Raw genomic sequence first — 1153433 nt, 5'->3', positions numbered from 1 at the left:
CTGAAGAAAGACAAAAGCAACCTTAAAACTAGTTTCATACACATAAAATCATGAAAATAAATAAAATACACTGAAACTTTCAGTTCATTTCTTACCTAATAGCTGTTGATGACAGCCTCACTAAACTCCAGACTTAAGTAAATGGAAAACTCTGTTGTTAAGAATACCATCGGTCTAAAAATCAGAGACGATAAAGAGGTGATGTCATTTAACTTCAACAATGTTCATGTACCAGGAGGGGGATGACAATATCTTTCTTTGTAAACATTTTCAGAGAACGAAAACTTAGAGATAATTTATTAAAAAAAAAAAAAAACTTTCATGGTTTTGAAAATCAGCAGCCATTTATTTTCTCTTCAGTTTGAGGCTTCTCATTCTGTACTTCACTCACAGAATAATGCCCCAATGTGATGCTTACATATTCTCCAGTATCCAGACCTTGATGACTCTGCCTGCTGCTACATTCCAAGAGTTCCTGTCCTAATTAACATTTCTCTCTAATAAGATTTTCTGGCTTCTACAGTGTTGATCTATCTATCAGATTGTTGACATATCTTGGGATCTGGCCAGGCATAACATACAGTGGGACGGGCAGCCTGGGAGGGGCTGGTGAAACAGGCACTAAGGAACAGGTGCCAAGAAAAAATGTGGTGGGCGGAATAGGTAGCAGGGCACGGCTAACTGTAAGTCAGCAATGAGCATTGGGGTGGTCCATCACAGGGTTGCAGGGTGTTCCAACACACAGTTTTGATAGGTGGTAACATCCTGGAATCCAACAAAGACTTAGGGAGGCAGAAAATGCTGGGGAAGATGGTCAGTAGCTCTTGGTTAGGTTGATCGTCTCCAGAAGGGAGAATGGCGAGAGCATGATAGAGCCCTGAGCCTTGAGTCGCTAAGGAATTCAGCATGTTGAAAGGCAAAATTCTCAGCATTCAGAATCTCAGTTATCAGATCTTGGCAAAGAGATGGTACAGCAAGGTTGACTGAGACTGATTCCTAAAAAGTGGTGCTTACCCTCCTCCTGTATGAAGTCAGAATTCACTGGATGATGGGTACAGCATGACTTAGGGCCATGAGGACCATGGGCTAGCCAACTAGTTAATGATGAGGCATGATCATCCATTCTAGAGACATTTGATGGTTTTTATCGTAAGCAGATTCTCAAATGTAAGAAAGGCTATTAGTAAAGAATCTAGCATTCTAAAGATCACAAAGTATGTATAAATCTACAAATCTGCAACACAAAGAATATTCTGAGGTGGAAGCTCTGTGTCTGGACTGAAAAGAAAAGTCTTGATAAAACATAGTTCCTAATATTTCTCTGGTGTAGTCAACAGATGCTGTATGATCGTGACAGGTCTCAAAGACAGAAAAACCCTGAGTTGAGAGAAGCTGTGGCTCTAGCGAGCAGATCCACAATCAGAAGTAGAATTCTGTATATTTAATATAATTCTATATGTATGTATATATATACATGTTTATGTGCGTATATATAGAGAGAGAGAGAGAGGGAGACAGAGACGGCGAGCCCTGGTGGTGCAGCGGTTAAGTGCTTGGCTGCTAAGGCAAAGGTCGACAATTCAAGCCCCCCAGCCTCTCTGCAGAAGAAAGACGTGGCAATCTGCTTCCGTAAAGATTGTTCTTGTTAGATGCCTGCCATGGATTGAAGTATGTACCCCCCAAAATGTGTGTATCAATTTGGCTGGGCCATGATTCCTGGGGAAACTCTGGTGTCATAGTGGTTAAGAGCTATGGCTGCTAATCAAAAGTTCAGAGTAGAATCTGGCAGGTGCTTCTTGGAAGCCCTATGCAGCAGTTCTACTCTTTCCTATAGGGTCATTATGAGTTGGATTTTGGTTTTTATGATTCCTGGTTTGGCGTGATTTTCCAATATGTTGTAAATCCTGCCTCTATGATGTTAATGAGGGAGGATGGGTGGCAGTTGTGTTAGTGAGGCAGGACTCAATCTACAATATTGAATCGTGTCTTGGAGGCAATCTCTTCTGAGACATAAAAGAGAAGTGAGCAGAGAGACAGGGGGGCCTCATACCACAAAGAAAGCAGTGCCAGGAGCAGAGCGTATCCTTTGGACCTGAGGTTCCTGCGTGGAGAAGTTCCTGGTCCAGGGTAACATTGATAAGAAGGCCAACAGAGAAAAAAAGCCTTCCCTCTGGAGCTGACACCCTGAATTTGAACTTTTAATCTACTTTACTGTGAGGAAATAAACTCATCTTTGTTAAAGCCGTCCACTTGTATTTCTGTTACAGCAGCACTATATGACTAAGACAGTGCTGTTGAGTAGGTTCTGACTTACAGTGATCCTACGTACAACAGAACAAAACGCTGCCTGGTCCTGTGCCACCGTGTGGATGCATTTCATTGAGGGTCTTCCTCTTTTTCGCTGACCGTCTACTTTACCAACCATGATGTCCTTCTCCAGGGACTGGTCCCTACCGTAAAGATTACAGCCTTCGAAACCCTATGGGGCAGTGCTACTCCGTTCTATAGCATTGCTATGCATATATAGTGAAACCTGTGAGAGCTGGAACTAAATGAGACTGCCTTGTTTTTCCAGGTCTCTCAAGTTTTCCACCTTTGACGGAATGCAGTCTTACCACTTTCGCTTCTGTCCCTTTCTCTTGGTTCACCCTGGAGGGCTTTAAATTCCATCTGTCTTGCAGGGAGTGAATTTCTCACTATATAGAGATAATATGTGTTTGAGAAAATGATAGAAAGGACCTCTTCTTTTGAGGAGAGGGGCAGAACTCCTTAAGTCAATGTTTTTCAAGGTACAAGTATAAACATTAATGAGTACTGGGATCAGTTTAGTGGGTGAGGAAGGGGGGCGAGGAAGGAAGGAAGGAATTGAGGGAGGGGGTGAGAAAGAGAGATGTGAGGGAGAGAGAGAAATGGGAGGGAGAGAGAGATGGGAGGGGGAGAAGGAGGAAGAAAGAAAAGGAGGAAAAAGTGAAGAAAAAAGAAATAGAATGGAATAGAAAATATCAGAATGAATCATGTGTTCTAAGGTTAAATATTATTTCAGTTATATCTACATAGGTGTGCACTGACTTATGGTATAAAATGTATTTCACAGTGAAAAAGTCTGGGAAACACTACTCCAGGGGCTCACCAGGCAGCCACAGAGGTTCGTATGGGGAAGTCTCCCCTGTGGAGGAGTCGCCTCTGATCACTGCTGAGAAAAGTGAATCAGCTGGTCTGTGCAGAAGAGCTTTAGTCTTGTTAGATAAGAGCCAAAAAAGTAGAATCAGAGAAGAAATCAATCAGGAAGAGAAGCCAGGACTGAAATGCTTTCCTGGGTAATACAACAAAGGAAAGAAAAAGTAAAACCAAAACAACCTGAGCTTGGTTTGCACTCTTCTTGCTGAGCCAAAACCACCAGCAGCACCCCCCCACCCCCCGTGAAACACACCACTGCAGGCACTTATGGGAAAAAGCACGTGTGGCGGCTGGAGGCCTGGGGCTTGAGGATGGAAGCCTGACCTCCAGCTGCCCCTGTGCCGTGAAATCAGAGCAGGAGGAAGTGCAATGGCAGGGGAGCTGGTTGAGTGATGGGCGAGGAGGCGGAAGCAGCCAGCAGCAGGCACACTCACTTGTGCGGTTTGTGTTTAATGCTTGCTGGCACCCAATGTCCCTTCCCCCAGACTATCAGCTCAGCACAAACCCAGGTGCAACAGTCATTGAACACTGTTAAATGAAGACCAGGTAGCAGTAACCTGGTTACATAGGGGGGGAAATTGGGTCTCAGAATGGTCCAGGAAATTGCTCAGGATAGCACAGTCCAAGTAGTGGGGCTGACACTCTAGGTGCTCTCTGACTTCCGTGCAGGGCTCTTTCTGCCACTGTTTTTGTTGAGTAGATTCCGACTCATGGAGACCACATGTGTGTCAAAGTAGAACTGCTCCATACAGTTTTCAAGGCTGTAAGCTTTCAGAAGCAGGTTGCAAGGCCTATCTTTTGAGGTGCTTGTGGGTAGGTTCAAACTGCCAACCTTTAGGCTAGTAGTTAAGTGCTTAACCACTTATACCCACCCAGGGACTCTTTCCACCCCTACAGGGACTTACGTCTTTCAAAAGCCAGCTTTCTGAGGAGAATGGCCCATGACTGTCATTCACGGAAATCATACCAACCATTTATGCCTCAGGTCTCTGTGGCCTCAGCCCCCACCAAGTCTCTACTCTGAGGTTTGGGCAAGTAGCTCTTTGAGGATGGGTGGGTAGGTTACAACTGGTGGGAGGGTGGTAAGCCCAAGAACATGTCTTTCTTCTCCAATCAGGGTTCCAGAATAGTTATGGCAGATAGTTGAAGGTAGCCCCATCTTCCCAGTGCTAAAATGAAGCAGGAATCTGGTTTCTTCTAGAACTTCCTTATTGAGTGATAAAAGAAAAAAAAGAAAAATGCTATTGCCAAATTAACTCATATCCAAAAATTTTAAAACACCTGGTTAACTATTATCTTCATATATGTTTTATATTCTGTGATGTAAATACGTCAGCTTACCAGTCACTGTTGTTCTTCCCATTTCCTTCTCCATCTCTTTTTCTTTTTATGCCCTAAAGTATCCAGTCCTGTCTGGTACCTCAGGCGATGCCCCCCAGATTCTAATTGAGAGTGACAATGGAGCTGACATGAAAACTCTGGAAAAGACAGCCACTTGAAAAGGATATCTGGGGAATGGAACTGGGGACTCTCGAGCCCAGCTTAACTACCCTGTGAAATATCCTAAGAGATTGTCTAGAGAGGTAGGGGCTGAGGGAAGGGTAAGCAAATCTCCAGAGAGGGCTGGGTGACATCAGGACTTCTGTGAAGTCTCTCCCTGGTTGTCCCTCTCACCTCTTACCTCACTAGGTAAAAGAGGATGTTATCCTGCTTCCATTTAGGAGGAAACAGTAGATTAAAGAAAATGAAACAGGAGTCTTTACTTCAGGGCTTCAGTAATTCTAATAAACATATAAGCACTATGAATCTCCCAAAGAAGAATGCGGTATGAGTCAGAGGTGGGATGCACATTTTGCAGGTCCTAGAGCTTTTCTTGGAGCCCTGGTGGCACAGAGGTTGAAAGCTTGGCTGCTAACCAAAAGGCCACCAGTTTAAATCCACGAGCCGCTCCTTAGAAACCCCATGGGGCAGCTCTACTCTGTCCTATAGACTCTCTAGGAGTCGGAATTGACTCAGTGGCAATGGGTTTGGTTTTTTTTTTTTTGGAGCTTTTCTTGCTGGCCCTTTTAAGAAAAGGAACACTAGGTGCAGGCAAGATATTATTAATCCTGTTATATTGCAGAGGAAAGTGGATCTCAGAGCGGTTCAGGGAATTCCAGTCCAAGAAACACAAAATCATGAATATAAACTAAGTACAGGGCCTTGGATGGGACCCATATAATTAAAGTTTGTGCCTCTTCAGCTCGTAGTCAATCCACCTCTGTATCCAGTGTTGGCTGAGCACTTTTTTATCTTTTTTTTTTTTTTTTTTAGGACGAGTACAGTATCCAAGAGATCATATGTTATGGATTGAATTGTGTTCCCCCAAAAAGTGTTGTGAATTCTAACCTCTATGCCTATGGTTATAATCTCATTTGGGAATGGGTTGTCTTTGTTGTTAATGAGACAGGCTTAGCGTAGGATGTGTCTTAAGTCAATTTTTTTTTTTTAAGATATAAAAAAGATTAAACAAGCAGGTAAGTGAGTGGAAACCCTGGTGGCGTAGTGGTTAAGAGCTACAGCTGCTAACCAAAAGATTGGCAGTTCAAATCTACCACGCTCTCCTTGGAAACTGTGTGGGGCAGTTCTAGCCTGTCTTGTAGGCTCGCTATCAGTTGGAATCAACTCAACGGCAAAGGGCTTTTTGGTTTGGTAAGCAAGCAGAGATGGAAGATTGATGCCAAGCCATGTGGAGATTTCCAAGGGACGAGGAAACAAGCTGAAGAGACAAGGATCTTTTCCCAGGGTTAGCAGAGAGAGAGAGAAAGCCTTCCCCTAGAGCCAGCGCTCTGAATTCAGACTCCTAAACCGTGAGAAAATAAATTTCTGTTTGTTAAAGCCATCTCCTTATGGTATTTCCGTTATAGCTAACTAAGACACCATGTTTCAAAAAATATACTTCAGGAAATCTGACCTAGTGTAAATATACATGCTTTGGGGTACTAGGTAGCCTGGCTCTGCTGTAAAGATGTCTGGGCACATGCTATTATCCAATTTGAGTTCCTTTTTAGCACTGCTTTTCTAATCCACTGTACAAAGCAGCATCACTTTGGGCTGGTATTTCTCTAACTCTTTAGAAAAAATCACCAATACCCTGGGGTTGGCTTCAGAAGATTTGTCATTGCTTGATTAAGCCTGGACACTTTGCAAAAGACTGAGATCCAGAAAGTGGATGAGGAGGCGATACTTTCTGAAGAGAATGAGCCAATCTTCTGCTCCTCTGGTTTTCTGCCTCGAAAACCAGAGGAGCAGAAAACTCTGCAGAAAACAGCTCAGAGGACAGTTCCTTTCATTTTGCTGGCTTTCAAAATGCTGCTCCTTTCTGACTGATGTCACACAAGTCAGTGTGTGACAATTAATTGTGAAGGGTGAACTTGGGCTGTGCCTTTAAGCAAACATTGCAAATGTGTCTCTGATTCACTACATTCACTACACCACTCGCTCCTACAAGTTAACTCCTCAGGGTTGATTATCAAGAACATGTGAGGATGCTGAAAGCTCCATTTTAACATATTTGCATATATTTCTAGTTGTAATTTAGCCCAATACCAATGCAGGCATCAGTAAAAATCTGAGTTAAATGTGAGCTGACCAGCCTTAAAGTGGAGCACAAAAGACTCAGACCAGCTCTGAGGATTTATTGAAAGGACGGTTACCAAATACTGAAATAGGTTATTGAGGGAAGTGTGGAATCCGCTTCCCCAGAGGTTCTTAAAGTAAGACAGCATCTATTCTATAGGAGAAATTTCGGGGATCCTGACAGAAGGCAGATAGCTTGGTTTAGCTGTTACGGTCTTCTAACTTGAAATATAAAAACTCTGCTCAAAGTATCCATTGACTAACTTACACCCAAGTGACATTTTGATTCCTTAATGTCTTACATGCTGATGATATTTATGTTAGGAGAGTTAGAAATTCCATTTGAGGCCAGACTAGCCAGGCATGGACTTATTGCCAACTTCACAGTGTCTTCTTACCCACTGTGGTGATTATATCCTATAAAGTGAGGCAATTTATTATCACTACTACTATTACAGTTATCTTCCACTACGATTTTTGAGTGCTCAACTATGTGTTAGGCACTGTGCTAGATATTTATACTCAGACCCAAGTACGTCTGACTCTAAAGCCTGTGCTTTTATGTACCGTAAGGGTGGCTAATGTTTTTAAAAGCACATCAGAACAAACAGAATATTGGCTTCTGTATGTAATCTCCTTGAACAACTACACCCTTTTATCGATGCACAGATAAGACTTGCCTTCATTTTTCACAGACACTTCAAGGCTTTCACAAAAAATAACATATTTCCCATTAGTCCCTGAAAATTTAAACAGAATGAGAAAGATCTTCATGACTATCAAGTGTTTAATATATTAGTGTTCTCATTAGGTAAATAAAAGTTCTGCTGGTAAAAGTGTTTGAAAATTCTCAAGAGCATCTGTCTTAGTTACCTACTGCTGCTGTAACAGAAATATCACAAGTGGATGGCTTTAACAAACAGAAACTTACTTTCTCATAATTTAGGAGGTCAGAAGTCCTAACTCATGGTGCCAGCGCTAAGGGAAGGCTTTCTCTGCCGGCTCTGGGGGAAGGTCTGTCTCTTCAGCCTGTTTCCTGTTCTTGGAGATCTTCATATGTCTTGGCATCTATTTTACCCCATCTCTGCTCTGCTTACTTATTGAATCTCTTTTATATTTCAAAAGAAATTGACTCAAGATACACCCTATACCAATCCTGTCCCATTAACATAACAAAGACAACCTATTCCCAAACTGGATTATAACCACAGGCATAGAGATTAGGATTCACAACACATATTTTGGGGGGACACAGCTCAATCCATAATAGCACCATAGTATCATTCTTTAAGGACATGTCTTGGGAAAAATAACCCTGAAGATAACTCGAAGTCAATTTAAATTGGATGGACTGGGTGAATTGGGTGAATAATCAATCCAATTGTAAAAAAATGAGTTGTGAATGAAAAAATAACGATGGCAATATTCTTATATGACATTTACTCTGATTACGTGCACCCTGTATTCATATCACAACCAGTTGTGATTCCCCACCCTGATGTCCATCCAGGAGTCCACAGAGTGCTCTAACAACATCTACTCAGTGGCCATCATCCAAGAAAGGACCAAACTGATGACCTAGAAGTTCAGCAGGTGGTGAACTTTAGAGCAAGGCAGATGGTGGAGTTGATGATGGTGCGTGAAATGTTTTCTCCTCTCAGCAACACTGTCAAAAATGTGCTCCTGTACAGTTTTCTCTATCGAGGAGGGAATAGGAAGAAAGATCTTTTATTATTCTATAATAGATACATTTTTCTTAGAGAAGATGTAGGTCAGTGATAAGCTAGCATTATGTTTATAAATACTTTTTGTGCATATTACAAATGACAAAAAAACTTTTAGCTCATGATGAAAGAAACAGCTCAATATTCTTATGCTCAGAATTCTGAATTTATTATATTTAAAGTTTTAATTCCATTTCTGGTGGGGTTTGGGTCATATGTTAGTTGATTGTCACCTACAGCTAAATGTAGCCAAAATAAGACTTGTTTTTTTTTTTTTTTTTGTCTGTGTCCTTTTAACCAGGTCTGAATGTCCCCATTGCTGTCAATGGCTCTATTCTTCTCTCAGGCCCCTAAGTTCCTAACCTTGCCAAAACTTTCACTTTTATCATTTTGTCCAGACAATCATCAATTCCATGATTCCTTGCTCTGTAGGCTTCTCAAAGCCATAGGCTGTCTCCATGACTACAGGCTGGACAGTACCTAAGCATTATATCTAGACAATGGAAATGGCATTATTTATCTCCTACCTTTAGGTCCTTCCCCATTCAAACCATCCTGACCATTCCTTTAATCACTTGCCTGACAAAATTAAATCAGGGTTATTCAGCAAGTATTCCATCAGCTCCTTACTCATCTCATTGTCTTGTATGCCTTACTGCAGCTAATCAAGCTCTTGGCTGTTCCTTCCTTTTGACTGCTTTCTACCTCTGAGGCACCCACAGACTATTGCTCCTGCAGCTTTCCACCAAGTGATGCAGATTCATCCCTTTCCAATACTGTTCAAATTGCCCTTTGTCATAAAGTGTTTCCAGAGTATATTGGTTTCCATGTTTTCATTCCCTCAACTCTCTTTGACATCCTTTTATCCCGTAGGCACTGAATTGTACAATACAACCAAAGGTGGAAATTAAAAATTTACATGCAATTTTGTTTATATTTCTACCGTCTCTATAAATTGTTCAAGCTTCTTTTGTGCAAGAGTCAAGTCTTCATTTTCCATGCCGTACCCAGACAGCAGGCAGCCTCTATAAGAGAACAGTTTCCATCATTCCCAAGCTCAACCCAGATCATCTTCACAAAGTTCCACATCTTCCTTAAAAATATTGAAGTCAGAAAACTCTTCCCTGTGTTACCTGATCAAACTTCAGTCACCAGATTTCCTCAAACCACTGAGCAACTTGATCTCATTTTGAAACAATTTTCTCTGTGAAGAAATCATTGATTTTAAGAGCTGAGTTTAAAAAGAACTCTTTCCCCTCCCTCCTAATTTTTATTTAAATGTTACATGGCAAAGAAGGGCGTGAGACAGACAGGGTGTTCAACAAGCTGGATTAACATGCCTTTCAGGTTTGGGTATCCTATTAACTACGATATGTTTATTTTTTAAGTACTAGCTATTTGTTAGGCAGGTTCATGTACAACAACTTATTTTACCCTCTCAATACGTATTTGAGATAGATTTATATTATCCTTATATTATAGACAGTGAACTGAAGCTTGGTGAAGTTAAACTATATGTTGTTCAAGGTCAACAAGCTACAAGTGGTGGAGCAGGATCTGAAGCCTCAGTTTCTTATTGTCTAATAAGCCCTGTGATCTTTCCTCCTCCAGAGCTGTGAGTTGTTCTGTGCTGAGAGCTTCCAGTGAGCACGGAGTCTCCTAATGAGAAGTAAGTGAAGGACTGTGCAACATGGTTGACCATGCTTGTACGATAAACAGACCCATGGGAAATTGCCACAGTGATCAGATATTGAGTTCCCATATGTGTTTGGATCTATTTTTGGACCTTTAATTCTGTTCATTGTTTTTTTCTGTTTATTTATGGGTTAATACCATACTTTTAGGAGCCCTGGTGGTGCTAACCCAAAGGTCAGTTGTTCAAGTCCACCAGCCGCACTGTGGAGAAAGATGTGGCAGCCTGCTTCTGTAAAGATTACAGCCTTGGAAACCCTATGGGGCTGTTCTGCTGTTTAGTTACTGAAGCTTTATATTTCACTATGTGGTAGGGCTAGTCCCTCTCTCATTACACATTTCCCCCCAGAGTTTTCTTCTTGCTTTGGAATTAGCTTGTCTAGTTCAAAACATTGTTATAACTTTCTTTGGTTTCATGTCAAATTTGTAGATTAGGTTGGAGAGAGTTGACTTCTTCATAATATTTTGAATTGTGCTAACACAGAGCATGGAAGGTTTTTCTGTCTATACTAGTGGTCTTCTGTATCTCACCAGAGGAAATAGGTCATAAAGGTAAGTCTTCGTATCACTTATTGAATGACCTCTCTTTCAGTTCATTCTCTGTCTTTCCGTGTCTCTTTTTTTCTGTCTTTCATAAAGCAAACATGAGCACACGTGCCTGGATCTTCATTCACAAGATCATCAAAGGCATTTGAAAGACATGAACAAAGAGACTCAGGGCCTTCAGTGACAGGTACCCAATAAGGTGTCCTTTCTCCCCAGATGAACACGGCAAGGTATACACTCAGCCATCATAGCCTTCGTGATGGAGGGCTTTTCATCTATTTTTTTTTTCCACTGTGGTTTTCCAAGTACCTAGAATAGTACTTGGCGCATAGTGGCACTCAATAAATATTTGTTGAGTCAATGAATGAAAAATGCAGTACATGCAAATCTCATTGAAACAGCAAGGCCTCTAGCTTATGTCTGCTGGCAGATGAAACTAACTCTGCGTATTTTGTTGTAGAAAATCTGTTGAGAAGAGAAGCAGTGTTTAGAATTCAATTATCTTCTCACGTATGCTATACAGACTTATTCTCCCATTACTGGGTTAATAATAAATGTCTCAGGCTTTATTAAAAATAGATAACCATATTCCTCTTTCCTTCTTATTAGCCAGAGGTATCATCACCGTCTTGACATTCACACTCACACAATCATGGCTCTCAAACTGCGTCCTGACAGATGGATCCTTCTTGGGCTTTCACACGCCTATGGAGAAAATCCAGTCAGTGTGTGTGTTACGTCCTCACTGAACAATCAGCATTCTTATGAGCCATATCACAAAGCGGGGTACCAACCAGAGAGGGGCACTGCATCGCGACAACGTTTCCTGGCAGTGTGGGATGCAAAGTGTGTGCAGGAAACAGCCACACTGTGGTTTTGCACCAAGTTCGGGTTGCCTTTTATGAATATGCATGAATTGTGCTCAGGCTGCCTGAGTTTTCTTGAGCTTAATTTAACCCCCACATACCCGTTTCCTGCCTACCATTTGAAGATGTCCCTTCTCTTGAGGAGGCTTTAAAAATGAGTTGTTTCCCCAATTATGGAGCATTTTTTTTTCTTCCCCTTTTAAATATGATGACAAACTGCATCGTGATTTATTTTTATTTACTGTGAGTCATTTACTCTTCTTATTTTATAAATAATATTTTCTACATCTTACTCAGAAGCAGATGGGGAAGTTCAAGGAAATACCTCCTGGGACAGAGGAAAAGGACTTCAGTCTGGTTTTGTCTGCTGCTGCCATTGCTGGAGTCCCCGATAAACAGCACTGCCATGAGGAAATAAACAGATGGCAGCAGGTCCTGGAAAAGCAGTGTTTTGAGTGGTTTTCCTTTGTTTTAGAGGTGACTGTTATTTTGCTCTCACTGTGAACTCTGTATACTGCTGAAAATGCAGAAAACAAGCCGAAAATCTCTTCTAATTGGAGAAAACAAGTTGCTCCATCCAAAGGGTACTTGGCCTGTTGGGAGCTCACACACACATACTTGTTAATTGGTGTTTTTTGAGTTGTCTTTGTGAGAGGAAATGGGGGAAGGGAGAGGAGTAGTAAGCCAAGTGGCAGCATGCTTCAGGAACCCACGTGGTGTGCAGCCTGTGCTGGGAAATGCCAGCATGTGTCGCTCCCCAATTTGGCATATACACCCAACTCCTGTTTGACGTACTTTACGAAGCAGATAGGGAATAGTAGGGTGTTTCCTCTGGACAAACACTAAAGTGGGTGAGGAAATGGGCAACTGCAGGTTGCTATGCAGTTGTTTTGGTGTTGCTGTGGGAGCAATGCCAGACAGCACTGAGACTCTGGGAACGTTTTCCTTATCCTGTGGAGGTCCCAGCCTTTCCTGAGAGAAACCCAGCTCATGTTCTTTCCTTTAATGACAACAGTTAAGGAGAAAATGTACCTCCTTTCTAGAGGTGCTGCTCTTGTTTCTCTGCAGCCTGGCAAACCCTTCCTAAGATGTTACTTTCATCCTTTGGGTTGTTAGAAATTAGCAGTTTCCGAAGAACTGTTTCATTTGTTTTTAATGTTAGAATTTTCCTATATACTGTTCATACTTTTAAAATAACTCGACCCTGTTTTTGGCATTTAAAGGTCATGATTTCAGAGCTGATGGTTTTGCCTCATCCTTAAATGGTGAAATAACAGGGTCAAAAATGAGGTTACAGAATTTTTAACACTGATTTGACTGGAGTCTTTCCTTATTTTAAAAAATGGTGGGGGAAAGTAATGAAAGGAAGGAAAGAAAGAAGGAAAAGTCTATTCAAGGAAAGGTCTTGAATAGGTGTGGTGATATGACTAACAACAAGTTTATCTGAGCTAAACACTTTTATATGCCCTTCCCATGTCTTAACTTATTAATTCAATAAATACTTATCAATATTGCACTCTGTACCAAGCATATGAATAAAACAGCTTTCTGGCTACCATTTAATAACAGCCTTTTTGATTCTAGTCCCAAAAAGTCAATCCTTTTTTCATTGCAGATCTCATATTCTGTCTCTACTGCCATTAGAAAAATGAGAGTATCTGCAATTTTTATTGACATAATTTTGTTTCACGATAAGTTTATGGATTATGTTTTCCTGCATGTGCAGGTATCTGTACTCTGTTCAACTGCCACAGACCACACAACTTAATCCAAGGCATTGAAAACAAGCTCTAACTTACAAAGTCATACAAGTATGCTTTTCGGTGCAGTGTTCCCTGTCCTCGTCCCAGGCCTGGGAGATACCATCCTCCCGTGCTTCCTCAGCACCTCTCTCATGAACTCCGATTGCTTGCGCGCTTATCTGTCTTCCCTGTGGACTGTAAACAACTTGTGGGTGGGGACTCTCAAGGGACCATCTTGGTCATCTCTGAAGTGATGACAACATTGAAAAAAAAAAAAAAAATCTGTTGCCATCAGGTAGATTCCGACTCATAGTGGCCCTATAGGACAAAGTAGAACTGCCCCGTAGGGTTTCCAGGGAGCAGCTAATGGATTCAAACTGCAGACCTTTTGGTTAGCAGCCGTAGCTCTTTACCACTACACCACCAGGGTTTCTGATGACAACATAGTCAGAATTTAATAAATATTTGTAAAAAGTAATGAATGTTGCAAAAAAAAAAGTATTTTAGCCTTTTATTTTTAGGGGATTGGATTCTAAACATGGGTTTGTTGAGTCTATACAAATTTTAAATTTTCTTGTGTTGATTTTTGCTTTTGTTGTATTGTTGAGGTGTGCGTTTGGAGATACCCTATATATTAAAGAGGCGAATTGGCTGTAATCTTTACAGAAGCAGATCACCAGGCCTGTTTTTCTGAGGTGCCACTGTATAGGTTCCAACCGCAAACCTTCAGGTTACCAAAAAAAAAAAAACCAACCCTGTTACTGAGGAGCCAATTCCAGCTCATAGCGACTCTACAGGACAGAGTAGAACTGCCCCATTGGGTTTCCAAGAAGCTGCTGGTGGATTCATACTGCCGACCTTTTGGTTAGCAGCTGTAGATCTTAACTACTGTGCCACCAGGGCTTCTCTAGTCACCAGCCAAATGCAAACCATTTGTGCACAAACAGACCTTCATATTTTGAATTTTAATAGATGTTGCCAGATTGCTTCCCAAAAAGGCTGAAGCAACTCTTTCGCTCATACCTTCATCTGTAATGAATTGTGTTGATTTTTAAAATTTTTGCCAGTTTAGTAGGTATAAAGTAATATCTGATTGTTTAATGTTCATTTTCCTGACTATGAGTTTGAGTATGTTTTCAAGTGTTTGATGCTTGTGTGATAGGTATATTTACAATCAAAACCAAAACCAAACCCATTGCCGTGGAGTTGATTCTGATGCATGGCAACCCTATAGGACAGAGTAGAATCACCCCATAGGGTTTCCAAGAAAGGGCTGGTGGATTCAAATTGCTGACCTTTGGTAGCAGCTGAGCTCTTAACCAGGGCTCCATACTTACAAAGATGACCCTCCCCCCCAAAAAAAATAACTGCTGAGGCTGCTTATGCACAACTAAATACCTCTGGGCTTTGGCTACTTTGTTTCGAGATTTAGGATCATGGTTTCATGAGACATTCCAGCTAATTGTCCTAATAATATGTTTAGTGCTTCTGTTCTACCACCTAGTTTGTCTTAAAAACTTGGAAGCAGCCATTCAAGGTACAACTATTGGTTGTCAAGGATTTCACTTTACTTGGATCCACAATCAACACCTATGGGAGCAGCAGTCAAGAAATCAAAAGACGCGTTGTGTTGGGCAAATCTGCTGCAAAAGTCCTCTTTACAGCGTTGAAAAGCAAAGATGTCACCTTGAAGACTAAGGTGCACTTGACCCAAGCCATGGTATTTTCAATCACATCATATGCATGTGAAATTTGGACAATGAATAAGGAAGACAGAAGAATTGACACCTTTGAATTGAGGTGTTGGCAAAGGATATTGAATATACCGTGAACAAATCTGTCTTGGAAGAAGTACAATCAGAATGCTCCTTAGAAACAAAGATGGTGAGACCATGTCTCACATACTTTGGATATGTTGTTAGCAGGGTTCAGTCCCTGGAGAAGGACATAGTGCTTGGTAAATCACAGGGTCAGCGAAAAAGAGGAAGACCCTCAATGTGGTGGATTGACACAGTAGCTGCAACAATGGGCTCAAACAAAACAACGATTGTGAGCGTGGCGCAGGACTGGGCAGTGTTTTGTTCTGTAGTACATAAGGTCGCTATGAGTCGGAACTGACTCGATGGCACCTAACAACAACAACATTATTTGACTCAAGCTGCAACAAGCAGACAGCAACTGTAAAAGCTAGCCCAAATGCCAAAAGGTGCACCAAGCACTAATAACCTGGGAAATAAATGACTTCAGTTCAAGGTAGGAAATAAACAAACCCCCGCCCCCCAAAAAAAAACAGTGAGTTAGTTGCCTGTGAGTTCAGTTATTTCTGAAGTGGCTAACAAGAGGCATGATTTATTATTTATAACTGTCTCCTGTATTTGCCATATTTTGTCTTTCTGTGTCATTTTAAACTTGTTTCACAAACCCTGATATCTGTAGCTTAAGATAGAGTTGACACTTCAGATAAGTAAAGCGCTGTGTTTATAGTGGAAGCATTTAATAGAGTCCTTATCCACCTTCACAGATTCTCTGTGTTGTGTTCCTTAACTTTCAGTATGATTTGTGACAAAAGCATACGATCAAATTTAATTTACTTATGGGCTTTGCTTCAACCTGAGGAGTCAGCAAGGAAGTTCTTTGCTCATCCTTGGATCATTAACATTCTCTAGTATCTAGTTTTCTTAGCTTATAGAAAGTAGCTGAATTTAAAACTTACTATCAGGTCCAAGTGATTTGCTTCACAGAGAAGAAAGTTTACTGTTTATTTATAAGAAGACACACTTTTCTTTCTTTCTTTTTATTGTGCTTTAGGTGAAAGTTTACAGCTCTGGTTAGTTTCTCATACAAAAGTTTATTCTCATATTGTTATGTGACCCTAGTTGCTATCCCTTTAATGTGACAGCACGCTCCTCTTTTCTACCCCAAATTCCCCGTGTCCCATTCAACCAGCTCCTATCCCTTTCTGCCTTCTCATCTCGCCTCCAGACGGTAGCTGCCCATTTAGTCTCGCATAGTTACTTGAACTCAGCGGCACTGGGTTTTTGGGTTAGCTTCGATGGAACTAGTTTTTTTTTTTTTTTTTTACTTGAACTAAGAAGCACACTCTTCGCGAGAATCATTTTATGTCTTATAGTCCAGTCTATTCTTTACCTGAAGAGTTGGTTTCAAGAATGGTTTTAGTTCTGCATTAACAGAGAGTCTAGGTGCCATTTCTTCTGGGGTTTCTTCAGTCTCAGTCAGATCATTAAGCCTGGTCTCTTTACTAGAATTTGAGTTCTGCACCCCACTTTTCTCCTGCTTCCTCAGGGACTCTCTGTTGTGTTCCCTCTCAGGGAGGTCAATGGTGGTAGCTTGGCACCATCTAGTTATTCTGGTCTCAGGCTGATGGGGTCTCTGGTTTATGTGTCCCCTTTTGTCTCTTGGGCTAATATTTTCCTTCAAAACACACCTTTCTGATGTTTACAAATTTCCCCTTCTCAAAAAGGCTGTTAACTATGCATTTATCTCAACCTAGGTGCGTATGTATATGCAGGAAAACATCTTTATGTATATAAATCCATGTAAATGAGAGCTGTATGGACACACTGAGATCTTAGCAGGGCTTATGTGCGAAGAGAGGACTGGGACAGGGGAAGAGGGATGTTAGCAAAGTTCATTTTTATTCAGGCTGTATCTATAATGTTGAACCCAAAAAAAAAAAAAACAACCCAAACCCATTCCCATCGAGTCAATTCCAACTCCTAGCAACCCTGTAGGACAGAGCAGAAGTGCCCCATTGGGTTTCCAAGGAGTGGCAGGTGGATTCCAAATGCCAAACTTTTGGTTAGTAGCTGAGCTCTTAAGTGGAGTTTTTTGAAAAAATAAGAATGTTTTCATTGCCATATTTGTGTGCTTTTAAAAATAAAAGGAGGGGCGGAGCCAAGATGGCGGACTAGGCAGATGTTACCTCGGATCCCTCTTACAACAAAGACACGGAAAAACAAGTGAATCGATCACATACATAACAATCTACGAACCCTGAACAACAAACACAGATTTAGAGACGGAGAACGAACTAATACGGGGAAGCAGCGATAGTTTCCAGAGCCTGGAGCCAGAGTACCAGTCAGGTACGGCACAAGCACAGAGACCTGCTCCACCCCCCTGAACTAACCCCGGGAGAGGGACCAGCCGGTTCCACGGGCGGCGTGGGACGCAGCCGGAAGGAGAAGTCCCCGGGAGGCAGTGACTGATCTTGGAGCAGAAAGAGCAGCATCCGAGCCGGAGAACCGTCCCGCAGGGATTTGGACTGCACGCAGGTACGCCATAAACACGGAGAGTTGCTCCACCCCCTGAACTAACCCCGGGAAGGGGACCAGCCGGGTCGCGCGGGCGGCGTGGGACGCAGCCGGTAGGAGAAGTCCCCGGGAGGCAGCGACTGGTATTGGAGTGGGGAGAACAGCGTTCCAGCCGGGACACTCGGTCGCGGCACAAGCACGGGGAGCTACTCCACCCATCTGAACTAACCCCGGGAGGGGGCCCACCTGGTTCACGGGGGCGGCACGGCCACACGGCTGGAGAGACGAGAAGTCCCCGGGAGGCAGCGACTGATTTTGGAGTTGAGAGTGCACCGTCCCAGTAGGGGAGCCTTGACGCTGGGCGTGGGGCTGGAAGCGGAGGATCTGACCGTGACTCCAGCGGTCCAGACCCCCTGGGGGCAATCTCCACACAGCCAGCACACATAGGCGACGCGCCCGCGGGAATCTCAGATATAACAGTCATTCCAAGCAAGACAAGCAACTCTGGCTATATTCTGAGGTGCTACTCTCCTATCTCTCTGTTCCCTCCCCCACCCTCCCCAGGCGGCTTCATTAACATCTGAATAGCCTGAGCCAGAGGGAGAACTCTGATAGGGATGTGACTGCAGTTTTTTTTTAGCGGATTTTCTGGAAAAACTAGTTTCCCAGTGATGGCTCGGAGACAACAATCCATATCAAACCACTTAAAGAAGCAGACCGTGACAGCTTCTCCAACCCCCCAAACAAAAGAATCAAAATCTTTCCCAAATGAAGATACAATTTTGGAATTATCAGATACAGAATATAAAAAACTAATTTACAGAATGCTTAATGATATCACAAATGAAATTAGGATATCTGCAGAAAAAGCCAAGGAACACACTGATAAAACTGTTGAAGAACTCAAAAAGATTATTCAAGAACATACTGGAAAAATTAATAAGTTGCAAGAATCCATAGAGAGACAACATGTAGAAATCCAAAAGATTAACAATAAAATAACAGAATTAGACAACACACTAGGAAGTCAGAGGAGCAGACTCGAGCAATTAGAATGCAGACTGGGACAACTGGAGGACCAGGGAATCAACACCAACATAGCTGAAAAAAAATCAGATAAAAGAATTAAAAAAAATGAAGAAACCCTAAGAATTATGTGGGACTCTATCAAGAAGGATAACCTGCGGGTGATTGGAGTCCCAGAACAGGGAGGGGGGACAGAAAACACAGAGAAAATAGTTGAAGAACTTCTGACAGAAAACTTCCCTGACATCATGAAAGACGAAAGGATATCTATCCAAGATGCTCATCGAACCCCATTTAAGATTGATACAAAAAGAAAAACACCAAGACATATTATCATCAAACTCACCAAAACCAAAGATAAACAGAAAATTTTAAAAGCAGCCAGGGAGAAAAGAAAGGTTTCCTTCAAGGGAGAATCAATAAGAATATGTTCTGACTACTCAGCAGAAACCATGCAGGCAAGAAGGGAATGGGACGACATATACAGAACACTGAAGGAGAAAAACTGCCAACCAAGGATCATATATCCAGCAAAACTCTCTCTGAAATATGAAGGCGAAATTAAGATATTTACAGACAAACACAAGTTTAGAGAATTTGCAAAAACCAAACCAAAGCTACAAGAAATACTAAAGGATATTGTTTGGTCAGAGAACCAATAATATCAGATATCAGCACAACACAAGGTCACAAAACAGAACGTCCTGATATCAACTCAAATAGGGAAATCACAAAAACAAACAAATTAAGATTAATTAAAAAAAAAAAATACACATAACAGGGAATCATGGAAGTCAATAGGTAAAAGATCACAATAATCAAAAAGAGGGACTAAATACAGGAGGCATTGAACTGCCATATGGAGAGTGATACAAGGCGATATAGGACAATACAAGTTAGGTTTTTACTTAGTAAAATAGGGGTATATAATGAGGTAACCACAAAAAGGTATAACAACTCTATAACTCAAGATAAAAGCCAAGAAAAACGTAACGACTCAACTAACATAAAGTCAAACACTATGAAAATGAGGATCTCACAATTTACTAAGAAAAACGCCTCAGCACAAAAAAGTATGTGGAAAAATGAAATTGTCAACAACACACATAAAAAGGCATCAAAATGACAGCACTAAAAACTTATTTATCTATAATTACCCTGAATGTAAATGGACTAAATGCACCAATAAAGAGACAGAGAGTCACAGACTGGATAAAGAAACACGATCCATCTATATGCTGCCTACAAGAGACACACCTTAGACTTAGAGACACAAACAAACTAAAACTCAAAGGATGGAAAAAAGTATATCAAGCAAACAATAAGCAAAAAAGAAGAGGAGTAGCAATATTAATTTCTGACAAAATAGACTTTAGACTTAAATCCACCACAAAGGATAAAGAAGGACACTATATAATGATAAAAGGGACAATTGATCAGGAAGACATAACCATATTAAATATTTACGCACCCAATGACAGGGCTGCAAGATACATAAATCAAATTTTAACAGAACTGAAAAGCAAGATAGATACCTCCACAATTATAGTAGGAGACTTCAACACACCACTTTCGGAGAAGGACAGGACATCCAGTAAGAAGCTCAACAGAGACACGGAAGATCTAATTACAACAATCAACCAACTTGACCTCATTGACTTATACAGAACTCTCCACCCAACTGCTGCAAAATATACTTTTTTTTCCAGCGCACATGGAACATTCTCTAGAATAGACCACATATTAGGTCATAAAACAAACCTTTGCAGAGTCCAAAACATCGAAATATTACAAAGCATCTTCTCAGACCACAAGGCAATAAAACTAGAGATCAATAACAGAAAAACTAGGGAAAAGAAATCAAATACTTGGAAAATGAACAATACCCTCCTGAAAAAAGACTGGGTTATAGAAGACATCAAGGAGGGAATAAGGAAATTCATAGAAAGCAACGAGAATGAAAATACTTCCTATCAAAACCTCTGGGACACAGCAAAAGCAGTGCTCAGAGGCCAATTTATATCAATAAATGCACACATACAAAAAGAAGAAAGAGCCAAAATCAGAGAACTGTCCCTACAACTTGAACAAATAGAAACTGAGCAACAAAAGAATCCATCAGGCACCAGAAGAAAACAAATAATAAAAATTAGAGCTGAACTAAATGAATTAGAGAACAGAAAAACAATCGAAAGAATTAACAAAGCCAAAAGCTGGTTCTTTGAAAAAATTAACAAAATTGATAAACCATTGGCTAGACTGACTAAAGAAATACAGGAAAGGAAACAAATAACCCGAATAAGAAATGAGAAGGACCACATCACAACAGAACCAAATGAAATTAAAAGAATCATTTCAGATTATTATGAAAAATTGTACTCTAACAAATTTGAAAACCTAGAAGAAATGGATGAATTCCTGGAAAAACACTACCTACCTAAACTAACACATTCAGAAGTAGAACAACTAAATAGACCCATAACAAAAAAAGAGATTGAAACGGTAATCAAAAAACTCCCAACAAGAAAAAGTCCTGGCCCGGACGGCTTCACTGCAGAGTTCTACCAAATTTTCAGAGAAGAGTTAACACCACTACTACTAAAGGTATTCCAAAGCATAGAAAATGACGGAATACTACCCAACTCATTCTATGAAGCCACCATCTCCCTGATACCAAAACCAGGTAAAGACATTACAAAAAAAGAAAATTATAGACCTATATCCCTCATGAACATTGATGCAAAAATCCTCAACAAAATTCTAGCCAATAGAATCCAACGACACATCAAAAAAATAATTCACCCTGATCAAGTGGGATTTATACCAGGTATGCAAGGCTGGTTTAATATCAGAAAAACCATTAATGTAATCCATCACATAAATAAATCAAAAGACAAAAACCACATGATCTTATCAATTGATGCAGAAAAGGCATTTGACAAAGTCCAACACCCATTCATGATAAAAACTCTCACCAAAATAGGAATTGAAGGAAAATTCCTCAACATAATAAAGGGCATCTATGCAAAGCCAACAGCCAATATCACTCTAAATGGAGAGAACCTGAAAGCATTTCCCTTGAGAACGGGAACCAGACAAGGATGCCCTTTATCACCGCTCTTATTCAACATCGTGTTGGAAGTCTTAGCCAGGGCAATCAGGCTAGACAAAGAAATAAAAGGTATCCGGATTGGCAAGGAAGAAGTAAAGTTATCACTATTTGCAGATGACATGATTATATACACAGAAAACCCTAAGGAATCCTCCAGAAAACTACTGAAACTAATAGAAGAGTTTGGCAGAGTCTCAGGTTATAAAATAAACATACAAAAATCACTTGGATTCCTCTACATCAACAAAAAGAACACCGAAGAGGAAATTACCAAATCAATACCATTCACAGTAGCCCCCAAGAAGATAAGATACTTAGGAATAAATCTTACCAAGGATGTAAAAGACCTATACAAAGAAAACTACAAAGCTCTACTACAAGGAATTCAAAAGGACATACTTAAGTGGAAAAACATACCTTGCTCATGGATAGGAAGACTTAACATAGTAAAAATGTCTATTCTACCAAAAGCCATCTATACATTTAACGCACTTCCGATCCAAATTCCAATGTCATATTTTAAGGGGATAGAGAAACAAATCACCAATTTCATATGGAACGGAAAGAAGCCCCGGATAAGCAAAGCACTACTGAAAAAGAAGAAGAAAGTGGGAGGCCTCACCATACCTGACTTCAGAACCTATTATACAGCCACAGTAGTCAAAACAGCCTGGTATTGGTACAACAACAGACACATAGACCAATGGAACAGAATTGAGAACCCAGACATAGATCCATCCACGTATGAGCAGCTGATATTTGACAAAGGACCAGTGTCAATTAACTGGGGAAAAGATAGCCTTTTTAACAAATGGTGCTGGCATAACTGGATATCCATTTGCAAAAAAATGAAACAGGACCCATACCTCACACCATGCACAAAAACTAACTCCAAGTGGATCAAAGACCTAAACATAAAGACTAAAACGATAAAGATCATGGAAGAAAAAATTGGGACAACCCTAGGAGCCCTAATACAAGGTATAAACAGAATACAAAACATTACCAAAAATGATGAAGAGAAACCCGATAACTGGGAGCTCCTAAAAATCAAACACCTATGCTCATCTAAAGACTTCACCAAAAGAGTAAAAAGACCACCTACAGATTGGGAAAGAATTTTCAGCTATGACATCTCCGACCAGCGCCTGATCTCTAAAATCTACATGATTCTGTCAAAACTCAACCACAAAAAGACAAACAACCCAATCAAGAAGTGGGCAAAGGATATGAACACACATTTCTCTAAAGAAGATATTCAGGCAGCCAACAGATACATGAGAAAATGCTCTCGATCATTAGCCATTAGAGAAATGCAAATTAAAACTACGATGAGATTCCATCTCACACCAGCAAGGCTGGCATTAATCCAAAAAACACAAAATAATAAATGTTGGAGAGGCTGCGGAGAGATTGGAACTCTCATACACTGCTGGTGGGAATGTAAAATGGTACAACCACTTTGGAAATCTATCTGGCGTTATCTTAAACAGTTAGAAATAGAACTACCATACAACCCAGAAATCCCACTCCTAGGAATATACCCTAGAGATACAAGAGCCTTCATACAAACAGATATATGCACACCCATGTTTATTGCAGCTCTGTTTACAATAGCAAAAAGTTGGAAGCAACCAAGGTGTCCATCAACGGATGAATGGGTAAATAAATTGTGGTATATTCACACAATGGAATACTACGCATCGATAAAGAACAGTGACGAATCTCTGAAACATTTCATAACATGGAGGAACCTGGAAGGCATTATGCTGAGCGAAATTAGTCAGAGGCAAAAGGACAAATATTGTATAAGACCACTATTATAAGATCTTGAGAAATAGTAAACCTGAGAAGAACACATACTTTTGTGGTTACGAGGGGGGGAGGGAGGGAGGGTGGGAGAGGGTTTTTTATTGATTAATCAGTAGATAAGAACTGCTTTAGGTGAAGGGAAAGACAACACTCAATACATGGAAGGTCAGCTCAATTGGACTGGATCAAAAGCAAAGAAGTTTCCGGGATAAAATGAATGCTTCAAAGGTCAGCGGAGCAAGCGCGGGGGTCTGGGGAACATGGTTTGCGGGGACTTCTAAGTCAATTGGCAAAATAATTCTATTATGAAATCATTCTGCATCCCACTTTGAAATGTGGCGTCTGGGGTCTTAAATGCTAACAAGCAGCCATCTAAGATGCAGCAATTGGTCTCAACCCACCTGGAGCAAAGGAAAATGAAGAACACCAAGCCCACATGACAACTAAGAGCCCAAGAGACAGAAAGGGCCACATGAACCAGAGACCTACATCATCCTGAGACCAGAAGAACTAGTTGGTGCCCGGCCACAATCGATGTCTGCCCAGACAGGGAGCTCAGCAGAGGACCCCTGAGGGAGCAGGAGATCAGTGGGATGCAGACCCCAAATTCTCATAAGAAGACCAAACTTAATGGTCTGACTGAGACTGGAGGAATCCCGGCGGCCATGCTCCCCAGACCTTCTGTTGACACAGGACAGGAACCATCCCCGAAGACAACTCATCAGAAATGAAAGGGACTGGTCAGCGGGTGGGAGAGAGATGCTGATGAAGAGTGAGCTAATTATATCATGTGGACACTTGAGATTGTGTTGGCAACTCTTGCCTGGAGGGGGGATGGGAGGATAGAGAGAGAGGGAAGCCGGCAAAATTGTCAAGAAAGGAGAGACTGAAAGGGCTGACTCAAGACGGGGAGAGTAAGTGGGAGTAGGGAGTGAGATGTATGTAAACTTATATGTGACAGACTGATTGGATTTGTAAACGTTCACTTGAAGCTTAATAAAAGTTATTATAAAAAAATAAAAAAATAAAAGGAGAAAACAATTAGCCATTGCCAAGACTTAATATTTTACAAACCTTTAGAGTATGAGAGTCTCTTTAATTGTCGAATAATTTTCTGAACAATCATATGATAGTAATGGACTTATAGTGTCTGTCTAGAAAATAAATAATACCAAAAAGCACTACAAATTCATGAATACTTTTAAATCAGAGATATTGTATTGTCCCTAGTGTCAACTTACTTTTCAAAAGTAGCACATTCATGAAGAGAATACATTGCTTATTTAGGACACAGACCCTGTTTTGCATATTGGAATAATGGGGCTCTACAGGAATATTATACACAGAAGTAAGGAATCACAGAAATGTATTAATTTGTGAAACATTTTGTACTTTTTAAAAATTCTTTATCACTTGAGATCTCAGTTGAGCTTTGCAACCAACCAGCAAAACACTTGGTTTTAAGATTTGTTATTATCTTCAATTTCCAAATAATGGAAGTGAGAAAAATTGATTGATTTACCTAAGGTCTCACTGCTAATTATAGATGACGACAGTATTCTCTGACTCTTAATCTACTCCTCTTTTTATACACCTGGGTTGTCTTCAGATCTGTCAACGTTGTCCAATAGAACCTTCTGTGGTGATGAAAATATTCTATAGCTGCTCTGTCCAGTACAACAGCCATTAGCACATGCTACTACTGAGCACTTGAAATGTTCTAGTGCAACTGAGGAACTGCATTTTTAATTTTATTTAATTTTAATTAATTTAAATTTAACTTAAATAGCCACATATGGCTAGTGGGTACCATATTGGATAGTGCAGAATATAATCTACATATTATTTCATATTGTGTATTTTGTTATTTAAAAAAAGTGTTTTTATTGTACTGTAGATGAAGGTTTACAGAGCAAACTAGCTTCTCATTAAACAATTAATACAATATTGTTTTGTGACGTTGGTTGCCAACCCCACAGCATGTCAACACTCTCCCCTTTTCGACCTTAGGTTCCCCTTTACCAGCTTTCCCGTTCCCTCCTGCCTTCTTGTCCTTGCCCCTGGGCTGTTGTGCCCCTTTAGTCTCCTTTTGTTTTACGGGCCATCTAATCTTTGGCTGAAGGGTGAAAGTCAGGACTGACTTCATTACTGAGCTCAAAGGGTATCTGGGGGCCATATACTCAGGGTTTCTCCAGTCTCTGTCAGACCGGTAAGTCTGGTCTTTTTTGTGAGTTAGAATTTTGTTCTACATATTTCTCCAGGTCTGTCCAGGACCCTCTATTTATGATCTCTGTCAGGGCAGTCAGTGGTGGCAGTCGGGCACCATCCAGTTGCCTTGAACTCAATCTGGTGGAGGCTGTGGTAGTTGTGGTCCATTAGTCCTTTGGACTAATCTTTTCCTTGTGTCTTTGGTTTTCTTCATTTTCCCTTGCTCCCAAAGCGGGGAGACCAGTGGAGTATCTTAGATGATCGCTCAGGAGTTTTTAAGACCCCAGATGCTACTCACCAAAGTAGAATGTAGAACATTATCTTTATGAACTATGTTATGTCAATTGAGCCAGATGTTCCCTGAGACCATGGTTCCCACAGCCCTCAGTCCAGTAATTCGGTCCCTCAGGGAGTTTGGATGAGTCTACCAGGCGCTCCTTGGAAACTCAGTGGGGCAGTTCTACTCTGACCTATAGGGTCGCTATGAGTCGGAATCGACTCGAAGGCAATGGGTTTGGTTTTGGGTTTATGGATCTTCCATGACCTTACTTTGAACAAGTTGTGCTGGCTTTTCCAGTATGGTGTACTGTTTTACCCTTTACCAAAGTTATCACTTATCTATTGCCTATTAATGTTTTTCCATCCCCATTCCCCCCTCGCTCATAACCATCAAAGATTGTTTCTTTTTGTGTGTAAACTTTTTCATGAGTTTTTATAATAGTGGTCTCATACAATATTTGTCATTTTGTGATTGACTTATTTCACTCAGCATAATGTCCTCCAGATTCATCCATGTTGTAAAATGCTTCGCAGATTCATTATTGTTCTTTATTGTTGCGTAATACTCCATTGTGCTTACGTACCATAGCTTGTTTATCCATTCATCTGTTGATGGCCCTCTAGGTTGCTTCCATCTTTTTGTTATTGTGAACAATGCTACAACGAACATGGGTGTACATATGTCTAGTTGTGTACGGCTGCTGTTGCTCTAGGATATATTCCTAGGAGTGGGATTGCTAAATCATATGGTATTTCTATTTCTAGCTTTCTAAGGAAGCATTACATCGTTTTCCAAAATTCCCACCAGCAGTGCATAAGAGTTCCAATCTCCCTGCAGCCTCCCCAAGATTTGTTATTTTCTGTTTTTTTGATCCATGCCAGTAATGCTGGGGTGAGATGATATCTCATTGTGGTTTTGATTTTCATCTCTCTAATGGCTAGTGATTTCAAGCATTTCCTCATGTGTCTGTTAGCTGCTTGAATGTCTTCTTTGGTGAAGCATCTGTTCATTTCCTTTGCCCATTTTTTAAGTGGATAATTTATCTTTTTGTTGTAGAGGTGGTGTATTTTCATGTAGATTTTAAAGATTAGACCTTTGTCTGATTTGTCATAGCCAAAATGTTTTTCCAATCTATGGGTTCTCTTTTTGCTCTTTTGGTGAAGTCTTTTGATGAGTGCAGGTGTTTAATTTTTAGAAGATCCCAGCTATCTAGCTTATCGTCTGAAGTTTGTGTGTTGTTAGTTATGGTTTGTATTCTGTTAATGCTGTGCTTTCAGGCCTGTAGTATTGATCCAATTTTTCATTCTATGATCTTTATAGTTTTTGGGTTTATATTTAGGTCTTTGATCCGTTTTGAATTAGTTTTAGTTTTAATTTAGGATATGTAGATGCTATATCCTAAATTAAAACTATTTGTTGATCTCCCAAATGCTTATTTTTTTTCCTGAAACCCTTTCATTTACGTAAGAAGAAGTGTATCATGAGGTTAATAGCTAGATTTGAATCCTAGTCCTGCAACTTGCTAGTTATGATACTTTGGCCAAATTACTTTACTGCTCTTATCCTTAGTTTTCTCATCTATAAAATGGGGATAATAGCACCTACCATGTAGAACTATTGAAAAATTAAATGAGGTAATGCTTCAAGATTCTCTAGCTACAATGCCTAGAGCTTAATAACACTTTAAGAGATAAATATAAATATTTATATGTAAATATAACTAAATGATTATTATTTCATACTAATGATGCTGTTTATAATAACAACAGCAGCTAACACTTATTATATAATTTATTATGGGACAGGTACTTCTAAGCCCTTTATATATATGTTAACTGATTTAATTCTCACAACAACCCTATTACAGAGGTAGAAAATGTTATATAATGAGACACACTGTGTAAGTGGCTGAAATTAATAGAAATAATATAGGCTACTTTGTGGCTAGCTAGCACTTTCATGTTGTATATTTCTTATTATTTCAGTTCAATTGCTTTATAATTTTAATGCTTTCTATTGTAAGCCACAGAAGTTCAAGTATCATAAAGTTGTCAGCCTGATGAGTTAGTTTCTTTTATGAAGTATTCAGACAAAAAATGTTTAATAAACTTAATAATTTAATATTTTAGAATACTATTACAATTTTAAAATTTTTTAAATTAATTTAATTTTCCTTTTGATCTTTTCTTTTCATCTGAAAGTAGGAGCCCCTGACTTCTGTGCCCAGTGAAAGTGGATTGGACTACATGACTGCTTTATTCTCTTACAATTTAAAAATTTTTTAAATTAATTTAATTTTCCTTTTGATCTTTTCTTTTCATCTGAAAGTAGGAGCCCCTGACTTCTGTGCCCAGTGAAAGTGGATTGGACTACATGACTGCTTTATTCTCTTACATTCCTACAAATAATGCAACAAGAGTTCTAGCAATGTCTCGATCATTAGCCATTAGAGAAATGCAAATTAAAACTACAATGAGATTCCATCTCACACCAACAAGGCTGACATTAATTCAAAAAACACAAAATAATAAATGCTGGAGAGGCTGCGGAGAGATTGGAACTCTTATACACTGCTGGTGGGAAAGTAAAATGGTACAACCTCTTTGGAAATCTATCTGGCGTTATCTTAAACAGTTAGAAATAGAACTACCATACAACCCAGAAATCCCACTCCTCGGAATATACCCTAGAGATACAAGAGCCTTCACCCAAACAGATATATGCACACCCATGTTTATTGCAGCTCTGTTTACAATAGCAAAAAGTTGGAAGCAACCAAGGAGTCCATCAATGGATGAATGGGTAAATAAATTGTGGTATATTCACATAATGGAATACTACGCATTGATAAAGAACAGTGACGAATCTGTGAAATATTTCATAACATGGAGGAACATGGAAGGCATTATGCTGAGTGAAATTAGTCAGAGGCAAAAGGACAGATATTGTATAAGACCACTATTATAAGATCTTGAGAAATAGTAAACCTGAGAAGAACACATACTTTTGTGGTTACGAGGGGAGGAGGGAGGGAGGGTGGGAGAGAGTTTTTTATTGAATAATCAGTAGATAAGAACTGCTTTAGGTGAAGGGAAAGACAACACTCAATACATGGAAGGTCAGTTCAATTGGACTGGACCAAAAGCAAAGAAGTTTCCGGGATAAAATGAATGCTTCAAAGATCAGCGGAGCAGGGGCGGGGGTCTGGGAAACATGGTTTGTGGGGACTTCTAAGTCAATTGGCAAAATAATTCTATTATGAAATCATTCTGCATCCCACTTTGAAATGTGGCGTCTGGGGTCTTAAATGCTAACAAGCGGCCATCTAAGATGCATCAATTGGTCTCAACCCACCTGGAGCAAAGGAAAATGAAGAACACCAAGGCTACACAACAACTAAGAGCCCAAGAGACAGAAAGGGCCACGTGAACCAGAGACCTACATCACCCTGAGACCAGAAGAACTAGTTGGTGCCCGGCCACAATCGATGACTACCCTGACAGGGAGCACAGCAGAGGACCCCTGAGGGAGCAGGAGATCAGTGGGATGCAGACCCCAAATTCTCATAAAAAGACCAAACTTAATGGTCTGACTGAGACTGGAGGAATCCCGGTGGCCATGCTCCCCAGAACTTCTGTTGGCACAGGACAGGAACCATCCCCGAAGACAACTCATCAGACATGAAAGGGACTGGTCAGCGGGTGGAAGAGAGACGCTGATGAAGAGTGAGCTAATTATATCAGGTGGACACTTGAGATTGTGTTGGCAACTCTTGTCTGGAGGGGGATGGGAGGATAGAGAGAGAGGGAAGCTGGCAAAATTCTCACGAAAGGAGAGACTGAAAGGGCTGACTCAAGAGGAGGAGAGCAAGAGGGAGTACGGAGTAAGATGTGTGTAAACTTATATGTGACAGACTGATTGGATTTGTAAACGTTCACTTGAAGCTTAATAAAAGTTAAAAAAAAAAAAAAAAAAGAGTTCTAGCAATGTGATACCTTCCTAGCCAATTGATAATTTTATGCAAAAAACACAGGAATCACTTTATCTTTTAGAAGTGATATCATGCCAAAGCTAATATTACTTCTCACCCACTCTTTATAAAACATTATTCATTCATTCACTCATTTCCTAAATATTTATTGAATGCCCACTCCTGCAGCATGTTGGGTGCTGGGAGATAACCATCAGGAAGACAGACAAAGTATCTGCTCTCACAGAGCTGAAGGTCCAACCTAAAGGCCAAGTGTAAAACAATTCCAGTGAAGTGAACTATGTAGAAGCATATGTTTAGGGAGAACGGTGAAGACTGACTGTAAAATAATGCCAGTGAAGTGAATTATATGGGGCAAATGTTTGAGGAGATTGGTGAATGGATAAAATATTTGTTATGCTGAAGAGAAGGAAAAATGGCTGAGGAGACATAAGAGGGTTGCTGGGCAGTCTTGATGGGCCAGTTAATAGGTTTGGAGTTGCACCCATGGAAGAGTTGTGTTATTTCTCCAGCAGACCTAATAGTGTGGGTGCAGACATGGAAAAACATGAAGATGAACTCACTCAAAGCTGGGCTTTGCCAGATTGATGAGGGATAAGGGAATTGAGCCATTAAGTAGAGAATTGTTGAAGTGATGGATCATGGGATCTCTGCTGAGTAGGGAAGGGAGAAGAAAGAGACTAATAGTGAAAGAATAGAAGAACTCAAACTGGCACTCCTGATGATGTCAAAGAACCAAGTGTGAACGATAACTAAACGAGTGCTGGAAGAGGTGAACTTTATGGTTTGAGAGAAAGATTCTCACCTAAAAGTTTCAGAGGTGAAGCTGTATCAGGTGATGAGGTTGAAGGTGTTGCAGTTGTAGGTGGCTAAAGGATGGAGAGGGTCATTAGCTTTGAGAGCACAAAGAAATCAGAGGGCTCCAGGGCACTGGATGCACCACCACGTAGGTGTTCTCTTCAATGAAAAAGAAGCCTGGGCTCTAGGAAGGGTGCCACTATCTTCCATGACAGGAAGGACGAACTGTGAGATTGTAGAACACATTAATGAGCAGAAAATGAAAGAAGATAAAGGAAGGAAACATATAGAGATGTGATGAAAATAAATTAATATGACATAAGTGGTGTTGATTGATACCTCAAGTTGGAGGGAAGACAGTTCAAAGAGAATTGAATACTAAAGATTAGTGAAAGTTCTTTGAGGTAAGCCATATGTAAAACTAATAAAAATTCCTGGAAGTTGAAATACATGTTTCATTGGTTGAGATTACCCTAAGATAAAAACTAAAATCATATTAAAACTTTCTGAAACTCTAAGAAGATACTAATATCTCAAAGGGGCTCAATTCTGGAGGGAAAATTGTAGTAGCTTGCCAATTCCAGTTCTGGTCAAGCGTTCTTAGAATATCTGGGAGTGGATTTTGCTCTTACAGGGATTCATTCCACTTTCAGAATGTTAACGTGTTCTGACAAATAAAACTCTTAAATTTCTTTTCTAGTGAAATGCTCACTCTGCAAATCAGGATAGTGAAGGAAATACGTAAGCTTCATTCTGGTACTTTGATTGTTGATGAACTTGGACTTTAATACAAAGAAAATTACTGTTCTTTCTCCTCTCATGACGAAACTAAAAATAACCCTCTTGTAAAAGTGTCTGTGTTCTTTGGTTAAACTGAAGGCAATTTACTGAGTATTCACTAGAGACAAGATCTGAGCCTCTATCTCACGGAGGAGCTAGGATGTACACTTAATTTAAAGGTTGTGGTAATAATAAGAAAGCGCCCTCAAAGTAACCCAGTTAGGGTAGTGTTAACAGAGGGCAAAAAGAGGAAAGCAACAATGTGGGTGGTGTTAGTAGGAAGGCTCCAAGCATTGCATAAATGCACAAGGAAAGGGAGAAAGAATTGACACCAGGGAGGGAAATTATGTATGGCACTGCAGGGGTGAAAAGATCTGTTGAAGGTCCTGGTATCTCTTTTACTATCTCCTTGTGTTTGGACAGAAACCCTGGTGGTGTAGTGGTTATAAAGCTACAGCTACTCTGTCCTATAGGGTTGCTATGAGTAGGAATCGACTCGATGGCACTGGGATTTACTAACCAAAAGGTCAGCAGTTCGAATCCACCAGGGTCTCCTTGGAAACCATATGGGTCAGTTCTACTCTGTCCTTTAGGGTCACCATTAGTCAAAATTGACTTGACGGCAATGGGTTTGGTTTTGTGTTTGGACAGAGCCCCTGGGTGGTGCAAACAGTTAAGCATAGCTACTAACTGAAAGATTTGTGGTTCAAACCTACCCAGAAGTGCCTCCAAAAAAAGGCCTGGCAATCTGCTTCTGAAAAGTCATCATCTTGAACACCCTGTGGAGCATAGTTCTACTCTGACACATGTGGGGTCACCTTGAGTTGAACTCGACAGCAACTGATCTGATTTGGTTAGTGTTTGGGCATATGGCATTCCCATTCCCATTAAACTATTAAAATTTGCCAGAAGACTTGGAATCCCTTTAGAACCTATTGTGAGAAGGGTTGACACACCTCCAGTTACGCCTTTGGCACAAGTATCATGTTAGATTGATGTCTGGAATAGAATCAAGATTTGAAGAACTGCATGAGTTCTTGTATTGTTTTAAACATTTATTTTGGGCAAAACCATACTGAGCATGCTATCAGTAGCTTCTTCACAATGCGACAAGATAAAGGTCTATGAGAGGGACTTGCTAACTAACTTGATCTCTAATGGAAACCTCCTAATGGGGAGAGCTGGATTTGATTCAGGGGTCTTAAAAAAAAGCCCTTCATGAGACCATGCCATGATTTGTAACAAAACTTTCAACATTTTCTCTCTCATCACTCTTTTGGCAGAACTTATATCTCCCCCTACCTCTCTGTAAATTGTGTAAGCTTAAATGGAGCTTTTGTGATTTTTTAGTGTGTGATCTCACAACCTGGGACAAATGAGCAGATAAAACAAGAAGCCAAATCTAATGAGAAGCGGTAGAGGGTGGGAGGGTGTGCATCCCAGCAGTGTGAAGAGGTGACAACAGTGCCCATCATTTTCTTCTAGAGACCATTTGACCCCACATGCTTACAAAAGCAGGAGAAGAAATGGGTTCAGTGTGGAAAAGGGTGTGTAAGGGAGATGTTGCTTAGCAACAGGAAAGCTTCCGTCTAATATTCTGAATTGAATGAAGGAAATCAGCTAGGACAGCATGGAATAAATGAATGGGAAAAAAATGAAAGAGAGGAGAGCAGACATGGTGGTGAGGGAGGACTAAGAGGAGAATGAAAAATAAAACAGAAAAGGAATAAAGCATAAAAATGGGTGCAGTAGGTGCTTAAAAACCAGAAGACAGTGAATAAAACTTATTGGGGGAGGGGAGAAGTAACTGAAAGAAATGGAAATAGGCAGAAGGATAAGAAAACATTTGCAGCTGAAGCTGCTCACCCCTCCACTCCCCCCCGCCCCAAAATGGTGGGATAATCTGCTCCAGGGTCTTGAACTCTCAGCTTAAAACTAGGCTGTTTTAGGGGTTTATGAGGTCACACCTTTGTGCCGTCTCTGAGGCTCAAACTCAGGGCCTTCAGATTATGAGACTGACGCACATCTACAGTGCTAAGAAAGAATTAGTCAGTGTTCACCCATTTCAAGAGGTAGCATATGACCAGGAGCTGATGGTACTGAAGGAAGAAGTCCAAGCTGCTCTGAAGGCGTCGGTGAAAAACAAGGCTCCGGGAATTGATGGAATATCAGTTGAGATGTTTCAACAAATGGATGCAGTGCTGGAGGTACTCACTCGTCTATGCCAAGACATATGGAAGACAGCTTCCTGGCCAACTGACTGGAAGAGATCCATATTTATTCCTATTCCCAAGAAAGGTGATCCAACCGAATATGGAAATTATAGAACAATATCATTAATATCATACACAAGCAAAATTTTGCTGAAGATCATTCAAAAATGGCTGCTGTAGTATACGGACAGGGAACTGCCAGAAATTCAAGTAGGTTTCAGAAGAAGATGTGGAACCAGGAATATCATTGCTGATGTCAGAAGGATCCTGGCTGAAAGCCGAGAATACCAGGAGGATGTCTACCTGTGTTTTATTGACTATGCAAAGGCATTCGACTGTGTGGATCATAAGAAATTATGGATAACATTGCAAAGAATGGGAATTACAGAACACTTAATTGTGCTCATGAGGAACCTTTACATAGATCAAGAGGCAGTTGTTTGGACAGAACAAGGGGATACTGCATGGTTTAAGCTCAGGAAAGTTGTGCCCCAGGGTTGTGTTCTTTCACCATACCTATTCAATCTGTATGCTGAGCAAATAATCGGAGAAGCTGGACTATATGAAGAAGAACGGGGCATCAGGATTGGAGGAAGACTCATTAACAACCTGCATTATGCAGATGATACAACCTTGCTTGCTGAAAGTGAAGAGCACTTGAAGCATTTACTAATGAAGATCAAAGGCCGCAGCCTTCCGTATGGATTGCACCTCAACATAAAGAAAACAAAAATCCTCACAACTGGACCAGTGAGCAACATCATGATAAACAGAGAAAAGATTGAAGTTGTCAAGGATTTCATTTTACTTGGATCCACAATCAACAGCCGTGGAAACAGCAGTCAAGAAGTCAAAAGACACATTGCATTGGGTAAATCTGCTGCAAAGGACCTCTTGAAAGTGTTGAAGAGCAAAGATGTCATCTTGAAGACTAAGGTGCGCCTGACCCAAGCCATGGTATTTTCAATCGTATCATATGCATGTGAAAGCTGGACAATGAATAAGGAAGACCAAAGAAGAATTGATGCCTTTGAATTGTGGTATTGGTGAAGAATATTGAATATACCACGGACTGCCAGAAGAACGAACGAATCTGTCTTGGTAGAAGTACAGCCAGAATGATCCTTAGGAGCAAGGATGGCGAGACTGCATCTTACACGCTTTGGACATGTTGTCAGGAGGGATCAGTCTCTGGAGAAGGGCATCATGCTTGGCAAAGTACAGGGTCAGCAGAAAAGAGGAAGACCCTCAACGAGGTGGATTAACACCGTGGCTACAACAATGGGCTCGAGCATAACAACGATTTTAAGGATGGCACATGACCGGGCAGTGTTTCGTTCTGTTGTGCATAGGGTCGCTATGAGTCGGAACCGACTTGACGGCACCTAACAACAACAACAAGAACAACAACAATGAGGTCACACCAGGGTGGACATGAGGTACCCTACCCAGAACGAATTCCAAGCCATTCATGTCTAATCAAGCCACTCAAAAAATGAGCCAGGAGGCAGAATAATTCCAGAAATATTTAATGATATTTTATAATACAGGTAAACCCTTAAACAATCCTAAAATAATGTTTCCATTTTCATATCAGGTCTGACTCAAAAAGGAAACCCCAAGAGAACTGAATGGACTTTAGGTTAGGCAAGAAAACTTCTATCTCAATCTTTGATTCCCTCAAAGAGCTTATTAGCACAGAGCAGGTCATTAAACGTTTACTATGAGTTGGAATTGACTCAAGGGTAATGGGTTTGGTTTTTTGGTTATGGATAAATATGGCTCGGTGTTTTCCCAGTGCCTTTGTTACAGTGCTTACATGATGTCTTGTAGGCATGTATGTGTTTATGTTACCTGACAGGTACGGTTCTCTTCTATATTTGTCTCTTAAAGGGCTACTGTGTTTAGGGCAGTGAAACTATTCTGTCATGGTGATCACATGACATTATGTATTTCTCAAAATCCATAGAACTGTTCAGCACAAAGAGTTAACCCTAATGCAAACTATGGATTTTAGTTAATAGTAGTATATCAGTGTCGGCTCATCAATGGTAAGAAATGTACCACAGGAATAGAAGATGTTAATAATAGGAGAAACAGTGTGCGGGGGGAGAAAGAGTATAAAGAAAGTCTCTGTATTTTCTGCACAATTTTTCTGTAAACCTAACACTGCTCTGGAAAATAAAGTCTATTTTGAAAAAAACCGTAAAGGTCAACTGTGCTTCCTAGCCCTTCTTCCAAGCTTTTTGATCTTACACAACTGTATGTAGAACTGCCCCATAGGGTTTCCCAGGAGCGGCTGGTGGATTTGAACTGTTGACCTTTTGGTTAGCAACCAAACTCTTAACCACTACACTACCAGGGCTCCCTCTGTCTTATAGGGTTATTATGAGTTGGAATCGACTCTACGGCACCAGGTTTGGTACCGTATTATTTAGAAGGATGAGATAATGATAAAATTAAATATATTTTAATTTTTTATTTACTATTTAAGGATTTTATTTTCTTTATTTTGGAACCTTCACCTCCCTATTATCACTTTCACCTCTCCGCCCAACTCCCTGCCAAAAGTATCCACCACAGGACACAATGCAATAGCCTGTAGTAGGGGCTCATTAGATATTTACAGTAAACAAGTGGCGTGGCATTTTCTCAATCGTGTCCTGGGCTTCATGTCCTATTTTACAGAATGCATGGAGTTACTTATATATCAACTGTTTTTTGTTTGTTTGTTTTTGTAACATATAAAATAAGTCTGAGTTTTTAAGTTACTCCCTTAAAAAACATTTTTCTTATCTGTAAAATATAATTTCTTGATTTCCAGTGAAACACGATTAAATGAGCACACACTTTTTGGTCAGCTCCCTCCCCAAAAGCAACTAAAATGACAGTGAAAGGATACAAAAGTCATTAGTCTACCAAAATAAACAAACAAATGAAAAAGTAAATGTTATGGATGGAACTGTGTCCCCAAAAAATATTTGTTGTAAATCCTAACCCCCATGCCTATGAATGTAATCCCATCTAGGAAGAGGGTTTTTTTGTTGTTGTTGTTGTTAGCTTAATGAGTATATATCAGTGTAGGGTGTGTTTTAAGCCAATCACTTCTGAGATATAAAAAGAGCTCCTTAGGCACAGAAGAAATCAAGCACAGATGGGGGAAGATGGATACCACACCACATGAAGGTCACCAAGAGGCCAAGGAACAAAAGCTGAAAAGAGACAAGGACTTTCCCCTAGAGCCAACAGAAAGAGACTTCCCTTAAAGCCTGTGCCCTGAATTCAGATTTCTAGCGTTCTAGCCTTCTAAACTTTTGTCCTTTAAAGTCACCGCTTGTGGTATATCTGCTATAACAACACTAAGAAACAAGACAATGGACTTCAATTGCAAAATTTTGAAATCTGGAAAAAGATGAATGATGCTAACTGACTTACCAGGACCAAGAAAGCATAAACCAAGGCTGGGAAGCTAGCCTGTACCACAGAATCCACCAAGAACAGGATTAAACACACCCATGACTTCCGAAAATAGAAAGGTCAATTCTAACATTGTCTTATATACTTAGACTTCCAGAATGCTGAAAATGTTCTATTTTCTAAGCTGAGTCACCTGGTTGCATTCACTTTGTGAAAATTTATTGAGGTACATACTTGTAATTTTTACACTTCTTTGCGTGTGTTGTTGTTGTTGGGTGCCATAGTGACCCTACATACAATAGAACGAAACACTGCCCAGTCCTGCGCAATCCTCACAGTCGTTGCTATGCTTGAGCCCAATGTTGCAGCCACTGTGTCAGCCCATCTCTTCGAGCATCTTTCTCTTTTTTGCTGACCCTCTACCTTACCAACCATGATGTCCTTCTCCAGGGACTGGTCTCTCCTGATAACATGTCCAAATTATATGAAAAAAAAGTCTTGCTATCCTCGCTTCTAATGAGCATTCTGACTGTACTTCTTCCAACACAGACTTGTTCATTCTTCTTGCAGTCCATGGTGTATTCAATTCTTCACCAACACCGTAATCCAAAGACATCAATTTTTCAGTCTTCCTTATTCATTTTCTCATTTTCACATGCATATGAAGAAATTGAAAATATCTTGGCTTGAGTCAGGTGCACCTTAGTCCTCAAAGTGACATCTTTGCTCTGTCAACACTTTAAAGAGATCTTTTGCAGCAGATTTGCCCAATGCAATACGTCATTTGATTTCTTGTGTAGTATACCTAAATAAACTATTTACTTAATAAGAGAAAACTATATTTTTAACTAAAATTAAAAATTAATCGTATTCCTCAGCCACAATCTATGTTCAAAGGACGACAAGGGCAGGGAGGGCAAAAAAGGACTTAGTTCCCCAGATCCCAATCAAGTCCTCTGTCAAAAGACATTGGAAATGCGGATCTGGAAGGACTATGCACTAAGAGAACCAAGCGCAGTTCAAGGCAGGGGTATTGTCCTGAAAATAGTGGGGAGCCAAGAGAAAGTCTACTTATTCAGCAGTTAGACCCTTGACTCCTGTTATGGCTTAAACTGTGGCCCCAGAAAATATGTGTGGTAAATCCTAACCCATGTACTGTAGTTATAATCCTATTTGGGAATGGATTTCTTTGTTATGTTAATGAGACTGGGTAAGTGTAGGGTGTTTTTAAGTCAATCTCTTTTGAGATATAAAAGAGAAGATTAAGCAAGCAGTCAAGCAGAGATGGGGGAAGAAAGATGCCATGCCAGTCCAGGAACAGAAGCTGAAAAAAGATAAGGTCCTTCCCCTAGAGCTGGCACCCTGAATTCAGATTCTAGCCACCTGAACTGTGAGAAAATAAAATCGTTTGTTACAGGCACCCACTTGTGGTATTTCTGTTATAGTAGCACTAGACAACTGGAATACTGGGAGCCAAACTCATATTTCCCTGGGAGAGTTTGGAGAGTTCCTCTTTGAGAAGGGAAGACCTACAGATACTGAGATATGAGGGTTCCCCAGCGAAGAACCCAGTCAGATTATACTATAGAGTCAGCAAACTACAGCTCATAGACCAAATCCAGCTTGCAGTCTGTTTTTTGTATGGCCTGCAAGCTAAGAATAGGTTTTACATTTTTAAAGGGTTGCAAAAAAAGCAGAGAAGAATATACAGCAGAATATATATAGTGCCTGTAAAGCCTAAAATATTTACTATCAGACCCTTTACAGAAAAATTTACTGATTCTCACCCTATAATGAAGTCCGTTAGTCAACAAGTTCAGCTAAGGCACTCAGAGCTTCCAATAAGCTTTTAATGTTCTTAAAAATGAATGGGTTGCTAAAGATCACGAGGCATTTGAAAAAAATTCTTGCATATGAAAGGCTGGGATGAAAACAAACTAATAGGAAAAAGGAACTAGGAGGAAAGAGTTAACAAAAAAATGTAAGAAGCAAAATAAAACTTCAAGGAGCTGGAAAAATATATTGTTTCCATGAAACAAGAACAGGATGCTCTAAAAAGAAAAATTCAGTGTACAAAAAAGAGCTTTTGGAATTTAAAAGTAAAATAGTAGAATTGAAAAATTAAATAGATAAAACTGAGGAACTTTCCTGGAAAATAGACATAAAAACAAAATGATGGAAAGTGAAGAGAAAATGTAAGTCAAGAAATGAAGAGGATCCCCAGAGTGATGGTAAGCAGACAAAACTTTCACCATGGCTGTGCAATAAGTCAGAATCGATTCAATGGCAATGGGTTTGGTTTGGCTTTGGTGCAACAGGCCAAGAAATCAACCAGTCCAAATTGGGGCAGAAGGGTAGAGGAATCTGGTAATGAGAGTCTGGGGAGACCTCCAAGAAAAAGAAAGTTAATCTCATAGATTACATAATGTGTTTAAACATATTTATAGACTTAGAATTACAGCAGAGACTTTAGTGATGAATTTTTTCCTAGTTATAAAACACTAAGAAAATAATTAACTCTAGAGAAAACTAAAATTTGTAAAAGAAAGAAAAAATAAATATTGTCTACATCTCAGCTGATTATCTTAGTCATAATAAAGTAAACACTGAGTACTGACTTAAACAAAAAATTATCACATAACTTTTTTTGGAGGCTGGGGAAGAGAAAATGAGTCTTGTAGGAGGTCTATGTACTGGAACTAAAACTTCATATTTCATAGTAGGAAGCCAACAAATGATTCTTCCAATTTAAAAAAGCATGAGGAAAAGCAGCTAAACAAATCGAAGGGGAATTGGAATCTGAGGTGTGGATTCCATGAGGCAGGGAGCTGTTGCTTTTTTACTTTAAGTCTTATAGAAATATTGAATTTTAAAACTATGCACTTTTAAACTTTGAAGAAAAAAGTCAAATTAAGGAATAAAAATAAAGATATTACACCCCAAAATATCCAAGATTTTTAAGTTTTTGTGAGAATATTATATCTCTCTATCCTTAGCCCTTGGCACAAATAAAACTTGATAGAGAAAAATGTCCATCTAGCTTCTTATTAGGATTTCATTTTACTTGGATCCTCGATCAATGTCTGTGGAAGCAGTAGTCAAGATGATCAAACAATGCACTGCATTGATTGGGCGAATCTGCTGCAAAAGACATTTTTAAAGTGTTTGAAAGCAAAGATGTCACTTTATGGATGAAGGTGTGCCTGACCCAAGCCATGATTTTTCAATGGCCACATAGGCTTGTGAAACCTGGACAATGAATACGGAAAACGAAGAAGAATTGACACCTTTGAGTTCTGGTGTTGATGAAGAATATTGAATATACCATGGACTGCCAGAAGAATGAACCAATCTGTCTTGGAAGAAGTACAGCCAGAATGCTCCCTAGAAGTGAGGATTGTGAGACTTCATCTCACGTACTTTGGACATGTTATCCAGAGGGACCAGTTCTTGGAGAAGGACATCATGCTTGGTAAAGTAAAGGATCAATGAAAAAGAGGAAGACCCTGGATGAGATGGATTGACAGAGTGGCTGCAACAATGGGCTCATGCATAACAACAATTGTGAGGATGGTGCAGAGGGTTGGTATGAGTTGGAGTCAACTCTCTGGCACCTAACAACAACAGCTTCCTATACTAAACAACCAAGACCTGCGTGAATCTGGGCCTCAGTTCCTCTAGGTCCTGTTATTATAGCACATTGACAAGGAATGCTTTTTTTTTATTTTTTTTAGTTTTGACTTTTAAAAATCAAGCCTTGTTTCCTAGCTAGAGTGGAAGCATATTGTCATTAAAGCAGAATTATGTAAGTGTATTTAATTAAAGATAATAGCTCTGGAACATAATATTGCCTAAAATAATCAGTTCTTGGTGTTAGATGAATATCAATATGAAATCAAAGTATTTATTAGAACACATAATTGAGGATAAATAATCCAGTTCATATTTAAAGGAGATGCAATTTTATTAGAGATTTTTTTTTTTTTTCAGATATACAACGGCAACTTTTAACATTGAGCTAGGGGAGATGATGTGACCAAGTGCCAGTTAATGCTTTTTATAACTAATCTAAAAACTTGTCATCTAGTTTATTATTTAATATCCCATTGCCAAAAATATCTCATTGTTTCTAACCTAATTTTAGGAAGTATAGATATATCAAAAGTTATAGTCAAATAAATGCACACAATACTTTTTTCCATTTAAACTTATTTGTAACTGAAATTGCATTTAAAAATTTTATTTAGGTAAATAAAAGGCAGTCATTTGGTCAGCACATGTCTAATGAGTTATAAATAGCAAATGATGTCAAAGGAATAGAATTTCTGCTAGAAAGTAGAGCCCCTATTTTATGGAAAGGAAGTATGAAGAAAAAATTAATGCATTTATGGCTAAGATTGAGTGTTAGCCCTAAAACACTGTATTACTTTTATACTTCTCTGACTACTGGGTGGGAGAGAACATTTCTACCTTCAATAGATGTTGTACCAGTTGATGTACTATATGGATTTTCCTCTTCCTCCTTCCTAATGAAAACCTGTTTTATTCAGATATTCAACCTATTCCAGATCCCAGGGGTGAAATCTGATTAGACTGAACCATTTACGTTAATTTCTTTCCTGTTGCTAGTGATTAGTTCAGGAATCCAATTTCGAAAGGCGTTCTGTGCCTGGCATTTCCATGGTGACACTTATTAGTGCAGAGATGGGCAAATCACTCTGAATGGGAAGACTTGTATCCCATGATTCTGGGATGGATTGTATCTGTCCTATTGATAAACAAGGAAGTATTATGCTCTGGCAGTCACTTTAACAACCATGAGGGGAGTCCACCTGAGGACAAAGCTAATACACAGATGAGGATGGAACAAAAGCTTGGATGTCCCACTCCTAAAGCCCACTTTTCTTCTAGAATTTTTATTATGGTATGTAATCAGTATTTCGACTCTTGAAGTTGATTTCACACAGATTTTCATTACTTGTAGGCAAAACCATCCTTCCTGTCTAACGAGGCTCTTCCTGCCTAGCCTGAGGGGCCCTTAATGCTCTCACTTTAGAGAATCTTAGGAATGGTTTTACAAAAAACCAGTACCAAACCCATTGCAGTCGAGTCGATTCCAACTCATAGTGACCCTGTAGGACAGAGTAGAATTGCCCCATAAGGTTTCCAAGGAGCGCCTAGCAGATTTGAACTGCTGACATTTTGGTTAGCAGCCACAGCACTTAAGCACTGTGCCACCAGGGTTTCCATGTTTTGTAAGAGGAGTCAATTCTCCTCATACCCTACTCCCACTGTCCTTCAAGATCACCAGACCTATAAGCAGATTCAGATCTCTATATGCCTCAGGAGATCAATTACAGAGTCAAATCCAGGAACAGAAGACTTACTCACCAAAGAACTGAAAGACTGCTTATTTATGTTGCAAAATACGAAGATTATCAATAGGATAAATTTTAACTGATCTATAATTGTGCTCTTCCTTCCTTGGCCTAGTCATCTCAGAATCCATTCCCACAGATTGCCTCCATATTTTGCCAACATAAATTAGCAGTCTTTCAGTTCCTTTGGCACCTATTGGGTGCAGTTATTAGAGATTCTGGATTTAACGTGCTAGCTTAAGCAGCTGAGAGTTATTTAAATTATTAGCTTACTCTTGAACTAAAAAAAAAAAAAAATGCTAGAAATTTCTTGTTGTAATATAAGGGAAGGAATCCAAAGTTTATGGAAATATGAATATCAGTGTCGAGTATCACATGTGAATTGCTTAGCCATTCCCTAACTATCTCTACCTAAAGGACTCAGACAACATTTCCTATACCAGCAGCTTGAGAATTGTTCTGGTGTGGGCAAGACCCAGCGTTTTTTAAAAAGTCAGTTTGATGATTCTTCTCCACATGCTGGTGTGTAAAAAGAATACTCTGTGGCTGAAAAGGGCTCCAGATTTCAATAGGTATGCTAGGAAGGGGAGAGGCAAAGTAGTGGCACTTAACTGCCAAACTCTGGGTGTGCATGCTGACTGTATTAACAGCAAGAGAGCTGGTATGGCAGTCAAAATTTATAACTCTCAAATCTCTGGAAGTCTTCTATATATAACAGAATTACAGAGATCAAAATAGACGTGCAGCCCTCTAGGGTTCTGACTTATTCATATAACGGAAAATACTCCAGGATTAGTGGTTTTAGCTCTGGTATCGTGTTCTTGAATTCAGCAGTTCTAGTGGTGGTGTTCTGACTCCTGCCTCTCCAGACTTTCCATTGATTTCGTAAGCATCTAATTCTCTCTCTTAAAACCCTTTCTAATTAAAATACCTAGAATGGTTTCTGTTTCCTGCACTGAAAACTGACTGATACATTCTAACAAAACCCTGAGCCCTTGCCATGATTATTTCCCCAGTTTCTGGATGTATTATTGGGATAGGTCATCTTAGCAACAGGCAGATTTCCAACACCGACTCCCTGGCCTGAAGAGTAGAGGCTATTAAAGCTATCATGGAAGAAACAATTTTGTGAAAGCCCAGGAGCTCAACTTTCAGTCAGTATAGTAAATCAAAAAGTATTCTCTTGTACTTCAATAAAAAATATTATATTATTTTTAACTACATCCCTGTGACAATCACAGAGATGAAGGCCACTGGGTTGTGCTTCCTATCCCACTCCACTTAACACTTCAAATGGCCAGTGCAAAAGATGTAATGAATCTTAGAGAATTACAGGGGATTTATGAAAACTCTATGGAGAACAATTCTACTCTGACACACCTGGAGTCACCATGAGTTGGTATAGACTTGATGGCAGGTAATTTTAGTATTTTTACTTTAGGTTGAGTCAAGTGGTAACTCCAATTATATATGATCTTCCAATTGTAGTCTCCTTATTAAAGCAAATCAATATATACTGTGGAATATTGATTGTAGCTTTAATCTAGACAATCTATTTTTCTCTGCCTCAGTAACACCAGAGGTTGATTATACTTAAAAGGGCAGAAATATACTTTTGTAAAATGGTACAGTCGCTATGGAAAACAGGCTGGAGGGTTCTCAAAAAGTTAAACATAGAATTACCATATGATCCAGCAATTCAACTCCTAGGTATATACCCAAAAGAACTGAAAGCAGGAACACAAACAGATACATGCACACCAAAGTTCATCACAGCACTATTTACGGTAGCCAAAAGGTAGAAACTGCCTAAATGTCCATCAACAGATGAATGGATAAGTAAAATGTACTATACACATACAGTGGAATATTATTCTACCATAAAGAGAAATAAAGTCCTAATACATGCTACAACACGAATGAATGTTGAAAACATTACACTGGGTGAAAGAAGTCAGTCACAAAAGCATAAATATTGTATGATCCTACTTACATAAAATATTTAGAATAGGCAAACGTCTAGAGACTAAAGTTTATTAGTAGTTACCAGGAATGGAAGGGAGGGGGAAAGGGGAACTCATTACTTAGGGGACCCTGGGCTTCTGTTAAGGGTGATGGAAAAATTTGGAAATGGATGATGATGGTGATGGTATCTGTCTTAGAAGAAGTACAGCCAGAATGCTCCTTAGAATCAAGGATGGTGAGACTTCGTCTTACGTACTTTGGTCATGTTATCAGGAGGGGCCACTACCTGAAGAAGGACATCATGCTTGGTAGAGGGTTAGAGAAAAAGAGGAAGACACTCAATGAGATGGATTGTCATGGTGGCTGCAACAATGGGCTCAAATATAGCAATGATTGTAACAATGGCACAGTACCAGGCAGTATTTACACGTATATAAACAGCTATATATGTGTGTATATGCATATAGAGAGACAGAGAGCTCTGGTGGTGCAGTGGTTAAGCATTTGGCTACTAGCCAAACTGTCAGCAGTTCAAACCCACCAGCTGCTCCTTGGAAACCCTATTGGGAAGTTCTGCTCTGTCCTATAGGGTCTCTATGAGTTGGAATTGACTCGACGGGATGAAGGTACACATATAAATACAGATGTATATATACTTACATATATATGTATCTATACAAATATATGAATCGACTCAATGGCACTGGGTTTGGTTTTTGGTTATACATATATGTGTATATATACATACGTATATATGCATATACATGTATATGTATATACATGTATGTATGTATATACATGTATATGTATATACATGTATGTATGTATGTATATGCTTTCGATACAGAATTATATTAACTTTCTATTATCTGTGCCATAAATTGTTCCACAGGAGCTTGGTTTGTCTCACCATTCCCAGTACTACATTGAAAATAATGTGCTGATGAGCTCTGGAGAACAGGAAGGAGCTGGTATGCCAGTAGGTGGGAAATGAATCCTATGGTAATATGGTGAAGCTTTTGTGGCATGTAAGTTTATCTTTTCCAATGTCAAAAACAATTTGATGCAAGTTGTATTTCCTACCTCTAGAAAAAAGGTACTATGATTGATGGCGCTCTTTGGCTTTTTGAACAAACATATATCAATTTTGTGTGATGTTCTGCTCCTTTTCCTGAGTGACTTGAAAGGCTGGCCACTTTGAATAAAGCCCAGAAGAAGGATCTCCAGCTGGGTCAGGCTGCAACTCTTCCATATGATCCTGCCTATGTTTGGGGAATTCTCCACCTTATGAATCTTGGTGGGAGTCAGAGCTAACTACTTAGTAGAGAAGCCAAAATTACTGGATAATTTCTTCCTAGTCGTTCTTTGAAAATAAGCATGTGCCCTAGGTTCAACTCATAGACTTTGAATTGGAAGCTAGTCTTGCAAATAAGTAAAGAAAGGGGAGCATCACTGAGACCTGATGGCACAGTGGTTAAGAGCTCAGCTGCCAACCAAAAGGTCAGCAGTTCGAATTCACCAGCCACTCTTTGGAAACCCTATGGGCAGTTCTACTCTGTCCTGTAGAGTCGCTATGAGTCGGAATTGACTCGATGGGTACAGGATGATGACTGTAGCAACAACATCTGGCTTCCAAGGATAGCAGTGCTCACAGTATCTACAGTAATATCCAATGTATGGTGTCGACAGTGTCAGCTGTGCAAGCTGTGATGTCTGCTGCTAACAGATAGTAGCAGCAGTGCCCTCACAGGACTGGTTTGGTGGTATGATTTTGATTGCAGTTCTGGCTGCGTGATCTCTGAGTCTGGGGGCTTTGCTGGAGAGTCTCTGAGCTAACCAATATCCTTTCAATAAATTCATTTTCTGCCAGAATCAGGCAGAGTTTGTTTCTATTGTATGCAATGAGGCTCCCTGACTGTCCTTAGTTATCTAGTGCTGTTATAACAGAAATACCACAGGTGGATGGCTTTAACAAAGAGAAATTTATTTTCTTACAATCTAATAGGCTAGAAGTTCAAATTCAGGGTGTCAGCTCCAGGGAAGGGCTTTCTCTCTCTCTCCGCTCTGGAGGAAGGTCCTTCTCATCAATTTAACCCTAACTAGGAGCTTCTCTGCACAGTAACCCCAGGTCCAAAGGATGCACTCTGCTCCTGGAGCTACTTTCTCGGTGGTATGAGGTCCCCCTGTCTCTCTGCTCGCTTTTCTCTTTTATATCTCAAAAGAAATTGGCTCAAGACACAATCTAATCTTGTAGATTGAGTTCTGCCTGATTAACATAACTGCTACCTATCCTGCATCATTAACGTCATGTTGTTGTTGTTGGGTCCCATTGAGGCCGTTCTGACTCATATGTACAGCAGAACAAAATGCTGCCTAGTCCTGCACCATCCTCACAATCCTTGTTATGCTTAAACCCATTGACTCAGCCACTGTGTCAATCCATCTGATTGTCTTCCTCTTTTTTGCTGACCCTATACTTTTATATATACTTTACGAAGTATGATGTCCTTCTCCAGGGCCTGATCCCTCCTGACAACATGTCCAAAGTATGTGAGACTCAGTCTTGCCATCCTTGCTTCGAAGGAGTGTTCTGGTTGTACTTTTTCCAAGCCAGATTTGTTCGCTCTTTTGGCAGTCCATGGTGTATATTCAATAGTCTTCTCCAACACCACAATTCAAAGGCATCAAGTAGATTTCCGTGTCCTTCTTCCTAGTCTGTCTTAGTCTGGAAGCTCAGCTGAAATATGTCCGCCATGGTGACTTTGCTGGTATTTGCATACCAGTGGCATAGCTTCCAGCATTACAACAACACGCAAGCCCCCATAGTACAACAAATTGATAGACACATGGGGATTAACATCATAGAGGTATGATTTACAACACATAAGAAAATCACATCAGATGACAAAATAGAGGAAATAAGTAGGCCTTAACTCTCAAAGGGACTTTTAAATGATTTATAATTGGACTATCATTGTTCACGAATGGAAAATATAATTTCGTGTATTTTTCCAATCAGCCTGGTTAGATGTCTCTGCTTCCCATTTCATCTCAACAGTTGGGGCCACATGTATCCACCTTCAGAGTCTGTTTATTCCTATTTCATAGGACTAATCCTATTCTAAGGTAAGAAGAATTTAAATAACTCCAACCTCACATTTTGGCCTACTAAGTGCCAGGCATCCTTCTACGCACTGAGGATACACCAGCAACCAAATGTGACAAAAGCCAAGCTTTCATGGAACTTCTTTTCTAATGAGTTCTGGCCCTGCCTGGCAACAAATATCCCAGACACTCCTTCTATAAATATGTCTACACTTTCAGCCTGGTCTCCTCTGCACTGGCCTAGCTCACTGCCATCTGTGTCAAAGTCTGGCAGTATAGTGGGAAGTCTCATTCGATCTGGTAGATTAAAAGAACTTGGGCATTGTTGCTTTTTCTATTTAGGAGGTTATTATTTTTTTTTCACTTCAGATAAATAATTTTATGCTTCCTTGTAATTAGTATAATAAAGTTATGCCTTCCTTAATAAAATAAAACCCAGCTGCTTCAAGGTAGTCAATGGAGGGAGTGTCTCCTCTTGGCAGGGCAGGCTATACTTTATGGTCCTAACTCAGCTCTGAAATTCTTCTTAAGTATTAACGATTGTGAGTGTCACCTGCTGGCCTTGGGAACAAAGATCGCTGCCCTGCTTTTATTACTTTGTCCCACATGTGGGCTCTTTCTTCTATACCATTTAGCTCATCTGACATAGACAGACTTAACACCCAAATCAAGCTTTTCTAAAGGCTGTAATAAAATAAAATGGCAATAAGTACTAAGAGTAGGACCAAGAAACTGAATAATCTAGCATACATTGCATAATTACTCATCTTCAGCTTTTAACCCATTTTTTCATTTTCTCTTAAGGTTTGCTCTGTGAGAACATATCCCCAAATATCTGGCCTTGTCAACATTAAGACCCAGGAAGAGATGGCAGCTTCCATCTATGTCAGGCCCATCCTGTGTTTCTGCCTGAAGGCCTCTCCCCTCTTCAGATTCTGGTAATAACCACAGGCTACAATGGAGGAAGAAAAGACAACTGCAGAGGACAGCCTAACCAACCAGTCCTACCCTGCGCACACAGATCAAGCACTAGTCATACCTCTTCCAGGTGCAGGTGACAAAAATTTATCTCAAACTTATTAAGAAAAAAACATAGTTTTTTTTTGGCTAAAATAACAGATCAATTTTGCTGCTGGCATGTTTGGACACAGGTTCAAACGATGTTATTTTGAGTCTTCTGCTGTTTTTCTCTTTTACTCTGTCTCAGTCTCTTTCTCTCTTTTAAATTGTCAGTTGCTCTTTCTTCCCATTTTTCTCCTTTCTTTTTCTCTCTATTGAGTCCATTTCCAGGGAAAATTCCCACATTTTGTCGAAAATGGCTGCCAGCATCTTTGGATTTACATTAAACAACAGCAATCCCAATGAAAAGAAAAAGTTGTAACATCTTCCAAATGGTTCTCGCAAAATTACAAAACGTGACTATGATCGGTCCAGCATGAGTCCCTGAACCAACCCTGTAACTGAAGGGAGAGAGTTTTGATTGGCCAGCCTGGATAATCTATCCACCCCTGTGGAAGGGGAGGTGGTGCCTGGTGATTGGCAGTCCCACCAGGTAGCAGAGAAGCAGGTTGAAAGGAAAACATTCAGGTTATTCAGAAGCAACAGGTCAGGATACTACAATGAAACCTGTGAGAGCTGGAACTAGAAGGGACTGCCTTGTTTTTCTGGGTCTCACAAGTTTTCCACCATTGACAGGATGCAGTCTTACCACTTCTCTATCACTCATTTTAGTGGAAAATATTTGCATTTTCCTTCTCTGACAGGTTTCCACCTTACACAGGTTCCAGCTTTCACAGGTTTTACTGTATATGGTGTTCCCAATGTTTGATCTACAGATACAGGGGTTCAGAAGTAGGAGAGTGTTAGAGATATGGTTGTTGTTGTTAGCTGCCATCAAGTCAGTCCTGTCTCATGGTGACACCAAACACAATGGAAGAAAATGCTGCCATGTCCTGTGCCATCCCCATGATCCGTGATCAATTGCAGGTTCGACCATTGTGATCCACAGGATTTTCATTGGCTGTTTTTTTTTGAAGTAGATCACCAGGCCTTTCTTCCTAGTCTGTCTCAGTCTGGAAGGTCTGCTGAAGTTGCTTCAACTTTATAACAACACACAAGCGTGCTCTGACAGATGAGTGGTGGTCGCACACGAGGTGCTGTCTTAGTTAGCTAGTGCTGCTGTAGCAGAAATACCACAAACGGGTGGCTTGAATAAACAGAAATTTATTTTCTCACAGGCTAGAAGTCCGAGTTCAGGGCACAGCTCTAGAGGAAGGCTTTCTCTCTCTGTCAGCTCTGGGAGAAGGTCCTCGTCTCTTTTCAGCTTCCGTTCCTCTGTTTCTTGATGATCCTCGTGGTATGGCATTCTCTTCCCCTGTCTGTGCCTGCTTTCTTCTGTGCCTAATCTGCTCTTTTTATGTCTCAAAAGTAATTGGCTTAAGATACACCCTACACTGATGTGGCCTCATTAACATAACAAAGAAAACCCTATTCCCGAATGAAATTATATCCATAAGTACAGGGGTTAGAATTTACAACACATGTCTTTGGGGGACTCGATTCAATCCATAGCAGGTGTATTGTCCAGGAATTGAACCCAGATCCCTCACAGGGAAGGCCAGAATTTTACCACTGAACCACCAGGGCTCCCTTAGAGTTATAGTTAGATAAGATAAATTTGTTATGGTCTACAAGCTAGAAACAGAAGAACTAAGAATCATGAAAAAGTTCAAATGCCAGATTGATGCAGAGGAGGAATGCGACCTGATTTTCTGTTTTAAAATGTCCACTGTGGCTACTGTTTGGAGAGTACGTGCATACAGTTGGGGAGTCTCTGGAGTTACAGAACACAACACACCTGGCATTTGTAATTTCCATGAACAAGCAATTATCACAGTCACCCATAAAGGTGTCCCCATATAAAAGCTACATTCATGGGAAATAAAAATGTTGTTGTTAAATTACGTTTTAAAAGTTTTGCTTACTTGTACTGTAACTGTATTTTAAAATCATTTTTCATTTCAAACTATATTTGATTGCAATAAATATTTTATTTATATCAACATAAATACTTTTGTGGACTAATTCAGTAAGGACTCTACTTACCATGTTATTTCTAAGGTCTAGGCAATGATTTAGAGCTTGTTTTTTTAATACGGAACACCAGAAAGATGCTTACCTGTGTTTTATTGACAACAAAAAGGCTGTGTGTTTTATAACAAATTATGGATAACATTGTGAAGAATGGGAATTCCAGAACACTTCATTGTGCTCATGAGGAACCTGTACCTAGATCAAGAAGCAGTCATTTGAAAGGAAAAAGGGGATACTTCATGGTTTAAATAAGGAAAGGCATGCATCAGGGTTGTATCCTTTCACCACACCTATTTAATCTGTATGCTGAGCAAATAATCTGAGAAGCTAGACTATATTAAGAGGAGTGCCGCATAAAGGATTGGAGGAAGGCTCATCAATAACCTGTATTATGCAGATGACACAACCTTGCTTGTTGAAAGTGAAGAGTTCTTGAAGCACTTACTGATGAAGATCAAAGACCACAGCCCTCAGTGTGCATTACACCTCAACATCCCACCCACTGCCGTTGAGTCGATTTCGACTCATAGCAACTCTATAGGACAGAGTAGAACTGCCCTGTAGAGTTTCCAAGGAGCGCGTAGTGGATTTGAACTGCCGACCTCTTGGTTAACAGCCGTAGCACTTAACCACTAGGCCACCAGGGTTTACACCTCAACATAAAGAAAACAAAAGCCCTCACAACTAAGCAATGTCATGATAAATGGAGAAAAGATTGAAGTTGTCAAGGATTTCGTTTTACTTGGATCCACATCAACACCCATGGAAGCACCAATCAAGAAATCAAAAGGCACATTGCACTGGGCAAATCTGCTTCAAAAGACCTCTTTAAAGTGCTAAAAAGCAAAGATGTCAGCTTGAGGACTAAGGTGTGCCTGACCCAAGCCATGGTATTTTCAATTGCCTTATATGCGTGTGAAAACTGTATGATGAACACGGAAAACAGAAGAACAATTGACACCTTTGATTCAGGGTGTTGGCAAAGAATATTGAATGCGCCATGGACTGCCAAAAAAATGAACAAATCTGTCTTGGAAGAAGTACAATGAACAACACTCCTTAGAAGCAAGGATGGCAAGACTATGTCTCACATATTTTGGACATGTTATCAGGAGGGACTAGCCCCTGGATAAGGACATTGTGCTTGGTAAAGTAGAGGGTCAGCGAAAAGGAGGAAGACGCTCAATGAGATGGATTGACACAGTGGCAGCAACAATGGCTTAAGCATAACAAGGATTGCGAGGATGGCACAGGACCAGGCAGTGTTTTGTTACATTGTACACAGGGTCGCTATGAGTCGGAACCAACTCAACAGCACCTGACAACAACAACTTATATATTGAAGACTGCCGTTATTTAATCAGTTTAAGTATTTACATCTTTTTAAGTGCTATTTTGTAATAATTCCATTGGCCAAACTTCTTAACTCTTAATTTGTTGTGTTGCAATTTTTCTGTTATGTTCTTCAAAGCAAAAGGACGATTACAGATACAATTCAGCGAATCTAAATTCCCTTTTCTGTAGAAGATATGACAGATTATTCATTCCATCCTTTTCTTTCCCCATGAAATATATAACGCTAAAAATAATTAGAAGATCAATAGTCTATTGCTAGATAGAGTTTATTTCTTAGGTGCAAAAGCATGAAAGAATTAGCATCTAGATTCCTTTAAAATTCATCTTAAAGGAAACAACCAGACTGCAGAGCATAATATCCTATTATGTGAGATTAAACAATCAGGGGTTATTATTATGTCTTGTCTTAAGGAAGGATATACATAGATATGTCACTGCAGACTGCGTCCTGGGGTGTAAAGAAACTGTACAGCCATATGCAAGCAGTGTCGGAAGAAAACACAATGCTGAGCTTTCATTTCCTGCAGGCCACTCATAATTTATGAGATTTCTTTGCTGCTTCAAAATATCTTCAAGCTTTACACATGCCTGTTAAGCCACAGTAATGAAAATTAAGATGATAAATGGCAAAGACGCCATTTAATGTAGAGTGGAGTTTTCTAATGTAGCCCAGGGGGAGAATATCTCATCCGGAGGTGTTTTGTTTTGTTATATTTTGAGTTTTAATTGCTGTTTTTTAAAAAAGCTTTCCACAGAAAAGGGTGTGAGTTTGTTTTTGGCTTTGGTCTCTACTTCCTGAGTTAAGTCTTTTGGGAGGGTTGTTAAATATATATATGAAATCACTAGGGGGAAAAAAACAAAGAGAAAATACCATTATGGAAAATTAAACATTAATTCTCCAAATGGTTGGAAAAAAAGTCAGTTTGTCTGGGTTAAAAAAGACTTTGGTAAATAAGGAGGCCCTTTGTCCTGCTTCTAGACTCCCTGAGAAAGAAGCCCAGTCTTTGGAAAGATCCTTTCCAGAGGCGAGCAGGCCATGATCCAACAAATGCCTCTTTACTCCACAGAGTAAAAAGCCTGCAAGAAATAGCTGATTAAGCTTAGGGATTTTACGGGGTTTGGTCTTGTTTTTGAATCTTGCCCATTTACTAGCTAGCTATATGCTTTACAAAACTGGGTAGCTGTAATGGACATAGTTACATCCAGGTGTTAAACATTTTTTATTTCAATAAGAAAAAACACTGAAATCCACAGACTGACATTGATCTATCACCATATGTTGATGAGAACATTATGTTTGCTGAACCACACTGTGAATGCATCATGTTGCTGCATTGGTTTTCCAACCTTATTGCTGGAATTAGGAAGGGGGAAGAAAGAAAGAATGGTTGCATTGTGCCTTACGGAATGTAACCCTTCCTGCTCCGCTGCACCAAATGACTGCCTCCATTTGGAGCAAATATTTATTTGCAAACATTTATTATAGCAAATAAAATGAAATAAATATAAGTTTTTATATAAAAAATGTTTATGGTTCATATCCTTCCATATAAATATTTGAAGAGGAAATTAAAAAAAAAAAAAACCCACCACCAGCTTGGCGTGAAAAAGAAGAGATTCTTCCCAATACATTGGTTTGGAAGTCTTCCCAAAAGAAAGATGTTTGATTAAATTACTACAATCTTAGGTGGTAAAAACATGATGCACTACTTTAAAATTATCAGATTTTTATAATCATATTATAAGAGCCCTCAAAACTATCTTTTGTGAAATCTTCAGAAAAATACATACCTTAGTGATTTAGGATTGTTCATTGTTTGGGAGCTTCCAGGAATAGCTATTCCACAACTTCTTCTTGGTAGCAACTCCAGGGCTCCAACTTCCTTAACTCGATGCCAGATTAAAACTTGTACCGATCCAAGTTAAGGGCATATCTAGTTTGGCACAGTCCTCACTATTTTTATTGTTACCAGTCTGGAACTTTAAAAAAGACATAAACTTCTAAATCCAAGCTCTATGAACATTTCCTTATTGGAGCTGTGAAATCCAAAAATTCTGTTTTAGTCTTATGTACTTGACATTCAAGAGCAAAAATTTAGAGGAAACTGATGCAAATGACCACTCAAGATAAAATGATTGGTCTCTTTTTGTCTGGAACAGCAGAGAAAGGAGACCCAGAAGTCAGATAAGGGAACGGACTGCAGGTTTAATTGCCTCCATAAACTACTACCTCCATTACCATGAGACCAGAAGAAATGGATAGTGCCTCTTCCACAGTTACTAAAGTTTTGATCAAGGATCCAGGAGATGAATCCTGATCAAAAGGAGGAAAAGTATGGAACAGAACTTCAAACCCACACAGAAGCCAGACTTACTGGATCCATTGAGACTGGGGGAATCCCTGAATCTAACGCCCAGAAATAATCTTTAAACCTTGAACCAAAACTATTCCATGAAGCCATCATTAAACTAAACAACAGTTTAGCCCAATGAATAAAGAATGCCTCAAGCATAGTACTCTAAGAATCATCTCTATGTGTTTAAGCTGACAACAGTTCATCTAAAGCACAGATGAGAGCATTAAGGGGCAGAGAGCCTAAATCAATGGTGATGAAGCTATATGGGTAGAAAAAAAAGTAGAGATAGTGAGAATGGTGACACAATGTAAAACCTATAACCAATGTTATTGAACTGTTCGTGTAGAAATTGTGAATGGATAGATGTTTGGTTGTGTATATTGCCACTAAAAATAAATAAAACAGAAAAGAAATTTAGAGCAAGCTGAACGTGGGGGCGGCGAGTATTTCCAGTTTGAAACTTCAAAATAATTTAAATTGTTGTCAATTTAGCGGTTCTGACTCATGGCCACCCGCCGTGCGTCAGAGTAGAATTGGGCTCCTTTAGGGGATAACACTATTTGAAGCTTCACTTAGCTCTACCTGAAGCACTAACCGAGAATATGTTAACAACTTAGACCTGGAGATGATTCTTCTTTTCTTTGTGTTTTCTGAGTGCTAATTCACTCCTGTTTCCATAATACAGGGTAAAGGCAACCCTTCTTTAAAATTCCTTTGTGGAAATAAATTGTGGACACTTGGAGATGAAATCTCGCTTGTCTTTGAATCCCAGCATCTACTATACCCAGCGCTGAAGGACTAGAAACATGTTTGGTGAATAAGGAATCAGTGCATGAGTAAACATGTATTCACAGACTGCTGTGACTATTAAATGTAGGACTTTATAGGCCACGTGAAAGAACAACTGCTTGGCATATGACTGCCTAAAACCTTAGAGTGTGTTGTTTGATGTTATTACTTGCCTTTGAGTCGATTGTGATTCGTGGCAACCTCATGAAGAACTGCTACGTGAGTAGAACTGCTCCCCAGAGCTTTCAAGGCTGTGACCCTTCAGAAGCAGATTGCCAGGCCTGCCTTCCCAGCGCTTAAGCAGTAGTCTAGCATTTAACCATTTTTGCCACCCAGGGAGTACCCATTTAGAGCATATCGAGCCCTGGTGGCCGTGGCTGAGCCCTTGCCTGCTAACCAAAAGGTTGGCGATGGAACCCACCAGCTTCTCAAGAAAGATAATGGTAGTTGGCTTCTGTAAAGATTACAGGCTAGGAAACCCTACGGGGCAGTTCTAATCCATCCTATAGGCTCGCTATGAGTCAGAATCAACTCCACGGCAGTGGGTTTTACTGGTGTTTGATGGTGGAAGTGTTTTCTGGCTTGCAATGGAGGAAAGAATGGGAAGCAAGGAATTGGACCGGTCAGACTGCTAATTATCAGGGACCTGAAATGGAAAAAAAAAAAAAAAAAAAAAAACCCAGCTTGTCCATTACTAAGAGCAAGCAGACCTGATGTTGATATTTTCAAGATTGTTTTCAACAGCATTGTTGTTGTTAGTTGCCATGGAGTGATTGCAACTCATAGTGGCTCCATGTGCCAGAGAACTGCCCCATAGAGTTTTCTGGGCTGTAATCTTCACAGTCCTGTCTTTCTCCGGAAGAGCCACTGGAACCGCCAACCTTTCAATTAACAGCCAAGCTCTTAACCACCTCATGTCCAGGAGTCCTAGAAGATTTCGAAATAACTGAAGTTGCTCTATATTTTCGCAGTGAATTTTTAAAATTTTTGGAGTTTTCCTCTTAATAGTACTTTATACATCCCTTGAGATTTTTCTGCAATGCCACTAGTATATTTGGCAATTGAGTTTTAAGAATATCTCAGATGAGGAATTAGAAAAATCTAATCCATTATAAATACCTTCAAAATCCATACCTATTTTAACTATTATTTTACTACAACTATTTCTAAATTATATTTCTTGCTTACAGGCCACCTTATATGCAGACCTTTTCTTTCATATGTAACTAAAAATGTGAAACCTGTATTGTACTGAGCTTTTAACCACTACGACACCAGGTCTTCAGTATTAATATTTATTTCAAAGTTATTAACCTTAGGAAAACAAAAACAACCTACGTGAAGGTGCCTCGGAAGACAGGCCTGGTGATCTGCTTCTGAAAGTTCACAGTCTTGAAAGCCCTATGGAGCAGTCCTACTCTGTACACGTGAGGTCACCATGAGTCAGAATCAACTCAACAGTGACTAACAACAACAAACAGCACGCTCTAAATAAAACCACGACACAGCTCCTCATTTAAAAAAAAAAAATGGCTCTTTTCATGGTAAGTATATTCTCATTTGACTTGTATAAATCCACATCTTTTAATTTTAAGGGCTGTGCCCAATTACAAGATAGTTTAAGGTCAAAAATTGTGCTTTTCTATGTTGAATTACTGGTAAGATGTTGGCAACCACATGAAGGTTCTTTATGGACTGAACTCAAAAGCTCTTGTGTGCTGTCGATCCAGTATTCACTTCTCAGTGAAAATGTCAGATGCACAATAGTTCTGTTGTGGATTCAGAACCAAGTTCCATTCCAACCACTGTAGCCGAGCGGTAACTCCTCCACATCAGGCCTTGTTCCACGGACATTTGGTTTTAGCCAGGCACTTTAGAGTCATCTCAGAGTATCTTTATTAGCTCTATTGAATCAGAAGTTCTTATAGGAACACAGCTGTTTAAAACCAGGTTATTTTCCTGCTTACCTGCTACCTAACTCTAGTACGCATGCCAGTTCCACGATCCCACGCAGTATCTCATACATAAGCTAAATGCCAGTGAAAGTTGCTCGCTGGTGGTGGAATTTTGAGGGATTAATTTTCTAATTTTTTCTTTTCTATATTTTTCAAATCTTTTACAAAGAATTTGTGTTATTTTTGTAACAAGAAGAAAATATATAGTTTTTAAGAAAGCAGTGTCAAGATACCCCCAGTACCAGGTGCCATGGAGCTGATTCTGACTCGTGGCGACCCCGTGTGTGTCTGAGTAAAATGGTGTTTCATAGGGCTGTCAGTGGCTGATTTTTCAGAAGTAGATTGCCAGGACTTTCTTCCAAGGCCCCTCTGGGTGGACTCAAACCACCAGCCTTTCAGGCGGTAGCCAAGCATGTTAACTGTTTGCGCCGCCCAGGGATTCCAATGTCAAGGTATTTCATATAAAAGGAAAAAGATTTGTTCTTTTTCTGCCTGTGAAATTTCTGAACTAATGTCATGGCAGACCGAAAATCCTTCAGAAGGAATTATACTTCTTACCAGAATATAGAGACCTCCCCACCACAAGGTTGAAAACATGACCCACATCTCTCCCCACTCAGTTCCCTTCTAGTACAGAAGACGTGTGATATCAAAATGGGCAGAAGAGGAGGTAAACTGGTCCAAACACCTGTTTTGTTTGGTGATCACGTGTTTTAAAAATTGAAATTGAATTCCCAGTTCACCCAGAGGCCCACTGCACATTTAAGCAACTTCCTGGCCCCCAAAGGCATTCAATTTTCACACCCTTGAGCTAGCATTAGGAGCCCTGGTGGCACAGTGGTTAAGAGCTCAGCTGCTAACCAAAGGTCAGCAGTTCGAACCCACTAGCTGCTCCTTGGAAACCCTATGGGGCAGTTCTACTCTGTCCTGTAGGTTCACTATGAGTTGCGGGTGGGGCGCTGGCCCTAGCATTTGGCAAAAAAAAAAAAAAGGACTGAGAGGTAATGTAACAAAGACATACTCGGCAAAGCAACAATTGTGCTAATGTCATCATTCTGTTCTTTATCTCTCATGTGGAAAAACTAATTTGAGGAATAAGGAATTACAGTTAATTCAGCATCCATAATCACATGCCTCTTTTATAACCTTGTAGTTTTCTCCCATATAACTTCTTCCCTTTTTTAGTCCATTCTGCTTACTACTTCCTGGTTAATATTCGTAGAGCATAACTTTAATCATATATTTATTGTTCATTTGTTCACTTCTTTTTTTACTGTGTGCTATAAAAAAAAAAGTTTTTTTTTTTATGTCTCTTGTCAGGTGCTAAGGAAACAGAAATGGATATAAGAATCATACTCGAATAGGGAGAACAGATGAGCAAATTAAAAGTTGCAAGACTGTAATAGTTGGAAGGAGCTGAGTTCTGTGGAAACAGAGATGGAAGAGCTTAACTGTGCCTGGGAAACGAGCTGACTCTTGAAAGAGAAGTAGAAATTCAGCTGATGATCAGATGAGCTAAAGGCATTTTAAGCCAAAGGAAGAACAAACTCAAAGTATGAATTCAAAGAAAGGCTTGGGAGGTTCAGGGAACCGCAAGTAGTTTGGAGCACCACAAAGTAAGGAACAGGGGAAAAGGAAATTTGCATTACTCATTCATTTAATGATTCACTTGATAAATCGTTTAATGATCTGCGCGTGTCAAGCATTATGGATACAACGATGACTTACCCAGCCATGATATTTGTCATAGAGCTCACAGTTCAGTGAGGAATACACAGAATTAAAGGGGTAATACAATGTGGTTAGTGCTATGATAAAGTAAATACTGGGGATCAAGGAAGCACAGAGTAGAATGTACAAGGAGAGACAAGAGGATGAGAGATTCTATGATATGTTGCCCAGACACAACCATGAAGAACTTCTTCCAGCTTCTGGGAGTGCTGCCAGAAGACAACCCTCAAATGGCAGTTTTGCCCAAGATCATGCTTCATTTCAGGAACATACTACATCCAATATCTGATCAACGTAGTGTATAGATCCCTGGCCCCCTTCCCCGCAATTCACAACAATTCCAATGGCCCATTCCAACTTCAGAGCTGCCTGTAAGGTGGGCTGAGAGGTCTTTGTTGGGACTGCATCACAGCTCAACTTCTCCTCTACCCAATTCTGTCTCCTTTCCCTCATTTCCACAGGTATTGGTCCATAGGAAACTCCTTAATTAATGTCCTGAACACTAGTTCTTGTTTCAGAATTTTCTTTCCTAAACAGATTATGCAGTGTCCGTAAATGCCATTCTAAGTAACTTGGATTTTGTGCTGTGATCTACTGGAGCCAACGGAGGCTTTTAACATGGAAGTAACTTGCCATATGTGTGAGTTGAAAAGGTGCAAAACCGAAGAAAGTGAGATCAATTAGAAAGATATCATAATAGTTCAAGCAAGAAATGTTTAGAACCTGAATAAAGGTAGTAGTAGTGGGGCAGAAAGAAAGGTATAGATGTAAGGGGCATTTATTTAGGGGAAATATCAGCAGGATATAGTAATTGATTAAAGGGGTAATTAAAGGGATAGGCAAGGTAAAATAATTTAGGAGGTCTCCTAGGTCTTTGGATGGTCTTTTGGTGCCACAAATCAAGATGGAAAATACTCTAGAAGAAGCAGAGTCATCAGCGAATATGGCAAGTTTGTTTTTAGACCTGTTGAGTTTGAAGTGCCTGTAGTAAAGTGCAGGTGATGCAGGTAGTTGAAAACCTGCACTGAGAGATCAGGAGAGAGGTTAGTGCTAGAGATATAGGCTTGTGAACTGTCTTAGTTTCCTGTTAGTGCTATAACAGAAATACCACAAGTGGGTGGGTTTAACAAACAGGAATCTACTTTCCCACAGTTTAGGAGGCTAGAAGTCTGAAACCAGAATGCTGGCGGTAGGGGAGGGCTCACTCTGTCAGCTCTAGGGGAAAATCCTTGTCTCACCTTCTCTGGGCGTCCTTGGAGTTCCTGGGCTTGTAGATTGGTCTACCTCAATTGTCTTTAGATAGTATCTGCCTTCTTCTGTGCCTAATCTGCTCTTTTACATCTCAAACTAAGACTAATCACGTTTGAGATATAAAAGAGCAGATTACACTGATATGGCCTCATGAACACAACAAACAAAATCCTATTTCCAAATGGAATTTTATCCACAAGTACGTTATTGTTAGGCTGTCCAATCAATTTTGACTCATAGCAACCCCATGTGACAGAGTAGAGCTATTCCATTGGGTTTTCTAGGCTTCAGTCTTTACAGGAGCAGATCGTCAGGCCTTTTTCCAGTAGAGCCCTGAATGGGCTTGAAATGCCAACCTTTTTGTTAGCAGCCTAGCGCTTAACCATTGCCCCACCAGGGCTCATTTCCATAAATATAGGGGTTAGGATTTACAACACATATTTTGGGGGGCCACAATCTAATCGATAACAGGAAACATCAGCATATATGTGGTATACATGTATTCTGCTCTAAAATGATCAGATCTCTATATCGCTTAACAAAGAAATTCCTAACTTGTTCAACTGGCATTTGGACAAAACAATGTTTCAGCTTTAAGGACGGTGACAGAAGTCTTTGCAACTCTTGGCCCCCTCCTCAGCCCACCCTTAGTATTTAGTTCAGCGCATCTTCTGAAACCAGTAATTAAGTGGTAGAAGCAAAACAAGTGAAGGCAAACACAAGCACTTTCAAAAGCCTTTGCTTGGATCACATCTGCTAATTTCCATTGACTAAAGAAAGTCACATGGCCAAACCCAATATGAAGTAGGTGGGAAAAGATACTTTGCCTACTCTGTTGTTATTGTTCTTGTTAGGTGCCATTGAGTCAGTTTTCGACTCACAGTGACCCCAGGTGACAGAGTAGAACTGCCTCATAGCCTTTATTCTTTACGGGAGCAAATCGCCAGGTCTTTCTCCTGCACCTAACCATTGTCCTACTAGGGCTCCTTCTGCCTGCTCTAGCTAAAGGTAAACCATTTGACAAAGGCCATAGTGGTGTAATTCTACAGCAGGGAGGGAGTGAAGAATTGGGAATAATCCAATTACCACATCCATAATTCTGTTTGCTCTACCCTTCAAATGCCCTTTGTCATTTAGTACCTGTAAGGTTCGTATAACTTTGGACTTATAAGGAAACTTAGTGGCCATCTAGTATGATCTTTTGTGTGTGTGTGTGTGCTTTAAGTGAAAGTTTACAAATCAAGTCAGTCTCTCATAGCATGATCCTTTTATTTATAGATGAGTTATCTAGAATCCAGAGAGAGAACGCGATTTGCCTAAAATCACACGATCAGTTCAAAGATCTGTGACATTGAACTAGATGTTGTAACCCTAACGTTCCTTTTTGTAGCCCACCTCTAAACCCTAACTCCACATGGAATTAGGTGAATCTAGTTCATGAGAAAAAACAATTAGCACCTCAACTTAAATCTTCAAGGTAAAAACCTAGATTGGCTTCAGAAATGAGGAGTTTTAAGAGTACAATGAAGGGAGTACACCTTAAATTCTAGGTTCTGACTTGGAAAAATAGGTTTGTTTTGTTTTTTTCATGGAGTAAGAGTTTCTAATAAAAATATTTACAGACTCTGAGTTGTTATTTAAAAATAGGTAATGTTTCTAGAAGGAAATGTTTACTGTTTCACAGTTGCTTTCCATTGTCCCATGTTTCATCTGACAAAGAATCAAATGTAAGGAAGGGCAAGGGGGTGGGTAGGTGGAATGAGGATGGAAGATTGCCAGAGATGGAAGAAAGATATAAAACAGTGCCTTTTTAAGTGGACTTTTGTTTTTTACGTTTCCTGAATGCCCTCCCTAAGGTAAATCGCCAGTAGTTATGTACTTGGCTTACTCCTCAAAAGCAGATCTGAGCCAGTAAGCAAACTAAAATGCATTGAGGGCAGTTTGTTTTGAGAGAAGGGAGCAGCTGTTTCTCCTGGGGACTCCGGCAGACATGCAGCCTATCACCACGGTGTTCCTAGATGGTATTGCTTGCAGCCCTTTGTGTTCTGTTTGCTGTTCCAATTCTATAGGTCAGTTTAACTGGACATTATTTTTTTTAAGAGATACTTAATAGCTAAGATATCGGAGATTTGTTTATTAATGTCCTGTCCAAGTTTGGAAGTTCTTTAACATTTCATGATTTTACTTCCAGTTTGTTTACTTCTTTGAATCAGCTGCCTGGCAAGAAACTTGACTCCTGCAGATGATATTATCTTGGAGGAATGTAGGGCTAGGCTAGAGGGTAGTTTTTTTCTGAGAATCAGTGATCTGATCACACATAATAAACAAAGCCAGATAAGAAGTAGCCATTCAACTTAAAAAGAGAGGGAGAGAGTAATAATTTATCTATCCAATTTCAAAATAGAAACACAGGAAAAGATATAAAATATGTTTTCAAACAATTATTTCGTATTTGAATATTGTCCTGTTCCCTTTATTTTAGCCTAGAACAGATAATCACAAAATTTTCAAATATGATCCTTTTTAGTATTAAAAAATATATCCACAGAGCCCTACTTTATAGTCATTGTATTTTAGTAGGAGTTGGTTGAGAAAATACATAAGGACAAAATATACTCCTAGGAATTTGTAATGTTTTTAATAAAAACTGTATTTTATTGAACAAAGAGCATTTACATTCACTTGAAGAATAGGTATGTATATCAACGCAGCTGTCTTACTCAGGGAGCAGATAAACATATCTCACGGAACTGCAGATCCTCTTGTAATGATTTTAAAGCTCCACAGAAGTCCAAGTCCCAAAGATTGGGATCTAAACGTTGTCCTCCATCTTTTATTCTTGTCAGTTTAGTTAATGACACAATTATTCTCCCGCCTATACACCAACTACATATTATTCTTACCAGTTGGCTTGAAAAGGATATAATATAATGAATAGAGAGCCCTGTCTTTCTAAAAGTCAGGTGTTTGAAAATTGGGGTCTTTTTTGTTGATGTTGTTGTTGGAATCTATTAATGTGTTTGCCGGAGGAATTCAACCTCTGAGACCGTTTTTTTTTACCTTTTAGGAAAATGAGGATGTAGGTATGGGGAGATACTTCCTCAACCTGTCCCAATAGATTATTGCATCAAATGAGATTGCTGTTGTTAGATGCCATCTGCAGAGTCGGTTTTGACTCATAGGGACCCTACATATAACAGAACGAAACACTGCCTGGTCTTGTGCCATCCTCACAGTCGTCGTTATACTTGAGCCCATTGTTGCAGACACTGTGTCAATCCATCTCAATGGGGGTCTTCTTCTTTTTCACTGACCCTCTACTTTACCAAGCCTGATTCCTTCTCCAGGGACTGATCCCTCCTGATAACATGTCCAAAGTATGTGAGATGAAATATCACCATCCTTGCTTTTAAGGAGCATTCTGGTTGTACTTCTTCAAGACAGATTTGTTTGTTCTTTTGGAAGTCGGTGGTATCTTCAATATTCTTTGCCAACACCGCAATTCAAAGGCATCAATTCTTCTTCAGTCCTCCTTATTCACTGTCCAGCTTTCCCATGCATATGAGGTGATTGAAAACACCACGGCTTGGGTCAGCTCACCTTAGTGTTCAAGGTGACATCTTTGCTTTTTAACACTCTAAAGGCGCCGCAGATTTGCCCAAAGCAATGTGTCATTTGATTTCTTGATTGCTGTTTCTTTGGGTGTTGATTGTGGACCCAAGTAAAATGAAAACCTTGACAAAACTTCAATCTTTCCTCCATTTATCATGTTGTTGTTTATTGGACCAGTTGTGGGGGTTTTTGTTTTCTTTATGTTGCGGTGTAATCCATACTGAAGTCTGTAGTCATTGATCTTCATCAGTAAGTGCTTCGAGTCCTATTCACACAGCAAGCAAGGTTGTGTCATCTGCATGAATTAGATTTTTAAAAAATGAATTAGATTATGTAGCACTTAATCAGAACCCTGGTCATACAGTGGTTAAGCATTTGGCTGCTAACCAAAAGGTTGACAGTTCGGATCTACCATCTGCTCTTTGGAAACCATGTGAGGCAGTTTTACTCTGTCCTATAGGATCACTATGAGTCAGAATCGACTTGATGGCAGAATGGACTCAACGGCAACAGCTTTGCTAGGGTTTTTAGCACTTAATCATATAGATGACTAGTAAGTCACTGTTTTAGTAGAATCTTCCCATTTGAAGCCTGATTCTCAGCTATTGCAGTACCAGAAATGTATAGTTCACTCAGAGATACATTCGCCTGGGTGACTGACATGTTCTCCGACTTACAGCGGGTTGGGGAATGACAGTGGAAAGTGTACACAGTAGACTGGGCTGTGAATGGCAAGCTAGCCTTAAGACTTCATTCTGCCATTTCAGTGAATTATTTAACCTCTTTGAATCTCAGTCCTATGTGAATACAGAAATGGACCAATATTTCAGAGGTGTTCAATGGGGTTCTTTTTTTTTCTGTAAATGAAATCTTATTGTAAAACTCCAATAGAAAACCAAATACAAAATAATGCATATGCAATTTAAAACTTCCATTGTTTGCAAATGAGGACTTTGGAGTACAGCTTGAAATCCGCTGATTTACCTCGTGTTTAAGATCCAGCTCTAAATTAAAATATCTATTTATTTATTTAAAGTGATATTCTGGGCCAAAGACTTGCTAGTGGTCATCTTCATCGGATATCTTGCGCTCATGGTCTTTTCCACTTAGGAAATTAAACCTTAGATCAGAACTTTAAGCATAAAATAAATCAAAGAAAACTGTATTTCTCAAGGAATAGTTCCATCAAACAATGGTGACTCAATTTAATGCCCTTCTTCATGCCAGAATTTTTTTCTCTAAAGAACTAGGGCAGGAAATCTAGAATTTAAGCACCATCCCCCATAGACTAGTGTTGGAAGAAACACTTATCATAATCTTCTCTTTAACTTCCTTTTTTATGCCTCCGTGTAGGATCTCCACAGTTCTGTTGAGCTGACTCTCCTCTGAGCATTCAAAAATAGGTCATGGACTGAGGATGAGAACTTTTCAGATCATCAGATGTTGGCATCTTTACAGATTCTTGGCCAGGTGGTCATCCAGGGCCTTCTTGTACACTTCCCACGTTGAAAGGCTTTCCACCACTTAAGAGAACCATTTGTCTTTCCTCCCAAGAGTAATTCTTAGACATCTCTTCAATACACTGAGCTAACACGGGACTCTCTGTAGCTTCAAATATCTTCAAATGTGTAACTGTCTTATAAATGAGTCATGTTATGGCAAACCCTAGACTGCAAGTTCCTGGGAAGATTCTGGGCTACTCTTTGTATGTTTGGTGCCTAATAGTACCTGACATACAGAGGATACTTGCTAAATCTTGACTGGCTGACTGACTAAATAAATTAAGTGAATTTGTAGCAACTCATTAAGCAAGGAAAGACTGAACTATGTGATTGTTTTTAAAGCAACAGTTAATAAAGTTTATAATTCAGGTTTGTCACTGGACAAGTCTAGTCTATACCTTCAACCCTTACAATGCCTCTGCACTCTCAGGGCTTCCGGAAAATTCGAGTTTTGAAACTACCTGGAGGCTGTTTTCAGGGTATAGATTTAATTGTGACCTAATAGCTGCCATATTTTCAGTTACTGAAAGAACTGGGGGGAGCTAGAGAATGACGATAGTATAGCATGGCAGTTAATGATAAGAACTGTAGAGACAGGCCACATGGGTTCAAATCCTGGCCTTTCCACTTCTTAGCTGCATAACCTTGGACAAGTTACTTAACATCCTTGCGCACCAATCTCTGCATCTGTAACATGGGTATTAGCTAATGTAGAGATTTCACGAGTTAATTCCTCTAAAGCTTTAACAACAGAGCTAGACTTGTAGTAAACATACAGTAAATGTTGACTTTCATTCATTCTTCCTGATATAATGGAAAGAATATAAGCTTTGAGTTAGACAAGCCAGGCTTTTAATTTAGGCTCTGGCCCTTTTTCTTGGGCAACCATTTAATCTCACTAAACTTGTTTCATCTTGTGTAAAATGTGGATAATAATATAGTAGAAGGAAAAAATGCTATTTAAAACTAGCAGACTACCTGCCATCTGATGCCTAAAACCCCCCAAAACCCCAATGCCCTCGAGTCTGATGCCTAGGGCTCTATATTTAGAAAAACACCTTGATAGGCCTGCTTTGGGTATGAAGGAGGAAGCAGCAAGTAGAGAGCTAAATTGCTTTGCATGACAAAGTAAGAATTTTGATCTTCCCACAACTTGAGATGAAAGTACTGACCCCATAAAGGAAAGAAGTCCAGCAAAATAGCCAAGAGTTTAGGGCTCTATAGGGGCAATAGTCTTAATACCCAACAGTAAGTTGTTTGCTTCTAGGCACCACAGTGGAACATGGCTTGCCTTTCCATCAAAACTTCAAAAAGATGTTTGGTACAAAAGCAGTCATATCTAGATGGTACTTTGGACAGTGAAGAAATTAGATCAATACAGAAAAAAGGAAAGCAAGCAAACATTGGGTAAGGGGTGGGAGAGGACCTAGAGAAGAGGTGGAGAATTTGGCCTGAGCAGACAGAGAGAACATGAGGCAAGCAGAGAAACCCGTGGAAATGTGAAGAAAGGTAGATTTCTTGCTGTGGGTGGGATGACAACCCTCACTTTTATTTTACACTGATCTTAAGGGATAGAAGAGCCCCGGTGGTACAATGGTTGAGTGCTCAGCTGCTGAATGAAACTCAGTGGTTCAAACCTACCAGTGACTCTGAGGAAGAAAAGACCTGCTGATTAGGTCCTGTAAAGATTTCAGGAAACCCTATGAGGCAGTTCTACTCTGTCCTATAAGGTCTTTATGAACAGGAGTCAACTCAACAACACACAACAACAATCTTAAGGGATAAAGAAACAAGAGTCAGCTGAAGGACTTGAGTACCCTAGCATTTGAGTTATATGTTTGGCAGGATTCTTATGACCATTAGGGTTAATGGATGTGAACTCCTAGTACAAAGTGATCATTCAATAAATGATAACTGCCATCATTCATCCTATCGATTCATATATTATTCAGTGACTATTTATCTAACCCAAGGAAGTTGGGCGCAGAGCAGCTGGTGCATGTTGGGGACAGTGGAGCGTACAGGTTCCCTTTCATCCTACCCATGACATAGACTTACGCCAACATCCCTCCTCCCACTCCCCACACCTCCACCTTGGCCTCCTTCTCCTTTCTGCACAAGAAAAGAAGCTCCCTGAAGGAACAGTATTGGCTTCCAGGGCTACGGAGGCTGTGCCCCTCAGCGAGCACATCCAGGCTTATGTGATTGTGGAGGATTTTTCCTAAACCTGCTGTTTGTACCTTGGAGAAACCCTGTAGACAGAAAGTTTCCAATTTATTCCATTAATCAATTCACTTAAGGTAACAATGACAAGCAGTGTTCTAAAAACGTGCAGTTATTTTACCCATGATCTATTTTCCAGTAAGTGACTACCGAGATAGCTGGAACACCAGAATAGGTAATGGCTTTGTTTTCCCAAGATGTAGTCACCGTGATTATTTTTAGATGAAAGATTTGGAGCCAGAAGCACAACTCATAATTGTGTTGTTATGATTCTACAACCAGTCGTTTTATGGAATTAATTCAACTTGTAACAATTTTGAGGTCACCATACTTTCTGGAAAAAAAAAAAAATCAAAAGATAAAAACTGAAAATAAAATATTCCATGACATAAAGGGCTGTTTCCTGAGAACCTCTCACAGCTTCCTACTTTTGTAGCTAGCTCACCCCACGCCCTCATGCCGTAGCCTAGCCTCCAGCTCTTCCCCTACTCTACCGCTCATTTAAAACCCACTGAAATCCCCTCCATCCTGAAGCCATTCCTGAAGACCCAGCCTGGTGTGTCTCCTCTTCCTCCGAACTCCTGCATTGTGTATTGTCTACAACCTTTCTTGGAACTCTTTATCCTCTACCTTGAATTCTAGTTTATTTTCACATGTACCTCACTATTTTCAAAGTTAGGTTTTTACTCAATGATAATTTTATATTATAAAAACAATACGCCAGATCAACATTGTCAAAAAATTGGATAACACAAATTCTGTACTTGTGATTACTTTAGGGTGTTTCTTCCTGAACTTTTTTCTATGCTCATTTTTTTCATTGATTTAATCCTAATGGCTATGCAGTTTCACATCCTGATTATTTTCAATTAACGTTACATCACATCTGTCTTAGTCAGCTAGTGCTGCCGTAACAGAAATACCACAAGTGGATGGCTTCAACAAAAATTTATTTTCTCACAGTCTAGTAGGCTAAAAGTCCAAATTCAAGGCATTGGCTCCAAGGAAAGGCTTTCAGTCTCTGTCAGCTCTAGAGGAAGGACCTTGTCCTCAGTCTTCCTGTGGTCGAGGAGCTTCTCAGGCACAGGGACCCTGTTTCCAAAGGACATGATCTGCTCCTGGTGCTGCTTTCTTGGTGGTATGAGGTCCCCAACTCTCTGCTTGCTTCCCTTTCCTATCTCTTAAGAGATAAAAAGTGGTGTAGGCAACACCCCAGGGAAACTCCCTTTACTTTGGATCAGGGAGGTGACCTGAGTAAGGGTGGTGTTACAATCCCACCCTAATCCTCGCAACATAAAATTACAATAAAAAAATGGAGGACAACCGCACAATACTGGGAATCATGGCCTAACCAAGTTCACACATATTTTGGGGAGGACGCAATTCAATCCCTAACAACAACCATTACTCGTATGTTATAAATTGTTTGTAAATGTTATTTTAAAGGCTGTATAATGTTGACTCAAACTGTTGTTGAAATTTTAAATTGCTTATTATATCCATCAATATAAATAACATTGCAGTTGACATTGTCACGCATATAGTTTTTTCAGTGTGTGTGTTTCTATGTCTACGTGCATGTACGTTTTGATATTTTTTTTCTTAGGATAGTATTCCAAAAAGGCAATTATTGAACCAAAGAGTAAGACTATTTTTACATTTTAAGGCATGTCATGGATTGAACTGTGTCCCCCAAAAATATGTGTCAACTTGGTTAGGCCATGATTCCCAGTATTGTGTGGTTGTCCTCTGTTTTGTGATTTTCCTGTGTGTTATAAATCATAATCTCTGCCTGTGGTTAAAGAGGATTAGGGTGGGACATAACACCCTTGCTCAAGTCACATTCCTGATCCAATGTGAAGGGAGTTTCTCTGGGGTGTGGCCTTTACCACCTTTTCTCTCAAGAGATAAAAAGGGAAAGGAAGTGAGCAGAGAGGGAGGACATCATACCACCAAGAAAGTAGTGCTGGGAGCAGAACGCATCCTTTGAACCTGGGGCTCCTGCTTGGAGAAGCTCCTAGTCCAATGGAAGATTGATGAAAAGGACATTCCTTCAGAGCCGACAGAGAGAGAAAGCCTTGCCCTGGAGCTGACGCCCTGAATTTGGACTTCTAGCCTACTAGACTGTGAGAAAATAAATTTCTGTTTGTTAAAGCCATCCACTTGTGGTATTTCTGTTATAGCAGCACTAGAGGACTAAGACAAGGTACATCATACCAAATTGTTTTATAAAAGAATTGTTACCAATTTATATCACCAGACGTGTATGAGAATGTCAGCTTTTCAAAACATTGACCAGATTTATTTCCTTTATTTTTTAATCTTTGCACAAATGCAATAGAATGATATTAGTTCATTGCTTTAAGTTTTTACTATGAATTATTCCAAACATACAGAAAAGTATGAAGAAAAATATGTAACCCCTGGTCCCGGTTTATCAAATCTTAATACATTTTTATTAGTTTTTAAAAAATAAAGTATTATTCCTCTACAGATACAATCAGAATTTGATATTTATTATTCTTTTGCATTCCCATTTCCATATTTTTATTGTTGAATCTTTGATACCAATAAAGTTGAATTTTTTTCTGTAGCATAGCTAATGTTAAAGCATTCAGGTTCTAGAGACAGCTAGAACTGCCTTGAATTCCTTCTCTGCCACTTGCTAATCCTACCTCCTTGGACCTTTCTGTGCCTCAGTGTCCTCATCTTTAAAATGGAGCTAATAAGAGTTCCTACTCTATTTTTTATCATGTTATGAAGTAGGAGGGTGCATGTAAACTCCTCAGCACAGGGCTTAACACTCAATACTTCTTTTATTGTCCTGCGAATTTTACCTGTCATTTGTCCTTCTTAATAAGATATTCCAAAAACACGTGAAGCACTTTGGCAAACATGACCAAATTTACCCCAAATGCACCCTACGTGCAGCCACCTCCTGTGTGTCAGTGAAGGCTTATGAGTTGGTATGATGCTGAATAGATTCAGTGGAGCTTCCAGACTAGGATGGATTAGGAAGAAAGGCCTGGAAATCTACTTCCAAAAAGCAGCCAATAAACACCCTGTGGATCACAATGGTTCAATCCTCAACCAATTAGTGGGGTGGTGCAAGACTGGGCAGTGTTTCATTCCATTGTGAATGGAATTGCCATAATTTGGGGGCCTGCTAGACAGTAGCTAACAACAGCTTTATGAGACAGGACTATAAAATTCTCATTGGATAAAAGATAAAAGCTGAGCCTGAAAGGTTGAAAAGCCTGTCGTCCACAGGCAGTAGGGTGCAGAGGTGACCCAAACCCCTGGTCTCTGGTTCGAGAACCTGACACTTCCCAATTCTGTACTGCAGCCCTATGGTCTCTGAAACTTAACAAGGCCTTACATGATACAGCATCATTGGTCTATGAGATAATTTTAGTACTTTAGCATAGTCATTATAGATAGAGCCCAGTTTCTCTCTCATTTGCAGTTGTTTTCCTTCTGAAAATTCTGTATAAAAAGATTTTATTGCTTCCATGAAACTAAATATACTCTTAAGCTCAACAAATAATGTTACCCAATAGTAATTTAACCATATTATACTAAGGTTTTCATACTTTGAATCTCATAAGCTTTGTACTACTTTTTTTTCTCATTTTTTGTAGGACAAATTAAACTTTTTAAGCAATTTTTGCATGCAAATTTTAATCCATTATTGTATTAATCCTAAATATTTAAAATAAAATAAAATGTTTCTGGATATTTTTTAAATAATTGAATAGGATTCAAATTTTGTGATTTACAAAAACTCAAAAATTACTATAAAAATAATAATTTAAACCTTATCAAAATATGTTTACAAATCATATTTCATGGTAATTTTTTTGTTTTTCAAGACATAAAAAAATACTCTGGATATGTTTGTTTGGTGCCATTGAGTCAGTTCCGACTCAGAGCCACCCTATGTACAACAGAATGAAATAGTGCCCAGTCCTGCACCATCCTCACAATTGTTGTTAGGCTTGAGTCCATTGTTGCAACCACTGTGACAATGCATCCCATTGAGGGTCTTTCTCTTTTTGCTGACCCTCTACGAAGCATGATGTCCTTCTCCAGGGACCGGTTCTTCCTGATAACATGTCCAAAGTAAGTGAGACTAAGTCTCACCATCCTTGATCCTAAGGAGCTTTCTAGCTATACTTCTTTTAAGACATGTTTATTCATTCTTCTGGCAGTTCGTGGTATATTCTATATTTTTCACCAACACTGTAATTCAAAGGCATCAATTCTTCTTCTCATTATTCATTGTCCAGCTTTTGTATGTATATGAGAATATTGAAAATAACCATGGTTTGGGCCAGGTACACCTTAGTCCTCAAAGTCATATCTTTACTTTTTAACCCTTTTAAAGAAGTCTTTTGCACTGTATTTGCTCAATGCAATACATCATTTGATTTCTTGAATGCTGCTTCCTTTGGCATTGATTGTGAATCCATGTAAGATGTAATCCTTGACAACTTCAGTCTTTCTCCATTTATCATGATGTTGCTTATTGGTCCAGTTATGAGAGTTTTTGTTTTCTTTATGTTGAGGTGTAATCCATACTGGAGGCTGTAGTCTTTGATTCTCATCAGTAGGTGCTTCAAGTGTTCCAGCAAACAAGGTTGTGTCATCTGCATATGGAAGGTTGTGCTTTGGATATAACCAAAAACCCAGTGCCCTCGAGTCGATTCCGACTCATAGCAACCCTATAGGACAGGGTAGAACTGCCCCACAGAGTTTCCAAGGAGCGCCTGGTGGATTCGAACTGCCGACCCTTTGGTTAGCAGCCATAGCACTTAACCACTACGCCACCAGGGTTTCTGCTTTGGATATAGATAGTATTATAATCTACTCTCAGATGCAATAATAGGACCCATCAATAAATATCAGTTTTGTTTTACACAGATCTTAAACTACAAGAAAATTTTAAGATGATATTTTACGGTAATCATATTTTACTCAGTTTACTAATACTCGCATCTTTTTCTTTGAATATTCTGACACTTCTCACATTAAGTGACAATCTCCTTATAGTGTTTAAGAAAATCTGATTTAGAGAACCCAAGAGGCATGGGAGTTAATGAGGCAGTTACAGACAACAACACAAAACCCCTAGGTGAGGTGGCGGTTGTAACAACAGGCAGTATCTCAAACCTCAGGAAAAGTGTGAGTTTCAAACCCATGATCCTGCAAAGGCCACTACTGAAGTAAGTACTGAAGTATTTTGAAGAGATCAATATAGATTCCGAAAACCTAAATCCAGTGTTTGTTTTGGTTTTAGTTGAATAGGAGAGGAATCGGGTTCTTTTTTACCCCAGAAACCACAGGGTTGAGGTAAGTGGTAGTACTGGTTGCTAAGAGTCTATAAACACCATCACTTTATAAATGATAGTGTTGCTCCTCACCTGGCATCCTGCCAATTCACCCAGCTACTCATTGTAGCAATTACTCTGGGTCTGGCCTTTTGCCAGAATCTGAAAAGGGCTTGCGGCATATGAGCTTCACTGTGGCACACATTCAAGAGCTCCTTCAGCTGACACCTTTTCTAGGGAGGCTGGCAGTCACCTCAGCAGAAAGCCACCTTGCAGCCCACAAAGTTTACCTCTTAAGAGATGTTGTCTTAGCAGGAGAATGCCCACACATACCAAAATATCTTAAGGAAATTCATCATCACCCCCTGGATGAAAGTGCAACAGGAAAACTACAGTGCCTGGTTTATTGTACTTTAAGTGAAAGTTTACAGATCAAGTCAGTCTCTCATACAAAAACCCATATACACCTTGCTACACACTCCCTATTACCCTCCCCCTAATGAGACAGCCTGCTCTCTCCCTCCACTCTCTCTTTTCGTGTCCATTTTGCCAGCTTCTAACCCCCTCCACCCTCTCATCTCCCCTCCAGGCAGGAGATGCCAACATAGTCTCAAGGAGACATACACATTTACTTGCTAATTACAACTCATTTCCTTTAAGAAATCTTAAACAATGTTCTAAAAGTTGGTATGTGGCAGGATGAAAATTATTTTTTAAAAAATTATGTGGTAAAACTCAAACTCAAAACTGGAGCAAAGTGGCATTGCTCTTCCATGCTCTCTGATTTTCTAGAAGCAGTTTCAAGCAGTTAAGACTCAGACAGACTAAGGAGCCGGAGAAATTCAGGAGCCATTTTAGGGCAAGCCAGGGTGGGATTAGATGTTCCAGTCTGTACTGTTCTCCTAAGCCTGCCATGATCTGAAACTTAGAGCTTGGGTCTGGGCCAGAACCAGACTGACTTTCAAGGGTAAGCAAAGAAGGCAGCCGCATTCAAGCAATTGCTGTGGCAAATTCTCTCGATACCATCTCTTCATTCTATTCTCCCCTAATGCTGATGGAATAACCCCCTCACTAGTGTCACTAGGGGTCCTTCCTGCTGAGATTATATACCTTTTAACTATGAAAATAAGTCCCGACCACTATCCCTTTTCGTCTTTATTGAAAACAGTTATCCTTCGAATATCTTTTACAGCATAAATAGCTTAGGCAAATGCCCAACCTAGTAAGGCTGAAGTTTGCTCCATCACTTCATTCGGAGATTATCTGTAATGGAAAAAGAAAAAAAAAGTTTTTTTATTAATATAGAGGCTAATTAATATAAAGATTTGTATAATGTCACAATTAGGAAAACATTATTTAAATTTGAATTTTAAACACAACATCTTTTGACATTTTTTATTTTGTTTTCATTCATAGTGCATGTGTAAGGGGCGTAAATTTAATTTTAGATGCTTCATTCACCGTTTGTTAATCTCAGATTCTTTGTGGCACTCATGATAATGAATACATTTGACATTCAGGTGGCTCCTCCTGCTTCTGTTTTGCAGTTCAGTAGTTGGTAATTCCAGATGCATACAGCAGTCCTGAAAAAACTAGTCTCAGTTACTATAATGAAAGTACAAATTGGTTATTCTCCTAGGTTTTTAAAAACATTTAAGTCTTACTGGATTGTAAAAAAAAAAAAGTCTGTAAAATGTTATTCTTTCTGAATTCAGTTTTGGGTAGTATGTGAACAATAGATACCCAAAACATGACATTACAAAATATCGGAGATATAAGAAATACCTTGCGTATGGCTCAAAGTAGATTAAAAAAAGATTAATTAATTTAGTCTAGATATGCTGGAATAGGAAACCCTGGTGGCGTGGTGGTTAAGAGCTACAGCTGCTAACCAAAGGGTCCGCAGTTTGAATACACCAGGCGCTCCTTGGAAACTCTATGGGGCAGTTTTACTCTGTCCTGTAGGGTCGCTATGAGTCAGAGTCGACTCGACAGCACTGGGTTTGGTGTTTTTGGTACGCCGGAATATAAGGTAATCCCCTCTCCCTTTCTTTTTTCCCAAGACACATTTTAAGAAATACGTTTAGGACAACTTGGTATATTAAATTTTGGTAAATATTGACTTAAAGTAGTAATTTATTCGCACACATATTTAAAAAAAAAGCACATATTTATTAAATATACTAATTTAGAGAGAGTTTTTTCTCACATTCATACTTCACATATATTTGCAATCATTACGATGTAATAATTATTATATTTTAAAGTGATCTTTTAAAAGCTCATTTATCTTTATTTTTAAATACAGCTTCCAAATTTAACAGATTGAATTTATGTCAAACTCAGTGACTTCTCCAATCAGTACATTTTTGATCAAAATAATTAAAACAGTGACCCATAATATGAGATACTGTCAGGACTGGAGTACTAAGTGGATCCACTTTATTGAAAGGTAATTTGGTTTAAAAAAAAACAACGACAAAAAAACTCACCTTGTAGATATATATATATGTATATCTGCACAATAGAAAACTTAAAAGTTAAAGGGGTTATAAGTGAAAAGTAAATCAATCTTTCACACCTGTCTCTAATTTCAATAGTTTTCCTGCCCTCCTTAGGTACTCAAGAAATATTTACTGAATGAATAACTAAAGAATATTTTCTATACTACATTTGTTTTTTAATATGTATTATTTTTACAATGCAGAAAAAAATAGGAATTAGTTCCCTCATAAACCTGTAGACATGTGTTTAGTTTTCTGAATATATTATAATAATTATTAAAATTGCAGACTTTCACTGAAATTTTAGCTAAAGGGTCTACTCCTCTAATTAGCCCAGATCACTGGAGGCATTGTTTTAGTGATGTCAACATCTATTTACTGCTCCAGAAATCCCTATGTTTTTCCATTGTGTCAGTAATACGCTGAAAATCCTTTGGAAAGAAAACTTACCCAAGTTAACATAGTATATTGAATCAGTTTTTCTTTGGTCGTTAGCTGCCACCTAGAAGTAAGGCAGCTACTATGAAAACTGTCTTAATGTTTTAACGTTATTTGAGTAGTAAAGTTGTAATTAATTAATTTTAATTAACTAATTAAAATCCTGCTGCCCTTAATGAATACAATACGTTTCAGAAGTTTGTAATTTGTTGCTAGAAATACTTTGAATAGCAGCAAGCTTCTCTAATTGGGCAGAAGCTGCCAGGACCAGCCCAGTCAGGAGCACTGAGGACCTTTTCCACATGAGTTAATTTATGCCCGAGCGGTATTTTGAGTCCACTGAAACTTGTCATTCCCCTCAATCCTGCTTTCTTCTGCTACTGTTCAAAATGTAAGGCGCTTATCTATCTGTACTCTTACGCAGTCTCAGTTCCATGTTGCTATGTGCCCCCTTCCTGGTAATCTATCCTTGGTTTACTGCCCTCACTCATAATCAGAACCTTCATTTTACTATTTAAAACAAATAGTTAATATATTTAAACAAACAAACATCCAACTCCTTTATATTTTCATCTTCTTCACAGATTGTGTCAGTTGGTTCCTCCAGAAAGCAATTGTTAAAATGGGGTTCGGAGTACAAGAGGTTTATTGGAGGTGTTAGTCGTCCTTCAGTCAGCCCTGTTGACCTTATGTATAACAGCATGAAACATTGCTCAGTCCTATGCCATCATCGTGATCACTGATATGTCCTTAACTAACTTCGCTGGGTCTTTTTCCCAGTCTGCAAAATGGAGCTAATACTGTTTATGACAGATTTTTTTGTGGTTCACATAAAATGTGTAAGGGGTTTAGTGAGAAGTATCAAATCAGTGAAAGTATATTATCAAAAAATTTTCCCCAATATCTGCTACCAACTTACCAAGTGTCCTCTATTGAAAACTCCCCTTTCCACTGAGTACATCTCAATGCAATTCTATAATGTTCTGGACATTTTCAGTTATTAAAACAGTCCTCTTCTCCACTAGTGCCAGTTAGGTGGGAGATTTTCTCTCTCTCTTTCTCAGTCTCTGTGTGTAGTGAAGGCATAATCTGCTTTTTTGAATTCCATACTTCCCTTCTTACACTTACTCTTCTGGTATCTAAAACGGAAGGAAAGCAGGGAAGAATTTGTCTTCTTATACCTTGTCAAGGTTGCTGTCCCCTTTCATTATAGATGATCCTTCTTGTTTTCTAAAGGCTTAGTATGACCAGGTGGTCACCACAGTAAGTTCCACCAACAAAAGTGTCAGTTCTAAGAAGTTCCAATAAACATTGATGGTCTCTTGGAAGACAACTTTATTTTTTGGCTGGATTCTAACCCTCCCCTCCTCATATCCTGCTCCATGATTCAGTGGTTCATATCTTACCTACTTTTTCAGTGACATTTGTAATCCAATTTTTGAGACAAAGGAACAGGTGGGATTTGTTTTCTCTGTCTCACAAGAATCAGGGATTGAAGTGAGGTGTCATTGCCCTCTTGGCCAGCCACCCCTCCGTAATCTTCCTTCGTCTATTTCTATAGCACCAGACAGAGCTGCAAACCCAGTAGTTAAGCAGATATCCAAATGCGGGAGTTCAAAGAATCACAGCCTAGAATGGAGGCTTCTATGAATTGGCCCCAAGGAATTTGGTAAATATTTCTCAAGTGTACTATTTCTCCATAACCCTGGGCTAGTCAGAAATCTCAAAGGGCCAGGAAAAAATACTAATTAGTACTTTACTCCGTTTTGATAAACCAAAACCAAACTCGTTGCTGTCCCATCAATTCCAACTCACAGCAACACCACAGAATAGAATAGAACCGCCCCACAGAGTTTCCGAGGCTGTAATCTTTATGGAAACAGATTGCCGTATCTTTCTTCCAAAGAGTGGCTGGTGGGTTTGAACTGCTGACCTTTCAGTTAGCAGACGAGTGCTTAGCGACTGTACCACCAGGGCTTCTTTCCATTCTGATACGTGTATACGCCTTATGTATAACAGCATGAAACGTTGCCGGGTCCTGTGCCATCTTCCTGATCATTGGTACGTCTGATCCATTCTTGTGGCTATCCATCTCACTGATGGTTTCCCTTATTTTCAGTCGTCCACTACTTTACCAAACATGTTCGTCCCAGTGATTGGTCTTTCCTGATGACATGTCCAAAGTGAGCATGTCAAAGTCTTTCCATCCTCACTTCTAAGGAACATTCTAGTTGTAATTCTTATAATACTGATTTGTTTGTTCTTTTGGCAGCCCACAGTGTATTCGATATTCTTCCCCCACACTACAATTTGAATATATCAATTAATTTGGAAACCCTGGTGGCGTAGTGGTTAAGTGCTATGGCTGCTAACCAAAGGGTCAGCAGTTTGAATCTGCCAAGCACTCCTTGGAAACTCTATGGGGCAGTTCTACTCTGTCCTATAGGGTTGCTATGAGTCGGAATCAACTTGATGGCACTGGGTTTGGTTTTTTTGGTTTTAATGCCTATGAAAGATAAAAGGTGCACAAAGCAGGACTGGAAAGGAAAGGCTCAGACCACAATGCAAATCTGACAAGTTCTCAGTTAACCCAATGTATATAAATCATCATCTACAACCGTACCTGGCCTATGGTAATAAATGTTATTTCTTTTTGGTGAATGTTACAGATTGAATTGTGTCACCCCCCTAAAACATGTGTTATAAATCCTAACCACTACTATACCTGTGGATATAATCCCATTTGGGAATAGAGTTTTCTTTGTGATGTTAATGAGGCCACAGCAGAGTAGGATGTGTTTTAAGTCAAACATTTCTGAGATATAAAATTAGCAGATTAGACACACAAGAAAGGAAACACAGATGGGGGAAGATAGATGCCACACCACATGAAGATCACCAAGAAACTGAGGAATAGAAGCCAAAAAGCGACAAGGGCCTTCCACCACAGCCAACAGAGAGAAAACCTTCCCTGGAGTCCTGAACTCAGACTTCTAGCTTCCTAACCTGTGAGAAAATTAATTTGTCGGTTAAAGCTAGCCACTTGTGGTATTTCTGTTGTAGCAGCACTAAGAAACTAAGACGGTAAGATATATAACAGAGTTCCATTTCTGGATTGTATGTTTTTCTGTATCACCAGTATAGAGTGTACGCATGCACTGTTCTAAGTACTTTACAAATATTAACTCATTTAATTCCCACAACAATTTTATGAGGTAGGTACTGTTATAATCCCCAAATTACATATGAGGAAACTAAAGTACAGGTAGGTTAAGTAACACATTTGTCTTCTAGTCACCTGTGTATTGGTGAATTGTATATGCAAGGAATCCAATTAAGATTTACAAGTCTATCTTCAAAAGACAAATTGTTCTCGGTTTTCTTTTTTTCATTAAAAATGATTATGTGGGATCATAACAACCCCTAATAAATCAGGTAACTTATCATTTTTGTGCTCTGGAAGAGGCACACATCATGGAAATTGTCTGGTCCTTGGAATTTGTTAGAATTCATCCATAAATTTGTTTTTAACAGCCATCGTTCTTTAGGAAATATTTCAATTTTTATTGGCTGTTTTAATTTTTCTAAATATCATAATGGTTTTGAAATTTTATATTTTGTAAAAAAAAATTTCTCTTGTGGTTTCCCCATAATATGCATCGGATTTTTTTTTCTTCTAATTTAAAAATATTACTTTTATCTATTGGTATATACCTTTTCAGTTCTCTGGTTGTAGTTTGTCCAATATAAGTCTATACAAGAAAAACACATGTAAAATACTTCAGTTTAATCAGTTAAAAGATTTATATCCAAATAATTTAAGGTATATGAATGCAACATATTTAATGAAGAGTTTAGTATAGTTTGGTATAGTGTTTTTAGTACTATTTTCCTCTTTTGTAATCTAGTTTGTATTCTCAACGAGCTCCCTCCGAAAATATTATCTAAATTTTACCTGATAAACCATATTTACACACACACACAAAGTCACTATTTTTACTATTTTTATTACTTATTTGCATTATATTTGCTCAGTAGAACAATTACCAAAGTACTGAGGCTCAATAATAAATGTCTTTGCTTGTAAGATTCTCCATGTGGTCTTTATATATTGTCACAACAAAGCTAAAATAAATATGCCAGTTTACAACATTGGACTTAGTAATGGCTAGGTAGTCCTTAGGCTTTTGATCCAGTGCTATGATAAATTTTAATCATTCTGAGAACTGTGGATATAGGGTATATCCTGGATATTGGGGGAATCACAATTCAGTATGTGCTCAGAATTCATGTGATTTAAAAAATTGATGGCTACAGATTACTTAGCTCTTGTTAGCTGCTGGTGGAATTGGCCTGGCCTCATGGTAGTGCCAACTCATAGCAACCCCACAAACAATGAGAAGGGACTGTTGTGATCCAAAGGCTTTCATTGGCTAATTTTTCAGAAGCATATTGCCAGGCCTTTCTTCTTAGTTCATCTTAGCCTGGAAGCTCCACTGAAACCTGTTTGGCATCAGAACAACACACAAGCCTCCGGTGACAGACAGGTGGTGGCTGCACTTGAGGTGTATTTGTGAGAAATTGAACTGGGTCTCTCCCACGGAAGGCAGAACCTCTGATAATTCTCTTTTAGAACTTATTTTTTCAGGCTTTTTTTTTTTTCCTCCTTAACCTCGTTTATTCAAGTATCATTTTAAATGAGCTAATGCACATTTAAATCAGAAAAAGGAACCAACCACATTCCTCTTTCAAGTTTCTGTCAGTTTCTACCATCAGAAGTAGTTGACCTTTGGCCAGCATCTCACGATTTGGAGGAAAAATTGCAAGTCCACTAGAGAGAGACTGAATGTAAACCTGCAATCAGATAAATTTCAACACAGATTTGGTGATAGAATATACAGAAAATAAACTGCTTTAGGAGCCCAAGGGAAGAGAAAATATACCCTAAATATAATTCTACCTCCAAAAATTTTAAGCAGTATTTCCCAATTACAGCATCTTTAAGGAAATATGAGGCCTTTGTTAGCAAACTTCCTGAACAGGAAAAAACGTCATTAGACTCAAGGGCAGGGTCTATGCGTGTTTATTTACCCCCAAACCATCCGACTATCACAGGCCCACTGCCTACCACCGTGCTCTACCAATAATAATTAAATGAACTATTTTGTATCTAAAATTTGGAAGGATTATAACATTACCATTGAGAAGTAGGGTTTAAAAATAAGAGAGAATGTTACAACCTTTTGCCCTTCATCAGGCTGTCAGAGGGTGCAGAACTAATCAGGAGGAGGAAGAACAGGAAGGTGCGGGGAGAGAAGAGGAAGACACTCCTTTTACATACTGTGGTCCCATTTTGACTCCTTTCTGGGTGTTTATTTGAAATGCTGGATTATAACTTCAGCCCCTCTCTGAATCCTTCTGGTCCTAATTATCCTCCAGCCTTTCCTCCATCTCTACCTTTTCCAAAGTACATCCACGTGTCATAGATATTCTCAACACCTTTTCCGTTTTTGAGCTGAAAGAACTAAAGAAAAAATCCCAGACTTGAGTTGCAATAGTGAATGATTCTATGGGAAAAATATTGAACAATGCAGTAATCATCAAAAGAAGGTGGTAGGAATACACAGTCACTGTACCAAAAAGAATTGGTTGATGTTCAACAATTTCAGGAGGTAGCATATGACCAAGAACCGATGGTATTGAAGGAAGAAGTCCAAGCTACACTGAAGGCATTGGCAGGAAACAAATTTCCATGTATTAACAGGACACCAATTGAGATGTTTCAACAATCGGATGCAATGCTAGAAGTGCTCACTCGGCTATGCCAAGAAATTTGGAAGACAGCTACCTGCACAATCAACTGGAAGAGATCCATATTTGTGCTCATTCCAAAGAAAGGTGATCCAACAGAATGCAGAAATTATCAAACAATATCATTAATATCACATGCAAGTAAAATTTTGCTGAAGATACCTAACATATTGACAGGGAACTGCCAGAAATTCAAGCCAGATTCAGAAGAGGTGATGGAACCAGGGATATCATTGCTGATGTCAAATGGATCTTGGCTGAAAGCACAGAACGTCAGAAAGAGGCAAAGGCATTCTACTATGTGGATCACAACAATTACGGATAACATTGCGAAAAATGGAAATTTCAGGACATTCAGTTGTGCTCATGAGGAACCTGTACACAGACCAAGAGGCAGTCCTTCGAACAGAGTAGGGGGATACTGAGTGATTTAAAATCAGAAAAGCAATGCATCACGATCGTATGCTCTCACCATACTTATTCAATCTGTATGCTCAGGAAATAATCCAAGAAGCCAGGTTATATGAAGAAGAATGCAGCATCAGGACTGGAGGAAGACTCAATAATAACCTGTGATATGCAAATGGCACAACCTTGCTTGCTGAAGGAAACCCTGGTCTTGTAGTGGTTAAGAGCTCCGGCTGCTAACCGAAAGGTTAGCAGTTCCAATCCGCCAGGCACTCCTTGGAAACTTTCCAGGGCAGTTCCACTCTGTCCTATAGAGTTGCTATGAGTTGGAATTGACCCAACAGCAGTGGGTTTGGTTTGGGTTTTGCTTGCTGAAAGTGAAGAGGCCTTGAAGCACTTACTCATGAAGATCAAAGACTGGTGCCCTCAGTATGGATTACACCTCAACATAAAGAAAACAAAAATTCTCACAACTGGACCAATAAGCAACATCATGATAAACAGAGAAAATACTGAAATTGTCAAGGATTTCATTTTACTTGGATCCGGAATCAATGACCATGGAAGCAGCAGTCAAGAAATCAAATGACATATTGCATTGGGCAAATCTGTTGCAAAAGTCCTCCTTAAAAGTGTTCAAAGCAAAGACGTCACCTTGAGGACTAAGGTGTGACTGACCCGAGCCATGGTATTTTCAATCACCTGGTATGCATGTGAAAACTAGATGGTGAATAAAGGAGACTAAAGAAGGATCAATGACTTTGAATTACGGTGTTGGCAAAGAATATTGAATATACCATGGACTGTCACAAGAATAGAATCGACGGCACTGGGTTTTTTGGGCCACAAGAATGAACAAGTCTGTCTTGGAAAAATTACAGCCAGAGTGCTCTTTGAAAGTTAGGATGGCAAGACTTGTCTCAGTACCTCAGACATGTTATCGGGAAGGGCCAGTCCCTGGAGAAGGACATCATCCTTGGTAAAACAGAGGGTCAGTGAAAAAGAAGACCCTCAATGACATGGATTGACATGGTGGCTGCAACATAACCTCAAACATAGCAACAATTGTGAGGATGGCGCAGTGTTTCATTCTGTTGTACACAGGGTCACTATGAGTCGGAAGCATTCCATGGCACCTAACAATAACAATTAGTGTTTTTTTGAGGAAAATGACCTCTTCTTTATTCCCACAGTGCTTTAAACGATATTTGTGGTGGATGATGACTGCTTTAATCCCAATCCAATTTCAAATGGGGTTGGGAACCCCTTGGTCCCTCGCAGGTTAACCTCTTTGTATCAACCGATGCGCGGCCAGGACAAGTCCTCCTCGTCTTTTTCAGAAAGATGCCCTAGAGGGCATGAGGGATTATACACGGGAGGCGGGGAGGGCTCAGGGCCAAGTTAACGCCCTCTCCCCATCTCGTTGGCCTCGCGATTAGGAAAGACGGATGTTGCTGGTGAGCCTCGCCTGCCCATCAGTCTTTGGCCAGAGCACAGCAGCGACAGCTTGTCCACAACGACTGGCCCGCGGTCCCTGCAGGGTGCCGCGCACGCCTTATGTAAGCGCCGAGGCCCCGCCCCTCCAGGCCCCGCCCCTCCAGGCCCCGCCCCCGCCAGGCCCCGTCCCCGCCCAGACCCCCGGCTCGGGCTCCGCGGGCGGAGGGGGCGGAGAGAAGCCGCAGCTGCAACTTCGCTTAGAGCCTTTGAGCTTGGGCTCAGCCGGGAAGCCAGCCGCCGTCAGCGCGGAGCCGCTGTTTCCCCGGCGCGGGCCTCAGCCAGCCGACCAAGCTATGGCAGCCGCCGCCGCAGCGGCGAATCTGGCCCCTGCGCTATCCGCCCGCCGCTGAACAGCCGTTAACCAGCCCGCCTGCCCGCCGGCGCCGCCGCGGCCCAGGCTCTGCACAAGTTTCCGCCGCCGAAGAAGCCTAGGAGAAGGCGGGGGAGGACGGACGTGGGGAGTCCAGCACCCCCGGCCCAGCCGGCCCTCTCGCCCGCGATGTGGGGGCGCTTCCTGGCCCCGGAGGCCGGCTGCCGGGACAGCCCTGGTGCAGCCCGCAGCTTCCCGGAGGGTAAGGAACTGGGCATTCCCCCGGCGGGGCTGGGGTCGGTCGGCTCAGACCGTGGCACCTCGGACCCCGCCGTCGCTGCCCTCCTTCCTCAGGCCTGGCGCCCACCCTGCCGCCTCCCAGACCCCGCCGGCCCGCTGCGTCTCCTTACGGCTTTTCTCCCGCTGCCACACTGCGGCCCCGCGGGCTGACATCTGGCGGGCCGGTCTCCGGCCTGCCCGCCCCGCCCGTCCCGCATCCTGGCGCACCGACCCGGCGCGGCGCCGCGTCCCGGCCTCCCCTCCGGCCCCAGCCCGGGCGCCCCCAACTTCATGTTCGCGTGGGTGTCCCCTGGTTAGGCTTTGTTGTCGGTCCTCCTCCCTTTTTGGGGTTTGTGACCGCGTGGATAACGGGGCTTTCCTGGGGCTGCGGGGACCCGGGCGGGAAGGTCGCTGCGACGGTGCTGCGGTGGCGGGCGCGCCTCAGAGGCGCCCGAGGCCGGCCGGGGGTCTGGTGAGTCCGCGAGCGCCACGGCCTGGGTACCGCTGGAGCTGGGGAGGCCCGCAGCCGCTACTTTCCGGCGCGTTTTGGGGTGGGAAGAGGCAGATGGTGGTGCCCTCGCTGTAAGTGACCCCCGGGGGACCTCAGCCTCGCACAGAAACCGGGTCTCCGCCCCGCAGCCCCTGGTGTAGCGGAGGACACTGCCCTGCAAGGGCCTGTTGACCTTTGAGCAATGGGGGTGTTAATCCGTTTCCCACTCTGGCCCCCTCCAGGAAAATTGGGGGTTTGCAGCGTTCCGTGTGTGAGGGGAGCTGTTTGTATCAGACAGCCATTTCATGCTTGTATCTCTCAAAAGTTGTGTAGAAGCCACCAATTTGGGATAAAAATAAGGCTTGGATTGCCTGTGACAGCTTATCTAACAATGACGGTCGTTCTAGGTATTTAAATCTTACTTGCGTTTTGGGCCCCTTTGAGAAGCTGAAAGTTATATGGCCCTTTTTTTTAAAAAAAATGCCCATATGTACACACACAAATTTTTTCCTACAATTTTAGGTGGCCCTAGGACTCCTGTTAAGTAATCTTACTTCACCAAGTGTATGAGCTCGACTTGTGTAATTTAAGAGACATTTTTTGTATTAATTTTCAGAGCTATTATTTACAAAACAAAAAAGCAGAAGCAGCGTTTGGAGAAGGGGTCTTTGCTGGTAATGGTCTCTGCTAACTAAAAAATATCAGGCACAAACCCAGTTTGCTATTAAAATTCCAAATAATTCAATTACATATGATAGCTTAGAAAATTTTGATGTTTTTAGGCATATGTAAATTTAAAATTTCCAGAGTTAGATTTGAAATTATTGTCTTAAATTTAGTCCTGCACCACTTTTGGAAATGATAGAATTTAATGTAGGCTTGAGTTTTAGCAAAAAGAAAAAAAAATTAAGTAGGGAATTATTTTTTCTAAAATGTGTAAGAGGAGACAACACTTTAGAGGTTTCTGATCCTCATTGAATATTCACAAATCCTGCAATCTAAGTAATTTAAGTATGATACTTCATTATCCCTAGGGGCTGGAGACAGTAGTTTCAGTTTCTCCATACATGTCAAAAGCCATCTGTAATGTCAGTGTAATCTGAGCTCTTAAAATTTATTTGTGATAATAGCTTGTTTGGAGATATAATGTCACTGAAGTATTGTATCCATTTTTCTATTGTTTTTATAAAGAAGAAAACATCTTGGAGTTTCAAAGAGTTAAGTAACTAAAAGGCATTAATGTTATGTTGCAGCCTTTAGACCTTTGTTATGACTTAGAATATAGTGGCAAGAGACTTTATAAATATTATCCAAGTTTAAGGAATTTGGACAGTATATCTTTACAAAAGCATATATTTCAACTTTGATAGTGATAAATTATTGGTATATCAGAATATGTCTTTACAGTAAAATTTTTTGAGCTGTATACTGAGAATGACTTATTTTTACAGTAACAGATCTAATTATTCATTGTTTTTGTATTCTTGAGCAAAGATAAGTATTTAAAATTATTTTAAATTAGTTTTTTAAACTCAAAGTGTGGTTTCTTTGGCCAGTGAGCAGATGGTGAAGGCCAAGATAATGACCTCTGAGTTGATTCTTGTGGGTTTTTTTTTTTTTTCCTTTATGGGAATTTGGAGAAAATATTTATCTTTGAAATATTATCCATATAGCTTTTGACTTAATTTGAGTGATTTTAGGACTTGTCTGACAATAAAGAGAATCAGTCTTCTGATAAATTCATGTCAGCAATCTTTTTGGTCCTTCCTGAGAGCCAGTGTGAAGACAAGGATAAGTACATCAGTTCTGGTGTTACAGTGAATTCATCTCAATATAGGAGTTAATGCTCAGTGTCTTAAGCCTGGTTGGTTTGTTTATACAGATATGTAACTAGACTAAAGGGAAAGCCAAAGGTAATTTAGAATCAGCTCTCTAATAAATCAGGGGAAACTTTGTTTTTAAGGAAATGGCAGAAAAAAACAAATGGGAATAATAGCAAGTATGGCTTGGAAAATTCTGAACTTTTGGCCTTTACTTTAGGATTTAATTTTGTTTTCGGTTTACCAGCAGTTTTCCATCTTTGCCAAGTAACTGTGTTATAAACCAGAATAAAATGACCATTGTGATTGGAAAGCTAATTTTATGTAGAACAAGTAATATGCCTTTTACACATTTGATTGAGTGCATTTGAGATTATCCTGTTGTTTAAAAAGTATACTAGTTTCAAAATTGCACGAAGGATGGATGTATTTCACGCATTTGAAACCTAGTATGATGTGATATTTTGACTACTTATTAATACCTAGTTATACTGAGTTTGTTTCTTTATAGAAATCATACTTGATTAGCCTTTTAAAAATATTGATATATTTAGCTTTTAAAACATTTTGAGATAGGACATGATAGCATGCTAAAAATAAAATCTTGTAGAAAAAACACTTACTTGAACTGTAAGAAATGTAATTTGTTCATTGCCTCCAGCCTTAAATCTACCGTTGTCATAAGGTGTTTGGTGATGTCATAATTATAGTGGTAATAACTGGTATGGTTACATCAAATAATAATGTTTTTTGCTGTGATTCTGAATTAGATGGACCTAAAAGTACTTTGGTAACAATAAAACAAAATTCTTCAGCCCTAACTCAGTTAGAGATGTTTTTACATAAAAGGCAGTAATAGGTATGGGATACAGTAGGGGTGGGGATGTATCTCAAATTTAGTGATGACTGTTGTGAAAGGAACTTGATTAATAGTTGGAATTCAGTAGCTTCTTGCGTGAATGAAGCTGGTAAATTAATCTGAGGCCAGACAATAAATGGTGAGCTGATAACCTCTGTTGTCATGTTGTGAATATTTATGTATGTTGGGAAAAGTTTTACAGAGCCATGATTTTTCTGCATGGATAAAATGTGTGTATGTGTGTTCAGAGAAGAGGAAGACTTCAAGGTTCCTAGGTATATTTTCCTGAATGTAGCTTAATTAGTTTTCCCAAATTCTGCATTAAAAAGCGAAGAATGTTATTATCCAGATAGCTTATAAAGCCACACCATGATACTAGTTATTATTACGACCTTAAAGCTATTTTGCATTGGCAAGGTAATATTCTAAAAAGTAGAATTCGAATGTATAGGGTCACATATTTTGAAGGGCCCTGGGTGGCACAAATGATTATATACTTGACTACTAGCCTAAAGAGGTGTCTCAGAAGACAGGCCAGGTGATCTGCTTCCAAAAGATCACAGCCTTGAGAACTCTATGGAGCAGTTATACTCTGCACACCTGGGGTCGCCATGAGTAGGAATCAACTTGATGGCAACTAACAACAACAACCCTACTTATATTTTAAGAATGGGAATTGTCAATATAAAAAGAGTCTCAAGTTTCTCTTCGTACAAGTATTTTACTCCCATTCTGTATTTTTCTTTCTGTTCATGTTTTCAGTAAACATTGCATGCCAGGCATTGTATTAGACTCTGGGGATACATCATTGAACAACAAAGAGAAGGTCCCTACTCTAAGGAAGTTTACATTCTAGTGGGGAGGAGACAGTTAATAAGTAAAGTAATAAAAAGATAATCCCACTAGTGTTAAGGACTGTGAAGAAAAAGAAATTAGGTGAAGTGGTAGAGGATGGCAGAGCTACTTTGGGTAGGCTGATCATGGAAGGCCTTTCTGAGGTGGTGACATCGAGCCGAGATGTGAATGATGAGAAGGAACCAAATGTGAGGGAAAGAGTGTTCAGGTGGAGTGAACAGAAATAGCAAAGTCTCCAAGGTGGAAATAAATTTAGGGAGTTTGAGAAACTTCAGAAACCAGTGAGTCTGGACCATGTCGAGCAAAGCAGGGAGAGTTATGAGGTGAGGAAGGCCTGACAGTGTAAGGCATTGTAGGAGTTTGGATTCTGTTCTGTGAGTGAGAGGTAGGGCATAGGAGGTGACCATTCATTCTTTCCCTCAACACACTGAGTGCCTACTATGAGACAGAAATTGTTCCATGTACTGGAAACACAAAACGACATTCCCTCTTTTTGGTGTTTACAGATTACTCCTGGCTATTTTGTGAGGGAAGAAATTGGGGAATGGGGCAGGAATAGCAGTAGGGAAGCCAGTTAATAGGCCATTGCTATAAATAGCTTGAGAGGTGATGGCCTGGATTAGAGTAGTTGGAGTAAGAAGAGAAGAGCATGGATTTGGGATATACTTGAGAAGTAAAGGATTTACCAATTATTTGGAGGTGGCAATTGAGGGAATGGGGAGTCAAAGATGGCATCTTGATTTTGGCTTCAGTAATCATAGTGAATGATTGTGGAAAGTTATAATGAAAGGTTAGAGAAAGAACGTGAGGAAGATAAGAAACAAGAGTTCTGTTTTGGCCATGTGAAGTTTGAGTTGCTTTTTAGAGGTTAGGTGAGATACTGAGTAGGAAGTTGGGTATACAGTCCTAGAACCCAGTGGGGAGAACCGAGGTGGATATAGGAATTTGAGAGTTACCTGTTTATAAATGGTGTTTAAAGATCATGTGCCTGGATGAGATCACGTGGAGAGAGTATAGATAGAAAACACAGTGGAGGACCAAGCCCTGGAACACTTCATTGTTTCCCGATCAGGTGGAGGAAGAGGAGTCACATAAGGAGACTGAGAAGGAGCAGCCAGTGAGGTCCGAGTAAAACCAGGAGAGAGGACACTGAAGGAAGGAGTGACCACCAAAGTCTCATGCTTCCAAGAGGCCATGAAAATCAATCAGAAGAAAATGGAGCAATGGCACTGGCCAATTTCAGTGAGAGACACTTTTTATTAGAGATTCTCTAATCTGTCAGCTCACTGTATTGCATAAGGATTGATCCATAGGTGCTCATTAAATGGGGAATTGCTTTCCTGTTACATTTTGTCAAGCCAAGGTGACTAACTGTCTTAGTTTGCCCGGAACTTTCAGTTTTAAAACCAGGGAAAGTCCTGGGCAAACAGTCCTGGTTCACTAAGAACTGAGGAGTTTCCCAGGATGCCTTACATTGAACAGTGACCGAGCCTTGACCAGAGGTTATTGGACTCTGCCCAGTGCATCTGGACTAGTGAAACTGTGTTCCTTCCCTTCAGAGTAGCAGATGTTCTTAATCAGGGGCCAGATTTTAACATCTAGGGTTATTTCATGCTCTTATTAGCCTCCCTCTGACCTTAAAATCTACCCTAGAACAGTAACTTTACCTCTGTTTTCTTCTTCTCTCTTATGATGAATTGTTCTAAAGTGTCGAGCTTTTGGTTAGCAGCCAAGCCCTTAACCACTATGCCACCAGGGCTCCAAAGTGTCATTAGGTAGTACTAAATTAATTCAAGTGGTTAACAAAATGGATTTTAAGTTACTTTAGAGAGTGAGCTTGAAATCAGGAAGTTTGTTTTGTGCCCTTCTTTTACACAGTGGATGTCTTGTAAATAAAACTTGATTTATTGGTGGTACTTTTCAGTACTAAAGTTCAGAATTCTGAAATGAACTATAGTTTTTAGTTATTCTTCCAGAAGAAGATGAGATGAATGATTCAGACTACATGTCATGTAAAGCTTAAAGTTCTCTACCAGGTAGCTATATTGCTTTTGTAGCGGTAGAGATTGCATGTCTATGACCATAGGAAATTATATGCATTGCCTAGCTGTTAAGTCTTCAATAGTAGGTGCTTTGCAATTCCCATTTCTAAAGCTTTTTCAAAGCTTCCTCATTAATACTGAGCTTTCCATCTCATTTTAATTACTGGAAAGTTTGAATAGAAGTTAAGTGATTTAATTTGGGGACATAAAAACTCCAGATATTGCATTATGCTGAGTGAAATTAGTCAGTTGCAAAAGAACAAATATTGCATGAGACCACTATTATAAGAACTCAAGAAATAGTTTAAACACAGAAAAAAAAATTCTTTGATGGTTATGAGGGTGGGGAGGGAGGGAGGGAGAGGGGTATTCACTAATTAGATAGAAGACAGGAACTATTTTAGGTGAAGAGAAAGGCAGTACACAGTACAGGAGAGGTCAGCACAACTGGACTAAACCAAAAGCAAAGAAGTTTCCTGAATACAGCCGAATGCTTCGAAGGCCAGAGTGGCAGGGGTAGGGGTCTGGTGACCATGGTTTCAGGGGACATCTAGATCAATTGGCATAACAAAATATATTAAAACATTCTGCATCCCACTTTGGCCAGTGGCATCTGGGGTCTTAAACGCTAAAAAGTGGCCATCTAAGATGCATCAATTGGTCTCAACCCACCTGGAGCAAAGGATAATGAAAAATACCAAAGATACAAGGTAATTATGCACCCATGAGACAGAAAGGGCCACATAAATCAGAGACAACATCAACTTGAGACCAGAAGAACTAGGTAGTACCTGGCTACCACTGATAGGGATAGGGAACACAACAGATAATCCCTGATGGAGCAGAAGAACAGTGGGATGCAGACCTCAAATTCTTGTAAAAAGGCCAGACTTAATGGTCTGACTGAGACTAGAAGGACCCCGGAGGTCATGGTCCCCAGACCTTCTATTAGCTCAAGACTGGAACCATTCCCAAAGCCAACTCTTCAGACAGGTATTGGACTTGACTGTAAGACAGAAAATGATACTAGTGGGGAGTGAGCTTCCTGGCTCAAGTAGACACATGAGACTGTGAGGGCAGCTCCTGTCTGGAGGTGAGGTGAGAAGGCAGAGGGAACAAGAGCTGGCTGAATGGACATTGGGAATACAGGGTGGAGAGCAGGCATGTGCTGTCTTATTAGGTGGAGAGCAACTAGGAGTACATAGCAAGGTATATATGTTTTCATATGAGAGACTGACTTGATCTGTAGACTTTCACTTAAAGCACACACAGACACACAAAAACTCTCCGGATATAAATTTTCTCAAAGCTTAATTTTGAACTACTTAAAAACTAGAATTTTGTTTTAGCTTTGGCATTTTAATATATTGCATATGGTACTTCAGTATCAGAAAATTAAGGGCTGATTGAGAAATTAGCATACTCTGCATCCCTTAGAAGTTAATGGCTACATAAATAAAAATATTTATTAGCTCTAACACCATCTTTAATTTAGAAAGGTTTATTTTGATTGAGGTATTCATTTTCTCCTGGGTGAAAAAATTAGTTTTGACATAATTTGCTACCATGCAGAATATTTTGTCTGTTAGGTGATTTTATGAGATAATTGTATTCCAAGACAAGGGTAACCCCTCTGGAATACCAGTTGGTGTAGTCCCTTATGTTTGTAGTGGCTCATTAACAACCTCATATTAATTTTGACTGTACTTCATTTTTCCAGTTTGTGAACAGCACGAAAAGCTCATGAAAGACTAAATTAGATATGTAGACATCATTCTAAATAGCTACCAAAATACTTTTTTGAATACAGCATGTCATGGAACCAGAAGATAGGACTCTTTGACCTATTATCACACTGAAACCAATGGGCGTGTCATCTAGGTTGTATCTTACCCTATCGTTCGTGAATTTTTTGTTTTACATAATGTGTACCTGGCGAATATTTATTGGATTGAATTCATACTTCTCTGTGAAAGACAAACCATTTTATTTACCCATCTGGTCATTGTTTTAAGTTGAGGTAATTTTAACCGCCAACTGAGTCCACCTTGTTTAAAGCCCTTTTATGGTAGAATTAAAAATAAGAAAATTCAGAGTCACATCTGAAGATTCTCTTCTTATATTTTGTGTGTTCTGCCAGTTTCATGGCAAAGGAGGCAGTTGTTCATGGAGGCAATTAGTCAAACATTCTATATCCTCCTCCTATTCCTGAGTCTCCTTCCTCTGTTGCTCCAGGTGAATAGAGACCAATTGCTGTGCCTTGGTTGGCCACTTGCAAGCTTTTAAGACCCCAGACACTACGCAATGAACTAGGAGGTAGAACAGAAGCACTAAACACATTATTAGTTCAATTAACTGGAATGTGTCATGAAATTATAACCCCAAGCCTCCAAACCAAGGAAACAAATCCCATGAGTTGTATGGTAGTACATAAGCACCTCAGCAGCTAATCTTTTTTTTTTTTTTGTCATTGTGAGTTCATCATACAACCTTTGCCAGTTCAGCTTATTGACAGCAATTACAATAATCAGCTGTGTAATACCTTTGGAAACCTTGGTGGCATAGTGGTTAAGTGCTATGGCTGCTAACCTAAGGGTCGGCAGTTCAAATCCGCCAGGCACTCCTTGGAAACTCTATGGGGCAGTTCTACTCTGTCCTATAGGGTCGCAATGAGTCGGAATCGACTCGACGGCAACGGGTTTTGGGCTTGTTAATAGCTTTAGTCAATGTGATTTTTCTATCACCGCTAACCACCTTTCCTTGTCCCTGGTGACCACTAATAAACTTGGTTCTCTGTATATTTGCCTTTTCTTTTTTTTGAGGTTTTACAGTATTTATCCTTTTGTGATTGGCTTTTTTTGTTCAGCATAATGTCTTCAAGCTCCATCCACACTGCAGCATATATTAAGATTTCATTTCTCTGACAGGCTGAGTAGTATTCCATTGTATACATGTACCACATTTTGTTTATCCATTCATCTGTTGATGGGTATTTAGCTTATTTTCACCTTTTGGCTATTGTGAATACTGCTGCAATGAACATTGGTATACAAGTCTCTTTTTGAGTTTCTGTTTCCCTGTCTTTTAGGAATATACCTAGGAGCAGAATTGCTGGGTTGTACGGTAGCTCTATTTTTAGTTTTTTGCAGAACCACCACACTGTTTTCTACAACAGTTGTACCATTTTACATTCCCACCAGCAATGGATAAAAGTTCCAGTTTCCCTACATCCTCGCCAACATTTGTTATTTTTTGTTTTTCTTTTATTTTAGCATCCTAGTGGTATCTCATTGTGGTTTTGGTTTGCATAGGGTCCCTATGAGTTGGAATAGATTCAACGGCGACAGGTTTGGTTTGGTATAGGGTGGCTAATGATGCTAAACATCTTTTCGTGTGTTTGGTGGCTGTGTTTAACTTTTGTTCAACCGACAAACTGTTTCCCTAACAGCAATGGATGAGAGTCCTAGTTTCTCCACAGTGTTGCCAGCACCTATTCTTTCCCTGTTTATTTTGATCATTGCCATACTACTAAAAACCCACTGCCGTACTAATAGGGGTGAGGTAATATCACAGTATAATTTTGATCTGTGTCTCCCTGATGGCTAACCGGAGCCCTGATGGTGCACTGCTTAAGTGTTTGGTGGCTAACCAAAAGGTGGGCAGTGTGAATCCACCAGCTGATCCTTGGAAACCCTGTGGAGCAGTTCTACTCTGTCCTTTAGGGTCACTGTGAGCCAGAATCCACTTGAGGGCAATGGGTTTTTTTTTTTTTTTTTGTAGTGGTAAACATTCAATGAGAAATAAATACTAGGTAGAGAAGTTGGTGATATCGTAAATGTACTGGCTAAAAGGGAAGGGAAAAGAGAAAGACTAAAAACTTTAGAAGAGTAGGGTAGAGTGCCTTATGAGGAAGAAAAGAATATTAAGTTATGTGGTAGGCAAATCATTTTTTTCTTTTCTGATTATTAATTTATACATATGCTCAGTAAAAAACTAACTTAGTGCAGAAAGATTTAAAGTGAAGTTAAGCCTTTCCATCTTCCCTTTACACCAGTGCTCCACTCCATTTTTTATAGTTTTGAGTTATCTTGAAATTTTCTATGCATGTAAAATAATAAAAATAGTAATTGCAGTATTTATTGAGAGCTTAAGTATATGCCTGACACTTAAAAAAATTATTGTGGTAAAATGATATATAACATAAAATTTGCCATTTTAACTATTTAAAAAATTTTTTTGTGTATGCTTTTAAGTGAAAATTTTCACTTTATGTCAGTTTCTCATAAAAAAACTTATACACACCTTGTTATATGACCCTAGTTGCTCTCCTTACAATGTGACGGCACACTCCATCTCTCCACTCTGTATTTCTTAATGTCCATTCAGCCAGCTTCTGTCCCCCTCTGCCTTCTCATCTCACCTCTAGACAGGAGCTGCTGACATTGTCTCGTGTGTCTACTTGATCCAAGAAACTCACTCCTCATCAGTATCATTTTCTGCCTCATAGTCCAGTCCAATCCCTGTCTGAAGAGTTGGCTTTGGAATGGTTTTAGTTTTGGACACAGTCCAGGGGCTGTGACCTCTGGGGTCCCTCCAGTCTCAGTCAGACCATTAAGCCTGGCCTTTTTACTGGAATCTGAGGTCTGTGTCCCACTTTTCTCCCGCTCCATCAGGGACTGTCTGTTGTGTTCCCCCTCAGGGCAGTCATCGGTGATAGCTGGGCACCATCTAGTTCTTCAGGTCTCAGGCTCATGGAGTCTCTGGTTTATGTGGCCCTTTCTTTGGCTTCGGCTCATATTTTGCTTGTGTCTTTGGTGGTCTTCATTCTCCTTTGCTCCAGGTGGGTTGAGACCAATGGATGCATCTTAGATGGCTGCTTGCTAGCTTTTAAGACCCCAGATGCCACTCCCCAAAGTGGGATGCAGAGCATTTTCTTAATACACTTTGGTATGCCAGTTGATCTAGATATCCCCTGAAATCATGGTCTCCAGACCCCCACCTTGGCAACTCTGTGCCTTGAAGTGTTTGGTTGTATTCAGGAAACTTCTTAGCTTTTGAATTAGTCCAGTTGTGCTGGTTTCCCCCGTATTGTGTGTTGTCCTTCCCTTCATCTAAAATAATTGTCCACTATCTAATTTTAGTGAATACCCCTCTCCTTCCCTCTCTTCCCACTCTCGTAACCATAAAAGAATGCTTTCTCCTGTGTTAAATGTTTTCTTGAGTTCTTATAATAGTGGTCTCATACAATATTTGTCCTTTTGTGACTAATTTCACTCAGCATAATGCCTTCCAGATTCCTCCATGTTATGAGATGTTTCACGATTCATCATTGTTCTTCACTGTTGCGTAGTATTCCATTGTGTGAATGTACCATAATTTGTTTATCCATTCATCCGTTGATTGGCACCATGGTTGTTTCCATCTTTTTGCTGTTGTAAACAGTGCTGCAATGAACATGGGTGTGCATATATCTATTCATGTGAAGGCTCTTATTTCTCCAGGTTATATTCCAAGGAGTGGGATTGCTGGATCGTATAGTAGTTCTATTCCTAGCTTTCTAATGAAGCTCCAAATCGATTTCCGAAGTGGTTGTACCATTTTACATTCCCACCAGCAGTGTATAAGTGTTCTAGTCTGTCCACAACCTCTCCAACATTTATTATTTTGTGTTTTTGGATTAATGTGAGCCTTGTTGGAGTGAGATGGTATTTCATTGGAGTGAGATGGTATCTCATTGTAGTTTTGATTTGCATTTCTCTAAAGGCTAGTGATTTTGAGCATTTCCTCATGTATCTGTTAGCCACCTGAATGTCTTGTTTGGTGAAGTCACTGTTCATATCCTTTGCCCATTTTTTAATTGAGTTATTTGTCTTTTTGTTGTTGAGGTTTTACAGTATCTTGTGCATTTTAGAGATTAGACGCTGATGGGATTTGTTGTAGCCAAAACTTTTTTTTCCCAGTCTGTAAGTTGTCTTTTTACTCTTTTGGGTGAAGTCTTTGAATGAGCATAAGTGTTTGATTTTTAGGAGCTCCCAGTTATCTAGTTTCTCTCTAGCGTTTGTGCATTTTTAGTAATGTTTTGTATACTGTTTATGTCATGTATAAGGGCTCCTAGTGTTGTCCCTATTTTTTCTTCCATTATCTTTATCGTTTTAGAATTTATATTTCGGCCTTTGATCCATTTTGAGTTAGTTTTTGTACATGGTGTGAGATACAGGTCTTGTTCGATTTTTTTGCAGGTGGATATCCAGTTATGCCAGCACCGTCTGTTAAAGAGACTGTCTTTTTCTCATTTAACAGACTTTGGGCCTTTGTCAAATATCAGCTGCTTATATGTAGATGGATTTTTGTCTGAATTCTCAATTCTGTTCCATTGGTCTATGTATCTGTTGTTGTACCAGTACCAGGGTGTTTTGACTACTGTGGCAGTATAATATCTTCTAATCAGGTAGTTTGTGGCCTCCCACTTTGTTCTTCTTTTTCGGTAATGCTTTACTTATCCGGGGCCTCTTTCCCTTCCGTATGAAGTTAGTGATTTGTTTCTCCATCTCATTAAAAAATGTCACTGGAATTTGGATCGGGATTGCATTGTATCTATAGATCGTTTTTGGTCAGATAAACATTTTTGCAATGTTGAGTCTTCCTACCCATGAGCGAGGTATGTTTTGCTGCTTATGTAGGTCTCTTGGTTTCTTGTAGTAGTGTCTCGTAGTTTGTATAGGTCTTTTACATCTCTGGTTAGATTTATTCCTAAGTATTTTATCTTCTTAGTGGCTATTGTAAATGATACTGATTTGGTGATTTCCTCTTCGACGTTGTCTTTGTTGGTGTGGAGGAATCCAACTGATTTTTGTATGTTTATCTTGTATCCTGATACTCTGCTGAACTCTTCTATTAGTTCCAGTAGTTTTCTTGTGGATTCTTTAGGGCTGAGTATAGATAAGATTATATCATCTGCAAATAGAGATTACTCTTACTTCTTCCTTACCAATTTGGATGCTCTCTATTTCTTTTTCCAGCCTAATTGCTCTGGCTAGGACCTCCAGCACAGTGTTGAATAAGAGTGGTGATAAAGGGCATCCTTTGCTTGCTCCCATTCTCAATGCTTTCAGACTGTCTCCATTTAGGATGATGTTGGCTGTTGGCTTTATATAAATGCCCTTTATTGTGTTGAGGAATTTCCTTTCTTTTTTTATTTTGCTGACAGTTATTATCATGAATGGGTGTTGGGACTTTGTCAAATGCCTTTTCTGCATCAATTGATAAGATCATGTGGTTCTTGTCTTTTGTTGTATTTATGTGGTGGATTACATTGCTTGTTTTTCTGATGTTGAACCATCCTTGTATACCTGGTATGAATCCCACTTGGTCATGGTGAATTATTTTTGTGATATGTTGTTGAGTTCTATTGGCTAGAATTTTGTTGAGGATTTTTGCATCTAAGTTCATGAGGGTTTTTGGTGTGTAATTTTTTGTGTGTGTGCGGTGTCTTTACCTGGTTTTGATATCAGGGATATGCTGGCTTCATAGAATGAGTTCGGGGGTATTCCATCCTTTTCTATGCTTTGAAATACCTTTAGTAGTAGTGGTGTTAACTGTTCTTGGAAAGTTTGGTAGAATTATCCAGTGAAGCTGTCAGGGCCAGGGCTTTTTTTTGTTGAGAGTTTTTTAAATTACCTTTTCAATTGAAATTTGTCCATTTCCTCTCGGTTTTGAAATTTTTCATAGTATTCTGTTATGATTCTTTTAATTTCAGTTGCGTGTGTCATGATATTGCCCATCTCATTTCTTATTTGAGTTACTTGCTTCCTCTGCTCTTTTTTTTTTTTTTGGCAGTTTGGCCAATGGTTTATCGATTTTATTGATGTTTTCAAAGAACCAGCTTTTGAGTTTGTTAACTCTTTTGTTTATTTTTCTGTTTTGTGTTTCATTTAAATCTGCTCTAATTTTTATTATTTGCTTTTTTCTGGTGCCTGAAGGCTGCTTTTGCTGTTCTCTGTTCGAGTTATAGGGTTAATTCTTTGATTTTGGCCCTTCTTTTTGGATGTGTGCATTTATTGCTATATATTGATCTCTGAGCACGGATTTTGCTGTGTCCCAAAGGTTCTGGTAGGATGTGTTTTCATTCACATTTGATTCTATGAATTTCTTTATTCTGTCCTTAATCTATAACCTGTCCTTAATCTATAACTCGATAGTTTTTTAGCAAAGTATTACTCAGTTTCCATGTGTTTGATTTTTTTTCCCCCTTGCTTTATTTGTTATTGATTTCTACTTTCATGGCTTTACGGTCAGAAAAGATGCTTTGTAGTATTTTGATGCTTTGGATTCTGTTAAGGCTTGCTTTATGGCCTAATATGTGGCCGATTCTGGAGGATGTTCCATGTGGGTTGGAAAGAAAGTATACTTGCCTGCCGTTGGGTGGAGTGTTCTGTATATTTTCATGAGGTCAGGTTGGTTGATTGTGGCATTTAGATCTCCCATGTCTTTACTGAGCTTCTTTCTGGATGTTCTGTCCTTCACTGAAAGTGGTGTGTTGAAGTCTCCTACTATTATTGTGGAGCTGTCTGTCTCTCTTTTCAGTGCTGTTACAGTTTGTTGTATGTATTTTGGAGGCCTGTCATTGGGTGTATAATATTTATTATGGTTATGTCCTCCTGGTGTATTGACTCTTTAATCATTATATAGTGTCCATCCTTATCCTTTGTGGTGGATTTTACTTTAAAATCTATTTTGTCAGAAATTAATATTGCCACTCCTCTCTTTTTTTGATTGTTGTCTGCCTGATATACTTTTTTTCCATCCTTTGAGTTTTAGTTTGTTTGTGTCTTTAAGGTGTGTCTCTTTAGGCAGCATATAGATGGATCGTGTTTTTTATCCGTTCAGCCACTTTGTCTTTTTATTGGTACGTTTAGTGCATTTACATTCAGTGTAATTATTGATAGGTTTGAGTTTAGTGCAGTCAGTTTGATGTCTTTTTTGTGTTGTTGACAGTTTCTTTATTCCATTTAATTTTCTGCACTGAGTCATTCTTCTTTATATATTTTCTTTTCCTCTTTTTCATTGTTGTTGATTTTGTATTTGCTGAGTCTTTATGTTTTGCTTGTTTTTTATTTTGATGTGTAGGATTGTTAGTTTCCTTTGTGATTACCTTAATATTTACCCCATTTTTCTAAGTTTAAACCAATCTTTTGTATCTTTTTATCGCCTTGACTTCTTCTCCATATGGAAGATACATGGCTACATTTTTTACTTCCTCTTTTTTGTTTTAATGTTGTCATCTTTTACATAATGTAAATGATTTCTGTTCCCCTGTTTTGAGCATTTTAGCTTTGACTTATTTTTGTGATATCCCTATCTGGGTTGATATCTGGTTGCTCTGTCTTGTGTTCTTGTTTTGGGTTGTTATCTGATATAATTGACTTTCTAACCGGAGGACTCCTTTTAGTATCTCTTATAATTTTGGTTTGATTTTTGCAAATTCCTTAAACTTCTGTTTGTCTGGAAATGTCCTGATTTTGCCATCATGTTTCAGAGACAGTTTTGCTGGGTATGTAATTCTTGGCCGGCATTTTTTTCTGCCTTCAAGGCTTTATATATGTCATTCCATTGCCTTCTTGCCTGAATAGTTTCTGCTGAGTAGTCCGAGCTTAGTCTTATGCACTCTCTTTTATAGGTGACTTTTTGTTTATCCCTAGCCACTCTTAAAATTCTCTCTTTATCTTTGGTGTTTGGAAAGTTTGGTTATAATATGTCTTGGTGACTTTTGGAATCTACCTTGTGTTGGGTTTGATGAACATCTTGAATAGATATCTTCTGATATTTCACGATATTAGGGAAGTTTTCTGCCAACAAATCTTCAATAGTTCTCTCTGTATTTTCTGTTATCCCCCACCCCCTGCCCCATTCTGGTACTCCAATCACTTATGAATTATTCCTCTTCATAGAGTCCCACATAATTCTTAGGGTTTCTTCATTTTTTTTAGATTCTTTTATAAGATTTTTCCACAAATACATTGGTGTCAAATGCTTTATCTTCAGTCTCAGTAATTCTGACTTCCATTGCCTCCATTCTGCTCTTAAGACTTTCTATCAAATTGTCTAATTTTGAAATTTTATTATTAATCTGAATTTCTGTTTGCTGTCTATCTGTTTAGTCTATCTGTGGATTCTTACATCCTATTAAATTTGTCATTATGCTCTTGTATAATCTGCTTAAGTTCCTCTAATGCTTTGTCTGTGTGCTGCTTGGCTTGTTCTGTGTTTCGCCTGATCTCCTTTCTGATCTCTTGAAAAGTTCTGTATATTACTTTTTTGCATTCTACCTCTGGTAATTCCAGGAAGTTCTCTTCATTTGGAAGATTTCTTGATTCTTTCTTTAGGGAGCTTGCTGAAGCCATTGTGGTCTGTCTCTTTATGTGATTTGATATTTACTGTTGTCTCTGAGCCATCAGTAAGTGATTTTATTTATTTATTTTATGTTGGCCTACGGTGTCCTAGCTTCTTTTTTTCTTTTATTTTGATATACCCAAATAGGCTCCTCTGGTGATCTAGTTTGATTATTGGCTCCTTTGAAGCTCTAATGTCTTGTCACCAGGTAGTTAGAGCTGTTACTAAGAATTTGAGCCCAGGAGTCCATTCACTTTTCTTGTATGTATTTAGCTCAGGTGTCCAGGTAGTCAGTCACCAAGTGTGTGGAGCAGGCTCTCACCTACAATCCTAGATGAGCAGGGCTGATTGTCGTGGCCACAGTTATCTGGCTGCAGTAGGGGGTCGCGTGCTGAGCAAGCAGGGTGCTGACAGCTGCCCCTGAGTGCCTGTGAGGAAAGTGTGTCCCTGTTCCCTAAAGCACATAGGTGGGTGGGTTTTGCAGCCGGACTAGGGGCACTCAATGCTGTTGGCTGTAAAGACTGGGAGAAACCACTTATTCTTGGACCTCTGTTGCAGGTGGTTAGGTGTTGTGGGTGGAGCCACCAGTCATCAGGCCCCTGATATGGGTAGGTGAGGACCTTGCTTAATAGGCAGAGCAGTGTCAAATGTCACAAACCTGCCTCTCCATCATGTAGCTGAAACAGTTGAAGTTAGACTTCAGGTATATACCCTGTTGTACTGTGCTAAGGAGGGCCTACGCTGTTAAAATGGGCCCACACAGGTCTATGCAGCAGTGAAAGTCAAAGTCTGTGGACCCCTTATGCCTGTGTCTGGATAAAGGGGCTGTTTCTGCCCAGAGTTGCCAGCCTAGGGGAGTCGGCAGATTATTTTTTCCCTGCTTCTTAATTCCCTCTCTCAGGCTGGGAGAATGGCTCAGGGCAAGTGTAGGTCCTTCTTCTGGCCCAGGGGATGCAGCTGGCTGGGACCCAGTGCAGAGCGGCAAGGGAGCAGGTAAGTGGGAGAGAGGTTTCTCCCAAAGGGATATTTTTGGATCTGCAAGGTAGGTTAAACACAGGTGCTTATCTATTTGCCAATTTAGACAGTCTTGGCCCTGCCTCCATTTTAACTATTTTAAAGTATGCAATTCAGTAGCATTAATTACATTCACAGTGTTAATGCAATCATCCTTATCTATTTTCAAAACATTTTCATCATCTCAAACAGGAACTCTGGACTTGTTAAGCATTAACTCCCTATTCTACCTTCTCCTTGCCCCTGGTAACCTCTAATATATTTCTGGCTCTTCGAATTTGCCCATCATAGATATTTCGTGTAAGTGGAATCATACAATATTTTGTCTGGCTTGTGTTACTTAGCATAATGTTTGTAAGCTTCATCTATGTTGTAGCATTTATCAGGACTTTATCCTTTCTTATGGCTGAGTGGTATTACATTGTATGGATCTACCACATTTTGTTTTCCATTTATCTGTTGATGATCACTTGGGTTATTTCTACCTTTTGACTATTATGTATGATGCAGCAATGAGCATTGGTGTATAAATATATGTTTTAAGTCCTTCCTTTCAGTTTTTTGGGTATATGCCTATGGAGTGGAATTGCTGGGTCATATATGAGTTGGAATCGACTCGATGGCACTGGGTCTGGGTTTTTTTTATAGTAAATCTATGTTTAACTTTTTGAGGAACTATCAAACTTTTCCTCAGCAGCTGTACCATTTTTCATTCCCACCAGCAATGCATGAGGGTTCAAATTTCTCCACATCCATAAACCTGGCACTTTTAAAAAAATATCTTTACATATTAACTCATTTAAGTATTCAGATAGGTGCTACAACTTTTTCCCCCTTATTTCATAAGTGAAGAAACTGAGAAAAGGGGACATTAAGTGATTTGATCAAGGTCTCACTGCTGATAAGAGGTGGGGTGGAATTTGAACCCAGACATCCTGGTTTCACAGTCCACATTCTTTTCCACTAAGCTGTACTGCTAATTCTGTAATAACTATTTAAAAAAAAAAAATAAGGCTATTGGAGTTACTTACCCTAGATATAAGCAGTACTGAAATGGAGTGGAGGGCTGGAATGAAGAACGTAATTATTGCCATATTATGCTGACTCTGTCTTAGATAATTCTCCAGTGTAGTACAAGATTGTCTAATGATATTTTTCTAATTTGGTGGTAGAAAAGGATTAAAGCTTTTCTCTGAGTCATTTTTTAATAGTTCAACATTACATTTAAATTTTTTCTCTTTTAAATCCGGTGACAATTTATTATACAAATTATAATATACTTACATTTATAAAGAATTTATTAAGTGCTAGACATTGTGCCAAATGCCCTACATGCATAATCTCTTTTAATTATTAAAATAACCCCATTTAGCCATTATTAAAATCATCTCCATTTTATGGCTTCCCAGGTCTGATTTAGTGTCATGTTACAGACATAAACTGAGGTTTTGAGAGGATAATAATGTTGTCCTAAATTATACAACTTATACTGAGCGTTTATCTGAACCCAGTTCTGCCTGACACATTCAGTGTTCACTGTGCCTCACTCTGTCTGTTTTAAACTGCTCAGCTTCACAATTTACATTCTAAAAATATAAATAAGTCATTTCTTTCTAATACTTGTATCTGGTAGTGTTGGCTGTATACTAGAATTTAAGTTTTGGTTAAGTAGTAACTAAAAAAGTTCAGTATAATGATGTTTCAAATTTATTTATAGGATCCTGTTTATAATAATTCTGTCTGTTCTTGTGAGTGAGGGCGTTCTAATTCATACACATACACACCAAACACCAAAAACCTTATTCAAGGCTTAATGTGTTCTAGGTAGTGTTTTTGAAACATTTTGACCGTAGCCCTCTGTAAACATCTTGACCTAGCACAAGTATTTTCTAGTACGTACATTTTCTATTTATAGGCAATATGCTTTTTTCTGTTCTATTCATTTCATTTTAGTAAAAGTGTTTCAGCATTAGGTGACATAATCAGAAATTCGTTTAAAAAACCCTTAAAATAGATCTGCAGAAATAATCAACACTGTACACAGACATGACCTGAGTGATAGCTCAAAACACATCAGGATCCTGGCATTAGTACTATTCTTTGTTTCACATAACACCTATGCAAGCTGCTTGAGTGTGCCTGAGTACTCCTTAGGAGAAATTTTTATTTATATTGATACTTATGAATAACCCATGAAGGAATAAAAAAAAAAAAAATCCAAACCTGTTGCTGTTGAGCGGATTCCAACTCACAGTGATCCTTTAGGACAGGGTAGAACTGCCCCATAGGGTTTCCAGGGAATGGCTGGTGGATTCAAACTGCTGATCTTTTGGTTAGCAGCCAAGCTCTTAGCCATTGTGCCACCAGGGCTCAGTAAGGAATAGATGTAAAAATATAAAGTGGGAAATGGAAAAGATTACCTTTAAGTCCAGGGGACAATATACTTTTAGGGAATTGTTCTAGGTCATTTTAAGTCCATTTGGTCTTTAGAAATAATCATCCTAATATAATTCTCTTTGTGTTTAAAGATTGTTATTTATCTGGTGATTTATTTTCTAAAAATTACTTGTAATCCTATCATTTTATTGTCTTAATTTGTTAAAGTATATTTAACATTTTTATTATAACAGCATTTTGACCTATTTTTAACCTTCACATATTTTTTTTTAATAATTTTTATTGTGCTTTAAGTGAAAGTTTACAAATCAAGTCAGTCTCTCACACAAAAACTTACATACACCTTGCTACATACTCCCAGTTGTTCTCCCCCGATGAGACAGCCCGCTCCCTCCCTCCACTCTCTCTTTTCATGACCATTTTGCCAACTTCTACCTTCGCATATTTTATTGAATAACATTCACATATAACTTTGTATCCTGCATTTGAATTTATCATTATACAAGGGATTTTCCTGTGTGTTATTCATAGTCTTCATAAAATTTTTAAAATGATTTTTAATCATGTGTTGCATTGATAATTAATGCCTAGTGAGAGGGAAATAGTGGTTTCTATCTTTTTAGTATTATAACAGTATTCTGAACATCTTTGTACTTTTTTCATATTCGGAATACTTGCTTAAGTACTTCCAGAGTCCCAGAGTTGGCTAAGAGTATGAATATTTTGAAATTTTACCATACATTTTGTCTAGGAGTTATTTTCTGAAAGGTAATATAAAAGAGTGTGAATTTCTGATATAACTGTAATTGCTCAATATCTTAGTTATCTAGTGCTGCTCTAACAGAAATACCACAGTTGATGGCTTTAACCATCAAATTTATTTTTTTCAACCATCAAATTTATTTTCTCACAGTTTAGGAGGCTGGAAGTCTGAATTCAGACAACAGACTCTCGGGAAGGGCTTTCTCTCTGTGTGTGCTCTGGAAGAAGGTGCTTGTCTCTTTTGAGCCTTTGCTGCTGGGCAGTCTTCATGTGCCATAGTGCCTATCTTTCCCAATCTCTCCATCCTTGTTTAATCTCCTTTATATCTCAAAAGAGATGACTCAAGGTACACCCTACCTTATTAACATAACAAGAACAACCCATTCTGCAAATGGAATTTTAACCACAGGCATAACCAAAAACCAAATAAAACTGATTGCCATCAAGTTGACTCCGACTCATGGTGACCCTGTGGGACAGAGTAGAACTGCCCTGTAGGGCTTCCAAGGCTGTCGTCATTATGGAAGCAGACTGCCACACCTTTCTCCTGTGGAGTGGTTGGTGGGTCCAAACCACTGACCTTGTGGTTAGCAGCCATGTGCTTAGCCACCATGCCACCAGGGCTCCTTAACCACAGATACAGAGGTTAGAGCTTGCAGCACGGACTTTGGGGGGACATAATTATATCCATAATGTTTCTCTAGGGGAAGAATGGTAACTTGTTTTAGTTGGTGGATTTTCTGGCTACCATTAATGTGAAGTTTTTTCTCTGTGGTTTAATGTTTTATTTCATTTTGAGGGGGGAATTTTTTTGGTATGTTTTGACCTGTTGGAGACTCTTTTCCATATTTTTAAAGAATTTCAGCCATCAACTATTCAAATATTTAAAATAGCTTCATGGGGGTGGGGGCTAATTTGATATTTACTCATCTTTAAATAGATACTTAAATGCAAAGTGGTTCAAGGGATACTTTAAAGTCTTTTTTAAACAGACAACAACCAACAAAAATATCCTAGCTTTAATTTGTAGTCCTAATTATAAGGCTTTCAAGATTCTAATTTTATTATATGAACCATTGGGTCACCAATGGTAATAATGACTATGTTTATTGAGATCCTACTTAACTGTGCAGCTCTGTGCTAGGTGCTGGAGACTAAAGAAAAAAAGTTGCCTTTCTTTGCTGTCTCCAGTTTGGTGAAGGAGAAGACAGTCATATCCGTATGGGTTATATACTTCAGTGAATGCTGTGATGGAATTTTGAATAATATATTGGGAGTACACAAAGTAGTAGTTATGTAGTACCACCTGGAAGAATGAGGGAAGACCCCTAGAGCAGGTTAAGTCTTAACTGGCACTCTTAAAGAAGGTAGTGAAGGGAGAAGGCTTGGAATCATGAAAGTGCCTGTTCGGAGGCTGTGATGAGGTAAGTGTGGCTCCAGAGTGTATGTGGGGAAGCTAGAGTGGAGAGGTAGGGGTTGCAAAGTGTTGGAAAATGAGGCTGCAAATTGATGAAGTACTCTGCCAAACTTAAAAAAAGAGGTGTTTTTTATTTAATATGCAGTAAAGAGCTCACAGAGCTCACACACTTAGGTTAGCAGGAGAATGACAAACCTATTTGGTTTTTGGACAGTAATTCTGATAGTAGGGTAGAGGCTGGTTTGGATGGCGTTCCAGCAGACTAGGCTCCAGGAGATTGTTGCAGCAGTCTAGCCAAAAGATACAGTCTGTGCCAATGGGGATGGAATGGAGAGACCTAGTTAAATTAATACTCCTGAAATAGAATGAAGAGTTTCAGAAACTGATGAGATGTATGGGTTAAGGAAAGGAGGATGTTTTTTGTTGTATTCCTTTATAACTTAGTTGTACATTGGTTTCTATTGATACGTAGAATTGGGGCAGTTGAAGGCCACTAAACTTTGTTCAGAAGCACTTTGTACTTTTTAACATTTCAGAGATGGTGAACTGTGAATTATGTGCATCAGATGCCATGAAGGGTAAATGCTCTTTGCTATTTTTTATTTTGTTCTGTTCTATTTCATTCAAAAAGATTGGCCTCAATCGGTCAATTGATTTTGAGACCCACAACCCTTGTGGCGTAGTGGTTAAGTGCTGTGGCTGCTAGCCAAAGGGTCAGCAGTTCAAATCCGCCAGGCGCTCCTTGGAAACTCTGCAGGGCAGTTCTACTCTGTCCTGTTGGGTCGCTATGAGTCGGAAGCGACTCGACGGCACTGGGTTTGGTTTTTTTTGAAATGGGTTATAGCCTTGGAGCCCAGGTGTCACAGTGGTTTAGAGCTACAGTGAGCTACAGCTGCTAACCAAAAGGTCAGCAGTTTGAATCTACCGGGAACTCCTTGGAAACTCTATGGGGCAGTTCTACTCAGTCCTGTAGGGTCTCTGTGAGTCGGAATTGACTTGATGGCAATGAGTTTAATGGGTTATAACCTGCATTTTGAAAAATTTGTATTTAGGATTTGTATTACATTTGTACCTTTTTTTGTAAAAGTATAAATATATTTTGTCAATGGTGTTATTTTCTTCTGGATTGAAGTTGTCATTAAAAAATTCAGTGAGATTAGTTGTTGTTCTGTGTGCAATTACAGATATATTAACATTATGTATGGCATGAGTACAGTATCCATTTTTGCTTCCAATTTAAAAAAGCTTCAGAAAGAAAAATACGATAGGTTGCTTGTCCATTCGATGGTAATCTTTTTCTATTTCCAGTGTGAGAAATATTAATAATTTTTTATAAGCATCCCCTTGGCGTTTAGTATTCTGTTAAAAGAATCGAAATTGGTGTTAAAAAATGTAACATAGTTCTTCCAAAGAGAAGTTCCAATGTACAGTGTCTGGGGATCTTTGCTGTTCTACAGCAATGCTTCTGTCTTTGCTCTAGAGAGAACTGATTTTCACAGTCATCTGTTTTAATATGTTAAAAGACCTGGTTAATACTTTATTGCCAGAGATCACTGAGCCTTATGTTAAGTGTTTTTTTTTTTTAAAGTACATAGTACATATCTAGAAATCAAGTAGTTCCCATTTCAGTAGCATAGTCTTATAATTATTCTGTGAAAATTTTTTTGTTATTAATTCACATGGTAAATATATTTTATGTCTGCTTCCTGCTTTATGAGTCTAGATTGACTTGTCTAGAGACAAAACATGTCGTTCTTCTTAGACTGTGAATTCACTCAATCCAATTTGAATATTAGAATGTTATTTTATTCATGACATTTGGTAATCATCTTCAGTGTTCTAGGCACATAATTTATATTGGATCTTTTTAAAAAGAAGTGGTTGTATTTAAAGGTTAAGACAAATATGAGTTGAGGCTGGAGGATATAAATTTATACAGACAGTTCTATAATTTTATTATCTTTCTGTCATTTGGGAAACCTGGATAAATTGTCTTACCTTCTTTAAAAGGAAAAGTTTAGCAAAAATAGGGTCATAGTTAGCCTCATAAGCAAATTAAAATATCTTACTCATTTAAAAAGGTAAATTCTGCATGGGACATCTCTTTTCCCCATTGATGATCCAGTGCTTTGTTTGATATGATTGGACTTGATAACTACTTTATTCCTTCAGAGTTCTTTTGATCAGGATACCTTCCTAGAAAAAGGAGGATCACACTGCTCTTTCGTCAAAGCATATGAGTAGCCTGCTTCACTGCTAGTCTTCCACAGCTTTAATAAGTTTTATAATTTTTTTCTTCCATTGGACTGAATTAATTGTGAAATTATTGTATTATTATTGTTAATATGTTGTTTTTGGTGTCGTGTGCCATTGAGGTCATTCAAACTCATAGCGACCCCATGTGACAGAGTAGAACTGCCCTGTAGGGTTTTCTAGGCTGTAATCTTTATGGGAGCAGATTATAGGTCTTTCTTCTGCCAAGCTGCTGGTAGATTCGAAGCACCAACTTTTTGGTTAGCAGCGAAGAGATTAACCATGCATCAACAGAGCTCCTTATTGTCGATATGCTATGTAATAATAATTACTGTATACCAACCAAAACAAAGAACCAGTCACTTCTAAGGTTTTTATTTTAAATTCTAAGAAAAAAAAAATTTTTTTTTTTTAGTATTTGTAGATCAGATTCATTTTGTGTATTTTGGAACTTTTTTTTTTACAGTGTGGTAGTACTTTGATTTACGTATTAGGACGTATCCATCTCTTTCCATAGTAGGCCAGATAAGGTTGTGTTCCCACCCCGGGAAAAAATATCTCCAAGGACTTTAGTATTTATTTAGCATAGGTATAATTATTGGGTTTATTAATAGTAGGGGTTAAACATTTTCTAAAAATAAAGTTTTTTTTTTTTCTGATTATCAATGTAAACTGCGATAATTAAAAGGAAAATAAAAGTATAAAGGTAAAAAAAAAATCTCCAGTAATCCTACATTCTAAAGGTAACTACTAGTAGTATTTTATTGTATTTCTTTTCGGTCATTGTGTGCATTTGTTTGTTTGTTTGAATCTTTACTATACAATAGATGCAGCACTAAGTAACAAACAGGATACATGGTCTCTTCCCACAATGGAGTGTTACTACAATTTCGAAGGAAGACAGAGGGCTAGAGACAGGCAAAAAAAGTTCAGAGACTTCCTAGGCAATATGAAACCTGACATTATTTGTGAATTTCCTCTTTATCAAATTTTATATCCTCTTATTGAGATAAACAGTGTAAAACATTTTAAATGAAGACCCTCTTCATTAACATTATTTAAATGGCCACAATTCTGTTCCCTTCCCTCTTTTGGGCTTGTTTTTAATTGTTCCTTATTAAAAATAATGTCTTAATGATCAGTCTTTTGTCTAGAACTCCATTTACCCAAATGTTGGATTGTTTCTGTAGGAATGAGATTAATGGGATGAGTATGAACCATTTAAAGACTAATGTTATAAATTCCCAAAGGTTTTTTGGTAATGAACAAATTTACATTCCTAGTAGCAACAGGAACATGCAAGCCTCCACTGACAGATGGGTGGTGGCTGCATCTGAGGTGTGTTGACTGGGAATTGAACCTGGAAGGGGAGAGCTCTACCACTAAACCACCAGTGCCCCCTACCTACTCACAGACATTATATGTATGTGTTAACTGTTGCATATTTTCCTCTGTAGGCCCAGATTATTCTTCATCAGCATGGTTACCTGGTAATGAATCATTGTGGCAGGCCACGACTGTTCCATCTAACCATCGAAATAATCATACCAGAAGACATAGTATAGCTTCTGACAGTGGAGACACTGGCATTGGAACTTCTTGTTCTGACAGCGTGGAAGGTGAGCTGAAATTCTTAGCTTTTGTAAGTGAATCTTGGGAGAATGGTTGTGATATGACAGCAGTCAAGGGGTTTGTTCTATTGTTCCAAGCTAAGAAATTATAAAGTAATGTTCGAATACTTAATAATGTTCAGAGTTGCTACATATCAAATGAAATTGTCCCTCTGGTCAAATTATAGGTTTTTCCTTCATTCAGTTTTTAAAATTAAACTTATTTTGAGATAATTGTAAATTCATATGCACTTGTAAGAAATAATACAAAGCGATCCCATGTACCATTTACCAAGTTTCTCCCAATGGCAACGTTTTTCGATGCTGTAGTACACTATCACAACTAGAATATTGACATTGATACAGTCGAGATATAGAACATTTCCATCACCATGAGGATCCCTCATTCTGCCCTTTTATAGCCACAACCACTTCTCTCTTGCCCCTCTCCCACACCCGTTCTTAAACCCTGGCAATCACTAACCTCTTCTCCTTTTCTATAATTTTGTCATTTTAAGAATATTATATAAATGGAATCATACAGTGTTTAACTTTTTGAAAATTTTTTTTTTTTTTTTATACTCAGCATAATTCTCTGGAGATTCATCCAGGCTGTTGCGTGTGTCAATAGTTCATTCTTTTTTATTGCTGAGTAGTATTTTATGTTATGATTGGAGCAACATTGGTTTAACCATTCACCTGTTGAAAGACAGCTGAGTTGTATACAGTTTTTGGCTATTATGAATAAAAATAATGGGAATGTAAACATTCCTGTACAGGTGTTGATGTGAACATACATCTTCATTTCTCTGGAGTTGTTGCTGTTAGGTGGCATTGAATTGGTTCTGGCTCATAGTGACCCTGTGTACAACAGAACGAAACACTGCCTGGTCCTGTGCCAGTCTCATAATCCTCGTTATGCTTGCGCCCATTGCTGCAGCCACTGGTCAGTCCATCTCACTGAGGGTCTTGCTCTTTTTCACTGACTTTCTACTCTAGCAAGCATGATGTCATTCTCCAGGGACTGGTCCCTCCTGATAACACGTCCAAAGTATGTGAGACAAAGTCTCACCATTCTCGCCTCTAATGAGCATTCTGGCTGTACTTCTTCTGAGACAGGTTTGTTCGTTTTTCTAGTAGTCCATGGCATATTCAGTATTCTTTGCCAACGCCATAATTCTTCTCTGGGGTAGTTGCATGTTTAGTTTTTAAAGAAACTGCCACACTGTTTTCTAAACTAAACAAACCAAACCCTTTGCCATCAAGTCGACTCCAACTCATAGTGACCCTACAGGACAGAGTAGAACTGCCCCATAGGATTTCCAAGGAGCGGCTGGTGGATTTGAACTGCTGACCTTTTGGTTAGCAGCCATGCTCTTAACCACTGTGCCACCAGGGCTCCAATGTATACATTTAGTGTTATAAATTTCCCTCAGACGTTTTAGCTGTGTTCTACAAATTTGGTATGCTATATGTTGTGGATTGAATTGTGTCCCCCAAAAGTCCTGACCTCCATGCCTGTGGTCATAATCACACTTGGGAATGGATTGCCTCTGTTATGCTGATGAGAAAGGATTAGTGTAGGGTGTACCTTGAGTCAATCTCTTTTGAGATATAAAAGAGGTTAAAACAAGTGAGGTGGGGAAGACGCATGCCAGGCCACATGAAGATAGCCCAGGAGCAGAAGCTCAAAGAGACAAGGACCTTTCTCCAGAGCTGACAGAGAAAGGCTTCCCCTAGAACTGGCACCCTGAATACGGACTTCTAGTCTCCTAAACTGTGAGAAAATAAATTTCTGTTTGCTAAAGCCACCCACTTGTGGTATTTCTGTTATAGCAGTACTAGATAACTAAGACTTTCTTTTCATTTTTATTCAGTTCTGTGCATTATTTTCATATTCCTAGAAATAGCTTCTTTGACCTATGGATTATTTAGAAATGTGTTGTTTAGTTTCCAGTTGTTTAAAGATTTTCCTGCTATCTTTATGTCAATTAATTTCTAGTTTGATTCCATTTTGGTCAGTTCTTTTAAATTTGTTGAGATTTGTTTTATGGCCCAGCATTTGCTCTATTTGGCATATGTTCCATGGGCATTCAAAAAGATTGTGTATCTGCTGTTGTTGGATGACTATTCAGTAAATGTCAATTAGATCCTGTTGGTTGATGGTGTTATTGAATTCTTCTAAATCCTTGGTGGTTTTCTGTCTAGATGTTCTATCACTTATTGAGAAAGGAATATTGAAGCCTTCAGGTATAATTGTGGATTTGTTTTTCCTTTCAGTTCTATCAGTTTTTGCTTCAAATATTTTGTAGTGCTGTTTTGTGCATACACACTTAGGATTGCTGTGTATTCTTGGAGGATTTACTCTTTTGTCGTTATAGATATCCTTGTCTGTCTCTAGTAGTTTTCTTTGCGCTGAAGTTGACTTTTCTGATATTAACAGTCACCACTGCTTTCCTTTGTTTAATGTTTATATGATACGTGTTTTCTATTCTTTTACTTTCAACATGCTTACATCGTTATATTTGAAGTGAGTTTCTTATAGAAGCATAAAGTTAGGTTGCGTTTTTTTTAATCTTTGTTTTTTTAATTGGTGCACTTAGACCATATATATTTAATGTTGTTATGGATAAGTTAATATTTAAATCTTTGTGTTTTCTTTGTTATTTCTTGCCTTCCTGTGAGTTACTTGAACATTTTTTAGAATTCCATTTGGATTTATATATAGTGTTTCTGAGTATGTCAGTTTGTAAAGCGGTTTTAATGGTTGCTCTCTGAAATATATAAAATAGGCAACAATATAGAGACAAAGTTTCTTAGTGGTTACTGGGGCAAATGGGAGGGAGGGAGGAAGGAGGCCTTAATAATTAGGAGACACTAAGCTTCTGTTAAGGTGAGGGTGATGGTTGAACAACATGATAGACATAATTAATGTCACTGCACTGAACTGTACATGTGAGCGAAGATTGTTGAAATGTCAAATATTTTGTTACATATCTATTTACCAAAATTAAAAAAAAAGTTTATATATATAACCTATCACAGCCTACTGCTGTCATCATTTTACTAGTTCAAGTGAAATACAGAAACCTTACCCTCTTTATAGCCTTTTATCCTCCCCCACTGATAATAAAATTGTTTCAGACATTTCTTCTGTGTACATGTAGAACTACATCAGATAGTGTTATAATTTAGGAAACTCAACAGGAGAACGAAAGCCTATTGTATTTACCTGTATTTTTGCTTCCTTGTTCTACTTCATGATGTTCCAAGGTTCCTTCTTTTATCTTTTCAGTTTAGAGAACTTCTTTGGCTATTCTTTTATAATAGTTCTACTGGTGATAAATTCTCTTTGTTTAATCTGAGAATGTCTTGATTTTTTACACATTCCTGAAGGATAATTTCACTGGTTATACTGTTCTGATTTGATGGTTATTTTCTTTCAGCTCTTGAAAAATATTGTCCACTTCCTTCTGTCCTTCGTGGTTTTTGATGAGAAAAACACTGCCATTTGAATTGTTTTTCTCCCTGTAGATAAGGTGCCATTTTTCTTTGGCTGCTTTCAAGATTTTTTTCTTTGTCATTAGTTTTCAGAGTTTAATTATCATGTTTCTTGGGGCGGACTTCTTTAGATTTATCCTGTTTGGGGTTTGTTAAGCTTCTTGAATCTGTAGGTTTGTGTTTCTTGCTAAATTTGGGAAGTTTCCCGCCATTATCTTCTTTAAGTCCTTGAGTGATTTTTCAGCCTTGCCCTCTTTTCTTCTCTCCTTCTGACTCTGATGACATGATTGTTAGATCTTTTGTTATAGTCCCTCAGGTTTCTGATGCTCTGTTCATTTTTTTTTTCCCTTCATCCTTTTTTTCTGCCTGTTGTTCAGATTAGGTAATTTCTATTATTCTGTATTCCAGCTCACTGATATTTTTCTTCTGTCCACTTTGTTGTTGAGCCTATCCACTGAGCTTTTTATTTCTCCTATTGTACTTTTTATTTATTTATATTATCTTTTTCTTTGCTGAGATTTTCTGTTTTGTCATTTGTTTAAAGCATGTTCATAACTGTTCAACCATTTTTATGACTTCTTTAACATTTTTGTAAGATAATTCTAACATCTCTTATCTCATTGGCATCTATTGATTGTCTTTTTCGTTCAGTTTGAGAACTTACTAGTTCTTGGTGTAAAAATAATTTTTGATTGAAACTTGAAATTTTTATATTGTTATAAGACTCTGAATTTTATTTAAACTTACTCTTTTTGCTGGCCTTGACACCACTCTGGCAGACGAAGGCGGTAAGGTGCCATCTCATTACTTCCAGATGGAGTTAAAAGTTCAGATTCTGTACTTGGCCACTCAGCCTGAGGTGGGAGTAAGAAGACCAGGCCTGTCATGTGGTTTCCATTGACTTCATGTTGTGGGTGGCCTGACTCTGACATCACCTCATTGAAAAGGGGAAGGAGCACCTCTTTGCTGCTAGACCCAGACCAGACCCATTGCCATTGAAGAGGGAATAAAAGCCCTGTCCCTTGCTTGGCCTTCCCTGGCACCCACCGCTGGAGGTGTCTTGTTTCATCCTGGAGATGATGAACATCTCGGCTTCCCACTTGACTTTTGCTGGTGTGGGTAATGAATGGAGGTGGGGCTACAGTGTTTTCTGTGGTGTTTGGCTGGAGAAGAGCAGTTATTGTCTAAAAATTTTATCTTGTTAGGCTTCCCCTTTCCTGGTTCTTTGGCTAGACAGAGCAAGCTTTTGTTGGAGCTTTTCTTGGGCTGTGTTATTGGCGTTTTTGGGTTACTGCTTTCTTCAGCTCCAAGTCTGGGATGTATGAGGCAAACAAACAAACAAACCTGAGACAATTTACCACCATCTTGTATTGTACGTCCCAAGAAACAAAGAGCTGGTCTTCTCTCTTCTAACTTTCAGAATCTTATTATGCTGGTTTTTAATTTAATGTCCAGGGTATTTAGTTCTGTTTAGTGGGAGATATAGGAAAAAGTACATCATTTTTATCTTCCCTCATAGTTTTTTTTAATGACTGTTCATCTGGTTTGACTATTAGCTGTCATCACTTTGCTAGCAGTTGTCAGAAAATTGATTTTATTAGAGTTTTACATCTAATTCCAGCTGACTATCTAAAACAACTCAAGAAAAGGAAATATAGATAAAGTAGTAAAGGGATAGATAATAGGGATGTGTTTTCTATTAATTACAAGACAAATATTATTGACATGTTAAATGGAAAGGTCTGAAAATAAATATATAGTGGTTCTGTTTCTGTAAACTTTTTTTACCTTAAATTTATGTATAATATTATCATTCATATTTGGACCCTTGGAATAAAGTTGACAAGGTATTAAAAGCTATATGATGGAGTTTTCTACTTGATTATGTGAAATAGCATTTTAGTATTCTGTGAATACATCTATTGCAGTTGATTTTAAAGACCTCTAAAAAAAGGTTGATAACGCTGAAAAAGAAGTTGATTTCAGAAAGGAAATAAAACCAAAGCAAGTAAATTTAATTTTCTGTAAAGATGAGAATTTGTTACTTTTTAAAATTGTTTTTAAAAAGCATTCTCTATGTGTGAGGCTGACGATGTCTCTGAAATATTGAAGAAAACATCCCTTTATAGGCATTTTTCTTTTTCAAGCTTGCAGGTACACTAGTAGAACATCTTTTTAAGTTATAACTGGAATGCTCTTTGACAGGTAGGATTCTTTTTTTTTTTGGTAACTGTAAGTCATGGTGTTGGAATTAGATGGGATTTTAGAGGTAATATAATCAAACTGGCAATTATATAAATGAACAGTCTAGGCTAGGATAAGAGGAAATGACTACTGTTGTGAATATGATGAATAAGACCTTTAAGCTGCTTTTAGAGTCTAGATGTATGTAATCTGTGTGACCTTAAGTAATTTCTCGTTTCTTTAGCCTGCTTTTTCATATGTAAATTGGAGATAATAACTCTTATTTTATGTATTATTAGGGTTTAATAACGTGAGTTTTATATTGCTTAGCACAATTCTCTGCACTGTTATCATTGTTTGAGAAAATGTTTCTTGTTCTCCCTCCTTGCTGCCTCATTTTTCTCGTGTTTCCTCGTATTTGCCCATCCTAGGGAGGTTCTCCAGCTGAGTTATCTAAAACAGTGACATTTCAACCACCGCCCTCACAATTTTGTACCCCCTAGAGTCACTATGACTTGACAGCAACGGGTTTGGTTTTGTTTTGTTTGCTTTATTTTGTCCTGTTTATTGTTTTATCATAGAGCAGGGACTGGTATGTAGTAGGTGCTTAATTTTGTTGAATGGACTCTCAGTTAAGGTTCCTAATTTTAGCCACATATTTCATTCCTGCTTTTGTACCTGGTATTTCTGAGTTTAAAGCCTCTTTGATGTTCCCCCAGACAAATGAACTCTCTGTTGCTACAGTCCCAAGGTTGGTGTTTTATACTATGAGTCTTCTGTCCTGCTTCATTAGTTAACACTCTTCATTTGTTTTCAATCTTCTGGAAATTTGTTTTAATATCTTTTGTGATAGTCATCCTATATTGTTCATTGCTATGGATTTTTACCTTATTTATAACTTTTCTGTCATTTCAATAATATCGGGAGGGAGAGAATATAACTGCGTTTAGCCAGCAATCTTGAACCAGAAGTTCTGTCATACCCTTATAAATAAAAACAAAGAATTTAATGATAGTAAAATTTTCCTTAATGTCAACTATTACTATTTCTTTTTTCCTGATTTTAAAAAGGTAGTAAATGTACATTTAAAACAACATGAAGATGAACTTACTTTAAAAAGCACATTTGTATTTCAAATATTAAATTTCTGGTCTTTGAAAACTTTGAATCTGTGTAAAATTATGTAGAGCAAAAAGTGAAATTTTCCTTTAGTTCCTTTCCCTCCCCAATCCTTGTTTTGTTTTCAAAGGTTACAAGTGTTAACTAGTATCACATATCTTTTCAGACCTTTTGCTATGCATTTATTTGTATACATGCAAGTTTTAAAATAAAACTTGATCATCCCATACATATTTTATAATTTTTTTCTTTTAGGTAATATATTTCTTTAATATATTTAATATATTTCATTTTACTTGGATCCACAATCAACAGCTGTGGAAGCAGTAGTCAAGAAATCAAAAGACGCATTGCACTGGGTAAATCTGCTGCAAAGGACCTCTTTAAAGTGTTGAAGAGCAAAGATGTCACCTTGAAGACTAAGGTGTGCCTGACCCAACCCATGGTATTCTCAATCACATCATATGCATGTGAAAGTTGGACAGTGAATAAGGAAGACCGAAGAAGAGTTGACACCTTTGAATTGTGGTGTTGGCGAAGAATATTGTCTATACCATGGACTGCCAAAAGAACGAACAAATCTGTCTTGGAAGAAGTGCGGCCAGAATACTCCTTAGAGGCAAGGATGGCGAGACTGCGTCTTCCATACTTTGGACATGTTGTCAGGAGGGATCAGTCCCTGGAGAAGGACATCATGCTTGGCAGAGTACAGGGTCAGTAGAAAAGGGGAAGACCCCGAACGAGGTAGATTGACACAGTGGCTGCAACAATGAGCTCAAGCATAACAACGATCATAAGGATGGCTCAGGACTGGGCAGTGTTTCGTTCTGTTGTGCATAGGGTCGCCATGAGTCGGAACTGACTCGACAGCACATAACAACAACAGCAACAATTTCTTTAAAAATATTTTTACTGTGAAATGTTTCATAAAGAATATATGAGAAGTAATGTTTAATTTAAAGAATAATAAAATGATCACTCATATGCTTACCCACCCTGGTTAAGAAATAGAAGAATATCAACTTTTAAAAAACCCTTGTGTTCTCTTCTGTTTTTGCCTCCCTCTGACCCCTGCAGAGACAACCATTATTGTATTAATCATTTCTTAGCCATTAAAAAAAAAAGTTTGATTTTTGAAAATTGGGTAGCAAATACAGATCTAGGAGTTTAAAGAGAGAAGATGAAAACTTCCAGGAAAGATAAACTGAGGGGAGCTCCGAGATCTTGTTTAGTTTCAGCTTGCCTCAGAATTTATAAGAGGCCCATTTTGGAAATTCAGAAATCAATTTTCCTAGGAAACCTAAGGCTCACAATATCAGGGCATTTAGCAGAGATATGTCATCAGTATTAGACATTCTGCATTTCCTATCTCTGGCTCTTTAGCATAAAATAAGTGCCTTCGATGATGCAGGCAGTAGGGGAGAGAGAAGAGAGCAGGAATTTGGTATGATCAAAGCAAGCCAAGTACAGATATGAATCTGGGCCATATTCACCTGGGAATTCTGACCTAAAGTTTAAGAGATAATACAAATGCGTTGGCTGTCTTGGTGAAGATGGTAATCAAAATGTCTCTTTCTGGAATTTCTTTGCTCTAATTTAGCAACCGTGAAACAGATGGGTGTCCTCTGTGTCTGGTGTGCATAGAACTATCGTCCTGGGATTGTCCTTCACCATCCTCTAGTACTTCTAACCTATGTGAATCTTCTAATTTCGATATCTCATGGCTCCCTCTTTGTTGGTTTACGCGCTCATTTTGGTAGAGCACAATCCTCCCAATCCTCCCAGTAACTTAGAGAAATTTTGTGTGGGAGATACATTTATATGTATATATATATATGTTTATGTGTATATATGTATAAAAGCAAGGTCTAAAATGTATAATATTATAATATATGAGTATATGTTTATATAATATAATATTGTGGAGCCCTGGTGGCGTAGTGATTAAGAGCGCAGCTGCTAACCTAAAGGTCAGCAGGGCAAATCCACCAGCTGCTCCTTGGAAGCCCTATGGGCCAGTTCTACTCTGTCTTGTAGGGTCGCTATGAGTCAGAACTGACTCAACGGTACCCAACAACAACAGCAATATAATATTATATGTTTTAGACCTTTTATGAATGAATATGTTGCCATTCTACCCCCATGCTTGCTAGTTTAACTGGGTATAGAGTTCTTTGTTGGGAATTATTTTCCTTCAAAAATTATGAGGCATTGACCCTTTGATTTTTTTGCTTTTAAGGTTACAGTTTAGAAGTCTTAAGCCATCCTGCTTCCTGATCGCATGCATGTGACTTCTTTTTCCCCCTCCGAGCGCTTTTAGGATCCATTGTTTCTAAAATTACATGTTGATATGTCTTGGTGTGGGTCTTTTTTCCATCCATTTCTCTGGGTACTCTGTGGGACCTTTCAGCATAGCAACTCACTTCCTCCAGCTCTGGGGGTTTTTCTTAAAAATTTTTTGTTAGCGATTTCTTCTTCTTCTTTTTTTTTTTTTCTGTTCTCTCTCAAATAGTACTTGGTTGTCAGATCTTCTGGGCAGTCTTCACCTTTTCCTTTTTTACTCTTCTATTTTCAGTTTCTTTGTATTTTTGCTCTAGTTTCTGGGATACTTAATTTTATTTAGGTTCTCATTTTTACTATCATGCTTTTAATTTCCAAGACTTTTTGTTCTCTGAATATTCTTTTTTTAAGCATTCTGTTCTTGTTTTGTGGGTGCAATATATCCTTTCCCATCTGAGGATACCAGTAGATTGTTTTGACATCTCCTCCAAGCTGCCCTTTTTCTGTTTCCTTTGGTTTTTGCCTTCCATATTACGTACTTTTCCTCAGTTGTCTGGTAATTCTTGACTGATTGGAAATGTTGAGGAGATAATGTGGCTTATTGATTTTGCACCTAGCTTTGGGATAAAAAAAAAAAAATTTTTTTTTTTTGGGGGATAGGGTTTAGACCAAAGTACGTGGAATAATTTTTTATTTGAATTCTGTGGTGTATTACTTTAAGTGGAAACCCTGGTGACATAGTGGTTAAGTGCTATGGCTGCTAACCAAAAGGTCGGCAGTTCGAATCCGCCAGGCGCTCCTTGGAAACTCTATGGGGTCCTCTCTGTCCTATAGGGCCGCTATGAGTCGGAATTGACTCAATGGCCATGGGTTTGGTGTTTTGGTTTTGGTATTACTTTAAGTAAGCAGTACGTTTGTGAAGCAAGTCATCAAATTTTAAACAAACTGGATAGTATGGTCTAGTCAGACCCTCTCCCTACTCCTGTTTATTACTGTTTATATATTATAACTGTTACTTTAAAGGATGTGCTTTGACCACTGCAAAATCCTCAAAGTATCCCGTGAATCATCTGAAAAATAATAATTTGCATTCTTTCTTTAAATGTTGTGCTTTATTTTCTTAAAAATCTATAATCCATATGTGGATATAGGGTTAACTGAATGTAAAATAGAAATGTTCTGTGAATTATAAATATCCAATTTTACAAATGACTACAGGTATCCCCCTACTTACAAAGCATTTGAGTTACAACGAACCACACTTAGGACTGTTCTTTTTTGGGGGGGGCGGTACATCTTATCGTTAGTAATATATATGTATTAAAATATATCTGTAAGTTTATATATATAATGTCCCCAACTCCTGAAGACAAAGATTGGATTTGTAAAGATACTGATGATAAAAGGCAATAATAATGAAAACTAAAAAACAAAGAAGTATTCAACTTGGGTCAGAACTGACTTAAGACAGAGTTGTCAGAACCGAACCCCATCTTAAGTTGAGGGCTACCTGTAGTACATAAATGGAGTTGCCTCTCCTTTCCTTACTGTCTCAACTGCTAGAATTCTATTGCTAGTATTAAAAACACCTCAGCGTACATACCTGGAGCCTTTGGAGGTTCATTCATTTATTCACTTAATAAATATTTATTGACTTCATAACCGTGTACCAAAACAGCAGAATTGCAAGGAGCTCAAAATGAAGGAGAGGATTATATCAGAAGCTTAGCAGGGAAGAGACTCTAGTATCAAAAAATATTTAGAATTACCATAGAGTGATTTGTTTTAGCCATGATATTTTAAGATTTCAAATAATGTTAAATGAGGGTGTCAGATTTTTATATTTAACAAAAACTTGAGATACTAATTTAACATTAGCAGCACCACTTTTTAGCTGTGGTAATTTGTTCCTGCGTGTCAAATTCCAAGTTGGTAGGAAATAGATCTGTGACATGAGGAGAGATGAGTCTGCAAGACTACCAGATTGAAACATAAACTGCACCAGCAGATCACTGGGTTCATCCTAAGTTTTCTTCTCTGGAGACCTGGAGGCCATGTAAATAGCTGCACAGAAATTAGTTGGAGAGAGACTTGGTTTTGAAGTATTAGAGCACATGTTGTGTAGGGCATAACCTAGACGTGGTGCCAGAGTTCAAAGATTAAAGGAGTAGCAAAAGTAAGCCAGTATGTGGGACCCTGAGGCAAAAAAGAACTTAAGTTTTGCTTAGGCCTGGCCCTATACCCTTCCACAGGACAGTCTTTCTCTCCCTTATCACATGGCTCCTGATGGGCAGGCTCACTTGCAGTTCTTTTATCTTTCATTTTTGTAATCTTAGTTCTTAAAAAGTAGCTTTTAGTTGTTCTGTTTTGGGTTAATTTTCAACCATATATATATATGTATGTATACACACACACACAAAACCCAAACCAAACCCATTGTCGTCGAGTTGATTCTGACTCATAGTGACCCTATAGGACAGAGTAGAATTGCCCCATAGGGTTTCCGAGGAGCGCTTGGTAGATTTGAGTTGCCGACCTTTTTGGTTAGCAACTGTAGCTCTTAACCACTATGCCACCAGGGTTTCCATATATGTATATAAAACTAAAAAATGGTACAGATACAGTTAATTTTTTCCTTTGATAATTCCCAACAGCTAGTTTATATTGGAGATCATTTTCTTATCTAATTAACCTCATTTATTTAAAATAGGAGGGACTGATAAAAATGGACCTCAATTAAATCATATCCACATTATCTGTTTTAATAAGAAATAATAGGGCTGTTGAATAATATAAATTTTGAGGTCATCCTATGAAGATATATCAGAATGGAAGAAACTTAACATTTGGTGCATTATTTTTATCTTGTAAATGAAGAAACTAAGACCTTGTAAGGTAGTATTTGCTCAAGGTCATGCTGCTATCATTTGTTTATTGATTCAGCCAATAGTTATTGTGTGCCCACTTTGTGTTAGGGACTGTGCTAGGGGTTCAGAATTAAACAGATTTTTCATTGTACGTATAAAGTCTAGTGGAGAGGATAGACAGGAAATAATATGATGAACATTATGAAAGGGATAGTACACAGAGCCATAGGGATAGACTGCAGAGGGACATACTTTAGACCAGTGGATTGGGGGAAGGATCCCTGGTAGAAGGATATTTAAGCTGAGGCCCAAAAAGGTGAGCAAGCGCTAGCACGGCCAAAGGGATTAGGGAGCAGTGTAGTCTAGGCAGAGAGAACAGCATGGCCAAAGGCTAGGAGGTGAAAGAACATACTGGCTGAAGTGCTGAGGATGGATTAGAAGAGAGAAAAACTAGATGCCAGGAGATCACTTTCTCTTCATAAAAAGAGACTGGGGAAGGAGAAAAGTAGATGATCCTAAAGATATTTAAGAGATGAAAACAATATATTCTTTTTTTAAAAAACAGCTTTTAAAAAAAGTCCTCACAACTGGCCCAATAAGCAACATCATGATAAACAGAGAGGAGATTGAGGTTGTCAAAGATTTTATTTTACTTGGATGTATAATGATGGAACCATGGAACCATACAACCATGGAAGCAGCAGTCAAGAAATCAAAAGACTCATTGCATTGGGCAGATTGGCTGCAAAAGTGTTGAAAAGAAGGATGTCATCTTGAGGATTAAGGTGCACCTGACCCAAGCCATGGTGTTTTCAGTCGCCTCATATGCATGTGAAACCTGGGCAAAGAATAAGGAAGACTGAAAAAGAATTGATGCCTTTGAATTGTGGTGTTGGAGAAGAATGTTGAATATACCATGGCCTGCCAAAAGAACAATCTGTCCTGGAAGAAGGACAACCAGAATGCTCCTTGGAAGCAAGGATGGAGAGACTGCATCTCACATACTTTGGACATGTTATCAGGAGGGATCAGTCCCTGGAGAAGGACATCATTCTTGGTAAAGTAGAGGATCAGCAGAAAAGAGGAAGACCCTCAATGAGATGGGACAGTGGCTACAACAGTGGGTCCAAGCATAGCAACAATTGTGACGATGGTACAGGACCAGGCAGTGTTCCATTCTCTTGTACCCAGGGTTGCTATGAGTCAGAACTGACTCAGTGGCACCTAACAACAACAAATGTGCCCAGAGCCAAGTGGTAGGGCTGGGCTTCTCCAAGTGTGTCTAACTTCAAAGCCCTGCTCTTAACCATCTACTTTGTTAGATACCTGTTCTTGGAAACAAGAACCCAGAGTAAAAGAAGCCTTGAGAGAGACAGTGTAGATAGTACAAGTTAACACTGGACTGAGAAACAGGAGACTAGGATTCAATTTTGAGCTCTGTATTTGGGTCAAGTAATTTAACCTTTATGGACTTTAGTTCTTCATTTGCATGTGGGAGTAGGTCAAAGGTTATGCCCAGAACACAGTTTACTTGTGAAATCAAACAATTTTAAGGCAGATACTCAAAACAATTATTTGAATTCTCTTGCAAAGCAAATATCCCTCTTCCTTTGCCCCCCACCTCTACTTAATTTTCTTGTTAATCTACATTTTTGCTTATAATGAAATTTTGAATTTTAATTTCTTAAACATGATATACAATGTCACTATAGCTCTAACAGGTTTACAAAAATGAGGATTGTTTGTTGGAGGTATATATGTGTATATTTTATTATACTTCAGATGAAGATTTACAGAAAAAACTCGTTTCTCATTAAACAATTTATACACATATTGTTTTGTGCCGTTGGTTGCCAACCCCATGACATGTCAACACTCTCTCCTTCTCAACTTTAAGTTTCCCATTACCAGCTTTTCTCCACTCCCCGCCCCCCCCCCCCCCCCCCCACTTTTCATCCTTGCCCCTGGGCTGGTGTGCCCATTTAATCTTGTTTTGTTTTATGGGCCTGTCTAATTTTTGGCTGAAGGGTAAACCTCAGGAGTGACTTCAGTACTGAGCTGTAAATGTGTCCGAGGGCCATACTCTCGGGGTTTCTCCAGTCTCTGGCAGACCAGTAAGTCTGGTCTTTTGTTGTCGTTCTACATTTATTTTTCTCCAGCTCTGTCTGGGGCCCTCTATTATGATCCCTGTCAGAGCAGTAGGTAGTGGTAGCCGGGCACCATCCGGTTGTGCTAGACCCAGTCTGGCAGAAGCTGCGGTAGTTGTGGTCCATTAGTCCTATGGACTAATTTGTCCTTTGGATCTTTGGTTTTCTTCATTCTCCCTTGCTCCAGGTGGGGTGAGACCAGTGGAGTATCTTAGATAGCTGCTCACAGACTTTTAAGACCTTAGACATTATTCACCAAAGTACAATGTAGAACATTTTCTTTATAAACTATGTCAGTTGAGCTAGATGTTGGAGGTATATTTTTGTATGTTTATGAACCTCCTTTTCACCTTCATTGTTTACATTTTATTACGTATTTTTGCTTTCTATCATTTCACTTCTTGCCCTGCTAAAGAACCTGAGTTGAGTTAAATTGAGTTGATTTTAGAGATGAGCAAACGCGTGGACCTTAGACCTGGAAAGGCTCTTCAGTCAAGAAGGTGTGGGTTTAGGGAAGAGATTAATGACTTCACATCTCCCCAAACACATACATGAATCGAGGACCAGATAATAGTTTTGCCTATTCTGCCATCAAGTAATAGTTTCGTTTCTAAGACACTTTGCATTTTCAAATATCACACCCCATAATTTTAGAGATCAAGTAATATCCAATTTGATTTGTAAACATTTTTGTAGGAGAAAAGTAAGATATGCCTCATTGTAAGTAAACTGCCTGATGAGACTTAATCTTGTATTGAAATTGGTGGGAGATATCCAGAAAATGGTATAACCTGTTGCCATCAAGTTGGTTCCAACTCATAGAAAATGACATAGTTGATTAAATTTTTATATAAATAAAAAAAGGATTTTTTTGCCTATTGACCAGCTTTTAAAATGATTTTTGCCTTTTTTGTTGACTTCTTCAGGCAGTTGTCCTTTAATTAAACTTGTGATAGTCTGGCTGGAGATCAGAAATGCTTTTTTTTTTTTACCAGCTTTTTCATCTTGCTTTATACAAGCATATAAAAAGTTTTAGTTTGTTGTGAATGGTTGCTAAGATACAGTGTACAAAAAAGGCTTGAGAGCTCTCTAATTTGGGAAAGGTAGAATTCTTTTAAACAAGTAATTTTTTTAAAAAGTAATTATTTTGTACAGAAGTAATATTAGAACTTTTTGTGCATTTTCTGTCTTAATTGGATTTGAAGTGGCTTCACAAATACAAATTAAAAAACATAGTTGAGAAAGCAGGTGACTGGGGATAATGAATAGAGAGTAACAAAATAAGAATTAAGTTTTGCACAGAATTGTGTACTATTGCTATCATGGACAGGAGGTCTGGTGGTACAATGGTTATGTACTCAGCTGGTAACCAAAAGGTCAGAGGTTTGAACCTACCAGTGGCTCCAAGGGAGAAAAGGCCTGGTGATCTGCCCCCATAAAGATTACAGCCTGGGAAACCCTACGGGGCAGTTCTACTCTCTTGCACAGGGCTGCTATGAGTCCGAATCGACACAGCGGCACACAGCAGCAACAATTGGTAAAAGAAAAGCCATACATTTAACTGTAGCTGGACAAATAGAGGTTTCTCACTATCCTTAAGATATAAAGACCAAAAACAAACAGTTCAGAAAATCATACTTTTTCATGATACTGATACCTGAGGCACAGTCCTAATGTTCTTGGCAGTTATTTTTGTATGATTCTTTCTAGTAGTCTTTCTAACTTTATGCAGATACCATAATGACAAAGTGTTCCTGTTGTTAGGTGCTGTCGAGTCACTACTGTCTCATAGTGACCCTGTGCACAACAGAATGAAACACTGTCCGGTCCTGTGCCATTCTCACAATTGTTGCTATGCTTGAGCCCATTGTTGCAGATACTGTGTCAATCCATCTCTTTGAGGGTCTTCTGCTTTTTCATTGACCCTCTACTTTTCCAAGCATGATGTCTTTCTCCAGGGATGATCCCTTCTGATAACATGTCCAAAGTATGTGAGACACATCTTTGCTTTTTAACACTTTAAAGCAATCTCTTGCACTGATTTGCCCAGTGCAATGCATCTTTTGATTTCTTGACTGCTGCTTCCATGAGCGTTGATTATAGATTGAAGTAAAATAAAATCCTTGACAGCCTCAGTCTTTTCTTCTTTTATCATAATGTTGCTTATTGGTCTAGTTGCAAGAATTTTTGTTTTCTTTATGTTGAGGTGCAATCCATACTGAAGGCTGTGGTCTTTGATCATCAGTAAGTGCTTTAAGTCCCCTTAACTCTCAGCAAGCAAGGTTGTGTCATCTGCATAATGCAGGTTGTTAATGAGTCTTCCTCCAATCCTGATTCCCTGTTCATCTAGTCCAGTTTCTCGGATTATTTGCTTGGCATACAAATTGAATCGGTATGGTAAAAAGATGCAACCCTAATGCACACCCTTTCTGATGTTAAATCATGCAATATCCCCTTGTTCTGTTCGAATGACTGCCTGTTGATCCACGTACAGATTCCTCATGAGCACAACTAAGTGTTCTGGAATTCCCGTTCTCTGCAATGTCATCTATAATTTATGATCCACACAGTTGAATGCCTTGTTCATAGTATTCTTTTGTAATCCTTTTTATTTCTGTAGGCTCGATTATAATGTCCATACTTTCTTTTCTGATTTTAGTTACATGCATGTTTTCTCTTTTTCCTTGTCGGTCTAGCCAGAGGTGTGTTGATTTTATTGGTCTTTTTAAAGAACTGACTTTTGGCTTCATTGATTTTCTTTTGTTTTTCTGTTCTCTTTTTTGTTTATCTGCACTGTGATCTTTGTTATTTCCTTCCTTCTACTAACTTTGGGCTCAGTCGCACTTTTTCTAGTTCTTCAAGGAGTAAAGTTTAGTTATTGATTTATGATCTTTTTTAATGTACGTGTTTACAGCTATAAATTTTTCTCTGAGCACTGTCGTTGCAGCACCCCATAAGTTTTGGCATGCTGTGCTTTCATTTTCATCCGTGTCTAAGTGTTTTCTTATTTGTCTTGTGGTATCTTCTTGACTCTTTGGCTGTTTAATGGTGTATTTTAATTTCCACATGTTTGTGTAATATCCAGTTTTCCTTGTTTTTGGTTTCTAGTTTCAATCCGTGTGGTCGGAGAAGATACTTTGTATGATTTTAATCTTTTTAAATTTATGGACACTTGTTTTGTGACCTAACTTGCAACCTATCCTGGATGATGACCCGTTTGTACTGGAGAAGAATGTCAGTGTGTTGTTCATACCTGTTAGGCTTAGTTGGTTCATGGGAGCATTTGATACATGGTAATATACTTTCCTGATTACTTTTTTTTTTTTAACTGTTAAGACTTGATTTATTCTTATAGCTCTGGCGGGCATGGTCTTTTTTGAATTTAATTTCTTTTTTATTACTGGAAGGAGGAGGATATAGCAGAGAGAGAGAATGTCCGTATGTAGAACAGAATGTAGACTCATTTTATCCATATACTGTTAAGTAAAAATCGTAAGACAGAGAAGCAGAAGATTGGGATTTTGTTCAAATACACAATTAGCTTTTTTTTAATATAAGTCACTTGCATTATCAGGTTACAGTGGTGTGGTGTCCTTTTCTTGTATTCTGCCCTAAGCTGAAATCCATCTGAAACCATTAGCTCTTCTAAGTCCTCTGTGAGTGCTATAAACCCTGTCTTCTGGTTTTTAAAAGCCCTGCCCTCTGCTGGTTTCAGATTTCACTGTTGTAACTTGGATGTAGCTTTAAAAAGCACATTAGGAGTTGCATTGCATCTACCTCTAATTAACTGTGTTTTATGTGTTTATGTTTAGTTAGGGTAAAATAACAGTTTTAAAGCATTATTTGTTAAAATTAACATTTTCCAAACTCATCTCTGGCCAAAAAACAAGGACTTTCAGACACTAATGCTGTCAAATATTTAATTCCTTGTTCAGTACTCCATGTTATACATGTGCATATGTGTCAAAAGAATAAATTTTGATCCTTCATTTTGGTGGTGATAGATTCTGACTGTCACAGTAAATCCAACTCTCCACTAGAACTCTGGTGATAGTTGAATTTGGGATATTTAAGCTTGAAGGCTTCGGAATTGGGATCAGACCCAGAAGGAATGATGTTATAGTGAATGGAAGAGCAGAATCACTTATTTAAAAGTAACATTACCTGGGATCCTCTTTACTCTTGCTGAATCAGAACCTTTTGGAATAGAACTCCAGAGCCCAGGTTACTTTTTTTTGCATGCTAAAGGTTGAGAACTGCAAACAAGTGACTTTTAGGAGTAAATTTTATGTGCGTTGTAATATTCTACTAAAGCGTATGTCAGTTGCTTTCAGAGCTGTAGAAGTCAACACCAGACGGATGTGGAATTGTTTTTTTTATCACCAGTTGTTATATTTCTATACAGTCGGAAACTATTGAGCTAGCAAAGGTGGGCATGAAAGTAGCACATTATCGGATAGAAGCAGCAGCCAAGACTGGCAATAATGTCTCAGGGGTTTCAGCTGTGACATGGCAAGTGAGACAGTCACCTGATATATTATTCATACGTTAGTCACAGTGCTTTTTGTTTGAGGTATTTCAGACTCTGAGGTCACAAAACAACGAACAGCCTTTTGCAGAAGTTTTAAAGTTATGCCTTTTGAAAGGAAACAAGATGTTGCATAAAGTAAAATGTGAAAGCGTCTTTCTCCTTTTCCTTTCTTTTCACTATGCAAGGGTTCCCTTTGTTTATTAAAGGTTTTGAATGTGTTCTTCCAGAGCCTTCCTCTGCTCATGAATGTTTGTATCTACATTTACGTATGCACATGTATACATATATTCAGGTACGTGTATGCATATTTAAAAATAGATACAAACAGATTGCCCCTTTTCTTCCAAAGGTTATAGCAGTCTACATTTCCATTATTGTAGGATATCAGCAGTCTTTAAATATTTTGTGAATATGATATAATATACATAATGAAATAATTTTTTGCACTTTTACTATTAGTGAGGTTTAGCATCTTTTTTTTTTTTTTTTTAAAAGGTAGCCTCTCTTGTTCAGTGGTTTGGTTGTTGAGTTCCTTTATTTTAAAATTAAATTGTTTTGACTTGTCAGAGCTCTTTGTATGTGTGGATATTTAGCTTTTTGACTGTTACATTGAAGATAACTTTTAATTTTTTAATGGTATAATAATTGGCATTTTGATTTGTGTTGGAAATTCTTCTGAGTCCTTTATGTGTATTATTTCATTTAATTCTCACTGTTGTCATCTCTACTTTATGGATGTGGTAATTCCATGCAACAAGATTATATAGCTGGTTTGAACACACGTAACTACAAAGTGGTAGAGCCAGGATTTGCATCTGGAAAGGCTGGTTTCAAAACTATTACTCTGAATCTCTCCACTACATTTTTTCCTTCAACTTTGAAGTGTAAAAACACAAATATTCAAATTTAATATGAAAAAAAATTAAAATAAGCATAGATATTCTAAAAGCTAGCATTTAATACAAGTATTTCTATAGGTATTATCCATAGACTTTTGAGAGCATTGTCCTGTTTCTATTTAGAACTGACCCTCAGTGGCATATTCCTTCTCTTTTATCTTGTTCCACTGATTATCATCATAGTCTCTTAAATCAGTCTTCTTGCCAGTCATTCTGCATTAATCCATCCTCAGCACTGCTACTAGAATAATCATTTTGAGCAAGTTTTGATCATGCCACTCATTCCTTTGAGTGGATACTTTGCAGTGATAGCACATTTCTTGCTAAATGAAGGCAAGACTCTTTCCCTAATAAGGCAGTTGAAGATTTGTACAACTCTGCTTCATCTTTACCTTTCAAGAATTGCCTTGAGCAACTCTCCTTGACAGTTACTCAGTGTTGCAGATAAATGGAATGATCTCTTTCTCTTCTTCTGGAGTCACATTCTCCTGGCTTCATACTTGCCCTTAAGCAGCAGAAGAAGCTGACTGGCTGATTATGCTGATGAGAAATTTGAGAATGTTTGATAGCGTATAGAATTTTTGGGAGGGCTAGAGAACCAAACTTAAGGTTAAACTTCCAGGTAGCATTCCTTAAACCACATCAGAGGACTGTCTTTCTCTTACCCACCAAGCAGTGAAGGAAACCCCAGCTGCCCCACTGCTGCCATTGCTGTCGTCATCATAGGGAGCAGATACGTCTGCTGTGGCCCGATCAGCCAAAAAAGGTAGCTGCACACAGAGCCTGTTTTCTCATGTGTCTCACTTTCAAACTAAATCTTGTGCATAAGCTTCTGCATCGTAGTTGCAGAGCGTACTGGGAATTTAAGATCTGAAATTTATTTTGGAAGGTTGGACTCACAATGCGGGAATTCTCCTGAACACAAAAAGGTTCTGCAGAAACCAATAGGCAGCTGTGTATGTGATAAATGTGCACTGTAATACTTTAGCCCATATTCCTCCATCTGTAATGGTTTTCCCTTTTTGTCTCCAGGTAAATAAATCCTATGTAATCACCAACCGAAATTCTTTTTTTAAAAATTCTTCTGCTTGACTCTCTTCTGAATTTTTTTTATGGCTGTATGAACATTTCTTTTTCCATTACTTTTTTTTTTATTTAAAATGGTGTTAAAAACAAGTAATGTTTAAATATATTCTTGTATAAGAGTCAAACAATATGAAAGGGATATAGAATAAAATGCAAAAGTTAACTTTCATCATTCACCTTCTATTCCCCCTTCCCACAACTTTAAATTGCTATCCCCTTTCTAGATATCCCTCTGATGAAATTATAATCTGTGGTTTTAATGTGGAACATTTGATGATAGTTTGCTACTCGTTGGTGTTCATTGAGAATTAAAAAAAAAAGAACAAATCTGTTGCGGTCGAGTTATCTTAACTCATAGCAACTCTGTAGGACCGAGTAGAACTGCCCATAGGGTTTCCGAGGAGCAGCAGGTGAATTTGAACTGCCGACCTGAGCTCTTAAATCACTGGGCTACCAGGGCTGCAATGTCGAGTGTAGAGACCCTTATTTATCTTTGAGCTTCCATAGAACCTACTAAAACTATTGCTGTTTGTGCAATAACATGATTACCTGACCTAAGGTAATAGAGGCTGTGCAGTCATTTTGAAAATAAAATTTACAACTTGGTGATTTAATGAGTATACAGAGAAAAATAGGAATCAAAATAGACTCCAAGAGTTCTAGCTTGGTAATTATGTCACTGATGGTGTCATTAACCGAGGCTGAGAAGGTAGGCACCACTCTGTTTTTGTAAATGTATTGCCAAAACCCTCCCTCATTATCCTCCATTACTGCAGGAACTCCTTTATCCATAGTTCTGATATGAATATGCGTTTAGTAAGGTGAGGAAAACACTCAGATTTGGCATAGATTTCCACAGTTCAGGAAAGACATTGAAAAATACCGTTTTCTGATGCAGTTGTGTCTGAGCCTTCAGAGCTGGATTATCTGTAAGACTTCTTGAGAGGGAGATACCTTTTTCTGTTAAGTGGTATGATAAATATAAACCCCTTTTCTAGGCATTTTCCACCTGTAAATAGGTAATAATGGGCATGTGCTTTTTTGTGTATCCATATTTGGAAAATAATGTTTGAAATGTTTTAGATAAATTTAAAGGAATAACAATAATATTTTAAATCTTTCATTTTGCGAAAGTGTCTCTGAAAAATTTGTGCTGGGAAACCATATTCAGATTTTTATTTGGCATTTTGCATTTGACCCATTTTCTTTTTAATTATACATAACTAACCTGGCAATCATTCCTCTTTCCAGATCATTCAACCTCAAGTGGCACCTTATCATTTAAGCCTAGTCGATCGTTGGTTACCCTCCCTACTGCCCACGTGATGCCGTCTAACTCCAGCTCTTCAGTTTCCCGACACAGGGAGTCATTGACTTCAGATGGCTCAAAGTGGAGCACAAGCCTCATGCAAACAATGGGAAATCGCAGCAGAGGGGAGCAGGACTCTTCACTAGACATGAAGGACTTCCAGCCCCTCCGGAAATGGTCATCTTTATCCAAGCTCACTGCCCCCGATAACTGCAGCCAGGGTGGCATTGTACACACCGAAGAGTCCCGGAATGGTTTGGAAAAGACAGGGAGGAGCAAAGCTTTAACATCACAACTAAGGACGACAGTTGGGCCTAACTGCTTACATGATAGTATGGAGATGCTTAAACTAGAGGACAAGGAAATAAATAAAAAACGGTCATCAACTCTGGACTGTAAATATAAATTCGAGAGCTGTAGCAAAGAGGACGTTAGAGCCTTTCCCTCCACACTTAGGAGACAGGCCTTAGACGTGACATATAGTGCCTTACCTGAAAGCAAGCCCATTATGACAAGCTCAGAGGCTTTTGAACCCCCGAAATACTTAATACTTGGTCAACAGGAAGTAGGTGGGGTTCCCATTCAGCCTTCTGTGAGGACTCAGATGTGGCTTACAGAGCAGTTGCGGACAAATCCTTTGGAATGTAGAGCTACAGAGGATTCTTACAGTTTAGCTCCTTGGCAACAACAGCAGATTGAAGAGTTTAGACAAGGAAGTGAGACGCCAATGCAGGTAAGGCTCAAAATCTAGTGTCTGCTTCCCTCTACTGGATGTTATGAGTACAACAACTTGCAGTAAGCATATCATAATGTTTTGTTTTTGCTTTCCCTTTGCTTTTTTCTTTCCCCTCCAAGTTAATAAACATAGATGTTATAGATTTGAAAAGTATTGAGTTAAAAAATAAAATTTACGAAACATTTGAGACTAACGTAAAAAACTTAAAATCTTGCACCTAATTCGGTCCTTACTTTTTTCTCTCATTAGTTAAATGGACATAAAAATAAAACCATTCAGTCTAAAGAAATTGGGAACAGAACAGAAACAAAGAAATTATCATGCTATAGTAGAAGTAATATTAACCTTGGATTATAAGGTCCTAGATGTTATTTCTGGTTCTGTCATGTCCAGTGGATCATACCCAGTACTTACTGCTGAATTTCTCTGGTCTCCGTTTATTCATCTATAAAATGCGAAGGTAGGACTAAAGTCATCTGTGAAGTTTTGGTAATGGTTGCTATGTATCAGAATGAAACAGATGTGCTTATTTAAAAGGATTAAATTGGGTCAAGGTTTTTTGGTTAATCATTTAAGGAAAACATTTTATGATAAAGTCTGTAGCTTCTAATGGGTCTGGGAACTAACATGTAAAAGTGTAAATTTCTTGATCTGGAAATGTTTCTTTTTCAAGCTAGTTTCCTGCAGCTTATTTTAACTGAGAAACTAAGCATCTATAGAATTTTTAATGAATATCAGTTTTTTTTTACTAATAGAATTTTTTGAAACAAATTAATTCCATCAAAAATTGCAAAATTTCCTTAGAGTGAAAATCTAAAATCAATATTCGTAAATGTAAAAAATAGTAAAGCATATTTAAAAGGAATAGAGTCTATGAAAGGATAAGGAGATCACTTCTGTGGAAGCCTAATGAAGCTGAGTACAGCCCCAAAATACGCATACAACCTCACGTGCTACGCTTGTAGGAGAGCCCTTCACACATCGCCTGTGGCACCTTTACTCTTATTTTGGACAGAGTTCTTGACATCTTTGTATGCCTCTTTAAACCACATAGAAACAGAAGCATCATTACTTGTGAATCAGAAATGAGCAATTTAATCAGACTTATTTGTGAGTTACCAGTTCAGGTGACTGACTGAAAGATAGGAAGCAATTTTCAAATGCTATCACATTTTAGTTCTCAAATGCTTGTGATTATAGAAGAACAGGGATCTGGCAGTTTTTGTCTCCAGCTGGCATCTTTGCACAGACTTGAAGCTATCATTATGTCCCATTATTGTACTGTAACCTGAAGTAGGTGTGGTAGAGAGAAAGATAACCCAGAAAAGTGGGCAAATTTAAAGGAATAAGTGCTAATTTGAACACTCCTTCTCTCATTCTGTTTGCTTGTTTATCCTCTCTTCTCATCCCTAGGATGTTTTAAAGATCTGAGTTACAGTCATTGAAAAGAGGAAGATAGAACTTTGTGCCTTTAAATCATGTAGGGGCTTGGCACCTAATAATTTTAGCGTGTTTTACTGGAAAATTCCTCTTAGGTAAATCAAAAATGTAAATTAGAAGTTTAATAAAATGACTTAAAGTAAACTGGGTTTTTATCTAACGTGAAATTAGAATGAAAAAGTTCTTTTTTTTCTAACTTTGGGAGTATTTTATGTATTCTTTTACCTTCTCTGATAAGAAACAGTTTTCTTTGCTTATTTTTGCACCGTTTGTCTTTAATTTTTTTGTTGTCGTTGTTTGAGATAATCTTCCAACTGTACCTTAAAATATGTGGACACTATGACACTGTCAATAGAATATGACTTTATGACACACTGAATAGGTAGCTGAAAAGCTTATAATTAATTTTTGTCTACTTGTTTTAATAAATAAAATTAGTGTTTGAATTTTTTTATCTTTATAGCTTTTTGTCAGCTTTTCTACTTAGTATTGGCACGTAATTTCTAGACATTTTAAAGTGTGCTGTTACTTAGCAGAACAGATCTTTTTTGACTAGAGTTCAGCTGCTAACCATAAAGGTCGCAGTTCGAATAAAAAGGCGCTCCTTGGAAACCATATGGGGTAGTTCTACTCTGTCCTATAGGGTTGCTGTGAGTCAGAATCAACTCCACTCGACAGCAGTGGGTTTCTTTTTCTTTTAAATCATTCTCTCACTTTGCTGGAAAAAACTCGTAAATAATCAAGGATAAGTAATCTCTAGTTAGTAACAATATTTTGTGTAGGTCTGCCATCTTGTGTCTGTACTAGGAAATTTTTATTTTATTTGGGAAAAGTAACCAAAAACAACCTGTAAAGTCAAAGCTACTTATAGATTGTTGTATGTTCATGTAACAGTATGAGTGTTTTACATAGCAATTTCATTGTGTTCAAGGACATTCATTTTCTTATAGGGTCATCCTGATTATTTGCACTAAACAGGTACTCATTTTTAACCAAGTAAAATGTAAAAGGCAACGTTAAACATTAAAAAATTAGTTCTTTCTTAATACTCTGTAAACTAAGGTTAGAATTTTTTCTAAAGTAGAAATTAATTGAGCATTTGGTATTTAAAGTTCTTTAAATACATTTTTTATTGTATCTTACTCTTTACACATCATGATGAACAGAATAAGTTCATTTAAAGAATGGGTTTTCGTTCTTCATTGTAATCTGAGTAATAGTATTCTGTAATCCCCAAAGTATAAGGTTTTAATTTCTATCAAAGGCAGAGTGAAAAACAACAAAAAAAATTATTTCAGTATACTGAGGAAAAACCCATAATTTCACAGTTAATAGCTTGAAGTTGATGTAATGAACAATGTAGTAAAAAGGAATGAGACTTACTTTAAATGTCCTACTTATTTTTAAGATCAGGGCAGCTGTCATAGAACTTAATTACTTTTTGCATGGATAATTGCTGAGACCGGTGAGGTGAGTGTCTGACCTATTATTTAACATACTTCCTGGTTTTGATTAGGGATCTCCAACAAGGTGAGGCTTTGCTGAAAAAGAAAAAAACAAAACAAAACAAAACAAAACTCTTTCTCCCTCTGTTCCTCACCTCACTGAGCCAAAACTACCACCTTTCGCATCTCCAGTACATCTCTTGGCTTTAGGGAATTTAAAAGCAGTGTTTCCATTATTCTGTAAGCAACACTTGTGTTAGAAACTGAGATCAATATAGATATTTCAAATTCTTTTAGTAACCATATTTTAGAAAATCACGTGGCAAATTACACATTCTCTACTCCTTTAATGATATATTAATAACATGTCTTGAACTGAGGTTAAAGACTGTTGGGTTATGTAGTATAGGGGTAAACAGTTTTAGTCTTAATTTTAAACTAAGTCAACTATTTAATTTTGGTGAATATATTTTCTGAGACCAATTTTTACTTAACGTCTGTTATATGAGTTGTTGGAAGGTGTTTTAGTATGATGAGAGGGGAAATTGAAAAAGCACTCAGCAAGAAAGTAGTTGCAGATTAGCATTGCTGAGTTTATAATTTAGCTCAGTAGAGTGGCCTACAGAATAGTGGGTGTTTACCATCTGGTTTGAGCCCTGGTTGTAAAGTGGTTAAAGCCCTCTGCTGTCAACCAAAAAGGTTGGCATTTGGAACCCACCAGCTGCTCCATGGGAGAAAGATGTGACAGTCTGCTTATATAAAGATTTACAGCCTTGGAAACCCTGTGGGGCAGTCCTATTCTGTCCTATAGGATTGCTATGAGTTGGAATCAACTTGACGGCAATGGGTTACCATCCAGGTGATAGATTAGGAAAATAGCTATGTCGTATTATAAACAAGGATACCCTGGTGGCATAGTGGTTAAGTGCTACAGCTGCTAACCAAAGGGTTGGTAGTTTGAATCCGCCAAGTGATCCTTGGAAACTCTATGGGGCAGTTCTACTGTGTCCTGTAGGGTCGCTATGAGTTGGAATCGACTCGATGGCACTGGGTTTGGTTTTGGTATTATAAACAATTGATGGGACAAAAAAGTTTATTTCAAAATGTAATAATTAGTTAATATTTAGAGAGAGAATTCAGGTTTTTTTTTTTTTTTTTGGATGCTTGAAATAATGGATTCTCTGTCATTGGAGATCTTTCATTCTTTCCTGTATTGGGTGTGAGGTTGGAATAGAAGACACTATGTAAAATCATTGTAAATTCTTAAAATTTCATGATTTCTAGGATATTATATGGCAAGTTATGTACTGTAGCTCAGATAATCAACTACAGTGCCTTAAATTAAGCTTAGACTCTACTCTGTTACCATATTAGTAATTATGGCTAGTCACGCTGTCTGATATTAACTACCAGTTGTCGTCTGTTGGTCATAATGCCCTAGAGAGAACAGATTTATGGTTCACCTACATGTATTAGAATTCTGTAATTCTTTGAAAAAGTGTTCAAGAGGAATTTCATTTATGTAATAAGAGTCTTTTTCCTAGTAGATTCTTAATTTTTTTTTAAATGTTAATAGTGGCATAGAAGAGTTTCTATTTTAGAATGGAGGTTCTGAATAATGATACTTTATTTGAATTGTTATATTGGTGAAGACCTGAAAAATACTTAGTAACTATCAAAAAAGTTTTTATAGTACAATATAATTTATATGTACCCCAAACAGTGAAGCCAGTGCTTAATATCTGAAGTGGAACTTGGTAGCAGTGCAGTTTCAAAACTAAATACCTATTCTAGCCTCAGAAAAGATTTGGGATAGAAACTAACAAGCCATGGCAAGGAAATGAATAGTTACATTATACACACTTATATTATAGTCACTTTAAAGTTAGTTTTTGAAAATAAAGCACTGATCATGTTTACAAGATCCAGCAGGTGAATAAATTTGTCGACAATTTGTTTTGGTCTGAATCTTGACCTTCTCACAGAAATTCTTCTGCTCCGGAAGTGGTCTTTAACGCAGTGGTGTTTTCCCCTCTTCATGGGATGGCAGATGTTAAGCTGCTGTGGTAAACTGTAGAACTGGAGGCTGCAGCGAGACTTCAGAGAAGCATCACAATGATGCAGATCAGCAAGAGGCATATTAAGATGAGACAGAAATTGATAAACAGGTTCTGGAAGTTTTGGCGTGCCTGTTGAGGCACTTCAATGGTGGAAGCTCTCCTTATAGCGGAGCGAGTGAGGTGTTGGACTTTCTCCATGACACCGGAAGGCAGGAAGTCTGAAGTTTTTAAAAGGCCAAGCGAAAGAAGGAAAAGCTGGCAGTCAAATGTGAGACCACTGTCTTCTTTTAGGTAGCCTGGAATATAAAAATAGTAAACCGATGAAGATCATATGCATAACCTATTCTCTGAACAGGTAAAACACAATTTTGTGTTAATTCATCTTCCTCAAAATGGTTTGTATTTATAACATCAGATGTCTCCAGTCTGTGTGTGTAAGTATTGTGGGTCTGTCTGTTTCTCTCACTGTTTTTTTTTTTGTGTCTGGGGGGAGTGTTACCACGACTCTGTGTTTCTCTGGTACTTTTCATGTAGTAACTTCAGCCTTTGCCCCCTGCACCGATTGACTAGAAGTACAGTTTGGTTTAGTGTGTCACTTGTTTTGGTCTGTTCCCTTGGGCAGAGGTTCTTACTTACAGTTTCATTAAGACTATTTTTCTGTGAAGGTAATTGGTGTCAGCATTTAGTGTTTTAGTAGCTCCAGAGCAACTCTCATAAAAAGAAATGCATATAACAAAGTATTCTCCAGGATGTTGATTTTGATCCAGAATAAAAGCAAAAATTAGAAATGTTTTATTAGAAATATAGATTCAAATTATTTGTGGTTCCTTTCTATGATTTAATAGCTTTATAGAATGTTATTTTAATGACATTTTAGCAAGACTTGGTATTAAGTTGAAGACTGTCAAGCTGAGAAGGGGTGGTAATAAAATTATCATCCTTTCTCTGTCTACCACAGACAATTCCTGCTTATAAGTGACCTGTATATAAGAGCAGTGGCTTTCATCTTGCCTTCTTTCAGAGCTCCCGAAAGCTGTTGGCTGCCCATGGGGCCTAGGCCTTGTTAGTTAATAAAACAAAACAAAAATTTAAAACAAGTAACACGTCTTTATAGAAAAATTAAATATAGACTAAAAATAACTATAAATTAACTGCCCAAACATAATGACTGTTAAACATCTGGAGATATTTTATTGTCAATAAGATTTTATTGTCAATCAAAACTGTATCAGAAATTAGAAAAATGAGAAATGGAATAAAAATTAACTATAATTAACTGCCCAGAGGTAATGGCTGTTAATGTTTGGTGATATATCATTGTTACTCAAGATATTATTACCTTACTCCACCTGCCAGATACTGCTACTTCATTTTCTCCCTAGTCTTTTATATCTCATATGAAAGCCCACCTCAGCCTGTCAGCCCTGTTCCTGAGAGATTAGACTAATGCTGAAGAGAGCAGAGGGGAGTACTGAAAGAATGGGAAAAGGGAAGGTATATATATATCAGGCATGACCGATTATTATTTGGCATTTCATTTTACAGAGAAACCATGTTCTATATGGTGATGAGATTCTGTGGTTTTAGTACTTCAACTTGACTGCATTATATTTCAAATTATATATAGACTGAGTTTTCATTTGGCTTGAGACTCTGGCCTTCTTCATAGTATTGGTCTATAGCAAGGAATTCTGAATAGCCAACTTAACATCAAACTTCAGTCTCTCGAGGGGTTGGTAACAACCTGTTTTTGCTAGCATATATTCTTCATTGTCCAACACAAGTGGCTGTTTGCAAGCCTAGTTTTGGCATCCTGAAGGCTGTAATTTGTTTATAACACTTTCTACTCAAAACAGCAGCTTTATTTGGTAGGTATCTATAATTACTTCTGTTTCAATGCTTCTAAAATACTGTAAAAAAAAATAAAGGGGTCTATTTTGTTTCATATACCCGTTAGATTACTACTTCTGCTTGTATGTACTTATTATATAGTGAATTTGTACTATTGAGGAATTGTGGAAAGATTATTTTTATTTCTTCATTTATTTGACTAGTGGCTTTATATGAGGATTTATAACAATACAGTTAAGGAAGGAATAAGAATTAGCATTGCTGATTCCTGTTTGAACTTAGATTTTTGTGAAATTTCAGGACTTAAATGGTCTGAATTAAAAGACAAAATTATATTGAGATAAATCTTACTCAGATAAACATGGAAAAGGAGGAAGCCGGCCAGGAGTTAGTCAGGAAGCATATACAAAGCTCATTCCTGTCCTGATGCTGATGAGTGGTACTTCAGTTACATGATACATGTCACCTTTCCATAAATACCTCGTTCCCTTTTATGATTCTGTCCTTTGCACATGTTGTTCTGACTGCCTGGAATGCCCCCCTCCCTTCCCTCCACTGTTGATTCTTTGCCTGGCAAACTCCAGTTCGTCCTTAAAGGCCCAGTTTGAATATCACTTCTTCGATGAAATCTTGCAGTACTCATTAAGGCAGAATTAACTGTCCCCTCTGCTAGGTTTCCTGTAGGTAGAGCTTTGGTGTTACCTGTTACCAAGATACTTAAAGTCAAGTTATGGTATAATTTCTATTTACACGTTTGTGTCCCAACTAGACTTCTGGTTTGTGGATACAAGGAACCACATCTTCATTGTGTACCTTAGTACCTAGTGCGTAATTGGTACTATTTGAATAAATAATTATCAGTGAAGTAGAATGAGAAATTTTTATGATTAAAATTTTTAGGAAATTGTAAATGATCAAAGATAGTGCTATGTTTGACAGATTAACCAGTTAGAGTAACAGGATTTGATAGCTGAGCAGATAACGTCTACTGCTGTTCTCAAGTCTCTTTCTGTCACAGATGAGGAAAATGAGGCTTAGAGGGTTTACCTAAATTCGTGCTCTCCTGATTAGCACAACATTAACCTGCACTGTACGTAATTAAGGTTTGTACATATGAGTATCTGGTGTTTGAGAGGCACAAAGAAGTGTGCACTAAAGTGATGAGCTCTCTATTGTTGGAAGTATAGTGTGCTATTTCTTGTCAAACTTTAGAGCCCTGCTGGCGAGTGGTTAAAGCACTTGGCTGCTAACCAAAATATTGGTGGTTTGAACGCACCAGCCGATCTGCGGGAGAAAGTGTGGCAGTCTGCTGCTGGAAAGATTACAGCCTTGGAAACTTTTCGTGACAGTTCTACTCTGTCTTAAAGGGTTGCTATGAGTTGGAATCAACTCGATGGCAGTGAGTTATTGTCAAACTTTGAAATATGTTGTAATTCTAAAGTGATGTGTAGTATTTATAATTTTATGTTAAAACAAAAAAATGTGCATTGCATACTGAGATGTTAGCTGTACGCTAATTGGGCTCAGTTTCTTTTATTTATTTTACAGTGGTACAATCTGAAATGTATTGAATCCTAACTTTGCTGGACATCTAGTCTCTATGGTAATAATTAAATCAGATTTCATCCATAGAGATGGAGTTTCCTATCTATCATGTGCTAAGAATTGAAAAGCTGTGTGGGGAACAACACAATCCTATTTTGGGAGTTGTCTGTGACCTTCAATTCACCACATCATAATTTATGGCATGGTTGTCAGGTGTTTATCATTCTTTTCTCTGCACTGACAAGCACACTATGAGTTTAGAACTGTTGCTTTTTTTTTTTTTTTTTCCACCTTATCTCTTTCTTAGACCCAAGCTGGTTAATAGAGTAATATTTGATGGAAAGCCTAGAAAAATAAACAGCTTAATTTTATTTAATTTCATCTGACATTTTAAGAGCATTTTTTTAGGATAGTCATAAATAGATCATGTTGGGATGTTCCAACCTTGCGTTGGCATAAACAACCATGGAGAGTGAAATTGACTTTTTTTTAAAAGGATGACAATTCACGTAAGGTATTTTGGGACAAGAAGAATATGGACACTGTAAAGATTAATCATCCAGGCCCTAGAATCAGAATCCAAAAAATGCTAAAGATGTTGTATAGGAATTTGGTGGTAGAAATGCCAAGTCCCCTACCTCTTAACCTGCAAGTAAGAGGCAGAAAAGTACCTTACAAAGTTATCTTTGTGTATGGGATCCAAGATTATCCTAATTTTTGGAGGGATGGGAAGAATATAGCTAATTTCTTACTATTCTTTTTGTAGGATTTATAAAGTCTTTGGTTGCCCTCTTCCTTTCTTGCTCAAAGAAAGTGAAATTGGGAAGTGACAAAGTCAGCTTCAAAATACTCTGTTTTTTGAAGTGGAAGAAGGAAAAAGACAAACCACAGGCAACTCCAGTCCTTCAAGAAATATCATGTGCCATATTAGGCCACATGCTGGGTTAAAAGTATTATCTCAGGTTCTCTAGAAGTCCTCAGAAACTGGTGGCGTAGCGGTTAAGAGGTTGGCTCCTAACCAAAAGGTCGGCAGTTCGAATCCACCACGTGCTCCTTGGAAACCCTATGGGCCAGCTCTGCTGTGTCCTATAGAGTTGCTATAGGTCAGAGTGGACTCAACGGCAATGGTTTTTTTTTTTTTTTCTTTTAAATATAAGTCCTCACTTTGTAATTAATCATTTCTTCAACGTAAAATCAGATGCATTGTTGTGCAAAAGGAATCTCAGACTCTTGGAAGCTTTTGGTGGCTTGTTCTGTGACTTGCTGGATATTGAAGCCCTAATGATGTTCTGTATACTGAGCAGTAATCCCTACCCATTATTTAAGCACTTCTAGTGCTTTTGCAGAACTTTCTGAACTTTAGCTTTTGGTGTACTCTGCTGAAATTAGACATTCCTGAGATTCTTTATCTGTATTTCTGGAATTTTGCTTCTCTTCCTTTTGTTCCCCTTTATTCTTGTTTACTTATTTGTTCTTTTAGTAAATCTGGGCATATATTGTCTAATGAATTAAAGTAATACGTATTGTAGACCATGTCTGACAGATGTATTTTTGGATTGCCCCTCCCCTCATTTAATTGGTTCAGAAGATTAGAATTCTCTAGATTGAGTTTGAATAAACAGGATTCATCTGTGTTAGTGTTATTTTGAGGCTTTATATTTTGCTACTGTCCTCTGTTATTTCCACAGATAAATAGAAGTGCTTGTGTATGAATCTTTTTTTTTTTTTAACTTATTGAAATAAATCAGGGAATTTCGTTGTTAGATTTATCATGAATCTGCTGGCATCCGAATTCCTTTTTGACATTGCCCGGTACTAAACTTGTAAGTGCTATTTAAAATTGCTTTGTGGCACCAATATTTCAGAGCTTTGTTGGTCCAGACTGGCTATATGAAAGAATCTTTAAACTGCTGCGGCTTGGTTACTAGAAGAATTTTATAAACATATATTCTTGACCCCATAAGGAAACATTGCCTCACCTTAAAGCTCTGCCTTGAGAATTTATTAAAAACAGCACAGAGAGATTTTCTGAGATCGGCACGTTGTTGTTGCTATTCTGTCTGTAGGCTTGTCTTCATTATCTGTTTATTTCCGTTAAATACCGAAGCAATAATTTAAAAATGAACTTACTTGCGATTAAGATATGCTTCTTAACTCTGTGGATTCCAATTCATAATGACCTCACAGGTTTTCCAAGGCTGTAAATCTGTGGAAGCAGACTGCCACATCTTTCTCCTGCGGAGATGCTGGTTTTTTCAAACCTCTGACCTTTTGGTTAGCAGTCAGTGTCTTTAATAGCCACTGCACCACCAGGGCTCGTATAGCTAGATTTTAGCTTTTTTTGGGGAGGCGGGGAGAAGGTGTGGGGGAGAGATGTTGGGAAAGTTCTAAGAAAAAAGAATACCCCCAATAATGTGAGTGAACTGATCAACCTTTTTGTTTTTGTTTGAAAGCCCTGAAGGTGGAATACAATTTAAAAAGCACTAGAGGTCCTCAGTTGACTACAAGTATACCAGCGGCAGCGCACACCCTGCTCATTTTCATGGTGTTTTTGGCAATGCATGCTTCATAATTAGGTAGGGTGAGAACGTGGATGTACTTTTTCTAGAAAAGATACTACATCTCCTCTGATTTAGGTCACTTTAATTTAGAAGGGTGTTTTCCTTGATTTCTAACTGTTAGGTTTACTCTTTTGCCAGTCTGATCAGCACTGTATTAATTCACAATTTAGGTAAAAGTTATTGGTTTTCATAGCATGAATAACAAAGCAGGATTTCTCTGATCAAGCATATCAGAACAAAGGGCTGGATATTTAGATGGTAGAATGAGGTGGATAGAAATGAAACTGAGGAAAACTGAGAATTTAATATGGACTGAAGGAAAGTACCCAAGTGTAGATTTTGTGAAAAGTTTTGAGGAGAAATTAACCTTGATTCCAGTTATCAAGGCAGCTAAATGAATCAAAGGCATGAGATTTTGGCAGTGAAACAAGTAAAATAAAAGAAAAATTTGTTTTGATTGATCGTGGCATGTGTTTTTGTTTTTTGAAGTGTGCAATTTTTTTGAGTTTTGCCTTCCAGGGTGTATTGTTTAATCAGGAGAGTATTATTTAGGCTATCAAGGGCGTAAGGCCTGATGCATAAATTAACTTGAAATGGTTTAAAATTAAAATAGAAGTTTGCATCCTCTGGATTTGCCTTTTAGATTGCCAGTTACAGTATTTGAAGTCCATTTTGCTTTGCCAGTGTCATGATTTATTTTTAACCCATGTTGATTGGTGTATAGGATGATCATGTGGTTTAGAGTCATAAAACCTAGGTTCCAACCAGTGCTTTCTTATTTCCTAGCTCTGTGACCTTGGCAGTTCACCTGTTTGCATTCGTTTCCTAAATTGTAAAATGGAGATGCTGTGTGTAGTATATATGGAGTTAGAGGATCAAACTGGGTATTTGTATACACAGTGCATTTAGAAAATTGTTCTTCAAGAATAAAGAAGGAAGTTTTAATGACCCTCATTTCCAGGATTGTTTTTTTAAAAAAAAAAAAAAAAACCCACTAATTTAGAGAGGTACTCTAACCTTCACATTTGAAACCTTTAGTTTTTTCTTCTTTCATTTAGTGATTTATACAGATACTCTCCTCTTGTCACCAATTAATTAGTGAGATTAGGAAAGAATATGTATAAATATGTAATCAAATGAAGTTTACTTCTGGAATATTATTTTCCTTTGTGTCTGTTAAGATGTTATTAAAATATCTTTGAGAGTTTTTAGAAATAAGAGTGATGTGGCTCCTCTTACTAAAGCAAGTACTCTAGCTCTATCACAGAGTTTTAAAACAGAGTTTTTCACAGTTTAGACATCCTTCACATTTTTTCATTGTATTTCACCTAATACTTAAAAAAAAATTTTAGCACTTAGGCTTAAACCACATGTCTTTATAAATAAAGGCAACACTTAAGTTTTACCTCGTAGTGACAGCAGTGAACTGTCGTGTTGTTGTTAGGTGCCATCAAGTCGGCTCCAACTCATAGCAACAAACTAGTTGGGGCCTAATGTCTGGCAGGAGGGCACTACGTTTGAAATTTGAACAGTCACTGTAGTTACGGAAGTTCCGTTAACCCGGACACACTATTTAGCTAAGGGTAACTTTAGTAGAGCATTTCTGCTGTTTTTAGAAATTGTCTACTTTTTGGGCAGTATGTGATATGGTGAAGTTCTGGTACAATAAAGGAACTTGTGACCTCATTTGAAGTGTGAGAATGTAATTTTATATTTGAATAAAATGTATAAATATGCACATAAAACACATGCATTGAGTGACTTATGTAATATGAAAGGGAAAACATTCATAGAAGATATTAAGAAGCAACTGGGGTGCCTCAGTGGTAGAAAAAAATTAGAAATATTTTTGCATTCTTAAGGAAAGCTGCTTACAGAATTATGAAGTTCTTACTTGTGGTGAGCGGTAAAGTTAACACTTAGAGGAACTGAGAATTCTAGAGGTAAATTTTATTTTTGCATATGTATGAAAATAAAAATAATGAAATAAAATCTATGTCATATTCTTTATGCTATGACTGGTAGAGATTTAAGAATGAGGAAACATTTCATATATATATTAAATTGAGGATTATAACACAGTAGAATTGAAATAGAAGTCATAATATTTATTGCAGCATCTCCATTCCTCTGCATTTTTTCTTTTCTTTAAATGCGGAAGAGGAAAACTGAGGAACACTGGCAAACACTTGACAAAACTATATCCATTGATAGGCAGAATAAACATACATTTCATCAGATTGGCTCAAATGAAATATTTAGGAACATTTTTGCTGCCAAAATGACTTTTTTATTTTGAAAGTATTGAATTTATTATTCTGTAATTCTGAAAAGATTTTTATATGTGTTTTTGGCAGGTGTTATATTAAAGTTTCTAAACTTATTTTTTATAATATACTCTTGAATTTATAAGTAACTCAATTTATTAAAAGCTTGGGTTTTTAAACGTGTTAAAAGTTGCCTGAACTTTATAGAGAGGACAAAAAAATCTTCAAGAGCATTTTAAAAGTAGCTCGTATTACATACTCTAAAGTTCCATTGTATCCACTATATTTATTCACGGTAAGGAATCACAATGTCCTAGGGGAACAGGCACGCCGATGGGCAGTCACAAGACTGCTCATAGTATTCCAGATGTAAATAGACAACCAGTCCTGCCCTGTTTCTCAGCAGAGTAACAAATAACAAAATAAAGCGATTGTTTTTACATGGAGAAATTAAACCACCACCACCACCAAATATGGAAACATAACGGGGAAGATTTTTACATTGGCAGAAGTTCACATTTGAAAAGCAAAATAAAAGTGGAAGTTAAAATAAGCTGACAAACCAATAACCAGGTTCAAAGATGAATATGACCCAAATTCCAAAGTTTAAGTCCTTTATGCTCATTCTTTCTGTCACTGAATGGATGTGAATTTTTTTAGAAATTAAACTTTTTGTTATACTAAACATGTTATTGTCTAATTTTGAACTAAAATTCACAAAATGTGATTAACTGCTTTTTCAAAGTTCAGTAAGTTTGAATTTAGAAAATGAAAATTACCAAAATCAGTGAACTCTACTTCTTACCTTGGCTGCCGGTATGGTACTCTGTATTCTAAGTTGTATGAAGTCTTACAGGTGGTCAGCTGGGAAGTTTTCTGACTCTGTTACCAGGTTTATGGGAACAATTGAAGTAGATGGAGGAGAAAAAGTGTTCTAGGGAGGTCTTATGATGTCACACAGGAATTCTGAAGTTATGATTGGTTAGCTGTAGTTTTATCACAACCAAACTCTTCAGAACTTCATTTGTCTTACTTTAGGCATGGAAAGGTCATTAACACTTTGTGTTCTTCATTTTTTAATTTAACAAAGTATATGGCAGATAAATGAAAAAAAAAGAGTTTTGGGTGGTGTTCAGAAAGCTCTCTTTAAGGTTTCATGTGTCTTCAGGCTTAGAGAGAGTTGTATACTGTAAAATGTCTGTTGATAATATTGAAGAGCTAAAATGGTCATAGTAATATGAATTTTAATAGAGTCAGAATAATAATACTGACTTGCCTCAAACAATTTTCATCAAGTTGTTGTTGCTACAGCTTTAAAAAAAAAATACTGCAGCTTTATACTGTTAGCTTTATAATGTCAGTAAGACAAAAATTAAACATTTTCACAGAATCACTTTTTTTTTGTCTTATTTTGTTGTTGCTGCTCAATACCTGTGTGTGTATGTGGGGAGGAAATGTGTTTAAGAAAACCAGGCTACTAACTGCTTTTGGTTTAAAAAATAAACTTTATCTTTTATTATAGATAAAGTAAGACTCATCAATGTGTTTAGTTTATTTATGTTTTCTTCAATTTGGGCTTTAAAATATGCAGTAAAACTTGTGGAAGCCAGAACCCATGTAAGGTGGAAACTCATTACAGAAGGAAAACGCAAGTATTTTTCACAAAATGGAGAGCACTAGAAAAGTGGTGACTGTACCTTGTCAAAGGCAGAAGACTTTCGAGACCCAGAATAACAAGGCAGTCCCTGCTAGTTCCAGCTCTCACAGGTTTCACTGTATTTCTAAACACTATATTTCCAAACACTGTATTTCACTGTTTCAAAACAAAACAAAATTTCATTACATGAAATTTAAACTGATATATATTATCCCCAGAAAAGGCACAATTTACAAATTTAAGTATTTAAGATTTTTTTTTACCCGCTGCATTAAGTTACCGTAGAAGCTTTCTGAATTTTTGAGTAAACTGACTCAGTATCAAGGGTGACGTTCTAGTAAAAAAATGAAATAATCAGATTCCTAATCATTGCATCCTAGTTAAAAAGGCTTTATTGACGTAGGTATGCATGTGTTGGAAATTTATGTTGTGTAGTATTTCTAAAAGGGTATGCTTCATTGAATACAGCAGTTATTTTCCTGAAAATTATCTTGATAAATTTTAATAAATGGAATGATACTTTGAACTTAGTAGAACAGTTTAGTTTATAGTAGATCTAGGGAAGGAAATTCTTAGGCAAAGCCAGGTGTCAGTTTTCTGTTAGTCTAATTTTTAGTTTTTATATTGGATTTACTTAAAGTATCACACCTGCAGTTCTAATTCTTAAATCTCTTATGTAATTTTGGAAGAGCTGTTTATTATGCAGTTAGCATTTATAGAGAAGAAAAATCAGTATTTAATTTTAAGGGCTATTTTAAAACAGCTCTGGAAAAATAGTGGCTCGAGCTGGGAATTTCTCTTTTGACTTTGTTTTCTTATTCATTTCATTATTCATTATTCATAAGTCGTAACTATAAAGATCTATGAAGAAAAGGTTCTTTAAAAAATATCTGTGCTTATAGAGGACTGAACTCAGCCTGCTTCACTTTCTTTATGGGTAACTAAAATGTGTAGCAGCAAGCTGCTTATGTGTCCTTAAATGGAGATGATTTTGACTTCTCCCAAAGAAAGATAAAATCCATCTCTGGAGCAAATCTCTATTTAAGAATCAGCCAAAACTAAGTGAAAAATAATATTTTAGCAAAGACCTTCTGTGAATACTAAGGGAAAAGTAAACATAAAATTAAAGAAATGGTATGAATAATGTTTGACACTGCTGTGCTCAGCACTCTATAAGCATTTTTTTCTTTCAGTCTTACATAATAAGGACTTCTTATTGCTATGAATTGTCAGTGATGACTGATAATATGAAACCTAGAAGCCTAAAATGGTGTGTAATAATATGTGAGAGACGACACAACTGCTGAGGAATAGACGAGGATTCAAATCCAGATCTGTACAGTTATAATTCCCTGATAGACTGGCATTTTGTTAAAAATAATTTACAGAATATCATGTATCAGCTAAGAAACATATAAGATGGAAATGGATGAATTATTGAAGATTTGTTGCTATTTTTAGAAAATCTGCTTTAAGTTTGTCCGGCAGTTACATATTTGTTTGAAAATGAAACTTAGGGGATAGATCATTGTAGCTTGAGCACTTCTAGGAAGATAGAATTAATAATACTTAGTTGAGTAAGAAACTTCCATAGGTGGGATAAAATATGTCCTAGATATCACACATTTTTGCAAATTTACTTAAAAACATTCAAAGGCATACATACATCTCAGAAGGATTCTAAGAACTGTGTGTGTCAGACTTGGAAAATGGAGAAAAAAAACTTATTTTTCTGATTTGTATAAGAGTGAGTAACTTCAATGCTTACCCTTTTCCTTTGGTTTAGCTTATTATTATTATGATTATGTATTATAAGGCCAAACGGAACTCTCTATATGTATATTAGTATGGCTGCAGGAGAAAGATGTGACAGTCTGCTTCCGTAAAGATTACAGCCTTGGAAACCCTATGGGGCAGTTCTGCTTTGTCGGGTAGAGTAGCTTGGAGTCGGAATCTACTCAATGGCAACAGGTAATAAGTAGTATCGTATGTTTGTCACAACCAATGTTTGTATGTTACTATTAATTAAAGCCCATACTTTATTCAGATTTCTTCATTTTTCTCTCATCCTTTTTCTGTTCTAGGATCCCATCCAGGCTACACATGACATTTAGCAATCATATCTCCTTAGGCTCCACTTGACTGTGACAGTTTCTCAGTCTTTTCCTTGCTTTTCAAAACCTTGACAGTCTTGAGTACACCGATCATATATTTTGTAGAATGTCCCTCAATTGGGATTTATCTGATGTTTTTCTCACAGTTAGACTAGAGTAATGTGATTCTCCGGGAGACTAGAGAGGTAAAGTACCATTTCATCACATCACACCAAGGGTAGTCAGCAGCACATATCACTGTTGATGTCGACCCGGATCATCTGAGTGAGGTGTAGTTTGTCAGGTTTCTCCACCGTGAAGTTACTCTCCTTGCCCTCTTCTGTACTTCACTCTTTGGAAAGAAGTTATTACGTATAGACCATAATTACGATTCACTACCTAAAGGGTGGAGTATCTACATAATTATTTGCAATTGCTCTGTGTATATAAAAACATTCCGAGGAAAGATCCGTAGGCTTCAGCAGTCTGCCAAAGAGGTCTATGGCACACACAAAAAAATTAAGAATTCTAGTGTCAGAGGATGTTTCTGTAGTTTTATGGAACAGCCCTTTTTAGAGAGAGGCAGGCAGCTCAGGCTAAAATCCAAACCTCTTAGTTTGTATTTTCAGCCCTTTCCCTCTAGCTTCATCTCTTATCACATTTGTACCTTGTACTCTGGCCCTATATACAGCTGCTGGTGGCCCTTTTCAAGCAGTGCTATTTTAAGCCTCGGTACTTTTTTTTTTTTTTTTTATTGTTTCGCAGGAATGCCTTTACCAACCTTTATTCCCATGGAAGTGCTGTTTCAATTTACCCATTCTGCGAAGCCCTCCCTCCCCCCTTCCCGTTATGCCGAACAATTTTGCATGTACCTCTGTTGTTAACTGTCACTTTTTATTTTGCTTATTAATGTGTCTGAGTAGACTAGATTACAGGCTCCCTGACAGGAGATCCAATGACTCTTATTTGCGCCCTTATTCTTTATAATACTACTACTTAGTGTAGAATCTTGCTCCTGGTAATGCTTAAGTACTGATTGCATGAATGAATAAAGAAAAAATGGGGGAAAGACTGACAGGTGATAAAAGTTATGCTGCAGAAGTAAGTGTTAAGGACAGCTAAGAAATCCTTCGCAATTTTCAAGCTCAGCATGGGAATGAAGAGAAAGATGTGAATGACTGAGATGTTGGATAGGAGTAGAATAAAAATAAAAACCAAACTCGTTGCTGTCATGTTGATTCCAACTCATAGTGCCCCTGTAGGACAGATTAGAACTGCCCCCTTCGGTTTCCAGGGAGCAACTGGTAGATTCCAACTGCCAACCTTTTGATTAGCAGCAAAGCTCTTAACCACTGCGCCACCAGGGCTCCAAGAGTAGAATAACCAAGAAAATAGCTTTGTTTCGTATTATTTAAAAATGTAAATATGTTTGGAGGGTGAGAGTGAAGGAAGGTCATACCCTAAGCCCAATCTTCCTATATTGAGCCATTTTTTTTTAATTCAATTTTTTTCTTTCCTTGTTGGATTCATAATGATACATGGTTCTTTATGCACTCTTAACATTGGTCCATGCATGACCTGCTTTTTTTGTATAAGTTAGTTAGTTATTTTTAATAACGTAATAAACACTTGTGAAGTCACCACCTAAAACAAAAGGCAGTTGTTAGCAATAATTTATACCTAACCACACAGGGCCTTGCCTAGTTCATCATCCCCTACCCAAGCAAATGATCATTCTGGATCCTGGGTTTATTTCATTCCCTTTGTTTTTATATAGTTTTATGGCATTGTAATTTCTTAAAAGTATTTATTTTTATTTTGCTTGTTTTCAACTTTATGTAAAGAATATCATGATTGCGTAATTTTTTTGCATTGAGTATTTAAACTCCTGTTAATAGTAATGTGATTGGGTGGGTGGCGGGTAGAAAAAAGAGAGGGAAGGTAGACCAGTTTTTCTGGAAACTTTTTGACAAAAATTAACCGATGGCTAAATTAAAGCATTTTACTATTTACACATGTAACACAGTCAAATGTAAGCTTTGAATGAATTTTTGTGATACACACAAGACTTGAAAGATAGGGAGATTTTTTAGGTTAGGCTTCCCAGATCCCCAGGAGTAAGATTTTACCCCACTCTTGAGGAAGGTACTTTTCTGTTAAAAGTTTGAGAATTGTCTGCCTTAAGTTTTAAAGCTACGTAAGGAAGGATTAGGGGCCTGTAGTTGGCGGTTTGAATCCATCAGTTGCTCCTTGGAAGCCCTATGGGGCAGTTCTACCCTGCCCTATAGGGTCACTATGAGTTGGAATTCGCTTGATGGCAACGGTTTAGTTTTTGGTTTTTGGTGGTTTAGTGGTGAGATTCTTAGACCTCCCATGCAGGAAACCCGGTTTGGTTCCAGGCCAGTTTACCTCATGTGCAGCCACCACCCATCTGTCATTGGAGCCTTGTGTGTTGCTATAATGCTGAACAGGTTTCAGTGGAACTTCCACAGTAAGACTAAGAAGAAAGGCCTGGTGACTAACTTCTGACAATTAGCCAACAAAAACCTTATTTGATCACAGCTCGGGCAGCATTTTTTCCATTGTGCACAAATCAGGGGCTGACTCAGTGGCAGCTAACAAGAAGAAGGAAGAATTAGTTGCCAAAACATTTGAGAGTAAAAATGAGAATAGTGATTTGAGGCTGAGGCGATGGAGGAGTGCTTTGAGCAATATGGAAGAAAGAATAGGAGTTATTTATCAAATGGAAAAAAGACAAATACTGAAGTAGCTTATAAACCTTAAGGTCTCAATATTCATTTAGGGACGATAGGTTCATTTTTATAATTAAGTGTACAAACATTTTATATTTCCATAAGTGTCTGAATTCTGGATGATTTTCTTTGCTTGTTAAATGTCCCAATTAGAGGTGGGAAAGAGTGACAACCTAGGAGAAATCAGATAGTTTAAGGGAGGGGCTCATGTGTGTTTCCACAATTTTTGGAATTATTTACAAGACATATTCTGGGTAATAAAAATGTTACATATAGCATGCCCTGTGGCTTCAAGGAATGGAAACATTTAACATTTTGGATGTTAATCACTAGTGCAGGAAGACAAGGAAATTCAGAAGTAAAAAGTCAAAAGAGCATGTAAAGGAAGATGCAGTATGACTTCTAAGAGGAATTGCCTTATACAAAGGAAGCTGACAGAACTGATGCAGAAATAAGAAATGGAAGAATCACACACATAAAACATAAACCAAATTAAAAAACAAAACAAAACTTGGGCCTCCACAAATACTTGCTTCAGAACTCTGTAGACCATGATGCTGTTGCATTGTTAAAAAGATTCCAGTTCAGTTCTGTGATTTGTAGCATTCTCCAAACACATTAAATTCATAATCTTTGTGACTGGCAGCCCAGCCTCTGGACCCTTTGCATTACTGACCTTTGTGGTAGCACAATCATTTATTTTGTCATCCAAATGGAAGTTTGAGACTCATCCTTGCTTCTTTCTTCTTCTAGACTCCCTTTGCTTATGCTTACCACATAGAAGGTGCTGTATAGTATTTTCGGAGTTAATGGATATGCAGAATATTATTTTGTCATTACAAGTGAACTCTTGAAAGGATGCATTGAAGGAAGGAGAGAAGTGAAAGAGATTTTGGATAGACTGATTTCTTTGGCCCTAATGACTGCGTCTGAAAGTTCAGTCTTTTACTTACACTTATTTTCTTTAACTTCTTTTCCATTTATTTCTTTGTTCACGCTTTGACATACATGTAACATACTGATTTGTGGAGTGGTTGTGTGTTGATCATGGGTTTATTAATAAGGAGTTGAGGAATTCGAATTGTCATTCTCATCTTTCTGGTTCTTTTACTACTTTATGATTTTCAGAAAAATGAATCTTTCTATAGTGTAGTTTTCTCATAAATAGAATGAAGGAGGATTGAATTAACTTCTAAAGTCTCTTTGAAGCTCAGATGGTCTATGAGCATATTAAACTAGCTTAAAAATGTGCAGTTATTTTTAAAAGCAGCTATTAATTTTTGTTAGCTTTACGAAAATAAACACGTTGTAAATTTCATAGGTGCCCTGGTGGCACAATGATTTAATGCTCAGCTACTAACCAAAAGGTTGGCAGTTTGAACCCACTCAGCGGCTCTGTGGGAGAAAGACCAGCAATCTGCTCCCGTAAATATTACAGCCTAGAAAATCCTACGGGGCAGCCCTACTCTGTCACATGGTCACCATGAGTCAGAAATCGACTTGATGGCAACTAACAACAACAAATTCCACAGTAGTTAGTTCCTAATTCATTCATTTCTTTAGTCAAACTACTGGTTGCCATGTACTGTACTAGATAAGGGATACGGTAAAAAAAGTCTTTGTCTTCATGAATCATAGATTTTAAAAACCCTTAAAAAATTAAACAAGCTAATTGATGAATAGTTTTAACTTAATATTTTTTGGCCTTATTGATGTGATTATTCTGTTGTAAATTCATTATTTTTAGCTTATAAAATGTGCTATAATTTATTGACTTTGCCTCTTATTGGATTTTAGGTTATTTATAATTTTTACCACTCTAAACCATTAAACCATTATAGATAATCCTGTGATGGACATGGGAGCCCTGGTGGTGCAGTGATTAAGAACTTGGCTGCCAACTAAAAGGTCGGCAGTTCAAATCCATCATCCACTCCTCGGACACCCTATGGGGCAATTCTGCCCTGTCCTGTGGGGTCGCTGTGAGTCAGAATCAACTTGACGGCAGTGGGTTTGGTTTTTTTTTTGGTCTCATAATGAACATCTGTGTAAATAAATCTGACATCTCTCTCTTTTTCAGCTCTGTATACTTGTTATACCTCAAATGGTTATTCAAGGGTGATCATGCACTTAAATGAATTTGATTTGTATTTGAAATCCAATTTAATAATTTTGCATGGTTAACTGAATTTCCTTTTAGAGAAACTTCTTTGAGAAAATAAGCTAAGAGAGGATTAGACTCCAAAACAGGTTAACATCCGGAGTTATATAACTAGACCAACCTAGCAACTAAAGGAGCCACACTTTAGGTTTAGATCAGATGACCTGCTAAAACTATGCTACTGCACTAAGGACAGGAGAGGTAACCCCATCTAAATTTCGAGTTCAGTTGCCCTGGAGTTGACTCCAACTCATGGCGATCCGCTGTACGTCAGAGTAGAACTGCACTTCACAGGGTTTTCAGTTACTGGTTTTTGGAAAGTAGATCACCAGGCCTTTCTTCTGAGGTGCCCACGGTGGACACAAACCTCAAACTTTTTGGTTAGTAGCTGAGCTTGTTAACCATTTGCATCACTCAGGGACACCTAAATTTAGGCCTGAGTTTTTCTTTAAAACTTTGGTACTAATGGCATTTAAGATACATCCTTGATTGCCTCAGGTGAGACCCTCTAAAACATAGCAGCTCTGTCCTTCAGCTACACAGTTAGCACTCCTTAAGTTTATGGAATAAAAGTACAGCTGACCCTTGATTGTTCAGCATAGATAATTCTTGAAGAAGTTATGTAAAGTGGACTTAGATATGTAGAATTCATATTTACCCTGTAAAGCAAAAGATGTAGCATGTTCCAGTGGAAAAGATTAATGACCTCGACTTCCTAATACGTATACATTGTAACCATTTCACCAACAATTTAATTAATACTGGGAGTTATGTATTGTTTTGCTCTATCTCAGTAAAGCTGAACTTCCTGCCTGACTCATCCCCAAATTTAAAGCTTCTGTAGCAGAGCAGAGGGACATGAACATCTCATCATTGCTGTTTTCGTTTGTTCTTGAGTTGGTCAGGGGTGGTGGTTGGGCTCCAGGCCTAGCCCTAGCCCTAGCCCTAACAGTAGGATCAAGAGTATGCTTTTGGCAAAGTTATTTATTGGCTTCTCTGTTAATGTGTTCTTTTTTTTTTTTTCTTTTTACCTGTTTATAGGTTAGTTGGGGGCATAGGTACCTGGAAGGTTGATTATTGACCCCAGCATTAAGTTATTGAACTTTTCTTATCGAGCTTGAAAAAATAACGTACCTAAAAATTCAATGTTTGGATACTTACAAATCTGTGTCATGAATGTTGGAGAATCAAAAAATGCTCTTGAGACTTCAGATTTCCCAGATAGAATGCAGTATGGCCACTGAAAACTACCTTTCAAGTTTATCTCTATTATATATATGTGTATAACCAAACATTCGAATCGATTCCTACTCATAGCAACACTACAGGAAAGAGTAGAACAAACTAAAATTAGCTACTTACATAGATCAGTCAAAGGTTCCCTGGGTCTGACAGAAATGAGGCCAGACCTCAAGAGCCTGAGAGTATGAATTTCTATTCAATCATAAGTTTGTGGACTTTGAACTATAATCATTTAAAATGTGGATTTATTTTTCTATTAAGTATATCTTACTGCTATGAAAATGCTAATATTTTAAGTAATGATAATTTGGGGGTTGGTAACCTTTTGTAGAAATTTCCAGATTTTTAAATCAGTCAGTACTGAGCAAACTTTGTCAGGTGCTATGCTGAGTGTTGTTGTTAGGTGCCGTCGAGTCGGCTCCGACTCATAGCGACCCTGTGCACAACAGAACGAAACACTGCCCAGTCCTGCGCTATCCTTACAATCGTTGTTATGCTTGAGCTCATTGTTGCAGCCACTGTGTCAATCCACCTCATTGAGGGTCTTCCTCTATTCCGCTGACCCTGTACTCTGCCAAGCATGATGTCTTTCTCCAGGGACTGATCCTTCCTGACAACATGTCCAAAGTATGTAGGACACAGTCTCGCTATCCTTGCCTCTAAGGCGCATTCTGGCCACACTTCTTCCAAGACAGATTTGTTCATTCTTTTGGCAGTCTATGGTATATTCAATATTCTTCACCAACACCCCAATTCAAAGGCACCAACTCTTCTTCGGTCTTCCTTATTCATTGTCCAGCTTTCACATGCTGAGTAGCAGCGGGTAAAAGAGAAACGGCCAGGCTTATCATGATAGCAGAATACACTGGGAAGGGCATCACTGTCCTAATTACTGTCACAGTTCTCTGTCAGTTACAGTGACTGTGCTGCAGGAGATACTTGCGGATTTTTTTTAAGTCTGAGAGATATACCAGGGGGACTCTAGCTATTCATCGTCTTTTTGTTGTTGATTATGTGCTATGGGTCATGTGACTTAAAAAAAAAAAAACATCAGGTTAAAGAAAATATTATTGTCTGAAATTTCTGGTTCTTATGCTTTTTAGAAAAATATGTAAAGGGATGTTTGAAAACACTGAACAGGAATCAACTTGCTCCTGTATTATGTCCTAACATACAGGGAACTCTTTAAACTTCCATGTACAATTTTACCCTCAGAAGATTTTTCATTGTTCACCCTTGAAACATTTTTTAGGTCAGTATTTTTAATATAAAGAAGAAGAAGACATAAATGACTCATAACAACTCTGACATAAAAGGAAAAAGTAGTTGTATATGGATAGTAGGGAAAGTCAGATAACCCCTGCTGATAATGTAGGCTGTGCTTTGGTTCCCAAACACATTTTTTTTACTATATATTTTTCTTTTATCTCTTGATAGTAAGATATGGTAAAAGACTTAATAAAACAGATTTTAGTAACCTGATTTTAAAAGTAAATTGGACACGCTAGCTGGCTTATCATACTGTAGAAGCTGGCTCTATAGTCTGGTAAGTTTGTTATCAATAACCTTGGGCAGGATCCCGGATAGGCCTTCATTGTATTAAATATTTCATTTTGATAAACATCTCTCCATTTCCATTTCATATGATACCCATTTCATGAATTACCAGTTATGCCCTTAATTTCTTTCGAGTTTGGTTGTCAAGTAATAGCTGTCAAGTTTGCTGATTAAAAGGGGTTGAGTCATTAAATGCTACTATTAATATATTTATTCATCTTCAGCTTAACAAAATGATTTAATTACAGCAACAAAGGATTTGGAAAAGGATGCATTCTGTTTTTTTTTATATATATGTAAAAATTGTTAACTTTAATTTTAAGACTTAACCTTCCTTTGTTTTACTTAATCTTCTCATTGATTTTCGTAAGGAAAGTGATTTACTCTTCAGTTTTGAGTATGGCATTTTTCCCCTTCAGACCATAATGAGATCGTAATTTCATGCATGAGCCATTCCTTTGTTGGCTTTTTTAACTTAATCATGTTAATACAGACTGGTCATAAACCAGATTTATTTTTGAGAGGAAAAATGTCCCATCTTCAAAGATAAAAAGAGTTAAATTTATCAGTAATTTAGTTGTTTAGCACAGCAGAAGTAAAAAAATACTTTTTTGGGTTCTTATTTTCATGTGCATCTGTTTTTAAGTTATTTTATATATATATATTTTTTTCTTATCAGTTTATTTTTTTTTTCCTAGAATCTATCCTTGAAGTAACTCAATATATTTGAATTACAATTTCAGCAAAACGTATTAGGATGGCAAGGACAGCATTATAGAGTTAGCAATAAAAACAAATTGAAGAAATAACGAGATTATTAAAAACACAGTTCCTTCTGTAATTTAAATTTCAAGGGCAGGATTCAGACTTCCATTTGTAATGGTTCACTTGAGGAAGGGGTTACTGATAGAATTTTTTTTGTTTTTGTTTTGGTAGAGAAAATAAGTAGTAATGGGCTTCGTAAAGAAGATGTAGATTTTTTTAATGTACAGTTCTTATAAGTAATAATATCACTTCTCCCTCTACCCCCCCCATTCTTGGTGAATAAAAACTCTTTAAGTTCTGTGTAGTTTGTAGTTTAATTTTCATCTTCAGTATTGATCTTTGTGATTTTATTTACTTCTGGGTGAGGTATCATTATTCTTTTACCTAAAAGCACTAGTAGAGTATCTAGATAGACTATTCCAGGAAACAGGGAGATTAGCTCTGTTATTTGACATGTTGTGAGTGACAAATGAGCTCAGAGACAAAGGCAAATGAAGGAGAGATAACAAACTTGAAGAACTGCAGAAGTTGTATTGCAGCTGAGTGTGTAGCACTGGATTATCTAAATTGAACAGTATTTGTTCAGGCTGAGGCCAAATATTTTTGAGCTATTTTCAGCTGCAATATATATAGTAAACTTTTATTAGATGCATGTTTTGCCATTAAGAGACAAATTTTGGCAACTTTCGTAGCATCTGGATCTCATCTAAGTAGCCTGTATTTGGCGTTGTTGTAGATGCTCACTGTTGTTAGGCAATTATGACGGTGGAATTTGCCATTTCCAATAAGAGGTTCCTGTTTATGTATTCTCAGTATATGAATCTGGATGGTTAGGGTCCACATGCAGAAGAGTTATGACTGTTCTTTGCCTAGTGAACTATTGATTTCTTCTCTATAATCATACTGTAACAATGTTGTCTTATTGTTTTTATGTAAAACATCTAACTGAGGAATTCTTTACATTCACTGAGTTTGTTTATGATCAAACATGTATGGAAAATATTTACTTGTAAAAAGTCTTTTCTTTGGCATTACTGAAAAAGAAGAACAAAGTGAGAGGCCTCACTCTACCTGATTTTAGAACCTATTGTACTATGCAGAAGTCAAAACAGCCTGGTACTGGTACAACAGACACGTAGACCAGTGGAAGAGAATTGAGAATCCAGATATAAACCCATCCACATACGAGCAGCGGATATTTGACAAAGACCCAGTGTCAGTTAATTGGGGGAAAGATAGTCTTTTTAACAAATGGTGCTAGCATAACTGGATATCCATCTGCAAAAAAATGAAACAAGACCCATACCTCACACCATGCACAAAAACTAACTCAAAACGGATAAAAGACCTAAACATAAAGTCTAAAACAATAAAGATCATGGAAGAAAAAATAGGGACAACGTTAGGAGCCCTAATACATGGCATAAACAGAATACAAAACATTACTAAAAATGCCAAAGAGAAACCAGGTTAACTGGGAGCCCCTAAAAATCAAATGCCTATGCTCTTCCAAAGACTTCACCAAAAGAGTAAAAAGACTACCTACAGACTGGGAAAAAGTTTTCAGCTGTGACATTTCTGATCAGCGCCTGATCTCTAAAATCTACATGATTCTGCTAAAACTCAACCACAAAAACAAATAACCCAATTAAAAAATGGGCAAAGGATATGAACAGGCACTTCACTAAAGAAGACATTCAGGTGGCTAACAGATACATGAGGAAATGCTCTTGATCATTAGCCATTAGAGAAATGCAAATCAAAACTACAGGGAGATTCCGTCTCCCTCCAACAAGGCCGGCATTAATCCAAAAGACACAAAATAATCAGTGTTGGAGAGGTTGTGGAGAGACTGGAACACTTAAACTGTGCTGGTGGGAATGTAAAACGGAACAACCACTTTGAAAATTGATTCGACGCTTCCTTAAAAAGCTAGAACTAGAACTACCATACGATCCAGCAATCCCACTCCTTGGAATATATCCTAGAGAGATAAGAGCCTTTACATGAACAGATATATGCACACCCATGTTCATTGCAGCACTGGTTACAATAGCAAAAAGTTGGAAGCAACCAAGGTGCCCATCAATGGATGAATGGATAAATAAACTATGGTATATTCACACAATGGAATACTGCGCATCGATAAAGAACAGTGTTGAATCCATGAAACATTTTATAACGTGGAGAAATCTGGAAGACGTTATGCTGAGTGAAATTAGTCAGTTGCAAAAGTACAAATATTGTGTAAGACCACTATTATAAGAACTGGCGAAACAGTTTAACCAGAGAAGAAAATACTCTTTGATGGTTATGAGAGGGGGGAGGGTGGGGGGGGAGGGAGAGGGGTATTCATTAATTAGATAATAGATAAGTTTCATTTTAGGTGAAGGGAAAGACAATACACAATGCAGGAGAGGTCAACACAAATGGACTAAACCAAAAACAAAGAAGTTTCCTGAATAAATTGAATACTTCAAAGGCCAGCATAGCAGGGATGGGGGTTTGGGGACCATGGTTTCAGGGGACATCTAAGTCAGTTGGCATAATAAAATCTATTAAGAAAACATTCTACATCCCACTTTGGAGAGTGGCGTCTGGGGTCTTAAATGCTAGTAAGCGGCCATCTAAGATGCATCAGTTGGTCTCAGCCCACCTGGAACAAGGAAGGATGAAGAACACCAAAGACACAAAATAATTATGAGCCTAAGAGACAAAAAGGACCACATAAACCAGAGACTACATCAGCCTGAGACCAGAAGAGCTAGATGGTACCTGGCCACAACCAATGACTGCCCTGACGGGGAACTCAACAAAGAAATCCTGAGGGAGTAGGAGAGCAGTGGGATGCAGATGCCAAATTCTTGTAAAAAGACCAGACTTAATGGTCAGACTGGGACTGGAGGGACCCCGGAGGCCATGGGTCCCAGACCTTCTGTTACCCCAGAGCAGGAACCATTCCCAAAGCCAACTCTTCAGACAGAAATTAGACTGGAATAGGGGATGGAAGATGATACTGGTGAAGAACAAGCTTCTTGGATCAAGTGGTCACATGAGACTATGTTGGCATCTCCTGTCTGGAGGGGAGATGAGAGGGCAGAGGGGGCCAGAAGCTATCTGAATGGACACAAGGAGAGTGGAGGGAAGTACTGTGCTATCTTATCAGAGGGAGAGCAATTAGGAGTGTATAGCAGGGTGTATGTAAATTTTTGTATGAGAGACTGACCTGATTTGTAAACTTTCACTTAAAGCACAATAAAAATTAATTTAAAAAGTCTTTTTTTAGCTTACAGATATTGAAGTGTTACTTTGACAGCATTCTTTCTGCTACTTCAAATTAGCTCACACAGCTACATGCCTTTTTAATTCCCTTTTACATTTCCTGTTCATGTCTAGCTCAGGTTTTGTTACCATTCGTAAGCTGTAAATGTAAATTGTGTGTTCATAAATATGTTATCATGTCTTCCTTGATTATTTATATTGACCACAGTCAGGTAGAAGCATGACTAACTACTTGAGATTTTAAGTGTAACAGTGTAACAGTAATTTTCTATTTCATTAGTAAGTGAATTTTGAAAGATGTCTTCTAGAAATATTAAAAAATCTCTTCAGCGTCTTATTCAGCTACTGTCAAACAATGCCTAGGTTTTCTGGAGTATGTTCAAAATGTGTATTTTATTATCTGCCACAGAATGGTATGCCTCTCATAACCTGTTGCTGTCCAGTCAATTCCAACTCATAGCGACCCTATAGGACAGAGTAGAACTGTCCCATAGAGTTTGCAAGGAGCAGCTGGTAGAGTAGAACTGCCAACCTTCTGGTTAGCTGCCACTCTCTTAACAACTACACTACCAGGGTTCCATGCCTCTTATATCCAGTTACAATTTTATTGAATAGAAACGTTTAATTGTTCTTCTAACTTCTTGAGAAAAAATGTGTTACTAATGGGATATAGGGCAAAGTTTATTTGAATATAAAATATTTTCCTCTTTTCCATTTTAAGAAGCGGGATTGTCCTCTGCCTTAATCCAAGGCTGCTTTGTTCTCCTAGAGTGTTGACAGCTTTTGTTAAGAGCCAGCTTGTAGGTTATCATTCTGTTCCTGCCTTGTTGGCCTTTTCTCTTCTATCATGATTATTTGCAGATGTAGGATAGCACCAAAGAAATTATTGCTTGGACAGTGCACTGTATGTACAGTTTTTTAAAACTCATAAGCTGTACGTATTTAAAGGATTAATTTTACTTATAGGTAAATTATACCTCAATATGTACAGTGCACCTTGGATTACTTAAGTATTCTCTCGTAGCGAACAAGGCTATCTTTTTCCCCTCAGCCCTACTTTATAGAGAGTGAAATAAAGAAGGTACTTCCTGTGATTATTTATTTTTACAGAGTTCTAGCATACATTCAATAAAGTGCATAAATGTACTAATCTTAAGTGTAATAATAGCTCCATGCTGTTTGATAAGTGTATATACCCCTGTAACTACTATCACTCAGATCAAGATATAAAAAGCTTCCAATACACTGTAAGTTTAATTTGTGCCTCTTTTCTGCCTGTATAGCAACTTCCCACCCATTTCCACCACTGTGATTTCTTTCATCATTGAGTATATAAGGTTCTATGTCTGGATTCTTTTGCTCGACGTAGTGTCTCAGAGATTCGTCCATGTTGTTGAATGTAGTAGCTTCTGCTTTATTGGTGTGTAGTATTCCGTTGTAAGCATATACCACAATTAATTAACCATTCCTGCACTTTATTGTAACAAACTCTTTTTGCTTCTAGAGTTGTTGAATGGTATCTATGTATTTACCTGTAATTATTATTAAAAAAAATCAATTTTATTGAGGTGTTACAAACAAAAAAAGTACATCCATTTTTTTATAGTCAGGATTATTGAGGTATAATTTACCTGTAAGTAAAATTTACCCTTTAAATATGTATAGTTTATGAGTTTAAAAAAAAAACTGTGTATAGCCATGTATACCTCAGCAATCAAGTTTTAGAACATATTCATCACCCCAAAAAGTTCTCTTTTGTCCCTTTGTACTCAGTCTCCTGCCCCAGCCTTGACAACCACTGATCTGATGTCTGTCTCTATAGTTTTGCCTTTTCCAGATATAAATAGAAGCATACAGTATGTAGCTTTTGAGTATGACTCTTTTCACTTAGTATAATGCTTTCGAGATTCATGCATATGGTTGTATGTATCAATTGTTTGTGTCTGCTGCTGGTTAGTATTGTATTTTATGTGTAGCACAGTTCGTATATGTGTTTACCAACTAATAGACATATGGGTTGTTTCAGTTTAGGGTGATTAGGAATAAACATTTGCCTACAGGTCTTTCTGTGGATATATGTTTTCATTTCTTTTGGGTAAAAACCAAATTCCATTCCTGTTTTAATTACCTTGACCCCTTAGTTGAAATTTAATCAACCAAATGCACGTGGGTCTCCTCGTAGATTTTTATTTTTTCTAATGGCCTGTGTTTATATTAATACCACATTATATGAATGCTGTAGCTTTATCATAAATTTTAAAATCAGGTATTGTCAGTTCTTTGCATTCCCACAGAAATTTGAAAATCGATTTGTCAACTTGTAAAACACACAGGCACACACACATGCACACACACATGCACACACACGCACGCTTGCTTGGATCTGTTTAATCTGTAATTCAGTGTGCAGAGAATTAACATTTTAGTAATACTGAAGTACGTATCTCCTTTTTTATATTAAAGGTTCTCTGTAATTTCTTAGGTTTTTATAGATATCAGTGACTTAGTAAGTTTATCCCTGAAGTATTTAATGTTTTTATGTAAATTTTAAAATTTCTAATTGTTTGCTTCTAGCACATAGAAGGAAACCCTGGTGGTGTAGTGGTTAAGAACTACAGCTGCTAATCAAAAGGTTGGCAGTTCGAATCCACCAGGCGCTCCTTGGAAACTCTATGGGGCAGTTCTACTCTGTCCTGTAGGGTCACTATGAGTCAGAATTGACCCGATGGCAATGGGTTTAGCATATAGAAATCTGCATTTTTTTTTTTTTTTAAATTGACCTTGAATCATGCAACCTTGCTAAAGTCAGTTATTCTAGTAGGTTTTTTTTTTTTTTTTTGGTAGCTTCCTTTGGATTTTTATTTACAAGAAGTAGTCTTTGAATTAAAATAGTTATACTTTTTCTTTCCAAACTTACAATGTTTGTTTCTTTTTTACTTGCCGTTTTACACTAGTTAGGACTTCTAGGATTGTTTTGAATAGGAGTTTGTGAGGGTAGTTATCCTTAAGGAGAAAGCTTTCAGTTTTTCACCATTAATTATAATATTAGCTGTAGGCTTTTTTAAAACATACCCTTTATCAGAGTTAGAAAGCTACTTTTTCTTGCCGGTTAGCTGAGAGGTTTTTTGTTTGTTTCTTTGTTGAATCTCATGAGTGGAGGTTGAGTTTGGTCAAATATTTTCTCTTCATTTATCGAGATATTAATATCTATTAGCCTCTTTAGTCCATTAGTGTGGTGAGTTATATTGATTGTCCAAGGTTTTCCAAGGTTAAACTGACCTTGCATTTCTCATGGTTAAGTCATATTATTCTATCCATATTTATATATCTGGATTTGACTTGATATGATTTTGTATCTATATTCATGATGGATATTAGCCTGCAGTTTTCTTTTTCCCTACTGTTTTTGTCTGGTTTTGCTATCAGGGTAATGCTGACCACATAAAATGAGTTGGGAAATGTTCTCTCTTCTGAGTTTGTGGAGACTTGATATTAATTCTTCAAACATTTGGTAGAATTCTACAGTGAAACCATTTGGGAATAGAGGTTTCTTTTTTAGGAGGTTTTTTTTTTCTTTTTTTTTTTAAACTGCAGACTCAACTAGGTAACAGAGTTTCAATAAGTGGAAAATTTAACATCAACAGTATTGTTCATGGTGCTGAAGCCCCTCTTAGCTTCTACTGAATGAAGAGCAGTTATTTTGAAAAAAACTTCTCCAGCTGCTGTGGTGATATAAAATTTGGAATACCTTAGTTAATAATAAGGCCATTGTAGAGGCAGTATAACAATATGGTACTTAAGAGCAAGTGTTCTTCGTTGGGCTGCCTGGGTTTGAATCCTAGCTCTACCAACTAAATACAAGCTGGCAGGTAGGTCCAGGTGCGAGGCTATTGGGGGCATTAGTATAGGAACCATCCAATCAAAAAAGTTGCCATTTATGGATGGAGGAGGGTCCTGAAGACATTGTATTATGCCTGGACGTAACCCTTTATCTGTTGCATTATTGGGAGTTCTGGGAAGAACAGGGGCAGTAGAGGAGGTGTTTAGGGGGTTTGGGCAGCAGTTACCTACCAACCACAGTGAAAGTGTTTTAGTATTTCAACAATTGACATAGCTGTACAGGTGCATAGTGGCTGACTATCAGCCCTGGCTCTATGTTAGGCGAGGGTAAGGGATGAAATTCAGAGGCAGGATCTCTGTGTGACTAATCTGCCCTTATAACACTCTGTATCACTTATTCTCCAAATAAGCCCCCAACTCCCCATCTGACAGTTAAGTACCCTGTTATGACCTGGCTTCCATCTTTCCTGTTCTGTTCATCCTGTCCTGTCTTTCTCCTGCCTGAAACATGCCTTTTACTATTACTCGGCCATCATCTTTATTTAAAAGGTTAAAGGACCCAGTGATGTCACGCAATTAGTTGTTTATTCAGAAGCAGGGTTTATCAGTAGCACCTTTGGAAAACAAAGGATAAAAATAGTACTGTACATTTGAATTCTGCCAGACTTGCTTTGTGGTGTTTATATAGCATCATTCTGCTTGCCAGGGAACTTAAACTATTCCTGCTTTATTTGCCAGTATTAATTGTTTTGTTTTATTTTAATGATATAAATTTGAGGATATTTCCATATTGGTTTTTATTATTATCAATTGCTTTTAAATATGTGAACATTTTCTTAAATTCTAGCAAATTTTTTCCAATTGATATTACTTACACTGAGGACCAGTAATCATTCAAATTACTTGCTTAACTGATAGTCCTGTTTTCTGTGGATAAATTTACTACTTTGTGAGAATATTTATGTTTTTGAAATTTCTGTGTAATTCAAGTGATGTATGATAATTTGAAGTTTGAATACTACAGATATTGCTGTTATTTCCTTGTGGAAACCCTCCTAGTAATGTTAGTCTAGTCTAGCTATGACGCGTTCCTTCATTGCACTCCTTCCTTAGGCAAAGATTAATCTTTAATTCCAGAAATCTTCCAAAAGATAATGAGAAAAAAAAATCTTATAGGTAGTATTATAGTAAGCCAGGTTAAATGTCCTGTTGTCATCAGTTCTTCATTAGACCTGTAAATTTACATTGGAACTCCCTTGAAATTCTTCAAGTTATGTTATATTCACAATTGTGATTTCAGATAATCTTTAAGAAACTCAGAGGACAAGTTCTTTATTTTTTAAAGGAACTCATAGGGAAAATACTAGATTATGTATAGATACTCCTTTAGATACTTTTAGTATACTAATACTGTAAACATTTTTGTGTAGGTTTTGACTGGATCATCTCGTCAAAGTTATTCACCTTCTGACTATCAGGATTTCAGTAAGTGGGAATCAGTGCTGAAACTAAAAGAAGGACTGCTAAGGCAGAAAGAAATTGTAATTGATCGGTGAGTTTATTTATTTATTTTATTTATTAAGTATTTCAGGCATACAGAAATATAGGTTGATTGGATGATACAGAATTATGTTATTTGTAGACAGTATCATTGTCTACATAGAATACCTTAAAGGATCTACAGAGAAAACCTTAGAACTAATATAAAGTCAATTTTCAGAAATTGAAAGAAGTACTATAGTAGCAATAGTAATCAATTCAAAAATCAAATAGAAAAATTTACTATTTATGATAATAGTAAAAAAGCTGTAAAGAACCTAGGTATCAATCTATTCAAGAATGGTATAATTTTTTTTTCCTTGAAAAAAAAAATTTAAAACATTGAAGGATATGAAAGAGACACAACTAAATGCACTGGAAGGCACAGTAGCATAAAGTTAACTTTTTTAAAATATATTTATAAATTCACTATGACCCGTTCAAAACCTTAACAGTATTCTTCATTGCACTTGTTAAGTTCATTCTAAAATTTATATTGAAGGCCATGAATAACCAAAAGAATTTTCAGGAAATAAGGTGTACAGGGCTTGTTTTACTAAGTGTGAGAATATACTATACAGCCACTTCAGTCAGATGATATGGTATTGGTTTTGAAATAGAAGTTCAAATCTTGCTTTAATAGTTTATTTTAAACAAGTTATTTAATTTGTGTAGATATGTGTCTTAGGCTGGGTTCTCTAGAGAAGCAAAACCAGTGAAGTGTGTATACACAAAGAGAGTGAGAGAGAGACTTATCTCAAGGAAATAGCTCACATGGTTGTAGAGGCTGGCAAGTCCCAAGCCTGTGGGTCAAGGCATCAGACTGGAGGCTCCTCCTGATTCCTGAAGCTGCAGGGGCTGAGATCCCCAGATTGACAGGTCAGATGGCAGGCCACTGGCTCACAGACTACAGAGGCCGATGAATCCCAAGATTGGCAGGCAAGCTGCTAGCTCGAGTTCCAAGAACTGGAGGCCAGATGTCAATAAGCTGGATGCAGGATCTGTGAGTACCTAGCTGGAATATTCATTTATATACTGGAGGCAGGCCACATCCCCAAGGAAATTCCCTTTCAGCTTATTGGCTGCTCATAGCAAATCTCATCATCATGTAACTGCCAGATTATATCATAACTGCCAAACCACTGAGAATCATGGCCCAGCAAGTTGAAACACAACCTTAACCATCACTGTACACCCCTTATCAACTTGGTACCTATACACATCTCCTTAAACCATACATAATCTTTAAATAAATAAATGACAATTTAAAGTCATACTTGCAAGGAACATGATACAACTAACGTGTACAACCAAAAACACACTAGTCCCATTTATATCTTACATTTTATAAGTGAAGAAAACAGAAATATTTGATCCACACTGTCTTAGTTATCTAATGCTGCTATAACAGAAATACCACAAGTGAACATCTTTAACAAATAAATTTATTCTCTCACAGTTTAGGGGGCTTGTTGTTGTTTATAGGTGCCATCAGGTTGGTTACAACTCATAGCAACCCTAGTAAAACAGAACAAAACTCTGCCCAGTCCTGTGCCATTCTCACAATCATTATGTTTCAGCTCATTGTTATGGCCACTGTGTCAGTCCATCTTGTTGAGGGTTTTTCTCTTTTTTGCTGACCCTTTACTTTACCAAGCATGATGCCCATCACCCAGGAACTGGTCCCTCCTGATAATGTTTCCAAAGTACCTGAGACAAAATCTCACCATCCTTGCTCTAAGGAGCATTGTGGCTGTACTTCTTCCAAGACAGATTGGTTCAATCTTCTGGCAGTCCATGGTATATTCAATATTCTTCGCCAACACCATAATGCAAAGGTATTGATTCTTCTTCAGTCTTTCTTATTCATTGTCTAGCTTTCATATGTATATGAGGTGATTGAAAATACCATTGTTTGGGTCAGGCACACCCTAGTCTTCAAGGTGAAGTCTTTGCATTTTAACACTTTAAAGAGGTCTTTTGCAGCACATTTGCCCAATGGAGTGCATCTTTTGGTTTCTTGACTGCTGCTTCCATGGGTTTTGATTATGGATCCAAGTAAAATGAAATCCTTGAAAACGTCAGTCTTTTCTCCATTTATCATGATGTTGCTTATTGGTCCAGTTGTGAAGCTTTTTGTTTTCTTTATGTTGAGGTACTATCCATACTGAAGGCTGTAGTCTTTGATCTTCATCAGTAATTGCTTCAAGTCTTCTTCACTTTCAGCAAACAAGGTCGTGTCATCTGCATATCACAGTTTGTTAATGATGTGCCTGATGCCTCGTTCTTCTTTATATAGTCCAGCTTCTCGGGTTATTTGTTCAGCATACAGATTGAATAAGTGTGGTAAAAGGATATAACCCTAATGCGTGCCTTTCCCAACTTTAAACCACGCAGTATCCCCTTGCCCTGTTCGAAGAACTGCCTCTTATTCTATGTACACATTCCTCATGAGCACAATTAAGAATTCCTATTCTTCTCACTGTTACCTGGAACTTGTTATCATCCATACAGTTGAATGCTTTTGCATAGTCAGTAAAACATAGGTAAACCTCTTTCTGGTATTCTCTGCTTTCAGCCTGTAGGAGGCTAGTTATCCTAATTCAGGGCATCAGCTCCAGGGGAAGGCTTTCTCTCTCTGCTGGCTCTGGGGTAAGGTCCTTGTCATCAATCTTCTTCCAGTCTAGGAGCTTCTCAGTGCAGTGACCCTGGGTCCAGAAGACAAACTCTGTTCCTGGCTCTTCTTAATTAGTTATAATGAGGCCCCTTTCCTCTCTGTCTGCATCTGTCTTTTATATCTCAAAAGAGATTGACTCAAACTACAAGCTATTCCTGTGGATTGTGTCCTACCTCCCTTAACATAACTGCCTCTAATTCTGCCTCATTAACATAATCCAAAAAAAAAAAAGCTCATTGCCCTTGATTCAATTCTGACTTATAGCAGCCCTATAGGACAGCATAGAACTGCCCCATAGGGCTTCCTAGGAACAGCTCCTAGATTTGAACCACTGACCTTTTGGTTAGCAGCCGAGCTCTTAACCATAGAGGTTAGGATTTACAACACATGGGGTAATTAAGTCATATTACAAGATGGAGAACAACCACACAATACTGGGAATCACAGCCTAGCCTACTTGATACACACTTTTGGGGGGGACACAATTCAGTCCCTAACACACACATACAAGGAAGAAATACTCATCACAGTTACAGTTCTCATTTCTGCAACTGATTGCATGGTTGTAGCTGGTATTTAAAACTACCTTCTTCCATCACCCATTTCCTATATCCTTTACCCTAAGCAAGCACCTCAGCTGGTCGTGGTCCTTTGCCTTTTGGGTCATTAGTATTTATGTCAGAATTAGGTTGCTGTAGTTTTCCATTGACTTGAATCACAGGGCGTGATAGTACTAAGAGATGCCCTAAGGGATCTCCTGTATCCCAGACATACTCTACTTTCATTTTGTAATATCATTTAGATTTCCTCTTGGTAATCAGGATCAATCACAACAGCCAGTATGGTAATTCTCTTCTTAACTCGTTGATCCAAAGGCATGAGGAGCCCAAAGTGGCTGGGTGGCACTCTTAACTTCCAGTTCAATGGAATCAGTAATGTGTTTCCAGGCAGGAGCATTCCTCCCTTTCTAAGACCGCTAGACCCGCAGAGTGTACGGTCACAGGGACAGGATGCAAAAATGTTTCAAGTGGATCACTAAGGGTAATAGTGAGTGGTGCCACTCCCATTTCCATCCTTTGATTCCTGGTCCTGTGAATCCTGGCTAAGGGAGAGACTGCACCATATATTGGATACTGATTCAGAGCATATACAGGCTCCTGGAGAACATTGCCCCAACCCTGCAAGGTACTGCCATCTAGCTGGCACCATAATTGTGTCTTTTGAAGGCAATTCCATCATTCTGTCAAACTGTCTGTTTCAGGATGAGATGTAGATTCCATGAGCATGGACCCATGGGCACACTTCATTAGCTGTGAAGTGAGTCCCTCGATCTGAGGTGATACTATGTGGGATACCACGATGGTGGATGAGGCATTCAACGAGTCCACTGATGGTAGTTTTGGCAAAAGCATTGCTTTCAGGGAAGGCAAATCTGTATCCAGAGTAGGAGTCTGTCTCACTAAGAACGAAATGATGCCCTTTCCATGATGGAAGCAGTCCAGTGTAACCAACCTGCCACCAGGTTGCTGGCTGATCACCTCAAGGAATGATGCCATATTGGGGACTCAGTTCAGTGTTGGTCTCTGCTACTGGCAGATTGGGCATTCAGCAGTGGCTGTAGACAAGTCAGCCTTGGTGAGTCAAAGTCCATGTTGCTGAGTCCATACATAACCTCCATCCCTGCCACCATGGCCACATTGTTCATGAGCCCATTGTGCAATAACGGGAGTAGCTAGGGAAAGAGGATGATTGATTTCTACAGAATGTGTCATTCTGTCCACTCGATTGTTAAAATCCTCCTCTGCTGAGATTACCCTTTGGTGAGCATTCAGAAAAGACACAAATATGTTCTCTTCTTTGATCCATTCTCAAAGGTCTATCCACATATCTCTTCCCTATACCTCGTCATCAGTTTTTCAATCATGTTCCTTCCAAGTCCTTGCCCATCTGGTCATTCATTGGCTATAGTCCATGAATATAATTGCACATCTGGTCATTTTTCCTTCCAAGCACAGCGAACAACCAGGTGCACTGCTTGAAATTCTGCCTATTGGGAGGATATTCCTCAACCATTGTCTTTCAGGGAGGTCCCGGAAAGGGGCTGTAATGTTGCCGCTCTCCACTTTCGAGTGTGCCTGCATATCATGCAGAACCATCTGTAGATCAGGCACGAGTTTTCTCTTCCTCAGTGAACTGATCATAAGGAACTCCCCATGAAGCCATAGGTGGAGACTGGGAGAGGGCAGATAATGTGACAGCAGTGGAGACCATGGACATTTGGGCCACTTCCTCATGTAATTTACTTGTTCCTTCAGATCCTGCTTGGGCTTGATCTCATGTATATCACTTCTGTTTAATGATGGAGGTGGCACGGTGACTTGGTGGCCCATGGTTAAGCATTCAGTCTCTACCAAGCCCCATTAACAAGCCAAAGCAGTTTCTCAAAAGGGTAGTAGTTATTTGCAGAGGGTGGCAAGGCTTTGCTCAAAAATCCTAAGGGTCTACACTGTGATTCGCCAGTATGGCCTGCCAAAGACTCCAGACAGCATCTCTATCTGCCACTGACGCTTTAAGCACTATTGAATGTGTCAGATCATATGGCCCAAGCAGAACTTTGCTGAAGATCATTCAAGAGTGGCTGCAGCAGTATATCGACAAGGAACTGCCAGAAATTCAGGCCAGATTCAGAAGAGGATGTGGAACCAAGGGTTATCATGGCTGATGTCAGATGGATCCTGGCTGAAGTCAGAGAATACCAGAAGGATGTTTACCTGTGTTTTATGGACTATGCAGAGGCATTCGACTTTATGGATCATAACAAATTATGGATAACATTGCAAAGAATGGGAATTTCAGAACACTTAATTATGCTCATGAGGAACCTGTACATAGATTAAGAGGCAGTCGTTCAGACAGAACAAGGGCATAGTGTGTGGTTTCAAGTCAGGAAAGGTGTGCATCAAGGGTTGTATCCTTTCACCATACCTATTCAATCTGTATGCTGAGCAAATAACCCGAGAAGCTGTACTATATGAAGAAGAATACAGCATCAGGATTGGAGGAAGACTCATTAACAACCTGCATTATGCAGATGATACAACCTTGCTTGCTGAAAGTGAAGAGGACTTGAAGCACTTACTAATGAAGATCAAAGACTACAGCCTTCAGTATGGATTACACCTCAACATAGAAAACAAAAACCTTTACAACTGGACCGATAAGCAACATCATGATAAATGGAGAAAAGATTGAAGTTGTCTAGGATTTCATTTTACTTGGATCCACAATCAGCACCCATGGAAGCAGCAGTCAAGAAGTCAAAAGACGCATTGCATTGGGCAAATGTGCTGTAAAGGACCTCTTTAAAGTTTGAAAAGCAAAGGTGTCACCTTGAAGACTAAGGTGCACCTTCCCCAAGCCATGGTATTTTCAATCACATCATATGCATGTGAAAGCTGGACAATGAATAAGGAACACCAAAGAAGAATTGACTCCTTTGAATTGTGGCGTTGGTGAAGAATATTGAATATGCCACGAACTGGCAAAAGAAGGAACAAATCTGTCTTGGAAGAAGTACAACCAGAATGCTCCTTAGAAGCAAGGATGGCGAGACTGCGTCTTGCATACTTTGGACACGTTGTCAGGAGGGTTCAGTCCCTGGAGAAGGACATCATGCTTGGTTAAGTAGAGGGTCAGCAAAGAAAGAGGAAGACCCTCAACAAGATGGATTGACACAGTGGCAGCAACATTGGGCTCAGGCATAACAATGGTTGTGAGGATGGCACAGCACTGGGCAGTGTTTCGTTCTGTGGTGCATAGGCTTGCTATGAGTTGGAACCAACTAGACAGTACTTAACAACAACAGCATCATGCAAATGTTTACCAATAAGTCCACAACCGTTTGTACTTCTTATTTACTAGGTCCAGTCAACATGATGTCATCAGTGTGATAGACCAATGTCACATCTTGTGGAAAGGAGAGGCGCCCAAGGTCCCTGCAGACTAAATTGTAGCATAGGGCTGGAGAGTTGATATACTTCTCAGGTAGGACAGTAAAGGTATATTGCTGGCCTTGCCAGCTGATGGCAAACTGCTTCTGGTGGTCCTTCAAAACACATATGGAGAAAAAGGCATCAGCCAGATCAGTAGCTATATACCAGATACTGAGAGATGTACTAATTTGTTCAAGCAGTGAAACCATATCTGTAACAGCAGCAACAATTGGAGTTACCACTTTGTTAGTTTTCAGTAATCCACTGTCCTTCTCCAAGATCCATCTGTTTTTTGCACAGGTCAAATAGACGAGTTGAATGGGAATGTGGTGGGAATCAGCAACCCTGAGTCCTTCAAGTCCTTGGTGGTGGTGGTAATCTCTGCAGTCCCTTCAGGAATGTGATATTGCTTTTGGCTTACTATTTTCCTAGGTAGTGATAGTTCTCATGGCTTCCACTTAGCCCTTCCTGTCATAATAGACCTTACTCCACATGTCAGGGTTCCAGTGTGGGGGTTCTGCCAGTTGCTGAGTATGTATATGCCAATTATGCATTCTGGAACTGGGGAAATCACTATAGGATGGGTTTGGGGGCCCACTGTGAGACAGACTTGAGCTAAGACTCCATTAATAACCTCACCCCAATATTCCCGCACTGTGACTGGTGGACCACAGTGACATTTTGGGTCTTCTGGAATTAGTGTCACTTCAGAACCAATGTCTAGTAATCCCCAAAAAGGCCGAGTATTTCTTTTTCCCTGGTGAATAACCACTCTTGTAAAAGGCAGTAGATCCTTTCGGGAAGGCTGGGAGAAAGATTAACAGTATAAATTTTTGGAAGTGCAGTGGAGTCCTTCCTCAAATGCGCACCTGGCCTCCCCTTCACTCAAGTGGTTGTGGGTCTGTTAACTGGCTCAAGCCTGGAATTGATTGCAGGGGCTGCGACTCTTTATTCTGGCGATTCAAGTTGGATTCCCATTCACTTGCCACAGAATTCTTCCGCTTGTACAGATCAAGTAAATATTTAGTAGATTTCCCATCTTTTTCCCTATTAGGAACACCATGATTAAGTAGCCAATGCCAAAGTCCTTATGAGTCAGACTATTCTGGTTACTGCCTTGACTCCACTGTCCATTATGGTCACCATGCCTACCTTGCCTTTCTCAGTTGAGTGGTGCCACTGGGCCCCTATCACCATGGGGTCCAATCAGCCCCATTGTAGTTGGATGTCTTAATTCAGTTAGAACAGTTCCCACTGTCAAATCTGACTTACATAAAATAGCAATCACAGCAGTCTTCAAGGATGTTGGGACTCCCTTCAAAAATTTCTTTCTCACTGTTGTGGTAAAAGGTATGCCCTCTGGATACTCCATATGTGGGTCTGCAGGTCTAACCTGATAAGTCCACTCTAACATGACAGTTTCCCTAAGCCTTTGGATACCTTCTTCTACAGTATACCAAGGCAGGTTTGGTACTTCAATTTGATTTAGTTTGGGCTACTGCATAATCCATGCTTCAGTGAACCAACCAAATAAACTCTTAGATCATTTCGTAGTTTCTTGAGCTGAAACACTGAATGAAGAATCTGTGTTTAGTGGACCCATAGCAATGAACTGAGACTGATCCAACATTGTTCCTTACATCATTATCCTACACCCTTAATAGCTATTCTCACACATATTCCCCAAGTTTCTGTTTGTACTTATTATCAAAGTCAAGCAGTTCTTTTAGAATGTAGCATACCTCCTCCAGGGTCATACTTTGTATTTTACCTTTTGGGGCTTGTTGGAACTTAAGTCTAGTTATAGGTCTAGAAGCAAAAATGGATGGTATGGGTGTATTCTAAGTACATTCAATGATCTCTTGTAAGGCATCTGCCTCAGACTATGCTCCAGGCAATGACTAAGTTGCCTCCCCACGGGATGACTCAGACAAAGGCTTTTCAGACACAGCTGGATTAATGTCATTAGATGGGGATAGAGGGGATAATGGCTTTACTGTGGAGGGTGACTTAGAAGACAGATATGGAGTATTCTCTTCAGTTGGGTGTGAGAGGCCTGGTTCTGTTCACAGCAGTGATTCAGTGGAATTTAGGGGCTTAGTGTCCCCAGCTTCCTGATTATCTGCCCATATGCCCCCATCCCAGTTTGAGGATTCCATTTCTTCCCAATCAGTGCTCTCACATTAACTTCACACACCATTTGAGGTTAGGAATTCAATTGGCGTTGTAATTCAGCTACTCTTCCAATAAGACTCTTTGTTTGGTTTTGGGCAATATCAGTTGTCACTACAAGAAAATGGCTTTCAGGGAACAAGTGACAGTTTTGATGTTGTTTATGCAGCACTTGAGCTGTGACTGTGAATCCCTGAGATCATCTCTTTCTTCACCACTTTGTCCACCGAAAGTAGAACCAACCAGCTTCCTTATATTTCTCATTACGATAAAATTGTAAAAAAGTATCAAGTATGCAATCACCCAGAGCCTCTATTCTCACCAATACTCGATCTGTCGGTGGTGATATTTTGCTTATTTCTATTGCCACTTCATGCTGTGGATTAGCAGTGCCCTCTTTGCTACTGGAAGCAGAATCATTCCCATGTTTAAGACTAACCAGACTTTTGTTTCTCTAGAACCACTCTCAGTACCAAATGTCTTAGGCTGGGTTCTCTAGAGAAGCAAAACCAGTGAAGTGTGTGTGTATACAAACATATATATACATATGTCGGAATCGACTCGACGGCAGTGGGTGTATATACGTAGAGAGAACAAAAAATAAAACCCACTGCCATCGAGTTGATTCTGACTCATAGCGACCCCACAGGAGAGGGTAGAACTGCCCTGTAGAGTTTTCAAGGAGTGCCTGGTGGATTTGAATTGCAAACCTCTTGGTTAACAGCCATAGCACTTAACCACTTGACTTAGAGAGACAGAGGGATATATATCAAGGAAATGACTCATGTGGTTGTAGAGGCTGGTAAGTCCAAAGTCCATGGGTGAGGCGTCAGGCTGGTGGCTTTTCCTGACTTCTGTAGCTTCAGCAGGTCAGATGGCAGGCCACTGGCTCACAGACTACAGAGGCTGAGGAATCCCAAGATCAGCAGGTAAGCTGCTAGCTCAAGTCCCAGGAACTGGAGGTGAGATGATGACTAGCCAGATGTAGGATTCAGAGCAAGAGCCTAGCTGGAACATCCATTTATATACTGGAGGCAGGCCACACCCCCAAGGAAGCTCCCTTTCAGCTTATTGGCTGCTCATAATAGATCTTATCATGGAGTTGATTAAATCATTACATACCTGCCAAAATACATCATAACTGCCAAACCACTGAGAATCATGGCCCAGCTGAGTATGAGACACAACCTTAACCATTGCAATATGTATCTTCATATATTTGAAAACAGTTATATGCCAGGCATCATGCTAAGAGCTTTACATATATTATTTCCAATCTGAAAAAAATTAATGACAGTACTCATAATAAAATTGTGAGGGGGAGAGGGCCTTTAAAGAATAATAAGGAGAAATCAAAAACTAAACCAAACCCGTTAGAGTCAAGTGGATTCCGACTCATACTGACTCTGTAGGAGAAATGTGGGGGAGACAGATAGCTTGATGTTTCTCAAAATTGTTTACAGAGTAACTTTTGGAATAAGCTAGGGTATATGTTGCAGACTACAAAAACTTTGTGCTACTCAGAGTCATTTTTATTTAAAAAATAAAAAAGCTATTCTTTAAGGGAAATAAATGGCTAGAGCAGAATAGGCCTCTACATAACTGAGCATTTAATATGTAACAGAGCTGTCAGTTCCGTTACAAGGAAATAGCTAATTCGTTTATTCAGTGCCTATTAGTTTAGTGTCTAGCATATACCAGTCACTTCTTAAGTCCCAGGGACATAGTAGTGAACAAAGTATTGCCCTCATTGAGCTTATATTCTCATGGGGGAGACAGATAACAAAGCAAGCAAGAAAAATAATAGTATGTTGTCAGGAATTTGCAAGCATAGGATTGCAATTGGGCTAGATGATCTTTATAAAATATCATCCACCTCTGATGGTGAGATTCTTAACAGCTTCACTTGACACTAAGTGTTGAACAGAATTTGGATGAATGGAAATAATGATTTTAAGGTAAAGGCACTCCAGAATGAGGGCATAATATTTATTATAGGTTAGACAATAAGAAGAAAACACACCATGATTTTGTTAGATTCTAAGAAAACTTTGAAAGAAGGCTATATTATATATCTATGGGGCAGTTCTACTCTGTGCTATAGGGTCGCTATGAGTCGGAATCGACTTGACGGCAGTGGTTTTTTTTTTTTTTTAATATTATATATGATTTAATATTATATTTAACTTTATATATAGGTATTCGACAACATAAATAAAATCTCACTGTATCCCACCTGTATTGTGGTAGTGTGGTTTTTAAAAAAATCCCTTACTATCATTCCTTTAAGATTGGTAATACTTTTTATCTCTTACATCAAATTATTAGAATACTGAAAGTTCTTATTTCAGCTATTATCTCAACACATTTAAATAGGAGACTGTCAGAAAAGACTATTCTTTATAATGTGACTTCAATTCATGTTTTGCAGGCAGAAGCAACAAATAACCCACCTACATGAGAAGATAAGAGATAATGAATTACGGGCACAACATGCCATGTTAGGACATTATGTAAATTGTGAGGATTCTTACGTGGCTAGTTTGCAGGTAAGACTACAGATGATTTTGTAATTATTGTTCTAAGAAGAAAGCATGTTCTGATAATTGTAAGATTAGGAAATTTTTAATTAAGTTTTTGAATTAATAATTCATTCACATGGTTCATATTTATGTGTATAGTAAGAAGTGTCTGACTATTGTGTTACATCTGTCCAGTTCACACCAGACAACTTCTGTTGTTAGTTTCTATTGTATCCTTCTAGAGTTTATGCATATCACAAGCATATATTTTATCCTCCTTCACAAAAAGTATCAGAATATATACATTATCCTGTACCTTGCCTTTTTCCTTTTTATTATATCAAATAGAGTGATTATTTCCATATCATCCCATGGATAGCACCCCTTTCATTTGCTTTTACAGCCGCATTGCATTCCATTGTATAGAGAGAGAACACCTTATTTAACCTGCCCTCTACTCGTCAAAACCTGGATTATTTGCGGTTTGGGGCTGTTATAAATAAATGCTCTGAAGAATAACCTTTTATAAGTTGTTTTGCTCATATGCAAATATTTTCCTAAGTTAAATTCACAGAAGTGAAATTTCTAGGTATTGTATGAGTTTGCAGTTTTTATTCATATTGTCAAATATTGTCCAGGAGAACTTGTTCCAACTTCTAGCTCCTGCCAGCCTTGTATAGGACTTCCTCCTCTCCTCTTCCCACTTCCAGCCATACTATCAATAGCCAGAGTATGCTATCAGACTTTGGAATTTTTATCCTTCTGATAGTTTTACGTATGTGTGGAGGGTGAGGAGTTATCTCCATGTAATTTTAGTATGTATTTCTCTTAAGAGTGATGTTGAACTTCTTTTTATAAATTTAAGACTCATTCATATTTCTTCTTCTGTGAATTATCTTTTCATAGCCTTTCCTATTTTTTTCTGTTAGGTTTTATTGTTTTTGCTTACTGATACTTCTTCCTAGTTACATTATTCTATCCATTTCTTTTCCCTTTAACAGTTTTTTTCAACCACCAAATCCCTTTGATTCTATTGAGTATTTTGTAAATGAGTCCATTCAACAAAACAGAAATTAAATATACACAGTGTTAAATGCTGGGGCCACAAAAATGAAGAACAACTCCTGTCTTCATGAATCTCAGAACTTACTGAGGGAGACTAATGGGAAAACAAATTTATCTATTCCTTTGAAAATTATTTGTGTTCACCCTGGGTAAGGTAGTGTCTAGGCCCTAAACATAAATGTGAATGAGGTTGATTTTGCCCTCAAAGGAGTGTACAGTCTAATGGGAACACAGACATAGGGTCTGTGAGGCCTTGTAACAGAATTTATATGGCTGGAAGGGCTGGTTTCCCCAGTTATTACTCTTCTTTTTAAAAGTTTTCCTTAAAATTTGTTCTGTATGCTTTTCTATATGAACTTTACATTTGGCTTGTTTATTTTCAAAAAAATAAAATAACTATTGCCATTTTTATTGAGAATAAAGAAAGACTGGTAACTTCATTATAGAATATACTTATATTTGTGAAAAAAAAGCTTTTTGTCCTCATTAAGGTCTTTATTTCTATAATTAAAAAAAAAAATCATTCTATGTAGAATATTTTCCTTTGTTATATCTTCAGATGTGTTGCTTATAAATACTAAAAGTATTGATATCTGTGTTTTAAAAATAAGGAAATATTGTGAGACCAAATAACTATCAAACTTACCTGAGAGGTATTGGACATAGAGATTCCATCTTGTCTTTTTATACTTTAGTTAGTAATACATCAAAGTACTTGGTTACTATATGGTCTCATTTATGAATTTCTGTCACATGATTACAAAGCCATACAAAATACAAAAATTAATAGTGTACAGTTATTTGAATCTGGTATTTCTATGCTATACAGGTAGTATAATTTGCTCTGACGATAGTTTTAGAACCGTTCAATTTCCTCTTGTGACTTCGTCATTCTAAATAAAATTTTTACTTCAGTTATGCAATCATTCTTATATTACCAAAAGCATACAAAACAATGTGTAACTGAAGCAGACATTCTTTGACATAACAACAAACCAGTAGAGGGCTCTCCAAGTCAGTCTGCAAGGACAGGTAAAAGTATCTGATAGACTATGGAAAAGGGGGCTACTAAAAATATTAGAAGGATTTTAAATTACATGGGGAATTGAAATAATGTTGAGAAATTTGATTTAAAAAGATAAAGGCTGTTCATAAAAGGGAATACAAGGAAAATCGTAAGTACTACCTGGATATGATAAATGTAAAAAGATGAACTTTTATAATTAGAGAAAAATAGCTGATAAATGGCAAGGGTTAGAAGAAACATGAAATATGATAATACAATTTTTCTTTAACAAAGAAGTTTTTACCTAGGATCTATGAACAGCTTTTATTTTTTATGCACAGCATTTTGTATATGTGCATTTTTGTGATCCATATCTTGTTCACTGTAATTCCGTAGGTCAAAGAAAATTATACTTTTAGAACTCTGTTTATTCTAGATCAAATAAAACTAATTTGTGAAATAAAAATAGCATTTTAAAAATGAATTTATAGATGAAAAATATATTCTTGAGAAGTAACTTCCGCTTGCCTGTTAAAAACTTTGACCACTATTAAAATTACGATTACCTGAGAAGTGAACATCTCTTGGTGTCATAGGCAGAAAATAAGAAGCAGTCATTTATCCTAAAATTTAAAACGTCCTATATTGTTTAGGAATAGCAGAACCAAAGAATGGATTGTACTTTTAATGTTATGTTCCAAAATTCCAACCTGTGGTTAACAGACCTTCATGAAAAAACAAAATGTGAAGGACCCTTTTTTCCTGTCATTAACAAGATGAAAGGAGTTTTCTTCTTTCCGTATACGCGTGCGCATTGGAAAGCCCAAGTAAATAACGTTTACTCTTACATACAGTTCATTCTTATCACTTAAACTTCATTGATGTATCATTTCTTATTTTCTTTCCATGTTACGTATTTTCTATTAATGTCATTTTACCTGTTTTTCCTCCAGCTATTTTTTCTACTATGAAATCCCTTTGATTCTAATGAGTATTGTATAAATAAATTCCACATTTTCAAATGAACCTGTTCAACAAAACAATTATTATAGATCTACTGTGCTAAATGCAAGGACCACAAAAGTGAAGAGCAGTTCTTGTCTTCATGGATCTCTCAGAACATCCAGAGGGAGACCATATAGGAAAATGCATTTACCCATTCCTCCAAAGATAATTTGTGTTCACTATGGTTAAGACATTGTTTAGGCACTAGGAATATAAACGTGAATGAGGTTGGTTTTGTCTTTAAGGAATATACAGTCTAATGGGCAACACTGACAAACAACACAAAATTGCAGTATGTTGGGAGTGCCTGTATATGAAATGCCAAAGGAACCCCTAACTGAGAACATATAAACCAGGCTTCCAGAGGTCAGATTAGGCATCCTACAGTAAGGAAAATCTAATCTGGGAACCTGATGAACTAAAAAAAATTAAGCCAGGTGAAAGGTGTGGAGGAATAGGTGTTTCAGGCATAATGGATAGTCTGTCAAGAGAGGAGGTAATGCATTTGTTGTTGTTGTTGTTAGGTGCCATTGAGTCGGTTCCTACTCATAGCAACCTTGTGTAACAACAGAATGAAACACTGCCCAGTCCTGGACGACCGTCCTCACAGTCATTGTTAATGCTTGAGCCTATTGTTGCCACCACCATATCAATCCATCTTTTTGAGGGTCTTCCTATATTTCGCTGTCTGTCTGCTTTACCCAGCATGATGTCCTTCTGCAGAGACTGGTCCCTCCTGATAACATCTCCAGTGTATGTGATTATGAAGTCTTGCCATCCTTGCTTCTAATGAGCATTCTGGCCGCATTTCTTCCAAGACAGATTTGTTCGTTCTTCTGGGGGGAGTCCACGGTATATTCAGTATTCTTCTCCCAACACCATGATTCAAAGGTATCAATTCTTCTTCAGTCCTCCTTATTCATTGTCCAACTTTCTCATGCATATGAGTCGATTGAAAACACCATGGCTTAAGTGGGGCGCACCTTATTCCTTTAAGTGACATCTTTGCTTTTTAGCACTTTAAGGAGGTCTTTTGCAGTACATTTGCCCAGTGCAATACGTTGTTTGATTTCTTGACTGCTGCTTCCATGGTCATTGATTGTGGATCCATGTAAAATGAAATCCTTGACAACTTCAGTCTTTTCTCCACTTACCATGATGTTGCTTATTGGTCCAGTTGTGAGGATTTTTGTTTTCATTATGTTGAGTTGTAATCCATACTGAAGGCTGTAGTCTTTGATCTTCATCAGTAAGTTCTTCAAGTCTTCTTCACTTTCAGCAAGCAAGGTTGTGTCATCTGCATATTGCAGGTTGTTAATGAGTCTTCCTCCAGTCCTGATGCCGTGTTCTTCTTCATGCAGTCCAGCTTCCCAGATTATTTGCTCAGCATACAGATTGAATAAGTGTCGTGAAAGGGTACAACTCTGATGCACACCTTTCCTAATTTTAAACCACTTAGTATCCCCTTGTTCTGTTCAAACAACTGCCTCTTGGTCTATATACAGGTTCCTCATGAGCACAATTCAGTTTTCTGGAATTCCCATTCTTTGCAGTGTTACCCATGATTTGCTATAATCCACACAGGCGAATGCCTTTGCAAAACTATGCATTTGGGAAACTACAAATTGTTCTGTATGGATGAAGTGTAAAATGAGAGAAGGGTTAGTGGTAAGAGAGATGGTTGAGAAGGAGGTAAACAGTGGACAAGCAGTATCAAGGTTTGAGAAGCAAGGGTGTATTTGTCCAGGTTTGCTTAGGACAGTCCCGGTTCATGCCTGTTGTGGTAGTGTAATTATTAACACCACGTATGTGTGTGTTTATATATATATGTGTGTGTATATAAATGTTTAAATGACTTGAAAGGCAAAGGAGAGTGCAGTGTGGGAGATGTAGTAGGTCTACTGTGGTAGCATAAAGGAAGGGTACCTAATCTAGTAAAATGGCAAGGGGCTAAAGAGATAAGTAGCAGCCATATGCTAAAAGAAATTATGAGTCATGTGGAAAGAAAAAAAAACCTGGAACCTTTAGGGTTAGGCAGAAGGGAGGCAGTGAAAGATAATTAAGCATAGGAGCAGTGTGATTTAAGATTATTAATTTTTTTTAATTTTATTTTGTTTTTGTTGTTGAGAATATACACAATGGAACATACATTAATGCAACAATTTCCATATACCCAATTCAGTGACATTGATTACATTCTTCAAGTTGTACAACTGTTCTCACCCTCCTTTTTCAAATTGCTCCTCCCCCGTGAACATAAACTCATCTCCCCCTAAGTTTCCTATCTAATCTTTTGAGTTACTGTTGTCAATTTGATGCCATATAGATAGATCTTAACAAGAGTTCAGTGCACAAAGCAGACTTTCTATGCTAATTAAGCTAAACTGTTGTTTGGTTTTGGAAGCTCTGATGGCACAGTGATTAAGAGATTGGCTGCTAACCAAACGCTCAGCAGTTCAAATTCACCAGCCACTCCTTGGAAACCCTGTAAGGGGCAATTCTACTGTGTCCTGTAGGGTTGCTATGAATCAGAATCAACTCAATGGCAATGGGTATTGTTTGGTTTTAAGAAGACTTCGGGGATATTTTAGGTTTAAGTTTTAAAGGTTATGTCAGAGTTTGTTTTTTATTTTTTGGTATAGGGGCAGGGGGAGGAGAAGGGGGGGTTACTGCTTATGGAGCACTGAGTTTTGGTTTACGGGAATGGGAAGATCTCATTGAGTAAGGGTAGGGGTTGCACAGCCAATTAATGTAATTGCTGTCAATGAGTTGTATACCTGTAAGAAGTCGAATTGGCAAATGTGTGATATATACAACAACAACAACAAAGAACAGCTTCTGAGGCTGCTTGTGTACATCCAGAACTTCATGGGATTTGGTTCCTCGGTTTGGAAGTTTAGGGTCATGGTTTCATGGGACATCCCAATTAATTGGCCTAATATCATGTTTAGTGCTTCTGTCCTAACCCCTAGTTCATTGCGTAGTTCCTGGAGTCTTAAAAGCTTGCAAGCGACCACCCAAGGTATAACAATTGGTGTCTATTCGACTGGAGCAATAGAGGAATAAGGAGAGTCAAGAATAGGAGGAGACAAAGGAATGTATGGCTAATTGTCGCCATGAACAACTGCCTCCTTTGCCATGAAAGCAGAAGATTGAATTTTAGACGATTACGTCAATGGCACAGTAAAGACTGAACTAAAGATAGACTGCATTGGAGGCAGGAAAGTCAGGAGGTTTTGTCAATTGTCCAGAAGTTAAATGAGCGCCTCAGTGAAAACAGCAGTGGTCAGTGTGAGAGGAAGAGCATTTATTAAACATCTCTATTGTCACGCATGGTAAAGTGGGCTAGACTTGGTGACTTAAGGTGAGTGACAAGAATGATTGCCTAGTTTCACATGGGGACAGCTGATTGGTTTATAGTGTCATTGACCAGAATAGAGACTACTATATCAGGAACAGGTTTGGAGAGAAGAAAAATAATGAGTTTAGCTTATGCATTGTACATTTGGGGCTGAGATGAAGAATGAGGCTGATATTCAGGGGAATAGGCCTTGGACCATTGATAAGAGATTTAGGAGTCCTCGGTCTTTGTGGGTAATTGTTGTAGCTTTAAACATAATGAGGTATTCCAGGGAGAGTGTGTGCAGTGAAAAGAAAATGGAATCTAGGACTAAAGGTAGGGAACGGCATTATTTGAAAAGGTAGTAGAAAAGCACAACTCATGAAAGAACATTAGGAGAATTGTCATAGCAATGAAGGGAAGAAAGACTCCCTCCAGAGAGAGAAAATGGTTTTTTGTCACTCAGAGAAGATGTCAGTTTGAGGACTAAGGTGCACCTGACCCAATCCATGGTATTTCCAGTCACCTCATATGCATGTGAAAGCTGGACATCAGATAAGCACGTCTGATGAAAAATTGACACCTTTGAATTATGGTGTTGGCAAAGAATGGACTGCCAAAAGAATGAACAAATCTGTCTGGCAAGAAGTACAGCCAGAATGCTGTTTAGAAGCAAGGATGGTGAGACTTCGTCTCAAGTACTTTGGACATATTATCAGGAGGGACTAGTCCCTGGAGAAAGACATCATGCTTGGTAAAGTAGAGGGTCATTGAAAAAGAAGAAGACCCTCAGCAAGGTGAATTAACACAGTGACTGCAGCAGTGGGCTCAAACACAGCAACAGTTGTGAGGATAGTGCAGGACTGGTTTCATTCTGTTGTACATAGGGTTGCTATGAGTCGGAAACAACTTGGTGACATCTAACAACAACAAACAAGATAGCTAAAGGCAGAGAAGATCCTAATGAAAGTAGAAAAACATTCTTCAAACTTTTCCCTCTGTCTGCTTAATTTCATCTGTAGCTTCAACTACAGTTTATCTTACTACAAAACATTTCTTAGTGTATATTTGCTCATACTCGATTGGTAAATAGGAGAATGACGTCAGTATAGTTTTGAAGTCTCATTGGTTCATATGTGTTTTTTTGTTTTTTACAGACAAGGGGAGTTAGAATAGTGGAATTAAAATTATCATCTTTGGCCAACAAAGAAAAAGGCCTTGTCTTCCCTACTGCATTGGCAGCAAGAAGCCCTTTTAGCTGCATTTAAAGAAAATTATAAAAGCATGCCTGCATTTGGGGTGCTCTTACTTAAGAAGTACACTCCTTGCTTTACTGGCTCTTAGTGCATGGCCGGTTGTCCTGCCCTTTGATCACCTGAAGGGCAGTCCCTCTGGCCCATAGTTCTACTTGCTTCTGTCATCTCAATAACCACCAGACCTGCTTTAATTAAAATGACACTAGCATTTTGACTGTGTACTGTATTTTTACACAAATAACACATGCCTTCTGCATTTGTTTGCCATCCACCCCCATGAGGTATTTTCATAAGCGCCACTGTGCTGTTTTGTTTTTTTTTGCACGTGGGTGTAAAAAATTAGCACAGCGTACTAATGGAAGTACCTTGTAGAAGGCTCATGTTATTTGCATAAAAATGCGCTGAGTTTTAATATCAGCTGTGACTGCCTTTTCAAAAGGTCCACATTATCTCTCCACTTACTGTTTTCATTAGTGCTCTGGTTATAAAGTTACATAGATTTTGAGTGGACTGTCCGTTTTGTCCATACTCCTATTTTTCCCATGTTGTTAGGTGCTGATGAGTTGATTGCAACTCGTGGTGACCCCATGTGACAGAGTAGAACTGCCTCATAGGGTTCTCTAGGTTGTAATCCGTGGTCGTGCAACGGTTAAGCACTCAGCTACCAACCAAAAGATTAGCAGTTCAAACCCACCCAGTGGTTCCAAGGGAGAAAAGACCTGACGATCTGCTTCGGTAAAGATTCCAAACCAAAAAACCAAAACCTGTTGCAGTCAAGTCCACTCTGCCCTGGTAGCGTAGTGGTTTAAGTGCTATGGCTGCTAACCAGAAGGTCTGCCGTTCCAATCCACAAGGTGCTCCTTGGAAACTCTATGGGGCAGTTCTACTCTGTCCTGTAGGGTCACTATGAGTCTGTAGAGATTACAGCCTAGGAAACCCAATGGTACAGCTCTACTTTGTCACATGGGGTCTCTAGGAGTTGAAAATCCACTCGGTGGTACCTTACAGCAGTCTTTAGAAGAGCATGCCTCCAAGTCTTTTTCCTGTGGAGCCACTGGGTGGGTTCAAACCGCCAACTTTTTGGTTAGCAGCTGAGTGCTTAACTCTTGTGCCATCAGTGGTCCTTATTTTTCCCATAAGCTGGATTAATTTCAGTGTATGATTTTTGCAGAGATTTTTCAGGAATGTATATATTGCATTGTAGCGGAAACAACTTGCATTAACTTTTACAGTTCCCTAACCCAGCCATTCTCCTGAGTTCCAGATCCATCACTCTAACTGCCTGGTGTTCATTTCTACTTGTATGCTTAACTGGCATCTCAATATCAATAGGCTGTAATTGTAATTAAGTGCTGTAAGCCCCTAGGTTATGAACCTCTGACTTACAGAAGACTCGTACTTGCCCTTTAATATTATATAAATTTGCCCTCACTTTGAAACCATTGAACCAACCCCTATTGGCAATCACGATCACCTTCACTTGGTGCTTGTGCAGCCTTTGAATCATTGAAAAGGCTTTTAGCTTTTTCTTGTGCTTAAGACCAAAAAACCCGTTGCTGTTGAGTCAATTCTAACTCATAGCAACCCTATAGGACAGAGTAGAACTGCCCCATAGGGCTTCCAAGGAGCGACTGGTGAACTCCAGCTATACTAGCAGCCATAAATCACCAGAGCACTTAAGAGCCTTATGTACCTGTTCTGATTTATGTACAGAGACACACTTAGGAACGGATCTCATTTGTAACCCGGGGACTGCGGGTATATCTCCTTAAATTTTTTCTTTCTCCTATGTGACCTCTTCTCAGAATATTATCATCTTCCCTGGTACTGAAATTCCAAATCTCAAACCCTGGTTATCTTTAATATTTCCTGTCCATTCACATCTTTAAAAAAAAAAAATTAAATCCTTTCAGTTCTACTCTCAGAGTTCTGTTCTCTATGTTCTTATTCAGCTCATTCCTTTTCAACTAGACTGTTAGAATAGTTTCTTAGGTTGTCTCCATAGCCATTCTCAATATGCTCTAGTTCTTCATGTCCACTGCTTCTAGTTATGTCACTTTTGTTCTAGCACTCTCTTGTCATCCCTTTCTCACATTTTCTGTCTTTCCTTTCATCTTCCTCCTTTCATCAAATAACAGTTGCTGTTTATTAAGCTCCTGCTATGGAACCATACATACTTTATCTCCATTTTTCACAACAAACACAGCAAGATAGGCTTTATTATTTCTGTTTTATAGGCAAGAAAACTGAGGCTTAGGGATGGTAAGTAATTTTATTTAATCATGATCATGTAACTAATAAGCAGGAGAGCTGGCATTTAAGCCGGGTTCGTCTGTCTGTTGCTAAAGCGTGAACTCTCTGCACTGTACCTCGTTTTCAAATTCTTTCCATGTGTTCAGGCATATTTTTTGAGTTTCATCTGCTTTTTTTTTTTTTTTTCCCTCCCCTTCCAATAGCCACAATACAAGAATACTTCACTCCAGGCTCCGTTTTCAGAACAGTCAGTATCCAGTTCCCAGCAGGAGGAACTTGAGCAAAAGCTTGCATCTGCTGAGAAAGAGGTTTTACAGCTCAATGAATTTCTCAAACAAAGAATAACCCAATCTAGTGAAGAGAAGAGGAAACTGGAAGAAAAGGTAGGTATTTTAATGAAGTTGTATGAGGTCAGCAGCATCCCCTTGACAAATAATTTTTCACCTACTCTGTGACAGGTGCCACCAGGTTTTACATTTTTATTGAAACGATTAGTTTTGCAGCAACTTGAAGTACCTGTGCTGTCAACACAAATCCAAGGATTTTCTCGAGGGACAAAAATACCCCTGTAGGTATAATATTGTATAATATTCTATAAAATAGAGTATTATACAATATTATATTGTATAATTTTCTATAAGAGTATTATACAATATTATATTGTATCTTTCTAACTAATAATGAGATGCTTTTAAGTCATTTGCTTACAACTGACTTTTTGTGGTTGATGCAGCACTGGTAACTTTTTTTTTTCCTTCTGGGGCCCATCATGCCCTGTTTCTTTGTCATGTTGAGCATGAAAGATTAGTAAATGAAATGAAGCTGGTCTTTGGTGAGCACAAGACTTCAAGTTCTTTAAGCCAAAACCCCAGATTCATGATAAGTAGCTAAAAGCCAAATACATATACATACACACACGCACACAGGTGTGCTAGATATGTATATACACACACACACACACAGTGAAAACTGAAAGAGCCGGAACTTTTTTCTGGAACTGTCAAACGCAGAAAACTTCAAATGCAAGTTTTCTGTGTTTGACAGGGTGCAGTCTTAACACTTTTCTATCATTCATGTAGTGGAAAATATTGAGTTTTCCTTCTCTGACAACTTGACATGTTTCCGCCTTCCACAGGTGGGATACATACTAACCCTAATTTACTGGAGAATGAATGAGGCACTGATCCTTGAGCTGCTGAGTGGTAGAACTGGTTTTAGACTTCTCGATATACACAGCTTACTATTTTAGTAACTGAACCTTCTATTCAAATGAACTTAGAACAAATCACCATGATTTTTGCAGTAGGTTTTTGAGCTATTGATAGAGACTCAACTGATACCACCTTTGTGAGTGTGTACATGTATGTGTGTATTAAATTTTTATCTTCTAAAACTGACAAAAATTTTACACGTTCTACCTTTTTCAACTGTGTGATATCTTTATCTTGGCTGATGTGAGAGTACTTTAAATACAACTTTCTTGGTTTAGTTCTGTGTTTCTCGTGCTTTATACGGCACCATAACCCAGAGGGAGCTCAGGAGTGTTCAGTGGTGTCATACGGATGTTGGAGGAAATAAAACATTCCCTCAACCTGAGACTTCTTAATTAAGAAGTTGTGGTGAAAAATTATCAGCAGATAAATTTTTTTTAAATAATATGTTTATATTTTACTGAATTTTTTTTTAACTTTTGGTGTCCAGTGGATAAATTATACCTTTTACCTATTTGGCTTCTCCTGCTTGGATGTCTCAAAGGTATTTCAAGCTTTTCATATCTAAAATACCATTCTTAAGCTACCTTCTGACTGCCCTGCATGCCTCAAACAAAAGAAGACAAACTTTCCTTCAGTGTTCTTTGCTATATATTCATTTACTCATGTTAGAAACTTAACTAAGTCTAAGAAAGCTTGACTCTCAAATATATATAGAATCTGTCCAACACCACCAGCTTGGACAACTTGGCTCATATCTTACCAATGCTTTCGTAATAGCCTCTTAATTGGTGTCTGAATCTATTCTTGCCCTGCCTGCCTTACTCCCACCCCCATCCCTTCTCCTGTTATAGTTGTTTTTGTTGTAATTTTATATATTTTACTTGCTTTAAAAAATTGAAAGTAATTTATATAGTAAATGTACAGATCTTGGGTGTTCAATTTGATCAGTGTTGCCAGTAACTACCACTCAAAATAAGACACAAAACATTTCCATCGTCCCAGGAAGTTCCCATGAGCCTCTTCCCAATCTCCAGCCCTTCCTGAAATACTTTCTGATATTTTTCTGTCTTTTTGCATATATATATATATATGTATGTATGTATTTCTTTGTAACCTCTGTGAAGGCAGGGGCTGTATCTGAATGTGTCACCATAGCCTATGCAGCACTAGCCATGGTGCCTGGCATACTGTTAAATAAACTGATGAATGAATTCTTTTAAGTAATTTTTGACAAAAGGGAGGAAAGGAGAACAAGTTAGCCCCAAATAAAGGACTTGGGATTTAACAAGTAAAGAGGAATAGATCAAAGATGTCACAGTGGGTACACGATAGAATAAGCTCCTAAGAGAAATAGGGAAAGGCTGATAACAGACATCAAGGTCAAAGTTACTGTATTGGTTTCTTAAGGCTGCCATAACAAAGCACTACAAACTGGGTGGCTTTTATAAGAACAGAAATTTACTCTTTCACAGTTTTCTGGAGGCTGAGATTCCAAGATCAGGATATCTACCATGTTGATTTCTTCCAAGGCTTTGAGGAAGAAACCTTTTTCTGTATCTCTCTCCTAGTTTCTGATAGCTCCAGGTATCCTTTGGCTTGCAGCTGCAGCATCATGTGGCATCTGCTTTTAGTTTTCTGTCTCTGTGTATTTTCTTTTTTATAAGGACACCAGTCATATAGGATTAGGACCCACCCTACTCCAATATCACCTCAGGATAACATCTTCAAAGACCTTCTTTCCAAACAAGGTCACATTCACAAGTACAGGGGTTAAGACTTCAGCATATCTTTCTGGAAGACACATTTCAACCCATAACAGTTACTCTTGGAAAAGAATAGCAGTATCCTCTCTGTGAACGAGACAGTTAAGAAAGGAAATGTCTATACCAGAGAAACTTGAGAAGGGGTTAATGCAGAGGGTAGGGTTTGTATCAGAGGGCATAGAGATGACTTGAGTTCTTAAAGGGAGTGCAGAGACTAAAAGCTGGCTCATTGATGATGACTCAACTGAACAGGAGTACAGGCACACATGAGATTGGATAGCATTGTTTCCTTCCGTACTGCCCTCTGTAATCCTGATCAAGACTGATTCTATGGCAGAAAAAACATTTAATGTCATTGTAATAACAATAGAGCTGTTAGTCCCCTTGTTGAGCTCTTTTTTATATGAGTCAGTGTGTTAATGTGCATTAAACACTTTTTCTCTATTTTCCTACTTTTCAGAGAAACCCTATGAAATCTATATTATACCCCCATTTTAAAAATGAGGTAACTGAATCTGAGAGAAGTTGAATAACTTGTCTGAATTCATATAGCTAATAATTGTCGGGAGTAAGCTGGGAGTAAAATTCAAGACAGTTTAATTCTACAGCTCATTCTTTGGTTCTAATAATAATGATTTATATAAAATTTAGTGGAAAAATTTCTCACTAAATAATTTTATTGCAATAATTGCATTTAAAATGAAGAAAAAAATGTAAACTTTTCTAAAACATGGTCTTCCTGTTCCCTTCCAGGAACGATCTCAGTATTGCATAATACCTCCTGAAAAGAAAACCTTAACCTTTTATAAATACAATAGGGACGATTTCTTAGTGGTACCTCATTTACTTGTAGGTAATTACTGGAGTTTAGACTTCAGTAACCTCTGTTAATCTGAAATAACAGAAAACTTGGAAGTTAAAAAAACAAAAATAAATAGCTTCTCATCAGTGAACAGCGCTGAAAAAAACGTAAAGCACAGTGATAATGTGATCAACAAATAACAGAGATGGTGTCCAATATGAGAGTGCTGGCAGAGATTTGGGATAAGGGGAGCAAGCTTGACATAACAGCAAAGAAGACAGTTGGTCCACCAAAAGAAAAAGAGGAAAAGTAGGACACCTTTGTGTTTTAGAGACATGATGCCTAACCTATTCCATAGCTGCTTTTTTGTGGACATAATTGTGTTACATTTCAGACACTTAAACGTATCTAAATTAGGGAGCTTTTTTTTTTTTTTTTTAGTAAAAATCGGCTGATTATTTCTGTTTACTTCTGTAACTTTCAGGGTCATTTGCCTTATAAGGCCAGAGCAGGCTTGGATGATGGGAAATCCAGGAACAGCTGGTTGCTAGAGAGCTTCTGGGAACCTGGTAATGAGTTGTAATGTGTCGATTACTACTCACAGCAACCCTATATGACAGAGCACAGCTGCCCTGTAGGGTTTCCTGGGCTGTAATCTTTACGGAAGCAGATCGCCAGGCTCGGCTACTAACCAAAAGGTCAGCAGTTAGAACCTACCAGCTGCTCTGCGGGAGAGGAGACCTGGTGATGAGAGGTCTGGAAGAATTGAAAGAATGTTGGCTTTCAGTCAGACAATCTAGGTTTAAATCTCAACTCTATCTCTATGGCTTTTAGTTAAGTCACTAAAGATCTCTGGGCCTCGTGTTTTAAAAGGGAATTAATTGTATTAAATAGTCTTTCAGGTTACTACCAGTCAGTAAATTTATACATTCCAGTCCATCACAGGTCAAATTGTCACACGAGTATACCTGCCTTTATTCCTAAGAAAGCCCCATTAATAGGATTTTCCTTTTACTAATGTTGCCCCGACCCAGGATAATAAACAGATCCTAAGAAGCCCAGGTGGTACAGTGGTTGAACATTCAGCTGCTATTTCAAAGGTCGGTGGTTCCTGGAATCAGACTGCCCACATCTGGTGGTTTCTAACCACTAAACCCTTTGGTTAGCAGCTGAGCACTTAACCACTGCCACTAGGGTTTCTCTCCATAAAGATTACAGAATCCCTGTCCAGTAGTTCTACTTTGTCCTATGGAGTTGGAGGAGTTGGAATAGACTCGACAGCAATGGGTTTGGTTTTTTTTTGTTTACTTGTTGTTAGGTGCCGTCGAGTCGGTTCCGACTCATAGCTACCCTATGCACGACAGAACGAAACACTGCCTGGTCCTGCGCCATCCTTACAATTGTTGTTATGCTTGAGCTCATTGTTGCAGCCACTGTGTCAATCTACCTCGTTGAGGGTCTTCCTCTTTTCCGCTGACTCTGTACTCTGCCAAGCATGATGTCCTTTTCCAGGGACTGATCCTTCCTGACAACATGTCCAAAGTATATAAGACGCGGTCTTGCCATCCTTGCCTCTAAGGAGCATTCTGGCCACACTTCTTCCGTTCTTTTGGCGGTCCATGGTATAGTCAATATTCTTCGGCAACACCACAATTCAAAGGCGTCATCTCTTCTTCGGTCTTCCTTATTCATTGTCCAGCTTTCACATGCATATGATGCGATTGAAAATACCATGGCTTGGGTCAGGCTCACCTTAGTCTTCAGAGTGACATCTTTGCTCTTCAACACTTTGAAGAGGTCCTTTGCAACAGACGTGCCCAGTGCAATGCGTCTTTTGATTTCTTGACTGCTGCTTCCATGCCTGTTGATTGTGGATCCAAGTAAAATGAAATCCTTGACAACTTCAGTCTTTTCTCCATTTATCATGATGTTGCTCATTGGTCCAGTTGTGAGGATTTTTGTTTTCTTTATGTTGAGGTGTAATCCATACTGAAGGCCATGGTCTTTGATCTTCATTAGTAAGTGCTTCAAGTGCTCTTCACTTTCAGCAAGCAAGGTTGGTTTACTTATGTACACATACTGTTTTTAATTGATCTTAAGTAGTAAAGAGCTTTGAATATGAAATATGAAATTTAAACATGTCATATTTCAGGTGGTAGAGTAAGAAAATTAGTAAATAAAAATCTGAAATTCAGCCGATAGAAATTGGGATTTACTAGGATCGCGTATGGTATGTTCTATAGAAGGTATTAAATTAGCATATCTCATCAATCCTAAGACAACATCAGTGGTAAGACACACCTTTATTTTATGTACGTCTTAGAAAGAAAATATGCTGCAAATTTAGTTATGACACAATGCTTTAACAGTAGTCTTGCTTGAGGCCTGGATTGGTCTCACTAGCCCCTCATCTGGTCCTAGGGAATTTGTTAAGTTCTGGCTTTAGTTTCATTGCTTACTACATCACAAGCAATCCTTTTGCATATCTGTTAGTAACAAAAACAAATCAGCTTTAATTACTTGCAGGTGTTGTCCTTTTTCCGTTTGAATAAAGCGTTTACATAGAGCTTTGCAAGACAATAAGGAATTGGAGTCAGTCCTCCAGAGATGAATACATACTTGCTTCACTGATTAAAAAAAAAAAAAAAACTATACCCTGAGGCTCTCTTTCTGTGTCTTTCTGGGTATCCAGTAACTTCTGTTTCAGTGACTAAATTATACTGTAGCGTTTTTGAAGACATTTTAAACTTCATTTAAACTCAGCACTTAATTTCAACACGTTCAGTATGTTATTGAAATGACGAAGGTATGACCAGCCTTGACCAGTTTGCACAGGTGTAAGTAATAACAACTACCTCGTGACTGCCACCCAGCTGACAGCAATTTATAAGATCCTATCAGTCGTAAAAGCAAGCAAGCAAGCAAGCAAACAAGAAAAACCTCCAAAAGTTCTTGATTTGAGAGATAGGAGACTTTGAAGAAGTACGAATCATAGAGGTGATGAAAAAAGGTAAATCCTAGTTAAGTTTACGGTCATCTTAACTACAACCTAGAACTATTGGTGAATTCATTGAATGATGCTTAGTGTCGAAATGTTGATTTTGTTATTTATTTATTTTTAATGACTCAAAGCCATTAAAGAGCCTAATCTTTTTCTATAGCTTAAAACCAGAGATAGATACATCAGTAGCCTGAAAAAGAAATGTCAGAAAGAATCTGAACAAAACAAAGAAAAGCAGAGAAGAATTGAGACCTTGGAAAAGTATCTGGCTGATCTACCAACTCTAGATGACGTGCAGAGTCAGAGTCTACAGGTAACATGAAATAAAGTGCTCCTCTTTTAATGACATGAAAACCTGTGATATGTAAGTTGACTCTTTAGAAATTTAGGAATTTTTATAATTTAAATTTTTAATTATATGTCTGGCTAATTATAAGTAAATCTTGGTGTTTAATTGCTGTTTTTAGGACTTTAATCAGAAACTTTGTTCATCTCAACATGAATAGATCTTTCTTATTGGCAATTGATATGTGCTCATCTTCCCAGTGAACCTATGTGGTAACTCTTATTTAAGATTCTACCTTAAAGGTAGTTTCTAGACCAGTGTGATAACCGCCGACCCCACCCCTACAGCCCCACAGCCCCCCACCCCCACAAGCCTTTCCCAATATTCTGTGGGCTCCGCCAAGGCTCAACAAGGTCTTTTGTTGACTGTCTTTCTAGATACTTGATTTTCTTCATTCTTCTTAATCTTTCCATAATTTTTTTTCTTATACCTTGATCTTTGGCCTCCATTTACTCCTCTGACTCCTCTTCTGATTATTTTCCTTTCTTAATAAAACCTCTTCCAAAGTCTTTCTACCAACTCTGGTGAGGCCTGCCCTTTTAACCTTATTTATAAATCTGTTAAACCTCCTCTTCAGTTTCTTGCCAAATTCTTTCTACCCCAGAGTTTTTTCACCTCACTACTATTCACCTTTGGTACCTGATAATTTTTTTGTTGTGGGAGTCCATCCTGTGTATTGTAAGATGTTTAGCAGCATTCCTGGCCTCTTCCTGCCAGATGCCAAAAGTACTGCTCTTCCCTCCCTCCCTGCACAACAGAAAATGTCTACAGACATTGCCAAATATCCCTTAGAGGGCAAATCACTCCTAATTGAGAATCATTGGTCTAACACATGGAATGTCATTATTCTACAGACTGTAGATGTACATAGCATTCTCTATTTTATATTAATTTAAAAGTTGAAAAAGGGTTCAAGTCAGGAAGGAACTAAAGAAGGATCACAGGAGTTACAGCAGCAGGAACAGAGACCAGTATAGATTAAAAAACATGAGATCATTTACTTTTCTGTCTTCTAGAAATTTTTGACTTCATTCTGTTTGTCTTCATAATTCCATTCTCCCAGCTCCCTTCCATACAAGGAGATTGAGTGTTAATAAGTGTTGAAGATGAAATGAACATATTATGATTTTAGCCATTATCTATTAATTTTTGAGAACAAAGAAAGAATTTCTAATAAAAACACATTTAAATGCATTCCATATATTATGAACTTAAAAAAATTTCTCTTTAGCTTCAGGTTCTAGAAGAGAAAAACAAGACTTTGCAAGAGACTTTGATAGATATGGAGAAAAATCTCGACGAAATTAAAAAACAGTGTCAAGAGAAAGAGACACAGCTCATTTGCCAGAAAAAGAAAGAAAAGGAGCTGGTAACCACAGTGCAGAGGTAAGAAAACCTGCAGTTATCCTTATACATGATTTTATAAATATTAGTACTTTCCATAAAGCATTTCATACAAAATAGTTTTTAACGATGGCTCTATTATTCTTAAAGTTGTAGCTTTAAGAACCGGAAGTGTAATTTCATTGAAACAGGAAGTCTCAATTGTGAATAAACATCTGCATGCAGCATGCTGACATCGTGCCAGAGGTTTTAGATGAAAATAGTAAAAGTATTCTAATTGAAAACTGGAAGTATTAGCACAAATCCTTTATCTTTTGGCTTTGTCAAAACATAAGTAAAAAATTTAAAGAACAAAAAAGGGGCAGCAAACCTAAAAGTGCTCAAACTGCACTTCTTAATGAAATATATTACAAAGAAATAATTGATTCACCGATTGCACCTTACATGAGTAGCAGATACAACCTTTTTGCCATGTGCCTTCATATTTTCTCACTTATCCTGCTTTATGGGACTCTTCTCTTTTAAATTAATAGTTAGAATTACAGTTAATATTATTTATCAATGTCTTCAGCTAGTGTATTTAAACTTGGAAATCGAAACTGGATTCCTGAAAAGCCTAAAGAACTATGTTACGTGCATGGGCACACATACTCCCTTTTTTATAAAACTGAAACCAACTAATAGATTATTAACCATCAATAGATAAAACTATCCTGAAGAATGAGATAACAAAACAAAAAGCTAAATGTAAGAAATATACTGTTCGTGCTTATATATCAATTATATGACTCACTGTATTCTCAGCTTTTAATCAAAATCCATCTGATAATTCCATGTTGATATTGCTTTACTGCTACTTTCAGAGTCTTAAATGTGCCTGATCTACTTTTTTTCCTTGGATTTCAATGCAGAAAATCTCTGCTTTCTGGGACCATTTAGTCTTCAGTGTTCCTAATCTCAGTTTCAAATTTAAAAAAACTATACTTTTGACTCTGCCATTATTTTTCTCCTTTATTGCTCTTTACTCGCCTTTTTACAAATCCACATCTTACATCTTCTAGTCTTAAAACAGCTTCCTGACCTCCACTGATTCAACTATATATTTTTCCTTTCATCTTTATTGATTAAATAAAAGGAGATAATGGATCTGTCCTGTTTTATAGAGCATTATGATCATAAATTCAAGCTGCGTTGTTTTATGAACAAAATTAGAAAAACTTGAAAATAATTCTGATGTTTGTGTTTTGTTCCGTTGTATGCTTTTACATGTTTAATATAACTTGAAATCTGTTAGCACTTTTTCTTCTACTGGGTTTTTGGAGAAAACCAAGCCTAGTATTCTTGCTTTGGAAAGATTTAGTACAGTGCATTTGGGAATCCATTTTCTATTTCTTAACTTTATCTTGACACTAGCTGGAATAACTTCATCCCCCAAAATTTCTCTTCATTTCAAATAGATACAAATGGCCAAAGAAGATCTTCTACAATTTGTCAGTAATTGTGTGGCTCTGGTGTTACTTGATTTTGTGAGGGGTTCATAATGTCAGTTTTCCCAGCTCTGTAATAAAATATTCCTTAAGTTCCTAAGGAACTTTAGATGTATGTGTGACTATGAAACATTTATTTTTATATAGTATTTCTAAGTTCTCTATGAATACTTAAGAATGATTGGGATTTACAAATGAAATAAGTTTTCCATTAGAAATGAAATCTAAAATATGTGAGTGAAATCCCTACTAATATAACAGTAGGTACCTCTGCTATTAAAAAGATTTATTACTTTCCGAAGTGAATATGCTTCATAACCTGAAAATGTACACATGAAAGAAATGTGTACTTTCTCATGACAAAGTACATTTTCCCCTCTTCATAGCAGCCCTTTTTTTTTGTGGGGGTAGGGGAGGTAGGAGGGAAAACTTTAATATTTTTAACACATTATTTTAAAATCCATCTCTTGAAATATTATAAATACATAGAAGTAGTATCTTAAGACCAAATTGAAAAAAACTTATTCCGAAATAGAAATAATTTTTCACTTTTAGACTGAAAAAGCAGTATACTATACTGGTAATACATAAAAACCTCTCTGGTACCGTTAGTTATCATATTCTACTATCTAGGACTGTCAGTTCTTTGTCTAAAATCTAGATATGGCATTTCTTCTTTTTCGGAAGAGAGGAAAAATACAACATAGCCATAATGCCTGAAAGAAAAAAAAAAAATAATGAAGATAATAAAACCTAAATTATAAGAAATCTGTTTATTTTAGTACTATACAACTCTTGAGTATGATTACAAGCTAAAATAGGACTATTACTGGTTTTCTTTCTGCTGATTTTTTTTTTATTTTGGCCATCATTGCTAATGTTCCATTTAACCCAAATATTACTACTCTTCCTTCCTCAAGACCAGCACCTGTATTTTTCCCTTTATTCTTTTATTCTTAACTTGCCAGAGAGACATCACTTTGTTGTTTCTGCTGCTTAAATGCAGCTCTGCACCATGGATACAGTAAAAAAACAGATCAAGTAATAAACATAGTAGAAATATAATTCTGCTGGTTTAGGCAAGAACTACTTCTTAGAAGCAAACTTATGCTGAGTTCAGAATAAAGGGCAAATTCAGTGCAGTCCTGATCAAAATTCCAAAAGCCTTCTTTACAGAAATAGGAAAACCAATCCTCAGCTTTATATGGGGAGACCTAGTGGTGCAGTGGTTAAGAGCTATGACTGCTAATTAAAAGGTTGGCCGTTCGAATCCACTAGCCGCTGCTTGAAAACCCTGTGGGGCAATTCTACTCTGTCCTATAGGGTTGCTATGAGTCACAATAGACTTGACAGCAACAAGTTTGTTTGTTTGTTTTTTAGTTTTTATACAGCTGCAGTAGTCAAAATAGCCTGGTGTGGGTTTAACATTAGACACATAGAACAGTGGAATAGAATTGAAAGCCCAGAAATAAACTCACACATCTGTGGTCAACTGATCTTTTACAAGAGTGCTAAGTCCATTTGATGGGGAAAGGAGAGCCTCTTCAATAAATGGTGCCGGGAAAATTGGATTTTCACATACAGAAAAATGAAATAGGATCCGTTCCTCACATCATACACAAGAACAAATTCAGAATGGATTAAGGACCTAAATGTGCAAACTGAAACCATAAAATTCTTAGAAGAACAAGTAGGGGCAATGCTGTCAGGCCTTGCTTTCAACAGTGGATTATCTAATGTAATAACAAAAGCATAAACAGCAAAAAACAAAATAAATAAATGGAAACTCATAAGAATTAAAAACTTTTGTTCATCAAAGACTTTACAAAAAAAGTGAAAAAACAAGCTACTGACTGGGAGAATATCTTTGAAAACCCTATATCCAACAGGAATCTAATAGCCAAAATAAATATAAAACTTTGAGACCTTACCAACAAAAAGACAAATAACCCAATCATAAAGTGGGCAAAAAAAAGACTTGAATAGACATTTTCACCAAAGTGGACATTCAGATGGCCACCAAACACATGAAAAGATGCTCAGCGTCATTAGCCATCAGAGAGATCCAAGTCAGAACCACAATGGGATACCATTTTACTCCCTCTAGGATGTTTAATAGTGTAGTGGTTAAGTGCTATGGCTGCTAACCAGGAGGTCGGCATATCGAATCCGCCAGCCGCTCCTTGGAAACTCTATGGGGCAGTTCTACTCTGTCTTATAGGGTCGCTATGAGTCGGAATCGACTCGAAGGCAGTGGGTTTGGTTTTTTGGTAGGATGGCTAAAAAAAAAAAAAAATAACAAATAATGGCAAGAATGTGGGGAGATTGGAACCCTTACTCATTGCTGGTGGGAATTGCAAAATGGTACAGCTGTGGTGGAAAACAGTGTGGTGATTCCTCAAAAAACTGAAATTAGAACAACCATAAAAAAAAAGAACTACCATATGACCCAGCAATTCCACTCCTACTTATATTCCTAAAAGACTGGAAAGCAGAGACTCAAAAAAGAGACTTGTATACCAGTGTTCATTACAGCAGTATTCACAATAGCCAAAAGGTAAAAATAACCTAAATACCCATCAACAGATGAATGGATAAACAAAATGTGGTACATACATACAATGGAATACTACTCAGCCTGTCAGAGAAATGAAATCTTAATACATGCTGCAGTGTGGTTGGAGCTTGAAAACGTTATGCTGAACAGAACAGGCCAGTCACAAAGGGACAAATATGGTCTCACTTTTATAAAAAGACTAGAAAAGGCAAATGTATAGAGACCAAAGTTTATTAATTATTACCAGGGGCGAGAGGGGGGGCTAAACGGGGTTAATGGTGATGGAAAATCGCATTGATTAAGGGTAGGGTTGCACAGTCAATTATTGTAATTACTGTAAATAAGTTATACACCTGTAAAAAGTTGAATGGGCTAACTAAAGTTCTGTTATAGGTACATTTACAACAGTGGCAAGAAAAAAAAAAGCTGCTGAGACTGCTTATGTACAAGCACATAGATACCTCATGGGATTTGGTTCTTTGGTTTGGAGGTTTAGGTTCATGGTTTCATGGGACATCCCAGTTAATTGGCCTAGTATGTTTAGTGCTTCTTTTCTACCTCCTAGTTTGTTGTGTAGTAACTGGGGTTTTAAAAGCTTGCAACCGGCCATTCAAGGTACAATAGTTGGCTTCTATTCACCAATAGGAGGAGGATACAGAATGTGTGGCTAATTGCACTCATGAACAACTGCCTCCTTTGCTGTGAGACCAAAAAAAACGGGTTGGTGCCTGGCTACCACTACTGAACATTTTGATCAAAGGTTCTACAGATGAATCCTGATCAAAAGAGCAGAAAAGAATTAAAAATTCTCACGGACTCTAGACTTGCTGGAACCATGGAGGGTAGATGAACCCCTGAAACTATTGCCCTGAGACAGTCTTTAAACCTTAAACCAAAAATATCCTCTGAAGTCATCATAAAACCGAACAATGGTTGTAGGTTAACTAGTAAAAAGGGTCTGCCTTAAGCATTATGTTCTTTTAAGAACTATCTATATGGGATCAACAGAAAGATAGGAACCTTAGGGAGGGGCAGTGAGTTTATGTTAATGGGGAAGGAACAACTCAGAAAAGTAGGGTGGGAATGGTTGCACAACTTGAAGAATATAATCAGTGTCACTAAATCGTACGGGCAGCAAATGTTGAATTGGTTTATGTTTTGCTGAGTATATTCTCAACAACAACAAAATAAATAAATTTTATTTATTTATTTATTTTTGGCTTTAACAAAGAGAAATTTATTCTCCCACAGTCTGGTAGGTTACAAGTCCAAAGTCAGGGTGTCAGCTCCAGGGGAAGGCTTTCTCTCTGTGTCGGCTCTGGAGGGGAAGGTTGTTGTCCTCAATCTTCCCCTGGTGGAGGAGCTTCTCAGCCACAGGGACCCCGGGTCCAAAGGATGTGCTTTGCTCCTGGTGCTGCTTTCTTCGTGGTATGAGGTCCCCCCAAATAAATAAAATTTTAAGAGCAAAAAATACATAAACGAAGGCCAAAAGATGTGTATCCACATTCTTGAGTTTCTGTGGTAGTCATCTTAATCAAGGAACTCTGATTTTTAGGGAGAGGGAAAAAATAGAGGTTAGGTAGCGTAGCTCGGATTAGGGTAATGAGGGACCTCAGTAGTGCCTATAGGACCTAAAGATGTCACATACTAAGCAGCACTTTTCTCTGGTCTCGAATTTGCCATTTCTGAAAAGCTGATCAGCTACCAGCTAATTATGATCCCTACTTACTTGTATGAAATACAGGTCTTCACACTTACTCATCTCTTGTCTCTGGGTCTTGATTAAAAAGTATTATAGACCCCTAGAACACCAAACTCAGCAAGTGGACTTTATTTTCTTCATATAATATCTTTCTAAAACAGTTTGCAGCAAAAAGTAGAGCGATGCCTTGAAGATGGAATCCGCCTCCCCATGTTAGATGCAAAGCAGCTTCAGAATGAAAATGATCACCTCAGAGAACAAAATGAAAATGCTAGTAAGGTCAGTAGATACATTTAATGATCAACATGAAAGCTATACTGCGTGAATGTGTGTAGGTAGATATGTAATTTATAGTTATTTATAGATTTGCTAATAATAGCTTCTGTGATTTTTCGTTTTCATGTTTTTATTTGGAAAGAAAATAGAAATTTAAATAAATTAAAATAAAAGCCAAATTGAAGAAATTTTATTACTTGTTAGCTAAAAACAAAAGGATGTTTTCTTTTCTAAATTATTCAGTCTGTCTCAGGTTTTTTTATAATTTGCATAAATTAGAGAAACATTTATCAGAACTGTTGTTAGGTGCCATCGAGTCGGTTCCGACTCATAGCCATTCTGTGTACAACAGTAAGAAACACTGCCTGGTCCTGCGCCTTCCTCACAGTCATTGTTATGCTTGAGCCCATTGTTAAAGCCCCTGTGTCAGTCCATCTCGTTGAGGGTCGTCGTCTTTTTCACCCGCCCCTCCTGATAACATACCCAAAGTATGTGAGTCATAGAACTAGAGGAAGACTTTTGCATTTTACATATCCGCATTCCAAATCTTATTGTTATTTAAAGGAGACTTGGTATGAATATTTTTATTTAGAAAAAAAAAATCATGTCCTGAATTTTTAAAAAATAAATTCTTAATTCCCTGGTCTTTTCTTTGTTTTCTTGAAATATTGGCACTATTAAAAGCAATGGAAAAAAGTGATTTGGTTCAAACTGATTTTTATTTCTTATACTTTAGATAATAGACAGCCAACAAGTTGAGATTGACAGAATGATTTTAGAAATTCAGGTAAGGAATGTTTTGTGCTGATTTTTATTTAGTTATATGCAGATTCATTCTTAATGGTTACCTAACTTAAAAAAATGTTAAAGGACATATGTATTTATATAAAGAGATAATAAGTATTGGAGGTAAAGTTGTAAAGTCTTTAATATATTACTCTTTCAGTTTTTTAGAAAGAAAATGCTGTTTGGTAAATCAGTTCTGAAGAAATTTGTGGTTGGAAGCTTGCTCTCCTTTATTCCTTATCTCTCCCTCTCTTTGTAATTGGTCTGTTGTCTGTCTTCACTACATGTTTGGCTAAGGTCATCAGTGCCCTAATAGTTAAAAACAAGGAACTGTTTTGAGCTCACATATTATTTTATCTTGCACATTTTTTCTATCTGGAATCATATCCGTAGCACCGCTCTGTCCATCTTATCTTCCATCCCTCTATCAGATTGTCTTCAGAGGGCCAGATGAGCTCCATTTCTCTGCTCTAGCCTTTGAATATTGGTATGCCGCAGGCATTTCTCTGTCCCCTCCCTCGTATCCTCATTGATACTACCTAACATAAAGATCGGAGCCCTGGTGGTGCAGTAGTTAAAGTGCTCACCTGCGAACTGAAAGGTCGTCCGTTCTAACCCATCAGCTGCCCCATGGAAGAAAAATGTGGCAGTCTGCTTCCATAAAGATTACTGCCTTGGTGCTCACTTCGGCAGCACATATACTAAAATTGGAACAACACAGAGAAGATGAGCACGGCTCCTGTGCAAGGATGCCACGCAAATTCGTGAAGCATTCCATATTTTTTGCTTCACCAGAATAAATGTTAGTTGAAATCTTAAATTCCTCTTCAGAAGACTAGATTAAGTGAGCAGGATATCAATATTAAGATACTTAGGTAATTGGACAGTTAAAATGATTTTTTTTTTTTAGAGAAACAAATACAAAAAGAAAAAAAAAGATTACTGCCTTGGAAACCCTATGGGACAGCTCTGCTCTGTCCTATAGAACCACTATGAGTTGGAATCAACTAGATGGCAAAGAGTTTGGTTTTTGGTGTAGTGTAAAGATGTGTCATCACATTATCTCTTTTCTCCTAACTTGTTTTCTCTCCTTTCCAATTATGCTCCCCCTGCCCAACCTGCCTCAGTTCTCTCTCATGCCATTTAGGTGATGCTTCTCAAGTGTAAAAGTAATCTCGTAGCTTCCTATTATCTGTGGGATAGAGCCCTAAATTCTTAGCCTACAGTCTGCTTCTGTATTTCTTTACTACCTCTCCACCCTCAGGACTTACATACCATGCTTTCTCAAGCAAATGTACTGCATATATGCTAATGCGGGTTCAGGGTCTAGTTTCCCAAAAATGCCGTGTTCTTCTTGGAAAACCTGTGTACTCGGTTTTCAGGACTCTGCAAAAACATTACTTCTCCTGCAAAACCTGGGAAGATCCTCTCTACCTCTTAGGTAGAATTAGCCACTCCCCTGTTCCCTTCCCTCCCCCTCCTAATCATTCTCTATATATTATTCTTTCTGTGTCATCCAATTGTAGTACAATTTATATATTTGTATCTCCACCCCATACTTGCTTTCTTGAGAGTGGAGACTATGTAGATCACCTGTATATGTAGAGTTTTGCAGAGTGCCAGACACATTATATGTAATCCAAAATTTGTGGATTAAATGGATCCTCATTCTTGTATTCATTCACCATGTAATTACTGAGCACCTACATATACGCCAGGTGTTGTTCTTGGTTCTGTGATTCAGCAGTGAACACAAGTCCCTGGCCATTCTAATGGGGTTAGATGGAGAACATGGAAAACTAATATAATGTCAGGCAATGGTAAGTGCTATTTAAAAAAATTAAGTAGGGTATCAGGTGAGGACAGAGTGCTGTGTCAGAGTGGTCATAAATTTTTTCCTGAAAAGGTGGTATTTAAGCAGATATTTGAATGAAGATACCCAGGGGAAGAGCATTCCAGGCAAAGGGAGCAACAAATGCCCTGAATGGGCCTGGTGGGCTTCAAGACCAGCAAGGAGGCTGGCTCTTCTGGAGAGCAGTGGTTGCCGGGTAGCGTGGTGAGAGGCGATGGTCTGGGCCAGGTTATGTAGGGGATATGTTTTTGAATTTTATTCTAGTGTGATGGGAAGCCATAGGACAAATTTTGCTGAATAAATTTTTATTTTTATATTTCCCAATTCTGGTATTTCTTAAAATGGAAGTAAAAAAAGAAACTCAGAGTCAAAAATATAGACAGTTGGCTTGATTATCTTTTGGCCATATTAATTGATGTATCAATTCAGTTAACCAACTAATCCAGTTCAACAAATGCATGACCCTGATGGATTGATATGCAGAAGGTATGCTCTTTATTTTATATTGCTACAGACATATAACTTCAGTTTTTACACAAGCCGTTAGAATCTCAAAGTCTTTAGGTTCCCTCAGCCTTTGTTATCTGACTTCTTATCATAAACCACAATGAAAGGAATTTCTATTTCAGCTGGCAACATTCTACAAAAGTATGAATAAATGTTGCCTCAATCCAAATTAAGGACAATCAGCACATGAGTGTTGGCTTTGAAACTTTGATGGATAAGACTTGTGAGATTTTATCATATATCTTTCACCTTATATTTGCATTCATTGAAATGTGCATTTTTTTCTGTTTGTGGAGGCATCTTAATGCAATTTATTCTTACACCTTGGCCCAGTTTTTAGTTACATTTAGATATGTTGTGACCATATGTAAATAAATATAGAATATTATCTGTAATTCTGTTCAATATTTTAAAATTTTGACTGCTTCATTTTTTTTTTTAATTGTAAATATATTTGTAACAAAGCATTTGAAATTTTAAGTCTTCACATATACAGTTCAGTGACACTGGTTATGTCGATCGTGTTATTCACCTATCATCCTTATCTGTTACGAAATTTTCCATTGTGATATTTCTTGACATGAAGTTCTGCCTTTTTTCCCTAAGGATATTTTTAATTTTAAAAAGCTTAACTATGTGAAATTGCTTTATGATACATGTAAAATAAAAATATTATTGTCAGAAATTAATAGTAACTTTTGAAAATCATAGTAGCCAAAATAAGCCTTTTATCAAAGCCACATTTAGGTCTTGAATCCATTTTGAGTACATTTTGTATGTGGTATGAGGCAAAGGTCCATTTTCATTCTTTCGCATGTGGATATCCAGTTGTTCCAGCAACATGTTGAAAAGGCTATTCTTTCCCCACTGAATCACCTTGGCACCCTTGTTGAAAATCAGTTGACCACAGACACATGGGTTTATTTCGGGACTCTCAATTCTATTTCCCTAATCACTATGACTATCCTTATACAAGAATCACACAGCCATGATTACTGTTGCTTTGTGCAATAGTACAGTTTTGAAAATGGAAATTGTGAGTTCTTCCAACTCATTGGTTTTTCAAGATTGCTTTGGCTATTCTGGAAATTATTAATTTTAGAACCAGCTGGGATTCTGAGAGGTATTATGTTGAATCTATAAATCAACTTGGAGAGTGTCACCATCTTAATAGGCAGAATAGAACTGCCGCATAGGGTTTGCCATCTTAATAATAATGAAACTTACAGTTCATGAGCATGGATATTTTTCCATCTACTTAGATTTTCTTTCAACAGTGTTGTATAACTTTCAGAGTATGTTTGTACTTCTTTGTTCAATTTATTACTAAATATTTTTATGCTGTTGTAAGACGGGTGCTCTAGGGCTTTTAAACAATTCTTATCCAACTTGGCACTTCGCAGAGTGCCTTGCATGCAATAGATACTTAGTGACGTATTTGTTGAATGAGCGAATGTAGCCTTTCACTTAAACTAGATTAGATATTGAGTCAACAGTAACCTTTTCACACTTTTTTATTTATTCAGTAATTCAACTCATTCAGAAACTGTTTACTGAGTGCCTACCACAGACTATCTAGGGCATAAATAGCGAACAAAACAAAAACTTTTGCCCATAAGGAACTTCACACACTATGATAAGTTTGAAATGGGCCTTTTTTAATATTTGAGCAGAATGGAATTAGTGTTCGTTGCATAAATATTTTGTGCCAGATAGAAATCATTGGTCTTTTTGATGGTAAGCAACAGAAACTAACTCAGTTTAGCCTAAGAAAAATAGTAGCATCTAGCTTGTGAAATCCATACCTAGGGATGAACCAGGCTTTAGGAAAGGCTTTGTTGCTTCTCTCATTGCAGTGTTTTATTCATTTCTCTCTCTGACGCTGACTTCCTTTCCTTCTTTAGTTCACATGGCAGAACATGGCTACCCACAACTCTTAAGTTCCATAGTTCACTTCTAGCCACCTGCAGAATCAAACTCACAGACTCCATGTCTCAATTCCTCAGGTTTGATCAAGCTGACCCTCTCAGCTATGACCCAAGAGTACAGAATCCTAGTATAAACGTAATACTTATTACTCACAGGATTTATGAAATGGGCAAACACTCAGACGTATTACCGGCATGCACATTACATAATTTTCACAGTACTTCACAAGGAAAAACACAGCATGACGATAACGGACCCAGAACCTAGTTTTGTTTGACTCCATAAGCCTATGCTATTACCACTAACCCTATACTTTCTCTCTCTTTTTTTTTTAAAGATGCTGAGAGAAAATATTATTAAATCTCATTTAAAGAATGTATTCCCCTTGTTAAATGCTAAGTGGCATTATTATCTTACCTTGTTAAGTGTGCACCAAACCCAAAACCAAACCCATTGCCATCGAGTCGATTCCGACTCACAGCGACCCTATAGGGCAGAGTAGAACTGCACTAAAGAGTTTCCAAGGAGTGCCTGGTGGACTCTTAGCTACTGACCACTTGGTTAGCAGCTGTAGCACTTAACCACTACGCCACCGGGGTTTCTAAGTATGCACGCCCCTTATTAATTGATATTTCTTAATACAAGTACTATTATATTACTTTTGTGTGTATTTATATAAGCTCTTGCAAAAATAGTGTGCTTGTATTAATAGAATCATAATGGTATGAAACCTTTCAATTGTTCTCAGCAATAAATTGAAAATGATGGACTTGTACTTTGTTTCTAGATAAATGAAATATGTACAGTAAAATTTCAACAAAAACATCTCAGAGGAATTTACTTGTTTAGGTTTTTTGTTGTATTTGTTTTGTCTAACTAGGTACAATAAACTTCAGACCTGTAGCATAAATCCTATTTAATAAAGATATAGGCAAGTTAGTAGACTAAAGTATATACAAATTGAATTTAATGCATTATTAGAAATTTTTCTACTTTATCACTTTATAATCTAGGGATAAGTTTAGTTTCATTTGTTACTGACTAGGCTTGTTTTGAAAGCATGTGAATTATTGTCAAAAATACTGTCTCATATTTCAAAAGAGGGAGTGTTTCTGTCCTCAATATTCTCTATCTATACTTCTTCCTTTGGTGATCTTGCAGGCTTCATGGCTTTAAATATTATGTGTAAGCTTAGGAAAATCCGTTGCTGTCGAGTCCAACTCATACAGGTGCTATAGGACAGAGTAGAACTAACCTATAGGGTTTCCAAGGAGCAGCTGGTGGATTCGAACTGCCGACCTTTTGTTTAGCAGCTTATCTCTTAAACACTGTGCCACCAGGGCTTATCACTGCTTAATATGTATCTGCAGCTCAGAATTCTCTTCTGAACTGACTTGTGGATCCAATTGCCTATTCAACATCAGCACTTGACATATGTACTTAACATGTCCAAAACTGAGTTTCTTATCCCCTCCCCCCGCAGTCAAAAATAAGTAAAGCCTTGCTACACCTTCCTTGTTTCCCATCTTAATTAATGACAAGCCTGTGCTTCTATTTACTTAGACTGGAAACATTAAACTTACCCTTGACTCCTCTCTAACTTCGTATCTGTCAGCAAATTCTGTTACCTTCAAAATATATTAGAAACCCTGGCGGTATAGTGGTTAAGAGCGACACCTGCTAACCAAAAGGTCGGCAGTTTGAGTCTACCAGGTGCTCCTTGGAAACTATGGGGCAGTTCTGCTCTGCTCTATAGGGTCGCTATGAGTCGGAATTGACTAGACGGCAATGGGTTTGGTGTTTTGTTTTTTTCCAAAACATATTTAGAATCTGGCCCCTTCTCACAAGCTCCACTGCAGCTACCCCTGTCCAAAAAAAAAAAAAAAAAATTAAGCCATCTGAAATCATGCTTCCACCCTTGCCTGCCTGTCCTCTGTTCTCATGAACGTAAGTGATCCTATTAAACACAAATTAGATCATGTCACTTCTTTGCTCAGAATCATTCAGTGACTCCTTGATTCCTCGGTATTTCCAGAGTAAAAGTCAGAGTTCTTATACTGGCCCTTAAGGCCTTATGATCTATTCCCCATGGCTGCCTTCTCTGACTAATTTACTATCCTCGGCTACTCTGGCTCTCTTTTTCTCAAATGCAGATGGCACCAACTGCCTCAGAACCATTACAGTGACTGAAACGCTCTCCCTGGGAAACAATCACCTTCTTAAAGCCTTGGTTCATGTGCCACCTTTCTGTGAGCCCTGCTCTTACTCTGCTCCATTTCAGATGTCAGCTCCTTCCTTGCCACTTGTCCTGCTCTATCTGCTCTCCATGGCACTAGTGCAGTTCTAACATACAGGACTGTATAGCTTACGTACTTACTGTGTTTATTCTTTTATGTCTTTTTCCTCCCCAAAAAATAAAAGTTCCATAGGAGCTAGAGTTTTGACTGTTTTGCTTAGTGATGTACCACCCAGTACACAGAGCAGTACTTGCGATAATTTCTGCTTGAAGGAATGATTGCATGAATGAATGTGTTTGCGAAACTCTTGTATGGTGTGTACACATACACATACATACATTAAACTGCTAATACAAGTTTTCTTTTAAAAGATTTCTTCTTAATCAGTTGGCAAATTATATAGAATTTGTCAGCTAAGGCACACCTGCCTTTCCCTCATTTTGAGCTGTTTGTATATGGGGCAGAAGAGAGTTTCCATTTCGGTATATTTACATCAAAACAGCGAATGCACCTAAAACCAATTTTCAACTTCAAGAATGAGCATAATAAATACCTGTAGATTAGTAACCTAGTAGGATTATGAAACTGGGTGCTTAAAGAGAAATTGTAGATATTTGAAGAATAACTCAAGTTTTTTATTTTAGCAAGGCCTGGTGTGTCTAGTGAATCATAAACAGATTGTTATTCCGATTTTCAATTATTATTATGAATTCTGAATTTTCCTTGTAACAAACAGCACTATTGCTAGACATTTCCAGTTTATTTTGTTGGAGAACATTGCCTGTTTCTTCACTGATTTAAATTCAGTCTCACATAGGAGCATATTAATCAGATTTACTGGCTAATTATTAGCCATGTTCAATAGGACTCTGAATTAGAAAAAATATATAAAAACCTATAATCTTTTAAAGAATTATATTACAGCTTTATGAAAACATCTTATATTCATATTCCATTGTAAAAATGTATATTTTAGAGTAGCTGATCTGTGGTACCTTTCTTCTGTAATTCTAATAAAATAAACATTAGCAAATCTTAAAATGTAGGTTGAATTCTGAATTACAGTAAAATAATCTTGTCCAATCAGTAAACATAGATCATCAGCTAGGTAAATAAGTCTCCACATTACCATTCAATCAAATCACAGATTACCAAATAATCTCAGTGTCCAAAAAAATATAATATACATACTCAGTCTCATGTGACTGTGCTGTGAGATTCATTTTTCGTTGAATACAAAATAAGCTTTCTCTGGAAGGAACTGCACTTGTTAAGAGTTTGATTTCATTTGTATCTAACTTTTGAGTTATTAAATATAATTTTTTTTTTAAGAATTTAGGAGACAAATGAAATTAAAAAGTAACAAGTTTGAATATCTGTTACCTTAGATGAGAAAACTGTTTTATTTACATATTCTTATCTCAACCCATGGTGAAAGTTATCCTCTCTTATTACACCCAGAAGTAATGTGAAGGAAAAAACCTTAAAGTGGATTGTATGCTATTTAGGTGGTCAGCAATCTGAAGCATTTTCAGAGTCTAAATACAGACCCGAAAAAAAAAGAAAAGAAATCTGTCCTCTGGTCATATGTTTATTGATCTTGTGGGTTAACAACAACAAAAATTACATAAACACCTAGAATTCACTAAGAACCATAGGGTTTATGGCAAGTTTTTCTTTGGTATGTAGGTGAAAATCAGAACTTTAGCCGAAATGAACCAAGTACTCGTGAAATATGCTGCTTTGGTATACTCGGGAATTTCTTACAATAGTACCGTGTCTAGATAATTTATAATTTTATCATGGAAAGATATTATCTTACTGAAGTCCCATAACAGACCATTGGCCTGAGTTCAACATCTTATTCGCTGCTTATAATACCATACTCTGAGAGAAGGGAAGTTTAGCTGTATTTCAAATGATAGAAAACACAGATGATAAAAAATTAATTGTATCTTAACTATAAGAAAAATGTAAAAAAATAAAAAAGATATAGATTTGTTGCTAATATATTCCCCCCAAAAATATTCCCAACATACAAAAAATTATTTTCAAATATTTGTAATATAGCAACTTTAGATTTGACATGTTTCATGTTAAAAACTCTTTTGTGGAGATGGCATTTTTTTTTTTTCCTTTTCTTTAGAGTCATTCACTCTAAAAGTAGTAATCTGAGTTGATTTATAAGTAAAGGCTTCACCTTCCAAGGGGTTTGAGAGGAAAGATCTGAAGTATTCAGAAGCAATATTCCTGGTTACCTGTGTTAGATTGACATTTTGCTTTTAAGTGTTAACATGCTTTCCTTTCTAATTCTCTTTATTCTAGTCTATGGAAGGGAGACTATCTAAAGAGAAATTGATCACTCAAAAGATGATAGAAGAGCTAGAAAAGAAAGAAAGAAACATACAGAGATTGACAGAAGCATTGCATGGGGTGAGTAGAAGAAATTCAAATTGCTTTCAAAGGATGATTCACTACCTACTTAAGTTTAAACAAGTACTTATATTTTTATAAGTGTTAATAGAACATTTTTAATTGAAGACTACTTTGATGTTCCAGTTACTAAATCCATTAGAGTTCTTACCAAAGGTGTAATTTAAATGGCAAACCTTTATTTTATGTTTTAAATACAATTTCTTAAACTGCAGCAAAATCAAATGTTGTATAGAGAATAGGCTCCAAAGTCAGCAAAGAAGGCATGCATTGAATGTAAACAAAATTAGTTTTGAAAATTTTTAAGGAAGGTGCACTGTTGTAACTTCATCATTTCATCACACTTTCCTAAACACTTGGCTTCCATTTAAGGGCCTGTTATTAAAAAAAAAAAAAAAGCAAAACTTAGTTTTTTTAACATTCATCATGACATTTTTTCCCTAAGCACGTAAGAATGCATCTCTGAAAATTAAGGACTTCCTGTATAACCATAATACCATTGTCATACCCAATGAGAATAATTCCTTAACATTTGGTAATACCTAGTTCATATTCGTATTTCTCCAGTTCTTCTCTAATGTTTTTTGTAGTGGCTGTTAAAATTAGAATCTAATCAAGGACCATACATGGCATTTATTGTTATGTCTTGTAAATCTAAGACCCCTTTCTTCTCCCATGATACTGACTTGTTGAAGAACCTGGGCCTGTTGTCTTATACACTTATAAGATTGCCACACTTCCTAGATTTGTCTGATTGCTTCCCCCTTGTGTTATTTGTCTTGTTCTCTCTTCCCTGCATCTCTTGTAAGTTAAAGTTAGAACTAAAGACGTGATGAGATTCAGATCAAACATTGTTTGGCATGAATACTTTGTAGGTGTCGTTCATAATCATGGGATATATAATTCTTGGTTATTTGACTGTGACACAAACTGATCATTGGATTAAGGTGGTGACAGCCTGATTCTGTTTGTAAAGTTACAGCCCCTGAAACTAGCAAGTAATCTTTTGGGTATCAACTGTGCAAATACGCAGTTTGCCAGCAAACTTGATAGTTTTAGCATCTGCTGGTGATCAGTGCCTGAAATGTTGCTGTTGTTGTTAGGTGCCAGTCGAGTTGGTTCTGACTCATAGCAACTCTATAGGATAGTAGAACTGCCCTATAGGGTTTCCAAGGAGTGGCTGGTGGGTTTGAACTGCTGACCTTTTAGTTAGCAGCCGAGCTCTTCAGCACTATGCCACCGGGGTCAGAAAAATGATGATTTTTTTCTCTAATTATATCATTCCTTTTACATTTATTAGCTGACAATTGTAAAAAAAAAAAAGATCTGTCCTTCATCAACCCAGGCTTATTCTGAAATATAATTCCAACTGGAAAGCTAATTAAACTGCCTTTTTATTAGCAATTTTTAGGATGAGGGGTAGATGGTGACAATTTGGGGTGAAGTGAAGGTAGCCTTCTCTGAGTCAATCATGAGTTCATTATTAATACCTCCAATTCAGATTTAACAATTCAGTGTTGTTGGGGTTTTTTTCCATTTTTAATTCTTGTATTTCTTTTTCTCTTACACTGAAATTTTTGATTCTTGTCAACATATTTGCTTTCTTCTCAATATACAAAAAATAGTTTCAAAGTAACTAAATCATTATTATTAATAGCCATAAAACTACAGAAAGAGGTTTTAAGTTTCTTAATAGTTCTTTTTGTCATTGGAATATGTCCCGTTATAGAAAAATATATAAACTACCAAGATGCTCACTGTGTATGAATGTGAGGGATCCCTAGAAAGTGAGACTGTTGAGATATACATTTTCTTTCTCAGGCTTACCCTAGGGCATTGGATGGGACAGTGGAATCACTTCCACTATTTAAATTGTTATTTTCCTCTCTTTTTCACTGTGTGTATGCAGTTGAATTTGCTTAGTGTGCATATAATGTGACTCCACTATTTTCTTTATAAACTTGGGGGGGAGGGCGATTAACTTTGTATGGCTTTTGAGTACCTTTCTTCTGTCCTAACAACCTAATTTCTGTTTTCTTTACCCATTGCAGAACCGGAGACAACCAGAGACATGCTCATCATTGGATCATGGCCAGGAAGCAGACCAATCCAGGCAGCAGACAGTTCTTTCCAAATGGCCATTATTTGATTTGACTGTGATCGATCAGCTATTCAAGGAAATGTCCTATTGTTTGTTTGACTTGAAAGCATTGTGTAGTATTCTTAATCAGCGTGCTCAGGGCAAGGAACCTAATCTGTCATTATTATTGGGAATCAGATGTAAGTGGCTGATGATTTGTCCTTACTTTATTGCTTAGCAATTAGAAACTGTTTTTATGAATCAAACTTCTGACTGCCTTTCTCCTGTTTTTGTTACCTCCTTTGCTACTTACATTTATATGTCTCTGAATCCTTCTGTGGGTTTATGTATACCTGTTAATTGCTTCGTCACTAGAACTTGCCTCATTATACTTAAGAAGTGAGTAGGGACATAGTCGATACGGCCTTCCACTTGGCCCCAGCCGCCCCAGTGCCGTCGAGTGCCCAGTGCCACTTAGCCAAACCCATAACGCAGATACCTAGAAATCTGCTGTGTGGATGAGCAAGGAGCTGTTTCCTGTGCTGAAACTGTAAATGTGTGACGAGAGTGGTCTTTACGTTTGATACCGTGACAGGGTCTCTGATCTTGGTTAAGGTATTTTAAATCTTCTAAAAGTAATGGTTCCATCTATTTGCTTTCATGTGGTAATTGTATAAATTAATTAGCCAGTCATATGCCCACTGGTAAAATATTTGAGGAGAAAATACTCACTTCCTGTGTAGTCTGTGGTCCACAGCGGTTGCTTAATGTAATTGCCAGCACTGTCACATGAAACAGTTTTCACAGCCTACACATCTTTTTTGTCCCTGTCATGTGTGCCTCCTGACTTTGCCTCTGTCAATGTGAGTCTGCTCCCGCCTTCAGCCTCATTTCTGTCTGCCCCCAACCTAACTGTGAGAGCTGCCACAGTATCCTCCAGTGTCCCTTCCCTTCTTTGCTGCTTTTGTAGGAACGCTCATCTCTTCATGTACTTCCAAAGTAGTCAAAATCATGACGTGTTGGTCTCTTTTTAATACCAGAGAGATGGGCTTCAGTAAAGAGAGAAGAATGGAATAAGACCACATTGTTGTAAGGCTTATGAACCAACATATATTGGTTCAACTGCCTAATATGGTTGGCAAAAATGTGGGCATTAGTTTTATTTCCATTTTCATCATAAAGATTCCACCATCTTGCATCATCATAATTATTTTGGCAAACCAAATAGCGCTCTTGTTCAGAGTAACTGAGGATTGTAGAAAGAAGGAAATCGAGAAAGCCCACTCTCTTTGTAAAATCACATTATATCAAGTACACTGACACCTTCATTTTAAAACATGAACAATGTAGTCATTAACTGCAATCATCCACACCTGTCTTTGAATATCTTACTTAAAAATGCTCAGCCACTTTTGTTTCTAAGTTCTTGGGTTAAAAAAAAAAAGTGTCCCTTGTTAAATGAACCATGTAGCTCTTTGTACTGCTCAGAGATGTCAGTAGAACCTTTTCTTCTACTTTTATGTTTTTATAGATGTATGTGCACATGTACGAGTGTGAGTGTGTAAAAACACACACCGAATATGTAGATATAGTCACTCACTCAATAAACATTTATCAGATATCTACTATGGCCCAGACACTGGTGGTCAGCACTGGTTAGGTGCTGGTAATGCAAATAAACACAGCCCTTGCCCACACATATAACCAAATTATTAGAGTGTTATAACCTTACAGTAGGAGCACAGGAGGAAAAAACAAAAAAGCTGTGAAGGCATCTCGGGGTAGTTGGTGTTTGACTTGAATCTTAAAGGAGGTGGAGGTAAACATGGGATGCTTTCATTAGAAACGATCGCTTGGAAGCAAGAAGCAAAAGCTCACAAACAAAAGACATTTTCTCTGCTATTTTAGAACTGGTTACCCGTCCAGTAGCTTTGTAACCTTCCACGTTTGCGTTGTCCTAGATAGCATTTGTTAACGTCTTTGGGAGATAGGGTCATGGAGCTGACCTAACCCTACCACCTTTGCCTCCCAGTGTACTCCTTCCAGTCTTTGTAGAAGCTCAGCCCCAGAGCCCTTACCTTGTTGTTCGGCAGTGGGAAAATATTACCAGGCGGATGATTTGCCACTAACCAGTTGGTCCCATTTAATCTGTCGCTCACTGCTCAATTGGTTATCTGTTAACCCTGTTCATCCGGCTGTGCTGCTTAAAACTCTGCTACCTTGGTTTCCATGGCATTATTCTCTAGATTCTGCTTCTACTCTTATGACCACTCAATCTCAATCTTTTGTGAACTTCTCTGCCACTTAAATATTGGTGTTCCTCAGGAACTTTTGTTGTTGTTGTCTTTATATCCAATACTTTCTTTGAGTAATCTTATCCGTGTCCTGTTGTTTTTTGATATTGCTATACCTTTGACCTTTGGTTATATGTGTGCCTAGACGTCTCTCCTGGGCTCCTGATTATATTCACCTGTATATTATTAGAACCTAGCTGCTTCATAGGCATCACAGACTCAACATTGTGCCTATTTGTTTATATAAACGTAAATCTTTGAGAATAAGCCCCTATGTCAGTTATTTCATTGACCTCAGCATCTAGCATAGCGTCTGGATCATGGCAGGTGTTCAGCTAATGTTTGTTAAAATAGCAAGTTATTTGATCCTATACCTCTAGTAAACTACTTGGGTCAAAGAAGATATCAAACCAAAAACCAAACCTGATGCCGTCGAGTCGATTCTGACTCGTAACATCCCTATAGGACAGAGTAGAACTGCCCTATAGGGTTTCCAAGGAGTGGCTGATGGATTTGAACTATCCATCTCTTAGATAGCAGCCGGGCTCTCAACCACTGCATCACTAGGGTGCCAGGGAAGGTTTATTTCACAATCACTGGCTCTGTCTGATGTATGTTGAGGTATGCTCATGAAGAGAGGAACTGGAGTAAATAATTGGAAAAACTAGCTGACTTGGGGCCATACGCTTATTCATTGGACAACTATTTATCAGCTTGATTCAGTTGTTTGAGGTCGTAGGGTCCTATGGGTCAATATATATGCTTTACATGATTCTTAAACAAACACCTTGGCCATTTTGAAAATGAATGTTTTAAGCCAATAAATCCACTTTGCTATCTATAAAAATTTAAGACGTCATCTCTCAGCTACACAAAAGATTTTCAGACTTTGCCAAATGGGAAGAACTGAGTATCCTAGTTCAACTTGAAGAAAAATATTATTATAAAAAACTGTTTTTTTACTTTTGGAATATTATTCATTAAACATGTTGAATTTGTGTGTAGCACTGTATGAATTTAGTGCATTTAAAATATTGAGCAAAATTTTAAAAGGACTGGGTAGATAAGATCTGTTTAATATTGAATGTGCTTAATTTAAACCTGAGCCTGACAGTTATCAAGTGTACAACATTCATTACATTTCCAGTGGTAATTAAGATGAAAATCTTAAAGTGCCTTTCTTCAAAAATGTGAAACATTCTCTCCAATGTTTTATTTCCACAGCAATGAACTGTTCCACCGAAGAGACTGAGAATGACCACAGCCCAGAAACACTCACCAAAAAACTGTCAGACGTGTGCCAGTTACGGAGGGACATAGATGAATTAAGGACTACAATATCTGACCGCTATGCTCAGGACATGGGTGATAACTGCATTACCCAGTGATTAAGTTTTAATCCCACAGCAATAACGAGGCGAGTTAAATGCTGCTGTATTATGGTTCTTCGTATTTCTTTCAAGGAGCCATAATGGAAGGTTGCAAATCACGTATGACTTGCACACAGGTTTTTTTCCTCTCCATCTCCAACATACCCAATTGATATGTTTTTACTGAAGGGAAAAGGAGGGTGTAAGGAGGTTTTGAAGGGGCTTGTCTAATCAGGCCAAAAAAAAAAAAAAAAAAAATCAACCATTTGAAAAATGTAATAGTCTCTAAGAAAAAATTCTGTATTCTCAAACTACTGATTGTTGGACCAAGCTGTGAAGAGTGCCCTTCAGATGAAAGGAGTAGGATTTCTTTTAATCCTCTAGGAGTTTGTTTTGTTTTGTGCATGTGTGCTTTATTCACAAAATTACAAGGATTTATAAGGTCAAAGCAATGCTTCTGAAAAAGGCACACACTTTATTCTTGTATTTTCTTTCATGTAGAAGCTTGTGTAGTACTTTGGGGTTTTCAAGGGCTGGTTTAAACAAGAGCTCCAACAGTGGGCAAGTATTCTAATAGTGGTACAGCAAGCAGACCATTTGTATTTTGAATAATCACTGTGCTGAGATGATGAGGTGTGGTCTTGCGGTGATTTCAGTACTATAGATAAGTCAGTTATTTTCCAGAGCGATTGTGGATTGTCTTAGAAGTGTAAAACCTTGGTGTGGTTTTTTGTTGTTGTTTCTTTAAGCATTGTAATTTATATTATAAGACAGTATAACATTAGTTGAGCTAATTTTTAATATGTCCCTTACTATTTACAGTTTTCTTTTTATATATCAATGTAAAAAAAGCCATATAATTCAAACTTTCTAAGGCCTCAGATCATTATTGTAAAAGAAATATTAAGAAAGTGGCTCTGGAACAATAGCTTATTTATCCAAATCTCAGTGTTTACATTTTAACAAATTTGTATCTGTTACAATTGAAAGTTGAAACTACTTTAAAAGAAAGCCAACATGTGGTCTTTATACCTGAATAATCACTAGCATAAAACAACATCTAAACCGAACTGATATTTTAATTCATTTTATCAGGTAAAGTACATTAAGAATAGGGTTTTCCATAAAATACTAATGACCAGTTTATCTCTTCATCTGAAATACAGGTTATTACTATGAAGTGCAACTGATTTTTAAGGAGATTTAACTTTAAACTTCCAAATGAGTATTGTTCCCGTTTTAGTTGGTACTTTGGGGGAATGATATATTTTATTCCTTCAGAGTGTTTGTTCCATTCTTTTGAATATGCTCAGATAGGGCAAATCATTGCCCTTCACAAGTTGATTTGATTTCGTGTCGCACCCAAGGATCATTTAGATGAAGACTAAATAAGGGTGAGGGATGAGGAGTGGAAATCAAGCAGGATAACATTGTTTTGGTCAAGAGCAGATCATGCCTGTTCTCTTGCCAGTCATACTGGCATAAAGACTGCTCCTAGATAAGGTCTCTTTTGGACACTTTGAGCAGTGAAAACATCCATGGAGTCGGTATGAGGCCTCTACGGAGACTACCGAGGAAGACAGTTCAGATTTTTGGCTTATATTCAGCTCTCAACAAGTTATGTTTTAGTTGAGTTTCAATAATCAGTTCTAATACATCATAAAGACATCAAATTCCCCATCTGTCCGGTGCCAGAGTCCTCCCTAATACTCTGACTTGTTAGGATCCGGGCATTAAAAAAAGATTGCATTGTGTCGTCTGCATCCCAAAGTCCCTAACCTGTTAAGGAGGCACTTAGTCACTGGTAAGAACTGGCTTTCTAATGTCTTCATTTGTTTTTAATGTTGGTGGTTTAAAGACAATCAGGGAGTAGTAAATTTATACCAAAAATCTGATGAAAAGAATTCTGCTTCTGCTGTGCAAAAATTAATATTTGTAAAAATACCCCTTTACAGTGAGGTAGATAATAGCATCTAATAGATCAGGCAAAAGTACAGCAAGCATTTTTACAGTCTCTTTGAATAGAATCCTTCCCCCAGCTCCAAGACTTTGGAAAACAAAGCCATCCTAAAATGATAGTACTAGTGGGCAAACGATCATTGATTTGGGTCACCAGGTTCTTATTTAAATATTTCCTAGGTTTTTAGCTGTTTTATGGTTGTTGTTATTGTTCTAAACAAATTTATGGTCATTTGTTTTGCTCTGCTATAATACATTTTTGTTTTCTGGTTTAGTTGGGAAAAGATAATTTTTTAATTGTTTTAATAAGTTTTCTAAAACTTAAAGAATTTCACTTAATTAACATCTTAACATAAAATTTGTTTAACTTAATGGGAAATTGACATACCACTGCAGATGCGCTTCAGTTTTCAAAATACTATGCTCCCCATAAAAATGGAAGTGAAGCTGTGATAGTTTAAGTATAGCCTTGAGCTATAAAGTTTGATCTCTTAGAATCTGGAGTTTTGTAAAGGGGTCTAGACAGAACAGCCTTGGAAGAAGTTTTAGGAGGAAATGAAACTAAAAGCATTCTATTTTTGTCAGTATTTAATTTTTTATTTTTCAGAAAATCTCCCTTTTCCAAGCCACCCTTTGGAATAATTAAAAATACTGATATCCCATTGAAAACAAAGATTTTATTGTTGGCCAACCAAGTAAGATAGGCAAACAGACACTGTAGTGTCCTGCTCTAGTTTGAACTAAGATATGCACAGAACTTATTACAGTGATATGTGCCTGGAATGAAAAGTAATCTAAATTATAAAGTAAATCTATTAGAAAATTTCGTGTGATATGAAACCTCTTTTTAATTAGGCTGTTTAGAATTAAATGCCTGCCCTCTTAGGTAGTTTCTCATGCGATAACATTTATTATTGGCCATTTGGGCTTTGAAGTTGAGCTTATTCTGCCTCAGTCACATAAAGCAGGGATAAAGTAACAGTTGTCTCAGTGAAGGGCACAAGTTACCTGTGCAGATAAAATTAACGGAATCAAAGGCACAGTAGTTTTCTTTTCATTTGCTGTCAGAAAAGTAGGATGACTTTAAACTGGTAGTAAATTTCCAGTGGCTTCTAATTTTAAAAAGCATATGCATTGACTAGGTAAGATATGCATGAATTTATTTTAAAGTATCACTCCATTTCATGTTTGAAATAGGATCGAATATTTAACATTAACAGTATTATATTTTAGTGAAATTTATTTTGGTTGTGACAACTTATTAAACTGAATTAGACTTTTTTCAATAGCTTGTTAGAGATAATTTCAAGGGCTGGAAAGTGTTACTGAAAGGAATATTGTACATTTCGGAATTACTAATGAGATTATAAGTTAATTTTGGCATAGTTCAAAATTTACTATAGGGATTTCTTAGAGGATATTTTTAAAGGAACTACTTTATTGGAAAAAAATGTTCTTTAAATATCAGTAATAGTTTATTGAGTAAAATATTAGCTGAGAACCTGGACTATATGTTTACAAAGCATAGTTCAGCTCAGACATACTTTTAATTTGGATTATTGACATTCTCTCATGTAGAATTCTACCACTGTAGATGTATAATTATGGTAATAAGCAGTTTTCATAACCATGCTCACTCAGACCATGTAATTTGAAACTGCCAGTAGCTGTAGCTATTAGAACCAAAGTTAATTCATTTGGGTCCCCCAAATAAATTTCAAAATTTATTTTCATTGTTCAAAAAACAAGAGAAACTACTTGGGAAAAAGAGTAAAATTCCTTCACCTCAAAATGCCCATGATGGTATAGTGTTGTATAATTATATCATGCATTTAGTCATGAAGGGGGAAAGATTTTGAATTTTGTTTTTTATTTAAAAGAAATATTGACTATAATAGCAATGTAGTTTCAAAACAACTCATTAACAACAGTATTGCAGCTACATACAGAGAGAACCTTTTGTGCCTTTTTGCCTGCAGTAAGCATTCATTTTTGTTTTACATAAACTATAAGAATGTTGATGATTATTGCACCTTGTTCTTCTGTAAATAGACTTGAATAGGATTTTGTTTGGTTTTTTTTTTTAACCAAGGAGCAGTGTTTCAATACTAGGTAGATATCTTAGTAAACATGAGAGGGGTATCAGACATAACGTCTTTTCCCTGTGTAGTGAGCAGAAAATTTTTTTGGAATGTACTCATTTGTGTGTGTATGTGTGTACATAGATGTATAGTTATTTAAATAAACAAAATTCAGCATCACACTGGTTGTGATGATGAGAAGTAGTAAGGTGCTAGGTGGTTACATTCAAAGCACAGCTGAGTGTCTAATCAGTCACTGTGACTGGTGGTTTTGTAAACTAGGTTCAGTTTTTGAACCACCCAGAATACCTCATGTGTAAATACAATGGTCATGACTTAATTGAAATACAGTTATTGTAAAAAGAATGTGAAGCCACTGGTTGGCTTATGCCTTCTGACCTATTGTTCTTGCCTCTTTTTTTGTAAAGGGGTTCTTTTTTTTTTTTTTTTCCTCCTTTACTTTTTAAATAGGGTTTACAGCTAGAATTTTGAATGCCAAAGTTCTATTTATTAAAGACATAAAAAGTTTTCAATGTTAATGGCTAGTATTTTTCCACTGGAAAAATTTTGTTTGTTGATGTTTGAATTTGTATTTACAGAGAAATAAATTTTTTATAAAAAAATTTTTGTCTTCCAAGTGCCTAATGTTGATACATAAGAATTAATTTGAAATTTCAGGTTCTTTTCTGAACTCTCAGTAACAAGAACATGTGGACTTTTAGATAAAAAAAAAAAAAAAAAGCTTCTCATAAATACATGAGAAAATCTCTGACTAGAATATAGACTTCTGCCTTTTAAGTCTGTCTTACAGTTTTTTTCTTTTTTTTAAGTCACTGCTAAGTTGAATTTCTCAGGGTTTTCTGATGCCAAGTGCTACAAATACCAAGTCATACCTGTAACCATTTCGGCTTAATAGCTGCTCTAGGTCCCCCTTTGAATTCCTGAAATCCGTATTTAATCAGCAGTCTTCTATCTACTTTCCCAACAGACTGTATCTGGCCTCAGTTTTCCACATTGTTGCAAGGTTGGACTAGCGAGTCAAATCTTTATTTTCTTTCTTCTAGTAGAAGGTCAAAACCTTACTGAAACACAAATAAGGCCTTATTAAAAGGTAACCATGCAGAGGCCTGGACATCTCAGCTTTGATGATTTGCCAGCCTGGGTCCATAGATACCCCGTGGATGGCACCGTAGGTCCTTGTCCTAATACATACGGTTTAGCCTCAATCTCTCCAGGAAGCTGGTTAATGATTGTACCAGTAGTGTCTGTTTCTAGTCCAGCCAATGGGACATTGCCCTGTCAGTCTTTAGCGAGGCATCAGTTAACAGAAGAAACAAAGATCATTTTAGAAATCCTAGAACCTTGACGGCACTGGGTTTTTCTGGGTTTAGAGCATTTCTAGAGTGAACAGTGAAGAGGTTTCTCCTCCAGAGCAAAAGGTGTTGTGGTTATTATTGATCTGGTTAAAAAATACGGTGTTTTGATGGAGAGTCAATAAAGAGCATTTAATAGGGTTCATCCCAGTGTTTTGCCAATACTTTAAGCTTGTTTATATGCCAGTTTTCCTTGACCATTCCTTCTATGTAGAAAAGGAAAGGACTCAGTTAAAAGAGGCATTAAACAGTGTTTGTAATGGTACAAAATGGCAGTGTGGACCCAGTAGAACAGGACTGTTTATGAATGAGTAGCACTCTAACATCATGTCAGCTAAGACATTCTCCTGGATTTAGAGGAGATTCCACCTTGGGGACTGAAATTATGATAAGTGACCTTCAAAATGTTTCGAGAAAACTATTCTTGACAAAAATTTGGTGTGATAACAAAAAGAGAAAAATTTTTTATGTTGTAGCCAACCCATTTTCACTTAATTACAGTCCTCACCATCTCTATTGATTCCCTCATAATAGAAATTTTAAACCAAACATAGACCTGCCCTGTGACCCAGCAATTCCACTCTTTTGTGTTCACTTGAAGTAAATGAAAACATGCACAAAGAGACATACATGAATGGTCACAGCAGCTTTATTCATAATAACCAAAAACTGGAAATGGCCCAGGCACCCACCAGTAAGAGTTCTTGACCCAGAGTTGATAGTATCCTTTTCCAGCCTTCAGTTCTAAAAGTTTGAGGAGTCACTTATGTTCTAATACATTTTTGGAAATAAACTTTAATACACAAGGCAGTAGAAAGCCTGAGTTGAAAAATAGAGCACCTGTTCACAAAAGGCACTTTTGCTTCCACTTCCCTCTGCAGTATTGTCCGTTATCATGCTGCCACCCAATTTTCATGTGTTTCCACAAGTCATGTGAAACACTTGGTTTCATCCTTCCCGCGACATACTTTTTGTCTCATTGTTTGTGATTGTTCAGATGCCTATCTCCACCAGATTTTGAGCTCTTTTGTAACAGGCCCCTTGTCATCTTAAACTCTGTTCTTAATGAGAAACTAGTATACACTAACCTCCAGAGTTGTGCAAATACCTGCCCCTAGCCCCGGGACTGCCTGGTTGACTGAAATGGTTAAACTCTGGATTACTAACCAAAAGGTTGGTATTCACACCTACCAAGAGTTGCCTGGGATGTAAAGCTGGTGGTCTTCCAAAAAGTCATATCCTTGAAAATCCTGTGGAGTGCAGTTCTGTTCTGCAGACATGGGTCACCATGAAGTAGAGTCGACTCTATGGCAACTAATACAGCCCCGGGAAGAGGAGCTCTATTTCCAAGTAACGAATGTGGTCTTCATAGCCTGGGACACCCTAGGAGGGCTCAGAGCTTATTACAGACGGAGAGGAATTTAGTGAGAATAAATCCTACTTAGGCAAGTTTCATTTTCCTACACCCCTTGTATCTCTTATTAATCTCTAACTTTGGTTGCACACATTCTGCCCTGCTGTGGGTCCAGGCCATAGGATTGGACACAGCTATTTCCCAGCCCCAGTGCTTCTGAAGCATAGCATTTCTGCCTTTAGGCCAGCTGCATAGGTTTTGTAAGGGCAAACCCAAAATTTGGCATTAAAACAAACAAAAACATCACCTTTGAGTTGATTCCAACTCATAGCATTGGCATAAAAGAGGAAAATAATATCAATTTTTTAAAAAATGCAGTTGCATCTAACTTTTAAGTTTGAGAATGCATGTATATACACAAGTCTGAAATAAACGTACTAGAAAATAAAAATCTCAACAGAAATAGTACAGCTGGTATCCCTTTAAAAATAAGGAAGCAAGGTAATCTAATTTACATTTTTAATTATTTCAGTGATCATTTAAAGACATAAAACAAGTGATGAGTTGGAATCAACGGCAGCGGGTTTGTTTTTTTGGTTTAATGGCCCATGGTGATTTAAAAAAAGATACACAGAAGGAAATTTATCTTCTATATTATTATTATTACTGCTATTAACCAATATTTGAGCACATGCCAAATACAGGGCCATTGCATAAATTATCCCACTTATTCTTCCATATAATACTCTATGAGGTTGTTGTTGTTAGGCGCCATCAAGTTGGTTCCAACTCATAGCGACCCTATGTACCACAGAATGAAACACTGCCGGGTCCTGCACCATCCTTGCAATCATTTTTATGCTTGAACCCATTGTTGGAGCCACTGTGTCAATCCATCTTGTGGGTCTTCCTCTTTTCCACTGGCCCTCTACTTTACCAAGCATGATGTCCCCCAGGGACTGATCCCTCCTGACAACATGTCCAAAGTATGTAAGAGACAGTCTCGCCATCCTTGCTTTAAGAAGCACTCTGGTTGTACTTCTTCCAAGACAGAATTTTTCATTCTTTTGGCAGTCCGTAGCATATTCATTCCTTGCCAACACCACAATTCAAAGGTGTCAATTCTTCTTCCATCTTTATTATTCATTGTCCAGTGTTCACATGCATATGATGCAATTGAAAATACCATGGCTTGGGTCAGGCGCACCTTAGTCTTCAAGGTGACATTTTTGCTCTTCAACACTTTAAAGAGGTCCTTTGCAGCAGATTTGCCCAATGCGATGCATCTTGTGATTTCTTGACTGCTGCTTCCATGGCTGTTGATTGTGGATCCAAGTAAAATGAAATCCTTGACAACTTCAATCTTTTCTCCGTTTATCATGATGTTGCTCATTGGTCCAGTTGTGAGGATTTTTGTTTTCTTTATGTTGAGGTGCAGTCCATACTGAAGGCTGTGGCCTTTGATCTTCATCAGTAAGTGCTTCAAGTCCTTTTCCCTTTCAGCAAGCAAGGTTGTGTCATCTGCATGTTGCAGGTTGTTAATGAGTCTTCCTCCAATCCTGATGCCCCGTTCTTCTTCATATAGTCCAGCTTCTCGGATTATTTGCTCAGCATACAGATTGAATAGGTACGGTGAAAGAGTACAACCCTGTCACACACCTTTCCTGAATTTAAACCGTGTAATATCCCCTGTTCTGTTTGAACAACCACCTCTTGATCTGTGTACAGGTTTCCTCATGAGCAGGAATTCCCATTCTTCACAATGTTATTCATAATTTATTATGATCCATACAGTTGAATGCCTTTGTGTAGTCAATAAAACACAGGTAAACATCCTTCTTGTATTTTCTGCTTTCAGCCAGGATCTATCTGATATCAGCAATGATATCTCTGGTTCCATCACCTCTTCTGAATCCAGCTTGAATTTCTGACAGTTCCTTGTGGATATACTGCTGCAGCAGCCACTTTTGAATGATCTTCAGCAAAATTTTACTTGTGTGTGATATTAATGATATTGTTCGATAATTTTCACACTCAGTTGAATTACCTTACTCCAAAACATCTGCCAGTATCCCACCACTAGTGATACGCTTTTGTATTAAATGTTTTACTCATCCTGTAATTCTCTTTTAAATAAAGTTCTTCCTAGAAAATGTAACACTTGGAAGTTCTTAATAGTTTAGTGTGTAGGAGCTACTCAAGCTCTCTACTGACAGCAGAAACTGGGTCAGGAGAACACTGGCTCATGAGGTGGTAGTAATGGGTTGCTGGGGCAGAAATTGACAGGTGAAATACACTGTCATGGATTGAATGGTGTCCCCAAAAAATATGTGTATCAATTTGGCTAGGCCATGAGTCCCAGTGTTGTGTGATTGTCCTCCACTTTGTGATTGTAATATTCCATATGTTGTAAACCCTAATCTCTGCCTGTGGTTAATGAGGCAAGATTAGATTATGTTAAAGAGGATTAGGGTGGGATTATAACACCCTTACTAACTAAGGTTTCATGCTTGATCAAATATAGTTTCCCTGGGGTTTGGCCTGCACCACCTTTTATCTTATAAGAGATAAAAGAAAAGGGAAGCAGCAGAGAGGGGAGACCTCATACCACCAAAAAAGCAGTGGAGGGAGCAGAGCATATCCTTTGGACCTGGGGTTCCTGCGCAGAGAAGCTCCTATTCCAGGGATGGATTGATGACAAGGACATTTCTCTGGAGCCGACAGAGAGTAAGCCTTCCCCTGGAGCTAACACTCTGAATTTGGACTTAGAGCCTAGTAGACTCTGAAGAGAATAAAATTCTGTTTGTTGAAGCCATCCACTTATGTATTTCTGTTAGAGCAGCACTAGATAAACTAAGACATATACCAAAGACACATTCTCTAAAATTTTCTCAATTTTGTTTGGGGCCCGAGTGTGTGGGAGTGGGGACTCACCTGCAGCCGTAACCAGCCCAGGCTGGGTCTCCATCCCTATGTGAAAGGTTGGGCTGGAGGATCCATTTCCTTCCCTGCCCCTTCTTTGCTTACTCTGTGACAGAGAAATTGAGAAGTTATCACTAAAATGTAATAATGATTGCATTGCCATTAAGCCTTTAATTATTTTTAGAAACACATTGCTGCCAGTCTCAGCTTTGATGTGGTGATTCACAAAGCAAGCTAAATGAATTCACATTAGTGCTAGTATGAGAAAACTTTCCAGGCACAGGTCACAAAAATGGGGACACTATGGAAAAAAGTGCATTTAATAACCTTGAGCTGTCAATGCAGTAATTAGTACATACATACATACTATTCCAGGAATATGTAACAGAAATACATAAATTCACTAATATTTAATAATAATGGTTAGATTCGATCTCAATAAGAATCGAAGGCTTCTTTTCAATTTTGAAAGTGATGAAATATTTTGTTTCGTAAATCTGTTAGAGGATAATTTTCCAAAAAATAACATTACAACTCAAATGATTTAAAATGAACACGTGTCAAAGATTTTATTTTCCTCATTCTCTACATGAGGTACCTGGAAAAGCTGTTAAAACTGATTCAAAGCAGAACCCAAAGAACAAACTCACTTCTAAATCAGGAGTATTGAAATAAATTTGCGAATGGTTGCAAAACTGGCTTTTCAATAGTGAGGAGAGGGAAGTCAACTGAACTTTCACTAGACAGAATTTATTTGCATGTCCATAGGCAGATTAGGGAATGTTAGATGTTACCACAAAATACATGAAGAAAAAAAGAAAAGGACCATACAGACAACTCTCAGTAATCTTCTGGCTAGAAACTCCATCTTCATTCCCAGGGATAATCCAGATGGTCCAGAACCTTCCACAAATGGACCTATTACTGCAACTGACAAAATACCAACATTGGCCAACTCTTCTTCATCGTTGGAATAAATTTTTATGATTTGTGTGTTTTTTTTTTTTTTTTTTAATGCGTGTATGTAGGTATTAAGGCGTTTGGGGGCAGTGGAGTCTTTCAGAGCTATAGAAGAACTCTCTCTCCAGAGTAAGGACTTCCTTACAAGCAGGGGCTATAGCTCTCCCCTACCTCCAAAGAAGTCCCAGCAACTGAACTGCCACACAGCCCACGCACAGTGGTCAGGCTTGCTGAGACTCACCCTCCTCTCAGATCAGGGGCTCCACGACACTCAAAGGCATCCTGACATTTGCTAATTTGCTATATTCCTTTGTCATCAGTAACTGTGCTGCCCATGGGTCTCCTGGCTATTTTTCCCGCTGAAATGTACAGGGCAGTAAACTTCCAGATAAAACCTTATTCAGAACATTATCAGCTAATGTGCAGACTCCCAAAGTGCACAGAACTTGATCGAGGAAGTGTTGCTTCACCTTACCTCCTGCAAACAAAACAAAGGAAAACTGCAAGTAAACACAACCGGCTTTACTCAATTCACCAGCTTAGGGTACAAATATGGTTTTATTCTCCTAATTAATGGCTTGATTTTAGCAGAGTATAGCATCTTCATTTACGGCCCTCCTCCCGCTTTCAATTGGTCTGGAAATGTGGGGGCTGATTCAGTTCAGAGGAAGTGAGTTCTGCCTTTGTACCAAAGCAGGACATTGACAGGGTGGCCAGGTCTGAGGTGCTGGCAGCTGCAGGCACAAGTTCTGTGGGCTTGCTGCTTCCTCATAGACCTGACGGAACCAGCAGGCCGTTGTAGGCATGTGGAATTCCCATTCAGGACTTGTGTTGTCCCCTCTGACTGGTGGACTTTGGCCAAAGCCACCTAGGTTCACTGTATCAGGCTTCTCTAACCTGGGATTTGAGGAAAAGGAAATGGAATTGGGTCTTTCTTCCTAGAAGTGTGCGAATTGCCATGCCACTTCACAGAGGTCCACGTACCAATGGAAGTTGTAGCATTTTCTAAGTCACAGTAAGTAAAAGCGTTCCATTATACCCTTCCCCTGGGATTAAAAAAAAAGTTGTCATGGAGCTGACTCCACTCATGGCAACTGTGTGTGTGTGAGAGTAGAACTGCGCTCCTCAGGGTTTTGATGGCTGATTTTTCAGAAGTGGATTACCAGGCCTTTCTTCCAATGTATCTCTGGTGGGACTTGAACCTCCAGCCTTCTAGTTAGTAGCCAAATATATTAACCATTTGCACCACTCTGGGTACTTACTCATTTTTCTGAAATATAAAAAGATGACTTAATGTCTCCTCTAGCCAAAAAAAAAAAGCATTACTTTTTTTAAATTTCACCTCACCAGTCACTTCATTTCGTTACAAAGAGTGACCACACTTACTCAATTGTCCTCAACCTCAACAACAGGCATTTGTTTTACTTTTTAAAATGCTTTTTAGTTTTTGAAAATAATTTATACTTATTGTACAATATTTGAAAAATGTATTTCCAAGATGAAAAAAAGCCAGATGATTCCACCAGTCTGACTTCCCAGTTACTACCAGGACAACGTTTCTCACTTTTCTGTTTGGACCAAGCACCATGTGGGGAAATCTAAAACATCTTAAAATGTCCAAACTTGGAAGAAACTTTGCTCCAGGATGCAGAGAGAAAATTAAACCATATTAGCTCTCCTGATGGTAAGAGAGTGAACAGGGAAACAAAGACCCTGGAGGAACATGGCTAATGCAATCAAGTCAAGAAGGGAAATCTGATGTTTGCATATAATAATAATTGTAAAACTCCAGGTGGGAGAGATCTTTGATTGTGGCTGACATTCTCGTGAATTTCAATCTCCAAATGATTCTGTCTGATAAGTGTTCAGTGAACCAGCAGAATTATGGCCCATTTACTGTATCTGTTTCCTCCTTGTGTGGAAAGAGGACTTAGTGACCGTAGCTAAATGTCCTGGACAAGCAGAATTTGATGAGAGAATAAGCACATTTGCTTTAACAGTTGTGGTGTGGATGATTCATGTGAGAACCTCGGACTGCTCATATGTCTGAGACACTAGCTATTGAAAATATGTTAGCCCAAAATACCCCTGGTGCAAATAGACATCACTACCTACCACTGGGTTCCCAAAAAAGGCCCCAATTAAATTGATAATTATAGCTAAATTAATACCAATTTATAATTAAAAAGCCTAAATGTCCATCAACAGATGAATGGTTAAACAAAATGTGGTACATACATGCAATGGAATATTATTCAACCATAAAGAGAAATGAAGTCCTGATAGATGCTACAACATGGATAACCCTTGAAAACATCATGCCGAGTGAAATAAATTGGTCACAAAAGATCAAATATTATAGGATCTCACATGAAATATCTAGAATAGACAAGTGTATAGAGACCAAAGTTTTATTAGTGTTTACTGGGGTGGGGGAGGGAAGGAGGGGAGAGGGAAGAGGGGGTCATTGCTTAGTGGACACTGAGCTTTTGTTAAGGGTGATGGAAAAATGTGGAAACAGTGGTGATTGTTGAACAACATGATGAACATAATTCATGTCACTGAATTGTATATGTAAAAAATGTTGAAATGGCAAATGTTTTGTTACATATACATTTACCACAAGTAAAAGAGCCTCCCCGTCCCCCCAAAACCCAACAACAGCAGCACTGGAAACAACCACCACCAGCTTAGGAAAACACTGATGATGCTATGAGAAAACATACCTGAAACGTAGGAATTCCAACTATGTGTGTATATTTGGTTCATTTTATTTCCCCCTGCTTTTTTCAGTGTAAGCTCCATGAGAGCTGGGAGTTTTTGTTTGTTTTGTTCAGATGTACTCCTGGTGCCTAGATCAGTGCCTGGCACACAGCCAGCACTCAATAGTGGTTGTAGAATGAATGGATGCACTTCACATAGTAACCAAGACAGCCAGACCTCTAAGTAGGAATTAGAGTCATGAGTAAACCTGGTGTTATTAAATATTAATATCTCCCACTACTAAGCAGCACTTAGTATATGAAAATGCAAGTCTATGGAATCATTTTTTTCCCCCCGAAAGTTAACCCTCAGCCCAACAAGGGCCATGACTACCTACGTCCAGCGGTGAGCCTGCTTTGAAAATCACAGGTCCTGACTATTCAGCCTACTTCTGTGCTTCAAATTGTTGCTGCTCAAAGTGTGTATGAGTGAGGTAGTGCTGATGGTGGTTGGGGGTGGAAGGTTGGTTACCAGCATGAGGATCACCTGGAAGCTTGTTAGAAATGCAAAACCTTTATGGTTGAATAATATTCCATTGCATGTATGTACCACATTTTGTTTAACCATTCATCTGTTGATGGACATTTAGGCTTTTTAATTATAAATTGGTATTAATTTAGCTATAATTATCAATTTAATTGAGGCCTTTTTTGGGAACCCAGTGGTACGTAGTGATGTCTATTTGCACCAGTGGCCTCACCCAGACCTACTGAATCAGAATCTGAATTTTCCCAAATTCTCCCAGATGATTACAAGTGCATATTCAAGTTCTAGAAATGCTGCTGTAAGTACTGCAGTACCAGGTGAACATGATCCTCTAACAAAGGTCAGCTCTGGTCCCTGGGCACTGTACCTAGCCAGCTCCAAACAGAGACAAATATAAAGACATTTAAGGGATCAGAGTGGGTCAAGAGGTTAGTCTGTCAATCAAGAAATATTTATTGGGCGTCTCCTAGGTTCCCAGCATTATAGGTGTCTTGCCTTTAGCACCTAGTACAGATAGTCTTCAATTTACAGCATATTTGAGTTATAACAACTGTGCTTAGAACCATCCTTTTTTTTTTTTTTTTTGTACACCTTATTGTTGGTAATATGAAGAAAAAAGAGAAAAGGACCATACAGACAACTCTGAGTAATTTTCTGACTAGGAACTCCATCCTCATTTCCAGGGATAATCCAGATGGTCCAGAACCTTCCACAAATGGAGTTAATACTGCAACTGACAAAATGCCAACATTGTCCAACTCTTCCTCATTGTTGGAATACATTTTAACGAATTGTGTTTTTTTTTTATGTGTGTATGTTGGCATTAAAGTATATTGGTAAATTTATATGTAATGTTTCCAACTCCCAAAGACAAATAAAGATAGGATTTATAAAGATACTGGTAATAAAAAGCAATTTACAACGGAGCAGTCAGAAAGGAACCCTGTCGTAAGTCAGGGACTACCTGTGTATCTTCCCATACTTTATGAAGTTCTCACTATTAGCCACACAGAACGTTACAGTTACAGAGGCACCTGTAGAGATGACGCAGTCCAACCCTCTTATTTTGCCTGTGAGGAAGCTAAAGTTGTATGTAGTCCAAAGACTTACAGAACAGAACAGGCGTTCTGCCTTAGACTTTGTTTACATCACACTTTATTCTTCATGCATATAAAAAATCCAAGAGAGATATCATTAGATTTGACCCCATATGGATGGACCAGACACCTGAAGTGGGGAGAATGTGTTTCCAGAAGGCCGAAGTGGAAGTGACATGTGTCACTTGGAAATGCCCCTTTTACATTCACCTTCTGTCATGCGAGAGACAGCATTTGAACCGAGAGCTGAAGTGAAGGTCGGATTTTAACAGGAGGGAATGAGCAGAAGGAACAATATTCCAGGAACCAATATTTTTCTAGTGATGAGTTAACAGAGGTCATGTAGGAGTCCCTGGGTGGCGCAAGTGGTTAGGTGTTGCTTACTAACAGAAAGGTTGAAGGTTCGAGTCCACCCAGAGGTGACTTCAAAGAAAGCCTTGGTGATCTACTTTCAAAGGGTTACTGCCATTGAAAACCCTGTGAAGCATAGATCTACTCTGACACACATGGTATCACCTTGAGTGGGAATCAACTTGACTGCAATTTGTGTGTGTGTGTGTGAGTGTGTGTGTGTGTGTGTGTGAGTGTGTGTGTGTGTGTGAAGACAGCAGATGGCTCAGTTTAGCAGGAGGTCAGATGAAGTATTGAGAGAATGTCGTCGTCGTTGTTAGGTGGCGTCGAGTTGGTTCCAACTCACAGCAGCCCTTTAGGACAGAGTAGAACTGTCCCATAGTGTTTCCAAGGAGCAGCTGGTGGATTTGAACTGCCGACCTCTTGGTTAGCAGCTGTAATTCTTAACCACTGAGCCACCAGGGTGTCATTTGAGAGATTAGAATGAGGAATTCAGGTCACATCTTGCAGAACGTTGACTCTGAACTAGGGATAAGAAATTATTGAATTTGTAAATAATCTTTAAATCTCTCCCAGATTGTTTTTTCCCAAAGCCAAACTTTGTCTTACATTTTTGGCTCATAGCTGGATGAGAATAACTGCTTTTTTCTTCTATGTGAAGTTGGTTTCTCCATTCCAATTACTCCTCCACACATTCACCAGCCTTCGTAAAACTCCACAAGGTCATTTGCCTGCTGCTCAAAAAAAAAAAAAAAACAGTCCTGAGAGCCAAGGAAGAGGACATTTGGTGCCCTCTGCAATCTGACTCTGGCTTTCCTCTCTACTTTTATTCCCTAACCTGCTCTAGATCTTTCTGCTCTAACCAAGCTGGAGAATTCACAGCTTCCAGTAAGTTACATGTATTTCTGCTCTTCAGAACCCCAGCTGGATCACCATTCCCCTTCTATCCAGGTCTCTGAGTCTCACTTTCCCTCTGCATTAGTCTACCTCAAGCTCCTCTTAAATTTCCCCACCTCAGCCCCTGCAACCATCGCTACTGTTCCCAAAAGCTTTTGCTATTTTCTAAACCACTCATTAAGCGATTTATTCCTCCTTTCATTCATCAGGAATTTATTGGATGCTTGCTATGTGTCAGGTCCTAGGAAGATAAATGTCTCAGTCTCTGCCTTGAAAGAGGGCAGATGAACAGTCAGGTCACAATAGGAGGTGAGAGAGGCGACACTAGTGATGAAAGTGGGTAAGGCGAAAGCAGCTAGCACAAACTGGGGGAAGAGAGGGTAGAAAGAGGGAGGAAGGGAAGAAGAGGGAAGTGAAGGGGAGAAAGAGACAGAAGACTTTTTGGAAGCAGTGATTTCTCGGTTTAATGCTGATGAATGAGTTTAAAAAAAGTTGTCATAGAGTCAATTCTGACACGTGGTGATGGCATGGGGTTTTCAAAGGCTAACTTTTTGAAAGTGCCTCTGGGTGGACTCAGTTGCCAAGTGCGTTAACTGCTTGCACCACCCAGGGACTCTGAAGGATGAGTTATAAAAAAAAAAGAAAAATCCATTGCCGCCGAGTTGATTCCAACTCATAGTGACCCTACAGGACAGAGTAGAACTGCCCCCATAGGGTTTCCGAGGAGTGACTGGTGGATTCGAACTGCTGACCTTTTGCTTAGCAGCCTTAACACTTAAGCACTGTGCCACCAGGGCTCCAAAGGAGGAGTACTAGTTAGTAAAATGATGATGGCGTAGGTGAAGGATCAATCAATAATTGAGACTGTTATAATAAAACAATATTCTTTCAGCAAATATTGAATGCCGCTTGAGAGCCTTTCTCCCTCATCTGTCTCTGGATGGGCCCTTCCCAACTTTACCCACCTACAACCAGCCCACACTGAGCTGCTTGCTGCTTTTATGCCAACAAAGAGCTGTGGGACTATGGGGGTCCCTGTGCAGTGCCCATGCATGTATGACCTAGAAATACAAGGGAGACCAGTGGGAGAAGGGACAAGTGGATGAATTTTTCTCCCGTCTCCCCTGAGAGGACTGTCTTGAGTTGCAGTTTACACACTTAGCAGGGGCTGATCTCCTGAGATTGATCAAAAAGGTTTGCACTTACTTGTGTCCAGCTTGAAGACTCATTCTCCCTCCTGCCCTCTTCTCTCTTTCTCTCACTTTTTTTCTCCTGTTTCCCAGTAAAGTGGTCAATTTTAAGCCTTTGCCTCAGGCTCTGCTTTCTGGGAACTCCAGGCTAAGACAAGCACTTACAGTGTGCCAAGTACTGTTCTAGGCTCTGGAGATACAGTGAACAAAGACTACAACAGTAAAATGAACTTTACTGGCCAAAGGCTGTTTTTATGATTTTCATGAGGAATGTGAAAACACAATTGTATCATTTGTCTCCGTACATATTTTCATTTTATTTATAACAAATTTCCCAAATGGTTTCTACAGAAGGAAGGAATAGAAAATAAAAGTATCAGGGTTGAACATTTAAAAGCTATATGTTATATAATTAGGGTATATGGAGCTATGCCATAATGAGGAAATAGAAAACAATGATAGCGCTTGTCATAGAACAATCCTAGAAACTTTGGCCATAATATTTTTCCAGACCATATTTTATTTGTTTTGTTTCAGTTATAGATATTTATTTCCAAATTTATCTCCCCCTCCCTTAATAATCTTTTTTCTCATCTAATGCCTAATTAATAAGGCTAACCAACTGGTGTGTGTTCCCATGATGCTGTAATCTTTATAGAGACAATTAGATCATGCCTGATCATTAGAGCAAGTTTTAACTCAAAGTTAAATCTCAATATTAAATGTCACTTTTGATGGCTTCAATTTCCTAACTCTCATGCTAATGGCGTATTTTCCTTTAAACAAGGGAAATTGCCAAAAGAAGCAACCATTTCATTACTTAAGTCTTTGAAAATATGTTAAGGGACAATAGTTACTTTCATTGTATTAGTCACTTCAAAGCATTCTACAAAGAGGACTAGGCACCATTGTTTCTGGTATTCCAGAATGATTGTCTGAGCCTGCATACCTATTTTGATCTCTAGAATGTTTTACAAATAAAACACCACATCTTCCTCACCTCCACCAGCTCCAGCCCAACCTTTCTCCCCAAACAAGAATCTTCTCCACATCCTCTTTGACAAGTCTCCACCTAAACACTGTCAGTCACATGGAGTACAATCTAAGTGCCTCACCCCATGGATTTCATTGGCCTTGGGCAGATGGATATGGTCCTTTTGTCACTATCAAAAATAACACCATGGAAATCTTAACTGGGCTGTTCTTCTTGGTGGAAGCAGCCTCTGGGGACTGCTCTAAATAATCACCAGTACGATCCAATCCCACTACCCATCTGTCAGTTCACCCTACTGTGGTAGCTTAAGTGTTCTATGATGCTGGAAGCTATGTCATCAGTATTAGAAATACCAGCAGGGTCACCTATGCTGGACAGTTTTGAGCAGAACTTCCAGACTAAGGCAGACTAGGAAAAACGGCTTGGTGATTTACTTCTAAATATTAGCCAATGAACACCCTATGAATCACAACAGAACATTGTCCCATGTAGTGCTAGAAGATTAGATGACCCATCTAGATGGAAAGGCACTATACTATAGCCATAATAATGGACTTAAACATGCCAGTGATCATGAAGATGGCACAGGGCCAGGCAGCCTTTAATTTTATCGTACATGGGGTCACCATGAGTCAGAGTTGCCTGGGGCAGCAACTAACACCAGCACCACCATCATTCGGTCATGTATTTATGAACCAGGGGAAAAGTTATGAGATAGGAGGTTGTCTTAGTTACCTAGTACTGCTATAACAGAAATACCACAAATTGATGGCTTTAACAAACAGAAATTTATTTTCTCACAGTTTAGGAGGCTAGAAGCCTCAATTCAGGGTGCTGGCTCTAGGCGCAGGCTTTCTCTCTCTGTCGGTTCTGGGGAAAGGCCCTTGTCTCTTGAGTTTCTGCTCCTGGGTGATCTTCGTGAGGACTGGCATGCGTCTTCCCCCTTCTCTGCTCTGCTAGCTTGTTTAATCTCTTATATCTCAGAAGAGATTGACTCAAGATACACTCAAAAGACAATTCATTCCTAAATGGAATTATAACCATAGGCACGTTGCTGTTAGGTGCCACTGAGTAATTCCGACTTATAGCTACCCTACGTACAACAGAAGGAAACACTGTCCCATCCTGTGCCATCCTCATGATCGTCATTATGCTTGAGCCCATTGTTGCAGCCACTGTGTCAAACCATCTCATTGACGATCTACTTTTTTTTCACTGACCCTCCACTTTACCAAGCATGATGCCCTTTTCCAGGCACTGCTCCCTTCTGATAACATGTTCATCCTTGCTTCTAAGGAGCATTCTGGTTGTACTTCTTCCAAGGCAGATTTGTTAGTTCATTTGGCAGTCTGTGGTATAATCAATATTCTTTGTTATCATCACAACTCAAAGGAGTCAATCCTTCGGTCTTCTTTTATTCATTGTTCAGCTTTCAAACGCATATGAGGTGAATGAAAACACTATGGCTTGGGTCAGGCCCACCTTAGTCCTCAAAGTGTCACACAGGCATAGAGGTTAGGATTTACAACACACATTTTGGGGGGACATAATTCAATCCACAACAGAGGTGCTGATGCAGTCTGATTTCTTAAGATGGTTCTCAGACAAACATGGCACTGATATATGGAAAATTTCGATGACTCGTTTCTACATAGCCCGTGCTACCTTCCTCTCCCTGGCTTCAAACTGGTTTGGTTTGGATGCCAGATTTAACTTCTGGCTCCTGTCAAAAATATCAATCATCTTCCAGACAAAAGTGTCTCCACCTCCCAGAAAATAGCAGGCACTCTGCTTACAAAGGGGAGGACTCAGAAAGACTAAGTTGTGGTTGCAACTTTAAAGTAGGATTTAGCATTTAATACAATAACTTTTGGCAAGAGTTTGGCAGGTTCCTCTCCAACTCAGCTCTGTTATTTGCTGTGCCTGCTTTATTCTTAGCTGCCTTTTCAAATCTGAACCCCCACTGAGTTCTTACATCAGTCAGAAGGCAGGGGTCCCATTCTATCAGCTTCTTGAATTGAGCTGCAATTTGTAGTTTGGTAACAGGAAATGTGTTTTCTGCAATTTTTTTTTTTCCTTTCTGGGAAGTATAAAAATGAAATGCAAAGTCTTAGCTGATATTTATCCCACCTGAGCTGTTCCTGCAAAAGCTCTCTAGTTTTGTAGAGAATCATTGGAGACTCACATTGTTCCCTAAATGACATATTTTCACACAGGGAAAACCTGCCTAAATGGCCACATTGTTACAGGGTTGGTATGATTCCGGGATAGTTGTTTAATTTCCAACTAAGAAAGGTTTGAGGCTCTTTAGGAAATTTCTGCTGATGGACTGGGGATCACTCTGGGATTACTACTGTTGCCCTAAATACTACATTCTGGTTGTGACCCCACATATCCATGTGCCACCGGAATCCTCCCCCACACTGCTCCCCTGCTTTTTAATGACCTACAAATTTGCATGGAAGAGGCATTGGTGGTTCAATGGTAGAATTCTCACCTTCCATGCTGGAGACCCTGGTTTGATTCCTGGGTAATATACTCATAGTGCAGCCACTGCCCATCTGTCAACGGAGGCTTACGTGTAACTATGATGCTGAACAGGTGTCAGCGGAGATTTCAGATGAAGATGGACTAGGAAGAAAAGCCTGGGGATGTACTTCTGAAAATCAGTCAAGGAAGACCCTCTGGATCTCAATAGTTCAATCCCCAACCAATTATGGGGATGGTGCAGGACCAGGCAACATTTCGTTCCATTGTGCATGGAGTCACCATCAGTTGGGGGCCAACTCCATGACAGCTAACAGCAACTACACATCTGCACACTTTGTATCACAGGTCAGGCTTTGGTTCCGGACTGTCACCTAGTTCCCTCCTTGTACGGGAACACTAGGAAACCTCAGCACACTTGGTGGGCCCTGAACGTGCCTAGATTCGCTACCCTTAAGTCCTCCATACATTTGTCATGGCTGTTCCCGCCTTCATGCTATAGATTATACTGTTTCTCCACACTAAATGCTTGAACTGTATCTACTTAGCTAATCCAAATCCTGTGTTTTAGTCAAAACTCATACGAGGAGTCTTGTTTCCATATATGAAGGGACTTGCCCTGTTTTCCCATAAGGGTAAGTGCTGGGTTGGGAAATTCTGCCTCTATTCTTTTTTTCCCTCCCCTTCAAGGAAGAAGGGACCACTCTGGCCAGAATTTGACATTAATTGAATTCTAGCCACATCTGCTGGAATCCCTGGGTGGTGCAAACTGTTAACGTGCTCAGTTGCTAACGGAAAGGCTGGCGGTTCAAGTATACCCAGAGGCACTTCAGAAGATAGACCTGGCAATGCACTTCTGGAAAGTCAGCCATTGAAACCCCTATGGAGCACAGTTCTAATCTGACACACATGGGGTTGCCATGAGTTGGACTTAACAGCAACTGGTTAATAGATTTTTAATGTCATTGTATTGTGGTCAGAGAACATAGTTGATGTAATAGCAATCCTTAAAATGTAAAAATTTTATGGCCCAGAATGTGGTCATTCTTCATAAATTTTCCAAATGAATTTGAAAATAAGGTACATAATTGAAAATAAGTCTCATTATTTACGGTAATTAGGTGATGCAGTGGTAGAATACTCGCCTTCCATGTAAGAGACCCAGATTCAATTCCTAACCAATGCACCTCAGGCACAGCCACCACCTGACTGTCAGTGGAAACTTGTGTGTTGCTGTGATGCTGATGCCGAACAGGTTTCAGCAGAGCTTCTAGACTAAGACAGACCAGGAAGAAAGGCTTAGTGATTTACTTCTGAAAAAGCAGCCAATGAAAACCCTATGGATCACAATGGCCCAATCCTGTTGTGTGTCAGGTACCCATTAGTTGGGGGCTGACTGGACACCAGCTAACAACAATGTTCTATAAAGTCGCATCGGACGCGGAATTAGCAAGTACTGAATGATTGTTCCTAAGGGCAATACAGGGTTAGGTTCCTACAACACTGTAGTCATCAACTGATCCATATACAGCTTCCTTTTCTGTATTTCTGTTTAAAGACACCATGTGTTCCCTGTGAGTTAGAATCGACTCAACAACAATGGGTAATTTAATATATATTGTTGACTCATTAACATGGAGCTCATGGCCAACAGCATATAACTCATGCCTGAATATATTTTCTCTGTAAGACACACCACAGTCTTCTTGCTCTTAGGAACACTGGACAGCACTTCAGCACTGTACTCAGGGGCCATTTTGAAACATAAAATTATCAACAAAAGACACAAAAATGTGGCACTAAATAACCGTGAGAAGGACAGTCTGTTTACAATGTGAGAGATGAATAAGAAGGTAGAACACTGTCATGCTGGATCTTAGCTGGGAACATGCACTGTAGGAGGCTCAAATTTTCCACCATTCTGTGTATATCCTCGAATGACCATGAAAGTGCTGTGAGTAATGATTTTGGGGACTGCAAATGTATTTTAGCAAGTAGGCAAATTCACAAAAATGCATTCCATGAATAATGAGGATTGACTCTATATTCCTCAATTATTGTGTGCGATGTTCAATATACGACCAGTAGATCAAACTTGATAATTGTGTTTTCATATTTTTCTACCCTTACTAGTATTTTATTCTCCTTGATCTATCACTTGCTTTAACAAAGGGTTTAAAAATATCCTACTATTAATGCTAAATTTGTGGATTTTTTTTATTTCCATTTATATATATATATGTATATATATATATATATGTCGAGGTTATATAATTAGGGCATGTAAGTGAACAACTTCTGTATCTTTGTGATGAATTGCATCTTATATCATTACATGGTAACCATACTTATTTCTAGAATTGCTTTTCTCCTGCAGTCTATTTTGTCTATGTCAACAGAGCCGTCCCAGCTTTCTTTTGAATATATTTGCATGGTTTCCCCAGCATTGTGTGACTGCTAAAAGCGTAATTTTTCAGCCACTTTCTAAGGATCTTCTTCACCTCTTGTCTTTTTCAGTTTAAAGCTCAGCAAATGCCTGAGGGGAAGTGGGACAGAGGTTCATTTCTCTGTGCCTCTTCTCTTTTGTCTCAGCTGCTTCTTGGAATAACTTCAAATGTATGAGTTTTTGTATATTTATTTTCCATTTCACCTTGACAAGCGTGTTGGTAGGCTACAACGTAATTACATTTAATGACATTAAAAATTAAAATCCATCTTAGCTGGAGTTAGAGGTTCCTTTTCTCATTCTCTTTCAAATCTCTCTGTCTTTGTTCAAGTTCTTTAAGATTAAAAAACAAAAACAAACCCAGTGCCATCAAGTCTATTTTGACTCAAGAGACCCTATAGGACAGAGTGGAACTGCCCTATAGGGTTTCCAAGGCTGTAATCTTTACAGAAGTAGGCTGCCACATTTTTCTTTGTGGGTTCAAGCTGCTGACCTTTTAGTTAGCAGCCAAGCACTTAACCACTATGCCAACAAAGTTCCTTTCTTTAAGATTAGTATCCACTAAAATGCCCTTCTCTTTCCTGGTTCTACTTTAGGAGCATTTAACAAAGGATTTACTTCCTTTTTCCTATTGAATCTTGCTAGCCTGATCTCTGATATCTGAACTTTTCTTGAAGAAAATCCTAATTTTCTTCTTATTTTTCTCTCTGATTCTCTGTAAGAGCTAAACCAGCTTTTTAAACCTGGTCTTCTTTCTCTGTGAGTCTGAAAAAATTTGCTTCCTAGAGATAGAGTGGTCCAGCATAAGCTCTCTAAATTTCCTCTTTGGCCTTTAGGGTAAACAACTCCACTGGAATTTTTCACTACTTTAACTCAAGCAGTTGGTATGTACCCTGTTTTACAAAGGGCCTCATTCTTCTTTATCTATTTATTTATAACATCTACTCTTCCTAGCCACAGGAAGTCTACAATCGTGTTCAGGACTTAAGTGATTAATTCAGAAACAAGCTGAAGCAACACGTTAGAGATGACTCTAGGTGCCTGTTGTCAAGCTGTTCTAGCCAACTTCTTAAAATTCCATCTTCATTACTGGTTATAGTTCAAAGTAAAATAAAATGGAACAGAATTTGGAGCTAGCATAGGAACACAAAAGTCCCAGACAACAGTCACAACTACAACACCACCACATTGATGATCTCCTACTCATGTAGACACTAGCCGTTTTACAGTTATAGTCCTGGCTGACAACTGATTTAAAAAATAAAAAAATGTTTTATCAAGAATTGGTCTTGCCACTTAACACGTATCTTCTGAGGTCCTAATGACCCTAGGACCAACCTTTCCGGGACTCAGTAGGTACCTTGGCTTCTGAGATGCCCAGAGAAGTGAAGCTGTCATTTTGGTCTAAGATTCCAGGTAAACCTCTCTCAACTCCAGGAGTGGATCTCTTTATACATTCTCTACAAGAACATATTTCTTCTTACCCAGCTTTAGGTTCTAGCAAAATCTATCTTAGCACATAAATGAATGCTTTTCTTTCTAATCACATACTGGGCCCTGTGCATTAAGTCAGCATCCAAATCTGTAATTAATACTCAAACACTTAAAGCTCAGGGTGGGGGACAGGGGATGAGGCATATCAATTAACTGCCAAAATCCCAAGGATACCAGCTATAGGAGGCCCTCCAAAATGCTAGGGCTCCCATGTGGTTCTTTGGTCTCCAAATGCTACTTTCTGGGTCTAGGTATAAGTTTTCCTGGCCAAAATGCCCTATGCTAGTACCTGGGGTGCTAAGCACTCACCCACACTCCTTTGTGGGTACTTAACCAATTGAACATAGACAAAGGGAGGAGAATGCATCTTGCAGTGGAGATTCAGCCTTGTGTTTGCTTGGCTGTCCCTGATAAACAATGTTAGATGGCGAAGCTTAGGCTTGAGGCCAGAAGGAGGCTTCCTATTTCTTCCTTTCCTCCTAACCTAGGCCTTAATCTTTGTAGGGAGAGCTGTTTCTGCAGATTACACATTTTCACAGCCAAATATATAGAGGATCACATTCTGTTGAATAATGCAGTGCCTGGCAGAACAGAGACTAACCAAAAACCAAAACCATTGCTGTTGAGTCTATTCTGATTCATGGCAACCCCATGTGTTAGAGCAGAACCGCACCATAGGGTTTACTTGCCTGTGATCAGAAACCGTAGCAGATCACCAGGCCTTTCTTCCACAGTACTGCTGGGTGGCTTCTAACTGCCAACCCTTTGTTAGTAGATGAGCACAAACCATTTGCCCCGCCCAGGGACCTCAGCTGTGCCCATCTCCGCATCAGTCAGTACGGTAAATATGTATCAGATTCTGCTCGGCCTTCCAATGAGGAAGAAAGAGTAAAAGCACAGAAAAAGATCCAAAACTGTTCACCCCAATACTGCTGTGTCACCTCTATGGAAATCTGAGGGGGAAGACAAGTGTTTTTTCCCCCCAAACATATTTCTACTGAGAGGAGGCCAGTGCCCTTGTTTTGCCAAAAGCATTCTTGTTGGATGTTGCTATGGATGGATATGAGATACATTAGAAAAATACTGTTAGAACTTCAAAGGCTCAGTTTTGACTGTTAAATTGCTTTACAAATAGCCAATAGATTATAACCTTTTTTTGTCTGTTATAGGGTATTTCTCTTGCTTCGTTCCCTTGAGCCCAGGGTCTTAGAAATGGGAAATCTACTTTACACAGTAACAAGTTCAACTCTCAAGGTCAAACAATATACTGATGAGCTAGAATCTATTTATTGTATCTACTTACTCTGCCTCACATCAAACAGCGCTGTGCATATGCCTTTCTGTCAAAGAAAGCTATGAAGCATTGCATAAAACTACTGAATCATCATCGTCAGTGGCTCAGGTCTTCAGTAGACAACCCTTCTATCAACAAGATTTCCTCAGAAATTACTATATTCCACATGACAATGAGATAGATACTGGGAATATAATAAGTATTGCATTGTCCTTACCATTTGTAAACTTTGAAGTATCAAGTAAATATAATAGTTTGCCTTTTAAATGCAATCTTATAAGCCTGTAAAAAATTCTGGAAGATTAGTACACCAAAAGCTCTTGTAAAGGATCTGGTCACAACATAGGTCAAATTTCAACCCTTTCTATGTGTTGCCAGGTTCTTAGGTCCTCGCTTGGTGTGGCGACAGAGACACAAAACGGGTAAAAGAGAAAGAAGCAGCTTTATTTGGTTGGCCAAGCAAAGGAGCACACCGAGACTTGCATCACCAAGATGGCTCCCTGAACAACAGCTGAAACAGCTTTTATTAGGGTCAAAAACTGAGGAAGGAGCAAGGTCGTTGATTGGTCTGGCCCCAAAAAGACATTCCCGGGGTGGTTTCACCATCTGCACTTGCTCAGTCCAAAAAGGCGGGCAGTTGTCTCAAACCAGATCTTAGGCTCAGACCCTTCACTTTTGAAAGTCTTCCCCCAGTCTTGGGCCTCTAAAATTTGATTCCATCTGGTGGAAGAAAAGTTCTGGCATCACTCAGAGGTTGGGGTTGATGGTTCTGTGCATGTCAGAAGGGTCATATTTGGTCTTAACTGGTTCTGTGGTCTTTGACCCCAGCCTCTTGTTTTTCTTATCTTGGGCAGGAAGTTGGCCAATTGCCTAAAAAATATTTGGAGATACCAGTTAGAAGGGGAGGTATCTCTTGCTACTCTACTTACAAGTTGGGGGTTGGCAATGCTGTCCAAAGGCTGTCGGCCTCCTAAGCATCTCTCTCACTGTAACTCAGGAAAAACCAGCAATGCCCTCCTCATAAATGTCATATGATATTGCATTTTACCAAAGAAAGTTGCTTATTGGTCAGATCTCCTCAGGTTGCAAAGACAGAAACCAACTCAAGGTTAAAGGAATATATTGGTTCATGTAATTGGGAAGTCCAGAAGTTATCTGGCTTCAAGCAAATTTCCAGTAAAGCCCTGCTTCCTTCAATGTGTTACCATGTGTGGGAGAGATAGTGGCTGGTAGCCTCAAGCCTACTGTACCAATCTTCATCCCAGCCAGCATCCATCTATTACATTATAAGGAGGACTGTGTCCCAGTATGGCTCATATGTTCATGCCTGAAACAATCGCTGTGGCCAACACCATGGAGTACTGTGATTGGCCAGACTCAATTCATAAGCCCACCCCAGAGCCCAGGGATGGTTGAGGTTCTGTGGACTCCTACTCTCTGGTCCTACTTCATAGAAACAGGTAATTACCCAGTGAAAGGAAAGGTGATACCAGTTGAAAGGGGAAAGGATACTGTAAAGCAAAAAACAAAAAATGTACAGAGCAATCAAATCCCCACAATAGGTGCCTCAGATCTATTTATACTTTGAAATGGCAAGATTCTTATACTGTCAGGCAGTAGTGTGCTGGTAAATATTTTAAAACAACTGGTGATGGGGGCAGGGAGCTTACTTGTAACATTTGCCAAATTCTGTAGTATAAACCTTCCCAATGTGGCCAATTTCAAGCTATAACCTGACATGTACTTGAATTGTGGTGTTCGTGAAGGACATTGAATATGCCATGGACTGTCAAAAGAAAAAGCAAATCAGTCTTAGAAGAAATAAAACCAGAATGCTCCTTAGAAGTAAAGATGGCGAGGCTTCAACTTGCTTGCTTTGGACACATTATCAGGAAAGACCAATTGCTAGAAAAGAATTGGCAAAGTAGAAGGTCAGTAAAAAAGACAGAAACCTTCCAAGAGGTGGATTGACACAATAACAATAACAATGGACTCAATGATAGCAACAATCGTGAAGATGGCTCAGGACTAGGCAATGTTTCATTCTGTTATACATAAGGTCACCATAAGTTGGAGCCAACTTGAACTAACAACAACCTGACACACTAAACATGGAACTGGGAAGAGAGGCACAGAGGAGCCTACATTACCTCAAGAGCATATAGATGATAGTAAAGTGGAGTAAAATAATTTGGAAGGAATGAACTTTGAGTATTTATTATATTTGTTCTTAATATAATGGTTTTAATTGCAAGTCTATATAATATAGTTGTAAATAATGGTTTTAATCACCCAGCTCTCAATGACTAGCTCTTCTGAGTCCATATCCCACACTCTTTCAGTCACTTCCTACTTGGGTAGTTTACATATTTACCTGCCCTTACTCAAAAGGCCCCCATGAGGTCTTTGACTATGCAAGTTCTATTATTGATAGAGCAAAGTATTTTTTTTCCTTCTTTTCTATTTTTAAATACAAAGAGCTGTTTTCTTAACTCATAACAACTCTCCCTCTTTGACTACTTGTAAACTTAAAACCAAAAAACCAAACCCATTGCCATCAAGTCAATTTTGATTCCTAGCAAACCTATAGGATGGATTAGAACTGTCCCATAGGATTTCCAAGGAGCAGCTGATAGATTTGAACTGCTGACCTTTTGGTTAGCAGCTGAACGCTTAACCACTGTGCCACCAGGGCTCCACGAGTAAGCTTACCACCACCACCACCATCATTACTGTTGAGTCAGTTTCAACTAATAGAGGCCCTATAGTTCAGAGTAGAACTGTCCCATAGGGTTTCCAAGGACGACCTGCTGGATTCCAACTGCTGACCTTTTGGTTAGCAGCCATAGCAGTTAACCACTACACCACCAGGGTTTCCTCCAGTAAGCTTACCCAAAAAACCCAGTGCCGTCGACTTGGATACAATGAAATAGGAGAGGAAATCTGTTACCATTTAGTTACCTTCTTTTAAATAAACTTGTAAAAAATCCATACAAAACATATTCCCACAGAGAGGACATCAAACACAAACCATATCACATTATTTTAATAAATACAGTCTTAGAGGAACGAAAAAAATAAAGCCATATCACCACTTAAAACCAAGAGCTCAATATTGTCGTGTTGATAAAATAAAAATCAAAACAACTTGTTGCAGGACCCCTCTTCAAAATTCAAGGAAAGAACATGCAAGAATTCAAAGACTTGCTAACAAGCAGCTTCTATTCCTTTTCCAGGGAGGAGACTAGAATGAGGTCAGAAAGATTTCATTTCATGTTTTAATCTACCTCTGAGTTAACATGTTCTGCAAATTTTTGCAGACCAAAGCAGACAAGCTGGAAGTACTCAGAGAAAAACTGAAAATACCCAGAAAAAGGAGAGCCTTCATTGTCAAGTGAGTTGGTTTTCAGTAATATGTGTTGAGATGAACAGTGTGCAGGGAATCCACAGGGAGGAAGACAGAGCACTCTGATCTAGAAGAGAATTCTTATTTCAGACCTTTTGGTTGCATCCAGATGAGTTACAAGGAGCCCTGGTGGCGCAATGGGTAAGCTAGCAGTTGCTAACGGAGAGATCAGCGGTTGGAACCCACCAGCCACTCTGCGGGAGAAAAGATCTGGAGGTCTGCTCCTGTAAAGATTATAACCTGGGAACCCTTATGAGGCGGGCAGTTTTACTTTGTCATATACTGTCACTGCGAGTCTGAATTAACTGTACTAAACACAATAACAGCAACACAACTTGCAAGTTCCCACAAATCTTTTCCACTGGAAAAGTAAAAAGCATTGGACTTCTCTCAGTCTATAGCCAGTGATTTCTTCAGGGAGAAAATTTATAAATCACCATCCCGCTTTGGAGGGTCAAATATTACCTGGAATGTTTGTTCTCTAAGTAGTAGAATAATGCTGGAGGCAACAGGAATTTTTCTCTTTAATTAATTTTCACTGGGGTCACTTTTCATTATAGACCATTATGTAATCCCACTTTTCTACAAGTTGTGTGGGGTTGACTTTCACTAATGTTCTATTTATAGTTGTTCCATGTGTTGCTTAGAAAATGATGATGAAGTTTATAAAGTTAGGTTAATGACTTCACCCCAGACAAGAGGAAACAAAGAGGTAGCTCACAAATTAGGAAATCCCTTTTTAATGCAGTTGCCCTGTTACGAATGGGTAACAATTGCAATCGTGTGCAACAGGCTACCCTTCCCCACCTCCAACACAAGGAGGCAATTAGCTCGATGTGTTAAAATAAATTTGTTTGCTTCAAGACAATACGTTTCCATAAACACTTCCCATCTTTGTAAACTCCCTCAATATATATTTAAAAATCACCGTGGTTTGTTGGGTCTTTTTTTTATTCTGGGCTATGAAAAATCTATGGGAATTTAGGGTACTGTGAAAAGGAAAAGATGACTATTTCTGAGACTAATAATTCCTCCTTATACATCCCAGTATATCTTCATTGTTCAGAAGAATGCTTCTGGCTGGAAGTTATTTTTGAGTTCTCAGCACTGGGTGATGAAATAAGCAAAATTTCACTGAAGCCTTCAAGGTATTTTGGAAATGCTGCGAGGTTGAGGAAATGATGCTTCTTGCCAACTTTAAGTAGGAGCTTTACCCTGAAGAGCTCAGAACTGGTCTTAGTGGTTTCTGGGCACCAAAGGGGTACAGGCAAGGAAAAGAAACGTGAGAAGTGGGACGATGTGGGGAAAGAGTTCAGAGTTCCTCCTTTGATCGAGGAGCTTCACACTCTATGAATCCAAGGGCAAGAATAAAGATTTAAGCAGAGGACAGGGACTAGGAAGATGCTAAGATGTGGAAGAGAGAGTGCAGGAACGTCAGTCACCCAAGATAGGTCTCTGTATTTAGCTCTGTAATTGGGTCAGAGACCAGTGGTCAAATGTGCTTATTTTCTTCTTTCTCTCCTTTCTTGCTCTGGTTGCTTCACGAAGGCCAGTCTGGGTGGACTCTTACCTGAGACACCTGGACCATCTCCTGTATGTCAGAAGTTGCATGTATAGATATAGAATCTGACTCTGTTTTAGGAAAGACGTGAAGATGGTACTTAATGTGTAGAGGTTTTAGAATGATGAACTTAGACAAGATAAGGTGCCACAGTAGGGGTGGTGTATGATACTACTACGAGACTGGTGGCTTAGCAGACTGTGGCCAGGCCTGCTGTAGATGTGAAGGCACAGTAATAAATAGGAAGGAAAAGTGCATTCATGTGATGCAGCAGGGATCTTTCATGAGTTAATAGGGTGAATCTTTGAGTACTGACAGTATAAAGGGCTAGGCTCTTGTGACCTGGTGAATTCCTTACTGCTTGTATGCTCAAGTTCACAGAGATCTTCAGGTGGACCTCGGTAATGAATGAGGAAGGCTTCAAGAACTGCTTCCACTCACTTGTATCAGTTAATTCATTTATTCAACACATATTTGTAAGCACCTACTGTGTGCCAGGACCCCCGGTGTCACAGTGGTTAAGAGCTACAGCTGCTAACCAAAAGGTCAGCAGTTTGAATCCACCAGTTTCTCCCTGGAAACCCTATGGGAAAGTTCTACTCTGTCTTATAGGGTCCCTATGAATTGGAATGGATTCAACAGTAACGGGTTTGGTTTTTTGGTTTACTGTGTGCCAGGCACTGTTCTGGGGACCAGGGATATAGCAGCAAACAAAAAAAGACAAAAATCTCTACTCTTCTAGAGGATAAAAAATTTTTGTTCAGGGATACATGTGCATGTGGTAAAACCATAAGAAGAGCCAACCAAAAAAAAAAAAAAAAAAACCTATTGCTGAGTTGATTCCAACTCTAGCGACCCTATAAACCAAAAAACCAAACCTGTTGCAGTCGAGTCAATTCAATTCGGACTCACAGCGACCCTATAAACCAAAAAAACCAAACCCAGTGCCGTCGAGTCGATTCCGACTCATAGCAACCCTATAGAACAGAGTAGAACTGCCCCATAGAGTTTCCAAGGAGTGCCTGGAGGATTTGAACTGCCAACCCTTTGGTTAGCAGCTATAGCACTTAACCACTACACCACCAGGGTTTCCAATGACCCTATAAAGGACAGAGTAAAACTGCCCCATAGGGTTTCCAAGGAGTGGCTGGTGGATTCTAACTGCTGACCTTTTGGTTAGCAGCCAAGTTCTTACCTATTGCGCCAGCAGGGCTCCAAAAGAATAGACAGAGAACATAAAATTGCTGATTTGATATACCTGCTGCCTTCAGGTCTATTCCGACTCATAGCAACCCTATAGGACAGAGTAGAACTGCCCCCATTGAGTTTCCAAGGAGCGCCTGGTAGATTTGAACTGCTAGCCTTTTGGCTAGCAACCATAGCTCTTAACCACTACACCACCAACGTTTCCAGTTTGATAGTAAGCTGAAGTAAAAGTGATGGTAGACCTCATCTGGGGAGTTGCTGTCACCCTTCTTCAAGCTGAGAGGAGCCCTTTGTGGTCTAATCTAGCTCAGAGGCATCTCTGTTCTGTGTAATGCTTATCACCTTACACAGCAGGTGTCAGGTGGACCTAGATGCTCAGAATTACATGAATCATATCTGGTTCCTGACACACTTTTAACATTGGGCCATATATGACCACTTCTATTTACTTCTTTGTTTGCTTTTAATGTCATCAGCACTCATTAATACACCACTAGTGTTATGGATGTTGAATAGCAAAGTTAATAACAGATATCATACATTTAGTTTAGCATTTTTTTATTCACAAAATAAATTATTAACCATAAAAAACCTGACCCAAACTGCAAAACCCTGCCCAGAAGCTGCTTTATAAAAATAGCAATGTAAATTTCTTACCCTGCTAGAAAAGGAGAGTTGTCAAACTATTGCCTCCTAATTTAAACCTCAAAAAGCCCCTTGACTGCAGGTGGTTGGACCACCAAATTATTAGCAGCCAGGCCAGGAGTAAACTGATGCCAGCTGATCTCAGTAAAGGGGGAAGGCAGGGTTTAATCAATCTTTTTCTCTTTATAAGACCCACTGTACCTAGCTTCTTTGAGTCATTTGGTTTTTCTGGAATCAAAATGACTTCCCTATATGCATATAGGAGGCTTGGGGGAGCAGTGTTTAAGTGTTAGGCTGCTAACCGGTCAGCAGTTCGAATCTATCAGCCACACCTTCGAAGCCCTATGGGGCAGTTCTACTCTGTCTTACAGGGTTGCTATGAGTTGGAGTCGATTCGAGGGCAATGGGTTTGGTTTATATGCGTATAAAAAACTGCTCAGAATAAACTTCATGGTCAAATTTTAGTGAATTTTCATTATTTTTTTACATGGATTAAATTGTGTCCCCAGAAAATATGTGTTGGAATTCTAACCCCTATAGATGTGGCTGTTAGCCTATTTGGAAACAGTATTTCTTTGTTATGTTAATTAGATCATACAAGAAAGGTGGGCTCTAAATCTAATCACTTCTAAATTGAAAAAGAGCAGACTACTGCATTTTTACACAAATATTACCCACACCTTCTACATTTGTTTACTAACTGGTCCCTCCCAACTTGAGATATTTTTGTAAGAACGCTATACTAATTTTTTTTTTTACAGCAATATGCACTTGGCTCATATTACACATAGAATTCTCCTTGAAATGACCTTCAAAAACAGCATCAAAAACATTACCTGTGATGTTTATCCAGGTAAATAATTCGATTCCGACTCATAGTGACCCTATAGGACAAAGTAGAACTGTCCTATAGAGTATCCAAGGAGCACCTGGCGGATTCGAACTGCTGACCCTTTGGTTAGCAGCCGTAGCACTTAACCACTACGCCACCAGGGCTTCCAGGTAAATAATAGCTACCATCTATTGATTGCTTGTAGATGCCCATCCCAATAGTAAATATTTTCTACAATTGTTAAATCCGTAGAATAATCCTATTAATTACCCTCATTTTTTATCAGAGAAAACTGAGGCTCCATTAGCCCAAATCAAACAATCAGAAAATAGCTCATCTGGAAATAAAAACAAGACATTTTAAACTTCAAAGTTTACTTCTTTCTGCTGTATCACATTACACAAAGGTATTAATTACTGGGGGAAATGCCAAAGGATGTCTAAAGACTTTATTTTTGTATTATAGGTAGACTGCTGGTGGTGGTGGTGGTAGTAGTAGTTTTATTCCTGGAATCCTTCAAACCTTCTTTCATATAAAACACAAAATGTGGATGAGCTTATAGCAAGGAAGAGGAACCAAATTAGTCAAATATCAATTCTGTGAATGCCATTTTAACCAAGGCAGTTTAAATCCCCTTATGATTCTTCACAGCATCGCTTATAATCAGAGCTCTGAGCCAGTACTATTGTGTTAGAAAAATCTGTAATCGGCAGCATACAACTGAAATACCATCAATAAAATATCAGACTGTGACATCACTGAGACATGTTACCATCTAGCAGATTGGCTTTTAGGAGCAAACCTCAGAAGAGGTTTTATTTTTACCCTAGGCTTTATTTGATCTACTGGGTACTGGAAGATTTCGAGCTAGGGCTGAAGGCATCGCAAAATTTATTTATTTTATTTCATGAGATGATTCTTCTCATCATTGTACCAAATTCTCACAGATAGTTCTTCATCAGAAGTATGGTGCTTGGGGTCAATAAACTTTCAGAAGGACCCAAAACGAAGCCAGAAGTGTTTGAATGGAAAACAAATTTTCTCATTTCAACCTTGGCAAACTGCATTTCAGATCAGAGTCATTGTTTCAGCGAGGACAGCACCTTTTCAAGCATAGCAGAAGGCTGGTATTCTGCATTGCCTTGGAGCCTCTAGCTTCATAGAGGAAACAACCTTTGCCAGAAGTCTTTGGACAGTGCAAAATGTTAACATGCTCGGCTGCCAACCAAAAGATTGGAGGTTTGAGTCCCTTGGAAGCACCTTGGAAGTAAGGCCTGGTGATCTACTTCTGAAAAACCAGCCATTGAAAACCCTATGGAGCATGATTCTACTCTGACATACATTGGTTTGCCATGAGTTGGAATCAACTGGATGTTGTTGTTGTTAGATGCTGCCGAGTCAGTTCCGACTCATAGCGACCCTGTGCACGACAGAATGAAGTACTGCCTGGTCCTGAGCCATCCTTACAATCGTTGTTATGCTTGAGCTCATTGTTGCAGCCACTATGTCAATCCACCTCATTGAGGGTCTTCTTCTTTTCCACTGACCCTGTACTCTTCCAAGTATGATGTCCTTCTCCAGGGACTGATCCCTCCTGACAACATGTCCAAAGTATGTAAGACGCAGTCTCGCCATCCTTGCTTCTAAGGAGCATGCTGGTTGTACTTCTTCTAAGACAGATTTGTTCATTCTTTTGGCAGTCTATGCTGTATTCAGTATTCTTCGCCAACACCACAATTCAAAGGCATCAATTCTTCTTTGGTCTTCCTTATTCATTGTCCAGCTTTCACATGCATATGATGTGATTGAAAATACCATGGCTTGGGTCAGGCGCACCTGAGTCTTCAAGGTGACGTCTTTGCTCTCAACACTTTAAAGAGGCCCTTTGCAGCAGATTTACGCAATGCAACGCGTCTTTTAATTTCTTGACTGCTGCTTCCATGCCGTTGATTGTGGGTCCAAGTAATATCCTTGACAACTTCAATCTTTTCTCCGTTTATCATGATGTTGCTCATTTGTCCAGTTGTGAGGATTTTTGTTTTCTTTATGTTGAGGTGCAAGCCATACTGAAGGCTGTGGTCTTTGATCTTCATTAGTAAGTGCTTCAAGTCCTCTTCACTTTCAGCAAGCAACGTTGTGTCATCTGCATAATGCAGGTTGTTAATGAGTCTTCCTCCAATCCTGATGCCCGTTTTTCTTCGTATAGTCCAGCTTTTCACATTATTTGCTCAGCATACAGATTGAATAGGTATGGTGATAGAATACAACCCTGACGCACACCTTTCCTGACTTTAAACCATGCAGTATCCCCTTGTTCTGTCCGAACAACTGCCTCTTGATCTATGTAAAGGTTCCTCACGAGTACAATTAAGTGTTCTGGAATTCCCATTCTTTGCAATGTTATCCATAATTTGTTATGATCCGCACAGTCGAATACCTTTGCATAGTCAATAAAACACAGGTAAACATCTTTCTGGTATTCTCTGCTTTCAGCCAGGATCCATCTGACATCAGCAATGATATTCTTGGTTCCATGTCCTCTTCTGAAACCGGCCTGAATTTCTGGCAGTTCCCTGTGAATATGCTGCTGCAGCCGTTTTTGAATGATCTTCAGCAAAATTTTGCTTGTGTGTGATGTTAATGATATTGTTTTATAATTTCCACATTCAGTTGGATCACTTTTCTTGGGAATAGGCATAAATATGGATCTCTTCCAGTCAGTTGGCCGGGAAGCTGTCTTCCATATTTCTTGGCATAGACGAGTGAGCACCTCCAGCGCTGCATCTGTTTGTTGAAACATCTCAATTGATATTCCATCAATTCCTGGAGTCTTGTTTTTCGCCAATGCCTTCAGGGCAGCTTGGACTTCTCCCTTCAGTACCATCGGTTCCTGATCACATGCCGCCTCTTGAAATGGTTGAACATAGACTGATTCTTTTTGGTATAATGACTCTGTGTATTCCTTCCATCTTCTTTTGATGCTTTCTGTGTCGTTTAATATTTTCCCCATGGAATCCTTCACTATTGCAACTTGAGGCTTGAATTTTTTCTTCAGTTCTTTCAGCTTGAGAAACACCGAGCATGTTCTTCCCTTTTGGTTTTCCATCCCCAGCTTTTTACACATGTCATTATAATACTTTGCCTTCTCGAGTCACCCTTTGAAATCTTCTGTTCAGTTCTTTTACTTCATGAATTCTTTCTTTTGCTTTAGCTGCTCGACGCTCAAGAGCAAGTTTTAAAGTATCCTCTGACATCCTTCTTGGTCTTGTCTTTCTTTCCTGTCTTTTCAATGACCTCTTGCTTTCTTCATGTGTGATGTCTTTGATGTCATTCCACAACTCGTCTGGTCTTCGGTCACTAGTGTTCAGTGTGTAAAATCTATTCTTGAGATGGTCCCTAAATTCAGGTGGGATGTACTCAAGGTCATATTTTGGCTCTCGCGGACTTGCTCTGATTTTCTTCAGTTTCAGCTTGAACTTGCATGTGAGCAATTGATGGTCTGTTCCACAGTGGGCCCTTGACCTTGTTCTTGCTGATGATATTGAGCTTTTCCATCGTTTCTTTCCACAGATGTAGTCAATTTGATTTCTGTGTGCTCCATCTGGTGAGGTCCACGTGTATAGTTGCTGTTTATGTTGGCAAAAGAAGGTATTTGCAATGAAGAAGTCGTTGGTCTTGCAAAATTCTATCATTCGATCTCTGGCATTGTTTCTATCACCAAGGCCATATTTTCCAACTACTGATCCTTCTTCTTTGTTTCCAACTTTCGCATTCCAATCGCCAGTAATTATCAATGCATCTTGATTGCATGTTTGATCAATTTCAGACCACAGAAGCTGATAGAAATCTTCTATTTCTTCATCTTTGGCCCTATTAGTTGGTGCCTAAATTTGAATAATAGTTGTATTAACTGGTCTTCCTTGTAGGCTTATGGATATTATCCTATCACTGACAGCGGTGTACTTCAGGATAGATCTTGAAATGTTCTTTTTGACGATGAATGCAACACCATTCCTCTTCGAGTTGTCATTCACAGCATAGTGGACTGTATGATTGTCTGATTCAAAAAGGCCAATACCAGTCCATTTCAGCTCATTAATGCCTAGGATATCGATGTTCATGTGTTCCATTTCATTTTTGACAATTTCCAATTTTCCTAGATTCATACTTTATACATTCCAGGTTCCAATTATTAATGAATGTTTGTAGCTGTTTCTTCTCATTTTGAGTCAAGCCACATCAGTGAATGAAGGTCCTGAAAGGTTTACTCCAATCACGTCATTAAGGTTGGCTCTACTTTGAAGAGGCAGCTCTTCCCCAGTCATCTTTTGAGTGCCTTCCAACCTGGGGGGCTCATCTTCCAGCACTATATCAGACAGTGTTCTGCTGCTATTCATAAGGTTTTCACTGGCTAATGCTTTTCAGAAGTAGACTGCCAGGTCCTTCTTCCTAGTCTGTCTGAGTCTGGAAGCTCAGCTGAAACCTGTCCTCCATGGGTGACCCTGCTGGTATCTGAATACCAGTGGCATAGCTTCCAGCATCACAGCAACACGGAAGGCCCCACAGTAGGACAAACTGACAGACCCGTGGGGGATCGACTGGATGGCAACTAGTTATTTACTGGTTAGCCTTTGTTGGGGGGCAGTGGTGGCTCAGTGGTAGACTTTTCGCCTTCTGTGCTGGAGACTTGGTTCGACCCCAGCTAATGCACCTCAAGCACAGTCACCACCTGTCTGTCAGTGGAGGCTTGCATGTTGTCATGATACTGAACAGGTTTCAAAGGAGCTTCCAGGCTAAGACAGACTAGGAAGAAAGGCCTGGTGGTTTATTTCTAATAAATCAGCCAATGAAAACTCTATGGATCACAGCAGTCTGATCCCGTTATGATGGGTTTGCCATGAGTTGGGCTGACTTGATGACAACTAACAATAAAAACAAACCTTTTTTGGATTCATGGTGTGGAGTGGACACTATAATATTTATCTTCCATATACTATCTCATTCATCCAGAATTATTGTCCCTATCTTATAGACCAGAAATTGAAACTTAAAGCTGTTAGGTAACTTACCTAAAGCTCCACAGCTAGTAGGTGGGGGGGTCAAGATTAAACTGATTTAAGTCTGGCCCCCAAATCTAGACTACTTCCATAACAACTTGCTGACTACTGGAGAAATACATTGCTAAGCAAGGAAGAATGTTGTAAACATAAGAATTACCTAATTCTTATTATATTATGCATTTTAAAATGTCATTTTGGGACACTGGTGGTTCAGTGGTAGAATTTTCCCCTTCCATGTAAGCAGCCAGGGTTTGATCCCCAGCCAATGCTCCTCATGTGCAGCCACCTCCTATCTATCAGTGGAGGCTTGCATGTTGCTATGATGCTGAACAAGTTTCAGGGGAGCTTCCAGACTAAGACAGACTAGGAAGAAAGTCCTGGCAAACTACTTCTGAAAATTCCGCCAATGAAAACCTTATGGACTGCAATGGTCCAATCTATAATGGATAATGCAGATGGCTCAGGAGTGAGCAGCAGTACATTCCCTTGTGCAGGGGGTCAACATGAACCAGGGGCTGACTGTAGCTAACGACAATAACAAAATGAAATTTGAAAGACATAAACTGAAGAGTTTTTCTATTCTAAAATTAAGATACTTCTATTTGTACAGTTTAATAATCCATATTGTAAGGGGGGGACCTTATTCCTCATTCTTCATATTTCCAGAGAAACACTTCTAGACCCTTTCCCCACCTTGTTGGCATTCTTCCCCAGGGGAGGAGGGGTAACCACTGGGAGCTTGTTGAGGGTGGCACATCCATTGGGCCTTTGGGAGGAGGGTGCCTGCATCAAAAGGTAAGTGGTAACCTCTCCACTGCTGCTCTGTGGACTACTTGTTCTCAGATGCTCTGGACTCACATTGCTCTTACGATCTCCACATACTAAGCAGCCCTCCTGAAGGGTCCCCTCATAGTAAGGTTTGTGGAAAGGAAACCGAAAGAGACCCAATCTCTCCAGCTTCTGGAGGGCCAGTTCAATCCTGTGGTAGGAGTTGTAGTAGTTGAACAGAGCCTGCGCCATTTTCTAAAGACTAGAGATTAATCACAGTTTTTACAGCTATATTAAAACAAATGAGAAAATATATTCTCTCTACTTTAATATTACAACACTGGAGAAAAAGTATTTTCTTTACTTCATGGGTTACTGCAAGAAACACCTGACTTTGTTTCCACATTTCCCCCGTATAGCAAGATTAAGTCTTTTGAAATGCACTAACATCCTGAAACAACTCCTGTTTTCACCCTGGTTAAAAGCCAAAGCCATATGGTCTGTCCCGGTTTCACTTCTGACCTTATCTCCTGCTTGCTAACTCCCCTGGCTAACTCCATCATAAGGGCCTCCTTGCTCTACTTTGTAGATGCCAGCCACATTCCCATCTCAGGCCCTGGCCCTGCTTGTCCCTCTACCTGGAACACTGGGAGGTATCGATATAGCTAACTCCCTCACCTTCAGGTCTTTGCTCAAATGTTGCCTTCTCAATAAGGGCTACCTGAACCATCTTACTTTAAATTAAAAACTATCCCTCCCACCCTCGCCAAAGCCTCCTTACTATCTTCTACTATTTTGTTTTCTATAGAACATACTGCTTTCTAAAACATGGAGCTTGCTTATTAATTATTGTTTATTACATTTATTATTCGTTGTGTATCTCCCATTCTGTTGGCTGTCTTTTTACTTTCTTCGTAGTGTCTTTTGGTATAGCTTCTTTCTTACAGTTAAAGAAAATATGGGTATGAGATGTTAAATAAACAGCTTGTCCAAAATCACTCATCAATACTGAACCCAGGAGTTAGAACGCAGCATTCTCTTCAAAGTCCTAACTTCTAGACTTGACTGCCAAGTCTATTTGTGGGAAGAGCAGCTACTGAAGTCGTTTGTTCTGAATAGAGTCTGCATCAGCAAGCTTTGAAAAAGAAAAAATTAATAGCTGTTTTGAACTCTTGGGTGCTAATGGTATGAAAAGTTTGATTTTAGTCTTTTTATACTATCATAGAATTAGGAAAGACAAACAATTTAAAGTTTTTGTATTAAAATAAAAGCTCAGTTGTGTCTTGTATTTGGTGATACTTGTATAAGTAATGCCAGAAATAGAGAAACAGAACTGGAAAGGACTGGGAGAACTGGTCACTGGTACATTCGCCTTTTTTAGTCAAGTTTTTTTTCAAACCCACTCCCAGGGAAATAAAAATCATACACGCCTTTAAGTTTTTCTAGATGTAGAGATTCTATTGTCTTCTTCAGTAACCTATTCCTGAATCTTCCCAATGCCTCTGATTTCTGATGGCCATGTTCAGTGGTTCTGTTTTCACTTCCTGTCTAAAATCCTGGAAACCCTGGTGGCATAGTGGTTAAGTGCTATGGCTGCTAACCCAAAGGTCGGCAGTTTGAATCTACCCGTTGCTTCTTGGAAACTCTATGGGGCAGTTCTACTCTGTCCTGTAGGGTTGGTATGAGTTGGAATCTACTTGACGGCAATGGTTTTTTTTTTTTTTTTTTAATCTAAACTATGTTTCATTTTAAATCTATTTGATTTGTCCTTTGACCTCAGATGGAAAGTACATTGTTGATGCTTACCCTTTGCGTATACTTACACTTAAGGTTTAGATTAAAATAACAAGAACAACAACAGGATGTTGGCCTAATAACCCCATTGCTCTCAAATATATTGTTTTTCCCTTTTCTCTTCACATGTATATGATAGATGATGCTGTGGTTCCTTCTCCCATTTTTAGATGAAGAAACACAACTTTACAGAGGTTAAATGATTCACCGAAAGGTATCATAGCTATTGAGTTGCTGAACCACAACTCAGACTTTGGCAGTCTGACTCCAAGTGTAGTGCTTTCATTCAATACATCACTATTGCAGAGATTTCCAACCACCCACCAAAATCCACTGCTCTCTACATTCACTGTATTAGAACGGTGAGGGAGCCCATGACTAGCCAGGCAGACCATATTTCCCAGTACCCCTTGCAGTTAGTTAGAGCTATGTGACTGAGTTCTAGGCAGTACAGCGTGAGGGATGGTGGGGTGTGCCACTTTCAGGCCTAGCCCAGAACAACCTTCTCTGTGTGACTGTTTATGTTCTTTCCCCCATCCAGGGACTGGGATGGTGATATCCAGGGCAACTTCAGACCACCGGAGTAGTAGTCAGTCTGGGTGCCTGAATATCTGCTGGGCAGTGGGAGTGTGGAGGGAGAGCCACTCCACTGGACTGTTGTTGTTATTGTTGTTGCGTGCTGTCAAATTGATTCTGACTCATAGAGACCGTATGTGACAGAGTAGAACTGCCCCATAGGGTTTCCTGATCTATAATCTTTAAGTGAACAGATCGCCAGGTCTTTTGTCCCACTGACAGGCTGGTAGGTTTGAACTGCTGACCTTTTGATTAGCAAACAAGTGCTTAACCATTATGCAACCAGGGCTCCTTAATATACAGTTACATGAAAACAAACAAACAAAACAAAAAAAACCCAAACCCTAAAACTTCTTTTTCTTTAAATCACTAAATCTTTTGGGTGCATTTGTTACCTCAGCTTAGCCTTCTTAGTAAACACAACCTAGATTGTCATTTTCCTTGAAAATTTTCAGTGCTGGGAGGTTCACTACTCTTGGAAGCAGTAAATTAACTCTTCTCTTTATGTTGAGTTAAAATATTTTTATTATAAATTCTACTTAGGGGTTCCAGTTCTTCCCTCTGGAAAACCAGAATAAATTTATTATTCTTCAGAAAAAAACTTTCAAATATTTGACTAGAGCATTATGACAACCAAGTCTTCCTTTCTTTAGAAACGATCCAACAGAGTTTGCCTTTGTGGCTGTGTTTTGTAAACACAAAATAAACACTTAAGCTGGAAGCTCTATATCTCCTAAAATATGCTACGTTGTGTGGCATTTGGTATCCCTTTTTTGTTCTATTGCTTCTTTTAGGGCCAGGGAGAGCAGAGTCATGAAAGAAATTCTCAGAACAGAATTTTGGTTCACTCCTCATTCCAGTTTAACCTTGCTGTCCAAACTTCCTCAGAGGTATCTGATAAAATAGAGGTATTTGGGGGTCATAGGCTCTAAGCTGTTCTTATATTACAACTGCACTCTTGAAGGACAAGAGAAAGTGAGCGAGGGAGGGTGATCACAGGACCCCTGGGGGTCAAAGTATTAAAATGAGAGCTTTATGAAGATCTGTGAGGGGAGAAGGCAGTATGGGATTGAAAAGGCAGCAAGGAGTTGGGAAAGCTCTAGAAAGACACTCCTCCCAAGAAGGCATTTAAATGAATTTCCCTGTTGCATTCTTTTCTCAGTGCCACTATGGTGAGTCCATGTCTCTCAGCAGGATTCTTTTTGCCTGACAAAATTCATTTTCTGCTTTGAACTTGCCAAACAACTTTTAAAATCTCTGTGGAGAAAGAGGGGCACCAGAGGAGGATTATCTAACTAGGAATTTCCCATGTGGACACACTTGTGACATTCTCTTCTGAACTTGGCTTGTTAATATTTGGCTAATTGTTTAAAAAAAAAAAAAATTATTTTTATTTTACTGTCTCGCAATTCTAAAAACGTCAATTGAACCCGTTTAATGTGAGCTGAGGTTAATGCATCCCCTGACTGTTTGGCCTAGTCAGCTTATGGGTGTTCTCACCTCCTTGATTCCTACCCTGAAAGGTTTACTGAAGTACAATGACAATTTGGGGCTTTTAGAACACAAGATTGTTAAAAGGTAGACTAGTCTTTAGTCTCAACAGCTCCTCATAACTTGAGAGGCAGACAGGTTCCACTAAAATGCCTCAGTTCCAAAAATTAGACATAATTTTTTATGTTGGCATGGTGGGAATTTCAGCTGGTAAAATAGCCCCACTGTCAGTGCAAGTCACTTTTTTAAGACTGCTCATGGAAGAGATGGTGAGACAGCAGAGAGAGTGAGCTGTATTAGTTTCAAGACTGACCTACCTGCTCATCTTGTCCCTGAGACAATCAGCAAATTGTCTTGAATTGGAGTTATTGGGTAGAGTTTATGACTTTATTGGCTGAGAAGGATAATTGTCCTTTTGTTTATTTCATCCATCTTCTGCCCCCATGAACTCACTTTCTTCTGACTGGCTAATTCCTTCCTTATCAGGATGCTCCAAAAAGGCACAACAGCTGACAGAAGCTAGGGCTTCTCTATTCACCATGATTATCTGGCTCCAAACAAGATGCAAGTTCCTGGGCACCATGCCATCCATTTCCTGTAATGGCCTTTCCTGCCTTCATTTGTGACAATAAAAAGGCCCTCTGTGACTGGAAATCTTTTACGCACACTCTTTTAATTAACCACCATCTATGATCATCTATTTTTATATCTATCTATCTATCAATAAGAGAAAAGCTAGAATGTTTCCCAACAAAAGCCTGGGGCTTTTATCAGTTCTTTTACTCAAATTGAAAACAAGAGGTTGTCGCTGGCCTCTCCTGTGTCTGAAGTCATCTTCAAAGATGATATTGACTTCCTTCTGTGAGTGAAGCATCATCCCCTTCCCCCAGGCCCGCCTTGGTGAGTTATAAAATAGTCTATTGATCTTCATTAAAGGACTAACAAGAGGTCAGAAGGCAGTAGGAAAAGGATACAGAATTTGTTCCTCTTTCAGAGAAGCACAGCTTGCCCCCTCTCATTCCTTACAAAGCACAGCCACAGATGCCAGAAAGCCTTCCAGATGTGGGAAATAAATCTGATGGAGGACACAGGTGTCTCTCTCTTTTGGAGAACCTGGTCCTTTTAGAATCACCCAGGTAACAGATTGGAATTGACTTCTGGATCTTCCTTCATGCTCCTTTTCAACAATCAATCCTCCAACCCTTTCCCCACCCAACTTAGTTTCTGTTTTTAGGACTAAGTGGAAGAATTCCTTGAGCACATGTTAACCCTATTTGTGCCGTCAGAGGCATTCCTGTGAAGAGTATACCTTAAACACACTTTGCAAACTTCTGACTAACTTCTTTTTCCGTTTGTGCTAACTTACTAAGGAAATTATGGATAGCATTGAAGAGAATAGGAACTCTGGAACACTTAATTGTGCACATGAGTAACCTGTACACAGGTCAAAAGGCAGTCATTCGAACAACGGGATACAGCATGGTTTAAAGCCAGGAAAGGTGTGGGTCAGGGTTGTAGCCTTTCAGCATACCTGTTCAATCTGTATGCTGAGCAAATAATCTGAGAAGCTGGACTATATGAAGAAGAACAGGCATCAGGATTGGAGGAAGACTCATTAACAACCTGCACATGCAGATGACACAACCTTGCTTGCTGAAAGTAAAGAGGACTTGAGGCACTTACTGATGAAGATCAAAGACCACAGCCTCCAGTATGGATTACACCTCAACATAAAGAAAACAAAAAACCTCACAACTGGACCAGTGAGCAACATCATGATAAATGGAGAAAAGACTGAGGTTGTCAAGGATTTTACTTTACTTGGATCTACAATCAACACCCATGGAAGCAGCAATCAAGAAATCAAAAGACACATTGCACTGGGCAAATCTGCTGCAAAAGACCTCTTTAAAGTGTTGAAAGGCAAAAGTGCCACCTTGAGGACTAAGGTGCACCTGACCCAAGCCAGGGTGTTTTCAATCACCTCATATACATGTGAAAGCTGGACGATGAATAAGGAATACTGAAGAAGAAATGACTCCTTTGAATTGTGGCGTTGGTGGAGAATACTGAATATATATATCATGGACTGCCAAAAGAATGAGCAAATCTGTCTTGGAAGAAGTACAACCAGAACGATCCTTAGAAGCAAGGATGGTGAGTCTACGTCTCACATGCTTTGGACATGTTATCAGGAGGGATCAGTCCCTGGATAAAAACATCATGCTTGGTACAGTAGAGGGACAGCGAAAAAGAGGAAGACCCTCAACGAGATGGATTGACAAAGTGGCTGCAATAATGGGCTTAAGCATACCAACAATTGTGAGCAGAGCGCAGGACCAGGCAGTGTTTCATTCTGTTGTATGTAGGGTCGCTGTGAGTTGGAGCCAACTCAAAGGCACCTAGTAACAACAAAAACAACATATAATAGTTTAACTACAGAGCTTCATCTTTCCCTCTTTTTGAGAGTGTTCTCTTCTGCTTCCATCAAGCAGATATATAGCTTGATCAACATTCAGTATATCCTCTTAGCAAACTACAGGTCATGGGCCAAATCTGGCTTGAAGCCTATTTGTGTAAATTAAGTTTTATTGGAACACAGGTAAGTTCATTCATTTGTTGATTGTCTATGGTTGCTGTCTCATAACACTGGCAGAGTTGAGTAGTTGTGACAGAGACTGAGTGGCCAAAAAAGTCTAAAATATTTACTATTTGGCCAATTACAGGAAAAGTTTGTTGACTCCTATGCTTAGCATCAACTTCTGCTGTCTTCAATTTCCTTTACGTATATCCTATGAGAAAGTGTTTTGCACAAGAGCCTAGATTTATTTTCCCAGAACATTTTAAAAACATTTATTTATTTTTACCTGTATGAAAAGTATTATAGGCAATTTAAAAAAATATGACACGGCACTAAGAGGAACATAGCAATCAGTTGTAATCTTAACAGGCAGGGGTATCTAATCCTAGTATTTTAGCTCTCATCTGAAGAGCCCTGGTGGCACAAAGTTTAACTATTGTGCTGTTAACAGAAATGTTGGAGGTTCGAACCCACTCAGTGGCACTGTGGTAGAAAAACCTGGCAATCTACTCCTGTAAAGATTACAGCCTAGAAAACCCTATAGGGCAGTTCTACTCGGTCACATGAGGTCACTACAAGTTGAAATCAACTTGATAGCACCCAACAACAACAAAGATTTAGTCCACCAAGGAGGGGCAGGTCCATTTCTGGACACTAGAGTTTCCTCAGTCTTGGATAAATGGTTTGGTTTCCAGTTGCGTTTCAGGGTAGGGGGTGGAGATAGCTTACTTGTACTGTGCAGTGTGATGGGGAACTTTTTTATATTCTAGCAATAAGTAGCTTAGTGGGTAAGTGTCATGGCTGCTAACCAAAAGGTCGGCAGTTTGAATCTGCCAGGTGCTCCCTGGAAACTCTATGGGGCAGTTCTACGCTGTCCTATAGGGTCACTATGAGTCGGAATCAACTTGACGGCAGTGGGGTTAGCAATAAGTAGCAGAAGAGAAAGAAAAGAGATAAGACGCATAAGCAAAAAAATGGAGAAGCCAAGGAATATTTAAGGAAGAGGTTAAGATTATTCAGCTTCAATTTGTGAGTTGCTGTGATATGAACTTTCCATCATCTCCGCCAAGTCTTTAATAAAGTTGGCTTCCCATCCAAAGACCTTGTCTAAGTGGTTTGTTTGGTGACTCTAAGCGTGGCAAAATTCATGTCTGGTCTCACGTAGGGTGGACCAGGTTCCTCACGTGTACGGCAGTGATGTGATTAAAAAAGAAAAAAAAAAAATCTAGCTGAAGCAGGTTGTCAGATAAAGAAGAAACCATGTTAACCTAATACCCTCAGAAAATCAGGTTGCTATTAGCAAGGGCATCGGACTTTCCATAAATTGTGAAATTGGGATGTTTGAGCCCATGTTCTCAAGATCTCGAGGCACAGAAAGTGTCTTGCTGATATGTGGAAGATTAAAAAATAAACAACAACAACGTTTGTGTGTATAGGCTCTGTACGTGTACACTAGTTTCTTTACAGCCTCCCTTTCTCCTTAAAATAACAAAACAACTAAGTCAAATATCCAGCTGATTACTTCTAGAAACCTCGTACAAGGGGATACAAGTTGATTATCTGTCTTCTTGAGGACAGGAAGTGGGAATGAACAGACAGGAAAGACTAATGACAAGCTACATTATTCACCCTCCATACCCTAAAAGTCAATAGTAGAAAGCCACCCTGGAAAAGACTTTTCTCCCTCTAGAAAATCACTACATCATTGTTATCATCCTATAAACCCTTTTTAGGAGCCCTGGTTGCTCAGCAATTAAGAGCTACAACTGCAAACCATAAAGGTCAGCAGTTTTAATCTACCAGCCACTCCTTGGAAACTCTATGGGGGAGTTCTACTCTGTCCTATAGGGTTGCTATGAATGGGAATCGGCTCAACAGCAATGTTTTTTTTTCATGCTTACAAGACAGACTAGGAAGAAGGACCTGGAAGTCTACTTCTGAAAAAATTGGACAGTGAAAACCTTATGAATAGCAGCAGAAAATTGGCTGGTATAGTGCCAGCAGATGAGCCACTCAGGTTGGAGGCACTGCAGATATGACTGGGGAAGAGCTGCCTCCTCAGAGCAGAGTCCTTTTTAATGACATGGACACAATCAAGCTTTCAGGACCTTCGTTTGCTGATGTGGTGAGACTCAAAAAGAGAAGAAATAGCTGCAAACATCCATTAATAATTGAATGTGGAATATATGAAGTGTTAATCTAGAAAAATCGGGAGTCATCGAAAATGAAATGGAACACATAAAGATCAATATCCTGGGCATTAGTGAGCTAAAATGGACTGATATTGGCCATTTTGAATCAGACAATCATATGGACTACTATGCCATATGCCAGGAATGACAAATTGAAGAGGAATGGTGTCATGTTCATCATTAAAAAGAACATTTCAAAATCTATCCTGAAGTACAACTCTGTCAATGATAGGATAATATCCATATGCCTGTAAGGAAGGCCAGTTAATACAACTATTATTCAAATTTATGCACCAACCACTAATGCAAAAGATGAGGAAATTGAAGATTTTTACCACCTTCTACAGTCTGAAATTGACCAAACATGCAATCAAGATGCATTGATAATTACTGGCAATTGGAATGCGAAAGGTGGAAATAAAGAAGGCTTGGTAGTTGGAAAATATGGCCTTGGTGATAAAAATGATGCTGGAGATCACATGATTGAATTTTGCAAGACCGACAACTTCTTCATTGCAAATACCTTTTTTCGGCATCATAAAAGGTGACTATCCAGGTTTTATCCAGGTAGGCCTCACCAAATGAAATACACAGGAACCAAATTGACTACATCTGTGAAAAGAGGCCATCTAGAAGCTCGATATTTCATCAGTCAGAACAAGGCCAGGGCCGACTGTGGAATAAAATATCAATTGCTCATGTGCAAGTTCAGCTTGAACTGAAGAAAATTAGAGCACGTCCACAGGAGCCAAAACATGACCTTGAGTACCTCCCACCTGAATTAAAAGACCATCTCAGAAATAGATTTGGCACATTGAACACTAACGACAGAAGGCCAGACGAGCCATGGAATGACATCAAGGACATCATATGTGAAGAAAGCAAAAGGTCATTAAAAAGACAGAAAGGAAAGAAAAGACCAAAATGGATGTCAGGAGTGACCGAAACTTGCTCTTGAATGTAGAGTATCTAAAGTGAAAGGAAGAAATGATAAAGTAAAAGAGTTGAACAGAAGATTTCAGAGGGTAGCTTGAGAAGATAAAATATTATAATGACATGTGCAAAGACCTGGAGTTAGAAAGCCAAAAGGGAAGAACACGCTCAGCATTTTTCAAGCTGAAAGAGCTGAAGAGAAAATTGAAGTCTCGCTTTGCAGTATTGAAGCAAAAAACACTGAATAGGAGAGGAAGCATCAAAAGAGGTTGGAAAGAACACACAGTCATCGTACCAAAAATAACTGGTCAACGTTTAACATGTGATCAAGAACCGATGGTAATGAAGGAAGAAGTCGAAGTTGCACTGAAGGCATTGGCGAAAAACAAGCCTCCAGGAATAGGTGGACTACCAATTGAGATGTTTCAACAAATGGATGCAGTGCTGGAAGCGCTCACTTGTCTATGCCAAGAAATTTGAAAGACAGTTATCTGCCCAGCTGACTGAAAGAGCTTCATATTTGTGCCCATTCCAAAGAGGTACACACACATACATCACGTCACAATTAACATAGTTTTAATAAATAATCCATTATATATATGGTGTTTGTTTAAATTTAACACTTCATTCAAGTTTGATAAATATTTGCAAATGTTCCTTACTTCTGAAATATCCTAAGTAAAAACATTTATTCTGTGGCTTTCAAAGGCTGGATGGGAATCGCCCATTTTCAGGCCAGTCTTAAATGGAAAAGGTGTAGTTGGCCCTTCATGTGAAATGATTTGAGGGACACCTGCATCAGTATTCTCTGCACAGGTTTGTGATCCACTTATGTATTTTCTGCCAAGTAAGAAGAATTTCTCTGAGTTGAAACACCATTCCCTGTTGATGTCTCCTGGGAAGAGTAATCCCTTGGGAAAAACTCATCATTCTCTGAATTAAGGCCTGTCAGTGTTTTTTAGTGGTGCTCAAAGGAGCCCTGGTGGTGCAAAGGGTTAAGCACTCGACTACTAACCTAAAGGTTGGCAGTTCGAACCCACTCAGTGGCTCTACAGGACAAACACCTGGCGATCTGCTTCTGTAGAGATCACAGCCAAGACAGCCCTATGGGGCAGTTCCACTCTGTCACATGGGGTTCCTGTGAGTTGGAATCGACTTGACAGCACCTAACAACAGCAACAATAACAACAACAGTGGTGTTCAAGCCTCTCTGATGGAGCCAAGTCCTTTCCCTGGCTAACTGGTCTTTTGCTGCCAGCGCCGCAGCAGCTGATCCAAGTCTTCAGGAACTGTAGAGAACCCACTGAAGGGCACACACTCAAGCCAATGTCAGCTCCTGGCACCTGCCCTCTCTGACATCAGGGCCACCTTCTTTGCTGCCAGGAGATTAACTGCATTTTAGCAGAGCACAGTGGGGCCCTGCACAGCACGTACATGTGTGTCTTTACTCATCTTGCCCGTGTTTATTCCCTCTTCCTTTATGAGGTAGCATAGCAACCCAGCACATCTTACCTTCCACACACCATACCCATGATTTTTTCTTCATCCCAGCTATTAACAGCCGTATTCCCTGACACACAGCTTAGGCTTCTGTCGTTAGGCTCTCTCGTGGGTCCTGGGTTGTACTCTGCTCCTTCCTGTCTCAGTGCATCTGTGCATGTTTTCTTTGCCTGGAATGCCCGTCCCCACCCTTGTCTGTCAGCAAAAGTCTCGCGCAAACCTAAATGCTCCAAACAACTTCAACACTGTCTCTGGTCTTCCTAAAAAAAAATAGTTAATCACCTCTGCTTCTGTGTTTTCATTAACACCTTGAGCACACTCTAACAGCATTTATATAGTATTTTTATTTTCTCTCTCTCCCTCTACAATTTAGCACCAAGAACAGGGCTATAATCATCTTTATGCCCCCAGAATCTATGATAGTGCCTGATGCCTAATAAATAAGTAAATACTGGCTGAATCAATAAACTATAATAGTTATTAACACTCTAGTGGGAAATTATTATAGTCTTTACAGGTGATTAGTAGCTATAATTCAGCTTTTCCCTTCAAATCTTTCTTTTTCAAAATTGAAGATGGAAAATATCCAACACAATATTTCCTCTCAATTCCAGATTCCTAAGTCCAGCTGTGCTTATTAATGTCACTCGGGAATGTCTTATGGACTTTCAAACAGTGTTCCAAACTGAATTTCAGATTTTATCCCCAATCCTTATCATGCTAGTTTCCCTCATTTCTTTCAATGCCACCTTCATTCTTCCAGTTGCTGAAGCAAAACATTTTGAATTAGTCCTGACTTCTTTCTTTCTCTTATATTTGCATTGAGTGATGACTCTTCCTTCAAATATCATTAATTCCACCATAAAAACCTAGGTCTGTTGTATACAGCATCAGTGAGTTGGAACTGACTCGATGGCACCTAACAACAACAACATGACCTTGGTCCAAGTCACCATCTTTGCTCATTGTTTTGTGACGGCCTCCAACTGGTTTTCCTGCTTGCACCCTTGCCCATCTCCCACCCCTGCTCATGTTCCATTTTCAACACAGTGAAAAAAGCTATGTCAGATCATATCCCTTCTCTGTTCAACGCCCTCCAATGGTTGTTCTATTATTCCCTGCTTTTCCCCAGTATCTGAACAGTTTTGGAATAGAACAGATAATAAATGTTTGTTAAACGAATGTTGTTGTTAGCTACCATTGAGTCAACTCTGACTTACAGCAACCTTATGAACAGAAAAATACGTTGCCTGGTCCTGCATCATTCTCACAATTGCCAGCATGTTGGAGTCCATTGTTGCAGCTACTGTGCTAATTCACCTCACCAAGTGTCTCCCTTGCCTTTGCTGGCCCTCTTCTTTACCAAACATAATGTCCTTCTCTAGTGATTGATCCCTCCTAATGACATGTCCAAAGCAAGTGAGTCAGACAATGTTCTGTTATGATCCGTAAGGTTTTCATTGGCTAATTTTTGAAAGTAGAACACCAAGCCTTTCTTCCTAGTCTGTCCTAATCTGGAAGCTCTGTTGAAACCTGTCCTCCATGGGTGATCTTGCTGGTATTTGAAATATCAATGGCATAGTTTTCAGCATTACAGTAACATGTAAGCCACCACAGCACCACAAACTGACAGACATGTGGTGGGTTGAATGAATAAGTGAATGTTTAAGGCTTGGTATAAAAAACAGACAAATGCCCCAAAATTAAAATATATAGTGTTATTATTTGATCACTTTATAAGGTGTACAATGTGAATTTATCACATTTTTATGTAGTCATATTTTTAATATCACCAAAATGATGCTAAAATATCTTGCTACTGAGGGTAATCTCTTTCTGTCTAGCAAGAAATTGACCACAAAATAATCAGCTGGTCCTGGCTGGTCATTATAGCTCTCCAGGAGTTGGTTTCTTCAGCTTCGAAAGGAGTGGATTGGATCCAAAGATTTTTCACTATCTCTTGCCATTATTTGAAATATCTGCGCTTTTGGGGAACTTCAGTTCTTTCTCCTCCTCAAAACGTGGACAAGACTTGCCCTTCCTGAGTAGCCTTAATTTGATCTGCTTTTTAAAATGTATTAGTCATTTTACAGAAGAAACCTGCAGAGACACTGGGAGGAGTGCGGGCTGGCTGGGTGGAGCAGAGAGCAGACCCGGCAAAGACAGAACCAGCGTCTCGGCCCAAAGGGACAGGGAGGCAGGTGTCTGAGAGACTAGCTGTGAGGACAAACCTCTTCCACTGCTAACCTTTGCCTTTTTTTCCCTGGATACATGGACCAGGGGGTTTAGTAAACTGTCCTTGACTTTGAAAAGCAATGTTATTGTTAGTTGCTGTCCAGTCAATTCCAACCCATGCTACGCCATGTGTGTAGAGTAGAACTGCTTCACAGGATTTTCAAGGCTGTGACCTTCCAGAAGTAGATTGCCAGGCCTGTCTTATAAGGCACTTCTGAGTGGGTTCAAACTGCCTACCTTGTGACTGATAGTCGAGCACTTGACAGTTTGCACCACCCAGGGAAAATAATGAGAAGGAATGAATTTCCAAGTACAGCTCCTTCACACTGAGAGATATTTCTGTACGAAAATCTGTTTTAACATGGAGGTTGCCTGTGGTAATTTGTTCAGAGGCATATTTAGACAGGAAGCTAATATAAGATGAAGTCACTGGTGTCAACTCTAATAGGTTTTTGAGTGATTGGGTTGAAAGTTTGCTCACCCAACCTTTGGGCAGAAAATTATGAAAACAAATCAAATATGAAAATTAAAAAAAAAAAAACTTCCCCCTCAGTATTTTTAAATTAAATTAAAATTTAATTAAATTCACTTTTCAAAATATTTATAGTATAAACTTTAGATGCAATTCCTTATAACCTGCAATTATCTGTGCATGACTTTTAAATTCTTCATTTACGACTGAGAAAATTGCCTGCTTATGTAATTTTAAACTTTAACAATTTCAGCTCTCCCTCATAATCAGAGGCTAGCAAATGGCATACCAAAGCAAGGCAGTTCAAATTTCTCAGCTTTAGCCCAGCCGCTAACCTTCATCACACATTGTTCAGAACAATTTTCTAACTCATTGACAACATTCTCCAGTTTCTGCTGAGTGATTTTGCAAATTGCTTTCATCATCCCTGCTCCAAGTTCCTCCTAACAACGTGCCTTTAATGAAAAAACGTTTACTACTTCTTATCACGCCCAAATCCAAAGTTGTTAAAACTTGAGTATGCACTAGAGCTCATAAAGACCAGACCTCGGTAGAATCTTTTATAGAATTGTTTGTCTTTAATTGCTAATGTAACACATACTAATAGTTGTAAAGAATTCAAGAATTACAGACATACATAACATAGGCAGTAAAATTTCTTCTCCCTTTTCCCACCACCCCCAGGCTCAGATCTGGGGGGTAATTGCAGTTACTGGTTTTGTATCTTCTCAGCATTTTCCTCATACATTCATAACTATATACATAAATAAAATTTCCTTTCTCTCTGTCTCTTTTTTTTTTTTTTAACAAAAATGAGATCCTACTCTAGTTATTTTCCTGCCAATTCTTTTTTTCACCCAAACATCATCAGAGATTCTTTCACTACAGCACATACAAATATGTTTTATTTTTTAATGGTCTTTTGGTATTCCAAAGCACAAATGTACTGTAATTTACTTAACTATTCTCCTATCGGTGGACATTTAGGTAGCCCCCAGTTTTTCAAGGTCACCAATGATGTTGCAAATGTGGGAAGAAAGAAGAATAGGTAAAGGAGAAGAGAATCAGTCCATGCTATTATATTAGCTAAGAACTAGATGTCAAAAGACAGTCAGCATTATGTTTAGCCAGGCCTTTGATAACTGAGAGCTGACCTCAGGCTACCCCAGTTGAGATATGAGGCTGGCAGGCTCACTGGTTGGCTGAAGGTCACCACCTACTGGGTGTTCACATGTTATGTCCTACTCAAGAGGGCAAAGAGTCCATGGTACCTCCAAACTCACTGTCTTTTGAAGAACATGTAAAATACTCTGCTTCTGCTTCTGAGCTTACATCAAAGAGGCGTAGCCAGTCCACACCTTAGCACACCCTCTAATGTTCTGTTAAGAATCGCATGCTATTAGCTTTCTGAGGAGGCCTGTGGTCTCAGCTTGCCTAGAGTTCCACTCAGTCTCGAGGTCAATTCATGCTACCCAGGTTTCTTATGCTGTCATTCAGACACAGTTCCACATGCAAACCCCTCTGCTCACCCATTTCATCCCTCCATGGCTATCCTCCCATCTAGACCTTTCCACAGGTCCCCTGAACTCATAAGAATTGGAATCAGAGTCTTCTATACCCGCCACCTCTTCCCAGAGCAATTCCTTCAATGCCCTCTTTCTTCACTGAAGCCTGACTACCTAAAGAAAGCACCACTAATCTTGCAGTCTTCTCAAGGGTCATGTGGAAACTGCTCACCGTCTTGGCCTCAGTGTCTCTGGGTTTGGTTTTGCAAATGGGATGGGGAAATAGAAGTCAGAAGTGAGAGGAGAGTTGGCATTCCAAATAATATTCTTAGCCTCTTGTGTATATGCCCTTGTCTTCAGGCTATACCTTTCTCTTCCCTTTCTTGCCACTCTCGTCTTCTAAATTCTTGGTCACTCCCCCAAATATTTGGAAAACTTTGGTTCTTACATGTATCACAGATTTCCTATAAGTCCCACTTTCACCCTGGGATCCACGTGCAATGGGGGTACTCATCAAAGACCTAGCCCTATAGGTCTTTGACTCCCTCCACTTCAGAGATAGTTGTATCTATGCCCCCAATTCCACCAGCCACACCCATGCACACATTGCCATCAATTTAAAAACTTCTCACACCTCACTCTCTGACTTAATTTCCTCTCCTTCCAGTCCAGAACCTCTACCTCAACCTTCAGATGCTCATTTTATTTCTTAGTCTAATTAGTCTTTGTTTGGTTTTATCCTTTACTTTCCACCTTACTGTTCCTACCCTCTCCCTCAACCTGTGCTCAAATCCTTCTCCAAAAACTGGCTATCTTCGACCTGAATTGTTTTAACTTTCTTTGGGAAGGCCTTCCCATTTCTAGTTTTTTGTTTGTACTTGTACTTTAATCAGTTTCCTGTGGGCACCTTAAACACTCTATTTTTTGGCAGGAAAATCTGGGCTTTCTTTTCCTGAACGCAAATTATTGAAGATTCTTCTTGTCCATCTTCATTTCGTTTGCCCTCTGTTTTTCACCAGTCTGGTCTTTGGCCTTCTTCTCCTCACTTTCGTGGGGTTCCAGAGTTGCCTGTCAATCTCATTTCCTAGGTCCATGGTTACTTTATAGGATACTTCCAAATTCTCTTATGATATTTTATATCTTGAACAATGAAATTAAAACAGGACAAATTGGCTTTGGCAACTACAGTTTTCAAAAAAAGCAATGTTGTCACAAACTGAAAAACCTAGAAACAGAAGGAATGATTCTGATTAGCAATACCTCATAATTATATACTGCCATTATTGTTTACAAAGGGATTTCTATCTATTATCTTATTTGATCTTCATACTAGTTCTAGGAAATAGCACTTTTTCCTTTTTATAGATGAAAACCTGAGACCTGGTGATGTAATTTCCATGTGTTTCCGTAGCTAGTTTAGGGAAAGAAGCTATTATTAGAGCATAAGATTCCTGAATCTAACCATCATGCTTTTTTTTTTTCTTTAATATCTTGCTACCTTTAAATAAATGATCTAAGTGTACTTAGATTTTCCAAAGGGAAAAACTGCCACCGAGGTTTGACTTGAAGACTAAGGCTTTGTGGCCCAGGAAACCTCTTTTGTCATTGGGGGGAAACAGTCCAGGGACATCATGATTTTCCACTATCCTTGAATCATCCTAAAGTTCAAGCAAGGGCAGGGTTAGGAAAATACCAGCTCTAAATTTAGAAGAACATGAGAGGAGGAACAGGCAGAGATGTGAGGTTTAATCAAAAGTGCTATCATTTGGGGATGTTAATAAACTAGTTATCAGTTCCCCAGTGGGTCTGGCACATTTGACCTCATTATCTTGGGAGGCACATGATGTTGGAGCCCAGCTTCTGGTCACCAGGCTGATGAGTCAGAGCCAAGGCTGCTGAAAGCTTGTTGGAAACAGAATTCCAGGACTCAAGAAGAGCCAAGAAACCATTCCACACACTCTGTAAATAGCATGTGTTAACTACTTATATCAAACCAGAAGAGCACCTGGTTTTTTCCTAACCCCTTAACTTTGGGCGGAGGATGGAGTAAAGGCATCATTGAGAAAATGTAATATTTATCCTATTTTCAGACTACATAAAAGTACCTTTAGAGAATAAAGTCTGTCCTGTTTTCAAGGTAAACTTTGTGACAAAAAATCCAGGGTTGGGGTAAAAAACAATTTGACAACTCGATTTAGTACTCAGACCTAGGCCTGAACAATGGGACATACAATCATTTCCTTATGCCTGACATCAAAGGCCAAGGTGAACTCTGGGCCAAAGTCATGGGAATCAGTACCTCAGGCCCCTTGGGTCAGAGGCCTAGTCAGTCAGAAGTTAAGCTATGAATTCTTCATTGACAGGAGATTTACCCATGACTGTGCTGGAAAAACCTCATTCCAGCAAAGAAGACTACTCTTTTTTGATGTCTTGAATATATCCTAGCCTTGGAAATGTGGATTGAGACTCAGAAAGTCCTTGGGATCTTTTCAAGCTCAGAGAAGGCCAAGAAGGCCAGATCTAAGCTGGAGGATGCTGTGAGAAGGTTGCACTGTCCTTGATCATTCTGGTGGCTTTTCTCTGCATCAGGAAGATTCTAGGTAGGGAGTCACTACCTTCTCTGGTTTCTGAGGACTCTCCTGGGTCTATGGGAAGCTCGGTCACCTTCCCAGAATGACTTCAGGGGGTATTTTAGGACTGCTGGGCATTGTTAGGGCATTGCGAAGGCCAGAATGGAACTGGATAAAAGGTCTGATGCAGGATGAGACAAGCTTAGTGCTAATGCTCGCTCCCTTGACTGTGTACTCTGGACTGATTTTTGTCTTAGACATTGAGGCCCACTGATCTTGGACCCTTTCCACCACTTACCAGAAAAGTTGACACTGCCAAGAATGCCTGAAGCCATCCAAAGACCTCACTAAATTGATTCTGAAAAAGATATTAAAGTATTCCCTGACTAAATATTGGTGTGGTACAATGGTTAAGCATTCAGCTGCTCCAAGGGAGAAAGACCTGGTAATCTGCTCCCGTAAAGATTACAGCCTAGAAAACCCTATGGAGCATTTCTAATTGGTCACATGAGGTTGTTATGAGTCAAACCTGATTTGAGGGCACCTAACAACAACAACAATAACAAATATTGGTGACTGGAGAGGTCTAAGACTATTAGACTCACTTCCTCTTTGTCCTTGATCAGGTAAAACTATTTAATCCTGATTGAAAAGAAGAAACCAAAGAAATGCCATCATTACCAGCTCTGCCTTAAAATGTTATTGAAGGTAGGAAAACCTGTCCTTAGAATAGACCTTCCTGCTGGAAGCACAAATATGTTCATGATGCAGGAGTTTTTACTCTGCTTACACTAAGGGACAGCCTCCTGCACCTCTCGGAAATCCTGAAATAGCCCCAGGCACATGCTATTCTTTATGTGCTTACGAGCATGGGCCAGAATGCCCAACACAAAACAGAACTTACGACATCCTACTTTGGAATGTTGGCTTCTAGTTTTCTACGAATCAAGGAAGCCTGTGGTAGGACAGATTAAAGCACTCATTGACTAGAGGACACGGTGACTTCCCTCCTGTTTGGCAGTGAAAGTGTGAAATTCAGGCTCTCTTTCTCCAAGTGCCCAAGGGGCAAAGGAACAGGGACTTGGATGGGGAGGACGGGTGAATTGGGTCCTCCCTTGAGTTCTTGGGCTTATTGTATTTTATAGAATATTTATTTATGTATTTATGAATAAGCCCCATAGCTTAAAGTGCCTAACAGTTCTATAGTGTAGTTTGAGAAAATTAAAAATGAATTTTGACAAATATAATCAAATTAGAAAACCGTTCGGCAAATTAAAAAGTTAAACATACAACTATCCTTGTTGTTGTTGTTAGTTGTCATCAAGTCAATTCCAACTCATGGTGACCCTATGTGTGCAGGGTAGAACTACTCTGTAGGGTTTTCAAGGCTGTGGCTTTTCAGAAGCAGCTCACCAGGCCTGTCTTTTGAGGTGTCTTTGGATGGGTTTGAACTACCAAACTTTCAGCTAGTAGTTGAACGTTTAGCTGTTTACCCCACTCAGGGACTTCTTACATCTATCCTATGAACCAACAATTGCATTCCTAGGAATTCGTCGTGGATTGAGTTGTGTCTTCCAAAATATGTGTTGAAATCCTAACCCCTATACATGTATACCACCATGGGTTTGTCAGTTTGTCATGTTGTGGTGGCTCGTGTGTTGTTCTGATACTAGAAGCTTTGCCACTAATATTTCACATACCAGCAGGGTCACCCTTGGTAGACAGGTTTCAGCTGAGCATCCAGACTAAGACAGACTAGGAAGAAGGACCTGGCAGTCTACTTCTGAAAAAATTGGCCAGTGAAAGCCTTATGAATAGTGGCAGAACATTGTTTGATATATTGTCAGATGAGCCCCTCAGGTTGGAAGGCACTCAAAATGCAACTAGTGAAGAGCTGCCTCCTTAATGAGTCCACCTTATTGATGTGGAATGGATGGAGTCAAGCTTTCGGGACTTTCATTTGCTGAGGTGACACAACTCAAGACAAGAAGAAACAGCTGCAAACATTCACCAATAACTGGAATGTATGAACTATGAATCTAGGAAAACTGGAAGTAGTCAAAAATGAAATGGAACAGATAAAGATTGATATCATAGGCATTAGTGAGCTAAAATGGAGGGGTATTGGCCATTTTGAATCAGAAAGGCATATGGTCTTCTACGCTGGGAATGACAAATTAAAATGAATGGCATTGCATTCATCATTAAAAAGAACATTTCAAGATCTATCCTGAAGTACAGCGCTGCCAGTGAGAGGATAATATCCATACACCAAAAAGGAAGACCAGTTAGTATGACTATTATTCAAATTTACACACCAACCACTAAGGCCAAAGATAAAGAAATTGAAGTTTTTTACCAACTTCTACAGTCTGAAATTGATGAAACATACAATCAAGATGCATTGATAATTACTGGTGATTGAAATTTGAAAGTTGGAAACAAAGAAGAAGGATCAGTAATTAGAAAATGATGGCCTTGGTGATAGAAATGACGCTGGAGATCAAATGATAAAACTTTGCAAGACCAATGAATTATTCATTGCAAATACATTTTTTCAACAACATAAACAGTGACTATACACATGGACCTAACTGGATGGAAAACAAAAGAACCCAGTTAGCTACACCTGTGGAAAGGGACTATGGAAAAACCCCACATCATCAGTCAGAGCAAGGTCAAGGGATGACTGTAGGAAAAAATCATCAATTGCTCATATGTGAGTTCAAGTTGAAGCTGAAGAAAATTAAAACAAGTCCTTGAGAGCCAAAATATGACTTGAGTATATGCCATCTGAATTTAGAGACCATCTCAAGAATAAAAAACCCATTGCCATCGAGTCGATTCCAACTCATAGCGACCTTATGGGGCAGAGTAGAACTGCCCCATAGAGTTTCCAAGGAGCACCTGGTGGGTTTGAACTGCTGACCCTTTGGTTAGTAGCCATAGCACTTAACCACTATGCAACCAGGGTTTCCATCTCAAGAATAGATTTGACAATTGAACACTAATGACTGAAGACAAGACAAGTTGCGGGATGACATCATACATGAAGAAAACAAAAGGTCATTGAAAAGACAGGAAAGAAATAAAAGACCAAAGCAGGTGTCAGAAGAGACTCTGAAACTTGCTTTTGAATGTAGAGTAGCTAAAGCAAATGAAAGAAATGATAAAGGAAAGGAACTGAACAGAAGATTTCAAAGGGCTGCTGAAGAAGACAAAGTAAAATACTGTAATGAAATGTGCAAAAACCTGGAGTTAGAAAACTAAAAGAGAAGAACACACTTGGTATTTCTCAAGCTGAAAGAGCTGAAGTAAAAATTCAAGCCTTGTGTTACAATATTGAAGGATTCTATGGGAAAATATTTAATGACTCACGAAGCACCAAAAGAAGATAGGAGGAATACAAATAGTCACAGTATCACAAAGAATTGACTGACTTTCAAACATTTCAGGAGGTAGTATATGATCAAGAACTGATGGTAGTGAAAGAAGAAGTCCAAACTGCATTGAAGGTATTGGCAAAAAACAAGACTCCAGGAATTGACGGAATACTGCTTGAGATGTTTCAACAAATGGATGCAACGCTGGAGGTGCTCACTCATCTATGCCAAGAAATTTGAAAGGCAGCTACCTGGCCAATCAACTGGAAGAGATCCACATTCATGCCCATCCCAGAGAAAGGTGATCCAACAGAATGCATAAATGATTGAACAATATCATTAATATTACAGGCAAGTAAAATTTTGCTGGTGAACATTCAAAATCGGATATAGCAGTACATCGACAGGGAACCACCAGAAAATCAAGCCAGATTCAGAAAAGGGCATGAAAAGAGGGATATCATTGCCGATGTCAGCTGGATCCTGTCTGAAATCAGAGAATACCAGAAAGATATTTGCCTGTTTTTTTTTTTTTTATTAACATTTATTGAGCTTCAAGTGAACATTTACAAATCAAGTCAAACTGTCACATATAAGTTTATATACACCTTACTCCGTACTCCCACTTGCTCTCCCCCAATGAGTCAACTCTTCCAGTCTCTCCTTTCGTCACAATTTTTGCCAGCTTCCAACTCTCTCTATCCTCCCATCCCCCCTCCAGACAGGAGATGCCAACACAGTCTCAAGTGTCCACCTGATACAAATAGCTCACTCTTCATCAGCATCTCTTTCCTACCCACTGTCCAGTCCCTTTCATGTCTGATGAGTTGTCTTCAGGAATGGCTCCTGTCCTGTGCCAACAGAAGGTTTGGGGACCATGACCCCCGGGATTCCTCTAGTCTCAGTCAGGCCATTAAGTATGGTCTTTTTGTGAGAATTTGGGTTCTGCATCCCACTGATCTCCTGCTCCCTCAGGGGTTCTCTGTTGTGCTCCCTGTCAGGGCAGTCATCGGTTGTGGCCAGGCACCAGCTAGTTCTTCTGGTCTCAGGATGATGTAGGTCTCTGGTTCATGTGGCCCTTTCTGTCTCTTGGGCTCTTAGTTATCCTGTGACCTTGGTGTTCTTCATTCTCCTTTGATCCAGGTGCGTTGAGACCAATTGATGCATCTTAGATGGCCGCTTGTTAGCATTTAAGACCCCAGATGCCACACTTCAAAGTGGGATGCAGAATGTTTTCATAATAGAGTTATTTTGCCAATTGACTTAGAAGTCCCCTTTAACCATGGTCCCCAAACCCCCGCCCTTGCTCTGCTGACCTTTGAAGCATTCAGTTTATCCCGGAAACTTCTTTGCTTTTGGTCCAGTCCAGTTGAGCTGACCTTCCATGTGTTGAGTATTGTCCTTCCCTTCACCTAAAGCAGTTCTTACCTACTAACTAATCAGTAAAAAACCCTCTCCCACCTTCCCTCCCTCCCCCCTCATAACCACAAAAGTATGTGTTCTTCTCAGTTTATACTATTTCTCAAGATCTTATAATAGTGGTCTTATACAATATTTGTCCTTTTGCCTCTGACAAATTTCGCTCAGCATAATGCCTTCCAGGTTCCTCCATGTTATGAAATGTTTCACAGATTCGTCACTGTTCTTTATCTATGCGTAGTATGCCATTGTGTGAATATACCACAATTTATTTAACCATTCATCCGTTGACGGACACCTTGGTTGCTTCCAGCTTTTTGCTATTGTAAACAGAGCTGCAATAAACATGGGTGTGCATATATCTGTTTGTGTGAAAGCTCTTATTTCTCTAGGGTATATTCCAAGGAGTGGGATTTCTGGGTTGTATGGTAGTTCTATTTCTAACTTTTTAAGAAAACGCCAGATAGATTTCCAAAGTGGTTGTACCATTTTACATTCCCACCAGCAGTGTATAAGAGTTCCAATCTCTCCGCAGCCTCTCCAACATTTATTATTTTGTGTTTTTTGAATTAATGCCAGCCTTGTTGGAGTGAGATGGAATCTCATCGTAGTTTTAATTTGCATTTCTCTAATGGCTAATGATCGAGAGCATTTTCTCATGTATCTGTCAGCTGCCTGAATATCTTCTTTAGCGAAGTGTGTGTTCATATCCTTTGCCCATTTCTTGATTGGGTTGTTTGTCTTTTTGTAGTTGAGTTTTGACAGAATCATATAGATTTTAGAGATCAGGCGCTGGTCAAAGATGTCATAGCTGAAAATTCTTTCCCAGTCTGTAGGTGGTCTTTTTACTCTTTTGGTGAAGTCTTTAGATGAGCATAGGTGTTTGATTTTTACGAGCTCCCAGTTATCTGGTTTCTCTTCATCATTTTTGGTAATGTTTTGTCTTCTGTTTATGCCTTGTATTAGGGCTCCTAAGGTTGTCCCTATTTTTCCTTCCGTGATCTTTATCGTTTTAGTCTTTATGTTTAGGTCTTTGATCGACTTGGAGTTAGTTTTTGTGCATGGTGTGAGGTATGGGTCCTGTTTCATTCTTTTGCAAATGGATATCCAGTTATGCCAGCACCATTTGTTAAAAAGACTATCTTTTCCCCAATTAACTGACACTGGGCCTTTGTCAAATATCAGCTGCTCATACGTGGATGGATTTATATCTAGGTTCTCAATTCTGTTCCATTGGTCTATGTGTCTGTTGTTGTACCAGTACCAGGCTGTTTTGACTACTGTGGCCGTATAATAGTTTCTGAAATCAGGTAGAGTGAGGCCTCCCACTTTCTTCTTCTTTTTCAGTAATGCTTTGCTTATCCGAGGCTTCTTTCCCTTCCATGTGAAGTTGGTGATTTGTTTCTCCATCACATTAAACAATGTCATGGGAATTTGGATCGAAAGTGCATTGTATGTATAGATGGCTTTTGGTAGAATAGACATTTTTACTATGTTAAGTCTTCCTATCCATGAGCAAGGTATGTTTTTCCACTTAAGTAGGTCCTTTTTAGTTTCTCGTAGTAGTGCTTTGTAGTTTTCTTTGTATAGGTCTTTTACATCTTTGGTAAGATTTATTCCTAAGTATTTTATCTTCTTGGGGGCTACTGTGAATGGTATTGATTTGGTGATTTCCTCTTCGATGTTCTTTTTGTTGATGTAGAGGAATCCAAGTGATTTTTGTATGTTTATCTTATAACCTGAGACTCTGCCAAACTCTTCTATTAGTTTCAGTAGTTTTCTGGTGGATTCGTTGGGGTTTTCTGTGTATAAGATCATGTCATCTGCAAACAGAGATAATTTTACTTCCTCTTTGCCAATCCGGATGCCCTTTATTTCTTTGTCTAGCCTAATTGCTCTGGCTAGGACCTATAGCACAATGTTGAATAAGAGCGGTGATAAAGGGCATCCTTGTCTGCTTCCCGTTCTCAAGGGAAATGCTTTCAGGCTCTCTCCATTTAGAGAGATGCTGGCTGTTGGCTTTGTATAAAAGATGCCCTTTATTATGTTGAGGAATTTTCCTTCAATTCCTATTTTGGTGAGAGTTTTTATCATAAATGGGTGTTGGACTTTGTCAAAGGCCTTTTCTGCATCAATTGATAAGATCATGTGGTTTTTGCCTTTTGTTTTATTTATATGGTGGATTACATTAATGGTTTTTCTAATATTAAACCAGCCTTGCATACCTGGTATAAATCCCACTTAGTCACGATGGATTAATTTTTTGATATGTTGTTGAATTCTATTGGCTAGAATTTTGTTGAGGATTTTTGCATCTATGTTCATGAGGGACATAGGTCTGTAATTTTCTTTTTTTGTGATGTCTTTACCTGGTTTTGGTATCAGGGAGATGGTGGCTTCATAGAATGAGTTAGGTAGTATTCCATCATTTTCTATGCTTTGAAATACCTTTAGTAGTAGTGGTGTTAACTCTTCTCTGAAAGTTTGGTAGAACTCTGCAGTAAAGCCATCCGGGCCAGGGCTTTTTTTTTGTTGGGAGTTTTTTGATTACCGTTCCAATCTCTTTTTTTGTTATGGGTCTATTTAGTTGTTCTACTTCTGATTGTGTTAGTTTAGGTAGGTGGTGTTTTTCTAGGGATTCATCCATTTCTTCTAGGTTTGCAAATTTGTTAGAGTACAATTTTTCATAATAATCTGATATGATTCCTTTAATTTCAGTTGGGTCTGTTGTGATGTGGCCCATCTCGTTTCTTATTCGGGTTATTTGTTTCCTTTCCTGTATTTCTTTAGTCAGTCTAGCCAATGGTTTATCAATTTTGTTAATTTTTTTGAAGAACCAGCTTTTGGCTTTGTTAATCCTTTCAATTGTTTTTCTGTTCTCTAATTCATTTAGTTCAGCTCTAATTTTTATTATTTGTTTTCTTCTGGTGCCTGATGGATTCTTTTGTTGCTCAGTTTCTATTTGTTCAAGTTGTCGGGACTGTTCTCTGATTTTGGTTCTTTCTTCTTTTTGTATGTGTGCATTTATCGATATAAATTGGCCTCTGAGCACTGCTTTTGCTGTGTCCCAGAGGTTTTGATAGGAAGTATTTTCATTCTCGTTGCATTCTCTGGATTTCCTTATTCCCTCCTTAATGTCTGCTATAACCCAGTCTTTTTTCAGGAGGGTATTGTTCATTTTCCAAGCATTTGATTTCTTTTCCCTAATTTTTCTGTTATTGATTTCCACTTTTATGGCCTTGTGGTCTGAGAAGATGCTTTGTAATATTTCAATGTTTTGGATTCTGCAAAGGTTTGTTTTATGACCTAATATGTGTTCTATCCTAGAGCATGTTCCATGTGCGCTAGAAAAAAAAGTATACTTTGCAGCAGTTGGGTGGAGAGTTCTGTATAAGTCAATGAGGTCAAGTTGGTTGATTGTTGTAATTAGGTATTGTTGTAATTAGGTCTTCCGTGTCTCTATTCAGCTTCTTACTGGATGTCCTGTCCTTCTCCGAAAGTGGTGTGTTGAAGTCTCCTACTATAATTGTGGAGGTGTCTATCTCACTTTTCAGTTGTTAAAATTTGATTTATGTATCTCGCAGCCCTGTCATTGGGTGCATAAATATTTAATATGGTTATATCTTCCTGGTCAATTGTCCCTTTTATCATTTTGTAGTGTCCTTCTTTATCCTTTGTGGTGGATTTAACTTTAAAGTCTATTTTGTCAGAAATTAATATTGCTACTGCTGCTCTTTTTTGCTTATTGTTTGCTTGATATATTTTTTTCCATCCTTTGAGTTTTAGTTTGTTTGTGTCTGTAAGTCTAAGGTGTGTCTCTTGTAGGCAGCATATAGACGGATCGTGTTTCTTTATCCAGTCTGAGACTCTCTGTCTCTTTATTGGTGCATTTAGCCCATTTACATTCAGCGTAATTATAGATAAGTATGTGTTTAGTGTTGTCATTTTGATACCTTTTTATGTGTGTTGTTGACAATTTCATTTTTCCACTTACTTTTTTGTGCTGAGACGTTTTTCTTTTTAAATTGTGTGTTCCTCATTTTCATAGTATTTGACTTTATGTTTGCTGAGTCGTTATGTTTTTCTTGGTTTTTATTTTGAGTTATGGAGTTGTTATACCTCTTTGTGGTTACCTTAATATTTACCCCTATTTTTCTAAGTAAAAACCTAACTTGTATTGTCCTATATCGCCTTGTATCCCTCTCCATATGGCAGTTCTGTGCCTCCTGTATTTAGTCCCTCTTTTTGATTACTGTGATCTTTTACATGTTGACTTCAAAGATTCCCTGTTTTGAGCATTTTTTTCTTTTTAAAATTAATCTTAATTTGTTTTTGTGATTTCCCTATTTGAGTTGATATCAGGATGTTCTGTTCTGTGACCTTGTGTTGTGCTGGTATCTGATATTATTGGTTTTCTGACCAAACAATTTCCTTTAGTATTTCTTGTAGCTTTGGTTTGGTTTTTGCAAATTCTCTAAGCTTGTGTTTATCTGTAAATATCTTAATTTCTCCTTCATATTTCAGAGAGAGTTTTACTGGATATATGATCCTTGGCTGGCAGTTTTTCTCCTTCAGTGCTCTGTATATATTATCCCATTCCCTTCTTGCCTGCATGGTTTCTGCTGAGTAGTCTGAACTTATTCTTATTGATTCTCCCTTGTAGGAGACCTTTCTTTTATCCCTGGCTGCTTTTAAAATTTTTTCTTTATGTTTGGTCTTGGCAAGTTTGATGATAATATGTCTTGGTGTTTTTCTTTTTGAATCAATCTTAAATGGGGTTCGATGAGCATCTTGGATAGATATCCTTTTGCCTTTCATGATGTCAGGAAAGTTTTCTGTCAGCAGACCGTCAACTATTCTCTCTGTGTTTTCTGTCCTCCCTCCCTGTTCTGGGACTCCAATCACACACAAGTTAGCGTTCTCGATAGAGTCCTACATGATTCTTAGGGTTTCTTCATTTTTTTTAATTCTTTTATCTGATTTTTTTTCAGCTATGTTGGTGTTAATTCCCTGGTCCTCCGGATTTCCCACTCTGGATATTTACCTGTGTTTTATTGACTATGCAAAGGCATTCGACTGTGTGGATCATAACAAATTATGGACAACATTATGAAGAATGGGAATTTCAGAACACTTAATTGTGCTCATGAGGCACCTGTACATAGACCAAGAGGCAGTTGTTCGGACAGAACAAGGGGATACTGCATGGTTTAATATCAAGAAAGTGTGCATCAAGGTTGTATTCTTTCCCATACTTTTGCTGAGCAGATAATCTGAGAATCTGAACAATTTGAAGAAGAATGCAGCATTGGAATTGGAGGAAGACTCGTTAACAACCTTCAATATGCAGTTGACACAAACTTGCTTGTTGAAAGTGAAGAGAACTTGAAGCACTTACTGATCAAAGACCACAGCCTTCAGTGTGCATTACACCTCAACGTAAAGAAAACAAAAATCCTCACAACTGGACCAATAAGCCACATCACGATAAATGCAGAAAAGATTGAAGTTGTCAAGGATTTCATTTTACTTGGCTCCACAACCAATCCCCATGGAAGCAGGAGTCAGGAAATCAAACGATATATTGTATTGTGTAAATCTGCTGCAAAAGACATCTTCGAAGTGTTAAAAAGAAAAGATGTCACTTTAAGGACTAAGGTGTGCCTGACCCAAGCCATGGTTTTTTAAATTGCCTCATATGCATTTTAATGCTGGACAATGAATAAGGAAGACCAAAGAAGAATTGATACTTTTGAATTATGGTGCTGGTGAAGAATATTGAATATACCATGGGCCTCAAAAAGAACAAGCAAATCTGACTTGGAAGAAATATAGCCAGAGTCCTCCTTGGAAGTGAGGATGGCGAGACTTCATCTCAAGTACTTTGGACATGTTATCAGGAGGGACAAGTCCCTGGAGAGGGACATCATTCTTGGTAAAGTATAGGGTCAGTGAAAAGGAGGAAGGCCCTCAAAGAGATGGATAGACACAGCGGCTGCAACAATGGGCTCAAACATAGCAAGGATTGTGAGAATGGCACATGACCGGGCAGTGTTTCTGTTAAACACAGGGTCACTATGAGTTGGAACTGAATCAAGGGCACCTAACAACAACAACAACATACTTGTAAACATCAATTTCTTTGGAAATAGAGTTGTTCTTTTTGTACGGTAATGGGGACGTACTAAAGTCAGGTGGGTCACTTCTGAGTTACAAAGAGACATACACAGGGGAAGACAGATGCCAAGGGACCCCTAGTGCTTCCAACAAGAGCCAATCATCTGATTTGGACTTCTCACTTCCAGAATTGTCAGAAAATAAATTTCTGTTCTTCAAGGCCACACACTTGCGGTATTTTTGTTACCACATTTTTTGCTGTTACCTAGTGGTATATACTAAGACCCTGCATTTCCTATTTTAGCCAGGGTTTGAAGTGGGGGTTTCCATGACTAAGACTAATTACAATTGCATCTCAAAATCTTGTTTCTTATCACCCTCCCATAGATTATCAAGGATTCATTTGGAGGAAGCCTATAAGGAACAAAGAATTTGTGGTGGCAAACCAAAAAGACCTCCACTGGGCTTCATCTATATCTTGCTTTCAGGAATATGTTCATTACACCTGTTCTTGCCGATCTTGCTTGATTGCCATCTTCTAGGAGACATAATTTGACCAATTGCATGTTTAAACCCATCTTATATCAATCACAGAATTATTATTATTTGTGTTTTTTTTAAATCATAGAATTATTTAATAGAAGATGTCTATGTGCCAGGCACCATATTAAGTGTTTACTTACATTATCTTGTCTTAATCTCACAACAACCATAACCAAAAAAAAAAAAAAAACAAACTTGTTGCCATGGAGTTGATTTAATTATCCCTCCATTACAAATGAGAAAACTGAGGCTGTAAAAGTTTAAGTAACTGGACCATCATCACAGAGTTGTACATTGCAGGATCAGGATTTAAACCCAGTTCTGTCTCACTCTGATGCCTAATTCTTATGCTATGACACTAGAGATGCTCTTTAGAGGCGATTATGTTATTAATTTTACAATAAGCTAAAATCTGCCCCAAGGACACCATATTTTACTACAATAGGATGAAAGGAAGGTAGGAAATGCGTACTCCAATAATGTGCTAGTTAAATAAGTCCTGTGTTGCAGTAAACCAAAAAAAACCAAACCCAGGGCCGTCGAGTTGATTCCGACTCATAGCAACCCTATAGGACAGAGTAGAGCCGCCCCATAGAGTTTCCAAGGAGAGCCTGGCAGATTTGAACTGCCGACCCTTTGGTTAGCAGCCATAGCACTTAACCACTAGGCCACCAGGGTTTCCTGTATATAGTCTTATTTCTAGAAAGATACACAGTGTGTGTGTGTGTGTGTGTGTGTGTGTAGTTGTGGTGTCAAGGCCAGAGTCATTCAGCAAATATTTATCAGGCACTTCACCATATATTCCTGAGGTGAACACTGAGGTATGCTACCCAAATCCCTCTGTCCAGAACTCAAGTATTCCCCCCTGCACCCCTCCATCCCGCCAGCTGCCAGGAATGTCGCCAGCTGGCAGCTCTCACTTCAGTCTTTCCCAGGACTTGCCCTCAGCTAAAGAGAACTGTGTTGCCCAAGGTCATGCCCCCTTCCTGAGGGCAGTTCACGCCCAATGACTAGTACACGCAGGAGTCTACTTGCCTCAATTCAGGCCAACTCTGAAGGCCTATTCTAGCTCTAAATCTCTGTGTAGATTGGCTGAGACTCTGTTGTTATTATTACATCACAGATCGTGCTTCTTTGAGCAATCACGTTTCCTTCATGCTCCAAATGAGTCACCCCCACCCCCAAATAAACTGACTGACTACCAATCTCTACCTCAGAGCTGGCTTTCTGGGAAACCTAAACTGCTTCAGACTATTTCATAAGCAAGGAAAACATTTTCTGCTATTACTGCAGCTACTCACCCAAACGAATAGACGACTTATTACTCTTGTGATAAAGCTTAAATGTGTAAATCTGTAGAGTTTCAAGGTCCTGTGGTTTAGCTCCTTCTTACTTCTTCAGCCTCATTGCTATAGTTAAGAGAACAGGCTCCAGAGTGCACCTACATAGGTTCATATTCTGGGTTCTTCACTTACTGGCTGTGTAACCTTGGATAAAGCACTTAACTGTTCTGTGTCTCTTCACTTCCCCCTCTATAAAATGCAGATAATATTTGTCAAGAGCTGTAAAGAGTCTGAGTTTTTATCATACTTGTAAACACTTTATTGCTCACAGTTTCTCTGAGCTGAGACATCAGCACCAGGCGAGTAGCGCCCTTTCTCAGAGTTTGGGGTCCCAGCCCCATGGGCCCTCCTATCTGAGCTTGGAGACACTAGCACCAGCTAAGCAGCACTCCCTTCTCAAGGTTTTGAGTTTCAGGTCCATGGAACTCCTCCTCCAAGCTTCTAAGTTTTAACAATCTCATCTTCTTCCCCCTGTACCTCCATCCCTAGCAGTGGTACCTGCTTTCTACAGGTGCTATCGTGGTGGTAAATTTGTGTTCTCATTTGCCCTTTTCATTTACCTAGATAATAATTCTTTATTAACTTATTTGTTAACTTGCTCATATGCAAGTTCAAGCTGAAACTGAAGAAAATTAGAGCAAGTCTGCGAGAGCCAAAATATGACCTTGAGTATATCCCACCTGAATTTAGAGACCATCTGAAGAACAGATTTGACACACTGAACACTAGTGACCGAAGACCAGATGAGTTGTGGGATGACATCAAGGACATCATACACGAAGAAAGCAAGAGGTCATTGAAAAGACAGGAAAGAAAGAAAAGACCAAGATGGATGTTAGAGGAAACTCTGAAACTTACTCTAGAAAGTCAAGCAGCTAAAGCAAAAGGAAGAATTGATGAAGTAAAAGAACCGAACAGAAGATTTCAAAGGGTGATTTGAGAAGACAAAGTATTAATAATGACATGTGTAAAGAGCTGGAGATGGAAAACCAAAAGAGAAGAACACTCTCGGCTTTTCTCAAGCTGAAAGAACTGAAGAAAAAATTCAAGCCTCGAGTTGCAATAGTGAAGGATTCCATGGGGAAAATATTAAATGACACAGGAAGCATCAAAAGAAGATGGAAGGAATACACAGAGTCATTACACCAAAAGAATCAGTCTATGTTCAACCATTTCAAAAGGTGGCATATGATCAGGAACCGATGGTACCGAAGGAAGAAGTCCAAGCTGCACTGAAGGCATTGGCAAAAAACAAGACTCCAGGAATTGATGGAATATCAGTTGAGATGTTTCAACAAATGGATGCAGCACTGGAAGTACTCACTCTTCTATGCCAAGAAATATGGAAGACAGCTTCCTGGCCAACCGATTGGAAGAGATCCATATTTACGCCTATTCCCAAGAAAGGTGATCCAACTGAATGTGGAAATTATAGAACAATATCATTAATATCACACGCAAGCAATATTTTGCTGAAGATCATTCAAAAACGGCTGCAGCAGTATATAGATAGGGAACTGCCAGAAATTCAGGCTGGTTTTAGAAGAGGACGTGGAACCAGGGATATCAGTGCTGATGTCAGATGGATCCTGGCTGAAAGCAGAGAATGCCAGAAGGATGTTTACCTTTGTTTTATTGACTATGCAAAGGCATTCGACTGTGTGGATCATAACAAATTACGGATAGCATTGCGGAGAATGGGAATTCCAGAACACTTAATTGTGCTCGTGAGGAACCTTTACATAGATCAAGAGGCAGTTGTTCGGACAGAACGAGGGGATACTGCATGGTTTAAAGTCAGGAAAGGTGTGTGTCAGGGTTGTATTCTTCCACCCTACCTATTCAATCTGTATGCTGAGCAAATAATACGAGAAGCTGGACTATATGAAGAAGAACAGGGCATCAGGACCGGAGGAAGACTCATTAACAGCCTGCGTTATGCAGATGACACAACCTTGCTTGCTGAAAGTGAAGAGGACTTGAAGCACTTATTAATGCAGATCAAAGACCACAGCCTTCAGTATGGATTGCACTTCAACATAAAGAAAACAAAAATCCTCACAACTGGACCAATGAACAACATCATGATAAACGGAGAAAAGATTGAAGTTGTCAAGGATTTCATGTTACTTGGATCCACAATCAACAGCATGGAAGCAGCAGTCAAGAAATCCAAAGACGCATTGCACTGGGTAAATCTGAGGCAAATGACCTCTTTAAAGTGTTGAGAGCAAAGACGTCACCTTGAAGACTAAGGTGCGCCTGACCCAAGCCATGGTATTTTCAATCACATCATATGCATGTGAAAGCTGGACAATGAATAAGGAAGACCAAAGAAGAATTGATGCCTTTGAATTTTGGTGTTGGCGAAGAATATCGAATATAACATGGACTGCCAAAAGAACAAACAAATCTGTCTTAGAAGAAGTACAACCAGCATGCTCCTTAGAAGCAAGGATGGAGAGACTGCGTCTTACATACTTTGGACATGTTGTCAGGAGGGATCAGTCCCTGGAGAAGGACATCATACTTGGCAGAGTACAGGGTCAGCAGAAAAGAGGAAGACCCTCAACGAGGTGGATTGACACAGTGGCTGCAACAATGAGCTCAAGCATAACAACAATTGTAAGGATGGCTCCAGACCGGGCAGTGTTTCGTTCTGTTGTGCATAGGGTTGCTATGAGTCAGAATGAACTCGACAGCACCTAACAACATCAAGCTATAATTCTTTACATTAAATTATCCCTGTTAAAATAAATGGCATGGTTTTTGTCCCTGGACTGAAACTTGACTGATACAGGGGTGATTTTTCTGACTGTATTACTCCTTTGCCTACAATGTTTCAGCATCTTCCGTTGGTCAATGAGATAAAAAAAAACATGAATGTATGCTTTGAACTTTCTCTGAGCCATCCCCAGTAGTAGTGCTGCCTTGGTTTATGAATTTGACAACCATGATTGGTAGGATCGCCCCTTCCATCCTAGTGGCATTGTATGTTTGGATGATATTTGCTACTACCTTCTGCAGAAATCTCAGGAGGCTTGTTTTTATCCCTCTGTCTGAGCAGTGGTTTAGGGGTTCCTAAGATGGCCCTGTGCTCAGTGACTTTCCACCAGGCTGTACACTTATTGCAATTATTTCTCTCCCCATTGGCCTCAGGCTGGACTTTAGCTTGGACATTCTTATCAACTCACTTTTGATTCAAGTTGGCCATCAATTTGGTATTTCTCTCACTTTTTTTAATCACATTGATGAAATTTTAAGTTTCTATGGCCAAAAAAAAAAAAGAAACCCTCGTGGCGCAGTGATTAAGTGTTCGGCTGCTAACTGAAAGGTAGGTAATTTGAACTCCATGGGAGAAAGATGAGGCAGCCTGTTTCCATACAGATTGTAGCCTTGGAAACCCCATGGGACAGTTCTACTCTGTCCTATAGAATCGCTATGAGTCGAAATCAACTCGATGGCAATGGGTTTTGGGATGGCCGAAAAAGGTTCCTAGGTGGCACAAAGGTTTGCTCTCAACTGCTAACCTAGAGTTTTGAGTCCACCCAGCTGTACCATGAAAGAAAAGGCCTAACTGAAGAAAACCTCATAGAGCAGTTTGACTCTGTAACACATGGGTCACCAGTACTTGGAATCAACTCGACAGCAACTAATAATAACAACAGTATGGTCAAAAACTCCCTCACTGCTGTATGAAGAAACAGTGAGCACAAGTACAATGCAAGAGAAATATCTTTGCCTTGTAAGAGTCATTACTTTTAATATGGAAGATTTAGGATCACAGATTGTCTTAATACCTTCAACTGATGAAAGGTAACAGAGCATAATAAATAGTTTCAGACCTAGAAGATTTCTGGCGCCCCCACCCCCTCTGCCCCATTACGCTGTAGTTGTTAGGTGCCGTCGAGTTGCTTCCAACTCACAGTGACCCTATGCACAACAGAAGGAAACACTCCCCAGTTTCACAATCGTTGCTATGCTTAAGCCCATTGTTGCAGCCGCTGTGTCAATCCATCTCACTGAGGGCCTTCCTCTTTTTCGATGACCCTCTGTTTTACCAAGCATGATATCTTTCTCCAGCGAATGAGCTCTCCTGATAACATGTCCAAAGTATGTGAGCCTAGTGTCACCATCCTTGCTTCTAAGGAGCATTCTGGTTGTACTTCTTCCAAGACAGATTTATTCATTCTTTTGGCAGTCCATGGTATATTCAATACTCTTTGCCAACACCACAATTCAAAGCTGTTAATTCTTCTTTGGTCTTCCTTATTCATTTTGCATGCATATGAAGTGACTGAAAACACCATGGCTTGGGTCAGCTGCACCTTAGTCCTCAAGGTGACATCTTTGCTTTTCAGCACTTTGAAGAGGTCTTTTGCAGCAGATTTTCTCAACACAATGCATCTTTTGATTTCTTTTCTTTTTTTTTTTCTTTTCAGAGACATTTTTTAGAACAGTTTTAGATTTACAGAAAAATTGTGCAGAAAGTACAGACAGTTCCTGCATATCCCCTGTCCTTCCTGCACACTGTTTCTCCTGTTATTAACATCTTGCATAGGTATCATATATGTATTGCAAGTGGTGAACCAATATTGATATATTATTATTACCTAAAGTCCATAGTTTACAATAGGGTTCACTTTTTGTGTTGTATAGTCCTATGGCTTTTGACAAATGTATAATGTCATATGACCAACATTACAGCATCATACAGAATAGTTTCACTGCCCTAAAAATGTGCTGCACCAATTCATCTTGGCTATTGTTTTTCAAAAGCTTTTTTTTTTTTTTAATATAGATATATATTTGTACTTTGGATGAAGTTTTAAGGAACAAACTAGTTTCTCATTAAGCAGTTAGTACACATGTTGTTTTAGGACGTTGGTTAACAACCCCACGATATATCAACACTCTCCCTTCTTGACCTTGGGTTCCCTATTACCAGCTTTCCTGTCCCCTCCTGCCTTCTAGTCCTTGCCTCTAGATGTTGTGCCCCTTTAGGCTCATTTTGTTTTATGACCCTGTCTAATCTTTGGCTGAAGGGTGAACCTTGGGAGTGACTACTTTACTGAGATAAAAGGGTGTCTGGGGGCCATACTCTCAGGGTGTCTCTAGCCTCTGTCAGGCCAGAAGTCTGGTCTTTTTTTGTGAGTTAGAATTTTGTTCTACATTTTTCTCCAGCTCTGTCCAGGACCCTCTATTGTGATCCCTGTCAGAGCAGTCAGTGGTGGGCACCATCCATTTATACTAGACTCAGTCCGGTAGAAGCCATGGTAGATGTGGTCCATTAGTCCTTTGGACTAATCTTTCCCTTGTGTCTTTAGTTTTCTTCATTCTCCCTTGCTCCCAAACGACTGAGACCAATGGAATATCTTAGATGTCTCTCACAGGCTTTTAAGACCCCAGATGCTACTCACCAAAATAGAATGTAGAACATTTTCTTCATAAACTATGTTATGCCAATTGAGCTAGATGTTCCCCGAAACAATGGTCCCCCACAGCCATCAGCCCAGCAGTTTTGTCCTTCAGTGAGTTTGAATGACGTCTTTTGATTTCTTAACTGCTGCTTCCATGGGGCTGATTGTGGATCCAAGTAAAATGAAATCCTTAACAACTTCGATCTTTCCTCTGTCTATCATGATGTGGCTTATTGATCCAGTTGTGAGGATTTTTTGTTTTCTTTACTTTGTGGTGTAATCCACACTGAAAGCTGTGGTCTATGATCTTTATCAGTAAGTTCTTCAAGTCTTCTTCACTTTCAGCAAGCAAGGTTGTGTCATCTGTGTGACGTAGGTTCTTAATGAGTCTTCCTCCAATCCAGATGCCCCGTTCTTCTTCATACAGTCCATCTTCTCAGGTTATTTGCTCAGCATACAGATTGAATAGGTATGGTAAAAGGATACAACCCTGGCGCACACCTTTCCTGACTTTAAACCATGCAGTATCCCCTTGTCCTGGTCAAACAACTGCCTCTTGGTCCAAGTACAGGTACCTTATGAGCACAATTAAGTGTTCTGGAATTTGACATTCTCCTTAATGTTATCCATAGTTTGTCATGATCCACACAGTTGAATGCCTTAGCGTAGTCAATAAAACACAGGTAAACATTATGTTCTCTTCTTAATATACTATTTCAGTGAAGGAAGCTTCAACAGTGATAAGATTTCTCTCTAGCTCTCTTCATCAAGTAGTAAGTGTAGTTTAGATATTTTGCCCAAGAGTAAAATAACATCAATAAATGTGAAACTAGCCTGATATTTACATTTTCTTGGCAAGGCATATCAGGATATGCTAGCTTTCTATCAGAGACTGTGAATATAGGTAACCTCCCTTCAAGCTCTTTCTAATCTCTCTCCCCAGCTCACAGAAGGCCCACTTCCCTGCTAAATTCAATATTAGGTTAATTGGGTTGGCCATGTAATATCTAATTGAGATTACATCCATAAATTTACTTACAAATCTTACTGCCTTGATAGTGACAGAATGCGACAGTGTTTTTTTATGACTACTGTAGTTGACATTCCCCTAAAGAAGGAAATGTGTTTAGGGTGCTTGGATTTAGTAAGGAAAGTAAAATATAGTTACAAAAAAGAACACGGAGAGAGAGAGAGAATAGAACATTAACTTCTAAAGTGAGGGTTGGATGATTTTGGATGTCCTCTGAGGAATCTACTTCCAGGATCCTTTTATCACAGACTCCTAGTTTCTGGGGACATGCTGAGTGACATAAATGACACAAAGGAGGGATAAAGTGCAATTTTGACATCATACCCACAGCCATTCTTCAGACTCCCCTCATATTGCATTATCTCAAGCAGTAGTGACCTTGTAGCAGGCCATCAGAGGATCTTCTGAAATGACTGGGGGAAGGAGTTGATATATTATTCTTTAGCCCTGGGACACAATGTACTGTGGGACAGGTACAGTGTGGGTGGTGGCAGGGGCAGTGTAACTACAACCTCAGCTGTTTAGGAAGCACAGAGGGTGGAAACATTCACCAATACAACAGTATTTCTAAATTACCCTGGTCGCGGTTTTTAGGTTCTGTAACACAGTGAATCAAGCACACTGAATGTACATGATTCATTGGTAAGCATTTAATGGGTTTCCCAAACATGGAAATGGAGAGAAAAGGAAGAAAGAAGCAGCAGCCCTGTCTAGTGAAAATGAATGAGAAGATTATAGAAAGTTTAGAGTGCTTTCAGCAGTCAGAAAAGGAGAAAATTACAGGAGTGGAGAAAAGGAAAATGGCTGCCAAAGCTGGGCAAGGGAGCAGCTTGGCAAAATGGCTTAAACCAATTATGGGCCTTGCTAGACAGAGTTGCACTAATGAGATGGTAACATACATAGCAAGGCATATGTTTGCCAGTTTTCCCTCTCCACCCTCCCATGATGCCTTTGTGTTTCTAGCTGCAGGGTTGCAATGATGAATGCCACAGTAGAAATAGTGTTGGAAGATCTTTCTTGGCAAAATGGCAGCAAAGGCTGCCAAATATCTTCTAAGATGTAAACAAATCATCTACCCTCATCAGGGAAAGATTACACTCATTATTCCTCAGTCAGTGTGGGATTTTCACCTGCTGCAACTTTAATTCTCCTCAACCATCATAATCTTTCACAACAACTGGTATGCACATAGCACTCCATTACTCTGAGAAATCATTGGTGTTCCAACTGTTGTTATTGCTGTTGTTAGGTGCCTTCCAGTCGGTTCCGAAGCGTAGCAACCCCCTGTACGATAGAACGAAACACTGTTCGATTCTGCACAGTTCCACAATCATTGCTATGCTTGAGCCCATATTGCAGCCGCAATCACTCTCCTTGTGTGTCTTCCTCTCTTTCCTGGTCCCTCTACTTACTGAGAAGCAGATTTGTTTCTTATTGGTAAGTAGAGGGACCAGGAAAGAGAGGGAGATGAACCAATCTGTCTTGGAAGAAGTACAACCAGAATGCTCCTTAGAAGCAAGGATGGTGAGACTATGTCTTACATACTTTGGACATGTCGTCAGCAGGGATCAGTCCTGGAGAAGGACATCATGTTTGGTAAAGTACAGGGTCAGTGGAAAAGAGGAAGACCTTCAGCGAGATGGATTGACACAGTGGCAGCCACAAGGGGCTCAAGCATAACAAGGATTGTGAGCACGACACAGGACCGGGCAGAGTTTCGTTCTTTGGTACGTAGGGTCGCTATAAGTCGGAACCAACTCAACAGTACCTAACAACAACTACTACTTACCAAGCATGATGCCCTTCTCCAGGGATTGGTCCCTCTTGATAAAGTGTCCAAAGTACGTGAGGCAAAGTCTCACCATCCTCATTTCTAAGGAACATTTTGGCTGTACTTCTTCCAAGACAGATTTGTTTGCTTTTCTGGCAGTCCATGGTATATTCGATATTTTTGCCAACACCATAATTCAAAGGCATCAATTCTTCTTCTGTCTTCTTATTCATTGTCCAGTTTTTGCATGCATATGAGGTGACTAAAAATACCATGGCTTGGGTTAGGTGCACCTTAGTCCTCAAAGTGACTGTAAAGAAATCTTTTGCAACAGAATTACCTAATGCAATATGTCCTTTGATATCTTCCTTGCTGCTTCCATGGGCATTGATTGTGGACCCAAGTAATATGAAATCCTTGACAACTTCAATATTTTCTACGTTTATCATGATGTTGCTTATTTGTCCAGTTGTGAGGATTTTGTTTTATGTTGAGGTGTAATCTACACTAAAAGTTGTAGTTTTTGATCTTAATCAGTAAGTAAGTGCTTCAAGTCCTCTTCATTTTCAGCAAGCAAGGTTGTGTTATCTGCATATTGCAGGTTGTTAATGCGCCTTCCTCCAATCCTGATGCTGTGTTCTTCTTCATATAGTCCAGCTTCTTGGGTTATTTGCTCAGCATACAGACTGAATAAGTATGCTGAAAGAATAAACTGTGACACATACCTTTCCTGATTTTAAACCACACAGTATCCCTTTGCTCTGTTCAAAAGACTGCCTCTTAGACTGTGTACAGTTCTGCATAAGCACAATTAATTGTTCAGGAATTCTCATTCTTTGCAATGTTATCCGTAATTTGTTATGATCCACACAGTCGAATGCATTCGCATAGTCCTAAAACACAGGTAAACATCTTTCTAGTATTCTCTGCTTTCAGCCAAGATCCATCTGACATTAGCAATGATATCCCTCCTTCCACACTCTCTTCTGAATCTGGCTTGAATTTCTGCCAGTTCCCTGTTGATGTACTGCTACAATTGCTTTTCAATGATCTTTAGCAAAATTTTACTTGCTTGTGGTATTAAAGATATTGTTTGATATAAATTATGCATTCTGTTGGATAACCTTCCTTTGGAATGAGCACAAATCTAGATCTCTTCCAGTCGGTTGGCCCGTTAGCTATCTTCCAAATTTCTTGGTGTGGATGAGTTAGCACCTCCATTGCTGCATCTGTTTGATGAAATATCTCAATCGGTATTCTGTCAATTCTTGGAGGCTTGTTTTTGCCAATGCCTTAAGTGAAGCTTGGACTCCTTCAGTATCTTCAGTTCTTGATCATATGCTACTTCCTGAAATGGTGAACTTCGACCAATTCTTTTTGGTACAGTGACTCTGTATTCCTTCTATCTTGTTTTGATGCTTGGTGTGTAATCCAATATTTTGCCCATAGAATCCTTCAATATTGCAACTCAAGACTTGAATTTTCTCTTCAGTTCTTTCAGCTTGAGAAAGGCTGACTGTGTTCTTCCTTTTTGATATTCTAACCCCAGGTCTTTGCACATTTCTTTATAATACTTTACTTTGTCTTCTTGAGTCACCATTTGAAGTCTTCTGTTCAGGTCTTTTACTTCATCATTTTTCTATTTGCATTAGCTGCTCTCTGTTCAAGAAAAATTTTCAGAGTCTCTTCTGACACCTGTTTTGGTCTTTTCTCCCTTTTCTGTCTTTCTAATGACATTTTGTTTTCTTCATGCGTGATGTCCTTGATGTCATCTCACAACTCAGCTGGTCTTTGGGCATTAGTGTTTAATGCATCCCATCTGTTCTTGACATGGTCTGTAAATTTAGGTGGAATATACTCAAGGTTGTATTTTTGTTCTCATGGACTTGTTTTAATTTTCTTCAGCCTCAACTTGAACTTACATACGAATAATTGATGGCCTATTCCACAGTCAGCCCCTGGCCTTGTTCTCACTGATGATGTTGAACTTATCCATTGTGTCTTTGCACAAATGTAGTTGATTTGATCTCTGCATATTCCAACCTGTGAGGTTTACTTGTATAGCCATGGTTTATGTTGTTGTAAAAAGTTATTTTCGATGACTAGGTTGTTGGTCTTGCAAAATTCTACCATGGGATCTCTGACATCATTTCTATCACCAAGGCCACATTTTCCAACTGCTGTTCCTTCTTCTTTGTTTCCAATTTTCACATTCCAATCACCAGTAAATTATCAATGCATCTTGATTGCATGTTTGATCAATTTCAGACTGTAGAAGTGGATAAAAACCTTCAGTTTCTTCATCTCTGGTCTTAGTCGTTGCTGAGTGAATTTGAATATCAGTTACATTAACTGGTCTTCCATGTAGGCATATGGATATTATCGTATCACTGATAGGGTTGTACTTCAGGAAATATCTTGAAATGTTCTTTTTGAAGATGAACACGATGCCATTCCTCTTCAATTTGCCATTCCTGGCATAGTAGACCGTATGATTATCTGATGCAAAATGGTCATTAGCAGTCCATTTCAGCTCACTAATGCCTAGGATATCGATCTTTATATGTTCCATTTCATTTTTGATGACTTCTAGTTTTTCTAGATTTGTAATTCATACATTCCACATTCCAATTACTAATGAATGTTTGCAGCTGTTTCTTCTCATTTTGAGTAATGCCATATGAGGAAATGAAGGTCCCAAAAGCTTACTCCATTCACATCATTAAGGTGGACTCCACTTTGTGGAGGCAGCTCTTTCCTAGTAGTATTTTGAGTGTCTTCCAACCTGAGTGACTCATTTTGAAGCACTATATTAATGTTCTGCTGGTATTCATAAGGTTTTCACTGGCCAATTTTTCAGAAGTAGACTGCCAGGTCTTTCTTCCTAGTCTTAGTCTGGAAGCTTAGCTGAAACCTGTCCACCATGGGAGACCCTGCTGGTATTTGAATTACTGTAGTATAGCTTTCAGTATCACAGTAACACGCAAGCCACCACAGTATGATAAACTGACAGACGAATGGAAGTTCCAACTATTAAAAAAAGTAATTAGGCTGTAGTCAGCAGATAAAAATCATCTTCTCAATAAATAAGAAAGGAGGGTACAGTGGAAATAGCACTGACTTGGTGGTCTGGGCACCTGGATTTTCTTTTGATTTTACTATCAGCTACTCCTCCATGTATCTTTGGTTTCCAATCATAAAGGAAGAGTGATGAAATAATATTTAAGATTCCTTCCAGCTTTAATTCCTAAGGCCCAGCATTTAGTGTGTTTCTTGGCTACTTTGGGCAGAAAGCAACTCTGTGTTCATTTTATGATCCAAACCTTCCCAAATTTTAGCACTCCCTTTCCCGTCTTTTGGAGTGTCCCCTTCTCCCAGGTTCTCACAGTGCCTTTACTGTGTCTTCTGGAAGCTCAGGGCTTTCCACTACAGTATATGAATTCTCCCCCTCAACAGGGCTCCTAGGCTTGTGGTGTTCTAGAAAATACTTTGTTTGAAATGCTATCTCCATTTCTCCTCCCACCTCAACCTCCACTCAGTCTCACCTATAATTCCCTTCCCCAGAGTCATAATCTTAGAGATAAATACCTTAACAAATTATGCATTCAAAAAATATTCCTCCCTGATAAAACATTTGCCTTTAACATGCACTTAACCCAAAAAATAATAGGAATTTTAGTCACCATGTATAATGGGGAGATACTTATTGCGTACAGAACCTTTGTGAGTCCCAAATCACACACATAAGCAACTGCCTACATGTAAAGTCCGCTTATGTCTACTGAGAATTCAATTCATAAACATACATTTAACACCAAATGTATGTACTTTATTGTTATAGCCTCTGGCGGGCGGAGTGGCAGGTATGTTGCAAAGACAAATAAGATAGTTCCTTCCTTTAAGAGGCTTAAAATTTAGTAGAGCTACAGATGATATTTTTTATCTTAATGGACACCTATTGCCATCAAATTGAGCCCGACTCATAGTGACCTATAGGACAGATTAGAACTGCCCAGTAGGGTTTTCAAGGGGTTGCTGGTAGAATTGAACCACTGGCCCTTTGGTTAGCAGCCAAGCTCTTAAACACTGTGCCACCAGGGCTTTTCTTAATGAACAGCTTTAAAATATTTTTATCCACGCTAACTTATTCATTAAGGAACCCTGGTGGTACAGTGGCTAAGTGTTTGGCTGCAATTTGAACCTATCAGCCACTCCGTGGAAGGAAGATGTGGCAGTCTGCTTCTGTAAGAATTTTAGCCTTGGAAACCCTATGGGGGAGTTCTACTCTGTCCTATAGTGTCACTATGAGTTTATGGCAATAGGTTAACTTACTCATTTATTGAGAACCATAAGTTTAAGTGTATAAAAATGAGTAAGTTACAGCCACTCTGTAGAACTTATCTTCTAGGTGTGACTTAGCCTAACAAATCAGGGTAATATTGTAGGTAGAGAATTTTAAGACCGTCTGGTTCCTGTCTTCTCTTCCTCCCTCCCTTCTTCCTCCTTTTACTCTCTCTCTCTCCTACCTCTCTCTCCTCTCCCTTTCCTCCCATTCTCACTTTGTTTATGATGTAAGGTGGATTACAAAAATACATAAAATATAACAGGGTGAAACAAATTGAAAATCATTGGGGAACCTCAGATTATGAAAGTAAAATGAATCCATGTGTGAGGTCAGTACAGAAGACACTTGCCTGGGAGTCCTGTAAACACTTTAGAGGCTGGCTTCAAATTTTATTCTAGCCCTCTTGGAGCCAGTTTAGCCTGGAAAATATGATCAGTTACAAGATTCACAGTGTCCTGCCCATGGCGTAAAACAAAAGCAGGTGCTCCAGAGCACAGTTCTGAGGTTGTAACCGAGAAGATACTGTGTGGTACAATGAACAATGTCCATCTGTCCAGTCAGTACAGTAATGAATGATATGGGACTGTGTCTTGGTAACAACCTTCAATACAGGCTAATGATATTGCCCAAAAAGTCTACTCCATAACAGTAGTGTGGTTCCAGTGTTTAGCTCTCTGCAAGTCTGTCTTAATCCAAGGATAGATTTTAGAGGGTCTTTTTTTCTCTTGGGCATGCCTGGATTTCCTGGGTGGTGCAAAAGGTTAAGCCTTTGGCTGCTAAACAAAAGGTTGGAGGTCTGAGTCCAACCAGAGGTTTCTTGGAAGACAGGCCTGGCGATCTGTTTCTGAAAGATCACAGCCTTGAAAACCCTATGAAGCAGTTCTACTCTGCACACACAGGGTCGCCATGAATTGGAATCGACTAGGTGGCAACTAACAACAGAGCGTACTTCTCAATCTTTTTCATGCCCTGAAATGATAATATTTGTACAGTGCATGAGATGACACAATGAGGTTTCTTGTGGCTGGAGTTAACAAGTCCCCAGGACTCTACCTGTCCCAGATACCACCTAGCTCCCTGGAGGCAGCAGCCCCTGTTACTAACTCACAGCACACCATGTTGTGGCACACTGGGTGCAAAGCGCTGGGAGGGACGGACAGACCGTGTTTCCTTCAGGCAGTCTGCAACAGATTCTGTTTATTTTCAGCTGAATTTTTTTTGATAATAGTTGAGGGGCAATGAGGTAGAGACTACATTCTTTGACAATGCACCTTATGTACAGCTACCACCTGTCTGTCAGTGGAGGCTTGCATGTTGCCATGATGCTGCTAAACATGTTTCAACGGAGCTTCCAGACTAAGATGGACTAGGAAGAAAGGCCTAGCAATCTCCCTCTGAAAATCAGTCAGTGAAAACCCTAAGGATCACAACAGTCTGGTCTACAAATGATCATGGGGATGGTGCAGAACTGGGCAGCTTTTTGCTTAGTTGTGCATGGGGTCACCATGAGTTGATGGGCTGACTTTACTCCAACAAAGAACAGCAAAAGTATTAGGGATGGATTTTCTCAAAAGTGGCCAGTAACCTAAAGAGCCACTTGATTTATATTCAGCTGAGCATCTTCTTGTGTGGTTCAGAGATCTAAAAAAACATGCATAAACAGGAGACCATCTAACATTTGTGGACATGACCTGAGAAAATAACCACAGGTGTAGTCAGGGTCCTCTTCCTGAAAACTCATTCTGGGCCTTCTCTAAATTACAGGTGAATGGGAAATCAAGTCCCAAAATTTTGTTCCATAGCATGTTGTTGTTAGTAGGTGCTATTGAGTCGATTCCAACTCATAGTACAATCCTATCAGCAATAGAACAAAACACTGCCTGATCCTGCGCCATCCTCACAGTCGTTTATATGTTTGAGCCCATTGTTGCCACCACTGTGTCAATCCAGCTCATTGAGGGTCTTCCTCTTTTTCTCTGACCCTCTACTTTACCAAGCATGATGCCTTTCTACAGGGACTTGTCGCTGCTGATAATATGTCCAAAATATGTGGAACGAAGGCTTGGCATCCTTGCTTCTAAGAAGCATTTTGGCTATACTTCTTCCAAGACAGATTTGTTCATTCTTCTGGCAGTCCATGGTATACCCAATATTCTTCACCAACAGTGTAATTCAAAGGCATCACTTGTTCTTCAGTCTTCCTTATTCGTTGTCCAGCTTTCACATGTATATGAGGTGACTGAAAATACCGTAGTTTGGATTAGACACACCTTAGTCCTCAAGGTGACAATTTTACTAATACTTCAAAGAAGCCTTTTGTAGCAGACTTGCCTAATGCAATGCATCATTTGATTTCTTGACTGCTGCTTCCATGGGCATTGATTGTGGGTCCAAATAACATGAAATCCTTGACAACTTCAATCTTTTCTGCTTTTATTGTGATGTTGCTTATTAGTCCAGTTTTGAGGATTTTTTGTTTTCTTTATGTTAAAGTACAATCCATACTGAAGGCTGTAGTTTTGATCTTCATCAGTAAGGCTTCAAGTTCTCTTCACTTACAGCAAGCAAGGTTGTGTCATCTGAATATTGCAGGTTGTTAATGAGTCTTCCTCCAATCCTTATACTGTGTTCCTCTTTGTACAGTCCAGCTTCTCAGATTATTTGCCCAGCATACAGATTGAAGAAATGTGGTGAAAGGATACAGCCCTGAAGCATACCTTACTTGATTTTTAAACTACACAGTATCCCCTTGTTCTGTTCAGATGACTCCCTCTTGGTTTATACACAGTTTTCTCATGAGCATGATGAAATGTTCTGGAATTCCTATTCTCCGCAATGTTATCCATAATTTGTTATGATCCATACAGTCAAATGCCTTTGCATATCAATAAAATACAGGTAGATATTTTTCTGGTATTCTTCTTTCAACCAAGCTCTACCTGACATCAGCAATGGCCATAATTTAAGTCTGGAAAAAGCTTAAGATGAGAGTTATTAAAGGTTTGGACATGAAAGTATTTCATCAAATACTCATATAATACCCAGTTTTGAATAACGTAGCTTCCTGATATGTGCTTTAAGATAATCTTATTGCATAAAGTTTAGCTGGGTAACTGAATCAAATGAGGTAGTATAGCATCAGCAGCTATAAATAGAAATCAGTTCAGTGTTTGGAAGTGATGTCTGTCAAAAATGATGGATTAATTTATGAAGAGTTGATGTGTAGCCCTTCTTCCTGGCAGTAATGAGGCAGCAGCCCAGTTGTCTCTTTTTTATCTTCTTTTTTTTATTGGGGTAAGTATATATGTAACAAACATTTGCCATTTCAATGTTCTTCACATGAACAGTTCATTAACATTAACTTTTGTTCACCGTGCTATTCAACCATCACCCTTGTCTGTTTCAAATTTCCCCATCCAATTGTCTGTTAAGGTAGAATTTTCCCAACTGGTCTGCTGTTGCACTAGTGAGTGACCTCTGCATGCGCTACAGGTGAGCTGACATGTTGATCTCCCTGTCCCTGAGGTGGTCTGAGACAGCTGGGGAACTGGGTACATCCCCAGGTGCAATGCCTGCACCCGAACAACCACTTCTGTTTGCCTCAGTGTGCCTTATAAATGTTATGGTTTTCTATGTATGACTATGGCATGAGAAATATCAGGAAGCATTACTTGGGGCCACTCTAGTTTGTGGAAATGAAGCACCATTATCTACATAAAATAGGCTGTGCAGAAGAGGGGGACTCAGTGTGAAGTGTGAAGTGCTCTTCCCAAAGTGGTATTAAGCATAAGCTGAAAGAAGAGTCAGATCATATGACTTTTTAGCTCAATGGAAGTCTTTAGCCAATCTGTCATGAGGCTATTTCTTCCAATCCTGATTCTCAAAATAAGTGATACTATAGTTTAGCTTCTAGACAGAGAAAAATGATCAGCTTCTCTAGGGAGCTCATGAAGATAGGCCATTTGTCCTGATTTTTGGCTGCTAAGCATTTCTGTTGTTGTTGTTAGGTACACAGACTTGGTTCCAACTCATAGTAAGCCTATGTACCACAGAATGAAACACGGCCCAGTCTTGCTCCATCCTCAAATTGTTGTTATGCCTAAGTCCATTGTTGCAGCCACTGTGTCAATCCATCTCATTGAGGGTCTTCCTCTTTTTCTCTGACCTTCTACTTTACCAAGCATGATGTTTTTCTCCAAGGACTGGTCTCTCCTGGTAACATGTCCAAAATATAAGAAAAAGTCTTGTCATAATTGCTTCTAAGGAGCATTTCGGCTGTACTTCTAAGACAGATTTGTTTGTTCTTCTGACAGTCCATGGTATATTCAATATTTGCCAGCACCATAATTCAAATACATCAATTCTTCTTTGGTCTTCCTTATTCACTGTCCAGCTTTCACATGCATATAAGGTGATTGAAAACACCATGGCTTTGGTCAGGTGCACTTTAAAGTGACCCTTCGATTTTTAACACTTTAAAGAGGTCTTTTGCAGCAGATTTGCCCAATGCAACGGGTCATTTGGTTCCTTGACTGCTACTTCCATGGGCATTGATTGTGAATGTAAATAAAATGAAATCCTTGACAACTTCATTCTTTTCTCTGTTAATCATGGTGTTGTTTATAGATCCATTTTGGAGGACTTTGGTTTTCTTTATGTTGAGTTGTAATCCATACTGAAGGCTGTGTTCTTTGATCTTCATCAGTAAGTGCTCCAAGTCCTCTTCACTTTCAGGAAGCAAGGTTGTGTCATCTGCATACTGCAGGTTCTTAATGAATCTTCCTCCAATCCCGATGCCCCCTTCTTTTTCATATATTTCGGCTTCTCGTACTCTTTGCTCAGCATACAGATTGAATGAGTAAGGTGAAGGATATAACCCTAATGCACACCTTTCTTGATTTTAAATTACACAGTATCCCCTTATTCTATTCGAAAGACCATCTCTTGGTCTATGTACTGGTTCCACATGAAGAAAATTAAGTGTTCTGGAATTCCCATGCTTCACTATGTTATCGGTAATTTGTTGTGATCTACATAGTCAATTGTCTTTGCATAGTCAATAAAACACAGGTAAACATCTTTCTGGTATTTTCTGTGTTCAACCAAGATCCATCTGACAACAGTGATGACACCCATCATTCCATGTCCCCTTCTGAATTCAGCTTGAATTTGTGGCTGTTCCCTGTGCTTTGCCACAACTGCTTTTGAATAATCTTCAGCAAAATTTAACATGTGTATAGTAATGATATTGTTCAATAATTTATGCATTCTATTGGATCATCTTTCTTTGGAATGGGCATAAATATGGATCTCTTCCAGTCGGTTGGCCAGGTAGCTCTTTTCCAAATTTCTTGGCATAGACAAGTGAGTGCTTCCAGAGTTGCATCCATTTGTTGAAACATCTCGACTGATGGTCCGTCATTTCTTGGAGTCTTGTTTTTCGCCAATGCCTTCACTGCAGTTTGGACTTCTTCCTTCAATATCATCAGTTCTTGATCATATGCTACCTCATGATATAGCTGAACATCGACCAAGTCTTTTTCATATAGTGATTCTGTGTATTCCTTCCATCTTCTGATGCTTCCTTCATTGTTTAATATTTTCCCCACAGAATTCTTCAATTGCAACTCTAGGCTTTAATTTTCTCTTTAGTTATTTCACCTTAAGAAATGCACAACGTGTTCTTTCCTTTTGGTTTTCTAACTCTAGTTCTTTGCACATTTCATTGTAATACTTTACTGCGTCTTCTAGAGTCACTCTTTGAAATCTTCTGTTCAGCTCTTTTACGTCATCATTTCTTTCTTTTAGTGAGAGCTAGTTGCAGAGTATCTTCTGGCATCCCTTTTGGTCTTTTCTTTCTTTCCTGCCTTTTTATGACCTTTTGCTGTCTTCATGTGTGATGTCCTTGGTATCATTCCACAACTCGTCTGGTCTTCGGTCATTAGTGTTTAATGAGTCAAATCTATTCTTGAGATGGTCTCTAAATTCAGGAGGAATAATGGCTCTTGTGGACTTGTTCTAATTTTCTTCAGCTTCAACTTGAACTTGCATGTGAGTAATTGAGGGTCTGTTAAACAGTTGGATCCTGGCCTTCTTCTGACTGATGATATTGACTTTTTCCATCGCTTTTTCCACAGATGTAGTCAATTTGATTCCTGTGTATTCCATCTGGTGAGGTCCACATGTATAGTCACCATTTATGGTGGTGAAAAAATGTATTTGCAAAATGTCTTGCAAAATTCTATCATGCAATTTCTGGTATCCTTTCTATCACCAAGGCCATGTTTTCCAAATACTGCTCCTTCTTCTTTGTTTCCAAGTTTCACATTCTAATCACCAGTAATTATCAATGCATCTTGATTGCATGTTTGATCAGTTTCAGACTCCAGAAGTTGATTAAAATCTTTAATTTCTTCATCTTTGGTATTAGCGCTTGGTGCATAAATTTGAATAATAGTTGTATTAACTTGTCTTCTTTATAAATAGGCGTATGGATATTATCTTATGGCTGAACATTGTACTTCAGCATAGATCTTGAAATATTCATTTTGACAATGAATGAGGTCATTTTTCTTCAGTTTGTCATTCCTGGTGTATTGGATTGAACTGTGTCTCCCAAAAATATGTGTCAACTTGCTTAGGCCATGTGTGGTTGTACTCCACTTTGTGATTTTCCTTTGTGTTATGAATCATAATCTCTGCCTTTGGTTAAGGAGGATTAGGGTGGTGTCATGGATTGAATTATGTACCCCAAAAAATATGTGTATCAATTTGGCTGGGGCAGGATTCCTGGTATTGTGTGATTTTCTTATATGTTATAAATTCTGCCTCTATGATGTTAATGAGGGAGGATAAATGGCAGTTGACTCAATCTGCAAGATTGGATTGTGTCTTAAAGCAATCTCTTGAGATACAAAAGGAAGAAGTCAGCAGAGAGATGGGTGACCTCATACCACCAAGAAAGCAGTGCCGGGAGGAGAACACGTCCTTTGGACCCAGGTTCCCTGTGCAGAGAAGCTCCTAGTCTGGTGGGGGGGTAGATGGAAGAGAAGGCCAACAGAGAGAGAAAGGCTTCTTCTGGAGCTGATGCCCTAAATTTGGACTTTTACCCTACATTACTGTGAAGAAATAAATTTCTCTTTGTTAAAGCCACCCACTTGTGGTATTTCTGTTATAGCAGCACTAGACACCAGGCTAAGACACCTGGTACAGTGGACCATATGATTTTTTTATTCAAAATGGCCAACACCAGTCCATTTCAGCTAGCTAATGCCTAAGATATCAATGTTTATGCATTCATTTTCATTTTTGATGACTTCCAATTTTCCTTTGTACTTCATACATTTCCAATGTACTTCCATACATTCTATGTTCCTATTATTAATGGATGTTTGCAGCTGTTTCTTCTCATTTTGAGTCATGTCACATTTGAAAATGAAAGTCCCAAAAGCTTGACTACATCCATGTCACTTAGGTCAACTCCACTTTGAGGAGACAGCTCTTCCCCAGTAGCATTTTGAGTGCCTTCCAACCTGAGGGGCTTGTCTTCCAGCACTGTATCAGACAATGTTCTGCTGCTATTCATAAGGTATTTGTCTTCAATTTCACTGATCCTGCCTTCCATCATTTCAAACCTGATCCTCAGCCCTTTTATGACACTGTCTGTTTCTGAAATTTTGTTGTTTATCTTTTGGATGTCTAATTGTTGTTTTTGTATGATCTGGTTATGAGCTTATTTTGGCATTTTGTTCCTGCATTATTTTCCTGAATTCTTCCATTTTTTTTTTTTTTTGTCTGTATTTTCCATGAATTTGTCTGCCTTTTTGATAAATTTATCTATTTTTTCCTCATTTTTGTCTGCTTCTTGCTTCATCTTTTGGGTTGCTCTGAATATTAGAGATTTGAATTCCCTGTCAGGTGGTTCTAGTGCCTTTTCTTCTACGGGAAAGTCATCTGGTGTTTCATTTGGGATGCCCACTGGAACCACCCTGTCCTGTTTTTTTCTATGTTTTGATATTATCTGCTGTCTTTGGGACATTCAGTAGTTATTTTCTTTGTTTTCTGATTGTAGATTTGTTTATTTCATCCTGCTTTTTTGTTTTATTTGGTTATGTCTGAGAAGGTGGGCTGTACGTTGTTGTTTGCTTGTCTGTAGTCATGATATTTTTCACTTCCTTGCCCAATGAGCAGGCCAGTCACTCAACTATGGTGCAGTAGGGCAGGACCAGCTGAAAGGGAGGGGCTGGGATGGGTTGTTTGTAGCATGTACTAGGGCCGACAGGGCAGGCCTGGAATCAGTGCTGGGAAGGTTCCAGTAGGCCATGCCTGTGCTGCTTGGGGATGTGATGTTCAGCACATGGTACAGGTAGGCAGGAAAGAAAGTGGAGGTTGTGATGTGTGGAGCTAATATGGGTACTGGAAAGAGGAGAGACAGTAGAGAGAAACAGGGGCCAAAAACAAACAAAGGGAAAAAAAATTGCTAAAGGATCTTGCCATTCAAGTGGAGAGATGAGAAACCAAGAAATGGAGAAATGCAAAAAGGAAAAAAAAAAAAGGGAAAAAGAAAAAAAATAACTAGATAAAAATTTGGGAAAGAAAAGAAAAGCTCCAGGGGTCCCACCAGTGGGGCAGCAAAGACTGGGGTAGTATACCCCAGGCTGTGCAGTATAGTCTTGCTAGAAGGGTATAGATGTCACATAGCACCAGGTATTCAGGAGACAGGAAAAGAAGGTCAGTATAGAGAAGTGAGAACTGAGAAATGAAGAAAGACAGAAAGGGAAAAAGAGAGAGAGGAAAAAGAAAAAAAGAAAAAAAGAAAGGCCCCAGGGATACCACCTACACAGCTGTGCAGATTTGGGGAGTGGTTCCTAAGCCTTGCAGTGTGGCCCAGCTAGAAGGTGCTCCCAAGCTGCAAAAAGAAAATGAAAACTAACAAAGCAAAACAAAACAAAACAAGCAAAAAACAAACAAACTAAAACCCCAGGAATCCTACCATCATGGTGTCATGGGCTGGAGGACTAGTTCTCTAGTTGAGCAGGGCTTCACAGCCTTTCAAGAAGCAAAGTAGCACTTGGAGCCAGGTGTCTGAGAGAAAGGATGGGGAGATAGTAGGAGGCATGGAAGAAACCAAAAGAAATGGAAAGGACCAACACCAGCTCAGGGAGCCGGCCAGTGTGGGTGAGGTGAATCCAAGTGGCCCAGGGCCAAAGCAGTTGCCTCCTGGCCAAGAGTCTGGGGCAGAGGAGGCCAGGGGTGGGGAGAAGAAGAGTGGGAATTAGAAAAGCACATATCGCTCATTACCGGGTGCTCTGTCTCCTGCTGGACAGTAGTTTAGAGCATATACAGCATATATAGCCTCCTGGAGAACATTGTCCCAACCCTACGAGGTGTTGCCACCTAGCTGGTACTCTAGTTGTGTCTTTAGAAGGCCATTTCATCATTCTATCAAGCCAGCTTTTTCAGGATGATGGGGAACATGGTAAGACCAGAGAATTCTGTGAGAATGGGCCCATTGCCGCACTTCATTTGCTGTGAAAGGTGTCTGTTTACCTAAGGCAATGCCGTGTGGGATACCATGACAGTCGATAAGACATTCTGTGAGTCCACAGATGGTAGTTTTGGCAGAAGCACTGTGTGCGTGGAAGGAAATCTGTATCCAAAGTAAGTTCTATCCCAATAAGAACAAAATGATGCCTCTTCCATGATGGAAGTGGCTTAATGTAATCTACATGCCAACAGGTTGCTGGCTGATCACCCATAGGTACAATATCAGGGACTCAGTGTTGGTCCCTGCTGCTGGCAGACTGGGCATTCAGCAGTGACTGTAGCCTAGCCAGCCTTTGGTAAGTAAAAGTCCATGTTGCTGAGCCCATGCATAACTTCCATCCTTGCCATCATGACCACTTTGTTCTGAGCCCACTGGGCAATGTCTTAGTTATCTAGTGCTGCTATGACAGAAGTACCACAAGTGGATAGCTTTAACAAAAAGAAACTTATTTTCTCACAGTCTTGTAGTCTAGAAGTCCAAATTCATGGTGTCAGCTCCAGGGGAAGGCTTTCTCTCTCTGTTGGCTATGGAGGAAGGTCCTTCTCATCTATCTTCCCCTAGACTAAGAGCTTCTTCTAGGAGGAACTCCATGCCCCAGGGCATGCTCTGCTCCCGGCACTGCTTTCTTGGTGGTATGAGGTCCCATACAGCCCAGTCTACAGAGGTGTCTTAGGCTGGGTTCTCCAGAGAAGAAAAACCAGTAAACAGTTCAAATATATATATATACACACACACACCCACACATATTCACTCACATATATATATAAAGAGATTTATATCAAGGTAATGGCTCATGCAGTTGCAGAGACTGGAATGTCCCAAGTCTGTGGGTCAGGGTAGAGGCCTCTCCTGATTCACATAGCTGGAGGGGCTGGTGAACCCCAGATTGGAAGGTCAGAGAGTAGAGCATCTGCTCACAGGCTGCAAAGATCGACAAATCCCAAGATTGCCAGGCGAGACTGCAGGTAAGCTGTTAGCTCAAGTCCCAAAAACCAGAGGCCAGATAAACAGGAGCCAGCTGCAGGATCCAGAAAGAACAAAAGTTCGCAAACCTTGCCAGAATATCTACTTATATTCAATGCAGCCCACACATCCAAGGAAATTCCCTTTCAACTGATTGGCTACTCAGCAGATCCCATTATGGAGGTGATCACATAATATCAAATCTCATGATGGAAGTGATCACATCATATGACTATCAAACCGCTGAGAATCTTGGCCAAGCCAAGGTGACACACGACCTTAACCATCACAAGCAACGACAATAGTCACTAGGGAAATTGTATGACTGGTATCTGCATGTCATGGATTGAATTGTGTCTCCCAAAAGTGTGTGTATCTATTTAGCTAGGCCATGATTCCCCATATTGTGTGATTGTCCACCATTTTTTCATCTGATATGATTTTTCTATGTGTTGTAAATCCTGCCTTTATGAAGTTAAGGAGGGGGGATAGGTGGCAGTTATGTTAATGAGTCAGGACTCAATCTACAGGATTGGACTGTGTCTTGAGCCAATTTCTTTACGATATAAAAGAGAGAAGCAAGCAGAGAGACAGTGCACCTTATACCACCAAGAAAGCAGTGCCGGGAGCACAGTGTGTCCTTTGGGCTCAGGGTTCCTGCACGGAGAAGCTCCTAGTCCAGGGGAAGATTGATGAGAAGGACCTTCCTCCAGAGCCCACAGAGACAGCCTTTCCCTGGAGCTGACACCATGAATTTAGACTTCTAGCCTACTAGTCTGTGAGAGAATAAACTTCTGTTTGTTGAAGCCATCCACTTGTGGTATTTCTGTTATAGCAGCACCAGATAACTAAGACACTGCAGAACGGGTCATTTTATCTACTTTATTGTTAAAATCCATCTCTGCCAAGGTCACCCTTTGTACTTCACCTCTTGGGGCTCACTGGAACTTAAGTCATCTAGAAGCAAAAACTGATGGTGAGGGTAAGTCCTGGGAACATTCAACAATGTCTTATAAGGCATCTGTCTCAGGCAATGCCCCAGGTGCTGCCCCAGCTGATACCTCAGACAAAGACTCTTCAGACACAGCTGGTTTCATCTCACCAGACAGGGGTGGAAGGGATAATGGTTTTACTGGGGAGGGTAGTTTAGCAGACAAAGCTGGAGTAGTGTCTTCCGATAGGAGTAATTCAACGAAATTTGGCAGATAAATGTTCCTAGCTTCCTGATTATCTGCCCATATGTCGCTATCCCAAGGTTTAGGATCCCATTTCTTCCCAATCAATGCCCTCACTTTAACTGCAGATACCATTCAACATTGGGAATTCAATTGGTATTGTAATACAGCTGCTCTTAATATAAGACTCTGGATTTGGTTTTTGGCAATATCAGCTTTGTTACAAGAAACAAGACTTTCTTTCAGGACATGTGGCAAATTTCAGGCCTTTTATGCGGCACTAGAGCTGTGACTCTGAAGACTTGAGCTCATCCCTTTCATTACTTTGTCTAGTGAAAGTAGGAGCAACTAACCAGCTTCCTTATACTTCTTAGTATGACAAAATTATAGAAAAATATCAAATATATGATCTCCCAGAGCCTTGTCTCTCACAAATATTTGATTCAATGATAATGTTATTTTGAGTATTTCTATTGCCATTTCATGCCATGGATTAGCAGTACCCTCTTTACTACTGGAAACAGAGTCATCTGTGCCCTTAAGACTAGCCAGACTTGAGAACCAATTCAGAAAACTCATCCTTAAGATTTTGTTCCTCTAGAACCACTCCTGGTACCAAATATCTTAGTTTAGGTTATCCAGAAAAGCAAAACCAGTGAAGCATATGGTGGTGCAGGGGTTAAGAGCTTGATTGCTAACCAAAATGTTGGAGTTCGAATCTACTAGCTGCTCCTTGGAAACCCTATGGGGCAGTTCTACTCTGTTCTATAAGGCTGCTTTGAGTCAGAATTGACTTGATGGCAATGAGTTTAGGTTTAGTTTGATGTGTATATATATATTTATTTATTTGTTTAAAAGAAATGGCTCATGCAAATGATGAACCCAAAATCTGCAGGTCAGGTGGCAGGCTGCTGGCTCACATCCCAAGATCTGGAGGTTAGATGATGACGAGACAAATGCAGGATCGAGAGAGAGCTCAAACTTTGCTAGAACATCCATATATATTGGGTGCAGTCCACACCCTCAAGAAAGCACCCCTTCCAACTTACTGGCTGCTCACATCAGATCACAAATGGAGGATGCTTACATAATGCTTGCCAAACCACTGAGAATCATGGCCCAGCCAAGTTGACACATAACATTAACCATCATGGGGTTCCATTGTCTCTCTGAATGACCCTTTTGTACAAAATTTCCTTTAAGATATTCATTAAGCTCTCTAAGAAATCCCATCCAAACCTTACTTGACTTGAAATTTGAGATAAAATATAAATAAGAGGTGGGAACGTACCATACTGATAATTCTCTTTAAACAAAATTCTCCTATTTTTACTGACCGTCTTTTAGTCTCTCTAATTTCTTCTATAGGCTGGAGGTGGGTGTATGTCTAATAGTTGCAAAACTGGAACTTGGAAGCCTCTTTTTCAGGTCCAGCCCAGGGACTTAGTACTTCATTTTGGCATTTTGAGGGCAGGGATCTTCTCTTACTCATCCTTGGGTTCCAACAACATAGCACACAGTAGATATCAGTAAGTCTTAGTGAAAGAGGGAAATCATTAATGAATATATGCATGCCTCGAGTCGGTTATTGCTTTTATTTCCACCTCCTCCCTCCCTATTCAATGGGAAGCTCTTTGCTGGGTTGAGTTTTATGAGATTTTATGAGTTTTATGAGATTTGAGTGATCTGGAGTGGACTGGCAGGGAACTCGTAAACTCGTAAAGATTTATAATCTCTTAAGTCATTTTTTTTTTTTAAGTCATTAGTGGGCAGCTAGAGGCATCATTATGAGTTGGAATTGACTCGATGGCAATGGGTTTTTTTTTTTTTTTTTGGTTATAGAGGCATCTCAAGAACACTCAGTAGGGCGACTGAGGATGGGAAAGAGATGGGAGGTTTTCTAAGAAGATTTGTACCAAATTCTTTCTGCATTTTTCAATTTGTTTTCATGGCACTGGAAATCCACTCTTATGTATCCTCATTTAAAATAGTGCTGGCTCCTTGTTTTGGTAAAGTTAGCACCTCCATGAGTGCTCTGTGGGCCACGGAGGAGAAAAAGAAGGATACAGCAGCTCAGCGGTTAGGCAGGGGTTTCTTCTCCATAGCAGTTGCCTGCTGTGAATAGAAGCAGTGGGTCCCCACTTTTAGCCAAGGGAAATCAAGATAAAATGAACATCAAGGGAAACTGGGAATAGGACCCCCAAAGTCCAAAGGGCAGTCTTATGGATTAATGTAGAGGGAGAAGGAGCTTTTCCCTTTTATTTTCTTATTCTCATTCTCACCTTCCTGCATGACAAAATAGAAAGGAAAGCTGGTTTATGGTGTGGAAGGTTTATGGGTGGAAAATATGTAGATAATCCTTGGCTTTTTCCTTGTAACATCTGTTAGAACTCCGTCCTTCTTTCTCTCTGGAAATCACTCTTAGCACCATGAGGGGTCCTCCAAAGTATAGGCTTTGGGCACATCACCAAGATGCCTTGTATCTCAGGGCCTTTTCTACTCAGGGCTTGGGATAACTCTCCAATCAGCAGCCACAGTGTGGCCATTGTCTGCTTGTGTTACCAGCACATTGTCTGCTGGAGAAAGTAGTTAACAGTCCTCTCAGGAGGCTGCGTCTACATGTGGCCATGTATAAATAGCAGTTGCCAGCGAGTTGACTCTAATTCATGATGATCCCATGCGTGTCAGAGTAAAACTGTGCTCCACAGGGTTTTCAGGGGTTGATTTTTCAGAAGCAGATCACCAGGGCTTTCTTCTGATGTACCTCTGGGTGGATTCAAACCTCCAACCTTTTGGTTTGCAACTGAGCCCATTAACCCTTTGCACCACCCAGGGACTCCATATGTGGCCATAGAATAAACTCTACTCACAAGCTGGGTTCAAATCACTGTACAAGGGATTGTGACTCAGCACCATTTGTTCCCCCAGACCCAGGCCTCCATGTGAGCACAGAGCAGTGTCTGCTGGAGGCTCTGCTGACCTGAGCCCTGACTGGAGCCTGTGTTGGTTGTTTGGATTCAGTGGGGGCTGCTAGGCCACTCCTCTCCACAGCCACCATTACCAGGAAGGAGCGAAGCTGAGGTGAAGCCCCAGGAGCAGGATAGCTCATCTACCCTTCATTCCCAGTAGAGGTTTTTCATGCTCACTGTGAGGAGCAAGTCCTTCGGACAAGCCAGGAGGTCATGGTTTTTTCTGTTCCTCTCCCTGCTGGCATCTTTAGGCTTCAGAACAAACCATCACTCCCACTGAGGTCTGATGTTTCTCAGCAGGGTTGAAAACACACAATTTTGGGCTAACCACCCCCTCCTCCTCAGGAAGTCAAGGAGGCACGATGCAGAAGGACATTTGTTAGCAGGGTTAAAAAGACACAAGTAGTCACTTAGGCTCTGGGTATATAACAACTGGAAGAGTAAGTTTTCTTGGTCTCCTTGGTTATGATGCAGGTGGGGCACACATAAGTTTATAGTCACCCTAAGTGGACCTACCTGGCCAGAGGTAGATTAGCAGTAGGTAGGATCACATTTAAGCCCCTTACCCATGGCAAAAAGTGGGGTGGCTGAAGTGTATCTAAGGTATGGCAGGTAGGGCAGGTGCCCTGGGCACTACTGGGGAGAGGGGGGCAATGAACAATTTCTGTTGGCCATGACAGTTTTCCATCACCAGCTGTGAGAGATCATTCAGCAATTCAAAACTAATTGCCATAGGCACTATTTCCCACAGATACACCACTGGACTGTGTGCATGGCAGAGTTGTCATCTCTGTCCAGACAGCTTTTGACGGGGAGCTGCTCCTTATGGAAATTTTCCAGTTGTATACTGCTTGATTCTCCTAAGTAACAAAAGCTACTTTTCAAGTGCTAATGTTTGTTCAGCCTCTGATCCGAAGGCCGTGATGTTTATGGAGCAAGACATATTAGTTTAATGTTACCCTTTTTCTGATGTCTTCCTGGCCATCTAGAGATTGGGGACAACCTGTGAGCACCATGAACATTTGGGGTGTTGTCTTAACAGTTACTGTGGTTGAGCGGGGCATGTTGTCTTACACTCATCTCCCCCACATGACAAAATAGAGAGGAAAGCTCTTTATGTCCCCACTTTCTAAAGACTCCCATTCCTACTTTTATTAACAGCATTAAAAATAAGTTTCTAACTAGCTCTTATTTCCATGGTTGTTTAGTTTAGAGGTTCTCCATATATTTGCAAGGGTGGGAATTCATGTACTATTTCGGGCATCTTAGAATTTAATTCCAAACTGCCTATTTTATTTTGTTTCACAAAGTTTATGAGCTCACTCTTTTTTGACTTTTTTTTTTTTTCAGATCTCTTTTGACTTTTAAGTATGGTTTTACCTAGCTCTCTTTGCCCTTCATTTCAGGTTGTATTTTTTCCCTCTCTTTTGGAACTAACTCTTGAAGAATGAGATTGACTGTAATGAGCGCCCACATTCATTTTTTTTCCCCCAGAGGAAATTGCAGTATCTGATATCTTATTATTCAATATCAAGTGTTCCTTAAAATATCCTCTCAAGAGGCAGAAGAGGATGTGGAAATTATAGTCAGCTCTTGACTCTAGGTCGCCGGCATTTCCCTGCTCTCTAGAAACTGTCGGGGGTGGGTTGAAGAAGGGAGAGGGATCAAAACTCTCATCAGCCAACTTTCCCACTTGTTAAGCTCTCTGGAAAAGCATTTTGTGAAGAAAAGGCTGAAGTTATTGACTAAAATGAAGTTGTTTTGTTTTTTATAATTTATTTTATTTTGTTGTTATCATTGAGACTATACACTGCAAAATACGCACCCATGCAACAGTTTCTACACGTACATTTCAGTGACATTGATTACATTCTTCGAGTTGTGCAACCATTCTCACCCTCCTTTTCCGAGTAGACATAAACTCCCATTGACATACTCACTGTCCCCTAGGAGTCCTACCTCATCTTTCAAATTACCGTTGTCCATTTGATCCCGTGTAGCTAGATCTTAAAAGAGTGTAATGCTGCAGGCAGACATTCTTTACTAGTTAAGTTAAACTAATGTTTGGTTTTAATAAGACTTCAGGGGATATTTTTGGTTTAAGGTTTAAATATGATCTCAGGGCAACAGTTTTGGGGGTTCATTCAGGCTCCATGGCTCCAGAAAATCTGGATTTAACATGAAATTTTTAGGATAGTCTGTACATTTCTCTCTTTCTGGACCATTCATATCTTGTATCTCAGGTGACAACGTATTCTAATTTTGAAAATTCTTGAAGTGCTCCAAAGTCAGAACATGGGCACATTATGAAGGAAATGAGGAATAATGAAAGGTTTGCTCACTGTTTACTTCCATGCGTTTCTGATGTTTGTTAGCTTTATTACTTGCCTTTTTATTCCTAAAGCTGGCCATCACTTGGTATGATGTCGAGTCTGTGGGGAAAATGCTGGTTAGTCACAAAAGCGATGAAAAGCTTTTTAAAATTCCTATTTTATAATCTTTATTAAATCTCTTTCAGAACCCATTTTTTAACATGCAGGTGCATTTATTTTGTAACGCAAGTCTAGCTGACAAACCCTCAACAGCTTCTCATCAATACTGCTAGAAGGCAATCAAATTCAGTTCATATAACCAGGATTTGTTTCTATGAGCCTTTTTTCCCAGACTTAGTCACTCAGAAAATTCAACCCCGGCGTATTCAATCTCAAACCTCTCATGGCAGTATTCTAATAATTGGTGCTTTAGCATGAAAAAGCAGCCACGTTCCAGACATAATTGTTTCCAGAAGGTGCACTGTGCTAAGAATCTGGAATTGTCAAGAGAATCTGGAAAGAATCCTATTAAATAAGGATAGTTTATATCATTCATGGGAACTCCTTGTTATTTCAGTTAATGTTTGTTTTTATATCAGGCACAAGCCTGATAACAAGGTTTAGTTTATGTTTTATTAAACAAAAGCTTAGAGTCCATTGCTACCAGGTCCAAGATAAATTACTTTCTGATTTTCCTTTCCTTGGATTCCAGTGTTCTGAGTAAATTATTTAAGAGACAGTGTTCATCATCATTTTCATCTTACTTTATGTGTTTTGGAAACTCTGGTAGTGTAGTGGTTGGCAGTTCGAATCCGCCAAGTGCTCCTTGGAAACCACACGGGGCAGTTCTACTCTGTCCTATAGGGTTGCTATGTGTCAGAATCGACTCAACATCGGCAACAGTTTTATATGTTCCACACAGGAATTTTTACCTTTTTCGTAAAAATTGTTCTATTTTTGTCTAAACTTGTATAAATAGCAAAAGGTCCATTGCTTGGTCCTAAGTCACTCATTCACCTTCCTGTATATTTGTGAAGAAGCTAAATATTTTAAAAAAATATTATTTCTGGTTTAAGAAAAAAAAGCTTTCAAGTGATTGTGTGGGGTCCCTGGATGGTGCAAATAGTTAATGCATTTGGCTGCTAACCAAAAGGTTATTGGTTCAAGTCACACCAAAGGAGGCTCAGAAGAAAGGCCTGGTGATCTACTTCCAAAACACCAGCCATCGAAAACCCCAGGGAGCCGAGTGCCACTCTGAGGCACACGGGGCGGCTACGAGACGCAGCCAACCCAACAGCAACTGTTTTGGTGGTTGTGTGACAGCTTCTGACTCTGAAACGTCGAAGGTGGCACCAGAGGCGTAGATGTCGTCAAAATTCCACATCTGAGTCCAAACTCTTCCAGCGAATTTCCCCTTTTCCTTGATCTGGTCAGAACCAGTTCCTGTTGCTTCAAACAAAAACAACCACTGACTAGTCTTTCCAGTCTCACGGCATTTATGCCCTAGTGGAGAATACGGTTGATTAAACAAACACGGTAAGGTGTACTATGTGTTCAATTTTGAGACCCATGGTTTTTCTTCCATAAAAATTTACCTTTTATTCTCAAAAGAAAATGAAGGGCAAAATTTGGAGTGTCAGAAAACCTTGAAACGGACGTCAAGACTGTCCCCAGATCCTGAGACATAGTGTGGAAACCACGGATCTGGCCCAGTGACCCATCAGAGACATGAATCTGGTCAGCCTCCTTCCTGCCTTCTTCTGAAACATCCTCCTCTTCGTTCTAGTTTTCTCCCTTGTGGCCTGAACAAATCTAATGCATCTTCGTTCTTCATTTAACGTATACTTACTGAGTGTCTACTACAGGTCAGACACTGTGCCAGTTTGCATGGTTATAGCAGTGCCTAACAGTACTTACTTCCCACGGGAACGGAGGGAAGATACTGGCATCGACAAGTCTTTAGAAGGGAAACAAGTGCTGAGAAGAACCGAGAACCACAGTACATGTACAGATGGGCCTCACCTTGCCCTGGGGAGTCAGGGAAGGTTTCTCTGAAAAGCCATGTTTAACTCAAACCCTGAAGGACGAGTGGGGAGTTATCTGGACAAAAGGGGAGGAAGGGAGACAGCCTACCAGCAGAGGAGAAAGCAAGTGCCAAGGATGTGAGGCAGGAGCTGTATGCTTTCAAGAACTAAAAGACAATCAGTTTGGCTGAGGTGCACGAAGCAAAGTGGAGAGAGATGGGAGATGAGGCTGGAGACCAAGGCAGGGATTCTGTCACGCTGGGCCTGGTGTGCTGTGTTAAGGGCTTTAGCCGTCGTTTCTTCATTTATGAATTAAGTCATCCACTCACACAACTCATATTTATTGAGATGCCTCCATGTGCAGAGTACTCTTTTAGGCACTCGGGTTAAAGAAAGGAGCAAAAGACAAATTCCTGCCCTCTTAAAACTTACATTCAAGTTTGGGGAGAAAAGCAATAAACAAATAAATAAAATGTATGATGTGTCATGCTACAATATGGATGAACCTTGAAAACAACATTATGCTGAGCAAAAGAATTTAAACACAAAAGGACAAATAGCGTATAAATCCGCTTTTCTCTATATTATTCTACCTGGTCATACTTTCCCCTCAAGAATGCTTCTTTAGATAAATGAAAGAATAGCATAATACACACACACACACACACACACACACACACATTTAACTTGGGAAATAAAAATGAGAAAGAGAAGTTAAAGGAGTTAATGGTCCCACCATTGAAGAAACTGAGTTTCATTCTGCAGGACGGATGGTAGGAGCCAACTCCACTAGCAGTGAGATATTTCACAGTGTTTTGCTAATGGGAATATCTTGAAGTATAGTGTTGACAGGTAAGGACACTGGAAAAACTAGTAACTTTTCATTTTTTAAAACCATGATTTGATTTTAAAACCATTGTCTTTTAGGAGGGAGTGAGAATATTTTCATTTAATGAATATGCAGCATAATATTAAAAAATCTAATTCTATTCCTTTTTTTTTTTTTTTTTTAACAAATGTCCATACAGCCTAGAAACGGTCTCTGAGATATCATCATTCATGCTCAGTAGAGTTTTCTCCTGTTCTTATATGGCTTTAAAGACAAAAGATCAAATACAGTTCCATTTCAGTTCTAAAGTAAATAACACCATTTTCCTGGAATGCCCAATGAAGCAGTCATCAAGAATGAGCTGGTGGAAGAGAAAGGCCTAGCCAAGGAGATGGCAGCAAGTGCAAAACACTACTGTGGAGCTGAGTCCATTATTCAGGAGGTGTAGACAGAAGTATTATGAGGATGCCAAAAAGCAGATACTAGCACAATCTCATTAGAAACAGATGGGAATTATACTATACCCTGAAGAAGATGTTCTCATTTATTGTGATAATATAAATAATGAAAATTGCAGTAGTACATAAAAGCCTACTTCTTTACACTGTCAAGAGTCAAGAAAAAGAGATTGCACTACAAACAGAAGCAATCCATCTGGTCAACCACAGGAGAAATGGTAGAAGGGCAGATTCACTGAAAATAGCCAACAAACCCAAGAGTGGGAGGTGGTGGCCCTCTAGTACCCCAGGGTCTCTAAAGAGACTTTGAGTGTCAAAATAAAGAGTAATACTTGATAAATGTTATTGACAAAGTGGTTTATGTTGCTCTAGTACTCAAGAGGAAAACAGAAGCTCTTTTATCCTGGAGTCCAGTTTGGTTTTCAGTAACTGGCAGGTGATTTGTTTTCCAAGGGCAACAGCCTCACAGTGATGCTGCCCTAACACAGGCCATGGGACAATATAGTCATTGACAGCTTGTAGGTACCTGGTGAAAAGAAATTTCTCCGTGGAAGCAGTGGGCTCTCAGCCCTGACTTGAGTTACAAATGAACCACTGCAGCTCTTAGTAGTGCGTCTGGTTTGGGAGTTGCATGGACAAATTGGGTCCCAAAAACCTCTCTTACACTTGTGTGTGGAGGAAGAGTAGCAGTGGGACAATGTCCCATCCCCAAATTTGCCTAGATGGATTCAATCCAGAAAGGCCAAATGTCTTTTAGTCATCCTGTGCTGCTGTAACAGAAATACCACAAGTGGATGGCTTTAACAAAGAAGAGTTTGTTCTTTCACAGTCCAGTAGGCTAGAAGTTTCAGGTCAGGGTGCTGGCTCCAGGGGAAGCTTTTCTCTCTCTGTTGGCTCTGGTGGAAGGTGTTGTCATCAGCCTTCCCTTGGTCTGGAAGCATCTCAGTGCAGAAACCTCAGGTCCAAAGGATGTGCTCTGCTCCTGGCACCGCTTTCTTGGTGGTAGGAGGTTCCCATGTCTCTCTGCTCTCTTTTCTCTTTTATATCTCAAAAGAGATTGGCTTAAGACACTACCTAATCTTGTAGACCTCATCAGTGTAATTGCCACTAATCCATCTTGTTACATCATAGTGACAGGATTTACAACATTTAGGGAATCACATCGGAAGATGAACAATGATACAGTCATACAAGGGAATCATGACCTAGCCAAGTTGACAGATATTTTGGGGGGACACAATTCAATCCATGACACCAAGGTAGTGTACCTTTGGGCATATACTGGGTGCTTTTCCTTTCTCTTCTCTTTGGGATTTCACTTGAGTTGATTGATAATAGGGATCCTTCTAAGGACCACTTAACCTAGCTGCCTAAGAAGCTTCTCTGGCCCCGACAGGAAGGACCTGTCTGCATTTAGGCCCCTGACCCTGTTTTCTAGTGACCACAGAGCCCCTTTAACTGAGGAATTATGCGCTATTGTGTTAGTAGCAAAATTTTGCCACTGGTGTCTAAGGCTAAAGCTTCTCAAGACTAAACATCTTACCTTCTAACTAAACTATCTCCACACTTAAATGCAACAGAATAAATTGAGATTTTCAGCAAAATTATCTTCAATGTTCCCTCCAGTTCCCAAATTCAGTGTCTAAGCTTGTGGCTAAAATGAAAATGAACTCGTTGATTGGGAGTCATGATTATGAATTGAAAACCGAATGCAACATGAAGTCTCAGCCTTCAATTATGGCACCAAACTCCCTGCATTAAGTTGTCCTCTCTCCCTGACAATTTTCCTTTTAATTAAAACACAGCGGGATAGGCAGAATCTTGGGGAGCATAAAGCAGTTATGTGAGTCACTCAATCATTTGTGTGCATGTGTGACCTATTTAGCTTTTAAAACCCTATTTAATGACAAAAAACTACATTAGAGAATTCAAACAAAAGCTCACGGGGAGTCCCAGAGGAGACTGTTATGATTATGCCAGTGATTAGCCCATTTCCTCTCTCTTTAGTAATTTCATTTAGAAAAGTAGTCATTTTAAGAACAAGTAGATTTTTTTTTTATTGCTTTTCTAGTTTGCTGCGAAATTTGGCAAGTGGCCAACCATCTGCGAAACTGCAATTATTACTATTACTTAACATTTATCGAACCTCTTCAGGTACTGTGGAAGTAATTCTCCTTGTCTATTTACAAAGACAAGAAAGGCAGGAATGAGACCCAACTTTGTTCAAAAATCAGTATCATCGCCTTGTGTTTCAGTCTTTAGTCAAAAGTCCCAGAAATAGTATTTATAGACAGAGTTGGGAAAATGTTGGGTGCTGTTATGGATTGAATAGTGTCCCCCCCAAATACATGTCCACTTGGCTAGGCCATGATTCCCAGTATTGTGTGGTTGTCATCCATTCTGTGATCTGATGTAATTATCCTCCATTTTGGGATCTGCTGTAAATCTTAGCCTCTATGCCATTTGGGAGTGAGTTGTCTGTTATGTTAATGAGGGAGAATTAGGGTGGGATGTATCTTGAATCACTGCTTAACTAGAGGGTGTGACTCAAGTCACCATCCTTACTCCCGTCACCACCCTTACCACCCTTATTCAAGTCACATCCTTACTTAAGTCACACTTTTTATCTTCAAGAGATAAAAGGAGAGAGAAGCAAGAAGAGATAGGGACCTCAATACTACAAAGAGGAGGAGTTAGGAGAGGAGTGCGTTCTTCAGACCCAGGGGTCCCTGTTCTGAGAACCTCCTAGAACCAGGAGACACACTGAGAGAGGTGCAACACCAGAGGTGGTGCAAGACGTCGAGAAATAGTAGCAGAGAGACAGTGGCAGCAGAACCAGGAGGCTGGCATGAGACTGTGCCAGAGCCAACCCATGGAGGGAGAGAGAGCTAAGTGCCTTCAGGCTAGAGGCTTACTCGTGAAGTGGGGTGCCTCTGGGCTTTGTAATACTTGCCCAAGCAGGGCAGAGGCTGGGCCAAGGGGCCAAGGGCCAGAGAGAGGCCTGCCTGTGGACACATCTGAGAAGAGGCTGTCCTGATTGATATGGGCCTTTCTCCAGAGCAGACAGAGAGAGAAAGGCTTCCCTGGAAGCTCATGCTCTGAATTCAAACTTCTGGCCTAGTCAGAATTGACTCGATGGGAAAAGTTTAAACTGTGAGAAAATAAATCTCTGTTTGTTAAAGCCATCTGTTTGTGGTATTTCTGTTATAGCAGTGTGAGGTAACCAAAACAGAAGTATAATGGTTTTAAGCCACTGTTACGAATCATGTAATCTTCAGGACTTGGGAATCTGTCCCTTTCTTTTGTGAGGAATTCACATCCATTCATCCATGTATTTGTTTGTCATTCAGCATTTCATGAAATATATGTGTGTGCGGGCTTCTACTATAATTTGCATCTGATCAATTCCAGCAGCACTCCTTCCTGTAGGCTCACAGGTCTTGCCCTTTAAATTATTTACACATTTAGCAATGAAACAGTGTGAAGATGTCTGGGATGTTACTAATGGAACTCCTTTCACTTCTCCGCCACCCTTGGCCACAGATGATTCCAAAAAGATGGCCTTAAGAGTAAGATTGGGAGCCTAGGCCAGAGCTGCCCTCCAGGAATAAGGATCCAAGAACAGTCTCACCGTAGTGGGCCAGTGGTTGGCTTCACCCTACTGCTCTGCCTCAACAGTGACATCCAGTGGCAGGAAGGCATAGCTATCCACTGCGGCTGCCATCCACCCTTGGAGAGGGATGTACCAATGTATTTCTTTAATGCGAGGGTGACCACACGTCCAGATTTTCCTGAGACAGAATGGGTCTATACCTGTTGTCCAGGCATGCTTGTGAATAGTGCCTGCACTCATTCTCAAAAGTATTAATGGATTGGGTAATGAACTGTATGGTCACATTACCTAATGCCCTATTGTAGTTCTCCCATCTGTTAGGTGACCTAACACTTACATTTTTAGTCTGTACCATCATTTCGGGGTAGTGAGTTCAGGAAAATTACCCCCATCATGCGAACTAATACTTACTTTTATCTATCCTGAAATTACCCTTCAAGCATGGAATCACTCCCAGTTCAAACCCTGGGGCTTAGTGAACAAGCTCATTTTCATGCTTTTATAAATTTTAGTCTTATCCACAGCAGGCCTTTGTCCATCCAGATGGACGCCCCTAATCTTAGAGTCTATTCAAGGAGACCTCCTCCGTCTGATCATTAGCTTTCCTTGTTAATCAGGCTGTGGCAGTATTTGGAGGCCACTTGTCTGGCTGTCTGAAAACTGATGCACAATGGCTGGTCCTTTCAGGGACTGATGAAAAGCCATCTGGTGGGTGCAGGGCTTTCCAGCTGTATTATAATTTTTTTGAATTAAACATTTTGACCACATAGGGAATAAAGGGCAGGGACTCTGCCTAGGTGGCCCATAGTAAGCCCTCCATTTTCTCCTTGCAGGAAGAAGACAGACAGAAAAAGAACAAAGAAAAAAAAATCAAAGAAAAAAGGAAGAAAGGAAGGAGAAAAGCTCAGTGTACACAGTTAAGAAGCAATGTTATAAATTCAAATGTTATAAATTTGCAAGTAGAAAAAAGAACTTGGCTATTTTCTATTCCAGCTCTGAACCTGAAGGACCAGGCATTGTAAGTCTTTGTAAAAAAATTCCCCAGAAGAGTGTATTGAATGCGTAAGGCAACCTTTTCCAAGAACAGAATTTCTATAGAGAAAAAAAAAAAAAAAAAAACCTCAAGAAGCATTTCTTCAGTAGAAGAAAGAATGGAACATTTTGTGATAGAATATCTTACCCTTGAACTTTGTATTTTTGGTTTAGAAGTTAGATTTATTAAAAAAAAAACAGTACAAATACCTCCCATGTGCAGGGTATTTTGCTAGGTGCTAAAAATAACTGAGCTGGCTCTGATTTCAGGTCCTGTAATTTCAGACATTACAATTTGTTTTCCTGTGGAACAGCAAGACAAAATAATAAATTATAGCTCTCCTGTTGAATTTTACTGGCTTCTATTTGTATCTAACACTCACAAGCATCTTTTGAGGGCTTCTTTACCTTACCATTGTAAGAACTCTTCAATATTAGGGAACCCAGTTCTTTCTCCTAAGAAAATTGCAGTTCATTGAGGAAGCCAACTGAACATGACACACACATTGTATTATTTGGGCCCCAATAATTTAGAATTGCTGGACATTTGGACATAGCCTGGCTTGAAGTTCAACTTTATCCCATCTTTGATCAAAGGGTTTACTAAATAAATGTCAACAAGACTTTGAAGAAAGCTTTACATTTTTAAAAGATGAAAACTTTTTTTTTCCAAACTGTGAGTCACATTTTTCAAGCAAATTATTTATATTATGTACAAGCTGTACTAGCTATTTATAAAAGCAGATCATGGTAGATGTCAGCTTAAGATCACTGTAGAAAGCACTGGTGTGATGCTATTCCTTTTCTCTTGAAAAATTAATGTTTTTATTTTTAAAATATTTAAAATTTACAATTTAAACACACAGGCTTCTCAGATAGTTGAATTTTGGAGGCTTTATTGTGATTACGGAGCTTTTGTGGCACAGTGGTCAAGATCTCAGCTGCTGCTAACTAGAAGGTCGGCAGTTCGAATCCACCAGCTGCTCCTTGGAAACCCTATAGGGCAGTTCTACTCTGTCCTGTGAATCAACTCCACCTCAGCAGGTTTTGTTCCGGTTTTATTGTGGATACAAATAAAAAGAACATGGAAATTTACGTACAATCAATTCTAAGTACTTAATCTAAGTACTTAAGGGGTTGCTGGGCGACCGCAGTGAGTAAAGGAGAGATTATTGCAGGATCCTGCGTACCTTCAGAGCAGAAATATGAAGTGTTTGCTTTATAAATACTGTTGGGCTCTGGAAGAATGCTCAGCCTTTAAGTCTGGCGTCGTGCCAAGGACAGCATACACAGAACTTTCTTCTTTATGAGAAACCGTTTCTTGGGGGTAAATTTTAATTGTTTTACATGTGTTTTAAATGTGAGCCTGAAGACATAGCCCCAGACCACTCTTAATACCCAGATAAATAATTAATTTTGCAAATTACAAACGTGGTCAATTTGGCTTTCCGAGGCTGTAGCTCTGAGACCAACTGTGCTCTGCCTAATTTGGAAATATTTTCTTTCTCCTTTTTATTTTGACATGTACCCTGTTATCTACTTTCATTGCTATTTCTAGCATCCCGCGGGAGCACTTCCATGGTTGTCATAGTGCAGAGAAACATGCAAGAAAACCAAGAACTCAGTGCTTTCATAAAGCATTTATTTTTATTTGAAAACATTATACAGGCATTACATTGCCACAGCCAGTCCATAGGGGAGCATGCAAATATCAAAAACGGGGAGTTCGTTCAACTTCTTGGTGTAAATTTCTTTTTTTTTTTTTTTTGGTTCATATTTTCCATTTGTGGTGTCAGGATTAGTGTGCTTTGTTATGTGGCTTAACAATAGAATCCTACCCATGGGGTAAAATCTGTACTGGTAGCTAGCCGGGGACTTCTAAATGGTTATAAATCAAAAACAAACCCAAAACAAACATTGCTACACATTTCTCAAAAGGTTAATAGCACAAGTTAGCAATATCTAAACTAAACATTGAAACATTTTTCATGGGGCACAGTGGTGCAAATTATTCTGTTGCTTGGTCTACCTGGTTGTGTATTTCAGAGTCTGAAGCTGTGAGGTGACCAAAGCAAGCTCTGTCCCCAGTGCAAGTTGTTGTCATTGAGAAAGTGAGAGCTACCACTTATCTCCAGCAGGGTTTAGGAGAGCTGTGGTTTGCTTACCCAATCAAATTCTACGCAAATTGCTCAAGTCTCAATTGTGGAGGAGAGTGGTGGTGCATCTAAAAACTGAATATTTTGCTGGTGTCTACTGAGTTATGAAATTTCAGAAATGAGAACGGCTAGAGCTAATGTCGTCCCGCTCCCATTTCCCACTCCACTCCCGAAAGATCAATGCTTTTACACAGAAAAAGCATTTGTTCTTTGCTATTTTCTAAAGGGTCAATCTGGAACTCCTGGTCTCAGACAATTCAACATGTTATCAACCTTCCTAAGAGGAGACAAACCAACACAGGGAGGTACTCCAGTGACATCAAAGTCTTGTGTACAGGGACACTGGATGATAAAGGGTATACGGTGAATTCATCTTAATATTCACACTTGGTTTCCATACAATGGACTCAATTAAAATATCCTATAAAATAATTCAGATGCCAAAAAACTTGTAGCCATTTGTTGATTGCAAACCTTCTTGAAGTTTAAATTAAAAAAAATCCCAGTCCACTGAGCGAACTTGGAAATACTTTCATCTACTTGTTTCTCGTAAGACTTTACTAAGCATCTACAAATTAGTGTCATAAAAGTGAATAAAAAAAGACTAAAACATTTGGTTTAAAATAAATACTAAAAATGCAATAAATCAAGCAAATTATGCAAACCAAAGGAATGTAAACACAAAAGTAAAACCACAGTCTTTAAAGGTCTTTCAGATCTGAACAGACAAAATATTCAGAGAAAGGTATTTAATTGGTTTAAAAGGTAGCAGAGAGCACATGTTGGCAAAGTTACTTTGATTGGCTATACCTTTAGCATTAATTTTTTTTTTTTCATAGAAAATGAGACACATTTCTAACGGGAATGAACTGAGATGACCGTGAAATCAGCATATCAGAGAAGATAATTCTTCTTCTTTCCGGTCTCCAAGAGCAGAACCACCTGCCCTGTGCTGGCAGAGAAGCCACACCGTGTGGACTGACAGCGCAGGATATTTTTCTGCAGTATAAAAAAAATTTTTTTTTTTTTTTTATTTAGGCCTCCCTCACTGACGATCTACGGAGGAGCCCTGGTGGTCCAATGGCTAAACCTCAACTGCTAACCGAAAGGTTGGTGGTTTGAGCCCACCAGTAGCTCTGCGGGAGAAAAGACCTGGCAATCTGCTCCTATAAAGATTCTGTCCTACAGGGTCTCTATGAGTCAGGATTGACTTGACAAACACAAAAGGACAACAGGCTCTGTGGGAGTCCTTATTTCGCTGCAATCTATTCTGTTTTAGAGATCCCACTGATTTTTTGTTTTGCTTGTTTGTTTAAGGTGTATTGATTTGCAGTCTCCAAAGTTACATATACATTTACTTATTCTTTACAAACCCTGTAACTCCATTGAGGATCTTTTTGAATGGCATTAAAGTCAACCAAACTGAAACAGTATTTCACCTACTGACAGGCAGAATTATTCTAAATTATGGAGGTCTGTGGGGCTCTCGCGGCGCAGTGGTTAAGCACTCAGCTGCTAACCAAAAGGTCGGCAGTTCAAATCCACCAGCTGCTCTGCAGGAGAAAGATGTGGCAGTCTCCTGTAAAGTTTATAGCTTTGGAAACCCTATGGGGCAGTTCTGCTCTGTCCTACAGGGTTGCTATGAGTTGGAGTCAACTCGATGGCAATGGGTTTGGTTTTGGTAGTGTTTCTAACTGAACGGTTGGCGATTACCCAGCAGCACTGCAGAAGAAAGGCCAGGTGATCTGCTTCTGTAAAGATTACAGCCAAGAAACCCCTCTGGAGCTCAGTTCTACTCTATAATACATGGGGTCACTATGAGTCAGAATTGACTCGACAGCAACGGGTTTGGTTGGTTTTTGGTGTTTCTTGATTTCCTATGTTTGAAAAAAGAGCTGCTTTAAGGTCAAAAAAAATTTGACTAGTGGCATATGACTCAAAGCCTTATTAAGACCCTGTAATATTCTCTGTATCCATTAGTAGGCTGTGTCCTGATATACTCTGCTATTGAATGGATGTCAAATATGAGCAAAATGCCAGGCTTTTTAAACAGTGACACATTCACCACTATGAAGTGTCCAAATCAGTTACTTTCAGAGACTGTTCCATATCAGCACCTTGACTTTGTTAGGAGGTGGCACAACCAAAGATACTCATAATAAAGGTCATTTTCATGCTGGGGTATTTCAAAAAGGTGTCACACAATTAAGAGAGGAAAGAATTCTGGCTTTTTCAAATGCCTTGATTAATTTCCATATTATCACTAAAGAAAATGAGAAAAAGAAAGAATATAGAACATATATATATACACACATACATACATACATACATATATATATATATATATTTGAAGAGAGGATACAGGGAAGGAAAGAGAGATTAAAATAAAAAATTACCCTAAACACAAATGATGTTATTTCTGGGGTTTTCCATAAACCACAGAAATGGAATACTCCTTATCCTGTTATTACAGGGACTTGATTAGCAGAATCGTGTGGCACAACAGAAAGGCAAAGTCCTGGATTAATCACAGATTGAAATATAAAAAGGCTAAAACGTTTGTTTTACATCTATTCCTAGAATAGAGAATTATATGGTCAGTTGCCCCTCCCCACAAGTGTCACAGCACAAAATACATATTGAGCAGGCAATCCAACAGGTAACAGAGGAAACCATTTGCCACCAGGTCCCTAAAAGGAAAATTCTCGGGAGTGGAGCTCCTGTGGCATGCATCACAAGGATAGTCTGTGCAAAAGAAATAATGATTCTTAAAAAGTGACTTGCCATAGAAAAGTGGGAGTTATGTTAACTATACACGGATCTGGCAATAGTTGCCATGAGGAGTACAAAACATCCTCCTGAAAATTGGTGTAATGACAGTAATACTAACAACACAAATAATAATACTTGCTTCTGATTCCAAACTTTTCACAGTAATTGATGCAGGGGGTTTGTGATCAGGGTACACACTAGACAGGCATTTCTCCAAGTCAGCATCTCCAGTGACATTTAGCTTGTTCCTTTTACAGCCTTTCCGATTTGCTACCTTGCAGTCCACCTGTGTAAACTGCACCTAGTAAATACCTTTCTCTATGTACAATACAGAGATGATGGGTGAACACGTGGCCACTGAGCTGTCCTCAGCAGGCAGGGAGGGCCTCATCCTAGGCCACGCGGACGTGGGGCTCCTCTTCGGTCTCTTGGCCCAGGCTGGTGTAGGTGACTGAAGGCTCCATCTGAGCTGTGGTTGGTAAGTCCACAACAGGTCCGGAAGGATTGCGGAACTGCTTGTATACTCGGGGGTCCTGGGCTATGTACGTGGAAGTTGAGGAGTAGAGCACCAGCCCGATGAGGATGGTGAAGAAAGACAGAAGGTAAAGTCCTGAAAACTAAAAAACACAACAGCAAAGTCACTTAGCAGCTGATGCAGAGCCACTTACACATGAAAGAGGCAGAGAGGACCGGAGTAGAGCTGCTTCCTCTCAGAGTAGGCAGCTTGATGAGTTTGCCAGGTTCTTGATGGAAAGTGTATTTTCTCTTCCTAATCTGGTTTGGTCTTATGGATTCTCCTTATCTTTTTCCTAGACCTGGTGGCTAACACAGAGGAATGCTTACCTAATTGCCTCTGAAGTGCCGGACTGTGTACTTGGTATGGTGGGAGAGCTAGTTAAACATAATTTAAATTACAACAAGTTAAAAGCAAAACATCTCCAACATCACTCAGGAAAGAGCTGGTTGTTTGTAGCTTCATTAAACCCAGACGAAATATAGATATTTCATTTAAGGTTGTAAAGAGGCCATAAACAACTGGCCCCTCAATAATGCAGCTACATTGGGGCACTCTCGTTTCACCTTAATCCAATTCAGGAGCTATTTGTTTCCCCAGAAGGTGCTGTTATTGACTTTGGGACCTATCTTTGCAAGATGAGATTGTCCTTGGACCGAAAGAAAGAGTATAACATTCCATTCCTGTCCCACCAATCTAAAACCAAAGAGGGCTGTTCATACTGCATTCTGCTTTCTAAACTACTTGTTGGGCAATTTACAGTTCTGTGGGGGAAAAAGATATCAGTTTATACAAGTGCCTAAGAATTTACATATGTTTTTGAAAATATTCAACTTTTGGAACTTCTTGAGTAGTTTCATTGGAAGTAGTTATTTGAGTAGGTACTGGGTGAGAGTAAGGCAGCACAATGAGTATTGGGATTTCTATTGTTTCATTCATCCATACATTCACTCCTTCATTCGACATATAATTTCTTATATGATTTCTTCTTAAATCAAAAATTTAGCTATGCACTAGGGAAAGAGAAATAAAAACATATGGTCTCTACTGTCAAGGACTTAATAGTCCCAGTGGAAAAACAGAGGAGTAGACAGACCAAAACGAAACAAAACAAAAGACCAAAATATGATACTATGCAGTGATGGCATGCCAAATCTCATTTTAGTCAATAGCTCTTTTCCCAGTCTTGACAACAGCCTGCATCCCTGCGAAAAAACGGATCAATTTGATTTTCCTGGTTTATTTTTTATGCTCAGACTCTGAAAGAACTGAAAACTGATAAAAAGACAAACATTAATGGGAAGCCAGAAGAAGGGAGAACAGGAGAAGAATGCAGATATTCTGTAAAGTAAGTTACAAGCTATAATAACAAGTTAAAAGGTGGCTGTAATTGGTAGTTCAGTTATAGGAAAAGCAGTCTTGAAAATGGCACTTGGAAAAGGTACCCCTGAAGCTAAAAGTCTCTGCTGTGTGTGTGTGTGTGTGTGTGTGTGTGTGTGTGTGCCACAGCAGCAAGGCAAAAAAAGACTAAATGTGATTTTCTGATTTTCTTCCTAGAGCCCTCCTCACCCTGTCTCTCAGTTCCTTTATTCTTCACATTCAAACCACATGATGATGATTCCCCTGATGTGTTTACATCAGCTTGTAACAACTTGGTTTAATTAGCTTGAAGTAATTAATTCAGTTTCCCCCTATAAAAATAAATGTGCCTTATTCTTTGATTTATGAATTTGTTTATTAAAATAAGATGGTAGGAAAGGAGGATCACTGAATCAGAACTGTTGTATATGATCTCAGAAAAGTAACTTAGCCCCAAACACCTCTTCAACTTGCTCCCTGAAATTCTACATTCAAGAGTTTCATCCTTTACCTAAACTTTGGTGAGTGAAATTGGATTGTTCCCACCATTACCATCCTTTCAAATGTTTTCTGTGTTAATGACTTTAAGTTTGAAAACACCAGGTAATTTGCCTCCAGTTTCAGGTGAAGAGCCTTGCAGCGTCTTAGTGCACTTCCTCCCGCTGCACCCAAGCCTGCCTCCAACAAAGCAGATGAAGGAAGAAAGATTAAGTACAGGGTTTAGAAGTTAGGACTGGATTCTAATCCCAAATTGGATTCAAATCCTAGCTGTACTAGTTTCTAGCTGTCATTTTGGACAAGTTCTTAACCTTTCCAGGCCCAAGCTTCCTTATCAATAATGTGGGGACATTTTTACTAGGTAGGGTGGTTATAAAGATGAAATTAGATAAAACATGTAAAGCACTTATCATAGTGTCTACCTTGCAGCAAGGATTCAATTCATATTAACTTCGTTGTTGTCATTATCATTGCTTTTGCTATTGTTATTCTTACAGCACGTATCATTTTGTAATCAATTATAATACTCCTACAGTCATTGATTTAATGGTCTTCCTCCCATAGTTGCTTGACTATGGGACTACATCTTTCTTGATCAGTGTCCAGCATTCAGCCTGGAACTATGTAGGCATCTAATAAATGTTGTTATTGGCTTTTATTTCAAATGAATGAGTGAATTTAATTATGGGGGAGTTTTTTGTAGGCTAAAGAAACAATAAAAAATCAGTCTGCACCAATGGTGTATTTCAAATTTTTAGCTTTAAACTAGATACTCCAATGTCATTTATCATACATAAAATGTTAAACAAACACCCACTGAAAGGGAAGTCATAGAGTTGATCCTTTATCATTGGCTCCAAAGTCACCTTTGAACCTGAGTTCAGTGAGACGAGAAAGGTAGGATGATGAATTGGGTGGGAATATGGAGAAGGCAAGAGTCTGGGTAGATGATTGAGGACTGTTGATTGGTAGATTAGCATAGGAGGTTTCATAAACATGGGATGGACAGGGTTTGCAATCGAAATGACCTCAGGGTAGGGACAGGATCTGATTGATACATGGTATCCACCTAGAAAGAGTCCCTGGATGGCACAAACTTAAGGTTAAGTGCTCAAATACTAGTCAAAAGGTTGGCAGTTCGAAGCCACCCAGAGGCACCTTGGCAGACAGGCCTGGCAATCTGCTTCCAAAAGGTCATAGTGTTAAAAACCCTATGAAGTGCAGTTCTACTCTGATACACATGGGAGTGCCATGAGTTGGAGTCAATTCGATGACAACTAACAACAACAGCATCCATCTAGAAGGATTTGAGTTAATTTCAATTTCTGCTTTTGGCTCCCCTATATTGACTTGGGAGCCGTGGTGGCATAGTGGTTAAGTGCTAACCAAAAGGTCGGCAGTTCAAATTCACCAGGTGCTCCCCGGAAACTCTATGAGGCAGTTCTACTCTGTTCTATAGGGTTGCTATGAGTCGGAATCAACCAGACAGCAACGGTTTTAATACTGACTTGGGAAACCCTGGTGGCATAGTGGTTAAGAGCTACGACTGCTACCTAAAAGGCTGGCAGTTCGAACCCACCAGGTGCTCCTTAGAAGCTGTATGGGGCAGTCCTACTGTGTCCTGTAGGGTCACTGTGATTTGGAATTGACTCGATGGCACTGGGTTTGGTTTGGTTTTTTGGTATACTGACTTGATCAATATGACAAAGATTCAAATATTTATTTTTGTCAAGCTAATAACTTTGCCATTGTAAGAAATAATACCCGAATGTACCACTTAAAATGAACATCCCTTTTATGGACATGGAACTATCAGGTTGAATGATAAATCCTGGGATACAGCCTTAGAATGACACCACATACTTTATTTCCAATGAATTTTCACTTAATTCATACAGAATCTCCTCTCAAATGGTTTAAAGATAGATAGCATGGAACTTTATATGACAGAGGCATCTTGGAAGTCACCCAAGAGGTTATATTAATAGACAGTAGAGAAAATTTTCATTTAATACACAAGCCCAGAAACAGAGCAGTAAGGCAAACATGATGATTAATCTGGATAAGTATTCAATGTTAGAAATGATGACGAAAAGCTTCAATTTTTTTTAAAAAGCCAAGTTTTTAAAAAAAACCATGCTTTAGATGAAGGTTTAAAGAGAAAATCAGTTTCTCATTAAACAATTAATACACATATTGTTTTGTGACATTGGTTGCTAACCCTGTGAGGTGTCAGCGCTCTCCCCTTCTTGACCTTGGGTTCCCCATTTCCATTCGTCCAGCTTTCCTGTCCTCTCCTGCCTGCCTTCTCATCCTTGCCCTTGGGCTGGCATGCCCATTTAGACTCTTATACATGGTTGAGCTATGTTTGCTGTTGTTTATTTTATGGGCCTGTCTAATCTTTGGCTGAGGGGGGAAACTTAGGAGTGACTTCAGTACTGAGTTTAATGGTGTCCAGGGGTCATATTCTAGGGGTTTCTCCAGTCTCTGTCAGACCAGTAAGTCTGATCTTTTCTTTTCTTGCGAGTTAGAATTTTGTTCTCCGTTTTTCTCCTGCTCTATCCAGGACCCTTTATTGTGATCCCTGCCAGAGCAGTCACTGGTGGTAGCCAGGCATCATCTAGTTGTTCTGGACCTAGTCTGTGAAGACTGTGGTAGTTGTGCTCCATTAGTCCTTTGGACTAATCTTTCCCTTGTGTCTTTGATTTTCTTCAGCAAGACAAAGTTTTATTATTATTATTTTTCTTTTTCTAGCTTGATAGAAAAAAAAATCAGGTATAGTCAATAGAATGACCCCTAATTTTGGACGGATCAAACAAAAAACAAATCAACCTGACCAATCAAATAAACAAAAATTCTGTATAGTCCAGGCTGCTTAATTTATTAATTGCAAAGAAATACTTATTTCTCTTTCCCTAAGCAAAGAGAACAGGATCTTCTCTGGAATATTAGATGAGGATTGAAAGCCATCTCTGAGTTACAGAAAAGGCAAGTTTTGGGTACAGGGCTTGCTGCCTTCATTTAAGAATATGTGTCACTGTCTACTCTGTCTTATAGGGTCGCTATAAGTCGGAATCGACTCGAGGGCACTGGGTTTTGGGTCACTGTCTTAAGTGTACTTGATAGTCTTCTCCCCAACCAACTGTAGCCATCAGAAGACACTACATGTTCTATGCTGCAGACATACTTTGCCTGCATTTTATCTAACTTGTGACTTTGAGAAGCTGAAAAAGGATATGCACCCTGTATTAAGTTGTCAAGGATTTCATTTTACTTGGATCCACAATCAATGTCCATGGAAGCAGCAGTCAAGAAATTAAATGACTCATTGCACCAAGCCATGTTGTTTTCAATCACCTCATATGCATGTGAAAGCTGGATAATGAATAAGGAAAAGTGAATAAGAATTGATGTGTTTGAATTATAGCATGGCAAAGATTATTGAATATACTGTGGACTGCCAGAAGAAGGAACAAATCTGTCTTGGAAGAAGTACAGCCAGAATGCTCATTAGAAGCAAGGATGGCAAGACTTTGTCTCACATACTTTGGACATGTTATAAGGAGGGACCAGTCCCTGGAGAAGGACATCACGCTTGGTAAAGTAGAGTGTCAACAGAAAAGAGGAAGACCCTCAACGAGATGGACTGACACAGCGGCTGCAACAATGAGCTCAAGCATAGCAATGATTGTGAGGATGGTGCAAAACCAAGCAGTGCTTTCTTTTGTCGTACATGGGGTCCCTACGAGTCAGAATCAACTCAACAGCACTTAACAACAACTCTGTATTAACACTACCACACTGTAGACTCTGTTTACTTTACTGCTGTCTTTTCCCATTTTGATGGGTCTCTTTGCTAACAAGGGTCAGAAAGCACTCATTGTACATAATGACAATCCCTGTGTATTGCTTAGAGCAATCTGAAACACAAGCCATTGTACAGAATGAGATGGCTTGGAAGATTGATAATAAAGCTCTTTAACCTCCAACCAGAGTTTAATCCTAGCGCTTAGCCAGCTGGCATCTCAATATGATTACTATTTAGTTAATGGGCCATTTTGCGCATCAGGTAAGGGCAGACCAAATTTTCATTTTAGCTTTTGCCTTGAACATCTAAGCTAAGTTTTAATAAACTAATGGCTTTATTGGGCCAAAACCCATACAAGTATAAAAAATACATGGTTTGAAAGTCATTTCAAGGTAAATTTATAAATATATCAACTAGAATATGTGAGGGAGAGGGCAATTTTCAAGGGCAGCTTTCTTTTTCTGGCTTGACTAAAACGATGGCAGGGGTGAGCAGAGGGGAATGTGGGTAATCCTAAGAGAGACTTAGGGTGGAATGAACATGAAGAGCCCTGGGCTTAGGCTCTACTTTTACTGACCACATGTACCAACCACTGCTATATGGTGGGTCTAGTTTTTCCTTCTTTCCTGGGAAGTGTACTTTAAAGAGTCCTTTTGTGGTATATGCCTCTGGGTAATATAGCTATGAGTCAGAATCAACTCAATGGCAGTGGATTTTTTTTTTTAAATAGAGGTTTGGCATGCTTCCTGATATTGGACTATGGTCATTTTTGCTAAACGACTGTGCTTGCATTTTATTAATGATCAGAACTAATTATTGATTGAACTGAACAGATTTCAAAGTGCGGCTCGAGAAGACAAAGTAAAGTATTACAATGATATATGCAAAGAGCTAGAGATAGAAAACCAAAAGGGAAGAACGTACTTGGTGTTTCTCAAGCTGAAAGAACTGAAGAAAAAATTCAAGCCTTGAGTTGCAATTGAAGGATTCTAAGGGGAAAATATTAAAAGATGCAGGAAGCATCAAAAGAAGATAAAAGAAACACACAGAGTCATTATACCAAAAAGAATTAGTTGACATTCAACCATTTCAAGAAGTAGCACGTGATCAAGAACTGATGGTACTGAAGGAAGAAGTCCAAGCTGCACTGAAGGCACTGGTGAAAAACAAGGCTCCAGGAATTGATGGAATATCAATTGAGATGTTTCAACAAACGGATGCAGCGTTGGAGGTGCTCACTAGTTTATACCAAGAAATTTGGAAGACAGCTGCTTGGCCTCATGGCAGGAAGAAATCTATATTTATGCCTATTCCCAAGAAAGGTGATCCAATCAAATGTGAAAATTATCGAACAATATCATTAATGTAACATGCAAGCAAAATTTTGCTGAAGATCATTCAAAAGCAGCTGCAGCAGTATATTGACAGGGAACTGCCAGAAATTCAGGCCAGATTCAGAAGAGGACGTGGAACCAAGGATATCACTGCTGATGTCAGATGGATCCTGGCTGAAAACAGAGAATGCCAGAAGGATGTTTACCTGTGTTTTATTGACTATGCAAAGGCATTTGACTGTGTGGATCATAACAAATTATGCATAACACTGAGAAGAATGGGAATTCCAGAACACTTCATTGTGCTCATGAGGAACCTGTACATAGATCAGGAGGCAGTTGTGAAAACTTTCCTGAATATTCTTTGTGGCATAAAACAAAGTAACCTTTCCCTGTACTTCCATACTTTGTGATGTAAAATGCACATATAAACATAAGTCAGCTGGCACATCTACCCATGATTTCTAGATCAAGAAGGAATAAATAAGCCCAATTCTGTTTAAAACAGAACCAGATTTACATAGTTTGGAGGTTCTATGAGCCAGGGTAGTTTAAACACTCATCAGTGACTAAGTATAGTAAAATACCAATCAAAAGAGAGGATCATTAAATGTAATGCTGCCATATTGGAGATGCTTAAGAGAAAATATGATATTCTGATAAAATTAGGCTTTATAACTGAAAAGTGAGTCTAATGTTTCCTGAGTCTCCACGTATACATGTGAATTGAAGGGTCGAACCTTGGTCAACAATCTGGGGAAGGAAACTGCCAATCTGTAAGCGTCTTAGGGTGGGAAGAAGACAATTGAGCAGTGACAATACATCTCTCAGCAGCCATATGTGTCTTAGAGCCTGGGAGTGGAATCGTTGGGACTAGAATGATAGGAAGTTGATCTGGGCTGGGCAGGCTGTAAGCTGTGGCCTGGTTAGGATCCTGTGAAGAAAGGCTCTGCCTAGTCTTGATCTATTGCTGCTGGGTTTGAGCCAGCTGCTATTCAGGGCAAGGAAACGAGACAGACCTGGCTCCACAGAACAGCCAATTGAAACTGATGCTTGACCTCCTAGTTTTGGCTCCGCAGTAAACTAACATGACCATTTTTATTATTAAGGGTATTAAAAATGCAAAAGTTCCAGTTCTGGGTTTACTAGATTAGAAATAAGTTGCCTGGAGAGACTGGAGCTTTTAAAACTGGAATGGTCCAATTATTGCTCTGTCTCCTACTTTTGCCTACCTTTTATTCCCCCTCTTCCTCTTTTTTCCCCATTTCTTTTTTAGTGGAAAAAATGGTTAATATTTCTGATAAATGTTGCAATAATTTTTTCTTCCAGGCCATAGCGTGAAAAATACCAAATGTGGGCATGGCCCATAAAAATACCTACGGACAAATAGTGAAACCAGTGGTCTTTAGAGACCCAGAATATTGACTCTATCCCATTCTCTATTCCTTTTTTCTTGTAATCTTCTTTTTTTAAATTGTGCTTTAGGTGAAGGTTTACAGAGCAAATCAGCTTTCCTATTCAATAGCTTATACACAACTTATACACAAACAATAGTTTATACACAACTGTGACAATGGCTGCAATCCCTGCAATGTGTCAGCACTCTCCCCTTTACCACCCTGCGTTCTCCATTTCCATTCATCTGGTTTCCCTGCCCCTTCCTGCATTCTCATCTTTGCTTTTGGGCAGATGTTGCCCTTTTGATCTCACATAGATGACCGTTTGATTGTTCTAAAGAGCACTTTCCTCACAGGTGTTATTATTTATGTTTTAGGCCTGTCCATTACTTGGTTGAAGGTGATCTCCAGTTCCAAGTTAGAAAGGTGTGTAAAGGCTATAGTCTCCAGGGGTTCCTCTAGTCTTTCTCCAACCAGTAAATCTGGTCTTTTTCATGAATTTGAATTTTGTTCTACATTTTTTTTCCCCACTGTAACTGGGACCTTCTATTGTGATTCTGGTCAGAATGGTCAGTAGTGGTAGCTGGGCACCATCTAGTTCTTCTAGTCTCAGGCTGGTGGGTGCCGTGGTTCCTGTGGTCCATTAGTCTTTTGGGCTTATTATTTCCTTGAGTCTTTGTTTTCTTCACTCTTCTTTGCTCCAGGTGGAAAGAGACCAATCGTTGTATCTTAGACGGCTGTTTGAAAGCTTTTAAGACCCCAGACACTACTCACCGAAGTAAGACGTAGAATGTTTTCTTGATGAACTGTCATGCCAATTGACTTAGATGTTCCTGGAGACTATGGTCCTAAGGCTTCAAGCCCAGTAACTCAATCCTTTGAGTCTTTTTAAATTGTTTTTCAATTTATTTCTTTTATTGTTATTGTTTTTGTTGTTGAGAATATACATAGCCAAACATACATACCAATTCAACTATTTCTGCATGTATGATTCAGTGGCATTGATTATAATCTTCAAGTTGTGCAACCATTCTTACCCTCTTTTTCCAAATTGTTCCTTTCTCATTAACAAAAACTCACTGCCCCCTAAGTTTCCTATCTAATCTTTCCAGTTTCTGTTGTCAATTTGATCCCATACAGTTCTTAAAAAAGCACAATGTTCATGGCAGACATTCTTCATTAATTAAGCTAAACTATTGTTTTCACCCCCTATTCTTTATCCAACTAGGAGACGAGGTGGGGGAATCCCAGATTCATGCTAATCTAATCAAAATAGAAAATAAATGAACGAGTGCCTTGGTCAATTGCCAAGTGATTCCTCTATCTATGTCAGAAAACCAAGACATTGCTAAGAGTTAAATATTTGGGAAATGATTTATCTTCCAAGTTTCATGATGTTAAAGAGAGGAGAGGCACCAATCAGGGCCCTTGACTCTTTGTGTGTCTGACCCAGTCACCCAGGACAAGATGGTGCCCTGAGCAGCAATCCCAGTTCAGTTTATGAGGCCTTCATTTGGTTTGCAAAACCAATTCATTTTGCAGTATAATTTGTGCAGCCAATCACGTCTTAGGCCAATAAACTTTCTTTTATAGGCAAATATCTTCCCCTGTGAGTAATTTCACACATGAGTACAACAACAGGGAGCTAAAAATGGATTTCTGCCATTATCTTTTATATGAGAGACATTTTTACTTGGTTTGATGAATTGATAGAAGTCCTCGTTTATGCAGATTTCTATTTTCTGCAGTCCAGCAAAAGAAGACCATTTTAGCTAAGCCAGAAGTGGAACAGTAGGGGCTGCTCTGTGGGAGTGTTTAATTATAGGCTCGGTTACAACAAAGGATGCTGGATGGCTCATTTATGCCACCTTCCATGTACAATCCTTATTATCTCAAGTCAAAAAAGGATTTTATTGGTGAGACACACTGAGCAGGGGCCTTCACTCCCACATTTGGACTCTTGCATCAGAAGACACCCATTTTTCCTTGGCACAAGACAGAGGTACGTGTTAGACTGGCATGATTTTGCAGGCGACTGAGTTGAAAGGTGCTTAGCTTATAAAAGTGGTAATGTTGCAGCTCAACAAATCCCAAAGACCACCTATCCCTTTACCAAAGGGAAAAAAAAAACAAAAAAACAAAAAAACCGAAGCCCTTTGCCATCGAGTTGATTCTGACTCATAGGGATCCTATACGACAGAGTAGAACCGCCCCATAGGTTTTCCATGGAGCAGCTGGTGGACTCGAGCTGCTGACTTTTTGGTTAGCAGCTGGGCGCTTAACCATTGAGCTATCCTATTATAATGAAAGCTAATTAATTTATTGGTAAGAAAAAAATCTGGTGACAGTAAAGTTCTTTGATTCTGATGGAAGCTTTCAGACAATTTTACTCTGTTGCAAGTTGGAGAAATGGAGTGTTCAAATGTTATTTTCCAGGAAACATTAAGTGGTTATAGTATTATCTCCAGAGTCAGAATGCTGGGGTTTGTATCACTGTTTTCCACTTCCTTGCAATATGATCTTGGACATGTTATTTACCTCTCCAACCCTCAGGTAATTCCTCAGTTAACTAACAATAATAGTTGTTAGTTTCCACTGAATCAGCTCCAACTCATGGTAACCCCATGTACAACAGAATGAAATGTTGCCTGATTCTGTGCCCTCTTCATGATTATTGGTATACTTGAGTCCATTGCTGCAGTCACTGTGTATTTTGAGTGCCCTCCAATCTACAGGACTTATCTTCTAGCACTATATCAGACAATATTCTGTTGTGATCCATACTGTTTTCACTGGCTAATTTTCAGAACTAGATTGCCAGGACTTTCTTCCTAGTCTGTCTTAGTTTGGAAACACTGCTGAAATATGTCCACTATGGACGACCCTGCTGGCATTTGAAATAGTTGTGGCATAGCTTCCGCATCATAGCAACATGCAAGCCACCACAGTAAGACAAACTAACAGGGTCTCAGCTGTGTTGATCCCTTTCTTGTCAGTAGCCCCAGGTATTACTTGCTGTTTTGAAGATCCACCTATGGCATCTGTCTTCGCTCATGTGTGCCTGCTTGTCTCTATGTCTATGCTGCTTTTCATATAAGTTAGAAATGATAAAGTTTAGGATCCACTCTATACTGGTATGACCTCAACTGATTAATTACAATAGATTGCATCATGGAGGATTATTATATCACATTAGATCAGATTATATCCATAGGTACAAGGGTTAGGATTCCAATACACATTTTGGAGGGACATGATTCAATCCATAACACATAACATGGAGACAAGAGTCCAGAGTAGAGGATGGAGCCATAGCCAGGGATCAGAGCATTGAGAGCCATAGGGATCACTGTTGTTGTTCGGTGCCATTGAGTGGGTTCTGACTGATAGCAACCATGTGTGCAACAGAACGAAACACTGCCCATGCCTGCACCATCCTCACAATCGTTGCTATGTTCGAACCTACTGTTGCAGCCACTGTGTCAATCCATCTATTTGAGGGTACTCCTCTTTTTCGATGACGCTCTACTTTACCAAGCATGATGTCCTTCTTCAGGCACTGGTATCTCCTGACCACATGTCCAAAGTATATGAAAAGCCATACTCAGGAAGCCAGCACCTGTTGTACAAGGCAAGGTCATGGAAGCTCCATAGATGTGTCCGAACTCCCTGAGGGATCGAATTGCTGGGCTGAGGGCTGTGGCGACCATGGTCTCGGGGAACATCTAGCTCAACTGGCATAACATAGTTTATAAGGAAAATGTTCTACATTCTACTTTGGTGAGTAGAGTCTGGGGTCTTCAAAGCCTGTGAGCGGCCATCTAGGATACTCGACTGGTCTTACCCCTTCAGGAGCAAGGAAGAATGAAGAAAACTAAAGATACAAGGGAAAGATTAGTCCAGAGGACTAATGGACCACATCTACAATGGCCTTCATCAGACTGAGTCCAGTACAGCTAGATGGTGCCCAGCTACCACTACTGACTACTCTGACAGGGATCACAACAGAGGGTCCCAGAGAGAGTTGGAGAAAAATGTAGAACCAAATTCTAACTCAGAAAGAAAGACCAGACTTGCTGGCCTGACAGACACTGAAAAACTCTGACAGTATGGCCCCCGGACACCCTTTCAGCTCAGTAATGAAGTCACTCCTGAAGTTTACCCTTTAGCTAAAGAGTGGACTGGCCCATAAAACAAAACGAGACTAAAGAGGCACATCAGCCCTGGGGCAAGGACCAGAAGGCAGGAGAGGACAGGAAAGCTGGTAATAGGGAACCCAAAGTTGAGAAGTGAGAGTGTTGACATGTCGTGGGGTTGTTAACCAATGTCATAAAATAATATGTGTACTAACTGTTTAATGAGAAACTAGTTTGTTCTGTAAACCTTCATCTAAAGTACAATAAAAAAAAAATAAAAACGAAGTATATGAAATGATGCCTTGCCATCCTTGCTTCTAAGGAGCATGCTGACTATACTTATTCCAAGACAGATTTGTTTTTTAATTCTTGCAGTCCATGGTATATTCAATATTCTTCACCAAAACAATAATTCAAAGGCATCAGTTCTTCCTTATTTATTGTCTAGCTTTCAAATGCATATGAGGTCACTGAAAATACCATGGCTTGGGTTAGGCGCACTTTAGTCCTAAAAGTGACATCTTTGTTTATTAACACTGTGAAGGGGTGTTTTTCAGCAGATATTCCCAATGCAATACGTCTTTTGATTTTTTGACTGCTGCTTCCATGGGCATTGATTGTGGATCCAAGCAAAGTGAAAGCCTTGACAACTTCAGTATTTTCTCTGTATATCATGATGTTATAAATGGTGACCTTAATGATGTTGATGGAGTAAAGCTTTCTGGCCCTTCCTTTCCTGATGTGGTACAACTCAAAATGAAAAACAAAATAAAACAGCTGCAAACATCTATTAATAATGAAAACATGGAATGTACAAAATATGAATCTAGGAAAATTAGAAGTTGTCAAAAATGAGATGGAACACACCAAGATCAATATGCTAGACATTAATGAGTTGAAATGGACTGGTATTGGCCATTTTGAATCAGATAATAATATGGTTTACTACAACAAGAATATCAAATTGAAGAGGAATGATATCAAATTCATTGTAAAAAAATTTTTTTTCAAGATCTATCCTGAAGTATAATGCTGACAGTGACAGGATAATATCCATATGCCTACAAAGAAGACTAATATGACTATTATTCAAATTTATGCACTAAATATTAATACCTTACATGAAGAAACTGAAGATTTTTACCAATTTCTGCAGTCTAAAATTGATCAATCATGCAATCAAGATGCATTGATAATTACTGGTGATTGGAATGCAAAAGTTGGAAACATAGTAAAAGGATCTGTAGCTGGGCAATACAGCCTTGGTGGTAGAAATGATGCTGGAGATTGCATGATAGGATTTTGCAAGACCAAAGACTTATTAATTGCAAATACCCTTTTTCAACAACATAAAGGATGACTATACATGCGCACCTCACTGGATGGAAAACACTGGAATCAAACTGGGTTATCTGTGGAAAGAGATGATGGACAAGCTCTATATCATCAGTCACAACAAGGCCTGGGTCTGACTGTGGGACAGACCATCAATTGCTCATATGCAAGTTTAAGTTGAAGCTGAAGAAAATTAAAACAAGTCCCCAAGAACCAAAATACAACTTTGAGTATATCCCACCTGTACCTGGAGACCACCTCAAGAGTAGATTTGATACCGTGAACACTAATGACAGAAGACCAGAAGAGTTGTGCAATGACGTCAAGGATATCAAACATGAAGAAAGCAATGGGGAATTAAGAAGACAGAAAAGAAAGAAAAGACTAGAATGGATGTCAGAAGAGACTCTGAAACTTGCCCTTGAACACAGAACAGCTGAAGTAAATGGAAGAAACGATGGAGTAAAAGGGCTGAACAGAAGATTTCAAAGGATGGCTCCAGAAGACTAAGCATTTTAAAGAAATAAGCAAAGATCTGGATTTAGAAAACCAAAAAGCTATAAGATGCTTAGCTTTTCTCAAGCTGAAAGAACTAAAGAAAAAATTCAAGCCTTGAGTTGCAATTTTGAAGAATTCTTTGGGAATTCCAGAACACTTAATTGTGCTCATGAGGAACCTTTACATAGATCAAGAGGCAGTTGTTTGGACAGAACAAGGGGATACAGATTGGTTTAAAGTCAGGAAAGGTGTGTATCAGGGTTATATTCTTTCACCATACCTATTCAATCTGTATGCTGAGCAAATAATACAAGAAACTGGAATATATGAAGAAGAACGGGGCATCAGGATTGGAGGAAGACTCATTAACAACCTGCATTATGCAGATGACACAACCTTGCTTGCTGAAAGTGAAGAGGACTTGAAGCACTTACTAATGAAGATCAAAGACCACAGCCTTCAGTATGGACTGCACCTCAACATAAAGAAAACAAAAATCCTCAAAACTTGACCAGTGAGCAGCATCGTGATAAATGTAGAAAAGACTGAAGTTGTCAAGGATTTCATTTTACTTGGATCCGCAATCAACACCCATGGAAGCAGCAGTCAAGAAGTCAAAAGACGCACTGCACTGGGTAAATCTGGTGCAAAGGACCTCTTTAAAATGTTGAGAAGCAAAGATGTCACCTTGAAGACTAAGGTGCGCCTGACTCAAGCCATGGTATTTTGGATCACATCATATGCATGTGACAGCAGGACAATGAATAAGGAAGACCAAAGAAGAATTGACGCCTTTGAATTGTGGCATTGGCAAAGAGTATTGAATATACCATGGGCTGCCAAAAGAAAGAAGCAAGGATGGCGAGACTGTGTCTTACACACTTTGGACATGTTGTCAGGAAGGATCAGTTTCTAGAGAAGGACATCATGCTTGGCAGAGTACAGGGTTGGCAGAAAAGAGGAAGACCCTCAACGAGGTGGATTGACACAGTGGCTGCAGCAATGAGCTCAAGCATAACGACGATTGTGAAGATGGCTCAGGACCGGGCAGTGTTTCGTTCTGTTGTGCATAGGGTCACTATGAGTTGGAACTGACTTGACGGCACCTAACAACAACAACGACAATGGGCAAAATATTGGACGATGCATGAAACATCAAAAGCAGATGGAAGAAATACACAGGAATCACTGTACCAAAAAGAATCTGTCGATGTTCAACCATTTCAGGAGGTAGCATATGATCAGGAACCAATGGTACTGAAGGAAGAGGTCCAAGGTGCACTGAAGGCACTGGTGAAAAACAAGTTCCAGGAATTGGTAAAATACCAACTGAGACGTTTCAACAAGTGGCTGCAGCACTGTAGATGCTTACTCCTCTATGCCAAGAAATTTGTAAGACAGCTACTTGGCCAACTGACTGGCAGACATTCATATTTGTGCCCATTCCAAAAAAAGGTGATAAAAAGAATGTGGAATTACCAAAGAATATCATTAATATCACACGTGAATAAGATTTTGCTGAGAATAATTCAAAAGCTGTTGCAGCAGTACACTGACAGGGAACTGCTAGAAATTCATGTCAATTTCAGAAGAGGTTGTGGTACGAGGTATATCATTGCTGGTGTCAGATGGATCTTAGCTGAAAGCAGAGAATACCAGAAAGATGTTTACCTGTGTTTTATTGACTATCCAAAGGCATTCGATTGTGTGGATCATAACAAATTATGTACAACATTGTGAAGAATGGGAATTCTGGAACACTTAATTGTGCTCATGGAGAACACATACATAGACCAAGAGGCAGTCGTTCAAACAGAAGAAAGGAATACTGCACGGTTTAAAATCAGGAAAGGTGTGCTTCAGGGTTGTATCCTTTCACCATACTTATTCAATCTGTATGCTAAGCAAATAATCTGAGAAACTGAACTATGTGAAGAAGAACTTGGCATCAGCATTGGTGGAAGACTCATTAACAACCTGTGATATGCAGATGACACAACCTTGCTTGCCAAAAGTGAAGTGGACTTGAAGCACTTACTGATGATGATCAAAGACCACAGCCTTCAGTATGGATTACAGCTCAACATAAAGAAAACAAAAATCTTCACAACTGGACCATTAAGCAACATCATGATAAATGAAGAAAATATTGATGTTATCAAGAATTTCGTTTTACTGGGACCCACAATCAATGCTCGTGGAAGCAGCAGTCAAGAGATCAAATGATGTATTGGATTGGGCAAATCTACTGCAAATGACCTCTTTCAAGTATTGGAAAGCAAAGATGTCACTTTGAGGACTAAGCCATGGTATTTTCAATGGCCTCATACACATGCAAAAGCTGGACAATGAATAGGGAAGGCTGAAGAAGAATTGATGCCTTTGGATTATAGTGTTGGCAAAGAATATTGAATATACCATTGACTGCCAGAAGAACGAATAAGTCTGTCTTGTTAAAAGTACTTGTGCTCTTTGGAAGCAAGGATTGTGAGACTTCATCTCATGTACTTTGGACATGTTATTAGAAGGGACCAGTCTGTGGAGAAGGACATCATGCTTGGTAAGGTAGAGGGTCAGCGTAAAAGGGGAAGACCCTCAACAATACGGACTGATACGGTGACAGCAACAATGGGCTCAAGCATACTGATGCCAGCCAAGTCCTTCATATAGTTCAGTTTCTCAGATTATTTGCTCAGCATACAGACTGAGTAAGTACGGTGAAAGGATATAACCCTGAGGCACACCTTTCCTGATTTTAGAGCCACGCAGTATCCCCTTGTTCTGTTCAAACGACTGCTTCTTGGTCTATGTACAGATTCTTCATGAGCACAATTCAGTGTTCTGGAATCCCTATTCTTCCCAATGTTATCCATAATTTGTTATGATCCACAATGTCAAATTCCTTTTCATAGTCAATAAAACACAGGTAAACATCTTTCTGGTATTCTCTGTTTTTAGACAAGATCCATTTGACATCAGCAATGATATCCTTCGTTCCATGGCCTCTTCTGAATTTGGCTTGAATTTCTGGCAGTTCCCTGTCAATGTGGTGCTGCTAGGGTATTTATATTTTATTTAACATGCAATTTATAGAATTAAAGGGTTTTCAGTAGAAGAGAGATATAATCTGATTTGTGTTTTAAAAGAATCCCTCTGGCTGCTGGTGGTAGATTAATGCTTCTTAGAATGATTTAAGTGAGAGATGATGGCGTTTGAACTGATGGTGGCAGTAGAAATGGAGAAAAAATAATCCATTTTGGAGAAGGATCAAAACAATTTGCTCATTAATTACATGTGGAGAGTGAAGAGGACAGAAAAATTAAGACTGAATCTCAATTACCAAAGTTGACTAACCTTAGTGTGTGAGTTTCTTTACTAAGCATTTCAAGTGGTGCATTATTCCCCTATTTTTTCATATCCATCTCTATAATCGGTGGGAACTTATACTTAGTATCTTCAGTGCTAGTATAAGCTTTGTGCTGTTGTAGGTATTAAAAAATTCTGTTGCCATTCGATTCCAACTCATGGGGACCACATGTACGTCAGAGTAGAACTGTGCTCCATAGGATTTTCAATGGATAATTTTTTTTTCCAGAACTAGGTTGCCAGGCCTTTCTTGTGAGGCATCTCTGAATGGACTTGAACCTTCAACCTTTTGCTTAGCAGCCAATTGCTTTAACCGTTTGAACCCCCTAGGAACTCTTGTTTTAGGTATAACTCCTGCTAATACCCAATCTATACAGTTTTCCCATTTCCCATTGGTTTCCTTCCTTGCAACCAGAGAAAGGAACTGTATCTGGAAAAGTACAGCAACAATTTTAAATTAAGTACAATAATCTTAGCAAACAAAGCTACTGTCGACTTCTTCCAATGTATTTTCATTTGTGTCATCTCTTTCATTTTCAAAAAGACCAACTCTTCTGGGAGGTATAAAGTACTGTGATGAACATCTTGGAGGTGAGGAAGCCAAAGTGTGAGGAGGTCAAGTAGTTTCACTTAGGGCTAGGGTCTTGGCAATGACAGGCGACTCAGTGCCCAGAGGCCTTGACCCTTGGTCCAGTTCTCATTCTACTCTCTTAACTGCTTGATTAACAGTAATGCAAAGTAATTATTTTTGTTTCTTTTGTTTCTTATATTCAAGCCTCTAAGAGTAATCCGTATTTCTTCTGCATAGGAGAAAGATTCAACTTTAATTTTAAAGTTGGCACAACCTTAATGGATTATTGATGAACTTGAAAGCTATTCTTTCTCAATTCATAAAAATGAACAATCATGAAGAAATATTTTAAGGTCTGTCAGGAGGATCATTTGACAAAATGAAAAATGAACTCTCCTGCAATCATACTGGAATTCTATATTCCCTTCTCTCACATATACCTGGTGGTGGCAGGAAAGACAGAGAAATGAAATAAATAAGCAATTTATTTGTAAAAAAAATCATGATGTGACAAATGTCAAGGAAAAATCAGTTTTACCTTTATATATTATGGATTTAATATTTATTCACAATTTTTTTCCTAAATAAGCAGTTGGGTACCTGATATAGTTACCATCTTCTCCTAAATAGCCCTCAAGGCTTACTTTTAAATTCCAAAATATCACTGACAAGGGGCCCAGATTTTTAATTATTACATAATAAAATCTTACGAATTATTTTATATTGCATTTCCATAATACAGTATAATCCTTGAAATCCATGGAGTACTATAAAAAATATGACTGAGACATTCAACAACACTGTTAGTTACTTTTTTTCTTTTCAAGTTAAAATTTCTACCTATTATAAACCTGTTGCTGTGATGCTGGAAGCAATGCCAACAGTATTTTAATACTAGCTTCCAGACTAAGACAGACTAAGACGAAGGACCTGGAAATCTACTTTTGAAAAAAATTGGCCAGTGAAAACCTTATGAACAGCAGCGGAACACTGTTTGATATACTGCTGGAAGATGAGGCCATCAGATTGGAAGGCACTCAAAATATGAATGGGAAAGAACTGTCTCTTCAAAGTCTAGCCACCCTTAATGATGTGGATGGAGTAAAGCTTTCGGGACCTTCATTTGCTGAGGTGGCACAACTCAAAACGAGAACAAACAGCTGCAAACAATCATTGGTAATCAGAATGTGGACTGTATGAAGTATGAATTATGGAAAACTGGAAGTTGTTAAAAATGAAATGTATTGCTTGAAGGTCAATATCCTAGGCATTAGTGAGCTGAAATGGACTCATAATGGCAACTTTAAATCAGACATTTATATGGTCTACTATGCCAGGAACGACAAACTAAAGAGGAATGGTGTTGCATATATTGTTAAAAAGAACATTTCAGGATCTATCCTGAAGCACAGCGTTGTCAATGACAGCGTAATATCCATTCGCCTACACGGAAAACCAGCTTATAAAACTATTCAAATTTAAGCACCAACCACTAATGCCTTAGATGAAGAAACTGAAGATTTTTACCAACTTCTGCAGTCTGAAATTGACCAAACATGCCATCAAGATGCATTGATAATTACTGGTGATTAGAATGTGAAAGTCAGAAACAAAGAAGAAGGATCAGTAGTTGGAAAACATGGCCTTGGTGACAGAAATGAAGCTGGAGGCTGCATGGCAGAATTTTGCAAGACCAACGACTTCTTCACTGCAGATACCATTTTTCAACAACATAAACGGCGACTATACACGTGGACCTCGCCAGATGGGAAACGCAGGAATCAAATTGATTACATCTGTGGAAAGAGACAATGGAGATGGTCCATATCATCAGTCAGAACAAGGCCAGGGGCGGACTGTGGAATAGAACATCATTTGCTCATAAGTAAGTTGAAGTTGAAGGTGAAGAAAATTAAAACGAAGCCATGAGAACCAAAATACGACTTTGAGTATATCCCTCCTGAATTTAGAGACCATCTGAAGAACAGATTTGACACCTTGGACACTAATGACCAAAGATCAGACAAGTTATGGAATGACATCAAGAACATCATACATGAAGGAAGCAAAAGGTTATTAAAAAGACAGGAAAGAAAGAAAAGACCAGGATGGACGTCATAAGAGACTCTGAAACTTGCTCTTGAACACAGAGTAGCTAAAGCAAACAGAAAAAATGATGAAGAAAAAGAGCTGAACAGAAGATTTCAAAGGGTGGCTTGAGAAGACAAAGTATTATAGTGAAATGTGCAAAGACCTGGAGTCAGAAAGCCAAAAAAAAATACGATGCTCAGCATTTCTCAAGGTGAAAGAACTGAAGAAAAAATTCAAGCCTCGAGTTGCAATTTTGAAGGATTCTATGGGCAAAATATTGAACAATGCAGGAAGCAGCAAAAGAAGACAGAAAGAATACATAGAGTCACTGTACCAAAAAGAATTGATTGACTTTCAACCATTTCAGGAGGTAGTATGTAATCAGGAACTGATGGTACTGAAGAGAGAAGTCCAAGGCACACTGAGGCACTGGCAAAAAACAGAGCTCCAGGAATTGATGGAATACCAATTGAGATGTTTTAACAAATGGATGCACCACTGGAAGTACTCACTCATCTATGCCAAGAAATTTGGAAGGCAGCTACTTGGCCAACTTACCTGAAGAGATCCATATTTGTGACCATTCCAAAGAAAGGTGATCCAATGCAATGAGGAACTTGTTGAAACATCGCATTAATATCACATGTGAGTAATATTTTGCTGAAGATAAATAAAAAATGATTGTAGCAATACATCAACAGGGAACTGCCACAAATTCAGGTCAGATCCAGAAGAGGACATGGAATGAAGGATATCATTACTGATGTCATATGGCTCTTGGCTGAAAGCAGAGAACACCAGAAAGATGTTTATCTGTGCTTTGAACAGGTTCATTCCTGTTAGAACCTCTTTAAGAATTTGCATTTCTGACAAGTTCCCCGCTGAAAATTTGCATTCCCACCCCAGATATTCTGAACCAGAATCTACATTTTAACAAGATCACCAGGTGATTGTTACGTATAACTTCCAGGAAAGTTGTTAGAAATGCAAATTCTCAGCATGGAATCTGATAGAAATACAAATTCTCAGCAGAGAACTTGTTAGAAATGCAAATTCTCCGAAGGGGTTTGAACTGGAACAAACCAGCTCGCTGCCTTGATGGTTACCTGTGTTTTACTGACTACACTACTTAACTGTGCTCGTGAGGGACCTGTACATAGACCAAGAGGCCGTTGTTTGAAAATAACAATGGGATATCGTGTGGTTTGGTAACCCTGGTGGCGTAGTGGCTAAGTGCTATGGCTGCTAACCAAGAGGTCGGCAGTTCGAATCCACCAGGTGCTCCTTGGAAACTCTATGGTGCAGTTCTACTCTGTCCTATGGGGTTGCTATGAGTCAGAACTGACTTGATGGCAGTGGGTTTGGTTTTAATGTGTGGTTTAAAATCAGGTGCGTCAGGGTTGTAACCTTTTACCATCCTTATTCAATTTGTATATTGACCAAATAATCCAAGAAGCTGGACTATATGAAGAAGGCCACAGCATCAGGATTAAGGGAAGGCTCATTAACAACCTGCAATACGGAGATGCACAACCTTGTTTGCGAAGAGGACTTGAAGCACTTTTTGATGAAGATCAGAGAATACAGTCTTCAGTATGGATTACACCTCAACATAAAGAAAACAAAAATCCTCACAACTACACCAACAAGCAACATCACAATAAATAGAGAAAATATTGAAGTTGTCAAGGATTTCGTTTTACTTGGTCTGTAATCAATGCCCATGGAAGCAGCAGTCAAAAAAATCGAAAGACATACTGCATTGGGCAAATCTGCTGCAAAAGATCTTTTTAAAGTGTTAAAAAGCAAAGACGCACTTTGAGGACTATGGTGTGCTTGACTTAAGCCATGATATTTACAATCAACTCATATGTATTCGAAAGCCGGACAACAAATAAGGAAGACCAAAGAATTGATGCATTTGAATTATGGTGTTGGCGAAGAATATTGAATATACCATGGACCGCCAGAAGAAGGACAAGTCTTGGAAGAAGTACAGCCATAATACTCCTTAGAAATGAGGATGGCGAGGATTCATCTCACATACCTTAGACATGTTAACAGGAGAGACCTTTGGACATGTTAACAGGAAGGACCAGTCATGGATTAAATTGTGTTCCCCCAAAATCCCTGTCAACTTGGCTAGGTCATGACTCTCAGTATTGTGTGATTGTCCACCATTTTGCCATCTGATCTGGTTTTCCTATGTGTTATAAATCCTTTCTCTATGATGTCAGTGAGATGAGATTATTGGCAGTTATGTTAATGAGGCAGGACTCAATCTAAAGGATTAGGTTGCATTTTAAGCCAACCTCTTTTGAGATACAAAAGAGAGAAGCAAGTAGAGAGATATGGGAACCTCATACTACTAAGAAAATAGTGCCAGGAGAACAGTGCATCCTTTGGACCTGGGGTCCCTGTGCTGAGAATCTCCTAGTCCAGGGGAAGACTGATGACAAGGACCTTCCTCCAGAGCTGACACAAATAGAAAGCCTTCCCCTGGAGCTGACGTCCTGAATTTGGACTTCTAACCTACTAGGCTGTGAGAGAAAAAGCTTCTTTGTTAAAGCCATCCACTTGTGGTATTTCTGTTATAGCAACATTAGATAACTAAGACAGACATCATATTTGATAAAGTAGAGGGTCAGAGAAAAAGAGGAAGACCCTCACAACAAGATGGTTTGACACAGTGGCTGCAATAATGGTCTCAAACATGGCAATGATTGTGAGCATGGCACAGGACCAGGCAGCATTTCTTTCCATTGTACACAGTTGAAACCAACTCCATGGCACTCAACAATAACACTTACAAAAATTTTCAAAAGTTAAATTTATCTAATGTATTCAGACTTTAAAACAATGTTAACTGTGGGTTATGCTATTACCACACAACACTTTTTTTTCTTGACAATTTTGTGTTGTCTCCTAAATTTGACATCTATAATCGACAAAACTATAGCCATCTATATGTCTCTCCATATATAATTTTGAGGGAGATGGGAATGAGAAGATATTACCAAACTGTCAGGAGACTTGTAACTTGGAAAAGACCTTCTCTACTATCAAATTAACCTGTCTGTGTAATAGTCTCTTTTCTCTGGACACATGTGATTCTGGGAAAAGTTAATTTGGTAATATTATTGTTTCATGCTGTTGTTTATTTCTTCAGGGGCAAACTAGAAGTATGAAATCAGTTTGGAATGCTCTCTCTGTCTCCAGATGTCTTTGCTTCCTAAATAGTTCATCCTTCTTTGTAAGCTATGGTTTTAATATTCCTTCCTTCTTGCATCTTAGCTCAGGGCTACTGGTTTTCACTGATACACTATTCATTTCTTTATGTAAAATAAAAAAACAGCAATAAACTGAAGACCTTCACTACATTGTATGCATGCCATAAAACCAAAAAACCAAACCCGTTGCATTGAGTTGATTCTGACTCATAGCGACCCTATAACAGAGTAGAGCTGCCCCACAGAATTTCCAAGAAGCGCTTGGTGGATTTGAACTGTCAGCCTTTTGGTTGGCAGCCATAGCACTTAATCACTGTATCACTAGGGTTTCTATGCATGCCATAGCTATCCTTATAACAAAACTCACAGATATAGCCTTAGATGCCACCAAGAACTCAAACGGACGCAGACACTTGATTTGTTTTAAAACGTGGTGAAAATAATTATAATTACCTTTGAAAACAAGTCTGCACACTTATAATGCAATTAAATTGATAATATTATGTGCATAGCTTTTCACAGTTTCATTCACACACTTTGTGGAGGAAATAGTTCTCTCCTGATACTGAAGACTAGAAAGACGTTTTGAAAAAAGTTATAATCTACATTAGGGGTAAATAAACTAACAAATCTGGCAGTTGCCCGGTTTTGTAAATAAAGTTTTATTAGAAGACAACCATGCTCACAGGAGAGCTGAGTAGGTGCAACGGAAACTATATGGCCTCCAAAGCCTACAATACTTACTACTTGACCCTTTAATATAAAAAGTTTGCTGACCCTTGGTCTATATGTACAAATACAAATATGTAGATACAGTGTGTAACAATGATTCATTTCATAATTTTACCGTGGGATGACTTATGAATAATAAATCTGAATATTAGATTTTTTTTAATAAATAGAAGAAATTTCTCAGCAAATTTCAACCCTTGATGTGAGTTCCAGTCTTCATTACCCATGACACTGTATACAGTAACTATAGCATTGAACTGATTTTCTAACATTCATGCTCTTTTGAGATGTTCTCTAGGTAATTGATCAATTTAGCCAAGGAATGAATTAAAACAGTGTTTTGTTACTGTGGGATCTAAATTTTTCACCTTTTAGCTTGTTTCATCAACTTGGGACATAAAAAGTCACATCAGTCAAAAGCTTTTTAGCTTCTTCGGTGAAAACTGCTAGATAATGTTCAGCCTAGAAAATTGAAGATTAACCTTCAGTGTTTACTGAAAATCAAGCCTTTTATTTAATAAATAATAACTGCTTACTGTATTTTTATGCAAATAACATGCACCTTCTACGTTTGTTTGCCAACCGTGCCAATTTTTTTTTACGTATTATTGTAAAAAAATTAACATAACGTGTTCACAAAAATATCTCATGAAGGGAAGGCATGGTCGGAAACAAACGTAGAAGGTGCACGTTATTTGTGTAAAATACAGTACTGTGCCAGACCCTGTACTCAGAGAAGGAGACACGCATGGTCCCTGTCATCACATCGCTTAGTACTTACTTGGTACATAAAGTTAGTCCTTTCAAGGGTGAGAGTTAAAGTTGGTGCTTGGCATTCTAATAAGTGAAAAGCTTGTTTATATAAAAATAAAGATTAAAAACAAAGGCAAAGGAATACTTTGTTTTTTTCTTCATGCTTGTCAATTAAAATTGAGAATAAATAATTATAATCTGATCAGTGCCTGGTTGTAATTTTGTCCCATTTTCCAATAGCATAGTTTCATATCTACATTTCTTTTTTATTTGAGGGGTTTGCTAGCCTTATTTATTCTCAAACTGAAAATAGCTTTATCGCTTTATGATTATAAAAATAATCAATGTTCATATAGTGTTTGAGCAATATGTGATTTGAGCAACATTTAAAAGTGTAAAGAACATAGAAGACTCAAATTCTACCATCCTTAATAATGGCATCATTTATACAGCAGTCACTGTGTCAGACACTGTGGTAAATGATTTCCCTGTACTATGTCATTTGTTCCTCACAATCCTATGGGATGGATACCATTATGATGCCCATTTTGCCGATGAGGAAATTAAGGTTGAGAAAGTTTAAGTAACTTTTGTTCAAGGCTGTATAACCGGTAGGATCACGGACTCTTTACTAAGGGTTCCTGTATAGACCTGAGGTGGTCTGTGAACCTGGATGAGAAACCTGGATCCTTATTCTCGCTGACCTCTAGCATATCTTCGATTATCGATCTAAGTAATAAGCTACAGTCATATCAGCAATACCTTAGACTTCACCAATAGAAATCACATATATTTTCATATTCCATTACAATTGCTTCAGATCTCTCCAAATATTGTTTATACTCATCACTGCTTTGAAATGACAGTAGTTATTAGATCTGCTTCTAGATCTTGTGATTCATACATTACTATGTCACAATATTGAAAAATATTTTGACAACTTGATTTTAGTATAATTGGCCTGCTTTTTAATCCTATGTGTTTTATTTGAGGCATTCAAAAACTTTGTGAAAGGGGGCTCCGGGCTTCATTAGATTGTGAAATGAACCCGTGATACAAAAATGTTTATAGGGGCTCCTTGGTAGGGAGTGGAGCTAGAATTCAAACACAAGCCGTCTGACTCCAGAGCTCAGGCTTGAGCTCAAGTGTGCGACAAATCTGCTATTCTGCCTGCCCTTGAAACTGTGTGCACATTTGAATATTCTTTCAGGTATCTCTCTGTGAACACAAATGCATTCCTTATTAAACATTTGTATATGCAGGTATGCATGGGAATATGTAAAAAAAGGTATTTCTGAGTAAAGATGTCAGAGGGAAACAGGATCACAGGGACTCTCAGTGCTTAATGGAATGAGCTCCAAAGTCGAAACCAGCCAAGAGTTTTGGTAGCAACCAAACAAGAAAAGGGGAAAAATCTTATGCCATACACTTTCAAAAGTGGCAGCCCAAGCAAAGTCCAAAAGATTCCAGCATAACTCAGCATTTTGAAAGCACTACCTATCCAAAAATATTTAGGGGAAAGACAAGGAGTTAGGAAGCTCTTGAGACTCACAGATATTCTTACAAACTGGAGAGAATTAATTGAAGTGATTAGGCAAACTCAGGGAAAAGTCAAGGAAACATCCTCTGGCATAGGAACCCTTATTAACTTCCTCAGATTCTTGGGGTATCAGTGAGGCACTGGGGCTTGCCATTATCTGGGGGCTCTGTGATGAACTGGGGAGCAATTCAAGGCCACCAAGGGATTGTATCCTTGGAAGTGAGATGGACCATACAAAAAGTTGGCATATAAGTATAAAGACATCAGAGATAGTTTCAAACAAAAAGAAATATAACACTTATGGACTCTTTTTGGAAAAAAACAAAACTTAAAAAATTTTTTTTATTGTACTTTAGATGAAGGTTTAAAGAATAAACTAGCTTCTCATTAAACAGTTAGCACACGTATCATTTTATGACATTAGTTAACAACCCCACGACATGTAAAAACGCTCCCTTCTTGACCTTGGGTTTCCTGTTACCAGCTTTCCTGTCCCTTCCTACCTTCTAGTCCTTGCCCCTGGGCTGGTGTGCCCCATTAGTCTCATTCTGTATTATGGGCGTATCTAATCTTTGGCTAAAGGGTGAACCTCAGGAGTGACTTCATTACTGAGCTAAAAGGGTGTCTAGAGGCCATACCCTCAGGGTTTCTCCAGTCTCTGTCAGGCCAGTAAGTCTTTTCTTTTTTTGTGAGTTAGAATTTTGTTCTACTCTTTTCTCCAGCTCTGTTCAGGACCCTCTATCGTGATCCCTGTCAGAGTAGCTGGGCACCATCTAGTTGTACTGGACTCAGTCTGGTGGAGGCCATGGTACTTGTGGTCCATTAAAAAAACAAAACTTCATAATGATATAATCCAGACACTCAAAAGATATAAAAAAAGGCTGGTGCAGTGCTCCATTCTTAAAAATAAAAGAACAGTACCTATACAGTGCTGAGAAAAAAACATTGCAACCCAGGGATGCTATCCTTTGCATACAAAGACAAGAAAATTTTCAAGAAAGCAAAGACTTAGGAACGCTTTCTGATAGATCCAAAACTAGTGCAATGGTACCTTTCATCACAAAATATCATCACTACCATCTGCTGAAAAAATTCCTTATAAAGGGAAAATTTGCACTGTTCACAACCTGCACAACCATACTTGGCAGCCATACTTCCTGATGATAACAGTAGTGATGAAATCCAGCCAAGAGATAAACCGAGACAAGGAATTCAGAAAAGAAGGCCTTGCATTTCAGACTGGTGGCATAGCAAATGTAGTAAGTGTGAAAATATGACTTAAAAAATCATAGCGATTATATTTACAGAAGTTAGCTAATAAAATAATTGACAATATAAAAACAATACACAAAAGTCAGGAAATGAGGGCAGGACAGTAGGAGGATGCATGAAAGTGTTAATTGTCTTTCATACCACCAGTTGCCATGGAGTCAACTCCTGCTCATGGTGATCCCATGTATGTCAGAGTAGAACTGTGGTCCACAGGGTTTTCAATGGCTGATTTTTTTCTAGAAGTAGATTGCAGGCTTTTCTTCCAAGGTACCTCTGAGGAGCCTTAAACCTCCAACCTTTTGGTTAGTAGCAGAGAGTGTTAACTATTTGCATCATCCAGGGATTCCAAACATCTTTAATAGAAGGGAGTAAGTAAAAACTCTTATAAAATTGAAATATATAATTAGAAAAAAAAGTCTCCCAGCCAAGGAGAACTCTGGAGTTGTGTAGTGTGGTGGTTCTGCTTCAGCCTTTCATGTCTGTGGCAATCTTGGCTCTTGACCTTAGCAAACTGTCAGCTTGGTTCATTAATAGTCTGATCCTCGGAGATGGATCATCCAGGCTTGCTGACAAAGTTAGGTGTCTGAGTGTGCAAGATGGGGCCAGACGGTGCCTGCTGGTGACGAACACAACCCATGCATTCTCCTGTGAGATAACGAGTTGGCCTTTCCTGGCTATGCCCCAATCTGACAAGAAGTCTTTCCATTTGAAACTTCTGTAACAACTCTAGTCCATTTCATTTTTTTCCTTACAGCTTGTTCTGAGGTTATGAGTTCAAAATATCTGTTTGTGATGTGGAGTTTATGAATAAATTTATGTAACAGGAATTTTGACTTCTGGCTATTAATTCTGGGCCTGCTTCATAATTTATTCCCAACTTTTCTAATCCTTCCAATATTTCTGATAAATAGAAATTGCTAGTATGGCAGCAATGGGCTATCTATTCACTAAACCTATTTTCTTTTCTTCCTGCATCAACAGTTTGGCTACATTTTGCAACCTCCTTTGTAATTAGCTGTGGCCCTGTGACTGAGTTCTGGCCAATAGAATTAGGAGGAGGTTATGTATACTACTCTAAACAGAGCCATAAAAGTCCCCTATCCTCTAGGCTCTCTTCTTTCATCCACTAGCCTGATACAGAGAGTCAAACAGAGGACTCCTAAGCCCTAGCCCAGGGGTTGTCAAACTTTTCTTAAAAGGCCAGATAGTAAATATTACAGGCTTGTGGGTCATAAAGTCTCTGTCACAAGTACTCAACATTGCTGATGCAGTGCGGAAGCAGCCATAGATATTATGTAAACAAATGAGCATGACTGTACTCTAATAAAACTTTATTTACAAAAATGGGCAGCTGGCTCACAGGTCATAATTTGCTGACCTCTGCTCTAAAAGGATGGCAGAGCCACAAGATGGAAGGAGCCTGGGTTCCTGAATGGCTGCTTGGGAAGTGCCTCTCCCCAACCCTTAGAAGCTAACAACACCCTGACTAATTCAGCAAAGCGGTTGCCTCAAAAGAGGCTGTGCAGGGAAAAATCAAGTTCAAACATTCACTGCTCTATCGCTTTGGTATTTCCTGTTAAAATGCTTTTGGGTCTCTGATGCCAGTTCCCCAATGTCTACTGCACCAGTGATAGTTTGGAAAAAATATAAAGGGATTTCATATTAGTCAGATCAGATCATACAATACTTGTCCTTTGTGACTGTCTTCTTTCACCCAACATGTTTTCAACCTTCATCCATGTTGTGGCATTATCAAGACTCAGTTTCTCTTTATGACAGAGTAATAGTCCATTGTGTGTATACAGCACATTTTGTTTATCCATTCATCTGGTGTTGGGCATTTGGGTTATTTCCACCTTTTAACTATTGCAAACAGTGCTGCAATGAACACTGGTATATATGTGCCTGTTTGTGTTGTTGCTTTCAAGTCTTTTGAGTAGAGACCTAAGAGTGGAATTGCTGGGTCATATGAAAATACCTAGAACAGGCAAATGTATAGACCTCAAAGCCTAATAGTGGTTATCAGGAATGAGAGAGAAGGAGAAAGAGGAAATCATTGTTTAGGAAGCAGTGAGTTTCTGCTTATGGTGATGGAAAATCTGGCAGTAGATATTGGTGATGGCTGCAGAATATAATTGATGTAATTGGTCTCACTGAATTGTACACATGAAAAATGCTGAATTGGCCAATGTTGTCATCTCTATTTTTACCAAAAAAAAAAAAAAAAATGTAGAGAGCCATAAAAGGCAAAATATTAGATATTAATTTTAAAATCTCCCATTTATAATTACATTTGGGCATCATAAGCTTAAAATTCACAGCCTTTGAAGATACTATTCTTACAAAAAGAAATATAACAGGCTACTTATAAGAGTATTTTTATAAATAAGATGCACAGTATTGCTCTTTTGTTCATGAGTTGCCAAAGGTTGAGGCAGCCTGCCTTGGCTTTTAAAGCGCAGTTACATGACTGAAATTGCTTACCGTCACAGAGGATCAGCAGGTTTGTTTGGCTCAAGATTCTCATCCATATCTAATGAAAGAATCCACCCTTACCGCAATCTCTGCAAACTCTCTGGCATTGACTCTCAGATGTTAGGGATGCTTGAAATTACTGGTCTGTTCAAGTTTCAGTGGTTTGGAATCTCATCATTTGCATTACTCCGCCTGGCGATTGTTGGTACTTTGTCATCTTTATTTATAAATTAAGAGGTAAGCATCTAGAACAGTGCCCAGCGTATAGCAGGCACAGTATAAATATTTGCTCAATAAAGTTCTTTTAAATTTAATGCATAATAATATATTACTAAATTGATCCCATGACCAGAGTTACTAAGCTTTTTTTTTTTTGCCAGATCTTTCATAATGAAAACACAGTAGGAGAAATTGACACAGGTGAGATGTGATTTTTAGTAGCTGATGGGGAGGATCAGGGTGGATTACCGGGCTCTACGCCTGTCTTCATAGGATGTGACTGGATTGCTAGCATGAGGAGTTGAGAATGTAAGAAATCTTTCTGATTATTTGTTGAAAATAACTCAGAGCAATTACAAAAAAAAAAAAAATCTGGTATAAAGATGAGACTAAAACATGCAGAATATCTTTTAAGGAAAATATATAGAAGAAATCCTAAAAATCCCACATTAATCACATTATTTAGAATACTTGGAGTAGCCTTCTTGGACAAATAATTTTGAAATTTCTCCCTTTGTTTTTTGATTGTTTGTTTATCATTATTAGTAGTAGGGAATATTTGGATGATAAAAACATGTTCCTGATACAAGAGCAGAAGCTTTATAGAACCCTTCCCAAACCTACTGCCGTCAAATTGATTTCGACTCATAGCAGCCCCGTAGGGTTTCTAAGGCTGTAAATCTCTACGGGAGCAAACTGCCACATCTTTCTCCCTTGGAACCTTTGGTGGTTTCAAACTGCCAACCTTTTGGTTAGTAGTAGATCACTTTAACCACTGCACCACAAGGGCTCCTTTATGGAACCCTTATCTACCTAAAATATTACCCTTCCAATAGGATCATCTGTGGTTTCAGGTGGTGCAGTGTGGATTTGAAGGAGACTTGGAGAGAACTTATAATGTTTATTTTTTTTCTATCAAATTTCCAGTTCATTTTGGTAAAACTATAAAAATGATCTCTTCTTACGAAGTTACTCTCAACCTTGACTATTATAGCAATTTTGTAGCAATATTAAACCTTAAAAAAAAGTAATCATAGAATATGTGAAATAAGCCATCTTCTCTTTAAAATGTAGGGAAAAAGGGAATATCCTGATATTCAACATTGGCCACCATTTTCCTGAAGAATGTTAAGTACATGCTGGCATTTAGTGAAAGAATTCATTGGTATTTTAACAACTCTTGAGTATTCTGTATTTCTGGTTATCACTTAAAAATTCTTTTGCAAACAGTGAAGAAATCAAGGTATTCAGTTGAACATGACTGATATAATATTTTCTAAGTTTTTATGCATGAAACCCTAGTTTTGCTTTTTCAAGCAAGGAACAAGAGGGAATTCACACAAAAATTTTAAGAGCTACACGTAGTTACACAATCTTAAAATAAGATTGAAAGTCAAAAAATGGAATGAAATAGGAATTACTAATCTTGAACTATACATTTAATGAGAGAAATGCATTATTGCTGGTCACCACTTATGGGAAAAAAAAATAACAACAACCACTGCCTTTTTCTGGTGGTGAAAAATTAAGATAATAAATTTTCTTGTATGGGATTAAAAAAAAGACAAAACAACTATATGTGCCTTTAGAATTTTAATTGGTGAAATTAGGAACACATTAACATCTCTAAATGGAAGAAGTGACAGGGAGGGGCCACTGTTTACTGAGTTCTTACACTGTGCAGGTTTATATTAATGATCTAATTTACTCTTTTCAATAACTCCATAAGGTAAGTCTCTGAAGACTAGACAGAATAGCTGACCCAATGTACATAAAGAGTAAACAGAAGCCACGTTTTAAATCTAGGCCCCTTTGACTCCAAAAATCCATTTCTTTCTGCCACACAATAGATACTGAAGTAGTCCTCCCACCTCCATCCATTCTCTTTCCACATGACTTGGTGTTTTCTTTATTAAAATCATATATTAGCAGGAAACCAGAACTGCTTAAAAAAAATAAGGTAGGAGATTCAACAAGCAGAGCACAGAGTGTCTGTAGGTGGAGAATGTGTATTTGCCTCATCCAATGCTATCTTCACTGCCCAGATACAACCTCTAAATAGCACATCCACTAGCTGGCCTGGCTTAGCGCCTGCACACCCTATTGTCCTAGAATAATTATTAATAGTCTCCATGTGGTAGGCAGAATAATAGTCCCTCAAAGACGTCCATGTCCTAATCCCTAAAGCCTATGAATACATTACCTTACATGGTAAAAGGGACTTTACAGATGTGATTACATTAAGGATTTTGAGATGGGAGATTTTCCTGAATTATCTGGGTGGATCCAATCTAATCACAAGGATTTTTATAAGATAGAAGCAAAGAGTCAAGAAAGTGGAGATTGGAAGATGCTATACTCCTGGCTTTCAAGATAGTAGAAGGGGCCACCAGCCAAGAAATATAGGTGGCCTCTAGAAGCTAGAAAGGGCAAGGGAATGGATTCTCCTCTAAATCATCGAGAAGCAAAGGAGCCCTGCTAACACTCGATTGAAGCCCAGTGAGACATCTGACCTCCAGAAATGCAAGATAAAAATTTGTGTTGTCTTAAGCCACTAAGCTGGTGGTAATATGTTATAGTAGTACTAGCAAACTAATACCCTTTCAATTTCAAAGGTGTCCTTGTTTGGACAATAAATATAAGGCTATATAGTTCATAATAGACCAAGTTCTGACCTTGAAAAGCCAAGACACCAACAAATTGAAAAGCTTCCATGTAAATCTTTTCCTTGGTTTGGTTTTGGGAGTCTCTGAGGCCCAGTAAAGCTCATTTCCTGTACTTGCCATGGATTGCTATAGATTTACTCTTCTGGATTCAATAATGTTGTCAGGTAATAAAAAACAGAACATATAGCCACTTTCAAAAGTCTTGTGAAATTAGAGTTTGCAATAGCACTATACCATCCAAAGAGTCTAATTTAGAATTAGGTCATTTGCTTCCCCAGCATGTGGGGCTTTACTCCCCAGTCAACATATGACGGTCAGCATAAGAGGCAGAGAATCTGGAAAAGTAGACTGATGGGTGGGGAAAGGAATAGATTTTTTTCAAGGCTGGAAAGCAAGGAAAAACAAATAATTGATGTTGGGCAGCAGAGCTTCATTTAGTCATTTAGTTCTGCCTGGGTAAATAACATCTGTGAGAAAATAGCCCTATCCTCTCAACAGAGGATAGACCAAAAGGTTGCTTAGAGTAAAGACATCATGATTAACTGGAAGACTAAACCATAACTGGAGGTTACAGTAAAACCAAATGAGATCTCAGAGGTCATTGGTCCAACCCCCAGTCCTGAAGCGTGAGTTCCCTCCACTTGATCCCTCTCAAATTCTTGTCCATCTTCTACTTGAACTCTTCCAGTGACTGGGAATTCCTACTTACCAAGTAAGTCTATTCCATTTTCAGATGACTAGCTGTTAACAGCTTATCACACTTTACATTTAGCAATAACCTTGGTCCTAGTTCCTTGGTCCACTCTTTGGTCCTAGTTCCACCTACCCGCAGCCATATAAAGTAAGTCTGAACCACTGGCTCTCAATCCTGGCTTCACACTAGAATCGCTTGTGGAGGCTTTAAAAATCTGCTGCCCCCTGGGGTCCTAAATGCCAACAAGCAGCCATCTAAAATACATTAATTGGTCTCAACCCATCGGGAACAAAGGCAAAGGAAGAACACCAAGGTCATACGACAACTAAGAACCCAAGAGACAGAAAGGGCCACTTGAACCAGAGACCTACAATATCCTGAGACCAGAAGAACTAGTTGGTGCCCGGCCACAATCGATGTCTGCCCTGTCAGGGAACACAACAGACAACTCCTGAGGGAGCAGGAGACCAATGGGATGCAGACCCCAAATTCTCATTAAAAGACCACACCTAATGGTATGATTGCGACTAGAGGAATCCCAGAGACAATGCTCCCCAGAACTTCCGATGGCACAGGACAGGAACCATCCCCGAAGACAAATCATCAGGCATGAAAAGGACTGGTCAGTGGGGGGGAGAGAGATACTGATGAAGAGTGAGCTAATTAAATCAGGTGGACACAGGAGAGTGTGTTGGCAACTCTTGACTGGAGGGGGGATGGGAAGATAGAGAGAGAGGGAAGAAGGTAAAATTGGCACGAAACGAGAGACTGTAAGGGCTGACTCAATAGGGGGAGAGCAAGTGGGAGAAGGGAGTAAGATGTATGTAAACCTACATGTGACAGACTGATTGGAATGGTAAATGTTCACTTGAAGCTTAATAAAAATTAAAAAAAAAAAAAAAAAAAAAATCTGCTGCCCTGCCAGCACCCCAGATCCCTGACATCGAGTCTGCGAGAGGAGGACCAGGGCATCAGCATTTTCAAAACTCTTTAGGTGATTCCAATGTGCAGCCAAAGCTGAGCATTACTGGCCTTAGTCTTCTGCCACAAGACACTCTTCATACAGTTAAAGAAACCCTCATTTTCATGGAATCTTCTGGTCCCTAGGCTGTGACTTTTCACCCATCCTCTTAGACCATGCAATGCAAGACAATTAAACGCATTCTCTAGCAGCCCTGCAAAGGAGCTAGGGGAGGAAGCAACCAGTGATAACTTGGAGGCTCGGTGGCAGTGGTGGGATTTACTTGTTTAAATTCATGTTTATAAAGCTATAGCCAAATAGATAAATTGAACTTTGTCAAAATTTAAAGCGTCTGTGTTTCAGAGTACACTACCCGGAAAGGGAAAAGGCAACCCACAGAATGAAAGAATGTGTATTTGCAAATCATGTATCTGATAAAGATCTTGTATCAAGAATATGCAAAGAGCTCTTACAACTCAAGAATAAAAAGACAAATAACCCAGTTAAAAAATGGCCAAAAGATCTGAAGAGACATTTCTCTAAAGAACACAGATAAAAGTATAACCAGCTTCTCACGTTGTGGGGAATGCAACCAATGTCACAAAACAGTAGGTGTGTAAATTTGTGAATGAAAAACTAACTTGAGCTGTAAACTTTCACCCAAAGCACAAAAAAAAAAAATTTACAAAAAGGTACAACCAGCTTCTTCTTCCACCTTCCCCAAAACACACACATGCCCCCATTATCATTTTTGAATTTTATAAAATTTAACATGATGTTTGCATTGAGCATAATTGACTCTTGTAATGATAAAAAAAAACCTTCAATAATATTTTTTTTAAAAGTAGTTTTCAAAGATGGTTCGCCATGGCTGTGGTGGGGAACCTGGGGTCATTTAGTCCTACCCTTCTCCCTGCTCTTTCTCTCCCATCTGGGGAATCCAAGGCCAACTTCAGAGGCAGGCAAACTGGGAATTGTGGGGGAGGGAGTGGATTTCTAAAACAATGGCTACTTGATTACAAATTCAAGCATTGCCTGGAAAGTTTTTTTTTTTTAAATTGAGTGAGAATTAAGTTTATTTCTTTGCAGAGATTAAATACTATTGTTCATAAAACTAGAGAATACAAAAAAAAAAAAAAGAGAATACAAGGCGGTGTTTATTCAGAACTAAGTGGTATGTTGCCGATTATAAGTACAATGAGAATTAAGAGAAAGGAGAAATAAAGCATTTGTCTTCTGTCCTAATATGGGTTACCCATAATATTAACAAGGCTTTGCATATATGTCTCTATGCAGGGTTGCTGATTGGTCAATAGATCCTCCAATTATTTTAAAGAGTTTTATTCCAAATCAGAAAGATAAGGGCCAGAGTGAGATCAGGAAACAGACTGCATTATACAGACATGACAAGTTACAAACATTATATAAACATCATCTATGCCTGAACAGTTTCTTTAAGCTGTCATTTTTGCTACCACACCTGGCAAAATAAAGTAGGAACTGGAGCATTTTATCCAGCCAGGGCCACCTTCTCAACCTCTCCAGGCTCCCAGGTCTGCTTCTGGTCCTCTAGCTACTAACCTTGTTTGCCGATTTCTTTCCCATTCTTGTCTACCCTTCCTGGTCTGTTTCTGGGCTATTACTTTGGCTTTTCTCAGCTATAGTTTAAATTATTCATTTCAGGTGCTTTGCCTCTGAACATCTCCAGTGTATACTTCCTCCAGTTCAGCATTTCTCTGGGAATCTCCAACCTCAGTTTCACATAGTTGAAGATGCCCTGCTGACCAAGCATGCCCTATCAGCCAGACACAGCAGTGTGATTGTAATGTTAAATATAACACCACCGGTGAAGCATTTGGCTAGAAATAGCTATAGTGTCTTTTTTCTTCTTCTTCTTTTGCCTGTCCTACTTTGGTCTCTCACCACCTGTCTGTCAGTTTGTCATACTGTGGTGGCTTGCATGTTGCTATGATGCTGGAAGCTATGCCACGGGTGTTTAAAATATCATCAGGGTCACAAATGTTGGCTAGGCTTCAGTAAAGCTTCTAGTCTAAGACAGACTGGAAAGAAAAGCCTGGTGATCTACTTCCAAAAATTAGCCAGTGAAAACCCTACGGATCATAACAGAATATTGTCTGAGGTAGTGCTAGAAGATGAGCCCTCCATCTTGGAAGGTACTCAACAATGAACTCAAACATACCAATGATCACGAAAATGTTGCAGGACCGGGCGATGTTTCATTCTGTTGTACATGGGGTTGCCACGAGTCTGAGCTGACTCGATGGCAGCTAACAACAAGTTTGGTTTCATCTGCTTAGATATGCCATATTGACCCTGTTCCACACTGGGCCATAGTCTACACTGGCCCTTATCTTAGACCATTAGTTAAGGAATGGCAGATGGGTTGCTTCTTACACACCAGTTCTAACTGATCATTAATGGCTGCAGAGACTACTGGGTTAAGAAGAATAACATCTGACTTCAGCGTTCCATAGTCAATGCCTGCCTTAGGTAAGTCCATCTTTGGACTGGATAGGTTCTTCCTTTCTTCCTGGGCTGCTGTATTAACTGCAAATACTTCACAATATCTCTTTTCATTCCTTTATCCAAACCTCAATCTTTTAGTAAAGAAACTATTCCTAATGCATTAGCATTTCCCATTCATATTTGCTATAAAAATATCTGCAAAGCAGAAACTGCAGGCACTCTTTCGTTTCTCCAGGGAGGCCATACTCTGCCAACGCTTCTGGCAGAATCCATTTTGTGGCTGTAGTTTAGGAGTTTTATAAGTCTTCCTACTTCAGGGTGGAAAAAGAGTAGCTTCTGGACTGAATGGTGTCTAAAAAACTGTCTTCCAAAACTCAAAAGCCTTTTTTCTTCTATGGTTGTTTCTTATCTTTCACTACCAAATGTTTATAGTTACTGGTCTCTTGTGATAAATTGTTACCTTGTTCTTATGAATGAAATGTGAATCCCTAAAACATGGGGTTAGCACAGCAGAATTTGTGTTTCCCTACACAAAACCAGGGTATTCCACATCAGGACATTCCTACCTATAAGCACCACATTATTCCCTGACAAGTATCAAAGGAGTGTTGACTCAACTTACCTTGTAGTGAAAGAGAAACAATCCACAGAATAGGCTGTACAAATCTGCTGTGAGCAGAGAGAGGTTGACGGAAGTGGCACTGGTTTTCTTTATGACCACTGGCATAAAGCTGTACAGACCAAACATACAGGCACTAAAGCCAACATAGAGCAGTCCTGGTGGAGACAGGGGAAAAGGAAAGAGAGGACCATGTCAGGGCATTTTAGTATCCATAGTAGGCAAAAGAAGGGGAAGAAAGCACACCATTTATCATTTACAAAAGGTAGTTTTTCTTTTACCATATTAGTCGATGTTTATTATTGGGTAATACATAGCTAAAATGTAAAAAGAAATCTATTTGTGGAAAATGAACTTTCTGCTTCTCCTTACACATCTGATACTTGCTTCTTCTAGGAAGGAGTGCCTCTTAGTGGCTATATAGCCCGAACACTGGGTGGAGGTTCCTGAATTCTAGTCCCAATTGTACTTTTGATATCCAAGTATTTTTAATTTTTTTTTTTATCTCTTACTTTACTATTTGCAAAACCAGAACAAAATTGCTTGGTATCATAGATTGTTCACAATGATGAATGATTACCTAGTTCTTAAAATTGAAGAGTTTCTGTAGAAAAGAGATCTGGGTTGGGAGGCAGAATGCTGAACGGGAATCCTAACTGTGTGACCTTGGGAAGACCACTTCATTGCCCTAAGCATGAGATGATCTGCGAATCCTGCTCACCAGTGCCCTACCCTTCCATCACCTTATCTAGCACATCATGGACGCTCGTATGTGGGATCTGCAGTTTTATAAATAAATAGGTAAATGTGTTGCAGACCATCAAAGAATTGTTGGGCTTTGCAAAAGTAAAAGATTAAAAAAAAAAAATCCTTTAAAATGCTGTATGGCCAGTCTCCCACACTCTAAATTTCTATCTCTCTCTATACAATTATGCCTAGATACACAATTTTAAATATTAATTTCATAAGCATTCAATTTTGTAGGCTCCTAAGCAGAAATTAGAGCTATCAAGTTCCACTCGTCTTTTCCCAGGTGTTGATACAACACAGATGTAGAAAAACAATACTCACTTCTCTACCTTGAAAGAAAACAGCATAGAGTAAGTGTAAGTAATACAATTCAGTGGATATTTGGACATTAAATGTAATAAAAGCAACCTTTCAAAGGAATACTTCGTTAAGTGGGTCTGGTGTGTGTTTCCTCTGAATTCTATGAATTTTGGAGGATTTGATAGGTACCTGGAATAACAGCCAGTTCCTCTGACTCTGAAGACCAGTGACTCCTCTAAAGAGAAACTGGATTTGCCCATATAAAAAGTATTCACGGGTACAAATCATCACTCTATGAGTTTCTGATCCTAACTTAAGGAAAGCCACATCAGATCTATAAAAAAAAAAATTATTTTGAACATTAAATAAAAAACTCAGTGCAACAGCCCCCTCTAGTGTGGTGGAAATGCCCCAAGAGGAAAATGGAAAAACGACTTTCTCAGTTGTAGTCATGCAGAAGTCCTCATATGGATATTCTATTATAGCAATATCACACTGCTTTTTGATTCTCCGTCAAAAGTTGTAATTCCTTAAAAACGGTCAACTTTCCTGTTTTGGGGTTTCATTTTCTTTATAATTAAGTAACAAAAAATGCAATACTAAAAATCTAGGATTAATACATGAAAAGACATAAAAATTAACTGGTTCCTTTATGGAATCTGGAATTAACAAAATAGGGACAAAATTTATCCTTAAATTAACCCACTAATAATAATCAGACTCAATCAGAACTCAGTCCAGGCACCAGAACCTTTTCTATGAAGGCATCACTGATTTGGATTATACCATGAATGGGCTAGAAAGTTCCAGAATCCTATGATTCTATCGCCTTACCTAGAACACCATGACTCTCATATGTGGGCTCTAACGTTTTATATATGCTTGTTTATTCAATCGTTCATTCACTGAGTACCTATTATGTCCCAGGTACTCTAGTATTGACTAGGAATACAAAGGAAAAGAGACAAAAGCTTAGAGTTAAATGACAGCAGATTGGTATTAGTGCTATGAAGAAGAGAAAGGAGTTTCTTTGATAGATAATGACTGGGGGCTTTGCTTTAGGAAGGGTGGTTAGGTAAGGTTTCTTTGTGGAGGTGACATTTACCTTAAATGCTGAAGGACTAAAAGGGAGGAACAAGCAAAAGAATACTTACAGCATAAAACAAAACAAAACAAACAAACAAAAAACCCATTGCCATTGAATTGATTCTGATTCAAAGAGACCCTATAGGACAGAGTAGAACTGCCTCACAAGGTTTCCAAGGATCACCTGGTGGATTCGAACTGCCAGCCTTTTGGTTAGCAGCCTGAGCTCTTAACCACTGTGCCTCCAGGGCTCCATTTTAGGCACAGGAATTAGCAAATGAGAAGACTCTGGGAAGGAACAGAGCCTGATGTGTTCCAGAAACCGCCAGAGGCTGGAGTGACTGAGAAGACAGAACAGAACGGGCAGAAACAAGAGATGAGGTTGGAAATTAGTGGAGGCTGGATTATGCAGGATCTTGTAGGTCCTGGAAAGAAATTTCTATTTTATTCTAGTTGCAATAGGAAGCATTGAGGGTTTTGTAGCAGGTGGCTAACAATCCAATTGACATTTTTAAAGGGTAACTTTAACTACTACTCTGTGAGGAAGAAAGGGGGACCGCATAAGAGGTGGAGATCAGTTAGAAGTGTAGGCACATGGGAGATGCTAGCAGTTTTGTTCGGAATGGCAATGGAGAAGAAAAGTGGCCAGGTCTGTGCAGACTCGATAAGCCCTGGTGATGGACCGGATGTAGACAGGGAGGGAAAGGAAGGCATCAAGGATATCCATGAGTTCTGGCTATCTCAGGAACTGGGTGAAGTGTCCCACCATTAACTGAGATGGAGGACCAGTATTCAAGAGAAATAAAAAAGCTCCAAGTTGAACATACTAAATTTTAGATGCTGTCTTAGTCATCTAGTGCTGCTATAACAGAGAAACTTATTCTTTCACAGTCTAGTAGGTTACAGGTCCAAATACAGGGTGTCTTCTCCAGGGGACAGCTTTCTCTGTTGGCTCTGGAGGAAGATTTCTTGTCATCAATCTTCCCCTGGTAAAGGAGTTTCTTAGGCACAGGGACCCCAGGTCCAAAGGATGTGCTCTGCTCCTGGTGCTGCTTTCTTGGTGGTATGAGGTCTCCAACTCTCTGCTTGCTTCCCTTTCTTTTTTTATCTCTTTAGAGATAAAAGGTAGTGTAGGCCACACCCAAGGGAAACTTTACATCGGATTGGGAACGTGACCTTGGTAAGGGTGTAACAATCCCACCCTAATCCTCTTTAACATAAAATTACAATCACAAAATGGAGGACAACCACACAATACTGGAAATCATGGCCCAGCTAAATTGATACACACATTTTTTGGAGGACATAATTCAGTCCATGACAGATGCCTAAGTATCATCAAGAGGACATGTCCAGTAGGGAGCTGGACATATAACCTGGGGACTCAGAGAAGAGGTGTAACTTCACAAGCATGATTGGTGAGCCAAATAGAGTAGGAAAACAGGTGTGCAACAGACCTTTCACTCTACTAATCAAGCTACCTTAGGATGCATCAAGCTTAAACATTCTAAGCATATTGTTTAAAACTTCAGAAATTAGATTTAGAGGGATGGGGGTGGGAACATATGCACCATCACAGTTAATCACTCTGCCAGGTTAACCAATATTTTAGTGCGTTAATAGCTTGTTCTGTGAGCACAGCGGAGTCAGCCAAATGAACACATGATTAAATTCAGAGTAGAAATGAAGGTATTGCTGCAGTTTGCTGTTCTTAGCTGGGCATTAGCTAGTTAATGGAGTTTAGCAATGCATCTAAACGACCATCTTGTTGTCCTTGTATGGTTTTGAAACAATTGAACAACATGACCAAACAAATGAACTGAATTATTATTATTTTTTTTTAATAACTTTTATTAAGCTTCAAGTGAACGTTTACAATCCAATCAGTCTGTCACATATAAGTTTACATACATCTCACTCCCTACTCCCACTTGCTCTCCCCCTCTTGAGTCAGCCCTTTCAGTCTCTCCTTTCTTGACAATTTTGCCGGCTTCCCTCTCTCCCTATCCTCCCATCCCCCCTCCAGACAAGAGTTGCCAACACAATCTCGAGTGTCCACCTGATATCATTAGCTCACTCTTCATCAGCGTCTCTCTCCCACCCGCTAACCAGTCCCTTTCATTTCTGATGAGTTGTCTTCGGGGATGGTTTCTGTCCTTTGTCAACTGAAGGTCTGGGGACCATGGCCGCCGGGATTCCTCCAGTCTCAGTCAGACCATTAAGTTTGGTCTTTTTATGAGAATTTGGGGTCTGTATCCCACTGATCTCCTGCTCCCTCAGGGGTCCTCTGCTGTGCTCCCTGTCAGGGCAGTCATCGATTGTGGCCGGGCACCAACTAGTTCTTCTGGTCTCAGGATGTTGTAGGTCTCTGGTTCATGTGGCCCTTTCTGTCTCTTGGGCTCTTAGTTGTCGTGTGGCCTTGGTGTTCTTCATTTTCCTTTGCTCCAGGTGGGTCGAGACCAATTGCTGCATCTTAGATGGCAGCTTGTTAGCATTTAAGACCCCAGACGCCACATTTCAAAGTGGGATGCAGAATGATTTCATAATAGAATTATTTTGCCAATTGACTTAGAAGTCCCCGCAAACCATGTTCCCCAGACCCCCGCACTTGCTCCGCTGACCTTTGAAGCATTCATTTTATCCCGGAAACTTCTTTGCTTTTGATCCAGTCCAATTGAGCTGACCTTCCATGTATTGAGTGTTGTCTTTCCCTTCACCTAAAGCTGTTCTTATCTACTGATTAATCAATAAAAAACCCTCTCCCACCCTCCCTCCCTCCCCCCCTCGTAACCACAAAAGTATGTGTTCTTCTCAGGTTTACTATTTCTCAAGATCTTATAATAGTGGTCTTATACAATATTTGTCCTTTTGCCTCTGACTAATTTCGCTCAGCATAATGCCTTCCAGGTTCCTCCATGTTATGAAATGTTTCAGAGATTCGTCACTGTTCTTTATCGATGCGTAGTATTCCATTGTGTGAATATACCACAATTTATTTACCCATTCATCCGTTGATGGACACCTTGGTTGCTTCCAACTTTTTGCTATTGTAAACAGAGCTGCAATAAACATGGGTGTGCATATATCTGTTTGTATGAAGGCTCTTGTATCTCTAGGGTATATTCCTAGGAGTGGGATTTCTGGGTTGTATGGTAGTTCTATTTCTAACTGTTTAAGATAACGCCAGATGGATTTCCAAAGTGGTTGTACCATTTTACATTCCCACCAGCAGTGTATGAGAGTTCCAATCTCTCCGCAGCCTCTCCAACATTTATTATTTTGTGTTTTTTGGATTAATGCCAGCCTTGCTGGTGTGAGATGGAATCTCATCGTAGTTTTAATTTGTATTTCTCTAATGGCTAATGATCGAGAGCATTTTCTCATGTATCTGTTGGCTGCCTGAATATCTTCTTTAGTGAAATGTGTGTTCATATCCTTTGCCCACTTCTTGATTGGGTTGTTTGTCTTTTTGTGGTTGAGTTTTGACAGAATCATGTAAATTTTAGAGATCAGGCGCTGGTCGGAGATGTCATAGCTGAAAATTCGTTCCCAGTCTGTAGGTGGTCTTTTTACTCTTTTGGAGAAGTCTTTAGATGAGCATAGGTGTTTGATTTTTAGGAGCTCCCAGTTATCGGGTTTCTCTTCATCATTTTTGGTAATGTTTTGTATTCTGTTTATACCTTGTATTAGGGCTCCTAGGGTTGTCCCAATTTTTTCTTCCATGATCTTTATCGTTTTAGTCTTTATGTTTAGGTCTTTGATCCACTTGGAGTTAGTTTTTGTGCATGGTGTGAGGTATGGGTCCTGTTTCATTTTTTTGCAAATGGATATCCAGTTATGCCAGCACCATTTGTTAAAAAGGCTATCTTTTCCCCAATTAATTGACACTGGTCCTTTGTCAAATATCAGCTGCTCATACGTGGATGGATCTATGTCTGGGTTCTCAATTCTGTTCCATTGGTCTATGTGCCTGTTGTTGTACCAGTACCAGGCTGTTTTGACTACTGTGGCTGTATAGTAGGTTCTGAAGTCAGGTAAGGTGAGGCCTCCCACTTTCTTCTTCTTTTTCAGTAGTGCTTTGCTTATCCGGGGCTTCTTTCCCTTCCATATGAAATTGGTGATTTGTTTCTCTATCCCCTTAAAATACGACATTGGAATTTGGATTGGAAGTGCGTTAAATGTATAGATGGCATTTGGTAGAATGGACATTTTTACTATGTTAAGTCTTCCTATCCATGAGCAGGGTATGTTTTTCCACTTAAGTACGTCCTTTTGAATTTCTTGTAGTAGAGCTTTGTAGTTTTCTTTGTATAGGTCTTTTACATCCTTGGTAAGATTTATTCCTAAGTATCTTATCTTCTTGGGGGCTACTGTGAATGGTATTGATTTGGTTATTTCCTCTTCGGTGTTCTTTTTGTTGATGTAGAGGAATCCAAGTGATTTTTGTATGTTTATTTTATAACCTGAGACTCTGCCAAACTCTTCTATTAGTTTCAGTAGTTTTCTGGAGGATTCCTTAGGGTTTTCTGTGTATATAATCATGTCATCTGCAAATAGTGATAACTTTACTTCTTCCTTGCCAATCCGGATACGTTTTATTTCTTTGTCTAGCCTAATTGCCCTGGCTAGGACTTCTAGCACAATGTTGAATAAGAGCGGTGATAAAGGGCATCCTTGTCTGGTTCCTGTTCTCAAGGGAAATGCTTTCAGGTTCTCTCCATTTAGAGTGATATTGGCTGTTGGCTTTGCATAAAAAAAAAAAAAAAGCCCTTTATTATGTTGAGGAATTTTCCTTCAATTCCTATTTTGGTAAGAGTTTTTATCATGAATGGGTGTTGGACTTTGTCAAATGCCTTTTCTACATCAATTGATAAGATCATGTGGTTTTTGTCTTTTGTTTTATTTATGTGATGGATTACATTAATGGTTTTTCTGATATTAAACCAGCCTTGCATACCTGGTATAAATCCCACTTGATCAGGGTGAATTATTTTTTTGATGTGTTGTTGGATTCTATCGGCTAGAATTTTGTTGAGGATTTTTGCATCAATGTTCATGAGGGATATAGGTCTATAATTTTCTTTTTTTGTAATGTCTTTACCTGGTTTTGGTATCAGGGAGATGGTGGCTTCATAGAATGAGTTGGGTAGTATTCCGTCATTTTCTATGCTTTGGAATACCTTTAGTAGTAGTGGTGTTAACTCTTCTCTGAAAGTTTGGTAGAACTCTGCAGTGAAGCCGTCCGGGCCAGGGCTTTTTTTTGTTGGGAGTTTTTTGATTACCGTTTCAATCTCTTTTTTTGTTATGGGTCTATTTAGTTGTTCTACTTCTGAATGTGTTAGTTTAGGTAGGTAGTGTTTTTCCAGGAATTCATCCATTTCTTCTAGGTTTTCAAATTTGTTAGAGTACAATTTTTCATAATAATCTGAAATGATTCTTTTAATTTCATTTTGTTCTCTTGTGATGTGGTCCTTCTCATTTCTTATTCGGGTTATTTGTTTCCTTTCCTGTATTTCTTTAGTCAGTCTAGCCAATGGTTTATCAATTTTGTTAATTTTTTCAAAGAACCAGCTTTTGGCTTTCTTAATTCTTTCAATTGTTTTTCTGTTCTCTAATTCATTTAGTTCAGCTCTAATTTTTATTATTTGTTTCCTTCTGGTGCCTGATGGATTCTTTTGCTGCTCACTTTCTATTTGTTCAAGTTGTAGGGACAGTTCTCTGATTTTGGCTCTTTCTTCTTTTTGTATGTGTGCATTTATTGATATATATTGGCCTCTGAGCACTGCTTTTGCTGTGTCCCAGAGGTTTTGATAGGAAGTATTTTCATTCTCGTTGCTTTCTATGAATTTCCTTATTCCCTCCTTGATGTCTTCTATAACCCAGTTTTTTTTCAGGAGGGTATTGTTCAGTTTCCAAGTATTTGATTTCTTTTCCCTAGTTTTTCTGTTATTGATCTCTAGTTTTATTGCCTTGTGGTCTGAGAAGATGCTTTGCAATATTTCGATGTTTTGGACTCTGCAAAGGTTTGTTTTATGACCTAATATGTGGTCTATTCTAGAGAATGTTCCATGTGCGCTAGAAAAAAAAGTATATTTGGCAGCAGTTGGGTGGAGAGTTCTGTATAAGTCAATGAGGTCAAGTTGGTTGATTGTTGTAATTAGATCTTCCGTGTCTCTGTTGAGCTTCTTACTGGATGTCCTGTCCTTCTCCAAAAGTGGTGTGTTGAAGTCTCCTACTATAATTGTGGAGGTATCTATCTCGCTTTTCAATTCTGTTAAAATTTGATTTATGTATCTTGCAGCCCTGTCACTGGGTGCATAAATATTTAATATGGTTATGTCTTCCTGATCAATTGTCCCTTTTATCATTATATAGTGTCCTTCTTTATCCTTTGTGGTGGATTTAAGTCTAAAGTCTATTTTATCAGAAATTAATATTGCTACTCCTCTTCTTTTTTGCTTATTGTTTGCTTGATATACTTTTTTCCATCCTTTGAGTTTTAGTTTGTTTGTGTCTCTAAGTCTAAGGTGTGTCTCTTGTAGGCAGCATATAGATGGATCGTGTTTCTTTATCCAGTCTGTGACTCTCTGTCTCTTTATCGGTGCATTTAGTCCATTTACATTCAGAGTAATTATAGATAAATAAGTTTTTAGTGCTGTCATTTTGATGCCTTTTTATGTGTGTTGTTGACAATTTCATTTTTGCGCATACTTTTTTGTGCTGAGGCGTTTTTCTTAGTAAATTGTGAGATCCTCATTTTCATAGTGCTTGACTTTATGTTAGTTGAGTCGTTACGTTTTTCTTGGTTTTTATCTTGAGTTATAGAGTTGTTATACCTTTTTGTGGTTACCTTATTATTTACCCCTATTTTTCTAAGTAAAAACCTAACTTGTATTGTTCTATATCGCCTTGTATCACTCTCCATATGGCAGTTCAATGCCTCCTGTATTTAGTCCCTCTTTTTGATTATTGTGATCTTTTACCTATTGACTTCCATGATTCCCTGTTATGTGTATTTATTTATTTTTTTTTAATTAAACTTAATTTGTTTGTTTTTGTGATTTCCCTATTTGAGTTGATATCAGGACTTTCTGTTTTGTGACCTTGTGTTGTGCTGATATCTGATATTATTGGTTCTCTGACCAAACAATATCCTTTAGTATTTCTTGTAGCTTTGGTTTGGTTTTTGCAAATTCTCTAAACTTGTGTTTGTCTGTAAATATCTTAATTTTGCCTTCATATTTCAGAGAGAGTTTTGCTGGATATATGATCCTTGGCTGGCAGTTTTTCTCCTTCAGTGTTCTGTATATGTCGTTCCATTCCCTTCTTGCCTGCATGGTTTCTGCTGAGTAGTCAGAACATATTCTTATTGATTCTCCCTTGAAGGAAACCTTTCTTTTCTCCCTGGCTGCTTTTAAAATTTTCTGTTTATCTTGGTTTTGGTGAGTTTGATGATAATATGTCTTGGTGTTTTTCTTTTTGGATCAATCTTAAATGGGGTTCGATGAGCATCTTGGATAGCTATCCTTTTGTCTTTCATGATGTCAGGGAAATTTTCTGTCAGGAGTTCTTCAACTATTTTCTCTGTGTTTTCTGTCTCCCCTCCCTGTTCTGGGACTTCAATCACCCGCAGGTTATCCTTCTTGATAGAGTCCCACATAATTCTTAGGGTTTCTTCATTTTTTTAAATTCTTTTATCTGATTTTTTTTCAGCTATGTTGGTGTTGATTCCCTGGTCCTCCAGATGTCCCAGTCTGCATTCTAATTGCTCGAGTCTGCTCCTCTGACTTCCTAGTGCGTTGTCTAATTCTGTTATTTTTATTGTTAATCTTTTGGATTTCTACATGTTGTCTCTCTATGGATTCTTGCAACTTATTAATTTTTCCAGTATGTTCTTGAATAATCTTTTTGAGTTCTTCAACAGTTTTATCAGTGTGTTCCTTGGCTTTTTCTGCAGTTATCCTAATTTCATTTGTGATATCATTAAGCATTCTGTAAATTAGTTTTTTATATTCTGTATCTGATAATTCCAAGATTGTATCTTCATTTGGGAAAGATTTTGATTCTTTTGTTTGGGGGGTTGGAGAAGCTGTCATAGTCTGCTTCTTTAAGTGGTTTGATATGGATTGTTGTCTCCGAGCCATCACTGGGAAACTAGTTTTTCCAGAAAATCCGCTAAAAAAAAAATGCAGTCAGATCCCTATCAGAGTTCTCCCTCTGGCTCAGGCTATTCAGATGTTAATGAAGCCGCCTGGGGAGGGTGGGGGAGGGAACAGAGAGATAGGAGAGTAGCACCTCAGAATATAGCCAGAGTTGGTTGTCTTGCTTGTAATGACTATTATATCTGAGATTCCCGCGGGCTCGTCGCCTATGTGTGCTGGCTGTGTGGAGATTGCCCCTGGGGGGTCTGGCCCGCTGGAGTCACGGTCAGATCCTCCGCTTCCAGCCCCACGCCCAGCGTCAAGGCTCCCCTACTGGGACGGTGCACTCTCGACTCCAAAATCAGTCGCTGCCTCCCGGGGACTTCTCGTCCCTCCAGCCACGTGGCCGTGCCGCCCCGAGAACCAGTTGGGCCTCCTCCCGGGGTTAGTTCAGATGGGTGGAGCAGCTCCCCGTGCTTGTGCCGTGACCGAGTGTCCCGGCTGGGACGCTGTTCTCCCCGCTCCAATACCAGTCGCTGCCTCCCGGGGACTTCTCCTACCGGCTGCGTCCCACGCCGCCCGCGCGACCCGGCTGGACCCCTTCCCGGGGTTAGTTCAGGGGGGTGGAGCAACTCTCCGTGTTTATGCCGTACCTGCGTCCAGTCCAAATCCGTGCAGGACGGTTCCCCGGCTCGGACGCTGCTCTTTCTGCTCCAAGACCAGTCACTGCCTCCCAGGGACTTCTCCTACCAGCTGCGTCCCACACCGCCCGTGGAACCGGCTGGTCCCCCTCCCGGGGTTAGTTCTGGGGGGTGGAGCAGCTCTCTGTGCTTGTGCCGTACCTGACTGGTACGCTGGCTCCAGGCTCTGGAAACAATTGCTGCTTCCCCGTATTAGTTCGTTCTCCATCTCTAAATCTGTGTTTGTTGTTCAGGGTTCGTAGATTGTTGTGTATGTGATCGATTCACTTGTTTTTCCGTGTCTTTGTTGTAAGAGGGATCCGAGGTAGCACCTGCCTAGTCCGCCATCTTGGCTCCGCCCGGACCTGAATTATTTTTTGACTGACAACTACATAACAGCTGCAGTTACCCGTTGCCGTCAAGTAGATTCTAACTCATAGCAACCCTATAGGACAGAGCATAACTGCCCCATAGGGTTTCCAAGGCTCCTACCTTCATGGGAGCAGACTGCCACATCTTTAACTCGAGAAGCGGCTGGTGGGTTTGAAACGCTGACCTTTTAATTAGCAGCCAAGTGCTTAACTATTGTGCCACCAGGGCTCCTCTAACAGCTGCAGTAACTGCATTTATAGATGTAGTATGTGTATAACATTTTTCACTGAAGAGATTTAAGCTGAAGATATTTGACATAATACTATCAGCTAAAATTGACTGAGTGCTTACTGTGTGTTAGTCACTTTATACACGTTAACTAATCTCCACAACAGTATAATGTCATTACTATTATTATCCTCTTTACACAGGTAAGTAAATAGACATACAGAGTGTATCAGTCAGGAAATAGAATCCACACCAGGTTCAATAGAAGAAATTTAATATGGGGCACAAGTTACAAAGGTGTTTGAGTAGGTGAAAGGGGAAATAGGATTGGCGAGGCAACCTAGAAATTAGCAATAGCGGTAAATTGCTCATACTCTAGCAGCTATAGAGCTACAGAGAGGAGGCCATGTTACCAGAAGCCAGAAGCTGGGGAAGCTCAGCAGAGGTAGAACCATAGAAGAGGCTCAGCCATTTCCAGAAACCTAGACCCAAAACAGGAGGCAGGGAGAAATACCGTGATTTCTCTCTTCTTCCTGCCTACCCTGATTTCTCTCTTCTTCCTGCCTTCTAATCTCCCTCTACTCTCTCCCATTGGCCAAACCAAGTAGGATACCAGTTGAAAGGAAGCCTGGGAAGTGTAATTTGCATGAGTCAGTCTCTGCAATGCACACCAGAACAGGGTAAGAGTAGGAAATGGACCTGTGAGTAAATATGCAAAAGACAAAAAAAAAAAAAAAATGCATATAGAGGTTGAGTGACTTGCTTTCAGGTCACACAGGCTGTCTGCCTTCAAATCCTGAGCTCATAACCACGAATCTATATCCTTTAATTATTATGAAGAGAAATAAGGACTTCAAGGAGCATCCTATCTAAATCTAATGAGTTCCCCCATATATATATATGTATATATGTATGTATGTATGTATGTATGTATGTATGTATACATATATATAAAACCCAAACCCGTTGCTGTTGAGTTGATTCCGACTCATGGCAACCCTATAGGACAGAGTAGAACTGCCCCATAGGGTTTCCAAGAAGCACCTGGTGGGTTCAAACTGCTGAACTTTTTTGGTTAGCAGCCAAATGCCTAGCCACAGTGCTTAACCACTACACCACCAGGGTTTTCCTATTTATCTATAACATATACAAAACCAAAAAAACCCAAAAAACCCCCAAAACCAAACCCACTGCCGCTGAGTTGATTCTGACTCAGAGCGACCGCATAGGAGAGAATAGAATATATATATCAGCTTGAATCCACTAGGTGCTCCTTGGAAACTCTATGGGGCAGTTCTACTCTGTCCTATAGGGTTGCTATTAGTAGGAATTGACTCAACGACAATGGGTTAGTTTTTTTTGGTTATAGATAGACAGACATGATATGATATGACATGATATGATATATATATATATATATATGTATATGGTTGCCTCAATGGAGCCCTGGGCACAGTGGTTAAGAACTCGGCTGCTAGCCAAAAGGTTGGTAGTTCAAATTCACCAGCTGCTCCTTGGAAACCCGATGGGGCAATTCTACTCTGTCCTATATGGTCACTATGAGTCGTAGTCAACTCGACAGCAAAGGGTTTTGATTTTATAGTTGCTTCAACTCCCCAGGCCTCATATTTGATATTGGTAAAGAGAGAGAATGTATTCTTAATTAAGTTTAAGGTCTTTATTGCTCCGTGGTCCCATTAGTCTATTTTCAGGGAAAGGCCAAATCTCTAGTTATAGCCTCCAGGAAAAAAAAAAAAAAAAAACCCACCACCAAAGCAAGTGATCAACCATCACATGAAAACTGAAGAAACCACTACAAACCACAAACCTGGGTTAGCTGTCCCACAGGCACATCTTTTCTTTCCTATGGGTATTTGACTTTCTCATCAGCTTAAATGTGTTTATGAATGCTTTAACTCAATATGTCAAATGGAATAAAGGGAATGCTATGAGTCGGAATTGACTTGATGGCAATGGGTTTAAGTTATTTATTAGCTTTCTGACTGGGACTATAGCACGCCTACTCCCTGGGAGAACATTTTAACTTGTATACATTTTACATACTTTGGACATGTTGTCAGGAGGGATCAGTCCCTGGAGAAGGACATCATGCTTGGTAAAGTAGAGGGTCAGTGAAAAAGAAGACAATCCTCAACAAGATGGATTGACACAGTGGATGCAACAGTGGGCTCAAGCGTTACAACGATTGTGAGGATGGTCCAGAACCGGGCAGTGTTTTGTTCTGTTGCACATATGGTCACTATGAGTCAGAACCAATTCGATAGCACCTAACAACAACAACAACAACGTTTTACTTCAGTTTACTGATGAGGTAATTACAAAGAAATAAAATCAAACAACAATAACTGTTATCTTCCTGCTTTTAATACTGTTTATCTTGCAATACTCCAATGTAAGAGAAAACCAACCTGTTAAAAAACAAAAAAATGCTTTCCAAGTCCAAAAATATAAAAAACATTATCCCACTTACCCCCAATGAAAAAAATCTTTTTTAGCCCAGAAAGGGGGAAGGGAGAGAAACCCACTGACAGATGATGGAGATGAAGTCAGTCTTGGACTTGGTCTCCTAACTAACACCATTGTGAGCTCTCCATCAGGACATGGTGATCAGAGCCCAGTACTCTGGGGTGAACTTTCTAAGAGTGTGGGGATGGTTTGAGGAGATGCTGACCCTTCTTGGTGTCTCCTCCCTCTTTGGTCCATGAGTTACAGAGGCTGGTATGCTACTTCCCAGTTTCCCAGAAGGAAGTGACACATCAAGCATGAAGCTTCCTGTCATTGTCCTCATGCTTCCCTTTGGTCTACAGTTTATGAGATGAGAGAGAACAGGACAGGACACATCCTCTTTCCTTGTCATCCATTCATCTTTCATTCATTTAATAAACATTTATTTACTGAATACTATGAGCCTAGAACTGAGCTAAACATTAGAGCCTTGTAGTAGGTCAGGATGAGGTACTGGTGGCAAAGGCAACCTTGGTGTAAAAATATCTCAAACCTAACCGTATAAATGCTTCAGAAAGAAAAGGACGAATATTTTAGGCTATTTTGGCCTCATTTCCAATTGGAAATTAAAGGGATGGCTCTATAATGTGCTCCAGAAGATTGACATTTTAATGGCAATACGAGAGCTTGAAATAAAACTCTTTTGATGATACATTTAACTAATGCTGAATTATAACAGAACCCTGGTGGAAGTGCATGTGATATCCACATAACTAGAGGACAAATTCTTTCTGGTCATTGCTATTACATCAATATCAAATTAATTTACACTCACGGACCACTTGATGTGAAGTGTTACCAAGCACAGTAACATTTTGTTTCCTGGCTCCGAGAATCACAAAGACAAATGCATCTGTAACCTACCGCTGCCTTCCTTTCCCAGCTGTCCTCCTCTTTACTGAGGTTCATTTAATTATAACATTCTGCAGCAAAACACAAGAGGAATTAAATGGCAGGCTTCTGTGACAGGCATAAGGCTGGTCAGCCCTTGAAGTCACTAGTGATAACCCTCAGGGAGAGTCATGCATAATTCTGTAGCTCAGAGTGTCTTCAGAGAGAATTATGCTGGCAGCAAATGTGCCTTGGATGCTTGGTGGCTGGGGGAAGAACAGTGGTGTGGGGGTGTTATATCATCTCGGTCCTTCCTCAGGGAAGTAGAATTTGATGAAACTGTCAGTTACATGAAAGCTCATATAGCTGGAGACGGCACAAGCTGCCAGCTTCAGTGTGGGAAACTATTATGGGCTGAATTGTGTCCCCCCAAATACGTGTTGTAAATTCTAACCTGTGGATGTAATCCCATTTCTGAATAGAGTCTTCTTTGTCACGTTAATGGGGCCATGTAAGTATCAGTGTACAGTGTGTCTTAAACCTATTCACTTTCAGATATAAAAAGAGCAGATTAGGCACAGAAGCAAAGTCAGCACAAATGAAGGACAAGTAGACGGCACATAGAGAGCTACAAGGAACACCAAAAAGAACACTAGAGAAGCTGAGACAAGGATTTTCCCCCAGAGCGGACAAAGACAGCCTTTCCCTAGAGCCCTGAATTCAGACTTGTAGCCTCCTAAACCGTGAAAAAATAAATTTTTGTTCATTAACGTCACCCACTTGTGATATTTCTGTTATAGCTGCACCAGCAAACTGAGTTCATCTGCCTTTCCACCCCCTTTGCATTCATTCTGTGCATATTTTCCAAAACAAAACCAGAGCTGTTGCCATTGAGTCAATTGAGTAGAGCTATAGGGTTTTCTTGCCTGTGATCTTTACAGAAGCAAATCGCCAGGCCTTTCTTCCATGGCACTGCTAGGTGGGTTTGAACCATCAACCTTTAAGTTAGCAGCTGAGAGCATCTGTGCCACCCAGGGACTCATATGTATTTCCTAAGTACCCTTGTAAGCCAAGTTCTGTGCTTGGTGCTGGAATCCATGCATTGAGGTATAGGCACTGAGGGGATATCTTATGGGTCGAGGACATTAAATGCCAGTCCCTTCCAGGGCTTAGTATGTGATCATTAGAGCATCACCTTGCATCTTAAGTTCCTGTCCTAATTTTTTTTAGTGGAAAGTGATTTTAGAAATAGGTAGAATCTGAGATGTTCTGATTGACTATTAACCAGCTCAAAGCACATCTGGAATTTTCCACTGTCTGTTTAGAGATCAATTAACCATTTCTTATATGCAAATGGCTCCTTCTGAAAGGTTTTTATGGGTTCAGAATGCCCATGATATTATTTCCTTTTATGGTTTTTTGGTTCATTTTTTTACCTTTGCTAAAGTGCCACTTTTTTTTTAAATAATTTTTATTGTGGTTTAAGTCAAAGTTTACAAATCAAGTCAGTCTGTCAGATATAAGCTTATATACACCTCACTCCATACTCCCACTTACTCTCCCCTTAATGAGTCAGCCCGCTCCCTCCTTCCAGTCTCTCCTTTCGTGACGGTTTTGCCAGTTTCTAACCCTCTCTACCCTCCCACCTCCCCTCCAGACAGGAGATGCTAACACAGTCTCAAGTGTCCACCTGATGCAAGTAGCTCACTCTTCATCAGCATCTCTCTCCAACCCATTGTCCAGTCCCTTCCATTATTTCCTTCTATGATTTTTTTGTTCATTTTTTTTCACCTTTGCTAAAGTGCCAGTTTTTAATGATTATGTCAGTTTTGTGTTTCTTGGCCAGAGTCTTTTTTTTTTTTTTAATCACACCACTGCCTTAGGGCATTTTTTCTTTCTGGTTGGTCTTTAACCTAATAACTCACTTCTGTGCCTACTCTAATGGCATCTTGATGATGATAATGGGCAGAAGCTCAATTAGGAAACATTATGAATCATACTGTCCAGTCTCTACAGAGTACAAGAATTCCTAAATGGCAAGGGAATTTCGTTTTCCTTTGTCCTCAGTCCTTCTAATTCCTTCCATTGTTCATGTCCCAACCCACCCATATCACTCTTCAAACACATTTCTCAGGTTATTAAAGATAGCATCTTAGATGAGCAAACCCCTTACCTATTTGCCAATCCCAGGGCACCTTTAACAGCTCCTTGTGCTCCATTATAGCTCTGCAAATTCAAAGAAAGTAGACCTGTTGAGCAAGGTTATAATCCTTTTTTTTTTCTGAATTACCACATTTTATACAAATAATGAAGCAGCTTATTGAATTTTCAAAAATAACTTTGGGCCATGCAGAGGCAAGTCTAGTTAGGCAGCTTGAGGTTTATCCCTGAAGGATCTTATTAGGTGTGGCCAACCGTGGTGAAAGTGTGCCAGCGGTGCCTGGTGGAGCTCAAACCTTCCACTGTCCTTCTCATGCAGTCTGCCCATATCCACTGCTTCTTCTCGCTTAGATGCTTTCTAAAATGTAAATAGTGAGCTTCAGAAATTCCTATGCTTGTAGGTTTAATCAATTTTCAGACTGAGCATTCTCTAGAGCAGTGGTTCTCAAATATGTCATCGGCAAGCTTGTTAAAACACAGTTTCCTGAGCCCCATCCTTAGTGATTCTGATTTAGTAGATCTGGGTGGGGCCCATGGATTTGTGGTTCTGACAAGTTCACATGTGATGCCAGGGCTGCTGGTCCAGGAACCACACTTTGGAAACCACTGCTCTAGAAGAGGCCTAGGATGTGAGGCTGGCCCCACTAAGTGAGCGATACTTTGGTTCTAGTGTGCCTTCCATGTCTCCCATTTGCCACAAACTCTCGTGTGCTACTTCCATTATTTTGGCGGCAGCGGTATAGTTCCCTGAAGGCTCAGTCAGCTCTAATGGACTATAACTGAAGCAAGCGAGTGCTAGATCTCTGGGTATATTTTTTGGATTCAAGAATCATAACCCATAAAATGAACCACTCATCTACAAAATGTTGGTTATGAGTAGTTGAACTAGGCAATTTCTTTTCTTTTCACAAAGCTGAAGCTCTAAATTTAGGAGCTTTAAAATGCCATTTCACTTTCAAAATGAACCAAAAATAAATCTTTCTTAGAAAAGTCTTTCCATCTCCCTGCCTTGTTTGCTATGGAGTTTTCACCCACATTTCAGGGTGGAGGATTCTTGGAAGCAGTCTATTTGTAAAACATGTTTAAGATGATGCCAGAATATTTTCCATAAATAGTTTCAGATACTGAACCAATACAATTACAAAGTAGTTGCTTTGTAGAAAGAGATTTGGTGAAAGTTGACTGTAGATTATATTATCCTCCTTTTACCCTTCACCTGAAACTAAAATATCTGGTCTTTACTTATGGAAAATTATTCTCACAACAAATTCTGAGGTATTATTAAGTGATGACTTCTTTGTTTTAATGCCAGAATTATTGCAAAATTGGGGCTTCTGACTTTTTGATGCTTAGTGAATGTCTGTGTTATATCTTCACCTGCTTAAAGAAAATAGAAACACTAAATTCCCAAGGGATGAATTTGAAATATGGTTTACTCTTGCAAATTATGGACAATAAATGAACAAATTTTTTAAAAGAGCAATTTTAAACTGCAAGCTCTCTTGCAGTGGTTGTCATTAGTAAACAAAATGTCCCTTTTTGGAAAAATGTCAAATTGTGTCATTGACAGTTTTTCTAGTTTTCTAAGTTATTAGCTCACTGGTTTGGGAGGATGAATGTACATCTAATGCTTTCTTGCAAATTATCTTCCAATTCCATGAAATGTTTTACAATAATTTATAATAAACTTGTTTAGTTTGGGAGAAATTTACTAATAAAGATGTTTAGCTTTCAGATTTCTTAAGACCTCTGTATGGGAGGTTGGTAACGGGTTTCTAGCCTTGAGTTTTACAAAATAAAGAGGCCAACCTTATCCCAAGTGTGTGTGGGGGGGGTGGGGGTGGGGGGAGGATAAATTCTAATAGTCTCTATTCTCTGAATTTCTTGTTATTTTACTCACAATTGGATTCCACTGAAAAATGCACCAAAGAGTCCAATCATTCCCAGGAACTCCACTCGGCTCAGCGTTCGGATGATGTATTCTTCCCAGACGTTAGAGATACCATAGAGTGTGGCTCCTCCTAAGACCAGAAGGTCCCCTACCAGCTTATTTTCCCCTAGAAACCAAAAAACAGAGAGAACCCCATCAAAATTTTCCTAACAAGAACCTGACATCGGCAAACTCAGCTTTTTTGTCCCTTCTATCCTTATATTTTTAAGGAAGTCCTGCAATTTACCAATTGAGACTTAGTAAAGTTTGTTAATCTGTTTTCCAGATATGTTCTGATATAAGAAGGTTACTCATATCTACCTAACAGGAAGTCTTCACTAAGAGAGGGGTCAGCTTCCTCCAGATTGCACCCTCTCCACAAAGCCCAATGTCTCTGGCCAGTTGTGTGTCTATGGATATATGCTAATACATGCACAGACTATACTTGCTTCAGGGCATTTTCCGACAGTTCAGTGTACGTGGTGTAAATCAAAGGTCTGAATTCTCACCCTCTGCACCTGGTGGCATGAGGGTTAAATGCTCAGCTGCTAAACGAAAGGGCAGTTCAAACTCACTAGTCACTTCACGGGAGAAAAGGCCTGGCAATCTGTTCCTGTAAAGATTTCAGCCTAGGAAACCCTATGGGTCAGTTCTACTCTGTCCTATAGGGTCGCCGTGAGTTGGAATCAACTTGATGGCGCAACAACAACAACAACAGCTATACAGAAAGAGAAGCTATAAACAGAAACAGCTATAAACAGAAAAAAAAAAGCAGTTAAGAATTTTTATTTTGACCACGGGCAAAATATGTACTTAATTCCAAAATGAGAGTGAATGGAATTATTGGTGAAGATTTTTTAAGTTCCCTAAAATAACATACCATTGCTGATGAGTTGATTCTGACTCACGATGACCCTATAGGACAGAGTAGAACCACCCCATAGGGTTTTCAAGGAGCTGCTGGTGGATTCGAACAGCCACTCTCTTGGTTAGTAGCCCTGGCTCTTAATTACTGTACCATCAGGGCTCCAAAAATAAGTAACATAAGAATAAAAAATATATATAATTCAGTATCACATTAACAGAATCTCTGGGTGGTGCAAACGATTAATATGCTCACTGCTAACCAAAAGGTTGGTGGTTTGAGTCCCCCCAGAGGCGCCTCAGAGGAAAGCCCTTGTGATCTATTTTTGAAAAACCAGCCGTTGAAAACCCTAGAGACACAGTTCTCCTCTGACACACACGGGGTCACCGTGAGTGGGAACTGACTCTAAGACAACTGCTTTGTTTTTTTAAAATGGTTATCACAATGTGTGTATAAATTTTTGTATAGGAAGCTGACTTGAGCTGTAAATTTTCACTTAAAGCGCAATAAAAAAAAAAAGAAAAAGGAAAAAAAATTGGTTATCACATTAGTATTTTCCTTTCGTCATAAAAAATTATTTTTTTAAACTCAATTGTGGTTGGTTTTGGTTTATGTCTAATTTTAAATAAATGCTTTCCCCAGAGGCTTTCTGTATTTGAGGTAAACTCTTCTCACTCTAGGAAGTGTGGAGCCAGTGAAGGAGGACTGCAGATGTAAGCATCTGAGGCAGCCTCTCTGACCCTCTCTGAACTCTGGTCTCTGTCCTGCACAGGTTAGCAGCCCAGGAGCTCAGCAGACATGCAGCTCTGGGGCAGAAGAGGTGCAGGTTGGGGAGGGTGCTCTCTCCAGCATGACTTTAAAGAAGGGGCTCACCTACCACTGTGGATTCCAGACCAGCTGGAACAATCTAAGCCGTATAGCTGAGCTCTTATTGTCAGTTGGAAGCACTGAGTATTCTTTAGGTAGCAACTTTGCATGAAAGAATCTGGGCAGGGCTTGGAGGAAGGCCCCTTCATGCTTCTGTGGTCTCCTAGAGTGAACTCTATATTTACTGTAAATGGTGCCACTTAAGGCAACTTCCCACTGGTAGGTAAGGATTGGAAGAGAGGGGAAGAGCGCCTGAAAGACAACAGTTTCATAGGCTGGTCTCAAGGGAATGGAGCTGAGACTATGAATCAGGAAGGGGCTGGGAGCTCCCTGGGGTTCATTAGGAGTTGCCATCTTTGTTTGGCTGCCTAAGAGCTGAGAACTTGATGAGGCCCCAGTGAGAAACCAAACTTGACGGGAGGTCCCTAGCCACATCTTCTGGAAAAATTAATGTTGCTGTGACAGAGTGTGTAATCTTGGGCAACCTGATTAATCTTTTTATGTGTCAACTATAAAATAATGACAAAATTTTTAATGTTAAGTAGCTCGTATGAGGAATGTTCAGTAAAATAAAACGTGTCTGTAACTAAATTGGAGCCCAGGTGGTGCCATGGTTAAGAGCTAGAACTGCTAACCAAAAGGTCAGCAGTTCGAATCTACCAGCTGCTCCTTGAAAATCCTACGGAGCAGTTCTACTCTGTCCTATAGGGTCGCTATGAGTGGGAATTAACTCGAAAGCAACAGATTTTTTTTTTTAATAACTAAATTATAAAACTATAATGAACAAAATTCAGTCTCCTTTCATTCAGGAGACATTTTAGAATCTTGTGAGGACGTGGGGCCATTTCTATGAATATCAATTCTTGTTATACCAATGAAGTGTGGAAGTTGTACTTAATAGAATTCTTGGTTAATAAAATTAATTTTATATGAATGAATTCAGGAAAGCTGAATTACAATGAAATATTTTAATAGGGATTGGGAGAACATCAATCTATCTTTTACATGTCCTAAAAAGAGGCCATACTGTTTCAGTGAATAGTCTCACCATTCTTTTATTTCAACCTCCCCATTGTATACAGCTATGGCCTACTCTGTTAACTAGCCTTTGACTATCTAAGTAATCTATTCACCAGCACTTTGAGTCTTCACCAACGCACTGACACTGATAATAATGATACACTTTTTTGCAACTGCGAGTTCAGAAGTATTTTCTACATAAACAGAGACAAAAGATTCAATGTTTTATTACAGTTTTGCTGTGCAGTGTATTTTCCAGTTTTGAGGTTATTTGAAAAAGGTCACATACCACATATGAAAATGTAATTCAGTGTAATTAAGTTAACCAGAACATAATTGTACCCAACCATATTATATTATGAAGCATCTGTTATAATAAAAATATTAGAAAGTAGAAGGATCAATATTTCATACCTAAAATTTTATCTACCACTAAAATTTTTATCTAGTTAACTGGAAATTACAACATAAAACTTCATGTTTTACGCATTGTTAATACGGTAGATCCTGGAAATGGTGGCAGTTTCTGTTTAATGTTCATGGGGAAAATTATACCCATAAAATCTGTCATTTATTTATGTATGTAACCATGATGGATGAGAACGTCTTACAAATTTTGGATGAATGGGCACATTTGAAATCATGACAAATCCCTTCAAACTGATACCTTCTCTCCCTCCTCTGAATTTCGCACCATTGTGCCTGTCTCATGGCACCCGTGTCTGTTACTTGTTAACTTGTGTGTCTTACCCCTCCAACACCCTTTCTCTTACATAGTAAGGTTGGAAACCATGGACTATGAGTTACTCAGCTTCAAATTCCACGTGGTGCCTGGCATGGATCTTGGCACATTCTAAGTTCTCAGTAAATGTCTAAATAAATAGAGCTGACTGAAAAGGTCTTATTCCATCCTAGGGTAAAGGTTTTGAGTGGCAACAGCTTTCAATTCAGGCAGCTTGGGTTCTAATCACATCTCTGAGATTAAAAGAATACATGTTAAACACTTAGCATGGTATCTGGCACTTAGTAAGCACCCAATATATGGTAGTTAAAAACAATGAATCAATCATTCCCGTTGAATAACCACCTGCCACTTTGGGTTGAACATGCCTCATTTTGGATTTCTCCTGGTTCTAAGCTCAGTCATCATTGCTTTATAAGAATTGGTTTACCTTGTTAGATTTTTGCTTAAGTGCTAGAAGTCATGTTTGGGGATGTTTTTGTATGTGTGGTGGTAGGAGGAGAAGAGGAAAGGTTATCTAAAATCACTAGTCACTACGAAGTTAAGAAATAAATGGTGAACTACACTGTTGTGGAGGCTTGAAAGACTATCAGCACAATTCATGAAAATGTACCCATCCCACTGGATACAAGTGAAACTTAGATAGGGTGAGCAGCCACTCTGGTTTGTCTGGACTGTTTCAGTTTTAGCAAGGAAAGTCTTGCATTCTGGAAAATCCCTCCCTTCTGTGCAAACCAGTATAGTTGTTCACCCTACTTTGGCATGACAGAACAACTGTGCATTTCTTATAGGAGTCACAATTATGGGCAAAATAAGGATTAAGTGTAGCAGAAAGAGCACTGGCTAGATTTCACTTTTAGGCCACAACTTTTAGTAACTGTGTGCCCTTTCAAAAGTCACTTTCCTTCTCTGAGCCTTTGTCTCTTCAGCTGCAAAAATAAGAATAAAATATTTTCTTTGCATAGTTAGGAGGATTAAATGAAATAAAGTATGAGAAAGTGGCTGGCAACCAGTAGGCACTCAATGAACTGCCACTTCTACTTGATTGTATTTAATTACCTGGCTCCTTGCAAATACCTGCTTCTTCTTCAAATAAATATAAAAGTTGTGTCTATTAATGAGGGAAGACTGTTGTTACAGGTTATCTAACATCTTTGATAAATGAGCTATTATTGTTATTAGTTGCTGCCAAGTCGATTTCCAATTCATGGTGACCACATGTATGCAGAGTAGAACTGCTCCATAGGATTTTCAAGACTGTGACCTTTTGGAAGCAGATTGCCGGGGCTTAATTCTGAGGTGTTACTAGGTGATTTTTTTTTTTACTAGGTGAGTTTAAACTGCCAACCTTTTGGCTAGTAGTCAAGCACGTAAGAGATTGTGCCACCCAGGGACTCCACACCTGTTAAGGTTGAGTTCATTCCGACTTATGGCAACCCCATGTGTTACACAGGGTAGAACTACTTTATAGGGGTTTCTTGGCTGTAATCTTTATCGAAGCAGATTGACAGACCTTTCTTTCATGGCGCCACTGGGTGGGTATGAGCCGCCAACCTTTTGGTTAGTAGTCCAGCACAAACCACTTGAACCACCCAGGGACCTAGTAAATGAGCTAGACGATGCAAAAATGTATTAATGTAAAAGAGAATATTTTGAAAGGCAAAAAATAGATTTTGTAATAGCAAGCTATTTTAATTGAGTTTTACCTTATTTTCTAAACTTTTTTCTACCCATGAAACCCTGGCGACTTAGTAGTTAAGAGTTATGGCTTCTAACCAAAAGGTTGGCAGTTCGAATCCACCAGATGCTCCTTGGAAACTCTATGGGCAGTTCCACGCTGTCCTATAGAGTTGCTATTTGACAGCAACGGGTTGGTTGGTTGGTTTTTTATATCCATGACTTTTCCTAGGAAGTGTAAAAGTTGTGGAGATGTATCTGTTTGGTCTTACTAAGTCATTTTTATATACTCTAACATCTATAATATTCTCAGGAGCCACTTCTATTGCATGTCTTTCCCACATGTAACAGTAAATGTAGAGATGGTCTCTCAGAGGAGACCTGTAATGCTGACCTGGAGCTAAGGGCAGTATCACTGTGCTTGAGGACAGAATTTTCAAAATCCCAAGCTAAGGTGAACCATGGAGTAAGCAACATGAAAGGGATCATGTCAGCCATTATCTTTTCCTGGGAAAAGCTCTTGATATGGTGATGACAATTTATGTTAAACTAAATGCCTGATTAAAGTTCAGGTGAATGTTTGAAGTATTTTAGAAAAGTTTTATAGCCCTGGCTAATTTATATAACTGAATCGGCTCCATTGAAAGGTGAAAACAAATGGAACATTATTAACAATGATGCCACACTAATTTTAGGTGGGAACCCCGATCTAGAATATTTTCCAGAGAACCCTTTTTAAAGCATGGCAGCATTCAAAAAAACAGAACAAAAGTAAACATAGTATCCAATCACTTCTGTAAAATGTAAAATGAGCCCTTAAATCCTAAGTTTCTATGGTGCAATTTAAAAACATAAATGACACTCATCTCAGGTACCTCACATGACCTAGTCTCATTAAAAGAGCTATACCAATTTTAACCCCTTATCATCCAATTAGGAGCCCTGGTGGCATAGTGGGTTAAATGCTTGGCTGTTAACCAAAAGGTTGGCAGTTTGAATCCACCAGCCACGCCTTGGGAGAAAGATGTGGCAGTCAGCTTCTGCAAAGATTGCAGCCCTAGAAGCCCTGGGAACAGTTTTACTCTATCCTCCAGGGTCCCTGTGAGTCAGAATTGACTCTTTGGTAATGGGCTTTTTGGTATCAGCCAATTCTGTAGAAGAAAATGCCATTCCAAGAACTACAGAAAAGTGGGTACTTCTTATTCCATTCTCGATGTTAACAAAAGGGATATATATATATATATATATATAAAATCCCAAAAGTTCTTCTGTAGCAGGAAAATTTTGATACATATTAAAGTTTTGTTTTGTTTTTTAATTGCTGCAATGCTTTAAAAAGGGTCCTCTAGGAACCACCCTGCATCAGGACTCTCTCAGAGGACTTGTAGTGATTTGAGGAGTTAATCTTGAAACTCTACCTTGTGAGTCTACAAACTGTGATTGATACCAATAACTCCTGCCCCCAAAAGCAAGAGAACAAAAAACCATGCATGGAGAGACTGAACTTAGCTCTCCCTCATAAACATAGTGCACATTCCAAGTTAGTATTCAAACTTTAAAAATTCACTTTTAAGCCTACATATAGACCTTCACCTAATATTTTGAAGGCTCAGTCTTTCTATGGCTCGGCATCAGGCTGGGGGGCAAGAGGAAGACCTCCGTGGTTCAGGAGTGGATGGACCCATTAGCTCTACTTCTAACTAGCCAGTCTAGGCCAGCCAGTTCTGGCCTCCAAAACAATCTGCAAATGGGTCCTGACTCTCACTTTTAAACAATGACTGTTTCTGAATTCATGTAGAAAAATCATGGAACCTGTATTTTCCATCCTTCATTCACTCAAGAAACACGTGTTAAGCACCAAACGTTTGCCACTGTTGCACGTACAGAGTTGTTGTTATTGGGTACCAACAATTTGATTTTCAACATAGTGACACTGTGGCAAAGTGGAACTGCCCCATAGGGTTTTCTAAGCTGTAATCTTTATGGGAGCAGACTGACAGGTCTTTCTCCCACAAAGCCACTGGATGAGTTCAAACCACCAGCCTTTGGTTAGCAGTCAAGTGCTTAACTGTTGTTGTGCTGCCAGGGCTCCTTCAGGTGCAGAGAATGTGGGGCAAGTATGAGTAAGACACACACACTGGGAAGACCAGATTCGTACACACTGGGAAGACCAGATTCCTAAGGTCCTTGTTTCTACTCACTCATGAGCATTCCATTTCTTGTTTTGGCCTCACCCACAGAGGTGGTTGACCTGGTGAACACCTGGTGACTCACCTGCTCCCTGATGCCTTCCCACAAGCACATCTGCTCCAGCCATGCAGCCCATTCCCAGAATGCAGACTACGATGCCGATGAAGTGCACAGCCTTGTACCGGATCAGCAGGAAGAACCAGGAGAGCAAAATCACCACCGGGATCACGAAACAGTCCAGGAGCTATTGGGAGAGAGGAAGATAAACAACAGTAGGAGGCTCAGGGGAAGTTGGTCATGTAATAGAGAAAAATAATTCAGCTCTGTGGAAAGTATTACGTATTTCCCATGAGCCTGCGTTTTTTGTGTGAAACCGGAATTGATGCAGTTAAAATAGACTCTCTGAAACAAATGTACATTAACTTTACTTTTACATTTAATTGTAAACATCCTCCAATTCTCAAAGGGGGGGGTGGAAAACAGTGCCGACGAGTCGATTCCAACTCACAGCGATCCTATAGGACAGAGCAGAACTGCCCCACAGGGTTTCCAAGGAGCGACTGGTAGATTTGAATTGCAGACTGTTTGGTTAGCAGCCAAACTCTTAACCACTGGGCTCCTCACAAAGGCTCCTCAGGAGAAAAGGGAGAAGGCCAATTAATAAAACAGACTGTTGGCAAAGATTCTCCTGCCATTTCTGTGTCTGGGGCAGCTTGGAATCCAGTCTTCCTCAGAACCACGGCCGACTCCATGGGCACACATGAGGCATGGGAGAATATGCCAAAGCATTTTAGATTGACCACTACTTTATGAGAACATCTATGAATGGAGGGTGAAAATGCAGAGGTCTTATAATGTTTTATAAATTATTAGACTTTAGACAAAAGAACATCTAGAAATTTAGTTTAGTTTCTCCCAGAAAATTGTCTCTGTACCACCACCAGTAAGTTACTTTTATCTCTTCTTAAAGTGTCACTCTTAGAAGAAAAATATTGGTCTATATGTAATACAAAGAGCTTCAAAAGATAAATACTTTAAAAATACTGTTGTAAAAAAGAGTAAAAACAGAGATGACTGAACAGAGTATAGAAAAAAAATGATTTTATTCTGCACAAATTATCAGATTCCATTTGACATGGAAGCCTCAAGAATTGGTAGAGAATTCACTGCAATCATGTAGTAAGATAATACGGGGAAATGAAGAAGACCCCTGTGCTGGAGTCAGAAGGCCTGAATTTGAGGACTAGTCCTCACTTATAACTGTGTGACCGTGCGCAAATGACAAACTCACGATGCTTCAATTTACTGTCAGTAGAATGAAGATAACAACCCCTGCCTACTTTTCCCAAAGATCATAATTAAGCACAGGATTAATACAGGTGAAAGTACTTTGTAAGCTACAAGGTCCTCAATGCTTATCTGTAACCCTGCTTCCAAACAGATGCTCTGGGCTTCATGGAACTGGGTCAGTATCTACAACACTCTGGTAAGATGTGGTGACCTTTGGATACGTCATCCAGGACAGGGTCTCCATTAGACAAGCCAGATGTCCCATAAGCCCTTAAACTCCACATAACAAATGAGAAACTCATTTGAAGTTGCATTCCACTGCCCAGTACAGTTCTTCCTCTAGAATCCTAAATAAGTGGCCCCTACCACTTAGGAGTCAGACAGGGTTTTTTTGTTATTAGCTGTCATCAAGTCAGTCCCCCAACTCATGGACTTCCCATGCACAACTGGATTGGACCATTGTGATCCGCTGATCACCTGGCCTTTCTTCCTAGTCTGTCTTAGCCTAGAAGCTCCTCTGAAGCTTGTTCATATTACGTTGTTGTTAGGCGCCATTGAGTCAGTTTCGACTCATAGTGACCCTATGTACAACAGAACAAAACAGTGCCCAGTCCTGTGCCATCCTCATGATCGTTGTTATGCTTGAGCCCACTGTTGGAGCCACTGTGTCAATCTACCTCATTGGGGGTCTTTCTTTTTTTCGATGGCCCTCCACTTTACCAAGCATGATGTCCTTCTCCAGGGACTGATCCCTCCTGATAACATGTCCAAAGTATGTGAGACATAATCTCACCATCCTTGCTTCCAAGGAGCATTCTAGCTGTACTACTTCCAAGACAGACTTTTTTGTCGTTTTGGCAGTCTGTGGTGTATTCAATATTCTTCGCCAACACCACAACTCAAAGGTGTCAGTTCTTCTTTGATCTTCCTTATTCATTGTCCAGCGTTCGCATGCATATGAGGTGACTGAAAACCTCATGGCTTGGGTCATGTGGACCTTAGTCCTCAAAGTGACATCCTTGCATTTTAACACTTTAAAGAGGTTCTTTACAGCAGATTTGCCCAATGCAATGTGTTTTTTGTTTTCTTGACTGCTTGCTTCCATCGGTATTGATTGTGGATCCCAGTAAAATAAAATTCTTGATGACTTCAATCTTTTCTCTATCGTGATGTTGCTTATTGGTCCAGTTGTGAGGATTTTTGTTTTCTTTTCATTGAAGTGTAATCCATACTGAAGGCTATGGTCTTTGATCTTCATCAGTAAGTGGTTCAAGTCATAGCAACAAGTAAGCCTCCACTGACAGACAGGTGGTAGCTGAGCTTGAAGTGCATTGGTCAGGCATTGAACATTGTTCTCCTGCCTAGAAGGCAAGAATTCTACCACAAAAACCACTACTACTCCCAAACACAAGGCAGTGATCCCTACTGCACCTTCACCCTCACTGCCTACGTCCTGTTGGTCACCAAGTTCTGCCAATTCTACCTTCTAAATGTCTCTCAAATCTACCCATGCTACTCTCCCCCATCTCTGCCCTCTAAACTGATATACCACCTTCCCCTCCTTGGACAGGCATCCTTCCTGCCTCAGGGACTTTACTTCTGCATCCTTCTCTGTCTGGAATGTACCACCCCAACTCTTTTCCTGCCGGACTGCACTTATATACGGCCTCCTCAGAAAAGCCTCTGGGGGCCTGTTATGGATTGAATTCTGTTCCCCAAAATATGTGTTGTAAATCATAAACCTGTGGATTACTCTCATTTGGGAATAAGACTTTCTTTGTTATGTCAACGAGGACACATAGTGTAGGGCATGTCTTAAACCAATCATCTTCGAGATATAGAAAGAGCAGATTAAGCACAGAGAAGGAAGCACAAGTGAAGGGGAAGATACACACCACATGAAGATCACCAAGGACCTGAGGAACAGAAGCTGAAAAGAGACAAGGAGCTGCGCTCCCAGAGCCTACAGAGAGAAAGCCTTCCCCTAGAGCCCTGGTGGTACAGTGCTTAAGCATTCAAGCGCTAACCGAAAGATTGGCAGTTTGAACCCACAAGCTGCTCCAAGGGAAAAAGATGTGGCAGTCTGCTTTCATAAAAGATATACAGCGCTGTAAACCCTATGGGGTAGTTCTACCCTGTCCAACAGGGTCACTGTAAGTCAGAATCAACTAGACAGCAATGAGTTTCTTTGTTTTACAGCTGGTGTCCTGAATTCAGACTTCTAGCCTCCTAAACTGTAAGAAAATAAATTTCTGTTCGTTAAAGCCACCCACTTGTGGTATTTCTGTTATAACAGCACTAAGAAACTAAAATAGTGCCCCAGACTAGGTCAAGTCCTGTTTGATGCTTTCCTTGTATCCTGTATTTCTCCTTTGTAGTGCCGGTTGCAAAAGTACTTAATGAATTATGGAATTATTAGCATAATGTCTGATTTCCTGACTCACCTGAAGGTCCCTGAGTGCAAGAGTACAGTCTCAGCACCCTGAACACTGCTGTGAAAAGTGTTCAATACGTAGTTCCCGGACCAAGAAAAACAGAGTTTTAATGATTGTTGTTTTGTTAGGCGCCATTGAGTCGGTTTTGACTCATAGCGATCCTATGTACAACAGAACGAAACACTGCCTGGTCCTGTGCCAGCCTCACAAGTGTTGCTATGCTTGAGCCCATTGTTGCAGCCACTGTGTCAATCCATCTCATCAGGGGTCTTCCTCTTTTTTGCTGACCCTCTACTTTACTGAGCATGATATCCTTCTCCAGGGAATGATTCCTCCTGATAAGGTGTCCAAAGTATGTGAGACATAGTCTTGCCAACCTTCTTTCTAAGGAGCATTCTGGTTGTACTTCTTCCAAGACAGATTTGTTCCTTCTTTTGGCAGTTCATGGTATATTCAATATTCTTCTCCAACACCACAATTCAAAGGCGTCAATTCTTCTTCGGTCTTCCTTATTCATTGTTCAGCTTTCATGTGCTTATGTCCAGACACCATGGCTTGGGTCAGGAGCACCTTAGTCCTCAAGGTGACGTCTTTGCTTTTCAACACTTTAAAGATGTCTTTTGCTGCAGATTTGCCCAATGCAATATGTCTTTTGATTTCTTAACTGCTGCTTCCATGGCTGTTGATTGTGGATCCAAGTAAAATGAAATCTTTGACAACCTCAATGATTTTCTCCATTTATCATGATGTTGCTTATCAGTCCAGTTGTGAGGATTTTTGTTTTCTTTATGGTGAGGTGTAATCCATACTGAAAGCTGTGGTCTTTGATCTTCATTAGTAAGTGCTTCAAGTCCTTTCCGCTTTCAGCAAGCAAGGGTGTGTCATCTGCATAACACAGGTTGTTAATGAGTCTTCTCCAATCCTCACGCCCCCATTCTTCTTCACAAAGTCCAGCCTCTTGGATTATTTGCTCGGCATATAGATTGAATAGGTATGGTGAAAGGATACAACCCTAACACACACCTTTCCTGACTTTAAACCATGCAGTATCCCCTTATTCTGTTTGAACGACTGCCTCTTAATTCATGTACAGATTCCTCATAAGCACAATTAAGTGTCCTGGAATTCCCATTCTCCGCGATGTTATCCATAATTTGTTATGGATAGCATAGTCAATAAAACACAGGTAAACATCTTTCTGGTGTTCTCTGCTTTCAGCCAGGATCCGTCTGACATCAGCAGTGACATCCCTAGTTCCATTTCCACTTCTAAATCCGGCTTGAATTTCTGGCAGTTCCCTGTCGATATACTGCTGCAGTTGCTTTTGAATGATCTTCAGGAAAATTTTGCTTGCATGTGAGATTAATCATACTGTTCGATAATTTCTACATTCGGTTGGATCACCTTTCTTGGGAATAGGCAAAAATATGGGTCTCTTCCAGTCAGCTGGCCAGGTAGCTGTCTTCCAAATTTCTTGGCATAGGCAAGTGAGCACTTCCAGTGCTGCATCTGTTTGTTGAAACATCTCAGCTGGTATTCTGTCAATTCCTGGAGCCTTGTTTTTTGGCAATGCCTTGAGTGCAGCTTGAACTTATTCTTTCAGTACTGTTACCTCCTGATATGGCTGAACATCAACCTATTCTTTTTGGTATAGAGACTCTGTGTATTCCTTCCATCTTTTTTTGATGCTTCCTTTGTCGTTTAATATTTTCCCATAGAATTCTTCAGTATGGCAACTTGAGACTTGAATTTTTCTTCAGTTCTTTCAGCTTGAGAAATGCCAAGCGTGTTCTTCCCTTTTTGTTTTCTATCTTCAGGTCTTTGCATATATCATCATAACACTTCACTTTGTCTTCTCAAGCTGCCCTTTGAAATCTTTGGTTCAACTCTTTTACTTCATCAGTTTTCCCTTTTGTTTTAGCTACTCAACGTTCAAGAGCAAGTTTCAGAGTTTCTTCTGACATCCATTTAGGTCTCTTCTTTCTCCCTGTCTTTTTAATGACCTCTTGCTCTCTTCATGTATGATGTCCTTGATGTCATTGCACAACTTGTCTGGTCTTTGGTCATTAGTGTTCAAAGTGTCAAATCTATTCTGGAGGTGGTCTCCAAATTCAGGTGGGACATAATTTGGCTCTCATGGACTTGTTCTGATTTTCTTCAGTTTCAACTTGAACTTGCATATGAGTAATTGATGATCTGATCAGCAATCAGCCCCTGGCCTTGTTCTGACTCATGATATTGAGCTTTTCCATCGTCTGTTCTGGCTGATGATATTGAGCTTTTCCATTGTCTCTTTCCACAGATACAGTCGATTTGATTCCTGTGTATTCCATCTGAGGAGATCCATGTGTATAACCATTTATATTGGTAAAAAATGGTATTTGCAGTGAAGAAGTTGTTGGTCTTGCAAAATTCAAGCATGCGATCTCCAGCATTGTTTCTATCATCAAGGCCATGTTTTTCAACTACTGATCCTTCTTCGTTTCCATCTTTCGAATTTCAATCAGCAGTAATTATCAGTGCATCCTGATCGCATGTTCCATCAATTTTTGACTACAGAAGGTGGTAAAAATCTTCAATTTCTTCATCTTTGGCTTTAGACGTTGGTGTGTAAATTTGAATAATAGTCATATTAGCTGGTCTTCCTTGTAGGTGTATGGGTATTACTCTATCACTGACAGCATTGTACTTCAGGATAGATCTTGAAATGTTCTTTTTTTGATGACAAATGCAATACCATTCCTCTCAAGTTGCCATTCCTGGCGTAGTAGACCATATGATTGTCTGATTCAAAATGACCAGTACCAGTCCATTTCAGCTCACTAATGCCTAGGATATCAACGCTCACTAATGCCTAGGATATCGATGTTTTTGGGTTCCATTTCATTTTTGATGATTCCCAATTTTCCTAGATTCATACTTCATACATTCCAGGTTCTGAATATCAATGGATGTTTGCAGCTGTTTCTTCTCATTTTGAGTCGTGCCACATCAGCAAATTAAAGTCCCGAAAGCTTGACTCCATCCATGTCATTAAAGTTGACTCTACTTTGAGGCAGCAGCTCTTCCCTAGTCGTATTTTGAGTGCCTTCCAACCTGAGGGGTGGATTAGAAACACCAAAATGGAGCCTCTAAGGAGCCCTAGTGGGGCAATGATTAAGCACTCACTGGCTAACTAAAAGGTTGATGATTGGAACTCAAGCAGTGGCTCCTCCAGAGAAAAGACCTGATGATTTGCTCTCGTAAAGATCACAGCCTAGGAAACCCTATGCAGCAGTTCTACTTTGTCATATGAGATGGCTAATCAACTTGAGTTCATTCAGGCACAGAACAAACACAAACAAGATTCATTAAATGCTGAAAAATGTTTGTAGAGCCTCAAAGACTTCATGAATAGCAAGTGGCTTTTTGGCACCGTAAACAGCACTCAGGATCCCTTCTCCCACCGAAGCTTTGCATGACCTGTGCTGACCATCTTGCTTCTCTGTGCACTAGTCTTCTCTGTTTGCAAAATGGAACAAGCAATCAGAATCTCAAGCTGTCCCTGGAGTTGCTATGAGAGGATGAGGTGATAAAGGGCCAAGTGAATGCTAAGTAGCACTGTAATGGCTGTGGGAGGCTGAGCTCAGGAGTCATAGCACTCCTAGAGGGGCTATGTGCAGAGGGTCGCATTACAGTCAGGCAGGTCGGATTGTACTACAGTCCACAGTTGCTCATTGCACAGCTAATTAGCAAGTTAACGATCCCACTTGATGAGGTAATACACTCTCAAGCAGATTTTATAACTGGCCTCAAATACCATTTAAGCACACTAGGAAATTTCAGTTTGCTGGTGAAAACTGTTCACTGGGCCCAGAATAGTTGGCATTTTGTCTAAAAGATTAAAAATGATTGAATAAATAGTTGAAATACTTATTTATATGTTCACAATTGGGAATTCATTATCGGGCTGGAAGCCCTAGGTCAGTGAAGCTGAAAGCCTCCGTTTCTAAATTATTAAGAGCTATCATTCCATCTTTGGGGAGGGCTGAAGTGAGCCTTTTTGGTTCTCATTGTCATTAGAAACTCCAAAGCACCTGATGAGTCCTGGGACCTACTCCCTTAATGGGCTTAACTGAAATTTTTTTGGTTGTATTAGGTGGTCCTATGGGTAGGGAGAAGGAGCCCTGAGGGCCCAGTGGTTAAAGTGCTTGGTTGCTAAGTGAAAGGTCAGTGGTTGGAAACCACCAGGGAGAAAGACGTGGCAGTCTGTTTCTATAAAAATTTACAGCCTTGTAAACCCTATGGGGCAGTTCTACTCTGTCCTATAAGGTCCCCATGAATCAGAATCAACTCAAAGGCAGTGGGATGGGAAGGTAGGTAGGGAAGAGTTTTAGATAAAAGAGAAGGGGAAAGAAGAATATGACCCAAGCCAGGGAAGACTGGTACCTGGCATACAGTACCAAAACACCAAACCCTTTGCTGTTGAGTTGATTCTGACTCATAGCAAAACTATAGGACAGAGAAGAACTGCAACATAGGGCTTCCAAGGAGTGGCCGGTAGAATCGAACTGCCGGCCCTTTGGTTAACAGCTGTAACTCTTAACCATTACGGGCCACTAGGGCTCCGGCATACAGTCGGGGCTCAATAATTTGTGGCTGAATGAATTAATGGATGGACAGGCAACTGGAATCATTCTCTATTGGAAGGGACATTAGCGATCACTGAGAGTTTGGGGTGTAGGGACAATTTTTCATTTTGCAGGATTACCCCATGCTCTCTGTAGGACATTTAGCATCCTTGGGCTGTGACCATTAAAAACAGCGCTCCCACACACTTACAAATGCCCCTAAGAGGGCAGTATCTCCCCAGTTTAGAATCATCCCAACCACTTTGCTTAAATGTTGAGGACTCAGAAGTACCAAGAGGTGAAGTGAAATGCTCAAGGTCACACAAATTGTTGGTATCAGCGGTACTTCTGTCATAACGTTTTTTTTTTTGAACAATATTCTAATGAATATTCTAATGAAGGTCAATGACAAGAATATTTAATGGCTAGAGCTAGCGGGCTCACCTCTGCATCTGTAACTACAGAAAAGAGACCACTTTGTAGTTGGTGTTAGTAAACAGGCTATTTTTTTTTTTTTTAGTGATTTTTGGCTCCAGCCATTTCCCTGTGGTCATACAGCATAAAACATACTATTTTCCAATACTTTTCTGGCAGCTTACCTTCTGAGCAAAGTGGTGGTTACAGTAATAAAAAAGAAAAAAGTATTATAATACATGCCTGTGACTGGGACTGTTAAAAAAGAAACAAAACAAAACAAAAATCAAACATACTCCTGAATCTGTCATTGGCTTGTTCAGTACATTTAGCTTTTTTTACACACATCTCTAATGAAAAAGAAATGATAAGATATCCATATTAAAACATACACAAACTAATACCATTTCATAATAATTTTATGCTCTGAAAAGATTCAAGAACATTAGGAACTCTATGGAAAGGAAAATGTCCATTATCCCTTAGAATTTATATAAACCCCAAACCAAACCCACGGCCATCGAGCTGATTCTAACTCATAGTGAACCTGTAGGAAAGAGTAGAACTGCCTGACAGAGTTTCCAAGCTGTGCCTGGTGGATTAAAATTGCCCACTTTTTGGCTGGTAGCCGTAGCACTTATCTACTACACCACGAGGGTTTCCAGAATTTATATAGCAACTTTTTTTCCTAATGATTTAACATAATTTTACTCTCATTATGGCATTAATCCCCTGGCAATACCTGTCAGAGAAGTCTATGATCCTGAGTTACCTGATTCTATTGATATTTTTTTTTTTTTATTGATAAAGACACTGATATAGTCAGTGGCTGGGGCAAATTCTCTAAAGTCATGGTGATAGTACCAGGATTAGTATTACTTGAACCTAATTTTAAATAACATTCACAGTAGGTTGTATTAAGTTTACATTTATAGTTTGCAAAGCACTTATGTTGTTTTACTTAATCCTTGTAATAAATAGCCTTTTAAGAGAGTGTCATGGATTGAGTGGTGTCTGCCCAAAATATGTGTCAACTTGAATTGGGCCATGATTTCCAGTATTGTGTGGTTGTCCTCAATTTTGTGATGTTAAAAAGGATTAGGGTGGGATTGTAACACCCTCACTAAGTTCACATCCCTGATCCAATGTAAAAGGAGTTTCCCTGGAGTGTGGCCTGCACCACCTTTTATCTTACAAGAGATAAAAGGAAAGGGAAGCAAGCAGAGATTATGGAACCTCAAATCACCAAGAAAGCAGTGCCAGGAGCAGAGTGCGTCCTTTGGACCCGGGGTTCCTGCGTGGAGAAGCCCCTAGTCCAGGGGAAGATTGATGACAAAGACCTTCTTCCAGAGCTAAAAGAGAGAGAAAGCCTTCCCCTGGAGTTGACTCCTTCAATTTTGACTTTTAGCCTACTTTACTGTGAGGAAATAAATATCTCTTTGTTAAAGCCATCCACTATGGTATTTCTGTTATAGCAGCACTAGATAACTAACACAGAGAGGATGGCTATCTCTACACCCATTTTATAGACAAGGAAACTGAGGGTCCAAGAGTGAAGCAAGTTAGTGTCAGAGTTGGGGCTAAAATACTAGTCTCTGGACTCCTAGATTGGAGTTCAACTGCAGCGTCCAGAGTTAAAAAAAAAAAAAAAATTACATTGACATTGCTCTTAGGATGACATTGCTTTTAGAAGACCATCTCAACATTAAGTAACATCAAAGTTTCTTGTTAAATAAATATTGGAGGAGTGCAGTGTTATTTAACTTTTTTTCTCTCCCCCCTCTCTCTTTCTCTTTTCAGCTTCAGTCAGTCCTGTATCACTGTCTCTTTCTCTACAGTTTACACACACACACTATTTTTCCTTTTTGTTAATATCAACTCAAGCTTCTTTCTTCCTTTTAATGCTGCCTCCATTTGTCAACAATCCACCAAAAAAAAAAAAAAAGCCCGTTGTCATGCAGTCAATTCCAACTCATACTGACCGACTCATAGGACCGAGTAGAACTGGCCTATATGGTTTCCAAGGAGTGCCTGGTGGATTTGAACTGCTGACCTTTGGTTAGCAGCCATAGTTCTTAACTACTATGCCACCAGGGTTTCCCATAACTCCACAGATCACCATAATCTGCCTCCACACACCCAAGCTTCTGAGACTGGGCTCGCTGATGATTCCTCTTCCCTCACCCTAACACGTCACTACACTCTGCTGAAAGCAGATAGTTTCAGGAAGATGGCACATTTTCAGTGTTATCAGTGAAATCTGCTTTCACAGACTGCCAAGACTCCTTATGGTTGGTGGGTAGCCCCAGCTGTATCCAGGTTTTGCAGAATGTTTTCCAAGTCTTTGGTCCACCTGACCTCACAACTCCAAGTCTGGAATCTAGGGAAAGGCAGAGGCCCTGGGCAGCTGCAAAGCCTAGGGCCTCCCCCATAGCAACTCAGCACTGGCTGGGTATTCCCCACGGCAAATGCTGGGAAGCTCCAGACCCAGAGAAGTGGGGTGGGGTGGGGTGGGGTGGGGTGGGGTGGGGTGGGGTGGGGGTGGGGGAGAAGCAGAGAGAGAATTCTGCTGGACAACGGGGCTCATGTCTCACCCCTGCCCAGGCACAGTGCCAGCTACTACAGCCCCCTGGGAGGCTCCAGGTGGAAGTTTGCACAGTGCCAGCTACTATAGCCCCCTGGGAGGCTCCAGATGGAAGTTCCCACTGTCCACGGGAACCTCACTCTCCTCATTTCTGTTTTTTTCCTGCTGAGCCCCTTTCAATGAGCTCTTGTGCCTGGCTCTGCTCCATGGAACTGCAATGTGGCGCCATAGCTCAGTTGGCCTGCCCAGAGCAAGGTGCCAACAGTGCCTGCACGCATGGATGACACCTTAGGCCTATTGCTGACCCCCACCCTCCTTGGGAGTAGGAAACTATTTTTGGTGCTTATTCTCCAGTAGCTTTAATTATAAAGTGTTTCTGTGTACTTTGATTTAAAGAGGCTGGCTCTTCGCCTCCACAGCAGCTCATGGGCGGCAGAAGGCACACTTGGCCAAGGTGAGAGATTGGTGTTTTCATCCTTAGACCTTAAGGCCTGGAGTTCAGGGATGATTTTACCTACATTATTACAGAGCCTGGGAAGCTCATATCAAGTAGTCTCTTAACAAAAATTTAATACATAAATTAACCTTGTATCTTCTTACACGATTATGAGTTCCCTGAAGGTGTCTCCTTCATTTGCACATTCTTCCACTGTTTCTACACAGAACCTGGGATTTAATAGAAGTCCAATAAATGGTAGCTGAATGATAGAATAAAATTTTCGTGGTTTTACTCCTTCTACTCTAATTCCACAGCTTCCATAACTTCCTCCTCACCTGCCATTCCACTAATTTTATTTACCCTATTTCTTGTCAAAATATGAATTTTATCTCTTCAATTTTAGTTGATGTGTGTCTATGCCTTTATCTGTGAGTATATTTGGTTGATGTATACCCATGTCTGTAGAATGTCTTTGTGAGTACAACTTCAATAGTAAAACCCTGGAAGTCATGGCCCTAACTTGGCTGGTTGAGGGCCAATTGGTGCCAAATCTGGTTATTATGATGATACTACATTTTTGATTAGTAGTATCACAAAGAAGAAGGATCAGTAGTTGGAAAATATGGCCTTGGTGATAGAAACAATACCAGAGATCGAATGATAGAATTTTGCAAGACCAGCGACTTCTTCATTGCAAATACCTTCTTTCACCAACATAAACGGTGACTATACACATTTTTTTTTTTTTTTATACACATGGACCTCGCCAGATGGGACACATGGAAATCAAATTGACTACATCTGTGGAAAGAGATGATGGAAAAGCTCAATATTATCAGTCATAACAAGGCCAGGGGCCGACTGTGGAACAGACCATCAATTGCTCATATGCAAGTTCAAGCTGAAAGTGAAGAAAATCAGAGCAAGTCCACAAGAGCCAAAATATGACCTTGAGTATATCCCACCTGAATTTAGAGACCATCTCAAGAATAGATTTGATGCATTGAACACTAGTGACCAAAGACCAGACGAGTTGTGGAATGACATCAAGGACATCATCCATGAAGAAAGCAAGAGGTCACTGAAAAGACAGAAAAGAAAGAAAAGATCAAGATGGATGTCAGAGGAGACTCTGAAACTTGCTCTTGAGCATTGAGCAGCTAAAGCAAAAGGAAGAATTCATGATGTAAAAGAGCTGAACAGAAGATTTCAAAGGGCCTCTCGAGAAGACAAAATAAAGTATTATAATGACATGTGGAAAGAGCTGGAAATGGAAAACCAAAAGGAAAGAACACGCTCGGCGTTTCTCAAGCTGAAAGAACTGAAGAAAAAATTCAGGCCTCGAGTTGCAATAGTGAAGGATTCCATGGGGAAAATATTAAACGACACAGAAAGCATCAAAAGAAGATGAAAGGAATACACAGAGTCATTATACCAAAAAGAATTAGTTGATATTCAACCATTTCAAGAGGTGGCATATGGTCAGGAACCAATGGTACTGAAGGAAGAAGTCCAAGCTGCTCTGAAGGCGTTGGTGAAAAACAGGGCTCCAGGAATTGAGGGAATATCAATTGAGATGTTTCAACAAACAGATGCAGCGCTGGAGGTGCTCACTCATCTATGCCAAGAAATATGGAAGACAGCTTCCTGGCCAACTGATTGGAAGAGATCTATATTTATGCCTATTCCCAAGAAAGGTGATCCAACCGAATGTCGAAATTATAGAACAATATCATTAATATCACACACAAGCAAAATTTTGCTGAAGATCATTAAAAAATGGCTGCAGCAGTATATCGACAGGGAACTGCCAGAAATTCAGGCCGGTTTCAGAAGAGGACTGTGAGAGAATGAATTTCTCTTTGTTAAAGCCATCCACTCACTTGTGATATTTCTGTTATAGCAGCACTATATGACTAAGACACCCTATTAATATCAGAGTTGGCATTAGATAGCTGCATGTTTTCTCTCTCTTTCACATAGTTATGAAGTTGGTATTGCCAAGAAAATATTTGTACCAGAGGGCTCCTCTACTACTGGTTGATGGAGAAATTCAGTTTTATTAGACTTATCTAAGTCCATAATAATGTGCTTACTACAAAATGTCCCATAATCTCTCACATATGTTCTTGGATTTGGGCTTGTTGAAGATTCGTCAGCATATAGAAACTCCTTTATTCAAAACAACACCCTTTAGCGATATATAGATATATGTATGCAAGCGTGCGCACACACACACACACACACACACACACACACACAGTTATATGCAACACATTCTCTTTGTAGAAAATACAAAAAAATGAAGAAGAGCTTAATGAAGACAATGAAAAAAAATCCATCATTACAGCCCCCCACACGGCTGTCAGTTTGTCATACTGTAGGGGCTTGAGTGTTGCTGTGATGCTGGAAGCTATGCCACTGGTATTCATATACCAGCAGGGTCACTTGTGGTGGACAGGTTTCAGCTGTGCTTCCAGACTAAGACAGACTAGGAATAAGGACCTGGCGGTCTACTTCAGAAAAGAATTAGGGAATGAAAACCTTATGAATAGCAGTGGAACACTGTCTGGTATAGTGCTGGAAGATGTGCCCTTCAGGTTGGAAGGCACTCAAAATACAACTGAGGAAGAGCTGCCTCCTCAAAGTCGTGTTGACCTTAATGACGCGGATGGAGTCAAATTTTTGGGACCGTCATTTGCTCATGTGGCACGACTCAAAATGAGAAGAAACAGCTGCAAACATCCATTAATAATCAGAACCTGGAATGTACGAATATGAATCTAGGAAAATTGGAAATCATCAAAAATGAAATGGAGCGCATAAACACTGATATCCTAGTCATTAGTGAGCTGAAATGGACTGGTATTGGGCATTTTGAATTGGATAATCATATGGTCTACTATGCTGGGAATGACAACTTGAAGAGGAGTGGCATTGCATTCAACATCAAAAAGGACATTTCAAGAACTATGCTGAAGTACACCACTGTCAGCAATAAGAAAACATCCATACGTCTACAAGGAAGACCAGTTAATATGACTATCATTCAAATTTACGCATCAACCACTAAGGCCAAAGATGAAGAAATTGAAGATTTTTACCACCTTCTGCAGTCTGAAACTGGTCAAACATGCAATCAGGGTGCATTGATAATTACTAGTGATTGGAATGCAAAAGTTGGAGAGAAAGAAGAAAGATTAGTAGTTGGAAAATACAGCCTTGGTGATAGAAATGATGCCAGAGATCGCATGATAGTTTTGGAAGACCAACGACTTCTTCGCTGCAATTACCTTTTTTCACCAACCTAAACGGTGACTATACACATAGATGTCTCCAGATGGAATACACAGGAATCAAATTGACTACACCTGTGGAAAGAGACGATGGAAAAGCTCAATATCATCAGTCAGAATAAGGCCAGAGGCTGACTGTGGAACAGATCATCAATTGCTCATATGCAAGTTCAAGTCGAAACTGAAGAAAATTAGAACAAGTCCACGGGAGCCAAAGTACAACCTTCAGCATATCCCATCTGAATTTAGACACCATCTCAAGAACAGATTTGACACACTGCACACTAATGATCGAAGACCAGAAGAGTTGTGGAATGACACCAAATATAAAGAAAGACAGAGGTCATTAAAAAGGTAAGAAAGAAAGACGAAAATGGATGTCAGAAGAGACTCTGAAACTTGCTTTTGAACATCAAGTAGCTAAACTGAAAGGAAGAAATGATGAATTAAAAGAGTTAAACAGAAGATTTCAAAGACGAAGTATTATGCTGACCTGTGCAAAGACCTGGCAGTAGAAAACCAAAAGGGAAGAACGTGCTCAGCATTTCTCAAGCTGAAAGAACTGAAGAAAAAATTCAAGCCTCAAGTTGCAATACTGAAGGATTCTATGGGAAAAATGGAAGGCCTAGTGGCGTAGTGGTTAAGAGCTATGGCTGCTAACTAAAAGGCTGGCAGTTCGAATCCACCAAGCGCTTCTTGGAAACTCTGTGGGGCAGCTCTACTCTGTCCTATAGGGTTGCTTTGAGTTGGAATCGACTTGATGGCAGTGGGTTTATTATTATTTTTTTTTTTGTGGAGAAAATATTAAACAACTCAGGAAGCATCAAAAGAAGATGGAAGGAACATACAGAGTCTCTATACCAAAAAGAATTGGTCGACGTTCAACCGTTTCAGGAGACAGCATATGATCAGGAACAGATGGTACTAAAGGAAGAAGTCCAAGCTGCACAGAAGGCATTGCGGGAAAAACAAGGCTCCAGGAACTGACAGAATATCAATTGAGATGTTTCAACAAACAGATGTAGCACTGGAAGTGCTCACGTGTCTATGCCAAGAAATTTGGAAGACAGCTACCTGGCCAACTGACTGGAAGAGATCCCCCCCATATTTATGCCTGTTCCCAAGAAAGGTGATCCAATTGAACGCAGAAATTATCAAACAATATCATTAATAACACATGCAAGTAAAATTTTGATGAAGATCATTCAAAAGCAGCTGCAGCAGTATATTGACAGGGAACTGCCAGAAATTCAAGCCGGATTTAGAAGAGGGCATAGAATCAGGGATATCACTGTGGATGTCAGATATACCCTGGCTGAAAGCAGAGAATACCAGAAAGATGTTTACCTATATTTTATTGACTATGCAAAGGCATTTGGCTGTGGATCCTAATAAATTATGGACAACATTTCGAAGAATGGGAATTCCAGGACACTTAATTGTGTTCATGAGGAACTTGTACATAGATCAAGAGGCAGTTGTTTGAACAGAACAAGGGGATACTGCGTGGTTTAAAGTCAGGAAAGGTGTGTGTCAGGGTTATATCCTTTCACCATTCCTATTCAGTCTGTATGCTGAGCAAAATGATCTGAGAAGCCGGACTCTATGAAGAAGAATGGGGCATCAGGATTTGGGGGAGACTCATTAACAACCTGTGTCACACAGATGACACAACCTTGCTTGCTGAAGGTGAAGAGGACTTGAAGCACTTACCGAAGACGGTCAAAGACTACAGCCTTTAGTATGTATTACACCTCAAGGTAAAGAAAACAAAAAACCTCACAACTGGACCAAGAAGCAACAACATGATAAATGGAGAAAATACTGAGGTTGTTAAGGATTTCATTTTACTTGGATCCACAATTAACACCCATGGAAGCAGCAGTCAAGAAATCAAAAGATGCATTGCATTGGGCAAATCTGCTGCAAAAGACCTCTTTAAAATGTTGAAAAGCAAAGATGTCACCTTGAGAATTAAGGTGCGCCTGACCCAAGCCAGGGTGTTTTCAATCACCTCATGTGTATGTGAAAGCTGGACAATGAAAAAGGCAGAATGAAGAAGATCCGACGCCTCTGAATTGTAGTGTTGGTGAAGAATACTGAATATACCATGGGCTGACAAAAGAGGGAATAAATCTGTCTTGGGAGGAGTATAGGCAGAATGTTCCTTAGAAGCAAGGATGGCGAGCCCTTGTCTCTCAGACTTTGGACATGTTATCAGGAGGGATCAGTCCCTGGAGAAGGACATCATTCCTGGTAAAGTGAAGGGTCAGTGAAAAAGAGGAAGACCCTCAACAAGATGGATTGACACAGTAGCTGCAACAATGGGCTCAAGCTTAACAAGGATTGTGAGGATGGCGCATGATTGAGCAGCGTTTCGTTCTGTTGTACATAGGGTCCCTATGAGTCGGAACCAACTCGACTGCATTAACAACACGGAACAACACCACCATCATTACAGCAACCTGAACTAACTAGAGCTAATATTTTGATCCATTTTCTTCCAGTTTTGGGATAAAGAAATGGAGAAACACATTAAACAGATTACACAGTGAATGGGTACCTCCCATTTTTAAAATTTTAACCTAAATCTGTATTTAGCTCAATTTTTAAAAATTGAGTTATAGTTTATTACTACAACATTCTTCCTTTTAAAACTGTATAATTCAGTGGTTTTGGTCTATTCACAGTTACCACTGCCCTCTAATTTCAGAATATTTTCATCACCCCAAGAAGAAACCCTGTACCCATGACCAGTCATTCCCTATTCCACCCACCTCAGCTCATGGCAACCACTTTCTGTTTGTACTGATTTGCCTATTCTGGACATTTCATATAAATAGAATGATACAGTATGTGGCCTTTTGTGACTAGCTTCATTCACTTAGCATGTTTTCAAGGTTCATCCACGTTGTAGCATGCATCAGTACTTTATTCCTTTTTATTCATCAGCTGATGAATATTTGGCTTGTTCCACTTTTTGGCTGTTATTAATAATGCTGAAATAAACATTTTCAAAGAAGCTTTTATGGGGACATAAGTTTTCATTTTCTTGGATAGGAGTGAAATTTCTTGGTCATATAGTAACTCTGTATTGTGATATTGGTTGAGGAATTGCTAAACTGTTTTCCAAAATGGCTGCACCATTTTACAACCCCACTAGCAATGGCTAAGGGTTCTAATTTATACACATCCTTGTCAAGAATTGTTATTATCTGTCTTTTTTTATTTTAGCCATGTTAGTGGTTCAGTGGAAGAATTCTCGCCTTCCATGCAGGAGACCCGTGTTCAGTGGGTCAGTGGAGGCTTGTGTGTTGCTGATGATAGACAGCTTTCAGCAGAACTTACAGACTAAGATGGACTAGGGAGAAAAGCCTGTTGATCTACTTCTGAAAATCAACCAATGAAAAACCCTTTGGATCACAACAGTTCGATTAGCAACGTACCATGGGTGATGGTGCAGGACCAGGCAACGTTTCCTTCTGTTGCGTGTAGGGTCACCATAAGTAGGCAGCTGCCTTGATGTGAACTAACACTCACACACATAACACACACACCACGGATGTGAAGTAGTGTCTCACTGTGGTTTTGATTCACATCCTAATGATTAACGATGCTGAACATCTTTTCGTATGTATATTGCCTATTTTTATATATTTTTTGAGAAATGTCTACTTAGATATTTTGGCCATTTTAAAATTGGCTGATTTGTCAATATTTCTTTTTATAAAGTACTATTTTAAAAGCTGTTTTACTCTTTTTGAACATTTTATCTGTTCCCAGTTCTTAATTATAAATGCTGCAAAGAATATGCTTGTACATAAATCTTTGCCTATATGAATATTTCCTTAGGATAGATTCTTAGCCATGAAATTACAGGATTAAAGAGCACGAGCTTTTAAAAACTCTTGATGCATATTGACAAATTTCTTTCCAAAAAGTTAAAAGCTATGTGCTTGTCCAATTTCAGAGTATGAGTGTTCTGATCTTACCGTACTCGTCAATACTGTATATTGTATTTAAAAAATCACCAATTTATATAAAAAATAAAATTTCATCATTGTTTTAATTTTAAGTTATTTGGTTACTGAAGTAAAACATTTACTTTATATGTTTTTATTGATCATTTGTAGTATTTCTTTTGTGAAATATCTATTTATGCATGTTCTTGGTTCATTTCTTTTTACTGAAGTCCTAGTATTGTTGTTAGGTGTCATCGAGTTGGTTCTAACTCATAGTGACCCTATGTACAACAGAACAAAACAATGACTGGTCCTGCACCATCCTCACAATCATTTTATGTTTGAGCCCACTGTTGCAGCCACTGTGTCAATCCATCTTGTTGACGGTCTTCTTTTTTTGCTGACCTTACCTTACCAAGCATGGTGTCCTTTTCCATGGACTGGTTCCTCCTGATCACATGCCCAAAGTATGTGAGATGAAGTTTACCATTCTTGCTTCCAAGTAGCATTCTGGCTGTACTTCTTCCAAGACAGATTTGTTTGTTCTTCTGGCAGTCCATGGTATATTCAATATTCTTCACCCACCCCATACTTCAAATGCATCAGTTCTTCTTGTTACTGATATATAAAATCTCTTTATATACGTAGGATATTAGATTTTTGTCATATTTGTTGACAATATTTTTACAGCTTGTGTTTTAAATTTTGTTTATAATGTTTTTTGAGGTAGAGAGGTTTTAAGTATTTGCTTATAAGCTCGTTTTTAGAAATTTCTTCTCTATCCCAAAATCAGTTAAGTAATCATTTGTATGTTCTCTTATTTACGGTTCCTTTAAAAATTTTAATTCATCTGGAATATTTTGGTGCATGATATTAAGTCAGTATCGAGTTTGATTTCTTATTATAGGCAATGTCCTCATTTTTGATGAATAATCTGTCAATTCATTGTTGGTCTGTAATATTTTCTCCACGGTATATTTCCCATATATTAAGGTTTGTTTTAGGGCTATATGATCAACAATACCATTTCGGTTTAATCACCATAGCTTTACAAATGCATTTTAACATTTCCCAAAGGAAACTGTTTTTATTATTCATCATTTTTGAGACTATCTTATTCTCATTTGTTTATTCATCAAGATGAAATTTACCGTAACTTTTTCAAGTCTTTAACCATTCCCCCACTTAAAAAAAATCTCTAGAGATTTCAAATAATTTTTACAACACTCATAATCGCATTATCAAATGTTAAATGAAGCCTTTTGGGGCAAATCTGTATCCTTCTCCAAACTCTTATAGAATTGCAAATGAAATTTTGAATTTGGATATTGGCATTTATTATAATTGCTGGAAAATATCAGTGGAGATAAATTACCCTTTTCAAAAAGGGTGCAGTGATATTGATGTCAGATGAACATGATAGAGACTTGTTTGTTTAATTAAAACAGAAAATACGGAAAGTCATATAGCACTCAAATTAAATCTTACATTTTAGGACTATTGTTACCTTTCTTCTTTGAGTTGGTTACGCAAAGTTTCACCAAGTTAATCCAAAGTATAAACAAAATTCATTTTATTTTTAAAAGAATGAGTAGCTTTGCCCATTGGAGGAAAAGGCCAGGAGGCTACTTCCTTCCATAAAGTAGGAAGCGGTTTCTTGTAAAAGATCAAGTTTTTAACTTAGATTTTATCCCTTTCAAAGAGTTACTTTAACTCATGAAAAGAAAAAAAAAAAAAATCAGAGAGTTATAAAGTTAGTACATCATGGTATTTTCTATTTTCTGGCTTATATGCTTTGTAACATGGACAAAGATGACAAGAACATCCAGGTAACTAACATGGGAGAATTGCTCTGCAAAATTAACAACAGACATTTCGGGAAACCTCCATAGCATTTTCATTTTGTACGTACAAACCTAAAATCTCAGCATGGCTTGTTCTTCATCTTCAAATTACAGCCCTTGAATTTCTTTGGAGGAGCATTATGCTTTCATTCTAATAAAATACCTGTATTTAGAAGCTGTCTTTTATGTCTAAAATACTATATGTATTGTTTTCTTCTTTAACATTGGATGCTTGTGGTTCCTAGCACTGACTTCTTCTCTCCTCTGGATTCTAACTGGCAGAAAATAATAGCTCAACCCATTTGAAACTGCCATTTTTGTAGGTCAAATTGGTTGACTGGCAATTTCACATGGTTTATGTGAGATCCAAGGAACCAAGTGAGGATCAAACACCAGCTATATTTACAATAGTCCTGGATTGCAGAAAGCAGTTGGGTAAAGAAGGGGCAGAGTGCGTAAATGCCACCCTTCGTTGTTAACTGTGTGGTAAGGAATAGCATGAATTTAATCCCCAAAATGTAGAAATGAATCTGGTCCTCATCTTCCGACTTCTCCATCATCATCGCCAGCCATGCAAGCAGCATACTCCTCTTCCAACCCTGGGTACCTGGCGCTAAGTCAGAGCTCACAAGTTAGAAGGGCACTGTTTCAGCCTGCCAAATAAGCAGGTACCAGTCCCTGTTGGCTCTCACTGCCACTGTAGGTTTGTTAGTTCTCTGGAATGGCTCACAGACCTCACGGAGAGTAGTCTGTGCTTGGAAACCCAGGTGGCGTAGTGGTTAAGTGCTACAGCTGCTAACCGAAAAGTTGGCAGTTTAAATCCACCAGGCGCTCCTTGGAAATTCTATGGGGCAGTTCTACTCTGTCCTACAGGGTAGCTACGAGTTGGAATTGACTCAAGGGTGATTTTTTTTTTTTTTTTTCCCCTAGACTGTACTTATGGCTACAGATTTATTATAACCAAAAAAGGATACAAATGAAGAGATGCATAGGGTAAGGTCTGTGAAGGGTCAAAATGCAGAGCTTCCATGTCCCAAAGAGGGATGCACTACCCTTTCCCAAGCATGGTCACCAACCAGAAAGCTCCTCTGAGCTTTAGGACTCAAGGATTTTATCCACCTCACACATGGCCATGATATATTATGGCTCCTAAAGCTTAGTCAGCGTTAGGCCCCCAAGTGGTCCGTCTTGGTTTGGACAACCCCCACTCATTAGCCTCAAGTGTGGTCTGGCTCTCAGGAATGTAGAACAAAGGCCAAACTACAAGGTGATTCCATACCTTGCAGCATTGTTGATCCCTATCTCCCACACCAACTTTAACTTTGCCTAAAGGTTCTTACACAGATATACTGGGAAAATGGTTGTCAGGTCTTGGACTCTGCCCAGGGGCCTTCCAGCAAGGGAAAGTCCTTGCCAATCCAAAAGCAGGCAGAAAAGAAACCCACTGGAGGCTGTTTTTTTCTTCCTTTTTGTTTTCTTTTAAGGCATAACACCACCACCAAGTGGTAAAGTCATTCATCAGATACTAAATTAGCTATTTCCCCTTTGGGGTGGAGTAAGTAAAGAATGGGGAAAGAGTTTTCTCTTTCACAGGAAGTCTCCCCTGGCCTGAGTGGGATGGCGGGAAGAACAGAAGGAGTCCCTCTGCACTCCCTTCTTACCATGCTCGGTTAAGGGCTTATGCATTATAATATTAGGTATAAAAATCTCTGGAAGGAGAAAATTGGAATCTATAAGAATGCAACATCAGCAATGATTATCTTTGAATGAAAATAATTGAATCTTTAACCCCACCCACATATTTTCTATGGTGTCCAAATTTCCTCTTTTGAGCATAGACTACTTTCAAAATATATAAAACATGTCATGAGAGTATAAAAATTTATGAGTCAGATAAGTCTTTCTCAAAAGTAGCTGCTGGTTTCCGTTATTACAAAAAACGAGGACAAAAAAAAATGCTACCCAATTGCTCCCAGTCCAGTAAAGCCTAAAGTGGAATGACCTCATTCGTCTTTCTAATGCTCTCTGCCTAAAAGAGACCTCTTTTGGCAGCCTTCAGCTACTCATTAAAGCTCCCCTCCAGCAATTCAAAAAAAAAAAAAAAAAAAGCTCCCCTCACACCGCCCAGCTGTCAAAGGCTAAACCTGAGGCTCCTGGTAGGTGATTCCAGGAAAGAGAACATCTCCCTACTCTCCCTTCCTCTGCTTCTAATTGGCAATTCTCCCTTGTTTCTAAAAGTGACAGATATTATAAGTTCATCTATGGTGAGTAAAACTGAAAGTGTTAACAGGGAAGGATCTTAAAAGAGACAAACTGCAGTAGCACAGGTACAACAAAAGTCCTCTCTAGGCTGACAGTCCAGCTGAAGACAGCTTAATATAATTTGGGAAGCTCACATTTACAAGCAATCACTAACTATTTTAATTCTGTGGCCTGGATAGGTAGCCATCCCAGAGGCATTTGAAGACCCAACATGGAGTACAATCCCAGGGAGGAGTATCTTTTATTTGGAACAGATTTTTCTGGTATACGTTCCCCACCCCTCCACTTCCTCTCAATTTTTTCTTTTTCCCCACCCAGGTCTATTTTATTCATAACATCCCACCCTCCCCCAATCCTACACCTTAGGACTTAATGCTTAGGTTTTACTGTTTTAAAATAATTCATATTGGAGGAAGCCATGTTTCTACCATGTTGCCCAAGGAATCCAAATTAATAAAAGGTGTCATTGTGCTGACTATTTGACAGCTGTTTTTCAGGCAATGTCCTATTTTCAGGATTTAGACAAAGATTTTCACCAAACTATTTCTCTTGTTACTACTGATAAGGATTTAAACATGTGAGTTCTCTATGTCACCTTGTGCCAGTCAGGCAGAATTTCCTAACTGATAAAGCATATTCATTTACTTTTTTGGTTTCAATTCTCAAAGGCAAAAAAAAAAAAAAAAAAGGAGAGAGAGAAAATACTGCCATGCACTGAAAATCTGGGACAAGTACCTAGAAAGCTAGGTGACCAGAGGTAATTAGGAGACAGAAGCACTCTACCTCAGCTGCAGGCAAACCTGCCTCACGTGAGAGTAGAGCTGTCCTAGAGAACAAATTCCTTCTGGGTGAGTATCACTGGAGCTTTAATCAGCTCTAAGAACAAGCTCTGATTATCATCAAACCAGATTCCAAAAGAAGAAAGCAAACAAAGAACATTTGCTGCTTGTCTGCAATGCTAGGTTCTTATTTTCCCATTTTACATGCAAAGAAACAGAGTGCTAAAGATGTAGGTAACTTTCTGGAAGTCACACAGTGAGTAGTGTCAGCACTAGGATGTGATACTAGGTCTGCCATTCTCCTTACACAAACAAGCTTAAGCAATCAAGGTCCAGGTGAAGTAGAAACTATACATTGTTGTTGTTAGCTGCCTGAGTATGCCCCTAACTCATGGCTACCCCATGACAATGGAACAAAATGGCGCTTGGTCCTGCACCATCCTTATGGTAGGCTGTGGATCAGATTGTTGCAGTCCATAGGATTTCCACTGGCTGATTTTCAGAAGTAGATCATCAGCTCTTTCTTCCTAGTCCTTCTTAGTCTGGAAGCTCTGCCCAAACCCGTTCAACATCATAGCAACACCCTAATCACCACTGACAGATGGGTGGTGACTATACATGAGGTGTACTGCTGGGAATTGAACCCTGGTCTACCACATGAAAGAATTATTATTCTACTGAACCACCAATGTTCCTATAGAAACTATGTATCATAGCAGGCATTTAGGCTGGGGCAGCCTCAACTCAATCCAGCAGGCTTGTGTGCTTTCTTTTACAAGGAGAGCACTGTAGGGGAAAGAGCAAACTCTGAGGCTACTGAAACATGATCAATGGTTGGGAGTATTTCTCTGCATTTTTTATATTAAATTAGGTGTAGGTTATAAGCAAAAGTGTATGAGAATTAGAATTATTTGTTTTTAGTGATGGGTCTCTGATGCTGTGTGGCTACCTTGAGTGTTTTTGGAAAAGCAGTTGCCTTAAGTCAACCAAGCACTAACTTGTATTTCTTATTTATGGAATTCATGTACCTAGAGACATTAACAATAACATTAAAAAAAAAAAGACATTTCAAAGCACATTGAAGGAAATGAAAGTTTTCTGATAAAATATTAATTCTGCATTAATTTTACATTACTTTTGATTGCTCCCAGCATTCAAACAGCAGGAAGAAGCAATCTCAAAAGCTTGAGGAAAACATTTTGTACTTTTGGGGTCTATTTGTAGGTCTACCTCACTATTTTGGGTTTCATTTTTTTAAAAAGTAAAATCAGATTTTCATCACCCTGTGCTAATCATTTATTCATTCATTCAACAGATATTTATTCAATGCCTACTTTGTGCCCAGCATTGCTACAGGTGCAAGGGATACCAAAGTGCAGAAAACACTCTAAGCCTGGGTCCTCCTGGACAGTTGCCAACGCACATGTTTCCTTCCTCCTTCACAGGCGGCTTCTTTCCCTAAGGACTTGCTTGGCATGGAACGCGATTCTGCTCTCTGGTTTTTGGGACCCTCCTCTCCTGTTTTCTCAGGAACCTTGCTTCAGCAGCTATCCCCCTTCCCTACTGGATCTTCATCCCTGTCTCTCTTTACTGGTTGTTTCCCTTCACCAGGCATGTCCCGATCTCACCTTTGATCCCCAATTGCTGTGTAGCTATTTGTCTTTTCTTCTTAAAAGCCAAGCTTCCCGAAAGATTAATCTGCAGTCACTGCCCCTGGTACCCTGACCTCCATTCCTCAAGCTACAGCAATACTGACAGCTCCCTTCACCATGATCACCAAAGCTAAGCTGCATGGATGCTTTGACTTCTTACTTTACTAAACCTCTTGCAGCATTTGGCATTATTAACCACTCTCTCCTTGAATTATCTCCTCTCTTGATTTATCCGACACAACTGACTCTATCTTTTTTCCCTCCTACCTCTCTGGCCATTCCTTTCTGTCATTTTGTGGACTCTTTTTGTTCTCCAAAGTTGGTGTGTCTGAGGCTTAGTTCTTGGACCTCTTATTTTCACATTCTTTCTATTCTTTGGTTCATTCCACCTCTTACTTCCTTTTCTGCCAAACTTCTGAAAAGACTTGCATTCTGGTGTGGGCTCCATCTCTTCAACATCCATCAACCCTGTAACTCACTGCAACACTGGTTTTAGCCACACAAACATTGTCAGAATTGCTCATCAATATATTCCATTTTTGAAGCCGGCAGACATATTTTAGTCCTTACTTGCTTAGGTCAGCATTTTATATTCCCTTCTTTTGGACCTCTTAGCCCTGGTGGCACAGTGGGTTAAGTGCTTGGGTGCTAACCGAAAAGTTGCTGGTTCGAACCTACTGGTCGCCCTGCAGGGGAAAGATGTGGCAGTCAGCCTCTGTAAAGTTGGTGGTTCGAACCTACTGGTCGCCCTGCAGGGGAAAGATGTGGCAGTCAGCCTCTGTAAAGTTGGTGGTTCGAACCTACTGGTCGCCCTGCAGGGGAAAGATGTGGCAGTCAGCCTCTGTAAAGTTGGTGGTTCGAACCTACTGGTCGCCCTGCAGGGGAAAGATGTGGCAGTCAGCCTCTGTAAAGTTGGTGGTTCGAACCTACTGGTCGCCCTGCAGGGGAAAGATGTGGCAGTCAGCCTCTGTAAAGTTGGTGGTTCGAACCTACTGGTCGCCCTGCAGGGGAAAGATGTGGCAGTCAGCCTCTGTAAAGTTGGTGGTTCGAACCTACTGGTCGCCCTGCAGGGGAAAGATGTGGCAGTCAACCTCTGTAAAGTTGGTGGTTCGAACCTACTGGTCGCCCTGCAGGGGAAAGATGTGGCAGTCAGCCTCTGTAAAAATTTACAGCCTTGGAAACCCGTGTCCTACAGGGTTGCTGTGAGTTGGAGTTGACTTGACCAAAATGAGTTTTGTTTTGGTTTGGGTTTTGGAGCTCTTAATTGTCATGCCTCCACGCCCATCTGTCATTTCATCCCTCTGGCTTCTTTCTCAGGCATGTTTATGGGTTCTTTGTTTACGGTCTCGTGGATCTACTTTCATTTCTCAAATGCTGTATTCTCTGGGCTCTGCCATTGGGTCTCTTCTCTTTACTTTGCCCTGAATAATTTCCCCTACTGTTCTGGCTTTAAAACTCATCTTTACGTTGATGACTTCTAAATGTATATCCCGTTTAGATCCTTCTCCTAAACTCCAGAGCTATATAACCACCTGCCAATCTGACATGCATGCCCCATACATGCCTATAGCTCTGCATGGCTCAACTGTAACTCATATCTTTGTCTGCCATTTGCTCCTCCCCCATGATTCTTTTCTTCGTGAATTGCAACACTTCTGACTTAGTTGCTTAGGCCTGAACCCTGAGTGACTGACATACAGTGGTCAGTCCTTCTCTCTTGAGACACTTCCTCCAACTGGCTTCCAGGACACCATACTCTTCTGGTTCTTCTTCTGCACTTGCCTCTCCTTCTCAGCCTACTCTTCCCCAGTCTAGGAATGCAGGCATAGAGGTCTTAAGTTTTCAGCAATCCTTTCTATTTACACTCACGTCATTGGTGATCTAACCCAGACACATGACCATTAGTAACATCTATATGAGAATGACTTCCAAATTCATAATTGTAGTTCCCACTTCTTCCTGAACTCCAGACACATATACCCAGCCACTTACAGCAATTTCTGCCTGAGTGGCTAACAGGAAACTCAAATCTAAATGGCTAAAACAGGACTCTTAATTTGCTGCTCCATATCTACTCTTCCCCAGTTTTCTTCCTTTCACCACATGGCATAATCATTCACCAGTTGTTTGGACCCCAAACAAAGGAATCATCCTTGACTCTTGTTTCTGCCTCAAGCTCCCCCACCTTCCAAACAAACACTCAGAAAATCATGTTGGATTTATTTTCTGAATGTATCAAACCACTTCTAGCCATCTCTACAGGCAGCCCCTGTTTTACGTCACCATAATCTTTCAGTGCCCTCATTCAGTCTTTCCATTTCTTGAACATGCCAAACTCAGGGACTTTGCCCTTGTACTGTTCCCTTTGCTTAGAACTCCCTTCTCTATATCTTTGCATATCTCATTCCCTCATATTCTAGTAGGAAAGACAGAAAATAAAAACTATGCATATATTAGAATAGAAGCTTCACAAGGGCAAGAAAACCATCTTCTTCCTGTTATATCTCTAGCATTCATGGAAGAGTGTATATAGTCTATATAAATATTTGCTGAGCACTTGAGTGAATAAAACATGAACTAATTCTTCTTCTTTATACACACATCAAATAAGTCACCAAATCCTGTCTTTTTAGTCACCTAAATTTCTTTAGAATCTCTACACTTGTCCAATTCTCCTTGTCACTTCTTGATCAGGCTCTGAGTACCAGTTAGTGTTCCACCAGGGAAACAGAACCAGTAGGATATACCTACAGCTATATCAAGATATATATATCAAGATAAAACCTATATCAAGAGATATATCTATATGAAGATACATATCTATATCAAGATCTGTATCTATATGAAGATACATATCTACAAGATCTACATCTATATCAAGATCTATATCTATATAAAGATACATACATAAAGATGCTGTTGTTTTGTTGTTAGGTGCCATCAAGTTGGTTTCAATTCATAGCAACCCTATGTACAACAGAACAAAACACTGCCCAGTCCTGTGCCATCCTCACAATCGTTGCTATGTTTGAACCCACTGTTGCAGCCACTGTGTCAACCCATCTCACTGAGGACCTTCCTCTTTTTTGCTGACACTCTACGATATGCTGTCCTTCTCCATAGCCTGGTCCCTCCTAAGAACATGTCCAAAGTAAGTGAGACGAAGGCTCACTGTCCTTGCTTCTAAGGAAGATTCTGGCAGTACTTCTTACAAGACAGATTTGTTCATCCTTTTGGCAGTCTATAACATACTTGATATTCTTCACCAACGCCATAATCCAAATGCATCAATTCTTCTTCAGTCTTCCTTATTCAATATCCAGATTTCACATGCACATAGGCAATTGAAAGTACCAAGTAGCATCTTTGCTTTTTAACACTTTAAAGAGGTCTTTTGGAACAGATTTGCCTAATGCAATATGCTGTTTGATTTCTTGACTGCTGCTTCCATGGGTGTTGACTGTGGATTCAAGTAAAATGAAATCCTTGACAATTTCAATATTTTTTCCATTTATCATGATGTTGCTTATTCGTCCAGTTGAGAGGATTTATGTTTTCTTTATGTTCAGTAATCCATACTGAAGGCTATAGTCTTTGACTTTCATCAGTAACTGCTTCAAGTTTTCTTTGCTTTCAGCAAGTAAGGCTGAGCATTTGCATATCGCAGGTTGGTAATGAGTCTTCCTCCAATCCTGATGCCGCGTTCTTCTTCACATAGTCCAGCTTCTTGGATTGTTTACTCAGCAAATAATTATTTGCTCAGCATACAGATAAGCATGGTGGAAGGATACAAGCCTCACACACCTTTTCTGATTTTAAACCATGCAGTATCCCCTTGTTCTATTTAAACAACTGCCTCTTGTCTATGTACAGGTTCCTCCTGAGCATAATTAAGTGTTCTGGAATTCCCATTCTTCACAAGGTTATCCATAATTTGTTATGATCCACATAGCTGAATGCCTTTGCATAGTCAATAAAACACAGGTAAACATTTTTCTGGTATTCTCTGCTTCCAACCAAGATACATTTGATATCAGCAATGATATCCCTTGATCCATGCCCTCTTCTGAATTTGCCTTGAATTTCTAGCAGTTTCCTGTGGATGTACTGCTGCAGCTGTTTTTTAATGATCTTCAACAAAATTTTTCTTGTGTGTTATGTTAACAACAGTGTTTGATAATTTCTGTACTCTGCTGGGTCGCCTTTCTTTGGAACGGCCATATATATGTGGATTTCTTCCACTTGACTGGCCAGTTACTGTCTTCCAAATTTCTTGGCATAGACGAGTGAGCACTTCAAGTGTTGCATCTGTTTGTTGAAACACCTCAGTTGGTATTTTGTCAATTCCTAGAGCCTTGTTTTTCACCAGTGCCTTCATTGCAGCTTGGACTTCTTCCTTCGGTACCATTGGTTCTTGAGCATATGTTACTTCCTGAAATGTGCAAACATCAACAAATTCTTTTTGATTCAGTGACTCTGTGTATGCCTTCCATCTTCTTTTGATGCTTTCTACATCATTCGATATCTTATCCATAAAAAAGATCTTGTCCATAAAAAAACCCAAACCCAGTGCATAGAGTCCTTTAATATTGCAACTGGAGGCTTGAATTTTTTCTTCAGTTCTTTCAGCCTGAGAAATGTTGAGAGAGTTCTTCCCTTTTGGTTTTCTAACTCCAGGTCTTTTCACATTTCACTATAATACTTTGTCCTCTTGGGCCACCCTTTGAAATCTTCTGTTTAGCTCTTTTACTTCATCATTTCTTCCTTTTGCTTCAGCTACTTTACTTTCTAGAAGAAAGTTTTAGAGTCTCTTCTGACTTCATTTTGCTCTTTTCTTTGTCTTTTTCAAAACAATTTTTGTGCTTTATGTGAAAGTTTACAGTGCAAATTAGTTTCTCATTAAAAAAATTTATACATAAAATTGTTTTGTGACATTGGTTGCAATCCCTGTAAAGTGTTAGCACTCTCCCCCTTTCCCTTTCCACCCCAGGTTCCCTGTGTCTATTCGTCTAGTTTTCCTGTCCCTTCCTGCCTTCTCATTTTTGCATTTAGGCAGGTGTTGCCCATTTGGCCTCGTATACTTAATTGAACTGAGAAGAACGTTCCTCATGTGTGTTGCTGTTTTATAGGTCTGTCTAATTTTTGGCTGAAAGGTGGCCTTTGAGAGTGGCTTCATTTCAGAGTTAGCAGTGTGTCTGGGGCCACAGTCTCAGGGGTTCCTCCAGTCTCTGTCAGACCAGTAAGTCTGGTCTTTTTCTGTGAATTTGAACTTCGTTCTACATTTTTTCTCCTGCTCTGTCTGGGACCCATTTTTGTGATCCCTGTCAGAACTGTCGGTGGAGCAGGCACCGTCTAGTTCTTCTGGGTCCGGGCTGATGGAGGCTGTGGTTCATTAGTCTTTTGGACTAATATTTTCCTTGTGTCTTTGGTGTTCTTCATTCTCCTTTGCTCTGAACAGGATAGGACCAATGGACGTATTTTAGATGGCCACTTGCAAGCTTTTAAGAGTCCAGACGCTACTCACCAAAGTAGGATGTAGAACATTTTTCAATTGACCTAGATGACCCCCAAGACCACAGTCCCTAGCCCTCAGTCCCAATAATTTGGTCCCTCAAGGTGTTTGGATGTGTCTAGGAAGCTTCTATGACTTTGCCTTGGTCAAGGTGTACTGATTTCCCCTTTATTGTGTGTTGATTTTCTCTTCACCAAAGTTAACACGTCTACTATCTGGTTAGTGATTTCCCCTCCACACCCCTACCCTCTCTCATAACCATCAAAGATTGTTTTTTTTCTACGTGTAAATCTTTCCTTGAGTTTTTATAATAGTGGTCTCATACAGTATTTTTCCTTTTGTGACTGACTTATTTCACTTAGCATAATGTCTTTCAGATTTGTCCACGTTATAAGACGTTTCGAGGATTCATCATTGTTTTTTATTATTATGTACTATTTCATTGTGTCTGTGTACCATAATTTGTCTATCCATTCATCTGTCGATGGGCACTTAGATTGTTTCCATCTTTTTGCTATTGTGAATAATGCTGCAATGAATGTGGGTGTGTGTATGTCTATTCGTGTGAAGGCTCTTATTTCTTTAGGATATACTCCTTGGAGTGGGATTGCTGGATTGTATGGCATTTCTATTTCTAGCTTTTTAAGGAGGTGCCATATCATTTTACATCATGGTTGTACCATTTTACATTCCCACCAGCAGTGGACAGGAGTTCCAATCTCCCTGCAACCTCTCCAACATTTGTTCTTTTCTTTTTTTTTTAAACTGTGCCAGTAATGTCCAGGTGAGACGGTATCTTATTGTAGTTTTGATTTGCATTTCTCTAAGAGCTAATGATTACGAGCATTTCCTCCTGTGTCTTCTAGCTGTCTGAATGTCTTCTTTGGTGAAGTGTCTGCTTATATCATTTGTCTAGTTTTAAAATGGATTATTTGTCTTTTTGTTGTAGAGGTGTTGAAGTATTCTAGAGATTTTAGAGATTCAGCCTCCTTCAGATATGTCCTAGTCAAAAATTTTTTCCTAGCCTGTAGGTTCTCTTCCTACTCTTCTGGTAAAGTCTTTTGATGAGCATAAGTGTTTATTTTCAGGAGATCCCAGTTATCTAGTTTATTTTCTGGTGTTTGTGCATTGTTAGTTGTGGTTCTTTCTTGTCTTTTTAACGACATTTTGCTTTCTTCGTGTATGATGTCCCCAATGTCATCCCACAATTAGTCTGGTCTTGGTTATTGTGTTTAATGCATCAGATCTATTCTTGAGATGATCTCTAAATTCAGGTGGGATATACCGAAGGTCATACTTTGGTTCTTGTGGACTTGTTTTTTGTTTAGCTTAAAAAGCTTGCATATGTGCAATCGATGGTCTATTCTGCAGTCAACTCCTTTCCTTGTTCTGACTGATGATATTGAGCTTCTCTCTCATCTCTTTCCACATATGTAGCTAATTTCATTCCTGTGTTTTCTATCCAGCCAGGTTCACATTTATAGTTATCATTTATGTTGTTTAAAAGAGGTATTTCCAATGAGTAAGTCATTGATCTTGTAAAATTCTATCATGGAATCCCTGAAGTCATTTCTATCAACAAGACCATATTTTCCACCTACTGATTCATCTTCTTTGTTTCCAACTTTCGCATTACAATCAGCAGTAATTATCAAAGCATCTTGAATTGAATGTATGATCAATTTCAGACTGCAGAAGTTGGTAAAAATTTTTAATTTTTTCATCTTTGGCATTAGTAGTTGGTGCATAAACTTGAAAAATGGTTGTATTAACTGGTCTTCCTTTTAGGTGTATTGATATTTTCCTATTACTGATAGTGTTGTACTTCAGGATAGATCTTGAAATATTCTTTTTGATGATGAATGTGATGTCGTTCTTCTTCAATTTATTCTTTCCAGCAGAGCAGATCATATGATTCTCTGATTTAAAATGGCTAATACCAGTCCACTTCAGCTCACTAATACCTAGGATATTGATCTTTATGTGCTCCATTTCATTTTTAACAACTTCCAATTTTCCTTCATTCATACTTAGTATACTGCACATTCTGATTACTAATGGATGTTTGCAGCTGTTTCTTCTTAAGTCGTGCCACATAATCAAATGAAGATTCTGAAAGCTTTACTCCATCTGCTTCAAGGTCGGCTCTACTTTGAGGAGGCAGCTCTTCCACAATTGCATTTCGAGTGGCTTCCAACTTCAATGGCTCATCTTCCAGCACTGTATCAGACAATGTTCTGCTGCTTCCCACCAAGTTTTTATTGGCCAATCTTTTCTGGAAAAAGATTGCCAAGTCCTCCTTCCTAGTCTGTCTTAGTGTGGAAGCACCACTGAAACTTGTCCACCAAGGGTGACCCTGCTGGTATTTGAAATACCAGTGGCATATCTTCCAGCATCACAGAAACACACAAGCCACCACAGTACAACCAACTGACAGGCAAGTAGTGGACATATAAAGATACACACACACACACACACAATTATACATATACATATATATACTCACATACACACATATACATATATATACACACCCATTCCTCACTTATCAACATGTTTAGGTTTCAAAGAACAGGTTTTTCTGCGAAAATTGGTGATATGGAAAGATGGAGGATGATCATATCAGATCACAAAATGGAGGATAACTACATCATTATACAGCTGCCAAATTACATGATTACATAACTGCCAACCCACTAAGAATCATGGCCCAGCCAAGTTGACACATAATCTTAACCATTGCTGCCAGTGTTTCTCCTGCCTTGCACCTCAGTGTTCATTACTGTCAGATGTATGTTGTTAATGCACAAAATAATTGGATAGTAGATTTTTTTAGTATTGCATAAATGCAAAATGTCGGATAATGAGATAGTAGATAAGTGAGTAGTAGGTGTTTATTTATTTGTTTATTACCTGATTGATTGGTTGCAAGGTTGCCTTCATGCCTCTGCAGACTGTCTAGGGGCATCTGAAATTAGTAAGGCAAGCTTACTAAATTAATAAGTCAGGGAAGGCAAGCTGGAAACTCTTGGGCAGAAGCTGACATTGCAGTACACTGGGGAAAATTTTTCTTTCTCAGGGAAACCTCAATTCTATTCTTAAGGCCTTCCAAATGACTGGATCAGGCCCACCCAGATTATCCAGGATAACATGTTTTACATAAAAACAACTGGCTGCAACATATACAAAATACCTTCACAGGAACACTTAGTGTTTGACTGAATAGCTGGGTACTTCATACAGAGAATACCATAAAGATGATTACCTGTGTTTTACTGACTATGCAAAGGCATTCAACTGTGGGGATCATAACAAATTATGGATAACACAGCAAAAAATGGGAATTCCAAAAGACTTAAATGTGCTCATGCTGAACCTGTACATAGACCAAGAATCCTGTTAGAACATAAGAAGGGACTACAGCATGGTTTAAAATCAAGAAAGGTGTGATTCAGGGTTTTACCCTTTCACCATACTTACTCAATCTGTATGCTGAGCAAATAATCTGAGAAGCTGGACTAAGTGAAGAAGAATATGGCTACAGGTTTGGAGGAAGATCCATTAACTACCTGCAGTATGCAGATGATACAACCTTCCTTGCTGAAAGCAAATAGGACATGAAATACTTACTGATGAAGATCAAAGACTACAGTGTGCAGTATGGATTACACCTGAACATAAAGAAAACTAAATCCTCACAACTGGACCAGTAAGTAACACCATGATAAACAGAAAATATTGAAGTTGTCAAGGATTTTGTTTTATGTGGATCCATTATCATCACTCATGGAAGCAGCAGACAAAAAATCAAATGATGTATTGCATTGGGTAAATCTGCTGCAAAAGATCTCTTTCAAGTGAAGCAAAGATGTCACTTCCAGTACTAAGGTGTGCCTGACCCAGATCATGATATTTTTAATCACCTCACATGCTTGTGAAAACTGGACAATGAATAAGAAAGACTGAAGAAGAATTGAAACCTTTGAATTATGGTGTTGGCAAAGAATATTGACTATACCATCGACTGCCAGAAGAACAAATAAATCCGTCTTGGAAGAAGTACAGCCAGAATATTCCTTAGAAGTGCGGATGGCAAGACTTCGTCTCATATACTTTGTACATGTTGTCAGTAGTGACAAGTCCTTGGAGAAGGACATAATGCTTGGTAAAGCAGAGGTACAGTGAAAAAGGGGAAGACCCTCAGTGAGATGGGTTGACACAGTGACTGCAACAGTGGGCTCAAACAAGCAATGGTTGTGAGGATGGTGCAGGATTGGGCAGTGGTTTTTTGTTCTGTTGTACACAGGTTCGCTGTGAGTTGTAAATGTCTTGACAGCACCTAACAACAACATATATAGTCTGATCCTTTTTTTTTCCCCAACTGCTGCATTCCAATCACCCAGTCATTTAATTATCAATGTATCTTGACTGCATGTGTGATCAGTTTCAGACTGCTGAAAGTGGTAAACAAAGAAGGAGGATTAGTAGTTGGAAAACATCCTCTTGGTGCCAGAAAGTGTATGATAAAATTTTGCAAGACCAATTACTTATTCATTGGAAATACCTTTTTTCAACAACATAAATGGCAACCATACACCAGGACCTCCTTGGATGGAGTACACAGTAATCCAGTTGACTACGTCTATAGAAAGAGGTGAGGGAGAAGTTCAATATTATCAGTCAGAACAAGGCCAGGGGCCAACTGCAGAACAGGCCATCAGTAGCTCATATACAAATACAAACTGAAGCAGAAGAAAATTTAAACAAGTCTATGAGAGCCAAAGTATAATCTTGATTACATCCCATCAGAATTTAGAGACCATGTGAGAATATATTTGACGCATTGAACACTAATGACTGAAGACCAGATGAATTGAGGGATGACATCACACTAAAGAAAGCAAAAGGTCATTAAAAAGAAAGGAAAAAAAGAAAAGACCAAAATGGATGTCAGAAGAAACTCTGAAACTTACTCTTAAACAAAGAATAGCTAGAGCAAACAGAAGAAATGAGGAAGTAAAAGAACTGAACAGAAGATTTAAAGGGGTGGCTTGAGAAGACATAGTATTATAATGAAATGTGCAAAGACCTGGAGTTAGAAAACCAAAAGAGAAGAACATGCTCAGCATTTCTCAAGCTGAAAGAATCAAAGAAAAATTCAAGCCACAAGTTGCAATACTGAAGGATTCTATGGGCAAAATATTGAACAACTCAGGAAGCATCAGAGAAGATGGAAGGAATACACAGAGCCACTGTACCAAAAAGAACTGGAAGACTTTCAACCATTTTAAGAGATAGCATATGATCAAGAACTGATGGTACTGAAGGAAAAAGTCCAAGTTGCACTGAAAGCATTCATGAAAAACAAGACTCCAGGAATTGATGGAACATCAATTGAGATGTTTCAACAAATGGATGCAATGCTTGGAGTACTCACTCATGTATGCCAAGAAATTTGGAAGACAGACATCTGGGCAATCAAGTAGAAGAGATCCATATATGTGCCCATTTCAAAGAAAGGTGATCCAAGGGAATACAGAAATTATTGAACATTATCATTAATATCACATGCAAGTAAAATTTTGCTGAAGATATTTTAAAAATGGCTGCAGCAGTATATTGACAGGGAGCTGCCAGAAATTCAAGCTGGATTCAGAAGAGGGTGTGGAATGAAGGATATCATTACTGACGTCAGACAGATCTTGGCTGAAAGCAGAAAATACCAGGAAGATGATTACTTGTGTTTTATTGACTATGCATAGGTATTTGACTGTGTGGATCATAACAAATTATGGATAACATTGTGAAGAATGCGAATTCCAGAACACTTAATTGTGCTCATGCTGAGCCTATACATAGACCAAAAGGCAGTTGTTTGAACAGAACAAGGGGATGCTGAGTGGTTTAATGTCAGAGTTGTACCATTTTACCATACTTACTCAATCTGTATGCTGACCAAATAACCCGAGAAAGCAGACTATATAAGAAGAATGCAGCATCAGTATTACAGGAAGACTCATTAACAACCTGTGATATGCAGGTCACAAAACCTTGCTTGTTGAAAGCCAAGAGAACTTAAAGCGCTTACTGGTGAATACCAAAGATCACAGCCTTCAGTACGGATTACACCTCAACAAAAAGAAAACATAAAACTTCACCACTGGACCAGTAAGCAAAATCATGATAAGTGGAGAATATTTTGAAATTGTCAATGATTTAATTTTATTTCTATCTATATTCAGCACCCATGGAAGAACATCCAATACCCATTAAACCACATATTGCATTGGGCAAATCTGCTGCAAAAGACCTCTTTAAACTGTTGAAAAGCAAGGATGTCACTTTGAGGACTAAGGCTCACTTGACCCAAGCCAGGGAATTTTCACTCACCTGTATGCATGTGAAAACTGGACAATGAACAAGGAAGTCCGAAGACTAATTGATGCCTTTGAATTATGGTATTAGTGAAGAATACTGAATATACCATGTACTGCAGAAGAACGAACAAATTTGTTTTAGAAGAAGTACAGCCACAATACTCCTTAGAAGCAAAGATGGCGAGATTTCACCTCACATTCTTTAGAGATGTTATCAGGAGGGACCAGTCCCTAGAGAAGTACATCATGCTAGGGAAAGGAGAGGGTCAGTGGAAAAGAGGAAGACCCTCAATGAAATGGACTGACACAGTGGCTGCAACAGTGGGCTCAAGCATAACAACAATTCTGAGGATGTCTCAGGACTGGGCAGTGTTCCTTTCGGTCGTACTTAGGGTTGCTATGAGTTGGAACCAACTCAATGGCACCTAACGACAATAAGGAAGGATTCACTGAAAGGGTGAAATTTGAGAAAAGTCCTGAGCAGTTTTGCACACCAACTGACAGGTAGTACATGCTGAATGAATAGTACTGGCAGATAATACATGTTGAACGAAGCAATGAATAATTTCTATTTTTCTGAATCATGTAGAATAGACTTGCTGTCACCGAGACAACTGGTACTGCATTAAGCTGCTCACTGGGATGATTTCAGCCATGAGGAGCTAAAGGCCAGTCCCCTGTGCAGTTAGTTGCTGGTTCGGCTGTCACTCTCTGGCCCAGATGGTGTCACAGCTCCTACCTAACCTGCTCACAGAGCCTGCTACTTAATAACCCCTGAAAATGCTCAGTCATGCCCTTTCTTCCTGTTTGAGGGCTCCTGAATTGTAAATGGCCCCTAGCCCAGAGCATATAAACAAGAGGGCAGACAGGAAGAAGAGGCACAGAAATAGCTTCTGCTATTTTCTCAGATGTTTGGTGTTTTTATGAATTCTCATTGTCTGAGTCTTAAAACGTCTTAGCAGCTTGAATACCGCCCACTTTAGTCTTATAGCAGCTCACAGGCTTTTACTGATTCATGATTTATGAACACATCTCTTCAAATGTATTGCCAAGGGAAGCAGACTATGCAAGTTTTTTCTTTAAAGAACACTCTCCTACTTCATCTATTTATTACAGGTGAATTTTGTGGTGTGCACGACTCAAAATGAGCACTTCTGTATGTGTAACCAGTCATGCCAAAGAAGTGGTCTCAAGTATATCTATCCACACTGGATAGCAAAAAAGTGCTCTTTCAAGAGGTCCATCTGGGTGGTACTGGGAAAATCAGCATTTTAGTAACCACAAAGAGGGGATAGCTCCCTGGCAGCATCCTTTTCCTAAAGAATGGAAACATGAGCACAGATGAGCAAGAGAAGCTTGCTCTTACCCCTGTGTTTTTGGTTCCTTTTGGAGAAAGCCCTCAAAGGGTCAGTGTCTCCAAAACTTCCTGGGGATAGGGAAGGATTAAATATGTTTCCAGCTGTATTAGTTTCCTATTGCTGCTGTAACAAATTGCCACAAATTTTGTGGCTTAAAACAACACAAATTCATAATCTTGCAGTTCAGTAGGTCAGAAGTCTCCCTGGTCAAAATCAAGGTGTCAGCAGGGCTGTGTTCCTTCTGGAGACTCTACAGGAGAATCAATTTATTTGCCTTTTCCAGCTTCTAGAGGCCACCTGCATTCCTTGGCTCGTGGCCCCTTCTTCCAGCTTCAAAGACAGCAGTGTAGTATCTTCAAAACTCTCTCTGCCTCTGCTTCTATTGTCACATCTTCTCTTACTCTGACTCCTGGCTCTCTCTTAAAAGGACCTTTATGGTTACATTGGGGCCATCCAGATAATCCAGTATAATCTCATCATCTCAAAATCCTTAACTTAATCACACCTGCAATGTCCCTTTTGCCATGTAAAGTAACATGGTCACATATTTTGAGGATTAGAATATTAACGTCCTTGTAGGGCCATTATTCTGCCTACCATACTAGCTATGCTCAGAATGAAAGTGTGCCTTCAAAATAATGAGTTTTGAATTTTTTTTTTTAAGTGAAGAAGAAAATTGCCACTTAACTGAGCGGGTATGCAGGTGTTTATATATATAATCTTTAACTTATTGGAATTCATTCATCTAAACATGGTTGTCATACAAGGTAATCACTCTGGAAGGTCATAGATATAATGAAGTTGTCATCACTCAAACACATTTTGAACTCTTTGAAATTTCATTCAGAGTACTCCTTTGAATACCTTCAATGGAAGGAACTGCTCATTCTTTGAGGGTAGGTTTTATTTTTTGGAAAGAACCAAAATCCTTGATTAAGCTAGATAATACTTTCTAGACCCAAAAAAAAAGGAAGGGTAAAATATAAAGAAATTTGCACAACTTTTAAAATTGGCTCCAAAAGATATTTCTAAACAAAACTTCAAAATATTCTGAACAGTGATAGCCACGTTAGAATAAGTATATCAAAAGAAGTACTTTGAAGGTTAATGTGGATTTGAATGTATAAACGTTGCCATGTTTATTAAATCACTTTGTTTATATCTTATACACAAAATATTGTTATTACTTCAAGGACATTTTTATTTGAAAAGTAAAGAGAATTCTTATAAAGAAAGACGTTTTTAATGAAACCATTTGGAGCTTGCTTGTTTCTTAATTCTCATGCTACATTGCCTGATTATACGACGTATTTGTACCAAACCAGCTCTTTTCAATGTCCATCATCTTTTCATATTCTTTTCTCTAATTAAACCCTTTATAGTATATAGCATTATATTTTAAAAAGAGGCCAAACTAGATTATTGGTTTTTTTTTTTAAAAAAGCCACAAATCCTGCAATCAATACAGAACACTTCTGACTTTCTCTTTCATCTCATCAACAATATTGTTTCAGGAACCAGGGAATAATTAACCAGAGAAAATTATGAGAAATTATTAATGATGTTATTTATAAAATTTTGCTTAGAGAAAGGCAGGGAGAATGACTTAGAATAAAAACATGATTTGAAATTTCTGTCAAAAGATTTCATATCCATAAAAATCACTTAAGGGGCAAAGGAACACCATCAGTCAATGAAAACCCACTGCCGCTGAGTCGATTCCAACTCATAGCGACCCTACAGAACAGAGCAGAACTACCCCATAGAGTTTCCAAGGAGCGTCTGATAGATTTGAGCTGCCGAACTCTCGTTTAGCAGCCATAGCACTTAGCCACTACGCCACAGGGCTTCCATCAGTCAATGAGCATACCTTAATTGGAAAGATCTTAAAACATGGCTAATTGGGCTGGGGCGGAGCCAAGATGGCGGACTAGGCAGACGTTACCTCGGATCCCTCTTACAACAAAGACACGGAAAAACAAGTGAATCGATCACATACATAACAATCTACGAACCCTGAACAACAAACACAGATTTAGAGACGGAGAACGAACTAATACGGGGAAGCAGCGATAGTTTCCAGAGCCTGGAGCCAGCGTACCAGTCAGGTACGGCACAAGCACAGAGACCTGCTCCACCCCCCTGAACTAACCCCGGGAGGGGGACCAGCCGGTTCCACGGGCGGCGTGGGACGCAGCCGGTAGGAGAAGTCCCCGGGAGGCAGTGACTGATCCTGGAGCAGAAAGAGCAGCATCCGAGCCGGGGAACCGTCCCGCAGGGATTTGGACTGCACGCAGGTACGCCATAAACACGGAGAGTTGCTCCACCCCCTGAACTAACCCCGGGAAGGGGACCAGCCGGGTCGCGCGGGCGGCGTGGGACGCAGCCGGTAGGAGAAGTCCCCGGGAGGCAGCGACTGGTATTGGAGTGGGGAGAACAGCGTTCCAGCCGGGACACTTGGTCGCGGCACAAGCACGGGGAGCTACTCCACCCATCTGAACTAACCCCGGGAGGGGGCCCACCTGGTTCACGGGAGCGGCACGGCCACGCGGCTGGAGGGACGAGAAGTCCCCGGGAGGCAGCAACTGATTTTGGAGTTGAGAGTGCACCGTCCCAGTAGGGGAGCCTTGACGCTGGGCGTGGGGCTGGAAGCGGAGGATCTGACCGTGACTCCAGCGGGCCAGACCCCCTGGGGGCAATCTCCACACAGCCAGCACACATAGGCGACGCGCCCACGGGAATCTCAGATATAACAGTCATTCCAAGCAAGACAAGCAACTCTGGCTATAGTCTGAGGTGCTACTCTCCTATCTCTCTGTTCCCTCCCCCACCCTCCCCAGGCGGCTTCATTAACATCTGAATAGCCTGAGCCAGAGGGAGAACTCTGATAGGGATCTGACTGCATTTTTTTTTTAGCGGATTTTCTGGAAAAACTAGTTTCCCAGTGATGGCTCGGAGACAACAATCCATATCAAACCACTTAAAGAAGCAGACTATGACAGCTTCTCCAACCCCCCAAACAAAAGAATCAAAATCTTTCCCAAATGAAGATACAATTTTGGAATTATCAGATACAGAATACAAAAAACTAATTTACAGAATGCTTAATGATATCACAAATGAAATTAGGATATCTGCAGAAAAAGCCAAGGAACACACTGATAAAACTGTTGAAGAACTCAAAAAGATTATTCAAGAACATACTGGAAAAATTAATAAGTTGCAAGAATCCATAGAGAGACAACATGTAGAAATCCAAAAGATTAACAATAAAATAACAGAATTAGACAACACACTAGGAAGTCAGAGGAGCAGACTCGAGCAATTAGAATGCAGACTGGGACATCTGGAGGACCAGGGAATCAACACCAACATAGCTGAAAAAAAATCAGATAAAAGAATTAAAAAAAATGAAGAAACCCTAAGAATTATGTGGGACTCTATCAAGAAGGATAACCTGCGGGTGATTGGAGTCCCAGAACAGGGAGGGGGGACAGAAAACACAGAGAAAATAGTTGAAGAACTTCTGACAGAAAACTTCCCTGACATCATGAAAGACGAAAGGATATCTATCCAAGATGCTCATCGAACCCCATTTAAGATTGATCCAAAAAGAAAAACACCAAGACATATTATCATCAAACTCACCAAAACCAAAGATAAACAGAAAATTTTAAAAGCAGCCAGGGAGAAAAGAAAGGTTTCCTTCAAGGGAGAATCAATAAGAATATGTTCTGACTACTCAGCAGAAACCATGCAGGCAAGAAGGGAATGGGACGACATATACAGAACACTGAAGGAGAAAAACTGCCAACCAAGGATCATATATCCAGCAAAACTCTCTCTGAAATATGAAGGCAAAATTAAGATATTTACAGACAAACACAAGTTTAGAGAATTTGCAAAAACCAAACCAAAGCTACAAGAAATACTAAAGGATATTGTTTGGTCACAGAACCAATAATATCAGATATCAGCACAACACAAGGTCACAAAACAGAACGTCCTGATATCAACTCAAATAGGGAAATCACAAAAACAAACAAATTAAGATTAATTAAAAAAAAAAAATACACGTAACAGGGAATCATGGAAGTCAATAGGTAAAAGATCACAATAATCAAAAAGAGGGACTAAATACAGGAGGCATTGAACTGCCATATGGAGAGTGATACAAGGCGATATAGAACAATACAAGTTAGGTTTTTACTTAGAAAAATAGGGGTATATAATGAGGTAACCACAAAAAGGTATAACAACTCTATAACTCAAGACAAAAACCAAGAAAAATGTAACGACTCAACTAACATAAAGTCAAACACTATGAAAATGAGGATCTCACAATTTACTAAGAAAAACTCCTCAGCACAAAAAAGTATGTGGAAAAATGAAATTGTCAACAACACACATAAAAAGGCATCAAAATGACAGCACTAAAAACTTATTTATCTATAATTACCCTGAATGTAAATGGACTAAATGCACCAATAAAGAGACAGAGAGTCACAGACTGGATAAAGAAACACGATCCATCTATATGCTGCCTACAAGAGACACACCTTAGACTTAGAGACACAAACAAACTAAAACTCAAAGGATGGAAAAAAGTATATCAAGCAAACAATAAGCAAAAAAGAAGAGGAGTAGCAATATTAATTTCTGACAAAATAGACTTTAGACTTAAATCCACCACAAAGGATAAAGAAGGACACTATATAATGATAAAAGGGACAATTGATCAGGAAGACATAACCATATTAAATATTTACGCACCCAATGACAGGGCTGCAAGATACATAAATCAAATTTTAACAGAACTGAAAAGCGAGATAGATACCTCCACAATTATAGTAGGAGACTTCAACACACCACTTTCGGAGAAGGATAGGACATCCAGTAAGAAGCTCAACAGAGACACGGAAGATCTAATTACAACAATCAACCAACTTGACCTCATTGACTTATACAGAACTCTCCACCCAACTGCTGCAAAATACACTTTTTTTTCCAGCGCACATGGAACATTCTCTAGAATAGACCACATATTAGGTCATAAAACAAACCTTTGCAGAGTCCAAAACATCGAAATATTACAAAGCATCTTCTCAGACCACAAGGCAATAAAACTAGAGATCAATAACAGAAAAACGAGGGAAAAGAAATCAAATACTTGGAAAATGAACAATACCCTCCTGAAAAAAGACTGGGTTATAGAAGACATCAAGGAGGGAATAAGGAAATTCATAGAAAGCAACGAGAATGAAAATACTTCATATCAAAACCTCTGGGACACAGCAAAAGCAGTGCTCAGAGGCCAATTTATATCAATAAATGCACACATACAAAAAGAAGAAAGAGCCAAAATCAGAGAACTGTCCCTACAACTTGAACAAATAGAAAGTGAGCAACAAAAGAATCCATCAGGCACCAGAAGAAAACAAATAATAAAAATTAGAGCTGAACTAAATGAATTAGAGAACAGAAAAACAATCGAAAGAATTAACAAAGCCAAAAGCTGGTTCTTTGAAAAAATTAACAAAATTGATAAACCATTGGCTAGACTGACTAAAGAAATACAGGAAAGGAAACAAATAACCCGAATAAGAAATGAGAAGGACCACATCACAAGAGAACCAAATGAAATTAAAAGAATCATTTCAGATTATTATGAAAAATTGTACTCTAACAAATTTGAAAACCTAGAAGAAATGGATGAATTCCTGGAAAAACACTACCTACCTAAACTAACACATTCAGAAGTAGAACAACTAAATAGACCCATAACAAAAAAAGAGATTGAAACGGTAATCAAAAAACTCCCAACAAAAAAAAGTCCTGGCCCGGACGGCTTCACTGCAGAGTTCTACCAAATTTTCAGAGAAGAGTTAACACCACTACTACTAAAGGTATTCCAAAGCATAGAAAATGACGGAATACTACCCAACTCATTCTATGAAGCCACCATCTCCCTGATACCAAAACCAGGTAAAGACATTACAAAAAAAGAAAATTATAGACCTATATCCCTCATGAACATTGATGCAAAAATCCTCAACAAAATTCTAGCCAATAGAATCCAACGACACATCAAAAAAATAATTCACCCTGATCAAGTGGGATTTATACCAGGTATGCAAGGCTGGTTTAATATCAGAAAAACCATTAATGTAATCCATCACATAAATAAAACAAAAGACAAAAACCACATGATCTTATCAATTGATGCAGAAAAGGCATTTGACAAAGTCCAACATCCATTCATGATAAAAACTCTTACCAAAATAGGAATTGAAGGAAAATTCCTCAACATAATAAAGGGCATCTATGCAAAGCCAACAGCCAATATCACTCTAAATGGAGAGAACCTGAAAGCATTTCCCTTGAGAACAGGAACCAGACAAGGATGCCCTTTATCACCGCTCTTATTCAACATCGTGATGGAAGTCTTAGCCAGGGCAATCAGGCTAGACAAAGAAATAAAAGGTATCCGGATTGGCAAGGAACAAGTAAAGTTATCACTATTTGCAGATGACATGATTATATACACAGAAAACCCTAAGGAATCCTCCAGAAAACTACTGAAACTAATAGAAGAGTTTGGCAGAGTCTCAGGTTATAAAATAAACATACAAAAATCACTTGGATTCCTCTACATCAACAAAAAGAACACCGAAGAGGAAATAACCAAATCAATACCATTCACAGTAGCCCCCAAGAAAATAAGATACTTAGGAATAAATCTTACCAAGGATGTAAAAGACCTATACAAAGAAAACTACAAAGCTCTACTACAAGAAATTCAAAAGGACATACTTAAGTGGAAAAACATACCTTGCTCATGGATAGGAAGACTTAACATAGTAAAAATGTCTATTCTACCAAAAGCCATCTATACATTTAACGCACTTCCGATCCAAATTCCAATGTCATATTTTAAGGGGCTAGAGAAACAAATCACCAATTTCATATGGAACGGAAAGAAGCCCCGGATAAGCAAAGCACTACTGAAAAAGAAGAAGAAAGTGGGAGGCCTCACCTTACCTGACTTCAGAACCTATTATACAGCCACAGTAGTCAAAACAGCCTGGTATTGGTACAACAACAGACACATAGACCAATGGAACAGAATTGAGAACCCAGACATAGATCCATCCACGTATGAGCAGCTGATATTTGACAAAGGACCAGTGTCAATTAACTGGGGAAAAGATAGCGTTTTTAACAAATGGTGCTGGCATAACTGGATATCCATTTGCAAAAAAATGAAACAGGACCCATACCTCACACCATGCACAAAAACTAACTCCAAGTGGATCAAAGACCTAAACATAAAGACTAAAACGATAAAGATCATGGAAGAAAAAATTGGGACAACCCTCGGAGCCCTAATACAAGGTATAAACAGAATACAAAACATTACCAAAAATGATGAAGAGAAACCCGATAACTGGGAGCTCCTAAAAATCAAACACCTATGCTCATCTAAAGACTTCACCAAAAGAGTAAAAAGACCACCTACAGATTGGGAAAGAATTTTCAGCTATGACATCTCCGACCAGCGCCTGATCTCTAAAATCTACATGATTCTGTCAAAACTCAACCACAAAAAGACAAACAACCCAATCAAGAAGTGGGCAAAGGATATGAACACACATTTCTCTAAAGAAGATATTCAGGCAGCCAACAGATACATGAGAAAATGCTCTCGATCATTAGCCATTAGAGAAATGCAAATTAAAACTACGATGAGATTCCATCTCACACCAGCAAGGCTGGCATTAATCCAAAAAACACAAAATAATAAATGTTGGAGAGGCTGCGGAGAGATTGGAACTCTCATACACTGCTGGTGGGAATGTAAAATGGTACAACCACTTTGGAAATCTATCTGGCGTTATCTTAAACAGTTAGAAATAGAACTACCATACAACCCAGAAATCCCACTCCTAGGAATATACCCTAGAGATACAAGAGCCTTCATACAAACAGATATATGCACACCCATGTTTATTGCAGCTCTGTTTACAATAGCAAAAAGTTGGAAGCAACCAAGGTGTCCATCAACGGATGAATGGGTAAATAAATTGTGGTATATTCACACAATGGAATACCACGCATCGATAAAGAACAGTGACGAATCTGTGAAACATTTCATAACATGGAGGAACCTGGAAGGCATTATGCTGAGCGAAATGAGTCAGAGGCAAAAGGACAAATATTGTATAAGACCACTATTATAAGATCTTGAGAAATAGTAAACCTGAGAAGAACACATACTTTTGTGGTTACGAGGGGGGGAGGGAGGGAGGGTGGGAGAGGGTTTTTTTATTGATTAATCAGCAGATAAGAACTGCTTTGTGTGAAGGGAAAGACAACACTCAATACATGGAAGGTCAGCTCAATTGGACTGGACCAAAAGCAAAGAAGTTTCCGGGATAAAATGAATGCTTCAAAGGTCAGCGGAGCAAGTGCGGGGGTCTGGGGAACATGGTTTGCGGGGACTTCTAAGTCAATTGGCAAAATAATTTTATTATGAAATCATTCTGCATCCCACTTTGAAATGTGGCGTCTGGGGTCTTAAATGCTAACAAGCAGCCATCTAAGATGCAGCAATTGGTCTCAACCCACCTGGAGCAAAGGAAAATGAGGAACACCAAGCCCACATGACAACTAAGAGCCCAAGAGACAGAAAGGGCCACATGAACCAGAGACCTACATCATCCTGAGACCAGAAGAACTAGTTGGTGCCCGGCCACAATCGATGACTGCCCTGACAGGGAGCTCAGCAGAGGACCCCTGAGGAAGCAGGAGATCAGTGGGATGCAGACCCCAAATTCTCATAAGAAGACCAAACTTAATGGTCTGACTGAGACTGGAGGAATCCCGGCGGCCATGCTCCCCAGACCTTCAGTTGACACAGGACAGGAACCATCCCCGAAGACAACTCATCAGAAATGAAAGGGACTGGTCAGCGGGTGGGAGAGAGATGCTGATGAAGAGTGAGCTAATTATATCAGGTGGACACTTGAGATTGTGTTGGCAACTCTTGTCTGGAGGGGGGATGGGAGGATAGAGAGAGAGGGAAGCCGGCAAAATTGTCAAGAAAGGAGAGACTGAAAGGGCTGACTCAAGACGGGGAGAGTAAGTGGGAGTAGGGAGTGAGATGTATGTAAACTTATATGTGACAGACTGATTGGATTTGTAAACGTTCACTTGAAGCTTAATAAAAGTTATTATAAAAAAAAAAAAAAACATGGCTAATTGCAACGCTCTGAAATTTTTATTTAATTAAAATTGCTTTCTATCAAGAATTATAATACATAACTTTCTAAAGTAAAAAAAAGAGCTTTAAAATTGTTTTTTGACCATTAGAAATTTTTTCAGTTATTTCAGCTCTATGCTTTCTCTTTCTCAGTGTCTTTGCCTCTGTCTCTTTCTGTCTCTGTCTGTCTGTCTCTCTCTTACACACACACACACACACACACACACACATAGACTCCCTAGAGGTGCTCACTAAATCTACTTGGAACCCTTTATTAAATGAATGAAAACATTGATTAAAACTGTCCATTTGTATACTGGTCTACCCACAATCCACCATATGTTTGTCAGTTTGTCACACTGTAGTAGCTTGTGTGTTGCTGTGATGCTGCAGGGTCATCCATGGTGGGCAGGTTACAGTGGAGGTTCCAGACTAAGACAGACTAGGAAAAAGGACCTGGCAGTCTATTTCTGAAAAAACTAGCTAGTGGAAATCTTATGAATAGCAGTGGACATTGTCTGATACAGTGCTGGAAGATGGGTCCCTTAGGATGGAAGGCACTCAAAATATGACTGGGGAAGACCTGCCTCCTCAAAGAAAGGTCGACCTTAATGATGTGGTTGGAGTAAAGCTTTCAGGACCTTCGTTTGCTGATATGGCATGACTCAAAATGAGAAGAAACAGCTGCAAAGATCTGTTAATAACTGAAATGTGGAATGTATGAAGTATGAGTCTAGGAAAATTGGAAGTCATCAAAAATGAAATGAATGCATAAAGATCGATACCCTAGGAATTAGTGGGCTGAAATGGATGGGTATTGGCCATTTTGAATCAAGTAATCATGTGGTCTGCTATGTCAGGAATGACAAATTGAAGAAGAACAGTGTCACATTCATCATCAAAAAGAACATTTTAAGATTCATCCTGAAGGACAACCTGTCAGTGATAGGATAATATCCATACGCCTACAAGGAAAACCGATACATATGCCTATTATTCAAATTTACACACCAACCACTAATACCAAAGATGGGAAAATTCAAGATTTTTTTACCAACTTCTGCAGTCTGAAATTGATCAAAGATGCAATCAAGATGAACTCATAATTACTGGTGATTGGAATGAGAAAGTTGGAAACAAAGAATGACCAGTAGATGGAAAATATAGCCTTGGTGACAGAAATAATGCCAGAGATTGCACGATAGAATTTTGCAAGACCAATGACTTATTTATTGCAAATACTTTTTTTCAATGATATAAACGGTGACTACACACATGTACCTCACCAGATGGAAAACACAGGAATCAAGTTGTCTACATCTGTGGAACGAGACGACGGAAAATCTCAATATCATGAGTCAGAACAAGGTCAGGGGCCGACTGTGGAAAAGACCATCAATTGCTCATATGCAAGTTCAAGATGAAACTGAAGAAAATTTTAAAAAGTCCATGAGAACCAAAATATGTCTTGAGTGTATCCCACCTGATTTGGAGACCATCTCAAGAATAGACTGGATGCATTGAACACTAATGACTGAAGACCAGAAAAACTGTGGGATGACATCAAGGACATTATACATGAAGTAAGCAAAAGGTCATTAAAAAGACAGGAAAGAAAGAAAAGACCAAAATGGATGTCAGAAGAGATGCCAAAACTTGCTCTTGAATGTAGAGTAGCTAAAGCAAATGGAAGAAATGATGCAGTAAAAGAGCTGAACTGAAGATTTCAAAGGGCGGCTTGAGAATACAAAGAATTATAATGAAATGTGCAAAAACATGGAGTTAGAAAGCCAAAAGGAAAGAACACGCTCAGAATTTCTCAAGCTGAAAGAACTGAAGAGTAAAATACTGAGCAACGTAGGAAGCAACAAAAGAAGATGGAAGGAATACACTGAGTTACTATATCTAAAGGAATTGGCTGATGTTCAACCATTTGAGGAGGCAACATACGACCAGGAACCAGTGGGACTGAAGGAAGAAGTCTAAGCTGCACTGAAAGCACTGGTGAAAAACAAGGCTCCAAGAATTGACGGGATATCAACTTCGATGTTTCAACAAACGGATGCAGCACTTGAAGTCCTCACTATCCTATGCCAAGAAATTTGGAAGACAGGTACCTGGACAACTGACTGGAAGAGATCTACATTTGTACCCATTCCAAAGAAAGGTGATACAACAGAATGTGAAAATCACCAAACAATATCATTAAAATCACATGCAAGTAAAATTTTGCTAACAATAATTCAAAAACAGTTGCAGTAGTACACTGACAGGGAATTGCCAGAAATTCAAGCCAGATTCAGAAGAGGATGTGGAATGAGGAATATCATCACTGATGTTAGATGGATCTTGGTTGAAAGCAGAGAATACCAGAAAGATGTTTACCTGTGTTTTATTGACTATATAAAGGCATTCAACTGTGTGGATCATAACAAATTATGTATAATATTGCAAAGAATGGAAATTCCAGAACACTTCATTGTGCTCCTGCTGAACCTGTACATAGACCAAGAGGCAATCCTTCAAAGAGAACAAGGGGATACTGCATGGTTAAAAGTCAGGAAAGGTGTGCATCTGGGTTGATCCTTTCACCATACTTTTCAATCTGTATGCTGAGCAAATAATCCCAGAAGTTGGACTATATGAAGAAGAGCATGGCATCAGGACTGGAGGAAGATTCATTAATAACCTGTGATATGCAGATAACACAACCTTTCCTGATGAAAGCAAAGAGGACTTGAAGCACTTACTGAAGAAAATCAAAGACTACAGCCTTCGAGTATGGATTACATCTGAACATAAAGAAAACAAAAATCCTCACAACTGGATAAATAAGCAATATCATGATAAACAGAGAAAATATTGAAGTTGTCAAGGATTTCACTTTACTTCAATCCATAATCAACACCCATGGAAGCAGCAGTCAAGAAATCAAATGAGACACTGCATTGAGCAAACCTACTGCAAAAGATCTCTTTAAAGTGTTAAAAGACAACAATGTCACCTTGTAGATTAAGGTGCACCTGACCTATGCCATGGTATTTTCAATCAACTCATATGCATGAGAAAGCTGGACAATGAATAAGGAAGACAGAAGAAGAATTGATTCATTTGAATTACAGTGTTGGTGAAGAATATGGTATATATCATGGACTGCCTGAAGAATGAACAAGTTTTTCTGGGAAGAAGTACAGCCAAAGTGCTCCTTGGAAGCGAGGATGGTGAGCTGTTGTCTCACATACTTTGGCCATGTTATCAGGAGGGACCAGTCCCTGGAGAAGAACATCACGATTGGTAAGGTAGACGATCAGTGAAAAGGAGGAAGACCCTCAGTGGGATAGACTGACACAGTGGCTGCAACAATGGGCTCAAACACAGCAAAGATTGTGAGGATGGCACAGTACTGGGCAGTGCTTCTTTCTGTTGTACATAGGTTTGATATGAGTAGTCACCGACTTGACAGCACCTAAGAACAACTACCGACAATTGTACCATATTGTATTCTGCCAAAGGCATTCATGTTTGGGAGGTCTAATTCAGTCAAAGGCGAGCAGTTTAGTCTGTGTGAGCATAAAGGGAACTTTGGAAAATCAAAGGCTGTGCCTCCTGCATCTTCCCTTTTGGCCCATCCACCCTTGCTCACGTCCATCAAATATACCAGGCTAGGCAATTTGGTCTTTAGCTCTGAGACTTTAAATATGAAACTTTGTGTGTAGCACCATACTGGACCATAGGAGTCTTTCACTTCTCATAATCTCAGTGTACGGAAAGAATACCTAAGAATACAAATCTGAGTTATTACTTATAGGACAAAATGGCTTTTTAATTTGCAAGAAATACTCTTATGTATTTCCCAGTGTGTTAAAAATATAAATCATTTACAAAAGTGTACTTGAAAATATTATTTCAGGAACATGTTCATTGCAGAAAAGGCAGTACACCTTACCCTAGGAGAAATTTTCTTGATTTCACATGTCAAGCAACAGTATACCAGGGCTTTAAATTTTATTTAGGCCCTAGTACTGTGAAAGTATGATTCTGAATAGGATATTATATTTGCTTGTATAATTTCCCCAGATATTTTTACAGTGGGTTGGGTGATTTTTGTTTGTACACAACAGCAACCTCACTAATCTTCAGAATATCTCACCTCTGTTGACTGGCAAATGTTCTCACCTGAGGTAACACAGTAATCCATTAGTGGCAAAGCTAATTGGAACCTGAATTTCCTAACGCTGCCCCTATGTCCCAAGCAAGTTCCTCCACCTGGACTACTCTGCATGCAGCTGTGAAATTTGTTGCTTTTCTTAAAGTTGCTATCCACAAGTGAGGGTGTGTGAGAGGCTGGCATGACCTAGGCAAAATGTAAGGAGCCTTGGTGACACAATGGTTAAGCACTCAAAAGTTTGAGTTCACCCAGTAGCTCCTTGGGAGAAAGACCTTGTGATCTGTTCCTGTAAAGTTTATAGCTCAGTAGTCTTACTCTGTCACATGGGATTGCTGAGTCTAAACTGACTCAATGGTGCCTAACAACAATAGGCAAAACCCATCTTCTTTATCTTTTTTTTCTTAAATTGGATTAGTTGAAAGAATACATGAAGTGGAAAATATGTGTGTAAATGAAGCTGGCATTTATTGAGCGTCCACTAAGTGCTGGATGCATATGTTGGATGCTAAGGCAGCTGGTACCCAGTGTGGCCAACTCACTGTCATTGTGGATCTGAGACAAGTCTGAGTATGTTGGGGATGGGGTTAGAGGCTGCAACAGGATTGGTGGCAGAATCAGAACAACAGAACAATGTTTTATTCTGTTATACATCAGGTCACTGCGAGTTGGAATCTATTGGACGGAATTACCAACAACAAATTTTGTTTCATTATTTTTTGTCTTAGGACTATTGGAGAAACCTGGTCTATGCAACACAATATTACAATTGCATACCCACAACCACAACAAGGGGCAGGATTTTTATTGTCATATACATATACACGAGCCCTGGTGGCTCAGTGGTTAACAGCTCAGCTGCTAACCAAAAGGTCAGCAGTTCAAATCTACCAGCTGCTATTTGGAAACCCTATAGGGGCAGCTCTACTTTGTCCTATAGGGTCACTATGAGTTGGAATCAACTGGATGGCAATGGGTTTGAGATATATGTATACACACACACATACATACACAAAAAAACCTGTTGCCGTTGAATTGACTCCAGCTCACGGTAACCCCATATGTACCTGAGTAGGACTATGCTCCATAGGGTTTTCAATGGCTGATTTTGCAGAAGTAGATCTCTGGGCCTTTCTACTACCAAAGTGTAGCATGGTGGACTTGAATCCCAAAACTTTTGGTTAGCAGCTAAGAGCATTAACTGTTTGCACCACTCAGGGACTCCTATTCTCACCTATACATGGGAAAAATGATGCTCATGGAAAGAGAGAGAAAACAAACATATAAGGGCATTTCACTTATTTATAACCTGTCTATGTCAGTCACTGGAGCTGAAAATCATCAGGCAACCTGGCTCTGCTATACGTTCAGATTCATGTTGCCAATAAAACCTCGTTTATAGACCCTGCAGAAATGTCATTTCTAGAGTCCTCCCTGTCACAGGTGAAGTCAGTCGCTCTGCCTCTGTAATCCCATGGCATTTTGTGTATAGCTCCATTTTACTACCTTTAATGTTGCACTGTAATTTGTTTACAGATTTGTCTTCTGGCAAAATAGGGATAAAATTTTGGAAAATTTAATATTCCCCCTTAAATCATGCTCCATGCAGCCTTCTACCTATAAAACTGAGCCATTAGGAAAAAGAGAGCAGGTCTTTTACAAAACAGGAAGGTCACCATTCAGCCTTAAAAGACAAAGCTGACTTTCCACTTCTTCAGCAAGGAAGGGTCTAGAGTCAAGTTTGTAGAGAGAGAAAGAATTCTAAATTCCAGAATTCTCCAACATATCAAGAATTGACACTGTCAACCACATCAGAGATTTTCCTCCAGAGTACAGAAGGTTGCCCCTTCCTCCTTAAGGTTGAGTCAGGAGGCCTGGTCCTTGGAACAAGGCTGTGAGACAAGGAAGTCTATGCTAGACAGGAAGAGGGAGGGAAGCACTTATCTCTTCTGCAAATGGATGGTGGGAAGAAGAAAGAAAATAAATGAGTCATATGTGCCCAGAGGTGTCCTCTCTGGATTGAAATTACAGAGTGGGGAAAGAACGTTAGATAGCTTGAGGGGAAACTGAAAGCTAAGAGATATTTTGGAGGGCTGTGTATGGCGGGGGGAAGAGTGGGGGGACAGTGCCACACCAACCTAAGAAGGCAATTTCAAGGTACATCCAAATACAAAACAGTACAGAGGTGAAGTGTGGCTAGCCAAGGAAGGACTGTACTATAGCTCCCTAGAATCTTCCTCAGCGCTGTTATGGGTTGAACTGTGTCCCCCCAAAATATATGATGAAGTCCTAACCCCTGTACCTGTAAATTTGATCCCATTTGGAAATAGGGTTATTTCATATTAATGAGGTCATGTCAGAGTAAAGTGGTCCTAAACCTAATCCCTGTGAGTGGTGTTTTATAAAGGGGAGTACAGACACAGAAAGGCAGACACACAGGGAGAAGACACCATGTGATGATGGAGGCAGATGTGTCTGCAAGTCCAGGAACATCAAGGAAGCTGGAAGAGACAAAGAAGGACCCTCCCCTAGAGTAGGCACCCTGAATTCGGACATTTATTCTCCCGAATTGTGAGAAAAAATACATTTCTGTTCTTTAAAGCCACTTACTTGTGGTATTTTGTTATGGCAGCCCCAGGAAACTAAGACAGCACCTGTGTTGCTGGGAGGTATCTAGAAGTCCTTTAGTGCTCTGGAAAGAGAGGCAGGCAAACTGACCTGGGGGAGGGGCTTCCATATGGTAGGAATCATCAAGGCCGGGGATCAAATACAGCCATAGCCAGGCATCTGGAGGTCCACAGTGCCAACACGAACCCAGATGGGGCCAGTTAGTGAGGAGAGAGAGTAGATTGCTGGGGCTGAGAGGGCAACAGAATGCCAGGGAGAGAACCAAGCACCTGCTCCACATTAGATACAGCAAGTGTACAACCAGTAACCAGCCGGCTGCCTCACAGCGGACACTAGCCAAAGGACCAACATGAGCCCACAGGTCACACAAAGCCCTTAGACACTCACATGCCACCTCAGGAATGAATACGGAAGTAGGAAGTCTGAGAGGCTGAGCATTTGTCCAAAAGCAACTGAGCTATTGAAAGAGTTTTAAACTAGCAGTGATGGATTTTACATTTAATCAGCCCTCTTTCTCCATCTGTTGCTACTCAGGCAGCTTGAGGGTATATGTGTGTGGGGGGCTTCTTTATAAAGATTAGATCAAATGCAGGAAATATAGAAGGTATGATTGCTTGGAACATGTAAGTGTAGAATGAATCTGCATCCATGCCATACATACAACACTTGAGCTTCTCGGGAGCCGGGATAGTTGCTTCATAATCTTTGCATCCCCACAGCATAGTAGAGTGCTTAGCAGGTGGCTGCAGTCAAATATGTGGCTGTATGAATAAATGCAATTACCAAAGATGAAACTACTATAGGTGGCTTGTGTTGCCTGGCCTAATAACTGGCCTTTAGAAATTCATCGTTTCATTCATTAACTTATTTATTCCACTATTTGATACATTTTGAGCACTTATCAGGTTCGTGGTGCTGTGAAGGAAACAAAGATAAATTATTTCTGCATTTATTCAAACATCAGAAATTTATTCAGTGCCTTTTGTGGACCTGGCGCACAGGTCCCCCTTCAAAGACCTTACACACTTGACGAGGAGAGGAAATATGTAAATAAACAACTATAATACAAAGTAGACTTTTATTTTTAAAGACTTTTATTTCCCAGTTACCATAAGGAAAGTGAAGATGAAGAAATGAATGAAAAGTTCAGGCAGGATCAAACGCACGTTTTCTTATCCTGCGAAGATGGCTGTCCAGAGCCTGTTTTCTGATGGCTCTACCTGACAACACCTGGGGAAGAAGCCCACAGTCTCAGGTTCAGTGAAGGTGGAATATAAAATCTTCTTTCTGTAGAAGGGAGTTCTACAGAACACATTTAAAGGCAGATATTGTTGTTGTTGTTGTTAGCTATTACGGAACTGGTCCCTGACTAATGGTGACCCCACGCACAATGGCATGAAATGCTGCCTGGTCCTGTGCTACCCCCATGACTGGTTGTGGATTGGATCATTGTGATTCACAGAATTTTCATTAGGGATGGGAATAAAAGTGGAACCAAATGAAGACAGAATATAGTTTAATGTGTTCCTCTGATGATGGGCAGGGGTACAGCATCAGGACAAAAGGCTAATAGAAAACTGCACAGCACCTGATCAAACATTAGATTTGAACTGCTATATATTTAAGTTAGTTTCACAATCATGGAAACAGGAAGTCCGGAACTAAGAAATCTGAAAGAGATTCAGAGTATCATGTTACCTTTGGGGGTAAGAACTTTATCTGCTTTTGAAAGCTTTGCCTTTAAATGTACTTTAAAATATTTCTTGAAGAGTCATTAAACCAAAATCTGCACCAGGGGTAGGTAAAAATGGTAAAGATAAAGAAGAAAATGCAGTCTTAAAAGCTGAGCTCATAATCGTAAACTCAAGCCCCTGAGACCTGTTTCTAATGTGCTTTCTCTCTGGGCTCATCCATGGAGGTGGAAATTTAAGTTGGGTGCAAATAAAAAGTCTGCCTAGTGACCTTCTCTGGTGTGTCATAACTTTTTGACTATGGGACCAGAGAGTTATGCAATTCCAGAAGGTGGGGGTACCTCTCTCCTATGTCTCCACAGAGCTGAATACATACTCTTTTCATAACACTAACTATAGTGTATTCTAATTTATTCTAATCGTTAATGTAGCTTTCTATCTACCTCCTCCCCTAGAACAGCAGGGCTCAGGACTGATCAATATTTATGTCCCTAGCCCCTAGCCACAGCCATGGCACTTTTTTAATTAGTAAAGGAATATATATGTCAAGTCTATTGGCATGGCTTGAACATTAGTCTCCAGTAACACAATAAGAAAGCACAAAGCACCTGGCCTTCTTCTGTATCCAATACAATTTAATTTTCCATTGTTATTTGTGTGGAATTGGCTCTGACTCATGGCAACCCTATGTACATACAATTAAACAAAACACTCCCTGGTCCTGTACCACCTTCACAATCATGGTATGCTCACGTCCATTATTGTGGCCACAGTGTATTTTGAATGCCTTCTTACCTAGGAGTCTCATTTTCCAGCACTATATTGCACAATAGTCTGTTGTGCTTCCTAGGGTTTTCATTGGCTAATTTTTGGAACTAGTTCACCAGGCCTTTCTTCATAGTCTATCTTAGTCTGGAAGCTCAACTGCAATCTGTCCACCACGGGTGATTCTGCTGGTATTTGAAATAATGGTGGCATAGCTTTAGCATCCTAGCAACATGCAGGCCACCACAGTACAACAAACTGACAGATGGGTGCTGAAAATTCCAAACGAGCCTACCTAGAATTTTCTGATGGAACTTCTCATAACTGGCCAAGAATGGTAAAAGCTTGGCCTGCAGAGAAGGCCAGAGAGTTTTGTAAAGTGAAGAAACAAGTTGTTGCACGTGTATGCTGCACACACCTTGTAGAGTTAGTCTCAGAGCTGGATATCACACTGCACATTGGGGAGGCTGGTTTTTGTGCTATACTAACTTCTACTAACATGCCCAAATCAGAGGAGCAGGGCAGAAAATAAAATAACCAGAGCTACAGGGATTATTTTCTGTCCCTTACTCCTGATGGAAACTACCTTGAAGAGTGCGAAGAGCTCTGAAACATGTTTTATGTGAAGGAGGGGATACGGCATAGGTGTAGACTCCCCAGCATGGTTAGCAAGAGCACTGGAAATTTTTTCCAACGTGAGTTCCTTTTAATTGTCAAAACAACATGTTTGAAGAGACCTGCTTCCTTTTTATTTCACAGAAGCACTAGTTTAATCTGTTTGCATTTTAGTACTGCATGGCTGAAGAAAGATGAATAATCTTTGGGTGAGAAGTCGTAAAGCTGATATTTCTACAAAAATGGTTCATATAGCACAGTTATAAAAATAGCATTGCTTTTTAAATTTGTCCAAATGTCATTGCTAATCTGTCTCAAAGTCACAGGTACAACCTATTCATCCTTTACAAGTCAAGAGATACAAACCCACAAATGTGTCTTTAGAATAAAATCCTTATAAATCCAACATGATAATGTTATTATCTCTCTTTTCACTTTCTTAAAAAAAGAGAGGTGAGTTTCTTCACTTTGACGTTTGTCTTTTATCATTTTTTTCTGCATAAATTTTGTCTATCGTACCACTGTTAACTTTCTTTAGCTTCTGTCTTCAAAGGTAAAGTTAAAAAACATTTTTCTCAAAACATATTCAACATTATTAGCCATTAGGAAATGCACATTAAAACTACAATGAGATATCACTATCTACTTGTTACAATGGCTAAGATAAAAACATAATGACAAAATCAAATTGTGGCAAGGATGGGGAGCAACCAGAGCTCTCATATATTGCTGATGGGAATGTAGAGTGGTACAGCCACTCTGGAAAGCTGTTTGATAGCTTCTTATAAAACTAAATATGCACTTACCACATGACTCAGCAATTGGACTCTTGGGCATTTATCCCAGAGAAATGGAAACCTATGTTGACAAAAAAACCCATACACGAATGTTCATAGTAGCTTTATTTGTAATATCCCCCAAACTGGAAACAACCTAAATGTCCTTCAACAGGTAAATGAATGGTTACATAAACTCTGTTACATTCATAACATGTACTACTACTTAGCAATAAAAAGGAACAAATTACTGATACATGCAACAATCTGGATAGACTTAAGGGTTTTAGGGAGTCCTGGTGGTGCAGTGGTTTAAGCATTCAGCTGCTAACGAAAAGTTTGGCAGTTCATATCCACCAGCTGCTCCTTGGAAACTCTATGGAGCAGTTCTAACTCTGTCCTGTATGGTCACTATGAGTCAGAATCTACTCAACGGCAATGGATTTGATTTGGTTTTGGTTAAGGGCTTTAAGCTAAGTGAAAAAAGCTAATCTCAAAAGATTATATAGTGTATGATTTCATTTTATATAGCATTCTCCAAATGACAGAATTTATAAATGAAGAAGAGATTAGTGGTTGCCAGGTGACAGGAATAGGGTGGGGAAGGAGTGAGACTACAAAGGGGTAGTACAAGGGAGTTCCTTTGTGGTGACGCAACAGTTCTGTTTCCTACTTGTGGTGATGGCTACATGAATCTATACATGGGATCAAACTGCATACAACTATACACACTTACAAGCGCACACACACACACACACGAATGAGTGCAGATGAAAACTGAGTAAAGTCTGTAGTTAACCGTATTTAACAGTATTATATCAATGTCAATTTCTTGTTTTTGATATACTAAAGTCACATAAAATATCACCAATGGGGGAAGTTGAGTGAAGGGTTCAAGGGACTCTATATACTACGTACGCTTTGTGTTTTCCTCTGAGTCTATAATCTTTTCAAAATATATTTCTGTAAATAAGGGAAAATCATTTTAAGTCCTTACCAGCACCACTGATTTGCAATTAATGTTGGTACATGCTGTTGAGTTGGTCCTGACTCATAGCAATCCTGTGTACAACAGAAAGAAACACTGCCCAGTCCTGGGGCATCCTCGCAATCATTGTTACGTTTGAGCCCACTGTTGAAGCCACTGTGTTAATGCACGTCATTGAACGTCATCCTCTCTCTTGCTGATCTTTCTCTATACCAAGCATGATGTCCTTCTCCAGGGAATGGTCCCTCCTGATAACACATACAAAGTACACGAGACAAAGTCTCTCCATCCTCACTTCTAAGGAGTATTCTGGCTATACTTCTTCCAAGATAGATTTGTTTGTTCTTCTGACAGTCCCTGGTATACTCAATATTCTTCACCATCACCATAATTCAAAGGCATCAATTCTTCTTCAGTCTTCCTTATTCATTCTCCAGCTTTCACATGCATATGAGGTGATTAAAAATGCCATGGTTTGGGCTAGGCGCACCATAGTCCTCAAAGTGACACTTGCTTTTTAACACTTTAAAGAGGTCTTCTGCAGCAGATTTGCCCAATACAATACATTGTTTGATTTCTTGACTGCTGCTTCCATAGGTATTGATTGTGGATCCAAGTAAAATGAAATCCTTGACAACTTCAATATTTTCTCTGTCTACCATGATGTTGCTTACTGGTCCAGTTGTGGGGATTTTGTTTTCTTTATGTCGAGGTGTAAATCAAACTGAAGGCTGTAGTCTTTGATCTTCATCAGTAAGTGTTTCATGTTTTCTTCGCTTTTAGCAGGCAAGATTGTTTATTTATTATTTTTTATTATATAATAATATATATTATTATTATATATATATTGATATACATATATATCAAAATGGTTCTAGTACTGTCAGATTCAACTTGCTTTTTTTACTTGTGGAGCCCTGGTAGTGCAGTGGTTAACAGCTTATTTGCAAACCAAAAGGTCAGCAGTTCACTCCTGGGAAACCCTATGGGGGCAGTTCTACTCTGTCCTGTAAGAGCTGTTATGATGGCAATGGTTTTTTTTTGTTTGTTTGTTTTTGTCCCTTGCTCAGTTAATTATAATTAAGGCCAGTCGATATTTCAAATAATTATTTTTCTGCCTTACTATGGAATCAAAATAAATTAAACTTTTTCATAAAATGATACATTAAATAGAGTATCAAACAGCTAATTTGAGAGGTGGCAGAATGGCTTAGTGGTGGTGAATAACAAGGGCTAAGCTAAAGACCTGAGGATTGGGGGATTGCCTGCTAAGAATAAATTGTCACTGTTCACAATAAAAATTTGAAAAAAAATTTTTTTTTGGAAAAAAAACCCTGTAGAATTTAAGAAAACAATAATTGGCTGTATTTTTTTCAATGCTTAACAAAAAAAGCAATAGTCAACCTGACACTTCTCTTCATGGGAGGGATTATGCATTTCCAAAGAGGGAAGTCGCTCCTCATTCTCTCTTAGACCATTTATAGTTTTTCACTCTGGGCAAATGTACCTAATTCTGCCATGAAACCAACATTCCTCTCTTCCTTTTCCTATAATTCCTGTATAGACATTCTGGAGGTGTTTACACTTAAGCCAGGGATTGGTGGGAGCATCTGTACCCCCAAAACACTGAACAGCAGTGCAATTTAATGACATTCTTTACACATTCATTAAGTACCTAGGATGTACTGGTTTTCCACTAGGTAGTAGAAATTCGAAGGTGAAGAACAAACCATCCTTATTGTGACAGAGCTCACAGTTTGGGAGAGCAGATAGGAATATACAAATATCATTCTTATGTTACACAAACCGCGAAAGTAGAGCTAAAAAACAATGCATGGGAGCACAGACAGAGAGATCAGTCCTCACTGTGGAGCTTGCTGAAGTGAGGGAGGAGCTAAACTGGGCATGGAGACAGTGCATTGTTCCCTGAGCATCCATCTACCTCATCCCTCCCTCAATAGGTCATAGCCATGTGACTGGGTAGGATTGATATGATGCCAGTCTGACTCCAGAAGTGGAAGCTGATGGGTCTTAGCCAGTGACTTTCAACAGAGATAGTACCTCCTTCTTAGGGGGCACTTGAAAATCCACGAGGACAATTTTGGTTGTTACAAAGGTTGGGAAATGCTACTGCCGTTTAGTGGGGAGAGGCCAGGAATGTTAAATGACCTGCAAAGTAGGAAACAAACCCACACAATGAAAAATCGTACCACCCAAAAGGCCAGTAGGATTCCTTCTTTAAAAAATACTTGTCTAAGCCAATGAGAGAAATCCCATCCGGTATTGGTTCAGAGTCCAGGTCTGGGGCAATTAGCTCACAGCATTCCCCTGGTCATCAGCGTGGGCCTTTCAAGATAGAGATCTGGGCTTTTGTTCAATGGTTGTGAGGAAGCAGCCTCTCTGTCTCCCACCAGGCATGAAGATAGAATCATTAAGTCCCAATTTGTACTGGCGGCTTATGACCATGAGAACAGCTAGACTTACGATAAAGCAAGCAGAGGGGACAGAAGAGGGGAAAGACGAAAAGAAACTGAGCCCCTGATGACATCACTGAACCATCTAATCAACTACTATGAAGCTTGCCCTTTCTCTAGATATTCCAGTTATGACAATCAATAAATTTCCTTATTGTTAAACACAGTTTAAGTCGGGTTTTCTATTATTTGTAATGTGAAAACATCCTTAACGGTAACAGGGAGCCTTGAAATAAATAGAATTCAGTGAGTAGGGGATGGAGGAGAGAGTGACATTGCAAGTAGGAGAAACGGCTTGAGCAAAGGTATTAAGAATAAGAAAAGGTAGTAAATGTGTGTGTGGGAAAAACACACTGTGTTTACTGGGCAGCTGTAGTGGGAAACAGCCAGCTCTTATGGCCTGTTTTTAATGGAGGAAGGAGAGGTGAGAAAGAAAAAGGCGAGTTGGGAAGAGAAACCAGAAGAATGTTTTTAGTGGCAACTTCAGATCATTAATTTGACTGAATAATTGACGTTGATATACACAAAGAGAACACTGCCAATGATTTTTGTTGCCATGATTTTTTCAACATACAAGCATTTGTCATGGACAACATATAAGAAGTTTTAAAAATTAATGACAAATTCACTCATTTCATGAAACACATATATACACAGTTTGTTCAATTGTTAGTATAACTATGAATGAAAAAAAAACAAAACAAATCCGTTGTCATCGAGTTGATTCTGACTCATAGTGACCCTACAGGACAGAGTAGAGCTGTCCCATAGGGTTTCCAAGGACTGGCTGGTGGATTCAAACTGCTGATATTTTGGTTAGCAGCTGTACTCATAACCACTGTGCTGCCAGGGACCTAGTATACTGTGACATATCTAAAAGTTTTTTTTGTTTTGTTTTTTTCCATTTTTAAGCTTTATTGTATGGAGAGGTGAATATGGAGATACCATAACTCTATTGTTGCTAATGAAGAGATACGTGCTTAATTTTTCTCACTTTGGAATTTGCAACTGTCTTGTGTGTGTCTTAGGTATTAATGAAGGGAAGAAATTTAACTAGTGGAGTCCTATGGTGATGGGTTAACCATATTTATATTTGGTATATTTATATTTAAATATGTATTTATACATGCTGATGTACCAATAAGATTTATGGATTAAAACTAAAAAGTCATAGTATCTGCTTTCAAGATGCTTAAAATCTTAGTAAGAGCACTGATGATACATAGAGAACAGAGGTGTGAGCATGTTCAAATGCTTTTATTTTAAACCAAAAGAAAAGTTATATATTATGCACGGGGTGTATTTTAGAAGCCTCTTTTCCACAGTGGAAAAGATTAAAAAAAAAAAAAGTCAATTTCAGGAAGAATTGTTATTAGTTGCTGTCTAGTTGGCTCCAGCTTATGCCTGGTCCTGTGCCATTTTCATGACTGGTGCTATGTCTGAGTCCAGTGTTTTGGTTATTGTGTCGCTCCATCTCACTGAGCCTTTCTCTCGTTTGAGCTGAACCCTCTACTTGACCAAACATTATGTCCTTTTCAGACAGTTGGTCTTTTCTGATGATGTAAGTGAGCTGAAGTTGTGCCATCCTTGCTTCTAAGGAAGATTTTGATTGCATTTCTTCTAAGACTGATTTGCTCATCCTTCTTTGCCAACACAATTCAAATGCATCAGAAAGAGTAGAGCTTTTAAAGTTGGAGGAAAGAAGTTTCCAAAAAGGGAGCAAAAGAATTCCATACAAAGAGAAGTACCAAAAGGCAGACCACATTACTCCTGGGTTCTCACTGGGAGTCCAGCTATGGCCTTGTATCACTTCTCACGTGAGTCCGAAACTTACAGAATTTTAACGATTAACTTGAGAGCGCAGGTTCTCTTCCTGCTCCAGTGGGCATCATCGCCAAAAACCCGACCCCATGAATGCTCTCAGAACACAAAATGTGCTTGCAAATGGCCCTGCCAAATGCTTCCTCTAATCACTTTTATTTCAAAATGACTTTGAAGTTCATTTTGGAAATCAGGTGGTAGGAAATCTAAATCAGGTTTAGATTGCTTACCATCCAATCTATATATCTAAATTTATTCAGGCATTTGTTTGCCTCTTTGTTTCTCCATTTTTGTTATTGTTGTTTTCTAAGCAAATTAATAGGATGGCACACAAGTTGTTGAAGTATCAAATCTAAGCTAAATCTAATACATGAACAATGTTTTAGTTTGTTTCCACCCTGGAGCTTTGGAATGGCGATGAAATTCATAATGCTGTCATAAAAAAAAGAAATGAAGCAGAAATAACAAAAAACAGAAACAAGCCTATTATTTATGGTGTAATGAAGAATCTATATGTCTCACAAGAACTGTGAAAAACTAAGTTAAACTTGGCAATTGTGTATGCATGTGTGTGTGTGTCTTGTGTGCGTGCACGTGTGTGTGTCTTGTGTGCGTGCACATGTGCGTGAAGGAAAGAGAGAAAGAAGCAACACAACACAGTGGCTATCTTTATGCAAAACACATATTAGGAATTTCATCCTTGTCCCTTTAGGAAAAACACTGTTTCTCCAGGTTGTAATATTAAGCACTTCTATTACTTAATCAAGGTCCATTAATATATTCTAAAAAGTTACCAGTCGTGATTAAAATTGATTTACTTTTTATACTTATTAATAATTCTCTTGCGGACATAGGATTAATTGGCATCATTCAAAGCCACAAATTATTTTCCTACATTATCAAATGGTTGTTGTGATGTATTCATAACAAGAAGATATCCAATTACACTTGAATTAAGAAACATTATTAAGAAGCAATAATGTTAAAGGGTGGTACTCAGATTCCCCAGGAGTTTAAATTGAAAGTAAACTATATCCGGAAGTGAGAGAAACAAGAAAGAAAGAAGAAACACTGGTACCTGGATACTAGTCAGGGTGGTATACTGGTAAGCTTTGACTACCAGGTAATTGGCTTCCAGATCTATGAGTCCCAGGATCATATACTTCCACCATCTTCGTCGTAAAATTGCCAGGAGGTTTTCTTCTCCTGTGTTAAGAAGAAATGGGTTAAGTTCTTGACAACATAATAAGCTGTACAATTAGAAGGATTCTAAAACATTGTAGCAAAACATTTTTCTGAACTTAACCTCAAAAAAAGCAGTTGCTGCCAAGTTGATTCCAATTCATGGTGATCCCATGTGTGTCAAGAGAACCATGCTCCATAGGGGTTTAGATTGCTAATTTTTCAGAAATAGATCCTCAGGTTTTTCTTCCGAGGCACTTCTTGTTAGTCTCAAACTGCCCACCTTTCAGTTAACAGCCCAGCGTGTTAACTGCACCACCCAGGGACTCCATAAACTTACCAAATGTTTAACTGAAAAAATGAATCAAAGTGCAAAGATGCACATGTTTTTACTTAGCTGATAGCCTTCACTGTAGATTCCAGGTCTTCAAATCAGCTTCCATGCCAGAATAAGACTGAGAGGAGTATTATTTTACCATGCTAAACATTTTCTCATGAACAGAGAAAAATTCAACTACATTATGTAAAAATCAAAGTAAAGGTGTCCCAGCAAGGCTGCTTAATCTCAGGAAGTCCAGATCATCCTAAACTTCAGGATAGTAGTGGAACAGTTAGAAATGAAAAGAGGGTACCCAAATGGAAAAAGGCTTGTGATTGGCAGCAGACCCGAGACGTCATCATGAATGTTCGCTCACCTTTGGACATTGCATGCACTCTGGTGGTATGTGAGTAATGGGGAGAGAAAGGAAATTGGGGGTCACTCCGATGTAAATGAGTGACATAGGACCATGGTCCTAATGCTGCCAACTACTGTAATTTTCACCATTTTACCTCCTAATCTGGTAGCATCAGAACAGTCTTTGAACTCCTTATTTGTTCATTCTTATTTCCCCATATATTTCTGGCATGAAATAAACCTTATTTCTCAAGGTAGGGCAATGAGGATAACTATTAATAATGCTCTTGAGAGCTACCCCAATCTGCGAGGTCTTCATAGAGGATATGAAGAATACGCAGAAATCCTGAGTAAATGGTATCCTATTAGTTATCTATTGCTGCATAACAAATATTACAAAACATAGCAGCTTAAAACAACAAATATTTACTATCTCATAGTTTTTGTAGGTCAAGAATCTCGGTGTAGTTGAGCTGAGTGTTTCTGGCTCAGGTCACAGTCAAACTGTTGGCCAGGGAAGCAATATCATCTGAAAGCTCACCTGAGAAGCCCTCCAAAATCACTCACCTGGTTGTTGGCAGGCCTCCATGCCTCACCACAAGGGTTTCTTCACAGGGCTGCCTCACAACATGGCAGCTGGCCTCCCCCAGGGTGAACCAAGAGAAAGAGTGAGAAAGCAAGCACCCAAGAGGAAGTTGTAGTTTTTTATTTTATTTTAATATAACCTTGTCTCTGAAGTGACATCCCATCGCTTCTACTGTACAATAAGCCCAGTTCACACTCATGGTGAGATGATTTTATAAGGGCGTGAATACCAGGAAGTGGAAATCACTGGAAGCTATTTTAGAGGCTGCCTATCCCGTGACACGTATCTTCAGTCCTATATAAAACAGCTATAGCTGGTCCTCAAAACCCTCAAGAGCATCCCAAATCCTGACCCACCTCTGATCCATCTCAGAACTTTGAACTCCTGATTTCAGCCTTTGGCCTGATTCCAATGCATTTCACATGAAGTGGCCTTTACAATCTTATGGAGTCTTGTGAACACAAAGCTTTCAGACAACAGAGAATTTCAGAGGGTGGGTTGTGGCTAGTTGGCAGGAATAGGAAAGGGTCTCTTGACCTTCTGTAGTCAACCCAATTTTTCTAGCCTTGTTTTTGATGTCACAGTTCCCAGCCTACACTTCAGGCCCAGCAAAAAGTCTTTCTTTCTGTCCCCATGAACTACACTCCATATTCATTGTTCAAATTTAGATCTTCTCTGATCTTTTGCCTGCCCGCCTTCCCAACTGGGCAACATGTACTCAACTCTGTATAGTCCTTTCACATGATTGCGATACTTAGAAATTTGCCTCTTCATTGCATGGAGAAAGAAGCCCTGGCGGTGCAATGGTTAAGTACTCACTTGGCTGCTAACCAAAAGGTTGGCAGTTTGAACCCACTCAGTGGCTCCAGGAATCCTCCTGGTGATCCGCTTCCATGAAGATTACAGCCTAGACAATCCTATGGGACAGTTCTACCCTGCTGACATTTGGTTAGCAGTCATAGCTTTTAACCACTACACCATTAGGGTTTCCTATGGTACCGGTCACATGGGGTCACAATGAGTTAAAATCAACCAACGGCACCTAACTGGATGGGGACTTTTGGGAAGGTAGGGTTAATGTCTTACTCATATATTCACCCACAGCACCTAGCACACTGACAAGTAGTAAGGGTTAAGTGTTTCAGAATGAATGAATGAATGAATTGAAAAATTATGAAGAGCTATCTATTTTAAGAGCCAGTTCTAATATATGAGTCACACTTCTCATGGCTTTGCACTTATATCCATGGCTAGTGACTGTGATCCCCAAGGCCCTTTTTCACAGCAAGTTCATTTCAGAAATGCCCTGGCACAGTATTTCTTCCTCTCTTACTTACCTACATGGTTGCTAAATCAGCATACCTGTCTCAATTTAGCTGGTAGATCAGTGACTCTGAACCTGAATGCATACTCACATCACCTGGAGAGCTTTTAAAACTATTCCAGTGCCTGGGCCTGCCCCCAGAAATTCTGATTTACTTGATTTCGTGTGGGGCCTTGGCATTGCGCTGAGGATCGAATCTAGGGCTTTCAGATGGTTGCTTTCCCATGGCCAGCGTCAGGATGACTTGGGCTGGGAATTCCAAGAGATATGGCTACAGAGTATTGAAGACTTTTGACGCCAAAGAAACTACCTGAATGTTTGGCCAAAGTATGCTCTCTCTTGTCTTTGGGATTTTCTATGTGCTGTTTCCTCTGCGTGGACTATTCTTCCTCCAGTCTTCAAACGAAAGATCAGCATAAACATTTCCACCTGGATACCTTAACCACTCTGGAGTGGGTTGGGTTTCCCTGCTATGTGCTGTCTTAACACCTTTGCTAAACCCACGTACAGTACTTACCTCACTGTATTGTGATTGCTTGTTTTCTTGACTCTATACTCATTAGATATTTAATGATTTGAAGAGAGTGATTTTGTCTTGATCATCACTTAGCACATGCTGGGCAGTTGATAAATAACATAGAATGCACGAATAGATTTCATGCTTAATTATCTGAGAATCTCAGCAATGTTAAAGAGTATTGAAATTGAAGTACTTAAAATATATTTATTATAAACATTCATGTTCAGAAAATGAAAATTGTTTTCTAGAGTGCAGACAGCATCTGACAAAATTTAACTGGTGAACATTTATACACAATGCACTCTGCATAGAACATAAAAAGGTCAATGGCATATTTAACCTCAAAACTGCAATTCTAAAGTCACAAATATAATGAGGTCATTGTCCCAGTTAATTTACACAATGAACAGAGAATTGGATTTGCCAAGCTCAATGCATGTCAACCATATCCTAATATGTAGCACTGAAATTCTGGGTTCATGGGACTGTTTGTTCCACCAATCAACAAAATATTCAAAGTGCAATTCATTACATGGATTCAAAGGAGTGATTAGTTGCCCTTCTGTTCTGCTGAAGAAGTCTGCAAAGCAAAACACCCTAAATAGCTACGTTCTTATTGTTTTATTCCAAGTACCTGAAAACATACAACACGCTTGTTTAGCAGAATCATCCAGGAAGGCATGAGAGTGCTTTTTATTCTTGGCTGAGCAAAAAATGCAATCCTTAAAAGGACTGCTTGGGGATTTACCTACATGATTCCTATTAACACTGACATATAATAGTCCATTAGAATTCTTTCTAGAATAATGAAAATACATCCCTTAGACCCCTGCGCCAAAGACTCTCCAAACCTCATGAAATAGGGCCATGTGTAAGAAACACCAGTACAATTGGTAATATGTCAACACTTGGAAATGCTCTTTTTTTAAAAAAAAAAAAATTAACTAGGAGAAATAATAAAGTCCAAGGGTGAAACTTTAAAATTGTGGTTTGGCCTTTAAATGCATTTTATTATTTTTTATTACCATGTGTTAGAATTGTTCGAATATAAATAAAAAGATCAGAGAATAACATAAGGATGCAATAATGTATCCATCACCCTTATCTAATAAAAGCTAACATTTTGCCACACTTGCTTCAGAGTTTTTTGTGTGAGAGAGAAGTGAAACGTTACAGATGAGACTAAAGCCCCCTTTCTGCCCCTGCCATATTTCACATCTCTCCCTCCTTCCTCAAATCACCATCCTGACACTGTTGTGTATCCTTCATGTTCCTGTTTTTGTTACATATTTTCTGCATTTGAGTATATCCAAAAAAGGCAGTCATGGTTCACTGGTAGAGTCCTTGCTTTCCACGTGAGAGGCCTGGTTTTAATTCCTGACCGATGAACCTCAAGTGCAGCTACCACTGTCAGTGGAGGCTTGCGTGTTGCTATGATGCTGAACAAGTTTCAGTGGAGCAGACACAGGAGGAAGAAAGGCTTGGTGATCTACTTCTGAAAAATCAGCCAATGAAAACCCTATGGCTCACAATAGCTCAGTCTCATTGTGCATGGGATTGCCATGAGTCATAGCCAACTGGATGGCAGCTAACAACAACAATGTATCCATAATAGGATATAGCTTTGGTCTGTTCCAAAACTTTACCTGAAAGCGTTCATAATGTACATATCATTCTAGTTTCCTTTGTGCTTAACCTGGTTTTAAAAATGTATCCCTGTTGTTTTACGTAGAGCGAATTTGTTTACATTAATTGATATATATGATTACATTTTCCGGGCATGTCACAATTTCTCCAGTCTTCCACTGATGAACATTTAAATTGCTATCTATTACGTCTGTTACACTAATGCTGCAAAGAACATCCTTGTACATGTGTATCTCTACAACTGGTATAGAGCTTTATTTTGTTTCCACCCTCTTTTTTAAGACTGCAGAGCACGCAGGTATTCAAAAATGTGTAAAACGTAATTTAAAAAAGCTATTCTAATTTAAATGAGTCCTGGGGAAGCAGTGGTTAAAATGCTCTACTGCTAACCAAAAGGTAGCTGGTTCAAACCCACCAGCTGGTCCAATGGGAGAAAGATGTGGTAGTCTGCTTCCATAAAGATTTACAGCCTTGGAAACCCTATGAAGCAGTTCTACTCTGTCCTACAGGATCACTGTGAGTTGGAATAAACTCGACGGCAGTGGGTTTGGTTTTGGCTTGTAACAGTCCAACAGCAAAATGTTTCAGTAATTGAGAACAGAGAGGGAAATCACTGACAATCTTGATTGTGTAATTCACATCAAATTTTACTAAGCATCAACAGCATAATCAAATTAATTTTTCCTACTGTTTTAAACAAGCACTTTGTGATCATTAAGGCTGTGTGTTAACTTGGCTGGGCCATGATTCTCTGTGGTTTGGCAGGTATGATGTAGTTTGACAGTTGCATAATGATGTAGGAGCCCTGGTGGCACAGTGCTAAAGAGCTACAGCTGCTATCCAAAAGGTCAGCAGTTTGAATCCACCAGCCACTCCTTGGGAACACCAGTGGGCAGTCCTACTCTGTCCTACTCTGTGGCTATGAGTTGGAACGGACTGTACTGCAACGGGTTATAATGATGTAATCACTTTCATGATGAGTTTTGATACAATGTGATCATCTCCCTGATGGGATCTGCTGTGAGTACCCAATCAGTTGAAAGGGAGTTTCCTTGGGGGTGTGGCCTGCATCCAATATAAGTGGACTTTCTTGCAAGGCTTGTGGGGTTTTGCTCATTCTGGTTGCTGCAGCTGGCTCCTGTAGGTCTGATCGTCAATTCTTGGGACTTGTGTTAGCAGCTTACCTGCTGTTTTACCTGTTAATCTTGGGATTCATCAGCCTCCACAGTCTGTGAGTCAGAGACCTGCTGTCTGACCTTCTGATCTTGGATTTGCCAGCCCCTGCAGCTATGTGAGTCAAGAGAAGCCTCCAGTCTGCCCCATGAACTTGGAGCTTTCCAACCTCTATGAGTGAACCATTTTCATGATATAAATCTCTCTCTATATATATGTATACACACATGTGCATGCATGTACACACACACACACACACACATTTAGAGAACCCGAACTAAGACATACTTATACAGTATTTACTAGATGTCAGGCAGTGTCTATGTGCTTTATAAGTATTAACTTACCCAAGCCTCATAATAACTCCATATAGGAGATGCTTTTATTAACCCTATTCATAGATGACAAGATGGAGGTATAGAGGAGTTAAGGACATTGCAAAAGGTCACAGAGAGGAGCTAGGATTTACATTCAGGCAACCTGGCACCAGGCTCCATCTTTGTCAGCATTGCACTATTTTTGCCTCACTGATTTATAACTGCAGCATTGACCTCACAAGTCACGCATTTTTCATTAAAGTATCATTCCCGTCCAAACTCACCTTCAAGGTGTGGCAGTGCCAACTCCAAGGGCCAGTCACACTAAAGCCTATAGGCTGGCACCTTCTAGACTTGCCAGTGCCCAGGCCATGCAGCTGTGTGCCCTCCTTGGTGCTTACCTGTGGTTGACCCTGTGTCCCATCACCGACGGTTCAGGATCAAGGACTGGTGTCCATGAGTTTCCTTTGTGAAATAAGGCTTTAAATAAATTTTATGGCTTATAAATTCTAATTACAAGAATTACTGTTATATGCTGTAGCACTTGCTGAAGCTTCAATCTTTATCACTGTCATACATGGGGATGCGGCAGCGATGGTGTTCAATAAATGAAGAATTAATGAAAAGGACACTTTTATAAAAAGGCTAAAACATGGTCCGTGTTCACTCCTGAAAAAATGTTTATTGCCTGAAAATCAAAACAGCCTCGATTCAGAGTATTCTTCTTTACCCCCCAGGGGTAGTCTACATAGAGAATAAAAGTACTTCCAGACAGTGCACCAGGTGAATTCTGCTAAGAGAACCAAAAAACCAAACCAATTGCTGTTAAGTAGATTCCAACTCATGGTGACTCTATGTATGTCAGAGGAGAACTGTATTCTGTAGGGTTTTCATTGCCTGAGTTTTCAGATGTAAATCTCCAGGAGTTTCTTCTAAGGTACCTCTGGGTGGGCTCAAACTGCCAACCTTTTAGTTAGCGGCCGAGCATGTTAACTATTGCACCACCCAGGACTCCACTAAGGGAACAAGAAATGGCATTATTTGGGGGCTGAATTTTCATTAAGCGCCCTCATGGGTGGTGTGATCATCATGGTGTTTTTATGCAAGAATAGAACCCAGCACACACTGCACAGTATCAACAATGAAACCCCTGCACAGGGGGTGAGACCTGGACTTGAATAGACCTTGGCTCACGATTTGAAGCCATAGTGCCATCTTCCTTTACCAGACCTCCAAAGGAAAGTGTTTCAGTGTTAGTAAATTTGAAAAGAAAAATGACTTATAATGGAGGTTTACATAACTCACTTTTAAAAGCTGAAGTTTAATTTAGAGTTTAATACAGTTCTCTTTAGTTAGAAAAGTGAACGAAATAAATGTGCTGATTATAAGGAAATGGAAATGGAAATTGTTCATATAAAGGACTGCAACTAATTGGACTTCATGTTGTGAACCTGAGCATAAAGGATGAAATCCAAAAAAAAATTAAATTTGTTTTCAATTCCTTCATTTATTTTTACTAACAGAATCACACAGTGAGATGAGGAAGAACATAAAAAACCAAAAACCAAAACAAACTCATTGCCATCGAGTCAACTCCTACTCATAGCTACCCTATAGGACAGAGTAGAACTGCCCCATAGACTTTCCAAGGAGTTCCTGGTGGATTCGAACGGCCAGCCTTTTGGTTAGCAGCTACAGCACTTAACCACGACACCATCAGGGTTTCCAAGAACATAAAAAGCAGCCCTTTAATGTTTTGGCTTAGTAGCAAACAGACCTGCGTTTGACCACAGACTCCACCTCTTGCTGTGTGGTACTGAGCAATCAGTTAATAGCTCTGAACCTCAGTCCCTCTACTGTAAAATGGGGATCATAACAACTATTACACAGGGCATTATAGATTAAGGGTGATACGAGTAATGTATTTAAACTAATACCTAACACAAGGTATATGCACAAGACACGATAGCAGTTGGTGGGATTCTAGAATTCTTGAATCCTTTACCAACTACTAACCACCCACTAGAACACCAGAGATAGCTATTGCATAGAGGATGCCCCAGGAAAATCAACTCTCTTAATTACTTGTTAAGTCTTTTGCACAAATCCCTTTGTTGTCTCTTACCTTGGTGAGCTGTGCCAAATCACATTTGAGCCAGACTAGAGGCAGGTTGAAGGCCTCTACCTTGACATCTTTCCATGGCCCAGACCCTTGTCTTGATCCTCTAGATCTTACCACTTGATCTGTTAGTGGGGAAGGAGGCCTTTTGAATACATCACTTCTCCCTGAGGCATGAACTAGAACTGGCTTTGTTTCTTGAGATCCTGGTCCTACTAGACCGTTCCAGGATGAAGACTCTTGAGGAGATGTTTCTAGGTTCCCTCTTACCACACAGGCTGCCTATGATAGCAAGACTGAAAAGAGGAAACCACTCAGAAAGACTGAAAGAAGGTTGAGAGAAGAGACTTTGCCTCAGTCCTGGTTGTACTCCCTTCAACCCTGTCTTAGTTTCTTAATGCTGCTGTAACAGATATACCACAAGTGGGTGACTTTAAAGCACAGAATTTTATTTTTTCACAGTATAGGAGGCTAAAAGTCTGAATTTGGCACGCTGGCTCTAGGGGAATGCTCTCTGCTCTGGGGGAAAATCTTTATCTCAGCTTCTTTAGCATTTATCTCAGTGTTCCTTGGAGATCTCTGCATGGCATTTATCTTTCTCCATTCTAGCTTACTTGCTTCTGTGCCTAATTTGCTCTTTTTTTATCTCAAAAGTGGTTAGGTTTCAATTAAAAAATGGGCAAAAGACATGAACAGACACTTCACTAAAGAAGACATTCAGGTAGCTAACAGATATATGAGGAAATGCTCACTATCACTAGCCATTAGAGAAATACAAACCAAAACTACAATGAGATTTCATCTCACTCCGACAAGGCTGGCATTAATCCAAAAAACACAAAATAATAAATGTTGGAGAGGCTGTGGAGAGATTACAACACTTATACACTGCTGGTGGGAATGTCAAATGGTACAATCACTTTGGAAATCAATTTGGCACTTCCTTAAAAAGCGAGAAATAGAACTACCATACGATCCAGCAATCCCACTCCTTGGAATATATCCTAGAGAAATAAGAGCCTTTACACAAACAGATGTATGCACACCCATGTTTATTGCAGCACTGTTTACAACAGCAAAAACATGGAAGCAACCAAGGTGCCCAACAACGGATGAATGGATAAACAAATTATGGTACATTCACACAATGGAATACTACACATCGATAAAGAACAGTGAGAAATCTGTGAAACATTTCATAACATGAGGAACCTGGAAAGCATGATACTGAGTGAAAGCAGTCAGTTGCAAAAGGACAAATATTGTCTAAGACCACTATTATAAGAACTTGAGAAATAGTTTAAACTGAGAAGAAAACATTCTTTTGTGGTTACGAGAGGGGGGTGGGAGGGAGGTGGGAGAGTGGCATTCACTAATTAGATAGTAGGTAAGAACTACTTTAGGTGAAGGGAAAGACAGCACACAGTACAAGAGAGATCAGCACAATTGGATTAAACCAAAAGCAAAAAAGTTTCCTGAATAAACTGAACGCTTCGAAGGCCAGTGCAGCAGGGGCAGGGGTTTGGGGGCCATGGTTTCAGGGGACATCTAAGTCAATTGGCATAATAAAATCTATTAAGAAAACATTCTGCATCCCACTTTGGAGAGTGGCGTCTGGGGTCTTAAACCCTAGCAAGTGGCCATCTAAGATGCATCAATGGGTCTCAACCCACCTGGATCAAAGGAGAATGAAGAACACCAAGAACACAAGGTAATTACGAGCTCAAGAGACAGAAACGGCCACATAAACCAGAGACTACATCAGCCTGAGACCAGAAGAACTAGATGGTGCCTCGCTACAACCGATCACTGCCCTAACACGGAACACAACAGAGAACCCCTGAGGGGGCAGGAGAGCAGTGGGATGCAGACCCCAGATTCTCAGAAAAAGACCAGACTTAATGGTCTGACTGAGACTAGAAGGACCCCGGTGGTCATGGCCCCCCAGACCCTCTGTTGGCCCAGGACGGGAACCATTCCCAAAGCCAACTCTTCAGACATGGATTGGACTGGACAATGGGTTGGAGAGGGATGCTGGTGAGGAGTGAGCTTCTTGGATCAGGTGCACACTTGAGACTATGTTGGCATCTCCTGCCTGGAGGGGAGATAAGAGGGTGGAGGGGGTTAGAAGCCGGCGAAATAGACATGAAAAGAGAGAGTGGAGGGAGGGAGCGGGCTGTCTCATTGGGGGGAGAGTAGGTGGGAGTGTGTAGCAGGGTGTGTGTAGGTTTTTGTATGAGAGACTGAGTTGATTTGCAAATTTTCACTTAAAGCACACACACACAAAAAAGTGGTTAGGTTTAAGACATATCCTACACTGATATGACCTCATTGACATAACAAAGAAAACCCTATTCCCAAATGGGATTATATCAATAGGCATAGGGGTTGGGATTTACAATACATATTTTTTTGGAACACAACCCCTTTCACTAAAACTTCTAGTCATCCTTCCAGACCCAGTCTGAATGTTACCTCCCATGTGAAGCCTTCCCAAATTTTCTGCCATCCCTTCCAGGCTTCTTTGGCATTTATTTTTCATCTTATATATCCATGACTTCTACTATACTGTTCCTACCATAGTAATTGAGACACATTATTTATTCAGAGTAAGATAATATTATTAAGGTAAAAGGTAAGGTAGGTGGATATAAAACCTGTAAAATCTGGTTAATCATCTGGCTATTTTGAACAAGTACATCTGGGTGCTTAGCCATCAGGTTGTGGACTAAACAAATGGATAATCCATCGATTTTTTTTTTTTCTCTTCACCTGAATTTTCTAACAAAGTGGAGTCATGACTCTAGATTTTAAATGTTCCTTGGTGTTTTATAGGAACCCTCGTGGCACATTTGGTTAAGAGCTCAACTGCTAACTGAAACGTGAGCAGTTTGAACCCATCAGCCGCTCCGTAGGAAAAAGATGTGGCAGTCTGCTTCTGTAAAGACTTCAGCCTTGGAAGCCCTACGGGGCGGTTCTCCTCTGACCTATAGGGTCACCGTGAGTTGCAATCGACTTGACGGCAACTGGTTTGGTTTAACAGGTTAGTGTTAGATAATTGCCTAGTTTGATTTATTAGTTCAAGTTTACTGGATCTGGGCACAGGTGGAAATGAATAAATTGGAAAAAATTGGCTTCCTTAGAACAAGTATTTCCTTCTGAATAAATATTCACAGGCAGTTTTCTGTAAAACAAAACACAAAGGATGTCTTGCTTGTGATTTTGCCCAGTCGAGTAATACTGTCAGAACATAATACTGGAAGGAAAATCTGCAATTGAAGGAGAAAGTATAAAAACTAATGAGAGTTTGGGAAGTTATCTAAAAGCAACTAAAAATGAATCATAATTGCATAAGGTTCTGGTAGCTGTCAGCTTAAGCTGAATATGTGAGAAAAAACCCCATATACATATAGAATGATTGCATACAGGATAAGCTTAAGAGTAAGTTTATTTCTTTAAAAGTTACATTTTTGGCACTGATGATTAAAATAAAATATTCCCTATCTCAAATGAAAAACTCAGTCTACTGATTCTTCTGAGACCCCCCCCCCAAAATGCACATTGTAACATGAAAATGAAAGTTTCAACTTCTTAACATGGATGTTACTCACGTAAACACTGTAAAGGTGAACTGAATCACTTAAATCTGAGAAGCTTTTTCTTTTTTGATGTTTTAAGCTGTCACCTTTTACGAAGCCAATGTAGATGATTTTACACAGTACATTTAGACTCTACTCTCTTCCAAAATATCCAAAATTCCCTGTGGTCCTGATGTGTCTTAGGACAGAAAACAAAATCACTAATACTTCCTTCTTCATAATGATATAAAATTGCTAGTAAGTTTGTCCAAATTTTATCATAAACCAAGAAGCCAAACCGGTTGCTGCTGATTCTGACTCATAGCGACCCCAGGTGTTTCCGAGTAGAAGAGCCTTCCATAGGGTTTTCAATGGCTGTGATCTTTTGGAAATAATCACCAGGCCTTTCTTCCAAGTCACCTCTGGGTGAATTTTAACCACCAGCCTTTCGGTTAGTAGCTAAGTGCTTAACCATTTGCGCCATCCAGGAACAATTTTATTGTACAGGTAGTTAAAGCAAACAGCATGACAGACAGACAAACAAATACTTTATCGGGATGTCTGAAAACCCCTATATAAAAACTGTACCAACTCTTACATTCTCTGCTGGTCAATACCTATGTATTATGGGTCACTCTATCTCTTAATGAAAAAAGTGCATGAGATCTAAACTCCCCTCCGGTGTATTTTAAAACAGGATATACAGTTCAGAGCATTCATTTTCTATTCTTGGAAAGAACACTCTGAGAAAGAATAAATCTATTTGAATGGCTAAACACTGTCACTAACAATAACTGAAAGAGGAAACAGAAAATCTTAGAAATGTTATGTTGTTGCATGATCAAACGTCTGTCCCATATTTCTAGTTTTTAATAGACGTATTTCTTCATAAAAGTCATCAAATATCGAAAATTTCATCCAATGGATCTGAGCACGTTTTCCTATCCTAAGCTCCTGCCCAGTTTGTGTCTCTTCTTAAATAATGCCTCCTACAGGGCCATTTTAACTTTGCAGTATCTTTTGCATCTATATGTGTAGGCTCTTGCTCTGAAAAGTCTCCCCAGGAGTTCCTTCCTTTTCATTTGGATTATAAGTCTGCTAGGCTGGGCCTTTCCCTTGGGGCTGCCAGTCTGCCCAGCTTCAAAAGCACCTTTCACAGAGAAGACAACGGGAAAGATGCCTTGTGGAGCTGTGTAACCCAGCAGCAGTGCCTTCCCCTTGGCAGTGCACTGGGGTCATTCAGCAGTGGGCTCTGACCCAGGCTCCTCCCCAAACTGGTTGTATGATATTGCACAACTTACTTAGCTTCAATTTTCCTCATCTACGTATCAGTGCTACCAGGGGGACCCCCTTCTTAGGTATTTATAAGCATAAAATATTTGTACTTAACACAGTGCCTGGCAATTAGTTCTTGTTATTATTATACTGATCTTTATCACAGCTGATCTTTCTTCATGCCAAACCTCCTTCAGAAGGCAACTTTTCTGAAGTATAACTTAAATTTGTCCCTCTTCTGCTCAAGAATTGAGTGCATGTGAGATGTATGTAGCTGAGCATAACCACATCCCAGAATCTTCCAGGTTAGAGCACAGAGTGAAACAAACAACTAATCTTTCCAGGTGATTTTAATAAATGTATCTGATTGATTTGCTATCTTGAAAGAGTGTCAAAGTTTGGCACTTTATATCTAAATTTCCTGTCATCATAAAGCTATCACTTACAATGGGAAACACTGTTCACTAGATCAAAATGCTTAATGACAGGTTGGCTGTACGTGGGGGTGGATGCTTTGATTTGAAATTACTCAAAGCAATCATAAGGAAATTATGTATTAATATAAATCTCTCTCTTTACTTTCCTGGGGTGAGCCTGCTGGGAGGAAAATGTATTTGTCCTTCTTAATGACAAGAATAATTTCTTTTTTTTCATCCAATTTTGTGAAAAGTGACCCTATTTGCCTTTTGGAAGTTTCCTGTAATTGGCTCTGATGTCTCCTGACATAATCAGATGAATCTGTCAGTTTTGTGGATTTCGTTTTGAACAAAGAGCTGTGTAGCAGCTGATAACACATGATGTAAGGGGAAGAGGCCACAGTGGGCTTGCCTCCGAACTCCTGCCACTTGCTGAGCATATTCCGGAGACAAGACGACAGAAGGTACCAGCCGGAATTCTTGAGGGCTGACCTTGAGCTCGGACATGAGAGCATCTGTCATGGTGGACACATAGGTCAGACCCAACATGGGAAATTAGCAAGATGGAGTGTCAACGGGCCAGAGACCTGGTAAAGTGGAAGGCTCCTCTGCCTCCTCTTCCCTCTCCACCCACCTGTCTCCCATCCCAAATGCCAAGCACAAATCTACCAAGGCTACTTCTGCTAACTGAAATTTATTTCTTATTGAACACTATTTATCAGATACTGGGCCAGAAGCACCATACATTCATTCTGTCAGGTAACTGCCATCCTATAATCTAGGTTAAAAGCATGGAGCCAGAAAAACCTGGGTTCAAGTACTGACTCTGCCACTTCACTGACTGTATCACCTTGGGAAAGTTTACCCATTTATAAGATGGAGCAAATACTACTTCTTAGAAAATACTGCTATAAGGATTAACTGAGAAAATGTAGTGTCTGGCCTCCAGTGAACATTTGGTAAATGATAGATTTGCTATTAAAAACCCTATGAACCAAACCACTGCTGGAGAGTTGATTCTGACTTATAGTGACTCTATAGGACAGGGCACAACTGCCCCCATAGGGTTTCTAAGGCTGTAATCTTTATGGAATTAGACTGTCATATCTTCTCCCATGTAACAAATGGTGGGTTTGAACTGTCAACCTTTCAGTTAGCAGCTGAATGCTTTAACCACTGTGCCACCAGGGCTCCAAGAATCCTATAAACCAAACCCAAACCAGCTGCTGTCAAGTCGATTCTGACTCATAGTGACCCTGGAGGGCCGAGTAGAACTGCCCCATTGGTTTGCAAGGAGCGGCTGGTGGATTCCAACCGCTGACCTAAAAATGCCTAACCAGGGCTTCAAGAATCCTACGAGGAAGGTATTTTTCAGATCATGAAATTGGATTTAGAAGATGTTATTTGTCCAAGGTCTGTCCTTGCTTTCTACTAAAAGCACTCACTAAGAACGATGCTTTTCGTTTACTGATATCTTCAATAAAATAAATCAGAAATATTTTTATTTATGCCATCGTTCTTAAATTATGTGTGGTAAAAACTAGGCAGCATGGTTACGAGCAATGCAATATAGCGACCCTACAGGACAGAGTAGAACTGCCCCACAGGGTTTCCAAGGCTGTAATCTTTACAGAAGCAGGCTGCCATATCTTTCTCCTGTGGCTGGTGAGTTTGAACCGCTGACCTTTTGGTTAGCACCTGAACGCTTAATCACTGTACCACCAGGGATCCTTCTAGGTACTATAGAAAAAACATATTTCCATTTGAAAACATTGAAGCATGCAATTGTGGGGTTAAAAAGTTGCTGCCTTGCAAACCTAGTAGCAATGCGTACCACATTCTTGTCGTTGTTAGATACCGTTGAGTCAGCTCTGACTCACAGTGATCTTACGTACAACAGAATGAAACACTGCCCAGTCCTGAGCCGTCCTCACAATCTTTGTTATACTTAAGCCCACTGTTGCAGCCACTGTGTCAATCCATATCATTGAGGGTATTCTCTTTTTCGCTGACCCTATACCAAGTATGATGTCCTTCTCCAGGGCATCCCTCCAAAGTATGTGAGACATAGTCTCTCACCCATCCTTGCTTCTAAGAAGCATTCTGGTAGTACTTCTTCCAAGACAGATTTGTTTAGTCTTTTGGCAGTCCATGGTATATTCAATATTCTTCACTAACACCACAATTCAAGGCCATCAATTCTTCTTTGCTCTCCCTTACTCATTGTCCAGCTTTCACATGCTTATGAGGCGATTGAAAATACCACGGCTTGGGTCAGGTGCACCTTAGCCTTCAAGGTGACATTTTTGCTTTTTCACACTTTAAAGAGGTCCTTTGCAGATCTGCCCAATGCAATGCATCATTTGATTTCATTATGAGCACTACAGTATGCAGATTATGATCTTAAAATACCATTTTTCACTAAAAGAAACCAATAATCTTTGGAGAAATGGCTGATGCAGATTTGGGCAGGGATGTACAAGGTAAGCCTGGGACATCTTGTCATACAAAACAGCAAGGAAGTGTTCAAACAACTATTAAGGTTGAGTCCAAAGAACCCAGAGTTCAGTTTGAAGGGGTTTCATACGAAGATAACAATTGAAATGTATAAATATATTTAAATTCATGATTTTGTAATAAATCTAAACAACTGCAGCAACAATAACAACAACAACGAAAACCACCACCACCACCGAACAAAAAACTCTAACTGGACACCATTGGAAGACATTAGTAAACCAACTCATTATTTTGAAAATTGATGCATAAAGAATCAAAGTTTTTCCTGGGATCCCCATATAAACCATACCAGCAGTTTAGTGTAGGTAACTAAATAGTAGATGAGATGGCTAGTTATCCTTATAGAAATATTCTAGCTAATAAATAAAGAGAATGTAAGGGATTTTTTTGCAACCCCAATGAACAAACAGCTATAGGCCTAGAAAGTCAAGCTACTAACATTACAAAGAAAGAGACAATTAAGCATTATGTCATTTATGTTTTTTGTGAAACCCTGGTGGTATAGCAGTTAAGTGCTACTTCTGCTAACCAAAAGATCAGCAGTTTGAATCTACCAGGTGCTTCTTGGAAACTCTATGGGGCAGTTCTACTCAGTCCTATAGGGTTGCTACGAGTCATAATCAACTCGACGGCAACGGGTTTGGTTTGGTTTTTTTTTTTTTTTTAATGGAACAAAACGCCACCTATGCAAAACGAAACAAATAATAGAGCATGAATCTGATCAAGTCTCTGGACTCAACTACCAATTTACAGGAATACACAGGTCAAATGAACATGTTAAAATACACTACGAAGATGCAATCAGCAAAATCCAAACCGTGGGATATGTTATAGCCTGACTACTCGAAGTCTGGTCTGCCGAATGACAGCAGCAGCAACACCTGGGAGCTTCTTCCAAAACCCAAACCCAAACCCATTGCCGTTGAATCAATTTAGTCTCATAGCAACCCTACAGGAAAGAGCAGAACTGCCCCACAGGGTTTCTGAGGAGTGACCAGTGGATTCTAGCTGCCGACTTTCTGGTTAGCAGCCAAATGCTTAACCGCTGTGCTGCCACGGTCCCACTCGTTAGACATGCAAAATCTCAGGCCCCAGCCCAGACATACTGGCTCAGAATCTGCTTTTGATCAAGTCCCCAGGTGATTTGTGTCCACCGTTTGAGAAGTACTGATCCTATAGACCAGACGACAGTTTCTTCAACAAATAAATTGCGATAAATACAAAAAAGGACAGGCAAATCTATAGATTCAAAAACTTGAAAAATATATCAATGAATGGGATGTGTGAATGTTTTTTGCACCCTGACTCAAACACACTGCAATATATATATACACACACACACATATATGTACACACATATATATGATAGCTATGATCCAACTGGAAATTTGAACACTGACAGGGTATTTGGGATTATCGTTCATTTTAAATGTGATCATGGTGTTGGGATTATGTTATTTTTAAGTTCTGATCTTTTAGAAATACACACTGAAACAGTTACAGATGAAATGGTATGTCTGAGATTTGGCTCTGAATAATACAGAAAGAAATGGTGAGTATAGATCAAATAAGCCTGACCATGAATTGAGATTTGTTGAAGCTGTTATTTTGGCATGTAGGTGTTCATTATACTATTCTGTCTACTTTGTTTTAAAATTTTCATAATAAGAAGTTACAAAAAGAAGAGATTACATTGTGGAGAGAGAGTGTAGCTAATGGAGAAGTGTGGGCTGCAAAATATCAATAGTGTCCATGTGTTTGTAGACCTCTTAAGTCATTTTTCTGGTGCCATCACATTCCTTCTTATAGTGCCCTTGAACTGAACGTGGTATTATTCTCTTTAGCACTCAGAGAATGCAGAAGTTTTAATTCTATCACTTCCATTTCTTCATTTCAGTTTTGGAGGTCAGGAAGGAGGCTTGGCAACAATTGCCAGAACAGATTCAACAAGCTCCTTAAGAGCTAAGAACCTCTCTTGTTCATTTCCCTGAATTCTGTGCTTGTGGGGGTGCTTTGCCCTTGTGCTAATGGCCAGCACGTTCCAGCCCTTGTTGCTTTATTTACAAGACAAGCCTGTCTGTGTTTGGACTGCAGAAGTCCTTATGAGCAATTTTCTACTGGTGTAGTGTAGGGTCTGTAGCAACTACCAGAAGCTACATAAAGACGATGGTAGAGAAAATGGACCTCTCCAGGGTTCACTGGACCAATAAACAATATCATGACAAATGGAGAAAAGGTTAAAGTTGTCAAGGATTTCATTTTACTTGGATCCACAACCAAAGTAGCAATCAAGAAATCAAAGGACACATTGCACATGCATTTCAAGTGCCTCATATGCACGTGAAAGCTGAACAATGAATGAGGAAGGCTGAAGAACTGGCGCCTTTGATTTATGGTATTAGCAAAGAATTAACTACACCATGCACTGCCAGAAAAATGAACAAATCCATCTTGGAAAAAGTATAGCCAGAATACTCCTTAGAAGTAAAGATGGTAAGACTTCATCTCTGGTACTTTGGACATGTTATCAGGAGGGACCCAGTCACAGAGAAGGACATCCTGTTTGGTAACGTAGAGGGTCAGTGAAAAAGAGGAAGACCCTCAACGAGATGGATTGACAAAGTGGCTACAACAATTGGCTTAAGCATAACAACTATTGTGAGGATAGTGCAGGACCAGGCAACATTTTGTTCCAATAGAACACATGGTTGTCATGAGTTGGAACTGACTGGACAGCACCTAACAACAACATAGCAACAACGGGGTTGGTAGGGCTCTCTTCAGTTGTTGTCGTTAGTTGCCCCTGAGTTGTCTCTGACTTGTGATGACCCCATCCGAGCAGAGTAAAACTGCACTCCATAGGGTTTTCAGGGCTATGATCTTTCAGAAGCAGATCCCCAGGCCTTTCTTCCGAGGTGCCTCTGGTTGGGTTTGAACTGCCAATCTTTTGACTAGTAGTCGAGTGCTTAATGTTTGTACCACCCAGGTAAGATAAAGCCAGCTGAGCAAGGTAATAGCTAACACAATTATAAGAGATGGCATGAAGTGAAGTGTGATAGCCAAGAACCAGGGAAGAAATAAAACAAAAAACAAAACCAAAACTCATTGCCGTCGAGTCGATTCCAGCTCACAGTGACCCTACAGGACAGAGCAGAACTGCCCCACAGGGCTTCCAAGGAGCAGCTGGTAAATTCAAACTGCTGACGTTTTGGTTAATAGCTGAGGTCTTAACCGCTGTACCACCAGGAGAACTGCAAATTTGATATCTGTTCTAAGTCAGTCAGAGCCCAAGGTAGTAACGGAGCTCTATACACTAGTAGAAGCTTTGCCCCAAATTCTATCTTCTCAGAGAAGCTCCCTCAATTTGACCCACATTAGCTTCTCCTCTGATTTTTTACAATTGTAATCATTGCTCTATTGAGTTGAGAACTTAATCATACACTTTCTTAACTTTTTAAAAATGTCACATGTGTGTGTTTCTTCTGTCCTGAAACAGTAGTAAATTTCAGGAAATCAAAGTGAGTGTTTTATAATCCTTTTCTGTTACGTTCTTATAAACATACATTACTGTCTGATTAACAAATATTTACTCCTACTACTGTCTTAGTTATCTAGTGCTGCTATAAATGGAAATACCACACATGGGTGGCTTTAATAAACATAAATTTATTTTCTCACATTTCAGGAAGCTAAAAGTCCAAACTTAGGGCACTCACTCTAGGGGAAGGCTTTCTCTGTCAGCTCCGGGGAAAGGTCCTTGTCTCTATGAGCTTCTCTTCCTGGGTGACCTTCATGTGGCTTGGCATCTATCTTCCCCCATCTCTACTCTACTCACTTGTTTAATCTCTTTATATCTCAAAAGAGACTGCCACCTACACTAATCCTGCATCATTAACGTAACAAAGACAACCCATTTCCAAAAGGGATTATAACCACAGGCATAAAAGTTAGGATTTACAATCCATATTTTGGGGGGACATAATTCAATCCAAAACAACTACAAACAAACCCTGAAACGTATATAAATATGGAACTACTCCATAGTACCTAAGGTCTCCATTTTTATTGTCTTCTACTGTTGTCTTAGTTATCTAGTGCTGCCGGGACAGAAATACCACAAGTGGATGGCTTTAACAAAGAGAAATTTATTTTCTCACAGTCTAGTAGGTTCCATATTCAGGGCGTCGGCTCCAGGGAAAGGCTTTCTCTCTCTTTTGGCACTGGAGGAAGGTCCTTGCCCTCGATCTTCCCCTGGTCGAGGAGCTTCTCAGGTGCAGGGACCCTGTGTCCAAAGGACACGCTCTGCTCCTGGTGCTGCTTTCTTGGTGGTATGAGGTCCCCAACTCTCTCCTTGCTTCCCTTCCCTTTTATCTCTTGAGCGATAAAAAGTGGTGTAGGTAACATCTCAGGGAAACTCCCTTTACCTTGGATCAGGGAGGTGACCTGAGTAAGGGTAGTGTTACAATCCTACCCTAATCCTCTCAACATAAAATTACAATCACAAAATGGAGGACAACCACACATGGCTTAACCAGGTTGACACACACATTTTTTGGGGGACATAATTCAATCCATGACAACTGCATTTACATATTATATTTTAGGGACATTTTAACCTTCCAAAGTTCTTATTCATTTATTTTATCATGTACCAACTATGTCATTAATGAGCATTACCAACATCTGATAAAATCTAATGGCCCATGTGGAAATTCATAAAACTGTATGCCTCCCCAAAATGTCAACTTTACAATATAATAATCAAAAACAACAAAAAACCCATAAATAACAAATAAATAAACCCCCTGTTGATCCATACTAACTGTCTTTCTTGAAAACTGGCTCCTTTCTTGGATATGTGTCTGTTGCTAGACAGAACGTAAACTTCTAAGAATTAATAGATCAGTGATTCTGAAAGGTGTCTGTCTCTGCGACACACTAATGTACTGATGAGCAACAATCCACCAAAAAATAGATATGTAGGGCTTCGGGTTAGTTTGGACCACCACTGATGTGAGAACTCTTAGAAACCAAAATTGATTAGAGTACATCCCAGAAATCATGGGCTACATGATAGCTTTTAATATGATGCTTCATTTGATTATGGATTTCTTAGGACATGGAGAAGTTATCCTTCAGTACAAGCTTAAAGGTGAATAAAAGAAAATTCTTTAGAGGGAGGGAGAGGGATATTCACTAACTAGATAGTAGACAAGAGTTACCTTAGGTGAAGGGAAGGACAACACACAATACAGGGGAAGTCAGCGCAACTGGACTAAACCAAAAGCTAAAGTTTCCTGAATACAACCAAACACTTCGAGTGACAGAGTAGCAGGGGCGGGAGTCTGGGGACCATGGTTTCAGGGGACATTTAGGTCAACTGGCATAACAAAATTTATTAGGAAAATGTTCTGCATTCCACTTTGGTGAGTGGTGTCTGGGGTCTTAAAAGCTAGCAAGCGGCCATCTAAGATGCTTCAATTGGTCCCAGTCTATCTGGAGTAAAGGAGAATGAAGAACACGAAAGACGTAAGGAAAATATGAGCCCAAGAGACAGAAAGGGCCACATAAACCAGAGACTCCATCAGCCTGAGAGCAGAAGAACTAGATGGTGCCAGGCTATCACCAATGACTGCCCTGACAGGGAATGAGGCAGAAAGTTCCTGACAGAACAGGAGAAAAGTGGGGTGCAGAACTCAAATTTTAGTAAAAAGACCAGACTTAATGGTCTGACTGAGACTGAAGGAACCCTGGAAGACATGGTCCCCAGACTCTCTGTTAACCCTGAATTAAAACCATGACTGAAGCCAACTCTTCAGACAAAGATTAGACTTGACTGTAAGACATAAAATGATGCTCGTGAACAGTATGCTTCTTAGTTCAAGTAGATACATGAAACTAAATTGGCAGCTCCTGTCCAGAGGCAAGATGAGAAGGCATAAAGGGACAGCAGCTGGTTGAATGGACATGGGAAATCTGGGTGGAAAGGAGGAGTGTTATACATGTGCAACAATGTGTGTGTATAAATTTTTGTATGAGAAACTAACTTGAGCTGTAAAGTTTCACTTAAAGCCCCCACAATAAAAAAAAAAAGAAAGAAAAAAAATTGGACCAAAAATAAAAAAAGAAAATTCTTTAGATTTCCAATTAGTAGCCAAGTCAGGAAATGAAGGTGCATAGGCTAAAATAAGGATTCCTAACATAAACCTACAGGGTCACTATGAGTTGGAATTGACTCAACAGCAATTGGTCTTGGTTTGGCTAATGTAAACCTGAAAGAGCCTTGGTGGTGCAAATAGGTAAGTGCTTGGCTGCTAACCAAAAGGTTGGTGGTTCAGTCTTAACCGGCTGCTCCACGAAAGAAAGCCCTGGAGATCTGCTCCTGCAAAGATTACAGCCAAGAAAATCCTATGGGGCAGTTCAACTCTGTCACATGCGGTCCTTTGACTCAAAGGCTCGTAACAACAACAAAGTAAACCCGGGAGTCAGTTAAAGCCACTCTTCAAAGTAATCCCATCAGCCTTTTTTGACCTTCATTTTTACTTCTTGGCTCTTAATTCTAAGACCAAACTTGGAGCACCCCCTCCCACCCACTCACATCCACCAAATATAGAGTATTTTTAGATCTGACTTCAACAGAAATAGAGTGACGGCCAGGAAGTCTGAAGGGTGCCTGAAGGTTGTGGAAATGAAGCTGCTAACATTCCTTAATAGGATATTTGACTGTGAACAGGTATGGTGTCAAATGACATTTAGAATGCCTTCCGGGTGCACCACAAATGTAAACACTGTTGATGTTGCTTCCATTCTCCTTGCTTTTTTCCCTAAGAGGCCCCTGTAACTCTCATTTCTTCATTGATAATGAAAATTTAGACACATCAGTGGCCTGGTATAACTGAACCAAAATACCAGAACATGCATCTGCTTCAGAATAAAGATGGAGCCATCTGTCACTCTATGTACCTGCTGTCTGTCCCTCACCATCTGTCCCACCAGCTCCAACCAGGGCAGGAGAAACTGGACTTCCCTCTTGACATCTCGGTCATGCCCCAAGAATGTGGCTGGCCTTAGCGAGGAAACAGGTAAATAAATACCGCTTTAAGAAAGCAACAGAAAGAAACACTTCTAGGAGGAGAAATGACTAAACTGTCCTTGTGTTTACCTACCAGAGTTTAAATAGGCACACTGTGCTGTTGCTGTTGTAGTTTCGAACCTGAGGTTGGGAGAGGAACAAACAGAAGGGCACACTTTCAGCAGGGTGTAATTCATGTTTTGCTTTAGGATGAGGCAATGATCTTTCATAAATTCTGAGACTCATAAGTAAGGTTATGTGATGGATGAAGCTGCACAGAATTTTTTTCATTGTTTTGACTCCTCTTTATAGCCATCCACATTGGATCTTCTGAAAAACTGGATCTTCTGAAAAACTGGATCTTCGGCCACTTAGATGACCTCTCAATTTGAAATGGAACTCTAGGTCACTGTATGTGAGATGAGGGTGGAAGCGGGACTTACTATGTTCATGCTCTATGGGGAACCTGGGTATCTGCTATTTTTGGTTTGATCTGAAGTTCTATAACTATGTGCCCATGTCACCCAGTGTAAAATGCGGTACTTTCACAATCACTGTGAATGCCTAAAATCATGACTATAATAAAGACAAAGGCTGCTATGTATTCAGTGAGTACCTGGGTGGTGCAAACGTTTAAGTGCTCCGCTGCTAACCTAAAGGTTGATTGTTCAAACTTACCCAGAAGCACCACAGAAGACAGGCCTGGTGATCTACAGCCTTGAGAACCCTACAGAGCAGTTCTACTCTGTAACAACTGGGGTGGCCACAAGTTGGAATCGACTCAATGGCAACTAACAATGATATGTGTTCAGTATAATGAACTCTTCAAATAAAGACAATAAGGAAATAATTCCTGTTGAATAACTATATTATTGATAGTAAGTAATCTTTACCAATTCTTATGATCTGAGCTTTCTTTTAAATAAACTGCTATAGAGGCAACTCTGTGGGGCAGTTCTACTCTGTCCTATAGGGTCGCTATGAGCAGGAATCGGCTCAACGGTGCTGGGTTTGGTTTTTTGGTTTGCTATAGAGGCCTCTGACACAATTTCAATCATTTCATGGCTACTTTTGTTCCTCCTTCTTAAAACAATTAAAATTCTCTATGGTTACTTTGTTCAAAACTCAAGCCCAGAGCGTATGTTGTTGCTGTTGTTAGTTGCTGTCAAGTCAGTTCCAACTCACAGCTACCCCATGTGTACAAAGTAAAACTGTGCAACAGGGCTTTCAAGGCTGTGACTTTTCAGAAGCAGATCACCAGGCCTGTCTTTCAGGGTGCCTCTGGGTGGGTTCAAATTGCCAACCTTTCAGCTAGTAGTAGAGTACTTAACTGTTTGCACCACCAAAGGACTCAAAACCCAAAATGTATACCCTTACTAACTCTGAAGGCCAGAGTGAGATACTGGGTTCTCAAGGGCTCATCCTTCAAGGATGGGTCCACATTCATTATACTGGATTCATTTTTCAATAAGCAGCTTTGAGATATAAAAAGTAGATTGGGGGGGGAGGGAGGCAGGGCAACAAAACCTATCTTCTTTCTTCCTCACATAACTTTTTATTAACAGGAAATATAAAATAAAAATTCTAAAGACTATGGAGATCTAGAATAAAAGCCACATATCCCAAATCTTTAAAAACTTTAAGATTTCAAAAAAATGGACATGGTTCATACTTCTATGAAAAAACTACACGATATGAAATGCACTTTAACATCTGTCATCATCTGTCAAATTAATTTCATCTTTAAGTGACAACCAAATTCCTTTTATAGGTGAGTGATGGATCTAGTCCTTGTTTCTCATTCAGAATATACCATATTCATGCTGCTAAGACAATCAAGCTTTGCCTCAGCCCATGGTAGTTGTCTAATGTACTCTGAAATCTTCCAGCTTCTTCCACTAAAAGAGCCATAAAATACAAGCTGGAAGATTGGAAAAATCCCTACTAGGATAAACAGACCATTCTGCATTACCAAAAAACCAAACCTGTTGCTATCTAGTCAATTCTGATTCATAGCGACCCTAAGGACAGAGTAGAACTGCCCCATAGGGTTTCCAAGGAGCAGCTGGTGGATTTGAACTGCCAATCTTTGGTTTAACAGCTGAGCTCTTAATCATTGCACCACCAGGGCTCCATTCTGCATTAACACAACGATAAACCATTCTGCATTAACACAATGATAAACAGCATCACAGGAGAACTGGGCATATTAGACAAAGAAATCAAGATGCCTCACCTTTCTCAGTCTTCATTCAATTGCATATCTTCATTTATGTCATTTCGCATCATGGGAGAAGCTTGTCAGCCTGGTTCTATTGTGACAAGAACTCTTGCAAAAATACTCAAGAGCTCCTCTACCTTCATGGCCCACCATTGTTTCGGTGTCTCTGTTGCCTAGCAACAAAACCGTCTTATCGAGGCAGGCAAATAACCTTTAATATAGCTTAGCTGAAAGCACCTTTTGGTCTTTCTTTTATTTTTAAAAACTTTCAAAAATACCCTTTTCTCACATGCATGCTAAATTGTCTCATTTCTGAGATATAGGACGGCGAGGGAAAATTCACTATGCGGTTTTCAGATCTTTTCTGTTTCATCTACCTCAATACGGTACAGTCTGGCCAAATACAGAAATCCCCAAGGAACAGAACATGTCTGAATGCCAAGGTATACTGTAGTTAAAAGTTTCTTTCCCTGCTTTTCTGTGGTCCCTACCTCAAAGACTGCTTTGTCTGGACCAAGAGGATACCAGTGACTGGTCCTAATAAGAGAGCCTTGGTTTCTCCTTTGCCTCCCGATACCAGGGAGAATATTATGACCGAGGTCCCTGGAGAAAGGTTTTCGGACACATGTTGTTCATCAAAATACTTAATCAGTGACTTTTCAGTTGATCACTTTTAAGAAAGATGAGGGAGCAAAAACAAAAGATCCAAAGTCACAAAATCATAAAAAGGAACTGTTTTAGTTTCTTAGTGCTACAATAACAGAAATACCACAAGAGGGTGGCTTTAACAATCAGAAACTTATTTTCTCACAATTCAGGAGGCTAGAAGTCTGAATTCAGGGCTCCAGCTCTATGGGAAGGCTTATTTCTCTCTGTTGGCTCTGGGGGAAGGTTCCTGTCTGTTTTCAGCTTCTGTTCCTTTCTTCCTTGGTGATCTTCATGCACTGTATCTTCCCCTCTGTGCTTCCTTTCTCTATGTTTAATCTGCTTTTTATATCTCAAAGCTGCTTATTGAAAAATGAATCCAGTATAATGAATGTGGACCCATCCTTGAAGGATGAGCCCTTGAGAGCCCAGTATCTCACTCTGGCCTTCAGAGTTAGTAAGGGTATACATTTTAGGTTTTGAGTCCTTTGGTGGTGCAAACAGTTAAGTACTCTACTACTAGCTGAAAGGTTGGCAATTTGAACCCACCCAGAGGCACCCTGAAAGACAGGCCTGGTGATCTGCTTCTGAAAAGTCACAGCCTTGAAAGCCCTGTTGCGCAGTTTTACTTTGTACTCATGGGGTAGCTGTGAGTTGGAACTGACTTGACAGCAACTAACAACAGCAACAACGTACACTGTGGGCTCGAGTTCCTTCTGAGGCCATAGGGAATCCATGCACATGGATATATTCAATATTTAATTCAGGACCCCTGTCCATTGACTCACATTTACTTAGTTTCTTCTATGGCCACAGGCCTGGCTGGGCAGGCAGTCTGTTTTATCCATAGTCTTTGAATTCTTCTAGACTCACCAGGGTCCTAGGTGGTGCAAACGGTTTGTGCTCAACCACTAACCTAAAGGTTGGCCGTTTGAGCCCACCCAGTGATACTATGGAAGAAAACGCTTGACAATCTGCTTCTGTAAAGATTACAGCCAAGAAAACCTTATGGATCAGTTCTACTCTGTAATATATGGGGTCGCCATGAGTGGGAATTGACTATATGGGAACCACCACAAACAACAGACTCACCTAGAACTCAAACACTTCCCCTTTCTTTCACTAGTGATTTTACCCTTTCCAATTTTCCTTATGAAAAATGCAGATCGTATCTTGGATCTACCCACTTTTCCAGGATTGATCCACTGACCCTTTTCTAGTCAAGGCAGGGATATGATCCTTTAACTTCTTAGAGGCAGCATTCCTGCTTACCATCCTCCACATTCTTTCCCCCACTGTAGTTATCTGCACTAATTTGCACGACCCACCCATCACAGGCCTCATTATACCAGCCTGTAGCTCCGTGGCAGCTGCCATGTGGTGACACTCCAGGGTATGCTTTCCCATTAGGTTTCCAGCCCATACTTGACCTAATTTATCTACCTGAACCCCAGAGCTGGACATGGAGTTACTGTGAAGGTCCTCAGCTGCAAGTCTGTATGCACACTCCACTTACTCATTGCACACCAGTGAAAACACCCTCCAGTGAAAAGTCTTTGTCCTGTACTGGTATACCTTACTGTACATAATGAACATGTTGCCCAAAAAGGTTGGCATGAAGGGACTTTCTGTAAATACCATCACATTTTATATGTTCCAGGGAAGAGGCCTACAAAGAATAATTTTTTAAGAGGGGATAATTCCCCTTTAAAGTGCCAATCACATCCTAATAGAATCTTTTGTAAGTGGTGATATCTTGTTATGTTTTTGTACAGCAAGGCACATACATGTAATTTCATGACAACTGTAATAATTTCACATCATAAGCCTATGGAAAATATTTCTACAATGAAGCATGGCTGAACCCATATGTGCTGTTTCCAATAAGGGGTTTTAATTCAAAATCTACAAGATCCTTGAGGTCAGAGCCGTGTCTTATACATCTTTGTTATTTCCTATGGCACCAAACATTGTGTCTTAGACATCACAGACAAGTAATACATATTTGTTGAAAAATGAATAAATGCAGTAAACCTCTTGTTTCATAAATAGTGGATTTAAGAAGGCTTTTTGTCTGAAAAAGTGGGAAAATATAGAAAAATGATATAACAAAACACTAATGTAACCATAACAGTGAAATGGTAATTTTTAACATTTTCTGAAATACCTTCAAAACCATTTTAAGAACAAAGTAAATTTAGGGGGACCTGGGGACCCTTGAACTTATGGCTGGTATTCTAAGATGGTAGAAGGGACCCCTGAATTATACCTAGAGGATCAGAAGTAAGGGTGTTTTGGGGAGTCCAAGCTTGCGGCTGCTGTCTGAAGTCTTGGGCAGACTTGGCGGTCTGGAGGACAGTGCCCTGTAACTTGTGAGGTCTGACATAGCTCCGGGTGCTTAGGTTCAGAAGAAGTACCGCTTGTGCAGTTGAACTTGAATGGACTGAATGGAATAGACTGCACTGATTCCAGAAATGATACCTGATTTCCCTAGCAGCGTCCTTATGCATTGCTAAATTAAAAAAAAAAATTCCGAAAAGTATACATACTTGCTTGAGTGTTAGCATGTTTCCAATAGTGTGGCATACTAGCCTACTGCTAAGTGTTCTTTCTTCAGTGTTTATGGGTTTCACTTTCTATAGGCAGGATCCAGGTGAGATATGAATTGCTTCCAAATAGAAATGGTATTTGAACACTAGGAAACATTGTGAGTTAGTTATGATACCTACTTCTATGAGCAAACGAGATTAACTATGGTTTTAAATGGTTTAGAATGGTGCTGCCGGGAAAATGTGGGTGGCTGCTGGTTATATGATTATCTCTATATCAACACTTTTGTAACTGAAAGCAACAGACAGTAGCTATGATTGTTGTAAGCAGAAAAGGAAATTGTTGGAAGGGTGGGAACCGCGTTTCAAAAAAAGACAGGAATCAGGACTTCTGGGATGTTTGTGTAGCAAGAACAGATGGTCTTTTAGGATGCCAAAGATGGGGTGAATCAAAGCCAACTCTTTTTATAGTCTGCTTCACTACAGTCAAGGTTCAAAGTCCTGGGGGAAAAAGATGCATAGACCTAGCTTGGATCGCACACCCAGCTATTAGTTGGGGAAGGACAGGACCTTGAGTAAAGTAACACCAAGACTGAAAGAGCCTATTCCCCTGAAATCAGGCATATCATAACTAAAATGAGGCACTGGTAGTTCAGAGGTAGAATGCGCACCTTGTATTGGTCGAAGTTCGATTCCTGACCAACGTACCTCAGGCACAGCCACCACCCATCAGCAGAGGCTTATGTGTTGCTATAATGTTGAAAAGGTTCCAGTGGAGCTTCCAGACTAAGAGGGATTAGGGAGAAAGGCCTGGTGATCTACTTCTAAAAATCATCTAATGAAAACCCTATGGAATAAAACAGTCCTATCCACAACTGATCATGCGGATGGCACAGGACTGGGCACCATTTTATTTTCTCGTGCGTGATGTCGCCATGAGTTGAGGACCTATTTGATGGCAGCTAACAACAACTTTTTTTTTTTAACAACAACAACATAACTAAAATATAGAAGATTGTACGTTGAGTGACCCAAAACAACAAATGTCTGCTACTTATAGACTGAACAAATACATATTTAATGCCTACCATGTGCCAGATGCTGAGGATGCAGGAATGACCAACAGTGGACATAATCACTATGTTTCTATGGCTTGCATAAAGCCAGTAAGCCTTCAAACTGTGATTTGAGGAGGCACCACAGGACAAAGACGTGGCCGTCTTCTTCCATGAAGATTACAGCCTTGGAGACTTCTTGGGGCAGTTCTTCTCTGTCCTATAGGGTCGCCATAAGTCGGAATTGACTTGACAACAACGGGTAACAGTGTGACTCCTACCAAACTGTAATACCTCCCAATGTAATCAATTGCCACCTTAAGTAGCCGAAAGGATGTGTTGTAAACAGGTGAATCTATTTCTTCTAAACTGAACCCAACTATCCCTTTCCCTGCAAATGCTTTCTCCCTGTTACTCTTCTAATTCTTGTTAATGGTAACAACAAAGTCTCAAACCTAAGAACCACCTGTGGCTTTTCCCTCTCTTGCCCTGTCAATTTTGAAACCCTGCTCATTCTACTTTCCTTCCCCAATCACTACCTTTATAACCCTACTTTGTTGACTTTAGTTAAGTCTTTCATTGCTTCTCACTTAAACTCGTTGTGCTAGTCTCCAGTTGTTATCCCTGTCTCTAATTCCAAACCATTAGACTCCATCGTGTATATTAACGGAAGATTATTCTTCCTGAATGCATTGTCTGAGAAAGGAGAAAGAAGAATCAGAGAGGAAGAGGGTTTAATGGTGTGAGTGAAAATGTCCCATGTCTATTGTCACCAAACTTTTTGGTTGCCCAACACCCATACATCCTTACATATCCTCTTCCCTTCTATACATTTAGAGAAATGTCCACATCTAAATAAGATGTGAGATGGCCATGCTGGGGGGGGATTCTTCTTCTGTGGTTTGCACCTCTTTAGTAACTCATTTCCTGGAACTGATGGGTTGCTGGAGAACCAGACTGTCAAGAACCAGGGCAGCATGAAGCATTGGCCTTAAAGTCAGAGTTCTCTAAATGGAATGCAGGACCTCCAACTGTTTATGATTTCTTTTGCGTTGTGGCCTTTCAAAACTCAGTTCATGGTTTAAGGTCCCAGGAAAGAAATGTCCCACTGGCTTCATTTTAGTCATGTACCTACCCCTCGAGTGAGAACTGGGGCTCCCTAAGAGTTGCATGGCCTGAGGAAGGCGCTAAAGTAGATCCCTTAATAAATGTTAGGATTCTAATGGGAGTGAATAGATGCTGGCTGATTAAAAACAGTAGTGTCTACCCCAGAAGGTTTTACCAAATGCAGTTCCGTTTCCTTTTTAATCTGTGGATGCCTCTGTATTAAATTTCTTTTGAGAAAATAAACAGTTAATATATCCTTATCAGAGAAATCCAAGTATCTAGGTAAAGGATCAAGTAAGGTCTCAAAACTGTTTCCACTCAGGCAGGCATAATTCTAGATAAGGTCAGACAAGGAATTCATTATAATAATGACCTGTTCACACCACTTGAGCTTCTAGCCCTACAGGGATAAGCAACAAGAAAATACTAAAATGCTGTAGTCAGCATGACATGTTCTTGGCAGCAGTACTCCTGCTCAAGGGTAGGTCCATATGTTCCAGGTTGTCATTCTTCAATTGATCATGCATTCTTTAGGAACTGGCATTTCATAATGATTTATGTCAGTCACCTGACTCTTTGAGGTCACATTTATTTATTCAGCAAATATTTACTGAATACCTAGTAAGGCTGTGTTACATTAAAAAAAAGAAAAAAAAAAAAAAAACCCGTTGCCATCGAGTCAATTCTGACTCATAGTGACCCTATAGGACAGAGTAGAACTGCCCCAAATGGTTTCCAAAGAGCAGCTGGTGGATTCAAACTGCTAACTTTTTGGTTAGCAACTGAGCTCTTACCCACTGCAACACCAGGGATCCACTGGCTTAGAGCAGGCACAGAATAATTATTTAATGAATTGATGAGTGCAATGTGGACAGTGTGAAAATTAATTAGACTCAGATCTTGTGCACAAATACCTTATGGGGTGATGTAGGGTGATGATATTCAGCTATATGCATTCCTTCCTAATGGAGTCAGCTTTGCTCTCCCCTGAAGCATGCTGGGGATGACCTTGGATGGACTCAGGCTAAGGTAGAAGGCCAGGAGTGGCAAGACTAGGCCAGTGGCTAAGGCCAAGGAATGCCTTAGCAACAAGAAGAAAAACACCTGGGCCTGGACATGAAGTCCCTGGGAACGCTGGCTGCCCAAGGACTTGAGATTAAAAACAAGTCTTACCCCAGCTGGAACTGTATATAAGCTCATGTCCCCTGCTAGGTGATTGCGGAGGGCTAACTTGTCCAGCTGCCGCCCTGGACCAACCGTCCCATGAGAAAGCTCCCCTAATAAACCATATGTCCTGATTGCTGGTACCGGAGTCTTTCTTTGGTATCTTGGAGACACAGCTGACCTTGGGTCCAGATGCAGCTGGGTTGTTACTCAAAAGGTGATAAGGGAGATATGATCACATGCATAATTGTAATACAAAGTAGAAAGCAAGAAAGGTCAAAAAGGCAAAGAAAATTCAGAAGAAACAGGGCTTACTTCACCAGGGTGGTAAAGGGTGGATTTTTGCGGGGGCAGCACTTGAAATGGGACAGCACTCTGGCTCAGAGGGAACAATCAGCATGTAATTTTACCTTTGCCAAAGTGGTTGATTTAGGCTTGGATACATGACCTAACCAGAGCCAAAGAAATAAAACAGGTTTCCATCTGAGTGACCAGGAAGAAGCTTTGCGCTTCCCTTAAATGCCTGACCTAGAAGTTTGAAGGCTGGAACTGAGGTATTTCTTGTAATCACAATGAGAGTAAAAACTTGTCTGAGAATGGATCTCACCCAGGGGGAAACCAGAATAAAGAGATGCAGGAATGGGATATTGGGTCCTGAAGTGTCACTTGAACCCAGGACCAGACCACATTAGGCCAGCACTACCCTTGAGCTTCTCCAGCCCCTTTCTGGTTTTCATTTCATTTTTATTCAAGCAAATTAGAACTGGATTTTTAGCTGCTTGCCACTACAAGAAGTCTGACTAGCAAATAATCCAAAGAAGACTTTCCATAGCTCAGGTGATAAAATCTTGATAGGAAAAAATATTTTTAGAAGGAATTAGAGAACGAGGGATATGAAACACTTGAATACTTGTAATTGTTGAAAACTGTTGAGAAATAATCGTAATAATCTGAATTAGGTCTAATTTTAATTATAAACCTGCCACCTTCTCCCATTTTATGCCAAACTCCTCGAGGTGGAAGAGCTTCCAATGGGCACATATTTGCATAATTGGGTTACTTCGGTTCTTTTACTTGCGCCAGCTAGTGTCTTAGTGTATCACTCTTACCGTTTTCACTGATAAATAAGACAGTCCTAGCTTACTTCTTTAAAGTAGGCCATGGAAATTATCACTGCCATCCACGAATTTAGAATAGCAAAGATGCAGACAAAACTTTTGGATGAGGTAGAATCAGAAATCATTTCCCTTGCATTTTGTCGTATATATATTGTCCATGTGGGTGGAAATGAGAGGAGACTGAGGAAGTTAGCATAATATTTAAGATAATGAAATATTTATGAAAACTCTGATAGGACATTCCTGGACTCTCAGTATCAGGGACACCACGAATTACAAACTCTTTTAGAGATTATTTCAAGTAATCTTATTACTCTGCTGGCCAAGGGTTCGTATTTTAAAAAAATTAACAAGACTCCTGAAATGACATGGTTCCCCTCTCCACCTCCATCAAAAAAAGGTTCTGGCTCTTGTATAATAATAACATTATTTAATAGTCCTAGTTTTAAAAACTCTGGGCATCTAAACACTTAACTGCCAATTACAGAGGAAATTTCATTACATATACTTGTTATAATTTTTAACAGTTGTCTTAAAAGGTGTTTTTAGAAAGCCTATGTAAAACATTGTAAAAATGCCTATGATGGAATATTACGTTTCCCCGCCCCAAAAAAGGCATGAAAACTCTAAACACACCTACCCAAAAACCGAAATAGGAGTTAAATTATGTAAAATAAAAACTCAAATACTTAAGGGGGGATAGGCTCTAAAGACGAGATCAAAATATTAATAGAAGTTGTTTGTGACTGGGTGGTGGCACAATGGCATTTTTTTCTACTTACACATACATATTCTAAGGTTTCTTTAATAAGCATGAGTTGTTTTTATAATAAAAAACATTTAGTATATAGAAAAATCCATGCATTCTAAATAATAAAAGGGTTATTTAAAAACAAATCTTTCTTCGAGATATGTGTGCTCATAATTTTCAAAAGATGTATAAAGAAATCAGAAAATGATTTAATCCACAATACCAAGTAATAAATGATGTCTTGGTCAAACGAAACTGCAAAGTCATTCGTCACTTTATGAGCATTGCTCACACTCTGTAGTAGGTTCTCATTTCATTACCAGGTGTTTCTGGATCACAGAGATAAAATGACTTCCCAGGGTCACATATGAGTGGAACATAAAGAATTGGAGATATCATCATAGCTTGGTTGAGCTGAGGGTTCTGGGAGGTCATAGACGACATGCTTTAACCCTGGACTCCAGCTCCTATGTGCACAAACAGGAAGCTGTGTCCTGCCTGGGGGTGGGGGTGTGGGGCTCCATCGCAGATGAGGGGCAGGGGTGTGGAACTTCCCCCTTCCCTTGATGAGTCGGCCTTCTCCATCTAAGGCATCCGTTGCCCTTCTTCAGTGGCCCTGAGTCTCCAGCTTTCGACTTGCAGCAACCCAAAAAGGAAGTAATTTCCTATTATCCTTTAAACTTAACTGGATTCTATTCATGCCAGGTTGCTAACTGGATTAAAAATTTACATGTTAATGGTATTTATGCCTAACAATGGAAAAAAAGTCTTTATCTCTAACTAAGGGAACTCTAGGTATTGGTAAGCAGGTAGTTTAAAGACGGGGGTGATGTCAGGAGAAATATTGTCCCTGAATCAGTAGGTCTGATTTGGATAAAGAAAGGTGTTTTAGTTTGCATTAGGTACCTAGGAACAGGGATGGATTACCCAGTAAGCAAGGTACCCAGAGGCTTACTTGTGCTTATTTACTTATCTGTAGTACACAATTTTGTAGTGAAAAACAGGTGAAATTCTGCGCTACAGGTGAGTAAGTAAACACAATTAAATCCATGCATACGTTGTTTACTGTAAACCCATGAGTACTTTCCCTTCTGATTAATCTGCCCCTGCATAGGAAGGTCTGCTGACACTGCCCTTCGACTCCCCACCTCTTATCCTGAACTAGCTCTTCTCTCAAGTCCCGGGGCCATCACCCTGCCCAAGTTTCTTTCCATATTGATGTTAGCAAGCACAGCCAACAGCTGCTCAGCCACTATCAAGCAAGACCTGCTCCTCCTGTCCATTATCATCAGGACCTTAAGCACTGCTTGTAACTCAGCTTCTGCCTTAAATCAGCCCAAACCAGCCGAAAATGTCTGCTAGCCTCAAAAGTGTCCTAAAGTAACCTAAACCTCACTAAGACCTAATTGAATATTAAAATCTCTACCTAGGGTGGGACTTATCTGCCATTTTCTGTACATGCTAAAGAAAAAAAATGCAATTTGTTTTACTGCACCTGCACACCATGATAACCTATGTAGTCCATGATGTTTGGATGTACTTCCTTGTGAAGGACGGTATAAAAGGTTCTGCCTCCCTTTGTTCGGATGGCTTGATCTGAGGTAAACACCTCCTTGTTCCTTGCCCGCGCTTGCAATAAACGCTCTTCCTCCCTCCTCACCTCAAAGAATCTTTATTGATGAGAAGCCACACCACGCAGGACCCGCTTTGGGTTTAACACTGATGCCTCTCGCTTGGTCATAAATTGCCTTTGAGTAGAATAGTGTATTTTGTAGGTGTATAGGAAATACAACCTTCAAGGTTTGTTTGTTGTTCTTGTATCATAGCTGCTTGAAACTTCAGAAAACAACTCTAAGTCTTATTCTGCAGAACATTTTTCCTAAGCCTTGAAACTTACTACATATGAATATCTTAAATGGAATTATTTCTTGAAATCAATCAACTAACTGACAAAAAAAAAAAAAAAAACCTCTCATATCTAACAAGAAAATATGCCTTTTTGTTCTAACATATAACTTAGGAATTTATATTTTGATTAATTGATTCAGTCATTCATTTTCTAGAAGAGAAAGCAGATGCCTTGCAAGGTTCCTTCTGAGGTCTGTGCTTATATTCCATGGTCATATATCCTTCCTTACTTTCATAACACACTTTTGTCTAGGCTTGTCCTTAAGGCAAACACAGATTCAAGTATCTTTCTTACTTTACCCATATATTTTACCTAAAGGATACTTCCTTCTGCTCCTTCCCCTCCACTTTCGAGTTTCTCAATTAAGGGATTCTGATTTATTGAGTGAAGGGGAGCCTGTGATTAACTGCACATGTCAGAATTTGTTATATTAATCACTTAAAAGTTATTTTTCATTTTTTTTGGAAAACATGACAATTGAGTTGTTCAGACTATCAGTTTTCCAACTGCAAAATTTAAATCCTTGAATTTTCTAAATGCTAAGAACCTCAATAAAAAAAAAAAAAATTTTTTTTTTTTTTTTAGGGGGAGAAAAAGGCCAAATGCAAATACTGTGAGCCCGTACGTTCACAGTGCAGCTAGTTCAATTTGCCTCCTGCTCCCCCAGGAAGGACAGAGGCTATTTGGTTTGTTCACAAGACTACCTCTGTTATACAAAAGGTGAGAATATCCTACCCCCTCACCTGGCCCAATTGCATGGTTGATCACAGGATTCACAAAGCTTGTTGGAATTTTTTCTGTTTTAGAAACATATGTAAATATAAGGTCAGAATAGTCACACCATGCAGTGTAAAACTCCAGGAATGTTATCTATAATTTTGCCTAGAATGATATACTCATTAATCTCAATATACAGATAATGAGAATTCACAACTTCAACATTTGATTTCATGTTAAAACTTTTGTCTGCTGGTGGCTCTGCTCTAACCCACAGTGCTGAGGTGCTGCCCCCCGCACTGGGATAAGCCCCCAGTAGGAATAAGTGAGGTTAGGGAAGGGAGAGGTATGGCCCTGAAGCGCTTTCTCCAAAATTGCTCCCTTGCCCATTTTTTTTTCCTAAAGCTTGCATGTTAATATGATGGCTAATACGATCACACACACACAAAAAAAAAACTGTTAGAGAAAGTAGCATCAAAGCCAGACCGTCAAATATGTAGGGAAGGGAATCAAAGGGTGGTGACTTTTTCAAATGCTGCTTCACCTCCAACTAATGGCACAGGCACCTTCCTATGCTCGGAGTTGCCCCTAAACTCGCACCTGGCTTTAGAACACCTGCAGGTTGATTTGAAATGTCCTATGATCTGCCTTCCCAGGGTCATCCTGCTTGATGGAGAATGGGAAGTGCAGGAGAAGCTGCATAAGAGAGAGGGTGAACATCTTCTGGGGTCCTCTGGGTGTTGTAGGAGCCAATGGAGCCCTGGCAAAAGCAGCAGAGGTGAGAAGCAAACCCCCTTTCAGCTCAGCTAGAGACTGGAGTGCAGCCTTCTTCTGTCAGCCTTGGTCACCTCATACAATTTGTGGGATCCCTTGCTCTTTGGTCCCTCCTGCCTTTTTTCCTTAGTGCTTAGTTCCTTATTTCCTTAATGCTTAGTGCACCTATTCAGTTAGTAAATGGATATGTAATAAAAATATTCTCCTAATTCTGTACTTTGAATGCAAAGGATTTTGTGGTAGATTGTGGCACAATAATGACCCCCGAAGAATCATGGCTTCCTGTGAACACATCCTTGTACAGTCCCTTCCTACACTGACTCTGGACTTGACCGAGGGAATGGCCCTGCTCGATCGTTCATTAGCAAACACAACACAAGCAGAAGTTTAAACAGTGTTTGTGCATTGAAGTTTGCTCATTTTTGGCTATGGTTGGGACCTTGAATCTGAGCTGTGAAAAAGTCCAAGACAGCCCATTGGAAGGTCTGTGGAAGAGAATGAGGGTATGCCAGCCACCAAGCAGACATCTGAGTGGGATCATCTTAGCCTGTGGAGTCTTCATGAGTGAGCCCAGCTGACTTCAGCCCAAATCGATAACCCACAGAATCGTATGCAAATAACACAATTACTTTTGAAGCCACTAAGTTCTGAGGTTGTTTGCTGTACAGGAATAGATAACTGATACATGCTTGCATCCACAATATATAAAGAACTATAAATCAAAAAATGAACATACCGCAATAGGAAAACGGACAGATGGCTTTGATAGCCATTTCACAGTAAAAAGACATCCAAAAAGCCAATAAACATATGAACAGGTGCTCATCTTCGCTATGCATCAGGGAAATGCAATTAAAATGATGAGATATTCCTCAGAATGGTGAAAGTTAAAAGACAGGAAGTGTTGGTGAGGATGTGGGGCCACAGGAACTCTCTCATGTTGCTGGTCTGCTGGTGGAAGTAAAACCACTTTGAAAAATGCTTGGCTTTAACTACTAAAGATGACTGTATACGTATCCAACGCCCCAGAATCTCTCCTGAGTGTATATCCAATGGTATGCTACAACTGTCTTCCTTGGGTGGAGGGGGAGGGGTGCCCTGATTTGTAGAATTTGCTGATCAAAGGTGTAAATACTCTCACCATGTCCGATTTCAAGCTACCAACCTGACTCCACTGAGAAGTGGAAAACTGGCTCTTGCCAGCTGGTACAGGTCAGTTCCAGCACACCAATGTATATACCCAACAGAAATGCATATATGAACGTTCACCAGAAGATAGATACAAGAATGCTCATCACAGCACTATTCATAATAGGCCCAGACTGGAAAATACCCAAATGCCTACCGACGGTGGAATGGATAAACTGTGGTATATCCACACATTGGAGTATCATATGGCATTAGAATGAGTGAACTACAACTGTATGCAACAAACGTGCATGAATCTTACAAACACAATGTTGAGAGAAAGAAGCCTGACATAAAAGAGTGTAAACATCCATGATTCCATTTATACAAAGTTAAAAAACAAGCAAAAGAAATTTGCGTTGTTAGAGGTTAGGGTTATGGTTACCCTTGGAAAGGGGGTAGCATCTTACAGAAATTTTAAGAGGCGCGGGGAGGCTTCTGTTCTGAGGTGTGGGTAATATTTCTCTAGATGCCGGCTACATAGGTAAGTTCACTTTAAAAAATTCCTATAATTTATTCACTATTCTCTACGTATGTTATACTTCAATAAAGGCTCAAAAAAAAAAAAAAAAGAAAGAAAGAAAACTCTGCCCACTCAAAACATTCAATAGCTTTATGATATGTTTATTCAGTAGATAAATCACCTGTGAGGGCACACCTAAATTCAACGCCTAAAAGTGTCTGAGTTTTTTAGAAAATGAAAATAGAAACTTTTAAGAATCAAGACAGGATGCTTTCTTTGTACCATTATCACGAAGCGGAGTGACTTTTTTTTAGAAGGCAAATTTGATCATATCATTCCCCAGTGTGTAAAGCTTCCATGGCTTTCCATTACAGTTACAATAAAACCTACCCTCTTTTTTCATGGCGCAGGAGGTCTCCCATGATCTGGTCCCTGCCCCCCTTTACATCTTCATCTTGCACCACTCGTCCCCTTGCATACTTTGCCGCAGTAATCAGATCCGCCCTGGGTTCCTCAAGCCCACTTAGCTCATTCACCCCTCTGTGCCTTTGTGTCTGCTGTCACCTCTGGTGGGCTGCTCTTCCTGGCTGTCCCTATCACTTGCTCTCTTTCTCTCATGCCTTGGGTCTCACTTCAAAAGTCACTTCCTCAACGAAGTCTTCTCTATCTTATGTATAAGTCCCCCATATGTCTGTCAGTTTGTTGTACTGTGGGGGCTTGCATATTGCTGTGATGCTGGAAACTACGCCACTGGTATTCAAATACCAACAGGGTCACCCATGGCAGACAGGTTTCAGCTGAACTTCCAGACTAGGACAGACTAGGAAGAAGGAGCCGGTGGCCTAATTCTGAAAAGAATTAGCCAGTGAAACCTTATGAACAGCAGCAGAACATTGTCTGATCTAGTGCCAGAAGATGAGCCCCTCAACAATGGGCTCAGTCACAACAACGATTGTGAGAATGGCACAGGACCGTGCAGTGTTTCATCCTGTTGTACACAGGGTTGCTAGGAGTCGGAACCAACTGGACAGCACCTAACGATAACAACATGTAAAAGTAGGTCCTCCAACCCTATTGTTACTTTACTATGACCTAGTTTACTTCCTTCATGGCACTTTTTTGTTATTGTTAGTTGCTGTGGAATCAGTTCTGACTCATGGCAACCCCACGTACAAGAGAACAAAACATTGGTATGTCCTGTGCCATTTTCCCCATCGTTAGCATGCTCTAGTCCATTCTTACCACCACTGTGTATTCTAAGTGCCTTCCAATGTAGAGGGTTCATCTTCCAGCACCGTATTGGACAACATTCTGTTGTGATCCATAGCGTCTTCATTGGCTAATTTTTGGGAACAGATTGCTAGCCCTTTCTTCTTAATCGGTCTTAGTATAGAAGCTCCACTGAAATCTGTTCACCGTGCATGACCCTGCTAGTATTTGAAATACCGATAGTCTAGCTTCCAGCATCATAGCAACATGCAAGCCACCACAGTAGGACAAACTGACAGATAGGTGGCAGATGGCACTTATTACCGTTAGCAATAATCCTGTTGTCTTCGCTACTCGCATGTAATCCTCCATGAAGGCTGGGACCTTGTCAACCTTGCTCACTGCTATATTGCCTGAACCTTAGGCTATCCCAAACATGCAATGTTGTCCAATGTCTATATGTTATATAAATGAAAGAAGCCATGGATGGCTCTAAATTAACTGGAAAGGAACCAGGTCAGAGTGGATTTCAGCAAACAGCATGTTGTTCCGTAATATGGTTTCCATAGCACAACTTGGGTTACATGGAGACTCACGAGCAACAGAGAGTTTGCAGTTATTTCTCCTCCAGCATATCTCTATTGGTGGACTTGCTCGAAAGTTTTGGCAGGAAACAGACATATTCCTCCCTGCAGCATGATTCACTCCCTTCAATGCCCTCAGATGCTTGTCTAAAGCAAACTGGAGCCCTCAAAGAGAGACGGTTGGCTTAAAATATGGAGGATTTTGAGGACACCTTCTGAAAGGTGGGAGAATGGAATATGGGGAGAAGACTAGGGCAGGTTTGAGCTTTGAGGCCCTCAGGGTGTAAGATCTTGGCTTCTGAAGAGGCAGCCCAAAGGTGGGGCATCCTGTGCTTTTGGCATTCATTCATACAGATGACCCGGTAGCCGAGTGCTAACACTTAAAGGGACACTGCTACTCAAAGGAGCCTACACTTTGCTCAAGGTTATCACAGTCCTCAGAGCTCTGAGACCCTCAGACAGTAGTTGGCTCCTGTGTGAATGGAGGGTGTAGTGGGTTGCTGTTAATGTAGAGTCAATTCAGTCTCATGGCGGCCCCATGTGTGCAGAGTGGAACTGCTCCATAGGGTTTTTGAGGCTGTGACTTTTTGGGAGCTGATCACCAGGCATATCTTCTGAGGCACCTCTGGGTGGATTCAACCTGTCAACCTTTTGATTAGTAGCCTAGCTCTTAACCATTTACTCAACCCAGGGACTCTGTAGTATAAACATAAATATGAATGTGTATGAATGTGTGTGTGCATATATGTGTAAACATAAATGTGATATATACATGCATATACTTCAGCTCTGGATTGATACTTATCAAGGTAATAATGGATTATCTCTGGAGATGGGAGTGTAAGTCTCAAAGTTGTCTTTTTTATGCTTATATTTTCTCATTTTCCTAAAATAAATTACTTTGACACTAATGAAATGATTACTTCATTTTTTAAAACGCAGTAAGATAGTAAGGACATTTTTAGCATGCACTAATTTGTTTTCAGATGTCCTTTTGTCGATTTACTTATGTATTTATTTTTAATATACTTTATTTTTTAGAACTGTTTTAGGTTCATAGAAAATTGCTCAGAAGGTACAGAGAGTTCACACATATCCCCTTTCTCTCCCTCCACAATTTCATCTATTATTAAACATTTTGGATTAGCGTGGAAGATTTGTTACCATTAATGAACCAATATTAATACACCATCATCAACTAAAGTCCACGGTTTACATTAGGGTTCAGTTTTTGTGTTGTACAGTTCTATGGGTTTTGACAAATGCATGTCATATATTCACTATTACAGTATCATGCAGAACAGATTCATTGGCCTTAAAATGCTCTGTGCTTCACCTATTCATTCCTCTTCCATTCTCCTTTCTACTTTTTGATCATTTTATAGCTTTGCCTTTTCAGAAATGTCATATAGATGGAAACATAAGTGTTAATTTTTTCAGACTGGCTTCTTTCACTTAATATCCATTTAAAGCTCCTCCATGTCCTTCCATGACTTGATAGCTCATTACTTTTTGTTGCTGAATAATATTGCATTGTATGGACGTACCACCATTAGCTTATCCATTCACTTCCAATTTTTGTCGGTTTTGAGTAAAGCTATAAGCATTCATGTGCATGTTTTCAAATTTTTTAAACTCAATCTCTCACGTGTAGGTTAGTTCAGGACAGACCTAGTTTACACCTGTTGTCCCCACATGAATAATATGACCTCCTTTCATTCTCAAAAGTGTCCTAGTTGGAAAGAAAAATTTCATGGTATTTTAATTTTGTGATATAAGATCACAAGATCTGAAACATGTATACAGTAAGCAGTCCAAAGAGAAACTAGAGTACCCAAGAGCAATTTCATAATCCACTGGTTTAAAAACCTGAATTTTATCTAATCCAGAATAATACTCTTGCAAAAATAAAGGATGTTTGTCTTCACAGATTGCACAACTGAATTCCAAGTTGTTTTAATTGTTCAAATAAATGGGAAAATGATGGCAGCATTTCTTGCCATTTACATTTACCATAGGGCTAAGAGTCTACAAGTCAGTTGAATATTTCAGGAGGAAAAGCATTCCAGAAGGAGAGTATCTATGATAAAAGAACTGCTCTTAATAAATCAAAGAAAATTTTCTTTCCTCTGGAAATTTTACGTAACTGCAAACAACTTACAGATTTTAGGACTAAGAAGAGGTCTTAGATTTTAAGCCGCTTTTACCCTGCCTGTAAATTTGTTGGAGTGATGTGCTTATAAACCTTTGGAAGCCATGTCAGGTACTCTCCCAGTGGGGAACCAGCTATTTCAGAAAGTGAGCTTTTCAAATGTAAAGTAGGATTTTTTTGCTGCCTTCTGCATGAAGACAACTTAAAGTCTTAAAAATTCAACCCTGAATTGCTACAAGATCATTTTAAGGGCCGAGAAAATTTGAGCCTTAGGCCATGGTCTTCATTCAGGCCAAAGTCTCAGGAGACAGGAGATCGATTTTTATAAGCTCAGAATTCTATGCTTTCCTGAGTTATCTCTCTTCCTATTATTATTATTCTGGAATCAGACAGGAAAACTTTTACTTAATCCCCAGAGATAGTAAAGTTGGTCTGACCCCTTGTACTTTCTAAGCTAGATGGGAGAAAATAAGTTCATAATAAGGTAAAACCTCATTTATATTTTACAGTAAAGGCGTCATTAAAACTTACTGAATTTTTTTCAAGAGAAAATTCTAACATCATTTTTCTCATGCCATCTAATTTCCAGACACTAGGGTTTTTTTTTTTTTTTTAGGGTATATAAGGAAACCTTGGTGACGTAGTGGGTAAGTGCTACGGCTGCTAACCAAAGGGCCGGCAGTTCGAATCTACCAGGCGCTCCTTGGAAACTCTATGGGACAGTTCTACTCTGTCCTATGGGGTTGCTATGAGTCAGAATTGACTTGATGGCACTGGGTTTGTTTTTGTTTGTAGGGTATATAAAGGAAAGGAAGGAGAGAAGTGGGGAAGGAGGGAGGAGGGAGGAGGGAGGGAAGAGGAATGGAGGGAGGAGAGAAGAAAAGAGGAAAAAGGAGAGGACAGCCATGCTCAAAGTATATATTTTTTAACATATTCCTGAGTTACATGCTTAAGGGATTTCAACCAGAAGTATAATTTTCATTGTACTTTTTTTTTCTTCCTATGACTGGACTTTAGCAAATGAAGATAGCTTGAAAGACAGCAGAAATATAACAAGTGTAAAAATTCTTAGGGATTTTCTGAAAATCACAAATGCCATCCCCAAGAGACATTTAATCATTTTGTTGTATGACGAGATGGTGTTTAGAAGCAGTGCGTGTCCCCTGAATCTGTGTTAAGTTCTAAGTGATACTGTAGCATTATTGCTCGAATTAAGGTTAAAGGAAACCCTGGTGCCATAGTGGTTAAGAGCTACAGGTGCTAACCAAAAGGTCAGCAGTTCGAATCCACCTGCCGCTCCTTGGAAACCATATGAGGCAGTTCTACTCTGCCCTATAGGGTTGCTATGAGTCGGAATCAACTCGATGGCAATGGCCTTTTTTTTTTTTTTTGGTATACATAACAAAAAGAGCCCTGATGGCACAATGGTGGCATAAGGCTGCTAGTGAAAGGTTGACAGTTCGAACCCACCCTGCAGCTCTGCTAGAGAAAGACCTGGTTATCTGCCCCCATGAAGATTGTTGTTGGTACCTTTGAGTCTATTCCGATTCAGAGGTACCCTCTGTATGAATAGAACTGCCCCATAGGGTTTCCCAGGTTGTAATCTTTACAGGAGGAGATCACTGGTAAAGATCACAGCCTAGAAAACCCTACAGTGTAGTTCTACCCTGTCACATGGGGTCCTGATGAGTTGAAATGGTCTCGATGAGTTGAATTTGACTCGATGGCATCTAACAACAACAGTAACATAAATAACAAAGCAACTGGATATAGTATTAAATTCATCGGTAAGAACTTAATAATGACTTGGCAGAATATGAATTAAAATACATTATGGAGTAGTCCTGGAGGGATTGGGAAATGGAAATTTACGGCATTATTCTTGAAATAACTGCCTCTGGTAGGGGCCGGAGACAGCGGCCTGTGTAGGTGTCTTCCTCATGTGGAGCTAGTGACTGATTTAGATGCTAGCGAGGAGGCGCTTCTCTCTAGCGTGTAACAAAGACTATTTTTAACTCTCAGTTGAGAAAATTCTGTTTTCTGGCTCAGGCACCATTTAGATTAATACGCTTCCCAAAATTGAAATGACTCATTATGATCTGTACTTTGAGTGGGCTGGAGGCTTGGTGAGCATATCTTTCTTCAGAAAGCCGATTCATCTACTGCCTCTGGAGAAGTCCTCCAGTCGCCCACGCCCCGGAATAACTAGGGGAAATCTGATTAAGGGTCTGTCAAGGAAAAAGCCCAAACAGAGCCAAGTGTAAACTCTGTTACCTTTGGAGAAAGGCTGTCGTGACCAAAAGGTGAAATAGTGCAGAATAAGATTTCAAGGAGGTTCAATTTCTTTTTGTTGTTTCTTTTTCAGTTATATGTTCAGAGAAGTGCTTTCATGGGCTAGTTACGGTTTCCAGGCCTCTTTTCCCTTATATCTAGCAGAAGAGGGCTTGGCATTAATTGGAACACTTGTCAGTCTCAGCAAAGATGGTGACGGAGAAAGAAATGGAAACAAAAACATGCTCTCAAAATGTGAGCGTTCCATTTGACAGGAAAGTAATTTTCGCCTTTTGGCATTTCAGGGAAGGAGAAGGGAGAAAAGAGGTAACATTCACCTGCCTGCCTTGTGCAGGGTGTTGGTACATAAATTATCTCATTTAACAGATTTTGACTCAATGACAGAGAGCACAGGCAGTGAACAAATCCCAACTTGTACACATCAGGAGAAAATGAGATCTTTCTCAAAGGCAGCTGGTTGAGATGGAAGGAGAGAGACAGCTGGGCACACATAATGTGAGTCACACAGGGAGAAGGGGGGAATCTCTGGAGGGACATGGGAGTCTATAGAAAATATCTGCCAACATCAGCTATGGAAGATAGCCCAAAGCCCTGAGAAGCTGGCACTGGCTCAAGTTGTCTAGGAAATTTATGAGGAATGGAGTTTTAATTCTTGTAGAGTCCAAAAACTGGTCACCTAAAAGCTACTTTTACGGCTGCAGCAGTATATTGACAGGTAACTACCAGAATTTTAGGCCGGATTCAGAAGAGGATCTGGAACCAGGGATATCATTGCTGATGTCAGCTGGTTCCTGGCTGAAAGCAGAGAATACCAGAGGGATGTTTACTTGTGTTTTACTGACTTATGCAAAGGCATTTGACTGTGTGGATCATAACAAATTATGGATAACACTGCAAATAATGGAAATTCTAGAACATTTTATTGTGCTCATACAGAACCTGTACATAGACCAAAAGGCAGTTTTTTGAACAGAACAAGGGGCTCCTGTGTGGTTCAAAGTCAGGAAAGGTGTGCATTGGGGTTGTATCCTTTCACCATACTTATTCGATCTTTATGCTGAGCATATGATTAGAGAAGCTAGACAATATGAAGAAGAACAGGGCAGAAGACTCATTAACGACCTGCATTTACAGATGACACAACCTCGCTTGCTGAAAGTGAAGAGGACTTGAAGCACTTACTGATGAAGATCAAAGACTACAGCCTTCAGTACGGATTACACTTCAACAAAAAGAAAACAAAAATCCTCACAACTGGACCTATGAGCAACATCATGATAAAGGGAGAAAAGATTGAGTTTGTCAAGGATTTCATTTTCCTTGGATCTGCAATCAACACCCATGGAAGCAGCAGTCAAGAAATCAAAAGACACATTGAATTGGGCAAATCTGCTGCAAAGGACCTCTTTAAAGTGTTGAAAAGCAAAGATGTCACCTTGAAGACTAAGGTGCACCTGATCCAAGCTATGGTATTTCCAATCACATCATATACATGTGAAAGCTGGACAACGAATAAGGAAGATCAAAGAAGAATTGACGCTTTGAGTTGTGGTATTGGCAAAGTATACTGAATGTACCACGGACCGCCAAAAGAAAGAACAAATCTGTCTTAGAAGAAGTACAACCAGAATGCTCCATAGAAGCAAGGATGGCGACACTGTATCTTACATACTTTGGACATGTTGTCAGGAGGGATCAGTCCCTGAAGAAGGACATCATGCTTGGTAAAGTAAAGGGTCAGTGGAAAAGAAGAAGACCACCGTCAACAAGGTGGATTGACATAGTGGCTGTAACAATGAGCTCAAGCATAACAACGATTTTAAGGGCGGTGCAGGGCTGGGCAGTGTTTCGTTCTGTTGTGCACAGGGTCCCTATGAGTCGGAACTGACTCGATGGCACCTAATCAACAACAAATGCCACTTTTAAGTCAAATAATAGTCTAGCTTAATTTATAAACAATGTTCACAGTGGATATTGTGCTCTTAATAGAATTACCTATGTGTAGTCAATTTCTGCCAATAGAAACTCTAAAAGTCAGACAAGAAGCTCTGTTTTAGGATTAATCAGTTATTAATTGTTCTTCAAGACAATGCTGTATGATTATGCTGTATGCATAACCACAAATTTTTTTTCTCAGTTCTCTTCTGCCCTTTTCTCCATGGCAATGTTGATAAGATGGGGTATAGGAAGTTCTTTCCTCTTTGGAACATTTTTTTACTTTCTAGTTGAAATGTTACTCAGATTTGAAAATCTTACACTAAACAAACTACAATCAATCTCCATTATTGGCTTAATATGATTTTTGTTTCAACACTTAAACCATAAGTACTTAGCAGCTCACCAGACAGGAAAAGCTGTACCTTTATTTGGCTTGTGGGGAGAGTCCTAAGAGTTCATCATTTCCCCGGGGATAGACCCCATTTTCAAAATGGGGTCTGCCAGGCTCTTTAATTTTTATTGCCCTAGCATCTAGCCTGATACCTAGCAAATAAACACTGCTCAGTAAATGTTTACGGAATTAAGCTATGAATGCTTAAATAAAATACATATTACCTGAAAGCTGGGCAGACTCTTCCACAGTAAATTTAGTCAATATGAAATCCTTATATCGTTTAAGAATAGTTAAAAAAGAGAGAAACCAGAGACTGGAAAGAAGGGAAAAAAGACAGTGACTTAGATGGTATGACAGGAATAAATGCTTTTGCAATGCAGCTTTGGACAGTGGGCAAGTTAAAGGAGGCGGAAGCAAAGCTCATTTTGATATCCTAGAACTGAGCTCCTGAGAAACACTTGGGATTTAAGTAAAGAGAGGCTGTTGCCCCTCTTATTTCTACTCACGTAAAAGTGTCCTTTTCTCTGCTAGGTCTGTGCTGGGTCTAGGGTTACGAAGAAGAACCAGACAGACAAGAACTCTTCTTTCTCCTCCCCTGGAGCTTACATTCTAGACTGGGAGACTGACATTAAACTAGCAAAGAAGGTGACTCCAGATATTGCCAGAGTATATGTTGGCGTGTGTGTGTGTGTGTGTGGTGTGTGTATGTGCATGTGTGCGCAGAGGAGAAAGCTCTGGATAGGGTGACCCAGTCAAGCAGAGAAGGTCATACAACTACGTTCTCTGTGTTATGCACTCTGGCTTGAGGCCACTGAGAACAAAACTAACGCTGCTCAACTTTGTACTTCACAGATGCATGGCAGAACAAAGTTGTCATGTAAATATATCAGATTCTTTTTGCGGAATAAAGCAGAGTTGACTAAAAATAAAATAAATTTAAATTTGAATCTATTCATTCAAGACATATATATTGAGACTTTATATAAGCCAGACAGTGTGTTTTTATTGTAACAAGGCAGACAAAAATCTTGACATCACAGAACTTAAAAAATTACAAGTCAGATGCCTAGAGCTTGGGTAACACTGAAGAATGCCAGTCATGTGTGAGGGCTCTCTGCTTTCTGATAATCAAAGACTAGGGAAATGAATGAAGGGCCAAAGGGCAGAGACTATTTGTACTCTTGAATGTAAAATGGGATTCAAACAAATGATAAGCAAACACTCAAAGGAACAGGAGAAGATTATGGTGGGAAGAAAGATGGGTTAATAGTTATTTGTAAAATGCTTCTGCTGATGTTAAATTAATTGCAAAGTTAATTACAGACCTTAGACCCACTGAGCCCTATTCTAGAAAAGCATCTCTTGGTATGTTGTCTCTTCTTGAATTTACTAGTTTGGAATTCTAGGTACAAAAGCTTATTGGGAAGCACATGTTTTGGGTTCCAAGGATGTAATTTGAAAAGGGTGTTTCTTGATGGCCAATGCTGAGTATTGATTTCTACTCTTATTGTTGTCATTTCATGGGCCCTATCCAATTTTTCTTTAAAAAACAATTTGTTCCTCTTCCATGCATGTCTTAGCACCAAGAGAAATTTTGCTTGTCACCTTTACCCTCTGTCTTCAATAATGGCTCTCAGCCATCCAGGTGGAATTCACCTCTAACCTCAACTTCAGAGAATAGAATTTTAGCTTGAATTGCAACCACAAAATACACATACACATGCCCTCCAATCACTTGCCATCCTTCATGGGTTTCAAATCCACCTAGTAAGCTACAGAAAATAAAGACCTTCACTGCTGGTGGTATTTCAAGACATCTGGAATTACTGTGATGGATTACAGCAATCAGATCTATGTAGTTTCTCCTATTTGAAAACAGATTCTGAGAGAGGTGTTTAAAAGTTTTAGAGTCAAGCAAAAAATAAATCCTTCCAGGGTGAACATTTCCAGAAGAACAATAATACGCTTTAGTTCATTCATCTGAACGGAAGAATCATGAGAATTTATTACTGTTATGGTCTTTAAGGATTCAGTTTGGTCATGAAATTGTACCATCATGGTCATTTTACATTATAGTGTTTGGATAAGTCTATAAAAGTAAACTATGCACTACAAACGTTTTTGTGTACAGTGTATGTTCTTGTTGTTAGATGCCGTCAAGTCGATTTTCGACTCATTGCAACCCCATGTGCAGAGCATAAGTGCTCCATAGAGTTTTCTAGGCTGTAATCTTTATGAGAGCAGGTTGTCAGGTCTTTCTCCTGTGGAGCCACTGGGTGTGTTCGAACTGCCAAACTTATGGTTAGCAGCTCAGCACTTAATTGTTGCACCACTAGGGCTCCTTATATACACTATATAACAATTCAGTTTCGTAACAATGAATAAACCATCATATCTGTTTACTTTTTGATCGCTTTTAATTTGCTTTTTATGCTTGAGTTTATTAACATCTTGGGTTGATTCTGTTCTTCACTGAACTACTTAAACCCAAAGAAAAAGAAGGAAGGATATTTTAAAGGATAACCAGAGAAAATAACAAAGTAGAAAACAAAGACATAATACAATAATAGACTATTCAGGTCAAAAGTTGTTTCTTTAAAAAAAAATAACTAAATTAACAATCACACTTTGTAATTATTATTATGTAGTTATTGAGAAAGTCACCTTAACCTCCCACTTTGATGAGTCGATTTTTATCTATTTTCAATCTATATTACTGGGTACATAAAAGTATAAGATTGCTTAACTTTCTGATTAACTAAAACTTGAACCAATGTATAAAGGCATCTTATCACTCAGTCATATTTTTTTTAATAATTTTTATTGAGCTTTAAGTGAACGTTTACAAATCAAGTCAGTCTGTCACATATAAGCTTATATACACCTTACTCCATACTTCCACTTACTCTCCCCCTAATAAGTCAGCCCTTCCAGTCTCTCCCTTCCTGACAATTTTTAACCCTCTCTACACACCACACCCTATCTCCCCTCCAGACAGGAGATGCCAACACAGTCTCAAGTGTCCACCTGATACAAGTAGCTCACTCTTCATCAGCATCTCCCTCCAACCCATTGTCCAGTCCCTTCCATGTCTGATGAGTTGTCTTCGGGAACGGTTCCTGTCCTAGGCCAACAGAAGTTTTGGGGACCATGACCGCCGGGATTCCTCTAGTCTCAGTCAGACCATTAAGTCTGGTCTTTTTATGAGAATTTGGGGTCTGCATCCCACTGATCTCCTGCTCCCTCAGGGGTTCTCTGCTGTGCTCCCTGTCAGGGCAGTCATCGGTTGTGGCCTGGCACCATCCAGTTCTTCTGGTCTCAGGATGATGTAAGTCTCTGGTTCATGTGGCCCTTTCTGTCTCTTGGGCTCATAGTTATCGTGTGACCTTGGTGTTCTTCATTCTCCTTTGATCCAGGTGGGTTGAGACCAATTGATGCATTTTAGATGGCCTCTTGTTAGCATTTAAGACCCCAGACCCCACATTTCAAAGTGGGATGCAGAATGTTTTCATAATAGAATTATTTTGCCAATTGACTTAGAAGTCCCCTTAAGCCATAGTCTCCAAACCCCCGCCCTTGCTCCGCTGACCTTCGAAGCATTCAGTTTATCCCAGAAACTTCTTTGCTTTTGGTCCAGTCCAGTTGAGCTGACCTTCCATGTATTGAGTATTGTCCTTCCCTTCACCTAAAGTAGTTCTTATCTACTAACTAATCAGTAAATAACCCTCTCCCACCCTCCCTCCCTCCCCCCCTCGTAACCACAAAAGTATGTGTTCTTCTCAGTTTATTCTATTTCTCAAGATCTTATAATAGTGGTCTTATACTATATTTGTCCTTTTGCCTCTGACTAATTTCACTCAGCATAATGTCTTCCAGGTTCCTCCATGTTATGAAATGTTTCACAGATTCCTCACTGTTCTTTATCGATGCATAGTATTCCATTGTGTGAATATACCACAATTTATTTAACCATTCCTCCGTTGATGGACACCTTTGTTGCTTCCAGCTTTTTGCTATTGTAAACAGAGCTGCAGTAAACATGGGTGTGCATATATCTGTTTGTGTGAAGGCTCTTATTTCTCTAGGGTATATTCCGAGGAGTGGGATTTCTGGGTTGTATGGTAGTTCTATTTCTAACTTTTTAAGAAAACGCCAGATAGATTTCCAAAGTGGTTGTACCATTTTACATTCCCACCAGCAGTGTATAAGAGTTCCATTCTCTCTGCAGCCTCTCCAACATTTATTGTTTTGTGTTTTTTGGATTAATGCCAGCCTTGTTGGAGTGAGATGGAATCTCATCGTAGTTTTAATTTGCATTTCTCTAATGGCTAATGATCGAGAGCATTTTCTCATGTATCTGTTAGCTGCCTGAATATCTTCTTCAGTGAAGCGCATGCTCATATCCTTTGCCCACTTCTTGATTGGGCTATTTGTCTTTTTGTAGTTGAGTTTTAACAGAATCATGTAGATTTTAGAGATCTGGCACTGGTTGGAGATGTCATAGCTGAAAATTCTTTCCCAATCTGTAGGTGGTCTTTTTACCCTTTTGGTGAAGTCTTTAGATGAGCATAGGTGTTTGATTTTTAGGAGCTCCCAGTTATCTGGTTTCTCTTCGTCATTTTTAGTAATGTTTTGTATTCTGTTTATGCCTTGTATTAGGGCTCCTAAGGTTGTCCCTATTTTTTCTTCCATGATCTTTATCGTTTTAGTCTTTATGTTTAGGTCTTTGATCCACTTGGAGTTAGTTTTTGTGCATGGTGTGAGGTATGGGTCCTGTTTCTTTTTTTTTGCAAATGGATATCCAGTTATGCCAGCACCATTTGTTAAAAAGACTATCTTTTCCCCAATTAACCGACACTGGGCCTTTGTCAAATATCAGCTGCCCATATGTGGATGGATTTATATCTGGGTTCTCAATTCTGTTCCATTGGTCTATGTGCCTGTTGTTGTACCAGTACCAGGCTGTTTTGACTACTGTGGCTGTATAATAGGTTCTAAAATCAGGTAGAGTGAGGCCTCCCACTTTCTTCTTCTTTTTCAGTAATGCTTTATTTATCCAGGGCTTCTTTCCCTTCCATATGAAGTTGGTGATTTGTTTCTCCATCACATTAAAAAATGTCATTGGAATTTGGATCAGAAGCGCATTGTACGTATAGATAGCTTTTGGTAGAATAGACATTTTTACTATGTTAAGTCTTCCTATCCATGAGCAAGGTATGTTTTTCCACTTAAGTAGGTCCTTTTTAGTTTCTTGCAGTAGTACTTTGTAGTTTTCTTTGCATAGGTCTTTTACATCTTTGGTAAGATTTATTCCTAAGTATTTTATCTTCTTGGGGGCTACTGTGAATGGTATTGATTTGGTGATTTCCTCTTTGATGTTCTTTTTGTTGATGTAGAGGAATCCAAGTGATTTACCTAGTCATATTTTTGTTGAATATATCCATATCAACTCTCCTTTTGTTTAATGTTTTCCTGGTTTGTCTTTTTCCATATTTTACTTTCAGACTTTTTCTTTCCATTTTTAGATGTATCTTTTGTTAAACACTGTACAGCTAGAATTTCTTTTAATTCATTTTGATGATTTTATCTATCAACTGGAAAGATGTGTACATTTACTTTGACTGTGATCTCTAATATACTTTTATTACCTTATTTTGGACTTTTAAAATTGTCTTATGTATTGTTTCTTGTCCATATTGTACTTCTTCCCTTCTCTTACAGTTACAGTATTGAATTTTGCTCCCTTGTTATGTTTTCTTCACTCTGCTTGGTTTTAAGTTATCCATTCTATTTCTACTCTTTTAGTTCTTGTTTAAGAAATATCCACTATCTAAAGTTAATTTTACCCTCCTTCAAAACAATACAAGGACCTTGAAACACTTCAGTCTCAACTTCTTCTTCCCGATTTACATGTTATTTTTGCCCATGGTTTTTTCTTTTCAAAATTAAAAATAAGACATTATGATTAATGTTTTACACAGTTAATATTTGCATAGATTTATCTTCATGTTTACCATTTTCATTACTTACTATTCTTGCTTCCATCTTTGACGTTACTAAGATCATTTTTAGTTTCCTTAAGTATATCCTCCACAATTCCCTTACTAAGGGTCTGTTGGTGGTAAACTCTATTTTCATTTGTCAGAAAATACCTTTAGTACATTCTCTTGTTTACAGGATAGTTTTACTGAGTATGCAGTTATAGGTTTTATTTTTGTGTGAACAAGTGGAAGGTATTGCTTCACTATTTCCTGGACGTCATGCAGTTCATCTAATTGCTATTCTCTTGTGGGTAGTACGTCTCCTCTTTTGTGATTCTGAAGATTTATTCGGTGTTTTGAAGCTTTATTATGATGTATCTAGGTGTGATTTTCCTTGGTATTCAGTAGACTTTCAGAACTTAAGGATTTAGGTTTCTTGTTAATTCTGGAAAATTTGTTGCCATTAACTCTTTAGCTAGTTCCTCTTTCCCTTTCTCTCCATAATCCCTACCAGAATCAGAGTTCATGTTGCATCTTTTCACTCTAATATGACAATTAACATGTTTCATGCTTTTAACTTTATCTTTTTGTGCTGCATCTTGAATAAATTCTTAAGAATTGACTTACAGTTCACTAATTCTCTCTTTAGTGAAACCTAGTCTGCTACACTGAGCTTCTAATTTCAATTATTAAGTTTTTCATTTTTAGAGTCCTATTTGGTTCTTTGGAAACCCTGGTGGTGTAGTGGTTAAGAGCTACGGCTGCTAACCAAGAGGCCTGCAGTTCAAATCCACCAAGTGCTCCTTGGAAGCTCTATGGGGCAGTTCTAGTCTGTTCTACAGGGTCGCTCTGAGTCGGAATCGACTCAATGGCAGTGGGCTTTTGGCTTATTTGGTTCTTTGTTCAGATACGCCTGATCAATATTTGATAGTCTCTTTCTCTTTTGTCATACAGTGAGCATCCCCTTTTATTTATTTAAATATAGTAAACATATTTACTTTAAATCCTTTATCTGATAAATCCAAAATCTGTAATCTTTGCAGGTCTGTTTACATAGTTTATTGCTATGCTATCTCTCACTCTCACTGGCTTGTTTCCTCAGTTTGTTTAGTTTTTTTTTTTTTAATCATGCACTCATACTCCTTAGAACTTTATCTGTGTGGATCCTTTAAGATCTTATTTTAAAGTGCATTTCTCCAGAGGAGATTTATAATTGTTAATAATAAGTAAATAGGGAAACTACCAATCTGAGTCTACTTGAAATGAAATTTTATCTTTATTTTTTAAAATTCATATAGATAATATGATTTCTGGCCTCAAATATGCACGCATGTGGGTTTGTAGTTAGAAATTCTCAAAGAGAATTTTCTTTCTTTTGAATTTGCTCCAGCCAGACCAAGGCTCAGACAGGCACATATTCCCCACTTCCTATCTTTATGTGACAGGTTTCATTCTAGTTTATCCACTGAGAAGGTTTCCCTTTGGCAATACCAACTTTACTCTGGGTCTCGGACTCTATACCCCGCACTTTTTGTCTTCCACGCTTTTCCTTCTGTATGCCACACTGGTGACCTACTAAAACCCTGACTCCAGACCACCAGGATCAGCTGAAAACTCAGGGTAAACCAGCTTCAGTGTGAGCGTGTCCAGCTAGATAAGCTTCTGGCCTACAACTCATTTTGGGCCTCTACAAAGTCCCATGATTTCTTATGAGTTAAGTTACACTTTCAAAAAAAGACTTAAAAATATTTTATGTCATAATGTTAGGGGTGCTGTACTGGGAAGGGTTTCTCAGACCATATATCCTGTATCATTTCTATAAACAGAAAAAGAATTAGAAATCTTAATGTGACCATTCTAAAAAAGTGCTCATTGTCTGGATTCTAGTAACACAAAATGGTATTGGAGGCCAGCCTTGGCAAAACATACTAAATAAAAGAAAGTAGAGGATTAATTCATTTACAGGATATAAAATCACTGAAATCAACCTAGGTGAATCCGCAAGCCAGAACTCCAAGGATAGCCGGCTACTAGAAGCTGAAATAGACAAAGAAAGGACCTTCCCCTAGAGCCACATGTCGAATTCAGACTTCTAGCCTTCTGAAACAAACAAATAATAATAATAATAAAACCAAATTCGTTGCTATCAAGTCGATTCTGACTCACAGTGACCCTATAGGACAGAGGAGAACTGCCTCACTGGGCTTCCAAGGATCCGCTGGTGGATTTGAACTGCTGACCTTTTGGTTAGCTGCTGAGCTCTTAACCGCTATGCCACCAGGGCTCTCCAGCCTCCTGAACTGTGAGAAAATAGATGTCTATTCTTTGCAGCCATCCACTTGTGTTATCTCTGCTACAGCAGCACCAGGAAACTAAGAATGTAACCGCCTCACCCACATTAGTATGAGATAGTGGGAAGTTTAATACCACCCCACCCCCAGTATTGTGACAGGAGGATGTTTAACAACCAAAGACAGAAAGCAAAGAAGGAGAGATGGGAAAGACTTTACAAGCTGCACTTAGCCTAGATGCAGTTTCCTTCCTATCAAAGGCCAGCATGGTCTACATAGCTATGGCCCTTTTCACAATGAGGTAATGAGAAACCATTCCCGGAAAACAGGCTATTGTTAGAGACTATTTTTCAGAGTTCATGGTAGAATCCAAAGGGACTTGGCTTGTTGTAAGATGCTGTTGAGCTGATTTCGACTCATAGTGACCCCATGTGACAGGGTTGAACCACTCCGAAGGGTTTTCTTGGCTGTAATCTTTACGGAAGCAGACTGCCAGGTCTTTCCCCTGAGGAGACACTGGCTGGGTTCCAGCGGTCAACCTTTTGGTTAGGAGTCGAGTGCTTAACCATTTGTACCACCAGGGCTCCTTCCATTCTGTTACAGGTCAGTGAGATGAGCAGTTCAGGGGACAATAAAGAACAGGGCTGGACCAGGCCAGAAGAGAGATCATTCCTTGTCAAAGGCTCTAAAATTTCCTCTCTTAAACTCAAGGAAAATTCTGATAGAAATGGAATCCATACTGTTTACCTTGTATTAAAGCTTCTAAGGAACCCTGGTGGTGCAGTGGTTAAAGCACTTGGCTGTTAACCAAAAGGTCAGCGGTTTGAACCCCACCATCTGCTCTGCAGGTGAAAGGTACAGCAGTGTGCTTTTGTAAAGATTTATAGCCTTTGAAACCCTAAGGGGGCAGTTCTACTCTGTCCTACAGGGTAGCTAGGAGTCAGAATTGACTCAATGGCAATGAGTTTTTTTTTTTTTTGATTCGGCCTCTAAGAGTTTTCAAGATGGACCGAGTAGGAAGGGAACCGCTTAGTTGTATTTTTTTAACACAAAATGTAAGGTACATGGGAAGGATCATCTTCTTTACTTTCGTCATCATTCCAGGAAGTTCTGCTCTAGTAGGAGAGAGAAATAAGGAGGTTGTTAAAAAATACCTAAAATAAATTTTGTCGAAGATGGCAAAAGGATAGGGGAAACTAGCTCAGAAAAGATAAACTTCTGTTGGTTATACTATATTTAACAGTGTCTAATTTAGAGTTTCACATTTTTTAGGGAGTGTGGAAAGATCAAAGAGAGTCTGGAGGTATGCAATGAAAGCTATGATAGGCACAGGAAATAGGACCTGGGAGAAAAGCTTTAAAAAGTGTGCAGAATTCTTAATCAAAGATGGAAAGGTTTTGGTGATTTAATATGACTTGAGGTGACTTTCAGGAATACAAAAGGTTATTAGGAAGAAGCGAGTTTAAAAAGTGGAAGAACTTCTGGTCAGGTATCAGAAAAAACAACTTTTAACAAGTTAAGAGTTTTGGAATTAGCTGCCTGGGAAAATTCTTTCATACAACAGGGATAGAGGAATATGTAAGAAAATCAATCACTTTTTCATCTGGGATGATTTAGGTACAGTGAGCTTTGAGGGCAAATTTAAACTTTATGAATAAGAATGTAATATTCAGAAACAGGAAAGTGATTATCTGCTCCCATTCTGAACAGCACAGAAGTGGGTACTTTTCTCTAAAAGCAAGATGGACTAAATGGAACGTGTTGAGAGGAGAGTGATCAGAATGGAGAATGGATGACCTTTGAGGAACTGGAGATGTTTAGCCTGGGAAGCTTAGTGTGCATAAGATTGTCTCCAAATATTACAGTGTTGACATAGTGGCTGCAACAATGGGCTCAAGCATAACAACAATTGTGAGGGTGGCACAGGACCAGGCAGTATTTCATTGTGTTGTACATAGGATCGCTCTGAGTCAGAACTGACTCGACCGCATCTAACGACAACAATGGACTTTTAAAAAAGGAATTTCATATTCTGTAGTGCTCACAGAAATGAATTTAGGATACTGCGTAGCAGCTAAAAGGAAAGAGATTTGGGCTCATTATAAGGAAAAAATGTAATAATCAGAGCTGCCCCAAGATGGACTACATTTCTCTGGGATCTAATGAGTTCAAAATATTCAAGTATACTCAATGTCCCCAGCACGAATGATGTAGAAATGGAGACTCTACAGTTGGGGTAGGTGACTCTTTTTTTTTTTTAACTTAAAAGCAAAGATTTATTAGGGCAATGTGACATGACATTAAGCAGTAAACAGTATGACAGGGCATCCTTTCAAAAGTAAACACCAGGGATCAATCTTGTGGCTTCCTCACTAATCATTGTTTTCAAAGACTACTTAATCTAATTCTGAAGATTAAATAAAACTTCCTTTCTACAAGACGTTGGACACTTCGGTTTATTGTAGGTTTTCTAAATGTGACCCTCTTTCTGGTGGGAGGGACATTTCATTAGAAAACATATTAGCGGAATCTGGCCTTGCTTGTAAGTCAATGCCCCAACATGCTTGTCTCACATCTGCCCAAAGCTGTGTCACCATACTCACTGACCAGCCAGGGACAGACCAGCCCACATCTGTCCAATAAAGAATTCCTGGAAAGGCTCTGCACTCAAGACAAACCCCACACCACACCTGAAGGGGGAATGTCCCACAGTGAGGTAAAGGTTAAAAGAAATTGAACCTAAACTCTTCAACAGGGGTGTCCAGGGTGGCCTTGGCTCCACCAACTGGGCGAGGCCTACAGACCCTTCGGCTCTTCTTTCTGGTGGCCTCACCTACAGGCTGCACCTGTGCCAGTGGGCTAAGCCCTGAGGGCCCGCGGGGCCTGGCACCGCTCTGCTTCCATCTCAGCCGGAGAGTCCCCAAACGAGGAATGCATCAGCAACCTCTTCTGGGGCAAAGAAGTTCTTTCGCTGTGCAGGATCCGAATTGCCCCAGTAACTTGCTCTTTCTGTTTTGGGCTGGGTCTCTGGGTCCTGAGGCCTAGCTCCAGCTGCTCTATGCACCAGGCCAGCGCCTAGACCAGCTGCTCCACGTGGGCCTCAGCGCTTGCAGGAGATTCCTCTGGGGCAGACTTTTGTGAGGGCTTCCTGCCTCCATTCACCACAGAGGCCCTTTTCCGGGTTTTCTTCCTTTGCTTAGAGGCTGCATTGCCTTCAGAACCCACAGGGTGCGCCCTGAAGGCAGTGTCACTGCACGTGGGGTGGCTTGAGCAGAGACTCACTGGGCAGCATGTTACAGAGGCAGGACCCAGGGCACTGGGAACGGGGCTGAAGAGCTGGGGGCTGTGGGACGCATGGGCGGTACCTGGACCCCCGACCAGGGCATCCTGGGGATGCCATGTGCTGCATCTGCAGCCCAGAGTAGGTGACTTCTAAAATCTCCACCAACACTTTTGTTCTCTAATCAGTCTTAGTATAAACAGGAACAATTATTTTCCATTTTTGGCTCTCTCTGTATTAGATTAGTAAACTATGAATCATGTAGTGACAACAGATACTCTCTTAAGGGAAGCTGAAGTCTTGGTCAAAACAAGTCTCCTCTCCTGACCTTCAGGTATACTTCACATCTTCTGCCCCAAGATGCTGCCGTGAATAAAACAAACAAACAAAAACCCCATTGCCACTGAGTCGATTCTGACTCGTGCAGAACTGCCCCATAGGGTTTTCAAGGCCGTAATCTTTATGGAAGCAGATTGACACATCTTTCTCCTACAGAATGCTCTTTGGATTTGCAGCTGAGCATTTAACCACTGCACCACCAGGGTTCCTGCTGTGAATACACGCTGCGAAATGTTAATTTTAAAAATTGCCTACCATATTTGCTGGTGATGCGCAAGTATATGCCTGTGATGGTGGTGGTGTTTATGAAGGTGAGGCTGCTTCAAGTAACTAGGCCTGAACACATCTCAGTAACAACATGTGCAGTTACAGGACATCAGATATCCTCAGCAGTGGACGCCACATAAGTCGCTTTTCTTTCTTTTGTGAACCAAATACTTTAGTGTTACCGCAGTGAACTTATTAGAAAGATTTTCCCTTTTCAATGATGTTTTTCTTTTCTTTTTTTTAAATTTATTTTGTCATTGAGAATATACACAGCAAAACACATACCAATTCAACCTTTTCTACATATACAATTCCATGGCATTGACTACATTCTTGGAATTGTGCAACCATTCTCACCCTCCTTTTCGGAGTTTTTCCTCCTCCATTAACATAAACTCACTGCCCCCTAAGGTTCCTACCTATAATCTTTCAACTCGCTGTTATCACTTTGATGCCATATACATAGTTCTCAAAAGAGTATGATGTTCAAGGCAGACATTTTTTACTAGTTAAGCCTAGTCTGTTGTTTGGTTTTAAGAAGACTTCAGGTTATTTTTGGTTTAAGGTTTAAAGATTATCTCAGGTCAATAGTTTCAAGGATTCATCCAGTCTCCACGGCTCAGGAAAATCTGGAGTCCATCAGAATTTTAAATTCTGTTCTGAATCTTCCCTTTTTGATCAGGATTCTTCTATAGAATCTTTGGTCAAAATGTTCAGTAATGGTAGCCAGGCACCATCCAGTTCTGGTCTCATGGCAAAAGAGGCAGTTGTTCATGGAGGCAATTAGCCATACCTTCCAGGTTCTCCTCCTATTCCTGACTCTCCCTCTTTTGCTGTTGCCCCAAGCAAACAGAGACCAACTACCGTGCCTTGGATGGCCCCTTGCATGCATTTAAGACCCCAAGACTACGCAGTGAACTAGGAGGTAGAACAGAAGCACTAAATACATTATTAGGCTGATTTTCTTTGAGTTAGAAAGAAACAGAATATCCAAAATTTGCATATTTAAAGTTTCAAAAATCTTATTTTTATTGCCAGTTAGGATTCGCCTAGATAGAGAAGAGCTGACAAGGATTTTTGCTATGGCTTTTCACATTCCAAGGCTGAGAAGTCAGAGCAATGAGAGTGGGCCATGTTGAGTTACTCCAGGGAACTTGCCAACACACAATAAATACAATGAGACACAGGTAGGGCTGAATGTGGTAGAAAGCGGTCCTCTCATTTTCCCCAGCTATGAAATTAAAACAAATATTGGCTTTGCTTCTTATTAGCTATATAATTTTTATTTTGCTTTCACTTTTAAAGGACGTTCTCATTCTATACAGACTTATATGATGTCATGGATTGAACTGTGTCCCCCAAAAATGTGTGTCAATTTGGCTAGGCCATGATTCTTAGTATTGTATGATTGTCCACCATTTTGTCATCTGATGTGATTTTCCTATTTGTTGTAAATCCTATCTCTATGATATGAACAAGATGGGATTAGTGGCAGTTATGTTAATGAGGCAGGACTCAATCTACAAGATTAGATTGTGCCTTAAGCCAATCTCTTTTGAGATATGAAAGTGAGAAGCAAGCAGAGAGACATGGGGCCTCATACCACCAAGAAGGCAGTGCTGGGAGCAGAGCGCATCCTTTGGACCTGGGGCCCCCACACCCAAGAAGCTACTGGACTAGGGAGAGATTGATGACAAGGATCCTTCCCCTGAACTGACAGAGAGAGAAAGCCTTCCCCTGGAACTAACAACCTGAATTTGGACTTCTAGCCTACTGGACTATGAGAGAATGAACTGTTTGTTGAAGCCATTCACTTGTGGTATTTCTGTTATAGCAGCACTAGATCACTCAGACACATGATGACAGTATTTTTTCTTTTTCTTTCAGAGTGTCAAAAATGTTAATACATTGTCTTCTGGCCTCTGTCATGTCTTCTGGCCTCTGCCATTTCTGATGAGAAGTGTTTTTTCCCTGTATGTAATGTGTCTTTTTTCTTTTATTGCTTTTCAGATTTTCTCTTTGTCTTTTACTAGTCCAGGTGTGGTTTTCTTTCCATTTATCCTGCTTGGGTTTTGATAAGATTCTTGGATCTATAAGTTGACATTTTTCAACAAATTTGAAAAGTTCTCAGTTTATTATCTCATCAAATATATATTCTGGCCCATTGTCTTTCTCCTCTCCTTGTGGAACTATAATGACATGCATGTTGGATCATTTCATATTGTTCCATATATTTTGAATGTTTTTCTTCTTTTTCTCACTTTTTTTCCTGTGCTTCCGCTCAATACTTTGTACTGACCTATCTTCAAGTTCACCGATTCTTTCCTCTGCTATTTCTGGTATTATGATTTTTATTTCTAGTGTTTCTTTTTGACTATTTTTAAAAAATAGTTTTCTGGTCTCTGTTGAAATTCCTCATTTCTTTATGGATATTGTCACTTTTCTACCAGATCCTGACATTTTTATCATAGTTATTTTTAAGTTCTTGTATGGTAATTCCAAAATCTATGACATATTTAGGTTGGCTTCTTTTGATTATTTTCTCTCTTGACCATGTGTCACATTTTCTTGCTTCTTCCCTTGCCTAGTAATCTTTTTTTAATTATATTTAGATATTTTGTATAAAATAATAGTAGAGACTGAAATAAATATTAAAATCTACAAAAGGGAACTCTGTTTTCCTTGTGTCAGGTCGCTTGAATGGGGGCTGAGTCAACCCAATTAGTTGATCTGGGCTTTCTTATAATTTTAGTTTGACTTAGTGGCTTCAAATGTTTTAGGAGCAGAGTCAGTACTTATCCTTCTTCAAGGGCTAGGGTCTGGGTACTGATGAGGTTCTAGAAATCTGTTTGCATTTTACAGTCAAGCTACAAGCTTTCTGAACTACTAAAGATATATCTTGGCTTTGTAGTTCAGCTTACTGCTATTTGGGTTGCTGGGGAATTCTTTTCTCTCCAGTGCTGATCAGGCTTTCTGTCCCTGTAGAGCTTTCGCTCTTCCTGCAATGCCTCTGAGGGATTTCTCTCAGCTCTCCTACCCTGCCTCCAACCTTGGAAGCTAAAAGTCTGGAGTGTCTTGAATTTATTTTGGATATCTCCTGCCCTGCTCCCTGCTACCTTCAATGTCTGACAGACATAAACTTGAGGGAGCTCCACACTCCTTAGGTGGGATCCATTTTAGCTCTCCTGTGCTGCTGCTCAGTCTTTGGTATACTGACCCTTTTTCCTCCAGAAAGAGGTGAAGACCCGTGGAAAGTAATTTGAAGGTGGATGCAGACCTGTTCTTTGGCTGGGGTCCTTTGGAATTATAATGCATCACACCAGCCTAAAGTTTTTACTGTTTTTTCCTCACTTCTTTCTAGAGTGGATTCACTGTCTTGGTAGTCTGCCAGCAATGAGAGAAGCTATGAATCTCTTCTCTTCCATGAAGGGAGTTTTCTGGAGTTTCATGCATGAGGATTATTTGCATCCTTATCCTTCTGGTGGGTACAGAAAAACTGTAATTCTGTAGTTGATCTGGTTTGTTTTTGTTCTTAGAACCAGAGTGATAGTCTCTTGTGACTTACTATATCCCAAATAGAAGTTGCTATATAAGTTTTGATAAATTTGTCATACTATGGGCACTTGTGTGTTGCAGGGATGCTGGAAGCTATGCCACCAGTATTGAAATACCAGCAGGGTCAACCATGTTGGACAGATTTCAGCTGAGCTTCCAGACTAAGACAGACTAGGAAGAAGGACTCAGCAGTCCACTTTTGAAAAGAATTAGCAAGTGAAAACCTCATGGATAGCAGTGAAACATTGACTGATGTAGTGCCAGAAGACGAGCCCCTCAGGTTGGAAGGCTCTAAAAAGACAAGTGCCTCCTCAAAGGAGAGTCAACTTTAATGATGAGGAGGGAGTCAAACTTTCGGGACCTTCATTTGCTGATATGGGGTGACTCAAAATGAGAAGAAACAGCTGCAAACATCCAGTAATAATCTGAACCTGGAATGTATGAAAGATGAATCTAGGAAAATTGGAAATCATCAAAATGAAATGGAATGCATAAACATCGATATCCTAGGCATTAGTGAGCTGAAGCGGACTGTCATTGGTCATTTTGAATTGGACAATCATATAGTCTGCTATTCTGGGAACAATAACTTGAAGAGGAATGGCACTGCCTTCATCATCAAAAAGAACAGTTCAAGATCTATCCTGAAGTACGATGCTGTTAGTGATAGGATAATATTCATACGCCTACAGGGAAGACCAGTTAATGCTACTATTATTCAAATTTACCCACCAATCACTAAGCCAAAGATGAAGACATTGAAGATTTACCAACTGCTGCAGTCTGAAATTGATCGAACAGGCAATCAGGATGCACTGATAATTACTGGTGATTGGAATGCAAAAGTTGGAAACAAAGAAGAGATCAGTAGTTGGAAAATATGGCCTCGGTGACAGAAACAATGCTGGAGATCGTGTGACAGAATCTTGCAAGACTAGTGAACTTCTTCACTGCAAATACCTTTTTTTACCAACATAAACGGCAACTATACAGGTGGACCTCGACAGATGGAATACACAGAAATCAAATTGACTACATCTGTGGAAAGAGACAATGGAAAAGCTTAATATCATCAGCCAGAACAAAGCGAGGGGCCGACTGTGGAACAGACCATCAATTGCTTATGTGCAAGTTCAAGTCGAAACTGAAGAAAATTAGAACAGGTCCACTAGAGCCAAAGTATAATCTTGAGTATATCCCAACTGAATTTAGAGACCATCTCAAGAATAGATTTGACGCACTAAACAGCAATAGCCAAAGACCTGACGAGTTGTGGAATGACATCAAGGACATCACATGTGAAGAAAGCAAGAGGTAATTAAAAACACAGGAGAGAAAGAAAAGGCCTAAATAGATGTCAGAGGAGACTTTGAAGCTTGCTCTTGAACTCTGAGTAGCTAAAGCAAAAGGGAAAAATGATCAAGTAAAAGGGCTAACAGAAGATTTCAAAGGGTGGCTTGAGAAGACAAAGTAAAGTATTCTGATGACATGTGCAAACACCTGGAGATAGAAAACCAAAAGGGAAGAACATGCTCAGCATTTCTCAAGCTGAAAGAACTGAAGAAAAAATTCAAGCCTCAAGTTGTAATATTGAAAGATTCTACAGGGAAAATATTAAATGAAATGGGAAGCATCAAAAGAAGATGGAGGGAATACACAGAGTCACTATACCAAAAAGAATTGGTCGACGTTCAGCCATTTGAGGAGGTAACATATGATCAGGAACTGATGGTACTGAAGGAAGAGGTCCAAGCGGCACTGAAGGCACTGACAAAGAATAAGTATCTGGAAATTGATGGAATACCAATTGAGATGTTTCAGCAAACAGATGCAGCACTACAAGTGCTCACTCATCTATGCCAAGAAATTTGGAAGACAGCTACCTGGCCAACAGACTGGAAGAGATCCATATTTATGCCTATTCCCAGGAAAGGTGATTGAACGAATTGTGGAAATTATCAAACAGTATCATTAACATCACATGCAAGAAAAATTTTGCTGAAGATTATTCAAAAGCGGCTGCAGCAGTATATCGACAGGAAACTTCTAGAAAGTCAAGCCAGATTTAGAAGAGGACTTTATGGAACCAGGGATATTATTGCTGATGTCAGATGGATCCTGGCTGAAAGCAGAGAATACCAGAAAAATATTTACCTGTGTTTTATTGACTATGCTAAGGCATTTGACCGTGTGAATCATAATAAATTATGGATAACACTGCAGAGAATAGGAATTCTGGAACACTTAATTGTGCTCATGAGGAATCTGCACTTAGATCATGAGGCAGACTTTCAAAAAGAACAAAGGGATATTGCATGGTTTAAAGTCAGGAAAGGTGTACATCAGGGTTGTAGCCTTTTATCATACTATTATTCAATCTGTATGAAAATAATCCCAGAAGCTGGACTATATGAAGAATAAAGGGGCATCAGGATTGGAGGAAGACTCATTAACAACCTGTGTTATGCAGATGATACAACCTTGCTTGGTGAAAGTGAAGAGGACTTGAAGCACTTACTAATGAAGATCAACGATCACAGCCTTCAGTATGGATTACGCCTCAACATAAAGAAAACAAAAATCCTCACAACTGGACCAATAAGCAACATCATGATAAATGGAGAGGAGATTAAGGTTGTCAAGGATTTCATCTTACTTGGGTCCACAACCAACATCCATGGAAGCAGCAGTCAAAAAATCAAAAGATGCATTGCATTGGGCAAATTGAGGGCAGAAGATATCTTTAAAGTGTTAAAAAGCAAAGATATCACCTTGAAGACTAAGGTGGGCCTGACAAAAGCCATGGTGTTTTCAATTGCCTAATATGCATGCAAAAGCTGGACAATGAATAAAGATGACGGAAGAAGAACTGACGCCTTTGAATTGTACTGTTGGCGAAGAATATCGAGTATACCACGGACGCTGTAAGAACAAACAAATATGTCTTAGAAGTTTACAACTAGAATGCTCCTTAGAAGCAAGGATGACAAGATTACGCCTCACATACTTTGGACATGTTGTCAGGAGGGATCAGTCCCTGGAAAAGGACATCATGCTTGGTAAAGTAGAGGGTCAGTGAAAAAGCAGAAGACCCTAAACGAGACGGATGGACACAGTGGCTGTGTCAATGCGTTCAAGTGCAGTAACAGTTGTGAGGATGGCGCAGGACTGGGCAGTGTTTCGTTCTGTTGTATATAGGGTTGCTGTGAGTCAGAACGGACTTGATGGCACCTAACAAAAACAACAAAGCCTCTGTTTCTTTATCTGTAAAATGGCCTATGGGATTGTCATGGGGCTTAAACATGATGTAGCTGTGTTGTATATGCTCATTTCCCTTCCCTTTCTCCTTTGGATGAAATGGTGCAGGTGTGATCATAAAATCATACAAACTTCCTGTTCACTTTCTTTCTCCCTCATTTGTCTTCATTTCCTTGTCAATGATCATTCAAGTTCAATGAACTGACTTTATATCTGTGGCTTCAAAAAATCTTATTCAATGTAGAATATAGCTAGTTTTATTCAGATTTATGGCTAAAGTAAATTAATAGCTGTTTCTAAAAATGTCACCTACAATTGAATACTGACTGTCAAATATCATGAAACTGGATTAACATGTTAATGAAGCCATCAGCGCTACCAATTCATATCTCGGTGCACAGTGAGTTATGTATGTTAATAAACAAGTATTATTTGATAACCACCCTCATTTTTTTCAGTCAAGAAATCTGAGCCACAGAGATATTGAGGTGGCCTGCTGAAGAAAGGAGCATAAACCATGGTAGAGAACATTCCTGAACATATCTGTAAGGTCCTGATTCCCACAGTAGTCGTCTATACCAAGCTCCCAATTTACACTGATTTGGGATTCTTAGAACCTACTTCCATGCCACATTCATTATATTTTGAAAAATAAATAAACATATATGCTAATAAACTCACTATTTTTTGGGAATAAGAAAAAAATAAAGTGAGTTTATTAGTATATATGCTTATTTATAAAAAATGCCACCAGAGTAGGGAAAGCCATATGTAAATGATACCTAGCTATAGAAATTGTTGTTTTTGTTGTTAGGGGCCATCGAGTCGGTTCTGATTCATAGCGGCCCTATGTACCACAGAATGAAACACCACCCGGTCCTGTGCCATGCTCAAAATCATTGTCATGCTTGAGCCCATTGTTGCAGCCACTGTATCAATCCATCTCATTGAGGGTCTTCCTTTTTTTCATTGAAGTTATACTTTACCAAGCGTGACATCCTTCTCCAGGGATCGATTCCTCCTGACAATATGTCCAAAGTATGTAAGACACAGTCTCGCCATCCTTGCTTCTAAGGAGCATTCTGGTTGTACCTCTTCCAAGACAGATTTGTTCATTCTTTTGGCAGTCCATGGTATGTTCAATACTCTTCACCAACATCACAATACAAAAACGTCAATTCTTCTTCGGTCTTTCTTATTCATTGTTTGGCTTTTGCATGCATATGGTGGGATTGAAAACACAATGGCTAGGGTCAGGCGCACCTTAGTCTTCATGGTGGCATCTTTGCCTTTCAACACTTTAAAGAGGTCCTTTGCAGCAGATTTGCCCAATCAATGCTTCTTTTGATTTCTTGACTGCAGCTATAGAGACAGGCAGCATGTATTGGGCTGATAGCCATGACCCTGCATTGATACTGGCTAAAATTTCTCTATTTCTCTCCAATCCTTTCTTCTCAAGGATATCAAAAACAGTAAGCTACCCTGGGAATCCAAGTGTTGGAAAATGCCCAGGATTTATCCCTTATACTCAGTCTTCTAAGCAAAAACAGTTTTTTTTTTTTTTTTTTTAAATTGGAATGGAGATTCTGATTAAACCCTAGGTAAACTGACTCAAGCACTTTGGTTTACATGATGCCCTAAAGGATTATTACTGCTGTCATTTACTTGATCACAAGCTGTGTTTACAACAGTAAAGAAAGCTGGCTTGGTAGTATTAATAGCCCTACTAATTATACTACGATAAAAGGTTTACGGATGATATAAATTTCTGTATTATTACCCCAAGGCTCTGGCAGTGGCATTCTTCCAGAGGAAGGCATCACAGGGCTCGTTTGTTTTGCCTTCTTTGCACTGATTCATGAGGAGATAAAAAAAAGAGACTGTGTGAATGAAGGAAGGGAAGGAGCCTCCTAGGACATAATCACACTAAGCTCAGACTGAGAGAAGGATCATTATCATTTCACATCTTTATTTTAGGATTTAAAAGTTATTTCATCTTTCTGATAAACATATGAAACCAAACCTGTTGCCACTGAGTCTATTCTGACTCACAGCAACACTATACTAATCAAAGAAATTAAATTGAAAACAGTGAGATATTTTTCACCTTTCAGATTCACAAAAAAATACTGTTAATATCCAATATTGATAAACAAATGGGAAAGCAGGTACTTTCAAACACTGTCTGTAGGCTTTTTTTTTTTCAATCATATCAATTTTATGTAAAAGCTGTATATGTAATAATGAATACACTGATCAGTAGAATGAAGGTCAATTTAAGCTTGTTTATTTAGACCTAGATGTAATGGCACAGTGGTTAAGAGCTACACCAAGCTATGGCTGCTAACCAAAAGGATGGCCAAAAAAAAAAACCAAACCCAGTGCTGTAGAGTCGATTCCCACTCATAGTGACCCTATAGGACAGAGTAGAACTGCCCCATAGAGTTTCCAAGGAGCACCTGGCGGATTCGAACTGCTGACCCTTTGGTTCGCAGCTGTAGCACTTAACTACTACACCACCAGGGTTTCCAAAAGGATGGCAGTTCGAATAAATCCGTGGCTCCTTGGAAACCCAATGAGGCAGAGTTCTACTCAGTCCTATAGGGTCTCTGTGAGTTGGAACAGACTTGATGGCAATGGGTTTTGGTTTGGTTGCCTTAGTAGATACCCTAGCAGATAAAACTTAAAACTGGGCATTTTAATTATCTCCCATATTAGAAAACAGAAATTAAGAATTCACTTTGAAGGATATAAATCTTAAAGGTATGTAGCCTACTGTTGGTAGGCTTTTGAATTGGTAATGACTTTTGGGGGGTGGAATTTGGTGGTATTTATCAGTATTTAAAATGCCCTTTGACTCAGTGTTTACATTTTTTTTAATTAGTAGACTTTATTTTTTTAGAGCAGTTTTAGATTTATTGAAAATTGACCAGGAAATACAGAGTTCCTATATGCTACCCCTTCACTCAGTTTCCTCTATGATTAACATCTTGCATTCAGGTGATGCGTTTACTACAAGTGATGGATCAATACTGATACATTTTTATTAACCAAAGTCCATAGTTGACACTAGGGTTCATTCTTTGTCTTTTACAGTTCTGTGGGTTTTGACAACTGCATAATATTATGTGTCCACCTTACAGTACCATACACAATAGATTCACTGCCCTAAAAATCCTCTGAGCTCCAGCTATTCATCCCCCATCCCACCCCCCAGCAACCACTTGATCTTCTTGTTGTCTCTGTAATTTTGCCTTTTCCAGAATTTCGTATAAGTGGAGTTATGCAGTACATAACCTTTCCAGACTGTCTTCTTTCACTTAGCAATATGCATTTAAGGTTCTTCCATGTCTTTCTGTAGCTTGATAGCTCATTCTATCGCTAAGTAATATTCCATTGTATCGGTGTACCACAGTTTCTTTGTTCATTCACTTACTGAATGCATCTTGGTTGCTTCCAATTTTTGACAATTTTGAATAAAGCCACTACATACACTTGTGAGCAGGTTATTATGCAGACATAAGTTTTCAACTCATTTGGGTAAATACCTAGGAGCACAACTACTAAATTTTTTGATAAGCCTTTAACTTTGTAAGAAGCTGCCAGACTATCTTCTAAGGCGGCTGAACCATTTTGCATTCCCACCAGCAGTGAATGGGCGGTCCTGTTGCTCCACATTCTTGCCAGCATTTGGTGTTACAGATGTTTTGGGTTTTAGCCATTCTAATTTTTTTTAATAGGTATATAATTGCTGTCATTGTTATTTTACTTTGCACTGTCTAATTATTTGTGATGTTCAGCATCTTTTCATATGTTTATTTGCCATCTGTATATCTTCTTTGGTGAGGTATCTGTTCAGTTTTTTTGCACACTTTTTAACTGGACTATTCACTTTCTTATAGTTGAGAACATTTAAATTTTTAGAAATCTAATAAGATACTCTCACATTTACTCAAAGATATATCTACTAGGATGCTTCTTGTAAAATGGATGACATAAGTCAGAATTGGAAAAAATTCTAATTGTTGGTTTATCAATATTATGCGCAATTAAAAACATGAAGTAGATGTACATGTTCTGAGACAGAAAAGTTTTTGAGATAATATTAAGTGAAAAAAGCAAGTAGTGGAATTTTATGTATAGTTCCTAGTATTTACATGAAAACGCACTATAACTATGTATATGAATGCAAATGAATAGAAAAATTCTTTGAAAGATGAATCACAAAATTTTAACAAAGATTTGCTTTGAAGAAGAGAGGGGGATTTATGAGGGAGATTGGAAGCATGTAGGCGACTAGCACTTTTTTTTTTAAGACCATATTTATGTCTGTACTTGAAATGTTCAGGAATTACTTGAGTAACTTAAAAAATAAAAATAAATTTTAAAAATGGTTATAACATTGTCTCCTGAAATACTGTCTCAAAGTCTCTTGGCTTTCCATGGCTCTTTCCAGGTAATTGGCTGTTTTTATTAAGTGGACATATACCTTAGAAGCAGTCCAACAAAGGTGGGAAGATTTACTATCAGGGAAGTATTTCAATTCATTTTAACTTTCAACCTAATTACACTGATTTTAATTGGAAGTTCTGTATTACGAGAAGAATGGTATTGAGTTTAACAATAATGATGTATATACATTTTAGTATCAACTAAAGTTATTTCTTACGAAATTAGGACCTAAAATATTAAGCTTATTTTTTTACATTAGGATCAAAGTCTCCTATTCCGTCATTCAAAGTCTTGTGGCTTGCACATTAGAAGAAAACCTGCTAAGAGATCAAAAATTAGAATATTGTATCTTTGGCAAATTTTCTTTCCTAAAGTATACAGGCTAATTAGAAAGCAGTAATAGCAGCATCCTAGTATCTTGATTTTCAGCCTCTTTGAATCCTTATTAAGAGACCTTATTCTGGTTCACAGAGCGAAGGAGAGAAGTACATTTTGATTCCAACAAATGTGGAAAACAATCATTTTTTATTAACCAATTCCTCCCCCAACTGTTATTTATTTTTTCAATTGTGATTTCAATCTAAAATATAAATGAAGAAGGGTTTACATGAACCCCCAGCACCTGGCTGCTAGTGCACTTTGTGTTAAAGTTTTAAAATAGGGGTTACAGGATTGTCTTAGGCTGGGTTCTCTGGAAAAGAAAAACCAGTAAAGCACATAAATATCTATATAAAGATATATATATATATATCAAGAAATTGGGTCACATAGTTATAAAGGCTGGAATATCCCAAATTTGTAGGTCAGGCTGGAGGCTTCTTCTGATTGACATAGCCGCAGGGGCTGGCAAACCCAAGATAGGCAGGTCATACAGCAGGGCTCTTGCTCACAGGCTGCAAAGATCCACAAACTCCCAGATCCTCAGACAAGACTGCAGGTAAGTTGCTAGCTCAAGTCCCAAGAACCAGAGGTCAGACAAAGAGCAGCCAGCTGCCAGATCCAGGGCAAGCAAAAGCCCAAGACCCTTGTCAGAGGGTCTACTTACATTCAATGCAGGCCACATCCTCAAAGAAAACTCTCTTTCAACTGGTTGGCTACTCACAGCAAATCCCGTCATGGAGGTGATCGCATTACATCAAATCTCATCATGGAAGTGATCACATCATATGACAGCCAAACGACATCACAACTGCCAAACCACTGAGAATCATGATCTAGCCAAGTTGACACACAACCTTAACGATCACAAGGATGAAGGTGTGGCAGGTGTCAGAGAGAGAAGTAGTTCGAGGCAGTAGCAGCAGTTTGGGTGAGAGGTGATGCGGAAGGAGAAAGGGCAATTTTAAGGGTCTCAAACAGTATCTAACAATTTATGGATAACATTTCAGGGGATGGGGGTTCTGGAACACTTAATTGTGCTCATGAGAAACCTGTACATGGGTCAAGAGGCAGTCATTCAAACAGACTAAGGGGCTGTTCGAATGGTTTAAAGTTAGGGAAGGTGTGCGTCAGGGTTGTATCCTTTCACCGTACCTATTCAATCTGTACGCTGAGCAAATAATCCGAGAAGCTGGACTATATGAAGAAGAACGGGGCATTAGGATTAGAGGAAGACTTATTAACAACCTGCATTATGCAGATGACACAACCTTGCTTGCTGAAAGTGAAGAGGACTTGAAGCACTTACTGATGAAGATCAAAGACCACAGCCTTCAGTATGAATTACACCTCGATATAAAGAAAACAAAAATCCTCACAACCGGACCAATAAGCAACATCATTATAAACGGAGAAAAGATGGAGGTTGCCAAGAATTTCATTTTACTTGGATCCATAATCAACACCCACGGAAGCAGCAGTCAAGAAATTAAAAGATGCATCGTATTGGACAAATCTGCAGCAAAAGCCCTCTTTAAAGTGTTGAAAAGCAAAGATGTCACCTTGAGGAGTAGGGTATGCCTGATCCAACCATGGTGTTTTCGATTTCCTTTATATGCATGTGAAAGCTGGACAATGAATAAGGAAGACCAAAGAAGAGTTGAAGCCTTTGAATTGTGGTGTTAGCAAAGAACATTGAATATACCACGGACTGCCAAAAGAACAAACAAATCTGTCTTGGGAGAAGTACAACCAGAATGTTCCTTAGAAGCAAGGATAGCGAGACTATGTCTCACATACTTTGGACATGTCATCAGTAGGGATCAGTCCCTGGAGAACAACATCATGCTTGGTAAAAGAAAGGGTCAGTGAAAAAGAAGAAAGGCCCTCAATTAGACGGATTGGCACAGTAATAGTAACAGTGGCCTCAAGCATAGCAACAATTGTGAAGATGGCACAGGACCAGGCATTTGGTTCTGTTGTGCATAGGGTTGCTATGAGTCGGAGCCAACTAGACGGCACCTAATGACAACAACAATCAGTATCTGGAACATAATGAGCCTCAATAGATATTTTAAAATTTAATTGAAGACAATTTTGCATCAGTCAAATATGCTACAACCAAACTAAACTTCAACCCCAGAAATGACATGGGTAGTCTAAGAGTTAGTTGGTTCGGTGTGTTTAAATTTTAACCCTGGGATGCTACAGAGTTAGACAGGGGCCATCTGGGTGTATTTGGAGGTGCCTCTGCTAGAGTGGGATATCCTTTTCTGGTTTTCAAGTGAACCCCTGAATAAATAGATTTAGACCAGAGAGTTTGGTGCAAGATTAATAGGACACATTAATGATTTCTTCAGAAGAATCATACACATTGATACATTTGGCTGGATATTTGCCTCTGCCACTTTCTGAAGATGAATCGGAACTATTAGAAACCGTGTAAATTGTGACAATACTATCAAAAAACAAAACAAACAAACAAAAAAAGTCACCATTAATTTACTCCTCTAGAATACTACAGAATGAGAACCTAATCGTGTGAAGGAGATCTGATGAATATTTGCTGAATCAAGCACGCTTTATACTGAGAAAATGAAATGAGCCAGTTAGTCAAAAGCAAGTAAGAGGCTGGTATTTTGCTGTCCTTTCTCTTTCCTCTGCAGATGCTAATGGTTCCAAAGAGTGGCTGAAAGTCTTTCTCCTGTGTAGATTCTGGGACAAAATCCATGAGCGCTTATATCACCACTGTGCTCTTACTTGATCACTTTTCATTTTATAGCAGTAAAGTATCAAGGTTTGTAATCTTTTATGGGGGTTGTTAGAAACTGGGGAAGAGCTTAACTTCAATCATCAGCAAGTCCTAAAGGTGCATCTCTAAATCACCAGGGAAAGGGTGAAGGCTTCTTAAAGGGACAAGGCCTGAGAAGTGATGGACTGTCTGTCACTATGCAGTTGTTGTTGTTGTTAGGTGCTGTTGAGCTGGTTCCAACTCATATCAACCCTATGTACAACAGAACGAAACACTGCCTGGTCCTGTGCCATCCTCACAATCATTGCTATGTTTGAGCCCAGTATTGCAGCCATTGCAATGAGATGTCAATCGATCTCATTGAGGGTCTTCCTCTTTTTTGCTGACCCTCTACCAAGCATGAAGTCCTTCTCCAGGGACTGATCCCTGCTGATAACATATCCAAAGTATGTGCGATGTAGTTTCGTGCCATCCTTGCTTCTAAGAAGCATTCTGGTCATACTTCTTCCAAGACAGGTGTGTTCATTCTTTTGGCAGTCCATGGTATATTCAATATTCTTTGCTAACAGCATAATTCAAGGGCATCAATTCTTCTTTGGGGTCTTCTTTATTCATTGTCCAACTTTCACACACATATGAGGTGATCCAAAACACCATGGCTCAGGTCAGGTGCACCTGAGTCCTTAAAATGACACCTTTGCCTTTTAACACTTTACAGAGGTCTTTTTCAGCTGATCTGTCCAATGTAATATATCAGTATGCAGAGGGGTCATTTAAGTCAGGCAAAGTGAGGTAGACGTGTAATCTAAATATAACTGCTGGTGCAGAAAGGGGAGACCTTTGAAGGTCTAGGAAGTCACTAATAATCAAGAAAATAGCTAACTTCTCTAGCTCATAGAAGTCTAGCAGTCAAGAAGGTTCCACAGCTAAGTCTAAAAGAAAGAGGTAGATGATGTCTGTGCACTGTTCTCCTAAGGAGATAGGGTGCGGGGAGGGGGAGCAGGGTAGGGACTGGAGGAACAGCTGCTGCTCTACTTAAGGCAAAGTCAGGGTCCATGGATTAAAGGTGTATGCATTAAAGGGTGAAAGGCCAGTGAGAAGGACATGACACAGCAACGTATTGATTCTAACTGAATTATTCTGTTATAAATAACTGGGAAAGGGAGGACTGTAGGCTGGGTAGAGAAATGAGTAGAGAAACGAATGGCAGAGGAAAAGTAAATGCTTCTGAAATGAAGGTTTGGGGAGATAAGGAAAAGGGAAGCCCTTAAATATATATTCTCGCAATGGTGGGGCCTCCTTTCTTGCCAATCTCCCTATATTGTTTGTTCGCGTGGAGCAGGTGAGAGAAGGGAGACCATCTTTACTGAATTTGGTATTCTTCACACCTAGTAGTATAATGCTTGACAAATGGAAGCCCTCAAAAAGCATTTGCTGAATAAATGAAGTAAGGTGTGAGTGAATAAATACATGAATGAAAAAAGAAATGAGTAACAGAGGAAGGCAAGAAAACAGAAATTTAGATAGGAGAAATTTGAAAAAGATGCAATCAGGTCTGAGTCTCTGGAATTTTCCATATAATCATTGAAGAAAACTGTTGCCATCGAGTGGATTCCAACTCATAGCGACCCTATAGGACAGGGTAGAACTGCTCCATAGAGTTTCCTAGGAGCGCCTAGTGGATTTGAACTAAGGACCTCTTGGTTAGCAGCCATACTACTTAACCACTACACCACCAGGGTTTCCAAAGTGATCATAGGTAGAACCAAAAAAAATAAAGCTCTGTATGCTTGGCAGGGGTTATCTCTTTGGCCTGTGCCTCAGGGTGGCTCCCTTAGTTAAGAGACATTCTCATAGAAAAACACATTTACTAACAGCTTTCCTCTCAAGTATCTAAATCACTGTGCATATCTGAAGCCACACATCAGGAATCTGGGATTGAGAGCTATTGTTTCCATATAGTAAATAACTTGCAATTTTTAACAGTGCAGAGACTTCAATATCTATGTCACTTACGTAAGTTCTGCCCACACATTTCTGTTTCACAGAAGTTACTTACCAAGTTCCTTAACTTTATTTTTAGAAATTCAGTTCTTCGTTTGCTTCTGAATGCTCTACCTTAGTTTCTCTTAGTCTAACAAAAGTTTAAAATCAATAGCTTGCTTAAAGCTGTGCTATAATGGTACCGAGTTTAACACTGCATAGCTGGAAATTTCGGCCTCAATGAATGACATCCGCTAAGCCAAAAGTTGAAATGTGCGTACAGGTATAGAGCCTGCTGTTTTGAATTTGGTGAGTCCCCAGTAGTACAGAGTTTGTCTGCGGTGTACTCCTGCTGTTGAACAATGGTCAAACAACAGCTCCACGATCTAGGATAGTGTGGCCTTTGTCTCTTCTCAACTACAGAGTGACATGCTGGTGGCCACTTCCCTGGCTTTGTAGCCCGAAGCCTTTTGTGCTCTCTTGGGGCATTTTGCAGCTCTTTTTCATCTCAGCTTATTGTTTAACTTTTCTTCTCTCCCCACTCTGATTTTACTTTTTAAACTTTGAAATAGAAAGGATTTCTTCCTCTGTTAAAAAATGGGAGCACAAACCCTTTTAACGAGCCCCTCCAAGGTCAGTTCTTGTTTTTGTAGTAGTTCACTAGTAAGACAAGATCTCTGCTTATAGGTTTCTTACAATGATTAGACCTTAAAGTGATGTGCTGTTCATTGATTATGCCAAATAAGTGGTGGAGACTTGGGATTGTGATTACAATGTAGTGACCCAATTCACCCTCTGGGAATGCATCTTAAAATCTGAGTTTTAATGATGGGGTCTCCTAAAACATCTATGGCCCTTGTCCGAAGTACTGATTCCTTGCCTGAAATTTTCAGGGAAAGAAATGGCATCCCATTCTGTCTATGGCCAAAACATCTATTTTCTCAACCTCTCCAGCTGGCAAGAGCCTTGGCCAACAGGCCAAATGGGAATGTCATTTTCCTAGCTGGTTTGGATCTGCTTTGTTTTCTGTCTGCATATTCAGTAGTTACAGTTCACAGATGCATTCTGTGTGTGTCGTGGAAGAAAAAATTTGCAGGAAAAATGGTGATCAAGTTTAGTTTATAGCACGCCTTAATCCGCTGTCTTTGTTGCTCTGACTTTTTTCTTGAGCAAGGAGTTATTTGCAGCCATAGAATAAACCGACTCTGGATCTTCTCAGTAATATCTGGGTTTGTAATGACAGTTTTGTTTCAGTAAAAGGAATGAGAATGTTTTTCGTCTCACATTCCCCATTTTCCTATCAGTTAAGGCTTTGTGAGAAGGAAAAGGCTGCAAAACAGGATAAGAGATAAGACATACACACAGCAGAGGAAGGGTGGGTAGCAATTCTGTCTTGAGATTTCACGGCCTTAATCCAAGCTCTAGGACAAAAAAAGGTTCCCTTATTTCTGGGGCAAGCACTGGCCTAAGAAATTGTCTCAACTCCTCCCATTAGCAGCCCTCCTTCCCTTTTCTGATCTCTCATAGTTTAGATCATTAGAGCGCATATATACCTAAAAGTGGAAGTGTGGTTCTGGCTCCTTCTAAGCCAAGATTCTGAGTGCCTGTTGCATTCTCGGCTTGGTTTCTCAGGCAGAAGAACCCCCACTCTACAATCTGGGAGGGGGTGTCTTGGGCTAGTGCATTTTAGAAGTAGTCAAGGGCCAGTGTACTGATTATATTAGTGAGTTATTTCACTTGCTGGCCATGGTAGTGGTAAGAAGGCATCTAACACATCTTTTTGATTCTTTTATGAATGAAATCAATGCCTACTGTGACATCCAGGGGCAAGTGAAGAAGAGCATGTTGTGCTGTTGTTGTCATTAAGTGCCATCGAGTTGGTTTTAACTCATGGTGACCCTATGTACAACAGAACAAACACCACCCGGTCCTGTGCCATTCTCACAATCGTTGCTATGTCTGAGCCCATTGTTGTAGCCACTGCGTCAATCCATCTCGTTAAGGGTCTTCCTCCTTTTTGCTGACCCTCTACTTTACCAAGCATGATGTACTTCTCCAGGGGCTGGTTCCTCCTGATAACATGTCAAAAGTATGTGAGACGAAGTCTTGCCATTCTTGCTTCTAAGGTAAGCATTCTGGCTATACTTCTTCCAAGACAGATTTGTTCATTCTTCTGGCAGTCCGTGGTAGGTTCAACATTCTTCACCAAAACTGCAATTCAAAGGCATCAATTCTTCTTATGGATTCCTTATTCATTGTCCAGGTTTCGCATGCTTAAGAGATGATTGAAAATACCATGGCTTGGATCAGGCACATCTTAGTCCTCAAAGTGACATCTTTGCTTTCTAACACTTTAAAGAGGTCTTTTGCAGCAATTTTATCCAACGCTATATGTCATTTGATTTCTTGACTGCTGCTTCTATTGGCATTGATTGTGGATCCAAGTAAAATGAAATCCATGACAACCTCAATATTTTCTGCTTTTATCACAATGTTGCTTATTGGTCCAGTTGCGAGAATTCTTATTTTCTTTATGTTGAGATTTAATCCACACTGAAGCCTGTGGTCTGTGATCTTCATCAGTAAGTACTTTAAGTTTTCTCCACTTTTAGCAAGCAAGGTTGTGTCGTCTGCACATCACAGGTTGTTAATGAGTCTTTCTCCAATCCCAATGCTGCGTTCTTCTCCTTATAGTCCAGTTTCTCAGATTATTTACTCAGCATACAGATTTAATAAGTATGGTGAATGGATAAAATCTTGACACACACCCTTCCTGACTTTAAACCATGCAGTATCACCTTGTTCTGTTTGAACCACTGTCTCTTGATCTACATACAGGTTCCTCATGTGCACAATTAAATGTTCTGGAATTCCTATTCTTCAGTGTTATCCGTAATTTGTTATGATCCACACAGTTGAAGGCCTTTCCACAGTCAATAAAACACAGGTAAACATCTTACTGGCATTCTGTGCTTTCAGCCAAGATACATCTGACCTCAGCAATGATACCCCTTGTTCCATGTCCTCTTCTGAACCTGGCTTGAATTTCTGGCCAATTCCCATTGAGGTACTGCTGCAACCACTTTTAAATGATCTTCAGCAAAATTTTTCTTGAATGTGATATTAATGATATTGCTCTATAATTCCTCATTCTATTGGATCAGTTTTCTTTGGAATGGGCACAAATGTGGATCTCTTCCAGTTGGTTGGCGTGGTAGCTGCTTTCCAAATTTCTTGGCATGGATGTGTTAGCACCTCAAGAGCGGCATCCGTTTGTTGAAACATCTCAATTGGTATTCTGTCAATTCCTGGAGCCCTGTTTTTTGCCAATGCCTTTAGTGCAGCTTGGACTTCTTCCTTCAGTACCATCAGTTCTTGGACATATGTTATCTCCTGAAATAGCTGAACATGGATCAAATCTTTTTGGGACAATGACTCTGTGCATTCCTTCCATCTTCTTTTGATGCTTCCTGCAATAGTTTAATATTTTTCCATATAATCCTTCAATATTGCAACTTGAGGCTTGAATTTTTGCTTCAGTTCTTTCAACTTGAGGAAAGCAGAGCACCTTTTCCCACTTGGTTTTCTAATGCCAGATCTTTGTACATTACACTATAATACTTTACTTTGTCTTCTTGAGCCGCCCTTTGAAATTTTCTGTTCAGCTCTTTTAGTACACCATTTCTTTCATTCACTTTAGCTACTCTATGCTCAAGAGCAAGTTTCAGAGTCTCTTCTGAGGTCCATTTTGGCCTTTTCTTTCTTTTGTGTGTTTTTAATAACCTTTTGCTTTCTTCATGTACGATGTCCTTGATGTCATCCCACAACTTGTCTGGGCTTCGGTCATTAAGTGTTCAGCATTCAAACATTAGTATTCAGTCAAATCTATTCTTTAGATGGTTTCCAAATTCAGGTGAGATAAACATAAGGTCATAATTTAGCCTTTGCGGACTTGTTTTAATTTTCTTCAGCTTCAACGTCAACTTGCATATGAGCGATTAATGGTCTGTTCCACAGTCAGCCCCTGGCCTTGTTCTGACTGATGGTATTGAGCTTCTCCATAGTATCTTTCCACAGATGTAGTCAATTTGATTCCTTTGCATTCCACCTGGCGAGGTCCCCATCCAGAGTCACTGTGTATGTTGTTGAGAAAAGGTATTTGCAATGAATAAATCATTGGTCTTGAAAAAATGCTGGAATATGGTTTTTGAATTTCAGGGTCCTCACAGTAGAAATTATTCAAATTAAGTGCTACACATATAAAATCAAATTTGGTAAGTAGAAGGATAACATTTATTAAGTCTGATGCTGATGATGGAAGCTGATATTTGTTGAATGCTTTCTATATGCCTGACATTGTGCTAGAAGTTTTTTATACATCACCTCATTTAGTCTCCACAAAATCCATAAGGTAGTTACCACTATTACTCTGATTTATCAAGTGAATAACGGCATAGATGTGTTATGGAATCTTCCCAGGTTGACTCAATGGCTCTTCAATTTTGATAAAATTGAGAAATAGAAAGAGTCTAAACCCTAATTATTTAAGCTTATACTTTAATTTAGTGGACTTAAGTAATAATTCCTAAATGTAATTCTTCAAGATATACCTTTTTTTTTAAGAAATGATTAACTAGGCAGTTAAAGATAAAAGATATTTCTTAGAAAGAAGAAAGTGTCAACCATACTATAATTAAAAAATGATCAGAAACATAAATTCTGATGATGTTTTCTTTTATTGGAAAGTCATTTGCTTCATGTTCTTCCTCATATAGGATACTGAAAGGGCCCAGCCACTCCAACTTGTAGTCTGAACCCACTCATTTGCAAGCATCTTATTTATATTTGGTAAGTTACATGATCCTCCTCCTTGTTCTCAAAAATCTCAGAAATAGAAACCAACGAAACCAGACTTTCAAAAAAATGCATGGCCAGGGAACCTGATCTAAAGATAATCATAATGCAATTCTAGTCCTGTGAAGGGAAAAAAAAATTGTTTGCTTCATTTTTTTTCCTTTCTTGTAAATCTGTTGTAGCAGACTGCAAAAGTGTCTGCAAGATGGCTAACTGCTGAGTCTTTGATTTAATGAAAACTTAGAGAAAGCAATTCAATTCACTGCAGGGACTGCTTTGTTCTTCCATTATGATTCTTTTTTAATGAGAAAGATGATTGTGAGGATAAACTCTATTCCTCTGAATTTTTACACTAATTACATACAAAGCACCATTTTGGCAGAAGGGGACTTATCTCCTTCAGGCAATACAGTTATCATCTTGTAACCACCCTTTAATCTCCCGCATGAACCTGGAGCTGCGTGCCAGGAATGAGTATTGCTCTATGCCAGCTCTCAGCATGAATGCTTAAAGATTTTTGGAATTAACAGTCAACTTGGACTCCAGATAAAGCAGGGAGACAACCTCCCTAAACTTATATGCTATTCGGATTGAAAGAATCAGAAGGGCATCCATTAATGAGGGAGGGTCTGTTAGAGAGAGAGGGAGGGAGAGAGAGAAAGTTTATATGAGATAGTTAAAGCATTCATTCAGCGGAGGAGATGCCGTTACATATTCAAGTCAATTTCCTTCAATGGAAAATCATTTATTGTTCCGAGGTACTGAGAGTTCTGCATAAAGTATCACTCTATTTAAGATTCATCCATTTTAGTACAAACAGGATATGCACTACTGGATACTGTAGGTTTGAGAAAGACTGGAAGACCAGATTCGGCGCAGATTCACTTGTAAGTACTGCATATGTTATGGAATTTGTGTGTTTTTGCATTGCTTAATGGATTATGAGCCTGATAAGTAACAGTTCATCTCACACCAGTAAGTTCCTGGGAGTAAGTACATTTTGGGAAACTGTACGCATTGTGCAGTCATAAAGATACAGAAAGTTTTCATGGTGCTTCTGAATATCCTCAACCAATGAAAACTCTATGGATCACAACAGTCCCATCTACAACCGATCATGGGGGTGGCACTGAGTGGGTGGCGTTTTGTTCCATTGTGTATGGGGTCACCATGACTCTGAGGCTGACTCGGCAGCAGCTAACAGCAACAAATAACCTTAAGTGACACTGAAGGAGCAGCTTATATACAGGAAATTCTGGGCCTAATAATATTATCTCATTATGGTCATCACAGATTGATAATAGAGAGACAATTAATTTTCTTTCTTTTTTCCCCTCTAAGGTCGCTTTGAATTGGAATCAGCTCGACGGCAATGGGCTTGGTTTTGGGTTTTTGAGGTCAGATTTATTGAAGTATAATTCACGTACAATTAAAGTTCACCCCTTTTAAGTGTACAGTTTGAAGAGTTTTGACAAATGTAACCTCTACAGTTAGTTATATAATTTCTATAACAAATAAGATATACAAAATAGTTTCACCACCCCCAGAAGTTTCCTTGTGCCCCATTGCAGTCAATCTCTTCCCCTGATACTCAGCCTCTGGCAGCAACTGATATATTTTCTGTCCTCCTAGCTTTGCCTTTTCCAGAATGTTATATAAATGAAATCACACAGTATGTAAGTTTTTGTGTCTGGCTTCTTCCATTTACCACAATGCTTTTGAGATTGTCCATGTTGTTGCATGCACCGGTAGTTCATTCCTTTTTATTGCTCAGTGGTATTCCTTTGTATGAATTTACCACAATTTGTTTTCCTTTTACCAGTTGATAGGCATTTGGGTTGTTTAGTTTTTGATGATCATGAATAAAGCTGCTGATAATATTTGTGCATAGTTCTTTGTGTGGACATTATGTTTTCATTTCTCGTAGATAAATACCTAGGAGTGCAACTGCTGGATCATATGGTAAGTATAAAGAGCCATGGTGGCGCAAAGGTTAAGTGCTCAGCTGCTAACTGAAAGGTCAGTGGTTCAAACCCACCAGGGCCTACGTGGGAGAAGACCTGTTCCCTAGGGAACTCTACAGGGCAGTTCTACTCTGTAATATAGGATTGCTATGAGTTGGAACTGACTTGGCAACACACAACAATGACAACATGGTAAGTATATGCTAATTTTATTAGGAACTGCCAACCTGTTCTCCAAAGTGACTGTACCATTTTATATTCCCACCAGCAGTATATGAGAGTTCTAGCTACTCCACATACTACCAGGTAGTTATGCAAGAGTTTTTCTCTTGTGATTTTCTCTACCAATGTCCCAGCATTATATGTGTATAACGCCTCATCTCAAAATTTGCTTCCCCCTGCTCCCCAACAACATAAGCATAATTCCCATGGAACATCAATCAAGGATTCATCTCTGAAACCCCTGAGGAACCTTCCTATATTAATGGGCTAAAATTCTTCAATTATACCTAGAAGTAAAAATAAATGTGACCTGACAAGGAGTAGGAATGGAGGTTTGCCAAGTTATTTCCCACAGGGGAGGCGTTTGAAGAGGCTCCAATGAATATTACCTCACCAGATTTAGGTGACAGTAATATTCCCCCCCACAACTCCCAAGGGAGATGTAACTCAGTATTTATATTTGCCAAGCGCTTTCCAACTCTGCCAACCTCTCCTCAGTGATTTAGTCAAGGTGATCCAGAGAACTGGAAACTGAGCCGTGTGTGAATAGGACTCAGCCTTCTGTTGCGAGAATCCTGAATCCTGTTTTACCTCTTTTCACCTTTGCCCTGTGAGTCTGCCCGCCTATGGTAAGCTTTAAAGAAAATTCAGACAAAGGGAGGGGGGCAAAGATTTCCAAAAGAGGAGGAGTACTCACAGGACTGGGGAGGTGAGATCTCTAGGTGACTCCAAAAAAGAAAAAAACACTGTTGCTGTTGATTCCAACTTATAGTGACCCTATAGGATCAGCTGAATTGCCTCATAGGCTTTCCAAAGAGCAGCTGGTAGGTTCAAACCACCCACCTTTTGGTTAGCAGTCAAAATCTTTCCAGGGCCTAATATACTGTAAAATGCCAGGTATTTAAGTTCCTAAGACCTTATTGTGGCTCTCCAAGAGGTCTATTTTATTCAGTATGAAGTTCTACATTTCTTCTAATTACATATATATTTTAATTTTGCAATATTGGTAATTGAGAAGTTAGCCTATGTAATTACATGTAAGAAGTGTAGCGTTTCTGCAGAAAATAAATATGAAGCCTGTCTTGGGCTGGAAGAGGCAAAAATTACCTCATGGTTAATATTTTCTGACCTTCCATTCCCCAAAAATAGGTGAATATTTTTTTGGCACGAACTCTGAGAACATTCATTTAAAATGCTGAGGACTGTGGGATTGGACCACTGGGCCATAAGTTGTGTCCAGCTGTTGTACATAAGTAATGTTGTCATTTTAAGGTATTTATCTAATCTCTTCTGCCCTATTTGAGTGCTTTGAGTAGGGAAGGGGGAGAGCTGGGTAGAAGGGCTGGAAGTGGGTAAGTGATTGCACTACATGAGCTAAATCCATTTCTTCAGCCTCCCCACTTAGAACTGAGATGTGAACCTAGTCCTCTGGGATTTCTGTCTTCTATAATTTAATGTTCAAAATGAGAATATTTCTCATGAAGAGTAAAGCATGCAGTTCCACCTTTCAGTATACTCTTTTTGGAAAAAAAAAAGAGATTATATAATGGTGATTTTTTTTTGAGTGCTCTGATAGCACTATTAGAGACTAGTTTCATTTGTACTCTCACAAAGAAAATATATAAATGATTAAATAAATACTTTAATGTCTAAGTTTCAATAATTTTCTGAAAAGCAAAATATATGCTATATGCATCAAATTGCTTTTAGCTGGAAGCTTGTCTCTTATTCAAAATTGGAAGAGCTTATAAAATACCTTTCAATGAAAAAGCAAAATCTGTAGATCCAGTGCCCAGGAATATTGAAGGTGTTTGTATTCTAATAATTCTCAATAATGGCAATAACTTACTTTCTTTCCAGAGTCTATATATAAAAAGAAGCAGATGCTCCTGATTCTATTCATGTTTTCCTTCCAGATATCTTTTTTTTTTTTCAAAATCATAATTTGAGGCAGAAAAACAAGGACCTGAAGTGATTTTTCTCCTGCCCTCATGCTCCTGCTTTGACCCACAATCCTTACCTCCACTGTCACTGAATCAATTGTTGGTGGGAACAAGAAAAGGAATTAGAGGGAGAAGAACTGAGAAAATTGACAGAAGAAGAAAAGGAGGAGAAAATTACTGCCTATTTTAAAACTCTGTGGTTTATACAGACTCAGAAGTTGAAAGTTGCCAAAAGAGAAACCACGGCTATCTATTGTTTAAGAATCAGCCACCGTTACTGAACATTTTGATCAAAGATTATATAGAAAAATCCTGATCACAAGGGGAAAAATGCAGAACAGAATGGCAAATTCTCATGGTTTCCAGACTTTCTGGGGCCATGGAGGCTGGATGAACCCCTGAAACTACTGCCCTGAGATAATCTTTAAACTTCGAACCAAAAATATCCCCTGAAGTCTCCTTAAAACCAAACAATAATTTAGCTTAACTAATAAAGAATGTCTGCCTTGAGCATTACATTCTTTTAAGGTCTACCTATATGGCATCAAATTGACAACAGAAAGTTGAAAGATTAGATAGGAAACTTAGGGGGCAGTGAGTTTATGTCAGTGGAGGAGGAACAACTCAGAAAAGGAGAGTGAGAATGGTTACTCAAAGAATACAATCAATGTCACTGAACTGTACACGTAGAAGCTCTTGAATTGGTGTATGCTCTGCTCTGTATATTCTCAACAACAATAAAATAAATTATGTAAAAACAAGAACTTGCAAAAGTAGTTCTGGAAAGCAGCACAGTTCCTGTAATAATTAATAAGAGAACTTTATGGGCAAAGAGTTTGATAACATATCTTTTTCACGTAAGATGTATATCCTATTTTCACCTTTGTTTTTTAACAAGCCTGTCATATTTCTGGCTTCTATATCACAAAAATAAGAAGAGCTGGACCCCCAACCTTGTTCTTCTCCCCTTTTGTGTATGGTCTTTGAATTTTATCTTTCTCTGCTTCCTAACGTCAGGAATTTTAAGGAAAGAGACATGAGGAAGTCTTTTGAGAGTTTCCTAAGCCAATCCATAAGTTTTTGGAAGCTTTCCTATACTTTCTTAGTTACATTCCTAAAGCCCTTATTTGTACGTTGAGCCTGAGTTGTTTAATTCTTGGAATAACTTCTCAAAAGTGGTTACAATGAAACTATTAAAATCACAGACATCTAAATTTTACCTAAATTTTCAAACTTGATACAATGTCAATGGAACTACTCTCTCTTATTTACAGAACTATTCTTTGAAGTACACTTTTCTACGTGAAGTTGTATAACTCAAGTTCTGAACAGGAAGTCTTTTTGAGTTTTAGAATTTCAGAATTAGCTTTAACCAAGAAGAGGGACAGACTTAAAAGGTGTTCAGTAGGACACAGATTTTTAAAAGAGGATGGTAGCCAAATGTCTGTAGGGATCAATTAATCACCCGAGGCAAGTTCAAAACTCCAGTCTAAATCTTATGCTGAAACCTGCAATGTCAAATTTTTTGATCATTGGTCCAATACAAACTTGATAGAGAGAATTCAGTTTAACTGTGATGTCAAATTTGGGCAGTTTTTGTAATCACATCACTCTCGATGCTCATGGAGAGCTTTTGTGCATTTATCGCATTGTGTTAAAATGTGACACTCATAAATTTTTAGAAGTTATATGATTAGAATGATAAAGGAAGATTTGATTAAAAATATATCCCTGAATCTAACTTCCCATTATGTGGCCTAAAACCAAAAACCAAACCAAACCCGTTGCTGTCCAGTCAGCTCTGACTCATAGTAACCCTGCAGGACAGAGCAGAATTGTCCCATAGGGTTTCCAACGAGTGCCTGGTGGATCTGAACTGCTGACCTTTTGGTTAGCAGACGTAGCTCTTAACTACTATGCCACCGGGGTATGATGGCCCATTAGGGTAGGTGATGTTTGTGCTGGGAGAATTAGCAAGAGAGCACTTTGTTCAGTCCTAACGGGCAGCCCAACAGAGTGAGTGGTCTGGGGCGCACTCTGAAGGGAGGAGAAATTGTGGCTATAAGACAGCCTACCCTCGCACACACCAGACTTTTCTCTTCTCACTGCTCTGTTATTCGTTCCCCACCAGATCTTGAGGGGCATGAGTAAAGAGATTATTATGCCTCTAGAGTGTAGTACTGAAAATCAGCCTATACAAAATTAATGTAATTACTATGTTGATTTCCAGATGTTAGCTTAATGCCAGCCTATTAAAAACTCTAAAGATGAAGTTTAAAACAAACATTCAGAGTAAATAAACACACAAATAAAGAATGCTGCAAATGTAATGATAATCTGAAGCAGTGGTAAAAAGCTCCAAAGAGGGCATTTTAGAAATTGGTTCCAACCATCACTGACTGGGGTCTACAGTCAGAATTTCCTCTGGCCCTCTTCAGTCTTTTCTTTCCAAAGAGCCACCACATTCCTCGCTGCTCCCAGTCCCTGGCCTCTTTCTATTTGTGCCACTCCCGTCCCCAGCAACACCCATGACCACATCCCTTGGCTCCAACACTCCCTGAACTTTGCAACTACGGGGCTGGTTTCCTGTTCAGAGTTTTGAAATTCAAGGAAAAACCCTCCTGTTCAAAATCAGGAAACATATGCATGCCTCTTTATTGGTTCTCTTGTGTCCCCCTTCCAGCCTTCTGCCTTCCCTGAGCCTCACTTGAGGAGGCCAGGTGGGCCCTGAAGGCACACCAGTGGCTGTGGAGTCGAGTCTGACTAATGGTGACCCCTATGTGTGTCAGAGTAGAACTGTGCTCCATAGGGTTTTGAACTGCTAATGTTTTGGAAGTAGATTTCCAGGCATTCCTTCCAAGGCACCGCTAGGTGGACTCAAACCTCCAACCTTTCAGTTAGCAATCAAGTGTGTTAGCTATTTCCACCACCCAGGGACTCTTGGTGGCACAAAGCTCTAAGTTAAGATGTGCTGCTACCACTTTCTAATTCTATAGTCTTGAGCAGATTACTGAGGTTGACTAAGCCTCAGTTTTCTCACTTATAAAATTTTGGATAATAACACCTATTTCTTCAGGTTGAAAGAGTAAAAGGGACAATTCACATACATAGTGGTTGGAACATTATAAAGGCTCAATGGAAGGTTATTATAATTATTAACTTTGGATCTTTTTCAACATTTAGGTTTCTAAGCTTTTCTGATCTCCACCTATAACTGGGAAATTACTTTCTCTGCTTCTTACAGTAGATCGATGGTTTTTTTTTTCTTCCCTAACGCAGGTTTTTATTAAACCTCTGGACCCCTGAAAAGTAAGACAGACAAGACCCTAAAGACTAGTTACAATTCATCCTCTAGTAGTCTAGACTGCTTGGTTCTAAAATCTGCTGGAGAAGATAAATTTACCACTCTATCAGGAAAAAAAATTTTTTTTTTTTAATCTTAGAGTTGTGAAAAATTGTTCTTAATATAATTTTGTTTTTAATATTCTTAATTATACTCCTGGTACCGGGCTAAATAATTGTATTCTTTCACTATTGATTAATGCTTACATCAAGCAATTCTGACATCAAACTGCAGAGCTTACTGTTCCTGAAATGGCCAAGTTACACAAGCCTCATGACAACAGTCTCTTGTAAGTGACTTTGTAATGATAAGCCTCCCCATTTCCTTACTTCCTTCAGTCTCCACCTGGATTGAGGCACCAGTGGCATCTAAACTACCTGTTAGATACCACACTGTATATAGCTCAAAATTATTATCTTTCTTATCACGCTGTGGAAACACAGCTGAGATTCAATGTCTGTATGTTGCTGGGCATCTCCAGTAGTCTGAGCACTTCATTTTTGGTTGATATTTTATTCTTAACAGAATTTAATTTGCTGACATTAAAATGTAAAAGACAAGCATCAATAGCATGAAGTTTTGAGAAATAAATGAAATTAGCTTCTTCAATACTCTAAAGCAAATCCAAAATTAAACTAGAATTCAGTCCCAACTTGTTCATTATCCTCCTCTAAGATAAAACCTAGCACTGGCCAAATCATTATAAATTAAGCAACTTTATTCTGGATAGCAATCCAAATAAGGAAGTGTAAAACTTGGGTACTGATAAGCAGTTCTTATAAATGTTTCAAAAAAGTATGACTATAAGATTGATGTATACAGCTATACATGATGTCCTTATTTACCATGTATATTAAAAAAAAACCTGCTGCCGTCGAGGCGATTGAACTGTCCCACAGGGTTTCCAAGGAGCGTCTGGCGGATCTGAACTGCTGACCTTTTGGTTAGCAGCCATAGCACTTAACCACTACGCCACCAGGGTTTCCACCATGTATATAGGCATATAATTATCTCCAAAACATATTAATAATTATTTTTCAATTGCATATTTTATAGTCAACAGGTGCTATGGGGGGAAATTCTTGACTATCTGGGGGCTATACATGAGATAAAAATGTTTACACCAGGTTCAGCAGTATAATCATCAGACTCTGGGTGTGCCTTCCAGGGATATACTCCAAGGATTTTCAACTGCAACAACCCCTTAAAAGTTTCCCCTGCATTGACTCTTGAAGTGGTCACTCAGGACTTGTTTTATCGCTTTAGCTATTTCACATTTAGACAGAAGACCTTGCCTGATCATTTGTGGTAGTTTTCTTTTTTCCTGTGTTATTACTATAATTTTTTGTGTTTACTATTTTTATCTTTCTTGTATCACTTTCCCAAAGAACATATATTTGCCTGCAATTTGCTTGGATTTCTCAGGGCTGGCATTATTTAGACAGCTATATCAGTCCTGTTCCAGGTTCCAGAGAAACAGTCTATTTTAGATTTACTCAGAGGTATAAGCATGTTAAGAGGAATTCCAATAGTGAGCAATTATACATTTCTGCCTATACATGCATTTCCCACTTCCCGCTGAATTCACACAATTTATTTCTCTTTTTGATTTATTCACTCATTTTGTTTGCTGTATCCCTGTAAAACAGAAAAGTGAGATTTGGAGTTCTGAATTGTCTTACTGATGCTATAAGTGACAAAAAGTTATCAGCTGTGGCTCGTCATTCCAGTTGTTTCTAAAAGAGAAACCAAGCCATATTCTTGGTGTTTCGGCATGCTTACCTTGTCTGACGGCTAGTGTGGTGGTATAGACCAAGAACAGAAGGATGTAATTGAGGAAACTCTGGAATACTGGCGTATTGGCATGGAAATCTTCTGACAGGTATTTGCTGGTCAAGCCAATCCCACAAATAAGGAGGGATAACACCTGGCCCAGAGCCACTGAGATTAACATCTCCCTGAGAAATAAAGAGAAACACAGCAAAGATCAGCAGGAAGTCCATTAAAACAATAACTGTTAAAACTCATTGAGCACCCATACTGTGCACTGGGCTCAGTGCAATAAATGTTATTTCTTTTGATCCACTGCAGCAAACCTATGAGGAAGGTGCAATTATTACTGAAGTTTTACAGAGGAGGAAACCAAAGCTTTCAGGGGTTAAGAAATTTGCCCACAGTCACATAGCTAGGAAGTGGTAAAACTGAGACTTAGCCCAAATCTTTCCAATTGAACCCAGCTTTTAGCCTGTGTGCCCTGGGGTCTGTGGGAGAAATGAACATCACTTGATGCCCACCATTAATACAAAGTGTTCAGTGACACTGAGAGAGTAACTGAACACTGACCAAAAGGGATCATCACCCTCAGGTGCTTGTATCAATAAAGGGAGACTATTTCCTTTATCCAAGGAGACTTGGTGGCACAGTGGTTAAGTGCTCAGCTGCTAACTGAAGATAGGCAGCTGGAACCCACCAGCTGCTCTGCGGGAGAAAGATGTAGCAGTTTGCTTCCATAAGGATTACAGCCTTGGAAGCCCTATGGGGCAGTTCTACTCTATCCTACAGGGTCACTATGAGTCTGAATCAACTTAACAGCAACGGGTACAGTATTTCCTTTATCCACTGATGTTTCAGTGGTAGAATTCTTGCCTTCCATGAGGGAGAACCTGCTTCAATTCTCAACCAATGCACCTCAAGTACAGCCACCACTCACCTGTCAGTGGAGGCTTGTGTGCAACTGTGATGCTGAACAGGTTTCAGCAGAGCTTCTAGACTTAAATAGACTAGGAAGAAAGGCCTGGCAGTCTACTTCCAAAAAATCAGCCAATGAAAACCTTATGGATCACAAGGATCTGATCCCATTGTGCAGTGTCTCCATGAGTTGGCGCCGACTAGATGGCAGCTAACAACATTTCCTTTATCCATCCATCCATCTGTCAGTTTGTTGCACTGCGGTGACTTGCATGTTATGATGCTGGAAGCTATGCCATATGTATTTCAAATACTAGCAGGGTCATCCACGGTGGACAGGTTTCAATGGAGCTCCCAGACTAAGACAAGCTTGGAAGAAAGACCTGGCTATCTACTTCTGAAAATTAGCCAATAAAAACTTTATGGATCACAACAGAATATTGTCCAATACAGTGCTGGAAGATGGAGCCAGACTAGGCAATGTTTTGTTCTGTTACAGAAGGTCACCATGAGTTGGTGCTAAACTGACAGCAACTAACAGCAACAACACTTCCTTTATAGTTTGAAATCCTGGATCCAGGAACACAGAGGTAAAAGGGCTATACCAAAAAACCCATTGCTGTCAAGTAGATTTTGACTCATAGTGATGCTACAGGACAGAGTAGAACTGCCCCATAGAGTTTCCAAGGAGTGCCTGGTGGATTCGAATGGCTAGCCTTTTGGTTAGCAGCTGTAGCTCTTAACCACTACACCACCAGGGTTTACAAAAACCCATCTCCTATCCATTCCCAGACTTTAGATCTTAGTTCACTCTAGAAAAAGTTAATCATTAGTCTCCCTCTCTTTTGTTAGAGTTAACAATTGTGTGCACATCAAAATTGTTATTCATGAAGGAAATTCAGTGACGGAGGCGGTGTAATAAAATGTCTCAGATTATGTAAATTTTTCCTCTGGCTTTTTCATAGTCACTGCTTTTGTAAATCACTGTAACGAAGGCTAGAGGTGAGAGTCAAGGGCTTCACGTTGCAAAGAAATAAAATGCCCACCTGGGTCACATACATGCATGCTCACCACGTTCTGACTCAGGAACCAACACTGGAAGTACAAAGCAGGCTTCTGTCCTCCCTGAAAATCTCTTCTGACATTCCTGATTTATTTATAGAAACACACATATAAAATGAGTCAGCAGCAGTATTTCTAAACCAAAGAGCTTCAGGCAGAAGATCTGTGAGTGTTATATACTTCCTCCCTCATGACAGATGTATGTCCATCTTTCTGAAAGTGAAACAGAGACCTGGCAAGTGTCTTGTGGTATCTTTTTTTTTTTTTTTTTAAGGCAGCAGGAGAAGAAAAATCTTGGCCCATGAGATTTTCCTGAGATTAACCAGTCACATACTGTTATAGGCTTCTCATGGGTTGCCTTGTTTCCAGGTGCTGGCCTCCAACACCTCAATTCAATCTCTAAAAAGGAGTCAAAGAAAGAGTTTTAAATATATATTTTAAAATGCCAGTCTGCTGCTTAAATGATCCCCTATAGAATTCATAGACTTACAAGTCCTGTGGTAAAGTTTCTACAAAGATGGTTGCCAACATTTCCCCCCATCCTTCAATGTTCACACAGCCCCTCCCAAAGGGAGGTGAGATCTATTTCTCTTCCTCCTGAAACTGAGCTGCTCTTGTGACTTGCTCTGACCAACAGAATGTGAGGGAAATGATGCCATGTGACTTCTGGAACTAAGCCTTAAGAAGCCCTGCAGCTTGCTCTTTGTGCCCTCTTAGGATCCATCTTCTGTGTAAAGAAACCTGAGCCAGACTACTAAATATGGAGAGACCACATAGAAACAGAAAGAGAGACCCCGCCAGCTACAGCCACCTCAGCTGAAGTGCCAGACAAAAAACATGTAAATGACAATTCTGGATCTTCTAGCCCCAGTCAAGCTGTGTCATCCTATACCAGGTGGCACAGAGATAAACCATCCCTTTCGATCCCTGCCTAATTGGAGAATTGTGAGAAATAATAAATGGCTGCTGTTGTTTCAGAACCTGAAGTTTTGTAGTTGCTTGTTATGCAGAAATAGATAACTGAAACAAGACCCTTAACATTCTTCCCTCACTTCCACTACTTCTAGAGCTTCTCCTCCTGTTTCTCCCCCTATGATTTCCCCACAAAGCACGAGCTCCAGTCTTACAGAGCTACTTGTACTTCAGTGAGTCATGGCCTTCTTTGCCAGCATTTCTTTGCACATGTTATTATTTCCAGAATGTTCAACCTGCCTCTGTTATTCGGAATCCCATTTATCCTTCAAGATTGGCTCCTATGTCTTCCCTGCCCTCTCTTCCTTGAGATAGTTCTTCTTTATTACCCCTATCTCATTGTATTGTTACAACTGCTTTTACATCCTTTTGCTCTCTGCCAAAGGAGCCCTGGTGGTGCAACGGTTAAATACTCAGCTGCTAACCGAAAGGTCGGCTGTTCGAACCCAGCCACCTAGTGGCTCCACAGGAGAAAGACTTGGCAATCTGCTTCTGTAAGGACTCCAAAAAAAAAAAAAAAAACCCACTGCCATTGAGTCGATTCTGACTCATAGCGACCCTACAGGACAGAGTAGAACTGCCTGATAGAGTTTCCAAGGAGTGCGTGGCGGATTCGAACTGCCGACCTCTTGGTTAGCAGCCATAGCACTTAACCACTACCCCACCAGGGTTTCCTCTGTAAGGATTACAGCCTAGAAAATCCTATGGGGCAGTTCTACTCTGTCACATGGGGTCGTTATGAGTCGAAACCCACTCGATGGCACGTAACAGCAATAAAACCCTCTGCCAGACATGAAGCTTATACAATAGTCCTCATTGTATCTACAGTGGGGAATATTGTTTATAGGAAGTAGAAAATAGAGGGATTCAAAGACAGTGCAGAGTTAGAACTAGGTAACATTGAACAGATTATTGGAATGAAGGGGTGATAAAGGAAAGAAAGGTGGAGGTAAAAATACCAGGACTAACTTAAAGATTTTTTTTTTATGCCTACCAAAAGGAAGTATAATGTCCACTGACCAAAAAAAAAAAAAAAATGATAAGGAGTTGGTTTTAGTGGAAAGATAATAAATATTTCAGGTACATTGAATACGAGCTGTCAGAACTTCTAAAAGACCCAGCAGTATTAGAAACATGGGATTAGAGTTTGATAGGTAGGTCGGCCAAAAGATAAAATGTGAAACTTATACACATAAAAGTTACAGTTACAGTACTGAAAGTGGATGCTATCAGCAAGGAAAAAAGAGTAAAAGAGAAAATAAGAGGTTCTGGGAAAAATCCTTTGAGGAATACCAAGGAGGGATAAGAGGATACCAATGGAGTTAGACGTGGTTAGAGGGGTAAGAGAAGGACCAGGATAAGCCTTGGTATCAAGGAAGCCAAGGGAACAGAGAATTTCATGTAGGTAATAGTTGAAATAATGAATGTTGCTTGGAAGGTAATGAGAATGAGGACCTACAAGAGGTGATCTGGAAGTCAATGCCAGAAGTTTAAAGACTAGTTTTTGCTGGAGAGCACCAAAGCAATATTGATATAATAGAAACCAAGAAAACAAAAAATTTCACGGACAGGATAGTCAGTGGTGACTAAATGGATAGAAATTGAGGAAATAAGGGTGTTGACTTTGAAGAATGAAGAAGAATTCAAAGAATTATTTAAAGAAGTTTGATCTAGTCACAACATAAGACAATAGTGAAATGACAATTAAAAGAAATAATTCTAAAAATTATTTAAAAATTAATTTAGAGGGTTCATGATTATCCCATAATTGGTTTGCCCTTGTTTATTTGCATAAATTTATATCCTTAAGTGGAAGAATGGGCACAATTTCAGCTAATACACCAGGAAGTTGCTCATGATGCTAAGTGTGTCTACTGGAGAATGCTGTGTAATGGAATGTGTGTTCCACTGTAAAACGAAGGGTAAAAACCAATGTTATAACATGGTGATTTTTGCAGCTCTTTAAACTACAACAATGTTAATTAAAACCTTGGCAATATCAATAACTTGGAAGAAGATAAACAAAGGAACAAAAGACTTGAATAACACTAGGAACCAACTAGACCTAACAGACTGATAGAGCATTCTACCTACCAGCAGAACAATATACATTCTTCTCCAGTGAACATGGATCGTTCTCCAAGATAGGCCATATTTTAGGACACAAAGCAAGTCTCAATAAATTTGAAAAGATTAGAATCATACAAAGTATCTTTTCTGATCACTATGGAATAAAACCAGAAACTAATAATAGAAAGAAAACTGGAAAAAACACAACTACATGGAAACTAAATAACACACTACTAAGCAACTAATGGGTCAAAGAAGAAGGAAAAAAAAAAAGAGTCAAATGAGAATGAAAACACAACATGCCAAAACCTATGGGATGCAGTGAAAGCAGAGCTCAAAGGGAATTTTTTTTTTATTGTGCTTTAAGTGAAAGTTTACAAATCAAGTCAGTCTCTCATACAAAAAGTTATATACACCTTGCTGTGTACTCCTAGCTGCTCCTCCCCTAATGAGACAGCACATTTCTCCTCTCCTCCCTGTATTCACCGTGTTCATTCAACCAGCTCCTGTTCCCCTCTTCCTGCTCATCTCACCTCCACATAGGAGTTACCATATAGTCTCATGTGTTTACTTGAGCCAAGAAGCTCACTCCTCACAAGTATCATTAACTATATTATAGTCCAGTCCAATCCCTGTCTGAAGAGTTGGCTTTGGGATTGGTTCCCGTCTTGGGCTAACAAAGGGTCCAGGGATCATAACTTCTAGGGTCCTTCTAGTCTCAGCCAGACCATTAAGCCTGGTCTTTTTAAGAGAATTTGAGACCTGCATCTGTTCTCCTGCTCCATCAGGGATTCTCGCTCACAGTGAAATTTATAGCACTAAATGTCTACATGAAAAAAGAAGATTCCAAATCACCATCCTAACTCTACAACTTGAAGAATTAGAACAGGAAGAGCAAACTAAGCCCAAAGCCTCCAGAAAAAAGGAAATAATAACATTCGGAGCAGAAATAAATGAAATAGAAAAACTATAAAGAGAATCAATAAAACCAGAAGTTGGTTTTTTTAAAAGACAATAAAATTAACAAACCTTTGACTAGACTGACAAAGAAAAACAGAAAAAGATGCAAACACCAAAATCTAGAAATGAAAGCGGGGACGTTACAACCAATCCTACAAAAATAAAAAGGGCCATAAGCCAATACTATGTATTTTTGTTTTAACCTTAAAATTCCAAAACCCTTGTTTATTATAAAGATGAAACCTGCTCCTCATAGTGCGCTTATCGGTAGGATTTCCGGTAATGAATGAGGGCACCAGAGCCCCCAAATTTCTCAGAATCACAGCAACGGGGGCCAGCTACCAACAGAGTCCAATTGTACTGGATGAGGATGTCTTTGATCTCCTTCTTGAAAGCCTGATCCACATATTTCTGGTAATGGGCAACTAAGGCTTTGGAGATGGACTGGCAGATTACATAAATCCGGGCTACGTGACCACTGCCTTTCACTATGGCGGATGTCCACACAGGCAAACCATTCTTTGTCCTGAAGTAGAACAATTTCCAGTAGCTTGTATTGCAGCCGGTATGGCTCAGTCATCTCCAAAGGCCACCTGTTCACCTTGAAGAGGCCATAGCCCGTTTGCAGTGAGCCATGGCTTTGGCGGTCTTCTTGCTCCGAAGACTTGCCTGGACTGCAGCAGTCCCTTGGACACCGTGGCTGGTAGCTTAGCCAAGATCTCCTCACCTTACTTATTTTCATTTTTGTTCTATCTGTATTTATTAGAGCATTTGAGTAATTAATACCTTTTATTAAAAATGTTGATTCAATGTTTGGCCATTAAGCTGGTTTCTGGCTTCCTACAAATATGAGTTGTACATCTTGGCTTCTCTTTGGGAAGTCAGTTAACTTTCATACCTTATGATATACTGTGAACGTATTATTTGTTACCTAATAAATCAGTGACTGAACATGCCAAAAAAATTTTTTTCTTGCACAAATGGTATTTTATTCAGGATGACAATATAATTTACAAATCTTTACACATTTCAAGGAAAACATTCAGGTATCATAAACATAACAATTTCAATATGAAATATTCAAATTTACAACAAAAAAATAAACACAGAAATCTGATTTTGGACTATGTGGTTATTGCTGTCCTACCTTTAATTCCTTATTCAAAGTCCCAAATGTAGGCAAACCCTAAAAATGTTGCAGAAGCATTTCCACACACTGGTATCCATAATCTAGTTTGTGCGGAAGTGTTTCCACTAAATCCAGAGTACTCTGTCGGAAGAAAGAAGCAATGTCTGGTCATTTGGATGCCCTTCAGGCCTTCTGCAACTTTTCAATGGGTCTCCATTGATTGTTATAAGCTTTTGAGGTACAGTGGGATCCACAGCTTCCCAAGGTTCTGGATTTCTTTTTCATTCAACAGTTACATTAGTTTTTCAAAGGGAATACAGAGCAAAAGACAAGGCTCTGCTCACTGTGAAGGTCATTATCAGGCTACTATGCATGTCAATGAATTTGGGAATTTAAAGGAAGAAATAGAAAAATTCTTTGAGACACATAAACTCCCTACCCGGACTCCAGAAGAAATAGGGGATTTCAACAGGCCCATAAACAAGCAAAGAGACTGAATCACTAATCAAAAACCTCACAAAAAAGAAAAGTCCTGGATCAGATGACTTCACTGGGGAATCCTATCAAACATTTACAGAAGTGACTTCAGTCCTATTTAAACACTGCCAAAACATAAAAGAGGAGGGAACACTACCTAACTCATTCTATGAGGCAACCCTTATCCTGATAACAAAACCAGACAAAGCTACCACAAGAGAAGAAAACTACAAGCCAATATCCACAAAGAATATAGACACAAAAATACTCAACAAAATACTAGCAAACCTAATCCAAAAACGTTATTAAAAGGATTATATACCATGATCAAGTAGGATTTATCCCAGGAATAGAAGGGTGGTTCAACACTAGAAAATCAATCAGTGTAATATACCATGTTAATAGAACAAAGGAAAAGAACCACATGATCATCTGAACTGGTGCCGAAAAGGCATCTGACGAAATTCAACATCCTTTTGAGCTCAGCTTCTAACCAAAAGGTCAGCAGTTCGAATTCACCACCCACTCCTTGGAAATCCTGTGAGGGCAGTTCTAGTCTATCCTATAGAGTTGCTATGAGTCAGAATCAACCCGATGGAAATGGTTTGGTTTGGCTTTTGGTTTCATGATGAAAGGAGCCCTGGTGGTACAGTGGTTAAGCACTCAGCTGCTAACTCGGAGATCGGCAGTTTGAACCCACCAGCTGCTTCTCAGGAGAAAGATATGGCAGTCTGCTTCCATAGAAATTACAGCCTTGGAAACTCTATGAGGGCAGTTCTACCCTGTCCTTTAGGGTCGCTGTGAGTCAGAATCAACTTGATGGCAATGGGTTGGGGTTTAGTTTCATGATGAAAACACTCAACATGATAGGAATAGAAAGTAAATTCCTCTATATAATAAACGGCATCTATGAAACTCACAGCTAACATCATACTCCATGGAGAAAGACAGAGCTTTCTTATTAAGATCAGGAACAAGACAGGGGTGCTGTCTCTCACCACTACTATTCAACATCATTCTGGAAGTTCTAGCCAGAACAATTAGGCTAGGAAAAAAAGAAGTATCCAAATTGTGAAAGAGGAAGTAAAACTATTCCTTTTTGCATATGACATGATTCTATATATATAGAAAACCCCAAACGATCCACAAGAAAGCTAGTAGAACCAATAAATGAATTCAACTAAGTGACAGGTTACAAGATCAACACACAAAAATCAGTTGGGCTTCTATACGTTAGCAATGGCCAAGTGGGAAAGGAAATTAAAGAAACATTATCATTTATAACAGCACCTAAAAGAATAAATTATCTAGGAGTAAATTTAACCAAGAAAGTGGAAGACCTATACGTAGAAAAGCATAAAATATTGCCAAAATAAATCAAAGAAGACCTAAATAAATGGAAGGACATTCCATGTCAGTGGATTGGGAGGCTTAATATAGTTAAAATGTCAAAACTACCCAAAGCAATCTATAAATTCAATGCAATTTCCATAATAATTCCAACAGCCTTCTTTACAGAAATGCAAGGGCCAATCTTCAAATTTATATGGAAAGGCAAGGGGCTCCAAATAGCTAAGGCAATCTCCAAGAAGGAAAATAAAGTAGGACTCATACTTCCTTATTTCAAAACACATTATAAAGTCACAGCAATTAAAATAACCTGGTACTGGTATAATAAAAACATACAGACCAATGGAATAGAATCAAGAGTCCATAAATAAGTCCATACATCTATGGGCAACTGATTTTCTACAAGTGTGCTAAGTCCATACAATAGGGAAGGAAGAGTCTCTTCAATGAATGGTGGTGGGAAAATTGGATTTCCATATGCAGAAGAATGAATCAGGATCCAACCCTCACAACATACACAAAAACCAGTTCAAAATGGATCAAGGGCCTAAATGCAAAAGCTAAAACCATAAAATTCCTAGAAGAAAATGTAGAGGCAAAGCTGTGGGATCTAGTTTTTAGTGACGGGCTATCAGATAACCCAAAGACAAAATAGGTAAATGACACCTCATAAAAATTAAATACTTCTATGAATCAAAGTATTTCATCAAAAAACTGAAAAGACAGCCTACAGATTGGGAGAAAAACTTTGGGAATCATATATTCAATAAGGTTCTAATGTCCAAAATACGTAAAATACTTCTAAACTTATCAACAAAAAGACAAACCACCCAATCAAAATATGGGCAAAGGATAGACATTTCACCAAAGAGGATATTCGAATGGCCAATAAGCACATAGAAAGATGTTCAAAGTCATTAGCCATTAAAAACTCATTGCTGTCAGGTTGATTCCAACTCATAGAGGCCCTATAGGACAGAGCAGAACTGTCCAAGGCTGTAAGTCTTTATGGAAGGAGACTGCCACATCTTTCTCCTGTGGAGCAGCTGTAAGGTTCGAACCACCAACCTTTCAGTTAGCAGCCAAGCACTTTAATCACTGCACCACCAGGGCTCTTCATTAGCCATTTAAAAAAAACAGACAAAACTACCATGAGATACCACCTCACCCCCTTTAGAATGGCAATGATCAAAAAGAAAACATTAGGTGTTGCCAAGGTTGTGGAGAAATAGGAACTCTCATCCACTGCTGGTGGAAATGTAAAATGGTACAGCCACTGTGGAAAAGTGTGGCATGGTTCCTCAAAAAGCTGAACGTGGAATTACCATAAACCAAAAACAAAACCAAACCCGTTGCAGTAGAGACTCACAGTGACCCTATAGGACAAACTAGAACTGCCCTATAGGGTTTCCAAGGAGCAGCTGGTGGATTTGAACTACCAACCTTTTGGTTAACAGGTGAGCTCTTAACTGCTGCGCCACCAGGGCTCCAGGACTACCATGTTGTTGTTGTTAGGTGCCGTCGAGTTGGTTCCGACTCACAGCGACCCTATGCACAACAGAATGAAACACTGCCCGGTCCTGTGCCATCCTTACAATCGTTGTTATGCTTGAGCTAATTTTTGCAGCCACTGTGTCAATCCACCTCATTGAGGGTCTTCCTCTTTTCCACTGACCCTGTACTCTGATAAGCATGATGTCCTTCTCCAGGGACTGAGCCCTCCTGACAACACATCCAAAGTATGTAAGACGTGGTCTCGCCATCCTTGCCTCTAAGGAGCATTCTGGTTGTACTTCCTCTAAGACAGGTTTGTTTATTCTTTTGGCAGTCCATGGTATATTCAATATTCTTCGCCAACACCACAATTCAAAGGCATCAACTCTTCTTTGGTCTTCCTTATTCATTGTCCAGCTTTCACATGCATATGATGTGATTGAAAATACCATGGCTTGGGTCAGGCGCACCTTAGTCTTCAGGGTGACATCTTTGCTCTTCAACACTTTGAAGAGGTCCTTTGCAGCAGATTTTCCCAATGCAATGCGTCTTTTGATTTCTTGACTGCTGCTTCCATGGCTGTTGATTGTGGATCCAAGTAAAATGAAATCCTTGACAACTTCAATCTTTTCTCCGTTTATCATGATGTTGCTCATTGGTCCAGTTGTGAGGATTTTTGTTTTCTTTATGCTGAGGTATAATCCATACTGAAGGCTGTGGTCTTTAATCTTCATTAGTAAATGCTTCAAGCCCTCTTCACTTTCAGCAAACAAGGTTGTGTCATCTGCATAATGCAGGTTGTTAATGAGTCTTCCTCCAATCCGGATGCCCTGTTCTGAGGTATAATCCATACTGAAGGCTGTGGTCTTTAATCTTCATTAGTAAATGCTTCAAGCCCTCTTTACTTTCAGCAAACAAGGTTGTGTCATCTGCATAATGCAGGTTGTTAATGAGTCTTCCTCCAATCCTGATGCCCCATTCTTCTTCATATAGTCCAGCTTCTCATATTATTTGTTCAGCATACAGATTAAATAGGTATGGGGAAAGAATACAACCCTAATGTACACCTTTCCTGACTTTAAACCAATGAGTATCCCCTTGTTCTGTACGAACAACTGCCTCTTGATCCATGTAAAGGTTCCTCATGAGCACAATTAAGTGTTCTGGAATTCCCATTCTATGTGGTACACAGGTAAATATAATATTACTCAGCCATAAAGTGGAATGAAGTCCTGATGTATGCCACAACATGAATGAACTTAAAAAACATACTGAGTGAAATAAGTCATCCACAAAAGGACAAATACCGTATGACCTCATTTATATGAAATAAGCAAACATATAGAAACCAAAAGTTGATAGTGGTAACGGGGGCGAGGGAGGGGGAGGGAAGGAAGGAGGAAAGAGGGAGTTTTTGCTTAGGGTACACTGAGTGTATTTTAATGGTGGCGGAATAATTTGGAAGATAGTGAGAATGGTTGCATAACTTGAAGAATGCAGTCAGTGTCACTGAATTATATATGTACAAACTGTTGAATTGCTTTATGTTTTGTTGTGCATATTTCTACCACACACACACAAAAAATACTCTTGGCAATATCTTGTGTTATTCTTCTACAAAATTAAGCCACACACACACACAAGGACATTACTTGGGTAAGTGTTATGGATTAAATTGTGATCCCAAAAACATATGTTTAAGTCCTAAGTCCTAGTACTTGTAAAAGTGACATTGTTTGGAATAGGGTCTTTGAAGATATTAGCCATAAATATGAACCCATACTGGAGTAGGGTAGGTCCTAACTCCATCTGGGTGGTGTCTTATAAGAAAGAACAGACAGAGGGAAAGACAGAAGAAGGACAGCCACGTGAAAAAGGAGGCAGACGTTGCTGCAAGCCAAGGAACTCCAAAAATTGACAGGAGCCACCAGAAGCTAAAAGGAAGGCATAGAACAGTTTCTTTCTCAGAACCCTCAGAAGGAACTGACACAGCCAATACCTGGATTTGGATGCCTTGACTTCAGAACTGTGAGACAATAAATATATTCTCTCTAAAACTACCTACTTCTGTGGTTTGCTTTTCTTTTCTTTTTTTTTCACAGCAGCCCTAGGAAACTAAGGTAGTAAAAGTATAACATTTTAGTCCTGATATTTGGTGCCATTAAACTGTAAAATAGCCTTCGCTAATGCTAGATGCTGTGTGTGCAAAGATGAATAAGACAAAGAGGACTCATTGGGGAGCTGTAAAACCGAAATTTTGGAGCTGAGTTCCTACATAACTTATATAAAATGGAGCCAGTTAAAGTAAAATAACAATAATAATCCATATTTCATAAGTTCTTACTATCTACCAACTCCTCAGTTTAGATTTTCACATACTATATTATTTAATCCTCCCAATGAACTTATAGACAGACATTTTTATTACTGTTCCCAAGTTAAGTAAAATGATGTTTAGAGAGGTTAAGCAGCCAGCCCAAGGCACAGACCTAGCAAGGAAAGTAGTATGGATGGAAATTCAGGTTACATGACTCTAAATCCTAACTTCCTATTGACAATGCTATACCTCCATTATGCTGCCAAAAAATACTCTTTGGTCTCACAGACCATTATACAAAGAGTATGGTGCTAGAAACCTAAGTGGCTGATTTTCAGAAATATTCTGGAGATGATGTAAACTGAAAAAGCCAGCCAGACTGGCTCTCTGATGAAAACTCTTCCACAGAGACATCTGTAATGCTTGCCTTTCGACAAGAGGTCAACTCAAGTCTATTCTTGTCTCTTCAGCCAAACAAAAGAGCAACTCTGCTATATTCAATTTCTTCTTTTAATTAGTGGCCATGTCATTCAGTTGCTGCCAGTGTGATTTGATAGAGAATGCAAATTACGGTTTTACGGGTCATGCTAATGAACACAACATGTAAAACAGGAAGGACTGGAAGGAACCTTTCATCAGATTAGCTCATGAGTCTTTTCCAGACTGCAGGGAGTCAAAAACTGTAGCTATTGCAGTGTGTACATCTGAGCTGGTTACTAGAGTCACCAAAGCTCAATTAAAAAAATATATGAACCTAAATATTGACACTTCTTTAACTGTATAATGTGGTACCCTTTCTCCCCGCCCCACTCCCTCCCATTTTGTCCTCATCAAGTTCTCTTTTACCACAGGAAAAATCCATTTGTTGATTTGTTTCAAGGAACATTCTCCCTACCACTCTCTTTTGTTTCCAGGTTTCTTCATTTCATTTACTGCTGTCCCATCCCTCTGAAGTATTCCCCCACCCCCTTAGGTAAGCACTAGAGTAGATCTGTGGTCCCTTCACATAGCTCCTCACATCCTAAGACACCAGCTTCTCCAGAAAGTCTCCCTTTAGTCACTCTCTGCTTCCCAAGGCTGGGTTAAGTGTCCTCACCTCTACACGCCCCTATTTCTCCTTGCATTCACCACACTGTGTGTGCACCTCATGGACTCCTGAAAAGAAGGGAATATATTTTATTCATTTCTATATTCCTGGTACCTTGAAGACTGCCTTATGAAAAGGAAACAGATACTCAATAAATACAGAAGGAAAGAATGAACAAACTTATGAGAGAACAAATGTCTGTAAATGAAAAAGGTGAAGTTCTAGAAGATCTGAAAGATAGCTGCTTGTCTTATCTTGAAAAACTACTAGCTCTGAAAGACAAAAACAACCTTATTTCTGCTGTATCCCATCTGCCAGTGAGACATTGAGATTAATAAGCTATTTTCTGGTGCATTTCTGAACAAGCCTGGTAAGGTGCTATCTTGCAAAAACGACACTAAATATGGTGCTGGGTGGAATTTTGCAGAGCGAGCTGTTGGTTATTCACATAGTATATAGAATAGCACACCAGATGCATTCTAACATACGAGACATAGTTCCTATAATTTTAGGAGCAGAAATGGAGAAGAGACTATGATGCACATTTTCATTTTCTTTGTTTATACATTTAAAAGGACATCCTAGCCACTTTACATTCAGAATGACTAGACAATGAAAAATGCATGAGTCTTAGGAATAACAGTGCTGCTGAAAGCTGAATACCTGTTATACTAGAGCTTGTATTCATTAAGTCTGACATAACCATTACCAACAGTACTTTGTTCTGTTAAAGAAATAGACTTGAGAATTTTGTGAATAAACTGGTATTACAAATTAGATATTTAAAATAATAAGATTTAAATAAAGCATAAATTGCATCCCATTTTCTTAGTTAATAAGACTGCATTCTTTCAAAAACTCAGAGAAATTTCAATATAGTGTTACATAATCACATTGCATTGCTTTGGCATAAGAATGAAACAATTATGTTATCATCTTGAATGAGAGCACATCAACCTTCCTGTGGCGACACCTTCATTCTGATAACTTGTATCAGGTAAGTCATGTCAGGTCTGAGTCAGCACATGCATTCAGGTACGCACACGTAAAGAGCACTTAGGTATACTCCCTTGACTTGAAGCAATACCACTCGAATGTGAGAGGAATGGGGTTCTAACTATGCTCTTTGACGAGATTCTTGTTTTCAGAAGTTTGGGCGTTGGCTTCTTGAAGCTTTTTACTGATAGGCTAATATCACATTAAAACATTAATTAGACTCTCATCGAAAATGATTACCTGGCAAGTTGCAAATCCATACCTCCAGAGGTTTAACACTGGCTGTGGTTTCTTTTTGCCTCAGATTCCATACTCATGGAATTGAATCTGTTCTGATTCTGTGGTATCAATTTTCGTGTTTTTCTCGTTAGGTAAGCTACAAGGAAGACCTCCTAAAAGCAATGTTTCACTGAGTATATGAGGTACTAAGTGCAGGAGACATTTGAAACTCTAGTGCAGAAAGAATGAGCTCCAAATGCACATGTATATTGTACGTTTTCTGTCCAGAGAAGCAGCCTAGAACAGTGAAAAGGCACCACATAGGGAGGTGGGACACCCTGGCTCCTCAAGTTCCCATGCTCCATCTTCTGCTAATTAAGCTCCATGATCTTGCATCTCCCACTTTGGGCTTTTGTTTTTTACATACATAAAACCAAACCACACCAAACCAGCTGCTGTTGAATAAATTCCAACTCCTGGTGACCCATGCGTGTCAGAGTAGAACTGCACTCCACAGGGTTCTCAATGGCTGTGATCTTTTGGAAGCAGATCACCAAGTCTTTCTTCTGAGGCACCTCTGGGTAGATTCAACTCACTAACCTTTTGTTTAGTAGCTGAGTGCTTAGCTGTTAGTGCCACCCAGGATATTATAATTGGTGAGCATGTCAGACACTACTTATACTCCCCTTTATATCCTCTTGGTCTTACCTGTCTCCAGGGCCTCGTGGCTGCCACAACCAACTCTAAATGGAACACAACCAGCGTTATGTGGGCACAACCCAGTGGCCTTGTGCCTCATGCCCAAGCTGTGTACCTCGTACCTTCTACCCTGGGAATTCCTAGCTGATGCCCAAGGGCCAGACTTTGTAAAGGCCTGCTGGGTGAACACGCAAAAGCCACCAGGAAATGCAGGAAACTAAAGCAGGCAGATAAATTCTTTCTTCTGCCTCTCCTAGGCAGACTGTCCTGACAAACCGCCATTTATACAGCCTATTGTTGGTTGTTGGAGATCATTCAAGAGTGGTGGCAGCAATTTATCCACAGAGAACTGCCAGAAATTCAAGTCAGATTCAGAAGAGGATGTGGAACAAGGAATATCATCGCTGATGTCGGATGGATCATGGCTGAAAGCAGAGAATACCAGAAAGATGTTTACCTGTGTTTTACTGAGTATAAGGAAGGCCGAAGAAGCATCGATGCCTTTGAATTACGGTGTTGGTGAAGAATATTGAATATACCATGGATTGCCAGAAGAGCGAACAAATCTGTCTTGGAAGAAGTACAACCAGAATACTGCGGAAGTGAGGACGGCGAGACTCTGTCTCACATATGTTGGACATGTTACCAGGAGGGACCAACCCCTGGAGAAGGACATCATGCTTGGTAAAGCAGAAGGTCAGCAGAAAAGAGGAAGACCCTCAACAAGATGGACTGATGCAGTGGCTACAATAACGGGCTCAAGCATAACAACGGTTCTGAGGATGAGGCAGGACCAGGTGGTGTTTCATTCTGTTGTATACAGGTTCGATATGCTTGGAAACCAGCTTGACAGCACCTAACAACAACAACAATCTGAGGAGGGGGTTTGGTTAGGAGCTCTGTATGCTTTTATTTTTTCTCCTTCTTTCTGTCCCTCACTCCAGCTCCCTCCTTAGTAAAAAAAAAAAAAAAAAAAAAGCAGCAGCACATAAACCTCTGCCTGCTTTCCACGAAACTCAGGCTAAAATAATGAGCTTTGTTTCCTTCTACTCCTTAATTCTGACTTACTTTTAGAAGTTGCTGGCATGTATATATCAACTCTTAAAATTAGTATCTTCAAGCATAAAGTCTATTCCTTTTGTGTATTTGATTAAACATTTTGGTAGCTGAGTTACCAGCAATGTCTTCTCCTTTACTACGTGCAAATTTCTGGGTTTGTAAATTAGCCACAGCACTTGCCATGGATGGCTGGGGCAGGTTATGAGAATGCTATGCTTGCTCCCTGCCTCCAAGAAGCTTAGAGGTTCATGGAACATAAATAAGTGAAACTGTCTAAATAGAGAACCTAAAAATACTCAAGTAAGCCTATGTAATGCTGCTAGAAGTTACTGAGACAATTTGGGTCTGTAAAATTACATATACCAAGTATGATAAGGTTTCATGGAAAACATAGTATTGAGCCTTTTTTTTTTTTTTAAATAATGGAGGTGATGTAATTTGGTATTGAGAAGCTGGCATGCCATCATTTGGGTGGTGTTTAACCATCACAGCTGGCCAGCGAATAATAATTATAGAAGAGATGGGCAAAGAGAGGTTAGCAGCAAAGGAATTTAAAGCATACAGTAGTTTAACTCAGTAAGACTCATTCTTTGAAATTTCTAAGCAGAGGAAATGAAATAAGCTTTGGCCGTAAAAACCCAAAAACAATGCTCCCCAATTTCTCTGCTCATTCTACTAGTTAGAACCTAATCCTGCTTTCAGTTTGGGAAATAGTTTCAGGAAGAAGCAAGGTCGAAGAACGAGCTATCTCTTTGTGCAGGTAAGGCATCCTGAAACTCCATTAACTTCACAATACACTCACCTCTGAGGAGGTATTCGAGATTCATCTGTCCTTTCACCCAACGTTGCAAACTTGCAGTGGCTTTCTATGCAGCTTTTAACTTTATTTGTTGACAGAGGGATTCGATTTCATCTCTTGCCATCTTGTTTTCTTTGTGAATTACAGTCATTTTTACAATGACAGAAAGAAGAGGAGTTTCTCCAACAATAAGAGGATTTTGGTTATTTTTTAATAAGAAATACCAATTGAAGCTAATTTAAAAATTATTAAGTTTAATGAAAACAAAATAATGGGTTGCATGACTCTAAACATAACACTCCCTCTCCCACCAAAGAAAAAAATGCACAGGCTATCTTCACGTTATGGTTGCTTGCCACCACGCGTCTGTCAGTTTCTCGCACTGTGGTGGCTTGTATGTTGCTGTGATAGTGGAAGCTTTGTCGTTGGTATTTCAAATACCAGCAGGGTCACCCTTGGTGGACAGGTTTCAGTGGACCTTCCAGACTAAGACAGACTATGAAGAAGGGCCTGGCAGTCTATTTCTGAAAAATTGGCCAGTGAAACCTTATGGAAAGCAGCAGAACATTGTCTGATATAGTGCTGGAAGATGAGCTCCTCAGGGTTGGAAGGCACTCAAAATACGACTGGGGAAGAGCTGCCTCCTCAAAGCAGAGCCAACCTTAATGACGTGAATGGAGTCACGCTTTCGGGACCTTTATTTGCTGATGCAGCACGACTCAAAATGAGAAGATGCAGCCGCCAACATCCATTAATAATATGAATTTGGAATGTACAAGAATGAATCTAGGAAAATTGGAAGTCATTAAAGATAAAATGGAAATTTTATCAAGAGGTACCAGTCCCTGGAGAAGGACATCATGCTTGGTAAAGTAGAGGGTCAGTGAAAAAGAGGAAGATCCTTAACAAGATGGACTGACACAGCGGCTGCAACAATGGACTCAAGCATAACAAGGACTGTGAGGATGGTGCAGGACTGAGCAGTGTTTCATTCTGTTGTACATAGGGTTTCTATGAGTTAGAACCGGCTCCATGGTACCTAACAACAACGATATCTAAATCCTTTAACTAGATCCACAAAAAATTGGTCAAATCAGAGTGCTACCACAAATCCCTTCTGATCCTTCCTTTGTCAGAGAATCTCATATATCTTAAGAGATTCAATGATCTAAAGAAGACAGACACAAAAGACCATGTGATGGCTAATTTTATGCATGAATTTAGCCAAACTAGTGCTCCCCATTGTTTGACCAAATGCAGTTGACTTGTTGTCATGGAGTAGTTAAATGTGATTAAATCACTTAGCCTTGGGTAGAGCAGATTATCTTTCATAATATAATGCAGTATATTAACTTTAGATGTGATGTAAATATAATGACCTTCTATAATGTAATCAATCAATCAGTTCAAAAGGGAGTTTCCCTAGGCTGTGTTCTGCCTCCAGACTAAAACAGATGTTCTAGCAGAGCTCACCTCACTGTGCACCTTTCATGTTGCCTGACCTCTGGATCTTGGAATGAAAGCCTGTAGGAATCTCCAGCCTATCTCCTGACCTACAGATTTTGGTCTTGCCAGCCCTCCACAAAGGTGTGAACCAATTCCTTCAAGTAAATCTCTATCTGTCTGTCTGTCTGTCTGCCTATCTAGCTATCTATCCCTGGTTCTCTTTCTCCAGAGAGCCCTCACTAAGACAGACCAAATATTATAGGATTCCATTAATAAGAAATGTCCAAAACAGGCAAATCTATAGAGACAGAAAGTAGAATAGTGGTTGCTTTGGGCTCAAGGGATATCAGGTGATAGGTAATTGATAGTTAATAGGTATAGGGTTTCTTTTTAAGATGATGAAAATGCTCTAAAATTAACTGTTGTAATGGCTGCACATATATGTGAATATAATAAAAACCACTGAATTGTACTTTAAGTGGGCAAATAGTATGGTATTAAGCAGTTATTAAGAAAAAAAGAAGGAAAATAGAAAAGGAAAAAAATAAAAGAAAAATAAAATTACACAGCTGCTAAAAAAAAACTGTTTAACCATTGACTTATATACCAAGTGACTACTCCAGTGTCCATGTACAGGTTAAAAATTAGTAAAGCTTAATTATTTTTTTCCACATATAAAATATGTACTTTTTTCTTTTCACTTGTAAAGTAGTGATAATATTTTCTTACCAGGTACCAGGAGGTCATCTTGTGTTCTCCCATGGGATGTATACCCCCACTTTGGAGACTACTGACTTAGATGAGAAATTTTTGTTCATTAGCTCAACAGGTAAGAACCTTGTCATCTTCCTCCAGAGAATCAGCATGTGTAGTAAAGTTAGAACAGGAGTAGATCTGGATTTGGTTCTGGATTTTGCCAGTAACTACCCAATGCTGTCAAGCCACTTCCAACTCATAGCGACCCTATAGGACAGAGTAGAACTGCCCCCATAGAGTTTACAAGGAGCGGATGGTAGATTCAAACTGCCTACTTTTTGGTTAGCAGCTGAATTCTTGAGACTAATTTTCTTCATCTGTAAAATGGGGATAATAATCCATATCTCACAGGGTTGTCAAGAGGATTAAATGAGATAGTTTATATAAACTGCCTACTACAGTATCTGGCTCAGAATAATCGCTTTTACAACATTTTAGTATACTTAACCGAGAAGTATCAATATTTTTACTGGTTACTAAAATCTAGCTATAAGATTGCATTATTATACATTCAGAAAAAAACTAGAGAAAATATTACCAATATGCATTCCAGATTTTCCTTAAGTTCTGACTAATAACAGATTTAGTTCCAAATTTGGCAAGTTTAAAGAATTCCTGCCCTTTAGAAACTGAGGAAGGAAAGCAAAAAAGAAATGAATATTTTTTACACAGCACATATGACTATTACGAAACCAATCTTTGTTTTAAATAGAAACTTCTAATTCTCACACTTGCTAACATCTTCTCAGAGAATATGAAAGAAGTGGCGACCTTTTTAGGCTGACTCTGTTGCTATTTTCTTTCTTCATACATTTTTTTAAAAGACTTTGACATATTTCATTACAAAATGCTTTTAACTTTGTATTTTGAATTATGTTAGTGAACCCTGAGGCTAAATGACAAACATTTAACTTTAAAATCTATTGACTAAATAAAAACAAATAAAGCATCTAAGCGAACTGGTGACTCACTTCCTTTTAAAATGAAGACCCATGTCAAATTCCATTATTTTATCATATATTCGCCAAATTTTTATGCATGAACTGTTATGTATTAGAAGTAGAGCAAATTGGAAAAATTAGGTTTCACTAAGTGCTGCATTTCTCCACACAGAATTAAAACCTGTTCAAAAAATGTATAATCAACTGAGATCATCAATTATGCCTTTTACTTGGAAGAACATGCAGAGAACTTAGAGTAACTAAGTAGGGAAGCCAGGCTTCATTTTAGAAGATAAATATATCTGGCTTTTGCTTTCATGTAATAAAGGGATTCTCTGACTGGAGGCCAGCTGACATTTTTTTTCATCATTTTTTTTTTTTTTTGCATTAAAAGATGACTCCAATTGCCCTGTTACAAGGACTTGACAATAAAGGAGTAATTTTATCTCAGTATCTCTGACAGACTGCCTTGAAAAACACCTCAAAATTAAACCACAATCATAACAATTTTTTGCAGAATGGGCTAGACAAAAGTTATTCTAGAGGAAAAGGTCACCTGTAAAAATGAAAATTGGCATTTACCATAATTAAATATTATAATCATTTGGAAGAAATTCAATGTGTTGAAATTTCTACTGTAGGCATTATTCTCCTCCCACCTCCCAAAAATTCTAATATTGCTATGCCTGTTCTAGGGTTAAAAGAAAAAAAAGCAATTAGAAGAGAGAAATATCCTTAACTGGGAAAACCAAAAGCTTCTCAGTTACCCTTAAGATGGAAGAAAACAGAAGGATGGACCAGTGGGAGAGAAAACTCCAGAGGCTGGGGAACCTCTAGAGTGTTTTTAAAGACCTGTTGGGAAAAAGAGGGAGTCCTTGAGTGGCACAAATGGTTAAGCTGTTGGCTACTAACCAAAAGGCTGGAGGTTCAAATCTACTCCCAGGTGCCTTGGAAGAAAGGTACCAGCCATTGAAAATCTTATGGAATGTAGTTCTACCCTGTAGCACATGGGGTCGCCATGAGTCAGAGCTGACTCAACATCAACTTTTTTGGGGGGGGGTCGAGAAAGAGGAGGAGCCCTGGTAGCACAGTGGTTAAGAGCTCACCTGCTAGCCAAAAGGTCGGCAGTTCAAATCCACCAGCCACTCCTTGGAAACCCTATGGGGGCAGTTCTACTCTGTCCTATAGGATCACTATGACATGAGTCAGAATTGACTTGACAGCAACAGGTTCAAGAAAGAGGGTATAATGGATTCAGTTTTGTTCCCCCAAAGTATCTGTCAACTTGACTAGGCCATGATTCCTAGTATTGAGTGGTTATCTACCATTTTGTCATTTGATGTGATTTTCCTATGTGTTGTAAATCCTACCTCTATGATGTTAATGAGGCAAGATTAGAGGCAGTTATATTAATGAGGCAGGACTCAATCTACAAGATTACATTGTGTTTTAAGCCAATCTCTTAAATGAGCAGAGAGACATGGGGACGCTACCAAGAAACAAGATCCTGGAGAATAGTGTGTCCTTTGGACCTTGAGTCCCTGTGCTGAGAACCTCCTCGAACAGGGAAGATTGATGACAATGATCATTCCCCCAGGGCCAACAGAGAGAGAAAGCCTTCCCCTGGAGCTGGCACCCTGAATTTGGACTTCTAGCCTACTAGACTATGACAGTATAAACTTCTGTTTGTTAAAGCCACCCACTTGTGGTATTTCTGTTATAGCAGCACTAGATAACTAAGACAGACGGGTTGGTGGAGAAAGCAAAGCAGCAAAATTAAATCGATAACTTTGGTGAGAGGCAACTTGGGTGGTTCATTAGACATAAAAATTCCCAACTTTTTTTAAGGCTACCAAGGCTAAGTTTTGTTGTAAAGACAAAGGGCAAAACAAAGCAGTAAACATCAGGCAGATTACAAACCAAGGACGCAATAGTGATTTTTATTCTGAAAATGACCATTCTCACTAAATTCATGTTCTGTATATAAAAAAGATTGGCCTGTTCTTAGAGGAGGAATCACTTCCAAAGCTGAAAACCAGTCTAAGGCCCTCAAATTGTGGGAACTCCCTGATACTTTCTTTAAGAACAAGGAAGAAAAAAATGACATTAGTGAATGTAAATTGTGTCCTCATATTTCTCCTACCTGAACTCATTGTAAAATAAAATGTTAATATAATGAGATGTGCTCCCACATACCTGGCTTGGTGAAGTCCAGTCCCCAGAGTGAGAAGGGATGAGGTGTGTAGTGCCTTCCTACCTGTCACCAGGGCTTCAGTCTGGTCTGCCTATTAACAGTGACCCTTTTGCAATGTGCACTGGTGGGTAAAGCAATCCTCCAACTGAAACCATTTACAAACCACCTTTATCCTTTTTCTTATTTCAAGAGTTGGGTAAATTCAAGTAATTTCAGACCTTTGACACATTTCACCGAGCTCACCTGTTTTACCTAGCAAAGCCTGCCCAGATGTTCCCAAACTGTCCAAGGACACAGAGGGTATCCAATAAGTATGTGGCAAAGTACCAAACAAAAGAATGTTAAGGTTTTATCTTACAAATTAAAAAAAAAAAAAAGGGAATGGCCTAATTCAGTTTTTTTTTTTTTTTAATTTCCACTGAGGGAGAATTAATAAATGCTTTTACTGCTGAAAAATAGCCACCTCAATTTAACTTGAACAATTTTTTGCTAAAGGTGTATTTTCTATTTACCTTCTCCTGGCCTCCCAAGAGTCCTAGGAATCAGCCACTGCTCCTCTGATACAGCAACTACAGGGATGATGGCTGCAAATATGCTGAGCCATCATTATGGCTTCAATGGACTGGTAAAACTCAAGAGGGCACTGAACTTGGTTGGTGCTTATAAATGCTTCAGGTACGAGTAACTTGGGATCAAGACAAATCAGGGAAAAGGCACTTGTGACCTCCCTTTGTTTCTGGAATTATAATAGCAAATAGCTTTGAAAGTTTTCTGCTTTATTACACTGATCATAGTCACTGGCAACCCAAAAAGAATCCTATGGCTTTCCTCTTGGAAAATGAACTATTGAACAGTGAAAGTCCCTTCTATGGTGCTTTCATAGTACCACTTGTTATCCCCCATGGCGCCAGCACTTTGTGTTCACTAAGACTAACTGCATCCCAGTACAGCATGCCTACTACTTAACAAGAAAGACAATTTCCAGACCCTTGAGTATTTTGAATTATTCCTAAAAATGAGAGTTTCAAACTCCATCCTTGGTTCCCTTGACACCCGAGTTTTAATCGTTACTGTGAAGGTGATTTGAATAGAGTCTGAATATCGTTTCTTTTCCTTTATTGATCCTTTTGTATATGTGCCCAATGGAAAACAAGGGAGGGGTGAAAAATATCCCTTTTGGAAGTGTAAGCAAAATGATACGAAGTACCTATCTCACTAGTGCACACGTTGCCAAAGAGATTAAATTCAAATGAGCTGTGTGCAGCATGCATAATGATGAGTACACATTTTCTTTCCTTTAGTTCTCCTGAGGACCAGTTAGTTTATACACGAAATGGATTCTTTTGGATAGGATACTGCAGGGCCAAACAACAACTCCATTATGTCTTTAAAGTAAAAATAGCAAATAAAATGAATCAAGGTGCAACATATAAAATGATGTATGCATTCTGTTGAATCTGGCTGAAGTCTAATCAAATTACTCGGAGTAAGATAAATTAGGTTTTTTTTTTTTTAAAGACTATTTCAAATAATTCTAATGAAGTCCTATGGGTAAAAAAGGCAGAATGGGCTTTGTTTAATGACTCGGTTGCTGGTATGTTCCCTTCAAGTTAAGAAGAGGTCAGACTGTCCTTGGATCATTTCTTTTTTGAGAGAGATAGATATTACACAAACTTCATAGATGCGGGCTAAAAATAGACTAATTTTTGCTTTATGCTGGTAGTAAAATAATTTATTGAGGCATTTTGTTATGTGATTATCCCTTTATATTGTTTTCCAGAAGAAAATATAAAGTTTTGAATTCCCTGGCATCAGGAGAGGGCACTACTGGGGAGGAGTCAGAGGGCTGGAGCCAATGTTCCCTGAATCATCCTTCCTTATTGGTTTTTGTTTATGGAAAGCTGAACCCATAGAGGGGATTTTTTTAGGGGATTTGAAGGGAAGGCAGACAGTGGCTAGAGAAAGAGGGCACAGCAGCAGCAAGATGGGGAAGATCCCCCAAGACTAGGGTAGATTCTGTAAGTGACAGGGACCCAAGTACCACCCCCTTGTGCCACTGTGAGGAGGGCAGATATAGACATCTAGATGAAATGGCTTAGTAGGACATGTTAAAAAAAAAAAAATTGACGTCAAGTCAACTCTGACTCATGGTGACCCCATGTGTGTGTCAGAGTAGAGCTATGCTCCATAGGGCTTTCAGTGGCTGATTTTTCAGAAGCAGATTACCAGGCCTTTCTTCCAAGGCACCTCTAGGTGGATTTAAACAGGCAACCATGTTAACTATATGCATTACCCAGAGACTCCCAGTTGGCTATTTAAGAAACCCCAAGAACTCCCAGGCTATACAGATTCTTGTGCCCAAAGGTAGCATAAAAACTGCGAAACTTGGGGATTCCACAGGACAGCGCAGGCTTAGAAAATATGCATACTGGCAGTCCAGTGTGTTTTGACATGTATGAGAACCTGAGTTATTTGTTTGACCCTAGGAATGGGTGGGAATAGAAAGCGTGAGAGGTGAGGGTGTGGGGTGATTTAGGGGTAGGGCAGGAGAAGCCCACCAAATGGCTGAAATAGCATTTCCAGCGAGCCCAGAGGTAAGAGAACTTAGAGTCAAATTTAATTTGTTTCGTGGACTCTGCTACAGAGGTTCTTCATTTCTTTCTTTTAAAAAGCTCATTTCATTTTGGTTAGGTAATACGTTCTTCATGAGCAAAGCATCATGCTTCCCTAGAAAAACCTCATCTTTTCCTTCTACTTTGGAAAATGCTTAGAATTTTATTTGGGCAAGGACAGTAGTTCTTTTGGCATGGGGTTGAGACATGGAATAAAGTCTGAGGGAGTGGGGAGGGGACAGAAGAGAAATATTTATAAAGTTAAAAGATAATTGAAATGATATGCTAAAGGATGAATGAGGAGTAGAGAAGGGATCATGTATACTAATAGTTTGAAAAGCAGAGCTATTCATATGATGAATATTCATTTTTCCAAAACAACATATAAAATCAAAGAAGAGTAGGTTAAGATGCCATGAAAGTTACCTAGTCAGGAAGGAGGATTTGTCTTGATGTTGCCTAATCTATATTCCAGGTCCATAGCCAATCTGAGGATATGAGACCCTTTGAAGAACAGAACATGATGGTTACTGTGATACATATTTCATAAAATGTTTTCTTACAAAGTTTCCTTCTGCATATTCCCGGTGCTGCTGGAGACATATTAGTGAGAGAGATGAAGGCACTGTTTTGTTTTGTTTTGTTTCTACTAATTCACCTTTCATGTTTGGTGAATGTTATGGATTGAGCTGTGTCCCCCCAAAATATGTATTGTAAATTCTAACATCTATGCCTGTGATTGTAATCCCATTTGAGAATGGGTTGTCTTTGTTTTTTTTTTTTTTTTTTTGTCTTTGTTACGTCAATGAGACAGGATTAGTGTAGGGTGTATCTTGAATGAATCTCTTTTGAGATATAAAAGAAATTAAACACAAGCTAGGAGAAGAGAGATGCCAAGTCATATGGAGACTGCTCAGGGGCAGAAGCTCAGAAGAGACAAGGACCTTCCTCCAGAGCTAACAGAGAGAGAAAGCCTTCCCCTAGAGCCAGCACCCTGAATTCAGACTTCCAGACTCCTAAACTGTGAAAAAATAAATTTGTTTGTTAAAGCCATCCACTTGTATTTCTTTTACAGCAATACTAGATAACTAAGACAGTGGGTAAGGTTTTATTTCAGCTGACAATCCCAGAACACATCTGCTAGTATTTTTCCATTTGATATTTATGTAAATATTTATTAAAAGTATGGGACTAGAAGTAAAGCAAAACTCTCGCTTGAACTGCTTTGGGGGCCTTTAAGAACAAAAAGGGAGAAGTGTGAGTAGATAGGTAATGAGGGAGAAGAAAAGCTCCATTCCTTACCTGTGTAAAGATTCCTTCAAGATGTAAATACTTTGGGATGGGAAAACACTAAATAGACAATAGTTAACTGATAACTTTGGTGAAGGGCAAGACAGTAAACAATACTGGGCAATCCAGCACAGCTTCTTTAAGGCAAGGTCATAGAAGCTCCACAGACACATCCAAACTCCCTGAGGGGCTGAATTACTGGGCTGAAGGTTGTGGAGACCATGGTCTTGGGGAACATCTAGCTCAACTGGCATAACCTAGTTTATAAAGAAAATGTTCTATATTCTATTGTGTTGAGTAGTGTCTGGGGTCTTAAAAGCTTATGAACAGCCATCTAAGATACCTCACTGGTCTCACCCCATCAGGAGCAAAGGAGAATGAAGAAAACCAAAGACCCAAGGGAAAGATTAGTCCAAAGGACTAATGGATCACAACTGCCACAGCTTCCACCAGACTGAGTCCAGCACAACTAGATGGTGGCTGGCTACCACCACTGACTGCTCTGACAGGGATCACAATCGAGGGTTTTAGACAGAGCTGGAGAAAAAAGTAGAACAAAATTCTAATAACAACAACAACAAAAAAAAAGACCTGACTTACTGGCCTGATAGAGACTGGAGAAACCCCAAGAGTATGGCCCCTAGACACCCTTTAGCTTAGTAATGAAGTCACTCCTGAGGGTCACCCTTCATCCAAAGATTAGACAGGCCCATAGAACAAAATGAGACTAAAGGGCTACACCAGCCCAGGGTCAAGTACTAGAAGGCAGGAGGGGACAGGGAAGCTGGTAATAGGGAACCCAAGGTTGAGAAGGGAGAGCTTTGACATGTCATGGGGTTGGCAACCAATGACACAAAACAATATGTGTACTAATTGTTTAGTGAGAAGTTAGTTTGTTCTGTAAACCTTTATCCAAAGTACAATTTTAAAAAAAGATGTAAATACTGTGATTCAACTATAACAAAACTAGAAACCACAAGCTAAAAAAAAAAAAAAAAGAATGGATTTCCAACAAGACATGCATGTTGGCTTCAGGAGATCTAAAAATGCCAAATAGAGATAATTAAACAAACCAGAGGATAATTTTTAATGAGCTGTTTTAATGTCTTGGCACTACAGGGACAATTTTATGTCTATATCTCTTCCAAAGCAAAAGAGATATAGATGTAGAACAGTCTGTTCAATAGGTTAGTAACTATAAGCAAGGGTTGGAAGACTTCTGAATTCTTCATAACCATTCTAAGGTAAATGAAGAAAATTGCTAATACTAGGAGGCTTATAAAAGGATACAGCATCAATGAAGCTAATTTATAGTATATCAGGGCCAACCAAAGGTGGACAATGGCGGAGAAGATACTATATACTCTCAACAGCATATTATCAGAAAGGAGCTGAGACTAAGTATTTCCATGGTTCTTGGTTGTTGACACCAATCCCTGTAGTCAACATGATGGTAATAACCTGAGTGTTTGTGATGCTATGTGTTCTTGTCTTCCCTGAGGCCTCTACACATGGAATGGAAACACAGGAACTTCAGGATCTCTGGCTGAACTGTTATCTGGCTCCTGGGCCTATGCAGAAGGCTTTGTCTGGAGACCCTCCAACTATGTGAGACAGGTGGTCAAAACCTGGTGCTATGTCTCCCTCCACAGCAATATTTGGAGAAGATTTGATGAGCGAAATACATTGGAGAGAATGTGAATTTTGTACAGTATATTTAATTGAAGTGAGTGTCACCAAAATATGCTGTTGGAGCACCAATCTCCCTTCACCCCAGCGGCAGCAGAGGTCTTCAGACTGTTTGGAAACCAGCAGGAGTTTGATCTGTTTATGCAGAGACAGATGCTGAGATCCAACAGGACTGCAATTGTTGTTGTTAGGTGCTGTGGAATCAGTTCTGACTCATAGTGATGCTATGTACCACAGAATGAAACACTGCCTGCTCCTGTGCTATTCTCACAATCATTGTTATGCTTGAGCGCACTGTTGCAGACACTGTGTCAGTGCATTTCATTGAGGGTCTTTCTCTTTTCCGCTGACCCTCTACTTTACCAAGCATGATGTCCTTCTCCAGGGACTGATCCCTTGTGACAACATGTCCAAAGTACGTAAGATGCACTCTCACCATCCTTGCTTCTAAGGAGCATTGTGACTGTACTTCTTCCAAGACAGATTTGTTCATTCTTTTGGCAGTCCATGGTATATTTAATATTCTCTGCCAACACCACAATTCAAAGGTATCAACTCTTCTTCGGTCTTCCTTATTCACTGTCCACCTTTCACATGCATATGAAGCAACTGAAAATACCATCGATTGGATCTGGCACACCTTAGTCTTCAAGGTGACATCTTTGCTTTTCAACACTTTAAAGAGGTCTTTTGCAGCAGATTTGCCCAATGCAATGTGTCTTTTGATTTCTTGACTGCTGTTTCCATGGGTGTTGATTGTGGATCCAAGTAAAATGAAATCCTTGACAACTTCAATCTTTTCTCCGTTTATCATGATGTTGCTTATTGGTCCACTTGTGAGGATTTTTGTTTTATGTTGAGGTGTAATCCATATTGAAGGCTGTGGTCTTTGATCTTCATTAGTAAGTGCTTCAAGTCCTCTTCACTTTCAGCAAGCAAGGTTGTGTCATCTGCATAATGCAGGTTGTTAATGAGTCTTTCTCCAATTCTGATGCCCCGTTCTTCTTCACATAGTGCAGCTTCTCTCATTATTTGCTTAGCATACAGGTTGAATAGGTATGGTGAAGGGATACAACCCTGGTGCACACTTGTCCTGACTTTAAACCATGCAATATCTCCTTGTTCTGTATCAACAACTGCCTCTTGATCTATGTACAGGTTCCTCATGAGCACAATGAAGTGTTCCGGAACTCCCATTCTTCGCAATGTTATCCATAATTTGTTATGATCCACACAGTCAAATGCCTTTGTATTGTCAATAAAACACAGGTAAACATCCTTTTGGTCTCTGCTTTCAGCCAGGATCCATCTGACATCAGCAATGATACCCCTGGTTCCATGTCCTCTTCGGAATCCGGCCTGAATTTCTGGCAATTACCTGTTGATATACTGCTGCAGCCACTTTTGAATGATCTTCAGCAAAATTTTACTTGGTTGTAGTATTAATGATATTGTTCGAAAATTTCCGTATTCAACTGGATCACCTTTCTTGGGAATAGGCATAAATATGGACCTCTTCCAGTTGGTTGGCCAGGAAGCTGTCTTCCACATTTCTCGGCATAGACGGGTGAGTGCTTCCAGTGCTGCATCCATTTGTTGAAACATCTCTATTGATATTCTGTCAATTCCTGAAGCCTTGTTTTTCACCCATGCCTTCAGTGCAGCTTGGACTTCTTCCTTCAGCACCATCGGTTCCTGATCATATGTTACCTCCTGAAATGGTTGAACATCAATTCTTTTTGGTGTAATGACTGTGTATTCCTTCCATCTTCTTTTGATGCTTCCTGCATCGTTTAATATTTTCCTCATAGAATCCTTCACTATTGCAACTCGAGGCTTGAAGTTTTTCTTCAGTTCTTCCAGCTTGAGAAATGCCAAGTGTGTTCTTTCCTTTTGGTTTTCTGTCTCTAGGTCTTTGCACATGTCATTTTAATACTTTGTCTTCTCCAGCTGCCCTTTGAAATCTTCTGTTCAGCTCTTTTACTTCATCATTTCTTCCTTCTGCTTTAGCCGCTTGACTTTCAGGAGCAAGTTTCAGAGTCTCTTGTGACATCCATTTTGGTATTTTCTTTCTTTCCTGTCTTTTTAATGACCTCTTGCTTTCTTGATGTATGATGCCCTTGATGTCTTTCCACAACTCATCTGGACTGCAGAACAAGTAGGAAATGCAGCTGGTTTGCACATCAGCCAAGCCAGATTAAAGGCCTAGGCAGTGCCCCATACAACAACCAGCACAGATGGCTGGTAGCCTACATTTAAAGGCTTCCAATAGTGGAGATTTCCAAAATCTGGCCTGAAATTCTGGCAATTACCTGTTGAAATACTGCTGCAGCCACTTTTGAATGATCTTTACTTCATATGTACCCTTTACTTCATATGTACCTTTTTTTAAGCACCATAAACAATGTTTCCACTGTAGCAACATAATATAGAGTTCATATATAGAGCATCGAGGTTCCTTGGATGGTATTTTAGAGAGTGATATGATTGATGGCGCTCCTTGGAAACTCTATGGGGCAGTTCTACTCTGTCCTATAGGGTCGCTTTGAGTTGGAATTGACTCGACGGCACTGGGTTTCTGGGGTATGATTGACAGGGAGTTTATTACCTGGAGGATAACTTTGAAGAACAGGAGGATTATTATTATCTTGCTTTGTTAACATGGTAGTAATTAGGAGACATAATAGAAAATTGTATATTTAAGTTTTAATAATGACTTTCTGCTAAATTTGTGTGCCCTGGACATACCTGCATGCTAAAGATGAGGGTTTATGGCAGTATCCTTTTCAAAGTGACTAGCATAGCTATCTCAGAAATGGAAGTCATACTAAAGAGGGGACTTATTTATTCATAGGGCCATAGGGAAGTTATGTTCTTGCTCTTTACCTACTCGAACCCTCTCTGTGTACCGACTTAGCCTTCATATAACCTTCTGTTAAGAAGTAAGCATTCCAACTTTGTCCCTCATTTTGCCAAAACAGTTGGATCTCAGGCTGACAGAACAGGAAGTAAAAACTAACATTTTAATACCTGGTTTGACAATATGAAAGACAAAACTAGAAGAAGAAGAAAGACAAAAGTACAGCTCTGATGTTCATTTCTGCTACTTGATGGAGGGAGGTGAACGCAGGTCTCTCAAACTGTAGAGTTCATCTCTGATCCCCTAGCCAAGTGTGCACATCTCGGAGGGCTTTCTTTTATATATCATTATATTGTCTGGTTTGCGATCAGCTGCTAACCTAAAGGTTGCTGGTCTGAACACCCAGCCGCTTCATGGAAGAAAGGCCATCGGAAAATGTTTCCATAAAGACTAAAAAAAAAAAAAAATACAGCCAAGAAAACCCTATGGAGTAGTTCTACTCTGTAACACATGGGGTCGCCATAAGCTGGAACCAACTCCACAGCAACAGGTTTTTTGTTTTGGCTCCACACTCCAGGAGAAGCCTGTCTTGCCTCACAACACCATTCCCAGAAAGCAGAGACAAAAATAGAGCTGGCTTCCCATGTGTTTCAACTGTAGCAAGTCACCTCAGTCTAGGTCTTGGCCTCAAATTCATCCTCAGATTGTATTTATTAAACTCAGCTTAGTGTGTGGCATTACGCTGGGACTCAGCATTAGTTACTGACCAGTCTTCATCAACCATCTGCTATTGCAAGAAGCTCATTTGTGGACCAACATGTTTCTCCTCACATTTGCACCCCCAGAGAACTGAACCAGAGCTGGAAGCAGCCAACAACATTTCTAATTCCCGTTTTCCTACTGGACTTTGAGAGATGATAAAGCAAGTACTCCAAAGGCAGGGAAGAGGAATTCATTGCAAGTAATGACATAATGGACTACAAGATACAGCCAAACTACTTTCCTTTCTGAAGCAAGCTCTTTACCTTGTCTGGCACCGTAATCACTCAAAGAAGGTTCAATACCTTTGAACAGGTTATCAAAGACCCTCCTGCACAGACAGGTTCTTCTTTTTCTGCCGATGGTGTAATCTATTCCTCTTGCTCATGTATCTTTTTTTTCGGCGGGGGTGGGGCGCTTTAGGTGAAGGTTTATAGAACAAAGTAGTTTCTCATTAAACAACTAATACACATATTGTTTTGTGACATTGGTTGCCAACCCTGTGATGTGTCGACACTCTTCCCTTTTAGACCTTGAGTTCTTCATTTCTATTCATCCAGCTTTTCTGTCCCCTCCTGCCTGCCTTCTCGTCCTTGCCCCTGGGCTGTTGTCCCCAGTTAGTCTCATACACATGGTTGAGCTACATATATTACTGCTTGTTTTATGGGCCTGTCTAATCTTTGCTGAAGGGTGAGCCTCAGGAGTGACTTCAGAACTGAGTTAAAAGGGTGTCTGGGGGCCATACTCTCTGAGTTTCTCCAATCTCCATCAGACCAGTAAATCTAGTCTTTGTTTGTGAGTTGGAATTTTGTTTTACATTTTTCTCCCACTCTGTCCCAGACCCTCCTTTTGATCCCTCTCAGAGCAGTCAGTGAGGGGTAGCCAGGCACCATCTAGTTGTGCTAGACTCTGTCTGGTGGAGGCTGTGGTAGTTGTATGTCATTCACTCATTAGCTTCAGATTTCAAAATTATTCATCCTCAATATTGTGTGTCCCACTTATATGAAATACATAAAGTAGGCAAAAGAATAAACAAACAAACAAAAACCTATTGCCGTCAAGTCAAATTCTGACTTACAGTGGCCCTACAGGACAGAGTAGAACTGCCTCAGAGGGTTTCCAAGGTTGGTTTAAAGAGAGAAAAGGTGTGCATTAGGGTTGTATCCTTTCATCATACTTATTCAATCTGTATGCTGGGCAAAATAGTTGAGAAACTGAACTATATGATGAAGAAGAGGGCAACAGGATTGGGGGAAGACTCATTAACAACCTGCATTACGTAAATGACACAATCTTCCTCGCTGAAAGTGAACAGGACTTGAAGCACTTACTGATGAAGATCAAAGACCACAGCCATCAGTATAAATTACACCTCAACATAAAGAAAACAAAAATCCTCACAAGTGGACCAATAAGCAACATCATGATAAATGGAGAAAAGATTGAAGTTGTCAAGAATTTAATTTTACTGGGATCCATAATCAACACCCTTGGAAGCAGCAACAAGAAATCAAAGGACACATTGCATTGGGCAAAACTGCTGCAAAAGACCTCTTTAAAGTGTTGAAAAGCAAAGATGTCACCTTGAAGACTATGGTGCACCTGACCGAAGCCATGGTGTTTTCAATCACCTCATATGCGTGTGAAAGCTAGAAGGAATAAAGCTGGAATAAGGCAAGACCAAAGAAGAATTGACGCCTTCAAATTGTGGTGTTGGAGAATAATACTGAATATAAATACCATGGACTGCCGAAAGAATGAACAAAATCTGTCTTGGAAGAAGTACACCCAGAATTCTCCTTGGAAGCAAGGATGGCGAGACTATGTCTCACATACTTTGGACATGTTATCAGAAGAGATAAATCCCTGGATAAGGACATCATACTTGGTAAAGTAGAAGGCCAGCAAAAAAAAGGAAGACCCTCAATGAGACACAGTGGCTGCAACAATGGGTTCAAGCATAAAACGATTGTAAGCATGGTGGTGGACAGGGCAGTGTTTCGTTCTGTTGTATATGGGGTCGCTATGAGTTGGAACCCACTCGACAGCACCAAACAACATCAACAACAAATCTTTATGGAAGCTGACTGACACGTCTTTCTCCCATGGAGTGGCTGGTAGGTTTGAACCGCCAACCTTTCAGTCCACAGCCAAGAGCTTAACCACTGGGCCACCAAAAGTATAGAGACCAACATTTATTAGTGGTTAGAGGATGAAAACAGAAGGCATTGCTTAGGGGGAACTGAGTTACTGCTAATGGTGATGGAATGATCTGGAAATGGATAGTGATGATGGTTGTACAACACGATAAACACAATCAATGTTACTGAATCATACAGATAAAAAAAGTTGAATTGGCAAATGTTTTGTGATGCATAGTTTTACTACACTAAAACAATAAAAATTTTAAACAAATAAAATTTTAAAAATATTTTTCTTTTCATAATTGTATTTCATCTTCTAGAAAGGAGGGAAGGGCATGTACAACACATGACACTCTCACTCTGATGGTCTCAGAGACACTCAGAAATGAAAGGTATCAAGGCATGAGGAAAGGGCAGGTGCTAACCCAGAAGGCTCTCAATAGAGACCAGTGCTTCCAAGAAGCAAAGCATTAGATAGTACTACACAACAATGCCATGGGAGCCAGTGGGTATCCAGAGAGTGCCCATGGTCCCCAGGTCCTGGACACAGGAAATCACAACAAGGGAGGTCAGAAAAGGTGTGTATGGACATCTTTAGGAGTCATGTGGCCCACCAGTAAATCAAAGAACCTATTATTTTTTTTAATTTTAAAGAACCTATTTTTTTTTTTTTTTTAATGAGAGCAACAACAAAATAGTGCCCTGGATATCAACATTATGAGAAAAAAAGAGGGAAAAAAAATCAAAATCCTTTCTACTTGATAATTGAAGGCTGTTTTCTGTAAATTTAACTCCAAAACAAAAATCAAGAGAAAACATTCTTCCCTCTGGTAATTCTGCACGTTGAAATATTTCTTTGCAGTGAAAATTGGCCTGTCTTATTCTATCAATATGATTAACCTTTCCATAAATCTGTTCTAAGCAGAAGTTCATTTTTTATCCAGAAATATTGTCATTTAAGCATCCAAAACTAGTCTTAGTTGAAAGAAGTTATATTTTTTAGAACCTAAAAATAGTTCTGCATTTAAAACCTAAAAATAGTTTTAATTTTGCAAAAACCTCTCAATCAAGGCACCGATTTTCTGCTCATTCACAGCACTATGAATGAATGATTTTATAGCTCTTTTTCTTCTTCTTTTTCTTTTCTCTCCTTTGTCTTTTCTGTCTATCGGTCAGATCCCGCCTGCAGAGCTCTGTGGGCTAGATCATCCCCCTAGATCCAGAGGGAGATCAGAGATGACCGATGCTAGGAAAATATTATCTCAAGTGTAATGCAGAGACCTCTTGTTCAGATAAACTGCCTAATTCCTCGGTCGGTACTTCCAGAGATTCATTCAGGTCCAGTGCAGTGACATCTCATCTTCGGATGCAACGTCAAGGGAAGTATATGGAGCCAGATGATCACTCCTCACCTCCCTCCACTGGAGGAAGCACCTCCACCCCCTCAGCCCTCTCTTGGCCCTTCCTCTTCCACATCCACACTCCTGCAGAAGCAGCATGGGCTCCTGTGTGGTAATATGTAACCTCTTCTGCATTTCATAAGACAGCAAAGGGAAGCGGGCAACACAAATAAAAAGGAATGACTGTAATAGCGAAATTTGGCAAATTAGAAGAAGAGACATTTGAGGGTAGGGTTTTACACTGCTCAAATCACACCCTAAGGCAAATATCTCGGGGAATCTAGAGGAAGTGCCACCAAATGAAAGGGAATAAAATTCAGTCATTCTTTGCTGAGAGTATTGTGTCATTTTAGAGATTTCAGCTCTTATCCTATCATGGCAATAATAATAGTCAGGGGTAATATTTATTAAGCACCTACTATGAACCAGGTTCTCTGAAGGCTTTACATGGATTAATCCTAAAACAACTCTATGAGGTAGGTCTTAGCATTGTCTCTGTATTACAGATGAGGGAACTGAGGCACAGGGTCATTAAGTAAGTTGTCCAAGATCATACAACTAGCAAGTAACAGAAATGTAATTCAAAGTTAGTCTAATTCCAGGGCTTGAATTCTTAACCCCATATTATAATGCCCATGCTGACTACCAGATACATACCACACACATATACCGCACCCATCCGCCCACCCACACACACACACACATTACACTGCTTTACTTACACCACTATTTTCATTTTACTTTGTTTTTTCTCTCTTATACATTTTTGCCCCACTAAGTCAGCACTGTTACAATTTTTACATCACTCTGATCCGAAAGGTTATGGAGTAATGTGAGATAAGTGGCTGGGAATGAAGAAAGGAGATGTAATCCATTCTGAAAGACTGTTCGTGTTTCCTGTCATGAAAGCTTCTTAAAAGTAGGGTCTATCCTGTGAGTTATTTACTAAGTCTGTATACCCATTTTTGAGGTCCTTACAAAACAGTCATAGAAATGATGGATTATCTCCCGGACACTTTGGAGTTTATGGGGCTTTCTTAACAAATGGCTTAAAACTATTTACATGGTATTACTTATTTCTAGAAAAGCCTGTTAAAAAAAAAAAGATCCTGATCTTAAAATAGAGATGAAATGATTCAGGACTAGTCTGATATATATTACTTATGTAAGTATATAAAAGTATATAGTTATGTATTGTGTATTTGTATACGTGAATATATTAGTATAATACAATATAAAGAGTAAATACATTTGTCTCTGAATGCTAGAATGCAAACTTAAGATGTACTACGACTGTAAATGCAAACTTTTTCCAATTTATACCTATGAAAGTAGAAAACGTGAGAACACTCATGTTTTATAAGGTGAGGAAAAACTAACGTTTTCCTGCATTGTTGACAGCAACGTATCCTGAGATACAAAACTGTTCATATTCTTTGATTCTCCCAATAATCCTCCACCAGGGAATTTGTCATAAGAAAGTCACCCAAAAGATGTCAAAACTAGACTTGTACCATCATTATTTATAGTTTAAAAAATTGTAAGTGACCTAAATGTTATCATTCCGTAACAGTTCATTAAGTTATCAAATTGAATGAATCATTACCAAAAGGTTGTAGAAATGGAAGAATGCATAAAATATAATCCATGTGAAAAACACTATAATAGAAGCTGTTTCTGTGCTTTGATTACAACTGTGTAAAATCATTCTATGTGTATTGGCAACGACTTTTTCTCTTATTTGCTCTTGGTGTATGTTACAATTTTGTCGGTTCAATAAAAATTTCTTACTTTTGATTCAATTATCATCTATTAATTTAACTGCAGAGTAACTTCGAGTTGCAGGAAAAAAATATGATGGATGAAAAAACTGTGTACATGTTTGGGGAAAGTGTGATGTTGGACTGACCAGCAGATATGCCGACTATTCCCAACCTTCTACTTCAGCAAGATGCTGACATTTCACATTCCTGGTGTGAGGGCAATGCTTGCTACCTTCCCAGGTCAGGCATCTTATGAAAATTAATCAGAAGATTGTAAAGTATTCTGAAGTAACTGAGTGAAAAAATTCCTAGTTACAGAAAACACGAAATATTTATAGAAGCTTTACATCCTTTGGAAACCCTGGTGGCATAGTTGTTAAGTGGTATGGCTGCTAACCAAAGAGTTGGCAGTTCGAATCCGCCAGGTGCTCCTTGGAAACTCTGTGGGGCAGTTCTACTCTGTCCTATAGGGTTGCTATGAGTCAGAATCGACTTGACGGCACTGGGTTCTGGGTTACATCCTTTCCCCCTTTGATTCTGTTACTTTTATTTAAATGATTCATGATTGCTGAGCCCTTTATTGTAATTCATCTCAAATCCTTTCTGACTGTTACTGAGTATAAATAGGTAAGAAATAATAATAGTGTTGCAAGCATACAAAGTAGTGGCGGTTCTCTGAATACAAAATTGTGGATAGAATTGAAAAAAAAAATTAGTGCCTAAGAGATTCATGTTCTTACATTTCCAAACGCTTGTCATTATCTAATGTGATTGGCCAAGTTTTGTGCATTTGATGTGATCCACACAGGAAACTACCAATGCCTTATTCTTAAATTACATTTTCCTCAGAAAGACACAATACTCTGTATTAAACCAGACATTCCTCCATTGGCTTCTGAGGAGTGAACTACCATTATTTTGTAAATGAAGACACTGAAGCATGCACCTCCTAAAAAGTCATCTATATTAATAACAATGGTGATAACAGCCAAAAATCTATTAAAATCATACTATGTGACAGGCACTTGCATAGCACTTTACATGTAAAAAGTCATTTAATCTTCAGAACAACCCAATGAAGAAGGTAAACCAAAAAAAGCCCAGTGCTATCGAGTTGATTCCGACTCATAGCAACCCTATAGGACAGGGCAGAACTGCCCCATAGAGTTTCCAAGGAGTGCCTGGCAGATTTGAACTGCCAACCCTTTGGTTTGCAGCTGTAACAATTAACCACTATGCCACCAGGGTTTCCATGAAGAAGGTACTACTATTAATTTCCATTTCACAATTAAGAACCAATTAAAAAGAGGTTAAGTACTTTGCCCAAGGTTTCAAGCTAGGAAGACAAGTATCTCAAACAGCCTATAATGCAATGCCACAGTTGCCCATGATGTACTGCCTAAAAAGTTTTAAAATTATAATGTATTTGGTAAATATGTATTTCAGCAGTACGGGCATACCTCACTCTATTATGCTTCACTTTATTGCTCTCTGCAGGCACTGCATTTTTTACAAATTGACGGTTTGTGGCAAGTCTATTGGCGCCATTTTTCCAAAAGCATGTGCTCACTTCATGTCTCTGCGTCACATTTTGGTAATTCTCACAATATTTCAAACTTCTTCATTATTATTATATCTGTTATGGTGATCTGTGATCTGTGATCTTTGATGTTACTATTGTAATTGTCTTAGGGTGCCACAAACTATGCCCATACAAGACAGTGAATTTAATTGATAAATGTTGTGTGTCTTCTGACTGCTCCACCAACCAGCGGTTCCCCGTCTCCCTCCCTCTCTTCAGGCCTCTCTATTCTCTAAGACACAACAATATTGAAATTAGGCCAATTAATAACCCTACAATGGCCTATAAGTGTTCAAGTGAAAGGAAGAGTAGCATGTCTCTCACTTTAAATCAAAAGCTAGAGATGATTAAGATCAGTGAAGAAGGCATGCTGAAAGCCAAGGCAGGCTGAAAGCTAGGCCTTTTGCACCAGTCTACCAAGTTGCGAATGCAAAACAAAAGTTCTTGAAGGAAAAAAAGTGCTACTCCAGGGAACACATGAATGATAAGAAGGTGGAACAGGAGAAAGTTTTAGTGGTTTGGATAAAAGATCAAATTAGCCCTTAAGAAATATGCTAAATACACTCTGCCTGTGCTCATCTGCTTTCTACATGGTTTACAGAATAGTTTAAGGCCACTGTTGAGACCTACTGCTCAGAAAAATAGATTCCTTTCAAATTATTACTGCTCGTTGACAATGCACCTGGTCACTCAAGAGCTCTGATGGAGATTTACAAGGAGATTGTTTTCATGTCTCCTAACACAACATCCATTTTGCAGCCCATGGACCAAGGAGTAATTCTGACTTTCAAGTCTTATTATTTAAGAAGTACATTTTATGATGTTACACGTCCATAGATAATAGTGATTTCTCTGATGGATCTGGACAAAGTAAATTGAAAACCTTCTGGCAAGGATTCACCATTCTAGGTGCCATTAAGAACATTTGTGATTCATGAGAGGAGGTCAAAATATCAATATTAATGGGAGTTTGGAAGAAGTTGACTCCAACCCTCATGGATGACTTTGAGGAGTTCAAGACTTCAGTAGAGGAAGTAACTACAGATGTGGTAGAAATAGCCAGAGCACTAGAATTAGAAGTGGAACCTGAAGATGTGACTGAATTCCTACAATCTCATGATAAAATTTTAACTGATGAGAAGTTGGGGACGAAGAGTTTGGAAGACTAATGGTGATACATCTGAGGCAACAGCCAACTTAGCAAAGGGAAAAATTTATAGAATCTACCCAGTGTCCTTATATTCAGTGAAGAGATCCCTAAAACAGTTTTTCCAGGTATTAAATTCTGTCACATAACACACAATATAGGATCCTGTGTTTAACTACATTATATGTAAATCCTCATCTCTTAAACATGTAAAGATTGTTTCTTTGGTGTTACTGACTTTGCATTCATCATATTTATCATCACAATTAAGGTAGGGACTCTCATTTCTTATCTTGGATTGTTCCCTTCCTCTTACTCCTCAGGTCCCATCAATTTACAGCAAGTCCTGTTGATTCTACTTCCATATCATCTTCGATGGCTGACTTTTCCAAAGTAGCCACTGGGCTTTTCTTCTGAGGTGCCTCTGGGTGAACTCAAACCACCAAACTTTTGGTTAGAAGCTGAATGTGTTAACCACTGCACCATCCAGGGACTTCAGCCCCTCATATTAGATGACATTTAATAATGTCTCACATTAGAGACATTTAATAAATATTTGATGAATGGATCAATAAAAATCTAGTGATGTATTAGAAAGGGAGCCATAAATGCGTAGGTATTGCTCAATCTCTTATCTTCATGAAATACCCAAAGTTAAAAACTGAAATTCAAAAATAAAAGAGTAGCCTAACGCAGCACTTATTACGTGGCAGGCTCTTTTCTAAACATTTTACATGGATTAGTTCATTTAATTCTCACAACAAGCTTCTAAGGAAAGTGCTATATGTTTCCTTCCTCTGCAGATGAAACACCAAGGCCCAGAAAAGTTAACACTTGCTTGTTAGTAAGTGGAGCATTGCGACAGTTAACTTGGAAGGCTTAACTACCATCTTGAGTCACGATGAGTCAAATTCAACTCTAGAGCAATGGGGTCGGTTTGGGCTTTGGATCCTGAGTCTCAAGATAAAACTCTGATTGTATATGCTCTGAACTTATTTTCTTATAAAGTTCTAACCCTGTTATCTCTTCTACCTCGGAGTCAGTATTTTCATGGCCAAGTGTGAATGGAAGTGTCTACTGCCCTAGGAATTAAGCCAAACAAGCTAAAAAAAAAAAAAAAAAATGGATAGCAATTATCCATGGGCAGTAGTTCAAGATACTTAGGCCCAGGCTCAGTAACAACACAGAGGTCTGAGAGTTCAGCGCAAGAGTGGCTCTAAGCCACTGGAACCTGTTAGCTCTCCTCCATTACTGGGGTGGCTAACTGAAAGCAGCCATAATGATAGTAATGAGGTCTCATATTAAATATGCCTTTTCTCCAGAATCACAGATGGCACCTGGCTTGGCTCTGGTGTATTGGCAACAAACCTCTCATCTTAGATACATGGAAAGGTAGAACCAGTTTGGGATTAACTTATAAACCTGATTGCCCACGGTGTATCTGGGAGAATTCTCATGTTTTATTAATGCTAATAAATGGGAGAAACTCTTTGGAGGAACAGACTATCGGGCTTAATTTGTACTGTCCAATCAGGCCCAAGAATACTCAGAGAATGCTCACAAGCATGCCAATCAGAGCCTAGTTCTGTATCTGTGTATCTAAGGATATATAAGTCTGTGAAAATAGTTGCTTATTCAGCCAAGATGCTGGAATGTGGAAGTAAATATTAGAAGATGAGCTGCATGAAGCCCTTCCAGCATTTCTTTTGTCTATGGTTCCTGCTTGGACAAAGTTTTCCTTCCATATATTTCACTGCTTGTTCATCCTGCTGCCATCTTATTTGCACGTTGTGAGGAATATCGACTTGTAGAAATAGATCAGAAGCCATAAAAAATGGCATTTATAATTATAACTGTTGGTAATTGTTATATTTTAGATTTTTAATGATACCTTGACAATAAATGGAATTTTTGAAACTAGATTGTAAATAAGAATTTGGGGCTTTTGCCAGGCTTAGAACCCTACAGGTGGACATGATAGGTGGGACTTCCCGTAAAGTAGGTCAGGTCAGCTTGGGGCCAGGCTCAGTAACAACACAAGGGCCTGGGAGCTCAGCCAAGGAGACAGAGTAGAGACCTCAGTTTCTCACCTTTTCAATGTGGGTAGAGCTGTTGAATACTTAATACCTCTCCTCTCTAAAGAGAGTTAGGGATTTGAAGGCCCCAATATTGTGAAAGGGACTCTTGGACTTGCAGCCTCAAGGAAGCAGTCCAGAGAAGAGAAATATAATTGGCACATGATTTTATCTTTAAACCAAGTCAATCAGATTTAATAGTCACAGACTTAAGACCAAAGAGTAATTGTATACTAATTTAAGATTATGGGGTTATTATTAATTTTTTACTTTTTTATTATGGTGAAAATATACACACCAAAAGGTCATGAGATTTTGAGAGATGAAATGACCTTACGAATCATATAGTCCATCCCTTTTGTTTTAGAGTTAAGGAAAATGAAATGCGTAGAGGTTAAATAAATAAATAATCTAAGGTCACAACTTGCTAGTGGCAAAGCCAAGGCCAGAACTAGTTACCCTAATTTCTAGTTCTGATGTCATCTCTGTCTCCCAGAGTTCTCTGTCCTTGAGGAAACAGGGAATCTCATGAGAGCAAGAAACCCTCAAGAGACAAATTCCACTCAAAATGCAGCATTATTCAAGTCTGCGACCTGGGTTTTTGCTCACGATGCAGTTATTGAAGCCAATTTACTGTGGACAGGACTGACCACTTGATGACAAAAGACAGCTGCAGGCCTGGCAAACATTGCTTGCCCTGTGTCTATTTAATAGTACCCTTTTTTAAGAGTCCTAATACAAGGGAGTTCCTTAGTCAATCTGTAAGTAAATGCCCTTAAAATTATCATTTTGAACCAGAGTTTCCAGAAACTCAGGGGGGGCAAACTGTACATTCAGTCAAAACAAGTTATTTCAAAGAGTGACAGGATGTTTTGACCAATGATAGGAGCTCACTGCAGGCTGCAGGGTGTCAATTCAAAATTGTTCTCCCATTTTAAATCTGGCAGTCTATTATACTTTTAAGGGAAGACCAAGGGTAGCAGAGATGTATTGAGTCCAAAGTTGGCATTTTCCAAAGCATTGGCACGTAGAACAGCAAGAAAAAGAAAAGAGCCACCTCTTTAAAGTACACATAGGCAATTTCTTTCCTTGCCATTTATTAAATATCTTATCTGTTTGTGTAGAGCCCATCTCCATGGCAGCTCTAAAAAGAATCTGTCATTTGGTATTGAATTTCTGAGATTGGTCTTATAACAGCCACCAAATATTTTATCTTTGATTGCCGATTCTGCCCAACAATAGTTAAGTGTTGGAGTTAAAGCACAGTGCAAGCTTTGGATTGAATTTGCCTATTAATTCAGGCAAAAGTGAGATTGTTTTCCTTCAAATCTTCTGAATAATTGCCTTAACCTTCCACTTTAATTGGACCTGGAAACATAGCCAGAGAACTGTTTCTCCCAGGGCTTTATCTTTAGCTTGTAGATAGGTATTTATTACACAACATAAATGGAACATAAAACAAGGTAAAATAACAACAACAAAAGGCCTTTTGAAAATAAATTCTATTCACACTACCAATTACCCACCATCTCAATCACTGAAATTGAAAGCTGATCTTTTTTCCAGCTATTGGATGAGTTTGCTGCTGCCAGCTAGCTGTCGCATTTCCCCTCCCTTTTTTTTTATCAGGGTCTCCATTTCTACCTAACTTCCTCCTTTTAGCCCATAGCCTTGGACTTCTACTAGTTAATAAATGTTCCAAAATTTTCAATGCCCTTGCCTATGCCCTATTCATCACTGAGTCTCTATTGGGTATTGGGTATTTTATTTTAAAGCCAGCTCTTAATTATTTGGATCCAATTAGCCAGCATCTGGAATTAACCAGACTCTGCTTTTTCTTTCTTGCTGCCTGCCTTTTGGCCACGGCACAGCCTGTTCGTTTCTTCATGGAGGGCCGGCATGGGATGGGGATAAGATCCCAGAGTCTCAGATAGGTCCATTTTTCTATTTGTTCATAGCTCTGATAAAAAGTTGGGTAAGGTAACATATTAAAAGCCCATAATAAAAGTAAATTTTCTTTATCATGCACATTACATTAATCCAAACTCTCCAGCTTCCTACTGCTAGGCTTAAATTGGAGGCTGGCTGAATTGCACTTGGTACCTCACACTGTGGAAGGAAAAATAAAGATTCTCTGCTTTGGCAGAAGCTTGTTTAATGAGCAGCATTGCTTGATATTGAATCCTTTCATATCAGCAAGCACAGGACAATTAGCCATTGGAAATCACGCCATTGCATCATGGCAAGCTCACCACATCTGAGCTACAATGGTACTAGCCAACAATGGAGTTTATGTTTTTGTTGTATTTCCATTTTTTTTCTGAAAAAAATGAAATAAGAAAAGAAGGATGTTCTTATATTGGACATGCAAAATGCCATGTTAAATTACAATTTGTTATTGTACCGTAATTTTGCCTCAGATTGCAACACAAAATAAAATATCACTCGGCCGTAAATCACACTCTAAAGATAAAAGTAGGAGCTCATTTTTAACAGTTTCCCATTGTCTGAAGATAATTTTCAATTAAAAAAATATATAACTTTGAAATGGCGACATCTCTTCCTTATAGGATTTGATGGCAACATTGGATTCTAAAAGACTAGGACAGCTATCAAATACGGGGTATATGGGGAAATTTTTCTGAAATTGTACTATTTTCTGAAATTGTACTATTATAAAACCTTCTCATAATTTGTATCTTACTGGCAACTGAAGGTCTACCACAGTGCGTAGTTAATGTGTCCTCAACTGAGGAAAAGACAAAAGTAAAAGAACTTAGGAGACCATATAAGTAATAAATTCAGATATAAAGAGGAATTTCCTACCTTTGAGGGGATGGTGAATATCACACAATGTGTCTCTAAGAGTATGGCAGGGCTGTTTTTGAAGATAAGTTCTCATTTACTTGGGCAAGTTAAGGGGGATTCCATGTGATGAGATGGTGGTTGACTGAAATGACTCTTAAGAAGGTGGTGTTTTTGCAGTGGCCAGACAGAGCTGGGCTCAAATCCTGACTCCGCAACGAACTAGTGGTGTGACTTTGAGCAACACACACAATATCCATGGGCTTCAATTTTTCTCATCCATGAAATGATGATGATGATAATTCACAGGGGTTTTGTGAAGATTAAACGATCAGAATTAAAAAGTACTTGGTACCTGGTTCATAATATGTTTTCCAAAGGTAACAGTCATTTTTATTAAGATCTCTTTTGATTTTCTAAAAATAGAATGGGCCACAAGATTCTAACTTGTTCCTCTGAATGCCAAATAAAATAAATCAATGGACATCTCCATGTTAATGGTCATCATGGTAAATCAGAGGCTAAACACAAGAAACAGGTACAAATGGAAATCAATTTTCACCTAATTCTGGGCTTTTTGATACCTTATAACTCTAAACCTTTTATCATTGTTATAATTTTTATCCTTTTCTAATTGGGACCCTGTCTCCTTTCACATCTGAGAGTACTTAAAATAAGAAAAAAATATGTCTCTGACAGAACTGGTAAAAATTTAAACTAAAAAGAGTTTGAAAGACAGCAGTAAAAAATAGATCATACCAGGAGTTAAAAGTAATCATTTAGCTATGGCAGTTGAGGCTTAAGTTGAACTTTGAGAGTCCTCGCAGCAAAGGCAAAAGGGCTCCTTTCATTATTCAATGTTTTAAGAACTTTAATGGAGTTAACTCTGTTTGTGTCACCTTTTGTGTGGACTCTATCGAGGGTTTGCCGATCCTTGCCTGGGATTGCAACTCACCCATCACAAGCCATCATCATGAACTGTTCTCCATTCAGTTCTTCAACTTACAATGTGTAATGAATTTAAAGTTTAAGGTCTTGTTCATTATTTTGAATTATCTTGAGAAAAGGTGGGAATTACAATACATGTCAGCAGAAAACACAAGCCGACAAGCTCATATTTGCAAGGTCTGAACTGTGTGAGAAAAGGGCTGGTAAACTGTACGGATAATATGGCCAAGGCTTTCCCTTCTCATTTTATATATTTAGATATAAAACGGAATTCTCTACCTTTGAGGGAATTTTGAATTGTGATGCTATCTATGAAAATAAGTTCTCATTTACTCTTAAACCAGTTGTTTTCGAGTTGATCCTGACTCATGGCGGCTCCATGTGTGTCAGAGTAGAACTGTGATTCACGAGATTTTCAATAACTGAATTTGCAGAAGTAGATCACTAGGCGTTTCCTTCTAGTTTTTCTTAGTCTGGAATCTCCGATGAAAGCTGTGCAGCATCATAGCAACACACAAGCCTCCACTGACAGATGGGCAGTGGCTGAGTAGGAGGTACATTGGCCAGGAATTGGACCCTGGGCTCCTGCACGGAAGGCAAGAATTCTACCATTGAACCACCACTGCCCCCATTATTATTTATTCTTAAAAAAAAAAAAAAAAGAAGTTAAATATGATTCTACATGATGAGAGGGTGTTTGGCTGATATGATCCCTATGGAGGTGATATTTGTACAAAAGCAAATGAATTTTCAGGAATTATCTAGCTAGTTCAGGCTGCACTAGCCTGGTCTGAGCTAACTCTAGTTGTAGCATCATTGCTTGTGACCAGATATAAAAGAGTAAAAAAAAAAAAAAATTTTTTTTGTTTTGAATACAATTCTTTGGGTTCTTGGGAATTTCAATGTAGTTCACCAAATTGTGCCAACCGCCTACTCCAGGTAAGGCACTACGCCCTGTAATAAACACACCAACTGTGTGTTTATTACTGATGGTCAATTTAGCCCCAAAGAAATAAGGGATTCTCTTGAATCATTCTGTCTTAACCTGAGCCGAGAGCCTGGAGTGCTCCTTTGTGTTGTGACCAGAAGTTCCTTTTTTTTTATTTTTTTAATGTCATTTTTCTTTTTTGATTTCCATTTCAAAGATTATGCTTTTCAATATAGAACCTTATTATATTCACAAAGACTTTCATCATGTTTGAATTCCTAACTTATTTTATCTCTTGTCTCTCTGTTAAATGCTCGATTTATTATGCAGCAGTAGGGCAAAATGTAAGTTGTTCAAGTAACTTGAATTAGATACCTACAAAAGAGACGCTACAATGGTCTGGGTGTTTCTCAAAAAATGTATGCCCATTATTTCATCCTATAAAAATGAGCATAATATCTTAAGATTCCTATGCATTTTAGGTAAATTCCCAGGGTAAGTCTCATGGGTCCTTCACAATATGCACAATGGTGCTGAATAAATAAAACGTGGTAATGGCTTCTTAGCATAAAATTATTGTGTAGTAGACAGCATTATTAGACATTAGCCAATAACATGTCAATCTTTTTGCTCCCTAAAATAAAAACAAATTGGTACTCAATTATTTTATGTCATCTTGTATATAAAACCCAAAACCCAGTACCGTCGAGTCAATTTTGACTCATAGTGACCCTATAGGACAGAGTAGAACTGCCCCATAGAGTTTCCAAGGAGCACCTGGTGGTTTCAAACTGCCGACCCTTTGGTTAGCAGCCGTAGCACTTAACCACTACGCCACCAGGTTTCCCATCTTGTATATAAGCGCCCCATTTTAAATTTTAAAAAGCAGAATAGTCACACTACATTTTGTTTCTTATAAGATCTAACGACCGTTGAGAAATGTTGACCTTATTTTAAACCACTGTTTGCTTTGCGATCTATAGTCACGATAGCTTTGTCAACAGCGCACACTCCAACCTAAATCTGAGGTTTCTTTATGCCATTTTGGGAAAGTTCTGTTCAAAAAAAAAAAAAGGTTTATTATCTCTTAGTTTAAAAGAAAAACCAAAGACTCTATAGAAAACAAGACAGGACAAAAAGCATATTTATCCCTAGAAGCTGCCATTTTCATCACGGGGGGCTTTCATTTGCATCCTGCCATAGGTATCAGTACATCATTGGTGCACAGTATATAGCAATACACCATTATGCTGTACTGGGGAAAAAAAGGATCAATAACTCCTAGCCCTGTCCCTTCCTAGAATGAGTTCTGTTCTGTTTACCAACCAGATTTCTTACTTCTTCCACATATGAAAGGTATTTATGAGAACTCAAAGGCTCCTGGATTCTTTCAAAAATTTGTTTTAAAGATAAATAACCCGATTAAAAAATAGACAAAGATTTAAATGGATTCCTCACAAGATAGAGGAATGGCCCACAAGCATAGGAAAAGATGTTCTACATCACCAGTCATCAGAGAAATGCAAATAAAACAATGAGATACCACTACACACCTACTAGAATGGCTAAAGTTAGAAAGACTGACAACACCAAGAGTTGTTGAGGATGCAGAGAAACTGGAACCCTCATACATTGCTGGTGGAATTGTAAAATGGCAGAGCCACTTTGGAAAACCTTATAAACATGCATTTCCCATGTGACTCAGCAATTTCCACTTCTGGGTATTAATCCAATAGGAATTAAAACATATTTCCCACAAAAATATATATGTGACTGTTCATAGCAGCATTATTCATAATAGCTCAAAACCGGAAGCAACTTGAATCTCCCTAACTGGTGAATGGATAAACAAATTGTACTATATTTACACTGTGGAACACTACTCAGCAATAAGAATATATGGAATATTAATAAAGCAACAATATGAATCAATCTCAAAAAGATTATGATAAATGAAAGAAGTCAAACACAAAAGAGAATGTACTGTATGACTCCATTTCTATGAAATTCTAGAAAAGGCAAAACCACAGTGACAGAAGGTAAATGAGTGGCTGCCTAAGTCTGGGAATCAGGTGGGTGGGATTTACTGCAAAAAGGCATCAGAAATCTTTTTAGGGTGATGGAGATATTCTGGATCTTGATTTTGGTGGTGGTTGTGTGTCTGTACACAGTTACCAAAATTCATCAAACTGTTCCCTTAACACTGATAAATTTATTGAACGTGAGTAATACTTTAATTTAAAAAGTCATATTCTAGACTCTAGTTTTGACTCATTCTATTTAACAGAGTCATAAAATTGACTCCAAATTGTTGAGCCTCGTTATCAAGGAAATCAACACTGATTCTCTCCGAAGTCTGCTTCCTCCATAATTTTTCACATGGAACATGCATTCCTTTTTCCTCTGTTTTTGCCTCCAGAACGCAAACATTATTTCAGTTGCTGCAAGAATCCATATCTGTTTTTTTTTTTCCCCTCTCTTTGTTCTATGCCATAAGCAATAAGCACACCGTCACTGGAGGAGTAAGCTGCTTCACAGAAATGTGTGTGCTTTCACTTGGAAAAAATGTAGTCAGAAATCTTTACAAGACTCTCTTTTGAAAATATTTGTATTGATAAATGTAATAATATTTGGGATCAAATACAGACGAATGAGGTTGTTGGTGCAGCAAGGCTTAAATCACTAATCTCTCACTAATGCTGCAGGTCTGAGACTAATCATTTTATTTCAGTAAAGAAAAAAGAGTGAGACCTATATGAGTCCTCAGCAGAAATAGGGTCCTCTGAGGAAGCTACAGGGATTGTATATATACAAAGATAAAACGCCCCAAATCTATGACTGTTTAAAATCAGAATGGGTTGCCTGGTAAAATAGTGAGCCTCCCTTCACTAGAGATAATGAAGGAGAGGTTGAATAAACACTTGTGCAAATGTCTCAGATGTTATCCCTGCATCAGCTAAGAGGTGAGCCTGCATGATCTCCAAGGTCTCGTGCAATACTGGAATTCTAGCATTCGATTAAATCATTAATGACCTTCTCATTTGCAATTTCAGCAAAATCATGAGTCAAAATCTAAACTCCACAGGGAATGAGCCAGTGGTCATAGACAGCTTTTTTGAGCAAGTTTGAGAAGCTGGCCACAAAGAGCAGAAAGAAAGAATACAGTGGTGTCATAAGGCCTAACAGCATCTAATGAAACCCACCCTCCCTCCTTTTTTAAGAATGTAAATTTTGAAGACAATAGGGAGGAAGCAAGTTGGATGATGAAAACTAATGTGACAGAAAGGAAATGACAAGATATAGTACAGTTTCCTGCACGTGAAGTAAAACCGAGGGATGACTTCCACCTTCTTAATAACGTGGGAGGAAAAGTCTTCTGAAATGGAGGGAGAGAAGACGAGACTGAGGGTGTAAAGGTATAGAGTGAGGAACGAATGAGTGAGAGGATGTTTGAGCAGATGCAAGTGTCAACATAAAGTTAAACATCTTGGGCGGGTTATTCACATGTTTCGTGTCTCCCTTAGCAGCTCAAAAACAAAGAAAGCAGATAGTGGGCAGCCTAGAGGGAGAAAGAGGGTTTAGTCTGATCTTAGCTAAAGATCAAGGTGGAAGAGATAATTCCAGCTGTGGAAAATAGCATCACTGACAGATTAAACTTGGAAGACCCAGCAAACCCAGGAAGGTTTAATAATGTGGGTGAAGTAGAAGATGCTTAGAAGTCTTGATGAAGAAGGAGAAAATAACCAACAATAACCAACATCTGATGGGATTTTACCAAGGAATTTACAGACAGGGTTTTGCTAAATTGCTGCAATAACTCTGCTTTCAGATCAAAAACCTGAGGCTTAGATACAATGAGAAACTTCCAGTAGGTCACAAGACTCATAAGTAAGCCTGCATGTGAACCATATCTTCTGATATCAAACAATTCCACTCTCTTCCCTTTAACTCTACTGTCTTTTTCTGTGTTTAGAACCATTCTAAGGGATGGGATGGGAGAGATGAACAGCCATCTTCTCACAACAGGCATTCCCCACTGTGTCGTCAGCATCCAGAAACTTAACCAGCACATAGCAGGTACTCAATAAATATAAATGAATCAATAAAGAGGTAGCACAAGTCCTAGAAGGAATGCTGTGCTGTGAAACAGCTTGAAAAGCACTGAAATATGATGAAATTAACTACCTCAAGTTGCTGTTCCTTTATAATATATAAACTATCACATACAGGTTTTTGACCTCCACCTACTTCAATCTTTTAATCTGTTAGAACCAACCTGTAATTTCTCTTATTGTTTTTAAATATGATTAGTCCTCAGAGATGTAACTTGAAGTCATAGTTTAGAACAGATTAATAGTGTGATATACTTATCTTTTGCATTTAGCATGAAATGGATGTTAAAGCACTACTTAAATAATATACAGTCATGTCTCTTTCATTTTGGTGTCTATAGCTTATTTTAGGCATCTTATATGGTAGTGAATTTTAGTAAAATGTATCTGAATTAAATTACCATTATAAGCATTGCATTCAATCAATATATTACGTCCTTGAAAGCAAGTAAAATTTTGCTGAAGATCATTCAAAAGTGGCTGCAGCAGTACATTCACAGGGAACTGCCAGAAATTCCAGCTGAATTCTGGAGAGGACGTGAACAAGGGATATCAATTCTGATGCCAGATGGATCTTGGCTGAAAGCAGAGAATACCAGAAAGATGTTTAGCTGTGTTTTATTGATTATGCAAAAGGATTCAACTGTGTGGATCATAAAAAATTATGAATAACGAGGATGGGAATTTCCAGAACCACTTAATTGTGCTCATGAGGAAACTGTACATAGAACAAGAGGCAGTTGTTGGAACAGAACATGAGGATACTGTGTGGTTTAAAATCAGGAAAGGTGTGTGTCAGGGTTGTATCCTTTCATCATACTTATTCATTCTGTACTCTGAGCAAATAGTCTGAGAAGCTGGACTATATGAAGAAGAATGTGGCATCAGGATTGGAGGAAGACTCATTAACAACCTGGGTTATGTAGATGATACAACCTTGCTTGTTGAAAGTGAGGAGGACTTAAAGTACTTACTGATAAAGATGGGTACGGATTACACCTCAAGATAAAGAAAACAAAAATCCTCACGGCTGGACCAATAAGCACAACATGATAAACAGAGAAAAGATAGAAGTTGTCAAGGATTTCATTTTACTTGGATCTACAATCAACGCCCATGGAAGCAGCAGTCATGAAATTAAAGGACACATTGCATTGGGCAGATCTGCTACAAAAGACCTCCTTAAAGTATTAAAAACCAAAGGTATCACCTTGAAGACTAAAGTGCACCTGACCCAAGGTATGGCTTTTTCAATTGCCTCACATGCATGTGAGGGCTGGACAATGAATATGGAAGACTGAAGAAGAATTGACACCTTCGAATTATGGTGTTGGAGAAGAATACTGAATATACCATGGACTGCCAAAAGAATTAACAAATCTGTCTTGGAAGAAGTACAGCCAGAATGTTCATTAGAAGCATGAATGGTGTAACTTTGTCTCACATACTTTGGACATGTTGTCAGGAGAGATCAGTCCCTGGAGAAGGACATCATGCTTGGTAAAGTAGAGGGTTAGCAAAAAAGAGGAAGACCCTCAATGAGATGGACTGACACAGTGGCTGCAACAGTGGGCTCAATCTTAAAGATCATGAGGATGGTGCTGGACTAGGCAGTGTTTCATTCTGTTGTATGCGGGGTACCTATGAGTCGAAACTGACTTGACAGCACCTAACAACAACAACCACAACAGCAAAAGAAGAACTTAATTTCTATAAATACCATTAATATTTTCATTTACTGCAAGTTGCAAAATGTTGACCACGCTTCTATAATCCAGTGGTCTTCAAACTGGGCTATATGTACACACAGAGATTTTACAAAGGTTTGCAAGCATGGTCAGTTTGAAGGCAATCTGTTTCCAGAACAATACATCAACTTCCCTGTTTCCGGGAAAAAAGTTAAATCACACTTCTCACATCAAACTGTAAGGATCAATTGCAAATCAATTCTTTTCCCCTCTGCTCTACTTTTGTTCTGACACCAACTACACATGTAGTGCTTCTTCCTCTGACCCTCACCACTCGGAGCTAGAAGAGACCTCACAAGTTAAAGGGCACAGTCCTCCAGGCTGTCCAGTCTGCCTACCACCCCTGATGCTGGCCACAAGCTCAGAAGTCCCCACAGCACCCTTACTTCTAACCTGCTGGCTACAAATTTGGGGTTTTCCCACAACCCCATTCAGGATGCCAGTTGCAAGCCGAGAGGTCCCCAGGGCTTCCTCTCATTTCTGACCTACTGGCTCTACTGCTCCCTTGGGTTTGATAATTTGCTAGAACAGCTCACAGAACTCGTGGAAAATGCTGTACTTAACGATTACAGTTTTATTATAGTAAAAAGGATACGACTCAGGACTAGTAAGAAGAGACTTAAAGGACGAGGTCTGGGAGGGTTCTCGATGCAGAGCTTCCATGTCCCAAAAAGGGAAACGCTATCCCCCGTCATGTATCAGTCTATCAACAACCAGGAAGCCCAGTGTCCAGGGCTTTTAAGGGTCTCATAACATAATTCAAACTCCAGCCCCTCTCCCCTCAGGTCAGTTGATAACATAAGATCAATACCATAGGGTTGATATCATGAGATAGGTCTTTTTGTCATAGTCAGATCCATCCAACATGAGTCAGATACCCTCAGATGTGGTCTGGAGACACTTCAATAACTGGGGAAATTCCAAAGTTTTAGAGGTTATCACTCAGGAACTTAGGACAAAGGCCAAACTCTGAGGGTAAAGTTAAATTCTTTACTCCATACCTGTGCTTGCTTTCCTAAACTGATCTGCCCAATAACCTAACTCATTGTCATGCCAGCTCTCCTTTCTAACCTCTCTTTCATGATCTCCTTTCTCCACCTGACAAAAGAAAGACATATGTCTCACCAATCCTACATCTCGCTATGGCAAGCAGAGAGCCCTGTGGTGTAAATAGTACTCGGGGGCACTAAGCAGAAGGAGCATTTGAAATAACGTGTCTGCAAAGCTTTCTTTTTAACAAGACACCAAGTTGGTCTCTCAGTTGCACAGTGGAATTATTATAGAGGAAATGAAAATTTCCTGGTTTATCTCTAATAGATCAATATTCAGTCTTCAAATTAAAAAAAAAAGGGAAATATTGGAAGTAAGTTGGTGGTTTATATTTTCTTTTTCTTCAGACTTGAACAAGAAGCATTTTATTAACTTTTTTCAACTGTTTTATATTAACACTTTAATTAACTTTAGCCAGGTATTCACTGCACATGATAAATCCATATTCATTTTTACCTTGGGTGAAAGTCTGCTTGCTGTCATTTTGTCAATAAATTCTCTGCTTACTCATTCTTCTTTTTTTTTTTTAACTATTTATATGATTTACATTAACCTAACAGAGTTATGGTAACCCTGGTGACGTAGTAGTTAAGAGCTACAGCTGCTAACCAGTTCTACTCTGTCCTGTAGGGTCGCTATGAGTCTGAATCGACTCTACAGCAATGGGTTTGTTTTTAAGAGTTATGTTGTGACTTTCAGGGAAGATGAGAGAAGAAAATTTCAGAGGTAAGATTAAGAACTAACTGATCATCCCATATGGTACTGCACAGTATCAAAGCGGCACCTGCTGTGTGCACCAAAGGTTCCCTGCTGGCCAATGTCAGTGTCTGTAATATGCACTGTCTACCTTAAGGTCTGGAGATGACACCCCAAAGAAACAACTGAAGTTAAAATGTTGTGTGGACTGTAAAATGCTATGAGTACAAATATTTTTATTCTAGAATAAACAGAACGAAGTTTAATCATTAAAAATACCACTCCAGCCTTGATTCCTCCATCACCTTGTTGATACTGTTTTTCCTTGTTGGTACTGTTATCTTCCTTCTATCAGCCAAGGAAAAGTGCTTACCGCACATTTGCTATCTAGTCACCGTGTCATCCTCCTTTCTAGCAGCTGTAGGACCCTCTCCTCCTCTGCAAATCTTCCTTTTCTTCCCTGCCTGTGCACAGAGGTGATGGCTAGCTTTGACACACCAAACAGGAATCATTCTTCCTGTGTCAACAGGAGTCTGTGCCAATCTTGCCAGTGAGGAATTATGGTTAGAGCTGCACCTGAGTGACTCAGCTGACCAGCTGTAAGGTTTCAAACAAAACTGTGTCTGCAAACAACGAATAACTACCTTGATGGTGATGCTTAAGGTCAAGGCTAACCTCTTGAATTGTCAACACACTGTAATTCTACAAAAGCAATGATATCCTAGATGCTGCTTCTCTGAACAGTCATTTAACTCTTTTGGTGGTTAAAAACTGAACCCTTGTAATCGCACTTACAGTGTGCTACAACTATACAGAACTACACTTCCAGTTATAACCCATTACTTGATAAGAAGACAGCAGCAATGCACCTACCAGAAAAAGTAGCACATTGTAAATATTATTAGTTCCTCTTTAATGTCATCACAGATCTGTGCTGGCAATAAAATGAGCTGGTTGATGGGGCAGCATTATCTGAGGCCAGAGCTGAGAAAGTCCCTAAAAGAGAACCACGAGTTTAAAAGTTAAGTAATAACTAATGCATCTGCTTGGGAAGAACTGCCTGGATACCAAATTAGGAGGATCTAAAACAAATATCTCTGTGCCAACTGGCTTCCACATATCCCAATATTAGACGTACATCCCTTTTAAGTGCAGCAAATTACATATCTCTTAAGCCACTCTTTTAAAGAGTTTTAACCATTTGCTTACATTCAATGAAGACACCAGATATTTTGAATAAACTGTCTCCCCGCATTGTCCATGATTCCAATTTGAAATAACAAGACAGTCCTTTTCAGAACTTAAATCTTGTGAGACACAGAATGAAAGTGAAAGGCAGTAAGGAAAAGCTTCAACTTTTCCTTGGTGTGGCGGTGCTAATTAAGCCACAAGGAATGAGATTTTGAACCACTGGAAGAAAACTTAGGAGGCCAAATGCCTTTGAGGTAGAACTGAAGAACACGAATATATTTAACGTGGAATGAAAGAGACCAGGGGAAAAGAATTCACTTGGGGTCTAAGATATTCCACGAACATGGACCAGATGCAGGGAATAAAACTGGAATATTATTATGATAATAATATCATGTTTATAAAAAGAGGAGGTAAGGGGTACTGGTTAAGTATTTCGGCTCTGGAGTCCTACACAGCAGAGCTGAAGCCATGAGTCTGCCATTTAAACTCATAGCCTTGGCTAAGTTCCATAGCCTCTCTGAGGCTTGGTTTTTCCATCAGTTCAATGGAGACAAAACAGTAAAACTTACGAAAGCTGGAACCTGTGTAAGGTGGAAACCTGTCTGAGAAGGAAAACTCAAATATTTTCCACTAAAACGAGTGACAGAAGACTGCATCCTGTCAAAGGCAGAAAACTTTCAAGATCTGGAAACACAAGGCAGTCTCATTGAGTTTTGGCTCTCATAGGTTTCACTGCAGTGCTCACCCCTCATGAAAACTAAATGATAGAAGGTCTTGGTTAGCTAACAGGATTTTTGCTTCATTATTTTTAGTATTATATATTCCACTATGCTAAGTGGAATACAGGAGCCCTGGTGGCACAATAATTAAGCACTCAGCTGCTAATTGAAAGGTTGGTGGTTCGAACCCACCCAGCATATCCACAAGAAAAAAGAACTGGTGACAAGCTCCCATAAAGACTACTATCTAGGAAACCCTATGGACCAGTTCTACTCTGTCCTTATAGGGTCAGTATGAGTCAGAACTGACTCAATAGCACAAAACAACAACAACAAGTAAAAGACAAATAAACAAGTCATTGAACACTATAGACATCATCTAAACAGGTGGCACTGGCAAATATATTAACAGCCACAGCATAAAAAGAAAAGAGACTATTAAATACATTTTAATTAAGTAAACTTGCACAGCATTATGAAATGGTTTCAGACAATTACTTTTTTAAACTTTTTTTATGCCACTGAGTCAGTTTCAACTCATGGTGACCACACATTTGTCAGAGTAGAACAATGTTCCATAGGGTTTTCAATGGCTTATTTTTCCAAAGTATATTTCCAAGCCTTTCTTCCAAGGAGCCTATGGGTGGACTTGAACCTCCAACCTTTTGGTTAGCAGCCAAGCATGCTGAATATCTGCACTACCAAGGGACTTTTTTTTTTAATTATGGGTTTAAAATATGAAGAATTTGGGGAGCGAAATCAAAGCATATTTCGTAGACTAGACAATAGACCTAGGAAGGAAAGTAAAAGAAACTGAAATCATAGCTGAAAACAATAATATTGAGAGGGTACTATAAAACCACTATCATGGGATCTGTGGCATAGCTGGGATCCTGGCTGTTTTTATCTGCTCAGAATTTTAAAAGCACTGAATATTTTCCTTTGTGGGATTCATCATGATATAACTTTGCATGTTTGTAGGTTACCTGAATGAGATCATTTCTTCATTAGATTATAGGTCCGTGAGGGCAGCAACTGTGTTTGCTTTTGCTTTCTAATGGATCCCCAGGGTCCAGTATAGTCCCTGACAGATAGAAGGTCCTTAATAATTATTTGTTGATTAAAGGTAAAGAGTAAACACTAGAAATAAAGAAGGGTGTTTTGAAGGCTACTAAAGCCCTAGACTGGGTCACTAAGCCAGGTGGTGAAACCTCCTTTCCATAGGCCTTGAAAAGCAGCCAGCCCCATGTGTCTCGCATGGTTTTTGAGTTGTCCAGTCAGAAGGTGGAGAAAATGTATCAGCCAGTCTCTCAATGTTCCTCACAGGCTCCCATTCTGCTCTTTGTGCACCTTTCTTCAGGACATCTTGACCAACATTGCATTTTCTCATATGGACTAAGAAAGATTTACATTTTTTTTTTTTTTTTACATAAGGACTAAATTTCTGTTATGTCTCAACATAAATTTAGTTTTTTAGGCTCCAGAATTATTGTCTTCATTCACTGAACAAATATTTGCTGAATATCTATTATGTGTGGGGTACTGGTGTTCTGTTTGCTAATATATTATCGATCTTTGTACTATAAATGATTTAGTCTTATGGCAAGACAAGGTAACTTAGAAATGACTCTTCTTTTTAATCACACACTGCTCCTAAGATACTCTACTTCATGTTTTGTTTTTTTCCAATAAAAGTTTGTTTACTCTCTAAGGTCTTACATTCTGGATGGTAGATGTTGGAACTCTAATAAAACCTTCACAACCAATTTGATTTCGATCCTGAGTATTGTCTACTTAGAATACGATGCTTTGGTGGATGAACGGAAATGGGGAACCCAAGGTCAGGAAGGCGAGAGCGTTGACAAGTTGCAGGGTTGGCGACCAATGTCACAAAACAGTATGTGTATTAATTGTTTAATGAGACGCCAATTTGCTCTGTAAACCTTCAGAGCTGTAAAGCAAAATTTTTTTTTAAAAAAACGAAAAAATATGATACTTTGTTTTTTAGGTAATTAGAAGAGAAAGTTTATGCGTGAGTCTGGAGCAGCTGGCTGTCAATAGCAATAGTAATCTATTTTCCTATACGTCTGACATTGGAAAGAATAAAGACAAAGGTAGTTAAGGAAAACCCCTAGATGTATCAGTCAAAGCTTTTGGGATCCTGAGAGACAGAATTCCCAAAGTCATTTGAGTCCTAGCCACCTTGATTGTGACCAATGACCCGAAACAATCACAAACCCCTGGGTAACTAAATGTCCCCATATTCACTATGTCTCAGGTTCCAAGTGCTGCTGTGGCAGAAATACCACAAGTGGGTGGCTTCAAAGACCAGAAATTTATGTTCTCACAGTTTTGGAGGCTAAAAGTGCAAACCAAGATCTTGGCCATGTCAGTTCCTTCCTTGTAGATAGTCTGAGATGTTCCGTGACTCCGTGGCTTGTAGATGATCCTCACATGGCCTCTGTCATCCCCCTCACCCCTCTGTGTGTGTGTGTATGTGTGTGTGTGTGTGAATGTCTAATCTGCTTTTTCTATAATTCAGAGTGATTAGGTTTAGGACTTACACAATACTGGTCTCACTAACATAACAAAGAAAACTCTATTTCCAAACAGGATTACATCCCACAGGTACAGGGATTAGGATTCCAACACATATTCTAGGGGAACACAATTCAATCTGTAACACACTATATCCATTTACATCACTTATTTTCAACTCTAAGGAGGTGACCCTCTTAAATCCAATTACTTCAAACACTCACACTTTACCCTAAGACTTTGCCTTGCTTTTTCTTATCTGTTTCCTCTGAATCTCATCTTTCCTTTACTATGATTTCCGATGAAGACGTTGCTGCTATATGTGAAGTTCCATTTTAACTGAATGCTCCTTTGACACTCTCTTCATTAACTTTCACTATGTTTTCTCAGTTTTTTCAACTTGAATTTGTTATAATTTACCCAGAAGAAATGCTTTCAAAGAAGCACAGGCATAGAGAACTTTGGAATGCTTCAAAACAAAGGAAAGTAATGAGGATTGCAATTTAATCTTGGGAGTTTAATTTTCCCACTATGAGAAAATAGTATACCCATAAAATGTCACTGTAACATAAGAAGCTAAACTCATTTTTCCATCTACAGTGTGATAAGAAAAAAATTTAATGGATGGTAGCTGATTGATAGTTTTCAGCAGGGGGAAAACACCGTATGAATGAGCTCCAAAACAATTCCCCAGCCTACGCTCCAATAATAACACAGTGCAACAAGAGATAAGGGATTTTAGGGACACAACTGTTCTTAAGAAAAGATTTTCTAATGATTTCCTTTCCTTTAATCATACATTCAAGGTATTTTTATACATGTAAAAAATGTGACAGTCTGCTTCTGTAAAGACTTACAGCCTTGGAAGCTCTATGGGGCAGTTCTACTCTGTTCTATGGGGTCACTATGAGTCAGAACTGACTCGACGGAAATGGGTTTGGTTTTGGTTTTATACTAAACAGTATCTGCAAACAAAGGCCTCCTGGCATTTTTAACAGTTTTTGAGGGTTTTCCTTTAAGAACTTTTTGATTATTCCCATAGAGACTCTGGAAATACAGGCAGATTGTCCAGAACCTAAAATAGTGACGAATCACCATTTTAAAATCCACAGCAATTCTTTTAGATTCTTAAGGAAATTTACCCAGAAATAGCTTACTTAGGCACTGGCATCAATATGATGTCTGTGTAAAATAAATCTTGACCATGATAAATCACATTTCAGAGAGATATTGGCCTGGCCTGGAAAAACAATGACTTCTTTGTTACTTCGCAGGAGCAGAGCCTTTTTTGTGAATCAAATATTTGAGTTATATAGACTTACAATGTACACAGGTGATCGATCAATCAAAGAATCTCTGGATTTTATGCTAAAAAGTCATACTGCTTAGTGTTTCTGATTTGATTCAGAAAACATGTCAGCCCATGAGAGCACCTCAGGGTAAGATGTGAAGTTCTTACTGTGCTAGAGAGGTGTGGGAACTACTGACTGGTAAAGGTATCTTATTGATACCACTCCAAAAAACACAGAATTAGTTGTAGTTTGAAAGAATGTTTAGAGATTTGTTTGACCATGAAAATGTCTATAACCCTCCCCTGATCCCCAAAAGCATTCACACTACTATCCCCATGGATCATTCGCACACAGAGTATTTGGATTACACACACACACACACACACACAAACACCACAGACGCACATCTTGCCCACATATGCAGATGCACATTTCTAACTTACAAAAAAAAGAGCAAGTCCAAAATTGCTCAAGATTATTTTAAAGGCTCTTTTTTTTGGTTTGTTTTATGTGCAGAAAAATTGATCTAATCTTGATTCCATTCTTCTTAGATCCAGGATCCAACTATTTCCCCAGGGAAAAAGACAGAATCCAACATTGACAGGCTATGTGTTCATTTTTCTAGCTTTGTTGGACAATGAAGAAAACCTTTTCCGATACATGAGTTATTATTAGATCTGTCAGCATTCCATTTGAGGGGCAAATAGCTGAGGAAAAATAAAACATTTGTCCGTGCTCCCCAGTTCTCCTCCAAGGTGCTAATGAGCCCAAAAGACAAAGAGAAGCAAAAGAGGGGATTAGATATTGAGAGAGCAGGATGTGAGACAGCAAAGAATATAGAGCAGTTACTGATGGGAGTTGTTAGAAAATAAAGTAGACTTATTTAACTTATTTGTTTTTGTTTTGTTTTTCCTTTGGGAAGCCACAGACTTAAACAGCTTTAAATATTGGTGGGAAGGGTCCAGTTTTTTATCCATCCTTTCATTTAGCAAACATTTCTTGAGCATCTACTCTGTATTACACATTGTTCTAAGCCCTGGAGAATAGCAATAAAGAAGACAAGTTAGATTTCTACCCTTACTGAGCTTGCCTCTAATTGGGGAAAACAGAAAATAAACAACTAAGATTCATTTGGATTGGCAATAAATGCTGCAAACAAAATAATTCAACTTGATGTCAAGGAGTGGGGTGTTATTTACGTACAGGGGTCAGAAAAGGCCTCTATGAGGGGCTGACATTACAGCAGAGGCTGAGATGGTGAAATGTCATGAGAACAGTATGAGGAAAGAACATTCCAAGCAGAGAGAACTATGAGGCAGGAACAAATCCTTTGGTGCATCCAAAGGGCTGAACAATAGCCAGTGGGTGTGGTTAACGAGGGGAAGTGGCAGAAGATGAAATTTTACAGGTAGACATAGTCCATTGGCTTCCAAAAGAACTTTGAATTTTATTTTAATCACAGTAGTAAGGCATTATAGAGTTTTTAACAGAGGAATGGACCAATCTTGTTTAAGCTTTAAAACAGAAAAGAGAGAAAGAAGGAAGGAAGGAAGGGAGGGAGGGAGGGAGGGAGGGAGGAACCCTGAGCTGGTATGCATGCTATTTAAATGCTACATGGCAGCTCTGTGATAGAATATGCAGTGTTTCAGTATGTTTACTTTTTAAGTGTAAGTTCAGTAGGTGGCATCTCCTGATAAAATATAGTAATCTACTTCAAACGCTGAGACTTTTTTTTAGGTGGCATTATTGGTTAAAAATAACTGCCAGCAGAATCATGGAAAAGTGAAAATGGTAAATCGAAAAACCATTTCGAGGCTGCAAGAACAATCACCTGAGTTTGGAAAAGTCACACAAAGCAAACCAAGAACGGTTAGATTATAAGCCATTACTTCAAAAGAACACTATGCTCTCTCCACTCTCAGTTGGGCTCCTGCAAAGGAGAAGGGAAGGGAAGGGAGGCAGGATACTCTGAGTGCTCCAGTCAAGCCACCTGCCCTGGCAGAGGTGCTGACATTTTCACAGACCTGCAAACACACTCCTGGGTTTATTCAACACTAGGCAGCCGGCTCCTCTGCCATTTCTGGGGCAGCATGTTTGACATGAAAATTGAATGGATCCCTCAGGCTTCCCTGACCTGGGCCCTGAGAGAAACGGCTGGGGTGGGCATAGTCACTACTTGGCTAGCTGCACCCTCTTCACACACCAACAGAGTCGGATTTCTGCTTGGGAAGGTGTAAAGAAGGAGACCCAATGGACTGTATTGTTGTTGTTGTTAGGTGCCATCGAGTCAGTGCCGACTCACAGTGACCCCATGTACAACAGAACGAAATACTGCCAGGTCCTGCGTTGTCCTCACGATCGTCGTTAAGCTGGAGCCCATTGCTGCAGCCATTGTGTCAATCCAACTCATTGAGGATCTTCCTCTTTTTTTGCCAACCCTCTGCTTTACCAAGCATGATGTCCTTCTACAGGGACTGGTCCCTCCTGACAACACGTCCAATGTATGTGAGACAAAGTCTTCCCATCCTTGTTTCTAAGGAGCATTCTGGCTGTACTTTTTCTAAAAAAGATCTGTTCATTCTTTTGGCAATCCATGGTGTATTCAATATAATTCGCCAACACCATCATCCAAAGACATCAATTCCTCTTCTGTCTTCCTTATTCATTGTCCAGCTTTCGCATATATGCGAGGCAATCAAAAACACCATGCTTGCATCAGGTGCACCTTAGTCCTTAAAGTGACATCTTTGCTTTTTAACACTTCAAGGAGGTCTTTTGCAGCAGATTTGCATAATGCAACGTGTCTTTTGATTTCTTGACTGCTGCTTCCATGGGCATTGACTGTGGATCCAAATAAAATGAAATCCTTGACAACTTCAAACTTTTCTCTCTTTATCATGATGTTGCTTATTGGTCCAAGTTGTGCAGAATTTTATTTTATGTTGAGGTGTAATTCATATTGAAGCTGTGGTCTTTGATCTTCATCAGTAAGTGATTCAAGTCCTCTTCACTTTCACCAAGCAAGGTTGTACATCTGCATAATGCAGGTTGTTAATGAGTCTTCCTTGATGCCGAGTTCTTTTTCATATAGTCCAGCTTCTGGGATTATTTGTTCAGCATACAGATTGAATAAGTATGGTGAAAAGATACAACCCTGATGCACACCTTTTATGATTTTAAACCATGAAGTATTTCCTTATTCTCTTCGATTGACTGTCTCTTACCCTATGTACAAGTTTCTCATGAGCACAATTAAATGTTCTGGAATTCCCATTCTTCACAAAGTTATCCATAATTTATTATTATCCACACAGTCAAATGCCTTTGCATAGTCAATGAAACACAGGTAGACATCTTTCTGGTATTCTCTGCTTTCAGCCAGGATCCATCTGACATCAGCAGTGATGTTCCTCGTTCCATGTCCTCTTCTGAATTTGGCTTGAATTTCTGATAGTTCCTTGTCAATGTACTGCTGCAACCACTTTTGAATGATCATCAGCAAAATTTTACTCCCATGTGATATTAATGATATTGTTCAATGATTTCCACATTTGGTTGGATCACCTTTCTTGGGGATAGGCATAACTATGGATCTCTTCCAGTCGGTCTTCCAAATTTCTTGGCATAGACGACAAGTGAACACTTCCAGTGCTATTCTCTTTATTTAAACATCTCTATTGGTACTCCCTCAATTCCTGGAGCCTTGTTTTTCACCAATGCCTTCAGTGCAGCTTGGACTTCTTCCTTCAGTACCATTGGTTCCTGGTCATATGCTATCTCCTGAAATGACTGAACGCTGACCAATTCTTTTTGGTACAGTGACTCTATGTATTCCGTCCATCTTCTTTTGATGCCTCCTGCATTGTTCTGTAATTTGCCCACAGAATTCTTCACTATTGCAACTCGAGGCTTGAATTTTTTCTTTAGTTCTTTCAAGCTTGAGAAATGCTGAGCGTGTTCTTTCCTTTTGGTTTTCGAACTCCAGGTCCTTGCACATGTCACTATAATACTTTGTCTTCCTGAGCCACCCTTTGAAGTCTTCTGTTCAGCTCTTTTACTGCATCATTTCTTCCATTCACTTTACCTACTCAAAGCTCAAGAGCAAGTTTCAGAATTTATTCTGACATCAATTTTGGTCTTTTCTTTCTTTCCTGACTTTTTAATGACCTCTTTCTTTATGTATGATAGCCTTGTTGTCATTCCACAACTCATCTGGTCTTCAGTCATTAGTGTTCAATGTGTCAAATCTATTCTTGAGATGATCTCTAAGTTTAGGAGGAATATACTCAAGGTTGTACTTTGTCTTTTGTGGACTTATTTCAATTTTCTTCAGCTTCAATTTGAACTTGCATACGAGAAATTGATGGTCTGCTCCATAGTCGGCCCTTGGCCTTGTTCTGACTGATGATATTGAGCTTTTCCATCGTCTCTTCCCACAGATGTAGTCAATTTGATTCCTGTGTATTCCATCAGGTGAGGTCCATATGTACAGTCACCATTTATATTGTTGAAAAAAGGTATTTGCAGTAAAGAAGTCGTTGTTCTTGCAAAATTCTATCATTCGATCTCTGGCATCATTTCTATCATCAAGGCCATATTTTCCAACTATGGAGGGTTCTTGTTTGGTTCCAACTTTTGCATTCCAATCACTAGGAATTACCACTGCATATCAATTACATGTTTGATCAATTTTAGACTGCAGAAGTTGGTAAAAATCTTCAATTTCTTCATCCGTGGCCTCAGTGATTGGTGCGTAAATTTGAATAATAGTTATATTAACTGATCTTAATATAAGGACTGCGTAGTAATGCCTAAATGTTCTCAGCTACACCTGAGGATCCTGGAAGCAGCAGGTCACAAAGTTAATTGTTCATAAGATAAAATAACATGAATTTTTAAAATAAACAAAAACCATCTGCTTGCTTCAATTTTGCATTAGAAATATATTTACTTGACATTCAATATATTATTCTTTGAGGGTGGAAGCAGACATCTAATGTACTTCAGGAACTACAGACATGTTCATCAATTTAAAATAACCAAACAACCTTTTGAAGAAAACCTAATAATCACCCTGGTTTTAAAGAAGGGTAAATGGAGGCTCAGAGAGAAGTGAAATAACTTTCCCCAGATTCTTAATCATGAAGCAAGGATACAAATCACGGGTGCAAATCTACTTCTGTTCAGATACAAATCAATTGTTGCCGTCAAGTCAACTCCAACTCATGGCGATTCCATAAGTGCCAGAGTAGAATGTGGCTTCGTAGGTTCTTCAGAGGCTGATTTTTTGGAAGTAGATCACCAGGCCTTTCTTCCAAGGCTCCTCTAGATGGACTGGAACTTCCAACCTTTCAGTTAGCAACTGCTGTTAGCCATTTATACCACCCAGGGACTCCCTCCTCTGATTACTTGGCATCGTATCAGGCTGCCTTAAATTGCTTTCTCTACAGCTCTCTTTACAGCTTTCCTTCTGGACCGAGACCTGTGTCTCCCAGGGGGTATCTTTCTTCCTGCCAAGTCCCGGTTTTGCCTCTGGCTGATGAGGACAGATCTAGGAAGGGAGAATTCAGAGAAGACAGAAGGAATTAAGCCTCAGAGCCCAGAGATAAGTTCTTGAGTCTCAGCAGTGGCTGCTTTCTCCACATTTGAAGAAACTAATTTAAAAGCAAAGGCTGCTGTGCCATGACAAAGTGTCACTCAGTATCCATGGACATTTTAATTCCTCATTACCCAGGGCTGACACATTAACACATAGCATCTGAATATTATCTTTTTTTCTTTAAAAAGAAATGGAAGGAAGAAAAAGTCCTTGCTGTAAATTGCTCTTGTGTACCAGTTTACAATGCTTAAGGCAACAGTATTAGACCTAAAGGAGCCCTGGTAGCACAATGGTTAAGTGCTCAACTGCTAACCAAACAGTTGACTGTTAGAACCCACCCATCGGCTCTTCAGGACAAAGACCTGGAGATCTGCTCCCGTAAAAATTATAGCCAAGAAAACCCTATGGGGCAGTTCTACTCTGTCACATGGGATCACTATGAGTTGGAATCAACTTGACAGGACCTAACAACAACAACAACATTGGACCTAAAAGGATGAGCTTAAAATGCATCCATTGTTGTTGTTAGGTGCTGTCAAGTCAGTTCCGACTCAAAGTGACCCTATGTACTATAGAACAAAACACTGCCTGGTCCTGCACCATGCTCACAATCATTGTTACGCTTGAGCCCACTATTGCAGCCACTGTGTCAATTCATCTCATTGAGGGTCTTCCTCTTTTCTGCAGATCCTGTACTTTATCAAGCATGATATCCTTCTCTAGGGACTGATCCTTCCTGACAACATGTCCAAAGTATGTAAAATGCAATCTCGCCATCCTTGCTTCTAAAGGGCATTCTGGTGGTACTTCCGAGACAGATTTGTTCCTTTCTTTGGCAGTCCCTGGTATATCCAATATTCTTCATCAACACCACAATTCAAAGACATCAATTCTTCTTCAGTCTTCCTTATTCATTGCCCAGCTTTCACATGCATATGTTGCAACTGAAAATATCACAGTTTGGGTCAGGTACACCTTAGTTTTCAAGGTGACATCTTTGCTTTTCAATACTGTAAAGGGGTCCTTTGCAGCAGACTTGCCTCTTTCGATTTCCTGACTGCTGCTTCCATAGGTGTTGACTGTGGATCCAAGTAAAATGAAATCCTTGACAACTTTAACCTTTTCTCCATTTATCATGATGTTGCTTATTGGTCTAGTTGTGAGGATTTTTGTTTTATTTTGAGGTGCAATCCACATTGAAGTCCGTGGTCTTTGATCTTCATCAGTAAATGCTTCAAGTTCTCTTCACTTTCAGCAAGCAAGGTTGTGTCATCTGCATAACGCAGGTTTTTCATGAGTCTTCTACCAATCCCGATGCCGCATTCTTCTTCATATAGTCTAGCTTCTCAGGTTATTTGTTCAGCATAGAGGTTGAATAGGTATAGTGAAAGGATACAACCCTAAAGCACACCTTTCCTGACCTTGTACTGTTCGAACACCTGCCCCTTGAACCATGTACAGATTCCTCACGAGCACAATAAGTGTTCTGGAATCCTCATTCTTCGCAATGTTATCCATAATTTGGTATGATCCACACAGTCAAATGCCTTTGCATAGTCAATAAAACACAAGTAAATACCCTTCTGGTTTTCTCTGCTTTCAGCCAGGATCCATCTGACATCAGCAATGATATCTCTGGTTCCACATCCTCTTCTGAATCCAGCCTGAATTTCTAGCAGTTCCCCGTCGATATACTGCTGCAGCAGCTTTTGAATGATCTCCAGCAAAATTTTGCTTGCGTGTGATATTAATGATATTGTTCGATAATTTCTGCATTTGGTTGGATCACCTTTCTTGGGAATAGGCATAAATATGGATCTCTTCTAGTCGTCGGCCACGTAGCTATCTGCCAAATTTCTTGGCATAGACAAGTGAGCACTTCCAGCACTGCATCCGTTTGTTGAAACACCTCAACTGATATTCCGTCAATTCCTGGAGGCTTGTTTTTTGCCAGTGCCTTCAGTTTTTTTTTTTTTTTTTCAGTGCAGCTTGGACTTCTCTGTTCAGTGCCATTGGCTCCTAATCATATGCTGCCTCTTGAAATGGTTGACCATCGACCAATTGTTTTGGTATAATAACTCTCTGTATTTCTTCCATCTTCTTTCGATGCTTTGTGCATTGTTTAGTATTTTCCTCATAGAATCCTTCACTATTGCAACTCGAGGCTTGAATTTTTTCTTTAGTGCTTTCAGCTTGAGAAATGCCAAGAGCGTTCTTCCCTTTTGGTTTTCTATTTCCAACTCTTTGCACATGTAATTATAATTCTTGCTTTGTCTTCTCCAGCCACCCTTTGAAATCTTCTGTCCAGTTCTTTTACTTCATCATTTCTTCCTTTTGCTTTAGCTGCTCAACGTTCAAGAGCAAGTTTCAGAGTCTCTTCGGAAATCCATTTTGGTCCTTCTCCCCATCTTTTTAATGACCTGTTGCTTTCTTGTATGTTGTCCTTGATGTCATTCCACAACTCGTCTGGTCTTCGGTCATTAGCGTTTAACACATCAAATCTATTCTTGAGATGCTCTCTCAATTCAGGTGGGATATACTCAAGGTTGTACCTTGGCTCTTGTCAACTTGTTCTAATTTTCTTCAGTTTCAACTTGAGGTTGCATACGAGCAATTGATGGTCTGTTCCACAGTCAACCCCTGGCCTTGTTCTGACTGAAGATGTTGAGCTTTTCCATCACCTCTTTCCACAGATGTAGTCCATTTGATTCCTTTGTATTCCATCTGGAATGGTCCATGTGTATAGTTGTGGTTTATGTTGGTGAAGAAAGGTATTTGCATTGAAGAAGTCATTGCTTGAAAAATTCTGTCATGTGATCTCTGGTATTGTTTCTATCATCAATGCCATATTTTCCAACGACCAATCCTTCTTTGTTTCCAACTTTCCCATTCCAATCACCAGTAATTACCGACACATCCTGATTGCATGTTTGATCAATTTCAGACTGCAGAAGCTGGTAAAGATCTTCAATTTCTTCATCTTTAGCCTTAGTGGTTGATGTGTAAATTTGAATAACAGGCATATTACCTGGTCTTGCTTGCAGGCCTGTGGGTATTACCCTATCACTGACAGTGCTGTACTTCAGGATAGATCTTGAAATGTTCTTTTTGATGATGAATGCAACACCATTCCTCTGCAAGTTGTCATTCTTGGCATAGTAGACCATATGATTGTCTGATTCAAAATGTCCAATACCAGTTGACTTCAGCTCACTAATGCCTAGGATATCAATGTTTATGCATTCCATTTCATTTTTTACGATTTCCAATTTTCCTAGATTCATGCTTTGTACATTCCACGTTCCGATTATTCATGGATGTTTGCAGCTCTTTCTTCTCATTTTGAGCCATGCCCACATCAGCAAATGAAGGCCCCAAAAGCATGAGGAGGCTGCTCTCCCCCAGTTGTCTTTCGAGTGCCTTCTAGCCTGGGGGGCTCATCTTCTGGCACTATATCAGACAATGTTCTGCTGCTATTCATAAGGTTTTCACTGGCTAATTCTTTTCAGAAGTAGACTGCCAGATCCTTCTTCCTAGTCTGGAAGCTCAGCTGAAACCTGTCGGCCATGGGTGACCCTGCTGGCATCTGAATACGAGTGGCACAGCTTCCAGCATCATGCAACATGTAAGCCCCCACAGTACAAAAAATTGACAGACACATGGGGGAAAATGTTTCCACAGCCATCATAAAACTCCATCTCTCTCATACTTCTGGAGGGTGATTGAGTGAAGAGCAAAGGCAGCATGCAAATTAGAAGGCAAAGTCAATCAATTTTGCAAACATTGAAGGTACTCAGACACATTGTCAGGCCAAATTAAGCATTTCTTCACCTCTTCCTCCTTTAACTAGAAATCCTGATTAAATTCATCAGAGAAAAGAGGACTTGAAGATAATAGGAAATCTCATGTTTTGAGTGAATTATAAACACAAGTATGTAATGTGCATATTTTTATAGCAGGCAGCCCTTTAAAATAAAAGGCTCCCTCCTTGCATAACCCGCTCCCCTTTGCAGCTCACCCCAGCCTTTATTTATGGCTCCTTGCTATTTTCTCATTTGCTTACTCTTATTTGGAAAGACATACATTAATAGCATACCAGCAGATTTTCATGGAAGATTGCTTCTTCTGATGTTTTACCCTCTCCCTCCCTATCCCGCCCCTCATTATTTTTCATTCTAGAAGGCCTTTGGAATTAGAACAGCTTGCTCTCCCTTCCTATTATTTGCAAGTCCCTCAGTACAGCCCTTAGTTCCTAGATATTCATTCTTTTCAGAGGCTTACTTGGTTAACTTAAGCATCTTCTCATTTACATGTGAACCAGGCCCAATTCACAAGCACTGTAATTTACATATTTGGTGTATAAAAGCTTCACAACACAGATTTCTGTGGCCCTCAATTCGCACAGCAGATACTCACACCCTTGGTTAGGCAAGACAGAGCTGTGTCTGGTTTGTCAGCATGAGAGCTTATGGTAGATTACTGCTGGGCTCTCCTCTCCAGCAGCCTCCATTTTGATGAGCTCTCTAGCTTCCTCCTGAATCAGACACACTCTCTCCAGTATTACCTTTCCCAACTTAAAGAAAAAAACCAAACCAAACCTGTCGCTGTTGAATCAATTCTGACTCATAGCAACCCTACAGGACAGAGTAGAATGCCCCATAGGATTTCCAAGAAGCAGCTGGTGGATTTGAACTGCTGACCTTTTGATTAGCTGCCAAATGCTTAACCACTGCCCCACCAGGGCCTCTTTCTTGACTTAGTGCTTGATTATTTGCTGAAATTCCCAGGAGAAAATTATTTCCCTTTCTGCGACACTGAGACTATAGCCTGGCGCCTCTAGGTGAACTTGAACCACCAATCTTTCCGCTAGACTCCAAGCCCTTAACCATTTGTACCACCCAGGACCAGTTGTAGCACCTAAATCAGTAGCTCTCAATGTGAGGGCCCCCAACTAGCAGCAGCCAAAAAAAAAAAAACCTTGTTGCCGTCAAGTCTGGCTCATCGCAAACCTATAGGGCAGAGTAGGATTGCTCGTACGGTTTCTAAGGGAGTGGCTGGTGGATTCGAACTACCAACCTTCTGGTTAGCAGCTGAGCTCCTAACCAGTGTACCAACAGGGCTCCTTGTTAGCAGCAACAAATCAACAAAATCTACTGAATCAGAAACTCTGGGGATGGTGCCCAGCGAAGCCCTCCTGGTGATTCTGACGCTAAAGCTTGAGAACCACAGATCTAGATGATTTTGTCTCAGCAAAAGAGGTTGCCATCAGATTGGAAATTCTTGGCCTGCCTCATGGAACAGCCACCCTCACTACCATCCTGCTGAATCTCACAGCCCTCTCCAATCTACAGAGGATACATGTCCGTCCCTCACAGCATGAGCATAATTTTCCCCAAATTCTCCTTCTTCAAGTAACTTCCCTAGCAGCGATACATTTCCTAATGCTATTTTCTGCCTTTGATCTGTGCCCACTTCACGCCGTCATTTATCATTCACAGACAGTCCTAGGGGCTGTTAGATTCCTTATAGAATAAGCCAAACTCAGTGGTGAGAAAAGGAAAGGAACCAGGGAGAAACACACTGAATAGAGACAAGGAACCACTTCCTTCTTTTCTTCATGTGTGTTGTTAGTAAACTCTAATGATAAACATGTCAAAAGTCTTATTTTCTTTCTTCTGCATCAACAGTACCCTTTGTTCAGATTTTTACAAATAGATTCTACGACCAGTCATTTTACCCAAGGACATATCATTATAGACATAGGTTAGTTATCAAATAAGGAATATATAAGAGAAAACTAGTTGCCATAGAGTCAGTTCTGACTCATGGTGGCCCCATGTCTGTCAGAGCAGAGCTGTGCTTCATAGGATTTTTGATGGATGATTTTTTGGAAGCAGACCACCAGGCCTTTCTTCTGAAGCACCTCCAGGTAGACTCACGAGAATACAGGTGATAGAGACTTCCCCAGAAAGTTTTTTAAGGGTGCTATTTGAATACAATGAAGGAAGTGTAGAAAAAGACACAAGAGTCAGAGAAAGAAGCAAAAAGGCATCAAAAGTACAAAGAAAGGGAAGGTGATGGAAGAACAAGGAGTCTCCTCACGGTGGAGTGTTTTTAGCTGTCTTCATTCCCAGTGCACACTGCATGTGGCTTTCCGATTCAAGAAACTGGAATGTCATTGGAAAACCAGTAGAGCAAAAAGAGCACTGCATACACGCCAGGACATCTGGCTTCAGATCCTAGATCTAAGATCTAACACTAGGTACTGGTTAGACGTTCTGGTTTAAGTCATCAGGGCATTCTGAGCTTAAACCAAAACCAAGCCCATTGCCATCGATTCTGACTCATAGTGATCCTATAGGACAGAGTAGAATTGCTCCACAGGGTTTCTAAGGAGCAGCTGGTAGATTCGAACTGCCAACCTTGGTTAGCAGCTGAATTCTTAACCACTGCACTACCAGGGCATCCACTGTGAGCTTAAAAAAAAACCCAAACCAGATCCATTGCTGTCAAGTTGATTCCAACTCGTAGTGGTCCAACAGAGTAGAACTGCCCCATAGGGTTGCCGAGGAGCAGCTGGTGGATTCAAACTGCTAACCTTTTGGTTAGCAGCCAAACTCTTAACCACTACGCCACCAGGGCTTCATTCTGAGCTTAGGTCTTCTTAATTGTAAATCAAACCAGTTACCATCTAGTTGATTCCAATTGATGGCAGCTCTATGCATTTCAGAATAAAAGTGTATTCCACAGGATTTTTATGGCTGTGATCTTTTGGAAGTAGATCTCTAGGCATTTCGTCTGCGGCACCTGTGGGTGGATTCAAACTGCCAACCTTTTGGTTAGTAGTCAAGCGCTTAACCCTTTGTGCCACCCAGGGACACCTCTCAACTACAGGAAAAAAAAAAAACTAGGAAGCAAAACAAAAAAAACCAAACCCATTGTTGTTGAGTAGATTCTGATTCATAGAATTCTTGCTCTATCTACCTCACAACGTTACTGTAAAAAATCAAAAGTAGGCATGTATATGAAGGTGCTTTGCAAACTCCTGTACAATTGTGAAATAATAAGCCCTGTGAGCACAGATATTTCTACCGGTTTGTTAATTGTATTCTCAGCATCTAGAGCTATGCTGGCACATGATATATACTCAGGAAGTATTTACTGAATGAGTCAAAGTATTCTTATTATTTAAGAGCATTGGTGTCAGTGTGAATTTTCTATTTACACTGTGCACAGGAGATATATAACCATACCAGATTTATTTTTAAAAAGGAGATTTGGCACCTAGAAATAAAACCTGTTTATAATTAGATTAAGGAACACCTAAACCACACCTACTCACTTAGTGAAACTGAAACATTCACTCTAGAATAAATACTAGGTAACTGGTCATTGTCTTAGATGATTATTACGGATTTAAGCTCACTGCTATTTTTAATAGATTACTATACTTTGTTTAATCAGTACAAAGTATGACCGCTGTGGCATTAACAGCCATTTGAGGCTGGTGTTGGCAAAGAAATGATTCTCTGAATGAGATTTGTGATTTGAATACCATCTTTTGCACAAAGTAATCTTCACAGAAAAACATCACACTGTCAGAGTCTGCTCTAGCTGTGCACTCCAACTTCCCATTAATGGCAGCTGACATTTAAACCAAAATGGCATCCATCACCCTCTGGGCCCAACAGGAAAAGAGACACAGATAAATGAACATGCCCCAAGACATAATTACTGGAAACCTCCTAAAAGAGAAGAAAAACCAAGGCCTTAAATTCTCTGGCTCAGTACAGAGGTTGGAGCCTCATAAGACATCTGGAGCTGTTTTAAAAGGAAGGGCAAATGCCTCACCTGGAACCCTTGTCCCCTTGGAAGCAGGCATTCATTCATTCAACAACATATATTAAGCTGTCCTGGAGGTGGAGTTGATTGTGGGCATTGATTGTGGATCCAAGAAAAATGAAATCCTTGACAACTTCAATCTTTTCTCTGTTTATCATGATATTGCTTATTGGTTCAGTTGTGAGGACCTTTGTTTTCTTTATGTTGAGGTGCAATCCATAATGAAGGCGGTAGTCTTTGATCTTCATCGGAAAGTGCTTCAAGTCCTCTTCACTTTCAGCAAGCAAGGTGGTGTCATCTGTATATTGCAGGTTGTTAACGAATCTTCCTCCAATTCTGATGCCATGTTCATCTTCACATAGTCCAGATTCTCAGATTATCTGCAATCTGCAATCCATGCCTGTGGCAACAGCATTGGGCAAATCTGTTGCAAAAGATCTCTTTAAAGTGCTGAAAAGCAAAGGTGTCATTCTGAGGACTAAAGGTGTGCCTGGCCCAAGCCATGTTTCTTAGTTATCTAGTGCTGCTATACCAGAAGTACCACAAGGGGATGGCTTTAACAAAGAGAAATTCATTCTCTCACAGTTTAGGAGGCTGAAAGTCCAAATTCAGGGTGTCAGCTCCAGGGGAAGGCTTTCTTTCTCTTGTCAGCTCTGGGGGAAGGTCCTTGTCATCAATCTTCCCCTGGTCTAGGAGCTTTTCAGTGTAGGGACACCGGATCCAAAGGATGCGTGCTCCTGTCTCTTCTTGCTTGGTGGTAATAAGGTCCCTGTATCTCTCTGCTCACTTCTCTTTTTTATATTTCAAAAGAGAATGACTTAAAACACAACCTAATCTTATAGATTGAGTCCCGCCTCAGCAACATAACTGCCTCTAATTCTGCCTCATTAACATCACAGAGGTAGGATTTACAACACATAGGAAAATCACACCAAACGACAAAATGGTGGACAATTCACACAATATTGAGAATCATGGGCTAGCCAAGGTGACACACATTTCTGGTGGACACAACTCAATCCACAACAATATGGTATTTTCAATTGCCTCATATGCATGTGAAAGCCGGACAATGAATAAGGAAGGCCGAAGAAGAATTGATGGCTTTGAAGTATTGTGTAGTGAAGAATATTTAATATACTGTCAATTGCCAGAAGAATGAACAAGTCTGTCTTGGAAGAAGTACAGCCAGAGTGTTCTTAAGAAGCAAGGGTGGCAAGACCTCCTCTCACGTACTTTGGACATGTTATTAGGAGGGACCAGTCCCTGGAGAAGGACATCATGCTTGGCACGGAAGAGTCAGTGAAAAAGAGGAAGACCTTCAACGAGGTGGACTAACACAGTGCTGCAACAGTGGGCTCAAACACAGCAACGATTGTGAAGATGGGGCAATGATGTGAAGATAATAACGGTGTGGCTTGGGCATAGGACAAATGGAAGGCAGACAGGTATGAGGCCAGAAAAGCAGGTGGGAGTATAATGAGGAAGGAGGATGCAAGTTGGTTTCAGAGTTTGGAAGCAACTGGAAGCAGTTCAGTGGATCTTTTGTTGTTGTTGAGAATATACACAGTAGAACATACACCATTTCAACAATTTCTACAGGTATAATTCAATGACAGTGATTACATTCTTCAAGTTGTGCAACCATTCCCACCCTCCTTTTCTGAATTGTTCCTCCCCCATTAACTTAAATCCACCACCCCAAAAGGCTCCTAGCTAATCTTTCGAATTGCTGTTGTCAGTTTGGTCCGGTATAGAAAGATCTTAAAAGAGCACAATACTCAAGGCAGTGGATCTTTTTTTAATAGCCTTTATTTTTAAATTAGGTTTACAGAAAAATTACGCAGAAAGTATACAGTTTCCATATACCTCCCACCCCTGCACACTGTTTCTCCTATTTTTAGTATCTCGTGTTCCTATGGTATATTTGTTACAATTTATGAACCAATATTGACATATTATTTTTAACTGAAGTTCATAGTTTACATTAGGGTTGAGTCTGTATTGTACAGTCAAATGGATTTTGACAAATGCAGTCATGTATCCATCATTACAGTATCATGCAGAATAGTTTCACTCCCCTAAAAACGCCCTGTGCTCCACCTATTCATCCCTCCCCTTATCCCTCTGATCCCCTGGCAACCACTGATCTTTTTACTGTCTCCACAGTTTTACAAAGGAGCCCTGGTGGTGCAATGGTTGCTAACTGAAAGCATGGCAGTTTGAACCCACTCAGAGGCTCCATGGGAGAAGAGACCTGGTGATCTGCTGCATAAAGACTACAGCCTAGGAAACCCTATGAGGTAGGGAATATTGACATAGTGAAAAAATTACAGATTTGGGGCAGGAGAGAATGATAGCATGAATAATAGAAAGTGCTTCCCTTCATGGTTCTGCATTTTCTCACAATGTTACCTCATGTCTACAGTTAGACATTTTATGAATAAATGGTCCAGAAGGAAGATGAGTGGTATGTCTTTTTTAGCTCATTGAAAGTTTCTCAGTAGGAAAGCCCTAGAATGAAGAGAACAAGAGATGAAGTGTGATCCCTGACAGTCCAACTCTTGGGCTTCTGAAAAATAATGAAGGCACATCCATTGTACATTTGAAGATTTTACAACACTGTCTGTGTGACCAGGGGCTGCTCAGTGTGTAGCCAGACAACACTGAGTACCCAACTGAGTGCCCAATCACTTTGGAAACTGAGCCAAGAGAACTATGATTATTTATTTATAGCTAGGCCATTTCCAAAAAAGATTTGAGGCAGTTAAAAGAGACAGTATGTCTACAAAGATTTGCTTCACATGCAGTTTTATCCTTTACAACTCACATTCACCGGCTTCTGCTAAGCCTTAACTAAAGGAAACACGGGGAGTCAGCTATGGGTTGCAAATTTTTAGGTCAAGTTGTACCAAGATTCACCTAAAAATAGCTCAGTGACTGTATTCCTCAAATGTATTTGTATTTCCTTTTTTTATTTATTCATGCAATACTTGTTAACTGCAAGTTCAGCCCTGAATCAGTAACTTGCTTGACAGAAGGAAGAGGTTGAGCTTGGGACAGACAGTGTGGAGAAGCAGGTTTCAGCAGTACTACTTCAATCTTTCACCAACTCAATTTCTTCCTTTTCTTCACTTCTAAAAGAGATAGATTCCCCCAAGACCAGGCCTCTCACCTGGCCCACATTCTCACATTCCTTCTTCTGTGGAAAGTAAAATCTGTAAATTGGATATCCAGGTCCAGAGCTTGGCACTAAGTTGGTAATAACGAAGATAGGCCAAAAGAACCATCTCAACCTTAGCAGAAATGTTGAACTGTGTGTGTGGGTGACCTTCCTCTAGTGAATAACCCCCTTTCACCGTCATGGACCTCTGCCCTCTTTCTGCTTTAACTTCCTCCTTTCTTCCCTAGTTGCTTCTTTCTGATTCCACCTTCACCCACACACCATCTCAGACTCTACTTCTTGGGCCCCTGGGTGTCCACTATCTATGTCTGGTTTCAGCACGCAACCCTCTGAAATTCTTTTCTCACAGATATCAACATTTCAGGTTTGCTTCAGGCCATATACACACAGAATATACTCAGCAACCACTGATCCTCACAGCTGGTTATCTAAGACAAACAGGCTGCAGAGGACTAATGGCAAGTTTTTTTAAAAATGAACAAAAACATTAAATATGTTATCTAATTTGATATGCACACTCTGGTAGGAAATACTGTCCCCATTTTACAGATGAAGCAAGACTCTGAAAATTGAATCACATGCTCAAGGTTAAAAAAGGTTACACAGCTAGAAATACAAAGTCTCTATATTCTAAGAGATTTGAAGCCAGCTCTTCAGCCTCTATCCCATGTCCTTTGCTTAGCATCATACTCTCTCCTACGCTATTGAATATTAGCATCTGTCTTGAACAAAGAGCACAAACTCAGATTAATGACCACAGACTTCTCAAGGGTATTAAGTACTGCCCAGGAATCCTACTCTATTTCCCTGGAAATTTTGTATTCTGTCTCAAACGTTCAACATCACTTCCTCTGCCTTCCTCATTCTCAGCTGATGATCTTTGCTGCATATTTCACTGAAAAATGGAAGCAATTTTGTGAGATCTACATAATTTACTTATCACATACTTTACAAGCTCACTTTTTCTGGCTCCATTTACTAAATCTTCTCTAATGATTCAATGGAAGAACATTCCCTGCTCTGATCTATGGCCTTGGATCCCATCTCCTCTCACCCACTCAAGGACTTTGCTCTTGAAAATATCCTTGCTCTTTTTTTTTTTTTTTTGAATCTCGATTTCCCTCTGGATCTTTCTCAGCAGCATAGAATCATGCTTATAACTGCCACCTTAAAAAAAAAAAAAATCACATTCTATTCTTGTTTAAAACTTCCTTGTTTAAAACCCTTCACTGGTTCCCCACAGAATGACACCCAATTCCTTATGATCCAGAAGGCAACACTTCATCTGGATTCTCCTGATTTTTTTTTTTTTGCCTTATCTCCTGAAACTCTTCTCCTCACTCACTAGCCTCCAGCCCCTTCTGCCTTCTTGTTGTTCTTCAGTATCCTAAGCCCATTCTCACCTCAAGACCTTTTACATGTACTGTTCCCTCTAGTAGGAAGCTTTTCCCTTAGGTATTTACATTGTTGGTTCCTTTCTTCTCATCACTCAAGTCTCTGCTCAAATGTCACCCCTTTGAAGAGGCCTTTCTTGATTGATACAGGCAGTCCCCCAGTTACAAATGTCCAACGTACAGACAACTGGTAAAAAAAAAAACAACAAAAAACATCGCCATTGAGTGGACTTCAACTCACAGCAACCATACAGGACAAAGTACAACTCCCATTGGCTTTCCAAGACAAATGGTTCTTGCCCTTCAATGTCATGTAAATTTGCCCTCACTTTTGAAACAACTGAATCAACCCCTACTCACAACAAATTCTTCATCACAATCACCTTCACTTGCAGCACCTGCAGCTAAATTTTAAATCATTGAAAAGGCTTAGAGCCTCTTCTTGCACTAAAGTAAGGCTAAATAAGAACCACCATATGCAGCTGTTCCCACTTACTTACAAATTCTTAAAGACACACTCAGGAACAGATCTCATGCATTACCAGGAGACTGCCTGTATCTCAATTTAAAGTAGCATCCCATCACTTCAGCTTTATCTCCAACATGACTCCTATTACTATGCAAATATATATAAATTATTTATTTAACAGGAGCCTGTGTCATCCAAGTAGTTTACACTCAACTAGTAACATAAAAGTTGGCGGTTCAAACCCACTCAGTGGTTCCATGGAAAAAAGGCCTGGTGATTTGTTTCCATAAAAATTACAGCCAAGAAAACCCTTTGAAGCAGTTCTACTCTGTAACATATGGGTTCGCCATGAGTTGAAATTGACTGGAGGGCAACAGGTTTGGGGTTTTTTGGTCTTTTTATTTAATAGGTTATTGTCTGTTCTTTCCATGATGACATAAGCTCAATGAGAGCAAGAAGCCTGTTTCATCCACCACTGCATCCTCGTGATGAATAAACAGTAAAATCCATTGGCTATAAGTATGAGCAAATGATAATACCAGGAGATTCGACTTGGAGCACCCTGGCCAGTCAAACAAGGGTCACCATGAGTTTCCATATGCCAAAACTCTTCCAAAATGTATACCCCACCTTGGAATGTTAAAATATGCTAGCAGTTGCCCTGGGGAGATGCAGTCTCTGCCAGAGTTTTCATAATTATCTTGACATCTTTGGATTCTAAACACCCACTCTTACTCAGGCTTACATCAGAGTTAGTTCATATTGCTCAAAGGCAAACAGAATCTAGACAGATTTTAAGGTATTTCAACTGATCAATCTGTTTCCAGGACATTACCAGCTGCTATTTTAATCACTTATGGGACCATTACTTACAGCTTTTAGGCTCTGAGTCAAGAATTGAGGTATTGTTTCGTGAAACTGGCTTATGAAAGCAGGACTTTCCTTCCAATTTTGAAAAGTAAAATTGCAGGTTGATGGTTATTTAGGAGACAGCTGTTAACAGAACACCCTGCGGTCCACAGATGTCCCGGGATCCAAAGCCATGGTGGAAAAGGGGATTTTAACTGGCAATATAGGCATGAAAATAGATCCACACGGTCTTCCAAGTATCTATCCTTGAGCCAGCACCATTACAAAAACATGTTAGGTAGCAGTTTGAGGCCTCTTTGTGTTTGTTATCGATTTTCCTGTTTTGTTTTGTATTATTTTTTAGCTTGGAGTATCTGCCTTAGTTTACTACTGGCTGTCAATGCCACCCTTTCTTCCTGAGCTGCACCTTTCATAGGGAATATCACAGAAATAAACAAAGCAAATAGAAATTGTAGTGTTTATAGTAGGAAAGGACTTTGGTAGTATTGAGGACCTAATTCCTTTGGTAAATGAGCCCATAGATGCTGACTGACTTCCCTAAACTCCCAGGCCAGGATCTTTTGTTTCTTCTAGGCTTTAGGCACACAGAAGGATTAGTCTGCTCAGGGATGTTTCATGGGGTCCCAAAGATGTTTAAAGTAAGAAATCCTCAAGCAGTGCCTACAATAAGACTCTTCAGAACAGAACTCTTAAATGCCTTCAGGGTCTTCTGGCCTTCTCTTCATCTTCCCCATCTTAGTAAATGGCAATAACAATCACTGAATGCTCAGACCAGAGTTCTAGGGTCACCATTTATTCCTCCCTCTTTTTCTCTCACTCCCTCACACCCTGTACCCAATGCATCCACAGGTCCAATCCTACCACTACCTTGTTCTAGGTCCTGAGTTTCTGCTATAGTTTATTAAGTGTTCTTTCTGACTCCACCTTGCACCACCCCTGCAACTGTGCAATGTGCGGGAGGTCCATTTCTCCCTAGCCCCAAGGTTTCTGCTAGCCCACAAGGTATCTCTATGTAAATTACAAAAAGATGCCTTCTCTAGGTAGATGTACTACAGAGCGGAGTCTTGGTGAGTACACTGTCCTTGCGAATACGGTGTCTTTATGCTAATTAGAAAAAGTATTCCTTTCTCCCCTTTGTACAAGCTAACACATCTGTATTTCAGGATGCATGGCTTGATAAAGCTTCATGAAGTTGGTTTCAACCATTACTCCTTTGGCTACAGGCCCCTGTTCTGTGCACAACCTGCACAACCAAAACAGTATCCTTGGTCCCTTTCCCAGCTCCTTATTTCCTTCGAAGATACATTGTTTCTGTAATAATATTTATAGCAAGTGGTGCTCGTTAAGTAATGTTATATGAAAAAAATGTATGGATGAATGTTTAACATTCACTGCATGAATGAGGCATGGAGCAGGGGCTGAGACTGGGGGGGTGGGGAGGGAACCTAAGAGATAAACGAAGGTGCAAGCTACCTCATTGCTAGATTCAACTCTTCTTTCAAATGGGACTCTTTCCAAAGAAACTAATCTTGTGGCCATGGTCAAATGACAACCCTGCCTACCTAGAGTCAGAGCAACCCTCTGTGGTCTGCCTTGCTTTACCTTCTATCTGCTACACGAGTACCAGGAAGGAAAGCATTTACAAACCATAGCCTCTGTTCACCGAGGGATTACATTTTAATATAAGAGGCTAGAAAAAATGGACAAAAGGATACCCCACCATGAATAATAAACTGATGCTAAGAATAACCAGTGCTTTGGGAATTCAGGAGGTGAGATCAACATGAATAAAATATATGAAAAGATACATCTTTTAATTAGGTTAAATAATTTAAGTAACCCTTAAAAGTAACTATTGAAATAATCCGGTGATTATACTAAGCATACCAATGATTTGTCACAGAGTACTTTTAAGAAAAAAAAAAATTTTTTTTAATAGTATAACTATAAAATACAATATAAATGTTTATCACTTTGATTGTGGCTCTGAATCTATGATAAGATTCTCACCAATCCAATATTTGTTGAATGGCTGCTGGGTACAAAACAAGTACTTGGTACCATAAGGTGAATAAAGGTGAGCAAGATAAAATCTTTCTACAAGGCACTTACTGTCTTACATGAACAAGGTGGGACAGGTAGAAATAACATAAACACAATAGATACAATAAATGTAAGTACTGTCATACAGAGTCCTATGATAGCACAGACCAAGAAATTAATGGAAGGCATTTAAATTAAGCTGATGGATAGGTAGAATTTTGATAGAAGGACATGGGGCAAAGGCATGGGAAGCATCGATTTGGTCTGCTTTCTAGAGAGGCAGGCAGGGAAGAGCCAAGTGAAATCAGTTCTGGAACACTGGGCTGAGCTTAGCCAAGAGCAGATTATCAGATCTTAACTACTTACTGGCATTTCATCTCTAAAAGGTAAAGAAAGATGGAACAAATAGACATGTTATTGCAGACCTAATAGACCTAATAGCAGCAGCTAAAGTGGAAACTGGAGCCTTGGAACAAGAGGCCTCAGCATTGAAGAGTTCCTGGGAATGGGGTGAACAGAGGACAATAGTCTGACACGTACTCCAGGCTTTAGAAACACAGGTGAAAATTCAGAGTAAAGGCTGGCATACTGCGCTTCCCAAGGTAATATAATTCTGATGAGCCTGATGAGAAAGAAAGGAAGGACAACCCAAAAGACCAGTGTTATGGACTGAATTGTGTCCCTCAAAAATGTGCGTCAACTTGGCTAAGCCTTGAATCCCATTTTGAAATCTAACTTGATTATTCTATGCATTGTAAATCCTAACCTCCTATGATGTTAATGGGGCAGGATTAGAGGCAGTTATGTTTATGAGGCAGGACACAATCTACAGGATTAGGTTGTATTTTGAGTCAATCTCTTTTGAGATATAAAAGGGAGAATCAGAGAGGAGAGGGACCCCATGCCACCAAGAAAGAAGCGCTGGGAACGGAGCTCGTCCTTTAGATACAGGATTCTTGTGCCTTCCTAGACCAAGAGAAGATTGATGACAGGATCTTCCCCCACAGCTGACAAAGACAGAAAGCCTTCCTCTGGAGCAGACACTCTGAATTCAGACTTCTAGCCTCCTAAACTGTGAGAGAATAAATCTATGTTTGTTAAAGCCATCCACTTGTGGTATGTCTGTTACAGCAGCACTAGATAATGAAGACAACTTGCAAAGGGAAACTCCTTGATAACCCTAGATCTTAAAGTACACACACAAAATATGGAGAGAAGGCCAAGCCATCAACGAAAATTTTGCAGCAAACACAAATTAGTCAGAAGCCTCAGGATGACTGAAGGCCACAGTGAATGCTGACTCATAAAAGAATACACAAGACAATAATGAGAGCTTCCTATATTACAGCTTGGGGTCCCTGAGTGGTATAAATGGTTAACACTCTCAGCTGCTAACCAAAAGGTAGAAGGTTCAAGTCTACCCAGAGACACCTCAGGCTAAAAGCCTGGTGATTTACTTCCAAAAAAACAACCATTGAAAACTCTATGGACCACAGTACTACTCTTGACACACATAGGGTTGCCATTAGTCAGAATGAACCTGAAGGCAACTGGTTTGTATCAGAGGTGATGCCCAAAGGCCAGGAGAGTCTGGAGCCTGGGCTGGGGGAAACATTCTAATGCTCCCAGACAATGGCCACAAGTGGAACCCTTCCGCTCCTCTTCTGCTTCTGTCTTTGTCAGTAAAAAGGATATTCAGAATGAAAAGGGAGGAATGAGCCTTGGTAAGAGAGAACTGACATGCAAGGGAGGTGAAGGATTATAAAAGAGCACATGGCTGCTCTAAGTGAGTTCAAGTATCCTGACCTTGATAAATCACATCTCCAGGTAACTGCAGGACTTGCAAATGAGCAGCAGAACTGCTGACGTTGATCTTTGAGAAACACGAGAGGCAGAGAAGGCAGGAGATGGGTGTATGCTGGCCTGATTTCCACCAAAAGAAAGGGGAGTCTACAAACCATAAAATGGGCAGTTTGACACCAATCCCAGGAAAGATTCTCAAATGGGTGAATTAAGAAGGGGAAATCTGGGGACTGGGGGATTCTTCATGGCAATTTAGTCCCAAAGTCTATCACATGCTTATATTTCCACAACTTTGTAACACAACCTACATTTGAACACTCCCAGTGGTGAAAAACTCATTACCTTTCCAGGCTACTCATTCACCTTAGATATAATCGTATTAATTCATCCAGGGCAAGTTGTAAGATCAGTGTATTAGCATTCAGCAGAGCATATCTGGAAGATAAGATAGAAAATTACAGGCTGGATGATTGCACGCTTAGCTATATTTGTACCTAGTTGAAATAGCCTTTCACGAAGAGCATTAACTAGCAGATCTGTGCAAAGGATGGCTTTTGTTTTAATTAGCATCAGGGAGATTCCGGTTGAGAACTTAATCCAAACTGGAACTGGCAGGCCCTAAATATGTCAGAAGTAGCTGGCAGCCCTGGAAGTGGACTACCTTAGCGAAAGCTTTGTCTAGGACTATTCTAGACCAGAGGAGATCTCCTCCAAGAGGAAACAAATTCCTAAGGATCCTTCTGATGCGAACCCAAACTCTCAAAAAGTCTTGGTGGCTCCTGAGCAAACAGGGTTTGGATGTGCTGGGTGTGATGATAGTAAGGAGTTTACTTTCTGGCTATTGACTGCTCAGCCCAGTTCTCTGCTCCATCCATGACCCCCTACATAACCCACCCCCACCCGCAGGCTGCCTACAATTGGCAGCACCATAGATTCTCAAGGCAACCCCATGTGTGTCAGAATAGAACTGTGCTCCTTAGGGTTTTCAATGGCTGATTTTTTGGAAGCAGATCTCCAAGCCTTTGTTCTGAGGCACCTCTGGGTAGATTCAAACCTCCTCCAACCTTTCAGTTAGCAGGATTATGTTAACCACTTGCACCACCCGGGGGTTCCTATCATTGGCAGAGATGGACTGATTAAATAAATCGAAGTATAAAAACGTTAAATCAGTGGCTCCTCACTAATGTGATGCTGGCTGAGGATAAACCCCGTGCCTTCCAGTCAATTCCGACTCATAGTGACCCTGTAGGACAGAACAGAATTGCTTCACAGGGGTTCCTAGGTTGTAATCTTTATGGGAACAGATCGCCAGGTCTTTTCTCTTGCAGAATAGATGGCGGTTTGGAACCACTGACCTTTTGGTTAGCTGCTGAGCCACCAGAGTTCCTAGGCTGAAGATAGGGAAACGCATAAAGCTTTATCGGCTTTTTTTTTTTTAAGTTGTTTTCCTAGTCCTGCAATTTCCAATTTATATTTTCTTTTCTGTTATGATCATTCTTATTAGCTCCTCTTCACACATCACTAGGTTAGGGCAGGGGGAGGGATGCTGCTCCACAAACAGTTAAGAAAAATGAGACATCGAATGGAAAAATAAGGCAAATAATATCAAGGACAGAAGCAATGAGATCTTGAAAGAACATTAACTAACAGATCCTGTACAAAGGACGGTTCTTATTTTAATTAGCACCCGAGAAATCCCTAGGAATCAGGAGCTGCTAAGGAGATCATCTCAGTGAAAGCAGTGATAGCTGGAGAAGGAAGAAAGTTTTCCCATTTCTCCTGGCACCGTGTCAATCCTTGATCCCTGCTCTACATCTATCTTTTAATAATTTACCATTTCTTTAAATGACTTCTGCATTCGGCTTTCCTTATTATTCAAACCAGAAACAGGGTCGCTTACCTTAGAAGCCCCTATTTTTACATGGGTACTACTACTTTGGAGTCCCTGGGTGGTACAAACAGTTAATGCACTTGGCTGTTAACCAAAAGGTTGGAGGGTCACGTTAATCCAGAGGCACCGCGGAAGAAAGGCCTGGTGATCTACTTCTGAAAAATCTAAAAAAATTAGCCATTGAAAATTCTATGGAGCAGTTCTACTCTGACACACATGGGGCCACCATGAGTCTAATCTACTTGACAGCAACTGGTGGTGCTTACTCCTAATTTGGCCTCACTTAAGCCCACTGCATACCGCACATTTTTATCATTGTATCTGTGCACCTGCGTCACCTTCCTCACTAGGAGGTAAATCAATCACAGGCAGATACTGTGTTTAAATCATTCTGTATCGCTTTTAACACATTAGCATACAAAGTGGAAATGGGAGAAATTCAAAAACAGCCTTGTATTGTTTAGAAATATGTGAATGTGTATGTGTAAAACTAGAGCTAAAATGAGAAGCAACATTGATTATATCTTTAAAAATATAGATTCCAGCTTAATATGAAAAATAATCAGATGGGGAGAGAATATGTGGTTTATGTGGTTGGACTTCTTCGTTTAAGAGTTTAACATCTGTTCTTGGGGTATTTCGTCTTATAAAACCACGGGTAAGAGTGAGAGGGAGAGAGAAAGAGAGCAGGGTGCTATCAGTTCTGGGAGATGCGGATCAAGAATTCGGGCTTTGAAGCTGGACAGAACTGTGTTGGAATCCTATTGCTAAGACTTATCAGACGTTTGACCTTGGGCGAGTTACAGAAACTCACTAAGACTCAGCTTCTTTATATGCAACGTGGAGAAATTGAAGGATTTATCTCATATGGCTCTTATGAGAATTAAGCAAAATATGCATGCAAAGAGTTCAGAATAGTATATGTCACAGAATTAATGCTCAAAAAGGATTACCATCAGGTGTTCATTTGTGTAGAGACAACAGCGTGGCCAAGGCTCAAAGTTCCATTCAAATAACGTCAGTACAAATGGAGAAATTTTGAGGACAGCAAAGAGGGTTTACATTTGTGAAGCTGAAAAAAGTGTTTTTCATAATATGAAGTGGCAAAAAAGATTGCCCTTAAATGATGCTAATTAAGAATAAAGAAAAAAAAAAAAACCTGTTGCCATCAAGTCAACTTCAACTCATAGTGACCCTATTGGACAGGGTAGAACTGCCCCACAGGGTATCCAAGAAGCAGCTAGTGGATTCAAACTGCTGACCTTTTGGTTGGCATTCGAGCTCTCAAACACTGCGACACCAAGCCTCCAATTAAGAATAGCTAAATTGAAAATTGTAGCCCGAAGTCAACCTTTAGTTTTAACATATACTATATTGCCAAATACCAATCATAATCCACCATGCCAGTACCCATTAAAAAGGCAAATCATAGAACACAGAAACCAAGTACTAAATTATTTTTTGACCTTGACTTTGTATTAGTAAGATGAAAATACTGCCGGATTTAATAAAATGGATTCCTTTAATTATTGGCTTTCAATATCTGGAAGGAAAGTACCTCAGGGACGATTTTAATGATTTTTGAATTACATTAATTTTTTTTTGCCTTAACATTTTCTCATTATTTCCTTTCTCATAAGCGTCACTACCAGATTTCGGGAAGCTGCGGATGGCCAAGGTCATACTCTCGGTACAGGATCACATCTGCATACAAATATATTGGGATAGCATCATCTTTATTACTTTATCCCTTAATTCAACCCATGTATCTTGGCAAGTTTATAAAATCCCTTGAGCATCTATCTGTCCACGCTTTTGTTTACTTTCTCAATTCAGCATGATAATATTAAATGTGGAAAAATTTAGTTTCCATTTGTCACACATCCTTCCCAATGGGCCATTAAATACACACGGCCAGATAAGAGATTTATTCTCCTTACCTCAGACATGTTTAATGTGTGACTCCCCACAGATTACAAAGCTTAACAGACTAGAGTTTTAGGCAAGAAAAGTGAAATCACTCAATTTGTTCTTTGAATGTGCAGAGGACAGCTGTTGCTTTTTCCTGCCCAGTAGTCTTTCTCTTTTTCCTTTGGGAGGCCACCTTGCTCTACCCACAGTTGGTTCTGGTGAAGATTCTGGTGTCCCCAACTCCAGAGGGGGATGTGTGTGTCACCCAGGCTAACCTTTCAGAGCCCTTCTTATCCATGCCATTGTGTCAACTGGGCAGGTGATTCAGGTCAAGCAGATCTTTCCTTGTGATTTGGAATATGGATACTCCAAGAAAATGGAGCTCTTTTCTTTTTGGATTGCTTAAGGGAGTAGGCTAGGAAATTTTTTTCCTTACCACTGGAGAGAACCAGCTGGAGGATGAAGCCAAGACAAAGGAAAAAATAGCTCAAAAAGAGACAGAGCTGTACTATTTTTGAGTTTCTGAATCCAGCTATACCTGAAGTCTCAATTTTTGGTCTTTTCCTTTATGTAAAAAAAAGGAAAAGAAAAAATTCACCCTTTTTGCTTCTTATAGTTGAGCTTCCGTCACTTGTGTCTAAAAGAAGCCAGATTATATTTCATGATCCTCTAAGAAATGGACAGACAGAGTTTTATCTTAACCAGTGTTTCTTTCTTAAGTTCTCTCCTATCAGAGATAACCTCTAAGTTCTGTTTGTTCCTATTCTTTTCTAAAATTGCTCCCTGAGTCCTCTAAATTTTAGTCACTTCTATTACTACCTACCAGTATCTTATAATAAAGGTATACAATAGTTTAAGTTAAGACACCTTCCTTGGGCAGCTTTAAAACTAGGCTTTTTCCTTATCTGTAAAGAATGGTTCAGATCAATGAGTTCCACCCAGGATTAGGGTGTGAACTAGACTGACCTACTCCATTTTTTAAATAAAATAGCAGTTGCCTAGATCCCATCCTTGATGAATTGTCTCCACATCTCAAGGGTTTAGTAGTTTCATATCTACTCTTGAAAGCTATTTAAGTGTTTCATGTATATATATATACACACACACACACAAAAAAAAAAACCTAGTGCCATCGAATATATATACGCCCCAGGTTTAGGAATTACCTGCAACTTTTAAAAGCTGGTACCTTATTGAAAGCAGGGAAATGGACTAATGTACCAAAAGCCCACTGTCACTGAATAATTCTGACTCACAGTGGCCCTACAGGACAGGGTAGAACTGCCCCATAGGGTTTGCAAGGCTTTACAGAAGAAAACTGCCACATCTTCCTCTCGTAGAGCAGCTGGTAGGTTTGAACCACCAACCTTTTAGTTAGCAGCCAAGTGCTTAACTACTGCACCACCAGGGTTCCTTCTGGACTAAGTTACCCATTCAAAAAAAAAAAAACAAACATTGCCATTGAGTCAATTCCAACTCATAGCGACTCTCAAATCTGGTTGATCATCAGAACCATGGACAGCTCTTTAAAAACATAAATTCTTGAGACATATTCAAAGAGATTTTTATTCAATGGGCCTTTTAAAAAATCTAATGTCTTCTCAGTGGTTCTAATGACCACTGGATTAAATGATTTGCCAAGTCACCCTCAGGGATCTATAATTCACAGTCATTTTGTGGGCTTTCCAAATTTCATCCTCAGCCTTGGTAATTTACCAGCATTTAATGTACACTGATTGGAGCCCTGGTGACACAGTGGTTAACAGCTTGGCTGCTAACCAAGAGGTCGGCAGTTCAGATCCACCAGATGCTCATTGGGAACCCTGGGGGCTGTTTTGCTCTGTCCTATAGGGTCACCACGAGTTGGAATCAACTCGATGGCAACAGGTTTGGTTTTTTTGGTTTTAATGTACAACAACATGCACTGAGCATAGATAAATCAGGTTGAAATAATGAGCCAGGTCATACCAGTCACAAGTCAAGAACAGATAAGACAGTTTTAAAGGAAACATAAACAGAAAGGTAGTAAGCATTCACAGCTATTAGGTTTCATCATTCCAGTCTTTCCTCTGCCTGATTCTTATGTGCATACTAGAGTGGCTCTAACATCTCCACAAGGTTTGCCCTAAAAAACAAAAAATGCCATATAAATGAAGAATTTGTTTTCCTACCCCTGAAAACTTCAGTGAGCACCCCTGGAGCAAATGGAAGTAAATGAGAATAAACAAAAAGTGAGGATTGAAGAAAGTATTCCATCTGAAGCTATGAGCTTCTGGAATTAACCATGATGAAGAGGCAGAGGAGAGGAGCTTGGCTGGCCAACTTTTCAGGTTTAGACAACGGTTCTGCTCTGAAAGTAAACCATTATAGACAAAAAGAGGTCAAGGAGTCTGGGAGTTATTATTTTGAGGTAGACCATGGTGAAAGGAGAAGGACACTGATGTGCTAGTACGAAAACCACTGATTTCTTCATTAGCTTTTTCTCCCCACACTGGTAACAGCTTTTTCTGCCTTACTCTCCAGGCAAAAGGCAGTATAAATGCTGCACCGGAGAGCTCACTGTTTCCCTGCAAGGTGATGATGCATTTTAGCTTTGTAGCCACTAGGAATCCAAGCCCATCAGTAAGGACTCCCACTGTCTTCCCAATTACTATTTCAATCAACTCAGAAGATCTCTTGCATATGCTACAAGCACTTTCATTTTATTTCAAACTTGGCTTAGCCTCTAATAGCTCAATTAAAGTCACACCAAAGCCATTAGAAATCAATGATCACACAAAATAGTAGTCTTAACTTCTGTAGTTCTTCCTACTATGTAGCCAATTCATCATTCCTTACCTTCATCATACTATTAAGATGTTCATTAACGCTTTAGTCTGGATGTGTTCTCATTTGACAATACTCACCTTATCTGAAAAGAGACCCATATAATTTCACACGCAAATGCTATTAAGAAACACTTAAACCCCCCCTCCAGAGCTGATCAAGCCAAATGTGATCTCCCTGCTCCCCCACAGTTTGGCTTCCTCAAAAATCAGAGCTGAGGTTGTAGAACATACGGACACAACATAGAAGAGAAGCTGACCAGACATTGGCCAAATAAATGATGTTGTTAATGAAATGAGGATAATAGCTTTGATACATTACATGAACGTGTTTTTGTTTTTTTCTTGTTCTTGCCCTGCAGTTCCCCATCTTTTGAACTGGATGGCACTTATTACTTCAAGGGTGGGTGGATACCATCTAGGAACAAAGAAGTTTGAGCTTAGTTTGAATTTCAAGTTAAATTTTTTTAATGTTCGGAGATAACCATTTTGAAAGTCTGACTTTGCTGAACCTAAGAGGCTTTCCAAATCCCAAAGAGTTCCTTTACATATTAAAAGCAAAAACTGGAGTTCTGAGTATGCTTTACTACAAGCCTTAACACAGAAGGCAAGAGGATATGGTGCAAGGAAAATTCCTGACAAAAAGCAGGCAATAGAAAGTCCTTCTGTTACTGGTGGATGAGACAAAAACAGAGGATAGGAGACCCAAAAGATTAGATGTGAGTGCCCTGGCTCACCCGACTCAGGCCTGAAACCTCAACCCAGAGATATGAGAGAATCAAAGAGCAAGTGAAGTTGTTTGTTTGTCCCAGGAACAATTCAGCAACATGTAAGCCCCCGCATTCTGCCAGCACCAAGACAGTACCTGAGAAATGACTGAGGAAAAACTCAGGAAGATGTCGAAGGAAATAAACTCGAAAGCAGCCTCACAATGTCCTACACACTTCAGTGAAGTATGGAGTTAAAAAAAAAGCAGCCCCAAATTCTCAGGCCTCCAAAAGGGTACAAAAAAATGGCTAAGATAAAAGGTGGACCCCTAGTAGCCTGGTGGAAGGACCAGGAGGCTGCACAGTATTCAAGGGCCACAGCAGGGTCCACGGTCTTCAGCAGTGGATGTTCACAGGACATGCAAAAAATTAGCCCCAAGCAACTGTGGCTCTGGACGTCCAGTGTTTGAACAGGCTTAGGGACATTTTCACATACCAGCCAAAGCTCAAAAGACAGCACAAGGGCCAGAGGGGCACCAATGGCGAAAGAATACACAACTTACTCTTGCACCCTGATGCCATCATGGAGACCTCATGAGAAAGAAAAGAAGAGGCCCAACAGAGAAATTAAACTCTGAATTGACTAATTATCCCCAACTGGCAAAGTTTTAACTGGAATTGTATTAGCAATGAAAATCAAATTGTATTCCACCATCATGGGAATAAAGGTTCAAGGGCAGGATAAGATCAGTTGTATAATTTTTGTTTGTTTGTCTGTTTGTTTTTAATTCTTCTAAGCAAGTTCCATTCCTCTACCCAACCTAGTGTATGTCTGTAAAGGTGCTTGGCCCTCAGTGTGATATGGTGATACAGTATATATTGTTATTTTTCCTTTGTTTCCAATGCATGTATTCTTGTTTAAGAATTTTCACAGTAGTACACAACAAAAACACAGCAGGTGAATTTGTTCTTGTTTCTGAATTGCTGCTCCAAAATCTCATTCCTCCTCCTTTGTATTAGAGGCCTACAAAGTTTCTCATTTCTTTGCATTTTCACTGCATTTATGTTGAGCTATCTAGAGACATACTCTGTACCTTACATTCTTTCTACAAACCTTGGATAGAAATATAGAAAGACTGAGCTTTGACTATTTCTCTCATCCATGAATTTAAGAAGTAATAAAAAATACTCCACCAACTGTGCCAGGTCTTTGGGGTAACATAAGAGGAATGAGATGCCATTAAAAAAAAAAAAAAAATAGGTTCCATTGCTTTAGTCTTTGAAGATCATCAATTAAAGAGAGACACTTGCTTTCTGACATTTTTTTTTAATCCCAGAAGTAGAACTTAAATTGACGACCAATAGCAAGCTTAACCCTCTACTGAGAAAAACTTACTGAGCTAGAAAATTAAAACCCAGCTAGACTAGGTGAAAAATGGCTTAAGTAATACATTTATGGGTAGATGTGAAGGTCTTTTGACTATAATTTCTTGCTGTTTCCAAGTGTTCTGGGGATTCTTTTCCTCAGGTTTCTGATTCCGCCCATCACAGAAACCTCCAGGAGCAGTCTCATGTTATGCATTGCCTTTAATATGCTGACAAAGCTTCCATACAAAACTACCTTAAATCTCCAACCTGCTGTCCAGCATTTATATCAGCTATTGCTTTGCTGAAGTTGAACATCACCTACCACCTCCCATGCTTATTGTGGGGTGAACTAAAATCCCCAAAAGTCTTACTACAAGGCCAAATGGAAAAAAGGCATCTTTTTTTTACAGAATTTTGTCCATTCCATTTTCAGCACTGAACTTAAAAACTTTCAACTTACGTTCTCAAGTGGCATTTCCCTGTCCGTCTTACAGACTATTCAAATAGTTAGGTCCATCTCTTTATTTGGAAAGATGATGTGTTGGAAAACTATGACATGACGATAGAGTTCCAGAGTTCTACATGATTCCTCTAGTCCTAGCATTTGTTCTCGTGCACCTGCAGTCCACTCTACAAAGCCTTTCCTGAGCATCCCGGCTGAGCTGGGCTCTCGCTTGCCTTGTATCACACTGCACTTTGTACCTGGATGCCTCTGAGTGCTCATCTTGTTAGTGTTGCTTTTTTTTTGTCAACACTTTATTTACAATTACTCAAAACTGGGAGGTGTCAGTTCTCCAAAGATTAATCCATCAACTCAGTAAAAGATTAATTTTGATTTAAAAACAACAACATAGAATTTGGGAATAGCGGGTAGGTAGAAATGGCGAAAGGGGCCTGAAAAATCATACTAAAGTAAACCTAGAATATAATTGTACCCACACAGGCAAGCAGGTTTTGGGGAAGAGAGAAAGAAAGCCGGCCCTATGTTTGATAAAGATGATAAAGCAGATAATGATTAAAACAGTGTAATGGGGTGAAGAATCAATTCTAACCTATAGAAAGGGCATATGTGATTGTACACAGTAATTCAGTACATAGTAAAGACAGTATTTTAAATTCACAGGGAAGATATGAATTATTTAACAAAAGATATTAGAAACAATGGGCTAAATAAAGCTTCCCAACTCATATCTTAGATTAAAAGTAAATTCTTAATGTATTAAACACTGAAATGTAAAAATGAAGCATAGAAATATCAGAAGTAAATATAGATGGATATTCATATAATTGGTGAGTGAAAATTTTTTTAAGCATGACACAAAAAGCTGATATTGCAAAGCAGGAATCATAAACTCAGAGGCCAACCAGGTAATACAAATGAGTAATTATCAGACTAGGTAAAAGAATTCTGGCTTTTCCAATAGCATCATATTAGCTGTTAGTAGTGAAGGTGACACTCGGCCTCAGTGTTGAAGAGATAAAGGAGGGACGGGCACTGTGTAGCCCGGTGAGCAGAGGCTCCGGAGTCACCAGATTGTTCACACTTTTAAGAAAAGCCAATTTTAATGGCTGACTTAAAAAACAAGCAATAAACACTGTACCAGGCAAAGAAAAACATCTGATTCAACTAACGATCTGCTTGTTTTATTTTTCCATGAAAAAAAATACCGATTTGACAAAATAATCTTTATTCTCCTGCACCTTAGAAAGTTCTAAGAAAATAAGCGCATACATACACATACATTAAGAGCCACAATCAGCTCCAAACAAATCAAGTTGTTTCCAAAAAGAAAGCAATAATATGTCAAAAATATTGCATTTCTATAGTCAGGATGTCCTGTAATTCAAAGGCTAGTGCACAAACAGAAATACAAATATGGCTTTAAATACTATACTAGCCAGGGCTTTACTGCTGTTTGCACATCTAATTATAATATTTGTCATCTTAATCTTTGCATTAGGCTCCCAGTGCATCTTGGTTTGCAGTTATAAAATGTTTCTGGGAGGGAAAATCTGGATGCGTGACCACAGAGTCTGATGAACTATTTAATAAAGCTAAAAAGTTGCCAATATAAATTTAATAACAGGTTTTCTTTGGGAAATAACACGAGTTTCCATTTATCACGTAAATTTAAGTACTTACTGCAATGCTATTCATGTACTGTGACAATTAATGCAAAACCACTAAAGAAATTAAAAATCATCTAAAGTGTAATTAGAAGCAAGAAATGTTCTGAGTCCCAGGTTTTATTTATGACCATTCATATTCTGACCAGCATAAATAAGATCCTGACTGCAAGTTCAAAAAGAATTCAAAGGACTGATCTAAATAAACTTCTTTGAAGATTCAAAATTTCCACTAAACAAGTACCATGCTCTAAAACAGAACATAACTTCATCATCATTTATTCAGACCACATATATAGGAAAAGGCTGCATGAGTAATGCATGGGAAAATAAAGCTTTGGCACTAGGTAGCAAAGTGGTTAAGAGCTCAGCTGCTAACCAAAAGGTTGGCAGTTCGAATCCACCAGACACTCCTTGGAAACCCTATGGGGCAGTTCTACTCTGTCCTATAGGGTTACTATGAGTCAGAAGTGACTTGATGGCAATGGGCTTGGTGTTTTTTCAGTAGCGAAGTTGAAACACACGGTCCCCCAAATATCCACTTTTAAATCTATGTGTCTCAAAGTAACTGGATAGCTACCAAATCACTTTACCTTGTGTTAAGCTGAACCATTAGAACCTCAAACTTACAATTCAATCCTGAAGAAGACCCTGGACTGAGAACAAGAGAAGCCTTGGATAATCCTTACCATCAATAAAGACAAAATAATATCAAGTACACTAACCTTATAATGCACTTTTGAGGAGATGATGCACAGGCAGAGGGGCTTTCACAGAGAAGGTCTGATAATGAGGTTGAACAAGAGCAATTCATTTGACACTCCACGCAGGGAACATGACAGCGTTGCATTGATGTACAGCTCCAATTGCCCTGCTTCCTTCATATAGGTTGGAATTGTACACTTATCCTTGCAAGAGCTTAACAGGATTGTCAAGTCAAATCTGACTCATGGCAACCCCACGTGTGGCAGGGTAGAACTGTGCTCCATGGTGCTTCCAACTGCTGATTTTTCAGAAGTAGATCTCCAGGCTTTTCTTCCAAGGTGCCTCTGGGTGGACTCAAACCTGCAACCTTTTGGTTAACAGCCGAGCAAGTTAACCATTTGCACCACCCAGGAACTCCAAGGAGTATTGCAGCGAATTTGAAGGAAGCATCCTTGCCTTACATTTCTTAATAGAAGTGTAATTTCTAATGGCTCTATACATTCCAAGCAATAGAAAAGATGCACTAGTGTCTGCAGTGGAGGTGGAACTAGAGCCCAAGTTTCCCAACTTCTGGTGTAATGCTCCTTCCCTACTGTAGAGCATAATTATTTAAAAAAAAAAATGCTATAATAAATGAAAAAGCATAGTCTATGGAGAAAAGCCACAGTAATTAGATTTATATAACCAGCAGGAAACATTTTTTCAATTTTGACAAGCAGCTTTTCCCTGGATTTGCTAACATCAGAACCATAAAAAACAGGTCAGATTTCTTTCCCTAAATTTAATAAGATAAATGATTTTTGTGTCATTTATATTAAAAATCATTTTAAAATTTTTGGACCAATTTAATAAACAGAAGACTAAATTATCTTATGCTAAATCGATTATTAGTAGTAACTTGTATTCTTCAAATACGATGAGGCTACAAATAAAAATATGTATGATGTTATTTAAATAAAAATGTTAGGGAATTAAAATATTGACACTGAAAATAATACTAATATGTATCTGTATTAGGAAACCCTGGTGGCATAGTGGTTAAGTGCTACATCTGCTAACCCAAGGGTCGGCAGTTCAGTTCTACTCTGTCCTATGGGGTCGCTATGAGTCGGAATCGACTCGATGGCACTGGTTTTGGGTTTTTTTTTTTATCTGTATTACAGAAAACTTCACTTATAATATAAGCCTCACTTTGATTTTAGGTTATAGAACTAAATATATTGGATTTAGGTTATATAACTGGTTTACTTGTGTTATATATAAATTTTTGGATAATATTTTATTTGTTCTTTGTTTCTTGCAATGCAAAGGAAAAGGGTATGTTTACTTTAATAACTTATTAAATAATAACAGTGAATACTTATTAAGTCCTTACTATGTGCCAAGCTCAATACCAAGCTCTCTGCAGGCATTATCTTATTTCAGCAGCAGCACAGCCCTATGAGATAGTTATTATAAATGTAGCCAATTTACAGATAAGCAACTGAACTTGGGTGAATTTCAGCAACTTCCAAAGGTCTTTCAGTTAGGAATGGCAAAGTAGGATTCAAATCTAGGTTATCTTACTCCAAACTAAGAACTCTTAAGTTATTGTGTGATGTGGACTCATAGCCATAGGACAGAGTAGAACTGCTCCATAGGATTACCAAGGCTATAATCTTTATAGCCTTTATAGGGTCACTATAAAGTTGGAATCAACCCAACGGCAATGGGTGTAGTGTGGTGTAACCTTTAAGGAAGCAGACTGCCACATCTTTCTCCCCAGTGGCCACTGGTGGATTCAAACTGCCCATCTTTTGGTTAGCAGCCAAGCTCTTAACCACTGTGCCACCAAATAAAACAAAACAAAACAAAAACCAAACTCACTGCCATCGAGTCGATTCCAACTCATAGCAACTCTATAGGACTGAGTAGAACTATCTGTCCCACAGGGTTTCCAAGGCTGTAATCTTCACGGAAGCCAACTGTACACTTTTCTCCCATGAAGCGGCTGGTAGGTGTGAACCACTGACCTTTCAGTAAGTAGCTGAGTGCTTAACCACTGTGCCTCCAAGGCTCTTATTGTGCCACCAGGGCTCCTTAAGTCTTAATAAGTACTACGGTACATTTTAGACCTTTCCATGAGAGTATAAACTCAGAGGTAAAATTAAGTGTTTAACTTCACAGCAGAACTTGGCTTTTCTTTTGTTTCTCCATCTTCCCTGAACCACTATCTATCAATGTGCTCTCTACACTTCAGGTTAAAGGTTCACAAAGTTAGTGTCCACAAGAGCCTCCTATAATACTTATTACAAATGCAGAGCCCAAGATTTTAGGTTAAATATGAAGCTTGACAAAATGCATCTTTCTTTCCTCCTTCCAAAGATATTTCTTAAATTATGGTAAAGGAATTAGAAATCTATAAAGCCACATCTGAACAGAAGGTGGGCCACCAGTGGACTTCGGATGTCACCAAATTTCTGGAAGAGAAATTATATGGAGGAGTAGTTACTGTTATAGCAGGTGAGAGAAAGTTTTAGCATGTAGAAGATGTGGAACCTACATCTTCCCTCCCCCATCTCCATACAAAGGATGTCCCATAGCTATGTATCCAGGCAAGATTTCTCTGAAGAGAAAATGAACAATCACAGTGGAGAAAAAGAAAACCATATTCTAGGATTCTGGATTTTCAGTGGAACAGTCAACTCTGAGCCCCAACACCTCAAATAAAATCTCCTAATCAACACACTCAACCTACTTACACAGAGTTCCCTGCAAGCTTTCTAATGCTTTTTTCTTGTAGATATGGACAACCAAACGAAGCATATAATACTATGGAGAATGAAGTAAATGAAATATTACCCTGGAGGAAACAGAAAAAGAAAGAGAATGAAAAAGTAAGAAAAAAAAATCTAATTTATTTGCTCAGAAAGATTTGAGAAGATATCATATCCATAAAAGGAATACAGAATAAGGGAGAAATAAACATCTATGTATATGTAACTTAAAAAAAAAAAGATTAGAGGATAAAGTCAAGAAAATTACTCAGAATAAAAAGATCAAGATATGTAAAACGCAAGAGAAAATATAGGAAGCATAAAGAATCAGTCCAGGAGGTCCAAAATCTGAATAATATTAATCTCACAAATAGAAATAAGAGAAAACAAAGAGAAAGACATTAACTGAGAAATAATTTGGAAACGATATAAAAAAAGATTACAGAGCTAAAACATATTAACCTCCAAATTGAGTACCCAGAGCAATGAATGAAGACAGGCCCCACAGCAAGTGCTGTCACTGTGAAATTCCAGAATCTCTGGCCAAAAAAGGAGATACAAGATACTTCCAGAGGAAAACAAAAAAAGTGATTACAAAAACAGAATCAGACTTCTCCACAACAGCAGATGCTTAAAAGACAATAGAGAACTTTCTTTAATATTATTAGGAAAAATGATGCTTACCATATTATCCTATGTAGAGCCAAAATCATCAATTTTAAGGGTGTAATAAAGACATCTTCGGCCATGGAAGGAGTCCTGGTAATTCACCTCTTTTCTAAGGATGTGGTCCAGGAAAATAAGTGACTAAACCATAGTAGGAAAGAGAAAGATATGAGATCAAGGCTTCTGGATGTAACCCAGGAGATGAGAGAAGTTCTAAGGATGACAGCAATACAGCAGAGACTAGAGAAGAGCCATCCTGACTGGAGCTGGGAGTTGGAGGGAAAAAAAAAAAGGACTCTTGATAGAACATCTGATGTAATGAAGCCGTCGGGGAAAAGTCAAGGGTAAATAATGTGAAAATATGCTAAAAAATAAAGAAGAGCAATTAGAAACTCCAGGAAAAGCAAAGGGCTATATAGAAAATATTATCATAGTCTACTCAAAACAAACAAACAAACAACAAACCTGTTGTCCTCAAGTCAATTCCGACTCAAAGTGACCCTACAGGACAGAGTAGAATTGCCCCACAGGGTTTCCAAAGAGCAGCTGGTAGATTCAAACTGCCAACCTTTTGGTTAGCAGCCAAATGCTTAACCACTGTGCCACCAGGATTCCCATAGTCTGCTACGGGGTAAATAATATAGTTAATAGCATAAGCAGCAATGATCAATTCAAATATAGACAGTAATATAATTATATTGGGAAGTTGGGAGAGAAAAGAGAGCTAGCATACAAAATTTGTTTTCTAAGCAAACAGCAGGAAAAGTGTATCATTTAGAGGTATTGAGGAACTACCACGTGTCTGTCAGTTTGTGGTACTGTGGTGGCTTGCATGTTGCTGTGATGCTGGAAGCCATACCACCAGTATTTCAAATACCAGCAGGGTCACCCCCGTTTCAATGGAGCTTCCAGACTAAGACAGACTAGGAAGAAGGTCCTGGCAACTTACTTCTGAAAAAACTGGCCAGTGAAAACTATATGAATAGCAGCAGAACACTGTCTGATATAATGCCAGAAGATGAGCCTCTCAGGTTGGAAGACACTCAAAATAAAACTGGGCAAGAGCTGCCTCCTCAAAGTAGTGCCACCAGGGCTTCTCCTCAAAGTAGAATCGACCTTAATGATGTAGATGGAGTCAAGCTCTCAGGACCTCCATTTGCTAATAAGGCATGACTCAAAATGAGAAAAAACATCTGCAAAACCCATTAATCATCTGAATGTATGAAGTAGGCATCTAGGAAAACTGGCAGTTGTCAAAAATGAAATAGAATGCATAAAGATCGATACACTAGGCATAGTGTGCAGAAATGGACTGGTAATGGCCATTTTGAATTGGACAATCATATGATCTGCTTTGTTGGGAATGACAAAATGAAGAGGAATGGTGTCGCATTCATTGTCAAAAAGTACATTTAAAAATCTATCTTGAAGCACAACACTGTCAGAGATAGGAAAATATCCATATGCCTACAAGGAAGAGCCATTAATGTGACTGTTATTCAAATTTATGCACCAATCACTAATGCCAAAGATGAAGAAATTGAAGATTTTTACCAACTTCTGCACTCTGAAATTAATAAACGTGCATTCAATATGTGCTGATAATTACTAATAATTGAAATACAAAATTTGGAAACAAAGAAGAAGGATCTGTAGTTGGAAAATAAGGCCTTGGTGATAGAAATGACCCTAGAGATTGCATGACTGAATTTTGCAAGACCAACAACTTCTTCATTGTGAATACCTTTTTTTCGACAACATAAATGGAGACTACACACACGGACCTTGTCACATGGAATACAAAGGAATCAAATCAACTATATATGTGGAAAGAGACGATGGAGAAGCTCAATCTCATCAGTCAGAACAAGGCCAAGGGGCTGACTGTGAAAAAGACCATAAATGAATAGCTCATATGCAGCTGAAGCTGAGGAAACTTAAAACAAGTCCACGAGAGCTGAAGTATGATGACCTTGAATATATCCCACTTGAATTTGGAGACCACCTCAAGAATACCTCTAATGCACTGAACACTAATGATCAAAGACCAGACGAGCCACGGGATGACATCAAGGACATCGTACATGAAGAAAGCAAGAGGTCATTAGAAAGACAGGAAAGAAAGAAAAGGCCTAAATGGATGTCATGAGAGGGTCTGAAGCTCGCACTTGAATGTAGAGTAGCTAAAATGAATGGAAGAAGTAATGAAGTAAAAGAGCTGAACAGAAGATTTCAAAGGGCAGCTCAAAAAGACAAAGCAAATTATTATAAAGAAATATGCAAAAACCAAAAGGGAAGAATGCAGTTGGCACTTCTCAAGTTGAAGGAACTGAAGAAAACACTCAAGGCTCGAGTTGCAGTTTTGAAGGATTTACGGGCAAAATGCTGTAGCCCTGTTGGCACAGTGGTTAAAAGATATGGCAAGCTACAGCTGCTAATCAAAAAGTTAGCAGTTCGAACCCACCAGTCTCTCCTTGGAAACCTTATGGGGCAGTTCTACTCTGTCCTATAGGGTTGCTATGAGTCAGAATCAACTCGACGACCATGGGCACGATTATGGGCAAAATACTGATCAACACAAGAAGCATCAAAAGGACATGGAAGGAATACATGAAGTCATTGTACCAAAAAGAACTGGTCAACGCTCAACCGTTTCAAGAGGTAGCATATGATCAAGCGTCGTGGTGCTGCAGAAAGAGGTCCAAGCTGCTCTGAAGGCATTGGCGAAAAACAATGCTCCAGGAATTGACAAAATACTAATTGACAAGTTTCAACAAACTGATGCAGTGCTGGAGGTGCTCACTGGTCTACGACAAGAAATTTGGAAGACAGCTACCTGGCCATGTGACTGGCAGAGATCCGTATTCGTGCCCATTCCAAAGAAAGGTGATCCTACAGAATGTGGAAAGTATCGAACAATATTATTGATATCACATGCAAGTAAAATCTTGCTGAAGATCATTCAAAAGTGGTTGCAGCAGTACACAGACAGGGAACTGCCAGAAATTCAAGCCAGATTCAGAAGAGGACGTGGAAGTAGGGATATCATTGCTGATGTCGGATGTATTTTGGCTGAAAGCAGAGAATATCAGAAAGATGTTTACCGTGTTTTATTGACTATGCCAAGGCGTTTGATTCTATCAATCATAACAAATTACGGATTACATTTCGAAAAATGGGAATTCCAGAACACTTAAGTGTGCTCATGAGGTTCCTGTACATAGACCAAGAGGCAGTCGTTCAAACAGAATGAGGGGATACTGCATGGTTTAAAATCAGGAAAGGTGTGCATTAGGGTTGTATCTTTTCATCACACTTATTCATTCTGTATGCTGAGCAAATAATCCAAGAAGCTGGACTATAAGAAGAAGAACGAAGCATCAGGATTGGAGGAAGACTCATTAACAACCTGTAATATACAGGTGACACAACATTGTTTGTAAAAGGCAAAGAGGACTTGAAGCACTTATTGATGAAGACCAAAGGCTACAGTTTTCAATATCCCTTACACCTCAACATAAAAAAAACACAAAAATCCTCACAACTGGACCGATAAGCAACATCATGATAAACGGAGGAAATACTGGAATTGTCAAGGATTTCATTTTGCTTGGATCCACAATTGATGCTCATGGAAGCAGCAGTCAAAATACCAAACGATGTGTTTGCATTGGGCGAATCTGCTGCAAAAGACCTCTTTAAAGTGTTAACAAGCAAAGATGTCACTTTGAGGACTAAGAAGCACCTGACACAAGCCATGGTATTTCCAGTCACCTCATAATGCATGCAAAAGCTGGACAATGAATAAGGAAGATCGAAGAAGAACTGAGGCCTGTGAATTATGGTGTTGTCAAAGAATATTGAATATGCCACGAACTGTCAGAAGAATGAATATGTCTGTCTTGGAAGAAGTACAGCCAGAATACTTCTTAGAACTGAGTATAATAAGACTTTGTTTCACATACTTCGGACATGTTATCAGGATGGACCATTTCCTGGAGAAGGATATCATGCTTGTTAAAGTAGAGGGTTGGTGAAAGAGAGGAAGACTCTCAATGAGATAGATTAACATAGCGGCTGCAATGATGGTCTCAAACGCAGCAATGATTGTGAACACGGCACAAGACCAGGCAGTGTTTCATTCTGTTGTACATAGGGTCACTATGAGTCAGAACCAATTTGACAGCACCTAACCACAACAGCCAGAAGAAACAGCTTCAGCCATTTACAATAATTACTTAGGAAGTGGGGCTGCATGGTGATACAATAGGAAGGAATTCTTTTTCATTATAAAAATTCAGTATTATTTAATTTTAAATATGTATGTTTAAGTGTGTTATGTGTATATTTTTTCTTATGGGAGTCATACATTTCCTGTGCTTTACTCCTCTCTAAGAATTTAGAATTTAACTGCAATTGTTTAAAGTAGATTTCAGCTTCCAGCCTTGATGCAAGATTTATATTCTCACACTTACTCTGCTACCTTAAGAGACATAAATACCATGTAGAACTAAAACTCACTGTAGAGGATTGAGAGGAGGTTGCTGCTTCTTTGAAATTTAACTCATCCCTCTATCTAAAGGTAGAAGAGAGAAGCAGTTTCCCTTTTCACCCTACCTTAGGTACACTCTCCTCAGCCTTCACTGCATAATACATTATTCATCAGTTAAACTACCTTTAATTAAACGAACATTCTCGCACAAATCATTTCATTCTGAGTGAGTAGCTATGCACTAGAAGTCTCTGTTCTTTCAGACACGGAAGGGACAGAATTCATATTTAACTGCTTTACCCTGGGCAAACCATACTTTCCCTGGTAAATAAATATAATTAATCCTGCTGCAAAGAAAAGTTTAATACTTAGTATTAATTAGAGAAGCCAATGATAGGCTTGTTAATCATTACTATGACAATCTTCTACTTTATTTTTATATGTGTCTCAAAGTTGTCAAAGTTGAGTGGCAAACTGAAGAATTTAGAAAACAAATCTACTAGCCTTGAAAATTTTAGTAGAAAGGCAATTTTAGTAGAAAACATCTTATCTTTTTATTCCAGGGGGAAGGAGTTCAGAAAAAGATACTAAATAAGATGTCTGATTCTTCTTTATGTGTGTCTCTCTTCCTTCATCTCTCATACACATATTTAAGGAAATATTTGTCTTCAGATGAAAAGACAAAAACATGTCATGATATCCTTGGTCATCCTCAAGATGGACTTAGAAGATAATGTGGAGACTTCAGATCTGATCTATCCTGCAATGAGAATTTAATGTTATCTTGGCTCAGCAGGGAAACCACCAAAAGCAAAATGAATGGCATCAGAAGAAAGAGTGGTATATTATGCAAATGAGGTGGGTAATTAATATTCACAAGTATTAAGTGACCACCTATAAGTATGATGACTTCATGACTATGGTACTTGAAATCATGACTAACACCTAGTTAAACAGAAACCATTTTATATCATCTTTTTATTCTCTTTATTGCCTCAATTCTCCATAGGGAGTCAAATCGTTTCTTGAATCCTTACCAATCTTCAGTCATTCCAGTATAATATTAATGACTTTTCCCATGTACTATGTCTATAATTATCAAAATTTTTTCTTTTAAGTGACTTACTTTTAAACTTAAAGACTGGCTTCAGCCCCATTCTAAGAGCAAAACAATGCTATTAGTTTTCTATTTAGTGGTATTCGACAACTGTCTTTGACAAGCTGGAAAAGGGTTAAAATGGAGGAGCATTTTCCTTTCTCAAGCTGGTGTTGGGCTAGAAGGGGAGAGCTGATTCAGATCTCCATCACCATCCCGTCTCAGAATTCTCTTCTACTTTCCCTGAGATGGAGGCAAAAGGATTGTGCTCCTCTTACACACATCTAACCTTTACAGTGATTGGATTGCAGTTACAGCCTTATCTTCATTTCCCTAAATTAAAAGCACAGAAGACTCAAATCTGGAATTAAAAAAAGGAAAAGAAGAGGAGGAGGAGGAAGAAGGGAAGGAAAAGAAGAAGATCCTAAGTCTAAACATCTCCTTCCACTATTTCTTTGTTTCTCATTTTTATGCTCTACCCTCTCTCCCTCCCTCTCAAGCAGATGTTCTCTAAATCTCACACCTTTACTCAAACCCCCCTGTCTCTTCTGAACTCTGGGGTCATCCAAATCTCACATTTCACACTGGTTCTGCTTTTCTAAAGCATGTTATTATTGTTAGTTTCCATCATGTTGATTGCAACTCATGGCAATCTCACATGTGCAGAATAAAACTGCTCCATAGGATTTTCAAGGCTGTGACCTTTTAGAAAAGAGCTCTGGTGGTGCGGTGGTTAAAGCACTCTGCTGCTAACCAAAAAATCTGAGCTTCAAGCTCACCAACTGCTCTGTGGGAGAAAGATGTGACAGTCTGCTTCTGTAAAGATTTACGGCCTTCAAAACTCTACCAGGCAGTTCTACTCTGTTCACAGCGTCACTACAAGTCTGAATCGACTCAAGAGCAATGGGGTTTGGAAGCAGATCTCAAGGCCTGTCTTCTGAGACCCCTCTGGTTGGGGTTGAGACTGCCAAACTTTCAGCTAGTAGTCTAGCACTTAACCACTTAACAGTTTGCACCACCCAGGGACTCCTTTCTAAAGTATGCATATACGGATATGTACATGTAGCCTCTTACAAGAAAAAAGGGCTGCTTTAAACTCTCCAATGGTCAGACATACATTTCTTTATTTCGCCAGCAGAGATGGTTGGTTTTGGCCAGTTCATGTTCACTTTCCTAGTCTTTCTTGTGTTATATTCTGGGACCGGAATATTTGGGGCCAAAGCTGGAGTCTATAACTAAGACTAGATTTTTCTTTGGGGCAAAGTTAACTTCCTTTAAGGGGATAGAACTGAAATCTTGTGCTCACTGGTACAATATTAGAATAAGTTGGTTAACGGAGACAGACACTGCTGATTGCCCTTCCAGCCTTCTGCTGCCCCTTCTTGCTAAAAGAAACCTGATTTTCTTCCAGTACTGGGCAGCTGTGTGCTTCACGGTTCTTGCCAACCCCGTTGTTGTTAGATGCCATCAAGTTGATTTCAACTCATAGTGACCCCATGTGACAGAGTAAAACTGCCCTATAGGATTTCCTAGGCTGTAATCTTTATTAAAGCAGATCACCAGGTCTTTTCTCCAGCAGAGCTGCTGGTTGGGTTTGAACCACTGACCTTTTGGTTAGCAGACAAGTGTTCAACCACTGCACCTAGGCTCATTTCTCTAATCCTAACAACAACAACAAAAAAAGCCAAACCAAACCCAAAAGCCAAACCAAATCCAAGGTCATTGAGTCAATTCCGACTCATAGCGACCCTAAAAGACAGAGTAGAGCTGCCCCATGGGGTTTCCAAGGAGCGCCTGGTGGATTCAAACTGCCGCCCTTTTGGTTAGCAGTGGGAGCTGTTAATCACTACGCCGCCAGGGTTTCCAAGTGGTCTCAAAATGTGATTTCCTACCAGCAGCAACAACATCATATGGGAATCAGTTAGAAATGCAAATTCTTATGCCTTCTCTTCCTCCTTCCGCTGAATTAGAAACTTTGAGGATAGGACCCAACAATCTATGCTTTGAGAACCACTTGTAATTCAGTGATTTTCAATCCAGGCTGTACATCTGAATCACCAAAAACTTTTTAAAATGCCAGTGCTTGAGAACCACCCCCAAAGATTCTTATTTCATTGTCCTGGGTGGTGTCTAGGCACGGACATTTTTAAAAAAGAAAAGCTGAGGTTTAGAACCACTAGTCTAACCCAATAGACAATGACCCCATTTTCCTTGCCAGGGACTGGGTTAGGCATCAACTTGAGACAGAAGGGACAGGTACCCTGGCCAAGACATAAAAGCATGTGGTAGTTAAACACTTGGCTGCTAACCAAAAGGTCGGCAGTTCGAAACCACCAGCTGCTCTGTGAAAACCCTATGCGGCAGCTCTACTCTGTCCTATCGGGTCACTATGAGTCGGAATCAACTCCATAGAAATGGTTTGTCTTTTTTTTTTTTGGTTGGCAGGGAAAATGAGTGTCAAACAAGAGATTCTTGTGGGAAAGTTCTCCTTCATTTCAAAAAGGATCACAAGACAGTGATTTTTCACTTCTGTCTTTGGATATTGTTGTTGAGAACACAATGCCTGGCGTGGCTTACAACCAAGGGGAACACCACACCGACAGCTCTGCTGTCATTGACCTGCTGAATTTAATAAACCCAAAACTGCCTAACTCAAACTTTCTTTTGTGACATAATAAATATTCTTATAAATTATACCACTTTCGGTTGGATATACTTGCTGATAATAACAGCTTAACAGATATTCTAACTGATCTTGAGTTACTAAAGCATTGTTTTTAACTTTGTGTTTCAGTTGAATAAAGGGTGATCTTTGGTATTCCCAGGTAAGAATTTTAAAAAGAATGTAGTGAAAATGAAGCTTCCTTTTGTATTGGAAGATATTATAAGAGTCATATTTCAGGGTTTTGTTGTTGTTGAGTAGTTGTAAAATAATTTTAAAAGTTAGTGGGGAAGCGGGGCCAAGATGGCTGACTAGGTAGAAGCTACCTCAGATCCCTCTTGCAACAAAGACTCGGAAAAACAAGTGAATCGATCACATACATGACAATCTATGAACCCTGACTATCAAACACAGATCTAAAGAGTTGACGTGAGTGACAGAGACTCAGCCAGTGCAAGCAGGCTGCACACTGATGCAGCTAACGAGAGAACGAGCAACCACAGGGAAGCAGCGACTGTTTTTGGAGCCTGGAGCCAGCGTCCCAGTTAGAAAACCTTGGTGCCGGGCTTTGGACTGGGTGCAGCGGAGCTGAGCACGGCATCCTGAGATGGTGCAAACACGGGACACAGCCCTAGCCCCCTGAACTGACCTTGGGGGAGGCCCAGCCAGTGCACGCAGGCAGTGCAGTGACACGGCTGACAGGAGGAGAAGTCATCGGGAGGCAGCGGATGGTTTTGCAGCCTAGAGTGCGGAGTCCCAGCCGGGGAACCTTGGCGCTGGGCTTTGGACTGGGATTGGAGGAACTGACCACGGCTTCTGAGACACCACAAGCACAGGAAGCAGGCCTGACCCTTGGGGACAATCTCGACCCAGCCAGCCGATGCACACAGGCTATACACCCCTTGGGAATCTCAGATAAAACAGTCATCACCAAGAGAGAGAAGTAACTTTCTCTATATTCCTGGGTGCTACTCTCTCATATCTATCTGATCCCTCCCCTCCCCCTCCCAGGTGGCTTCATTAACACTGGAATTTCCTGGGCCAGAGAGTGAAGTGCTCTGCGGTTTTTTCTTTTTTTTTTTTTTGTCTTTTCCTAACCATTCTCCTGGCCTGAGAGAAGCAGCTACAAAAAACCAGGGACCAAAAATCCTTCCCTGACTTCCCAAAATTGGACTAAAAATACAAAACCAGCTCCAGCCAAGCATATGAGATCCACGGTCTAGGGCTTTCATCCCTACACGGAACTAGGTGGCTATTACAATACAAAGGCAATTCCGATAGTGATCTGACTGTAATTGTTTTAGCGGATTACTGGAAAGACAAGTTTCCCAGGTCTGATATCTCTACCTATTAAACAGAGCCCTCACTGACCCACAACAGGGAACTGAGGGGTGAAGCTTCACCCACACCACCTAGCCTCCTGCCATAGGGGTCTGAGGAGAGTGACACCTACCAATCTGTAGAGGTACATGCATTGGGTGCCTAAGGTACAGCTGCAGAGCCCACCCACCAAAGTGCTTTAGGAATAGAGACACACCTACCTCACTGGCACTTGGGGGAAGCCTGTCAGCATCCTGCCTCCCCTGGAGTGTGAAACCCTGCTGCTACTAGAATCTGGCACACACAACTATCACCACTACTCCTCTAAGTGAATAGGTGAGAGTCTACACCACATACTTGGTAACCCAAAATCAGATTCTACTCAAGAATAGTGAATGGACTCTTAGAATTATATATCTGGTAATAGCCCAAACCAGCTGGTAATAGGACATAAGTGATTCAAGGGCTACAACAATCAAGACAGCACAATCTAGTAGCCCATCTACGTATATTGAAAGAAAACAAAATAACACTCAGTGAGCAAATAGAGAATAAATCACTACAATATCTTAGTGATGGCTCGGAGACAGCAGTCGATATCAAACCACATAAAGAAGCAGGCCATGATTGCTTCTACAACTCCCCAAATTAAAGAATCGAAATCTTTCCCAAATGAACATACAATCCTGGAATTGCCAGATGCAGAATATAAAAAACTAATTTACAGAATGTTTCAAGACATCAGGGATGACCTCAAAAATGAAGTACAGCAATCTACAGAAAAAACCAAGGAACACACTGATAAAGCAGTTGAAGAACTCAAAAAGATTATTCAAGAACATAGTGGAAAAATTAATAAGTTGCAAGAATCCATAGAGAGACAACACTCAGAAATCCAAAAGATTAACAGTAAAATTACAGAATTAGACAACGCAATAGGAAGTCAGAGGAGCAGAATCAAGCAATGGGAATGCAGAGTGGGGGACGTGGAGCATAAGGCAATTAACACCAATATAGTTGAAGAAAAATCAGAAAAAGAATTTTAAAAAATGAAGAAACCCTAAGAATCATGTGGGACTCTATCAAGAAGACTAACTTGCATGTGACTGGAGTTCCAGAACAGGGAAGGCTAACAGAAAATACAGAGAGAATAGTTGAAGATCTATTGGCCAAAAACTTCCCTGACATCATGAAAGACGAAAAGATATCTATCCAAGATGTTCATCGAACCCCGTTTAAGATTGATCCAAAGAGAAAACCACCAAGACATATCATCATCAAACTTGCCAAAATCAAAGGTAAAGAGAAAATTTTAAAAGCAGCCAGGGATAAAAGAAAGCTCTCCTACAAAGCAGAATCAATAAGAATAAGTTCAGACTACTCAGCAGAAACCATGCAGGCAAGAAGGCAATGGGATGACATATACAGAGCACTGAAGGAGAAAAACTGCCAGCCAAGGATCATATGTTAGGCAACCCTCTCTTTCAAATATGAAGGTGAAATTAAAACATTTACAGATAAACACGAGCTTAGAGAATTTGCAAAAACCAAACCAAAGCTACAAGAAATACTAAAGGAAATTGTTTGGTCAGAAAACCAATAATATCAGATACCAGTACAACACAAGGTCACAGAACAGAACATCCTGATAACAACTCAAATAGGGAAATCACAAAAACAAATTAAGATTAATTTTAAAAAGAAAAACATGCTCAAAACAGGGAATTATTGAAGTCAATATGTAAAAGATCACAATAATGAAAAAGAGGGACTGAATACAGGAGGCATAGAACTGCCATATGGAGAGGAAAACAAGGCAATATAAGACGATACAAATTAGGTTTTTACTTAGAAAAATAGGGGTATATATTAAGGTAACCACAAAGAGGTCTAACAATTCCATAACTCAAAATAAAAACCAAGAAAAACATAACGACTCAGCAAACACAAAGTCAAATACTATGAAAATGAGGAACACACAATTTAAAAAGAAAAACATCTCAGCACAAAAAAGTAAGTGGAAAATGAAATTGTCAACAACACACACAAAAAGGCATCAAAATGACAGCACTAAACACATACTTATCTATAATTACACTGAATGTAAATGGACTAAATGCACCAATAAAGAGACAGAGAGTCTCAGACTGAATAAAGAAACACGATCTGTCTATATGCTGCCTACAAGAGACACACCTTAGACTTAGAGACACAAACAAACTAAAACTCAAAGGATGGAAAAAATATATCAAGCAAACAACAAGCAAAAAAGAGCAGGAGTAGCAATATTAATTTCAGACAAAATAGACTTTAAACTTAAATCCACCACAAAGGATAAAGAAGGACACTACATAATGATTAAAGGGACAATTGACCAGGAAGATATAACCATATTAAATATTTATGCACCCAATGATAGGGCTGCAAGATACCTAAAACAAACTTTAACAAAACTGAAAAGTGAGACAGACACCTCCACAATTATAGCAGGAGACTTCAACACACCACTTTCGGAGGACAGGACTTACAGTAAGAAGCTCAATAGAGACACGGAAGACCTAATTGCTACAATCAACCAACTTGACTTCATAGACTTAAACAGAACACTCCACCCAACAGCTGCAAAGTATACTTTTTTTTTTCTAGTGCATATGGATCATTCTCTAGAATAGACCACATATTAGGTCATAAAACAAACCTTTGCAGAATCCAAAACATAGAAATATTCCAAAGCATCTTCTCAGACCACAAGGCCATAAAAGTGGAAATCAACAACAGAAGAATCAGGGAAAAGAAATCAAATACTTGGAAACTGAACAATACCCTGCTCAAAAAAGACTGGGTTATAGAAGACATTAAGGAGGGAATAAAGAAATTCATAGAATGCAACAAGAATGAAAACACTTCCTATCAAAACCTCTGGGACACAACAAAAGCAGTGCTCAGAGGGCAATTTATATTGACAAATGCACACATACAAAAAGAACAAAGAGCCAAAATCAGAGAACTGTCCCTACAACTTGAACAAATAGAAAGTGAGCAACAAAAGAATCCATCAGGCACCAGAAGAAAACAAATAATAAAAATTAGAGCTGAACTAAATGAATTAGAAAACAGAAAAACAATTGAAAGAATTAACAAAGCCAAAAGCTGGTTCTTTGAAAAAATTAACAAAATTGATAAACCATTGGCCAGACTGACTAATGAAATACAGGAAAGGAAACACATAACCTGAATAAGAAACGAGATGGGCCATATCACAACAGACCCAACCGAAGTTAAAAGAATCGTATCAGATTATTATGAAAAATTGTACTCTAACAAATTTGCAAACCTAGAAGAAATGGATGAATTCCTAGAAAAACACCACCTACCTAAACTAACACAATCAGAAGTAGAACAACTAAATAGACCCATAACAAAAAAAGAGATTGAAAAGGTAATCAAAAAACTCCAAACAAAAAAAAGCCCTGGCCCGGACGGCTTCACCGCAGAGTTCTACCAAACTTTCAGAGAAGAGTTAACACCACTACTACTAGAGGTATTTCAAAGCATAGAAAATGGTGGAATACTGCCTAACTCATTCTATGAAGCCACCATATCCCTGATACCAAAACCAGGTAAAGACACCACAAAAAAAGAAAATTTTAGACCTATATCCCTCATGAACATAGATGCAAATATCCTCAACAAAATTCTAGCCAAGAGAATACAACAACATATCAAAAAATAATCCACCAAGAAGAAGTGAGATTTACACCAGGTATGCAAGGTTGGTTTAATATTAGAAAAACCATTAATGTAATCTACCATATAAATAAAACAAAAGACAAAAACCACATGATCTTATCAATTGATGCAGAAAAGGCATTTGACAAAGTCCAACACCCATTTATGATAAAAACTCTCACCAAAATAGGAATTGAAGGAAAATTCCTCAGCATAATAAAGGGCATCTATACAAAGCCAACAGCCAGCATCATTCTAAATGGAGAGAGCCTGAAAGCATCTTCCTTGAGAACGGGAACCAGACAAGGATGCCCTTTACCACCGCTCTTATTCAACATTTGTGCTACAGGTCCTAGCCAAAGCAATTAGGCTAGACAAAGAAATAAAGGGCATCCGGATTGGCAAGGAAGAAGTAAAATTATCTCTATTTGCAGATGACATGACCTTATACACAGAAAACCCTAAGGAATCCTCCAGAAAACTACTGAAAGTAATAGAAGAGTTCGGCAGAGTCTCAGGTTATAAGGTAAACGTACAAAAATCACTTGGATTCCTCTACATCAATAAAAAGAACATCGAAGAGGAAATAACCAAATCAATACCATTCACAGTAGCCCCCAAGAAGATAAAATACTTAGGAACAAATCTTACCAAAGTTGTAAAAGACCTATACAAACAAATCTACAAAGTACTACTGCAAGAAACTAAAAGGGACCTACATAAGTGGAAAAACATATCTTGCTCATGGATAGGAAGACTTAACATAGTAAAAATGTCTATTCTACCAAAAGCCATCTATACATACAATGCACTTCCGATCCAAATTCCAATGACATTTTTTAATGTGATGGAGACACAAATCACCAACTTCATATGGAAGGGAAAGAAGCCCCGGACAAGTAAAGCATTACTGAAAAAGAAGAAGAAAGTGGGAGGCCTCACTCTACCTGATTTTAGAGCATATTATACAGCCACAGTAGTCAAAACAGCTTGGTACTGGTACAACAACAGGCACATAGACCAATGGAACAGAATTGAGAACCCAGATATAAATCCATCCACATATGAGCAGCTGATATTTGACAAAGGCCCAGTGTCAGTTAATTGGGGAAAAGATAGTCTTTTTAACAAATGGTGCTGGCATAACTGAATATCCATTTGCAAAAAAAATGAAACAGGACCCATACCTCACACCATGCACAAAAACTAACTCCAAGTGGATCAAAGACCTAAACATAAAGACTAAAACGATAAAGATCATGGAAAAAAAAAAATAGGGGCAACGTTAGGAGCCTTAATACAAGCATAAACAGAATACAAAACCTTACTAAAAATGACGAAGAGAAACCAGATAACTGGGAGCTCCTAAAAATCAAACACGTATGCTCATCTAAAGACTTCACCAAAAGAGTAAAAAGACCACCTACAGATTGGGAAAAAATTTTCAGCTATGACCTCTCCGACCAGCACCTGACCTCTAAAATCTAGATGATTCTGTTAAAACTCAACCACAAAAAGACAAACAACCCAATCAAAAACTAGGCAAAGGATATGAACACTCACTTCACTAAAGAAGATATTCAGGCAGCTATCAGATACATGAGAAAATGCTCTTGATCATTAGCCATTAGAGAAATGCAAATTAAAACTACGATGAGATTCCATCTCACTCCAACAAGGCTGGCATTAATCCAAAAAACACAAAATAATAAATGTTGGAGAGGCTGTGGAGAGATTGGAACTCTTATACACTGCTGGTGGGAATGTAAAATGGTACAACCACTTGGAAATCAATTTGGCACTTCCTTAAAAAGCGAGAAATAGAACTATCATACGATCCAGCAATCCCACTCCTTGGAATATACCCTAGAGAAATAAGAGCCTTTACACGAACAGATATATGCACAGTCATGTTTACTGCAGCACTGTTTACAATAGCAAAAAGCTGGAAGCAACCAAGGTGTCCATCCACGGATGAATGGTTAAATAAATTATGGTATATTCATACAATGGAATACTACACATCGATAAAGAACAGTGACGAATCTGTGAAGCATTTCATAACATGGAGGAACCTGGAAGGCATTATGCTGAGTGAAATTAGTCAGAGGCAAAAGGACAAATATTGTATAAGACCACTATTATAAGATCTTGAGAAATAGTATGAACTGAGAAGAACACATTTTTTAAGAACTACTTTAGGTGAAGGGAAGGACAATACTCAATACAGGGAAGGTCAGCTCAACTGGACTGGACCAAAAGCAAAGAAGTTTCCGGGATAAACTGAATGCTTCAAAGGTCAGCGGAGCAAGGGCGGGCATTTGGGGACTATGGCTTAAGGGGACTTCTAAGTCAATTGGCAAAATAATTCTATTATGAAAACATTCTGCATCCCACTTTGAAGTGTGGCGTCTGGGGTCTTAAATGCTAACAAGTGGCCATCTAAGATGCATCAGTTGGTCTCAACCCACCTGGATCAAAGGAGAATGAAGAACACCAAGGTCACACGATAAATATGAGCCCAAGAGACAGAAAGGGCCACATGAACTAGAGACTTACATCCATCCTGAGACCAGAAAAACTAGATGGTGCCTGGCCATAACCGATGACCTCCCTGACAGGGACCACAACAGAGAAGCCCTGAGCGAGCAGAAGAACAGTGGGATGCAGACCCGAAATTCTCATAAAAAGACCAGACTTAATGGTCTGACTGAGACTAAAAGAATCCCAGCAGTCATGGTCCCCAAACCTTCTGTTGGCCCAGGACAGGAACCATTCCCAAAGACTACTCATCAGACATGGAAGGGACTGGACAATGGGTCAGAGAGAGATGCTGATGAAGAGTGACCTACTTGTATCAGGTGGATACTTGAGGCTGTGTTGGCATCTCTTGTCTGGAGGGGAGACGGGAGGATAGAGAAGGTTAGAAACTGGCAAAACGGTCACGAAAGGAGAGACTGGAAGGAGGGAGCAGACTCATTAGGGGGAGAGTAATTGGGAGTATGTAGTAAGGTGCATATAAGCTTATATGTGACAGACTGACTTGATTTGTAAACTTTCACTTAAAGCACAATAAAAATTATAAAAAAAAAAAAGTAGGACTTATACTAGATTCAACTGAATCAGACATTCGTTGGGCCAGGGACTTGGAAATCTGCATTTTAAGTAAATAGCCTAGTAGATTTTTATGCTACCAAATTTTAAGAACTACCACCTTAAGTTAAGGAACCCTGGTGTCTCAATGGTTAAGTGCTCAGCTCCAAAAGGACAGAAGTTGGAACCCACTAGCTGTTCTGCAGGAGAAAAGACCTGGCAATCTGCTCCTGTGAAGAATTACAGCGTAGGAAACCCAATGAAGCAGTTCTACTTTGCCATCTAAGGTCTCAGTGAGTCAGAATTGACTCTGTGGCACACAACAACAATTACCACTTAGGTAAGCTTTCACTGCTGAGCTGAGCTCTATTCCTTGGTTTTCATATTCAATTTTCTCTTGCTTCATAACAAATTATTACCAGTTTATCTGCTTAAAAAACAACACACATTTATTATCTCACAGTTTCCATGGATCAGGATATCAAGAATGACTTAGCTGGGTCCTCTACTCAGGGTCTCATAAGGTTGCAATCAAGGTGTTGGCCAGTCTGTGTTCTCATCTGGAGGCTCAACTAGGGAAGAATTCACTTACAAGCTCCTTCAGGTCATTGGCAGAATTCATTTCCTTGCAGCTGTAGGACTGAGGATCAGCTGCTTCCTGCCTATTTGCTGCAGTTTGTACAAACTCAGGCCTTAGAAGCTGCCAAAGTTCCCTATCACTTCTTTTACAAACAATGGTAAAAAAAAAAAAAAAAGGAGAGCAAATTTTGTCTTTCTTCCTAAGAATGTTTCATTGACTTCAAATAATAGGAATTTGCTTTTTGAAGATGCTGTGAATCTGATGGTATTTTAACTGAGTTTCATAGTATTTAAATGATTTAAGTATTAGAAATAAGCCAATTTGATGTTGCAATAAATGCATTTTCTTTTTTTTTTTTTAATTTTTAAAATTTTTTTATTGTACTTTAGATGAAGGTTTACAGAACAAACTAGTTTCTCATCAAACAGTTAGTATGCACATTGTTCTATGACATTGGTTAACAACCCAACGACATGTCAACACTCTCCCTTCTTGACCTTGGGTTCCCTATTACCAGCTTTCCTGTTTCCTCCTGCCTTCCAATCCCTGCCCCAGGGCTGATGTGCCCTTTTAGTCTTGTTTTGTTCCATGGGCCTGTTTAATCTTTGGCTAAAGGGTGAACCTCAGCAGTGACCTCATTACTGAGCTAAAAGGGTGTCAGGGGCCATATTCTCAGGGTTTCTCCAGTCTCTGTCAGGTCAGCAAGTCTGGTTTTTCTTTTTGAGTTAGAATTTTGTCCTACATTTTTCTCTAGCTCTGTCCGGGACCCTCTATTGTGATTCCTGTCAGAGCAGTGAGTGGTGGTAGCCAGGCACCATCTCGTTGTATTGGACTCAGTCTGGTGGGGGCCATGGTAGATGTGGTCCATTAGTCCTCTAGACTAATCTTTCCCTTGTATCTTTAGTTTTCTTCATTCTTTGAATTTTCTTAATGTCAAATAAAAAATATTTACAAACTCTGTGATACTCTGTATAAGAATCTCAAGGAGTACTTGTTAAAAGTGAAAATCCTAGAGCTCCATCCTCCATATTTCTGAGTATTTTTAACAAGCACCCCCAAAAAAACCAAACCAAACCCACTGCCATCAAGTCCATTCCGACTCATTGCGATCCTATAAGACAGAGTAGAACTGCCCCATAGGGTTTCCAAGGAGCGGCTGGTGGATTCAAACTGCCAACCTTTTAGTTAGCAGCTGAGCTCTTAACCACTACACCACCAGGGCGCCAACAAGCACCTCAGCTACATCTAATTCATATGGCCTAAAGATCACACTTTGGTAACCAATGCTCCATAAGATATAGTGAAAAACAAACATTGTAAGTTTAAATGTGTTATTTTATGATTGTAAACAAAACCTTTGGACAGTTATAAAATATATCAAAGGGAAAACATCCTTCAATTACCCTAGTGATAATTTATCTACTTTCTAAATTATGTAAAATTGAGTAGATCAAATAAACAGCATAATTTTAAAAATCTAAGGTATTCTATGGTGGTAGATAATGACCTTATTTTTATAAAATTAATCTGCATTGTAGCAATAAAATTCTATTAAATTTATTTAACTAAAAAGACTTTAGCCACTTTTATATAAATCTTCCAATAAGGAACAGGTTCAATCTTTTCATCATTTAATAGCAATACTTTTATTTTTGTAGTTTTCAATTTCATAGTCAGAATGTCTTATCTTGTAATCCTGTGTAAGGCAGCATAATATAGCATTAGTCTACCAATCACCAAAAATCAGTGGAGAAAAAAAGTCTATAAAATCATTTAAAAAATTAACCCAGCCCTATCTCTGAGCATCTCTTTACTTTTTCAGAGAGCAGGCTACGGATTATTGGAATATGAGTTCACATTCTTTGTTTACTATCCTGCACTAAAATATCACCAAACAGGATTATCTTCTACTCTGCCTACCTGTGAAAGGGGATGTGATCCCACTTAGTGGAGATAGTACTAATCTAGATGCTGAAAGGACAGGATTTTCCTCCTGTCACTCTCTACCCATTATCAACATCTAGTGCAGGACCATGCAATGACTTAGAATTCTTCCCCATGGTAAATACAGTTAATTCAGGTAACTATGGAGACCTGCCTCACCGCCTCTATCCCAAATTATCTACATTGGCTATGTGCTTGTTTCCTAATACATCAGTTGGCGGGGTAACCTTTGCACTGGTTTCTCGTGCTTTGGGTAATTCAATTCTGTGTACTTATATAGCATAGCTAATAAGTACAAGACACTGAGGATAATGAACATATGTACAAGACAGTGGCCCTTAACAGTTAGAAAGAGAAAAAGCATCACCACAAACAACTAACATATATGTGGTATAATACAGAGAGTGAAAAACTCCTCAGGGCGGTTACAAAGTTCAGAATAGAAATTCAGAATTTTGGCTTTGTTATTTGTTATTCATAGAGAATTAGGTTTGAAGTTTCTAGGCACCCTAGGTTGCTGGCAGAATTCAAAAGATCTGAGACTTCCTAACAAAAGCGTTCGCTATGCACTGATTGGGTCCACCAAAGTCCAGCTCAGCTCAGTCATGTTAGACTTTCAGTTGTCCTACTATCATATGCACAATAGACTACTGCATTCAAACAGGAGGGAACTCTGGGCAATACTAAGGGAGTATTTCCAGCTGTGATGGTTATTATAGGTGTGCTGTCATTCTGAACTTACGAGCAATTATCGATGTCAGGTTAAACCAAAACCCAAACCCACTGCCGTTGAGTTGATTCCGACTCATAGCGAGCCTATAGGACAGAGTAGACCTGCCCCATAGAGTTTCCAAGGAGCACCTGGTGGACTCAAACTGCTAACCCTCTGGTTAGCAGTCGTAGCACTTAACCACTACACCACCAGGGTTTCCTGATGTCAGGTTACGAGGCGAAAATAATGCCCAATTCCTTGAGTGCCATTAAGTGAAAACGACCACAACCTGCAAAGGAGCTAGGACCATGAGTTTTCTCCCTCTAGCCCAAGTAGGCACTTTCTTTACGTGATTGATCATGTCACTCCCTGTGTATTGTTACACTGTCACCGTGATTAAAACACAGATAAAAAAACAGTAACAGAGCTGCTACTGACTTTTCAACAAAATTATTCTAAAATCATCTCAAGTTTCTTTTCAGGTATTTGTTAAAAATACCATCAGGCTAGCTAGTTCTTCAAAGTGGGATCAATAACACTGGAAGCAATGGGTTATGATCCTTCTTCTAGATGAAATTTAGAAAGATGGTTATGTGCTCAGTTATTCGCAGTAGCCATAATCAATCTTGAGTGATGGTTGAGGAGAAGGAAACTGACTTTACTGTGTAAGAATACTGGGTTCAATTGTATTGGATATGGGAAGTCAGGGTGCGGGGGGAGGGGTGAATTTCAGAAACAATCAGCCTTTTTATACAGTGAGTACTAACTGAAAAAATGTTAATGAAAATACAGCAAAAAAAAAAAAAAATGCTTACATATTGCATTATTTCCTTTAGAGACTTCCGTCTAGCTGCATCATTTGCCTGGTTGTCATGTTCTGTGTCCTTAACCTTAGAACATTCTTATGCAGGAGTCTGGAGAGATGTTAGACCAGAGTGAGGATAGTAGCACATACAGAAAGGAAAGAAATGAAATATTTTTGCTAATTAAGATTTCCTTTCCTTTGTTCTCAAAAATGTCTATAAGTGAGTCAATTTCATTTGTAAGTGAAAAAACACAGAATATTTCTGTGGAAATCTGATGATGAATTAAATATGGGAAATTTATGGAAAGTTTCACCTAATGTAGATTCTGTTTCTCCCCCTGCACCCATAACAGACTGCAGTTCAACAGTGTTCTGGTGGCCACAGACAAGCGAATACAAAACATTTATATGCCACATAAATCAACCAACCAGTGGCTATCAAGGCGATTTCGACTCATGGCAATCCCATGTGCTTCAGAGTTGAACTGCACTCCATAGAGTTTCAGTGACTGTTATTTTTCAGAAGTAGATCGCCAGGCCTCTCTTCCGATTAGCCTCTGGGTGGATTCAAACTGTCAACCTTTCAGTTAGTAGCAAAGCACTTAACTATTTCTGCCACTCTGGGACTTCTATAAGGCACATAAACCAAAAAAATCAAACTTGTTGCCATCAAGTCAATTCCAATTCATAAAACTCATGCATAAGGAGGTAAATAAAATATTTTTTAAAAAGTCCCTCATCCCCTAAAAAATATCTTTTTCTAATCTTAAAAAAATAACATTTTAATGAGAACATCAAATAATGTTTATGTAGTGAAAATTTCAAGTGTTAGTGGATTTTTTTACTTGTTACCCAGTTATTTGAACAGCACAATCTTTTAATAATTAAAATCAAAACTTCCTTATGTAATTTTTATAAGGTGAGGTTTTTCTTTTAATGTCTTATAAGATATTTTCATTTAGAACTACTGTGTTTAGCTTAAAATCAAACTTTCATGTACTTGAAAATCTCATTCTGATTTTCTCACTAGAAAAAAAAAGATCTTCCTTAAATGTTCAAGGACTCTATGTCAAGTTTTTTGTCATTATTTTTTAAAGGACACACTTTGCTCAGCTCAGTGCAGTCGTTTTAGCATATTTGGGAAATAACTTGAAATAGATGCAAATAAAAGGCATTTGTCCCCTTATAGATCTTATTTTGAAAATATGTGACCCCAGGAATAATAGCAGATGTGTAACAAAGCAATGTTAACACTGACAACAAGGTCGCCTCTGTATGACTATAAAGGTCTTTTAACAGAAGTCCAGTCATCTTCCCAAAGTGACAGATTCTACAGACATGTAGTCATTGGTAGGAAACTCAGTCATCAGGGACACTCTGAATGTTGTATAAATGGCACCTCTTACTTCCATTCATTTTCCTAAAAATAACAAAACTTTAGTATTTATCAAAAAATGGATTATAAATTTAAACTATATAGAGAAGAACTATACCTATAGTTAAATATAAAGATTTAATATACTAAATATATGTACATGAACGTAACATTTTATATATATATGTACATGTAAATGTGCATACGTACACCTATATCTGCGGACATGATGGCTCAACAGTAAAAAAGCTCCACTGCTGATGAGAAAGTCAGCAATCTGAATTCATCAGTTGCTCTTTGGAAACCCTATGGGGCAGTTCTACTCTGTCTTACAGTGTCACTATGAGTCAGAATCAACTTGACGGCAGCAGGTTTGTTTTTTGTTTTTAATACCTGTATCTATTATAGATCTTACGCGAAACATCATATGTCTGGTTTTTTCATGATAGTCTTTGTTGAAATCTATCAAGAAAACAATCTTTAGAAGTTCATTCTTTTTTGTGAATTCAGAAGAAGAAACAAAGACATTAAAACAAAGCAATTTTAGTGGGATCAAAATTGGGGCCAAACAGGTTATACAATCTATTTCCTCTAAAAATAACCAACAGAAGGTCTGGCAGCCTGTCTTAGTTGCAGCTTCCCTTCATTAAATCTAATTGCTATGTGGAGGCCATTTCAACTGATGCATGTAAAAAGCAATTTCAAGTCTATGATGGTGGCCTCCAGCCTCTCTAGGGAGCGGATGGTCCATTCTGCTCCTTTTTATGCTCTTCTTAGTATGGGAAGCAGTTGAGACTACAAACGGCTATCCATTCTGTGTCAACTGGCCCAAACTGATCATAACCTTATCAAGAGGATCTAAAGTACATTTGGAATCATGAGATAGTTTTACTAGAGAAAGAGAATGAATGAATGAATAAGTGAGTGAGTGTCAGGGCTGTGGTGCTTGGGTTTTAGGACCACAGTGCCTGGCTTCAACCCTTGCTCTCTCTACCTCTTGTACAACCACAGATGAGTACTCAGGTTCTCTGAGCCTCGGTGTGCACATCTGTAAAATGCAGGAGGCAGCAATGCCTGTCTTGTGAGAACTGAGTAAGTTAACGCATGTTAGCTATTATCTCTATTTTACCAAATATCCTCCATTCAAACTGAAAAAACTATATAGAATTATGTCCTATTTCACAAAAAAATCAGGGTTTTTTCATGTAAATATTAGTCTTTTCATTCATTCATCCATTTCATATTGCCTGATTTTATACTTTTAAGCTTTGTTTACTTATGAAAGTAACATTTCATCATATCACCTTAGTACTGGGGTTTCTGAATATTTTAGGGCAAACGTAGATGTTAACTAAATGCCAAAAAAAAAAAAAAAAAAACCCTGTTGCCCTTACGTCAGTTCTGACTCTTGATGACCCCATGTATGTCAGAGCAGGATAGGATTTTTCTTTTTTTTTTTAATTGTGCTTTAAGTAAAAGTTTACAAATCAAGTCAGTCACTCATACAAATTTTATATACACCTTGCTATATACTCCTAATTGCTCTCCCCTTAATGAGTCATCCCGATCTTTCCCTCCACTCTCTCTTTTTGTGTCCCTTCCACCAGCTTCTAAACCCCTCTAACCTCTCATCTCCCCTCCAGACAGGAGATGCCAACATAGTCTCATGTGTCTACTTGATCCAAAAAGCTCATTCTTCACCAGCATCTCTTTCTATCCCATTGTCCAGTCCGATCCCTCTGTGAAGAGTTGGCTTCAGGAATGGTTACTGTCGTGGGCCAACAGAAGGTCCAGGGGACATGACCACCAGGGTCCTTCCAGTCTCAGTCAGACCATTAAGTCTGGTCTTTTTACGAGAATTTGGGTTCTGCATCCCACTGCTCTCCTGCTTCCTCAGGGGTTCTCTGTTGTGTTCCCTGTCAGGGCAGTCATCGGTTGTAGCCAGGCACCATCTAGTCAGAATAGGGTTTTTAATGGCTGATTTTTCAGAATTAGATCACCAGCCCTTTCATCCAAGTTGCCTCGGGGTAGCAGCTGAGCATATTAACCATTTGCACCACCCAGGAACTCCTAACACCAGAGATGACAAAATAACACAATAGGAATATGGTTATCCTTCATATAGCAATAAAAGAAAAAATATACAAACCATTTTTAAAAATAGATTATCACTGAATTTATCTTTGCAAAAAAAAAATAATAATAAGCTAGTGTCATCAGAAGTACAGATTTATATTCATCAGGAATGAACACCCATCATATGTGACCAAACTCACACAGTAAATGTTTATGTACATGTATACTATGTTGAAATACTATTTTGTAGATTGACATGACCTAAAAATAATCATTATTATTAAGTGCCCACCATGTGACACTACTATTCATTACCTAATGAATCATCACAATAACCCAATGGTACAAATATTAGTATTCCTTGTCTACAGACACAGAGAGGTTAAATCATACAGTTACTAAGAAGGAGGGAAAGTGTACAAGATCAAGTCTAGTTCTAAAGTACGTGTTTTTCCTTGCTTGTTATGTTGGCTTTTATCCTTCCTTTATAAAAAAAAAAAAAAATTTTTTTTTTTTTATAAATAGGCCCTTATAATTTAAGATATTTGTCCTCTAACTAGATATCATTATTTAACTTTATATAATAATACTACCTTCTCCTTTTAGAGTGTAAGCTATTTGAGAGTATAAACAGGATTACCGCCTGGAGAAACCCAAGGGGCAGTTCTACTCTGTCATACAGGGTCACTATGAGTGGAAACTGACTCAGTGGCGCACAACAAGAAAGCATATTTTATAAACCTTATGGGTACACGATGTAGTGTTTCTTCTCCCACCTCTCCACAAACGCTATTATTGTACTGAAACATCTTTCAACCAACGGCCTCTGTGATCACCATTAGGGCTGCTAACAAATGCTGGATCTGAGTACATGGTAGAATTTCAGAATTTTCTGCTCCCTTACAAGTGCTGTGGCCGTAACTGGAAAAGACTAATTTCACTTCCAGTGGAAACTTTTAGGACCAACGACTCTCCATGTTTTCTTTTTCTTGCCTCAGCAATTGTAAAATCAGTGGGTGGAGAGAACACCTCCACACCTGGTTTCCTGAGTAACTAGGACACTGACTTGCAATGAACATGTAGAATAAGATACAAACACGGTTACTGGTAAGCCACTGAGATTCTGGAGTTATTACCACAGCGTAATCTAATTTGTACTGACTGATACAGCTTCTTAGAATCTAATCAATAAGGCATTTAGCCTAAGGTTCTAATTTAACATTATAAGGGCCAGCTCCTTTAGAGAATAAAGAAAATAAACTTCACTATATCATTTCATAATAACTCACAGGGTGATACTCCACAAAATTAGACTTCGTCTTCCTTAAATTGCATTCTTTTCCCTTTTGTGCTTCCCAGGCATGAACTGGGTGAGGGTGGGAAGCTGCAGTAGACATAATACAGCAGTCATTCTCTTAGGTGTACTAAATAACATGATTTGATATTTATTTTTTGACCCAAGTACTAGCAGAAGTACTACTGCGTGCAGTGAATATGAGAAGTATCTCAAACAGGTGGAATGTATTTTTACTGGGCTCAGTGATTAAATGTTGTGGTGTATGCCTTCCCAAGTCCTGAATAACTAATTAAATTAGTCATATAATGATGAATTGCAAGAAAATCATCTCACGGAGGTTAACTTGGGAAATGAAATATTTTGTTGTATCTTGAGAAGGTTGTGAATAGCTCTTGGCACCGACAGCGAATTTCTCCAGGTTCTATGTTCTGAAGTTCAGGCTTTCATTGTATTTTCATCACACAAAAACTAAATTAAATCTGATCTTATTAAAGAAAAAGAATTGCATTCTATTTTAAGACCTGTTCTCACAATTCCAACTTACTGTAATATCAAAGGCCAACATAAAAACAGCAAAGTAAAGATTTATTAGAAAAGCATGATTACCAAGACAAGTAGCACTTTTAATAAGTTGATTAGTTCAAGCTACTTAGAGCTCCCACAATAGAAATATCCACTTACCAACTACAGAGTTGCTTTGGGAAGTCCTAATAGCTTGATGAATAATGTATTCTCTAAGTACTTTCAACTTCATTTATATAAACCCCACCTTGTTACTTAAAAATCTCAAGCTGGTCTGCAAGAATGTATATAGAGCAATGGGATTTAAATAATGAGGAAATGGGATCTATCAAAAATAAAGGTCTAGAAATAATACACAGCCAAGGATAAGATCAATCCGTAAGTTGAAATAATAATTTACAAGATGCACAGGTTCTATATAAAGAAAACAAAACAGTCCCTTGGATCACTGGTTTATGGAGTATCTCTAAGGAGACCAGGCTAAGCTATTTGAGGAAAGGGGCCCGGTCATGGACCTCTGAACTCTTTAAGATTTTTTACCCTATTTGTAAAAAAAAAAAAAACTGAACATGCACTCTCCCATACCTTTGTTTATCTATTCATAAATTGTGTATGTATATACCTGTGCCAATATAGGAGCCCTGGTGGCACAGTGATTAAGAGCTATGGCTGCTAACCAAAATGTCAGCAGTTCGAGTCCACCAGCCACTCCTTGGAAACTCTATGGGGCAGTTCTACTCTGTCCTGTAGGGTTGCTATGAGTTGAAATTGACTCAATGGCAAAAGGTTTTTTTTTTTTTTTTAATAACTTTTATTAACCTTCAAGTGAACGTTTACAAATCCAATCAGTCTGTCACATATAAGTTTACATACATCTCACTCCCTACTCCCACTTACTCTCCCCATCTTGAGTCAGCCCTTTCAGTCTCTCCTTTCTTGACAATTTTGCCGGATTCCCTCTCTCTCTATCCTCCCATCCCCACTCCAGACAAGAGTTGCCAACACAATCTCAAGTGTCCACCTGATATAATTAGCTCACTCTTCATCAGCGTCACTCTCCCACTCGCTGACCAGTCCCTTTCATTTCTGATGAGTTGTCTTCGGGGATGGTTCCTGTCCTGTGTCAACTGAAGGTCTGGGGACCATGGCCGCCGGGATTCCTCCAGTCTCAGTCAGACCATTAAGTTTGGTCTTTTTATGAGAATTTGGGGTCTGCATCCCACTGATCTCCTGCTCCCTCAGGGGTCCTCTGCTGTGCTCCCTGTCAGGGCAGTCATCGATTGTGGCCGGGCACCAACTAGTTCTTCTGGTCTCAGGATGTTGTAGGTCTCTGGTTCATGTGGCCCTTTCTGTCTCTTGGGCTCTTAGTTGTCGTGTGGCCTTGGTGTTCTTCATTTTCCTTTGCTCCAGGTGGGCTGAGACCAATTGCTGCATCTTAGATGGCCGCTTGTTAGCATTTAAGACCCCAGACGCCACATTTCAAAGTGGGATGCAGAATGATTTCATAATAGAATTATTTTGCCAATTGACTTAGAAGTCCCCGCAAACCATGTTCCCCAGACCCCCGCGCTTGCTCCACTGAGCTTTGAAGCATTCATTTTATCCCGGAAACTTCTTTGCTTTTGGTCCAGTCCAATTGAGCTGACCTTCCATGTATTGAGTGTTGTCTTTCCCTTCACCTAAAGCAGTTCTTATCTACTGATTAATCAATAAAAAACCCTCTCCCACCCTCCCTCCCTCCCCTCCTCGTAACCACAAAAGTATGTGTTCTTCTCAGGTTTACTATTTCTCAAGATCTTATAATAGTGGTCTTATACAATATTTGTCCTTTTGCCTCTGACTAATTTCGCTCAGCATAATGCCTTCCAGGTTCCTCCATGTTATGAAATGTTTCAGAGATTCGTCACTGTTCTTTATCGATGCGTAGTATTCCATTGTGTGAATATACCACAATTTATTTACCCATTCATCCGTTGATGGACACCTTGGTTGCTTCCAACTTTTTGCTATTGTAAACAGAGCTGCAATAAACATGGGTGTGCATGTATCTGTTTGTATGAAGGCTCTTGTATCTCTAGGGTATGTTCCCAGGAGTGGGATTTCTGGGTTGTATGGTAGTTCTATTTCTAACTGTTTAAGATAACGCCAGATAGATTTCCAAAGTGGTTGTACCATTTTACATTCCCACCAGCAGTGTATGAGAGTTCCAATCTCTCCGCAGCCTCTCCAACATTTATTATTTTGTGTTTTTTGGATTAATGCCAGCCTTGCTGGTGTGAGATGGAATCTCATCGTAGTTTTAATTTGCATTTCTCTAATGGTGGCAAAAGGTTTTTAACAGGTGCCAATATATCATATACAACAGGAACACATGAACGAGACAAAATAATCAAAGTTGTAATATCTTCTTCTTACACCTCAGGAATTATTTTCTTCATTTAACTCCCACCATGGTATGACCTGCCACCCATTTGTCAAGTTTGTCTACTGTGGTGACTTGCATGTTGCTATGTTGCATGGTGGGCAAGTTTCAGCAGAGCCTCAGACTAAGACAGACTAGGAAGAAAGGCCTGGTTATCTACTTTAAAAAATCAGCCAATGAAAACTTTATGGATCATAACAGAACATCGTCCAACATGGCAGTGGAAGATGGCGCAGGATCGGGCATCGTTTTATTCTGTTATATATAAGGTCACCACGAGTCTGAGCTAACTCTCTATGGCAACTAACAACAACATGGTACAAGAGCCCCCTCAAAGCGTATTTCCTGCTGATGAACAATATCTTCTCTCATCCTTCCCAAACACCCTTACCTGACTTTTGACCCTAAGGCCCTCACATATTTGGCTGAGGAAGCTGTCTTCTACAAGTCTCCTGCCTCTAAACAACAGAAATCCTATTTCAAATGACCCTTCCTTCTTTTGTACCCAGTTGTCCCCATTTCTCAAAGTTTTTCCTACGAACAATCTACCTCTCAACACAATTCACTAAACCTAAGAACCGTACTTCTTCCACTCTTGATGTATTTCAGAACCTTTACATAAATTGGGATTTTTCCAGTATTTTACTTCCACCATAGCAAATTCTCACTACATTTAAAATCTCATTAAACAAAGTATAGAGGCTAAAGATGAAGGCAATATCATTTTGGCAGGTTAATCTCTCATATTTGGAAAAGTTTTTTTTTTTGCTTTTTTGCTTTTACTACATTTTCTTAAACCGTTAAGTTATACTGTCTATGCATTTCTGCTGTACAACTCATTTGCAAGAATCTTACAGTGTTCGATGTGATCCTCAGGCCCTCCCACTTGGGACCACCAGGTCTCATTGTGGCCGTCAGAAGAATCATCTGGAATTGGAGCAAGTATTTATCTGTCCTGGTAGGATCTCATGCCCATGCAGGACTTTCACCTAATTTCACTATTAGAGACCATATTAAAGCCTTTGAATGGTAAGTTGTAAATGTCTCTAGGATGACATTGGTACAACAGTGTAGTAAACAGTAACCAAACTAATTCAGTGCTTAATTTCCTTTGCCCCTGCTAAATGACTCCTGATACGGCAACCTCAAAGGCAGCCTGCTCATAGACACCCAAGTTTAAATTTACAAGGGGCAGAGGTAATCACTCCCAAATGCAATTATCTCATTATCACCAAATCTGTATGTGGAGAACTAAATTAGGATGAGCACACTTTTCACCTTTAATTTCTTACTATCCTTGTTGCTCCTTCTTAGTAAGCAGCTGTTATACACAAGGTAAAAAGGAAAAAGTTGTCTGGTTTGTCAGCACTGCCAAACAAGATGGTGTAATAAACAAAACAGAAGATTCCTGAACAAATCATTCTTAATATTTTTGTTTTCTTAATTTTCACAAATGCAAAACAGGTATAATATGAAGACCCATTCTCTGCTCTCCTGGGCATTAATTACCAAGATAGCAATTATCAAGCTCAAGGGAATTCCCATCAAATGTCTTTGTATAAATACAAGCCATTTTTCCCTTCCACACTTGAATATACATGCTATCCAAAGGTTCACTGAAGGAGAATACGAGGAAGTAACTTCACCATTTTGTTGACGGTGGTTATTTTGTCTGCCTGGAAGTGCAACCGGGTTTGAGTTGCAAAACTGTCTGGCCTCTATTAAGTCTGTATAGATTGATTTAGTGTTGGCTGAATATTCGTAGTTTCAAAGTACCATCCAGAATGTGCAAGAGGACTGTCTTCCCCTGGGAACTTGTTATCAATTGAACAAAAATATGAAAATATCTTCTTTTATGTTTCCTTAATCTGAAATATTAAATAGATGTTATGAGACTGACTAGCATTGCTTCTGAGGTGTATATCAGTTTGTCCATAGTAAGTCACTATTTATTTCCTGGAAGAAACGCTATTAATTTTTAATGAAAGTAGGATAAGCCTATTACAGTCAAAAGGATATAAAATGAACTAAAATTGATTATTTTTAAGAATGGTTTAAAAATTAAAATCAGATATTTAAACTACATTTTAAGCAAAAGGTACTTGAATAATAAAATAAACCTAAAGATAATTTCATATGCTAGGGGTAAGAGTTATAAGAGAAAATGACTTCCAATTATACAGTATCTGAACCAATGTACACATTTTATAAAAGTTTCCTAAATAGTTCCAATAAGCCATTGAATATTTCCAGTTTTAACTCCCTTGTTGATAAACTCATCACTCAAAACTAGAATAAATCCGTAACTGTTGTATAGGTAGGTAAGACACATAACCAACACCTGTCTTTCCAAAATGCTAACTACAGGGAGAGGGTGAAGGTATGGTCTCTGTTCCTTTCCTCAAAGCCCTCCTTGCCCATCTACCAGGGAGGAGTTGCTGATCTCACTGGTCTGGTTCCAAGACACTGACTGGACCAGGACCATTAGCAAACTTAACTGGAGTACACTTAGGACTGTATCTCTCTCTTCCACTTCTTCCTTACAGCTGGATTAAAACTTACTCTGGGTCTATCCTTAGGGCCATTCTAAAGTTTGGTTTTCTACTTTTCTCTTGCTTGGGAGCCCAATGCACTATCCTTTGATTAACTCAATCATGGCAGATACAGAGATATTGGGTTAGGTTTAGGAGAAAGAAAACTCCTCTGTTGGGCCTGAGTTATGAGCTTCAGCCCAGTGAGTAAAGAATCATCAAAGAATCCACCTTTGTCAGTCCTCAAGAGAATCAAATCTCTAAAATGAACCATCTCCAATATTCTTGGAAGATATATCAGTTCTATCTGACATTGTCTGAATTAACTCAAAATGCTAACATCTTGTTGTCCAACTAGAGGTGAAACCCAGACACCTTCTTAAAAGTGTCCTTGAGTCAGCACCTCAAAGAATTTCTCCAGTCTCCACCTGCCCCTGGATGTTCTGAGTGCTCTTGCCCTGTTTTGGTGTCTATAGTTTCTCCCCCACTGCCATCTGCTACCTATCTTCTGTCCTTCACACTGGCACTTCAGTTCTGTCTGCTTGGCTATTGGGTGCTTTGCCCCTGGGCTAGTTTCCTAATCTACTCCATCTCCTTATTCTGCAAACTATATAAAAAAAGGAAGATGTAACCCTTTCTTGTCCCCAACCAAATGTTGCTCCTAAGCTCCTTATGTAGAGAGAGACTTCAGACAGAAATGAAAAGGCCTGAACGACTGAGGAACCAGCTAAAAACCTGGGGTGTAGGGCCCATCTTGAGATCTTTAGTGTCAAGGATAGTCCCAGGAAAAGGGCTAATTGAGGAAGAACTGAGCTATCCCAGAGAAGAAAACACACCAATTTCTCTTACTCTGGGAGCCACAGAAATAGTCCCTAATGTGCATGTTTCTGGCACTGACTGTTGACCAGCCCAGCCTGGCATGAACACAAAGGCAAACTTGACCCTTACTTGACCACTCCTCAGCCTGTCTGGTTTGGTCATGGGTTTTGTTCGATGACCAAGCAACTGCCCTCTCCAGAGGCCTTCGCATTCAAACATATTTTTTGGCTCCAGCCTTGTCCGTGATTTGCCTCTAGCCCTGCCTCTGCATCTCATTTCAACCTGAGCCTGACAGTCTGTAGCTCTGGCCCAGGCATCTGATGCTCTGATGCTTTTCCTCCCAGACTAGAGAATGGCAACATTTCCAGGAATAATTATTGGATTGAAGATATCTCCCAGCCTTTTCACAAACATGATTATGAGTTATGCTGTGATTGTCAAATAATTAAAAAAAAAAAAATTCACCTCTGTGAAAATAGGTTCCTTCCTAAAATGAAAAACTCCTTTCTCTGAGCACACATTACAGGTCACCAACAATGACTTTCAGAGAAATCCAACATCAAAGAGGCTTTTCTTCCAAATGTTAACTACACTACCAAAGCCAGGTTCCTTAAATCAAAAGCGGACTAAATAAAAAAATTTACCAAGAATAAAAAACAGTATCTCTATAGTACAATACCTGTACTGTAAATATAGTAACTTGATTTTACTCTTCTGAAATACTCGTACTGTAAGTATTTAGTCAATGATGACACTGATTAAACCAATCAGAACTACATTAAGATGCTTCATGATTTATTGTTTAAATGCAACCACCTCCAGAATGCATCTACCCATTTAAAATTTAAAGTAGAATCTAAATGACTAATAAATTTTCAAATACTGGAAAAAGTAACATTACTAGTATTATAAACTAGACGTTACCACACGAACACTCTTCCATACTCAGATATATTCATTAGCTGATTGAAAAGATGGACTCAAAATCAATCTGGCAGCAGGCTTGCTTCTCTCACACCTTTGGGGAAACTAAGCTCCTAGTATGTCGAATCTACTAACCATCAGATCTAACCAAAGAAGGTAAATGGGTACTAGAGAGGGAATGAGGTGACAGGTGATATGAAATAACAGATGCACAGAGAAACAACTGCAAACTTACATGACCTTTGGTGCCAAAATAGCATATAGAGAATGCAAGACCCTGAAAAACAAGCTCCTCTAATTCCAGGTTGTGATTGTGTCAAGAGCAGGGGATTACATTCCCAGATAGAAAATAACCTTTATATGTTATCCCAAAGTAAAACATTTCAGTCACTCAGTCAAAAAGCATTCTTTAAGGATCATGAAATTGCAGTATATGACTAAGGCAGTATCCTTTTTATTTCCATTACACAATGAACAGACATTTATAGGAGAGAATTCTATTACCAAGTCATCTCATCCCAACCAAATTAATTCTGTTCCCAGGGGTCACTCTCTCTGAATGCTTCATTGTCTAGAAAGCATTTCCTCTGCCCAAAAAGCCTTGCTCACTGGTAACCAATTGCAAAAAGTTATGATGACCACAAGAAAGAAATCAAGACTCTAGAAGATAAATGGTTGAAGGATATAAACAATTATCACAAAAGGAAGCACAGGTATTCAACAAACATAGGGAGCAATCTGCAGCCTTACTAATCACCAAAGATGCACATTACAACAATAAATTACCACTGGGCATGTTAAATTAGAAAAAAATAATAAAATTCGTAGTGCTATAGATGTGGTGTAACACAGAAATCTATTGCTGATGATGATGCAATGACTTGATTTTACTCTTTTGAAGTGTAATATGGCAATATGTATCCAGAATCATAAAAATATTCTTGCTCTTTCACTCGGTAATTATAAAACTTATCCTAAAAATATTCTCAAGCATGAAATGTTTATTACCTAAATGCCTATAATACGATAGAGAAATCACACATAAAACACTAAAAACAAGAGAACGTTTGCATAGTGGTAGTGTTTCAGTTCAAGAAAATATCACACAGCCATTAAAAATTACAAATATGAAGGCTATAAAAACATGGGAAATGCTAACGACACACTATTAAGTGAAAAATAAATATTACATTATATGCTCAGTATGATTATAATTGGTGAATTTATCTGTGGATAGGGACAAAGACTGGAAGGAGAAATACTTTTAAATGTAATCAAATGAGTTAGGATAATAGAATTAAAAAAAAAGAAAAATTAGGGCGGCTTTATTTAATGCAAGTATTAACGTTGTCATAATACCATTTTTACAACTTAAAATGAAGTTTATTGGGATAAAGACTATTTTTTTCCCTCCCCAGACATTTGGGCTACATTCTTAAAGTCCAGTGCTGTGTTTTATTCATTGTTGTGACACTCTGAGTACTGGCCTAGTACCCTACACCCTCCCTTTTTTTAGACAGTGATGTAAATTTCTTTCTCATCTTAAATCTTAGCATGCCTAAGTAGTCAACTAATGTATTCTCTCTTATGAATGCAAAAGAGCAGTAAAATTTCATAAACTAGATTGTAAGTCCCCAGAAAACATCTGCAGTTAACAATATTTCAGTTTGTTTAGGGTCCTTAAATGAAATCCTCTTCTTTGGGCAAGTTTCCTTCCAAGACAAATTTGTTTGTAAAATGCAGTTTCTTTATAGTATTGATGCCAACTCTACATTGCCTGATCAATCTGGAACGCAATATCAAAGTTAATAGTAACTGTTCATGTGCTCCGCTGATTTAGAAAGGATATAAAATGGAGGGAAGGACAAACACTTTTGTAACATAACAGGCAGTTTATGGAAAATAAAAAAAAAAAAAAATTTTTTTTTTTTTACTACCACTGAATTTTCCACTCATTTAAATATTTAGCACTTGAGAAAAAAAAAAAAAACTTGAGAAGCCTATTATAATTATACAATAGGGAAGGAATCTCTAAATTCTCCAGAAAAGATGTTCACTGATTTTGTGTTAACCCATGATTAACTGTTTTCTCAAAAAATTCTAATTCTTGTTCCATGATGAAAACAACATTGTATTTTTGTCCTCAGTTATTTTTCATAACTAAATAGGTTTTCTCTTAAATCAGAAAAAGTAATGTAAAGAAATATATACAGAAATTGATGTATTTAATTGCTAATGATAAACATTTTTTTTTTTCAAAGTCACACTATATTTTTTGCTTTTATCACTGGCTACAAATCAAAGTGATTTGAAAAGATCATAATGTCTGATAATGCCAGCTAATAACTCATTAAAATTCGGTTCTAGTTTTCACTTATAGTTTGTATTTTTAAAAGTCCTTTGAAATTTATTTTTTTCAAATACTTTCCCATCTATAACTTCATCTTGGACTACCCTTGTGTCGTAGTAACATAACCCAAAAAAACGTTGCCATCAAGTCAATTCTGACTCATAGTGACCCTATAGGACAGAGTAGAACTGCCCCATAGGGTTTCCAAGGAGTAGCTGGTAGACTCGAACTACAGACCTTTTGGTTAGCAGCCGAGCTCTTAACCAGTAACACAGTACCTAAATTAATGCTGGGTATTGCATTTTTTTTTTTTATTGCATTTACTTATAAATTAGGAATAGAGGACCAGAGTCTCAAGGATAGAGAAAGTTCAAACTCAGAGACTTTGCTTAACTTCCTCAGTCTCCCACTGGCATTTAGAGTATTCTGCTTTTGTATTCTTTTGGTGGTTTCAGATTGTGAACATCAACTGGAGGAGATAAAGTTGCTACTTCACTGATGGGTTGGTTACGGGTAGTATTGGCTACCAAATGTTTTCAAGCAAATGATGGTGGTGGTGGGAAGTCATATCCAGATTAAAGAGGGAATTCTCTGCTGGGCAAATGGCCTAAGGAGAAGTGTGAGATGAGAAGAGGCAGGATTTATCTCCAGAGGTCATAAAATATGGCAGACTGACTGAACACAAGCATGGATGTGATGAAGTTTTGATAAAACTAGGAAGGCCGTTTGGAACCAGATCACTGAGAGGTACTCATGCAAAGCAGTAACTTTACTTGAGGGCTTGGTCTTAGAAAGCAAAGATCCTGATGCTACGCAGTTCTTTATCACCAAGACTTCGGTTCTCCATGGCCCAACAAGACAAACCATTAACATCCAAAATTGTTTGCAAGTCGGTCTCCAGCCATCCTTCCAACAAGAAGCCCTACTTGATTATTCCAATTCATTCCGTAATCCCCCTTCTTTGCACCCTCATTGTACTTTGTAATTCCAACTAGAACTTATTTGTCTTGTATTATTCCCCATTTTTTTTTTTTCACATATGATCTGGTTCCTCACCTGTATTACAAATTCCAAGAGAGTATTAACGTATTTTACTTTTTTGGTATTCCCCCAGAGATTTGTACAATGATGGCAATGTGGTGGGTGAATCAGAAATTTGTATTTATTATTAATTTATTTTCCTCCTAACTACAACATTTGCAAATTTCTTTTAGTTATCTTTTCTTAAACATACACACAAAACAAAAAAAAACCAAACCCAGGGCCGTCGAGTCGATTCCGACTCATAGCGACCCTATAGGACAGAGTAGAACTGCCCCGTAGAGTTTCCAAGGAGCCCCTGGTGGCTTTGAACTGCTGACCCTTTGGTTAGCAGCTGTAGCACTTAACCACTACGCCACCAGGGTTTCCAAATACACACAAGCATCATGCTTATTACAATATATAATTAGAAAATTACTCAATTATTTAGTGAGGCGCTGAGCAACAGTCAAGTGCAAAGCTGTCAACAGTGCCAGCTTCACAATGGGAACTTGGTAAGAATCAATGCATACTGAATAAAGGAACAAAAGAAAATATATTTCAAGCTTCTTTTTTGGAAAACTAAATGTTTCTAAGGGAAAAGAATTTAGAAGGACAATTAAATAGGTACAATTTTTAAATAGGTGATGCTTTATAAATAGTAAGAAGTTGACAATCCAGAGAACTTAGAAACTGACTTTGGAGGTCAATTTTTAATCTGGAAAGCACAAATTCTCAATATAAACAAGTTCTTTAATGAAACGTGTACAATTTTTATATGAATTTTTTTTGAAAGTGGAAGAGAAAAAGGCTTCTAGATGTCAACACAATCATCTTTAAAATTATTTGTACCCTAGTGGCAATCAGTTCATAGAAGTTCATCTGCTCATGATGCTTTGGGCCCTCAGTTCACAGAGGTTTATCTGCTCAGGATGTTTTCTCTACCCTAAAGCTGCCAGGTGCCCTCTACACTTTGTGTGTTCTCTCTCCACATTCCCACCTCTTCACTCTCCAATTAAAGTCAACAGCTAAGGAATGATAGAAATTATACTTTGCCTACAGTAGCATTACTTTAATGGCTATTTATTCTTCTTAGGATAAGAGCCAACCTTCTTAAACATGGTCTACAAAGCTGGGCATGATCCAGCCCCACCTTCTTCGGCTTCGGCTCTCCCACCTAGGAGTCAACAGTAAATTTCTTTCAATGCCTCGAGCCTTGTGCTCTCTCTTTTCCAGGCCTTATGCATGCTGGTCCTTCTGCCTGAAACACTCTTCCTCTCCTTACTTCCGTTGCCTAGACAATTTCTGCTCAGAAATTCTCTAGTCCTGTGCCTCTCTCGCCACAGGTTAGCTGTCCCTCTTTTAGGCTCTCGTTGTCTCTGGGCTTCTGCGATTGCACTCACTGCAATCAAGTTTTTTGTTTGTTTGTTTTTGTTTTTATGTCCCCATTAAGTAGGAAATTCCTTATTGGAGATGCCATCTTGAAGGCAGGTACCATCTTGAAGGCAGGTACCACCTTGTTTATTGCTAATATTTCCAGTGTCTGTTGTAAATTCTGATCATTAGAATTTCCTGATAGAAAGGCACGAAGTAGGTAAACTCGCATCATTGCAAACATGGATGGTATAGTAGAAGTCACCATGCAAATTTGCTTATAAAATCCAAGAAAAAAAAATTGATTTTACAGAGCTCAGACTTTGAAGAAATGCTTCATAAAGTTTGTTCAGCCAACTTTATTCTTTATCCAATATAGTACAAAGCTGACTACAAAAAGTTCATCTCTACTATAAAATGCTCAAATGCTTCAAACAAAACCTAATACTCCAGAAACACTCAGTAATTGCAGCTATCCCTCAAGCACTTGCCATCTATATGGAACACACCAAATTTAAGAGATGAATGCACTAGATTTTATGTCAACAAACATAATTCCCTTTCGAACTTGAAGACGATGTTATAAATTCTTTGCACCTAACGTTTGTAAAGAAAAGAACAATAGAAGAAAAATTGCAACATCTAACCTTGACATGTCTGCAACAGAATTACCAATAAGTCTGATTGATGGGAGAGCAAAACAACAGAAAGTTTGAAAAACTAAAATAGAATATTTTTTCCTGAAGCTTTTTGTCTTCCTGTTTTTAGCTGGGGGAAAAAAAAAAAGTGAATAATAACTATGGGGCTTTCTGTGAGTATATCTTTTCCCGGGTATATACAAAGCACTTTCAAGTCTCCAGATACTGAGACTTAGTTTAGTAAATTACTTTTCCTCTAGGTCCCAGTTGCTTTCACACGAATGAAATCCTGAACTTAAAAATTTTATCAGAGAAAAACGATTTTCAGTGTTTAAATTTTATTTTGGAAACCATCTCATCACAGAACCAAAGAATTCAACAATCTAAAACTTTAGTTAAATTTTAAGTGGGACAAAGCCCGCTGCCAGTGGGATTTGAGTTTGTCTTACCCTCTGCACTTCAGGTTTGGGTACAATCACTGTAGCCAGGGCAGTGAGCTGCAGTGGCTCAGGAACCAGCTGCCTAAATTTAGATCCTGGGTTCACCAATTAACAGCTACGGGACCTTGGATAAGTTACAACCTCTGTGTGTCTCAGTTCCTCATATATAAAATGTGGGTAACAATGGCTCTCAGCTCTGTTTCCTTTTTTTTTTTTTTTTCTTTGAGAACTAAATAATATAATGCTTGGCAAGCAGCTGGCATCATATGTGGCCCAGATGATCAGTGGGCCAAATGTGGCTCACAAACACCTTTTATTTGTCCTCACAAGTATCTTTTATCTGCAAATTTATATTTAAAAAATTGACTTAGTTGCCAATATTTAAAAATCAGATGGGTTCCCACAGAAGGTAAGATTTCTGGCTTATTGAAAAAGCAAATGACCAGGTAGCAGACACTACTGATGCTCACTCACATCCCCACTGCAGTCTCCTGTAGCTTTGAAGGACAGCTCTCTGATAAGTCAAAAGCTCCCTAGCTCAAGCAGAGTCTCTCTACAGTTGTCATTGCCAACTTCCCAGCCCCTCTGAGCATGATTCTGGGATGTGCTCTAAGCAGTCTCTCAGAGGGCTCTCAAGGGTGATTGAGCCCCAGCTGCCCACACTCATTAACTCATTGCTGTGGAGTCAATTCCAACTCTTGGTGACCCTATATGTTTCAGAGCAGAACTGCTCCAGAGGGCTTTCAATGACTGTCACTTTTTCTAAGTAGGTTGCCAATCCCTTCTTCTGAAGCAGCCCTGGGTGAATGTGAACCACCAATCTTTCTGTTAGTAGCCCAACACTTAACTGTTTGCACCACCCAAGGGCTCCCCACACTCATTAAGAAACCTGTTATTGACTTTCATTCCTTCCCAGGCTTACTTCCCTCTCCCTCAGTGCTTCCTGGGACCAACTTCTAAATAAATTCCCATTACCAAAATTCTTGTCTCAGGATCTCCCTTTGGGGGATCACTGCCACCTCCCACAGGTCAACAACTACCCGTAGCTGAGTATATGAAGCTCTCCAATTCCCCGCAGACCCTGCCACTCATGTCTGCACAAGCACTTTTCCACAGCTCACTATGTTCAAATTACCTGCCTTCCCTATGGACTTCGGAGTTTATGATCCGTGAGACAGACCAACCCCCTTAATTTTATGAAGGAAACCACTGAGTGCAAACCAGAGCAATGATTTGCCTAATTAGATACAAGTTCAATCTGGCTAGAACCCAAATTTTATAACTTCTTGTCCAGGAGTCTTTCCACTAAGCTGCTTTGCCTCTACTAGAGCAAGGTCAGGGCTCTTTATAAAGAGGTGGGAAAAAGTGTCTCAACCACCCATCTGTTAGTCTGTGATACTGTGATGGCTTGAATGTTGCTATGCTACTAGAAGCTATGTTCCAGTATTTCAAAGACCAGCGGGTCACCTATGATGGACAGGTTTAGTTTCCAGACTAAAACAGACTAGAAGGAAGGGCCTGGCAATCTACTTTCGAAAACTAGCCAAGGAAACCCTATGGACCCCAACAAATACTATCCAATACAGTGCTGGAAGTTTAACTCCCCCTCCCTAGACTGGAAGGCACTCAAAATACACAGTGGTCAAAACAATGGACTTGAGTAAACCCATGATCTTGAAGATGGCACAGGACCAGGCAACGTTTTATTGTGTTATACATGGGCCACCATGAGTCAAAGCCCACTGGTCAGCAACTAGCAACAACAAAAGGATATCGTGATTTTCCCTGGGGCAGATGCTGCTTGTCCCATGATTTCCTTAGGCTGAAGCTACCACTTATTTCCTAGTTCCCCCCCATTCCATTGTCCTCCTCTGTATCTGTACTTCAAGGGGGGTAAAGCCTGAGATTCCCTGAGAGAAACAGAATGCAAGCAAGTTAAGAGGTGGCAGGAAGGAGTTCTCTATTGAGCACGCACACTTGGACCCTCCCTAGCATGCCCTGAGAGGAAGCTGCTGATGAGAAGCAGAAGAGCAGAATCTGAGCTGGCCAGTCCCAGAGACAGGGCAGAGAGAGACCAGGCTGAAGTTCTGGGAACCTGGGGAGAGTGGAGGAGGGAAATGGATAGAAAATCTTTGCAATGAGATTAGAAAACCAAATCTGATTTTTTTTTTCTATCTCGAAAATGTATTTGTAATTGAAAAATGTGGATAAAACCAATGAAGCTTGATTCAGAAAACAAGTTGGAGTCCTAGTTTCACTACCTAAATAAATTGCAGTGTAACCTTTGGTAAGTACCTTAAACTCTCTGGGACTTTGTTTCCTCCTCTGATAAGTGGGTATAATAATAACCCCTGCTTTATCTGTCCCACTGGGTTGCTATTAAGATTAAGGGAAATCATGTTTGTAATAGTTGGCATATATAGAGTACTTAAAATATTCCAGGCATGGCACTAGAATCTTTATATATATTTTGTCATTTAATTCTCACACTTTGAGATTGGTTGCTATTACTCCAGTTTTTCAGAAAAGGAAACTGAAATTAGAGAGGCTTAGCCCCTCATTCACGTTCACATTGATAAGAAATGTTATACCTGAAATGCAAAACCCAAACCTAAACCAATACATTACTCTTTCCAAAAGCACTTTGCAATAAGTACTGGCATTATGAACTCGCATTTGAAACATCATCTAATGCATTTCTTATTTACGAAAAGACGAAACGGACAAGTATGTAAAGCAGTTCCATAACAGAGTTGATATTGGCTTCTCTCAGCACGTAGAAAGACTTTTTTGTTGGTATGGCACTGGTGCCACTGAATTTTCCACATGGTCAGAACTGAGGCTTAAACCACATTTTACTTCGTATTGAAGAGCATACTAAAGCCATTAGTTTAGTCTAGTTTTAAAGATAGCAGATTTTGTTTACAAAGCCAATTCACTTGCCAAAAGGACAAGTATCTACAAATCCCTGCATTATTTTAGAAAAGTATTCACAGATTTCTTTAAATGCCTCTGCATATTAACTATTTTGGCTTCAAGTAATTGAAGCACTATCATATTTTTACGCAAATAAGACGCGCCTTCTACGTTTGTTTGCCAACTGTGCCCTCCCCCCGCGAGGTATTTTCACGAGCACACTATGCAACATGTAAAAAGACATTGGCCTATCAATAAAAATACCTCGCAGCGGGAGGGCACAGTTGGCAAACAAACGTAGAAGGAGCACATTATTTGTATAAAATGATATATCATACAACATGGTTATATCCATCTGGTTGAATCACAATTCCACGAAAAAGATATTCTGACTGCCCATCCACTTTCCTCTTCATTCAACTGGTATCAGAGTCAACCCAAGAGATAAACAATATCTGGAAAAACGGAAGAATGATGACAATGCTAAAGACAGGATAAAAATAAAGCAAACCACATTAGAATACTAGAGCGTCCTTCCCCATCCTCTCTATAAAAATCTCACTGGAATAAAATCATCAGCATCATCTAAAAACATGTATAAGAGATAACTAGTCAAAGCCACTAGGAGTCCAGGTAACAACTGTTAAGCGCTCAGCTACTAACTGAAAGGCTGGTGGTTCTAATCTACCCAGAGGCATTTTGGAAGAAAGGCCCAATGAGCTGAAAGGTCACAGCCTTGAAACTCTGTGCAGCACAGTTCTATTCTGAAACACGAGAGGTCGCCATGAGTGAGAATCAACTTGATGGCAACTGGTTTGTTTTTTTAATCAAAGCTGCTAGACTAAGCCTTATACCTCTATACACTGTCCCTTTTGCCCTCCTTCTAGAAGCTCACAATCTTAAACACTCACAGACCAAAAATGCCCAGTAAATCCCAAAGACATGTGAATCAGATATGAGGGCTATGTGCATGTGATGGGCAAGAAAAGGAGGGGTGTGAGATGCAAGTTTAGAAATTAAAACAAATAGCTGTGGGAGTTAAATGTCCAAAAGTAAAGTTCTGGACTTCAGAGCTTCTGTCAGTTCATCTCATCAAACATTCATCAAGAGCTTTCTATCAGCCAGGCTCTATGCCTTGCCCTTAAAACTATCCACACACAGCATGTATCTAGTTAACTTGATCTCAGATACCTTCTTAACACAAGACAACCAACAACTTATGCTCACAGCTAGAAACACTTTCTTGTATATTTTTCTTTTCTGGTAGCAAAATGTGTCTAATTGCAAAATCTCTTCACCATAAGTGATACAGCCTTTGACTGAAGGCACAACTGTAGAATGTGAAATTTCAACAAATTTGGGATCACAAAATCAACCATTTGAGAGTAAATTTGCCAAACAAGGAGTTAGTTCCCTGAAAGTTCATATTTTACTTTTGCAAGAAATGGCGTAATTACAAATTTTTCTTGAAAAACTCTCTTCAAGTCTATCAGTGCATGCAAAATTTAATCTTGAAGTATTTCTTTAAAATAGGTTTTCACACTATAACACAATATAGCACAAAATTATCACAGGTGTTTACAAATTTCTTTTCTCCCACACCTTCTAGTTCTACTCCCCTTCCTAAATTAGAAGGATTGTATATCCTGTAGAGAAGAAGTTAATTCTGCTATACAATAAAGTGCTAAGAGAAAACGGGGAGGATGAAACAGGACTGGGGTTGGGGGAGAGCAGTTTGGGGTCCAAGATAAGTGAACAGGAGCCAAAAGGGGATTTTACACGTACATCTATGGAGGATGGTTTTTCATCTCCTCCAAAGTTCAAGAGACCTGAATAATTCTTAAGTGCTTTGGCTATCACCTGTCAAGTATTTTGGCTATTGAACTGTGCACCTGACCACACTGACACTCTGATGGAGCTCCTGGGTAGCGTCAATGGTTAAGCCCTTGATTACTAACTGAAAGATCAGCAATTGGAATCCACACAGAGGCACTCGGAAGAAAGGCCTCCCGATCTGCTACCAAAATGTCATGGCCTTGAAAACCCTATACACAATTCTACTCTGCAACACATGGCGTTGCCAAGAGCCAGAGTTAACTCAGCAGCAACTGTTTTTTTTTTGGGGGGGGGTGGGGGTAGGAGGCACTCTGAAGCTCAACCATATATGTCCAAATGTGACAAGGGCTACAGAAAGAATGGAAATGCTGCCATAACCGCCAGTCACAGCCTCTCAGCTGGCAGTGACTCCTGCTCAGGCACACCTCAGAAAACATCTCTCCCAGATCAAAGGCAAAAGCCCTGACGAAGGATTCCAATTAGACATAACAGATGTAAAAAGTCTAGAAGGAGCCCTGGTGGTGTAATGGTTAAGCACTTGGCTGCTAAGCAAAAGATTGGTGGTTCATACCCACCAGTGATTCTGGGAGAAAAGACCGGGCAATCTGCTCCCTTAAGGGTTATAGCCTCGTAAATTCTATAGGGCAGCTCTACTCTGTCCCATTCGGTTGCTTTGAGTTGAAAATCAACTTGGCAGCCTCTAACAACAACAAGGAAAAAGTCCACTAAAGTGGAGGAGAATGGAGAGAGAGGAAAGAAGAATTGTTTGACTGCAGAAAGGAAAAAGGAAAGGTCAAGTGGGAGGAAAGGGCGATGGCATATGTAGGTACAGCGTTGCCAGAGAATATGCCCTTGACTGAAACTCAAGTGCGAAAGAAGTGTTTCACCACGAATAGGTAAGCAGTTCATAATTCCTATGGATGACAGGCAAAATGAAGACCCAGATAAGCCATTTGTGCCTAAGTAACAGAACTAATGGGAAGAGAGAAGAGCCAAGGAGGCATGTGCTCTGTGGCTGCACACGTGCTTTCTTTCCCTCACACCCAGCAGCAGCCATTGGTCTGCACCCAGTGGGGGGCATCCTGGCATGAGTCAAATGGCTGTCAGTTCACTTGATTGGGTCAATCAAGAGATCTACTGGCAGTCCTTTTTGTCCTCCTCTATCAGTAATCACCATGGACTTGTCAAAGATAAGGGGAATAGGTCAAATCCTGTACATACAAAAGAGAAAAATCAGATTTCCCTAAAAGGCCTGCTTCAAAAGCAATTCTGAAAGCAGTAGCAGAGGGAAGATTGATTTTTCCCTGTAGATCTGAGCAAAGGATTTTAGGATATTTCTGCACATTGCTTGCCAGATACAGCTGATAAAGGACTGATAGTTAATGTTCTCTATTAGTGCATGGAGGCCCAAAAGAAAAATTTGTAAAAAAAAAAAAAGAATTGTAAAAAACAATTTGTAAAAAAAGATTATCAATATTACAATTCCACTGATTTATTCTTTAATACATATTTATTGAGCATCTGTTAAGGACAAAACATGCATGTACATATGGAGAAGTTCTCACATGGTATAAGTCATTCCTGCAAACAGAACACCAACAACACAGGATACACAGCAGCAGCTGCTAGGTACCAGTTGAGCTGTAAACTCAATAAGCGAAATAGGTGTCTTGGGTGTGCTGTAGGAACTTCCAACATAACCTGTTCAAAATGGAACCAATTATTTTTCCTTTAACCATGCCCCTCCTCCTCTGGTTTCTATTTCAGTGAATGGGGTTACGATTCATCATCTTTCAAGTCAGCCCATCCAAAAGCTCTTCTTGTCCCATATGTTATACATTCAACTGGTCACCAGAATTGGTAGTTTCTATTGCAGAACTGTCCCTTAAATTCTGCCTCTCTTGTTCTTTCACTGCCATTATCTAAATTCAGGTCCTCATCCTAACTCATTAAGGCTACTCCAACAGGCTCTTCTATAACCTCCTGTGATGGTTAATTTTACGTCAACTTGGCTAGGTTATGGTGCCCAGCTGTTTGGTCAAATATTAGTCTAGAGGTTACTAGGAAGATATTTACATGTAATTAGCAGTTAAATCAATTGGCCTTAAGAGCAAAAACTGAGTTTTCCCAAGGTAGAAGGATTCTACTTAAAAAGGTAAATAGACATCCCACTGGCATCTCTGCCCCAGTGCCTGGCCTACCTATTTGGACATAAGACTGCTGAAGTTTTCAGCCTGTAGCCTGACCTATAAATTTTGGACTTGTCAGCCCCTATAATCCCATGAACCAATTCCTTAAAATCAGTCTCTCTCTCTCTCTGTATATATGTATTATTGTTTCTGTTTCTCTCGAGAACCCTAAGACACTTCCTATTTTCTTTCTTTCCCTACCTAAGAATATCCTCAATACTGCTACCAGGTAATGTTCTACATTTCCATTCCCTGCTACCCATTAAGTCCAAAATGCTTGACAAGGCATGGAATGCCCTATATAACCTGATGCAACTTATAACTTAATGCTCAGGTTTCTGGTGATCACTCTCTAATTTCCAACCATTAGTCAAAATCACAATGCCCACTCATGTCTTGATTGATATCTTTGCATATTCGGATCCATGGTCTTTAATGGCGTTCCCCACACAGCAAACTCTTATCCATCCTCTGAGACTCAATTACAGAGGGGTTCATAAGTCCCTCAGGGAGAGATAGTTGTTTCTTCTTCTGTGTCCCTGACCAGCATGCTTTATTTTTCATTGGTTATGGCATTTATCATGCTGAATCATAATTACCTGCTCATATGGTTCTCTTCTTCACCTGATAGTAGGCAGGGACCATCAATATCTTATTTATCTTCGTATTCCTAATGCCTAGCCGTGCTGGGTATACACCAAGTTCTCAACTGAGTATCAAAGAATGAATGAATGAATAGAAAAGGAAACAAAATACATCACATCAGTCCAGTTGAAAGACTTTATGGATGATACTGGATTTGAGCTTCACTTTTTAAAATAAGGCATGAGTTGGACAGGAAGAAATGAGGCAGAGAGTGTCCACGTGGGGATAACTATGTGAACAAGAACACAAAACTTTAAGTAGAAATGATTAGGAAAGAGAGAGAGAGGGACAGCTGGAGTGAATGACTGTGAATAAAATATGAAGTCCTCACCACAGCTGATAAGGCTCTCCATTACTCATCCCTGATTACTTCTCCAACTCACAGCCCACCCAACCCCTGACTGCACTCCACTCACTGTAGCCTCAGTTCTGTCTTTTTGACACACCAAGCTTGTCTCCGACTGGGAGCCTCTTCCCATTACTGTCCCCTTTGCCTGAAAGATCTCCTAATGAGGGTGAATGTTGAGTTAAAATGTGATCTGTTCAAAGAGGTCTTTTCTACCACCATCTAATGTTGGCTTAGGCTGGTACTCTCTGTCAGAACACCCTGCTCTATTCCTTCATGCCAGCCACCACTCTTTGAAGTATTTATTTATTTACCTGAGGTTTGTCAAAATCTCTCCCATCCTCATCACTGTGTCTCTAAGTATCTAGAATACTGCCTGGCACATAGGAGGTGTTCAATACATATTATCTGAACAACCAAGTTGTTAGATAAGGCTAAAGAATCAGAGTTAACAAGACAGTGATGGGCTCTGAAGTGAATTTGATGTGGAGGAGGGGGTCGATAAGTGTCCTGCATGGAAGTAGTATTATCACAAATATTTTAAAAATAATTTTAGATAACATATCAAAATATATTCAAGATAAGGAGATCTTGGAAAAGAGTGCTGAGAAACTGACAAATATTTGACCTACTTTATGAATCTTCTGTATTTTAATCACTCTGTCAAAACATGTATTTTTAAATATCCAATTTAGTTGTGTATTACTTCTACTACTATAACCAGCACCAAGTTTTAAGATTCTAGATTAATGATACTACTCATTGTTTGGTTTTTCTGGTTTATTTGTTTTTAACTTTAGATTGTTGTTAGTTGCTGCTGAGTCAGCTTTAACTCATAACTTGATATTTTAATAGTCTCACAAAGGCACAGAGGATACTCATTTGGTCTTTTCATAATTCTTGTAACACTAAAAAAGTCAGAATTGTATCCATCAAATCCTAACTTGCATTTATGCCCCTGACCCAAAATAAATGGAATTTAAAATAAGCCTAGATGGTTAAATTCAGGGCAACAAAAATTTATATCCTGCTGTGATTTTGGGTTTAGATTTGGTTTGGGTTTCTTATTCTGCATAACCTAATCTAATTTTTAGATTGTGGGGTTGGGAAAATGAAACAACATCACACTATCAACACAAAGCCTGTGACTTCAGGCCATATACCTATGTGGATATATATGGCATATATGGCAACTACATGATTAATCTGGACAGAGTTTACTTGGCTAATAAATTTCACTTTGGGCATGATATGTAAAATTATGAGGTTATATTGATTATCTTTAAAGTCTTTCCAGCCCCAGATATCTAAGATTCTATCCTGTGTAGATGCCTAGAGTAATCAATTTGACTATAAAATCATTATGTCCACTGATGATCAGAAATATTTAAATACTTCTAAGATTATGTTTGGTATTCATGCTAGCCCATCATTCTTTTGTTCTTTACACTTCTTTCTTCATTAAAAAAGGACACTGGAGGGCGGGGCCAAGATGGCTGACTAGGTAGAAACTAGTCAGAACCCTCTTGCAACAAAGACTCGGAAAAACAAGCGAATCGATCACATACACGACAATCTACAAGCCCTTACCATCAAACACAGATCTAAAGAGTTGACCTGAGTCACAGAGACTGAGAACGAACAACCACGGGGAAGCAGCGACTGTTTTCGGAGCCTGGAGCCAGCATCCCAGTCAGAAAACCTTGGCGCCAGGCTTTGGACTGGGTGCAGGGGAGGTGAGCACAGCATCCTGAGATGGCACAAACACTGGACGCAGCCCTAGCCCCCAGAAGTGACCTTGGGGGAAGGCCAGCCAGTGCACGCAGACAGCGCAGCAACACAGCTGACAGGAGGAAAAGTCACTAGGAGGCAGCGACTGGTTTTGGAGCTGGGAGTGTGGCATCGCAGCCGGGGAAACTTGGGGCTGCGTTTTGGACTGGGAGCGGAGGAACTGACCACGGCTTCTGAGATAGCACAAGCACGGGATGCGGGCCTGACCCTCGGGGGCAATCTCTACCCAGCCAGCGCACACAGTTGATGCGCTCCTCGGGAATCTCAGATAAAGCAGTCATCCCAAGCAAGATAAGTAACTTTGTCTATATTCTGGGCTGTCACTCTCTCCTATTTATCTGAACCCTTCCCTCCCCTTCCCAGGCAGCTTCAATAACATTGGAATTTCCTGAGCCAGACAGTGAAGTGAGCTGCGCTTTTTCTTTCTTTTTTTTTTTTTTTTTTTGTCTTTTCCTAACCCATTCTCCTGGCCTGAGAGAAGCAGCTACAAAAAACCCAGGGACCAAAAATCCTTCCCTAATTGGACTAAAAACACAGAACCAGCTCCAGCCAAACATATGTGATCCACAGTCTTAGGCTTTAATCCCTACAGGGAACAAGGTGGCGATTATAATGCAAAGGCATTTCTGATAGGGATCTGACTGTAATTGTTTTACTAGATTACTGGAAAGACAAGTTTCCCAGGTCTGATATCTCTGCTTATTCAACAGAGCCCTCACTGACCCACAACAGGGAACTGAAGGCTGAAGCTCCCCCCAGACCACCTAGCCTCCTGCCTTAGGGGTCTAAGGAGGGTGACACCTACCAATCTGTAGAGGTACTTGCACTGGGGGCCTAAGGTACAGCTGCAGAGCCCACCCACCAATGTGCTTTAGGAATAGAGACACACCTACCTCACTGGCACTTGGGGGGAGCCTGTCAGCATCCTCCCCCCCTGGAGTGTGAAACCCTGCTGCTACTAGAATCTGGTGCACACAACTATCACCACTACTTCTCTAGGTGGATAGGTGACAGTCTGCACCACACACTTGATGACCCAAAATCAGATTCTACTCAAGAATAGTGAATGGACTCTTAGGCATATATATCTGGTAACAGCCCAAAACAGCTGGTAATAGGACATAAATGATTCAAGGGCTACAACAATCAAGACAGCACAATCTAGTAGCCCATCTACATATATTGAAAGAAAACAAAACAAGATAAGACTCAGTGAGCAAATATAGAATAAATCACTACAATACCTTAGAGATGGCTCGGAGACAGCAGTTGATATCAACCACATAAAGAAGCAGACCATGATTGCTTCTACAACTCCCCAAACTAAAGAATCAAAATCTTTCCCAAATGAAGATACAATCCTGGAATTGCCAGATGCAGAATATAAAAAACTAATTTACAGAATGTTTCAAGACATCAGGGATGCCCTAAAAAATGAAATAAGGCAATCTACAGAAAAAGACAAGGAACACACTGATAAAGCAGTTGAAGAACTCAAAAAGATTATTCAAGAACATAGTGGAAAAATTAATAAGCTGTAAGAATCCATAGAGAGACAGCATTCAGAAATTCAAAAGATTAACAATAAAATTGCAAAATTAGACAACGCAATAGGAAGTCAGAGAAGCAGACTCGAGCAATTGGAATGCAGGTTGGGGGATCTGGAGGACCAGGGAATTTACACCAATACAGCTGAAAAAAAATCAGATAAAAGAATTTAAAAAAAGGAAGAAACCCTAAGAATCATGTGGCGCTCTATCAAGAAGAATAACTTGCGTGTGACTGGAGTCCCAGAACAGGGAGGGATAACAGAAAATACAGAGAGAATAGCTGAAGATCTGTTGGCAGAAAACTTACCTGACATTATGAAAGGCAAAAGGATACCTATCCAAGATGCTCATCGAACCTTGTTTAAGATTGATCCAAAAAGAAAACCACCAAGACATATTATCATCAAACTTGCCAAAATCAAAGATAAAGAGAAAATTTTAAAAGCAGCCACGGATAAAAGACAGGTCTCCTAAAAAAGAGAATCAATAGGAATAAGTTCAGACTACTCAGCAGAAACCATGCGGTCAAAAAGGCAATGGGATTACATATATAGAGCACTGAAGGAGAAAAACTGCCAGCCAAGGATCATATATCCTGCAAAATTCTCTCTAAAATATGAAGGCGAAATTAAAACATTTACAGATAAACACAAGCTTAGCGAATTTGCAAAAACCAAACCAAAGCTACAAGAAATACTAAAGGAAATTGTTTGGTCAGAAAACCAATAATATCAGATACCAGTACAATACAAGGTCACAGAACAGAACATCCTGATATCAACTCAAATAGGGAAATCACAAAAACAAATTAAGATTAATGTTAAAAACAAAAAAACGCTCAAAACAGGGAATCATTGAAGTCAATATGTAAAAGATCACAATAATCAAAAAGAGGGACTAAATACAGGTGGCATAGAACTGCCATATGAAGAGGGATACAAGGCGATAAAGGACAATACAAGTTAGGTTTTTACTTAGAAAAATAGGGGTAAATATTAAGGTAACCACAAAGAGGTATAACAACTCCATAACTCAAAATAAAAACCAAGAAAAACATAACGACTCAGCAAACACAAAGTCAAATACTTTGAAAATGAGGAACACACAATTTACAAAGAAAAACGTCTCAGCACAAAAAAGTTAAGTGGAAAAATGAAATTGTCAACAATACACATAAAAAGGCATCAAAATGACAGCACTAAACACATACTTATCTATAATTACGCTGAATGTAAATGGACTAAATGCACCAATAAAGAGACAGAGAGTCTCTGACTGGATAAAGAAACACGATCCGTCTATATGCTGCCTACAAGAGACACACCTTAGACTTAGAGACACAAACAAACTAAAATTAAAAGGATGGAAAAAATATATATCAAGCAAACAACAAGCAAAAAAGAGCAGGAGTAGCAATATTAATTTCAGACAAAATAGACTTTAAACTTAAATCCACCACAAAGGATAAAGAAGGACACTACATAATGATTAAAGGGACAATTGACCACGAAGATATAACCATATTAAATATTTATGCACCCAATGACAGGGCTGCAAGATACATAAAACAAACTTTAACAGAACTGAAAAGTGAGATAGACACCTCCACAATTATAGTAGGAGACTTCAACACACCACTTTCGGAGAAGGATAGGACTTCCAGTAAGAAGCTCACTAAAGACACGGAAGACCTAATTGCTACAATCAACCAACTTGACCTCATAGACTTATACAGAACACTCTACCCAACAGCTGCAAAGTATACTTCTTTCTTCTAGTGCACATAGAACATTCTCTAGAATAGACCACATATTAGGTCATAAAACAAAACTTTGCAGGATCCAAAATATTGAAATATTACAAAGCATCTTCTCAGACCACAAGGCAATAAAACTAGAAATCAATAACAGAAAAATCAGGGAAAAGAAATCAAATACTTGGAAACTGAACAATACCCTGCTCAAAAAAGACTGAGTGATAGAAGACATTAAGGAGGGAATAAAGAAATTTATAGAATGCAACGAGAATGAAAACACTTCCTATCAAAACCTCTGGGACACAGCAAAAGCAGTGCTCAGAGGTCAATTTATATCGACAAATGCACACACACAAAAAGAAGAAAGAGCCAAAATCAGAGAACTGTCCCTACAACTTGAACAAATAGAAAGTGAGCAACAAAAGAATCCATCAGGCACCAGAAGAAAACAAATAATAAAAATTAGAGCTGAACTAAATGAATTAGAGAACAGAAAAACAACTGAAAGAATTAACAAAGCCAAAAGCTGGTTCTTTGAAAAAATTAACAAAATTGATAAACCATTGGCCAGACTGACTAAAGAAATACAGGAAAGGAAACAAATAACCCGAATAAGAAATGAGATGGGCCACATCACAACAGACCCAACTGAAATTAAAAGAATCATATCAGATTATTACGAAAAATTCTACTCTAACAAATTTGCAAACCTAGAAGAAATGGATGAATTCCTAGAAAAACACTACCTACCTAAACTAACACAAGTAGAACAACTAAATAGACCCATAACAAAAAAAAAGATTGCAACGGTAATCAAAAAACTCCCAACAAAAAACAGCCCTGGCCCGGACGGCTTTACTGCAGAGTTCCACCAAACTTTCAGAGAAGAGTTAACACCACTACTACTAAAGGTATTTCAAAGCATAGAAAATCACAGAATACTACCTAACTCATTCTATGAAGCCACCGTATCCCGGATACCAAAACCACGTAAAGACATCACACAAAAAAGAAAATTACAGACCTATATTCCTCATGAACATAGATGCAAAAATCCTCAACAAAATTCTAGCCAATAGAATTCAACAACATATCAAAAAAATAATCCACCACGACCAAGTGGGATTTACACCAGGTTTTTTTATTTTATGCAAAGCTTGTTTAATATTAGAAAAACCATTAACGTAATCACCATATAAACAAAAGACAAAAACCGCATGATCTTATCAACTGATGCAGAAAAGGCATTTGACAAAGTCCAACACCCATTTATGATAAAAACTCTCAGCAAAATAGGAATTGAAGGAAAATTCCTCAACATAATAAAAGGCATCTATACAAAGCCAACAGCCAACATCATTCTAAATGGAGAGAACCTGAAAGCGTTTCCCTTGAGAACGGGAACCAGACAAGGACGCCCTTTATCACCGCTCTTATTCAACATTGTGCTACAGGTCCTAGCCAGAGCAATTAGGCTAGACAGAGAAATAAAAGACATCCGGACTGGCAAGGAGGAAGTCAAATTATCTCTATTTGCAGATGACATGATCTTATACACAGAAAACCCTAAGGAATCCTCCAGAAAACTACTGAAACTAATACAAGAGTTTGGCAGAGTCTCAGGTTATAAGATAAACATACAAAAATCACTTGGATTCCTCTACATCAACAAAAAGAACACTGAAGAGGAAATCACTACATCAATACCATTCACAGTAGCCCCCAAGAAGATAAAATACTTAGGAATAAATCTTACCAAAGTTGTAAAAGACCTATACAAAGAAAACTACAAAGTACTACTGCAAGAAACTAAAAAGGACCTACATAAGTGGAAAAACATACCTTGCTCATGGATAGGAAGACTTAACATAGTAAAAATGTCTATTCTACCAAAAGCCATCTATACATACAATGCACTTCCGATCCAAATTCCAATGACATTTTTTAATGTGATGGAGAAACAAATCACCAGCTTCATATGGAAGGGAAAGAAGCCCCGGACAAGTAAAGCATTACTGAAAAAGAAGAAGAAAGTGGGAGGCCTCACTCTACCTGGTTTTAGAACCCATTATACAGCCACAGTAGTCAAAACAGCCTGGTACTGGTACAACAACAGGCACATAGACCAATGGAACAGAATTGAGAACCCAGATATAAATCCATCCACATATGAGCAGCTGATATTTGACAAAGGCCCAGTGTCAGTTAATTGGGGAAAAGATAGTCTTTTTAACAAATGGTGCTGGCATAACTGGATATCCATTTGCAAAAAAATGAAACAGGACCCATACCTCACACCATGCACAAAAACTAACTCCAAGTGGATCAAAGACCTAAACATAAAGACTAAAACAATAAAGATCATGGAGGAAAAAATAGGGACAACGTTAGGAGCCCTAACACAAGGCATAAACAGAATACAAAACATTACCAAAAATGATGAAGAGAAACCAGATAACTGGGAGCTCCGAAAAATCAAACACCTATGCTCATCTAAAGACTTCACCAAAAGAGTAAAAAGACCACCTACAGATTGGGAAAAAATTTTTAGCTATGACATCTTCAACCAGTGCCTGATCTCTAAAATCTATATGATTCTGTTAACACTCAACCACAAAAAGACAAACAACCCAATCAAGATGTGGGCAAAGGATATGAACACACATTTCACTAAAGAAGATATTCAGGCAGCTAAAAGATACATGAGAAAATGCTCTTGATCATTAGCCATTAAAATGCCATTAGAGAAATGCAAATTAAAACTACAATGAGATTCCATCTCACTCCAACAAGGCTGGCATTAATCCAAAAAACACAAAACAATAAATGTTGGAGAGGCTGCGGAGAGATTGGAACTCTTGTACACTGCTGGTGGGAATGTAAAATCGTACAACCACTTTGGAAATCTATCTGGCGTTTTCTTAAAAAGTTAGAAATAGAACTACCATACAACCCAGAAATCCCACTCCTCGGAATATACCCTAGAGAAATAAGAGCCTTCACACAAACAGATATATGCACACCCATGTTTATTGCAGCTCTGTTTACAATAGCAAAAAGCTGGAAGCAACCAAGGTGTCCATCAACAGATGAATGGGTAAATAAATTGTGGTATATTCACACAATGGAATACCACACATCGATAAAGAACAGTGACGAATCTGTGAAACATTTCATAACATGGAGGAACCTGGAAGGCATTATGCTGAGTGAAATTAGTCAGAGGCAAAAGGACAAATATTGTATAAGACCACTATTATAAGATCTTCAGAAATAGTATAAACTGAGAAGAACACATACTTTTGTGGTTACGAGGGGGGGGGAGGGTGAGAGAGGGTTATTTACTGATTAGCTAGTAGATAAGAACTACTTTAGCTGAAGGGAAGGACAATACTCAATACACGGAAGGTCAGCTCAACTGGACTGGACCAAAAGCAGTTTCCGGGATAAAATGAATGCTTCAAAGGTCAGCGGAGTAAGGGCAGGGGTTTGGAGACTATGGCTTAAGGGGACTTCTAAGTCAATAATTCTATTATGAAAACATTCTGCATCCCACTTTGAAATGTGGCATCTGGGGTCTTAAATGCTAACAAGCGGCCATTTAAAATGCATCAATTGGTCTCAACCCACCTGGATCAAAGGAGAATGAAGAACACCAAGGTCACATGATAACTATGAGCCCAAGAGACAGAAAGGGCCACATGAACTAGAGACTTACATCATCCTGAGACCAGAAGAACTAGATGGTGCCCAGCCACAACCAATGACTGCCCTGACAGGGACCACAACAGAGAACCCCTGAGGGAGCAGGAGATCAGTGGGATGCAGACCCCAAATTCTCATAAAAAGACCAGACTTAATGGTCTGACTGAGACTAGAGGAATCCCGGCAGTCATGGTCCCCAAACCTTCTGTTGGCCCAGGACAGGAACCATTCCCGAAGACAACTCATCAGACATGGAAGGGCCTGGACAATGGGTTGGAGAGAGACGCTGACGAAGAGTGAGCTACCTGTATCAGGTGAACACTTGAGACTGTGTTGACATCTCCTGTCTGGAGGGGAGATAGGAGGGTAAAGAGGGTTAGAAACTGGCAAAATTGTCACGAAAGGAAAGAATGGAAGGAGGGAGTGGGCTGACTCACTGCGGGGAGAGTAAGTGGGAGTACGGAGTAAGGTGTATATAAGCTTATATGTGACAGACTGACTTGATTTATAAAGGTTCACTTAAAGCTCAATAAAAATTATTAAAATAAATAAATAAAAGGACACTGGATAATTTCCAGTTCTGCCACAGCAATTAAGTTCCCTATCGTCCATCCCTCCGCATTGGTTAATACTATAAACCCTAGAAGAAAGAAAGAAAAACTATTGAGCAGACTCTGCCTAACTCCTGAACCATGCATACATGGGACATACCCAAAGCAACATGGCAAAGGCTTACAGAACTGAACTGGCATTTGAACCACACCCAACAGGAGGCAAGACAGAAGTTACAGTCTAATCTTTTCCAAGCTGACTGCCTACTAAAACCAAAACAACATTCTTCAAAGGATTATAACAGAATCCAAAGTCTACCCAACGTAACATTCACAATGTCCAGGGTAAAACTGACTCCATAATTGACACAAAAAAAGTAGGAAAATTTAAACCAGTTTGACGTGAAAAGGCAATCAATAAAAGCCAACTTTGAGATGAGTCAGATGTTAGAATTATCAAAGACTCTAAAATGGCTATTATAACTATGTGCATGAGTTAAAGGCAAATACACTTGAAATGAATGGGGAAAATAAAAAATACCAGCAGAGATATAAAACTATAAAAAAAGAACCAAATGGATATTTTTAAACTGAAAAATGTATCTGAAATTTAAAAATTAGTGGATGGGCTCAACAGCAGATCGGAAATGATAGGGGATAAAGGCAGAGAACTTGAAAATAGATAAATAGAAATTATCCAATCTCAAGGACAGAAAACAAAATGAAAAAAAAAAAAAAAAGAAAGAACAAGGTTTCAGAGACCTTTGGGACAATACAAATCATCTACTATACTTCTAATTAAAGATCAAGACAGAGAAGAGAAAGCCATCGAGGCAGGGAAAAAAATTTTTTTCTTGAAGGAATAATGGCTGCAAACACCCCAAATTAGGTAAAAAAGCAAAACAACAACAAACAAAAGCACACAGATTTGCAGAATCATGAAACTCAGCCCCAAAGTGAATAAATTCAAAGTAAACTATGTTTGGATACATCATAATCAAACTCCTAAAAGTTAAAAATAAAGAAAAAATCTTGAAATGAGCAAGAGAAAAATGATAATATTACATAAAAAAACAGGGGAACAAACACTTGAACATTCATGGATTTTGCATCAGAAACCATGGAGGCCAGAAGACAGTACAAAATCTTGAAAGTGCTGAAAGAAATAAAACTGTTGAAATAAAATTCTGTATCCAGAAAATATTCACTTAGGAATAAAGGCAAAAGAAAGAAATTTTCTAGACAATACTAAGGAACCCACAAAAAAGAGTTTAGGGCAAATAAATGATTTCAGCAAGGTTCAGTAAACAACTTCAATAAATAAAAATTATTTTTATATTTCTGTACACTAGTAATGAAGAATTCAAAAGTAGAATTTTTTTCTTAGCAACTGACAGAACTATACAAAAAAATCAGCAAAGACATAAAATATCTGAACAAAACTATCAACTCCCTTGATCTAACTAATATTTATTGAACATACCTTCTACAACTGCAGAGTATACACTCTTTTCAAGTCCACGTATGCATTCACTAAGACCACAGGCTGGGGTTTAAAAAAGTCTAAATAAAATTAAAAGGATCAAAATCAAAAATAATTTGACCTGTACACCAATGTTCATCATAGCAGAAAACAATAGCCAAAATGTAAAAGCAATTGAAATGTCCATCAACAGATCAATGAATAAACAAAATGTGATATATACATACAATGGAAGATTACATATCCATAAAGAGAAATGAAGTTCTGATGCATGCCACAACATGCACGAACTGTGAAAACATTACGCTGAGCAAAATAAGCCAGTGCAAAAGGAAAATACTATATGATCTCACTTATATGACATAAGCAAATATACGGAAACCAGACATTACCAGTGGGAGGGAAGGAGAAAGGGGTTGTTTTTGCTTACAAGGCATTGAGCTTATGTTAACCGGTGGAATAATTTGGAAAAGCATAGCGAGAATGGGTGTACAACTTGAAGAATATAATCAATGTCATTGAATTAGATTATGTTTTGCTCTGTATAGTACCACAATTAAAAAAGAGAAAAGAAAAACGAACAAACAAAAACGCAGCTAGAAAGGGCCACATAAAGCAGAGACTACATCAGACTGAGACCGGAAGAATTAGATGGTACCCAGCTACTGCCCTGAAAGGGAACACAATAGAGGATCCCTGACGGAGCAGAAGAACAGTGGGATGCAGACCTCAAATTCTTGTAAAAAGACCAGATTTAGCGGTCTGAGACTAGAGGGACTTCGGACATCACAGTCCCCAGACCCTCTGTTAGCCCAAGACTGGAACGATTCCTGAAGCCAACTCTTTAGGCAGGGATTGGACTGACAAAAAAATTTGACAAAAAAATGATACTGTGAGGGGTGGGCTTCTTGGCTCAAGTAGAAACATGAGACTATGTGGGCAGCTCCTGTCTGGAGGCGAGATGAGAAGGCAGAGGGGGACAGAAAGTGGTTGAATGGACACGGGGGATATAGGGTGGAGAGGAGGAGTGTGCTGTCTCATTAGGGGGAGAGCAGCTAGGGGTACATAGCAAGGTGTGTATAAGTTTTTGTTTGAGAGACTGACTTTCACTTAAAGCACAATAAATAATTTTTTTTATGCAGAATTTGTTCTCTGACTATAATGTAATTTAATTAAGATGTCTAGGAAAATTCTATATACTTGGAAATTTAAAAACATACTTTTAAATAATACATAGATCAAAATCACAAGGAAAAATACAAAACATTTTTAACTAAGTGTTATGGATTGAATTACGTCCCCCCAAGATGTGTGTGAACTTGGTTAGGTCATGATTCCTAGTATTGTGTGGTTGTCCTCCATTTTGTGATCTGATGTAATTATCCCATATATTGTAAATCTTAACCTCTATGAAGTTAATGGAGCCCTGGTGGCACAGTGGTTAAGAGCTCAGCTGCTAACCAAAGGTCAGCAGTTTGAATCCACCAGCTGCTCCTTGGAAACCCTATGGGGCAGTTCTACTCTGTCATATAGAGTGCTGTGAGTTGGAATCAACTTAACAGTGAGTTTTTATAATGTTAATGAGGCAGGTCTGGAGGCAGTTATGTTAATGAAGTAGGATACATATACAGGATTAGGTTGTATGTTGAGTCAATCTCTTTTGAGATACGAAACAGAGAATCCAGCAGAGGGGAGTCGGACTTCCTACCACCAAGAAAGAAAAGCCAGGAGGGGAGCATGTCCCTTGAACTCAGGGTTCCTGCCCTAAGAAACTCCTAGACCCAGGGGAAGATTGATAACAAGGAACTTCCTCCAAATCTGACACAGAGAGAAAGCCTTCCCCTGGAGTTGACACCCTGAATCTAGACACCTAGCCTCTTAAACTGTGAGAAAACGAATTTCAGTTTGTTGAAGCCATCTACTTACGGTGTTTCTGTTATACCAGAATCAGCATTAGATAACTAAAACACTAAGTGACAACATACCAAAATCTGTGGGATTTAGCTAAAGCAGTGCTTTAAGGAAAAGATAGATTTTTAATGCTTGCATAAGAAAAGAAGAAAGATCTAGATCTAAAATCAAGGACCTAAGGTTCCACCTTCAGAAGCTAGAAAAAGAGGAGCAAAGTAATCTCAAAGCAAATGTTGTTAGGTGCCATCTGGTGGGTTCTGACTCATAGGGGCCCTTCGTATAACAGAACGAAACACTGCTCTGTCCTGTGCCACCCTCATGATCGTTGTTAGGCTTCAGCCCATTGTTGCAGCCACTGTGTCAATCCATCTCATTCATGGTCTTCCTCTTTTTCACTGACTCTCTACAAACATGATGTCCTTCTCCAGAGACCTGTCTCTTCTTATAACATATCCAAAGTATGTAAAACATAGTCTTGCCATCCTTGCTTCTAAGGAGCATTCTGGCTGTATTTCTTCCAAGACAGATTTGTTTGTTCTTTTGGCAATCCATGGTATATTTGATATTCTTCACCAACATCACAACTCAAAGGCATCAATTCTTCTTTGGTCTTTCTTATTCATTGTCTGGCTTTCACATGCATAGGAAGCGACTGAAAATACCATGGCTTGATAGTCTTCAAGGTGACATCTGTGCTTTTCAACACTCGAAAGAGGTTTTTTTTTTTGCAGCAGATTTGCCCAGTGTAATAAATCTCTTGATTTCTTGACTGCTGCTGCTTCCATGGGTGTTGATTGTGGGCCCAAGTAAAAAGAAATCCTTGACAACATCAATCTTTTCTCTACTTATCATGATGTTGCTTATTGGTCCAGTTGTGAGGATTTTTGTTTTCTTTATGCTGAGGTATAATCCATACTCAAGGCTATGGTCTTTGATCTTCATTAGTAAGTGCTTCAAGTCCTCTTCACCTTCAGCAAGCAAGGTTCTGTCATCTGCATAATGCAGGTTATTAATGAGTCTTTCTCCAATCCTGATGCCCTGTTCTTCTTCATAGAGTCCAGCTTCTTGGATTATTTGCTCAGCATACAGATTGAATAGGAATGGTGAAAGGATACAACACTGATGCACATCTTTCTGGACTTTAAACCATGAGTATTCCCTTGAATCTCCTTCAGTAAACAGAAGGAAATAATGAAAGTAAGATCAGAAATCAATGAGACAGAAAACAAAGAAATAATAGTGACAATTAACAAAGCTAAAAGTTGGCTCTTAGCTAAACTGGGTAAGAGAAAAGAGTAATAACAGATATCACCAATATTGGGAAAGAGTTACCAGCACAGATCTTCCAGACATTAGAAGGATAATAAGAGAGTACTTGTCTTAGTCGTCTCGTGCTGCTATAACAGAAATACCACAAGTGGATGGCTGTAACAAAGAGAAATTTATCCTCTCACAGTCATAAACCAGAATTCAGGGCGTCAACTCCAGGGGTAGGCTTTCTCCATCTGTCAGCTCTGGAGGTAGGTCCTTGTCCTCAATCTTCCTCTGGACTAGGAACTTCTCAGCACAGGAACCCTGAGTCCAAAGGTGTACCCTGTTCCTGGTGCTGCTTTCTAGTTGGTATGAGGTCCCCATGTCTCTCTGCTTTCTTCTCTCTTATATCTCAAAAGGGATTGGTTTAAGACACAACCTAATCTTGTAGATTGAGTCCTGCCTCATTAACATAACTGCCTCTAATCCTGCCTCATCAACATCATAGAGGTTGGATTTACAATACATAGGAAAATCACATCAGATGACAAAACAGTGGACAATCACACAGTACTGGCAATCATGGCCTAGCCAAGTTGACAAATGTTTTGGGGGGACACAATTCAATCCATGACAGTACTAGAAACAACCAACTTTATGACAAACAATTTGATAATTTAGATGAGTGCACAAATTTCTTGAAAAATACATGTTGGCAAAATTGACACAGAGAAGAAACAAACACTGAATTGCCCTCTATCTATTAAAGAAATTGAATTCCTTACGAAAAATTATGCCCAAAGGAAAACCCCAAGACTAAGTGGTTTCACCAGTGAATTAAAAGTTCAAGGAAGAAATAATGCCAATCTTACACAAACTTTTTCAGAAAATAGAAAAAAAGTAAACATTGGTCAATTAGTTTTACAAGACCAACATAACCAAACACCAAAGCTTGACATTATAAACTGTGTCTAAATGAAAATGTTTAAAAAAAAAGATAGAGCCCTCTTATTATGTGCCCCTCTAAAAAAGTCAGAAACCCTGGTGGTGTAGTGGTTAAGTGCTATGGCTGCTAACCAAAAGGTCAGCAGTTCGAATCCACCAGGCACTCCTTGGAAACCCTGTGGGGCAGTTCTACTCTGTCCTTTAGGGTCACTATGAGTCAGAATTGACTGGACGCCAATGGGTCTGAAAAAGTCTTGGACCATACACAAATGACGTCAGGTGCAGAAAAGCCTGGAAGGACCCAGTTATAAAACAGCCTCAGGTGAAACTTACAGTGTGTACCCCATAGGTATTATTCTACAGCAGAGGTCTGCACACTACAACCCAAAGGCCAAATCTAGCCCAGGTATATTTTTGTATTGCCTGTTTACTAAAAATAGTTTTTTTAATTTTTAAAGTGTTGTTAAAAAAAAAAGTGACAATGACTATATGTAGCCCATGAAGCCTAAAATATTCACTATCTTGCCTTTAAACAAAAAGGTTGCCATCCCTTAGATTAACTGTAAGTATATGACATTAGGGATTTATTGTTCTACTACCAGGAGGAGTAGGTATGCAAAATGCTCAGAAGCAGGACACCTACCAGCTCTCTTCTCCGTTTCCCTCCACTTAACTCTTCCCCTATTGATATTCATTCATTTATTCATTCAGTAGTGTTATGGTTGTTAGTTGCCACTGTGACAGCTCAGACTCAAGGTGAACTTATGTATAACAGAACGAAATGGTGCCTAGCCCTGCCCTATCTTCATGGTCATCACTATGTTTGACACTATTTATAAGGCAACATAGTGGCCAAAGCAATCAGAATTATTTGGAGCTGCTGAAAAGATGTCACCAAAGATAACAAGAGAAACAAGACTAAAGCATATCACCTCTAGGCCTCAGTTCCCAGGAAAAGTTTTCAGATTTGAGAAAGATGAGAAAAGCTAAACAGGAATGATTATAAGACTGAAAAACTTAATGGAAGGCAAGGGATTTTAATAAAAACTATAGATCGAAGGAATCAAGGTGGAGAAACTGAGTTGGCTCATGAGAGGTATTTAATCAGTAAAGACCTTAAAAGCCAATAGCTTTTGTATGTTATAGGAGAGCATGATGACAAATTATAGCCTAAAAAAAATAAGTATATTGACTAATATCAAATAGCTTGTCAAAATGCCACCAATAACCTAACAAGCACTTCTATTACACTGTAATCACTCGTAACAGTTAAATCAGGCTGGAAAAGAAACAATCTACATTGTATATAAACTGCTGAAGGCCTGATTCTGTGATTACTTCTATCTCCAAAGACTAGGAAAGAAAAGAAAGACAGAGGAAGGGAAATGAGGGGGAGTCTTGATGTTTTAAGTCGAGGCATCTATACACACTCTACTTCCTTGAAGGCAGAAAAAAAAAAAAAATTTATTTACTCTCATGTTTCCAACTCCAAGTACAGTGTCTAACATATGTAGATGATTAATCAAAGTTTGCAAAATGAATCCCCTTGCCATCGAGTTGACTGTGACTCATAGTGACCCTATAGGACGAAGTAGAACTGCCCCACAGGGTTTCCAGGGAGCAGCTTGTGGATTCAAACTGCTAACCTTTTGGTTATCAGCTGAGCTCTTAACCACTGTAGCACCAGGGCTCTGCAAAATGAATACATCAATCAAATTAATGAGAAATTGACAAATGTCCACTTTGCTTTGCATGGTTATAGCAGCAACCTAACTCTGTTCTCAACACTTTTCTCTTTCATTTTTTCCCTATGTTAAAAATTCAATGATTATAAAAATCGGACATTAAAATATGAATAAAAAACCTTTTTAGATAGATTGCAAAGATGAATAACCAAAGAGAGAAAATGTCTTTGGATTTACTGAGCTAAATTAATCATGAAATTTTAATACACTGTGAAATATTTTCCGAACACATACAAACACTTTCTCTCAAACAGCAATCTGGGTAAGAACTCCAGCCAGGCTTCATTTGTATTTGTAATACGATTTTAGAGTATTCATTCATCATGTACCCATTTGAAGCAGCCCTCAGACTAACCAGTTGCTGTAATCATCCTTTGCTCCAGCAGAACCTCCCAGCAGGTCCATCTAAACAATTCGGAATCTGGAATTCCCTCCACCTCAGAGCTGTGTGAATCCTTTGCTAGAATTAATCATCTGTAAATTGGCTAAAATTTCAGTAAACCTCATATCTCACCTCAAAAGCAATATTTCATGCAGAAATAACATATAGTGTAAGACATATATCAACTTAAGTTTTGGATGTGAGGAACAAACTAATCAGACTTCTATTAAAAAAAAATACTAATAATGAACAGGCACATTACAAATCACACCTGCCTCAAAATGATCCTGATTTTCCACTTTTAATTTCACTTTATTTAAAAATAAATTCCAAGGACTGGGGTATTTTATGCGCTATTATGGAAAAGAGTGGGACAGAGATGTGAAATGATTCCCTGCTATTAAAGATAACAGACTATTCCTGATGAAGCGGGAGAAAAGTGTGAAGCAGAACTCAAGTTCACCTGAAAAGACCAGACTTAATGGTCTGACTGAGACTGGAGGAACCTCCAAAGCCACAGCCCCCGAACGCTCTGTTAACCCAGAACTAACATCATTCCTGAACCTCGCTCTTCAAAGATTAGACTGGACTATAAAACATAAATTACTACTCGTGAAGAGTGTACTTCGTAGTTCAAGCAGATATATGAGATCAAATGGGCAGCTCCTGTCCAGAGGCAGGATGAGAAGGCAGGAAGGTACAAAAGCTGGCTGAATGGACATGGAAAACCTGGGGTTGAAAGGCAGGGTGTGCTATTACATTACAGGGGTTGCAACTACTGTCACATAACAATATGTGTATACATTTTTGTATGAGAAATTAACTTGAGCTGTAAACTTTCACCTAAAACACAATAAAAATAAATAAATAGAAAAGATAACAGACTGTTAATTAAAAACAAAACATTACCTTAGAGTCCATTCAGACTCATGGCAACCTCATGTGTTACAGAGGAGAACTGCTTTATAAGGTTTTCTTGGCTGTAATCTTTAAGAAGCTGATTGCCAAGCCTCTCTTCCAAGGCACCACTGAGTGGGTTCAAACTGCCAACCTTTCAGTTAGTAGTCAAGGGCAAAGTACTTGTGCCACTCAGGAACCTTCTTAAAATACAGACATTAAGAAAGTCTCAAGTGGAGAACAGCTATAAATCTCCAGGGATCTCTAATTTTAGAAATCATCTTTGAGACAATCCCAGACAGAAGGACTGTCAACAAATTCATATTTGATTGTTTGGTGTGAAACTCATAAATATGAGGGATGATTGTTTTTTCCAACTCCTTTTCTTCTTCCTCACCACTCTCAAAGACCTTCACACTCTTCCTCTATTGCTCCTAAACTCCTGTATATTGTTGTTTTTGTTAGGTGCTGTCGAGTCAGTTCTGACCCATAGCGACCCTATGTACAACAGAACGAAACACTGCCCAGTCCATCGTCATCCTCCCAATTGTTGCTATGTTTGACCCCACTGTTGCAGCCACTGTGTCAATCTATCTCGTTGAGGGTCTCAACAATTCTCGAATTCATCTGAGAGCCCTAGCTAGTTTGTGCTATGCTCTACTTGGCTTCTACTTGTTTCTTAAAAATCACACAAAATTATGTTCTGCTCTTGCACGATGGGTCAGAGAAAAAGCCATTCTGGCCATGTCTCCTCTTGTGTTAATGAGCCATTGGCCAAAATAATGAGAAGAAGCAATGAAAGATGCTGACCTGCTGTCACAGATGGGAAGCAAAAAACCAAAAGCCCACTCCAGATGATCCCAAGACATGTGCCTCAGCGCCAGGGCATATGCACACTGTCAAAGTATTGTCAGAACAATATGGGACACACACGTCTGACCTCTTCTCCCACTCTCTTCCCCTTACTGTCCCTTTTAGTTTCTCAAATATGCTATGCTGCTCTAGCCTCAGCATCTTTGCACTTGGAATGTGATTCCCCACACGGGAAGCATGACTCGCTTCCTCACCTCCTTTAAGTCATGAATACACCATCTTTCCCTGACCGCCCTTAACATAGACTTCTATAACACATTCATCACCTTTCTCTGCTTTATTTTTATATACAACACTTGTCAGATCGCACTTAAATGTACACTTTGTACTTTACTGATTTAATTGCTTATTTCATGTCTTCCCCCACTGGAATGTAATCTCCAGGAAGACATTCTTTAAGTAAAAGGAGAAAAAATAAAAAATAAATAAAAAGTCCAGTAAGTAGGAAATGCTGCATATTGTAAGTCTCTCCGTTTAGAGACTAATAATTTATATTAACATATCAAACGTTCTGCCAAGGATTTCAAAAAAGAAACCATTTTAACTAATTCAGTGAAGAAATGTTTTTAACTTTTGTAAATGGCATATTTAATTTTATACCATTTTTTAAGATGTGTCAGTACATACACTTTGGGAAGCTCTGCTAAGAGATAACTTTCCTATTTCCTGTCTTCAGTACTGTTTTTTCTTTTTCTCCACTGTTCTTCAAGGTCAGCAAGGACATTCTTCTAAACAACTCTTTTTTTTTTTTTTTTTTGCTTTAGGTGAAGGTTTACAGAGCAAATTCGCTTCTCATTAATTAATTAACATACATATTGCTTTTGTGACATTGGTTGCCAAACCCACGACATGTCAACACTCTCCCCTTTTCAACCTTGAGTTCTACATTTCCATTCGTCCAGCTTTGCAGTCCTCTCCTGCCTGCCTTCTCATCCTTGCCCCTGGGCTGCCCATTCAGTTTCATATACATGGTTGAGCTACCTGTGTTATTCTTTGTTTTATGGGCCTGTCTAATATTTAGCTGAAGGGTAAACCTCAGGAGTGAATTCAGTACCGAGTGACTTCAGTGTCCAGGGGCATATTCTTGGTTTCTTCAGTTTTTATCAGGCCAACAAGTCTGGTCTTTTTTTGTGAGTTTGATTTTGTTCTACATTCTTCTCCATCTCTGTCTAGGACCCTCTATTGTGATCCCTGTCAGAGCAGTCGGTGGTGGTAGCGGGGAACCATCTAGTTGTGCTGGACTCAGTCTGGTGGAGGCTGTGGTAGTTGTGGTCCATTAGTCCTTTGGACTAATATTTCCCTTGTGTCTTTGGTTTTCTTCATTCTCCCTTGCTCCAGATGGGGTGGGACCAGTGGAATATCTTAGAATGCCACTCAAAAGATTTTACGACCCCAGCTCTACTTTCTGAAGATGTAGAACATTTTCTTTATCTATTCTCTTTTCCCTCCATGCGTCTGAAAATTTGTTGTATTGTGGGGGCTTGCCTGTTGCTGTGAAGCTTGAAACTATGTCACTGGTATTCAAATATCAGCAGGGTCACCCATGGAGGACAGGTTTCAGCTGAGCTTCCAGGCTAAGACAGACCAGGAAAAAGGACTCGGCAATCTACTTCCGAAAAGAATTAGCCAGTGAACACATTATGAATAGCAGCAGAACACTGATATAGTGTTGGAAGATGAGTCCCTCAGATTGGAAGGCACTCTAAAGACAACTGGGGAAGAGCTGCCTCCTCAAAGTAGAGTTGACTTTAATGATGTGGAGGAGTCAAGCTTTCAGGACCTTCATTTGTTGATGTGGCACAACTTAAAATGAGAAGAAACAGCTGCAAACATCCATTAATAATCTGAACATGGAATGCATGAAGTATGAATCTAGGAAAATTGGAAATCATCAAAAATGAAATGGAATCCATAAACATCAATATCCTAGGCATTAGTGACCTGAAATGGACTGGTATTGGTCATTCTGAATTGGACAATCATACGGTCTACTATGCTGAGAATGACAAATTGAAAAGACGTGCCATTGCATTCATTGTCAAAAAGAACATTTCAAGCTCTATCCTGAAGTACGATGCTGTCAGTAATAGGATAATATCCATATGCCTACAAGGGAGACCAGTTAATATGACTATTTTTCAAATTTACATACCAACCAAGGCCAAAGATGAAAAAATTGAAGATTTTTTACCAATGTCTACAGTCTGAAATTGATTGAACATGCAATCTGTATGCAATGATAATTACTGGTGATTGGGATGCGAAAATTGGAAACCAAGAAGAAGGATCAGTAGTTGGAAAATATGGCCTTGGTGACAGAAACCATGCTGGAGATCGCATGATAGCATTTTGTTTAAGACCAACAACTTCTTCACTGAAAATATCTTTTTCAACAACATAAATGGTGACTACACACATGGACCTCGCCAGATGGAATACACAGAAATCAAATCGACATCTGTGGAAGGAGACGATGGAAAACCTCAATATCATCAGTCAGAACAAGACCAGGATCGACTGTGGAACAGGCCATCAATTGCTCAGATGCAATTCTAGTTGAAACTGAAGAAAATTAGAACAAGTCCACGAGAGCCAAAGTACGACCTTGAGTATATTTCACCTGAATTCAGAGACTACCTCAAGAACAGATTTGACGAATTGAACACTAATGACTGAAGATCAGATGAGCTGTGAAAGGACATCAACAATATCATACAAGAAGAAAGCAAGAGGTCATTAAAAAGACAGGAAGGAAAGAAAAGACCTAAATGGATGTTAGAAGAAACTCTGAAACTTGCTCTTGAACGCAGAGTAGCTAAAGCAAAAGGAAGAAATAATGAAGTAAAAGAACTGAACAGAAGATTTCAAAGTGCAGCTCAAGAAGACAAAGTAAAGTTTATAATGACACGTGCAAACACTTGGAAATAGAAAACCAAAAGGGAAGAACGTGCTCAGCATTTTTCAAGCTGAAAAAACTAAAGAAAAAATTCAAGCCTTGAGTTGTAACATGGAAGGCATCGACGGGGAAAATATTAAACAACACAGGAAGCATCAAAAGAAGATGGAAGGAATGCACAGAGTTACTATACCAAAAAGAACTGGTCAACTTTCAACCATTTCAGGAGACAGTATATGATCAGGAATCAAGGGAACTGAAGGAAGAAGTCCAAGCTGCACTGAAGGCATTAGCAAAAAACAAGGCTCCACGAATTGACAGAATACCAACTGAGATGTTTCAACAAATGGATGCAGCACTGAAAGTGCTCACTTGTCTATGTCAAGACATTTGGAAGACAGCTACCTGGCCAATCAATTGGAAGAGACCCATAACTATGCCTATTCCCAAGAAAGGTAATCCAACCAAATGAGGAAATTATTAAACAATACCATTAATACCACACACAAGTAAAATTTTGCTGAAGATCATTCAAAAGTGGCCGCAGCAGTATATTGACAGGGAACTGCTAGAAATTCAGGCCAGATTCAGAAGAGGATGTGGAAACAGGGAAATCATTGCTGATGTCAGATCGATCCTGCCCAAATGTGGGAATACCAGAAAGATGTTTACCTGTGTTTTACTGACCATGCAAAGGCATTTGACTGTGTGAATCATAACAAATTATGGATAACATTGTAAAGAAGGGGAATTCCAGAACACTTAATTGTGCTCATGAGGAACCTGTGTATAGATCAAGAGGAAGTAGTTTGAATAGAACGAGGGGATATCACATGGTTTAAAGTCAGGAAAGGTGTGCCTCAGGGTTGTATCTTTTCACCACACTTATTCAATCTGTATGCTGAGCAAACAACCCAAGAAGTTGGACTCTATGAAGAAGAATAGGGCATCAGGATTGGAGGAAGACTCATTAACAACCTGCATTATGCAAATGACACAACCTTGCCCGGTGAAAGTGAAGAAGACTTGAAGCACTTACTGATGAAGATAAAAGACCACAGCCTTCAGTATGGATTACACCTCAACATAAAGAAAACAAAAATCCTCACAACTGGACCAATAAGCAACATCATGATAAATGGAGAAAAGACTGAAGTTGTCAAGGATTTCATTTTTCTTGGATCCACTATCAATACCCATGGAAGCAGCAGTCAAGAAATCAAGAGATGCATTCCGTTGGGCAAATTTGCTGTGAAAGACCTCTTTCAAGTGTTGGAAAGCAAAGATGTCACCTTGAAGACTAAGGTGCACCTAACCTGAGCCATGGTATTTTCAATCACATCATATGCATGTGAAATCTGGACAATGAATAAGGAAGACCAAAGAAGAACTAATGCCTTTGAATTGTGGTGTTGGTATCCTCAAAAATATTGAATATACCATGGACTGTCAAAAGAACAAACAAATCTGTCTTGGAAATACAACCAGGAAGCTCCTTAGAAGCAAGGATGGCAAGACTACATCTTACATACTTTGGACATGTTATCAGGAGGGACCAGTCCCTCGAGAAGGACATCATCCTTGGTGAAGTACAGGGTCAGTGAAGAAGAGGAAAACCCTCAATGAAATGGATTGACACATTGGTTGTAACAATGGGATTGAGTATTACAATGATTGTAAGCATGGTACAGGACAGGGCAGTGTTTCGTTCTGTAGTACTTAGGGTCGCTATGAGTTGGAACCAACTCCACAGCACCCAACAACAACGTAACAACCTATTCTGTGTAAAGTTTTAAAAAGCAAAGATGTTACTTTGATGACTAAGTTGCACCTGACCCACACTGTGGTCTTTTCAATCATCTCATATGCATATGAAAGCTGGACAAGTAAAAGGATGACAAAAGAAGAATTAATGCATTCAAATTGTGATGCTGGAAAATAATACTGAATATAACCTAGGCTGCCAGAAGAACAAACCAATCAGTCTTAGAACAAACACAACCAGAATGCTTAGAAGTGAAGACGGCAAGACTTTAGCTCGCTTACTTTGGAGAAGTCATCGAGAAACACCAATCCCCAAAAAAAGTTCTCACGGTTGGTAGAGGATCAGCAAAAATGACAGAAACCATCAATGAGACTGATTGATACAACAACCAATACAATGAACTTAAACATACCAATGATCATGAAGATGGTGTAGGACCAGTAAAAGTTTTATTCTGTTATATATAAGGTCACTATGAGTCAGAACTGACTCAATGCCACTTAACACCACCATCACCACCTATCCTGTTTCCTCTGCTAGCTCTCAATACTTTCTCTGAGTCCTTCAGTAATTTATATCTCTTTTAATTTTTAACTCCAAAAGTTAAATTCTTGTCTTACTTTTCTTTTCTCTTATATTTTTATAAGAGCCTGCTCTTATATTTTTAGCTTTCACTTCTATAAGTGATTCTCATGCTTCTAACAAAAACTCAGAGTTATATTTCCAGAGAACAAATTAGATAGGGTCAATAGCCATCTTCTGTAAAAGGACATGTCTTTTTTTTTTTTTTTTTTTAATTCTCATTCTCTTAAACTGGATTTCCATCCCAAACTGCCCCATTTCTGCCACTGGACACACCATTTTTCACATCCACAAGACTTGAAACCTTGGAATTACCTTTAACATCTGCTTTTCTTTCTCTATATCCTCTCCCCACACCCATCATTTAGTGTTATCTCATGCTTTCCATGTTCTCTCATGTGTTTGCTTTGTATCCCTCCCCATCATATATCCTTCTTTTCTTCTACCTGTGGACTATAACAACCAACACTACACACCCCTGCCTCAACATGGTAGCTCTGCTACCAGTCTTTCATCCTTCTTAATTTGTCCTGTGTATCTAAGCCAGATCTTTTTTAAAGTATAAGTGTCACTCCCTCATTTACCTGCTTATGCCTTTGTATTAATCATCTCCATTTCCTTCCATTTTTCACATAGCCCATATTATCCTTCCATCTACTTATTCTCCCCAATCTCACTAGACCTTCTCAGCAGCATTGCAGTCTTTTGAAAATAAGGACAGTCTCACTAATGTTCATTACAGTGGGGATGGAGGAAAAACAAAAATACAGGAGACAAGGAAACACAGCACTTATCTCTTGAGAAGTTGGTCTCCATTCTTACAATACAGTCAACTGTCTATTATATGCATTACCAGAATGAAGTTGTGTAAGTCATCTAGTGCTGCTGTAACAGAAATACCACAAGTGGGTGGCTTTAACAAAGAGAAATTTATTTCTTCACAGTAAAGTAAGCTAAAAGTCCAAATTCAGGGTGTCACCTCCAGGGGAAGGCTTTCTCTCTCTGTAGGCCTTCTCACCAATCTTCCCCTGGACTAGGAACTTCTTTGCGCAGGAACCCCAGGTCCAAAGGACGTGCTCTGCTCCTAGCACTGCTTTCTTGGTGGTATGAGGCCCCCCTGTCTCTCTGCTCACTTCTCTATCTTAAGAGATTGTCTCAAGGTAGAAGGAGGTAGAAGCTGGCAAAATGGACACAAAAAGAGAGAGTGGAGGGAGGGAGCAGGCTGTCTCATTACGGGGAGAGCGACTGAGTATGCAGCAAGGTGTATGTAAGTTTTTGTGTGAAAGACTGACTTGATTTGTAAACTTTCACTTAAAAAAAAAGCACAATAAAAATTAAAAAAAAAAAAGAGATTGCCTCAAAACACAGTCTGATCCTGTAGATTGAGTCCTGCCTCACTAACACAACTGCTGCCCATCCTCCCTCATTAACATCATAGAGGCAGGATTTACAACATACAGGAAAATCACACAATACCTGGAATCACGGCCCAGCCAAATTGATAAACACTTTTTTGCGGGGACATAATTCAGTCCATGACAGAAGTAGACTACTGTATACCAAAAAAAATAAATACTGGGATACATACTTTGGATTTTGTATTTAAATACAAAATACAGGAATTAAAAAAAAAAAAAAAACAGTTTTGAAAAACAAACTATAATCTTGTACCATATTTTAAAAATTAACTTACAGTGAATCAGAGTTAAATTCAAATCTTGTAGAAGAAAACCAAGGAGAACATCTACGTGACCTTGAGTCAGGCAAAGAATTCTTAAATAAGATACAAAAAGTATGAACCATAAAAGAAAAAATATATAAACTGGACTTCATCAAAATTAAAAAAAAAAATTGCCTTTGAAAGATTCTATTAAGAAAATAATAAGACAAGCCACAGGTTGAAAAGGAAAAATTACAAAATGTATACCCAAATAAATGGGTTGTTTTTAGAATATATGAAGAACCCTTAAAAGACAAAAAAGACAAACCACTCCATTTTTGTTTTAAAAAGTACAAAATATTTGAACAGTCACTTCACCAAAGACGTGATAAAGATGGCCAATAGTCATCGTCGTTGTTAGTTGCCATCCAGTTGGCTCCAACTCATGGGGACCCCATGTACAACAGAAATTGTTGCCTGCTCTTCCACCATCATCACCATCGTTGGTATGCTTGGGTCCATTGTTATTTAGGGAAATGTTAATTAAAACTACAATAATACACCCTATTAGAAGGGCTAAAGTTAAAGACTGACCATACTAAGTACTGGTAAGAATGTGAAGGAGCTGGAGTTCTCATACACTGCTGGTGGGAGTGAAAAAGGGTATTGCCATTTGTGGCAAACAGTTTAGCAGTTTATTAAGAAATTAAACATAAATATATGGTAAATATAAACATGTATTTACCATATATCTTAGTCATCTAGTACTGCCATAACAGAAATACCACAAATGGATGGTTTTAACAAAGAGAAATTTATTACCTCACAGTCTAGTAGGCCACAAGTCCAAATTCAGGGTGTCAGCTCCAGGGGAAGGCTTTCTCTCTCTGGAGAAGGCTCTAGAGGAAGGTCCTTGTCATCAGTCTTCCCCTCATCAAGGAGCTTCTCAGGCACAAGAACCCCAGGTCCAAAGAAAGTGCTCTGCTCCTGGTGCTGCTTTCTTGGTAGTATGTCTCTCTGCTCAATTCTCTTCTATATCTCAAAAAAGATTGGCTCAAGACACAACCCAGTCTTGTAGATTGAGTCCTGCTTCATTAACATAGCTGCCACCTATCCCACCTCATTATCACCATAGAGGTAGGATTTACAATATAGAGGAAAATCACATCAGATGACAAAATGGTAGACAATCATACAATGTTGGGAATCATGACCTACCCGTATCGGGGGACACAATTCAACCCATCACACTATGTAACATAGCAACCCCACTCCTACGTATTTACCAGATAGAAATTAAAACATATGTCTACACAAAGGCCTGTACATGAATGTTTATAGCAGCTTTTTCATAATTGCCAAAAACTGAAAACAATCCAAATGTCCATCAGCTGAGGAATGGATAAGCAAATAAAAGCAATTCTTCAGTGATAAAAAGGAATGGACTATGGATACACGCAATCAACAAGAATGAATCTCAAAGCATTATGCTAAGTAAAAAAAGCCAGACACAAAAGGCTACATACTGTATGTTTCTATTTATATGGCATTCTGGAAAAGGTAAAACTATAGGACCAGAAATCAGAACTGGGAGGGAACTGACAAAAAAAACCAAACCAAGAAAATTTTTGGAATGATAGAAATGTTTTAAATCTCTTAACTTTGGCAGTAGTTACAAGACTAAATGCATTAGTCAAAACTCACTGAATTTTATACCTAAAAATGGTAAATTTTAATTTTATGCAAATTAAACCTCAGTAAGCTATCTCTTTGTTAACTTCATCCCCAAACTTCCTCATAAAGAAAATAGATTTCATAGTACCAAACTAATGGCAACCTTTTAAATCTTCCTAATTATAAAGACAAGGTTAAGATTAGGTCTGAAAGTTTCCTGCTGCAAATGAAATAGGAGCAAAAATTTACACTGCAAAATATTAGCAATTTAAGGAATAACAGAGAATATTAACAAAACAGGAAATAAAGAAGAGTACCAAGAGTGATGTCAATATTCTTATTTACACATTCCAAAATCAGAATGATTTTTCCCATTTAAAAAATGCATAATCACAAGCTAAAACTGAACTACATCTATAAAAGAAGCATAGCCACTACAGTGCAATGAATTACTTAATATGGCCCTTAATAAAGCCACGGTCTTTGTGACTCACACGCAATGACTGAGTGAGACTATGCAAATAAGGTACATGGAACCTGTGATGGTTGGGGTTACGGGTCAACTTGGCTAGGCCATGATTCCCGCTATTGTATGGATGTCCTCCATTTCATGTGGTGTGGATCCTGAACTCTGTATGTTGATGATGCAGGATTGGTATAAGGTAGGTCTTAGGTGGAAGCCTTGCAGGAGGGCATGACTCCAGCCCCACCCTTACTAAAGTTATGCCCTTCCCTGAGGTGTGGCCTGCATCGAAGATATATGTGTGCGTTCTGGCAAGATTCTCTCTCTCTCTGCATCTGCATCCCGAGTTCGGTTTGTGACCAATTGACCTCCCCAGGGGCCTGCTGTCTGGCATGTCAATTCTAGGATTCGCTGGCGTCCACAGCCCCCTGGACCAGCAGCGTATCGTGTGACCTGATTTTCCTGCTTCCGAAGCCTGTGGTCTGAACTGCCGGTTTAGGTTCCTCAACTCCTGCAGCCCCGTGAGTCGGGAGAAGCCCATGCCTGACCCACAAATTTGGGACTTGCCAGCCTCCACAACCACGTGAGCCATTTCCTTTATATGGTTTGTGAGCTCTGTGACACAGTGCAGCAAATTAGGAAACCTAAAGACGGAAGGGAAAATACTGTAGAGGAGAGAAACAGTTGATCTTAGAGATGACAGAGTGGTATAGCAGCTTGGAAAAGCTGGGCATTTGGGACATCTTTAACCTCTGCCTTATAGGAACCAGCTCTGTACTGATCCTTATAAAATAAGTTATTCATTTAGCCACCCACTTAAACTAAATATAAAAACCAAAAAAATCAAGCCTGTTGCGGTTGAGTAGATTCTGACTCATAGCGACCCTAGAGGACAGAGTAGAACAGTACCATAGGGCTTCCAAGGAGCAGCTGGTGGATTCACACTGCCAACCTTTGGTTAGCAGCCATAGCTCTTAACCACTACACCACCAGGGTTCCCTATCCATGGGCCCATATTTATATAAATGAATGATTGAATAAACAAATAAATGCAGAGTAGAGACAAATCTCCAATGCAGAAGAATTTCAAAAAATTTATGTAGTTACTCTGCCCTCAAGGAGGTAGGGCATAATTCCCTACCCCTTAAGTGTGGGGTATCCATAGTGACTTCCCTCCAAAGGGTACAGTATGGAAAGGGGGTGGGAGTACAGAAGAGTAACTTCATAGTTGAGAAACCCAACGGGCACTACCTCAGCCAAGTGATCAAGGTTAACATCAATGATAAGTTGCACTGATAGTATGTACCCTTAATATATGTGGTGAGAATAGCACTTTCCTTCCCAACCACATAACCTCAGTCTAATCATGAGAGAAACATCAGACAAATCCCAATTGAGGGATATTCTCAAAATACCTGACCCATTACTCCTCAAAATTTTCAAGGTCATTAAAAAGAAGTAAAGTTTGAGAAATTGTCACATCCAAGAGGAGCCTAAGGAGAAATGACAACTAACTGTAATGTGGTAGGCTAGAGAGGATCCTGGAACAGAAAAAAAGACATTACAGAAAAACTAAGGAAATTTGAATGAATTATGGAGAGTAATAATAATGTATCACTCTTGGCTCATTGGAGCCCTGGTGGCACAATGGTTAAGAGCTCAGCTGCTAACCAAAAGATTGGCATGTCGAATCTACCAGCTGCTCTCTGGAACCCTAGAGGTAGTTCTACTCTGTCCAGTAGGGTTGCTATGAACTAGAATCACCTCAATGGCAACAGGTTTGGTTTTTTGGTTTAGTACTGGTTCATTAATTGTAATCAATGCACTTCACTATGTAAGACATTAACAATAACATGTGAGGTATATGGGAGCTTTCTATACTATCTTTGCAATTTTTCTGTAAATCTAAGACTGTTTAAAATAAAATGTTTATTTTTTTTAAACACAAATTTCAAATGTTAAACAGTTACAATGAAACATAATAATTTTTCTAGGCAATAAACATTAATTTGGGATTTATCCTATAGAAAAAAACACATCCCTGGACATATTTCAGTCTCCTGACATTCTATTCCCATAGTAATAGTTCCAGATTAAGTTTCAGAATACAGCTAAACTGAGTAATTTTAATATTTATTCTAAGGTTATTGACTTTAAACGTATACTTTTAAATGTTTGGTTCATTATTGCATATGATTTCCCTTACCTACGTCTTATAAGAGGTAGTACAATTTTATACTACAACCCATTGAAAAATGTATAACTTTATTTACAGAAAATTATTTCATGATCAACTTTATCTAAAATGAATTGTATCTGAAGAGATGACTGATTTCTCTTCTGTCTTTTCCCTTCCAATTAAAGGGACATTACATTTTGCTACTAGGAAAAAAAAAAATTATATTCTTAATTTCCACAACCATCCTTCCAAAATAAGTTGAAAAGAAATGCAACAGTGGTAAGAATTTAGTCATTTTCTGTTGCTAGAATTATAAGCTTTTCTTTTGATCTTGATGAAATTCTCTTCAAGGATCAAATCTATGTTGGAAAGAATATAGAAGAAAGAACTTGGAGAGGACTGGTTTTTGTTTAGTTGGTTGGTTTTTTCAGGATGGGAGGAAGCAGATCATGTTGGAACACCACGGGTGTGATCCATGGAGTCTCTCCACTCACCCCTGTTCGGCTCACTAACCAATAGCAAATCATAACTCTGGGTCTCAGATTTCTCATTTATAAAATGAAAAGATTATGATTCATGATCACTTTAAATTCTTTCTAGCTATGAAATTTTAAAGTTTGAGTATAATTTCACATTTGCCTTTCAAATAAGTACAGTTGAGCCTGATTCCCCAGTAACCCCACAGTCTCTCAAGCGTAGGCACTCTTTAAAATCGATGGGAATAGGGACGGAAGATTATGTACCTGCTATAGAAATCATATTGCAAAAGATATGACTCTTTGGGACCTAACCCCAACTGGAGACCTAACTCAACTTTGATTTCAAATTTTGTTTCTTCTTCTCTTGACTCTGGGAATAGGCTCCAACAAGCTAATGAGCGGCCTCCCTCCTTACCACACAAAGAAGCCAGCATTCAGATAGATTCAAAGGGAAGGAAAAGGATGAAGAGGAAGGCTTCACATCTTTGTAAGAAAACCAAGGATTTTAGGAAAATTGAGCTTAATGTGATAACCATAATATTAATATTGTTCGGGAACTGATCACAGCTGTCATGGAGATGACATGATGTAGGGCTTGAGGCCAGAGAGACCAGTGCTTCAATTTAAAGAGGCACAGAGAAACACTGAGGGACAGCCCTTAAATATATCACACCACTACATTTCTTTCACGCCCACCACTTCCCTAGCATCCATCATTTTTACTGCTTTTGTTATTTATATGTTTGACAAAAGGAGGAATGAAAGTGATGCTCAAAGAAAAATATCCAAATTTTTTCTCAGTGATTGTATTCTCTTCAGTCTGCAAATGGTTTCCCCATGGCCAAGACCCGCAGTTGTACAGGGCCCCGGACTCAGAAAGGCCCCATGCTTGGTTTAATGCTATCCCATTGCTGGCCTTGAACTTCTCAATAATATTTGAACAAAAGGCCACACATTCTCATTTCTCATTATGCCCAGCAAATTATGTAGCCTGTCCCGTCCGCTGCTTAAGATATCTTGTTTTGACCTTCAGAAATCTCTATCCACACTTCTTTTCTTTATATTCAGCAAAGAAATTTTACTGAGCACCTGCTAAATGTCAGATCAATCCAGTGCGTCCTCTATGCCTTCATACAGTTGACTGAGAGTTACTGGAAAACATTGCCAAACTCTGTAGCCTGAAGCCCTCCCACATTCACACTCTTTACCAAGTGCTCAAAACTGTCCACAAACACATATTTCTCAGTCACCTATCTCCTCCATTCCCGATGACAGCTATTTCCCAGCTTCCTTAAGCCCCCATTGCCTTCCCTCTCACTCTGAGGCAAGAACCTTGCCTTTCTCTTCATCAATGTTTTAAAGGCCTCTCAGTCTCAACATTACCCAACAGCAGTCCTCACCTTCCCACCTAAGCCTGCTCTTCATCCAGTAGTCCCTGTTCTGGTGAACGTCATCACTTTGTTTCCTACTTGTCCAAACAAAAAGCTTGGTAGGCAACCTTGACCTTTCACATCAAACTGGTTTGCTATCTCAATATTTCTTTAAATCCATTCACGACTGTCTATCCTCTTTGCCACTGCTATAATTCATACACCCACAGGTACTCTCCTAGGTGACTACATAACCTACTAATTAGTCCTCATGTTTCTAGTCTAAAATTTTTCCCTATCACAAAATCCAAATTCACGCTGTAGTCACAGAATTTTATAATGAAAATCTGATCATATTCTGAAACACATTGCAAAAAAAAGTCACAAATTTCTTCCATCCCTGTATGTATGCTCCTTTGCAATGCAATTTTGGCAAAAGTCCTATCAAGGGATTTTTTTCCCTCTTCATTGCGAACTAACCTTGTGACTTGCTTTGACCAAAAGAATGTGGCAGAAGTGACACTGTGAGAGTTCTGAACTTTGGCCATCAGAGGCCTTACAGCTTTCTTTCCACCCCCTTCCCCCTTACCCTTCTCTGTCTCTCACTCTCCTGGAGACAGAGGCCCATATAACAGTCAGGAATACCTTCCAGATACAGGAGAGAGACCATCTTAGATCACTGATTAGATTGAGACCATCTCAGCCATTTCTGAGCCACTAAAAGACTGCAGTCAAGAAATCAAACAACATGTTACACTGGGCAGATCTGCTGTAAAAGACCTCTTTAAAGTGTTAAAAAGCAAAGATGTCACTTTAAGGACTAAGGTGCCATGGTATTTTCAATCACCTCATATGCATGAGAAAGCTGGGCAATGAATAAAGAAGATCAAAGAAGAATTAATGCCTTTGAATTATGGAGTTGGTGAAAAATATTGAGTATACCATGGACTGCCAAAAGAACAGACAAATCTGTCCTGGAAGGAGTGCAGCCAGAATGCTCCTTAGAAGTGAGGATGGTGAGATTACATCTCACATACTTTGGACATGTTATCAGGAGGGACCAGTCCCTGGAGAAGGACTGATAATCATGCTTGGTAAAGAGAAGAGCCTCAATGAGATGGATTGACACAGTGGCTTCAACAACGGGCTCAAGCATAACAACAATCAGAGAAAGGTACAGGACCAGGCAGTGTTTTGTTTTGTTGTTGCTATGAGTTGGAACTGACTCCACGGCACCTAACAACAACAAAAGACTGCAGCCAGTGGCCTAGATAAGGCTTGAAGAATTGCTCAGCTAAACCTAGACCAAACTGCTGACCCACCAAATTATGAACAAATAAAACTGTTGTTTTAATCCACTATGTTTTGGGGTAGTTTATCATGCCACAATAGGTAAATGTGTGTGCAGGGTTCCATGGAGCATAAATGAAGGTATTATCTTCATGTTGGATTATCCCAGATACTAATCACCGTTAGCAAGTACAGTATGCTTCTGCGTATCAAGTAGACCTTCATGCTCCATCAGAACAGCACATGTCTTAGGTTCTGCTGCTTTTTGGTGTTCACTGTGATAATGCTGTTCCAGGTTCCCCAAGGACAGGCCTGTGGTGCTGAAAATCACACTATCCCAATGCAGCAAGTCATAGGAGTATGCAGTGTTTGATGTCACTTGGGATGCTCTGCACTGTTTGCTGGAGAATTTCTTCCATGCACAACCACTGCAGTGATGAAAGGTTAGCTGTTCACCAATTCCCAAAAGAGTTCTCCCTTTTCAATGCCCCACTTAAACAGCATCCCAGTCTAGGATGCTAGCAATTACCTTTGACCCTTTCCTCCACTTTATCTTTCATATTCAATGTTTCTAAAATCCCTTGACTATTTATCGGTTTCTAAAGTCTCTTATTTATCCTTTCTCCTCAATCCACAGTGTCATCCGTCCCCCTCATCTAGGTCTCTTCCTGACCAGATTACAGTAGCAATTCCTTTGCTGATCTCCATGCTCTAGTCTTGTGTCCTTCAAACATTTTCAGTATAGCATTCAGACTAATCTTCTTAACAAGCTCCTCCTAACAAGCTCCTTTCTAATCCTTCCACACGAAATGTCTGTAATAATTCCATTTTCTGTTTCATCAAATCAATACATTCTACTTCACTTTCAAGGTACCCCAGCCCATAATTTCAGCCCCAAAGTCTATCCAAACTTATTTTCCAGTATTCCTTTGTGTACATTTTCCCACCACACCAGTCCAATTTTCTCAGCCATGTAGAAAGTGCTCAATCCTATTCCCATGCCCTTAGTTGGCCATGAGCATTCCTTCATCTATGCTTTGCCCTCTAATCCATCCTTCTGCAACCAGCTCAAGTCCCACCTCCTCCATAAAGTTGTTGTTGTTATTAGGTGTCGTCAAGTCAATTTCAACTCATAGGGACCCCATGTGACAGAGCAGAACTGACCCACAGGGTTTTCTAGGTTGTAATCTTTATGGAAGTGTATCACCAGGCGTTTCTCCTGGAGAGCTGCTGACTGGGTTTGAACCACCAATCTTCCGGTTAGCAACCGAGTGCTTAACTATTGTGCTACCGTGGCTTCTTCCTCCATAAAGTGCTGAACCTTAAATCAGAGACATGATGGTAATCCTCACTTTGCCCAAAGTAGTTGTTTGAACCCAAATGAGTGACTTCAGTTTCTGTATCTGTACTCCAAGGAGATTGAGCCTTCCAGGTGTAACATTTGAGAATTCAATAATCCTTTCAAGTCTTTGCTCCAGATCAAGTCCTTTCTTCCTGGTCTCCCCTTGCATTTACTGGCATAACCCCCTTCACTTCAACAAAGCGCTTGTGCTCTAAATATTCCTTTTGTGATCATTTTCTTTCCCTAGCCAATCATCTAATACATTTTTGTGAGGTAGGATCCAAGGGATATCCTGCTCAGACTACTCCGTGACACTTGGCACATAGTTACCAGCCAAAAGATTCTAACTTACAAATTAATAGGTTATAAATGCATAGCACTCAGACTGTGTAGCCTCTGGGAGGTGGCTGGTGTTTGATTTGAATTCTCTATCATAAATACAACATTATAATTCCTAGTAATAATGTCTCTGAGAAAGAGAGTGGAAATGGGGACACTACAAAGAACTCATTATGGCCAGATTAAAAGAAGACGAAATATTATGTCTGTTTTCATTGAATCTTCAAATATGCCAGAGGTCAGCAACTGCTATTGTTACAAATGCTCTGACACTTGTCTAATACTTTTAAGAAAAAAAAAAAAATCCACATGGTGAATTAGAGTCATCATGATAAAATAAAGGGTACAATACAAAACCACAAGTGTTTTGTTAAAATGACTCCTCACTGAAGATGAACAGCAACTGAAACAAACAATATCCCAACCAACCAACCATTACATAAAAATAGGCCTACATTTTTTCTCACTAGCATTGCTCAAGGGGTTCAAGCTGAAACAGAGGAGTTAAATGAGTTAAATGAGTAAGGTTAGAGTCACTTAGGATAATACATTATTCTGTGCAGTATATGGAAACCCTGGTGGCGTAGTGGATAAGCGCTACGGCTGCTAACCAAAGGGTCGGCAGTTTGAATCCACCAGGTGCTCCTTGGAAACTCTATGGGGCAGTTCCACTCTGTCCTATAGGGTCGCTATCAGTTGGAACTGACTCGACAGCACTGGGTTTGGCTTTTTTTGGTTTACAATCTGAAACAGGAACAATGGAACTATTGGAAAGACATATGTAGAGGTTATCTGTTCCTAAAACCTAAAAAATAAATTTTTAGACTTTTTCTCCCTCCTCCTTCTTCTCTAATCCGTATTATATCTCTAAGAAACTTTGTTCACTAGCTGGTGCTAAGTATCATCTGATCATGCCAAGGAACTTATCTATCCACGGTAAAAAGAAATCTTTTAACTCCAACTATCAATTTATGTATTAGCAACTTATTAATCTTTATTTACACTTACATTGAAGATGCATCCAAAGCACGTTTCATTATTTGCCACTGAAAATATCAGGTGAAGATTTATTTACTTACAGACAGACAGATATGTAGATAGAGTCACCACCACCAGTTGCCACTGAGTCCATTCCAGCTCATGGTGACCCCATGTGTGTCAGAGTAGAACTGTGCTCAATGGGGTTTTCAATGGCTAATTTTTTAGAAGTAGGTTGCCAGGTTTTTCTTCCAAGGAGCCTCTGGGCGGACTCAAACCTTCAACTTTTTGGTTAAGCAACTAAGCATGTTAACCGTTTGCACCACCCAGGAATAATGGAAGGAGGGAGGGAGGGAGCCAGGGAGGGAGGTAGACTGAGGGACTGATAGACTGATAGATAAAATGATGTATTGACAATGTAAAATACTATTGACAATGTAAAATACCAAATATACCACACGGCTCAATATATTTATTCTAATATTAGAACTAAATTTGTTCAAATCCAGTGCTAGGGAATACCAGAACTTAGTTTCCTACTAAAGAAACCCTGTTATAAATGTATACAGGCAGAAGTTTAAAATCATTATCTTTCTGGATAAAAAGAAAAGATACATGGAGGTTGCAACTCCATTGAGCTTGTTTCAAATGACACATTCAACTTAAACAGCTGAAATTGTTTTAGTGATTTTAAGTCTACTGTGACAGTCCTCCCCGAAGCACTACTGTCACAAAGCAAACGGGAATTCTCCATCGTGGCATGTGAGTTATAATGTTTTAAAACTGCCCGAGTTTAGACAGAGCCAGTAAAGGTCAGTCAATCCAAGAGTGTGCATAGTGTGGCCTCACAAGAATTTCAACACCATGCAGTGATGACTGGTCCAATTAACCATACATTCTCAGCTAGCCCCATGGGGTCAGTAGCAGAGGACGGGATTTATCTGATGAGATTTTCCTATATAATATTGCTCATTATCATTCTTCTTCTTAACAGAAATATTCAAAGATCCCTAAACCTTATAGAAGATTTTATGTCTAGATCCCAAAGTATAAAACCCTCAGTTTACACAAAACATCATGTTTAAAATATCCTTACCTAAAGCAGTTTGGCATTATAATAATAGCAAAGATGTGTATAATTTGCCAGTCTACAAAGTGATTTGGACATTTACACAGGAATCATCATATATAAAATAATCAATCAATCATTTAAACTCATGATAACCCCACAAGGTGGGGATTATCATGCCTATATTTTAATAATAAAAAAGATGCTCAAAGAAATCGAGGGACTTATGCAGCTACTAAGTGGTAGAGATGAAGCTCATTCTTTGATTGCACGTCTAATACTCCTTCCACTTAAAGAACTCAGATTCAGATAATGACTACTAATGAGGCACCACATGAACTGTTACGCTGGCACTTGGGGCTAACGCTGGAGGACTTTAAAAACAAAGTGGAAAGTAATGATAAGGTCCATTGATTTTACGCATTTTTAAAACTTGATCTTATATCAACTTTCCATTAACCATTCTACAAAAAAGGACTCACTCCAGTCCAGTCCCTTTCTTATTATGATGATCTTAGAAAACAAAATTAAAAGGGAACTTAACTTTGAGCACTTTATTTAATGAGCAGAGCTTACATAAGTGTGCAGAAATAATACCCTGGAGCTATTTTATACAAGAGCCACAAAAGATCTACCACAGATGAGTGACAGAAACATAATTATTATGAGCTCATGCAGTTGCCAAGTTGCTATTACTTAGAGGAGCTCTCTCTACCTCAAGTTGAGCTTTTGATACCCACTGAATATCACAGTCAGCAGAAATTGAAGAATGGTGGCCTAAGAGCAGATGATCCTGCTGTGAATTCCAGGGGATTTCCTTAGCTGATAACCTAGCCAATACCAAGCACTGCTGAGAAGTCTTTAATGAGAAGCTACATTCTTAGCCTGGGGTGCCTAGGACTCTGCAATGTGCCAAAAAAAAAAAGACAGGAGAGTACGCGTTGTTCCTTTCTTGGGAAATTAAACACCAATGTAAAGGCACGCAGTACAGTACGGAAATGTTTGCCCCTTATTTCCATACCCCAGAGGGCACTCTGCTTCCAGTTTCATCCCAGGCTCAGGGAAGGCACCAGGGATTGGCTCTTGTGTGGCCATTGGATAGGGTCTGTGCCTCTGTGAGTCAACATTTAGATCACCACCAATTTACTTCAGTCACAAAGTGAGCCAAACCGAGCAAGACACTGGGCCTGTTCATCTCCTGGACTGGCTCTCAAAGCAACAGTAGCTTTTCCAGAATCTTCCAGGAAGGATCCTATTCTCCAGGCAAGCTCCAATATACACATGTGTGTTTCCAGGGTTTAGCACGAGTAAGCAGACCATGAAAGCTGCATTCTCCTTGATATCTTCAGCCAGCCTCAAGTTAAAAAAAAAAGGATAATTAAAAAAGAAAACCAGAAATTTCACCATAAGATGAATAGTTTTGGGTTTGGAGGGATTTTTGTTGTTGTTGTTGTCATTAATGTTGGTGGTAGTGGGAATTTTGAGGGGGGATCATGAGGAGGTGACAGATGGTTCAAAGCCTTTTCCTTTTGAAAATATTCATCAGAAGCCATGCCTTTTAACCTCAAAAGCACAACCATGTGTCTAAAGAAATCTCTTGGATGAGAAGAACCCAGGACACCAGCAAAGAATCCAATACTGATTAATTCAAGCATTAAGCAAATATTAACTACCAGACGTGGTGTAGGCACTGATCTCACAGAACCATTTTCTCACAATAGCTAGGAACCAAAGGCATTCTACAAAAATAGAAGTTTTTGAACAAAGAATATTTGCAGCTTAGCCCTTAACTGTTGATTTAAGAAATGAATTCTATTCAATTTAAAAGGACTAAGACACAAACCATGCCACTTCCCCTTCCCCCTTGCTGATGAACTAGGCTAGACAAAATCATTTTTGTAATTTATAAATGGCTTACAAAATTCCAATTTCTTAGCCTTTTTAAATTAGTATTTCTGTGGAAAACACTATTTTATATATATATGGAAACCTTGGTAGCGTAGCGGTTAAGAGCCATGGCTGCTAACCACCAAAAGGCTGGCAGTTCAAATCCACCAGCTGCTCCTTGGAAACAGTATGGGACAGTCCAGTAGGGTCGCTATGAATTGGAATTGACCCGAAGGCAATGGGATATTAAATCATCTTTTACCCCAAGGTCTGAAATGACACAAAAGAAGCATGAGTGGTAGTGACTGTAGCTGTAAGAACACTTGCTCAAAACACAGGGGACTGGCCTTGAGGCTTCGGGTACTACCTGAGCCCCGAAGGCTGACTTAGAAACACTCCACAGGAGAACACATCGATGCTGGGGTTACAGAAGGAAACATGAAGTGGGAAACACAAAGTAAAGGCTTGACTTCCAGAGAAGAACTCACAGAGTAGGAAACTTGGAATGGGTGCAGACATTTGAAGTCAGTTATATTGCAAAAAGCAGTTGTGATCATTCATATTTGATAGCTTCCTTAAGAAGTATCTCTTAACTCTAGAGAATTGCTTCGATTTTATAAATCATCTTCCAAGAAGGTATACAAAGAGTTATTTAATGAACAATAATTGAATTTCTTGGCTGTCCAGGGCACTATGAGAAATGTCGAGCGTGTCTGAGAAACTGTTGAATACTCCTTGCCCTTAAGGAGTCTGTAGTCTAATCAAGGCACATGTGTGCGCGCGTTGAGTGCGTGCATGTGTGTGTGTGCATACTTGTGATTCAAAAAAATGTATAAATCATCTTAAAAGAATTGAAAGGTGTGATTATTCCCTTCTGGGAAAGCAAAGAACTTTTCATACGGCTGGATCTGAAGACTGAGGTCAGATATAAAGAAAAGATTTAAATTTCAGAAACCGTGTGTAGACAACATTGAGTACATTAGCTCAACTGGTCAACTGGTGAATACAATTGAGTGAAAAGAAGTACAGGGAGACAGAAGTGGCAAGTTAGCCTGGGAATCAACCAGGACATGAAAGGTCTTGTTTCAAAACAGAAATTTCTAGGTAAGTGTCCTGTTACTGGCTCCTTAAGCCACCCTGATCCACCTAATTACCTTACATGTCATCCAATACAGGTGAGCATCAGAGGACAGCTAGTGCTCCAGGCCCCCAAGATACCTGTTCTCAGTCAACATTTATTGTGTCTGTGATCTGAACACTTGCTCTGTGGCTAGTATCTACATCCCTATTTCTGTTTTCTCCAGATTTGGCATTTCTATGACTTTTCCTGAGAGGTAAACGTCAGCTCTCTCCTTCAGATTTCAGTTTATCTTCATCTTCTGTTCCCAGGGCCCTCCAGACTCTCAGTCTCATGAAAAATATACCATTGCTTCCTGCCATGACCACCCCACCTCCAAGAAGATACCTAATTAGAACGGGGTTTTAAGAAGTCCACATGCAAAAGTGACAACTGTGGGTTTGGGTTTCAAAATCAGAATATCAAAATGTGTTCCCAGTATACAGTTTTTGGGTTTACCTTTTCTTATTTTCAAAATTTACCGTTGTTAATACATCCTAGCATCATTTGTGGATTTCTTTTCAATTTAAAAACAAAAAACAAAAAAACAGGTGTCATCAAACTGTGCATAGGGTTTCAATGGCTGTGATTTTTTGGAAGTAGGTTGCCAGGCCTTTCTTCTGAAGCACCTCTGGGTGAATTCGATCCGCCAACCTTTCAGTTAGTAGCTGAACACCTAACCATTTGTGCCAACCATTTCTCTCAGGTCATTAAGAGCCCAGCTTAAGATTCATTCCCGTGAAGAATTCTTTCCAAACCACTCCAACCCATAATGGGCACAACCTTCTCTGAATCTGGAGAGCCTTCAAACTGAAGAGCACATGTTGGTATCTCCACAATAGTAAGTAACATGAACTGAGAGTCTACTTTGTGCTGAGTAGTCTATATACAACATCTCATTTTATCCTGATTCTATGCCTACAAGTTAAGTATTATTACATTCATTTCACAAATTAGGAAAATGAAATTCAGAGGCTAGCTAACTTGCCTAAAATAACTCGGCTAATAGATGTTGATTCAAGCCCAAGTCTAACTCAAAGGCTGTTATTTTTCCCACTATGCAGCAGTAGCAGACTTAGGTTATTCTATAGTATGTTTTCTTGTAAGCCTAGACTGTGAATTCCTCTTCTGAATTAGATCATAATACCCAACAGGTGTATTGTAGTGCCTAGTTAAATATACGTGCACACAATATACAGTAGGACTGGAAATTTTCTATGTAAATGGGAGAAAAAAAAAAAAACTAATGCCATATAATTTCACTTTGATCCACAAACAACTGGATGGATTTCCAGATAGCTGATATAATAAGCTATGACCACAGTATGATATAACAACCAAATGAGTCAATTCTATGAGGACGAACAGCAATCAAAGAAGTTTTACGACACTACATGAATCGAAAACTAATTCCATGAGATTTTCCCATTTCAACTGTCTATGTCAGGCCTGGATTCCTGGTTGTATTTCTCCTAAGCATTAGTATAGCCTCACAAAGGGCATGGTAGGTATTAAAAAGGAGAAACACTCTTATTTATAGACACATCCGCCCTAGAAAATAATTATATAAATTTACTTTTTAAAATCTCTTATTATTTTTGTTTTGTGCCTGAATTGAAAATATTGTGGTTTCTCTCTACTTGGGGTAAAGGAAATATGTCCCCTCTGGGTGAAACTCATGCTAAATAGAAATGATGACATCTCACCCCAACTGACCTTGTAATTCATACACTGTAGATCAATGTTTAAAGTCCTGCTGCCCAGTCTCCCAAGCTCCCCCGAGAATGTCATACACAGAAAGCTGGCACCTGGACGAGCTTCAAAGTCCCCACATGGGCGCTGGGGTGAGCTCATCACATCAGGCTAAAAACCACCCTTTGTTCACAGTGTCACGTCTTGCCTTAGTTGGAGATGGTTTCCTCACAATCACATCCATTCATGAGGGGAGAGCTCTGGGGTCCACACTGAACAGCTCTTCATTGAGCTGCAAAAAACAGGGAAATAGCTGCCGTGTTTTCCCAGTGATGCTATTAATATTTAAGTGCTGTTCTCTAGGGGGGACATAAGAGCGCAACTCTAAGAGGGCTCTGACCTATTTTCATGCTTACTGCTGCAATAATGAACAAATTGCTCAAAAAAAAAATGCATACATCCAAATTCCAAGTAACCACCACAAAAGGCGAGTTTTGGCAAAAAAAAAAAAAAAGATGCTCACAGAAGTTGCAGTTAAGATTTTAGATCTAAGTACAGTAAAAAAAAAAAAAAAAAATTGTTTTTTTTACTGTGCTTAGCAGTGTGTAATAGTAGGACTAGTTTCCATGTTGCCTGTTGAACGTTATTAATGAATAATGAGGTTGAAGTAATGACATCTGTAAAGTGGCACACATCTCCCAACTCAGAGCTCTCAATGTAGCTCACTATTCTCATTGAGCTACAGAAAGCAAATAACATGAAGCTTATTCTCACCTCAAAGAGGTTGAGAGATTTTCCCGCAGCCACTCAGCAAGTTAGCAAGTATAAATAAGGACACAGCAGCAGGATTCTTGAATTAATACCAGCTGACACACCAAGCATGGCATCTCAGCCCAGGTTCCCAAATCAAGATGAAACTCCTGAAAGGTGGGACAGTAGCTTGCTGATCCTTCCTGCTGCTGTCACCATAAAGACTCCGCAGTCACGTATCCAGAGGGTCTTTTCCCTCCATTTAACTTATTTTCTTTTCTTTCTACCAGGCATTTATTCTTACTCCGTGATGTCTCTTGTGATAGCTCCAATTTCAGGACGAAAATGGATCAAATGACGGCAGCTAAGTTTATTAAAAGACAAAAAAAAGTATCATAAATCCAGTTAAATAAATAGCTATACATTTCCTTATCTTTTTATTCACTTTTCTTTGGCCTTCTGCTTCTCTTTTTCTCATCATCTTGGTCACTGAGGAAACAAGTAAAAGACTCCTACTTTTGATAATATTGAGACATAATAAAAGATGTTTTCCTAATCCTTTCCTTCCAGAGCTCCTTCTTTTGCTTAAAGGTCTATACATGCTATTAACTCTGTTGTTAACAACGTAAAAAACATTAACATCATTTTTAGAAACCTTATAATACATATAAGCTATTCTTTCTGAGAATTCTAAGCACTTTTTTTTTTTTTCCTAATTGGCCTATGTAGCCCTGGTGATGCAGTGGTTAAGAGCTCAGCTGCTAACCAAAAGGACCGCAGTTAGAATCCACCAGCTGCTCCTTGGAAACCCAATGGAGCAGTTCTAGTCTGTCCTATAGGGTTGCTATGAGTTGGTATTAGTTCGACAGCAACAGGTTTGGTTTCTGGTTTTAATTGGCCTATAGGAAACAGAGACAAGATGAAGCCAACATGGCACTATAGACAAAAGCACCACACCATCCCTCCACAGCAAAGACCTGAAAAACTAAGTAAAACAGAGACAAACATCAGTCCTGGAACTCTAAGCATCAAACAAAGAGATAAAGAACTCAACTAAGCACCAAGTGGAACAAGAAACTGACAACAGAGAGTGAAGAGAGATACAGAGTGGAATTACTCTATCAGCTAACACGGCACAGATTCCCCCATCTTGGACTCCTCAGTGACTGAGATCAGCGGACAGTGGGTACAGGAAGGCAGTTTCATGGAGCTCCCAGCAGAAGACAGAGCACGCAGTAATCAGCGATACACACTTTCTCAACCCCCACCCTTCTTTTCCCTGCTTGGCCTCCGCCATTTCTCAGTGGGCAGCTGTGGCTTGGCCCAGGAGGCACTAGTTCTGTGCGACTTGGATTTGCCTCACACTTACTGGCCAGCTCCTTCAGTGCCGTTTTTTCTGTTGCTGTTGTTGCCTTTTGCGGGGACGGGGGGGGGGGTCTCTTCTCTCTCTCTGACCTCTTTCCCTTCCTTTCTCTCAAACACCTGGCTCCATGTGCCATCTCTGCTTCTTCCTGACAGGCTGTGAAGTGCCACTTGGATGGGGAACCACTTCCCTGATCCATATCTCCACACTGACATGATTCCTGGGAGGCATTTTTTTCTTTTTCTTTTTTCCTTGTTTTTCTTCATTTCTCAGTTTCTCGTCTCTCTCTACTTTCCTTCTTTTCCTGTCTCCTGAATGCCTGACACCGTGTGCCATCTCTGCCCCTTCTAGATGGGCTATGCAGTGCCTAATGGCTTGGGAGCCACTTCCCCAGTCCACACTGCCAAGCCAGTGGGCTTCCTTGTGGACTCTTCTTCTTTTCTCGGTTTCTTGTCTGTCTCTACCATCTTTCCTTTGTTTTCTTCTGAACACCTGGTGGTGTCTGCCATCCCCGCCACTTGGCTGGAGACCTACTTCTGTGGGCTCCCTTGGCACATGCTTTTTTCTTTGTGTTTCTTTCTATTTCCTTCTTTTTTTCTCAGTTTCCTGTCTGTCTCTACCTTCTTTCCTTACCCTTCTCCTGAACACCTGGTGCTGTGCGCCATCTTTGCTCCTTCTTGACAGGCTGTGCAGTGCTGCTCAGAGGGGGAGTCACTTCCAGTGGGCTCCTGTGGGGCATTTTCCTTTTCTGTTTTTCCTCTTTTTTTTTTTTTCTTTGTTTCTTGCCTTGTCTCTCTCTACCTCCCTTCCTTACCCTTATCCTGAACACCTGATGCTGTGTGCAATCTCCACTTCTTCTGGATGGGCTGTACTGCACCTCTCAGCTGGGGTCCTGCTTTCAATGGGCTCCCTTGGGGCATTTACTTCTTTTCTTCTTTCTCCTTTTATTTCTAGGTTTCTTATCTCTCTCTAACTCCCTTCCTTCCCTTCCTCCCAACCACCTGGTATCTTTTTTTCTTTTCTATTTTTGAAGTTTCTTGTCTGTCTACATTCTATCCATTCCTTTCTCCCAACCACCAAGCCATGTGTGCCTTTCTCCTTTTTCTTTAATCTACTTTCTTATCTCTGTCCCCCTTCCTTTCTTCCTTTCCTTTCTCCCACTCATCTAGCTATGTGTGCTGTATCTGTCCCTTCTTGATGGGCTGTGCCTCACCACCTGGCTAGAAAGCCACTGGCACATGGCTTCCATGGGTCTGTGCCACTCCAACAGTAGGCTCCCTCAGCACTTTTTTTTTTTTTTTTTTGGTTCCTGTTTTTCTCTCTTTCTCTTCTTTCCCACACTCATTTGTCTCCACACATCACAACCTTCCCCCTCCCTCCTGCCTATCTGCACCATGTGCTGAACATCGCACCCTCGAACAGTACAGGGATGATCTACTCGAACCTGCCCTGCACTGACCCCAGCCTCACCCTGTTGGCCCCAGTACATGCCACAAACAACCTATCCCAGCCCCTCCCTTTCCAATGGACCTGCCTTGCTGCACCATAGATCAGTGACTGGCTCTGCCCACTGGACAAGGTGGTGAGAAGAATCATGCCAACAGATGAGGAAACAACAAAAAATGCCCAGGCTGCCTGCTCAGATGCTCGGACATAACCAAATAAAACAAAAAAGCAGGATGAAACAAACAAATCTATGATCAATAAATGAAGAAAATAACTACTGAATGTCCAAGACAGGAGACAACATCAAAATATACTAAAAAAAACAGGACAGGATGGTTCCAGTAGGTGTCCAAAATAAAACACCAGATGACCTTCCAGCAGAAGACAAGGCACTGTAACTATCTGATAGGGAATTCAAATCTCTAATATTCAGAGCTATCCAAGAGTTGAAGCAAAAAAGCAGACAAAAATGAAGAAAAAATAGACAAAACCATGGAAAAGGCAGCCAAAATCATGGTAAAGACAGACAAAATAATAAACCAATTCAGGAAAATAATACAGAAACAGAATGTCAAAATAAATTCACAACTAGAAATCATACAAAAACAGCAATTAGAAATCCAAAAGATAAACAACAAGATTTCAGAAATGGACAGTGTCATACAAGGTCTGAGGGGCAGGTTTGAAACAATGGAAGACAGGATCAGCGCAACTGAAGACAAATACTTGGATACCACTTTGAGGAAAACTCAGAGAAAAAAATGAAGAAACACTGAGAATAACATGGGATACAATCAAAATCAAAAATCTGCAAGTGATCAGACTTTCAGAACATGGGGAGAAAAAGGAAAACACAGATAGGATCATTGAAGAAGTACTGACAGAAAACTTCCCTAATATCATGAAAGATGAAAAGCTGACAATCCAAGAAGCCAACAAACCCCATATAGGATAGACCCCAAAAGAAAATCACCAAGGCATATTATAATCACACTCACGAAAACCAAAGACAAAGAAAGAATCCTGGTAGCACCTCCAGAAAAATGAAAAGTCACATACAGATGGGAAACAATAAGACTAAGCTCAGATTATTCAGCAGAAACCACGCAGGCAAAAAGGTAATGAAAGGACATATATGAAACCTTGAAACAGAAAAACTGTCAACCAAGAATAATATATCATGCAAAACTCTTGGTCACATATGATGGTGAAATTAGGACATTTCCAGATAAACAGAAATTAAGAGAATATGTAAAAACTAAACCAAACTTATAAGAATTATTAAAGGGAGTCCTTCCGTTTGAAAACAAACAACATCAGACAACAGCCTGAATCTAGGATGGAAGACCACATCAGCCGGGTAACAACCTAGGTAATGAACTCTCAAGGATTAATCAAAACTGAAAGGTTTACAACAGGGGAATCAGAGAGATTAATCTGTAAATGAAAATAACGTCAGAACAATAAAAGAGGGAATAAATGGTGTAAATATAGAACTTTCAAGTAGAGATGAAGGCAAGGCAATACCAAATAATAAAGACTAGTTCAAACTTAGTAATAAAAAGGTAAATTTCAAGGTAACCACAAAGAAAGTTAACAAACCTACTCATCAAAAAAGAAAAACATAAAGTCTCAGTAAACACAAAATCTACAAAAACAAAAGAAATGAAAAAAAAAAATCCACAAACAAGGAATTCAGCACAGGAGAGTAAGAGGAACAAAGAAATTGTCGGCACCACCAAAAAAAAAAAAAAAAATCACCACAAAATGACAGCAGTAAACACACACCTATCAATAATTATGCTGAATATAAATGGCTTAAATGCACCTATAAAGAGATAGAGAGTGACAGAATAGATAAAAAATATAAGATCCATCCATATGTTGTCTACAAGAGACACACCTTAGAAACAAAGACATATATTTATTAAAAATCAAGGGATGGGAAAAGTATATCAAGCAAACAGCTACCAAAAAAGAGCAGGAGTGGCAATACTAATCTCAGATACAATAGACTTTAAAACAAAATGCACCAAAAAAGGCAAAAAAGGCACTATATAATGATTAAAGAGATGATCCATCATGAAGACATAACCATAATAAATATCTGTGTACCCAATGACAGGGCTCCAAAATACACAAAACAAACTCCAACAGCACTGAAAAGAGAAATTGATAGTCCCACAGAAATAGTAGAAGACCTCAACACACCACTCTTGGTAAAGGATGCAACATCTAGAAAGAAAATCAACCAAGATACAGGAGATCTAAAGGCCACAATCAGCCAACTTGGCCTCATAGACATATATAGAACACGCCATGCAACGGCAGCAAAGTATACATTCTTTTCCAACGCACATGGAATGTTCTCCAGAATAGGCTACATCTTAGGCCACAAAGCAACCCTCAACAAAATCCAAAATACTGAGATAATACAAAGTATCTTCTCTGATCAAAATGCCATCAAAGTAAATTAATAACAAGAACAGCAAGGAAAAAAATCAATTATATGGAGACTGAATAAAAGCCTGCTTAATAAAAAAAAATTTTTTTTTGCTTAATAACCACTGGATAATAGAAGAAAGCAAAGATGGAATCAAAAAATTTCTAGAATCAAACAAGAACGAAAACACATCGTACCAAAACCTTTGGGACACTCCAAAGGTAAATTTATAGCAATAGATGCAGTCCTCAGAGGTAAATTTATAGCAATAGATGCACACATCAAAAAAGAAAAAAAGGGACAAAAATCAAAACATTAGCTACACAACTCAAACAGAACAGCAAAAGCAGCCCACAGCCACAAGAAGAAAGGAAATAATAGAGATCAGAGCAGAAATAAATGAAATAGAAAATAGAAGAACAATACAAATCATCAACAAAAGCTGGTTCTTTGAAAGAATCAACAAAATTGACAAACCACTGGCCAAACTGAAAAGAAAAACAGGAGAGGACGCAAATAACCCAAATAAGAAACGAAATGGGGGATATTACAACAGACCCAATTGAAATAAAAAGGATCATAACGGAGTACGACAAACTATACTACAACAAATTTGAAAACCTAGAGGAAATGAACAAATTGCTAGAAACACAGCACCTATCCCAACTAAGACAAAATGATATTGAAAACCCGAACAGACCTATAACAACAGAAAAAAAAAAAAATAGAAGAGATTAAAAAAAAAAAACTTCCAACAAAAAAACAAAGTCCTGGCCCAGATGGCTTCACTGGAGAATTCTACCAAACATTCAAAGAAGAGCTTATGCCATTACTACTCAAACTATTTCAGAACACAGAAAAGGAGGGCATACTTCAGAATTCATTCTCCGAAGCTAGCATAACCCTTATACCAAAACCAGGCAAATACACCACAAAAAAAGAAAATTAGACTGATATCTCTCATAAATATAGATATAAAAATTCTCAAAAACAAATTCTAGCCAATAGAATTCAGCATCATAAAAATTTTTTAAAAAATGCATCACAATGAAGTGGGATTCATACCAGGTATGGGAGTATGGTTCAACATTAGAAAAATCAATCAACATAATCCACCAAACAAATTAAAGAATCCCATGATCATCTTAAGTGACACAGAAAACACATTCTACAAAGTCCAACACCCATTCCTGATAAAAACTCTCAATAAAATAGGAACAGAAGGGGAATTCTTCAACATAATAAAGGGCATCTATACAAAACAAACAGTCAACGTCATTCATAATGGAGAGAGTCTGAAAACATTTCTGCGGAGAACAGGAACAAGACAAGGGTGCCCTTTATCACCACTCCTATTTAACATTGTGCTGGAAGTCCTAGCTAAAGCAATATGGAAAGAAAAAGAAATAAAGGGCATCCAAATTGGTAATGAAGAAGTAAAGCTGTCCCTATCTGCAGATGATATGATACTATACACAGAAAACCCAAAAGACTCCACAAGAAAACTACTGGAAATAACAGAAAGATTCAGCAGAGTAGCAGCATACAAAAATCAGTTGGATTTCTATACACCAATAAAGAGAACAATGAAAAGGAAACCAGTAAAACAATAGCATTTATAACAGACCCTAAAAAAAATAAAATACTTAGAAATAAATTTAACCAGGGATGTAAAAGACCTATACAAAAAAAAAAGGAAAATACAAAACACTACTGCAAGAAACAAAACAAGACCCACATAAATGGAAAAATATACCATGTTCATAGATAGGTAGACTCAGCATTGTGAAAATGTCAATTCTACCCAAGCAATCTAAAAATACGATGAAATTCTCATCCAAATACCAACAGCATTCTTTAAAGAGATGGAAAAATTAATCACTAACTTCATATGAAAAGGGAAAAAGCCTTGGATAAGTAAATCGCTATTGAAGAACAGTGTAGGAGGGCTCGCACTACCACCTGACCGCAGAATCTACTATACAGCTAGAGTAGTCAAAACAGCCTGGTACTGGTACAATGACAGACACGTTGACCAATGGGACAGAATTGAGAACCCAGATGTAAATTCATCCACCTACTGTCACCTGGTCTTCGACAAGGGCCCAAAGTCCAATAAATGGGGAAAATACAGTCTTTTTAACAAATGGTGCTGGCAAAACTGAATGTCCATCTGCAAAAAAATGAAAAAGGACCCATACCTCACACCACACACAAAAATTAATTCAAAACAGATCAAAGACCAAAATATAAAGCCAAAAAAATATAAAGATCATGTAAGAAAAAATAGGATCAACACTAGAGGCCCTAATACACAGCATTAACAGGATACAAACCATAACAACAAACTCCAGAAGATAAGTTAGATAACTGGGATCTTCTAAAAATTAAACACTTATGCTCATCAAAAGACTTCACCAAAAAAGTAAAAAGAGAACCTACAGACTGGGAAAAAAAATTTTGACTATGACAAATCTGACAAAGGTCTGATCTCTAAAATCTACAAGAAAATTCAACACCTCTACAACAAAAAGACAAATAATCCAATTAAAAAAAGGGCAAAGGAAATGAACAGACACTTCACCAAAGAAGACATTCAAGTGGCTAAAAGATACATGAGGAAATGCTTGCAATCATTAGCCATTAGAGAAATGCAAATCAAAACCACAATGAGATACCATCTCACCCCAGCATTACTGGCACATATCAAAAAAAAAAATAATAATAATAATAAATGTTGGAGAGGCTGTGGGGAGACTGGATTTCTTATGTACTACTGCTGGGTATGCAAAATGATACAACCATTTTGGAAAACAATATGGCAATTCCTTAGAAAGCTAGGAATAGAAATACCATATGATCCAGCAATCCCACTCCTAGGAATATATCCTAGAGAAATAAGAGCTGTCACATGAATACACATATGTACACCCATGTTCACTGCAGAATTGTTCACAATAGCAAAAAGATGGCAACAACCTAGATGCCCATCAACAGAGGAATGGATAAACAAACTGTGGTACATACACACAATGGAGTATTACACAATGATAAAGAACAACAATGAATCTGCAAAGCATTTCACAACATGGATGAATCTGAAGGGCATTAAGCTAAGTGAAGTAAGTCAATCACAAAAGGACAAATATTGTATGAGACCACTATTATAAAAACTCATGAAAAGGTTTATACACAAAAAGAAACAATCTTTGTTGGTTATGCAGGATAGGAGGGGTGGGGGTGGGGGTGGAAAAGCACTTAATAGACAATAGATAAGTGGTAACTTTGGTGAAGGGTAAGACAGTACACAATACTGAGGCCAGCACAATTTGTTCAAGGCAAGGTCATGGAAGCGCCACAGACACATCCAAACTCCCTGAGGGACTGAATGACTGGGCTGAGGTTCTGTGGGAACCATGGTCTCAGGGAACATCTAGCTCAATCAGCGTTAATATGGTCTATAAAGAAAATGCTCTACATTCTACTTTGGTGAATAGCATCTGGGTGTTAAACACTTGTGAGCGGCCATCTAAGATACTCCCGTGGTCTCAACCAGTCGGGAGCAAGGGAAAATGAAGAAAACCAAAGATAAGAGAGAAAGATTAGTCCAAAGGACTAATGGACCACAACTACCACAGCCTCCAACATACTAAGTCCAGCGCAACTAGACGGGACCTGGCTACCAGCACTGACTGCTCTGACAGGGATCACAACAGAGGGTCCTGGACAGAGACGGAGAAAAATGGAGAATAAAATCCTGACTCACACAAAATGACCAGACTCACCGGCCTGACAGAGACTGGAGAAACCTCAAAGCATGGCCCCTGGACACCCTTTTAGCTCAGTACTGAAGTCACTCCTGAGGTTCACCCTTCAGCCAAAGATTAGACAGGCCCATAAAACAAAATGAGACTAATGGGCACACCAGCCCAGGGGCAAGGACTAGAAGGCAGGAGGAGACAGAAAAGCTGGTAATAGGGAACCCAAGGCTGAAAAGGGGGAGTGTTGACATGTTGCGGACTTGGTAACCAATGTCACAAAACAATGTGTACTAATTGTTTAATAAGAAGCTAGTTTGTTCTGTAAATCTTCACCTAAAGTGCAGTAACTAAAAAAAAAGTTAAGAAACAGACAAAAAAGATACCTGATAACTTTCATCCCTTAGCCCAGTGCCAACCATGGCACCACTGACATTCTGAATGGGATAATTCTGTGTTGTATGTTGCAGTTGCCAATAGGACCCCCTCCTTCAATTCGTGACAACCAAAAATTTCTAAGACATGGCCAGATTTTTCTTGTGGGGCAAAATCACCCCTGGTTGAGAACCACTGGTCCAACATACTGCCTAGTTGTCTGTGTGTTTGTGTGAGCTGCAGAAGGCAGCAGGGTGTTTTGGATCTTATGCATGTCATTCTTGAGGTGTGGATGAATCCAGGGATCAGTGAGGTGAGAGATTATTTTCTTTAATAATGTCTACTTACCTCATACTGGTCATGACAGAACTACTATGAACACCACAAGATCGGTTAAAGAAATTTGAGTTTCTTGTAGAAAAAAAAATACAGCCTCCAAAAGAATAATAAAAGCGTTGAAGAGTAACGTATGTTTATACAACATGAGTGGACAGAGCCTAGCAGAATCCAGTCTCATTTTCTACCTTCCGTATGTGTTAGCAAGCCAACATTTTTTTGGCGTCTCTTCACTGATATGGCCTAATACAATGGTTAAAAAAAAAAAAAGTATTAAGACTTAGAGTTCATTCTTGAAATATCATAAACCACTTTTATTTTTCCCTTGCCTTCATCAAAAGGATGTATTAGCCAGCCCTGGAAACATATTCAAAGTACATTTCAAACAACTAATTAATCCTGGCAGAGCACTAATACTGAAGGCATCATCGTCATCTCTTACTGGGGAGACAGATATAAAAACAAGTGGCATTATTGTTCTGAAATAATAAGAACTAAGAAGTGGCTCACGAATAAAACACATGTCAAGACATTAGTAAATCTTGGATCCATACTTTAGATCCGGATATTGAGATCTTGTTGGACTACCAAGGAAAACTGTGTCCAGAATCAGCACTCTGAATACTGAATTTCCTCTATGTGCTGTCAAAACAAAATTTAATTAGGAAGGATTTTTTAAGTCAACTCCTACCTGTAAGAGTATATTTTATTTTTAAAAGAATCCCAAATAACAACATAAGCATTATCTACGTACATGATTTCTATCCTCAGGAATCAACTGTAAAATAGGCAGTCAGTAAATTTCCAAGTCATTACTTCCCTAATATGCAAATTTCCTTATAAATACAATAACAATATTCCTTTGTCTGAAAGCTGGCTGCCTGACACTAGGAAAATTTACCCTTAAGTAGGCATATCTACTTCCTAAAATCTTCAAGAAAATCAGAAAAAAATGTATGCTAAAGAACAGAGGTTGTCATTTTAAAAATAGTTTTACCAAGTGGATAATTATAAGCAAAACTGAAAATGACAACAAACGACAAAAGAATAGAAGGTGTTATTTTATGGAGCTGTAGCCAAAAGATAATTGGACTTGGAGGTGTAAGTACTCAATTCAAATCACTGTCTTGTCTCTAATTAGCTCCTTGACCCTGGGCAAAATTGCCTACGCTGAATTAATATGGGGCACGGAACCTGGAAGGAGAGGAGCAGGTCAGTGATTTCTATTTTCTTCAGCCCTATTTTATTTTCTCAAACCAGTTCTACTTAGCCTTCCTTAGATTTAAAAATGGGGAGAGGGAGTGACAGGCTGGATCACTTGGCACCCTGGAATTTCATTAATAAGGTTACTTTGCACATATCCTGACCTCACACACCCTTGATTCCCTTCTGTACTATCATTTAACCACTCACAAAGTAGTGGCACAACAGTTAAGCACTTGCCTGCTAATTGAAAGGTAGGCGATTCGAACCCACCCAAGAGGCTCCTCGGGAGAAAGACCTGACTATCTGCTTCTGTAAAGATGACAGCCTAGAAAACCCTGTGGGGCAGTTCTACTCTGTCGCATGGGGTCTCTATTAGTTGGAATCAACTCAATGGCACACAACAACAACAACAAAGTGAACTCATGCTTAATTTTAGAAAATATAAGGATCTTTAAGATCTCCTTAGTACCTATTCTTAAAGGAAGGAGTCATGTATGTCACATTCTTTGTGGGGTCCTGAGCACTGTGACTGGCACATGACACATACTTAGTAAATATGTGCTGAATAAATGAATAGGTCTATGTATCAAAATTAACACAGTATGTCTCTTTCACATGACTTGTGGGTCATCCATACAGAACATGATAAATAGCACTTTCAGGCAGTGCATAAGTGCCAAGGAAGAAACAGAAAATAAATACTTGTAAGGGCTGTCAGTATTTTAAGTTCCTCAATCTGGTATGTTTAGTAATTATAGTCGTGTCATATGAAATTCCTCATATAGGTCTTTAGCTCTTGCTAACAGAAATAAAAACATTACTCGAAGAACCACATTCTGAGGAAAAGTACAAAGAAAGCAACTCCAGAGAGAATTTCAACAGTGGAAGGTAACTATTAAAGATTGTCACGCCTCACAGCAAGATTTTTTAAACTAAGGCTGTCATCATCTGCAGTTGTCACTGACCATCTGCTTAGGCCTAATCTGGTCTGTCACTAGCATTGTATAGAAGTTTAAATTCTGTTCCTCCAAGTAGAAATCCAGAAGACATTCTCTTATCCTATGTTAGCCATTCCATTGCTGTCGAGTCGATTCCGACTCATAACAACCCTATAGGACAGAGTAGAACTGCCCCATAGGGTTTCCAAGGAGTGGTTGGTGAGTTCGAACTGCTGACCTCTTGATTAGCAGTCAAGCTCTTAACCACTGCACCCCCAGGGCTCCTGTCCTATGTTAGTCTTTCTAAATTGTAAGCTGAATTTCCAGCCTCAGTCTGCTGCAGCAAGAACATTAAAACTCTCTGTAGGGTCAGACCCATGGACCATCTAGTTCAACACACTGTCAGTGCCAAGAGTGGGTGGCAGCCACCGCTCCAGCTTTTGTCGTAAACCTCCTCATGATCCAGCCTCTGCTTTATTTTTTGTTTTTCTTTTTAATAGTTTATTTTTTGTCATTGTTGAGAATATATGCAGCAAAAACATGCACCAATTCAAGTTTCTACAGGTACGATTCAGCGACACTGATTACACTCTTTGAGTTGTGCAACAATTCTCAATCATTCCTTCTCCATTAACATAAACTCACTGCCCGCTAAGGTTCTTCTCTAATCTTTCAAGTTGCTGTTGTCAATTTGACCCCATATAGATGGATCTTAAAAGAGCATAATGCTCAAAGCAAACATTCTTTATTCACCTGGAGCAACAGAGGAAGAAGGAGAGTCAGAAATAGGAGAAAATGAAATGTGTGACTAATAGCCTTCACAAACAACTGCCTCCTTTGCCATGAGACCAGAAGAACTGCAGAGTGCCTGGTGACCATTACTGTAGAAGAATCCTGATCAAAGGAGGGAAATCCAGGACAGAATTCCAAATTCTCATGGAATTCAGTCTTTCTGGAGCCATACAGACTGGATGAATCCCCAAAACTATTGCTCTAAGGTAATCTGTAAATATTAAACCAAAAAATCCCCTGAAGTCTTCTTAAAACCAAACAATAGTTTAGCTTAACTAGTAAAGAGTGTCTGCTCCATTTTTAAACGTCATTCCTGAAATTAATTTAAATATTGACCCCAAGACAGCATTGTCGTACATGGATGTGGCAGTCAGAATTCTAACATAACCTACAAATTCCTGCTCCCTGGTACACATGCCCTGCATAATACTCTTACCTCGAGTGTGGATGGAATCTGTAAATATAATGGTACAGCCGCTGCCTTGGTTAGATTACAACTACATAAGATTCTGTCATAGCAGATTGGAAAGAGATTGGAAATCTGAGAGACATACTACTGCTGGCCTAAAAGAAAGCAAACACCACATTAGGAGAAGGCCTATGGGGACCACAGGAACTGTAAGCAGCTTCTAGTTGCTGAGAGTGGCCAACAGCTAGCAAGGAAACATGCATCTCAGTCCTACAACCACAAGGAACCGAATTCTGCTAACAAGCTGAATGGCTGTGAAGAGAGCCATGGACTCCAGATGAGAATCGCAGCCCAACTTGGTGAGACCCTAAAAAAAGGATCCAGCCTAACCATGCTCAGACTCCTGACCCAGGGAAATTATGAGATAAAAAACGGATGTTGTTTTAAGTCCCTAAGCTTGTGGTCATTTGTTATACAACAAGAGAAATCTAATACAATAAGTAAAGAGCGTCATGAGTGCACTATGACATCATGTGACTAGTAGGAGTGATAAGGAAAGCTAATTCAATATCTATTCTGAGAAGAATGGTTCTAGTTTACAACGGCTGATGGTCCTTTAACACTAAGAAATATACTTGGTATGGGAACAAGAGGCATTGAGCAATGATAGGGACAAGGAAAACAGGCTGGAGGAGGAGAAATGTGGAGGCAGAGAGAGAATTTAAGGGAATCTAGCAGTGGTCCAGGCATGGGGAAGATAAGAGCCTAAAGTTGGGCAAAAATAGTATGACAGGGAAGAATAGGGACTGTCTAGAGACACCGTGAAGGATGAATTAATTTGTTACTATACTTTTTCTCCCTTTTTTGATGGCATGTGTTTTCAGTATTGGAAGGTATGTTTACTAACTGAATGTGTTTAAATTTTTGGTTAGTAGTACGGATTTTGAGAATATGATCTGATAATATAAGCCACCCAATGAGGTATGTGGCACTGTGGCACCACCAATCTGTGGTATGACAATATACCAATGAGAGCTATAGAGATAATTTACTGAGGGCACTTTTCCATTATGTTACATGGAAAACCTCTAGTTTTCCAAATGTAACACAGAAGAACCAAAAGAAATCCATCAGGCCTCCCTCAATACCACCCAGGAAAGCCATAATTATCCTGGCAACCCTTATCTCACAGGAATAAAGGGAAAAAAAAAGCAAAAGTTTACAAAACAGGAAGCATCACCTAATAGAATGCTCAACCTATGCAACAATGTGGCTCCAACTCCAGTCTGCTGAGCTTCACACATTTCAAAAAGGACCCAACTTGATGTTAAATGCATTAGAACCAGAATAACACTTTACCTCTGAGGACCAGAGGCATAAAAGGGAGCTGGTATACCATTAATCCAATAATGACAAAGGGGTTAAAACGATAGCTATTAAACGTTTTGGGGAACATCGGAGAAAAAAATAAAGAAGGCACCATGGTCTCAAAGCTGTGTGATTGAGAAAAAGGTGGCTGCATTAACAGAAACAGGGAAGGCACCATTCATTCATTGGTCCCCACAATTTCTATAATAGTTAAGCTCCTAAATATCGCACTGAAGGCTTCCTTGTGACTTGGCCCCTGTTTTTTCTCTTCTCCATGACCTGAGAATATGTGAGCAGCACACACATATACAGGTCATGCTATCAGCAGTCTTTTGCTTATATCAGGCAGTTCCAAGTCTCAAACCTTCCCACTTGCTGCTCTAGAATGCCTTTCCTTCTTTGTCTAGCTATCTTCGAGTGATTCTTCAAATCATCTCTCTGTGTCACCTCCTCTGGGAACCCTTCTCAGACCCACCAGTCTAAGTGACAGACCTTTTTATTATGATACCCTGGCGCCCTGTGATAACTTTGTCACGACGTTCATCGAATTGTTTAATTTTTATTTACTTGTCTGTTTCTCCCCCTTGTACTGTAAGCTCCCTGAGGGCAACGGTCATATCTTATTTGATTTTGTAGGCCCAGCAACTAGAACTATCTCTGGTACATGGCAGACACTCAATAAATATTCATTACATAAATTTTCAATTGAATTGACCTGAATTTTAGGTGGTGGTAGGAGAGAATCTAGTATAATTAGAACTTTTAATTTCCAAACTGGTGGTTAGCATATTTTATAAGGATTTAAGTTTCAAACAAGTAAGCTATCCACAATTTAACTAAGCACTTCCAATCACTGTTAAAACTCTCTGTGATAAAATAGAAACTCTGGAGGCTAAATGGAGCCCGAAAAGCCTTTTGCTGATACTATTTCCACGAGAACATTTAGCAATATTATTCCATTTCAGCATCTGAAATGAACAAAAGTAAAAACTTCAATATAGAGCTCTCCAGACACTTAAATTACCTGTATGTAATCAACTTTCAAGAAGAAACAAATGTTTAGCTAAAACATAACAAATTGAAGGTGACCTGGTGCACATTTATCCAGATTACTTGCTGTAGTTGCAAAATACAGGACCTACATACAAAAACTGCTAATTAACAATAGAAATAACATCTTACTGATTTACATTTTTAAGTTACTATCTACATGCATTTTTCACTGGAGCCTACAACAGCCCTGTGAGGTCGCCAAGACATCACTATCCCCATTCTGAGGATAAGAATACTACGGCCGAGTAAGTCTCAAACTGTCCTACCTCACCCCCCGGCTGGGACCACCAGCCTGCTTTCCTTTCAAACTTTCCTTTTTTTTATTACTGTCTGCTAGGCAGGAGCAGCTCTGGGTTTTGTGAGATCTAAAGGTTTACATAAATGGGAATGCCTCTTTAAGAAAAAGGATATAAGAGTATGAATAAAATTAGGTATGAAGTGTAACTTTATGGACTTTACATATATTAATTCATTTAATCTTTAAAACAACCCATGTAGTAGGTAATATGACTATGTCCATTTTACAGATGAAAAAGCTGAGTTATATTTTAGGCTGTCTCTTCTTAAGAGATGGAAGCCTGGTGGTACAGTGATTAAAAGTGCTTGGCAGCTAATTGAAAGGTCAGCGGTTCGAACCCACCAGCCACTCTGTGGGAGAAAGATGTGGCAGTCTGCTTCATAAAGACTTACAGCCTAGGAAACCCTACAGGACAGTTCTACGCTATTTGAGTTGAAATAGACTCAATGGCAGTGGGTTTGGTTTTTGATTCTTCTTAAGAGTCTCTCTTGACATCTGAACCACACACCTTCAGCTTATATCCAAAAATGTCCCTTGACAGGCACGCCAGGCCCCAGCCCTTTAATCAGGGCAGTACCACATGAAGAATAACCACCTGGCTCACCCAGCTTCATCAACAAGACTTGTCCAGATGCCACAGCCTGTAAGTCACTGTAGGAGCCAGGTCCCAGAACCTCCCAGAATCTCCTGCAATTGTGCCTATGTATTCCATGATATTATCATGATAACTGAAGAGTTAACCATGTCTACAGGATCTCAGAAACAATCCCTTTTGTTATTATTCTATGTTAATCAGCAAAGTTATTTTAACCTTCTCAGACAGTCCTTAGTTATCTAGTGCTGCTGTAACAGAAATACCACAAGTGGATGGCTTTAACAAAGAGAAATTTATTTTCTTACAGACTAGTAGGTTACAAGTTCAAATTCAGAGCACTGGCTCCAGGGGAAGGTTTTCTCTCTGTGTCGGCTCTGGAGCAAGGTCCTTGTCCTCAATCTTTCACAGGTGGAATAGCTTCTCAGGCGCAGGAACCCCACGTCTAAAGGACACGCTCTGCTCCTGGTGCTGCTTTCTTGGTGGTATGAGGTCCCCAACTTTCTGCTTGCTTCATAGACATGGACAAGTGTTAGGAGATAAAATAACCTTTGAAAATACACATATAATGGAAAATATAAAACTGATATAATAATAGTAGGTTTGGGGTTACAGGAATGACTGCCAAAATTTTTTGAAGTTCTCAAAAATAACTTTGAGTTGCTTCTTTCTGATACCATTTTTTCTTATTTCTTATGCCTTTTCTTCCAGGCAGCTTACAAATTCTCCTATGAAAAAGGTTAAAACTTTGTATGTGTCTATACATCCTTTGAGTCCGAATTGACTCAATGGCACTGGGTTTGGTTTTTTTTTTTTTTTTTGTATACATCCTTTCTGATAACAAACAGTCATCACCTGAGACAGGGTCTAATATGACTTTGGAAAACCATTATTTAAACTGGAAAGGCTGAAATTCCTCTTATTTAGTGCAACTGTGAAGTTTTTGCTTTTGTACTTATCTCATGTCCTTGAATTTAAAAATAGCCCTCTCTGGTGTTTGTGCTAAAATCATTGCAGAATTTTAACACTAAAATGTTTCTTTTGAACTTCTCTTTTAAAGGTTCATACCCTTAAATGTGGGAATTTCAGAAAAAAAAATCATGCTGGTAGACAGTCATTCATAAACTAAAAATAGACACAAATAAATGTGCATGATAGCCTTTGTAACATTCACTTCACCATGGAGAACGCTTGTTTCTTCAAAGATGGGAAATGACATTAATGAGTCCCTGCCCCCAATACTTTATTTCATATTGAACTTACTCAACACTTTTTTATCTGATCTTGACAAAAAACAGAAAATACTGAAAACAGGAAATACATACTTTCTTGCCTCTCTCCCTCCCCAAAAAAACTCATTGCTGTTAATCAATTCTAACTCATAGTGACCCTATAGGACAGTAGAACTCACCATAGGGTTTCCAAGACTGTAATCTTTTCGGAAGCAGACTGCCACATCTTTCTCCTGTGGAGTGGCTGATGGGTTCGAACCACTGACCTTTCAGTTAGTACCCAAGGGCTTAACCACTGTACCAACAGGGCTCCTTTTCCTTACTTATACACCTATCAAAACATCTAAGTAACACATGTGTAGCCATTTCCTAAACCAAACTTGAAATTGTTCGCCCAGTTGTGTATGTTGCTTCATTCATTCATTAAATATTTGGCACTTGCTTTGTGTCTGGTCTTAGGCACCAGGTGTAAAAGACAATTTCCCTCCTTTCATTGAACTTAAATTTGAGTGGAATGTCTCAAACTCTCAGATACCCTTACTTGTATTTAGCAAGACATTTGGGTATATTTATCCAATTTACTTTCCTAATAAGAAAATACATTTGGAATATTTCCTAAACTTCATAATAAATATCAGTGGTGGAAAATGGCAGAAACAAGATTTTAATTCAACGCAAGAAATTGTATTACAGCTATTCACTAGTAAAAATGGCTACCTTGCAAAAGTAAACTCTGTGACACTGTAAGCATTCTAGCAGTGAGAGAAAACTCAAGCTGGATGAGGCTGGCGAGTTAGAGATATTGCAAAGAAGATTCCTACATTAGGGGGAAAGCCAAGAGAGATGACCTACCTCTGAGAGTTGTCTAATTCAAAGAGTGCTGATGTCAAATTTGATGTATAGACCAGAATATCTGCTGAGATGCCAAATATATTAATAATCTGAAACACATGGGGTTGCCATGAGTTGGAACCAACTTTGGTGGCAACTGATTTGGTTTTAAGACACTGATATTCATTTCATAATAACATTATAGCTTGTATTAGTTGGTTTGCCAGAAAACTGAAAGGAATAAGGAACGTAAATTTCTGATGCAGAGTATACGTATTTAAGAAGATGCACATATATTCTCATCTGTCTTAGGTTTTTGAGGATTCTTAAGTATTCTGATGAAACTTAACTTTACAATTTATTAAATCATATCAGTGGACAGGTACTCAACCAATCAATATTTCATACTATTTTTTTCACAGATGAAACACAGGGGCATAGTGACTAAGAACTAAGGCTCTGGAGACAGACTGAGTTCAAATCCCAATGCCAACATCATTAGTTACAAGGCTTTGAGAAAATAACTAACCCTCTCTGTGTCCCTGGGTGGCACAGATGGTTAAGCATTCGACTACTAACCAAAAGGCCAGCAATTCAAACTCACCCAGAGGCACCTCAGAAGAAAAGCCTGGTGATCTGCTTCCAAAAGGTGACAGCCTTGAATATCCAGTGCAGTGTAGTTCTACTCCAAAATACATGGGGTCACCATGAGTCAGAATGGACTCAATGGCAACTAGTTTAACTGGTTTTCTCTATGCTTCAGTTTCTTCACCTGTAGAATGGAGCTACTAATAGTACCCAGGTTATAGGACTGTAAGGATTTGAGTAGTCAGAAAGAAGGTCTTGTGAGCAGGTCCTTGAATGCTGTAGGCAAAATGGCCCCCCAAAGATGTCCACATCCTAGTCCCTGGAACCTGTGAATATGTTATCTCACATGGAAAAAGGGACTTTATAGATGGAGTTAAGGTTAAGGATTTAAAGATTGGGAGACTAGCCTGGATTATCCAGGTGGGCCCAAACTAATCACATAACTCTTTCAGAGAACCTTCCCTGGCTGGAGCCAGAGAGAGGCAGCAGAAGGAAAAGATCTGACGTGTGAAAAGGTTGAAAGCAATGTGACATAGTTGGTTTGAAGATGGAGGGGCAACATGACAAGGAAAGCAGGTAGCCTTAAGGAGCTGAGAGAAGCTCTCGACAGCCAGCAGGGAAACAAAGACCTCAGCCCTACAACAAAAGGAACTGAATTCTGCTAATTCTCCCTCAGAGCCTCCAGAGAAGTGTCCAGGCTGGCTTATGCCTTGATTTCAGCCTTGTGAGACCCAGGCAGAGAAACCAACCAAGCCCATTCAGGCTTCTGACCTACAGAACTATGAGATAATAAATGTGTGTTATTTTAAACCACTAAAGTTGTGAAAATTGCTTATGGCAGCGATAGGAAACTAATACAATGGCCATGCACTTGCACTTGGTCTTGCTCTGGGACTAGAACAACCTACTATTCACAGCAAACATGGATTGAGACGTATGTGTTACGGGTAAAAGCAAAATACATTTCAGTCGAGGAAACAAGAAAGCTATTTAAAGACAAACAAGGTGAGAACAAGTGTCAGAACCCAGACTGCTCAGATGTCCTAGGCTTTCATTAGGCTCTGATCTAAATTATGCTATAATTATGAACGAGTGAAAGAAGAGCTGTCCTCTGGGAAAATAATAAATAAACGTTCTCAAGGAATTAACCCAAATTCTTTTAGTAATTGAGTCGTGCTGAAGGATATAAAATGACTATATCTTCCTTGCTCACTGCTATATCTGCAGTGCCTGGTATGCAGTAGGTGCTTCATAAAAATCTATGAACTAGACAAACGAAAAGATACCAACAATGACTAGAAATAGGGAACTGTGTGGTTACGCTTTTCACTGAATGAGTACTTCTATAACATCTGTTTAAGGACTAGCTGTAATTTCAGAAAAATCAAATTTGCTTTGGCTAAAGGTCATACAGAACATGTACATAGAACATTAGGGTTAACATTACCACAGGAAGCCATAGGTCCAAGCAGAATTTGTGGGGTTAAAGAAGGAAAATGCTGCTGTTCGGGCTTCAGAAGAATTAAATGCATGTTGGCTACACCCCAGCTCGGGCCAGGCATCCGTAAGGGCAGAGAGAGCATGTTTCTATGGATTAGCTCATCAGGCGAACGGGCTGTTGACACTTCTCTCCCAGGGCAGTTGAAACTCTGGAGGCAGATTGAGGAAGAAGAGAGAGCTCGCAGATTCCCTGTGATTAAACAGGGTCCTCGGCTTTCTTTGCATGAATGGCTGCATTCTGTGCAGATGTTCCGTGCACTTCCACAAGCTTTCATGGATGAGTAAGTGGCGTCATTATGGCGTGATGTGACCAGAAACAAAGCATGGTCCCACACCATCTGCAAAACGCCTATCTTTCTGATATAGCGTGTTGATGGGGTTAGACTACAGAAACTAAAATACTCTGTAGAGATACTGATGACTACTGGAAAGGCTATCAATTAGTCTCAAAATAAGAAACTGAACTTCTTTCTGCAGCATCCTAGCTTTAAAAATCTTTCACTTCTGATCATTTCTTCATGGCATTTAAAAATCAACCTTAAGGTGTCCCATTAAAAAATCTCTCAGAAAAATAAATGGATCTCAAAAGGAGATACTTCTAATATAACACAAAAGTCAGCAATTTCTCTCAGCCACGAAGGCATATTACGTACAGAGAAGTCAAATTTCCCAATTGACTTCTCTGTGACGAAGGCTACCACGTCCGCCTAGGTGAGGTGACAAAGGATAGATTTTTGCATTGATCAAATGATAACTGGGAGAAGATGAGAAGCAAAGAGGGAAATAAATGCACAGGAAGGGCACAGGAAAAAGGAATGTTAAAGGGGTGGTTGGAAAGTTCATACCTGCTCCACTTCACAGAATAAGTTTCCAGAATATTAAAAGAGGACACGGAATAATGAATGAACCTTTTGGTCTACTTTCTAGACCATCCTCTCTCATCTCCCAAACTCAAGAACTCAACATTCCAACAATAATGTCAAATAACTGGAAATGAAAATAAATAATTCCTGTGTAAAACAGAAAACATTAGTCAGAGAGTATACATGGAATTTAAAAGAAGAAAAGGAAAAAATATATTTTTGAAAAAAGCCTAGAAGAAAATCCACTTGATTATCAGGTCTCAGGATGCAGAGGACTTTCTAGGTAGTGAACAAATTCAAAAGAATATATTAATAAATTTAACTATATGAATTTCAATCTTTCTATATCAATTGTGTCATAAAACTAAAGGGCAAAGAATAACAGGAAAAAATATTTCCAACAAAAATAACAAATACATAAGAAAAAGTTTGATATCCTTATTAGAGAGATAGTTCTTACAAAAATGCTGATAACATCAGAGAGTAATGCTCAATGGACATAAATAAACACAAATGAAAAAAATGGCCAACAAATATATGAAAAAAATTACCCCACTTATCTTAGTTATCTAGTGCTGCTATAACAGAAATACCACAAGTGGATGGCTTTAACAAAGAGAAACTTATTTCTTCAAAGTAAAGTAAGCTAAAAGTCCAAATTCAGGGTGTCAGCTCCAGGGGAAGGTCTTCTGTCTCTGTCAGCCTTCTCATCAATCTTCCCCCAGAGTAGAAGCTTCCCTGTGCAGGGACCCCGGGTCCAAAGGACATGTGTGCTCTGCTCCTGGCACTGCTTTCTTGGTGGTATGAGGTTCCCAACTCTCTGCTTGATTCCCTTTCCTTGTATCTCTTGTAAGATAAAAGGTGGTGCAGGCCCCACCCCAGGGAAACTCCCTTTACATTGGATCAGGGATGTGACCTTAGTAAGGGTGTTACAATCCTCTTTAACATAAAATTACAATCCTCTTTACATAAAATTATACCCTAATCCTCTTTAACATAAAATTACAATCACAAAATGCAGGACAACCACACAATACTGAGAATCATGGCCTAACCAAGCTGACACATATTTTGGGGGATACAATTCAATCCATGACATCACTACTAATCAAGTAAGTATAAAATAAAACACGATACTGTTTTTTCATCAAATGAGAAAAGTTGTTTATTTCTTTTTAAAATAATACCACTGTGGATTGTCAAAAGTAGTGAGAAACAGACTTACTGGTGGTAGTCGTATAACCAGATCCAGGTAACTATCACAAACGAAAATCAGGAATGGATTAAAAACATATATAGTAAACTATATACATAACTTTATGTTAGCATATGAAACTAGACACACTCATAGACTGATGAAATATAACCATGGCTCAGCCATTAAAAGTGTCTTCAAAGACTTCTTAAAGGCATGAGAATTTCTGCATGCAATGGTAAATGAAAATCAAGATTAAAAAAAAAAAACCTACATGTTCAGTACCCAAATAAAAATATTAAAAAACTTATCTTTATCTATATAAGAAAAACTTCAGAAGAATATACACCAAAATAGGAACACTGATTCTCTTTGGTTGAAGGAGGGAGAGGTAGCACTGGACCACTCAACAGGTGTGACCCAACAGAGAAGAGGCACAAAAAAATTTTTGTTTCTAAACAAAGTGCTTTTAAAAAAACAGCAAATTAATCATCATGTGAAAAATCAGAACATGGTTGGACTTTGTCACATTTACTGTACAGTTTAATATCGTTTTCATTTTGAAATACAAACATGAGCTGAGGGCGTGATGCTCTTCTGTCCTTTAATGCCACTGAATATCTTAATCTGATCCCAGTTACGAATGATTTTTTTCTTTACATTTTCCTACATTTTCAACAATTCCTGCAATCAGAATGTTCGCTTAGTTTTCTAATCAGAAAAAAATATTAAGATCACCAAACCACTCACTTTATAAATTCTCACCCTATTTTTTATATTTGGGGGTCAATACCATCAATCCCCAAAAGTTGGCCAAATATCACCACATCCTGGTCATTGAGAAAGAATTACAGCAGAACCAGCAGCAGACTGGGTAGATGAGGCTGCCATCCCAATTTCAGCCAATACAGAGATACCAGCTACCTCGGCTTGGTATGGACATTCTCTCACTCCTCCATGTAACCTCTCTTCTATCAATACCTCTAATGCTTCATATACAGAAAGAACAGTTTTTAGAAGGACAAAGGCTAGGTCTCCACCTTCTTTTATATGCCCAAAAAAAAAAAAAAAAAAAAAAAAAATTTTTTTTTTTTTTATGGTACCTAGCACAGGGCTTGGCACATGGTAGACACTTGATCAGAGGGTACTCAAAAGAATTAAATGAGCTGGTGTACATGCAAGGACTCTGTAAACTGCGAATTGTGATGCCAGTGCAATCAACAAGCAATTGATGAGTTGAGCAACAGAATGTACAACAGAATGCCTCATTTCTTTCGTGAATTCTGAAACTGAAAGAATATAGTTCCCAGTTATCTAGCAATTTTTATTGGAAATCTGTTGTTGTTGTTGTTGTTAGGTGCCGTCAAGTCAGTTCCAACTCATATTGACCCTTTGTACAATAGAAACAAAACACTTACTGGTCTTGTGCCATCCTCACAATCATTGCTATGTTTGAGCCCATTGTTGTAGGCACTGTGTCAAGCCATTTCACTGTGGGTCTTCCTCTTTTTTGCTGACCCTCTACTTTACCAAGCATGATGTCCTCCAGGGACTGATCTGTTCTGATAACACATCCAAAGTAAGTGAGACAAAGTCTCGCCATCCTCACTTCTAAGGAGCAAGGAAATTCACTACTAGATAAACCAGAGAAGACATCCCACCTGAGATAGAGGAGGAAGAGTAAATGGTGCAAATTCAGCCTAAGTGTGAGACTCTCCTCTAAAACTACGTGAACTTCCCAACGCCCTCTGCCTCCAGAGTGAGACAGTTCCTAAGTATATAGGTCTAGTTGAGAAAATAACCCTGATTCTAAAGCCTGGGATGCAGAATTCTAGTCCTGTATTAGAAATCAGCAGAAGTATAATGGGATAAAGGATCTTTATTTGATTTTTTTTTAATTTTTAAATGAATTAGGTGCCTTAAAAATGGAAGTTATCCACTTAATCACTTTTAACCAAGAGAAATGAAAAAATGTCAGCTGCCACTGTGAATCAGATTCAGACAGGAGAAAATTCTGAATTTAAGTGCTTCACTGTCACAAGCATATGCTAAATTAGACTCAGCTCTGCTACGTATACACACACATAAAACACAGGTAGAACGAAACAACTTGCAAAATGAAAAAACCACTGTCATTTGTCAGACAAATGAACTTGAGAACTCTGCAGGAAAATCAAGTTGGAGTCCTTGTTCTAAGGTTGTGTTCATTTATTTCTTTTCTCAAAGGTTGTGTTCGTTTATTTCTTTTCTCAAAGCATACAGAGCTTTATTAGTATTGTTAATATTTACTGCTTTACTTCATTTTTCCTGTAACCCACAACTACAAATTTATATCCAAATCCATTGAAATAATGAACTAAATTGAACTAATCAGATTCAACATTAAGTTTAGTAACTGCTCTCAGTTTTAGGATTTTGTTGTTGTTAGTTCCATCAATTCAGCTCTGACTCATGGTGACCATATGTACAACAGAACAAAACACTGGCTGGTCCTACTTCATCTTCATGATCATTGGTATGTTTGAGACCACTGTTGTGTCTGTTGTGTCCATCCATCTCACTGAGGGCTTTCCTCATTTTCACTGACCCTCTACCAAACATGATGTCCTTTCCTAGTAATTGGCCTTTCCTGCTGACATGTTCAAAGTAAGGAAGCCAAAGTCTCACCACCTTTACTTCGAAGGAGCATTCTGGCTGTATTTCTTCTAAGACTGACTTGTTTGTTCTTCTGGCAGTGCAAGTATATTCAATATTCTTACTGCACCTAGTTGTTTAATTTTTAATTAATAACCATTTGTAAGGTCAGAAATTACATTCTAATGTCCATTTTTTAAAACCAACTGAGTGAATCAAAAGGGCTTCAGAATGCCCCAAAGGTATCTAAGAAAAAAATCTCCTCAAAATAAAATCACATAATAAAACCAGAGCAAAAATGATTTTGAGTAGGAGGCCTTTTTCTCCCAGACATTCCACTTTACACGCAGAAGAATCCCAAATTATCTGACAGGCTACAAGTAGAAAGCACTCCCCCACGGCTGATGGTCTCAGAAAGTACAGTGCACCAGTTTGACAGTACAGAGAAGGCTTCCTGTTTGGGGACACAGAAAGGAATAAAACGTGTTCAGCTAAAAATGGTACAAGAATGCTGCTCATGTAACTGTTCTGTCTAGAGTCAGAGATCTGGTATTTTCCACAACACAATGCTGGTGTCGCTAGGACTGAGGAGTGGGCAGATGGGGCGGGGGGTCGCTGAATGCAGTATCCCTTAGAAGGCTGACTAAAAAGGGTCGCCTGGCCATGAATTATCTAGGACTTGAGTCCAAGTTGGCTCCCGTGGTACTGCCAATTCATCTACCAATCTTGCTATAGAGATAACGGTAACTGCTCTGAAATATGGCACTTTCAAAAACTCATAAAATAGGACTCTGATAATAAATATTAACAAACCAGCTTTCCCCAACAGTATGAAGGTATAGTGTTTATCTTCTTCAAGGGAAACCTTTTGTGAGGGCACATTTCTCAACATCATAAAGGGAATCAAACAGTTTATGGTCAAATTGGTCAATATTAATAAAGAGGCACACCTATCTCTCATATTGAAGTAATATTATTGAAACAACTTTCACACACCAAACTCCTGTCCCAAAGAAGCATAACAGTACACTGAACTCTGCACAGCCATAAATAGACCTTAGAGATTTGTGAGTTTTGGTATATTCTAAATAGGCTTCCCGTCAGGTTTTCTCTTCAAGAAGGTCTTCTATGGCTCAGAGAAATCTTCAAATTTCTGATTTGAACTAAATTAAGAAATGCAGAGTGGATTTTGACATTATACTGTTCTAGATGGACTTGCTGTTCTGGGATAGACATGAACTGACTACAAGCAGAAAATTCACCATCTTGCCTCCCATGGTTGGATAAAATAATATTGTAACTCTATGTCATTCAAACAAGAGATACTAATTTTTTTATACCTAGTTCCTTCAGGCAGTAAATATAATTGGGCCCCTGCTACTGAGCCCTGCACTTTGCTAGAGGCTAGGAACTCTGCAGTGACCACGGATTCCTGGCTGTAGGAGCTCGCAGGGAGTGATGTGTGTACTCATGAATGAATGACGGAAAGGATATAGGTGAATGGGGCGACGGAGGCTTGCAGGGCTCTCCTCTCTGTCAGTCTGGGAATCCTGGCCGTTCCTTTCTGAATGTCCCACCACCGTTGGGCACTGACTCTGCACTCCTTGCTTCAAGCATACTGAAAGAAAAGCTATCTTTTCAGCTTTAGAAAGTGCACTAGCTGGGCTGCAAAACTGATTATTTCATATTTCCAACAAAAATTGTCGTTATTGGGAGCTCCTAAAAATCGAACACCCGTGCTCATCCAAAGACTTCACCAAAAGAGTAAAAAGACTACCTACAGACTGGGAAAAAGTTTTTAGCTACCACATTTCTGATCAGCGCCTGATGTCTAAAATCTACATGATACTGCAAAAGTTCAACTACAAAAAGACAAATAACCCAATTAAAAAACGGGCAAAAGATATGAATAGACACTTCACTGAAGAAGACATCCAGGTAGCTAACAGATGCATGAGGAAATGTTCACGATAACTAGCCATTAGAGAAATGCAAATCAAAACTACAATGAGATTTCATCTCACTCCAACAAGGCTGGCATTAATCAAAAAATACAAAATAATATATGTTGGAGAGGCTGTGGAGAGATTGGAACACTTATACATGCTGGTGGGAATGTCAAATGGTACAACCACTTTGGAAATCAATTTGGTGCTTCCTTAAAAAGCTAGAAATAGAACTTCCATACGATCCAGCAATCCCACTCCTCGGAATATATCCTAGAGAAATAAGAGCCCTTACACGAACAGATATATGCACACCCATGTTCACTGCAGCACTGTTTACAATAGCAAAAAGATGGAAGCAACTGAGGTGCCCATCAACGGATGAATGGGTAAATAAATTATGGTATATTCACACAATGGAATACTATGCATCGATAAAGAACAGTGAGGAATCTGTGAAACATTTCATAACATGGAGGAGCCTGGGAGGCATTATGCTGAGTGAAATTAGTTGCAAAAGGACAAATATTGTATAAGACCACTATTAGAAGAACTTGAGAAATAGTTTAAACTGAGAAGAAAACATTCTTTTGTGGTTATGAGGTGGGGAGGGAGGGAGGGTGGGAGAGAGGTATTCACTAATTAGATAGTAAATAAGAACTACATTAGGTGAAGGGAAAGACAACACACAATACAGGGAGGTCAGCACAATTGGACTAAACCATAAGCAAAGAAGTTTCCTGAATAAACTGAACACTTCGAAGGCCAGTGTAGCAGGGGCAGGGGTTTGGGGACCATGGTTTCAGGGGACATCTAAGTCAATTGGCATAATAAAATCTATTAAGAAAACATTCTGCATCCCACTCTGAAGAGTGGCATCTGGGGTCTTAAACGCTAGCAAGCAGCAATCTAAGATGCATCAATTGGTCTCAACCCACATGGACCAAAGGAGAATAAAGAACACCAAGGACGCAAGGCGATTACAAGCCCAAGAGACAGAAAGGGCCACATGAACCAGAGACTACATCAGCCTGAGACCTGAAAAACTAGATGGTGCCCGGCTACAACCGATGACTACCCTGACAGGGAACACAAAAAAGAATCCCTGAGGGAGCAGGAGAGTAGTGGAATGCAGAACCCAAATTCTCATAAAAAGACCAAGCTTAATGGTCTGACTGAGACTAGAAGGACCCCGGTGGTCATGGCCCCCATTCCCTCTGTTGGCCCAGGACAGGAACCATTCCCAAAGCCAACTCTTCAGACATGGATTGGACTGGACAATGGGTTGGAGAGGGATGCTGATGAGGAGTGAGCTTCTTGGATCAGGTGGACGCTTGAGACTATGTTGGCATCTCCTGCCTGCAGGGGAGATGAGAGCGTAGAGGGGGTTAGAAGCTGGCAGAATGGACACAAAAAGAGAGAGTGGAGGGAGAGAGCGGGCTGTGTCATTAGGGGGAGAGTAATTGGGAGTATGTAGGAAGGTAGCAAGGTATATATGAGTTTTTTTGTGAGACTGACTTGATTTGTAAACTTTCACTTAAAGCACAATAAAAATTATTGTAAAAAACAATTAAAATTCTGCATGACCAAAAAAAAAAATTGTCAGTTATTTAAAAGATCTAAAATCATGTTTTTTGGAGAAACACCCTGGCATAAAATGATTCCTCCCGGACAGAATAGCAAGCACTTCACTGTCCAGGAGAATTAGATCCTTAGGGCACATTAATTATTGAAGTATTCGTTTGTCTTTGTTCTTTCTGGACTCCCTCTTGTTTCTATCCCACTGCCACCCATTTCTAAGCAGGCAATCAAGTTTTGTGGTACCTTGCTTAACAGATTGGGAAGCAGAAGAACAAGCTCAAATTCAAAGACTCTGGTAAAACCCTAAATCCATGCAGAGACTGCTGGGTGTCTGGGAGGAAGTCTGAGTATTTCCAGGAAGCAGTGAAGAGGGTAGAGAATCAGGGCATTCTAGAACCCTTGCCAGGCCCAGGTCAAGAGGACAAACAGAGGCCCACAAGCATTCTGATTACTTTGAACGGTAACTAAATCTTCATTAAATAAAAAATAGGAAGTCTTGGAGATTACATGTGATCTGTTCAAATTGTGAATTTGACGAGAGTAATTTTCTTGTTCATTTTAATTGTTCTGATCAATACCTAGATCTTTATTTTTTTAAGTCATTAGGTCTTATTCTCGAGTTTTATGCGGATTATGCTCAATAAGAGTCTTCTCACTTGTAGTGCTTTAGTTTTTTTTCAAGTTAAGCGGACCACCTGTTAAAGATTTTTCTATTCTCTTTTCTATTGAGCATTCTCCTCTGAGCTCTATGTTTGTATTTGCTCTTTCAAATGTAATCTTGTTATATTCATTCTAAAATCTCCAGATAATTTAAAATTAAAGTTGTGTTCTAACTGTATAAAATTTGAATATGTTCTCATCAAAATTATAAATTAAATGCAAAAAGTTTTAAAAAACGAAATTATGCTCCTATGTGTTTTCTAAAAAAGTTGTTTCATCTAAAACATTTAAAATTCTTTCTTAAAAATTAAAATGAAAGCTCAAATATACGCTCTTTTCAAGAGACACATTTCTATATAAGGAAATACATAAGTTGAAATGTATAATGATGAAAAAATGTACTATACAAACATTAATTACAAGAAAGTTGAGGTAGCTTTAATAACACTGACAAAGTAGGCTTGAAGGCAAGAGACATCACTAGAGATAAACAGGGATACTTCGTAACATTAAAGGGGAAAATTCACCAGAAAGATGTCATAAATCTAAATTTGCATGTACCCAATAACAGAGCTTCAAATTATGTAAAGATAAACAGGATTAAAAGATAAATAGGCTTTAACACACTTCTCTCAATGATTAACGGAATGAGCAGACAAAAAAATCAATTAGGATATAAAAGATCTGAACAATGCAATAAATCTGACCTAACTGATATATATATAAATATATAAAAATTGACATTACAGAAATACACATTTTTCCAAGGGTGCAAAATTGATCATAAGCTAGGTCATAAAACAAGCCTCACCAAATTGCAAAGAACTTAAATGATTCAGGATATGGCCTCTGAAAACCATGAAATTAAGACAGAAATCAATGATGATTACTAGAAAATCACCAACTGCTGGGAAATTAACCTCTAAATTAACTTCTAAATAAACCTATGTGTCAAAGAAGATACTACAATGTAAATCAGAAAATAATTTGAACTTCTAGGATGTAGTTAAAGTAGGGCTTAGAGGAAAATTCATAGCTTACATGCATATGTTAAAAAAGAACCAAAAAAACCAAGCCAAACCCAATGCAGTCGAGTTGATTCCAACTCATAGTGACCTCCTCCCCAACAGAATGAAACACTGACCAGTCCTGCACCATCCTCACAACTGTTGCTATGTTTGAGTCCATTGTTGCAGCCACTGTGTCAATCCAGCTTATTCAGGGTCTTCCTCTTTTTCACTGACCCTCCACTTTACCAAGCATGATGTCCTTCTCCAGGGACTGATCCCTCCTGGTAACATGACCAAAGTATGTGAGACAGTCTCACCATTCTTGCTTCTAAGGAGCATTCTGGTTGTATTTCTTCCAAGACAGATTTTTTTGTTCTTTTGGCAGTCCATGGTATATTCAATACTCTTCTCCAACACCACTATTCAAAGATGTCAATTCTTCTTTGGTCTTCCTTATTCATTGCCCAGCTTTCACATGCATATGAGGCGACTGAAAACACCACAGCCTGGGTCAGGTGCACCTTAGTCCTCAAGGTGACATCTTTGTTTTTCCACACTTTAAAAAGGTCTTTTGCAGCTGATTTGCCCAATGCAGTGCATCTTTTGACTGCTGCTTCCTTGGGTATTGGTTGTATATCCAAGTAAAATGAAATCTTTTCTCTATTTATCATGCTTTTGCTTGTTGGTCCAGTTGTGAGGATTTTTGTTTTATGTTGAGGTATAATCCATAATGAAGGCTGTGGTCTTGAGTGCTTCAAGTCCTCTTCACTTCCAGCGAACAAAGTTGTGTCAACTGCATAACGCCAGTTGTTAATGAGTCTTCCTCCAATCCTGATGCCCCATTCTTCTTCATATAATCCAGCTTCTCAGATTATATGCTCAGTATACAGATTGAATAGATATGGTGAAAGGCTACAACCCTGACACATACCTTTCCTGACCCTAGACCATGCAGTATCCCCTTGTTCTTTTTGAACAACTTCCTCTCGATCCATGTAGACTCCTCATAAGTACATTTAAGTGTTCCAGAATTCCCATTCTCCATAATATTAGCCATAATTTGTTATGAACCACACAGTCGAATCCTTTAGCATAGTCAATAAAACACAGGTAAACAAACACCCTTCTGGTATTCTCTGCTTTCAGCCAGGATTCATCTGGCATCAGCGATGATATCTCTGGTTCCACGTCCTCTTCTGAATTCAGCTTGAACTTCTGGAAGTTACCTGTTAATACACTGCTGTGGCTGCTTCTGAATGATCTTCAGCAAAATTTTGCTGGCATGTGATATTAATGATATTGTTCTATAATTCAGTTGGATCACCTTTCTTGGGAATAGGCATAAATATGGCTCTTCCATTCGATTGGCCAAGTAGCTGCCTTCCAAATTTCTTGACTTCCATCACTGCATCTGTTTGTTGAAACATCTCAATCGGTATTCCGCCAATTCCCAGAGCCTTGTTTTTTGCCAATGCCTTCAGTGCAGCTTGGACTTCTTCCTTCAGTACTATTGGTTCCTGATCATATGTTACTTCCTGAAATGGTTGAACATCAACAAATTTTTTTTGGTACAGTGACTCTGTGTATTACTTCCATCTTCTTTTGATGGTTTCTGAGTCATTTAATATTTTCCCCATAGAATCCTTCAGTATTGCAACTCGAGCCTTGAATTTTTTCTTCAGTTCTTTCAGCTTGAGAAACACTGAGGGTGTTCTTCCCTTTTGGTATTTTATCTCCAGGCCTTTGCACATGTCATCATAATACTTTATTTTGTCTTCTCAAGCCACCCTTTGAAATCTTCTGTTCAACTCTTTTACTTCATTTTTTCCTTTTCTTTAGCTACGACGTTCAAGAGCAAGTTTCAGAGTCTCTTCTGACATCCATTTAGGTCTTTTCTTTCCCTCCTGTCTTTTTAATGACCTCTTGCTTTCCTCATGTATGATGTCCTTGATGTCATTCCACAACTTCTCTGGTCTTCAGTCATTAGGGTTCAACACATCAAGTCTACTCTTGAGATGGTCTCTAAATTCAGGGGGGATATATTTAAGGTGGCACTTTAGCTCTAGTGGACTTATTCTGATTTTCTTCAGGTTCAACTTGAACTTACATATGACCAGTTGATGATCTGATCCACAGTTGGCCCCTGGCCTTGTTCTGACTAATGATACTGAGCTTTTCAATTGTCTCTTTTCACAGATGTAGTCGATTTGATTCCTGTGTATTCCATCTGGTGAGGTCCATGTGTATTTACATTGGTGAGAAAAGGTATTTGCAATGAAGTCGTTGGTCTTGCAAAATTCAAGCATGTTTCTATCACCAAGGCCATATTTTCCAACTACCGATCCTTCTTCATTTCCAACTTTCGAATTCCAGTCAAGTTATCAGTGTACCCTAATTGCACGTTTGATCAATTTCAGACTGCAGAAGTTGGTAAAAATCTTCAATTTCTTCATCTTTGGCCTTAGTGTTTGGTATGTAATAGTCGTATTAACTGGTCTTCCTTGTAGGAATACGGATATTATCCTATCACTGACAGCGCTGTACTTCAGAATAGATCCTGAAATGTTCTTTTTGATGATGAACGCAACGCCATTCTTCTTCAGGTTGGTCATTCTCAGCACAGTAGACCACATGATTGTCTGATCCAAAATGACCAATACCAGTCCACTTCAGCTCACTAATGCCTAAGATATCAATGTTTATGCATTCCATTTCATTTCTGATGATTTCCAATTTTCCTAGATTCGTACTTCGTACATTCCAAATTCTGATAGTAATGGATGTTTGCAGCTGTTTCTTCTCATTTTGAGTCGTGCCACATCAGCAAATGGAGGTCCCGAAAGCTTGACTCCATCCACATCATTAAGATTGACTCTACTTTGAGGAGACAGCTCTCCCCCAGTCGTCTTTTGAGCGCCTTCCAACCTGAGAGGCTCATCTTCCAGCACTGTATCAGACAATGTTCCGCTGCTATGCAAAGGTTTTCACTGGCTAATTCTTTTCAGAAGTAGACCACCAGGTCCTTCTTCCTAGTCTGTCTCTGTCTGGAAGCTCAGCTGAAACCTGTCTGCCATAAGTGACCTGGCTGGCATAGCTTCCAGAATCGCAGAACACAGAATCTCCCACAGTATGACAAACTGACAGACACATGGGGGAAACGGAAAATATGCAACAATAAAGAACAATGATGAATCTGAGCAACACCTCACAACATGGATGAATCTGGAGGGCATTATGCTGAGTGAAATAAGTCAATCACAAAAAGACAAATATTGCATGAGGTCACTATTATATAAACTCACTAAAAAAGGTTTACACACAGAAAAAAACAATTTTTGATGGTTACTAGGGAGGGGAGGGTTTAGGAAATCATTAACTAGATAACAGACAGGTGTCAACTTTGGTGAAGGGAAAAACAACACACAATATAGGGGAAGTTAGCACAACTTGATCAAGCCAAATTCATAGATGCTTCTTAGACACATCCAAACATCTTGAAAGACCAAGGTACTGGGGTTGAGGGTTGGAGACCATAGTCTCAGGGAACATCTAGGTCAACCAGCATCACATAGATCATGAAGAAAATGTTCTACATCCTACTTTGGTGAGTAGCATCTGGGGTCTTAAAAGCTTTTGAGCAGCCATCTAAGATACATCTATTAGTCCCATCACGTTCGTAGCAAAGGAGAATGAAGAAAACCAAAGACACAAGGAAAATATTAGTCCAAAGGACTGCATGAACTACAGCCTCTATCAGCCTTAGCCCAGAAGAACTAGACAGTGCCCAGCTACCACAACCAACTGCTCTGACAGGGAGCACCAGAGAGGATCCTACACAGAGCAAAAGAAAAATACAGACCAAAATTCAAATTCACAAAAAAAAGGCCAGATTTACTGGTCTGGCAGAGACTAGAGGAACCCCCAAGGCTATGGCCTCTGGACACCCTGATAACCCAAAACTGAAGCCACTCCAGAAGTCCACCTTTCAGCCAAAAATTAGACAGGCCTATAAAATAAACAATAACACACTTCAGGAACATGCTTCTTAGTTCAATCAAACAAACGAGACTAAATGGGCAACACCTGCCCAAAAGCAAAGATGAGAAGGCAGGAAGAGACAGGAAAACTGGACAAATGGAAATGGGGAACATGGGGTGGAAAGACGGAGAGTGCTGACACATGGCAGGGATTACAACCAATGTCACAAAACAATTCACGTATAAATTTTTGAATGAGAAACTAATTTGCACTGTAAACTTTCACTGAAGCACAACAAATTTTTTTTAAAAAAACTGAATTCACCAAGGCAATTGGCTACAGAACAAAATACAAAATAATGTGTTTTATTCTATACTGGCAACAGTATAGAATACACTTTAAAATAGTATAGAAAACTTTAAAATAAAGTTTAACAAACATACCGTTTACAATAGTATCAAAACCATCAACTGGCAAGGAATAAATTGAATGAAAGATAATCAAGACCCTATAATTTTATTAAAAGAATTTCAAGACCTAAATACCTTATTCATAGAACACTCAATGCTGTAAAGACATCAATTCTTCCAAAATTGAACTATAAATTCAAGGCAATCCCAATTAAAATCTCAGTAGGATTCTTCCTGGAAACTGAAAAGATGATCTGAAGGGCCTCTCAAATGCATTTGTTCAACTAAGGCTTTGGGTTCCTTTGCACAGCCCTTGGGGAAAAGGATGCTTCGAGTTAAATTTCACATCTGCTCATCAGGATAAGAGGTGGCATGCTCACTGATGGAGCTTATTTAAAGAAAATAAAGATTCATATTACAATATCTTCCTATGTGTCAGTTTGCCTTTGTGCTTGTCTGACCATCTTAAGATCCTCTAATGATGACCAAACCAAAAAAAACCAAACCCGTTTCTGTCAAGTCGATTCCAACTCAGCGATTCTACAGGACAGGGTAGAACTTCTCCACAGGGTTTCCAAGGAGCAGCTGGTGGATTCAAACTGCTGACCTTTTAGTTAGCCGCCAAATGCTTAACCACTGCACCATCAGGGCTCCAATTTGTTAAGTACATGAATTTTCCAAAAGCCTGATCTAGCGCATGATTCTTGTGGAAAAGCAGGGCTTCTCGACATTCTTCAGTTTGAAGATACAGTTAACGGCTATATACACCTCCATAATGGCTGTGAAACCTCTCTATCAGAATGGAGCAGAGGTTCTCCTACTGCGAACCTATGGTCATAGAACCATACTTGCTAAACCTCAGGTAAGAAAATATGAAGCCCTAGGCCCGTAGTGGTTAAGCGCTGGTTCAAAATGTCAGCGGTTCAAATCCACGAGCTGCTCTGGGGGAGAAAGATGTGGCAGTACTTCCGTAAAGATTACATACAGCCTTGGGAATCCTATGGGGCAGTTCTACCCTGTCCTACAGGGTCGCTATGAGTGGGAATCGACAGCAATATGAGTGCTTACAATGTTTCTAATACTATGCACTGGTTTAATTTAATCAAAATTCACACAATTATACAAGTGGAAAACTGAGGCTTAGAGAGTTGAGTATTATTAATATTCTCATTTTATGTATATGGGAACCAAGGCTTGGTAAAATTAAATAAACCACTGAAAATTTGTCAGGTAGTAAGTGGCAGAGCCCAGATTTGAATCTCGTTGGTCTGGTTTCAACATACATGTTCTTTACTGTCCCACTTTTTCCTGAAATTCTCAAGAAATTATTGCTAGTAATCTTGGCACTGTTTGATCATTTAATTTTGCTATGTACAGAAAGGAGCAGCTATGTGGAAATTTGGAGCTTATCTTTAGCTGATAAGCTCTTCCCAATAAAGATTCTCTTTGTGTTATTTTCATATTATATATTTGCAATTTTTAAATTTTAGATCCAAATTTAGAATAAAATACTTGTTTCTGATTTTTCCCATCATCATGTTTGGGCATTACTTAATGAATTATTAAGTCTAAACAAAAGGTATCTGCCTGAATACCGTCTTTGCATCAGGAAGGGGTAACAGAGAAGTTCCATAACTAAAACAGTAGCATTACTAATGAAAAGGATGCGTTGTTTTTGGACTCTTTGTTATCAGCAGAAATGCCAATGGAAGACCTGAAAATGTGTTCTAAGGTGTGTATTTCCTTCAGACCTCAGCAGCATCCTTTTTGTCACTCTTCTTCCTTTCAACCCAGAGAACTGAGGTTTTAGGAACAACAGTCGTCTAGACAATAGGGGAGATTAGGTTATTGTAAGGTGGTGGTAGAGATGATGGAGAGAAGAGAAACGAATTAAGAACTATTTAGGGGGAAGGAAAAAAAAAAGTTTGAAGAGAACCTTTGCCATGTGAAGCATCATTTTCTTTTTCATGTTCACAAGCATATGAAACCCAGCATCACAATGTGATACTTTTGGCTCCTTCTGAGCTATCATTTGCACAGAAGCCTTTGCTTATGGAGGACATGCGAAAGGGAAGTGGGAACTGTTGATAAGCTCTCGATTTACTGAGCTTGAATACTCAAGGTGGAACATAAAGTTCTCTTTATTGCAACCCTTGGAAGGAAAGTCTTCAGGAGTGTAGAAATGTAGAAACTTGCCCTAAGCCTTGGGAGAAGCCAGGAATCTGTGATGGCTTCAGGGCACACCTGATCAAGCAGCTATCAACTGTGGGGAAAAAAAAAAACTGAGAAGCACTTAGGTGTGAGGCACAGGTTGCTCCTTTAACACAACTTTTGTAAGAAGCATCATTCCAGTCCCAGCAATTGACATCCTTCCTCGGTGTTCCCTTAGCACCCTGTGCACTTCTTAATCACTATACCTACCTAATTGTTGATATCAACTCTTTTTTAATTTTAATAATTGGTTTTATTTGCTGTTGTTGTTGTTGAGAATATACACAGCATAACATACACCAATTTAACAATTCCCACACGTACAATTCAGAGACACTGATTACATTCTTCAAGTAGTGTAACCATTCTCCCTCTTTTTCTGAATCATCATACCCCATTAACATAAACTCACTGCCTCCTATGTTTCCTATCGAATTTTTCGAGTGGCTCTTGTCAGTTTGATCCCACATAGATACTTCTTAAAAGAGCACAATGATCAAGGCAGACATTCTTTACTAGTTAAGCTAAACTATTGTTTGGTTTTAAGAAGACTTCAGGGGACATTTTTGGTTTAAGGTTTAAAAGTTTAAAGATTATCTCGGGGCAACAGTTTCAGGGGTTAATCTATCCTCTATGGTTCCAGAAAGTCAAGATTCCATGGGAATTTGAAATTCTATTCTACATTTTCTCCCCAACCATTTTTTTAAACACTACTTTATTGTGTTTTTGGTGAAGGTTCACACAGGAGTTTAGGTTTCCATTCAACAATTTCTATACAAATTGTTCAGTAACACTGATTACCTTTTTCACTATGCTTGAACATTCTCATTATTTCTGTTCTGGTTGTTCTGTTTTCCATTTTCTCCCGTTTGATCAGAATTCTTCTATAGAATCCTTGACCAAAATGTTCAACAGTGGTAGCCAGGCACCACTGAGTTCTTCTGGTATTATGGCAAAGGAGGCAGTTTTTCATGAAGGCAATCAGCCACATGTTCCATTTCCTCCTCCTATTCCTGGTGCTCTGGAAGCCCTGGTTGCATAGTGGTTAAGAGCTACGGCTGCTAACCAAAACGGGGGGAGTCTGAAATCACCAGGTGCTCCTTGGAAACTCTACGGGGCAGTTATACTCTGCCCTACAGGGTCACTATGAGTAAGAACCAACTCTACAGCAACAGGTTTTTTTTTTTTTTTTTATTCCTGGTGCCCTGGTGGCCCAGTGGGTAAGAGTTATGGCTGCTAACCAAAAGGTTGGCAGTTCAAGTCTACCAGTTGCTCCTTGGAAATTCTAGGGGCAGCTCTACTCTGTCCTATAGGGTTGTTATGAGTCAGAATCCACTCAATGGCAATGGGTTTGGTTTTTTGTTGTTTGTTTGTTTTAATTCCTGACTCTCATTCTTCCTTTGTTGCTCTAGGCAAACAGAGATTAATTACTGTAACTTGGATGGCTACTGGCAAGCTTTTAAGACCCCAGGTACTATGCAATGAACTAGGAGATAGACTAGAAATACTAAAGATGATATTAGGCCAGTTAACTGGTATGTCCCATGAAACCATGACCCTAACTCTCCAAACCAAGAAACCAAATCCCATGAGGTGTTTGGTTGTACATAAGCAGCCTCAGTAGCTGCTTTTGTTGTTGTTATTGTTGTAAATATACCTGTTACACGACTTTTGTCAATTCAATTTTTTACAAGTGTACAACTTATTGACAGCAATTACATTAACCGGCTATGCAACCATATCTTTAATCAATGTGATTTTTCCATCACTGTAAACCAAAACTCAGTGCTCCATAAGCAATAACCCCCTCCCACACCAGGCAGCCACTGATAAACTTTGCTCTCCATACATTTGGCAGTTCTTGTCTTTTTTATGTAAGTGAGGTCACGCAATATTTGTCCTTTGTGATTGGCTTATTTCCCTCACCATAATGTCTCCAAGCTCCCTCCATGCTGTAGCATGTATCAGACTTCATTTCTCCAATCCTAGGAGTTACCATTCCTCCCAAGAGCAAGAGCTCTTTAGAACTGCTGGGGAAAAATGATGCCACAGAAGTATTTGACCCTTCGTGTCACTTTTAACAAGTGGAGTAAATATAGAGACTTCCCATCTTTCAAAACTCTCCAGGGTGAAGGGATGGGTTAGCAATTTCTCACTAGTGAAGCTGGAACATCAAACACGTGCAGGGGTGGGAGCCAGCCATGCAGAGGTGAATTATCCTCAGGTGCCTCATAATGGGTACGGTCAGGGAAAGAACTTGGACATATGCCTATCAGTAAGCTTTTCAAACTTGCCAACATCTCAGAAGACTCCAGCACTTGTGAAAAATAAACAGAATATACAAAAACCCAAAAATATAATATCAGCAGGTTGTTCTGAGTTAAGCAAGAAAAGTAAAGCTAATAAATACGTAGTCAGTTCTTCCAGGGTATGACATGAAGGGAATTAAAACAGTGTAGTGGATATTTTTCTGAGACTCTGCCTAGCCCACGAGTTCCCTTTCCTGAAAATTTGCCTCTGATTCAAGCGTGTGCTCGGATGGCCATGTTTGAACTATGAGACTTCTATCCCTGGCTGCAGATGACTGGCCCTGGAACAGCCACCTGATCCATGCTAGCAAAAGATATTCTCTCTCCCAGGAAGTAAACAGAGATGCTGAAGCTGGTCTGTAGAAAGAGAAGCTTTAAGCAGATGCTAGAGCATCTGAAACAAGCAACCATATGGCCTGAGACTAAAATATAGCTGCCTGGCTTCCAAACATTTCCAGGCCTGCTCAGGCCACTGTGATTCCCTATCACATGAATTGCCTTTGGATTCCATGAGATACCCCTGTATCGCATTTATTTTTACAATAAATGTCCCCCATTCATCCAAGCCAGCAATATCTTTGGTTACTTGCAAACAAGTGAGGTCTAACTGTAAGACCAAACCAAAAAACCAAGCCCACTGCCCTTGAGTCGATTCTGACTCATAGCAACCCTACAGGAGAGAGTAGAACTGCCCTGCAGAGTGCATAACCCAGAACCCAGTGCTGTCAAGTGCATATATATACTTATTCTAATTCTTCTAAAAATGTACAGCTACATTAATAAAATAAAATTGAAGCAATTTTAGAAACCATTTTTCTGCCTTCAATAATCGAAAGACTTGCAAGTCACAAAGAAATGAGTCAAAGGATAGAGTACTATTCAGTTTCTTTGACAATATTTCGATACAACATATGGAGCATATGGCTTAAACATATGTATCTATAGATAGTTATACCACTCAACGACAGGTATTCAATGGCCTCAGATGCTCCTTATGCTGTTTAATGAATAGCTTGAGATGCTCCAGTGTGAAATGTATAATGTAATGACTTTTTAATTGTTGCATTCTTCTACATGATAAACAACTTCGCGTACAAGTTGAATTATAAATTCAGATAGAGTTTCTCAAGCACTTTCTCCCTCCAAGTGCTTGTGAATTGTGAATTGGCTAATGTTTGCTTTTAGCAGAGGGTTATCATTAAAAATAGAGAAAACTAAATGATTACAGTCGCCGGTCATTTAAAAAGCTCAAGTTACAGGCACCAAATTCAAAGCACTAATTTTACTCAAGCTATCATTCTCCTGAGACTCAACCTCTCTTCCAGTTCTAGCCTATGTGCACATCAGGTTCTTAGCTCAGTATTTACTACAGGAAGTCCACCATATATATGCTGAGGGAATGGGGAAAAACACATTATCCTTCTATGCTCACATATATAGAACCAAAGGCTCAATCAGCTATGGAGTTTGACAGATCACTTAGTCAGTTAAGGAAAAGATATATAATACGGTGATCTATATTACATTCAGCTTCACTGTGCAACAGTGTGCACTCACTGCCTCTTCAGTTTAATGGAGATGGACAGAATTAACTCTCAGTGCAGAACACAGAAACACAGTCACAGAAGTGGACTGAGCTGTCTGCCAATAAGAGAGGCAATTTAGTGTAATAACAAAAGGCTTGGGCTTCCACATCAGATAGACATGGGTCGCTCTCCCAGCTCTGTCACCCATAGTTGTTCCACTCCTTTCTCAGCCTAAATCCACTCATCTGCGGAAAGGGGATAATAAAAGCACGTACCGCCTAACATTGTCGTGAGGATTAAGTATGTAAAGCACTTGGCCTGGAGTAGCAGTTGCCGTTGAGCGGACTCTGACACATGGTGATCCCATGTGTGTCAAAGAAGAATTGTGCCTCATACATAGAGTTTCCAATGGCTGATTTCTTTGAAGTAGGTAGCCAAGCCTGTTTTCCAAGGCGCCTTCTTCCAAAGGACCACATAGTAAATATTTTAGGCTTTCAGGGCCAAACATTCTTTGTAATGACTGCTAACTTCAGCTAGTCCAACTCCACAGGATAACCTAGATAGCAAGTTTAGATGGGCCTACACATCTTGTGGTGTAGTGGTTAAGTGCTACAGCTGCTAACCAAAAGGTCAGCAGTTCAAATTCACCAGGCACTCCTTGGAAACTCTATGGGGCAGTTCTACTCTGTCCCATAGGGTCGCTGTGGGTCGGAATCAACTCGACGGCAACGGGTTTGATTATTTTGGTTTACACATCTGAAAAAAAAAATTGATGGGTTGACACAGTGGCTACAATAGTGTGTTCAAATATAGCAACAATTTTGAGACGGCATAGGACCAGGCAACATTTTATTCCGTTATACACCGGGTCACTATGAGTTGGAACCAACTCAACAGCACCTAACAACAACAACAACACACCTAATGGTAAAAAAATTAAGCCAATCATGACAGAAACAAGGCATTATCTTGGATTTTGTTTAAAGGGAAAGTGCAATGATCAGTTATTTTTTACTTTCTCATCTTCACAATGGTTTTTACAAATTTATCTTTAAAGACACATCCAATTCACTGACAGAATCAGAATGGTGAAAGTTTTGTGAGTCAGAAAACAGCTCATTGCTCCTCTAAAAGCACAGCATGGGTTTACAGCTGTTCCGGAATTTTCTAAGATAGGTAATCCAAGTGACCAATTGGGACATAAGGCAATCCACTTTTAAAAATGCTTTATCAGGTTGGATGAGCACAACTTATATTTGCAATTAAAAACTGTCAATTCATCATCCATTAAACACCTGCCACCTGTCCAAAGGATGTACCTAGGGTTGGTTTTCTAAGCCTCAGACTCATCCATCACTATTCTGTTGCTGACTGCCCTTTGAGACCCAGGGAATACAATTACAAGTGTGCTGATAGAAGTTTTATTGTTGTTGCATGTTGTGGAGTCAATTCCAACCCATAGTGTCCCATGTGACAGAGTAGAACTGCCCCATAGGATTTTCTAGGCTGCCGTCTTTACAAGATCAGATTGCCAGGTCTTTTCTCCCATGGAGCCACTGGCTGGGTTCAAAACACGAACCATTCGGTTAGCAGCTGAGCACCTAACCTTTACACCACCAGATCTCCTTGACAGAAGTGCCGAAAGGGGCAACATTATGTATTGTTTTTATTCTACAACAAGTGGCCCAGCCTGCGTCTCTTCGGTGTAATAAAGAGAATCAAAAAAGGTAAGAGAGTTGGAGTGATAGGTGAAATGCCACCACCTCAGCAAGATACTAATCAAGAGGTAATGCTGGATAACTAAGGAGATCATAAAGCTGAGAACCTGAAGATGCAGAAAAGTTAATAAATTTATTTGTAGTCAATTTCCCAAGCAATGTCTCAAAATCAGAATGGTTAATTGCTGATGCTCTTAAATGAGAGATGATGTAGAAAAAACTTGGAGAAAAAAATATGTGGGTTTTCATTTCAGTTCCATATCCATTCTCCATAGGTTTTAGTTTCAGATCCATATTCATTCTCTCTGAGCCTAAGTACTCTGAGCGCTAGGCCATACCTCAATTGCTTTTCCTTCTGAGAAGTTCTTATGATAATGGTCGGCTGCCAGCTGGCCGTGCCTTCCAATCAGAGAGGAACTAATTCTGAAGTCTACGCTCCACAGAGGTTCCCCTTGCCCATCAAACCGTGAGTTCTGTTCCAATTAAATGTCAATTCATCATCTCATATTATTCACCACAGCTAATGCTGTAGGCGCTTTTGTCTGGGAAAATTTAAATAGCTTCTGCCTTTCTTATTTTCATAACGTTTTATAGGTAGGGAAATGGAGAGTGAAGGCCAGAGGGAAAGAACCTATCATTCTCTGAAATCATCAGAGTTTTTATTTCTGGAAGATGAAGGTTTCAATGCTAATCCAGAGCCTCATTAAAGATTGACTTCCTGGTTTCCTTTCCTAGATTTTGCATTTCAGTAACTTCCAAAGATACCTGGTATATTTCTAACAAGAAATACCTGTCAGAAATATACCAAGTAAAGTGGGAGTCAAAATAACCTCCTTTCCTGTAACTGATTCTTAAAAGACAGATCAAGTCAATTTGAGAAGAAATCAGAAGATAATTCATTCAGAAAGGAAAACAGAAACCCCAAATATATATATTTTAAATATAAATTTGACCGAAACAGGTCTAGGGATTGTAACAGATCACAGATTAAATATCAATCTGGTATTCTGTTACATTTTAAAAGCATAAGCGTGAAGCTATGATGCTGAAATATGCAGACAATGTAATACATAGCTCGTCAAATTCATATCAGTATTCCTTAACACTGATCAGGCAGTGTCATGGATTGAATTATGTCCCCCCAAAAATGCGTATATCAACTTGATTAGGCCATGATTCCCAGTATTCTGTGGTGGTCCTCCATTTCGTGATTGTAATTTTATGTTAAAAGGATTAGGGTGGGATTGTAACACCCTTACCAGGTCACATCCCTGATCCAATACAAGGGAGTTTCCCTGGGGTGTGGCCTGAACTACCTTTTATCTCCCAAGAGATGAAAGGAAAGGGAAGCAAGCAGAGAGTTTGGGACCTCATACCACCAAGAAAGCAGCACCAGGAGCAGAGTGGGTCCTTTGGACCCAGGGTCCCTGCACCTGAAAAGCTCCTCGACCATGGGAAGATTGAGGACAAGGACCTTCTTCCAGAGCCAACAGAGAGCAAAAGTCTTCCCCTGGAGCTGACGCCTTGAATTTGGACTTTTAGCCTACTTTACTGTGAGGAAATAAATTTCTCTGTGTTAAAACCATCCATTTGTGGTATTTCTGTCATGGTTGCAGATGACTAAGACAGGCAGCAGAGGCACTACGGAGTCTACAGAGAATTTCTACCTGCCCCAGAGTGATCTCTTGCCAAATAAAAAGAAAAGAAAAGAAAAAAGCAATGTAAAGACTATCCTGACAACCACGCTAAAGGCTTGTATTATAAGAGAAAAGTATAGGGAGGGATGTGTGGATATACAACAATTTATTTAACCATTGTCATATTCTTGAGCAGAATTTAGGAAATTTAAAGCTTAGAGTATAACAATAAAACACTAGCCAATAACCATAATCCATTTCGGTGAGCCTATTTTCTTTTCATCACTGTCAGGTAAAGCTAGTAGCCCACAGAGTTCAGCTCCCTTAAGTACACCCAGAAGCCCTCTGGTGATACCTGGGAACAGGACCATACAGAAGTATCTAAACACACCAATCGTTTGTCCGTTTGTTGTACTGTGGTGGCTCGCATATTGCTATGATGCTAGAATATGCCAGAAGTATCTCAAATGCCAACAGGGTCACCCACAGTGGACAAGTTTCAGCCAAGCTTCCAGACTAAGACAGACTAGTAAGTACAGCCTGGTGATCTTCCAAAACTTAGCCAATGAAAATCCTATGGATCACAACAGAACACTGTGATATATTATAATGCCAATATAATTGATATAATATTAACACAATTAATATAATCAATGTGCTTCTTTCCCCTTCTCCCAAAGTTCCTTCTTCTCCTCAATTTCCTGTCTTATTTAATAGCATCCTAAAACACCTAGTCATGGGAATAGGAGATCTCCTCTTGCACAACCAAAAAGCTTTCTCAAATTCACCTCTTCCTCTTCTTTCCCACTGTCTCTGACCCTATTTCGTGCTTTTACATAGGACACTATCTAAATTTCTGAGTTTTTATTGCCAACATTCAGAACTGATGATGTCACTTTATTGCTTAAAGTCACCCAGGGTTCCCTATTGCCACAGGTAAACACTAAACACATTAGCAATGTTTAAAAAAAAAAGCTCGCCCATACCTGTGTCTTCATTCATTCATCTCCCTAGGACCTCTCAGGACCACCTGGTGAAACACATTTATCAAACTTAAAATGCCACCTCCTTTAAAAACCAAATGGTCTCCATGCATAATTAATTGATTCTCCATCACAGACTCTTTAAAAACCCAAACCCATTGCCATTGAGTCGATTCTGACTCATAGTAACCCTACAAGGAGTGCCTGGTGGATTTGAACAGCCGACCTTTTGTTAAGCAGCTGTAGCTTTTAACCACTATGCCACCAGGGTTTCCACAGACTCTTTAGTACTCATGATACTTGGTAAATTTTTCTAGTGAGCCTTCATCACAATGTACTCTGATTGCTTTTTCTATGTTTGTCTCCTTGAAACCTTGAGCTCCTTAAAACGAGTGACTTTCTAAGCCCAAAAACCACAATGTCTGGCAGGAGAGGTACTCAACAAAAGTTTGATAAATAAATGAATGAAAACAGAAACTCCTTCCTGTTCCATTTTCGCCTTTTCCCAAATTCCACTTGTAGTACTTAAAGAAATTTTAATATCTTTCACTGAGATATATAATTGTTAGTCATGCGCCTCAATATATATAACATCGGAACTGGACGTTCAACCCAATTTTTCTTCTTCTTCAAGGTTATCAGGGTTTTGTGAAATGGGAGTAATCAGGATCTGCTCCATGGTGAGCCAAGTTGTCTGAAGTTCCTATCATCCCCCATATTTCTTTAATGATGTTCTTCCCAGAATTCCACACTTATAGGGGGTTTGGAAGTCGCCCAGGCTAATGCCCATCCAAACATCTCTACCTTGCAGGGAGGTTTAGTTGCATAGGTTTCTGAAGTTTCCCATCACATGTTGTTTCAAAATCAACAAAAATGTTGAGAGTGGGTATAAGCAGACCCTGGCTTGCCTCTGCGTGGTGCAAGTGATTAACACTCTCAACTGCTAACAGAAAGGTTAATGGTTCAAGTCCACCCAGATGCACCTCAGAAGAAAGGCCTGGTGATTTACTTCAAAAAATAAGCCATTGAAAACCCTATGGAGCACAGTTCTACTATGACGCTCATTCCGTTGCCACGAGTCAGGGTCAACTGACAGCAACTGTTTTTGGTTTTTTGTTTTTTTTTTTTGGTGTTGTTCATTTGTTTTTCTTTTCTTGTCTTACCACTGCAAATCTTACACATGAGCCTTCAGATAACCGTTCAGGGCAATTGGCTCCATAGCTGCCATACACATGCAGAAGGAGATTGGGGCCTCAGATTCCTTTTCACTAGTGAGTGAAAAGGAATCTGAGGCCCCAATCTCAGCACAGGGTAAAAAGAAATTCCAGAGCTGTGGTAAAGGCAACTTGTTAAAGACAGTGAAGGGGAAAAAAAAAAATCCTGATAAAGTAATTTTTGCTGGCAGAGCTAAGAGAAACACAAATCAAATATTCCTGCTGAGATATACAAAAGGCTCCATCATCCCATCATGCTGGGAAACAAAAGCCTTCAATTTTGGAAACTGCATGAGTTGGGTCCTTTGGATACAAGTTAAAGGACAGTGACAGTGATGACCATGCAGCATGTCCTGTCAGAAACAGAACTGGATTCTCCTTCCTGCTCTACTATCTCAGACCCTCTTGCACAACCTTGGGCTGCAAGCCTAAGAGAAGAAAAGGAAGAAACAAGGATAGAATTTTAGTGCCTCTATTCTTCAAAACCTGGTAGCGTAGTGCTTAAGTGCTATGACTGCTAACCAAAAGGTCAGCAGTTCAAATCCACCAGGCGTTCCTTGGAAACTCTATGGAGCAGTTGTACTGTGTCCTATAGGGTCACTATGAGTTAGAATTGACTCAACGACAATGGGTTTTTTTGGCTTACGCTTCAAAGAAAGTGATTTAAGCAAGAGTTTTCTCTTTTGGATGTAAAAGCAGGACACCACTGGATTGGGAACATACTAATATGCTGATTGCCAGAGAACCAGCTGTTAGTGAAAGAAAAGTAACATACCGTGGAGTTGATTTTCGACGTACAGTGACCCCTTGTGACAGAGTAGAACTGTCTCCATAGGGCTTCCTAGACTGTAATCTTTACAGGAGCAGATCGCCACATCTTTTCTCCTTCAATGAAAGAAAAAGAGCTATAATACTTTCTAGACCCAGGTAAAGGAGCCCTCGTGGCACAATGGTTAAGCACTCAGCCGTTAACCAAAAGGTCAGCAGTTCAAACCCACCAGCGGCTCCACAGGAGAAAAGACCTGGCAATTTGCTCCTGTAAAGATTCCAAACCAAACCAAACCACTGCCGTTGAGTCAGTTCCGACTCATTGCAACTCTCTACAAGAGGGTAGAACTTACCAAGGCTGTAAACTTTTACAGAAGCAGACTGCCACATCTTTCTCCTATGGAGTGACTGGTGGGTTCATACTGCCATCCTTTCAGTTAGTAGCCAACTGCTGAACCACTACTCCACCAGGGCTCATTCCATAAATATTATAACACAGGAAACTCTGTGGGGCAGTTCTACTGTCTTATTTAGGGTGGTTCTGAGTCGGAATTGACTCTATGCCACAGAACAACAGATCCAGGTAAGGTAAAATTAAAGCATCTGAAATCTACTTCTTTTAGAAAAAGGAAAAACATGAGGCAACATTAATTCTTAAACTGTATCTGCTGGTATTTGCTGTATACACACTGTAAAATCTTCTTAACGGTTTTCAAAGGACCAGAAACTAACACCTGCCTCGTAAGGAAATCTTCTAATAGAATAATAGAGGGGCAGTACAATGAAAAGCTCGCCAACCTCAGTCCTGGCTCCACAACTAGCTTTTGGATTTAGAAACTGTTTAAGCTTTTTGACATAGGAGGTGATGTCCAAGAAAGGCAAGTGTTCAGGGGTGAATGTGGCTTCTGCTCCCAGGTGGCTTTCCATCTAAACTGACCACAACGGCATCTACTAACATATAATTGTCAGACAATAGTACAGGATAATTTGAAAAATGTATTCTACATAAGAGAATTAAAAATACCTGGTGTGAAGAAAGCAGAGACTACATCAACCTGAGACCAGAAGAACTAGAAGGTATAACTGATGACTGCCCTGATAGGGAACACAGAGAATCCCTGATGGAGAAGGAGCACAGTGGGATGTAGACCTTCAATTCTTGTAAAAAGACCAGACTTAATGGTCTGACTGAGACTAGAGGGACCTCAGAGATCATAGTCCCCAGACCCTTTGTTAGCCCAAGACTGGAGCCATTCCCAAAGCCAAGTCTTCAGACAGTGATCAGACTGAAGTATAAGACAGAAAATGATACTGGGGAGCGGTGAGCTTCTTGGCTCACGTAGACACATCAGACTACGTGGGCAACTCTTGTCTGGAGGCGAGATGAGAAGGCAGAGGGGGACAGGAGCTGGCTGAATGGACACGGGGAATACAGAGTGGAGAGGATACGTGTGCTGCCACATTAGGGGAAGAGCAGCCAGGAATACATAGCAAAGTGTGTATAGGTTTTTGCATGAGAGACTGACTTGATTTGTAAACTTTCACTTAAAGCACAATTAAAAAAAAAAATTTCTGGTGAAGAGATAAGGCCAAGCCTGAATGGGGTCGGGATTGGGAGAAGTTTAGGCAGTAGTTTTTGTTTTGTTTTTCCCTCAATCTTTATTATTTTACCTGCTTGTTAACTTTTGAAAATCTTTTACTAAATGAAACTAAAATGTAAAGTGACGGCCTACAAAAATCTTTCCCTATCATAAATAATACCTTGATAAAGAATTGCTTGAATGTTCTATGCATTAAAAGAAAAATCAAAGACGGAAACCATATATGTATTCGATACACTAAAATACGTAAAAACTTAAAACTGCTATTATATATATACCTATATATATTTAAAAGTCATAAGCAATTAAATGGCAAAGTACAAACTGGGAAATATAAATGAAGATATACTACCCTTACACTATTAAGAGCTCATTTGAAAGGATAAGAAAATCTTCCACACCAAGTAAAAAACGGGGAAAAAAAAAGTTATGAACAGGTAATTTACAATACTCATTGTTAGAGGGTGGTTATCATAGATCGGGCATTTCCTATTGTGTAAATCATTTAAAACCTTCTCAAAAGTAATTTAGCAGTATATGTAAAAATTTTTAATTAAAAACAATTATATTCTGTCACCTAGGAACTCCACTTGTAGGAATTCATCCTAAATAAGTTATCAGATGTACTGTCAAAAGTTTTAAAAACAAAGATATTTATTTCACCATTGTCTAGCAGCCAAGCACTTTAATCACTGCACCACCAGGGCTCTATTATAATTTTGAAAAATATATATTCATTATTTTGTTGTTAGCCGCCATCAAGTGGACCCCTTACTCATGGCAGCTACAAGCACAACAAGATAAAATACTACCAGGTCCTGCGCCATCCCCATGCTCAGCTGTGGATCAGACATTTGTGAACCACAGAGTTTTCTTTAGCTGATTTTCAGAAATAGATTGCCAGGCCTTTATTCCTAGTCCATCTTAGTCTGGACGCTCTACTGAAACCTTTTCCGCATGATAGCAACACACACGCCTCCATGACAGACAGGGGGTGGCTATATTTGAAGTACCTTGGCCAGGACTCTAACCCAAGACTCCCACGCAGAAGATGAGAATTCTACCACTGAACCACCACTGTCCCCACATTCGTTAACGGGAGAATGAATACAATGGAATACTAGGCAGCCATTAAAATTGCATTCAAAATAATTTAAATGACCCTTGAAAATATTTTCTATAATATTAAGTTTTTCAAAGTAGCACACAAAACTGTATGTATCTATACATAGTATGGTCCCAATTACTGAATTATTGAAAAGAGTAAAATGCCCAAAATACTAACTGTAATTAAATGAATTGTGGGATTACGAACAATTATTGTCTCCTTATAAAATTTTTCCTGTGTTTTCTGAGGTTTCTACAATAAATATTCACTACTTCTGCAATCAGAATAAAGAATAAGCAGCACTAACTTTAGCTAAAGAGCTTTGTTTTTTTAACAAGGAAAATAAAAACATGGGTTAATCTAAGAATATGCACAAGGCTTAAATCTGAACACCCTCGTATTTAATAATTATTTAAACATTTACATTTATAAATTTCCTTTTTTCCTGAAACTCTTTATCTATCACCAACTAAACAATACACAAAAAATGAACAAAAATTAAATTGAACAAATAAAATCCTTGTTCCCCAAATTTATTTTTCCTCTCAAAACTGAGTTTGCTATATAATTTGACATGTAATGTGTTCTATTTGATTTTTAACAACTTAAAATTGTGAAATTTGAAATTATTCTGCTAAAAGAAAAAGAAACCAACAAGCAATTTTCTCCAGTTTGGCCTTGAAGACAAAACGAATGAACAGATTTATTCTATTGCCACATTAGGCACGAATATGAATTAGCGCCCTCTTGTGAGCATGGGATGAAATTTTTTAAATATATATTTTTTTGTGAGCATGGGATGAAATTTTTAAAATATATTTAGCACTGAAAGGGATTTCAAAGTATTTCAAGATAGGGGGAAACACACATTTGGGCTCACTAGACAGAGAAGTCTAGGAAACTCTGGTGGCATAGTGGTTAAGAGCTATGGCTGCTAATCAAAAGGTTGACAGTTCAAATCCACCAGGCGCTCCTTGGAAACCCTATGAGGCAGTTCTACTCGGTGCTATAGAGTCACTATGAGTCGGAATTGACTCAACGAGAATGGGTTTGAGTTTTTTTGTTTTTTTTTTTTTGGTTTAGACAGAGAAGTCTACACTCCTTGAAGTAAAATCATTCCAAAATTCAGGTTACTTAGGTTTTCAGCATACAATGCATCTGAATGAGAAAGTGCTTGTCATTCAACAGTGTTTAAAAAAATAAATAAACCGTTGCAATGGCGTCAATTCTCACTCATGGAGACTCTACCGGAAAGAACAGAGTCTGCCCCGTAGGGTTTCCAAGGCTGTAAATCTTTACGGAAACAGACTGCCACGTCTTTCTTCCCACAGAGCGGCTGGTGGGTTTCAACTAGCAGCGAAGCACTTAACCACTGCGCCACCAGGGCTCCGTTTAATAGTGTTAGCTTGTCTTAAAATTCAAGGGCGGCAGCCTGAATGCTCTCTTGTGCTTCTGCCCTGCTAGACAGGCCTATCACAGTGGCGGACACAGTAATCTCCTCTGTGGCAAACATGCTCTATTATGCTCACACATAGGGTCAGAATTTCTGGAAAAGGAGTGAAGCCTTTCTGAAACAATAAAAAATCGTCTCTTTTATAAATTCTTAATGTAAAGATTCATGAATTAATACTTCAAAAATAAAAGTAATAAAAACAATTTGTTAGGCAAGGAACAGAATCTACACAGAGATAATTTAGAATAGAGACTAGGTCATCTTCAGCACAATGTTAAGCATCTGAAAGACAGAATGAATCTCCCTTCACACTGAAATATTGTTGTTAGGTGCCATCGAGTCCATTCCGACTCATAGTGACCCCATGTGACAGAAGAGAACTTTCCCACAGGGCTTTCTATGCTGTAACCATTACGGAAACAGATCAACAGGTCTTTTCCTGCAGAGCCACTGGGTAGGCTCAAACCACCAATCTTCTGGTTAGCAACCAAGTGCGTAACTGTTGTGCTACCAGGCCTCCTTACTAAAATGACATCATTTACCAAAAACGAAAAATAAGAATTGCATTTCCTATCACTCTAATCTGGGGGTTATGTATTGTAGCAATGCCACATGTGACTGTCAGGCTGGCATACACAACTAATGTAACACATCAAGGTGGCAGGAAAAAATTACGATGAAAAGAATTTCCACAGACAAGAGGTCCCATGTTTGTGCTTTAATTATTCTGCAGGACTTTTCCTGTGATGAAGCCAGCCAATTCTACACCAAAGCTTAATCAGCACTCCCAGTTGTGGAGCTTAAAATTTGAGAAAGGCAACAACCTGTATTTTGGCATTTATAAATGCTTTTAACTCTAATCAAAATTTCTTTTTTTGTCAAATAACTTTAACAAAATATTTTATAGCTGTTGAATGTTCTCATTTATTTTGAGGATGGGCATTATCTCTGAAGGGTATGTGTGTGTAAATGGCACTGGTAAATGATTTTAGTCGACTTGTTTGAATACATCAATGGAAGGAAGTAAATATTTCCATCTCTTCAGCTCATAAGTGCTGGAAAACTCCCGTTGCCGTCAATTCCGACTCATAGCAACCCTAGAGGACAGAGTGGAACTGCCTCATACAGTTTCCAAGGAGCGCCTGGTGGATTTGAACTGCTAACCTTTTGGTTAGCAGCTGTGGCTCTTAACCACTACGCCACCAGGGTTTCCACTGGAAAATAGAGAACGGCAAAACTCCGAGGATGTGAATTCCTAGCGGACATTGCTTAGATCAGTGTCTCTCAAAGTGTGGTCGGTAACCCGTGGGTGTCCCTAAAACCCTTTCAGGAGGTCCAGATAGTTCTAACCATTTTCATAATCACACTAAAACATTTGTCTTTTCCACTCTCATTCTCTTGTGAGCGTACAGCGCAATTACCACAACAGATCGACACAGAAGCAGATATGCAAATCCAGCTGTCTTCTATTGAGCCAGATACTAAAGTGATTTGCAAAAATGTTGCTGGATGCATCCAAAGCCAACAACCAACCCCACTGGATGCATAGGTGTGCTATATTATGATTGCCTGCTCAGTCTCCCTAGCCGCTCATGGACATAACAGCTGCTAATAGACGGAAAGTCAAGTATGTGTTCTAGGAGGAGATGATTGCCCTCTGAAGAAACCTAAAACTCTGTTAAGCTATCTTAGTGGCGTAAAGGAAGAAGGGTTATTCTCTGGTGCCAGTAAATCTAAAATAGCCTAAACAGGGGGCAATAAATGCCCACTGCCTACAGGGGGCCTTTCACTTTCATTACCACCTTTTACCTTTTATCACCCCTTTTACTGCCCCTCCCCCTACCTATTCTCTGTACATATGAGTAGCTCTGCAGTAGAATTATAGCTATGGTCAACCTCCCTTGTCCTCAAGGAAAGATCAAACAGCATGTACAGAAATTAAAGATCATGCATGTCTATTATATTCTAGAATGTTGTAAGGGGTAGTGTCTTCTCCAGCTAAGGCACCATTGTGAAGGATGATGAATCTGTACCTAGCAGCTCAGGAACTGCAATGTGCTATGCTGATGTTAGTAATTCTTACCATCATTACAGTCGAGAGAGCCGCTTAGAGAGACAGTGGTAGGTCAACTCTGTGAACAATACGTTCAACTTCAGACACTGCAGTTAGCGGAGGCACTGGCACGGCAGAACACATTGCCAATTATACTACCCGTTATACACTGAATTGTGTCCACCAAAAAGATATGTTGAAGCCCTAACACCTGCACTGGTGAACTTGACCTTATTTGGGGAAATAGGGTTTTTCCTTGCAGTGTTATCAGTAAAATTAAATGAGATACTGGAGTAGGGTGGGTCCTAATCCCCTCTGAGTGGAGTATTATAAAAGGTAGGTCACACACAGGAGGAAGACAGCATGTGAGGATCCCTCCATAAACCAAGGAAAACCAAGAAATGTCTGGTGCTACCGAAACTGAAAGAGATAAATCTTCTCCAGAATGACAGAGAAAACACAGCCCTGCTGATGTCTTGGACTTCTAGCCTCCAGAAACATGAGAAAATCAATTTCTGTTCTATAAAGCCACCCATTTTGTGGTATTTTGTTATGGAAGCCTAGGAAACTAAGACACTAACCAATCCACTTCACTGATTACAATAACTTCAGCATCATATAGTAAGACAGAAGTCACAACATTCAGCCAAAATCACTAAAAATGTATGAACTTCCTAAAACTGAAGAGGGCTGTCCTTACAAGCTAAAAAAAAAAAAAAAAGACCTCTATTTGAGTAAGTGAACTCTGATTACCCATATAGCTGTTAGAATATCAATTAGCTCAAATTTTCTGGAAAGCAATTTGGCAATATGTATCAAAAGTCATAAAAATGTCTTTTTTTTTCACTTCCAGTAATTTATCCTAAAGGAATGATCAGGAATGCAGACAGATTTATGTACAAAATATTAACAATAGCTAGGCATATTTTCCATCACCTACCAGTCAGTTTTTCATACTGTGGTGGCTTGCAGGTTGCTATGATGCTGGAAGTTATGCCATCAGGAGGGACACCCATGATGGACAGTTTCAGCAGAGCTTCTAGACTAAGACAGACTAAGTAGGAAGGCCTGGCATTTACTTTCAAAGATTAGCCAATGAAAACCCTATGGATCACAACAAAATACTGTCCTATATTGTTCTGGAAGATGAGGTTCAAAGGCACTCAAAATACACAGTAACCATAGCAATGGACTCATGCATACCAACAATTGTGAAGATGGCACAATATCGGGCAAAGTTTTACTCCTTTGTACATGGGTACACCATGAGTCAGAGCTGAGTGGATGGCAATTAAAAACAATGTGAATTTTAGAAAAGAAATAATATACCAAAAATGGTCAAAATGTTTTTTTCTGGGTTATGAAATTGCAGGTGGTTTTTATTTATTTTTATACTTTTTGTTGTATTTCAAGAGTTCTACAATGACCACATATTTCTTTTATGAATCAACAAATATAAATAAATAAATGTTTTATCTTTTACAAGGTTGCCCATGTCACTGGCATTTTGATCATAAACTGGGGAAAATCTGAGTACCTTCCTGGATCAATTTGTTCTTTTGTAAAATAAGGACAAAAATAAAGAATACATTTTTATCTAAACACAAACTTCTTTCAGCCAGTAGATGAAAACTCTGAACTATATTGCAGAGAGATGTATTGTGAAAATGTGACCACATCTTATAATAAAATTCTTTGTTTCTCTCTTCAGAAAAGACCACCTCTGTGAGTTTGCTTCTTTCAGATGAAACACATCTATCCAAGACTAAGGGACACATGCGAACCATACTTTTGTACTGAAAATTATGAAGTAACTTTCAGCTAATAAAACACATTTCGTGGGCAATAGAGTCTAACTATATAAAAGAATCACCACCTAACCCTCCTCGGGTGCAAAATGAATAATTGGTAAACGCACACAACAGAAAGAAGAAAAAAAGAGATTAACGGACAAGCAGGCATCAGTGCTGCCAGAATGAATCTTCTGGGCAGAGTTATTACTAAAACAGTGGTTCTCAAACTTCTATGCGCTTTTAGACTCATCTGGGAAGCTTGCTACAAAAATACAGGCCCTTGGACACCACTATGTTTTATGTTGTTGTATGCCCTGGAGTCAATTCCTACTCACAGCAACCCTATAGGACACAGTAGAACTGCCCATAAGGTTTTCTAGGCTGTAAATCTTTATGGGAGCAGATCTCCAGGTCTTTTCTCCAGCAGAGCAGCTGGTGGGTTCAAATCACCTACCTTTAGGTTAGCAGCTGAATGCTTAACCATTGCACCACCTGAATCAGAATCTCAAGAGCGCAAGAACAATAGTTTTAGCAGGTACCCTAGCTGTTTCTGATGCAGGTAGACTGTGGGCCACTTTTTAAAAAATTATTAAAATTTAGAAAAGACTGGTTTCCAAAATTTTTCTAAGTATGTTGTTGTTATTTGCCATCAAGGCAGCTCCAACTAATGATGACCTTATATATAACACAAGAAAACACTGTCCAGTCCTGTGCAATCCTCACAATTGTTGGAATGTTGAGCCCATTGTTGCAGCTACTGTGTAAATCCACCCCATGGAAAGTTCCCGATTTTCCTTTACCCCTCTGCTTTAACAAACAAGATGTCCTTTTCTAGTGATTGGTCTTTCATGATGACGTGTTTAAAGTCAGCAAGACGAAAATCATGCCATCTTCACTTCTAAGAAGCATTCTGGCTGTCCTTTCTCTGAGAATGATTTGTTCATTCTTCTGACAGTCCACGGTATATTCAAATTCTTTGCCAACACCACAATTCAAATGCTTCAATTCTTTTTGCAATCTTCCATTTTCATTGTCCAGCTTTTGCATATCACTGTCAACTCAAATTTCACTGTTGTTGTTGTTACGTGCTATCGAGGCGATATCAACTCACAGCAACCCTTCGTAGAAGAGAACGAAACACTGCCTAGTCCTGCACCATCCTCACAATCCCATTATGTTTAAGCCCATTGTTGCAGTCACTGTGCCAATCCATCTCGTTGAGGGTATTCCTCTTTTTTGCTGACCCTCGACTTTACCAAGCATGATGTCCTTCTCCAGGGACTGATCCCTCCTGATAAGATGTTCAAAGTATGTGAGACACAGCCTCACCACCCTCGCTTCTAAGTAGCATTCTGGTTGTACTTCTTCCAAGACAGATTTGTTCGTTTTTTGGCAGTCCATGGTATATATATTCAATATTCTTCACCAACACAATTCAAAGGTGTCAATTCTTCTTCAGTCTTCCTTATCGTCCAGCTTTCACATGCATATGAGACAAGTGAAAACACCCCAGCTTGGGTCAGGCCCACTTTATGCTTCAAGGTGACATCTTTGCTTTTTAACACTTTAAAGAGGTCTTTTGCAGTAGTTTTGCCCAATGCAATGTGTCTTTTGATTTCTTGATTGCTGCTTCCATGAGTGTTGATTGTGGATCCAAGTAAAATGAAATCCTTGACAACTTCAGTCTTTTCTCCATTTATCATGATGTTGCTTATTGGTCCAGTTGTGAGGATTTTTGTTTCCTTTGTGTTGACGTGTAATCCATACTGAAGGCTGTGGTCTTCGATCTTCATCAGTAAGTACTTCAAGTCCTCTTTGCTTTCAGAATGCAAGGTTGTGTCATCTGCATAATGTGAGTTGTTAATGAGTCTTCCTCCAATCCTGATGCTGTGGTCTTCTTCATATAGTCCAGCTTCTCAGACTATTTGCTCAGCATACAGATTGAATAGGTATGATGCAAGGATTTAACCCTGAAGCATACCTTTCTTGACTTTAAACCACTCGGTATCCCCTTGTTCTGTTTGAACGACTGCCTCTTGATCTATGTACAGGTTCCTCATGAGCACAATGAAGTGTTCTGAAATTCTCATTCTTTGCAATGTTATCCACAATTTGTTATGATCCACACAGTCAAATGCCTTTGCATAGTCAATAAAACATAGGTAAACATCTTTCTCGTATTCTCTGCTTTCAGCCAGGATCCATCTGACATCAGCAATGATATCCCTGGTTCCACGTCCTCCTCTGAATCTGGCTTGAATTTCTGGCAGTTCGCTGTCAGTAGGCATGAATACGGATCTCTTCCAGTTGGTTGGCCATGTAGCTGTCTTCCAAATTTCTTGGCATAGACAAGCAAGCACTTCCAGCACTCCATCCACTTGTTGTAACATCTCAATCGGTATTCCATCAATTCCTGGAGCCTTGTTTTTCAGCAATGCCTTCAGTGCAGCCTGGACTTCTTTCATCAGTACCATTGGTTCCTGATCATATGCTACATCCTGAAATGGTTGAACATCGACCAATTTTTTTTGGTATATATCTGCGTATTTCTTCCATCTTCTTCTGATGTTGCCATGTGTCTGTCAGTTTGTCGTACTGTGGGGGCTTGTGTGTTGCTGTGATGCTGGAAGCTATGCCACCGGTATTCAAATACCAGCAGGGTCACCCAGGGCGGACAGGTTTCAGCTAAGCTTCCAGACAATGACAGACTAAGAAGGACCCAGCAGTCTACTTCTGAAAAGAATTAGCCAATGAAAACCTTATGAATAAATGAAATGGAACACATAAATATCGATATCCTAGGCATTAGTGAGTGGAAATGAACTGGTGTTGGCCATTTTGAATTGGACAATCATATGGTCTACTATGCTGAGAATGACAAATTGAAGAGGAATGGCGTTGCATTCATCGTCAAAAAGAACATTTCGAGATCTACACTGAAGTATAACGCTGTCAGTGATAGGATAATATCCATATGCCTACAAGGAAGACCAGTTAATACGACCATTATTCAAATTCACACACCAACCACTAAGGCCAAAGATGAAAGATTTTTACCAACTTCTGCAGTCTGACATCAATTGAACATGCAATCAGGATGCATTGACAATTATTGGTGATTATAATTTGAAAGCTGGAAACAAAGAAGAAGGATCGGTAGCTGGAAAATATGGCCTTGGTGACAGAAACCATGCCAGAGATCACATGACAGAATTTGGGAACACCAACGACTTCATCATTGGAAATACCTTTTTCACCAACATAAACAGCAACTATACACGTGAACCTCACTAGATGAAATACACAGGGATCAAATCAACTACATCTGTGGAAAGAGATGATGGAAAATCTCAATATCATCAGTCAGAACAAGGCCAGAGGCTGACTGCGGAACAGACTATCAATTGCTTATACCCAAGTTCAAGCTGCAACTGAAGAAAATTAGAACAAGTCCACCAGAGCCAAAGTAGGACCTTGCGTATATCCCACCTGAATTGAGAGACCATCTCAAGAACAGATTTGATGCATTGAACACTAATGACCAAAGTCCAGACAAGTTGTGAAAGGACATCATACACGAAGAAAGCAAGGGTTCATTAAGATCACAGGAAAGAAGAAAAAGACAAATGGATGTCAGAAGAAACTCTGAAACTTGCTATCGAACGTCAAGCAGTTAAAGTGAAAGGAAGAAATGATGTAGTCAAAGAGCTGAACAAAAGATTTCAAAGGCGACCCACGAAGAAAAAGTATTATAATGACATGTGCAAAGACCTGGAGATAGAAAACCAAAAGGGAAGAATACACTTGGCATTTCTCAAGCTGAAGGAACCGAAGAAAAAATTCAAGCCTCGAGTTGCAAGAGTGAAGGATTCTACGGGGAAAATATTAAAGGATGCAGGAAGCGTCAAAAGAAGATGGAAGGAATACACAGAGTCAAATTTCACAAGATGTACACAATAAACAGAATGTACTTCTCTAGTTATTTCAACAGGCAATTTTCATATCAATAACCCAAACCAAACCCATGGTTTGGAGTTCATTCTGAATCAGCTAATCTGGTATAATTTCTTACTTCTACAAATTAAATTAAGATTCTCATTTTCCATAGAAAAACTGGAATATTATCCGGAAGAGGAATGAAAGAAGCACAGGTATATATTTATGTCTGTAATACCCTAAACAAAAAAGAGACGTTCAGTAAGGTAGAAAACTCAAGGACAATTCATAATAAACACCTGAGGTTGGAATGATCACCAAAATTTATGTTAATTTCTCAGTTATTTCAGATACTAGAGGAAAAACAGTACTCTTAGAAAACACTGAATAATCTCTTCATTCTTTACAATATTTCACTATTTCTCTCACACACACAAGCTCACATACACATCCATCTCAACTCAGTCTCTCACTATAACTAAGAATTCTAAGAAATCAATTAAAAACAAAGAAGTTTTTTAAATGAGGAAAAAAATAAGGAAAAAAAGAAAAAAAACACTGCCGTCAAGTCGATTTCGACTCATAGTGACCCTATAAATATAAATAAGGAGAATTTCTATTTATTTATTATGCTCATATTGGATTGAAATGACTCCCCAAAGCTACTCTTGGTTATTTTCCTTATATGGCCTAGGGCAACTCACCTTTTGGTATCAAAGTCCACCAAGCAGCAGATTTGCTTTGTTAAGTTTCATTAACTCATTCATCACTGTAGACTGCTGGGCTAATTCTTTTGTTCTCAAGGCTTGTTTATTTAATTGAACATTAATGGTGCTTAGAACTCAGAAGTTGCTGAAAAGCCAACAAATGGCTCTGGAAACAAGAGTAAACAGTGGCACAACATGTCATTCTGTCAACTTGAGCAAACATAGTCATGAGGTGTTAAGTGCCCCACATAAAGGCCAAAGTATTAGTTAAATAAACATAAAATTGATGTCCAGCCGGAGTAATCTACTAACTCCCATATTATTGAAAGGCAGTAACTGTAACATTTATGGTGATTACTTAAATTTGTAAAACACTCGCTTCAGTGGAGTTTTCTAACTGTAGTATCTTGTTTGTTCTCAGAGAACATTCTGTAGAAATATGGTATACGTTTTCTCCTACGGTCTCAAAATACATTTTTGATCTTTTCATTTGTCCTATGATATCTTTTATTCCTTCTTCCAGTTGTTTCCTTGGTTTAAAAGTTAATTCTCTTTTATTCTTTTCAGTTCCTCCTATGTGCTCCAATAATTTCCTATTCTTGTACATTTTACACTTTCATCCTCTATTTGGATGATATAAGTAAAGGCCTCAAAAATACCCAGAATTCGCAATTTGTATTTCTAGAGGGTAGAGTTGTGAAATGGTGTTTTCCTGTCATCTCAGAATTGGAAGATAATGCCCCAGGCTAACACAAATCCAAAACATCACATTTTCTAAAAAGAAGCATCAGTGAGGTACCTGGGGTCACATACACTTCCTAAGGGGCAACAGAATCAACCCTACCCACCACCATCCACTCCAGCTGGGGAGACGGACTTGTAGAGAGTCCTTGGTTCTGTGGGCAGAGTAGTGCTTATGTTGGAGGGTCCCACTGAGGAGGTTAGGAAGGTGCTTTCCCTCACTGATACAAGTGGGAGGGCCCCAGGAGATTCATTCAGAAACACTGAGGTACATACAAGAAGAAGTAGTCAATATTTTGTTCCCTAGTCAGATGTCTACTTTGGAAACAGCGTTGTTTGATTCTGCCTATCTGATTATGGAATTAGGGTTTATGGGAATTGAAAAGAAGATGGTAGGGCTATGAAAAAGCTTGTTAGTGGCTTAATGTATGCTCCTACGGCTTGGCATGACAAAGATTGTGTCTGTCCATGGGGTAAGTGTACACCATTGAAGGCTTTTGGACTTGTGCCATATTGCTGGCGCTCCACCAAAAATGCCATGGGATAAGCAGCTGGTGACTGGAGCTAAGTGGGGAAAAGTTGATAAAGTTAGAGCTTTAACCTACACATGAGGGAAAACAGAGGTGGTAGGCCTCTGACTGCTCTCCAAAGTATTCATGTGCTCTACAGGAGAGGCAACATCTGAATGCTAACACTCCAACACAGCTCCATGACCAGTCACTCTCAGCCAAAGGACAGACCTGGGCCTCACTCAGTGAAATGATAAAACAGTACCTTTTTCCTCATGCTCTTCTTGCACCCAACACTGGAGGAACTCATCTAGAACAGAGGAACGGGAGGGAGGAAGTTTCAAATCAAATATGAAAGTGAAATTTTAAACTGGATGGGTTAAATTATTAAAAAGCAAGAGCATCCAGAAAGGTTAGGGATGTTCTGTGATGCCAGGAAGGGATGGCAGGGTAAGGAGAATGTGAGAGAACACAAGTGAAAGGGGTAAACAGAAACAGTCGTGTTTATACGCAACCAAAGCGAGGCTCCTCAGTAAAGACGGGATGAGATTAGTCATTAAAAATGCAGAATTAAAAAAGAAAATACAGAAAATACTCAAGAATCAACAAAAGATCTTCAAGAATTAAGAAAAAGTGTCTAGGAAGACCTTAGGAGTTTAACAAGCATCAATTAACAGCTCCTTTGGAAATGTATACTTTCACATTTTTTATATCCCCTTTTTTCCTTCAAAGATTGATATTTTTAAGAACTGAAATAGATTAAGATTCATTTTATCCTCAGAACATGTTTTAAACCTCAACATTTTTTTGTAACATGGAATATCCTGAGACCACTAGCTTCACTAGCACAAAGACTCCCTAAATGTGGTATGTAGCCAAAAACAATGAAAATTACTACTAATGAAGTATTTACTATATGCCAGAGCTTCGGTTCTAGCTAAGCACTTTGCATGCATTGTCTCATTAATCCTTACCACAACCCTATACAGTAAATTCCATTATGTCTGTTTTATGGATCAGCAATAATGTGTTTGAGCTAGCTAATGAGTCTTGTGTTAAATATTGAGGAATTTTACAAGCCACTACCATTGGTAGCTTGAAATCACGTACTGGAAGTAGTTACACCACAGAAATTGGCAAGAGCTACAAATAGGCTTCCCCCCTCCCCCACCCCTGAGGACTGGTTTATCAGCACACCACAGCATGGAAAATGAGGCTTAGAGAGGTTAAGAAACTTGTCCAGATCACAGAGCTGGGAAGCGATGGAGCCAAGCTTTGAACTCAGGTATCTCTGGTCCCAGAGCACATGCTCTTTCTCACACACTGTGCTCTCCACATACATTAGCGCTTCCAGCATTATGAAAAGTGGGCAGAGGGGCCTATCGAAATGAAGGAGTGCCCCAGGCTGCTCTAGAGTCTCAGGCTCTCAGCATTTTTCAACGTTTGTTCCCAGCACATTATACTCCAGCAATGTTTTCATCTTTGATCATTCATGAAGACCTATGTCTTGTGGCTGATGTGAGCTGGCAGGCCCTCCTGGGGAGTCCAGTGGCTGTCTGTGGGAGATGAGCAGTGGGCGTTAACATCTTCCCTGAATCGTTGCCCTTTCTGTCCAAGCTTTGTTTGCCACGAAAGAGAGCAGCATCTGCTCTCTGGGTGAGCAGATGATTATACAAGACCCCATGGTTTTACATCAAAGAAGAGTGACTCTTAAAACCTTTTTTGTATTGGTATGCTTGTTGGTGTTCGAGGACTTGCGTTTTTAAAAAGCAAGGAGGGGGTCATTTCAAAATGTAAACATGCTGCTAGATCTACAGAAAGAAGGGGAAGTTTTAATAAATGAACAAAAATAAATAATTCTCATTGTCTTACAAAACATGACAGCTGGGGTTTTGCTTTTTCTGTATTAAGATGTTGGGGGAATATTTCATGAGCTGTGCTGCTTCCTCATCCATACACAGTAGTGATGGATGGAGAGTGGTAGACAGAATGGGAAAAGGAGGCTCCTGCTTGTTTCACCTGTCGCATGCAGTTACACGCTGGCTTGGCAATGAACTCATCCTGAATTGTATAGAAATGCTATATCTCAAGGACTCCAGACCTCTAAATGGAAACTGGGAAATCCAGTCCATAATGCAAGAAGTTGTAAGCATCCTGATGTTAGAAACATAACTACAGCATTTTCAATACCATTACCCGGGCACTGGTCCTCACATACATGAATAACAATCACTACAGGCATTTATTCTATTTGCAAATTGTTTTCTGCCATCACTGATTTATTTTACTCTGTCCAAGGGTCTTTTCCACATATATTCATCTATAGTCTATAGACTCGGCATTACAGGCTAGACATAAATGAGAGTGGCTATTGATTTAGTTCTGTTGAATCAGAATTAGAGAAAATGAGATGTCAGACATTAGTGTGTTCCATATTGGAAAGAAATCTCTTATTTTACAGTGGATTACTGGGAAAGATTGTATATGTTGGATTGTATGCCTAACATGAGACTTCAGAATGGACTAGTATTTAAAGAAACTGATGGTAAAATTAAGAAAAAAGAGTCACGTCCTTCAGGAAACACTGTGTGTCCGTGCCTTATGTTAACTAAGTACAAAGGGCAATGGAGAGGAGGAGGAGTGGAGAATGAAGAGTCCTGACACAGACACAGAATTGAGTAGTCCTGAAAATACTTCTCTTCTAGACCCTATCAAACAACTCCAGAGCTTGAGGCTGAGCTCCCTTGTATTAATCAGTCCTTTGTCCAGATTGCCCAAGTGTCAGCTGTGAAGGAAGAGACTGCGAGTTTTCCATTTGGTTTTAATAAATGTCCTCATTCTGTGGAGATGACCAGAGGTCTTGGTGTCCTGCCTGCAATTGTTCTGGATTTCTGAATAGTTTCAGTGATAAAGCGGAATAAAAAATGGTGTCAGAATAATTGAATCTGCTAGAGATTCTTTCGTTATTCATTCATGAATATTTAATTGTCTCATTTCCAAGTTTTTCCTGGAGTTCCTTACAGGGCTTCCACTATAAATGTGCAACCACCCCAGTATTCAGGAGAGAAAAAAAGGAAAACACACTAAACCTAGAGGAAATCCGCAGTCCACCTAGAAGAAATGTAACACACTGATTCCCTTTTTGATTTTCTTTCCATTATTTCTCTTTTACGAGTGTAGACCTGAAGCAGATGTTGTAATGCTGTTAGGTGGTCCCAAGTTAGTCAAAGATGAATGAGTGACTCAGAGCAGGATGTCATATGGTGCACATCTTTCTCCTCCTGACTCTTAAGTGTAGCACAAATGATACAATCTTTACTAAAATAAGCTCTAACTCACCTCGCCACACTTCACTTTCTCCCTGCTTCTCTGATCACCTGACTTTTGTCCCTCTTATGCCTATATGGAAACCCTAGTGGTGTAGTGGTTAAGAGCTATGGCTGCTAACCAAAAGGTCAGCAGTTTGAATCCAACAGGTGCTCTTGGGAACCCTATGGGGCAGTTCTACTCTGCCCTATGGGGTCACTGTGAGTTGGAATCGACTCGACAGCAACAGTTTTTTTTTTTTTATGCCTATATTAATAATTGTCCCTTCTTCAGTAAGCACCAGCTGACACACAACTTTTCTTTCTGCAGAAAAAAATACTTCGTCCATACCCCATTCATAGTCTCTGGAGAAATACTAAAGGGACTGCTTTCCCGTTCCTCCTTTCCCCTATCAAGACAGCTCTATTTTAGCTTTACTTGAGTCATGTTAGGAGTAAGAAAACTGATAAAATATCTTATTTTAACATGAAATAGATTATGTAGTTGTTAGTTGCCACTAGGTTGGTTCCAATTCATACTGACCTTATGAATAACAGTACAAAACGTTGCCTGGCCCTGCATCAACTCTATGATCGACAGTATCTTTGAGTCCCTTATTTTGGCTGTTGTGTCAATCCACTCCATCGAGGGCTTCCCTTTTCACTGAGCCTCTGCTTTGCCAAGCATGATATCCTTTTCTAGTGATTGGTCTTTCCTGATGACATGTTCAAAGTAAGCAAGCCAAAGTCTTGTCATCTTCCCTTCTAAGAAACATTTGGGTTGTATTTCTTCTACTACATTATAACTTGCTAAATTATAATTCTCCCACCAATCCTTCAAAGTAGCCAAATGGACAATGAGCCTAAAATATATGCAATCCAGTCTGTAAACTGTTACGTCAAGTGGCAATGTTAAGTAACTGCAGGTAAAAATTTGAGATATATACTTTTTTCCCCCCAAATAAGACATGTAAAAATGCTACCTACAAGGGAACACAACGGCTCAGGAACTGTTTAAACTGTACTCAAGGTAATGGCAGTGTCTGAATCCACATATCTAGGAATGCAGAGATAGAAAGAGAGAAGCAAATATAAATAGTTGCTAATATTTATCAGAGGCAGTGGTGGTTCAGTGATAGAATTCTCACCTTCCGTGAAGGAGCCCAGGGTTCAATTTCTGGCCAAGACACCTCAAGCACAGTCACCACCGTATGTCAGTGGAGGAATGTGCGTTGCTATGCTGAACAGGTTTTAGCAGAGCTTCCAGACAAGATGAACCAGAAAGAAAAGCCTGGTGATCTACTTCCAAAAATCAGCCAATGAAAATTAGTCCAAACCATAACTGATCGTGGGGATGGCACAGGGCTGTGCAGTGTTTTGTTCCATTTTGCATGGGGTCACCATGAGTTGGGGGCTGACTCAATAGCAGCTAACAGCAACAATATTTTGCATCCCATCTAGACTGTCAGATTTCTTGAAGACAGGGAGTGTGTTAGTATGGCTTGCCTCGTATCCCCAGCATCTTGTATCCCCAGGCTCAATGCCTTGCATACAATAGGTGGTCACTGAGGTTTTCATTAAACTGAACTGAATTATTCTTGAAACATAAAATTATAGTGAAAAAAATGTATGGATTCAAAGTCAGAAATTCCTAGGTTTGAATGCTACTTCATCAGTTACTAGCTGTTTATAACTTCACACAAATCTCTCATACCTTCAGTTTTCCTCTCTTTAAGAATAAAGATGATGATATGTATTCACGTGGCTGTGGGGAATATTAATTGAGGAAGCACTGTCATGAGTCAGAATTGACTCAATGGCAACAAGTAATCAAAAATTATCGTTTCAATTTATAAGTATTAGTTATGAAGTTATATATGTTGGGTTTCTTATATACTTTGAATTTATCCTAGTAGTGTCTCTAAGAAACCTCTTGGTTCAGCAGACTATTATTCAACTGGGCTTAGAAGAGAGGAATTTCAAAGCCTACAGTTTTTTCCTTTCCTTACACCATGCATTATTTAGTCAAAAAGTTAGTTTATTGAATTCCATTTCTATATCTATCTACTTATGTAGAAATATGTTTTATTTATTTTTCCTACATCTCAGGTATGGGAAGGTATGTCTATTTCTTGATGCTCAAATTGTTTTCTCTCAGGTGTTACACACTGGAATCTAGACGGAAAGACTCTTCATTGTCTAACAATTCTGAGCATTAGGCAACTCTGCGTTGAGCCTCACAGAGATTTAATTACTGAGGTGTCAAAAGGCCCTTGATACACGGAAGTCTCACTTAGTAAGTCCTAGACATGTAGGACAGAGTTGGGAAAAGCATGCTTAAAAGAGCAGGGTCATCAACTCTCAAAAGCAAACCAGTTCATGTGGAGTTGATTCTAACTCATGGCAACCCTATGTGTGTCAGAGGAGAATTGTGCTCCAAAGCATTTTTAATTTCTTGGAAAGTAGATTGCCAGGCCTTTCTTCTGAGGTGCTTTTGGTGGACGCAAACCTCTAAACTTTTGGTTGGCAGTTGAGCATGTTAACAATTTACACCACCCAGGCCGGCACTCTAGTCAACTCTCAAGTACACCCCTAATAAAAGAGCTATGCGGCTGCCTCCGTCTCCCCCACTTGCAATTCCCGTTCTGTTCAGTGAGCATTACAGTACCCATTTCAAGGACTTACAACGTTAGGAAATAGTGTACTGTAACGTAGAGCTTACTATGTGACAGGCGCTTTTCCACGTGCTTTATTTAGATCAGCTCAACAGCTCTATGAATATTCTCATTCTATACGAATGTATAGAGTTTACGTTGATTTACCCAGGAACATGCAACAAGTAAGTGGAGAAGTCAGGATTTGGACCAAGTAGTCTGTCTCTGAAGCCCATTAACTAATTACCTGTCCAGGTTATGAATTCCACAGTCACAGAACAACAAGTTAAAAAAAAAATTTTTTTTTAACTTTCAGAAATTCTCGAAACACAGAATCTCTACCAAATAAATGCATATTTTACTACAGTCTGTCACTGAAACACTCTTTAACTAGCAACTGTCCACCAAGTAAGAGAAAAACTGTTACTCTCTGAACAGTATAAAGAGATGTACTTTAACAGTCAACTCCAAACATTTACAACCCCATATAAACTTTTATTAGCATTTAACCTTTTAGGCTTCTCAGCAAATATTCCAAAGGGATAGTGGATTATACAACAGGGCAATTTTTCAGATGTTTCTAACAAAGCACACAACTAAAATTCAAATTGGAGTGCTTAATAAACCTATTTTGAACATTCTAATAACATGTTAAGTACCATTATGATGTTTTTCACTTCAATGCTCACTTTTTTCTTTATTTCTTGTGACTTTCTCCGAAACACAGAGCACCAGTGTTGTATAGCTCGAGGCTCGCTAAACTCTGTAAACTCGGTGTGACAAAGGTATTTCTATGAGAGATGAAGAGAGGTCAAAAAAGAAGTCAGATCCAAGAAATATTAAAATATTCACATGGGTGACTGGGGTCATTCTTTCTTTTGATGAATGTTCATTTCACCCAGAAATATGTCTGGGGGAGATGGAAGAAAAAATGATGACACTCTAGACACGGAGACAGAGCCATGAATCATTTAGGACAGAGTCAAGAGGAGAGATGCTCACCAACCGTATCTCTAAAGAAAAACTGCCCAAACCACTGCCAAGAAGGAAGCCATCCCTGCAGGCTTAGAATATTGCTCCACGGACAAAAGTGGGGAAAACAGATGTCCTCATCCATCTTCTTCCCTTTTGCAGCTTTCGTTTTAATGATCACAGTTATGACAAATTCCTAGCTTTAAAGTTAGATATCTGTTTGAAGAAAATACTAAAAATGTATGCGCCAAGAAGGATAGGGTTTCCCTGCCCTCCCTAAGATCTGTTCAAATCCTAACCTACCAACAGGGGCCTCATGACATTTGGCAAGTCCTGAAATTTTCCAATGACAGATTCAAAGCTTCACTTGTAGGCGCTTTAAAATGGCCCCTGCAATGCCTCTGATTAGGCAGTAGCTGAATCAGACAGCAGAGTTTGGCAGTAGCCCATTAACGAGCCTGGATGCACTTACACAAAGGAATAGTCATGCTTTCAACCTCGAGTTTTATCAATGAACTGACTAGATTCCAGGCACTGTTCCCTGGTTGCCTAGTAAAGGAACGCTCATTGAGGGCTAGTTTAATCACAGTTTCACATCCACAATGGAGGGGCCAGAATCCTGCACAAGGCAGCCCAGCAGCACATCAAAAGACATAGCACCATCACTCTGCACTGCCCCATATATGTTCTCTCCAGCTGGGCAAGGCAAAAGGACCAGGGCTTGCTCACCTCCTGGGGAAGCCTGATGCCCACAGTGCCCCAATTCACCACTGTCCAGGCGGGTGGTGCACTCATGTCAGTCACTGACTACAGACAAAGAGCTTGAGGGACTCCATTGTGTTTGCCAGGAAAACACCCTTCCATTCCAAGGCTGGTATTTGTTTGTGAGCTGAAGGACAGGCATCTACGAAGTACCATGAGGCATCAAACACAGCTACAGAAAGGACACACGATAGTGGGCTTAGAAACAGGAATTACATTCAGCTCTGCTTGGGGGTTCCTGATATTCCTGTAAAGCAGCTTATATATACCTCCTGAGTGACAAAATATAGCTTTCCTCACAGCCTTGGAAACTCTACGGGGCAGTTCTACTCTGTCCTATAGGGTCACTACGAGTCGGAATCAACTCGACGGCAGTGGGTTTGGTTTGGTTTTCACAGGCCAGAGCATAGCTAGCTGGTTTCGGCAAGCACAGCTTTGCTATCTCATGCCATCTTCCTTAAAGATTATTCTATTGACAGATAAGCTTCCATAATTATGAAATGCCAGCACACATACTTTTCAGTCCTTAATTCTGTTCTTCTATTTCCAATTTTTTCTACCAGACCACCTTCAGGCAGGTCTGGGTGCCCATAGGACACAGCACTTGAGTTCAGATACTAAACACTCAATTGAGCAAAGGCAGTAACTTAGCCAGACTCAGTGCAGAATAGGGCAGAGTGATTAATACGGGACCAGAACAAAATTCCACCAAACAGGAGTCTTAACGGGGTCCCCCTCATTCTCTTGTCCTTTCTAGCTCCTGATTATACTAATGTCTTTGTTTCCACCTTCAGTCTCTAGTGAACTAAGATGGGGGAAAATTCTTGGAACAGCATTGAGAACTTGAGTTTTGTCCGTAACTGTTGACTATGAAGCATCAAGCCTCCTCTCAGAATCCAAAGGAGTAATACGGAATGTGAAGCCAGAAGCAATACCATCACGCATTCCTGAAAGTTTCAGTGAGCTTCTACAGTGCACAAAGCATGATGTCACCTGCTCTGGGTGTGGTAACTGCAGGCTGGGACAGTCTCAATTCCTAATACACAGTCCATTTTTCAAACCACTTGTCAGACCATGCATTGAACAGTGGGTCCCAAGTTTTAGCTTTGGAAATAAGGTTGACATAGTTTTGGGAGTGAGTGAGTATTACAAAGTGCCGTTTGGGTATTAATTAGTGCTCGCAATAGCCAAAAGGTGCTTCTCTAGCAAAGACAATTTTTAAATACCACGTAAAAATCACAACTTTGAGTCCTGAGATATAAAATAGCACAGGAATACTACAATAGATTAAGTGGCATAAATGCCATGTTCAAATGTTAGTCAACTTAATGTTAAAATATGCTTTAGCTGTAAGAATGAAGTTTGTCATAATAATTTTAAAAAATAAATCATTAGCTCCTAGGTACTTGGACTAATGTAACAATGGACTGTGAAGTTTAATTTAATATTAAGGTTAATGGGGAATTCAAATAAATTCCAGATGAGTTAATATTTTCAGAGAACTAAAATATAATAACATAGGCTTAACATTCCAAATTTTATACTGAACATATTTTAATATTCAATGAGTGGGAAAACTTTGGGGTCATCATTACGTTTCTTGCATACTTAGCCATTTACAGAGGTGAAGGAACTGAGCCACAGAAAGGGTTAGCCTGCACTAAGGCAACACTGGACCATCTGAATGCAGTCTGGATCAAAAGCCATCACATGAAACCTTCATGTCTATATATTCCCATATACTTAGATGTTGGGATCCAGCAGAAGAAAAATTCAGCTGAGAAAATAATTCACCATCCACCTTCTACTTCTTGACTTGTTATCTTTTAATTCTGCATATCTAGCCTGAGAAACATCTCTTAGAACTCTCCAAAATCCCTCATCTTCTCAGTCACCATGTTTAGACCACTTTTATAATCCATGACCAAATTCAAGCCATTATAACCTATTAAGATTACTATAAACCATGGAGCTATTTTAGGAAAATTCGTATCATTTTCATTTTCTTGAGCTGTAGAGTTTTTTTCTGATGAAGAATGAAGACTATGGCCTTCAGTATGGTCTGCACCTCAATATAAAGAAAACAAAAATCCTCACAACTGGACCAATAAGCAACACCATGATAAACGGAGAAAAGATTGAAGTTGTCAAGGATTTCATTTTACTTGGATCCACAATCAACACCCATGGCAGCAGCAGTCAAGAAATCAAACAACACATTGCACTGGGCAAATCTGCTGAAGAAGACCCTCTTTAAAGTGTTAAAAAGCAAAGATGTCTCTTTGAGGACTAAGGTGCACCTGACCCAAGCCATGATATTTTCAATTGCCTCATATGCATGTGAAAGCTGAGCAAGGAAGACCAAAAAATTGACGCCTTTGAATTATGGTGTTGGCAAAGAATACTGAATATACCATGGGCTGCGAGAAGAATGAACAAATCTGTTTTGGAAGAAGTACAGCCAGAATGCTCCTTGGAAGCAAGGATGGTGAAACTTCATCTCACATGCTTTGGGCACGTTTTCAGGAGGGACCAGTCCCTGGAGAAGGACATCATGCTTGGTAAAGTAGAGGGTCACTGAAAAATAGAAAGATCCTTAAGGGGATGGATTCACACAGGGGCTGCAACAATGGGCTCAAGCATAACAACAATTGTGAGGATGGCATAGGACCATGCAGTGTTTCGTACTGTTGTACAGAGGGTCGCTATGAGTCAGAACTGACTCAATGGCACCTAAAAACAACAAGAGTTTTTTTCATTATTGATTATATAACATAAGGCTATACTTTGAAATCTGTGGGGCTGAAGATACTCTTTATCCACAGAGGCCTAGGATATATCTGGAACTATCAGTAGGGCAACCACATGACCTAGTTGATGCCTATTGTTCCAGCATCCTTTTTGGTTAGTGTTTCCTTTCACTCTCAAACTACCAGTTTTAACAATAAACTAATCTGCTTTATGCCTTCCATAAAGCGTGGACTCTGAAACATTTACATGTAAAAGATACAAATTGCTATGGGTTAAATTGTGTCCACCAAAAATATGTGTTGTAAACCCCAAACTCCTGTACCTGTGGATGTAATCCCATCTGGGAATACGGCTTTCTTTGTTATGTCGGTGATAAAATCCATATCAGTGCAGGGTGTGTCTCAAACCAATCACCTCTGAGATATATAATGAGTAGATCAGGCACAGGGAAACAAGCACAAATGGAGGAAGATACATGCCACATGAAAATCACCAAGGAACCCAGGAAAGAAGCTGAAAAGAGACAAGGACCTTCTCCCAGAGCCAACAATGACAGCAAGCCTTCCCCTAGAGCCAGTGCCCTGAATTCAGACTTCTAGCCTCCTAAACTGTGATCAAATAAATTTCTGTTTCTTAAAGCCACCTACCTGTGGTATTTCTGTTATAGCAGCACTAGATAATTAAGGCAGAAACGTAAACATGAATTTCTTCATTCTTGGCCTGTGGTTCTAGTCCCTGGTTGTCACATACAGGGAAAACAGCAACAACTTACATATTTAGTGAGGCTTTGCTGATGCTTCTGGGCAGGGTCTATAAAAAGGGTTTTCTTAGATTTTGGTAACTGAAATTTGTAAAAACGAAATACGGGGATGCTCCATAACACTGTCTACTTCTGGAGATATGTGTATCTCTCAGAATGAACTATGCAAGAATTACACAAGTATGTATTCTATGTATATACACATGCATATACCACCACATGTCTGTCAGTTTGTTATACTGTGATGGCTTGCATGTTGCTACGATGCTGGAAAGTATGCCACCAGTATTTCAAATATCAGCAGGGTTACCCATGGTAGGAAGGTTTCAGCAGAGCTTTCAGACTAAGATTAGAAAGATAGGCCTACTTCTGAAAACTAGCCAATGCAAACCCCACAGATCATAACAGAATACAGTCCAATATAGCACTGGAAGATGAGTCCTGCAGGTTAGAAATCACTACACGATAGCGGCAACAATACCAATAATCATGAAGATGACACAAGACCAGGTAACTTCTCGTTCTGTTGTACATACGGTTATGATGAGTCAGAGATGACTCAGTGACCACTAACAACTATAACACGTGTGTGTGTGTGTGTGTAAAATATGTATATAAATAAATATATATATATAAAAGAAATTCAAGAAAATTTAAAGCATGGTTCTTATAGTGATAAAATATCTAATAGAAAGGTTGTCGTATGACAACTGTCTTAGTTATCAAGTGCTGCTAGATAACAAACAGAAATTTATTCTCTCACAGTTTAGGAGGCTAGAAGTCTGAATTCAGGGTACCAGCTCCAGGGGAAGGCTTTCCCTCCTGTCGGCTCTTGGGGAAGGTCCTTGTCATCAATCTTTCCCTGGGTCTAGGAGCTTCTCAGCACAGGGACCCCGGGTCCAAAGGATGCACTCCGTTCCCAGTGCTTATTCCTTAATGGCAAGAGGTCCCTTCCTCTCTGTTTGCTTCTCTCTCCTTTTATCTCTTGTAAGATAACAGGTGATGCAGGCCACACTCCAGGGAAACTCTACCTTACATCAGATCAGAGCTATGACCTGAGTAAGGGTGCTACATCCCACCACAATCTTCTTGAATATAACCTAATCTTGCCTCATTAATTGCAGGTAGAGTTTAGGAATTACAACACATAGGAAAATTACACCAGATCACAAAATGGAGGACAACCACACAATACTGGGGGTCATGGTCTAGTCAAGTTGACACATATTTTTCGGAGACACAATTCAATCCATCACAGTAGCTATGTAAGAAAATTTCAGCATGTGTTTAACAACAGCAAAAAAATAAGTATTTTACCTTTTAATTTTAGCATGGAAGGGAATTTTAGTTCCCATCTGTTCTATCCTCTGCCTAATGTAGCCCAAATTGATGAGAGAAGGGGCTATCAGTGGAGGTTATAAAATAGCCTTTCTGCTAACAGTTAAGAGGCAGGATAACAGTAACAATAAAAATAATAATAACTACTCTCTACTATGGTTTTTTTTTATTTTTTTTTTACTATGGTTTTAGCAGAATCCTACACCAAAACTAATAAAACTCTCAAGGAGTGGCTTTACTCTGTCCAGCATGGCTGTGTCTCTTTCCTGCCCACTGCTTTCCACCTCAACTAGAGCAGCTACAAGTGTATGTGTTTTATACGTGAAAATTCTGAGTAAAATTTTACTTGAAATAATTTTTTTTTCTTGAAAACCAGAAACTACATGACCTTTTAGAGTCCGTAACCAGTCTTCAAAAGTTTTTCCTCAAGTTAGCTTCTACTTCAGTTCTGTTAAGATAGAGATGATTACCACGGGGTTATTATGGACAGGAAAATAGGATTTTCTCTGTTTCTCAGAATGACTGAACCAAAGATCAAATCAATCCTCTCCTAGTAAAGTTTTTGATTTGTCTTTTGGGGTGCTTCTTTCTCTCCTTTGTAATTAAGAAGAAACTGCCTCTAGTTTGAGGACCACCAAAGCAAAGAGAGATACTGGCAGTTGTTAGAGAAGTTTCCTCCACTGTACTGCTTTAAAGGCAGCCAAGTGGATTTAAAGACACCAGCTAAGGCGGGAGGAATAGAAGGGGATTAATCAACCCATGTTAATGTCGGGTGATTTTTAAAATCCTCTTAAATATTTTATTTCATAGACCTGTACTTCACTAGCATTTCCTGAGAGAAGTGAATCCTTCAGTGTTTAGGAGAAAAAAAACTGGAAAGGAGAACAACAGATCTGAAAAATGTAGAGGTCTCCAGAGGAAAAGCTGATTAAGCGTTCCAATTAAAAACAAACTTGAAGCATTAAACTTCTCATCAACATTCACCATCTCCCCACCTGAGAGGGCTCCAGCACTCACCATCTCTTCCCCTTCACCTACAACTCTCTCATCCATACTCAGACATCCAAATAAACAAACATACATCCACACACAAACACACAGCAGTGTGAGGAAAGGACTCAATCCACCAGAATGCAGATCACACTAGAGAAGCTATTGTTCTATATATTAAAAAAAAAAAAAACAATGAGAGATTCATTCATTAAAGTGGCAGCAGATGGCTGTTCTGCAGAAGGGCGCAGCTTGAGGCAGGCCACCGGCTGGCAACCACGGCACAGGCAACATTCCCTCCCAGCTGCACTTTGAAGCTCCTTTCAGAAGCTCTGCATTCCACCGGCAGACACTTCGCAGGGAATCCCTTGGGTTTAATGGACAACTTTAGGCAACCAGGACTGGATCCCTTTGCATCTCCCTTGGCCTCGTATCCCACTCCCCCTACTTGCATCACTGTCATTCTTTGGCAAGGGTTAGGCTTCTGGTTAAAGACCATTAATATTGGGCTCTTGAACACTAGACCAGAGTAAAACAGAGGTCTTTTCCCAGTCTGTTCTCCCTAGCATAGACCTTGTCTCATACACCACAAAGCAAGCTGGTTAACTGTTCTTTCAAAATTAAATCATGCCTTCACTTTAAAAGAAGAACTGTCTTCTTTTACTCTTTTCTTTGGCTATTTTTATGTTTCCTTTGTTATTTTACATTGTATTTTATACATACTCCCAATTTCCCCTACTTTGTTACATTCTACTAAATTTCATTTTGTTTCTTTTTCTTCGTAACATAAAGCACACTGCTAAATCTCCAATAAGTTTTTTAATTTCTAGAACAGTTTTATTTCCAGATTTTTATACAAAATTAAAACCACACAACTAAGTCTTTCAACCTCAATTCCAGCAGAAAACTCTCTACTCCTTCTAATATGGCTTTATTTCTTTTTTGGTTGATTTTGTTCCTAAGAAAGAGCAGATTTAGACCTTTCTAGGCACTGGGTTTCACCCCTAAATCTTATTCATTTCCATCTTTCCTCCAAAACTTCCTCAGCCCATTCTGGAAGAATTCTGGGCTCACCACAAACCTTAAAAAAACATCTTTCTCATAGATCACCTTCATGCTGTTTGAATAAATCCATATGAAAAGAAGTGTTCCTGTTTGAGTCTAAGAATAGAACATCCAGACATAATGAATAGAAAAAGAATTCATTTAGTGATGCATGTCTGTGATTTTTAGTTAAAAAAAAAAAGAGTCTAGTTTAGTGTAGAAATATTTAATATTCTTTGACTACATGGTAAAGAACTTGAAAAAACTCCTGCCATTTCTTAGGAAAGGCTTAAGACTATTTAAAAGTCTCTTATTTATCAACATTGATGTTTCAACACCTGCTTCCTTCTGTGTTTTAATTTTAATTTAGGAAATCGTAATTTCCAACAAAGCACATGTAAAAATTAAAGGTTTTGATCCTGTCTATGTTAATGTTTTTGGAGCCCTGGTGGCACAGTAGTTAAGAACTTGGCTGCACCAAAAAGTCAGCGATTTGAATCCACCAGCTGCTCCTTGGAAACCATATGGGGCAATTTTACTCTGTCCTATAGGGTCACAGAATTGCCTTGTTGGCAATAGGCACTGTTAATGTTTAATATTCTCTAGAAGTAAAAAAATAATTTTGGATGACTTCTCTCTAAGCCACCATCTTAGTTTTGTGTTAGGAATTCTCTGTTTTACTTGAACTTATGGTTACATGTGCCAGGACTATTTGAAGAGTCAATGGCGAGAGACACACACTTTGGTCTTTGGTCCCTCCACTGGAGAATGAGCTTCCTTGACAGAAAAGACTTTTGTAATGCCGAGGACCTAGGATGGCATCTGGCACAGAGTAGGTGCTCAATAAATGAATATCAACCAAAATTGAAAAAACTGCCAGTCCTTAATATTAAGGACTAAAGAGGCAACAGGGCACAGTGACCAAAAACTCTGACTCTAGAGACAAACCTATCAAGGTTCAAACTTGGCACAATGGCAGTATGTACTCTGGGATATTACTTAACCTCACTCTACATCCATCATTCTTGGTAGAGGGTCAGCGAAAAAGAGGAAGACCCTCAACAAGATCGATTGACACAATGACTCCAGCTACAAGCTCAAACACAGTAACAACACTGAGGGTGGCTCAGGACCGGGCAACATTTTGTTCTGTTGTACATGGGATCGCTATGAGTCAGAATTGACTTCACAGAATCCAACAACAACATGTATCCAAAACCTAGGGGTTAGTGGAGTCTAGAAGAAACGCCAGTTCAGGCATGCCCCTACCCAATGTTTTGTTCCCAGTTATCGTACATATTGCAAATCAGAGTAAATTCCTTGCTAAGGGAGAATATGAAAGAGCCTTGGGGAATATCTCTCTATTAGCTGATTAGAGAAGATGAATAATCCCTAGGCAAAATAACACCCAGAAGAAAACGACTGGGGCATAAGCATGGGGAAAGGAAATGGAATCAAAGACCCTATTGAAAGGCTATGAATGGGAGGCTGTAATACAGCAGAAGAAGCTATACCAATAGAGTTACTCAAAAAATGTGAGACTCTGCCCGAGACTTGTGAATGGAGGAGCATTTCATTCTACAGAACACTAAAGAGGATTCATAGGCACTATCAAGCACAAAAATCCCAATTATTTGCCCAGAGAGAGACATATGTTACTGAAGATGAACAAATGTAAATATCCTGTGACTAACCAGGAGGTGCACCATCTTTCTGGACCACGGTGTCTGAGAAGTGAGAGATCTGCACCATGAGACCCACACTACTCAGTCACAATGCATTTGGAATACAGATAGGTTTAAACAAAAAAAAAGTGATAGGTTAGGAAACCAAAAGCCTCAGGGACACAGGGGAACAGGTGATATTTTCAAACTATGTTCAACCTGAAGGTGATAATTACATGAGGGAAATGAGCACGTGAAGTGTGAACAGGAAGTTTCACACATGGTGTTGAAGCCTGGAAGGTTTTTCTGGCCCATGGTTCACAATACCAGGGTCATAAGCTCCTGAAAAAGGGCAAAGGGCATCTCACAAAACAAAGGCTTGTCAGGAGGCTTGATAAATCTGATAAAGAGACTTCAAAGTCTAATTTCTGGAAAGAGGAGGAAAAAAAATAGAAACAAATCAAAACTCTTGTAAAATCTGATATGATGGAGGACAGTAAGTGTGGCATGGAGAAGAATGGCACAGTTGTTAAAAGCTTGGCTGCTAACCAAAAAGTCAGCAGTTCAAATCCACCAGCCACTCCTTGGAAACCCTATGGGGCAGTTCTATTCTGTCCTATAGGGTTGCTGTGAGTCGGAATTAACTTGACTACAACGGGTTTGAGTTGGGGTTTTTTTTAATATTATGGAGGAGGTTCTTAATAATTCTGAGAAGAAAATAATGAGAAAAAGTATTACAATTAACCCACTAACACTGTTAGCATCAGATGCACGTATTATAGCTCTACTACTTCACTAGCTGTATGACTTTGAGCAAGCCACTCAATCTCCCTATGCCTTGGGACCCTCATCTGCAAAAGCGGAGTTAATACTACGTCACTTCTTGAGAGCAAATACCACATAAAGTGTTAAGGACAGTGTCCAACACATGGCGTAAAATGGCCTACATAACCCAGCCCGTCAATCCTTTTGACTTCATTAAAACTGTACCTATATGCCTTCTATACTCCACAGTTCTTTCATGCTATTTTACCCATACATATACTACTCCCTTGCTTGAAATATCCATTATCCTTTTATTACCTGGAAAACTCTTATTGATCCTTTAAGACTAAGCTTGAGTGTTACCTCTTCCACAAAGCACTCTTCAACCCTTTATAGGTATGTTGGTTGCTCTCTGTCTCCTGAGTTTCTTTAACACATACCTCAACACTCAGCTCAACCATAGTACACAGACACATCACAGTGCATTATAGTGCCGTTCATCCACACTAGAATGGGAGCTCTTTCAGGGCAGAGAGTGTGCTTGTATTGTACTTGTATCCCCAACTTCATGTCAACTACAATGATTGATATGTAGTAGAGTCTGAAAAATGTTTGCTAAATAAAATAAATGGCCATAATGACAAGTCTAGACCCTCAACCAGAACTCAACAGGCTCTTACTCTCAAGCATCAGAAAAAAAGTATGTAATTGGAAATCAAATCAGAGATAAACCTTAACAAATCCTTCCCCAAGTATATGAAAACAATCTAGAGGGCAGTGGGCCCAACTTCAGAGCAGAATAAAGAATGGGTAGAGTTTACCCAGTATAACATAGCATAAATCATCTTTCAATACCAAGTCAAATTTAAAGTAATTATCATTTGTATGCCTTCAGTGGCCACGAGTTGGAATCAACTCAACAGCTAATAACAACAACAAATCAGTGGCAATGTCTGGGAAAAGAACGGAAGTGTTGCTGCATCTTCATCCCTGGCCCCCGTGCTGACTTAGTTCTGCAACTTAGCATAGTTAAGATCTAGTTTATTTAAAGCCCTGTTGTTTATGGACATTCGCCTGGTTATTTCCTACCCCACTGGCCACTTTTTCTTAGATTCTTTTACTGCTATTTGTTTCATCATAACAAGAAATATAGAAACATGAATTACTCTAATAATACACAAAATGTTTATTTATCCTACCTTACTGCTAGCTGCTTCTTAGGCCCTAAACCTGCTTCTTTGTTGGGACTTTTTTTTCCTATTGCAGTTGATTACAACCCCATTCTTTCGGTTGTTCAGGCCAAAGGCCTTGACATCATCTTCAAGTGTTCTTTTTCTCTTACACCCCACACTAATCAGTCCAGAAATCCTGATGACTCTACCTTCAGAATATATCTAGAATCCTATCACCTTTCACATCCTATACTGCTGCCATCATTCGAGCCTGGATTCCTGATATTGCTTTCCAAATGATCTCTCTAATTCTAGTCTTGCCACCTACAACTGTCTTTTCTCAGCCCAGCAGTGTTATCCTTTATAAGACAGTTCTCATAAACCGGACCACATTATTCCTTTGCTAAAAATTCCCAGATATCTCTCATTTTGCTCACAGTAAAAGTCAAAGTCCTCACTGCAATCTATACCGCCCTTCTCCAGTGATCAGTCCCCATTTTCTCTCTCTAACCTACTATTCTCCCAATCCTCTCCAGCCCCCTGGGCCTCCTAGCCATTTCTTGAGCAACCCAGACACCTATAACCTCAGGTACTTGCACTTACTGTTCCCTATGCCTGGAAAGCTCTTCCCCCAGATACCCACATAGCTGGTTCCCTCATACCCTTCAGGTCTTTACTCAAAATGATCAGTGAGGTCTTCCTTGACCACTTGACCTAAAATTTTATCACTTCTTCCATACTTCTTATCACCCCTCCACAATGTTTTTCTCTTTAGCCATTACCTCTGCCTAACATATATATTTTATTTACTTATTGTAAGTTCCATGAAACCAAAGATATTTGTCTATTTTATTCACTGCTTTTCTCCAGAATGTAAAAACATGCTTGTCCCATAGCAGACACTCAGTAAACACCTGTTAAATGAATAAATGAACAAGTTAAATAAGTAGCTTTCCTGCTGGAAACCTCATTACTTTTTTAAAATTAAACAAATGATACTGTTCTACGACTGCTAAAAATGTCTGTAACGGTGCAATTCACTAACCAGTCGCACTAAATAATCTTAGTGCCCAAAAAGGTCAATGTTTTTCTAAGGACATTCATCCCTACTTCTTTGGTACTGTCACAAATTACAAGGTTTCCATTTAGCTAGCAATGGTTTCCCTGGAGGTCAAACCACTTAAAAGGGGTTACATGAAAGTTGAAAGGGACCATGCTATAGTCACTTAAAGAAGGTTACACTGTGTGGTCTTTCATACTTATGATAGGAAGCTTAGCTTAAAATGAGAAAGCAACATGGGGAACTGAAGAAGACTGCCCTGAACATCATGGGACCTGAGTTCTTATCTCAGTTCCACCCCTTAGCACCTCTGTGAACAGAGCCATCAATCTCTCAAAACCTTAGCTGACTCCTATTTCAATTAAGAAGCATAATATCAACACTTCTGTCATCTTATGAGAATTATATTTGAATGGTAATTTATAGATTGTTTTCAGAATCATCATTTCATTTCTATTTATGTCATTATTTAAACAATAATTTTTAAATCCACATTTTTGTAGTAGCTGGCAACCCATACAGACTAGCCTCTTCTCCTGCTCAACCTTTTACCAGAAAAATCTGGAAATGAGCTGGGAAGGAGCTACTGTCAGGAGTACCATCCAGTTCATTTTTCTTTTATTCTTGCACCAAAATCTGGTTTGAATGATGAAGCACGAAGAAAGAGTAAGAGGTTTTGCCCTTCAACTCTACAAACAAACCAGAAACTTCAATTTCTTTCAAAACTTTCTGCAGCTCGTAGGAAAGGCTCATCATTTTAACAACTATCATTTTCTCTCAGGTCACTGGTTGTGATGTTTCTGTGCTTAGCTCTCCTGGGATCCAAACCTAAAAGTTCATTCTGGGGAACCATAACACTGAGCAACTTAATTTTTTTTCCAAAATTAAAAATGTCCTTCTAAAGTGAAAGGAAAAGCTTATTACCACCCAGAGGAGAAGTATTTCTCATTAGACTCCCACTGTGAAGACATACAGCAACTGGAATATGCCATGACATCAACGGTGAGAAGGCAGTGGAGATTTCCCATAATCCGGTGGTGCCCAAAGCTTTTCTTTACTTGTAGGTTTAAAAACTAGAGGATAGGAAAAAGGGGGCTTGTTCTAATTTTTTAGAAGTAATCATTTTAAACACTTGCAACTCTCTCTAAAAAATTATCATGAGCAGTTTACTTCTGTTTTTCAGAAAAGAAGGTGAGGAATATCACCCACCATTAAAACAGCATGAGCCTGAGTCAAATATGAGTTGCTTTTCCTAAATAATAATCTCCTCATTTGTAAAATGGTGTAATGAATACTGTCCACCTTGCAAGATGACGTAAGGATTAAATAATAAAATGTATGCAGTAGTAAATTCGTGGCACCACTGCCCATCTGTCAGTTTCTCTATTGCGGTGGCTTGTGTGTTACTATGATGCTAGAAGCTATGCCACTGGTACAACTGGACAGGTTTCAGCAGAGCTTCCGGACTAAGACAGTCTAGGAGGAAAGGTCTGGTGATCTGCTTCCAAAATTCAGCCAAAGACAACCTTACAGGCCACAGTAGAACTCTCTCTGCCTCGCTTGCTTTGGACATGTCATCAGTCGCTGGAGGAGGACATCATATTTGGTGAAGGAGATGGCCAGCAAGGGTGAGGGAGACCCTCGGGAGATGGATTGGCACAGTGGTCAAAACGATGCCGGCAATCGTAAGGATGACAGTGGACGTGGCAGCATTTTGTTCTGTTGTACATGGGGTTGCCAAGAATCAGAGTCAACTCAGTGGCAGCTAACAACAAATACATGACTATAAATGAAAACAAACTTCAAACAAAGACAACCATACCCTCTCTTGCAGCAGATCTTCCCAACATGGCCAACCCTGTCCATATATAACTTTAGGGCAGTGAGTAGTATATTCCAACTGGCTGGGCAGCATTAGGGAGCAACTGGGCAATTGCCAAATGACCTGTGGATAGAACAGCGCTGGCCATCACAGCTTCGGCAGCTTGCCCAAGTATCCTGCCAAGAGGGACAGCCCAGCTCTGCCCTCCAACCTGCAGATCTACTGTACCCTGCTAAAGATGGATCCAGCTACATTTTTGCAAGACTGTAGACCATTTGGGAGAATAGCACAAACACTCAGATTTAGACAGCATAACTGAAACTAAAAATAAGAATGGCTCCTACGAAAATAAGAATCACATCTTAAAAACTGCTTACAAATTACTCTTTAAAATTGGAATCCTGTAAAGTTTAGTTAAATTACCCTTGTTTGTATGCAGGCATCCTTGCTACAGAGCAGATGCATCCATAAAGATGGTAGTAAAGTAAGCTGTAACAAATCAACAAACTCTTATTATGTGCTTTCATTTAGAACCATTCCTACTGGATGTGTGTGTGCGTGTGCGCGCTGGGGGTAGGTCTCAAAAAACAAAGCTGAAGACTTTTTAAAGAAAAACTAAACAAAAATAATAACAAGCTTATCAATATAATAAATTTACTCAGTGCTGTTTCCAGCCAAAGGTGACTCAGAAGAAAAGCCTGGCAATCTATTTGCAAAAAAATCAGCCATGACAACTGGTGGTGGTTTTTGGGTACACTCAGAACTTTTCAGCTATTCATACCATTTTCCAATTCTAGCATGACTCTGAATTTCTGAGCCCAACAACAGAATTTATACTACGTTTGGCAATGAAGTGGGATATTCTGACCTCACAACTTTGACCTCAGAGACAATTTGTCCCCTCCCTTAATCCAGATCCTTGATCTTTTCCTTATCCACGGTCTTTGAGCTGTCCATGTATACAGTTAGCACATGGTAAGCGAAGTGATAAGAAACAGGCAAGAGAACTAGAGTAGTAAGTTCAATTATAGAAATAATTCTCCATAATTGTTCATGTTTTCTTTTTTAATAGCAAGCAGAAACATACAACAAGCATATCAAATAAAACTGCAGAAAATTACCTTGTGATGGCCACTTATCCTGCTTTTCAAATACAAAAACCAAAACCAAACCCACTGCTGTCGAGTAGATTCCTACTCATAGCAACCCCAGAGGACAGAGTAGAACTGCCCCGTACAGTTTCCAAGGTGCACCTGGCGGATTCGAGCTGCCGACCTTTTGATTGGCAGCATAGCACTTAACCACTACGCCACCAGGGTTTCCTTTTCAAGTACAAATGGCAATAAAAGGATCAATTTTTAGTGCATTTCTCACACCTTTGAAATTAGATTTTGCATCTCCATGAAGAGACTGGATCTGTGGATGGTAAAGGGACATTCTCATGGAAATATTCTTGCCAGAGTTCGTACTGCCATGACTGATGAGTATGACACTTAGGACATCATCTTTAATTCAGATTGATGTTTATCAGGCCATATGAGAGAGAAGTAAAAGGAAAACAACTAACAGCAGACGTGATGACAAAAAGCATGTAAAGCTAAAAATACATCTTCCAGCACCAGTATGACCAAAAGTTTTAACATAAACTGAAGTTCAAGGATATTGTCAGTACCCTGACGGGGAACACAACAGAGAACCCCTGAGGCAACAGGAGAGCAGTGGGATGCAGACCTCAAATTCTCGTAAAAAGACCAGACATAATAGTCTGACTGAGACTAGAAGTACCCTGATGTCAGGGTCTCCAGACCTTCTGTTAGCCCAGGACAGGAACTATTCCCAAAGCCAACTCTTCAGACAGGGATTGGACTGCACTATAGAATAGAAAATGATACTGGTGAGGGGTGAGCTTCTTGGATCAAGTAGACACATGAGACTACGTGGGCAGCTCCTGCCTGGAGAGGAGATGAGAGGGCAGAGGGGGTCAGAAGCTGGCTGAATGGACACAGGGAACACAGGGTGGAGAGAAGGAGTATGCTGCCTCATTAGGGGGAGAGCAACTAGGAGTATATGGCAAGGTGTATATAAATTTTTATATGAGAGACTGACTTGATTTGTAAACTTTCACTTAAAGCACAATCTAAAAAAAAAAAAAGAATATCGTCAGACCGACAAAAATACGAAACTGTTATTTTTGGCCAGAGGTTTTCACGTTCACTGAAGCAAAGAAGTGAAAGACTTTCTCCTTCATAGAACATTTTAAAAAACAGACAACTATTCTGGCAAAGAAACAGGTCATTTCCATTGCTATATTATTTCAATTTTCTCTGATCTGCTACTAATGTATGTTTAAAGCCATTAAGAACTTTACACAAAATTTCACACTGACATCAATGTTCATAGTCTTAACAAGTGACATTAATTCGATCTGTTCAACTTTCCCTGACATTAAGTTTTTCAGATATTTTTTAATGCAGTGAAAGTTTGAGCAGAAATTTGTCACTTGTCTCAATTCCAATTTAAAATTGGGCTTTGTTAGATACCTTAGCAGATAACGTATTAGAAAAACTACCAACCAACCAGTTGCCACTGAGTTGACTCTGACTCACTGCGTCCCCCTGTGTGTCAGAGTATAACTCTGCTCCATAGGGGTTTCATTAGCCGATATTTCAAAAGTAAATCTCCAGGTCTTTCCTTCAAGTAGCCTCTGGGTGGACTCAAACCCCTAACTTTTCAGTTAGCAGCCAACCTCATTAATCTTTTGTACCACCCAGGGACATCAGAAAAACTACAATCCCTTTTAAATTGGTTCAAAAAAAAAAAATGCATTTTTTGTTACTACCCCAACATGATCTAACAATTTGGTTACCAATGCACATATCACATTCAAATGGAATTTGAAATAAAAAAACAAACCCATTGCCGCTGAGTCAATGCCAACTCGTATCCTGTATTTTGGTAATTCATTAGCAAGATCTCAAAGACCCAATGCAAAACGCATCAATAAAAAGACTAGTGCATTTGACTGGAAAAGTTGTCTTAAAGGTACTTGAATTGTGTCAGAGCTGAAAGAATTTGAGACTGGCATGGGATTTTGACAAAGAATAAATCATGGACTGAGAAAAACCGATCATAATTTTTTCATGGGTTGGCTAAGAAATAAAAACTATTAAGTTTTTATTCATTTCTTTTTTATTGTACTTTAGATAAAGGTTTACAGAACAAACTAGTTTCTCATTAAACCGTTAATACACACATTGGTTAACAACTCCACAACATGTCAATATTCTCTCTTCTCAACCTTGGGTTCCCTATTACCAGCTTTCCTGTCTCCTCCTGCCTTCTAGTCAGGGCTGGTGTGTCTCGTTTTGTTCTATGGGCCTGTCCAATCTTTGGCTGATGGGTGAACCTCAGGCGTGACTTCATTACTGAGTTGAAAGCGTGTCTGGGGGCCATATTCTCAGGGTTTCTCTAGTCTGTCAGGTCAGCAAGTCTGGTATTTCTTTTTTCTTAGAATTTTGTTCTACATTTTTCTTCAGCTCCATCCAGGACCCTCTACTGTGAACCCTGTCAGAGCAGTCAGTGGTTGTAGCCGGGCACCATCTAGCTGTACTGGACTCAGTCTGGTGGAGGCCGTGGTAGATGTGGTCCATTAGTCCTTTGGACTCATCTTTCATTTTCTTCATTCTTCCTTACTCCTGATGGGGTGAGACCAGTGGAATATCCTAGATGGCCGCTCACAGGCTTTTAAGACCTCAGATGCTACTCACCAAAGAATGTAGAACATTTTCTTTAAAACTATGTTATGCCAATTGAGCTAGATGTTCCCTGAGACCATGCTCCCCACTGCCCTCAGTCCAGCAATTCGTCCCTCAGAGAGTTTGGATGTGTCTATGGAGCTTCTATGACTTTGCGTTGTACAAGTCATGCTGGCTTCCCCAGTACTTTGAACTGTCTTACCCTTCACCAAAGTTACCACTTATCTATTTGTCCATTTAGTGTGTTTCCACCCCCAGCCTTCCCCTCCCTTGTAACCATCAAAGACTGTCTCATTTTGTGTGTAAACCTTTTACAATAGAGGTCTCATATAATATTTGTCCTTTTGTGATTGACTTATTTCGCTCAGCGTAATGCCCTCCAGATTCATCCATGTTATGAGACGCTTCACAGATTCATCGTTGCTCTTTATCGTTGCATAATACTCCATTGTGTGTCTGTACCATAGTTTGTTTATCCATTCATCTATTGATGGGCATCCAGGCTGTTTCCATCTTTTTGCCATTGTGAACAATGCCGCAATGAACATGGGTGTGCATATGTCTACTCATGTGACAACTCTTATTTGTCTAGGATATATTTCTAGGAACAGGACTGCTGGATCATACGGTATTTCTATTTCTAGCTTTCAAAGGAAACACCATATCGTTTTCCAAAATGGCTGTATCATTTTGCATTCCCACCAGCAATGCATAAGAGTTCCTATCTCCCCACAGCCTCTCCAACATTTGTTATTTTCTGTTTTCTTGATTCATGCCAATAATGTTGGGGTGAGATGGTATCTCACTGTGGTTTTGACGTGCCTTGCTCTAATGGCTAGTGATCTCGAGCATTTCTTCATGTGTCTGTTGGCCACTTGAATGTCTTCTTTGGTGAAGTGTCTGTTCATTTCCTTTGCCCATTTTTTAACTGGAATATTTGCCTTTTTGTTGTAGAGGTGTTAGATTTTCTTGAGGATTTTAGAGATTAGACCCTTGCCTGATTTGTAATATTTTATTCATTTCTAAATGAATGTATTACTGGTAGAAATAAGTAGCATAAAACAAACTTCATGATAGCTAAAACCACACGTTATCTTGCTAACGACAATGATGACTACAAAACTGAATTTGGAGAACTAGACTTGGTAGAAAAAATCAACCCAAAACTGTCAAAGGCTAGCAACTGATGGAAAAATTAAATCTTAAGTCTTGGCAAAATTTCAATCATGCCAACATTTGACCAAGAAGTTTGAATTCCATAAAAATAATGACTTCAATGACAGAAGCTATCATCATTAACATTTTAATATATGCCAGAAAACTGAACAATATTATTAAATCATTGTTTTAAAAAGTATATAAAATATAAGTAATCAAATGAAATTAATTTCAGCAAAATAAAACTAAACGTGGAAAAAATAGAATTGGCAGTTCTGTATAGAATGTAGGGTGCATCTAGAAAATACTAGAATTGACCAATGCTAATTTATTAAAAATTTTAAATTCACAAAGCCATTGTCACGGATTGAATTGTGTCCCCTAAAAATATCTGTCAACTTGAGTAGGTCATGATTGTCTACCATTTTATCTTCTGATGTGATTTCCCTGTGTTATAAATCCGATCACTATGATGTAATAACATGGATTAGTGGCAGTTACACTGATGAGGTCTATAAGATTAGACAGTGCCTTAAGCCAATCTCTTTTGAGACATAAAAGAGAGAAGCAAGCAGAGAGACATGGGGAGCTCATACCACTAAGAAAGCAGTGCCAGGAGCAGAGCGTGTCCTTTGGACCTAAGGTTCCTGCACTGAGATGCTCTCAGACCAAGGGAAGACTGATGACAAAGACCTTCTTCCAGAGCTGACAGAGAAAAAGCCTTCCCCTGGAGCCGGCGCCCAGAATTCGGACTTCTAGCCTACTGGACTGTCAGAGATTAAACTTCTCTTTCTTAAAGCCATCCACTTGTGGTATTTCTGTTATAGCAGCATTAGATGACCAAGACAGCCATGGACATCCTCAGGATCAAAACATCCTGCTTCGAACTGGTGTATAACTTTAGGCTACACATTCAAAAAGCTGTTCTTCCCTCTTTCTTTTTCCCACGTAAATGCATAAACTCACTGCCATCCAGTCAATTCTAACTCATAGCAACACTACAAGACAGAGTAGAACTGCTCCATAGGGTTTCCGAGGCTGTAAATCTTTACAGATGCAAACTGCCACATCTTTCTCCCATGGAGTGGCTGGTGGGTTCGAACTTCCAACCTTTTTGTTAGCAGCTGAGTGCTTAACCACTGCTTCACCAGGGCTCCTTATTTAAGTACATACCCACTGTTCTCGTTGGTTCTGACTCATAGCGATCCTATAGGACAGAATAGAACTGCCCGATAGGGTTTCCAAGGAGCAACTTGTAGATTCAAACCGCCAACCTTTTGGTTAGCAGCCAAGCTCTTAACCACTTCTCCACCAGAGCTCCTGTTTAAGTGCATAGTGTATGCATAATTCATATTATATATCTGTATTCTGAAACAACAATAGAATTAGATTTAAATCCCAGAATGAGAACGTGGACTTTCTCAGCAAGACTTGAGTTCAAGTCCTCGCTGTACCACTCCCACATTGTATCATCTTAAAACAAGCAACTGAGGAACTACTGGACAGAATGTCAATGTCTATAAAAATACATTGTACCTCAAAGGGTTGTTGACAGGGTTCAGTGATAATTTTCATGAAAATACACGTTATTGGCTTTTCTGCCAATTTACTCCCCTCCTTAATAACAGCACTGATGACCCTGAAAAAGAGGTGTGCCTGGCACAGAGCAGAAACCAATCAATAGCAATGCTGTTGCTGTTATGTACCATCAGGTCAATTCCATCTCATAGCAACCCCATAAGACAGAGAGTAGAACTGCCCCATAAGTTTTCCTAGGCTGAAATCTTTACAGGAACAAATCACCACGTCTTTTCTCCTGTGGAGCAGCTGGTGGATTTGAACTGCCAATCTTTCCGTTAGCAGCCCAGGGCTTAACCACTGCAACACCAGGGCTCCTTCAGTAGCAACAGGAAAACCAATAACAACTGCTACAACAACCGACCATTCAAGTAAACCAAGAATTCCAGAGATGGCAAGAGCAGTTAATCTGGTTGTGACATACCTGCTTACCTTCAAGCAAGAAAATTTCAAAGATGAGCTATTGTTGCTGAGGGTTATGGAAGATTAAGTCCCAGAAAGCCCACATAATCTTAGCATATCTTAACTTGCTGTTTAAACATACAAATATCAGGGGAAGAGCTCCCCAGGAAAATAAATAAATGAAAAATTACATGCAGTACTTGGCTGGGCTGAAGTGAGACTTGGATCTGACTGGGAAGTAAAGCTAAAAGTGGTATTTGTTCCTGAAAGTAGGTATTCAATATAAAGTAATTATGTTAATATATTTCCAAGTACAGCCAGAATGCTCCTTAGAAGCAAGGATGGCAAGACTTTGTCTTGTGTACTTTGGACATCCAGTCCCTGGATAAAGAAATCAAGCTTGGAAAAGTAGAGGGTCAGCAAAAAAGAGGAAGACCCTCAATAAGATAGACTGACACAGTGGCTGCAACAATGGGCTCAAACATAGCAACGATTGTGAGATGGCACAGGACCAGGCAATGTTTTTTCTGTTGTACATAGAGTCACACACTCGACGGCACTTAACAGCAACAACAACATGTTAATGATGATACAACAATAAAGAAGACAGTCTGCTTGGTTAATTCCTGGGTGATCAACAATAACTACTGACTCTTGTTTATCAGTGATTTCCAGATATGGATGGGTGTTCCCCAGATGAAAAAGAAAGACTGTTTTCATTCACAGAGCCTCAAGTAAACAAGAAACATAATTCGATATATATGGGTGTTTAAATATAGACTCAAATTTTCAGTGGTACTTGAACAACTCACTCCATCGAATGAATTTGTTTCTGAATTAAAAGCTAATCTGCTGCATTATCAGCAACAGAAACAATAATTTCCAACGGCAAATAGAACACTGTATGGAAGAAAAGAAGGACAGTCACTGGCTTAATGGTGACCAGGTGTCCACAACCAGATGAGGTGCCCTTGCCATCTCTGTGAGTCTTGGTTTACTTGAAGGGTTGGTTGTTGTTGTTGTTATTGGTTTTGCTATTGCTATTGATTGGTTTTGACTTTCGGGTTTCATCTAAGGGTGAGTTACCGCTATTCTGTAAACCTTTCTTCCTTGGTGATAAAAATGGAAGAACGAAAACAGAGCTTTACCTTGAATGTAAACAATGTGGTAAAATTAATTTGCTTCTAAATGTTTTAAGATAGCAAAAAATGTTCCCAATATGTTTTCTCATCTGAAGCATAAAAGTCTAAAAATAATTGATTTTAAATACAGATTTTCTCAAGAGGTACTGGAGCTTTCATTTTGCTTTAGGGAACACTCTAATATGGGATTTATAAATCAGAACCCATAAACCCAAACCCATCGAGTCGATTTTGACTTGTAGTTAAACCTAAGGAGAACTTCCCCCTAGGGTTTCTAAGGAGCAGCTGGTGGATTTGAGCTGCCTACCTTTTGAGTAGCAGCCAAGTTCTTAACCACCATACCACCAGGGCTCCAAACATTTTAAAACAGCAGAAAATCTTCCCAATATGTTTTCTCATCTGAATCATAAAGGTCTAAAAATAATTGATTCTAAATATGGATTTTCTCAAGAGGTACTGGAACTTACACTTTGCTTTAGGAAGCATTCTAATATGGGATTTATAAATCAGAAAGCTATGTTAAAATCCTTAAGATCAAATGTAAACAATATACTCAACATGTGGACACCAGGTCTTAAAATATCAAAGGGGGAGAGAAACGGTGACCAGGGATCAAATTTGATGCCCTGCTTTCTCCTCAGTAAGCACCATATGGGTGAAAATACAAGTTACCATTATTATATTTCTAAGAAAAGTTTACAGACACTGATACATAATCTAAAAATACACAAATGCAATAAGTACAGACAGTTTTAGTACAGAAGAAATGCCCCAGATGACCTCAAAGATAAAACTCCATCCTCCATCAACACTGCAGCAGAACATGCTTAGTGCCTTCTTCTGATAGTTAATAGAGGTCACATCGTTTTTTGTCCCTCAAACTGATCTACCTCTTTAGTGATCCAATTATTTTCTCTTTGAATCTTTTGTTGACACCATGTGTTTTCACCAATGGAAGGCATGCTGATTAAAGGACCAACTCAGAATTTTTGTTACGGGTTATGGATTTTGATAACCATTATCTGGGATCCTGTTTGTCCCAGCAGACCCTGAATGTAGTAAATCCTACCAATATTAGTCAATGATAGAATCATTGTTTGTTTTCTTGAAAATCTGCAAACCATGAGGTAAAACATAAAAGCACCTGGCAATGACTGCACATACATTTTATTCTAGTCTCCTTCTTCTTAGCCTTTTTATTAATTTTCATGAAACTTTTCAAAACATGGTATAATGTAATCTTACAGTACTTACAGCCCAAATAAATAAAACCAAGGGATTTTTTTATCTCAGCAAAATTACCACTACGATGCATTCTGCCTTACTGCAAATGCAAGACAAGGTCATGGAGGCTTCATAGACACACTCAAACTCCCTGAGGGACTGAATTACTGGGCTGAGAGGGCTGGGGACCATGGTCATAACACAGTTTATAAAGAAAATATTCTACATTCTACTTTGGTGAGTAGCATCTGGGGTCTTAAAAGCTTGTGAGCAGCCATCTAAGGTACTCCACTGGTCCCACTCCACCTGGAGCAAGGGAGAATGAAGAAAACCAAAGACACAAGGGAAAGGTTAGTCCAAAAGACTAATGGACCATAACTACCACAGCATCTATCAAACTAAGTCCAGCACAAGTAGATGGTGTCCAGCTGCCACCACTGACTGATCTGACAAGGATCACAATAGAGGGTCCTGGACAGAGCTGGGGAAAAATGTAGAACAAAATTCTAGCTCACAAAAAAAAAGACCAAACCTACTGGTCTGACAGAGACTGAAGAAACCCCAAGAGTATGGCCCCCAACATCCTTTTAACTCAGTACTGAAGTCACTCCTGAGGTTCACCCTTCAGCCAAAGATTAGACAGGCCCATAAAACAAAACAAGACTAAACGGACACACCAGCCCAGGGGCAGGTACTACAAGGCAAGGGGACAGGAATGCTGGTAACAGGGAACCGAAGGTCAAGAAAGGGAGACTGTTGACATGTCATGGGCTTGGCAATGAATGTCACAAAACAATATGTGTATTAATTGTTTAATGAGAAACTACTTTGCTCTATAAACCTTCACCTAAAATACAATTTTTAAAAAAAATAAAGGTGGTACTTACAGCCCAAATAAATAAAGCCAAGGGATTTTTTTATCTCAGGAAAACTACTACTACAATGCATTCTTCATTACTGCAAAAGCAGTAGTCAGCAAATAAATAAAACTAAAGGAATTTGAATTTCAGGAAAGTTATCACTACTATGTACTCTTCATTATAACAAAAACAGTACTAACAGTTAAGAAGCAGAAACAGCTCCCCTGGAATACTGCAGAACTGCTCACAGTGGTACATTCCACCTGCTACATGTAGAAGCAATGATTGGGCCCTAAGATTGAATACAGGGTAAGAATAACTTATAGGAGTTTAAGTTTCTTAAAAAGTACCCCTACAATGCATTATTCCTTATTGCAAAGGCATTATTTACTGTTCAGAAGCTAGAAAAGCAGGGTGCCAGTAACACCTAGAAACAATGAATGGCATCATGAAGAAAATAGCCATTATGACTGAATGAAGACTGGCAATAGCTTATTCTTGTGATAAGTACATTCTTATAAGAACACAGTAACTGGTAAACACAGTGAGGATGTTTTTTATCTCACAGAAATAAAGGCAAATGTATCAAATTTTGGAAAATTCACACATCCAGGAGGCATCACCTAAGATAATCTACACACACACAAAAAAAGGCTCCAACTCAGGGTTCTTGAGTTTCGTGCATTTCAAATGGCTCCCACCTTGAGGCTAACTAATCCTTTAAAATCAGGCTACCTCCTTCTCAAAGAACTCCAAAGGCATAAAAAAGTGGTTGAGATACCACATGTCCCATGGATCACCAAAGAGTTAAAGGGATCAAAACTAATGAGCTCAGAAAAATATCATTTACCCTTAAGTATTTGTCTCCCCGATCACACTCATTTGGAAGTAAGAAGTGGTCTTCCTGCATACTTCCTACATTCCATTGCCCACATCCATACTTGCTTTAACTGCCATGGCTAATTGCCAGCAGTGGCTCCTCAATCAGCGAAGTGCAGGGGATAAAGGCTGACTTAAAAAAGCACCCATTGTGTGCTCCTGGTATGACAGGAGGATAACTGAGGTCACACATGCCTCTTCCTCTCTGCCTTTTTTTCTTTCATCCTGGGCTGGTCCATGTGGCTGAGGGACTGTCAAACATGGGTCTGAAGTCTCCTTTCCCCTCTGACCCATCAAGGCAACACTGATGCAATGATTTGTACCTGTTCTGCTTGCTTGGCCCTGCCTCTCTGGGCTAATTGAAGATTTTAAAAAGGAAATCAATGTCAGCATAAATACAGCCTTTCAGTTACTTAAAAATCATGTCCTCCATCCTTCCCTTCTTCTTCCACAAACCCTGTGAAAGCGTATCTTTTATTTCCAAGTTTATACCCTTGAAGTCCATTCAGAAAACTACTAGGATAAAAGTACTTTGGATTCCAATTGACTTGACATTTTTTGAGTAACCTTGAGTAGTGAGTCACAAAATTTCAAAGATGAGCTATTTGTTGCTGAAGGTGGTGGAAGATCAAGGCCCAGAGTGGCCACATAATCTTAGCATATCTTAACCTGCTGTTTAAACATAAAAATAGCAGAGGTAGAGTTCCCAAGAAAAAGAAATAAATGAAAAAATTACACGCAGTACTTGGCTGGGCTGAAGTGAGGCTCAATCTGTCTGGGAAGTGAAGCAAAGTGATATTTGTTCCTAAAAGTACCTATTTGTACCAGCTGATTTATATTAGGGCTGAGGGGTCTTCTTGGGGAAATAAACATTTGGATCATGTCTTCATTTAGAGTTCAGGCATGTATATTCATGGCTAGTAGAACTTTGGCGGTAAAAGGATTGGGACAGACCAGGGTACAGAGAAAACAGCAGGGACTGACTACAGGAGAAAATCCAGTATAAGAGCAGAAGTTGTCTAACACAGCAAGCCAGGGGGCCTGAGGATCCAGGGGGAGAAGTAAGTGTGAACACAGCATTTAACTGGAACTTAAGTCCACTCAGACAAAGCCGCCATGTGAACTGTACATACCCCAGGGAGGACAAGGACTATGGTTGACCTGGGGAAGCCAGCATACTAAACTCTACCACAGTCTGGGCCAAAGAGCCCTTGTTCTGTCGCCTTCTTAGCTGAGTATTACCAAGAAAGAAGAAACACCTTCCTTCTCACTTCCCAAGAATTGGCCAACCTACTGGAGCTTGTGAGATTGATGTTTATCAGAAGCCTGAAGGACTGAGGAGGGATCTGCTCCTCCAGCTGGGCAAATGCAGTCAGGAGCAGGATAAGCTGGGGTGACAGTGAGCTAGAGCACATGGATAAGGAGGCCAGCAGCACAGGGATTCCTGACTGATGTGTGAGGCATACAAGACAACTCTGAAAAATGCACTGGGAGAGACGGGAGCTTCTGTAGGAACAGGTCGAGGTTTACAACTAGGAGATTTAGCTTTTAATGTAAAAACATGATCTGTTAACACTAGCATGGTAGTATTAACCAAAATCATGAACACTGACTTTTTTTCTTGTCCCATAAAACAAATTTATCCAGTTTAATTTCAGTCAAATTTATTTCTATGTAATGTTTCTCAGGTAACTATACTAACAGATTAACAACTACAATTTGGCACCGATAAGAACTCCTTGATTTCAATAAATCATCCCCAACACTGCCTTTCCCTGCCCCAAAAAGTGAAGAGTTAGGGAAGCCAGGGGATACTTAGGATTCTTTTTAAGACCTGTTGTCCAAGGCCTGAATATCCTTGGGACTGGCCTGATTCCCATAGGCTTATATTTAATTTTTATGTTAAAAAAAATTGAACTAGTCTCTACAAGTAATTCAGTACCCTGAGAGCCACAGAGAGGAAATTACATCTCCAAAGTATGTGTATGAGTTGGCATAAAGGGAAGGAGGTATAGATTTGAAGAGTACTAACCTAATTTTTCTCTTACACAAGATCAATAGAAAACTACAGGGGTCAGGAGAGTAGAGACTGTAGCATGGAGGCAGTGTTCAGCCCAGGGAATGTTCCTAAACTTGAGTTGATTCTGAATCTGAAGGGCTCAAAATGAAGAAGTTAGAAGTTGGGGCCATCTTGCTTTTTGCCCAATGTGCCCAACATCTCTACAGATGTGAAAACAGCAGGGTTTTTTTCTATTTGAATTCAATCATTAGTAACTCTTCTATGTTTTTATGACATAGATGTTGGGAGAATTTTTGAGCTGTTCTGTGTTAGAGGCCTGCTATGTGTAGTATTTCTTGATTTATTATCTGTTTACTCAAAATGAAAAACCCTAGGGAGAGCAGAATCTTCCTTAAGTAAATATTTGATTGCTATGCCTTAAATTGGGAAGGAATTTTTTAATGGTTGATACTGACACTAAATTGATCATTAATTTGTTCTGGAAAGATGAAATTTTAAACAGTTATTCATTCTAACATGAAGAAGAACCCAGGAACAGAAGGCTATAACAAATGCTTACATATTTACCACACAGTTCCTACAATGTAGATCTAATTTCACATAGCAAATTGTTATCTTCCTGATTTTTATGTGGATGCACAGAGATCTAATCATTAGAATATTTTTGTCTGGGATGTTTAAAAAATCAAAGATTTTTTAAAGAGCTGTATTTTTTCTTTTTAATTAAAAAGAATTAGTTGAAAATGAAATACTAAGCCTTTAAGCCTCTCTACTCCCACCTCAATTCCCTAAATATACCAGAAAAATCTGTTCTGAAAAAGAATAAATTCACAACAGTGCTGGAAAACAAAAATGGGTGGAGTTAATGAACAGATATTCTGAGGATTATCAGAAACAGAACTGACAGAACCAAATTGATAGGGAAAATCACAACCCAGATCACATGAAGGAAAAATCAGTTGCAACGACGACAGCAATTCTGGGACACTCAAAACTCACAGATGACAGGCTGGTGAACAGGACAGCATATCCCACCCAACTACCTTCAACAATCCCACTACCAAACAGCACCAGCTCCAAACAGCAAAAGCAGTGGCATTTGCTTCTGAGCCTAGGCACTATGTGCAGACAATAGCCTGGGGAGGCACTTGGGTTGTGAATGCCCAAGAGAAATAGAGAGTTCCCACGCTCATAAGAGAAGTATTTGAACATCTTGCCCAGCAGCACATTTCAGCTCTCTCCCTCCATCAGAGAAGGAGATTACAGTAAACAGAAACATCTGCAGAAACAGGAGCAAGAAATCTCAAATACAAAGATGAGCACACAAGAGAATCACCAAACATTTCAAGAAAACCATGAGAGAGGGCACCAAATCCAATAAAAGAAAACAACCAACGTCTTAATAAACAGACAAAAATAGAATAGATGGTGACTTTAAAAGAAGTAAAATTAATATCCTTAGAGAAAAAGGCTATTACATCTAAGAATAAAAGTGACTCGTTACTAAAAAATAATAATTTGAGGTTCTAGGGAAATAAAAACATGATTACAGCAATTTGACAATCAATGTTTTTGTTCTTAGTTGTCGTCGAGTTGGTTCCAACTCATGGAAACCTGATTTGTAACAGACAAAAACACTGCCCACTCCTGCAGCATTTTCACAGTCATTGGTACGTGCAAGTCCATTGTTGCGGTCATGGTGTCAATCCTTGTCATTTACAGTTTCCCTCAACTTCACTGGCCCTCCACTTTACCAAACACGATATTTTGCTCCAATGATTGGTCCCTCCTGATGGCACATTCAAATTAAGCATATCGAAGTCTAGGACAATATTCTATGATCCATGAGATTTTCATTGGCTCATTTTTAGAAGTAGATCACCAGCCGTTTCTTCCTAGTCTTTCTTAGTTTGGAAGTTTCACTGAAAGCTGTCCACCATGGATGAACCTATTGGTGTTTGAAATACCGGTGGCATAACTTCCAGCATCATAGCAACACACAAACCACCACCATACAAACAAGCTGACAGATGGGTGGTGGTGACAATCCATAGCAAAACGGACACTAGCTTTAGAATAAAGTATCAAGTGAGACAAAGACAGAGACGCTCTCAAAAGCACTGCAAAGGGACAAAAAAATTGCAAGTATGTAAGAAAAGTTTAGAATTGGAAAAAAAAAAGGTACAGAAGTACCTAGTAAAGATTTCAGAATCAAGAGATAGAACGGAGACAATTTCTCAGAATTAAAGTAAGACAAGTCTTCAGATAGCAAGAGCCTACCAAATGTTCAGCAGAACAAATTTTAAGAGTTCACATGTGCAATATTGTGGAAAAATTTCAGAACAACAAGGATAGAGGACCACAAAACTTTCTAGAGAGAAAACTAGGTTTCCTACAAAGCAACAAGGCTCAATTTAAGCTCAGACTTCTCACTGGCAACACTGGATGCAAAAGGAAATGGAACAATATCTTAAAGGTTCTGATGGAAAATAAATGTGAGCATTAAAACCTATACTCACGGGGAGGGAGGGAGGGGGTATTCACTAAATAGGTAGTAGACAAGAACTATTTCAGGTGATGGGAAAGATGACACACAATACAGGAGAGGTCAGCACAACTGTACTAAACCAAGAGCAAAGAAGTTTTCAGAATAAACTGAACTCTTTGAAGGCCAGAGTAGCAGGGGCAGGGGTCTGGGGACCATGGTCTCAGGGAACATCTAGGTCAATTGGCATAAAAATGTATTAAGAAAACATTCTGCATCACACTTTGGTGTGTGGCATCTGGGATCTTAAACACCAGCAAGCAGCCATCTGAGATGCATCAACTGGTGTCAACCCACCTGGAGCAAAGGAGAATGAAGAACACCAAAGACACAAGGTAATTATGAGCCCAAGAGACAGAAAGGGCCACATAAACCAAAGACTACATCAGCCTGAGACCAGAAGAACTAGATGGTGCCCAGCTACAGCCAATGACTGCCCTGACAGGGAACACAACAGAGAATCCCTGATGGAGCAGGAGAGTGGTATGATGTAGCCCTCAAATTCTCATTAAAAAACCATAGTTAGGGGGCGGAGCCAAGATGGCAGACTAGGCAGATGTTACCTCGGATCCCTCTTACAACAAAGACACGGAAAAACAAGTGAATCAATCACATACATAACAATCTACGAACCCTGAACAACAAACACAGATTTAGAGACGGAGAACGAACTAATATGGGGAAGCAGCGATTGTTTCCAGAGCCTGGAGCTAGCGTACCAGTCAGGTACGGCACAAGCACAGAGAGCTGCTCCACCCGCCTGAACTAACCCCAGGAGGGAGACCAGCCGGTTCCGCGGGCGGCGTGGGACGCAGCCAGTAGGAGAAGTCCCCGGGAGGCAGTGACTGGTCTTGGAGCAGGAAGAGCAGCGTCCCAGCCGGGGAACCATCTCGCCGGGATTTGGACTGGACGCAGCGGATTTTCTGGAAAAACTAGTTTCCCAGTGATGGCTCGGAGACAACAATCCATATCAAACCACTTAAAGAAGCAGACCATGACAGCTTCTCCAACCCCCCAAACAAAAGAATCAAAATCTTTCCCAAATGAAGATACAATCCTGGAATTATCAGATACAGAATATAAAAAACTAATTTACAGAATGCTTAAAGATATCACAAATGAAATTAGGATAACTGCAGAAAAAGCCAAAGGACACACCGATAAAACTGTTGAAGAACTCAAAAAGATTATTCAAGAACATAGTAGAAAAATTAATAAGTTGCAAGAATCCATAGAGAGACAACATGTAGAAATCCAAAAGATTAACAATAAAATTACAGAATTAGACAACACAATAGGAAGTCAGAGGAGCAGACTCGAGCAATTAGAATGCAGACTGGGACATCTGGAGGACCAGGGAATCAACACCAACATAGCTGAAAAAAAATCAGATAAAAGAATTAAAAAAAATGAAGAAACCCTAAGAATCATGTGGGACTCTATCAAGAAGGATAACTTGCGTGTGATTGGAGTCCCAGAAGAGGGAGGGAGGACAGAAAACACAGAGAAAATAGTTGAAGAACTCCGGACACAAAACTTCCCTGACATCATGAAAGACGAAAGGATATCTATCCAAGACGCTCATTGAACCCCATTTAAGATTGATCCAAAAAGAAAAACACCAAGACATATTATCATCAAACTCACCAAAACCAAAGATAAACAGAAAATTTTAAAAGCAGCCAGGGAGAAAAGAAAGGTTTCCTTCAAGGGAGAATCAATAAGAATAAGTTCAGACTACTCAGCAGAAACCATGCAGGCAAGAAGAGAATGGGACGACATATACAGAACACTGAAGGAGAAAAACTGCCAGCCAAGGATCATATATCCAGCAAAACTCTCTCTGAAATATGAAGGCGAAATCAAGATATTTACAGACAAACACAAGTTTAGAGAATTTGCAAAAACCAAACCAAAGCTACAAGAAATACTAAAGGATATTGTTTGGTCAGAGAACCAATAATATCAGATATCAGCACAACACAAGGTCACAAAACAGAACGTCCTGATATCAACCCAAATAGGGAAATCACAAAAACAAACAAATTAAGATTAATTAAAAAAAAAAAAATACACATAACAGGGAATCATGGAAGTCAATAGGTAAAAGATCACAATAATCAAAAAGAGGGACTAAATACAGGAGGCATTGAATTGCCATATGGAGAGTGATACAAGGCGATATAGAACAATACAAGTTAGGTTTTTACTTAGAAAAATAGGGGTAAATAATAAGGTAACCACAAAAAGGTATAACATCTCTATAACTCAAGGTAAAAGCCAAGGAAAACGTAACGACTCAACTAACATAAAGTCAAACACTATGAAAATGAGGATCTCACAATTTACTAAGAAAAACGCCTCAGCACAAAAAAGTATGTGGAAAAATGAAATTGTCAACAACACACATAAAAAGACATCAAAATGACAGCACTAAAAACCTATTTATCTATAATTACCCTGAATGTAAATGGACTAAATGCACCAATAAAGAGACAGAGAGTCACAGACTGGATAAAGAAACACGATCCATCTATATGCTGCCTACAAGAGACACACCTTAGACTTAGAGACACAAACAAACTAAAACTCAAAGGATGGAAAAAAGTATATCAAGCAAACAATAAGCAAAAAAGAAGAGGAGTAGCAATATTAATTTCTGACAAAATAGACTTTAGACTTAAATCCACCACAAAGGATAAAGAAGGACACTATATAATGATAAAAGGGACAACTGATCAGGAAGACATAACCATATTAAATATTTATGCACCCAATGACAGGGCTGCAAGATACATAAATCAAATTTTAACAGAATTGAAAAGCGAGATAGATACCTCCACAATTATAGTAGGAGACTTCAACACACCACTTTCGGAGAAGGACAGGACATCCAGTAAGAAGCTCAACAGAGACACGGAAGATCTAATTACAACAATCAACCAACTTGACCTCATTGACTTATACAGAACTCTCCACCCAACTGCTGCCAAATATACTTTTTTTTCTAGCGCACATGGAACATTCTCTAGAATAGACCACATAATATCAGGTCATAAAACAAACCTTTGCAGAGTCCAAAACATCGAAATATTACAAAGCATCTTCTCAGACCACAAGGCAATAAAACTAGAGATCAATAACAGAAAAACTAGGGAAAAGAAATCAAATACTTGGAAAATGAACAATACCCTCCTGAAAAAAGACTGGGTTATAGAAGACATCAAGGAGGGAATAAGGAAATTCATAGAAAGCAACGAGAATGAAAATACTTCCTATCAAAACCTCTGGGACACAGCAAAAGTAGTGCTCAGAGGCCAATTTATATCGATAAATGCACACATACAAAAAGAAGAAAGAGCCAAAATCACAGAACTGTCCCTACAACCTGAATAAATAGAAACTGAGCAACAAAAGAATCCATCAGGCACCAGAAGAAAACAAATAATAAAAATTAGAGCTGAACTAAATGAATTAGAGAACAGAAAAACAATTGAAAGAATTAACAAAGCCAAAAGCTGGTTCTTTGAAAATATTAACAAAATTGATAAACCATTGACTAGACTGACTAAAGAAATACAGGAAAGGAAACAAATAACCCGAATAAAAAACGAGAAGGACCACATCACAACAGAACCAAATGAAATTAAAAGAATCATTTCAGATTATTATGAAAAATTGTACTCTAATAAATTTGAAAACCTAGAAGAAATGGATGAATTCCTGGAAAAACACTACCTACCTAAACTAACACATTCAGAAGTAGAACAACTAAATAGACCCATAATAAAAAAAGAGATTGAAACGGTAATCAAAAAACTCCCAACAAAAAAAAACCCTGGCCCGGACTGCTTCACTGAAGAGTTCTACCAAACTTTCAGAGAAGAGTTAACACCACTACTTCTGAAGGTATTCCAAAGCATAGAAAATGACGGAATACTACCCAACTCATTCTATGAAGCCACCATCTCCCTGATACCAAAACCAGGTAAAGACATTACAAAAAAAGAAAATTATAGACCTATATCCCTCATGAACATTGATGCAAAAATCCTCAACAAAATTCTAGCCAATAAAATCCAACAACACATCAAAAAAATAATTCACCCTGATCAAGTGGGATTTATACCAGGTATGCAAGGCTGGTTTAATATCAGAAAAACCATTAATGTAATCCATCACATAAATAAAACAAAAGACAAAAACCACATGATCTTATCAATTGATGCAGAATAGGCATTTGACAAAGTCCAACACCCATTTATGATAAAAACTCTTACCAAAATAGGAATTGAAGGAAAATTCCTCAACATAATAAAGGGCATCTATGCAGCCAATATCACTCTAAATGGAGAGAACCTGAAAGCATTTCCCTTGAGAACGGGAACCAGACAAGGATGCCCTTTATCACCGCTCTTATTCAACATCGTGCTAGAAGTCCTAGCCAGGGCAATTAGACTAGACAAAGAAATAAAAGGTATCCGGATTGGCAAGGAAGAAGTAAAGTTATCACTATTTGCAGATGACATGATTATATACACAGAAAACCCTAAGGAATCCTCCAGAAAACTACTGAAACTAATAGAAGAGTTTGGCAGAGTCTCAGGTTATAAAATAAACATACAAAAATCACTTGGGTTCTTCTACATCAACAAAAAGAACATCGAAGAGGAAATCACCAAATCAATACCATTCACAGTAGCCCCCAAGATGATAAGATACTTAGGAATAAATCTTACCAAGGATGTAAAAGACCTATACAAAGAAAACTACAAAGCTCTACTACAAGAAATTCAAAAGGACATACTTAAGTGGAAAAGCATACCTTGCTCATGGATAGGAAGACTCAACATAGTAAAAATGTCTATTCTACCAAAAGCCATCTATACATACAATGCACTTCCGATCCAAATTCCAATGTCATATTTTAAGGGGATAGAGAAACAAATCACCAATTTCATATGGAAGGGAAAGAAGCCCCGGATATGCAAAGCACTACTGAAAAAGAAGAAGAAAGTGGGAGGCCTCACTTTACCTGACTTCAGAACCTATAATACAGCCACAGTAGTCAAAACAGCCTGGTACTGGTACAACAACAGGCACATAGACCAATGGAACAGAATTGAGAACCCAGACATAGATCCATCCACGTATGAGCAGCTGATATTTGACAAAGGACCAGTGTCAATTAATTGGGGAAAAGATAGCCTTTTTAACAAATGGTGCTGGCATAACTGGATATCCATTTGCAAAAAAATGAAACAGGACCCATACCTCACACCATGCACAAAAACTAACTCCAAGTGGATCAAAGACCTAAACATAAAGACTAAAACGATAAAGATCATGGAAGAAAAAATTGGGACAACCCTAGGAGCCTTAATACAAGGCATAAACAGAATACAAAACATTACCAAAAATGATGAAGAGAAACCCGATAACTGGGAGCTCCGAAAAATCAAACACCTATGCTCATCTAAAGACTTCTCCAAAAGAGTAAAAAGACCACCTACAGACTGGGAAAGAATATTCAGCTATGACATCTCCGACCAGCGCCTGATCTCTAAAATCTACGTGATTCTGTCAAAACTCAACCACAAAAAGGCAAACAACCCAATCAAGAAGTGGGCAAAGGATATGAACACACATTTCACTAAAGAAGATATTCAGGCAGCCAACAGATACATGAGAAAATGCTCTCGATCATTAGCCATTAGAGAAATGCAAATTAAAACTATGATGAGATTCCATCTCACACCAGCAAGGCTGGCATTAATCCAAAAAACACAAAATAATAAATGTTGGAGAGGCTGCGGAGAGATTGGAACTCTCATACACTGCTGGTGGGAATGTAAAATGGTACAACCACTTTGGAAATCTATCTGGCGTTATCTTAAACAGTTAGAAATAGAACTACCATACAACCCAGAAATCCCACTCCTGGGAACATACCCTAGAGATACAAGAGCCTTCATACAAACAGATACATGTACACCCATGTTTATTGCAGCTCTGTTTACAATAGCAAAAAGTTGGAAGCAACCAAGGTGTCCATCAACGGATGAATGGGTAAATAAATTGTGGTATATTCACACAATGGAATACTACGCATCGATAAAGAACAGTGACGAATCTCTGAAACATTTCATAACATGGAGGAACCTGGAAGGCATTATGCTGAGCGAAATTAGTCAGAGGCAAAAGGACAAACATTGTATAAGACCACTATTATAAGATCTTGAGAAATAGTAAACCTGAGAAGAACACATACTTTTGTGGTTACGAGGCGGGGAGGGAGGGAGGGAGGGTGGGAGAGGGGTTTTTTACTGATTAATCAGTAGATAAGAACTGCTTTAGGTGAAGGGAAAGACAACACTCAATACATGGAAGGTCAGCTCAATTGGACTGGATCAAAAGCAAAGAAATTTCCGGAATAAAATGAATGCTTCAAAGGTCAGCGGAGCAAGCGCGGGGGTCTGGGGAACATGGTTTGCGGGGACTTCTAAGTCAATTGGCAAAATAATTCTATTATGAAATCATTCTGCATCCCACTTTGAAATGTGGCGTCTGGGGTCTTAAATGCTAACAAGCGGCCATCTAAGATGCAGCAATTGGTCTCAACCCACCTGGAGCAAAGGAAAATGAAGAACACCAAGGCCACACGACAACTAAGAGCCCAAGAGACAGAAAGGGCCACATGAACCAGAGACCTACATCATCCTGAGACCAGAAGAACTAGTTGGTGCCCGGCCACAATCGATGACTGCCCTGACAGGGAGCACAGCAGAGGACCCCTGAGGGAGCAGGAGATCAGTGGGATACAGACCCCAAATTCTCATAAAAAGACCAAACTTAATGGTCTGACTGAGACTAGAGGAATCCCGGCGGCCATGCTCCCCAGACCTTCTGTTGACACAGGACAGGAACCATCCCCGAAGACAACTCATCAGACATGAAAGGGACTGGTCAGCGGGTGGGAGAGTGACGCTGATGAAGAGTGAGCTAATTATATCAGGTGGACACTTGAGATTATGTTGGCAACTCTTGTCTGGAGAGGGGATGGGAGGATAGAGAGAGAGGGAAGCCGGCAAAATTGTCAAGAAAGGAGAGAGTGAAAGGGCTGACTCAAGAGGGGGAGAGCAAGTGGCAGTAGGGAGTGAGATGTATGTAAACTTATATGTGACAGACTGATTGGATTTGTAAACGTTCACTTGAAGCTTAATAAAAGTTAATTAAAAAAAAAAAAAAAAAAAAACCAGAGTTAACGGTCTGCCTGAGATTAGAAGGACCCCAGAGGTCATGGCCCCTGGACCTTCTGTGAGGCCAAGACTGGAACCTTCCCAAAGTCAACTTTTCAGACAGGGACTGGACTGGACTATAAGACAGAAAATGATACTGGTGAGGAGTGAGTTTCTTGGCTTAAGGAGACACACAAGACTATGTGGGCAGCTCCTGTTGGAGGCAAGATGAGAAGCCAGAGGCGGACAGGAGCTGGCTGAGTGGACACAGGGAGTACGGGATGGAGAGGAGGAGCGTGCTGTCTCATTAAGGGGAAAACAACTAGGAGTGCACAGCAAGGTGTATATAAGTTTTTGTATGAGAGACTGACTTATCTGTAAACTTTCACTTAAAGCACAATTAAAAAAAAAACAAAAACCTAGCATTCAAGGGGAGAAGGGTAATTTTTTTAATGCAAGGTCTTTGAAAGCTTGCCACACATATATCCCCTTTAAAAGAATTACTAATGTACTGAAGGAAAACAAGCAAATAAGTAATTCGCAAGGAAAACTTAGAGCACAACTTGATCATTATTGAGAATGTAATACTTTGCCAAATAATTACTTAGACATAAATCTAAGGTTTTACTGACTTCTTTGATCACCACTTATTTTTTGCTTAAACGGTGACTACAAAACAATTATAGGCCCAATAGGTTGCTTGAGGCAGGGGAGGTGGGGACAGGACTTGACAAACAGAGAACTACCAAAGGAAAAGAAAATCATTGTTATTCCAGGCCTAGGACTTTTTTTTTTTAAGACATTTCTTAGAATCCACTGAAAGTGTCACCCCTGGGAAAGAGGCATTTCCCTCCTCTGGAAAAACAATCCTTTGAAACCCTAGGGTTTAACAGATTCATGAAGGAGGCTGGGAGTTGGGGAGCAAAGTGAGACGTAAAAAGTTAAAGGGAAACTGCATCACCCCATCAGGCTAAAAGTCACAATCCTAAATATCCTAAATGATTTTCCCAAAGTCCAAGCAGAAATTCAGAATGTTACTTAAAATTTCCGACTACCAATTTTGTGCTCAACCCACCTCACCTCTTAACTTTAAGGTAACTGACACTGAAACAGTTATGACCCTCTCTTGAACTAAATTTTATACTTCACCAAATGCCTGCAAAATGAATTAAGTCTAGAAATGAAACACTGAAAAGAAAAGCCAATCACCAGATGAAAAAACACGGTAAAAATAGTATTTGTGTGTTCTGCGGTCTTATTTCCCTGTGCTGTGTACATTTACACTGGATCACAGAAACTACTACTTTTATTTGCGATTAGTCAGAAAACTCTGCTACCTTATTGCACACGTAGCTAACCTACAGGCCTGTTTTAAGACTCATTTAAGAAACGTGGTTTTCTAGCACATAGCCTCCTGGCCACTCAAAACTAGCACTGTTCCAGGCTGTGCAGGCAGCCTGCCTAGGCAACGGTTTCACACTGGGCTCCCAGACACTAAGGCTCTGAGGAGATGCTTCAGGGCTCCCACCAATGATAAGTTTTCCATCAAACAATGAAGATGTAACACATCTGAGGTAATCAGTCATTGCTTCTAACAGTTGGATATAATGTTGTTGCAAGTACGATTTCATTTAGCACAAAAAGAAGAACTGAAAGTTACTGGACAAGGAAGGAGCAAGGACTTTGTAATAAAATAGACCTTGATTTGAATCTCAACTATGGTATTTCTCCACGTGAGCTTGAACAATTTAACAGAACTTCTCTGAACCTCAGTTTCTTCCTCTGCTGAAATGGAGTTGATAATGACTAATCAAGAAGGCTGCTGTGCAGATTAAATGAAATCCGCAGCGCCCAGCCCATGGCAGGTGGTCATAAAGTGTTAATTCTTATAATTCACTTTACCTCCTTTTACCGGTGACATGGTTAAAAGAAAACTATGAGGAGAGAGGGAGAAGTCACAATGGTCTGGCTAATTCTGCAATGATATATATTAAAACAGTCTATTTGGGCAATAATAAGCTGAGGGGGTAACTCCTTCCTACAGGAGATCATTATTCATTCAGATGAAATAAAACTTAATTGCAGTGCCTTGATTTGAAACGCTATAGTTATCATAATTGATCTTAAATGCCCCTTCTTTCTATTGGTCCAATCCTAACAGTCTGTCTTATCATAACTATGGTTAGAAGTTCTGGCTTTGATTAGAACACTAGAAAAAAAAAAAATACAAGTCTTGTATTCAAACATGTTTAAGGCAAGGGGTGGAAACCCTGGTGGCATAGGGGTTAAGTGCTATGGCTGTTAACCAAAAGGCTGGCAGTTCAACTCCACTAGGCACTCCGTGGAAACTCTCTGGGGCAGTTCTACTCTGTCCTATAGAGTTGCTATGAGTCAGAATCGACTCAACGGCACTGAGTTTTTAACGCAAGGGGTACTGAAATGAGGTACGAAATTAGTCATAATGTTTGCCAGAGAGTAAAATCAGTCTAATGGAATAGAGTGACAGGTTTTCTCGGTGTAAAATTTCTGTGAAAGGGATTTGAGAATGGCTGAGTTTTCATGCCAGAGGGCTCTATGAGGTTAAGTTATGACATTGAATCAGGCATTTAAAAAAACTTCATATCTTGACATTTTTTAGATGAAATACTTTAAAAAATCATTTTCATTTAAATGTGATATATATATGTTTACTTTTTTCTCTCAGGTTTGATATTTATATTTTAAGGCCAAATAGTATTCCAAAAAAAAAAATCATGAATTTCATAATAGTAAATTGAACTCAACCAAAAGCAACTTCACCTTTACTGAGACCGGAATATATGTGACTTTTAAAAATATCTTCTACAAAGTGAGGTAAACCCGTACAGAAATTATTGAGGCTTCTGTTTGTAACTATTAATTATGTCTAAAATTACATCCTCAATAAATACCAGACATTCCCTTATCAAAATTTATCTCTCCAATACTGTCATGTTGTTGTTGTTGTTAGGTCTGATGAGTCAGTTCTGACTCATAGTGACCCTGTGCACAACAGAACGAAACACTGCCTAGTCCTTACAATAGTTGTCATGCTTGAGCCCCCTGCTGCAGCCACTGTGTCAATCCACTTCGTTAAGGGTCTCCCTCTTTTCCACTGGCCCTGTACTTTACCAAGCATGATGTCCTTCTCCAGGGACTCATCCCTCCTGACAACATGTCCAAAGTATTTAAGGTGCAGTCTTGCCACCCTTGCTTCTAAGGAGCATTCTGGTTATACTTCTTCCAAGACAGATTTGTTCATTCTTTTGGCAGTCCATGGTATATTCAATATTCTTCACCAACACCACAATTCAAAGACATCAGTTCTTTGGTCTTCCTTATTCATTGTCCAGCTTTCATACGCATATGATGCGATTGAAAATACCATGGCTTGTGTCAGGCACACTTTAGTCTTCAAGGTGACATCTTCGTTTTCAACACTTTAAAGAGGTCCTTTGCAGCAGATTTGCCCAATGCAATGCGTCTTTTGATTGCCTGACTGCTGCTTCCATGGGCATTGATTGTGGATCCAAGCGAAATGAAATCCTTGACAACTTCAATCTTTTTCCATTTATCATGATGTCACAGGATACCTTAATATGACGCCCTGAAATTGTACTAGCTAAAAATACCTCCAACACACTAAACTGTTACCATTAGCTTTTCTATAAGAATTCTTTCAATCAGGAATGACTTGTATGCCAGGTGAAAGGAATCACATCACACTTGGGAAGAACACAGAACTGTCTTTAAAAGGATTGGAAGCTATGGGTTTTGGCCTACAAGGAATCATTAAAAAGATGGACTGTATCCTTGGTGCCAAATGGCAACGGCTCAACAAAGTTTCAGTTTCTGAAGTCACCCTTCAACTGTTCTCTCTCTCGAGTTCTTTTTCCGAAGTTCATGAATATCTCACCACAATGCCTTGCTCTGTCTCGGCAGACCCCTGCTCAACAGTTAACCTTCAAAATAATTTCCACTTTTGTTATTCCCTTTGAATAGAAATTGGTGGCAAATTCCACTTGAATTTGAAAGGAGACATAGGTCAAGAAAAGCATGAGGGCATATGCCAAAGTGGTGAGCACTGAGCTCTGAGTTCTTTGTGGGGTCTCAGAAAGTGAACTGGCTTTTTAGAATTTGAATGACAAATATTCATAAAGTGATGGACTCTGCCTTGCTCTCTCTGTCCGGTACAGGGTCTGCCTGACTGCTGCTCAACCTTCTGGCACTCGCCAATTGAGAAGGGAGGGAGCTGGGCAGTCAGAGCACAAAAGCAGCTTTCTCTAGCCCTCTTTCCATGAAAGAAAAAGAGGAAAACATCCTATTTTTTTCAAATTTCTCAAAAACCAAGGTGCCCAGGGGGCAATTCTAACTAGCGTTCTGGGTAATTTACATGGATTTATATTTTCTACTATTCTTTTTGGGAAGTGATTAGTTACTATGGCAACCACTATATCACGAGACATCTATGCTTACTCAGAAATACTGGGAGGGCAGTATACCTTCCTGAAAAAATATATGCTTAAAAGAAAACAGGAGTCCCTTAGGTGTGATGTTGTTTTCAAGGCAATTAGGTTGTTGTCAGGTGCCACCCAGTTGGTTCCAACTCATAGCAACCCTACGTACAAGAGAAGGAAACACTGCCCGGTCCTGTGCCATCCTCACAATCATGGCTGTGTTTGAGCCTGTGGCTGCAGCCATTGTGTCAATCCATCTTGTTGAGGGTCTTCCTCTTTTTCCCTGACCCTCTACTTTACTAATCATGATGTCCTTCTGCAGTGACTGATCTCTCCTGATAACATGTCCAAAATATATGTACTCTAAAACAATACAATTTGGACTATTTCATAGGGCTTGCTTTCAATGGGGAATAAGGAAATAGGGGGAAGAAATGTCTAAATATTGAATATGATATGCATTAAGGGAATCACTTAAGATGCAAATTTATAAGACTTATAACTCAACAATGTACGCATATCCAAGAGGCAATGAAGAGTGAAAAGGTAAGAAAAGAAATTGATTATTATAAATAAATAAGTCCTTGTATTCACATCTGTGACATATGTCAATACGCATCATATTCATTTCACAAACATCAGGTCAAGTCTCTGTGAAATTCCTAATTATGATGCACAAAAAATGGAAGTCAAGTCAGTCTTGAGCTTTTCTTAGAACTTTTGTAAACATAAGAAACGTATCTTGTTGCCACTGGTTTTCTGAACATCACTGACTGAGAAGCCCAGCAGGGAGCCAGGGATGGAGAAGTACAGGGTACTGGCCCTGGGAAACTGCTGGATCACCCAGCCCTGGAATCTCAACCAAATAGGTACTCTTGTCTCTTGGATCAGATGATTCTTCTAAAGTTCACGTTTCCTGTCCTTCTCCAAAGGAAAACATGAGTTAACTTCAAGTTACTCCAAATTCTGAAAATCCCATGTGATTTTTTCATTTCCTGAAATTTTGTATCACCCTTGAGGAGATGTGGTTCAGGAAGCACTGAGTTACACCACAGTGAAAGTTTTAAAAATGAAAGATTTGAATGTCTTGGCCTTCCCAGAGAAAACCGTCAATGTGTCTGAGATTAGGTTCATCTAGCATTGCCATCTTGGATTTGGATATGAAAGTGAATTCACCTGGTTGGGGATCATAAGAAGTTTTAAACAGTGTTCCCGTCTGCCATTTTGTAGGTACACTGTGATAGTTAAGACAATAGACCCTCAAGCCAAACTGTCTGAACTCAAATCTCAGCTCTGCTACTTGCTGGGTTATCTTAAAATTTTTATGCCTGTTTCCTTCTCTGTGAAATAGAGATAATAATAAATGAGGAGTGGGGGGAGGGAAGGGGTGAGGTTGGAAATATATTTCAACTCACAAGAATGAAAAAAATGAGGGCATTTTCCCAGCTTGATCTAGAGGCACCTCTTTGTGCCCATCTTCTCAAAAACCAATAGCAATAATTAAACAGATAACTGCCTGCAGTACTTCCTTTGTCTGCTTTGTACACAGCATGGCTAAAGACCTCTATGCAGCGCTTCTAGTAGTCCTCATTGTCTGTGAAAATCCAGAGAGCATTCCGGAGAAGCCTGGACACACTCCACCTTCCCTTCCCCTCACTTGCAGGATTAATTACATCTACCTGCAAAGTGAAAAATCCCTCCAGGTGACTTGAAAACATTTGGAATATAAGGGTTATGAAATGATGTGCCAGGAAGTGACTGAACCGTAAGAGGGTGAACATGATAGGGCTTAAGCCATTACTCGAGCATTAGCTTAGAGGGACATGGGCATCATTCACAGTGAAAAGAGACTGGGCAACTGAAAAAAGAATGTCTCTGGGACTCTTACAGATGAATTAGCTGCCGCTTAATCATGCTGAATACCTAAGACGGGGATTCTGAGAGAAAACCCATCTGTATACTAGCATTGTTTTTTATTTGTTTCTTTGTTTTTGTAACAACTTTGAGATGTACACTAGTACTGATTTAATAATAAAAAAAGAGCAAAATGTGTTCTGAACCACATTACTTTTGCAATGCAAGCAAGAACAGGTCTAAATTCTGAAATGTAGTAGAGGCACAATTATGAGCATCACTAAATTAAATGCTTGCCAGGTTCAAACAAGGCCTTTTAACTTTCTAGGAACAAAAACAACCAAACAATAGCAATAATCATAATAGCTAATGTTTACTGAATGCTAACCATGGGCCATCTGCTTACAATATATCCTCCTGAGAGCTCTGTGAGGTAGATATTATCACAATCTTTATTCGATAGATGAGCATATGAGGTTTAGAAGGGCAAAGGTTAAAGGATTCAAACCCAGGCAGTTGGCCCCAAAGCCAGTGCCCTTAACCCCTGTTCTGTGCTGTGCCCCTTTAGAAAATTACCCTGGAAAATTCTCTGAGTGCAGCACACAATGGATTATTTTACTCTCTAATGACTCAGATTCATCGACTTGCTCAAAAGCATTTACTGAGAGTCCACCGCGACAGAAATCTGTACTAGAAACTGCAGGGAGTTACTAGGGAAATACGATTGGGCCTTGCCCCCCAAAAGCTCACAGTCTAGTAGGAAAATAAGACTGGAAAACAAAGAACCAGACTGCAAGGTAGTCTGTGATCAGTAGTTGGAAAGAATGAAGTGCTATGAGCATTAAGTCACACCATTACCTTCCCTAACCCTGTGCCTTTGCTGTCTAGGTACCTACTGAGAAGCTAATTCAGTGTTGAGGCTTAGAAAAGGGAGTCTGTAAAGGTCCTGTGCTTTGATTCAGAGGGAAAACACTTAAAGTTTCATGTTGAAATCATAAACAGTTTAGGGTTTTCTTTTCAAAGAGGCCAAGGCGTTTTAAACTGTGTTCCCACAAAATCGCCTCAGAGTACTTCCATCCGCCAGGAAAATGTAAAATTGACACACTGGGTCCAGTCCAAGGCGGTATCCACTGGGGACATTCCCTTCCTAGGAGGTGTCCACTGGAAGGCCTGAATGTGACAGTGCTCTCCTTTACTCCACCTGTTTAAGTATGGTTTTCAGTCATGATGCCTGGGCTCCAGGCCCCCCATTTACTTCCAACCCAAAGATAGAGCCCAGTCCCAGAATGTGCCAACCACAAAGCTGCATGCCTTGGACCTATGAAACAGACCAGGAAAAAACACACAATCCAAGCAAGGCCAAAGTCTTTTTCTGGAGCTGCTTTAAGGCTGTGGAAGAGGAAAGCCCTTTCTACTGTGCTTGCTGAATCAGAGGATATAAGGCCTGACTTCCTTGTGAAGAAAGTCTGTCTGCAGAATGAAGAAATAAGTAGACACAAGAGATAGAGCAAAAAGCAGAGCTCAGCAACATCCTTTTAGCCCCCAGAGCCAGTCGCGCCTAAAGCTAGTCACCTTAGACTTCCAAGGACATGACACAATAAATTGCACGTTTGCTCAATCCAGCCTGAGTTAGATTTCTGTCACTGGGAGGAAACACAATGGTACCAACTAACAGTTGCTCAGAAAGTCCTGTTGGCACAATGGTTAAGCGCTCAACTACGTAACCATATCCTTCTCCCACGGAATTCACCAGCTGTTCCATGGGAGAAAGACATGGCAATCTGCTTCCGTAAAGATTACAGCCTTGGAAATCCTACAGGGCAGTTCTACTCTGTCCTATAGGGTTGCTGCGAGTTGGCATCAAGTTGACAACACACAGCAACAATGTCTGCTCTACAGAATGATGTACGAGAGCATGGGCTTCAGGACCAAATAGGTTCAAGCTCTAGCAATGTCACTCAGTATCTACATGACCTCAGGCAATTTAGTAGACTTTAACGACTCAATATTGTCATCTTTAAAACGGAAATAATACTACTACATTGCTCGGGGAGCTTTTGTGAGGATTAAACAAGATAATGCATTTAAAGCACTTGGCACAGAGGCTGATAAATGGTAATCACAGGACATCTGTGAGCTACCAACACCACTAGTACCATCATCATCGCCATCATCACTATTTAGCTGTCATCCAACCTCTTTATAGAACCAGTCAGCATGTGATCCTTAACTGCAGACTATACACAGCTCGCTGAAGCAAGTTGCTAGTGTATGTGATTGACTTTCACAACTGTTCTCCAAGAAGCAAGAAATATCCAGGCTGTCTTCCTCAAAGACGGCATCTCACAGTGGAGCACATGAACACAGAGCAAACTGATGTGTACGGCTTACGCTCTGTCAACCTGTTGCATAGATCTAAATTATGATTAAAAATTTATCATAGGAAATAACTATTCTAAAAGCTCCATCCTCATAGCAGAGCTGTGCATCATACTAACTGCCAAAGGGCCAACTTTTCAAAGCATTAAGTTACTAACTGCATTTTCACTGACTGATTTGGAGAGGATTTGTTTGTTTTTAAGCAATGCACAAAGAAAACCGATTGGTCCTTCCCTAACTAATAAGTATTGACATCTAAAATTATAAGCCAAGGCTCTGGATACAGGCATTGATTCCAACTGAGGAAGCCAAAAGCACACATTATCTCCAGTAATGCAGAGAAATTTTCTCCACGTTCAGCAGGGAGCAACGTCTACCTGCCATCTTCTTCCTCCACCCACCCTCTGAGAACTGCATTTCTATATCCGTGCTTATTTATTGCCCATTTACCATAAGCCCCAGCTCTGTGCTAAGCACTTTATATATTTTTTCTTGATTATTCTTTCCCACAATCCCTTTTCCTACTCAGAAAACATTCACAAAGCAGCATGCTTCTGGAACAGAAGAGATGAAAGTTACATATTTTGATGAAATGGGAGTAGAGGGAAATCCTGCCAAAAGCGTCTTAAAAGCTACAACACCTGCTGACTAAAAATAGCTGTTAACACAGCCTAGGAAAGAAAGCGTACTTTTCTTTCAAGTCCTGGCTTGAGAAATCTATCTCGATGAATCAGTTCATCAGCCATTGATTGGCTTCTCTGATTAGCTTCTCTAATGACTTCAGTAGAAAATACAAAGCTGCTTTGTAGGCAGCAAATGGAGGGATTCGTGTAACCACACCCAGTGTGCCTATGGCGCAGGCAGTTCTGACCCCAGAACTCGAAGCTTGGTGGAAGTATATCATTCATTCACTCTTTCATTCATTTGTTCATTCAACAGGTATTTCTTGAATACAGTATCTACTATATGGCAGGCACTAGTGGTTAAGCTATGGCTGATAACCAAAAAGTCAGCAGTTCGAATCCACCAGGCACTCCTTGGAACTCTATGGGGCAGTTCTACTCTGTCCTATAGGGTCGCTATGAGTCGGAATTGACTCAATGGCAACAAGTTTGGTTTGGGTTTGGTTCTATGTGGTGGTGGGGGGCACAAAGACAAAAGTTCCTGCCCTCAAAGTACACCTGCTTTCATCTAGAGCTTCCAGGTGTGTCTCTGCAGAAGGTCTCACTGCAGAATGCCACAAGTCTTTTGGAAGCTTCTGCTCTCAGCATCTCCCGGGGCTAGGGCTTCTTCTTTCCCTGCCCTGTGCATTCAGCACCACTTCTCTCCAATTCTTCTTAGCCAAAAACAAGTACACTTTCCATTTATCATTTTTTGTCCTGCTTTCTACTTCCACTCCTTCCAGGAACAAGGATTATTGGAAACTTACTGCCTACACAATAAATCCAAATCCTACTCCTAAATATTATAGCCGCATAGCTATACTCGCCTCCTATTGTCAAATGAATGTCAACTCAGAATATGCAGGATCTCAGACTGAAAGAGGCTCTGCGCTGCCTTCGTTCTTGAGCCTCCTCTTTACACACTTATCACCTTAATATTAACAATTATAATGGCCAACTTGTTTCAGGCACGGTGCCGAGAGCTATACACATATTATTTTATTTAATCTCCCTCAATAACCTTATGAGGTAGGTGTTCTTACTGTAATTTCACAGATGACGAAACTAAATCACAGAGAGTTTAGGAAACTTGCCCGAAGTCACGCGGTCAGTAAACTAAATGAAATCAAACACTGACTACCATTAAGCCCAGTTCACCTTGCTCGTACATAGTCATTACAAATCAAAACCCATGGTTTCAGAAAGGATAGGTTGAGTACATCCTAACTCTCCATTTCCCCGCTGCAACTGCCTCCTAACTGGGCTCCCCGCAAACAATCTGCCGTCCTCCAATTCACTGTCTACATGGTAGGCAGTCGGATCTTAAAAAAAAATGCAGGTCATATTACTCTTGTACTTAGAGCCTCCCTCTCTCTTCCCTCCCTTTATTCTATCTAAGTCCTCCTCATTCTTAAGGTATCAGCTTAGCTGTCATGTGCTCAGATGGCTTCCCCCAAGCCCTTAGACCCACTGTTCCCACTATACTGTATGAGATCATTCATATACCCATCACCTAGCACCAGCCTGGCACAAAGGCTTGGAATAAATGCTTATAGAACAAATAAGTAAATGAATGACATGATGGAGAAGACTTACACCGAGCACTCCAGCGTCTTCAGTGTATTTGTCAAATCCAGACCAGCTCTACATTACCAAAGGTGCCTTCTGGTTGTGCCACAGACTGGTATGGAAATCTTTGACCTCTACAAGTCACGACAGCCCATTCCTTCTGTGAACCCACATCCTGAGTAAATTAACCTTCCACACCACAGGCTGGAGGAAACCTGCCTTTGCTCTTCCTTGCAGAAATGCCCAGACAAATAGATGAAAAACCCCTCAGTGGTATTCCTAGAGGGTTATCAGCTTCAGGGCAATGTGAAAGATGGGTATATTAGTTAAGGATGCATTCAGCTGCAAGTAAAATAAATACCAACTCAAACTGGCTTAAACTGTTAGAACATTTATTATTCCACATGTTGAAAGTCCAGTAACAAGGCAAGCTCCAACCATGTAGCATCACAGTTAGCTGTTCAATAATATCTTCAAGAGCCCAGATACTTCTCCTCTCTTCACTCTGTTGTACTTAGCATCACTGACATCCTGAGGCTGGCTTCTCTTATGGTCATAAGCCAGTATCAAGGTGGTTGTTTCCTTGTTCAAATCCAGCAAGAGAAAGGAAATCTCTCCTGCACCATCAAATGTAAGTCCTTCCCTACAATCTGGTTGAGACAATGAGGGACCTACGCCCACTCAGACCAATAACAATCTACAGGTCCTGGAGACCAGGAGAACGGGATGAACCAATTGATTTATACTAGTCATCTAGGGTGAAATGGATGCACTAGATAAGAAAACCAACAAAAGACTTGGGAGAACAAAATCTCCAGTGCCAATGATAGAAGGAAAAGAGCACACTTACTTCCATCCAACTCAATCAGGTTTTTCTCTTTCTAGTTGAGATGGCTCCTGAAGACGTCACATGTAAATACCATATATTCCTTTTGAATGTGTGATTGATTATATTACTTCTTGCTGACGCTAGCTTCTCTTCAAGTTATCATCTTCCTCTGCAGACAAGCTTATGTTGAGTCAGCATATAATATTTACAGGCTTATTGCTTACAGCAGCTATAGAAACTGCTCCACCCAACCCTGCACAGAGGCAATACAGATGATGCCGCGAATGTAAGCCAAATGGCTTCATTGCTCTTTTTTATATAGGCAGATCTTTGATAATATTATACAGCAGAAGTTTTCATCATTCTACACTGGATAAAATATCCTGCCTTAGGGATGCAGCAAAGGCTGAAGAGAGGAGAAGAAATGCTGTCACAGTCAGCAACCCTCTGGCATTGCTCCGCTCCACAAGGTGTCACATTTGTGTTTTCTGGAGCAGGGATTCCAAAGCCAACTAAGTTAACTGACACATTTAGGGAAAAACGGATGCTAATTTTCATTCCATCCCAGTGCGGATAACTTGTCAAATTAAACTGAGTTCCCTTTGTAGTGTTCATGTAAATATTATGAGATATCTAATAATTCCCTGGTTGGAGCTCTAATCTAGCACACAGGATCTTTAACTTCTAAATCTCTCTGCATGGGCTGTTTGCCTCCAGGACACATGCACATACGAACTACTCCTTTCATGGCCGGGTTGTGATTTTATTCTGAGGTACTAGCACATGAAGTAGAAAGGCTACACACATGCTTTAGAAATTTAGAAATAAGCTTCATTCAATTTTTAATAAATTGTCTAAGAGCTGGAAGGGAATTTATTGACCACATATTTCAAATGACTTGTCAAAATTTTCATAGCTGTCACATAGATGTATTCTCAAACATTTACTGACCAGCAAGCCTCTGAAAATCTTCTGATGGTCGTTGATACCCGATCCCACTGGCAAAGGGTCTTGAACATACTTCAAAAACAGCAAAGTCGACCTCTGCTGTTCTCCCACATTTGTGTGCTCTCCTCCCCTAGCCCACAATGTTTAGAGCTCTCGAATGATACAATTTCCCTGCTCTAAAAATCCAGCCAGATCTGCCCTCGTGCCTAATGTCCCATGTTCCAAAGACACCTTCAAGCAGTGCTTCCATCCTTCCTGGTGACTGATTTAAGCTCTTAAAAGGAAAGCAGTCTAACTGACTAGTAATTGATGAACTAGATTAAAATATTCTTGATAGCAGAGATCTAACTTTCATGTGTTTCCATCTCTGAGCCACACTTAGGATTATGTTTTCCTAAAGCAAACACACAATGGATACGAATTTAATTTGTTTAATTCTCCCAGGCTGATGCATTTAAAGAAGAAATCTAACTCAAATTGATTTCTAACTGGTGGAAAATTGTTTAGGAAGATATTTATGGAGAACAACAATAAAAAATATTGTTCTCCCTTCTCCATGCTTGCTTTGAACTAAGACTTCTAATACTTATGCCTCTAATAATCTCACCTCTCCTTCCCTGGCCCACATTAACCCGTTACCATCGAGCTGATTCAGGCTTATAGCAACCCTACAAGACAGAGTAGAACCGCCCTATAACGCTTCCAAGGCTGTAAATCTTTAAGGAAGCTGACTGCCACATCTATCTCCTGCAGAGTAGCTGGTGGGTTTGAATCGTCAACCTTTTAGTTACCCCCCGAGCACTTAACCATTGTACCACCAGGGCCCCTTGGCCCCCCATAAGTACACCATTAATTCATTAAAAAAAAAAAAAAATTTTTTTTTTTTTTTTAGTGTTATTCAACATCAGTTATGTTCATGCACTATGCTGGGCACTGGCAGAAAGCAATCAACAAGACAGACATGGGCTCTACCTTCATGCGGTTTTCTCAGCAATCAGTTTCCTTCTTCCCAATTATTTCCTGTTTTTTTGTATTTTGTTTCTTTCACCTGCTACTAATAATAACACAGGAAACCCTGGTGACGTAGTGGTTAAGTGCTACGGCTGCTAACTAAAGGGTCAGCAGTTCGAATCCACCAGGCACGCCTTGGAAACTCTATGGGGCAGTTCCACTCTGTCCTGTAGGGTTGCTATGAGTCGGAATCGACTCGATGGCACTGGGTTTGGTTGGGTTTTATGTAATAATATATAGTGAGCACATGGAATAGGGTAGGGTACCTTATCCAGACTTAGGGTTGGGGAGTCAGGATGCTTTCAGATTCACAGGTGCCTTCGTGTTTTGGTTGAAAGTTATAAAGTTATACAGACTGAGCTTCAAAATCAGTTTATCTTCATATTGCGCATTAAGCACTCACAGTTCTGCCCAATGGTTCCTTAAAATTGAAAACTTGGGCTTTATAATGCCATTCATTGCTTTGTCGTTCTTAGATGCTGTCAAATTGATTTCTGACTCATAGCAACCCTGTGTGACAGAGTAGAATTGCCCCATAGGGTTTTTTAGGCTATAATCTTTACAGGAGCAGATCACCAGGTCTTTCTTCCACAGAGTGACTGGGTAGGTTTAAACCACCAATTTTTCAGTTAGCAGCCAAGCTCTTAACCATTACACCACCAGGGCTCCTTATTTACTGCTTAACTTTATCCATTTTTTAAGTTCAAAATATCACAAAGAATAAATTGATGATTCACCAATATGGGAATTTTGACACAGAACGAGGGTGCATTTAATTCAGTAACATGTCACACGCCATCTGTGTTCCCCCCCCTTTGTTTGAACAGTTGCTAATATTTGCCTAATAGGAGTCAGAAATTAACATTATATGCACCATGAAGCCAATCACTTTAATGGCTAAGACAGCGGAACAATATTAAAAACATAAGGCTAGTTCTTTGCAAGGCTTTCCCCCTTAGCATTGTTTCCTGAAACACTTTAAAACTCCACCATTTCAGTCTTCAATGCTAGCAAGCGGCCATCTAAGATCCATCAATTGATCTCACCTGGAGCAAAGGAGAATGAGACAGAAGGGCCACATAAACCAGAGACTACATCAGACTGAGACCAGAAGAACTAGATGGTGCCCAGCTACCACTAATGGTTCCCCTGAAAGGCGACAGAACAGTGAATCCCTGATGGAGCAAGTGAACAGTGGGATGCAGATCTCAAATTCTTGTAAGAAGACCTGACTTAATGGTCTGAATGAGACTGGAGAGACCCCGGAGATCACGCTCTCCGGGCCCTCTGTTAGCCCAAGACTGGAACCATTCCTGAAGCCAACTCTTCAGACAGGGATTGGACTGGACTGAAAAACAGAAAATGATACTGGTGAGGAGTGAGCTTCTTGGCTCAAGTAGACACATGAGACTATGTGGGCAGCGCTCGTCTGGAGGGGAGATGAGAAGGCAGAGGGGGACAGGAACTGGTTGAATGGACACGGGGGATACAGGGTGAAGAGGAGGAGTGTGCTGCCTCATTAGAGCGAGTGCAGCTAGGAGAACACAGCAAGGGGTGTATAAGTTCTTGTACGAGAGACTGACTTGATTTGTAAACTTTCACTTAAAGCAAAATAAATTTTTTAAAAAAACTCCTCCATTTCTTGTATATGTCTCATATCCCCCAACCACCCTTTCCAAGAGTTAGTGGTAGAATACATCAGGCTGTGGAGATTTCCTTTTTAGAAAAAAAAGAAAAGTGCATTGTAGACTCTGGCTACTTAACCTGCCTGCCTAATGGCAACTAAAAATGAAAAAAATTCTCAGGTTCCTAAATCTAATGAACTACATTCCAACTATAACAAAGAAAGTCAGGAAGATGATTCTGCTAAAAAAAAAAAATTGTATTTTTTCTTTTAATTTTCTAATCCATAGCTCAGCAAATTACAATCCTGGTGCACTGGCCCATTCTGCATACATTGCTATTTGCATACTTCCAACAATCACTGTTTTCTTTGACAAACTGATATCCAAAATGAGCAATCTGACACCCATTGCTATGAACGCTCTTAAACAGTTCTTTTCCTCTGTCATCGTCGAAAGCATGCTCTCAGGTTGCAGTTAACTTTGGGGCTGGGGTGGGTAATAACACGGTTTCTTCGCATTGGATGCAAATGAGTCCATTTATCAGCATTAGAGCTGCAAATGATCAATTTTCTAAAACCAGGATGAGCAAGCACCTTATTGCCTATAATTTTTTAGGCTTGAGAGCACCCCGGTTTTCACTAGGGAAGGTCAATCCAAAATGCATGCATCCCATTAGGGGCAGGATATAAATGGGATGATCAGGGAAAGGAAAAAGAAAAAACAAATCTTTTTAAGAAGGCTTTTGCCTGACAGACAGTGAAATTACAAAAACTGTCTGAGTCAGGGGAGGTAAAGAGGGTAAAATTTTAAAGCTGAAGCACCATATCACTGCCTCCTGAATGGAGCTGAAATATAATGAAACCATATATGGCTCAAGAAGATTGGGGGGGAGCCTTTCTGGGGTGTCTGCTGTATAGGTGCATTTACACATTCAGATACTGCTAGCTCATAGGTAATTTCTCACTGAATATTTTTATTACCTTAGGTAATACCAATTCAGTGTGGTTCCAAAATAAAAATAAAACACATTAAAAATAAAGCTTTCTTCTTGAACCAACTCTAAACCAAAAAAAAAAATAGCAAGGAAATTTGGGGACTCTCGTCAAATAAACCAACAGTTGCCATCAAGTCAATTCTGACTCATGGCAGCCCCATCCATGTGTTGCAGAGTAGAACTGCTCCATAGGGATTTCAAGACCCTGACCTTTCAGAAGCAAATCACCAGGCCTTTCTTCTGAGGTGCCTCTGGGTGGCTTTGAACCACCAATCTTTTGGTTCATAGTCAAGCACTTAACCGTTTGTGCCACCCAGGGACTTCCATTGTCAAATAAGGAAAACAAATATCTCCAAATGGAAAACTATTCTCCACCTATAGGTCTGTGTGTGTGTGTGTGTGTGTGTGTGTCTGAGACAGACAGAAACAGGTGGATAGACAAAGACTCATGACAAATAATATCTACTTTACATATTATTTGGGAGATGATATACATATAATGGGTATTACATATTATGAGGAGTCCCTGGGTGGCACGAATGGCTAAGTACTCAGCTGCTAGATGAAAGGTTCGCAGTTTGAACCCACTTGGAGGTACTTTCAGGAGACAGGCCTGGAGATCTGCTTCTGAAAGGTCATGGCCTTCAAAACTCTATGGAGCAGTTCTACTCTGCACACACAAGGTCACCATACATCAAAATCAACTAGATGGCAACTAACAACAACAATTACATAAATATATTTATATATCTCCAGAAATATTCAGAAAGGAAAAATATGAGACAAAGAAAAAGGTCAAGATACCATGGAATGATCATCTTCATCTGTGTATCTTATCTGGGAACCCATGATGCTTGCACACACAATAATGACCCTAAACTTCTAATGAAATCCACAGGCAGCATTAAGCGTGGCTGGGAAGCACTGGTTACCCCATCTCTCCATCAGCAGATAGGGTCAGTGCAAGGAAATGTAAAATCTTTGTAAATACTCTGGTCTCACTATGTGAACATAAAAGCAAGGAAAGTTCCCCAAGCCTGCTTCCAGCCAAATGGCTGCTCCTAACCCCTCCCATCTAGCAATTCCAGAGCCATCACTCAATGAAACAGGTCATCAGAGCTTGTATTTCACTCCAGCATTCACTGGGTGGTGGCAGTTTTTGTTTCATTGTTTTTTTGTGACGTTTCAGGCTTACCCCACAACTAGCTAAAAACTGATTTGCACTAGTTTCCAGCAGCAATTCCTTCCTTTCACATTGGCTTGAATGCCACTCACCAAGCTTGGCAGTACTGGAGAGCAAACAGTTAATTTCATGAAGCTGCAAATGTCCTTTCCAGAGCTTTCGGACTACACCCACCCTCCAGAACAGATCTCTCCTTCCCTACTATGCAGTTGTTATCCCAGTCACAAAATTAAAACGAGAGCCTGGATTGTCTTGGGTCTGCGCTGCTGCCAGGTGTATGATCAGTGCTGACCTGCCTCCTTAGCACGGGGAGACTTTGGTGCCCAAGCCATACACCAGCCTCTGCCCTCCCCCTGCCTCACAGCCTCCCCATTTTCAAGCTGTCACCCCCACCCTGGGATATTCGAGCACCCATCAGCATTGGGAGCGGGCTATAAGGCTGCCTGTTGAGTAATGGGTACCTCTCTGAGAGAACAGTGTTTCCCCTGCCTGCAGCAGGCTCCAGATTCGGACAGAGACTCCAGCCATCCCCAGGAATCCGGAGCCACAAAGAGCTCCTCTGATCCCACTGGCATCTGGGCTCCCCTCATTAGCACATTAAAGCTGCTCTGTTCCTTCCCTCCACAAGCTCTATGGAGCCTTTTGGGCCAATGCTCATTTTGAAACCTCCCCAGTTCAAGAGGCAGGAACCCTTTCCCAAAGCCTGTCAAACTCTCCTTTACAAACCACAGGTACCATCAAAGCGCCATCGCTGAGAGGCACAATTAGACCACAGAACATATGCCTTATGCCAAACTGGTCTTCCCAAGAAGAGGCTTTCTTTAAAACACACACAGACATACACACATAGACATATACACACACCCTCACGAGCACGTGTGCACACACACACACACGGAGTCAGACATGCACCCGCAAACAACAGAACAAAACAACAATCAAATATATCTAGCTTTCAAAAATAAAAGTAAAAGAACACAGTGATGCGAACAGACTTGTGTCTTGTTAATAGATGCATTTCAACTGGACTCTGGCTGACAGGCAAGTGCTCTTGAGAGACTGGCAGGGCCAAGCAGTGCCTGGGCACCTGAGTCTCCGCGCGCTGAGGAGGCAGGTCAGCACTGATCACAGGCCTGGCAGCAGCACAGACCCCAGAAAATCCAGGCTCTCGCTTTAATTCTATGACCAGGAAAAAAATTACATAGGCCTTGCCAGTTTTCCAACCATCTCCCAGATACTATTGCATATGAAAACCCCACAAATGCAATAGCAAGTGAAGACCTGGGATGATTTTAACTGGTTTACAATGGGAAAACTGAGGCCCCGAACAGTTAAGTCACTTGCCCAGGACAGAAAACACATTCTAATGGGAACACCATCGCCTCAGTCACCCAGGCACCAAATCTCTAAGTGGCCATTAGTTCCCTCTTCTCTGACACCTATTCCCAAATACAGTGAGAACCCAAGTCCTGCTGAGCTTCCTCAAACATCCCTGCCACAATATGATATTCCTCACTGAATTCACTGATTGCTCTGGCTTGCTGCTCAGGCCAATCTGTTTCTGATTTAACCCTTTCCAAGGCAGACTCTAGAGAGCATCACTTTCTTTTTGCCCATCACACCCTCTACCAACACCACCACAAATGTCAAATAAGCACATAAAACCAAAAACCTGTTGCAGTCAAGTTGATTCCTACTCATAGCAGCCCTATGGGACAGCACAGAGCTGCTCCATAGGGTTTCCAACGCTGTAATCTTTAAGGAAGCAGGCTGCTGCATCTTTCTCCCACAGAGCAGCTGGTGGCTTCGAACTTCCAACCTTTCCATTAGCATTCGGGCACTTAAACCACTGCGCCACCAGGGCTCCAATAAGCACATAATACTTCCCTTAGATACTACTATATAGTATCTGTATGTATATATATATATATATGTATGTATGTATATAATGTTTCCTTTCTTACTCTTCAAAATTACTATTTTCTACTTCTCTCTTTACAAAGGTCCCACACTCTTCCCCATCATCTAAATAAAAAAAAAAGTTGCCCTAGAGTCAATCCCAACTCATGGCAACCCCAGGGATGTCAGAGTAGTTCTGTGCTCCATGGGGTTTTCGATGGCTGAGTTTTTAGAAGCAGATCGCGAGGGCTGTCATCCCAACCACCTCTGGGTAGACCGAAATCTCCAACCTTTCGGTTAGCAGCCAAGTGTGTTGACCGTTTGCGCCACTCAGGGACTCTTCCCAACCACCTGGTTCATGTGTTCTAAACTGATACCCTTGCCTCAGAGTTCACGGAGAAAGGGAAGCAGCCAGACAGGAATTTGCTTTTATTCCACCACCAAATCTACAAAATCACATTCTCTGCCGTCTCTCCTACACTATGGACAGTATCCTGTTGTTGTTGTTGTTGCTGTTAGGTACTGTCAAGTCGGTTTCCACTCACAGCAACCCTAAGTACTACAGAATGAAACACTGCCCAGTCCTGCGCCATCTTCACCATCGTTGTTATGCTTGAGCCCATTGTTGCAGCTGCTGTGTCAATCCATCTCATTGAGGGTCTTCCTTTTTTTCCCTTGACCCTCTACTTTACCAAGCATGATGTCCTTCTCCAGGGACTGATCCCTCCTGATAACATGTCCAAAGTATGTGAGACGTAGTCTTGCCATGCTTGCTTCTAAGGAGCATTCTGGCTGTACTTCTTCCAAGATAGATTTGTTCATTCTCTTGGCAGTTCATGGTATATTCAATATTCTTTGCCAACATCATAATTCAAAGGCATCAATTCTTTTCCAGTCTCCTATCCTGGTTCCTCTCAAAGGTCAGCCCCTCTCCCTGTGCTTTGGATCCCACCATCTTTAGGTTTCTCAAGGACTTCCCTCTTTCCTTTATGCCCATCCTCTCCTGCATATGCAATTCTCCCTCTCCATTATATTCCTCGTATCAACACACAGAGCTGCTGTCTATCTCCTCTAGCAAAAGACTTCTCCTTTCACCCCGCTCCTCGTTAGGACTGGACTCTTCAAAAGTCATGTTCTGATCCCCTTCACCTCATATTCCTACCCCAAACCATTCCATTCAGGCTTCTGTCCCCAACATTCCTCGAGCCTGTGTTTATCAAGGCCCCAAAGATTTTTCTTGTTGCCAAATTCCTGATCATTTCTCTCCCCTTTTCTTAATTACTCTCATATAGCAGAATGCTTATCTCCTCCTTCTGGACACACTTTTTTTCTCTTGTCTTCTGGACACCACACTCTCCTTGTTTCTCTCCAACCTCTCAGACCTCGTCTCCAGTTCCTTTGCTGGATCCTCCTCCTCTGCTTGACTCTGAAAGTTGGCGGGCTCCTGGTTTTATGGAATGAATTGTGAACCCTCCCAAAATTTGACCCTGTTTGGAAACAGGGTTTTTCTCTTGCTATGTTAATGAAATCATATCAGAGTAGGGTGGATCCTAAACCTATGTTCTATAAAGAGCACAGCCAAGGGGAAGATAGATGCCAGGGAACACCAAAGAACACCAGGGTTGCTGGCAGCTACTAGAAACTGAGCCAGACAAGGAAGGGCCTCCCTCTAGAGCCACACCCTGAATTCAGACTTCTAGTCTCCTGAACTGTGAGAAAATAATTTTCTGTTCTTTAGAGACACCCATTTTGTAGTATTTCTGTTATGGCAACACTAAGTAACTAAGACACCTAGGATTAATCTTGGCACCCCTTTTCTCCTGTATTTACTCATTGCCTCTAGGCATCCTTATCCAGGACCATCCTGATGACATTCAAATACAAATCCCAAGCACTGATTTTTCCCCAGAATTCCATACTTGAGCTGTCATTTGACATTTCCAGTAGACACGCTAAACTTTACCAGCCAGAAGTAAACTCTTGACACTCTACTAATAAAATTGTTCCTTTCCCCAGGCCCATGGAACAAAACAAGACTAAAGAGGCACACCAGCCCTGGGGCAGGGACTGGAAGGCAGGAGGGAATGGGAAAGCTTGTAATAGGGAACACAGGGTTGAGAAGGGAAAGTGATGACATGTTGTGGTATCGTTAATCAACGTCATAGAACAATGTATGTACTAACTGTTTGATGAGTAACTAGTTTGTTCTGTAAATCTTCATCTAAAGTACAATAAAAAAAAAAATCATTCCTTTCCCATCTTAGTAAATGGCACCATCAACCACCCAATTGCTAAAGCTCAAAAAAAAACAGGGAGTTATATTTATTCCTCTCTCTCAACCACTTCATCAAATTACTCAGTCAGCTCCATGGACTCTACACTTTCCAAAGCAAATCACTCCCAAATACAACCATTTGTCTTCATCTCCATTGCCATCTTTCAGTCCAAGCCTCCAACATCTTTTTCTTCCACTAGCCACCGTCTCCCTTGCAATCCATCCTCCAACAGCAGCCAGGAAAGTCTTTTCAAAACACTAACCAGATTATTCCTCTGCTTAAAGCCTTCCAGTTGCTTAAAACCTAATCTCCTCTCCCTGGCCTGTGGGATCCGAACAGATTTGGTCCCTGCCTCCCTCTTTGATCTCCTCCTCTACCACTCTCCACTCTCTATTGCACTCCAGCCTCCCTTTCTTTCAGTTCAGTACGCTTGCTTGTCTCATCTTAGCATTTCTGCCTGGAATGCCCTTTCTCCTGATGCTCAAGTGCTCCATTCCTTTTGGTCATTCTGATCTTAGCTTCAATGTCTCCAGAGAGAGAAGGCTCTTCCAACAACTCACATTAAAGGACCACGCATTACCTCTCTGTTACATCACTGGATAGTATTTATCACTACTATTTTTCTTATGTATTTGTTAATCACCTGCCCCCTACTAGAACATAGGCTCCATTCCCTAGTACCTAGATTGCTCCCCTCACCTAACTAATTATCCCTTGAATGTCTCCTAACCTGGAGTGAAGCCATAGCAGTAGTCCCTCCACTTAATGCTGGGGTCCCATGTAGCCCTGACCCACCTTTCTGTCATCCAGACCCATCAGCCCTCCTAGAGGGGTAGCACTGTCCACCCATCCCACTTACAGCCCATTCACAAGAACTAGGTTGCTACCCTGTACTGTTTTTCAGCTCCAAATAGTTTCCCTGCCAACATTTTAGGGAGCCCCTTAGGACGGGGCCCCCAACTGAACTCCAGGCTATTTGGTTGAGGCCTTGATACTTAACTATTGTTCAGCCTGCCCTGCTGCCTACACACCACTCACTGGGACTGTACAGATTTCCAGGGCCATTACTGGTACCAGCCTAATGCCACCACTATGAGGAACCCCTGTCCATGAAAATGCCTTATCTCCTGATTAGATGTCCTCCCAAAATCTAGACTCTCCGTTGCTCCCACTTGGACATTGGGCCAGGGCCAGTGTTTCTCAGACTATCTGCTGTAGAACGTCAGTTATCTTTTTTTTTTTCAATTCATTGCAGATAGTAGTTCTGTAAACCACAATAAAAATAATTTACTAGAAAAAGGAAATGGCAAGAAACAAAAGCCTACAAAAACAATCTCCAAAATTTTAATATTAGAACAAAGGAACGTAAAAGCACTCTTTTTCTAAATGCTTACTCTTGATTTCTGCTCTTATCACAGTCTGGTCTGGCACACGTCTATGTTCATGCTCCTCAGTAGCTGGCCACTGTCTTCTTAGCCACCTCTACAGTTCACACAGCACCCTGTCCCCCTTCCATCCTGGTAAGCAGATCTCTTCCCTGTTGTTGTTATGCACAGTAGAGTCCATTCAGACTCATAGCAACCCTACGGGACCAAGTATAAACGACCCCATAGAGTTTCCTAGGCTCTAATCTTAATGGGAACAGATCACCAGGTCTTTTCTCCCATGGAGCCACTGGTGGATTCCAACCACCGACTATGTTCCCCACCCACTATGGTCCAAGCACTGTTGGATGTTTTCCCAAAATAATCTAATCTAATCCTCCTCTCTTCAACCCTGGTCCAGATTCTGTTAAAATCACAAGACTTTCCTCTCTATCCTGGCTGTGCCCCACTTCATTCGGACTCCAGATTTCTCTTCCCTAAATGACTGCAGGAGCCTCCTTAATGATTTTGCTCAGAATATCATTCTTCAGGCACATCTCTGATCATGTCATTTCTTTACTCAATAATCTGCAATGATAATAACCCATCATCGTTAGTTAGAATGAAGTCAAACTTCTTATCCAAATATCCAAGGCTTTCTATTATCTAACCCCATCTTACAAAAAGCCTTACTTCATTCTACTACCCTTTACACCTGTTGCTGCTGTTTTTAATCACCATCGAGTGGGCTCTGACCCATGGCAACCTTATGCATAACAAAACAAAACATGACCCAGTCCTGTGCCATCTTCATAGTCATTGGTAGGTTTGAGCCCATTGTTGTGCCTATTGTAACAATTCATCTCATTGAAGGCTTCCCTTATTTTTCCTGGCCCTCTACTTCACCAAACATGATGTCCTTTTCTAATGTTTGGTCTTTCCTGATGATGTATCCAAAGTAAGCAAGTCGAAGTCTCACCATTCTTGCTTCTAAGGATCATTCTGGTTGTATTTCTCCTAACACAGATTTTATTTGTTCCTCTGGAAGTCCAAAGTATATTAATATGCTTTGCCAGCACCAAAATTCTGATGCATCAATTCTTTTTCTGTCTTCCCTTTTCACTGAGCAGCTTTTGCATGCATATGAGGCGACTGAAAAGACCATGACTTAGGTCAGATGCACCTAGTCATCAAAGTGACATCTTTGCTACAACTTTAAAGAAGTCTTTCAAAGAAGATTTGCCCAATGCAATATGTTGTTTGATTTCTTGACTGCTGTTTCCATGGATGCTGATTGTTGATCCAAGTAGAATGAAATTGTTGGCAACTTCAATTTTTTCTCTATTTAGCATGATGTTGCTTATCAGTTGTGAGGATTTTCGTTTTCTTCATGTTTATATCTATACATCCTACAATCTTGTAAAACTGGACACTTAATCCTCTCCCAATCTCTCGTGAGAGAAAGAATGGTTCATTCTTTCTCTCACCCCACCCATATATTCCTATCCTACCCATCTGTCAATGCCAACAGCAAATACCATCCCTGGTCCCTTCTGCCATGTCTCCATACGGTATGGGCCTCTCTCTTCTAGGGTCTTATAAAAGCACTTGGCTGTGACCACATAAATTGGTTGCCCCAACTATAAAAAGGATAATAATGAAAATGTTTTAATAACATTTGTTATATGAAACTAACATATAATGCAATGCTTTATAATGCAAATTTATGGTTTATAATGTTTGAGCCACTGCCTAAATGCTAATTTTAACTCATACACTCTCATTAGGTTGGATAACATAATAAAGTATCCAGTCTTTCACCAACTCAACCTCATGCTGTTGTCATATATACATCTCTCTCAACTCATAAACATATGCCCAAGCCCCTTGGAGCTTATTCATCATTGGCATGATAATATTTTCAGTAAACTCTATTTTCTTGGGTTATTTGGCAATGACTCTGATAGGCTCATCCTGAAATGGCAGGATGGGTTTCAAATCTCTTCTCCTTTTTCTCTTACACTGTGAAGTTTTTTTGTGAAGTTAGGTGAACATTTATGGCTCCTTTTTTTAAGCCCTAAATGAAAAAAAAAAAAAAATCTAGAGTATTCATCAAGAAGAAAGATCTGCTGCTTGATTTTCTGTATACACTGAACATTCTTACTGTGGATTCAGTCTTTCTCTTGAGCACTTTTCCCAAAGGTGAAGCAACCTAAATCTCAATTTATGGAGCCTTTTTTTTTTTCTTGTGCACTTCTGTTACATAAGCTTGAATATCTAATCATTTTTGCAAGGTGGTCTATGTTATCTTTATTTTTACCTTGTCTAAATGATGCTGAAAGGGTAATAAAAGTTAGAAACTGCTGCCCCACTAACAACACCCAGCAGGCCACACCAGCCCATGGCTGTCTGGTTCACCACTGTGATCCAGTCAGTGCCCAACACATAATCACACAGTAAATATTTCTTGAATAAGTGACTGACTAACTGAATGAATTAATGAATGAATGAGGGGGAAAGAACACCAGAGAATTGTTCTCTTACACGATGAATCAGAGCACTTTGTGCTTTCTTCCAAAATCAAGGATGATTAGGAACTGTAGTCCTGTTACCCTAAATCTGGATATAATTAGCATGATTTGGTTTAAAAAAGCTTTTAGGATTTTTTCTGATCTTTTATGTAGTAGGTTTCCCTAATCAATTTGTTTAAAGTGGTAGGAACTGGTGGCTCATAATCTCGGAAGCAATAGACTCGATGGCAATGAGTTTAGTTTTGGTTTAATCTGAGAAGTTACAAAATGAAATTTAAGGTATTGCTTTTAAATTATCACAGAATCACAGAGGTCTTGATGGGGAGGGAGAGACAAGGAGTATTGTTCCAGGTTGTGATGTATGCGTCCTCCGGAAGAGGGCTCACACACAGTAACTGCTTAAGAATAAATGAATGCGTACTTGTGTACGTTCAGGCCACATTCAAGAAATAGGCCAAATATTTATGAGTGTCTTTCCCATGTGTCTACTAGAGTTTGACTTCCTAAACATACATCTTTCGAAACATAATCAAGACTTAATGTGTTTGAAAAATATACGGTAAATGCCTATTAGCCTGAACTGAAATGAATGAGAAATCTAAACTAAAACTCAGTGGTAGTACTTTCATATTCTGCATTTTACTTTGATGAGAAACGGCAACCAAATAATAAATCAGCTCTTGAATTAAGTAACGATGGGCAGCCAGCTCAATTTCCTATACCGTCTACACCTACAGCTGTGCACAGTAAAGACAGACCTCTATGATAATGGTCCTGAGGGACCGAAGGATGTGGAAATAGTAGAAGGTCAAAGAAAACTTATATGAAGACAAATATATTTACCACCTGTTGACTACTTGGAAATGCATCATCTTTATCTGAGGTAAACCAAATGGTCCTTTAATATGAACATTCATTTCTCCAAGCACTGTGCATAAATAGAAGTACACTGTACCGTGTTTTATTTTAGTTTTATAGTTTTGTTCTTTCAGATAAAAATAAATGCATCCTTCAGACATTATTTACTACCGATCTTAAAAATGTCTGTTTTGAATCATGCCACACAGTTCCATTTGGAATATTTTGTATTAATTATCCTCATTATTGGCTGATCTTCCCTTTTTCATTTTGACATCTGTTAGAAGGAGCAGGCTGAGAAACAACCTCACCATTAATTTCTTAACAAAAGTCTTCTCACTTGATGAGAAAGGATCATTTAAATTATATGTCTTCATCAGCTGGATCTAATATCTAATTTAAGCACAACCCCATTCCTTGACAGCTACTCCATGGGTTCTCCATGCTCCGTCCACCTTAATTTAATGTTTCAGAAGGACTATAAATACATATTTTCCCATCTTCTGTGATAACTTTCCCCCTTGAACATTGATTTTATGTAGGTTTGCTACCAACTTTCCAATGTATTCTCCTTAATGTTCCTTGGTTTAGAATCCAAAAAAAGGTTCAGAAATTTTAAAATGAATGTGTGAGAATGTGTGTGTGTGTGTGTGTGTGTGCTGGGTCCCATTGAACTGCTTCTGGCCCACGGTGACCCCATGTGACAGGGTAGAACTGCCCCATATGGTTTTCTTGGCTGTAATCTTTTTGGGGCCAGACTGCCAAGTCTTTCTCCCTCGAAGCCACTGGGTGGTTCAAACAGCCAAACTTTCAGTTAGCAGCCAAGCACTTAAGCATTGTGCCATCAAGGCTTCTTTTGAAAATGAATCTAAATGTAAGTTAGTTCCAAATCAAATGCATGGATGACCCAGGGTCACCAATGGTTCCGTTCTAATGATTAAACACCTCCAAAAGAAAGAACAAATCTATCTTGGAAGAAGCACAGCCAGAATGCTCCTAAGAAGCAAGGAGGGCAAGACGTCATCTTACATACTTTAGACATGTTATCAGGAAGGATCAGTCCCTGAAAAAGGCATCATGCTTCGTAAAGCAGAGGATCAGCAAAAAAGAGGAAGACCCTCAACGAGATGGACTGACACAGTGGCTTTAACAATGGGCTGAAACAAAGCAACAACTGTGACAATGGCACAGGACCAGGCAGTGTTTCATTCTGCTGTACTTAGGATCGCTAGGAGTTGGAACCGACTCAATGGCACCTAACAACGATAACAACGAAAGACTCAAAATGACAGCAAACCATTTGTAACTTGAGACAACCCAACATGTCTCTTATTTGGAAGAAAGTATAGATCTAAAACCAGAAATTCATGATTATTTTTGTTAGGAACTGAAAATAATATTCAAGTGGGAAAAAACTAAGCAAAAGCACACACATGCAAAACACAAAACCAGCTATCATTCATTTTTCAAAAACATTTCATTAAGTAACCATTTTAGAGGAGAAAATCATCAATATCTACTCAGAATCTACACCTCCATGTTTCTAAGAAATCTCCCTGTTATCAGCAGTTTCTGACAGGATCATCAACTGTTTGCCCTTGAGGTATTTTCTTTTTGTCATATCTTGCTTGCCCATGGCAGGATAATAAATACTACTCCATGCTAAGAAACAACAAAAAAAAAGAAACAAGTGAGGAAGAATTTGCGATCATTTTTCCTTGTTTGAACCAATATATTATTCCCAGTCTTTGGAAATTAAAGAAGTAATAATTATTGCAGTATTTAAATCACCATGTATGTCTTGCATCTCACCGCCAAAACGATTTAAAATAGGACAGGGAAAAAGGGGTAAGGACATGAAACAATCCATTAATTGGTTGAAAAAATGATCTATCATCTCCTCTTTAACCAAAGTCATGAATACTATTACATCCTTCTCTAATTGCATTATAGAAATTGAACAATCAGTGAGATGCCCCAATTGTCATGGACAAAATTCTGCAATCCAGCTCTACAAGTCTTTAAAGTAAGGGGAAAGAACATAGAGCTATTCTAAGGAAATAAAATCCTGTAGGATAATGTAAAGTTGGTTTCTTCAAGATAACGCTGCATTTTTTATTCTAAGACCCTTGAGAGCAAGTACTTTTAATTAAATATTGATCAGTACTCTTTTCTTTATTCCTCAGCAAACAGGATACAGACACCATAAAACCAGCTGCCATCAAGTCAATTCCAACTCTTAGTGACCTCGTGTGTTTTTGAGTAGAACTACGTTCCATAGGGTTTTCATGGCTGTGATCTTTCAAAAGTAGATTGCCAGGCCTTTCTCCCGAGTTGCCTATGGGTGGATTTGAATTGCCAACCTTTCAGTGAGTTGCCAAGCACACAATCATTTGTGTCACCTAGGAGCTATACATGCATATAGACAGCTTAAGGGTCTGTACTTCTTCCCCTGGCTTGGCAGGTGCTGTCATTGTGTGCTGTCAAGTTGATTCTAACTCATAGTGACCCTACAGGACAGAATAGAACTGCCCTGTATGGTTTCATAGGCTGTAAATCTTTACAGGAGCAAATCACCAGGTCTTTTCTCTCGTGGAGCCTCCAGTGGATCTGAACGTCTCTGACCTTCGAGTTAGCACCTGAGTGCTTAATCACTGCACCATCAAGGCTCTACAGCTGTGGTTATATACTGTGACCAATGGCAAGCAGGTGACCAGGTTTGCATTGCTTGCATTCTAACACTCCTAGTCCCACTGCACCATCCTCAGTCTCTCAGCACTGAACCTTTGGCCCAAAGTGACGCCAAGAACCAACAGAGGTGCCACCCCACTTGGGTCACTGAAGCTACACCCCCAACCAGCTCACAGTAAAGTATCTGTATGTCAAAAGTTGGAGGGATATTTTCCAGATTGGCTCCTAGATTCCTGATTGGCAAGTAGTTTCCACTAGCAGCTAAACACTAGTCTAACACATCCCAACAGTTAAAACCCAAGGGAAGCCATACCCGGTACTAGCGCGAAACCAAAAAAAAAAAAAAAACTCGTAGCTATTGAGTCGATTCCGACTCATAGGGACCCTAGAGGGCAGAGTAGAACTGCCCCATAGGGTTTCCAAGGAGCAGCAGGTGGATTTGGACTGTCAACCTTTTGGTTAGTGGCTGAGCTCTTAACCACTGTACCACTATACCTGTAAAATTCCACTTTTCCCCATGCTCTTGCTTTTGCTTAGAGTCCATCACTTGGTAGCCACTACTAAGGCTATCTCCTGTTGACATAATCATGGCATATAAGCCAAGCCAATCACCATACTGAAGAAATTATTCCATCCAGTTTTTTTAATTTATTCTGATTTTTTCTTCACTCTCCTTACCAGAGATGCTTTTTCTCAAAAGAAATGGCTTCTTCTTATGCTTTAAGAATGAGGAAAAGTCATTTACTCAATATGAAATATTACATTGAAAATTCTGAACAACTTTGAAAGACAGATAAATGCGTTTTAGTTTGTCTAAAGATTATAACCCTAGGGTTCTAGTCATAAATGTACCTTCAATTCAGTGTCATTAACTCAGACTTTGAGCCCAAGTTCCTCTTCTAAGAATGAGGAATAGTGTATTTCATGTCAGAAATCCCAGAATACTTTGTAAAGCACAAATTTCTACACACAATGTACCGTAACTTAACTTTATTTCCCTGTATTGCTCTCACAGACCCATATACACCTGAGACAACAAAAACAAGTTGAATAAATGATTTGTAGAGACCATTATATTTTTCCAAGTATTTTTTTCAGTATTATCTAATTCTCAAAACCACAGTAAAGGTGGTAAGACAACTATAATGAAACACATTTTACAAAATGAAGAAACTGAGACCCAGAGAGACGGTGGGCTCTGCCCCAAGCCACGTGGCTAGTTAGTGGCAGAGGAATGACAACCACGCAAGTTCCCTCATTTCCAGTGCAGTAATCTTGTTATCCTGGACTCTAAGATTCATTATATGGGAAGAAATAACTTGCACAGAATCAATAATAATTTACAATTAAGGCAAGATAAATGACCTACTGCACCAGTTTTTTTTTTCTAGTTTGATGAGGAAAATTAATAATTAATATATTCTGCTTAAAATTTTAAATAGCCAATACCAAGATATTAAAAAAAAAAAAAACCTGCAGGTACTCATAAAGAATAAGGAAACCCACATGAGCCAGCACCTTCCTGACTTACTCTGCTCATTATCTTTTAAATACAGTATTTTGGAAGACGTTGTTCCCCACTACAAATCAATGGAATGTAAAGGTCTGACTTCACATTACCAACTCATGTCTCACTTCAGAGTGAATTTCTTCTTGTTTGATAAATGGAAAAATGCAGAAGTAACCACAGTCTTACACACGTTGTTTTCAGAGAGGACTCTTGAACGGTTTGGGTTTTGATAGAACTAAACTAAACCATTCTCCCAAAATAAAGATATCTTTCAAGCTTCTACTTTTGTACACAGTTTGTACTCCTAATAGAGCCTTAAGCCCCAGACAGGTCGATGTGAATTCCCTGGGGAATCTTGGCTACTCAAAACTGTACCATACAGAAGACTGTATAAACAGAGCTACAGGCGCTCCGAAGAACACACACGCACCCAAATAAAAACACAAAAGCGATTCTGTGTGTGTGCGCGCGCGCGCGTGTGTGTTTTATGGAAGCTCATCCACCATTTCAAGTTACTTAAGTAAAAGTTCCTTTCACATCACAGGCTAGGCAGGGGCTCCAGGGAAGCCCCTATCCTCACGTTAACCCAGGTCCTCATCCTAAAACGCCTCGGTCCTTGATCGAGCTACTGCGCAGATTCCAGCACAGGAGGCGCTGGCGATCGGTGTTCGCCTCCTCTGGCTTAGCGTGCTTTGGAACGACCAGCGCCTCCTTTTCACACCCTTCCCGGAACGTTTTTGCACTTTGCAAGGGTCTGACCCAGGCCTCTAGTCTCCCCCTCCCTGCTCGCGGCCAAGATGAGTCTGAGCCGCGACTGAACCGACATGCAGGAGAAGTGGGCCCCCTCCAGCCCGCCGGGTGGTCGCCCCCACTCCATCCCTGGGCTAGGGGGTTGGAACCGCTGGGGTGGGGCGGGCGGCGGCGCGAGGCCGGCGACTCCACGCTATCTCCGCAGCCTGACGCCTTCCCGCCTCCACCTCGGCCCGGCTCCGTTCCCGCCCCTGAGCGGAAAGCTTGGGTGAGAGTGGAAAAGGGAGGAAGTGAGGCAGCGTGCGTGTGCTAGGCGTGAGTGCAGACACACACAGGGTAGATAGGTACTGAAAACCCCGCCTCTCTCCCAACTCCCTCCTCGGACCAGCCGCAGCTCGGGCGCTCCGGGTCCCCGCGCGCCGGGACAATGCTCCCGCAGGCAGCCTGAGTGCCCGCGCCGTATCCGCGAGCGCGCGTCCCGTCGACGCCCGGCCTCTTCATTCTCCGCCCATCCCGACCCCGTCCCAAAGGGCCTCCGGGACCGCCCTGGGGACGGAGGGTACCCCGGGCCGGGCGCCCGCAGACTCGGTCCCCCGCGCCCTCGCTCCGCGCCGCCACCGCTCACCTGTTCAGCACTTTGCGGATCCTCTGGCGCACGCTGGCCCGGGAAGAGGCGGACAGGCTCCCGCCGCCGCCGCCGCCGCTGCCCTCGGCCGGCAGGTTCTCGATGGTGGTCACCACATGGTTCGGCGGGGCTGGCGGCGGCGACTGCAGCGGCTGCTGCGGCGGCTCGGGGGGGATCATCGCGGCGGAGGCGGCGGCGCGGCGGCGATCAGAACGCAGCCGGGCGCATCCTGCGCCGGCTCCGGGCCCGGGAACGCGCAGAGGACCCGGCCGGGCGGCCGCGGCCCGGGGAGGCGGTGCTGCCTGCGAAGCGGCGAGGCGGGGAGACCCCCACCGCTACCGCTGCCACCGCCGCCCAGCCCGCCACTCACTCCTCTCTGGCGGCCGTGCCGGCACCCCCGCGCCGGTGCCGCCGCCGCCTCCTGCCCTGGCTCTGCCTGAGCGGGGTCCCCAAGTCCTGGCACGCCCCGTGGAGTGGCTGCGGAGAGAGTCGCGCGGGGGCGTGGGGAGGTCTGTGGGTTCGAGGTACCCCTACAGGGAGAGGGAAAAAGAATGGAGGGCCTCCTCTCCCGATGCTGAGGTCTTCTCGGGGCAAGCGGCGGCAGTTGTGCTGGCGCCGCCTCAGCCTGCCCGCCGCTCGCTCGCTCGCTCGCTCGGAAAACTGCCGTCTGTGTCTCACGGAGTGAGAGACCGAGAGTGAACCCTGAAAGCCGGGCGGGGGCGCCGCGGCGGCGACGAAGGGGGGCGAGGGCGGGGAAACGCACGCTCTGCTCTCGCCAGAGGGCGCTCCCGAGGTCCCTTAGTGCCCCTACTCTCTTCTAACTAGTCCACAGATAGGGAAGCCCAACATCTGGGTTTAGGCGAAGAGGTTTTTGTTTTGTTTTTTTAATTGAGCGGACTGGAGATGGATCCTCCTTCCGAAGTTGGAAGGGAATTTCTCGCACCTGCGAGGCGCCTCCGAATCCAGCACCACCAGCCCGGGACAGCGGCAGGGCTCCTGAGCAGGCGCCGGCCCCGCATTAGAAAACAAAACTCCAGTATCCTAAATGTTACAACTGCTCTCATCGTAATGGGCTTGGAAGAAATGGGAGAAGAAAACAACTCACGAAAAATTCACTCTGGGAACTGAGAAAAGCATATTAGACCAACTCAAAACGTCTCTGTTCAGGGCGATGTAACGCCGCCAAAGGATCACAGGCAGACTTGAGTTCCAATGCGCCTCTGAAACTTACCAGCAAAGTGACCCTAAGCAATCTACTGAGACGCTTATTCCTCTGTGCAATGGGGCTAATCATGTCTTTCTCCTGGGATTGTTGTATGAGTTAAATGAGGTAAACCACCCAGCAGGAGGCCCTGATGTCGTCTTCATTGGTGCTTATGACCAGAGGCTCTCCGTTCCCCAAAAGGAAAGCCCTATGTCTCTAGCACAGAAATCTGAAACCTGAACGCGACCATATTTCTACCAAAGGAACTAACTCTGTCTCAGGCATCTCCTATACCTATTAATCCAAACCCTAATTAATAATTGAGATACATTTTTCACATTTTCCTTTATCTTTATTGCCTGGATAGGGATCTTACAGTGAAAAATGATGTGCTCTTTAAAATTTTCCCATTTCAGGACAATACGTGGTATTATTTGCCCTGAGTATATGTTTATTTACACAAAGGCATGCTAATACCGCCCCCGAATCCAAAAGCGCTGAAAGGCCACCCCAAAAAAAAAAAAAAAAAACTCGTGGTAGAGTTTACGGCAGAGAAAGGGGCTGGGCAGAAAATAACATTCAGGAAAGGAATGGACTATGATCAGCAGAGGGGGGAAAGGGAAGAGAGGATAAAAAGAGGATGGATTGTTCGGTTAAGCAGTAAGCTCACATCCCCTTTAACAGTGTTGGGGGTCTGTTTGGGTTTTTGTTTTGTTTTTAACATCAAAAACCTGAGAAAACAAGTATCCAAAAACCTCTCCAGTTTATGTTTCAATTTGTTTAAAACCCAAATACTACCTGAAATATCCCTGAAGTCTTTTTCTACAAAAAAAGAAATAAATAGCCCAAATTAGAACGTGTTTCCTTTTGTAATTAACACTTTGTGGTACTCTTTATCAACAATCCTTTATTCTCAGCTTTTTCCACTTCAGAGTTGCACAGGACGCTGAAGAGTTGTGACAAACAGAACTAAGGTTTCTAATTTTGTAAGCAAGAGTTCACAATGCGTTTGCCCTTGGGGCCCCCACCAAATGTAAGAGACGTGAATAAAATACACCTCAGCTGAACCTGGCAGCGCGTATCCTGATAGGAGTCTCTCTATTAAAACAATATTTACGGTAATTTCAGGTGTCTGGCTGGAATGACTGGTTACCTTACCCTCTTCCTTCACATTTGGCTTGCTTCCTTTGAATGTCTGCATTGCCTTCTAGTCATTTCTCTAGAGGGGTTATTGAATCCAAATGATCTAAGTCTCCATTGAGACAGGAAAGGAGAAAACCAAGATGAGAGAGTAACAAGTAAGAGCTGTAAAATGTCACTCCCGCTGGTAGAAAAGGCCTCAACGCAGTCTCACGCAGTTTTTATCATTTCACACTGTAGAGGCGATACAGCATTGGGTCCCTTTCTTACGCCCTGATTCCTTGCTCCATGCTTGTCTCCTAAAAAGTAGCTAAGTAGCATTAGAGAGAGGAGAACAGCTGTCATGAGTGCAGGTGTCACAGTAGGATGTCTGACATGGACTTCAACAGAAACGAGGTGGAGAAAGCCTGTTTCCCTTTCCCACTGCAAGAGCCTTGTCTGTCACCTTGGCCTCAAAATCTATGCTCCGTCTCTGAACCAAAGGATGACGGGTGAAAGCTCCAAGTAGGAGATCTGTATGCAGTTTATTAGTCCAGGGCCTCACTGCTTAGTTATCACTCCTGGGTCATTAGTGGTTAGTGGCACAGTGCTGTTACAAAACACTCACTCCACGAAGAATTTTGCCACACTTGCCATGACATCACTAGAGCTTCCCTTAAGGTACACACTCATTCTGTTTATGGATTCCTTCAGGAAGCAAAAGTTGGCACTCTGTTATACCTTCTTAAGTGTTGCCCATTTTGAAGACATTTCCACTCAGGGAAGAGTGAAGCTTGCCTGTGTTGTAGACCTGAGAGTCACCATACATTTTGCGTCAGTTTAGAATAGAGTGCACCTGTGTATTGTATTCAATAAAAGCTTCAGAGTCTTGCTTCAAAAGTGATTGATGATCCTCCCCAAATTGCTGAACAGTTGCCTGGAATGACTGGTGTTGCTGCAAATGCCCAGTGGCCCATATGTTTCCCTTATGTCATTCTCGTAACCTTTTTCTGACTCTCCTAAGTCTGGCTGAATCCACTCAGCACACAGTACTACATGTATGGCATCTAGAATAACTGAGCTTTTTTTTTTTCACATAATTGAACTCATACAGGAGAGAAGAAAGAAAGGCTAGTGGAAAATATGTGGAGAGGGGGAAGAGAAGAGAAGTAGAATGGATAGGTCTTATCCAAGAAATGTATAAAACAATTAGGAGATCAAAGGACTTCTATGAGCACGCCTCATCAAGAAAGAACACTCTGTGGACAACATTAGTGATCTAAAATATACAGACAAAGCAGAGAAACAGACAATAGGCAACAGAGCTCAAAGACTGTTTTTACTCCTTTTTTCTGTTTATTTCTGTAACTTCTTAATTTTGTATTTTGGAAACATATTCCTTTGGGAGAAACTCAGAATACTGTTTGTAGGATTATTTGTAAGCTGTTGCTGAGAAAGACAGGGAGTTAGAGAAGGCGATTAGCATCACTAGTTGTGAAGAAGGCATAACTGCAGGGTCAGATAACATTTTGATAGGTTTACAATTTCTAAGTATTATTTGTAAATTGTTCCATTTCCAAAAACATAGAAAGTCTCTATCAACAGAAAGCTTTCCATGTGCACTGATGCAGCAGTATCAGTTTCCTCTAAATGGGTCAGGATTATTTTAATATCCCAAGATATTAGCCAGAAGTCTGTGAATGATACTTCAGGAACTCTCACTATTTTAAATAGAATCAGTTATGAATTATCTGTGTATAGGGGAACAAAACCCTCATAAGCTGCAGTTATGATTTTTAACCAATGACTTTAATATTCTCTCCTCTAAATATTTTCATCCACAAAAATATTGCTGCAAAATTTAGGGTAAAATTTTAGTGACTGTTGTGTGGAATTTATACACTGACTTCTCCGTAACTAAGTAGGTAGCATATTATTATAGGAACCGGAGCCAAAAAAAATCCCAGGTCCAGTTCCAATTCTATTATTGACTAACGGGTAATTTTAGTCAATTCTCTTAAACTTTCTATGCCTCAGTTTCCTAATCACTAGAAACAGGAATAATAATATGTATCTTTTTTATCAGGATAGACATATAGATTAGCAATAATATACATGGTTTTATATATATATGTCTGGAGTGAAAGTTATGTCTAAAATAATTGTCCCCAGGGTATACACCTAGGAACGGAGTTGCTGGGTCGTATGGTCATATGCATGTGATGGAATTGCTGGTACTGGAATAACTTCCCCCCCATGAACAATTTTAAAAGCTGTGTAAAATGTTGGATGATAGCCAATGTAAGGCTATGATCCTTGAGAGTAACGAGTAAGAAATGAAACACATTAGGTGATTCATTTCAGCTTTCCCTGTGTTCATTCCAGCTGTCACCGTGAGGGGATTTTCCAAACCAAAGTACAAGGAAAGAGTGCCCGGTCAGAGAGTGGCGTCTCACTGGGTAGAAGAGACAGAGATCAGAGTTCAGAGATGCGAAGGAAACTGGGATTTGGTGGGCGGAGTTCCCGAAAGGAGGGGCCAAGAGAAAGAGCCTCAAAAATCTGCATAAAATTTATTCTCAGAGCCAATCCCTAAGCTTAAATGAACATGGCAAAACTCTGGAAGGCCCAGCAAAGAAAGCTGCTGGGAAGTTAGAGAGCTGAGCAGAGACTTCAAAGGCTGCACTGTGCTGGGAGGGATAGAGGTTGGTGTTTCACCCAGACATGGCAGAGAGCACTTTCTGAACTCTCAGACATTTGGATAAGACATGAAAAAAGGCCACATCGTAAGTATGAAAGACTATGCTCCGTAGGGGTTTCAGTAGCTGGTTTTTCAGAAGTCAGGCCTTTCTTCTAAGGCAGCCAAGCTCATTAACAGCTTGTGCCACCCAAGAACTGCATATGGGGCCGCCATGAGTTAGACTTGACTTGACAGCAACTGGTTGTTTTTTTGTTTTTGTTTTAAGTATAAAGACAATGTTCTGGCAGCAAGGTCTTTGCCCTAAAAATAAGGCCAAAACAATAAACCTTCCATAACAGAGCCCAAAACCAAACCCCAAAATGATGAAGGTGGTGCACTAGTGTTTTGACTGCCTTCTAGAATAAAACTTAATAGTCTTCTGAGGAAGATACCATCAGCCAGAATTTCTACAACCTATATTCACAATATCCAGCAATTAATCAAAAATTACTGTAGGCGCAAAGAAACTATGTAAGGTGACCAATAATCTAGAGCAGGGGTTAGCAGATGTTTTCAGAGAAGGATCAGGTCATAAATATTCTAGGATCTGCAGGCCATATAGTTTGTATGGTAACTACTCAACTTTAACTCTACCATTGCAGCGCAAATGCAGCCATAGACAATAGGCAAATGAACGACTGTGACTGTGTTTCAATAAAACTTTATGTATGCAGGGACACTGAAATCTGAATTTGTTATCATTTTCACATATCAAGAAATATTATTCTTCTTTTGATTTTTTTAATCAGTTAAAAATGTAAAAACTATTCTTAGCTTGTGGGCTGTACAATATCAGACTAATACCTTTATGAATATAGATGCAAACATTCTCAACAAATTGCTAGCAAATCAAATCCAACAACATATAAAAAGAATTATACACCATGACCAAGTGGGATTTATCCCGGGACTACAAAGTTTGTTTAACTTCTGAAAATCAACTAATGTGACACGCCATATTGATAGAATAAAGGAAAAAAAAAAAAAACCTAAGAAGTGTAACTTGCTTCACAAAAATGTTCTACTTCCTTTCCTATGATTCTAGGGTAGGAGGAGAATAGAAATGTAAATTCTAGGCAGAAGAATCAAACTTTTTTTTTTTCCTCCATTGAGTTCTTGGTGTTGTTGCGGCCCCTTTCTGAGAAGACGTAGCTAAGGGTGAAAAGTAAGGGAACAGAGCTGCAACTGTTTCTTATTTCAGCTAAGCATACTACTATATATATACATATATATATATGTATAGCTAAACATAGTCACAGTAAATTTGCAAGTGAATTCATTAATTGCTGATTGTTCTTCCATTCTCTAGAGATATCTATCTTTTCTTCATTGAGTAACCTTTAATTTCCCAACAGATAAATTCAGCTACAATCTAAAAACACCTTGTCTTTTACTAGTTCTCAGTTGCTGTAGAATTGACTCCAACTCATGCCGACCCCATATGTGTCACAGGAGAACTGTGTTCCGTAGGATTTTCAGTGGCTGATTTTTTTTCAGAAGTAGATTGCCAGACCTTTCTTCTGAGTTGCCCCTGGGTGAACTCAAACTTCCAAACTAAGCACATTGAGCACTTGCACCACCTGGGACTCTTTGCCTTTTAAGTTAACATTAAATGAGAGAATAATATTAAAAAATGCGCAACCATTTTCTAGTTAACATCCTTTGGCAACAAGGTAGACAAAGTAGAAAAATTGCAGCATTTTTTTCATTTTATTCATCAAAGCTTAAGTATGGTTGGGTTTACTCTTTCAGCTGGATGCAGTAGATTTTCCTTTTCCTTTTAAGATTGTGCAATCATCTTACTTTGATTTTATTGACCCCTAGAATTTAAAGTAAATGGTAATAATCTCATATTGGGTATCTTTCAAAACTGAATTGTTGAACTTTGGAAATGCAAATTGTTTACCTCCAACCCAGGAATAATTTCTATCCTTTTTGTAAACTCTTTTTATTTTTTTAAATCATTTCTACTTATTTTTTCTGATAAATATACCAAAAATATATTTGTGGTATTTTTATTTACTAGGAAACTCAAATGGGAGTCTAACTTTGTGCCTAGCTCCCATTTCTTATTTTGTGACTCAGACATAAACACACCATACTATCTCTATGGTAATAAACTTTGTAGAGATCAGAAGCCTTACTAAAGGCCAATATCTCCCATGGCAAAGCAAGCTAGAGCTAAGCTTTGGGAAGGTCAGAAGACACCATAACCATTAGTCACTTGGATACTAATCCAGTCCTAAAATAGTGCCTCTATCATCCAGCGCTGAACTTTATGCAAAAAAGAAAAACCAAATAACAACAAAAACAAAACAACCCCCTTCAAAAAAAAAAAAAAAAGCAGCATCGATGTTTTATTTAGGGCCAGTGTAAATGCCACAGATTTATAAACCAACCAAAAAAACCAAACCCACTGCCGTCAAGTCAATTCTGACTCATAACAACCCTATAGGACAGACCAGAACTACCCCATAGGGTTTCCAAGGAGCCGCTGGTGGATTCGAACTGCTGACCTTTTGATTAGCAGCTGAGCTCTTAACCACTGCACCGCCAGGGCTTCTGTGTTGGTACCAAGTCTTGAGGCAAACTAATACCACTGCATTACTTAGTACATACATACCTACATATTTACTTTGTATGTAAGTACAGTCTTACATACTGTGGACATGTTGTCAGGGGAGATCAGTCCCAGGAGAAGGATATCATGCTTCGTAAAGTACAGGGTCAGAGGAAAAGAGGAAGACCCTCAACGAGATGGATTAACAGCAATTGTAAGGATGGTGCAGGACTGGGCAGTGTTTCGTTCTGTTGCACATAGGGTCATAATGAGTCGGAACCACCTTGACAACACTTAACAACAAGGTTATTTTTTCTCAGTTTCTTGGGGAAATTTGTTTACATTATCAATTATTTCCTGAATATGAAACCTCTTCCTTGTCCTGCACATAGTCAAATATGCTGAAGTATTACCAATTTTAAAAATGATACCGTCTCTAGAGGCTATGTGACCCTCCTATTCTCATCACCCTCTCAAAGCCAGTCTTGAGATTGCTAAATCATTATCCCAATCTTCTCACCTGCCCTCCACTCCTCAACCAATCTAGCTTCTGTCCAATTGCTTTACATAAATTTCTCATAAAGATTGTTAATGATCTCCATGTCATCAAACTCAACGACATTTTTACTCCTCAGCTTTTAACAATGTTGATCAATCCCTCATTATAAAACAAACTCTCCTAATGAATCCCATCATGACCCACATTTTCGTGGGTTTCCTTCAACTTGTTTTGTTTTTCTTTTTGATTTTTCATGTTCATCCTTCCTTACCCAGACATTAAATATCACAGTTCCTCAAGTCTCAGTCTCAAGACTTCTTCCTTGTCAAGCTATATGCTTTCTCTAGAAAAGCTTGTATCATCTATATGTCTAATGGCTGCCTAAGAGAGAGGCTTTAACTTATCCACTTAGCAACAAAGCAACCATGAGCCTCAGGCAAAAACAGATGTCCAGTGGTCCCATACTTTTTATTGATTATCCCCAAACTCATCTACGAAGCTAATCTCATATGTCACATCCCAGATCTTTATCTTCAAAGCCCCAAGTCTTCTAAGTCCTCAAGCATCACACAGATGTAATGATAGTTATTGTTGTTGTTGTTAGGTGCCATCAAGTCAGTTCCAACTCGTAGCAACCCTGTGTACAACAGAATAAAACACTGCCCAGCCCTGCACCATGCCCACAATCACTGTTACACTTGAGCACATTGTTGCAGCCACTGTGTCAATTCATGTCGTTGAGGGTCTTCCTCTTTTTTGTTGACTCTGTAATTTACCAAGCATGATGTCCTTCTCTAGGGGCTGATCTCCCCTCACAACATGTCCAGGGTCTATAAGGCATAGTCTTGCCGTCTTGCTTCTAAGAAGCATGCTGGTTTTACTTCTTCCAAAACAGATTTGCTCATCTTTTGGCAATCCACAGTATATTCAATATTCCTTGCCAATGCCACAATTCAAAGATGTCAATTCTTCTTAGGTCTTCCTTACTCATTGTTCAACTTTCGCGTGTATATGATGCAGTTGAAAATACCATGACTTGGGTCAGGCGCACCCTAGTCTTCAAGGTGACATCTTTGCTTTTTAATACTTTAAAGAGGTCTTTTTGCAGCAGATTTGCCCAATGCAATGCATCTTTTAATTTCTCGATTGCTGCTTCCACGGGTGTTGATTGCGGATCCAAGTAAAATGAAATCCTTGACAACTTCAGTCTGTTCTGTGCTTATCATGATGTTGCTTACTGGTCCAGTTGTGAGGATTTTTGTTTTCTTTATGTTGAGGTGTAATCCATATTGAAGGCTGTGGTCTTTGATCTGCATCAGTAAGTGCTTCAAGTCCTCTTCCCTTCCAGCAAGCAAGGTTGTGTCATCTGCATACGCAGGTTTTTAATGAGTCTTCCACCAATCCTGATCCCCCATTCGCCTTCATATAGTCCAGCTTTTCAGATTGTTTGCTCAGCATACAGATTGACTAGGTCAGGTGAAAGGTGTAACTCTGACCCACACTTTTCCTGACTTTAAACCACACAGTATCTTCTCATTCTGTCTGAACAATTGCCTCTTGATCTATGTACAGGTTCCTCATGAGCACAATTAAGTATTCTGGAATTCCCATTCTTAGCAATGTTATCCATAATTTGTTATGATCCACACAGTTGAATGCCTTTGCATAGTCAATAAAACACAGGTAAACATCTTTCTAGTATTCTCTGCTTTCAACCAAGATCCACCTGACATCAGCAATGATATCCCTGGTTCCACATCCTCTTCTGAATCTGGCCTGAATTTCTGGCAGTTCCCTGACGACATACTGCTGCAGCCATTTTTGAATGATCTTCAGCAAAATTTTACTTGCATGTGATGTCAAAGATATCATTCGATAATTTCCGCATTTGGCTGGATCACTTTTCTTGTGAATAGGCATAAATACGGATCTATTCCAGTTGGTGGCCAGGTAGCTGTCTTCCAAATTTCTTAGCATAGATGAGCTAGCACTTCCAGTACTGAATTTGTTCATTGAAACATCTCAATTGGTAGTCCATTAATTCCAAGAGCCTTCTTTTTCACCAATGCCTTCAGTGCAGCTTGGACTTCTTCCTTCGGCACCATCGGTTCCTGATCATATGCAGGGACAGTTAAGCATCCTTTAATCTGACCTAAATTTTTACCTCTCCTACATCTTTAATCTTTCAGTAATACCTTTGAGAACTCATGATATGTTTTCAGAAAACTTTTCCACCCTGCATCTTTACCTTTTTACCGTAATTTAAATCTTAATATCCCCTGAATATCTACTTTCCTTTCAGCCCGTTCGCGTGGTTGCTGCTTTTTTTTCTTACATCCTACTTACCTTTGGAGCAGAAGATAGGTAACCTCTTGCTCCCTGTTGCGACTTTCACACCATTTCTCCTCGCACTTCCTTAAAAATTCCACATCTTTTGAAATTCATGGCATTACATTGACAAACTGCTATCCCTCAATAATTGCCGTCATCTACTGATCTGCTGACAGTTTCCCTCAAAAATTAATCAATTAGTGCCTGACTGACTGTTTCTCACCTCACCTATCACTATGACTGCTTTTCTTTCAACATCCAAATAAGAGATTTACCCAATACCTTGGTTTCTCTGTTCCTTGACTCTGATGATCTTTTCTTCCTTCACTCCCAGCTGAAGGAAAACACACGACCATGCTTTTAAAATTAAAAAGACCAACCTCTTTTTATAGTCACAAATCTCAAATGGGTATGCATTACTTTCCAGAAATGCTATATATTCCCTCTTTCTCTCCACACTTTCTCCTTTCTCAGCAAACCTCCTTCACTCCCTCCTTTATCATCGCTTTCAGCATCTTGTCTCATTCTTCTTTGAGAAACAGAAGCAGTCAGACAGGAGCTCCTTTGTCTTGTAACCACTGAAGCTTCCAAACTATCTACATCTGTAGTTATACTCTTACCTGTACAATCAAACACTAGTAGTATCTCTTATCTCAAAAAATAAACCATCCTTGTTTCATGATCCCATATGCCATGTAACCTTCCAAATGCCACCTTATAGTCACTGTTTATACTCCCTCACTCTCTTTAACATGTTCCACTACTGCTTTGGTCTTCGCATATCAATGAACATTCTTGTCAAGTTTACCAATGACTTCTCTGTTGTTGGTTTTAATATTTAATTATCTGTCCTTATATTATTCAATTCCTCACTATATTTAACTCAGCAACCACCTCCAATTTAGCAACTCACTTCTATGGTCAAACCCTGAATCTTATCACAAACCAGAATTGCTATTTATGGTTTCTTTCTCTAATTGTCTGTTAACTGCTGGCTTTGCCCAGAGCCTCTATAGGGTCACTATACAATGGGTTTTTTGTTCAACATTGGCCATCTGTTTTTCTCATTCAGTGCATGATTCCTGGATCATGCTTGCCACATATTTGGCTTTGGTTGCCACTCCTGGTACTTACGGCTCTCTAATAGTCTATTTTTTTCTCAGAACTCTTTGATAATCCCTAATCCCAACATTTGATGTCCCAGAGACATGTCTAAAACACTGTGTTCCAAACCACACCTACCCCTTCCTCCTGCTGTGAACCCTGGTTCAATGAATGACATTATCGCCTACCCAACTGGTGAAGCAAAGACCTGTGAGATGCTTACTCTGAGCATTCTTACTCACCCTGTAGTCACCAAGCCTTGCAGTATTATTTCCTAAAACCCCTCTCACCCTTCCTCACCCCATCAGATTGCTAAGCCTTGTCCTGGTAACTGAGCCTCCAAATTGGCCTTCCTGTCCCAATCTGGCCGTGCTCCAGTACACATATCACCAAGCTGCCAAAATGCTCTGTCAAAAGCATAAATCTGACTTTATTACTTCCTTGCTATTAGTCCTTCAATAATTCCAACAAATTTCAGGATAAAGTTCAAATCCCTTAGCTTAATGGAAGGCTCATTCATTTTCTAACCATTTGCCAAACTCTTTTAGCCTCATTTCCTCCCTTTCCCCAGTGTGAACACAATTTGCACACCCAAACAGAATGCTCGGTTTCCCTACTGTGTTGTGCTTCGTATATGCTACTCACTCTGAATGTCCTTCTCTCTTTTCCTGGTTCAGCTAACACCTATTTATTCTTCAAAACCTAAATCAAGAGTCATCTTCTCTAAGAAACCTCTTCTGACCCTGTAGGCTGTTTAAGTGCCCTCATCAGTGCAACCACAGAACTTTCTGAGTGCACCAAACACAACATTGATTTATCTATGTGTTTCTCCATAAACTGTAAGCTTCACAAGCTACAGCACCTCGTCTCATGAAGTTTCTGTCCCAGCATCTGGTATAGCACCTGGCATGCATTAAGTATTTGACAAATGGCTGAACAATGAAGAAATAGACTGAGGAATTTGTCCCACTCATTCTCAAAATCAGATACTATTAAAATTAAAAAAGATGGCAATAGACCTTACCTATTAGATTTCATTTACAGTTGGAGGGGAAAACTAACATGAGAGGAAATATCTCCTAAACAAATATATGGCCTATCCAAGTTAGAAAGCACTTTTAGAGAAGGCCAAGAGCTTTCTAGAAACTAATGCATTTAACTTTTTATTTAAACAGACTTTCCCTGTAAAACCCTGGCTATCTTGCATAGTTTTTATTGTCTTAGACATAATTAAGCCTTGATGGCACAGTGGTTAAGCGCTCAAACTGCTAACTGAAAAGTCGGCAGTTCGAACCCACCAGCCACTCCACAGGAGAAAGACATAATTAAATGATTCATCCATGTAAGGAGGCTTATAGAAAATGTGTTATATTCGGGTGCTCACTGTATATATCTGATTATCTGACCTTGATAGCAGAGTTATGCAATGTTATATTTATAATGTAGCTTACCAGACAATGTGAAAAGGAGAGATGAACAATTACTTAGTGAATGAAACCAGCATAATTCAAGCCACAAAAAAAATTTTTTCAATGAAATAGGATATTTTAGTCTGCATATCTTGACAAAATTAAATTCTTAAATGTAAAAACTTCGGTAACAATGATGTGATTTAAAAAATCATCTATTTTAACTTTGGAAAGTTTTGCATTATTTTCCGTCACAGATTTAGCAGCCTTACTTACTTCCTTTTGGCTAATACTAAATGTAATTTGTCTTTCTGAGCATTTACTGAGTGTGGCAAAGGCTGCCTTCCAAATACAATGTGAGAGGAAGGAGGCTGCTAAAAGATTGACTCCACATAATTAAGTTTAATTTAAAAACTGGGTTTGGCCCTTGGTAAATATTTCTCAAATACAATGTGCAAGGCACAGTGATTGACTCTAAGGTACGAAGATGATTAAAACAGTGTTTGCAGTACACCAATGTCCGCTAAAGCACTATTAACAATAGCGAAAATGTGGAAACAACCCAAACGCCCATCAAAGATAAGGAAAATGTTGTATATACATACAATGAAATGTTACTCAACTACAAAGAGAAATGAATCCTGATACATGCCTCACATGCCTGTCAGTTTGTCATACTGTGGGGGCTTGTGTGTCGCTGTGATGCTAGAAGCTATGCCACCAGTATTCAAATATCAGCAAGGCCACCTACGGCCAACAGGTTTCAGCTGAGCTTCCAGACTAAGACAGACTAGGAAGAAGGATCTGGCAATCTACCTCTGAAAAGAATTAGCCAGTGAAAACCTTAAGAATAGCAGTGGACCATTGTCTGATATAGTGCTGGAAGATAAGCCCCTCAAGTTGAAATTCACTCAAAATATAACCGGGGAAGAGCTGCCTCCTCAAAGTAGAGTCAACCTTAATGATGTGGATGGAGTCAAGCTTTCAGGACCTTCATTTGCTGATGGCACAGCTCAAAAGGAGAAGAAACAGCTGCAAACATCCATTAATAATTGGAACCTGTAATGTACAAAGTATGAATCTAGGAAAATTGGAAATCATCAAAAATGAAATGGAAAGCATAAACATCAATATCTTAGACATTACTGAGCTGAAATGGACTGTTATTGGCCATTTCAAATCTCACAATCATATGGTCTACTCTGCCGGGAATGACAACTTGAAGGGGAATGATGTTGCATTCATCATCAAAAAGAACATTTCAAGATCTATCCTGAAGCACAATACTGTCAGTGACAGGATAATATCCATATGCCTACAAGAAAGACTATAATTCAAATTTATGCACCAACCACTAAGGCCAAAGATGATTAAATGGAAGACTTTTACCAACTTCTGGGGTCTGAAATTGATCAAACATGCAATCAGGATGCAGTGGTAATTACTGGTGATTGGAATGTGAAAGTTGGAAACAAAGAAGGAGGACCAGTAGTTGGAAAATATGGTTTTGGTAATAGAAATGATGCCAGAGATCGCATGATTGAATTTTGCAAGATCAACGACTTCTTCATTGCACATACCTTTTTTTACCAACATAAACAGCAACTATCCACATGGATCTTGCAAAATGAAATACACAGGAATCAAATCAACTACATTTGTGGAAAGAGAGGATGGAAAGGCTCAATAACATCAGTCAGAACAAGGCCAGGGGCCGACTACAGAACAGACTATCAATTACTGATATACAAGTTCAAGAATAAACTGAAGAGAATTAGAACAAGTCAATGAAAGCCAAAGTATGACCTTGAGTATATCCCACCTGAATTTAGAGACCATCTCATGAATAGATTTGACGAGTAGAACACTAAGGACCAAAGACCAGACACGTTGTGGAATGACACCAAGGATATCACACATGAAGAAAGCAAGAGGTCTTTAAAAAGATAGGAAAGAAAAAAAAACTAAATGGATGTCAGAAAAGACCCTGAAACTTGCTCTTGAGTGTCGAGTAGCTAAAGCCAAAGGAAAAAATGATGAAGTAATAGAGCTGAACAGAAGATTTCAAGGGGTGGTTTGAGAAGACAAAGTCAAGTATTATGATGACATGTGCAAAGACCTGGAGATAGAAAATCAAAAGGGAAGAATGTATTTGGTATTTCTCAAGCTGAAAGAACTGAAGAAAAAATTCAGGCCTAGAGTTGCAATACTGAAGGGTTCTATGGGGAAAATATGAAATGATGCAGGAAACATCAAAAGAAGATGGAAGGACTACACAGAGCCACTAAACTACAAAGAACTGGTTGACATTCAACCATTTCAGAAGGTAGCATATGATCAGGAACTGATGGTACTGAAGGAAGAAGTCCAAGCTGCACTGAAGGCATTGGTGAAAAGCAAGGCTCCAGGAATTAACGAAATATCAATTGAGATGTTTCAACAAATGGATGCAGCTCTGGAAGTGCTCACTCGTCTATGTCAAGAAATTTGGAAGACAGCAACCTGGCCAATCGACTAGAAGAGATCCATATTTATGCCTATTCCCAAGAAAGGTGATTCAACTGAATGTGGAAATTATCAAAGAATGTCACTAATATCAGATGTAAGCAAAATTTTGCTTAAGATCATTCAAAAGCAGCTACAGCAGTATATCGACAAGGGAATTGCCAGAAATTCAAGCCGGATTTAGAAGAAGACGTGGAACCAGGGATATCATTGCTGATGTCAAAGCACAGAATACCAGAAAAAAGCTTACCTGTGTTTTATTGACTATGCTAAGGCATATCACTGTGTGAATTATACCAAATTATGGATAACATTGTGAAGGATGGGAATTCCAGAACACTTAATTGTGCTCATGAGGAATCCGTACGTGGATCAAGAGGCAGTGGTTCAAACAAAACAAGGAGATATTTCATGGTTTAAAGTCAGGAAAGGTGTGCATCAGGGTTGTATCCTTTCACCATACCTATACAATCCATATGCTAAGCAAATAATTATAGAAGCTGGACTACATGAAGAAGAACGGGGGATCAGGATTGGAGGAAAACTCATTAACAGCCTGCGTTATGCAGATGACACAACCTTGCTTGCTGAAAGTGAAGAGGACTTGAAGTGCTTACTAATGAAGATCAAAGACCACAGCCTTTAGTATGGATTATATCTCAACATAAAGAAAGCAAAAATCCTCACAACTGGACCAACAAGCAACATCATGATGAATGGAGAAAAGGTCAGAGTTGTCAAGGATTTCATTTTACTTGGATCCATAATCAACGCACACAGAAGTGGCAGTCAAGAAATCAAAGAACAGGATGCATTGGGCAAATCAGCTGCAAAGGACCTCTTTAAAGTGTTGAAAAGCAAAGATGTCTCCTTGAGGACTAAGCTGTGCCTGACGCAAGCCATGGTGTTTTCGATTGCCTCATATGTATGCAAAAGCTGGACAATGAATAAGGAAGACCGAAGAAGAATTGACACCTTTGAATTGTGGTGTTGGTGAAGAATATTGAATATACCATGGACTGCCAAAAGAAGGAACAAATTCTTCTTGAAGGAAGTACAGCCAGAATGCTCCTTAGCAGCAAGGATGGCAAGACTAGTCTCACGTACTTCAAACATGTTATCAGGAGGAATCAGTCCCTGGAGAAGGACATCATGCTTGGTAAAGTAGAGGGTCAGCAAAAAAGAGGAAGACCCTCAATGAAATGGATGGACACAGTGGCTGCAAGAACGGGCTCAAGCATAGTAATAATTGTGAGGATGACACAGGACCAGGCAGTGTTTTGTTATGTTGTGCATAGGGTTGCTATGTTTCAGAATCGACCTGAGAGTACCTAACAACGACAACATGCCACATGGATTGACCTTGAAAACATGTTGAGTGAGATAGGCCAGTCACAAAAAGACAAATACTACATGATCTCAATGATATGAAATAGTCAAATATATAGAAACCAAAGCTTATTAGTAGTTACCAGGGGTGCGAGGGAGGGGGAATGAGGAAGTTACTGTCTATGGGGCACTGAGGTTATGTTAATGGTGGTGGAATAAGTTGGAAAAGAATAGTGACAATGGTAGTACAACATGAAGATTGTAATCAATGTCACTGAAATATACATGTAAAAAAAATTGTTGAATTGGCAAATGTTTTGTTATGCACATTTTTACCACAAGAGAAAACAAAACACCGTGCCCAGCTTTCAAAGAATTCTCAATTCTAGTAAGGAAAACAGATCCATATACAACCAACCATGCCATCATATGATAAGCACTACACTGGAGGAATGAATGACGGGGATAAGGAGGTATGAGCAATTCACTTTCTGACAGAGTCTGGAAAAAGAGGTGGTAGGGAAGATGTCATCAAGGATGTGATCTGGCGTTGGTGGGTACGTAGAATTTCACCTGTTGGCGAGAGAGTGGTTGAGAGCAGAAGAGCGCTCCTGGTGGAAGTAACCAAATAAACAATACCATGAGGGAGACAAAGTTTGCTTGAAGTAAGGAACAGTGGGCTGGAGCTAGGAGAGGGCTGAAGCTCTGAGAATGTGTGGAGAGTGGCAGGGGATGGAGCTGATACAGGAAGTTTATCAAACAACTGAATTCCCAAGGGTTTAGCCATTTTGTTTTATAAATTAATGATTTTTGCTGTTTCTGGGTAGCACCTGCCTACTATTTACTTAATATTGCTTTAAATGACTCTGTTTTTAAAACTTGAATGCCTACTTTCACTCCTTGTTAAGCAATAACATCCTTGAAATTACACATTTGGGGTGTGAATCACACTTCTCTTAAAGCCATTAAAATAAAAATAGCTAATAAAATGATGTAAATGTTTGGTACTGTGTCACTTAAAATCATCACTCATGCCACCAGGGACACATGTGTCACACTTTGGGGAATACTGCTTTTCATTAATAAGTAAATGAAAAGAAATAGCTTTTTAAAAGATTAGTTTTATTTTCCAAATATGGGGGGAATAATGCTTCTATAAAAAGAGTGTCCAATAACGCTGTTTAGGAATTCCTGCCAGAAGCAAGCAGGTAATGGTTGAAAAAGGCTGAGAAACAAGTGATAAGAGAGGGAGTTAATAGAGTGAAGTGAGAGGTGGGAGGAGTCACGTGATCGTACAGAGGAAAAGGCTGTTTGCAGACAAGAATTCAGTAGGGAGAGCAGAACCTGAAATGAATTGGTTTCTTTTCTGGCCACACTCCAGGGTTGCGCTATCCAATATGGTAGTCACTAGCAAGATGTGGCTATTTAAACTTAAATTTAGGTTAATTGAAATTAAATTTTAATTCCTCAGTCTCCCTAATCACATTTCAAGTGCTCAAATTGCCACACGAGTAGTAGTTACTACATTGGACGAAACAGATACAGGATCTTTCCCTTACTGCAGAAAATTCTACTGGGCAGAGCTACACAACACAAATAGGGTGTGGACTTAGCATTGCCAAACTATGGACCTCAAAGGGAGGACTTCTCAAATTATACTAAAAATACAGGCTTGCATCCATTCCTCTCACCAGGACAGAGGACGATGCCTCAATTAATAGGAGAAACACAGCTTCCCGTAATCACGAATAAGGCTACTGTTCTGACAGGAGCTTTTGATGGCTAACTTGAGGGTAATTAACAATGGCGAGATGTGAAGTGTTACGTAATCCCAGAAACTCCAAATTTCGTTATACTGTTGTTCAAATTCCCTGGTGGAGATTCTTCAGAATGAAAATAACAAAAAAAAAAAAAAGAGAGAAGAAGAAGAAAAGTTATGGCTCTTAGTGAAGGTTTCAACTATTCAAATCTATGCTTCTAGAACTCTACTGAGGTCTCTACTGAATGCCAGCTCTGTTCCTGGCCAGGCTCTCCCTCCAGGAGACAAATTATCATACCCTTCAATTTTTTTTCATCATACTTTGAGAATATTCTCCCATGCCTATGCATCTTTTGATTTTTTTTCTTTTCAGTTTTCAGAACGCAATTTAATGCTGTTGTTTCTGTTTACTGTGACCAAGTATAATCACTTCTCTGAGCCTGAACTTTTCTATCAGTAAAAATGGAATAATAATATCTGCAGTAAAGACTAAAGTAAATGAGATGGCACATAGGAAATGCTTACTACAAACATAGAAAATGTCAAAAAATGTGCATAATAAATGTTATAACTCCTCCATTCACACTGTGGCCTTCTAATCATGTGTAGAACAAAAATTCAGTAACTCAACCTGTGAGCCAGCTACTTCACATATGAAAACCTCAGCCTTAATGGTAATCAATCAACCAATAGTCACTGAGTGTCTCCCTTGTACAGGACACCAGAGTCTAAAAGTGGTCCATACAGTTTCCACAAAGAAAAAGACATGACTGACACATTCAAAGAATTTAAATCTAGATGAAAATAGAAATATTTCAAGAGCAGATATCAGTGAAAGTTGTGACTGACATCAGTGAGGCTCCAGGTAAACTGTAAATGTCATGGCAAGGCCACCACTATCATTGGAAACAAAGACCAAACACGGACTGAGGGGCCTCGAGGCAGGAGGCATATTTTAGAGCTTACTACTACTAAGCCTTTTAAGACCCTTCTGAGGACTGGAAGGATTTAGAATGGAGGTTAAGGGACCTGAGTTCCAATATTGGCAATGTGAGAGCTCAGAGCTAAAGACTATGTCCCCAAATTAGAAAAATATATTATTGAAATGTGGAGTATGTGAGTGTAAGTACTGGTTTGATTCATACATGAGTATATATGTTGTATTTGTCACAAATGTCCTAAAAAAAAAATACTTGAAATATAACTTGTATGGAAATAATCATTAGGGCTTTTAGTTGAAGGTTCTGACACACCCTCTCAAAACTTCCACTAAAATGTTTGTAAATTACCAGAAAAGATGTATACACTTCAGAGACTGCCACCTAAAAATGACACTCAGTTAATACACAGAATGTGAGGGGAAATTTCCTCTAAGTGTACTACCGATAAAACTAGCTACCAAAAAAAAAAAAAAAAAACCCTTGCTGTCGAGTTAATTCCTACTCAAGCAACCATACAGGACGGAGTAGAACTGCCCCATAGGGTTTCCAAGAAGTGGCTGGGGGATTCAAACCACCAGTCTTTTGGTTAGCAGCCCAGCTCTTAACCACGGCTCCAAACTAGCTTCAGGAGAACCCATATAATACCCACATGATAACAGGGAGTAAGACAATTTGGCTATGCCCCATTGTTTGATCACTGGATCGGAAAGACAACACCAATTAAAAAAACTGGGCAAGTTCCTGTCTACCTCGTGAGTGATGTTCTTGAGGAGCCAGAGTCCCTCCTCTACCTCATGTTCTCTCGGAACCTCTCTTTTTACTGTCACACAGAGATGGCTACTTCCAGAAAACAACCAGGCACGAAGAGAGAAGGGGTGAAAAGATGGATGGTGATACACGTGGAGACTTGGTCCTCATAAATAAAGTACTTAGGTGAAGGTGTCAGGAAGAGCTCCTGACAGCATGCCTGGGGGTTAAAGTTCTTCTGTATGGTATTTTCTCAGAGTGTTGGAAAACTAGAAAACATGGTTAGGAAAAGATCTCATTTCAGTTCAAGACAACTGTGCTAGAAGAAAGTGCTAAACATCTGAAATGGGGCTGTGAATCAAGTATTATCCAGCTGTATTTCTGGGAAGGACTTTCAACTAGTGTCTAAGAGCAAAGAAGGTTGGGCCAACAATAAGTCATATACTCTATCTGTTGGCAAATAGTGGGTTTGGATTGAAGTTTTCTTCTTGGAAAAGAAGAATTTTTTTTAATGCAATTCAATCCTATGTCAGTAAAAATTATTAACTTCAAGCAACAGAAACCAAATCTAATTATCCTAAGCAAAAAAAAAAAAAAAAATTATTTACTGCAAGAACAGAAAGGAAGGGGAACTTTTTCATTCATTCATTCAACAAGTTTTGATTAAACCCTTATTATGTGCCAGAGACTGTACAATGCAACAGGGATATAGCAGTGAACAAGAAGGTCAATATGCCTGCCCTGGTAAAGTTTGTTGTTGTGTGCCATCGAGTCGATTTTGACTCATAGCTACTCTATATGGCAGAGTAGAATTGCCCCATAGGCTTTTCTAGGCTGTAATCTCTATGGGAGCAAATGGCCATGTTTTTTCCCCAACAGAGCCACTGAGGGATTCAAACTGCAGACTTTTGGGTTAGCAGCCGAGTGCTGAACCATTGCTCTACCAGTTTACTCTCTACTAAATATTTAATAATAACAATTAACGGTAAGGTCGGTAAAAAAACTATCTGTCAGAGAAAGGGGGGATGGAAAAGTGTGGAGGAGTTGCTGCTGTGTTAGAGAGGGCAATCAAAGAAGCACTTTCCAGGGGTGTGACATTTGAGATCTGAAAGAAGCAAGAGAGCTAGCTATGGAAATATCAGAAAGAAGGGATGATCAGGTAGGGAGAAGTGCAAAGGGCCTGAAATGGAAACATAAAAGTAGGGAGGCCAGTGTGGCCAGAGAGGATTGAGTGAGAAGAGTGGCAGTAGACAAGCTGATGAAGTAGATTGTTCCGGGCTTGTGACCATGATAAAGACCTTGGATTTTAATCCAAATGTGGTGAGTAGTCCTAAAATTTCAGCAACAGGACTAGGTTTATAATTTAAAAAAAAAAAAAAAAAGTTTACTATTTGGAGAAGAGATTTAGGTTCCCATCATCCTTGCCTGCCTGCTCCACTATCCATGATCTAGGTGAATGCCTTATGCACAATCACAGCATCCCACAAAACAATGGTTCCAACACAGTAATTATCTCACCATAAAAAAGGCAAGCTAGACTTCTAGCGGTCGAGCAGATTTGAGGACCTGAGACATCTTCACTTGCAGAAGAGCTAGTCTCTGCAGGAGGCGTAATTTTTTAGTGCTGGCATCACAGGAAGTAAGGGAAACATCTAAATACCATACCATTTCCAAAGACATAGATTGAAATTTGAGTGTTTAGCAAGAGTACATAAGAAAGTAGGGTGCCTTTTGTGGTTACCCTGTAAATAGACCTAAGTTTCTTTGTGAAGGCTGGTAGGAAGATTCACAATTCATTAATGGTGTTTCTGAAAGTTCCTTTCTTAAGTGTGAGTAACGTCTGCTTCGTTCTAGGAGATCTGGATCTATGAACTGCTCACATCTGAGAACTGGTAAGGGATCATTGCTGTCCATTGTGATGGATCAAATTAGGACTCCATTGATTAGACGTGGGGATTCTCAGTAACTTGAATCATCTTGGACCTAATTGGAATCCCCATCGATTTCAATATTAGGAATCACAGAAACAATGCTAAGTAGACCATTCTGGTTACCACAACCCCTGGCTGTCTCAGCCCTGTAGTTGCAAGAATTAAAAGATGTTCTTAGTGGTCAGAACAAGATCCTGGTTTCAGGTCATGTCTTAGAAGAGAACTTAGAGATTTGAGCCTAATGTTCTATTTCTTTAGGCTGTTTAGTGCCATTAAATGGAACCATTCAGTATTCCTTGCTTTACTTGGTTCTATTATTCTGTTCTATGACAACCACAATCTCAAAGGGATTTGCATTGTTTTGTCGTTCCCAAGATTACTCATTGTCCAAGATGGCTGCTGGAGCTCTATCCACTGTGTCTAAATTCCAGCCAGCAGAAAGGAAAAAGGGAGAAAGGAATGCCCTCCCTTTAAGGATACTCCTTTGATGAAGCATACTTATATCCATTAGGCCAAACTTCAGTCACATGACCAAACATATCTTTATTACAGGCAACCATACACCAGATTATATTACTGAAGAGGAAAGGAGGGAAAAAATGTCAAGACAGTTAGAACAGAAGCAATAATTAAAGTCTAAATAAAGACTTTACTGAACTTAACACTGATGTTTCTGTCAGTGTGTATGTATATATTCATATATATATGCATATATTTGTGTGTTTGTTTATATAATGTGGCAGGCTATCTTGTTAGCTTACAGGTAGAATCTCTCAGAACTTTCACAGCTCAAACTTAGCGATTATTATGCCCAAAGCTACCATAGAAGTCTGTGCAGGTTGTGCCTTGTACAAGGGCACTCAGCCAGGACAGCAAATGAGCGCCGAAACCCAAGATCACACTCTGCTCACTAAGCTTCATGCCCATGCCCAGAGGGGACATTTTTTCTAACTGTACAAAGGCACTGATTGGGCCAGAATTACTCTGATCATCATTTCTGTCCCCCTCCTCTGCCTCTAGCCACAAAGAAACAGGAAAGAAGATAGATGGCCCTTTTCTGAAGTCTTTAGCAGCCCCCTCACAAGTGATTATTTCAAAGCTTTGTGCAGTTCTTTGCATATCTGAATATCCATCAAGAGGTCTGAGGCTCAGAAGTGGACTATTTCTTATTCCTAGTAGGTCAATGGGACAATAACTTAAAGGGAAAAAATACTGCTTGGCATAAGGCAAAGTACCAATTCCACCATGAGGAAGGCAGTCTTGCAAATTATGAAATCAAATGAGGAAAATGTTTCCTTCCTTCCTCAGAGATTTTAGACTGTGATGTCTATGAAAATTAAATTTGTCCTTTAGAGGTATGTATGTGTGTGTGAGTGTGTCTATATGTTATGCACTGGATAATCAGAAGAATAAAGGGGCTGTCGATGATTTGCACCAGTGGGAGACCTCAAAAGGGAGCAGATTTAGTGTCCATGCCATACTTGGCCATCCTCTCCTGGCCCTCTTTCCTGTTGGAGTTCCCCAGAGCTTATTCTAGATACAGTTATTCATGCTTGGGGAAACAGACTACTGGGGAAGGTGATGAGTTTTGGGCAAGATAAATGCAGTGGGTACAAGACAGAATTTCTTAGAGCTGGGTTCACATGGTAGAGATTAAGAGAAGCGTCTAAGACCTTAGCGAGCTCACAAACTTCAGTATATTTTATCCATGAACTAAGCAGAAGGTCATATTATTCAGTGTAAAGTTTTCAACATTCTCCCACTTACATACAATGTCACACCTTATAGTTACACCAAAACTTCAGTAGGATCAGTTGAAAAACATAAATGGTGGAATTGTGGCGCATACAGAGACACAACAGTCAAGTAAAGTGTGATCTTCTCATTCCCCCTCTGTCGGTTCCCACACAGAGGGAGTGACATTCTCTGAAAGGGCCTGTGCCTAGAAGTGTTGGGGAATGACTAGAAGCAAAGTGACCAGTGGTGGCCCATGGTGCAACTGGGAGCAACCGGGAGCTTCATATGATATAGCGCAGGAACTGCCAGATGGGGAACTCGGGAGGGACAAAGGATAACATTCCTGCTTTCTCAGTATACATTCCACCCAGGGTTTTTTCTACAGGGGCACTTTTTGAATTTTGATGAGCTAATTCTCCCTTTTGTAAGACTCCCTTTTATAAGACTACCCCCCCACTCTTCAGGATATTCAGCCTCCCTGCTACTGCCCACTAAATACTGATAACTGGGAATCCATCTACTTGAAATATTTCACTTGCAGCCTCCACTTACTTCACAGAAGACTTCTCTAAACATACTTTCTTCTCTGTGGGATTTCACCAGTATCAAAGAGTGTGATCATCTTGTCAAAGTGTCAAGCCCCTTCCCATGTCGCCATTGTTTAATTGTCAAGAGTGCTGTGAAAACATAGACAAGCCAAAGAGAAATCACCTAACTCAGTGACATGGGAGGACCACCTCGGTTAGAGCAGCCACGCTAAGTGTGCAGGAAGCTAATGTTCCTAAAGGGAAGACAGGCAGGATCACATTTGGGGAGGGCAATTGTAATTGCCAGTATGTCACCACTTTAAAAAATAATTGGGGTATTTTTTAAGAGGGAAAAGTCAAATCTTTTCAAATGGGGATTTTTTTTTTTTTTTTCCGAGTACTAAATGCCTGCTGGGTGACAAGATAAAAGAACATTATCAGGTATTGGCCCTGCTGCCTAATGAGGACAATGTGGAGATGTACTTGGGAGCGTTCAGCAGTTGGCTATTGGGGTCATGGTTAGCAAAAGAGGAGTGGGGAGGATAAAAAGAAAATGAACAGAGGTTTATTTTTTTCTCCAATTATTTAACTGTTTCATTTTATTTAACACACCACACATATGCACTCACACACACATATACAGGTATTACCAGGAGTAAAAAATTCTCCCCACCAGGAGTAGAAAATTCCACTTTTAGGACTTCAAGAAAGAAATAAGTAAAAGAGACAGGTAGACCTTTAATGCTATATAACTGCCACTCTACTGTGGTTTTATTTATTTATCTTTTCTTTCTTCAGAAAAAGTAATGAATCGGTAAGAAAAAACATCTTCCCACTATCTTTTTGAAAAGGTTTTTTGTTTGATGAAGCACAATGGGGAATTATAGGCTAAGTCAAAGGGTCAAGTGGTTACCTGCTTCTTTAGAGAAAACATGCATATGTGGGAGAACCAACAAAAGGCAAAGGCAAAGGGTGTGAAGGAACAAGAAAAATACTTTGCTCCTTAATTTTAAGGAAATTTACAGTTTGCATCTTCAGGACAAAATTAAAGCAGGCGCTCTGGCTAGTAACTGTACCCACTGCCCTGTGCACCAAGATGCTAGCGACTCAGCCTCGCCTCATGTACCACACACAAGGCCGGTTAAGGGGAAAATGACTGAGGAAAGTGACCCATTCACAATAGTGGCTGCTGTGGGTGTGGCTACTATTTTCTAACAAACTGCTGTAAAACTTCCCAAAATCAGGAGGGAACAAATCAAAATGGAAAAGAACGTACTTTTAGAACAGAGAGTGGTTGTACAGTACAGAGCTTTATCTTTCCGGGTAAATATGTGAGCATAAAGAGCTGATAAATTCTTGCCGGCATGGAACCAGAGATGAAGGCCCTCTCTCTTCAACGTTATGCTCATGTCCCTAAACTGCCACAGTAAGCAAGGAAATAATCTGAACCACTGGGACTCTGTGACGCTGCAGAAACCCCTTTAAGACATTTGTTCCTCAAATGCACACACAGTTTTGGGCCCTCAAAATTATTTCTCAGTGATTACAGGGTAAGCATTTTTGGAACAACTAACATAATACTTTGTTTAATTTACATCTCTTTCTCTTTTCCTGCAAATGATTATAAATGTGATCACAGAAAAGGTAAAAAAGCTTGTGACCAACAACAGCCAATAATCTTAGATTTGAGATCTCTCTCTTCCACAGTGGCCTAAATTTTTCCTAGAATAAGAGCAACTACATAAGATCCAACAGTAAATTCTATTAGTATTTGCCAGACCATGTGGATGAGTAAAAAATTCTAAAAATATATAAATATTGACATTTAATGGACTCTTCATCTCCAGCTAACATTAATTAGACTTGATGGTTAGTTGTAAAAAATGACTATGAATAAAAAATTTCCAAGTTGTACTGTGTATTTTGATTCTTAGGATAAATCAGTTGATGCATAGTTCCAGTAAGTACTTTAATAAGTATTTTTTAATGATTTAATAATTCGCTGCAAAACACACAAATATGCTTTTAATTTACTTTTGAGAGGCCCATAAACACAACAAAGCTTCATTAGACACGATGTTTGCTACAAAAATTTGGAGAATTTGGGGTTAAAGAGTAGCTTTTGTGGGTTATCCAAGCATAACTGATCCTTGAATTTTAGTCAGCAGTAGATAACATTAATGTGGATGTCAGAGTGAAGGAAAGAAATCCAGTTAAGTGATTCTCACATCTCAACGGTGAATTATTTAGAATGAATTTTTGATAGGGTCATTTTTTCTGCTTAAACATAATATGAGCAACGTAGGGTTAGTCACGCTTGTATTCTGGCATCAACGGAGAAGTCTGAATAGAGGTCAGGAGGGGGCTATTTTGTTTGCTTGTTTGTTTAATCTTATCTTGTTTCTCAATGACAAGTATAAAATTTACAATGTTTAACTTACTTATACAATTCATTCATCCTATCACCCAAGAGCTTTAAATTTGAGAGTACTTTGTTATTTAAAAACGTTCTCAGTATTTTTTTTTTAATGTAATGAGATAACCACACAGAGACAACCGTGATAAAGACTATGCAATAAGGAAAAGGAGAGGAAGCACAATGGAATGAAAACATTTAAATAATATTCTTCCTCCAACCTCTGAACTATAAAGCAAACATTTACCTTCTTCTTTAGCCAGGGGAAGTCCAGAATTTGACTTCAATCTCTAAATCAGGATAAATATTTTTTAAATGAAAGGGCAGACTATAAATACTATAGATACAAATTCCAACACACTAATGTATTTGCATATGGCTAAAATTTGAGTCTTACCTGAATTCTGAAATCTTAAAAGTATCTGTGTTTGCCAAGAACTATTCTACTTGTAAATTAGGCTTGCAAGTTAAGTATACTTCAAATTTTTCTAAAACGAAGGGTAATTCGTTCTGAGTCTGTTGTGATCTTCTGTCCACCTCTATTCTATGGCACCATTTCAAGGAAAGCTGATCACAGTGTAGGGCTCTATTTTTTAGAACTGCATTTGTTTTATTTGCTTGTTTGTTTTATTTTATTATGGTAAAATATATATAACTAAAAGGTTGTTGTTTTTACCATTTTTAAGCTTACAGTTCAGTGACACTCATTACATTCACCATGTTGTGCTACCATCACCACTGTTCATTTCCAAAAGTTCTTCATCATCCCAAACAGAAATTCAGTGTCCTTTGAGTAATAACTCCCGTTTCCTTCTCCCCCTAGCCTGTGGTAACCACTAATAACATTTTGTCTCTATGCATTTGCTTATTCTAAGTATTTTGTGAAAGTGGAATTCGCCAATGAACACTGGTGTACCTGTATCTGTATGAGTCCCTGCTTTCAAGTCTTTGGGGTATATACCTAAGAGTGCAATTGCTGGGTCATATGGTAAGTCTGGAAACCCTGGTGGTGTAGTAAAGTGCTATGGTTGCTAACCAAAAGGTCGGCACTTCTAATCCACCAGGCACTCCTTGGAAACTCTGTGGGACAGTTCTATTCTGTCCTATAGGGTCACTATGAGTCAGAATTGTCTCCACAGCAACAAGTTTGGTTTTTTGGTTTTGTTGTAAGCCTATATTTAACTTGAGGAACCATCAAACTGTTTTCCATAGTGGCTGCACCATTTTGCATTCCTGTCAGCAGTGGATAAGGGTCCCAATTTCTCCACATTCTTGCCAACATTTGTTATTTTCTATTTTTCTGATAATAGCCATTCTTGTGGGTGTGAAGTGGTATCTTATTTGGTTTGCATTTCCCTAATGACTAATGGCATTGATCATCTTTTCATGTGCTTATTGGCCATTTGTATATCTTCTTTCAGAAATGTAAATTCAAGTCCTAGACCCATTTTTTGATTGGGTTGTCTTTCTCTTGTTTAGTTGTTGGAGTTCTTTACATTTTACAAAAATCAGACCCTTATCAGATATATGGTTCCTAAATATTTTCTCCCATTCTCCAGGTTGTCTCTTCAATCCTCTCATGTACAAAATTTTTTTCATTTTGATGAGGTTTAATTTATCTGGGTTTTTTGTTTTTTTTTTGATTGTGCATACTTTTAGTATCGTATCTAAGACTCCACTGTCAAAAGCAAGGTCTTGAAGTTTTACCCCTATATTTACTTCTAAAAGTTTTATGGTTTTAATTCTTATATTTACTTCATTGATCTATTTGGAGTTAATTTTCGTATATGGTGTGTGGTGTGGGTCCAATTTCATTATTTTGCATGTAGAGATCTAGGTGTTCCAGCAGTATTTATTGACGAGACTATTCTTTTCCCATTGAACTCAGCACCCTTGCTGAAAATTAACTGGTCATAAATGTGTGAGTTTATTTATGGACTCGAAATTCTATTCCATTAGTCTATATGCCTATTATTACATACCAGACTGTTGATTACTACTGCTTTCTTTGCAGGAGATTTTGAAATCAAGAAATATGATTCCTCCTGTTTTGTTTTTCTTTTTTAAGATCATTTTGACTATTCAGGGCCCTTGTAATTCCATATGTATTTGAGGATAGATTTTCTATATCAGAAAAAAAAAAAAAACCTGTTGAAATTTTGAGAGGAATTGTTTGAATCTGTAGATCACTTTGTGTACTACTGGTATCTTTACAATATTAAGTATTCCAATCCATGAACAGGGGATGCCATTCCATTTATTTAAGCCCTCTTTAACTTCATTGAGCAATTTTTATAGGTTTCAGTGTACAAGTATTTTACGGAAATAAGAATGTCATAAACTACTTGGGAGAAGATAAATTGGTAGAACCATTTTGAGTATTTAGCACTTTCTAGCATTAAAAATTTGCATAAACCATGACCCAGCATAAACACTTCAAACATTCCTTTGAGAAACTCTTATACTGGTGCAATAGGAGACCTGTATAAAGATGTTCTTGCAATATTAGACATAAAACCAAAAACCAAACCAAACTTGTTGATGTCGTGTTGATTCAGGCTCATAGCAACCCTATAGGATGGAGTAGAACTGTCCCATAAAAGGGTTTCCTAAAAACAGCTGGTAATTTGAACTACCAACCTTTTGGTTAGCAGCCAAACTCTTAACCACTGCACCACCAGGGCTCCATTAGACATAAAGTTGAAACAAACTGAAAGACTAACAATAGAAAAATAGACACTGGCCTCAAATTTTTAGCCTAAAACCCCAGAAGCTTATAAGAGTCTCTAGTTCATCATCCACAGCACGAAGCCCCATCTGAACTTGCCTTTTTTTTTTTTTTTAATGTTGACATTTGCCTCTCTCTCTCTAACGTAAGCTCAGGAAAGGCCTTGTCTGTCTCCTTCACCCCAGGATTCCCTGCACTCAGAAAAGTGACTGGCACATAAAAGTGGTAAATAAATCTTTGCTGAATTAATTAGTGGATTCTTTAGAATTGCTGCATTTTCAGAGGAGCAACAAATGATTCTTACAGATAAACAACTGAGGCCTAACTATATCAAGTTGACAAATATCTAAGATAATTCAAATAAAGTGAGGTTCAGAATAAATTGGCCGGAAAATTTTTTAATACTTCTTCCTGGCTTTGGCTCTGAACCCCTGATTTCAATGTATAGTATCCTCATTATTGCCAAAGGCAGTTTTAATTATTTTTTACTCATTTTCCTTAAAGGTCAATAAAAATTCATTATTCCACTTTGCATATATACATCTCTGAAACTATATCTTTTGATTCCTGTATCAACTAAACAGAGATTGTGATACATATTCCTTCCTTCACAGAGTTGTGAAAATTAATTTTGAGAAATAAATCTTAATGTATTTCTTTGAGTTTCTTGGTGTCCAGTGGTGTAATCTAAGATCCTCCTTAGATGTGAAATCTTATTTCCTTGTCTGTAATGCCTACAAGGACGAAATATTCTCTTAAAAATCATCCAAATTTTATTTTTGGTTCTACAACACTGGGAATGAAAACTTGAAGGGGAACGATGTTGTATTCATTGTCAAAAAGAATATTTCAAGATCTACCCTGAAGGACAATGCTGTCAGTGATAGGATAATATCCATACACCAGAATAAAGATGAGTTAATACAACTATTATTCAAATTTACACACCAACCACTAACGCCAAAGATGAAGAAATTGAAGATTTTTACCAACCTCTGCAGTCTAAACTGATCAAATATCCAAACGGGATGCATTGATAGTTACTGATGATTGGAATGCAAAAGTTGGAAACCAAAAAGAAGTTATCAGTGGTTAGAAAATATGTATGGCCTTGGTGATAGAAACGATGCCAGAGATCACATGATAGAATTTGGCAAGAACAACAAATTCTTCCTTTCAAATTCCTTTTTTCACCAAAATAAATGGTGACTATACACATGGACCTCACCAAATGGAATGCACAGGAATCAAATCCACTGCATCTGTGGAAAGAGACTATACAAAAGCTCAATATCATCAGTCAGAACAAGGCCAGGGGCTGACTGCAGAACAGACCATCAATTGCTCACATGCAAGTTGAAGAAAATTAAAACAAGTCTACCAGAGCAAAAGTATGACCTTGAGTTTATCCTACCTGAATTTAGAGACCATCTCAAGAATAGATTTGATGTTTTGAACACTAATGACTGAAGAGCAGACAAGTTGTGGAATGACATCAAGGACATCACACATGCAGAAAACAAGAGGTCGTTAAAAAGACAGAAAAGAAAGAAAAGACCAAAAAGGATGTCAGAAAAGACTCTGAAACTTGCTTCTGAACATCAAGCAGCTAAAGCAAAAGGAAAAAATGATGAAGTAAAAGAGCCGAACAGAATATCTCAAAGGACAGCTTGAAAAGACAAAGTATTATAATGACATGCACAAAGAGCTGGGGATAGAAAACCAAAAGGGAAGAACGCACTTGGCATTTCTGAAGCTCAAAGATCTGAAAAAAAAATTCAAGCCTTGAGTTGCAATACCGAAGGATTCTATTGGGAAAATGTTAAATGGTGCAGGAAGCATCAAAAGAAGATGAAAGGAATACAAAGAATCACTATACCAGAAAGAATTGGTAGATGTTCAACCATTTCAGGAAGTAGCCTATGACTAGGAACCGATGATATTGAAGGAAGAAGCCCGAGCTGCACTGAAGGCACTGGAGAAAACCAAGGCTCCAAGAATTGGCGGAATGTCAATTGAGATGTTTCAAAAATGGTGGTAGCACTGAAAGTGCTCATTTGTCTATGCCAAAAAAGTTGGAAGACAGCCACCTGGCCAACTGACTGGAAGAGATCCATATTTATGCCTATCCTCAAGAATGATGGTCCAACAGAATGAGGAAATTATCAAACAATATCATTAATAGCACACACAAATAAAATTTTGCTGAAGATCATTCAAAAAGGGGCTACAGCAGCATATCGACAGGGAACTGCCAGAAATTCAGGCCAGATTCAGAAGAGGATACAGAACCAGGGATATCATTGCTAATGTCAGGTGGATCCTGGCTAAAAGCAGAAAATACCAGAAAGATGTTTACCTGTGTTTTATTGACTATACAAAGGCATTTGACTGTGTGGATCATAACAAATTATGGATAACATTGAGAAGAATGGGAATTCCAGAACTCCTAATTGTGCTCCTGAGGATCCTGTACATACATCAAGAGGCAATTGTTTGAACAGAACAAGGGGATCCTGTGTGACTTAAAGTCAGGAAAGGTGTGTGTGCCAGGGTTGTATCCTTTCACCATACCTATTCAATCTGTATGCTGAGCAAATAATCCAAGAAGCAGGATTATATGAAGAAGAACAGGGCATCAGGATTGGAGGATGAGTCATCAACAACCTGTGTTATGCAGATGACACAATCGTGCTTGCTGAAAGTGAAGAGAGCTTGAAGCACTTACTGATGAAGATCAAAGACCATAGCCTTCAGTATGGATTGCACCACAACATAAAGAAAACAAAAATCCTCACAACTGGACCAATAAGTAACATCAAGATAAATGGAGTTGTCAAGGATTTCATTTTACTTGGATCCACAACCAACACCCATGGAAGTAGCAATCAAGAAATCAAAAGATGCACTGCATTGGGCAAATCTGCTGCAAAAGGTCTCTTCAAAGTGTTGAAAAGCAAAGACGTTACCTTTAAGACTTAGGTTGCCCGACCGTAGCCATGGTGTTTTCAATTGCCTCATATGCATGTGAAAGCTGGACAATGAATGAGGAAGATTGAAGAAGAATTGACATCTCTGAATTATGGTGTTGGTGAAGAATATTGAATATATCGTGGACTGCCAAAAGAATGAACAAATCTGTCTTGGAAGAAGTACAACCAGAATGCTCTTTAAAAGAAGGATGGGGAGACTATATCTCACATACTCTGGGCATGTTATCAGGAGGGATCAGTCCATGGAGAAGGACATCATGCTTGGTAAAGGAGAGGATCAGGGAAAGAGGAAGTCCCTCAATGAGATGGATTGACACAGTGGCTACAACAATGGCCCCAAGCATAACAACAATTATAAGGATGGCACAGGACCGAGCTGTTTTTTGTTCTTTTATACATACAGTCACTATGCTTCGGAACCAACTCGACTGCACCTAACAACAACAACAACACTTTGAAAAAGGAGCCTTGGTGGAGCACGGGTTAGGCGCTTGGCTGCTAACCAAAAGGTTGGCTGTTCGAATATACCAAGTGGCTCTGTGAAAGAAAGACCTGGTGATCTTCACCCATAAAGATTACAGCCTTCTATATCCTACTTTGATTAATAGCACCTGGGGTCTTAAAAGCCTATGAGTGGCCATCTGAGATACTCCACTGGTCTCACCCCTTCAGGAGCAAGGAAGAATGAAGAAAACTAAAGATAAAAGGGATTAGTCCAAAGGATTAATGGACTACATCTACCAAGGCCTCCACCGAACTGAATCCGGCACAACTAGATGGTGCCCAGCTACCACCACTGACTGCTCTGACAGGGATCACAGTAGAGGGCCCTGGACGGAGATGGAGAAAAATGTAGAACAAAATTCTAACTCACAAAAAAAGGCCAGACTTACTGGCCTGACAGAGACTGGAGAAACCTCAAGAGTATGGCCACCAGATACCCTTTTAGCTCAGAAATAAAGTCACTCCTGAGGTTCACCCTTCATCCAAAGATTAGAAAGGCCCATAAAACAAAACGAGACTAAACGGGCACAACAGCCCAAGGGCAAGTACTAGAAGGCAGGAGGGGACAAGAAAGCTGGGAACAAGGAATGCAAGGTTGAGAATGGAGAGAGGTGATGACATATCGTGGAGTTATTAACCAACGTCATAAAACAATATGTGTACTAACTGATGAGAAACTAGTTTGTTCTGTAAATCTTTGTCTAAAGTACATTTAAAAAAAAATGATTACAGCCTAGAAATTCCTATGGGGCAGTTTTTACTCTGTCATATGTGTCACTATGAGTCAGAATTGACTCTATGGCACCTAACAACAAAACCACATACCTTGGGAACTTGACCAACACTAAGCAACAAATTATTCGGGACTCAGCTGGTGGGTTACTTTCCCTGGTAGGTGAAAAAGGAATGCTTTGGCGTGAACAGACTTTAGTAGTAGCTTTACAAGTTTGTTAACTTTGGGAAGCACATGTTCGGGACTTTTTCACTGAGATAATAAAAAAAAAAAATTTTTTTTTTTTTTTTAATAGCAAAGATTAATTTGCTCTGCACTTCTTGGTATGAAGAGAAGTTCTGTTCATATTGATGCTTTAAGAGTCAGTCTTTTGTCCATCCACATGGCTGCTTTTCAACTTAGTAATATTGAATACCACTGCTCTTTGTCCGGGCCATCATGGTCTTTAAAATCCTCGAAATCTTCAGGCAGCAGGGTATTTACCTAAACTTAGGAGGCTCTAGAGTGATTGATGATTTAATACGACCAATTTACCCATCTTTTAAGCCTTGCAGGTCCTACAACACTGTCTGCTCCCTGCTCTTCCAGAATACAGCAGAGGCACCTAGAGCCCAGAAAGAGTAAGGAAGTACCATCAAGTCCAGAGGCCACAGTTGTTCTTGGATTAGCCTCCCACTGCCTACTAATGTGCCATGCACAGAGTGGACATGTAATTCATGGTCTGAAGAAGAACATTTGTGAGTGAAAGAGAACCCTAACAGGCAAGGTTACAATGTTGTTGTTGGATGCCACTGAGTCAATTCCTACTCACAGCAAACTCATGTGACAGAGTAGAACTGGCCATAAGATTTCTAGCTGTAATCTTTATGGAAGCAGATCACCACGTCTTTCCTCTCAGAGCCACTGGGTAGGTTCAAACTGCCAACCTTTTGGTTAGCAGCTGAGCCCTTAACCATTGTGCCACCAGAGCTCCTAGTGTTGTAATAACCACAGTTTTAAACCAGTACTGTCCAAACAACCCAGGTTGCATGGTGGGTGGTCACCCTAGCATGTGCCTGGTGTTGCTGATGGTAATGATGATAATAATAGTGCTCTTCTAGAAACATGTGCCAAACCTATTTCTTCATTTGGCATGTGTTACTAACCCCCTGACTGTGAAGATGCTGCTTTATATTCATCCTGTCTCACACTTTTTAAGCTTAGCCTTAGTTAAAGAAACTTTTCTGCCTGATATAACAAAATGCCATCTTCAATCACAGGCTCGAGGGACTGTTTCTGATATTTATTTTCAGGTGAATGTTTTGTCACCAGTGTTCAATTTCATTTGTCAGAGCAACTTGTAAATATAACACCATCTGAGAATGTCAAGGCTTTTCTGTTTCTGCTTTCTGAAATTCATCTATTTCTAGAGCTCTATCTATAACCACCAGCTTTACAGTCTATTTTTCAGCAACCCTTTGCTCTGCTGTTGATGTGGAGTTCATGATAAACTGACTTTGTTTGAGCTGGCAGTTGCACATGGCTGCTGGCTGCCAAGATGAATCCAAGTCTCAGTTGAGCCTTTGTGCGACCTCACAAAGGAAGCATGCTCCATCTTTGATATTTCTGCTTGAACAGGAACTTGTCTCAGATAGCCTTTGCAGTTAAAAAAAAGGAAATAAAATATCAGAATTATGAGGTTACTGCTATTATCAAGCAGTATAATGATTATTTAATGTTGTTGCTGCTAAGTGCCATCAAGTCAGTTCTGGCTCATAGCAATCTCGTGTAGAACAGAACAAAACACTGCCTGGTCCTGTGCCAGCCTCATGATCTTTGATATGCTTGAGCCCATTGTTGTAGCCACTGTGGCAGTCCATCTCATTGAGGGTCATGTACTTTTTCACCAATCCTCTACTATACCAAGCATGATGTCCTTCTATAGGAACTGGTCCTTCCTGATAACATGTCTGTTATGGATTGAATTGTGACCCCCCCACCCAACCAAAAAATGTTTGTCAACTTGGCTAGGCCATGATTCTCAGTTTAGTGTGGTTGTCCACCATTTTCTGATCTGATGTGATTTTCCTGTTGTTGTTGTTGTTACATACTGTCGAGTCGGTTCCGACTGATAGCAACCCTATGTACCACAGAATGAAACACTGCCTGGTCCTGCGCCATGCTCACGATTGTTACGCTTGAGCCCATTGCTGCAGCCACTGTGTCAGTTCATCCCACTGAAGATCTTTCTCTTTTTCGCTGATCCTCTGCTTTACCAAGCATGATGCCCTTCTCCAGGGACTGGTCCTTCCTGACAACATATCCAAAGTAGGTAAGACACAGTCTCGCCACCCTTGCTTTTAAGGAACATTCTGGTTGTACTTCTTCCAAGACAGATTTGTTCGTCATTTTGGCAGTCCCTGGTATATTCAATATCTGTCACCAACACCACAAATCAAAGGTATCAATTCTTCTTTTATCTTCCGTATTCATTGTCCAGCTTTCACATGCATAAGACGCGATTGAAAATACCATGGCTTGTGTCAGGTGCACATGAGTCTTCTAGGTGACATCTTTGCTTTTCAACACTTTAAAGAGGCCTTTTGCAGCAGATTTGCCCAATGCAATGTGTCTTAATGTCTTGACTGCTGCTTCCATGGGGGTTGACTGTGGATCCAAGTAAACTGAAATCTTTGACAACTTCAATCTTTTCCGTGTTTGTCATGATGTTGGTTATTGGTCCAGTTATGAGGATTTTCGTTTTCTTTATGTTGAGGTACAATCCATACTGAAGGCTGTGGTCTTTGATCTTCATCAGTAAACCCTTCAAGTCCTCTTCGGTTTCAGCAAGCAAGGTTATGTCATGTGCATAACACAGGTTTTTTAATGAGTCTTCCTCCAATCCTCCATTCTTCAAATAGTCCTGCTTCTCGGATTATTTGCTCAGTATACAGATTGAATAGGTATTGTGAAATGATACGACCCTGATGCACACCTTTTCTGACTTTAAACCATGCAGTATCTCCTTGTTCTGTCTGAAAAACTGCCTCTTGATCTATGTACAGGTTCCTTGGGAACACAATTAAATGCTCTGGAATTCCCTTTCTTCCAGTGTTATCCATAATTTGTTATGATCCACACAGTCAAATGCCATTACATAGTCAATATAACACAGGTAAACCTCTTTCTGATATTGCTGACATCAGCAATGATATTGCTAGCTCCACATCCTCTTCTGAATCCGGCTTGAATTTCTGGCAGTTACCTGTCCCTATACTGCCTTTGAATTGTGGTGTTGGCGAAGAATATTGAATGGACTGGCAAAAGAACAAACAAATCTGTCTTAGAAGAAGTACAACCAGAATGCTCCTTAGAAGCAAGGATGGTGAGGCTGCGTCTTACATATTTTGGACATGTTGTCAGGAGGGATCAGTCCCTGGAGAAGGACATCATGCTTGGCAGAGTACAGGGTCAGCGGAAAAGAGGAAGACCCTCAATGAGGTGGATTGACACAGTGGCTGCAACAATGAGCTCAAGCATAACAACAATTGTAAGGATGGCTCCAGACCGGGCAATGTTTTGTTCTGTTGTGCATGGGGTCACTATGAGTTGGAACTGATTCGATGGCACCTAACAATGACAACATACTGCTGTAGCTGCTTTTTTTTTTTGATAATTTTTACTGTGCTTTAAGTTAAAGTTTACAAATCAAGTCAGTCTCTCACATAAAAAATTATATACAGCTTGCTGCACACTCCCAATTACTCTCCCCCTAAGGAGACAGCCCACTCCCTCCCTCCACTCTCTCTTTTCGTGTCCATTTTGCCAGCATCTAATCCTCTCTACCCTGTCATCTCCCCTCCAGGCAGGAGATGCCAACATAGTCTCAAGTGTCCACCTGATCCAAGAAGCTTACTCCTCACCAGCATCCCTCTCCAACCCATTGTCCAGTCCAATCCATGTCTGAAAAGTTGGCTTCGGGAACGGTTCCTGTCCTGGGCCAACAGAAGATCTGGGGGCTGTGACCACCAGGGTCCCGCTAGTCTCAGTCAGACCATTAAGCCTGGTCTTTTTATGAGAATTTGGGATCTGCATCCCACTGCTCTCCTGCTCCCTCAGGGGCACTCTGTTGTGTTCCCTGTCAGGGCAGTCATCGGTTGTAGCCGGGCACCATCTAGTTCTTCTGGACTCAGGATGATGTAGTCTCTGGTTTATGTGGCCCTTTCTGTCTCGTGAGCTCGTAATTGCCTTGCGTCCTTGGTGTTCTTCATTCTCCTTTGATGCAGGTGGGTTGAGACCAATTGATGCATCTTAGATGGCTGCTTGCTAGCGTTTAAGACCCCAGACGCCACTCTTCAAAGTGGGATGCAGAATGTTTTCTTAATAGATTTTATTATGCCAATTGACTTAGATGTCCCCTGAAGCCATGGTCCCCAAACCCCCACCTCTGCTATACTGGCCTTCAAGCATTCAGTTTATTTAGGAAACTTCTTTGCTTTTGGTTTAGTCCAGTTGTGCTGACCTCCCCTGTATTGTGTGTTGTCTTTCCCATCACCTAAAGTAGTTCTTACTACTATCTAATTAGTGAATACCCCTCTCCCACCCTTCCTCTCCCACCCTTCCTCTCCCCTCCCCTTGTAACCACAAAAGAATGTTTTCTTCTCAGTTTAAACTATTTCTCAAGTTCTTATAATAGTGGTCTTAGACAATATTTGTCCTTTTGCAACTGACTACTTTCACTCAGCTTAATGCCTCCCAGGTTCCTGCATGTTATGACATGTTTCACACATTCCTCACCGTTCTTTATCGATGTGTAGTATTCCATTGTGTGAATATACCATAATTTATTTATCCATTCATCCGTTGATGGGCACCTTGGTTGCTTCCCTCTTTTTGCTATTGTAAACAGTGCTGCGATAAACATGAGCGTGCTTATATCTGTTCGTGTAAGGGCTCTTATTTCTCTAGGATATATTCCGAGAGGTGGGATTGCTGGATCGTATGGTAGTTCTATTTCTAGCTTTTTAAGGAAGCACCAAATTGATTTCCAAAGTGGTTGTACCATTTCACATTCCCACCAGCAGTGTATAAGTGTTCCAATCTCTCCACAGCCTCTCCAACATTTATTATTTTGTGTTTTTTGGATTAATGCCAGCCTTGTCGGAGTGAGGTGAAATCTCATTGTAGTTTTGATTTGCATTTCTTTTAATGGCTAATGATTGTGAACATTTTCTCATGTAGCTGTTAGCTACCTGAATGTCTTCTTTAGTGAAGTGTCTGTTCATATCTTTTGCCCTTTTTTTAATTGTGTTATTTGTCTTTTTGTAGTTGAGATTTTGCAGTATCATGTAGGTTTTAGAGATCAGGCGCTGATCAGAAACGTGATAGCTAAAAACTTTTTCTCAGTCTGTAGGTAGCCTTTTGCTCTTTTGGTGCAGTCTTTGGATGAGCATAGTTGTTTGATGTTTAGGAGCTCCCAGTTATCTAGTTTTTCTTCTGCATTCTTAATAATGTTTTGTACACTGGTTATGCCATGTATTAGGGCTCCTAATGTTGTCCCTATTTTTTCTTCCATGATCTTTATCATTTTAGATTTTATATTTAGGTCTTTGATCCATTTTGACCTCATTTTTGTGCATGAAGTGAGGTATGGGTCTTGTTTCATTTTTTTGCAGATGGATATCCAGCTATGCCAGCACCATTTGTTAAAAAGACTGTCTTTTCCCCATTTAACTCTTTTGGGGCCTTTGTCAAATATCATCTGCTCATATGTGGACGGATTTATGTCTGGATTTTCAATTGTGTTCCATTGGTCTATGTATCTGCTGTTGTACCAGTATCAGGCTGTTTTGACCACTGTGGCGATATAATAGGTTCTAAAATCAGGTAGAGTAGGGCCTCCCACTTTGTTCTGTAGCCGCTTTTGAATGATCTTCAGCAAAATTTTATTTGAGTGTGATATTAATGATATTGTTTGATAATTTCCCCGTGCTGTTGGATCACCTTTCTTGGGAACAGGCATAAATATGGATCTCTTCCAGTCGATTGGTCAGGTAGCTGTCTTCCAAATTTCTTGGCATAGATAAGTGAGCACTTTCAGTGCTGCGTCCATTTGTTGAGACATCTCAATTGATATTCCATCAATTCCTGGAGTCTTGTTTTTTGCCAATGCCTTCAGTGCAGCTTGGACTTCTTCCTTCAGTACCATGGGTTCCTGATCATACATGATTTTCCTATGCATTATAAATCCTACCCCTATGATGTTAATGAGGGAGGATTAGAGAGCTATATTAATGAGACAGAACTCAATCCACAATATTAGGTTTTGTTTTAAGTCATCTCTTTTGAGATATAAAAGATAGAAGCAAGCAAATAGACAGAGGGACCTCATACCACCAAGAAAGAACCACTGGGAGCATAGCATGTCCTTTGGACCCAGGGTCCCTGTGCTGAGATGCTCCTGGACCAGGGAGCATTGATGACAAGGACCTTCCTCTAAAGCCAACACACAGAGAAAAACTTCCCCTGGAGCTGGCACTTTGAGTTTGGATGCCTAGCCTACTAGACTCTGAGACAATAAACTGCTGTTAAAGACATTCACTTGTGGTATTTCTGTTATAGCAGCACTAGATAACTAAAACAATGTACAAAATACGTAAGAGGAAGTCTTGTCATTATTGCTTCTAAGAAGCGTTCTGGCTGTACTTTACCAAGACAGATTCGTTTGTTCTTCTGACAGTCCACAGCATATTCAATATTTTTCACCAACACCATAGTTCAAAGGCATCAATTCTTCTTCTTCTTCTTATTCATTCTTATTCATTGTTCAGCTTTCACAGGCAATTGGAATTATCATGGCTTCAGTCAGGTGCACCTTAGTCCTCAAGATGACATCTTTGCTTTTTAACACTTTAAAGAGGTCATTTGCAGCAGATTTGCCCAATGCAATACATGCTTTGATTTCCTGACTGCTGCTTCCATGGGTGTTGATTGTGGATCCAAGTAAAATGAAATCCTTAACAACTTCAATCTTTTCCTCGGTTTATCACGACGTTGCTTATTGGTTCCATTGTGAGGATTTTTGTTTTCTTTAGTTTTTGTTTTTTTTTTTATGTTAAGGAGCAATACATACAGAAGGCTGTAGTCTTTGATCTTCATTAGTAAGTGCTTCAATTCTTCATTTTTAGCAATCAAGGTTGTATTATCTGCACATCACAGGATGTTAATGAGCCTTCCTACAATTCTGATGCCCTATTTTTCATAGGGTCCAGTTTCTCAGATCATTTAACATCTTACATAAACTGTATATACCCACCTCAGGCCTTTATACCTAAAACTTGGACTGGAGAAAGATAAAAGTCTACTCAGCCAGAATTTGCACCTGCATTATAACATTTTCCTTGTTTCACTATGGGGTATCCATTTCCTCTCAAAACAATACTGTTATTCTCCAATTTTAATAAATAAAGCAGAGTACTGAGACAATCGTTTGGTGGCAGTCCTGACAAAGAAAATGTATTAAAATCTTCAACTATCATAAACACTGAAATGCAGATCAAAACCAAATTGAGTTTTTTCTTTTTACTTCTGGGAATTGTCAAAAGATTTGCCCAACTTTTCTGCTTCTCTTTTACCTTGGAGGAAGGTTCACAGACCATCTGTAGCAAATAAAAGCCTGGGTGAAAGAAAGTTCAGAGGCACACACCAGAGTGTACAGTACTGTATCTATTCTTGTTCACTGGCTTTATACTTTCTTACAGTGTGGAAGAAAGAACACATACAAAAGGTTGGCAGAGAATTTTAACTATCAGATGTTGTTTCACAGAGAATAACCATATTCAAATCCTGTAGACAATTCCGCTCACTTATTGAATGTGTATTGTCTTCCCAGTACTGTACTAAGTACTTTACGTGTTATCTAGGATTATAGTCACAATAATATTATGAATTAAGCATTATTCTTATCTCCACTTTAAAGACTAAGAAATCAAGGTTTGAAAAGACTAAGTAAACTGATCAAGTATACACTGCTAGCAAGAGGTAGAAGTGGGTTTAGAATGAAAGCAATCTGACTCTAGAGTTCATAGTATTACCCACTCTACACCTATGTATTACCCACCATATTAGAAGTGTACAGTAGAATACATGTGAAGTAATGCACCTTGGAAAAGAGATAAGTAACGTGAATATGCTAAGAAAAGACTAAGCAATACTCTAGTCAGGAGGAAAAATGATCCAGGCAGCATAAACTTTGGGCAAATAGGATTTCGTTTGGTTTTAAGACACGATGAAGAAAATGGCTCCATAGCTTGCTTTTTGTTGTTGTTTTTTTTGCAGCTTTGTATCCTTTTTCATTACAGTTAAGCACAATTTCATATTACAACAACTTATGAGTGGAACTTTTTATTTTGTTTTTAATTAATAGATTTTATTTTTTAGAACAGGTTTAAATTTATAGAAAAATTAAGTATATATTGTATGGAGTTCACGTATTCCCTTCTCCCCCATCCCTATCCTTCACCTTCCCCCTACACTCAGTTTTAAATTATTAACACCTTCATTAGTATGACACATTTTTTTAAAAATCGATGAACTAATATGGAGACATTATTACTGAGTAAAGTCCACAGTTTACATTAAGTACTCTCTGTGTTGTACAGTTCCATGGGTTTTGACAAATGCATAATGTATCCACCATTGAGGATCATACGGAATAGCTTCAACTGCCCTAAAAATTCCCTTTGTTCACCTATTCATCCCTTCCTCCCCATTCCCACCTCAAATCCTTGGCAAGCACTGACCATTTTACAATTTCTGTAGTTCTCTCTTTTCAAGAATGCCATATAGTTGGAATCATACTTCTCGTTATGTGCCATTGAGTCAATTCTAATTCATAGTGATCCCAGGTGGCAGAGTAGAACTGCCCTATAGGATTTTCTAGACTGTAATCTGTATGGGAGCAGATCTCCAGGTCTTTCTCCAGCAGTTTGAACCATCAACTTTTTAGTTAGCCAAGCTCTTGACCATTGCACCACCAGGCCTTCTTTCTTTCACTTAGCAATAGGCATTTAAGATCCCTCCATGTCTTCTCATAGCTTGATAGTTCATTTCTTCTTATTGATAAATAATATTCCATTCTATGGATGTACAATAGTTTATCCATTCACTATTGAAAACCCAAAACCAAGCCCATTGCCTTCCAGTCGTTTCTGACTCAGACCAACCCTATAAGACAGAGTAGAATTGTCCCATAGGGTTTCCAAGGAGCACCTGATGGATTCCAACTTCGGACCTCTGGATTAGTAGCCAAAAGTTTAACTACTACACCACCAGGGTTTCCTTCACTATTGATAAAAAAAAAAAAAAAAAGGACATCTTAAATGCTTCCAGTTTAAGGCAAGTATAAAATAATTTCTTCATATATTTCTTGCAGGTTTTTGTGTACAGGACATGAATTTTCAACTCATTTGGGTAAATATCTAGGATTGCAACTGCTGGACTGGGTGGCAAAACTATGTTTAGCTTTTGTAAGAAACTACCAGATTGTATTCCAAAGTAGATGTACCATTTTTGTATTCTCATCTATAGTAAATGAGAATTCCTGTTGCTGCACATATTCGCCAGCATTTGGTACTGTCAGGTTTTTTTGTTTTGTTTTGTTTTTTGGAAGGGTAGGGAGGAGGGGTTTAGTCATTCTAACATGTGTATAAGGAGATTTGGTGGTGCAGTGGTGAAAGTGCTCAGCCCGCTAACCCAAATGTAGGTGGTTCGAATCTACCAGCCACTCCACGGGAGAACCACAGTGCAGCCTGCTTCTGTGAAGATCTGCAGCCTTGGAAACCCTATGGGACAGTTCTACTACATTCTATAGGGTTGCTATGAGTTGGAATTGACTCCACTGCAAAGGGTTTGGTTTTGGTTTAATATGTGCTTAGTGGAATCTCATTGTTGTTTTAATTAAAATTCCCTCGTGACATGTGATGTTGAGCATCTTTTCATACGCTTATTTTTCATCTGCTTGTCTTCTTGGTGAGATGTCTGATCAAATCTTTTGCCCAATTTTAACTTGGTTGTTTGTTTTCTTATTACTAAGATTTAAGTGTTCTTTGCATATTTTGGATACAAATTCCTTATCAAATACATGTTTTGAGAGTAGTTTTTCCCCGGCTATGGTTTGTCTTTTTATTCTCTTAACAGTGTCTTTCACAGAAAAGAGTTTTTAATTTTAATGAAGTCCAGCTTATCAAATATTTTTTCATTGATTTTGCTTTTGGTGCTATATCTAAAAAATTATCACCAAACCCAAGGTCACTTAGATTTTCTCCTATGTTATATTCAAGAAGTATTGTAGTTTTGGGTTTTGTGTCTAGGTTTCTGATCCATTTTGAGTTAATTTTTGTGAACAGTATAAGGTCTATGTCTAGGTTTTTGTTTGTTTTGTATATTCAGGTGTTCTAGCCCCATTTGTTGAAAACACCATTTTTTTCCATATTTAATTGCCTTTTCTCGTTTTTCAAACATCAGTTGACTATACTAGAAACTTTATTTCTAGTTTCCCTATTCTGTTTCATAGATCTATGTGTTCTTTCACCAAGGCTATACAGTCCTGATTTCTGTAGCTTTATAATAAGTCTTATAGTTGGGTAGTTTCAGTCCTGTGGTCCTCTTCTTCTTCAGTTTTATGTTGGCTACTCTGGACCTTCTGCCTTTCCTTATAAACTTTAGCAACAGCTTGTCAACATCCAGTTTGTCAATATCCACAAAATAACTTGCTGGGATTTTGGTAAGTATTGTATGGAAACTATAGATCAAGTTGAGAAGAACTGATATCTTAATAACATTGAGTCTTCCTATCCAAGAATTGAAATCTCTCTCCATTTATTTAGATCTTTGATTTCTTTCATTAAATTTTTCTAACTTTCTTCATATAAATCTTGTACATATTTTGTTGGATCTTTACCTATGTATTTCCCTCTTTTTTTAGCTAATGTAAATGGTATTGTGTTTTAATTTCAAATTCCAATTATTCATTGCAGATACACAGGAAAACAAACTGAATTTGTATGTTAACTATTTTGGTTACCTAGGTCTGCTGTAACAGAAATATCACAAGTAAGTGGATTTAAAAAACAGAAATCTGTTGTCTCCTAGTTTAGGAGATGAGAAGTCCAAATTCAGGAAGATCCTACTTGTCTATTTCAGCTCCTATAACTGCCTGCAATCCTTGGTATCCCTGGGCTTATAGATGTTTCTGTCTCTGTCATCTGTCTTCTTCCCCTTTATGTGTCTCTGTGTTTATTCTGCCCTTTTTATAAGGAAGACTGAACAGGTTTAGGACCTAACCTACACTGGCATTAACATAACAAAAGAAAACCCCTATTTCCAAACAGGGTCATATTTTCAGGTATAAGGGTTAGGATTTCAACATAATGTTTTTGGGGGAACACAATTCAATCCATAACATTAATCTTGTATCCTGTGACCTTGCTATAACTGTTTATTAAACCAAACACACACACACACACAAACCCATTGGCATCAAGTCAATTCCAACTCATAGTGGCCCTACAGGACAGAGCAGAACTGCCACATAGGGTTTCCAAACTTGTGGATTTGAACTGCTGACCTTTTGGTTAGTAGTCGAGCTCTTAACCACTGTACCACCAGGGCTCCAATTGCTTATTAGGTCAAAGGTTTTTTTGTTTTGTTTTGAGGGGAGTCAATTCTTCAGAATTAAAAAAAAAAAAAAAAAAACTGTGCACAAAAGCAATCATTTTTTCTTTCCCAATCTGTATACCTTTTATTTCCTTTCCTGTTTTACTGTCTCAGCTAGGACTTCCAGTACGATGTTGAATAGGACTAGTGTGTTTTGCTGTTGTTAAGTATTCTATAAATACCTCAGTGAAGTATTTTTTTGGTATTCTTCAGTTCAACTACACACTTACTAATTTTCTGCCTGTGTAATTTGTCAATTACTGATAGAGATATGCTGAAGTCTCCAACTACCAATGTTTTATACCCACAAACATTGGGACCTATACTAATAAGGTTTTTTTCTGGGATACTAATAAATATGTAACAATTTATTAGGTTACAATTTGATTAAGTTCTCTTTCAATTCAACTGAAAGAAAAACTATGAAATGTGTGAAAGGATTGTTACCTAGATTAGAGTCATTCACTTTCTCAACCTCAACACTATTTGTGTTTGTCACCATGGAGGTCTTTGAATGCTGTGAGGGCAAAGTACCATTGTAAGATTAAGAGGGAATTGGAAGTAAACCTTTCTTTTGTAATGTGAAGGATGGAAGTTATGGAGAAGGAGATAGGAAAGAAGAATCTGCCCTCCATCACAGGTGATTGATTGCTCCAGGCACTTTCTCAGGAAGATCCATTTTAGCACGCAATGTATTAGAAAGTTGAGAAACCCAAATCAGTATTCTTAGAGCTTTCCATGTCAATTTACCCCCTAGAAAGCCTTTGCCTGCTCCCCAGGGTATGCACACTATATTTAATCTAAGTGAACTGGTTCTTTATTTTTCAGGAACTGAATCTGAGAATCTGATAGAAGATCTGGATGACCGCCCACAGAATATTGCACATACACACATAACTCAAAATTTTTCATGCAATTTTAGGGAATTCACAGATCACCTTGAATCCCATCCATGGACTCTCAATTAAGAAACCCTGGCCAGAGCCAACAATCTCATTTGAAGTTGAGGGAATCAGTGATTTGAAACAGCTTACTAAAGTTATCTAGGGAGAATATATGTGGAGTTGCTGTCCTAGGGGCATTATTTTTAAAAAGCTCCTTTCCTCCTCTTCTTAAAATCATAAGTCTAATTTGTTCTAGAAGCAGAATGAGAATTTGGATTGCCTGAATGTCTATCAAATAACAGATATTTTAAAAAATAAACTAAATAGTTTATTTAAGTTACCCGAAAAAACCAAATGTCTGTGTTTGTAATCTCATTTTTAGTTCAATTGTCATTCTGGCATAATGTAAAAGGCTTTCTGTATGAGTCCTAAATACTGGAACTCTCATTCTAACAGAAAGCTCTGTCCCGTTTGAGACAATTGTTTGTTAAGTCAAAAAAAAAAATTTATTTTGACGGAGTGTTTTAAAGATGAATGGTTATTTCAGAGGGCTTAAAACTGCTCCAACATCCCTGAAGCATTTCCAGAACCAAGACCACAGAGCATATAAACCAATGGTGGCCACGTAGCTCAAGGGCCACCCCATGTGGTTTTAGAATAGAACACAGGTAAACAGCCATTTTTCTTTTGAGCTGCTGGGAAAAAAAAAAGAGAATAGTTTTTCATTCCACTCCCAGGACTAGATTCCAACTGCTAAGACTATCTCCAAGAATTAAAGTAATAACACCATAGACTCAAAAATGAGTCATAGGTAATTGCTAAGTCCCTCTAGTTATTTATTTTTTTTCCAGTGCATACATGCCCGACTTTTTTGCCTTTATCAAATTGACATCTTGTTCATTTAGATCTGATACAAAGAAAACCAAACATCATAACACTAATGCACCTCTTTCATTACAAAGTCTTGATATAATATAAACATCTGCTATCTATGGTGTGTATTCCATGTGCTAAGATGTAGTTCATCAAGATCTGTCTGTGTAAGCCAGTGGTTCTCAACTGGGAGTGATTTTCCCATGGGGGCATTTGGCAATGTAGATATTTGATTGTCACAACTTGAGGAAGGAGGATTGTGCTATTGGCGTCTAGTGTGCAGAGGCCACAGATGCTGCTAAACATCCTACAATGCACAGGACAGCCCCCACAGCAGATATGCCCAGCCTCAAATGTCAATAGTGTTGAGGATGAGAAACCCAGGTATAAGCTCATAAGTGTAAACCTGTATTTATTTTTGTGACAAGTACATATTGTCTTTGAGTTTACGTCCACTTCTGCAAAAATAAGCAAAAATATTTAAAAATCAGTTTACTCTGCTTGTGTAAACATTTTTATTTGTATCGCGAAGATCACTGAAAATATATTTCCAATTTTTTCGTGCTATCATTGTTCTATATGAGATAAAAACCTATTCTGGGACATGAGAAAGGGCGTATAGAAAAAAAGGAATAAAAATTAAACTTTGATTTTTGTGGATATGTAAAAGAACCACTGTAAACATGTTTGATACACTAATACTTTCCACTTCTTGATATTTCAGTCATATTCCATTTGTAATGCCACTTCTTTTCCTTGCCAAAGAAATGTTCTTTAAAAATAAACAAAATCAAAGATGTGCTTCACAAATATACCTATTTGTGAAGTTTCCTTACCTCTATCCTAAGCCAAAATGAAAAGTTTCTATAACATTCTAACTAAAGATCCTTAAAGATCACCCCATTAAATGTGGGGCTAATATAAATGATCAAATGTTTGGTATTTTCTGATAATAATTGCAGACAACAGAATCCCCTCTAACTGGTTTATGAAGAAAAGGGGTCTTTTAAAATATATTTTATAGTTTACAGAATATCTAGGATTGTTCAAGTATTGGGTTTGAAAACCACAAAGCCAGGAGAAATGTTGAAACATATCACCAAACCTTTGTGGAACGCAATGGCGCTTCTCCCACCACTCGGTACCTGTGACACTAAGCTAAAACCCCATGATAGTTAACTCGGAAGAATTGGGTGCCTCTGCCATCATTCATACCAGGAGACACACTTTTTCTGTGTACAACCACCACCCTAAATTGCTCACTTTTACCTTCAGATCAAGTGTGGGAGCATCAGCTTGGTGAAAGCTAGATTGCTTGCGGAACTCTGGACACTAGAGAGTATAGATATAGATTTCATCTTTCCAGCCTTTATAGTCCTAGAAAGTCAAGTTAAAAATATTGGAATAGGATCTGCATGAGCCAAATTTTAATATGTCACAGTTGCCAACTTATTTTAAGACACATCAGCATTTTAAAAATTTTTTTATTTTATAACAGTTTAATTTGGTTTTTAAGCTCTCCGTAATCCTGATTTATTTATTGGTTGGTTGTTCGATTGATTACCATTCTTCATACTTTTGTGCTCTTTTACAGAAGAGTTCTTTTCTGAAATATTAAGCGTAAGTGTCATGCATTGTCGTTAGGTACCATTGAGTCGGTTCTGACTTATAGCATATACAACAGAATGAAACACTACCTGGTCCTGTGACATCCTCACAGTGGTTGCTATGTTTGAACCCATTGTTGCAGTCACTGTGCCAATCCATCTCATTAAGGGTCTTCTTCTTTTTTGCTGACCCTCTAATTTACCAAGCATGATGTTCCTCCCCAGGGAATGGTCGCTCCTGATAAACACGCCCAAAGAACACGAGAGGGAGTGATGCCATCTTTGCTTCTAAGAAACATTCTGGCTATACTTCTTTCAAGATAGATTTGTTCGTTCTTATGGCAGTCCATGGTATATTCAACAGTCTTCACCAATACCATAATTCAAATGCATCAATTTTTCTTCCCAGAACCCAGTGTCATCAAGTCAATTCCGACTCATAGCAACCCTATAGTGACCCTAAAGGACAGAGTAGAATTGCCCCATAGAGTTTCCAAGGAGTGCCTGGGGGATACGAACTGCCAACCCTTTGGTTAGCAGCCCTAGCACTTAACCACTACACCACCACGGTTTCCTTTTTTTTTTTTCTTCAGTCTTCCTTATTCATGGTCCAGCTTTCATATGCATATGAGGTGACTAGAAATATCATGGCTTGGGTCAGGTGCACCTTATTCTTCAAGGTGACATCTTTGCTTTTGAACACTTTAAAGGGATCTTTTGCCACAGATTTGTCCAATGCAGTATGTTGTTTGTTTTCTTGACTGCAACTTCCATTGGCACTGATTGTGGATACAAGTAAAATGAAATCCTTGAGAGCTTCAGTCTTTTATCTGTTTATCATGATCTTGTTTATTTGTCTACTTGTGAGAATTTTTGTTTTATATTATGTTGAAGTGTAATCCATACTGAAGGCTGTGGTCCTTTATCATCAGTAAAGGCTTCAAGTCCTCTTCACTTTCAGCAAGGAAGGTTGTGTCATCTGCATATGGCAGGTTGTTAATGAGTTTTCCTCCAGTCCTGATGCCCCGTTTTTCTTCATATAGTCCAGCCTCTCAGATTATTTGCTCAGCATACAGATTAATTTATTCCATCAGCAAATGTTTATTGAATGCTTACTATGGATCAGGCATTGTTCCACTTTCTATGGGTGTAGCAGTGAGTTAAAAAATACAAAAAAGCCCCAAGAGGGAGTCAACAAATATTTTAGAAAGAAATGGGCAGACCCTGGAGTGATTATCTACTTCAACTCCTTAATCTGGACTCCTGTCCTCATCCATATATTAAAGATTAAAGTTAATGCGGCTGACAGTGGTTAGAGTTGATTTGTCTGTCTTAAGAAAAGCACATGGCCACCTTCCCTACTCATATCACTGTGGGGTTTCCTTTAATTAGGCTCCAGTTTTCTTACTGAATGGATGAGTCAGAGGAATGTGTAAGGCTGGGAGACAGTACCTCAACCTAAGTGTACGTATGATCTTAGGCCAGTTATTGAAGCTCTAGGGGCCTTAACTTTGCATTTGTGAACATGAGAATAATGCCATCTACCTTGGGTGTTGTTGTAAAAATTAAGTGAGAAATATCTATGTGAAAATGCCCAGGATCAATGTCAGTTCCTTCCTTCTGCCAACTTCCTAACTCTCTTCCTGCCCCATTTCTGTGATTCACAATTGTTTTTTAAAGTGCAAACTCTTTCTGTCAGCTGACAGGGATAATCACGTGAACGTGAGGGAGAAGCCTTGCCTTTGCCTGACCCACCCTCCCTTTCCCAGCCCCAAACCCTACTGCCGTCTTCTGGAACATTTGATTGATTGCTAGCTTCCTGATTATTTTTAACTTTTTAAAAAAACATAAAAGAAACTTTTTTTTCATTAAGTCACATTTGGATTTTCCCTGGTGACACTGCCTCTAAACTTGCTCAGCTAGCAGTTGGTCGTTTCTTAAGCCCCTCTATGTCCTTAGGCCAAGAAGCACGACTGACGTTCTCCTGGTTCCCATTTATCTCCAGACCACTCAGATACAACTTTCATTCTATGATCTCTCTTCCCTTGAAGCTCAGATCATCTAGTGCACTGTCCTCTTCTCAGCCCCTTTATTTACTGACCTTCAGCTCACAGCCCTTCCACCCAAGCATGACTTAATCTCTCTTCTGGCCGTTACCCTAAACACCTTAACCTCACATCATTTTCATCTTGCTTTTTTCAAAGCCTGTCGTTTCTACTTTAAAAAAAAAAAAATTTTTTTTTTTTCTTTTTTGATGTGAGCCTGTGAAAATTTTTATTTGGCATGAGCAAATGGCAAAAACTACCTTAAAAAGAAAAAAAAAAAAAAACCCTATTTATCTTATCTTTATTTTTTAAAGATAACATATTTCACATGGTTAAAAAAAAATGGAAACTTCCTGCCCTCATGAAGCTCACATTGCAATGGGAGGACAATAAATCAGTTGGGATCACGGTCAGCTACATATAATGAAATTAAAAGTGCATTAAACTAGATTACAGAAGCTCCAACAAGACAGAAGTTGGTTTCTTATGAAAAACAAATTTGAAAGTGTGAAAGACTGCAAAAATAGCCCCTATTTTCATCCCTTCCTGTATATCTCTTTGTCATGGAATATTTAGTTTCTTTCATTAAATTGATGGAACCTATTTCCTTCAATCTGGGCCAGCCTTGTGACTTGCCTAGACCAATACAATGAGGCAGAAGTGCTGTGTTCCAAATTCAAAGTCTAAACCTCAGGAAGTCTTGCTCTTTCTCATGCTCTTTTGTGCCTCTATTATTGTTATAAGAAGAATGGGTCCAGCTGGAGAATGAAAGACACTTGGGGAAGAGCCAAGTCATGCCACGTGCCCCTTTAGAGCCCAAACTAGATCATCCAACCCCCAGCTGACCTCCAGAAGCATGAGGGAGCCCAGCTCAATCCCACATACTGTGGGAAATATTTATTATTATACGCCACTTAGGTTTTGTGGACCTTTCTTACTCCACATTATTGTGATGATAGATAACTGATATCAGGAATTAAGCAGTTTAGGACAAGTATGACAACTCAGAAGTGTTAGGGACCCAATTTCCTTTTATTTTGTAGCTCTGCATCCTCAATTTGTGGCTTTTGTTTCATGGTCTAAGATGGCTGCTTACATTCCAACACTCACATTCTATTTCCACTAGTGTGAAAAAAAAAAAAAAAAAAAGAATGGATGAAGAAAGACATTCCCTCCTCTAGACTCCTCTAGCCTTCCTGTCTCACCTAAGAAGGACAAAAAACATAGCCAACAGGGACCATAGCTTCAAGGAAATAGATTTCAAATATTGCAGCCAGAAAAGGAAATGGAACGGGGGCGGGGGGAGGAGGTGAGTTGGAAGCAATACCACTGGAGAAACACATGGATAGATCACAGCCCTGAGACACAGGCCTACTAAAAGACTGAGATTTATTCAGAAGATTATAGACTGCTATACGCAACGCCCACAATTTACCATAATAGAAACAAACCAAAAAAAAAACCTTTGACTTTGAGTCGATTCCGACTCATAGTTGCCCTGTGGTACAGAGCAGAAATCTCCATAGGGTTTCCAAGGAGTGGCTGGTGGATTTGAATTGCTGACCTTTTTGTTAGCAGCAAGCTCTTAACCACTGTGCCAGCAGTGCTCCACAATAGCAACAGAGCTCCAATATAATAACAGTAGATTACAGCTGAGACAAATACAAGGCAAAGGCTCTCTTTGAGGAAAAGTACTTGTTGTTAGGTGCTCTCAAGTTGGTTCTGACTCACTGCAACCATATATAACAAAACGAAAAACTGCTCGGTCCTGTGCTATCCTCACAATGGTTGACGTGCTTGAACGCATTATTGCAACCACTGTGGCAGTCCATCTCATTGAGGGTCTTCCTCTTTTTTGCTGACCCTCTACTTTTCCAAGCATGATGTCCTTCTCCAGGGACTAATCCCTCCTGATAACATGTCCATAGTATGTAAGACATATTCTTGCCATCCTTGCTTCTAAGGAGCATTCTGGTTGTACTTCCTCCAAGACAGATTTGTTTATTCTTTTGTCCGTCCATGGTACATACAATATTCTTCACAAACACCACAATTCAAAGGCATCAGTTCTTCTTCGGTCTTCCTTATTCATTGTCCAGATTTCACAAGCATATAAGGCAATTGAAAATACCATGGCTTGAGTCAGGCACACCTTAGTCTTCAAGGTGACATTTTTGCCTTTCAACACTTTAAAGAGGTCCTTTGCAGCAGATTTGCCCAAATGCAATGTGTCTTTTGATTTCTCGACTGCTGCTTCCATGGGGTTAATTGTGGATCCAAGTAAAATGAAATTCTTGACAACTTCAGTCTTTTCTCCATTTATCATGATGTGGCTTATTGGTCCAAGTGTGAGGATTTTTGTTCTCTTTCTGTTGAGCTGTAATCCATACTGCAGGCTGTTGTCTTTGATCTTCATCAGTAAGTGCTTCAACTCCCCTTCACTTTCAGCAAGCAAGGTTGTGTCGTTGGCATAACACAGGTTGTTAATGAGTCTTCCACCAATCCTGATGCCCTGTTCTTCTTCATATAGTCCAGCTTCTCAGATTATTTGCTCAGCATACAGATTGAATAGGTATAGTGAAAGGATACAACTCTGATGCACACCTTTCCTGACTTTAAACCACTCAGTATTCCCTTGTTCTGTTCAAACAACTGCCTCTTGGTCTATGTACAGGTTCCTCATGAGCACAATTAAGTGTTCTGGAGTTCCCATTCTTCAAAATGTTATCCATAGTTTGTTATGATCCATGCAATCAAATGCCTTTGCATAGACTGCAGAAGCTGGTAAAAATCTTCAATTTTCTCATCTTTGGCCTTAGTGATTGGTGCATAAATTTGAATAATAGTCTTATTAACTGGTCTTCCTTGTAGATGTATGGGTATTATCCTATCACTGACAGTGTTTTACTTCAGGATAGATCTTGAAATTTTTTTTGATGAGGAATGCAACACCATTCCTCTTCAATTTGTCATTCCTGGCATTGTAGACCATATGATTGTCTGATTCAAAATGGCCAATATCAGCTCACAAAAGCCTAGGATATCAATGTTTATGCATTCCATTTCATTTTTGATGATTTCCAATTGTTCTAGGCTCATACTTTGTACATGCCACGTTCCAATTATTAATGGATGTTTGTCACTGTTTCTTCTCATTTTGAGTCATGCCACATCAGCAAACGAAGGTCCAGAAAGCTTGACTTCATCCATGTCATTAAGGTCAATTCTACTTTGAGGAGGCAGCTCTTCCCCAGTTGTCTGTCGAGTACCTTCCAACCTGAGGGGCACATCTTCCGGCAGTACAGTCATACAGTGTTCCCCTGCTATTCATAAGGTTTTCACTGTTTAATTCTTTTTAGAAGTAAACCACTGTGTCCTTCTTCCTAGTCTGCCTTAGTCTAGAAGCTCCACTGAAACCTGTCTGCCATGGGTAACCCTGCTGGTATTTGAATACCAGTGGCATAGCTTCCAGCATCACAGCAGCATACAGGCCCCCACAGTACACCAAATTGACAGAGGAGTATTCCAGCACTACTTTTATTCAAATAAAGTTGCTGTAGGAAATAAAATAACAGGCAGTTATCATGTTGACAATCTGGTTATGAGGATAATTTTATGTTTCTTAGTCCTGTTCTAAAGTAGACCAAAACCCAAAAGCCACTGCCGTCGAGTTGATTCCAACTCATAGTGACCCTATAGGACAGAGTAGAACTGCCCCATAGAGTTTCCAAGGAGCGCCTGGTGGATTTGAACTGCTGACCTCTTGGTTAGCAGCCATAGCACTTAACCAGTATACCACCAGGGTTTCCATTCTAAAGTAGAGATGCTTTAAAAACATATCGTTGCTTCATATTTAAGCCACACTTATTTTTTTTTATTGGCTTGAACTATAATAAAGGTGATATTGTAATCTCAATGCATCTTGCTCTTTTGTATTTTTGCTCAAATGGGTCAGAAAGGCAGGTGTAAATTATTGAGTTTACTTATAACAAGTATCTTTTAAAGTTCTAAAGTAGAGATACTTTAAAACATATTTGTTATAATCAGTACTCCCTATGGCTATAGTTGGGATATAAGTAAACTCAGGGATCAGTCCCTGGAGAAGGACATCATGCTTGGTAAAGTAAAGGGTCAGTGAAAAAGAGGAAGACCCTCAATGAAATGGATTGAAACAGTGGTTGCAACAATGGGCTTAAGCTTAATGATGATTGTGAGGATGGCGCAAGACTGGGCAGTGTTTCATTCTGCTACACATGGCGTTGCTATGAGTCGGAACCAATTCAATGACACCTAATAACAGCAACAACAATAGGTGCCTGGTTTCTCATCCCAACCTCACCAATCAAGTAAGACTGAATGGAAAGAGGATATAGAACAAGAGTGAAGACAAACAAGAATGGTACCCAGAAGGAGAGTGAGACACAAATAGAGATGCTAGATGTTACACTAATTTGTGGTCCCCGACAAGGATGGAAACATCAGGAGTTGGGAAGCAGTGTTCCCACAATCACAAACGCTACTTTGTTCTTCATTTTTCTCTGACTTATGTTTTGTCACCATTTTCAAAACCTTCTTCTCACTATATTGTGATGGGTTGTATCTGTCTTCCCAGCTGGATTGTAAACTCCATGAGGACAAGGAATGTATCTGTGTTATTCACTGTATTCCCTGCATCTAGCACAAGCCCTGGCATGAGATGCCCAAATATTATTCATTGAATTAATAAATGAATGGATGAATGAATAATATCTGGGCATGACTCAGAAAAGCCTCAGAGGTAGGGCATAGAAACTATCACTGTTGCCTCAGAAAAGTCGACTGCTCCCTTTGTATGTGATTTTGTGAAACGCAGCTACCGAGGTAGTCTCTCTTTTTCTGTCTCTCTCTCTCACCTCTCCCCGCCGCCCCCACCACACACACGTAGTAGAATATTTGTGATGAAAGAACAGAGTTTCCTATTGAACGCAGCTTGTTTAATGGCTGAGTAGGCAGGAGGATTTCCAAGCGGATGAACATCAGGGGACAGGCTAGAGAATGGTGGGCTCTGTCTAAAGCGAAAGCATATGAATGAGGGTGTAAAAGGTATGGAGGATCATATAAGCAAATGAAGACAAAAATTTAGTCAGGCAACAGATTTTTCCTTTTTTTTGTAAATAGATTTTAAATCCTAAATTATGAGTGTAAGGCAAGGAGCAACTCTAATTATTTAGCATACGAACGTTTTTATTGTGAGCATTAAAGGAGTCAGCCCTGCCTAGTATTTAAGAATTAGCATATGGTCACACAGATCTAACCTCTGACTTTTTACTATTTATATAACCTTAGTTAAGTCACTTAACACCTTAAAGCTCAGTTTTCTCATCTAGACAATGAAAAAAAAATGGCGATCTCACAGAGTTGTTGTAAGGATTAAACCAACCAAATATGTGTAAAGCACTTGGGACAGTGCAGAGGTGAATAAACGGCAACCACTGTTATTGTAAATCATAATGCTTTGTGAATCCTAAATCATTAAGCAAATGTAAGAGATTATTGTCATTACTATTACTGAAGGAAATTTCACTGCTGTCTCACAAAAAGGCAACTGCTAGATAGAGGACGTTTTGTTCCATATCTGTGACACAGAAGCTAACAGCTGTGCATTAATGGCCACTTCATTCCCCAGTTGGATGTGAGTTGTATTATAAGAGAAAAGGTTATATCCTCATTAGGCATATAAGGTGTGTTGTGGAGCAGAAAGGCACGTGTCAAATGTGTTCAAACTCTCTTTTATCATTTGTCATCTTCTCATATTTGTTAGGCCAAGAAATACATGTAAGTTCATAATAATTTAGGTGCTATGGTTTTTTTATTGGTTTTTTTCAAATTTCTTTTAAAGTTACAATTTTTATTTGATAACTGATGTTAAATGCTCAATATGGGACATTGCCATCATGGTGTCCTGGAATACATAAACTACCATAATTGAGATTTCAAGTGACTCTGGTTCTGAAGTACATTGCCTCTGGTTTGCACAATGCACAATATATTCATTGTTTGTGCCTTACTTTGCATAAATCAATCTTATTAATATTGCATTCATCTTCCTGCTTTGCAGAGTCCTGAATCAAGTTAATTCTCTGAAGGAGGAAGTGTCAGGACTCAGGCAGCTAGCAAGATATGCATAATCTACTGTGTTTTTCAATAAAATCGGTACTACAGAAGGCCACATGATTTATTAGTACGTTTTAACTCTGCCGCCTCATTGTTTCTGTAGGAAACAAGAACATAGATTTGTGCCCACATATAATGTGCAGAGAATGGGAGAAAAGAGGTTAAAGGGAAAAAAAATTAGGCATCTAAGCTGTGACAATAAATCACAGTAGTTCTCTTAATGGATATTTTATTAGGAGTGTCAGTTTGAAAAGAAGAAAAGTAGAAGCATTGCCCTTATTAAACCTTTAGTATTAACATTTTATTTTGATAGCATAGAAGTAGGTTGACACCAAGCTATTAGAAGTGGCAGAATTTCCACTGAGGACCAACCATGATGTTGACAACTTCTCCATCACTGTTGGTGGCATGCAGAGTGGACATGCAGGACCCAAGTGCAGAAGGACTCCTCCAGCTGATTCTGCTTAGACCCAGTGAGGGCATTGTATGGAACCACAAAAAATCCCTCAGAAAACAAGATGAAAAAATGCTGCAAAGGTGACGGGGTTGCCCTCTTTGGTATAGCCCCTTAAAAAGCTGATAATGACATCTATGATCGAATAAAATGAGTCCTTAACAAGGCACATTTTCTTGCTCACCATAGAGATACGTAACTCTTCTAATCTCAACACCATGGTTGTTTCTTCTATCTAGTTTACTATTGGTGCCAGTTTTCTCTCTACCAAGAAAATAATCTGCTTCTGTAAATGCCTCTGGATCTTCCATATAAAGTTTACTAATACAATAGTTCTGGAAATGGAAACGTTTCTTCCGTTTGCATGATGTACAAGATAACAGAAATAAGAAAACAACAAGGTGCTGTTAACACTTAACACTTAACACCTTCTGCTTTCCTATCTTCTACACTTACAGTGGATCAAAATGGAGCTTAAGGGTAGATTTCCTTTGAAATCATAGACGTTTATCCAACAGACATTATTAAGCTCCACCAGTGCTAAACCTTGTTCCAAGCACTGGGAACACAAAATCAAGTTCATTCATTCATGCATTTAATAAAAATGTATTGAGTTATTAGACTTCCACTATGTGTCATGATGAAGTAAGTAGTATTGGACTTACTCTCCCATTATAAACAACTATATAAAACTGGACAAATTGTAAGGGGCAAGATTATTCAGATGTTAGATTTGACAGATAAGGACTTTAAAAACTATTATGAATTCAATTATAAATGTAAACATAAGTTCAAGAATTCAAAAGAAAATATAGACAGAGTGAATGGTGGGGAAGCTCAGCAAAGAAATGGAAAATATAGAAAAAGAACTAGATGGAAATCCTGAAACTGAAAAAATACAACATCTGAAATGAAAAACTCAATATATTTGCCTGAAAGCAGATTGCATATGGCTAAAAAGGTAGAAAATGGAATTGTAAAAATAATCAATTAAACCAAAGAAGGCAGGAAAGGGAAAAATAAGTAACAAAAAGAACAAAAGATGGGGTAAGTAGAAAGCTAACAGTAAGTAGAGGATTTAAACCTAGTCGTGGCAGTTTATATTTTCCCCATACAGACACAATAATATCTCACATCTTCTTCAGTAGATCTTTGCCACTCGCACCAAGAGGTGGGGTTTTTCTTCATCCCCTTGAGTCTGGGTGGGTTCTGTTACTGTTTTGACCAATATAATATGGCAGAAATGGCATTGTGTTACTTCTAAAGAGTGAGCTTAACCTTACCTGGCAATATTCACACAATGGAATACTATCTGTCAATAAAAAGGGTTGGGCTACTGATAGTTTCAACAACTTGGATAAATCTCAAAAACAGTATGTTGAAAGAAGGAAGCCAGATGTAAAAGGATACGATACATGTATGTACTTTATTATTTCATTTGTGTGAAGTTCAAGAACAGGAGCCTCCAACCTTTCAGTTAGTAGCCTGGCATGCTGCACCACTCAGGGGCCTTAAAAGAAATCTAATGTCATAGAAATAAGAACAGTGATTCCTCTTGTTTTGAGGAGAGTGGTTTGATCGGAAGGGGCCAATGAGGAAATTCTCTCAGTAATTGAAACATTCTATAACTTGATTGATTACATTGTTGTTGTTACGTGCTGTCTAGTTGGTTCTGACTCATAGCGACACTATGTACAACATAATGAACCCTGCCCTGTCCTGTGCCATTCTCACAGTCATTGTTATGCTTGAGCCCATTGTTATAGCCACTGTGTCAATCCATCTTGTCGAAGATCTTCCTATTTTTCACTGGCCCTCAATTTTACCAAGCATGATATCCTTATTCAGGGACTGGTCCCTCCCAATAACATGTCCGAAGTATGTGAGAGGTAGTCTCACCATCCTTGCTTCCAAAGAGCACTCTGGTTGAACTTCTTCCAAGACAGATTTATTCGTTCTTTTGGCAGTCCATGGTATATTCAATATGCTTCTCCAACACCACAATTCAAGGTGTCAGTTCTTCTTCGGTCTTCCTTATTCATCATACAGCTTTCACATGTCTATGAGGCAACTGAAAACACCATGGCTTGGGTCAGGCACACCTTAGTCTTCAAGGTGACATTTTGCTTTTCAACTCTTTAAAGAAGTCTATTGCAGCAGATTTGCCCAATGCAATGTGTTGTTTGATTTCTTGACTGCTGCTTCCATGGCTGTTGATTGTGGATCCAACTAAAATGAAATCCTTAACAACTTCAATCTTTTCAGTTTATCATGATGTTGCTCATTGGTCCAGTTGTGAGAATTTTTGTTTTTCTTTACGTTGCAGTGTAATCCATACTGAAGGCTGTGGTCTTTGATCTTCATCAGTAAGTGCTCCCTCTTCACTTTCAGCAAGCAAGGTTGTGTCATCTGTAAATGCAGGTTGTTAATAAGTCTTCCTCCAATCCTGTAGGACAGAATAGAACTGCCCCAAAGGGTTTCCAAGGAGCAGCTGGTGGATTTTAACTGCCAACCATTTGGTTAGCAGCCGAGTTCTTAGCCACTATGCCACCAGGGAGCTGATTGATTACATAGGTGTATATATTTGCTAAAACTTATCAAACTGTAAACTTAAGATCTGTAAATTTGACTGTATGTATTAGTTTCTTATTGGTGCTATAACAAATTATCACATACTTAGTGGCTTAAAACAATACAAACTTAATACCTTTTAGTTCTAGAGGTCAGAAGTCCAAAATGGGTCTCAGCTGGCCTAAAATCAAGGTGTCTGCAGAGCTACATTCCTTCTGGAGGCTTCAGGGGAGAATCAATTCTCTAGTCCTTTTCAGCTTCTAAGGGTTGCTCGCATTCCTTGGCTCATGCCCCACTTCCATCTTCAGAGCCAGCAATGACCAGTCAAATCTTTCTTAAATAATATCACTCTGACACTGACTCTTCTACGTTCCTCTTCCTCATTTAAAGGATGAATCCTTGTGATTATACCTGGCCCATCCAGATAAGCCAAGATAATTTCCTTATCTTTAAGTCAGTTGATTAGCCATCTTTCTTCTATCTGCAGCCTAATTCCCCAAGCTAAGAAACTTATTCACAGGTTTCAGGGGTTGGGGCATGGACGTCTTTGAAAAGCCATCACTCTGCCTACTTCACTGTATGTAAAGTTTTACCTCAATAAATAAAAAAAAAAAAATTTAAACCTGTTGAATGCCTATTATGTGCCAATCACTACTCTAGGTCCTTTAAAAAAATAAAAGAACCAAACCCGCTGCCCTCGAGTAGATTCCAACTCATAGCGACCCTATAAAACAGACTAGAACTGCCCCATAGAGTTTCCAAGGAGCTCCTGGTGGATTCTAACTGCCGACCTCTTGGTTAGCAGCCATAGGCGCTTAGATACCTATATGGCATATTTATTTATTTTTCTCTGTCTCCCTTATGAGGATCTATGCTTCATGAGGTCAGGGAAATTTGTTTGGTTTCTGTGCCTAGAACAGTATCTGGCACGTAGTAGGAACTCAACAAAAAATTAATGAATGACTGTAAGCTTAGTGAATTTTATCATTTTTGTTGATTTCATTGACAATGTGGATTAAACTGATTTGTTGGTACAGCTTTATATAGACAAAGCAACAGAAATTAAGAATTTACAATAGTCAGTAAAAAAAAAAAAAAAAAAAGGTTTGTGTTTCAACCATAGAATGTCAGTCTTAAAATACCACCATCACCTTCTAGGACAGCCTGTCTCAGTGACAGGAATCAGGGAGCAGAGCCATCCATTTGAGGAGCCAGCCTCTACATTAGAAAATCTAAGCCTTCTCAGAAAACACCATTTGGTCCAGGAGAAGCACTTGAGGACTTTCCCCTGATTCGTTTTGTATACATTATTTATATTGTTATTCCTTATAAAGCTGAAATACATTACTTCAAACCAAAGCATATGGTGTTATAACTGTCACCAAAGAGAATGTATTTCCCTCGTGTTTTTTTTTTATTAAAGGTTTGTAAAAGCCAACCCAGAAAATATTATGTTTTGCATCATCATTTCTTACATTTTTAAAGAATTGAAGGCTCAATCTTCTTTAAGACTTCATAACTTCAAGTATGAGCACATAAAGTCTTTGAAAAAAATAAAAACATTGCATTTGACTGGGCTTAGAGGAGTAGAAAAGTGTTGCTTCTCTTAGTCCCCAGCTCCCCCCAAAGATATTTATGTTCCCTTAGGAAATAAATGCAGCAATAAAATGTAAATGTACCAACGGCTTCTGACCTACTTCCTACTCTGGTAAGACTCTTTGATTTTTTATAACTCTATCCATGAGGGAACAAATAATTTATTCATTGAATAGTCTGGACAATTTTGATTACATTCATTTTATTGAGTGATTGTGGTAGAATTAACACAGAGACATAGCCTGCAATAATCCCTTTACTTCCAAAGACCTACTCATCAAAAAGATCTTATTTTCAAATCATTTCCTGTTTTTAAAATTTATGTGACATATGATCTGCCCAAGTATTTATGATCATCACAGTCAGATTGCTTTTCTTCACATATGCATACTATCTCTAAACTAATATCTATCTGTACATAGATAGATAGATTTGAACTACTTGCATGAAAAGACAATTTGGATCTTATAAGATTTCCACCTCCAAATTGTCTTTTCAAGCAAATAGATCAAAGATATTAGATGGAATAATAATAAACAACACACCAATATTCTAGACCTCATCAAAAGATGTTAGAAAGTAAGGTAGAGATGAAAATAATCTATCCTAAAGTTCTGAAGAAACTCGAGAGTTTACTGCAGAATCATTATCAAAATTAAAACTTGTATTCCATAAGACAGTGGTTAAGCACTTGGCTGCTAACCAAAAGGTAGGCAGTTAAAACTCACCAGCCACTCTAGGGGAGAAAGATGTGACAGTCTGCTTCCATAAAGATTTACAGTCTTGGAAACCCTGTGGGGCAGTTTTACTCAGTCCCATAGGGTCGCTGTGAGTTGGAATCAACTCGATAGCAGCAAGTTTATTCCACAAAAACTCAAAGGCTGAGGGGTCTAGCCACGTGAAGATTCCATAAGAGACTTTGGGTTTTAGTCAGTGAGTCTTATTTCCATACTGCCTAGTAGGGTCTCTGGACACACAGCAAACATCCAGAATGGGAAAAGAGAACCTGGTTTTTGTTAGGAGAAATCTTACCTGGCTAATCTTGAAATACCTTAAGACATTCTTTTCAAATATTATGATCAAATAAAACATTACAACCTCTAATTGTACTTTTTACTACACTTGACTCCATTTGTACAGGAATTTTAACAATCAATATCTTAATCTAGCATAAGGAAACACTCTATGACATATCACACTAAAGTGTCACTAATTTGTGCCTTGAAACATTTATTCATTCATTCCTTCCTTCACTTTTAAAATGTCTACTTCTAACTCCACACTTCAAATACCTCATCCTTGAGTCAATAGTGCGAGCAAAGTATCTGAAATAGTTCTGAAAAATATATTGTCACCCATTCAAAGAGATTCAAAATGGTCACCTTTTTATAACCATAAACCTGTAAGCAACACTTAAGAAAAGGCTTAATGAATAAGGAAAAGATAAAATTAAATTTTGAATAAATAGCTTGTTTTCTACGAACATCGCAGTACTTAACATACTAAAGAATGCCTTTCTGACTTATAGACAGGAACATGAAAAATTAAATTAACTTCCAAAGTTCATCCCTGAAAGAATCTGAGCCACTGAGAATTAAATAATCAATTAATTCATTGTCCCCATTCCTTCTGTAAATCACTTAAGAGTTTTCACTACCTCAGAGTTCATGGTCGTGATCATCTTGAATCATCTCTGTATTTCAGGGCTCAAGGTAACAAAAAGATAATTTCTTTTCATGAAGAAATGTCTCCAAATCATGTTTGAAGGTCTTCATGTATGTAGTTTATCAATATGTCTTCACATTATTTACATGGTATGAGATTGTTGAAGGAAAAATATAATCCAGCTGAAAAGAAATTCTCCTCCAGTTTGAAGACATAATGAAAGAAATAGAATGAAGTTGTTATATTCAGAAGTGTGCCTCTCCCAAGGTTGATAGCAACAATTAGAGGAACTGAGAACTATACGTCTCCTCCCTACCACCTGGCTGCCAGATCGTATGTTAAATGAAAACAAGCCGCACTGAACTCTCACACATACAAACATTTATTAACAAGTAGGGTACAGGAACAGTCATACAACTTTCACCTAAAGAATGATTAAAAAAAAAAGTCATACAACCTATTCTTATAAACACTATAAAAACTTCACTCAGAGTCCTGCTGACTCTGAAAACACCTTGTAGGAAACTCCAAGCAGATGTAACAATACTTTGAGGACAGGGTGATTAAAAGGAATCCTAGAGCAGAGGCATCACTCCAAAAAATGTTATGCTACTGTGTTTCCTGGCTGCTTGCTTCCTCCATTTTTTTTTTTTTTATTAAAGGATCAAGATGCCTGTATAATCTTTCTTGTTAACCACATCCCTTGAACACCACTCATTTCTCTACTGAAGAATTATATGCAACATGTCTTTTGCTAAATAACAAACCCCTGGTGCAGATTTAGATAACAATATTTAAATAGCTACCTCTGAAGTATGGACTCCTAATTAGCATTTTTCAAGTGCTAACTAACAACCTATTGCTGTCAAGGTGATTCTGACTCACAGTGACTCTATAGGGTACAGTAAAACTGCCCCATAAGGTTTCCAAGGCTGTAAATCATTAACAGAAGTAGACCGCTACATCTTTCCTCCAGTGGAGCAACTGGTAGGTTTGAGCCACAGACTTTTCTTTTCAGCTGGCTGTCAAGCACTTAACCGCAGTGCCACCAGGGCTCTAAGTGCTAACTCACCACCCTTAAAAAAAAAAAAAAAAAAAGTAGGCTGTAAATTACACACAATATAACAGAGACCAAACTACTTCCAGTTTTTTAAGGCTACTGTTATGTTAAAAATATGATGTTATAACTTTGCTGTATATGTTCAATGATTACATTTAATAAACAAGTCATTTGATATAAAAATACAATAAAATATTAATTTATAGCCCACTACAGTCAGCCAGTCAGAGCCCTGGTAGAGCAGTCATTAAGAGCTATAGCTGCTAACAAAAAGGTCAGCAGTTTGAATCCACCAGCCCTTCCTTGGAAACCCTACGGGGCAGTTCTACTCTGTCCTATAGGGTTGTTATGAGTCGGAATTGACTCGATGGCAACGGGTTTTGTTTTGTCTTGTTTTTTACAGTCATTATGGTCTGGGAATAGGACATAAGTTGAAGTTGATAGATTTCTTTCAATCCTGTTGCTGTATCCCTATGACAGTTGAACAGCTGAATTCAAAGACAACATAAAAATTTGAAATAGAAGTCTTTCATATGAAGAAAGTTAGGCCTAGGCCAAACAGTCACCCTGAACCATCTCTCCAATATTAATACAGGCCCTGAGATTCATAGAATCCCAGTGTCTTTGAAGAATTTCCAAAAAGGTCCACCTAAGTCAAGGTCACTATGTTTTCAGTTACGCTCAGCTGCTTCCCATGTGAGGCCACTCACAACCTAGCTTTAGGCCCAACTGTCAGGCGTCTGACCCTGGATGGCACTCCTGACATACACAGACATTTATTATCATTTATGTGGCTTACATTAACTAGATAAATGTTGCTTTCACTGCATTCAGGGCCGTTTTAATCTGAATACAGTAGGTAAAAATAGAAAATTCACCAGAACTCGGTGAATAATTTTCACTTAATTCATAATTGGGATGAGGTGGGCATATTTTGATCAGTAACACTTTTAACGTCTTCAATGGGTTGTTAATGAGCTGCCGATAACTAATCCCAAGAGAAGGAAATTCTTTAGGAGTCACCCTCACTAAGATTAAGTAAACTATGGTAAAGTGTTAGGGAATAAATCTTTCTCACTTTTGTGAATCTTTTTCATATACCTTGACACATATGCAACACTCAGAATTTTTGCTGTTTTGTTGTCTATTAGTAACTAAACTGTTAGAGACTCTTATAAAAATGCCAAGTAAATCCCTACTCTGTCCTATAGGGTCTCTATGAGTCAGAATTGACTCAAATTTTTTTTTTTTAATGGGTTTGGTTTTTTTTTAATGAGGATGTGGAGAAACTGGAACCCTTGTGCAGCTGCCGTGGAAAAGTTAAACATAAAATTTCCATATGACCCAGCAATTCCATTCCTATGTAGACTTGAAAGAAGGAACAAAATTCATTGCAGCACTATTCACAATAACCAAAAAGTAGAAACAACCCAGCTGTCCATCAATAAATGAATGAATAAACAAAATGTAGTATATAATATAATGGATTTAGGAAACCCTGGTGGCATAGTGGTTAAGTGCTACAGCTGCTAACCCAAGGGTCAGCAGTTCAAATCCACCAGGCGCTCCTTGGAAACTCTATGGGGTGGTTCTACTTTGTCCTATAGGGTCACTATGAGTCAGAATTGACTTGACGGCACTGGGTTTTATTAAGCAAGAAGCCAAGCCAAGCCTGTTGTCATTGAGTCAATTTTGACTCATAGCGATTCTATTGGACTGAGCAGAACCACCCCATAGAGTTTCCAAGGAGCATGTGGCGGATTCAAACTGCCAACCTTTTGGTTAGCAGCCATAGCTCTTAATCACTACACCACCAGGGTTTCCATTAAGCAATAAAAGAGAAGTAAAATTATGATCCATGCTATGACATGGATAAATCTTTAAAACATTATGCTAAGTGCAGTGTGATGAGTTACTTTTGTGTGTGGCCTTCCTAACCTCAGTCTTGTGACTCCCACCTAGGTGACTGGGCAGGGCTGTGCAAATAAGATAATTGTGACACACCAACAGAATTGGTCAGCTTTGCCTTAAAAGAGAGCCAATTCCAGAGCAGGGAGGAGAGCCCACCACCACAAAAGAAGGAGAGACCTGCAGTAGAGACCTGAAGCAGAGACCTGAAGCAGAGAGCTGCAGGAGACAGGGCAGTGGGCTTCCCTGCCCACAGAGTGAGAAAGCTGAGTGCCTTTGGGCAGATACTGAGGGCTAGGGAAAAGTCTACACCTGACCCACAAATTTGGGACTTGCCAGTCTTCACAACCACATGAGCCATTCCCTCTACATCGTTCATGGGTTCTGTGAGATGTTGCAGTGAAACGACAAAGACAGGAGGAAGAGTACTGAGGAGGGAGAAAGTAGTTGATATTAGAGATGCTGGAGCGGTACTGCAGCTTGGAAAAGTTGGACGTTTGGGACAACTTTAACCTCTGCCTCATAAGAACCAGCTTTCTGCTAATCCTTATAAAAGACATTATTCATTTACTAAGTAAAATAAGTCAGACACAAAAAGACATATATGATCTCACATGAAATATCTAGAACAGGCAAATACAAAGAGACAAAAGTTTATCAGTGGTTACCAGTGGGTGGGGGAGGAGGAAATGGGAGTTATTGTTTAAGGGGTACTGAGTTTGTGTTTGGAGTAATGAAAAATTTTTAGAAATGGATGGTGGTGATGGTTGCAAAACAAGGTGAATGTAATTAACGGCATAGAATTATGCACACAAAAAAACCTAATATGGCAAATTTTTTGTTATATACATTTAACCACAATAAATTTTTTAAATATAAGAACAAACAAAAAGAGCTAAACGTATTATATTTAATGCCAGGTATGTCTGTTCCTAGGTTCAGGTACAATTATGCAATGTTGTATAATAAGAAAAACGGTTATTTCTCCTGGAACCAGTAGGTTGCTTGGGGTCTGTCTGCTACCTAGAATATTTATGATGGGTAAGAACTTTTCTTATATTTTTTAATATTAATGTGTATAAGAGGCTTGGAGTTTTAGAAAACACATTTCCTTAAATTCACATTTTTCCTTTGCGTGTAGCAGTCAGTTGCATCTTATGAAAATAGAGACATTGAATGTTGGACCACTACTTTGCTTCAAACACTCTCCCCCTACACACAGAACTTTGGATAAGTTGTTCCTCCCAGAAAGTATGTGGCAAAATGTGAGAGAATCTGCTAGAGAATTAACCTTGCAAAGTGGCCCAGTCATTCGAGACACAAGTAGGTCAAAGAACTGTTTCACACACAAACCCATTCAGGCAACCCAGCATCCTTCAGAGGCTTCCAGTGAAGTGACAGCAGTCTTGGAAAACCAGAACTAACTAAACTCACTCAGTCTGGATCTTTCTTTCAAAGTCCAAGATGGGGGGCAGAATGAACAAGTCATTAACCTCAATCATATTTCTTAAAGAGAAAGATTTGCCACACAGATAAAGATATATAAGAAACCCAAACTATACACCACCAGTTAATTCATATGTGTGTGTGTGTGTTCCATGTTGCCAAGGTGATATCTGTTCTGTATTCATAATAATTTGACCATATTCATACAAAAGTCATCATATTGGTGTAGAGACTTATTGTTTTCCTAGTACAGGAATGTGTTTGAACAGAACCACCCAACCTTTCTTAGCTAAACATCTTACTGATCATTTATGTGAGAAGAGCTCTCTGCGAGCATAAAACAGACCAGCAAACTGCAACACAAGAATAAAAAATACAACCTTGACCTTATTATTTATAAAAACATAAGGCTATTATTTAACTCAACTGCATATGCTACAAAATGGATTGTTAATTTCAAACGTTAAGTGTATAAATCAGAGTCAAGAACAAGTGATATGATTCATTGATACAGCAATTAAATGTCAAATTCTCTTTAACTTTCCAATTTTAAACTCTGCTTTGAATACTTGGAAGCCACGAGACAGATTCCCAACATCAGACATCTCGTTTTCCAAGGGATTAAAACAAAAGAAAACAAAACTTCTGGGTTTCCACTTCCTCGCCCTTTTGAAGTTATGGGCAAGGAAGCAAAAAAGATTTTCTATTAGCTGGCACTGAAATTCACAAACTATGCGAACCAACAAAAGAGATCGGACATCTTTTTAAAATCATGCTAAACATACCACTCTGTCCTAACGGGTCGCTGTGAGTCAGAATCCACTCCATGGCGCTGGGTGGAAACATTCACTTCAGCGCAGTGTCCTGAATACTGAATCCGAAATTCCAGCATTATTAGATTTGCACAGGAACAGCGCCTCCTGCTGATTCGCCGATGCTGGTGCAGGGGGCCGGGAAAGTCAGGAAATATCCTCAGCTTAAAATAGAACAGCGCTTTACAGTGCCAGCACTTCCTCTGTATTTAAAATTACCACAAACGAGTAAATTGTCCTAAGTTTTAAGTTAAAAATACCAAGCTATACCAGTGTCTACACAGCCAGCTGAGCTGACATCTTACCTTTTCCTAGAAAGAAAGGAGATCTGCAGAGCTATGGACAGAATGGTAACAAGTTTCAATCTTCTGAATTGCAGGACACAAATATTTCCTAGTTCTACAGGGGGAAATACTCTTAATAGCGTGCTTGTTTTGTTTACTGTCAGCCATGGAAAGGCTACCCTTGGGATCCTCATACATGCTTACATAATGGATAGGATGAAAGAACTAGATCCACAATAGCCAATATTTACATAGCCCTTATTATGGTGCCTGGCACTGTTCTACGTACTTGGTGTGTGTTAACCCATTTCATTCTCATGATAACTTATGAAGTAGGTTCTATTATTATGCCCATTTTACAGATGAGAAAACTGAAGCATGGAGAAGTTAAGTACCTTGCCGAAGGTCAAACAGCTACTAAGCATAGTACAGGAACCCAGGTGATCTAGCTCCACAGTCTGTGCTCTTAACTACATTGCTCTCACAGATTCTTTCTCAAGACTGCCTATGCAAATCTGTTATGTCAGTTCCTTTCTACGTATGACCCCCTTTTCATCTCACTCCTTGAATGAAATCTTGGGCAGGTCTTACGACCTTTCTCTTAGAGAATAAAAGGCTTTCAGTAACTTCAAGGCATATGAACAGTCACAACTAAGTAAATAATAGGTGAGGTCCAATGAATAATAATATTTTAAAACTCCAAACAAGAGTATTCCGTGCTCCTAGCTAATGGCTGCTGCAGGCATTGCATTGGGAGAGGGGCTTGGTTGGCTGCCTCTCCCTTTAGTCTGCCAGTTCCTGCCACTAGCCAACTATGGCTTCCCCTCTACAGGGTTGGAGATTTGAGAGGGAAAGAAGTAAGGGTAAAGGAGGGCTGGGGGTCCTTCCTTGTATGCACCGAGCTAGCGTTGGCTCGCTGTGGCCACGCTAATGTTTGAAGCTGACTTGGTCTCTCTAGCGGAGCTCTGGGAGCTCTTGGAGAATCCCTGCAACCAGGGTTGCACACCAGCAGTCCCTTGATGCAGGTCATGCTATCCAACTAAAAAGAAAAAAAAAAAAAAATTTTTTTTTTTTTTTTTTTATCCAACTAGCTTCCTAAAATTCCCCTTCAGCTCTGACTCTCAGTAATCTACCTCCACAATCTTTCTTCTGTTCAAATCTCCACTCCAGGCTGCCCTCCTGGGCCAGCACTTTTTGAGGGCTCCAGGTAAGCTTTCTGTCAAGCTCACCAGGCTCATACTTCGTCAGACGGAAAATGCGCTCCTTTGTCCCATCACTGGTGGAATTTCAGTGATTTCCCAGACCATAGATGTCTACTCTGTGGGCCCCAGCTGATCTGCCAGTCTCTCTTCAGCCCACTGCTGCCTACACCACAGGAGACATGGATCTTGCCTTCAGAGTGGTCCCTGAGGCCACTCACACTTTACTTGAGGGGAGAAGTAAGCTGCTACATGTCATATGTCAGCATAACTACCACTCTTTCAAGACAATTCCCCAATTTCCAACTTCAACCTCTCCAACCTTCTCCTAAGAACTAGATACTGGTAAACACACTCATCATTTGTGCGTTTTGCTTAGTCACCTAACACTGCATTTTGGAATGTGGGGTTGGTTTGAATTTATTGTCTTGGGACCTCAGCTGAAAATGAGACTAAAAGATCTCATTTTAACATTCTGCTGAACTTACATGAGAGAGGCAGCTGGACCTCATAGGTAAAAGTGCTGGAAAGGAATGGGGAGACCCAAGTTCTAGTCTTGATTCTGCCAAGAATAGTTCTGTAAACTTTAGGAATCATTTTACCTATTTGAGACTCAGTTTCTATATATGTCAATTAAGGCGCTGGTCTCCATCAAAGTTTCCCAAATGGCTTTCTGAAGAACATCAGCACTATGGGCTCCTAATGATGGTTTGATGGGGATAAAAGGATTCTAAAATCAAATAAATTTGCATAATGATTATCAAGCTACAGTGAATTTATATTCTTTACTACAGAATTTCTCATTAATCTCCATTACAAATCTCGAAAGAGAAAATATAATATGCTGTGTTTCCCAGATGTTTACACCCTGGGATCTTTGTTGCTGGGAGTGTTCTTAAACTTTAACATAGTTCTCAGAATACAGTTTTGAGCATACTCAATGAACTCTCTCTGCTCCCACATCCTAGCTTTTAGTATCTTTGGAATCCACAAATTTTATGATCTCTCCAGATGCTAAACCCCCTCACCTGGTCCACCACTCTTGAATATGGAGAAGTCACAGCTCTGTTTGGCAGTTAGGGTTGACTGGCAAGGAAAGAGCTTAGCTTTATGTTGTCCAGAAGCAGATGCTGAGACAGAATTAGGCATACAGGGATTTATTAGGGAACAATACCTATGGAAGGGAGAGGGAAGAAGCAGATTGGGCAGAAGGAAAAGTCTGTGATGCTGGCATGACAAAACCTCAGCCAACACTATGGGGACCTCAGAGCAAATATTTCCCATCAGAGTTGACCCATATCAGGCCCAAATGGCCAGGCCTCTATAATCCTGTCCAGACCAGTTGAGCCCTTAGATGAGGCAATTCTGTGCAGGTGAGGTGCAGCTGGAAGCTCTCTGCAGACAGCTGGGCAATAAGTCCACCCTGGGAGAAAAGATCTGAAAGGGGCATCTTCATGTCCAGCACACTCTACTTATGAAAGTGAGCACATCCATACTTTGTCTGCTCCATTTATGGCAAAGAGAAGACTATGAACCATGGAAAGGAAGGATCCATTTCCCTTTTTATTCTGGAAGGCACTGAAAGTGCTCAACTGACTCAAAGGAGATCAATAAGCTTTGTGAAATATGAGGCCTGCCTATAGTCAGATATCTATTTCCAGAATCAATGGAGGTCAAAGAGAATCCACCCAAAATGCTATAAAGTATCAAGCCATTTCCTATCATGCTGAATGGCTAGGACATCACAGCTGACAGACCTCCATCCACTTTCCCCGGCCTCTCCCCTCCAATACTCACAGAAACTGTGGAGCTCATACACTACTTAAATGGAAGTGAGTGAAGAATATACCAATGATAAGAAAACTAACTGTAAAAGACAGCTATATCCTGTGTTATCAGAGTAGTTTTTCTTCTATTTGAATTCTATGTTTATAGAAATTGGCTTAATGATAGACGCAAATTATTTAACACCTATACTTAATTAAAACACAGATTGACACGTGTATCTAAATAAAGGCTTTAGACAGTCCTGAGAGGAACTGGTAAAAGTGCTAGTTTCTAAGGATATTCAAAAAAATGTAAAAGATCACACCAGGGCAACATCAAAGCCAACTAGAGCTATAATTTCATTACAAGGCCAGCTACAAGCTGGGAGCCAGATGGCGATCAAGAAAGGTACTAAGAAAAGAGCCTCAGGTACACACTTCCTTGGCTCAAGAAGAGTCACAAAGCCCTCAAACTCTGTCTTCCCATATGTTCAGTTGAGGCACCCAAGCTGTGAGTACAGAAAAAGTAGACTGCCAACTCTTCAGCCAGAGCTATTTATGGAAAACCAAAGCAGTAGGTGATGCTGAGTGAGCAGGTGGATTTTAGTAAAATATTTCCCTGGCTGCTTGAACTTATGCAAAATCCAAACTGAAGAAAGAAACATGATGCTAATTAGAGCTCTATCTCAGAATTTGCCAAAACTGCTGGCTTTGATGAATGAAACTTTCAAAGCCTCCCAAGTTTGTAGATGACCTACCAGCCAGCATGCACCTCATTCAGAGTTTTTCTAGTCAAAGAGCTTTATTATGTCACTAAGGGGTAAATCCTAAATTATTTCAAAAGAATAACTACAACGATTACTATTTAACATTTATGTTAAAAAACCTAAAATATTCCATACACTTGTACAAAACATTCAAAAGATGTGGAACCATTTCCGACCTTCTCTTTGAGTCAGTGTTGGATAAAATCCTGGTAACCCATCTGATGATGCTGTGAAACAAACAGTTGGTTTCCATCAAGGCATTCCAGACATTTGATGGGCTATATGGTCATTGAAGCTCCAAAGATCAAAGAATTCAGAGAGCCTGAATTATTGGGGAGTTTCTTTAAAATTGTTTTAGCTCCTCTTGGCCATTTACTCTTTCGTATGAATTTTAGGATCAGTTTGTCAGGTTCCAAAATTCCTGGTAGAATTTTTATTGGAATATTATCAAACTTAGAAGTTTTTTTCTGGAAAGAAATAACATCAATTACAATATCAATTCTTTCTGTCTATGAAAATGGTATATACCTCTATTTGTTCATATTTTTTCTTAGGTCCTTCAGTAATGTTTTTTAATATTCTCTGTACATATCTTGCACCTATTGATTTCTAGATACTTTCAGTTTGTTGCTCTTGGAATGCATTTTTTTTTCTACTTCTATTACTATTTGCTGATATAGCAACACAAATGTTTTTGTGTGTTAATTTTTATACAGCAAACTTGCTGAACTATTTTGTTATATCTAATAATTTGTCTGGGAAGTCATTTGGATTTTTGGTATATATACACATATGTATAAAACCAGAGTACAATCAATGCAGAAAATGTTGTCTGTTTCCTATTCTGATACTTCATTTCTTTTTGTCTTGTCACATTGACTGGGACTTCCAGTGAAGTCTCGGGCTCAGAGAGAGAGGACATGCTTAAGATCACCCAACTAGGTAATAAAGATAACCCAGTGTTGAACATCAAAATCTTGTCTCCTTGTAACTATACAAACATTTTTCTCTGAAGGAGATTCTCCCTTAATCTTTTTAGAGTATTAGATCAATTTTAGATGACTGTGCAAAATTTTTAATTAGAGAAGGAGGAGGATGAAATCACCTAAACATTAAAAGTAGGTTGATAATGAGGTAGTAAAGTTAAGATAGCACTTTTTACATTTAAGTAGTCGTGGGAAAGCTCCATTACATGCTTCAAGTTACACTGCTTAGCAACAGTTCTTCAAAAATTTCAGTTATTAGCATGGTCACGAATAAGGCAATAAGCTGCAAAACTAATCTATACAAGGGAGATACTACATTTGCATCTAAAAAAAAATGAGTGCCTAATTGTATTTCAAAATACAGTCATTTTTTGATGTATCAGCCACTTTTGAGACACTTTAAATCCAAATCTTCCCAGAATCATACGTATTGTTTTAATTTTCTGTATTCATATACAGTACCATATATGCAAGCTGTGGCTTCATGTTAAACATTTTGTCCCTTATTTTCAAATTTAGGGGAGAAACCCCTTTCCCTTGCATTGAAAAATAGACAAGTTAACAGGGGAATCCAGGCCTTTCTTTCCGAGCATCAACTCTCTCTGGCATAATGTCGGGACACCCCACGAGTGCTTAAAACTGGACTGAAGAGAACAAAACCACATGCCTTACTATTATGCAGAGTCAGCCTGGGCTGTACGTTGAAAGAGAGAGAAAAAAGAAAGCCAGTGAACTTTCTTCTGTTACCACACTTAATGAGCACCTTCTAGGGGGGTCATGTTAGGTACTAGAATACAAAGATGAACAAGCACTGGCCCTGGCTTCCATGAACTATGAGTCAGAATCAACTTGACAGCAATGGGTTTAGTTTTTGGAGGTTTTACATGAGCTACAGGCTGATGTAAGAATCAGTTCAAAAACATTCACAGTACCGAGAAATCAAATAAACAAAAATCCCATTGCCATCGAGTCAACTCAGACTCATAGCGACCCTATAGGACAGAGTAGAACTGCCCCATAGGGTTTCCAAGGAGCGGTTCGTGGATTCTAACTGCATACATTTTGGTTAGCAGCTGAGAGATGAGTTCTAGTAGGTGCATGTCCCAAGCACTATAGAAACAATGAGGAGGCACCGATTAATTCAACTCGTTTTCCCCAGAAAGACTGAGGTCGTATGAATAAGTAACCCTCAATAAACTCGATAGTCTTTGACAAGCAAGTAACTTCTACAATATATTTGAAAATAAACAATTGATGCCTGTAATATATCAAAGCTCTTACAAATCAGTGTGTGAAAGATTACTCATCCTTTTGGAAACGAGCAAAGGATATGTTCAAGCAATCAGCAAATTATGAAATATAAGTGGCCAAGATGTTCAACCTCCTAATTATTAATGAAATACAAAATAAAACATCAGGGATAATTTGTATCTTTCAGATGGACAAATATTCAAAAGATTGTTACTGCTCAGCAATAGCAAGGATATTAGGAAGGGACCTTCTCATTTACCAGAGCACAAATTGATATAAGCTAGAGAAATCTGGTACTATGTACCAAAATCTTAAAGCACTATATATAAAGCAAATTCCATTTTTAAGAGTTTATCCTCAGAGAATAATCAGACAAGTACACAAGGATGTAGGTACAATGGTTTAAAGTGGTTAAAAAAAAAAAAAAAACAGTGAATTTTATATATTTGCTTTATAAAATATGGTGTACCCACCCAGTGGAGTATTTTGCATCTGTTAAAAAAGAAGTATGTCTGTAGTTTTTGACTTGGAAAATTGTTCAAGATATATGTATATATTTAAATGATAAAAGTGATTTATAAAATATTATGTTGAGTGAGATACATTTATGTATTTACATAGACAAGAGAAACTGAGAGCCTGTGTACTAAATACTTAACAGAGTTTGTCTCTGAGAGGATGAGCTTACAGGGAAACTTGTATATTACACATGCAAACGTTTGAATGTGTGATGTGCATTTTTGTGAGGAAGCAAAAGTGGCATTTGTAATCAAAACAAAACCAAGATATCTCTTTTGAAATGAGGAGGATTCTTTTACGAGTTTAGAGAATGTTCTTGAAATAGTATGGTATGTAAACGTTAGATTTTATGGAATATTTCTGGCTTATAATAATGGTTTCTAAAACTCCATATTAAATCTAGACATCTAGCCAGGTTATGGGAACAAAATTTCCAGCAGTTTCACTGCCCATTCTTGACTCGAAAACACATCAGACCTATAAACATACGAAGAGATCATTAATGATGGTTAAATAGAGGTCACTAGGGCCGTTCTAGAGGGTCGCTGTGAGTCAGAATCGACTCAAGAATAGTGTGTTATTTTGGGTTAGGGCCTTTCTGAAAGAAGCCATGGTGGCGAAATAGTTAAGCACTCAGCTGCTAACCGAAAGGTCGGCAGCTCGAACCCACCAGCGACTCTGCAGGAGAAAAGACTGGGCAATCATTCCAGTAAAGATTACAGCCTAGGAAACCCTATGGGGCAGTTCAACTCTGTCCTATAGGGTCGTTATGAGGCAGAATGGACTTGATGGCACACAACAACAGGGTACTCCTGGAGCCCATGGGTGGTGAAAATGGTTAACACACTTGGCTGCCTACTAAAAGGCTGGAGGTTCAAATCCACCCAGAGGCACCTCAGAAGAAAGGATTGGCAACCTACTTTTGAAAAATCAGCCATTCACAACCCTATGGAGCACATTCTATTCTGACACACACTTGGGGTTGGTATGAGTAGGAGTTGACTTCACAGCAACTCGCAATGGTAGAGGAAGCCTTGCTACCTCTCTGCCCAAAAGATATGGTTTAAGTTTCTTTCTGATAACATGTAATTCTATGAAAATTTTACATTAAAAAGGAGTAGCTTCAAGTGTGGGTGGTAACTTCCAAGCTTATGCTGTTAGTCAGTCTGTATTTGATATTTTTTTCCCACTTCAAGTAATTAATTATTAGGACAAGGAAAACACATCTTTCCTGTCAAGCATACAGCAGATTTCAACAAGTTTAAAGACAAAAAACAAAAGCCTGGCAAAGGAACAACGTAAGAAGCCAATATAAAGAATAAAGAAACACGTTGGTGTTGCCATTAGGTGTCATCCAGTTGGTTCTGACTCATGTACAACAGAACGAAACACTGCCTGATCCTACATCATCCTCAGAATCATTGTTATGCTTCGACCCATCATTGCAGCCGCTGTGTCAATCCATCTCATTGAGGGTCTTCCTCTTTTTCCCTGACCCTCTACCTTACCAAGCATGATGTACTTCTCCAGGGACTGGTCCCTCCAGATAACATGTCCAAAGTATGTAAGATGAAGTCTCGCTGTACCTGCTTCTAATGAGTATTCTGGCTGTACTTCTTCTAGGACAGATTTGTTCATTTTTTGACAGTCCATGGTATATTCAATATTCTTCACCAAAACCATAATTCAAAGGCATCAGTTCTTCGGTCTTCCTTATTCATTGTCCAGCTTTCACGTGCATACAAGGAGATTGAAAACACCATGGCTTGGGTCAGGTACACCTTAGTCTTCAAGGTAACAACCCTGCTTTTTAACACTTTAAAGAAGTCTTTTGCAGCAGATTTGCCCAATACAATGCATCATTTGATTTCTTGACTGCTGCTTCCATGAGCATGTATTGTGAATCCAAGTGAAATGAAATCCTTGACAACTTCAATATTTTCTCCATTTATTATGATGTGGCTTATTGATCCAGGCTATGTTCTTTGATCTTCACCGGTAAGTGCTTCAAGTCCTCTTCACTTTCAGCAAGCAAGGTTGAGTCATCTGTATAAAGTAGGTTGTTAATGAGTCTTCCTCCAATCCTGCTGCCCCGTTCTTCTTCATATAGTCCAGCTTCTCGGATTATTTGCTCAGCATGCAGATTGAATAGGTATGATGAAAGGATACAACCCTGATGCACACCTTTCCTGACTTTAAACCAATCAGTATCCTCTTGTTCTGTCCAAACAACTGCCTCTTGATCTATGTACAGGTTCCTCATCAGCACAATTAAGTGTTCTGGAATTCCCATTCTTCACAATGTTATCCATAATTTGTTATGATCCACACAGTCTAATGCCTTTGCATAGTCAGTAAAACACAGCTAAACATCTTTCTGATATTCTTATATTCTCTGCTTTCAGCTATGATTGACCTGACATTAGCAATGATTTCCCTTGTTCCATGTCCTCTTCTTCTTTCTGCTTGAATTTCTAACAGTTCCCTGTTGATGTACTGCTGCAACCACTTTTGAATGATCTTCAGCAATTTTTACTGATGTGTGATGTAATGATATGGTCATAATAAAGAAACACAATCATCAGGAAAATATTGTTTTTATTTTTTTGTACAGAATCAATTCCTGAGGCCCTGACAGCAAGCATAACCCTGTCTACAGCCAACTAGCAATAATAAAACTGAAGATCACTTTAGTAAGAAAATCTGTACTCCCCAACACAACTTTGTGAATGAGCTTATTTATCAGAGACACCCCAGGATCAGAAATAATCAGATTCTGTACCACCTTCCTCTTTACCGGGTTGATTCAGAGACAGAAAGTGTCTATCAGTGGATTCAGACTACTTTGCCATACATTATAAAACGCAGTCCAACATAAAGATTAGAACAAGAAGAACTTGTGAGCAACATTTAAGGAAAATTATCAGCTTGGCCTTTTACTAAATTATCTTCTCAGACTAAGACTTAGACATCAAACTGGGTTCGGACAGAATCAGGGTCAACATGGTGTTTAAAAGAATATCCCCTGATTATAATTGTACTTAACAAGAAATCTGGAGGTAGGTACTTCCAGGGTGGGATCAGTGGCTCAATGATGTAAGGACTCTAGGTCTGCATCTCTGTGGTGATTCTTTTGACCTATGGTTACAATATGGCTGCAGCAGCTCCAACCATCACAACTTCATATGAAAATGTCCAAAACAGAAAGAATGCAGTAGAACAGAATGGGGGTATTCTCCTCCCATGACTCTCCTGCCACAGGAAGGAGGATCTTGCCCATCTGACTTCTTACGTCTCATTGTCCAGAACTAGGCACATTCCCATTTCAAAACCAATCATGGCAAAGGGCAACAGGATTGCCATGATTGGCTTAGTTCAGCTCTGATTCATCTCCTGGAGCTGGACGAGCTGCAGCCCAAATAAAATTGGAATCTGTTAGCAGGGAGGCAGGGGAAATATCTGTTAAGTAAGGAATCAGTAATATCTGACATAGAAGGCAAAATTTTCACATTGATGGACCAGGCAGCTCTTTTGATCATCCTAGTGTTCAAAAGTTGCCTCTACGGGGTCCCCTAAAAATCACTCCAGAGAGTCCTTAGGCATAGCCCCAGGAAAGCCCCAGTCTCAGTAGATTTTCCCAAAAAATTGCCCCCAAACTCAAAACTTGCTCTCTGCAGAGAAAGCACAACGTATTCATCAGCAGCCTTCTACAGTCTTTTGTAAAGTGGTGGTGACCATATGTACCTATTGTGAAAGGTCTGTAAGTGAAACCAGCCAGGACTTCAGCTGGGCTACCTGAATGTGCTCTCTCATGCTGTCTCCTAATCTACTGGCACTGCAGCTGCCCTGGTGGCCCAGTAGTTAAAGTACTTGGCTACTAACAAAAAGCTTGGCAGTTTGAACCCACCAGCCACTCTGCAGGAGAAAGGTGTGGTAGTCTGTTTCCATAAAGATTTACATACAGCCTTCAAAACTCTGTGGGAGTAGTTCTACCCTGTCTTGTGTGGTTGCTATGAGTTGAAATCAACATGACAGCAGTAGTAGGTTTGCTTTGGTTTTTGGGTGACTGGCAAGAGTAAGTGGCCATTTTCCTCACTGAGTCCTGAAAACAGACCTCTGGGCTGTACCTCAGGAGAAGGCACAACATCCAGTGACAGGACAGATGACTTAGTGAGCAAGGTAAGCACAGGCTTACTTGTACTTACTTCTGCTTATTTACTGTTAGTGTTAGTAAGCAAGCACGAGTAAGCCCATGCTTACCTTGCTTACTGGGTCATTCGTTCCTGTCAGGGACTGTAAATTTGAAAAGAGGCTTTCATTCTGTAGGAAGGTGTTATGGGGTTGGGAAAGAGACAGAACCAGCCATACCTGAAAGCAGAATCTTTGATGTGGTGAAAAAATGTGAAATTGTTCACCACAGATGACCTATGCTTACCTTGCCTTTTGAATAATCTGCACCCGTCTAGTGACACAAAGCCCTAGTGGCACATTGGTTAAGTGTTCACCTGCTAACCAAATGGTTGACAGTTTGAATCCACCAGTCGCTCCTTGGAAACCCTATGGGGCAGTTCTACTCTGTCCTATAGGCTCACTACGAGTCGGAATCTACCTCGACGGCAATGAGTTTCATTTTTGGTTTTGGTCCAATGACACAGGCTGGCCTCTTCCCTGGGCTTGATTAAACTGCTAATTTGTACCCCCATGTTCTAGGAGATTAAAATATATAAATACATATATATATATATATATATATATATATATAAACTACAGGCAAATTCGTGATGCAAATTCAGGAACATAACAGCTTTTTTTCTTTTAATACTTAAGATGTGCCAGTTACATCTGGGGTCTTAAATGTCAGCAACTGGCCATCTAAGATGCAACAATTGGTCTCAACCTATCAGGAGCAAAGGAAAATGAAGAATGCCAAAGACACAAGGTAAATATGAACCCAAGAAACAGACAGGGCCACATAAACCAGAGACTACATCAGCCTGAGACTGGAAGAACTAGATGGTGCCCAGCTACCAACGATGACTGCCCTGACAGGGAACACAACAGAATCCCTGATGGAGCAGAAGAACAGTGGGATGCAGATCTTAAATTCTTATAAACAGGCCAGACTTAATGGTCTGAGACTAGAGTGACCACCAAGGTCATGGTCCCCAAACCCTTCATTACCCCAAGACTGGAACCATTCCTGAAGCCTCTTTAGACAGGGATTGGACTGGGCTATATGACAGAAAATGGTACTGTGAGGAATGAGCTTCTTGGATCAAGCAGACACATGAGACTATGTGGGCAACTCCTGTCTGGAGGGGAGATGAGAAGGCAGAGGGGGACAGGAGCTGGCTGAATGGACACAGGGTGGAGAAGAGGAATATGCTGTCTCATTGAGGGGGGAGCAGCTCAGAGTACATAGCAAGGTGTGTATAAGTTTTTGTATGAGACTGACTTGATTTGTTAATTTTCACTTAAAGCACACACACACCAAAAAAAAGAACCTAAATGTTCAGAACAGGAAAAAAAAAAAGATATGCCAGTCATTAATCCAAAGGCTTTATGTATATATATATATATACATATGTATACCAAAAACCACTGCCTTTGAGTCGATTCTGACTCATAGTGAACCTATAGGACAGAGTACAGAGTAGAATTGCCCCGTATGGTTTCCAAGGAGCACCTGGTGGATTCGAACTGCCGACCTTTTGGTTAGCAGCTGTAGCTCTTAACCACTACGCCACCAGAAATTCCGTGTGTATATATATACACACACACACACGTCATCTATATATGTAGATTAATTCTGGGCAAGACTCTTGTGAGGTTTTTGCTGATATTCTTCCCTTACTCTGATGAGAAAACTAAGACTATAGGAGGCTAACCAGCAGGTCACATGAGTGGAAGAGATGGGGTTCAATCAGATCTATCTGACTCTAAAATTTATGCATATAGCTACCATACTTTACCTCCTTTTACTATCGATGTGTATAAAATTGATAAACTACTTGCAAATACATCCCGTAACTGCTTACTGTGGTCCTGTGTACGAGCAAAGTGAAACCCACAAACACTTCTGACCTGTCTGCCTGTGTCCTCTCCTGCAGTCAGGAATCACTCTTAGGACCCAGCAGCTAGAAAGTCAGAGATTCTGGACCAGAATGTCACCAGAATGTGCATGTGGCTTACTGGCCACAATCCTATGCTAGGCCCCAGAGACAGGTCTACAGGTGCTTTGGAAATGCAGTATTAGAAAGATGACCAAGGCTTTGAGTCCCATAATCTTGTTGTTTTGATCACGGTTCAGTTGCAGAGGAGAAAAATCACTCTGGCTATTTTCTGCAGGAAGAGTTTTTTTTTTCTTTTGGACCAGGAAGAATTTTTTATTTATTTTTTATTGTGCTTTTTTTTTTTTTAGGTAAAATTTTACAGCTCAAGTTAATTTCCCATACAAAAATTTATACACATATTGTTATGTGACATTAGTTGCAATCCCTATAAAGTGACAGCACACTTCCCTTTTCCACCCTGGGTTTTCCATGTTCATTCAACCAGCTCCTGCCCCTTCCTGCCTTCTCATCCTGACTCTTGAGAGGAGCCGCCCATTTGGTCTCATATATCTGCTTGAACTAAGAGGCACACTCTTTGCAAGTATTATTTAATGTTTTATAGTCCAGTCTAATCTTTGTAAGAGTGGGCTTCAGGAACGGTTTTAGTTCTGGGTTACCAGAGTGTCCAGGGACCGTACTCCGATGTTCCTCCACTCTCAGACTATTAAGTCTGGTCTTTTTATGTGAATTTGAGTTCTGCTCCACACTTCTCTCCCACTCCATCAGGAACTTTTTGTTGTGTTCCCTGTCAGGGTGGTCACTGGTGGTAGCTGGGCACCATCTAGTCCTGCAGAAAGTTTTAATGTAGGAAATTCAGTGCCTAGCAAATAACTGGGAGAAAGGGAAGGGAATCTCTATGTGGAGCCTGCAGGAATGTTTCCTAAAATAACCCTGCAGAACTGGCTTACAGTGGGGACTGCATTCTCAGCTACAATTGGAAGTAAGGTGTGTTAGTCAAGCTCCAGTCAAGAAATAAGCAACATTTCTAGACATTTCAAACCGATGAAATTGAATACAGAAATTGGTTGCAAGGGTATTAGAAGAACTAGGACAAAAGAAGAAAAAGTATGGCTCCTCGAAGATCGTACCTACTGGAAACCACAGCCAGCTCCGAAATGAAGGAGCGGAAAGAAAAACAGAGTTACCCAGAGCCCAGGATCACCGTGCTGCCGAGGTTCCTGCTGTTGGAGCTGAGCTGCCTGCTCAGGATCCCTGGAGCTACTACTACCGCAGCTGCAGTCGCCATTGTCACCACTGCTGATGCTGCTATGCCTCTGGACGCTACAGGACGCGCTTCTCCCCGACTCCTCCTTCCGTATTCCCTGGCACTGTCGGCTGTTGGCCAAACCTTATCAAACGCCACTTGGGGAGGAAATCTGAGAAATGTCGTTTTCACTGCATCCGTCGTCTACAATATGGAGCATAGCAGGGCAGGAAAAGAGCAAACAAGCAAATGACTAACATGTTATGGGATCAGAAGATAGCAGCTGCTAGCTCCAGGAACACCCTGCCTTAGCTACAATCCAGGCATTTAAAAGCCACCACTTCTACAATTGTAGGTTCTAGAGCCATGTTGCACCTCCTGGATCTATACTGTGCAGGCAAAAACCAGGTGCCTCACAATCATTAGAATTACAGTTACAAAAAATAAAAAAGCAAACTACGCACTTGGAGAAAATATTTGCAAAACTCATGTCCAGTAGAGGATGTTTTTCTAGAATATATAAAGAGCTTTTACAACTCAACTATAAGACAATCAACCCAATTAAAAAGGAGGCATAAGATTTGAACAGACACTTTGCCAAAGAAGATATATGGAGGTAAGTAAACACATAAAAAGATCCTCAACGTCGTTAGATTTAAGGAAATGCAAATTAAACTATAATAAAAATTCTCTGCATACCTAGTAGATAGATAGACAGCCATCTTCAAGTCAGCTCTGACTCATGGCAACCTTTTGTACAGCAGAAAGAAACATTGTCCTGTCCTGCATCATCCTCAAGATTGAACTGCTGGCATGCTCAAGTGTATTATTGTGGCTTTTGTGCCAATCCATCTCAACAGGCTTCTCCCTCACGGGCTGTCTATTTCACCAAACAATGTCCTCTTCCAACGATTGATCCTTCCTGATGACGTCTAAAGCAAGCAAGTCAGACAATATTCTGTTATCTATAAGGTTTTCATATGCTTATTTTTTGAAGTAGATCACCAGGCCTTTCTTCCCAGTCTGTCTTGGTCTGAAAGCTTCACTGAAACTTGTCTACCATGGGTCACCCTGTCGGTATTTGAAATACCCGTGGCATAGCCTTCAGCCTCACAGTTACACTCAAGCCACTACAGTATGGCAAGATGACAGATGGGTGGTGGGCACACCTACTCCGTTCCATCTGTTGCCATCGAGTCAATTCTGACTCATAGTGACCCTATAGGACAGAGTAGAACTGCCCCATGGAGTTTCCAAGGAGTGCCTGGTGGATTCGAACTGCTGACCTTTTGGTAAGCAGCCAAAGCACTTAACCACTACGCCACCAGAGTTTCCGGCACACCTACTAGCTTAACTAAAATTATAAAAATCAACCATAAAAGGTGTTGGCAAGGATTTCAAGTAACTGGAATGCTTGCTTACTACTGGTGGAAATGCACTTGGTACATGGTACAAGCACTTTGCAAAACAGTTTGGCAGTTTCTTTAAAAATTGAATGTACGTGTGTGGTAATACAACTTAACCATTTTACTCCTAGATATTCACCCAAACGAAATAAAGCATACGTCCAAACAAAGACTTGTGCATAAATGTTCACAGTGGCTTTAGTTATTGGAAACAACACAAATGTCCATTAACAGGTAAACAGGTAAACCAAACTGTCCAATACACACACCAGGGAATACTACTCCGTAATAAAAAAAAAATAAACTATTGATATACACTACAACATGGATGAATCTCAAAGTAATTATGCTGACTGTAAGAAGCCAGACCAAAAAAGGGTATATATTGTAAGACTACACTTATATAAAAGTCTAGAAAATGCAAACTAACTTATAGTGACAGACAACAAATAAGAGGTGGTGATGGTTTCATGTAAAAACTCATCAAATTATATAATTTAAATATATGCTGTTTATTATCTGTTAATTATACTTCAATAAAGCTGTAAAACATTATATATATGTATGTATATATATAAAACATACACACACACACACATACACCCCCACTGCCGTCAAGTCGATTCTGACTGAAAGAGACCCTATCGGACAGAGTAGAACTGCCCCGTAGAGTTTCCACAGAGCACCTGTTGGGTTCGAACTACTGACCTTTTGGTTAGCAGCCATTGCACTTAACTACTATGCCACCAGGGTTTCCAAAACATATACGTACCCACATATATATGGAGAGACAGAAGAGATAATGACGAAATGCTAAAAATCATTGAATCTAAGTGATTGGGGGTGGGTATGAGAAATTTTGTTGAACTCTTCCCTCAACTTTTTGCATATTTAGAGTTTTTCATAATAAAATGTGGGGCAGAAAAAGAAAACAAAAGGAAAGGAATTTACACCCATAGAGCATTATTACCTACCAAGCAGGGTCACATCTGTAGTTTACCGTGGGCTCCCCCTAGGGTTCCACTATATCTGGGCCATCTGGAGGACTTGTTGGCCGGTAGTTGCAATCACCTTTCATGAGAGGCACAGGAGTCTCCTGAGAAAATCCTCAACCCAGACAAGAGGGAAATGAAGTATAGAACACTTGAATTCACGCAAACAACTCAGATGTGAAAAGAAGTAGATTATTGTTTTCTCTAACTGCTAAAAGAAGGAACAAATCTGTCTTGGAAAAAGTACAACCAGAATGCTTCTTAGAAGCAAGGATGGCGGGACTATGTCTCACATGCTTTGGACAAGTTATCAGGAGGGATCAGTCCCTGGAGAAGGACATCTTGTTTGATAAAATAGAGGGTAACCGAAAAAGAGGAAGACCCTCAACAAGATGGATTGACATAGTGGCTGCAAAAATGGGCTCAACAATTGTGAGGATGGTACAGGACCGGGCAGTCTTTTGTTCCCTCGTGCATAGGGTCACCATGAATCGGAACAACCCGATGGCACCTAAAAACAACAACAACAATAATTTAACCTGCCCTTGAGCTGCCTATGTCACAAATACTTGGGGGCTCTGGGGGTTTAAACATGCCAGTTAAAGGTAACTTTCTCTTCCTGAATAGATAGTGTTTTTTAGTCTTTTGGGTGAATATTCAGTTTTCAGGCTATCTTCCCTCTCTCAGTCTTCTCATCTTATTGGGAAATGAAACATCAAGGACAGCTCACATTATCCCTTGGCAATGTGCAGAGAGGTTTTGGGGCTGCATGCTGTGCACCAAGGTCGTGGTGATTTTCTCCATGACATTCCTCAGCCTTCCTGGCCATTGGGTAGCCACCTATGTACTTGGGTCCTTACCAATTTCCTGTGGGGTGGCTGTGCTGCTCTTGTCTGTAAGCACCATGCTGGCCTCTACCACTGAGAATGGGGAAGTCACCCCGTTGCCTTGGAGCCCAAGGTATCCACACTCTGATCCTTGCCCTGGCCTGAGTCTTTTTGTAGGCCAACCGGGGCTCCCCCACACCCCTTGGGTTAGGATGCTTAACTACTTCTTGTACACTGATCTACAGGATCAGTGCACAGAAAGGCTGCCCTCAGGCCCCCTTGCAGAGCCAGTGCTGCTCTTGTCTGGCGCCATTCTGAATTCAGAGCTTCTTGTAGACTTGGCTTCTCCCCAAGCTATGCCAAGCCTCTGATAGTCTGATTCTTCCGGATGATTCTGAGAATTTCTGCTGCCCACATATAACTCCTAAGATGTGATCCCAAGAGGGATAGGGGGAGATAAGGACACTTCAGCTGATCTCTTTGTCCTCCTTTTTCACCCTCCTCTCCAGGCATGGATCCAAAATGAAAAGTAATTTAAAAAGACAATTGATAATGTATATAAGCTCTCAATAAGTGGTCCCTATCATGGCTATGCTGGTAATTATCATTGTGGTTATGATAATTATCATGTAAAATGAAAAACCAGTAAAGAAATTATCTTATGTTGCACATCAAAAATAATCACTCTCGAATCATCAAGAAATGTAGAATTTCCAGCTCTAAAAAAAAATGCTACTGATATTTCCCTGTAGTCACTATGATTGAAATCAAAATTATGGCAGTATTATATGTGCATAATCTTCTTTTTAGAAAAACATATATCACAGGAGAAGCCTGCCATTGAGCCTTTTTGTCTTCTAAGCTTAGCATCCTAAGAGTTAAACATGGATGAGAAGAAGCGTTTCACAAAAGGTGACAGTGTTCTGCCACTGGTAATTTTTATTTTAAGATCGAATAGCAATGTTGTCTCCGGGGAAATAGATTCAGTGACATTTAGTTTTTGACCTTTAGAAGTAAAGAACAAAATCCCCAACAGGAGGCTCCCCCAACTCGGTTCTCTGCTCTTGCTGATGTGAAGTCATTTCCTGCAGTCACCATTTATAGGCAGAAATGGGACCACTCTCTCGCCCACAGACTGAATATTCATAAATATTCATCAAGTGCCTGCCATGTGCAAGGCACTGGGGATACCCTGGTGAACAGGACAGGCCTGCCTCATGGAGCTCATTGTACATCAGGGAAGGGACACAAGAAAGCAGGGGGGCGCGGGCAGGGATGAATCTCAGTCCTCACACACAGTGGTAAAAAATACATAAATTAAAAAATGTATTTTTATAACTCAACTTACTTTGTGTTTCAAGTTCCACTTCCCCCAAAGTAGCAGAAATGTCATCTCTGTCTATTAGACATCACTTCTTTTCATGGGCTGTATATAATTTTGGAGGTGGGTCTTACAAAGTGTAGAGGTATTCATGGGGAGGAGTAGAGAAGAACAGTGCTGTTCCCTGAGGTTGTTTGTCCACTTTGCATCCACTGAGACACTCAGCATTCTCTCTGATGCTTGATATCGGCCCACAAAGTCACCTCTGAGAAATTGTCTTTAATCTGTCCATGTGAGGAGCCCTGATGGCACAGTGGTTAAGAGCTTGGCTGCTAGCCAAAAAGTTGGCAGTTCAAATCCACCAGCCGCTCCTTGGAAACTCTATGGGGCAGTTCTACTCTTTCCTATAAGGTCACTATGAGTTGGAAGAGACTCAACAGCAACGGATTTTTGTTGGTTTGTTTTTGGTTTGCCCATGTGAGTATTCATGTCCAGTAGTTCAGTGTACTGTGTCTGTGCAGTGTTTGTGAAGATAGGAATCATTCCACTGTGGGAGGGCAATCTCTCTCTCTGTCGTGCTGTTCCTTTAGTTGGGTAGTAGAGCTCTGCCACCAACCTGAGGCTCCACCTCTATTCTCAGATTCCATAAACCTGAATCAGGTCTTTCTGCCTCCCCGCCCTACCTAGCACCACCTAGACGGAAAGTCACAGGGCTCCCCCATACAGGACCAAGAAACAGCTATGTTTTCCTCTCCCTCATCCTCCATTCGTCCAACCCAGCGAATCTTTTTCTAGTCGCACAGGGATGTGTCTATGGGAAGTGGGGAGGGTGTATTAATTAAACAACTCCAGAGTATATTGGCTAATGGAATAGAAGTTTACTTCTTCTTCATTAAACAGCTCACTGGAAGTATTGAGCTGGAAACCTTCCATATAGTGATTCAGGGACCCACTTTCCTTCCATTTTGTGGATCCCCTTTCCTCCAGGTCCTCAGAGTCCTCTCCATTGACTCAGCATAGCAGAAAAGAAGGAGGGTGATAGGCTGCCTGGGAGGTTTTCATGGGCCTGGCATGAAAGAGACACATAACACTTTTGTAGATATTCCATGGGTTAGAACTTCATCGTGGCCTTATCTGACAGTGAGGAAGCTAGGAAATGTCATCCAAGTGCGTGTCCAAGAGAAGAAAGCATGGTGATGAAACAATTTGAGTAGAGAGAGCAAGAATGGTAACACAACATGAAGAACATAACCAATGTTACTGAACTGTAACGTAGAAATTGATGAATGGGAGTATGTTCACTGAGTATATTTTCACCAAAATAAAATTTTTTAAAAAATGTAATTAAAGAAAAAGAGAGAGAGAGAAAGTGAGAAAGGAAGCAGCTTTGGGTGAGCACAGTAGCAGATTCTGCAGCAAAGAAGCTTTTTCTCCCTCCAAGATGTTAGTTAAACCAAGATGTTCTTTCTCCCCTGCCCCTAGGGTTAGAAATTGAAGACAAAAGTCAAGGTGAAGAAGCCTTTTGCTTTCTGCTCTCCATATCTCTCCTCCAAAGCACTGAGCACATAATAGCCTCAGAGGGAGGCTGTAATATATTACCCAGCCACACACAATGATTTAAATTGTCGTAAGTGCTTTGCTAGCAGAAGGATGGGATGTCCTGAGAGCACAAATGGGCTTTAAAGAATTTCAGCAAATGAAAATGGAAAAAAGACAATGAGATTGGGATGAGGAGCACAAGGCATGTGTTAGGACGACAAGAGCAGTGGGTTTGTTTAGGACAGAGTAGTGATAAGGCTAACCTGATTGCTGAATAATATGAGATTCAGCTTATGATTAACATTACATCACTTAGTTTAATTGGCACTAAGTAATGCCCAAACCAAACCAAACCCATTGCCGTCAAGTTGATTCTGACTCATAGTGACCATACAGGACAGAGTAGAGCTGCCCTATAGGGTTTGCAAGGAGCAGCTGGTGGATTTGAACTGCTGACCTTTTGGTCAGCAACCAAGCACTTGTGCCACCAGGGCTCCAAATAATGCCAAAGTTCTCCTTTATTAAAATCCTTTCCTCATTAAAGACCCCTACTCTAGACATGCCTAGCAGGTGGTTTGTTGTTGTTAGTTGCCGTCAAGTCAGCTCTGACTCATGGTGACCTGATGTATAACAGAAGGAAACATTGCCCGGTCCTGTGCCATCTTCATGACCATTGCTAAGTTTGAATCCATTGTTGTAATCGTGTTAATGCAACTCACTGAGGGTTTCCTGCATTTTTGCTGACCTCTGCTTTACCAAAAAAAAGTCCTTTTCTAGCAATTGGTTTTTCCTGATGATGTGTCTAAAGTAGGTGAGCTGAAATCTCTCCATCCTTGCTTCCAAGACTGATTTGTTCATTCTTCTGACACTCTACCATATACTCAATATTCTTCACCAACACTAGTCTGAAGCACCAATTCTTCTTCTGTCTTCCTTTTTCATTGTCCACTTTCATATGCATATAAGGTGAATGAAAAGTGTTGTCGTTAGGTGCTGTCAAGTCTGTTCTGACTCATAGCAACCCTATGTACAACAGAATGAAACACTGCCCAGTCCGTCCCACTCCTCATAATCATTCTTATGCATGAGCCCACTGTTGCAGCCACTGTGTCAATCAATCCTGTTGAGGGTCTTCCTCCTTTTTTCAACGATCCTCTACTTTACCAACCATGATGTCCTTCTTCAGGGACTGGTCCCTCTTGACAATATGTCCAAAATATGTGAAACGAAATCTTGCCATCTTTGCTTCTTAAGGAGCATCCTGGCTGTACTTCAGGAGAGATTTATTCGTTCTTTTGGCAGTCCATGGTATATTCAATGTTCTTTACCAACACCATAATTCAAAGGTATCAGTTCTTCTTCGGTCTTCCTTATTCATTATGTCTAGCTTTCATGTGCATATGAGGCAACTGAAAACACCACAGCTACAGTCAGGCCACCTTAGTCCTCAAAGTGACATCTTTGCTTTTTTAACACTCTAGAGAGGTCTTTTGCAGCAGATTTGCCCAATGCAATGCATTGTTTGATTTCTTGACTGCTGCTTCCATGGGCATTTATTGTGAATCCAAGTAAAATGAAGTCCTGACAACTTCAATCTTTTCTGTTTATCATGATGTTGCTTATTGCTCCAGTTGTGAGGATTTTTTTTTCTTTATGTAAGTGATTCAAGTCCTTTTCACTTTCAGTAAGCAACGTTGTATCATCTGCATATCACAGATGATAAGGAGTCTTCCTCCAATCCTGATGCCTGTTCTTCTTTATATAGTCCAGTTTCTCAGATTATTTGCTCAGCATAAAAAACCAAAAAACCCAAACCCGATGCCACTGAGTTGATTCCAATCATAGTGATGCTACAAGAACAGAGTAGAACTGCCCCAGAGGGTTTCCAAGGAGTGCCTGATGGATTTTAACTGCTGACCTTTTGGTTAGCAGCTGTAGCTCTTAATCACTTCACCACCAGCTCAGCATACAGATTGAGTAATTATGGTGAAAGGATACAACCCTGACACACACCTTTCTTGATTTTAAACCACTCAGTATCCCCTTGTTCTGTCCGGACAACTGCCTCTTGATCTATGTCCAGGTTCCTCATGACCACAATTAAGTGTTCTGGAATTCCCATTCTTCACAATGTTATCCACAATTTGTCATGATCCACACAGTCCAATGCCTTTGCGTGGTCAATAAAACACAGGTAAACATCCTTCTGGTATTCTCTGCTTTCAGCCAGGATCCATGTGACATCAGCAATGATAGCCCCTGTTCCACGTCAATTCAGGTTGAATTTCTGGCAGTTCCCTGTCAATGTACTGCTGCGACCAATTTTGAATGATCTTCAGCAAAATCTTACTTGCGTATAATATTAATGATATCGTTCAACAATTAAATAAATACTGCTGCGACCAATTTTGAATGATCTTCAGCAAAATCTTACTTGCGTATAATATTAATGATATCATTCAACAATTAGGCCCCAATAAACATTTGTTAAATAAATGAATGAAGAAGGCATATCAGGGTAAGACCCCTTTATAGACACGTATTTGTTGCTGATGCCACATTTAGTAGGCTGGTCACTTTCAAACTACATGGCACAAAAACTAATGACAGTTGAAACATGCTATTTTATGTAGTGCCAGTATTGGTTTAGCTTCATATGCAGCCCTCACCAGTGACCTGGAAACATTTGTTGAGACCCTACCATATGCCCGGCATTGTCCAATCACTGTGTATGAATTTTAAAAAGAAAACACTTCATAAACTGCAATACTTACCCTTTCAATTTAGTTGCAGAAAGACAGCTAACAATAACTTAGCCTTTATCTAATTGTTATAACTGTGTGGTCCCAAGTAAAAGGAGATTAAAGAGGAGAGTAGATAGAGAAAGTTTTCATAGAAAGGAGACAAGCTGGCCTAGAAAAAGAGGAAGGAGCAAAAGGAGTGGGATCAGCTGCCAGGGACAGGAATCAACTGAGACCCAGTTGGAGGGGAACACAATGGCGAAGAGAGGAAAATAAGATTGGAAGGATGTGGGGACAGATAAAGAAGAGCAGAAGAATTTGGTCCATGTCAACTACTCCAAAGTTTGTGCAGAGAAGCGATTTCTTGTTCACATTTTCACTTTTTAAGTTATAGGCTGTCCTAGTCATCTAGTACAGCTATAACAGAAACACCACAAGTGGATGGCTTTAACAAAAAGAAATTTGTCTCCTCACAGTAAAGTAGGCAAAAAGTCCAAATTCAGGGCATCGGCTCCAGGGGAAAGGCAGTCTTTCTCTGTTGGCTCTGGAGGAAGGTCTTTCTCATTAATGTTCCCCGGACTAGGAGCAGGAACCCCAAGTTCAAAGGACGCCTTCTGCTCCTAGCACTGCTTTCGTGGTGATATGAGGTCCCCCAGTCTTTTTTCTGTTCACCTCTCTTTTTTATATCTCAAGAGATTGCCTCAAAGCACAATCCAGTCTTGTAGACTGAGTCCTGCCTCACTAACACAACTGCCACCCATCCTTCCTCATTAAAATCATAGAGCCAGAATTTACAACATATAGGAAAATCAGGCAACACTGGGAATCATGGCCCAGCCAAACTGATAGAGATATTTTCAAGGGGTACATAATTCAATCCATGACATAGACTATTTTATAAAACTCTCCATAGTTCAAATTGGGGTCATAGCAAAGGAAAAATTTCTCAGTAGAAAATGCTGTTGACTAAACATTGCAACATATCAACAAAACAATCTCCAAATTCTAATGTATATGCACAGGTGTATATATGCACACAGAGAACACAGTTTACGAGAGACAGAAAGGCATCCATTCAGAACCATAGTGAACATTTTAAGAGGAAAAAAAAGGTAAGAGGTAAAAGAGAAATTAAACACTAAATTTAGTGGCACTCCCTAATCACTCTAGGACTTATGTAGTGGAAAGATAATGGGCTTCTGCAATCAACCATAATTGGATTTAAATCCAGGCTCATCCAAATTCTGTGCTCCACGGTCAAATTAAGCTCTCAGAACCCAGTGTTCTCATCTAAATGGTAAAACTAATCTCTTCATCACTAGGTGATGGTCGGAGGCAAATGAGACCACATGTGTAAATCACCCAGCAACCCAGCATTGTGTCTAGGACACCATGTCTGATCAATAAATGTTCATTCTCTTCTTTTCTTCAATGGAAATATGAAGTTAATAAACACCAGCCTTGGCATTTGGGCATTTACAATATAGCCCAAGGCCGACATGCGGTTTGTCTGGAAATGAAATAAAATAAGAATGATCTGAGATGAATAGTAAGTCCAAGAAAGCCCAGCAAGATCACAGAATGGAAGAAGAGTTACTGAGTATTGCAATCATAAGGAAAATTCAAATTAACACTTACAGTATTCACACAAGAAGGATAAATTGCTCTAATATAATAGGCTTGAATTTCTATTCTTTCAGGAATTTGAGAAATTATTTTTTCTGCTTTTTGTTAATCTCCTTGGTGGGGACAATGAGAGGTGAGAGCAGGAAGGGCAAAGGAATGTTTTAACCACAATTCGGGCAATGATTTAAAAGGAGATCCTGTAAAAAAGAGTCCTTTACTACTGTGCAGTTAATCAACCTCAAATTACTTTGCCTCCTCTGATGTCTAAAGGCTATTTCTTCTTTTATCACTCACGGGCTTGTTTTCCCAGCATGTTTACCCTCTCCCATCCCCACAAGTCACCAGAGACACTGTGGCTCAACCCTCTAATAAGCATGGCTTCGCTCTCTAGAATTTTAAATCGAATGGCTGCAGGCAATTCAGGATCCAGAACAAGCTAAATCACCATTTGTGTCTGGGACACACTTTTGATGTAACAAAATTACAGTTGACAGGGCAACAGAAGAACATAAAAAGATAATTAATTAGATTTATTGAAATGATTGAAAAAGAAGTAGAATTTGATAAATCACCCAAATTACAAAACACAACGGTTTGAAGAATATTACTGATGTCCATTTTTGTTGCTACTTCTACTTTATTGCGGAAAAATTTAGAAAGGATGGAGGCAAATGAAACTAACTTAAAGCATACGTGCTTGTTTTGGCAAAGCACTGAAAAAGGTGCCGTCAGTGAAGATTTATTAAGCACTCTTGGGTACCCAGGGGAAGACAGCAGCTGCTCACAGGAACCTCTAATTGGTTTTAGATTCTCAGAAACTCCTAAGGGACACTTTGTGTGAATCTTAATAGTTTCTCCAAACACTGAACAAAGACCAGGCAGTGTTATCTGCTTCACGAATTTCAAGTCTTTTCAAATGATAAACATAACCCATATGCCAATAATGAACCAACTCAATGTGGTGGTGTCTATCCTTTACATCAGTCTCCCATAATCTTCCTGCTGGGCGCAATCAGCCCTTTGATCCATAGACGTTCATTGAGCTTCTACTGGGTGCCAGGCACTAATCAGGCTAAACTCACAAAGTCTTTGCTTTCAAGGGCTTCACAGTGTAGTGGGGAACTAGAGAGGTAAATTGTTGTTGTTCAACGTGGTGGAGCTGGTTTCGACTCATAGCAGCCCCATGTGACAGAGTAGAACTGCCCCATAGGGTTTTCTAGGCTGTAATCTGTACGTGAGCAGATTGCCAGGTTTTTGTCCCACGGAGCCGCTGGGTGGGTTTGAACTGCCAACTTTTTGGCTAGCAGTGGAGCGCTTAACCACTGCACTACCAGGGCTCCTTGACAGGTAAATAGATAAAATACCTTCAGATAAGTAAAATAAAAGAGGTACTCTTGAGGTATAATGGGAGCAGGGAGGATTACTCAACCCCAACTAGGGAGACGGGAGCCCAAGCAATTCTTTTTTTAAAAAAAAAAATGGCATCTCTGACCAAGCTTTTAAAGATCAGCAGGAGCCATTTCAATAAATAAGTCAGGGTGAGTTGTTAGTGATGACTACGTGATAACTAAGCCCAGAGACGCTGTGGAAAGGCACAAGGCAAAAATTAGCACAACTGTTTGGGGAGCCTGGAGCAGGGGTGGGAGAGAGGACGTGGTGGTTCAGTGCTAAAATTCTCACCTGCCACGAGGGAAACTTAGGTTCAATTCCCATGCATTGGCCAGTGGAGACTCGAGTAATGCTATCATGCTGAACAGGTTTCAGTGGAGCTTCCAGACGAAGAGGGACTAGGAAGATAGGCCTAATGATCTATTTCCAAAAATCAGCCAGTGAAAACCCTCTGGATCACAGTGTTCCAATCTGCAACCAATCATGGAGATGGCACAAGACTGGACAGCTTTTCATTCAGTTGTGCAGGGGGTTGACCTGAGTCAGGGGCAAACTCGATGTCAGCTAACAACAATAAAAACTCAGGGTGGATATTTATGGTTCTATCTAGCTTCGAGTGGAGGGCACAAAAGGTTAGGGAATGGTGAGGGAAATGCTGAGAGATCAGGTTAAAGAGGTAGACAGAGGGCAGATCATGAAGAGCCTAGTAAGCCCTAAACAGTGGAATTTTTTCTTAAGGTTCGTAGGAAGCTGTGGTAGGATTTTAGCAGGGAAGTTACAGGTTGAGATTTGCATTTTCCCTATTGCAAGAAAGGTGAAAAATGGACCTCAGGTCACCGTGGTGATACAGTAGTGCTCAGGAGAGAGTGGGGGTGCCATTCCCCTATCAGCAGAAGAAGTACAGGGAGTACAGAGGAAGAAACATTTGGAGAGAAAAGAGGAAAATAAGAATCTTTTTGGAAATGTTAAGTTTGAGGTGTCTGTGATACATCTCAGGAGGGTGTCCACTTTGATTTAAGGGGAGGGGCATGGGATGGAGGTACAGAGCTGGGACACAGGTGATTGTTGATGCCATAAAGTCAGGGCTGATGTTCAGCTGGTATGCCCTGGCATAGCCACATCAGATATTTATGACCATTTCTGTTCTAACTTGTTGGTGCCCAACTGTGTAAGTTGTTAGATATTTTGACTATCACTTCTGTATAAAATGATCCAAAATAACAATAGGGAAGGGTGAGGATAGAAAAATGTTAGTATGTTTACTGGAGAACGAAAGAAAAAAAGAAGGGGGGGGAGAACAAGAAGGTTGAGAGAGTGAGAAAGCACAGCCAGAGAAGTGGGAGGAGGTTCATACCAGGAAACAAAAGGAGAAATATTCTAGAGAGTGTTATGGATTGAATTGTGCCACCCAAAAATATGTGTTGGGATCCTAGCCTCTATACATGCAGATGTGATCCCATTTGGTACAGGGTTTTCTTATGTTAATGAGGCCATATCAGTGTAGGATATGTTTTAAGCCAATCACTTTTAAGATAAAAAGAAGCAAATTAGGTACAGAAGAAAGTAAGCACAAACAGAAGATACGTGTCACATGACGATTACCAAGGAACGCAAGCCAAAAAGAGACCAAGACATTTCCCCAGAGCCAATAGAGAGAGAAAGCCTCACTCTAGAGCTGGAGTCCTGAATTCAGACTTCTACCCTCCTGAACTGTGAGAAAATAAATTTCTGTTTGTTAAAGCTACTCATTTGTGGTACTTTGATTATAGCAGCACTAAGAAATTAAGACAGTATAAAAAAAATAATTTTTTTTTTTTATAGTCAATATCATCTGAGGAAGGGGAACATATGAAGGAGGGAAGATCTTGAGCACATTTACATTCTGAAGGAAAGAGCAAGTAGGTGAAAGTAGAGTGAAGCAAAAGGAGAGAACAGAAATGAGCACGAAACGACATACCTAAAGAATAGGAAAAAATGAGATACAGAAACTTCTACTATAAAAGCATGTAGAGCTATATAATGGGGGGGGGGGTGGGGGAGGATTTTGAGGAAGGGCTGAGAGGGAAGAAGTAACAGAGATTTCCAAGGGAGTTCCTCTCACGGTGTAGGTGGCAAGAGGCTCAACCTTCAGAGAAAGCAATAAGTAGGGAAGTTGAGGAGAATGTCAAAGATTAAAATGATGTTGTGAAGCATTAAAGAGGCAGCTTGCCAGAGCTAGGTTACCAAAAAAGCCAAACCCAGTGCTGTCGAGTCGATTCCGACTCATAGTGACCCTAGAGGACAGAGTAGAACTGCCCCCATAGAGTTTCCAAGGAGCGCCTGGCGTATTCAAACTGCCAACCCTTTAGTTAGCAGCCGTAGCACTTAACCACTACGTCACCAGGTTAGAAACTGTAAACTTGTGGATCCTCACTGAAGTGTAATTTTTTTTTTAATAGCTCTTTCAAAACTAGAAATAAAAACAGAAGAAGTAATTTAGGAGTAGGGTTTTACCAGAAAGATGTATTGGAAAGATGAGGAAACAAGAGTTGTCAAATAATAGTTACAAATGACAGATCAGGAGGTCTATACCTCTTTAAAAAAGCAAGAAAATAGAGAACGGAGAACAAGGAAGGACTGAAGATCAAGAAAATTGAAGAAATGAAAGTATATAGATAAGAGGGCTGGAATAATAATAATAATAAGGTGGTATAAAGAAATGTAGATGTTCAGAATTTTGCAGGAGGAGCAACTCAGATTGCTGAGATGTAGCCCAAAATGAAGATAGCCAAATGGTGTGGAGGTTAGTAGAGCTGCAGAGATCAAAGAACCTTGAACAGAAGAGAAGGTATTGGGTGTGTTGTCCATTTCATAGCAATCCTCGTGTGCTGTCTCTTTAGAGGGAGAGCAACTAGGAGTATATAGCAAGGTGTATATAAGTTTTGTATGAGAGACTGACTTGGTTTGTAAACTTTCACTTAAAGCACAAGAAAGAAGAAAAGAGAGAGAGAGAGACAGAAAGAAAGAAAGACAGAAAGAAAGAAAGACAGACAGAAAGACGGAAGGAAGGAAGGAAGGAAGGAGGGAGGGAGGGAGGGAGGGAGGGAGGGAGGGAGGAAGGAAGGAAGGAAGGAAGGAAGGAAGGAAGGAAGGAAGGAAGGAAGGAAGGAAGGAAGGAAGGAAGGAAGGAAGGAAGGAAGGAAGGAAGGAAGGAAGGAAGGAAGGAAGGAAGGAAGGAAGGAAATATGTACTTCTCACCACAATTTTCCAGCAGAGGGCAGTAAAATGTCTTTGAGAAAGGGGTGGGTATCAGTCAGGCACCTAATCGAAGCTGAATCCAACTCAGACAGTTCAAAGCACTTTAATAAGAGACTACGTCCCCAACCCTCTCATGTGTGACAGGGCTAAGTAAAACAGTAAGGCATGTTGCACCCAGGGACTAGCAAGGGCAGGAAGCCATTACCACTCCTAGACCTAAAGGAGCAATGGAAGGAAGTAGTGTTACCAGAGTCCAGTGAAGGCTGGTGCCATGGTAGAGGTGGATGTGGTGGATAAGCCCTCCTCCTGACAGCAGATACCATTGCAGAGGAATGCAGCTTCTGCCAAAAATGGAACCTCAGGCAGAGAGGGAGCAGAGAATAAATGTCCATGTCTCCTTCCACCCTCTGATTTCCTTATGAGACCTTCCATAGGAAGAACTCAAGCCTGTTAGCAAGGAGCCCAAATGATATGGTGGAGAGAGGTTGGACTCCTGAGGCATTGAGCAGGGCAGGAACTGTGGAAAACAGATCCGTTCTGGAAAAAAAAACAGAGAAAAACCATCACAAGACACTCTAAGTTGCACAGAGGTGCTGTTTTGGACTAGCAGCAGCTTTTTTTCAGTTGATCGACTGCTTAAATACCCTTTCCAGTTGGGTAAATCTGGTCTGGGCAAGTCAAGTCTGATGCTATTTTTGTTACGTATTTAACAAGTGAGAAGCAGTATACCAGGTTTTGGGAGAAGAGAGGCTAATAATAAAAATTGCTAATCTCTGTTGCTCATTTGCTATGTTCCAGGCATTAGACTAAGTACATTATATGTGTTATTTTATTACATCTTCATACCAAACCTATGAGTTAAAAAGTTAGGCATCATTATTATTATTATTAACATCTTATAGATAAGTAATTGAGATGCATAGACACTAAGTAACTTGCCTATATCACAAGCTACTCAGATCTTAACTCTGCCTATAGACCTTGGTGCCCAGCCTCAAGGAGCTCCCAGTCCAGTGGCATGAGCAGACAGTTACTGGTAAATGCTATGACTGAGGGGCCTGTATGGAGTTACAAGAGAAGACAGGTGGGGCAACTAACCCAGAACACAGTGGGGGAGAGGGGCAGGTGGTTATGAGGGAGCTGGTGTATATCTTATAATGCTTAAATCATGTTCTGCTTTACAGTAGAGCTATTTTGTCCATAACCTATGCCCCTGGTTGCACATTAGGATAACACAAAATTTTTTTTCTAGACCCCGCCCCAAACCATTTAAATCAGAATAACTGGTGGTGTGGCCCTGACATCAGTATAAGACCTCCCAAGGGATGCTCCTATGCAGCCAGAGGTGAGAACAGAAACATGACTCTAAACTTTCTTATGGGTAGGAGCAATGTCTTGTTTATTTTATAGTTTATAACTCTACCTTGCATATAGTTCAATATTGCATTGAGCTAACTTGCTAAAAGGAACAATTCATGAATGGGAAAATAACTGAACAATATTTTTATTACATAACTACTTGGAAGGAAAGAGGAGAATAATTTCCTTAATTAATGCTCATGTCTTTGATCTGGAAAGGGCATAGGACCCTTGTACTTCTCTCAGGGAATTATCAGTACACACTCTTTCCTCAAGAAGCACATGTCCATATAAGTGTCAGGAAATTTATTAAGCTATTTCTATCTACATCCCACAAATAGCATGTGCATGAGAAATAAGAAAGTCACAGAGGAGAAGACTATATGAGATGGCCTCCCCAGCGTGGGTAGACCTGGCACGGACAGTGTGGTCCTGTGTAATGGGAGAGAAGAGAGAGCAATGAGTGTGCTCAGAGTACCTAAAATGGGAACATGGCCCTGGGGCTGGAGAGATTCAAACAAGAGGGGGAGAAAAGGGAACATGTGGGGCCTCTCCTCTGCATTCTGTTGTACATTTCCAGGCTTCCCAGTTCAGACAACCTGTAGTGTGGATCTGGGTTGAGCTAGAGGGGTTTCAGGAATTTTCATGAAGTAGTTTGTTGCAAGCATCTAATTGTATGAGTTAATTTGAATAGGGGAGGGAGTGAGTGGAGAACATCTGCCTAGAGGAGCTTGTGCTCAGGTGCATGGGGAGGCAGAGAGAATGTGCCTGTCACCAGGGGGAGAGGGATCAGAGTCCAGTGGAGAGAAGAACTGCAAGGACAAGAGTCAGTGAGACTTGAGTTATTCTTGCTGATGGCAATGGCTCCTCAAGCTGCTGAAGCCTGGATGACCGCCTCCCTCTCCCCAATTTTGCTACTTATCCATTCAATGCAGGCAGAGGTGAGATGAGATCTACTTTTTTTTTTTTTTTTGGATGACCTTAATATGATTGGTTAAGCTTTTCAAAAACTAAAATGAATGAGTGAGGAAACTTGAGATCAATGAGAAATAAGAAATATGAAGGCAGAGTTGACAATAATACTCAATAAAAATAGAACACTAATTTGGTTCTAAGCATCCTAGCAGCCAATGCAAAGGGAGAAATGGGATCTATTGCATGAACATGAGCAGTGTTGATAGGAGAAACATCAACTAGTAAGACAGAAGTACAATGAACTCTTCATTACAGAAGCTCCATATCTGAACATTCTCAGGAGAAGCCAGAAGCAGCTTTTCTCTCCTATGAAGTAGCGGGTGTACATGTCTAATTAATTCCTGTACTCTGAGGGAAGAATTCAGTCTTTCCTATTTCATGTAGCATATGTCATAGAAAGGAGCCCTGGTGATTCAGTGGTTAAGAGCTCTCACCAGCTGCGCCTTGGAAAACCTACAGGCAGTTCTGTTCTGTCCTATAGGGCTGCTACGAGTCAGAATCGACTTGACGGCAACGGTTTTGGTTTTTGTATGTCATAGAAATGTGATTTATCAAGACAAATTTTTCCTAAATCATGTGTCTAGTTATGAAAACAAAACAAGAAAATGAACACATTGCGTTTCAACTCTACCTCTAATGAAAGTTGGCAACAAATGCTCCTCGCAGAAATACCAAAAATAATGACCATGTTTACATATAGAATCAGAACTTTCTGACATAGCTGAGGCCACCAATATTTACTTGAAATGTAGCCTTTTAGCAGGAGATGGTATCTTCTTTAAAAAGAAGCTAGAAAGATACAATCAAATGGTTAAGTTCTGGGTCTTTTACACTGCAACCACTGAGGAAAAGGGCTACTGGAGTTTTAGTTGAGAATTTGACATGCTAAGTAGTAAGAAAAGGCATCTAATGTGACCACAGAACTTTGTTTCAATTGACTGATTTGTCAAAAGCTGTTGTTGTTGTTACAAAATTGCTTTGATACATTATCACTGAAAAAAATTAAAATATCAATATTCTCTGCACAAGACTAGCATATTCAAGGCTTCCTATTTTCAGTCAGATATAGATCATTAGGAAATAGATCATCCTTCATCAGAGCCAAACATGTCATTTAATAATTATTTCATTGACATCTACTGAAGCTACAACTCTTTTTGAGAAACGGGATTTAAAACAACAAGCCACAGGGAGCAACAAGATTATTGCATCTTACACAGTTGCCAAGGTGGCGTGCAGGAGAGGAATGCCATAAAGAACACAAAATAGGAGAGTGGGCCACCTCCCATGGGTTGGGGGAAAGAACTCTCAAGAGCAGAAGGAAAAAGATGAAGGCAGACCCAGCTTGTCTTAGTCATCTAGTACTGCTGTAACAGAAATACCACAAATGGATGGCTTTAACAAAGAGAAATTTATTCTCTCAAAGTCTAGGAGGCTAGAAGTTCAAATTCAGGGCACCATCTCCAGGGGAAGACTTCTTCTCTGTGTCAATCTGGAGGAAGATCCTTGTCATCAATCTTCCACTGGTCAAAGAGCTTCTCAGTGCAGGGACCCTGGGTCCAAAGGATATGTTATTCTCCTGGCTCTTGTTTCTTGGTGGTATGAGGTCCCCTTGTCTCTCTGTTTATTCTCTCTTTTATATCTCAAAAGAGATCGGCTCAACTCACAATCTAATCTTGTAGATTGAGTCTCATCAACATAACTGCTGCTAATCTCACCTCAATAATATAGAGCTAGGATTCACAACACATAGGAAAGTCATATCAGATGACAAAATGGTGGACAATCACACAATACTGGGAATCATGGTCCAGCCGAGTTGACAGACATTTTTGGGAGACACATTTCAATCCATGACACAGCTCAAGAAAGCAAACAAAGGCCTTAGTCTCTAGCTTGTTAGCTGGAGCCTAACTTCCCCCTCTATTGACGTACTTTCTTCCTCCAAGCCTGAGAACCTTCCTTGCCTTGTTTTTGCCATTCTCCTAGCATCATCAAAATAAATAATCTGGATCAGGAGTCAGCAAACTTTTTCTGTAAAGGACCAGGTAATAAATACTTTAGCCGTTGTTGGCCATGAAATTTCTGTCACAACTACTCAACTTTATGGAAGCAGCCAGAGACAATATGTAAATAAATGGTTGTGGCTGTGTCCATAAAACTTCATTTACAAAAATAGGTAGCAGCCAGATTTGGCCTGAGGGTTGTAATTGGTGATTTCTGATCTAGATAGATGGTTATCAAATTATTCTGTAGAATTACTCTGCTTCCATCAGAGAGTTTTCAATTAACATAGTTTCTGTTTTATCTATTTTATACTTATGACTCCAAGAAATATTTTTGATGAAAAAGAGGGTTCCATTTTTCTAAAACAAAAGTTTTGAAAACCACCAATCTAGATCAGCTCCAACAAATGAGTAAATCGAGATCTGTAAAAGTTAAATAATTTGTTCTCAGTTGCAAAACTGGGACTAGACCTGCTTCTTCTGATTCCCAATCCTATGATCTGATACTTCATTCTAATTGATGTTACATGGCTGCAGTGGGGTTGCCCTATTAAAATATATATGGGGGTACATTAAGGGGTGTGTGGAAATCACTGTGTGTCTTTTCAGCTCTGCAGGGAGCAACATTCTTGACCAGGAATGCTTCATAAGCATGCAACTTGTGTAGTAGCACAGAACCCCCACGCGCTTGGTTTCTTGCTGTGCGGTGGGTGTCTTAAAATTCTTAATCATATCTGAATATGGGGCTCTACATTTTTATTTTGCGCTGGGCCCTGTAAATTATGCAGTTGATCTTGCTCCTCATCCCTACACATATGCAATCCCCTTGTGCTATAAATAAGACCCCACAAATGTCCAGAGAAATGAGACTCACCATGACTTAATTATTTTAAAAAGCAGCTCATAGTTCTAGCGCTTGACTTATAACCGTGCTGCAATTGCCTAGAGCTGTTGGTGTATTTATAAGCTGTTCAAATCTTTGAGTTTGATGGCCCAAGGCAAAATTTGCAGCCAGTCATGCTGGCCTTTGAAGTTAGCTTTTCTCCCTCTAGGATCAACTTTATGACCCGTCTGTGACTGAATCCCTTCCTTAGGCTGTGCCCGCTGGGGTTCACCACCTTCATGCTCTCTACCCCATTCTTCTTCCACATGACTTTCTCACCCAATTAGCACCTATCTCTTGTGTGGCAACTTTCCCTCAATGCCATACTTTTCATTTTGCCAAAGTTACAGTAAGTAAGCACATTTGTGGGAACGGGGTTTGCCACGAACATCTAATCCTAACAATGGTACCTTGATGTTATTCAGTCATCTACCTCTTCCATATGGACATAAAATTATTCAGAGGAGGCTGGCTCCATGCCTAAGCCTACAGCTGGGTCCTAATTGGTCCAAGCCAACTGGTGGGGACGGGTAGGGCAGGCAGAGATTGTAGGAAAGTTGTCTTTCTTTTAAGGTATAAGAAAAAGATGCCCATTTTTTTCCCGCAATGTATGTTACTGATTCTTAAAAAAAAAAAAAAACTTATAATCTCTAATTTGCACAAAGGAAAGATTTCCTCAAAGACTTTTTTTTATGTGGTTTTAAATGACTACCAAAAAAACCGAAATTTTCTCAGGAAAAAAATTCGTCAAAATTATGGTATGCACATTTTCAGAACTGCAAGGACTAGATTTACAGATTTCACAAATTGCTACTTTTTTTATTTCCACAAATTCACAGGGTATTTTAAAAACAATGACTAATCTATAACACTATTTCCAAGTTAATTTCAAATAATCAGTGCTGATTAAGTCAAATATGTAGTTGGAATCATACAATATGAAGCCTTTTTAGACTGACTTCTTCCACTTAGCGATATACATTAAGGTTCCTTCATGTGGATTTGATTCCTGTGTATTCCATCTGGCAAGGTCCACATGTATAGTCACCGTTTATGTTGTTGAAAAAGGTATTTGCAATGAAGAAGTCATTCGTCTTCCAAAATTCTATCATGTGATCTCCAGCGTCATTTCTATCACCAAGGTCATATATTCCAACTAAGGATCCTTCATTTCCAGCTTTCACATTCCATTCACCAATAATTATCACTGCATCTTGATTACATGTTTGATCAATTTCGGACTGCAGATGCTGGTAAAAATCTTCAGTTTCTTCATCTTTGACCTTAGTGTTTGCATAAATTTGAATAATAGTCATATCACCTGGTCTTCAATGTGAACGTACGGGTATTATCCTATCACTGACAGCGTTGTACTTCAGGATAGATCCAATACCAGTCCATTTCAGCTCACTATTACCTAGAATATCAATATTTATGCATTCCATTTCACTTTTGATGACTTCCAATTTTCCTAGATCGATATTTCATACATTCCATGTTCCAATTATTAATGAATGTTTGCAGCTGTTTCTTCTCATTTTGAGTTGTACCGTATCAGGAAATGAAAGCTTTATTCCATCTATGTCATAACTTTGAGGAGGCGGCTCTTTCCCGTCATATTTTGAGTGCCTTCTAACCTGAGGGGCTCATCTTCAGGCACTATGTCAGATAATGTTCTGCTGCTATTCATAAGTTTTTTTTGTTTTTTTTTTTTTTTTTGGTGCTTTAGATGAAGGTTTACAGAACAAACTAGCTTCTCATTAAGCAATTAGTACACATATTGTTTTGTGACATTTGCTGCCAACCCCACGACATGTCAACACTTTCCCCTTCTTGACCTTGGGTTCCCTCCCTATTTACCAGCTTTCCTGTCCCCTCCTGTCTTCTCATCCTTGCCGCTAGGCTGGTATGCCCTTTTAGTCTCATTTTGTTTTATGGGCCTGTCTAACCTTTGGCTGAAGCGTGAACCTCAGAAGTGACTTTAGTACTGAGTTAAAAGGGTGTCCGATGGAGGCCATACTCTCAGGGTTTCTTTAGTCTTTGTCAGACCAGTAAGTATGGTCTTTTTGTGTGTGTGAGTTAGAATTTTGTTCTACATTTTTCTCCAGCTCTCTCTGGGACCCTGTACTGTGATCCCTGTCAGGGCTGTCGGTGGTGGTGCCAGGCACCATCTAGTTTTACTGGACTCAGTCTGATGGAGGCTGTGGTAGTTGTGGTCCATTAGTCCTTTGGACTAATCTTTCCCTTATGTCTCTGGTTTTCTTCATTCTCCCTTGCTCCAGATGGGGTGAGGCCAATAGAGTATCTTAGATAGCTGCTCACAAGCTTTTAAGACCCCAGACACTACTCACCAAAGTAGGATGTAAAACATTTTCTTTATAAACTATGTTATGCCAATTGAGCTAGATGTCCTCCTAAACCATGGTCCCTACAGCTCTCAGCCCAATAATTCAGTCCCTCAGGGAGTTTGGATGTGTCGATGGAGCCTCCATGACCTTGCCTTGGACAAGTTGTGCTGGCTTCCCCAGGAACAGTGACCAATTTTTATAAGTAGATTGTCAGGTCCTTTTTCTTAGTCTGTCTTAGTGTGGGAGGTCTGCTGAAATCTGTCCACCATGGGTGACCCTGCTAGAGTTTGAAATACCAGTAGCATAGCTTCCAGCATCACAGCAACACACAAGGCACCACAGTCCAAGAAACAGACAGACAATTGCTGGTTGGTAATATTTACAGAGATACATAAAATTGTCAAAACTCAACAAGACAGGGCCAAGATGGCGGAGTAGTCAGATGCTTCCTGTTGTCCCTCTTACAAGAAAGGCCCCAAAAAACAAGCAAACCAATTATATTTGACAATCTAGGAGCCCTGAACATCAAAGGCAAAGTTGAGGAATTGGACTGAGAGGCAGGGGGAGAGAGACAGTTCAGAAGTAGCAAGCAGTTGTCAGACCTGACCTGGAGGGAACCAGCACCCTGCAGGCTGAATCGGCTGGTGAGAGTGGTGAGGCAAGCAGTGTCGCTCAGGATGCGTTTTTCATATCAGGAGAGACTGAGTGACAGAGAGTCTACTCAACCATCCAGTACCACTGAAAAGTGGTGCTCAGTCAGCAAAAGATGAGTACATGTGTCTAATCTGCCGTGTGGATCAAAAACACCCCTTTGGGAAAAACCTCTCTCTCATTTACTGCCCCCTTCCCACTCTGCCCCGGGTCCTGGATAGGCTTGAGATTGCCACGTTCCCTGGGCCAGAAGTAGGACCCATCATGTGCCCTGAGCCATTCTCCTGGCCTTGGAGAAGGAACAAATTAACAAACAGGAAAAAATAATCTGCCAGCTCCCCTAAGCCAGGAACTCAGGACAGGCACAACTCCTTTGGCTAGGCACAGGCATAAAGGGTCCACAGACTTTGAATGCCTTTCACCCCTGCACAGACCTGTGTGGGCCCATTTCAACAGCATAGGCCCTCATTAGCACTGTACAACAGAGTATATACCTGAAGCCTAACTTCAACTGTATCAGCTACATGGTGGAATGGCAGGTTCGTGACATTTCACACTGCTCTACCTATTAAGAAAGGTCCTCACCTACCTATATCGGGCTGGAGGACTGGTGGCTCCACCCATGTCACCTCGCCACCCACGACAGAGGTCCAAGAATAAGTGGTGCCCCCCAGTCCTTACAGCCAACAGCACTGGGAGCCCATAGTCTGGCTGCAAAACTCACCCACCTACGTGCTGTAGGGAACATGGACATGCTTTCCTCCTAGACATTCAGGGGCAGCTGTCAGTCCCCTGCCTTGCTCAGAGTGCAACTCTCTACTGCAGCCAGATACTTGTGCCTACACCATTCACCCCTGTCCATATAGGACTGTAGGTAAGAGCCTACACCACACAGTTGGTGACTACCTGGACACCTGAGCTGAATCCATACATACGTCACATATCTAGTAAGAGATCTAACCACCTGGTGACAGGACTTTAGAGCTTCAAAGGTGCCAATAATCAAACTAGCTCACAAAAGCAGCCTATTTGAGCGGATCAAAACAAAACAAGAAGCTAGGACACAGTAAGCAAACATAAAATAAATAAATATAATAACTTATAGATGGCTCAGAGACAACAGTCAATATCAAATCTCATAAAGAGGCAGATGGCTTCAGCAAGCACTCAGAACAAAGAATCAAGATCTTTCAGAAGAAGAGAACTTCCTGGATTTACTGGAGGTAGAATACAAAAGATTAATATACAGAACTCTTCAAGAGATCGGGAAGGAGATCAAGCAAAATGCAGAACAAGCCAAGGAACACACAGACAAAGCAAACGAGGAATTTAAGATTATAGAAGAGCATAATGACAAATTTAACAGGTTGCAAGATAGCAAACAGAAATTTAAAAGATTAACAATAAAATTTCAGAGTTAGACAAATCAATAGAAAGTCAAAATGACAGCACTAAACCCATAAAAAAAAAATACCTATCAATAATTACGCTGAATGTAAATAGACTAAATGCACCAATAAAGAGGCAAAGAGTGGCAGAATGGATTAAAAAAAGACACGATCCACCTATATGCTGCCTACAAGAGACACACTTTAGACTTAAAGGCACAAACAAAAACTCAAAGGATGGAAAAAAATATATCAAGCAAACGACAATCAAAAAAGAGCAGGAGTGGCAATATTAATTTCTGACAAAATAGACTTTAAAGTAAAATCTACCACAAAGGATCAGGAAGGACACTATAGAAAATACACCAGGAAGACATAACCATAATAAATATAACCATCTTGGATAGATATCATCTCATCTTTCATGACATAAAGGAATTCTTCTGCCAAGAAATCTTCAACAAATCTCTCTATATTTTGTTATCCCCCTCTATCCTGGTACACCAATCACTAATAGGTTATTTCTCTTGATAGAGTCTCATATAATTCTTAGGATTTCTTCATTTATTAAAACTCTTTGATCTGAATTTTTCTTCAGATAAATTGGTGTCAAGTGCTTTATCCTCAGTCTCACTAATGCTGGCTTCCATTGCATCAATTCTGCTACTATGACTTTCTACTGAGTTGTCTAACTCTGAAATTTTATTGTTAATCTTTTAGATTGCTGTTCGTTGTCTCTCTATGTATTCTTGCAGCCTGTTAAATTTGTAATTATGGTCTTGTATAACCTTCTTAAGTTCCTCTATTGCTTTATCTGTGTGTTCCTTGGCTTGTTCTGCATTATGCCTAATCTCCTTCCCGACCTCTTGAAGAGTTCTGTAATCTTCTGTATTCTACTTCCGGTATTTCCAAAAATTATATTCCTCCAGAAGTTTTCTTGAATCTTTGTTTTGGGTGCTTGCTGAAGTCGTCATGGTTTGCCTTTTTATGTGATTTGATATTGACTGTTATCTCCAAGCCATCTATAAGTTATTATATTTATTTATTTTATGTTTGCTTACTGTGTCCTAGCTTCTTATTTTGTTTTTGTTATACCCAAATAGGCTGCTCATGTGAGCTAGTTTGATTATTGGCATCTTTGAAGCTCTCATGTCCTGTTACCATGTGGATTCTGCTTAGGTGTCCAGGGAGTTGGTCACCAAGTGTGTAGGGCAGGCCCTCACCTACAGCCTTAGACAGGCAGCGGTGATTGGAGTACTCACAGGTGTCTGTCTACAGTAGGGGGTCATGCGCTGAGCAATGGAGGGGACTGACAGCTGCTCCTGAGTGTCTGGGAGGAAAGCACGTCCCAGTTCCCTAGAGTGCGTAGGTGGGTGAGTTTTGTAGCTGGACTATGGGCACCCAATGCTGTTGGCTGTAAGGATTGGGAGGCACCACTTATTCTTAGACCCCTGTCGTGGGTGGCTAGGTGACATGGGTGGAGCCACCAGTCCTCCAGCCCCTGATGTGGGTAGGTGAGGACCCTGCTTAATAGGCAGAGCAGTGTCAAATGCCCCATATCTGCCACTCCCACTTATAGCTGATATAATTGAAAATAGGTTTCAGGTATATACCCTGCTGTACTGTGCTAATGAGGGCCTATGCTGTTGAAATGGGCCCACATAGGTCTATACAGGGGTGAAAGGCATTCAAAGTCTGTGGACCACTTATGCCTGTGCCTAGGCAAAGGGGCTGTGCCTGTCCTGTGCTCCTGGCTTACGGGAGCTGGCAGATTATTTTTTCCTGTTTGTTAATTTATTCCCTCTCCAAAGCCAGGAGAATGGCTCAGGATGCGTGACTGGTCCTACTTCTAGACCAGGGGACATGGTAATCACTGAAGCCGGCCCTGGAACCTGTGCAGAGTGGAGAGGGTACAGGTAAATGGGAGAGAGGTTCTTCCCTAAGGGGGTGCTTTCTTGCTCTCCATGGTAGGTTGGACACATTTACTTACTTTTGCTGACTGAACATCACTTCTCGCTGGTTCTGGAGAGCTGAGCAGAATCTCCGCCGCTTAGTCTCTCTCAATGTGGTAAACGTATTCCGAGGGCCACTTCTTGCCTCGCTGCTCTCGCCAACTGATCCAGCCTGCAAGGTACCAGTTCCCACCACGTCAGATCTGGCAACTCCTCACTGCTTCTGAACTGTCTCTCCCTCCCCCTGATGCTGAGTCTGATTTCTCAACTTTACCTTTGATGTTCAGGGCTCCTAAATTGCTATATATAATTGATTCACTTGTTTTTTTCAGTCTTTGTTGTAAGAGGGACCACAGGAAGCCTCTGACTACTCCAACATTTTGGCCCCGCCCACTGAATTCAGAGGGCTCCTTTTGCTTCCCTTTCTATTTGTTCAAGTTGTAGGTTTAATGTTTTGATTTTGGCCCTTTTTTCTTTTTTGATGTGGGTGTTTATTGCTATAAATTGACCTCTAAGCACTACTTTTGCTGAATCCCAAAGGTTTTGGTAAGATGTGTTTTCATTTTCATTTGATTCTATGAATATTTTTGGTCCCATCCTTGATTTCTTCTGTTACACAGTAGTTTTTAAACAAGATGTTGTACAGTTTCCACGCGTTTGCCTTTTTTTTTTCTTGCTGTTTCTGTTACTGATTTTTACTTTTTTGGAATTTTGATCAGAGAAGATGCTTTGCATTATTTTGATGTTTTGGATGTTGTTAAGGCTTGCTTTGTTTCCTAAAATGTGTCTATTCTGGACAATGTTCCATGCATGTTGGAAAAGAATGTATAATTTGCTGCTGTTGGGTGGAATGTTCTGTATATATCCAGGAGGTCAAGTTGGTGGATTGCAGCATTTAGATCTTCTGAATCTACTGAGTTTCTTTCCAGATGTTCTGCCCTTCACCAAAAGTGGTGTTTTGAAGTCCTACTATTACTGTGGAATTGTCTATTTTTCTTTCCAATGCCGTTAGTTTGTTTTATGTATGTTGAGGCCCTGTCATTTGGTGCGTATATATTTATTATGGTTATGTCCTCCTGGTGTGGAAAAAAAAATTTTTTTTTAATTTTTTTTTTTCCCTGGTGTACTGACCCTTTAATCATGATATAGTGTCTTTCCTTATCCTCTTTGTGGATTTTGCTTTAAAGTCTATTTTAACAGAGATTAATATTACCACTCCTGCTCTTTTTTGGTTATTGTTTGCTTGATATATTTATTTTGTCCTTTGAGTTTGTTTGTTCCTATCTTTATCTTTGTATCTTATTGGTTCTTCTTTAGAGATGACTTTTTGTTTATCCCTAGCTGCTCTCAGAGTTCTCTGTCTTTCATTCTGGCAATTTGGATTATATGCTGGTGCCTTTGGGGATCTATTCTGTTTGGTGTTTGTTCAGCTTCTTGAATAGATACCTTCTCATCTTTCATGATATTAGGGAAGTTTTCTGCCAGCAAATCTTCAAAGACTTTGTGTTTTCCATTATCCCTCCCTGCTCTGGTACTCTGATCACTTGTAGACTTTTCCTCTTGACAGTATCCCACATAATTCATAAGGTTTCTTATTTTTTTTTCTGATTTTTTCTCCAATAAATTGGTGTCAAGGGATTTATCTTCAATTTCACTATTTCTGACTTCCATTGTCTCAATTCTTCTCCTATGACCTTCTACTGAGTTGTCTAATTCTGAAATTTTATTGTTAAATCTTTTGGATTTCTAGTTGCTGTTTCTCTATCGTTTTTAGCAGCCTATTTATTCTGTGTTGTTTTGTTCTTGTATTGTTTTCCTGAGTTCTTCTATTGCTTTGTTTGTGTGTTCCTTGATTTGGCTGTGTTTTGCCTGATCTTCCTGATCCCTTGGAGAGCTCTGTATATTAGTCTTTTGAATTTTTTATCAGGTAGTTCCACTGCCTTTTCTTCCTCTGTAAGATTTTCTGGTTCTTTATTTTGGCTGTTTGCTGGAGCCTTTTTGTCCTGCTTCTTTATGTGAATTGACTGTTGTCACTGAGGCATCAATAAGTTATTTTATTTGTTTATTGTATTTTTGTTTACTGTGTCCCATATTTTTGTTTGTTTTTATGTCCAAGTAGGCTGTCTCCAGGTGGTCAGAGCAGCTACTAGGTGTGTGAACCCAGGAGTCTGTTCACTGTTCTTGCAGGGGGTGCAGTTGTTCAGGGTACAGGTGCCCAATTGTTGGTCACCAAATGTGTGGTGTGGAGACTCTCACCTACAGTCCTAGCCAGGCAGGACTGTGTGGGGGTGTTTGGAGCTGGCACAGGTCTCCTGTTGTAGTGGGGTAAAATGTGTGGGGACAAGGTAGAGGGCTGTTGGCTATCCCCAGGTGCCCAGATGGAGGGTGTGTCCCTGTCCACGGGAGCATGTAGTGGTGGTGGTGGGAGTGGGGAGGCGGTAGTAGTGCATCCTGTTGTGGGCACCCAGTGCTGTTGGCTGAAGGGATTGGCAGGCATCACTAATTCTCAGGCACCTATCGTGGGCAGCTAGATGGAGGAGGTGGTACCATTGGCCCTCAGGCCCCCAGTGTGGCAGGGTGGTGTTTAATGTCTCAAATCTGCAGCTCTTACTTGGCTGCTGTAGGTGAAAATGGGCTTCAGGTGGATGCCTTGCCCATGAGGCACTGAGGCAAGGGTGAAGGGCAGAGGTGAAGAGTGCTGCAAGTCCATGGACCCTCTACACCAGTGGCTGGGCAAAGGAGCTGGTGCCTCCTGATACAGCTGTGAGTTCCTGGCTTAGCAGGTGTGGCACTGTTGAATGCCTTGGGACTGGTGTCAGAGCAGGGAGTGGGGGAGCAAAGAGGGAGGTGAGGGGGAAGAAGTGCTCCTCTGCCGTGGAGCTCTGGTGGGGAAAGGGTGCATGGTAGGTTGGGGGCTTGCACTTAACTTTCACAGGTCTGGTGATGCTCCTCTTTGGTTCTGGAAGTATGTGCAAAATCACTGCTGCTTGGCTGCACCAGATGGGGCGGGTTTTGACTTGGGATATTCTGCTTGCCTTAGCCTGTGTGCACTGTGCAGATTCAGCCAGCAGGACACCAGAGATCCTGCAATTCCTATTTCCACATTTCCACTGTTTTTTTTAAAATTCTTTCCTTCCATCTGCCACTCAATCCAGTTATTCAGCTTTGTCTTTGATGATTAGGGTTCTAGATTGTCATCTAAATCAGATTCACTTGTTTTTTCCAGTCTTTGTTGTAAGAGGGATGACAAGAGGCATCTGACTATTCCTCCATCTTGGCCCCACCTCCTAAAGTTTTTAAAGCATATATTCTACTTCCTAGTTCGGTGAGCAGTGTCCAGGTTCTTAAAAGCTCACAAGTGGCCATCTAAGATACAACTATTTGTCTCTATTCATCTGGAGCAGAAGACAAAGAAGGAAATCCAGGAATCAGAGAAGGAACCAGACTACAAGACTGTCTCCATATACTACTGCCTCCTCTACTTTGAGACCAGAAGAATGAGGTGGTGCCCGGTTACCACTATCTAATGTTCTGATCAGGGACACAATAGATGGATCCTGATAGAAACAGAGAGAAATGTGGAACAGAACTTCAAACTTAAAGAATCCAGACTCACTGGGCCCATTGAGACTGGAGGAACCTCCAAAACTATTATCCTGAAATACTCTCTAAATCTTGAAGTGAAACTATCCCCTGAAGTCACTTTTAACTAAGTAGCAGGTTAGCTCAAAAAGTAAGTAATGTCACCCAAGAGGAATGCATGCTTTTAAAAAATTATCCATATGGGACCAAATGGATAACAGTTACTCTAAAGCACAGAATAGAAGTCTGAAGGGCAGTGAGACTTAGTTAATGGGAGTAAAACTAAAATGAAAATAATGAGAATGTTGACACAATGTGAAAAATGTAACCAATGTAACCGAACACTATGTGTAGAAATTATTGAATGGGAGAAGGTTTTGCTGTGTATATTTTTACCTAAAATGCAATAACCTATTTTTTTAAATGTTGGTTTAAAAATCAACTCATAAGATTTAAGATTTTCCTATTCTTTTATTTATTCTCACTTTGTTCTGATCTGGCCTTTATTTTGAAGATAAGACACAACTCATTGCTTTCTAAATTCTGCATTAAGCTCTAATCAAAATTATTACAAACTTGACCCAATCCAAAGAAACAGTAATACCATGATAAAAATGGTATATAAGGTAATTATTTTTGCATCTGTGTACAGCTGATTGGAGTAAGGATCAGACCAGATGCAAGAATAATAAAGAGAACACTTGCATCAAATGCCCACTAAGGGCATGCACATAATGTCTGGACACAAGCACGGGCAGGATGTTGCCATTACACCATGTGGTACATTGTTTCTTTGGTGACTCCCAAAGTAGTCTTAGTGTAATGTCCTCCCTTGAATCTCAGCTGGCCCAGTGATCTGCTTTAACTAATACAATAAAGCAACTCCCACTTTTGCACTCTTGGGAGCCCTGAGCTCCATATAAGATAGAGACACCACATAGAGAGGCCATGTGGAGATACCATGTGAGCATGGAGGAGAATAGAGGAACCCAGCCAGCAGGAAGAATGAAGACGCTACACATAAGTAGAGCCATTCAAGCCAGATCCCAACTGCTAGCTGAGGCACCAGAAATGCAAGCAAGGAGCCACCTTAGACATTCTAGCCTTGGCCGTCATAATGTGGAGCAGAGATGAGTCATCTCTGCTATGCCCTGTGTGAATGCCTGACTCAGAGGCTAGTGATAAGAAAGCAAATAGGAGGCGGGGCCAAGATGGCGGACTAGGTGGACACTGCCGCGGATCCCTCTTGCAACAAAGACTCGGAAAAACAAGGGAATCGATCACATACATAACAATCTACGAACTCTGAACAACAAGCACAGACTTAGAGACGGAAAACGAACAAATACAGGCAGACAGCAACCGTTTTCAGAACTAGGAGCCAGCGTACCAGGCAGGTGACCTTCGGAGCCCGATCTGGGACAGAGCCCGGGGGGCAGACGGCACAGACGGGGGCCCAGCCCTTCACCCCCGAACCCATCCCGGGAGGAAGTCTAGCTGGTTGGCGTGGGAGGCGTAGTGGCGCAGCCGGAGGGAGAAGCACCCGGGAGGTAGTGACAGATATTGGAGCGAGGAGAACAGCGTCCCAGCTGGGGACCCGTCCCGCCGGGAGTTTGGCAGGAAGCGAGCGGGGCGCGAGCAGGGGGGAGGTCAGCTATATTTCCCTAAAGCGACCCCGGGGCGGGGCCCACACGTTCGTGCGGGAGGACGCCCACCCAGTCCGCGCGTGCGGCACGGCGAATCGGAGGGAGAAATCCCCGGAAGTGACTGGTCTCAAAGCGGGGAGAGCTGCATCCCAGATGGGGAGCCATTCCACTGGGATTTGGACGCTTGCGCGGGCGGGGCATGAGCACGGGGTCCAATTATATTCCCCTGAATTGACCCAGGGGGCGGGCCCACCTGGTCGTGCGGGTGACGCCCACCCAGATCGCGCGTGTGGCGTGGCGCACCGGAGGGAAAAACCCCCGGAAGTGACTGGTCTCGGACCGGGGAAAGCAGCATCCCAGCCAGCGAGCCGTCCCACTGGGATTTGGGCGCGTGTGCGGGCGGGGTGCGAGCGCGGGGTCCAATTATATTCTCCTGAGTAGACCCTGGGAGCGGGCCCACCCGTTCGTGCGGGACATGCCCACCCAGTGTGCGCGAGCGGTGCCGCGCACCAGAGGGAGAAGTCCCCGGGAGGAAGTCACTGGTCTCCGAGCAGGGAAAGCAGTGTCCTAGCCGGGAAGCCGTCCCGCCCAGATTTTGGCAGACGGGGGCGGAGTGTGAACGCGGTGTTCAGCTCTATATCCTGTGGTGCTACACTCCCAGCTCTCTGATCCCTCCCCCACCCTCCCCAGGCGGCTCCATTAACATCCGAATACCCGGAGCCAGAGGGAGAATTCAGATAGGGATCTGACTGCATTTTTTTTTTAGCTGATTACCTGGAAAATCTAGTTTCCCAGTGATGGCTCGGAGACAGCAGTCCTTATCAAACCACATAAAGAAACAGACCATGACAGCTTCTCCAACCCCCCAAACAAAAGAATCAAAATCCTTCCCAAATGGAGATACAATCTTGGAATTATCAGATACAGAATATAAAAAACTAATTTACAGAATGCTTAATGATATCACAAATGAAATTAGGATAAATGCAGAAAAAGCCAAGGAACACACTGATAAAACTGTTGAAGAACTCAAAAAGATTATTCAAGAACATAGTGGAAAAATTAATAAGTTGCAAGAATCCATAGAGAGACAGCATGTAGAAATCCAAAAGATTAACAATAAAATTACAGAATTTGACAATGCAATAGAAAGTCAGAGGAGCAGACTCGAGAAATTAGAATGTACACTGGGACTACTGGAGGACCAGGGAATCAACACCAACATAGCTGAAAAAAAATCACATAAAAGAATTAGAAAAAATGAAGAAACCCTAAGAATCATGTGGGACTCTATCAAGAAGGATAACTTGCGAGTGATTGGAGTCCCAGAACAGGGAGGGGGGACAGAAAACACAGAGAAAATAGTTGAAGAACTCCTGACACAAAACTTCCCTGACATCATGAAAGACGAAAGGATCTCTATCCAAGATGCTCATCGAACCCCATTTAAGATTGATCCAAAAAGAAAAACACCAAGACATATTATCATCAAACTTGCCAAAACCAGGGACAAACAGAAAATTTTAAAAGCAGCCAGGGAGAAAAGAAAGGTATCCTTCAAGGGAGAATCAATAAGAATAAGTTCAGACTACTCAGCAGAAAACCATGCAGGCAAGAAGGGAATGGGACGACGTATACAGAGCACTGAACGAGAAAAACTGCCAACCAAGGATCATATATCCAGCAAAACTCTCTATGAAATATGAAGGAGAAATTAAGATATTTACAGATAAACACAAGTTTAGAGAATTTGCAAAAACTAAACCAAGACTGCAAGAAGTGCTAAAGGAGATTGTTTGGCCTGATGACCAATAATATCAGGTACCAGCACAATACAAGGTCACAAAACAGAACGTCCTGATATCAACGCAACTCAAATAGGGAAAGCACAAAAACAAACAAATTAAGACTAATTCTAAAAAATAAATAAATAAACAAAATAATACACATAACAGGAAATCATGGAAATCAATAGATAAACGATCACAATAATCAAAAAGAGGGACTAAATATAGGAGGCATTGAACTGCCAGATGGAGAGGGATACAAGGCGATATAGAAGGATACAAGTTAGGTTTTTAATTAGAAAAATAGCTGTAAATAATAAGGTAACCACAAAAAGGAATATCAATTCCATAACTCAAGAAAAAAGCCAAGAAAAACGTAACGACTCAACAAACACAAAGTTAAACATTATGAAAATGAGGATCTCACAAGCTACTAAGAAAAACGTCTCTGCACAAAAAAGCATGTGGAAAAATGAAATGGCCAACAACACACATGAAAAGGCATCAAAATGACAGCATTAAAAACTTATTTATCTATAATTACGCTGAATGTAAATGGACTAAATGCACCAATAAAGAGACAGAGAGTCACGGACTGGATAAAGAAACACGATCCATCTATATGCTGCCTACAAGAGACACACCTTAGACTTAGAGACACAAACAAACTAAAACTCAAAGGATGGAAAAAAATATATCAAGCAAACAATAAGCAAAAAAGAAGAGGAGTAGCAATATTAATTTCTGACAAAATAGACTTTAGACTTAAATCCGCCACAAAAGATAAAGAAGGACACTATATAATGATAAAAGGGACAATTGATCAGGAAGACATAACCATATTAAATATTTACGCACCCAATGACAGGGCTGCAAGATACATAAATCAAATTTTAACAGAATTGAAAAGTGAGATAGACACCTCCACATTTATAGTAGGAGATTTCAACACACCACTTTCGGAGAAGGACAGGACATCCAGTAAGAAGCTCAATACAGACACAGAAGACCTACTTACAACAATCAACCAACTTGACCTCATTGACTTATACAGAACTCTCCACCCAACTGCTGCAAAATATACTTTTTTTCCTAGTGCACATGGAACATTCTCTACAATAGACCACATATTAGGTCATGAAACAAATCTTTGCAGAATCCAAAACATCGAAATATTACAAAGCATCTTCTCAGACCACAAGGCAATGAAGCTAGAAATCAATAACAGAAAAACTAGGGAAAAGAAATCAAATACTTGGAAAATGAACAATACCCTCCTGAAAAAAGACTGGGTTATAGAAGACATCAAGGAGGGAATAAGGAAATTCTTAGAGAGCAACGAGAATGAAAATACTTCCTATCAAAACCTCTGGGACACAGCAAAAGCAGTGCTCAGAGGCCAATTTATATCGATAAATGCACACATACAAAAAGAAGAAAGAACCCAAATCAGAGAACTGTCCCGACAACTTGAACAAATAGAAAGTGAGCAACAAAAGAACCCATCAGGCACCAGAAGAAAACAAATAATAAAAATTAGAGCTGAACTAAATGAATTAGAGAACAGAAAAACAATTGAAAGAATTAACAAAGCCAAAAGCTGGTTCTTTGAAAAAATTAACAAAATTGATAAACCATTGGCTAGACTGACTAAAGAAAAACAGGAAAGGAAACTAATAACCCGAATAAGAAATGAGAAGGACCACATCACAACAGAACCAAATGAAATTAAAAGAATCATTTCAGATTACTACATAAAATTGTACTCTAACAAATTTGAAAACCTAGAAGAAATGGATAAATTCTTGGAACAATACTACCTACCTAAACTAACACATTCAGAAGTAGAACAACTAAATAGACCCATAACAAAGAAAGAGATTGAAACAGTAATCAAAAAACTTCCAACAAAAAAAAGTCCTGGCCCAGACGGCTACACTGCAGAGTTCTACCAAACCTTCAGAGAAGACTTAACACCATTACTATTGAAGGTATTTCAAAGCATAGAAAAAGACGGAATACTACCCAACTCATTCTATGAAGCTACCATCTCCCTGATACCAAAACCAGGTAAAGACATTACAAAAAAAGAAAATTTTAGACCTATATCCCTCATGAACATAGATGCAAAAATCCTCAACAAAATTCTAGCCAATAGAATCCAACAACACATCAAAAAAATAATTCACCATGATCAAGTGGGATTTATACCAGGTATGCAAGGCTGGTTTAATATCAGAAACACCATTAATGTAATCCATCACATAAATAAAACAAAAGATAAAAACCACATGATCTTATCAATAGATGCAGAAAAGGCATTTGACAAAGTTCAACACCCATTTATGATAAAAACTCTTACCAAAATAGGAATAGAAGGAAAATTCCTCAACATAATAAAGGGCATCTATGCAAAGCCAACAGCCAATATCACTCTAAATGGAGAGAACCTGAAAGCAATTCCCTTGAGAACGGGAACCAGACAAGGATGCCCTTTATCACCGCTCTTATTCAACATCGTACTTGAAGTCCTAGCCAGGGCAATTAGGCTAGACAAAGAAATAAAGGGTATCCAGATTGGTAAGGAGGAAGTAAAGCTATCACTATTTCCAGATGACATGATCGTATACATGGAAAACCCTAAGGAATCCTCCAGAAAACTACTGAAACTAATAGAAGAGTTTGGAAGTGTCTCAGGATATAAAATAAACATACAAAAATCACTTGGATTCCTCTACATCAACAAAAAGAATACCGAAGACGAAATAACCAAATCAATACCATTCACAGTAGCCCCCAAGAAGATAAAATACTTAGGAATAAATCTTACCAAGGATGTAAAAGACCTATACAAAGAAAACTATAAAACTCTGCTACAAGAAATTCAAAAGGACATACTTAAGTGGAAAAACATACCCTGCTCATGGATAGGAAGACTTAACATAGTAAAAATGTCTATTCTACCAAAAGCCATCTATACATATAACGTACTTCCAATCCAAATACCAATGTCATACTTTAAGGGGATAGAGAAACAAATCACTAATTTCATATGGAAGGGAAAGAACCCCCGGATAAGCAAAACATTACTGAAAAAGAAGAAGAAAGTGGGAGGCCTCACTCTACCTGATTTCAGAACCTATTATACAGCTACAGTAGTCAAAACAGCCTGGTACTGGTACAACAACAGGCACATAGACCAATGGAACAGAATTAAGAACCCAGATATAAATCCATCCACATATGAGCAGCTGATATTTGACAAAGGCCCAGTGTCAGTCAATTGGGGAAATGATAGCCTTTTTAACAAATGGTGCTGGCATACCTGGATACCCATTTGCAAAAGAATGAAACAGGACCCATACCTCACACCATGCACAAAAAGTAACTCCAAGTGGATCAAAGACCTAAACATAAAGGCTAAAACGATAAAGATCATGGAAAAAAAAATAGGATCTACCCTAGGAGCCCTAATACAGGGCATAAACAGAATACAAAACATTACCAAAAATGATGAAGAGAAACCAGATAACTGGGAGCTCCTAAAAATCAAACACCTATGCTCATCTAAAGACTTCACCAAAAGAGTAAAAAGACCACCTACAGACTGGGAAAGAATATTCAGCTATGACATCTCAGACCAGCGCCTGATCTCTAAAATCTACATGATTCTGTCAAAACTCAACCACAAAAAGACAAACAACCCAATCAAGAAGTGGGAAAAGGAGATGAACACACATTTCACTAAAGAAGATATTCAGGCAGCCAACAGATACTTGAGAAAATGCTCCCGATCATTAGCCATTAGAGAAATGCAAATTAAAACTACGATGAGATTCCATCTCACACCAACTAGACTGGCATTAATCCAAAAAACACAAAATAATAAATGTTGGAGAGGCTGCGGAGAGATTGGAACTCTCATACACTGCTGGTGGGATTGTAAAATGGTACAACCACTTTGGAAATCCATCTGGCGTTATCTTAAACAGTTAGAAATAGAACTACCATACAACCCAGAAATCCCACTCCTCGGAATATACCCTAGAGATACAAGAGCCTTCACACAAACAGATATATGCACACCCATGTTTATTGCAGCTCTGTTTACAATAGCAAAAAGCTGGAAGCAACCAAGATGTCTGTCAACGGATGAATAGGTAAATAAATTGTGGTACATTCACACAATGGAATACTACGCATCGATAAAGAACAGTGACAAATCTCTGAAACATTTCATAACATGGAGGAATCTGGAAGGCATTATGCTGAGCGAAATGAGTCAGTTGCAAAAGGACAAATATTGTATAAGACCACTATTATAAGATCTTGAGAAATAGAAAAAACGGAGAAGAATACATACTTTTGTGGTTACAAAGGGGGGAGGGAGGGAGGGAGGGAGAGGGCTTTTTATTGATCAATCTGTAGATAAGAACTGCTTTGGGTGAAGGGGAAGACAACACTCAATACAAGGAAGGTCAGCCTAATTGGACTGGACTAAAAGCAAAGAGGTTTCCAGGATAAAATGAAAGCTTCAAAGGTCAGCGGAGCAGGGGCTGGGGTCTGGGGAACTTGGTTTGAGGGGACTTCTAAGTCAATGGGCAAAATAATTCTATTATGAAAACATTCTGCATCCCACTTTGAATTGTGGCACCTGGGGTCCTAAATGCCAACAAGCAGCCATCTAAGATACATCAATTGGTCTCAACCCACCTGGAGCAAAGGCAAAGGAAGAACACCAAGGTCACACGACAACTAAGAACCCAAGAGACAGAAAGGGCCACATGAACCAGAGACCTACATTATCCTGAGACCAGAAGATCTAGTTGGTGCCCGGCCACAATCGATGTCTGCCCTGTCAGGGAACACAACAGACAACTCCTGAGGGAGCAGGAGACCAATGGGATACAGACCCCAAATTCTCATGAAAAGAACATACCTAATGGTATGATTGAGACTAGAGGAATCCCAGAGACAATGCTCCCCAGAACGTCTGATGACACAGGACAGGAACCATCCCCGAAGACAAATCATCAGGCATGAAAAGGACTGGTCAGTGGGGGGGAGAGAGATGCCGATGAACAGAGAGCTAATTAAATCAGGTGGACACTTGAGAGTGTGCTGGCAACTCTTGACTGGAGGGGGGATGGGAAGATAGAGAGAGAGGGAAGATGGCAAAATTGGCACGAAACGAGAGACTGTAAGGGCTGACTCAATAGGGGGAGAGCAAGTGGGAGAAGGGAGTAAGATGTATGTAAACCTACATGTGACAGACTGATTGGAATGGTAAATGTTCACTTGAAGCTTAATAAAAATTAATTAAAAAAAAAAAAAAAAAGCAAATAGTAGTTGTTTTAAGCCACTAAATTTTGGGGTACTTTGTTATGTGGCAATAGGTATCTGAAATACACCCAATGGGATAAGCTACAGAGGCAGAGAAAATTGGAACCAGGTGGAGAAAGCAGCAAGAGGCAATACGACAACGAAGAGAAAATTAAAGAACAAAGGATATTGAGGCAGATGCATGATAATGAGGAAGGAGAAGGATGCTAGAAATACAGAATTGTGCTTCAGACAACCCACTCCACCAACATGTGACTTTTAGTTAGCCGTATTAAAGAGATTAACTATCATTTAGGCCAAGTATGACACTGGGACAGAACACCGTAAGAAGTTATCTCTTTCTACCAGTTTGATCATGAAACCTAAGACATGCTGACTTCTTTAAAAGTTATTTTAAGTCTACATCTTTACATCAAGACTCTCCCTATGGTTTTCAGAAGAGCTATAAAACTGAGATTGCCTTAAGTAATCCCAAATAATTTTCTAGATGAAGATGTTCCTTAAAGAAATTGTACACACTAAAATAGCTCACTACTATTACTTGTATATTGGCTGTCATAAATTAAACTATAGATTCATTTATGAAATTCTACAGATGTTTTTAATCTACATCTGCATGGCCAGCTGCACAATCTGCATGTGGTGCTGATTTGAGATCCACATTAAGTCTTGCTGAGTTGTTTGTGGACCTGGATGCACTTGGGAATTCAGAAAGTCTTATAGAACTGACTTGCTAATAATGGTTCAAGTTGTGAGCACTGGAGAGTAAAAAAACTATCAGCTGCCTTCCCCCTCCCCCCACCAATGCCTCCATTTCTTTACCTGCAAAATGGGAATACTAATGGTACCTTCCTCATGATTGTTGTTGTTGTTAGGTGGCATCAAGTCGATTCTGATTCCCAGTGACCCTGTGTAAAACAGAAAGAAACATTGCCCAGTCCTGCGCCATCTTCACAATCATTTTTCTGCTTAAGCCTATTGGTGCAGCCACTGTGTCAATCCATCTTGTTGAGGGTCTTCCTCTTTTTCGCTGATCCTCTACTTTTCCAAGGATGATGTCCTTCCCTAGGGACTGGTACCTTCTGATAATGTGTTCAAAGCATGTGAGACGTAGTCTCTTTATCCTTGCTTCTAAGGAGCATTTTGGTTGTACTTCTTCCAAGACAGAATTGTTCGTCCTTTTGGCAGTCCATGGTATACTCAATATTCTTCGCCAGCACCATAATTCAAAGGCATCAATTCTTCTTTGGTCTTTCTTATTCATCGTCCAGCTTTCACATACCTATGAAGTGACTGAAAACACCATGGCTTGGGTCAGGCGTGCCTTAGTTTTCAATGTGATGTCTTTGCTTTTCCACACTTTAAAGAAGTCTTTTGCATCCGATTTGCTTAATGCAATGTGTCATTTTATTTCTTGACTGCTGCTTCCATGGGTGTTCATTGCGGATCTAAGTAAAATGAAATCCTAGACAACTTCAATCTTTTTCTCCGTTTATCAAGATGTTACTTATTGGTCCAGTTGTGAGGGTTTTTGTTTTCTTTATGTTGAGGTGTAATCTATGCTGAAGGCTGTTGTCTTTGATCTTCATCAGTTAGTGCTTCAAGTCCTCTTCACTTTCAGCAAGCGGGGTTGTGTCATCTGCATAACACAGTTTCTTAATGAGTCTCCTCCCATCCTGATGCCCCATTCTTCTTCACATAATCCAACTTCTTGGATTATTTGCTCAGGATACAGATTGAATAAGCATGGTGAAAGAATACAACCCTGACACACATGTTTCCTGACTTTAAACCACACAGTATCTCCTTGTTCTGTTCAAACGACTGCCTTTGTACAGGCTCCTCATGAACACAATTAAGTGTTCTGGAATTCCCATTCTTTGCAATGTTATCCAAAATTTGTTATGATCCACACAGTCAAATGCCTTTGCAGAGTCAATAAAATACAGGTAAACATTTTTCTGGTATTCTCTACTTTCAGCCAGGATCCATCCGACATCAGCAGTGATGTCCCTGGTTCTATGTCCTCTTCTGAATTAGGCGTGAATTTCTGGCAGTTCCCTGTTGATGTACCGCTGCAGCAGCTTTTGAATGATCTTCAGCAAAATTTTACTTACGTGTGATATTAATGATATTGTTTGATAATTTCTGCATCAGTTGGATCACCTTTCTTTGGAATAGGCATAAATATGGATCTCTTCCAGTCAGATGGCCAGGTAGCTGGCTTCCAAATTTCCTGGTATAAATGAGTGAGCACTTCCAGTGCTGCATCCATTTGTTGAAACATCTCACCTGGTATTCCATCAGTTCTTGGAGCCTCATTTTTCACTTATGCCTTCAGTGCAGCTTGGATTTCTTCCTTACGTACCATCAGTTCCTGATCATATGCTACCTCCTGAAATGGCTGAATGTCAACCAATTCTTTTCGTTACAGTGACTGTATTTCTTCCATCTTCTTTTGATGCTCCCTAAGTCGTTCGATATTTTCCCTACAGAATCCTTCAGTACTGCAGCTCGAGGCTTGACTTTTTTCTTCACTTCTTTCAGCTTGAGAAATGCTCAGCAAGTTCTTCCCTTTTGGTTTTCTAACTCCAGGTCTTTGCATATGTCATTATAATACCTTACTTTGTCTTTTTGAGCTGCCCCTTTGAAATCTTCTGTTCAGCTATTTTACTTCATCATTTCTTCCTTTCACTTCACTTTAGCTACTCGACGTTAAATAGCAAGTTTCAGAGTCTCTTCTGGCATCCATTTTGGTATTTTCTTTCTTTCCTGTCTTTTTAATGATCTTTCTTTCTTCATGTCTGGTGTTCTTGACATCATTCCACAACTCGTCTAGTCTTCAGTCATTGATGTTCAACATGTCAAATCTGTTCTTTAGATGGTCTCTGAATTCAGGTGGGATATACTCAAGGTCATACTTTGGCTCTCATGGACTTGTTCTAATTTTCTTTAGCTTCAACTTGAACTTGTATATCAGCAGTTGATAGTCTGACAATGCTCCACTGCTTTTCATAAAGTTTTCACTGGCTAATTCTTTTCAGAAGTAGACCACAGGGTCCTTCTTCCTAGTCTGTCTTAGTCTGGAAGCTCAGCTGAAACCTGTCTGCCATGGGTGGCCCTGTTGGTATCTGAATATTGGTGGCATAGCTTCCAACATCACAGCAACACACAAGCCCCCACTGTGAGAAAAACTGACAGAAGTGACTGTTTTGAGGATCAAGTAAGATAGGTGTAAAATGCTTAAAACAATGACTTACATGAAGTAAGCATTCAATAAGTTTTATCTATTTTTTTCTGCATGCATCATGTTATTCATCCATCAATTCAACAAAAATTCCATACCATTTTTGTCTTGTATCTTATTATCAAGTAGAGTTGTAGATACTCTGGGAGATGTGATGCTGGGACAGTTGCTACAAAAACAACCATTTTAATGATCACCTTAGTCACTTCCATTTTTTCCCATCATGATCTATTATTGTATAATCATCACATATTGTTTATATTTTCAACTCCTCAAAAGTCTTATATATGTATCAAAGACTAAAATACTCAATAAAATAAGAAGGACTGACTTGCCTTTAAGCTAAATTGGGATCAAGAAAATGATGAACATTAGTATTTTATGGGGTTGCCCTAAGTCAGAATCGACCCAACAGCAACTAACAACAATGGTGTTCTAAATCTTGTTTTAAAACAAAATGGCAGTCAGGTCATGCTGAGTTGTACATTGTCAATGGTCTCTATTTAGACTAGATTTGGTTCCAGTAGACACACCCTAACAGGGACTAAAGTTGTCTTTAAAAAGGTAAATTGTGGTCATTTATTTAAGTAATATTCATCAAGGACCCACCTTGAGCCTTTCACTGTCCTGGAGGTGGGAGATGGGACAAGAGAAAATGTCAATGAAAATACCAAACACATTTGATTTTTTTGAACTGCCAATCAAAGAAAAATACAAAAGTGATGCCGGGTATTTAAAAATTAAAACATACAAATTATATTTTATATTCTCTCATGTGGCTTTTTTTAAATACAAAATTCACTATATAGGCATTCCTTCACATAAATAATACAAATTATTGAAAACTTAAGAGGCACTGAAACACAGAAAAGAATTATCAATATGTCATTTTTCAGTTATTCATAGTTTGCTTCTAAATGTGTGAAACAAAGAGTTGAATAATCTTCCCCACCAGATCTCCAACCAAAGTTTACTTCTTTTTATTTTCTGTTATGAATCAGTTTATGGCTTAACAACGTATTAAAAATGCCTTCCCTACTGCCATTTGTTAAGGCTTTTGACCCCAAAGTATATATGAATTAGGTTTAAAAATCTTGCAGGAGCATGTTGTGTGCTGAAAATTATTTGCACTAAACAAACTATGTTTTCCCCTCAAGGGAAGCAAATTTCATACCAAAGGCTTTTACTTTCTTTTAAAGAGAATTTGTATTTTTCTCTTTTCCCACAGTGACAACATCCTAGTTGAAATGCACAATCAAAAGTAACTTTCTCAAAACTGACCAGATTCAAATCGCCATACCAAATCACAATAGGGTGACTTACCAGTGGAAATAATTTCAAATATTTAAGGGATTTTATATAAACATCCATTGCTTCTGAAATAAATCTTAACTGATGATATAAACCAGCTAATGATCTTTCTGTAATGGAAATTTAGGTTTAATTGTTAATTTGTGTAATATTGATATCTGACAAGATAGAACTCAGGCCAAAAGCACTTTACAATGTAAGAGGCTACAATTCACAGTGAAGATACAGCATGCATGAAATGTGCCAAATAACACAGCAGCCACTTTCATAAAGCAGAAACTACAGAAGTTTAAAGAATAGTTGACAGAAACACACTAATAATCCACCATTGTCAGTCCAAGATAGGTCAAGTGAAAAAAGTATACATAAGTATATAAAAGATTGTGGTAAGTTCGAAGATTTGGGGTTGATCAAGGAAGAGACAGGACCATAAGGGGCACTAACACACAAGTTTTATTGTGCAGTGCTTGGACAGAGTTGCATAAGACAGAAAGTCCCTCCCAGCAAAAGACTCCAGAGACAGTGGCATAAGGCCAGCACCCACAAAGGGAATACAGCAAGCGACCTCCAGGAAGGAGAAATCAGAGAGGGGGCTTACATGTCTAGGTGATGTTGCTCAGCAGCAAGGTGCGGAATCACTGGGTCAGAGAACTCCAAAGGGCAACAGCAGTTTGGGGTCTTTCTAGCTACAAGTTTTGTCTTATCTATGGTTAGCACATACTGGGTATAGTTTCATAGGGTATGTGAAGAAAGTAGGCTCTAAATGGCTAAAAAATGGTTTTTTTAGGGGGGCTATGTTTAAAGCAATCGGATGTGCAAGAATTTGGCACAATTGGGTTTGGGCTAACAGTGCTAGCCTGCGGTGAAGTAAACACGGGGACCTTTTTAGGTCAATGCATAGGGGCCTTCTAAGAAAGGTCTAAACAATGTACTTCCACCACCTGTCATACTTCCACTTTTGTCAGTTTGTTTTACTGTGGTGGCTTATGTGTTGTTATGATGCTGGAAGCTATTCCACCAGTATTTCAAATATCAGTAGGTCACCCATGGTAGACAGGTTCCAGTGGAGTTTCCAGACAAAGTCAGATTAGGAAAAAAGGCTTGGTGATCTACTTCCAAAAACTAGCCAAGGAAAATCTTATGGACCACAAAAAAACATCGTCCAACTAACTTGCTTTGCAAAAGACCAATCACTGGAAGACATCATGTTTGGTGAAAAAGAGGGCCAATGAGGCCTAGGGAAACCCTTGGTGAGATGTATTGGCATAGTAGACAGAACAGTGGACTGAAACATGCCAGTGATTGTGAGGATGAGGCAGGACCAGCCAACATTTCATTCTGTTGTACGTAAGTTCACTGAGTCAGAGCTGACATAATAATGACCTAACTATAGTCTTGAGCATAGGGACCAGAAAAAGTCAGAAGATTTGTGAATAAAAAATTGATTAAAATTGAACAACTAAATGAATTCGAAGGTGCCAAAAAAAACCAAACCTGTTGCCATCAAGTCGATTCCAACTCAGTGACTGTATTTATAGAACAGAGTAGAACTGCCTCATAGGATTTCCAAGACTGTAAATGTTTAGGGAAGCAGACTGCCACATTTTTCTCCCATGGAGCAAGTGGTGGGTTTGAACCACAAACTTTTCAATTAGCAGCAGAGAACTTTCACCACTGTGCCACTAGAGCTCCATTTGGGGGCAAAGAATTGTTTATTTCAAAAATGACTCTGACATTTTACATATGGGATGACTTGAGAGATTTGAATAGAAATTAGCAGAGAGAGAAGTGTCATAAGTTTATTGAGATGAGATAGTAGTTTGGGATAGATGTGTAAGGTGTCCAGAAAACCTCCACATAAAGATGTTCAGTATGGTAGATTTGTACATGTGGAGCTTAGTAAAGATTGTGGCTAGAAATATAGAGATTCATTCATTTAAAGTGGTAGCTAAAGCCATGAGAATGAATGAAATTATTGAAAGAATGCATGTAGAGATGAGAGGGATTCAAAGGCTAGTTTTCTTGCATCAAACTCACTATCTCACTGTATGTTCTAACTACTTCCCGTCAAGTTGGCTCTGATTAATGGGGACTCCACGTATAACAAAGCATTGTCTGGTCCTGTGCCATCTTCACAATTGTTGGTATGCTCAAATCCATTGTTGAGTGCCTTTCAGCCTAGAAGGCTCATCTTCCAGCTCTATGTCAAACAATGTTCTGTTGTGATTAGTAGGATTTTCACTGGCTAATTTTCAGAAGTGGACCTCCAGGCCTTTCTTCCCAGTCTGTCTTAGTCTGGAAAATCCATTGAAACCCTTCCAGCATGGGTGATGCTGCTGGTATTTTAAATACCAGTGGCATAGCCCCCAGCATAATAACAACAGTTCCTTTCAAATCTCTTTTCCCTACAGCTGTCAGAGTGATCCAAGGTGCAATTCCGACAATTCCATCCCCTTACTTCATATCTACCAAGATGAACTTTAAGCTTTTAAACTCAGCATTGAAGACTGTAAATTCTTCTTTAGCTTCCTTTTTATTACTTTCTGCCTCACGCTTCACACTCCAGCCAACAGTAAATGTTGGAGATTCCCATGCCCTTATTCTTTCTATCCTTCCTGAGATGTCTCACGTGCCCCCACTATCTTCACTGTCAGTAAACAATTCTTATTCAGCTCAGACATCACCTCTTCTTGGAACTCTTCCCTGTCCTCCTGACCACACTGGATTAGGTATCCTCTGTAATCCAACACATGGTAAAATGACCATGACTGGATTTACCACACTGCATTACAATTATCCAGTTATGTGTCTGTCTCCCACCACCTCAAAATCTCTTACATTATATCTGAGGAAAAAGTGTTCCTCCTCGTCAACACTAATCTCATACTGTACCCTTTAATGCAGGGCCCCTTGACATTCATTTTCACATCCCCAGCACCTAGCCCAGTGCCTAGAAAAAAAGAGATAATCATAATTGTTTGTGGACTTTTGAATTAAACATAAACAAAAGATTAAAGAAGAAATTCTAGAGGTTTTCCTGGGATTCATTTTTTCAGGGAAAATGAATAAATTACAATAAACTGGGAATGTATACAGCCCCAAAATTTCATTAAGAGAGCATATGAATATCAGATAGTGAAGAGTGCCTTCATCCAGGGTAGAATGCTTGGACATAATCACCAGTTTAGTAGTCAAATAGTACTGTTTTACATTAGGTACTTACTTCTCATTTCAAATTGATAAAAAATCCACATTCCAAACCACACAAGGCTTGCTTTAACTTCACTTTTCTTATCCATACCCCAGAAGAGGCAGGCAGTGGGAGAGCTGGGACTGTCTTTTTCAAAAGCATCATTAATTGACAGGCTATGAACTTCATGCCTGATCTTACATTTCAACTGATAACCTGAGGACCTCAGAGTCTATCTGAAAGGGTCTGGTTTTGCAAAAAAAAAGTAATTTGATATTCTGCATATTTATGTATAGAGGAGCTTCAGCTTTTATGAAGCGCATAAATATTTAATGAAATTATTTGCCTGGAGCTTTTCTGTGCATTTCTGTTAATCTCCTGAATACTTTATATTTGGTGCTACACCACACACTCTAAAGTCAATGACAAACTTATTTTCATATAAACATACACAGATACATACACACATACACCTATGCATACACATATATACATTCCAAATATACCTGAACATACACAGGTTTATTTCCCTAAAATAATTCCTCAGAGAAGTCATCTTTCTTCAGGACAAGCAAAATCTCTTTATGAGGAGCACTCTAAATACTTATTTTGATCTGCAAGTAATATTTGGAGAAATCACATTAGGTTGAAATCACCTCAATCAACATTCCCTTAAAAACCCATTGTTATACACAAAAGCACCATGCCACACTTCTACAGTAAAGACCTGAAAAACTAAGTAAAACAGATACAAATGTAAATCCTGGAAACCTAAACATCATAGGAAGGGATAAAGAACTCAATCAAGCACCAAATGGAATAAGAAACAGAGAACAACTACGGAGCAGAGGACCCCTACCAGTTAACAAGGCATGGACTCACCATCTTGGACCCCTCAGCCACCAAGAATGGCGGACAGGGAGTACAGGAAGGCAACTTCATGGAGCACCCAACAGGAGAGAGCACTCGGTAACCAGGGATACATGCTTTCCCACATCCCATCCTCCTTCCCTCTGCATGGACTCCGCCGCTTTCTAGCAGGCTGCAGTCACTCGGACAGGGCCTTGCCACTTGAATTCACCCCATCACCAGCGGGCACCTTCAGTTCCATTTTCTTCTTATTGTTTTTTGGCTTGTTTTTGTTTCTTCTATCTCACCTACTTCCTGTCCTTTCTCCCACCCAGCTGGTGCCTTGTGCCATCTCTGCCCCTTCTTGATGGGCTGTGCCATGACACCTGGTTGGGGAGCTTCTGGTACATGGCTTCCCCGGTCTGCACCACCATACCAGTGGGCTCCTTTTACGCCATTTTTCTTTTCTTGGTCTCTTGTCTCTGTCTCTCTTCCTTTCTTCCCTTTCTCCTACACACATGGCTGCATGTCCTGTCTCTGTTCTTTCTTGATGGGTTCAGCCACACCACCTAGCTGGGGAGCCACCAGCTCATGGCTTTCCCACTTTGCACCACCTCAGTGGTGAGCCGCCTTAGCACCACTTTTTTTTCTCTTTCTCGGTTTCTTGTCCCTCCCTTCCTTCCTTTCCTTTCTCCTGCCCACTTGGCCATGTATGCCATCTTCACTCCTTCTTGACAGGCTGAGTCACACTGCCTGGATGGGGAGCCACTAGCTTACAGCTTTCCTGGTCCACATCACCCCTCTGGTGAGCCCCCTCAGTGCCATTTTTTTTTTATTGGTTTCTTGTTTTTTCCTTCCTTCCTCTATTTTCTTCTGTCCACCTAGCCACATGTGCTGTCACAGCCCCTTCTTGATGGGCTGTGCCACATTGCTCAGCTAGAGAGCCATTGTCATATGGCTTCCTCAGCCCACACCAACCCACCAACAGCCTCCATCATTGTCTGTTTTTTAAATCTCTCTCCTTTCCTTCCTCCTGCCCACCACTCCCATGTGTGCCATCTCCATGCCTTCTTGATGGGCTGTGCCACACTGCCCAGCTAGAAAGTCACTGAAACCCAGCTTCCCCAGCTCCGCACCATCCCATAGGGAGGCTCCCTCAGCACCATTTCTTTTCTGTTTCTCTCTCTTCTTTCACACACCCACTTAGCTTCACACATCAAATCTTTCCCCTGCCCTCCTGCCTACCTGCATTGCATGCTGAGCACCACACCCCTGAGCAACACAGGTGCAGTGAACCAGACACTACCTTGCACTGACCCCAATCCCACCCTGTTGGCCCCAGTATGTGCTGCAAATGACCCACTCCTCCCCCTCCACTGCACATGCCCTGCTGCACCATAGCTGAGCAACCAACCCTGCCTACCTGGACAAGGTGGTGAGAAGTATCATGCCCACAGACAAGCAAACAACAAAGTAAGCCCAGCCTGCCTGCCCAGATATAAACAAATACAACAAAAAAAAAGCAGAATGAAACAAACAAATCTACAGTCAATTAATGAAGAAAATAATTCCTGAATGTTCCAAAGACACCAGACAATACCAAAACATAAAAAAACAGAACAGGATGGCTCCAGAAAGCATTCAAAATTAAACACCAGATGATCTTCAGGTAGAAGAAAAGGGACTGAAACTACCTCATAGGGAATTCAAAACTCTAATATTCATGGCTCTCCAGGTGATGAAGGAAAATACAGACAAAAATAAGGAAAAAATAAACAAAATCATGGAAAAGACAGATAAAGCAATGGAAGAATTCAGGAAAATAATACAGAAACAAAATGTTAAAACAACTAGCAATCGTGCAAAAACAGCGATTAGAAATCCAAATGATAAAAAAAAATTTCAGACATGGACAGTGCATTAGGAGGTTTTAGGAGCAAATCTGAAGCAATGGAAGACAGAAACAAAGAAATTGAAGACAAATTCCTGGATACCATTTTGAGGAAAAATCACCAAAAACAACAAAGAAAAAGGAAGAAATCCTGAGTGTGAGGTAAAATACAATCAAAAGCAAAAATCCGGTTGTGATCAGAGTTCCAGAACAGGGGGAGACAACAGAAACCACAGAGATGATCACTGAAGAATTGCTGACAGAAAACTCCCCCAATATCATGAAAGATGAAAAGCTGACCATCCAAAAGCTCAATGAACCCCATATAGTATAGACTTCAAAAGGAAACCACCAAGACATCACATTTGCTAAAATCAAAGAATCCTGAAAGCAGATCGAGAAAAATGAAAAGTGATGTATAGAGGGGAAACAATAAGACTAAGCTCTGATTACTCAACAGAAACCACACAGTCAAGAAGACAGTGGGATGATATATATAAAAAAACCTTGAAAGAAAAACACTGCCAACCAACAATATATCCTGCAAAACTCCCGCTAAAATATGATGATGAAATTAGCACATTTCCAGAAAAACAGAAATTAAGGAAATATGTAAAAAACAAACCAAACTTACAAGAATTATTAAAGGGAGTCTTTCAGTTAGAGGACCAACATCAGACAGCAGTCTGAATCTATGACTCAAGACAGCATCACCCAGATACCAACCTAGGTAATGCACTCTCAAGGATAAATCAAAACTAAAAAATTTACAGTAGGGAACTAGAGAGGTCAATATGTAAATGACAACAATGTCAGAACAATAAAAGAGGTAATAAACGGTGTAGGTATAGAACTTTCAAATGGAGAGGAAGTCAAGGTGATGTCAAGTAATAAAAGACTGGTTTACCCAAGCCAGCTTCAGCGGCTGAATCCCTGGGCCTGAGATAGACCTCAGTGAGCACCTACAGCCATCCTCCCAGCCTTGGAGAAGGAAAAAATTTGCAACTGGGGGGAAAAGATAATTTGCTAGCTCCATTAACCAGGGGAGCTCAGGACAGAAGCGGCTCCTCTCTAGGCATAAACCGTCCATGGACCTTGAGCACCTTTCCCTTCTGCATGGACCTGTGTGGGCCTATTTCGGGAGAATAGGCCCTTGTTGGCAAACTCCAACCATTTCAGCTGTCTGCGGTGGAAAGGCGGGTGTTTGACGTTTGACATTGCTTTGCCTATTAAACAAGGTCCTCACCTACCCACATCAGGGACCAAAGGACTGGCAGCTCCACTCAGGTCACCCAGCCACCCGCGACAGGGGTCCAAAGATAACTGGTATCTCCCAGTCCTTACAACCAAAAACTTTGGGTGCCCATGGTCCCTCTGCAGAACCCACCCACCAGCACGCTCTAGGGAACGGAGACGCATTTCCCTCAGAGACACTTGGGGGTTGGTTCTCAGCCCCCTGCCTTGTTCAGAGCGTGACCCCCTGCTGCAATCAGATACCGGTATATACACCAATCACCCCTGCCCCTCTAAGACTGTAGGACAGAGCCTGTACCACACACTTGATATCAGCTACCTGGAAACCTGAGCTGAATTCATACAAGAAAACGGAATGGACTCTTAGACTGATATACCTGATAATAGCTCTAGTCAGCTGGGGACAGGACACCAGAGCTCCAAAGGTGAAAATAATCAAGCTAGCTCACTAAAGCAACCCATAGGGTTATACCAAAAAAAAAACAAAGCAAGCAGCTATGACACAGTAAGCAAGCATAAACTAATACAATAACTTATAGATGGCTCGGAGACAACAGTCAATGTCAACTCACATAAAGAAACAGACCATGATCACCTCAACAGGCTCTAAAAACAAAGAATCCAGGGATCTTCTAGATGAAAGTGCATTCCTGGAATTACCAGATGCAGAATACAAAAGCTTAATATACAGAACCCTCAAGACATCAGGAAGGAAATGAGGCAACATACAGAACAAGCCAAGGAACATACAGATAAAGCAACCGAAGAAATTAGAAAATTATTCAGGAACATAATGAAAGTTTAATAAGCTGGAAAAATCCATAGACACACAGCAATCAGAAATTCAGAAGATTAACAATAAAATTACAGAACTAGATAACTCAATAGACAGTCAGAGGAGCAGAATTGAGCAAGTAGAAGCTAGAATTTCTGAACTCGAAGATAAATCACTTGGCACTAAAATATTTGAAGAAAAATCAGATAAAAGAATTAAAAAAAAAAATGAAGAAACCTTAAGAATCATGTGGGACTCTATCAAGAGAAATAACCTATGAGTGACTGGAGTACCAGAACAGGGAGGGATAACAGAAAATACAGAGAAAATTGTTGAAGATTTGTTGGCAGAAAACTTCCCTGATATTGTGAAAGATGAGAAGATATCTATCCAAGATGCTCATCGAACTCCACATAAGGTAGATCTTAAAAGAAAGTCACCAAGACATGTTATAATCAAGCTTGCCAAAACCAAAGATAAAGAGAGAATTACAAGAGCAGTGAGGGATAAACGAAAAGTCACCTACAAAGGAGAGCCAATAAGAATAAGCTCAGACTACCTGCCAGAAACCATGCAGGCAAGAAGGCAATGGGATGACATATTTAAAAAATTGAAGGAAAAAACCTTCCTGCTAAGAATTACATATCCATCGAAACTGTCTCTTAAATATGAAGGTGAAATTAAGACATTTCCAGATAAACACAAGTTGAGGGAATTCGTAAAAACCAAACCAAAACTATAAGAAATACTAAAGGGAGTTCTTTGGTTAGAAAATCAATAATATCAGGTATCAACCCAAGACTAGAACACTGGGCAGAGCAACCAGAAGTCAACCCAGACAGGGAAATCCAAAAAAACAAAGCAAGGTTAAAAAAAAGACTAAGTTTAAACTTAGGAAGATATTGGTAAATTTCAGGGTAACCACAAAGAAAGTTAACAAACATCAAAACAAAGAAGAAAAAAATAAAGTCTCAGTAAACACAAAATCTACAAAAAGGAAAGACACACATGCAAAAAAAATCCACACACACACACACAAAAGGAATTCAGCACAGGAGAGTAGGAAACAAAATGCCAGCAAAACAAAAACAGCACTACAAAATAACACCAATAAACTCACACCTATCAATAGTCACACTGAATGTAAATGACATAAATGCACCAATAAAGAGACAGAGAGCGACAGGATATAAAAGAGGACCCATCAATACGCTGTCTACAAGAGACACACCTTAGACACCAAGATATAAATATATCAAAAATCAAAGAAAGGACGAAAATATACCAAGCAAAGAGCAAGCAAAAAAGAGCAGGAGTGGCATTACTAATCTCAGATAAAATAGACTTTAAAACAAAATTCAAAATAAAAGAAAAAGAATGACATTATATAATGATTAAAGGGAAAATTCACCATGAGGACATAACCATAATATCTATGCACTCAATGACAGGGCTCCAAAATACATAAACTCTAACAGCACTGAAAAGAGAAATTGAAAGTTCCACAATAACAGGAGATTTCAACACACAATTCTCAGTAAAGGACAGAACATCTAGAAAGAAACTCAACAAAGATATAGAAGATCTAAAGGCCATAATCAACCAATTTGACCTCACAGACATATATAGAACATTCCCCAAATAGCAGCAAAGTATACATTCTTTTCCAACACACATGGAGTGTTCTCCGGAATAGACCACATCTTAGGCCACAAAGCAACCCTCAACAAAATCCAAAACACTGAGATAATATGAAGTATCTTCTGATCACAATGTCATAAAAGTAAAAATTAATGATAGGAAAATCAAGGAAAAAAATCAAATACATGGAAACTGAATAACATCCTGCTTAAAAACCAATGGGTAATACAAGAAATCAAAGATGGAATTTAAAAAATCCCTAGAATGAAAACGTATCATACCAAAACCTTTGGAACACAGCAAAGGCAGTGCTCAGAGGCCAATTTGTAGGAACAGACACACACAACAAAAAAGAAGGGACAAAATCAAAACATTAGTTACACAACTCAAACGAATAGAAGGAGAACAGGAAAAGAAGCCCACAGTCACCAGAAAAAGGAAATAATAAAGACCAGATCAGAAATAAATGAAATCAAGAACAGAAAAACAACAGAATCAACAAAGTCGAAAGTTGGTTCTTTGAAAGGATCACAAAATTGACAAACCATCGGACAAACTGACAAAAGAAAAACAGGAGAGGATGCAGATAACCCACACAAGAAATGAAATGAGAACATTACAACAGACTCAACTGAAATAAAAACGATTGTAACAGAGTACTATGAAAAACTATACTCCATCAAATTTGAAAATCTAGAGGAAGTTTGAAAACCTAGAGGAAATAGTACAAATACATTACCTACCCAAACTAACACAAACTGAAGTCGAAAATCTGAACAGACCCATAAGAAGACAAGAGATTGAAAAGGTAATAAAAACTCACGATAACAACAAAAAAAAAACCTGGCCCAGAGGGCTTCACTGGAGAATTCTACCAAACATTCAGAGAAGTGCTGGCACCAGTACTACTTAAACTATTTCAGAACATACAAAAGGAAGCGATATTTCTAATTCATTCTATGAAGCCAGCATAACCCTGATACCAAACCAGGAAAAGACTCTTAAAAATAGAAAATTACAGGCCAATATCTCTCATGAATATAGATGCAAAAATTCTTAACAAAATTCTAGCCGTTAGAGTTCAGCATCACGTCAAAAAAATAATACACCACAACCAAGGGGGATTCATACCAGGTATGCAAGGATGGTTCAACATTAGAAAATCAATCAATGTAATCCACTACAAAAATAAAAGAAAACCGTATCATCTCAATCGATGCAGAAAAGGCATTTGACAAAGTCCAACATGCATTCCTGATAAAATACTCTCAATATTATAGGTAGAGAAGGGAAATTCCTCAACATAATAAAGGACATCTATACAAAACCAACAGCTAACATCGTTCTTAATGGAGAGAGGCTGAAAGCATTCCCCTTGAAAACAGGAACAAGACAGGGATGCCCTTTATCCCCACTCCTATTTAACATTGTGTTGGAAGTCCTACCTAGAGCAATAAGGCAAGAAAAAGAAATAAAGAGCATCCAAATTGGTGAGGAAGAAGTAAAACTGTCCCTATCTGCAGATGATATGATACTATACAGAACCCAAAAAACTCCATGAGAAAACTACTGGAACTAATAGATTCAGCAGAGGAGCAGGATACAAGATAAACATACAAATATCAGGTGGATTCCTATACACCAATAAAGAGAACTACTGAAATGGAAATCAGAAAAACAACACCATTCATAATAGCCCCTAAAAAAATAAAACACTTAGGAATAAACCTAATCAGGAATGTAAAAGAACTATACAAAGAAAACTACAAAACACAACTGCAAGAAATCAAAAAAGACTCACATAAACGGAAAAACATACTATGCTCGTGGATAGGTAGACTCAACATTGTGAAAATGTCAATTCTACCCAAAGCAATCTACAAATACAATGCAATCCTGATCCAAATACTGACAGCTTTCTTTAACAAGATGGAAAAGCTTATCATTAACTTTATATGGAAAAGGAAGAGGCCCCAGAAAAGTAAAGAACTACTGAAGTAGGGGGGCTCGCACTACCTGACCTCAGAACCTACTATACAGCTACAGTAGTCAAACAGCCTTGTAATGTTATAATGACAGACACATTGACCAATGGAACAGAATTGAGAACCCAGATGTAAATCCATCCACCGATGGTCACCTGATGGTCACAGGCCCAAAGTCCATCAAATGGGGGAAAAGATAGTCTTTTAAACAAATGGTGCTGGCAAAACTGGATGTCCATCAGCAAAAAAATGAATCAGGACCCATACCTCACACCATACACAAAAACTAATTCAAAATGGGTCAAAGACCTAAATATAAAATCAAAAACTCTAAAGATCATAGAAGAAAAAATAAAGCAAATGCTAGAGGCCCTAATATATGGCATACACAGCATACAAACCATAACTAACAATATACAAACACCAGAAGATAAGATAGATTACTGGGATCTTCTAAAAATTAAACACTCATGCTCATCAAAAGACTTCACCAAAAGAGTAAAAAGAGAACCTACAGACTGGGAAAAAAAAAATTCTGGCTATGACAAATCTGACAAAGTTCTAATCTCTAAAATCTACAGGAAAATCCAACATCTCTACAACAAAAAGACAAATAATCCAATTAAAAAATGGGCAAAGGATATGAACAGACACTTCATCAAAAAAGACATTCAGGCAGCTAGAAGATACATGAGAAAATGCTCTCGATCACTAGCCATTAGAGAACCGCAAATCAAAACTGCAATGAGATGCCATCTCACCCTGGTATTACTGGCACGAATCAGAAAAGTAAGAAAACAACAAATGTTGGAGAGGCTGTGGAGAGCCTGGAACTCCTATGCACTGCTAATGGGAACGCAAGATGATACAACCATTTTAGAAAATGATATGGTGCTTCCTGAAAAAGCTAGAAATAGAAATACCACTTGATCCAGCAATCCCACTTCTAGGAATGTGTCCTAGAGAAATAAGAGCCATCACATGAATAGACACATGCACACCCATGATCACTGCAGCATTATTCACAACAGCAAAAAGATGGAAACAACCTAAGTGCCCATCAACAGATGAATGGATAAACAAATTATATGTACATACAATGGAATACTACCCAATGGTAAAGAACAATGATGAATCTGTGAAATATCTTACAACATGGATGAATCTGGAGGGCATTATGCTGAGTGAAATAAGTTAATCACAAAAGGACAAATACCGCCTGAGACCACTATTATAAAAACGCATGAAAAGGTATACACATAAAAAACACACAAAAAAACAATCTTTGATGGTTACAAGGGAGGAGAGGAGTGGGAAGGGTAAAATACTAACTAGACAGTAGATAAGTGGTAACTTTGGTGAAGGGTAAGGCAGTACACAATTCTGAGGAAGCCAGAACAACCTGACCAAGGCAAGGTCATGGAAGCTTCACAGACACACCTAAACTCCTTGAGGAACCGAATTACTGGACTGAGTCCTGGAGATCATGGATGGTCTCAGGAGACATGTAGCTCAACTGGTGTAACACAGTTTATAAAGAAAATGTTTTACATCCTACTTTGGTGAGTAGTGTCTAGGTCTTAAAAGCTTGTTAGTAGCTATCTAAGATACTCCACTGGTCACACCCAGCCTGGAGGAAGGAAGAATGAAGGAAACCAAAGACACAAGGGAAAGATTAGTTCAAATGACTAACAGACCACAACTACCACAGCCTCCACCAGACTGAGTCCAATACAACTAGATGGTGCCTGGCTACTACCACCAAGTGCTGTGACAGGGATCACAATAGAGGGTCCTGGACAGAGTTGGAGATAAATTTAGAGCAAAATTCTAATTCCAAAAAAACACAGACTAACTGGTCTGACAGAGACTGGAGAAACTCCAGGAGTATGGCCCTAGGACACCCTTTTAACTCAGTATTTAAATCACTCCTGAGGTTTATCCTTCAGCCAAAGATGAGACAGGCTCATAAAACTAGACCACACGGGCACACCAGCCCAGAAGCAAGGATGAGAAGGCTGGAAGGACAGGAAAGCTAGTAATGGGGAACCAAGGTCAAGAAGGGGAGAGTATTGACATGTCATGGGGTTGGCAACCAATGTCACAAAACAGTATGTGTATTAATTGTTTAATGAGAAACTAATTTGTTCTTGAAAACTTCATCTGAATACAATAAAAAATACGTACATAGAAAAAAATTTTTTAAAGGTTCAATGAGTTGTACATGTAGAAATTGTTGAGTTGGTGTATTTTCTATTGTGTATATCTTCAATAGCAACAACAAATAAAGTATTTTAAAAAAGAAAATGGATTTCGGGCATTCCAAAAAAAAAAAAAAACCATTATCACTGAATCGATTCTGATTCGAAGCAAACCTACAGGACAGAGAAGAACTGCCAAGGCTGTAAATCTTTATAGCAGACTGCCACATCTTTCTCCTGCAGAGCAGCTGGTGGGTTCAAACTGCAGATATTTAGGTTAGCAGCCAAGTGCTTTAACCACTGTGCCACCAGGGCTCCTCCAAAAATTTCAGTACTAGAGTGTCCAGTTGCTCCAGTACCATTTGTTGGAAAGACTCCTTTCTTCATAGGATTGCTTTTGGTCTTTGTCAAAGATAAGTTGATTATATTGTTGTAGGTCTATTTCTGGGTAAAAAGTCACCAGATGAATTATTTTTTAAAATGCAAGAAAATTTAACAATAATTTAGTCATTATTCTTGGAGCTATGACCTCAAAAACAAGTGTAGATCCCAGAAAGAGACCCACACCAATAGTTAACTGATCTTTGACAAAGGAGCAAAAGCAATCCTATGAAGAAAGGAGTCTTTTCAACAAACGGTACTCAAGCAACTGGACATCCACATGCAAAATAATCAATCGAGACACAGGCCTTACATATTCTGCAAAAATTAATTCGAAATGGATCATAGACCTAAATGTTAAAAAATCAACTATACAATAACTTGCATAACATAGAAAATCTAGGTGACCTTAGGTTTGGCAATGAGTTATTAGATACAACACCAAAAGCACAATCCATGAAAGGAAAAAATTGTGAGACGAACTTTCTTAAAATTAAAACATTATGCTCTGTAAAAGACCACTGTTAAAAGAATGAAAAGCAAAGTCACAGATTGGGAGAAAATACTGTAAATCACACATCTGTTAAAGGGCTTGTATCTGAAGTATATTTAAAAAAACAACAAAAACTTCTTAAAATTCAACAAGAAATCAATTAAAAAATGGGCAAAAGATCGGTACAGATTGCCTCATTAGAGAATATATACCGATGACAAACATATGAAAAGATGCTCAACATAATGCCATTAGAGAATTGCAAAAATTGAAAAAAGGTAAATGGGTAGAATCCAAAATGCTGATACCAAATGCTGGCAAGCATGCAAAGCCACCGAAACTCTCATCCTTGCTGGCAGGGCTGCAAAATGGCAGCCACTTTGGAAGACAGTCTGGCAGTTTCTTACAAGCTAAACAGTCCTGTATAGTCCAGCAACCATGCTTCTAGGCATCTACTCATAACTTGAAAACTACGTCCACACACAAACCTGCACATCAATGTTTATATTATCTTTATTCATTACAAAAACACCAGAAGCAACCATGAGGCCCTTCAATAGGTGAATGGATAAACAAATTGTTAGATCCATACAACATAATCTTATTCAGCAATAAAACCAAATAAGCTATCAAGCCAGGAAGGCATGGACAAACTTTAAATGCACATTGCAAAGTCAAAGAAGTCAGTCTGAAAAGGCATTGTATGCTTCCAACCATATGACATTCTGTTAAAGGCAAAACTATACAGCTACTAAAAAGATCACTAGTTGTCAGTGGCTTGAGGGGATGGTGGTAGACAGAAAGGGACGAACAGATGGCACATAGGGGATTTTTAGGGCAGTAAAACTATTCTGTATGGTACTGTAATGGTGAACATATGACATTATGCATTTGTCAAAAACCATAGGACTGTACAACACAGTTAACCCTAATATAAACTATAGACTTAAACTAGTAATTTTCTGATATTGATTCATGAATTGTAACAAATACATTAACACAAGACGTGAATAACGGGAAATTGTGGGCAAGAGGAGAGGAAGTATTTGGGAATTTTTTGTAATTTCAACTATTGTGTAAACCTAAAACTACTCTCATGAATGGGAAAAATTTTATCATTTCATGTAATATAATTAAAACATGCATATCTAAAACAATAATTTATTTCATCTCCAAACTAGGATCTACAGATCTTAACAAACTTGTTTTTTAAAGTTTCCCTAAGGCAACATCTATTACCACCACCTACATCCCAAATAAAAGCACAGTGACAAAGTGATGAAAATCGCATGCTAGACCAGATTCTCAGCCTCAGTACTACTGACATTTGGGGCCAGATACTTGGTTGCTTTCAGTGCTGTCCTGTTAGTTGTACGACATTTAGCAGCATTCCTGGCCTCTTCCCACTAGATGCCAGTAGTATTCACCCCCACCCAGCTGCGACAATCAAAAATGCCTCCAGACATTGTCAAATGTGCACCATGCGGCAAAGTCACTCCCGGACGAGAACCACAGCACTAGACAAATGCTATCAAACATCTCCAGGTAAGTTGCTTCCACATTTTTCTTGATGTCCCATTTTATTTCAAATTACGCAACACCTAATTAGGACAAAGGTTCCTCTCTGGAGAAAACAGCTGGCTACTATTACCATTACCCTTATACTTCTTGATTAAATGTAAAAATAAGAAATTTAATATGCACAGCTGTTACTAAGGAATAACACTACAAACTACAAATTTAATAATGAAGGGGTCACAGAACCAAATACATAAAAGATACAGGAGTAGAAATCAGTCTTCATTGTAATGAAAATATTAAATAGACAAGTATACAACTATGCTGTAAGCACTTACTCCTATTATTTTTTCCATTTTGCTCAGGCTTTCCTTCTCCAGGAAACCCTGGTGGCGCAGTAGTTAAGAGCTACGGCTGCTAACCAAAAGGCTGGCAGTTCAAATCCACCAGGCACTCCTTGGAAACCATATGGGACAGAGTCACTATGAGTCAGAATCAACTCAACGGCAACGGGGTTTGGTTTTTTTTTTTCCGTTCCTTCTCCAAGTCAAACAATGCATTTTTCTTGTCCTCATAGCAGCATTTTAAATTATTAGCACCAATGGAGGGTACTATGGTCAACAGCAGACAATGCAAATAGTTTGGACTGGAACTACATCTAATTTTTTTTTTATAATCATCTCGATGCGAGTCATGGTAAATTAATTTATAGTCCTTGAATCTCTACAAGATAGATGGAAGGATGACCAAGTGGGATTCATACAGGTATGCAGGGATGGTTCAACATTAGAAAAACCATCAATGTAATCCATCATATAAGACAAGAACCACATGATTTTATCAATTGATGGAGAAAAGGCATTTGACAAAGTTCAATACTCATTCATGATAAAAACTCTCAGCAAAATAGGAATAGAAGGAAAATTCCTCAATATAATAAAGGGCATTTATACAAAGGCAACAGCCAACATCATCCTAAATGGAGAGGGTCTGAAAGCATTCCCCTTGAGATCAGGAATCAGACAACAATGTCCTTTATCACCACTCTTATTCAACATTGTGCTGAAGGTTCTGGCCAGAGCAACTAGGCTAGATAAAGAAATAAAGGGCATCCATATTGGTAAGAAGAAGTAAAAGTATCTCTATTTGCAGATGACATGATCTTATACACAGAAAACCCTAAAGAATCCTCAAGAAAACTACTGAAAGTAATAGGAGAATTCAGCAGAGTTTCCCAATACGAGATAAACATACAAAAATCAGTTGGATTCCTCCACACCAACAAAAAGAACATCAAAGGGGAAATCGCCAAATCAATACCATTTACAGTAGCCCCCAAGAAGATAAAATACTTAGGAATAAATCTTATCAGATATGTGAAAGACCTATACAAAGAAAACTGCAAGAAACCAAAAAAAAAAAACAAAACAAAACCAAACCCAGTGCCTTCGAGTCGATTCCGACTCATAGCGACCCCAAAGGCCAGAGTAGAACTGCCCCATAGAGTTTCCAAGGAGCACCTGGTGGATCTCAACTGCTGACCCTTTGGTTAGCAGCCGTAGCACTTAACCACTACACCGCCAGGGTTTCCACACACACACACAAAAAAAGACCTACATAAGTGGAAAAACATACCTTGCTCATGGATAGGAAGACTTAACATTGTAAAAATGTCTACTCTACCAAAAGCCATCTAGAGATACAATGCAATTGCAATCCAAATTCCAACAACATTTTCTAATAAGATGGAGAAACAAATCACCCACTTCTTATGGAAGAGAAAGAGGCCCCAGATAAGAAAGCACTACTGGAAAAAAACAAAGTGGGAGGCCTCACTCTACCTGATTTTAAAACAGTAGTCAAAACAGCCTAGTACTGGTACAACAACAGATGCATAGACCAATGGAACAGAATTGAGAATCCAGAGCAGCTGATAATTGACAAAGGCCCAAAATTAGTTAAATGGGGAAAAGACACTCTTTTTAACAAATGGTGCTGGCATAACTGGATATCCATCTGCAAAAAAATGAAACAAGACCCATACCTCACACCATGCACAAAAACTAAATCAAAATGGATCAAAGACCTAAATATAAAACCTGAAACGATAAAGATCATGGAAGAAAAAACAGGGACAATGCTAGGAGCCCTAATACATGGCATAAACAGTATACAAAACATTACTAACAATGTAGAAGAAAAACTAGATAACTGGGAGCTCCTAAACATCAAACAACTATTCTCATCCAAAGAATTCACCAAAAGAGTAAAAAGATTACCTACAGACTGGGAAAAAGTTTTCAGCTATGACACTTCTGATCAGCATCTGATCTCTAAAATCTACATGATACTGCAAAAACTCAACTACAAAAAGACAAATAACCCAATTAAAAAATGGGCAAAGGATATGAACACGCACTTCACTAAAGAAGACATAGCTAACAGATACATGAGGAAATGCTCATGATCATTAGCCATTAGAGAAATGCAAATCAAAACTACAATGAGATTTCATCTCACTCCAACAAGGCTGGCATTAATCCAAAAAACACAAAATAATAAATGCTGGAGAGGTTGTGGAGAGACTGGAACACTTACACACTGCTGGTAGCAATGTAAAATGGTACAACCACTTTGGAAATCGACTTGGCACTCTCTTAAAAAGCAAGAAATAGAACTAACATACAACCCAGCAATCCCACTCCTTGAAATATATCCTAGGGAAATAAGAGCCTTTATACGAATAGGTATATGCACACCCATGTCCACTGCAGCAACGTTTACAATAGCAAATAGATGGAAGCAACCAAGGTGCCCATCAATGGATGCATGGATAAATAAATTATGGTATATTCACACAATACTACACATTGATAAAGAACAATGATCAATCCATGAAACGTTTCATAACACGGAGGAATCTGCAAGGCATTATGCTGAGTGAAATTAGTCAGTTGCAGAAGGACAAATATTGTGTAAGACCACTATTATAAGAACTCGAAAAATAGTATAAACAGAGAAGAAAATATTCTTTGATGGTTATGAGAGGGGAGAGGGAGGGAGGGAAGGAGGGAGAGGGATTTTCACTAAATAGAGAGTAGATAAGAACTATTTTAGGTGAAGGGAAAGACAACACACAATACAGGAGAGGTCAGCACAACTGGACTAAACCAAAAGCAGTTTCCTGAATAAACTGAATGCTTTGAAGGTCAGCATAGCAGGGGACGGAGCTTTGGGGACAATGGTTTCAGGGAACATCTAAGTCAACTGGCATAATAAAATCCATAAAGAAAACATTCTGCGTCCCACTTTGGAGAGTGGCATCTGGGGTCTTAAACACTAGCAAGCGGCCACCTAAGACGCATCAATTGGTCTCAACCCACCTAGAGCAAAGGAGAATGAAGAATACCAAAGATACAAGGTAATTATGAGCCCAAAAGACAGAAAGGGCCACAAAAACCAGAGACTACATCAGCCTGAGACCAGAACTAGCTGGTGCCAGGCTACAAATGACTGTCCTGACAGGGAACACAAGAGAGAACCCCTGAGGGAGCAGGACAGCAGTGGGATGCAGACCCCAAATTCTCATAAAAAGACCAGACTTAATGGTCTGACTGAGACTAGAAGGACCCCAGAGGTCATGGTCCCCAGACCTTCTGTTAGCCCAAGACAGGAACCATTCCCAAAGCCAACTCTTCAGACAGGGGTTGGACTGGACAATAGGATAGAAAATGATACTGGTGAAGAGTGAGCTTCTTGAATCAAGTAGACACACAAGATTATGTCGGCATCTCCTGTCTGGAGGGGAAATGGGAGGGGGTCAGGACCTGGCCGAATGGACCCGAAAAGAGAGTGGAGGGAAGGAGCATGCTGTCTCATTAGGGGGAGAGCAATAAGGAATATATAGCAAGCTGTATATAAATTTCTGTATGAGACTGACTTGGTTTGTAAACTTTCACTTAAAGCACAATAAAACTTAAAAAAGAAAAGACAGATGGAAGATATGTAAGCATCAAATTACTTGCAGAACTTGAACCAAGGTTAAATATTCATTAAGGATAACCGAATATTATATTTTTCCAAACATTTACATTTCATATGCTAATTTGTTTATAAGCAGGTAAAAGAATACAAAACAGAATACGAGACTCAATTCTAGTTCATAATTTAAAAAAAAACTTTTTATTAAACCTTTTACAGTATTCATTTTTTAAATATAAGTACAAAAAAAATCTTAAAGGATTGGTACCAAAATGTTGATTGGGTAATTGTACTAAAAACGATTTTCCTTTCTTTTTGCTTCTCTGACATCTTTAATTTTTCTACAATGAATTGTATTTTTCTTAATGTTAAATAAATTATTACACACCCTTTCCATCAATTATATAACAGTTTACGGCCTATCAGCTAGGATCTTAGACAATTGTTGATGCTAATCTTATTCCTTGGGTTTTATTTCAATTACTCTAAACTTTTTCTGTAATAATTTTGTTAAAGGTATTTCCTATTAACCAAAGTTAAAGTGTGACCTTTGATAAACTTAGCTTTAGATGAAAATTATGCACAAAAAGTAAACTGTCTCATTATTAGATCCTTGGAAAGTGACTATGTAGCCTAAAACAAATCATAGGTCTTACTATTTCCTGATTTGACAAAAACTGCCAAATTTCTTTTTAAAAGGGTACACATAAAACTTTTTATTTTTTTGGCAATTCCATACTCAGTTAATTCAGGTTTCAATTACTGTAGAATTTTACTAATTCTAAAAATGACAAAGCCAAATTTTCTCTTGCCATTATCTAGCAAAAAACAAAGAGCAAAAATTTCAAATATGTCTAACCTGGTAAAAATGAAAATCTACTTCAATCAAGGGCATACCATTAAAAAAATAGTATCGCTATCTAGTCATGAGTTTTTCATTACATTGCTTCAGCCTCCAAATGTTCAGAATAAAGGCAACATTCACATACCACTACAGTCCATGAAAAGATTATATTTTTTATTGTTTGTTCATATATGTGAAGTTTTTAACTTTCAATAATAAAAGTCAATAAATTTGATTCCTTAATCATAAAAACTTGCTTTACACATTATTTACATGTTGCCAAAGTCTACAGTCATACAAAACATCACAAGAATTTAACTGATTTTTTTTTTTTATGCATGGTTCCATCACAAACAAGAGGGAGCTAGTCAAGTAACATACATTCAAAGATTAAATTGTAGATATGCACAGTGTATTTGGCACTGTTCACTGATACTGTAACATCTTCCTTCCAGAGAAAGGCACTCATAAGCCTTAGTCCCAATATGTTGGAATTTGTTATTCACATCAAAAACCAGCTTTTGAACTTTGAAAGAGTAATTAGTTTTAAGAAATAAAAAACACAATCAGACTTGGGAATGGATTTCAAACCCTCCAAATTCTTGCTATGTTCCAAATAGCTGCCATCCATTAAAGTAGGTTTAATTTGGTAACTGCCACTGTGTGCAGTGTCAAGAAAAAAACAACTTAAAGACACTAACTTTCAAAAACCATGAAGACTAACAACACTTTTCTTTAAAATGATCCATTTGTCTTGAGAGTTCAGAGAGCCCCGATGATGCATACCTTGTGACGACTCTGGTAGGAACTGCCGACAGACAATCCTTAACGACCAACACCATCAAAGTTGGGGAGATCGTACCAGCAGCTGAGCCCGTGAGAAGATCTGGAATGCCTATGTCTGAACTCAGAAACCTTTGCAAATGGTTTTAAGGGTCTCTGCCTAAGAATATTACATGCTTAGGTCAGAACTTATAGATTTATTTTGATGTGTAAAACTACATTATTACAAAATAGGAGAAAAAGAACAAAGACTCAAAGATTAAACCTTTAGCAAACCTGGGCTATATCCTCGTGCGTAATTTATTTCACTAACTTCATTGCAAGAAATATTAAATCCCTTCACTTCAGTATGGCCTGTTAAATTTAATTCATCGAAGTTGTACATATTCCAGAGTATTTATAAGACATTTTTATCTACCATATTTATAAGAGGCATAAATTCAGTCTTAAACTAAGGCCAAAAAAAAGCCTCAACAGAACATGGATCACAGTACAGGGAAACAAGCTGAAAATTTCCTGGTAAAGTTTAGAGATATGCTGTAGCTTTACACAAGATATTTAGCAATAAATTAAGACTTTAAGAAAAATCTTACAATGGACAAAGGACTGTGAAAGGACTGAATGGAAAGTAATATCACTGGACCAAAATTTAATTTAATCATTTTTATTTCAAATGTATTTGGAAAATCATAAATGGAGTTTTGTAATCCAAAGTCAAAACACATTTACTCCTCTTAGCTTCAGAATTCGACAAGATTCCCGATCGTGCTTTCCAAATCCAGTCGTCTTTGCTATTTTGCAGACTTCTGAGACCTAGAATTTAAGCTATTCTATTTTAAATGTACAAGTTTACAACTATTGTACACTTGCTGATAGGGGGGTTTTCTCAAAATAGTCCATCAAATATAAAGAATGGCTTCTGTGCAAGGATAAGCAGTGAGGGAAGAAATATTAAACACCTGTGAAAAAATCATTTATTGATTTTTAACAATTACAGAAAGTGATGTTCTCTATCACAAAAGAGAACACACAAAATTAAACGATTTTTGTAGGTTTTGGTAATATTTTACTCCCTACACAAGCCTCAATCCTATTTAGAGAACTTTTTAAAAAAAGTTACCATCAGGATTTACTGAGTAAAAATCTCGGGTATAACATGGCCCTAAAATGTGCCATTCCAAGGAGGAACAGGTGACGTTTCAGGAAAAGAGCTGACTTGATAACTTCCAACAAATGCTGATCTTAAATAAAAATAGTTAATGAAAATACTCTTCAAATCATGTTTGGGTACTATCTAGCACATTGCCCACCAACAAAACAAAACAGGAAATCAAAATTTTTTTCCCATTTTAGCAAATTTTCCACCTTTAGTTTTAAAATTACAGCTATTCACCTTTTTTTGACTGTTGAATTCAATATTTCAGTTTTTTTAAAATACGTATTTCAGTATTATAAGACCACTCTTTAAAATTATCTTCACAACCTAGAACATAGACACCAGAGCAGTACTCTCAAGTCATATTGTTTGACCATAATAAAACGAAATGGAAACGGACAGATATCTGAAGATAGGCATTCCCTCTGCTCCGAAGGTTTACAAGTTTTTAACATGTGAGCAATACAGGACTTCACTCCTTTGGAGATTCCTAATACTCATTACGCTTCCAATTAATAAAGTCAACATATTATTCCTAAAAATGAAAAGTTTGGTCACTAGGAAAGACTGAAAATTATTCCCCTCCCCCCAAAACCACCACCAAACAGCACTAACCACCCCATCCTCTCCCCACAAAAACAGGGAAGTAGCTGGGGCTGAAGCCTTTGAAGTTTGAAATTTGAAATCCTAAACATTACTGCTATTTGCCCAAAGTTGCAGGTCTATGCATTTCCTTCTCCAATACTTCCCTCATTAATAAGTTTATTTTCATACATACACATGTGCGTGCATTGTGCACGCATACACACACACACACACTCGCTCACTCACTCTCAAGTAAGACACTTTTTTGTGTTTGTTGATAAATTATGAGGGTTACGGACTGGGTGTGTACGGGGTTTCATAGGTGCTTTGTAAACATCAGAGTCATTTAGGTCCTTTTCTCCAAAAGCCTGAAATCAAATTACACAACCAGGGATAACTACTTTCCCAGACGCTGTTCGCAGGCTGCATATTGACGAAGAGCAGAGAAAAAGTCCTCATAACTGATGTTTAGGTGGGAAGGCAAAGAGCTGAAAAGAAAACACAGGAGAAAAAAAAGGCAATTAGGTGATATATTGTATTTTGGTGGGGGAAAAACAGTAGGATAATAACCAAAAAGAGGTTAAGGACAGGAGAAAGTAAATTATAAGCATTATTGTTACACGCTGTCAAGTTAATTCCATCTCACACCAAAACATTTCTACTAAAACACTGTGAGACAGTTCAAGTAAAAAGTAATCTGCCTTTCCTTCCACAAGAGAAAAGCAACTTCTAATGAGTTAGAGATTCAGAACCTATTAAAGCATTTACCAGTTATCAGTTGCCTCTGAGTTGATTCCTATTCCTGGAGACCCCACGTGCTGCAGAGTAGAACTGCACTCCAAAGGGCTTTTTGGCCGTGACCTTTTGGAAGCAGATTGCCAGGCCTTTCTTCTGAGGCACCTTTGGGATGTTTCAACAGCCAAGCTTTCGGTTAGTAGCTGAGAGCTTAACTGTTTGCACTACCTAGGTACTAAGCCTAGATTAATGCAAAGCTAGAGCACTACTTACAAAGGTCTTGCTCAAATCTACTTTAAGGACTCATCTTGGTCAGAGTAAAACCAGTACTGCTTGAGATGTTCATGAAAGCCAGGCTTAACACTGGACAGAGCAGCACAGCAACCTCACATGGTTAATACACTGAGGCAACGTGGTGAGCGATCAGTAATGACCACTATTTCCCACTGCTCAAGGGAGCAATTATAGTGTGAAGACAAGCACTTTAAAGACAGTGGACGTACCTCCAGAGGGTTCCCCTTCAAGTATTTAAAATACTTAGAATAATTTTCAATAAATAAAATGAAATAAAACCTCTGATTTATACAGCTTTATAATGACTCTTCAGGAAAACTGGATCAGAGGCAAACACATGGTCCAAGTACAAAAGTCACATTCTGAGTACAACAGTCACGCACACCAAAAGAAAAAGAACTGACCTACCATGAAAGAACTCCTGCCTGATCCTGTGGTTCTCTCTGCACATGTTCCTTTCTTTATCTTTGCTTTGACTGCCAGGAATTCTGAAACATGTCATCTGATTCCCTGCATTTATCATTTCTTCATAATTCCAGCTATTTACCTTTTGTCTTTTTCACTCTATTGAAACGATTTCCTTAAAGGACACATTAGGTGACATTATTTGCTAACGCTTGCTTCTAATGACCTCCTCAAACTATCTACTTTCCGAAGTCCTCCTCATTCTGTCCCCCTTATCAACAGCCTCACTGTTTATCAATCCTCAAGAAGCACTTAGTGCCACCACCCATCAGTGTCTCAGAAGCTGGGTGGTTGTTTCCCAGTCTGTTCTGTCAGGGGTCCAGCCTCCATCTACTTCTCCTTATTATGATTAAGACATATTCCCTACCATCACAGTGCTCACCGTTTGATAGGGAGAGACAAACATAGAGCAAATCTCCATATAACGTGCTAAGAGTTAGACATGTATATAAACAGTTCCATGCAAAAGCCTGTTATATACTAGATATCTGATGTCTATTATCAGATTTAAATCCTCAACTCCATATTAAAACGTCTATTGTACAAATTGTTATTGTTGTTAGGTGCCTTCGAGTCAGTTCTGACTCATAGTGACCCTATGTACAAGAGAATGAAATACTGCCCAGTAGTGCACCACCATCCTCACAATCGTTGTTATGCTTGAGCCCATTGTTGCAGCCACTGTGTCAATCCATCTCATTGAGGGTCTTCCTCTTTTTCACTGACCCTCTACATTGTACAACTAGAGATGCTTAAATAACTTCCCAAAAGTCACAGCTAAGATCCAAACATGCTCTATCTGTTCTAAAATATATACTCTTCCCTCCATGCCATTCTCAGTTCACAAGGTATCACTGCTGCCATTTGTAAATAAAGTTTTATTGGAACATAGTCACAGCCATTTATCTATTATTTATGTTGTTTAGCTACACTAGTGTAGTTGAGTACTTGCAACTGAAAGGAGTAGTTGCAACAGGTCATATGGCCCAAAAATTCTAAAATATTTACTTTCTGGCCCTTTACAGAAAAAGTTTGCCAAACCCTGTTCTAAATAATAGGTTTCATTCTCACCACTGTATTCCTTATCACTTTACCTCTGAATTATGGTTATGCCCTCTTTGTCTTTTGACCTCAACATTTCCCAAATCCAATCCACTTAACGCACAGATGCCAAACAAATCTTCCAAAATCAACATTCTGACATTATCCACAGGCTCAGTGGTCTGTTTCTCCAAATAAGTGAACAAACTCCTTATACTGACATTCAAAGCCTTCTAAACTTTTAACACCCCCAAACTATCTTATTTCACTTCATACTATTACCCAATACTCACTTTCTGTTCTTGTATGGCCAGTTCCATCACTATGTCTTTAAAATGCCACATTCATTTTTCCTGCCCCCACCCAGTGCTTTTCTTACCTTCCCTACCAATCCCCTATGCGTCCTCTCTTCTCTGATTAAACAAATTAGGCCCAAATCACACCTCTTCTTTAAAATCAACAACTCTGATCAATAGGGATAGCTCTCACTTACAAAGGAACACGATGAATTGAATCCAAGTTAATATACTTCTAATTACTTACACAATCTCAGTCAGTCTGATGTGCCAGGGAAGAAAGCCTAATGTGCTGTCCACAGGACCAAACTTCAATACTAAATCAGGATCAGGGAAACCATTTGAACCTTGGGAATAAAGAAATATATGGTAACTTAACATGCATTGCTTATTTAATCTAAACCCAAACCAAACTACTGTCAAGTCAATTCCAACTCACAGCGACCCTACAGGATAGAGTAGAACCGCCCCATAGGGTTTCCAATGAGTGGCTGATGGATTCAAACTGCTGAAATGACCAAAGGCAAAATGCTTCTTATGCTTTGAGCACTTGTTTTCATCAAAAGCTTTATTGTATGTTTGCATGCCCCTAACCCCACTCTGTAACATATACTTTAATACCAATTCCAAATGCAGAAGTCTTTTCAAAAGTCCACTTAACTGGATTAAGTACCTGAAAAGGAGAGGTAACCCAATACCCACCCTAAGCCCAATGGGTACCCCCCCAAATCCTATCTATTTCTCAAGACTCAGCTTCAGCATGTTCTTGGCATCCTGGAAAGGACACTGCTCTACAATTATTTATTCTGGCCACAGAGTCAAATAATTTCACAGCTGAAAATGAAAAGTATCTACTCTCCTTCTTTCCCCCAAGTCCCTTAATTTGCACTTAAGAAGCCAGAACGACCAATCCTACATACAAATATATATACCCAACAAACATTTTCATTATTCTCCAGAGCTCAAGCTCCCTCAAGGGGGAAAAGGAGACTGAACACCTGCCTCAATAAGAACATGTCCATTTTTTATTTGTTTTACAAACTGGATTCCATGACACCTGGCTTGGGGAAAAAGGAATGCAGACATTTCAAATGTTTCAAAGTTTGAAAAGCCAAAGGTAAAATAAAAAAGATAGTATAATTTGAGAGGTCCAGGTTCTAACAGTTTCTAATAATCTCAGTTCTGTCAGTAACTTGCTTGTCACACAACCTCTCCAGGTCTTAATTATTAAGTAAGGGAACTGGATTAGACAGGCCCATCTAGCAGTAATAGTAAAGAATTATTTCCACAACAAAGTCTCTTTAAAAGTTCACCTTGGTAGAGTAAATAGATTAAGTAAAGGAACACATACTCCTCTGCTGGCTAAAAAGAAATCCTCTCTAGTAAAAAAAAAATAACAAGAAGGGACTTCTGATTATGGTGGTATGAAGAGGGCAATGATCCTCTTCATAAAAAAAACATGTATTAAAATGGACTACAACCAACCATTTAAGAGCAAAGGCAGAGTTCAGGTAAAAACAAGAGTCTATGGTACCTTGGCTGGAAGTGCTCTCAATTCTAACCCCTCTCCCCCAGTCAACTACAGAGAACTGTCATTCTACCAGCATGGTGCTGCCTGTAAAAGCCACTGGTTTTGTTGCTTGCTGCCAAAAGACACAGATTCAATTTGGGGAAGAGGGGTCCTGGATGGTGAAAATCCACAGTTTTGCCAGCTAAAAGTGATGAAGTTGATAGGGAATGAAAGAGGAAAACCCACGGCTTTGCTAGCCTGTGGTTATAGTCCCAGTTGGGACAAGCAGTATAATGGCTAGACATTTAACAAGGGGATCCTGCAAATAAGGGTTGAGATAACCTCTCTACACATCCATGGCTGACTGGGAAACATATGGCATCAGGGAAAAGGAGGAGCAAAACAAGGTGGCAAAAAAGTCCAGTGAAAAACAAAAGTCAATGACACTTGAGAACTAGTGGCAACTTTGAAGGCACTCTTCCACTCCACATGGATCATGGAAGCCTTAGGAGCTTGCGGTGTTTGAGCACCATAGCCTTGGTGCAAGTCAACAGCTGACCACTAAACTATGCTGACATAAGAAGTGAAATAAAAAAAAAAAAAATTATCCTAAGAATCTACAAAAATCCTGCAATTATTAAATGACTTCAGGATAGTCTTAGGACACAAAATCAATACAACCACTCCTCCCTTATTGACATGGTTAGGTTCCAAAGGCTAGGTCATTACGTGAAAATGGGCATTACGCAAAAATGGAGGATGACCACGTCAGATCAAAAATGGAGGATGACTATAGCATTACACAACAGCCAAATCACATTGCTATATAACTGCCGGATTAAATCATTACATAACTGCTCAGTTATGTCATTACATAACTGCCAAACCACTAAGAATCATGGCCCAGCCAAGTTAACACATAACCATCACAGCTGACGTTACTTGTGCCTCGCACCTTGGAGTTCGTTACTGCTAGATGTACATCATTAATGCACAAAACAGTCAGAGAGTAAACGTTTTACTACTGTCACGTGCAAAATGTATAATGAGAAAGTCGGTAAATGGGAGTAGGTGTAAAGAAAACCAATTGTATTTCCATATACTATCAATAAACAATCCTAAAATAAAATTTAAAAACCATTAACAATACCATCAAAAAAATACTTGGGAATAAACTAAACAAAAGCTGTAGAAAACCCTATACCATGAAATTAGAAAACACTGTTGAGAGAAAAATGAAGACTCAAATAAACGGAAAGAGATAGTATGTTCATTAATTAGAAGACTCAATATTGTTAAGATAGCAATTCTTTCCATATTGATCTATAGTCAATGCAATATCTATCAAAATTCCAGCAGTTTTTTTCAGAAATTGACAAGCTGATTCTAAAATTTATATGAAAAGGCAAAGGAATAGCCAAAATAACTTTGGGAAAAAAAAAAATCAAAGTTGAAGGACTTATACTACCTGATTTCAAAACTTACTATAAGGCCACAGTAATCAACAAAGTATGGCATTATATGGATAAACATATAAGCCAATGGAACAGAATCGAGAGCCCAGAAATAAACCCACATATTTATGGTCAAAAGATTTCAATAAAGGAGCTAAGGTAATTGAAGGGGGGAAAAAATAGGCTTTTGACAAACAGAAAAATTGGTATCCTTTACCTAACACCATTAAACCAAAACCAAACCCACTGCCATCAAGTCAATTCTGACTCACAGCAACCGTATAGGACAGAGTAGAACTGCCCCATAGGGTTTCCAAGGAGCAACTGGTGGGATTCGAATTGCCAACCTTTTGGTTAGCAGCCGAACTCTTAACCACTGAACTTTTTTTTAACACCATTAAGGAACCCCTTAAAAGACACCAGTAAGAAAATAAAAAGATAAGCTAAGGTCTAGGAAAAAAATACTTGCAAATCATGTAAACTATCTGTATCAAGTATATAAAGAACCCTTAAAACTCAGTAATAACACAAACACATTAAAAATAGGCAAAATATTTGAAAATCACTTACCAAAGAAGATAGAGTTGACAAATTAGCACATGAAAAATACTCAACATTATTACTCATTAAGAAAATGTGAATTAATACCACAGTGATAAACTATTACATATCCACCAGAATGGTTAAAAGAAAAAAAAAAAAAAAAGCTGACAGTACTATGTATTGGCAAGGATGTAGAGAAACTGGAACCCTCATACACTGTCAGTTGGAATGTAAAATGGTACTGACTCTTTGGAAAACAGTTTGGCAGTTTCTTTAAGGCTTAAATATTCACTCACTATAAACAAATCAACTCTATGCCACCCAGTCGATTCCTACTCATTACAACCCTATAAAATAGGGTAGAACTGCCCCTTAGCGTCTCCGAGGCTGTAAATCTTTACAGAAGCAGAATGCCACATCTTCCCACAGAGCAGTTGGTGGTTCGAATCAAAGATCTTTGGGTTAACAGCACAGCGCTTAACCACTGCGCCATCAGGGCTCCTTCACTTCCTCCCTATACTAAAAAAACAAACCCGTTGCCGTAGAGTCAATTTCGACTCATAGAGAACCCAAAGGACAAAGTAGAGCTGCCCCATAGGGTTTCCAAGGAGTGCCTGGTGGATTCGAACTGCTGACCTTTTGGTTAGCAGCTGAAGCTCTTAACCATTACGCCACCAGGGTTTCCATAAGACCTAGGAATTCCACTATTAGGTATCTACCCAAGAGAAAACAAAACATATGTCCGCACAAAGACTTGTAAGAAAGTGGTCATAGCAGCATTACTCGAAAACTGCAAATATCCAAATGTGCATCAGTGGGTTAAGAAATAAACAAAATGGGGTCTATCCATACAATAGAACACTACTCACCAATAAAAAGGAATAACATGCAACATAGCTCAACCTCAAAAAATATTATGCTAGGTGAAAGAAGCGAGACTCAAAAGACTATATACAATATATATACTATATATATTGTATGATTCCATTTACATAAAAGTTCTAAAAGTAAAAGTCTAGTCACACAGCAGGCGAGTGATTGCCTAGGGTTGAAGGGAAGGATTAACTGCAGTGAAGAGGTAACTTTTTGAGGTGACAGTATTCAGTGTTTGCTTCTGCCAGATAAATGAGTTCACTTAAGGGCTGTGTATATTTTCATTTATTGTGGGTCTACAAACCCTGAAGGCTAAATCCATCCTCAACTTCAGCACTTTGTGACACGCTATTTGAAAGGTCAGCTTTGGGCCCCTGTGCGAACCTTTCAGGGCATCTTCATAAATTAAATCTCTGACTGGGACTTCACAGGATTGAGAAGACAGTCCACATATGAGTAATCTCTGACCAGAGACTCCACAATGGTCTACTTTAAGCCTACTCATTCGGTCTGAGTATAGTCAAGCAATGACAGAGTAGGAATAGAAGAGTAGGCTAAGAAGTAGGTAGCCAGTGAAAGCTGGGGGTTAATGAGAACATGAGGTCAAAGAGGGATTGTGCCCTGTGATGGACATGTGGCAAAGTAGAAGAAACAGAATAGTTACATGAATCGCTTAGATAGAAAATGCATGATTAATGAGTAAGATGAATGGAGACTCTATGTAAATGATTGAAAGGTAAAATGCATGTCTGAAATGGTATGGCTATAGAAGCTATCACTGGACATGACTTTGTTAGATGTACTGCCTCTCTTCAAAAGGATCGAGGACAATGCTAGCAAGCAGAAGGACCATGAAGTTAAGGCAAAATGTTTCTACAGGGGCTCTAGGGAGAAAAAGCAAACTGAAGGCTTTTATAAACAGCTTTAAAAAAAAAAAAAAGATATAACATTACAAATATAGTAGTATATTAAATATAAAAGACTTAAAAAAAAAAGTCACAGATAACAGTAAGATTATATCCTTGAGAACCCACACCTTGAGGCTGCTCCCTAAATAGCTATTACGTTCAAACATATTCCTAAACAAGGAAAGAGGAGGAGGGAGGAAGGCTGATAAGTAAAAGTCCTACTTTCAAGAATACTCAAAACCCCAAGGGGACAAAAAATATCCACTTAAGTCCTCTCCTTTCCCGTTAAGTCCCCGTGCAAGTTAGTGGACTATAAATTTCATTATCTCAAAGCCATTGTCACAAATGGGTCTTTAAATCTCAGACACCTAACAATTATAAAGACAATCATTTTTTTTTTTTAAATAAAGTTTTATACTGTGACCAAAACCAAACCATTTGCCGTCGAGTCAATTCAGACTTATAGCGACCCTATAGGACAGAGTAGAACTGCCCCACAGGGTTTCCAAAGACCGCCTGGCGGATTTGAACTGCCAACCTTCAGGTTAGCAGCCGTAGCACTTAACCACTACACCACCAGGGTTTCCTTATACTGTGAAAGGAGCCTAAATATTCTCTTTGATACTACAATCTTGTGGGAAAAACTAAAAACATTCGTGAGTGTGAGTGTGTGTGTGTGTGTGTGTGTGTGTATACACATGACTTACTAAGTAAACTGTCTAACATATCTACATCCAAATCTGTAGGTCTCTTTTGCTGCTGGGCTACTAACTGGCAAAAGTCCTGCGCGGCTCTCACAATATCTGCTTTTCCATCTTCTGGGGACAGCACCTTCACTGCTGATTGGCAATTTAAAACTAGAGGAAAAAACAAACAAGATATTAAAAAAAAAAAAAAAAAAAAACCTCTTCTAGACATAGTTTAAATTCAGTTTTAAGAAATACTAAATTGAGAACAAAATAAACATTTCTCATAGTTAACAAGAATCTAAATTTCTCAATTTCCGTATCAAAGTGTACTTAGCACAATGGAATACTACGCATCGATAAAGAACAGTGACGAATCTGTGAAACATTTCATAACATGGAGGAACCTGGAAGGCATTATGCTGAGTGAAATTAGTCAGATGCAAAAGGACAAATATTGTATAACACCACTATTATAAGATCTTGAGAAATAGTATAAACTGAGAAGAACACATACTTTTGTGGTTACGAGGGGGGAAGGAGGGAGGGTGGGAGAGGGTTATTTACTGATTAATTAGTAGATAAGAACTACTTCAGGTGAAGGGAAGGACAATACTCAATACATGGAAGGTCAGCTCAACTGGACTGGACCAAAAGCAAAGACGTTTCCGGGATAAACCGAATGCTTCGAAGGTCAGCGGAGCAAGGACGGGGGTTTGGGGACTATGGCTTAAGGGGACTTCTAAGTCAATTGGCAAAATAATTCTATTATGAAAACATTCTGCATCCCACTTTGAAGTGTGGTATCTGGGGTCTTAAACGCTAACAAGCGGCCATCTAAGATGTATCAATTGGTCTCAACCCACCCGGATCAAAGGAGAATGAAGAACACCAAGGTCACACAATAACTATGAGCCCAAGAGATAAAAAGGGCCACATGAACCAGAGACTTACATCATCCTGAGATGCTGCCCGGCCAAAACTGATGACCGCCCTGACAGGGAGCACAACAGAGAACCCCTGAGGGAGCAGGAGAACAGTGGGATGCAGACCCCAAATTCTCATAAAAAGACCAGACTTAATGGTCTGACTGAGACTAGAAGAATCCCGGCGGTCATGGTCCCCAAACCTTCTGTTGGCCCAGGACAGGAACCATTCCCGAAGACAACTCATCAGACATGGAAGGGACTGGACAATGGGTTGGAGAGAGATGCTGATGAAGAGTGAGCTACTTGTATCAGGTGGACACTTGAGACTGTGTTGGTGTCTCCTGTCTGGAGGGGAGATGGGAGGGTAGAGAGGGTTAGAAACTGGCAAAACGGTCACGAAAGGAGAGACTGGAAGGAAGGAGCAGGCTGACTCATTAGGGGGAGAGTAAGTGGGAGTATGGAGTAAGGTGTATATAAGCTTCTATGTGACAGACTGACTTGACTTGTAAACTTTCACTTAAAGCACAATAAAAATTATTTAAAAAAAAAAAATGTACTTAGCTATTCTCCTCAGAAAGGGCCCAAACACCCCAAATCACATTTATGTACATACGTAAACGCTGCGTTCTTTTCAAAATGTTCAAATGGACATTGTATTTGTGAATAAATCCTCTAGAATTAGGAATTTTAACTACAGGCTAGGTAACAATTTCTACTCATCTAAAATGTCACCCCTAATCATAGCACAGTAGACACACAGCTCAGAAGGGAAAAAAAATCAAGACTGTAGAAAAATTTTATGCTTCAATTGAAGAATATGTATTGTCCATAGAGTTCCACCCAATTCTGACTCTATTACAGCTATTTTACAACCTGGCTCCTGGTCGTGATTTTCTTTTTCTGAAAATTACCCTTTAACAAGATTAAGACATGAAAAGTCTAATAAATCTAATGATTAAATACAGCGACAATAAGGACTAAAACAGTAAAATGAATGAATGAAAGAGAAAATTTGCCTTGAAATGCAAACACACATCTGCGTATGCTGCATATTCATCTTACCTTGATCATCTTTGTCATTACTATTTGCAAACTCTGGTGAATATTTGGAACAATCTAAGCCCAGAAGTTCCTGCTGCTGTTTTAAAATTTCATCCATTAATCTGGAATTATTTCTTTTGAAAATGCCTTAAATAGAAAAAAAAGTAAGTAAATAACGAGGTTAATTTATCCTCTTCAGTAATTAATGCTTACTCGTGAAAACACTAGATCCTGAAATGAACAAGTTCTAAACGAAGCAGTAATGACTAACCCCAAACTAAAAAAACCAACAACAAAACTTCATAAATATAACAGTCTAGCTTCAGGCTAAGGTAAAAAAAAAAGGACAGGAATAACTACTTAGTACCAACGTGAATATGACAAAAATTCAGACCTAGAAAGGAATTTTAAGAGATCGTTTACCTTTAGTAAATGATTGCTTAAGGATAAAACCCAACATCCTTAAGTAATTTGTCAAAGAAATTATGAATCACAGTGGTGGTCTAGAGCCCAGACCTTCCTAATTCTCAGTCTAATGGTCTTCCCTGCAGGTGTACTATATGGATGAAATATTATTACCTTATTCGGAATATTTTTTTTACTCTTAGGAGGAACTAATATGAATTATGTAAAAAGTAGAGAATAAAAGACAAAAGTAACAAAACCATCAATTAGTAACAATGGAAAATGTGCACTGTCTATAGTACACACTTCCTCTACCTATCAAATTCTGATTCTATGGAAAAGCATAGAAATAAACTGCATATAATGCCTTTGATCCTTCAACGCTACACAGAAAGGTTAAAACTTTAACCAATATCATATAACTAAGAAAAACAAAGTAACTATGTAGCATAAATTTAATATATAAAACTAATAAAGAACTCTAAAAACAAGCAGTAGGTTTCTGGAGTATTTTCAAAGACGCAGCTTTAGAGTGGCCACTGCCTTTTTTCTTTATCAAGTGGGCCTTCCCTGTACTCTCAGTCAGGTCAGATTTCAAAGCAGTCCACACAGAGACTCTCAGTCAGATCAGATTTCAAAGCAGTCCAGGAGAGAGGATATAATAAATATATATGAAAATACAGCACAAAATATGCTATATGCAAGTGCCAATTTGGCAGTGTATGTACAACAGCAATTCAAAATAAAAGCAGTCTTCTTTGGTGGGGAAAGCCTTTGTTAATAATGCAAATAAGGTCAAAGGCACCCTTGTGGGGATGGGACCATGCAAATTAGGTGTATGCAACCCTAACAAGGGGATTGGTCAGTTTTGCCATCCCACTAGGCTTAAAATGAGCCATCCCCAAGTTGGAATAGGGGAATCTCACTACCACTAAGAAGAGATGGAAATGGAGCACGTCCTTTGGACCTAGAGTCCCTGTGCTGAGAACCCCCTAGGCACAGAGGGAGAGAGAGCTATAACACCAGGGATGGCACAAGATGGCAAGAAGCAGCACAAGAAAAACAGTGGCAGCAGAAACAGGAGAACAGCTTCCCGGCCCACAGAACTAGGCAGTTACAATGGGTATGCTGACCCCCACAGGGCAAGAGAGCGGAGAATCTTCGGGTAGGAGGCTTCCTGACTGAGTGGGGTACCCCAGGCACTTACTGATGGAGCTAACAAGCTTTGCAACACTTGCCTGAGCAGGGTAGAGGCTGGGCCAAGGGCCCCAGAGCCAGAGAGAGGCCCAACTGCAGGCATGACTGAGAAGAGGCTCTCCAGATAAAACAACTGTATCCTGAGTTGTTTCTGACACTGAATTGTAACCTGTTACTTCCTCAATAAACCTCATAACTGTGAGTATGGTCTGTGAGTTCTGTGTGGCCATTGCAATGAAATATCAAACCCGGTAGAGAAGTAGAGAATGCTATAGGAGGCACAGACAGATAGTGTCAAAATTGGTAAAAAGGTTGGAGAGAGGAGGTATGTCTGACCTCTTCTTCATAGGAATCAGCCTTGGACTGTTGCTCTTGATACTCCCGCCCCCTTGTGAAGTCACAGGAGGTCAAACGCTCCTGCCACACCATTTTTACACTCTTCTCCTTAAAACCCTCATTGTGTGTGTGTGTGTGTGTGTGTGTGTGTGTGTGTGTGTGTGTTTAATATAGTTAAGGATCTTATTTGTTTTGCTCACCAGGGCCCAGCATAGTGCCTGGCACAGAGCAGACACTCAACAAGTAAACGTCTGCTGAAAAAAGAAAACAGGTCAGGGATTGAGAAGTAGATATATAATTGGGAGCCATCCTCCTTAAGGTAAGAGCTGTACATACAAAGAAGGATGAAGTCTCCCAAAGGTAAGAGAGTTCATCTGAAGGGAAAACCAGAGAGCTGATAACGTGACCGCTTATAGAAGCCCACAATCATAAGGACTCTAAACTTGGAAATAGTGAGTAAACGTTTTTGTAACAGCCATATCCAGAGCAAGATTAAACAAAAAAATACATTTCTAATCAAATATTAACAAAATTTTAAATAAATGTGATTAATATCATTTTTGAGCAAGTAATGATGAAGATCAAAGACTATGTATGACCTTTAGTATGGACTACATCTCAACATGAAGAAAACAAAAATCCTCACAACTGAATCAGTAAGCAACATTATGATAAACCAAGAAGACTGAAGTTGTCAAGGATTTCATTTTACTTGGATCCACAGTCAACACCCACGGAAACAGCAGTCAATAATCAAAAGATGCACTGCACTGGGCAAATCTGCTGCAAAAGACCTCCTTAAAGTGTTAAAAAGCAAAGATGTCACCTTGAAGACTAAAGTGCACCTGACCTGAGCCAAAATGTTTTCAGTTGTCTCATATGCATGTAAAAGCTGGACAATGAATAAGGAAGATCGAAGAATAATTAACACCTTTGAATTACGGTGGTGGTGAAGAACACTGAAAACACTGTGGACTACCAAAAGAACAAATCTGTCTTGGAAGAGGTACAGCCAAAATGCTCCTTAGAAGCAAGGATGGCAAGACTTTATCTAACATATTTTGGACATGTTATCAGGAAGAACCAGTCCCTGGAGAAGGACACCATGCTTGGCAGAGGGTCAGCGAAAAACAGGAAGATGCTCAACAAGATGGACTGACACAACGGCTGCAGCAATGAGCTCAAGCATACCAATGATTGTGAGGATGGCGCAGTACTGGGCATTGTTTCGTTCTGTTGTACACAGGGTTGCTATGAGTGGGGTGCCTCCGGGCACTTATCGGTGGAGCTAGAGCAAGAGAGCTCTAGAGCAAGAGAGCTAAGTGCCTTCCAGGCCAAAGTTTACTGGCAGAGTTGGGTGCCTCCAGGCACTTATTGGTGGAGCTACAGAGCTTTGGAACACTTGCCCCAGCAGGGCAGATTCAGATATGAGGCCCCAAGGCCGAGATGCCAAGGAACCAGTAAGCAGAAGCTGAAGAGACAGGGAACACAGGAAACCAAGCTGTCTCAGTCTCAAAAGGTATGGCTATGGCCTCTAGTGTTTCTAAGAGTGGAATCACCACTCAGATAGGTTCAGAGAATGGTGCACCTAGAGCTGAGGGAGTAGAGTTGCTGTTCCAGTGGGCCTGAAGGTGGAGCTGAAGCCCAGAGCTGAGGGGCCTCCACTCAGGATCTGGAGAGTGTGGCAAATACCTAGAACTTGGAGGGCAGGGCCATTGTGTGAATGGTCTCAGGAAACAGAGGATTATTTTCAAGCTTTGAGGGCTGATGTGATGTGTTCTACTAACTCGCTTGATGCTTATTATGCCTTCTTTCCCCCCAGTTTCTCCCATTTGTGATGGAAATGTCTAGCTTGTGCCTGCCTGTTCTGCCATTGTACTTTGGAAACAGATGGCTTGTATTCTAGATTTCACAGATGAGGAATTTTTGTGGATTTTGAACTTGGAGTTAATTTAAGAGTTTTGTTATGATGGTGTGAATGTGTTTTAAAAGTGGCAAGGTCATGAACTTTTGAGGGCCAAAGGGTGGAGTGTCATGGATTGAATCGTGTCCCCTAAAACTATGTGTCAACTTGGTTAGGCCATGATTCCCAGTATTGTGTAGTTGTCCTCCATTTTGTGAGTGTAATTTTCCTGTGTGCTGTAAATCCTAATCTCTGCCTGTGGTTTATGAGGCAAGATTAGATTATATTAAAGAGGATTAGCATGGGATTGTAACACTCTTACTAGTGTTTTGTTCTGTTGTACCCAGAGTTGCTATGAGCTGGAACCGACTTGACGGCACCTAACAACAAAAACAATTGCTATTCTAAAGACTGTTATTCAGATAGCACCTGATTTTCTCCCACAGGAGTGTCATGGATTGAACTGTGTCCCCTCAAAATATGTGTCAACTTGGATAGGGCATGATTCCTAGTTTGGGGTGGCTGTCCTCCATTTTGTGATTGTAATTTTCCTGGGTTGTAAATCCCAATCTGAGGCAAGGTTAGATTATGTTAAGGAGGATTAGAGTGGGATTGTGACACCCTTAGTGAGGTCACATCCCTGATCCAATGTAAAGGGAGTTTCCCTGCAGTGTGGCCTGCACCACCTGTTGTCTTAACAAGAGATAAAACGAAAGGGATGGAAGCAGAGAGTGGGGGACCTCACAGCACCGAGAAAGAAGCACTGGGAGCAGAGTGCATCCTTAGGACCCAGGGTCCCTGCGCTGAGAAGCTCCTCGAACAGAGGAAGATTAATGACAAGGACCATCCTCCAAAGCCAACAGAGAAAGAAAGCTGACACCCTGAATTCAGACTTCTAGTCTAGTAGACTGTGAGAGAATAAACTTCTCTTTGTTAAAGCCGTCCCCTTGTGGTATTTCTATTAGAGCAGCACTAGATGACTAAGACAAGGAGGTAACATGAAAACCGATACAAAGTTATTTAAGCCAACTCCAAAAAAATTTCACTTATCACCTCAAAGTGCTAAATTCTCAGTACAAAGTATAATTAGTACTGCTTATCTACATTTAAGAGTGGTTTTTCATTAATTTACATCTAAATTGCATTATTCTTTTGCAGGATCTACATTTTTTCAAATGTTGCGACATGTTAGGGAAATGAGGCCAACCAAGTATTCTGACCATCCATTTTGGATGACTTGAGCCCACTGATCTCTGTGTTTCAAGGAGCAAACTTTACATTAATACTCATAGCATGATAACACTGTAAGAATACAGGTACAGGGATAAATGCTATGGGGATATAGATATGTAGGATACAATCATTATCCTCCAATTACAAAATTCACATGTATGACACAAAAAGCATATACAACAAAACAGCATATAAATTTACAATATAGGCTTATAAATGCCCTAGTAGTGTAGTGGTTAAGAGCCTGGCTGCTAACCAAAAGGCTAAAGGTTCAAATCTACCAGCTGCTCCTTGGAAACGCCATCGGGCAGTTCTACTCTGTCCTATAGGGTCGCTATCTGTCGGAACCGACTCGATAGCACCTAACAACAACATGCAGGTAAAGGAAAAAAAAATCTAGACCACACTTTGATATATATCTAGATAAAAATTATGGAAATCATACCGATTTCAAAAGTTTCCTAATTTAAAAATAGAAGGCAAAATCTTCACAATACTCCTGCCAGGACATACAAGTTTTTAAACAAAATGGTAAATGAATCTATTTCCCATATGAACTAAGATATATCTATTTTAATAGTAAGCCACCAAGAATTCTTGCTTTTGTCTACTGGCATCACACCAATCCCTTCCTTTGATGCTCTTTAAAAAAAAAAAAAAAACGTCCACCTCACTTCCCACCAACGTATTCAACTTTACCTTAGTCTCCAGATTAGAACAGGAAAGCTTTTCAAGAACTTGTTCTCTTCAAGGCAACGAGTGATATTCTTAGTCACTAAAATGGTGGCTAATTCTCAGTCTTTATACTTTCCTTCTCAACTTTTACAAAGCATTTACCATCCTGCTTCCTTCTCAATGTCCTGGCTTCTCTGAATGTCTTCTCCTGATTCAGCAACCAACCTGCTTCTTGAATAAGCCCCTTCTCACTTTCTACTGAGTCCTTTTCCTCCTTCCACCCCTAAATGGACATTATTCTTCAAAGTCCGCACTTCAGCCCTTTTTTTCTGTCCATGTGCTCCTCCTTCTCTGATTCTAGTCACTCACAAGACTGCAAAATTATTCAGGACCAGGAAAAGAGTAAGATGAGTGAGGCACTCAGCCCAGGTGCAAAGTTTAAGGGGGTGCCAAAAACTCGGTAATCAAGATAAGTAATAATTTAATGCAGTGTCTTTAAAAAATTAAAATTAATGCAAAAAAATCCATGAAGAATAAAACTAACATTTTAATAAAGACAGGATCCCATATGTACACCTATATACACTGCAGCATTATTGGCAATAGCTGAAAAAGACGGAAACGACCTAAGTGCCCATCAACGGAAAAATGAATAAATGAATAGTGGTATGTAGCTACCATGGAATACTAAGTAACTATAAAGAATAATGAGGAGTCCGTGATGAATCTGGGGGACATTATTGTGAGTGAATAAGCCAATCACAAAAGGACAAATATTGTATGATCTTTTTTTTATAAAGTCAAGAATAGATATACACACAGAAAGCAACATTCTTTGATGGTTACCAAGGATGGGAGGGGAAAGCAGAGGGAGCCACTTTCTAGGCAGTAAACATTTGTTATTTTTGGTGATGGAAAAGGGAATACCCAGTATGGATGAAGTCTCCACAACTGGACCAAGGCAAATAGAGACATTAAGAAATATGCAAGAATAAGGGAAATTTCAATAAATGCTATGAAATAGATAATTTTGCAACAATATTAATAACCAAAAATATGAGTAGGGTTACATAGGTATGTATGCATATATGTGTATAGGAAGCTACATGTGAGTAAGTACACGTGCATGTATAGGTGTATCTGTAGGCATATGTACATACCTTTTTACGTATGCTGCATACATACTCACATATGTAACAAAGCACACTGGGGGCACAGTTATGGAGACTTCCGAGACATATCCAAATACCTCGTGGGATTGGTTTACTAATTCTCGTGGGATAACTCCAGTCAAATGGCATAACATAGTTCATAAAAATAACGTTCCACATCCTAGTTTGGTTAAGTAGCAAATGGGTCTTAAAAGCTTGCAAGTGGCCACCTGAGATACAACTGTTTTTCTCTACTCATCTGGAACAAAAGAGAATGAAGGAAACCAAAGACGCAAAGAAGAAACTGGTCCACAGGGCTAACAGCCCACACAAACCACGGCCTCTTCTAGCCTGAGACAAGAAGAACTAGATGGTGGCAGCTATCACTACTGGACCGTTCTGACCAGGGACACGATAGAAGGTCCTGGGTAGAATGGAAGAAAAATGTAGAATAAAATTCAAATTCCTAAAAAAGCCCAGATTTACTGGACCAATGGAGCCCCCGAGGCTATCACCCTAAGATACCCTTTGAACTTGTAACTGTAGCCACCTGTAGAGGTCACCTTTCAGACAAATAATAGATTGCCATATAACGTAAACAATATCATCCGTGAGTAATGTGTCCCCTTAAAACAATCAACTATATGAGACTAAATGGTCAACATTTACCCAAAAGCAACGGTGAGAAGGCAAGGAGGGGAAGGGAAGCTAGGTCAACAGAAACAGAACAAACAGAATGGAAATAATGAAAATGCCAACACATTGTGAATATTGTAACCAATGTCACCCAGCAATCTGTATAAAAATTGTTATAAACCTGATTTGCTATGTAAACTTTCACCTAAAACACCATTAAAATATTAAAAAACATAAAATAAACAATGGAAAAAATTTAATAAAGACTGGATCAGCATTTGGTTCCTAACATTTCCAATTCATTCAAACGTCTAACTCTACCTGTAAGTTCTGAAAGTAAACAAATCTAAAACTTGTCAGTTTATTTTATAAACTACCTCTAAAGACACTTATATTACATAAAGTTTTTTCTTTTTTAAATAAATGGAACAGTACTATAGTAGCTATGTGCACTTAGGGTCAAAGCCTGGAGGAGTAGACAAATTGAGAACAGTAAATGTATGAGGGTTTAACTGCTGTAAAGCTGTTTATATAATTTTCTTAAAAAAAAAACACAGCCCTTCTTCTTGATGTCCTATTCCTTGATGTCCACCACTACCTTCCCAGTCACCCAGGTATCTTTTGTACTGTCTAACATTATTACCCCACCCCAACACTCTATTATACTCTTCAACAGCACTGTTTTCAGCACCCATATTCCTCTTGCCCATTGCCCCCACTGTTTCAACCCATTGTCCTCTTCCCTATAATATTACAACCACCTTCTAACGGGTCTTTCTGCCCCTTCTAATAAGTATCACCCCCATATGACGACCAGATTAATCTTCTTTGGGTGCATCTTTAATCCTGGCATGTCTCAACTTTAACTTCAATGATACCCAAATGCCTAGTGCATTAAGAACAAACTGGTCAGCTCAGCATTAACATTCCAGCCTATGCTTCTATACTTAGCGGGTAGAAATACTTCATATTTATGAAATAAATGCATCTATATCTCTCTACAGTACTCTATCCCCAGCAGATTAGAACTGGCTGGTGTTTCCCAACCTGAATCCTTTGTTATGTTACCTTCTCCACTCAAAACCTCTCCATCCTGTCCCTGGCCCCCACACCTGTAAAATTCTCCTAATTCTTCAAGATTCAGAGGCTTCTCCCAACTCCTCAGCCAGATGCACCCCATTCCTCCTCTGAATCACTCCCCTTCACACACACACACACTTTGTTCAAACCCCTTAATAACTGAATATTCTGCTTATCATAGCTACAGCTTAGCCCCCTACTAAGCTGTAGTCTGGAGCCCTGGTGGCACAGTGGTTAAGAGCTCGGCTGGTAGCCAGAGGTTGGCAGTTCGAATCCACCAGGTGTTCCTTGGAAACCCTACGGGGCAGTTCTATCCTGTCCTATAGGTTCACTATGAGTTGGAATCAACTCAACGGCAACAGGTAAACTGTAGTCTTATTTGTGAATTTGTGTCTTACTCATCTCTTATCCCCTAAGACATTTTCCACATGACAGTTCGATGTTTATCTAATAATCTGAATTACCAGCCCACAAAGTGCCACCTAACAACAACAAAACCTAAAGGGACATGACGCTGAACAGAGTTTTTTTTTTTTTTTAAGTTTCCAAAAATCTCTTAAAATAAAAGCATACATTTCCTTACTGCATACAGGCAGAAATTCTGTTAAAAGGAAGACCATTACAGAGGCACAGTTACAAAGTATCTTTTATAAAGACAACTTTCATAAAGTTATTTTAAACACAACCTTTGTCTTGGCTGATTCAGATGAAGAGAAGTGAATATCATGGATTGAATTGTACACCCCCAAAATATCTGTCAACTTGGCTAGGTCATGATTCCCTTGTCTACCATTTTATCTTCTGATGTGATTTTCATGTGTTGTAAATCCTATCACTATGATATACAATGGATTAGCTGCAGTTATATCGATGAGGTCTACAAGATTAGGTAGTGTCTTAAGCCAATCTCTTTTGAGATACAAAAGAGAGAAGTGAGCAGAGAAACATGGGGACCTCACACGACCAAGAAAGCAGTGCCAGGAGCAGAGTGGGTCCTCTGGATCTGAGGTTCCTGCGCTGAAATGCTCCCAGACCAACGGAAGCCCGATGCATCACAAAGACCTTCCTCTCCAGAGCTGACAGAGACAAAGCTTTCCCCTGGAGCCCACACCCTGAATTTGGACTTTTGGCCTACTGGACTGTCAGAGAATAAGCTTCTCTTTGTTAAAGCCATCCACTTGTGGTATTTCTGTTACAGCAGCACTAGATGACTAAGGCAATCAAGTCAAGAAGACAGATTATATGCAAAATGACTCCTGATACCTCACAGCTTGACTCCCATCCAGAAATCTGATCATCCTCTATACCCATAAGCAATATTATCAGCTTGCACTTTCCTTCAGGATTTGAAGTCTACACACACACACTTCACCTTTGTCTTTCTCTTTGACTGAGAAAAGCAACTCCTCTAGTAATCGCATGGTATATTTGGGAACTCTTTTTCTCATAATTCATCCTGTTTGACTTCATACTCTAACCTAAAGCCAAAATGATGGAATAACTTAAAGAAACTATCACAAAAAAAATCATTTTACATAAGAAGTTGAGAATACAATCATTCAGAAATAACTGATCTTCTAAGGAGAAAATATCTGCAAATACTTAAAATATTTTTGAGAAAACTTATTCTGTTGCTTTAGAGAAGACGAAATAGACCCAGAAAGGGCAAGCAATTGTTCTTGGTCAAGAGTCTAAGACTTTGGCCAGAAATCTAGGTCTCCTGACTTCTAATTATTTAATCCTGTAATTATTTCTAAGGGCCCTGGTGGCATACAGGTTAAAGGGCTCGGCTACTAACGAAAAGGTTGGTAGTTTGAATCCACTATCCACTCCGAGGGAAAAAGATGTGGCAGTCCGCTTCCATAAGGATTTATCACCTAGGAAATCCTATGGGGCAGTTCTACTCTGTCCTATAGTGTTGCTGAGTTGGAACTGACTCGATGGCAGTGGGTTTGGTTTGGTTTTGGGTAACAATTTCTAACTCCGAAAAATGAACTAGGCTAAACCTGCTTTACTATTAGATTTGGAAATCTCTTCAAAAAATGTTGAATGCTATCAAATAACACTGATCTTTTTATAAATGAGTTCTTTTGAAAATGAAATTTATAAAAAACTAGGACTAGAATTATTTTTTAGAGGCTTTTAAAAAGAAGGTTTCACAGGGCTAACAGAGATAATTCTTTAAGAACAACTTGGGAATATCCAATAAGTTTTTGCAATAATAACTTTTTTTAATTTTACATTAATTTTTATTGCTCTCCAGCTACATCTCATATACTTTTATACGTAAACTATATGGAAATAAAGATAAGTGCAAGAGTCATTTCCAAAGTGTGGGAAGACAAGAAAATCCATAATTTCCATGAAAGAATAAAATATTATGCTAAGAAAGCTGAATCTCAGAAAGAATACAATGTTCTTGGTATATCTTGATAAATATTAGCTATTCTCTTTGGCGGCCAAATGTACTTTTTACATTCCATACTAGAAATATCTGTTTTATAGTACTAAAAACTATTTAAGGTTTTCCAAGTTTAGGCAATAAGGGAATATCCCTAACCTTACCACCATAATACAACTATTTCCTCTTTTTAACATTTCCTAGTCTTTGCCCGCATGCACATGCAATCCTGATGCATATGATTATGCATTTTTGTATCCTGCTTTTTTCAGTGTATAACGTGCTTCCTTCCTTGGTGCTAGTCTTGTTACTGTTTTAAAAATTGCATTATTTAACAAAAAACGAACCTGCTCATTATGCTCAGCTCTTAAAATATAAAAATCAATGTCTCAGCTGAGATTATTTCTATTACTAGGTATTACTCTACTGCACATTCTCTCAGCATTTAGGTTTCTCACCATACTCAAGGAAAAGAAAACTGCCAGTAAAATTGGTGAATATAAAAAATAAGTGGGAAGAGGGGCACTGCATGAGGCCAGAGATGTAGGGAAGAGGTCATACATGAAGGGGTCTGTGGGTCTTGGTAATGAGCTTAGAAAGCATTTCAAGTACAATGGGAAGCCGCTGAGGGCTTTATTCAGAGTTTGACTGATGTTACCAAAAAAAAATCACTTTGCTGATAGGTGGAGAACAGATTATACAGGGGCCAGAATGGAAACAAAGGCCAATCAGGAGGTGACTGTAGCAATCCTGGTAAAAGGTGATGGCGTCTCAAACTAGAGCAGTGGCAATGAAGAATAAAACAAGGGGCAGATTTGGAATATATTCTAAAAGTCAGGTTGAGGAGAACTGCTCAAAGTTTACAGGTGGAATATAAGAGAAAACTCACAGACAACAATAAATCTCTAGCTTAAGCAACTAAATGGAAGGTAGTAATAGTTTCTGAGATGAGGAAAATCTTGAAAGGGGCAGGTTTGGGGGAAAAATCAAGAGTACTATTTTGGACACATTAGCAATTTGTGATGCCTAATTAAAAAAAAAACCCACGTGTCTGTCAGTTTGTCACACTGTGGGGGCTTGCATGTTGCTGTGATGCTGGAAGCTATGCCATCGGTATTCAGATACCAGCAGGGTCACCCATGGAGGACAGGTTTCAGCTGAGCTTCCAGACTAAGTCAGACTAGGAAGAAGGACCCGGCAGTCTACTTCTGAGAAGCATTCGCCAGTGAAAACATTATGAATAGCAGCAGAACACTGTCTGATACGGCACTGCATTCATTGCCAAAAAGAACATTTCAAGATCTGTCCTGAAGTACAACGCTGTCAGTGATAGGATAATATCCACTGCCCACAAGGAAGACAAGTTAATATGACGATTATTCAAATTTACACACCAACCACTAAGGCCAAAGGTGAAGAAACTGAAGATTTTTACCAACTTCTGCAGGCTGAAACTGACCAAATGTGCAATCAGGATGCATCGATAATCAGTGGTGATTGGAATGTGAAAGCTGGAAATGAAGAAGAATCGATAGTTGGAAAATATGGCCTTGGTGATAGAAATGATGCCGGAGATTGCATGATAGAATTTTGCAAGACCAATGACTTCTTTGCAAATACCTTTTTCCACCAACATAAACAGCAACTATACACACGGACCTTGCCAGATGGAATACCCAGGAATCAAATTGACTATATCTGTGGAAAGAAACAATGGAAAAGCTCAATATCATCAGTCAGGACAAGGCCAGGGGCCAACTGTGGAACAGACCATCAACTGCTCATACGCAAGTTCAAGTTGAAACTGAAGAAAATTAGAACAAGTCCACAAGAGGCAAAGTTCGATCTTAAGTATATCCCACCTGAATTTAGAGACCATCTCAAGAATAGATTTGACCCGTTGAACACTCATGACCGAAGACCAATGAGTTGTGGAATGACATCAAGGACATCATATATGAAGAAGGCAAGAGGTCATTAAAAAGACAGGAAGGAAAGAAAAGATCAAAATGGATGTCAGAAGAGACTCTGAAACCTGCTCTTGAACATCGAGCAGCTAAAGCAAAAGAAAGAAATGATGAAGTTAAAGAACTGAACAGAAAATTTTAAAGGGAGGCTCGAGAAGACAAAGTAAAGTATTATAACGACATGTGCAAAGAGCTGGAAATGGAAAACTGAAAGGGAAGAACACGCTCAGCATTTCTCAAGCCTAAAGAACTGAGGAAAAAGTTCACACCTCGAGTTGCAACAGTGAAGGATTCTATGGGGAAAATACTAGATGACACAGGAAGCATCAAAAGAAGATGGAAGGAATGCACAGTCACTATACCAAAAAGAATTGGTCAACATTCCACCATTTCAAGAGGTGGCATATTATCAGGAACCCGAGGTACTGAAGGGAGAAGTCCAAGTTGCACTGAAGGCATTGGCAAAAAACAAGGCTTCAGGAATTGACGGAATATCAATTGAGATGTTTCAACAAACAGATGCAGCGCTGGAAATGCTCACTTGTCTATGCCAAGATATGTGGAAGACGGCTACCTGGCAAACCAAGTGGAAAAGATCCATATTTATGCCTATTCCCAAAAAAGGTGATCCCATTGAATGTGAAAATTACTGAACAATATCATTAATATCACACATAAGCAAAATTTTGCTGACAATCATTCAAAAGCAGCTGCAGCAGTATATCGACAAGGAACTGCCAGAAATTCAGGCCAGATTCAGAAAAGGACGTGGAACCAGGGATATCATTGCTGATGTCAGATGGATCCTGGCTGAAAGCACAGAATACCAGAAGGTTGTTTACCTGTGTTTTACTGACTATGCAAAAGCATTCGACTGTGTGGATCATAACAAATTATGGATAACATTGCAAAGAATGGGAATTCCAGAACACTTAATTGTGCTCATGAGGAATCTTTACATAGATCAAGAGACAGCTGTTCAGCAGAACAGCTTAATGTCAGGAAAGGTGTACATCAGGGTTGTATCCTTTCATCATACCTATCCAATCTGCAAGTAATCCAAGATGCTGGACTATATGAAGAAGAACGGGGCATCAGGATTGGAGGAAGACTCATTAACAACCTGCATTATGCAGATGTCACAACCTTGCTTGCTGAAGGTAAAAGGGGACTTAAAGCACTTACTGATGAAGATCAAAGGCCAGTCTTCAGTATGGATTACACCTCAACATAAAGCAAAAACCCTCACAACCAGGCCAACAAGCAACATAATGATAAACGGAGAAAAGACTAAAGTTGTCAAGGGTTTCATTTTACTGGGATCCACAGCCAACATCCATGGAAGCAGCAGTCAAGTATCAAAAGAAGCATTGCATTGGGCAAATCTGGTGCAGAAGACTTCCTTAAAGTATTAAAAAGTAAAGATGTCACCTTGAAGACTAAGGTGCACCTGACCAAGCCAGGGTGTTTTCATCGCCTCATATGCATGTGAAAGCTGGACAATGAATAAGGAAGACTGAAAAATAATTAATGCCTTTGAATTATGGTGTTGGCAAGGAATATCAAATATATCACGGACTGCCAAAAGAGTGAAGAAATGTGTCTTGGAAGAAGTACAGCCAGAATGCTCCTTAGAAGTAAGGATGGCAAGACTTTGTCTCACATACTTTGGACATGTTATAAGAAGGGAAAATCCCTGGAGAAGGACATCATGCTTGGTAAAGTAGAGGGTCAATGAAAAAGAAGATGATCTTCAACAAGATGGACTGACACAGCGGCTGCAACAACAGGCTCAAGCATAGCAGTGACTGAGAGGATGGCACACGACCGCGCAGTGTTTCCTCTATTGTACACACAGGGTCACTACGATTCAGAACCGACTCGACAGCACCTATCAGAAACAACAATAAAATAAAAGTGGAGGTCTTAGGAAGTTGGATACAAGAGTCTGGAATTATGAGAGAGATGAGAACTGGAGATACAAACCTGGGTGTCGGCACACAGGATGATATTTAAAGCAATGGGATTGGGTGTATCAACTGGGACCAGAGTACACAAATTACTGCTATTGGAATATGACACCCATTCGTTTATGGATGCTCTCTGGCTACAAGGGCAGGGTTGAATAGTTGTGACAAAGACCACATGGCCCACTAAGCCTAAAAGATTCACTATCTAGCCCTTTAAGAAAATCTGCTCACCCCTAATTTGGGACATAGAGTGAACACAGAAAGATAAGAGCCTACATATGGCACAAAATTTTATTCAACATTTAGAAGTGGAGGCAGACATAAGGTTCAGATGGAACAAGAAGGGAGACAGGAAGAAATCCAAGCATATATGGTGTCATGCAAGCCAGGTTCAGAAAATATTCCAAAGAGAGTGGTCGGATAAGTACGCCCTATCCTCCTACTGGAGCCCTGGTGGCGAAGTTGTTAAGAGCTCGGCTGCTAACCAAAAGGTCGGCAGTCTGAATCTACCTGCCGCTCCTTGGAAACCCTATTGGGCAATTCTACTCTGTCCTATAGGATCGCTATGAGTTGGAACTGACTAGATGGAAACGGGTTTGATTATCCCCTTCTTAATGACAGCATTAATGGTTCAGTGTTAGAATTCTAGCTTTCCACGCAGGAGAGCGGGATTCAATTCCTGGTGGATATACCTCATGCACAGCTACCCAACCATCAGTGAAGGCCTGCACGCTGCTACAATGCTAAATCGGTTTCAGAACTTCCAGACAAAGACAGAATAAGGAGAAAGGCCTGACAATCTACTTCCAAAAATCAGCCAATGAAAACCTTATGGATCATAAGAGTCAGGTCTGCAACACATCACAGGGATGATAGCACAGGGCTGGACAGTGTTTCCGTTGTGCATGGGGTCACAATGAGATGGGGGCCAACTCAACAGCAGCTAACAACAACCACAATCCCCCTATTAGATTATACACTGTATTCAGGTACTTTATTGGAGTCTTTTAAAACCTCTACTATATCAGTTAAAATGTCATTTTGTAATTACCTACAGATTTTGATACTGAGTCTACTCTTTCATGTACACATGACCGGGTAATAAATCCAACACATACTTACTTTTCAAATTAAGGTAATCAAGTAATGAAGGAGCTTCATTAGACAAGTATTCAGTCAGCAGATCTTATTTGTATCCTTTAAACACTGCGTCTTTAAAAATTTATGTGAAATGTATAATCAATTCAACAAAATGAGACTTTTAAAGTACGAACATATTTAACATAAACCAAACCAAACCCAATGTCATCAAGTCAATTCCAATATTTTCTTTCAAATCTGAAATCAGAAGCTTTCCTTCCCAGGGAAGGGAGAAAACTGAGATAAAAATAAAACAATATTTCCTGATTATACGGTACCTCACCAGATACAGAATTAAAGTAATACTTATTTATAAATATGAATGCTCAGCTTTCAAAATGACCTTTTTTCTTTTTAAACTAAATACCTAAGTAAGTTAATTAACGATTAAAACTTGTTGCCATCAAGTTGATTTCGCTAGGCTGCTAACCAAAAGGTCAGCAGTTTGAATCCATCAGCCAGTCGTTCCCTGGAAACTCCATGGGGCAGTTCTGCTCTGTGCTATAGAGTAGCTATGAGTCGGAACCGACCTGAAGGCAATGGATATGGTATGGGTATTGTTCCCTGTTTTATTTTTCCTTGTTAAACCTATGATCTAAGATACTACACATTTTACTCATTAGTAGAGGGATTTTTGTCTGTTTTGTTCACTGCCGAACCCCATGCCTGGCACTTAATAAGCACCCAATTTTCACCTACTGAATGAATCAATCAATCAAAAAAACAAGAATGAGCAAATTGAGGGATTATTATTTTAGGCAATTAAATTATCCCTATCTCTTAAATATATTAAAGCTCGTTACCTTTACAGGAGAACATAAAGTGCCCTTAGTCCGTTCACTGAAAATGCCCCTTAAAACTCCTTTACGTTATCAGTCAATACTTGGTTTAGCCTAACTTCTTTCTTTTCATTATCATTTTTCTTTTATGAACGACACAGAATACTCCTGAATCACGTGAGCAATTCAGTAACAGGAATTGTCAGAACAAGGAAGTGTGGCAATATTATAATCTGTGACCACTACGCAAGTCAAACAATTTAGCTACACATTTCACCTTCCCTACTGGGTGTACTTGCTTTAAAACACTTACCTAGTTAAACGACCTCACAGCCAACTCACTAGAATGCTGAATGGCTTTAACTAGTTTCTATTTCTGCTTCACCTCTTCCCCACACAATATTTTTGTTGCACTGGTTTAGGTAAAGATCGTGTGTTACCTCCTGACAGTCTTGTGATTTCTACTGGTCTGCTGAGTTCTTCAGCAAGTTCCATAAAATGTCAAAATACTGAATATTTTCAACTTTACCCTACAGTGCGAATCATCATTTGATAATGACAGGCTACTGAGTCACCATATTCTTTGCTGGCTGCAGGGAAGGAAACAGGGCAGATGGAGATTACCCTGTAAGACTTACTGTCTGACCTAGATCTCCCTTTTTTGACAAAACTCCACACTTAAACCTACCTATAAGATACAGATTTAAAAGTAAAAATCAAGTTGTAGCTTCTCTGAAGCATAATAGTAATTTATCGAACAGAGAATAAAACACTTTCTTTCCTTCATAGCAATACTCCAGAATCATTTTAGCACCATACCTGTAAGGAAAACCCATTGCATTGAAACCCTAACCTGACATTTAGAGCCTTCCTCAATCTTATCTCCTACTCATTCTTCAATGTCTTGCCTAAATCTCATCTCCTCTGAAAGAACTTCTCAAGTTCCATGCAGAATTTCTCTCCCCCATTCTCACAGCACTTTTTCTCAACACTTTTTATTAAACATGTGACCAATCTATGTGTCTACCCACCACCACCCAGTGCAATCTATGTGTCTACCTCCCCACAAGTCTGAGAATCCCTGGAATTAAATGCAAGATTGCTAGGAATGTGCCCAGCACAGTGTTTTAAACCTGTAATCACTCAAAACCAAACCCATTGCCATTGAGTCAATGCCGACTTACAGCATCCATATAGGACACAGTAGAAGTGCCCCGTATTTTCCAAGGCTGTTATCAAACAGAAACTGACTGCCACATCCTTCTTACACAGAGCAGATGGTGGGTCCAATCCACCGACCTTCCGTTAGCAGCCAAGTGCTTAACCACCGAGCCACTAGGGCTCCTTTAAACTCTCAGTAGGTGTTGTATTTTTGTACTTACAATTTTCCTATGATGAAATTCATTCCCTCAATCAAAACTTACCGGAGGGTAAGGCAGTACACAATACTGGGGAAGCAAGCACAACTTGGCCAAAGCAAAGTCATGGAAACTTTTCAGACAGATTCAGACTCCCACAGGGCTGAGGGCTGGTGACCATGGTCTCTTCAGACATCTAGCTCAACTGGCATAACATAGTTTGTAAGGAAAATGTTCTACCTCCTACTTTGGTGAGTACTGTTTCGACTCTTAAAAGCTTGCGAATGGTCATCTAAGATACATCTACTGGTCCCACTTCTACTGGAGCAAGGGGAAATAAAGAAAGCCAAAGACACAAGCCAAAGATTTGCCCAAAGGACTAATGGACCACAACCACCACAGCCTCCACCAGACTAAGTCCAGCACAACTAGATGGTGCCCAGCTACCACCATTGACTGCTTTGACAGAGATCACAACACAGGGTCTGGGACAGAGCTGGAGGAAAATGTAGAACAAAATTCAAACACACAAAAAAAGACCAGACTTACTAGCCTGACAGAGGCTAGAGAAACCCTAAGGGTATGGCCCCTGGACACCCCTTTAACTCAGTATTGAGTTCATTCCTGAGGTTCACCCTTCAGCCAAAGATTAAACAGAACCATAAAACAAACAATAATATACACAGCTCAACCATGAATACAAGACTAATTGGGCACACTAGCCCAGGGGCAAGGATGAGAAGGCAGAAGGCGGAAGGAAAACTGGATGAATGGAAATGGGGAACCCAAGGTCGAGAAGGGGAGAGTGTTGACAGTTGCAGGGTTGGCAACCAATGTCACAAAACAGTATGTAGAGTTTAATGAGAAACTAACTTGCTCTGTAAATCTTCACCTAAAGCACAATAAACAAACAAAAAAACTTATGGGAGAACAATTATTGTGTCAAGTACTGGTTTGGCCACTGAGGACCAAGGATCACACCATTCCACGTATCGAAAGACAGGAGACCATTTTCCTTTCAGCCTATTCTGTCACATACTTTCTGTAAACTCAGTTCAAATACCACCTGGCCCAAGACTTCCTGGCCCCCACTGCTCCCATTTGCAGTGCCTATCCCTAGTCTTTGCTTAACCCCTCCAATTTAAAACAAAAACTGTGCCTTGAACCTCTCAGAAGAAACACTGTAGTGTAAAGGAAAAGGCAGAGACTGTGAAAAGACAGAGATCCTCTCATTGACTGCTACGTTTGTGACCTTGACAAATCAGTAAATGTTTTCGAGCCTCAGCACCCTCACTTCTGAAACAAAGGTATACAAATAATTACTATCACGCTTACTGGGACATAATAAAGAATAAAAAATATTTTTTTTGATGTAAAGAAAGCAAATGAAGCGACTCCAAAGACTTAGTAGGTGTTCAGTAAAGCTTAGCTTCCTTCCTCGAAAATGCTAGCACAGTGATTTATACGTAAGGGCCACGGGACTCGGAACTGGCGGAGCCGGGAAGGCGGCTGTACGCGGCGTGACCCAAGCACATCTGCCGGATGTGCAGTCGCCGCAGTCGGCGATGACCCAGTCCCTCCTGCACCCCGCCCCACAGAGCCTCACCTTGGTGGTCGTAGACGCTAATGTAGGAGATGCCCACGGCCATACACCACACCACCAGGCTTGCGATATCCGAGAAGCTGGGCTCCTGCTCCTCCTCGGTGATCACCAGGCCCATGTGCACCGGCAGCTTCTCCAGGGAACGGCCGTCCGCGCGCCAGCGCAACCGGGGATGGGCGGCGGCCGGGCCCGGTCCCCTGCGCGGGTGCCGGTGGTGCCGGTGATTCCTGCCGGCAGCCGGGGGCTTGCGGAGCGTGAAGCCGAGCGGCGCTAGGACCGCGGCGGAGGCGGCACGGCAACAACGCCGCCAGATCCAGTTCCAGGTGCCGAACCGAACGCGGAGCCAGGAGGTGAGCGTGCGGTGCAGACAGAGGAGCGCGTGCAGCACCCGCCACACCAGCTCGTACAGCCCCGTCATACTCTCAAGACGCCCGGCCGCCCTCCCCTCCCTCCCTCCCTCACCCGCGGAGCGACGGCTTCTTATCCGCCCCTGCGGCTGGCGCGGGCCATCGCTCCGGATTTCCCTGCCCTCCGCGCCCGAACCCCTTTCAACTGCCAACACCTCACCTCGCCCCCGCCGCCATCTTCCTCCTCCCCTGGCAGCCCCACCCCCATTAGCACATGGATGTTTCTGATTGGCCGACGCGGAGCTCTGACGAGGCTTCTGGGTCGGAGGATGGAGGATGGAGGATGTAGCCTTCTCCGGTGTGGAGAGGGAGAGATTTCGCCAGCGAGCGGGGCGGGCCTGGGATCGAGGGCGCCCCCTAGCCGTGCGGAGGATGAGGAATGGGCGCGACGTGCTCTTGAGAGCCAGACGTCAAGCTAAAGCATACGTCATCTTGATTGCAGTGTGCGATTCCAGGGACCTGGCGTCCCTTGGCGTCTAATACTATTTCTCACCTTAGAAGGCCCTGCCAGAAAGTTTCCAAGGAATACAAATGGCCAGATGGACTGAAAATGACAAATGCCAGAAAACAGCTACCAATAAGTTTCGACACTGAGGATCAAACAGGGTCCCCCAAAGGAAAAGTGTTCATAGGCGTGCCCCTCGTGAGGTCCCGAGATAGTGCTTTGGTCACATCTCCTAAAAAAAAAAAAAAAAAAAAAAAAATCTCCTAGTTAAGGCTAATTCTTCCTACAGTGGAAGTGGGAATCTTTAGTAATTTTCCCGCAGCACAGTTCTGCCATATCATTCCCTCTAAACTGAATCCTTACTTGGTTGTCCCTTGCTTAGTGCAGGTAGTCCCCTACTTAAGACGGGTTATGGTAACTGTCTGTACTCCTATGACTCTGTCTTGAGTCAGTTCTGACACAAATTGAATTCCTCATTTTTTTTCATTATTATTGTCTTTTATTATCAATATCTTTATTAATCCAGTCTTTGTCTTTGGGCATTGGAAACATTACATATAAACAGCTGCTAGTGAATACCTGAGAATGATAACATCAGCAAATTACGCATTTCAACATTGTATGTATACATATTCTGATGGTCATAAGTGTGGTTGGTCGTAAGCAGCAACAGATCCTAAATTGAGGAATATGGGTTGTACATATAAGAGACACTGCCTTGCAGTCCAGTCACTTTGCTCTTTTATTCATTGATTCAGCAAGTAATTATTGAGTGTTGTTGTTGTTGTTAGGTGCCGTCGAGTTGGTTCCGACTCATAGCGACCCTATGCACTACAGAACGAAACACTGCCCGGTCCTGCGCCATGGTTACAGTCGTTGTTATGCTTGAGCTCATTGTTGCAGCCACTGTGTCAATCCACCTCGTTGAGGATCTTCCTCTTTTCCGATGACCCTGTACTCTGCCGAGCATGATGTCCTCTCCAGGGACTCATCCCTCCTGACAACATGTCCAAAGTATGTAAGATGTAGTCTCGCCATCCTTGCTTCTAAGGAACATTCTGGCTGCACTTCTTCCAAGACAGATTTGTTCATTCTTTTGGCAGCCCGTGGTATATTCAATATTCTTCACCAACACCACAATTCAAAGATGTCAATTCTTCTTCGGTCTTCCTTATTCATTGTCCAGCTTTCACATGCATATGATGCGATTGAAAATACCATGGCTTGGGTCAGGTGTACCTTAGTCTTCAGGGTGACATCTTTGCTCTTCAACACTTTGAAGAGGTCCTTTGCAGCAGATTTACCCAATGCAATGCATCTTTTGATCTCTTCATTGCTGCTTCAATGGCTGTTGATTGTGGATCCAAGTCAAACGAAATCCTTGACAACTTCAATCTTTTATCCGTTTATCATGGTGTTGCTCATTGTTCCAGTTGTGAGGATTTTGGTTTTCTTTATATTGAGGTGCAATCCATACTGAAGGCTGTGGCCTTTGATCTTCATTAGTAAGTGCTTCAAGTCCTCTTCACTTTCAGCAAGCAAGGTTGTGTCATCTGCATAACACAGGTTGTTAATGAGTCTTCCTTCATTCCTGATGCCTGTGATAGAAACAATGCTGCTGGAGATCGATCGAATGATAGAATTTTGCAAGAAGTGCAACGACTTCTTCATTGCAAATACCTTCTTTCACCAACATAAACGACGACTATACACATGGACCTCGCCAGATGGAGCACACAGAAATCAAATTGACTACATCTGTGGAAAGAGATGATGAAAAAGCTCAATACCATCAGTCAGAACAAGGCCAGGGGCTGACTGTGGAACAGACCATCAATTGCTCATATGGAAGTTCAAGCTGAAACTGAAGAAAATCAGAACAAGTCCACCAGAGCCAAAATATGACCTTGAGTATATCCCACCTGAATTCAGAGACCATCTGAAGAATAGATTTGACGCATTGAACACTAGTGACCGAAGACTGGACAAGTTGTGGAAGGACATCGTACATGAAGAAAGCAAGAAGTCACTGAAAAGACAGGAAAGAAAGAAAAGATCAAGATGGATGTCAGAGGAGACTCTGAAACTTGCTCTTGAGCATCAAGCAGCTAAAGCAAAAGGAAAAATTGATGAAGTAAAAGAACTGAACGGAAGATTTCAAAGGGCAGCTCAAGAAGACAAAGTAAAGTATTATAATGACATGTGCAAAGAGCTGGAGATGGAAAACCAAAAGGGAAGAACACGCTCGGCATTTCTCAAGCTGAAAGAACTAAAGAAAAAATTCAAGCCTCGAGTTGCAATAGTGAAGGATGCTATGGGGAAAATATTAGACAACACAGGAAGCATCAGAAGAATTTTTGAGTACCAGCCATGAATTAGCTTTATAGTGGTGAGGAAAATAGACATGGAGCCTGTCATGGGTTGAATTATGTCCCCCCAAAAAATGTGTATATTAACTTGGTTGGGCCATCCCAGTATTCCGTGGCTGTCCTCCATTTGGAAACCCTGGTGGCGTAGTGGTTAAGTGCTATGGCTGCTAACCAAAGGGTCGGCAGTTTGAATCTGCCAGGTACTCCTTGGAAACTCTATGGAGCAGTTCTGCTCTGTCCTATAGGGTCACTATAAGTCGGAATCAACTCAGTGGCACTGGGTTTGGATTTTTTTGGTTTTGTCCTCCATTTTGTGATTGTAATTTTATGTTAAAGAGGATTAGGGTGGGATTGTAACACCCTTACCAGGTCACATCCCTGATCCAATGTACGGAGAGTTTCCCTGTTATGTGGCCTGCACCACTTTTTATCTCTCAAGAGGTAAAAGGAAAGGGAAGCTAGCAGAGAGTTGGGAGCCTTATACCACCAAGAAAGCAGTACTTGGAGCAGAGCATGCTCTTTGGACCTGAGGTTCCTGCGCTGAGATGTTCCCAGACCAAGAGAAGACTGATGACAAGGACCTTTCTCCAGAGCTGTCAGAGAAGAAAAAGCCTTCCCCTGGAGCTGCCGCCCTGAATTCAGACTTCTAGCCTACTGGACTGTGAGAGAATAAGCTTTTTGTTAAAGTCATCCACTTGTGGTGTTTGTGTTACAGCAGCACTAGGTTACTAAAATAGCGCCTGACCTCTAGAACCTCCACCCTTTGATATAAATTGCCCATCCAGCCTTATCATGCCATTCACACACCCTAATATTCCAGCCAACATAGATCAGAAAGTGGCCTTCCAAGCCAGTTCTGTACTTACCTGCAGCATTTCTGTAACATTTTTGCCACTTTTGCTCAGGCTGTTCGCTCCTGCTGCATTCCTATTTCTCATCTAGGTATTGCCCAACCCCCAACACATTCCTATATGCCACTCCTCCATCAAACTTCTCTTGATTTTCTAGTCTGAAGTAACTTCTCCCTCCTTGTAAATCTCATGGGTGCTTGTAAATTTCACAGCTGTATTACACAACTTCTCATTTTTCATTATACATAATAAAACAATTTAATTTTTGTAATTAAAAAAACTAGGCAGCTGGGTAGGGCAAATTGCTAAGCTGTCAACTGCAAGGTGAAAGAATGAAGATTCAGACACAACGAAATGTACATCAGAAGACAGGCCTGGCAGTCTGCTTCTGAAAGGTTACAACCTTGAAACCCTTCTGGAACAGTGTTGCTCTGACACACATGGGGTCACCATAAGTCCAAGCCAACACAGCGGCAGCTAATAACAACAATAAAAAAAGAAATTGCATACCATAGCGTTTTCAATGGCTATGATCTTTCAGAAGTAGATTGCCAGGCCTTTCTTCTGAGGTGCTTCTGGGTGGATTCAAGCCACCAACCTTTCTTTTAGTGGCCGAGCACTTAACTGCTACCTAGTATTTGTCCTCTCCAGCCCTATTTTTCCACTAGGAAGCACCTCTTAACATCTTTGCTACATGCCTTAATTAGTCAATAATTGTTACTTTTCAACTAGTCTCATGTAAGTTTCTACGATTCACTTAATCTAAAACTTGAATGTCATATCCATCTCAAAATATTCCTCTCTTCAATGAAGTGGGAAAACTAATAACCAGCTTTATATGGAAAGGAAAGAGGCCCTGGATAAATAAGGCGTTACCGAAAAAAAGAACAAAGGAGGAGGCCTCTCACTACCTGATCTCAGAACCTACTATACAGCCACAGTAGTCAAAATAGCCTAGTACTGGTACAATGACAGAGACATACACCAATGGCACAGAATCAAGAACCTAGATGTAAATCTGTTCACCTATGGTCAGTTGATCTTTGACAAAGGACCAAAGTCCATTAAATGGGAAAACGACAGTCTTTTTAACAAACGGTGCAGGCAAAACCAGATGTCCATCTGTGAAAAAATAAAACAGAACTCATACCTCACACCAACTAACTCGAATGGATCAAAGACCTAAATATAAAACCTAAAATAATAAAGATCCTGAAAGAAAAGATAGAGACAACACAACAGGCCCTAACACATGGCATAAATACAAAACAAACCATAACTGACAATGCACAAATACCAAAAGAGAAACTAGATAACTGGGAGCGCCTAAAATTTAAACAGTTACATTCATCAAAACATTTCACCAAAATTATAAAAAGAGAACCTACAGACTGGGGAAAAAAATTTTTTTGGCTACAACACTTCTGACAAGGGTCTAATCTCTAAAATCTATAGAATACTTCAACACCTCAACAACAAAAAGATAATCCAATCAAAACATGGGCAAAGGATCATAAAACAAAAAGAGACTGAAGGGGCACACCAGCCCAAAGACAAGGGCTAGAAGGCAGGAAGGGACAGGAAAGCTGGTAACAGGAAACCCAAAGTCGAGAAGGGAGAGGGTTGACATGTCATGGGGTTCTTAACCAATGCCATAAAACAATATGTGTACTAACTGTTTAATGAGAAGCTGGTTTGTTCTGTAAACCTTCATCTAAACTACAATTAAAAAAAAAAAAAAAAGGGCAAAAGGTATAAACCAATATTTCTCCAGAGAAGACATTCAGGTGGCTGACAGACACATGAGAAAATGTGATCGTTAGCCATTAACCCATTGCCTTCAACTTGATTCTGACCCATAGCAACCCTACGGGACACAGTAGAACTGCCCCAAAGGGTTTCCAAGGAGCAGCTGGTGGATTTGAACTGCTGACGTTTTTGGTTAGCAGCTGAGCTCGTAACCACTGCACAACCATTAGAGAAATGCAAATTAAAACTACAGTGACATACCACCTCACTCTGAGATTTCTGGCACGAATCAAAAAAACAAAATAACAAATGGTGGAGAGGTTGCAGGATGATGGGAACTCTTCATGCACTGGTGGTGGAAATGCAGAATGGTACAACCACTGTGGAAAATGATACGGTGCCTCCTTAAAAAACTTAAATAGAAATACTATCCAGCAATCCCACTCCTAGGAATATATCCTAGAGAAATAAGAGCCGTGACCCGAATAGACATATGCACACCCATGTCATTGCAGCATTTTCACAATAGCAAAAGACGGAAACAGCCTAAGGGCCCAGCAACAGATGAATGGCTAAACAAACTAGGGTACATACACACAATGTAATACCACGCAATAATAAAGAACAATGATTAATCTGCAAAACATCTCACAACACAGATGAATCTGGAGGGCATTATGCTGAGTGACAGAAGTTAATCACAAAAGGACAAATATTGTATGAGACCCGTATTATGAGAACTGAACAAAAGGTTTATACACAGAAAGAAACCATCTTTGATGGTTACGGTGGGTGGCCAGGGAGGATCACTAACTAGATAATGGATAAGTGTTAACTTTGCTGAAAGGAAAGACAACATGCAATATAGGGGAATTTAGCACAACTTGATCAAGGCAAAGCTGTAGAAGCTACTTAGGCACATCCAAACACCTTGAGGGACTGAATTACTGTGGCTAAGGGCTGGGGTCCATGATCTCTGGTAACATCTAGGTCAATTGTCATAACTTCGTTCATAAAGAAAAATGTTCTACATTCTACTTTGGTAAGTAGCATCTGGGGTCTTAAAAGCTTGTGAGAGCCATCTAAAATACATCTATTGATCCCATCACGTTCGGAGCAAAGAAGAATGAAGAAAACCAAAGGCACAAAGAAAATATCAGTCCAAAGGACTAATGGGGCACACGAACCACAGCCTGAGCCCAGAAAAACTAGATCGTGCCTGGCTACCACCACTGACTGCTCTGACATCAATCACAATAGAGGGTTCTGGACAGAGTCAGAGAAAAATGTAGAACAAAATTCAAATTCACACACACACAAAAAGACCAGACTTACTGGTCTGACAGACTGCAGAAACTCCCAAGACTATGGCTCCCACACACCCTGCTAACTCAGAGCTGAAGCCACTCCTAAAGTCGACCTTTCAGCCAAGGATGTGAGGAAAATGTTTCTTAGTTCAACCAAGTATATGAGACCAAATGGGCAACACCTGTCCAAAAGCAAAGACAAGAATGCAGGAAGGGACAGGAAACTGGAGGAATGGACACGGGGAACCAGTGGTGTAAAGGGAAAGGGGGAGAGTGCTGACACAATGCAAGAATTGCAACAAATGTAACAAAACAATTTGTGTATAAATTTTTGGATGAGAAACTTGTTTGTGCTGTAAACTTTCACCTAAAACACAACAAATTTTTTTTTTAAAAGCCACACACAAAATTAGTGTTATAGACCTGGCAAACCTTAGAATCCTTCAACCTTTTGAGTATCAGGTGAAGGTGTCTTAAGGTAAAACTATTTCTGAAATGATGAGTGGAAACAAGTAAGTGTTACAATGTATTCCCTTATAACCTAGAATATTTACATTATGTTAAATGTTGAATATTTAAGTATAAAATATTTATATAATTCTAAAAATAGATTAGGCAAAAAAGTAAAATCAACTTAATGAAATATGGTGGCCTTTATAATATTTCTGTTGAGTATTCATGAGTTTGTTCTTTGACTTAATTAAAAATATTTTCTACATATTTTCTTGGTGGTATGGAAACGTTCTGGTATGATGAGTGTTAGTGAAAGAGAAAACAATACATAGATAGATGGATGGATAGAGAGAGATTATTTAGTATGTGAACTAATGCCAACTTGATAGACTAGAAACATATCTAATGTATAGGAAGACTTTTTATATTTACGGAGGTATAATTTGCATCTGGAGTACTGGTGGCACAGTGGTTAAAGTGCTTGGCTGCAAACTAAAAGGTCAGTGGTTCGAACCCACCAGCTGCTCAGCAGAAGAAAGAGGTGGCAGTCTACCTCCGTAAAGATCACACCCTTGGAAGCCCTATGGGGCTGTTCTACTTTGTCCTATAGGGTCACTATGAGTCAGAATTGATTCAACGGTAATGGGTTTTTTGGGTTTAGTTTGCCTCTGCTTTAGAGGATGTTTTGTTTAAACCTAGCCTACTGTTTATTTTTCAAATTTAAATGTCAGATTTCCCAACTGAGGGCTTTAATGATAACTATATCTGCAAGAATTCAGTATGCAAGAAGTTTAAACACAAAAAATATATAACACCTTTTGTTAAGGGTCATTCCCACATGTCTTAATAAATAAAGTGAAATGTCAAATAGAAAAAAAAAGGTAAAGGAATACTTGATAAAGTTGGAGATAGTTTGAAAATATCAACATGAGCTCATAACTTTAAGAGCATAATTCTAAAAGAAAGGTACATAATACTGTGAAGAAATGTTGGATACCAATCAATACAAATTATGTGAGTCCATAATCACAAACAAAAACTAAAAAATAGTCCTACTAGAAGGTACTTGAAGTTTAATTTTATATTTACATCAATCTTAAGTAAAGATTATGTTATACATTTGTGTTTTCTCCTTCAGGCCAAGATGGAGTATAACGGACCAGTTTACCTTCCTGCCTGAAACAACAAAACAAGACAACAGCAACAAACAGGCACAATATATGAAACAATAGTTTTAAAGACTCTGGACATTGGACAGTAAAAGTCAGTGAGCCTTAAGGGTGGGACACACAACCCAGAATGAGGGAATAATTAATCAACTAAAACTACCCAAAACTGTCACAGATGTTAGAAGGAGTGGATAAAGGCATTAAAACAATAGTTATAACTATATTCCATACGTTCAAAAAATTAGGTAAGACATGGAACATGCAAAGTCAAACCAGATCGAGCTTCTCAAGAAAACTACAATGCCTGAGATTAAAAATACACTGGCCACTACAGCACCGAAGTTCACCAGATTTCTGACATTGGCCACCACTCCTTCCTCTCACACACTTTTACCTTTGCAGGTTCAGCTACTGTCTTATCTTTAACCAACTCCCATATGTTCATGCCTCCCAAATCATTCCAAGTTTGACTTTTCTTCAGAGTTTCATACTTGCTTCTGAATATACATGCGTATTTGGATATCACAAAGGCTCCACCTCAAACTCAGTCATTTCAAAAGTGAGTTTCCTAATATTATGCTGAATGAAATAAATCAATCACAAAAAGACAAACATTGTATGATTTTACTAACATGAAACACTTAGAATAAGCAAATATTCAGAGTTCAGAGGTTAACAGTGGTTACTAGGGGCAGGAGGAAAGGAGGAAGAGGGAAATATTTGTTCAGCTAGCCTTGAGTTTCAGTTTATTGGGATGGAAAATATGGCAATAGATGTTAGAGATGGTTGCACAACATGACTGATGTAATCCATTTTATTGAAATGTACAAGTGAAAAACATTGAATTGGTAGATGTTGTGGTACTTATACTTTACGACAATAAAGAGTGAAAAAAATACAGTAGTTGAGATTAACAGCAGATTAGGCATTGAGGAAGAAAAGATGTGTGAACTTGAAGACACATAGCAATATGTAGAAACTACACAAAATGAAACACACAGACAAAAAAAATAAACAAAAGTAAGAAAAATGTAAAAACCAGAATGCTGTACAACAATGAATGAAAGCACAAGTTATGGACTGAGAGAAAATATTTGCAAAGCTTATCTCTTATAAAGAGCTTGTATCCAACATATAAGGAGCCCTGGTGGTGCAGTGGTTAAGCACTTGGCTGCTAACCAAAGGGTTGGTGGCTCAAACATACCATCTGCTCTGCAGAACAGAGATGTGGCAGTCTGTTTCTGTAAAGATTACAGCCGTGGAAACCCTATGGGACAGCTCTACTCTGTCCTGTAGAGTCTCCATGAGTCCGAAGTGACTAAATGGCAATGGGTTTAGCTTTGGTTTTGATTATTCAGAATATATAAGGTTCCTGGGTGGGGCAAATTCTTTATTCTTAGCTACTAACTGAAATGTGCCAGTTCGAATCCACCCAGTGGCACTGCAGAAGAAAGGCCTGGTGATCTATTTTTGTAAGAATACAGCCATTGAAAACCTGATGGAGTGCAGTTATCCTCTGAAACACTCCGGTTTGCTTTTTTTAATTCAGAATATATAAAGAACTCTTGAAACTCAATAATAAAAAAAATATATAGATAGATAGATAGATAGACATAAAGAGGCAAAAGAATTTGAATAACTACTTCACCAAAGAGGATGTATGGATAGCAAATAAGATAATCAACATTATTAGTCATCAGGGAAATGTAAACTGAAACTACAATGAGATACCACTACCAAACTGTTGTTGTTAGTTGCTGTCCCGTTGACTACAACTCATGGCGATCCCATGTGTGCAAAGTTGAAGTACTCCATAGAGTTTTCAAGACTGTGATCTTTCAAAAGAAAGGCTTGTCGTCTGAGGAGCCTCTGGGTGGGTTCAAGCTGCCAACCTTTCAGCTAATAGTGAAGTGCTTAACTGTTTATGCTATCCAGGGACTCCTACACACCTATTACAATGTCTAAAATTAAAAAGATTAAAAAATTAAAATGAAAAAGACTACCCTACCAAGTGTTCGTGAGAATGTAGAGGAACTGGGACTCTCATGCAAAGCAGAATGGTGAAGACCTTAGAAAATATCCTGGCAGTTTTATAAAACATTGGGCATACACCTATCATATGATCCAGCCATTTCACTCCTAGGTATTTACCCAAGAGACATAGAAGCACATGTTCAGACAAAGACTTGTACATAAATGTTTATGGAAGCTTTTTGCATAACAGCCAAAAAGAGGAAACAACCCAAAAGTCCATCAATAGGTAAAAGGACAGAACTGTGGTGTATCATTCAGAGGAACGCTACTCATCCATGCTGCAAGATGAATGAATCTCAAAATAATGATGCTGAGTGAAAGAAGCCAGACTCCTGTTCCCCCAAAAAAGCATGTGCTTCATGATTCCATTTATATAAAAGTCTAAGAAATGTAAACTAACGCTTAGTGACAGTAGGCAGATCATTGGTTGCCTGAAGGAAGTGGGTGCAGGATGAGGTTGGAGGCAGGGATTACAAAATCACGACTTTCTGTGTTATCTTTTCTACAGGACAAAAATCATTTGTATCTCTACTAGAGAGACATGTAACTCACAAAGGCCGGACCCTAACCAATAGTAAAAAAAAAAAAAAAAAACTAACACCAAAGACCATTGCACTAGAGAATTAAACAATCCTTGGGTGGGCCTATATAACTTTGAAAGGATATGCAATCATCTTTTTGCTTTATTTTATAGGTTTTAGATAATTTTTCTTAACAGTCCCTACTTTGTGATCATAAATAATCTTTGGAGATTATTCTTCATCACACAGAGGGCTGGTCTCCTTTATCCAGATTGACTTACTTAAACATATGAAGTGTTAATAGTCATATAAGCCTCCTTGAGTATGGTCAGGAGCCAAAGCCACAATGTTGAGCAACTGCTAAAGTCAGAAAACTAAACTCTGCCAGAAATGTCCTAAAGAACCTCAGATTGAATTTTCAATGGTCCAAAACTGTAGCAGACACTTCAGCCAAGCATGAGAGGAAGCAGAAGCTACTTGTTGACGAGAAGGCTAAATGGCTGTGGTCATTTTATTACAACAATACCAGAGCAGATGCAAGTAAAATTCTCTTTTAGGGCTCTGCTAATAACTGTCTCACAAGAACTTGATCAGTGTTTCCCTTGAGGGTAAAACCATACTTCAGATAGTGGGGGCACTGAAAAATCTCCAGAGTCTTCCTATAAAATACATAGTCTCTGAAATATGTTAGGCAAATGATGCTAGAAACTGGTTTGTTAGTCTATTGTGTTTGCCTGTTAGCACAGAAATCAATCTTGTTTCCAATGAAAAGAAGAAAAGCATAATGAAGTTTGGACCAGTGAATTTTTGAGTTCTAGTTAATTTTGACTTGTGACTAAGGTTTTAGAATTGAAGCTGCAAACTCTGTGTGTCAGGACTGAGGATAAATGCTGATGACTATGTGGAAACAGGTACCTACAAACACAGCCGATAGGAGTTTTGCGTTGATAAACCTTTGGCATAGTCTTTGTAAAGTAACCTGGTGGTATCAATTAAAATTTAAAATACACGTAGCCTTTAACACAGGGATCCCATTTTGAAATTTCGTTACATTTCCAGGTGAATCGTTATCACGAGCTACTTTTTGGTTTTTTTTACTTTTCATATAGTGCATGGAGGTTTGTTGTCTATTCAGGAAGTATTATTTTTAGTGACATTTGTGTTTTTTTTTTTAATGTAATTGATAAATCCTGAAGCAGAAATGTTTCTCTAAGCCTAAGTAACAGTGATCCAACAGTGGAGGCTTGGGGGCACAGCAATGTCTTCGGAGTGGGGAGTCTGGAGTGGAGGTAGGGAGGAATGGCTTTATACTACATACTTTTCTGAAGGATCCCTGGTGACACAATTGTTAAGAGCTCGGCTGCTAACCAAAAGGTGGGTAGTTCGAATCCACCAGCTGCTCCTTGGAAACTCTATGGGGCAGTTCTACTCTGTCCTATAGGGTTGCTATGAGTCGATATTGACTTGATGGCAATGGGTTTGGTTTTGGTTTATTTTTCTGGAAAGAAATGGGTTAGGTTAAGAACATCCCCATTCTAAAGGCAACAGTCAGTGACTGTTTTTAAATTTGAATAATGGCTATTCAATCAAATTCTCTATTGGATTCCTAAAAACAGTGTTTTGTGGAAGCCTAGACAGAATATTAGGACAATATCTTGCCATAGAGAAAAAGATAGGGAAAACCATCATACCAGCTCTTCCCTGTCAAAAACAGACAGCATCCAGAATAAAGGCAACCTCAGAGTTCAGACATAGTGCTAGGAAGATTCCTGTACTGAATTTTTAAAATAATCCATTGTTATTACCAGCATGGCACCAGTTCCACCGGGTTTGTTCTTGCAAAACTGTGCTTTTGGACACTTTTTCTCATTCCCCGAGGTTTCAGACTGATGATCTGGCAAGAATCCAATTTTTAGCATTCATCACATATTTATGAATATGTGATAAAAAAAACATTGAGTTTCTGGGTGACTTCTGAAGATAATAATTATTTCATTTGTGTGTATATTCAATTAAGCAAATTCAGCAAGGAGCAAAATATTTAATTAACTAAATGATGAGCGACATAACTGAGCTATGACTCCTGACAAAGTAGTTTTAAAAATTAGTAATTGTTCAGTTTCTCATACCAAAGTCATGAAAGAGTTAAAAATCAATAGGCCCTTCTCCACCACCCCCCACCAAAAAAAAAAAAAAATCACATACTCTAATGGCTGTCTCATAATGAGGAGACCAGAATTTTTGGCTACAGCCTTGACACCAGAGCACTGTTTGAGCATCAGCCTTGAGGTATTTTTCCCGTCTAAAGTCCATGAACCTCCTCTGAAATAAGGGAGCCAACTGGTAGGTGCAGCCAGGCAGAGATTCGAGAAGACTTGTGAGCCCCTTTGCAAAGGCATCAGAGGACAGCCTGCACATCAGGAGACAAGTTCTCAGTATCTCCTGCTAGACAGTATACTGTATAACAAAAATTTATTAAGTCTGTGAGAAAAAAAACCCTTTAAAGTTTATAAATGCTGAGCCATTCTCAGTAGGAATTAAAAAATACTCTTTAATGAAAATATCAGCTCCAACAAAAGCAGTACTTAAAATAATTTGGTGGTATCAATAAAAATTTAAAATACACATAGCCTTTGGCACAGGGATCTCACTTTGAAATTTCATCACATATCCAGGTGAATCATTATCAATGAGCTACTTTTCATATAATGCATGGAGATTTGTAATCTTTTGTTTTACACACTTGTGGACTATGTGTGCCACAAAGGAGCATCAGCATCTTCTCTTGGAATCATTCATCTCAGTTATTCCTTCTGGAATTTCAAACAGGGTGAATCTCCTTGCCTTCCCCAGGCTGAGTGGGAGACTAGTCCCTCATCCAAGATTTCAATTAATTCCTTACAGAGGGCAGTTTAAAGGCTTCAGCCAGGATTTGTATCACCAAGGGAGCAGCCAGGCAATGGCTCAGTTCTGATTCTTGGTGGGTCTAAGCAGGCATGGCTTGACACACTGGAAGACAGTAAGGGTAGGGAAGTGCCTTTGGCATTGCCACAAACTGTCCATGCATAATCCTTGATGGTGTCATTTACATAGGCAGCCATGTATTGACACTGGGGTACTGAGCAATGTTTCCATTTGGAGAGAGAGACAGATTTGCAATTACGGGAGCAGTTAAGAAAAGGTTTTTCTTCCATATAGGTTTCATTCGAAAGAATTAACTCCAGGCAGTTGCTGTCCAGTCCATTCTGACTCACGGCAACCCCATGTGTGTCAAAGTAAAACCGTGCTCCACAGGAATTTCAATGGCTGAATTTTTGGAAGTAGATTCTCAGGCCTTTCTTCTGAGGCACCTCTGGGTGGACTTAAACTTCCAACCTGTAGGTCAGCAACCGTGCATGTTAACCATTTGTGCCATCCAGGGACTCCATAACTCTAGGAGACAGCACTGACAATCCCCATTTGGCGGATGAGGAAACAGAGGCACTGAAAGGTAACCTAAGAGAAACTGGCCTCTGTAAGTTTCTCTCCATTTTCCTCAACTACCCTCGAGTAGGAAACCCTGGTGGCGTAGTGGTTAAGTGCTATGGCTGTTAACCAAGAGGTTGGCAGTTCAAATCCGCCAGGCGCTCCTTGCAAACTCTATGGGGCCATTCTACTCTGCCCTATAGGGTCGCTATGAGTCGGAATCGACTCGACCGCACTGGGTTTGGCTTGGTATTTTTTGACCCTTGAGTAATTCCTTTTCTCAGGCATCAAATGTACCCATGAGCCCTAGATGACTGCCCTTTCTCCAATTTCTATGATACACTGACCCACTAGCTCTTGAAGTAGTATGTCATGTTGTGTATCCCTTAAAAAAATCCCTTGCTTCCCTTCAAATTTTACCTGCCCCAGATCTCAATTCTGGTTTCTACCTGCTTACAAATATCAATAGCTAATTATCTGATTTTTAAAATCCCTACCTAAGGGTTGTTAAAAATGAAACATAGTTTCTGTAAAATAAGAGCTATTCAAGTTCAAAGATCTACAAATCGGAAAGGTCCAAAATGAAAGTTGAAAACGGCCTTCCACAGCATAAGCGAAGGTCTCTCGTACTCAATTTTGTAGAACTCTGTACAGGGTTAGGAAAGAGTACGGGGGTGCATTTGATTGGCTGACATTCAACATACTCTTGTAAGGTTTGTTTGTCGCGAATTTCTGTCGGCTGGAGTACTCAGCTATAGCCACAGCTTTCTGCGCCCATATCAGGTTCCTTTAGTTTTCTGCAAAGTTTTGGTTAGGCCACATCAGAATGCTGCAGAACCAGTTATCTTGGTCGAGAGCGTGGTCATGAGTTGTTGTTGTTGTTAGGTACTGTCCAGTCAGTTCCGACTCCTAGCGACCTTATGCACAGCAGAAGGAAACACTACCTGGTTTCTGCGCCATAATTGCAATCCTTGTTATGCTTGAGCCCATTGTTGCAGCCGCTGTCGATCCACCTCGTTGAGCGTCTTCCTCTTTTCCGCTGACCCTGAACTTTGCTAAGCATGATGCCTTTCTCCAGAAACTGATCCCTCCTGACTACATGCCCCAAGTATGCAATACGCCGTCTTGCCATCCTTGCCTCTAAGGAGCAGTCTGGTTGTACGTCTTCAAGACAGATTTATTCCTTCTTTTGGCAGTCCATGGTATATTCAATATTCTTCACCAACACCACAATTCAAAGGCATCAGTTCTTCTCTGGTCTTCCTTATTTATTGTCCAGCTTTCACATGCATATGATGTGATTGAAAATACCACGGCTTGGGTCAGGCGCACCTTAGTCATCAAGGTGACATCTTTGCTCTTCAACATTTTAAAGAGGTCCTTTGCAGCAGATTTACCCAATGCAGTGGTCTTTTGATTTCTTGACTGTTGATTGTGGATCCAAGTAAAATGAAATCCTTGACAACTTCAATCTTTTTCTCCGTTTATCATGATATTGCTCATTGTTCCAGTTGTGAGGATTTTTGTTTTCTTTATGTTGAGGTGCAATCCATACTGAAGGCTGTGGTTTTTGATCTTCATTAGTAAGTGCTTCAAGTCCTCTTCACTTTCAGCAAGCAAGGTTGTGTCTGTCATCTGCATAATGCAGGTTGTTAATGAGTCTTCCTCCAATCCTGATGCTCCGTTCTTCTTCATATAGTCCAGCTTCTCAAATTATTTGCTCAGCATACAGATTGAATAGGTATGGTGAAAGAATACAACCCTGATGCACACCTTTCCTGACTTTAAACTAATCAGTATCACCTTGTTCTGTCCAAACAACTGCCTCTTGATCTATGTAAAGGTTCCTCATGAGCACAATTAAGTGTTCTGGAATTCCCATTCTTCACAATGTTATCCATAATTTGTTATGATCCACACAGTTGAATGTTTTTGCATAGTCAGTAAAACACAGGTAAACATCCTTCTGGTATTCTCAGCTTTCAGCCAGGATCTATCTGACATCAGCAATGATATTCCTGGTTCCACGTCCTCTTCTGAAACCGGCCTGAATTTCTGGCAGTTTCCTGTCAATATACTACTGCAGCTGTTTTTGAGTGATCTTCAGCAAAATTTTGCTTGTGTGTGATATTAATGATATTGTTCCATAATTTCCACATTCAGTTGGATCACCTTTCTTGGGAATAGGCATAAATATGGATCTCTTCCAATCAGCTGGCCAGAAAGCTGTCTTCCGTATTTCTTGGCATAGATGAGTGAGCACCTCCAGTGCTGCATCCGTTTGTTGAAACATCTCAATTGATATTCCCTCAATTCCTGGAGCCTTGTTTTTCGCCAGTGCCTTCAGAGCAGCTTGGACTTCTTCCTTCAGTACCATCGGTTCCTCATCATATGCCACCTCTTGAAATGGTTGAACATCGACTAATTCTTTTTGGTATAATGACTCTGTGTATTCCTTCCATCTTCTTTTGATGCTTCCTGCGTCATTTAATATTTTCCCCATAGCATTCTTCACTATTGCAACTCGAGGCTTGAATTTTTTCTTCAGTTCTTTCAGCTTGAGAAACACCAAGCGTGTTCTTCTCTTTTGGTTTTCCATCTCCAGCTTTTTGCACATGTCATTACAATACTTAACTTTGTCTTCTTGAGCCGCCCTTTGAAATCTTCTGTTCAGTTCTTTTACTTCATCAATTCTTCTTCTTGCTTTAGCTGCTCGATATTCGAGAGCAAGTTTCAGAGTCTCCTCTGACATCCATCTTGGTCTTTTCTTTCTTTCCTGTCTTTTCAATGACCTCTTGTTTTCTTCGTGTATGATGTCCTTGATGTTATTCTACAACTCATCTGGTCTTCAGTCACCAGTGTTCAATGCATCAAATCTATTCTTCAGATGGTCTCTAAATTCAGGTGGAATATACTCAAGGTCATATTTTGGCTCTGGTGGACTTGCTCTGATTTCCTTCAGTTTCAGCTTGAACTTGCATATGAGCAATTGATGGTCTGTTCCACACCCAGCCCCTGGTCTTATTCTGACTGATGATATTGAGCTTTTCCATCGTCTCTTTCCACAGATGTAGTGTATTTGATTTCTTTGTACTCCATCTGGTGAGGTCCATGTGTATAGTCGCCGTTTATGTTGGTGAAAGAAGGTATTTGCAGTGAAGAAGTCATTGGTCTTGCAAAATTCTATCGTTCGATCTCCGGCATTTTTTCTATCACCAAGGCCGTGTTTTCCAACTACTGATCCTTTTTCTTTGTTTCCAACTTTCACATTAAAATCACCAGTAATGATCATTGATTGCATGTTCAATCAATTTCAGACTGCAGCAACTGATAAAAATCTTCTCTTTCTTCACCTTTGGCTCTAGTGGTTGTTGTATATATTTGAGTAATAGTCGTATTAACTGGTCTTCCTTGTAGGTGTATGGATATTATCCTATCACTGACAGCATTGTACTTCAGGATGGATCTTGAAATGTCCTTTTTGATGATGAATGCAACACTATTCCTCTTCAAGCTGTCATTCCCAGCATAGTAGACTATATGAGTGTCCAATTCAAAATGGCCAATACCAGTCCATTTCAGTTCACTAATGCCTAGGATATCGATGTTTATGTGTTCCATTTCATTTTTGATGATTTCTAATTTTCCTAGATTCATACTTCATACATTCCAGGTTCCGATTATTAATGGATGTTTGCAGCTGTTTCTTCTCATTTTGAGTCGTGCCGCATCAGCGAATGAAGGTCTTGAGAGCTTTACTCCATCCATGTCACTAAGGTCGGCTCTACGTTGAGGAGGTGGCTCTTCCCCAGTTATCTTTTGAGTGCCTTCCAACCTGGGGGGCTCCTCTTCCAGCACTGTATCAGACAGTGTTCCGCTGCTATTCATAAGGTTTTCACTGGCTAATACTTTTCAGAAGTAGACTGCCAGGTCCTTCCCATAGAGTGGCATACTCTAAAAAGCAGAAGCAGGTGGCTAGAACAAAGTGGAGTTCTACTCAGACTTGTGCCGACCATTTTAGTTAGCCATTTAATACCTCAGTTTTACAGTGCAATTTCACGGTGTAAATATGTGATAATTGGGCTTTATTTAAAATTTTCTTATCCTTTTCTACTTTGGAAACCCTGGTGGTATAGCGGTTAAGTGCTATGGCTGCTAACCAAAAGGTCGGCAGTTCGAATCCACCAGGTGCTCCTTGGAAACTCTATGGGGCAATACTACTCTGTCCTATGGGGTCACTATGGGTCAGAATCACTGGAGGGCAGCTGGTTGTTTTTGTTTGTTTGTTTGTTTCTGGTAGGTTTTTTCTACTTTGTCCTACCCACCCCCACATTTTTTATTTTTTTGTAAACTCATCAATAAACTTAAACAGCTAGACATTGTATGGATATAGAATAGGTAGATATTGAATAGAATAGATAGACATTAGATGGATTGATATAGATGAAGACTTCATTGGACATATTCTAGACACCGTTTGTGGGTAGAATGTACTAAGTAAGACCTACGTCGCTTCAAGTGCCATAGCAGAAACAGTCATGGACCAAAGTTAGAAAACCCAATCAAGTTCTAGCTCTGCCACTTCCCATATGTGCAAGCCTGGACAGTCGCTCCACTTCTGTGAGCCTGAGCTCCCTCTTTTGTAAAAGACTAGATTCTCTCTTAAGGCCCGCGTAGCTTGGGGATTCTGATTATAAATATCTAGGCATAGTCAGTGGGTGGGTATTAAGTTCAGCACATCATACATCATTAGTCTTTGTTAGAGAGAACTATGGTTTTAACATATGGAAAGAGTTAAAGCCCCATACAACAACTAAAAAAATCAAGTAAGAATTCCCTTATTTCTATACTTTTGTGTTTTATGTGGAGCCCTGATGGCACCATAGTTAAGGGTTCAGCTGCTAACCAAAAAGGTCAGAAGTTTGAATCCACCAGCTGCTCCTTGGAAACCCTATGGGGCTGTTCTACTCTGCCATATAGGATCTTATGAGTCAGAATCAACTCGACAGCAATGGATTTGAATTTTTGGGTTTGGTGCTTTGTGTACTTAGGATACCTGTTCATGTGCCAAGGAGTAATGGAAACCACACTATAAACAGAGCTTTTCTCTCAGGAGTATCAATTTTATAAAGATTTTGAGAGAGAGAAAATATATGAACATGAAGCAAGTCATTCAAAATTTACATAAAATTTTTAGATAAAACAGGACATTTTGGAGAAAGTTCTAATGTTTAGTGGGTATCTTTGCATGCCCATTCAATCTCTACTGTTTACTTTCCTCTGCCATTGGGGATATTTTGTTGGAAAACTTTGTAAAGTACTGTGATAAAGTATTCTTACTAATTAGAACAGGAACTAATTTGGATGGAGTTTCAGATTTATTCACAAGAAGATTGATAGAGAAACATTATTTGGCACACCTCTACCCCAGACAGGCAACTCTCAGAAGCATATAGTTAATCAAAAGGAAGGCAGAGCGGGGACTGTGGTCAGCTCAGGGAAAAGTGAATATAAGTCTTTTCACGAAGGTCATAGTAGGATAGCTGTAGTGTTTGCAGTGCCAATTTACATTGTCCATTCTGGTCTCCTTTTAATCTCCACAAGACTAAAACAAGAAGCCCTACTGTTCCCTGTCCAAGGGTGAACGTGTGACTTCGAAATAGGCCAATCAGCCTCTACCTATGAGGATATGAATCTTGAGAGGAGAAAGGCTAACTCTGAAAATAGTGGAAGGCTCTTCATTTCGTAGAGAGGAGAACCCTGAAGAATCTGAGCATCTCTCTGTTACCTCTCCCTGCCTGGGAACCCTGGAGCAGTTCTGAACCCTGTTCTTTTCACATTCTTCAGCTTTTCCTCTGGTACTGTGGGGTATCCCAAACCTTCTAGTACATTCCTTTTTGTTTAAGTCAGACTTGGTTTTTATTGCTTGCAGCCAAAAGCATGAAGTGTAGGCCTGTAGCACCAGCTTCATACACAAATCATCACCTTTTTTATTTGATAAAATCAGCTACTTTATTTGGCAGAAAGTTAGCTATATGGTGATTTTATTTAGTATTTATTATTTGTCTAGATTTCAATATAAAACACAAATTACTTTGAAATGGAAGAAATCTTAATGTCTTCTTATTGCTCCTCCTTTCTAATTTCTACCCCCACCTCAACTTAACCCTCATTTCATTAAAATAAAAAAAAAAAATTCTTGCATATCTAAATGTATAGTTTTTTTCTGCTTCAGAGGGTGCATGTTAATTTTAAGCTGTAAGCAAAGCTCATACTTAATCTATTTCGTAATCATAATAATCATCGTCCATGTTGATTCTGATGCTGGGGTGATCTTCAGGTTTTGATTTCTTTTTTGCCTCTTTGCTTTTCTCCGTCAGGTGTAAGTGATGCTCACATTGCCTCATGATCTTCTTGGAAGACATCCAGCTCTCCCCTCGTCGTTCAGCTGGAGCTGCACATTGTCCTCCCCTCACATCTGTGCCCTTGGCTTTCAGGACCTCCCTAGCTCTTAGGAGACTGCAAGTGCAATTCCATGGATTTCCATCCAGGTACAGGTGTCTGAGGCGGGGCAGACCCTCCAAGGCTTTGAGGTCTAAGGCAGAGATCTTGTTGTTCCTAAGGTTTAGAACCTGAAGCTGCTTTAGATCCTTGAGCTCCCTCTCAGCAATATCTTGGATGGCATTGCCTTTTAGGTCCAGCCTGGCTAAGGTCCCCGGGAGCCTGCAAAACATGGAAACCTGATGTGAGAGCAGGCTGTGACTCAAGGCAACATGAATTGAGCAACATCTGCCTTTTCTGTACAGTTCTGTCTCTCTGAGATTGGAACACAAGATTTATCTTAAAAAAAAAAAAAAACTAATTATAAGCACAAACCTTAGCCTTATTCTGTAGGTCTTTAATCTTTTTCATAGGTCTTATTTTCTAATGCTAATTTTTGTGAGTTTTATTCATAAAATTCTTTAATTTTTTTTCATGTCAAATGTGAATACCGCCCAAACAAATGGATAAGAAAAACACTAAGAATCCAACTTTCACATTGGCCAAGGTCATAAACCAGTAATTTACAGAAGGAGAAATAAAAATGTCAGATAAAATGTGAAAAAGTGTTTTGTAAGAATACAAAATGTAAATGAAAAAAATGATGCACTGTTTTTATTTATCAAATTAGAAAATGGTTTTGATTTTAAGTTTTAAAACTTATGGCTACCGAGGGTGAGAACTTATATACTGTTGGTGGGAATAAATTGTACAAGGTAGATTAATATACCAGGAAAAATCACTTCATACATGTTAACGGTCGATAATTAAATCAATTTGAAGTTAGTCCCTAAGACAACATAATTTTGTGCCCATGCCTACTAGCTTACCTAAGGTGCATCACGAAAAGATGTACAGAAAATCTCTTAAGTATATCTGTTTTTCAAGGAAAGATGAACTATTAATAGACTGTGTAACAGTAAACAAGACACTCTTCCCACTGTAGAGGGCAAGGCAGCATAGCGGTGGAAAAATAGGGTAGAGTAAACCAAAGATAAAAAAAAAAATTCTGCTTATAAAGACTTGGGTTCTCATGGTTTCAGGGGACATCTAAGTCAATTGGCATAATAAAATCGATTAAGAAAACATTGTGCATCCCACTTTGAAGAGTGGCGTCCGGGGTCTTAAATGCTAGCAAGCAGCCATCTAAGATGCATCAATTGGTCTCAACCCACCTGGAGCAAAGGAGAATGAAGAACACCAAGGACACAAGGCAATTATGAGCCCAAGAGATAGCAAGGGCCACATGAACCAGAGACTACATCGTCCTGAGACCAGAAGAACTAAATGGTGCCTGGCTACAACCAATGACTGCCCTGACAGGGAACACAACAGAGAACCCCTGAGGGAGCAGGAGAGCAATGGGATGCAGACCCCAAATTCTCATAAAAAGACCAGACTTAATGATCTGACTGAGACTGGAAGGACCCCAGTGGTCATGGCCCCCAGACCTTCTGTTGGCCCAGGACAGGAACCATTCCCGAAGCCAACTCTTCAGACACGGATTGGACTGGACAATGGGTTGGGGAGGGATGCTGGTGAGAAGTGAGCTTCTTGGATCAGGTGGACACTTGAGACTATGTTGGCATCTCCTGCCTAGAGGGGAGATGGGAGGCTAGAGGGGGTTAGAAGCTGGCAAAATGGACATGAAAAGAGAGAGTGGAGGAGAAAGCAGGCTGTCTCATTAGGGGGAGAATAATTGTGAGTATGTAGCAGGGTATTTAGCAGGGTGTATGTAAGCTTTTGTGTGAGAGACTGACTTGATTTATAAACTTTCACTTAAAGCACAATAAAAATTATTTTAAAAAAAGACGAGATCTAACCTAGGCCCTTGTATGTGGCTGTTGTTGTTAGGTGGCGTCGACCCTATGCACAACAGAATAAAACACTGCCCGGTCCTGCGCCATCCTTACAATTGTTGTGGCTGTAGGTAAATTATTTAGTCTCTTAAAGCTTCTGATTTTTCATCTTTAAAATGGTAATAGAATTGTTTTGAGTATTACTCTACAGGTGAAAGTGCTCAGTACATGGAAGTTACATAATAAATATTAAATAATGAAAATGAACAAAGTTTACATTTAAACAAATATGATTATTCATATTTAATTATTCGTGATGAGAATTCAAAAACTGTGCCTAGTCTTAGAAGTGCTCTTTGCTTTCCTTCTTTCTTTCTTATTTTTTTCCCTTTGTTTCTTTTTGAGTCCATGGAACTTATAACCAAAATGACATTGTAAGAGAAATCACTAACAATCCTAGTGTGCGACTTTTTGGCAGGCATGTATTGCTTTGATGTGATTTGTCTTTATAAATCTGATCTATATTAAAAGGTAGCCCCAGATTCTAAAACAAACATGTCTCTAGAAATGTTATTCCTTGAATAAATAGTAGCAGACCTCATTTAGCCAGTAGATGGCACTTGTGCATAAGTAAGATAAAATATTAACTAGGTTAGGTTGTAGAAAGCTATTCTGGATTTGAATTATCCAAAATAAATAAAGAAGAGATGATGTAATTTATATTTGTCCCTAGGCAGATTGGTGAAATGTGAAGTGGCAAAAAGCAACAACGAGGTCTTGGACATCCAAAATTCTAAGGTAGTTTAGTACTGTTGACAGTAGAGTAAATCTCAGAGGCAGGATTATGCAGCGGTTAAAATCCCCTAATCTCCTGGCTCTGGAGTTAGACTAAAAAAAAAAAAAAAATCAAACCTGTTGTCATTAAGTCGATTCCAACTCATAGCGACCCTATAGGACAGAGTAGAACCGTCCCATGGGATTTCCAAGGAGCGGCTGGTTGATTTGAACTGCTGACCTTTTGGTTAGCAGCTGAACACTTAACCACTGCACCATCAGGGTTCCAGAGTTAGACTACCTGTGTTCAAATTCTGACTCTCCATTTATTGCCACTGTGACTTTGAGCAAGTTTCTAAATATCTCTAAGCCTAATCTGTAAAATGAGAAATAAAACAACATACAGTCTCTTATGTTTTTTCCCTCATTTTTTCCTGATGTCCTTAATTTGCTAGTGGTTAAGGTGCCTGTTGATTGACCTAGGCCGTATAAGTAGAAACCAAAACATACTTTTTACAACTAGGGAAAGAAAGCTAAGAAACACAAGGAGACAAATTTCATGAAGTAATATCCCTGTTTTATGATTATTAGCACACTTCCCAAAAGCGGCATTGCATATTTTCAAATATAGCTATCACCTGTTGGTATCTCATCCCACATGCAAGATAAATTTAGTGCGGTATTCAGCTTGAGGGCTAGAGATTTCAAATCCTCATTTAAAACTTCTATTCCTAAACCCTTGTATAGCCTTGTGGTCTGGCTCATTTTCTTGCTTGTACGATGTTTAATTGCCCCAATCTTTGGAAAATTTTATAGTGGCTACAATAACTGATAATGCTCACTTGCCTTAGTGGTATAGACAACAGCAGGTTCTGCTCCAGGGCCAGGTTGGAGAGCTGAGAACACCTCTGCAGAGCTCCAGCTTCGAACAAGCTGACAATGTTGTTGTCCAGAAACAAATGTTTCAAGTCTCGCAGGTCCTGGAAATCTTCCACTGTCACTTTCTGAATCAGATTATTGCTACAATCAAGTTTTTGTAGCCTTGCTGGTAGTCTGAGGGGCAACATCTGAAGCTGGTTTTGGGACAACTCAAGAGTAGTTAAATTGGCAAGAAGCTGTGCCCCATCTACGGAAGAAAGTGAGTTTTCTGACAGGTAAAGATGGGAAAGATTCTCCAAGTGTTTCATATCTCGAAACCTTACCACTTTGAGCTGGTTTCTCTCCATCTTTAAAGATAGCAAGGATTTTGGCAGATTAGTAGGGATTTTAGTCAGTAAATTACCACTGAAACTAAGAAACTGCAAAGACTGAACAGAAGTAAAGAAGCTACCTGGTATGAGATGTAGCTTATTATTCTCCAAACTCATATATTCCAGATGGGGCAGTGGCAGTGGGCCAGCCACAGACTCCATATTGTTGCCATCCATCATTAACCTTTGCAAACTGACAAGAGAGGAGAGCACGCTGGGAGAAAAGGAAGAGATTAGGTTGTTTTTAAGTTCAAGGATTTTTAATTTCTTCAGTCCTTCAAAATCTGATCCATGTAAGACATGTATTGAATTATCATTTAGTCTTAGCACTTCAAGACTGGCTGGAAGAGCAGTGGGGACTCGTCTTAACTTATTTTTCCAGAGTTCCAAGGTCTTCAAGGTACTCAGAGTTTTGAAAGTGTTGTTTTCTACTGACTCTGTTCCACTGGCCAGCAGAATAAAATCTTCTAAAGCTAGCATTTGGGTAAAGTTAGTTAGCTACAAAAAAGTCAAGGACAGAGAAGGGGAAGAAAAGCAATCAATTAAGACTGTTGTGAAAAAATACCATATACGTTAGCATTACAACACTAATGATACTTTTTGTTTTCCCTTTAGGATTTTTTAAAATTTTCTCTTGGAAAGGGATTGAAACTCAGGTCCTGGCTATTTTTATTTACTATGGCTAACATCAGTGTAAGGCATTGAAAATATACTAAGTACTTTCACACACTATTGGGAGGCATATATATTGGCCAACTTTTGCTTCATGCTCCCTGACCCAGCAAGTCCACTTCTAGGCTGAAGTTATTTACAAATTCCACAATGATTTATGCAATAGGATGTTCTTTGTTGCATCATCTTATAATAACCAAAAATTGAAAGAACCTGAAATCTTTTCACCAAACTATAAATGCTACCTCTAGTAAGTTAGATCACAAGGGGTTTTAACTGTCTATTTACATTTTGTATTGTTTGGAGTTTTTAAATTATGAATTACATTTTAAAAAATTTAAATGATAGAAGTAAAATTTGAATGCCCCAGATACAGTTATGATGAGGCTATGCCTGAGAAACATTTTCAGCTATATTTTGGAAATCTATGCTTCTTGATCCTTACCCAAAACTTGGTGCAGCTTGTACTCACTGACAAGAAGGATCAGTGAAGAAACAAATAGTAGACATGTGTCTCCATCACTGTAAAGCAAGGAGTCCATGCACGTATACACCAGACCTAATGATACACCTCCCCTAGAAGTTAGGTAACTGCCAAATCCCATATACTTTCTCCGTACTTTGCAATCTCAAGTACCCCTATCTCTCCACATATCTGCCAACTTCCAAGTTTCACATCTACCTCTTGGATGATGTAATCCTTCATATTTGGTTTCAAGAGTAAGGTCAGGTGTAGGCAGAAAAAGGAATTGTTCCAGGTTTTCTCCAGCTTGATAAATCTTTACAAAAATTTCAATCTGCTTTAGAATTCAATTAAGCTGGGATTTTCAGTGCACAATTTTATATATGCCTTTCTACAATTTCTAGATATTTGATTAAATTATGTAGTTGGGTCCTTTTATAATACCTGTGCATGATCAACACCTTAAAAGTGGGTTAACTTTGCATTGCATATTATTGCAGGTATGTACCTTTTGGGAGGACGTGTAATGTAAATCATGGTATATTTTAAAGCATCTCCTAATATGTTATACTATTGGAAGATTCCCATGTCAAAATTTCCATAAACAGACTTGTTTTTGTTTTAACCTTGATAGTTTTAGCAACTGCTTCTGATTATATATTGCTGCGAACAGTTGATATTTCCCTAATGATGAATCAGTTGTATTGATTAGTCCTAGCCTCAAAAATAATAGCAATTTTATTCTTACGTTTGTTGAGTCTTTACACGTACCAAGTGCTTTTTATAATATGATTAATTTCCTCAACAGCTGCAAATTTGCTTTCATCAACAGTGGCTTATAATTGAGGAAACTAGGATATAGTAAGTGGAGGAGTTAAGAATTTTAAAATGAGTGGTTGGACTCCAAAACCCATTCTTACTTAGCTATACCATTTTCTAATGTACTTTCTACTGCATTTGGTCTAGAATTAAGGTTTTCAAAAAAGGCTTGAGATTTGAACACAAAATTGTAGAGTTTTAGAGAAGTAGAGATTCTAGAGATTATCTAGCCCAAAGTTCCTATTAAAGGAATAGAGAATTTTATTCCCAATGGAGTTAAGTGACCTGCCCAAGACCCAATATTCTTTTATCTACTTTCCATTCTGAAGTGCCTTTTCTTGGCTTCCCTTTAATAGAAAGTCAAAAGTGACTCCAGACATAGCTCTTTATTTCTTAGACTGTTGATCTCCCGGAAGAAGAACTTGGTGTTACTAATACCTCTACTCCTATCTGACTGACCACAACCCTAAAAGATTGCTGACTACACAGTAAATCTCAGAGATGACATGGGTCTTAATAGGCAATTTATTCTGGGATTAGACAAATGAAGTTTGGCATCAGAGATTCGGTTTTTCTTTATCTCTATTTGCAAAGTATATGGGTTGGTGTAAACAGTAAATACACTTCATATTTTTTAACAATGAATAGTTGTTTTCCTTTATCAAACGTAGAAAACATTTTTCTTTTTGTCAGAGTCAATACAAATTACTTTTGATTATTATTAGTGAAAATAGCTACCATTTCTTTAATTACTACGTTTAATCCTTACAAAGCCCTGTGAGTATGATTATTCCTCTTTCAGAGAGAGGAACTAAAGCTTGAGAAATAACATGTCCAAATATACCTGCTAGCAAGTGGAAAAATTAAGCTTTCCACCCAGGTTTATCTTATTCCAAAGTATACAAAAAATTTTTAGCCTTACTACTATAATACCCATTTAGCTGAGGGATCTAAAGTCTGGTAGCACAAACAGTGAAAAAGACACCCACCGATTTTTAACTTTTCAGTTGCGCTTGCAGAGCTGACTAAGGGAAAAAAAGTCTGCAAGACCTGTTCTTCCATTTCCATTGCCTAAGTAGGGCTGTTGTTGAGAAATGTGGAAAGAGATGCTTTTGCCCTAGAGCTAACCTTGGGGCTGCTAGCCGCTTTTTTTCAGTGCTGCTTAAAAATCAAAGCAAGTAAAGCCAAGCTCGGGGGCAGCTTTGCTGACTTCCAGATGAAAGGCTTTGTTTCTGGTTTCAGTCTGTGCGGGCCCTGCCCTAAAGGTTTGAGGGCCACACAGCCTTTCTGGGCTTCCTGTAGGTCCAACATACACATGAAGCTGACATACCCTTAAAGTGTGTCTCTTCCACTCCCCGGGTGCCCAGACTTGTGTGAACCAAGCCAGCAAGGAGTTTGTAAAACCATGTTGGGATTTTTTTTCTGACTAACAATACTTGTTCTCTGTGAAAAATTTTTAAAATTCTGTAAAGTATGAAGAGAATGTAAAAATCACCCATAACCCTCTCCCCTCCTTCCCCTCCACCCAGTAATCAGCCGTATTTATATTATATATGTGTTTTTTACCCAGGAGGGATTTAAAGGAGCCTCTGCTATTGTTTTAATGGAATGCACCATAACCACATCCTTATTCACCCTCTGCCTTTGAAGAGGACGTACCACTTTGGCTTGCAACAGTTCAAGAGACAAGATGAACTGATCTGTGCATTGCATATGTAGACACAAAGAACTGAACTCAATCTACAGTCTTGAAAATAGGAGTGACTCCGGTTACCAAGCACAGTATTCATTTGGTATCACATGCAAACTTAGTTGCTCATCACTTGTTTCATTTATTCAACACAGTTAAGCAATTTGAAAGTAAAGCATGAATTATAAATAGTGATAGAAAAGGTCAGAGGATAAAAAAAATGAAGTTGAACTTCTTTTCACCATACAAAAAATTAACTCAAATGGGTTATATACCTAAATATAAGAGCTAAAACTATAAAACTCTTAGAAGAAAATAAAGGCATAACTTTTCATGACGTTGGTTTAGGTAAAGTCTTTTTAGATATGATGGCACAAGCAACAAAAGAAAAAATAGATAAATTGGAGTTCATCGAAATAAACTTTTGTGCTCCAAAGGACACCACCAAAAAAGTGAAAAGACAACCCCACAGAATGGGAAAAGTAAATTGTAAATCATGTATCAGGTAAGGGATTTGTACCTAGAATATATAAAGAACTCTTACAACTTGATAATAAAATGACTAATCCTAGCACCCAGTGCCATCGAACTGCCAACCCTTTGGTTAGCAGCCGTAGCACTTAACCACTATGCCACCAGGGTTTCAAAATGACTAATATTCAATTAAAAAATGGGCAAAATACTTGCAAAGACGTTTTTCCAGAGAAGATAGACAAATGGTTAAAAACCACACGAAAAGGTGTTCAACCAGACAGCAATGAATAAATGGAAGGTGAAGAAGTGGAAAAATAAGTTTTGAAAGTAAAGGGAGACAGTAGCAAGAGGAGACAGAATTTAAAGAATTTTACTTTTATTGTAATGGAGGGGCATATTTATAGGCTGAGAACAAAGATCTAGTAAAGAAAGAGCTCCTAAAGATGCGGGGTGGGGGGAATAACAGAGCAAGGTCCAGGGAGAGGGGAGAGGGATGGAATCAAAGGCATGGGAGAAGGGGTGTCCTTGAATAGAAGGAGAGACATCTCATCCTTTCTGTCATGGGGAAAGAATTTACGGAAGTAAATAGAGACTAGTGACCTCAGCTTTGTCATCATTTGTCAATAAAATGGGAGGTAAGCCATTTGTTGAGAATGAGGAAGGCAGTGATTGAGTAGGTAGCTCAAAGACTGTACCAAAGTTTCTGAAGGTATTGAGGGAAATGTAGTAAGAAACAGGCCAAGGAGAAGTAAAGGAATAGATGGGTGACACTGAAGGTCCAGCTGAGGTTGGAGACCTTGAATTTGTGGTGGTTCCAAACCATGTGATTGTGTGATCCTCTCCAGCAGCATCCATCTGTCCAGGTATAGGAGTAAGAAAGGCAAATTATCACCATAATTCAGGAATAAGGCTTTGCTGGACAGGTGCTGAGGTAATTCATTGTGGGGTTCAGAGAGCGAAGGGGTAGAGAAAGAAGATAGATAAGAAATAAATTGACTGTCTGGGCAAACATGAGTAGATTTAGGGTTAGAAGTCTCCATGAGTTGGAAAGGTAAGTGTTGAGTGTGATAGCTGAAAGGAAAGGAGATAATCAGAGTCAATACAGGAATTCAGGATTTTATGAGTAGAGGAGTTCCAGGTGACAATGAACATTATGATAACCAGGAAGATAGCTGAGGTGAAACGGAAATGTAGATAGATAACTTTTTATGAGTTCAGGATCTGTGTGAACCTAGGATATTCGACAGGTCACACGAGTAAATACTGAAACCACCCAAGAAAATACAAGACTTGTAATGGAGAAAAACTGAATCGGAAGGGAAGGGACCAGAAGCACAGAAGAACAAATAAAGAATGCTATATCCAGATAGCGTTAACCTCAGAGAAGTAGGAATTTTTATGGCTATATGGATCAATAAAGTTTCTCTTTACTTGAGGACAGGGACTGTGAATTTTTTATGTTTATCTCCAGCTCAAACAGCATTTGTAGCCCTAAACACAGTTGAATTATATGAACAAGTAATAAAACATTTTAATTGTCACAAACACACAATATAATTTCTGTTTCTATTAATCTGAAGATCTGTTCTAACGTTTTGTTTTGTTTTTTTAAATATAGGTACCTGATTCTTTAGTTCAAACCAAATAAACAGAATATACATTGCGGTCATTTAAAACCTAAGGGTTTTTAAAAGAGAAGTATATCGTTGCTCAGACATTTCATTTCCTTAACAAAAGAATCCTATCTTTTACTAACTTTTCTGTTGTCAACTATCCTCCCAAGAGACAATTAAATGGGTTAAAGTCAGGGAAGCAGCAGTACTGCCGTTCAATAAACCTCAACCAATGGCAAATTGACTCATCCAATAATTGAAGGTAATGAGTGGTATAGCTTAATTTTATTGGCTGCTAAGCAGCAGCATAGGATCATTACTAGGCTTAGCTGACACTCCAGCTCACTAGGCATCTGCAGTCCTGAAAGCAAATATTTAAGCACCTTACCCTTTAACCAGGTGTCTTACTTGAACACTTAGACTGATCAGGATCAGATTTGCCATCTGGCATTAGGCACTACTGGGTTAGAAAAGGGAAGTAAACAAGCAAAGACTAAGCAATTGTGCTTATTAAGCCTCAAAATAAATGCCATGCTACATATTTTAAACTATCTGTGATTACATAATACATTAAAAATTCTTAATCACAAAAAAGGTGTGGGGGATAGATATCTCCATTTGAAGGAAAAGTACACTCACCTGCTACCTCTCTCTGCACCTATCACAGAGAGGCATTTTCTTAGGATTTGGATCTATGAGAAGAAGCAGGAACTACCAATGGCAAAATCAAAGAGCCATAGAATTTTCCATCTATGGGTCCTGGGTTTACCTATCTAACCCCACCTCTCACCTCATACAGGCTAAAAGTTTGAGGCTCAGAGATTTTTAATTGCTTGCCTAAGATGGGCGTATCTCTAGTCACTAAGAAAACTAGGATGACAACCCTAGTCTCTTTGATAACTTTCAAAATACCAAAGGCCAAAGATAAAAGTTCCTTCATGTTATAGAAGTCAGACAAATCCATAGCACTCTTTCCAGTACCCTCTCAATAAAATCCATTGCCTTTGAGTTGATTCCAACTCATAGTGACTTTATAGGACAGAGTAGAACTGCCCCATAGGGTTTCCAAGGAGTACTTGGTGGATTTACACTGCTGACCTTTTGGTTAGCAGCTCTTAACCACTGCACCACCAGGGCTGAATAGGTGAGCATAAAAATCAAAGCCATAATTAAAAGCATACAGAATGAGAACCGAGTTAACTGGAGAAAACAAAAAACATGCATTTCCTTCATATAGGTTTCTCCAAAGACAATGAATGACATCTGGCTGGTATGTAGGTTTTGGATGAATTATTCTGCTATGCTGGGTTCATCTTGATAGTCTTTTGATGTTATAAATATTTAGGATTTCTCTTAAATCCTAGTGACATAAAACGGCAATAAGCTTTCATACCATGTTTATTGAAGAAAGAGCCATTTCTTTCCTCTTATTTTGCAGCAATGTAATTTTTTAACTTTTGGAAAAAATTTGAAATAAAGCATTACCATACATTCTGACATTTTTTTTCTACTTCCCTAAAAGAAAATATCCAAAAGAATATACCCATCTCAGCTGTACAGAGCAAGCAGGGAGCTAGTGCAAACTACTTTATGATTATTTAGATCAAGTTTAACAACCCTGCGTCTGCCCCTCACAAAATAAAATTGCAGCAACTTGAGAGAAGAATGACATGGTTACCTGCAGGTGTTTAATTTTGCTGTGGCTGATGTAGAGCCTCTTGGTGGTGGAAGGAATACGGGAGGGTACCTCAATTAGTCTGTAGCATTGCACCGACTGCAGGGAATCACAGCTACATCTTCCTGGGCAGTTAGAACTGGAACTATCACTAAGAGAAAGCAAAACAAGGAAAGCATAAAGCAGATACATCTCCCAAAACAGAGACTTGCAGGTCGCAGATGGGTGTTTAGGCGATGCCCCACTCTTTATACCATGAAATCTGATAATAGAATCTTATGAATGTGTACTCTGTCAATGTAAGAAGACAGGAAAGAAAAAAATTCTTAATTTGCCTGGGTTAAAATGTTAGCAACCATTACAAAGAGGAAGGGGCTTAAACATTGATAAGCTGCCTTAATATTTGTAGGTGAGCAAAACCCAATGTTATTTATGGCTTGGAAGGCTAATTGGCAAACACCTCTACTATCTGTAGTTTCCTTGTTTTGTTAAATGTGACACTAGGGAATTAGTGGGAAAGACAAAGAGCTGTTTTATAGTGGGCTATAAAACCTTTGAATTTTCTGTGACCCTATATTAAAACCATTTTTTCAGGCTGAAACAGACAGGTGTTTTCTTTTCACATTAACTAGTCAGGGAAAATAAGCAGCTTTTTTGTTGTTGTTTCACTAACATTTTATTGCTGGATGAAACAATGGGGTACCATGTAGAGTTAGAGCCACAGATGCCTTTTTCATCTATCCCTTGATGCAGCAAAAGATCATATCTGGAAAATATTTTTGTTATTCAAAAATAGTGTTGACTCAAAAGAGAGCAAAATATCCAAATGGGTCTATTATCTTCATTTATTTGCAATAACGGGAGAAAGGGCCTCCAGTTTGCTCAGAACGTCTCAGCTGTGGTGCCTAACTGGCTGTAGAGAGGAAAACTGCTTGTCTAGGAAGCCTTTGGTGTGGCTTCTTGCTGTGGTCATCCCTGCTGAGGACTTTGAAAGCTTTTTAAGCAAAAGATGATATGGAGAAGGCATTTGCTCACATGTGAAGGACCTAAATTTCCCCATGCTGCTTGGCCTCAGCAGATTGCTGTAAAGAAACCCCTTTTAGCATCGAAAAGCTTCTTTAGTCTCTTTAACCTCACCTCTCTTTGCTATAATTTTCATTTGAAGCCAAAAGTTTCTTTGGTCTAACAATCCATAATTTTACTTCCAGAATAAGGATTTCAGTGTGGTTTTAACAGAAGATTTTTCTACTCTTCTGATTGTTTTTCCTCTTTTCTCTTTGATTATCAGAGACAAAGAGTGATAAGAGATTCCTGGTCAACGATATGATTTAAAAAAAAAATTTTATTACTTCTTTTTCTTACTTAGTAATAGAATTGTTTTTAAATTTTTAAGGATTTTTAACTATCAAAGTAATGCTCAATAAGAGGAAATTTGGAAAATACAGAAAAAACAGCAAGAAGAGGGAAAAATCACTATTAGTCCCTTCCCCAAATCAAATATTGTATTTCCGATCTCTTTTTCTCTGTTATGTGACTGACATAGTGATGAATTTCATTTTCTACCCATTGTTGGTGGCTACAGGATTCCCTTTTCTTTGGTTGAGCTTGAAATTACACTATAATTTTTTTTCTTCTTTTTCATGGCATTCCCATAGATTTACTGCCATTTTTGTGTTGTTTGTTAAATATTACTACTTTATACTGTCAGTTATTTTATAAATTTTTAAATGTCCACAGCTTTATATTCTGCTTTTCTCACTATTGTATTTCCAGAATAAGGATTTCAGTGTGGTTTTACCAAAAAATTTTTCTGCTCTTCTGAATGTTTTTCCTCTTTTCTCTTTGATTATCAGAGACAAAGAGTGATAAGAGATTCCTGGTCAACGATATGATTTAAAAAAAATTTTTATTACTTTTTTTTCTTACTTAGTAATAGAATTGTTTTTAAATAGAATAATATTTTCCATAGCATTTCATAGTCTTCATAAATATAAATTTAAATGTCTAAATAATAGTCTATCAAGAGTATTGTCCATAATTTGATGAACTACTTTCTAATTCTGGAGCTTTTAGGTTGTTTACCAATTTTATCATTATAAACATAAATAACTTTGATCATAAAAAGTTTGAGAATGTTTTGAAAAATAAAAGTTTTATCTCTTTCCCAGACCACCTCTATTTATTTAGGGTTAAGCTGAGAAACCGACTCTTTTTCAGGTAGAAGACAAAGTCTTATTGCATACTTCATAACCTGTAGAAAAAGTACAATACAGAGGTGCTGGAATCTCTCCAGCCTGGGCATTTGAAGGACATGCATTTTTTTTTGTATCTCCTCTGCAGGTGATAGGCCCCTTTGAATTTACGTTGTACAAAAAAGTGACCACCGGAGCTGAGACCATTGCTCAGCTTCTAGCTTACTTTCTGTTGACTTTTGGAGTTTTCTGACATTAACTGAGGGCCATGGGTGAAAAGTCCCCAATCTCTAGCTTGGGTTTTTAGTATACGGCTCCCTAAGTCAAAGTGCGAGGCACGCTGTCCTTTCTCCTGAGCACTTAACAACACCGTATCCTGTGGTTATTGCTTGGTTTCTTTGAGAAAGGAGAAACCAAGTAAAGGAACTTAGGTGTTTTTCCCAAGTACGGAAGCTCAATGACTCACCCAAAGTTTGTTCAAAACACGGCTCAGAAGGTAATGGAGACTTTCAGCACAAAAGAAGACAGCAATCACAGAGAATATGCTTTGTGTTCAAACTTGGATTAGATTTATGTCTTTGTTCAGATTCTCAAGTCAGGGTCATTCTTCGCTTGCATTTTTTACGGTTCTCTTTTTCCTTTCTGCCTCCTTTCCTTTCTATAAACCAATGCTTCTCAATGGGGGCCATTTGGCAATGTCTGGAAATATTTTTGATTGTCATGAAAGGGTATGTGTAGGGTGGTCGTGCTACTGGTATCTACTGGGTAAAGGTCAGGGATGCGACTAAATACCGTACAATGTACAGGACACTCCTCCACCCCCACCCAACAAAGAATTACGTGATCTAGCACATCAGTAGTATTGTTCTTAAGAAACCCTGCAATAAACAAAATGTCTGCTTCTGCGCAATTAGATATGGGCCTTCCTTGATTTACTAAAAGCAGAGAGCAAGAAATATTTGGCCTAAACCCTGGAGTCATTTGATATATTGTATGTAGTATTTTGGGAGTGATTATCCTAGAAGGCATACTATACCAGAATAAAGAAATCTCTTCTTGAGGAGTATTCCTGTTGTGGATAAAAGGGGAATTTAACTTTGTTTTTGGCATGTTGATGAATTTTATTAGCTTCAGAAGATGTAAGTAGTGTTCCCCAGTACATCCAGGAAACTGAATCCCAGAGAGGAGCCTGACTGACCTAAGTTCACACTGACCTGGGCCTAGAAGCCTTGTCTCCTGATTTCTACAATAAAAATGATCAACCAAGAGCTAAACTGAAGACTTTAATTTATGAAAACTCCCTCTCAGGTACAAGAAAAATTTAAAGAACATAAAACACTACTGTGAATATGATTTTTTTTTAATTTGTTTACTTCTCCTGGATAGAATGTTGCAAAACAAGCTTAAGTTTGAAGAAAAACAGGGAAAAAAAAAATGTCTATATTTAACCTTTCTAAACCTCAATTTATTTTCTTCTATAGAATGAAGATAAAATGAGGGAAATAATTCCGATTTTATAGGATGGTGCAGAGGAATTGAACTAAGTCAAGTCCATGGGCAAAAAGTAGAGTCCCAGTAAGTGATAGCTGTATTAGTCAGGATTATTAGTTGCAAGGGACAGAAATAAATTCTGGTCAGTTTAAGCAGAAAAGAAAATTATTGCAATAATATTATGTAGCACACAGAATTGTTGGAAAGCCTGGAGAACCAGGCCTGGGAACAGGCAAAAATAAAGGAAGGTTATATTGCCAGAAACACAAGCAAAATCACATCCCAGTCTACTGAAGATACCATTGCTACTGCCATCTCAGAACATGGATGCCCTGGTCACCACCACAGAATGAGAAACTGGACACCAACAATGACATTGCTACTGCTGAACCTGGATGATGTCACCCCCACTCCTGTCTCCGCTCTCCTGATCCCTCTTTGTCTCCCTATCTCCTGATGAACAATTTCAGGTAGCTGGTTCTGGTTAGCTGAGCATAGGTCCTATGCCTGTGCCCAAACTGTCACTAAGCTGGGAATGCAATTATCTGACACTTTCAGTTTCGTATGGGAAAAGAACAATATCTCCTACCAAGTCATGTAAGGGGAATTTCCTAATCAAAGGAAGAAGATTCAAATATGGACAGTCCCCCATTTGAAATGACAAATGCTCACTGCAGAAATCTCCTCATCCCCACTCTGTCCACTCACCATGGCCACAAAAGCCAAGTGAGTTTTGAATGAATTACAATTGACCGGGGACAAAACAAAGTTTTTTTTCCCAGTGACTGTTGTGACATAGCCTTTTGCGTAACTGTTTCACTATACTATACTGACTTCTTAGTTAAAATACTGTGAACATTCTGATTAGATAACTTAAAGGATTCTTATACTTCTTTTTTTTTTTATATACTTCTTCTTAGGCACTTCGCTGGGTGACGCAAATAGTTTGCATTCAACTACTAACCAAAAGGTTGGTAATTCAAATCACCAGTAGAACCACAGAAGAAAAGCCCAGTGATCTGCTTCCATAAAGATCGCAGCCAAGAAAACCCTACGTAGCAATTCTACGCTGTTAACACATAGGGTTGCCAGAAGTCAGAATCGACTCAACAGCAACAGATTTGGTTTTATGCTTTTTAATTGAGGTGCATAGAAAAGATAATGCTGAAGAGCACTTGGAGCGCAATGTTTCCTTTGCAGAACTAATCTATAAGAAAAGTAAATGAAAGAGGATGGGGAGGGGTAGTCTATATTTGACCTGTAAAGTCTGACTATCTGAGAAATAAATAGTGATTTGACAGGGGATGAAAGAGGAATAATCAATGGCTAGTAAACTCTGACACCGTTGTCGATAAATGCTAGTTTATCATTTAGATAATGCTGAACGAGAGCTGGAGATGTGGGAAAGGGTGAACGAAGAACGTAGATCAAGTAACAGTGGAAAAGCAATTACAGTGAGTCCTGGAGAGTGTAAGGGAATACGAAAAGAGTGGAGCAGCAGAGATTTTTAATCTTGTCTTTTCTTACGCTTTTTTTTTTTTTGGTTTGGGGACACCATCTAAAATGGAGGAATGACTTTGTAGTTATCTAGTCAGTTTTAACTATGAAACATGTAAAATAATTATTAAAGTGTAAATTATGCTGGATTTATTAATTAAATTAACCATAGGGTTGTTAAATAAATCTTTCTCTTTAGACTGGGGAAAATATTCCTTGAATTTAAAGGTTAACATGTATAATACAGATATCCTTCACCCCTGAGCCAATACAAAAATATGTTTATCTATATGCTTTGGCAGATATCAAAGGTATGTATTTGAAAGGTGACTGTTTTTAGAATTTTCTAACTAGAATATCGAAATACCTTGATTCTTGAACTGACCCTGTAACTATTTACAGGACTCCTCCTCCATTTAGGGCCTGTGTTAGGAGCTGAGGATTCAAAGATAAGCAGGATATAATCATTGCTGTCAAGGAACTTACAATTTAAAGGGCTCCAAAAGAATATGCTACATGCTATTGCAGTTATTTGCAGGCAACTAGAAGGAGATGGAGCCCATAACTCCATATGAGGAGAAAGAAGGAAGGCTTTCTGGAGGACGAGGTGTTGGAGCTAATCCTAAACCACTGCACCAAATTTCTGAAGTTGTAAAAGTAAAGCAGCAAAGCAATGTCTGATTTATATCTTTAAAGGAAATTATCTGAAGGATAGAGAGGCTAATAAATCATTTTGGAATCCCCAAAATTATTTCTTTAGCATGTCTATCTGAAATTTTAAACTGTTAGTCAATATGGACAATAAATATAATAAATGTAAATAATAAATGAAGCCACCTGTTGTTAAATTGGTTCCAACTTATGTACTTATATTAATAAATACAAATACAATATTCCAAGACTTTTTCCATGTTGCTCAAGTAAAATGGTAGTGGTTTTCCCTTGACTTTTTCCAGTTATCATGCAACTGTTAATAGTGACCAAATGCACTTACTTAATGGCAAAAATTTTAATACCAAGCCCTTAAGGAAGGCGATCTTCCTCCATTTGTGGCTGACAAAATGGACTCAGGTGGGAGGAGGAAACGATGTGCTGCAGAGATAGAGAGGATAAAAGAAAAGTGGGAACACCATCTTTTTGCAGTTTCTCAACTGTTTCTAAACTGTTGTTTCTAAACTGTTTTGGGGTTGTGGACTTTTTTCAAAATTTGATGGAAGCATTGAGTATTTCCCCAGAAAAACTTAACATACACATTGGCACATAATTTCACTGAAGCCATGGAAAGTAGAAAATTTGGATGATGTCAGAATGCCAGGATAAGAAACCATAGGCCTATGCACTTTATCTTCACCCATTACCATCACCTGTTATTGCAAAGCATATGTATAACTTGTGTTTCTCATAAACATTTAAGTTCCAAGAAGGCTCTTGCCTGGCAATTCAGGGTCCCATGCTCTTGTTTACTTCTGTCTTCCTTCTCCTATTTCCATAACCTTTCTTGGTTCTTTTCTCTCCTTAGCTTCATCTTGGTGTCCCTCTTCCCCTCCCTTTCTATTTTTGCTTCATCTTTCATCTCTTTAATTTTCTCTCTTGTTAAATATAATAATTTTACATATTCTCCAAGGATACTTTTTTACGTAGAAAAAAATTGTAAAGCTTCTTGAAATAGTAATATCTATTTATACACTGAGCTTTTAGAAGAAAAACTTATTTTTATGGTAAAAAGAATCACATTCACTTTGTCCTCTTTATTGAGTACCATCTATCTAAGAGTAAGGAGCTCTGGTGGTGTACAGTGGTTAAAACGCTTGACTGCTAACCAAAAAGTTCATAGTTTGAACCCACCAGCTCTGCAAAAGTGAAATCTGGCAGGCAGCCTGCTTCCATAAAGATTTACAGCCTTGAAAACCCTAAAGGGAAGTTCTACTCTGTCCTAGAGAGTCACTATGAACAGAAATTGACTCTACCGTAGCGGGTTTGTGTTTAGTTTATCATAAGAGTGAAAAAAAACATTTATCTAGTCCCTTAAAACAGGAGGAAAAAAATCAATATGGTAATGTAAGTAAAAACCAAGGATATAATATGGGTAAAAAAAATTCTGTCCCATTTTCGTGATTTTAAAACTAAGAACAAAGAAAAATCAACAATATTTGATAACTGCAACAAATAAAAACATACTTTATTTCTATTCAGCGATTAATTAAGGAAGAGAGTCAAAGGCAGGAGGGAGAAGGGCAGAGGTAAGCAGGGGAAAACAGAACTGCCAAGAGAGATATACAAAGAGTCCCGAGAGAGAGATGAGGACTTTGAAACATACTCCCACGAAGGACCAAGCCAAACCCGTTGCTGTTGAGTTGATTCCGACTCATAGCGACCCTAAAGGACAGAGTAGAACTGCCCCATAGAGTTTCCAAGGAGTGTCTGGTGGATTCAAATTGCTGACCTTTTGGTTAGCAGCCATAGCACTTAAACTCTATGCCGCCAGGGTTTCCCCACAAAGGACAGAGACTCAAAGTTGGGACATACAGATAATAAAGATTACATAAAATGGATCATAAGATAATGTGCCTATTTACACTTCGAAATAACAACAGCCAATACCAACTGAACACTTGTTATGTGCCAGGCACTGAGCTAAGTGCTTTGTATGCATTAAGTAGTTTAATCCTCACATCAATCCTGTTAGACAGATACTATTACTATCACATTCTCTGTTTTACAGATAAGGAAACAGAAGCTAGAGTGGTTAAGCGATATGCTCACATTCACCCGTCTAGGAAGTGGTGGTGCCATCAGCTTTGCCATCAGCCAATACTGAGTACTGAGCCTGCCGATTACGAGCTAGGTGTATTAGTTTCCTAGGGCTGCAGTAATAAAATACCACAAACTGGGGGGGTTATAAGAACAGAAACTTATTTTCTCACAGTTCTGGATACTAGGAGTCCAAATCGACGCATTGCCCAGCCATGCTTCCTCCAAAGTCTCCTTTATTGTCTTTCCTAGCTTCTGGTAGCCCCAGGCATTTCTTAGCTTGTAGATGCATCTTCGGCTGTCCCTCTGTCTCTCTGTGCCTTTCTTCCTCTTTTATAAGGACACCACTCCGATGGGATTAGGATGCACCCTACTTTAGTATGACCTCATTTTAACCGTTAACATTTTCAAAGGCTTTATTTCCAAAGAAGGTTACGTTCACAGGTTTAAGGGATTAGGTCTTCAGCATAATTTTGGGGGGTGGGGGGACAAAATTCAATCCATCACATTCGGTGAACTTGAAATTTGAACAATTAGTATAAACTTCTCTGAGGCTTAATTGTCCCATTTGTAAAATATAAATAATAATACCTTCCATATAGCGTTGTTAATGAGATAATGAATATAAATTGCCTTAGCAAAGGTACTGATACATGGTAAAAAACCAAAAATCAAACTGTTGCCATCAAGTCAATTCGAACTCATGGTGACCCTATAGGACACAGTAGAACTGCCCCATAGAGTTTCCAAGAAGTGCCTGGTGGACTTGAACTGCCAACCTTTTGGTTAGCAACCATAGCTCTTAACCACTACACCACCAGGGTTTCCTGATACATAGTAGGCACTCAACAAATGTTATTTCCTGACCCTTAGATCTTTTTGTTTCTCCTGGTAGGGTTATTAGTGATTAAATGAGACATGAGAAGCTTAGTACAGGGCCTGGTACAAAGTAGAGTTCAATAAATGATAGTTTCTGCAGTCCCAGGTGGATCATGTCTCTATTCATTACCAATGATCGTGAAGATGACACAGGACTGGGCAATTGCATGAGGGGTCTCCATGAGACGGAGCCATGTCAACAGCAACTAACAACAATGTTCATTACAGTACCTTTGCATTTAATGGTGCTGTAGATATGTTTGAATTATACAGTAACCCCACAGCTAATTACCAGTATCTACCAGAGAAATTTTTAGCATCCTCTTTCCTCATCCCAATTTCTTCAATCCCCACTCTATTCTTTTTTAAAAAAATAATTTACTTTTGTTATTGTTGAGAATATACACAGCAGAACATATACTAATTCAACAATTTCTACATGTACAATTCAGTGACATTGATTACATTCTTTGAGTTGTGCAACAATTCTCATCCTCTTTTTAAGAGTTGTTCCTACCCAGGTCAGCACACCTGGGCTGGACCAAAAGCAAAAAAGTTTCCCGAATAAGCTGAATGCTTCGAAGGCCAGTGTAGCAGGTGCAGGGGGTTTGGGGACCATGGTTTCAGGGGACATCTAAGTCAATTGGCATAATAAAATCTATTAAGAAAACATTCTGTATCCCACTTTGAAGGGTGGCGTCTGGGGTCTTAAACGCTAGCAAGCAGCCACCTAAGATGCATCAATCGGTCGCAACCCACCTGGAGCAAAGGAGAATGAAGAACACCAAGGACACAAGGCAATTACGAGTCCAAAGAGATAGAAAGGGCCACATGAACCAGAGACGCCATCATCCTGAGTCCAGAAGAACAAGATGGTGTCCCACTACAACCAATGACTGCCCTGACAGGGAACACAACAGAGAACCCCTGAGGGAGCAGGAGAGCAATGGGATGCAGACCCCAAATTCTCATAAAAAGACCAGACTTAATCGTCTGACTGAGACTGGAAGGACCCCAGTGGTCATGGCCCCCAGGCCTTCTGTTGGCCCAGGACAGGAACCATTCCCCTAAGCCAACTCTTCAGACATGGATTGGACTGGACAGTGGGTTGGGGAGGGATGCTGGTGAGGAGTGAACTTCTTGGATCAGGTGGACACTTGAGACTATGTTGGCATCTCCTGCCTGAAGGGGAGATGATAGGGCATAGGGGGTTAGAAGCTGGCGAGATGGACACGAAAAGAGAGAGTGGAGGGAGAGAGCAGGCTGTCTCATTAGGCGGAGAGTAATTGGGAGTATGTAGCAAGGTGTATATAAGTTTTTGTGTGAGAGACTGACTTGATTTGTAAACTTTCACTTAAAGCACAATAAAAATTATTTTAAAAAAAAAAAGAGTTGTTCCTCCCCAATTTAACATAAAATCACTGCCCCCTAGGTTTCCTACTTAATCTTTCAGGTTGCTGTTGTGATTTGATCCCATACAGATAGATCTTAAAAGAACACTATGCTCAAGGCAGACATTCTTTACTATTATGCTAAGTTATCATTTGGTTTTAAGAAGACTTCAGGGGATATTTTTGGTTTAAAGTTTCCCACCCTATTTATTCTTAATAACATCTTTTGGCAGAAAGCTGCAGGGATAAATTTCTAAAGCAAGACAGTCATATTTAAGTTATAGCAGACTTAAAAAATCACATAGGTATGATTCACGAAACAATTGTTGGAGGTTTCTGCCAATCCTACTGCAAATACAACTATCATGATTTTATTATCTCTGGGAAAATACATCCTGCAAGTATTGAGATTACAATTCCAAATTCCAGAGTAAGTAAAGGCAATAATGTAGATAGAGAATGTTGACAACAGATGGCAGCACTTGAACATCAAACCAACCCTACTTTTCTTGTCCAAATTTGGCTGTGACTTGTAAAATTGTAACAAATCAATAAAATTGCAACAACTCAATCAAGGTGGGCAGAAGATTATTTGTCTACATCAGGGCTTCTCAAGAGCACTTGAAATAGTCACATGGTGATAGAAACAGCAAGCGCATAGGGACGTAGCCATAGTGTGGTAATGAGAAGGGACAATATAGATGAAAGTATGCTGAGGCACAGAGAGTGTGACTTGTTGGAATTGTAAGGGTTGTAACAGAAATTCAACTAGGCATCCTGAAAATGGGGCTATTCATCAACAATTAGAGCACTGGACACATATACACACTTGAAATGCACTTCAGCCACACTCACACAATATAGTCAGAAGTTGAATGATGTTATTTAAAAGAAATGAAATTTATCTGCAAGTGTGGGTGGGCCGTATAAAGAGAGCTATAAGAAAAAAAAATGAGTATTACAATTACTATTTTTGTCGTATTTATTACATAGTAAGAGATTTGTATTTGGCTATTTACTGGGAAGAATTTTTTTTTTAAAGGTAACTACTTTTGGACAGATTTGCCATTTTATACTGATAATTTGCACAAGAAGAAATGGATTTTCCCATCCTTCTATGCCTCCTGGTCAATGGCAAAGGCTTTGGATTAAAAAAGACACCTAGACGGGAACCCTGCTCACTCACTTTTTAGCTGTGTGACCTTACCAAGACAATACTTAAGCTGTTACCCGTCTAGGACAAAATGATAATACCTACCTCAGAGGATTTTTCAAGGATCAAAAAGGTCAAGCAAATTCCACAATGCCTACCACATACTAAGTGCTCAGTAATTGATAGCTATAATTATTGTTGTTGTGGTTCCATGTATGTGCCCCTCTCCAGTTTCAAATTACTTGCTTCAAATTCCTGAAAATTCATTGCTAACCAGATTACCTATAAAGAGGCTGGGACCTTGGTAGCTGTAGTAATGATGTTCTTGTGAATATCGTAGATAAATGCAAAGTTAGTTTTGGAAGGGAGTGGGGAAGAATGCAAATCTTAGTTTTATATAATTTATTGTGTATTAAAACCTGCCTGAACATGCCTATATAAGCTCAGGGCAAGGATCTTACGTTTACTAAAGCTTAGCTAAGTTTGCTGGAGCCAAAGGACTCTACTGGCTTACATTAATTAGTCAGCCCTGCAGTACCCAGAGAACAAACTAAAGATGTGATTTCTTGTTCCTCATTGGTGTTGACAAGGGTCACATGGTGCAGGCTTTGGACGGTGATTAATTGGAAGGGTCTGTCCCCTGACAAGGTCACAGAAGACTTTTGTAGTCGGCCAGTAAAATATTCCCTCAGGCAATGCAGGAGCAAAAGTTCCAACCAACCTATTCTTACCAGGCTGGTTTCTCCTTCCCTTTCCTCGACTGGGCTACACTTGAAATGAAACGGGGTTGAGAGTGGGTAGGTGGAATGGTAAAGGGGGCAACTGCTCAACACTTCCAGGTGTACTGCAAAAATCAAATTAAAGTTGTAGCTGTGAATGCTAGTAACCGCAGTAACCTATGAGCCCTGCTTGAATGAGGGTTATGTCTCATTTATTTGTGTCCCCAGTGCACGGTTCGGCATTTAATATATTTACGAATATATAAATCTTCATAAAGACTTAAGAGGTAGTACTAAACATAGTATTATGCCTTTGAGTGCTTCCTTCCCTTTCAGATTAAGATTTGACAGTAAAAGCACTGAGACTGGGGTGTGCGTGTGTGTGCGCGCGCGCGCGCCTGTACGTTGAGTCAGAATTGACTCCACAAGAACGGGTGTGGTTTTTTCTTCTTTTTTAATAATACATACAATATATAATCATTTTGCATTTATGTATGGTTTCAAAAAGAAATCAGCATGAGCTCTATAATGATAGGGGAAAACAAGCCATTCTTTGGGGATATCCACTTAAATTGTTTTATTTTTCTGAAACGTCACGTGTTGAACACTACCCAGTTTTTTTTTAATAATTTAATAACTTGCACTTTTCAAATAGTTGTTTTTGAAATGTATGATCTGTGGTGTAACAGGACCTAATACCACGTGCCAAGCACCCATGCTAAGCATTTTACCTTATTACTGAACGAAGTAAAATTTGAGACTCCGAGGTTAAGTAACACGACGAAGGCTGTACATGTACAGCCAGGGTGTGAAACATAACACTTGAACCCAGGCCTGCCTCTTAATCACGAGACAAAAGGTCCTCTATTAATTCGGCAAAACCTGGTCAGGCGCTCTCCTCAACCTGCAGCTTTAAGCAGTTCCCTCCCAGAGTTTAGGGCCTGGTTTACCAAAAAGAGCCAGTGTATCCAACACTCCACCCTAAACAGGAACTGGAAAGAAGAAAGGTAAAACGTGGCTATTGCGCATGCTCACTCTGCCCTTCCAAGCTTTCCACTCCCTGCCCCCGGACTCTACTGCAGCAACTTTCCCAGACTTTAGAATAGCTCCCGCCCACTGTGAAGTCAAACGGGCGGAAGCCGTTCTCTTTTCTGCGACGTGGCTATCCTCTCTCCCGCCGATCTTTCCAAATTGGAAGCAGACACCATGCGCCTCTGTTTCTCTGGGATCCAACTTGGAGTTAGCCAGTTGTCAAGATGGCCGCTGACAGCCGGTCCCGAGCACAGGCCTTTCATAGGCCAAAGTCTTATCCTAGCCCCGCCCATTTCATCCCCGCCAGCCCTGTCGGCCTGCCTCTTTGCTACGCATGCGCAGTGGGAGCGGGACGGAGGTGGGACGGTCCCGGGTCTTCCGTGTGCCACCGCCGCCGCCTCAGCCTCGCTGCTCTTGCCACTGCGGGCCTACCTTGCCGGCGTTAGCCGCGCGAGGGGAAGACGGGGTACGACGGAACGTGCGTGCGCGGGGGTCCCCATAGTCCCAGCAGTTCCCCTCGCGCAGGGTGGGCGGCGGGGGTCAGCAGCAGGCAGGGGAGGCCCTAGGCGGCGCCATGTCGGCGGGCGGCCCGTGCCCGGCGGGGGCCGGTGGGGGCTCAGGGGGCGCCTCCTGCGCTGTGGGGGTCTCCCCCGGCGGGGTATCCATGTTCCGGTGGCTGGAGGTGCTGGAGAAGGAGTTCGATAAGGCCTTCGTGGATGTGGATCTACTCCTGGGCGAGATCGATCCGGACCAGGCGGACATTACTTATGAGGGGCGACAGAAGATGACCAGCCTGAGCTCCTGCTTTGCGCAGCTTTGCCATAAAGCCCAGACTGTGTCCCAAATCAACCACAAGCTAGAGGTGAGCAGAGGGCGCTGGCGGGGCCACATTCAGTCCCAGGCTGCCTGGTGGCGTTAGATCCTATTTAGATACACCAGTGAAACAACTCCAGAAAACTGCCTACAGGGGCACCTGGGCTGTGAATGTGATGGGAGAGTGCGCGTGTGTGTGTGAAGAAAGGAGTTAGGTAAGGTAACCCAGTGCCGTCGAGTCGATTCCGACTCTTAGCCGACCCTATAGGACAGAGTAGAAGTGCCCCATAGAGTTTCCAAGGAGCGCCTGGCGGATTCGAACTGCTGACCCTTTGGTTAGTAGCCGTAGCACTTAACCACTACACCACCAGGGTAGGTAAGGTACGGGGGAAGAGACGTGTGGGTCTCCCGGGGTCGTGTCATCACCTTCTTAGCACCTCAATGGGGAAGAAACAGGAACTAATTACACCAGCCAAGACTTAAGCTCAAAGATTCTCTGTCATAAGAATGAATACCTTAGCCCACCTTTTTACATTTAAGACGTCGATAAAACAAAGTTTGCATATCACACCAGACAGATACAGGCCTGGTTATTTACTTATTTTTTTAAACTATTCCAGACCGGCATCTGCGGTTACAGAGACATACTATTCTCTGCATGCATGAACTATTTAGGGGAATTTGATCAAAGCTCTGGGATAAATATGATAATATCATTGCCTTTCTCGGTTTACATCCACAGTTGGGCCTTAGGTTACAGGCAGACATCTTCAGAGCCCCGTGCAGTTATTCAAATGACTTCTAACATTGAACTTTGTGTATTTGTACTTTACTGTGTTTCCCAGAGTCTGAATTTATTTTTGAGTGTGTAAAGAATGATTGTTTTAGTCTGTAATCTTGGGGTGGGTGTGGGCAAGTGGTGGTGGTTTCCCCTCCCAAAAAACAAAAAACCCTACCACATTTTGCAGAAAATGAAATTAGGGCATTATTAAAATATTTAGAAATCATGATAGATTAATTTTATTAAATAATTACATAAAGAGCATTTTCTAATTTAAAAAAAATTAGGCAATTTAAATGAGAATGAGTCTTTTAAAAGTAGATTAAAAATGGGATAATCAGTGATGTGCAAAACTCTTTGAACATTAGTTTTCCTAAGAAATCATTGTTGCTACTAGTTATGATAATTGAAACTACCCATCGGATCCAAATTGATATGAATATCAGAGACGCATCCTCTCTTCGCTTAGTGGTCAGCATTTTTTCGCTTTTCTGTCAGTCATGAAAAAAGTGGTATAATCTGATTAACATTGGTTTGCACATCTGAGATTTTCTGCCTCTTCTCCACTGAATGGACTGTTAATTTCTTCTACCCTTTTTAAAAGGGTAAGAATGAAAGTGTTGATATGAAGGTAATAATTGGCTTTTCTGGGTAGAATAAAAATGTCTCTTGATTTCTCGATTGATAGTAATTTCTAGAAGATAGTTATTTTTTCAAGTAGTGAAATTGCATCTGATGGTACTTAGAAATAGTACTTGAGCTTTGAATAACAAAGAAGGAGAGGAGCTTTTGTCACATGAGAACTTTTTTTATCATTTACAACTGCAGGTTTGTAAATGACTTGCGGAAACATTAAACAGTGATATTATGATGTCCGGTTTAAAATCTAATTTTGGAGAAAGAATCATTATGTGAGTAGGAGGTAGTGCTCAATTTTTTTTTTTCATCTTTAAGCATTTTAGATGAGTATTCAAAGCTGTAATAAATTATGCATGCTCTTTTTCTCAGAAGTTATAATTATGTATTCTGACTTCATGCCCTGACTTAGAGGTGGCGTTATTTTTCAAAATAAGAAATGCTTGCGAATCACAATGTGAGCATATTTTTCAACATGTTTGAAACTCTTCATTTAAAGGTCTCAGAAAATGTAGAGGGAGAGACGTAAACTTGATTTGGTTTTTTTGTTTTCTTGCTTTTTCCATTATAATGACTTGTCTGTTTGTAGTATTAATCTTCCATAATTTAGTAATTTTTACACCTTGTATGGAAACCCTGGTGGCGTAGTGGCTAAGAGCTACCTACGGCTGCTAACCAAAAGGGCGGCAGTTTGAATCCACCAGGTGCTCCCTGGAAACCGAATGGGGCAGTTGTACTCTGTCCTATAGGGTCGCTGTGAGTCGAAATCAACAGCAACGGGTTATGGAATCAGTTGTGTACTGCTGAGGAGAGAGGTTCAACGCCGGCGTTGCCTTTCATAGTAGGTCTGCTGTATCCGTCTGCGTGATTTCAGGGCTTGCTGCATATAGTGTTATCAGTCTTCAGACATCTAGATTCTTAGAAAACCATTCTATAACTTTTTGCCAAATTTAGATAGTTATATTGATTTAAATATATGAACATTAAGGCATACTATTTGAGGCTGCTTACATTTGATATAACAAATGTGCTCCATAGTTCAGTGGTTTTAGAAATTAATACCTCAAACCATGTTGCCATAGTAGAAGAATTTATATAATCAAGATATGGATACCTCCAGTGTTGGTAATTTATAATACTGTTAAATTGGTCTAGAGTATCCTTCCAGATTGCCCCTTCTACTGTCCAGTCATTGTGTCTTTAGGTGACACCAGGTTTAATATTAATCTAAACTCGTTGCTGTTGATTCCGATTCATGGAGACCCTCTAGAACAGAGTAGAACTGTCCTATAGGGTTTTCAAGGAGCAGCTGGTGGATTTGAACTGCCAACGTTTTGGGTTAGCAGCTGAGCTTTTAACCACTGCGCCACCAGGGCTCTATATTAATCTAGTAGTTAGGAAGACAATTTTGTTGCAAAAAAAATTCATAGGTTACATTTCTAAGTTAAATATGAATGACATTCATGGGACTACTATTTTCCATAAATTTTATCTTGGCAGAAGGGTATCTATGGGGGGAAATGGAGGGTAAAGAATATCAGAATATTTTGAGAGCGTGCTATTTCAAATTACTCACATTTCTCTTTTATTTCCTACCTGCTTGAGAATCCCTGCTATGGTGAGCCAGTTGGTGATGGCTGTGCTGGAGTCACAGGGACTGACTGGGATAGTAGTAGTGGTAATAGTAGTCAAGTAGCAGTAGTAAGCTTGTGTTGGAATAGAACAAAGGTTGGAACCGGTACTTTAGAAAAACTCACTTCTCTGCACTGAAATGCAGGTTCCTGCCTGTTAACCCTCCTTTAAAACAATACACCTTCTGTCACATCCTCCTTTCCCTTAGCAGTTGCTGAATCCATACATCTTTTTAAAGTGATTTATTGTTCACCACCATCAGTGGAGAAACTCTTAACTTTGGTCTAGAGCCGCATTGATAATGAGCTGATGATGTACCATCCTCGTACTGTTTAAATCCGCCATTTTTAAACAGGCAGTGGGGCTGTTTTTGCAGTACTGAACTTGAAAGTTTAATGTTGATCTGGTATATATTTATTGAGTTTCAGCTATGTCCCGGATGCTATACTAGGCACTGGGGAATACAGTGGAGGACAAAAACAGATATAGTCCTTGCTGTTATGGAGCTTGGATTCCATTGAGGGAATTTGTTGGGGGGAATAATCACATGCTCTGAGATTACAACTTTGATGAGTGCTTTGAAGGAAAGATACATGGAGTAATGAGAGTCTGTTCGAGGGAGGGGGGTTGGTCAAATGAAGTTTGACCATTGAGCTAGACATAAAAGATAAAGAACCCTGGTGGTGCAGTTTTTAAGCACTTGACTACTAACCAAAAGGTTGGCAGTTCAAACCCACCTAGTGGCTCTGCTGGAGAAAGACCTGCAATCTGTTTCCATAAAGATTGTCATGTGCTGGCAAGTTGATTCTGACTCATAATGACCCTATAAGACAAAGTAGAATTGTCCCATAGGGTTTCCTAGGCTGTAAATCTTTATGGGAGCAGATCGCTATGTCCCTTTTCTTGCGAAGCTGCCGGTAGGTTCAAGTCGCTGACCTTTTGGTTAGCAGACCAGTACTTTAACCATTGCCGCACCAGGGCCCCTTTTTGTAAAGATTATAGCCTAGAAGGCTGTATGGGGCAGTTCTACTCTGTCACATGGGCTCTGTCTGAGTTGGAATCGACTTAGTGGCACCTAACAACAGGAATTAGACTAAAAGAAATGGGAATGTCATTCAACACGCCAGTAGAGGGAACAGGAGGTGGAAAGCACCTGTGACAAGCAAGAGCATAGCGCAATTGAGGAACCAAAGGGCATTGGTATATGGCTACGGAGAGCAAAGGGCAAACTAAGTGAGGTGCTAGATATGTTTGAACAGGTAGGCAGGGGCCATGTCTATATGATTTTGTAGTCAGTGTAATATACTTGCATAACAATGGGAAACCACTGAAGTGTTTTGAACCTGATGGTAACCTCAAATATGAGGTTAAAATAGTTCACTGTGACTACTATATGGAGAAAGTTTGAGAGATTGACAAGTGAATGCAGGGAATTAATGAGGTAAGATAATGATAGCATGGAATCCGATAGCAGAAAGGGAAGAAAGTGTTCAGAACAAGACAGACTTGAGAGCTAAAAATCACAGTCTAGGGATGGATTGGAATGGAGGGATAAGGGAATTCACGATGACTCCAAGATGTCAGTCTTGTGCACCTGGCTGGTTGGCTGGCTGGATGAATGTGAGATAGCATTACTAACAATGATAATGCTAACCTTAACAGTCAGTTAATATGTGCCAGGCTCTGTCTTAAGTCTTTTACACGTATTGATTCATTTAATTCTCACAGTAGTCCTGTGAGATAGGTTCAGTATTGTTATTCCCATTTTACAGGGATTAAGGAGTCAAGGCTACAGAGCAAAGGAAATCAGTCTCCCAACTAACACACATTTATGTCTGGTGCAGGAGGGAGGAGGTAGAAAGAAAAGCAGGCAGAGAAAGTGACTGTGACTGGAAAGGGGGATTGTGCAGCTCAAAGGAGGTGTATTGTTTTCCTTTTGTTTTTAAGTAAAAAAATAGTTGGACTTGTTTATATGCCAGTGAAAAACATCTAGTTGAGGGAAAAGTTGAATGTGATAAAGAGAAGGATAATTGATGTTAGTAAGATTTCTGAGTGAAGATGAGATCCAAAGTACAGGTAGACAGAAAAACCAAACCAGTTACTGTCTTGTCGATTCCATGTGTGTTAGAGTAGAGCTGAGCTTAGAGTTTTCAGTGGCTGTGATTGTGGCTAAGCGTTTGGCTCCTAACCAAAAGATCGGTAGTTCAAATCCACGAGCTGCTCCTTGAAAACCCTGCAGGACAGTTCTCCTCTGTCCTATAGGGTCCCTATGAGTTGGATTACAAGGCATTTCTTCCAAGTCACAAGTCACCTCTGGGTGAATTTGAACCACCAACCTTCAGGGTAACAGGTAGAAGATAGACGGGATTTATAGTGAAAGAAGGGCAGCAATTGGGCTTAAAGGGAAGGGAAGGATGGTAAGAGCAGATGGTGGGAAGTTGAGGGTGTTTTCGTCTGATGGCTTCTTTTTAAGTAAAGAAGATTACCTTTGATCATGTGAGTGAGTCTTATCCAATCAGTGACAGGCCTTAAGAGCAAAAAAAAAAAATAGGTTTCCAGAGGGAGAAGGAATTGTACCTCAAGACTGTCACATAGATAAAGGAGAAATAGGAGCTGAACGTGGGTGAACATAAGAGCTTGAGTTATGGAAGAGTAGGAGAGCCAGTTGGCCAGAGAAATACAACTACCAGGCAGTGTTGAGGACCTATTTGGATTTAGTTATTATAATTTCATGGTACAGCCAGTCTGCCCTGTTGTGTGACTTTCTCCCACAGTACTTACCTGTTCAGATATAGGCACAGTAATGAGAGTAATAATTGGGTTCATTCAGTGCTTCATCAAAGGACTTTGCTGTATAGACAAGAGTGTTAATGAAGTGAAAATGGTAATAAAGTGAAGAAAAGGAGATCACTTGAAGAATAAGGAAGTAGAAGTGGCAGGATTGGATAATTACTTAGATGCAGAGTGAGGAAGAAGGAGGGTTAAGATGACACCAGGTTTCTGTTTGGAAAATGTATTGGTTGACAGCTACAGTGGATTGGATAATGTCCCCCCAAAATTCACATCCAGCCAGAACCTCTGAATGTCACCTTACTTGGATATAGGATCTTTGCAGATGTAATTAAAAATAAGGATTGAGGTGACATCATACTGTGTTAGGGTAGACCCCAAATCCAGTGAGAACTCCCTGATAAACAGAAAAGGACACAGAGAAGGAGAGGTGAAGATGGAGGCAGAGATTGGAGTGATGTGTCTACAAGCCAAGCTATACCAAGGAGTGCCAACAGCCACCGTCCGTAGAGAGGTACTGGATGGTTTCTGCTTCAGGGCCTCCAGAAGGAACCAGTCCTGCCACCAGTTTGATTTTGGACTTCCAGGCTCCTAAACTGTGTTGCTCTAAGCCACCCAATTTGTGGTAATTTGTCATGGTAGTCCTGGGAAATTAATACCGTACCATTTGTTGAAGTAAGGAATTCAGGAAAAGGAAGAAATCTGGTAGGAAAGGTAATACATTTAGGATACATGTACATAGTTACAGTCATCTCTTTTGCAGATTTCTGACATTGTCTCCTAATTGCTTCTTACCTTCCCCCTTCCAAACCATCCTTTTGCTAGCAAAATCATCTCAATGGATTAATTTTAGTGGTTCATACAAAAAAGACAAATCTGATTCTGATTCTGTCACTCTTCTTTCTATGCCTCTGTCATGGATTGAATTATGTCGCCCCCAAAATGTGTATATCAGTTTGGTTAGGCTACGATTCCGAGTATTGTGTGGTTGTCCTCCATTTTGTGATTGTAATTTTATGTTGAGAGGTTTAGGATGAGATAGTAACATCACCCTTACTTAGGTCACCTCCCTGATCCAAGGTAAAGGGAGTTTCCGTGGGGTGTGGCCTGCACCACCTTTTATCTTACAAGAGATAAAAGGAAAGGGAAGCAAGCAGAGATTTGGGGACCTCATACCACCAAGAAAGGAGCAGCAGGAGCAGAGCACATCCTTTGGACACAGGGTCCCTGCGCCTGAGAAGCTCCTCGACCAGGGGAATATTGAGGACAAAGACCCTCCTCCAGAGCCGACAGAGAAAGAAAGCCATGCCCTGGAACTGATGCCCTGAATTTGGACTTGTAACCTACTAGACTGTGAGAAAATAAATTTCTCTTTGTTAAAACCATCTGCTTTGGTATTTCCGTTATTGCAGCACTAGATGACTAAGACTGCTTCCCTATTCAGCTCCCTAAAGTTCAAGCTTTTAGCATTTTGATCAGTGCCCAGTCTACCTGTCTGTCCTTATCTCCTGTCATCTGTTCCTAGCTGCTTTTGCTTCAATAAAACTGCTCTAATTATAGTTCTCCAAATAGGTCTTGCTCCTTCATGGCATCTCTGCTTTGGAATAGGCTTTTGTGTGTAATGCGCATACACTGCCCTCTTTGTCTGCAGTATCAGACACTCATCTTTCCAGACTTTACTTACATCACCTTCTCTGTGAAGATTTCCCCCACCCGACTTTTCCATCTGCCCTCTATACGCAGAGGCTACCATAACACCTTCAACTTGTTAGACTTGTTCCACTGTACCGTAATTACTAGTTGCCACATCTTTCCATCTCTGGAATGTAAGCTGTTTGCGGGTCAGTATTATATCTTAGGTCAAATACTCTGTACTGTCAAATGCTTTCTAAAAGCTGACCTTAGAGGGTAGCATTATTTCTTCATGAGGTCATTTTTTCTGGGACTGATTTTTTTGTTTGTTTCGTATTTTCTCTTCCGTGCTTGCAAACAGCATTGAGTATAGCTTGGGAGTATAGCTACTAGGCTGGTTTATATGTAAATTTGGGAATTGATGTTTGGCCTCTTTCTAAAAATGAAATTTGGAACCCATACATTAAACACCAGCCTTTCTGACCTACTTGTATCCCTACAAGGAACCCTGGTGGCACAGTAGTTGAAGCGCTCAGCTGCCAACTGAAAGTTTGGAAGTTCGAATCTACCAGCTGCTCTGCTGATGTGATGGTCTGCTTCCATAAAGGTTTATAGCCTTGCAAACCCTATGGGACAGTCCTACTCTGTCCTTTAGGGCCGCGATGGCAGTGGGTTTAGTTTGGTTTTGGTTTTGCATTCCCTGCTTCACCATCCAGGGGTTTTCATATCTCAAACCTTTCCTCACTCCATGTGTTAGTAGATTTCCTGTTCAACACTTAGGTAAACTCCTTTCTAACTGCCCCCCCCTTCACTTCTTTTTGAATTGGTTCATCACCTATGCCTCCATTAGAGTGCTCACCACACTGCAGTAAATTGGAAATGTATTTTTATCTCTTTCTTCTCTACAAGTCTGTCAACTTCTTTCGGGCAGAATCTATTATGTCCTACTCAGGTTTTTCTCCCCAGATCCTGGTACACAGTGTACAATCTGTAATTGCTTATTTGATTGAATAAATGATTAAGAATATTTCTAGTGTTCTACTGTGAATCCTTAGAGATCACCAGCAGTTGATCTGCAATACAAGCTTCGTGAGAGTTGGGATAGTGTCTGCCTTGTTGGCTGTATATCCGCAGTGCCTGCCACATGATTGAATGACTAACTCTTTGGGTTGATTTATTTCCCTAAATACGATTTGTGAGTTGATATTTCATGGTATTCCATTTAAAGAAAAATTTGAAACTGTATTTAAAAATAACTTTTAAATATCATTGTGCAAGAGTATTGAGTGTGGGTTTAATGTATTTGTGACATTCCTAAAAAATTGGGCAGATCGATTCTCTTCCGTACCCTACTTCCAATTTGATCACAAAGCAGTGGAGTTGTTTGACATTAAAACAGAAACATTTTATATTGTTTGTATCTACTTGTTTCCATTCCAAGCCCCCCAACTCTAGTTCAGTTACCATTATCTCTCATATTACACACAGTTGCCTTTTAAAAACATAAATTTGATTTTGATATTCTGCTTAAAATTCCTTGCTTGCACTTTGAATAAAGTTTAAACTCTTTATTATGGCCCACAAAGCTCTGCATGGTCTGACCCCTGGGTATGTTACTATTCTTTCCTTTATATAGTCTGGTTTCAGAAACTCGTAAGACAGTGGTTCTTAAACTCTTTTGGCCTTAGGACCCCCTTCCAGTCTTAGAAACTATTGAGGACCCCCAAAGAGCCTTTTTATGTGAGTTATATCTATTGATAGTTACTGAATTTGAAATTAAAGCTGAGAAAATTTTAAATACTATATTATTCCATACTGATACAAATAACATTTTTTCAAATGAAAAAACTATTTTCCAAAATGGAAAAAAAGAAAATTCAGGGAGAACAGTAGCATTGTTTTACATTTTAAAAAACCTTTACACTCTGATAGTAGAAGAAAGATGGATTCTTACGTCTGCTGCTGCCTTCAATCTGTTATGGTAAGTTGTTTTGATTAAAGTATATGAAGAAAATGTGACTTAGCAGAGATACAGAGTTGGATCATGGAGGAGTATTTTAATAGCCTTTACAGATAATTGTTGATATTCTTCCTTGATAGTAAAAATTGTCAAGTGGTAGTTTCTTAAAGGTTAGTTACAATGTGGAATCTGAAACTACTATCAGTGAACTTTTCATAGATGGTTACACTAAAATGCATTGGTCTGTGTAGCACTTTGAATGGATGCTTTATCCAGGCATGATTTTATAACATCATGCATTGTTCATTTTGAAAATAATAGTTTATGAAGTTATACGGATCTTCCAAATATTGACACATCTTATTATACAATATCAAAAATTCACATTTGTTAGTATCACCGATCTCATCAGAAAAATATTTAAGTCGTGGGAAGCTCTCAAGCTCATGGTGATGAATTCAGGTTTTCCAAAATTTTAATTTCCACTTGAAAGATCAAATTTTTATTATTGGCAAGAAATATTTTCACTTGTTTTCATGGAAGAAACAGGTTCATTTTGTTCCTTTTCAAGAACATGTCTGAACAGAGAAAAGTATAAGTACTTGTGAATACAAATATGTGGGTGCAGGCACATATATTCATTGAAGACACACTTATGCATACTCCTCATATATAACCCAACATCTTCCAAGGTTGGTTCTCTCGGCTTGAAGGCTTAGGACCATAGGCTCATGGACAACTCAGTCAGTTGGCGTAACAGTTCACAAAAATCATCATCTGGATCCTAGTGAAGTGAGTAGTGTCTAGTTCTTAAGCTTGTGAGTGGCCATCTAAGGCACAACCATGGGTCTGTACTCATGAGGAGCAAAACAGTAAGAAGGTAACCAAAAGCTTCAAGAAGAAACAAGCCTGCATGAGCCACAACCTCATCTGCCCTGAGACCTGAACAACTAGATGGTGCCTGGCCTCTACCACTGACTGTTCAGACCAGGGTTACAGTAGTTGGTCCTGGATAAAATGGGAGAAAAATGTGGAGCAGAACTCAAATTCTTATTAAAAAAAAAAAAAAAGCCAGACAAACTGGAACAGTAGAGAACAGAAGACACCCTGAGACACTCTTTCAATCTAGAACTGAGCCTATCCCCTGAGATCACCTTTTAGTGAAATAGCAGAGTGGCACACAAAATAAAGGATAATACCCCTAAGATCAGTGCCCTACTTAAAAACCATCAATATGTCACCAAAAGGTCAACAATTACTCAAAAGCAAAGATGAGAAGATAAGGGGGCAGAGAAACTAGAGTACTGGAAAGAGAATCTACAATACAAAGAGAATATTGACACATTATGATAAATGTAACTAATGCCACTGAACCATTTGTGTGGAAATTTTCAAATGATAGCTGCTTTAGTTAACTGGTGCTGTTATAAGAGAAATACCACAAGTGGGTGGCTTTAACAAACAAATTTATTCTCTCACAGTCTAGGAGGCTTGAAGTCTGAATTCAGGGTGCCACCTCCAGAGGAAGGCTTTCTCTTTTGGCCCTGGAGGAAGGTCCTTGTCATCGTCTTCCTCTGGGTCTAGAAGCTTCTCAGCATAGGGACCCCAGGTTCAAAGCACATGCTTTGCTCCTGACTCTTCTTGCTTGGTGGCAGTAAGGTCCCTCTCCTCTCTGCTGGCTTCTCTCTTTTATATCTCAAAAGAGATTGACTCAAGGTACAACCTAATCCTGTAGGTTGAGTTCTTCATCATTAACATAACTGCCTCTAATACTGCCTCATTAATATCATAGAAGTTAGGATTTAGAACACATAGGATAATCACATTAGATCACAGAATGGTGGACAACCACACAATACTGGGAATCATGGCCTAGTCGAGTTGATGTGCATTTTGGGGGGACACAATTTAATCCATAACAGGAACCTAATTTACTGTGTAAACTTTCACCAAAAACTCAATGAAATATTATTTGAAAGAAAAAAATCTCTGCCAAATATTTAATATGAATAACCATAGTTTGCCCTTCTTTCAAGTAAAAATGGTGTTAATGAAAAAGATATTTAGCTTATAATTCAAAGCAACTTCATAAGTGCTTTTCCTTGAAACGGTGTAACTTTGTATACAGCTGGAATACTTTATGCATGCTTTCCATTTCATCACACAGAATACTAAAATGACATATATTCAAGGTTGAAATTTTAAGCGATTCTTAATTTTTACTTCTTCGTCAAGGACAATCTTAAATGACTTTTTTATTTTTGGTAAGCTGCACGCACAGGGCAGTGAAGAATACGGTGACTACTGGTATAGTTTGGTGCCACTGCGTTGACTTGCACTTAGGTGTCAGCAGTTTTACTCACCATCGCTTTTGCGCCTTCAGGGTAAATGTCAACACAACGAAAAAGGCAAATAATATTATTGTTATGAAAATAGTTTTGATGATCTGGATTCCTTTAAAAGGTGCTTCAGACCTTTGAGAACTGCTGCTGTAATAGTAACTGAAACTCTTCCTAAAAGGATAGCCATATGCCCTGTCTTAGTTATCTAGTGCTGCTATAACAGAAATACCGTAAAGGGATGGCTTTAACAAAGAGAAATGTAGTCACTCAGTCTAGGAGGCTAGAAGTCCAAATTCAGGTTGCCAGCTCCAGGGGAAGACTCTCTATTGGTTCTGGAGGAAGGTCCTTGTCATCAGTCTTCCTCTGGTCTAGGAGCTTCTCCGTCCGTGCAGGAACCTCAGGCCCAAAGGATGTCCTTTGATCCGGATACTGCTTTCTTGGTGGTATGAAGTCCCCATGTCTCTGTTCACTTCTTTTATATCTCAAAAGAAATTGGCTCAAGACACAATCTAATTTTGTAAATTGAGTCCTGCCTCATTAATATAACTGCCACTAATCCCATCTCATCAACATCATAGAGAATTTACAACACATGGGGAAATTACATCAGATCACAAAATGGTAGACAGTCACATGATACTGGGAATCATGGCCTAGAAATTGATACACATATTTTTGGGGGACAAATTCACGAGACACCCCTACCCCACTAATTCTCTCCTTTCATACAGCTTATTACAGTTTGTTATTACACATTTTATTAGCTTTGTACCTTGGATAATCCCCCTAACCTCTCTCTGCTTCAGTTTCCTTATCTGTACTAGAAGTACATCTCTTAGAGGATTGTTGTGAGGATTAAGACAATTAAAATGTGAATATGTTTACAAAAAGTATGTTGCACACACTTCATGTTACTATTATATGTCATATGTTTTCTTTATGGGCTGCCTCTTGCACCAGGACACTATAAGCTTTGCCAGGGCAGGATCCACATTTATTTTGCTCACCATTGTATCCCCAGAACCTAACTCAGTGCTTGGCATAGAGTTGGTGTTCAATAAATACTTGTTGAATGAAGAAGAGCCAGGAGCAGAGTGTGTCTTTTGGACCCAGGGTATCTGTGCGGAGAACCTCCTGTATCCAGGAGCCAGAGCTGTAACATCAGAGATAGCATGAGATGGCAAGAAGCGGTGGCAAGCTCGGCGGAGAAACTGCAACAGAATCAGGAGACCAACATGAGTTGTCACGTGAGGTGGGTTTCCCAGCCCACCGAGTGAGGCAGCTACAGTGGGCATGCTGACACACAGAGTGAGAGCCGAGTATCTCCAGGCAAGAGGCTTGCTGGCTGAGTGGGGTGCCTCTGGCTATTCACTGGCAGAACTAAAAGAGCTATGTAACACTTATCAAAGCAAGGCAGAGGTGAGACTGAGAGCTGAGGGGAGCCTGTACTCGGGGTTGAGGAGCCTGTTCTCTGGAGGCCGAGTGCAAGGGCCCGTGCCCAAGCGAGGCCCGAGGAAGGGGCCTGCCTATGGGCATGGCTGGAGAAGAAGCTGTCGTGATTTAAGAACTGTGTCCCCAGTTGTACCTATTACTTCCCTAATAAACCTTATAACTGAGTACGGTCTGTGAGTTTTGTGTGGCCATTACAACAAATTTTTGAACCCAGCAGAGAAGTAGAGAGTGTTGTGGGGAGGACAGCTGATGTTATGAATTGAATTGTGTCCCCCCAAAGTATGTGTCAGTGTGGCTAGGCCATGATTCCCAGTGTCATGTGATTGTCCACTGTTTTGTCATCTGATGTGATTATCCTGTGTTGTAAACCCTATCTATGATGTTAATGAAATGGATTAGCACCAATTATGTTGATGAGATCTATAAGATTATATTGTGTCTTAAGCCAATCTCTTTTGAGATAAAGATAGAAGCTAGCAGAGAGACAAGAGCCAGGAGAATAGCACATCCTTTGCAACTGGGGTTCCTGCATTGAGAAGCTCCTCAGCCAGGGGAAGATTGATGATAGGGACCTTCCTCCAGAGACAACGGAGAAGCAAAGCCTTCCCCTGGAGCTGACACTCTGAGTTTGGACTTCTAGCCTACTAGACTGAGAGAATAAATTTTTCTTTGTTAAAACCATCCACTTGTGGTATTTCTGCTATAGCAGCACTGGGTAACTAAGACAGCTGGTGTCAGACTTGGTAAAAAGGTTGGAGAGGGGAGGTATGTTTGACCTCCACCTCATGGGAGTTAGCCTTGGGCTGATGCTGATGGTGAGTCTCCTTCCTGGTGAAGTTAGAGGAGGTCAGATGCCACTACCATGCCATCTTCACAGACTGCCAGAACAATTTGGGGAGAAATAATGACAGATGAGGTTAGTGGTCATTGTGGTTGGGTACATAAAATTGAATAGGTGATGTTTTCTGATAGAAATTTCATAAGCAAAATGAGCAGACTTCTTCAAGAGTTGACTTAGCATAACTAGGAGCATTATTTTCTGTCTTGAGAGATGGCAGAAGTGTTCAAATTTGGCATTGAAGTATACTCTCTGTTTGGCTACAGTCTTAAGTTTTAGAGTGGGGCTCATTGGCTTTGTACAATCTTGGATATTGTGAGCAATGCTAAACACCTCAGGCATAGGGAGAAAAGGGAAAATAGATGAAGATTCTTTTAAAATGAATGGGCTGAGTTAAATGATTTCTAAGACTTTTTTCTGATATTTTGAAGGAGGTAGAGAAATGGAAGAGAATGGTAAAAATGCTTTCCTTGCAGTTACATTATTCCTTGATTTTTATTACAGGAGAACATGTCATGCGAAAAATGTTCTGCCCCTGCTGTCTGTCAGGTAGTTGAGGATGCTTTATATAATAATCTCCATGGTACATTCTTTTAAAAGTTTGGTTTCAGGAAAAAACACAGACTTGCAGGATAAAATGGCGTTGCCTCCTTTCGTAAGAGAATTATATAACAGATATATATGTGTTAAAGGTTCTCCTACTAATAGGAACCTCAGTATTAAATTTAATACTCAATAAACTGTGATAACCTGTTGCTGTCAAGTAAATTCTGACTCATAGCAACCCTATAGGATAGAGTAGAACTGCCTCATAGAGCTTCCAAGGAGTGCCTTATGGATTCAAACCGCCGAATTTTGGTTATTCACTGTAGCTCTTAACCACTACACCGCCAGGGTTTCCATAAACTGTAATAGGTTAGTATTTTTACAGTGATATCTTGTCATCTCTGTATGATTTTTATTTTTTAATGTTTGTTTTACTGACCATATAAGCTTTAAAGCCTTTTGGAAAGTAGGTGAGTGGAGATGATAAATTTTAGATATTGGCATTAAATGATATAATTGCTAGAGATTTTAATTCCAACCTGTACTTTTTATGTGTTTTCAAACACAAAGACCAGACAGACATTTAAAAGTGTGATAGTTTCTTCTTAATGAAGTGGTTACCTTTTGTACACATACTTTATAAAAGATGTAAAAGCATTTATAGGTGATACTGACTTCTTTTTTCTATGTTATGGTTCATTACAGCTAAACTGCTGTTTGGAATCAGTTATTTTCTTTGCAGGTCCTAAGTGGCTCGGGCAGTGTGTGCTTGTGTGTTCAAGTGTGTCTCTGCATGTGTGCTTGCTTGCATGCCTGCATGTGTGTCTGTGTCTCTGTATGCACGTGAGTTTCAGTGCTTGTGCAGGTCTGTGTGTGTGGGGTGGGTGGCAGTATTTGTGTCTGGATTCCCTTGCTTCCAGCATGGTCCCCTTCTGAGATTTGGTGATGTGATCTCAGAGCTCAGGGACTGCTTCCTCACCATTTGTTTCTACTTCTTGCCTCAATTACAAAGTATGTCAGGAGGTCTGAGCTTTAATCCCGTCCAGCTTGTAATTTGGGGAAATTCACGTCATCTTTTTCTTTAATGGACTTTTAAATTTTTTTACAGCAGTTTTAGGTTTACAGTAAAATTGTGCAGGAAGTTTACAGGGTTTCCATTTACACATCTCTCCTACCTGCATATTGCACATAACCTTTCGAGCCACAGTTTTTCATGTGCAGAATAAAGATGTTTTATTGTATTTTTTAGGTGACCTACAGTTTTATGAAAAGAGCTGCGTGGCGTGCTGAAACCGCATGAGCCGGGCCCATGTTCCCTGTCCTGAAACTTAATGCCCTCTCACTTTTTGCCTTAGTTTCATCCTCACCCAAAATAAGGGGTTTTGAGGGGTCCTTGAAGTAAAGTAATTGGCATTTTTATCCACAGAACAGTGAAAGAAATAAAAACTAGCTTACATCTAGGAACAACAAAAACAGTGCAGCTGTTGTGTATTTTTTAGAAGATTATATAGGCAGAGGAAACCCTGGTGGCATAGTGGTTAAGTGGTACTGCTGCTAATCAAAAGGTCGGCAGTTCAAATCCACGAGGTGCTCCTTGGAAACTCTATGGGGCAGTTCTACCCTGACTTACAGGGTTGTTACGAGTTGAAATCGACTTGATGGCAATGGGCTTTTTTTTTTAAATATAGGCAAAGGATTAAGGTCTAGACAAAGTGGAATAATAGGAAATTCTGAATTAAAAAAACCTACATTAATTTTGGCGCCACAGAGTAAAATCCTGTAGTTAGGAATTAGCATGGAATTATCTTGGTGAAAAATTGGATGTTTTGAAGAGTATGAGATGAGAAATAGATTAGTAATGACTGCATTAAATAATTTTTTTTAATGGTATTGATAATCCTATAATGTTATTTAGGTTAACTGCTTCTCTGTTTCTCTTTTCCATTCCTTGGGGATATGTCGTTCCTACTTTGCCCATTTTGCCCAGAATCTTTGTCTTATCTCCTAATGCGATTCCAGCTGATACTGGTGGTCTGGGGAACATGCTTGGAGAATCACTGCTTTAGACTATGTCACCTGGTTAATTTAATGGTTTGAATAAAGTGAAGGCCATGGTCTTAAGGCCCAGAGACCCTCCTAAAATGAGATCGTTTTATCCTTAATGAGCTCTAGGGAAAGAATGTCTTGGTGGCCAATTTTATTTTTTCTGTAAATGAAATGTGTATGATAATATAGTTCATATAGTGTAAAAAAAGATCATGATAAAATGTAGAAAAATGAAAAAGTGTATACCAAATAAAATCTATGTGTAATAGAGTCTGATTTTGTGTTTCTTAACCTTTTTTGGATCTCACTGAAATCAGCTGTTTCTTTTAACTTTCACTCTTAAGTAGTTATATAGTGTGACCAGGTTAAGACAATGACGTGGAAATGCCCAGTTTTGTTTTTTTTTTAATAGTTTGAATCTGTACTTACTAGCTGTATGGTCTTGTGTAAGTTGCTTAAGCTCTTATTTCCATTTTCCTTAAGTATTAAAAAAAAAAAAAAAGCTGGGTAGGGTATGACAAGAATTAAAGATAATGTATAGAGCATATATGCCTGCCATTTGGTAGTAAGTTAAACATACATACTGTAGCTGTGTGTGTGTGTTGTGTGCCATCAAGTCGATTCTGACTTAGTGACCCTATATGACAGAGTGGAAGTGCCCTATAGGGTTTCCTAGACTAATCTTTATGGGAGTAGATTGCCAGGTCTTTTTTCCTGTGGAGCAGCTGGTAGGTTTGAACTACTAACCTCTCAGTTAGCAGCTGAGCTCTTAAAACATTGTGCCACCAGAGCTCCTTACTGTAGCTTTAAAAAATCTTGTCATCTAGTAGATTGCGACTCATAGTGGCCCTGTAGGACAAAGTAGAATTGTGCCATAGGGTTTCTAAGGAGTGGCTGGTGGATTTGAACTGCCAACCTGCTGGTTAGCTCCTGCCCTCTTAACCATTGCACCACTGGAGCTCTACTATAGCTATACCAAAACAAAACAAACAAACCCGTTGCCATCGAGTCGATAGGGACACTATAGGACAGAGTAGAACTGCCCCATAGGGTTTCCAGGGAACAGCTGGTAGACTCAAACGGCTGATCTTTTGATTAGCAGCTGAGCTGTTAATCACTATGCCACTGTAGCTATAGTAACCAGTTTTTTCTTATGCCTGCCTGCTTGATAACAGTTCCACTACCTTGCCCCTGGAATCAGTCAAGTGCTGTTCTGCCACTGACCAATGGATGGACCTAGAAATAAAAGCAGCCTCTTTGGTCCTTGGTTTCATTGTCTACATATTAATTTCCATAATCATAGTCTCTCTGTTATCTAAGATCCTTTTTAGTTCTAAAATCCTGTGGTATTAGAAGGATAGGCATTAAATAAAAAACAAATCTCTAATTTGATATATAGAATTTACCAGTGACAGATTCTGAGCAGCAAAAATGCTTACATCATGGACAAGAAGAAAGGTATTTAAATATTACTAAATTTATACTGAATTTGAAAAACTTAAAATTGGGCTTTGAATTTTGATATCTGTATCCTCTCTAAATAATTATTTTATTTTTCAAAGTTGAGCAACCCCTTGAGAAATTATATTTGATTTAGTGAAGAGTTCATGTTTGTAATAGGTCATTTTTAAAAGATCTGCACTGTGAGGTGAAAAACTACCCAAATAATTTGGTCTTTGTCCTTGGTTCCTGGGAAGTAACCTCTAGATCATACCTGATAGCTTATGCTAATGAGACTCAGAATGTGGGGCTCAGAAGACCTACCATGTGGTATCAGCCCAACCTCTGGGGTAAGAAGGAGGCCTGGAGATTGGGTTCAACCACACAGGCAATAAATCAGTCAATCTGCCTATCTAATTAAACCCTCATCGTAAATATAGTGCTTTCCTGAGTTCTGTCCATCATTCTAGCGAATTATCAAACCTGAGGGAGTAGTGGGAACCCCCAGATTTGTAGCTTAAAAAAAAAAAAAAAAAAAACCCAAACCCTTTGCCATCAAGTCACTGGTGGATTCAGACTGCTGACCTTTTGGTTAGCAGCCGTAGCTCTTAACCACTGTGCCACCAGGGTTTCCTGTTTGTAGCCAGCAGGTGAGAAATGCGGATGTCCTAGGGACCTATAAGCTTGCAGCTGGTGTCCTGAAGGGGTAGCGGGAACTCCTGAATTTGAGCCAGTTGGTCATACGTGTGAGTATCCTGGGGGCTACCAAGCTTGTTACAGATTAAATTGCCGAATTTAAACCCTTTCTGGATATGTTGACTTTAGCATAAGCTACATATTGCTCAAAAAGAGTACACATATTATGTAATCATTTATTTCATTTTTGCTTTTGTTTCAAAGACGGTAAAACCCTCTAGGTGGCTTTTGTTTTTATCAAGAGGGACTTTCTAAAACAGGCTTATTTTGACTCTAAAGGAGCACTCTTTGAGGTATACTGAATATCTCCTAGTGACAGGTGATTTTACATGTTTGTAATTTTTCTTGGTGGGCAATTTGCTACATGAATAAAAGCCCATAAGACATTTTTACCATACAGGTAGGATCTCCCCCCGCCCCCCCATAGTGTTTTGGTTAAGAGGATTTGTGAAAGGTGTGTAAAAACTTCCTTACATACTGTTCTAGAAGGCAATGGAAATAAAGTTCTGTTGTATTTAATCTCTTGTATGTAAGTTTATTATATTTAAAGAACAGCTTCTACTACCTATTATTTCTTTTAGCATTTAAATTTTAATGCTTCAGATTCACAATAAAAGGACTGGACCCCCTATGGCTATCGAGTACTTGAAATGTGGCTGGTCCAAACTGAGAATGTACTGTCAGTGTAAAATACACAATAGCTTTTGAAGACTTAGCATGAAGAAAAGAATATAATATCTCATTAATAATTGTTTTATACTGATTATATGTTCAAATGATAATTTGGATATACTGGGTTAAATGCAATATGTTACAAAATTAATTTCACCTGTTTCGTTTTACTTTTTTAACGTAACTACTAGAAAATTTAAAATTGCGTATGTAAATGGTACTATGTTTCTGTTGGACAGTGCTGAGTTAGAATATCACAGCTTTCCTGTTACAGTGAAAACATGGGAGCTGAGGATCTTCGGTCTGAGGAAAGTCATGATAATGGCATAGTTTTTAATTAAAAAAAATTTTTTTTTTGTAAAAGCAGATAGACCACTTAAAATCACCAGGGAGAAAACCTAATGACAGCTTCTTCAGTAAAAGTAGATGAGGAGGTATTCTCCTAAACCCCAGAAGTGGGTAGGTGGTATAGCAGGAAGGAGCCCTCATGGCACAGTGGTTAAGCACTAGGCTGCTACTGAAAGGTTAGTGGTTCAAAACCACTAGCTGCTTCTCGAGAGAAAGATGTGGCAGTCAGCAGTTCTGCTCTGTCCCATAGGCTCATTGTGAGTCAGAATCGACTTGATGGCAATGGGTTTTTTAAATGAATGTAGCAGGGCCCGCATAAATCTCATGGAGGAGCAACTGCATAGTAGCAGTAACAGAAAAAGGAGCCAAGAAGCACAGAAACCACCAGCAAATCTCCAGAAGGAGAGGATATCACTTTGAGTTGGAAATCTGAGCAAGCAAATTTGAGAACAACTGGCAAAACTGCCTCCAGGTTGCGGATGTATGAAAAACAGACCGTGGTGGCACACTAAGATGCTGCAGGAAGGTTAGACAGTACTGGGGTGTACTTTAAGAATCTCAGAAATTTCCAACAAAAACTCCTTTTTAAAAGGATAGAGGCCAATTTTGAAGAAACAGTGCTAGAAGTAAAATCAAATTGAGCAGGACAGAAACATGAAGTTTGAAGGGAAGAGAAAGTTTGTATTCAAGGTAGGGAGGGAAACACGGGATGTACTTTAAAACTGGTTATGGCTGCACAGAGGCCACGGTTTTAGTTTACTTTAAGGCCAGAGGAGGGAGCCCTCAAGCCATGAAGCTAGGAAAGCTACCCAGGCTCACATCCTCCTCCTCCAGAGAAGCCTTCTAAATGGACACGAAAGCCCCTATCATTTAAACATTAGTAACATTAAAGAATTGCATTTGAACCCTGTAAAAATGTACTGCAACAAAAAAGATAAAAATTAATAAAATAGCAAATACGAACGCATATCAGGATAATATGGCCACAAAGCAAATGAAAACTGTAAACTATGTTACAAAATAAATTACTATTGAACTGTGAATAAAACAGCATAAAAAAAAAATCCAAAGAATGCAGAGCATTAGAAAAAATTATTTTAGAACAAAAACTGAACTAGAAGGAACATAAAAAATAGGCAGTACAGTAAGTAAAGCAAGAAAAAGAGGATATAAATAACAAAAATAGAGGATTTGAGAGAAAATTATGAATATAAAAGGAAAAGAGTAATTAACATTAGTGTAATTTGAGTCCCTGTAGAAGCATCACACAGTTTTTGTGAAGTAACATGAGATTTAATCTGCATGTTGAGAGGGCACACATGGACCTAGAATGATTAATGCTAAGATGTATTCTAGTAAAATAGAAACTCACGAGTTGCCATTGAGTTGATTTCAGTCCAATTCGTAGTGACCTGTTTGTGCAGAGTAGAATTGTTCCATAGGGTTTTCAAGGCTGTGACCTTTCAGAAGCAGATCACCAGGCCTGTCTTCTGAATTGCCTCAGGATTATTTTGAACCGCCAATCTTTTGGCCAGTAGCGGAGTGCTTTACTGTTTGTGCCATCCAGGGACCTGCCAAATAAAGACTAAGCCACTTACAAGAGAGAAAAAAAGATTAGGATTAAATTGCTTAACAACAGTATTTCATACTAGAAGACAGTGCAGCAACATATTTGAAATAATCAGAGAAAGAGTATGTGAGCCGAAGATTTTATATCCAGACAAACTGAGCATAAAGACTATAAATAAATAGTCATGAACATACTAGAACTCAGGGAATAATTTTACGAGACCCTTCGGAGAAATCTACTTGAGTAGAGAATGAGCTGAAATCATAGGTCTGGTTGTGAGCATAGGATATATTTAAGAGTAGAACTAAGACTAAGTGATGTAATTAAAGATGATAGAGTAATATTTAAATGTTAGACTCTGCAATATAGACATAGTACAACTATCAAAAGTGGGAGAAAAGAGCATTTTGAAAGTAGAATTAACTGGATAATTGGTCATGGTTATTAGCTGGGAGTAGAAGGATAATACTAAATTCTGGAGAAGATAATACTAAATTCTGAAGGAAGGGGGAAGAAGAGATTACCAGCTGATTTTATTACTGCTCATAGAAAACCCACTGCCATCAAGTCAGTTCTGACTCATAGTGACCTTATAGGGTTTCCAAGGCTGTAAATCTCTAAGGAGGCAGAATGCCACATCTTTCTCCCGTGGAGCAGCTGGTGGTTTCTAACTGCCGACCTTACAGTTAGCAGTTAATCACTTTAACCACTGTGCCACCAGGGCTCCTTACATAGAAGGGATAACGTCTTAAATAGTACCTTTTTTTTAAGGAGGAAATTAAGGATATTGTGTAAAAATAATCTTTAGAACAAAGATGCAAAGCGTCCTGAATACTAAGATGCATATTTTTAAATCCAGGAAAGAAAACAGTGAAAACTTTGTGTATCTGTGTGTGATATATACAAAGTAACATGAAAAATATTACAAAATGGACCAAACATCACCAGTATCAATAAATGTCAACAGGCTGAATTTATCCTGAAAGAAAAATGTTTTCAGTTAGATTAATACAAGAGACACCTAAAGCAAAGGGATTCAGAAAGATTAAAAGAACAGACAAGAGTATAGCAGGTAAATACAAATAAAATGAAAGCAGGAGTTGCAAATGTCATACCAGATACGGTAGAATTCAGGCCAAAAAATATTTAATATGGGGAAAGGTTAGCTTTACCAAATATTAAAACATAAATCCTCTAGGTAGGGGAATGACTGCACTCTGATGCCTTGGCAGACTGCCTTGTGATCCTTCCAGAACATGAGGGAACAGTAGGCCTGTGTGGGACTACCTTTAGGCCTTATCCCACTCTCCTCTAATTTCTCCTGGAAGGCTCTCATGAGATTCTCGTCGTTTCCTGGGTTCTGGTGAGGTGTGAGGCTTCCAGCTTTGCCTCATTCAGAATAGAGCTGCAGATTTTAAAACCATTTAACTGCAGTCTAGAATTGACTCTTCAGCAATAGAATTGTGTTCCCTATAACTTGTGTTCCAAGCATCTGTTTCTTTTATTTCAGTAATGTTGTTTTAGGTGTGTGGTACAAGGACAAGTATCTTTGGCTTTTCACTGCCTATGTAAGTAATAAACAGTATGAATCTAAAAGTGCCTTATTATATGTTTATTGGCTGAATCAGTCAAACTTTGAGCTTGGTCTTGCCTTATTCTGTGTTCTTGACACTATAATTAAAAGAGTAGAGTACTGGAACATGAATAGATAGACTAATAGACTAGAAAGTCTAGAGATAAAGTACAATAAAGGCAAATTTTCAAATTATTTGGGAAAATATGAACTTTTAAATAATTGTTATTGAGACAACTGGAGAGCCATATGGAGAATGATAAAATTGGATCCATTTTCACACTGTATACCAGGATAAATGCAAAATGGACAAGCAATTTAAAAGTAGAAAGTGAAACTATAAGCACTAAGAAAAAACATCAGTGAATCCCTTATAACCTGGGAATGGAGAGTTTTTTTAAACATGACTCAAAGTCTAGAAGCAATAAAAGTAAAGATGATAAATTTGACTGTATTAAAAAGAATTGACTGCAGAGCAGAAAATACCTTAGAGTATATTATCCATTGCTGTGTAACAAATTGCCCCAAAACTTGGCAACTTCAAACAACAGATATTTATTATCTCACAGTTTTTGTGGGTCAGAAACCTAAGCTCAGCTTAGCTGGATACTTTTTCCTCAGTCTTACACACCTCAGGTGATCAAGGTGTTGGCTAGGGCTGTGGTCTCATCTGAAGGCTTGACTGGGAAATGATCTGCTTGCAAGCTCATTCACATAGTTGTTGGCAAGGTTCAGATTCCTCACAGGCTATTGAACTGAGGGCCAGCATTCCTTTCTAGCTGTTGGCTTGAGACCTCTGATCCTTGCCAGGTACCCCTCCCCACAGGGCAGCTCACAACTTAGCATCTGACTTCCATCAGAGCAGTACATTCCATGGATGCAAAAAATGTTAGCCATGGTCTCTTTGTAACCAAATCTAAGAAATGGCATTTTATTTGTTAGAAACAAGTCAGTAGATGCAGCCCACAGCCCAGGGAAGAGGATTACACAAGGGTGTGAATATCAGGAAGCAGGGATGATTGGAAACCATTTTATAGGCCTCCTGCACACAGAAAAGACAAATGAAAACCTGTGAAAAAAAATATTTGCAACTTATATGCTTAATATGTAGGGCTACTACTGATTGAGAATAAAGAGATCAGAAGGCTGATAGAAAAATGACTGAAAGATATGCACAGACGGTTCACAAAGAAAAAGAATTGAAAATGATTCTCATCCTTGCATATACCAAGTGAAATAAAATTAAAGTACCTTGAGATAGCATACGTCTCATCCACCAAGATGGACAAAAATCCAGAAGTTGACAACAAACTGTTATAGCCAAGACGTATGGGGAAACAGGCAATCTTATAAATTGCTAGTGTGTATAGAAAATGGTAAAAAACCCCTTTGGAGGAAAATTTCACAATATCTGGCAAAATTACATGTGTTTTTTTACTCTTTGCAATAGCAATCACATATCTAGGAATCTGTCCCAAAGATTCACTGGCAAAAGACACCCAAATATCCATCAGTAGGGAGTTGAATAAACTAAGGAATGGCCACATAACGAAGTGCTACTCAGTTGTAAAATGGAGAAAGGAATAGTATTGATACAAATATAGATAAATGGACCAGCAGAATAGGGGACAGAAGTCCAGAAACAGACCCTCAAATATATGGATGTTTGAATTATGACAAAGGTGGCATTGCAGAGAAATGGGAAAAAAGATCTTTTTAATAAATGATCCTGGGTCACTTGGATAGCCCTAATGAAAAAAAATGGAGCTTAACTTCTCACACAATGCAAAAAAATCAATTCCAGATGGAGTGTGGCTCTAAATGACGACTAGACATCACATAGAATATCTCATGACCCTGGGATATTGACATACTGAACTACATTAAAGTTAAGCACTCTCTTCATCAAAGTCACCTTTTAAAAAGTGAAAAGACAAGCCACAGAATGAGAAAAGGTATTTGTAATTCATGTCCAATATAGGAGTTCATATTCAGAGTTTGTGTGTGTGTGTGTGTGTGTGTGTAGAGAGAGAGAGAACTCCCACATATCAATAAGAAAAGTATAGACAACCCTTTAGAAAAATAGGCAAGAGGCTTGAACAGGCAATTCACAAAAGAGAATACCCACATGGTCAATAAACATATGAAAAGGTGATCAACCTTATTAGCAGTCAGGGAAGTTTAATTAAAACCACAAGGAAGTGCCACCACATTCCTACTAGAATGGCTAAAATTAAAAAGACTGGCAATGCCAAGTGAAGGCTAGAATGTGAAGCTATTAGAGTTCTCATACATGGTGGACATATTAGTTGCTGTAATTACTTGGAAAACTGTTTTGCTTTTCCTCCTGAGGTTAAGCATATGCATGCTCTATAACCCAGAAGTTTCCCTCCTGGATATTTACTCAACAGGAGTATATTCATGTAAGCACAAAAAAACAGGTTGATAGCAATGTCATTTTAATAGTCAAAACTAGAAACAGCCCAAATGAGATGTAGAAAGTAGAATTAAGAAATTGTGGTATACTCGTATAATAAATATAGTGATAAAAATGAGTAAGCTGTAGTGACAAAAACAACATGAATGAATCTTATAAACATATTCTTGAGCCAAAAAGTGAGGTGTGAATGAATGCATACTATATGATTCCATTTATATAACACTCAAAAAGAAGTAAACCTATCTATGGTGTTAGAAGTCAGGGTAATGGTGATTACTTTCGTAGAGGAAGGTGGAGGTGGTACTTGGGTGGGGGGTCACAAGGAGGATCCTGGGGTCCTAGTACTGCCTATTTCTATATCTGGTGTGTTTACTTTCTGCAATTCATTATGATTTATCTACTCAGATGTAAGTACTACATGAATAAAAATGTTATAAAAAGGGAATGTGGAAGCTCTACTGATAAAGGAGTGATCTGTAGACAGTGAAAAAAAGCAGGCTGCAACATAGTGTTTATATTATGCCACATTTTTGTTTGGTTTAGAGCATGCCAGCTCTCTGCTACCTTTCAGGCCGTCCCTGACTGGTTATTACTCAAGCCCCAGGCCTTGACCCTCTCTTCTCCCTGTAACTTAGTTTTAGGGTATTAATTTCTGATTTCTCTGCTCGTAGTTCTTACCCCAGCTCCAACTTTTCACTTGTGTCTCTATTTCAACATTCTGGGCAATAGTTCTTGTTGATTATATCATGGTTGACACAAAATCATCTTGTCTAAAACAGACTCATCGCTTTTTCTCATGTTTAAATAAACTACCATTCTAATCTTACTATTGAATGGTTTCACTGTTCTCCAAACCTAAAATATTTGAGTTATTGTTGACTTAATCTTCCACTAGATAGTCTGTAACTGTTGATCATTTCTTTTCAGCATTTTAAAATGCTTTATTTCCGTTCACAGAGTTACCATGATAACATCTCATTTGGAAAGCTACAATAGGGTGCTTGCTAGTGTCCCTGACTTCACCCCTTACCTGCAAATATCATGTTGCTGAAATGTCACTTGGAGAAAATATTCTAAAATTATATAGTTTTGATGGTTGTACAACTCCATAAATATACTAAAAGCCACTGAATTGTACACTTAAAAGGTGAATTTTACGGTGTGTGAGTTGTATCTCAATAAAGCTATTATTAAAAATAGAAATGTCATTGAGAGCATGTAGTGATTTCATATCAGATAAATCTCACTTTTGGTTTATCATCCAAAGCCATTCATTATATCCAACTTCATATGTCCTATCCAGTCTTATGCAGTGTGTCAATAGGTAGGCTGAGCTGCCTGATGAGAACATCTTCATATTCTAGTAAATGCTTTTGTATATAAGGTAATAATCTTATGAGAATAGTTAAAGCCAAAGATGTTATCACGATTTTAAAATTGAGGAAACTTGATTGGATACAGAATGATTGATCAAAAGTCATAAGGCTGGTCAGTGGCAGAGCTGGTATTGGAATTTATTTCAAGTTAACAAATGTTGATGGAGCATCTTTTACTAGGCACTGCGTGGTGCAGTTAGGATATAAAGATATATTCCAATCCTCTGGCCCCATACTCAGAGAATTTACTTAAGGTTCTTATTTTATGAATTCTAGTCTCTCTCTGCCTCTCTGCCTTTGCTAGTCTTCTTCCCATCTCTAGATTGCTTCACTGCTTTTGTCCATGTTGTTTTTCCATTCAAAGCCCATCCAAACTCTCATTATGAATCTCTTCCTCACTAACCTTCTCTGACCCTTCTTTTACTTTTAATTCTTTGGGACTGGGCCAATTATGTACAGTAAAACTTGCAAAAGCCAGAATGTGTGTAAGGCAGAAACCCGTCAAATATTTTCCACTAAAGCTAGCAATAGAAAAGTGGCAAGACTGTACCCTGTCGAAGGTGGAAAACTTGCAAGACCTGGAAAAACAAGGCAGTCCTGTAGAGTTCAAGCTCTTACAGGTTTCACTGTCTATATAGTCTATACTACACACACACACACGCACACACACACCCCTCTGTTGACTAACCACTCAGCTACTAACCAAAAGGTCAGTGACTGGAGCTCACCAGTTGCTCCACAGGGGAAAGACCTGACGATCTGCTCCCATAAAGATATCAGCCTAGGACTCACTATGGGGCAGTTCTGCTCTGTCCTATTGGGTTGCTATGAGTCAGAACTGACTCAACGGCAGACAAGTTACACATGAATTAAAAAAAAAAAAAAATGAGGACACTCTACTGATAATGGAGTGATCTGTAGCCAGTGCTACAGCTGCAACATCGTTTTCTTTAGTTGGTTGCATGCGTATTTATCACTCTAACTGACAGAAAATTTCTCAAAGACATAGATATCATCTATAAATTTTAAAGATGTCATCTACAATTTTTTTCTGTTGGTGCTTAGCATAGTTCTGGGCTCTTTGATACTTAGTAAAATTATGTTGAATAGGAAACAAAGGCCATGTCTTGATCTTTAATCTACTGTCTAGTTTGGAAGACCAAACACATGCAAGGGTCACATCTGTGCACAATTGTAAAACAATATATCAACTGTGCAAAAGTTAAAAACTTCAGGCTGAATGCATAAATGGTCCTGATGAGTTGTTCTGCTACACTGTAACTGAAATGTTGCAGTTAACTCTGATCTTCAGTTCCCCTGTACCCTCAGTAGCTGATACCTTTTTTTAGCACCTTTAGTTAACCATTTGCTAGCTAATGGTTAGGGTGATTGGGCACTAGTATTTTCTGGAAGGGAAACCCTGGTGGCGTAGTGGTTAAGAGCTATGGCTGCTAACCAAAAAGTCAGCAGTTCGAATCTACCAGCTGCTCCTTGGAAACCCTGTGGGGCAGTTCTGCTCTGTCCCGTAGGGTCACTCTGAGTTGGAATCGACTCAACAGCAACAGGTTTGGTTTTTGATTATTTTCTGGAATGGGAACAGAATACCACTACTGGCCTCTCCTCTGTTGTTAGGTGCTGTCAAGTTGGTTACGACTCATAGCGACCCTATGGACAACAGTACAAAACACTAACTTGTCCTGTGCTATCCTCACAATTACATTAATATCCCTGGGCCCATTGCTGCAGCCACTGTGTCAGTCCATCTTGTTGAGGGTCCTCCTCTTTTTCACTGACCCTCTACTTTACCAAGCATGACGTCTTTCTCCAGGGACTGGTCCCTCCTAATAACACGTCCAAAGTATGTGAGACGAAGTTTTGCCATCCTTGCTTCCAAGGCGCATTCTGGCTGTACTTCTTCTAAGACAGATTTGTTCATTCTTCTGGCAGTCCGTGGTGGATTCAGTATTCTTTGACACCATAATTCAAAGGCATCAATTCTTTAATCTTCTTTATTCATCGTACAGCTTTCACATGCACAGGAGACTTTTGAAAACACCGTGGGTCAGGTGCACCTTAGTCCTTAAAATGACCATCTTTGCCTCTCCTCTAGTATACTCTTAATGTCGGTGGACCATTATAACGTACTGTCTCTACAAGATGGTGAACCATCCTGTACCTCTATATTTTCATAAACTTTGTAAATAAAGGTGAAGCAGTGAAAAGCCTTAAGAGTAATAAGCAAAGGAAATGGAAGTAGCACTTTAAGTCATTAGAAAATACTGTTTGTTGGAGTTCTCTTGCCTCTCAAATATCTCACTTGTACTACTGATTTTATATCAGTTTAGATGGATGACCTATATCTTAGATACTTATCTCCCAGTGTTCATCTGTTCATTTCAAATATAGGCTCTGTGTCATTCCTGAATCATAATTATTATAGTCAAGATAAGGAGAATTAAAAATACTCAATTTTTCTGTTGTTTTACAAGGCACAGTTGGTGGATCTGAAATCTGAACTGACAGAGACTCAAGCGGAGAAAGTTGTATTGGAAAAAGAAGTACATGATCAGCTTTTACAGTTGCACTCTATTCAGCTTCAGCTTCATGCTAAAACTGGTCAAAGTGTTGACTCTGGTACCATTAAGGCAAAACTGGTAAGTAGTTTGGAGGGTGACATATATTTACATCTATTTTGGAGGACGAATAGGACAATTTTTAATGAGGCTTTTTTAATTGTAGAAGGTAATACGTGCTCACTGTGGAAAACTTAGAAAACACAGATAATATAGATTATCGTGATCATCCACAATTTCACTACCTAAGATGATCAGTGGTAATATAACCAACTGATACTTAGAATTTTTTTCCTTTTTAAAAACGTGTATAAATATATTTAAAAGATTATGATTATAATGTGTAAACAATTTTTTACCCTAGTCTGTTAGGGTTAAGTTCAGCTGCATATAACAGAGATCCCAAGTACAATTGGGGTTATTCTTGCACAGTAGTAGAAGTTATTTTTCTCTCAATTAAAGAAGCCTTGAAACAAGCAATCAGAGCTGATATGGCAACTCCACTGATATTAGGTATCCTGGTTCCTTCTGTCTTTGTGTTCCACCATCTTTAGCTCATGGTTTCTATCATGATTTCTTCATGTCTAAATTCCAGGCAGGGAGAAGGAAGAATCTAAGAGAAGGTTAAAAGAATGCTTCCTAGTTGTGTTAGCCTTCTTTAAAGAACTTTTTTATGAAATCTTCCTAAACAATTTATGCCGAAATCTCATTAGCTATCCTGATCTGAATGCTGCCATCTTAGTTGGGCACATAAAAAAAAGCCAAACCCATTGCTGTTGAGCCAATTCTGACTCACAGCGACCTTATAGGACAGAGTAGAACTGCCCCACAGAGATTTCAAGGAGTGCCTGGTAGATTCGAACTGCCGACCTTTTGGTGAGGAGCCATAGCTCTTAACTACTATGCTACCAGGGTTTGCAGTTGGGCACGTGGCTACTACCTCCAATAAAATTGGAGTTCTGTTCATAAGGAAGACGGGGGAAGTGGAATTAGGTGCCAACCAACAGCACATTCTTTTTCTCTTAACGTGTTAAGCATTTTCCCTGCCACTGAATGTTTTGTAGTATCTGTATAATGTTCCATTGTCTGAATTTTCCATAATTAACCATTGTCCTCTTAATATAAGTTGCTTAGATAGGAATGTTTGGGGTTTTTTTTTTGTTTGTTTCATCTCAATTTAACCTCGTGTACTGAGTGTGTGTACTATGCACTAGGAACTTTGTTAGCTGTAGAGAACACAGCAATAGATAAGATAGTATTCCTGCCCTCACATAGCTTGGGAGAGGCAAGAGATGAAATGATGTTGATGGTGAGAGAAATGCGTACTTGAGTTTTAAGTTTTACTTGTTTTCAGTTCATGCTGTTTGAATACTTAATTCTAATACTAATATGTTAGAATTTATTTAAATGACTACATTCTCCTAGAGCTTTGTGTTAAGTGTGTAGTATTGTATGTTATAATTTAACATATTTGCAATGAACTATGAGTCTGGTCACCTGGCATTTATTCTTTGTCTTCCAAAGGGCCAGAGTGTGAATTGGGACTATTACCTTGATCTCTGGATATTAGTTTCTTTGTGTATAAATGAAAGGATTAGACTATGTAATGTCTAAAGTCATCTTAAATTCTGGAATTCCAGGCATCTAAATTAGAAGTGTTGTTCTATTTGAAGGAAATAAAAGTCAGATGATAACTGCCTCTTTTGGATATTTGATGTTAACATTGAGCAACAGCCTACATTTTCATTAGAAAAGAATTTATCTGAAATTTTAACATTAGCTTTGAGGTAAAAACACTGAAGTTGGTATATTGACTAATCCTGATAAACATTTTTGTCTAATACAATAAATACGGTTACTGTTGTTTATGGATTTAAAAATGTATTCTAGTGAATTTTACAACAAAATGATATTCAATATGTGAGGGTTTTCCTTGTAATGATTATACCACTAGTTAAATTCATTTGTTTGACATCTTTCTAATTATAAAACTTTTTTCTTATATCTTAAGTCTGTCCCCTCTGTGGAGGAGCTGGTAAGTATGCCGTTTCTGCTTCGCTTTAATATGTCATGCTGAAGTGTTCTTAGTGTTTTATCTGCATAATACATGTTGTGACTCTTTGTGTTTGAAAATGGTGTTTATGATGGCCATTTTTTTAGGGTGTAAACACCTGAAAAGTTCAGTGGTGATCCATTGCTCTTTTCTCACTGCATGTTTTAAAGGTTTGTCTTTTGTTTGTGATTTATACCCATTATTTGCAAAGCCCATCAATTTTTGGCAACTTCTGAGCCCTGTAACTTCCTCATACCTCTACTCAGAGGAACAATTGGTTTTTCCACTTGAGTGTACTGAAGATTTACTCAACAGGCCTAGCTACCACCCCTCCCCCCCAAGTTTCTATTTGAATTTATTCCCAGAGAAAGAATGTGCATGTTGGTTTCTTATTTATCCACTGCATGTATTATAGCTTTTCAGCAGTCTTGAGAATATTTGTGTGATCTTTGAAATAACTGAATTTTGAAACCCTTTGCCAGGTATTACTTTAGAAAATAAGAAGATATAAATTATTAGTACTTTTATCACTACTCCAACCTAAATACAAAGTGAACCTCTTGGTTGTTACCTAATATAAAACATGTTAACTAAAATATTTTTTTTCCTTTAAATTTAAAAGTGATTAAGTTCAATTTCTTTTTTTTTTTTTATTCTTGTTTGCCTCTGTTAAGTTTAGGCAAAAGAGCTTGTCAGACTTGTTAGGGGTTTGAATCATTAAAATGAAGTGATAGCTTAACGTGTTTTTCAGATTTCGTAAATATAGTATAAATAGCTCATTAAAGTAATTAAAAGTGATAGTCCTCAACATAAAATTTATTTAGGCAATAAACCAAAGAAATTTTGGCTTCTAGAAACTCTTTTCTAAATCAAACAGCATTAGTCTCAATAAATGTCATAAAAAAGGATTTTTGTGTATGTTATCCAAACTGTGGTTTCTTTTGAAACTGATACCAGCCCTTTTAGGAAATAGATTCTGAAATAAATTGAGATTTTTATAATTTCAAACGTGTAAAAGGAGGATTCTAGATTATTCTTCAGATCCTTTAAAGACAGTATCTAGAAATAGTATTTTAATGGTTAAATTTTTTACAGAAGTTGAAAAACCCTGGTGGTAATCATCCTTCCATTTGCCACATACATAATAAATATTTTTAGTCAAAGAAGTGGTAAATATATCCAGCATTTGATAGTTTCCTTAGTTTTTTTTACCCTGTATATTATTATTTATGTGTGTGTATTTAAGATTATAGTATTCATTGCATTATATTTGAATATATTATATACTGATGTTGGACAAAACAGTAGACCATGCAAGGCAAAAGGTTAAAGTAGTACCAAAATATATTCCATGAATTGCTAGGAATGTGCTTAAATTTCTTTCCCAGCTTCTCAGTATGCAGAATAAAAAGGGAAATAATTATTCAAATAACCAGTGGCCATGCAATAGAAAATAATTTGCTTCTGAGAAACATTTCTTTCCTGGTGCTAAGGTAGATTTTTATTTAAGTGTTCGTAAAGGGGACATTGTGGTGTAGTAAACAATGTCTTCCACATCTCGTCAACACATATTTTTACTGGGCTCTTTATTCTGTAAGTCAATAAAAGCAGTTCTGCTCAGGATAAATGCAAGTTTGTAGTGTTTGGATGGTTTACTTGATCCAGAAATGACACCTAAAATGTCTGCCAGGGCCTGACCCTTTATTCAACTCTCAGAAGGGTTTCGTATGGCCGTACAGTTTGTGTGTGTGTGTGTGTGTGTGAATTTGAATTTGACTATCTTTAAACAGTATTTTGTACCTTCCATTTTCCACTCTGTTTGTCTTGTACTTGCCTATCTGTTCTGTGCTTGGATCCTGAAGGCATTTACATGTGTAACACTTGATCTATAGGAATACACAGACTGTACTTTTAGGGCAAATTGAACATTATTTCTCACATGTAAACTTGTGATAAAAATTTGATGGCAAAGATCTTGAGGTTATATCTCTGACTAACACCTATAGATTGACATATGTGGACTATCCATCAAGTGGTGCACAGGATGGAATCCTCTTGTGAACGTTAAGAATGGATGACCATCCTACCTCTGTGGAGGTGAGGGAGGCCAGTATTTTCCTGAGAAAACTGTTCTGCATCCACTTTAACATATAGATGAATGGATGAGCCACATCCCAAAGTTCACTGATAATCTACACCATAGATATGCTTATCTATAGAAATTTCTCCATGTGTAAATGTTTTAATGCAGCTGTTACCAGTATTTCTCCATAACCATAACATTTCCACATAGAATGAGAAATGTCTCATCTAATTTAAGTATTGTAAGTTTCTTATCCTCCTCCAAGATAAATTAGCTATAAAATGTATCTGTAACTGAATGATTTTGACTTACTTTATAAAATTGTTGCATTAAAGTCAGCCACCAAAGTGATTTTCATTTTGGTCTGGTTTCTTGAGTCATTTTTAGAAAGTAATATAAAGAACAGGTTCAAATATCCATTGAAACCACTCCTATTAATATCAGCTTAGAGAAGACTACTTCTCTTTCTATCCTCAGTATCAGGATGCCCCAAGGCATGCAGTTATCTAGAAGACTTTTCAGTACTAGTTAAAAAGAAGAGGATCCAAATCTTTGTATGCCATTTTATAGCATCCAGTTCTTTGTGTAGCAATGAAGTGGCAATTTTTACTATATGCTTTCATTGTCAGTATTATAGACTGTGTGGTTTTGTGTATTTTAAGGAACATGAACTACTGAAGAGTCTTAAAAATATTTTCATTAAATTATATATTTTTAAACAATCCTAATAGGAGAGAGAGCTTGAAGCAAACAAAAAAGAAAAAATGAAAGAAGCTCAACTTGAAGCTGAAGTGAAATTGTTGAGAAAAGAGAATGAAGCCCTTCGCAGACATATAGCTGTTCTCCAGGCTGAAGTTTATGGGGCCAGATTGGCTGCCAAGTACTTGGATAAGGAACTGGCAGGAAGGTATGTAAAAAATGGGTAACTTTGTACTCTTAGGTGACAAGTTGGCTCTTATATTTTAATCTTTTGTGCTAAGTGGAACATTAATCTTCATCCTAAGAATTATTTTAAAGTTGGTTATAGTTTATTGTTGTTAAATTAATATTGATAGCATTGTATATTACAGATTTGCTTATCCATATTAAATACGTATGACTAGGTTTACACACAGGCATGCACACACACACAGTACCTTAACTTGAAATACTAGCAAGCCTATAAAGCAGCATTTTTTAGCCATTTCTTGCCTTGATACCATGATAGATGATGTTTACATGTACATCAGAACTTTCATAAGGAACTCTTTCTGTGATCACTAAAACCGGACCTTTCTTGCCTCTCAAGAAAATGTGTTATAATTAAGTTAATGACAATAATTTTATCACAATTATATATAGGTTCTGCCTGCTTTAATTTTTTTAGGTAAGTTATTCATAAACTTTGGTGATTTATTATTAGTACTAAATCATTTTCTGCTCATTGTTTTAATGTCACATTAAGAACTGATGTGGATATGAGCAGCTGATATTTGACAAAGGCCCAAAGTCAGTTAAATGGGAAAAAGACAGTCTCCTACAAATGGTGCTGGCATAACTGAATATCCATCTGCAAAAAATGAAACAAGACCCATACCTCACACCATGCACAAAAATAAACTCAAAATAGATCAAAGACCTAAATTTAAAACCTAAAACGATAAAGATTATGGAAGAAAAAATAGGGACAATGCTAGGAGCCCTAATACATGGCATAAACAGTACATGAAACATTACTAACAATGCACAAACACCAGAAGAGAAACTAGATAACTGGGAACTCCTAAACATCAAACACCTATGCTGATCCAAAGAATTCATCAAAAGAGTAAAAAGATTACCTACAGACTGGGAAAAAGTTTTTAGCTATGACATTTCCGATCAGCATCTGATCTCGAAAATCTACATGATACTGCAAAAACTCAACTACAAAAAGACAAATAACCCAATTAAAAAATTGGCAAAGGATATGAACAGGCACTTCACTAAAGAAGACATTCAGGTAGCTAACAGATGCATGAGGAAGCACTCATGATCATTAGCCAATAGAGAAATGCAAATCAAAATTACAATGAGATTCCATCTCACTCTAACAAGGCTGGCATTAATCTGAAAAACACAAACTAATAAATGTTGGAGAGGTTGTGGAGAGACTGGAACACTTATACACTGCTGGTGGCAATGTAAAATGGTACAGCCACTTTGGAAATCGATTTGGCATTTTCTTAAAAAGCTAGAAATAGATCTACCATATGATCTAGCAGTCCTACTCCTTGGAATATATCCTAGAGAAATAAGAGCCTTTACACGAACAGATATATGCACACGCATGTTCAATGCAGCACTGTTTACAATAGCAAAAAGATGGAAGCAACCAAGGTGCCCATCAATAGATGAATGGATAAATAAATTATGGTATATTCACACAATGGAATACTACACATTGATAAGGAACAGTGATGAATCTGTGAAACATTTCATACCATGGAGGAATCTGCAAGGCATTATGCCGAGTGAAATTAGTTGCAAAAGGACTAATATTGTATGATACCACTATTATAAGAAAAAAATTTTCTTATAATATTGTATGATACCACTATTATAAGAAAAATTTTTCTTATAATAGTGGTATCATACAATATTAGTCCTTTTGCAACTAATTTCACTCGGTATAATGCCTTGCAGATTCCTCCATGTTATTATAAGAACTCAAGAAATAGTTTAAACAGAGAAGAGAATATTCTTTGATAGTTACGAGAGTAGGGAAGGAGGGAGAGGGGTATTCACTAATTAGATAGTAGACAAGAACTATTCTAGGTGAAGGGAAAGACAACACACAATACAGGAGAGGTCAGCACAAGTAGACTAAACCAAAAGCAAAGAAGCTTCCTGAATAAATCAAATGCTTCGAAGGCCAGAGTAGCAGGGGTGGGGGTTTGGGGACCATGGTTTCAGGGGACATCTAAGTCAATTGGCATAATAAAATCTATTAAGAAAACATTCTGCATCCCACTTTGGAGAATGGCGTCTGGGGTCTTAAATGCTAGCACGTGGCCATCTAAGATTAATCAGTTGGTCTCAACCCACCTGGAGCAAAGGAGAATGAAGAACACCAAAGACACAAGGTAATTACAAGCCCAAGAGACAGAAGGGGCCACAGAAACCAGACTACATCATCCTGAGACCAGAAGAACTAGATGGTGCCCGGCTACAACTGATGACTGCCCTGACAGGGAACACAAGAGAGAACCCCTGAGGAAGCAGGAGAGCAGTGGGATGCAGACCCCAAATTTTCATAAAAAGACCAGACTTAATGGTCTGACTGAGACTAGAAGGACCCCGGTGGTCATAGCCCCCAGACCTTCTGTTGGCCCACGACAGGAACCATTCCCAAAGCCAACTCTTCAGGCAGGGATTGGACTGGACTATGGGATAGAAAATGATACTGGTGAGGAGTGAGCTTCTTGGATCAAGTAGACACATGAGACTATGTTGGCAGCTCCTGTCTGGATGGGAGATGAGAGGGCATTGAGTGTCAGAAGCTGGCCGAATGGACACGAAAATAGAGAGTGGAGGGAAGGAATGTGCTGTCTCATTAGGGGGAGAGCAACTAGGAGTATATGGCAAGGTGTATATAAATTTTTGGATGAGCGACTCACTTGATTTGTAAACTTAAAGCACAATAAAAATTAAAAAAAAAAAACTGATGTGGAACAAATACAATTTATATCATCTCGAAGTACATGTTTTCTAATAGTTTTTTTTTTTTTACCGTATTTACAGTAATCATTTTGTAAAAAGAAACTGTCATTAGAAGAAATGTCTTTGTACAGTTAACCTCATCTGAAGGCTAGTCTTTCATAATATCAGGCTGAGTTCAATGACCTACCTTGATTGTACACTAAACATGAAACACATATTAATTGATATTAATCTCGTAATTTTTTAGATGTATTTGAATTAAGTATATGATTCAATGAAGTCTCATTCATTTTTGTCTTTTTAGCTCTTTCCCTAGAAGACATGTCCTTTTTAAAGTTTTCATATCATTGTAAATCTGAGAGACATGAGGAGGATCCTGAGTATTAGTTTTATTAACCCATTTTATTACTAATTGAGATTTATGCAAGAGCTGCTGATGTTCAGTAATTCTTTTGAATTCTCTTTTTGGGGGGCATAATGAGAAAAACTAACTGAATGAATTTTTTTCCCGTTACGAAGGGTCCAACAAATACAATTACTAGGACGAGATATGAAGGGACCTGCTCATGATAAGCTTTGGAACCAGTTGGAAGCTGAAATACATTTGCATCGTCATAAAACTGTTATCAGAGCCTGTAGAGGACGTAATGACCTGAAACGACCGATGCAAGCACCACCAGGCCATGTATGTTTGCTCCAATACCACTTCCTGCTCAACCTCTTCTTCTCTTTAGTTAGAATTCTATTCTTTTTTTTTTTTAAACTCTAGTAGTATTTAAAACCTTTATTTAAAAAAGTGAAAATGGAATTAAATTTATTTGAAACAGATACATATTTAAAATTTCAATAACCCTTAGAAATTTCAGTAGCTCTTCAGAGACTTACTAATTCCCTGAGAGTGATATTTCTAAAGACGGTGAGCCATTGCTAACAAACATATTGGTAGTACTTTGAATCATATTGGGCATGCTTACATTTGTCTAAAGCTGAGCCTAGAGTATGTGGTCACACTGATAAATTGCCAGATATTTTTGAGAAGCTGTTAAAGGGTAATTTTGGTAAGTAAAGGAGCCCTGGTGGTGCAATAGTTAAGCACTTGGCTGGTTAACTGATAGGTCAGCAGTTCGAGCCCGAATCCATCAGCAGGTCCGCAGGAGAAAAGGTCTGGTCATCTGCTCCCGTAAAGATTACAGCCTAGGAAACCCTCTGGGGCACTTCTACTCCGGCATATAGGATCACTTTGAGTTGGCATCTGCTTGAAACCTTACAACAAACAACAACAACAAATCCAAATATAGATTTTGAACTAACATTTACACCTGCTTGGTCTTGAATTAAGATGGAATTTGAGATCTGTGTCTAATTGTCTGCTTCTGTCACCTCCATTTACAGAAGTTTTCTATCTTGGTAAATCTTTACTAAATTTCTTTACAACAGCTGCTTGATAATACGAACCTTAATATAATGAAAGCATGTCTGTCTTTTACCCAGTAGCTCTTATATCTTAGTACAGATAAAGTATGACCTTAACAAAGTAAAATAATGTGTTTCCTGTGTGAAACGTATTGTAAGAAGAATTGGTATGTACATGATGTTTGTGGGAGAGGAGTAGGGATGGCAATAAGCACTTATGCCACTGTCTTCTCTGGGATATTAGTGATCCCCATTAACTTCTAGGTCCAGTAGATTTGGGAAATGGAAAGGTTAAGGTAGAAAACAAAGTAGTTTGTATTGGGTGTGTCAGGGTGATAAAAGCGTGATAAAAGCAGGCTTTGGAAAGTGGCTAAATATAAGGCCAGGAGTTTTAGGCAGTGGCCAGATGGCAACAGTTCTTCTATGCTAAATAAAAGAATTTGAACTTTAACCTGACATTCAGGAGTTTTAAATAAAATAGTGGACTTAATCAGATTTACACTTTATGACACTTTAGTGTGATAAAAAAAAAAAAGATACATTGGATTAGGGTCAAATTGAAGTCAAGGAGATAAATTAGATACTACAGTAATCTAAGGAGAAAATGATGAGGGCAGGAGAAAGTGGAATTTGAGAGGAATGACAGGTTTGAGAGAATTACTCTAGCTCAAGAGAACTCTGACTAACTGCTTTTGGTTAAATAGGTGAGTAAGAAGGAGAAGTCTAGGTTAGTGGTTTGGGCAACTGCGTGAGATGATGGCATTCACTGATAAAGGATATGAGGAAAAGAAAAGTTTTGAGGAAAACATGATGAGTTCAGTTTTAGACATGTAGTGCCTGAGCTGCGGACATCCTGGATATATCCAGTTGGACACCTGACTCTTAAATTCAGGAGAGAAAATATGAGTTGAAGAAATATTAGGGGAATCATCCATCTATTATAGTTAAAACCATGGAATTGATAAAGGTCACCCAGTGAATGTGTACATAAGGAGAAAAGAATAGGAGAACAAGGATGAAAACTTCTATGGAGTGAAGGATAGAAATGGATCACCAAAGAAAGGAACCTGAGATGGAGCTGTCAGCTGTAGGCCACTTAGGAAAGTAGTGTGATGGGTTGTGACTAAAAGGTGTTCTTTGAATGTAGCAATATTGGTTGCCAGTGACCATAGAGAAGGCTGTTTCATTGGAGTAGGTAGGGGCAAAACCGCAATTACAGCCATTTTATGTGGGAGGTAAGAAGGGAGATATGGTGAGGATGAACTTTGTGTGAAGGTTAAGAAAAGTGGAGGAGGGTAGTAGCTGGAGAAGATTGTGGGTAGCTGAAGGGAAGAGATTTGGATTTTTTTGTTTTATGTATGGAGCAAGGCCCTTTATTTTAGAGGTAGACTGCAGAGCACTGAAGAATAAAGAAGTAATTAATGTTCCAACTGGAAATTTGTTTTTCAGTTTTACAGATCAATTAAAATGAAGATCTTTAAGAAATTTTTCAGTGAAGATAGTTATCTACTTTTATTTTTTTGAACCTATTTGTTCGTCAATTAATTCCTTGCAATAATTTCTTTTATACTGTTCTACAATTTAAAAAGCGTATCAATATTAAAGAAATTATTGATAAAAAGGTGAGAAAATCATACATAAATTTCATTATATTAACAGAACAACTGTTTTCATGTTTCCATTGTATCTATTAGTCCTTTGATAAAATTTTCTTAATTCTATACTGTGAATCCATCCAGGAAATTAAGATTTCTAAATGCAAGTTATATAGCGTGGTTTTACTCCATTTGGTGTATTATATGGTAATATTAACTTTTCTTCTTTTTTTCCCCCAATTAAGGATCAAGACTCCTTAAAGAAAAGCCAAGGTGTTGGTCCAATTAGAAAAGTTCTTCTCCTTAAGGAAGATCATGAAGGCCTTGGCATTTCAATTACAGTAAGAAGTAGTGCTTCCAGTCTCCTTTTCTGCAGTCATCTAGTATAAGCATGTTCTTTTGTTGGGTATCATTGGGGAACAAAATGTTCTGGATATATTTTCTCTAATAACAAAGTTTATCCTCATGGTACTATCACTTATGTTTTATGTAAACTTTTTTTTTTGCATGTAAATCTTCCTAACAACTGCTAAATAAACCTTTAGTAAGCAGGGTTTCACATTTTCATTATGACCCAGGTCATAGTTCTGTGCCATGTACTGTGATGCCTCTAGAAGCCTTTGGGAATAACTATAACTTTTCTTCTCTGTTAAATGGCTCCAAATTATATTGCTTTTCTTTGTTAGGGTGTGTTATCGTTCTCTTCTCTCATTTCTTTGCTATCAAATATCACTGACTCTTTGGTATATATTCTTTTTTTTTTAATTTGGTGTGTTTGTAAACCTTGGGCAACATTCCTGAGAGTACATATATTTGGAGCCATTTTGCCTGTATTCTAAGTGCATTGTTCCAGCTGAATAGTAAGGTGGCTTTACTCCAATTTTTGTTTGGTAATATGTAGGTACTGCATAAATTCATTTGTTTCTGGTATTGCTTAATGTAGGAATATTTCTTATAGTAAAAAATTGATCTAGTAGGTATTTATGGAATACCTGTCTTTTCTAATACACTGCCCTCAAAGAGCGTAAATTCTACTAGGAGAGATAAGATATACATATACATACATAAGTAACTACACCGAAACCTATGAGAGCTGGAACTTGATGGAACTGCCTTGTTATTCCTGGTCTTGCAAGTTTTCCATCTTTGACGGGGTATAGCTTACCACATTTCTTTCACTCTCCATTAGTGGCAAGTATTTCATTTTCTCTGCCTTACATAGGTTCTGGCTTTTATTGTATAATGTAACAGAGAAACTGATAAGTACCAAATACTGTATTTCTTCAATTCTGTGTTGCTCATTTTTTTCACATTTTAACATCTCTGAAATTGAAGTCCATCTTATTATCAATTTGATTATTTTTGTGATATGTAAAATAATGGTTTGTCTTACCCTACTGGTAGTGATTTAGGTTTGATAAATTATAGTAGTGCTGTGGACTACTGAGACTTAAATACTCATTTTTACTAAAAGAGTTGAGCCAATTACAGTTTTTTGATTTTTGTTTTGTGTGGAGTTTTTTTGGAGACTCTGGAATGTGTTTTAGAAAAGCACATGTAATTAATAATTTTACTCAGAGCTAACTCTTTGGTAGTTGTCATAACTTATTTTCCATTACTTAAGTAGCAAATAAGATGTCACCCAATATTTATAGAGACAGTATAGGTGCTTATTGAGAGATATTTTTAAGAAAATGTTTTATGTCTATTTAGAATAGCCTGCAACTATATTTTTCAAAGAGTGAATTAATTTACTGCTCTTTGTTGTTGTTAGGGTGGGAAAGAACATGGTGTTCCAATCCTCATCTCTGAGATCCATCCAGGGCAACCTGCTGATAGATGTGGAGGGCTACATGTTGGGGATGCTATTCTGGCAGTCAATGGAGTTAACCTAAGAGACACAAAGCACAAAGAAGCTGTAACCATTCTTTCCCAGCAGGTAAGCTCCCTTTATGTAATTAAAATTGTGTCTATCAAGTGGTTCTTTTTGAATCTACTGTATATACTTCCCTAGAAAGTTTCTCAAGTAGTAAAGTGTTATATATATAGTATGTAGTTCTCTTTGATTTGCAGTTTTTATAAAGACATTCAGCCAAATTTACCAAAAAAGATTTTGTTTGCTTTTTTCCATAGCTGTATAGATGGCACTGCGGGGGTTGGGTATAACTTCCAGCAAGTGACTTAAGTCCTCTGTGCTGCAGTGTCCTCATCTGTGCAGTAGGGGTTGAAATAGAGTTGTGAGGATTAAGTATGTGTAAGAATAGGACCTGGTAATTAGAAAGCAAAACATGATTAATGTCTAAAACACTATACAAATATAAGGTACAGGCAATCCCTGGATTATGAACGTGTTCTGTCCCTAAATCTGTCTTTAATTTGAATTTGTACTTAAGTCATAACAGGTACAGTTCATGTCTAACGTCAGTCAGTCAAATGTTTCTTTTAGTATGTAATATATAGTGTACCTTCCTGTGCTTGAAAAACATTTAAAGAAACACTTTCAGATACACTAAAACATCTTTAACATAATAATACAGTAATAGTGATGTTTTGATGCCCTGTTTGTTATTACAAACCGTTGTATACGTACCTTGAATTTTTAATATAGGCTGTACAGGGGTTGATTTGGAACTATAGCTTGTACATACATTGGATGTTTATAACTCGGGGACTGCCTATATTATACATTAGGCAGTGCTAGAATTGGATTGATTTTATAGTCATAGATTGTTAGAACTGAAAGGGTCCTTAGGAATTATCTAGCCTAGGCTTCCTATTTAAAATTAGTGAACTGATGTTTGTAGAGATTAAACGGTTTACTCAAGGTCACAGAGCAAATAAATTTAGATTAGGGATTAATACCCAGGACTCATATTTGTTATCTAGTATACTTAAGATGTTTGTTTTGTTTTGTTTTTCCGTTTGAGAGGTTGCTAGTACATTGAGATGTTTGTTGGATCGTCAACATAATATGCCAAGTAGAATTGAATCTCAAGAGCTGAAAGTAAATTTATAGTTCATTTAGTTCAACTCTAGTGAACATCGTTACTTAAATAATTGCATTAAAGGAGGACTTGCCTGATGACCAAGTAGTCCATTCTGTTGTTGTACAGTTCTGATTCTTTTTTTGAAAGCTCTTTCTCAGAATTAAGCCTGAAATATGTGTCTTGTGATAACCACCTGCAGATCTAATTCTTCATCTAGAATTTTACTAACGATCACTGCGCTATCCGTTTATCTCCCCCAGAAATGGTATTTTTAAAGCATTATCTGATAAGGGAGATCTAAGAATGCTATACTAGCCTCTTTAAGGTAGCGTTTTTCCAGACCCCACTTGGCTGCCATGCAATAGCACAAGTGGGATGAATGGAAACTGGTGAAGGAACTACAAATAGGCATTTGGGAAACACTAAGTGCATATTCTGAGGCATAACCTGGAACTACTGGGAAAGAGGAGCACCAAAGAGACTAACTTAACGAGTAGTAATCAAAAATTGCTTTTCTGAGGAGAGTAGTAATCAAAAATTGCTTTTCTGAGGAAAGGTAGTGTCTTAGTTATCTAGTGCTGCTATAACAGAAATACCAACAAGTGGATGGCTTTAACAAAGAGAAATTTTATTCTCTCACAGTCTAGGAGGCTAGAAGTCTGAATTCAGGATGCCAGCTCCAAGGCAAGGCTTTCTTTCTCTGTCGGGTCTGGGGGAAGGTCCTTGTCATCAATCATCCCCTGGTCTAGGAGCTTTTCAGTGCAAGAATCCCAGGTCCAAAGGACGTGCGCCCCTCCTGATTCTTCATTCTTGGTGACACAAGGTCTCCCTGTCTCTCTGCTCACTTTTCTTATAACTCAAAAGAGAGTGACTCAAGATAAAACCTAATCTTGTAGATTGAGTCTTGCCTCATTAACATAACAGCCTCTAATTCTGCCTCATTAACATCATTAAAAAAAAAAAAAAAACCAGCTCCCATTGAGTTGATTTCGACTCATAGTGACCCTATAGGACAGAGTAGGACTGTCCCATAGGGCTTCCAAGGAGCATCTATTGGATTTGAACTGCTGCTGACCTCTTGGTTAGCAGCTGTAGCTCCTAACCACTGTGCCTCCAGAGCTCCCATTAACATCACAGAGGTAGGATTTACAACACATAAGAAAATCACATCAGATGACAAAATGGTGGACGTTCACATGACACTGGGAATAATGGCCTAGCCAAGTTGATACACATTTTTGGGGATACAATTCAATCCATAACAGGCAGACATAATTTTCAGAGAGTTACAAACATCAGGCTTGGGTATAGTGATTGTAGTCTCTAATTAAATGATAATTGTAACTGGGATTTTTTTTTTTTTTTTAGCATAAAAGAATCTAACTTTTTACTTGAACATTTAAAATTGTTATTAAAGAATAACAGTACAAATATTACACATTTAGCTTAGCATAGATAAAGAGCAAAGGCTTTAGAGTCAAATTTCTGTTTTTCTATTTACTTGTTTATCATATTGGGAAAGTTATCTGTTCTCTAAGACTCATTCAGTTTTTTCATTCATGTAAAAGACTACAATATGGTTATTCTGAGGATTGAGGGATATAATTTTGTTCAACAAATAACTACTATTATTACTAGACAAAATGCCTTGATTAGCGCTGTCTGGTTTTTAATGAAAGTTAACAAAAGCTTCAAGAGCTATTCAATAAGAAACAAGAAATTATGGTCTAGAAGTTTCTTGATTTAGTTAAGGAAAAGTTCGTTTGATGCCCTTGGGTGCAACTGCATTTATTTAATATCTGACTATTTAGATAGATTTGCTTAATTGCTGTGCAAAATAGAAAATGGCAGAATGACTTTAAACTGAACACTTGTTTTAAAATTCTATAAAAACCGAATAGTTGGGCATCCTTTTTTTATTTTAGGTCTATTAGCAAAAATATGATCAGTAGAAAGAGTTACTATAATGTTAAAGGGAAATTATTTGAAGAAGATTCATAAGGTTGGTCTAGTCCAACAGCTCTTTTCTTCCTGAGAGTCTTGAATTCTGTTACTTGCTGTCAAGAAGGGAGCTATATCTGAGGTGCAGCCTTTTTTCCCCATCCCAAAGAATTTGGGGATAGTAACTTGACTCCCTCATTTTCTTTCCCTGCTTTAGAGAGGAGAGATTGAATTTGAAGTAGTTTATGTGGCTCCTGAGGTGGATTCTGATGACGAAAATGTAGAGTACGAAGATGAGAGTGGACATCGTTACCGTTTGTACCTTGATGAGTTAGAAGGAGGTGGTAATCCTGGTGCTAGTTGCAAAGACACAAGTGGGGAAATCAAGGTGTTACAAGGTAAAAAAAAAAAATCACTCTAAAATTTATAAATTTTAGGCATATAATTATCAAATGTTCTCCACTAACAGTGTTTTAACGTTAGGGAAGCCATAGGAATGAATAACTTTCCTTTGCTTATAGTTTTATTGTACACTGGTAGCTATGTGAAAGTTGTATTTATATATAAGGTTTTCTAGATTCATCTTGGACTGTTAAGAAAAATATATTACCGGTTACTGGACTATAAGTGATCCTTGAAGAATAAATAAAACTGAAGTTTTTTAGATTCTAAAACAAAGATTAACATGTGTTTTAGAATAAATATATCTTAACATGATCTGCCTGTCTTAATACCAGTTCTTCTTTCATATGATATTATACACGAAGTATGAATAATAAAAAATAATGTGTTACTTATGTTAACTTTTATTGGGATTATTATTGTTATTTTTAGCAGATAATAAGTATTTTGAAAATTTCTCAGTTTTATGGTAACCCACATAAAAAAGCTCTTTGGAGTTCTCAATACTTATTAAGAATGTAAAGGCATCCCACCCCCAAGACTAATACCCTAAGACAACCTTCTAACTTCAAACTATAGACACCCCTGGAGGCCACCTTTCAGCCAAATAATAGACAGTGCTAAAAAGAAAAAAAAAAATTTTTTTTTTTTTTATATATTAAACATAACATTCATGAAGAATGTGTTCCTTAGAACAGTTGACTATAGGAGACCAAAAGGGTGACATCTGCCCAAAACCAAAAATGAGAAGACAGGGAGGGACAGGGAAACCAGACTAATGGAAACAGGGTATCCGTGGAGGAAATGGGGAGAGTGCTGATACATTGAGGGGATTGCAACCAAGGTCATGAAACAGTTTGTGTAAGAATCATTGTTTGGAAAATTAATTTGCTATGTAAACTTTCACCTAAATCACAATGAAATGTTAAATAAAAGAGTGTAAAGGCATCCTGAAACCAAAAATTTTGAAAACTTCTGATATAAAGAGTTTTTTGGTGAATTGAACTGCTGCCCTTTTGGTAAACCTATATGTTGTGAATTACCTACACAGAGACTGTAGTAGCAATTATTGTTCACTCTATGCATTTTGAACAAAACTACTGCAGCAGTATGTTAAAATCTTACATTGTTGGGCTCCCCTCATGGTTTCGTTTTCTTTCACAGTTTCTACTATTTTCTACTAGGATTAGAAGGCTTATGCCTTCCTTTTTTGCAATTGACGATAGAAGTTTTTCTGTCACCTGTGCAAGTTGCAGACTACTTAAGAGTGACTCAAATAACCAAAAATGTATGCTCTTCCGATACATCACTGTTAACTGACTTAAATCACGTGTGTTCATTGGTTATTGGTTAGCACATAGCCATACTTCATAGCTCACTAAATAGGTAACACAGTCAACTCTTATTTATTTGCAAGCCTATTATCTGTTCTGTACAGTGGGCTCAAACATAGCAGCGATACTGTGAGAATAACATTGGTAACACTTCATTCTGTTATACATAAGGTTGCTATGAGGCAGAACCAACTTGAAGGCACCTAATAACAACAGATTATCCAAAATTAGGTTTCAGTTTTAGCTAGATGTTGTCTTGCCAGCAAACTAGATTTTTAGTGATCAACCAGTATGTACCCCAGTGAACTGAAGTTAAATAAGTCTGAATTCAAATATGTGAAAGAAAAATACAATTCACAGTTCAAAAGAAATTTGCGTAAGTAGAATTAATGGATTTTACAATTGTATGTGTCAGTTCTAGGTCTCATAAAATACTTGGTAGGACATTTTATAAATTTTTATGGAAGTACAATAGATAGTGTAAAAAATTTTTTTACTATGTTTGATAGCTGATATAAGAAGGAAGAATTCCTTTGTCAGGAATTACTAAACTAAACTCAAAAAACAAAAAAATCAAATCTGTTGCCCTTGAGGTGGTTCTGACTCATAGCAACCCTATACTAACCCACTGCCGTCGAGTCGATTCCGATTCATAGCGACCCTATAGGACAGAGTAGAACTGCCCCATAGAGTTTCCAAGGAGCACCTGGCAGATTCAAACTGCCAACCTTTTGGTTAGCAGCCATAGCACTTAACCACTACGCCACCAGGGTTTCCCACCCTATACTAGTGCCCTTTTATTTTGCCTTTTATTATAGTTATTAATTACAGTGGCCATTCCTTTGTTTCTTATTCAATAAAATTGTAAGACTGAGTCTTTTATTTATTTTCCTTTTACTAGAAACTATCTGCTTTTGTTAATTTTTTTCTTTCAGGGTTTGATAAGAAGACTGTAACTAACGCACATGAAAATGGAGACCTGGGAACTTCGAGTGAAACTCCCCTAGATGACAGTGATTCCAAATTAGATGATCTGCACAGTCTGTATCATAAAAATTCTTATTAAATTGACTGTATCTCCAACAAGATTGTTAATCAAACTCTTCTGGATTGGGGGCACTAGGGAAGATGATGACAAAGATGATAGAAGATCAAGGGAGGCTGTTTGTTGCCTAAATGAAAGATGGTACCTCAGGGCTTCATGGGAGCAATGAATATTAAATGCATAATCCCCCCCACCCCATTTTCTGTGGTATACCATAATTAACTATTGCATGTAAAGCAATTTTGATTTTCTTAAAACCATAAGCACCAAAGCATGCTTTTCTCAAAAGGGTATTATTAGGTTCTTAAGTACCAAATGAAACACTGCTGTTTTATTTGGTTCCTTTTCCATTGAGTAGAAGGACACTGTAAACTGGAATTTTATAAGAAATAGCCTTTAAATACAAGAGAGTAGATGAGTTCATATGCTGTATTCCAGAATGTTAAATGTGATGTTTCAAAGGGCAGAAATGGACTCAGTGAATTGCAGAAATGTAGGTGTGACTTAATTTTTTTTTTTTTACTGAAAAAAAATTTTTTTTTTAATTTACTGTGCATCCTCATATCTACATCAGTTCTTTATGGTCATTTATTGTAACAAGTTTTCCTTTCAGCTTTATTCACTGCAGTACATATAGTTTTCTTTAAGCAATCCTGTATCAATCAATGCTGCAATAGAAATAGTTTCTGAAAAGTTCTTGCACATTTTACATTTGTTTTTACAAGAAATGCAAGCGAGTGTGAAATATCTGTTCTCAATTATGTTGATTTGTGTACATGGTACTGAAGCATTAATATTTAGTCTCAGATGGCTATTTTCTGGGATCCATGAAAGAAAGTTTTGTACATTTTGAGTTCTTTATAAAGTTTGTCTTGTGTTTATCTTGTTGGCACTTAAAGGTAAATTATCCTGGCAATGAAAGCTCCAATTTATTACTATGTGACAAAATACATTTGTATTCAAACAGCAGTTTTCTCTTAAAGTAACCCTGATTTGCCAATTATTTAAAAAGCTGGGGGCAAAAGTGGGCAAGATGTGGTGAGGAAATTTTGATACAGTAATTGTTTTGGTTGGATTTCATGTCATTGTGTACTTGACTAAAGCACTCTTCATATGCAAACTGTACGAATTTGCTAGTTCTCTTATCCCAGGATTAAGCATGGAGTGCCCACTCTCTTATTTACTGTTCTGCAGGCCACTGTACCCTTCTGGGCAAAGTCAGAATGTTGCATTAAAAGAGGTGATAGTTTTGCCAATATCACTGTTGTAAAGGATATACATTTAAGGAATTTTAAGTGAGAAAAGCCTTTTAGAACATTATCAGTATCTTCCATTTCTAATATTCAGATGTTACGTGATATAAATCACATTTTCTTGTCTTTCCGAGATGCACTATGTATTTGTTCGTAGATAAATCTAGAAAATGTATATACTTTATTTGGTGATTTAGCTATTTATAAATTTTGTTTTAACTCTTGCTCATCTATGGTTTGTTTTGAGTGGTTTTGTTCATCTGTATGTCACCATGTTAATTTGTAATAGAAGTACACTTCATAGTGTATATTGTTACTGATATTAAAATATTTTGTAGCATAATGTTGCCTCTAAGGGAAAGCTAGTATTTAATTGTACAACTGAATAAGCAAGTTACATGTTATTGTTTGCTCTGACAGGCTAGACCTCTTAAAAGAAAAAAAAAAAAAGTCTTCATGCATTCTCCCAACCCCTACACATACTGCCATGCATGGCATGAGATTTTCATGTTGGATCTTAGTGGGTGTATTCATTTACAGAAAAAATTGCCATTGTGGCAGATCTGAAAATCTTTTTTTGCTGGGACATGAAACCATGGTATTCTTATCCTCAAAAAACAGCCTGGAATGGGATGACCATTACATTTTTTTTTCCAGAGAATATTCTTTATCAAGTATGACTGAAACCTTAGGAAATAGAAGCTAAAACCTTTTGAGTTTCAAAAGCTGTCTAATGAGTCTATGAAGAGTTTTTTTTTTTTGGAGCCTTGAAATGGCATTTTTGTGAGAATGCTGTGTAATTTGAAAGATTGTATGAAATGCTTATGATATAAATTCCTTTCAGGGGCTGATAAACAGAATGGAAAATTTTCCCAGTAGCTTAAAATTCCACAGGTCAGATCCCTTTTCATTCCTGCTTCTCCTGGGCTTGTCAACCTATATTGGAGCACTGTTGGTCAGATATTGCTGTGAGCTTTCTGTCAGATATTTTAGAAAGTACCTGGTTAAAAGTTCTTTTTAGAATATATGGCCTTCTGGAGATGAACTAAGGATTATAGACTTTTTTTCCTGGAGGACTGAATAAGAAGCAGTTTTAATATTGCACACATGTAAGAAAGAAACTCATATAACTCAACCTTCTAGAACAAAACCAAACAGATGAGAAAACTAATGCAAAGCCATTTCAGTTAAAAAACAAAATACACACATGCACAAATAGTTGCAAAAAAACTTTCACTAGAACGTGAGAGTTGTAGGTACGTGTGTATGTATTTACACCTTGATCTCTAAAATTCTCTTCTACAGTATCTCTGTTATGAATTTGATGGAAAAGTGATATTTGGGCTATGGGAATATTGTTAAAGTAGATTTAAGAAAGAATCTTGGTAATTATAACTGAACAGTTTCAAAAGTTGCCACAGCTTGTCCTTGGTGCTGTTTTTTTTCCCCCCTCTTCAGCAGACTGTTTTTGTTTTGTTTTTATATTTAGAAACAAAAAGGTATATTGATTCATATGCATGTTGAACATTGTTTGACATCCTTATTTTATTATGTAATTGACTCTCCCACCTATCTAGTCTTCCACTTAGGGTTGGCCTCAAACCTATAGGACTTATGACAAATGTATATCTACTTAGGTTGAGTTTAATATTTTTTTATTAGCCTGTAAATAAAGATTGCATCTTCTACATTAAAATGATATTGATCTCATTTTTTAAAAAATAAACACTTTATGTTTCTTTTACATTGAATGTTTTGGTTTATTATTTCTTTCTAATAGCACCTCATATTTACACCAACATGCATAAAGTCTATGCAAAGGTTGAGCCCAGTTACTATGGTGGCTATGTGTGTGTGTAGGAATTAACTGTTTGATATTAGGAATTGTTTAATGTGAGTTAAAGACATGTTGGTTGGAAGGAACTGCCAGACCAACTGTGGAACCAATTTTCTGTTGAACCTTAGCAGATAGAGAAAACTCTAGTCATCTTGGCTTAATTTTGTGTTATACTGACAACCAATGTTTATCTCTATAAAGATAACATTGCTAAATAGAAACCAATCCTAGATACTATCTAAGGGAGGATATTCTTCCATTTTACATCTAAGCATGAATAATTTAGAAGCTCCCAAATTATCCTTAAATTAATTTTTAGAAATATTTGATTAATCCATTTTTAAGTTTCTTTGCCTCAGAAGTTTGACCTGTGGTCGTATATAGTTAACCTAAGAATGTGTGTGGGAATGCCTTTTCTTCACTAATGGTATTTGAGAGCAATCAGGAAGACGAGCTTACAAAATGGTACTTTAAGAATTAATATAAATCATATTAAAATTACTTGAATTTTGAACATTTAGAAATACTTAATTTTTGTCATTGATCTTGTTTTAGTGCTAACACTTACATGATTATTGTGTGTTGGTTTAAACTTCCAATTGAAGTCCTTTGGGAAAGAAAAAGCCCCTTTCCCAGGATATATCTGCATAGGATATTGTTGAATTTATGAAATTAAAAATAAAATTATTTGCATATTAATCAATCAGTGTTCTATTTTAGAGGGTTTTATAATGGTAACTTACAAATTACCATGTA

The 1153433-nt window shown here is 39.3% G+C and overlaps 7 protein-coding genes, 1 non-coding gene and 1 pseudogene across 13 annotated transcripts; 3 read left to right on the top strand and 6 right to left on the bottom strand.

The window, feature by feature from the left end:
* The first annotated feature begins 83766 nt into the window (after window positions 1–83766).
* CEP85L (centrosomal protein 85 like) lies at window positions 83767–221901 on the top strand. Of its 2 annotated transcripts, none has more exons than XM_003404252.4 (13): window positions 83767–84153; window positions 109926–110087; window positions 131944–132734; window positions 166687–166808; window positions 178068–178185; window positions 188287–188466; window positions 195024–195176; window positions 196441–196595; window positions 202461–202578; window positions 203312–203362; window positions 212212–212319; window positions 214371–214599; window positions 217918–221901. In XM_003404252.4, exons 1-13 carry the CDS (start codon window positions 84081–84083, stop codon window positions 218079–218081), a joined length of 2424 nt encoding a protein of 807 aa, XP_003404300.2. In that variant the 5' UTR covers window positions 83767–84080; the 3' UTR covers window positions 218082–221901. The 2 variants fall into 2 exon arrangements, with proteins under 2 accessions (XP_003404300.2, XP_064146371.1); XM_064290301.1 differs by lacking the exon at window positions 83767–84153 and adding an exon at window positions 117138–117595 and having other exon boundaries at window positions 109978–110087.
* Window positions 135290–146865, bottom strand: PLN (phospholamban). The gene is made up of 2 exons (XM_023539936.2): window positions 146712–146865; window positions 135290–137978 (listed from the first exon to the last, which is right to left on the bottom strand). Exon 2 carries the CDS (start codon window positions 137878–137880, stop codon window positions 137722–137724), a length of 159 nt encoding a protein of 52 aa, XP_023395704.1. The 5' UTR covers window positions 137881–137978; window positions 146712–146865; the 3' UTR covers window positions 135290–137721.
* Window positions 204039–204145, top strand: LOC111750422 (U6 spliceosomal RNA). Its single transcript, XR_002785557.1, has one exon. It is a non-coding gene; the product is annotated as a U6 spliceosomal RNA (small nuclear RNA).
* A 109246-nt stretch (window positions 221902–331147) lies between the features above and the next one.
* Window positions 331148–875955, bottom strand: SLC35F1 (solute carrier family 35 member F1). Its single transcript, XM_064294807.1, has 11 exons — window positions 875835–875955; window positions 875138–875662; window positions 874903–875055; window positions 869304–869313; window positions 550958–551133; window positions 460757–460884; window positions 395764–395923; window positions 388289–388445; window positions 386402–386454; window positions 369318–369472; window positions 331148–331376 (listed from the first exon to the last, which is right to left on the bottom strand). The coding sequence occupies exons 1-11, from the start codon at window positions 875953–875955 to the stop codon at window positions 331152–331154; spliced, it is 1863 nt and encodes a 620-aa protein (XP_064150877.1). The 3' UTR covers window positions 331148–331151.
* C1H8orf33 (chromosome 1 C8orf33 homolog) lies at window positions 519309–520857 on the bottom strand. Its single transcript, XM_064267651.1, is given in 3 exon segments — window positions 519309–519447; window positions 519449–519994; window positions 520829–520857. Coding segments are annotated over 3 exon segments (714 nt in total).
* Window positions 557189–566795, bottom strand: LOC104845691 (small ribosomal subunit protein uS9-like; annotated as a pseudogene).
* A 127269-nt stretch (window positions 875956–1003224) lies between the features above and the next one.
* NUS1 (NUS1 dehydrodolichyl diphosphate synthase subunit) lies at window positions 1003225–1055713 on the bottom strand. 4 transcript variants are annotated; one of them, XR_010322794.1, is made up of 6 exons: window positions 1055257–1055686; window positions 1035441–1035566; window positions 1033471–1033620; window positions 1027723–1027822; window positions 1004814–1025132; window positions 1003225–1004067 (listed from the first exon to the last, which is right to left on the bottom strand). XR_010322794.1 is itself a non-coding variant. In XM_003404255.4 (5 exons), the coding sequence occupies exons 1-5, from the start codon at window positions 1055669–1055671 to the stop codon at window positions 1025042–1025044; spliced, it is 882 nt and encodes a 293-aa protein (XP_003404303.2). In that variant the 5' UTR covers window positions 1055672–1055686; the 3' UTR covers window positions 1003225–1025041. The 4 variants fall into 4 exon arrangements, 2 of the variants coding, with proteins under 2 accessions (XP_003404303.2, XP_064146360.1); XM_003404255.4 differs by having other exon boundaries at window positions 1003225–1025132; XR_010322796.1 differs by lacking the exons at window positions 1003225–1004067; window positions 1004814–1025132 and adding an exon at window positions 1034404–1034723 and having other exon boundaries at window positions 1027784–1027822; window positions 1033536–1033620; window positions 1055257–1055713.
* A 20464-nt stretch (window positions 1055714–1076177) lies between these two features.
* On the bottom strand, window positions 1076178–1088216 carry LOC100666790 (nephrocan-like). The gene is made up of 3 exons (XM_003404256.3): window positions 1087796–1088216; window positions 1079983–1080884; window positions 1076178–1076746 (listed from the first exon to the last, which is right to left on the bottom strand). The coding sequence occupies exons 1-3, from the start codon at window positions 1087982–1087984 to the stop codon at window positions 1076299–1076301; spliced, it is 1539 nt and encodes a 512-aa protein (XP_003404304.1). The 5' UTR covers window positions 1087985–1088216; the 3' UTR covers window positions 1076178–1076298.
* A 13240-nt stretch (window positions 1088217–1101456) lies between these two features.
* Window positions 1101457–1152536, top strand: GOPC (golgi associated PDZ and coiled-coil motif containing). 2 transcript variants are annotated; one of them, XM_003404258.4, is made up of 9 exons: window positions 1101457–1101759; window positions 1130970–1131134; window positions 1133065–1133088; window positions 1135921–1136096; window positions 1139390–1139555; window positions 1142124–1142219; window positions 1143653–1143817; window positions 1147024–1147204; window positions 1149478–1152536. In XM_003404258.4, exons 1-9 carry the CDS (start codon window positions 1101472–1101474, stop codon window positions 1149606–1149608), a joined length of 1392 nt encoding a protein of 463 aa, XP_003404306.1. In that variant the 5' UTR covers window positions 1101457–1101471; the 3' UTR covers window positions 1149609–1152536. The 2 variants fall into 2 exon arrangements, with proteins under 2 accessions (XP_003404306.1, XP_003404305.1); XM_003404257.4 differs by lacking the exon at window positions 1133065–1133088.
* Window positions 1152537–1153433: the final 897 nt, after the last annotated feature.

This window comes from Loxodonta africana, chromosome 1, assembly GCF_030014295.1.
Source record: "Loxodonta africana isolate mLoxAfr1 chromosome 1, mLoxAfr1.hap2, whole genome shotgun sequence".
Lineage (NCBI taxonomy): Eukaryota > Metazoa > Chordata > Mammalia > Proboscidea > Elephantidae > Loxodonta > Loxodonta africana.
This window is presented reverse-complemented; position numbering and strand designations above follow the sequence as displayed.

Bases quoted from the DNA above. Each gene is read 5' to 3' on its own strand.
- CEP85L (XM_064290301.1), top strand. From the start codon at position 117,325: ATGGTATTCTCAATCACATCATATGCATGTGAAAGTTGGACAGTGAAT. The intron at 117,596-131,943 runs GTCAGTAGAAAA...TCCTCTTTCCAG, and splicing joins CATGCTTGGCAGAGTACAGG to ATCATTCAACCTCAAGTGGC. The intron at 212,320-214,370 runs GTGAGTAGAAGA...TACCCATTGCAG, and splicing joins TGACAGAAGCATTGCATGGG to AACCGGAGACAACCAGAGAC.
- LOC100666790 (XM_003404256.3), bottom strand. From the start codon at position 1,087,984: ATGTATCTGCTTTATGCTTTCCTTGTTTTGCTTTCTCTTAGTGATAGT. The intron at 1,080,885-1,087,795 runs GTAACCATGTCA...ACTTTTTTGTAG, and splicing joins GCAAAATTAAACACCTGCAG to CTAACTAACTTTACCCAAAT. The intron at 1,076,747-1,079,982 runs GCAAGTGAGCAT...CATGTTTTGCAG, and splicing joins CTGTTGTCTATACCACTAAG to GCTCCCGGGGACCTTAGCCA.
- PLN (XM_023539936.2), bottom strand. From the start codon at position 137,880: ATGGAGAAAGTCCAACACCTCACTCGCTCCGCTATAAGGAGAGCTTCC.
- NUS1 (XM_003404255.4), bottom strand. From the start codon at position 1,055,671: ATGACGGGGCTGTACGAGCTGGTGTGGCGGGTGCTGCACGCGCTCCTC. The intron at 1,035,567-1,055,256 runs GTGAGGCTCTGT...TTTCTATTTAAG, and splicing joins TAGCGTCTACGACCACCAAG to GCATTTTCAAAAGAAATAAT. The intron at 1,025,133-1,027,722 runs GTAAGTAATTAG...TTTTCTTTTCAG, and splicing joins ATCAGACTGACTGAGATTGT to CTCTTTGCCTTCCCACCTAA.
- SLC35F1 (XM_064294807.1), bottom strand. From the start codon at position 875,955: ATGAGAGCAGTTGTAACATTTAGGATACTGGAGTTTTGTTTTCTAATG. The intron at 875,056-875,137 runs GCCCGGAGCCGG...ATCCCCCCCGAG, and splicing joins GGTCCTCTGCGCGTTCCCGG to CCGCCGCAGCAGCCGCTGCA. The intron at 395,924-460,756 runs GTACCAGTGTTT...CTCTCCCAATAG, and splicing joins CCACCCTGACTAGTATCCAG to CTCCTGGACTGTTTCGTGAT.
- GOPC (XM_003404258.4), top strand. From the start codon at position 1,101,472: ATGTCGGCGGGCGGCCCGTGCCCGGCGGGGGCCGGTGGGGGCTCAGGG. The intron at 1,133,089-1,135,920 runs GTAAGTATGCCG...CAATCCTAATAG, and splicing joins TCCCCTCTGTGGAGGAGCTG to GAGAGAGAGCTTGAAGCAAA. The intron at 1,136,097-1,139,389 runs GTATGTAAAAAA...CCCGTTACGAAG, and splicing joins GATAAGGAACTGGCAGGAAG to GGTCCAACAAATACAATTAC.